At 47.4% G+C, this 1,061,026-nt stretch overlaps 1 protein-coding gene across 3 annotated transcripts; it reads left to right on the plus strand.

The window, feature by feature from the left end:
• The first annotated feature begins 433,840 nt into the window (after nt 1-433,840).
• Nucleotides 433,841-956,725, plus strand: CPT1A (carnitine palmitoyltransferase 1A). Of its 3 annotated transcripts, none has more exons than XM_069223030.1 (19): nt 433,841-433,939; nt 464,880-465,034; nt 470,105-470,244; nt 511,089-511,260; nt 558,892-558,993; nt 632,817-632,954; nt 662,755-662,832; nt 686,003-686,110; nt 687,762-687,849; nt 708,832-709,027; nt 709,727-709,915; nt 712,731-712,836; nt 773,285-773,401; nt 803,751-803,915; nt 825,941-826,075; nt 841,678-841,830; nt 880,044-880,157; nt 909,127-909,219; nt 953,444-956,725. In XM_069223030.1, the coding sequence occupies exons 2-19, from the start codon at nt 464,894-464,896 to the stop codon at nt 953,528-953,530; spliced, it is 2,322 nt and encodes a 773-aa protein (XP_069079131.1). In that variant the 5' UTR covers nt 433,841-433,939; nt 464,880-464,893; the 3' UTR covers nt 953,531-956,725. The 3 variants fall into 3 exon arrangements, with proteins under 3 accessions (XP_069079131.1, XP_069079133.1, XP_069079132.1); XM_069223032.1 differs by lacking the exon at nt 687,762-687,849 and adding an exon at nt 688,445-688,529; XM_069223031.1 differs by lacking the exon at nt 433,841-433,939 and adding an exon at nt 435,328-435,472.
• The last annotated feature ends 104,301 nt before the right edge of the window (nt 956,726-1,061,026 follow it).

Below are 1,061,026 nucleotides of genomic sequence, written 5' to 3' on the forward strand. Positions count from 1 at the left end.
GAGGGCAATATGCCCTGTGCTTGGTCCTGGGGAGTGCAAAGCCACAGTCTCTCTAGTGGATGGTTTGCCCACTGCTTGGTCCTAGGGAGTGCAAGGCCACAGTCTCTCAAGTGGGTGGTTTGCCCACTACTTGGTCCTGGGAAGTGCAAGGCCACAGTCTATCAAGTGGATGCCTTCTTCCAATAATTCTGGAGGGAGCTTTGTGCCCAGTGTTCTTCATCCTGGCATGGATGGGGTGAATGGATGCCTTCTTCCACTGGTTCGTTAGGGGCTTTGTACCCAGTGTGCTTCATCCTGGCAAGGATCGGGTGAGTGGATGCCTTCTCCCACTTGTTCTGGAGGGGGCTTTGTGCCCAGTGTGCTTCATCCTGGCAAGCATGGGGTGAGTGGATGCCTTCTTCCACTTGTTCTGGAGGGGGCTTTGTGCCCTGTGATGCGGATCTTGGGGAGTGCAAGGTCACAATCTCTCACCTGGGTGTCACACCCACATGATTTGCAGGGGTCAGGATGTATTACTGTCCATGGAGGCAGGACTACACACTGCCCGCCGACGGTTACGGCTGCTTAGTGGTGGCAGTGGCGGTGCTGGTGTCGGGCTGGCAGTCGTGGGGGAGGCCCCAGCCCTTCCCCTGCAGCCACGGACAGCTGCCCACTGGGGCTGCTGCTGCTGGCAGTGGTGTAGGTGGCTGTGCAGGTGGCGGTGCTGGTGTTGGGATGCCAGTGGTGGGGGGAGGCTCCAGCCCTTCCCCTGCAGCCTCGGACGGCTGCCCACTGGGGCTGCTGCTGCTGGCAGTGGTGCTGGTGGCAGTGCAGGCAGCAGTGCTGGTGGCGGGGCTGGTGTCAGGGATGCCAGTGGTGGGGGGAGGCTCCAGCCCTTCCCCTGGAGCCTCGGACGGCTGCCCACTGGGGCTGCTGCTGCTGGCAGCAGTGCTGGTGGCGGTGCATGTGGCGGTGCTGGTGTTGGGGATGCCAGTAGTGAAGGGAGGTTCCAGCCCTTCCCCTGCAGCCTCAGACGGCTGAACCCCATTGGTTGGTGGTGGGGCACAGAATCAGTCCCAGCACCAGGCGTCCTGTCCTTCCTGCCTGCAGGTGCAGGCCCTTTGCCATTCCCCTTGTAAGCTGGTGGTGCATCCTTGGCCTTGCCCTTGTGAGCTGGTTGTGCATCCCTGTCCTTGCCATCTGGTGGTGCCTCCTTCCCCTTCCCCTTGAAAGCTGGTGGTGCATCCTTGCCCTTGCCATCTGGTAGTGCCTCCTTACCCTTCCCCTTGTAAGCTGGTGGTGCATCCTTGCCCTTCCCCTTGCCATCTGGTGGTGCCTCCTTGCCCTTGCCCTTGTAAGCTGGTGGTGCATCCTTGCCCTTCCCCTTGGCAACTGGTGCAGGCACACTGCCAGTCCTGATGGGTGTTTCATTAAAGGCTCTCACACCTGCAGTAGCTGCCGACACTACTGTTGCCGTGGACTGGGTGGCTTAGGTGATAGCCTGGGTTCTGACCACCCTGGCCCAACGTGAGGGATGGGGGGAGTGGTAGGGAAGAGGTCAACAGCAGAGAGGAAAAGCTTCTTAGGGACACTCGGGCAGGAAGATGGTGAAAGTTTGGGAGTGAAGGAAGAGGAAGTAGTTGTAGGAGGTGTCTGTCTGCTGTGGTTGGGTGCAGGTGCATGGGCTGGATGCTGTTGTGAGTTTGATGGCTGTTGGGTGTCTGAGTGCTTGCATTTGTGTACTTTGGGAGGAGGGGGCACAGACACAGTGGGAGAGGACACAGGGAACATGTGCATGGATGTGGGGGTGGTGACTGCCAGTAAGGGCTGTGTAGTGATAGGCGTGATGGTGATGGAGGCAGTGGACGTAGATGTAGTGCATGCAGGTGTGAGTGGAGATGCTACTGGGAGGGAGGTGGGCGATGAGGAGGAGGGGGACACAGTGGAGGCAGTGGATGTTGGTGTGTCTGCATCATATGGGGTTTGTGTCAGTGCCTTGGGATGATGTATGGTGCTTGTGTTTGCCTGAGCCACTCCTGTGTGTTGTCTTGGGTGCATGCTGGTCTGAATGTGTGCTTAGGATAAGTTGGGGTTGAGGGGAATGGAACTGGGCAGAGGAAGTTTGAGGGGCAATGCTAGAGACAGGAACAAAGGCTGCCATCAGGGAGGAGGCCAGAGCCTAGATTGAGCTCTGTTGTGCTGCCATGCCAGAGTGAATGACCTCCAGCAATGCATTTGTTTGTTGCAAATGGCCTGCCAGTCCCTTGATAGCATTCACTATGGTTGACTGCCCAACAGAGATGGATCGCAGGTGGTCAATAGGCTCCTCACTCAGGGCAGCAGGGCTAACTGGGGCAGGGCCTGAGGTGCCTGGGGCGAAGGAGATGCGCACCCTCCCGAGTGAGCGGGCATGGGAAACTCGATTAGGGGCTGCTGGGAGGGCGGTGCTGGTACGGGGGTGGCGGCTGTACCTGTAGTTGGAGTGGCCACAGAGGTGTCTGCCACCACTAGGGAGCTTCCATCAGAGGAGGTATCACTGTCAGAACTGTCCCCTCCTGTCTCTGCCGTGGTGCTCCCCTCACCCTCCGTCCCACTGGTGCCCTCACCGTCAGTGGATTTGGCCTCATGGGCCCTGTGGGATGCAACTCCCTCCCGGCGATGGAGGGAGTTGCATTTACAAGAAGTACATTTTTAGAAAAAGGAAAAACTATTGCAAGAGGATCTTTTTCTGCCATCATGGATTAGACTTTGTGGTGCCTGTGTTCTGGAATGGAGGGCCCGGAGGAAGTGAAAGGCACAGCATAGTCTTCCCCCCCCCAGGAAACTTTGTGAAGGGGAAAAAAAGCCAGACGGGAAAGGCAAGCAGCAGACTTTGTAAGGACAGGCAGGATGCTGGCAGACTACCTTCAGGTAATAAGGATTGGTGGTCAGTGTGGGACACACAAGAAGGTGGAACTGGCGCGAAAACATACATATCAGTGGGGGGTCAGGGACAGGGCGATTGAGGGAGTGGGAGTAAATCTGATAGATACACAGAGGGTGCTGGAGACACCTAAAGAGATGGTAAGTGTAAAGGTAAAAGAAGGCGTGGCCAAGATGGCGGCCGCATAGGACGCTACTAAACGAGCTCCGCGCGGGGTCCGCACAACATCCTGCAAAAACTAACTTTAAAGGAGCTCTCTATACGCAGCGAGCCCCTGTGGCATTGCCCCAATGCAGCAGTGTAAACGGATGCGGCCAGTGAGGGTGGGCTACGACGCGCTAGCCTCAGCATGCCGTCCGTGACCGGTAGCCGCAAAATGGCGACCTGACTGGTGGAGCTGCCGGCCTCCGTGTTCCGGATCGGCGGGCGAAATCCCGGCGACGCTGTGGTCGCCCGCCTCGCCAGGGGTGACGGACGGAGGCGGATCGAGGGCTCACCGGTGTGCGCGCGCCCCGCTGAAGAGACACGAGTCAGAGGCGCTCGCTGCCGTAAGTCGCTGGAGAAAGTACGCACCTCTTCAAAGATTGCTCCGGTGATGAGGCGGAAGGTGCACTGCGGCGGCAGCGAAGAAGACGCGCATACAGCGGAGCAACCCGCTTTATAAGACTGCAAAGAAGAGGGGTTGCGCACCCGTCTTTTTGCTATCTCACCGACGGTGCATCCCAAGGCCGAGTGAAGGCCTACTGTACCCCGGTGCTTGGTAAGGGGAAACTGACCGGACTGCTGCCCAGGAACATTGTAACCCACAAAACGGGCAGCAATACCATTGTGCGAAAACTGCAAGTAACCTCAGGACTACCTCAAGTGTACTGGGATTGGAGCTTTATGGCCTGCCTATAAGACGCATTGACAACTATCTCCGCCATCACTTACAGCCTGGGATTCCTGGCACTCAGCGCTTGGACACCCTCCTGCGAGTGAATCACTGTGTGCTTACTAAAATATACTCTACCGTGCCGAGTATAATTGCGAAACTACTACTCAGAACTCCACAAATTTATCAGTGCCGCAAAGAGAATATCGTTCGCAGAGGGTCCAATAATCACGGTTACAGCTGGCAGATATGCACCCCCTTCTCACTGCTACCATGGTGAAACCGCGGCCCAACAAGGCGATAAGTGACACTGGGGCTACAAATGACAAAACTTCCTCAGAACCACTATCACAAACTGAACAGTTCCGCCAACTGGAAAACACACTGCAAAGTCACTCTGCAAAGTTTGAAAAAATTCTGCATGCAATACTGGATACCAACACCTCTCAGGAAAACAAGATTGACACAGTCTCACTAGAAGTGAACCTGCTGAGAGCGGATCATCGTAAACTAGCAGAGCGGGTTGCCCAGGTGGAGGAAATCACACAGTCTTTACCACCAACCTTTCAATCTATACAAATGCAATTAACATCCATGCAAGAGGAACCGAAGACGCGGAAGGCCGCTCTAAACGGAATTACATTTGTTTTATTGGATTTCCAGAGCGCTCTGAACTACCTAATGCAGAATCGTTTTTGGAAAAATGGCTCAGATCCACGATATTCCAGGAAGACACCCCACCTCTGTTCTCCATTGAGAGGGCCCACCGAGTCCCGGGCCGACACCCAAAGGCAGGTGCCCCTCCACGCCCACTCATAGCTCGCATCCTGAATTTTCGGGATCGAGACTTGATCCTACAGTTGTTCCGCACCAAGGGTCCTTGGCACTTCGAAAACACAACAATAGCGGCATATCCGGATTACACAATGGAGGTGCAACGGAAAAGGGGGTCATTCATGGCAGTTAAACAACGCCTCCACGCCTTACAGATTAAATATGCCCTTCTTTACCCAGCAAAACTCAAGATCATAGACCAAGAAACAACACACATCTTTCAAACACCCGAAGATGTATGGACTTGGCTCCATGCCAAGGGCCTGGTGGCGGCAATTGAGGAAGAGAAAGAAGCGGCTACATGGATCACCCCAAAACCGAGACGCCGTTGCAGAAAACCAACTAACTCCCACCCCAATTGGGAACAGGCGGCAGCCGAACGCGATAGTGCAGTAGCGGTAGCCACACTTTGCTGCAAGAACCCCTTCAATACTCTTCGCCGGGAGCACTTACAAACATCGGGATTGGACTCTGGTTCGGAGGTTTCAGAGACTGGCAGCAATATAACCCCACATATCACGCATCACACAGCAGACGATATTATCTAACAATCAACGCAGGTCATTCGAACGTTGTATTTCACCACTCCTTATATACCTCCTCATAGAAAGCTTGATCATCACTGCGAACATTTTCTAAACTGATCCCTCCTCCTTTACCACATTAATCGCTCAGGCCCCCGCAGCGGGGCATACTCTCACCAAAAACTATCACTACTCCATCACAATGTGCCTCTGGATGCGTTGTTCACAGAGTTACAGAGAAACTTGTTACTTGTTAATAGATATTACATATTGGGCAGCACACTACTGTATATAGCTGCGGCCCGGGAGGGAATGTTTTTGCCGTTGGGGTTTTTTCTTACTGGTTTTTTACATGTTTCCCCATGCTCATTGACATGCAGTCTTGAAAATCACTGTAGCTCGAAACATAGGGCCAAGACACCTCAGCTACCCATGCAGAATCAAATCCTTGAAAACATAGGGTGCAACTGTGATATACTGTTGGCAATACCCTCTGTAAAATTTTATGAATGATGTCTCATACACAACAACCTATCCAACCCCCACAATATAGAATCTTGACCTGGAATGTGAGAGGCATGGCAACATACACCAAACGTTATAAAATACACTCATATCTTAAGCGATATGGTGTACACATCACAATGCTCCAGGAATCGCATCTCACGAAAGTAGAATTAACGAAGGTAAGGTCTCGTTGGCAAGGTCAAATATATGGCACTGTTACGTCAGCATTTGCCAAAGATGTTCTAATATGGCTGGCTCCTGGTACCCCCTTTGCCCTCACATCCCAGACAATAGACAAGGAAGGTAGATATGTGATTTTGGAGGGTAAGCTAGATGGCACACCAATTTACCTAGCAGCTGTCTATGCCCCAAACGCTAATCAGATCCCCTTCCTAGATTCCCTCACGCCTTATTCCATGATCCACTTGCCCCGACGATCTGGGGCGGAGATTTTAACTGCATTATGGATACTCAACTAGATCGATCTCATCCCCCAGTATTGGCTGCCCCCGGTCTACGCAACGCCCGTCATCTTCGAACCTGGAGCACACACATGAGGTTGGTTGATGTGTGGCGCTCGAGTCACCCACAAGAACGTGAATATTCATATTACTCCTCGGTACATGACCTTCACACCAGGATAGATATACTATTCAGTACCACCATTAACGGCCCCCTTCTGAATCACACAGAATATCTGGCTAAAACACACTCCGATCACAACCCACTAACAGCACTTTTGCATTGGGGCACCCCACGACCCGCTATACCCACTTGGCGTTTACAAACGGAGGCCTTATCAGACCCTCCGTTTCGCGAGTCATTGTTAGACACTATATGACAATATTTCCTAACAAACACTAACACCGCTTCTTCCCGCGCAATAGAGTGGGAGTCACATAAAGTGGTTATCCGGGGTCATTGTATGGCCACAACTTGGGGAATACGACAGCAACTAACATGTGATCTCATATAGATTGAACGTGAACTGCACCAAGAAGAAATTCATGCCACAGAACCCTCCGGATCCCCTACACAACTACGCCAACTTAGACGAAGTAGGCACGAAGCAGAATCCACTCTAAGCCATTATGACTACCGCACACGCATGGCCTTACAACATGCTCAGGGAGATCTCTTGGGTAAGGTGCTTGCTTGACTCCTCCGAGAAGTGAACCATAAAACACCAGCAATGTCCATCCTGTTGTAAGATGGACATATGGCCACGTCACAGCTCGCAATAAACGATGCTTTCCACACTTACTACCAACGGCTCTATGAACAGCCGGCGGATTTAAACGCAGAAAGAGTATGCAGCTTTCTAGATGAGGTCCCCCTTCCTAAATTATCAGACACACAGCGCAAAATCATAGAGGAACCCATACAACTAGACGAAATTGCAACTGCGGTCAAACAGATGGCGCGCGGCAAGACTCCAGGCACCGACGGCTTGCCCATCGAATACTACGCTACATACCCCACTACCCTCTTTCCACGACTATTAGAGGTCTATCAAGAGGCATTCCAACAGGGCTCCCTACCGCTCTCAATGCAGGAGGCTCTTATTGTAGTGCTCCCCAAATCTGGGCGTGATCCGTCTGATGTAAGATCATACCGTCCCTTATCATTACTCAACCTAGATTGCAAAATATTAGGTAAGATACTTGCTAACCGCCTGCTACCTGTAATGAACTCCTTAGTACACCAGGATCAATCAGGTTTTATACCAGGCCGCACCACACACATTAATATCAGACGCCTTATACACTTAATACACAACACATCAACGGAGGACATTCACTGTGTAGCGGTCTCTTTGGACATAGAGAAGGTCTTTGGCACATTAGGTTGGGACTTCCTATTTGCGTGCCTGGGAAAAATGGGATTTGGGCCATGCCTAGTACGCTGGGTTAAAACACTATACGGCGATCCATTAGCTAGAGTGAAGACAAACAGGGCAATATCGAACTGCTTCAACATACAACGAGGCACACGTCAGGGCTGCCCACTATCGCTGTTGCTATTTGCTTTGGCCATGGAACCTCTAGCATGTTATCTACCCACCAAGGCTGAAGCCTGGGGAATATGGGACTCTCAAAGATTCCATGTGGTGTCCCTGTATGAGGATGATGCCCTTATATATATCAGAGATGTGCACTCCACCCTCCCTGAACTTGAGCACCTACTCTCACTTTTTCGGACAGCATCAGCACTTCAGGTCAATTGGCCTAAATCATGCGTGTTTCCACTAGTACTATATCCTCCCGCTAGACGCCTTCTTGCAAATAACACAAAACTGCAGTGGCAATATGACACTTTCAAATACCTAGGAATACATATCTACCACTCGTAGCACTGACGTCCTCTCGTACATCTCTTACTTTCTGGCAATCACTACCTTTATCCCCAATGGGAGGGTAGCGGTATCTAAGATGTTAATTCTACCTCGGTTGCTGTATTATTTCTCAGCTCTGCCTATTGCAGTACCACAGGCCTTCTTCAGAGCGCTGAACAGTCTATTACTGGATTTAATATGGGGAGAAAAACATCGTGGAGTGGCACTTTCTGTAGTCCAGAGACCGCTTCACGAAGGAGGCCTTGGGGCCCCTCACTTTGAATCCTATTACACAGCAGCACAGCTGCAATGGCCAACCACATGGTTGTCCTCTCCGCTCCACCCGGAAACACGCGAGGTACTAGCCCAACTAGGCAATACAGCACTGTACACTTGGCTGACCAACACTAAGAAGGGAGGTCATAAACTGAATCCTCTAATGAAAGCGGCACACGCTTCATGGCATCGATACTTACACCCCAAACGTTCACCCCCACCAAACTCCCCAGCGATAGCACTATGGGATATGCCTGGTGTACCACAGACTATACCAGCCCAAACAAGAGTACTGTGGGCAGACAAGGGCATTACACGAACAGAACACCTCTTCTTGGACGGTGTACTTAAATCTTTCCAAGATATGATACCTGAATATGATATTGCTCCAGGGCAATTCATCACCTATTACACTTTAATACAAGGTATGCGTCACATATGGGGTCCGGGGAATATCGAACCACCAACATCTCACGCCTTACATGCTATTTTATCGGCAACGACAACTAAACGCATCGTTACCACTATATACACAGCACTTCGTGCAACCATCATTGCCCCACTACAAGCAACACATGAAAAATGGAACACCGCGTTGCCACAACCCCTGACTACACCAGAGTGGAACTCAGCATTGTGCTCAGTAAAGGAGGTCTCCCGTAATGCCAGATTCAGATGTACTCAATTCAACTACATACACCAAGCATACCTAGACCCAAAACGGCTCCACTGTATGTATCCCACACATGTACCAGCCTGCCCGAGATGTGCTACATCCTCAGCTGGATTTTATCACATGGTATGGGATTGCCCAACCCTATGCAGTGTCTGGCACATAATTATTGCAACAATCACGGAAATAACGGACTATACCCTACCCGAGACACCGTCTTCTTGTTGGTTAAATATTAGACCCAAAACAAAACGGGACAAACATCTCCACAGATTCATAGACTTAGCACTGGTACTATTCAAACGCAGGATAGCCATGGCATGGAAATCCCAAGCCCCTCCATCCTTATCGCAGTGGTTAAGGGACCTCCTGATGTGGTCTAAAGCAGAAGCCCATCACTTAAGATGGCTCCGAACACAGGGCATTGTGAACTCAGGAACGGAGTACTGGGAGTCATTAATACTAAAGGTGGAAGCTAAAAACGACCTGCATCCACCATAAACCAGACGGTCACCATCGACAAATACACACAGTCATTACAAGCCCACACACATGATAAGACACCAGTACGAAAGTGCACTTAAGCCTGACCCTCAGCACTCGTTTCACACAACACGTTCTGGCCCTCACGGTACGCATGACACTTCACGATAACTGCAAAACTAAATGTTTGCATGGTGATTGTTAATGTTGTTAACTTTGTTAATCTTTTTTCCTTCCCCTTTTTTCACCTTTTCTTTACCTCTCATATGTGCGTTAACGATTAATCTGCAAGTCGCTGACACAGTTGGCGGAATTGACAATACATAACACATATGCTGATATATGGAATAATTTAACCACTAGATGAGAAGGAATTGACGGCAAAATGAGCAGTTATTGTTCTGTTTTCTCTATATATTAAGATCAACCTTACACTTCAACAATCTGAAACAACGAAACATTATACTGCATTGTATTATCTGAAACTAAATATGTGAAAATCAATAAATAAATACACAAAAAAAAAAGTGTAAAGATAAAAGAAGGAACGGGGTCAGACAAATGATGCAAAAGTGACAAATGACAAGATGACACCGGAGAAGATGAGAGCAAGGAGGGCAGAATACACTGCTAACATGGGCTTGACGAGGTCACTGGGGTTCCACATATCTGACACGATGAAGAACAGGATATGGAAGCATGAGTATGTGGACATTTTTATGTTATTGCATAGAGGCATTGATTCTAAAGAAGGCTCTAAAGAGGAGGAGTGGGAGCTGACAAGGCGGCCTATTGTGCCCAATAATATGGAGAACTGGACATCAGCCTTTTTAATTTAATCCAGCATTTATTGTGAGGGCCATTGCGCTGTTTAAGTATTTGGATATCATTAGAAAAACACAAATGCATTTTAGGGCCTGTATGTGGCTCAGCTAGAAGTTTAGGGCTCAAGCGAGTAGTAACCCTGACAAACCAAGGGGTGTAGATTCTGAATTGTGGATGCAATAGATGTCCTCAATACAGTCAATGGCCTCTACGCATAAAGCTAGTAGCCTTCCAATCAGATAGCAGCCCTTTCAGCCCTGCTCAACAGGGGGTGGGGTATGAGTCAAAATCAATGAATGTCAATGTTGAGGTAGATTAGACCTTCAACAAAGGTTTCTACTTCAGATACCCATACAAGTTCAAGCATGTTCAAAATGTAGGGGGAGACATCCTACACTGGCCAGCACCTCGGAACAGTCGAGGCAATCGAGAGGGAGGGAACACAAGGGTCCTGTGGGACAAAGGACTCCTACGCCAGATAAAGTGGAGGGTTTGCTGCCATGGCTAGCAGTTTACCCAGGCAGAGAGACAGTCATGAGATTGCAGTGGTGATTTAAAGAAGGTTTTTGGGTAGGTTACTAGGGCCCTTGGGGAGGTAGGTGGGCTGACAACTTGCAGTGAGCCAAGGCAGCTCCGGAGGCAGTGGCAGCAAAATTGCAGAAGAAAGATGAAGAAGGTAGAATTGTGGGTCTGTTCTATGACCGCCCTCTGGCAGATTTGATCATATCCCCTCTGGGGGTGAGGCCTAAGATGCTATAGGGTGGTTTCAGGATGATACACCATTTTTTGTGGCTGGAGGGAGCCCTGTGGAAGATTTCATTGCCGCAGAAAAAACTTAAGTGATTTATGCTTCGGTTGATGATGCCATCCAGTTGGTGAGACAGTGTGGCTAGGGGTTGGAGCTGGGGAAGTATGATATCAAGTCTGCTTTTTGACTGTTGCCCATTCATCCAGAGGACTTTCCTTTGATGGGTATGCGATTGGAGGTGTCATTTATGTGGGCAGAGTGTTGTTCATGGCTGTGCCATTTTGTGTGCTTTTGTTGAGGCTTTCAGCACATTTTTGCAGTAGGTGTTTACTAAGTAGAGTAGACACCGAGAGTTGTCCCATTACTTGGATGATTTTCAGTTTGTAGGCAGTAAGGAGTCCAATGATTGTCACAGGGCTCTGAGACAATTTAAGTTGTTAGCTGTGGACCTGGGAGTCCAGCTGGCTCCAGAAAGCCATAAGACCCCAGTAGGCTTCTGACATTTTTGGGTACTGAACTGGCCATGGAATTGCTGGTGGGTAGTTTGCCTCAAGTGAAGGTTCAGGAGATTAAACAGTTTTTGAAAGAGGTGATCAGGGAAGGGAGACTGGAGTTGAAGTTGTTGGCTTTCTTGAATTTCACAAGCAGTGTAGTGAGGGGTGAACAGATGTTTTGCAGGAGACTGGGTATGGCTATGTTTGGGGCAGTTTTGGCCCACCACACAGCTCAGATTTCTTTGGCAGTGAGAGCTGATCTATGTCTTGGAAGACCTTTTTGGATAACTTCAATGGAGTGTTTATGATGTTTCTGGAAGAGAAAATGGTGTGGAATGTGCACATTTTTCAGATTTAGCAGGAGTACATGGTTTTGGTCTGTTCTGGGGCGGACCGTGGTGAACGGAGAGGTGGCTGTCGTACTGGTTGCAGCAAGGACGAAGCATTGCCTTTCTGGACAGTGATGTTCAACATGGGCAAAATAAAGGTAGTTGACTTGGTAAACCGACAAAGGGCACTAGATCTGAGAGTCCTGAAATTGTTAAGACAATTTATGTTGGGTTGTTTACGACTGAACATTATTTTCAAGGCTAACCATTTGCCCGGTGTAAACAATGTTACAGCAGATTAATTATCTCATTCGCAATGGCAACAATTCTGCAGATTGGCACCGGGAGCAGAGGACAGTAAGACTCCATTACCTGCAGACATTTGGGTGTGGGAGGAGTGAGAGTGATTGGGCTGATGGGGAGGTTTTTAGTGGATTCTACCAGAAGGAGCTATCGTCTGGCATGGAGCAAATTTGAGAATTTTGAGGGATGCCCACAGAGCCCGATGAGACAGGAACACAGTGACAGGGAAGGAAGAGTGACACGTTTTGTTCTGTCCATGATTGCCAAAGGTTTAACGCCAGCGACCACCGCGAGCAAGTTGGCTGGTGTTTCTTTAAATGTGAAATTGTCCTGGGGCTTTAACTCAGAAAGGGATGACATTTTGGAGAGGATTTTGAAAGGGAGGGGTAGGAGTCAGGGTGCGGGGAGGTCTACTTTACATTTGAATTGTTGCAAGGCTTCTTATGTCTTTGCCCATTCGTTGTTATGATGGGCTTGAAGGGGCAATTTTCAGGTTGTGCATGATATGGATGTTTTTTGGTGCATTCAGGGTGTCTGAGTTGCTGGGGTCCGTACTTGACCGGGGTGTGTTACATGGGGAGAAACATTTCGAGCAGGGCCAATTAGCGATGTGGCCAAGATAGACCAGATGGGAAGGGGTAAGTGTTTTCAGGCTTGGCCAGTGTGTAGACAGGACGCAATTTTTTGTCATTAAGGGGGGCAAGGGATACCCCTTTTCAGCTGTTGGCAGTGCTGTGTATGGCTTTACGTACACTGGGGCAGAATCCAGACAACTTTGGGACGTACTCCTTTAGGATTGGGGCAACGACCGTAGTGACGCAATTGGGTTGAAATCAAAACCAGATTTAAAGAATAGGCAGGTGGAGATCGAGGTGTTGTGAGCCTTATGTGCAGACATAGGGGGAGTTTTTTCTGTTGGGGGAGGGGAGAGCGCACTCCATACTAACGCCTTCTTTTTCATAGTAGGGTGCGTGAGCAGTCCTGGGACAAGTAAGCTGGTGATTTGGATAGTTGGACATTCATTGGTACATTGGGCGGTAAAGTATGTTGACCAGCAGATTTATGAATGGAGCCTGGATTGCTCGGCAGCATACATGAGATGCTACGGTGGAGTAGGAGTGGGTTGCGCTAGGTTCAATCTGTTGCCATTTTTGGCAAAGTTGGTTACCCAGATATGCTCCTTGTGCATCTGGGGGAGAATGATTTGGTCCAGTTCTCAGGGTTAACCTTACTGCAACATATGCAGCAGGATTTGCTGTTGCTCAAGCAGAACTTTGCAGGGACATGCTTCGTATGGACTGAATTTGTGCCTTGTAGATAGTGGAGAGGTGCGATTAAACATGCAGCCATTGACAAGGCTGGGAGGAAGCTCAACAGGGTGATGAGGGTGTTTTGCTTTTCAAGAGACATTGAGGTGAGAGCCCACGGGGGCTTCAAGAAACAGTATTAGGGTCTATTTAGGATGGATGGGCTACACCTTTTGCAAACTGGCAATGCTTATTATATGATGGAGATCAGTGATGTGATTAGCAAGCTGTGGAATAAGAGGCTTTAGTGCAGATGGGTGTATCACTGAATTACTGAAGTGTTGCAGTGGGGATGGTCAGTAAAATGCCCTATGGGAATTTCCTGGATGGCGGTAGATCGGGGGGGGGATTGGCTGGAGACTCAGATGTGGGAGTATCCATCTCTCGGGGGGAGGGTGAAGAGACCACAGTCGAAGGTTGACAGCATGTGGAATTCCTGGTACAGAATAAAGAGGCTTCATTGGAGGATGTTTTGGTGAGGGACGCGAGAAAGAGATTGGGGAATGGAAGGTCACTGAGCGAAAGAGGAAAGAATGAAGCAAGGTATGCGGTGCTAGGGTGAATGCTTAGGGAGAAGTGAGAATTGTTGGGTAAAAAAGGGGAATATGTATCAAAAATGTTTGGCATTATTTTAACGTTGTTGATGTTGACTAACTGTTTTGCAACCCTTTCCTAATAAATGGCCTCTTACACTTCATGGGAGTATGGTGTGTGATTATTTCACAATAAGGGGCCCAGGGAAAGTGAAAGATGCAGCCTAGTCTTTCCCCGGGAAACTTTGTGAAGAGGAAAAAAGGCCAGACAGGGGATAGGTAGGGCCAGCGGTGGGGACAGGTATTAGGGAAAGTATGTAAAGAGTCAGGGAGGCTGGGACAGCCTCTTCCTCACTCCTTCACACTACCGTGGGAAGGGAAAAGAAAGCTGAGATCACCTACCTACCCTACATAATTTAGGAGAGTGGTGAGGGGATTGTTAACAGCAATGCCATAATAGGACAGGTTGCAGGGGTGTCAACGGTAGTTGGAGGGGATGGTGAGCCAGATGCTGGTGTATCCACCCCTCAGGGGGGTGTAGAGAGCACAGGCAAAGGTTGACAGAATGCAGAATTCCTGGTACAGGAAAAGGAGGCTTCATTGGAGTACGTTTTGGTAGGGTCAGCAAGAAAGAGATTGAGGAAGGGAAGGAGGTCAGTGAGTGAAAGAATGAAGCAAGGTATGGGGTGCTAGGGTGAAAGCTTGGTGTGAAGTGAGAATTGTTGGGTGAACAAGGGGATTACGTATCAAAGATGTTTGACGTTATTTTAATGTTCTCGATGTTGACTAACTGTTTTGCACACTGTCCTAATAAATGGCTTTTTACACTTCATGGGAGCATGGTGTGTGATTATTTCATGAAGACTACCACCTAGGTTTGGCCTAATGAGGAAAGCTCAAGGGAAGCCCTTCTAATTCTAAGAGTTGGGAGTTTCCTAAATTGGCTGAAGAAGACCGCAATCCCATTTATAAGGGAGTGCACTACCGAATTAGATTTGAAGAACTACATTGCAGCCAAGGTCGCCAACAAGGATCATAGACTCACACTCCCCAAGGAGGTCAGTGCAAACAAGTAACTCTCCAGGCAGCCACTTACCTCATGTTCCTCACGCTGTCCCTGCACTGTGGGCCAAATGCCCAATAGATGGCCACTGCACCTGCGCGCTCACACTTCAGCTATATGGGGAGAAAACAATCATTGGCAAAGCTAATGGCTCTGTACCTGGTTGTGACTGATGGGACATATTGGCTTTCCCAGTGTGCGTTGTGCCCAAAAGGTCACACACTGATCTTTGTAGCAAGCGTATGAACTTACTAACAGTGGCGCAATACAGCCGGGTAGAGAACATGTAAAGTGAGCATGTCTTTTTGGCTGGCCCAAAACGGCCGGCCAAACAGACATGCACACTTTGTGCAGCAAAAGCACTCCTCCAACCCAGTCCCGCCCCTTATTCCCAGGAAAAATAAAATGATAATAACATTACGTTATCATTTTATTTTTCCTTTCCCCACAATCCAGTGAGGTGACACTCCTGCGCTTAGCGGAGGAGCTGCCCCTGCTTACTAAGCTATTATTTTAGGAGCTGGCCAGAAGTATACATCTCAGCAGCAGTGCTCACTTGTACGCACATTAACCTGCCAGACGGTCTGAAGATTCAAGCCCTTCATCAGCAGATCCTACATAGATGTCTGCAGCAATTACATTCAATCGTAAGCGCCCATTCACGTATGTATTGTGCATAATAAAGAGTGCCATTAAAACCATGTCAGTTTCCCACATGGACGGGATGAAGTTCGGCTTTTGCTTTAAACAAAGGTGTAATCTTAGTCCTGTGCGTGCTAATCACAGAATGCTAGGGGCTATCGAATGGTATGTGCAGTGTTCCTTTCCTGTTTTAAAAATAGGTAAATATCATCGCATTTGAGCAAGAATGGCACGCGAGATGTTTACGGGGCGCCTGTACATATTTCCCTGAATAATTGTGTAGCAAATCACTGCGCTGGCAGTGTCTCCTGTGGGCACTGTGCAAATTAGTCTAATGCTGATTAGAAAGTAAAGCCTTCTTGGAGATGTCTATAAATAACTGAACTTTCTGTCAGGGAAAGGAAACCTAACCGTATACCAGATTCCAAGCAAAGGGAAGCATGCACTAGGCTACTTTTAGAAAGTGCCAGACAAGGTTTTACGAGATATTTTACATTTAATAATCAGAATTCAACACCCAAACTAAGACACTATAACTATTATAGGGAATGTATAAAGGCCCCTGGCCTATTTACAAGTCTCACCCTATGTGAGGAAGTCCGGCCCACATTGCGGCTCGAGGCAAGGGCAGTCGTCTGTGCGTATCAGGTGTTTGGACATCCTCCCAATCGTCCCCTGTGGGAGGTTACTCAAGGGTCGGAAACATGCTTGGAGTGGTAAGCAGGACATGAAAATGTCTCGCGCGCTATTTTTGGGCCTGCCACACTGCGGTGTTTGTTTTGTTGTGTGCAGGGTGATTGTGTGTTGGCGCTATAAAAGGAGCAAAGTGAACGTTTCCCTGTAAGCAATCATCTCCTGGCATCGATGTCGAAGTAAAAGAAAACCCGGATGCAGTACTGTTTAGTGAGCAGCTGAGAGGAAGTAAATCTTCCTACCCCTTCTGCCTCTTGTTCTGTATTTTAGGCAAAGGATAAATAGCCAGGATCCTTAGTGATAATCTTTCCTTCAAGTGGAACTCTGTCGTTACAAGACAGGAACTTCAGTTAAAAAACATGTTCCAGCCCACCTCACCTGCATACTACCAGACAAAAGCCCTGAGCATACGCAAGCTTCCAGCATCACAAAAGCACCCAGGCCAATGGGAAACGAAGACGAAGAGGGCACAGCTTCCAATGCCTTATCCTCCATCTACAATAATTGGCAAGGATGATGAAGGCATCCAAAAGGATCATCCATTGTTTTTTTTTTTACTTTGTCACGGATTCAGGCGGGTCTGACCAGGGCTCTGGTTGGGACACCCCTTGAGGTCACCGAATATCCTAAAGAGGTAGTGTACTGGGGCAGAAAAGCAGCTAAAGGCATAAACGGAAAGGACAGCTATGGACAGGCACAGGAAACAGGAAAGTAAAAGCAGAGCAACCCTTGTGTGAACAAACAGGAAACGGATTACTAATGGACAAACACTTTGGGGTTGTGCACAGAGTAGGGTGCAGAACCTCCCACAGTGACAGGGAATGTCAATGCCTCTGTGCAGTTTGCTCTTACAGATAGTCACCCCACAAGCCCCATAGAAAGGAGGCAGCAGAAGTGATGCTGTCTCTGGACCCTAGAGCACAAACAAGGATAGTACTTACATACACAAGACAAGCTCTTGTGGGTCCAGCTGGAAACACAGTGGCGATTCCTGGCAAAACAGCAATAGCTAATTGTCACTGTTAGGCACGAAAGACGAAGTATAACAGTAGACAAGGATCGGGCTGGAATTGCCTCATGGAAACCAGGAGCCAACCCCAGTACAAAGGAGGACACTTATACACTGGTGAATTCTGATAGAACACTTACCAGCCACAAATACCGAGAAGAAACAAAAACAGAAGGGACAAACTAAGAGGCAGAGGCAGGAACTGGCAACAGGCTCAGGCTGAAGCAAAGGCAGGACTAGGACTGGAAAACAGGGCGCAAACTTCTGGCTGGAACAAACAGAGACAGGACTGGGAAACAGAGAGCAGGCTCTGGCTGGAACGAGCAAGGACAGGGCTGGAATACAAGGAGTAGGAATAAGCAGAAAACTGGACTTGGAAACAGAGAGCAGGTTCAGGCTGAAACAAGGCAGGAACAGGACAGAGAAACAGAGAGCAGGCTCTGGAAGAAACAAACAGGTACAAGGCTAAGAGATAGGGAGCAGACTCTGACTGGAACAATCAGGAACAGGGCAGAGAACCAGGAAACAGGCTCAAGCTGGAACAGAAACGGAACAAGACTGGAACACCATCCGATAAAGGGTCTGTAACACAAAGGAATCAAACTCCAATGCACAGCAGAGATCTTGAACAAATGGCTGTTTATAAGCAGTTCCAAGCTGCAGAAAACCCAAGGTGGAATCACATGACTGGGCTGCACAGGAGAGGTCTCAGGTGTGTGTAGTTTCAGACACTTGCAAGTCCTGGACGAAGAGGATCCGGTGAAAAGGAGCAACTGGACTTCTCCCATAGAAAACAATAGGAAACAGAATCCAGGCTTTCCTGACTACCAGGCTGTGCATTATGGGATTTGCAGTCCCAGGAAGCAAATGTAATACTACAAAAGCATACCATGGCGAAAAGAGAAACAAACGGGAGTCAGCAAGGGACGCTAGATAAGTGTTTAAGGTGATTCCCAGGCTTTCGACAGTCCCCTTACAGTACCCCCTAGAAATGGGACGGCAGAGACGTAACATACTTAGTGGTTTATTTGTGAGTTGGAACTTGAGCCCACATGATTTCCTTTGGCTGAATACTGTTGGAGGACAAAACTCGCGATTGAATCAACTTGATTTGTTGATGGCCTATTTACATGAAAGTTGATATTTAGTACGAACTACAATTGAAAGTGAGTACAGACCAAGAGAATATGTATCTATATTAAGACTGGGTTTTGATATTTAATTTGGACTGATTTCTGAGCAATAACAAGAGGGTTGAATCATAGGCAGAGCCTCACGTGGCGCAGCCATGTTGATGATTGATCCTCAGAGAACAGTTGGAAATGCCATCACCCTGCACCATGCCATGAAAATCTAATGCCTGAAGGTATGGAAGTAGTATCTAAATTCCAAATTATTTGGATACAGAGCCTTCTAATATCTTGATACCCCTGATTATTATGGTTATGTTTCCTTTCTGCTTCCAGTGCATATACGATAAGTGACAAATTCCCCTGATGATGAGATGAAGAGTCGCAAATTGCATTGGGATGCGGAGATAAAAATACAGAAATGTGTTCTGTGGAATCTACACAAGATAAAACATGTGCAATAATCATCAATTTAGTAGGACTAGCACCCTGGAGTAAAAACTGGAGAAACAAGATACATGCATGTGCCCTTATTTAGAAAATAGGGGCATCCAGTTTTACAGGAAAAGGAGAGTCGCTGAGGCCTATATTTATACTTTTTGACGCAAAACTGCACGATGCAGTTTTGCGGAATTTTTTTTAACGCCGGCTGACGCCATTTCTTAGCGCTGCTTGGGCATCAAATTTATACTTTGACGCACGGTGGCGCAAACCACTGGTGTCAGTCATTTTTTTTTACTCAAACCAATGCATCACGTCATAAAGAAAAACAACGTTAACACAGCGAAAATAACTTTGATCCGGTTTATGACGTCGCAAACCGGATACGCGCCATTTTTTGGTGCGATTGCGTCAAAAAGCAGCGCAAACACTGCAAAATGTGCAAAGGAGAGCCAAAATGGATCCCAGAAGCTTTAAGAGACCCCAGGAAGACGACAACTGACCAGGAACCAGCCAGGAGGACCCACACAAGACCCAGGAGAAGAAGAAAAGGAAGTGTTGGTTCACTGCACAGGAGCAGGAAATACTGGTGAAAGAGGTGACGGAACACCAGCACCAACTTTTCGTCACCTCTAAATTGCCAATTGGGAGGAGAGAGGCAATTTGGCAACAAATTGTTGACAAGATAAACAGTGCGGCAGAAGTACGGAGAACAGTCATCAAGTGCAAGAAACGCTGGCATGACTGCAAGCGCAGGACCAAGGAAAAGATGACCAGGAACAGGAAGGCAGCAATGCAGACTGGAGGTGGGAGCCCAGCACCGCAGGAGGCCCTGGACCACATGGAGGAGATGGTGGCAGCCGTCATCCCTGAGGAGATCGTCACAGGGATTCAAGGACAGGACAGCGCCGGCTACCAGGAGACAACACAGATGCAGGGTAAGTGGCATGGGAAACTAAAATGCCTATTTGTAAACTGTAATTGGGGGGGCATACCTACTACACAATTCATGGGAGTCATGATATTCAGGGAATGGAATAGGCAGAGGAAACCTGGGGCACAGTACTTCACTGCACCAACAACATTTACATTGGGGTATGCTGCCATGCCAAGGATGATGGAAAGGTAAAGTCAGTCCAGGAGGGTAGGGTACAACGTAAAAGTGGCCTGCTGTCACATGATAGCTGGTATCCTCCCTACATGAACAAGGGCTCAATTAACAGTCTCAGGCCATATCTGCAAGTGGAATTTAACATTGACAACAGTTGCCACTACCACCTCTGCTGTGTGTGCAGGTCAAGTAGCTAATGGCAGTTACGTGCCCAGGGATCAAACACACCCAAATTAGAGGGTTCAGGATGACAACGTTATCAATCCCCTGTAATCAATAAAAATGTGCTAAACCAGTCAAATGTGAATGTCCATAGTCGCTACAAACATCAGCCATTGTCATAAACATTATGAGGTACACAGCAGTAATGTCATACCCATGCTGCATATGTCAGGGTCCACCCTGTGCCTGGGTCACAATAGCTGCAATGACACCATGCAACATCCCAACTGTTATACTGCTTAGACAACAGCATTGAGGGGGAGCACATATGTTACTGGCTAGTGAAATACACCCGCACAGTCAGACGAGGAAATGAAACACTGCTAGGACCATCAGTGCAATCCAATGTAGCACACATTCCCCAACATCAACATTACACACTACCTATGCTGACATCTGTAGTGTGCCATGCCAATGCTATACATAGTATATGCTAGGTGTCAGCAACATATAGTTGGATGTGAAATATCAGAGACTGGGGCAGTTCCACATTGTTAAGTGCGGTGCAAGTGCCATCAGAACACCCACAGCCAGTGCAAGGCCACAACATGAGAATGGAAGTTGTCGGAGGGTTGAGTAGGACAAGAAGGTGGCAACATACAATTTGGAAAGAACCTACACCTAAAGGATGTGATGTAGAGAATTCCCCAAACTGCCCACACTACATGTGACATGCAGGTGGGGCATATACCTGGGAGAATGCTAATATTAAAGACAGGAACAATTAACAGGAACCAGTATCACAATGTACAAAGAATAGGAAGCCAGGCACGTCACATTACAAATGCCACAAGACAGACACACTAATTGTAATATATCTCATTGCAGAGGACAATGGCTCTCCTGTGGATATGCCTGTCCTGGACTTCCCTGATGACATGGATGACGAGCTGACAAACATCAGCCAGCAGACCCTCCAAGATGTTCTTGGAACCCTCCAGACCCCACCTTCAGTTGCAAGGAGGAGCACAGATACAACGGCCATCACGGAGGACCCACCCACCACCCCAATTGTACGACCTGCCAGCTCCAACCCAGTTGAGGACTCTGACGACACTGGCACCAGCTTTGAGAGGACTGTAGTTGGAGTACAGCGGGAGCTGGCCAAGGAGGTGCGGTGGGGATGCAAAATTTGGCAGCCAGCCTAGAGGGGGTGCGTTCGTGCATGATGTCAACTGCAGAACAGGCAGCAGCCATGCAAGGGCGAACATCAATCTTGCAAGAACTTCAACAAAGTGTGAAGGAAATCAGCACAGCAGTAAGAGAGTTGACACAACACCTCCAACAACAAACCTTTCAACGTGTGCATGAATGCAATATCGACCCCCTCAGGGCCGACTGGCTGCCTACCACAGTGATGTAGCTGCTATCCTTAAGAACCAGCAGCTCCTCCTTGCTTCAGTACTGCCCTTAATAGCCCCACAGTTGGAAGTTACCGGGATTTCTGGCTCCACGCCTTCAAACACTGAAGTGTGTGTGGCCCCTTCAAACCCACCACCACCAAGGGCAGAGGAGACAACACACACATCAGAAGATGAAGAAGTGGAACAGATCACCTTCAACCGTAAGAGTACCCGGTAGCACTAGTCCCTGCCAAATGGCCACTTATAACCAAAGTCCTGTGCTTTGTAACATGCCAGTCTTGCAACAGCTGCTCACAAGCACTGTTCTCCAGCCCACTTTGTCACTATGCCCTGTGATTGTCTCTCACTACCTCATTGGCAATTCATGTCCCCCAGCATGTCCGATGAAATGTCCTTTTGTACTTGTGGAGGATCACAATGGAAGGTGTCACACTAATAGACTCACAATCCTGGACTATGTAAATATAGCACTACAGCACTTTAAAACAAATAGCACTTACACAACCACTTTGTCTCTGTGTAATGTGACACATCAAACGTGAGGAAGATTAGTGATGTTTGTCTCATGTCAATGCCCACAGAATGTCAATACAACTGCCCTGAAAGATTGTGAGCTGATAACTATGCACTGTGGTCTGGATTGTACCATCATCTGCCCTTCCTGAGGGTTAACTCTGAGGTAAATAAAAACTATACAGTATAATGTTGTGTTGGACAGAATAAGGCCCTCATTCTGACCCTGGCGGTCGGTGATAAAGCGGCGGCCAAGCCGCCAACAGGCCGGCGGTCTAAAATATGCAATTCTGACCCTGGCGGGAACCGCCAACACAGCCCGCCAACTTAACACTCCGCCCGCCACGGCGGTACAAACAAACAGCGCGGCAGTTCCCGCCAACAGCCAGGCGGCAGACAATGTACCGCCCACCCTATTACGACCCACCAATCTGCCACCTTTTCCGGGGCGGGAGCACCGCCGATAAGAACACGGCGGAAACAGACTACGAACGGGAAAACGCTCACCTCTACGCACTCCACGCGAGATTCCGGCAGTATGGAACCAGAGTTGCAGGTCATCCCCGCACTCCTATTCCTGCTCATATACCAGGAGCACGCCCGGCGGCGCGGAAGACATCGGTGAGTACTGCACCTACGACACAGGGGAGGGAAAAGATTACCGGCACACACCCACCCACCCACACCCACTACAACACACACATCAATGCATTCCCACAGATCACTGTCACAACCCACAAACCACCCCCCTCCGAAATAATGCAAAGACCAAAAGAAGAGATCATAAACGGGCAGATATATTGAAATATGTACACCAGTAATCCCAATAAATAAATAAACTATGTACAAAATATATACAGCTACTAAATGTAGTCCAACCACTGTCCGTGGATCACAGGGGTCCTGTGCAAAGGGGCAAGGCCCAGTCCCACGACAAGAACTCCACGGAGAGAACACTGCAGGGGCATCAGAAAGAAAATAGGACAGGCACCTCAGGGGGAAGGGAAGGGGGGGCACCTCAGCCACTTGAGTACACGACGCCAGATCCACGAGGGGACTCCATGACCACTGGCCCATCCTGGGGAGAGCAAAGCCACAGTCCAAACAGTCCATACAGTGGGTGGCCTGCCCACTGGGCCATCCTGGGGAGAGCAAAGCCACAGTCCATACATACAGTGGGTGGCCTGCCCACTGGGCCATCCTGGGGAGAGCAAAGCCACAGTCCATACAGTCCATAACAGACCCCACTGCCACTGGAGGAGGCAAGTTGGCCAGAGGACATCCTGCAGCCCTGCCCGAGATAGATCCTGCCCTGCCACGTCTGCCAAAGGGCCAGCGGTTCTTGCCTTGAAGGGCCCAGTTCAGCGGTTCCTGAGACGGCGGGGCCCAGTTCAGCGGTTCTTGAGACGGCGGGGCCCAGCGGAGCGGTGCTTGAGACGGCGAGGCCCAGTTCAGCGGTCCTTGCCCTGAAGGGCCCAGTTCAGCGGTTCTTGAGACGGCGGGGCCCAGTTCAGCGGTTCTTGAGACGGCGGGGCCCAGTTCAGCGGTCCTTGCCCTGAAGGGCCCAGTTCAGCGGTTCTTGAGACGGCGGGGCCCAGTTCAGCGCTCCTTGCCTTGAAGGGCCCAATTCAGCGGTTCTTGAGACGGCGGGGCCCAGTTCAGCGGTCCTTGCCTTGAAGGGCCCAGTTCAGCGGTTCTTGAGACGGCGGGGCCCAGGTCAGCGGTCCTTGCCCTGAAGGGCCCAGTTCAGCGGTTCTTGAGACGGCGGGGCCCAGTTCAGCGGTTCTTGAGACGGCGGGGCCCAGTTCAGCGCTCCTTGCCTTGAAGGGCCCAGTTCAGCGGTTCTTGAGACGGCGGGGCCCAGTTCAGCGGTCCTTGCCTTGAAGGGCCCAGTTCAGCGGTTCTTGAGACGGCGGGGCCCAGGTCAGCGGTCCTTGCCCTGAAGGGCCCAGTTCAGCGGTTCTTGAGACGGCGGGGCCCAGTTCAGCGGTTCTTGAGACGGCGGGGCCCAGTTCAGCGGTCCTTGCCCTGAAGGGCCCAGTTCAGCGGTTCTTGAGACGGCGGGGCCCAGTTCAGCGGTCCTTGCCTTGAAGGGCCCAGTTCAGCGGTTCTTGAGACGGCGGCCGGTCTATGGCCAACTGCTAATTGCCTGGTGGTGCCCTCCTGGGCAGCGGGGATGGTGCTCCTTCACTGCCCACCTGGGCTGTGGGTGGTGGGGCCCTCCTGGCCAGCTGGGCTGGGTCCTCCCTGGGCAGCGGCTATGGGGGTGGTGGGCTCTCCCGGGGCAGCTGTGCCGGTTCCTCCCGGGGCAGCGGCTATGGGGGTTGTGGGCTCCTCCTGGGCAGCAGGCCTGCTGCCTGACCTCTCCGACTTGCTGCCCTTGCCCTCCTTAGTCGTGGGCCTGTGGCCCTTTCCTCCCTTTGGAGCTGTGGCTGGTGACTGTCTCTGGGTGGTGTCCGGGGGGGATGTAGAAGGCGGGCTCCTGCGGCGCCCCTCCGCCTTCTGCTCCTCTTCCCAGGGGGTGGGCTGGCTGTCCCCTTGCTGCTGGGCGAAGATCCAGACATGCGGGCTGGCGGGCTCCAATACCCCTGTACCCTTGTCAAGGGGGCTGCAGGGCTGGTGGTGGCTGAGGTGCTCTTCTTACCCCGACGAGAAGGAGGGGGGGGCTCAGGGTCAGGAAAGAAGTTAGTAGTGGCGAGGAAGAGCTTCTTGGGACAATGGAGAGTGGTAGGTACAGTGGGAATGGGAGTGGAGGGAGAGGATGTGGTTGTAGGTGAGTCACGTTTGCTGTCTTTGGGTGCAGGTGCAGGAGGGATAGGCTGCCGTGAGGTGGATGGCTGTTGGGTGGGTGGGTGGCTGCGTTTGTGTGGTGTGGAAGAGGGGGTGACAGACACAGTGGGAGTGGACACAGGGGACGTGTAAATGGCAGTGGGGGTGGTGACTGCAGTGTGCGGACTGGAGTGGAGGGTGTGCTGGTGATGGAAACACTGGCTGATGGTGAGGTGAATGGAGGTGTGAGTGTAGACGTCACAGGGAGGGAGGAGGGAGACGAGGAGGTGGGGGTCACAGAGGTGGTAGTGACTGTTGGCATGTCTGCATCGGAATGTTGCGTGTGTGAATGTCTGCGTGATCTGTGGTGCTTATGTTTGGATGAGCTTCTCTTGGGTGTTGAGGTGTGTGCAGGCTGGTCTGATGGTGTGGGTGGGACAGGCAGAGGAACAGGAGACTGGGAGGAGGGAGTTAGTAGAGGCAGGCAGGAGACAGGGACAATGGCTGCCGTCAGTGCTGAGGCCAGAGCCTGGAACGATCGCTGATGGGCAGCCTGACCCGAATGAATGCCCTCCAGGTACGCATTGCTGCGATGAACCTCCCTCTCCACCCCCTGGATGGCATTCAAAAGGGTAGTCTGCCCAACAATGAGCGTTCGGAGGAGGTCAATGACCTCCTCACTGAGGGCAGCGGGGGTAACAGGGGCAGGGCCTGAGGTGCCTGGGGCGAAGGAGATGCCCGGCTTCCTGGCAGAGCGGGCACGGGGCGAACGCTGAGGGGCTGCTGGGAGGGCGGAGATGGTGTGCTGGGTGGCGGCTGTACCTGTAATGGCGGGGGGCACGGATGGTGCCACCCCCGCAAGGGAGCCCCCTTCCGAGGACGTGTCCGTGTCGCTGCAGGGTCCAGTCGTCCCCGTCGTGGAGCTCCCCTCGCCCTCCGTCTCACTGGTCCAGTCTGACTCTGTGGCATGGCCCTCCTGGGCCATGTGAGATGCAGCTCCCTCCTGCCCCGATGCCACTTCTCCTCCGCCTGATGATGCTGATGCACACAAGCACAGAAAGACAAACAAAAAGGGGGGGGAGAGAGAAATAAAGGGATATTGAGTACATGGATCTCCGGTACAGTTAGCGGACATGACAGACACAGATGCCCCCTGCACTAAGTTGCGCACTTGGGGTCCGCTACGCATTCCGTGGAACATGCCCTACACGCCTAGAGTTGACAACTGCACCCATGGATGACACGGCCCAGGGATGGCTGTACTGACAAACTACTGAGGGTGGTGGCTGGGGACACAGGGGCTTACGGGGGTGCCCAGCCTACAGATATCGCCCTGGCCTAGGGGGACCCCCAGCCCTCCTCCCCCACCCAGACACCTCCACTGCGCGACAACAGAGTAGATAATGCTTGTACTCACCCCCTTGTGTCTGCTGTGCTGCCCTCACGCGCCCATCCAATTCAGGGTAGGCCACCGCCAGGATCCGGAACATCAGGGGGCTCAGTTGACGGCAGGCACCCCGCCTACGTTGGGAGGCCATCCCCAGCAGAGACTCGGCGGTCTTCTTGGTCCCGCGGCAGATGTCCTCCCACCTCTTGCGGCAGTGGGTGCCCCGTCGATGGTGGACCCCCAGGGTCCGGACTTCCTTGGCGATGGCACGCCAAATCCCGATCTTCTCATGGGCGCGGACCTATGTGACACGTACAGGGAGGGAGAAATACCACGTTCAAGTTTGTCAGCATTTTCCTTTCCAGTGGCCCAACGCCCCCCATCCCCGCCAGGCCCCCCGCCATGCCCCCCGCCAGGCCCAACATGCCCCCCATCCCCGCCAGGCCCCCCGCCATGCCCCACGCCAGGCCCAACATGCCCCCCATCCCCGCCAGGCCCCCCGCCATGCCCCCGCCAGGCCCAACATGCCCCCCATCCCCGCCAGGCCCCCCGCCATGCCCCCCGCCAGGCCCAACATGCCCCCCATCCCCGCCAGGCCCCCGCCATGCCCCCCGCCAGGCCCAACATGCCCCCCATCCCCGCCAGGCCCCCCGCCAGGCCCAACATGCCCCCCATCCCCGCCAGGCCCCCCGCCATGCCCCCGCCAGGCCCAACATGCCCCCCATCCCCGCCAGGCCCCCCGCCAGGCCCAACATGCCCCCCATCCCCGCCAGGCCCCCCGCCAGGCCCCCAAGCCAGCCAGTGGCCCCAAATCCATATTGAATTAAACTCACTTGTTGGTCTGGAGGACCGTAGAGTAGCGCATACTGGGGGAGGACCCCATCCACAAGTTTCTCCAACTCCTCTCCAGTGAAGGCAGGGGCCCTTTCCCCAGGCGCAGCAGCCATTGTCCCTTCCAGACCGAGGTCACAGCAACACTTGCAGTATAGGTCCTCTCCTGTGAAAGTTCAAGTAGCAAGTGGATAAGTAGATAGAAAATGGCGGTCACGTCCGCGGCGGTGCGTACCGCGGCGGTGCGTACCGCCACCGCCGGCGCCCTTCGCCATTGGCTCCTGAAACCCATAGGCTTCAATGTTAACCAATGCGGCTTTGCGCCGCAGTCTTCGCCCGCCGCCCGCCGCGGTGTGCCACGGCAGCGCATTGACCTCACATCCCATTGTCACACTTCACAGGTCAGGCAGCCGCCATTTCCAGGGCCCACATGGCTCAATTTCAACTGCGTCACACAGGCCTAGGCCTTGCATAGCCACTCAGACACGCCATTCACTGCATAGAGAATCGTATACTGTGCTAGCTGTGAGTACGTACCTGTGGGTTGCTTGACTGTGTGCTCCATGTTGTCCTTCCTAGGCACCGTCCGCTGGGTTGGGCGAGGAGACGGATGAATCCTCCCGTGTACCGACCGCTGGTGGACCTGTCGACAATGGAAGAACGCCACATTATCCTGACCTACCGTCTTAACCGTGCCACTATCCATGAACTGTGTGCCCAGCTGGAGCCCGACCTGATGTCCCCCATCCGCCAACCCACAGGGATTCCCCCTCTGGTGCAGGTCATGTCAGTACTCCATTTCTTGGCAAGTGGGTCATTTCAGACAACCGTGGGAATTGCTTCTGGGATGTCTCAGCCCATGTTTTCGAAGGTGTTATCCAGAGTGTTGTCTGCCCTGATGAAATCCGTGAGGAGCTACATCATTTTCCCTGAGGTGGGCGAATTGGCTACAGTGAAGGGTGATTTCTACGCCCTTGGACATATTCCCAACGTAATTGGTGCCATTGATGGGACCCATGTGGCTTTGGTTCCCCCAAGAGACAGGGAGCAGGTGTACAGGAACAGAAAAAATTACCATTCAATGAACATCCAGGTGGTGTGTTTGGCTGACCAGTACATCTCGCATGTAAATGCCAAATTCCCAGGGTCAGTGCATGACGCCTACATCCTCAGGAATAGCAGCATCCCTTACGTGATGGAACAGCTACAGAGACACCGTGTATGGCTAGTGGGGGACTCTGGGTACCCCAACCTGTCGTGGCTACTGACCCCAGTAAGGAATCCCCGGACCAGGGCAGAGGAACGGTACAATGAGGCCCATGGGCGTACTAGGAGGGTGATCGAACGCACCTTTGGCCTCCTAAAGGCCAGGTTTCGGTGCCTGCATATGACAGGTGGATCCCTAATGTACTCACCTAAGAAGGTGTGTCACATCATCGTGGCCTGCTGCATGCTTCACAACCTGGCTTTGCGCCGCCAGGTGCCTTTCCTGCAGGAGGATGGTCGAGACGGTGGTGTTGTGGCAGCGGTGGAACCTGAGGAGAGTGACGAGGAGGAAGACGACGGGGCTGAAACAGACAACAGGGACAGAATCATTGAACAGTACTTCCAATAGGACACAGGTAACATTTCAAAGATAATTTAGTAAATGTTAACTACTCTCCAGCATCTCTGCTGCCTGTCTATTTGCCCCAGTGTATGATGACTGAGTTTTGGCTTTTCCCTCCCTATTTCAGATCTGGGGTCCCCACTACGAGTCCTGTGCTTCGTTTCCCCATGGACTACAGCTTTGTGGCAGCTGTTTGTTGACTTCACCATGTACAAGGACATATTTGCACTGTCATGTCAATTGCAATATATTGAAATCACAGCCAGACTCCAGATATTTTGGTGCAAAATAGGTGTTTATTTAAGTGCTCAAAATGGGATGGGTGGTTTCAAGTGGGTGGGGGCTATGGTGAAGGAATGTCCATGGCAGAGTCCAGAGTAACAGTCACACAGGTGCATTGTCCAGAGGCCTGTGGAGAGATGGAGCATGGGCAGTTCAAGGATGGACAGGGTGACAATGTGGGACAGTGGGATGACATCAGGTGGTATCAATTGCTGGCGGGGGTCTTGACATCCTACTCTGTCTTCTTGCGAGATCTCAGGGCCCTCTTGCGGGGTGGTTCTTCTCCTGCAGGAGGTGGGGGTCTGGTGGGCTGCTGCTGTGCGGGGGCCTCCTGTCCACTAGCGCCGGCGGAGGTGGTTGGCTGTTCTTGGTCCAGGCTAGTGGCAGGGGCCCTTGGGTGTTGTTGAGTGTCCGCCCTGTTGTTGACGAGGTCCTGCAGCAGCCCTACCATGGTAACCAGGGTGGTGTTGATGGCTCTGATGTCCTCCCTGTACCCCCGATAGTGTTCCTCCTGCAGTACCTGGATCTCCTGGAACCGGGCCAGTACCGTCGCCATCGTCTCCTGGGAGCGGTTGTATGCTCCCATGATGGTGGTGAGGACCTCGTGGAGAGTGGGTTCCCTGGGCCTCTCCTCCACCCCCTGTCGCACAGCTGCCCTCCGAGTTCCCCTGTTTCCCTGGGCCTCTGCCCCCTGGCCGGTGTGCCCACTACCACTGCCCCCAGGTCCCTGTTGTTGTTGGGGTGGTGGGTTATCCTGGGTGCCCTGTAGTGGTAGACACACCGCAGATTGACGCGCCCTGGAGACAGAGGCATGGGCCCGCTGGGTGGGAGCTGTGCTGGTGTTCCCAGAGGGGTTTGGGTCTGTAGTGGCCTGGGCCTGTGTGAGGGGAACCGACTGTCCAGAAGTCCCCGATGGTCCGGGCTGGTCATCGGTGTCCAGGTCGACAGAGCTGCTGTCATCGCTGACGGCCACTTGGGTGGGGGTGTGGAGAATTCTGGCCCCTCCGCCGCGGTGTGTTGACCGTCGGGTCCTGCAGGGGTATAGAGGTATGGTTATAGTTTCAATGTGTGGCATATGGGTGTATCTGTGGGTTCTCGTGTCCCCAAGTGCTGGCATTCGTGTGTGGGGGCTTTGGTGAGGGTGGCTTGTGGGGGGGATGTGTATATGCATTGGGCATGCTTTGGTGATGGGTGTCCATGCTTAGTGGACGCATGCAGGCCTAGGTTTTGGGATGTGTGGGTTGTGATGGTGAGACATTGGCGGGGAATAGGTGTGCTGGGGGTGGGGGTGAGGATGGGGTTCGAGGATGGGGGTGAGGGTTGGGGTATGATTTGGCATGCAGGTGGGGGGGAAGCAGTATTGAAGCTTCAACTTACCAGTATCCATTCCTCCGCCGACTCCTGCAAGGCCGTCAGGATGCAGGATGTTCAAGACTTCCTCCTCCCATGATGTGAATTGTGGGGGTTGAGGTGGGGGTCCTCCGCCAGTCTTCTGCACGGCGATGTTGTGCCTGGATACCATGGAACGCACCTTCCCCCGTAGGTCGTTCCATCGCTTCCTGATGTCTTCCTGATTTCTGGGGTGCTGTCCCACTGCGTTCACCCTGTCGACAATCCTCTGCCATAGCTCCGTCCTCCGGGCAATGCTGGTGTATTGTATCTGTGTGCCGAACAGCTGGGGCTCTACCCGAACGATTTCCTCCACCATGACCCTGAGTTCTTCGTCTGTGAAGCGGGGTTGTCTTTGGGGTGCCATGGGGTGGTGTGTATGATGTGTGGGGTGGAGTATGTGTATTTAAGTGAGTTGAGTGTGGTGGTGTGTGTTGTTTTGTGTGTGGATAGTGTGTGGGTGATGGTGTTGAGTGGCTGTGGCTGTTATTTTTTGGATGCTGGTGTCTCGCTCTTGCCTTCTTTACGAATTTTTTAGCGTAGGGGTTTGTGGGTGATGTGGGTGGGTGTTTTATATTGTATTGTGTGTGTGGGAGTGGTGTGTGTATGTGTATCAGGTGTGTGGGATTCAAATCGTCCAATGTGGCTGAGTTTTGTTCGTTTGTGTGTATTCTGACCGCGGCGGTGTGTCCCGCCAATGGAATACCGCGTTTGAATGACCGCCGCGTGGATTCGTGGGTCGTAATGGCATGGGCGTATTTCTGTTGGCGTGACGGTGGAGGTTTTGTCACCTCCACTTTTCCGCCGACCGCTGGTCTGGCGGTCTCTTGTGGCGGTCGGATTTTCGGAGGTTTGCCTTCTGCGGGTCAGAATGACCGTGGCGGGTTTCCGCGACCGCAGCGGGATTATGGAGGATTTCTGACCGGCGGTAGGCGCCTTTTACCGCCGAGGTCAGAATGACCACCTAAGTCTTCTTTAAGGGATGTCTAAGCAGAAAATTATTGTCTTCAAATTTTAATTCCAGACAATCTTTATGTATGTGACATTTGACTCAAATTTTTCATCACACACACCAAACAGCAGGAATGGATATGTATGAGTGTACGTACAAATAAGTAACCTGGCTGTACTATGTAACAAATGATAGGTGTGAGTTATTTATACTATACTATATGAGATTATACTACCACTCACCTTACCAGGGTTCACATGAACATCAGGCTGCAGGCAGACGTAACACAGTGTCATCAATACCAAATCTGGTCTCAAAGTATGTCAGATTGAAAACATACATCCAAACTTAACAACACATTGGGAACCATAGTGACCTTGAGTGGTGGGTGCAATGGATGGCAGATGCATAGAGAAGTAGCTTTGGTGTAGCTGCTGATGTGACAGCTCAATTGGGATTTGGATGCAGGATAGAACACAAATGCAAATACTAAATTGACACTGTTCACCCATGCCAAGGCCCTGATCCCCAAGCATATGACACATAATGTAAAGGAGTACCTAAATATTTATTTAACAGTAAAAAAGGATAATTAAACTAGGGGAAACACCTTAACTAACCTAACCTATCCTAACTACACATTACCCATGACTGTCCCTAACTACCCTAAGCTAAACTTACTTATCACATTTAATTAAACACTCTAAACATCACCCCTCCACCCCCCTTATATGACGGGACACATGGAGGACAACATATACTAACCTAAACACATACTATCTTATACTAAACACATTTTTTTTTTTTTTTTTTTTTTTTTTTTAAATATCTTTTTCATTTAGTTTTTTTGTTTTGATTTAATACACAAAAAACCCCAACATCATGCACCCACACAAAAAAACTTGCAAAAATATCATACCCTCCACTCCCCAACCAAGTACTACTAACTAAACTAACAGCCTATTCTAACCTAACACTAAGCCCCCTAAACACACTAATTACAAAAATCAGGAAAGAGGAGGGAGGGGGAGGGAATCATGGCTGAGTATATCAAATTCACAAGTTCGCCCTCCGCAGGGTCTTCTTAATTGCACGCACACTCTTATTTATTTGCGACACTTCCTGCTGCAGCCTGTCCAGTCTGTGCAACATCCATTGCATGTCACGTTGCATAGCACAAAAATCACCAGTGTCAATGACTGCAGCAGGGGTGGTCTGAGCGCCAGTTGTCGAGGGTTGTCCAGTTGTTGGTGTCATGCTTGGAGGGGCAGGTGCTGCTGTCAGTGGTCCAGGAGCTGAGAAAGTTGATGGTCCTGCAGTGGTGGCTGTCATTCTTGTTGCCACCTGGGTCGTAGTGGTGGTGCTGGTGGTGGTGGCTGTTGAGGACACAGAATGGGCCCCTTGGGCAAATGCCCTCCACACCCCTGAGGCTCTTTTATGCCAATAATGCAGTGCCATGTGGCGGAACCCAGACTCCACATTCAGAATGTGGCGGTAACGCATCACCCTCCGCTGAAATTCACGGATCTGGCTGGCATCCATATTGGCTGCTGTTAAAAAAGATAAAGCCAAACATGAGGTACATTATTGTGTGATACAGCTACTGATGAGGATCAGACAATACATCTAATGTAGCTGAAACAGGCCATATCACCATACAGATCACAGATTCTCCCTGAGGAAGTACATGCCAACGCAGCCTACACATGTCCTATCTAACAGCACAGCAATGCTCTAAAAGATGTGTACCAACTTAAATGATCTAAGCATCATTGTTCAGCCATTAGTCACATAACAAATGCTGCAAGTCCTCCACATGTGACAGGCCAACTAATGACTATCTTCTGGATGACAATCAAGGGCCACAAGATGTGTGATTTGTAAATGGAATTGCCAGGATGGTATGCAGTTGCTAATCAAGAGTCAGTATCCTAGGTTGGGACACATGATTTACAGATTTACATGTCTGTGTACTACACTTGGATCATCACACCTAGGTACACATATTTCATAACACTAAGCCTGTGCCTCGGCGGGGGATGGACAAGTAACACATACTTCCAAACATCGATGACACCCAGAAAGCTTTGGACAGCTGTACATGGGTTTAGTTAGTCCATCACAGGTAAGGAGGGTGTCCAACTAGGATAGACACAAACCTTGGACAATCCCATCCACATTTATGTTTGTAATTGCAGACAATTGTCAACATCAATTGATACCACCAATACCTGTCATACAACAAGCAGGTAGATGCAAGCACACATCTGGGCATGAGCTGCATGCACACCTATGACATTGAACTCAAGTGCCACATACACGTAGCAGAACATGTGGCGCTAGATGCTGCTAGGAAGTCAAACATACAGTGGAACGTTTTCATTGGTGAACAGGGAGGCTCACGTCTGTGGGTAATACTTTGGCATCCCTATTCTGTAATATTTAGGGCATGACCTGCTAACTAAATCATGAAAATGGTCCTCTGCTAAATTTTCTTTCAAAGAAATTTAACAAGAAATGTCACCCTATTCACATGGCCATGCCTACAGGGCTGCACTACAATCCCAAAATATGACTATACGCTACTGATTGTCCAACTCAAATATGGGAAAAAAAGTGAAACTCCAGTCAAGATACATATCAGATCATATGCCAGCACATCATACCTTGCTATGTGTCCACACACAGGAGTCAATCACACAACAGCTGCAAACACAACACAGAACAGAAATATCTACACTTACTGGATATGTCCAGGTCCACAAATCGAGCCACTTCGCCAATTGTGTAAGGGGCAGGCCCACCTGCTCAATGTCTGTGCACTGTACAACACTTTCAAATAAAATTACTGTGTGTGACATTATATCTGAAAGTCCAGCCTCTCAGGCATGATGATAGTCCAACATACATAGCACTGAACACATGTATAGACCCTGTCACTCCAGTGAGTGATACACACACATTTGCACTATCATGTGGTGACAAACATGATCCATCAATTGGTTGCAAACTCAACTATGGAGTGTACTCCTTTCATCATTTGTTGTAATGAGAGACATGCAAAGCCACATTCCTGGAGCACTGCAATACCAGTCACTCAGGTATTGTGGCTTGTGCATCAAGGGACAATCAGTTACTGCGTGATGCTCATGTGGGTTGATTGAAGGTCATGATTTAATATGCTTTCTATGGTCCCTTACATGTAGAGCCTGTGTTGTGTGTAGGTTACATATGATACATTTACAGTGTTCCCTGAGCCACATATGCCCCCTATGACACCATAATGGCAGGGATCCTGTGAATTACTTGGTGACAATCTGAGGCAAAACATGGATTGGCCATTTTAAAAATTTTAATACAACAAAGAAATGTATGCTGAGAGTGTATATTTTGGTCCTCCATGACAGAATGCATGGGCACAGGTGTAGTCATTGCACCTGAAATGTGTCACTCATAGCCCTGTGTACCCATATTGTGTTTTGGAAATCACAGTTAGCCACCTTCATCATCTTACATTTGCCAAGTTGGGGGATCAGCGGGTATACAGCAAACTGACACTGTCACATTATTGAAACATGGTTTAGCAAATGTACTACTGTGGCAATCATGATGATGTAGTTTTCAATTTGTATGTATCTCCGGAATGGCAGCAGTCACAGGAATGCTGGTCTTCTGATCTTAGCATACACCCATGTCTGTGATAGCCTCCATACTGGGAAGTTAGCTATTGTACATATGCTGCACTAGATCAGCAGGGGTGTACCAAACGTAAACTAGAAAAGTATTAGGGAACTTCATATGTATGATGGAATTGGTCAGGGGTCCCTTGCACAACATCATGCACGTAATACATTGTGACCATGCATTCCCAAACGTCAGGTATCCCATGATGACCCCATAACTTATGAGAAGTGCATGGCTATAGAGTAACATAGATGGGAAATGCATCAGCTCTGTTCCAGCTATTGTGCCCAAGACCAATTTAAAACACATAGGTACAAGGAACAGAGGGTCAGGGATAGTTGTTATCCCTCAATTTGTATCATTTGCTTCATGTTATACGCTACAGCTATGGAAAGTAGCACCAAACATTTAGATATGAACCCGTGTGCATTACTTTGGCATCCATTCCTAATTTAATTGCGGCACAACCAAATCAAACTATCAGCCTACGATATTACCAAAGGTTAGAAAGAAATTGGTACATGTGCGCCAGAATACAGTGCAGACATGTATTCATAATAATTGGGGAACACATTAATTCTTTGCTTTAGCTTGTGAAAAACATCTTTTTCCTGGCACACTCACAGACCATGGATAAAACATATGTTTGAGCCACATTAGCATCATCTATTGACGTGAAGGCAGCACTAATTTACAAGATCCACTTGTGTCTTGTAAGTTAGTGCAGCTGTTGCGTCAACAAATGACGGTAATGTGTAACAATTATTGTATAACTCAGGGCCACTGTATGTTTAACTTGCATTCCATATGTCCAAAAACATTGCCCGCAGCATATCAACAACTCTGCTACTGTCACTACAGAGCATTTAAATGTGCACATTACCCAGGTGGTCCAGCAGGTCTTGCTCTCTGGCAACAAGGTCAGCCCAGCGGTGCTTCAGTTGGGGTCGTTGCGCAGTGTGTTGAAGATGCGACGCAGTTGGTACAACACCTTTGACCACCGGAGCCTCCTCGGCTCTGTGTGATACCCCTGTATCACCCTGCCACCTGCTTCAATCATCAAGGAGAGGAAGTGGCACACCAGCCAAATGAATGCCCCCAGCTCCTCCTCACCCATTCTTCCCAGATGTGGCCTATCCAACATAACAGAAATAATAGGAAAAATAAAGGGTACAGAGGAAAATAAAGGGAAAGGAGGGAGGAAAATGAGAGAAAAGTAACCCTCAAACAGCCAAACTATTCCCAAACTAACAATACCCACAACAGACTTCCAACAGTACAAAGACAAAATCAGACACTAAGGGGGTCATTCTGACCCTGGCAGTCATCGACCGCCAGGGTCGACGACCACGGAAGCACCGCCAACAGGCTGGCGGTGCTTCCTTTGCAATTCCGAGCCGCGGTCGCCCAGCCGGGTCCGGCGGTTTCCCGCCGGATTTCCCCCGGCTGGGAGAATCCTCCATGGCGGCGCTATGGGGATTCCGACCCCCTTCCCGCCATCCTGTTCCTGGCGCCAGGAACAGGATGGCGGGATGGCGGGAAAGGGTGTCATGGGGCCCCTGGGGGCCCCTGCACTGCCCATGCCACTGGCATGGGCAGTGCAGGGGCCCCCTAACAGGGCCCCAGAGAGATTTTCACTGTCTGCATTGCAGACAGTGAAAATCGCGACGGGTGCAACTGCACCCGTCGCACCCCTGCAACACCGCCGGCTCCATTCGGAGCCGGCTTCAATGTTGCAGGGCCTTTCCCGCTGGGCCGGCTGGTGCTCTTTTGGCGGTCGCCCGCCGGCCCAGCGGGAAAGTCGAATTGGCCTCTGCGGTCTTCTGACCGCGGAGCAGCCATTTGGCGGTTCCCGCCAGGCGGGCGGCGTCCGCCGCCCGCCAGGGTCAGAATGACCCTCTAAATATGACAAATAAACACTTAGAATGAACAACTGAGACAATTACAAATAAAACAGATGACAAATAGGATGGCACACAGGAGACAAAAGCACAATTGGGACAGGCAAAACTCTAAGCACAGCCACACAGTCTAGAAAAATCATAGACTGCAAAGTGAAAGTACCCACTGTACCAATTCTGTAATCAGGATATCCTATTACATCACTTCCTGCCTCAAATGCGGTGCGTTTTTATTATGATGCATCAAAATTTTATGAAGCTTACAGTCTGTGCGTCCATTTATTTTGACGTAAATGCTTAAAAATTATCCCGCATCCATAGTTCAAAATATTCAGCATTGGTAACCAATTTCATGAGGTACAGTGTAGGAGTTACCGCTCGGGGCCAATGGATGTATCATGGCTGTGAGCGTCATTTTTCTACGCATATGTGGCGAATATGCATCTTTTTTGGCACTTATGCGGCAAAATTTATGTCTTTTACTGGGTTTGTGTCATTTCTCACATTTTTATAGTAAATGAAATCTGTAACTGTACAGAGATAGGCTGTTTGCACCTGCATTGTGTATTCCAGTGTTTGGGCACATGTGGCAGATCTCACTACTGCAGACCATGATACTCCAGTTGTTGTACCGGAGGAGCACTCTTCACTGATGCAATAGATACCCAAACCTTTGGAATACAAATTAGTATTACCCAGTTTTAGCAGGTTGTGCGTCAATAGAGGATAGCAAGGCTATGGAACTTAATACATTAATTCATTGCCTGTGTGTCAATGTCTGTGAATTGGCCATTTCAATTTTAGTTGGGCCTCTGTGTGAACGTCACAAGACGTGCTTTCATTAATGTGCTTGTATGAATGTGTTGTAAATGTGGATAACCATCAGATGCTATTCAGTGTGAAAATGAGTCAGGATATGTGTTTGTCATACACGTAGCAACTAATGCTGTGTAAACTTACCTGACTTTTGGGACAAAACATCTCCCATGGCAAACTATGCACAGGATAGATAGAGGACGGTTGATAATGGCAATGTTACAAGAGTAAGCCATCACGTGTACTGGAATGTTGGATACCACTTCCTGGTCACTTGTTTGTATACTACCCATGAGTCAGGCATTTGTAAATGCTATGTGGGTATGGTGTTTGTGACACAGAGTCCCAAAACCAATCCAAAAATGTAATGTCACTCCACAGTTTGAGTCATATACATGACCTATGTTTCTCTTGTGGCAGTGGAGGACCAGCAGACCAAGCTGCATGTGTTCACATATTTCCAGTGGTTAATTGCAAAAAGGTGTTCAGTTCAAGTGTGTGGCCATGTGTACCCTGTGTCAATATTGGCCTCCATGTTGTCACAGTTACGTGCAGGTCTAGTCATGAGTCTGTGGAGCCATTCCCTGCCTTAACAGAGTATCCTTCAAAGCAGAATTGACCGAAAGCCAAAGAGGAATTGACAACACACTGCAGAAGTTTTGTGAGACTGACAACAGGGCAACCTTGGTGTGCTCACAAAGTTAATGGATCAGTAATTTAAACCTGGCAGGTTTCATCACAACATTTGTACACAGGGTGGCCTTTAAAATTCCCACTGCAACCGGGAACATCAGTGCCTCTGTGCTGATTAATCTCACAGCTAGTCACCACACAAGCACCATCATTGGGTTGCAGCCAATGTGAATCTGTGTGTGGACCGTCAGGGCACAAACATGTTTTGTTCTTTCATGCACATTAGCAAATGTTGTTTGTTGTGCTGGAGGCACCATACCCAATCCATGCATACAGCCTTGGTACACTGTCACTGTTTGTCACTCATGCATACATGAAACCAGAAAAGGGACAGGGCCGGGATTAGGCTATTTGAATTCATGTTCCAGACCATGACACGATAAGTAAACTGATTACACTATACAATCTATTTGAGGATTCATTGTAGACCTACCAGACACAGTACCCCAGGAGGAAAGTGAGGGCATGGAAAGCAACTGTGAGACACATGTTGCCTCAGGGAACCTTTATGGTAACACAAAGACAGGAACCAACAGGCTAACAGGATAGAGGCTCTGTCAGGAACTAACATGAACAAGGCAAATACACAGTGAGCAGACTCTGACTGGGAAAAGCTGGAACAACACTGTGGAAAATGAAAACTGTATTTGTTCTGTGGGCTGCAAAATTACACAATCACCCAAGGCCTTTGTTACACAAGTGATTTATACGGCAATGCACAACAAGGATATACATAAAATGGCAGCTTCTAAGCCGTTCCAGGCAGCAGCAAGGGAAGTGCAGGTTCAAATGGCTGGTCTGCATGGAAGTGCTCACAGGTGTGTGCAGCTTCAGTCTCTCACAAGTCCTGTAGGTGAGAATCAAGTTCAAAGAGCCAACAGTACCTTTCACATGGAAAGCAACGGACAGGTGATTACAGGTCCTACAGACTACCAGACAGGGCATTATCAGACCTCAAGTCCATGCAGACATATGAACTATGACTATGGCATGCCCTACTAAAGAGGGAAGCACACTAGAGTCAGAATGTGAGTCTGTGTGTGTAGATGAAGGATTAGGGGGGAGGAGCCAAGATGGCGACCGAGTCGGACGCCTAACGAGGAGCTCCGACTCGGACCTGAAGAAACAATCCTGCAGGGCACTCCCGAAAAGGGAGATTGATCTCTGGCGGTGTGCACCCGGTCCCCGGGTGGCATACGGATCCGCGGGGCTGCTCGAGCCGCGAAATGGCGGCGCCCTGGAGGCCAGAGCCTCCGTTGAAACAAAAGAACACTCCAGAGCAGTGGAGGTAGGGGGCCGGGGGCCCTTGGAGTGGGAGGGGCCTCGGGGGTTGAGGCCCGAGCACCGGGCGGCTTCTCCCTTCACCGCTGCGTCTCCCCTCCTCCCTCCCCTTCTAACTGTTTCCTGGCTGCGGGAATTACATAAGAGGAATAACAATGGCCGGGAAATCCAAGTCAGCAAAAAATCAAGAACGAACCGCGCCCGGCCCGTCGTCCATTGACCAGCAGCAAATCCTAACCTTGCAATCACTGGAGAGTACACTCCAATCCCACTCTGTACAGTCCGAAAAAGTGCTACAAGCAATCATGGACACTAAATCCTCACTAGAACTAAAAATAGACACAGTATCACAAGATCTAAACCTACTCAGAGTGGATCATCGGAACTTGACAGAGAGGGTGAAAACAACCGAGGATACCCTGAGCAAGACGAGCCCCATGGTCTCGGACAACCAGAAACAAATCCAGCGCCTGGACGCAGAGGTGAAGATCCTATGGAGGCGCGCCGAAGAAGCAGAAAGCAGATCCCGGCGCAATAATATTCGCTTCATGGGGTTCCCTGAGCACCCACCATAACAGAACTAACCATAGAGCAGTGGCTAATTAAAGAAGTACTGAGCGGCTCCCCTTCGAAGTTCTTCTCTGTCGAACGAGCGTATAGAATCCCGGGTAGACTGCCACTACCGGGTCAACCTCCCAGACCATTAATAGTGAGGCTCCTGAATTATAGAGACCGAGACTTGATACTGCAGCAATTTTGCAGCAAAGGCCCATTCCGGCAGGAGGGCTCAGTGGTCCATGATTACCCAGACTTCACTCAAGAAGTACAGAAACAACAGAACTCCTACATGAAAATTAAACAACGGCTCCGGGAACACAACATCAAATATGCTCTTCTCTTCCCTGCCAAATTGAGGGTGATCTCAGAAGAACGCACCCATATGTTCACATCCCCCGAAGATGCCTGGACCTGGATGCATGCTAAAGGCACAGGACTGTCTAATGAATGAGCGAATGAAGAGGAGGAATGGATGCTCTCCACATCGAGAAAACGTAATAAGAGACGCCACAAGGGACAGCCCACGGAGAAACAAGCAGCGGAGGAAAGAGCAAAAGTGCTAAAAGAAACTCCGTTACTAATGCAGAACTCTTTTGAGACACTCAGGGCGGGCCCCTCGGCGGGCTCGGATTCGGAATCGGCCAGCTCGGACTCCACGATTACAGATGTGCTCCGGGGCCCGGAGATTACTCCTAGAACTGCAGATGAACTGTAAATGATAATAACACACCGGATACCTTAGTCCCGACAGGGCAGCGAGCGACTGGGGTACAGAAGAAACCGCAACAGGAATCGAATCGCCAGCCGTGTTGGCTATAAAGAGTATCTTTTGAACGATTAATCCTCGACCGCTGTGTTCACTGATCAATAACTGCGGGCAAACAAAAGGGGGGTGACTAACACGACACAACACAACATATCGGGAGTGCCCACACTTATATATGCACATACCCTCAGACCAGGTCTGAGGAAGGATGTGAGCTCCGCACAAGGGCCACATCTGATATCAAAATGGCTCCCCCACAGGTATTCAAACGGATACAGACCTCACCACATAGTAGTACGTGGGGTGTTTCACTAAGTGTTAGTAGTTGGCTTAGGGAAATAGTTAGAACGGGGGGAGTGGTTTGGGGAGTTAAAGGGTTTGTTATAGGTCAACTCAGAGAACAGGATACACCATTGTGGATGTCAGTCTTAAATACACACCCGGCGGAACGGGGGGGAGTCCAGAAGGAAGCCGCACTCTGGGAAGTGCAAGATGGAGACACACCATACAGTGACACATGTCTGGGCACATGGCTGTACATGCACACCAATATGAAAAAATTACGTGGAATGTGAGGGGCATGGGCACACCGGGCAAAAGGGCGCAGGTTCAAGCGCGTCTCAGATGTCTGAGAGTTCACGTAGCTATCCTACAAGAAACACACTTACTGGAACCTGAGCTGCAGGAAATCCGTGGGAAATGGGGCAAGCAGATAACAGGCACAGCTTACTCAGCGTTTGCTAGGGGGGTACTGATATGGATAGCAGGCGGCGGCCCGTTTACACGAACCTCACATAAAGTAGACCCAGGTGGCAGATATGTAATAGTGGAGGGACAACTAGACGGGAGGCATTTAGCGCTCATAGGGATTTACGCCCCTAACAATGCAATGGCGGGTTTTCTGGATATACTCACCCCGGCACCACTAGTAAACACTGCAGCCCTGGCCATATGGGGAGGTGATTTTAATAGCTTACCGAATGCAGCGCTGGATAGATCAACCCCCCCAAGAAAGGTATAACAAATAGAAGTGCTAAGGGCCCCCTGCAGGTATGGGCAGAAGATATGAGACTCTATGACGTATGGCGCACGCAACACCCCCAATAGAGAGAATACTCATTCTACTCAATACCCCACGGAGTGCATACTAGAATAGACATAATCTGGGGTTCCGCAGATATATGCACATTGTCGAGTGAGTCAGAGTACCTGGCTAAGACACTATCAGATCATTCGCCGCTCAAAATGATATTAAAATGGGGCGGAACTCGATCAGTGATCCCCACATGGCGTTTACAGCCAGAAGCACTTCAAGATCAGGCATACGCAGAGGGACTGGACACGGCGCTGAGGCAATACTGGGAAACCAACACAGACTCCGCGAGCACGAGGGCAGCAGAGTGGGAGGCACATAAGGTGGTAATCAGGGGTTACTGCATGTCGTCCACTTGGGGAGTTAGGCGCACTCTATACTCGGAGATCAGTAACTTACAGAAGGAATTGAGAGCGCTGGAAACAGCGGTGGCACGGAAGGAGGCACCCTATACCGTATTGCAAGAGGCGCGCTCAAAATATAAAGAAGCAGATACTCGCCTCCGTAGGTACGACCACAAATATTATTTGATGCGGCAGCAGTCGGAGGGAGACAGGTCAGACAGGCTGCTGGCATGGCTCCTAAAGGGAGACCGACAACAATCTCCAATAGGGGCCATAAAACTAGACAACGGAGAGATGGCCCCCACACAAAAGGAGATAAATGGGGCGTTCAGGGAATACGACGCGAACCTCTATGCCAAGCAAGCGGCCTGTACGCCTACACAGCTCACCACATTTCTGGAAGGATCCCAATTGGCACAATTGTCTCAGGGAGATGCTGAGAAATTGGAGGCCCCGTTGTAGCGGAATGAAACGTAGCAATAGCACAGATGCCCAGGAATAAGGCACCAGGAATAGACGGCCTCCCACTAGAATATTACGCAAAATATTCAAATTATTTAAAGCCTCACCTGCTGAAAGTGTATGAGGAAGCCTGGAACCACAAGGCTTTGCCCCCCACACAAAGAGAAGCCATGATAGCGGTCCTACCCAAGCAGGGACGGGACCCTATGGACGTTAAAGCCTATAGACCACTATCACTCTTAAACACTGACTGTAAAATCCTGGGCAAAGTATTGGCTAATAGGCTAGCGCCCGTTATCCACACTTTAATACATGACGACCAAAACGGCTTCATCCCCAAATGCAACACTTTTCTAAATATCCGTAGATTACTCGGAGTGATGGGGGGCACTCCACCGGGGGCGCTTGAAGAAATGGTGCTCTCACTGGACATTGAGAAGGCATTTGACACGCTGGGGTAGGACTTCTTGCTTGCCACCATGCGGAAAATGGGAATAGGCCCTAAATATATACAATGGGTGCAGACACTATACTCCAAACCACAAGCACGCGTGAAAACGGGGAGAGTTGTATCTGACAGCATCCCAATTGCCAGAGGCACTAGACAGGGGTGCCCCCTGTCCCCCTTGCTATTCGCAATAACGATGGAACCACTGGCGACCCGCCTGCGGATGATGGAGGACAGCTGGGCCATACTCAGGAATGGGGAGAAACATATAATATCTTTATATGCAGATGACGCCTTAATATACTTGCAGAAGGGAACCGAGACGATTCCGCTGGTAATTTCACTTTTGACTGAATTCGGGGTGTTATCTGGTCTAGTAGTGAACTGGGGAAAATCGTGCGTGTTCCCCTTGTCTCCACGGCCACTATCAAATAGAGGTACATCCCTGACCGGGCATTTGAAATGGTGTTTTGATTCATTCAAATACCTGGGGGTACAAATATAGCACAGATCAGAGGACCTTAGAGATGGAAACTTGGGGAGAGCACTAGCCTCCATAAAAGGGTTGCTACGTTTCTGGTGTAAACTACCGCTATCACCGATGGGCAGAGTGGCGATAGCAAACATGCTGATACTACCTAGGCTAATAAACTACTTTGCGGCACTGCCGCTTTTGATCCCTAGAAGTTTCTTCCGCGACCTAAATGGGGCCCTGTTGCAACTCATATGGGCGGGGGCAGACCGTGCATCGCACTTACTACACTGCAGCGCCCAGTGACTGAGGGTGGTCTGGGCACCCCTAATTTTGAACGTTACTACGCGGATGCACAGCTACAGTGGATACTGAGCTGGATACATAGGCCCACACTGGCTGAATCGGCATGGGTACTGACGTACTTGTGCGGCACACCCTTGGTTGCTTGGCTGGCCACCAGGACTCCGAAGGATGTGTCCGACAAACCACTCATGCTAGTGGCGCAAGCATGCTGGAAGAGATATATTCAAAATGGCCGCAGCACGCTCCCCTACTCCCCTCTCATACAGCTGGCCGTACTTCCTGGCTGGCAAAGAGGAGAAAGAAAACGCTCGCTAGCGGCCTGGACGGAGGCGGGCATAGAGACGATAGGTGAGTGCTTTGAAGAAGGGAAATTAATGTCTTTCAAACAGATACAGGATCTCTCCTCAGTAAATCCTGGGCAGTTCATGACATATTATGCCATATGCCACTCCATCAAGACGATGTGGCTAGCAGGGAACCAAGAACCTGCGATCTCCTTAGCATTACACCACATGCTACAATACGACAGCCAGTCGAAAGTAGTGTCGAACCTATACAAAACTCTGAACAAATACCCCACACCCAACCTCGAAAATACTCGGATAAGGTGGAACGAAGTCCTGCCAACCCCGATTTCGCAAGAGGAATGGCCGAACGTGCTACACCACACACAAGGGGTATCGAGAAACCCCAGGTTTCGCTACATGCAATTTAATTATACACATCAAGCATATCTCTCACCAGCCAGGGTTAAACTAATGCTCCCCAGCTCGGACCCAACCTGCCCAAGATGTCAGGCCCCGCTAGCACACTTTTACCATATGGTTTGGGAATGTGCACAGGTGCACATGGAATGGAGTGGGATAGCGGAGAAGGTATCGGAGCTGACGGGGTTGGTGCTCACAGCAGACCCTAAATCCTGCTTGCTGGGCCTGAGACAGAGAGACAAGAAACATAAGCATTTACATAAATTCACAGACCTAGCATACATAGGGCCTGATTCTAACTTTGGAGGACGGTGTTAAACCGTCCCAAAAGTGGCGGATATACCACCTACCGTATTACGAGTTCCATAGGATATAATGGACTCGTAATACGGTAGGTGGTATATCCGCCACTTTTAGGACGGTTTAACACCGTCCTCCAAAGTTAGAATCAGGCCCATAATGTATAAAAGACTGATAGCAATGAACTGGAAATCGGCCTCTGCTCCGGATCTGAAAACCTGGCACAACATGACAATGAGATGGGCTAGCGCAGAATTAATGGTGCTGCGGAAATCGGCTGCGGAGGGTCAACAGCATACAGGTAGCGAGGTCTGGGAAACACTAATAAGTAGATTGGAAGCCAAAAGTGACGAGAAACCACCATGAACTGGAACAAATGGTGACCCTAAGACAAACACTTTTTTACCTAACAGATCCCTACAAAAACGAATACGTCTGACGAGTCAAACACTATAGCCAATAGTCACCCCCTCGCCCACCTCCTTCACCAGAAAAGACCCACAATGAATACCCAGCGCAGTTCTAGGGCCCCACACAGGAACACAAGATTACGGAACCCAAACACCACTGATTGTCACTAAACTACTAACCTTGGACACATAAGCTTATTAAACACACATGGTAAGAGTGATCATGTAGGAACTACACTTGAAATTCCTTAAAGTAATATGACGAGACCTCAGTTAAGCTTTTATTGTTAATTTGTGTGATAATAGTGTAACAGATCCATTATATGCTGGAACTGTAAACGCTGGAAATGTATCTAAAGTTAAAATGCAATAAAAGTATTAAAAAAAAAAAAGTAGATGAAGGATTATCTGGGTACAAATAGTCCAGTTACAGGGCCCCCTAGAGAAGGGTGGGGAGAGACTGAAAACATGCCTGTGGCAGGACTTATAACCTGGGATTGCATGCGCCGGACGTGTCTTGTGAGCAATGCTTGTCGTACCTGGGGCACTCGGGCTATCCATTTGCAGCTTACATAGACTTCTTGTCACACATACCCCTTGCAGCGATAGCTGATGTCACACTTACTGCTGTCAAGGGTCTGGTCATACATTCCTGTTAACAATACAATGGCACATCCACTGCCTTATGTATGAAGCACCTTTTACCTTATGATTGATGGAGTCTTAGTTGAGGCTGCAATGAACCATGTTGCCAACATGGATGTGTGCCATAGCTGTGCTACTCTGATATTGCCCTTCAAATGTGAAATGGAAAGGCTATATGTCATTTACACTGTGTGAAGTTGGGTGTACATTCATACCCATCAAATGTGATGTGGCTTTTTCAGTATCCTAATCTTTATATCTGCAATGTTCCATGAGGCTAAAATGATTATGATTCCTAGGGATCATGTGATGCATAAATAATTACCCAGACAATGATTTAGTGATGAAGTGAGGTGTTTAATGACATATGGTAAGACAGTGGTGATGGTGACTACAGTTAAAAGAAGTTTTGTACAATGTGTTGTCTCTGACGCAATCCTGCTGCAGTGTTTGGATGGCCCCCCTCATGTTGATGGACAACATCCTCCTCTTCCTCCTCCTCAGGCATTTGTGGGTCTGGTTCATAGAGGGGAATGTTACACAAATGTTGTGCAGGATGGTACAGGTCAAATGATCTTGCACACCATTTCAGGTGAGTATAGGAGTCTGCCTCCGGTGATGTCGAGGCACCTGAATCTTGACTTCAGGATGCCAAAGGTCCTCTCTACTATGGTGAGTGTCCTCTGATGTGCCTCGTTATAGGCACGCTCTGCGGCAGTGCTTGGGTTTGCAAATGGGGTTATGATCCATGGCTGGATCCCATGCCCCTGATCAGCTGAAAGAGAAAATGAGTGAAAAATGTTGATGGAGCTTGCATTATGATTATCTCTTTGCATGTCAGTTGTTATCTTGTGTTGTTTGTGTTATTGCGTGGAATCCTAGGCTTCTAGGATGTACCATCAGCATTGGGATGTTTCATTATCTGAACTGGTGTTTGGCTGATTGACCGGATGCCAGCGGTATTTTTGTAGACTTGCAGTACATTGTGTATTCCAATGCATTATGTCATGTGAAAGAGGTGTCCATGTGTCTTAACTGGGGGTGACATGATACTTCCATACACAGAATCAATTCCACAGTGGTGGTAACAAGGTTGCATCTATATGGCCTGGACATCCCATCCAATTTAACATATGCAATATAATTTGTTAAGCAGCAGTGAGGCCATTTGATTTGGCTAGGTGACAGTGTACAACACATCTCCATAAGTTGGCAGCACTGATGTGTTGACAATTGACAATGCACAAATATCCCATGTGTGACAAGTTCTATGCAAACCTATTTATCTGTCCTCACCGAGTTGGCTCATGTTCAAACGTGTACTTACACTACTGAGCCTGGTCCAGGTAAGCTGGCTAACTTGGTTGTGAGGTTAAAGGTTTAAGTGTCAGAAGGTATATATGCATGTACATCTGTTGTGCATATGTGTATTTGTCTCAATCCATATGTGTAGCAATGTGCACTTTGCAATATTGTCACATCAATATGTGTTCTTAGCACAGTCCACTTGCTTATTGGTAGTGGGCAATGTCAGGCCAGGAGTGATGTGAGATGTTGGTACAGCCTCAATGATTCCATGTCGCATTCAGTGGAGTCATCATCATCATGCTATGTGTGTCATGGTGTTAGACCTGCAGCAAACTCGGCGCAGACAGAGTTTAAATATGGGCCTGAGTGTGTTTAGCATCACATGTGTCACGTGACAGCAATGTAATGGTAGTCCAAGTTCAAAAAAAGCATTGTTGGCAGACAGCTTGACCCCCAAAATGGCTGATAAAACTCTTACAAGATCAGACAGATTGTATCGATCATCGAAGGGACAATGTAATATTGTAAGGTCAGGCTTGCATTTTAGCTTTCTGAATTCAAAAATACAAAATACAAATTAAGCATTATTTGTACACTGAATGTAAGGTTTGATGGAATTCATTTGTTATTACTGAGGGAATTTTTTGGTGGCCTTTTCCTCTATCTATATGGTCTCTGCCTCTCCCTAAAACAAACTCCTAGCTACATAAGGCCTCCTCTGTCTGCCATGGCCAAGAAGTATTTTCCTTCTGCTGCCATTTTTGCCTCTGTCTTATCCAGGTGACTGATTGACACCTGATCTGTTCGATACAAGTCAAGAAGGACGCTCAATGAAGGACCACACGCCAATTATTAACACAATTTAGCTTTACTAGAATTTCTGAAAAATGTATGCATTTGGCACATCAACGAAGCAGAATGAAAACCAGCAATAAAGAGCATCTATTTATATATGAGCAAAGAGTTCATTGACAGATGTATGCATTGGTTAACTGTATATGAAACGCAAATCTCAATTACTGCAGCATGCTCACATTAAGACGTTCAGGAAACAAAATATAAAAGAGCAGAATACTTCAGATTATAAACATTGTGCAAGCATAATAATCAATCATAATAGAGCAGAGAAACAAAGGCCTTTCATCCCTGGGTGGAACTTAACTTCATCCTCAAATGCTTGGCAGCCCTCTACCGCCTGCTTGGACCTCTCTCCTGAGCGTCACGGTCTCGGAACAGCAAAACCAGGGAGGCAGCGATGTGGGCTGGGCGATGGCAGCTTACACAACCCCATCTGCGAGCTTCAATCTCCTCACCCGCTCTTCAGTGCTTAAATAACCTGAAGCTTGCATTCTATCCTTTTCTCGCATCTTCTAGCTATGTTATCAGCACATGTCCCTTGGCTGCTCTGCTGTTCCCTAGCCATTGTTTTCTCTGTCCTTTTCCTGTACTCCCTTTCTCAGGGTTAAAACGACCTTCCTCTCTCTCTCCTACACTTCCTGCTTCTTACACATGCACATGCAGCTGCGGATAATTTTATCTATGGAATGTTGGAAAACAAGCTTGAAAACGACATTGTAAACGTTGTTTTAGGTTTCAGCAGGCAGCACGCTCATCTACACTGTTCAAACTAATTAACCCTTCGCGTCACAATGTCTTCCGCACCTTTCCCTATACTGATCAGTCTCGTTGGGCCACATTAGCATAAAAAAAGTACGCTAATGTGGTGCAGGGAGGTGCTAGGGGCTCTTAAATCTGCCCTTTAAGGTTTTAATTTTACCTAGCCTTCTTCATGGAAAATCCAGCTAAACCTACAAAATGAAACATCTTTTGCACATTTACGGGACATTATTTGTTGGGACTGAATATCCATTCATGGTAAATGGTGTGCCCTTGCCATAGGAGATCAGACTGCACGTGATGTCTGGTATTCTGAGATTTTGGGGCCAAGATCGTACTCTAACCCAGCATAAGTGATGAGGCCTAACCCTGTCCTTTGAATCTGAGGTTCAGAGCATGGTTTTGAGATCTTGAGGAGCACAACAAATATGCCCTCTAGCTGACATCCGACTGCTGTCTATGTCGTAGGCTGTTGAAATTGTGGTAATATACAGTTTTAATAACTATAGCATTAAACAAACCATTTTCCCTGATTTAGAAGGGGACTGAGGTGTCTACTGCCCCACTTGTGTAAAGTTGCACTTGTATGAGACACTCTGATCCTGGCATCTTGTATACATGTAGTGTGTGTGTTGTGCAAAACGTGCATGGTAATAGGACTCTGTGCAGATGTGAGTGTGAGATTGCTGCGACTGGGAGGATCCATGCATTGCTCTTGGTTTTAAAAGGCAGAACATGAGGTTGTGGCACTGTCTCTCCAGACACTGAAAGTGTATTTCCTGTGCTGGAAGATACTGGAAATGGATTGAGATAGGGCTGTCTTTAGAAATCCTGTGGTAACCATTTTAGCAAAGGATCGCTGATTAGTACTTCCTGGGTCCTGTCATTGGGTTAATAGTGGGGAATTATGGAGTGTCAGCACACACTGTTTTCAGAGGGAGGGGAGCTTCTAGGCAGGGCCTGTCTATGTTGTCTCTCCCTGAGTGGTACTTCACGAAGGGTAATTGTTAAAAAACATATTTTTATTGCATTTTAGGTAAGAACATTTTATAATGTTACAGCATGTTACTGGAGGTGATCCTTAAGTGATAAAGAAACTCCATCTCCAGCCATATCCTAATAACTCATCCAATTCAATCAGTCTGAAATACAATTAATGGTCAGTCAGGCATCATTGTCGCATTATGAGAAAAGGAAGAAAAAATTCCTAATGAAACGATGTATTTCCAGACAATGCACTTAAGTCAGTTGACACATTGACTCTGCCTTTGCAGTCAACGGATAAAGTTTGCAAAAACACTGGCTAATATATCCTGAAGGGTTGCACTGGCAAATAGGCAACACACTGAAGCATCGAGACACTCAACAGAAAGGCTGTATTTTGTGGGTCTCACAAAGATCCAGAGGCCTAATTATTCAGGGTGGCCATTCATCTGATTTGAGTTCTAATTCACTGCATCCTAAAATACCCCACTTTTAAATGCTAGAGTTCTGTACTATGGCATCTTCAGCCCTTGCCCACTAGGAGAGTTCTGCGTTCCACACTCCCAAGGCTGGTGCCTGCACTGCCTTCCAACTCTGTGATGTTGCTTGCCTGGCCAGAAGCAAGGCGAGATCCACAAACTTACAGTTGGTCCTGATTATTTTTTTGTCTAATCAGCAGACCCAGAAAACACACCTTTGGGTTGTACAAGCTCACTTTGTGTGTCCATTGGCTCACCTGGTCCCTCACCCATACTAAGAATGGCTTCATCGCTGGGGACTCCCAGACCGAGTGATAGTAAGAGACGTCCACCTCTCGGCATCTAGTGCATGAATGTGAGGTTAGGAGGTATATCTTTCTGAGGTGGGCAGACGTAAGGTATGTGTGATGCACGTAATAGAGCTGTGTCAGCATAAATCTCAAATTCCTGGAATCCTTGGATGTATGCTGTAGTGTTATGTGCCACTCCATGACTATTAACTCATCTCCCAGGTCGTGTTCCCATTTCTGTCGCAGACCCTCTGGTTTCCATCTGCAGGAAACTCTTATCGCCCTATACATGGCTTATGCCTGCGCCCTCCAGTGGTGTTTAGCCGGGCGCAGAAGGGGTGGGCAGTGCACGGGAAGGGAGGGATGCAGGGGGGAATAAAAATTAAATTAAGGAAAAAAACATACCTCTTCCGTCGCGTTGTGCCACTCCTCACTCCTCTGCCGCACGCAGGCTCCCAGCCTGCCTTGTAGCCAATCCTGACGCTGCTCTGAGCAGCATCAGGATTGGCTGGGAGCACCCAGCTGGGCTGGAGAGAGCCCTGTGCGCATGTATGTTTGGCTGGCCTGAGATGGCCAGCCAAACATACATAGCACTCCCCCTCAGTGGACATCACCCCCACAGCCCGCCCCTTTCAAAGAAAAGGATAATAAGCAGAGTTTATTATCCTTTTCTTTGAAAGGGTTTGCAGCTGCTGCTGCTGGCAGGGAGGCAACATTCATCCTCCGCAGTGGAGGAGCTGCCCCTGGCGTCTTCCTTGAGTCAACATTATGGGGGTCATTCTGACCCTGGCGGCCGGTGGCCGCCAGGGCCACCGACCACGGGAGCACCGCCAACAGGCTGGCGGTCCTCCCACGAGCATTCTGACCGCGGCGGTTCAGCCGCGGTCAGAAGCGGCAAGTCGGCGGGCTCCCGCCGACTTACCGCTGCTCGGGGGAATCCTTCATGGCGGCGGAGCGCGCTCCGCCGCCATGAGGATTCTGACCCCCCCTACCGCCATCCTGTTCATGGCGGGAAAGCCGCCATGAACAGGATGGCGGTAGGGGGGGTCGCGGGGCCCCTGGGGGCCCCTGCCGTGCCCATGCCAATGGCATGGGCACGGCAGGGGCCCCCGTAAGAGGGCCCCGCAAAGTATTTCAGTGTCTGCCTTGCAGACACTGAAATACGCGACGGGTGCCACTGCACCCGTCGCACCTTCCCACTCCGCCGGCTCGATTACGAGCCGGCATCCTCATGGGAAGGGAGTTTTTCCCTGGGCTGGCGGGCGGTCTTTTGGAGACCGCCCGCCAGCCCAGGGAAAAACTCATAATACCCTCCGCTGTCTTCTGACCGCGGAGCGGTATAATGGGGGCGGAATTCTGGCGGGCGGCCTCCGCCGCCCGCCAGAATCAGAATCACCCCCTATATGTATGTCTGTGTCAGTCTCAACTGTTTCTGTTCCCAAAGTTTTCTTTACCACCCTGTGCAACACATCGTAAGTCACAACTGTCCAGCCAAAAGCCCAAATGTGGCCCTGAGGCTTGAGCATGTGACAAATGTGCTGGCCTTATGCAGCTGACCCATGCAAGTGAGTCCTACTGAGCCGCAAGGCCTCTTGTCATACGAATCTCAGTTCACCAAGGGTTCCAAGGCATTCCAAATAGGAAACCCGGGGGTACAAGCATGGGTGTCAATTCACCAAAATGCCTGGGGTAGCTGAAACAACATCACACGACATTGGTCCTTTACTTAGACATACACACACATGCATACACATACACACACATTCACACTCACATAAAAACAGAAACCCCTCACCGCAAGCATGAATACAACATACATTTGAAAGCATTCTTACTTACCTTAGCTGCAATATATTGTCATATTCTAGCAAATCTTACTCAATTTTTTATTATACCAATGGTGAATAATATTATTCACTATTGTGTAATAAAGCACTGGGAGAAAACCAGGGAAATGGAGCCCCAACCTACATCAGGACGAACTGCCCCTGTGTTTCAGGTAACAATTTAGCCACCTCCGAGGCTTGAGGTAGCAAAAGGAGTGCCAGGGGTCGCAAGGGACAAGCCAGGGGTCGCAACTACAACCCCTGGCGACCACTAAATGATGTCCATGGGTGTTCCCCCTCCCTGTCTCTGCCTGTATCTATTCCAACAATGCTGGGGCTTTGTCAAGAATCTATTAAGTTGTTTTGTCACACCATGTGTCCAGCACACTAGATTTACTTTTAAATATTAGTAAGTCACCCCTGTGTAGTCCTGGTAGACTACACAGTAGGGTGCACGGCATTTTAAAGCAGGAAATGTAGAAAATTAATGTTACCATGTCCCTACAGTGACAGACAGAATATTAAGAATGGGTGTTGTGGCATCATGTATCACTACATTGTAAAAGCAACATGTAACACTTGGGGCACACTTGTGAGGGTGAGAACAGGATGTCAGTATAATTCTTGTGAATCCCTTGTCTGTTTGCTGGAGGACCCTCCTTTTGTCCTTCAACACTTCTCTGAATTTTTGTGAGTATAGTGCCTGCCTCTAACTGGATTTTTGTGTTAGATGTGGGAGGACACTGATGAGTTCTCTATGAGAATTCCACACTCACTTCCATGCTCAGATTCCAGGTTTAGAGTAGATGAAGACTTTCATAATTTTGAAAATGCCCTGATACATACCATTTGGAGCCAGATTGCCATAAGGCATAAAGGAAGTCCTGAAACAACTAGCCACTGTTGGACCTGGAAAGCTCTACGCCATTGGCGAGGAATGCCCAAGAGTCACCCACTAGCTGGTGCCAGTCTTAAAATAGGCACCTCTAGGTGCCCATTCCCCATCACTTTCAGGGCCTGTGGAAGATCAGAAGAGGATGGACCTTCTGTATGTGCCCTGAGAGGAACACTGAAGGACTTGTCCTGCTCCCTCTTTGCCAAGGACAAAGAAGTGTACCCCAAGAGGCAGTTTGTTGAACTCATGTGTTGTTATAGGGAGAAAACAAGATGCAAGAGGCCTTTTTCTGGAAGTACCCAGCTAACTTTTGGCAACTAGACCTGGACTAGTTCCTCCTATTGGACTCTGCTTGGCACCCTGTGAGTTTCTAAGTGCCTCCCCAGTTGTCCTGTAAGCTTTAGAACTGTACAACAGTGGTTGTTTGGACACCATACTAAAGTTTGGACCATTTTGAAAACTTTTCCTCCAGACCAGTGGGACTTGAAAGACCTAGTCAGAAGGTAAAAGCTTTGATCTGGATGAACCTGGTTGGTTAATTTAGTGTCTTTGAGGTCTTGTCCTGATAAGAGTTGGTTGGAAAATGGGTTATTGGTAGGGCAGGTAGGTACCTACACCTAGCAACAAGCCACTAACCTCCACATAGGTACAGTTAGGTCTAAGTAAATTAATCCCAGCTCAACCCTTGGTAGCTTGGCAACGAGCGTCAAGGCTTAACTTAGGAGACAAAGTGTAAAGAATTCAAATATCACAAAACAGTAATTAAATAAAACACAGGAAACAGTTTAAAAATCCAAAACCAATTTATAAAAATAGTTTATATTTTTATCTTTAAAATGACACAAAAACGATTAAAATCGGTTCAGGGGAACCGGAGATATGAATTTTTAAAGAATTATTACTTTTCTAGCGCTTAGAAACAAAAAGCGCCAATCGGGTCATCTGGTTGCACCTCGACCGGGGCAAAGTCAAACTTTCAGGCCGACCGCGATGGAGCCCTGCTGGAGGCCTCGGTTAAAAAGTTACCTTCTGACTTAGTCTTTATTTTGAAGTTTTTCTTCACCGGGACGAACCTGCCAGTTGAATCCGACCTCCTGGAGCCCTTGTCCGGATACGCGATGTGGGTTTCCTCGGTGGAGACTTTTACCTTCGGACTTAGTCGTTTTTTCGAGATGAAAATCCTTCGACCGGGGTAAACCTGGATCTTGATCCGACGTCCATGGAGCCCTTCTCGGATACGATGGCTGGGAGGTCCCGGTCAACTTTTTTATGTTCGGACTTAGGCCCTCATTCTGACCCTGGCGGTCGGTGATAAAGCGGCGGCCAAACCGCCAACAGGCCGGCGGTCCAAAATATGCAATTCTGACCCTGGCGGGAACCGCCAACACAGCCCGCCGCATTAACACTCCGACCGCCACGGCGGAACAAAGAAACAGCGCGGCGGTCCCCGCCAACAGCCAGGCGGCAGACAATGTACCGCCCACCCTATCACGACCCACCAATCCGCCACCTTTTCCGGGGCGGGAGCACCGCCGATAAAAACACGGCGGAAACAGACTACGAACGGGAAAACGCTCACCTCCACATACTCCACGCGAGATTCCGGCAGTATGGAACCCGAGTTGCAGGTCATCCCCGCACTCCTATACCTGCTCCTGTACCAGGAGCACGCCCGGCGGCGCGGAAGACATCGGTGAGTACTGCACCTACGACACAGGGGAGGGAAAAGATTACCGGCACACACCCACCCACCCACACCCACTACAACACACACATCAATGCATTCCCACAGATCACTGTCACAACCCACAAACCCCCCCTCCTAAATAATGCAAAGACCAAAAGAAGAGATCTTAAACGGGCAGATATATTGAAAAATGGACAGCAGTAATCCCAATAAATAAATAAACTATGTACAAAATATATACATCTACTAAATGTAGTCCAACCACTGTCCGTGGACCACAGGGGTCCTGAGCAAAGGGGCAAGGCCCAGTCCCAAGACAAGAACTCCACGGAGAGAACACTGCAGGGGCATCAGAAAGAAAAAAGGACAGGCACCTCAGGGGGAAGGGAAGGGGGGGCACCTCAGCCACTTGAGTACACAACGCCAGATCCACGAGGGGACTCCATGACCACTGGCCCATCCTGGGGAGAGCAAAGCCACAGTCCAAACAGTCCATACAGTGGGTGGCCTGCCCACTGGGCCATCCTGGGGAGAGCAAAGCCACAGTCCATACAGTCCATACAGTGGGTGGCCTGCCCACTGGGCCATCCTGGGGAGAGCAAAGCCACAGTCCATACAGTCCATACAGTGGGTGGCCTGCCCACTGGGCCATCCTGGGGAGAGCAAAGCCACAGTCCATACAGTCCATACAGTGGGTGGCCTGCCCACTGGGCCATCCTGGGGAGAGCAAAGCCACAGTCAAAACAGTCCATAACAGACTCCACTGCCACTGCCACTGGAGGAGGCATGTTGGCCAGAGGACATCCTGCAGCCCTGCCCGAGACAGATCCTGTCCTGCCACGTCTGCCAAAGGGCCAGCGGTTCCTGCCTGGAAGGGACCAGTTCAGCGGTTCTTGCCTTGAAGGGCCCAGTTCAGCGGTTCTTGCCTTGAAGGGCCCAGTTCAGCGGTTCTTGAGACGGCGGTCCCCAGCGGAGCGGTGCTGGAGACGGCGGGGCCCAGTTCAGCGGTTCTTGCCTTGAAGGGCCCAGTTCAGCGGTCCTTGCCTTGAAGGGCCCAGTTCAGCGGTTCTTGAGATGGCGGTCCCCAGCGGAGCGGTGCTGGAGACGGCGGGGCCCAGTTCAGCGGTCCTTGCCTTGAAGGGCCCAGTTCAGCGGTTCTTGAGACGGCGGTCCCCAGCGGAGCGGTGCTGGAGACGGCGGGGCCCAGTTCAGCGGTTCTTGTCTTGAAGGGCCCAGTTCAGCGGTCCTTGCCTTGAAGGGCCCAGTTCAGCGGTTCTTGAGACGGCGGTCCCCAGCGGAGCGGTGCTGGAGATGGCGGGGCCCAGTTCAGCGGTCCTTGCCTTGAAGGGCCCAGTTCAGCGGTTCTTGAGATGGCGGTCCCCAGCGGAGCGGTGCTGGAGACGGCGGGGCCCAGTTCAGCGGTTCTTGCCTTGAAGGGCCCAGTTCAGCGGTCCTTGCCTTGAAGGGCCCAGTTCAGCGGTTCTTGAGACGGCGGTCCCCAGCGGAGCGGTGCTGGAGACGGCGGACATTCAATGGCCAACTGCTCATTGCCTGGTGGTGCCCTCCGGGCAGCGGAGATGGTGCTCCTTCAATGCCCACCTGGGCTGTGGGGCCCTCCTGGCCAGCTGGGCTGGGTCCTCCCTGGGCAGCGGCTATGGGGGTGGTGGGCTCTCCCGGGGCAGCTGTGCCGGTTCCTCCCGGGGCAGCGGCTATGGGGGTTGCGGGCTCCTCCTGGGCAGCTGTGACGGGTCCTCCATGGGCAGCAGGCCTGCTGCCTGACTTCTCCGCCTTGCTGCCCTTGCCCTCATTAGTCGGGAGTCTGTGGCCCTTTCCTCCCTTTGGAGCTGTGGCTGTTGACGGTGGCTGGCTAGTGTCCTGGGGGGATATAGAATCCGGGCTCCAGCGGCGGCCCTTCCGCCTTCTGCTCCTCTTCCCAGGGGGTGGGCTGGCTGTCCCCTTGCTGCTGGGCGAAGATCCAGACCTGCGGGCTGGTGGGCTCCAATACCCCTGCACCCTTGTCAAGGGGGCTGCAGGGCTGGTGGTGGCTGAGGTGCTCTTCTTACCCCGACGAGAAGGAGGGGGGGGCTCAGGGTCAGGAAAGAAGGTAGCAGTAGAGAGATAGATTTTCTTGGGACAATGGAGAGTGGTAGGTACAGTGGGTATGGGAGTGGAGGGAGAGGATGTGGTTGTAGGCGAGACAAGTTTGCTGTCTTTGGGTGCAGGTGCAGGAGCGGGAGGCTGTCGTGAGGTGGGTGGCTGTTGGGTGGGTGGGTGGCTGCGTTTGTGTGGTGTGGAAGAGGGGGTGACAGACACAGTGGGAGAGGACACAGGGGACGTGTAAATGGCAGTGGGGGTGGTGACTGCACGTGTGCGGACTGTACTGGAGGGTGTGCTGGTGATGGAAACACTGGCTGATGGTGAGGTGAATGAAGGTGTGAGTGTAGACGTCACAGGGAGGGAGGAGGGAGACGAGGAGGTGGGGGTCACAGAGGTGGTAGTGACTGTTGGCATGTCTGCATCGGAATGTTGCTTGTGTGAATGTCTGCGTGATCTGTGGTGCTTATGTTTGGATGAGCTGCTCTTGGGTGTTGAGGTGTGTGCAGGCTGGTCTGATGGTGTGGGTGGGACAGGCAGAGGAACAGGAGACTGGGAGGAGGGAGTTAGTAGAGGGAGGCAGGAGACAGGGACAATGGCTGCCGTCAGTGCTGAGGCCAGAGCCTGGAACGATCGCTGATGGGCAGCCTGACCCGAATGAATGCCCTCCAGGTACGCATTGCTGCGATGAACCTCCCTCTCCACCCCCTGGATGGCATTCAAAAGGGTAGTCTGCCCAACAATGAGCGTTCGGAGGAGGTCAATGACCTCCTCACTGAGGGCAGCGGGGGTAACAGAGGCAGGGCCTGAGGTGCCTGGGGCGAAGGAGATGCCCGGCTTCCTGGCAGAGCGGGCATGGGGCGAACGCTGAGGGGCTGCTGGGAGGGCGGAGATGGTGCGCTGGGTGGCGGCTGTACCTGTAATGGCGGGGGCACGGATGGTGCCACCCCCGCAAGGGGGCTCCCTTCCGAGGACGTGTCCGTGTCGCTGCAGGGTCCAGTCGTCCCCGTTGTGGAGCTCCCCTCGCCCTCCGTCTCACTGGTCCAGTCAGACTCTGTGGCATGGCCCTCCTGGGCCATGTGAGATGCAGCTCCCTCCTGCCCCGATGCCACTTCTCCTCCGCCTGATGATGCTGATGCACACAAGCACAGAAAGAGAAACAAAAAGGGGGGGGAGAGGGAAATAAAGAGATTTTGAGTACATGGATCACCGGTACAGTTAGCGGACATGACAGACACAGATGCCCCCTGCACTAAGTTGCACACTTGGGGTCCGCTACGCATTCCGTGGAACATGCCCTACACGCCTAGAGTTGACAACTGCACCCATGGATGACACGGCCCAGGGATGGCTGTACTGACACACTACTGAGGGTGGTGGCTGGGGACACAGGGGCTTACAGGGGTGCCCAGCCTACAGATATCGCCCTGGCCTAGGGGGACCCCCAGCCCTCCTCCCCCACCCAGACACCTCCACTGCGCGACAACAGAGTAGATAATGCTTGTACTCACCCCCTTGTGTCTGCTGTGCTGCCCTCACGCGCCCATCCAAATCAGGGTAGGCCACCGCCAGGATCCGGAACATCAGGGGGGTCAGTTGACGGCAGGCACCCCGCCTACGTTGGGAGGCCATCCCCAGCAGAGACTCAGCGGTCTTCTTGGTCCCCCGGCGGATGTCCTCCCACCTCTTGCGGCAGTGGGTGCCCCGTCGATGGTGGACCCCCAGGGTCCGGACTTCCTTGGCGATGGCACGCCAAATCCCGATCTTCTCATGGGCGCGGACCTATGTGACACGTACAGGGAGGGAGAAATACCACGTTCAAGTTTGTCTGCATTTTCGTTGCCAGTGGCCCAACGCCCCCCATCCCCGCCAGGCCCCCCGCCAGGCCCCCGCCAGGCCCCCGCCAGGCCCAACATGCCCCCCATCCCCGTCAGGCCCCCCGCCAGGCCCCCCGCCAGGCCCAACATGCCCCCCATCCCCGCCAGGCCCCCCGCCAGGCCCCCAAGCCAGCCAGTGGCCCCAAATCCATATTGAATTAAACTCACTTGCTGGTCTGGAGGACCGTAGAGTAGCGCATACTGGGGGAGGACCCCATCCACAAGTTTCTCCAACTCTTCTCCAGTGAAGGCAGGGGCCCTTTCCCCAGGCGCAGCAGCCATTGTCCCTTCCAGACCGAGGTCACAGCAACACTTGCAGTATAGGTCCTCTCCTGTGAAAGTTCAAGTCGCAAGTGAATAAGTAGATAGAAAATGGCGGTCACGTCCGCGGCGGTGCGTACCGCGGCGGTGCGTACCGCCACCGCCGGCGCCCTTCGCCATTGGCTCCTGAAACCCATAGGCTTCAATGTTAACCAATGCGGCTTCGCGCCGCGGTCTTCGACCGCCGACCGCCGCGGTGTGCCACGCCAGCGCATTGACCTCACATCCCATTGTCACACTTCAAAGGTCAGGCAGCCGCCATTTCGAGGGTCCACATGGCTCAATTTCAACTGCGTCACACAGGCCTAGGCCTTGCATAGCCACTCAGACACGCCATTCACTGCATAGAGAATCGTTTACTGTGCAAGCTGTGAGTACGTACCTGTGGGTTGCTTGACTGTGTGCTCCATGTTGTCCTTCCTAGGCACCGTCCGCTGGGTTTGGCGAGGAGACGGATGAATCCTCCCGTGTACAGGCCGCTGGTGGACCTGTCGACAATGGAAGCACGCCACATTATCCTGACCTACCGGCTTGACCGTGCCACTATACAAGAACTGTGTTCCCAGCTGGAGCCCGACCTGATGTCCCCCATCCGCCAACCCACAGGGATTCCCCCTCTGGTGCAGGTCCTGTCAGTACTCCATTTCTTGGCAAGTGGGTCATTTCAGACAACAGTGGGAATTGCTTCTGGGATGTCTCAGCCCATGTTTTCGAAGGTGTTATCCAGAGTGTTGTCTGCCCTGATGAAATACGTGAGGAGCTACATCATTTTCCCTGAGGTGGGCGAATTGGCTACAGTGAAGGGTGATTTCTACGCCCTTGGACATATTCCCAACGTCATTGGTGCCATTGATGGGACCCATGTGGCTTTGGTTCCCCCAAGAGACAGGGAGCAGGTGTACAGGAACAGAAAAAATTACCATTCCATGAACATCCAGGTGGTGTGTTTGGCTGACCAGTACATCTCGCATGTAAATGCCAAATTCCCAGGGTCAGTGCATGACGCCTACATCCTAAGGAATAGCAGCATCCCTTACGTGATGGAACAGCTAGAGAGACACCGTGTATGGCTATTGGGGGACTCTGGGTACCCCAACCTGTCGTGGCTACTGACCCCAGTAAGGAATCCCCGGACCAGGGCAGAGGAACGGTACAATGAGGCCCATGGGCGTACTAGGAGGGTGATCGAACGCACCTTCGGCCTCCTAAAGGCCAGGTTTCGGTGCCTGCATATGACAGGTGGATCCCTAATGTACTCACCTAAGAAGGTGTGTCACATCATCGTGGCCTGCTGCATGCTTCACAACCTGGCTTTGCGCCGCCAGGTGCCTTTCCTGCAGGAGGATGGTCGAGACGGTGGTGTTGTGGCAGCTGTGGAACCTGTGGAGAGTGACGAGGAGGAAGACGACGGGGCTGAAACAGACAACAGGGACAGAATCATTGAACAGTACTTCCAATAGGACACAGGTAACAATTCAAACATAATTTAGTAAATGTGAACTACTCTCCTGCATCTCTGCTGCCTGTCTATTTGCCCCAGTGTATGATGACTGAGTTGTGGCTTTTCCCTCCCTATTTCAGATCTGGGGTCCCCACTACGAGTCCTGTGCTTCGTTTCCCCATGGACTACAGCTTTGTGGCAGCTGTTTGTTGACTTCACTATGTACAAGGACATATTTGCACTGTCATGTCAATTACATTATTTTGAAATCACAGCCAGACTCCAGATAGTTTTGTGCAAAATAGGTGTTTATTTCAGTGCTCAAAATGGGATGGGTGGTTTCAAGTGGGTGGGGGCTATGGTGAAGGAATGTCCATGGCAGAGTCCAGAGTAACAGTCACACAGGTGCATTGTCCATAGGCCTGTGGAGAGATGGAGCATGGGCAGTTCAAGGATGGACAGGGTGACAATGTGGGACAGTGGGATGACATCAGGTGGTATCCTTTGCTGGCGGGGGTCTTGACATCCTACTCTGTCTTCTTGCGAGATCTCAGGGCCCTCTTGCGGGGTGGTTCTTCTCCTGCAGGAGGTGGGGGTCTGGTGGGCTGCTGTTGTGCGGGGGCCTCCTGTCCACTAGCGCCGGCGGAGGTGGTTGGCTGTTCTTGGTCCAGGCTAGTGGCAGGGGCCCTTTGTTGTTGTTGAGTGTCCGTCCTGGTGTTGATGAGGTCCTGCAGCAGCCCTACCATGGTAACCAGGGTGGAGGTGAGGGCTCTGATGTCCTCCCTGTACCCCCGATAGTGTTCCTCCTGCAGTACCTGGATCTCCTGGAACCGGGCCAGTACCGTCGCCATCGTCTCCTGGGAGCGGTTGTATGCTCCCATGATGGTGGTGAGGGCCTCGTGGAGAGTGGGTTCCCTGGGCCCGTCCCCCCCCTGTCGCACAGCTGCCCTCCGAGTTGCCCTGTTTCCCTGGGCCTCTGCCCCCTGGCCAGTGTGCCCACTACCACTGCCCCCAGGTCCCTGTTGTTGTTGGGGTGGTGGGTTATCATGGGTGCCCTTTAGTGGTAGACACACCGCAGATTGACGCGCCCTGGAGACAGAGGCATGGGCCCGCTGGGTGGGAGCTGTGCTGGTGTTCCCAGAGGGGTTTGGGTCTGTAGTGGCCTGTGCCTGTGTGAGGGGAACCGACTGTCCAGTGGGTGCCCCGTCGATGGTGGACCCCCAGGGTCCGGACTTCCTTGGCGATGGCACGCCAAATCCCGATCTTCTCATGGGCGCGGACCTATGTGACACGTACAGGGAGGGAGAAATACCACGTTCAAGTTTGTCTGCATTTTCGTTGCCAGTGGCCCAACGCCCCCCATCCCCGCCAGGCCCCCCGCCAGGCCCCCGCCAGGCCCCCGCCAGGCCCAACATGCCCCCCATCCCCGTCAGGCCCCCCGCCAGGCCCCCCGCCAGGCCCAACATGCCCCCCATCCCCGCCAGGCCCCCCGCCAGGCCCCCAAGCCAGCCAGTGGCCCCAAATCCATATTGAATTAAACTCACTTGCTGGTCTGGAGGACCGTAGAGTAGCGCATACTGGGGGAGGACCCCATCCACAAGTTTCTCCAACTCTTCTCCAGTGAAGGCAGGGGCCCTTTCCCCAGGCGCAGCAGCCATTGTCCCTTCCAGACCGAGGTCACAGCAACACTTGCAGTATAGGTCCTCTCCTGTGAAAGTTCAAGTCGCAAGTGAATAAGTAGATAGAAAATGGCGGTCACGTCCGCGGCGGTGCGTACCGCGGCGGTGCGTACCGCCACCGCCGGCGCCCTTCGCCATTGGCTCCTGAAACCCATAGGCTTCAATGTTAACCAATGCGGCTTCGCGCCGCGGTCTTCGACCGCCGACCGCCGCGGTGTGCCACGCCAGCGCATTGACCTCACATCCCATTGTCACACTTCAAAGGTCAGGCAGCCGCCATTTCGAGGGTCCACATGGCTCAATTTCAACTGCGTCACACAGGCCTAGGCCTTGCATAGCCACTCAGACACGCCATTCACTGCATAGAGAATCGTTTACTGTGCAAGCTGTGAGTACGTACCTGTGGGTTGCTTGACTGTGTGCTCCATGTTGTCCTTCCTAGGCACCGTCCGCTGGGTTTGGCGAGGAGACGGATGAATCCTCCCGTGTACAGGCCGCTGGTGGACCTGTCGACAATGGAAGCACGCCACATTATCCTGACCTACCGGCTTGACCGTGCCACTATACAAGAACTGTGTTCCCAGCTGGAGCCCGACCTGATGTCCCCCATCCGCCAACCCACAGGGATTCCCCCTCTGGTGCAGGTCCTGTCAGTACTCCATTTCTTGGCAAGTGGGTCATTTCAGACAACAGTGGGAATTGCTTCTGGGATGTCTCAGCCCATGTTTTCGAAGGTGTTATCCAGAGTGTTGTCTGCCCTGATGAAATACGTGAGGAGCTACATCATTTTCCCTGAGGTGGGCGAATTGGCTACAGTGAAGGGTGATTTCTACGCCCTTGGACATATTCCCAACGTCATTGGTGCCATTGATGGGACCCATGTGGCTTTGGTTCCCCCAAGAGACAGGGAGCAGGTGTACAGGAACAGAAAAAATTACCATTCCATGAACATCCAGGTGGTGTGTTTGGCTGACCAGTACATCTCGCATGTAAATGCCAAATTCCCAGGGTCAGTGCATGACGCCTACATCCTAAGGAATAGCAGCATCCCTTACGTGATGGAACAGCTAGAGAGACACCGTGTATGGCTATTGGGGGACTCTGGGTACCCCAACCTGTCGTGGCTACTGACCCCAGTAAGGAATCCCCGGACCAGGGCAGAGGAACGGTACAATGAGGCCCATGGGCGTACTAGGAGGGTGATCGAACGCACCTTCGGCCTCCTAAAGGCCAGGTTTCGGTGCCTGCATATGACAGGTGGATCCCTAATGTACTCACCTAAGAAGGTGTGTCACATCATCGTGGCCTGCTGCATGCTTCACAACCTGGCTTTGCGCCGCCAGGTGCCTTTCCTGCAGGAGGATGGTCGAGACGGTGGTGTTGTGGCAGCTGTGGAACCTGTGGAGAGTGACGAGGAGGAAGACGACGGGGCTGAAACAGACAACAGGGACAGAATCATTGAACAGTACTTCCAATAGGACACAGGTAACAATTCAAACATAATTTAGTAAATGTGAACTACTCTCCTGCATCTCTGCTGCCTGTCTATTTGCCCCAGTGTATGATGACTGAGTTGTGGCTTTTCCCTCCCTATTTCAGATCTGGGGTCCCCACTACGAGTCCTGTGCTTCGTTTCCCCATGGACTACAGCTTTGTGGCAGCTGTTTGTTGACTTCACTATGTACAAGGACATATTTGCACTGTCATGTCAATTACATTATTTTGAAATCACAGCCAGACTCCAGATAGTTTTGTGCAAAATAGGTGTTTATTTCAGTGCTCAAAATGGGATGGGTGGTTTCAAGTGGGTGGGGGCTATGGTGAAGGAATGTCCATGGCAGAGTCCAGAGTAACAGTCACACAGGTGCATTGTCCATAGGCCTGTGGAGAGATGGAGCATGGGCAGTTCAAGGATGGACAGGGTGACAATGTGGGACAGTGGGATGACATCAGGTGGTATCCTTTGCTGGCGGGGGTCTTGACATCCTACTCTGTCTTCTTGCGAGATCTCAGGGCCCTCTTGCGGGGTGGTTCTTCTCCTGCAGGAGGTGGGGGTCTGGTGGGCTGCTGTTGTGCGGGGGCCTCCTGTCCACTAGCGCCGGCGGAGGTGGTTGGCTGTTCTTGGTCCAGGCTAGTGGCAGGGGCCCTTTGTTGTTGTTGAGTGTCCGTCCTGGTGTTGATGAGGTCCTGCAGCAGCCCTACCATGGTAACCAGGGTGGAGGTGAGGGCTCTGATGTCCTCCCTGTACCCCCGATAGTGTTCCTCCTGCAGTACCTGGATCTCCTGGAACCGGGCCAGTACCGTCGCCATCGTCTCCTGGGAGCGGTTGTATGCTCCCATGATGGTGGTGAGGGCCTCGTGGAGAGTGGGTTCCCTGGGCCCGTCCCCCCCCTGTCGCACAGCTGCCCTCCGAGTTGCCCTGTTTCCCTGGGCCTCTGCCCCCTGGCCAGTGTGCCCACTACCACTGCCCCCAGGTCCCTGTTGTTGTTGGGGTGGTGGGTTATCATGGGTGCCCTTTAGTGGTAGACACACCGCAGATTGACGCGCCCTGGAGACAGAGGCATGGGCCCGCTGGGTGGGAGCTGTGCTGGTGTTCCCAGAGGGGTTTGGGTCTGTAGTGGCCTGTGCCTGTGTGAGGGGAACCGACTGTCCAGAGGTCGCCGATGGTCCGGGCTGGTCATCAGTGTCCAGGTCGACAGAGCTGCTGTCATCGCTGACGGCCTCTTGGGTGGGGGGTGTGGAGAATTCTGGGCCCTCCGTGGCGGTGTGTTGACGGTCGGGTCCTGCAGGGGTATAGAGGTATGGTTATAGTTTCAATGTGTGGCATATGGGTGTATCTGTGGGTTCCCGTGTCCCCAAGTGCTGGCATTCGTGTGTGGGTGCTTTGGTGAGGGTGGCTTGTGGGGGGGATGTGTATATGCATTGGGCATGCTTTGGTGATGGGTGTCCATGCTTAGTGGACGCATGCAGGCCTAGGTTTTGGGATGTGTGGGTTGTGATGGTGAGACATTGGCAGGGAATAGGTGTGCTGGGGGTGGGGGTGAGGATGGTGGTGGGGGTGAGGATGGTGGTGGGGGTGAGGATGGTGGTGGGGGTGAGGGTGGGGGTGAGGATGGGGGTGGGGGTGAGGGTGGGGTTCGAGGATGGGGGTGAGGGTTGGGGTATGATTTGGCATGCAGGTGGGGGGGAAGCAGTATTGAAGCTTCAACTTACCAGAATCCATTCCTCCGGCGACTCCTGCGAGGCCGTCAGGATGCAGGATGTTCAAGACTTCCTCCTCCCATGTTGTAAATTGTGGGGGTTGAGGTGGGGGTCCTCCGCCAGTCTTCTGCACGGCGATGTTGTGCCTGGATACCATGGAACGCACCTTCCCCCGTAGGTCGTTCCATCGCTTCCTGATGTCTTCCCGATTTCTGGGGTGCTGTCCCACAGCGTTGACCCTGTCGACAATCCTCTGCCATAGCTCCGTCCTCCGGGCAATGCTGGTGTATTGGACCTGTGTGCCGAAGAGCTGGGGCTCTACCCGAACGATTTCCTCCACCATGACCCTGAGTTCTTCGTCTGAGAAGCGGGGGTGTCTTTGGGGTGCCATGGAGTGGTGTGTATGATGTGTGGGGTGGAGTATGTGTAGTTAAGTGTGTTGAGTGTGGTGGTGTGTGTTGTTTTGTGTGTGGATATTGTATGGGTGATGGTGTAGTGTGCCTCTGTGTGATGGTATTCTGTGATCGCTGATGTGTCTCTCAGTGCTTCTTTCTGAATTTTTGGTCGTAGGGGTTTGTGGGTGATGTGGGTGTGTGTTTTATATTGTATTGTGTGTGTGGGAGTGGTGTGTGTATGTGTATCAGGTGTGTGGAATTCAAATCGTCCAATGTGGCTGAGTTTTGTTCGTTTGTGTGTATTCTGACCGCGGCGGTGTGTACGGCCAATGGAAAACCGCGTTTGAAAGACCGCCGTGTGGATTCGTGGGTCGTAATGGCATGGGCGTATTTCTGTTGGCGTGACGGTGGAGGTTTGGTCACCTCCACTTTTCCGCCGACCGCTGGTCTGGCGGTCTGTTGTGGCTGTCGGATTTTCGGAGGTTTGGCTGCTGCGGGTCAGAATGACCGTGGCGGGTTACCGCGACCGCAGCGGAATTATGGAGGATTTCTGACCGGCGGTAGGCGCCTTTTACCGCCGAGGTCAGAATGACCACCTTAGTCTCTTTTTTGGATGTTTTTCTTTACCGGGACGAACCACGAAGTCAGGCCGGGTCACGGTTGACGCAAGCCGGCTAGAATTTCCGCGGCGGGTCGGTCCCTCTCTGGAGCTTTTTTCCAAAAATTCTCAAATCTTTTCCAAACTTCTGGGGCTTCACCCAGATGTTCTTTTAAGGTTCTTTTGGGGTCCACAGCTCACCCCAAGGGTCCAGAAGTTCTGTGATGGTCCTTGGGGGGTGCGGACTTCAACTCCCAGAATGCACCTGGCGCAAACTCCTTTTTGGCCACTGGACAGTGGTCAGCTGGTCGCTTTCTTCAGGAGTTGGTGCAGGGGACTCTGGTTAGCAATTTTTCACCTGTAGCAAACAGGGAGTCCCTCCTTGAACCAGTTGAAGCCAGGCAAAGTCTTTCTTGTGGTGAAGCCCAAGTGTGCAGCTGGTGCAGTCCTTCTGAGTGCAGGTTTCAGGTGCAGGCCAGGGGTCCAGCAGGACAGTCCTTCTTCTCCTTAAGTTCTTTCTTCTTGAAATTTGGTGGGGATCTGAGGCGTGGGTGCAGGTCTGCCAGTTTTATCCTTGCTCCTGGGTGAAAAGCAGGGGGGCCCTGGTTCTCCAATCAGGGACAGGGTCGTCCCCCTGTGATGACCACTTCCTGGGAAGTGTGGCAAAAATCCATCCCAGAAGGCAACAGTCTCTAAAAATCCAACATGGATGAATCTGATTTTTGGAGGTTACATCTGGCTGAGCCCACCCACTGGTGTGGCTAAAAATCATAAACACACCCCTCTCCTGCCCTCTCCTAATCTAATCAAGGGGGCACCTAATTGTCTGGGGTTGCAGGATGTGGGGGTGTTGCTGGGTGCTCCAAATGTCCTTCTCTGCCTTTGAAGACCAGTTTGGCAGCCCTCCCCCTTCCTGCCTCACCATCTGCTGAGGGGAGATTCTCTCCCCCAAGCACATTCCTTTGTGTGAAGCTAGGCCACTTCACACCTCATCAAGGCAGCCTGGCAGAAGCTGCTGCAGGCTGGCCAATCAGAGCACAGCAGCAAAAACAATGCAGAGCTGAAATTGGCAACTTTTTAGGTAAAGTCTAAACTTTTTACCTGGACAAGTTATATTAAATCCAACAACTGGAAGTTGTGGGATTTATTACAACAATCAATTTGATACCAAATTCTTGGTATGTAACATTTAAGGAGACTTTAAAATTTAAAATAAAGTCTGCCCATTTTAGCCTATGAAGGCCATTTACTTCTATGAGGGAAAAACGAATGTGGCTGTTTTTACCTCACCAGGGCTTATAAATCTATTTTTATAAAGTCCCTGCTTATAGTTACATGGCACCCAGCCCTAGGGGCACATAGGGCACACCTTAGGGGTGACTTATATGTAAAAATAAGGTAGTTTAAGACTTTGGAAGTACCTTTAATTCCAAAGTCGAATTTGCATATAACTTTAATTTAAAAGCAGCCAGCAAGGCAGGCTTGCTTTTAAAATGACACTGGGCACCTCAGCAGTGCACCTAGGTGTGCACCACCTATGCTGTGGTCCCTAAACCTACATGCCCTACCATATACTAGGGACTTATAGGTAGGTTAACTTAGCCAATTATAATTAGCCTAATTTGCATATCCATTTTACACAGAGCACAGGCCCTGGGACTGGTTAGCAGTACCCAGGGCACCATCAAAGTCAGGAAAACACCAGCAAAAAGAGGAAAATGGGGGCAAAAAGTTATGGGGCCTCTGCAATCAGCCCTGTTTTCTCACACAACCCCCCCCCCCCCAGCCCACACGCCCAGGAGACTCAGCCCAACCCTGGGAGAGTCTTCATGGCTTGTTAGGCGAGGAAGACAGTGAAGAAAACTGGCTGTCCCTTTGCAGGGCCTACTCTGCCTTATATCCTCCTGTCAGGGTCACTCCCTATGGGTAGTGAAGCCATCCCAACAGTAAAAGGACCCAACTCAAACTGAAACTTTCCTCTAGGGGGGTCTTCCTCCTTTCTCTCTGCCAACTTGGGTAGTGAGGTGCCCACCTCCCCTACTCCAAACTTTGCTAGGGCAACACCTAGCTTACCCATAGAGGTCACCCAACACTTGAGCAACCCCACCATGACCAATAGGGTCAGGGGGCCTACTTTGCTATTGGCCCTGGGGTCTGCCTCCCAGGCCAAGTACATTGCTGCCAGGAAGGCTAGCACCCAGCAGAGGCTACTGACAGCTGTCAGTATCCAGAACCACACCCTAAGCTCTCCACTGACAGGTGGCTGAGCTGCTTTAGGGGCATCTTTGGGGTCCTGGCACCCCTCTTGCTGTCTAGAGTGGGGGGCTACCACCTCCTGTGGCAGACACCCTCCTTCCACTCTCCCTTCTGTCAGTGCAGGGGCAACACCTTGCATCTAGACAGCTGCCTGACTACTCAGGACTTCCTTGGGGTCAGGTGAGGCCTCACCAGTGCCAACTCTGGGCTCCCCCCTTACTGGGGCAGAAGGCCCTTGGCTCCCTGGAACTCTCTTTAAGAGTGGCCTACCCTTCCTTTTCTTCTTTCCTTTTCTTGGGGACCCCTGTCTCCTAACTGTAGGGACTGACTCCCCAGGACTTTGGGTTGGGGGTGCGCCCTGGGCGACCACCCCATCTGTGACCAGACTCACCTCTGGGAGGTCATTGCCCAGGATACAATCTAGGGGAAGGTCAGCACTGACTACCACCCTAATCCAGTCAAGGATACCCTCCCTCTCTAGGGGCACTATGGCTACAGGTTTGGAGGTGACCTCCCCTGTGGCTATCCTGACTTTCTTTGTCTTTCCTGGGACATACATGTCTGGGGTCACTAACCGGTCACTCACTATAGTGTGACTGGCACAGGTGTCTCTCAGGCCAGTGGTAGGGATCCCATTCACCTGAATGGGGTGGAAGTGCCTACTTCCACCCTGAGGGATCACCAGCTTACCATCTGGTCCTGTCTCCCAGCTCAATGCTAAGAGGACTTCATCATCTGAGGAATCCTCCTCCATGGCTACACTGGACAGCCCAATGCTAACCACCTTCTTTGGACAGGCTGCATCTCCTCTGAAGTGACCTGTCTGCTGACAGTCAAAGCAAGCCCTACTGTCCAAGAGTTTTTTTAACCCTGGGTCTCCCTGTCTCTGCTTGTCAGAGTGGGAGTGGGATTTACTCTCCTCCTTCTTAGGGTTCTGGGGTACAGAGGGAGTCTCTGTGGTGGGCTTACCACCTCCCTCCTTAGGTTTTTGGGGATCTGTCCCCCCCTTCTTGGAGTCTCCCCCCTGGGACTTGACAACCACCCTGGTTCTCAACCACTCATCAGCTGCCTCCCCTAGCTCTCTAGGGTTGGTCTGCTTAGAGTCCACTAGATGCTGGCGTAACCTTTCTTGGATACAATTGGTCAAGATGTGCTCTCTCATGATCAGATTGTATAACCCCTCATAAGTATCTACTTTGTTACCAATAATCCAGCCCTCTAGTGCCTTTAGTGAAATGTCCACAAAGTCAACCCAAGACTGGGTACTGACCTTCTGGGTGTCCCTGAACTTCATTCTATATTGCTCTGGGGTCAGACCAAACTTCTTGGCTAAGCACCTCTTCATACTAGGGTATGAATCTGCCTCCTCCCCCCTTAAGGTCAGAAGCCTATCCCTCCCTGAGTTGGGGACCAACTCCCACAAAAGGGAATCCCAGTATTGAGGCCTAACCCTTCTCATTTGGAGTGCCCTCTCAAAGGCCCCCAGCCACTTATCTATGTCATCCCCCTCTACATAAGCAGGAACTACCCCCTTGGGTAACCTGGGGCAAACTCCCCCACCCATGGACACCTCAGCTTCTTTATCGCTGCTTCCATCTCTTTTCTCTTTGTATGCCCACTTTTTCTTTTCTAGGGCCAGCTTCTCTGCTTCCAAAGCTATGTATGCTAGCTGGGCCTCAAGCTCTCTTTCTCTGATGGATGGGTTCTCTCCTCCTGAAAGGACCCCTTTCCCACCACTAGCTTTGGATCTGCCCCTAGTGACTGTATTTACTGAGGACCGTTCTTCCTCATCCTCACTTGGGCTCAGATGCCTTCCCTCCCCTGAGTGGTTAGAGCTTGCATCCTCCCTTCTTTCTCCCTCCTCTGGAGCTTCTTCTGACTCTACCTCTTGGGCCTCAGCCCATGCTGTCAGGGATGTGATCAGGATTTGCTTCCTGAGATCAGTGGTTGCAGGCAACCCTCTTTCAATACACAACCCCCTAAGCTGGACTACTGTCAGTGTGGGTAGGCTAGCCAGATCAAGCTCCATGGTTCCCTAGTTTTGTGTCAACAAAAACTTTTTGCAAAAATTGGAAACAAGAATTTAGAAAAATTACAAAAATTCAATAATTGAAATTAATCCAAATGAAAAATTAAAAACAATTTTTGCACTAGGACAATTTAAAGGATTTTTAATTTGTTCTACCTAAAACTGTAACGTGATATTGAACACAAGTACAGGATCCCGTCGCTGCTTCCAATTATGTTGGAAAATGAGTTATTGGTAGGGCAGGTAGGTACCTACACCTAGCAACAAGCCACTAACCTCCACATAGGTACAGTTAGGTCTCAGTAAATTAATCCCAGCTCAACCCTTGGTAGCTTGGCAACGAGCGTCAAGGCTTAACTTAGGAGACAAAGTGTAAAGCATTCAAATATCACAAAACAGTAATTAAATAAAACACAGGAAACAGTTTAAAAATCCAAAACCAATTTATAAAAATAGTTTATATTTTTATCTTTATAATGACACAAAAACGATTAAAATCGGTTCAGGGGAACCAGAGATATGAATTTTTAAAGAATTATTACTTTTCTAGCGCTTAGAAACAAAAAGCGCCAATCGGGTCACCTGGTTGCACCTCGACCGGGGCAAAGTCAAACTTTCAGGCCGACCGCGATGGAGCCCTGCTCGGCTACAGGTCGCGGGAGGCCTCGGTTAAAAAGTTACCTTCTGACTTAGTCTTTATTTTGAAGTTTTTCTTCACCGGGACGAACCTGCCAGTTGAATCCGACCTCCTGGAGCCCTTGTCCGGATACGCGATGTGGGTTTCCTCGGTGGAGACTTTTACCTTCGGACTTAGTTGTTTTTTCGAGATGAAAATCCTTCGACCGGGGTAAACCTGGATCTTGATCCGACGTCCATGGAGCCCTTCTCGGATACGATGGCTGGGAGGTCCCGGTCAACTTTTTACGTTCGGACTTAGTCTCTTTTTTGGATGTTTTTCTTTACCGGGACGAACCACGAAGTCAGGCCGGGTCGCGGTTGAGGCAAGCCAGCTAGAATTTCTGCGGCGGGTCGGTCCCTCTCTGGAGCTTTTTTCCAAAAATTCTCAAATCTTTTCCAAACTTCTGAGGCTTCACCCAGATGTTCTTTTAAGGTTCTTTTGGGGTCCACAGCTCACCCCAAGGGTCCAGAAGTTCTGTGATGGTCCTTGGGGGGTACGGACTTCAACTCCCAGAATGCACCTGGCGCAAACTCCTTTTTGGCCACTGGACAGTGGTCAGCTGGTCGCTTTCTTCAGGAGTTGGTGCAGGGGACTCTGGTTAGCAATTTTTCACCTGTAGCAAACAGGGAGTCCCTCCTTGAACCAGTTGAAGCCAGGCAAAGTCCTTCTTGTGGTGAAGCCCAAGTGTGCAGCTGGTGCAGTCCTTCTGAGTGCAGGTTCCAGGTGCAGGCCAGGGGTCCAGCAGGACAGTCCTTCTTCTCCTTAAGTTCTTTCTTCTTGAAATTTGGTGGGGATCTGAGGCGTGGGTGCAGGTCTGCCAGTTTTATCCTTGCTCCTGGGTGAAAAGCAGGGGGGCCCTGGTTCTCCAATCAGGGACAGGGTCGTCCCCCTGTGATGACCACTTCCTGGGAAGTGTGGCAAAAATCCATCCCAGAAGGCAACAGTCTCTAAAAATCCAACATGGATGAATCTGATTTTTGGAGGTTACATCTGGCTGAGCCCACCCACTGGTGTGGCTAAAAATCATAAACACACCCCTCTCCTGCCCTCTCCTAATCTAATCAAGGGGGCACCTAATTGTCTGGGGTTGCAGGATGTGGGGGTGTTGCTGGGTGCTCCAAATGTCCTTCTCTGCCTTTGAAGACCAGTTTGGCAGCCCTCCCCCTTCCTGCCTCACCATCTGCTGAGGGGAGATTCTCTCCCCCAAGCACATTCCTTTGTGTGAAGCTAGGCCACTTCACACCTCATCAAGGCAGCCTGGCAGAAGCTGCTGCAGGCTGGCCAATCAGAGCACAGCAGCAAAAACAATGCAGAGCTGAAATTGGCAACTTTTTAGGTAAAGTCTAAACTTTTTACCTGGACAAGTTATATTAAATCCAACAACTGGAAGTTGTGGGATTTATTACAACAATCAATTTGATACCAAATTCTTGGTATGTAACATTTAAGGAGACTTTAAAATTTAAAATAAAGTCTGCCCATTTTAGCCTATGAAGGCCATTTACTTCTATGAGGGAAAAACGAATTTGGCTGTTTTTACCTCACCAGGGCTTATAAATCTATTTTTATAAAGTCCCTGCTTATAGTTACATGGCACCCAGCCCTAGGGGCACATAGGGCACACCTTAGGGGTGACTTATATGTAAAAATAAGGTAGTTTAAGACTTTGGAAGTACCTTTAATTCCAAAGTCGAATTTGCATATAACTTTAATTTAAAAGCAGCCAGCAAGGCAGGCTTGCTTTTAAAATGACACTGGGCACCTCAGCAGTGCACCTAGGTGTGCACCACCTATGCTGTGGTCCCTAAACCTACATGCCCTACCATATACTAGGGACTTATAGGTAGGTTAACTTAGCCAATTATAATTAGCCTAATTTTCATATCCATTTTACACAGAGCACAGGCCCTGGGACTGGTTAGCAGTACCCAGGGCACCATCAAAGTCAGGAAAACACCAGCAAAAAGAGGAAAATGGGGGCAAAAAGTTATGGGGCCTCTGCAATCAGCCCTGTTTTCTCACAAGTTGTGATTATTAGTTGAGCTGGGCAGTCTCCCATCTAAAACAATAATCCAATTTCTTGCACCCAAAGAAGAAGAAGCTCAGCTGCTCAGCCTGGAAGAGGTGCGCTGCCGAGAAGAGCAGACTGTTTGCAGGAGAATAACCAGAATTTACCTACATATTTCTGAGGGTCACTCATCCTCTAAACATGTTTCTAGATTTACACAGCATGAACTGAACTGTCTCAATGACCCCCACCCTCCTAGCATAACCCTTCCAGCCTTAGGAGCACAAAAGACCCATGCAGGCTCTACCTTCTGGTTAGTGAGAGAGAGGATCCCCAGGACCAACTAGAGGATGGAAGCCAATTTATGGGAGTGCCTGTACCTGACTAATCAGAACCAGCTTCACCAAAGCCTTTGCCCCTTCACTGAGCCGTGCATAAAGTGAAGGAGGCAGGGCCATCTGGCCAAGTAAAAACACCCTCAAGTGCATCTGCTGAAGTGAACACTGACTGTGAACTTTGCTGTAGATTTATGTGGGATCTATGCTTTAGCAACAACCTTGCATAAAGATGACTGCTTAGACAAGAAAATACAGACTGACCTATGAGTCACAGGATCCAGGGAAACTGCTCAACCACAGCTGCCTTATAATCTAGTCTAATGACTTCTGTATAGGAGACCTTTTTAGCTGCTGTGGTACATAAACGTATGATTAACATTTCCTGTGTCTAGTATCTTGTTTTGGTGTGATTAACGTACTTCTCTATTTACTAAAGTTAACACACTGGGCTGGACAATAAATTATTGTATCTATTGTTTGAATATTTGAAACCTGTGTCATGATTCACCCATCTGTCAAATGATTGCAGAAATAGTATAATCTGCTTGTGCCATAGTACCTAGAAGCAATGCTTCTTACAATGCCCAACCCACTTCTACTGACTTCACGCATGATCCCAATAGAACCCAGTCAAAGTTCGATCTCACCATGCCCACACCAGGTTCCTTCAAAACAATGGACCCAAGATCTAGTGGGTAACTCTTGTAAGCATACCCTTGTTAACAGTCATACATAGAGAAAAGTCTGAAAATTATATTCACATGATACCAGCATCCAGTGGCCATCTTGGATGGAAGCCTACATAAGCCCTGCGCAAGATGGCACACAAACGCTTGACTTTGAGCTTCTTTTCTCTGAGGTCAGGTTTGCAGCTCATCCCAAAATCTCAATAAAGAAACTTACAGAGGAAGGGCTCAGGAATCCATTTCTTCAAGACTCCTGGTCCAAACTTGGATTCTACCATCATGACCTCAGTGGAAGACCACCCTGCCAAAGGTGCAAGAACAAATAAAAAGGTTAGTGCTGTTACAGCAAAAACACGCAGAGGAACTATCTAGAAAAGAACACACAAATTCTGGTAAAGAAATATTCTCAATTTGTGCATTGGTATTTTTTGCAAAAATACATTTAAACTTTTGGAGGGTTCTTGATGCAAATACTTTGATAAAAAAGGGACACAAGCCTAGGGAGAAAGATAGATTGAACTAGAAAGTCTTGTATCAGCACATTTGTTTTTGAAGGTGGAGAGTAACTTGATGAAATTGAACTCTTTCACAATTTTGTTTGAAATAACAATGGGTGTAGAAATCAATGTACACGTTGTGCATCACAGAACAAAGATTTGAGAAAAAATGGAGTAGATGATATATTTGAAAATAGGAAATCTAATTAAAATCTCTTTTTGTGACATAGATAAGATAAAAATAAGAACACTAGTAAAGAAGAATCCTAGCCCAGGTGTGAATGTTTTATCATGACAGCAGAACACTTGGTGCCCTTGAGATTACCCACAAATATTCCCTAAATCCTTTACAAGGTCACACTCTGATGCAAGTCTAAAGTTGTGTGGAGCCTCCAGTATCATGTAAGAGACTTGCAGTCTGCATCGTTCCTGCAGTTCACTTCGACTAAAAGGTCAGTGAACATATTTATTTCTAACTTAATAGTGACATGCCCTGACTAAAGGTAAGGCTCATGTGTTCTACTCGGTCTGAATGACATGAAGGACTTGGCCCAAGCAGTAGTTGATATTTGTGAGACCTCAACCACAATGCAAGCAGATCTAGTGCAGTAAAGGAGGAAAACCACATACCACATTATTAGGTCTGAAATGGATCTAATATGTATTTGAGGAGAAACCAGCACACCTCTCAGATGGTTCTGAATTGTTCTGAGTCAAACAGGTCCCTTCATTGTGACTTGTGAGAATGAGCATTCTGAAAGCATAATACTTGACTTGATCAATACAATTTAGCTTGGTGCAAACATTGACATCTCTTGGCTTAGTCAGCACAGCCCCAAAATCAATTGGTTATTGAGAAAGGTAATCCTTAATTTGCCATGTTGCCAAAACCATTGTTATTCAGTGTATGTAAGTGTTCAATTGCCATTGTCTTGTCCATCAACAGAAGGTTCTAAGTCAGAGTCACTACCCGTCCAATATGTGGTCTTCCCAGATGTATTCAACATGGTTCAAGCTAACGTATTATCACCACAGAGAAGCTTTGATTGCTGCATAGACATACTGCCCCAGAAAGATTGTTTGAGGGTAGTTCAGAGTATGCAGTCTGCATGAAGCAGTGCAATTAACATTTCATGAGTAAACCATCGGCATTTCCTGATGAAATGGCCCAGGTGGCATTTATTGTGTCCTACCTATTGGGAATGCAGCTAAGTGGTCAATTCCCTTAGTTGAGAACAAGGAGCTTGTATTATTTAGTTTTCCAGCCTTTCATAAATGCCTTGGAATTCATTTTTTGCTAAATACGCATTCATGCAGGTGATTGACAGTGAGTTGTTAAATTTGAAGCAAGGTAACCAAGACCTACTAGTTGCTGAGGCCAATTGGCCCAAGGACAAAAGGGCTTCCTTGTTCTATAGAGGTGAAATGAGAATCTGAAAGATTTTTTACCACAAGTGCTTGACCAGTGAAAAGCTAGTAGACCTAGTTGGAAAACCTGACCACAGAGTAAACAAGTGAAAAGGAGATTGCACAGTTTTATCAGCCCATTGCACACATTTCACTCTGTGCCCTGCTCAAGGATGTCATGTTTGGTAAATAATATTCTAACACTGATTGTCAATCCAGGAGTTAGGAGACAACCCTCATCCATAGACACATTATCAGGTTACATTTATATGGTGTTTATATAACAAAATGTAAAATGTTTTGTTATATAAATACCATATAGGCCTAAGGAGGGTCGAGGGCATTCCTGCCATGGACATATGAGGACATACTCTATCTCATTGACAGCTTTGCCGCTGACCTGGCATCCTTGGCATAGTCTCCCCTGTCTTTTTGCCTCTACTTCTTGTATTTTTGACTGTGTGCTGGACTTTGTTTTTGCTGGTTTTGGTACTCTAGGCACTTTACCAGTGCTGACCAGTGCTAAAGTGCAAGTGCTCTCTGTGTAAACTCTATGTGTAATTGGCTTTTCCATGATTCGCATATTGGATTTACTAGTAAGTTCCTAGTAAAGTGCACTAGAGGTGCCAAATGACTGTAACTCAAATGCTACTAGTGGGCCTGCAGCATTGATTGTCCCACCCACATAAGTAGCCCTGTAAACATTGCTCAGTTCTGCCACTGCAGTGTCTGTGTGTGCAGTTTCAAACTGCCAATTCGAACTGGCAAGTGTACCCACTTGCCAGGCCCAAACCTTCCCTTTTTGTACATATAAGGCACCCCTGAGGTAGGCCCTAAGTAACCTCATGGGCAGGGTGCAGTATATGTTAATGGTAGGACATGTACTGATATGTTTTACATGTCCTGACAGTGAACTACTGCCAAATTCGGTTTTCACTGCTGCAAGGCCTATCTCTCTCATAGGTTGCCATAGGGACTGCCTTTTAATATCTTTTATGTGTACTTTAACATTGGGAGCAAATAGGGATATGAAGGTTGGGGTCGCTAAACTCAAAATTTTATATTACATCTTTTGGTAAAGATTGTCAGTTTGATAATGCCACTTTTAGAAGGTGGACATTTTCTTGCTTAACCATTCTGTGCCTCTGCCTGCTTGTGTATTTCATGTCTAGGTCAAACTGACAGTTGGGCTGTTGTGAATTCCCTCTAGACAGTGACACAAATTGAGCTGGGGTGTATCCTGCATATCCTGCTGAGTCTCCTGGGCTAGAGTGCAGATGGAGGTGCTGATACTTACACCTGAAAGGGCTGTGTCTGTCCTCACACAATGCAGTCTCCAACCCCTGGTGTGTGTCTGGGTCTAGGCCGAGGCAAAGCAGGATCTTGTGAACAACAGAGACGTTCCTTTCAAGTTTGCCCACTTCAAAGGCAGAAAGGAGTATAAGTAGTGGACCAAAAACAGATTTTTAGATTACTTCTGGATCAAGAAGAACTTCTGCCAAGGAGAACAGCTGAAGAGCTGGAGAGTGTGCTTTGCTGGGTTGGCCTGCAGTTGCTGCTTCTGCCTGAGAGACAACAAAGTCTGGACTTTGCTGTGTTTTCCTGTTTGTGATGTGTCTCCAAGGGCTTGAACTGAGCTTGCCCTCTGTTCTGAGTCTGTTTGAGTCTCTGAGCCTTCAAAGACTTCCTCTGCCAGCACCTGGACTCTCTTGCTGAGAATCCTACCCTGCCAAGTGGTGCCCAACCCTGTCCCTGGGCCCTTGAAAGGAGAAACTGGTGGAACCAACACTGAAATTCACACATACCAGCTGTGCGGGAGAAAAATCGACCCAGCATCTGCTTCACAGCTGAAAAATCAACGCACCACCTACATCGCGTCTACGAAATGGATGCAGCACCTGTGTGCAGCTGCCAAAATTGACGCATCACCCATGCAGCACGACTCTTCACCACAGTGCGCCAAAATTTTGAACGCATTGTCGCTGGGCGTCAAAATCATTGTGAACCTGCACGGACCCGAGGTTGCCCACCTGGAAAATGACACTTGCTCTTCTGCGGGGGAGAAAAACAACGCACCGCCTACCCGACCAGAGAAGAAACTACACACTTGCGAGTATGGAATCGATGCATCGCTGACTTTTCCGACACCCACTCACCCGTGCTGCTTTATTTTTGTTGCAACCCAGGTAATTTGTGTAAAAACAATGAACCCATTGATTTCTATAGATTAAAACTCTTTTTACTTTAAAAATTCATAACTTTTCTTGTGTATGTTGGGTTTTCATTGTTCTGGTTTTGTTTGATTTAGATAAATATTGGCTATTTTTCTAAATTGGTGTTGTGTCCCTTTTGTAGTGTTTTCACTGTATTACTGTGTGTGTTCGTACAAATACTTTACACATTGCCTCTCAGATAAGCCTGACAGCTTGTGACAAGCTACCAAGGGGGTGAACAAGGGCTATTCTGGGTGTGTATCTCCCTTACCCTGACTAGAGTGAGGGTCTCTGCTTGGACAGAGTGCAAACTGACTGCCAGCCACAGACCCCATAACCCATTTCTAACACTAGCATTATCTTTCCATTCAACCGGGAGGATTGCCAGCAGACAACATGCTGACCCTTGCCCCCACTTTTTGGATATGGGGTTGGGGCTCCTTCCATAGACCGGGATAGGCAGAGGGGTTCATACCACTATGCTCTCAGGTTTTAGACATTAGGGGCCACATGTACTAACGTTTTTGCACGTCGCAAACAGCTAATTTGGCTGTTTGCGATGTGCATAAAGCACATCGCGATGCACAAACCCTGTTTTGCGAGTCGGTAACCTGAATACCAAATCACAAAACGGGTGTGTGACTCGTAATTAGGAAGGGGTGTTCCCTTCCTAATTGTGACTCACAGTGCAATGTAGGATTGTTTTGTGACCGCGAATGCGGTCGCAAAACAATCGCAGTTAGCACCCAATCCATTTGTAAAAAGGAAGGGGTCCACAGGGGACCCCTTCCCCATTGTGAATGTCACTAAAAACATTTTTTCAGAGCAGGCAGTGGTCCTGTTGACCACTGCCTACTCTGAAAATATGAAACGAAAACGTTTCATTTTTTGTTTTTGTAATGCATCTCGTTTTCCTTTAAGGAAAACGGGTTGCATTACAACAAAAAAAGCTGCTTTATTGAAAAGCAGTCACAGACATGGTGGTCTGCTGTCCGCAGCAGGCCACCATCCCAGTGAGGACTTGCGATCCACCTCATGAATATTCATTAGGTGGACATTTGCGACCCCCTTGCGAATCGCTAACAGTGTCATGGACACTATTGTGCATAAGGTTTTGCGAGTCACAAATAGCGAGTCGCTCATACTCGCAATTTGCGAGTCGCAAAACCAACGTACATACAAGTGGCCCCAAATCTTTAGGTAGGAATCCTTAGATTTTATAATCATGCCAGTATGGTAGGATTGTCCATTTTCTTTAATTTACTGCTAACCATAGTCACTGTATCATGCCTCATCTACCTAATCATTGCAGAATATGCTTTCTATAATCAAATATAACAATTTCAATAAATACATTAAAACCTGTCTTGCATTTCCTCATTTGCCTTGACATGTGTGAGACTTTGCGTAACTGAGAGAAAAGGTCTGATCTGTTCCACCACGATTTCCCTGAGGAGTCAGAGGATCATGTCTCTAGTCTGCCACAAATCACCTTCACTTTCTAGATTTGGGTGCAATGCTAGCCAATAAAGCCAGGCCGACAACTTCCAGACAGTGTGGGACTGACTCAATCAGCCACACTCGTTGGTGCTTCCGCCCTAACACACACAGTTTTACCCCCAAGATAAGAGTCCTACTACACTCCCACAAAGCAACTCTCTTCTAATCTGAGTATTAATGATATCCAGAATGCTGGTTACTTTTCAGTACATCGTCCTCCTTCATGATGGCATCCTAATCCCTACACGCTACACTTCCAATACCCATTCATCTAAGAATACCTTTCTAGCAACCTTGCATCAATGTGATTGAAGATAAATCTTTCTGTCCACTGCCGAAAACATTGCGTCAGCACTGCGTCATTATTGCAGCCTTCTATGGCTGGATGCACATGAGCAGATCCTGAGTGTGCTGAGCTGGAGTATATTGCCATGCACCTGATGAAGCAGAAAAAGAAAGACTAACAAATATTCATATATCATGTAACAAAATCGTATTAGGTAGTGTGATTTTAGCAAAGAACAATAATGTACGTGGGAAAATGTGCCCACGAGGTAGTTCGTCATTATTATAAACGAGCTTAATTAATCATGAAGAATTGACAATGTAGTAATCCGTCATAATTGCAGATGTATTCCATGATTTTCTTGTAGAAACTGTTTTATGCTTAGCTTAAACTTAGCAGAGCCTTTGGCCTAGTTGCCTGGTCTTAAATTTAACTGTGTGATTTTCACTTGTATTAACAAAAACGTATTTTAACTTTAAGGTTGTATTTTTCCAGTAGAAATGACTAATGCACTTATCTCAAGGTTTCGTGCTAGGCTAGTTTCATCCCCTTTGAAGCAAGGTCAGTTTCTGCAGGTGCAGACAATAAAGACACTGATATAGAAATAATTGGCAAACTTTGTTGCTACTTGTGTTCCGAGGCTCCAAGGACACCTTATGCATAAATGAGTACTAAGAGAAAGACACTATTCATTGGTCAAAAGGAAGCCACCCTATGAACCCTCCAATGGAAGACCCTGAAGAATTTGGAACGTTTCTTACTTAAACCCACCGGACAAAGAGAAGTCAGCCATTTTCTTTGATGCCATTTTAGATGACACTTTGATGCCTTTTCTCTGTCGCAGAGAAAGAGATTTTAAGAATTCTCACCCTAGAGACTTTAACTTTAATTTTGCCCCGTCTTGCCCATTCAGTAACTTTTGCCCCATTTTCCTTGCTGCTGCAAGGAAAACTTCCTTTAACTTTGCTCCTTTGAAATCTGTCCCATGCTGATTGAACCGGTACCTGAAGGACGAAGACTTTACCTTGAATGCTGATTGTATTTGGTAATGATGAAAGGATAATTGTATTATGCATTGTGTTTTCCTTCTTAGGTACCAACTGCTTATTTTGACAGAGCCCAAGCTAGAAGTTTTCTAAATTTGTGTTGGCTAAATTCGTTTTTGCATGAAGCCCCACATGCCAATGCTAATTAGAGGTTAGTTGAGGCATTCATTTGATGCACCATGCTAAATTGAAATCTTGTTATGCTGACCGATGTATGCAATTAGTCAAATTCAGTTGCTTGTATTAGTGATTTGCATTGCTATAACCGAGTGCATTATAATTATAATTATAATGCAGATTTTGCGTAGATTGCATTTCTTCTGTCGTTATGGACAGCTAGTAATGTTTGTATATGTATACCATTTGATTTTAAGACTTACCTATATTGTGTTAGCTTTGTTAATATAGGGAAAATAAACTCATTAACTTTTAATAGACTGGTGTGGTTATTCATGACTGAAAGGTCATGGTGTGTCAAATACTGATTACTATTGATTCTTGATTGTTGTTTGATCTATTAATTGAGTATTGGGTAGTGATAATAATGGTTATTGATTATTGATTTGAGTGATCCGACTATTCTTTGATGAGGAGAACCCAACTCCGTTAAAAGGTTCACCGACCTCCAGCGTGTCCAAGAAGAGAAATTTTTAAAGACTAGACGCGCTATCAGTAGATGGTAGCAGAGATTGATGGTTTCGCCCCTTTGAGACCCCATCCGAACAATAGACGGATTCAAGTTAGAATTTTCTTTGATAAAACAAGTTGGAGAGATGATGATGCCCTAAAACCCCAATGACTTTCCCGGAATCTCGGAGCTTGCGAATGGAGGAAATGGAGGTGTGAGAATGTTTATGGTGTTCCTAGTGACAGTATGAGTGAAGTTAGGGTTTCGCGCTTGCACAGCTTATGCCGCAGATGAATTGTGAAGTTTGTGGGTTACGAACTCCAATCCAATTTTTTTTTAGAGGAGTGACACTCCAAAGTGTGAGAGTAGGGAAGTCGTCGAACTTCATATGTGTGTAGCGCTTTGTGTAGAAAAAAAATTGTCCACGTGGTTGTTGACGTTGAGACGGGCCCTGCGAGGTCAAGAGACTCTGGAGTATGTTGAAAAGTGTATGAGACACTTGATTGATGTTGTAATTTGTTCAGTTTAGTAGGTTGATCGGGCGTGGTCAACAAGTCAGTACGAATGTTGAGGAATAAAAGAAAATTTTCGACTTTGAGATTTGACGAATTCTAAGGCGCGCTAGAATAGTTCATTGATCAGTTGAGACTAAAGTTTGCGGGTCAAATTTTGCTTGCGAAAGTGGGAAACCGAGAAAGATGGAATAACTGCCAAGGCTAGTGAAAAAAATCCCTAAGGTTTCTGAAGCAATTGTATTACCCTTCCTGTAGTAAACCGACAGATTTGTTTTCTTCTTTTTGGTTAGTGCTCGCGATATATTGCAGAAATTAGTTTGAGTGAAGCTGAATGAAGGAGGACAAGCCACGAGACTTTGTCAGCCGCAGTGTGCGGGTGTGACGTCACTAGGAGCCGCACTGGGATAGGTTGGTTGGTGAGAAGGGTCGCGCACGGATTGGACGCAGTCCGTCAAACGCAATTGGTGGGGAAAGGCAAGCGAAGAGTATTCTGGGAATACCGTCTTTTTTTAAAAGACGGAAAGATTACATTTTTCAAAGCACTTAAGAGTGCCTTGAGGGGAGATGTAAATATCAAAGCAAATGTAGGTGAAGAAACACCGCCTGAGGGTACACCAGCTTACATCGTGATTGAAGAAAAGGGAGTTGCACCATGTCTTTGGTTAAAGCAATGGTGCAAATTAACAGAAAAGCATGGAAGTGTAGCGTTCCCTATCCACGGGTGGTTTAATCTAAGAGTTTTGGAGAATCTAAGATTTGCGCTATATGACATGAAAGTACCTCCAAGACCAGCACAGTTTGAAGCATTAGCAATTTGGGAGCAAATGGCTAGAAGGCAACTACAAAAGAAATTTGAAACAGGAGTGAGAAAAGTAGAAAAGACACTAGCGGATGCTAGATGGGATAGTACTCAAAAGGTTTGGAGATCAGATATATTGCAGGGAATTAAATTGTTTCCAGCAATTACTGACGAAGCAGAGACGGAAGGAAGGAAAGTTACCTATAAAACAAAACGGAGTCAGTCCGGAGATAGAGAAAGCAATAGAAATTCGAAAAGGTCAGACGAATCAGACGATGAGGAGTTCATTCTGCAATTGCTAAATGACCGCCCGCCACTGTATGTGGAAAGCGAAAATGGCTCATGCACTAGTACTGCTCCTCCAGAACCAATACAGGGTACTGTAGCACCGAATTTGAGAATATTGCAGAGGCAAAGTAGTCCTGATATGCCTTTTACACCAGAAATACCACAAGTTCAGAGAATATATCCCGACGTGCCTAAATTGAAACCTGTCAATGATTATCAGCCACATGTTCAGAGGCGCTATTATGATGAGCATAATTTGGAAATTACTTCTAATTTAATGGCGCAGGGAGGACAGAATTACCAAAGACGGACATTGATTCAAGCCGAATCAACACAAATTTTGATGCCTCAAAAACAGATGCAAGAAGTGCCGAAATACATTCAAATAGCAGAAAACCAGTTAGACATGCCAGCAATGATGAACCATAATGTGGGAATTAACATGCCACAGAATTCGGGGAACAGACAGAACCCGGATGCAATATCTTTGCCTATCACTGTAGGTCCACCAGTGCCATTGTATATACAGGCAAAGCCGAATGTATGTGACCAAGGGGTAATGACACAAAATGAGACAGGAAGAAGATGCATAGAAAATACTCAAGAAACGACTCCGGTAGGAACGCCACCAAGTAGATCTGGGTCTTTGTTTGAATTTTGTCCAATTCCAGCTTGTGCTCCGTCAACTGTGGTAAGGTCAGGTCCACCACTAATAGTACTGCTAACTTCAAAAACAGAAATGTTACAGAAACCATCAGTAGCAGTCGATGTAAGTGCTACATTGATGGGACTGAATGCGCAACAGTTGACACAATGGTTGAACAGCCTGAACTCCCCACAGAGTACACCCAGCGGGAAGAGAGAAGAATATTTGAATAAAATAAGATTGGGCATGGAAGCAGATGAACTAGTAGAGGGAACGATGGGCCTGAACAGGTTAGAATCATACACAGAAGAAGAGCTGAGATACATTTGCCCTAGAATCACGAGAGAAGTAAGCAGCATACATAGGAGGTTACAAGAAATTGCAGATAGATACAAAGTAGACATAGTTAAAACCAAACACTTGAGCAAAAGTTACAGGTTAGACTTTGAGACAAAAGATTTTGAACACATGAGGTCTGCAGGAATGAATACACACCTTAAAGAGATACTGCAAAGCGCGCAGGTTTGGAGATGTCTAGACAAGTGGGAGAGCAGGTGGGTTAAGAAAAAGGATAAGAAGAAAGAAAGTACCCCAGATCGGAATGAGAAAGCACAACAGAATGATGATCTTATAACGATGTTACCAATGAGAGAAACAGCAGGGGGAAAGCTTGTCCATGTACCATGGCACAGGTGTGATCTTCAATCCTTTACGGATGACTTCCCTAAATTAAGAGAGAAACCGATCGAATGGTATCAACAAACAGATAGATTTGTGAAACTCGCAAAATGTCTTTGGGAAGACCTGAATACTTTATTCGAAATTGTAGTTCCGGGCGATTTGTGGGAAGATTGTAAAAGGGCTGTAGGTTGGCCAACAAGTGAACCAGAAAGAGATAGGGAAACAGGTGCACCATCGCCTACGGTAATGAGTTTATACCACAAGGGGATTGAGCATTTAAAAACAAAAGTTGCATCGAAAAATGTGGATTGGCAGAGAATTGACAGAACAGCACAAGAAGTTAAAGAGTCGATACATGCATACTATGAGAGATTGTTGAAAGCATTTAAAAATTACAGTGGCACGGAAACGATTGAAGCAAAGGACATGCTCCATTTTGTGTTCAGATTTGTGGGAGGATTGAGACCCGAAATCAGCCAGATGATTAAAATGCATTTGATTTGTTGGCAGTCAAAGTCGATCGATGAAGTGTTGAATTATGCAAAATACTGCAGTGATGAGATTGAGACAAAACAGAAAAGGTTGAAAGAAAAAGTGATGGTGATGCAGATTAGAGCAGCTCAGACAGGTTTGCAAGATTTGCAAGGTTTGCAAGGTTTCCAACAACAATTGCCGCAGCAGCAACAGCAGGGAAATGCTATGTTTCAGCCACAGATGAGAGGCAGAGGCCGAGGAGGGTTTGTGAATAATGGTCCTGATTTAAATACTGTTGTGATTCCAAATGGTATTCAGGCAATGAAGAAGGTGGTTCCATGTCACACGTGCGGAATCGTCGGGCATTGGAAACAGGAGTGCCCGATGTTGGTGCAGGAAGGTGTAGGTCAGCAAAACAATGATGTCAATACATTTCAGAATATGAGAGGACTGAAATTGAGAGGTCCAAATCCAAATTTCCAAAATAATGAAAATCAGATGCAGGGTCTACAACCTATACAACAACAGCAGGTGCAAATGCCCCGTGTACAAATGGCACAGTTGCAGCCAATGCAACAGCAGTTTCCTATGGTACCTAATCAGCAAATGCAAATACCCTTAGCACCAATGAATCAGCAACAAGTAATGCTTCCTCAACAGATCATGGGTCAAGGAATGAATCAAAATGACACAGTACACCAATTCCCGTTACACAGTGAGAATGGAATAAACAATGTATGGGAGAGGGAAAGTTCAGATGAGGAGGGAAATTGTATGCTTGCAGCATCTTTGGAAGTTGATCAAAAGGGACAGTATGTGAAAGGAAGAGTTATGGGTCACAGCGTTTCATTTCTGGTTGACACAGGAGCTACACACTCTACAGTCAGAAGTATCGAAGTACCAAATTTGCCACTTTCAGGGAGAACAGTTCAAGTAGTGGGAGTAGCAAATAGGTATCTGACAAACCCAATCACAGATCCAGTGCAAGTCAGAATTGGTAACTTTCAAGGGTCACATACATTTGTGGTGTGTGACTCGAGTCCGATATCCCTATTAGGGAGAGATTTATTGTGCAAATTGGGGTGCTCAATCATGTGCTCAAATGATGGAATTAAAATTCAGACAAACAGTGATGAGGAAGAAGAGGACAGTTTTGGAGGGGACGAAGTGGAAACTGTCGATGAAGAGTATCCCCTGATTACTCTTTATCCAATGCTCACTGAAGCAAATATTCCTGCTGAGTTGCAGGAAACAGTTGAAAAAGAAGTGTGGGATATGACAGGGAAAGAAGTAGGATTGGTTAAAGGAGCAGAACCAGTGAAAGTGACTGTAAAACCTAATGTAAATTTTCCTCAGACACCTCAATACCATATGTCACAAGACACTCTCATGAAAGTCGCCCAACTCATTGATGAGTTTGTGAAACAGGGAGTACTGAAAGAAGTACTAAGTAGTCCATGTAATTCACCAATCATGGGACTAATAAAAACGAGTGGAAAGGTCCGAATTGTTCAAGATTTGAGAAAAATAAATGACATAATAGTCAAATGTTGTCCCGTAGTACCAAATCCAGCTGTGATAATGTTTCAAATTCCCTGTGATGCAGAGTGTTTCACAGTTATCGACTTGTCACAAGCATTCATTTCTGTGCCTCTTCATGAGGACAGCCAATTTCTCTTTTGCTTCAAATTCCTGGACAGAGTCTACAGTTGGTGTCGAATTTCTCAAGGGTTTTCAGAGTCACCATAAATTTTCAATCAGATTCTAAAGAAAGATTTGGAATCATTGGAATTACCATTTGAATCAACCTTAGTACAGTATATTGACGATTTACTGATCGCATCCAAGATAGAAAATGACTGTACGGTTGACACTATTGCCCTATTGAACCATTTGGGAAGGAATGGACACAAAGTGTCTCCTTCAAAGTTACAATTTTGCCAGAGGAAAGTGAAATATTTGGGTCACCAAATAGAGAAAGGGTTGAGAAGAATCATGAAAGAAAGAATAACAAGTGTACTTCAAATGAGTCCACCCAAGACGAGAAAAGAGGTGAGAAAGTTTTTTTTAATGGTAAGCTACTGTCGCCAATGGATTCCCAATTTCTCAACTCTAGCCAAACCTTTACTGAAACTGACCCAGAAATATGCGCTGGATGAAATAGTGTTAAAAAGAGATGAAATGGATGCTTTTATTGAATTAAAGGAATGCATCTGCAGAGCTCCAGCTTTAGGTATGCCTGATTACACGAAACCGTTCACATTGTTTTGTCATGAACGTGATACATGTTCCTTGTCCTTCTTGACTCAAGCCCATGGTGGCATAAACAGACCAGTAGCATATTTTTCAGCTACTTTGGATCCAGTCGCAGCAGCCTTACCAGGATGCTTGCGTGCTGTAGCAACAGTTGGTATAAGCCTAAATCAGAGTGAAGGAATAGTGATGGGACATCCTTTAACAGTTATGGTCCCTCACTCAGTCGAAATACTTTTGACACGTTCCCGAACACAGCACATGACCGGTGCTAGGCTTACAAGGTACGAGACAGTAATTTTGGGATCACCCAATGTGCAGCTGAAAAGGTGCACTACGTTGAATCCAGCAACCTTGTTTCCCAGTGAAAATGTCGAAATTGAGAACGCCGAAGACATCGAGCACGACTGTCTTCAGGTGACTGAATTTTGTACAAAACCAAGACATGATATCAAAGACACCAGATTGGAAGAAAATGATCAAATTATTTTTGTTGATGGTTCATGTTTAAAAGATGCACTAGGAATATTGAAAGCAGGATATGCTGTATGTACAATACCCGGTGTTCTGGAAGCATCTTGGCTTTAAGGAGTTTACTCTGCACAAGTGGCGGAACTAGTAGCCCTTACTAGAGCTTGCCAGCTTTCCGCATTAATGAAAGTCACCATTTACACTGACAGTCAGTACGGGTTTGGAATAGTGCATGATTTTGGACAACTGTGGTCACAGAGAGGCTTCATGACCTCTTCAGGATCACCAGTGAAAAATGGTGAAAGAATAAGAGAATTGTTACATGCCATCCAGTTGCCAGGAGAAGCAGCAGTGGGAAAATACAGTGCACACTCGAAATCACAAGACTTTGGGGGTGATTCCGACCCCGGCGGTCAACAGGCTGGCGGTGCTCCTAAGGGCATTCTGACCGCGGCGGTATGGCCGCGGTCAGAAACGGAAAACGAGCGGTGTCCCGCCGGTTTTCCGCTGCCCTGAGGAATCCCCCATGGCGGCGCCATGGGGGATTCCGACCCCCTCACCGCCATCCTGTTCCTGGCAGTTTCGACCGCCAGGAACAGGATGGCGGTGAGGGGTGTCGTGGGGCCCCTGGGGGCCCCTGCTGTGCCCATGCCAATGGCATGGGCACTGCAGGGGCCCCCGTAAGAGGGCCCCACTTTGAATTTCAGTGTCTGCTTAGCAGACACTGAAATTCGCGACGGGTGCTACTGCACCCGTCGCACACCTTCCACTCCGCCAGCTCCATTCGGAGCCGGCTTCCTCGTAGAAGGGTGTTTCCCACTGGGCTGGCGGGCGGCCTTTTGGCGGTCGCCCGCCAGCCCAGTGGGAAACCCAGAATGACCCCCGCGGTCTTTTGCCCGCGGTACGGTCTTCTGGCGGTTCCCGCTGGCGGGCGGCTCCCGCCGCCCGCCAAGCTTGGAATTACCCCCTTTGTTTCTTTGGGAAACGGGTATGCAGATCAAGTCGCAAGGTTTTGCGCATTGAACTGTATATTGCTCAGAGACAAATGGAACTTGATAAATGAGCCAGAACTTGAACCAAGTGAAGCCTTTGCTCTAAAAGTTGTAGACACAATCAAAGAGTTGAAATTTCTACAAAATAATGTCAGTAATGATGAGAAACTCTCATGGAGCAAATTACAATGCGTAAAGAAACCAGATGATTTGTGGGTTTCAAGTGAAGGGAGATTGGTTTTGCCAGACAGTCTTTTGACACAATTAGCCAGGTTGTATCATGGACAAGCCCACCTTGGAAGGGATGCCATGATTAGACTATTCAAAATTGATTGGTTTAATCCCAAATTCCGTCAAGTTGCTGAAGCAGTTTGCCATCGTTGCATCATTTGCCAACAAATGAATGCAGGGAAGGGAACAGTAGTAAATTTGAGCCACATTGGAAGGACAGGTGGGCCATTCAGCAGGATGCAAATGGATTTCATTGAGATGCCTATGCATGGAGGCTTGAAATATGTGTTGGTGATTGTGTGCATTTTAAGTCACTGGATTGAAGCATACCCTACATGCAGAAATGACAGTCTCACAGTTGCAAAACTACTTTTGAGAGAACTAATACCACGTTTCGGATTCCCGATCTCTTTAGAATCAGATAGGGGAAGTCACTTCAATAACAAAGTAATCAAATTACTGTGTGCAGCACGGAACATTGAACAAAAATTGCATTGGAGCTATCGCCCTGAAGCTTCAGGACTAGTGGAGCAAATGAATGGCACATTGAAATCAAGGATGGCGAAAATATACGCATCCACAAACTTGAAATGGCCTGACGCATTGCCCTTGGTGTTAATGTCAATGAGAAACACACCTGATAGAAAAACTGGACTATCACCGCATGAAATCCTCATGGGCAGAGCCATGAGACTTCCAGCAGTTCCTGCAAATGCACTTGTAAATATTACTGATGATATGGTATTGGACTACTGCAAAGGTCTGGCTGATGTGGTACTCTCTTTTTCTCACCAGGTGGAGGCAACCACCTTGCCACCGATCCAAGGTCCAGGACACGCCCTAAAAGCAGGTGACTGGGTCGTGATAAAGAAGCACGTGAGGAAGTCGTGTCTGGAACCCCGTTGGAAAGGACCTTTTCAAGTGATTCTGACAACTACCACCGCTGTAAAGTGTGCGGGAGTTCCCAACTGGATTCACACCAGTCACACGAAAAGGGTGACGTGTACCACAGAAGAGGAAATTGAAGCGCTGAAATTACCAGCAACTGACAGGAAAGTACCAGGCACTGAGACAGAACGAAGAGGGCCTGAAAGCGAACAAGCAGAAATCGAGTTAGAAGAAATATTTTCGGAGGAAGACGCAGTTGATCCTTTTGAGGACAACAGAGAAGAAGCCTCAGGAAGTAACAAAGATCCTGGAGGTGACAAAGATCCTATCTCAGGTGAAGAAACAGGAGAGCCTAATAAGAGGAGGGCTTTCCCAGAAGCAGACGATACAGGAAAAGAAGGAGAAACCCTGATTGACCTCCTAGGGGAAGAAGACAAGACCGAGCAGAGTGAAATTGTTCAAATTCTTCCAGAACCAGTTGCAGGTCCATCAGGTGAAAATAGCGTGAAACGGAGACAAAGCATATCGCCAGTGAAGTCAAAGACTAAAGAATCATTAAAAGAGAATGAAGGGCCAAAGTTGAAGGAGAAAAGAAAAGAAGTGTCTATCGTAATAACAACACCGAATGAAGAAAAAGACACAGCCAAAGAACAAGACATAAGCGAAAGAGAATCGAAAGGAGATGCAAAATTGAAAAGGAAAAGAATACCGAGCAGAAGATATTCTGGTCCAGAGTGGGCATACACAGCCACTAACGATTGGTCAAACGAATTTCTATCTCTCAGTCTTGAAAACGAAGAAGCAGACCGACACTTTGGTACCTGAGAAGTGAAATTCATGAACATTACCGAAAAAGACATTGACAACCTGATTGACTTTGAAACCGATTTTGAGACAAGGCTGCTAATCCGATAAGAGACTAAGCTGCTAAAGAAAACCGTGTGAACATTGAACTCGTTCAGCTATATATATCTGCAAATTTGATTTGATAAAGTGTCTTCAACTTTCTGATTCTATATAGATCATGCCAGGCAGTACTAAAAAGGGACATAAAATGAAATGTTGTAAATACATGTGTATAGGTCTAATAACTGCATGTGTACTAATAATTATAGCAATAGTTCTTGGAATGCATGGAGAGAATGAAAGAGATGCAAAGGATGTTTCTACTTCTAAATTTACTACTGAATTAACTCCTTTGCAGAAACTCGAACAAGACGCAAAATATTTACACAACAAGAAAGAGCTTTCATCTAACGTCTTCTATCACTTGCTGAATTAGTATGTTGAGACAATGGATGCGAAAGATTGTTATGTGTGCACGCAAATACCTACCTCAGTAATAGAAGGAGTGAGATATCATAGCATGCCTCTTACGTATGGAATTTAATGTAGTTTGTTACTAACCAGATTCTATAACCAGGAGTATATTCAATACTTCTATTCCGATCAGGACGTCGTATTTTCATTTGTCCCCATAATTGAATATTTGAGTAAAACAGCAAGAGATTATTATATAAAATTAGTTAGAGGTTTCTTTGAACCAATATTGCCTTTTGTTACAGTCTACGCTCATAAAGACAACCTTACATGTTTGCTTTCACCTGTAGAGAAAAGCTTTTTAGATCACACTGAAGATAGAAGGAAGGTGGTAAAGGAGAAATTAGAAAAAGAATTACACAAAAGAACGTCTGTAGATAACTATGCTTTTGCCGCAATAAGAACACAAGGGAAACTAGCTTTAGATGCATTACATATAGGGAAACTTTGTGTATATAGACCTAAATCATATTATGACAATTTATTTGTAGGAACGAGTGAATGTAAACACGTGTTTTTATTCCAGAGTAAATGGACGTTCATGCTAAATGGAAAGACCCAGCTATTCTAGGGGTATATTATATTTGTGGACTTAACGCCTATTATCGTCTTCCTAAAGGATGGTATGGGATATGTTATTTGGGAATAGTATTTCCAAAGATTTATCAACTGGATGACTGAAAGAAATTTCCAAAGCTGTCTGAATTACATCAAATTCAGAAAAGGGAGATAGCTTCTGGTGTGGTAGGAGATATATTTGGAGCAATGATTCCTTCTGTAGGAGTAATATTGAATTCACTAAAAATACAAAAGTTGTCTACTATTGTGGACAACATGCTGACAAAATTCTCAGGAGCCATGATCCTGATTGATGCTGAACTTGCTGCAAAAAGAGCTATGACTCTTCAAAACCGGCTTGCTTTAGACATTCTTTTAGCAAAGAATGGCGGCGTTTGCAAAATGCTTAGTGCACGTCAGTGTTGTTCTTATATTCCGGACAACAGTGGGCAAATTAGGAAAATGCTTACAAATTTAACTAACGAGAGTGCAGATTTGAAAGAATTGAAGGAACCAGGAGTATGGGAAAAGGTTGGAAAAGGATTTGCTTCCATGGGAAATTGGCTCAGCAACATTTGGAAGGGACTATTACTGAAAATAGTAAAAGGAATATTAATAATACTAATTTGCTTATTAGGTATTTGGGGAGTATGGAAAGCTATTAAAATATTGAAATCAAGAAACAAAAGGAGAAGAGAAGAGAAAGAACAAAATAAAATAGTAGAAATATACAGGGAAAAATCAAAGGGAACAAAAAGGAAGAGGGAATTGACTGAAGTGCCAAATTATTAAAACAGAATTTTAATGAAATAAAATTTGTGGTGGAAGATTTGATGTGATGATATATTTAGTCATCTGAGGAGGGAGTGATGAAGCAGAAAAAGAAAGACTAACAAATATTCATATATCATGTAACAAAATCGTATAAGGTGGTGTGATTTTAGCAAAGAAAAATAACGTACGTGGGAAAATGTGCCTACGAGGTAGTTCGTCATTATTATTTAATTAATCATGAAGAATTGACAATGTAGTAATCTGTCATAATTGCAGATGTATTCCATGATTTTCGTGTAGAAACTGTTTTATGCTTAGCTTAAATTTAGCAGAGCCTTTGGCCTAGTTGCCTGGTCTCAAATTTAACTGTGTGGTTTTCACTTGTATTAACAAAAACGTATTTTAACTTTAAGGTTGTATTTTTCCAGTAGAAATGACTAATACACTTATCTCAAGGTTTCGTGCTAGGCTAGTTTCATCCCCTTTGAAGCAAGGTCAGTTTCTGCAGGTGCAGACAATAAAGACACTGATATAGAAATAATTGGAAAACTTTGTTACTACTTGTGTTCCGAGGCTCCAAGGACACCTTATGCATAAATGAGTACTAAGAGAAAGACACTATTCATTGGTCAAAAGGAAGCCACCCTATGAACCCTCCAATGGAAGACCCTGAAGAATTTGGAACGTTTCTTACTTAAACCCACTGGACAAAGAGAAGTCAGTAATTTTCTTTGATGCCATTTTGAAGCCAGATTCAAGACGCCATTTTAGATGACACTTTGATGCCTTTTCTCTGTCGCAGAGAAAGAGATTTTAAGAATTCTCACCCTAGAGACTTTAACTTTAATTTTGCCCCGTTTTCCTTGCTGCTGCAAGGAAAACTTGCTTTAACTTTGCCCCTTTGAAATCTGCCCAATGCTGATTGAACCAGTACCTGAAGGACGAAGACTTTTCCTTGAATGCTGATTGTATTTGGTAATGATGAAAGGATAATTGTATTATGCATTGTGTTTTCCTTCTTAGGTACCAACTGCTTATTTTTACAGAGCCCAAGCTAGAAGTTTTCTAAATTTGTGTTGACTAAATTTGTTTTTTGCATGAAGCCCCACATGCCAATGCTAATTAGAGGTTAGTTGAGGCATTCATTTGATGCACCATGCTAAATTGAAATCTTGTTATGCTGACCGATGTATGCAATTAGTCAAATTCAGTTGCTTGTATTAGTGATTTGCATTGCTATAACCGAGTGCATTATAATCCAGATTTTGCATAGATTGCGTTTCTTCCGTCGTTATGGACAGCTAGTAATGTTCGTATATGTATACCATTTGATTTTAAGTCTTACCTATATTGTGTTAGCTTTGCTAATATAGGGAAAATAAACTCATTAACTTTTAATAAACTGGTGTGGTTATTCATGACTGAAAGGTCATGTTGTGTCAAATACTGATTACTATTGATTCTTGATTGTTGTTTGATCTATTAATTGAGTATTGGGTATTGAGAATAATGGTTATTGATTATTGATTTGAGTGATCCGACTATTCTTGGATGAGGAGAACCCAACTCGGTTAAAAGGTTCACCGACCTCCAGCATGTCCAAGAAGAGAAATTCATAAAGACTGGACGCGCTATCACACCTCACCTTATCCAACCTTTGGCACTAATATGTGCATAGGAGTGGCGGGGTTCAAATATCACAATTTAGCTTCGATGTCGGATGATTGTGGCTGAAAGGCTGGAACTTCCATAAATTGAGGTAAGACAGTGGTCTTCTGGCATCATGGTAGGTGGCACCAAATTACTTGCAGGGCAAGAAAATGGCATTTCTAGGCTACGTGGAGCACGTAAGAGGTCAAATTCAATTTTGCCCGAGGCCATGAAACCTTAGTACATTTTCTGCATGCCGGCACAGTCACCTCAACAAGCCTCTGCAGCATGGTGGCTGACCAGACGAGTACTGTTATGCCATTATAGCATATTAACAGTAACATGTTATTGTGATTTTGTTCCCTTTATATTCAATGTTTGTATTCAATGTGACTTAATCCTAATATGCATTACGCCAAGTGCTGCTAGTTCCTATCAGAGGTCTTCTATTACAATAGTGAGTGACTCAGTAATTTACAACTTGGAATTAGAACATACAATTACAGTTGTGGGGCAGCACGGGGGAGAATAAAAACTAACAGAGATTTGCACCAAAATCCTGTGCCTCCAGGAGACTGGAATAATGTGAAGAAAAATGTTCATTTTCTATTTGTTCCTCTTTGCATATGTGCTGCATTCCACAGCACACGTGCAAAGAGGAAATGCCCTAAAGGATAGTTTTATCTACAGGATGAGACCCCTTCCTGAACAAAAACTATGCTAACCACAACACAGACACCCTTGCACATTTATGCAAGGATGTCTGCAGCGGTGCATGCCAAGCAGAAGTGCATCCACACAGGGAGAGAGAACAACAGTGCAACATCTTAGCAGATATGGTGCTGTTCTACTCTTTCCCTTTTACACAATGCAGCACAGCAACGTTACTTGCTACTCTGCGTTGTGTGTCTTCTTTTTCTGGCCCCGGATCTTGACGTCCTGAGACTCATCCACCTTTATAGGCACCAGCAATATATGCGCTCCTGGATATTGCCTGACAGAGATCCAGATCCAAGTCTTGAGAAGAGATACAAGGAATACAAGGTGGATTTGTAGTGATGACTGGAGGTACAAGCAAGTTGCTAGACTGTTTTTCATGTTTCTAGTAAACAGGGACAATAACACAGCATACATCTGAGACAGATTCCACAAAGGGTCCCAACAAAGATGTAGGTCCCAGAAAGAACAATCTACCACAGACATTGGAACCTCCCTTCCTTATCCTCCAACCTGGTTTGGCCCCCCAATAATAACGGCTGGTGCATCATGACCATTATCTCTCTCACCAGTCGTGGTTTAAAATGGCTTCTTATATTTCCCTCTGCACCTTTAAATGGCGCTTCTTCTCTGTCATCCAAACCTTAGTTCACAGCTCATGCAACTGCACCGAGAGGTTTATCGAGAGGGAGGCCATATGACTTGTCTTGAACCAGGGATTCACACAGATTCTTGCAGGGCGGGCCAGAGGACGGGAAGTTTATTCGATAAGTCCCTAACTAGGTGTAGTGTTCATTGGAGAAGCACCTTTAGCCCAAACAGTATAGAGTCTCATACAAACACAATCACAGCCCAACAGTATACAGCCTCACACAACAAAATCACAAGACTCACTCAGGGCAAATCCACAATTTTATTCAAAGGTGTTGCAAAGCCATGTACTGATTCAAGTAAAGGGAAAACATATTTGAAACCAGTTTGTACAGAAAATCTACACTACCCTGCATGCTTCCAGCTGCCGCCCTGAAGCACTCAAGTGGAGTATTCCTTATGGGGAGCCCCTGAGATCCTGCTTTTCATAAAGAACAAGAGCTCAACTCATGAAACAGAGATTTAGAGAGAATTTAGAGAGAATATCACCAATGGGTCTTAACTAGAGCCATTCAAAGGGTCAAAGAAAAAAACATAGATGGGATCCTCTTCGAATCGAAAGTTACTGGCAATGCCAGGGTGGAAGGAGAAACTAGACTTGTTACCACCTTCAATAACAGCTCAACCCAAGGAAATCAGAACACTTAGGGATCTACTTGCACATAGTGAGATCACAGAAAGGCAGAATGCCATAAGAAATGTACTTAGAGGTTTCTATCCCTTTGGCAAGTGAAGGCGTGTAAAAATAGTAATGGAAGAAAGGGGGTCTAAGCATGCTTCAATGATTACTTAAATTGCTCCAAAAGAAGTTCCGACAGAGTTTTGTAGCCATTATCCATAGAATGTTTAGTGGGCATATTTACAACAGGGGCCTAAGTGGTAAGGCGTAATCAGTTCCTTACAGAAGAGGCATAAGATAGATCAAACAATTTCTTGAATGCAGTTCACAATTTGTAAAATACATATTTGTATGTCCTTTTAATAAGAGGTATGTAGGAAGTCACATCCATCAAGAAAAAAAAAGGATTCTTGAAAAATATGAGGGCCATCAACAAAAGTGAATTTCACTATCCCATGGCCAGATATTTTAAGGAAACACACTTCAGTGACAGGAACACATTCTCATATTATGCCATCAAACAAATTCCAAGAGATCTTAGAGGATGCAATAGGATCCTGAAGTTAAGAGGAAAGGGATCTGATTACATTATTGACTTGTAAACTAAGGTTCTCGTGATGGAACACAGGAAGAGTGTAAGGTGCATTTAAGAGAATTACTTCTTTGTCTCTTACATGCTGTGTAGGTCTCAGTCTTAAGACTTTTCCTAACTCTTTCTAAATCTTTCTTCTTTTTTCTTCACTACCGGAGGATACTGAAGGGAATCTCATGACAGAAATGATGTCATTGCTAAAGATGTGGATAAGCTGTTGGGTCCTTTTTCTTTTAGACACACAGGGCAGCTGACGGTCACCTACACAGATAGGAGTTTTTTTGCCAAATGGGTTGCTTGGAATAATTAGAACACTTATTCCAGGAATTGTAAATGGGTTAATATCTCCCTTGACAGGGATTTTCTCAGTAAAGCACAGGTAAGGTTTGCACAGTTCTGTTAGTTTCCTTTATTCCAGAACATGGAACATGAATCTCTCCTTTCATCCAGTGAGTGAATTTTGACTAAGGATCTTATGTCCGTCTTCTAGATTCATATAATCCGTTATTATCATGCAATTTAGCTCTTTCTTCTTATTGAACCAAATTGAGATCCAACACATAAGGGACATAAGTCAAGAGTGCCTGCATTATATCCCAGGCCTAACGCTCCATGTGTGTTGAAACAGAAGACATTCTGAGGTACTTTAATTTAGAAGCATCAACTTACATTCCAAATATTGCACCCATAGAATGCAACTGAGACACATTTAGCCTGATAAATCTTACTGAGCGATTTAATTGGCTTGCTTCCCAATCTTGAAGCAAAGTCAAAAATATCAGATATAGTCATTGTCATCAAATTCTTTTCACTAAGGAGGAAGAGAGATCAGGTGCTTTTGCAGTCAAATGGCACTTTTAAAGAAGGAAATGCCTCAACTCTACTGATCTCACACCCCTGTTGAATAAACCTTCCAGATTTTCATAGATTTGGCCCGTTTCTTATAATTAGTACTACAATCTAAGGAATCCATGAAGTTTTGTAATGAGTTAATTCATTTTTGAAGCCTATGAATGGTTCTTGCTAGTTAAATTGTATCACCGGAACACAAAAAGGGCTGGGATAAATCTACCCCCCCCACCCGTGGCATAACCTGCCATACTGTGCATAAGGTGGCCTCTAAATGGTAAGTGTACAGGATGGAAAAAAAGAGGTGAGGATACACCCCTGTCTCACCATTTGCCTCACCCCTGCCTCACCCTAATGGTGGTGGGGGCACTTGCTATCTATTCCATATCTAACTACTGTCATATCCTTGTGCAACTAATGTAAAAAATAAAATATGTCTCATCCACCCCCTTATTAAGCATGATGTTCCATAATTTGCTCCTATTTATCCTCATATGGAGAGGACCATACTTGGTCAATGTATACTTTCCAACAAGTAGGTGCAAGTTTAAACATTGGTCAGATCCGCATTGAATAGCGGATGATATATTTTCCTCCTCTACCCAGGACATGAGCTGTCAGGGAGATGGGTTTATAAAAAAGAAGTGGGTCTCAAGTCTTCCCTTTCTTAAAAACTGGAATGATTATGGACTGAGGACCTTATTACAAGTGTGGTGGTCAACAGATAACTAAAACGTGGGAATTAAAAGTTGCCAGGTATCTTGTAAAGAAAGGATAGGAAAAGTCTTAAGAAAATCAAGTCAGAGAGTATCAGTTTTCTTCAAAAAGCAGCTATATTACAGCCAAGAAACTCCAGACACTTCAAAGTTTCCGCCAGTGGAACACAGTCTCCTTTGTGGTTTACCAATGGGTCTGTAGTTGGCTGTATTAAACCTTGGGGCAGTCCGCCACTGCACTTGAGAAAACCAAGTGCAACAAATTTGAATGTGCAAAGAAAGATTAACGGGAAACGTCCTCAACAATCCCTCCTTACAGATGCAGACGTTTCCCAATCCAGCGTAACCATGCTTGCCTGAACAACGCATGGCTTTTTCTGTACCTTAAGAATGAATGTGCTGAACTACGCAGATGCGTAGTTAAGGCACAGAAAAAGCCAAGAGGTGTTCTGGAGAGGAAGCGGAGGACGCAATGAGGTAAGTGGGGCTGGGGCAGCAGGGGTGAGGATTGGATTAAGGGATTGTGGTGGGTGTGGGTCGGGCGGGCTATTTTTTTTTTTTTAAGGGGCAGAATGGGGGGGGTTAGGTATTATTTTAAGGGGTTACGGTGGGGGGGTCAAGGTATTTTTTTTTAGGGGTGGGGTGGGAGGTACGGGTAATTTCTTTTATTTAGGGCTTAGGGTGGGGGGCTGGGCAGTTTATTTTTAAAGGGGTGGGGAAAGGTTTGAGAAAGGGCGGGAGGAGAGAAGAGGAGGAAGGATCGGGAGAGGATGCCGTGATGTAAGTGGGGTTGGGGAAGGGTTGGTCGGTAGTTTTTAGCAGTGGAGTAGTTTTAGGGCTTATGGTGAGTGGGGGCTATCGGAGTACTTTAGTTTTTAGGGGCAGGGGTGGGGGGATCGGAGTATTTTTTTTTTTAGGGCACAGGTTGGGTGGGGGTGTCGGAGTAATTTAGTTTTATAGGGTGGGGTAGGGGGTTGGGATAGTTTTTTTTTAGGGCTTATGGTGGATGGGGGTTGGGGTAGTTTACTTATTGGGGGAAGGTTTTAAGGCACAGGGTGGGTGGGGGTGTTGGGGTAGTTTAAATTTTAGGGATGGGGTGAGGGTAGTTTTTTTTGTTAAGGCTCAGGGCTGGTGGGGGCGGGATAGTTTACTTTTTTAGGGGCAGGTTGGGGGTCAGAGTAGTGTTGTTTTCTTTTAGGGCTCAGGGCGGGTGGGGGTGTCGGAGTAGTTTAGTTTTTAGGTGTGGGGATCACAGTAGTTTTTTTTTTAGGATTCAGGACGGGTGGGGGTAGGAGTACTTTAGTTTAGGGGGGTGAGGGTTAGCATAGTATATTTTTTTAGAGCTCAGGGCAAGTGGGGGGTCGGGTTTGGTTAGGTATTAGGGTTGGGGTAGTTTTGGCCTTCAGGACAGGTGTATGACAGAACCACGCATGCGGTTTCTACACATGCCTTTACTAGACATGCCTTTTCAACAAGATTTGTTGTAAAGGCATGTGTAGAAACAACGTGGTTTCTACTGCGTTGCTATCTGCTGAGGAATCGAGCTATGGGAAGAGGGATACAGAAGGTGAAAAAATCCTAATGATATGCTTGTATTGTAAAATCTCGATGAGCCTGACTGAGCAGGCCCATAAAATGTCCGGCCAAGTCAGCTTGGTCAAAATTAAAACCACATAGTCTACCAACAATGATGAAATGCCATACCAACCGACTCTGCTCTTCTAAGCATAATAATGTGGTTATACAAGTAGTTTCATCTCTCTGCTTATTATATCAGTGCGCTATCTTTTCCAGTTAATGGGTACAGTCTCTCAGACCTCTTAGCCTTAGTGTGGTCTTCCCCCAGACCTTTTGTCTTCCGCCTCCATTTTCTGCTGACCTCGTTTTTGCATTGTGTGTACTTTACCACCACTGCTAACCAATGCTAAAGTGTTTGTGCTCTGTCCTATAAACATGCTGAAATTGGTGTATACCCAATTGGCACAATACATTTACTTATAACCCCCTTAGTAAAGTGGTACTACATGTACTGAGGACCTATAAATTAAATGCTGCTAGTTGGCCTGCAGCACTGTGCCACTCACTTAAGTAGCCCTTTAAACATGTTTCACTCCTGCCAATCACAGCCTGTGTGTGTAATTGTAAACTGCACACTCAACCTGGCAACGTAAACCTTTTGCCAGGCCCATACCTGTCTTTTTAATACAGATGGCACCCCTTAGGATAGGTCCTGAACAGTCCAGAGGCCAGGGTGCACATGTACTTTTACATTTTACATATTCTGGTAGTGAAAAAGTCGTAAATAGGTTTTTTCACTACTACTGTGATGCCTACCTCTCCAAAAGGATAACATTGGGTTACCTTATTAAAAATTAATAAGTGAAAACTTCCAATTGGAAACGATTCGACAGGTCACATGTGGTGTCTAAAGAATTGTAATTAAAAGCCCTCTTTAAAAGTAAAGTCAAATGTTTATCACAATTCTGGAAATTCCACTTTTAGAAAGTTGACACTCTCTTGTCCTAGCCATTTTATCCCTGCAGCCTGTTCCTGGGTCACGTAATTAGGTGTAGTTGCGGTTGTTTTTTGTGCATGCTCCCAGATGCTCCCAGACAGTGAGACAAAGATTAGATAGGCGTTGATAGGATGAACCACTTTGAGTCAATGAGGGGGAGGAGCTATCACCTACCACACTTGCATATCACAAAGGCTCTGCCTGAGCACACTTGCAAAGGGGTTTGACACCAGTCTGTTGTGACCCCAGCCAGAGCAAGGAGGCAGAAAATGTCAAGCCCTTTTGGGGGGTGGAAAGCTCTGGGAGTTTCTACTACTTCAAAGTGGGTACGAGGTATAAATATTGGACCTCAAGAGGAGTATTGTGCAACATGAGCAGCTGCTTGGGAGACAAAGTGGGTCTGGGAACGGAGAGAAATAGAGGGAGGGGCTTGTGGGATCGGAATGGTAGGAAATGCTGATGACTAATTGTATTTAGACTAATATGACTGCAAAGCCTGAAATATGCACTTGTATTTTTTTCTGTCCTCTTGTTTTCATCTAATAAAAAATATTTTAAAAAATATTGGACCTCAGTCTCTAACTGTTCAGAACACTTCCTGAACCAGTGGACTCTGCCAGAAAGAAGGACTGCCCAGCTGTGACGTCTGCCGTGCTGACTGCTTTGCTGCCCAAGAGCTGATGTTGCTGAACCAGAATTCTTATGCTGTGAGCTGCTCTGCTAAAACCAGCCTCTGTGTGTGTGTCCCAGAGCCCCAAGATCTCCAAGGGTCTGCCGCCTGACCTCCTGTTCTTAAGCCACAGAGATATCATAGGTTTCTCTGTGCAATGCATCTTTGACGCAGGGCCGCACATCACCGCAACAGCTCTACAAGTTTGATCCAGCATGATGCATCACAATGCCAACAACTGACCCTGTGACCAACAGCTCCTTACAACTCCCATGCAGGACCACATATTGCTTCAGCGGTTCTGCCAATCCAACCCAGCGCAATGCAGCTCAACACTGGCAACCGGCCCAGCCCAATGCAGCATAGCACATCTTGATGCAAGTCCTCACAAGCCACAGTGGCTTTATCAGCACTAGCCCAGCGCAACGCCCCCTCTCCCTCAGTGTTGACACTGCACTACACAAGACTTTGCAAGCCCCAACGGCTTCCTTGAGGATGTCTGATGTTACCTTGCAAGCTCCCGTCTATAGTCACTGACTTCATTATATGATACATTTTGTTGCAGGACCTCATTTCACAAACTCCACGCTGACGGTTTCCCAATGCCGGCCAGCGCAACTCAATGCAAGGACTTTGCATCACTCCACAACCAGGATTTAAGTTATTCCGTTAAGTGAGCCTAACTGGGTGCCTTTAGTCGGTGCGCTCTCCATCGAGGTGAGCCTGAACTTGTGATTTTGTCTCGGTGACTAGATAACCAGAGTTGGCGATTTGTGCAGTTTTGGAGCTATATTCACTAAAACCTTTAAAAATGCATATCTTTGGTTCTCCTGATTGGATTTTTGTCATTTGTCATTATTAGTTATTAAATTTTGCTCTACTTTTTCTAAATTGGTGTGGGATTTTTCTTGTGTGATGTCACTGTTGAAGTACTGCATAAATACTTTATATATTGCCTCTACATTATGCTTGACAGCTCTGTGCCAAGCTACAGAGGGCTGATCACAGGTTAATTCGAGGTTTGCTGACAGGGTTCGTGGTCACTGCTTGACTAGGGTCTCACCGCCCTCAACCAGTAAACCAACATCTAACATATTCCATTACACCTTTCTTTAACTGGGGAACATTTACTAGAATGGTTACCAACAGAGTCGATTCACGGGGCAATATTAAGCTGTTCCATTGAGATGATTCCCTATGTGAAGGTGGGAGAGAATGAATCCTGCTCTAGGTAGCTCCCCCCATGCAAACGACCAGCTGTCCGGTTGTGACCCTCAGAATTAGGGGATTTTCTAGTTAAACCTGACTGGTCATTTCTGCCTGGTAGCAGAGTGTTATTAATCTGGCAGAATTGACTTTTTTAAGGTGTTCCTACTACCTTCCCAAACTCCGTCTCCTAATGGGGTAATATGAAGCCCTGAAATTATCATATCTCCTCTCTGGCCTAAAACATCTTTATCGCCCTCTCCATTAGTGCATGACATAGTGTGTACTTTGCCTTTTGAGTGGGGCCTAAAGTGAACATTTGGCTAGAGCAATCCCTCCTGTTAGAACATGACATGATAATTGATTGGCTAACCTATTAGATATTGAAGTGCCAGTTTGACTTAAAAGTGCCTTCTCTATCACGTTTAACCAATGGTTAAACATTTAAAAGAGCAACATCGTATAAAGTCTCAGGTTTGTAGTAGTTAGTTCGTAAGGTGCTCCAGTTGATTTCTATCCTCTACCGCAACACGATTCTCCCTCCGGTAATCTCTGAATCTTCTTCTGACATCCTCCCACCACACCCACACTGTGTCTCTTTTGTGCACCTCCTGCTTTATTTTTTACCCCTTTTACCTCTTAGACTTTTCTTTCTTTTACAGGCGGGGGCTCAGTAGTTGATAGCAAAATTGGTACTACTTTGATGCGCCTCTGTCACTACAGTTAAAGTTCTTATGTCTGTAGGCTTTGCTAACCGAGTGCCTCCAATTGCCACATTCTCAACAGACCCTTTCCGTAAACATGTGTCTCTTGGTGCAGGTCTACCAATAAGACCTCTTCTACTGAGGAGATTTCTTCTTTTAATGATTCTACTGCAGAAGTTAAAGAAGTTAAAGAATGAATGATGGATGGACTTATGCAGGTTTGGTTTGATGTAGAGTGCTGATAAGGAGGCAGAGGTTTTAGTGATAAATATCTAGAATTATTATGTAATCATTTTGACAGCCTAATGCATGATTTAACTTTGATTAATAATCGGATTAACAAAACGGGTGACTATTTATAATGGCCACCTTCTTATAATGACTTATATTAACTTAAGCTAAACCGAGTTATTTTTCGTTCTTCAATTTTTTAAGAGAAGAGTGTGCTACTCCTCTTCCTGAAGCTCCAGCCCAATGCAGTCTAGATGATGTATGCCCCGGTACTCCCACAAGCAGTAGAGCATCCTGAACTGCGGGTCTGGCATGCACTTTTCAAGTGTCAGCAATGCAAGCCGCTCCTCCTTCTGGAGCTCAAGCACAATGGAGTCTGGGTGATGTAGGCTCCGTTTCACTCACCACTAGAAGCATTATAAACATATGTTGACAATACTCGGTACAAGAGAGGAAATACTGTGAACATATTTGCCCAAGTGGGCAGAACAGTGAAATGGTAATACAAGGATACAAACGACATGCGCAGCACTATTTTGAAATATAGTTGAAGATATAGGGGGTCATTACAACCTCGGCGGTCTTTTAACAAGACCGCCAAGGGACTGCCGTGCGGAAGACCACCAGTAGTGGCGGTTTGCCGCTCTGCGTGTTATGACTGTTGGCTGCTCTCCGTCCTTTTTCCAACGGAGAGCCGCCAACAGCCATACTGGCGGGCGGCGGGGAAGTGGAGGTTGCTCCACCTCCACCGCCATGCCAACAGAACACTGCCCAGCGAATCATGACCTGTGATTCGGCGCGGCGGTGTTCTGTTGGCGGTGTGGTGTCGGCGGAGCTGCCTCCATGGCCCCCGTTCCCTCCCAGAGGATCGACGGAACAGGTAAGTCGATCGTCCGTTAGGGGGGGGGGGTGGGGGGTGTTGTGTGGGTGCATGGGGGTGTGCGTCTGTGTATGTAGAGGGGGTGTGTGAGTGCGTGTATGCTTGCGGGGGTGTTGCGTGTTTTGGGAATGAGTGCGTGTATGTCTGTATGTATGTCTGTATGGATGAGTGCGTGTATGTCTGTATATGGGTGTGCGTGTCTGACTGAGTGTGTGGATGTAGGCATGTATGTCGGTGTGTGTGCGTGTGTGTGTTGGTGGTGCCTGCGTGCGTGTCGGGTGAGTATGTGTGATGTGATGTTGGGGGTCGGGGTCGGGGTGGGGAGGGTGGTCCTGCCACCTTTGGGGGGTGGCAGGGGTGGTGGGGGGTGTAGGGGAGGGAGTCGGGGTGGGGGTGGGGGGTGAGGGAGACCCCTATCAGTGCCAGGGAAGGAATTCCACGGCGGTAAGCTGGGTCAAAATACCGGCGGCGGTATTGGGACGGCTGCCGGACTGGAGACCCAGGTCTGGCGGGCGGAACGGAGAAGCGGCGGATGACCATGGCGGTAACTGCCATGGTCATAATACTAAAAAAAAGACCGCCAGCCTGTTGGCGGTCATACCGCCGCTTTAACACCGTCCGCCAGGGTTGTAATGACCCCCATAATATGTTATGTTGAATTTATGTTATTAACAGAGGAGAAAATCATTGTTGTATGTGACTAAGGGCCAGATGTATCATGAAATGGCCTTGCGAATCGCAAATAGCGATTTTTAAGAAATCACTATTTCTGAGTCGCAATAGGCCATGTATCACTATTGCGAATCGGAATTAGCGATTTCTTAAAATTCGCTATTTCTGGTTTGCGAGGCCCAAATACCGAATAGCAATTTGCGTCCTCGCAATTTGTGATTCGGTAATTGAAAATCGCAAATTGCGAGAACGCACACCTGGAGGAGCCTGATGACATCACAAGCAGGAAGTGAGTCATCCAAGGCAGTTTGGAGGTGCCACACCCAAACTAGCACTCAGAGAGAGTCAGCCCATCCACAGTGAGCAAGTCTCTGTAGAAGGCAGCACAGAAGAACCAACATGGACACCTCTGCCCAGGTAAAGGAGAAGGGAGAAAGGAAGTGCAAACTGAAGTTTAGTGAGCAAGAGCTGGAGGTGCTCACAGAGGAGGTGGTCAGGAGCCATGACCGTTTGTTCAGCAAAAGCTCACTCCCGGTGCCTGAGAGTGAAAAGCGCAGACTCTGGGCAGATATCCAGACCAAAATCTGCGCTCTGTCTAGGAAATAAAGAAGAGGTGGTACGACCTGCGGTCCTGTGCCAAGGAGAGGGTGGCAAGATGACTGCAGGAGGCCAGCAGCACAGGAGGCAGACCACCCACAGAGACACCCTCTATCCCGATGGGAGACCTAGTGGAGTCCACACTCCTCCCAGAAGCAGTCAGTGGGGTCACTGACATTGACACATCCAGCACACCAAGTACAAGTAAAGGTAAGTGCAATATTGAAATGTAACCCGATATGTGTATGCACAAAAGCACCTTAGGAATTAGCAAGTAGTATAAAACATTGTGAGAAGTAGTCCATTCCACATCTTAGAAGCAGCACAACAATGCCTTATGGGAGTGGTAGTCCACAACCCAGAGCTGAAAGTAGCACATACAATGTAATAGGCAGAGCGACACACAGAAGAACACAACACCCACAACATAGTGATGAGAAGTAACTGTACGTTTATTACCATTGTGTGACCTTTATTGATACATACATAACTGACATGCTGCATATTGTCGTTGCAGGTGGCCCAGGCCCAGCAGCTACAGCATGTGCCATTGCAGGGGAAACAGACACCCATCCTGCTTCTGACTCTAATACCAGTGAGTCACAGAACATAGGGCACTGCCACTACCAGAACTGAGCCAGGACTCTGATGAGCAGCAGGATGACTCACACACACCTTCCCCAAGTGGCAGATGCACTGCGATGCAGGAGCCCCGTCCACAGCAGAACACAACACCACGCAGGATGCCTACATATGCAGGCGCACAGGCTTTTGAGGCAGGTGAGGGACTATCATTGTTTGGTGGCCTGGAATCGGCTATATTAAAGCAGCAGAGCCTGCAAAACAAAAAAATCTCTGCGTTACAAAGGCAGATGCAGGCACATTATACAAACATGGGGGGGCTGGAGTGTCTCAATGCCAACATCAAACAGCTGCATGAAGGACAGATCCAAGCATCGGAGGATACGAGGGAGCTGACTAGTGCGGTGAGGGAACTGTGTCAGGAGCTGCGCCACGACAGGGTAAGCCACCGCAGGCAGGAGAGGTGCTTCATGGGTATGTTTGGCGGTTTCTGTTGCTCTGTCACTAGGGTGGCAAATTCTACAGCCCTAATATCGCGTCGTGCTGTGGCTGCACAGGTAGAGGCAGCGCACAGCAGTAGGGATGTGGCCCAAGGACTGGTGCAGATAACGAATGTGATAGACAATATTATGGGTAACCGGTCAGCCACACCAAGTGAACTGGGACTAGGGGACACGGAGGAAACATCGAGCCTCAGCAGCTTAGCTGCGCCCACAACAGATGCCAGACGTCGCAGTGCCAGGCACAGCACTGTCACAGAGGCAGAAAATCGAGGTGCCAATGAGGCAACTGTGCACTAGAGTGGCTTGCGTGGCCGGATTAAGTGAGGAAACTATGAAGGAATAGTGATTTTCTGTTAACTGCTTTTGTTTATTGTCACAATTAGTTTTGTTGGTACTAGTGGAACTGATATTACCTGACATTAATGTAATAAATTTACTTACTACAAGGACATTTATCAGTGGATTTGTGTTGTTCATACTTACATCTGAAATGGTTGTGCGTGATGTCAGCACGCCTTTGCCTGCCCTCTGCTGCACTGGTCCAGTCCGCTGGCTGTAGTGGTGGTATGGGATCATCATCCTCATCTGATTCAGAATCAGTTATTTCCACATATGCCCCTGGTGGTAGCTATATTGTTCAAGATTGCACAAGTGGCCACTATTCTACATGTTGTCTCTGGCCTGTACTGTAGTGCCCCTCCACTTTTGTGGAGGCACCAGAAGCTACTCTTCAGCAGCCCAAAGGTGCACTCCACCACGTTGCCGGTTGCCCTGTGTGCTGCATTGTATCTCCGTTCAGCAGGTGTAGTAGGATTTAGGTAGGGCGTCATCATGTAGGTGTGCACTGTGTAGGCACTGTCTCCTGGAATGAACAGAGGATATAATGAGTAACTGAGCCATCTGACGTCACACTGCCATCAATACACCAGAGTACAGAGGGAGAATACCTAGTAAATATCCTTCACCAAACTCCCCAGCTAGCAGTCTTGTGTGAATGCCGCTGTGGCGAAAGATGTATGAATCATGTGTTCTCCCTGGGTACCTGGCCACGAGATCAGTTATGATATAGGAGGCATTGCATATCACTTGAATATACATGGAATGTTGGTATTTACGGTTGCGGTACACATATTCTGTGGCTGATGGTGGACAGATTGCTACATGTGTCCCATCTATGGCACCTAGGACATGGGGGAACTGTGCTATCTGGTAGAAATCTATTTTTGTCTGCTGTATTTCCTGTGGGGTGTGGGGGAATCTGATGTACTGGTGCTCAGCATGGCGTGGATAAATGCATTGAAAAATCTAGAGAGGGTACTCTGTGAGACCCCTCCATCTGCTGCTATGACCCCTTGATAGCTCCCTGAGTAGGTAAAGGGAGCATAATACCTGCACATGGGTGGGGATGCTATGAGTCCTATGTGCTGTGCGCTGCAGTATGGGTTGTAGCTCAGCTATCAGGTCGAGTATCATGGCTGAGCTCAACCTGTACCTCTTAAATATTTCCTCCTCTGTCTGGTCAAAAAGTGTAATGCGCACTCTGAAAATGCGCTCCTGTCTCCTCCTCCCTCTCCTCAAACCTGCCAAGATCCTCATTCTCCTCGCCATGACGTAGAGTGCAGCTATTGTGGAAAAGGCATTCTGGGCCTCTTTATATAGGTTGCACCTGGTTACCACCTGCTTTCACTTAGTGGTATTTTGCATGTGCAAGATGCCATTCTGCGAAAAATCACAATTTGCGATTTTTTGGTGCAACGAATTGCAACTTGGTTTTGTGAGTCGCATTTTGCGCCTCGCAATTTCCTACTTGAAATACCAAATCGCTAATCATAAAATGCGACTCGCAAAACCAAGTTGCAACGCAAAAAATAGCAATTTTTGCGATTTCCTATTTTTGGTCTGCGAATGCCTTTCATGCATTGCAGACCACATTTTTGCATTCGCAAACTGACAAATTTTGCGATTCGCACTGTTTGCGAATGCAAAAACGTTTGATACATCTGGCCCTATATGAGCCAAAAAACATCTTGTACTATTTTGCCATGATTGTAACTGTAATATCAACATCCTGGTGCCCACATATTCACTGTTTATCCATTTTGTATATTTTCTCCTAAACACTTTTAAGGGGATGTGACATAGGGGGTCATTCTGACCCTGGCGGCCGGTGGCCGCCAGGGCCACCGACCACGGGAGCACCGCCAACAGGCTGGCGGTGCTCCCACGAGCATTCTGACCGCGGCGGTTCAGCCGCGGTCAGAAGCGGCAAGTCGGCGTGCTCCCGCCGACTTACCGCTGCTCGGGGGAATCCTTCATGGCGGCGGAGCGCGCTCCGCCGCCATGAGGATTCTGAACCCCCCTTCCGCCATCCTGTTCATGGCGGGAAAGCCGCCATGAACAGGATGGCGGTAGGGGGGGTCACGGGGCCCCTGGGGGCCCCTGCCGTGCCCATGCCAATGGCATGGGCACGGCAGGGGCCCCCGTAAGAGGGCCCCGCAAAGTATTTCAGTGTCTGCCTTGCAGACACTGAAATACGCGACGGGTGCCACTGCACCCGTCGCACCTTCCCACTCCGCCGGCTCGATTACGAGCCGGCATCCTCGTGGGAAGGGAGTTTTTCCCTGGGCTGGCGGGCGGTCTTTTGGAGACCGCCCGCCAGCCCAGGGAAAAACTCATAATACCCTCCGCGGTCTTCTGACCGCAGAGCGGTATAATGGGGGCGGAATCCTGGCGGGCGGCCACCGCCGCCCGCCAGAATCAGAATCACCCCCATAGTGCCAAATTTTGTGATCAGCGCCAGTTTCTAGCCTGAAATATGTCACATTTGCAGCAACAGAGTTAAGAATGGCTTGCTGGATTTGTCCTCAGTGTGTGCCATAATTTTGTTGTTCTGAGGCTGTATACTGACATGTACTTCCAGCCAGGTGCTACACCGTAGGGTTGGGGATTTAACAAGAGCAGAATAACTTTTGGCTTTTTCTCAAACATTTTACTGCAAATACTTCATTGATATTATCAAAGATGTCATCAAAGATGTCATGAGTGCCGCAGAGGGCGTGGGAAAAAAAAGAATTACAAAATAATTTTAAAAAACCATACCTGCTTTGCTCCCGCACTCCGCTCCTCTCCTGTCGCTGCTGCAGGCACAAGCTCCCAGCCTGCCCTTCGCCAATCCTGACGCCTATACCGAGGAGCTGCACCTGATCTATTTTATAACTATAACGTCCATGTAACTCTTGGTTTTTTCAATTAATTTCGATAGTTTTTTTAACATAAAGTAATTTTCAGTACTATACATTAATATAACCACAACCACGCATGGAGCAGCTGCAGTTGGCGGCAGGGCCTGGCCAGAATAACAATCGAAGCCCATCCGTGACCAGTGGTTGTTGCCCGCAAGGTCTGGCCTGCAACCAGAAGCTGAAGCCAACCTCCTAACCACTCAGCCTCACACTGCACATGGCCTTTGGCCATGCCCAGCAGGAGTTGGCCACGGCCTGTCTCTGTGGGTGTGAGAATAGGTGTGACAGGGTGTATCTGGGTGTGAGAGTGGCTGTGAGAGTGTCTGTCAGAGTGTGAGAGTGGGTGCATCAGTGTCAGTGGGTCTGTGAGTGAAAGTGTGAGTCTACATGGGTCTGTGAATGGGTGCATGGGGCCCTGAGTGCAGCTGTGAGAAGGTGCACGAGGAACTGAGTGGGTCTGTGAGTGGCTGCATGAGTATCTGAGTGGGTCTGTGTGTGGGTGCGGAAGGGTCTGAGTGGGTGTGTGAGTGGGAGAAAGAGATTGAAAAGAGAGAGAGAAAGAGAGTGAGAGGGAGAGAGATAAAGATTGAGAGTTTTTTAGGCTTTGATAGTTATATACTCAGAATGAGACCTTTCAGTATGAACCTTAAACTTTTGAAGTTTAAAAGAAATTAAAGAAGAATACTGACCACAGGTACACCTGGAGTAGATTCCTCAACCTTGAGTGCAAGGATCTGATCAAGGGTCTGTGACTGTGACCTTTAGGTCATGTAAGCCTTCCAGACATACCCACGACAGTCAAACCCACTCATGTGATTGGAAAGAAATGTGAATGTTCCATCACTAGGAATGTCTAACAGTCAAAACACCAGCAAATAAACAAACACACTGCCAAGTAATACTAGGACTTGAACCTTTAGCCTCCTGAGTGGCAGCACAAGACCGTGATGTGACTCTGTTCCACTCAGCATCTAAATGTAACTAAAACACTTGTACCAAACATCTTGCTAGGCTTACTCTTTGAAGTCATTGTATGGAGAGACCATTGTAATGACATTCTCTCCCTGTCTCTCTCTTACATCTCACTAGCTGGGCTTGTTGTCTACTTTTCGGAAATGTATAGCTTTTGGAATTCACACCAATGTCCACCACAATCTGCTAGTAGGTTGAAACTGAAAAAATGTGGAAAAGAACTATCCTGAAAAAATGCAAAACCATTGGTAATAAGTGGCTTTCTTTTACAACCTATGCTGAAACCTGGAAAGATGATGATCATGGAAAAGCAACAGAAACAACTGTTGCTTTATTTTGGCTATGTTCTTTGTTCCCTCCAGAAGAATCCGCAAACCCTGTGAATCTTTAGAATACCCAAGATGTGGTAAAAAAAAGGTCGTGAATTTGGTCTGAATTCTTTTTTTGCTGGAAAAAGTTATGAAGGCTTAAACTCATGTTCCCCAAACATCAGAAAATAGGGGTCAACACTAGGGGTGTAAAAGTCTCAATAGCTAGCTAAGGAGTTAAAAAGGCTGAGATTAACAAGTGTTCCTCTCAAGTATGCAAGGTTGTTGATTATGCATGCCTAAGGGCTGTAATTCACCCACTCAATCAATGAAAAGACAACTTGAGCATAAAGTACACAATAAGAAGTGCAATGGAAAGAGCACGACTCACCCTCAACCACCAAGATTGAGCAGATTTGCGACTCGTTTTTCTTTTTTTTTGTAATAATTCTTACATTGCAAAGGTCCACCGTCCTTTAAGAAACCATTTATTAATTCCTAGCCTTTTTTTTAATTCGCAAAGTTACTAAAAGATATTGTTAAGCATGACAATGGATGCTACTGCTTTGTATTGGATAGTGATTGTGGCCCAGTAAAAAGCAATGGAGTAAAAACGTGCCATATTAAATGTAGAATTGTTTTGAAAACTTATGAAAATAACATCTCGACCTCTTTGGAGATTGAGATTGTATAATTATATAATGTTATATTTTGTTCTAACTTCTTTGCCATGCATTTTTCTTCATCTATATTGCATATATCGCAAATGTAGCCAGTTCAGAATGATTTTATTTCTTATATTTCCATTTTGTTAATTCTCTTTTACATTATTGTATGTCACGCTTTTTTCTCATCCCCATAACTCCCGTTATTTGTGAAATGTACCTTATGTGCAGGGCCGGTTTTGGGCGGTGCGAGCGGTGCGACCTCCGGGGGACGCTGTGTTTAGCTATAACGTCCGAAACTTGCGATTTAAAAACACCTGCTGAAAAGTTCCTTGTGCGTTTAGCCTTCAAGAAACAATGAAAATGTCAAGATGCCTCTTGTGATTAATGTTCCTGCTAGAAAGAGAGATGGGAGTTTTGCCTAGTGGCAGCTTTGACTCAACATAAAGTAGCATAGAAGGTTAATATGCCTGCTGCAAAAAACAGATCTATGGGGCATATTTAAGAAAAGTGGCGCTGTACACAGAGCAACCCTTAGTGCCGCCCTAACGCCACCATGTGTGCATCATATTTAAAATACAGTGCACCATGGCGGTAGTTAAAGGACTAGTGTCAGAATTTTTTACGCTAGTCCAGCGCTTTGCAGGATTAGCGTAAAAAGTTTTGATGCTAATCCTGCAAAGCACACAGAGTTCCATTGTAACCAACAGAAGTCTCCTTTTAATGCCTGCTTTGAGCAGGCGTTAAAAGTGCTGGAAAAAAATTACGCAAAGAAATCTGACTGATTTCTTTGCACCATTTTTTGGCCCCCAAAACGGGGGTATGCCACCTTTGCATACATTATGCCTGGCGTAAATATAGCACAGTGTTTTTGGCCTTTTAACGCCACATTAGCTTGAAGAAAATGGCGCTAATGTAGCGTTAGAATGAGGCTAGGGGCTCTTGAATATGCCCCTATATTTTAAGTGGCTAGCTGAGTGGATTAGTAAAGCCAGCCTTTACAAGTGCTTTAAAACACATGAATGTATGGGAAAAGGGAGCAATGGAACGATGAGGGGCACATTTGCCGGGTGGGAGTGAGTGAAACCGAGGAGGACGCACCAGTCCTAAAGCCGGCCCTGCTTTTGTGCATTTAATATATATATATTTATGTTATTATAGTTGAATATTACTGAATTTAAAATTTAATTTCTATTATTTTGTTCATTCTGTGGGAATTCCAACTTCATGTGTTACCATTGTAAAGTGTGCCATATTATTTAAAATAATAATTCTAAGTAACCAATAATACCAGTTCTTAGAAATTAAAATGATATCCCATGTGCAATGTATGCCATCTAGTGGTTATAAATGGCATTAAGCAGTAATCAAGGCAACATGAAACATCCAGCAGGAGTATTTATGGTCAATGTTGGCGGCTGTTAGGTACGGTAGTGCTGAGAGGTAGGGCTTTCAATTAACTACTTTTTAGGTGCTTTTAAAAGGAAAGTAAGCTTGGCTTGAATCTATCATGGAACGTAAGCTTCATCATCATGTTTTAAGTTTAGAAACTCCATGTTTTCTTACACCATTCGCACTAACAAGACATAGAAATAAACATCTCCACTTTTCTGATGTACATTTTTAACAACAGCTACAAGTGAAGATGACCTTGCAGAGCTCTGTTTGGGACGAAGAGGGAACGAGCATTTGCAATGCACTGTGTCTCGCATTTGTGAGAGTTAGAACTATTGGCATTGTAAATTATATTTATTTACCTATGTATTTTGTTTTCTACTGTACTGGATGTATGTGCAGTGCTGTAGAATTATGTGTGTTTTCTTGCAATTTTTAGTTGTTTATTTGTGTAGTGTGGAATTGTGTGTTGTGTAGTGTATTTGTGTAGTGAAAATATGTGGCTCAGTGAATAGATAGTGATCAGAACTGCAGAGAATAGATAGAAAGGAAGAATGAGAGGGATAGGTAGTTTGTGCAGGTAGTGGTTATTGACGCTGAGACAGATGAGCAGAGATAGTGTGTGAGAAAGAGAGAAAGAAGGGGAGAGCAGGCCACAGATGCCTAAAGAAGGAGCTTTTGTGCATGCAGAAGACAACCTGAGAAGAAGAGGAGAGCGTGTGTTTGAGGGACAGAAACATTGAAAAGGCATAGGAAAGAAACTATGCGTGAAGATCTGAAGTTAACTATATTAGTGATTCGGGGATAGTGCGTGAGAGAGCGAGATAGATGGGTATGGCATTGGTAAATGCAGTAGTTTTCACCTATGTGATTAATAATAAGCTTTTTTTTTGGTGTAAGTTGTAGCTTGGTGAGTAGTTGTACAATTTAAGCAAAAAGCCTAAAAAAGCATTGGCAGAGCCAATAGGTCTTTCCTATGTAAGAGTTATTGGCTTTGCTAAATTGTTTAGCTCTATTGCAAATGGCTAATGTAAAAAAGCTGTATGACACAGCCAGCATTGTCTGCGCTATTGCACTTTTTTTGACAAAGCGACTGGGGGCCAGATGTAGGAAACGTTTAGCGACTCGCAAACGGCAAAAATTGCCGTTTGCGAGTCGCTAAACGCGTTTCCCAATGCAGAAATGCATATTGCGAGTCGGTACCGACTCGCAATATGCATTTCGGAATCGCAAATAGGAAGGGGTGTTCCCTTCCTATTTGCGAGTCTGAGTGGTATGCAATACCATTTGCGACCGCGTTCGCGGTCGCAAATGGTGTCGCAGTTACCATCCACTTCAAGTGGATGGTAACCCACTCGCAAATTGGAAGGGGTCCCCATGGGACCCCTTCCACTTTGTGAATGGACCCAAAAATATTTTTTCAGGGCAGGGAGTGGTCCCAGGGACCACTCCCTGCCCTGAAAAAATACCGAAACTAAAGGTTTAGTTTTTTTTTTTAAGTGCAGCTCGTTTTCCTTTAAGGAAAACGGGCTACACTTAAAAAAAAAAAACTGCTTTATTGAAAGCAGTCACGAACATGGAGGTCTGCTGACGACAGCAGGCCTCCATGTTTGCGAATGCCTATACTCGCTATGGGGCCGCAATTTGCGACCCACCTCATGAATATTCATGAGGTGGGTCATTGCGACCCCATAGCGAGTTGCAGTCGGTGTCTGAGACACCGTACTGCATACCGATTTGCGAGGTGCAAATTGCGAGTCGCATGGACTCGCACTTTGCACCTCGCAAATTTTTAAGTTGCTACATCTGGCCCTAGATCTCGCAAAGGGGAGACCTATTGGATTTGTCAGCGCTTTGTATGTAATGTAATATGGTAAGTTATAAGTATTTATATTAGGGGTGGGTGGTGAACTCTGCTCACTGAGTTTTTCCCACTCCACGCTCCGTATAGCGCGCAGAGTTCTGAAAAACTCTGCATAGTGGGGCGGAGCGGAGTTGTTTCCTCGCTCGTGCTCGTCAAAGGTGAGATGGCGAGCGCGAGCAAGGAAAACCTTACTCAGGACCACGTCCCAGCGAGATTTCTCAACATGAGCGGCTGCAGTATGGTTGAGACAGCTCACGTTGAGGAACCTTCCATTCGAGTTGAGGTAGCTGCCGCCCGAATAGAAAATCAACTTGAGCGGAAGAAAAGAAGCAGCGCCCTCTTGCGCTACACTGGGAGCCATTCATGCTGATTTTTCAGCACGGAACACCTGGTGCTAAAAATCAGCATGAACGGCGTGACCTAATGCACTCTGCCGCTTGTGGAACCCCACATAGCAGGGAGGAGTTTTTTGGGAACTTCAAAGAGCTCCGCAGAACGCAACTCCGCGAGCTCCACTCAGGCCTAATTTACGTAGTGTTTACAATGGCTGAAATGCCAATGTGTTAATGGTATAGAATGGAGAATGCCCTTGCCAAGGTGTTAGTGTGTCCTGATTCAAAAGCATTTTAGGACCATACAAAAACTGTGAAAATGTGCCATATATATATGCGCTGAATGTAACATAAGATGTAGGTAGACAGAAAAGTCCAATAGTTTACAGCTTTTATTACAGTGATATTAGGCTACGTGTTACTTTTAGTGCACTAGATACAAAAGAACCAAAAAGCACTCCTGACGGCTTGCTAGTAGTAAAATATAGAAATGATTGGTGTTCAGTTGTGTTCCTAAAGCACTTAGCCCCTTTGCCACATCACCTGCTGCACCATTCAAATCATGGCCCTGGTGCCTGCAAAGTAACTGTGCTTGTGACTGCTTGTTTAGTAGCAACATAAAGCAATAATCAGTGTTCAGTGGGTTTCCTGGAGCTATTGGCCCCTGTGCCGCTGCACCTGCTGCACCATTTAAATCATGGCCCTGGTGCCTGCAAGGTAACTGAGCTTGTGACTGCTTGCTGTTGCTGAAACATATAGCCATAATCAGTGTTCAATGGGTTTCCCAGAGGTTTTGGCCCCTGTGCCACAGCACCTGCTTCACCGTGCAACAGGGTTGTTCAGGGTGCTGCCTTGGCAACTGTTCATGGAGATGTAATCAAAGTTGAACCACGGGCAATGACCGATGCCCTGCAGCATAGTTCCCGGCTCCTTTTACTCTGGCTGGCTGTACCTCCTCTGAGGAGAACGAGACACCTCCAGCAGCCGTAGACTGAGCATAGGTCGCATTAAGGGGGATTTCTGCACCGCAGCTGGTTTTATTTCCTCTGAGGGGAAAGAGACACAATGAGCTTTAATATTTATGTATGTATATATTTATTTAACAATTTTGTGTGGCACTCAAGCACACATTATGGTATAAGAGAGCTTTAGAATGCAACAAAAGATACAATAGGCTTTATCTGTAACAACATCAACAGATGCGAGGGGAGCAGTCCAAACATGAGCCGTAGACTGAGAGGGGGGCAGCATTGAGGGTGGTTTGCGAGGAGCAGTGCCAAAGTGGCCCAGACTCAATTGCTGATAGAAGGGGGACCACACTGAGAGAGGTTTCTGCAGTGCGGATGGCTGTCCCTCCTTTGAGGAAAACGAGACACAATGAGCTTTAATATATATTTATGTATATATTTCTTTTACAATCTTCTGTGGTACTCAAGCAAAAATTAAGATAAAAGAGAGCTTTAGACTGCAACAAAAGATACAATATGGTTTATCTGTAACAGCAGCAGTAGATGCGGGGGGTCGGTCAGAACATGAGCCTTAGACTGAGAAGGGAGCTACGTTGAGGGTTTTTTTTCGAGGAGCAGCAGCGAAGTGACCCGGAAGTGATTGCAGAAGGAAGGGAGTGCCACTGAACATGCAAAATAAAAAAGCCATCGTACTGCTTTGTGTGAACACATCGAACATCCAGTATTTAGGATGTAATTCAATTATTAAGAATTTAAAGTGATTTCAATGATTTGTAATCTGATGTGATTTTGTAGAGGCCTTGGTGCCTGCAAGGTAAATGCGCTTGTGACTGCTTGTTCAGTAGGAACATAAGGCAATAATCAGTGTAAGTGGGCTTCCTGGACCTTTTGACCCCTGTGCCACTGCACCGGCTGCACCATCCAAATCATGACTCTGGTGCCTGCAAGGTAACTGCTCATGTGACTGCTTGCTTAATAGCAACATATAGCTAAAATAGGTGCCCTGTGGCTTTCCTGGAGCTTTTAGCCCCTGTGCCACTGCAACTGCTGCACCATGCAACAGGGTCATCTAGGGGACTGCCTTGGTTATTATTCATGGAGATGAAACCAGAGTTAAACCACTTGAAATAACCGGTGCCTCACAGCACAGCTTCTGGGTGCTGCTCCTCTGGCTGGCTGTACCTCCTGTTCCAAGGAGAACAAGACACCTCCAACAGCCATAGACTGAGAGGGAGGCCGCTTTGAGGGGGTTTTGCGAGGCGCAATGGCCAAGTGACCCAGCCTCGATTGCTTCCTCAATATGGCCCCTTTTTCTATGCTACGAGGCATAGGAAGGAGGGGCCACACTGAGGGAGGTTTCAGCAGTGCTGCTGGCTGTACCTCCTCAGAGGCGAATGAGACATGATGATCATTCATATTTATTTATGTATATATTTATTTAACAATTTTGTGTGGCACCAAAACAAAAATTAAGGTATAGTTGAGAAACATTAAGGTATAATAGAGCTTTAGACTGCAGCAAAAGATGCAATAGGTTTCATCTGTAACAACAGCAGCGGATGTGAGGGGTTCAGTCAGAACATGAGCTGGAGACTGAGAGGGGGGCCGCGTTGTTGAGGGTTTGCGAGGAGCAGTGGCAAAGTGACCCTGCTGCAATTGCTAAACAAGAGTACCGAAAATAGAAGAGAAGAGGCAGGACAGAGGATTTGACATAGAGGCCAGAACTGCCCCTTGGAACTGGGGAGCCGGTTTTGAGTCTCGGTAAGGTAAAGGTATGGCCTTTTGGAACAAAATGCAGTGGAAAGCTATTCATCAAATGAAGTTCAGAACACTACCAGTAAACAGTATAGCCATTTTGGGATGCCAAATAAAAGAACAAACAAAAGGAGTGCAGGGCTGTTTGTCAGATGGAGTTCCAACCACAACCAGTAAAGAAGCAGACAAATAACCAATGAAAAAATAGTGCATGAAAACAACAGATGAGAACGACAGTGGAACAATATAAGTAGTTAGTTCCTGCTGCAGGGGAGGAAACAAAGGAGCACAAGGCGGGACTAAAGAGATAAATTACCCAATAGCAAAGAAGCCTTTTTTCAAGGACACACCAAAAAACAAATACAAAGCTACTGTGTGGGATGAAAGCCCATGAACTGCTTACAGCATGTCTCAAAGACCCAGTGCATGCGCTACACAGACTCAACCTAAAAAGTAATATTAGCTTCCCTAGGTTTTGTATGCTTTAGCAAAGGCACACTGCTCAATTTTGTAGCAAAGCAGCCAAAGCAGGAGCTGAGCATGAGTGACCCCTTCCTCTCTCCATAAAACATCATTTGTGATAAAGGTACATGAGGTACTGGTAAAAGGGTAAGGCTAGACAAGTGGAATGGTTGCTAAAGTAAGATGCCAAAGGGATAAGGAATACTGAGTACAAAATATTGAATGGTCCCAATATCATGACCAGAATATTGAGGGACCAAATATAGAGGGTATGTTTTTATACATTGCTTATATCTAACTCCACATACCTTGGCGAGATACATATCTTAAGAGTATCTAAATGTGAAGTTAAAAATAGTAAATCTTAAACCTCTCTCTGTGCACTTAAATGTGCAATCATTTATCCCTTGATAAGGAAGGAGTGAGAGAGACCTACAAGTTCTCCTGTACTCTGAACAGGGTGCATTTCCTTTTGGGGCTAAAGGGCTGCACTGGGTGCGGCCCCCAATATTACTGGGGTGAACATGCTGCTGGCATATAATCCCAAGATGAGAGTAGTTGCTCTTCTGTTTTTTAAATGCTTCAGTTGTGCATTAGCCTTCTCACCAAAAGATCTGGTACCCTCAAAGGCATGTCCATCAAAGATGTCAGTACGTCCCAAGAATATGTTGTCTTAGAATGGCACTGGTGCCTGTAGCACCAGCTACTGAGTCAGTGGTATCAAGTGTGTGACACCCCTTGACAAACATGTGGGGAAAGCTTTATGCAGGTCCCTATGAATCATGGGCAAAAGCTCATGTACCTTTTCCCTGAGGGTGTGTCTATGGCGTCCCAAAAGGCAGATGGCATTAAATGAGTACTTTGCCACACTGCCCGAGGGAAAGCTTTTTTGCCCATTTAATCAATTCTCTTTGATTTGCTGTCTCGTTGAGTGGATGTTTACAAGTGCAGGCTTGCATCAACAGGTTCTCAAGAGTAGGCTATTCTGCCACAAACATAGGGTTCTGGTCTATGGCACCTAACAGTATGGCAATTCGCTCCTGGAGCAGAAAATAGTTTAGATTAAGCTCCCATGATTGGGTCAACAAGAGGCTGGTTAAAGTACAACAGAGATACTCTGAAGTAGAAGCTCCAGGTTGCAAAATCTCAGTTAGGAAAATAGACTTGGGGCCTTGTTATGATTTTGGGGGTCCCACCACGGGGCTGCCAAATTTACGGGTAGGATGCTACTGCCATGGCAATGACGTTCCCTCCGAGCGAATTACAATGTTTCCGCCGAGCTGACCAGCAGGAACATTGTAATATGTGTTCCCATTGTTCAGTCCAGCAGGAACAGTGCTACGATACAGTTCTATAACGTAGCAGAGAGGGCCAACCACCACCCTCAGAATTCACACTTTCTGCAAAGCAGACAGTGTGCATTCCGATGGTGCTGGGCAGGAGTGCCCCTGCACTGCTCATGCCATGGGCATTGGCAGTGCAGGGCCCCCCTCTGTGATCCCTGGCACTGGCTTTCCACCAGCCATTCCATGGCAGTGTCCCTGCCATGAAAAGTCTGGCAGAAAGTGGGGTTGTAACCAGCTCTGCCCTGGCTGGTTACAATCCCGACTGCCATCACCACATTGGGAACGGGGTTACTGGTGGCGACGGCGGTCTTTCAGTGGCTCTCCCCGCCAAGGTTGTAGGACAGCCAGCCTCGCAATGAGGCCATTAGTCTTCCCCAAAAATGACCTCCATCCTTTGAAAGTGCTGCTATGAGGCAGAGGAAGAGGGGCTTTATTACACATAGGGCTGTGCTTAGTTAGGGTACTCTCAACAAAGATGGATCTAAATCCCAGACAGGAGTCGAATTTGCATCTATAACTGGTGTCAGTGAAGTTGGACACTGTGCCAATAAAGGAGAAATTGACAGGCTGAGGCAGAGAAGTAGAGACAGTGACTAGTGCAAGAGGTAGAGCAGGTTGATTTCACCCCAGGACCGGCAGTGTCAGGAAGGGGTCGACTGGCAGAAGTTTGACTGGTGGCCCTGGCTGGTCCATGGGACTGAACGGCATGTCACAGGGAGCCAGGATACACATCACATGTTCAGTGACATAGAGCTTGGCTTCCCACTCTTTGATGGCTTTAGGGCATTAGTCACAAGTTATGTAATCACATTTGCTACAGAGGTACCACAGATAGACATTATTCAGGTCTGTAATTGACATCTGTTGCAACACGGATTAAACATGCCATTAGAGGTGATGACTCCTTTTCATTGGGCCATAGCTTCGAGTCAGTGACCCTCATTTGTCATAAGTACTGCACCTCCAGAGTAAGTACTGTGCATATGTTTCATAAAATCTGTAACTAAAGTTGAGACATGATGCTGTACCAAGATCAGAACTTGCTCCCCCCCCCCCAGCGCTGGAAAGAAGCCCAGTTCCAAAATTTGATGATAGCACCTGCTCATTGGGCCCTTGCTTCTGCCCATTACCCTTGATTCGCTCTAGGTACAGGTCTTTTAGAACCAGTATTTTGAGCTAGTGGCAAACTCAGAAGACATTCTGCAGCCCATGCTGAGAGAGGGTGATAAACCAAGACCAACACTTGCTGCACCCCTAGAGCTACAAGGTAGCCTACATGATCCAGAGGCAACAATTCCTGTAAAGAGAGAAGCTGTCCTATTGGGAGTGGAGAGCAGCATCCTCCAAATTTGAAGACCCATCCAAGACTAAGCTGATTAAGCTCTGCCTGGAGGGCAGCCCTAGGTTACAGACTGTAGAAGTGCAAATGAATTCATATGTTCCATACCAGAAGTAAACTGGAGCAGCTCCTGGCACAGCAAGGAGAAATACTAAATGACAGAACACACAGACTTCCCAATGTTCTCTCAGAGATGACTACCCTGACATTCTAATGGCAGGAAGAAATGCTGAATATAACACAAATTCCCTTTACAGAAATAGCAAAACACATGGAAATTACAATTCTAGAACCCACAATAATTGATGGAAAATGCAGAAATTCAACTTTGCACCTCCATCTTCCCCGTTTTCCTCCCAGCACACACCCCTTGTCACTCCAACCATGCGCTTGACAACATGTCTCACATTCCACCATTCTCTCCCCTTTTTCCATAGAAAACACTTGAACAGGTGGATCAAATTTATAATCTCTCTTCAGAATACATATGGTAACATTATCCTTCCCATCTCACACACCTTAATGTTCATTACTGAAGCCCCACATTTCTGATCATGATAACTTTTACTTTTCAGTTGCTGTGCTACACCTTTTTTGCCATCTCACAACATTTCCAACCTTGTTTAATGTTTTACTCAATCTTGATGACCAAATGGTCAGCACAGATTTCCTTGCCTCATAATTAGAAAAAGGGGCATGCATGTAGATGTATCAGGAGTATTACCATAGATACATACACGATTACTCACTTCTTGAAAGAATCCACAGCAGAAAGCTAACTCCACCATCTTCACTGCTTCATTAAATCTCTCTACCTGTCCATTCCTTTGGCAAATGATAGAGGGAGATGTGACATTTCTTTCCATATAATTCACCAAAGATATCTTCATTTCTCCGTTTGTACCAGTGATGGAATACCAGGTAGGGCCGTTTTTTTAGGCATCTCTTCCTACTCTCTCACTGAGGTGGCCCTGTTAAGCAATTAAAAGAGTTGCAGCCTCTCTTCTTTCAACATTCACCCAATTGTGCAACTTCTCTCTTTCCTCAGGTTCCATCCCTGCCAAGTGGAAAGCAGCAATGGTGACTTTATTAAAAAAAAATCTCTTGGTCCAAAGATATTTTCAAATTTTTGGTCAATCTCCTTGCTTCCCCTCTATGTTGAACTTGATGAAATTTTGGTTGTTAAACAATTGTCAATATATCTGGAATCCAACAATGTATCTCACCCCATTCAGTAAGGTTTCCATAGATGATTTAGCACATAATTGTGCTGGTCAGTGTGATCAATTAAATCAGATTGATAAGAGATATAGGTGGTGTCTCTGCCCTGATTTTATTAGATCTAACAACAGCATTTGACACCATCTCCCATTCCCTCCTGATTGAGCATCAGGAAGACTGTGGCACAGATGAAGTGGTTTCAGTTTTTCCTGCAAGACACATAGCATACTGTACGGCTTAAGTATTTTAGATCACCTCCCCTACTAGTTAATGCAGTGGCCCCACAAAGCTCAGTTGATCCCAAGGCTTTTTAATGTCTGCACAATCCCTCTAGCCTTGTTAATAGAATCCTTTGGGCTGGCTTTCCATACCTATGCAAACAATACACAATTTATTGTTAGACTTGATGGAAAATCAGAGGAATCAGGCTGCAATATCAGCATGTGTTTGAGGAAGGTAGAGTGCTGGATGCATACAAACTCCCTCACCTTCAATGGGGAGAAAACCGAGGTTGTAGTGTTTGGGCTTGATACGGAGTGGATCGCTAAATGGTGGCCAAAAGAGCTTAGAGAGATACTTGTGCCAGTGACTCAGGTGCACAATTTGAGTGTGATAGTATATAAGGACCTACATTTTAAAGCCCATGTGAAATCGATGTGCACATCTGGATTCAGATTATTGTATTTACTGAACAAATGTTGTCTTATATACCAAAATCTGCTAGAAGAGTTATGGTCAAAGCATTCATTATATCTCATATAGTCTAATGTAATTCTCTTGTGGCAGGAGCTCCCAAATATACTGTAACAAGATTGATCATAGGCCTTAAAAGAAGCATATCCATTGCTATACATCCAAACAAATTTGCTGGTTACCTGCGCAGAAAAGATGTCTGTTGAAAGAACTCTGCCTGTCTTCACAAAATCGCATACCAGAATAAATACAAGACATACATGAAGATCATAATTTCAATGTATGCTCTGGACAGAGCATTGAGATCATCTGACAGTGGCTTTATCACATTCAAGAAAATGAGGGAAGGAGGATGACTTTTGTGAATAATGACAGTCAGAAATATGGAACACTTACCCGGTGATCATTAGTCTACAATCTAATCTGATGAATTTCATGAAACTGGTCAAGATTGATCTATTTGGGCTTAAATTAGGAAACTAGCCTGGAGAACCAGATGGACTGAGGCCTGAGTCATAACTATGCATATTGCTCCATCAAGTTTTACCTCTAATGCTGGGACACTTCTAAGGAAGTAGTGGTACAAATAAAGTTATATCAAATCAAATCAATTAAATTAATTTATCCTGACAACATCTGCATTGTTTGTAACAAAAAGTTCCAGTATTCCATTATGATGGAACATCTTGCCTAAAAATTGCGAAACTTTTCTGTTCCGGAACGAACAAAAGCCACCTCTTTCCACTTCAACGTACTATCTACTAACACTAAGGGCCTCATCAGTTTGGTGGTCCGACTGCCACATTAAGAGTTTGGCGGTCAGACCATCAATCGACTGCCGTCTCCGCAGGGAACAATGTTCCAGATGGGCTGACGGCATTCCAGGTCAAAATCAGCCAGGGCCACGCTGAACTCTGGCTGCACCTATTGGAAGCCAGTGACAATATTGCTGTCACTTTCCTGCTGGGCTGACGGATGGAAACTTTTGTTTCCACCGATGATCCCAGCGGGAAAGTTGTAATGGGCCCGGCGGGGAAGTAGGCAGTATGGTGGCAACCTCCCTGTCAGCAGTGCGATGGATCACCCCGTCTGCTAAACTTATAATCAGGCCCTAAATCCTGCCGTGAATTCAGCGGTAGTCACTCAAAAGATCCCATCATATTGAATGCTACTCATTGCTACACTCTATTTAAGATATTCAGTAGATAACCTTTCATCAGGACTTGTCTTCAAAGCTCTGTCAGAAGGCAAACATACTCCACATTCTCTTAAAAACATATCAACTTCTGCATTCATGCGTGGTCACTAGTAATATTCTTGTATCAATATTTTAGTACTCAACATCGCCATGTGACTCACTCTTATTATATATTTTTTTAATGTAAATATAAATCTCATCCCTAATGGAACCAAATGATGATCCCTGAGTAGCAGGCCTACTTTGAAACAGAGGGGGCTATTCACAAAGGTAAACTTACACATGAGTAAATCTACACAAGTAAGTTAATTTTTACACATTGCAGTAAATGAACTACTTTATGTTATTCACCATTTACAGGTGTAAATGTACTACAAAGTGTATTCTTAAAACTGTCTCCACCCCTTGAATTTGGGGGTGAAGCCTAATTTACAATTGTAAAGTTACTACTTATAACGGTGGAGATCTCCGCAAAAGTGCGGAGGTCTCCCTATGGTAAAGTATAGAAAAAGTTGAAAGTTTATTACATTTGAATACAAATAGTAAAAATATTTTTGAGATAAATATTCATGTAAATAATTTAAACTATGTTTTAAATGTCAAACAAAATTAAAGATATCTACAGCATTAATAACTTACTTTTAATTAAATATGTAAATATTTCGAATATATTAAATGAAAGTATTTTTCTTAAGATTTAAATAATAAAAATTCCTACTTAAGGTATATGATTTATATTGTAGTAAACATTATGGTAATGTTAGTTAGTACAGAATTCCTTTACATTATTTGTTTTAATAATAAATTAAGCGTAGATTTTACATTTAAAAAAGGTCATCAACATATTTTACAATAATCAAAAAATTATGTTTTATTTGCACATAATTTGAAAACAATAAATTAATTTATGTTTTTCAAAAGTCAAAATGTTAAAATGAGTTAATTTAATTTAACATTATTTCTTGTCTCCATTATTTCTATTGAAAAGTGTTGGTCATATGTGATGTTGAAGTGCAATTTGCAACAAAAATGCATTGATCCTACTGCTTTGTGGCTGGTTTCTTGTCCATCCCTAAACCACTTCCTAGCATTCCCTATTTTCCAGCTGCTCCTCTCTGTGCCTTCCACTTTACTACTAAAACATATGCCAACATGTGCAAAGATGTCTGAAGATGGAGTGGAGATTTCCACACATACAGATAGGAGAGGCAAAGGCAATGACCTCCACATGTAGGTTTGTGAATAGCATTTTGTCACACATTTAGTAATACTGTTGTAGAACTAATAAACGTGTTACAAAATGCAGGTTATGAATGAGCCCCAATATTCTTGCTACACCAAGACAAATTGTTTCAATTCTGAATCCGTCATCTGAACACTTTTCCAGCCTCACAAAACACAACAATTTGCTTGCTTCAATTGAGTTTGTTTTCACGCAGCCCCTCTCCAACTTGCACCTTAACAGCCAACTCAGACCCTTACACATCCAACAATATTCTTCTCTTCTTCTACCAACTCATCAATCTCCTGGCGAACAGAAAGGCTTGACAGAGAATCTGCTACAATATTGTTCCATCTCGGTACAAACTGCATGTCAAAATGGTATTACTGTTATTTGCAGCTTAATCATGCTTTCGAGGCAGTTAAATTCCTATTATCATAGTCCTCAGAATGTTTATGATCAGCCAATAATCTTGAAATCAATGCAACACAAAGAGTGACAGACATCACAACCAACGGCTCCTATTCAATGATAGTGTATCTAATTTTGCCAGATGTCAAGGCTCCTGATGCATATGCAACATTCCCAACCTTATTTCTACTCTATATTGAAAATATCCCACCAAGTCCATGACTACTACCATCAACTGATACCACATATCTTTTTACAATAAATGACTGTAACATGGCAACATTCACAATATATATTTTTTTCCTCAAGCGTATGTTGCTCTTCATCTGTCAGCACACACTCAACCCCCTTTTTAACAAATCTTCTCGAGGGGCGTATTTTATCCACCAAATGTGGGTAAAATTTAGGATAGTACTCAAACATTCCGCAGAATGACAACTCTTGTTTTTTTTTCAGGCACTGATGCCCTCTCAAGGCCCTCTATCAATGATTGTTTAAGATTCACACTGTTCCAATAAGTATGATGGCCCAAATAGCCCACCTGATCTTTATACAACATGAATCTCTCCTGTTTAAAATCGTTTTGCTTCAACCTTGAAGAATCTTCTGCCAATGTTTTGTATTGAAACAACAGATGTGTGCCTCCATGTTTTGAAACAATGTTGACATGGGTTGCTGGAACTCAGAAGAAGCTGACTTTAGCCCTAAAGGCATGCTTTTGAACTGGCAAAGAACCTTGATGGCTACAGAAGCAGTATGAGTTTTGGAAGGTCAATATTGTTATTGGCTTTTCTCAGACCCAAAGGTAAAACATGTTGGCTATTCCAAATTTATGTAACCATTGATGTGGACATACATCCACCAAAATGTTTAAATTTAAAGACCTTAATGCAATGCACATCCTCAGACTCCCATCACATTTGTGAGCCTACAGGTGAAATTCACTCCAAAGGGTCAACTTCCTTCATTACTACCTTTACACAGACTACTCAACTTATTCACATAGTCTTCCTACAGTAACATAGGTGCTTATACATTCTGTGCTTTACCGGTACTACAGCCTTCATTTTATGACATGTCAGCAAATTTAACATCTCATTCATTTCTCTCCACTTTTCATCTCCTTGTAATGCATATACCTGCTTATCTGAATGCAATTGCAACTTTGACTTCAATTCTGCCTGAGATTTCCATCCAAGAACAGAAACATCTTTCTCAGTCACATATACCTTAACATTAGCTTCACTTCCTCTACATTCTCCACAAATTTCCATTGCATCCTTATCTCTCATCCATCACAACACTTAGCCTTATAACTCGTGGCATCAACTTGCCTTTATTATTCTCAAAACGTTCCCGGACAATTTTTCTCTTCAATGTTGCCAATGGAGATAATGAATCTGTGACGACTTTAACTACCACGTCACCTACCCATTGCTTACACGCAGGTCTTTTCACCCTTACTGCAAACATCCTCATGCCGTCCCCTTCAGTTACATATTCTGTGTCTACAGAGGTTATCCTACCTCCCATAGTGGTCCACCTTCTTTATTCTAACTAGTAATACATGTGTATTTCATATAAACCAACACATACATAAAATAGTCAATTCATAATTTTCAGTACTAATCAAGTCTTACATCAAAGCATCATCCACCTGTGCAGGATCCTAATTACCTTCAAATTATATGATTACATCAACGAAGAAACCACACAAAAAGAGTTAACATATGCTTGCTTTAGTAGAGTCACTTCAGCAACTTTATCATTGAAAGTAATGAAGCCATGGTTGCTAATATCACTTTCTTTCTGTAGAAAGCAAAATCAAACATTTAATATTGAAGAATGTCTACTGTTACACCAGAGCCTTGTACAATGCTTCGTTTTAATGCTCCATCAAGCAGCTTCAACTGCAAGAACAGAAAGCTGATCCAAGCTAAATTGTTTACATAGAAAGTAAGTGAGGGAAGGAATGGGTTAGTATGTGTTATATACTCCTAGAACGGCGGTATGAAGTAATTTTATTGAGAGCATACGAAAAAAGTGAGTAAGTGTGTGGGTGATTTGGTTGTCCAAACAAGAAGAAAACGGGATGCGTTTGAATAGGAAAAAAATTATTTGTCTAAGTTTCATTTAAAAAAAAGATTTGTTTCAACATTCACAAAGGACCGCCTTCCCATTTGCGATTGATTCTTTTGAGCCGTCTGTATAATATGATTTTTTTGCGACCGTAATTCGGTCTCAAAACATTCATACATACCACTGCAATTCCGTATTTGAAAGGGAAAAAACACCCATTTAAAATACTAAATTCCACCCCCAAAAATCTTTTGTATGCATGCCCCAAATAATTCTAATAACTGCATTCTTCTTTAGGTGTTCGGTTTATGTAAGAATTGACACTTTAAGTCTTCCAGACTAGAGAGCAGTGTTAGTCCTCAGCGAGTTTTATTGCTCATTAAGGGTACGTGCACCAAGGCAGATAGTTTACTTTTTGTAAAGGCGTTGTTATTTCAAGGGAACACCGTAGACCAGGAATTATTCAAGCCTTGTGTCACTTGAGGAAACACAAACGTACATCTTTTAAATGTCAAAAGGGGCTGTAAGCGTGTGTGGTATGCTTCTCTAAAAGCTATGAGCAGCAGAAGTCGTGAAGCGAATAAGACAGCGCTTGATTTGTTTAGTGTAACTACAAAATACTCTCATCAATCTGCAAATTATAAATTGGTGACATATGCTGTGTCCTGTGACTGGGGCCGCGCTGATGGAAAAATTAAGACCAGGACACTGAAGTGGGTTGTACTTTGGGCGCTCGAGCCGGAGGTACAGGTCTATTCCCTTCGACTGGTTCCTACTCAGACCTCACCTCGTCCCGGCCCCACTTTTATTAACACACACATGTGACCTGTGGGCCACACCAACGTATCCTTCAGGACGGGGGTTGCCTGTGCTACACCTCTATCTATTGTTGTTAGTGTCCGCGACCCCGTTACTTCAAGGGCGGGACACTACCTACCTCCCAAAATTATGCAACAATCAAAAACATAAACGAATTACACACGAGACATAGAACTTGCAGCATTAATTAAATTATACCAGGAAATCGCGCAGCTTCGTAGAGGGCACCGGGTTACTTCTTAGCTGATACCTCGACTGGCACGCTCTTCCTTTAGATGACCCTATCTCACTGGGGTTTGTGACTGGTTCACTATTGAGTCTATCTGATACGCGGTTGTTGTTTGGGTTCGGGCTAGTCAGAGCATTCTCGGGCTCATAGTCCTCCCCAGATTCCTCCGATTCTGTCGCTCGGATGTTTTGTTCTAGGTCAGCACCGGGTGACTCTCTCAGAGATTGAAATCTCTTGAACCAGGATACGATTCTAGCAACTTGTTCTGACCCTCTTTCTGCCACCACAAGTGAACCCTGGTGCTTAGTGATTGTCCATTGTTTGTCCTCGAACGGCAGACGGAATTTGCTCCCTGGGAAGCTGTCTGGGACTAGTACAGAGTCTCCAACTCGAACATCCGATGGACGTGATCTCCTGTGACGGCTCGCCAAGTAATTCGATCGTTTCCTTTTGGCGTATACCCTTTGGCGTATTCCCTCCCTTCATTGACAGGGGCAGGCTTCCACGATTCATGATGCGGTATGACATCGGTCACTACTCGACCCATCGACAGGTGACCAGGAGCTACTCTGGTGGTGGAGTGGGGTATCATTCGATAGTCTCGAAGAAAGGAGTATACAGCTCTTTCTGGCGTTTCACTCTTAGCCACTGCAATCAGGACTACTTTGTTCAATGTCCTCATGAATCTTTCGACCTCTCCATTGGCTTGAGGCCATCGGGGTGTGATTTTTCTGTGCTTGACAACTAGTGATCTCAAGTACTCTGCAAACTCACTTCCATGAAATGGCAGCCCGTTTGTCAGTCTTAACTTATTCCACTAATCCATGGGTGGCAAACATTTTCTCCATTTTCTGGATTACTTCAGACGCTGTCAGGGTTCCCACTACTTCTACTTCTGGGTAACGAGAATAGTCATCAATCATTGCCATCAGATGATCCCCATCCCCAAATCAAGACTGGCTGATACCCAAGGCTTGTGAGGTCTTTTCTCTGTCTCTATCGGGATCGGTGCATTAGGCGTCCCAGTTGTTTGACACCAATGGCATGAATGTACCAACTCTTCTACCGTCTCATCCATCCTTGGGAACCATACCTACGTTCTCAGTCTGCTTTTGGTTTTCACCATTCCTTGGTGACCAGTATGCGCAAGCTGAACTACTCGATTAGCGAGGCTAGAAGGGATCACCAACCTGTGGCCTTGGAGAAGGCATCCGTCTTCACTGATTGTCAACTCTTGTTGTACTCTGTGCAACCCTTCCATTACCATTCGTGCTTCAGGGGTAAGAGACTGCCACTGTTTCTGTACAGCACGCCAGTTGTTATTTTTCACAGCGTGCATCGCTCTCTGGAGATTATCATCCGCTTCCGTGGCCTGTCTTATGGTGTCCATCGAGATGGGTAGGGGTCAGGATCTCTCTGCTACGTACTTCACATAATCCTCTGTCTCGAGGGCTTCACTTTCTTCGACAGGGGTGGCAGGTCTTGAGTGCCTTGAGAGATAAACCGCCGGGTTGTTTGCCCCTGGGCGATATTCCACTTTGCAGTTGTACTCTTGCAACTGTAGCATCCACTTTTCAATGCGTGGAGGTGGTTTGGAAGCAGTGCCTTGGAAGAGTGGTATCAGTGGTTTGTGGTCCGTGGTGACAACGAATGGGTGCCCATACACATACAGGTGGAAGTGTTTGCACCCCCAGTGGATGGCAATCACTTCTCGCTCAATCTGGGAATACTTTTTCTCAGTATCTGTCAGCGAGCGGCTCACGTATGCAACAGGGGCCCAGTCATCAGCTTGAACCTTCTGGAGGAGTACAGCCCCTAGCCCCGTCGGACTGGCATCCACGGCAATGGAACTTTCTCGCTGGGGATCAAAGTATCGTAGCGTAGTGTTTGCCGACAGTGCTTCCTTAGTTGCTTGAAAAGCATTCTCTTGTTCAGGGCCCCAGGACCAGGTCGCTGTAGCTTTTGTGAGGTCTCTAGGAGGTTGGGTTAGTGACGAGAGGTTTTTTTTATGAAACGACTGCAGTAATTCACCATACCGAAGAAGCTTCTGACTCCGGTTACCGTCGTTGGGGGAAGAGCGTTCTTTATGTCTGCCACTTTTCCAGGATCAGGAGCAATGCCATTTGATGAAAAAGTATATCCAAAGAATTGTATTGTTTCTTTTAAGAACTCAGACTTTTCTTTATGAAGGGTGAGACCTGACTCCTGAATGCACTGGAGAACTTTTTTGAGTTGGGTATGATGTTCCTGAATATTTTAGGAAAAGACTAGAATGTCATCGCTGACGTTGATGACACCCTTCAAGTCTCTCAATAGTTCTCGTATAGTATTTTGGAAAACTTCTGCTGCACTTGAGATTCCAAAATTCAGTCTCTTGTAGCGGCGAAGTCCAACATGGGTGGAGAAGGTCGTAATATTCCTTGTCTCCTCTGCCAGGACCAACTGGTGATACCCCGATCTTAGGTCCAGTTTTGAAAACCACCTTGCCTCACTCAGTTTTCCTATAAGATCGTCGATGGTGGGTGTGATGTGTCGTTCACGCTTTATAGCCACATTTGGTAGTCTCATATCAACACAACTCCTAACTTCTCTGGGTTGTTTGGGTTTTTTCGCAACCACAATCGGAGATACCCATGGTGTAGGTCCATTCTCTTTCTCGATGATCCCTGCAGATTCTAGTTTGCTTAACTCCCCCTCCACTAGGGGTCTGAGGTGAAACGCTATCCTTCGGTGTCTTAGAGCCACTGGTTGAACTGATCTGTCGATGTGTAGTGTGACTTCTTTATTCTTTAAACACCCTATGCCTTCGAAGACATGGGCATATGACTCTAGAATGTCACTGAGGGACTCCATATATATCCCAAAGGTGAAAGTCACAATACCTAAGACTTCCGCAGTGTGACACCTAGGAGAGTTCGCTGTCCTTCTTCAGCTACGTAGATGTATGCCTCTGTCTTTTGAGATCCATGAGCCACAGTAGCACGGAACCTCCCCTTCATTGTCAGTGGTTGTACTTGACCATATGCAAACACTCTGACGTGTGTCAGCTTTAGAGGCAGAGGTGGGTTCAATGTTTGGTATGTCGCCTGTGCCATGATGTTAATGGACGCTCCAGTGTCCACTATGACTAATAGTGGACATCCCGCCACTTGTATTTGGCATTTGGGCAATCTTTCATGTCGATGTGTAGCCGTGCTAATGGTGAAGAGTGAATGAACTACTTGTGTCTCTTCCTCATCATCATCCATATCACTGCCATGGGATTGTACTTTAATGGCAGTGTTTACTGTGGTTTGGGCGGCTGTGCCTTTTGTTGACCAGCACACCTTGACAAAGTGGTTGAGTTTTCCGCAACCTACGCATTTCTTTCCTTTGGCAGGACAACTAGCAAGGGGATGGTTCATTCATCTGCATCTCCCACATGTTCTCTTTGACTGTGGGGGCTTCTGCAACCTTGGCTTGGAGGAGGTCAGCATCATTGCTGCCACCTGTTCCGTCTTGATTGGGGTCTGGAGGGCAGCTTCCATATGGGAGGCTCTTGCCTTTGATAGTTCTTTAGTTCTTCCCATTGTTAGGATATCCTGTAAGGAACGCCCTGATTCCTCAAGGATACATTCTCTCAGTTTAGATGATGCACATCCCTGAATAATTTGGCCGCTGATCTCTTCATTCTCATTGTGGAATGCGCACATAGCCGCAAGTTCCTTTAACCTCATGTAGAACATGTCAATGGACTCGTCAGTATGTTGGCGAGCTTGTTGAAATATGAATCTCTCATAATCAACATTGCAATGAGTGTTAAGTGCGTCTTTGGTTCCGCCTGAATTATCGTTTTAGATATGCGGTAGATGTCTTTTCCACCTAGGTGCACCACCATCTCCATTTTTTGTTCATCTTCAGTTTTAGTGGCTTCAAAATGGAACACCAGACGCTCCACCCACTCATTCCATCGCGAGGCCTGTGTGGACGGGGCCCCCTCTACTATAAATGGTTCAATGGGATGTACTGAGTTCATTTTGTGGCCTCTGAGAGGTTGTTAACTAGTGTCTTTGGCAGTTGGCCTTCCTTACTCTTCAGTGTACTGTCCCTTTAAGAAGAGGCAGCGTGCTGTCCCTTTAAGAAGAAGCAGTGTACTGTCTCTTTAAGACAAGGCCTGGGGGTGTGGCTTGTCAGCTTCCAGCTGTCCACAAGGCAAGTTAGTATGCTGTGTGGAGCCTTCGGGGGAGTATGGCTTGTCAGTGGTTTGCAGGCGGGATTCGGGCAGGCCTTTCTTTAGACTGGGGGGGCTTACCATCTTTAAAGCACGGCGATCTCTGTTGCCCCGCAGAATCCTTGATGCATGCTCTGCACGTGGGGCCAAAGCACGAACACCGCGGGCTCTTGCGGCAATGAGCGGCCACCTCGCCACGTGGAGGAGGGCGTGGCAGAGGCACCAGCACCGCAGGCCGCAACAGCACTGAACGGCCGCTTCACTCCAGACAGGTAGGCGTTGTCCACCTTCGTCGCCAGTGTTGTGTCCTGTGACTGGGGCCACGCTGCCGGCAAAATTAAGACCAGGACACTGAAGTAGGTTGTACTTTGGGCGCTCGAGCTGGAGGTACAGGTCTATTCCCTTCGACCGGTTCCTACTCTGACCTCACCTCTGTCCCGGCCCCACTTTTATTAACACACACATGTGACCCGTGGGCCACACCAACATATCCTTCAGGATGGGGGTTGCCTGTGCAACTCCCCTATCTATTACGTCTCCATGGTAGTGCTCGCGCTCCCGTTACTTCACGGGCGTGACACTACAACATACTGGTAAGACCTGAAGGGCTTCAGTGACGTGCTTCTCTGTTTGAAATGGAATAAAACTCAACTGCAAACAAGCTCAGTAAGGCACAAACAGATTCCAGCAGCCAGGGCTGGCCTTTCTTCAGACAGCACCCCGGGTGAAAATAAAGGAGCATATTTACAGCCCCACTGCTGCCCCATAACACCGCCAGAGTGTCACTTTTCTGGCGCTCGGCGGCACAGTGTGCCAGCACATATTTACAAGGAAAGGTGAATCCACCTTGCGTGGATTTTCATGGTCTTGTAAATATGGCCAACTTGCAAGTGGTGTTCCACGAGTGCTGCTGTGGGTGTTCCCATGCAATACCCATGGAATCTGGTGTATGTTCAGATTTACAAGGTTTCATAAACCTGGGAATGCGTCAGATTCCTACACCACCCCGGGGAGGCATAAAAGTGGCGCAACAAGGAGAAATACCTATTTTTCCATGTTTTTGCTCTATGTGTGCTGCTTTCTAGAAGGGGGAAAACACAATAAATGATTATGTGTAGGAAGGTGTTCCTTCCTGCACATAAACAATCATCCCTGCACTGCAGGCATCCTTGTACCATTGCACCATGGTGCAAGGGTGCCTTCATTGGCGCAGAGGGACAGGGATGCATCGTATTGCTGTAAATATGATGTATCCATGCACTTTCCTAACGAGGCAGTGCAACGCAGAAAGCTGGCTTGCGGTGCCAGGCTGCATCATTTTCTTGTAATTATGGGCCTAAACTTGGCACCCGTCTGCTCCTTCTTCTCCACCCCTTCCCCATCCGCAGCTTCCCATTGCCGATCCTACTCAGTGGCCCTTTTTTACTCCTGTTGGAAAATGGGTTATTGGTAAGGGCAGGTAAGTACCGACACTTGGCAATAGGCAACTAACCTCCACTTACGTCCAGTTAGGTCTCAATAAATTAAACCCAGCTCAACCCTTGGTAGCTTGGCAACAAGCGACAAGGCTTAACTTAGGAGACATATGTGTAAAGCATTTAAAATCACAAAGCAGTGAATAATTTAAACGCAAAACACAATAAAAATCCAACACCAATTTATAAAAATAGATTATATTTCTATCTTTAACATGACACAAAAACTAATAAAATCAGATAAGGGGAACCGGAGATATGAATTTTTAAAGAATTAATGATTTCTAGCGCATAGAAACAAAAAGCGCCAATCTGGCCATCTCGTTGCACCTCGACCGGGGCAAAGTCAAAGTTTAAGGCCAACTGTGATGGAGCCCGACTCCTTTTTGGCCACTGGACAGTGGTCCTCTGGTCAGTTTCTTCAGGAGTTGGTGCAGGGGACTCTGGTTAGCAATGTTTCACCTGTAGCAAACAGGGAGTCCCTCCTTGAACCAGTTGAAGTGAGGCAAAGTCCTTCTTGTGGTGAAGCCCAAGTGTGCAGCTGGTGCAGTCCTCCAGAGTGCAGTGTCCGGGTGGAGGTCAGGGGTCCAGAAAGGCAGTCCTTCTTCTTCTGTAGTTCTTCCTTGTTGGAATCTGATAGGGATCTGGTAGGGAACTGAGGTGTGGGTGCAGGTCTGCCAGTTTTATCCTTGCTCCTGGGTGAAAAATAGGGGGGTCCTGGTTCTCCAATCGGGGGCAGGGTCCTTACCCATGTGATGACCACTTCCTGGGAAGTGTGGCAAAAATCAATCTCAGTGTGCAACATTCCTCAAAAATCCATCATGGCTGAAAGTGTTTTTGGGAGGTTACATCTGGCTGAGCCCATCCACTGGTGTGGCTAAAGATCCTAAATGCACCCCTCTTCTGCCCTCTCCTAATCTAATCAAGGGGACACCTAATTGTCTGGGTTTGCAGGATGTGAGGGTGTTACTGGGTTGCTCCAAATGTCCTTCCCTGCCTTTAAAGACCAGTTTGGCAGCCCTCCCCCTTCCTGCTTCCCGTCTGCTGAGGAGAGATCTCCTCCCCCAGGCACATCTCTTTGTGTTGAGCCAGGCCACTTCACACCTCATCCAGGCAGCCTGGCCAGGCTGCCAGAGGCTGGCCAATCAGAGCACAGCAGCAAAAACACTGCAGGGCTGAAGTTGTCAACTTTTCAGGTAAAGTTTAAAACTCCTTACCTGAACAAGTTATATTAAATCCAACAACTGGAAGCTGTGGGATTTATTAATTTGATACCAAACTTGTGGTATCTGTTACTTAAGGGGACTTTTAAAATTAAAATAAAGTCTGTCTCCCCATTGTACCCTATGAAGGCCATTCACTACAATGAGGGAAAAAACACATTTGGCAGTTGCACCTCACCAGGGCTTATAAAACCATTTTTATAAGGTACCTGCTTATATTTACATGGCACCCAGCCCTATGGGCACATTGGGCACACCTTAGGGGTGACTTATATGCAAGAATAAGGTAGTTTAAGACTTTGGAAGTACTTTTAATTCAAAAGACGAATTTGCATGTAACTTTAATTTAAAAGCAGCAAGCAAGGCAGGCCTGCCTTTAAAATGACACTGGGCACCTCAGCAGTGCACCTACGGGGCACCACCTGTGCTAGGGTCCCTAAACCTACATGCCCTACCATATACTAGTGACTTATAGATAGGTTGACTTAGCCAACTATAATTAGCCTAATTTGCATATTGATTTTACACAGAGCACAGGACCTGGGACTGGTTAGCAGTACCCAGAGTACCATTTGAGTCAGGAATACACAGGCAAAAAGTGAAAAATGGGGGCAAAAAGTCAGGGGGCCTCTGCAATCAGACCTGTTTTCTCACAACTCCCAGGTCAGGTTGTGTTAAATATCTCAGTGCAGTGACATCCTGTGAACACACATTTGCTCATTGACCCCTCACCTGAACCATATATTCAGTTGCTAAACTGAGAGTGAAAGTCTATGGGAAGGGATGAGGGTGAGAGAGAAGGAAGGGGGAGTCGGCAAAAAGAGAATCGGAAGAAGGTTAAGGGAAATGAAGAAGATATGGTTTATTGACAGTCTAAAGTAAACAATGAGCTGAATCGGTGACCTGGAATAAAAGCAATATTCCAGGCAACTTGAGAGTTTAGCTACTTGTGTGCATCTAAATCTGAGCTCCCCCATGCCAAAAGTCAGCCCTTCAGGAGGATTTTCAAATGGTTGCAAAAGTACGGTAAAAGACCCAGCAATGATCTGGGCAACACTCCGTTTTAGTGGAGGAATTAAAAGATTGTACGTAAACGATAAAAGAGTAAGAGGGACCTGAGTGTATGTCTTCCATATGTGAATAAATACATTTTGGCAAATTGAAGACCCAAAGTAGATTTAGGAATTCTATTAGTTGGAGAGCTTAAGACCACTTGAAGTTCGGCAGCTATCAGTTGTGTTAACTATGGTTAAGTTTGCAATCTTTAAGGCGAAGCTAGACCTAGGTAAAGAGGTCAACATGCTTCGATTTAAAGAATGATAAAGTAATACTGTACAAATATATTCCACATACGGTTGACTGAAGTGATCCCCTGAAAGCACTTGGGCCCATATTTTTGAAAAGTTAGTGCCACCGTAGCGTCATTTATTTTGACGCTAAAGCGGAGCTAACTTAACTCTATATTTATATTTTGACGCTAAACCCGTCTAGCATCAAAATATATGAGTTAGCGCCATTTTTAGGAAGTGCCAACCCACCTTGCGTCGAATAGCAACAATGATATGCAAGGTAGGTGTTACCTTCCTAAACATAACACTAGCCCCTCAGTGCCATATTTTCCTCCTGATGCTAAAACAATGCGAACCTAAAGAATGACGCTAAGGCCAATTAGCATTAAACTTTAACACCTGGTCAGATCAGGCATTAAAGTGCTGTGAGGCACATTTCCTCAGGGAAACACTGTAAAGTCCACCATGGTGTCACTATTTTGGATGCCCACCCCAACCCCCAGCATCACCACCACCCACACCAGAGGGACACTACAGGAGGAGGGAGCCCATCCCAGGTGAGTATACTTGCTTACCTGTTGTGTGCCACTTGTGGCCACTTACATGGGGCCCCCTGGCTGCACTGGTTCTGTTGGGGCTGTCCTGGGGACACTGGTCCCCTTTGGTGGGCATTGGGGATTTGGTCATTTCACCTGTCTCTACTTAGACAGGTGTCATTCTTTGGCTGCTTGTGCGACCAAAAATGACTCTAGACTGATTAGCGGCATAATTTGTAAATAAAAAGGTGCCGGTGCCCAAAGCCCTTCTCTTAAACATGCGGCTCCTGCAATTAAATGTGCGAACATGGAATACTGAGACAGCGTAATCCTGAAGCCATCTCGGGCCTCTTCAATCCATTTAAAGCCACTCTCTGCCCTTCAGCTCACACCTGCAGCTTTCTGCTTTCTCCGTTTGTGACGCTTTTTCGTTTTACTCTTCCTCTGTTTTTCCCAAACGTGTATTTTGCTCGCAGCAAATGCTTGAGGCTGAAGACTGAGCGCCAGCCCTCAAAAATAAGTGCCGGTGCTCAGCACAAATTAAGCACTGGTCTAGCGTCATTTTTGGCCAACTAGCACCATTTTCCCTAACGCCATCCATCACTGGCTAACGTCTTTTGTGTGGACGCTAACCAATCTTTAGCACCATCATGCGTCATTTTTTAAATACAGCGCACGGATGGCCCTAGGGAATGATGTTAGCTTGCGTTTAAAAAAATGATGCACAACTGCTCTAGCGCAGTTGTATGTCATTTTCCTTAAAAATGGACCTAGGTAGCTGCTCCTCCTTGACAGCCTCCTTTAGGAATGCAGTACATAGATTCTCCTCGTTTTATTTTTATGGAATATCTATGGGGCAATGGATTGGTCACAGTAGGGAATTAGTTCCTGTTTTATAAAAGGAGGAATATTGAGCTTGGTTATTTTGTATCACAGAATTGTATTAATGGAGTTTAACAAGCTCACTTTAAAATGGCACCACATCGTACAGATGATAGTTAATGTGGGTAAACCAGAAGAAGGAGAATGGAGTCAAAGCAAGCTACATTTTCTTAAGACAGATTCAGTCTTTATTACAAGTCTGAAGAGTAACAGACGCCTGGTCAAAATCTTCTTCGGATATAGCAAGGTGAAAATTCAGTAAAAATTTATTCTCCATCTAATATCCTCACTGTCCTCAGTATCATTACGTCCAGCACTTGAATATGAGTTTAATGATGAGTCGGAACCAGAAACTGTACATAAAGGGAAGTTTATACAATGTTGAGATATGTAACCAAGTGTCAAAGTTTTCTCTGATGTGCAATTTAAGGTGACAAGTTATTTGTGGGAATTGGCCATTTTAATGACCCATATGACCGTACCTGATGAACTAATGATTTTGCACTTAAAACAGCATGACTATCTAAGTGTAATTAATAAATGTAGTATAAATGTAGCTGTTCTGCTCATACTGCTCCTTCTCATTCCACTCTCCCAATCAACTCTCTGATACGGGTTTTCTATCTCCACAGCCTCCGTGGAACACAGAGCACTATTACATAAATGAACTGTAGTATCAGAAAGCATTTATTGTGAGTGAAACTTTCCATTGTGTACCTTATGTATAACTTTGAAGGATTGCTGCTGCTAGTTACAATGCAGGCATGCAGAAGACCATAATTCTATGAGCTATTGTTAAGAGGAGTTTCACATTTTGTTGTTCATCCCTGGAGTGAAGTTGGTGAGGAAACAAGTGGAAGATTGCTCTTACCTTAAGAAATGGGTTAGTGTTAAGAAGATTTCCGATTTATAAAATAATTTTTGATTTGCCAATGCGACATAACAATGATCATGCTATGCTGAGTTTGTAGCATTATTAATTATTATGCATAAATTGTGTATAAAACTCCTTGGTTTTGATAGATTGTGGACAACTTCCATTTGATTCTTCAAACTTTGAATATTTTTGGATTTCCTCACTTAGGATGCTGTCAGTACTCTTTATAAGTTTGACACTTGGGCCTTCATTTTTAATTTGGCAGACGGGAAAGCCTGCCCTCCAATCTCCCAACAGGGTGGCTTCCGCTGTAGTGGCGACCACCCTGCCAGACCTATTAGTAGTTTTCCCTAGGCTGGCGGATGGAAACCTCGGTTTCCGCTTGCTGGCCTAGCAGGAAACAGGCTACATAATTGTCTCCTGCTCTTAATCGAGCCAGCGGCAATGCTGTAGCCCGCAGAGAGCACCAGCACCCTCACAATGTTCACTGTCTGCACAGCAGACAGTGAACATTGTGACAGTGCTGGGCAGGGGGGCCCCTGCACTGACCATGCCAAGTGCATGGGCAGTGCAGGCCCCCCCCTGCACACCCCTGCACCTGTTCTCCGCAAGACTTTTCATGGCAGTTTCACCGTCATGAAAAGGCTGGCGGAGAACAAGGTCGTAATCCGCAGGTGCTGGCGCAACCCCGGTAGTCTGATCACCAGGGTCTTAATGTGTCAGTCGGACCGCCAGCAGTGGCGGTCCGGACTGCCACCACAGGGATGTCGCTCTGAAGAACGCCAGTCACGTAATGAGGCCCTTAGAATTAGAAAGAATTTATTGACTAACGTTTTTGTTATGATTTGTGATTCTGTATTATGTATCTGAGCTTTATGGCAAATTATGCATTTTCACAGTAATGCTTTTATTAACGATTCTGTATTCAACCTTATGAATCTAATTTTGATCTATAATTCATTTAGGAGTAGCCCTAGTTTCTAATTATAATGGTACTCTGCTAAGATTGTGTTACTGATTGTTAAGGTAGCCTCTTACTGTTAGATCAGTGAGACGACTCATGGAGCTCGGTGACAAAATATCAAATAAAAATAATCGTCATGCAAAAATATTGTGTGAAAGAATATTGGGATGTCAAAATACAGTTACATGGAATATCGAAGTTAAAAATATTGTTTTACTTTTAGTTTTTAATAGCATTATAAAACAAATATTGATTTAAAAAATATTGTATGTAATATAATTTGTGTTATTTTGTATGAAATATATTGTACTGTGTTTGATTTATATGTATATTATTTTTTTACTTGTGTATTTAGTAATGAGTTGTAATTTTTTTAATTGTTGACATTTGTTTTTTTAGTTTGTAAAAATAATAGATTAATCATTTTTTTTAGCGGGGATATTGGGCTTCTAGGGGATAAGGTTAGGGTGATTTTTAAAATCATAATTAATGATATGCACATTTATTATGTAAAATCCATACATTTATTTTGTTACATTAATCTTATTACAAATATTAATTTATAATTGATTAAATTCATAATTAAATAATATACATATTAATCATAACAAATTTAATAAAATAGTTTATAGTAAATATTTAAATACATCTTTTAATTAAAATATTTTTAAAATGTAAAAAATACATGAAAAAAAATAAAAAAAATAAATCAAATCTTATTTTTAATCTAAAGTTTAAATGTTATAAATTTTGTGAAAAAATGATTGAAATATTTTTGAATTTGTTCAAAATTATAATGTAATTGTAAAAATATATTTTAAAAAATTAAAAAATGGCTTTACATTATTTTAGTTTATTATTTTTATAAACTATAATTATAATTTTATTTTTTATTTTGTGGTTCAACATTTAGGAATGTAGTAAATATAAAAAAAATATTTTAATTATTAACAGTGATAAAAATAATGTTTGAATATGGATATGCAGGTTTGTATTTTTGGTTCGCGTCATTTTTATGTAAAGTTTGTTTATTTTACAGATGAAAAATTATGTGTGAGTATGGAGTAATGATTGTGTACTTAAGATTTTTAGTCTGTAGCACCTTGCATACAACGTTTTAGACTGCAGTAGAAATAGCAATTGTCACCCCTTTAGTGTCAAACACCTTCCCCAAATTGGTATAGATTGGAGCGAGAATAGTGAATGTCATCATTTTAGTGCCCAACACCTTCCCCAAATCAGTTTAGATTGGAGCGAGAGTGGCAAATGTCACGCTTTCATTGTCCAACACCTTCCCCAAATTGGTATAGATTGGAGTGAAAATAGTAAATGTCACTCCTTTAGTGTCCAACACCTTCCCCAAATTGGTATAGATTGGAGTAGAAATAGTAAATGTCACCCCTTTAGTGTCCAACACCTTCTCCAAATTGGTATAGATTTAAGTGGGAATAGAAGATGTCATTCTTTTAGTGTACAACATCATCCCCACCTTGGTGTAGATTGGAGTAGGAATATTAAATATCACTCATTTATTGTACAACACCTTCCCCAAAATGCCATAGATTGGAGTGGGAATAGTAAATGTCATCCCTTTAGTATCCAACACCTTCTCCAAATTGGTATAGATCAGAGTGGGAATCGTAAATGTCACCCTTTTAGTGTCCAGCACCTTCCCCAACTTGGTAAAGATGGAAGTGAGATTGTAATTGTCACCCCTTTAGTATCCAACACATTTCCAGATTGGTGTATATTGGATAGGGAATAGGAAATGTCACCCCATTAGTGTCCAAAACTTTCTCCAAATTGATAGAGATTCAAGTGGGAATACTAAATGTTACCATTTTAGTGTCCAACTCTTTCTCCAAATTAGTATAGATTGGAGTGGGCATTGTAAATGTTAACCTTTTAGTGTCCAACACGTTCCCTAACTAGGTTTAGATTGGAGTGAGAACAGTAAATGTCACCCCTTTTAGTGTTTGACACCTTCTCCAAATACGTGTAGATTGGAGTTGGAATCATAGATGTCACCTCTTTAGTGTCCAACATCTTCTCCGAATTGGTATTGATAGAAGTGGGAATAGTAAATGTCACCCCTTTTGTGTCCAACTTCTTCCCCAACTTGTTATAGATTGGAATGTATATTGTAAATAGCATTGTTCGGTGCCTTCCCTAAATTGGTATAGATTAGAGTGGGAATAGCAAATGCTATCCCTTTAGTGTCCAACACCATCCCCAACTTGGCATTGAGTGGTGGCGGAATAGTAAATGTCATCCCTTGAGTATCCAACACCTTCTCCAAATTTGTGTAAATTGGAAAAGGGAATACTAAATGTCACCACTTTAGTGTGCAATACTTTCTCCAAATTCGTATGAATTGGAGTGGAAATAGTAAATGTCACCCTTTTATTGTCCAACACCATCTCAAATTGATATAGATTGGAGTGGGAATGCTAAATGTCACCACTTTAGTATCCAACTCCTCCTCCAAATTGGTGTAGATTTAAAAGGGAATAGTAAATATCACCCTTTTAATGGCCAGCACTTTTCCCAAATTGATTATAGAGTGGAGTGGGAACAGTAAATGTCACCCCTTTAGTGTCCAACACCTTCTCATAATTGGTTTAGATCGAAATATTAATATGTCACCCCTTTAGGGGCTGATTAGGAGTTTGGTGGATGGAAACACCTGCCTGCCAAACCTCCGACGGAATGGTCACCGCTGTGCTGGTGACCTCACCGCCAGCCCTATTGCAACTTTCCCACTGGGCTGACCGGCAGAAACCAAGGTTTCTATTGGTCAGCCCAGTGGGAATGGTGCAGCAGCATTGTCGCTGGCTCATAATAGAGCCGGCAGCAATACTGCTGCACGTAGGGGGCACCAGCACCCTCAAAATGTGCACTGATTGCACAGAAGACAGTGCGCATTTCGAGGGAGCTGAGCAGGGGGACTCCTGCACTGCCCATGCCATAGGCATAGGCCATGGGCATGGGCAGTGCAAGGGTCCTCCTGTGGCTCCCTGAACTTGTTCCCCTCCAGCCTTTTCATGCAGTTGAACCACCATGAAAAGACTGGTGGAAAACAAGGTTGTAATCAACAGGGCGGCGCTGAGTTCAGTGCCACCCTGGCTAATTACAACCTGCACCGCTGTCTGCCCGTCAGGATCTGAGATAGGGGATGGCGGTAGGTTGGCAGGTGTACCTGCTAGTCTCATAATGTGATGGTCGGACCACCACAGCCACGGCTGTCTGACAGCCATTGCGAGGCTGGCAGTTTTCAGACCGCCAGCCTCGTAATCAGGCCCTAAGTGTCAGACACCTTCTCCAAATTGGTTTTGATTGAAGGGAGCACAGCAAAGGTCATCCTTTTAGTACCCAACACTTTCTTTAAAATGGCTCATGATAATGTGTGATTATTTAATTCTAAAAAAAAGTTATTCTGTGAAATATTTTGTTTAAATTGTATTTGCAGGTAGTTGAAATAGTTTGGGATATTTAATTAGTATTGTTAGTGTGTAGAAAAAAATAATTATATGTTTGTGATATATAAAATTATTAGTTACATATTTATATAAAAAAGTAACACCTTTTTCAAATTTTATTTATGTTTTCAAAGATTATTTAAAAAAACAACACAGCTGACATACATTGTCTCAGTGGACACACCTGCAAATCACACTATAAAATGCACCTCTTCCCAGACCATGATCCTGTGCCTCTCTACTGCAAGAAAGAGACCGGACCTCACTGATTTTTCTCATCATTGATATATAAGGCACCCCTTTTTCACCATCCCATTTAACACCTTTCACGCACTTTTGTCCATTTTCTCCCTGTATCACTTTTTTTGTTAAGTAAGTTCCTGTCACCCACTTTAATTGACATCCATGTCACATCCCAAAAATCTCAGTTTTTCTGAAACTGAGTTGAGAGTCATGGTGGATGAAATCATAAGAGTAGAGCCACAATTATTTGGAGCACAAGTCCACCATACTCCTCTCAGTAGGAAAATGGAAATGTGGCAAATGATAGTGGTTAGAGTGAATGCTGTAGGCACCACCCTGTGCACAAAGGAGGACAATAGGAAGAGGTGGAATGATTTGAAGAGCAAGGTGCATTCCCTGGCCTCTAGGTAACACATGGAATCCCTGAAGAATGGTGGTGGACTTCTCAGTGCCCCATTACAACTCTTTCCCTGGGTGGAGAAGGTCCTGGCCATCCTGTATTCTGAGGGCTTGAAAGGAATAGCTGGGGGAGTTCAGTCTGGTAAGTTACAACACAAACACTGTCCCAAATCTTCAATGTCCAATATGCTCACATCTCACCTTTTGCCACTGTGTTGATCATCTATTTTCCCAACATGCAATACCCGGAGTTGCAGAGATGTTAGCTTGTCAATGTGCATTATTGTATAGAACATCACATGTATCAATCTCCATTATATGCCATATGTTGGAATGGGGTCTGTAAGTGTTTCAATATCAAAAGGTAATCCCAGGACCCATGGTATGTGTCAACATGTAAATGTATTGTCCAACCTAACTTCAGTGTGGCAACAGCTATGTAAGAGTAAACATCTGTCAAGTTTTGGGAAGTACAGAGAGTGACATGACTACAACTACCAGGAGGCCCTGTTTCTGTACCTCAAACATACAGGCCTTTCTGCATCTGTCCAAATACACATGTGTCCATCTCTCAAATGAAGTACCCTCCCCTGAGAGTTTAGCATTTTTGTAATGAGGGGAGTCAGCAAGTGACATGACTACAACTACCAGGAGGCTCTGTTTCTGTACCTCAAACCTACAGGCCTTCCTGCACTTGTCCAAATACACCTGTGTGTCATCTCTCAAATGATGTTGTCTCACATGGGAGTGAGCAATCTACATATTCTAAACTCAGAGACGTGTCTGTCTACCAAGCTTGCTCTTGTCCTGGTATCCTTAATTGAAACTATTGAGGACAGGAATTATTGAGTTTGTACATCAAGTATTCCTGAAGCGTTAAGCTGCTTCATCAGATTTGTTGTGGCAGTTAACACATTGACTCAGCATTGCTACAGCTACATATACAACAAAGTTGTGTGTTCACCTGGATCTCACAAAACTAGGCCCTGGAATCGTCAAATTCAAATCTCCTCTTCACTGTGTTGGTTTAACTGTTTCTAAGATGTCATGTTCATTCCCTAATTTAAAGTGCAACTGATCAGCACATCTAATGAACTGCCTGTGTCTAATAGTTTCTGCAAGTTTCACACATATCATGTCAACAATACCATGGTAACATAGCACAATCAGAAAACCTACCACTTAAGATTGTCCAAAGTCTCTACTTACAGTGACCCAAAGCCTTCAGATGTAGATTAAACACTTCAACCCATAACAATGTACTCCATTTCTCAACGGGTCAAGCTAGCACAGCACCTGGCCAGACATTGTCCACCAACCAAATTCCCAACCCACCTCTGGATGAAGCCCTCAGTGATGACGACACTCCTGGACATGTGGACATGGATAACGGTCCTGACCCATCTGGGCAGCATGGTCAGATGGCAACAGTGAGTCTCACTGTGCCCACAACAACATCTCCCACCCCAGTTGCTTCAACATTACAGACAGCAATGTGCCTCCAACCTCTGTACCTAGCACAGTTGCAACTAGCTTGCTCCCCCCAGTCCTGGATCCTGAGGTGCACACCAACCATCCTGGCACTGAGTGTTCAGGACCAAGTTGTTGAATGCATCCTGCGTCAAGGGCACAGGTTTCATGGGGTAGGGTCCGTGGGAGGGTTGCCGTGGGCCAGCAGAGTGAGGCCACTGGGTCCACTGAGAACCAGGATACCATCAGCCAAGTCATGGGGGTCTAACAGTAGTCCCAAGGCGTTATGGACCATGTGCTAACCTAACTCTGGGAAATCAGAGGGACATGAACTAACATATGGAGGACCATACTTTTTAACATGCATACAATAGCAACACAAAAGGGTGATGGACTGAATGCTAAAACTTTTGAAACACTCACCCCCAGTCACAGATCTGGCCCAATGAAGATGTCATGGTGAAGGTACCTGGACAAATGCAAAAACAAGGAGTACAGTTATGAAACCATACAATTTACAAACCAAACATCTGCAGAACGCAGTCCATGTTATAAATCTCACACAAACAAAGCAACATCTCTAAAATGTGATTGTGTCAAGAACTTCCGCATCAGACACACTTTGCCAGGATTTGCCAAAACTACAGCTTCCGAACATTGCCTAGTGCATTGCCTAGTGCGCAGGGCTGTTCCCTGTGTGTGTGTGTCGTGTACGCCAACGGTGGTGTTGTTGCCGCCATTGACCAAGTGTATCCTTTGTCTCTCCCCCACTTTTTGTTTTGTCACCCTGTCCTTATGTGCATTAGCATCATCTGGCAGAGGAGGAGAGACACCAGCGACGGGGAGAGCTGCATTCCACAGGGCCCAGGAGGCAGAATCCATCGACGGTGAGGGCACCAGTGGGATAGAGGGCGAGGGGAGCACCACAGCGGAGACTAGAGGGACAGTTCTGACAGTGATACCTTCTCCGATGGAAGCTCCCTGATTGTGGCAGACATCTCTGTACCCACCCCAACTATAGGTACATATGCCACCCCTGTACCAGCACCGCCCTCCCAGCAGCCCCTCACTGTGTTTCACGTCCCCGCTCACCCAGGAGGGTGGGAATCTCCTTCGCCCCAGGCACCTCAGGCCCTGCCCCAGTTAGCCCTGCTGCCCTGAGTGAGGAGGCTATTGATCTCCTGCGATCCATCTCTGTTTGGCAGTCAACCATTGTGAATGCCATCCAGGGGCTGGCAGCCCATTTGCAACAGACAAATGCATTCCTGGAGGGCATTTACTCTGGCATGGAGGCCCAACAGAGATCAATCCAGGCTCTGGCCTCCTCCCTGATGGCAGCCATTGTCCCTGTTTCTAGCCTCCCACCTCCAACTTCCTCTACCCAATCCCATTTCCCTCAACCCCAACTCATCCCAAGCACACAGGCAGACCAGCATGCACCCAGGAAAACACACAGGAGTGGTTCAGGCAAACACAAGCAGCACACATCGTCCCACAGGCACTCACACAAACACCATCCAGATGTAGACATATCAACATCCACTGCCTCCACTGTGTCCCCCTCCTCCTCGTCATCCACCGCCCTCCCAGTAGCGTCTACACTCACAACTGCATGCACTACATCCTCATCCACTACCTCCAGCACCAGTACACACCCCTCACTGGCAGTAACCACCCCCACATCCATGCACACGTCCCCTGTGTCCTCTCCCACTGTGTCTGTGCCCCCTCCTCCCAAAGTACACAAACGCAAGCACTCAGACAGTCAACAGCAATCCACCTCACAACAGCATCCAGCCCATGCACCTGCACCCAAACACAGCAGACAGACACCTCCTACAACCACTTCCTCTTCCTTTACTCCCAAACCTTCACCCTCTTCCCACCCCAATCTCCTGAAGAAGCTTTTCCTCTCCAACATTGACCTCTTTCCTACCACTCCCCCCCGTCCTTCACGTCGGGCCAGGGTGGTCAGAAAAGAGGTGAGCAGCTCAGCCATCCAGTCCACGGCCACAGTAGTGTCAACAGCTACTGCAGGTGGGAGAGGATCCCGGGCACCAGGCAGCAACACTGAAAGGGTGCCTGCACCAGGTGCTTCAAGGAAGGGCAAGGAGGCACCACCAGCTGCGACAGGGAAGGGCAAGAAGGCACCACCAGCATCGTCTAAGAAGAGCAATGAGGCACCAACAGCTGCGACAGGGAAGGGCAAGGGGCAATACCCGGCTGCTGACAGGAAGGGAAAGGGGCCTGCACCAGCAGGCAGGAAGGACAGGAGGCCTGGTGCTGGGATTCATTCGGAGCCCCCACCACCAACCATGGTGGTTCAGCCGTCCGAGTCTGCAAGGCAAGCGCTGGAGCCTCCCCCCACCACTGCCAGCACCGCCATCAGCACCGCCACCAGCACCACTGCCAGCAGCAGCAGCCCCAGTGGGCAGCCGTCAGAGTCTACAGGGGATGGGCTGGAGCCTCTCCCCACCACTGCCAGCCCCAACACCAGCCTCGCCACTGCCACCACTGAGCAGCCGTCACCGCTGGCAGACAGTGTGTAGTCCTGCCTCCATGGGCTTTTGTGCATCCTGGCCCCTGCAAATCCTGTGGGTGTGACACCCAGGTGAGAGACTGTGAACTTGCACTCCCCAAGATCTGCATCACAGGGCACAATGCCCCCTCCAGAACCAGTGGAAGAAGCATCCACTCACCCCATCCTTCCCAGGATGAAGTTCACTGGGCACAAAGCCCCCTCCATAACCAGTGGAAGAAGCCATCCACACACCCCATCCTTCCCAGGATGAAGCACACTGGGCACAAAAGCCCCCTCCAGAACCAGTGGAAGAAGCCATCCACTCACCCCATCCTTCCCAGGATGAAGTTCACTGAGCACAAAGCCCCCTCTAGAACCAGTGGAAAAAGCCACCCACTAGAGAGACTGTGGCCTTGCACTCCCCAGGACCAAGCAGTGGGCATAGCACCCACTTGAGAGACTGTGGCCTTGCACTCCCCAGCACCAAGCAGTGGGCATGTAGTCCCCTCCAGGAGCAGTGGCATTGTACCATCTTCCGGCTGAGGTGCCCCCCATTCCCCATCCCCCTGAGTTTCCTGTGTATTTTCGACCTGATGCTTCTGCAGTGTTCTCTCCGTGTTGTTACAGGAGTGAGGTGGGGCCCTGGCCTATGTGTTGTGGCCCTGTGGCCCACAGACATTGAGGACTGGGAAGTGTCCCTACATTTGAAAATATGTATATACTTTTTGATTTGGATGCAAGTATTTCTACTATTTTATCTTATTACACTCACCATAATCAAATCATTTTGTCCGTGCATTATTCCTGAGGGGCACAGGGTGAATATGTAATGTTTGTGCATCTGGTTGTGTGTATGGTGTTGGGGGTGTGTGTTTCATGTGTGTCTCACTCTCTTTTTCCTCCCCCCTCCGTTGTGTGCTAAGCGGCAGTACTTACCGTGGTCGTCTTTGCCGGCAGTGATGTTCATAATGCAGCAGGAGGTAGACGAGCATCGAAAATATGTGCAGGTCGGGCTCCATGGCGTCGTGGTTCTTCCCTGAGTCTCCACAGGTGAGTCCTCCGACTTCTCTGCAGTGTTTCTGCCATGCTTTTGATGTTGTTGGTACCGCCCCAGAAAAGGTGGCGGATAGGCCGGTGGTAATAGTGTGGGCGGGACATTGTCTTCCGCCTGGCTGTTGGCGGTTACCGCCATGGTGTTTGTTGATTCCGCCGTGGCGGTCGGTGTGTTAAAGTGTCTGTCTGTCTGAGCGGTTTCCGCTGTGGTCATTTTGGTTACCGCTGGCCTGTTGTCGGTATTACTGACGGTTTATCACCGACCGCCAGGGTTGTAATGAGGGCCTAATTCTTTAAAAATTAATATCTCCCGTTCCCTTATTAGTTTTTAATTATTTTGGTGTCATTTTAAAGAAAAAAATATAATCTATTTTTATGAATTGGTGTTGGATTTCTATTGTATTTTGTGTTTTACTTATTTACTATTTTGTGATTTGTAAATGCTTTACACACTTGTCTCCTAAGTTAAGCCTTGTTGCTCATTGCCAAGCTACCAAGGGTTGAGCTGGGTTTAATTTATTGACACCTAACTGGACCTAAGTGGGGGTTAGTGGCCTATTGCTAGGTGTAGGTACTTACCTGCCCTTACCAGTAGTCAACTTTCCAGCACTTGTGTACAACAGAGTCTTTCTTTTGAAGTTTGCCTACTTCAAAGGCAGAAAGGGGTATAAGTAGTGGACCCAAAACCCCAGATTTTTATTACTTCTGGGATCAAGAGGACCCTCTGCCAAGGAGAAGAGCTGAAGAGCTGGAGGAGGAGTACTGCCCCTGTGCCTGTGACTCTGCTTTGCTGGGTTGGCCTGCAGTTGCTGCTTCTGCCTGAAAGTGGGCATACACTGGACTTTGTGGTATATTCTTGCTTGTGAAGAATCTCCAAGGGCTTGGATTGAGCTTGCCTACTGTTATGAAGTCTCAGGGCCATCAAAGACTTCCTCTGCCAGTACCTGGACTCTCTGCTGAAACTCCTGTCCTGCCAAGTGGTGCCCATTCCAGTCCCTAGGCCCTTGAAAGGTGACGTTGGCAGAACAACGACTGAAATCCATGCATCAGAACACCATGCAGGGAAAATTTTGACGCGCCACCTGCAACAAAGCTGAAAAATGATGCTCCACCCGCTTTGAGGCTAAAATTGACGCTCCACCTGCATTGCGGCTGGTAGATCATTGCACAGTGGCTGGAAAAACGACACAACACCCGCTTGCCGCTGCCGACAATGACGCAAACCCCACGTATCACGGTTTTCCATCACTGTGAGGCCAGATTTCAAAAGTCAACAAAAGCCTGCGCAGATCCGAGGTGCCCATCCGGAAATCGACGCATCCGCCTCTTGCGGGAGGGAAAGACGATGCAGCGCCTAACCAACCGGAGCAGATAAAAAGATGCACAGTCTTGCTTGCAAGTGAGAGATCGAAGTATCGCTGACTTTTTCGATGCACGCTCGCCAATGCGGCTTTACTTTTGACGCAAACCAGGCACTTTGTGTAAAATCAACGTTTCCATTGTTATATAAGGAGAATTCTTATTCTTTTGAAAATCCATATCTTGACTTGTGTATGTTGGATCTTTGTTGTTTTGGTCTTGTTTGATTTAGATAAATATTTCCTATTTTTCTAAACTGGTGTGATGTCCATTTTGTAGTGTTTTCACTGTATTACTGTGTGTATTGGTACAAATACTTTACACATTGTCTTTGAGATAAGCCTGACTGCTTGTGCCAAGCTACCAAAGGGGTGAGCAGGGGTTATCTTGAGTGTGTATTTTCATTGCCCTGACTAGAATGAGGATCCCTACTTGGACAGAGTGCAAAATGACTGCCCACCAGAGACCCCATTTCTAACATTGGTGATCAGCAGTGAGGATTGAACTTATATTTGTACTTGACATACAGTGATTACGTTTACATTACTATTTTCAGTGCAGACCATTATGTAACCACATACCACTTGTTTTGTGATTTTGTTTTTTTTCTCTTCTTGGACTTCATCTGCTTCCATTTTTTGTCTTTTGAACTTCTAATTAGGAGTCTTTGTTCTGCTTTGGAACTTTGCACTTTTGACTTGCCATGATGTCTCATTCTGGAGATGCACCAGCTGGAGCTGTTTTTGAGTTGAGTAAGCTGGAGAGTTATAATGTTGCTCAACTGAAACAGTTCAGTAAGGATTTTCTCTTTCCCATTAGGACCTCTGACAGGAAGGAGGAGCTGCAAAAGGCGCTGAGGGCCTGGGTGACAGGCAAGGAGGTTCTGGGGCACATGTAGGAGGAGATTGAGGGTGAGGAGGTCCAAGACAGCCATGAGGGTGTAGTAGAGGTACCTGTTCTGCCTGATGGGAGTGTCTCCAGGGCAGGTAGCAGTATGTCATTGAAGGGTCTGACTCCTGAGGAGTTGCAGGACAGACAGCCAGAGAGGATGCCCCAGTTGCCATTATAGAAGCTTAAAATGGAGATGGAAGAGAGAAGGTTGGCCCTAGAGGTGAAAAATATGCTATTGGCTCATAAGCTCAGTTTAAGGGAGCTGGATCAGAGGAGCCAGTCTAGCAAAGATTGTGGCAGCAGTACCTCAGTGAGCCTGAGCGGAGGGTACAGATTCCTAAAGATCAGGTGAAGGATTCCAAGAAGGAGGATGACATATATCTGTGGTTCATGGGCAGGAGTCTGCTCTCCATATCAACATTGGGTAGCGGGTCTGCGGAAGCACTTTGAGGCACAGGGGAGAGACACTCTGACATCCTTAGGTTATCCTCTGGGGCTCACCTACTCTATCATAAAGAATGCCCTTCTCACAAGATATGGTCTTATCTCTGAGCAGTTCAAGGATAGGTTTAGGTCCTACAAAAAGAAGGAATCCCAAACTTGGTTGGAATGTGTTGTCTCTTTTTGTAGGTTACTGGATGGTTAGGTGAAGGGAAGCAAGGTGACAACTTTTGAGGGACTGTACAATTTGATTGCTTGGGAGCATTTGTCCAGTCTCTATTTTCCAGAGCTGTGCAAGAACTTGATTGACAGCAAGCTGACTGACCCCAGGAAGCTTGCACAGGAAGCAGACTGGTGGGAGAGCACCAGGGTCCAGAAGAGGTATAGGGGAGACCGTGCCAAGGGTAGGCAGGGTCCCCTCAGAAGAAGTGGGGGGGTAAGTGTAAACAGAGGGAGTTCTCTAAAGGGCCCTGTAGGAAGTTGGCTCTGTATGTGCTATTTCAAAGTAAGGAATAGCATGCACAGAGTCCAAGGGTTCCCCTTAGAGGTAAAATAGTGGTAAAAATAGATAATACTAATGCTCTATTTTGTGGTAGTGTGGTCGAGCAGTAGGCTTATCCAAGGAGTAGTGTTAAGCATTTGTTGTACGTACACATAGACAATAAATGAGGTACACACACTCAGAGACAAATCCAGCCAATAGGTTTTGTTATAGAAAAATATCTTTTCTTAGTTTATTTTAAGAACCACAGGTTCAAATTCTACATGTAATATCTTATTCGAAAGGTATTGCAGGTAAGTACTTTAGGAACTTCAAATCATCAAAATTGCATGTATACTTTTCAAGTTATTCACAAATAGCTGTTTTAAAAGTGGACACAGTGCAATTTTCACAGTTCCTAGGGGAGGTAAGTTTTTGTTAGGTTAACCAGGTAAGTAAGACACTTACAGGGCTTAGTTCTTGGTCCAAGGTAGCCCACCGTTGGGGGTTCAGAGCAACCCCAAAGTCACCACACCAGCAGCTCAGGGCCGGTCAGGTGCAGAGTTCAAAGTGGTGCCCAAAACACATAGGCTAGAATGGAGAGAAGGGGGTGCCCCGGTTCCGGTCTGCTTGCAGGTAAGTACCCGCGTCTTCGGAGGGCAGACCAGGGGGGTTTTGTAGGGCACCGGGGGGGACACAAGTCCACACAGAAATTTCACCCTCAGCAGCGCGGGGGCGGCCGGGTGCAGTGTAGAAACAAGCGTCGGGTTTTCAATGTTAGTCTATGAGAGATCTCGGGATCTCTTCAGCGCTGCAGGCAGGCAAGGGGGGGATTCCTCGGGGAAACCTCCACTTGGGCAAGGGAGAGGGACTCCTGGGGGTCACTTCTCCAGTGAAAGTCCGGTCCTTCAGGTCCTGGGGGCTGCGGGTGCAGGGTCTCTCCCAGGCGTCGGGACTTTAGGTTCAAAGAGTCGCGGTCAGGGGAAGCCTCGGGATTCCCTCTGCAGGCGGCGCTGTGGGGGCTCAGGGGGGACAGGTTTTGGTACTCACAGTATCAGAGTAGTCCTGGGGTCCCTCCTGAGGTGTTGGATCGCCACCAGCCGAGTCGGGGTCGCCGGGTGCAGTGTTGCAAGTCTCACGCTTCTTGCGGGGAGCTTGCAGGGTTCTTTAAAGCTGCTGGAAACAAAGTTGCAGCTTTTCTTGGAGCAGGTCCGCTGTCCTCTGGAGTTTCTTGTCTTTTCGAAGCAGGGGCAGTCCTCAGAGGATGTCGAGGTCGCTGGTCCCTTTGGAAGGCGTCGCTGGAGCAGGATCTTTGGAAGGCAGGGGACAGGCCGGTGAGTTTCTGGAGCCAAGGCAGTTGTCGTCTTCTGGTCTTCCGCTGCAGGGGTTTTCAGCTAGGCAGTCCTTCTTCTTGTAGTTGCAGGAATCTAATTTTCTAGGGTTCAGGGTAGCCCTTAAATACTAAATTTAAGGGCGTGTTTAGGTCTGGGGGGTTAGTAGCCAATGGCTACTAGCCCTGAGGGTGGGTACACCCTCTTTGTGCCTCCTCCCAAGGGGAGGGGGTCACAATCCTAACCCTATTGGGGGAATCCTCCATCTGCAAGATGGAGGATTTCTAAAAGTTAGAGTCACTTCAGCTCAGGACACCTTAGGGGCTGTCCTGACTGGCCAGTGACTCCTCCTTGTTTCTTTCTTTGTTCCCTCCAGCCTTGCCGACAAAAGTGGGGGGCCGTGGCCGGAGGGGGCGGGCAACTCCACTAAGCTGGAGTGCCCTGCTGGGCTGTGACAAAGGGGTGAGCCTTTGAGGCTCACCGCCAGGTGTCACAGCTCCTGCCTGGGGGAGGTGTTAGCATCTCCACCCAGTGCAGGCTTTGTTACTGGCCTCAGAGTGACAAAGGCACTCTCCCCATGGGGCCAGCAACATGTCTCTGGTGTGGCAGGCTGCTGGAACTAGTCAGCCTACACAGACAGTCGGTTAAGTTTCAGGGGGCACCTCTAAGGTGCCCTCTGTGGTGTATTTTACAATAAAATGTACACTGGCATCAGTGTGCATTTATTGTGCTGAGAAGTTTGATACCAAACTTCCCAGTTTTCAGTGTAGCCATTATGGTGCTGTGGAGTTCGTGTTTGACAGACTCCCAGACCATATACTCTTATGGCTACCCTGCACTTACAATGTCTAAGGTTTTGTTTAGACACTGTAGGGGTACCATGCTCATGCACTGGTACCCTCACCTATGGTATAGTGCACCCTGCCTTAGGGCTGTAAGGCCTGCTAGAGGGGTGTCTTACCTATACTGCATAGGCAGTGAGAGGCTGGCATGGCACCCTGAGGGGAGTGCCATGTCGACTTACTCGTTTTGTCCTCACTAGCACACACAAGCTGGTAAGCAGTGTGTCTGTGCTGAGTGAGAGGTCTCCAGGGTGGCATAAGACATGCTGCAGCCCTTAGAGACCTTCCTGAGCATCAGGGCCCTTGGTACTAGAAGTACCAGTTACAAGGGACTTATCTGGATGCCAGGGTCTGCCAATTGTGGATACAAAAGTACAGGTTAGGGAAAGAACACTGGTGCTGGGGCCTGGTTAGCAGGCCTCAGCACACTTTCAATTGTAAACATAGCATCAGCAAAGGCAAAAAGTCAGGGGGCAACCATGCCAAGGAGGCATTTCCTTACACAACCCCCCCCCAAACGAAAGAGGATGAGACTAACCTTTCCCAAGAGAGTCTTCATTTTCTAAGTGGAAGAACCTGGAAAGGCCATCTGCATTGGCATGGGCAGTCCCAGGTCTGTGTTCCACTATAAAGTCCATTCCCTGTAGGGAGATGGACCACCTCAACAGTTTAGGATTTTCACCTTTCATTTGCATCAGCCATTTGAGAGGTCTGTGGTCAGTTTGAACTAGGAAGTGAGTCCCAAAGAGGTATGGTCTCAGCTTCTTCAGGGACCAAACCACAGCAAAGGCCTCACTCTCAATGGCACTCCAACGCTGCTCCCTGGGGAGTAACCTCCTGCTAATGAAAGCAACAGGCTGGTCAAGGCCATCATCATTTGTTTGGGACAAAACTGCCCCTATCCCATGTTCAGAGGCATCAGTCTGCACAATGAACTGCTTAGAATAATCTGGAGCTTTTAGAACTGGTGCTGAGCACATTGCTTGTTTCAGGGTGTCAAAGGCCTGTTGGCATTCTACAGTCCAGTTCACTTTCTTGGGCATTTTCTTGGAGGTGAGTTCAGTGAGGGCTGTCACAATGGATCCATATCCCTTCACAAACCTCCTGTAATACCCAGTCAAGCCAAGGAATGCCCTGACTTGAGTCTGGGTTTTTGGAGCTACCCAGTCCAGAATAGTCTGGATCTTGGGTTGGAGTGGCTGAACTTGGCCTCCATCTACAAGGTGGCCCAAGTAAACCACAGTTCCCTGCCCTATCTGGCATTTGGATGCCTTGATAGAGAGGCCTGCAGATTGCAGAGCCTTCAAAACCTTCTTCAGGTGGACCAGGTGATCCTGCCAGGTGGAGCTAAAGACAGCAATATCATCAAGATAAGCTGTGCTAAAGGACTCCAAGCCAGCAAGGACTTGATTCACCAACCTTTGGAAGGTGGCAGGGGCATTCTTTAAACCAAAGGGCATAACAGTAAACTGATAATGCCCATCAGGTGTGGAGAATGCTGTTTTCTCTTTTGCTCCAGGTGCCATTTTTATTTGCCAGTACCCTGCTGTCAAGTCAAAGGTACTTAAGAATTTGGCAGCACCTAATTTATCTATGAGCTCATCAGCTCTTGGAATTGGATGAGCATCTGTCTTGGTGACAGAATTGAGCCCTCTGTAGTCCACACAAAACCTCATCTCTTTCTTCCCATCTTTGGTGTGAGGTTTGGGGACTAGGACCACTGGGCTAGCCCAGGGGCTGCCAGAGCGCTCAATTACTCCCAATTCCAGCATCTTGTGGACTTCCACCTTGATGCTTTCCTTAACATGGTCAGATTGTCTAAAGATTTTGTTCTTGACAGGCATGCTGTCTCCTGTGTCCACATCATGGGTACACAGGTGTGTCTGACCAGGGGTTAAGGAGAAGAGTTCAGGAAACTGTTGTAGGACTCTCCTACAATCAGCTTGCTGTTGGCCAGAGAGGGTGTCTGAGTAGATCACTCCATCTACTGTACCATCTTTTGGGTCTGATGACAGAAGATCAGGGAGAGGTTCACTCTCTGCCTCCTGATCCTCATCTGTTACCATCAACAGATTGACATCAGCTCTGTCGTGGAAGAGCTTAAGGCGGTTTACATGGATCACCCTCTTGGGGCTCCTGCTTGTGCCCAGGTCCACCAAGTAGGTGACCTGACTCTTCCTCTCTAGTACTGGGTAAGGGCCACTCCATTTGTCCTGGAGTGCCCTGGGAGCCACAGGCTCCAGGACCCAGACTTTCTGCCCTGGTTGGAACTCAACCAGTGCAGCCTTTTGGTCATACCAAAACTTCTGGAGCTGTTGGCTGGCCTCAAGGTTTTTGGTTGCCTTTTCCATGTACTCTGCCATTCTAGAGCGAAGGCCAAGTACATAGTCCACTATGTCCTGTTTAGGCTCATGGAGAGGTCTCTCCCAGCCTTCTTTAACCAGGGCAAGTGGTCCCCTTACAGGATGACCAAACAGAAGTTCAAAGGGTGAGAATCCTACTCCCTTCTGTGGTACCTCTCTGTAAGCGAAAAGCAGGCATGGCAAGAGGACATCCCATCTCCTTTTGAGTTTTTCTGGGAGCCCCATGATCATGCCTTTTAATGTCTTGTTGAATCTCTCAACCAAGCCATTAGTTTGTGGATGGTATGGTGTAGTGAATTTATAAGTCACTCCACACTCATTCCACATGTGCTTTAGGTATGCTGACATGAAGTTGGTACCTCTGTCAGACACCACCTCCTTAGGGAAACCCACTCTGGTAAAGATACCAATGAGGGCCTTGGCTACTGCAGGGGCAGTAGTCGACCTAAGGGGAATAGCTTCAGGATACCTGGTAGCATGATCCACTACTACCAGGATATACATATTTCCTGAGGCTGTGGGAGGTTCTAGTGGACCAACTATGTCCACACCCACTCTTTCAAAGGGAACCCCCACCACTGGAAGTGGAATGAGGGGGGCCTTTGGATGCCCACCTGTCTTACCACTGGCTTGACAGGTGGGGCAGGAGAGGCAAAACTCCTTAACCATGTTGGACATATTGGGCCAGTAGAAGTGGTTGACTAACCTCTCCCACGTCTTGGTTTGTCCCAAATGTCCAGCAAGGGGAATGTCATGGGCCAATGTTAGGATGAACTTCCTGAACAGCTGAGGCACTACCACTCTCCTAGTGGCACCAGGTTTGGGGTCTCTGGCCTCAGTGTACAGGAGTCCATCTTCCCAATAGACCCTATGCGTTCCATTTTTCTTGCCCTTGGACTCTTCAGCAGCTTGCTGCCTAAGGCCTTCAAGAGAGGGACAGGTTTCTTGTCCCTTACACAGCTCCTCCCTTGAGGGTCCCCCTGGGCCTAAGAGCTCAACCTGATAAGGTTCAAGCTCCAAAGGCTCAGTTCCCTCAGAGGGCAGAACTTCTTCCTGAGAAGAGAGGTTCCCTTTCTTTTGCTGTGTTGTAGTTGGTTTCCCAACTGACTTTCCTGTTCTCTTGGTAGGCTGGGCCATTCTTCCAGACTCCAGCTCTACTTGTTCACCCTGTGCCTTGCATTGTGCTCTTGTTTTCACACACACCAGTTCAGGGATACCCAGCATTGCTGCATGGGTTTTTAGTTCTACCTCAGCCCATGCTGAGGACTCCAGGTCATTTCCAAGCAGACAGTCCACTGGGATATTTGAGGAGACCACCACCTGTTTCAGGCCATTGACCCCTCCCCATTCTAAAGTAACCATTGCCATGGGATGTACTTTTCTCTGATTGTCAGCGTTGGTGACTGTGTAAGTTTTTCCAGTCAGGTATTGGCCAGGGGAAACCAGTTTCTCTGTCACCATGGTGACACTGGCACCTGTATCCCTCAGGCCCTCTATTCTAGTCCCATTAATTAAGAGTTGCTGTCTGTATTTTTGCATGTTAGGCGGCCAGACAGCTAGTGTGGCTAAATCCACCCCACCCTCAGAAACTAGAGTAGCTTCAGTGTGGACCCTGATTTGCTCTGGGCACACTGTTGATCCCACTTGGAGACTAGCCATACCAGTGTTACCTGGATGGGAGTTTGGAGTGGAACCTTTCTTGGGACAGGCCTTGTCTCCAGTTTGGTGTCCATGCTGTTTACAGCTATGACACCAGGCCTTTTTGGGATCAAAGTTTTTACCCTTGTACCCATTGTTTTGTGAAGAGGCTCTGGGCCCACCCTCCTGTGCAGGTTTTTGGGGGCCTGTAGAAGACTCTTTACTATTTTTAGTTTTGGTTGTCTCATCACCCTTCCCCTGGGGAGTCTTTGTGACCCCTTTCTTTTGGTCACCCCCTGTTGAAGTCTTGGACACCCTTGTCTTGACCCAATGGTCCGCCTTCTTTCCCAATTCTTGGGGAGAAATTGGTCCTAGGTCTACCAGATGCTGATGCAGTTTATCATTGAAACAATTACTTAACAGGTGTTCTTTCACAAATAAATTGTACAGCCCATCATAATTACTTACACCACTGCCTTGAATCCAACCATCTAGTGTTTTCACTGAGTAGTCTACAAAGTCAACCCAGGTCTGGCTCGAGGATTTTTGAGCCCCCCTGAATCTAATCCTATACTCCTCAGTGGAGAATCCAAAGCCCTCAATCAGGGTACCCTTCATGAGGTCATAAGATTCTGCATCTTGTCCAGAGAGTGTGAGGAGTCTATCCCTACACTTTCCTGTGAACATTTCCCAAAGGAGAGCACCCCAGTGAGATCTGTTCACTTTTCTGGTTACACAAGCCCTCTCAAAAGCTGTGAACCATTTGGTGATGTCATCACCATCTTCATATTTAGTTACAATCCCTTTAGGGATTTTCAACATGTCAGGAGAATCTCTGACCCTATTTATGTTGCTGCCACCATTGATGGGTCCTAGGCCCATCTCTTGTCTTTCCCTTTCTATGGCTAGGATCTGTCTTTCCAAAGCCAATCTTTTGGCCATCCTGGCTAACTGGATGTCCTCTTCACTGGGGCTATCCTCAGTGATTTCAGAGGTGTTGGTCTCTCCTGTGAGGGAACCAGCATCTCTGACTATTATTTTTGGAGTCAGGGTTTGAGGGACCCTGTTCTCCTTAGATAGGACTGGTAGGGGGGAATTGTCCTCCAAGTCACTATCCTCTTCCTCTGAGTTGCCACCCTCAGAGGGGTTGGCCTTTTCAAACTCTGCCAAAAGCTCCTGGAGCTGTATTTTGGTAGGTTTGGGGCCCATTGTTATTTTCTTTATTTTACAGAGTGACCTTAGCTCCCTCATCTTAAGATGGAGGTAAGGTGTGGTGTCGAGTTCCACCACAGTCACATCTGTGCTAGACATTTTGCTTCTAAAAGTTGGAATACTTTTTAAGAATCTAAAACTGTTTCTAGAATCTAATTCAAACTTTTAACAAACTTTTAAACTCTAAAAAGACAATGCTAAACAGGGACTTAACACACAAGGCCCTAGCAGGACTTTTAAGAATTTGGAAAACTTTTCAAATTGCAAAATCAATTTCTAATGACAATTTTGGAATTTGTCGTGTGATCAGGTATTGGCTGAGTAGTCCAGCAAATGCAAAGTCTTGTACCCCACCGCTGATCCACCAATGTAGGAAGTTGGCTCTGTATGTGCTATTTCAAAGTAAGGAATAGCATGCACAGAGTCCAAGGGTTCCCCTTAGAGGTAAAATAGTGGTAAAAATAGATAATACTAATGCTCTATTTTGTGGTAGTGTGGTCGAGCAGTAGGCTTATCCAAGGAGTAGTGTTAAGCATTTGTTGTACGTACACATAGACAATAAATGAGGTACACACACTCAGAGACAAATCCAGCCAATAGGTTTTGTTATAGAAAAATATATTTTCTTAGTTTATTTTAAGAACCACAGGTTCAAATTCTACATGTAATATCTTATTCGAAAGGTATTGCAGGTAAGTACTTTAGGAACTTCAAATCATCAAAATTGCATGTATACTTTTCAAGTTATTCACAAATAGCTGTTTTAAAAGTGGACACAGTGCAATTTTCACAGTTCCTAGGGGAGGTAAGTTTTTGTTAGGTTAACCAGGTAAGTAAGACACTTACAGGGCTTAGTTCTTGGTCCAAGGTAGCCCACCGTTGGGGGTTCAGAGCAACCCCAAAGTCACCACACCAGCAGCTCAGGGCCGGTCAGGTGCAGAGTTCAAAGTGGTGCCCAAAACACATAGGCTAGAATGGAGAGAAGGGGGTGCCCCGGTTCCGGTCTGCTTGCAGGTAAGTACCCGCGTCTTCGGAGGGCAGACCAGGGGGGTTTTGTAGGGCACCGGGGGGGACACAAGTCCACACAGAAATTTCACCCTCAGCAGCGCGGGGGCGGCCGGGTGCAGTGTAGAAACAAGCGTCGGGTTTTCAATGTTAGTCTATGAGAGATCTCGGGATCGCTTCAGCGCTGCAGGCAGGCAAGGGGGGGATTCCTCGGGGAAACCTCCACTTGGGCAAGGGAGAGGGACTCCTGGGGGTCACTTCTCCAGTGAAAGTCCGGTCCTTCAGGTCCTGGGGGCTGCGGGTGCAGGGTCTCTCCCAGGCGTCGGGACTTTAGGTTCAAAGAGTCGCGGTCAGGGGAAGCCTCGGGATTCCCTCTGCAGGCGGCGCTGTGGGGGCTCAGGGGGGACAGGTTTTGGTACTCACAGTATCAGAGTAGTCCTGGGGTCCCTCCTGAGGTGTTGGATCGCCACCAGCCGAGTCGGGGTCGCCGGGTGCAGTGTTGCAAGTCTCACGCTTCTTGCGGGGAGCTTGCAGGGTTCTTTAAAGCTGCTGGAAACAAAGTTGCAGCTTTTCTTGGAGCAGGTCCGCTGTCCTCGGGAGTTTCTTGTCTTTTTGAAGCAGGGGCAGTCCTCAGAGGATGTCGAGGTCGCTGGTCCCTTTGGAAGGCGTCGCTGGAGCAGGATCTTTGGAAGGCAGGAGACAGGCCGGTGAGTTTCTGGAGCCAAGGCAGTTGTCGTCTTCTGGTCTTCCGCTGCAGGGGTTTTCAGCTAGGCAGTCCTTCTTCTTGTAGTTGCAGGAATCTAATTTTCTAGGGTTCAGGTTAGCCCTTAAATACTAAATTTAAGGGCGTGTTTAGGTCTGGGGGGTTAGTAGCCAATGGCTACTAGCCCTGAGGGTGGGTACACCCTCTTTGTGCCTCCTCCCAAGGGGAGGGGGTCACAATCCTAACCCTATTGGGGGAATCCTCCATCTGCAAGATGGAGGATTTCTAAAAGTTAGAGTCACTTCAGCTCAGGACACCTTAGGGGCTGTCCTGACTGGCCAGTGACTCCTCCTTGTTTCTTTCTTTGTTCCCTCCAGCCTTGCCGCCAAAAGTGGGGGCCGTGGCCGGAGGGGGCGGGCAACTCCACTAAGCTGGAGTGCCCTGCTGGGCTGTGACAAAGGGGTGAGCCTTTGAGGCTCACCGCCAGGTGTCACAGCTCCTGCCTGGGGGAGGTGTTAGCATCTCCACCCAGTGCAGGCTTTGTTACTGGCCTCAGAGTGACAAAGGCACTCTCCCCATGGGGCCAGCAACATGTCTCTGGTGTGGCAGGCTGCTGGAACTAGTCAGCCTACACAGACAGTCGGTTAAGTTTCAGGGGGCACCTCTAAGGTGCCCTCTGTGGTGTATTTTACAATAAAATGTACACTGGCATCAGTGTGCATTTATTGTGCTGAGAAGTTTGATACCAAACTTCCCAGTTTTCAGTGTAGCCATTATGGTGCTGTGGAGTTCGTGTTTGACAGACTCCCAGACCATATACTCTTATGGCTACCCTGCACTTACAATGTCTAAGGTTTTGTTTAGACACTGTAGGGGTACCATGCTCATGCACTGGTACCCTCACCTATGGTATAGTGCACCCTGCCTTAGGGCTGTAAGGCCTGCTAGAGGGGTGTCTTACCTATACTGCATAGGCAGTGAGAGGCTGGCATGGCACCCTGAGGGGAGTGCCATGTCGACTTACTCGTTTTGTCCTCACTAGCACACACAAGCTGGTAAGCAGTGTGTCTGTGCTGAGTGAGAGGTCTCCAGGGTGGCATAAGACATGCTGCAGCCCTTAGAGACCTTCCTGAGCATCAGGGCCCTTGGTACTAGAAGTACCAGTTACAAGGGACTTATCTGGATGCCAGGGTCTGCCAATTGTGGATACAAAAGTACAGGTTAGGGAAAGAACACTGGTGCTGGGGCCTGGTTAGCAGGCCTCAGCACACTTTCAATTGTAAACATAGCATCATCAAAGGCAAAACGTCAGGGGGCAACCATGCCAAGGAGGCATTTCCTTACAGGCCCCAAACTGGTTCCCAGGGTAAGAATTCCCGCCCCCCAGTTGAAAAGAAACCAAGGGTCCCCACAAGTACTTTGCATGTGATTAGATGGGCCACATGAGGGGGGATCCCAAATGTCCCAAGGGGACATAGTCACCCACTGGAGCTCAGTCACAGGATTTGGCCAGTGTAGCTCTTGGGGAGGAGTTGGTTCCAGGTGGGTGGGAGCCAGCTGAGATGACCCTTGTCTCACTAGGGAAAAGTGAGATGATCCAGAGGACCCTCGTGCCTGAGAACACTAAGAAATACAGGCAGTGGATAACCATCAGTGGACAGAGGGTGGAGGCTCTGAGAGACACAGGAGGAGTGTGACTACTATGAGAAGTCACCTGGTGTCTACAGGGGAACAGGTGGTTGAGCTGGGGGAGGTCCCTGAGCTGACTAAGTGGCAGCAGGAAGGGGGACCAACCAGGGAAGCATTCTGTGAGGCACAGAGGACATGCCCTACTCTGGAGGGTTTGTGACAGCAATCTGCAGACCCCGCATCTGTCAAGGAGTCTGGGTCACATCTGATTTGTTGGGAGGATGGCCTCCTCTATGGCAAGCCTAAGGTTGCTGAGCCTGGGGCAGCCTTTGTGCTGGTGGTACCCCAGTGCTTCACAGCTTACCTACTGGGTCTGGCTCATGATGTGCCTTTGGCGGGACATCTGGAACAGGACAAGACCTTTGAGAAGCTTGTCACCCACTTTTACTGGCCCCAAATGGGCAGGCACTCTGATGCGTATTATAGGTCTTGCCACACTTGTCAGGCAAGTGGCAAGAGTGGGGAGAAATGTAAGGCTCCCCTCCAACCTTTTCCTGTGGTCAGCACCACCTTTGAAAGGGTGGGTATTGACATTGTGGGGCCTCTGGATCCCAAGACAGCCATGGGCAACAGGTTTATCCTGGTCTTGGTGGACCATGCCACCTGGTACCCAGAAGCAGTATCTCTGAGGTCAATCTGAGCCCCTGTGGTGGGACGGGCATTGATGGGAGTTTTTACACTGCATGGGGTTCCCCAATAAGGTGGTATCTGACAAGGGTACCAACTTCATATCCACTTATATGAAGTCTCTGTGGAAGGAGTGTGGGGTGACATCCAAGTTCACCACTCCGTACCACCCCCAAGGAAATGATCAGAGCCCTTTCGGCATAAGTGGGACATCCTCTTGCCATGCCTTCTGTTTGCTTACAGGGAGGTACCACAAAAGGAATTTGGTTTTAGCTCCTTTGAATTACTGTGTGGATGCCCTGTGAGAGGACCTCTGAGTCTGGTCAGGAAAGGCTTAGAGAAGGCCTCCAATAAACCCCCCACCCCAGGATGTGTTTAGCTACATGCTGGCTTTTAGGAATCAGACAGCCTGCTTCAGTAAGCTCGCTCAGGAGGACCTGGAAGCAAGCCAGGAAGACATGAAACACTGGTATGACCAGAATGCCACTCTGGTTGAGTTTCAGCCGGCCAGAAAGTGTGGGTGATGGCTCCAGTGGAGCGTAGGGCTCTCCAGGACAAGCAGACTGGGCCTTTTGGGGTGGTGGAGCGCAACAGTGATGTCACCTATCTGGTGAACTTGAGGAGTCCCAGGAACACTTTGAGGGTCCTGCATGAGACCCGTCTCAAACCTCACTTTGAGAGGTCTGAGTTGACAATGCTCTTAGCGACCGGTGATAGGGTGGAGGAAGAGAGTGAGCCTCTTCCTGACCTCTTGTCTGCTAAAGAGAAAGATGAGTCTGTGGAGGGTGTAAACCTCTCCCCCTCCCTGACCCCAGAGCAACAGAGGGCCTGTCGCCAGGTGTTGGGACAGTTTGCCTTACTGTTTTCCTTGGTCCCTGGGGTCATTCATGTGTGTACACATGAAGTGGACACTGGGGACAGTCCACCTGTAATGCACAAGATGTACTGGGTGACTGACAAGGTCAGGGCTAACATCAATGATGAGTTGCCCAAGATGTTAGCATTAGGGGTTACCATGTTTTCCAGTAGCCCTGGGGTCTCGGTCCAAAAGGCTGCTGCTCCTGGTGCCACTCCAGAACTCCAGTTCTGTGTGGACCACCGCAGACTCAATGCGGTCACTGAGACTGACGCGCACCCTATCCTCCAAGCTGATGAGCTCATTTATCGGTTAGGGGCTGCCAAATATCTTAGCACGTTTGACTTAATGTATGGATATTGGCAGATCGCTCTGACTGAGGGGGGCAAGGAAAGGTCTGCATTTTCTACCCCAGATGGGCACTACCAGTTTCGGGTGATGTCCTTTGGGATGAAAAATTCCCCTGCCACCTTTCAGAGGTTGGTTAATCAGGTTTTGGCTGGGCTGGAGGACTTCAGTGCCGCCTACTGGGATGACATTGCTGTGTGCAGCTCCACTTGGGAGGAACACTTGCAGCACCTCTGCAAAGTGATAGAGGCCCTGAAGAAGGCAGACCTCACTATTAAGGCAAGTAAGTGTCAAATACATCAGGGTTCTGTGGTGTACTTGGGACACCAGGTGAAGAGTGGCCAGGTGGAACACCTACAGCCAAAGATTGACACTCTTCTGGCTTGGGAGCCTCCCAAGACCCAGACTGAGGTGAGAGCCTTTCTGTGTTTCACAGGATACTACAGGAGGTTTTTCAAGGGGTATGGTACTATTGTTGTTCCCTTGACTAAGTTAACCTCCAAAAAGCAGTCCAGAAAGGTGATCTGGACTGAGGCTTGTCAGTCAGCTTTTGATGTCCTGAAGGCAGCCATGTGCACGTCACCCGGCATCTGACTTCTCTAAAGAATTTGTTGTGCAGACTGATGCTTCAGAGCATGGTGTAGGAACAGTGTTATCACAGCTAAATGAAGAGGGCCTAGACTAGCCAGTAGCCTTCATTAGTAGGAGGTTACTCCCCTGGGAACGTAGGTGGAGTGGAATTGAGGGGGAAGCATTTGCTGTGATCAGGGTGCTCACTTCTGGGGCCACAGGCCCCTCAGATGGTTAATGCAGATGGTCTTGGAAGAGCACCTTGGGATGTGGGCAATCTCAACGTGTCCTTCTCAAAACCAATCTGCTTTGGTCAGCGTTTGAACAACAAGTCACAGAAGGGGAGGGGCATTTCTAGAATTCGCTCGCCTGTGCGGCTTTATTTTTTACGCAAACAAGGTACTTTGTGTAAAATCAACGTTTCCATTGTTTTCTATGAAGTAAAACTTTTATTCTTTTGAAAATCCAAAGACTCAATTTCTAACAGCTGCTTACTCCCACACGTCTATTGCCACATTTCCAGAAGTCATGTTTGTACAGTACAGGCTTATTGCACAAGTGACAAACCAACAGTGCAGATAGTTGGTTAATTCAGGGGAGATCATGACATATGAATCACTAGCTTTGATGCATGCAACCAATAAGACCAAACATACCTTGGTACAGCAAATGTGACTCTGTAGGAGTGCCACATATAGTAATCAAACAAACCCAGTCAGAATTGCTATGAGATTGCATTATGTTGACCACATTTCCAAACATCCACAGAGAAGAAGCTTTCAGTGACACCCACACCAGCCCTTTCACTGTCACCTAAGTCTTATGGAGTAGTCTGTGCCACGGTAGTTGCCCGTATGGACTATATGCAGCAAGTCAATGTGCCTGGTTGCTACACCCTTCCTGTGCCTTCTCCCTTGGGGGAGGAGGGCACATTCCTAACCCTATTGATCCCTGTCCTCCAAACCAAGATGGAGGATTCTGTAGGGAGGGGGGCACTTCAGCTCTGGACACCTTAGAGGTGGTCCCAGATGAAGTGGTCACTTCTTCTTGTTTTTCTTAAATTTCCTGCTTAACTTGCTGCCAAAAGTGGGGCTTTGTCCGGGGGACGGGCATCTCCACTAGCTGGAGTGCCCTGGTGCACTGTAACATGAGGCCTGAGCCTTTGAGGCCAGGTGTTACAGTTCCTGTACGGGGGAGGTGTGAAGCACCTCCTCCTAGAGCAGGCTTTGCTTCTGGCCTCAGAGAGCACAAAGGCCCTCACCCCATGGAGTCGGAAACATTTCTGCCAGTGGCAGGCTGGCACAGACCAGTCAGTCCTACACTAGAGGAATGGGAAAAATACAGGGGCACCTCTAAGATGCTCTCTGTGTGCTTTGTAGAATAAATCCAACACTGCCATCAGTGTGAGTTTATTGTGCTGAGAAGTTCAATACCAAACTTCTGAGTATTCCGTGAAACCATAATGGAACTGTGGAGTTCGTAATAACTTACTCCCAGACCGTATACCTAATATGGCCACACTGCACTTACAATGTCGAAGGATGGGCTTAGACACTGCAGTGGCATATTGCTCATGCAGCTATGCCCTCACCTGTGTTATAGTGCACCCTGCCTTAGGGCTGTAAGGCCTGCTAGAGGGGTGACTTACCTATGCCACAGGCACTGTATTGTGGGCCTGGCTCCCTGAGAGGGATGCCATGTCGACTGCCTTTTTCCCCCCACCAACACACACAACCTGCAATGGCAGTGTGCAAGGGTTTGTTGAGGGGTCCCTTAAGGTGGCACAACACAGGCTGCAGCCCTTAGGGACCCTCTCTGGTCACAGGGCACTTAGTACCACTGGTACCTTTTACAAGAGGCTTATCCGTGTGACAGGGGTATGTGAATTGTGGAAACAATGGGACAGTTTTAGGAAAAGAACACTGGTGCTGGGGCCTAGGTAGCAGGATCCCAGCACACTTTCAGTCAAGTCAGCATCAATATCAGGCAAAAAGTGGGGGAGTAACTGCAACAAGGGCCAGTTTCCTACACCTAGTAACCAGGGATACAACAAAGTACAGTCAACTACCAAAATACTCTCTTGGGCAGACACATGGCTGAGTGCAGTGGGCAGTGGGCAATCATCTCATGTTGTTTCATGTTGTGGGTGTCATTTGTACCCACCAGTCCACTTGTCTTCAGTGTGTCAGTCCCAACATCAAACAACATGAGGTAATAGATCAGTGTACTCAGTCTCTCAGGTGGTGTTCGCCATCACACATGTGACATAGCATATATTGTCCTTTCTGTGCAGACACCGATCACTATTTTCCTCTGGTATTTAGGGAATGTATAGATAGATGATTTGGTTAAATTCACTGTTGGCAACAGTATGTGTGCCTACATGTTAGCATTTGTGTACGTTGCAAATTTGTAGTATCATTTCCACTACTGTTTCATACATGATCTACTGTCTTCATGAGATGATGTCTGATTCCATCACATATGTGTGCATGCAAAAATCTCCTTGAAACTGTATTTTTTAAAGATGGATTTACAGTTCCTGTGGTACCACAGAGGGGAGTGTGTCAACATTGTTTGTTGGTCCACACACACCATAAACCGTTACTCCATGTCATTTGTCATGATCAAATGCAGAAGCAATGAAGGACATAACAGGTAGACCTACAGTACTTACTCACAATGTGCATTTCCGTGCCATTGAGGTTGAATCATTTGACTACGTAATTTGCACAGGTGAATTGTAAAAGGTTCAATACCTGACTGTTGACATGCATCAGGGAGTGACATGCAGAACTGTTGGAATCATATGGGAGCGTGTACACGCAGTAATCCAATGGAATCTGTGTGTCCATGACAAAAAGGTACAGAGATGTGCCTTCCCATTGAGAAACATGTTAAAGGCCCTCTTCAGATATTGGAGGTTCCCCAAGCCACAACAACATTCAATAGACTATTTCCATTTAGTTACGCAATGTTAGAAGGGTGTTCTCAGCAGTACCAATCGAAACAGGTGATTGCCCTAGGCCTAACAGATTCACTGTTCTGTGGATATTTGTAGACAAATCTCCCAGACATTTTGACCAGATTGTGTCCAGTATAGTTTTTGTGCAAGAGGTGTTATGTAGCAACGCAATATTAGTACAACTTCCATTAGACTATTTAGACAATGGACATATTGTGAAGTTACCATTGGTGAGTTTTTACAATGAGATATGGGTGTTTTCATGTCACCTTCTTTGAGCTACTATACTTCTTACTGCAACATGGCTGGCTTATTTGCCCATCATTTCATCATGATGTGGTATTGTGTATATGAACATTTCCTGATTGCAGGACCTTGTGTGGAATCTGTGAGAATGTCCTTGGCATTGCCATTAAATTTGATGCTAACAGATTAGCGAGGGGTGCTTCAAGAGCCAAACCATTCAAGGTGACGTGGTCTCCTACCTGATCCATGGGTATTGTGATTGGACAACTTCACTCATGTAATTGAAGTTGTCTGTGATTCTGATTTTCCTGTGTGTAAATGTTCACATTTCCTGCAGCATGCATGAATATGATGTTCGCATATGTTGGAGACCCCTTGGAGGACCTTGAGGCTGGGGGCTATTGTACATTATGTTAATGTCTCGTAATCAAAGCTGTTGTTCAAGTGTGTTCACTGGCCCTATTTGTACTTGTCATTTCAGCATAATCACACAGGCCCAAAATCAGTGGGGAAGCAGATGGCCAGGGTACCTCACACACAGAGGGCCCCAGTGGCTCAAGGGGTAAGGGGAGTGCCCCAGAGGAGACCGGCTCCACATCATCTTCTTCTAAGTCGACCTCCAGTGGACACTCCCTAGTGTGGTGGAACACTCAGGAAATACACCTGCTCCATCCTTGTCCACCACCTGTAGTTCCATCTCAACCCTCCCAATTGCTCACCAACCAGTTGGCCGGGCCCTCTCCTTCAAGAGGGTAGCCATCACCTTCATGACAGGTACCTCACACACTCTCCTCCTGTTACCCCTGCAGCCCTGAGTGAGGAGGCTATTGACCTCCTGATGAACATCTCTGTGTGTCAGACTACCATTCTGAATGTCATCTAGTTGAAGGGTACCCATCTCCGACAGATAGTTGCGTACCTGGAAGGCATTCACAGTGCTATGTCTGCCCTACACAGATCTTTTCAGGATCTGGCCTCCTCCCTCATGGTAGCCTTCCGCCCCCCACTATCCTCCCCCACCACTTTCCTCTTCCCCATTCAATTTCCCTATTCCCATACCTGTCCAAAGCACACTCACAAGCACATTCCTCAACAGCCACCAGCAGCAGACATAAACACAAACACCACAAGACACACAAGGACGCAAGCACTCACCCCACTCACAACCACCACCAAATCCACCATAGCCCCAGACACCACCCCATCACTCACAGACACAGCCACCACATCCACCATACCCCCAGACACTACCCCAACACTCACAGACACAGTCTTCACATCCACCATACCCCCGGACACCACCCCAACACCCAGAGACACAGCCACCACATCCACCATAAACCCAGACACCCCCCAACACCCACAGACACTGCTACTACTCCCACCATACCTCCAGACACCACCCCCACCCACACAGACACATCTACCACTCCCACCTTACCTATCACATTCATGTCATAGCCCCCCAAGAAATGCAAACACCCTCACTCATGCATGCAACAGTCAGCAACAAAACACAAACAGACTTCAGACACACACACACACCATCACCAACAACACCCAAATCCACAGCTGACAAAACATTTCCTCAACCTCTCAGCCCGTAATCCCTTCTCTACATCGTCCCCATTTTCCAAAAGAAAGTTTCCTCCCCCATCCCCCCCATCCTGAAGTTAAACGGACTCGGCCATCCCTTCCATGTCCAAGTCCTCCTCTGTGATACCTCCCACCCGGACCGGGCCATACCCCACCCAAACACAAAAAGAAGCTGACCCATCCCAAAGTGAAGCCCACCGATCCCAAGATCAAACCCACCCATCCAAAACCCCACCTCAAGGGTGATCATTGAAGTGTCTGGAATGCCCACTAGATGCCCCTTCTTGTGGAGATTCCTGTGGTAGAGATTTGTGAGGCAAGTTGTGGTGCACAGCAGTGTGCTTAGCACTCTTTTTAATAAGGACTGGCCATTGGCCTTTACTCAATTTTTGGAGTGTTGTAAATGAAGTTCAGTTTTTTGCTTTACTATACATTGGTCCTGCCATTACATTTCTATCTTTTTGATGTTCATTAATAATTTGTGATGTATGACTACAGTTGTGTCTGTTTCACCCTGACTGATGAGCCATTTGATGTGGTTGGCAAGATCTGACTTTGGAACAAGTGCTGGAGTCACCCAAGACAAGGGGAAATGTTCGATGGATTGATGTTTGGGATGTAATCCAATTGGGTTGGTATTGTATTGGGTGTTGTTTCATACAGTAAGTATTTCTTATTGGCTTGGCCAAAGCCAACATCTATTGGGTTACATGTATCCCCCTGATGTAGATTGAACATTGTTGATTGTGTACAATCTAGAGGTTTGCTTGTCCAAACATGAAAGATGTTCAAGTGTGCTATCATCTTCTACATTTGAATGGACATGTGTCCGTTTACACCTACTTTATCTAAATATGTGATCCATGTTGTTACTCGTGTATTTGCTTTCATGACTTGCACTTACACATTTGCCACATGGGCATGACACTTGGTTATGCTATTGGCTGTCCCTGATATTCTTCAGGTCACAGTACCTGTGCAAATAGTGTTTTTGAGGCATGTGCAAAGTGAAATGTGTCCCAGGGCAGCAGCCTTGCTGGGGTCCCCCTGATGCTGCCATACCAATTATGCAGGGATTGTTTACATTGTGTGCTTTGGATGTTTTTTTCACACAAATTATTCTGCATCCCATTTACCTTATATTCTCTTGCACTGTAGGTGATATGTGTGAGTCCATAACAAGATTTTTGCACAGAAAGTGTTCCATGCAGTTGTATATGATCTGTCACAACATGCCATAGCACGTGGACAATGTGAGGGTGTCACTTCAATTTGTAGCTGTAATATTGATGAGGATTTTGCTCTTGTGTGACACACTGCTATGAACACATCACTCTCCCTGAAACTGGGATGTGCACGCAGATCAAGTTTTGTAGAGTGTGGCGGTACAGTATCAAAGTCCTGGCTAAAGGGAGTGCCATAGGGTTGTAACTGGGACATACGTTGTATACAACTCCGAACTGGCATATGTAATGGGCCTCAGAGCACAGCCCACATAACAGGTCAATGGCGCGACCCGTCGATTTGCTGTGGAGTTGGAGCAAACGGTTGGTGTTGTAGTGTTGGGGCTCTAGGCCCCCATGCTACTAAAAGGAGACGACACGGACACCGTTTCTGTGTGGGTAGAACTGGCCCTGGGCACGTGCGCCCGGCCCTTTTTATTGCCTGGGTCACCTGACCGGTGATGCCTGTGTTGGGTGGGTGTGAGGTGCATGTGGGAGGCCAGCCCTCAGCAGAGAGGCTGGCCAAACACTAGAATGTGTCCAGCAGGACACTACATTCCTCCAAAACTTTGAGGAACAAAACAGAGTCCAACCTGCAAGAGAAAAACACAGTAACAAAAACGCCATTAGTCTCTCGGCCTCGAGAAGGCAGGCCGCAGGATTGCAGTGGGCAGGTGCAGCTGGGAGCACATGGATCCTTCTGCACGAGTTCATGATTTAACCAGTCACAGCCAGGCACGAACACTGTGTGGAAGAAATCTGGACTCTGACAGTCAGATGGTTGGTTAAGTGCCCACTGATGCACTGTGGTTCAGTCCTGTGGGCACTCGTGGCGAGGCTGGTGGTGTTTACAGTTCAATTTGTTTGAACAGTGCGTATCTTTCGAATTGGGTGCATCACGAGCGTTGGTGGAGTCCACTGTGAATCTGCTTGCGGAGACATCCTGGCTTCACGAAGGCCAATCCCTCGAAGACGGATGACATCTGTGATGGCGTGAAGTCCTCCCCTGAAACCTTTGTACATCCTGACACTCTGATGGCAGAGCTGCTTCCAGACCACCTCTCGTTTGTGGATTCTTCACTATGGAACTTCCATCGAGGCCTTTTCGATGGGTTTGCCACAGGATTGGCATGGACTGTGCTGGGCTGCGTGTGGGCCATCTGCCGGCCGCTGCAGGCTCTCCGACAGGAGCCATGGTCAAATCATTTGTGCAACAACAAGGGTGGATGTTCCGTGGTCAGGGCGCTTGCCGACATGGATCAGGTGCATGCGGGCTCTCAGACGGTCTCAGGGCAATTGTCTATCACGTTGCCAGGAGGGTGTCTAGTTGGCGTCATGTTAATTCACTGAAGACAGTCTTGGTGTGCTGTGACCTGTTGGAGTCTCCATTGCACAGCCTTGTTTGTCTCTTTGACTTCATCGGTGGGGCAATGTCCAGCCCTCTCTCAAGCTTGAGAGGCCCCTTGTCTGGGTTGTCACGGGACTGCTTGTGGTCTGCGCTGGGGCTGCTTGTGTGCCACATAGGGCAGCTGCAGTAAGGGTGATTGGAGTAACTTCGTCATAGCGAGTGCAGTCTTTCTTTTGCTCATGTGCAGATGCTAGCAGTGGTGCCATCTGCTTCAAGCAGCCGATGACAGGTGGCTTGGATGGTCACCTTTGACGTGTGGGGTAAGTACGCAGTTCGCACATGGCGTCTTACATTTGGCACTCCTGCCGAGCTATCTCCAGTGACGTCGCCGCACCCCAGTGGCTGTCTTGTCTGTGGGTGCACTCTTCCTTTGTTGTGTGAGTCCTCCATCTCTCCACCCTGTTGATCTTCCGTTCTTGTTCTTCTGTGGTCGTCAGGTGCTGTCACACAGTCTCCTTTCTTTGTTGCAGTGTGACAGGTGATGTCACACAGTCTCCTTTCTTCCTTCTTCATAGCGTGGTGCTACGCCACACTTTCTTCTCCTTTGTTGTGGCGTCTGGCCACTTGTCTTCCTTTCGTGTGGACCTTTCAAAGGTCCTGTCCTGCCGAAGGACTAGGGGTTCTTCCACGTGTTGCAGTGGTGGCCTCGTACCACTTAGGGTGTGCGACTCTCCTCTTGCCTGCTGTGAGTTGCTGCTGACTCCGTCTTGAGGCAGTGTGGGGAGGACACTCCTTGGTTAGTCTCAGGCACGTTGCAGGGCAGTGACGGCGGGTCATTTTCTTTGCTGCTTCCTCTTCACTGGAGGGGGCAGTGCTTGCGCCTTAAGGCAGTGCCTTCTTGGCGCTGGGTCCTGCTTGAAGTCTTAGTGTGCTTTGCAGGGTTGGTCGCTTCTGATGACCTTCTGTGTGATGGGCCAACGGTGGCCATCTTGCGTTGCAGAAATGCCGGCTGGCACAGCCTCTTGTCCCGTGCGTTACGTCATGCTCTCGGGTGCTCTCTCCAATTTTGCGGGCGTTGTCTTAGTCGTCACGTTCTCTGGTGCAGCTCTCTGCACACGTGATATAGTCTCTTTTTTCTGGGTGTCCTTTGATATTGCGTGGCATATCCCTTTCTTGTCCTGCGGTGATGTCCATCACTGCTGGGGCATGTGGCGTGCTTTCGGCGGTGGTGGCGGACAGCTGGCAGGGGCTGCGCAGTCCATGCGCGCTCTCCTCGTGCCTCACGTGGCACTAGCGTCCATTTCTCGCCGTTGTAGCTTGGCTGGGACAGCTGCAGTCTTCTCCTTCCCTTTTCAGCGTCGTCCGCGTCGCTTCCTTCTTCCTCGCCGTTTCCGTCTTCTGTGCCGTTTCTGTTCAAGGGCGCACTCTTGGTGTGGAGCAGTCACTTTCTGAAGGTGCTGCTGTAAACTTGCCTTCATCCAAGCTTGTTTTCCTTTAAAAAAGAAATAGGGTGCAGTTGCACCTTTGGCCACTGGATGTCAGTAGTGCACTTCTTTCATGCTTGAAAGACACTCTTTCTTCCTCTTGTGCCTCGTTTGTTGGAGACAGACACCAGAGAGGATCCAGGCTGGAGGGGGCTCTGGAGGGGGCTGCAGAAGCTGCAGGTAAGTGTTTTTTCCTTTCTTTTCCACTTTTCTGTCTTCTTTTTTTTCCCAAAAAGTTTATTTATTTTTTCTTCTTTTAGCCTTGTTGAAAGAGGCTGTCAGACACTACTAAGTTTTCAGTGGGGGTTTGGGGGCTCCGGGCACTGTTCTCTGTGGGTGCGTGTAAGCACCTCACTTCTTTATTCGTTTCTTGGAGGTGGGGGCGCATCCCTGGGCACCTGGTGCTTTGGTGCGTGTCTGCACCATGTTGTTTCAAATTACTTTCGGTGCGTGTCTGCACCTTGTATTTCAAACTGATTTCGTGTGCGTGTCTGCACCTTGTACTTCTCTCGTGTTTTCCTTGTTTTATTTTTTTCATAAAGGGGGGGACAGCCCTTGGCAATTATCTTGTGTTTGGTGCGTGTCAGCACCATGTATTTAAAGTTTTCGGTGCATGTCTGCACCGGTGTACTTTCGGTTTCGTTTTGGCCGCGGCAGCCTTCCTTTGTGCTGCGGGCCGTCTTGCTGGCATTTTTGGGGTGGGGGCGGCCCTGGGCATATTTTCTTCGGTCCGCGAGAGCACCATGAGTTCAACGAAAAGGGGAAAACGGCCCCAGTCATTTTCTTTATTCTGGGTGCCCGATCGCACCGGGTCCTTCACTCGCTGCCGCAGCCTGGCACACGCTGCGGACCGCATTCTTTTCTTGGGGGCAACTGGCCCCAGCCATAACTTGGCATTATATTCGAGGGGGGGCAGCCCTAGGCATGTTCCTTTTCATTTGGCTTTGGGTGCAGAGGAGCACCTCTCTGCACTGCAGCATTTTCTTTTTCCTTCTTGTCTTTTTTTTTTTTTGCTTGCTGCTCGGAGCACAATCCAGGCTGGTGGGGTCAGCGTACCTCTGTATCGCTTACCCCCTCCCCGCCAGGCGGATTCTAGCCCTCCGTCACTCGGGCTGCTTTACTCAGGGGCACTGCTCCTACCTTTTACCACCGGGCTCGATGGCAGCATGCAGGGCGGCAGGCGCGTGGCTGCAGTACCTCACTGGGCGGCATATTCTTCCTCCCATAGGAACAGCAAAATGCAAGGCGCAACACATGTGGGGTCCGACCCACTCGTCGCCAATGTAGTGTTGGGGCTCTAGGCCCCCATGCTACTAAAAGGAGACGACACGGACACCGTTTCTGTGTGGGTGGAACTGGCCCTGGGCATGTGCGCCCGGCCCTTTTTATTGCCAGGGTCACCTGACCGGTGACGCCTGTGTTGGGTGGGTGTGAGGTGCATGTGGGAGGCCAGCCCTCAGCAGAGAGGCTGGCCAAACACTAGAACGTGTCCAGCAGGACACTACAGGTGTTTGGCTTACCATCGGTTGCGCCCATAAGAATGTTGATTTGGTGCACCATCAAGCAGCACAAGCAGCAACAGGACCTGTAGGATCGGCTCCATGGTGGCACAGGATGGGTGTCACTGCCTACAGGTGATTTCAGGCCTTATGTCCCTCCTTTTCTGCTTGCTCAAGTGTGGTAATTGGACTGCCACAGTAATGTCAGTGGAAAGCAACACTGTGATTGGGACGACGGTTGGACCTGTGACCCACCCTCTGATAGATGCATTGGCCTATCTTGCCAACCCAGTGATCTAGATTTGCTGTCTATGTGGGCAGGACAGCGGCGATCTTTCATCTATGTAACTGCAGGTATCATAATACGGCAGTCCGACCACCAACTCTACGGCGTTCACACCTGGCTAGCCAGGTTCCCTGGGCTAGATCTCTTTCCCAAAATGTTTGTGATGCATTGGAACAGTTGCAAACACCTTCAGGTGCCCCTAGAAATCCCTAGTAAATGGTAATAAGGTACCCAGGGCTTGGGGTACTAAGGGTAGGCCCCTGAGTGCATCAGCACAGCTTGTGCCACTCTCAGGGACCATGCATCCAAGAGCACCTAGCACTACCATTGCAGGCTGAGTGTTCTGGTGCACTTCTAAATTGCACACCTGACATTACACACAGCCTGTGTGGCCTATCCACAACACACTGCATGCATCCACAACACACTGCATGCAATGTAGGTAAGTCACCCCTAAGGCAGGGTGCACTATACTGCAAGTGTGGGCATAAATGCAACAGCAATATGTCCCTACTGTGTCCCTGCCAAACCTGGAGCACAGTAAGTGAACAGAGCAGCCATTTTACATGCATGTGCTGGACACTGATCAGTAAGAATTTCACAGCTATATGATGGCCACTCTGCACCCTGGGTTGTTTGGTATCAAACAACTCAGAATAATAAATCTAAATTGGTACCGGTATTGGATTTATTGCAAAATGTACCCAGTGGTCACCTTAGATGTGCCCCCTGCAAAAGCTAACTACCCTCTTACAGAAGTAGGTAACTGTCAGAGTCACCAGATCCTCGGGGTCTGTGCACGTTCCCAACACGGCCACCACTGAACAGCTCCAAGACTCTGATAGATAAATCACAGAGGCTGAGAGAGTTCAAGAGGGGAAGAGGGGATTAGGAAGGGAACAGCTGGGAAGGAGACCTGTAGTACGAAATAGGTTAGAACACACGATATGAAAATTATATCTCCTGAAATCAATACTAGACTATGATTTTAAGCCTATTCACTCTGAAAACATGAACAATCTAAGAGTTAAGTTTAAAATGACTAAGTTTCAAGATGGCCGGATACCTGTAAGGGAATCAAGATGAATTAAATGAAAACTTTCTTATTCAATTACTTTCCTTTACATGAGAATCAGAAAAAACATTCTGACTAAATTTTAAACCAGTCATATAAATCCTGCTTTGAGAATGTATACTAGGACCATACAATATTGCATCTAGAAACTCTGGCCTTCTGTGTACTCTTAAAATGTTTCAACACAAATTGCGCATATTGCATATATATATATATATATATATATATATATATATAGTAAACACCATAAAAGGATTGTGCACCATGAATAACACAATATGGATTCAGGAAACAAAACACATAACTTGTCAACTCGAATATTACATAATAAATATCTTAGAATAGTGGCATACAATAAACAACATGAAATAAACTTGAGGAGAGAATCGTGCGTCTTGCCGATTCGAGTGTCACCATGTAAAATACCAAGAAATGGTAGCACGCAATGAATATCAAAGTCAAATCATCATTAATTGAATCGCGCGTCTTGCCAATTCGTAAAACACGATATAAATGTCAAGAAATAACAGCTCACAGTAAATAACAAGATCAAAGTACAATGAAACAAATCGCGCTTCTTTTGCCGATTCTTAAGCCACCATGTAAATGTCAAGAAATGGTAGCATGCAATGAACAACAAAGTTAAATCCTCATGAAATGAGTTGCGCGTCTTGCCAATTCGTAAATTATCATGTAAATGTCAAGAAATAGTAGCGCGCAATGGACAACAATGTTTAAACACCATAAAACGAATTGCGCGTCTTGCCGATTTTTAAACCACCATGCCAATGTCAAGAAATGGTAGCACGCAATGAATAACAAAGTCAAACCTTTATGAAACAAATTGCGCGTCTTGCCTGTTTGTAAACTAACATATAAATGTCAAGAAATTGTAGCGCGCAAGTAATCTGTTACTCATTTAAGAATTAAACCAAGAATACGAAAATTCTCAATAACGGTATCGAAACAGTCCAACCACCGTCTTACCGCCTGGAACAAATATCACCAATGAAGGATGAAGGGCAGAAGACTGGAAGATCCACATAGGCCGCCGGGACAGGAGCTCAGGAAGAAGCTGCTGCTCTGCACCGGGACCTCTGAATAGTGAGCACTGGGAGTTGGGCTGGCTCTCTTTTATAGAGTCTTGGCCCAGTCCAGAACCACGCCCAGGCATGTTGCAGGGAAAGTCTCTGGAAGGCCCTGGAAAGAGGCCACACCCTAACACACTCTGAAAACCTGCAGCAGTACATTGCAAAGGAACAGTATTTGTAAGCATATTAAAAATAAGTTTTCAGGATTGAACTCTGCAATGCAAAAGGTTAAACCACAACCTATCAGTACAATGCATAAATTACGTTGTTTTGAGAGTGCTGGGTTTTTGCATTTTTGTCGCCAATAGAGCACGTACTGCTCTGGTGTTAACAGTAACAACTACAATTTCCTAATAGAACACCCTTGCTACTAACAAAGTGAGTACAAACTAAGCCCTTTAATGGAGAATTTTGAAGACACTTTGGTTGGCAGACTGCATTTCTCTGGACACAGATGCCAGCTCAAATTCCAAACACCATTATGAAATGTCTATGATAGGACCTTGGCAGAGGAAGCCAAAACAAATAACAGTGAAAGGATGGCTAAACTCTACAAATTTATAGGAGCATTACAAAAATAGCAAAGCTATCAGCAACTATGAATGGAGCAATCTGTCACCCAAATTGCACCTACATCTAGCAAGCAAACAAAATAATGCACAACATGTTACTATACAAAGTCAAAATATTCATCAAAAGTAAAGAAATAAAAAAATAAAAATAACCTACAAAAGTCCCAAAAAACTCACAAAAGTCACAAAATCGAAACCAACATGACAAATCATTTTTTATATAAATCATAAACATAATATTTTACTACATCAGTCTAAACATTAATAAAACTCCAACTTTAAATAAGACTGACACAATTTAAAAAATGCAAATTATTTACATGAAAAAGTTAAACCTCACCAAACAAAAAGCTTAAAGAACAAACTCAATCCATCACGTCAAATAAATGCTAACTTCCCTGGCACGGTTGCTGGCCAGTCACAACCACCCTGCCACAACCAGACTAGATTCTGGAACTCTAGGTTGGGAGCCTGTGCTCTCTGGGTCCAGAGAATAAAGCCCTGTCTGGGAAGAGGTGTTACACCTTCTCCTCCAGGAATGTGTACAACCCTGCCTATGAGCATCAAAGGGCTTACCACTCTTGAAACTCAACCCCAAGTCTTGCCCTGCTACTAGTAGCAAATGGCCACCCCCTTGCAAACTCCCACTTTTAGTGTGAGCAATGGTGGGAAAACACACAAAGGACAGGAGGAGTGGCCACCCCAAGCTTGCACTACCCCTAAAGTGTTGTATGCAAGCTGACCCCTCCATGTCATTTTTCTTCATCTTGAATGGTAGGAAAATAGGGAAGTGACCTCTGTCCACAGGAAGTGGTCACATAGTGGGTGTAGCCACCCTAAGGTCGATGACCGTAAGGTAGATTACCCACTACTAGGAACTCCTCTAAGCGGCCACTAAATGCAGTATTTAGTGGGCAACACTAAACCCGCAGATCAGATTCCAAGGACACAAAAAGACCAGAAACAAAGAAACCCCAATGCTCGAGAACTGCATTCCTGCTGCACAAAGAAAAAGGCGCCAAACCTTGCCTGCTGCACTCAGGGCTCGACTATCACAGCTGAGGCATTGCTAGGACATCGGATGGACTCTTAAAATCCCCAGAGGATATTCACTCTTCTAAAAATCATTGAAGATCTCCCTCCAGAGTGAAGGCATTACTTTCCTGTAATTACTTTCCTGCAACAAAGACCAAAAGATTTCACCTGACAGACCGCAAGGAAAAAGTCTGTAAGTGTGTCAGGTTTGGTGGCACTGCAACCTCCAATGTCTGAACCGTGCAATAATCCCAGGTACTGGTCACTCAACGTAGGACATCAGTTCTTTGTTTTACGTTGAATGTGGTTTAAGAGTTTGTAGCAAGTACTGCTGTGTTTCTTTGGTGGTAAGACACATAGAAAAGGGACATTTGTGTTTTGATATTCACCATGTATGGTGTATATCTGAGTGAATGGTTTGGGCAACATTTTGAAGGTCCCCTCCAACATCCAGGTTTGACACTGGCTTAGTTTTAGTAGGTTATCTACTGTGGAGAATATTAGTGTTTGTTTATCATTGTTTAGGTTGTCATATAAAGGAAAGGTTCCTCATCATGTGTCATTGTTAAATGTTCAGGTCTTTCCATGGCTTCGTATCTTCTAGGGGCAGAAGGAGTAGTTGTGATGGATTTTATAGTTTTTGCACCAAAATGTTTTAAAATAGATATAGATGGTAGTTGGACTGCCATATGCTCGGGACTTTAGGCATTATGGCTCTCATTATGACATTGGGCGGTAAATCCTGCTTACCACCATGCTGACGGCCGCCAACTTACTGCTGTGCTGGCGAATGTCCGTCCACCATATTGTGACACACACACACCAATCCGACAGAATACAGCCTCATACAGAAATCCGCCAGACCAAAGGTCTGTGATAAAGTGGCGGTCCCAAAACCCACAACGTTACGCCAACAGAACAACGCCCATCACATTATGACCCACGAATCACCACGTCGGATATTCAACGGCCCTAAACCATTGGAGGTACACACTGCTGCGCTCAGAATGGACACCCACATACAAAACAACACTACATTGAACAATACCAAATACACACACCTGACACATACACACACCACACCCACACAACCACACCACTATAACACACACCCACATTACCCACAACCCCTTACGAATGCTAATTGCCAACAGGAGACTGAGAAGAAGAGCACAGAGACAACTAGACAGACACACCACATACACTCATACACCCCTCACGTACTCCACATCACACACCCCAACACATTACCCAACACACCATCACCAACACACATCACACAACACCCATGGCACCACAAAGGAACTCCCGTTTCACTGAGGAGGAGTTAAGGGTCATGGTGGAGGAAATTGTCAGGGTAGAGCCACAGCTTTTTGGAGCACGGATACAGCAAATATCTATAGCAAGGAAGATGGAGCTATGGCAGAGAATCGTGGACAGGGTCAATGCCAAGGGACAGCACCCAAGAACAAGGGATGACATCAGGAAGAGGTGGAACGACCAACAGGGGAAGGTACTTTCCATAGCAGCAAGACACCAGCTCACCATACAGAGGACTGGTGGTGGACCCCCCACCTCCTACCCCACAGCTCACAGCATAGGAGGAGCAGGTACTGGCAATACTGCATCCTGAGGGACTCACTGGTGTTGGCTGAGGACTGGATACTGAGAAGTCAACTTTTAACAATTGTCATCTCCCATACCTGCATGCCACCACACACCCTCACCCTCACTCCCATCACTCCACCACATTCCACACACTCCAACACATCTCATTAATCTGTACCAATGCATGGACACCACTCCCAGCCCTGCATGGACACTCATCACTAAAGCATGCACAGCATAGAGAAACTAACATTCCCAAAATACATCACCATAAACAAGCACAAACTGGCAGGGTAACAACAATTATAGAGGGGAAGCTACAGAAGTACAAATGTCATATACTTGAAGAATAATACATCATTTACATCGCCACAGATACTCCAGCCAATGTCACTGGAGAGGAGGTGCCACAACAATCCAGTCCCCCAACAGAAGAGGGGCCCCAGTGATGACAGCAACTCTGGACTTCTGGATCTGGACGACCTACCTGGCCAATCAGGGACCACTGGATAGCCGGTCACCCAAGCCCACTCACAGACCACCACAGAGCCTCCCCTTCAGTATCCAACATCACATCACCCACCCAGCGTACCCATGCCTCCGTCCCCAGGACACGTCAATCAGCAGTGTGCCCACTTGTACAGGGACCCCAGGCCACACCTCGCCCACAAGATAATCAGAGACCTGGGGTCAGTGGCAGTGGGCACACCGTTCAGGGGACAGAGGCACAGGCCAACCGGGACACTGGGAGGACTGCTGTGCACCAGGGGGAGGACAGGCCCAGGGAACCGACTGTGCAGCATTTCTTTTGCCACCCATAGGGAGCTCTGACAATTCTTACACAGGCCTGCCACTGCAGCCTGAGTGAAATAACGTCCACGTTATTTCACAGCCATTTACCACTGCACTTAAGTAACTTATAAGTCACCTATATGTCTAACCTTTAGCTGGTAAAGGTTGGGTGCTAAGTTACTTAGTGTGTGGGCACCCTGGCACTAGCCAAGGTGCCCCCACATTGTTCAGGGCAAATTCCCCGGACTTTGTGAGTGCGGGGACACCATTACACGCGTGCACTATACATAGGTCACTACCTATGTATAGCGTCACAATGGTAACTCCGAACATGGCCATGTAACATGTCTAAGATCATGGAATTGTCACCCCAATGCCATTCATGATCCCCCGAGTCTCTAGCACAGACCCGGGTACTGCCAAACTACCTTTCCCGGGGTTTCACTGCAGCTGCTGCTGCTGCCAATCCCTCAGACAGGTTTCTGCCCCCCTGGGGTCCAGCCAGGCTTGGCCCAGGAAGGCAGAACAAAGGACTTCCTCAGAGAGAGGGTGTTACACCCTCTCCCTTGGGAAAAAGGTGTCAGGGCTGGGGAGGAGTAGCCTCCCCCAGCCTCTGGAAATGCTTTGATGGTCACAGATGGTGCCCATCTCTGCATAAGCCAGTGTACACCGGTTCAGGGATCCCCCAGCCCTGCTCTGGCGCGAAACTGGACAAAGGAAAGGGGAGTGACCACTCCCCTGACCTGCACCTCCCAGGGGAGGTGCCCAGAGCTCCTCCAGTGTGCTCCAGACCTCTGCCATCTTGGAAACAGAGGTGCTGCTGGCACACTGGACTGCTCTGAGTGGCCAGTGCCAGCAGGTGACGTCAGAGACTCCTCCCGATAGACTCTTACCTGTGTTGCTAGCCTATCCTCCTTCCTAGGTAGCCAAACCTCCTTTTCTGGCTATTTCCAAACCTCCTTTTCTGGCTATTTAGGGTCTCTGCTTTGGGGAATTCTTTAGATAACGAATGCAAGAGCTCATCAGAGTTCCTCTGCATCTCTCTCTTCACCTTCTGCCAAGGAATCGACCACTGACTGCTCAGGACGCCTGCAAAACCGCAACAAAGTAGCAAAGATGACTACTGCAACCTTGTATCGCTGATCCTGCCGCCTTCTCGACTGTTTTCCTGGCGGTGCATGCTGTGGGGGTAGTCTGCCTCCTCTCTGCACTAGAAGCCCCGAAGAAATCTCCCGTGGGTCGACAGAATCTTCCCCCCTGCAACCGCAGGCAACAAAAGACTGCATCACTGGTCCTCTGGGTCCCATCTCAGCACGACGAGCGTGGTCCCTGGAACTCAGCAACTCTGTCCAAGTGACTCCCACAGTCCAGTGACTCTTCAGTCCAAGTTTGATGGAGGTAAGTCCTTGCCTCCCCACGCTAGACTGCATTGCTGGGTACCGCGTGATTTGCAGCTGCTCCGGCTCCTGTGCTCTCTTCCAGGATTTCCTTTGTGCACAGCCAAGCCTGGGTCCCCGACACTCTAACCTGCAGTGCACAACCTCCTGAGTTGTCCTCCGGCGTCGTGGGATCTTCTTTTGTGACTTCGGGTGAGCTCCGGTTCACTCCTCTTTGTAGTGCCTGTTCTGGCACTTCTGCGGGTGCTGCCTGCTTCTGTGAGGGCTTCCTATCTTGCTGGGCGCCCCCTCTGTCTCCTCAGGCAATTGGCGACATCCTGGTCCCTTCTGGGCCACAGCAGCATCCAAAAACTCTAACCGCAACCCTTGCAGCTAGCAAGGCTTGTTTGCAGTCTTTCTGCATGGGAACACCTCTGCAAGCTTCTTCACGACGTGGGACATCCATCCTCCAAAGGGGAAGTTCCTAGTCCTCTTCGTTCTTGCAGAATCCACAGCTTCTACCATCCGGTGGCAGCTTCTTTGCACCCTCAGCTGGCATTTCCTGGGCATCTGCCCAATCTCGACTTTGTTGCGACTCTTGGACTTGGTCCCCTTGTTCCACAGGTACTCTCGTCCGGAAATCCACTTTGGTTGCATTGCTGGTGTTGTTCTTTCTTGCAGAATTCCCCTATCACGACTTCTGTGCTCTCTGGGGAATATAGGTGCACTTTACACCTACTTTTCAGGGTCTTGGGGTGGGCTATTTTTCTAACCCTCACTGTTTTCTTACAGTCCCAGCGACCCTCTACAAGCTCACATAGGTTTGGGGTCCATTCGTGGTTCGCATTCCACTTTTCGAGTATATGGTTTGTGTTGCCCCTATACCTATGTGCTCTCATTGCAATCTATTGTGACTGTACATTGCTTGCATTACTTCCTTTTGCTATTAATGCATATTTTTGGTATTGTGTACATATATCTTGTATATATTTGGCATCCTCATACTGAGGGTACTCACTGAGATACTTTTGGCATATTGTCATAAAAATAAAGAACCTTTATTTTTGGTATATCTGTGTATTGTGTTTTCTTATGATATTGTGCATATGACACCAGTGGTATAGTGGGAGCTTTGCATGTCTCCTAGTTCAGCCTAAGCTGCTCAGCTATAGCTACCTTCTATCAGCCTAAGATGCTAGAAACACCTCTTCTACAGTAATGGTGCAGAGTGTAAGTACCCCTTGGTACCCACTACAAACCAGGCCAGCCTCCTACAGCGATATGTCCCATTGCATAAAACTCTGCCTTCACAGTGGTCAAATCCTCCACCTGGGGGAAAGCAATGTAGCTGCACATGTGTTTTATCAGGGTAGACAAGACTCTTGCCAGCACTATTGAGAACGTTCCTGCTGGCAAGCCCACTGTCACTTGGAAATAACTAGTTGCCAGGAAATGGAGCACTAATAGAACTTGCAAAAGAGGGGGGATCCCAGTCGCATGACCAATAGAAGATATCAGGTCAAGCTCCAATTGGGCACACAGCTCTGTGATTGTGGCCCTGTCCAGTCTATAGGTGACTATAAACTGCCAGTCCTTCAGTGTAGCTAAGTCCACCAGGGGTCTGTACATGGGGGTATATCTCCATCACCTATTCATCCGTAGCGGTTGGTATCTAAGGGACACAAGAGTGAGTAGGCTGTCACATTTTGAACAACTATACCACAACAGCAGTCCTCATCATGCAACCATATTTTGGGACAGTGTAATTTAAAAGTATGTGCCTATATATTGTGTGCTTCAGGAATAATCGATAGGCCTGTTCACCCCACCCTGAAACTGCGATAGCCTGTCCTGTTGGAGAGACAGGTGGAAGTGAGGTAATGCAGCCGACGTTGTGCGCTGTGGCGGTAGGCGGTCATGAACCGCCACACAATTCTTCATTGGTTTATATTGGGCCCTTTGGGGTACTGTGGCCCATGGGGATCTACGCCGGCAGTGACAGTGTGCACCAGCCCGGCATGACTGCCATTTTATTTCGCATGCCTCACTTGTTTCCTAACCTTCCATAGGGGAGGACCTACACTGCATGTGCTGCTGTGACCTGTGTCTGGAACCTACCATGGCCCATGTGACCAGGGAAAGGGCCACAGCCTTCACTTCTGAGGAGTTGGAGCAACTGGTGGATGGGGTCCTACCCCTGTACGGACTGCTGTATGGGCCTCCAGACCAACAAGTGAGTACACTGTGGGCACAATACATGTGGCATGAATGCATGGAGTTGTGTGTGAAGGCATCATGTAAGGGGGGTGGGTGGATGTCCTCTTGGCGGTGTACATGATGTGTGCTGGGCTATGTGTGTGCCAATTGTGATGCAAACAGGTATAGTGGACCATTTGTCTGACAGGCTGGACTGTTTGTCTAATGGTGTTCTCCTGTCTGTATTGCCTCTGCAGGTCAGCGGCCATCAAAAGAAGGGATTATGGGATGCCAGCGCCACATAGGTGCAGACCCTGGGGGGTCTATTCCAGACGCAGCACCCACTGTCGGAAACGGTGGGACGACCTGAGATACTGGGCTTGGAAGACCGCGGAGACCTAGCTGGGGATGGCCTCCTAACGAGGAAGGGGTGCCCGTCAGACCCTGCCCACCCTGATGGCCCACATGCTGGCAAAGGCCTACGCTGAGCTGGATTGGCCATCACAGCAGCCACAAGGGAGTGAGAACAGTGGCTATCATTACAACTTACAGCTGGTGGGGTGGTATCTGGGTGGTGGTTGTGTGTCAGTGGGTGCCCCTAGCCCAGGCCAGACATAGCAGCGTAGGACCGCTGGAGGCTAAGGGTATGAATGGAAAATGCTGCTTACCTAGCGTGTTAGTATTCACTTCTAGGCAGGGCAGCATGGGTCCCAGGTGTGCTGCAGTTGGCAGTGTGTGCCCCTCCTCATGCCTTGGTGACCCGCCACTTAACTGGTAGTCCAAATGCATAGTGTGTAGGCCTGTTCCCTGTGTGTGAGGGTGCTGTGTACGCCAACAGTGGTGTTGGTGCATTAATTGACCAAGTGTATCCTTTGTCTATCTCAGCCCCTTTCTTGTTTTCTCATCCTGTCCTTATGTGCATTAGCATCATCTGGCGGAGGAGAAGAGGCACCGGCAACAGACTGAGCTGCATCCCACAGGACCCTGGAGGCAGAGTCCACCAACGCTGAGGAAACCAGTGGGACGGAGGGCGCGGGAGCACCACGGCAGAGACTGGAAGGGACAACACAGACTCTGATACCTCCTCTGATGAGAGCTCCCTGGTGGATGCGGACACCTCTGTGACCACCCCAGCTGCAGGTACAGCCGCCATCCCCCGTACCAGCACCTCCCTCCCTGTAGCCCCTCAGCAAGTTGCCTGTGCCCGCTCACCCAGGAGGGTGGGCATCTCCTTTGCCCCAGGACCCTCAGGCCCTGCCCCAGTGAGCCCTGCTGCCCTGAGTGAGGAGGCTATTGACCCCCTGATATCCATCTCTGTAGGGCAATCAACCATTGTGAATGCCATCCAGGGGCTGGCATCCCATATTCAGCAATGCAATGCATTCCTGGAGGGCATTCACAGTGGATTGGTGGCCCAACAGAGATCGATTCAGGCTCTGGCCTCCTCTCTGATGGCAGTCATTGTCCCTGTTTCTACCGCCCCGCTCCAACTTCCACTTTCCAGTCCTATTTTACTCAACCCCAACTCATCCCAAGCACACAGGCAGATGAGCATGCACACAAGACAACACACAAAAGTGGCACAGTCAAACACAAGCACCACACTTCATCCCACAGGCACTCACACAAACACCATTCATTTGCAGACACGACAACAACCATTGCCTCCACTGTCTCCCCCTCCTCCTCCCACCCAGTTACGTCCACACTCACACCTGCATGCACTACATCAATATCCACTACCAGCATCATCACCACACCAAGCCAAACATACACCTTACTGGCAGACACCTCCACAACATCCATGCATGTGTCCCCTGTGTCCCCTGTGTCCTCTCCCACCGTGTCTGGCCCCTTCCTAAAGGACACAAAAGCAAGCACTCAGACACCCAACAGCCATCCACCTCACAACAGCATACAGCCCATGCACCTGCACCCAAATCCAGAAGACATGCACCTCTGACGACCACTCCCTCATCCTCCACTCCTGTAACTCCTCCCTCTTCCTGCCTCAATGTTCCTAAAAAGATTTTCCTTTCCCAGATTGACCTCTTCCTCCCCCTCCCCCGTCCTGCACGTATGGGCAGGCTACCAAGGACACAGCCCAGCACTTCAGCCAAACAGTCCACGGGGACAGTGGTAGCACCACCTACTCGTGGTGGTAGGTGTAGGAAAGTACCATCTTGCCTGGCATGTTACCCCCATTTTTCACTGTATAAATGTTGTTTTAGTTGTATGTGTCACTGGGACCCTGGTAACCCAGGGCCCCAGTGCTCATAAGTGTGCCTGAATGTGTTACCTGTGTAGTGACTAACTGTCTCACTGAGGCTCTGCTAATCAGAACCTCAGTGGTTATGCTCTCTCATTTCTTTCCAAATTGTCACTGACAGGCTAGTGACCATTTTTACCAATTTACATTGGCTTACTGGAACACCCTTATAATTCCCTAGTATATGGTACTGAGGTACCCAGGGTATTGGGGTTCCAGGAGATCCCTATGGGCTGCAGCATTTCTTTTGCCACCCATAGGGAGCTCTGACAATTCTTACACAGGCCTGCCACTGCAGCCTGAGTGAAATAACGTCCACGTTATTTCACAGCCATTTTACACTGCACTTAAGTAACTTATAAGTCACCTATATGTCTAACCTTTACCTGGTAAAGGTTAGGTGCAAAGTTACTTAGTGTGAGGGCACCCTGGCACTAGCCAAGGTGCCCCCACATTGTTCAGAGCCAATTCCCTGAACTTTGTGAGTGCGGGTACACCATTACACGCGTGCACTACATATAGGTCACTACCTATATGTAGCTTCACCATGGTAACTCCGAATATGGCCATGTAACATGTCTATGATCATGGAATTGCCCCCTCTATGCCATCCTGGCATTGTTGGTACAATTCCATGATCCCAGTGGTCTGTAGCACAGACCCTGGTACTGCCAAACTGCCCTTCCTGGGGTTTCACTGCAGCTGCTGCTGCTGCCAACCCCTCAGACAGGCATCTGCCCTCCTGGGGTCCAGCCAGGCCTGGCCCAGGATGGCAGAACAAAGAACTTCCTCTGAGAGAGGGTGTGACACCCTCTCCCTTTGGAAAATGGTGTGAAGGAAGGGGAGGAGTAGCCTGCCCCAGCCTCTGGAAATGCTTTCTTGGGCACAGATGTGCCCAATTCTGCATAAGCCAGTCTACACTGGTTCAGGGACCCCTTAGCCCCTGCTCTGGCGCGAAACTGGACAAAGGAAAGGGGAGTGACCACTCCCCTGACCTGCACCTCCCCTGGGAGGTGTCCAGAGCTCCTCCAGTGTGCTCCAGACCTCTGCCATCTTGGAAACAGAGGTGCTGCTGGCACACTGGACTGCTCTGAGTGGCCAGTGCCAACAGGTGACGTCAGAGACTCCTGCTGATAGGCTCCTTCAGGTGTTAGTAGCCTATCCTCTCTCCTAGGTAGCCAAACCCTCTTTTCTGGCTATTTAGGGTCTCTGTCTCTGTGGAAACTTTAGATAACGAATGCATGAGCTCAGCCGAGTTCCTCTGCATCTCTCTCTTCACCTTCTGATAAGGAAACGACCGCTGACCGCGCTGGAAGCCTGCAAACCTGCAACATAGTAGCAAAGACGACTACTGCAACTCTGTAACGCTGATCCTGCCGCCTTCTCGACTGTTTTCCTGCTTGTGCATGCTGTGGGGGTAGCCTGCCTCCTCTTTGCACCAGAAGCTCCAAAGAAATCTCCCGTGGGTCGACGGAATCTTCCCCCTGCAACCGCAGGCACCAAAAAGCTGCATCACCGGTCCCTTGGGTCTCCTCTCAGCACGACGAGCGAGGTCCCTCGAATCCAGCGACTCTGTCCAAGTGACCCCCACAGTCCAGTGACTCTTCAGCCCAAGTTTGGTGGAGGTAAGTCCTTGCCTCACCTCGCTGGGCTGCATTGCTGGGAACCGCAACTTTGCAGCTACTCCGGCCCCTGTGCACTTCCGGCGGAAATCCTTTGTGCACAGCCAAGCCTGGGTCCACGGCACTCTAACCTGCATTGCACGACTTTCTAAGTTGGTCTCCAGCGACGTGGGACTCCTTTGTGCAACTTCGGCGAGCACCGTTTCACGCATCCTTGTAGTGCCTGTTTCTGGCACTTCTCCGGGTGCTACCTGCTTCAGTGAGGGCTCTTTGTCTTGCTCGACGTCCCCTCTCTCGTCAGGTCCAATTTGCGACCTCCTGGGCCCCAGCAGCGTCCAAAAACGTTAAACGCACGATTTGCGCTTAGCAAGGCTTGTTGGCGTCCTTTCGGCGGGAAAACACTTCTGCACGATTTTGCAAGGCAACAGGGATCCGTCCACCAAAGGGGAAGTCTCTAGCCCTTTTCGTTCCTGCAGAAACCTCAGCTTCTTCTGTCCAGTCGAAGCTTCTTTGCACCCACAGCTGGCATTTCCTGGGCATCTGCCCATCTCCGACTTGCTTGTGACTTTTGGACTTGGTCCCCTTGTTCCACAGGTACCCAAGATTGGAAATCCACAGTTGTTGCATTGCTGGTTTGTGTCTTTCCTGCATTATTCCTCTAACACGACTACTTTGTCCTTAGGGGAACTTTAGTGCACTTTGCACTCACTTTTCAGGGTCTTGGGGAGGGTTATTTTTCTAACTCTCACTATTTTCTAATAGTCCCAGCAACCCTCTACAAGGTCACATAGGTTTGGGGTCCATTCGTGGTTCGCATTCCACTTTTGGAGTATATGGTTTGTGTTGCCCCTATCCCTATGTTTCCCCATTGCATCCTATTGTAACTATACATTGTTTGCACTGTTTTCTAAGACTATACTGCATATTTTTGCTATTGTGTATATATATCTTGTGTATATTTCCTATCCTCTCACTGAGGGTACACTCTAAGATACTTTGGCATATTGTCATAAAAATAAAGTACCTTTATTTTTAGTATAACTGTGTATTGTGTTTTCTTATGATATTGTGCATATGACACTAAGTGGTACTGTAGTAGCTTCACACGTCTCCTAGTTCAGCCTAAGCTGCTCTGCTAAGCTACCATTATCTCTCAGCCTAACCTGCCAGACACCCTATACACTAATAAGGGATAACTGGGCCTGGTGCAAGGTGCAAGTACCCCTTGGTACTCACTACAAGCCAGTCCAGCCTCCTACATTGGTTGTGCAGTGGTGGGATAAGTGCTTGAGACTACTTACCACTCTTGTCATTGTACTTTTCATGAGAGAAAAATATACAAAACAAGGTCAGTGTATATACACATAGCCAAAAAGTTTTGCATTTCCTCTTTTCACTCTTTTCTAAGTGCTGAAAAGTACTCCTAAACTTTCAAAAAGTTCTTAAAAGTTTAAAAAGTTTTTTTCTGTCTTTCCAAAAAGTTCTGAAAACTTTTTTCTCTTTTTCTATCACTTTAACTCTATCTAAAAAATGTCTGGCACAGGCCAAAGTGTTGATCTGTCCAAACTTGCATATGACAACCTTAGCTGGAAAAGAGCAAGGAGTCTCTGTATAGAGAGAGGTTTGAGTGTAGGGAAGAATCCTTCCTTGGAACTGTTACTTAACATGCTTAGAGAACAGGATAAGGCCATAGGTGCCCCATCTGTTGAAAAAGTACCTAATAGTTCCCAATCTGATTCAGGGACTCCCCCAGGAAAAGATTCAGGAAAGAAACTTCCTAGCCTGCCCATTACTAGACAATCTAGCATAGATGGTAATGATGATGAGCCACACCAAATAAATAGTGTTGTCTCACATCATAGCAAAAGCATTTATTCTCACCATACTGGTAGTAATGTTTCTGTAAACCAAGCTGTTAGGTTGGCTTCTGTAAGGGACAGGTCTCCTTCTGTTCATTCCCATCATAGCTCTGTTTCTAGAAATGTCCCTCCCACCAACCCTGATGACAGAATGTTAGAGAGGGAACTCAATAAGTTGAGGGTGGAACAAACCAGACTGAAGCTTAAAAAGCAACAGCTGGATTTGGATAGACAGTCTTTTGAATTAGAGAAGGAAAGACAGAAGTTGGGTTTAGATACCCATGGTGGCAGCAGCAGTATTCCCCATAGTCATCCTGCAAAAGAGCATGATTCCAGGAATCTGCACAAGATAGTTCCCCCTTATAAGGAGGGGGATGACATTAACAAGTGGTTTGCTGCACTTGAGAGGGCCTGTGTTGTACAGGATGTCCCTCAAAGGCAGTGGGCTGCTATCCTATGGCTATCATTTAGTGGAAAAGGTAGGGATAGGCTCCTTACTGTGAAAGAAAATGAGGCTAATAATTTCCAAGTTCTTAAGAATGCACTCCTGGATGGTTATGGCTTAACCACTGAACAGTACAGGATAAAGTTCAGAGAGACCAAAAAGGAGTCTTCACAAGACTGGGTTGATTTCATTGACCAGGCAGTGAAGGCCTTGGAGGGGTGGTTACATGGCAGTAAAGTTACTGATTATGACAGCCTGTATAACTTAATCCTGAGAGAGCATATTCTTAATAATTGTGTGTCTGATTTGTTGCACCAGTACTTGGTGGACTCTGATCTGACCTCTCCCCAAGAATTGGGAAAGAAGGCAGACAAATGGGTCAGAACAAGAGTGAACAGAAAAGTTCATACAGGGGGTGACAAAGATGGCAACAAAAAGAAGGATGGTAAGTCTTCTGACAAGGGTGGGGACAAATCTAAAAATGAGTCTTCATCAGGCCCACAAAAACACTCTGGTGGGGGTGGTGGGTCCAAATCCTCCTTTAATCAGAACAAGGAAAAGAAACCATGGTGCTATTTATGTAAAATAAAAGGCCATTGGACAACAGATCCCAGTTGTCCAAAGAAAGGCACCACAGCTCCTACCACTACAACCCCTACTGCTACACCTAGTGTCCCTACTAATAGCAGTGGTGGTGGGAGCAAACCTACTAATAGCCAATCCAAGGGAGTAGCTGGGCTCACTTTTGGTAATTTAGTTGGGGTTGGTCTAATTAGGGAGACCACAGAGGCTACTTTAGTCTCTGAAGGGGCTATTGATTTAGCCACTTTGGTTGCTTGCCCCCATAACTTGGAGAAGTACAAGCAACTAACCCTAATAAATGGTGTTGAGGTCCAGGCCTACAGGGACACAGGTGCCAGTGTCACAATGGTGATTGAGAAACTGGTGCACCCTGAACAACACATACTTGGACACCAGTACCAAGTAACCGATGCTCACAACATAACACAAAGCCACCCCATGGCTGTTGTAAATCTCAACTGGGGGGGCGTAACTGGTCCAAAGAAAGTTGTGGTAGCTTCAGATTTACCTGTAGACTGTCTATTAGGGAATGATTTGGAGACATCAGCTTGGTCAGATGTGGAGTTGGAGGCCCATGCAGCAATGCTGGGCATCCCAGGGCATATTTTTGCTTTGACAAGGGCTCAGGCCAAAAAGCAAAAAGGACAGGGAAGCTTGGATCCTGGAACAATGTACCAAGTGCTCCCTAAAGCTAGGGCTAGTAGAAGCAAACCACTTCCTACTATCCCTCCCTCTACAGTGGATTCTAATTCTGAGGAAGAAAAATTCCCTCCCTGTGCAGAACCTACACCAGAGGAGCTGGAAGCAGACACTGCTGAGCTTTTGGGTGAAGGGGGGCCTGCCAGAGAGGAGCTGAGTGTGGCACAGCAAACCTGTCCCACATTAGAGGGTCTCAGACAGCAAGCTGTCAAACAGGCTAATGGGGATGTCAGTGACTCTCACAGAGTTTACTGGGAGGACAACCTCTTGTACACTGAGCATAGGGATCCTAAACCTGGAGCTGCCAGGAGATTAGTGATTCCTCAGGAGTACAGAAAGTTCCTCCTAACACTGGCACATGACATTCCCTTAGCTGGGCACCTAGGACAAATGAAAACTTGGGACAGGCTTGTTCCCCCGTTTCATTGGCCTAGGATGTCTGAGGACACAAAGGAATTTTGTAAGTCCTGTGAAACCTGTCAAGCCAGTGGCAAGACAGGTGGCACTCCAAAGGCACCCCTTATCCCACTGCCTGTGGTTGGGGTTCCCTTTGAAAGGGTAGGGGTTGACATAGTTGGCCCCCTTGACCCTCCTACTGCTTCAGGCAATAGGTTTATCTTAGTGGTAGTGGACCATGCCACAAGATATCCTGAAGCAATTCCTTTAAGGACCACTACAGCTCCTGCAGTGGCAAAGGCCCTCCTGGGAATATTTTCCAGGGTGGGCTTCCCAAAGGAAGTAGTATCAGACAGGGGAAGCAATTTCATGTCTGCATACTTAAAGGCCATGTGGAAGGAGTGTGGTGTAACGTACAAGTTCACAACACCCTATCATCCACAAACAAATGGACTGGTGGAGAGATTTAATAAAACTCTCAAAGGCATAATTATGGGTCTCCCTGAAAAACTCCGCAGGAGATGGGATATCCTTCTACCATGCCTCCTTTTTGCCTACAGGGAGGTACCCCAGAAAGGAGTGGGCTTCAGCCCCTTTGAACTTCTTTTTGGACACCCTGTTAGGGGTCCACTCACACTTGTAAAGGAGGGTTGGGAACAACCTTTAAAAGCTCCTAAGCAGGATATTGTGGATTATGTACTTGGCCTCAGATCAAGGATGGCTGAGTACATGAAAAAGGCCAGTAAAAACCTTCAGGCCAGCCAAGAGCTCCAGAAGCAATGGCATGATCAGAAGGCTGTTTTGGTTCAGTACCAACCAGGGCAGAAAGTGTGGGTCTTGGAGCCTGTGGCCCCAAGAGCACTCCAAGATAAATGGAGTGGACCCCACACAATTGTTGAAAAGAAGGGTGAAGTCACCTACTTGGTTGACTTAGGCACTGCCAGGAGTCCCCCCAGGGTGCTCCATGTCAACCGCCTGAAACCCTACTATGACAGGGCTGATCTCACCCTGCTCATGGCAACAGATGAGGGACAGGAAGAAGATAGTGATCCTCTACCTGATCTCTTCTCTTCCACAGATCAAGATGCTCTTGTGGAAGGTGTAGTTTTGGCTGATTGTCTTACTGCTGAGCAGAAAGACAATTGCATAAATCTCCTAGGACAATTTTCAGAACTCTTCTCTACTGTGCCAGGCACCACTTCTTGGTGTGAGCACACTATAGATACTGGAGACAGTTTACCTGTCAAAAGTAAGATCTATAGGCAGCCTGACCATGTCAGGGACTGCATAAAGCAAGAAGTTCAGAAAATGTTGGAACTAGGAGTGGTTGAGCACTCTGACAGTCCATGGGCTTCTCCTGTGGTACTGGTACCAAAACCCAATTCTAAAGATGGAAAGAAAGAAATGCGGTTTTGTGTAGACTATAGAGGTCTCAACTTGGTAACCAAAACTGATGCTCACCCTATACCCAGGGCAGATGAGCTTATAGATACACTGGCATCTGCCAAGTATCTAAGCACTTTTGATTTGACTGCAGGGTATTGGCAGATCAAATTATCAGAAGATGCTAAACCTAAGACTGCATTTTCTACCATTGGAGGACATTACCAGTTTACTGTAATGCCTTTTGGTTTGAAAAATGCACCTGCCACTTTTCAGAGTTTGGTGAACACAGTCCTGCAAGAGCTGGAAGCTTTCAGTGCAGCATATTTGGACGATATAGCTGTCTTTAGCTCCAGCTGGGATGATCACCTGGTCCACCTATAGAAAGTTTTGGAGGCCCTGCAAAAGGCAGGCCTCACTATCAAGGCTTCTAAGTGCCAGATAGGGCAGGGTAAGGTGGTTTATCTGGGACACCTTGTTGGTGGGGAACAGATTGCACCACTTCAGGGGAAAAGCCAAACTATTATTGATTGGGTTCCCCCTACCACTCAGACTCAGGTGAGAGCCTTCCTAGGCCTCACTGGGTATTACAGGAGGTTCATTAAGAACTATGGCTCCATTGCAGCCCCTCTTAATGACCTCACATCCAAGAAAATGCCTAAAAAGGTATTATGGACAGCAAACTGTCAGAAAGCTTTTGAGGAGCTGAAGCAGGCCATGTGCTCTGCACCTGTCCTGAAAAGCCCTTGTTACTCTAAAAAATTCTATGTCCAAACTGATGCATCTGAATTAGGAGTAGGGGCAGTCCTATCACAACTTAATTCTGAGGGCCAGGATCAACCTGTTGCTTTTATTAGTAGGAGGTTGACCCCTAGAGAAAAGCGTTGGTCTGCCATTGAGAGGGAGGCCTTTGCTGTGGTCTGGGCTCTGAAGAAGTTGAGGCCATACCTGTTTGGCACTCACTTCATTGTTCAGACAGACCACAAACCTCTACTTTGGCTAAAACAAATGAAAGGTGAAAATCCTAAATTGTTGAGGTGGTCCATATCCCTACAGGGAATGGACTATACAGTGGAACATAGACCTGGGAGTAGCCACTCCAATGCAGATGGACTCTCCAGATATTTCCACTTAGACAATGAAGACTCATCAGGTCATGGCTAGTCTTATTGTCCTTCGTTTGGGGGGGGGTTGTGTAGGAAAGAACCATCTTGCCTGGCATGTTACCCCCATTTTTCACTGTATATATGTTGTTTTAGTTGTATGTGTCACTGGGACCCTGGTAACCCAGGGCCCCAGTGCTCATAAGTGTGCCTGAATGTGTTACCTGTGTAGTGACTAACTGTCTCACTGAGGCTCTGCTAATCAGAACCTCAGTGGTTATGCTCTCTCATTTCTTTCCAAATTGTCACTGACAGGCTAGTGACCATTTTTACCAATTTACATTGGCTTACTGGAACACCCTTATAATTCCCTAGTATATGGTACTGAGGTACCCAGGGTATTGGGGTTCCAGGAGATCCCTATGGGCTGCAGAATTTCTTTTGCCACCCATAGGGAGCTCTGACAATTCTTACACAGGCCTGCCACTGCAGCCTGAGTGAAATAACGTCCACGTTATTTCACAGCCATTTTACACTGCACTTAAGTAACTTATAAGTCACCTATATGTCTAACCTTTACCTGGTAAAGGTTAGGTGCAAAGTTACTTAGTGTGAGGGCACCCTGGCACTAGCCAAGGTGCCCCCACATTGTTCAGAGCCAATTCCCTGAACTTTGTGAGTGCGGGGACACCATTACACGCGTGCACTACATATAGGTCACTACCTATATGTAACTTCACCATGGTAACTCCGAATATGGCCATGTAACATATCTATGATCATGGAATTGCCCCCTCTATGCCATCCTGGCATTGTTGGTACAATTCCATGATCCCAGTGGTCTGTAGCACAGACCCTGGTACTGCCAAACTGCCCTTCCTGGGGTTTCACTGCAGCTGCTGCTGCTGCCAACCCCTCAGACAGGCATCTGCCCTCCTGGGGTCCAGCCAGGCCTGGCCCAGGATGGCAGAACAAAGAACTTCCTCTGAGAGAGGGTGTGACACCCTCTCCCTTTGGAAAATGGTGTGAAGGCAGGGGAGGAGTAGCCTCCGCCAGCCTCTGGAAATGCTTTCTTGGGCACAGATGTGCCCAATTCTGCATAAGCCAGTCTACACCGGTTCAGGGACCCCTTAGCCCCTGCTCTGGCGCGAAACTGGACAAAGGAAAGGGGAGTGACCACTCCCCTGACCTACACCTCCCCTGGGAGGTGTCCAGAGCTCCTCCAGTGTGCTCCAGACCTCTGCCATCTTGGAAACAGAGGTGCTGCTGGCACACTGGACTGCTCTGAGTGGCCAGTGCCACCAGGTGACGTCAGAGACTCCTGCTGATAGGCTCCTTCAGGTGTTAGTAGCCTATCCTCTCTCCTAGGTAGCCAAACCCTCTTTTCTGGCTATTTAGGGTCTCTGTCTCTGGGGAAACTTTAGATAACGAATGCATGAGCTCAGCCGAGTTCCTCTGCATCTCTCTCTTCACCTTCTGATAAGGAAACGACCGCTGACCGCGCTGGAAGCCTGCAAACCTGCAACATAGTAGCAAAGACGACTACTGCAACTCTGTAACGCTGATCCTGCCGCCTTCTCGACTGTTTTCCTGCTTGTGCATGCTGTGGGGGTAGCCTGCCTCCTCTCTGCACCAGAAGCTCCGAAGAAATCTCCCGTGGGTCGACGGAATCTTCCCCCTGCAACCGCAGGCACCAAAAAGCTGCATCACCGGTCCCTTGGGTCTCCTCTCAGCACGACGAGCGAGGTCCCTCGAATCCAGCGACTCTGTCCAAGTGACCCCCACAGTCCAGTGACTCTTCAGCCCAAGTTTGGTGGAGGTAAGTCCTTGCCTCACCTCGCTGGGCTGCATTGCTGGGAACCGCGACTTTGCAGCTACTCCGGCCCCTGTGCACTTCCGGCGGAAATCCTTTGTGCACAGCCAAGCCTGGGTCCACGGCACTCTGACCTGCATTGCACGACTTTCTAAGTTGGTCTCCGGCGACGTGGGACTCCTTTGTGCAACTTCGGCGAGCACCATTTCACTCATCCTCGTAGTGCCTGTTTCTGGCACTTCTCCGGGTGCTACCTGCTTCAGTGAGTGCTCTTTGTCTTGCTCGACGTCCCTTCTCTCTTCAGGTCTAATTTGCGACCTCCTGGTCCCTCCTGGGCCCCAGCAGCGTCCAAAAACGTTAAACGCACGATTTGCGCCTAGCAAGGCTTGTTGGCGTCCTTTTGGCGGGAAAACACTTCTGCACGACTCTCCAAGGCAAGAGGGATCCGTCCACCAAAGGGGAAATCTCTAGCCCTTTTCGTTTCTGCAGAAACCTCAGCTTCTTCTGTCCAGTCGAAGCTTCTTTGCACCCGCAGCTGGCATTTCCTGGGCATCTGCCCATCTCCGACTTGCTTGTGACTTTTGGACTTGGTCCCCTTGTTCCACAGGTACCCTAGATTGGAAATCCACAGTTGTTGCATTGCTGGTTTGTGTCTTTCCTGCATTATTCCTCTAACACGACTACTTTGTCCTTAGGGGAACTTTAGTGCACTTTGCACTCACTTTTCAGGGTCTTGGGGAGGGTTATTTTTCTAACTCTCACTATTTTCTAATAGTCCCAGCGACCCTCTACAAGGTCACATAGGTTTGGGGTCCATTCGTGGTTCGCATTCCACTTTTGGAGTATATGGTTTGTGTTGCCCCTATCCCTATGTTTCCCCATTGCATCCTATTGTAACTATACATTGTTTGCACTGTTTTCTAAGACTATACTGCATATTTTTGCTATTGTGTATATATATCTTGTGTATATTTCCTATCCTCTCACTGAGGGTACACTCTAAGATACTTTGGCATATTGTCATAAAAATAAAGTACCTTTATTTTTAGTATAACTGTGTATTGTGTTTTCTTGTGATATTGTGCATATGACATTAAGTGGTACTGTAGTAGCTTCACACGTCTCCTAGTTCAGCCTAAGCTGCTCTGCTAAGCTACCATTATCTATCAGCCTAAGCTGCTAGACACCCTATACACTAATAAGGGATAACTGGGCCTGGTGCAAGGTGCAAGTACCCCTTGGTACTCACTACAAGCCAGTCCAGCCTCCTACAGTAGGGATACCAGACCAACATCACTGAAGGGGAAGGAGGCAGCACAACCTGGGATGAAAGGGAAGAGTCTGGCACAAGCTGTGAGGAAGAGGAAGGAGGCTGCACCAGCTGTGAGGAAGGGGAAGGAGCCTGCACCAGGTGTGAAGAAGGGGAAGGAGCCTGCACCAGCTGTGAAGAAGGGGAAGGAGCCTGCACCAGCTGTGAAGGGGAAGTAGCCTGCACGAGCAGTGAGGAAGGGGAAGGAGCCTGCACCAGCAGGCAGAGAGGGGAAGAGCCCATCCACCCCTGCCAGGAAGGGCAAGGGATCCCCAACCCATGACCAGGAGGACAAGAGGCAGTCTATGCCACAGGAAGCTGTCAGGCAAACACCACCACCAGCCGTGGATGTGCTGCCATCACTGAGTGCAGGGGCTGCCCAGTAGCTTCCCCCAACCACCACCAGCATGCAGCCATCACTGTGTGCAGGGGCTGCCCAGGGGCCTCCCCCAACCACCACCAGCATGCAGCCATCACCGCAGGCGGATGCTATGTAGTCCACCCTCCCGGGGCTACTGTGCTGGCTGCCCCCTCCAGAACCAGTGGGGTATCCACCCACTTGAGAGACTGTGGCCTTGCACTCCCCAGGAAAAAGCAATGGGCATGTTGCCCCCTCCAGAACCAGTTGGCAAGACACCCACTTGAGAGACTGCGGCCTTGCACTCCCCAGGACAAAGCAATCAGTATGTTGCCCCCTCCAGAACCAGTGGGTTTGTTCCTGCATCCAGCTGAGGTGCCCTCCTCCCGCTGAGGTGCCTGCCTATTTGTAACTGATGCCTCTGCAGTGTTCTAGCCGTAGGTGCTTAGGCTTCGCACCCTCCAGGGGCTACTGTGCGGGCTGCCCGCTCCAGAACCAGTGGGGTATCCACCCACTTGAGAGACTGTGGCCTTGCACTCCCCAGGACAAAGAGCAATGGGTATGTTGCCCCCTCCGGAACCATTGGGCAAGACACCCACTTGAGAGACTGTGGCCTTGCACTCCCCAGGACAAAGAGCAATTGGCATGGTGCCCCCTCCAGAACTATTCACCCTCTTGAGAGACTGTGACCTTGCACTCCCGAGGACAAAGAGCAATGGGCATGTTGCCCCCTCCAGAACGAGTGGGCAAGACACCCACTTGAGAGACTGTGTTCTTGCACCCCCCAGGACAAAGCAATGGCATGTTGCCCCCTCCAGAACCAGTGGGCAAGACACCCACTTGAGAGACTGTGGCCTTGCACTTCCCAGGACAAAGCGATGGGCATGTTGCCCCCTCCAGAACCAGTGGGTTTGTTCCTGCATCCAGCTGAGGTGCCCCGCTCCCCCTGAGGTGCCTGCCTATTTGTAACTGATGCCTCTGCAGTGTTCTAGCCGTAGGTGCTTAGGGTTCGAGTTGGGCCTTCGACTGTGCCCTGTGGCCATGTGGGCCCTTTGAACTTTGGACTGGGCAGTGTCCCTTTTTTATACAAATGTACATATCTGTTTCATGGCCAAATCGGATTATTAATTTTGATGTTGAACTGATTACAATCACTTTCGTCAATTCATGTTGTCCTTGCATTATTCTGCTGATTTTCAGGGTCAAATTGTTTTTCTTGTGCAGCTTCCCTTGTGTGCTAGGCGGCTGTACTCACCGTTGTCGGCTTCGTCGGCGTTGGTGTTCCAGGTGGAGCATAACATAGAAGATCTTTGGGAAAACTTGCAGTTCAGGTTCCATGGCGTTGTGGTTCTTCCCTGTGTCTCCAATGGTCAGTCCTTTCACTTCTGTGCTCTGTTTCCGACAGGCTTTTGTTGACGTTGGTACCACCGTGGTGGCTGTTGTTTCCATCCTGGCGGTTGGTGTGGTACATTGGCTGTCTGTCGGAGATATCACAGCATGGTCATAATTTGCTGTTACTTACCACCAGCCTGTTGGCGGTATTACCGCCACTTTATCACCCACCGCCAGGGTCATAATGAGGGCCTATATCTTTTAGGAGTTTGGTTGTGGCTTCCTGGGAGCTAGTGCCTGCCTCTCTTATATCCTGCAATACCTCCCTTGCTTCTATTTCTGTCACATTTGGGAAGTAGTTGTGTTCTCTTACATTAATTACAATATCATCATTTGTAGTGGCCATCCTACAGCCTGCATTAGAATAATATGTGGTATATTTCCAATTCACACTTTCTGTTGATGCACTTTCTTGTTTGTAAGTGTAACTCATGTGGCTTAGTAATTGATTTTCCTTCCATGATGGTATGTATTTGGTTCTCTCTGTCATTGTTTTTGAAAGTAATGTAATAGGACAAATAAATACAATTTTTAAACGTTCATACAATTGTTATTATATTATAAAAATGTGTAACTAGTTCTATTTTGTATACTTATGTGCATGTTCTCTTTAAATGTTTCACACAGTTTTGCAACTTTTCCATTTGAGGTGTTCTTAAGCAGGTGATGCCAGTGCCACACACTGTTCCTGCCGGTCAGCCTGGCGGAAACATCATAATACAACGGTGGTGAGGCTGCGGCTGCCGGCTTCCTCCCCACCGCCGTATTGGTGTTCGGGCAGTTCAACCGTCAAAAGCATAATTAGGCCTTTAAACATCAACTCATATATATATATGTAGATATATGTATATATACACATATATATCTATACGTTTAAATTAAAAATAAATATATTACAGTAATGAAATGTTTACAAATCACCCCCATAAAATATATAACTCAATTCATAACAATATATAATTTGTTCCCATTAACTATAAACATATCTATAAATATGTAACCATCAACAATGTATATATTATTATTTTTATTCGTTAATGATAATGAAATTATTTTGGTAGTATTATTGCAGTCGATATTGTGTGAATCAATATTTTTAACATAATATATGTTTACTTAAATGTGATGATATTTTTCTTCCGATATTTGTGCTTTTGGTGTAAGTCAAACTTGATAGTTTTAACAACGATATATTTGTTCTCAATATTTGTGTTTTTTTTTTAGTTAGTATAGGAAGGTGATTTTTTTAATGATATTTATTTTCCAATATTTTTGTGTTTCCATATTATATGCATTGACATTATGTCAGTGGTCACGGAGCTGAACGTCTTAAGGTCAAAACTGCAGTTCAACAAAATTCGAGTCCAGGTGTTTATTGGGGTTCAGCTCCAAGGAAGACGAAGAACCCAGCACAAGTAAAGGAATGCTTCAGTAGTTGCAGATTGTCCCTCCTCCTAGGCTTCAAGTGAATAAAGAAATTAAGGAAGATTTGACGAGAAGGTAGAAGATTCCAGCTAGAAAATGGTGTCCATACGCCAAAAATTCCTGTCAAGATTCTATCCTGTAGGAATGTGTGAATTGGATATTCCTGCTTCAGTGACTTTAGATCAGATGATAGCCAACTCTTGCTGGGAAATGTGTAATGATGTCAGATGATATTTCCCTAAATGATACAGTAGACAAGAGGGTAAAGTTAGTTCTGCAAAAGGAACTTTGTATGACAAAATGCATCTACGCCATTGGTTAAAGACTTTCGTTTTTAATCTTCAGAATTTTGGCTGGGAATTATTGTGTGGATATTTTAGCATACATGGAGATGCTATCTATGTTTATCTCTCATGTTTGCTGTGATGAATTAAAAGTTGTCGCATTCTCAACTACAGCAAATATTGTAGCAAGAAGACAAATCTATCTTCGGGACTGGAAAGTGGAAGAAGCCCACAAAGAAGTCATGATCAAGTTATGTTTTGATGGTTCATCTCTGTTAGAAGGACTACTAAAAAAAGCTACTTAAGAAAGCATTTAAAAATGTAAAAAACATGCTCAGATGTGCAGAAATAGGTTGAAGCCAGTAGATAAATAAAGATGATACAACAGAAGACAATGACTAAGACATGATTATCAACAAGCTTGCAGAGGATGAAATCACTCAAACTTTTAGCATCAACTTTCAAATTGGTCAACTTCCTCCTTATTCAAGAAGAAGCAGCTATTCTGACTACTACTACTGTCTTTTGCCTCTGTCAGATGCATTTTGAGTGACATTTTCTCAATCCCCGCCGATCTGTGAAGCCTTGATTCCATACAACTGGGTGCTAAATACGATCAGGCAAGGATATTCAAGTTAACTCTCTTCTCTACGGCCAAGTTCAGGAACAGTCCAGAGACCCTGGCCAGCGTATCCAATGAAACAACTGGCACTGCTTTATGAAATCTCAGAATTTCTTCAGGAGAGGGTGTTGATTTCTGTACCATCAGCTGAGAAAGGACAGGGTGTATACACATACAACTCGGAAAACAGATGCAAGGAACCTGGGGAGGGCCACCCTGGGCTCATAAATGATACAGAAACATTGGACTCATGCGGTGAAGGTTCAGTCCTTAAACTGTAAAGAATTGTCAGCCATAAGGACGATATTGTTATATTATATTCCTCTTCTTTGGGATGAAGCAGTAGTGGTACATGCAGACGATTCAGTGGTGAGGGCTTATGAGAATTGCAAGTCAGGAACAAGATTCCATGTACTAGCATCCTTAGCTTATCAGATGGAGAACAACTCAATGAGGGTGAGCCTCTTAGCATTATCTAACCAATATCAGTTTGATCATATGGACACCTACAGATGACAAAAGGTCCCACGTATTTAGTCTCTCAGGTTTCCATACTGTCTCATGTCAACTTTATCCTTTGTATGGAGTCGCTTGGTGCTCTACTCACAGATAACAGCGTCAGGATTCGCTAATATGCTGATGATGCACAACTCTACTTGAAAGTCTCTTCTGATTCTGACATCCAGGCCCGTATTTATACTTTTTTTAGCGCCGCATTTGCGCCGCTTTTTGACGGCTAACGGCGCAAACCTACAAAATACAATGGTATTTTGCAAGTTTGCGCCGTTTTTGCGTCAAAAAACGACGCAAATGCGGCGCTAAAAAAAGTATAAATACGGGCCCCAATGCCTCAAACTCAGCTTGCACATCACCCATGCATAGATGTCTACTACCTGCCTAAGCTCAGCCCAACCAAGACAGAATTCATTTTATATTCCACGAACAACAAACAAGATACAGTACCAACCTGGCATAATGCCATGAATTTTAAAGATTTCAAACCCCAACTCTCACCAAATGTCAAATCCCCTGGATTCATCCTGGACACCAACCTCCCCCTCAAGGAACACATTGACGAAAAAACACAAGGATGGCCTGGTACCAGTTATTTTCTAAAGAAAGTCATATTGCGTCTTGCAGAAGGTAACTTCCGAACTGCTGTTCAAGCTCTTTTCCTCTTACATGTGGATGGTCAATCAATAAATTAATCAATAAATCAAACTGGATTTATATAACACTGCTAATCACCCAATAGGGTATCCAGGCACTTGCAGGTATCATGGGCTCATTTGAAGAGTCAGGTTTATATGCTCTATGAAAGTCTTGGAGAGAGGAGATAGTACGAAGCTGTGTGGGAAAGCTGTTCCAAGGCTTTGCTGTGATGTAAGAGAAAGAGCATCTTCTGCTTCTGCTTCTGCTTCTGCTTCAGTGGATGTGGGGCATGTGGGCAAGTGCAAGGGACATGGATTGTAGATTTCTTGATGGCTGATGGAAGCCAGTGGAGTTGCCTGAGTTGGGTGTGATGTGTGTTTTTAGTGGAGGTTGAGTGTAGGAGGCTGGACTGGCTTGTAGTGAGTACCTAGGGGTACTTGCACCTTGCACCAGGCCCAGTTATCCCTTATTAGTGTATAGGGTGTCTAGCAGCATAGGCTGATAGATAATGGTAGCTTAGCAGAGCAGCTTAGGCTGAACTAGGAGACGAGTGAAGCTCCTACAGTACCACTTAGTGTCATATGCACAATATCATAAGAAAACACAATACACAGATATACTAAAAATAAAGGTACTTTATTTTTATGACAATATGCCAAAAGTATCTCAGTGAGTACCCTCAGTATGAGGATAGCAAATATACACAAGATATATGTACACAATACCAAAATATGCAGTAATAGTATTAGAAAACAGTGCAAACAATGTATAGTTACAATAGGATGCAATGGAGACACATAGGGATAGGGGCAACACAAACCATATACTCCAAAAGTGGAATGCGAACCACGAATGGACCCCAAACCTATGTGACCTTGTAGAGGGTCGCTGGGACTATTAGAAAATAGTAAGGGTTAGAAAAATAGCCCACCCCAAGACCCTGAAAAGTGAGTGCAAAGTGCACTAAAGTTCCCCAAAGGACATAGGAGTCGTGATAGGGGAATTCTGCAGGAAAGACACAAACCAACAATGCAACAACGATGGATTTCCAGTCAAGGGTACCTGTGGAACAAGGGGACCAAGTCCAAAAGTCACAAGCAAGTCGGAGATGGGCAGATGCCCAGGAAATGCCAGCTGTGGGTGCAAAGGAGCGGCTACTGAACAGTAGAAGCGTAGGTTTCTGAAAGAACGACAAGGGCTAGAGACTTCCCCTTTCGAGGACGGATCCCTCACGCCGTGGAGAGTCGTGCAGAAGTGTTTTCCCGCCGAAAGACCGCCAACAAGCCTTGCTAGCTGCAAATAATGTGGTAAGGGTTTTTGGACGCTTTTGTGGCCCAGGAGGGACCAGGATGTCGCAAATTGCGTCAGGAGACAGAGGGGACGTCGAGCAAGAAAAGGAGCCCTCTCAGCAGCAGGTAGCGCCCGGAGAAGTGCCAGAAACAGGCACTACAAGGATGCGTGAAATGGTGCTCACCCGAAGTCGCACAAAGGAGTCCCACGTCGCCTGAGAACAACTTAGGAGGTCGTGCAATGCAGGTTAGAGTGCCGTGGACCCAGGCTGGACTGTGCACAAAGGATTTCCGCCGGAAGTGCACGGAGGCCGGAGTAGCTGCAAAAGTCGTGGTTTCCAACAATGCAGTCTGGCGTGGGAAGGCAAGGACTTACCTCCACCAAACTTGGATTGAAGAGTCACTGGACTGTGGGAGTCACTTGGACAGAGTTGCTGGATTCAAGGGACCTCACTCGTCATGCTGAGAGGAGACCCAAGGTACCGGTGATGCAGTTCTTTGGTGCCTGCGGTTGCAGGGGGACGATTCCATCGACCCACGGGAGATTTCTTCAGAGCTTCTAGTGCAGAGAGGAGGCAGACTACCCCCACAGCATGCACCACCAGGAAAACAGTCGAGAAGGCGGCAGGATCAGCGTTACAGAGTTGCAGTAGTCGTCTTTGCTACTATGTTGCAGTTTTGCAGGCTTCCAGCGCGGTCAGCAGTCGATTCCTTGGCAGAAGGTGAAGAGAGAGATGCAGAGGAACTTGGATGAGCTCTTGCATTCGTTATCTAAAGTTTCCCCAGAGACCCTAAATAGCCAGAACAGAGGGTTTGGCTACCTAGGAGAGAGGATAGGCTAGCAACACCTGAAGGAGCCTATCAGAAGGAGTCTCTGACGTCACCTGGTGGCACTGGCCACTCAGAGCAGTCCAGTGTGCCAGCAGCACCTCTGTTTCCAAGATGGCAGAGGTCTGGAGCACACTGGAGGAGCTCTGGACACCTCCCAGGGGAGGTACAGGTCAGGGGAGTGGTCACTCCCCTTTCCTTTGTCCAGTTTCGCGCCAGAGCAGGGCTAAGGGGTCCCTGAACCGGTGTAGACTGGCTTATGCAGAAATGGGCACCAAATGTGCCCATGAAAGCATTTCCAGAGGCTGGGGGAGGCTACTCCTCCCCTGCCTTCACACCATTTTCCAAAGGGAGAGGGTGTACCACCCTCTCTCAGAGGAAGTCCTTTGTTCTGCCATCCTGGGCCAGGCCTGGCTGGACCCCAGGAGGGCAGATGCCTGTCTGAGGGGTTGGCAGCAGCAGCAGCTGCAGTGAAACCCCGGGAAAGGCAGTTTGGCAGTACCAGGGTCTGTGCTACAGACCACTGGGATCATGGGATTGTGCCAACTATGCCAGGATGGCATAGAGGGGGCAATTCCATAATCATAGACATATTACATGGCCATATTCGGAGTTACCATTGTGAAGCTACATATAGGTAGTGACCTATATGTAGTGCACGCGTGTAATGGTGTCCCCGCACTCACAAAGTCCGGGAAATTGGCCCTGAACAATGTGGGGGCACCTTGGCTAGTGCCAGGGTGCCCTCACACTAAGTAACTTAGCACCCAACCTTTACCAGGTAAAGGTTAGACATATGGGTGACTTATAAGTTACTTAAGTGCAGTAAAAATGGCTGTGAAATAACGTGGACGTTATTTCACTCAGGCTGCAGTGGCAGGCCTGTGTAAGAATTGTCAGAGCTCCCTATGGGTGGCAAAAGAAATGCTGCAGCCCATAGGGATCTCCTGGAACCCCAATACCCTGGGTACCTCAGTACCATATACTAGGGAATTATAAGGGTGTTCCAGTAAGCCAATGTAAATTGTTAAAATTGGTCACTAGCCTGTTAGTGACAATTTGTACAGAGAGAGCATAACCGCTGAGGTTCTGGTTAGCAGAGCCTCAGTGAGACAGTTAGGCACCACACAGGGAACACATACATATAGGCCACAAACTTATGAGCACTGGGGTCCTGACTAGCAGGGTCCCAGTGACACATAACAAACATACTGAAAACATAGGGTTTTCACTATGAGCACTGGGCCCTGGCTAGCAGGATCCCAGTGACACAGTGAAAGCACCCTGACATACACTCACAAACAGGCCAAAAGTGGGGGTAACAAGGCTAGAAAGAGGCTACTTTCTCACACAACCCCCCCCAAACGAAGGACAATAAGGCTAACCTTGGCCAGTTGAGACTTTATTGTCTAAGTGGTGATAAGTAGAGAGTAGCTCTGCAATAGACTGGTTACTCCCTTTATCATCCACTATATGGTTACTTCCCTGTGGGGATGTAAACCACCCTGTTTGAAGTTTTTTAGCTAAGCAACAATGTGAAGATGTATTTTCAGAGTTTCTATCAGTAAGTTTTAGTTTAGAGCAGTGGGAATTGTCCACTGAACCTATTTGTAGTGATGGAAATGCCAGACAGGGATGCTGTCTCTGAAAAGCCATAGCTGGGCAAAAACGTTGTCCATATGGCTGGAAGAGAGAACAGGGATGCTGTTTCTCTTGAGTCGGAGCAGGGCAGGGATGCTGTCCTATGAGCTCCACACTAGGGCAGGGATGCTGTCCTAAGTGTTGTGAGGCAGTGCAGGGTTTCTGCACTAAAGTTTCTCTGGGAGGGTTGGAGGGATGCTCCATGTTAACTAAAATGGTGCTTTTTTTCTCACCAATGTTAGTTATCCCACAGAGAGGTACTTCTACCTCAGGGAGTCCAGCTTTGCCAGCTGATGATTCCCTTGGAACAGGTGCCATCCCAGGAGAGGTTTCTCCCACCACAGGAATGGTATCCTGAATGGTAGGGTGGTTAGGGGATGCTGTGATACCCTTTTTACCTGTTGATGGAGAGGGATCCTGAGTTTTCAGGCCTTCTCTCCTTTGCTTTTTCATTTCAGTAGAAATGAGAGGGAACAATTCCTCTGGGATGCCCAGCATGGCTGCATGGGCATAAAACTCTACATCAGCCCAACCTGAGGCCTCTAGGTCATTACCTAAGAGACAGTCTACAGGTAAGCTAGGTGATACCACCACCTGCTTAGGGCCAGTAACTCCACCCCAACTAAACTGAATTATAGCTAAGGGAAGAAACTTAGTGGAGTTATGGACATCAATCATTTTATACTGTTGTCCAATGATGTGTTGTTCAGGAGCCACTAGGTTTTCAGTCACCAAAGTGATACTGGCACCTGTGTCCCTGTAGGCCAAGGCCTCAACACCATTTATTGAAACTGTCTGCCTGTACTTATCCATTGTAAGGGGACAAGCAGCCAGTGTGGCAAGGCCAATGCCACTAGGTGTGACAGAAACGGTCTTGGGACTGACTACCCCAGTTTCTATGATGGACCCATAAGTGAACCCAACTACACCCTTTGCTTGACTGTTGCCAGCAGTCCCACCACTAGTACCACTACTGCTAGGGGCACTAGAGCTTGATGTATTAGTGGTGGTAGGCTCAGGGGGTTTACCTGGACAGGACTTATCCCCTGGCCTATGGCCTCTGTTTTTACACACAAAGCACCAAGGCTTTTTAATGTGTGCAGGTTGAGAAGAAGAGGAAGAATTCGTTTTATCCCCACCCTCTGAAGAGTGTTTAAGATTTGAAGTGGGATTTTTGGTTTTACCCTTATCCCCATGCTTATCTTGAGATTTTTCACCATCTTTCTTCTTATTGCCATCTTTGTCACCCCCTGTATGAACTTTTCTGTTCACCCTTGTTCTGACCCATTTGTCTGCCTTCTTTCCCAATTCTTGGGGAGAGGTCAGATCAGAGTCTACCAGGTACTGGTGCAACAAATCAGACACACAATTATTAAGAATATGCTCTCTCAGGATCAAGTTATACAGGCTGTCATAATCAGTAACTTTACTGCCATGTAACCACCCCTCCAAGGCCTTCACTGAATGATCAATGAAATCAACCCAGTCTTGTGAAGACTCCTTTTTGGTCTCTCTGAACTTTATCCTGTATTGTTCAGTGGTTAAGCCATAACCATCCAGGAGTGCATTCTTAAGAACTGTAAAATTATTGGCATCACTTTCTTTCACAGTAAGGAGCCTATCCCTACCCTTTCCACTAAATGATAGCCATAGGATAGCAGCCCACTGCCTTTGAGGGACATCCTGTACAACACAGGCCTCTCAAGTGCAGCAAACCACTTGTTAATGTCATCCCCTTCCTTATAAGGGGGAACTATCTTGTGCAGATTCCTAGAATCATGCTCTTTTGCAGGATGACTATTGGGAATACTGCTGCTGCCACCATGGGTTTCTAAACCCAGTTTCTGTCTCTCCTTCTCTACTTCTAAGGACTGTCTATCCAAATCCAGCTGTTGCTTCTTGAGCTTCAGTCTGGTTTGTTCCACTCTCAATCTATTGAGCTCCCTTTCTAACAATCTGTCATCAGGGTGGGTGGGAGGGACATTATTAGACACAGAAGTATGATGAGAATGAACAGAAGGAGACCTGTCCCTTACAGAGGGCACCCTAACAGCTTGGCTGACAGTGTAATGTGAGAGCACACCATCTGTATGATATGACTCCACCTCAGTACCAACTATGCTAGACTGTCTAGTAATGGGCAGGCTAAGAAGTTTCTTTCCTGAATCTTTTCCTGGGGGAGTCCCTGGATCAGATTGGGAACCATTAGCTACTTTTTCAACAGATGGGGCACTTTTAGACTTATCTTGTTCTCTAAGCATGTTAAGTAACAATTCCAAGGAAGGATTCTTCCCTACACTCAAACCTCTCTCTATGCAGAGACTCCTTGCTCCTTTCCAGCTAAGGTGATCATATGCAAGTTTGGACAGATCAACATTTTGGCCTGTGCCAGACATTTTTAGAGAGAGTTAAAGTGATAGAAAAAGAGCAAAAAGTTTGTCAGAGCTTTTAGAAAGACAGAGAAAAAAACTTTTAAAACTTTTTAGAACTTTTTGAATGTTTAGAAGTACTTTTCAGCACTTTAGAAAAGAGTGAAAAGAGGAAATGCAAAACTTTTTAGTGATGTGTACACACACTGAACTTGTTTTGTATATTTTTCTCTTATGAAAAGTACAATGACAAGAGTGGTAAGTAGTCTCAAAGCACTTATCCCACCGCTGCACAACCAATGTAGGAGGCTGGACTGGCTTGTAGTGAGTACCTAGGGGTACTTGCACCTTGCACCAGGCCCAGTTATCCCTTATTAGTGTATAGGGTGTCTAGCAGCATAGGCTGATAGATAATGGTAGCTTAGCAGAGCAGCTTAGGCTGAACTAGGAGACGAGTGAAGCTCCTACAGTTCCACTTAGTGGCATATGCACAATATCATAAGAAAACACAATACACAGATATACTAAAAATAAAGGTACTTTATTTTTATGACAATATGCCAAAAGTATCTCAGTGAGTACCCTCAGTATGAGGATAGCAAATATACACAAGATATATGTACACAATACCAAAATATGCAGTAATAGTATTAGAAAACAGTGCAAACAATGTATAGTTACAATAGGATGCAATGGAGACACATAGGGATAGGGGCAACACAAACCATATACTCCAAAAGTGGAATGCGAACCACGAATGGACCCCAAACCTATGTGACCTTGTAGAGGGTCGCTGGGACTATTAGAAAATAGTAAGGGTTAGAAAAATAGCCCACCCCAAGACCCTGAAAAGTGAGTGCAAAGTGCACTAAAGTTCCCCAAAGGACATAGGAGTCGTGATAGGGGAATTCTGCAGGAAAGACACAAACCAACAATGCAACAACGATGGATTTCCAGTTGAGGGTACCTGTGGAACAAGGGGACCAAGTCCAAAAGTCACAAGCAAGTCGGAGATGGGCAGATGCCCAGGAAATGCCAGCTGTGGGTGCAAAGGAGCTGCTACTGGACAGTAGAAGCGTAGGTTTCTGCAAGAACGACAAGGGCTAGAGACTTTCCCTTTGGAGGACGGATCTCGCACGCCGTGGAGAGTCGTACAGAAGTGTTTTCCCGCCTAAAGACCGCCAACAAGCCTTGCTAGCTGCAAATCGTGCGGTAAGGGTTTTTGGACGCTGCTGTGGCCCAGGAGGGACCAGGATGTCGCAAATTGCGCCAGGAGACAGAGGGAATGTCGAGCAAGACAAAGAGCCCTCTCAGCAGCAGGTAGCACCCAGAGAAGTGCCAGAAACAGGCACTACGAGGATGCATGAAACGGTGCTCACCCGAAGTTGCACAAAGGAGTCCCACGTCGCCGGAGAACAACTTAGGAGGTCGTGCAATGCAGGTTAGAGTGCCGTGGACCCAGGCTAGACTGTGCACAAAGGATTTCCGCCGGAAGTGCACGGAGGTCGGAGTAGCTGCAAAAGTCGCGGTTTCCAACAATGCAGTCTGGCGTGGGGAGGCAAGGACTTGCCTCCACCAAACTTGGACTGAAGAGTCACTGGACTGTGGGAGTCACTTGGACAGAGTTGCTGGATTCAAGGGACCTCGCTCGTCGTGCTGAGAGGAGACCCAAGGTACCGGTGATGCAGTTCTTTGGTGCCTGCGGTTGCAGGGGGACGATTCCGTCAACCCACGGGAGATTTCTTCGGAGCTTCTAGTGCAGAGAGGAGGCAGACTACCCCCACAGCATGCACCACCAGGAAAACAGTCGAGAAGGCGGCAGGATCAGCGTTACAGAGTTGCAGTAGTCGTCTTTGCTACTATGTTGCAGTTTTGCAGGCTTCCAGCGCGGTCAGCAGTCGATTCCTTGGCAGAAGGTGAAGAGAGAGATGCAGAGGAACTTGGATGAGCTCTTGCATTCGTTATCTAAAGTTTCCCCAGAGACCCTAAATAGCCAGAAAAGAGGGTTTGGCTACCTAGGAGAGAGGATAGGCTAGCAACACCTGAAGGAGCCTATCAGAAGGAGTCTCTGACGTCACCTGGTGGCACTGGCCACTCAGAGCAGTCCAGTGTGCCAGCAGCACCTCTGTTTCCAAGATGGCAGAGGTCTGGAGCACACTGGAGGAGCTCTGGACACCTCCCAGGGGAGGTACAGGTCAGGGGAGTGGTCACTCCCCTTTCCTTTGTCCAGTTTCGCGCCAGAGCAGGGCTAAGGGGTCCCTGAACCGGTGTAGACTGGCTTATGCAGAAATGGGCACCAAATGTGCCCATGAAAGCATTTCCAGAGGCTGGGGGAGGCTACTCCTCCCCTGCCTTCACACCATTTTCCAAAGGGAGAGGGTGTAACACCCTCTCTCAGAGGAAGTCCTTTGTTCTGCCATCCTGGGCCAGGCCTGGCTGGACCCCAGGAGGGCAGATGCCTGTCTGAGGGGTTGGCAGCAGCTGCAGTGAAACCCCGGGAAAGGCAGTTTGGCAGTACCAGGGTCTGTGCTACAGACCACTGGGATCATGGGATTGTGCCAACTATGCCAGGATGGCATAGAGGGGGCAATTCCATGATCATAGACATATTACATGGCCATATTCGGAGTTACCATTGTGAAGCTACATATAGGTAGTGACCTATATGTAGTGCACGCGTGTAATGGTGTCCCCGCACTCACAAAGTCCGTGGAATTGGCCCTGAACAATGTGGGGGCACCTTGGCTAGTGCCAGGGTGCCCACACACTAAGTAACTTAGCACCCAACCTTTACCAGGTAAAGGTTAGACATATGGGTGACTTATAAGTTACTTAAGTGCAGTAAAAATGGCTGTGAAATAACGTGGACTTTATTTCACTCAGGCTGCAGTGGCAGGCCTGTGTAAGAATTATCAGAGCTCCGTATGGGTGGCAAAAGAAATGCTGCAGCCCATAGGGATCTCCTGGAACCCCAATACCCTGGGTACCTCGGTACCATATACTAGGGAATTATAAGGGTGTTCCAGTAAGCCAATGTAAATTGCTAAAATTGGTCACTAGCCTGTTAGTGACAATTTGTACAGAGAGAGCATAACCACTGAGGTTCTGGTTAGCAGAGCCTCAGTGAGACAGTTAGGCACCACACAGGGAACACATACATATAGGCCACAAACTTATGAGCACTGGGGTCCTGACTAGCAGGGTCCCAGTGACACATAACAAACATACTTAAAACATAGGGTTTTCACTATGAGCACTGGGCCCTGGCTAGCAGGATCCCAGTGAGACAGTGAAAACACCCTGACATACACTCACAAACAGGCCAAAAGTGGGGGTAACAAGGCTAGAAAGAGGCTACTTTCTCACATTGAGGGCCAGTCTGGCTGTTGTGTTCTGTATGGTTTGAAGTCTGTGGAGGAGGTGTGCGGTGATTCCCACATAGAGGGTGTTGCCATAGTCCAGTCTGCTGGTGACGAGGGCCTGTGTCACAATGCTTTTTCCTCACTTTCTGTATTGTATAATTTTGTTCTGATAATTTGTGGCCTAGAGTTTTCTGGTTAGTACCTATGCTGGGTGCACTTGGATGCATGGTCCCTAAGGGTGACACAATCTATGCTGCTGCCCTCAGGGGCCTACTCTTAGTACCCCATGCCCTGGGTACCCAAGTACCATTTACTAGGGAATTATATAGTGGCAGCTGACGGTGTTGTGAATAGTACCAATGCATCACAACAGTTTTGGGAAAGAGATCTGGCCCAGGGAACCTGGTTAGCAGAGGCCCTGGGCACGAACAACTTTGAAACCACTTCAAATACCAGGAAAAAAAGTGGGGGGCTAACCATTTCAAAAGAGGCACTTTATCACAGTGGTCTGACCACCATCCTCAAAATCTGGCAGTTGGACCACCAAGGATGCAGCGGTCAGACTGCCACCATGGGTATGGCAGTCCCAGGACTGCCATACTCATATTCAGGCCCTATGTCTTTTCTATCCCAGTCAAATTCTGCTCGAGTATGAGACTCTACACAGATGCAGCCATAAAGGTGCACCAAGACTGTGGCTTGGATTTTTAGCTCCAGCCCAGTGGCCTGCGGTACATTTTTCAATGCTTAAATTAGGTGATCCATGTGAAAGATGCAGTCCTGTTTTACTTAATCATACACTCTGTATGGCTATATACTATTACCAGCTGTGTTTCTGTAGTTTATGTGCATTTAATGTGGTTCTTCTATAATGTATAAATGGTGAAATGGGTTGCCTCTAGATGTCGGTGTAAATTCACATTTTGGGCTGTGTGCATTATGGAGCACAACTCTAGGCTCTAAGGTTAGGATTAAGGCAGTGGCTGTTGGTGGCTCATAAAGGTGTTCAGATCACTTGTATTCAATTTTTGGCCTCTTGAGAGAGCGCACAGAAAAATGCTACATCCTTTCCTTCTGTTAGTCCATGTCAATGACGAAGTCCCTGAATAAATTTCACATTTTCCTCGATCTTGCATTCCCCAACCTTACATCCTTTTACTAGATGTTATGTTTCGCGATTTTTTTCATGCAACATCTGACTCTTGCATAGTGCTTACTCTGAATGGAGTTGCCTCTGTATCTGGGTAAGTTCAGGTTAGGGGTGGGTGTGCATGATTCTGCACTATTGATTACTCCGGAGTTGAGGCGGGAGTCACTGAACCATTCTCACAGGGCCTGTCGATGGGTCATTAAGTTGGTTCAAATACATGCTTATCTAATCTGTACCCAGTTACAGAGCGCACAGGCTAATCGTCACACACGATTGTGTGTGTGTGTGTGTGTGCGCCTGTGAGGTATCATGGCGAATGGGGTATCACAAGGTAACAATGGAGAAAGACAGAATAAAAGACAGCGGTGAAGGTGAGGGAGATGACTTGTGAGATATGCAGATGGAGGATTTCTGAAAGATGAGAGCACAAAAGGATTTATGTGGCTTGTAGATGGAGAATCTGCACATTAAACGATTACCTCCTCAACCAACTTCTCCACACTCAAAACCAACATTCACACCCATCACAAACTCATACGCACCACTAAAAGAGTTCACTACAAGATGCGCCTTGACCACAACTCCCAAAACAGCAAAGAACTCTTCACCATCATCAACGAACTTGCCAAACCCAAAGCCAGCAACATAGACCCCATACACACACAGCCCCTATGTGACGCCCTTTCCAACCACTTCCTCCACAAAATCCTGGACATCCACAACAGCTTCACATCTCACACACCCAGCACACATACCACTCTCCCACCCAACTCAACCCCCCCTCAAAACCCCTCACCACACTATCCACATGGACTCCTACAACACACGAAGAAACTGAAAAAACCATGAACTCCATCCACTCCGGTTCCCCCTCCGACCCCTGTCCACACCGCATCGACAACAAAGCTAGCCCTACCATCGCCCCCATACTCTACAACATAATCAACTCCTCTTTTGACTCCGCCACCTACCCAGACCCCTGGAAGCACGCAGAAACTACCGCTCTCCTAAAAAAAAAAAAGCCGACCCGGAGATCCTCTCCAACTACTGCCCCATCGCCCTCCTCCCGTTCCCCGCCAAGGATGCAGAGAAATTAGTCAACACTCGCCTATCCCACTTCCTTGAAGAAACGAACACACTTGACCGCTCACAATCTGGGTTCCGCAAGAACCACAGCACAGAAACCGCCCTCATTGCATGCACTGACGACATCAGGACCAAAGTCGACAAAGGCAAGACCATTGCACTCATCCTCTTAGACCTCTCCGCAGCTTTTGACACCGTCTGCCACCACACACTCCGCACACACCTCCACAACATAGGAATCCGCCACAAAGCCTTAGACTGGCTCTCCTCCTTCCTCACCGACCGAACCCAGAAAGTCCGCCTCCCGCCCTTCCACTCCAACACTACCAAGATCACCTGCGGAGTCCCCCAAGGGTCCTCTCTCAGCCCCACACTCTTCAACATCTACATGATCCCCCTAGCCAACATTCTCCGAGCACTCGGAATCACCATCCTCTCATATGCAGATGACACCCAACTCATCCTCTCCCTCACCCGCAACCCCACCACCGCCAAAACCAACCTACACGCCGCTCTCCTAGACACCGCCAACTGGATGACCACTAAACATCTCAAGCTCAACTCAAACAAAACCGAAGCCATCATCTTCGGCCCCAACAAAACCACATGGGACGCCTCCTGGTGGCCCACCGCCCTAGGCCCCGCACCCACCCCCGCAACCCACGCACGCAACCTCGGCATCATCCTTGACCCCGCCCTCTCCATGACACAGCAAATCAATGCTCTAACCTCCTCCTGCTTCCACACACTCAAAAAATCCTTCAAATGGATCCCCCCAGAGACCAGAAAGACAGTCACCCACGTACTCATCAGCAGCAGACTGGACTACGGCAAAGCCCTCTACGCCGGCACTACACTCAAACTCAAACGCAAACTCCAAAGAATCCAGAACACAGCCGCGCGCCTTGTCCTTGGCCTCCCCCGACACGAACGAATCTCACCACACCTCAAATCCCTACACTGGCTCCCCATAGACAAGAGAATCACATTCAAGATCCTCATCCACGCACACAAATCCCTCCACAACACCGGCCCAACCTACCTCAATGAAAGAGTAAACTTCCACACTCCCACAGGCAACCTCCGATCAGCCGACCTCGTCCTAGCCACAGTCCCCCGCATCCAGCACACCACTACAGGAGGCAGGTCTTTCTCCTACCTCACCCCCAAAACCTGGAATTCCCTCCCCACCGACCTTTGCAAAACCAAAGACCAACTAGTCTTCAAAAAGAACCTCAAGACTTGGATGTTCGACCAATGACCCTCCCTGGCCTGCCCCCCCCCCCCTCCCCCAGCGCCTTGGGACCCTCACGGGTGAGTAGCACGCTCTAGAAATTTATTTGATTGATTGATTGATTGATTAAAGTGGCGTGAAGGAAAGAAAATGAATGATTGAGACACTCTGGAGACCCATATCTCTTCCACAATTGTAGCAGCTTTCAATTCAGCCTAATATTCTCAGAATTTAAATATCCCTTATTCCATTTATTCACAGCACAGTCGTTGTTACTGCCTATTTATCTAATACTTCTAACAAGCAGTAGCAAAGCCAATAGGACGAGCTAGTTTTAGGCATATGTCGTTGTTGTGTCATGCCTGAGTACAGAAGCAGACAATTCACAGCCACTCAAATACTCTTTATTGCTTTTGTTTATTCACAATACATTGTTACTCGCAGTGTCATACATTTTACATTGGAATGCCACTCATAACTACATTGAAACCAAAGAAATGTCATACATTGACATCGGCAATCTGAAAAGTTGGCAGGTATGCACATTTTGCATTCTCAGTTCATTTTATCTCCTGCTCTGCCTGCTGTCCTGCCAGTGGAAGCGAAACCACTAGCTATTGAAGAAAGTGAGGGAATTGTTTTTTTCTTTTAACTAGGTAACAGTGTCATCTGGTGGCCCTGCGATTAATTACACCAACTAACAACAGACCACCATGTTAATATTTGTAATATCTTTCTGAGAAGCCGCAGAAACAGATTTACGATATCCAGCCTCAGAGGGCAGTAAATACAATTGCTAAATAATAAGGAGAGGGGAGATGACAGAGGCTTAGATCTAGATTTAAGCAAGGAGAGGGACAGATTTGTGTAAAAAGGAAAATGATTCTTCAGTTTCGTAAAATTCTGTTCATTAAAAAGATGAAAAAGGTACGGAGTATATAGGACATCGTAGGTTTTAATCCTTATCTGACCATACAATATGATCCTGAGCAAAACATTTGATCTCACTACAGTTCTGTGCTTGTATATACAATGGCATAGGTGTCCGCAGAATTTTTTTCAAGGGGGGGCATCCAGGACTTTTTGCCAGGGGCCGTGGGAGTAATAGTGCAGGCAGCGTAACACTATGGCGGCCGTAGTGTTACACTGCACTGTGAGCCTGAACATCAGGCTGTACCTAGATCTGAGGGTGGGGGGGAGCAAGCACCTCGTTGCCCCCATCCCTGCGTTCACCCATGTACAATGGTGCAAGTATTGGGGTGCCAATGTAATGCGGCTTATCAATAACTGAACGTTCATATTAGATAGTGCTAATTGCAGTAGGGATTGCAGCAGCCTGCCTCCCACCTTTTTCAAGGCAAGAAGAGTGTATGTGAAGGGGAACAAAGGTCAACCTGACAGACACTCTTCTTGTTCGGGTCAGGCAGCCAGGAACTAGACATGCGCAACATGCTCCCGGATCCTGGCTGCCTGAACTGAACTTTGTCATGTTGATGATTTCACAGTCTGGTGGGCGTGACCTGCTCAGCCTGGCAAAAGTGCCTTGAGGCCCTACCTCTCATGACGAGGGGGAGCATCTCTGATTGCCTTGGACATGGGCGCTTCAGTTTTAAGCCCTGAAGTGCCAAGGGTCGAATGACAAACAGTAACACCTCGCCATAGAGAATGGTGACAGGGGGGTCAACAGTCTCACTGACCCCATCCCACTCGGTGACAAGTGAGGGACTGCTGCCTTCTAGGTCAGCCAATGAGGGAAGGTAGCTGTCCCATTCCTCCTGGGACCTCCTAGGGTTTGTCTCGGAGAGAAGGTAAGTTTTATCAGTTTTTTCATGTTTGGTGCATGCGTGCATGTATGTATGAATGCATGTGTATTTGTGAGGGAGTTCTGTGAATGGGTGCGTACTTGTGCCTTTTTGTCCAGGGCCCCCACCTAGTCAAATCACCTGCTGCTACTGACAGATTGTGAAGACTAAGGGGCTGATTTACTTCTCTGAGTACTGTATTTGTTCCATCCGTGCTATTGAGAGAAATACTGTGTTCCCCTCACTGAGCAACTGTATTCCAGATTTTAAAATGTTTGCCACCCCAGCACATATCTTTTACTTTGGCAGGAACCATCATCTCTCTTGTTCCTAACAATGTATTGAAAGTGAAATGTGTGGTTTCGTCAACATGATGGCATCTTATAACACACTTTCAATATCTTTTATTTTTATTTTCTAAAATGAAGTCCCAAAGCAAAGTTTTCTTTTTGAAAATAAAGAAAGCAATGAAGCCCACATCATGGGAGTTTTCTCCCGTGGTGAACGAGATCAATAAAATGTCAGGTTACTTACCGCCACATTTTGGAAGCAATGAGTGTAAGTAAAAACTGGCCCTTTTTCTGCACAGTTTAAATAGGGTGGGCAGGGAAATGGCTAAATTTACGATGGCCCTTACTTAATCAATCAGTTGGAGGAGTATGTCATTAGTGGAGCTGAAGTTGTCTCTGTCGCTTATATACTGAAGTTGTGCCCAATTCAAATGGAGGTGGGTGTACCTTCACTTTGGTGACAGAGTGCCCTCTCTGCCATACTCTAAATCAGGCACAATGTTGTCATGGGTCTCAGCTCCTACTTTGCCTTTCCATGCAGGCCTGATGCACACTTGTCAGTGGAGAAAGATAACAGAATTTCATAGAACAGCTGGTACACTTCAGATTAGGTAGCACTATACTTGTCACCGTGACTGTGATGAGTGTAATGGGGACAGTATGAGGACATGCAAGGTAGACGTTCCAGTCTAAAAAATAACTCTAAGCCCCTAGCACCATATTTAGCCACCCGTTTAAAAATGGCACACGGGTGGGAGTCGGACCCCAAAAATGATGGTAACCTCGATTTGCGTCAAGTTTTAACGCCTGGGTCAGACCAGGTGTTAAAAGGAGGTCCACACACCACTACTTAAGGAAAACACATAGAAGAAGCATTGGCAACCCATAGGAGAAGATGGAAGTCTTAGTGCTCCAGCTGGGGAGACGACATAGACGACAACAACCACAACAGCAAACCACCACCACTATTGCAGGAACCACAACAACCACGATGGCACCCACAAAGTGTAGGAGGCTGGCCTGGCGTAAGGTGGGTACCTTGTGGTACTTACACCTTGTGCCAGGTCCAGTTATCCCTTATTAGTAGTTTAGAGGTGTTTTAGCAGCTTAGGCTGATAGAGGTAGCTATACCAGAGCAGCTTAGGCTGAACTAGGAGACATGCAAAGCTCCTACCATACCACTTATATCACTATATCATAAGAAAACACAATACTCAGAGTTGCTAAAAAGGTACTTTATTTTAGTGACAATATGCCAAAAGTATCTCAGAGGATATACTCCCTTAGGAGGTAATTAATATACACAAAACATACACACAAACCAAAATCAGGTAAGTAAACAGTTAGAAAAGTAGTGCAAACAATGTAGAACACAATAGAATGCAATAGGAGACAATAGGCCTAGGGGCAACACAAACCATATACTCCAAAAGTGGAATGCGAACCACGAATGGACCCCAGGCCTAGTGTAGTGTATAGAGGGTAGCCGGGAGTGTAAGAAAACACTAAGGGTGTCCAAGATACCCCACCCCATGACCCTGAAAAGTAGGAGTAAAGTTACCCTACTACCCCAGAAAGACAGTAAAGTCGAGATAGGGGGGTTTGCAAAGACAACAACTGACTGCAAAGCACTGAGGACGGATTCCTTGACCTGAGGACCTGCAAAGGAAGGGGACCAATTCCAAGAGTCACGCAAATGTCAAGGGGGGGGCAGGAGCCCACTCAACCCCGGATGGAGGTGCAAAAGGGCTGCCTCCTGGTGGAAGAAGCCAAAGGTTCTGCAACAACGAAAGGTGCCAGGAGCTTCTCCTTTGGTCACAAGATGTCCCACAGTGCGCTGGAGGATGCCGAGTTGTTTCCATGCAGAAATACAGCTAACAAGCCTTGCTAGCTGCAAGAGTCACGGTTGAGGATTTTGGGTGCTGCCAGGGCCCAGGAAGGACCAGGAGGTCGCCCCTTGGAGGAGGAGACAGAGGGGGTGCTCAGCAATACGGAGAGTCCACGCAGAAGCAGGCAGCACCCGCAGAAGCACATGAACAGGCATACAGAAGATCTGAGCACGACGGTCGACTCAGCACAACAAAAGAGGGTCCCACGCAGTCGGAGTTCAACTCAGCGAGTTGGGCAATGCAGGACAGAGTGCTGGGGACCTGGGCTAGGCTGTGCACGAAGGAAGTCTTGCAAAAGTGCACAGAAGCCCGAGCAGCTGCAGTTCACGCAGTACACAGGATTACTGTCTGGCGTGGGGAGGCAAGGACTTACCTCCACCAAATTTGGACATAAGGGCCACTGGACTATCAAGGACACTTGGATCCAGCTCCTGTGTTCCAGGGATCACGCTCGTCAAGATGAGGGGACCCAGAGGACCGGTGATGCAGAAGTTTGGTGCCTGCGATGGCAGGGGGAAGATTCCGTCGACCCACAGGATATTTCTTCTTGGCTTCCAGTGCACGGTGAAGGCAGACAGCCCTCAGAGCATGCACCACCAGGAAACAGTCAAGAAAGCTGGCAGGATGAGGAGCTACAATGTTGCTGGTAGTCTTCTTGCTACTTTGTTGCGGTTTTGCAGGACGGTCCATCCTTGGCAGAAGTCAAAGAGAGAAGTGCAGAGGAACTCTGGTGAGCTCTTGCATTCGTTATCTGGTGAAATACCCACAGGAGAGACCCTAAATAGCCCACAGAGGAGGATTGGCTACAGAGAAAGGTAAGCACCTATCAGCAGGGGTCTCTGACGTCACCTGCTGGCACTGGCCACTCAGAGCTGTCCATTGTACCCTCACACCTCTGCATCCAAGATGGCAAATGTCTGGGACACACTGGAGGAGCTCTGGGCACCTCCCCGTGGGAGGTGCTGGTCAGGGGAGTGGTCACTCCCCTTTCCTATGTCCAGTTTCACGCTAGAGCAGGGCTGGGGGGATCCCTGAACCGGTGTAGACTGGCTTATGCGCGGAGGGCACCATCTGTGCCTTTCAAAGCATTTCCAGAGGCCAGGAGAGGCTACTCCTCTCAGGCCCTTCACACCTATTTCCAAAAGGAGAGGGTGTAACACGCTCTCTCAGAGGAAATCCTTTGTTCTGCCTTCCTGGGACTGGGCTGCCCAGGTCCCAGGGGGGCAGAAACCTCTCTGAGGGTTGGCAGCAGCGGTAGCTGCAGAGAAAACCCTGGAAAGTTAGTTTGGCAGTACGCGGGCTCTATGTTGGATCCCCGGGGATGCATGGAATTGTCCCCCCAATATCAGAATGATATTTGGGTGACAATTCCATGATCCTAGACATGTTACATGGCCATGTTCGGAGTTACCATTGTGACGCTACATATAGGTATTGACCTATATGTAGTGCACGCGTGTAATGGTGTCCCCGCACTCACAAAGTCCGGGGAAATTGCCCTAAACAATGTGGGGGCACCTTGGCTAGTGCCAGGGTGCCCTCACACTAAGTAACTTTGCACCTAACCTTCACTAAGTAAGGGTTAGACATATAGGTGACTTATAAGTTACTTAAGTGCAGTGAAAAATGGCTGTGAAATATTGCGGGCGTTATTTCACTCAGGCTGCAGTGGCAGTCCTGTGTAAGAATTGTCTGAGCTCCCTATGGGTGGCAAAAGAAATGCTGCAGCCCATAGGGATCTCCTGGAACTCCAATACCCTGGGTACCTAAGTACCATATAGTAGGGAATTATAAGGGTGTTCCACTGTGCCAATAAGAATTGGTAAAATTAGTCACTAGCCTGCAGTGACAATTTTAAAAGCATAGAGAGCATAAACACTGAGGTTCTGGTTAGCAGAGCCTCAGTGATACAGTTAGGCACCACACAGGGAACACATACAGGGCATACTTTATGAGCACTGGGGTCCTGGCTAGCAGGGTCCCAGTGACGCAGGCAAAAACAAACATACATACAGTAAAAATGGGGGTAACATGCCAGGCAAGATGGTACTTTCCTACACAACACCCCCCCCACCCCCCCAAATGAGGCACAATAAGGCTAACATTGCCCAGATGAGTCTTCATTGTCTAAGTGGAAATATCTGGAGAGTCCATCGGCGTTGGAGTGGGTACTCCCAGGTCTATGTTCCACTGTATAGTTCATTCCCTGTAGGAATATGGACCACCTCAACAATTTAGGGTTTTCACCTTGCATTTGTTTTAGCCAAAGTAGAGGTTTGTGGTCTGTCTGAACAATAAAGTGAGTACCAAACAGGTATGGTCTCAACTTTTTCAGTGCCCAGACCACAGCAAAGGCCTCCCTCTCTATGGCAGACCAATGCTTTTCTCTAGGGATCAACCTCCTGCTGATAAAAGCAACAGGTTGATCCTGGCCCTCAGTATTAAGCTGTGATAGCACTGCCCCAACCCCCAATTCAGAAGCATCAGTCTGGACAATGAACTTTTTGGAGTAGCAGGGGCTTTTTAGGACAGGTGCAGAGCACATGGCCTGTTTGAGCTCATCAAAAGCATTTTGACAGCTAGCTGTCCACAATACCTTTTTAGGCATATTTTTACTAGTGAGGTCATTAAGAGGAGTTGCAACGGAGCCATAATTCTAAATAAACCTCCTTTTGTACCCTGTGAGGCCTAAAAAGGCTCTCACCTGGGTTTGAGTTGTAGGGGGAGCCCATTCCATAATGGTCTGGATCTTCCCCTGCAGTGGTGCAATCTGTTCCCCACCTACTAGGTGGCCCAGATAAACCACTTTCCCCTGCCCTATCTGGCACTTTGAGGCCTTGATAGTGAGGCCTTCCTTTTGCAGGGCCTCTAAAACTTTCCACAGGTGGACCAGGTGATCATCCCAGGTGGAGCTAAAGACAGCTATATCATCCAGATATGCTGCATTAAAAGCTTCCAACCCTTGCAGGACTGTGTTCACCAACTTTTGAAAAGTGGCAGGTGCATTCTTCAGACCAAAGGGCATCACAGTGAATTGATAGTGCCCTCCACTGGTTGAGAATACAGTTTTAGGTTTTGCATCTTCTGATAACTTAATCTGCCAATACCCTGCATACAAGTCAAAAGTGCTCAGATACTTGGCAGAAGCCAGTGTATCAGTCAGCTCATCTGCCCTGGGTATAGGGTGAGCATCTGTCTTGGTTAGTTGGTTGAGCCCTCTATAGTCAACACAAAACCTCATCTCTCTTTTTCCATCCTTACTGTGAGGTTTTGGAACCACCACCACTGGGCTAGCACCTGGGCTTTCTGAAGGCTCAATCACTCCTAAGTCTAACATTTTCTGAACCTCTTGTTTAATGCAGCGCCTGACATGGTCAGGCTGCAGATAAATCTTACTCTTGACAGTTAAACTGTTTCCAGTATGGATTGTATGCTCACACCAAGTAGTGGTACCTGGTATCAGTGAGAAGAGTTCAGAAAACTGACTTAAAAGATTTACACAGTTGTCCTTCTGCTCTGCAGTAAGACAATCTGCCAGTACTACTCCCTCCACTAAGCCATCAGCTTCAGTGGTGGAGAAGAGATCAGGGAGAGGATCACTCTCTTCTTCCTGTCCCTCAAGAGTTGCCATGAGCAGGGTGAGATCAGCCCTGTCATAGTAGGGTTTCAGGCGGTTGACATGGAGCACCCTAAGTGGGCTCCGGGCAGTGCCCTGGTCTACCAATTAGGTAACCTCACCCTTTTTTGCTACAATTAGATGGGGTCCACTCCATTTGTCCTGGAGGGCTCTTGGGGCCACAGGCTCCAATACCCACACCTTCTGTCCTGGGTGGTACTGGGTCAGGACAGCCTTCTGGTCCTGCCATTGCTTTTGCAACTCATGGCTGGCCTGAAGGTTTTTACTGGCCTTTTTCATGTACTCAGCCATTCTTGATCTTAGGCCAAGTTCATAGTCCACAATGTCCTGTTTAGGAGCTTTTAAAGGTTGTTCCCAACCCTCCTTAACAAGTGCAAGGGGACCTCTCACAGGGTGCCCAAAGAGGAGTTTGAAGGGGCTAAAGCCCACTCCTTTTTGGGGTACCTCCCGGTAAGCAAAAAGGAGGCAAGGTAACAGGACATCCCATCTCCTTCTGAGTTTTTCAGGGAGTCCCATTATCATACCTTTGAGAGTTTTATTAAACCTCTCAACCAGACCATTTGTTTGTGGGTGATAAGGAGTAGTGAACTTGTATGTTACACCACACTCCTTCCACATTGCTTTGAGGTATGCAGACATGAAGTTACTACCTCTGTCTGACACCACTTTCTTAGGGAAGCCCACTCTGGAAAAGATTCCCAGGAGGGCCTTTGCCACTGCAGGTGCTGTAGTGGTCTTTAAGGGGATGGCTTCAGGGTACCTAGTGGCATGGTCCACTACCACCAGGATAAACCTATTGCCTGAAGCTGTTGGGGGGTCAAGGGGGCCAACTATGTCAACCCCTATCCTTTCAAAGGGTACCCCAACCACAGGAAGTTAAATTAAGGGGGCCTTAGGAGTGCCACCAGTCTTGCCACCTGCTTGGAAGGTCACACAAGAGTGACAAAACTCTTTGGTGTCCGCTGACATATGAGGCCAGTGAAACAAGGGAACAAGCCTGTCCCAAGTTTTACTTTGGCCCAAATGCCCAGACAAGGGAATGTCATGTGCCAAGGTAAGAAGAAACTCTCTGTATTGCAAAGGGATGACCAATCTCCTGGCAGCTCCAGGTTTAGGGTCCCTTGACTCAGTATACAGGAGATGGTCTTCCCATAACACTGTATGGCTATCACTGACATCCCCATTCTGCTGTTTGACAGCTTGCTGTCTCAAACCCTCTAGTGTGGGACAGGTCTGCTGTGCCACACTCAGCTCTTCCCTAACAGGTCCCCTGCACCCAAAAGCTCAGCAGTGTCTGCTGCCAGCTCATCTGGTGTAGGTTCTGCACAGGGAGAGGATTCATCTTCCTCAAAAGGGGAATCTTCTGGTGAGGGAGGAATAGTGGGCAAGGATTTACCCTTTCTACCCCTAGCTTTTGGGAGCACTTGGTCCATTGTTCTAGGATCCAAGCTTCCCTGTTCTTTTCGCATTTTGGCCTGAGCCCTTGTTAAAGCAAAAATATGCCCAGGAATGCCTAGCATTGCTGCATGAGCCTCCAACTCCACTTCAGCCCAAGCTGATGTCTCCAAATCATTGCCTAGTAAGCAATCTACAGGGAATTCAGTGGCTACCACAACTATCTTTGGACCAGTAACCCCCCCTAGTTGAAATTCCCACCAGCCATGGGGTGGCTAAGTGTGTTATGGTGAGCATCAGTCACTTGGTACTGCTGACCAAGTAGGTGTTGATCGGGGTGAACCAGTTTCTCTATAACCATAGTTACACTGGCTCCTGTGCTCCTGTAGGCCTCAACCTCAACACCATTAATTAGGGGTAGTTGCTTGTACTTACCCATATTAAGGGGGCAAGCAACCAAGGTGGTAAAGTCAATGCCACCATCAGAGACTAAAACAGCTTCTGTGGTCTCCCTAACAAGACCAACCCCAACTACACTGCCATTAGTGAGCCCAGCTTCACCCTTGGAATGGCTATTTGTAGTAGACTTCCCACCACCACTGCTATTACTAGGGGCACTAGAGGTTGCAGTTGGGGTTGTGGTGGTGGGAGGTTTGGTGTTTTTCTTTGGCAAGTGGCATCACTTGCCCAATGGCCTTTTACTTTACATAAATAACACCAATGCTTTTTCTTATTGTGAGAAGAGGATTTGGACCCACCACCCCACAGGATTTCTGTGGGCCTGATGAAGACTCAGAATGTTTTTTATCTTTCTCCCCACCCTTGTCAGAAGACTTACCATCCTTCTTCTTGCCATCCTTGTCACCCCCTGTATGAACTTTTCTGCTCACTCTTGTTCTGACCCATTTGTCTGCCTTCTTTCCCAATTCTTGGGGAGAGGTCAGATCTGAGTCTACCAAGTAATGGTGCAACAAATCAGACACACAATTGTTCAAAATATGCTCTCTCAGGATTAGATTTTACAGGCTTTCATAGTCAGTCACCTTACTGCCATGTAACCAACCCTCCAAGGCCTTCACTGAACAGTCTACAAAGTCTGTCCAGTCTTGAGAGGACTCTTTTCTGGTGTCTCTGAACTTAATCCTGTATTGTTCAGTGGTTAAGCCAAATCCATCCAAGAGTGCATCCTTCAAAACTTTGTAGTTATTAGCATCACTTTCTCTGACATTAAGGAGCCTATCCCTACTCATACCAGTGAAAGATAGTCACAAGATAGCAGCCCACTGCCTTTGAGGGACCCCCTGTACCATGCAGGCCCTTTCCAGTGCAGCAAACCACTTGTTGATGTCCTCCTCCTCCTTTTAAGGGGGAACTATCTTATGCAGGTTTCTGGAATCTTGCTCTCTGACAGGATTATTATCAAAAACACTGCTGCTGCCACCATGGGGAACTAACCCCAATCTCTGCCTTTCCCTTTCCACATCCAGGGATTCCCTGTCTACGGCCAGCTGCTGTTGTTTAAGCTTCAGCCTGGCCTCTTCCAAACTCAGCTTTCTGAGTTCCCTTTCCATTAAGTCATCCTCAGGGTAGGAGGCTTGGGAATTATGAGACACAGAAGAAATGTGGGAATTTGCAGAGAGAGACCTGTCCCTAACTGGCTGGACTCTAGTAACCTGGCCTTTAGGAGTGAAAGGTACCCTACTAGTATGTGACCCCCTCCCACTACCAGTGTCACAAGGTGGCCTGCTAGTTGACAGGTCCTTGGAAGAACCCTCCCCAGCAACCTCAAGGGACTCCTCTGAGTCTGACTGGGTACCCCCCTCCTCTACCTCCTGATCCTGGGATGGGCCACACTGGTTCTGGTCACTTTCTAGGAGAAGGCTGAGGAGAAGATCTTTTGTAGGATTATTTCCTATGGCTAAACCTCTTTCTATGCAGAGACCCCTCAAACTTTTAAAGTTTAGATTCCCATATGTTTCCTGGACAACTGTGGGAGTAAGCTCTACTGCAGACATGATAGAAAAGGTTTAGGACAGAGAGAGAAAAAAGTTTTGAAAGAACAGAGAAAAGCATTTTCAAACTTATGAAAACTTTTAAAAGTTTGAAGAAAACTTTTCAGAAACATTTTAGAACGTTTTAGAAAAGGAAAGTTAGACTGTTTAGGTCAATGTGTATATTCTGAAGCATTTGGTATATGATTTTCTTATGAAAAGCACCAATGACAAAGTGGTAAAGCAGTTACAAGTACCTATCCCACTGCTGCACCACCAACGTAGGAGGCTGGCCTGGCTTATAGTGGGACCTTGTGGTACTTACACCTTGTGCCAGGTCCAGTTATCCCTTATTAGTAGATTAGAGGTGCTCTAGCAGCTTAGGCTGATAGAGGTAGCTATACCAGAGCAGCTTAGGCTGAACTAGGAGACATGCAAAGCTCCTACCATACCACTTATATCACTTAGCACTATATCATAAGAGAACACAATACTCCGAGTTACTAAAAATAAAGGTACTTTATTTTAGTGACAATATGCCAAAAGTATCTCAGAGGATATACTCCCTAAGGAGGTAAGTAATATACACAAAATATACACACAAACCAAAAACAGGTAGGTAAACAGTTAGAAAAGTAGTGCAAACACTGTAGAACACAATAGAATGCAATAGGAAACAATAGGCCTAGGGGCAACACAAACCATATACTCCAAAAGTGGAATGCGAACCACGAATGGACCCCAGGCCTAGTGTAGAGTGTAGAGGGTCGCTGGGAGTGTAAGAAAACACTAAGGGTGTCCAAGATATCCCACCCCAAGACCCTGAAAAGTAGGAGTAAAGTTACCCTACTACCCCAGAAAGACAGTAAAGTCGAGATAGGGGGTTCTGCAAAGACAACAACTGACTGCAAAGCACTGAAGACAGATTCCTGGACCTGGGGACCTGTAAAGGAAGGGGACCAAGTCCAAGAGTCACGAAGGTGTCCGGGGGGGGCAGGAGCCCACTCAACCCCAGATGAAGGTGCAACAGGGCTGCCTCCGGGTGGAAGAAGCCGAAGGTTCTGCAGCAATGGAAGGTGCCAGGAACTTCTCCTTTGGTCAGAAGATGTACCACAGCGGGCAGAGGGATGCAGAGTTGTTTCCACGCAGAAAGACCACAAACAAGGCTTGCTAGCTGCAAGAGTCGCGGTTGAGGATTTTGGGTGCTGCCAGGGCCCAGGAAGGACCAGGAGGTCACCCCTTGGAGGAAGAGACAGAGGGGGCGCTCAGCAACACGAAGAGCCCACGCAGAAGCAGGCAGCACCCGCAGAAGCACCTGAACAGGAGTTTAGAAGATCTGAGCATGACGGTCAACTCTGCAAAACAAAAGAGGGTCCCACAAAGTCGGAGTCCTACTCAGCGAGTTTGGCAATGCAGGACAGAGTGCTGGGGACCTGGGCTAGGCTGTGCATGAAGGAAGTCTTGCAAAAGTGCACAGAAGCCCGAGCAGCTGCAGTTCACGCAGTATACAGGATTACTGTCTAGCGTGGGGAGGCAAGGACTTACCTCCACCAAATGTGGACAGAAGGGCCACTGGGCTGTCAGGGAAACTTATACCCAGCTCGTGTGTTCCAGGGACCACCCTTTTCAAGATGAAAGGGGACCCACAGGACCGGTGATGCAGAAGTTTGGTGCCTGCATTGGCAGGGGGAAGATTCCGTCGACCCACGGGAGATTTCTTTTTGGCTTCCAGTGCAGGGTGAAGGCAGACAGCCCTCAGAGAATGCACCACCAGGAAACAGTCGAGAAAGCCGGCAGGATGAGGTCCTACAATGTTGCTAGTAGTCTTCTTGCTACTTTGTTGCGGTTTTGCAGGCGCCCTGGAGCAGTCAGTGGTCGATCCTTGGCAGAAGTCGAAGAGGGAAGTGCAGAGGAACTCTGGTGAGCTCTTGCATTCGTTATCTGGTGAGATACCCACAGGAGAGACCCTAAATAGCCCTCAGAGGAGGATTGGCTACAGGGAAAGTTCAGCAGGGGTCTCTGACGTCACCTGCTGGCACTGGCCACTCAGAGCTGTCCATTGTGCCCTCACACCTCTGCATCCAAGATGTCAGAGGTCTGGGACACACTGGAGGAGCTCTGGGCACCTCCCCTTGGGAGGTGCTGGTCAGGGGAATAGTCACTCCCCTTTCCTTTGTCCAGTTTCGCACCAGAGCAGGGCTGGGGGGATTCCTGAACCGGTGTAGACTGGCTTATGCAAAGAGGGCACCATCTGAGCCCTTCAAAGCATTTCCAGAGGCCAGGAGAGGCTACTCCTCTTAGGCCCTTCAGAACTATTTCCAAAGGGAGAGGGTGTAACACCCTCTCTCAGAGGAAATCCTTTGTTCTGCCTTCCTGGGTCTGGGCTGCCCAGGCCCTCGGGGGGCAGAAACCTGTCTGAGGGTTGGCAGCAGCGGTAGCTGCAGAGAAAACCCCAGAAAGTTAGTTTGGCAGTAATCGGGCTCTATGCTGGAGCCCCGGGGATGCATGGAATTGTCCCATCAATACCAGAATGGTATTGGGGTGACAATTCCATGATCCTAGACATGTTACATGGCCATGTTCGGAGTTACCATTGTGACGCTACATATAGGTATTGACCTATATGTAGTGCACGCGTGTAATGGTGTCCCCGCACTCACAAAGTCTGGGGAAATTGCCCTGAACAATGTGGGAGCAACTTGGCTAGTGCCAAGGTGCCCTCACACTGAGTAACTTTGCACCTAACCTTCACTAAGTGAGGGTTAGACATATAGGTGACTTATAAGTTACTTAAGTGCAGTGAAAAATGGCTGTGAAATAACGTGGACGTTATTTCACTCAGGCTGCAGTGGCAGTCCTGTGTAAGAATTTTCATCTACTTCCCCAACACCCAAATGCAGCAGGAGATAAAACAGGGCTTTTACCAATTTGACGGCTTTCCGCATGTGCTGGGTGCAATGGACTTCACCCATGTCTGAACTGTCCCACCTGCAGCAACAGAACATTTATACAGGAACCAGAAGCACACGCATTCCATAAATGTGCAGGCCATAGTGGACCACCGTGGACTATTTACAAACATGTTAGCCAAGTATCCTGGTATCGTCCATGATGCCTACATATTCAGGCACAGCAGGGTCAACAAACACTTCCAGGATGGCCAATATGGTAATGGCCTACTTGTGGTAAGTCAATAAACCTAGCAATATACACACAACACACCAACCCTGTAGGATACACAAGACATACAGGTTGGCTACTACGTATACTTCACACACACATTACACCAAACAAAGAATAGCACAGCAATGTCAATGGCATACACCATGCTCATTTAACAAAAATCACACATAGGCCCTGCCTTGCAAGTCTCTGCCAGAACAAACATCAAATGCCAGACAACTGGTGCCATTACCAACTACATCTCATCAACATCAACGTCAACACATTCCTGACTTACCTGCAGTGTGCATAACCATCTGCCTGACGCATTGGGTCACACACATAGGAATTCAAAATTAACTGCCATTGCATACCATGTGCCAGATTTGTGAGGAGTGGCACCACACCTACTGTAGTGCCACCTCACATGCACCACCTACTGACCCACAACACCATCATGTCTGTACCGTAAACAATAAATGGCCCACCATGGGGCAGAGTCACTGTTAGACAGTACAGATCATGGATACCATAGTGGGACCCTGTAGGAGTTTTTAGGACATCACTGACCTTACATGCACTGTGCTAAGAGACAAATTTGCTAAGTAGCTGAGCCTCAACCCATAGCCTGCGCAGTGCATGTGTTGACAGTATAAATGTTGATTCCTGGTTTGGATGATAGGAGAGACACTGGTAGTAATGTTGATCATCCTGAAACTATGGGATGCACACCCTTGGACACCTGATGGCTGGCACAAACATCAGTTGCCACTCAAGATCACTAAGAGACATATGTAAGAGCCCCCAGTGTCATTCCCATGGCCTGCACTGTTTGTACAAGTTGGCGGTTGACCACTCAAAGCCACATTGTAAATTGTGCCCCCTCGCACGCAGCACTTAGGGCCATATTTATACTTTTTGATGCAAAACTGCGCTAACGCCATTCTGAAGCGCCATGCGGGCGCCGTATTTATTCAATGACGTTAGCCGGCGTTAGCCGCCGGCGCTGCCTGGTGTGCGTGAAAAAAAACAACGTACACCAGGCAGCGCCGGCGTAGGGGGATATGGAGCTTGGGCGCCAAAAAATGGGGCAAGTCAGGCTGAGGCAAATTTTTCGCCTCAACCCGATTTGCGCCATTTTTTTCGACTCCCAACCCCCATTGAAATGACTCCTGTCTTAGCAAAGACAGGAGTCATGCCCCCTTGTCCAATGGCCATGCCCAGGGGACTTCTGTCCCCTGGGCATGGTCATTGGGCATAGTGGCATGTAGGGGGGCACAAATCAGGCCCCCCTATGCCACAAAAAAATTAAAAATAAAAACGTACCTGAACTTACCTTAATGTCCCTGGGATGGGTCCCTCCAGCCTTGGGTGTCCTCCTGGGGTGGGCAAGGGTGGCAGGGGGTGTCCCTGGGGGCATGGGAGGGCACCTCTGGGCTCCTTCCGAGCCCACAGGTCCCTTAACGCCTGCCCTGACCAGGCGCTAAAAAACGGCGCAAAAGCGGCCGGACGTCATTTTTTTTGACTCGCCCACTCCCGGGCGTGAATTTTGCCCGGGAGTGTAAATACGGCGCACATGCCTCGGAGTCAATTTTTTAGACGGGAACGCCTACCTTGCATATCATTAACGCAAAGTAGGTGTCCACGCTAAAAAATTATGCAAACTCCATGGACTTTGGCGCTAGACGCGTCTAACGCCAAAGTATAAATATGGAGTTAGTTTGGCGTCGGAATTGCGTCAAAAAAAACGACGCAATTCCGGCGCAAACAGAGTATAAATATGCCCCTTAGTGTGGAAGGGGCATGCAATGTGTGTTGCTGTAGGTGCGTCACCATAAGATACATAGCATGATGATGCTGTAGGTGATGATGTAGGTGTCACCTAAAATCTGAGGCAGTGCCAAAATCAAACACCACCCCAGGGGTGCAGTTTGCAGGTTGCATTAAGGAAATAGACTGTGATTTGGCCTCATATGAATATGCCACCTATGCATGCTGCATACTGCTGCACACACAGAAAGAGCTAATTGCCCATGAAAGTAGAATATGTATAGGAAAGTGTCCCTTCCTGCACAGATATATCCACCTCCACAGGGCAGCTAGCCAAGCACCCTGGTGCAAGGTTGGCAGTGTTGGTGCACGGCTGCATATTAGGCACCGGAGAAGGGGACAACAAAGGGTTGCCTTGTGATTATTACATATGGTGCATTCCTGCATTTTGTTGCACTTCATCTGTACTGGCACATCTAAGAAAGGCTGGGATGTCCAGGCTTTGTAGGGCTACCATGTTGTCACCACATCTGACCCCATTGTGTTGTGAGGATGTGTCATGTCCCCTCTAGTGATAGCCCACATACTGAGCATCAGTTAGGAATCCAAATTATATGTCCCAGGTCCTTGAGCCAATACCCAAGATTGCCAAGTCCAACAGCACAGTGCTAGTAAAACTTAGCACAAGGTCAGGAACTCACACCACACCACAAACAGATATGAGTCACAACCATCTCCATCTAACAACTGCCATGCTACATAACAAACCTGTTGCAAGCTTTAACAACAACTTACATCTACAATGAGGGACACCGTCAAACACGCAATGTGGTGGAAAGGTCATTTGGCATACTGAAATCCAGATTCAGGTGCCTGGACCTCACAGGAGGCAGCCTCCTTTATGCCCCACACATTGTGTGTAAAATAATCCTCACATGTGCCATCCTGCACAACATATGTGTGCGAGTGAATGTGCCAGTGTTTGATCAGGTTGCTGACTTGCCTGATGAGGAGGAGGGTGTTGACGATATAGAGGAGGATCAACACAACATAGCTGCTGGGGTGCGCCGGAGACTGCATATTGTTGACAACATTTACACATAAGAACCACTGAATTCACCTTGTTAAATTTGTAAATAAATACTTCACATATACAACCAATCCTGCTTTGGTCTATTCAATCTCCACTACATATACCACAGGAATGTGGGTCTAACCTCAGGGATCATGTAACAATTACTAATCTGACAAGTAATGTTGCAATATCATATGTGATGTGTCAGATTGTACTGCCACCATCACACACATCACTTACAGCCTTATCACTGGTATGTGACAACTGAAGGACACAATCCATGGACCACAACATATTTTGTACATCCATGTTGCCAACTTGCTAATCAATAGCTCATCACACCTAACTACATCATGTCCTAATAGGATGTATGCAAGGGGCCCACACATGAGGTAGGGGATGTCAAATAATAGAAATTAAGCCCCTAATTACAACATTGGCAGGCGACAACCGCCGCCTGCTAAGTTGTATCCACCGTGCGGCCGCCAATGCGGTCGAGATCTCTGCCGGCCCAGCTGGGATGTCGCCCGCCACAGGGAGCCGGCTCCAAATGGAGCCGGCGATGTTGCAGCGGTGCGACGGGTGCAGTTGCACCCATCGCGCTTTTCACTGTCTGTTATGCAGTCAGTGAAAAGCTCCATGGGGCCCCCAGGGGCCCCGCGACTCCCCTGTCTGCCAGCCTTTTCATGGCGGTTCATACCACCATGAAAAGGCTGGCGGGAGGGGGGACTCGTAATCCCCTGGGCAGCGCTGCCCTGGGGGATTACAACAGCTGGGACCAATGTGGCAGGAAACCACCAGTCCCAGCGGTAATTCCAAGGGAAGCACAGCCAGCCTGTTGGCAGTGCTTCCGACGAAACAGCCCTGGCGGTCTTTGACCGCCAGGGTTGTAATGAGGGCCTAAGTCATGTTTGAACTGAACACTGTCACAACTCAGTGTTAGAGTTGCAATGGAAGCATGGAACATGTGTGACGAGGTGGAGACATCATTGGTAACTATGATCATAATGATTTGCCAGGGATATCATCCAATGGAAGAAGTTGAGCCTGCACCGTCTATCCATCGCAATCTGTCCTGCCAGTGCCTTAGGGCACAACCTTGACACAGGTAAACATGACCTCACACATTTCACGGACACATCTATGGAATGCACATTAGTAAGGATGAGAACATATGCAGCCAGGGCTGCAGGTCCACCATCCAAAAACAACAACCATTAGTAAATGCAATGAGTGAAATCAAAAATTTGTGATAAGGCCATATTCAGGGTGTAGTGTAGCCACAGTGTATCATACACACTATGTACCAAAGATGTACACATGTCAAACAAATATGCTGTCTTCATACATGTCTCCATAAACTCCAAATTTAAATACAGAGACAGATGTTGGATCATATTTCCTACGTAGCAATAGTTCGCCCATCATCAACAATGCCTGACCTGTGTATGCAGCATTAAATAGCATGCTCTGTATGACAACATCACACATCACATACCAAAACACAATACCCGATCACAATTCATCACTATTGTATTGTACTGAATGCCAAACATATGTGAACACACTGTTGTCACACATACATATATATACACGACAGGCATACAATTGCATGCTGTTGACTCTGTAACACACACATTGTTGGAACTGACCAATCACATCCTTACTACATTGCTGCATGGACTACCACATGTGGCCATACCCCATATGTCACATTGCAGCACAGCCGATGTCATTTGTATGGTGACTCTGGGTGCATCTAGGGACAATGCAAAAAAACACACAATCATGAAATGAGTAAAAACAAAATGACGCAAATGCGTCAAAAACTTCCGCAAATGTTAAGAAAATTACAAATGGGCCCTTAGCGTGAATTCTAGGTTCACACTCCTCTTAATGCAGCCTTCTGTGAAATTGACGCATGACCATTGTGCATCTATGTAAACGACGCATGTGTGCTATGCGTCTAAAAATACTATGCAAATGTCAAATGTGTCAAATAAAAACACACATAACTGAAAAACATGACACACATCCTCAGGAAGTGGTGTTATAGAAAATCCTGTCTACAAGCATGGTACAGTGGGTATAGTTTCACTTTCTCATTAGCTGGTGGTTGGTTGTTGGTTGTGTGTGGAGGTTTGTGGTGTTCCTTGTGCCATGTCCTGTTGAATTTTGTGTGCATTTTGGCCCAGAAGTTATGTTTTTGCGTAATTTTTGTCCAGTTTTATATTTGTACTGTGGGGTGTTTGTTCAGAGTTGTTAGTTATTTGGGATAGTTGGGCTAAGTTAGTGGGGTTAAGTTTCCTTTTCTTTTGTTACATTACTTATTGGGCTCAACTGTGACTATCAGTTGACATGTCTGGCAAGGGGAGGATGTCCAGAATGTCTGGAAATGAGCTTGGTAGCTTTATTTGGCTGGTTCAACACTACCTGCCAATGATGTTGGAAATGGGTGGCAGGGTGTTCCTCGGCTAGCGGACTAAGGCCAGGCGGCTGCGGTGGGGCCAGGTGCTCCACCACCTGAAGCGTATTTGCAAAACCGGCAGGAATGAGCAGATCTAGTGGCCAGGGAGCAGGATCTGCTAGATTACTTGGAGATCGGCGGAACTGTTGGTGAGTCTCCCATTGGCATACTATTGACTGTTCACTGCTTTTGAATGACAGCAGCAGATAATTTGGAGTGCTGTATGCAATGCTCGTGGACAGGTTGTATGCAACCAGTATGAAGACTATCTGCGCCAGTTCAGGCCTGGAGTTCACATGTTCAACAATGATACCAATGCAGGTCAGATGTCTGATGAGTCCTGCACAACTATCGTGAAGGCACACATTTCAGAGTTCATAGCGTCACCAGTGCCCCAGCATAGTGTCATGTATGAAACGCCAAGGCACCGCCACCCTACCATATTTCCCCAGGATTGTGTCAACAAAGTGGCGCAATGCATGCAAAGCGCAACTCTGTCAACATTACATGCACATGACCCCTGCCCCAGCCATTATGTTTGCAAAGGAGTTTTGCCTGCCTTAGGGGCCAATGTATATGGGGCATTTGAAACCATGAGACAACTTTGCCACATCAGTCATGAATTGATCAACGCATTATCATTGCAGACTTTCAATTGAGCCGCATGTCTATCACAAAGCGCCTCTGGTTGCCTTGCAGGACAAGCTTGAGTATTTGGATTGTAAGTCTTGCAAAGCGCCAGGGTAGGTTCCAGGCTCCAGCCCTTCTTGACTCCCCTTCCAGGCAACCATGGACTTTGTTGTTGCACAGATTCAATCAGGTAACCCCAACATCTCCACGTGAGATGTGAGTTCCACTTGCCTCCAGATAGAGGACTCAACACCTTTGTCCTTTGATGGTGACCCATTGCGTATACTTGGTAGTATTCAATGCCATATGGATCTTAGGAACCATCTCACTGCCACCCAGGGACACTAAGGTAACCCCACTAAACTCTCCCCCATTAACTGGCACAAACTCCTTCCCCAGCACTACGCTAACCACGCCTGGGCTCTTACCTCAAGTGGGAGGCTGTACACTTTTTGGACACTTGGACTCCCCCTTGTAGTGTCAATACCCACCGCACTCATAGCACTTTTGGGCTGCTGACTCTTGTCAGGATAGTTTTATTTCTGGTGACCAGATTGGGAATGAGAACCAGACCCTTCCCCCTGTGAGTTATTTTGGGGGCCTTTGGAGAAGTTCTTTTTATCTCCCCCCTCTTTCTTCTGTTGGGAGCCCTGACTGTGCTTTTGGGTATCCACCCTGATACCAATGTAGCAACTCCGATGTTGACGATGATGTCCACCTCCTGAGCAACCTTCCTGTAGTCAGTCAGCTTGCTATCCACCAGGAGTTGGTGCAGCACTGGAAAACAATTATCGAGCATGAGCTCCACCTCTATTGTAAGGACTGTACTGGGGGCATGTGCCGCCACGGACTACCACCTCTGAACTCCTCTGGGACCCTGTGCACTTTCAAAGCCACTTCATAGGCTGCGAACCACTTATCTACATCATCCTCCAGACTGAAACTGGGCACCACATCTTTAAGGATATGGACTCACTTGAAGGTCTGGGGACCATTACTGTTCTGGCAAGCTGGTTCCACCTCCACAATGTAATACAGAATTGGGTCCTCGTCCTCCTCAGAAAGTTCCTGCTCCTCCTCTGGGTTGCATCCCCAGTCACCTGGGCCTCCCAATGATGGTCTTTGAGAGGAGCGGGCTACACAGTAATGAAAAAAAACGTTGGGGGTTTTTCATTACCAGGACATGTAAAACTTAAAAGTACTTGTCCTGCCTTTTACTTATATGGCACCCTGCACTATAAGCTACCTAGGGACTACCTTTGGGATGACATGTGTAAGAAAAGGCAAATTTAAGGCGGGCAAGAGGTTTTAAATGTCAGGTCGAAGTGGTAGCAAAGCTGCACAGACAGGCTCTTCAGTGGCAGGAACGAAACATGTTTACAGGGCTACTTAAGTGGGTGGCACAATCAGTGTTGCAGGCCCAATATTAGCATTTAATTTACAGGCCCTGGGTATATGGTATACCACTTTACAAGGGTCCTACAAGTAAATTAAATATGTCAATTGTGGTTACACCAGTTGTATCATGTTTTGGGGAGAGGCACATGCACCTTAGCACTGGTTAGCAGTGGTAAAGTGCTCAGAGTCCTAAGGCCCACAAAAAGATTCAGCTAAAAACAGGAAGTGAATGGTGAAAAGTCTGGGGTAAGAACACGCTAAGGATGCCAGGTCTAACACAATGCATGATGCTTTGTAAAATAACATGTTGTAAAAAACGTGCTGTAAACAGTAATGCACTGTAAACATCTGTGGTAAACGCATAAATGCATGCATTGAAAACGTCTTGCACTGTAACTACTGATTAGGGACATAATTGCAGAGTATTCCATTCAAATAAATACAAAGCAGTAAGTAGAACAGCAGGGGTCTATTTAAAAAAGTCAAATTTATGAAATACAATGGACCCATGAACAAAATTGAATAGCACAGCAAGTGACTGTGCAACAAGAAAGATATTCTGAGTGTTTTTTTTTAAAGCACGAACTGGGGCAGGAGCAACACAAAGAGTGAGGGTGGCTAGAGCAGCATAGAGGACAGGGTAGGAGAGGCAAAATGGAAGGTGGGGATTAGGAGTAGAACCGACAGTTGAAAGTGAAGGAGGGCGCAGGTGCTTGAAAGCAACACGAAGGGCGGGGTGGGAAGGAGAAGCAAAAGGTGAGAGAGAAGAAGGGTGCACATGCGTGGAAGAAACACAGTGGGCAGGGGTAGGAAACAAAGGTAATGGTCAAGAGAGCCATGTAGAGCATGCAGGGGAGAACCACAGGTGAGAACGCAAAGAGGTAGCTCATGAAGGCGAGCACAACATGGAGGGGGGAAAGGCAGGAGCACACAAGCCACTGAGTGCAGAGGGAGAGAAGTAAAAAAGGAGAGAGCAGGGAAACACATAAACTCCCTTTTAGTGCTTAACACAAAAGAATAAAGTAGTGCTTGAAAAGCAAGTAGTGGAAAGAGACAAGTGGTGCGTCTATGCTCCAAGAGAAGGAAAGCCCACACATGCTAATTTATAAAAATCAAACAAATGATAGTGACATTATAGCCTAGGAAGGCTCTCACTTCAGTCTGAATTTCTGGGGGTTCACAGGCCAGGATGGTCTCCATCTTGGCTTGGGGGTGGAGGGGGGCACATCTTGCCCCTGCCCACCCGATGTCCCAGATACTCCACAGATCCCTGGCCTATCTGGCATTTGCTGGCCTTGATAGTAAGCAGCGTTTTGGCTTTAAGCCTACTGTAAGATAGCAATCAGGTCTTTTTGCCAGAAGACAACTTGCCCTGTCTGGTGGGTGAGACATAAACATGAAATATGCAAACATCAGATATAGGAGAATGGGTAGCCCAGCGCTTGTAGACAAAATATAAACAGAGTAAAATATTTGCAAAAAGAAAGAACTCAGTTTAGAAAACATAAGTAGTTTAAAGAAATCGTTAATACTTTTTGTGAGGCACTTTACATTGATTCATTAGATAACGAAAATCAGAGTTTAGAAACTTTCACAGAACAGTTAATACAGTCAAACATTATGGATAATGATCAAGAGAATCTTGATTCCAAAGTAGATTCTGAAGAAATGTAAAAAAAAGTCACTCATAGCTTAAAAGATGGGAACCATCAGGCCAAGAAGGTTTGAAGGGTGAGTATTGGAAATGCTTATGAGATAAATTAAACAGTGATTTAGATTATCCTGCAGATGTAGCATTACCTCTGTAAAGCTAAATAGTATAAGTACTTTTTACTGTGCCATCTTTTAAATCAAATATTTTGTAGCTGGTTCGCATTTTCATACTGATCAGAAAAAGATGCCAGTCCAAATACAGCATTATCGTCTGCCCTTTGTTCCATCTTTTTCTCATATTATGTACTATGAGCTGATTTATAATGTACATCGTATTCCATACTGCTTTGATAAGGATAAGTGGCTACGAAGGCATCGAAAGCCCCTGAAAAGGGGGTCTCCAAAAACAAAGATCACTTGGTGAAACTGTGTGAAACTCTAACAAAAAATTCATATATTATTTATAAGGGTTAACAGCGATGATGGTCCTCCGTGTCACTGCGCCGCCTTCACAGGCCACCACCATACACTGGTGCACCCATTGAGATTGCCTTCGGAGCCACAGCAGCATTGGCCAGACTTTCATTTCTGGTGCCACTCGGCAGCTCAAGACACCGGGGTAGGTGCTGCGTCAGGCACAGAATTCAGCAGTCTAGCAGGAGCTCGCCACCAAGCAACCAACACCACTATGTGCTCAACTAAGTCCAACAAAGTCAATTTTTACAGGTCCTTTAGATATCCATGATATGCACGCCATTCAAGTAGGTCTTTCTCGTCAACTAGGTCTTCCTCCACGTGAGATCAGGTCATGTCCTAATATTTGTTCTGCGTTTTATCTGTGGACACACTTTAAATCATGTTCAAATGTCCTCTTACAATAAATGGGCACAGGAGCCATTCTGTGAGAGTATATATTGTGGCCAGCAGAAAAGGTTTTAGCCCTGATTAGGTGCGCATAAAAAAGGAATAGTATTCGTTGTCTTGGTTATGTTCTTATTACTTCTCTGTTTAAAATCCAATAACGCTAAAGGGATTCTAATGACTTATACCAAAGTGACAGTGTTGGGTGATCTAAACAAATGGCCAAAAGTAACATCGAGAAATATGTTTATTCGAATGCTACTTCATTGAAAATACGCAGTAATATATGAAGGAATGAGTTACCAGCTTGTAGATGTTGAGGAGTCTTCATGACTATAAATGTTATATATGCGTAAAACCGTTATATAAGGAGTATAGTTGTATTGTAACATGTTGAAAATAGAATAAAATGTGTTTACAAAATAACTGTAAAAATCCTGTGGCATGAAACTCGAATTTGACCTTTGCACTGAAATAAAAAAGGAAATAAAGGGGAGGGCCAGAGGCGCTTCCCGATATATTGCATTGTAATTGCATTTAAATATGTCTATAATCGCTACCGATTTCCCTTAAATCTCTTGTGGTTTATACTATGGTACTCAGCCAGTGGCAAAAGAGCATCGCCCCAATTTATAATTTCTTGGTTTCTGAGGGAAGAATTGCACTAGTTAATCCCAGAGGTGTAACGAAATTTGATAACCCCTCCTACAAAGACCATGGAGGCCCCCCTCCAGACTAATTAAGGAGCTCTCTGGCCAGGGTGCTGTGCTGAGGGGGCCCTCTGAAGCTCGGGGGCCTTTCTTACACCACAGGTTAATCCCTGGAACACAAGTAGTGCTGGTCTGTCGTCAGAAGGTGGGGTGATCTAGAAGTAAAAGTCGAACTTTAACTTAACAACTTCAAGTTAGATGGCCACACTCTTAGGCTGTTGAAATGTCTAACATTAACTTGTGTTGCCTATAGTGCTCTGAAATAGAAAGAGGAAGTAATGGTTGAAGGAAGATGGGTTTTTGATTGAGGGGCAACAACCACAATCCCTGTCGGAGTGAACCACAAAAGTCACTAAATTAACCTGTGCTTAACCCTCTGGTAAGCTGACACAAAAGTGTTCAGGTTTAACTTACATACAATCTGATAAGTATTTATGCAGCTCTCAAACAGCAGCAAAGTGAAAAAGCAGCACAAGGAAAATTGCACACCAATTTAGGAAAAAAAGTTAAAAAATTTATAAATAATTTGAGACCAAAACAACAAAAATCCAATCAGTAATACCACAGATATGCAAAAGAGTTAAGCAAGTATAGCACATAAAAGCACAAAGTGCCACTCGCAGTCATCTTGTCATTCTAGACCGGGGGAAAGTCACAAGTTCAGGCTGACTGCGATGGAGCGAGGGCCAAATACAGGGACTAGGTTAATCCAGCTAAAAAAGTGACCTTCTCAAAGTCCGACATGAAGAGTACAGTTCATGGTGAGGAGGGCACAAGGAAGAATGTTTTGGATGGGCATTGCTGTAGCACAAAGAGCAGGCCAGGCGTGATGGGCAGTCATCGCTGTAGCACGAACATCCTGTTTGGTGCCGCAGGCGGCTTCTACCAGAGCTATGCATAGGTGGTCACACAGGAAAAACTGTAATTTCTGGCTGTAAGTATAGTACAAAGAATTGGGTTGACTGGAGATTCAAATTAGCAGTGGCAAGATCTCAGTGCGAACAAGTCCAATGGTGGTCACAAAGAACCCAAAACTTCAAGAATTCTCCCTTTCTTCACAGGATGAGATCAACTGATGCCATCCAATGGTCCAGGACCTCAGAAGGCACCTCTTGGGGATGAGGAACCCACTCCAGCAGAGGCCAGCAGAGCTTGAGCATGTCCAGTTGAAGGTCCAGGCTGATACAGTACAGTAAGTCAGCTGGGCAGTTGCAGAGAGGCCTATGAAGCTTGTTGTATCCCTGTAGCTCAGAGCAGGAGGTCATCCACCTGACCCTGGGAGTCACTCTATTAGTCCTGGCATCAAGCTGCAAGGTAGACCCGAAGCAGCACAGCAGTCCTCCCAGGTTACAAAGCAAGTGTCAAGGAGCAGGACAGTCATCTGAGGTATAAAGCAGGGCTCAAACGCCAGGGCAGTTGTCTGAAGTACAAGACAACTGTTTTTGGGGTGATCCGCAGGACTAGGAGTGAACTAAAGAGTTGGTCTGAGGGTCCAAAATGTATACCTGGTGCCAGCCTTTGAAGTGGAAGAAACTTCTAGACTTCCCCTCCACATCTGGTTCTTGAATTTCCTTCCTCCTCTGCCCAGGCTTCATGGGGTCTAGAGTGACAATGAACTCGGGTTAAATTCATTGTGAGTGTACTGAGGCGACCCCTTTGAAATGTAAGTGGGGCAGGGAACAACTCTGCTCCTCCCTTTCTGGCAGGATGGCAAATCCTGCCAACACCTAGTCCTCCTTTGTCTCACTGTCTAGGAGAAATGCACAAAGGCCAAATGCCAACTACACTCAGTCATCTGGCCCAGGGCACAGGCTGCTGGCACTAAATGATTAAGAGAAGAAAATGCCAACGTTAAAAAAATGGCATTTTCATAATTCTGACTTTAAATCTGACTTTACAGTTAAAGAGGATTTAAATTACAATTCTTTTGAGATCAAACTTGACTTTTACACCTGTTCCCAAGCAAAAGTTAGCACTTTTTAAATGTAATAATGTAACCCAATGTTATACTATGAGAGTGGTAGATGTCGGAGTAGTGCAAAACGAATTTGGTAGTTTTTCACTACCAGGACATTTGAAACTTAAAAGCGCATGACTGACTTTTTAAATACATTGTGACCTGCACTATGGGGTGTTTAGGGCCTATTTTAAGGGTCAGTTATATGTATTAAAAAGGAAGGTTAAGTCCTGGCAAAAGGTTTTTTTGGGCAGGTCGAAATGGCAGTTTAAAACAACACACAGGCTGCAGCGGCAGGCCTGAGACATGGTTAAAGGGTTACTTAAATGGGTGGCACAATAACTGCTGCAGGCCCACTAGTAGCATTTACTTTACAGGGGTGCATACAGTGCCACTTTACTAGGGACGTATAAGTAAAGTAAATTTTCCAATCAGTTGTAGGCCAATTCTATCATATTATAAGGAATGAGCACAATCATTTTATCACTAGTTAGCAATGGTACAGTGTCCTAAAGCCTACAAAAACACATTTCAGAAACATGAAGTGAGTAGGCAAAGGTTTGGGGGTTTGGGGAAGCCCTCCCCTTATGGGCACACAGGTATAACAATGGCTCCGGGAGGGATCACAGCTAAAGTTCGTAGCAGAGAATCTACTCTCTACCACCTCCATTCAAGGAAATTACTTAGGCCAGCACTTACAACCATCCCTCCCCCACCAACTCTCTCTCTCCATCCTGCCCTCAATGTTATCGCCCAACCCCTCCCATAGCCAACCTAATGCTAGCAACAACCTGAGAAAAATGATGAATATTAATCCTCTAACACTGATGTCAAGTGAGAACTAGATGAGGTATGCTGGTGTTTAACCTCACTTCATAGGCCATGCTTATATCACAAAGATTCCCATCAAAACTAATCTACCTAGCTAGCAGACGTCACCCAACCAGGCTGCCCCTAACCCAGCCCCTGCAAACACTACACCCAGGGCAAGGCACTGCTCCCGACATAATTTGATCTTCTACGTCCACCTGTTTTGCAACCATGCCTTTCTGCAATGGTTTTATCACCCCTTACTGTCTCGTCATAATTTCTTCAACATCTGGAGCTCTGTTGAATCATTCTTGTCTAATTTCAGACATTCTCTGCTCCTGTTTGTCAAGTACAGGAGAGTGGGGATTCACCTTCTCTTTGTCTAGCTCCTGAATTTCATACACTGCCATTAAGTTGTCCAGAGATGGTCTTGCTATTTCAAAATGAGGGACAAAGGATGAACGCACTTGTACTTTGTACCCTGACCTTTGAGGAATTCAGTGACAGTTGGAAGGTTTCTTGCTTTTGTAAGCAAAATAGAGACAAAACCTGAAAGCTCTTTAGGGGAAGGCTGTTGAATGAAAAGGTACCACTGGATTGTACGCCAAACAAGATCCACTCTTTTTTGTATTCATGTAGACATGCTAAAGTGCCTGGTGGTGTTGCTTTTGTTGTAGAGCTCATTGCCACATGATGCACTCTTTTTATGAGAAGAGGGTTGTCACCTTCTTAATCCAAAGTTGTGTCCCTATTGTCTTGCACAAAGTGCTTGATGTCCTTCCCTTCTTTTCCTAGAGCTACCCACTGATTTGCATATTGTTTCTTCGTGAGCAGTCATGACGTTCATCCTGCTTTTAATGCAACAGCACTCCTCAAGTAGCATAAAACAGGTCCTAAATTCTTCTTGATTTAGAGTTCTCTTGCCCATAGTTTCTTCCATGGGCAGTACCATATTCCCCAGACTTGAGATCTCCTTATTTAAGTTTTCAAGGCTTGACTTCAGTTCATCTCTGATCAAACTGAGTTATACTTTGACATTTAGGAAAATTTCCTTCATTACACTTCTGGTGACTCTTTTATTGTCTTCAGCCAGGCACTCCCTAAGGCTTGGCCTTTTTTTTAATTGACACATTGTACTGATTTTTCTTCCATTATGCAAAGAACAAAGACCAACAACGCAGTCACGCGTGTAGGCCCAGTGGCCCTGTAAAAGCACGTAGAACAGTGAGTATGAAACATACAGTGGCACATTGACATCATTCAAAACGGGTAACATCAAATTAGCTCCATAGTGGGGCTGAATGCCTCTCGTGGGTGGGTACAGAGTTGTAAGAGAATAAGAGGTATATGCTGTCCGTGGCAACCCAGGTGTTGGGGGGCCTCCAAGTATTTCCCAGTAGCATCAGTCAAGAATATCAAAGCTGTTCTCTCTGAGTACCCAGAGGCGTTTATCCATGACCCGAACAACATAACTTCATAGTCCAATTCCAACCTGCGGCCAATCACCCACCCGTTCCTGTCATTAAACCTTAACCAGTATGCTCACACCACTGGGCACTCCCACAACACGATACAGAGAACTTGGGAAGTGAGAACTTGGGAAGTGAAGGCAGCACAGGTGCTCTGGCCCAAGATTGCGTCCCATGCACCAGAGCCTCTCAGGGGAATAGTAAATCTGATGGAAAATTTGAATTGGATCAGTCGCAGCCGCATAGAGATGGAAAGCTTGTGTGGGGCCATCTTCACCTCCGTCCACTCGTCATCATCCAGGGCGCCCACGTCCTCCTCCCATCTGGCCTTTAGGGTAAGTAAGGGGACAGGGATGTTGGCCATCAGAGTTTTGTATAAGTGTGAGATACCGCACCCACCCAGTGCATCAATGACCAGCTTTCAGTCGAGAGGGCTGAATTCAGGGAGGGTGTCTAGGTGCGTCTTGTATTTGTCGAGGGCATGACGTAGCTGGAGATATCTGTAAAATTGGGATAAGTGAAGGTCGAACTTGGCCACAAGTTCCTGGAAGGATTTCATATGCCAACCCACTTAGACGTGCCCCAGTGTGGAGATGAAAATAGTGTCCCAGGCACTTAAGCCGACCAGTCTGGATGATTCAAAAAGCCAGGGCCCGTGCTATAAGTGAGTCACCCCAGTGAGTGTGCCATACCATTTTATATGTCGAAGGGCCAGGTACCAACACTGAATGGATATTTAGCTAACTGGTGGCATTGGGGGGGGCGGTCAACTGATTTGCTGCAGTGAAAGTAACCTGTATCCATGTAGCAGCTCCAGTCTGTGTGCTGAATCATGCCTGTCAGCACGGAACCAGTTGTTGATATTGACTAGTAGGGATGCACAGTAATATTGTTTTACGTCTGCCCAACCCAGTTCTGCCTTGAATGGGGGCGCTCTGCATTTTGCAAAGGAAACTCTGGGAGTCTTACCTGCCCACAGCAAACGGGTGATCTGGACCTGTAGATCCACGAAGAAGGCAGGTTGTTGTGGGTAGGGGTAGTGTTGCAGGATAAACAGAAATCTGGGAATGGCCACCCTCTTAAAGAGGACACCCCTGCCTGCAGTTGAGAGGTGTAGCTTTGACCATTCCTCCATGCCTCACCGAGTTCCAGCCACCAGTGGGGTAATGTTAAATTCCCAACAGCACCAGTCACTGCGGGCCACCATCATACCCAGATACTGGAAACTGTCACCTGCCACCTTCAGTTGGGCACTGACTCCCCCTTCAAGTCATGCACCTCGCAGGGGTACTTGGACGAATTTCACCCAATTGACCCTGAGACCCGAGGAATCTACATTTACTGTGAGTTTTTTCATCAGCCGTGGGAGCATCACACTGGGCCTCTGCAGGAAGAGGATCATATCATCGGCATAAAGGGAGATGTGTTCCTCCATTCACTCCAGCCACACAAAGCCGGCAAGCCTGGCATCTGTGAGTATGAGCTCTGCCAAATCCTCTATGATTAGGGTGAAGAGCAGAAGGGAGAGAGCACATCCATGCCTCTTACCACGCTCAATAGGGATTACCCGTGACAGGACTCCATTCACCCGCACCTGGGCCCATAGTTTGGAGTAGAAGAGAGACACCCAGTTCCTAAAATGAGGGCCCAATCTCATCTTTTGCAGGACTGCTCACAGGAAGTGCCAGTATCACATCAAACACCCATTCTACATCGACCAAAAGTAGCGCCATATTGACTTGGAGTTCATCCAGGCAAGCCAATGCCAAATGGAGCCGGCAGAGGCAGTGCATGGTACTCCTTCCTGCCATTAAGGCGTTTGGGTCAGGGTGGATGACAGACCATTATCACTGTGGTCAGTAGTGTAGCGAAAAACTTGGCTATAATTTTCATCTCTAGAATAATGAGAGAGATGAGGTGGTAGAAGCTACTCTCATCCAGGAGCCTACCAGGCTTCAAAATCACTGCGATTGTCGCCTCTCAGAGGTTTTGTGGGAGCCCTGTCCTTTTGTACGCATCTTTGTATAACACTAGCAAATAAGGAATTAGAAGGGAGGAATATTTTTATAAAGCTCCAATGGGAAACCGTTCAGGCCTGGAGTCTTCCCTGAGGGCATGGATGAAATAGCCTGCTGGATCTCTACTGCAGTGGGCGGTTAGTCACCGTTATCGCTGTCCGTCAACTTCAGTGTGTGGATGGGCAAATCGCAAATTATCGGGTCGTCCCGCTCCAGGGCCGCTGGCTCATGGAAGGCATATAGAATTCAGAAGTGGGAGGCGAGATCGCTGTCCAAAAGATCGGCTGCCCACAGCACCTCACCCTGCACGGACCACAGCTCTGTGACTAGGCTGTATGGGCATGATGCCACTGTTAGCCAATATACCAGTTTTCTGGCTTCATCTCCGAGCTCATACACTTGGACTTGTGAGGGGAGCCAGCTCAATGAAGCTGGATCCAGCAATTTTTGTCGTAGGGTTAGGTGGGTCCATATCAAGTTCCTCTCAGTCGTGGGTGACAGCGGCAATTTTCTCTAGCTCCTCAATGTCACCCTCCACGCCACCCTCCACCCACATCAGTTCTGCCTCCTTGTGCCTGTTGCGTCCACCAATAATTATGAAGGCTTTGCCCCTGAGGACCATTTTGAAGGCCTCCCACAAGGTGGTAGGGGAGGAAACATTGCCTTTATTCCCTTCAAAGTAATCAACTGTAGTGCCCTGGATGTCGTCTGCAGAGTTGCCATCCAAGAGTACCAGGCGTTAAGTGGACCAGCTCCCCATTTGCCGCCTGGCCCACTTCCATAGCAGTAGTATCGGGGAATGGTCAGATAGCCCCCTGGGCAGAATCTGTGTATGTGTAACATGACCCACTTCAGAGGCAGGCAGGAAGAAGTAGTCTAGGTGGGAGGAGGTGTTGTGGGGGAAAGGAATAAAAAGTATGTTGTTGTTCAGTGCAATGTTGCCACCTCCGTACGCCTACCAGTCCCAGTGCAGCTGTTCAGTCCCTAAGGTGTGTAGATTGGGTTACCCTGAAACCAGATGTTGTGCCCCACCTGGGGTCCATTACCATGTTGAAGTCACTACCACACAGTGTAAACCTGGGCACAGCATCCTAATGTGCCACCAAGCAGCTTAGGAGGCGCATAGATACTACGCAGCACCCATGGTTGTCCCTCCAGTGTTCCATGGAATGAGAAAACGAGCAGCTGGTGCTGAGAAGGTGAGTTTCTTAGAAAAGGAGCACCGCTGGGTGGTGCCACTTGGCATATACCAACACTTCCCCCACTTAGTCTTGTCATTAAGGCCATTCACTTTCTCACTAATTATGATATGTTCTCCCACTGGGCCACTGCTATGTGTCTACCCATTGTGACGGCTGAGATGTGACAGGGTGTCTGAAAAGGTTTAACATGGCTCTTCTACCTCCCCTTCTCTCCTATGAGGGGCGAGACGGCCTAGGAACCAGTCCAGGACTCCCAACACCAACTTGAGGGAGAGAGCAAGCTGCTGCCTGTGGTGCAACAAGGCAGCCCAGGCCCTACTAATAGACTAGGAGGCATGCAAGGGGGCCCTGAAGGACTGTTGGTGAGGCATAGCGGAGCCCCCACACTTGGACACCTGCAGCAGGGCTTAGACAGTCGACAGTCCTGCATGATACAGCAACTGCAACTTCCCTGGAAATCGGGGAGTGGCAGGGCCAGTGGGGCTAGGCTGCCCCAGGCTGTCGTGGCCTGGTCTCACCTCCTGTTGACCACCACCCTTAAAACTCTGGGCCAAGGAGTGGCTACACCTGTGTAGGTCCCAGGGTCCGGAGGCCCAATTGCAACAATGGTGAAGAAGACAGCCCCGCTGGCCCAGAGGAAAATAGATAAATTCACCTGCCCAGCTTCAGAGAAGATTGAGGGTGGAAGGGACAGCACGCAGCAGGGTGGCACCCCTGCTGACTCTGCAGCAACTATTCTTCTTTCCATACGGGAGTCCAGAGAATTGCTGGAGGGTAAGATTGGGGAACTAAGTCTAGACCTTCTGCGCCATGACTTCTGCAATATGATGGAGAGTGTCTTGGAGGTGGAGGTGAGGCTATCTGATGTGATAGACTGAACAAAAACTCACCAGCAAACCACTGGTGCCCTCCAGCGGAGGGCCAGACTACTCAGGGCCAGGCCAGATGATGCAGGTAACATCCAAACTTTAGGGATCCCGTAGGAGATCGAGTGGCCCCAGCCCACCGCTTTCATAACAAACTGGCTTCAGTCATGGGTTGCCCAAGATGCCGTCTTAGCTTGCCTTGTGGTGGAGTGGGCCCACAGATCCCTGATGACCATCAGGGGTTCCTGCTGAGGCCAATAATTGTCAAGTTATTGTGCTTCAACAATTTTGAGGGCAGTCGGAATCCTTTGAGACATACGGTGAGGGGGCACTAGGTTCATGTCCTTCCCAAATTACACCCTAAATGTGCAGCAGCAATGAGGCACATTTCAGTCAATCGAAGAGATGCTTAGAGCCATGCAGGTCAAATATATTTTGCAATTCCTGGCCTGCCTCAAAGTTATCTATAAAGACCGCACCCTGTTCTTTGACACTCCAGAAAGTACATGGGCCTGAGTGGGGGAATGCCCAGACCTATGATCCAGGGCGACAGGCCCACAGGCTGCATCCAGTGTCAGGACATCAGGCCCCTCCTGGCAGCAGCAGCCACAACTTAAAAAAAAGCAGAGGCAGCAGCACATTTCTGCCCAAAGCATTTGAGGTCACCCTCAGCGGCCAGCTCTCCAGACCGCAGGGGGGGTGGGCAGGAGACACCATGAGAACTGCTGAGACCAGACAGGAGCTTCTATTTTGTTTACTCTTCAAGTCTACACCTGGGGAGTGTTATTTCCTCTAACTGGTAATTGAGCATGGGGCTGCCAGTGCCCCCCTCCTTATGGTTTATTTTCTTTGAGTGTTTTGACTTTATGTACATTCAGGGATCAGATGCTTCAGAGGAAGAAGTATAAGATAGGGGGTTGGTAGGGGATATGTTTTCTACCTGTTGTGGACTATTTGGGATGTTAGGAAAAGCACTCTCACAGCCCACTCAGGCCTCACCTCCACAATCAGTCACTGCTCCTCTGTCAAGGGAGGTCCATCACCAATGCGGGCCCACCTGTTTGCCTCTGATGTGCCACCTCTTCACTTTGTGCAGGAAGGTCGCCCTTCCTGAACAAAACAATCCTGCATGTGCCACAGGTATCCTTGCACCATGGTGCAAGAGTGCCTGCGTTGGTGCTAGACAGCACTCAGTGTGACACCGCAAGGTGAGAGCAGGAATGTGTCATATTTTAGTAATCCAGATCTCTCGCTGTCATGCAGTGCAGCAAGTTGTCTGCTGCGTTGCATGGCTCCTTTGTAAATCTGGCCCGTGGTGTGGTATCCTTTGATGAAAGAATGGACCATCTTTTATGAAGGCACATGTGGAGGCTGGAACAGAAAGGAACTGAACGGGACCGGGACGGGAGGATCGATGTAACATGTACTTCTGTCCTGCACTTGTTTAAAAGGACGCTGCCATTTGTCCGGTGCGCACTGTTTCTATACGCAGAACCACACTCTAAAGCACCCTTTCATTAAACCTCTCAGTCACAGTTCCTATACACAGCATACAACAGCCACAGCTGTGCTCAACATGAGAGTGTGTTGGTGAGAGGGGCAGTTGTTTTGAATGCTCACAAACAGCACCTCTGGGAGCCAAAGGTGTTCATTCTTTAGTGGTTCAGATGAACACCGTGAAAAGTAGGGGAAAGGTTACCGTACAATTTATTCTAGACTCCGGCGTTGCAGTCGCATTGGCCCGTGAGCTGATCGCCAGCAGCGCTTTCCCTCTAAAAATATGCACACACTGGGTTTTAGCAGCAGAAATAAACGAGGTTGTGTGTACGTGATAGCAGCAACGTGCTGTCCACCGTTCAAAATTAAATGCATACGAGGGAAAGGCAAAACATGACCCCTCCACTGACAAGGTTGGAGCATTTATTTACATATGGCTCTCGGCATGCCCTTTAATGTTTACGTTCTGTAATCTCCAGAACGAACTAATTTTCCAAAATAATCTCAAACTTCTATTGTAGGAAAGTGGACTATTATTTGGAGTGGAAAAGTGTCCACCTCAAAAGATGAGGATACCACTAGCTAAAAGTATCACAAAATAAATTAAATAAGCCTATGGTCAGTCACTGGCAACGTGAGACAAAGCAGTCGGATTTATGTCAAAGGAAATGTGTAACGTATGTAACATACACAGTAGGGAAAGTCACACAAAGCAGAATAAAACTTTTAAAAGTTTTAAATAAATAAAAAGAGAAACAGTGTTATGAGTAAAGGAAAAAAAAACTACAAATAACCAAGAAGGGAAACCAAAGATATTCATTTTTAAAGATTTAGGTGAAAAACACAAAAAATATGAACTGCCAATGATAGTATAAGGGAGCTGTAGACTGGGACCTAGATGCAGGCGAGGCCTGTCCTTTAGGGCTGAGGGGCCACGCCCCCCACCTTTTGCCCCTCATGAAGAGTGTCTGTCAGCCTTAACAAAGGTCAGCCAGACAGACATTCTTCATGTTCATATCAGGCAGCCAGGAGCAGACATGCGCAATTTGCTCAGACTCCTGGCTGCCTGAGCTAAACTTTGCTGGGCTGAGGAGGTCACAGCTCCTATGAGCGTGACCTCCACGGCTCAGCAAAGGTGCCTCGAGGCCCTCCCCTGGGTGACGAGGAAAGCGTCACCCATTGACTTCGACCAGGGAGCTTCAGGTTCAAGCCCTGAAGCGCACACGGCGAGTGTCAATCAGTGACACTTCTTCACAGAGTGGGGTGGGGTCAGCAGTCTCACTGACCCCATCCTACTCTGTGACGAGGCTGGGACTGCTGCCTTCCCTCTTGGCTGACCTTAGGAAAGGCAGCAGTCCTAACCCTCCTGGGACCTCCGAGGCTGAAGGTGTGTGTGTGTGTGTGTGTGTGTGTGTGTGTGAGATGTTTTAAAATGAATGTTTGGTGCATGCGTGCATGTTTGAATGTTATGAGTTTTATTAATGGATGTCCGTGCGTGTGTGTGTGTGTGAAAGAATGAGTGTGGGTGAACTTTTAAAATGAATGTTTGGTGCGTGCGTGCGTGCATGTTTGAATGTTAGGAGTGTTGTTAATGGATGTGTGTGCATGCATGCGTACGTGTGTGTGAAAGAATGCGTGTGTGTGTGTGTGCTTACCGCCCGCCCCCCCTCCTAGAGCTGCCGGCCGCCACTGTCTAGATGTGATTTGAGGCCGACTGTGGGTGGAACTTTGGTCAGGTGCAACAAGTGGATTGTTCCAGTGAAAAGTTTGAAAAAGTGTCTATGTCCTAATTCAGAAAGAGAATGTGTCACTTTTTTAAAGAAGAGCATTGCAACTTCTTTCAAGTCCCAACACAGAAGTGGTCTTTTTCACTTCTTAAGAAGAAAAATCCTCCCTGTGCGGGCCACCATTGAAATTGTAGCTGCTGCTGTGGAACCAAAGGCCGAAAACTATGAAGCAGGTTAGTACCACTTGAACATTGGAGCTTTGGAGATTTCTTTCTGAAAAGTTTCCCTTGCCCAATGCAGAATTGAACTTATTTGTTTTTCCAGACGTACTGTGAGCCTTGAGAGGAATGAAGCTGAAATTCAATACGACGCTGAGGACCTGCTGGTTGTGTTTTTGGGGAATAAAAGCAGCCCTGGTAAAATGCTAAAACCAGCCCTGCTCCCTTCTCCTCATACAATGTCTCTCTTTCCATCCATCTGAGAGTGTGCCTTTTCTAAGATTAAACATTATATTAATTAACCTGTACGAAAGGATTTTTGTAGGCCTTAACCAAACGTTGCATTTAAACGTGGGTTTACATCTGAAGCTTGAACAACTACATGTACTGGGCTGAGCTAATAACAGGGATGATTTCCTATTTTTTCTTTCTTTCTTTCTTTCCTTCTTCTTTTTTTTGTTATAACCATAAGTATAACATTTTATGATACAAATATCCTATAATAACAAATGACTAGTGGGAAATGTTTTTTTCATGACCATTTAAACTAATTATTGCAATGTTAGATACATCTTAAACTATTTTTTTATGAATAAGGCTTTACTAGAAAGGTGTGTGAGAATGCAAATGAGATCACCTTAAAAATGAATCGTCTCTACTGAACTGTTCTTTACCCCATAAACGCTCACCTTTAGGAAGAAACTTGAGTGTTTCATTGCTGATTAGAACATAGTTAAATGTATTGCTTATTTAGAAGCTGTCCTGTTCACATGAAGAATCAAAGAGATGATTGGCTAAAACTGAAGATTATCTAGTAATGCTTTGCAATTTGTTTCTTTGTAAACTGTTATAAAAATGTGTTCCCAGACAAAAATATTAGTAGGTTATTAGGATGAGCCCACATTCACACTGACTTCTCTTGCTGACTCACTCATCTCAGATTCTCTGTACATCACACACATTTCCTTGTGACTCTGAAAACTTTCTGACTTTGACACTTTTTGCTCTATCCTTTTTGCTGATCTCTTGGATTCATTTTGAGACTGACTTTATCTTGCTTGAACCTATTACTAAGAGATTCTACTGAAACTCTCAGTGAGATATGTGACTAAAAAGTATATGCTGTCACATCTAAGACAAGAACTCTTTAATGTGCTACTGTAGGAGGCTGGACTGGCTTGTAGTGAGTACCAAGGGGTACTTACACCTTGCACCAGGCCCAGGTATCCCTTATTAGTGTAGAGGGGTGTCTAGCAGCTTAGGCTGATAGAAAAGGTAGCTTAGCAGAGCAGCTTAGGCTGAACTAGGAGACGAGTAAAGCTCCTACAGTACCACTAGTGTCATATGCACAATATCATAAGAAAACACAATACACAGATATACTAAAAATAAAGGTACTTTATTTTTATGGCAATATGCCAAAGTATCTCAGTGAGTACCCTCAGTATGAGGATAGCAAATATACACAAGATATATGTACACAATACCAAAATATGCAGTAATAGCAATAGAAAACAGTGCAAACAATGTATAGTCACAATAGAATGCAAAGGGGGCACATAGGGATAGGGGCAACACAAACCATATACTCTAGAAGTGGAATGCGAACCACGAATGGACCCCAAACCTATGTGACCTTGTAGAGGGTCGCTGGGACTGTAAGAAAACAGTGAGGGTTAGAAAAATAGCCCACCCCAAGTCCCTGAAAGGTGGGTGCAAAGTGCACCTAAGTTCCCCAAAGAGCACAGAAGTCGTGATAGGGGAATTCTGCAGGAAAGACCAACACCAGCAATGCAACAACAATGGATTTCCAGACGAGAGTACCTGTGGAACAAGGGGACCAAGTCCAAAAGTCATGATCAAGTCGGCAGTGGGCAGATGCCCAGGAAATGCCAGCTGTGGATGCAAAGAAGCTGCCACTGGATGGTAGAAGCTGAGGATTCTGCACGAACGACAAGGGCTAGAAACTTCCCCTTTGGAGGATGGATGTCCACGTCGTGAAGAGTTGTGCAAAAGTGTTTTCCCGCAGAAAGACTGCAAACAAGCCTTGCTAGCTGCAAGGGTTGCAGTTAGGGTTTTTGGATGCTGCTGTGGCCCAGGAGGGACCAGGATGTCACCAATTGCATCAGGAGACAGAGGGGGCGCCCAGCAAGACAAGGAGCCCTCTCAGAAGCAGGCAGCACCCACAGAAGTGCCAGAACAGGCACTACGAAGTGGAGTGAAATGGTGCTCACCCGAAGTTGCACAAGAGAGTCCCACACCGCCGGAGGAGAACTCATGAGATCGTGCAATGCAGGTTAGAGTGCCGGGGACCCAGGCTTGGCTGTGCACGAAGGAAATCCTCGGTGAGTGCACAGGAGCCGGAGTAGCTGCAAAAGACGCGTATCCCAGCAATGCAGTCTGGCGTGGTGAGGCAAGGACTTACCTCCACCAAACTTGGACTGAAGAGTCACTGGACTGTGGGAGTCACTTGAACAGAGTTGCTGAGTTCAAGGGACCTCGCTCGTCGTGCTAAGAGGAGACCCAGAGGACCAGTGATGCAGTTCTTTGGTGCCTACGGTTGCAGGGGGAAGATTCCGTCGACCCACGGGAGATTTCTTCGGAGCTTCTAGTGCAGAGAGGAGGCAGACTACCCCCACAGCATGCACCACCAGGAAAACAGTCGAGAAGGCGGCAGGATCAGTGTTACACTGTCGCAGTAGTCGTCGTTGCTACTTTGTTGCAGTTTTGCAGGCTTCCAGCGCGGTCAGCTGTCGATTCCTTGGCAGAAGGTGAAGAGAGAGATGCAGAGGAACTCTGATGAGCTCTTGCATTCGTTATCTAAGGAATTCCCCAAAGCAGAGACCCTAAATAGCCAGAAAATGAGGTTTGGCTACCTAGGAGAGAGGATAGGCTAGCAACACCTGAAGGAGCCTATCAGAAGGAGTCTCTGACGTCACCTGCTGGCCCTGGCCACTCAGAGCAGTCCAGTGTGCCAGCAGCACCTCTGTTTCCAAGATGGCAGAGGTCTGGAGCACACTGGAGGAGCTCTGGGCACCTCCCAGGGGAGGTGCAGGTCAGGGGAGTGGTCACTCCCCTTTCCTTTGTCCAGTTTTGCGCCAGAGCAGGGCTGAGGGATCCCTGAACCGGTGTAGACTGGCTTATGCAGAGATGGGCACCATCTGTGCCCAACAAAGCATTTCCAGAGGCTGGGGGAGGCTACTCCTCCCCAGCCCTTACACCTTATTCCAAAGGGAGAGGGTGTAACACCCTCTCTCTTAGGAAGTCCTTTGTTCTGCCTTCCTGGGCCAAGCCTGGCTGGACCCCAGGAGGGCAGAAACCTGTCTGAGGGGTTGGCAGCAGCAGCAGCTGCAGTGAAACCCCGGGAAAGGCAGTTTGGCAGTACCCGGGTCTGTGCTAGAGACCCGGGGAATTATGGGATTGTCTCCCCATTACCAGGATGGCATTGGTGGGGCAATTCCATGATCTTAGACATGTTACATGGCCATATTCGGAGTTACCATTGTGAAGTTATACATAGGTAGTGACCTATGTATAGTGCACACGTGTAATGGTGTCCCCGCACTCACAAAGTCCGGGGAATTGGCCCTGAACAATGTGGGGGCACTTTGGCTAGTGCCAGGGTGCCCACACACTAAGTAACTTAGCACCCAACCTTTACCAGGTAAAGGTTAGACATATAGGTGACTTATAAGTTACTTAAGTGCAGTGTAAAATGGCTGTGAAATAACGTGGACGTTATTTCACTCAGGCTGCAGTGGCAGGCCTGTGTAAGAATTGTCAGACCTCCCTATGGGTGGCAAAAGAAATGCTGCAGACCATAGGGATCTCCTGGAACCCCAATACCCTGGGTACCTCAGTACCATATACTAGGGAATTATAAGGGTGTTCCAGTATGCCAATGTAAATTGGTAAAATTGGTCACTAGCCTGTTAGTGACAATTTGGAAAGAAATGAGAGAGCATAACCACTGAGGTTCTGATTAGCAGAGCCTCAGTGAGACAGTTAGTCATAACACAGGTAACACATACAGGGCACACTTATGAGCACTGGGGCCCTGGCTGGCAGGGTCCCAGTGACACATGCAACTAAAACAACATATATACAGTGAAATATGGGGGTAACATGCCAGCCAAGATGGTACTTTCCTACACAACCCCCCCCCCCCCCAAACGAAGGACAATAAGACTATCCATGACCTGATGAGTCTTCATTGTCTAAGTGGAAATATCTGGAGAGTCCATCTGCATTGGAGTGGGTACTCCCAGGTCTATGTTCCACTGTATAATCCATTCCCTGTAGGGATATGGACCACCTCAATAATTTAGGGTTTTCACCTTTCATTTGTTTTAGCCAAAGTAGAGGTTTGTGGTCTGTCTGAACAATGAAGTGAGTGCCACACAGGTATGGCCTCAACTTCTTCAGTGCCCAGACCACAGCAAAGGCCTCCCTCTCTATGGCAGACCAACGCTTTTCTCTAGGCGTCAACCTCCTGCTGATAAAAGCAACAGGTTGATCCTGGCCCTCAGAATTAAGTTGTGATAAGACTGCCCCTACCCCTAATTCAGATGCATCAGTTTGGACAATGAATTTTTTGGAGTAACAGGGGCTTTTCAGGACAGGTGCAGAGCACATGGCCTGCTTCAGCTCCTCAAAAGCTTTCTGACAGCTAGCTGTCCACAATACCTTTTTAGGCATTTTCTTAGATGTGAGGTCATTAAGAGGGGCTGCAATGGAGCCATAGTTCTTTATGAACCTCCTGTAATACCCAGTGAGGCCTAAGAAGGCTCTCACCTGGGTCTGAGTTGTAGGGGGAACCCAATCTATAATAGTTTGGATTTCCCCCTGAAGTGGTGCAATCTGTTCTCCACCTACCAGGTGTCCCAGATAAACCACTTTCCCCTGCCCTATCTGGCACTTTGAAGCCTTGATAGTGAGGCCTGCCTTTTGCAGGGCCTCCAAAACTTTCCATAGGTGGACAAGGTGATCATCCCAGCTGGAGCTAAAGACAGCTATATCATCTAGATATGCTGCACTAAAAGCTTCCAGCCCTTGCAGGACTGTATTCACCAACCTCTGAAAAGTGGCAGGTGCATTTTTCAATCCAAAAGGCATTACTGTGAATTGGTAGTGGCCTCCAATGGTTGAAAATGCAGTTTTTGCTTTTGCATCTTCTGATAACTTGATCTGCCAATACCCTGCAGTCAAATCAAAAGTGCTTAGATACTTGGCAGATGCCAGTGTATCTATTAGCTCATCTGCCCTGGGAATAGGGTGAGCATCAGTTTTGGTTACCTGGTTGAGACCTCTATAGTCTACACAAAACTGCATTTCTTTCTTTCCATTCTTGGAATGAGGTTTTGGTACAAGTACCACAGGAGAGGCCCATGGACTTTCAGAGTGCTCAACCACTCCCAGTTCAATTATTTTCTGCACTTCTTGCTTTATGCAGTCTCTGACGTGGTCAGGCTGCCTATAGATCTTACTTTTGACAGGCAAGCTGTCTCCAGTATCTATAGTGTGCTCACACCAAGAAGTGGTGCCTGGCACAGTAGAGAAGAGTTCAGAAAACTGACCCAGGAGATTTATGCAGTGGTCTTTCTGCTCAGCAGTAAGACAATCTGCCAAAACTACACCTTCCACTAGAGCATCTTGTTCTGTGGAAGAGAAGAGATCAGGGAGAGGGTCACTCTCTTCTTCCTGTCCCTCATCTGTTGCCATGAGCAGGGTGAGATCAGCCCTGTCATAGTAGGGTTTAAGGCGATTGACATGGAGCACCCTAAGGGGACTCCTGGCAGTGCCTAAGTCAACTAAGTAGGTGACTTCTCCCTTCTTTTCAACAATTATGTGGGGTCCACTCCATTTGTCTTGGAGTGCTTTTGGTGCCACAGGCTCCAAGACCCACACTTTCTGCCCTGGTTGGTACTGAACCAAAACAGCCTTCTGGTCATGCCATTGCTTTTGGAGCTCTTGGCTGGCCTGAAGGTTTTTACTGGCCTTTTTCATGTACTCAGCCATCCTAGATCTGAGGCCAAGTACATAGTCCACTATGTCTTGCATTGGAGCTTTTAAAGGTTGTTCCCAACCCTCCTTAACAAGTGTTAGAGGACCTCTCACAGGGTGTCCAAATAGGAGGTCAAAGGGGCTGAAGCCCACTCCTTTTTGGGGTACCTCCCTGTAAGCAAAAAGTAGGCAAGGTAACAGGATATCCCATCTCCTGCGGAGTTTTTCAGGGAGTCCCATAATCATGCCTTTGAGAGTTTTATTAAATCTCTCCACCAGTCCATTTGTTTGTGGATGATAGGGTGTGGTGAACTTGTATGTAACACCACACTCCTTCCACATGGCCTTTAAGTAAGCAGACATGAAATTGCTTCCTCTGTCTGATACCACCTCTTTTGGGAAGCCCACCCTGGAAAAGATTCCCAGGAGGGCCTTTGCCACTGCAGGAGCTGTAGTGGTCCTTAGAGGAATTGCTTCAGGATATCTGGTGGCATGGTTCACTACCACCAAGATAAACCTATTGCCTGAAGCAGTAGGAGGGTCAAGGGGGCCAACTATGTCAACCCCTACCCTTTCAAAGGGAACCCCAACCACAGGCAGTGGGATAAGGGGTGCCTTTGGGGTGCCACCTGTCTTGCCACTGGCTTGACAGGTTTCACAGGACTTACAAAATTCCTTTGTGTCCTCTGACATTCTAGGCCAATGAAACAAGGGAACAAGCCTGTCCCAAGTTTTCATTTGCCCCAAATGTCCAGCTAAGGGAATGTCGTGGGCTAGAGTTAGGAGGAACTTTCTGTACTCCTGAGGAATCACCAATCTCCTGGCAGCTCCAGGTTTTGGATCCCTTGCTTCAGTGTACAAGAGGTTGTCCTCCCAGTAAACTCTGTGAAAGTCACTGACATCCCCATTTGCTTGTTTGACAGCTTGCTGCCTTAGACCCTCTAGTGTGGGACAGGTATGCTCTGGCAGGCCCCCCTTCACCCAAAAGCTCAGCAGTGTCTGCTTCCAGCTCCTCTGGTGTAGGTTCTGCACAGGGTGGAAATTCTTCTTCCTCAGAAGTAGAATCCACTGTAGAGGGAGGGATAGTAGGTAGTGATTTACCTCTACTAACCCTAGCTTTAGGGAGCACTTGGTCCATTGTTCCAGGATCCAAGTCATCCTGTCCTTTTTGCTTTTTGGCCTGAGCCCTGGTTAAAGCAAAAATATGCCCTGGAATGCCCGGCATTGCTGCATGAGCCTCCAACTCCACATCTGACCAAGCTGATGTCTCTAAATCATTTCCTAGTAGACAGTCTACAGGTAAATCTGAGGCAACCACAACTTTCTTTGGACCAGTAACCCCCCCTCAGTTGAGATTTACAACAGCCATGGGGTGGCTAAGTGTGTTGTTATGAGCATCGGTTACTTGGTACTGGTGGCCAAGTAGGTGTTGTTCAGGGTGGACCAGTTTCTCTATTACCATTGTAACACTGGCACCTGTGTCCCTGTAGGCCTGAACCTCAACACCATTTATTAGGGGTAGTTGCTTGTACTTATCCATGTTAAGGCGACAAGCAACCAAGGTGGCTAAATCAATAGCCCCCTCAGAGACTAACACAGCCTCTGTGGTCTCCCTAACACGACTGACCCCAACTAAGTTACCAAAAGTGAGCCCAGCTACTCCCTTGGATTGGCTATTAGTAGGTTTGCTCCCACCACCACTGCTATTACTAGGGGCACTAGGTGTAGCAGCAGGGGATGTAGTGGTAGGAGGCTTGGTGCTTTTCTTTGGACAACTGGGATCTGTTGTCCAATGGCCTTTTATTTTACATAAATAGCATCATGGTTTCTTTTCTTTGTTTTGATTGGAAGAGGATTTGGGCCCACCACCCCTACCAGAGTGTTTTTGTGGGCCTGATGAAGACTCATTTTTAGATTTGTCCCCACCCTTGTCAGAAGACTTACCATCCTTCTTCTTGCCATCTTTGTCACCCCCTGTATGAACTTTTCTGTTCACCCTTGTTCTGACCCATTTGTCTGCCTTCTTTCCCAATTCTTGGGGAGAGGTCAGATCAGAGTCCACCAGGTACTGGTGTAACAAATCAGACACACAATTATTAAGAATATGCTCTCTCAGGATTAAGTTATACAGGCTTTCATAGTCAGCAACTTTACTGCCATGTAACCACCCCTCCAAGGCCTTCACTGAATGGTCAACAAAGTCTACCCAGTCTTGTAAAGACTCCTTTTTGGTTTCTCTGAACTTCATCCTGTACTGTTCAGTGGTTAAGCCATAACCATCTAGGAGTGCATTCTTAAGAACTTTGAAATCATTGGCCTCACTTTCTTTTACAGTAATCCCTATCCCTACGCTTTCCACTGAAAGATAGCCATAGGATAGCAGCCCACTGCCTTTGAGGGACATCCTGTACAACACAGGCCCTCTCAAGTGCAGCAAACCACTTGTTAATGTCATCCCCCTCCTTGTAAGGGGGAACTATCTTGTGCAGATTCCTAGAATCATGCTCTTTTGCAGGATGACTATTTGGAACACTGCTGCTGCCACCATGGGTTTCTAAACCCAATTTCTGTCTTTCTCTTTCTATTTCCAAGGACTGCCTATCTAAATCCAGCTGTTGCTTCTTGAGCTTCAGCCTGGATTGTTCCACTCTCAATCTATTGAGCTCCCTTTCTAACACTCTGTCATCAGGGTGGGTGGGTAGGGCATGTCTTGAAACAGAAGAATGGTGAGAATGAACAGAAGGAGACCTGGGCCTAACAGATGTCACACTAACATTCTGGCCTACAGAAGTGATACTTCTACTGTGATGAGAAACAACACTATTACTGTGATGTGAGAAAACACTCTTACTGTGATGTGAATTCACATCAGTACCAGCTATGCTAGGTGGCTTCCTAAGGGGCAGGTTGGAATGATTCCCTCCCAACTCTTTTGCTAGGGGTGCCCCAGAATCTGAGTGGGAACATCAGCTAATTTCTCACCAGAAGTACCAACAAAAGTCTTGTCTTGTTCAATTAGCATGTTAACCAATAGTTCTCTAGACGGATTCTTCCCTACCCCTAAACCTCTTTCTACCCAGAGACTCCTTGCTGCCTTCCAGCTAAGGTGACCATAAGCAGTCTTGGACAGATCAACAGTTTGGCCTGCGGCAGACATTATAGAAAGTGTTTAAGGGATAGAAAAAGAAAGAAAACGTTTTTAGAACTTTTTAAAGAACAGGAAAAAAACTTTGAAAACTTTTTAAGAACTTTTTGAAAGTTTTAGAGGTACTTTTCAGCACTTAGAAAAGAAGTGAGAGAAGAAAAGCAAAACTTTTTGGTTAGGTGTACATACACTGAACTTGTTTTGTATATTTTTCTCTTATGAAAAGTACAATGACAAAAGTGGTAAGTAGTTGCAAAGTACTTATCACACCGCTGCACAACCAATGTAGGAGGCTGGACTGGCTTGTAGTGAGTACCAAGGGGTACTTACACCTTGCACCAGGCCCAGGTATCCCTTATTAGTGTAGAGGTGTGTCTAGCAGCTTAGGCTGATAGAAAAGGTAGCTTAGCAGAGCAGCTTAGGCTGAACTAGGAGACGAGTGAAGCTCCTACAGTACCACTAGTGTCATATGCACAATATCATAAGAAAACACAATACACAGATATACTAAAAATAAAGGTACTTTATTTTTATGACAATATGCCAAAGTATCTCAGTGAGTACCCTCAGTATGGGGATAGCAAATATACACAAGATATATGTACACAATACCAAAATATGCAGTAATAGCAATAGAAAACAGTGCAAACAATGTATAGTCACAATAGAATGCAATGGGGGCACATATGGATAGGGGCAACACAAACCATATACTCTAGAAGTGGAATGCGAACCACGAATGGACCCCAAACCTATGTGACCTTGTAGAGGGTCGCTGGGACTGTAAGAAAACAGTGAGGGTTAGTAAAATAGCCCACCCCAAGTCCCTGAAAGGTGGGTGCAAAGTGCACCTAAGTTCCCCAAAGAGCACAGAAGTCGTGATAGGGGAATTCTGCAGGAAAGACCAACACCAGCAATGCAACAACGATGGATTTCCAGATGAGAGTACCTGTGGAACAAGGGGACCAAGTCCAAAAGTCACGATCAAGTCGGGAGTGGGCAGATGCCCAGGAAATGCCAGCTGTGGATGCAAAGAAGCTACCACTGGATGGTAGAAGCTGTGGATTCTGCATGAACGACAAGGGCTAGAAACTTTCCCTTTGGAGGACGGATGTCCCACGTCGTGAAGAGTCGTGCAGAAGTGTTTTCCCGCAAAAAGACCGCAAACAAGCCTTGCTAGCTGCAAGGGTCACGGTTAGGGTTTTTGGATGCTGCTGTGGCCCAGGAGGGACCAGGATGTCACCATTTGCGTCAGGGGACAGAGGGGGCGCCCAGCAAGACAAGGAGCCCTCTCAGAAGCAGGCAGCACCCACAGAAGTGCCGGAACAGGCACTACAAAGTGGAGTGAAATGGTGCTCACCTGAAGTTGCACAAGAGAGTCCCACGCCGCCGGAGGACAACTCAGGAGGTCGTGCAATGCAGGTTAGAGTGCCGGGGACCCTGGCTTGGCTGTGCATAAAGGAAATCCTCGGTGAGTGCACAGGAGCCGGAGTAGCTGAAAAACACGCGGTTCCCAGCAATGCAGTCTGGCGTGGGGAGGCAAGGACTTACCTCCACCAAACTTGGACTGAAGAGTCACTGGACTGTGGGAGTCACTTGCACAGAGTTGCTGAGTTCAAGGGACCTCGCTCGTCGTACTGAGAGGAGACCCAGAGGACCGGTGATGCAGTTCTTTGGTGCCTGCGGTTGCAGGGGGAAGATTCCGTCGACCCACGGGAGATTTCTTCGGAGCTTCTAGTGCAGAGAGGAGGCAGACTACCCCCACAGCATGCACCACCAGGAAAACAGTCGAGAAGGCGGCAGGATCAGCGTTACAGTGTTGCAGTAGTCGTCGTTGCTACTTTGTTGCAGTTTTGCAGGCTTCCAGCACGGTCAGCAGTCGATTCCTTGGCAGAAGGTGAAGAGAGAGATGCAGAGGAACTCTGATGAGCTCTTACATTCGTTATCTAAGGAATTCCCCAAAGCAGAGACCCTAAATAGCCAGAAAAGGAGGTTTGGCTACCTAGGAGAGAGGATAGGCTAGCAACACCTGAAGGAGCCTATCAGAAGGAGTCTCTGACGTCACCTGCTGGCCCTGGCCACTCAGAGCAGTCCAGTGTGCCAGCAGCACCTCTGTTTCCAAGATGGCAGAGGTCTGGAGCACACTGGAGGAGCTCTGGGCACCTCCCAGGGGAGGTGCAGGTCAGGGGAGTGGTCACTCCCCTTTCCTTTGTCCAGTTTCACGCCAGAGCAGGGCTGAGGGGTCCCTGAACCGGTGTAGACTGGCTTATGCAGAAATGGGCACCATCTTTTCCCATGAAAGCATTTCCAGAGGCTGGGGGAGGCTACTCCTCCCCTGCCTGAACACCTTTTTCCAAAGGGAGAGGATGTAACACCCTCTCTCTGAGGAAGTCCTTTGTCCTGCCTTCCTGGGCCAAGCCTGGCTGGACCCCAGGAGGGCAGAAACCTGTCTGAGGGGTTGGCAGCAGCAGCAGCTGCAGTGAAACCCCTGAAAAGGCAGTTTGGCAGTACCCGGGTCTGTGCTACAGACCCGTGGGATCATGGGATTGTACCAACAATGCCAGGATGGCATAGTGGGGTCAATTCCATGATCTTAGACATGTTACATGGCCATATTCGGAGTTACCATTGTGAAGCTACACATAGGTAGTGACCTATATGTAGTGCACGCGTGTAATGGTGTCCCCGCACTCACAAAGTCCGGGGAATTGGCCCTGAACAATGTGGGGGCACCTTGGCTAGTGCCAGGGTGCCCACACACTAAGTAACTTAGCACCCAACCTTTACCAGGTAAAGGTTAGACATATAGGTGACTTATAAGTTACTTCAGTGCAGTGTAAAATGGCTGTGAAATAACGTGGACGTTATTTCACTCAGGCTGCAGTGGCAGGCCTGTGTAAGAATTGTCAGAGCTCCCTATGGGTGGCAAAAGAAATGCTGCAGCCCATAGGGATCTCCTGGAACCGCAATACCCTGGGTACCTCAGTACCATATACTAGGGAATTATAAGGGTGTTCCAGTATGCCAATGTAAATTGGTAAAATTGGTCACTAGCCTGTTAGTGACAATTTGAAAGAAATGAGAGAGCATAACCACTGAGGTTCTGATTAGCAGAGCCTCAGTGAGACAGTTAGTCATAACACAGGTAACACATACAGGGCACACTTATGAGCACTGGGGCCCTGGCTGGCAGGGTCCCAGTGACACATACAACTAAAACAACATATATACAGTGAAATATGGGGGTAACATGCCAGGCAAGATGGTACTTTCCTACACAACCCCCCCCCAAACGAAGGACAATAAGACTAGCCATGACCTGATGAGTCTTCATTGTCTAAGTGGAAATATCTGGAGAGTCCATCTGCATTGGAGTGGGTACTCCCAGGTCTATGTCCCACTGTATAGTCCATTCCCTGTAGGGATATAGACCACCTCAACAATTTAGGATTTTCACCTTTCATTTGTTTTAGCCAAAGTAGAGGTTTGTGGTCTGTCTGAACAATGAAGTGAGTGCCAAACAGGTATGGCCTCAACTTCTTCAGTGCCCAGACCACAGTAAAGGCCTCCCTCTCTATGGCAGACCAATGCTTTTCTCTAGGGGTCAACCTCCTGCTGATAAAAGCAACAGGTTGATCCTGGCCCTCAGAATTAAGTTGTGAAAGGACTGCCCCTACCCCTAATTCAGATGCATCAGTTTGGACAATGAATATTTTGGAGTAACAGGGGCTTTTCAGGACAGGTGCAGAGCACATGGCCTGCTTCAGCTCCTCAAAAGCTTTCTGACAGCTAGCTGTCCACAATACATTTTTAGCCATTTTCTTGGATGTGAGGTCATTAAGAGGGGCTGCAATGGAGCCATAGTTCTTTATGAACCTCCTGTAATACCCAGTGAGGCCTAAGAAGGCTCTCACCTGGGTCTGAGTTGTAGGGGGAACCCAATCTATAATAGTTTGGATTTTCCCCTGAAGTGGTGCAATCTGTTCTCCACCTACCAGGTGTCCCAGATAAACCACCTTCCCCTGCCCTATCTGGCACTTTGAAGCCTTGATAGTGAGGCCTGCCTTTTGCAGGGCCTCCAAAACTTTCCATAGGTGGACCAGGTGATCATTCCAGCTGGAGCTAAAGACAGCTATATCATCTAGATATGCTGCACTAAAAGCTTCCAGCCCTTGCAGGACTGTATTCACCAACCTCTGAAAAGTGGCAGGTGCATTTTACAATCCAAAAGGCATTACTGTGAATTGGTAATGGCCTCCAATGGTTGAAAATGCAGTTTTTGCTTTTGCATCTTCTGATAATTTGATCTGCCAATACCCTGTAGTCAAGTCAAAAGTGCTTAGATACTTGGCAGATGCCAGTGTATCTATGAGCTCATCTGCCCTGGGTATAGGGTGAGCATCAGTTTTGGTTACTTGGTTGAGACCTCTATAGTCTACACATAACCGCATTTCCTTCTTTCCATCTTTGGAATGAGGTTTTGGTACAAGTACCACAGGAGAGGCCCATGGACTTTCAGAGTGCTCAACCACTCCTAGCTCTAGAATTTTCTGCACTTCTTGTTTTATGCAGTCTCTGACGTGGTCAGGCTGCCTATAGATCTTACTTTTGACAGGCAAGCTGCCTCCAGTATCTATAGTGTGCTCACACCAAGAAGTGGTGCCTGGCACAGTAGAGAAGAGTTCAGAAAACTGACCCAGGAGATTTATGCAGTGGTCTTTCTGCTCAGCAGTAAGACAATCTGCCAGTACAACCCCTTCCACTAGAGCATCTTGTTCTGTGGAAGAGAAGAGATCAGGGAGAGGGTCCCTCTCTTCTTCCTGTCCCTCATCTGTTGCCATGAGCAGGGTGACATCAGCCCTGTCATAGTAGGGTTTCAGGCGATTGACATGGAGCACCCTAAGGGGACTCCTGGCAGTGCCTAAGTCAACTAAGTAGGTGACTTCACCCTTTTTCTCAACAATTGTGTGGGGTCCACTCCATTTATCTTGGAGTGCTCTTGGGGCCACAGGCTCCAAGACCCACATTTTCTGCCCTGGTTGGTACTGAACCAAAACAGCCTTCTGGTCATGCCATTGCTTTTGGAGCTCTTGGCTGGCCTGAAGGTTTTTACTGGCCTTTTTCATGTACTCAGCCATCCTTGATCTGAGGCCAAGTACATAGTCCACTATGGGCCTGATTCTAACTTTGGAGGACGGTGTTAAACCGTCCCAAAAGTGGCGGATATACCACCTACCGTAATACGAGTTCCATAGGATATAATGTACTCGTAATACGGTAGGTGGTATATCCGCCACTTTTGGGACGGTTTAACACCGTCCTCCAAAGTTAGAATCAGGCCCTATGTCTTGCTTTGGAGCTTTTAAAGGTTGTTCCCAACCCTCCTTAACAAGTGTTAGAGGACCTCTCACAGGGTGTCCAAATAGGAGTTCAAAGGGGCTGAAGCCCACTCCTTTTTGGGGTACCTCCCTGTAAGCAAAAAGGAGGCAAGGTAATAGGATATCCCATCTCCTGCGGAGTTTTTCAGGGAGTCCCATAATCATGCCTTTGAGAGTTTTGTTAAATCTCTCCACCAGTCCATTTGTTTGTGGATGATAGGGTGTAGTGAACTTGTAAGTAACACCACACTCCTTCCACATGGCCTTTAAGTAAGCAGACATGAAATTGCTTCCCCTGTCTGATACCACCTCTTTTGGGAAGCCCACCCTGGAAAAGATTCCCAGGAGGGCCTTTGCCACTGCAGGAGCTGTAGTGGTCCTTAGAGGTATTGCTTCAGGATATCTGGTGGCATGGTCCACTACCACCAAGATAAACCTATTGCCTGAAGCAGTAGGAGGGTCAAGGGGGCCAACTATGTCAACCCCTACCCTTTCAAAGGGAACCCCAACCACAGGCAGTGGGATAAGGGGTGCCTTTGGAGTGCCACCTGTCTTGCCACTGGCTTGACAGGTTTCACAGGACTTACAAAATTCCTTTGTGTCCTCTGACATTCTAGGCCAATGAAACAAGGGAACAAGCCTGTCCCAAGTTTTCATTTGCCCCAAATGTCCAGCTAAGGGAATGTCGTGGGCTAGAGTTAGGAGGAACTTTCTGTACTCCTGAGGAATCACCAATCTCCTGGCAGCTCCAGGTTTTGGATCCCTTGCTTCAGTGTACAAGAGATTGTCCTCCCAGTAAACTCTGTGAAAGTCACTGACATCCCCATTTGCTTGTTTGACAGCTTGCTGCCTTAGACCCTCTAGTGTGGGACAGGTATGCTCTGGCAGGCCCCCCTTCACCCAAAAGCTCAGCAGTGTCTGCTTCCAGCTCCTCTGGTGTAGGTTCTGCACAGGGTGGAAATTCTTCTTCCTCAGAAGTAGAATCCACTGTAGAGGGAGGGATAGTAGGTAGTGATTTACCTCTACTAACCCTAGCTTTAGGGAGCACTTGGTCCATTGTTCCAGGATCCAAGTCATCCTGTCCTTTTTGCTTTTTGGCCTGAGCCCTGGTTAAAGCAAAAATATGCCCTGGAATGCCCGGCATTGCTGCATGAGCCTCCAACTCCACATCTGACCAAGCTGATGTCTCTAAATCATTTCCTAGTAGACAGTCTACAGGTAAATCTGAGGCAACCACAACTTTCTTTGGACCAGTAACCCCCCCTCAGTTGAGATTTACAACAGCCATGGGGTGGCTAAGTGTGTTGTTATGAGCATCGGTTACTTGGTACTGGTGGCCAAGTAGGTGTTGTTCAGGGTGGACCAGTTTCTCTATTACCATTGTAACACTGGCACCTGTGTCCCTGTAGGCCTGAACCTCAACACCATTTATTAGGGGTAGTTGCTTCTACTTATCCATGTTAAGGCGACAAGCAACCAAGGTGGCTAAATCAATAGCCCCCTCAGAGACTAACACAGCCTCTGTGGTCTCCCTAACACGACCGACCCCAACTAAGTTACCAAAAGTGAGCCCAGCTACTCCCTTGGATTGGCTATTAGTAGGTTTGCTCCCACCACCACTGCTATTACTAGGGGCACTAGGTGTAGCAGCAGGGGATGTAGTGGTAGGAGGCTTGGTGCTTTTCTTTGGACAACTGGGATCTGTTGTCCAATGGCCTTTTATTTTACATAAATAGCATCATGGTTTCTTTTCTTTGTTTTGATTGGAAGAGGATTTGGGCCCACCACCCCTACCAGAGTGTTTTTGTGGGCCTGATGAAGACTCATTTTTAGATTTGTCCCCACCCTTGTCAGAAGACTTACCATCCTTCTTCTTGCCATCTTTGTCACCCCCTGTATGAACTTTTCTGTTCACCCTTGTTCTGACCCATTTGTCTGCCTTCTTTCCCAATTCTTGGGGAGAGGTCAGATCAGAGTCCACCAGGTACTGGTGTAACAAATCAGACACACAATTATTAAGAATATGCTCTCTCAGGATTAAGTTATACAGGCTTTCATAGTCAGCAACTTTACTGCCATGTAACCACCCCTCCAAGGCCTTCACTGAATGGTCAACAAAGTCTACCCAGTCTTGTAAAGACTCCTTTTTGGTTTCTCTGAACTTCATCCTGTACTGTTCAGTGGTTAAGCCATAACCATCTAGGAGTGCATTCTTAAGAACTTTGAAATCATTGGCCTCACTTTCTTTTACAGTAATCCCTATCCCTACGCTTTCCACTGAAAGATAGCCATAGGATAGCAGCCCACTGCCTTTGAGGGACATCCTGTACAACACAGGCCCTCTCAAGTGCAGCAAACCACTTGTTAATGTCATCCCCCTCCTTGTAAGGGGGAACTATCTTGTGCAGATTCCTAGAATCATGCTCTTTTGCAGGATGACTATTTGGAACACTGCTGCTGCCACCATGGGTTTCTAAACCCAATTTCTGTCTTTCTCTTTCTATTTCCAAGGACTGCCTATCTAAATCCAGCTGTTGCTTCTTGAGCTTCAGCCTGGATTGTTCCACTCTCAATCTATTGAGCTCCCTTTCTAACACTCTGTCATCAGGGTGGGTGGGTAGGGCATGTCTTGAAACAGAAGAATGGTGAGAATGAACAGAAGGAGACCTGGGCCTAACAGATGTCACACTAACATTCTGGCCTACAGAAGTGATACTTCTACTGTGATGAGAAACAACACTATTACTGTGATGTGAGAAAACACTCTTACTGTGATGTGAATTCACATCAGTACCAGCTATGCTAGGTGGCTTCCTAAGGGGCAGGTTGGAATGATTCCCTCCCAACTCTTTTGCTAGGGGTGCCCCAGAATCTGAGTGGGAACATCAGCTAATTTCTCACCAGAAGTACCAACAAAAGTCTTGTCTTGTTCAATTAGCATGTTAACCAATAGTTCTCTAGACGGATTCTTCCCTACCCCTAAACCTCTTTCTACCCAGAGACTCCTTGCTGCCTTCCAGCTAAGGTGACCATAAGCAGTCTTGGACAGATCAACAGTTTGGCCTGCGGCAGACATTATAGAAAGTGTTTAAGGGATAGAAAAAGAAAGAAAACGTTTTTAGAACTTTTTAAAGAACAGGAAAAAAACTTTGAAAACTTTTTAAGAACTTTTTGAAAGTTTTAGAGGTACTTTTCAGCACTTAGAAAAGAAGTGAGAGAAGAAAAGCAAAACTTTTTGGTTAGGTGTACATACACTGAACTTGTTTTGTATATTTTTCTCTTATGAAAAGTACAATGACAAAAGTGGTAAGTAGTTGCAAAGTACTTATCACACCGCTGCACAACCAATGTAGGAGGCTGGACTGGCTTGTAGTGAGTACCAAGGGGTACTTACACCTTGCACCAGGCCCAGGTATCCCTTATTAGTGTAGAGGTGTGTCTAGCAGCTTAGGCTGATAGAAAAGGTAGCTTAGCAGAGCAGCTTAGGCTGAACTAGGAGACGAGTGAAGCTCCTACAGTACCACTAGTGTCATATGCACAATATCATAAGAAAACACAATACACAGATATACTAAAAATAAAGGTACTTTATTTTTATGACAATATGCCAAAGTATCTCAGTGAGTACCCTCAGTATGGGGATAGCAAATATACACAAGATATATGTACACAATACCAAAATATGCAGTAATAGCAATAGAAAACAGTGCAAACAATGTATAGTCACAATAGAATGCAATGGGGGCACATATGGATAGGGGCAACACAAACCATATACTCTAGAAGTGGAATGCGAACCACGAATGGACCCCAAACCTATGTGACCTTGTAGAGGGTCGCTGGGACTGTAAGAAAACAGTGAGGGTTAGTAAAATAGCCCACCCCAAGTCCCTGAAAGGTGGGTGCAAAGTGCACCTAAGTTCCCCAAAGAGCACAGAAGTCGTGATAGGGGAATTCTGCAGGAAAGACCAACACCAGCAATGCAACAACGATGGATTTCCAGATGAGAGTACCTGTGGAACAAGGGGACCAAGTCCAAAAGTCACGATCAAGTCGGGAGTGGGCAGATGCCCAGGAAATGCCAGCTGTGGATGCAAAGAAGCTACCACTGGATGGTAGAAGCTGTGGATTCTGCATGAACGACAAGGGCTAGAAACTTTCCCTTTGGAGGACGGATGTCCCACGTCGTGAAGAGTCGTGCAGAAGTGTTTTCCCGCAAAAAGACCGCAAACAAGCCTTGCTAGCTGCAAGGGTCACGGTTAGGGTTTTTGGATGCTGCTGTGGCCCAGGAGGGACCAGGATGTCACCATTTGCGTCAGGGGACAGAGGGGGCGCCCAGCAAGACAAGGAGCCCTCTCAGAAGCAGGCAGCACCCACAGAAGTGCCGGAACAGGCACTACAAAGTGGAGTGAAATGGTGCTCACCTGAAGTTGCACAAGAGAGTCCCACGCCGCCGGAGGACAACTCAGGAGGTCGTGCAATGCAGGTTAGAGTGCCGGGGACCCTGGCTTGGCTGTGCATAAAGGAAATCCTCGGTGAGTGCACAGGAGCCGGAGTAGCTGAAAAACACGCGGTTCCCAGCAATGCAGTCTGGCGTGGGGAGGCAAGGACTTACCTCCACCAAACTTGGACTGAAGAGTCACTGGACTGTGGGAGTCACTTGCACAGAGTTGCTGAGTTCAAGGGACCTCGCTCGTCGTACTGAGAGGAGACCCAGAGGACCGGTGATGCAGTTCTTTGGTGCCTGCGGTTGCAGGGGGAAGATTCCGTCGACCCACGGGAGATTTCTTCGGAGCTTCTAGTGCAGAGAGGAGGCAGACTACCCCCACAGCATGCACCACCAGGAAAACAGTCGAGAAGGCGGCAGGATCAGCGTTACAGTGTTGCAGTAGTCGTCGTTGCTACTTTGTTGCAGTTTTGCAGGCTTCCAGCACGGTCAGCAGTCGATTCCTTGGCAGAAGGTGAAGAGAGAGATGCAGAGGAACTCTGATGAGCTCTTACATTCGTTATCTAAGGAATTCCCCAAAGCAGAGACCCTAAATAGCCAGAAAAGGAGGTTTGGCTACTTAGGAGAGAGGATAGGCTAGCAACACCTGAAGGAGCCTATCAGAAGGAGTCTCTGACGTCACCTTCTGGCCCTGGCCACTCAGAGCAGTCCAGTGTGCCAGCAGCACCTCTGTTTCCAAGATGGCAGAGGTCTGGAGCACACTGGAGGAGCTCTGGGCACCTCCCAGGGGAGGTGCAGGTCAGGGGAGTGGTCACTCCCCTTTCCTTTGTCCAGTTTCACGCCAGAGCAGGGCTGAGGGGTCCCTGAACCGGTGTAGACTGGCTTATGCAGAAATGGGCACCATCTTTTCCCATGAAAGCATTTCCAGAGGCTGGGGGAGGCTACTCCTCCCCTGCCTGAACACCTTTTTCCAAAGGGAGAGGGTGTAACACCCTCTCTCTGAGGAAGTCCTTTGTCCTGCCTTCCTGGGCCAAGCCTGGCTGGACCCCAGGAGGGCAGAAACCTGTCTGAGGGGTTGGCAGCAGCAGCAGCTGCAGTGAAACCCCTGAAAAGGCAGTTTGGCAGTACCCGGGTCTGTGCTACAGACCCGTGGGATCATGGGATTGTACCAACAATGCCAGGATGGCATAGAGGGGTCAATTCCATGATCTTAGACATGTTACATGGCCATATTCGGAGTTACCATTGTGAAGCTACACATAGGTAGTGACCTATATGTAGTGCACGCGTGTAATGGTGTCCCCGCACTCACAAAGTCCGGGGAATTGGCCCTGAACAATGTGGGGGCACCTTGGCTAGTGCCAGGGTGCCCACACACTAAGTAACTTAGCACCCAACCTTTACCAGGTAAAGGTTAGACATATAGGTGACTTATAAGTTACTTCAGTGCAGTGTAAAATGGCTGTGAAATAACGTGGACGTTATTTCACTCAGGCTGCAGTGGCAGGCCTGTGTAAGAATTGTCAGAGCTCCCTATGGGTGGCAAAAGAAATGCTGCAGCCCATAGGGATCTCCTGGAACCGCAATACCCTGGGTACCTCAGTACCATATACTAGGGAATTATAAGGGTGTTCCAGTATGCCAATGTAAATTGGTAAAATTGGTCACTAGCCTGTTAGTGACAATTTGAAAGAAATGAGAGAGCATAACCACTGAGGTTCTGATTAGCAGAGCCTCAGTGAGACAGTTAGTCATAACACAGGTAACACATACAGGGCACACTTATGAGCACTGGGGCCCTGGCTGGCAGGGTCCCAGTGACACATACAACTAAAACAACATATATACAGTGAAATATGGGGGTAACATGCCAGGCAAGATGGTACTTTCCTACACAACCCCCCCCCAAACGAAGGACAATAAGACTAGCCATGACCTGATGAGTCTTCATTGTCTAAGTGGAAATATCTGGAGAGTCCATCTGCATTGGAGTGGGTACTCCCAGGTCTATGTTCCACTGTATAGTCCATTCCCTGTAGGGATATAGACCACCTCAACAATTTAGGATTTTCACCTTTCATTTGTTTTAGCCAAAGTAGAGGTTTGTGGTCTGTCTGAACAATGAAGTGAGTGCCAAACAGGTATGGCCTCAACTTCTTCAGTGCCCAGACCACAGTAAAGGCCTCCCTCTCTATGGCAGACCAATGCTTTTCTCTAGGGGTCAACCTCCTGCTGATAAAAGCAACAGGTTGATCCTGGCCCTCAGAATTAAGTTGTGAAAGGACTGCCCCTACCCCTAATTCAGATGCATCAGTTTGGACAATGAATATTTTGGAGTAACAGGGGCTTTTCAGGACAGGTGCAGAGCACATGGCCTGCTTCAGCTCCTCAAAAGCTTTCTGACAGCTAGCTGTCCACAATACCTTTTTAGGCATTTTCTTGGATGTGAGGTCATTAAGAGGGGCTGCAATGGAGCCATAGTTCTTTATGAACCTCCTGTAATACCCAGTGAGGCCTAAGAAGGCTCTCACCTGGGTCTGAGTTGTAGGGGGAACCCAATCTATAATAGTTTGGATTTTCCCCTGAAGTGGTGCAATCTGTTCTCCACCTACCAGGTGTCCCAGATAAACCACCTTCCCCTGCCCTATCTGGCACTTTGAAGCCTTGATAGTGAGGCCTGCCTTTTGCAGGGCCTCCAAAACTTTCCATAGGTGGACCAGGTGATCATTCCAGCTGGAGCTAAAGACAGCTATATCATCTAGATATGCTGCACTGAAAGCTTCCAGCCCTTGCAGGACTGTATTCACCAACCTCTGAAAAGTGGCAGGTGCATTTTACAATCCAAAAGGCATTACTGTGAATTGGTAATGGCCTCCAATGGTTGAAAATGCAGTTTTTGCTTTTGCATCTTCTGATAATTTGATCTGCCAATACCCTGTAGTCAAGTCAAAAGTGCTTAGATACTTGGCAGATGCCAGTGTATCTATGAGCTCATCTGCCCTGGGTATAGGGTGAGCATCAGTTTTGGTTACTTGGTTGAGACCTCTATAGTCTACACATAACCGCATTTCCTTCTTTCCATCTTTGGAATGAGGTTTTGGTACAAGTACCACAGGAGAGGCCCATGGACTTTCAGAGTGCTCAACCACTCCTAGCTCTAGAATTTTCTGCACTTCTTGTTTTATGCAGTCTCTGACGTGGTCAGGCTGCCTATAGATCTTACTTTTGACAGGCAAGCTGCCTCCAGTATCTATAGTGTGCTCACACCAAGAAGTGGTGCCTGGCACAGTAGAGAAGAGTTCAGAAAACTGACCCAGGAGATTTATGCAGTGGTCTTTCTGCTCAGCAGTAAGACAATCTGCCAGTACAACCCCTTCCACTAGAGCATCTTGTTCTGTGGAAGAGAAGAGATCAGGGAGAGGGTCCCTCTCTTCTTCCTGTCCCTCATCTGTTGCCATGAGCAGGGTGACATCAGCCCTGTCATAGTAGGGTTTCAGGCGATTGACATGGAGCACCCTAAGGGGACTCCTGGCAGTGCCTAAGTCAACTAAGTAGGTGACTTCACCCTTTTTCTCAACAATTGTGTGGGGTCCACTCCATTTATCTTGGAGTGCTCTTGGGGCCACAGGCTCCAAGACCCACATTTTCTGCCCTGGTTGGTACTGAACCAAAACAGCCTTCTGGTCATGCCATTGCTTTTGGAGCTCTTGGCTGGCCTGAAGGTTTTTACTGGCCTTTTTCATGTACTCAGCCATCCTTGATCTGAGGCCAAGTACATAGTCCACTATGGGCCTGATTCTAACTTTGGAGGACGGTGTTAAACCGTCCCAAAAGTGGCGGATATACCACCTACCGTAATACGAGTTCCATAGGATATAATGTACTCGTAATACGGTAGGTGGTATATCCGCCACTTTTGGGACGGTTTAACACCGTCCTCCAAAGTTAGAATCAGGCCCTATGTCTTGCTTTGGAGCTTTTAAAGGTTGTTCCCAACCCTCCTTAACAAGTGTTAGAGGACCTCTCACAGGGTGTCCAAATAGGAGTTCAAAGGGGCTGAAGCCCACTCCTTTTTGGGGTACCTCCCTGTAAGCAAAAAGGAGGCAAGGTAATAGGATATCCCATCTCCTGCGGAGTTTTTCAGGGAGTCCCATAATCATGCCTTTGAGAGTTTTGTTAAATCTCTCCACCAGTCCATTTGTTTGTGGATGATAGGGTGTAGTGAACTTGTAAGTAACACCACACTCCTTCCACATGGCCTTTAAGTAAGCAGACATGAAATTGCTTCCCCTGTCTGATACCACCTCTTTTGGGAAGCCCACCCTGGAAAAGATTCCCAGGAGGGCCTTTGCCACTGCAGGAGCTGTAGTGGTCCTTAGAGGAATTGCTTCAGGATATCTGGTGGCATGGTCCACTACCACCAAGATAAACCTATTGCCTGAAGCAGTAGGAGGGTCAAGGGGGCCAACTATGTCAACCCCTACCCTTTCAAAGGGAACCCCAACCACAGGCAGTGGGATAAGGGGTGCCTTTGGAGTGCCACCTGTCTTGCCACTGGCTTGACAGGTTTCACAGGACTTACAAAATTCCTTTGTGTCCTCTGACATTCTAGGCCAATGAAACAAGGGAACAAGCCTGTCCCAAGTTTTCATTTGCCCCAAATGTCCAGCTAAGGGAATGTCGTGGGCTAGAGTTAGGAGGAACTTTCTGTACTCCTGAGGAATCACCAATCTCCTGGCAGCTCCAGGTTTTGGATCCCTTGCTTCAGTGTACAAGAGATTGTCCTCCCAGTAAACTCTGTGAAAGTCACTGACATCCCCATTTGCTTGTTTGACAGCTTGCTGCCTTAGACCCTCTAGTGTGGGACAGGTATGCTCTGGCAGGCCCCCCTTCACCCAAAAGCTCAGCAGTGTCTGCTTCCAGCTCCTCTGGTGTAGGTTCTGCACAGGGTGGAAATTCTTCTTCCTCAGAAGTAGAATCCACTGTAGAGGGAGGGATAGTAGGTAGTGATTTACCTCTACTAACCCTAGCTTTAGGGAGCACTTGGTCCATTGTTCCAGGATCCAAGTCATCCTGTCCTTTTTGCTTTTTGGCCTGAGCCCTGGTTAAAGCAAAAATATGCCCTGGAATGCCCGGCATTGCTGCATGAGCCTCCAACTCCACATCTGACCAAGCTGATGTCTCTAAATCATTTCCTAGTAGACAGTCTACAGGTAAATCTGAGGCAACCACAACTTTCTTTGGACCAGTAACCCCCCCTCAGTTGAGATTTACAACAGCCATGGGGTGGCTAAGTGTGTTGTTATGAGCATCGGTTACTTGGTACTGGTGGCCAAGTAGGTGTTGTTCAGGGTGGACCAGTTTCTCTATTACCATTGTAACACTGGCACCTGTGTCCCTGTAGGCCTGAACCTCAACACCATTTATTAGGGGTAGTTGCTTCTACTTATCCATGTTAAGGCGACAAGCAACCAAGGTGGCTAAATCAATAGCCCCCTCAGAGACTAACACAGCCTCTGTGGTCTCCCTAACACGACCGACCCCAACTAAGTTACCAAAAGTGAGCCCAGCTACTCCCTTGGATTGGCTATTAGTAGGTTTGCTCCCACCACCACTGCTATTACTAGGGGCACTAGGTGTAGCAGCAGGGGATGTAGTGGTAGGAGGCTTGGTGCTTTTCTTTGGACAACTGGGATCTGTTGTCCAATGGCCTTTTATTTTACATAAATAGCATCATGGTTTCTTTTCTTTGTTTTGATTGGAAGAGGATTTGGGCCCACCACCCCTACCAGAGTGTTTTTGTGGGCCTGATGAAGACTCATTTTTAGATTTGTCCCCACCCTTGTCAGAAGACTTACCATCCTTCTTCTTGCCATCTTTGTCACCCCCTGTATGAACTTTTCTGTTCACCCTTGTTCTGACCCATTTGTCTGCCTTCTTTCCCAATTCTTGGGGAGAGGTCAGATCAGAGTCCACCAGGTACTGGTGTAACAAATCAGACACACAATTATTAAGAATATGCTCTCTCAGGATTAAGTTATACAGGCTTTCATAGTCAGCAACTTTACTGCCATGTAACCACCCCTCCAAGGCCTTCACTGAATGGTCAACAAAGTCTACCCAGTCTTGTAAAGACTCCTTTTTGGTTTCTCTGAACTTCATCCTGTACTGTTCAGTGGTTAAGCCATAACCATCTAGGAGTGCATTCTTAAGAACTTTGAAATCATTGGCCTCACTTTCTTTTACAGTAATCCCTATCCCTACGCTTTCCACTGAAAGATAGCCATAGGATAGCAGCCCACTGCCTTTGAGGGACATCCTGTACAACACAGGCCCTCTCAAGTGCAGCAAACCACTTGTTAATGTAATCCCCCTCCTTGTAAGGGGGAACTATCTTGTGCAGATTCCTAGAATCATGCTCTTTTGCAGGATGACTATTTGGAACACTGCTGCTGCCACCATGGGTTTCTAAACCCAATTTCTGTCTTTCTCTTTCTATTTCCAAGGACTGCCTATCTAAATCCAGCTGTTGCTTCTTGAGCTTCAGCCTGGATTGTTCCACTCTCAATCTATTGAGCTCCCTTTCTAACACTCTGTCATCAGGGTGGGTGGGTAGGGCATGTCTTGAAACAGAAGAATGGTGAGAATGAACAGAAGGAGACCTGGGCCTAACAGATGTCACACTAACATTCTGGCCTACAGAAGTGATACTTCTACTGTGAGGAGAAACAACACTATTACTGTGATGTGAGAAAACACTCTTACTGTGATGTGAATTCACATCAGTACCAGCTATGCTAGGTGGCTTCCTAAGGGGCAGGTTGGAATGATTCCCTCCCAACTCTTTTGCTAGGGGTGCCCCAGAATCTGAGTGGGAACATCAGCTAATTTCTCACCAGAAGTACCAACAAAAGTCTTGTCTTGTTCAACTAGCATGTTAACTAATAGTTCTCTAGAGGGATTCTTCCCTACCCCTAAACCTCTTTCTACACAGAGACTCCTTGCTGCCTTCCAGCTAAGGTGACCATAAGCAGTCTTGGACAGATCAACAGTTTGGCCTGCGGCAGACATTATAGAAAGTGTTTAAGGGATAGAAAAAGAAAGAAAACGTTTTTAGAACTTTTTAAAGAACAGGAAAAAAACTTTTAAAACTTTTTAAGAACTTTTTGAAAGTTTTAGAGGTACTTTTCAGCACTTAGAAAAGAAGTGAAAGAAGAAAAGCAAAACTTTTTGGTTAGGTGTACATACACTGAACTTGTTTTGTATATTTTTCTCTTATGAAAAGTACAATGACAAAAGTGGTAAGTAGTTGCAAAGTACTTATCACACCGCTGCACAACCAATGTAGGAGGCTGGACTGGCTTGTAGTGAGTACCAAGGGGTACTTACACCTTGCACCAGGCCCAGGTATCCCTTATTAGTGTAGAGGTGTGTCTAGCAGCTTAGGCTGATAGAAAAGGTAGCTTAGCAGAGCAGCTTAGGCTGAACTAGGAGACGAGTGAAGCTCCTACAGTACCACTAGTGTCATATGCACAATATCATAAGAAAACACAATACACAGATATACTAAAAATAAAGGTACTTTATTTTTATGACAATATGCCAAAGTATCTCAGTGAGTACCCTCAGTATGGGGATAGCAAATATACACAAGATATATGTACACAATACCAAAATATGCAGTAATAGCAATAGAAAACAGTGCAAACAATGTATAGTCACAATAGAATGCAATGGGGGCACATATGGATAGGGGCAACACAAACCATATACTCTAGAAGTGGAATGCGAACCACGAATGGACCCCAAACCTATGTGACCTTGTAGAGGGTCGCTGGGACTGTAAGAAAACAGTGAGGGTTAGTAAAATAGCCCACCCCAAGTCCCTGAAAGGTGGGTGCAAAGTGCACCTAAGTTCCCCAAAGAGCACAGAAGTCGTGATAGGGGAATTCTGCAGGAAAGACCAACACCAGCAATGCAACAACGATGGATTTCCAGATGAGAGTACCTGTGGAACAAGGGGACCAAGTCCAAAAGTCACGATCAAGTCGGGAGTGGGCAGATGCCCAGGAAATGCCAGCTGTGGATGCAAAGAAGCTGCCACTGGATGGTAGAAGCTGTGGATTCTGCATGAACGACAAGGGCTAGAAACTTCCCCTTTGGAGGACGGATGTCCCACGTCGTGAAGAGTCGTGCAGAAGTGTTTTCCCGCAAAAAGACCGCAAACAAGCCTTGCTAGCAGCAAGGATCACGGTTAGGGTTTTTGGATGCTGCTGTGGCCCAGGAGGGACCAGGATGTCACCATTTGCGTCAGGGGACAGAGGGGGCGCCCAGCAAGACAAGGAGCCCTCTCAGAAGCAGGCAGCACCCACAGAAGTGCCGGAACAGGCACTACAAGTGGAGTGAAATGGTGCTCACCTGAAGTTGCACAAGAGAGTCCCACGCCGCCGGAGGACAACTCAGGAGGTCGTGCAATGCAGGTTAGAGTGCCGGGGACCCTGGCTTGGCTGTGCATAAAGGAAATCCTCGGTGAGTGCACAGGAGCCGGAGTAGCTGAAAAACACGCGGTTCCCAGCAATGCAGTCTGGCGTGGGGAGGCAAGGACTTACCTCCACCAAACTTGGACTGAAGAGTCACTGGACTGTGGGAGTCACTTGCACAGAGTTGCTGAGTTCAAGGGACCTCACTCGTCGTACTGAGAGGAGACCCAGAGGACCGGTGATGCAGTTCTTTGGTGCCTGCGGTTGCAGGGGGAAGATTCCGTCGACCCACGGGAGATTTCTTCGGAGCTTCTAGTGCAGAGAGGAGGCAGACTACCCCCACAGCATGCACCACCAGGAAAACAGTCGAGAAGGCGGCAGGATCAGCGTTACAGTGTTGCAGTAGTCGTCGTTGCTACTTTGTTGCAGTTTTGCAGGCTTCCAGCACGGTCAGCAGTCGATTCCTTGGCAGAAGGTGAAGAGAGAGATGCAGAGGAACTCTGATGAGCTCTTACATTCGTTATCTAAGGAATTCCCCAAAGCAGAGACCCTAATTAGCCAGAAAAGGAGGTTTGGCTACCTAGGAGAGAGGATAGGCTAGCAACACCTGAAGGAGCCTATCAGAAGGAGTCTCTGACGTCACCTGCTGGCCCTGGCCACTCAGAGCAGTCCAGTGTGCCAGCAGCACCTCTGTTTCCAAGATGGCAGAGGTCTGGAGCACACTGGAGGAGCTCTGGGCACCTCCCAGGGGAGGTGCAGGTCAGGGGAGTGGTCACTCCCCTTTCCTTTGTCCAGTTTCACGCCAGAGCAGGGCTGAGGGGTCCCTGAACCGGCGTAGACTGGCTTATGCAGAAATGGGCACCATCTTTTCGGATGAAAGCATTTCCAGAGGCTGGGGGAGGCTACTCCTCCCCTGCCTGAACACCTTTTTCCAAAGGGAGAGGGTGTAACACCCTCTCTCTGAGGAAGTCCTTTGTTCTGCCTTCCTGGGCCAAGCCTGGCTGGACCCCAGGAGGGCAGAAACCTGTCTGAGGGGTTGGCAGCAGCTGCAGTGAAACCCCTGAAAAGGCAGTTTGGCAGTACCCGGGTCTGTGCTACAGACCCGTGGGATCATGGGATTGTACCAACAATGCCAGGATGGCATAGAGGGGTCAATTCCATGATCTTAGACATGTTACATGGCCATATTCGGAGTTACCATTGTGAAGCTACACATAGGTAGTGACCTATATGTAGTGCACGCGTGTAATGGTGTCCCCGCACTCACAAAGTCCGGGGAATTGGCCCTGAACAATGTGGGGGCACCTTGGCTAGTGCCAGGGTGCCCACACACTAAGTAACTTAGCACCCAACCTTTACCAGGTAAAGGTTAGACATATAGGTGACTTATAAGTTACTTCAGTGCAGTGTAAAATGGCTGTGAAATAACGTGGACGTTATTTCACTCAGGCTGCAGTGGCAGGCCTGTGTAAGAATTGTCAGAGCTCCCTATGGGTGGCAAAAGAAATGCTGCAGCCCATAGGGATCTCCTGGAACCCCAATACCCTAGGTACCTCAGTACCAAATACTAGGGAATTATAAGGGTGTTCCAGTATGCCAATGTAAATTGGTAAAATTGGTCACTAGCCTGTTAGTGACAATTTGAAAGAAATGAGAGAGCATAACCACTGAGGTTCTGATTAGCAGAGCCTCAGTGAGACAGTTAGTCATAACACAGGTAACACATACAGGGCACACTTATGAGCACTGGGGCCCTGGCTGGCAGGGTCCCAGTGACACATACAACTAAAACAACATATATACAGTGAAATATGGGGGTAACATGCCAGGCAAGATGGTACTTTCCTACACAACCCCCCCCCAAACGAAGGACAATAAGACTAGCCATGACCTGATGAGTCTTCATTGTCTAAGTGGAAATATCTGGAGAGTCCATCTGCATTGGAGTGGGTACTCCCAGGTCTATGTTCCACTGTATAGTCCATTCCCTGTAGGGATATAGACCACCTCAACAATTTAGGATTTTCACCTTTCATTTGTTTTAGCCAAAGTAGAGGTTTGTGGTCTGTCTGAACAATGAAGTGAGTGCCAAACAGGTATTGCCTCAACTTCTTCAGTGCCCAGACCACAGTAAAGGCCTCCCTCTCTATGGCAGACCAATGCTTTTCTCTAGGGGTCAACCTCCTGCTGATAAAAGCAACAGGTTGATCCTGGCCCTCAGAATTAAGTTGTGAAAGGACTGCCCCTACCCCTAATTCAGATGCATCAGTTTGGACAATGAATATTTTGGAGTAACAGGGGCTTTTCAGGACAGGTGCAGAGCACATGGCCTGCTTCAGCTCCTCAAAAGCTTTCTGACAGCTAGCTGTCCACAATACCTTTTTAGGCATTTTCTTGGATGAGAGGTCATTAAGAGGGGCTGCAATGGAGCCATAGTTCTTTATGAACCTCCTGTAATACCCAGTGAGGCCTAAGAAGGCTCTCACCTGGGTCTGAGTTGTAGGGGGAACCCAATCTATAATAGTTTGGATTTTCCCCTGAAGTGGTGCAATCTGTTCTCCACCTACCAGGTGTCCCAGATAAACCACCTTCCCCTGCCCTATCTGGCACTTTGAAGCCTTGATAGTGAGGCCTGCCTTTTGCAGGGCCTCCAAAACTTTCCATAGGTGGACCAGGTGATCATCCCAGCTGGAGCTAAAGACAGCTATATCATCTAGATATGCTGCACTAAAAGCTTCCAGCCCTTGCAGGACTGTATTCACCAACCTCTGAAAAGTGGCAGGTGCATTTTACAATCCAAAAGGCATTACTGTGAATTGGTAATGGCCTCCAATGGTTGAAAATGCAGTTTTTGCTTTTGCATCTTCTGATAATTTGATCTGCCAATACCCTGTAGTCAAGTCAAAAGTGCTTAGATACTTGGCAGATGCCAGTGTATCTATGAGCTCATCTGCCCTGGGTATAGGGTGAGCATCAGTTTTGGTTACTTGGTTGAGACCTCTATAGTCTACACATAACCGCATTTCCTTCTTTCCATCTTTGGAATGAGGTTTTGGTACAAGTACCACAGGAGAGGCCCATGGACTTTCAGAGTGCTCAACCACTCCTAGCTCTAGAATTTTCTGCACTTCTTGTTTTATGCAGTCTCTGACGTGGTCAGGCTGCCTATAGATCTTACTTTTGACAGGCAAGCTGCCTCCAGTATCTATAGTGTGCTCACACCAAGAAGTGGTGCCTGGCACAGTAGAGAAGAGTTCAGAAAACTGACCCAGGAGATTTATGCAGTGGTCTTTCTGCTCAGCAGTAAGACAATCTGCCAGTACAACCCCTTCCACTAGAGCATCTTGTTCTGTGGAAGAGAAGAGATCAGGGAGAGGGTCTGAAGTAATTTGGATGCAGGAAACCAGGAAACAGTAATCCGTATTTATTGAAGAATAATTCTCAACTCAGAAAAGGAAACTCCAGCCACTCCTGCTCTGCTCCTTCTCCAACTGTCCTGACCAACATTCTAAACAGTCCCATTGATGGAGCAGGGGCGGCCGGAAGAAACCAAGTAACATGTTACAAATAAACAAAGAGTAAAACAATGAACTACAATTACACAAGTAATATGATACATTTTAAATACATGAAAGTTATTTTTTCCTTACTTATTCTTAACACAATACCACACCACCTTCCTCTTCCAGAAAAGTAAAAATATATCCATCTACATTACTTGACTTTGACAATTCTATTGAGATTCCACACACGACCATCATCTAATTTAACAGCACCACTGTAAACTTCAACAACCTTAAAAACTCTACTAAAGTGAGATTGCCCTCCTGTAATTTTCCCAGGTAACTTGACCTTTACAAAATCACCCACCTCAAAATTTAACTCTTTTACAGATTTCCTCAAATCATACACTTGTTTTCTTTTCTCCTGACACGACAAATGTTTGCTCCTTGCTGAATCTCTCCTACCTTCATAATTGAGTTGCTCCTTAGTATAAACTTTAACCCACGGAGGATACACCATAGTATGTGGTATACGTTTCTTGAACATGACAAAAGGGGATTGGCCAGTGCTAGTGTGTGGAGTGAACCTATATTCCTCCACCTTCTTCTTAATCATGAATTCCCAATCACACCCTAATTGATTTGCCAATTGAATGGTCTCCTTTAATGTCCTGTTGAAACGTTCCACCATCCCATTTGTCTCAGGATGGTACAAGGCACTCTTTCTATGCAAAATCCCTCTTTTACTCAAAAACTCACGCATAAGTTTAGATGTGAATTGAACCCCATTATCAGTCAAAATGGACCTGGGATTACCTTCTTTACTAAAAACATCTGTGAGAAATTCTACCACAGTCAAAGAGGACACTTCTGAAGAGATCATGATCTCTGGCCACCTAGAAAGCTCATCCATAAGAACTACAACAAATTTTGAATGTGATTTATAGTTCAATGGTCCTAAGATATCAATAGATACTGAGTCCCACACTTCGTTAGGAGCTTTCTTGAGTATCATAGGTTGAGTTCTAACTTTCAACGACTTATCTGCAACATTACACTCCACACAATCACGTACTTTTCTTTCAATATTTACGTCCATACCCGGCCACCAGTATACTCCTCTCAGTCTTTCTTTAGTTTTACAAATCCCATGATGACCACTATGGGCAAAATCCATGATGCGCTCACGCAAGTTACACGGAGGAATTAACCTTTCTCCTCTCAATACTATCCCATTCTGAATGGACAATTCATGCCAAATTTTACTATAATTCTCACTCATATTCTCATTTTTTTTTAAGGCCCGTCCATCCAAAAGTAAATCTCTGACACAGGAAAGATTTACATCATCCTTCATTCCTTGTAACCATTCATCCTCTGTAACACACCCGTCAGTGACAGCACATACCTTAACATCCTCGTCAACCCACCAGGAATCATCAGAGTCATAACCATCCCAATCAACATTCTTCATTCTAGATAAACAGTCCGCTGCTTTGTTTTCACACCCCGGAACATACCTCACCTCAAAATGGTAATCCTGTAATCCAACAATCCACTTACAAATTCGACCCGAAACATTATCCAACCCCTTTTTCTCAAAGATCTCACGTAGAGGTTTGTGATCAGTGCATACTTCAAACTTGACTCCCCACAGAAATTGTTTAAATTTTCTTACAGCCCAGAAAATTGCTAATGCCTCTTTTTCGATAGTCGAATATTTACACTCCACACCACGTAAACTACGAGACGCAAATGCAATTGTATTAACTTTGTCCTCATTAAACTGTCTTAAAACACATCCTAATCCTTTCTCAGATGCATCCGTGGTAATTGAGCAAGGTAGACCTGGTTGAAAACTATTAAGAAATTGAGCTGAAGACAAACCCATCTTTAAATCTTCAAATTCCCTCTGACACTCAGAATCCCAGTTAAATTCAGATCGGTTCTTAAGTAAACTCCTAATAGCACAAGTTCTTTTAGCCAAATCAGGAATGAACTTAGCATAAAATTCCACCATACCCAAAAAGGACTGTACATCAGATTTACTTTCAGGTGCTGCTAGCTTTATAATGGTATGAACTAACTCCTCTTTAGGCTTTACTCCTTCCGCAGAAATTATGTGACCAAGATAGGAGATTTCTGTTCTAAAAAACTTACACTTCTCTTTTTTTAAAGTTATCCCCTTGTCTCGGAAAATGTTAAGCACACTCCTGACAGATGTTCTATGCTGTTCAAAAGTATCTGAAAAAACAAGAACATCGTCCTGAAAATATTTCACAAAAGGCAAATCACCTAATAACCCATTCATCAGTCTTTGAAAGACGGATGCCACCGAACATAACCCAAAGGGCATCCTGTTGAATTTAAAAACACCAAAAGGAGTGATAAATGAAGTCAACAATTTAGATTCTTCGCACAGTGAAACCTGATGATAAGCTGAGCTGAGATCCAAAGTAGTGAAGAAACGGGCATTGCCCAAAGAACTTATCATTTCTGTAATGTTAGGTAAGGGAAATCTGTCCTCAACTATTTCTTTATTCAAATTTCGCAAGTCTATGCAAAGCCTAATATCTCCGTTGGCTTTAGAAGCAACTACAATTGGGGCAACCCATTCTGCAGCTTCCACCTTCTCAATAATATTTTCCAATTCTAGTCTCTGAAGTTCCACCTTAACTTTGTCTCTTAAACTAAAAGGTATGTTCCTAACCTTACATGCTATAGGAATAGCTTCTTTTTTCAACACAATGCGGTGCTTGTATCCTTTTACACACCCAATCTTACCGGAAAAAACTTCAGGAAATTCATTCATAAGATCATCACTACCAGAGCAGACCTTTTGAACCTGAACTTGTGGAACTGCATTAGGGTTCAATACAATATTAAGTAATTTCTGATGGGGCCAACCCAAAATGGTATTTCCTACTATGGGAACATAAATCTTCCCTTCAATGGTATTCCCTTTGAACATGATCTTAGCTTCAAAATATCCTCTCAACTCAATAGGTTTTCCCCCATAACTAAAAGGCAAAACATCTGGAGGTTGAAGAGTAATCTTGTTCTCAAAATGTTTTAAAAAGTCTGACTGTGAAATCAGAGTCAATTTTGCACCTGAATCCATCATCATGGAAACCTTGACCCCATTAACATCAACCACATCAATAGGATATTCACATCGTACCTTAGCAATACAGTTTACATCATTTACAACTTGTAAAATGAATGATCTTTCTTCATCATTATCATCACTGCCCCCATCACCAACTTCATTCAACTTCACCACCCCTTTATCTCCAGACTTACAACACCTAGCAAAGTGCCCTTTTTTACCACATTTTTTACATAACACCTTAAAGTCTGGGCAATCTTTGCTATTGGCTAAGTGTGATGATGAATTACATCTATAACATAACAGTTTAGTTTTCGACGGACCAGGGTGTTTTTTAGTTGGCAACCTTGTCTCAACAATCTGAACAGACTTTAACGTATTCTTGGATTTTCTTAAATCTTCCACGCAGAGTTCTGAATGTTCAATTTGTTTTGCGACCATTAAAACCTCTTCCAAATTTGGATCACCTTTGGACCACAAGGCCTCTCTTATCTTGTCGCTTCTGCACTCCAACATAAATTGGTCTCTAATACGTTCCTCTACAGTGTCACCAAACTTACACTGGGCCGCCAATTTGCGAAGATTTGTTACGAAATCTTCTACTGTCTCAGTTTCACCCTGTTTACATTTTCCAAAGTAAAATCTCTGTAATATAATTGACACTTTTGGTAAAAAGTGCCTATCTAATCTGAGTAATGTTGACTCAAACTCATTCAAGTTTGTGTCCCCTTCTCCACCATCTGACGAATTGATAACAGGTAAATTCTCCAAAATCTCCTGTCCTTCTGCCCCAAGACAGTGTTGAAGAACAGAAGTCTTCCGGTCTGCAGACAAATTGCTTCCACAAACACGAATGTATGTTAGAAAGACCTTCTTCCACTTACACCACGGTATAGATGGTTCACCAGGCAAAGGCAAAAAAAATGGAGGTGGTGCAATGTTCTGCATGCTTTCTTCTTCAAACAATAATATAATTTATTTTTAAAAAACTCCAATCCCTTCAAACATGTATGCCTCTTTACCAATAATTCTCCCAAAAAAAAAAAAAAAAGAACAAAAAGGAATATATATATTTTGTAGCAGAGCCAGGTAAAATAAAAAACCTTTCTTCAAAATGTTTAAAATGCTTAAATAAACAATTAAGCAAAAGAAACTGCAGATTGTATATAAAAATCAATCCTTAAAAAATATGCTCTTAGCTAAGCCTTGGCAAGCAGCCAAACAAAATACACACAGCAATCCTTTCTGTGCCGGAGAATCCTTGGCAAGCAGCCAAATAAAATGTGTCGGAGAAACTTTGGCAAGCAGCCAGTAGAGACACAAGTGTTGCCTAGCAACCTTAGTGTCGATCTGAGAGGAAACGTTGGCAGGCAGCCAAAGCAGTCCTGTAATAGCTCTCTTGGTAAACAAATTATCTCACACTTCTTTGCGCAAGTAATTGACACACACAGCAATCCTTTTCTGTGTCGGAGAAGCTTTGGCAAGCAGCCAGTAGAGACACGAAGTGTTGCCTAGCAACGTTATTGTCGATCTGAGAGGAAACGTTGGCAGACAGCCAAAGCAGTCCTTCCTTGCGCAAGTAATTGACACACACGGAGCCCGAATAAAATCAATAATGTTCAGTGCTGGAGTTTCCATGTCCTGGTGAAATAAAATCTGACACTGGAACGTTGGCAGGCAGCCAAAACCAGTCTCTAATAGCTCTCTATTTACAATGGCAGCTGTTGTGGAATAAAATCTGACACGTGGTCCTCCAGACTGAAAGTCTTAACCCTCGTCGCCAAAATTGAAGTAATTTGGATGCAGGAAACCAGGAAACAGTAATCCGTATTTATTGAAGAATAATTCTCAACTCAGAAAAGGAAACTCCAGCCACTCCTGCTCTGCTCCTTCTCCAACTGTCCTGACCAACATTCTAAACAGTCCCATTGATGGAGCAGGGGCGGCCGGAAGAAACCAAGTAACATGTTACAAATAAACAAAGAGTAAAACAATGAACTACAATTACACAAGTAATATGATACATTTTAAATACATGAAAGTTATTTTTTCCTTACTTATTCTTAACACAATACCACAGGGTCCCTCTCTTCTTCCTGTCCCTCATCTGTTGCCATGAGCAGGGTGACATCAGCCCTGTCATAGTAGGGTTTCAGGCGATTGACATGGAGCACCCTAAGGGGACTCCTGGCAGTGCCTAAGTCAACTAAGTAGGTGACTTCACCCTTTTTCTCAACAATTGTGTGGGGTCCACTCCATTTATCTTGGAGTGCTCTTGGGGCCACAGGCTCCAAGACCCACATTTTCTGCCCTGGTTGGTACTGAACCAAAACAGCCTTCTGGTCATGCCATTGCTTTTGGAGCTCTTGGCTGGCCTGAAGGTTTTTACTGGCCTTTTTCATGTACTCAGCCATCCTTGATCTGAGGCCAAGTACATAGTCCACTATGGGCCTGATTCTAACTTTGGAGGACGGTGTTAAACCGTCCCAAAAGTGGCGGATATACCACCTACCGTATTACGAGTTCCATAGGATATAATGTACTCGTAATACGGTAGGTGGTATATCCGCCACTTTTGGGACGGTTTAACACCGTCCTCCAAAGTTAGAATCAGGCCCTATGTCTTGCTTTGGAGCTTTTAAAGGTTGTTCCCAACCCTCCTTAACAAGTGTTAGAGGACCTCTCACAGGGTGTCCAAATAGGAGTTCAAAGGGGCTGAAGCCCACTCCTTTTTGGGGTACCTCCCTGTAAGCAAAAAGGAGGCAAGGTAATAGGATATCCCATCTCCTGCGGAGTTTTTCAGGGAGTCCCATAATCATGCCTTTGAGAGTTTTGTTAAATCTCTCCACCAGTCCATTTGTTTGTGGATGATAGGGTGTAGTGAACTTGTAAGTAACACCACACTCCTTCCACATGGCCTTTAAGTAAGCAGACATGAAATTGCTTCCCCTGTCTGATACCACCTCTTTTGGGAAGCCCACCCTGGAAAAGATTCCCAGGAGGGCCTTTGCCACTGCAGGAGCTGTAGTGGTCCTTAGAGGAATTGCTTCAGGATATCTGGTGGCATGGTCCACTACCACCAAGATAAACCTATTGCCTGAAGCAGTAGGAGGGTCAAGGGGGCCAACTATGTCAACCCCTACCCTTTCAAAGGGAACCCCAACCATAGGCAGTGGGATAAGGGGTGCCTTTGGAGTGCCACCTGTCTTGCCACTGGCTTGACAGGTTTCACAGGACTTACAAATTTCCTTTGTGTCCTCTGACATTCTAGGCCAATGAAACAAGGGAACAAGCCTGTCCCAAGTTTTCATTTGCCTTAAATGTCCAGCTAGGGGAATGTCGTGGGCTAGAGTTAGGAGGAACTTTCTGTACTCCTGAGGAATCACCAATCTCCTGGCAGCTCCAGGTTTTGGATCCCTTGTTTCAGTGTAAAAGAGGTTGTCCTCCCAGTAAACTCTGTGAGAGTCACTGACATCCCCATTTGCTTGTTTGGCAGCTTGCTGCCTTAGACCCTCTAGTGTGGGACAGGTCTGCTGTGCCACACTCAGCTCCTCCCTGGAAGGCCCCCCTTCACCCAAAAGCTCAGCAGTGTCTGCTTCCAGCTCCTCTGGTGTAGGTTCTGCACAGGGTGGAAATTCTTCTTCCTCAGAAGTTGAATCCACTGTAGAGGGAGGGATAGTAGGTAGTGCTTTACTTCTACTAGCCCTAGCTTTAGGGAGCGCTTGGTCCATTCTTCCAGGATCCAAGTCACCCTGTCCTTTTTGCTTTTTGGCCTGAGCCCTGGTTAAAGCAAAAATATGCCCTGGAATGCCCAGCATTGCTGCATGGGCCTCCAACTCCACATCTGACCAAGCTGATGACTCTAAATCATTTCCAAGTAGACAGTCTACAGGTAAATCTGAGGCAACCACAACTTTCTTTGGACCAGTAACCCCCCCCCCCAGTTGAGATTTACAACAGCCATGGGGTGGCTAAGTGTGTTGTTGTGAGCATCGGTTACTTGGTACTGGTGACCAAGTAGGTGTTGTTCAGGGTGGACCAGTTTCTCTATTACCATTGTAACACTGGCACCTGTGTCCCTGTAGGCCTGAACCTCAACACCATTTATTAGAGGTAGTTGCTTGTACTTATCCATGTTAAGGGGACAAGCAACTAAGGTGGCTAAATCAATAGCCCCCTCAGAGACTAACACAGCCTCTGTGGTCTCCCTAACAAGACCAACCCCAACTAAGTTACCAAAAGTGAGCCCAGCTACTCCCTTGGATTGGCTATTAGTAGGTTTGCTCCCACCACCACTGCTATTACTAGGGGCACTAGGTGTAGCAGCAGGGGTTGTAGTGGTAGGAGGCTTGGTGCTTTTCTTTGGACAACTGGGATCTGTTGTCCAATGGCCTTTTATTTTACATAAATAGCACCATGGTTTCTTTTCTTTGTTTTGATTTGAAGTGGATTTGGACCCACCACCCCCACCAGAGTGTTTTTGTGGGCCTGATGAAGACTCATTTTTAGATTTGTCCCCACCCTTGTCAGAAGACTTACCATCCTTCTTCTTGCCATCTTTGTCACCCCCTGTATGAACTTTTCTGTTCACCCTTGTTCTGACCCATTTGTCTGCCTTCTTTCCCAATTCTTGGGGAGAGGTCAGATCAGAGTCCACCAGGTACTGGTGCAACAAATCAGACACACAGTTATTAAGTATATGCTCCCTCAGGATTAAGTTATACAGGCTTTCATAATCAGTAACTTTACTGCCATGTAACCACCCATCCAAGGCCTTCACTGAATGGTCAACAAAGTCTACCCAGTCTTGTGAAGACTCCTTTTTGGTTTCTCTGAACTTGATCCTGTACTGTTCAGTGGTTAAGCGATAACCATCTAGGAGTACATTCTTAAGAACTGCAAAATTATTGGCATCACTTTCTTTTACAGTAAGGAGCCTATCCCTACCCTTTCCACTAAATGATAGCCATAGTATAGCAGCCCACTGCCTTTGAGGGACATCCTGTACAACACAGGTCCTCTCAAGTGCAGCAAACCACTTGTTAATGTCATCCCCCTCCTTATAAGGGGGAACTATCTTGTGCAGATTCCTAGAATCATGCTATTTTGCAGGATGACTATGGGGAATACTGCTGCTGCTACCATGGGTTTCTAAACCCAGTTTCTGTCTTTCTCTTTCCACTTCTAAGGACTGTCTATCCAAATTCAGCTGTTGCTTCTTGAGCTTCAGTCTGGTTTGTTCCACTCTCAATCTATTGAGCTCCCTTTCTAACACTCTGTCATCAGGGTGGGTGGGTGGGACATGCCTTGAAACAGAAGTATGGTGAGAATGAACAGAAGGAGACCTGTCCCTAACAGATGGCACCCTAACAGCTTGGCTAACAGAAACATGACTTCTACTATGATGAGAAGGAATACTCTTACTAAGATGTGAGACAACACTATCAGTATGGTGTGACTCTACATCAGTACCAGCTATGCTAGGTTGTCTGATAATGGGCAGGCTAGGAAGTTTCTTCTCTAAATCTTTTGCTAGGGGTGCCCCAGGGTCAGATTGGGAACCATCAGCTAATTTTTCAACAGAAGTGGCACCTTTGGCCTTATCCTGTTCAACAAGCATGTTAACCAACAGTTCTCCAGAGGGATTCTTCCTTACACTTAAACCTCTTTCTATGCAGAGACTCCTTGCTCCTTTCCAGCTAAGGTGATCATAAGCAAGTTTGGACAGATCAACAGTTTGGCCTGTGCCAGACATTTTAGAAAGTGTTTAAGGGATAGAAAAAGTGAGAAAAAAGTTTTTCAGAACTTTTGGAAAGACAGAAAAAAACTTTTAAAACTTTTTAAGAACTTTTTAGAAAGTTTAGAGGTACTTTTCAGCACTTTAGAAAAGAAGTGAGAAAAGAAATGCAAAACTTTTTGGTTAGGTGTACACACACTGAACTTGTTTTGTATATTTTTCTCTTATGAAAAGTACAATAACAAAAGTGGTAAGTAGTTACAAAGTACCTATCCCACCGCTGCCACCAATGTCGGAGGGTGGACTGGCTTGTAGTGAGTACCAAGGGGTACTTACACCTTGCACCAGGCCCAGGTATCCCTTATTAATGTATAGGGTGTCTAGCAGCTTAGGCTGATAGATAATGGTAGCTTAGCAGAGCAGCTTAGGCTGAACTAGGAGACGAGTGAAGCTCCTACAGTACCACTAGTGTCATATGCACAATATCATAAGAAAACACAATACACAGATATACTAAAAATAAAGGTACTTTATTTTTATGACAATATGCCAAAAGTATCTCAGTGAGTACCCTCAGTATGAGGATAGCAAATATACACAAGATATATGTACACAATACCAAAAATATGCAGTATAGTATTAGAAAACAGTGCAAACAATGTATAGTTACAATAGGATGCAATGGGGACACATAGGGATAGGGGCAACACAAACCATATACTCCAAAAGTGGAATGCGAACCACGAATGGACCCCAAACCTATGTGACCTTGTAGAGGGTCGCTGGGACTGTAAGAAAACAGTGAGGGTTAGAAAAATAGCCCACCCCAAGACCCTGAAAAGTGAGTGCAAAGTGCACTAAAGTTCCCCAAAGAGCACAGAAGTCGTGATAGGGGAATTCTGCAGGAAAGACCAAAACCAGCAATGCAACAACGATGGATTTCCAGACGAGGGTACCTGTGGAACAAGGGGACCAAGTCCAAAAGTCACGACCAAGTCGAGAGTGGGCAGATGCCCAGGAAATGCCAGCTGTGGGTGCAAAGAAGCTGCTACTGGACAGTAGAAGCTGAAGATTCTGCAGGAACGACAAGGGCTAGAAACTTCCCCTTTGGAGGATGATTGTCCAACGCCGTGGAGAGTCGTGCAGAAGAAAGACCGCAAACAAGCCTTGCTAGCTGCAAGTCGTGCGGTCAGGGTTTTTGGATGCTACTGTGGCCCAGGAGGGACCAGGATGTCGCCATTTGCGTCAGGGGACAGAGGGGGCGCCCAGCAGGACAAAGAGCCCTCTCAGAAGCAGGCAGCACCCACAGAAGTGCCAGAACAGGCACTACAAAGAGGAGTGAAACGGTGCTCACCCGAAGTTGCACAAAGGAGTCCCACGCCGCCGGAGGACAACTCAGGAGGTCGTGCAATGCAGGTTAGAGTGCCGTGGACCCAGGCTTGGCTGTGCACAAAGGATTTCCGCCGGAAGTGCACAGAGGCCGGAGTAGCTGCAAAAGACACGGTTCCCAGCAATGCAGTCTGGCGTGGGAAGGCAAGGACTTACCTCCACCAAACTTGGACTGAAGAGTCACTGGACTATGGGAGTCACTTGGACAGAGTTGCTGGATTCAAGGGACCTCTCTCGTCGTGCTGAGAGGAGACCCAGGGGACCGGTGATGCAGTTCTTTGGTGCTTGCGGTAGCAGGGGGAAGATTCCGTCGACCCACGGGAGATTTCTTCGGAGCTTCTAGTGCAGAGAGGAGGCAGACTACCCCCACAGCATGCACCACCAGGAAAACAGTCGAGAAGGCGGCAGGATCAGCGTTACAGAGTTGCAGTAGTCGTCTTTGCTACTATGTTGCAGTTTTGCAGGCTTCCAGCGCAGTCAGCAGTCGATTCCTTGCCAGAAGGTGAAGAGAGAGATCCAGAGGAACTCTGATGAGCTCTTGCATTCGTTATCTAAGGAAATCCCCAAAGCAGAGACCCTAAATAGCCAGAAAAGAGGGTTTGGCTACTTAGGAGAGAAGATAGGCTAGCAACACCTGAAGGAGCCTATCAGAAGGAGTCTCTGACGTCACCTGCTGGCCCTGGCCACTCAGAGCAGTCCAGTGTGCCAGCAGCACCTCTGTTTCCAAGATGGCAGAGGTCTGGAGCACACTGGAGGAGCTCTGGGCACCTCCCAGGGGAGGTGCAGGTCAGGGGAGTGGTCACTCCCCTTTCCTCTGTCCAGTTTCGCCCCAGAGCAGGGCTGAGGGGTCCCTGAACCGGTGTAGACTGGCTTATGCAGAAATGGGCACAATCTGTGCCCATGAAAGCATTTCCAGAGGCTGGGGGAGGCTACTCCTCCCCTGCCTGAACACCTTTTTCCAAAGGGAGAGGGTGTAACACCCTCTCTCTGAGGAAGACCTTTGTTCTGCCTTCCTGGGCCAAGCCTGGCTGGACCCCAGGAGGGCAGAAACCTGTCTGAGGGGTTGGCAGCAGCAGCAGCTGCAGTGAAACCCCTGAAAAGGCAGTTTGGCAGTACCCGGGTCTGTGCTACAGACCCGTGGGATCATGGGATTGTACCAACAATGCCAGGATGGCATAGAGGGGGCAATTCCATGATCTTAGACATGTTACATGGCCATATTCGGAGTTACCATTGTGAAGCTACACATAGGTAGTGACCTATGTATAGTGCACGCGTGTAATGGTGTCCCCGCACTCACAAAGTCCGGGGAATTTGCCTTGAACAATGTGGGGGCACCTTGGCTAGTGCCAGGGTGCCCACACACTAAGTAACTAAGCACCCAACCTTTACCAGGTAAAGGTTAGACATATAGGTGACTTATAAGTTACTTCAGTGCAGTGTAAAATGGCTGTGAAATAACGTGGACGTTATTTCACTCAGGCTGCAGTGGCAGGCCTGTGTAAGAATTGTCAGAGCTCCCTATGGGTGGCAAAAGAAATGCTGCAGCCCATAGGGATCTCCTGGAACCCCAATACCCTGGGTACCTCAGTACCATATACTAGGGAATTATAAGGGTGTTCCAGTATGCCAATATAAATTGGTAAAATTGGTCACTAGCCTGTTAGTGACAATTTGAAAGAAATGAGAGAGCATAACCACTGAGGTTCTGATTAGCAGAGCCTCAGTGAGACAGTTAGTCATAACACAGGTAACACATACAGGGCACACTTATGAGCACTGGGGCTAGGCTGGCAGGGTCCCAGTGACACATACAACTAAAACAACATATATACAGTGAAATATGGGGGTAACATGCCAGGCAAGATGGTACTTTCCTACAGTTACACGCTGGGATGGCGGGCAGAAATCTGTATCCTCATGGTAGCTCTGTGGGGCAGTTACCACTACATTGTTGATGGATCAAATATAGTCAGTGCCAGTCTTGGGGTGCATTGGGTGTGACAGGACATGTTGCCCTTAGCCATGCAAATCAGGCAGTGGAAAGTGCAAAGGGGCTGGGCATGGGGCCCCTTGCACTGTCCATGCCAGGTGTATGGCCTGTGCAGGGGCACCCAGGGACAGACAACACCACATCACCACCAACCTTTGCATGGGGGTTTCACAGCCATGCAAAGGCTGGTGGAAAAGCAGGAACATACCTGGAGGGTAGCGCTGATTGTAATACTAATCTGGTGTCACAGACAGGTAGCATTACCAGTCTGTAAGCTGCCAGCAACCTGCCAGTGCCAGGCCATTGGCCCCATGGGGCATTCCCCATGGACAACATGTGCCACTACCACCTGTGCTGTTGGTGGTGGTCAGATTGACAATGGCAGTCAGGTGGTCATAGGACTGCCGGACTTGTAATGAGGGTCCATGTATGCACCAGTATAACTACCTGCAAAATCACCATAGCTCGAGGCCCTGACCTAAGTTAAACATTAGTCAACTGGCTTGGTCCATCAATTTATTTCTATCAGGCACTGTCATGAAGAAAATGATGTGCACAGCAACAAATGATATCCATGCTGGCTATCCCTGGGTCCACCCCTCTTCATGTGGCAAATTAGCTACACTGCCACAATGCTGCATCTCTTGCAAAAATGGCTCCATTGAGGGGGAGATCATAGTTGTGTAGGAAGGAGCACCTTCCAGCACAGAGGGAAACTGAAATGGAAATCTACTAGGGCCATTTGTGCTGTGCAATGTAGCACACATACACATACATCAACATGAGGAGCAATCAAAGGAAACAACAGCATAGTGTCTTGGTAATGTATCCCTGGGGTGGTGTAAGGTATCGGTATCGCCCTGGTGTATGTGAAACATGTAAAAATGGGTCAGGGGCATATTGCAATGTGTGTTGCTGTGGCTTGACCCATTGCAAGGCCCTACCATGCAAATTGATGCATAGGAAGATTCAGCAATAACAAGATGGTGCCAAGTCACCAAAAGGATTTACATCACACCTAGTAAATAAGACGCAGCCAATTGCGTCACCTGAGCATCCCCTCATGTGACACTCAGGTGGGGCAAAGGGCTGATAGACTGCAACCATGACGTACAGGGACAATGTTTGGAAAGTAAGTTGACAATGAGCCTCCAATAGCAAGTCAGTGACATGACATGTTAACTGCCACAACATTGAAAGATTTATTTTATACCATCTTATCGCAGAGGATGATGGCTTTCCTTCTGATCTGCCTGTCCTGGAGTACCCCGATGACTTGGATGATCAGCTGACAACCATCAGCCAAGAGACCCTCCAAGAATTCCTGGTATTCCTCCAGACACCACCTCCAGTTGCAAGGAGGGCAAATAATGTAGCAGACATCCTGATATCCCACCCAACACCCCAATAGTACAACCTGCCAGTGTTGCATAGGTTCTCATTATCCTAATGAGACTACTGGATTCGGGTGACAGAATCACTTGTATTGCGGGGGACTCAGTCTGAACTCACACCAGGTGGGCAACCGGGTGCATGGCACAAATGACTCCTCATGGAAATCATGGTCACTCAGATCTCATACGTTTCCCTCAGTTACATTAGTCTCACATATGCAAGGACAATCAGAGGCAGAATATAGTTCAATAAGGTTTTATTGAAGTAACTGCATCTTAGATAATAAAGCATGTATTGCAATAACTAGGACGATGAAGCATAGCAGGATTAAAATTGTGACAAGTAGAGTGAAACATAAAAATAACTCACCCATATTGCCACTAAGATTGTTGAGAATAGCTCCTATCTAGGCTATGTTAGAGCACAGCATGTTAAGCTCTAATTCTGCCCTTCAGGTTTCCCTGGAAAGACATCATCCCTCATACTTGAGCAAGAGGCCTGTAGTCTGCATAAGCAGCTGCAACGAAACACTCAGCAATCAGCAAACAGCATACAGTCGTGGTCATCTGGCTGGAATCTCCCTCTAACGTACATGGGTCAAAGTAGTGTTTTTATAATAAAACCGCTGATGTTCCAAGAAAGGATCCCCACGTAAGAGTGTGAATGTTTCTGTGAACATTGGAGACACAGCGTACCACTTTTGCCGGCAACCTATCTTACTGGAGCCTTGAGAAAAGCATAGAGTGAAAGAAATGTCTTGTTTAAGAATGCAGTGCTGGCCTAGGCGAAGAACAGCTAGATAGAGAAAATAAAACAAGACCGCATATGTGGCTATTGTTAAAATAATATAATGAAGCTAGAATGAAACATATCTAGGCTAAAGTGCACAGCGGCAGGCCTAGTTTGCTAAAATAATGTGTATAAAACTATAGCTAAAATGGCTACACAACATCAGCACTTGCACAGCCGACTCCGAGGACCCGGGGACTAGCTTTGAGAGGACAGTGGTAGGAGTCCAGCATGAGCTGGCCAAGCATGCGCGAGTGGGGATGGAGACTGTGGCAGCCAGCCTACAGGGAATGCGCACATGCCTCGTTACGGCCAATGAACGTACAGCAGCCAAACGAGGCACACATTCCCCACTGCATGGAGTCCAGCAGTGTCTGAGGGACATAGGTGCTGCCATGAGGGAGAGGCCACAACAACTGCCCTCCCAAACTGGCAGCAGCGTGATTGAGAACAAGCTGGACTCTATGCACTTGGAGCCTCCCTCAGGGCAGACATGGCTGCCTACCACCGGGATGTTGCTGCTATGCTGAAAAATCAGCAGCTCCTCCTTGCTGCAGTGATGCCATATGTTGTTCCACAAATGGCAGCTGCCGGAAATTGTGATTCCACACCTTCAACCACTGAAGTGTGTTTGGGCCACTTTACCTCCTCACCACCACCATTAAGGGCAGAGGAGACACCACACACATTGGATGATGAAGATGTGGAACAGATCAGCTTCACTCGTAAGAGTCCCCGGTAGCACCAGCCCATGCCACATGGGCAGTGTTCTCTTTTGTCCTGTGCTTGAAATCATGCCAGTATTAGCACAGTTGAATATGTGCACTCTTCACCCACACACTGTTGACCTGTCTGCTATGGATTGTCATTGTCTCTCACTCCCCAATTGGCAATTGTTGTTCCTCTGCACTTAACAACACCTCTCCTGAGCATGTCCCATGACATGTCCCTCAGCCATGGACTAGTATTGTGTCACAATTGTATGGATTTCACAAATGGGGTCAGTGACGTGGACATTGTAACTACTGCAATACAACACTTGTAAATAAACACCTATTACACAATCAGCATGTCTTTATGTATTGTGATCCATCCACTACGCTAAGTAATTGTGATGTGTGTATCCATGTCATTGGTCACAGAATGTCAATTTGACAGTGCAGGACTGTGGCGGCACAAAGCTACACACAAGGACCCTAACATGACAAATGTTATTACTGGTCTCATCCCCTACAAGCAATTCGCTGCATATGTCACAAATGAAGAACGCATGTCTGCTTTCCTCACTATATACAGCAGAAATTACTGTAAAGCAAGTCTAGGGCAATATCATCAGCTGGGAGTACCAGTAGAACACATTGGTGTGATACAAAGGTACCTAACCTCATTAGTGATTGCCACTGGTCAGTTTTGCAGGATAGAGTTCCAATTTAGGCTGTTGTCAGATGTGCCACAGTTCCCGACATTCCTACACAGGACCCCAACACTGACAGCTGTAGTACCACACCTACCTGTCCAATACAAAGTAAACATAGTCATCTAGAGTGGTCGGTACACTGGATGGCAGATTAATGGACTAGTAGATGTGTTGTTGCTGCCAATGTGGCAGCCCAGTTGTCAATAGGTGATGCACATGTCAAGAGAAGTATTCGGAGGCAGGACAGAATCCCTGGGCCAACCCCCAATTTGCACTGTGCACTCATGGGAAGACCCTGAGACACAAGCACATAACACAAAATGTATGGGAGTATGCAAAACTGTTTATAAAAATTTCAACTAACATAAAAAATAATTAAAACCTACCCTATCCTAAACTAACCTATTCTAACTATACTTATCCAACAACTAAAGCTATCTACCCTATGTTAAACTTAACTTACACATTGAACACCACATTCTAACACTGGCCCCCCTACCCTTCTTAAGTTACAAGACACATGCAGGACAAAAAATACTAATACTACACATATACTAACTAATCCTAAACAACTATATATTTTTTGTAATTTAAAAAACAAAAAAAGTTAACTTTTTATATATTTGTGTCAAATTTCTCATTATTTATTAAAGAAAACACAGATATCCCAAATGACCCCCACCCACCCATGAATTAACACATAAGTTTAAACCACCCCCCAACTACACTTATCCTATCTAATCTATATACCTACACTAATCTAAAACTAAAACCCACAATAAAATATATCAGAACATCATAAGGGAGGGGCTAGAACTTGGAGGTGGCAGATCAGATGAAAGTCACAGTTCTGCCTTTTCTAGTTTCTTTTAATGTATTTTAACATCTTCTTATTTCCGGCAACCTCTTCCTCCAATATGTCCAAACATTTGAGTACTATGGCCATGTCCCTCTGCAGATCCTGCAGCAACTGTGCTGCAATGGCAGCAGGTGGTGTGGGCTGTTGCTCTGCTGTGGTGACTGTTGCAGCCAATGTTGTTGGGCTGGTGCCAGCTGTGCCCCTGCACTGCTGATGAGCCTGGAGCTTGCTGAGACATTTTAGGCAGTGTGGGGGCCCCACGTGGGAATGCCCGCCATTGCCCTGTTGACTTCTCTGCACAGAAGCGGCGACCCATGCGTCTGTACCCAGACTCCACTGCCAGGATGTGGCGGAACCTCACTGCCTTCTTCTGAAAAACACGCCGCTCATCATTGGTCATGTTGGCAGCTGTAATATGGAGATAAGTAACCATCAGTGTCAGCATTGTGTGGAGTCTCTACAGATTACCAGCTTACACTGCTACATCTAATTACACATGCACTCCAATTCACATTCCAGAAAAGACAAAGGCCCTGATAAATGTAACTTCAAAGCTACCTTTGCATCATATTTATGACGCCAAAGTCACGCAAACCTACAAAATGAACCAATATTTTAGAAGTCTGCAGTGCTTTTGTTTAGTAAAATGATGCAAAGGCGGCGCTAACTTTACAAAGATCTGGCTCAAATTTCCTCATCATCTCTGTCTATTTCAAACCAAACATCAGCAGTGTGAGAAAGTAGCCTCTTTCTAGCCTTGTTACCCCCACTTTAGGCCTGTTTGTGAGTGTATGTCAGGGTGTTTTCACTGTCTCACTGGGATCCTGCCAGCCAGGGCCCAGTGCTCATAGTGAAAACCCTATGTTTTCAGTATGGTTGTTATGTGTCACTGGGACCCTGCTAGTCAGGACCCCAGTGCTCATAAGTTTGTGACCTATAGGTATGTGTTCCCTGTGTGATGCCTAACTGTCTCACTGAGGCTCTGCTAACCAGAACCTCAGTGGTTATGCTCTCTCATGTCTTTCAAATTGTCACTAACACGCTAGTGACCAATTTTACCAATTTACATTGGCTTACTGGAACACCCTTATAATTCCCTAGTATATGGTACTGAGGTACTCAGGGTATTGGGGTTCCAGGAGATCCCTATGGGCTGCAGCATTTCTTTTGCCACCCATAGGGAGCTCTGACAATTCTTACACAGGCCTGCCACTGCAGCCTGAGTGAAATAACGTCCACATTATTTCACAGCCATTTTACACTGCACTTAAGTAACTTATAAGTCACCTATATGTCTAACCTTTACCTGGTAAGGGTTAGGTGCAAAGTTACTTAGTGTGAAGGCACCCTGGCACTAGTCAAGGTGCCCCCACATTGTTCAGGGCCAATTCCCCGGACTTTGTGAGTGCGGGGACACCATTACACGCGTGCACTACATATAGGTCACTACCTATATGTGGCTTCACAATGGTAACTCCGAATATGGCCATGTAACACGTCTATGATCATGGAATTGCCCCCTCTATACCATCCTGGCATAGTTGGCACAATCCCATGATCCCACGGGTCTGTAGCACAGACCCTGGTACTGCCAAACTGCCTTTCCCGGGGTTTCACTGCAGCTGCTGCTGCTGCCAACCCCTCAGACAGGCTTCTGCCCTCCTGGGGTCCAGCCAGGCCTGGCCCAGGATGGCAGAACAAAGGACTTCCTCTGAGAGAGGGTGTTACACCCTCTCCCTTTGGAAAATGGTGTGAAGGCAGGGGAGGAGTAACCTCCCCCAGCCTCTGGAAATGCTTTCATGGGCACACATGGTGCCCATTTCTGCATAAGCCAGTCTACACTGGTTCAGGGACCCCTTAGCCCTGCTCTGGCGCGAAGCTGGACAAAGGAAAAGGGAGTGACCACTCCCCTGACCTGCACCTCCCCTGGGAGGTGCCCAGAGCTCCTCCAGTGTGCTCCAGACCTCTGCCATCTTGGAAACAGAGGTGCTGCTGGCACACTGGACTGCTCTGATTGGCCAGTGCCACCAGGTGACGTCAGAGACTCCTTCTGATAGGCTCCTTCAGGTGTTGCTAGCCTATCCTCTCTCCTAAGTAGCCAAACCCTCTTTTCTGGCTATTTAGGGTATCTGGGGATTCCTTAGATAACGAATGCAAGAGCTCATCTGAGTTCCTCTGCATCTCTCTCTTCACCTTCTGCCAAGGAATCGACTGCTGACCGCGCTGGAAGCCTGCAAAACTGCAACATAGTAGCTAAGACGACTACTGCAACTCTGTAACGCTGATCCTGCCGCCTTCTCGACTGTTTTCCTGGTGGTGCATGCTGTGGAGGTAGTCTGCCTCCTCTCTGCACTAGAAGCTCCAAAGAAATCTCCCGTGGGTCGACGGAATCGTCCTCCTGCAACCGCAGGCACCAAAGAACTGCATCACTGGTACCCTGGGTCTCCTCTCAGCACGACGAGCGAGGTCCTTTGAATCCAGCAACTCTGTCCAAGTGACTCCCACAGTCCAGTGACTCTTCAGTCCAAGTTTGGTGGAGGTAAGTCCTTGCCTCCCCACGCCAGACTGCATTGCTGGGAACCGCGACTTTTGCAGCTACTCCGGCCTCCGTGCACTTCCGGCAGAAATCCTTTGTGCACAGTCCAGCCTGGGTCCACTGCACTCTAACCTGCATTGCACGACCTCCTAAGTTGTTCTCCGGCGACGTGGGACTCCTTTGTGCGACTTCGGGCGAGCACCGTTTCACGCATCCTCTTAGTGCCTATTTCTGGCACTTCTGCGGGTGCTGCCTGCTGCTGAGAGGGCTCCTTGTCTTGCTCCACGCCCCCTCTATCCTCAGACATAATTGGCGACATCCTGGTCCCTCCTGGGCCACAGCAGCATCCAAAAACACTAACTGCACGATTTGCAGCTAGCAAGGCTTGTTGGTGGTCTTTCGGTGGGAAAACACTTCTGCACAACTCTCCACGGCGTGGGGGATCCATCCTCCAAAGGGGAAGTCTCTAGCCCTTGACGTTCCTGCAGAAACCTCAGCTTCTACTGTCCAGTAGTAGCTTCTTTGCACCCACAGCTGGCATTTCCTGGGCATCTGCCCATCTCCGACTTGCTTGTGACTTTTGGACTTGGTCCCCTTGTTCCACAGGTACCCTCGACTGGAAATCCATCGTTGTTGCATTGTTGGTTTGTGTCTTTCCTGCAGAATTCCCCTATCACGACTTCTATGTCCTTTGGGGAACTTTAGTGCACTTTGCACTCACTTTTCAGGGTCTTGGGGTGGGCTATTTTTCTAACCCTTACTATTTTCTAATAGTCCCAGCGACCCTCTACAAGGTCACATAGGTTTGGGGTCCATTCGTGGTTCGCATTCCACTTTTGGAGTATATGGTTTGTGTTGCCCCTATCCCTATGTGTCCCCATTGCATCCTATTGTAACTATACATTGTTTGCACTGTTTTATAATACTATTACTGCATATTTTGGTATTGTGTACCTATATCTTGTGTATATTTGCTATCCTCATACTGAGGGTACTCACTGAGATACTTTTGGCATACTGTCATAAAAATAAAGTACCTTTATTTTTAGTATATCTGTGTATTGTGTTTTCTTATGATATTGTGCATATGACACTAGTGGTACTGTAGGAGCTTCACTCGTCTCCTAGTTCAGCCTAAGCTGCTCTGCTAAGCTACCATTATCTATCAGCCTATGCTGCTAGACACCCTATACACTAATAAGGGATAACTGGGCCTGGTGCAAGGTGCAAGTACCCCTAGGTACTCACTACAAGCCAGTCCAGCCTCCTACAAGCAGTAACTTGGACATGTCATTAGGAGGATGGGATGCTGTAGTTCACCATAAGGGGTCAAAGCCGATAGGTACACGTGGAGGCTTGGTCGCTATGACTGTCACCTACACTGTGAACATCACATGTACCTACAAATTTGGTATTCCTCTCTCCCTGAGCCTAAGGGGGGATTGGCCATGCTATACATCATCTCAACAGCCCTGGTCATCCACCACGGCCTGACCACTCATAAATGGAGTCAAGGAGGGGACCATATGTTAGGAGGGCTGCCAACTAGGAAGCTGGTATCCGTAGGTCAATCACATCTACATTCATGTGTCCAGGTGTAGACACCCATCAATACAGGATCTGCCACTACTATTCCTTTCACACCGACTTCCATGCCAGCATTTGTTGGGCCTTGGTCTGCATGCAAGCCAATTACATTCCACAAAAGTGAAACATACATGGAGTGCAAAAGATGGAGCGCCATGCTGAGGGACAATTGCCAGCCCAGTCCTCCACTTTCATGACAATATACGGATGCACCAAATTAAGATCAATATGGTGCACCCCTGTGTTGTGAGAATGATGGGATGCGCCACTGCCAATTTTCTCACAGTGTTGTACTCTGTCATTCTTAATCACATATGGCCCTACACGTGGCTTGTCACCACCTTGTATACACGATGCTGGCCATTGTGCACCACAAGCCTCACAAGACGTGACCCTCTGGTGGTGCTTGGGGCTCTTTAGAAATGGACCATCATGTCACAATCCAGCCTGCTTTGATATCTGATCATTGGACAGCTTATCACATCTGGCATTGTATTCAACACACATGACTCACTCACACCAAACCCTTGATTACTTCACAGGAGACACATTATCACACTTACTGGATACATCTGGGTCTTTAAAACCTGCCACTTTACCAATTGTGTAGGGGGCTGGTCCACCTGTAAGACGTGAATGGTAAACCATGCTTAGTGTGAAATCATAGTCACTGCGAGTGGACAATAAATTTCAGTGTGAACTAGTTGAGAGGAGTGAGCTAGTCATCCTAGTGGAAATCAGTGCAACAGACACACCACTATGATCACACAATGGCACAGACACTCAGGTGAGTTAGAGCCACACATCTGACCACTAGCACTGGGTCAGAGACTCCTGTGGTGCTACACCCTGCAACATTTATATGTGGCATTGTCATGCAGCTGGCTGTGGGCACAACATCTCCATTGCCAAATGGGACTGTTTGAACATGTATTTTCCATCTGAAGGCCATGCTATGTTTATATCAGTGACAGGACCATTGTCACACCCATGGCATTTCTGCCTGCAACAGATGTAGGTAACAACTATGTCATCATCATAGCTCACAGACATGCTACTACCCTGGCATTGTGTGGTTATTGCAAGGTGTTGGGGATTCGCATTACACACCCTGCAATGAACAGAGTCAAATTTGTGTGCCATCACAAGGCAGACACACTTAAGGAATTGCTATGGATGTGGGCTCATGTGCAGTTGCTTTGTCTACCTGCACATTGACTGCATTGTGACACATGTGTATTTCAAATAGTGGTTAGCCTGCCATCATTGCCATTGCACACTGTTGTCAATCCAGTGAGGGAGAAGTACATGGGCATAGATATAGGGTTCAACACAGACACACTTGCACTGTGGTCAGAGGATGCATCTGGAGTTGCAGGTTAGTGAGTGATGTGGCAGAGATGGAGCTGATGCAGTGCAGCCTCCTACTGTCAGTGAGGAGTTGTAGGACAGTGGAACAGATTCTGCACATGTGTGTGGTATGGGGGCGGTAGAGGCTGTCTGTGACAGAACATGAACTGGAACATGGAACTGCCAGTAGTCACTTCCCAATTCATGTTCAACCTCCCTAACTGGCCTTGCACAATGACACAAAGGGGCCAATAGGACAACAGTGAGGCAGCACCTGGGACTTGAGTAATGAAAAGTGAGCGCCGTCTTTGCGCCGTTTTCCAACGCATAAGCATCACTAAATTACAAATCATGTGTCTGAAGTTAATTTTGTGCTGCTAATGCGTCACATAATGATGCACGGGTGGTGCTAGCCTCTCATGATTCCGGCCCCTAGTGCTGCCCCTCATGATGTGTGCCCCTTTGCACACCCCTGACATCACTATGTGTGGGCCATCTACACAAAACGGCACAACATAGTATAAGGGGGAGTTGTGCAGTATAAACATGACACTACGCCTAGCCAGTTGTTAAAAAGGGGAAAGGCAGAGGGCATGGTAAACCAGCCCCTGAGTGTGCCACCAGTGAGATGGATGGGGCACCTGTGGTGGCCACCCCGGACTCCACTGAGGAGGACGCTGTTCCCATTGGGAACATGCCTACACCTGCTGATTGACATGTGAAAGGGGGTCCCAACACGGAAAAGTCCTATAGGGCACAAAAGGAGTGTCCAACCTCTGAGGGCATGATGAGACAGGCTAAAGCCCAAGCAGCAGGCGAGGTCTCTAGGCGCTATCATATTTACGGGGAGGACAACCTACTTTACAGTGAGCCTACGGCTCCTGTGCATGAGACAACAAGGGCCCTGGTGGTCCCCCTATGCTATAGCCCCTGCCTACTGGAGTTGGCTCATGAGATTCCCCTGACCGGACACTTGGGTCAAGATAACCTTCACAAGGCTTGTCCCCCACTTTTATTGGCCCAAGATCAGGGCTTATTCAGACACGTTCTGCGGGACATGTGTGACCAGCCAGGCCAGTGAAAAAACAGGGAAAAAGCTAAAGGCTCCCCTGGAACCACAACCCATCGTCAGCACCCTATATGAAAGGGTAGGCATCACCATTGTCAGGCCTATGGAGTCCCAGACTACTTCTGGTCATAGGTTTATCCTGGTTCTATTGGATCATGCCACGCAGTATTCAGAGGCCATCCCTCTGAAGACCACCACTGCACCTGTAGTGACGAAGGCCCTGATGGGGATTTGTTTACTCGGCTGGATTTCCCCAAGGAAGTGGTGTCTGACAAGGGCACCAACTTCATGTATGCATACATGCAGTCCATGGGAAAAGAGTGTGGAGTAACTTACAAGTTCTCCAATCCTTACCACCCCCAAACCAATGGGCTTGTTGAAAGGATCAACAGCACCCTGAAAGGCATGACCAGAAGTTTGACTGAGGAAAAAGTGGCAGATCCTCTTGCCCTGCTTATTGTTTGCCTGCAGGGAGGTACCGCAGAAGGGAGTGAGCCTCAGCCCCTTTGAGCATCTATACAGGTACCAGAGGACCACTTGGTTTAGTGAAGGAGAGTTGGGAGCAAACTCCCAAGAAACTTCCCCAGAATGTAATAAGCTCTATACTGGCCTTCCGAAGCCAAATGGCTAAGTTGTGAAAGCAAGTTTCTGACAACTTAGAAGCCAACCAGGCTGTGATGAAAGAGTGGTATGGCCAACATTCTACCACTGTGGAATGCCAGCCTGAGCAGAAAGTGTGGGTGATGGAACCTGTGGACCCTGGGGCCCTCCAGACTGCTGGATGAAGCCTTATGAGGTGATTGAAAAGGGTAAGGCCACCTGTGTAGTGGACCTTAAGACCCCCTGGCAACCCCCATGGGTTGCTTCTTATCATTCGCCTCAAACCATACTTCGAGAGGTCTGAAGTCACCATGCTGTTTGCGACTGATGGAGCTGATGAGGAGGAGAGTGAGCCTTTAACTGACTTCTTGGTGGCCTCCAAGGAGAAGGATGGGTATGTGGAAGGAGTGATCTTTTCACCTACTCTGACACCTGAACAGCAGAGGGACTGTCGCCAAGTGTTGGAACAGTACTCTTGTCTTTTCTTTGTGATGTGGACGCAGGGTACAACCTCCTTCTCAATAACAAATCTTACAGGTGTCGGATTAGGTGAGGGCCAGCATCAAGCGCGAGCTCACTAAGATGCTGGAGCTGGGGGTCATAGAACCTACCAGTAGCCCCTGGTCCAGTCCTCTGGTTCTGGAACCAAAAGCTGCCCCACTTGGCACCACACCTGAACTAAGGTTCTGCGTGGATTATAGAGGGCTAAATTCTGTGACCAAGACTGATGCTCATCCCATCCCCCGAGCTTTTTGCCTGATTGACAGGTTAGGGGCTGCCCAGTACTTAAGTACCTTTGATCTTACATCAGGGTACTTGCAGATCGCCCTAACTGAAGGTGCCAAGGAGAGGTTTGCCTTCTCCACTCCAGAGGGCCACTGTCAGTTTAGAGTGATGCCCTTTGGTTTAAAGAACGCCCCTGACACCTTCCAGAGGCTGGTGAAACAGATCCTTGCCGGGTTGCAAACCTTCTGTGCTGCTAATCTGGATGACCTAGCTGTCTTCAGTAGCAGCTGAGAGAGCTACCTCATTCACATCCGTGAAGCACTTCAGGCCCTGCAAAAGGCAGGCCTGAGTATCAAGGCCAGTAAGTGGCAGATAGGCACAGCTTTTGAGCAGGGTTTGGAGCAGCCTCTCCAGGCCAAGTTTGAAACTATTGTGGCCTGGAAGTCCCCCAAAACCCAGACTGAGGTCACAGCATTCTTGGGCCTCACTAAGTACTATGGGAGGTTTGTCGAGGGATATGGCACTATTACTGCCCCCTTGACTGAGCTGACTTCTACAAAACAGCCCAGAAATGTGAATTGGACAGATACATACCACAAAAGCATTTGACTCCCTGAAACAAGCCATGTGCACAGCCCCTGTGCTTAAGGCCCCTGACTTCTCCAAGGAGTATATTGTTCAGACAAATGCCTCAGAGAATGGCATAGGGTCAGTTTTTTAAAAACACATTTTATTAGTTTTTAAATATAACAAAACAAAACAGGTCACTGCATACTTTGGGCGCACCATCTTCACGTCTCTGTTATATCATATTGATTTTTCATATACCCATAAACAGCTGTATCCAAAACAAAAGTACAATTAGATCAATTTTTCATGTTGCACAGTTCCATATACAGCCGTGTTCTTGGAACTTATATATCATATCTCCTATACTTGGTCTAACGGAGCATATTTTTTAGGCCCTCTTCTCTTAAGGATGGCTCTCCCATGTATGCAGTTATTCCCCCCTCCTACCCGCTCCTCTTGTGTGCCTGGCTATGTCTGTATATCTCAAACATTCAGTGTTCTTGTCGCTGTGATGAACGTCCCCTGATCAGACTTCGTCCTCTTTTCCCTCTGCTCTGATCCCTGTACTTGTGTTAAGTGTTAAATGTTGGGTAATTAGGCCCATATTTATACTTTTTTAGCGCCGCATTTGCACTGCTTTTTGACGCAAAAACGGCGCTAACTTACAAAACACAAATGTATTTTGCAAGTTTGCGCAGCTTTTGCATCAACAAATGACGCAAATGCGGCGCTAATAAAGTATAAATATGGGCCTTAGTCTCCAGTCTGTAGTAGGAAATGACAGTTTCTCTACATAATGGGGATAGTGTGTCTTCTCGGGGTGCTTCTCTCAGTCGATCCCAGTCATATACCAGAGTGCCCCACGGTTGTGCCCTCTCTATCAGTCCCTGACCTCTCCTAGCTTCCCAGGACCTCACTGTCTCTTCCGCTCGTGTCCATTTCAGCACCTCCCCTCTCCACATTCCCTCTCGGGGGCCTTAGGGTATCTTCCAAGTCATTGCTATTTCTCTTTTAGCCAGCAACAAAGCTAAATCTCCAAACTGATCAGTCACTCTATTACGGGCTGTGTGTCTGTATCATCCAGGTAAACAGTGTCTGGAGTCATTGGGAACCTCTCGCTCCAAGACAGCAGTTAATGATTTAGGACAGCTTCCCAAAACGCTCTCACCTTTCTGGCAAGTCCAAAACATATGAAGGAATTCTGCCCCTACATCCCCACATCTTGGACATGTGGACTCTTCCAACCCAAAGTGTCTCCGAAGTCTCCCGTCAGGTAGGCCCTAAGTAGGTCATATATTTTCATAAGCTTGAAGCAAGCATTCCGTGAGACCCTTGGGGTATGGGCCAAGATCTCCTCCCAGTCTTCATCCGTGATTGAGGTGCCTAGGTCCACTTCCCACTTTTGTTTAAGATTTGTAGGCGGTGTACATAATGGTTTCCGTATTTTCTTGTAAAGGCAGGTCACTGCCTTATAGGTGCCGGTGGCAGACGTCAGATATTGACATGTCTCAGAAAGGGAGGGCTCAGCGTTCCCCACTTGCCAGTGCATCCCAATCACCTCAGTGACCACTCTATGAAGTAAAAAGTGGCATGTGGGGAGATCGTAACGACTACAAAAGTTTTCAAACGGTAGAAGGATATTAGCTTCGTAAAGGGTGCCTATAGACGTTGCCCCAGCCGCCTCCCAGCCGCCTCCCAGCTCTCCAGTCTCCTCCAATCCCCCCCATGCGGTAGCGTCAGTAAACATTGCAACTGGATGTCTGGTGCGTAAGGTTTTCACCCTTAGAGCGACGAAGATAGCACACCCAGCATTAATGCCTGGGCTTCAGTTCATTGAAGCCAGTGGCAGTTGGGGGGCTGAGCTGTAATATCAACTAGCAATGGGAGGTCTGGGATAAAAGGGGTGGGCTCCCTGTTGGGCACAATGCGTCAAGCCATCCAGCGGGTCAACCACTGTAACTGCCCCGCCAAGTAGTAGGACTCAAAATCGGGAACAGCTAGTCCCGCCCTCCGAAAGCGGTCTTTGCAGTACAGTGAGGGCCAGACGCCGTCTGCCAGTCCCTCACAGAAAGTCGACCACCATTGAGTTTAGTTCCTTAAAAGAAGTTCTCGGAATCCACAACGGGAGGGTGGAGAAGATGTATAGCAAACAGGGTAATGCTATCATTTTCAGGAGCGCGACCCGCCCTGCTACTGCCAGTGGGAGGGATGCCCAGAAGGTCATTGTAAGGAAATGCCTCCTTGGCATGGTTACTCCCTGACTTTTTGCCTTTGCTGATGCTAAGTTTTGATTTGAAAGTGTGCTGAGGCCTGCTAACTAGGCCCCAGCACCAGTGTTCTTTCCCTAACCTGTACTTTTGTTTCCACAATTGGCACACCCTGGCATCCAGGTAAGTCCCTTGTAACGGGTACCCCTGGTACCAAGGGCCCTGATGCCAGGGAAGGTCTCTAAGGGCTGCAGCATGTCTTATGCCACCCTGGGGACCCCTCACTCAGCACAGACACACTGCTTGCCAGCTTGTGTGTGCTAGTGGGGATAAAAAGACTAAGTCGACATGGCACTCCCCTCAGGGTGCCATGCCAACCTCACACTGCCTATGAAGTATAGATAAGTCACCCCTCTAGCAGGCCTTACAGCCCTAAGGCAGGGTGCACTATACCATAGGTGAAGGCATAAGTACATGAGCACTATGCCCCTACAGTGTCTAAGCAAAACCTTAGACATTGTAAGTGCAGGGTAGCCATAAGAGTATATGGTCTGGGAGTCTGTCAAAAACGAACTCCACAGCACCATAATGGCTACACTGAAAACTGTGAAGTTTGGTATCAAACTTCTCAGCACAATAAATGCACACTGATGCCAGTGTACATTTTATTGTAACATACACCCCAGAGGGCACCTTAGAGGTGCCCCCTGAAACCTTAACCGACTATCCGTGTAGGCTGACAAGTTTTAGCCGCCTGCCACACACCAGACATGTTGCTGGCCACATGGGGAGAGTGCCTTTGTCACTCTGTGGCTAGTAACAAAGCCTGTACTGGGTGGAGATGCTTATCACCTCCCCCTGCAGGAACTGTAACACCTGGCGGTGAGCCTCAAAGGCTCACCCCCTTTGTTACAGCACCACAGGGCACTCCAGCTAGTGGAGTTGCCCGCCCCCTCCGGCCACTGCCCCACTTTTGGCGGCAAGGCCGGAGGAGATAATGAGAAAAACAAGGAGGAGTCACTGGCCAGTCAGGACAGCCCCTAAGGTGTCCTGAGCTGAGGTGACTCTGACTTTTAGAAATCCTCCATCTTTCAGATGGAGGATTCCCCCAATAGGATTAGGGATGTGCCCCCCTCCCCTCAGGGAGGAGGCACAAAAAGGGTGTAGCCACCGTCAGGGCTAGTAGCCATTGGCTACTAACCCCCCAGACCTAAACACACCCCTAAATTCAGTATTTAGGGGCTCCACAGAACCTAGGAACCCAGATTCCTGCAACCTAAGAAGAAGAGGACTGCTAAGCTGAAAAACCCTGCAGAGAAGACGGAGACACCAACTGCTTTGGCCCCAGCTCTACCGGCCTGTCTCCCCACTTCTAAAGACACTGCTCCAGCGACACTTTCCACAGGGACCAGCGACCTCTGAAGCCTCAGAGGACTGCCCTGCATCTAGAAGGACCAAGAACTCCAGAGGACAGGGGCTCTGTTCACCAAAGACTGCAACTTTGCAACAAAGAAGCAACTTTGAAACAACACGCGTTTCCCGCCGGAAGCGTGAGACTTGGCACTCTGCACCCGACGCCCCCGGCTCGACTTGTGGAGAACAAACACTTCAGGGAGGACTCCCCGGCGACTGCGAGACCGTGAGTAGCCAGAGTTGCCCCCCCTGATCCCCTACAGCGACACCTGCAGAGGGAATCCAGAGGCTCCACCTGACCGCGACTGCCTGCTTCTAAGATCCGACGCCTGGTAAAGACTCTGCACCCGCAGCCCCCAGGGCCTGAAGGATCCGACCTCCAGTGCAGGAGCGACCCCCAGGTGGCCCTCTCCCTTGCCCAGGTGGTGGCTACCCCAAGGAGCCCCCCCCTTTCCTGCCTGCATCGCTGAAGAGACCCCTTGGTCTCCCATTGCTTTCTATTGAAACCCAACGCTTGTTTGCACACTGCACCCGGCCGCCCCGTGCCGCTGAGGGTGTACTTTCTGTGTGGACTTGTGTCCCCCCCAGTGCCCTACAAAACCCCCCTGGTCTGCCCTCCAAAGACGCGGGTACTTACCTGCTGGCAGACTGGAACCGGGGCACCCCCTTCTCCATTGAAGCCTATGCGTTTTGGGCACCACTTTGACCTCTGCACCTGACCGTCCCTGAGCTGCTGGTGTGGTAACTTTGGGGTTGCTCTGAAACCCCAATGGTGGGCTACCTTGGACCCAAACTTGAACCCCCTAAGTGGTTTACTTACCTGCAAAAACTAACAAACTCTTACTCCCCCCAGGAACTGTTGAAAATTGCACTGTGTCTAGTTTTAAAATAGCTATATGTGATTTATGTGAAAACTGTATATGCTATCTTGCTAATTCAAAGTTCCTAAAGTACCTACCCGCAATACCTTTCATTTGAAGTATCACATGTAAATCTTGAACCTGTGGTTCCTAAAATAAACTAAGAAAATATATTTTTCTATACAAAAACCTATTGGCCTGGAATTGTCTCTGAGTGTGTGTTCCTCATTTATTGCTTGTGTATGTACAACAAATGCTTAACACTACTCCTTTGATAAGCCTACTGCTCGACCACACTACCACAAAATAGAGCATTAGTATTATCTCTTTTTGCCACTATCTTACCTCTAAGGGGAACCCTTGGACTCAGTGCATACTATTCCTTACTTTGAAATAGTGCATACAGAGCCAACTTCCTACAGTCATAGTGCTGCAAAGCCCTTGTATCGCATGCTCTATGTTCCCCTCTAGTAAGTCCATTAGATTATGATAAACCCGGACTCCTAAGTATGTCAATCATTGTGGTTCCCAGGTCAGATCGTTGGGGGCTACTCTGCCTTCCATTAGTGGGAATAGACTAGACTTTAGCCAGTTCACTAGGAGCCCAGATATAGAGCCAAACATCTCCAAGAGGTGTCGTGCCCCACGCAGTGCTTCTCCTGCATTTCCTAAAAATAGAAGAAGGTCATCAGCATAGAGTGCAATGTAATGGGTATGGCCCGCCACTATGAGTCCTCTATAATCGTTTCCCTTTCTGGCTATGCAGGCTAATGACTCAATAGAAAGTGCGAAAAGCAAGGGGGGGAGTGGGCAACCTTGCCTGGTCCCCCTCTCTACCTTATAGTTCTCTGATATGGTGGCCCCTGTGCGAACCCTGGCCGTTGGACCAGCATAGAGCAGTCGGGTCCACTCTACAAACTGCAAATATTGCCATTGCAGGCTATCAAAAGCTTTTTCAAAATCAATAACAAAACCATTGCCTCTTGCTTATCATAAGCATCATTATCTAGGATAGAAAAAGTTACCAAATATTAGTAGCTGTATGGCGCCCAGGGATAATCCTGGATTGGTCCTTATGAACTAAATGTGGCACATGCTTTAAGAGGCACGTAGCTAATATTTTGCTTACTATCTTATAGTCCACTGACAACATCGGCAGGGGCCAATAAGATGTAACGTCTGTGGTTGATTTCCTGGGCTTCAACAAGGGAATAATCAAAGCTTCTTGGGCCGATGTAGGAAGAGTGCCACATTTCCTGGCCTCATCACACATCTCGACCAGCCGCGGGCTGAGCTTGGTTATATATATATTGAATAAAACTCCACGAGGAGCCCATCTAGTCCAGGGTTTTATTTTGTGCCATGCTAGTGATAGCCTCCTTCACTTCTGCAAGTGTAATCGCTACACCCAGATCTGTCGCCTCCTGCACTGAAACAGTTGGGAGGGCAAGAGGAGATAAGAAATCTTTAATGTCCCTCTTGACTTAATAATTATAAAAAACCCTGTTAATAGCAGCCTGGGTATTTATACTAGTCCCAGTGGGGTCTGCTAGTTCTACTACAGTCGAGCCCCTGCACACTGGGTTCGCTAGACAGGCCAGAAGGGAACTGGACCGGTCTCCCTCTGAGTGTAAACGCACTATATAGGCTTTGTAATCATAACAGCAAAGTCTCTTGATTGCTACTATTGTGTTTTCTTGGGTGGTGAGAAGTGCTGTCTCCAGGTCTGGGTCCTCTGGTTTCTTTTTGCTCATGTAAGCATAATTCCCATTCTGCCTGTGCTATGTCATGGAGCAGCGGCTGGTGTTCTCCCTTGCTTGCTGAGATGCATAGTCCTCTAATCACTGCCTTGAACGCGTCCCATTCTGTCAGTATTGAGTGTGTTGAGCCCTCATTGATCTCAAAGTACTCATTTATGGCAGTGCCTAAAGCCTGATCCTCCAATCGTGCAGGCTGGAGCCGCCACCAGGGTATCGGCGTTGGGACATGAAACCATCCCAGCGTCAGGAGGAGGGGATTATGATCTGAGACCGTTCGGGTCAGATATTCAGAGAGGTGTATTGTCTCATGTACGTTCGGTGACCAAAGGAATGTGTCTAGCCATAAATGAAGGTCATGTAATGGGGAATAACAACAGTAGTCTCTCAGCCCCTGGAGATGACCTCACCAGGATTTAATCAGGCCCCACTTCCTTTGCCAGTTTTGGTACAGGTTAGCTGTTCTATTAGTCAGGGAAGATGGAAGTGGGGGATGTGATCTATCTAATGTTGTGTCTGCAACGCAGTTAAAGTCCCCTCCCAGCAGTACTGAACCCAGAAAGCGCAAGGCCAGCTGTTCAGAAAGGGATGCCAGAAAACCTGATTGGTCTGTATTGGGACCGTATATGCTCCCAGGGACTATTTCCCGCCCCTCCAATTTACCTATGACTATAGTATAATGCCCCAAAGGGGCAATGAGGGATGTGGCATGCTGATACGAGACCCCGTGCTTGATCCACACTAACATCCCCCTGGCATATGCCGAAGAGTAGCATAGTAGACTTGGCCCCTCCATCGCCTCTGAAAAGCCTTCCCCTCGATGGCATCTAAATGCGTCTTCTGCAGCAGAGCTATATGAATTCCCCGCCTAGTAAGGTCTGAAAAAACTTTGGTGGTCATTACAACATTGGTGGTAAAAGGCACTTACCGCCGTGCAGAAGACCACTAATACACCGCCGCCGCCGCGGGAGACCGCCACAGCTATTATGACCCACAGCACGGAATCCGCCGAAATTCAGACACCCACACAATACCGCCACACCAAAGGTCAGCGAGAAACTGGCGGAAACACATCCTCCACCTCCACGCCAACAGAAACACACCCATGCTATTACCACCCACGAATCCACGCGGCGATCTTTCAACCGCGGTATTCCATTGGCGGTACACACCGCCACGCTCAAAATACACACACATCTCCAAAACACAGCCACATTGGACAATTCAAAATACACACACCTGATACACATACAAACAACACTCCCACACACCCAATACAATATAAAACACACACCCACATCACACACAAACCCCTACGACCAAAAATTAGAGACGAAGGCCACAGAGAGATAGCACAGAATAGAGAATACCATCACACAGAGGCACACTACACCATCACCCACACAACATCCACGCACAAAACACCACACACCACTACACTCACCACACTCATCAACACATACACCACCTCATACATCACACACACCACCCCATGTCACGCCAAAGACACCCCCGCTTCTCCGAGGAGGAGCTCAGGGTCATAGTGGAGGAAATCATCAGGGTAGAGCCACAGCTATTTGGATCACAGGTACAGTACACATCCATAGCCAGGAAGATGGACCTATGGCAAAGAATAGTCGACAGGGTCAACGCTGTGGGACAGCACCCAAGAAATAGGGAGGACATCAGGAAGAGGTGGAACGACCTACGGGAGAAGGTGCGTTCCACGGTATCCAGGCACAACATCGCGGTACAGCGGACTTGCGGCGGACCCCCACCTCCTCCCCCACAACTAACTACATGGGAGGAGCAAGTCTTGTCCATCTTGCATCCTGAGGGCCTCGCAGGAGTCGTTGGAGGGACGGACACTGGTAAGTCAAATTTCAACTATCAGATCCCCCACCCTACCTGCATGCTATCACACACCCCCACCCTCACACCCTCCCCTATCACTCCAAATCCTCACCTATCTACCCATGACACCAACCACCCATCCCAACCCCAAAACCTGCATGACCTAACTAAGCATGGATACCCATCACTAAAGCATGCCCACTGCACAGACCCACAACACCCCCAACCATCAGCACACAAGCTCCCACACAGGAATGCTTGCACTGGGATACACGCACACCCAAACATTGCACACCATGAAACACACACGTGCAAAAATCATGTACTTATACCCCCGCAGGAACCCGAAGGAACGTCACCACACCATCGGGTCCAGACAACACCACTCCACCCCCAGAAGAGGCCCACAGTGACGACAGCAGCTCTGCCCTACTGGATCCTGATGACCAGCCCAGACCATCGTGGGCCTCAGGATAGTCGGTTCCACTTGCCCAGCCACAGCCCAACACCGAAATTCCACCCTCTGGTAACACCAGCACAGCACCCACCCAGCGGGCCCATACCTCCCTACCCAGGACAGGTCAATCAGCGGTGTGTCCACCACTACAGGGCACCCAGGCTAACCCACCACCCCAACAACAACAGGGACCTGGGGGCAGTGGTAGTGGGCACACGGTCCAGGGGACGGAGGCACTGGAACACAGGGGAACTGGGAGGGCTGCTGTGCGACAGGGGGCGGACAGGCCAAGGGAACCAACTCTCAACGAGGCCCTCTCCTCCATCATGGGAGCATACCAATACTCCCAGGAGACGATGGCCACGGTCCTGGACAAGTTGCAGGAGACCCTGCGTCTGCAGGAGGAACAATATTTGGGGTTCAGGGAGGAGCTCAGGACCATAGGCTCCGCCCTGGGCACCATCGTAGGGGTGCTGACGGACATTCAAAAGACCTTGAGGGACACCGTGGCACTCCAAGGGGCCCCTGACACTAGCATGGACGACGAACTGCCCACCACCTCCGCCGGCGCTAGTGGACAGGACACCCCGCCACAGGACCAACACACCAGCACCCCACCCCCTGCAGATGGAGAACCACCACAAAAGCGGTCCCTGAGATCCAGGAACAGGACAGAGCAAGATGGCAAGACCCCTGCCAGGAAATAAGACTACCCTGATTGTCCCCCCACTGTCCCACTTTGTTACCCTTTCCACATTGGAACAGCCCCAGCTCCACTTTCAATGCCCAGATGTGCAATGTACCAGTGGGACTAATAGACTGGACTCTGCCATGGACATTCTTCACCATGACCTATCCCCATTTCACAACCCCCCTACATTTTTATGCACTTCAATAAACACCCTTGAAACCTCAATAATATTGGAGTCAGTCAATGATTGTGAACTTTGTATTGTCAATTACAGTGTTAAAAAAGGTTACCCATTGGAAGGCCAACATACCAATGTCACACATCACAAGCCTTTCAAGGGTGCAAGCTGTTGACACGTAGGTTACCACAATAGTGTAACTGAAATGGAAGGGGACAACTCAGTTAACAAATAGGGAGTGAAATGTAGGTAGAGGATAGAGGTAGACGTGTGAAAGTTAATATTATGTGATACATGAAATTGTACTCACCTGTGTCTCACTGAAAATATTGCTGTATGACTGACTCCCTGTTGTCGTTTTCTTCTTCATCAGCTTCATCCTCATCACTGTCCACAGGCTCCACAGGCTCACCCGCTGCAACAACACCGTCATCTGGATCATCCTCCTGCATAAAAGGCACCTGGCGTCGCAATGCCAAGTTATGGAGCATGGAGCAGGCGATGATGATGTTGCACACCTTCTTCGGTGAGTAGAATAGGGACCCACCTGTCATATGGAGACACCTGAACCTGGCCTTCAGGAGGCCGAAGGTGCGTTCGATCACCCTCCTAGTCCGCCCATGGGCCTCATTGTAGCGTTCCTCTGCCCTGGTCCTGGGATTCCTCACTGGGGTCAGTAGCCAGGACAGGTTGGGGTAACCAGAGTCCCCCAATAGCCATACACGGTGCCTCTGGAGTTCACCCATCATATCAGGGATGCTGCTATTCCGCAGGATGTAGGCGTCATGCACTGAGCCAGGGAACATAGCATTAACCTGGGAGATGTACTGGTCTGCCAAACAGACCATCTGGACATTCATGGAATGATAACTCTTCCTGTTCCTGTACACCTGTTCATTCCTGCGGGGGGGACCAGAGCTACATGGGTCCCATCAATGGCACCTATGATGTTGGGGATATGTCCAAGGGCATAAATGTCACCTTTAACTGTAGGCAAATCCGCCACCTCAGGGAAAATGATGTATCTCCTTACGTGTTTCAGCAGGACAGACAACACTCTGGACAACACGTTGGAAAACATAGGCTGTGACATCCCTGATGCCATGGCCACTGTTGTCTGAAATGACCCACTTGCATGCAAATGGAGTACTGACAGCACCCGCACTAGAGGGGGGATTCCAGTCGGATGGCGGATTGGTGACATCAGGTCTGGCTCCAACTGGGTACATAGTTCCTGGATTGTGGCACGGTCAAACCGGTAGGTCACGATGACATGTCGCTCTTCCATTGTCAACAGGTCCACCAGCGGTCGGTACACCGGCGGATTCCGCCATCTTCCAATATGTCCCAACTGACGGTGCCTAAGAAGGACAACAGCAAAGAAACTGATTCCTCCAGGTATGTACCCACAGTTACACACAAGACTACAACAGACAATTAACCCATCCGGGAAATGTTTTGAGTGTAGGCCTCAGTATGTGTGACGCAGTAGTAATTGAAGCCATGTGGGCCCCTGAAATGGCGGCTGCCTGACCTCTAAACTGGGACAATGGGATTGTGGGGTAACTGCGCTGGCGTTGGACACCGTCGCGGTAGGCGGTCGTAGAGCGTGGCGCAATGCTGCGTTGGTTAACATTGGACCCTATGGGTCCCAGGAGCCAATGAACAGGTGCGCTGGCGGTGATGATGTGCACCACCGCGGACGTCACCGCCGCGGACGTCACCTCCATTTTCTATCTGTTCAATCACTAGATACCTGACCTTCGACAGGAGAGGACCTACACTGCTAGTGCTGCTGTGACCTCGGTCTGGAAGCAATGATGGCTGCTGCGTCTGGGGAAAGGGCCTCTGCCTTCACTGCACAGGAGTTGGAGAAACTTGTGGATGGGGTCCTCCCCCAGTACACGCTACTCTACGGTCCTCCAGACCAACAGGTTAGTACACAGGGAGCACATTGGATGGGCTAGGCCTGGGTGGAGAGGGCTGGGTGGATGAGGGAAGGGGGCAGAGTACATAGAACAGTCATGCATGGGGATGAATGGGCCACAGGGATAGAGTTGGGAGGGGGCCACTTACAACAATGGTGCAGTAGGTAATGACTGTTCCTCTTCCCTTGTGCATGTCATGTAGGTCAGCGCCCACCAGAAGAGGGACATTTCGCGTGCCATCGCCAAGGAGGTCAAGACCCTGGGGGCGCACCAGAGACGGGGCACCCACTGCCGGAAGAGATGGGAGGACATTCGCCGCTGCAGCAAGAAGACGGCGGAGGCCCAGCTGGGGATGGCCTCCCAACGTGGGAGGGGTGCCCGTCGCACCATGACCCCCCTGATGTTCCGGATCCTGGCGGTGGCCTACCCAGAGTTGGATGGGCGCTTAAGGACATCACAGCAGACACAAGGGGGTGAGTACAACCTCATTCTATGGACTTTGCGTGCAGTGGCGCTGTCTGGGTGGGGGTGGTGGGCTGTGGGTGTCCCTAGGCCAGGGCGAGTTAGGTAGGCAAGGCCCCTACGTTATGTAGGCCATGTGGCACTCTACACCAGCTCTAAAATAAGCCTAATTGATAGTTGCCCCTTTGCCATCCATGTGGGCAGATTTCTACCATTGCCATGTAGGCCATATCCCAGAAATTGCATGTGCAGAGGGCAGGAGCACGGCGTAATGCAGGGGGCTGCTGCGTTTGTCTTGTCCGCCAACGGTAACGGTATGCCATGCACTAAAACTCTCTTTCTTCTGTCTCCCCCCTTTTCCTGCTCTCCCTGTCCTTCTGTACGTCAGCATCAACAGGCGGAGGTACAGTGGCACCGGAGCACGAGGGAGCTGCATCCCACATGGCCATGGAGGGCCACACCACAGACTCGGAATTCACCAGTGGGACGGAGGGCGAGGGGAGCTTCACGTCGGCCACAGGATCACCAAACAGCGACACGGACTCGTCCGCCGATGGGAGCTCCCCTGTGGTGGCAGCACCATCTGTGCACCCCACTTCTACAGGTACAGCCGCCACCTCCCCTATCAGCACCGCCCTCCCAGCAGCCCCTCAGCGTTCACCCCGTGCCCGCTCACCCAGGAGGGTGGGCATCACCTTCGCCCCAGGCACCTCAGGCCCTGTCCCTGTCACCCCTGCTGCGCTCAGTGAGGAGGCCATTGACCTCCTCAGGTCACTCACTGTTGGGCAGTCTACCATTGTGAATGCCATCCAGGGTGTAGAACGAGAGTTGCAACACGGTAATGCATTCCTGGAAGGCATTTATTCTGGTCAGGCTGTCCTTCAGCGAACCCTGCAATCTCTGGCCTCAGCACTGATGGCAGCCATTGTCCCTGTGTCCAGCCTCCCCCCTCCAACTTCCTCCACCCAGACCCAATCCCCTGTACTCCAGCCCATCCCAAGCACACCTACAGACCAGCATGCACACAAGTCAACACACACAAGTAGCTCAAGCAAACATAGGCACCACACACACCACAGGCACTCACACAAGCATCACACCCATACAGACACAGCAACATCCACTGTCTCCACTGTGTCCCCCTCCTCCTCTTCTCCCTCCTCCCTCCCAGTCTCGTCTACACACACACCTGCATGCACCACATCTACAGGCACTAGGACTCGCACCAGGACACCCAGCACTACAAGCCGCTCACCTGCTGTGAGAAAGTAGCCTCTTTCTAGCCTTGTTACCCCCACTTTTGGCCAGTTTGTGAGTGTATGTCAGGGTGTTTTCAATGTCTCACTGGGATCCTGCTAGCCAGGGCCCAGTGCTCATAGCGAAAACCCTATGTTTTCAGTATGTTTGTTATGTGTCACTGGGACCCTGCTAGTCAGGACCCCAGTGCTCATAAGTTTGCGACCTATAGGTATGTGTTCCCTGTGTGATGCCTAACTGTCTCACTGAGGCTCTGCTAACCAGAACCTCAGTGGTTATGCTCTCTCTTTACAAATTGTCACTAACCGGCTAGTGACCAATTTCACCAATTTACATTGGCATACTGGAACACCCTTATAATTCCCTAGTATATGGTACTGAGGTACCCAGGGTATTGGGGTTCCAGGAGATCCCTATGGGCTGCAGCATTTATTTTGCCACCCATAGGGAGCTCTGACAATTCTTACACAGGCCTGCCACTGCAGCCTGAGTGAAATAACATCCACGTTATTTCACAGCCATTTTACACTGCACTTAAGTAACTTATAAGTCACCTATATGTCTAACCTTTACCTGGTAAAGGTTGGGTGCTAAGTTACTTAGTGTGTGGGCACCCTGGCACTAGCCAAGGTGACCCCACATTGTTCAGGGCCAATTCCCCGGACTTTGTGAGTGCGGGACACCATTACACGCGTGCACTACATATAGGTCACTACCTATGTATAGCTTCACAATGGTAACTCCGAATATGGCCATGTAACATGTCTAAGATCATGGAATTGCCCCCTCTATGCCATCCTGGCATAGTTGGCACAATCCCATGATCCCAGTGGTCTGTAGCACAGACCCTGGTACTGCCAAACTGCCTTTTCAGGGGTTTCATTGCAGCTGCTGCCAACCCCTCAGACAGGTTTCTGCCCTCCTGGGGTCCAGCCAGGCTTGGCCCAGGAAGGCAGAACAAAGGACTTCCTCAGAGAGAGGGTGTTACACCCTCTCCCTTTGGAAAATGGTGTTAAGGCAGGGGAGGAGTAGCCTCCCCCAGCCTCTGGAAATGCTTTCATGGGCACACATGGTGCCCATTTCTGCATAAGCCAGTCTACACCGGTTCAGGGACCCCTCAGCCCTGCTCTGGCGTGAAACTGGACAAAGGGAAGGGGAGTGACCACTCCCCTGACCTGCACCTCCCCTGGGAGGTGCCCAGAGCTCCTCCAGTGTGCTCCAGACCTCTGCCATCTTGGAAACAGAGGTGCTGCTGGCACACTGGACTGCTCTGAGTGGCCAGGGCCAGCAGGTGACGTCAGAGACTCCTTCTGATAGGCTCCTTCAGGTGTTGCTAGCCTATCTTCTCTCCTAAGTAGCCAAACCCCCTTTTCTGGCTATTTAGGGTCTCTGCTTTGGGGATTTCCTTAGATAACGAATGCAAGAGCTCATCAGAGTTCCTCTGCATCTCTCTCTTCACCTTCTGCCAAGGAATCGACTGCTGACCGCGCTGGAAGCCTGCAAAACTGCAAAAAAGTAGCGAAGACGACTACTGCAACTCTGTAACGCTGATCCTGCCGTCTTCTCGACTGCTTTCCTGGTGGTGCATGCTGTGGGGGTAGTCTGCCTCCTCTCTGCACTAGAAGCTCCGAGGAAATCTCCCGTGGGTCGACGGAATCATCCCCCTGCAACCGCAGGCACCAAAGAACTGCATCACCGGTCCCCTGGGTCTCCTCTCAGCATGACGAGCGAGGTCCCTTGAATCCAGCAACTCTGTCCAAGTGACTCCCACAGTCCAGTGACTCTTCAGTCCAAGTTTGGTGGAGGTAAGTTCTTGCCTCCCCACGCCAGACTGCATTGCTGGGAACCACGTCTTTTGCAGCTACTCAGGCTCCTGTGCACTTTCCGAGGGAATCCTTTGTGCACAGCCAAGCCTGGGTCCACAGCACTCTAACCTGCATTGCACAACCTCCTGAGTTGTCCTCCTGCGGCGTGGGACTCTTTTGTGCAACTTCGGGTGAGCACCGTTTCACTCTACTTCGTAGTGCCTGTTCCGGCACTTCTGCGGGTGCTGCCTGCTTCTGAGAGGGCTCCTTGTCTTGCTGGGCGCCCCCTCTGTCTGACGCAATTGACGACATCCTAGTCCCTCCTGTGCCACAGCAGCATCCAAAAACCCTAACCGCACGACTTGCAGCTAGCAAGACTTGTTTGCAGTCTTTCTTCAGGAAAACACTTCTGCACGACTCTCCACGGCGTGGGACATCTATCCTCCAAAGGGGAAGTTTCTAGCCCTTGTTGTTCCTGCAGAATCCTCAGCTTCTACTGCCTAGTAGCAGCTTCTTTTGCACCCACAGCTGGCATTTCCTGGGCATCTGCCCACTCTCGACTTGGTTGTGACTTTTGGACTTGGTCCCCTTGTTCCACAGGTACCCTCGTCTGGAAATCCATCGTTGTTGCATTGCTGGTTTTGGTCTTTCCTGCAGAATTCCCCTATCACGACTTCTGTGCTCTTTGGGGAACTTTAGTGCACTTTCAGGGTCTTGGGGTGGGCTATTTTTCTAACCCTCACTGTTTTCTTACAGTCCCAGCGACCCTCTACAAGGTCACATAGGTTTGGGGTCCATTTGTGGTTCGCATTCCACTTTTGGAGTATATGGTTTGTGTTGCCCCTATCCCTATGTGTCCCCATTGCATCCTATTGTAACTATAGATTGTTTGCACTGTTTTCTAATACTATACTGCATATTTTTGGTATTGTGTACATATATCTTGTGTATATTTGCTATCCTCATACTGAGGGTACTCACTGAGATACTTTTGGCATATTGTCATAAAAATAAAGTACCTTTATTTTTAGTATATCTGTGTATTGTGTTTTCTTATGATATTGTGCATATGACACTAGTGGTACTGTAGGAGCTTCACTCGTCTCCTAGTTCAGCCTAAGCTGCTCTGCTAAGCTACCATTATCTATCAGCCTAAGCTGCTAGACACCCTATACACTAATAAGGGATACCTGGGCCTGGTGCAAGGTGTAAGTACCCCTTGGTACTCACTACAAGCCAGTCCCGCCTCCTACACCTGCACTAACCACCTCAACTGCCATATACACGTCCCCTGTGTCCTCTCCCAGTGTGTCTGTGACGCCCCCTCCCAAAGTACACAAACGCCGGCAATCACTCCCCCAACATCCATCCACCTCACGACAGCCTCCAGTACCTGCACCTGCACCCAAAACAGCTAAAGTGACACCTCCTACAACCACCTCCTCTTCCTCCACTCCCAGACCCCCTCCAGCTACCCATCCCAGTGTCCGTCAGAAACTGTCCCTCTGTCAAATTGACCTTTTTGCCCCCCCCCCCCTCCAGTTCATCAGTCCTGTCGTAGCGCCTCAGCCAAAAAGCCTCCAGTACCAGTGGTGCGTGTACCAGGTTTTTGGAGTGCCCCGTCCACCAGGGCAGGTAGTAGGACCCGGAGCCAAGGCACTGTCAGCCCACCCTGTAAAGGCTCTGAAATTGGAGAGTGGACGGCGGGACCGTGTCAAGACTCCTGGTGGGACAAAAAGTGAAATGGGATCGAAGGCGATTGGTGAGTCATCTGTAACTCCAAAGAAGGTGGGGAAGGTCCGGAGGAAGTCTCCCCAACCTGTTGTGAGTGTCACGGCGGAGAAGTGCGCCATCATTTCCGGCGGTCCAGACACAACCGCCAGCACCGTCGTTACTGGTCCAGAAACCACCGCCAGAGTCATAGCCCAGGAGGGCCCAAATATCGTTACTGGTCAGGAGACCACCGCCAGAGTCATAGCCCAGGAGGGCCCAAGTATCGTTACTGGTCAGGAGACCACCGCCGGAGTCATAGCCCAGGAGGGCCCAAGTATCGTTACTGGTCAGGAGACCACCGCCAGAGTCACAGCCCAGGAGGGCCCAAGTATCGTTACTGGTCAGGAGACCACCGCCAGAGTCATAGCCCAGGAGGGCCCAAGTATCGTTACTGGTCAGGAGACCACCGCCACCGCCGGAGTCATAGCCCAGGAGGGCCCAAGTATCGTTACTGGTCAGGAGACCACCGCCAGAGTCATTTCCCAGGAGGACCCAAGTATCGTTACTGGTCAGGAGACCACCGCCAGAGTCACAGCCCAGGAGGGCCCAAGTATTGTTACTGGTCAGGAGACCACCGCCAGAGTCACAGCCCAGGAGGGACCAAGTATCGTTACTGGTCAGGAGACCACCGCCAGAGTCACAGCCCAGGAGGGCCCAAGTATTGTTACTGGTCAGGTGACCACCGCCAGAGTCACAGCCCAGGAGGGCCCAAGTATCGTTACTGGTCAGGAGACCACCGCCAGAGTCATAGCCCAGGAGGGCCCAAGTATCGTTACTGGTCAGGAGACCACCGCCGGAGTCATAGCCCAGGAGGGCACAAGTATCATTACTGGTCAGGAGACCACCGCCACCGCCGGAGTCAGTGTCCAAGAGGGTCCAGAATCCCACAGCCCCGCTGGGCAATGATGGAACGTCAAGCCACACACCAATGTCCAGTGTGGAGTCCGTCATGCCACACACCACTGTCCAGTGTGGAGTCCGTCATGCCACACACCAACGTCCAGTGGGGAGTTCGTCATGCCACACACCAATGTCCAGTATGGAGTTCGTCATGCCACACACCAATGTCCAGTGTGGAGTCCGTCATGCCACACACCAACGTCCAGTGTGGAGTCCGTCATGCCACACACCAACGTCCAGTGTGGAGTTCGTCATGCCACACACCAATGTCCAGTATGGAGTTCGTCATGCCACACACCAATGTCCAGTGTGGAGTTCGTCATGCCACACACCAATGTCCAGTGTGGAGTCCGTCATGCCACACACCAATGTCCAGTGTGGAGTCCGTCATGCCACACACCAACGTCCAGTGTGGAGTTCGTCATGCCACACACCAATGTCCAGTATGGAGTTCGTCATGCCACACACCAATGTCCAGTATGGAGTTCGTCATGCCACACACCAATATCCGTACCAGAACCGCCATGTCAAAGCACTGCTGAACAGGGCAAAGACGGCCATGGCAAAGCACCGCTGAACAGGGCAAAGACCGCCATGGTGAAGACCGCTGAACAAGGCCCAAGACCGCCATGGCAAAGCACCGCTGAACAGGGCAAAGACCGCCATGGTGAAGACCGCGGAACAAGGCCCAGGACCGCCATGGCAAAGCACCGCTGAACAGGCCAAAGACTGCCATGGTGAAGACCGCTGAACAAGGCCAAGACCGCCATGGCAAAGCACCGCTGAACAGGGCAAAGACCGCCATGGTGAAGACCGCGGAACAAGGCCCAGGACCGCCATGGCCAAGCACCGCTGAACAGGGCAAAGACCACCATGGTGAAGACCGCTGAACAAGGCCAAGACCGCCATGGCAAAGCACCGGTGAACAGGGCCACGACCGCCATGGTGAAGACCGCTGAACAAGGCCAAAGACCGTTTGGGTATGAATAGTCCGGCATCGTTCTCACATGTGCAGCTGGGACTGTGACAGGACATGTACTTTCACGGGGAGACTCATCCAGTCTGGGCACCAGTCCCACCCAGTACCAGTAGAGAAATGCATCTACTTGCGAAGATGTGGCTTTGCACTCCCCAGGATAATGCAGTGGGCAAACCACCCACTGTAGAGACTTGTGAGACTGTGGCTTTGCACTCCCCAGGATGGCACAGTGGGCAACCCACCCACTGAAAAGACTTGAGAGACTGTGGCTTTGCACTCCTCAGGATGGCACAGTGGGCAACCCACCCACTGAAAAGACTTGAGAGACTGTGGCTTAGCACTCCCCAGGATACATCAATGGGCATGGAGCCCCGTCGTGGATCTGGCTTCGCATTCATGTGGCTGAGGTGCTCCCCCTTCCTTTCCCCCTGAGGTGCCTGTATTGTTTCTACCTGATGCCCCGGCAGTGTCCTCTCGGATTTTGGTCAGGTATCTATTGTGGGCCTCGCCCAGTCATTTTTGGACTGTTTGTGCACGGACATTGTTGTGTACATATCTGCACTACTTCTTGTATTGTACATTTATTTTTGACAGATTTCGTGATAAATATCAGTATATTTTTTTATGAGTACTATATTGGCACAATACAAAGTTTGACCGCAATTCGCTTTGTGTTTCCATTCTTCCGGGGGGATTGTGGGTTGTTACTGTGATTTTTGTGACTGCATTGGTGTGTATGTTGTGATATGCGAGGGTGGGGGTGGGGGTGTTTGGGGGGTGTCCCCCTAACTTTTGCCTCCCCTCCTCCCCCGTGTCGTAGGTACAGTACTCACCGGTATGTTCTGCGCCTACGTCGCTGTTGGTCGTAGATGAGCAGGAATGCAAGGGCTGGGAGTATTTGTAGTTCCGGCTCCATGGTGTCCTCGTTCCTCGTGGGATGTGTTGAGGTGAGCGTTTTCCCATAGCAAAAGCTGTTTCCGCCGTGTTTTTATCCACGGTGAATCCGCCCCGGAAAAGGTGGTGGATTGGTGTGTTGTGATAGTGTGGGCGGTACATTGTCTTCCGCCTGTCTGTTGGCGGTGTCCGCCGTGCTGTTTGTCTGTACCGCCGTGGCGGGCGGTGTGTTAAAGTGGCTGTCTTAGTTGGCGGTTTCCGACAGGGTCGTAATTCCCTTTTTTTGTCCGCCGGCCTGTTTGCGGTATTACCGCAGCTTTAACACCGTCCGCCAGGATTGTATTGACCCCCTTTATGCTGCTTAGCCATGGACCTCATCCCCCTTAATCTTCTGTGACGTGGCCATTGCAGGATTAGTGCAGAACCTGGTAGCAAAGGTAAGGGCTTCTCATCCATCTTGGTGGCAACAACTCCAGCAGCTATGTGCATGTAGGAGAAAGCTAAGCAACATACTATGGTGGTCATTATTACACTGGCAGTGAGTGGTAAAGTGGCAGAAATACCGCCAGCAGGCTGGGGGTAATTACTGCCAAATTATGACCACAACGGTGATAACTCCCATAGACAGCCAATGTAATACACCATCTGTCAGGGCGTTAACACCCCTCACAATGACCGTAGCCATCAACAGCCAGGCGGAAGACAAGGTACCACCCACCATATCATGACCTTGCAATCTGCCACAATTTCCGGGGCGGAACCAACGCCATCAAAAGCCTGGTGGAAACGCTGCACAGAAGACCAAAGACTCACCATCAGGGACACAGAGAAGAACAACGCTGCCATGTAACCAGAACTGCAAGTCTTCTTGATAGGAACACCAACGTCGACAAAGACGATGACAGTGAGTACAGCTGCCTACCACACAAGGGAGGGAGGGAGTAAAAGGAGAGTGACACACACATGCATAACACACACCAGACACACACACACCATACACACAACCAGTTGCAGAGGGAAATCAATGGCACACGACACACGGCATAATAAAACAAGGACTAGAGTGTGGAAGTACTGAAAATGTATTAGCAAGGCAAAAGCCACCAAATGAACCAGATATGTACAACTGTCCACAAAGGGCCAATGCCCAGTCCAAAGTTACATGGCCACAGGGCACAGTCCTAGGCCCAACTTGTTTTCTAACGACATCCTCACAGAACTGTGCAGGAGCATAATTACTGAAGTGGGCAGGCACCTCAGGGGGAAAGGGGCTGGGGGCACCTCAGCTGAAGTCGGGAACTCGCCCACTGGTTCTGGAGGGGGCTGCATGTCAATTTCCATTTGATGGGGAGTATAAGGTCAAAGTCACTGAGGTGGGGAACTTGCCCACTGGTTCTGGAGGGGGCTCCATGTCCATTTCCCTTTGTTGGGGATTGCAAGGTCACAGTCTCTGAGGTGGGGAACTCACTCACTGGTTCTGGAGGGGGTCCTTGGACAGCAGTCCCTGGAGGGTGGCCTACATGTCTGCTGCTGGAGGTGAGGGCTGCACGGTCTCAGCAGGAGGTGAGAGCTCCGTGACCACTGGTGGTGGTGATACCCTGCCAGCCCCTTCTAGAGGTGAGGGCTGCTGTGTCTCAGCTGTGGAAGGTGCCTCCTGGGCAGCCTCCGTTGGAGAGGGCTTCTTCATGGCAGGAGGTGAGGGCTTCGTCTCTGTCTTGGCTGTTGAAGTGGGATCCTTCCCGTTCCTGGCTGTTGGAGCGGGATCCTTCCCCTTCCTGGCTGTTGGAGTGGGATCCTTCCCCTTCCTGGCTGGTGGAATGGGATCCTGCTCCTTCCTGGCTGGTGGAATGGGATCCTTCACTCTCTTGCCTCCACAACTAGGAGGTGCCTCCACTGTCCCCGTAGACTGTTTGGCTGAGGTGCTGGGCTGAGTCGTTGGGACCCTGCTTTTACGGGCAGGACGGGGGTGGATGAGGAGGGAAGAGGTCAAATTGTACAAGGAAAAGTTTTTTTAGGGACAGTGGGGCCGGATGAGGGAGAAGAGATGGGAGTGGAGGTTGAAGGAGTGGTTGTTGGAGGTGTATGTTTGCTGGACTTGGGTGCAGGTGCATGGCGAGTGTGCTGATGTGAGGTGGATGGCTGTTGGGTGTCTGAGTGTCTGCGTTTGTGTCCTTTAGGGGGGACAGACAGGGTCGGAGAGGACACAGGGGACGCATGGATGAATGTTGTAGGGGTGTCTGCAAGTGAGGTGTGTGTGCTGCTTGGTGTGGCAATGCTGGTGGTGGATGTTGAAACAGTGCATGCAGATGTGAGTGTGGACATGACTGTGAGGGAGGTGGAGGAGGGGGAGACAGTGGAGGCAGTGGATGTGGTTGTGTCTGCAACTGTCTTGTATTTGCGTGAGTGCTTGTGGGCTGAAGTGTGGTGCCTGTTTGACTGTGCCACTCTTGTGTGTTGTCTTGTGTGCATGCCCATCAGTATGTGTGCATGGGATGGGTTGGGCTTCAGGAGACTGCGACTGGGAAGTGGTAGTTGTAGGGGGGAGGGTAGGAACAGGGACAATGGCTGCCATCAGAGAGGAGGCCAGAGCCCGAATCGATCTCTGTTGGGCTGCCAATCCACTGTGGATGCCCTCCAGGAATGCATTGGATTGCTGCATCTGGGATGCCAGCCCCTGGATGGCATTCACAATGGTTGACTGTCCTACAGAGCTGGATCTCAGGAGGTCAATAGCCTCCTCACTTAGGGCAGCAGGGCTCACTGGGGCAGGGCCTGAGGTGCCTGGGGAGAAGGAGATGCCCACCCTCCTGGGTGAGTGGGCACGGGCAACTCGCTGAGGGGCTACGGGGAGGACGGTGCTGGTACAGGGGGTGGCAGCTCTACCTGCAGCTGGAGTCATCACAGAGGTGTCCACCACCACCAGGGAGCTTCCATCAGAGGAGGTATCTTAGTCAGTGTTATCACCTCATGTCTCCGCCATGGTGCTCTCCTCGCACTCTGTCCCACTGGTTCCCTCGGCGTCGGTGGACTCTGCCTCCTGGGTCCTGTGGAATGAAACTCCCTCTGTCGCCGGTGCCCCTGCTCCTCCACCAGATGATGCTAATGCACACATGGACATGATAACAGAAGGAAAAAGGGGGGGGGAGAGAAAGGGAACACTGGGTCAATTACAGCACCAACACCACAGTTGGCATACACAGCACCGTCACACACAGGGATCAGGCCATTGAGCTGGATCACGCTGCAATGTCTGGCCTGGCATTAAGGGGCACACACTAACTCACACACAGCACCCAGATCCCATGTCACCTACCAATTATTGTAGTAACGACCACTGTACTCACCCCCTTGTGGCTGCTGTGATGCCCTCATGAGCCCATCCAGCTCTGGGTAGGCCACTGCCAGTGTGCGGGCCATCAGGGGGGTCAGGTTCTGACAGGCATCCCTTCCTCGTTAGGAAGCCAACCCCAGCTGGGCCTCCACGGTCTTCCGTTGCCAGCGTCTCAGGTCCTCCCACAGTTTCCTACAGTAGGGGCTCTGCCTGCTATAGAACCCTAGGGTCCGCATGTCCGTGGCGATGGCACACCACAATCCCTTATTCTGATGGGCGCTGACCTGCAGAGGAAACACAGACAAGAGGACACCAGTAACCATACAATCCAGCCTTTCACACATATGGTCCACCATTCCTGTTTCCATCACCATTGGCACACACATTGTCCGGCGCCACCATGTACACTACCACCAGACATCTCCCCTGATGACACAATGCTTGCACACACATCCCCATGCATCCTTCCCACATGCATCGTGCTCATGGTGTACGCACCTGTTGGTCTGGAGGCCCATACAGCAGTCCATACTGGGGTAAGACCCCATCCACCAGTCGCTCCAACTCCTTCTAAGTGAAGGCAGGGGCCCTTTCCCCAGTCACACGAGCCATGGTAGGTTCCAGACACAGGTCACAGCAGCACACGCAGTGTAGATGTCGTCCTGTGGAAAGTCAGGAAACAAGTAAGGATTTGGATATAAAATAACCGTCACCGCTGGTGCAGATCCCCATTAGCCACTGTTCTCCATAGAGCCCCATATTAGCCAATGAGGAATTGCACGGCCATGCAAGACCGCCTTACGCCACGACGCCTAAAGGTTGGCGGAATTACCTCACTTCCACCTGTCCCAAGATACAGGACAGGCAGTCGCCATTTCATGGTGGATAACGATCAGATTAACCATAACAGCGTCATTGCCTAAAATAGCACATCCATAGCCATTCCCACTGTCCCATCACATTGATACTGTACGTACACTGAGGTGGTGGTTCCAATGTTCAAGTTGTGACATCCTACTCACTCTTGTGTCCCTTAGATACCTACCACTGCGGATGAATAGAAGGAGGAGACAAACACCCGTGTACAGACCCCTTGTGGACTTGGCTACGCTGGAGGACAGGCACATTATACTCACCTATAGATCGGATAGGGCCACAATCACAGAACTGTGTGAGCAATTGGAACCTGACCTGATATCAGCCATCCGTCATCCCACTGGGATTCCCCCCCCTTGTGCAGGTTCTATTAGTGCTCCCTTTCCTGGCAACTGGTTCTTTCCAAGTGACAGTGGGCTTGGCAGCAGGAATGTAACAGCCAATGTTCTCATTCGTGATGGCAAGGGCTCTGTCTGCCCTGGTGAAGCACATGGTCAGCTACATTGTTTTCCCCCAGATGGAAGATTAGGCCACTGTTAAGGCAGGATTCTATGTAATGGGTCATATCCCCAATAATATTGGGGAGATTGACTGTACACATTTGTATTAGCCCCCCCCCCACCAGAATAAACAGGTGTTCAGGAATCCACTTGCTGAATGTGCAAATGGTGTGCCTGGCTGACAAGTACACCTCCCACGTCACTGCCAAGTATGCTGTGTCTGTGCATGACGCCTTTGTAATGAGGAATAGCAGCATCCCAAATGTGATGGGCCAACTAAAGAGGCACAGGGTGTGGCTAATAGGTGAGCCAGAGTCCCCACCCACTGTACGTCGGTGTATGCCTTCAGGTGTTATCCCAATAGGGTTGTGTAAGGCTAAAGTTTGTCCCTCACTGTTTGCAGGTGACTCTGGCTCCCCAAATCTATTATGGCTCCTGACCCCTCTGAGGAATGTCAGGTCAGGGGCTGAGAATCGTTATAATGAGGCACATGGGCGAACCAGAAGAAGAATTGAAAGGACCTTTGGCCTCCTGAAGGCCAGGCTCAGGTGCCTCCATCTGACAGGTGGATCCCTGTGCTAATCACCCGGGAAGGTCTGCCAGATAGTAGTGGCATGCTGCATTTGCACAACCTGGCCCTCAGACAGCATTTGCCTTTTCTGCAGGAGGAGGAGGACAAGTGGACCTTGAGGACAGTGAGGATGAGTAGTCAGAGGATGAGGATGTGGATGTGGACAACAGAACATCAGTTATACGTCAATACTTCAAATGACTCACAGTTGCGACAGTGGAACTGATCATAGCTCTGAATACTGATTACACCTGTGTGACTGTGGCATGATGGCATTCACTTCCTTTGCATCTAAACTTACTGCCACCTATGGCTTGTCATTTTACAGATGTTGGTGATATGACAACAGTGTCCTGATGTGATTACTACAGACAGATACAGGTAATTAATTGTATGCTATCACAGTGGCCATATAGTTACCAGATGTGACTGTTCCCCTAAATGTACATTTTCAACACATAAAATTCTATCAGTCAAATTGTGTTCAGTGGTGTTTATTGTGGTGCTATAAAATTGAGGGTAAAGTGCAATGGAATGGGGTGATGGTAGAGGAAAGGCCAGGGTATTGTTCCAGTCGGTTTGTAGCACAAGTCCAGTATCCAAGGGGCCATAGGAAGGGGAGATAAGGCATTTCAAAGTGGACAAGGTGACGGGTGGGACACAAGGGGGACAATCAGAACAGTCTAATTTCCTGGCGGTGGTCTAGTCTTGGCAAGTGTCTCTGGCTTCTGTCTGGGTTGCAGGGAACATTTGCGGGGTGGTTCACCTTCTGCAGGTGGAAGGGTGCTGGTGGCCTGTGGGTCCTGCCCACTAGCTGTAGCGGTGCTGGTGGGCTGGTCAATAGACTGGCTAGTGGTACGGGCCCGCTGGTGTGCTATCGATTTCCTCATGATGTTGGCCATGTCTGCCAGCACCCCTGCTATGGAGATCATGGTAATGTTGAGAGCCTGCAATTCCTCCCTGATCTCCTGATGGTGTTCCTCCTGCAGTCGCTTGTTCTCCTACATGTTGTCAAGGATCTGGCCCAGTGCTGTGGTGTTGGATACTGATGGGGCAGTCTCTGTAGTGGACTGTGAGTGAGCTGGGTTGACTGACTGTCCAATGGTCCCTGATGGGCCATGTTGTTGATCCAGATCCTGAAGTCCAGAGTTACTGTCATTGCTGGGGGCATCTTCTGTTGGGGGGCTGGTTTGTAGTGGCACCTCCTCTCCGCTGACATTGGCTAGGGCACCTGTGGGGATGTAAGTGATGTATTATGCTTCATGCCTGTGATATAGTGTACATCCCTAGCTTCCCTTCTATTGTTGCTGTTTCCCTGCTACCTTGGTTTGTGTATGTTGATGTATTGTGGGATTGTTAGTTCCCCTATGCAATGCATGCTTTAGTGATGGGTGTCCATGCAGGGCTGGGAGGGCTGTCCATGTATTGGTATTGCATGCAGGGCTGGGCATTGTGGTTAGTCATATGTGTAGGTGCAGTGTGTGGGATGGTGTGGAATGATGGGAGTGAGGGTGAGGGGGTATGATGGCATGCAGGTACGGGGGGTGATAAGTAGTACATGTTGACTCACTTGTGTCCAGTCCTCCAGCAACTCCAGTGAGTCCCTCAGGATGCAGTAATGCCAAGACTTGCTCCTCCCATGCTGTGAGCTGTGGGCAGGAGGTGGGGGTCCACCGCCAGTCCTCTGTATGGTGAGCTGGTGCCTTGCTTCTATGGAACGTACCTTCCCCCGTAAGTCGTTCCACCTCTTCCTGATGTCGTCCCTTGTTCTTGGATGCTGTCCCACAGTGTTCATCCTGTCCACGATTCTCCGCCATAGCTCCATCTTCCTGGCAATGGATATCTGCTGTACCTGTGCTCCAAACAGCTGTAGCTCTTCCCTGACTATTTCCTCCACCATGACACTCAACTCCTCTTCTGTGACACGGGATGCCTTTGTGGGGACATGGATGTTCTGTGGTGTGTGTAAGTATGTGGGTGTTGGGTACTGTGGTTGGGTTTGTGTAGTGGTGGGCGTGAGGGATGTATGGGTGTATGTGGTGTGTGTGTCTAGCTGTTGCAGTGGTCTTAGTGTCAGTCTAGTGGCAATGATTCGTATTCATAAAGGGTTGTGTGTAACGTGGGTGTGTGTTTTATAGTGCTGTGGGTGGGGTGTGTGTATGAGTGCCAAGTGTGTGTGTTTGGTATTGGCCAATCTTGTTTTGTTTTGTATTGGGTGTCCATTCTAAGCGTGCCGGTGTGTACTGCCAATAGTTTACCACAGTTGAGCGTCCGCCGTGGTGATTCGTGGGTCATGATGTAGTGGGCGTTGCTTTTTTGGCGTAACAGTATGGGTGTTGGTACCACCACTTTAGCACTGACCTTTGGACTGGCGGATTTGTGTATGTGGCAGTATTCTGTTGGATTGTTGTGTGTGTGTCATACTATGGAGAACGGATATTCGCCACCACAGCAGTATGTTGGCGGCCATCACCGTGTCGGTGAGCGGGATTTATTGTCATAATGAGGGCCTATGTGTTTTTCATTAACCAAATACCATTGTCCCCAACTCCCAGTTCCCAGGACAAGCGGTGTGATGTCCTCGCCCAAACTGTTAAACAATTAAAAATCAAACTTGTTTATGCCGTCTGTTGTTCAGGCTACGGTTTATGTGGGGGTGCTAATTTCATTGCTATAGGGCAGTGGGCTCCAGGGAACTCGAGCCCCCTTCTCGCCCCTGCTTCCCGTGGCAGAAATGTGGTCCGCGCATGCAACCAGTTTACACGTAAGTCCATGCCGATGGTGCAAAGACAAGGCGTATCCGTCCCCGCGGTGGCAGGTGCTTGTTGAAGGAGAATAATGGTTAATTGAATGAGTACTGCTGTAGTCGTCGGGTGTCCGTTTGGATAAGTTCATCTGATGTACCTGGGGTGACCACCAGAAGGAGCACACTCAAGTGGGTCGAAGCCACAGATTCACTGTCCGATTCCATCTGTTCCCTGCTCATCTCTTGGGTCGGAGACATATTGCTCAATGAAGAATCGCCCATCAATGCGACTGCTGCTACCACCTTATGTTGTTCCTCCCACGCCTCCTCCACAGTGGGTGGACCCGGCCTGGTTTTGGAGTGTCGCCGGCATGATCGAGGGTGCTTTTTCCTCTTCAGCCTCTGGGAGGGGCTGTCTGGGCCCTGGTTAGGCACACGCTCCAGCCAGGATCATGCCTCCTGTGGTGTAGTAAAGAATTCAACCCCTGTTGGGGTAATCACCCGGAGCCGGGCAGGAAACTGCATTGAATAAAAGATCTCCTTTTCTCTAAGTTTCCGTTTGACTGTCACAAAAGCTGCTCTCTGTCGCAGGACCTCTTTAGAAAAGTCAGGGAATAATGAAACCCTACTGTTTTCCACCATTAAGTTCTCATGCCGCCTCGCTTGACAGTAAGTAGTCTCGGTCCTTGAAGTGGAGCAGCCGTGCTACCTTTGTCCTCAGTGGAGCTCCTGGGGATGGTGATTTAGCAGGCACCCTATGGGCCCTCTCCAGTGCAAAGAAGGGGGAGAACCCCTCCAGAGCCACCACAGACTTGAGCCAGGTTTTCTGATACCTTACCATGTCCATGCTTTCAACTTTTTCAGGAAGCCCCACCACTCTGATATTGTTATGGCGTGCCCTATTCTCTGCAACTTCTGCTCTGTTTTCTAGTATTTTTAAGCGAGCTCCGATGGTCGTCAAGCGGCCATCCGCAAGTGCCAAGGCAGGAGTTGTCGCTGATATCTCCTGTTCCGTCACGGTGACCTGTATCAATTTTGACCTCCAGTGCTGTGTGAGACGCTGCTATTGCCTGTAGGACATCCTGCAGTGTAGGAGTGGTGGTGGACATTTTCGATGTCGCTGATAGTGTCTGTCCAGCCTCAACACTGGGAGCCCACATACGGCGGCAGCCACCCAGCTTCTCATCTCTCTTCTTGAGGGCCTTTCCCATGTTGTCGAGTGAGAATGGTATGCGCCTCTGTTTGGGTGTTCCCACGGGCCCCTAGTGCGCAGCTCCGTCTCTGAGTCTGGGGCCCCCTTTGGGCGTGGCTCCATGCAACAACGCTATCATTCTGCGCTGGGCAGGTATCCTGTGCCAGCATCGCTCCGCCTGGACCATTCCTGACCACATGTGGAGCACCCGGCCTCCACAGCTCTGCCTGCAGGGCTCCCTGCCTGATCAATCCAGCAAGTGGTGCCCCAGTTCAGCCCCCCACAGGGATCTCCTCTGTCTCCTCTGCAAAGTGGAAGGGCCGCTCCCTAGGTGCTGAGCCTGGGAGGCACCGTCAACCCTAAGTAGGGCACTGCCTCCCGCCGTCCATGCTCTGCAGTCCGGCCACAGTGGGGCATGCCGCCCTCAGTACAAGACCCAGAAGTGAGGGGGTCCCGCAGCCCCAGATTCCCACAGGCGCTTCTCACCAGCTGCTCCCTGGTCCCGTGCCAGCAACAGATCCCCTCAGGCCTCCATAGGTATCCCCCTGAGGGTCTCACATCTGCCGGGTGTTTCATCCAGGAGGCTGACATTTTGAGGGCGATCGGCCTTACCTCGCAGTCCCCGCTGCAGCTGCCCGGCCACTCTCTGCGATCGCCAGGTCGTCCGGAGGAGGCACTATGGACATGGGGGCTCAGCGAGTAACCCCCGGATGTCTCCCACCTTGCAGGATGAACGGACGGGTGTTCAAGAAGCCGCAAATCCCGGAGCTCCGGTGTCCTGCCTCCTACACCATTTGTTGCCTAGCCACGCCCCCATAGGGTCAGTTTTATCACAGCTTAATGATGAAGGCCTGGACCAACCTGTAGCCTTCAACTCTAGGAGGCTACCTCCCCGGGAAAAGAGGTGGAGTGCTATTGAGACAGAAGCTTTTGCTGTGGTCTGGGCCCTGAAGAAGTTGAGTCCATACTTGTTTGGCTCTCACTTTCTGCTTGAGACTGACCACAGGCCCCTCAGGTTGCTCATGCAAATGAGAGGTGAAACTCCAAAACTGTTGTGGTGGTCTATTTCCTTACATGGACTTCAGGGTGGCACACAGACCTGGGGTAGACCACGCCAGTGCTGATGGTCTATCTAGATTTTTGTGCCTTAATGATGGGAACTCCCTAGAGGTTGGATAGTTCTCCCCACTTTCAGCTGGGGGGGGGGGGCACGTATTAAACCTGGCATCCTTAGGATGGTCTTACCCCAGACTTTTTGTCTTACACCTCCTGTTTTCTCTGTATCTTTTTGTGGGCCTTAGGACTGCTAACCAGTGCTAAAGTGTATGTGCTTCTCCCCTAACCATACGACCTCTGGTATATCCACATCTGGCATATGTAACTTACTTGTAAGTCCCTTGTAAAGGAGTATACCATGTACCCATATGACATTTTTAATTTACTTGTAGGACCCTTGTAAAGTGGTATACCATATACTCAGGGCCTGTAAATTAAATGCTACTAGTGGGCCTGCAACTCAGATTGTGCCATTCACGTAGATAGCCCTGTAAACAAGTCTCAGGCCTGCCACTGCAGAGCCTGTGTGTGCAGTTTCACTGCCTCTTAGACTTGACATTTAAAACCTTTTGCCAAGCCTTAAATTCACCTTTTCTTACACATGAGTCACCCCATAAGTGTGCCCTAGGTAGCCCTTAGGGTAGGGTTCCACGTAAGTAAAAGCCAGGACATACACATTTCAGTTTTACATGTCCTGGTAATGAAAAACTCCCAAAGCAATTTTTCATTACTGTGAGGCCTGCTCCTCTCATAAGCTCGCATTGGGAATTCCTTAATTTTAAGCAGTAATTCCTGATCAGAAACGAGTGGCTGTTTCATGTTTCATATCATTGGAATGATAATGATAAATCCTCTTTACTGGTAAAGTCCGATGTATTATTACTATTTTAGAAATGCCACTTTTAGAAAGTGGGCATTTCTATGCCCTCTCTGCCCTGTGTGCCTGACAGTCTGCCTCCAATATACATCTGGCCTGGGCTGGGTGACAGCTACATTTGTGCATTACTTTCAGATACCCCCAACACAGGATGCTTAACTGCATCTGCATTCATCTGCTTACTGATGGCTGTTCCTGGGAAGGAGATTGTTAAGGGCTCCCACTTACATTTCAAAGAGTAGAGGCCTGAGCCCACACAAAGGGCTGATTACCCCCACTGATAGTCTGGTGCCAGGGCGTGGCTAAAAGGGGGACCTGTGCACTTCAGAGCGGTCTTTAAAATCCCCCAAATCAAAGGCACCTTTTGGTGTATGTACTGGGTCTCAGACCCCTGAAGTAGTACACTAGTGGACCTGCAAGAAACTAGGCTGGGATAAAGGCTGCTGTGCTGAAGGATTGCCATCTTGCTGGGCTTGACTTTTCAAAGAGACTGCTGCTCTGCTTGATTGAGCTGCCCTTCTGCCTGCTGACCTCTGCCTTGCTGCAGAAACTAAGGACTACAATCAAGGTGACTCCAAAGGCTTGCTGGCTTTTCCCCGAGGTCTCAGGGACATCAAAGACCTCATGAGTGGCCTGAATCTCTCTTGCGCTGTCAACATGAACATCCTGTTCCCCGCTGAGGGCTCAAGGAGAAGTGCCTCTCTGTGGCCATACGCCCAAAGTCTGCTCTTCTCACAGTGGGCACCACTAATGTGGGTGCTCTCTCTCCAGCCTCTGTAGGACCGCACAGCTGTGTGCCTCACCCCTGCCCTGCAATGAGTTGTCACATAGCTGATATCTTTCAACAACAGGTACTGTGCTTACCGGGTTCTTGGGATACCCTGTATGCCCCGCAACATCCTAAGGAGTTGGGGAAGTTGGGAAATGAAGGGGAGTGGCATTTCAGTCTCTTTCAAGGCCACAGAGAGCCGCTACGATGTAAACAATATTCACTGTGTCATTCTTAAGATATTATTGTAAAACCTTTAATACAAGCCCAGTTGATTTTTAAAGCACTACTTTCATGAATGCAAACATGAATAACCTGTGACCTATTTATTGGATTCTTGTTGTTTTGGTCTTGATTTAATCAGATAGATACTATCTATTTTTCTAAACCAGTGAGGAGTCTTTTGAGGTGTTTTCATTGAGTTACGGAAATGTTTCGCACAAATACTTCACACATTGCCTCTTAAGTTAGGACTGACTGCTCTGCATCAAGCTACCAGAGGGTGAGCACAGCTTAATTTAGGGGGGGTGTAATTTACTTCCCATGACTAGGAATGTCGTCCCTACTTGCACAGGATACAAAGCTCTGCCAACTAGAGACCCAATCCCTAACACATTGTAACAACTGATATTTTACATATATATAAATATATGTACATACGTACTCAATATTATATGTATATATGGTTTCAGAGATGCACACATGTATGTGTCTGTAAATATATATATATGTGTGTGTGTGTTGGATATGGCCTTTTCTGTCGGATTATCCCCAAACGTTTTGCCTTTCTCCTCCTATTTTTTTTACCCTCTTTTTTGTAGGCTTTAGGACTCTGAGTACTTTGCCACTTCTAATAAGTGCTAAAGTGCACGTGCTCTCTCTCCCATAAAACTTGGTATAATTGGCTTACACCAGTTTGGCTCATTTAGTTTTACTTGTACTTCCCTTGAAAGTGGTATACCATATACCCAGAGCCTGTAAATTAACTGCTACTAGAGGGCCTGCAGCGCTGATTTCCACCAACAGAAATAGCCTTTCAAACCTGTCTCAGGCCTTCCACTGCAGCACCCGAGTATGGCATTTATTGCCACATTGACTTGGTAATGTTTTGCCAAGGCCTAAACTCCCTTTTTACTGCACCTAAATCACCCCTAAGGTAGGCCATGGATAGCCCTTAGGACATATATTTTTCTGTGTTACATCCTAGTAGTGACAAACAGCCTATTTCATATTTCACCACTCTGAGTGCTGCTCCTCTCACGGGTTTGCATTGGAAATTCCCTTATGTATGTTTAAGTGGTAATTTCTGATCTGTGGAGAGTAGCATGGGCATGTTTGGTATGTTTGGAATGGTAGTGAGAAATCCTGCTTATAAGTTTAGGTCGATTTTACATTACTATTTTAGAAATGTCACTTTTAGAAAGTGGGCATTTCTCTGTGCTAATAACTCTAGTGCTTTGCAGTCTTCCTCCAATCTACGTCTAGGGCAGTGACAGCTGGACTTTCCACACAGCCATCACAAAGGGAGGGTGGAGGTATAACGAATTACATCTGCATATTGAATGGTCTTTCTGGGCTGGGCACATATTTGTATAGGCTGCGTCCTGCCCTCATACAAAGGGCTCGATTACCCCCTACTGATGTCTGGAGCCAGGGCTAGGGCTGAAAGGGGGTGTTGTGCACTTCTAAAGTTTTTTTCAAGTGCCCCCTAGATCAAAGACATTTTGAGTATGATTACAGGGGTTGCACCCCATGTTTTGGGACACGGCATGGGACTTGGAACCAGAGGCTGCTGGCTCTACATGCTAAGACCGCCAGAAGACATCACCAATGGGACTATTCTGCTCTGCTGCGCTGACCTGCTTGCCTGCTGAAGACTCTGCTACTTTGCTCAACCCAATGTGCTGGTCTGCTGCCTGCCTGTGCCTCGTGCTCTCCAGTGTGATCAAGAGGTTGGTGGCTGCCCCTCCCTGCTCCTGGGGGGGTGGATCTGAAAGGATTCCAGTGGCAGTCCCAAACTGGCCGTAGGACCGAAGTCTGGCTGCCTAAACCTTCGGGATCAACACGTGCTAAGTGCTGCATGAGGCTCTGTGTTTCCCCCAGACCAGCTGGAGCCCTAGCTGGACCACACCCTACCCTCAAACAGGGGACCGCAACATACACAGCTTGAAGGAGAAGTACCGTCCAGTAGCACCATCCCCCGACAGGGGGATCCCGTTGTGGGCTGTCTGAGACCTCTTCCCACTGGAGCCCCTGCTACTGGGAAGCCTGCATGCCACATATATTTGTAATTTTTAATTGTGTTTGTAAAGCACATTCCGGCTGTAGCACTAAGCGGAGAGAAGTGCCAGTGAGTGCAAAGGAAGACAAGGGAGAAGCAGCAACTTTCTGCAAAAACAGTTATAATTTGCGGGAAAAAAGACAAGTTTTTAGCTGTTTCCGGAAAGGCATAAAAGTTTCCTCTTTCCTGATATGGAGCAGGAGAGTGTTCCAAAATTTAGCTGCTGCCACCGAGAAGCCTCTGTCCCTCCCATTTAGACTTCCAGCTGCGTGGGACTGAGACCAGACAGCGACAGGTGGATCTAAGGTGGCAGTTAGGCACATCCCATATCAGAGTAGTGCAAAGTTATTTGGATCCTTCAGAACGGAGCGCCTTATGTGTTAGGCAGAGAGCTTTAAAGACAATGCACTTTTCTTCTGGTAACCAGTGCAGCTGCTTCAAGCTGCCACTGACGGATAACGACCTCAGAAGATCCAACACCAGAAGGGCTGCGGTGTTCTGTATCAGTTGCAGTTTGTGAAGAGAACTTTGCTGATTCAACATCAAAGCATTGTATAGTCCAATCTGAAAATGACTAAATCAAGAATCACTGAGATTCTGAGATCCTTCTGTAAGAAGGGGAGAATTTTCTGGAGGGTTTTGATCTCCCAGTAGTTGGTTTTAATGGTATGATTCACCTGTTGTACAAAAGATGAAGCATTGTCAAATAAGATCACTAGAATTCTTGCCATTGATATGGGTGCTGGCAGGTCTCTGCAAGATCGCACCCACCAGTGAGAATTCCATAAAAAGCTGTTGGCGCTGAAAAAAGGGATTTCATTTTTTTCTCCGTTCATTTTTATCCAATTATGGCTCATCCATTTATTAATCTCATTCATGCAGTTGTAAAACCTGGCAGCTACCTCCTCCTAGTTCCTATTAACTGGGATAATAAGCTGGGTGTCGTCAGCATAGGCGGAAATTTGAAAACCAAAAGAGCGAACCAGTTTAGCCAGGGGTATATATGTATAATGTATGTACATATTTTTTTTCAATGAAAAAAACAAAGGTTAATTTTCCTATTCAAACCCAGTTTAAAGTACACAAACTTAAAAAAGTCTAAACTTATTATTATAACTTTCAGATACAATTCTTCCACCACCTTCAAATTACTATAAGTAGTGGGCCTCATTACACACTCTCAGCTCACTAACCAGACAACACTAGCTATAACTTGCCACACTACCATTCACTGTGTTGTGGCAAATAATGTAATTGAAGAAGTTATAAGTGTTGTTTTGAACACTATGATTTCACAGGCTGTATGTGATGTGATATGCAAGGGTATAAACAGTGCATGGAAAAGGCACGTGTTACAGTCAGGGGCACTGAAAATATGCAATTGTATGGTTGCAACGATTTTCGCATAAATGTAGATCTGCCCCATTTTCCACATAATTCATCATCTGCCACATAATCTGCGTTAACAAAAATAAAATATAATTTCTAGCTCAAACGGTTCAAAAGCTAGTGAACACACCTCAACACATGTTGCTGCGCAGTAGAAGGCCCTTTGCAAAAGTTGACTGGTCACCTTTTCTAGCTTATTGCTTTACCTGCTATATCTGAGTGTCTGCAATTAACGCCCAGACAGTGTTAACAAGCCTACAAATGGCAAAATAGTGAAGTAATACTATCACAAAATGTTCTGTGAAATGCCACATAATTTGCCTTTTCTTTTCGTATAATTTACCCAAACCTGCTGCATAACTTGACCATTCCCTGCCATATAGTTCCAGTAGCCCTGGTTACAATTAATGTATTTTGGCAAATGAGGTGACAAGACTGTGTTTTGAGGTGTACAACATTTATTTATAGTAATTTAAAGTTGGTGTAAATTATAAATTGAAGTTATGATTATAACTTAACAATTTTTAATATTTGTGTATTTTAAGTTGGGTTTGTACAAAGAGAATACATAAGGTATTTCTAAATATAAAATATCCTTAACCCTTGCTGTTTTCATGATATGTTAATGGTTTTTATTGTTTAATGAAAATGTGTTTTAAAATTGCAGTGTGGAGTGTCATTGATTGGTGTGTCGTAAAGTGGAGTGTAGTACAGTGAAGTGAAGGAGAGTGTCATAGAGTCTAGTTTTGTATAGCGGAGTATTGTTGAGTGTAACAGAGTGGAGTCAAATAGAGTGGAGTGATGTTGTGTACAGTGGAATACATTTTTATACAGTGGAGTCACGTGGTGGGCCGATTCATGGGGTAGAGTATCGTAGAGTGGAGCGGCATGTCGCACAGTGTAGTGGCATATCACACAGAAGAGCTGAGTAATGTACAGTGAAGTGTCATTGAGTAACATGCCATTGAGTATAGCAGAGTGTTGTAAAGTGTAGTGGCATAGAGTGGAGTTCAGTGGAGTAGAGAGTCGTACGGTTCAGTATTGTCAAGTATAGAAACATGCATTACAGTAGAGTAGAGCCTCGTAAAGTGTAGTGTTGTACAGTGGAGTATCATTTTTTAGATAATGCATTGCATGGTAGAGTGGCTTAGTGTTGCCTGGTTAGTGAGATGAAAAGAGTGTGTAACGAGATCCGCTGCTTATAAACATTTGAAGGTGGTGCATAAACTGTAAATGAAAGTTATAACTATAACTTTTGAATTTGTAATGTTTGTGTAGTTTAAATTTGGTTTGTATAGGGAAGAAAAGTTTTCCTAACTATAATTGAGCTTTAACCTTTGCTTTTTTAATTAAATTTCAATGTTGTTTTTCTTAATTTTAAATAAAAATGTGTTTCAAATTGTAGAGTTCAGTGTAGCAAGTGGGGAGCTGTTATGTGGAGTGTCGTACAAGATGTGGAGGAGAGTGTTGTAAAGTTTATTCGTCATTGACTGGAGCATTGTAGACTGGAATTGAGTGGAGTGGAGTAGAGTGCAGTAGCATATTGTACTGTATAGTAAAGTGTTAGTGTGGGCATGGTGTCCCATATAGTGGAGTGACGTATTGTAGACTGGAGCAGTGAGTTGTACAGTGAAATGGGTGTTAAACAGTGCAGAGTGTTGTACACTGTCATACAGTGGAGTAGAATGCTTTAGAGTGGAGTAGGATGAAGTAGAGTGTCACAGGGTTGAGTATCGTCAAGTGGAGTGTCAGAGTACAGAGGAAGAGAGTGCCCCAGAGTGGAGTACCATGTCACATAGTAGATTGACAAATTGTAGAGAGATGCTGGGTAATGTGTTATCATGTGTCATACAGTGTAGTCAAGTTGTGTAGAGAGGATTGGAACAGAGCAGAGTAGACTGTCAGAGTGGCATAGAGTGTAGTACAATGTCATAGAGTGGAGTTGCATACAGTGGAGTAGGGTAACAGACAGTGGAACGGCATAGAGCGGATGTAGAGTAGGATAAAGTGTAGTATAGTGGAGTACAGTACACTGGATTTAGGTAGTCTAGAGTGGAGTAAATTGTCAGAGTGGAGTGGCATGTTGTAGACTATTGTGCTGTGGAGTACAGTAGAGTGGAGTGGCATAGCATACAATTGAGTAAAGTGACACAAACTGGAGTACTGTGTTGTACAGTTGACTGTAGTGAGGTGTCATACAGCATTGGAATGTTGTGTAGATTATATTACACTAGAGTGGCATACAGTCTAGTTGATTTTGTAGAGTGGAGGGGTGTATAGTACCGTACAGTGGATTGGAATACAGATTTACAGAGTACAATGACATTGAGTGGCGCAGAGTGGAGTAGTGTACAATGGAATGGTAGAGTAGAACGGAGTACTGTGGGGTGCAGGGCATGCAAAGAGTTGCGTACAGTGTTATATAGTGGACTACAGTGTTGTAGAGTAGAGTAGAATGTTGTACTGTGGCATACAGTGTTGTACAGCGGAGTGAAGGGGTATAGCCAGAAGTAAAATGTCGAGGAATGGCACACAGTGTATTAGAGTGCTATAAAGTGAGGCTGGATAAAGTACAATAGTGTGTGAAACAGTGGAGCTGCATAGAGTGGATTATTGTATAGTAGAGTAGAGTCAAATAGAGTGGTGTAAGGTAATATGGAGTAAAGTACAATACAGCATACTGGTGTGTCACAAAGTAGAGCAGCATGGAGTAGAGCGTTGTAGCATTGCATAGGTCATAAACTGTTATACATTGGAGTGGGGTCTTGTTCAGTAGAGTGGTTTCCTATAAAAAAAAAAAAAGTATTGTATAATGGATTAGATTGTTGTACGTTCCAGTGTACAGACACAGAGTGGAGTATGGAATTGGACAGTGGAGTATACAGGCATAGAGTAGAATGTCATACTGTGCCATGAAAAGTGGTAGACTTTTATAGAGTGTAGTTACGTAGAGTGGAGGACAGTGTCATACAATGGAGTGGTGTAGTGGCGTAGAGAGAATTACCATAAAATGGAGTAGCATACAGTGGAATAGTGTAGAGTGTAGATTGGAGTGGGGTACAGTGGAGTGGAGTGGCGCAGAATGGAGTAGCATAGAGTGGGGTGGCATACACTGAAGTGGCATAGTGTAGAGTCAAGGAAACTGTAATAAATTAGAGTGGCATCTCATACACTACAGTGGAGTGCTATGTCTTACAGTGTTTTAAACTGTTGTAGAGTGCAGCAGAGTGTTGTACGTTAGAGTGTACATTCATAGAGTTGAGTGCAAATTTGGGTAGTGGAGTGTGCGGGATAGAGTGGAACAGAGTCTAGTAGAGTGGCACAGAGTACAGTAGAATTTTGTTGAGTGGAGTTTTATAGAGAGGAGGAGAGTACACTAGAGTGGCGTAGAGTGGAGTAGCATAGAGTGCAGTGGCCTACAGTGGAACAGTGCAGAGTAGAGTAACATAGACTGGAGTGGCACACAGTGGACTGACATAACGTATAGAGCAGTAGCGTAGGGTGGAGTAGCATAAAGTGTAATAGCATACAGTGTAGTAGCATAGAGTGGTATACAGTGAAGTGGTTTAGACTAGAGTGGTGTATTGTGGGGTGGGGGTGGAGTGCAATAGCATATAATGAAGAGGGGTACAGTGGAGTGGGGTAGAGTGAAGTAGCATATAGTGGAGTGGCGTAGAATGGAGTGGTGTAGAGTGGAATGGCATCCAATGATAGACTAGCCTGGAATGGTGTAAAGTGGAGTGGTGTACACAGGAGTGGCATAGAGTGGAGTATTATTTATTGGAGTGGCATACAGTGGAATAGCGTGGAGTAGTGTACAGTAGAGTGGTCTAGACTGGAACAGCACATACTGGAGTAGCATACAGTGCAGTGGCCTACAGTGAAGTGGTGTAGACTAGAGTGGTATACACTGGAATGGAGTAGAATGTAATAGCATAAAGTGGAGTGGCATTCAGTGGAGTGGTGTCCAATGGAACAGTGTAGAATGGAGTGGGGTACAGTGGAGTCGCATGCACTTTAGCGGCGTAGAGTGGAGTAGCATACAGTGGAGTGGTATAAAGTGTAATTGCATACAGTGAAGTAGCATACAGTGGAACTGGGTGCAGTGGAATAGCATTTACTGGAGTAGCATATAACGGAGTGGCATACACTGAAGAGGCATAGAATGGCAATGTGTACAGTTTAATAGCATTGAGTGGAGTGGTGTAGAGCAGAGTGGTGTACAGTGGAGTGGAGTAGTGTGTAATAGCATACAAAGGAGTGGCGTATATTGGAGTGGGGTCCAATCGAATAGCGTAGAATGAAGTGGTGTAGAGTGGAGCACCATATACTGGAGTGCCGTAGAGTGGAATAGCGTAAAATGGAGTGGCATACGCTGAAATAGCATCAAGTGGAGTGACATACAGTGGAATGGCATAGAGCTTAACAGCATATACTAGAGTAGTGTGGAGTGGAGTAGCATACAGTGAAGAGTTGTAGAGTGGAATTTCATACAGTATAATAGTGTAGCATGGGCAGGCGCAAAGTGGAGTTGTGTACAGTGTAACAGCTTAGAGTGGAGTGGCATAGAGTTGAATATTATACCGTGGATTGGCGTGGAGTGCAATAGTGCATACTGGAGTAGCATACAGTGGAGTGGGGTAGAATGGAGTGGTGTAAAGTGTAACAGCATACAATACAGTGGCATACATTGGAGTGGGGTCCAATGGAATGGCATAGAATGAAGTGGCGTAGAATGGAGTACCATACACTGGAGTGGTGTAGAGTGGAGTATTATACAGTGGAGTGGCATATTCTGGAATAATGTACAGTGGAGTCTTGTAGAGTAGAGTGGCATAATGTGTAATAGCGTTGAGTGGACTGGCTTAGAGTGGCATTGTGTACAGTGTACTAGCATTGAGTGGAGTGGGCAGAGCAGAGTTTGTGCGGTGGATTGGCATAGAGTATAATAGTGCATAGAGGAGTAGCATACAAATGAGTGAGGGTATAATGGAGTAGCTTAGAGAGTAATAGCATACAGTAGAGTGGCATACATTGGAGTAGAGTCCAATGGAATAGCATAGAATGAAGTGGTGAAGAGTGGCGTGCCATACACTAGAGTTGTGTGGAGTAGCGTACAGTGGACTGGCATGCAGTGGAATAGCATAAAGCAGGGTTTTGTAGAGTGGAGTGACATACAGCAGAGTGGTATAGGGTGGAATAGCATATACTGGAGTAGCGTATAGCGGACCAGCATACAGTGCTGTGGCATACACTGAAGAGGCCTAAAGTGGAGTTGCACAATGTGTAATAGCGTTGAGTAGAGTGGCACTGTGTCCAGTGTAATAGCATAGAGTCGAGTAGGGTATAGCGGAGTGCTGTACAGTGGATTGGCGTAGAGTGTAATAGTGCATAGTGGAGTAGCATACAGTGGAGTGGGGTATAATGGAGTGGTGTAAAGTGTAATAGCATACAGCAGAGTGGCATACATTGGAGTGGGGTACAATGGAATGAAGTAGTGTAGAGTGAAGTGCCATAGACTTGAGTGGTGTAGAGTAGCGTACTGTGGAGTGGCATACAGTGGAATAGTGTACAGTGGAGTAGAATGGAGTGGAGTGGTGTACAGTAGAATGGCATAGACTGGAATAGCGTATAGTGGATTAGCAGCGTCCAGTGGAGTGGCATACAGTGCAGTGACGTAGAATGGAGTGGCATACAGTGGTGTTTGCCACAGTTTAATAGCATAGAGTGGAGTCTCATGCAATTAAGAGGCAGGGAGTGGTTTAGGGTTTAGTGGCATAAAATGGAGTGGTGACAGTGGTGTGGCATACAGATGTATATGACATTTTGCAGCAGTGTAGATTATAGTGTACAGAGTAATGCAAAACAGCAAATCAAATTGTGCTGCCTTGAGTTTCTCCAGACTTACCAAACAATGTAGGGCCATGCAACACCTTACTGGTTTACATACTCATATGACTAGAATGTGTCTTTTAGTTGTTCATGTAGTAATTCTGAAACTTTACATATACAGTTTAGTTTATTTTTTGGGCTTCCTTGCTACAATTCTTAAGTACAACATGGCCCATGTAAAACCATGAGTGTCGCAAGGGTATCGCAATCCAATATTACAGTTAGGCCTTAGTTATATTTTGGGCCATGGTATACCCTGATAACTTTGCAGTATACTGTGGTTACATGGTGGTGACAAATCAGAATATAATTGGGTAATGGCTGTTTTTAGAGAATGAAAAGTCAGTTATATTGTTTTTACTACACTTTGGCTGTGTTCAGTGTTAGGGCCATAGATACAGGAAAGTAGTAGGTCCCTAGCCCTTACCACTTTACTTAAGTGGCAATAGGTAGGGAAATATATATTTTGTATATGTTTTTAAATATGTTTATGTATCGCAGTAGTTTCACAAAAGTTTGTCATATTCTGTGAAAGTACCACAGTGACAGATATCACTAAGTTTAAATGCCTTATAACTTAAAAAACTAGTTACCCTACTTAATCGCAGTACCCAAAAAGCATAATCTCTGCACCATAATGTACAATCCTGCCAAATGTCATGGAAATCCGATCAGCTGTTTTTGCACTACGTCAAATACAATAGCCGGTGGAGGAAGCATTGGTGAAAAAACACAATTTGGAACACCCCTTTTATTTTCGTAAATTAAGAATTCACCACAAACATTGACAAAATCTCAAAATGTAGAAAATGCTATAGGTTTGGAAAGTTTTGTGACAATTCGTCAAACGAGTAGAAAGCTACTAGGGAGCTAATATCAGAGGAATTCCTATCTTTGGGAATACTAACTATAACTAGAGAATGGCAATCGTATTTAATGTGATTTCTTTATTTTTATCTATTTTATTTGTCATGTATTTGCTAATTGGTTTACATAATCATGTTACCATGAATGTGTATTTTAGTTGTTCATGTAGTAATTCTGAAACTTTACATATGCAGTTTTGGGCTCCTTGCTACTTTTCGTAGGATTGTGCTACATATGAAGCTCAAAATAAATGAAAGCCAATCACTGTTGTTATTAAAAAAAAAAAAAGAATATTTGTTTATTTCCTATTGGCCAATTATCATGTCCTCCATACAATAGTTTGTGCAAACCCATTGCTAGGTCACTGTAGGAGGCGTGCCTGGCTTGTAGTGGGTACCAGTGGTACTTACACTTTGTGCCAGGTCCAGTTATCCCTTATTAGTGTAGAAGAGGTGTTTCTAGCAGCTAAGGCTGATAGAAGGTAGCTATGGCAAAGCAGCTTAGGCTGAACTAGGAGACATGTAAAGCTCCTACTATACCACTGGTGTCATAAGCACAATATCATAAGAAAACACAATACACAGATATACTAAAAATAAAGGTACTTTATTTTTATGACAATATGCCAAAAGTATCTCAGTGAGTACCCTCAGTAGGAGGATGAGAAATATACACAAGATATATGTACACAATGCCAAAATTATGCAGTAATAGCAAAAGGAAGTAATGCAAGCAGTGTAAAGTTACAATAGATTGCAATAGGAGCACATAGATATAAGGGCAACACAAACCATATACTAAAAAAGTGGAATGCGAACCACGAATGGACCCCAAACCTATGTGAGCTTGTAGAGGGCCGCTGGGAGTGTAAGAAAACAGTGAGGGTTAGAAAAATAGCCCACCCCAAGACCCTGTAAGGTAGGTGTAAAGTGCACCTACAACCCCCAGAGAGCACAGAAGCCGTGATAGGGGGATTCTGCAAGGAAAACCAACACCAGCAATGCAACGACAATGGATTTTCGGACCTGAGTACCTGTAAGACAAGGGGACCAAGTCCAAGAGTCGCGACAGTGTCGAGAGTGGGCAGGAGCCCAGGAAATGCCAGCTGTGGGTGCAAGGAAGATGCCACTGGATGGAAGAAGCTTGGTGTTTTGCAAGAACGAAGAGGACTAGGAACTTCCCCTTTGGAGGATGGATGTCCTACGTCGTGAAGAAGCTTGCAGAGGTGTTCCCACGCAGAAAGACCAAAAACAAGCCTTGCTAGCTGCAAGGGTCGCGGTTAGGGTTTTTGGATGCTGCTGTGGCCCAGGAGGGACCAGGATGTCGCCACTTGGATGAGGAGACAGAGGGGGCACCCAGCAAGTCAGTGAGCCCTCACAGAAGCAGGCACCACCCGCAGAAGTACCTGAACAGGCACTTGGAAGAAGAGTGAACCGGAGTCCATGCGAAGTCACAAAAGGGAGTCCCGCGACGCCGGAGGACAACTCAGAAGGTTGTGCACTGCAGGTTAGAGTGTCGGGGACCCAGGCTTGGTTGTGCACGAAGGAAATCCTGGAAGAGTGCACAGGAGCCGGAGCAGCTGCAAATCACGCGGTACCCAGAAATGCAGTCTAGCGTGGGGAGGCAAGGACTTACCTCCACCAAACTTGGACTGAAGAGTCACTGGACTGTGGGAGTCACTTGGACAGAGTTGCTGAGTTCCAGGGACCACGCTCGTGCTGAGAGGGGACCCAGAGGACCGGTGATGCAGTCTTTTGTTGCCTGCGGTTGCAGGGGGAAGATTCCGTCGACCCACGGGAGATTTCTTCAGAGCTCCTGGTGCAGAAAGGAGGCAGGCTACCCCCAGAGCATGCACCACCTGGAAACAGTCGAGAAAGCCGGCAGGATGAAGCGATACAAGGTTGCTAGTAGTCTTCTGGCTACTTTGTTTCAGTTTTGCAGGCATCCTGGACAGTCAGCGGTCGATTCTTTGGTAGAAGGTGAAGAGGGAGATGCAGAGGAACTCGGGTGAGCTCTTGCATTCGGTATCTGAAGAATTCCCCAAAGCAGAGACCCTAAATAGCCAGAAAAGGAGGATTGGCTACTAACAGAGGTAAGAGCCTATCAGAAGGAGTCTCTGACGTCACCTGCTGGCACTGGCCACTCAGAGCAGTCCAGTGTGCCAGCAACACCTCTGAATCCAAGATGGCAGAGGTCTGGGGCACACTGGAGGATCTCTGGGCACCTCGTCTGGGAGGTGCAGGTCAGGGGAGTGTTCACTCCCCTTTCCTTTGTCCAGTTTTGCGCCAGAGCAGGGCTGGGGGAATCCCTGAACCGGTGTAGACTGGCTTATGCAGAGATGGGCAGCATCTATGCCCATCAAAGTATTTCCAGAGGCTGGGGGAGGCTACTCCTCCCCAGCCATCACACCTATTTCCAAAGGGAGAGGGTGTTACACCCTCTCTCAGAGGAAATCCTTTGTTCTGCCTTCCTGGGCCAGGTGTCCCAGATAAACCACCTTTCCCTGCCCTATCTGGCACTTTGAAGCCTTGATAGTGAGGCCTGCCTTTTGCAGGGCCTCCAAAACTTTCCACAGGTGGACCAGGTGATCATCCCAGGTGGAGCTAAAGACAGCTATATCGTCCAGATATGCTGCACTAAAAGCCTTCAACCCTTGCAGGACTGTATTCACCAACCTCTGAAAAGTGGCAGGTGCATTTTTCAACCCAAAGGGCATCACTGTAAATTGGTAGTGCCCTCCTATTGTTAAAAATGCAGTTTTAGCTTTAGCATCCTCTGCTAATTTGATCTGCCAATACCCTGCAGTCAAATCAAAGGTGCTTAGATACTTGGCAGATGCCAGTGTATCTATGAGCTCATCTTCCCTGGGTATAGGGTGACCATCAGTTTTTGTTACCTGGTTGAGACCTCTGTAATCTACACAAAACCTCATCTCCCTTTTTCCATCTTTTGAGTGAGGCTTTGGTACAAGCACCACAGGAGAGGCCCATGGGCTTTCAGAAAGTTCAACCACTCCTAGATCAAGCATTTTCTGAACTTCTTGTTTTATGCAGTCCCTGACATGGTCAGGCTGCCTATAGATTTTACTTTTGACAGGCAAGCTGTCTCTAGTATCAATTGTGTGTTCACACCAAGATGTGGTGCCTGGCACAGTTGAAAAGAGTTCAGAAAACTGTCCAAGGAGATTTATGCAGTTGTCTTTTTGCTCTGCCAAAACTACACCTTCCACTAAAGCATCATCTTCAGTGGAAGAGAAGAGATCAGGGAGAGGGTCACTCTCTTCTTCCTGTCCTTCATCTGTTGCCATGAGCAGGGTGAGATCAGCCCTGTCATAGTAGGGTTTAAGGCGGTTGACATGGATCACCCTAAGGGGACTCCTGGCAGTGCCCAGGTAAACCAAGTAGGTGACCTCGCTTTTTTTTTCAGCAATTAGTTGGGGTCCACTCCATTTGTCTTGGAGTGCTCTTGGGGACACAGGCTCCAATACCCACACCTTCTGTCCTGGTTGGTACTGAATCAGAACAGCCTTCTGGTCATGCCATTGCTTTTGGAGTTCTTGGCTGGCCTGAAGGTTTTTACTGGCCTTTTTCATGTACTCAGCCATTCTGGATCTTAGGCCGAGTACATAGTCCACTATGTCTTGTTTGGGAGCATTTAAAGGTTGTTCCCAACCCTCCTTCATAAGTGTTAGGGGACCTCTTACAGGGTGCCCAAAGAGGAGTTCAAAGGGGCTGAAGCCCACTCCTTTCTGGGGTACCTCCCTGTAAACAAAAAGGGAGGCAAGGTCACAGGACATCCCATCTCCTCCTGAGTTTTTTCAGGGAGTCCCATTATCATTCCTTTGAGAGTTTTATTAAACCTCTCTACTGTAGGAGGCTGGACTGGCTTGTAGTGAGTACCTAGGGGTACTTGCACCTTGCACCAGGCCCAGTTATCCCTTATTAGTGTATAGGGTGTCTAGCAGCATAGGCTGATAGATAATGGTAGCTTAGCAGAGCAGCTTAGGCTGAAGTAGGAGACGAGTGAAGCTCCTACAGTACCACTTAGTGTCATATGCACAATATCATAAGAAAACACGATACACAGATATACTAAAAATAAAGGTACTTTATTTTTATGACAATATGCCAAAAGTATCTCAGTGAGTACCCTCAGTATGAGGATAGCAAATATACACAAGATATATGTACACAATACCAAAATATGCAGTAATAGTATTAGAAAACAGTGCAAACAATGTATAGTTACAATAGGATGCAAAGGAGACACATAGGGACAGGGGCAACACAAACCATATACTCCAAAAGTGGAATGCGAACCACGAATGGACCCCATACCTATGTGACCTTGTAGAGGGTCGCTGGGACTATTAGAAAATAGTAAGGGTTAGAAAAATAGCCCACCCCAAGACCCTGAAAAGTGAGTGCAAAGTGCACTAAAGTTCCCCAAAGGACATAGAAGTCGTGATAGGGGAATTCTGCAGGCAAGACACAAACCAACAATGCAACAATGATGGATTTCCAGTCGAGGGTACCTGTGGAACAAGGGGACCAAATCCAAAAGTCACAAGCAGGTCGGAGATGGGCAGATGCCCAGGAAATGCCAGCTGTAGGTGCAAAGATGCTGCTACTGGACAGTAGAAGCGTAGGTTTCTGCAAGAATGACAAGGGCTAGAGACTTCCCCTTTAGAGGACGGATCCCTCACGCCGTGGAGAGTCGTGCAGAAGTGTTTTCCCGCCGAAAGACCGCCAACAAGCCTTGCTAGCTGCAAATCGTGCGATTAGTGTTTTTGGATGCTGCTGTGGCCCAGGAGGGACCAGGATGTCGCCAATTGCGTCAGGAGACAGAGGGGGCATCGAGCAAGACAAGGAGCCCTCTCAGCAGCAGGCAGCACTCGCAGAAGTGCCAGAAACAGGCACTACGAGGATCTGTGAAACGGTGCTCACCAGAAGTCGCACAAAGGAGTCCCACGTCGCTGGAGAACAACTTAGGAGGTCGTGCAATGCAGGTTAGAGTGCCGTGGACCCAGGCTGGACTGTGCACAAAGGATTTCCGCCGGAAGTGCACGGAGGCCGGAGTAGCTGCAAAAGTCGCGGTTCCCAGCAATGCAGTCTGGCGTGGGGAGGCAAGGACTTACCTCCACCAAACTTGGACTGAAGTGTCACTGGACTGTGGGAGTCACTTGGACAGAGTTGCTGGATTCAAGGGACCTCGCTCGTCATGCTGAGAGGAGACCCAAGGTACCGGTGATGCAGTTCTTTGGTGCCTGCGGTTGCAGGGGGACGATTCCGTCGACCCACGGGAGATTTCTTCGGAGCTTTTAGTGCAGAGAGGAGGCAGACTACCCCCACAGCATGCACCACCAGGAAAACAGTCGAGAAGGCGGCAGGATCAGCGTTACAGAGTTGCAGTAGTCATCTTTGCTACTATGTTGCAGTTTTGCAGGCTTCCAGCGCGGTCAGCAGTCGATTCCTTGGCAGAAGGTGAAGAGAGAGAGATGCAGAGGAACTCGGATGAGCTCTTGCATTCGTTATCTAAGGAATCCCAAGAGACAGAGACCCTAAATAGCCAGAAAAGAGGGTTTGGCTACCTAGGAGAGAGGATAGGCTAGCAACACCTGAAGGAGCCTTTCAGAAGGAGTCTCTGACGTCACCTGATGGCACTGGCCACTCAGAGCAGTCCAGTGTGCCAGCAGCACCTCTGTTTCCAAGATGGCAGAGGTCTGGAGCACACTGGAGGAGCTCTGGACACCTCCCAGGGGAGGTGCAGGTCATGGGAGTGGTCACTCCCCTTTCCTTTGTCCAGTTTCGCGCCAGAGCAGGGATAAGGGGTCCCTGAACCGGTGTAGACTGGCTTATGCAGAAATGGGCACCATGTGTGCCCATGAAAGCATTTCCAGAGGCTGGGGGAGGCTACTCCTCCCCTGCCTTCACACCATTTTCCAAAGGGAGAGGGTGTAACACCCTCTCACAGAGGAAGTCCTTTGTTCTGCCATCCTGGCCAGGCCTGGCTGGACCCCAGGAGGGCAGATGCCTGTCTGAGGGGTTGGCAGCAGCAGCAGCTGCAGTGAAACCCCGGGAAAGGCAGTTTGGCAGTACCAGGGTCTGTGCTACAGACCACTGGGATCATGGGATTGTGCCAACTATGCCAGGATGGTATAGAGGGGGCAATTCCATGATTATAGACATGTTACATGGCCATATTCGGAGTTACCATTGTGAAGCTACATATAGGTAGTGACCTATATGTAGTGCACACGTCTAATGGTGTCCCCGCACTCACAAAGTCCGGGGAATTGGCCCTGAACAATGTGGGGGCACCTTGGCTAGTGCCAGGGTGCCCACACTAAGTAACTTAGCACCCAACCTTTACCAGGTAAAGGTTAGACATATAGGTGACTTATAAGTTACTTAAGTGCAGTGTAAAATGGCTGTGAAATAACGTGGACGTTATTTCACTCAGGCTGCAGTGGCAGGCCTGTGTAAGAATTGTCAGAGCTCCCTATGGGTGGCAAAAGAAATGCTGCAGCCCATAGGGATCTCCTGGAACCCCAATACCCTGGGTACCTCAGTACCATATACTAGGGAATTATAAGGTTGTTCCAGTAAGCCAATGTAAATTGGTAAAATTGGTCACTAGCCTGTTAGTGACAATTTGAAAGAAATGAGAGAGCATAACCACTGAGGTTCTGATTAGCAGAGCCTCAGTGAGACAGTTAGTCATAACACAGGTAACACATTCAGGGACACTTATGAGCACTGGGGCCCTGACTAGCAGGGTCCCAGTGACACATACAACTAAAACAACATATATACAGTGAAAAATGGGGGTAACATGCCAGGCAAGATGGTACTTTCCTACATCTACCAGTCCATTTGTTTGTGGATGATAAGGTGTGGTGAATTTGTATGTTACACCACATTCCTTCCACATAGCCTTCAAGTATGCAGACATAAAGTTGCTACCCCTGTCTGATACAACCTCTTTTGGGAAACCCACCCTGGAAAAGATTCCCAGGAGGGCTTTTGCCACTGCATGTGCTGTAGTGGTCCTTACAGGAATTGCTTCAGAATATCTTGTGGCATGGTCCACAACCACCAAGATAAACCTATTGCCTGAAGCAGTAGGAGGGTCAAGGGGGCCAACTATGTCAACCCCTACCCTTTCAAAGGGGACCCCAACCACAGGTAGTGGAATAGGGGGAGCCTTTGGTGTGCCACCAGTCTTGCCACTGGCTTGGCAGGTCACGCAAGACTTACAAAAATCGTTTGTGTCCTCTGACATCCTAGGCCAGTGAAACAGGGGGACAAGCCTTTCCCATGTTTTGATCTGGCCCAAATGCCCAGCCAAGGGAATGTCATGTGCCAGAGTTAGGAGGAACTCTCTGTACTGCAGGGGAATGAACAATGTCCTAGCTGCTCCGGGTTTTGGGTCCCTTCCCTCTGTGTACAAGAGGCTGTCCTCCCAGTAAACTCTATGTGAGTCACTCACATCCCCATTTTGCTGCTTGACAGCTTGCTGTCTGAGACCCTCCAATGCCAGGGTGCCCACACACTAAGTAACTTTGCACCCAACCTTCACCAGGTGAAGGTGAGACATATAGGTGACTTATAAGTTACTTAAGTGCAGTGGTAAATGGCTGTGAAATAACGTGGACGTTATTTCACTCAGGCTGCACTGGCAGGCTTGTGTAAGAATTGTCAGATCTCCCTATGGGTGGCAAAAGAAATGCTGCAGCCCATAGGGATCTCCTGGAACCCCAATACCCTGGGTACCTTAGTACCATATACTAGCAAATTATATGGGTGTACCAGTATGCCAATATGAATTGGTGAAATTGGTCACTAGCCTGTTAGTGACACTTTGGAAAGCAGAGAGAGCATAACCACTGAGGTTCTGGTTAGCAGAGCCTCAGTGAGATAGTTAGTCATCACACAGGGAACACATACTTATGAGCACTGGGGCCCTGCCTGGCAGGGTCCCAGTGACACATAGACTAAAACAACATATATAAGGGAAATATGGGGGTAACATGCCAGGCAAGATGGTACTTTCCTACAGTCACTTTTCCATTTTGTTGCACAAGAGTACACATGGAAAATGGTCTTTGTTTGGCTTGTTGTGCACAGTTTTATTTTGCGAGACAGAATGCATGCAAAGAAAACATATGTACAGTAAGATGTATTCTATTTGTTTATAAAATATGCAGTCTAGTTTATATTTTGGTCTTTCTCTCTACTTTTAGTAGGATTGTGCTACCTATGAAGGCCAAAGTGAATGAAAGAATCATTGTTATTGTTTTGAAAACTGAGATTATTATTTTTTACTAGTGGCCAATTATCATGTCCTCCAAACAGTAGTTTGTGTGGCTCATTGCTAGGGCAATTTAATTTTTCATTTTGCTGCACAGGGTTGTATAAGAAATGTGTTTTTGTTTGGCTTCTTGTGCCAGTTTTATTTTGTGAGCCATAGAGCATGCAAAGGAAACTTATGTAGACTAGGATGTATTCTATTCGTTGATAATTTGTTTAGAGGTTTCCATTAGCATGTGGCCACGAATAGGTCTTTCAGTTGTGTCTTGAAGACCTCTTGGACGTGAGTCGGTTCCCCCATTTCTTAGCTTTATTTATGATTAAATATTTTAGCTGCATCAATTTTAGAGATGACATTTTATATACTTATTTCACTACACTTGCATAATATTCTTCTAGGAATATATTGTTTGAGTTGCTTGTTTTAGTTAGCTTTTCCTCGACATGTAATCAGTACATTCTGTCCAAAGCTAGGAACACTGTACATGATATCCTAGTGCTTGTGTTGCCCGTTCAGGAGGCAGCTTCTAACATCTAGACAAAGCATTGCATTAGCACTGTGCATCTAACACAGTGTGATTTTACTATATAAAAGATGCACTATCCCGGAAGGACCAGAGGAGCACTTTGGCCGCAACCTTCCTGGGAAGAGAGCTGCATTCAACATGCAGCTTTGTTGGCGCTAATCTACCAGCTCCAGAAAGGATTGCATGCACACTATAAGGAAGACTCCTTACACCATTTCCAGGTATGGGGCTAAGCCCAATCCTATGGATTGGGCAGGCAGAAGTGTACACCCGCTGTTCTCTCAGTAGAGGGTTAAATAAGAAGCTCTAGAACTAATTTACCAAAGTTGGATTGTTAAATTTCTTTACCATGTTCATTATGCTGGTAACTTTGCTTGGTTTCATGTGCCTAATCATCACAGCCCATTCTCTTTAAGCAGGATTATGATTGTTTCAGTAAATGTATTGAAAACATATATTTATCTCGCCTGGGCATGCATGAGTAATACAACAAAAGGGTGAGATCTGCTCCCATGACTTCCCTGGGGAGTCAGAGTGTCATGTTCGGGTTGCCATAATCACTTTCCACCCAAGTCAGGTTAGGGGTTCAGATGAGGCACTGTGAGCTAGCAAGGAATTGGGCCAACAGTTTCTGATGATGTGGAAGGACTGAGTTCCTCACATTCTGAAGTTCTAAATACACAGTCCTATTATCTTAGAAGGAACCATATAAACAGTTGTTCATGTTGTAATTCTGAAACTTTACATATGCACTCTAGTTTATTTTTGGGCTACTTTTAGTAGTATTGTGCTACAAGATATAATTCAGTTAAAAACCTTATAATTTAGCAAACTCTTACCTCCCTTTATCTCTCTCCACCTTTGAACCCAAACAAACCATTACCCCTTTACCTCTACCAACCCCTCACCCTGAAAAACATTACCTCCCTCTATCGCTAGCTGCCCTTGAACCCTAAAAAACACTACATCCCTTTATCTCTGCCCATGATTGAACTCTACAGCCCCTTTAACCTCCTTTACCTTTACCCACCGACACCTGTTACCTTCACCCCACCTACTTTTTAAATGAAAAGTACTTCATTTTAAAAAATAGTTATCTGCATTACAAAGGCATGTGTTGTAAAACACTTAAAAAACGCCTGTGTTTCACATACCTGGGTTTTAAAGGTTTGCATTGTAATGTCCACTACGGTAAACCCAGCTCAGTAAATGTTTCCCACAGTGCCTACTATACATGCTTTGTATGCGTTCCACACTATAAATGTATGAGTTGAATCCTCATTTTCAAACAGAACTTCTCTTTGGTTTTCAACCTGCTCTAAAAATGCTGCCTTTTTGAGAAAAATGTGGTTTGATGTCCAGTGTTGAGGTATTTGGAATTGGTTGAGGTCTTTAAGAATAATGGTAATCACTGTATCATCAAGGATGTGTGGAGGAGCAATCACCGCTTCCTTAACTCTACGACTAACATTATTTAAAATTGGGGAAAAAGTCTATCCTACTATGAGATTAGCATCTCTCCGAGTAGAATGGAAATTCTAGACCATAATGATTTAATTTTCTATATTGATCAAACAGATCAAGGTTTCTCATCAGATTATTTACTGCCTCTATAATTTTGGCGTGCAGATGCCTTTGTCTTTATGTAGATCTGTCAGTGGACCCCATTGCTACATTGCAGTCTCCTCCCAGATATTTGGATATTTTCATTTCTGCTGTTTAGATTTCAGCATGTTTAAAATGGTCATCATGAGAGTTTGGGCCATATATACAAATCATTGTAAATATGCTGTTCCTAACTTTAAGTGTGGCTGTAATCCACTGCAAATTTTTATTATGTTGCGTCTGTCACCGCACATGTGCTGTTACTTGAGAGTGATTTTATGTTAACTTAAAAGAGGCTTGCATCCTGCTCATTGCTTACCATCCATTAGCTTCATCATCACTCTTATTTGCTGGCTCCTAGTTGTATGGAAGTTGATTCACCAAAATGCCAGGGGTAGCAGAAGTGACAAGCCAATTAAACCTAACGCTCCTCAGCAGTTCATCCCCACTTTTTTCAAACTGTGCTCTGGGTGGCCCTATTACCTCTATTATGTGAGGGCGAGCAATATGTTAAGGGTGCCCCTCACAGGCCATGGATGCCGCTTAGGACAACAATCACATGCAATATGCCTGTGCCAGGATTTTCTCATTAATGCTGTCTATGTGTCATGGATAACTCTTATGTCAAACATTACCTCTAATATGTGAGGACCACCATTTTGTCATGGTTGTCTCCCTCCCAAATGCCACGGCTGTCGCTCTTATGTCATGAATTGCCTTCATAGTGCCAACACTAGCAATTTTCCGCAGCAAAAAATCAAATCCAGGGTGCCAGTGCTTAGAGACAGGGGCCAGTCATGCCAAGAATTGTCTGTATCATGCCAGTACCATTATTCCGCCCTGAGTGCCTCTATAAGCCAAGATGAACCACCAGTATGCTATGGCAAATTGCAGACTCGCAAGCATATTCTTACTAAAGGTCACTGACATTCACTCGCCCACACTCATAATCACTCACTCCCATTCTTTGCAATCTTTCATTCTCACTCAGTCTCTTGCACTCACTCCTCTCGCTCATTCACACGGATTCACACTCATTTTTACTGGAACCCATGCATGTTTTTTCACTCTCACTTATTCTCAGTGTGAGCCACTCATTCTCACTCATTCATTCAAACGTACTTACATTCACTGTTAGTCTTGCTCACTCATACTTTGTCATATACTCACAATCTCTTGCACCCACTGTTATTCTCATTCATTCTCAGTCATAATTACACTCACTCATTATTGCTCACTTTCACTTATTCTCACTTACACTCTCTAGCAGTCCTTCACACTTATTCTTAGTCATTCATTCATCTACTTCCCTCATTTGTTATCACTCTTGCTCTGACTTTCTCATCTTACTCTGACTCTCTCATTCTAACATACTGAGACTCAATCTCACTCATTCTTTCTCACTCCCTTTCGCTGGATCCCAGCCACTCACTTTCACTCACTGACATGTTCCCTTGTACAGATATACATGCTCACATATACACACACTGTCTCTCTCTCACAAACTCTCACCTGCAAACACACACGCAACATATGTTTAAAAGTATTCTTCTACTTGCCTTAGCTACCAGCAAAAGTCTTGTTTCATCTCTTGGTGCTCAATTTTTAATGACACTGTTAGTGAATAATATAGTATTATTCACTAATAGTGTAATAAAAATAATAGGTAGTAAACAAGGGCAGCAGAATCCCAGCAAACAAAAGAGTGAGCTGCCCATGTGTTCTTGGCACTCCTTTTGCCATCTCTGAGGTCAGGGGTCCCCAAAAGCAGTGCTAGGGGTCGCAAGGTGCAGGCCAGAGGTCACAGCTACAAGCCCTGGCAACCCCTAAATGACGTAAATGTCTGATTAGTCAGCATGTGCCGGCTTTACTTTCTCTGTGTTTTTTTCTCCTTTCCGTGGAGCATGGGTCAAGTACTAGTTGCTTTCTTTGATTAGCGTCCTTATGCTGATCATGCTTGGATTGATGCACTTTTTTTACTTCTTCCCTCATCACTGCTGTGGCTTGCTCTCCCATGTTACCTCCTGTTTCAGGTGGCTATTGCACTTTTGCTGCAGCTAGGACTTGTGATCAACTCCAAGGCATCAATGATGCTTTTTGCACAACCTGTTTAGTTTGTGGGTTGCCCGATTCCGACTATCTACTGAAGTCAATGATCAAGGTTATGAAGAAGAACATTTGGGGTTGAAGTTTATCTGAGTGTCCCTGAGGCAGCTGGCCTGGATTTTAGGTCTTTTGTCACCCTCCAACCAAGCTACATTACCATCACTACTACACCACATGGCCTTTTGGTGACAGAAGGCCAGTAATTTGAGAAGGGCCCTACCTTACTCCAACTTTAATTTTACTGTGTTTTAAATCAAGGGACGAGTTGTATTGTTGGCTCTCCCAGCCGAGTGTGATGGAATGAAAATGTAGTCTTTGGCCAAACACCAAATTTCATATTGCATTTATTTGTAATCAAGGTGGGTTGGGGAGCAAAGTGAGAGGCTGTTAGAGAAGGAACATCATCTCAAAGCAAGCCACAACGTTGCTGGCTGGTTTGTTTACAGTAAATAGTTAATTCGGGGGGGGGGCGATTTGTGTTCTACTGTGAATGGGCAACGTCCTGAGATCAGATACATTAACAAGCTAGGAGATGCTTGTTCCAAAGGTCTGGTGGTCTTGGCCAAATTGTTTGGGCATTATTCTCTGGACCAAAAAAAATAATTTAGTACATTTCAATTCTGGCCAATACTGTAGTAGGTTGGCAGTTCAGGTTCCTTCAGGAAAGTGGTGATTGGCCATTAAATCATATTAAGGCACATCAATGTTCTTTGGGGTCCACTACAAACAGATCTTTTTGGCAATGCTTGTTGGCAGGAAGATTTTGGACGCCTGTAGATTTCAGAACTTTCCCTCATAGAAATGCATGATGTTAGCCAAAGTTTGAGGTTTGCAGGGCATTGTGGGTAAAAAAAGAAATGTGATCCACACACAACATACTACACCAGCCTCCCCATGGGTCTAGTTGTCAGAAATGTATGGGCTTGGTAAGTTTCCATCAGTGGAGGCTGAGCTCAGGACCAAATTCGGCAGCTGCCCACATTGCCAAAAAGGGTTAATTTTGATAGGGGAAATTGTAGCCTCCAAGTTGCATTTTTAGGCTCTCCTGGTGCATGCAGTAGGTCCACTCACATAAGTGAGGTACCATTTCTATCAGGAGAAGTGTGAGAAAACAGAATAGTAGCACATTTCATATACCAACTTAATTTCTCTAGATTCTGTCAAAATGTCCTCTGACTCACATGACAGTGTAGGTAACTCCAAGGTCACAGGTGTACAGATAACCACTATTCCTAAACTTAATATTGTGTGCACATATGAAAAATATGTTTCCTTCATATCCATTTTCATTCATTAGATTTTACCATATGAATTTTTGCATAGTCTGCTCAAAATGAAAAACCATTAGGAGATGCATCTCAGTTGTTGGCTCTGGTTAGTAAGTGTTTTTAGACATCTAACAATTACTACACATCTCTCTGACCAGAAGGGTCTGATAAATGTAATGGTACGTACATTTTTGTATAATTGGCTAATGGAGCCATAAAATTACAGATGAAAACTTTGTCATCAATTGCTATATTTTCTACTTATTTGCATTGTTCTTTTCAACAATTAGTTTCTTTGGGAAAACCACAAGCAATCTATGTAAATGACCTATTGCTGAATTCAAAAGTTTTGGCCCAATTTAGACCTTTGCAGAGCAGGTTACTCTGTCACAAATGTGAAGGATAATCCGTCCGCTATATTACAATTCCATTATATGCTATTGAAATTGTAATGTGGCGGGTGGGATATCCTTCACATTTGTGACAGAGTAACCCCGTCCGCCAAGATCTATATCAGGCTCTTTGTCTAGTTTTCAGAAATGTATAGTTTTCTGGATTCATCTACAGGTTTCATAATCTGTAAATAGGCTGAAACCACAAAAAATAGGACAAATAGACTACCATTTACAAAAATGAAAAAAACGGGGTAAAGAATGTTTTCCTTTTACAACTCTTCTTGTTCCTGAAAGCAGGGAAAATGGTGACCTTAGCACAGCAAACTTTGTTCATGCCATTTTTTTTAAACAAAAGTCATGTGTTTCTTGCTCAGTACTTTATCCAAAAAAAAAAAAACTGTTGTTATGTCCTCACGGCTCCCTCCAAATGAATCCACAAACCCTGTGTAGTTTTAAAATCTTAAAGATGAGGAAGAAGAGGATGGAAATTTGACATGAATACCTCTTGGGGAAAAAAGGTTATGAATGCTTAAGAAGACTGTGAGGAAACAGGCAATTAGTTGTGTGCCCTGCACAAGTAATGGGTCCACATTCACTCGCCACTGAGAACCAGTTGCGAGCCATGCACCTGAACTCCAGGTGGTTCCGAAGGGGCGACGATAATCCCTGAATCCCAATGAGAACTGATAAGGCAGCAATAAAGGACACACTTCAACCCTAGGAGTTTCCAAGGGGAAGGGGGGTTGGATGAGAGAGAAAATAGAAATACCAGGACTTCTGCGTATTCAGATTTCTCTACACCGGGCACTGCTGGGCTCATGGATATCTGGATTCTGGTTCTTGATTCAGGATACTGGCAATCAGGAGGTCTGGAGTCTGCTTTCCCTGTAATGAAACCACACTTTCAAACAGGAAAAACTAAACAGATCTTTGGCATTAACTAATGTCACATCAAAATACCAATAGTTCACACTAGAAACATTCCCCAGTGTGATTCAAGAATTATCATGAACTAGAATGATCATGTACAAGGATTTCTCAGAGAGAAAATAACTTGGTTAATCACAACAAAACTACTTCAAATTCTTCAGTAGTTCAAGAGTCTCAAGAATTCAATGTTCAGTGTTCATATGCAAAAATACAATGGCAATCAGATTACAGTTCTCAATTGTCCCAAAAGTCTTTAGAACACCAACATCAGATTCTGATCGAGAAAACACAGATTGAAAGCCAACTATGAGCACAAGATCCAGGAAGACACAGAAATACAACTATTCTCTAATGTCTTTTCAGTCACGAGATTGATCTGAATATTATTGCTGGCTTTAGATAAGTTTGACTAATCAGTTCTGATCAAGATCCCAAATTAAACAGAAAAACTTGTGTTACCTTATTTGTGATGACTTGTGTCTTTTTGCCAGCTCAAGAAAGCACGATGCGGGAGATGAATTGCAAGCTGCACGCCTTTTACAGGTACTGGGGTAACTTCAGAGAAGATCCGAAATACTAAGGCCCATATTTATACTTTTTGACGCTAAACTGCGCTAACGCAGTTTAGCGTCAAAAAATTTAGCGCCGTCTAACGCCATTCCGAAGCGCCATGCGGACGCCGTATTTATGGAATGGCGTTAGCCGGCGCAAGCAGACCGGCGCTGCCTGGTGTGCGTGGAAAAAAAACACGTAGACCAGGCAGCGCCGGCGTAGGGGGAAAATGGCGCTAGGGCGTCTTAAAATGGCGCAAGTCGGGTTGACGCTAAAAAATCGTCTTAACCCGATTTGCGCCATTTTTTCGACGCCCAGACGCCATTTAAATGACTCCTGTCTTAGTAAAGACAGGAGTCATGCCCCCTTGCCCAATGGCCATGCCCAGGGGACTTATGTCCCCTGGGCATGGTCATTGGGCATAGTGGCATGTAGGGGGGCACAAATAAGGCCCCCCTATGCCACCCAAAAAAAATTGAAAAATATGAAAAATTATACTTACGTGAACTTACCTGAATGTCCCTGGGGTGGGTCCCTCCATCCTTGGGTGTCCTCCTGGGGTGGGCAGGGGTGGCAGGGGGGGTCCCTGGGGGCAGGGGAGGGCACCTGTGGGCTCATTTTGAGCCCACAGGCCCCTTAACGCCTACCCTGACCCAGGCGTTAAATAGTGGCGCAAATGCGGGGTTTTTTGACCCGCCAACTCCCGGGCGTGATTTTTGCCCGGGAGTATAAATACGACGCATTTGCGTCGCCGTCATTTTTTTCGACGGGAACGCCTTCCTTGCATCTCATTAACGCAAGGAAGGCGTTCACGCTAAAAAATGACGCTCTTTGCCCATACTTTGGCGCTAGACGCGTCTAACGCCAAAGTATAAATATGGCGTTAGTTTTGCGCCGAATTTGCGTCGAAAAAAACGACGCTAATTCGGCGCAAACGGAGTATAAATACGGGCCTAAGTTGGAACTCAGGAAGTGCATCGCTGAGATGAGAAGCCTATCGCTGTGAAGGTATGGATGCCGCTGCAAAGAGAGAACTGCTGTTGGAAGGGAAGGTTGCCAAAGACTGGAGACAGGTAAGCGTTGCTTCCAAGTTAAATGAGGCTAAGCAGGATTTAATCTGAAATGTCGGCTTTTATAGCCGGCCTGAACCGGGTGTAAGGAAACACATAGGGAACACAGAGACAGTCGTTATTGCATTTGCACATGTTTCTCAACTGTATTTTTTCCATCAGGAGGACAATTAAAGAATCAGCAGTTGTCGACAGTTAACATGTGCTTCCTGGATTACTAGGGTGAAGTCCAGGTGATTGTAGACAGTTGACATGTGCTTCCTGTATTGTCTGGGTAAGGCCCAGGAGTTCAGACGTTATCTTGACAACAAGCATTGGTCTAGATCTGCTTTAAACATTGCCATTCTGTTAATACCGGAGTTGCCAAGTTACACAAGGTTTCAAAGGCATAAGATGATTCAAACTGGTACAGTGATGAAAAGAAAATAACATCTCTGATATCACTCATAAGGGGGTGAAGAAGGCATGACTAGCCCTGCTCACAACTGGGACCATGACAGAACCAAGCACCCCATTGTAGCGCTTGACTCTCTCAAGGTAGCGAAGCAGAGCAGTCCAAGGTTTACTCAAGGGAGGTAGTGTGGGCTAGTAATAACCATTCGCTGGCACACAATAATAACACTCAATAAATAATTATCCAGTCTGTTTTTTCATTGGAAAAGTAGTAAAAAGACATTTATTACACACACACTACTTAACAGTAATTTGCAAGTACACATAAGGCTGTTGAAAATACCTTTGGCAACACTACATTTGACCCATAAAGAGTCCTAACCCCAAACTTCACAGTACACCCCCTTCATGTACAACACAACATATAACCATATGTGGGGGTGTCAGTTTGCATTAGGTTAATGTTGTCCCATTTTAAGACTTTAATCACTTGTTATGATAATACTTCATTTCATCACTGACTTCAGTAACCATAATCCCTCTGCACTTGTTATAAGTAGTCATGTACTGCAATTGTGTGCCCACGTTATCAGTCAGAAAGCATGCCATCCCTGCATTATCAGTAGTATGGCATGACATCCACTTCTGCAATCATTACGAGGAATCCGGTATTACAATAAGGAGCTCACATCATCATTAGTAAAACAATGCAGCCTCTCAGGAAAATGGGTTACTGTCAGCATTAACAATCCGTTATATAAAGCATTGGCATTGACATATTTTGAATAAAGCATTGCCTAGACCCACAGTGAATAGCACTTTGTGAGAAGGCACTGTCAAACTGTCATGAAGAACAATTTTCAATAAAGCTTTGGTCAAATCCTTATGACAACCATCTTTAAGTAAAGCATGTTTCACTACACCATGTTTCTGATTCTTCTTTAACTTTCTTTAGATCACAATACCTGCAGCCATAAGCTTAGCCCCTAAAGGACACTTCACTCCCACCTGCAGAGCACACAGTTGTCATCTTTGCTTAGACCTATCAAACTAACAGACAGTTCCTTGGGGAAAATCCTTGTGGGCCTCTTTGGGTGGTGCTGCAGCGCTCCTCCACTTTCCCCACAGTCTTTTTATGTTGTTGGTGGTGGCCCTGTCGTCCTGGGACCACAACATGCAGCAGAAATTGTTTTGTCCATAACCAGCACTGCAGGGCATTATGGGGCGCTGTCTTCTCAAGAGTGAATATGAAATTAGCATCTCCAGCCTCTTGCCCTTAATATGCTGTGCTGCCTCTTGCCTTGCTGCATGTCTTCTTCCATTTGTGTATTTATGATGGGCATGCCTCCTAGCATTGGGGTCAGCCCAGGAAGCCCACCCCTTACTGCCTCAGCCAGCTTCCTGTGTGGCTCGCACTTCCATCTGTGACCACATGAGCCCGCAGCTCTCCTTCCCTGACTGCTCCTGCAGGCAGGGCTCTGCTTACGGTGTTAGCCTTCTGTTCCCCCCAGGCATGGGCACGAGGAGCAGGGCAGGTCCACCATGAATTGGGCAGAGCAGTGGCACTCCCCCATCCTCTCCTCCTCTCCTGATCAGAGCTGGAAATAGGGATACCGGACTTGCCTCCTCTCTCCCCTTCTGGGTAATGCAACAGCACTACCCCTCCCATTGTGACATCGGGCCCCACCCAAATCCATGAACCGGCCTGGGGTTTCGGATAACTAGGCCCTCTGAACTCCTGGGAAGGAGGCCCCAAACACACACCCTCCCAGAATTAACAATAATGGTACCCCCGGGCCCTGGCCCACCCAAGGGGTTTTATAGGAGCTGATTAGCAGAGCTCCACGAGCTCTGTGATTGCACTGGGGGGGGGAGGTCAAAGGTCAAATCCTCCCATGATATCTCGGCCCCATTGGGCCATTGTACATGCTTTTGGGCTTATTTTGCTCATAGTGGTGAGTACCAGCCACTTGGAGCACTTATCTCAGGCCTCCAGGCCTCTAAGGTGGCGAAGTTTGCAGGGAATTGGTTTCACTGGCTTGCTGAGCCAGTCTTCCTGCTCTTTTTACTCTGGTGCTTTTCTTCTCTTTGGTGCAGAAGTCCAGTTCTTCCCTCAACTAATCCATAGGGGGTGTAAAGGGACCAGCTTACCTGGTCCTGGGGAGAGCCCCACTGATCCTGGGGCCAACTGTAGTCAGAGTACTTAGTCCAGCTGTCATGTTGGAGTTCCTCCTTTCAATTGTCCATGGCTGCTACACCAAGTCCCATTGTCCAGCAGAAAAGGATCACCAACAGAGAACTCTCCCCCTTGAGCAAGAGCTGTCATCGGTTAGGAGGTTCACCCACAGTAAAAGGTCCAAAAACAGGGGACCAAAAAGCAAAAACTCCAGGTGGATTTGATGGGTGGAACCCACACCTTAAAGAGACCTATCCCAAATATCTAAATAATGGCTTAGCATTCTACATGGGAAGGGCTTAACAGCCAAGACATCAAAAGAATTTAAATCAGGTGTGAGGGAGATTCTACATTATTATTAAATGAACAGTTAAAAACCAAATTCTATGTCAGGACTGGAGGCGAGGATTACACTGTTCTTTCTTCACTTTATTTGTCAGCAGCCATTATATAACAACAATAACCATAAGAAAACCTTTATTTCCCAAGAGGCTTTGGGAAAAGGAAGCACAACATTAACAATGTCAGTTCAGCCAATCAGGTTCCAGCACATTCCTTCAAGATCCTCTGTAGACCTTTATGCCCCCTCTTTGCAGCTGCAGCAGCAGTTAGTTAAGTACACTAGCCTCTGTGCCTAGCCATTTTTTCTTTGGTATTATTTACTGTTACTGTCTTTGATTGGTTTTGGAATGTGTGACTAATTCTCTTTTATTTCCAATATAGCACGGTTGCGGGAATGCTTAGATGCTCCTTTGCAGCTGCGGACTCTCACAATCCGGCCTCCGTATGGGGCGTGTCAGGGCTCTTGTGCAGTGTGGTCTTCCAACAGCATGAGGGCGCCGCACCTTTATCTTGATGGCAAAGTGGCTTTGACACCAGAAATTGGCACGCGGATGGTCTCTTTCCTGGCCAAATGTATCAGACACCCTGAAAAGGGCATAGACAATGTCTGGCACTCATATTAGGATAAACTCCTGGACCTTCCGGTCACCTCTCCAAAATACTGGACAATGTCCGAGGACACCAAGCCATCCGGTTCTCTGGTTTCCGCAGAGGCCCTGTCAGGCTGGGCTCAACAAGTCATCATATTTCTTGGAAATCCCAACTGCACCATTTCCACTGAGCGGATCCCAAACTAGGAGATTTGGTGGCCTCAGATTGTGGTCCTATAGCCCCAGGGAGTCTCTTTGGGGTCCCTTTCCTGCGGGAATTATGAAAATTCACCCAATGTGTTTTTGATAGGGCTGGTCATGGTAAGCACTTCCTTTCAAGTCTCCACCCAAGGTTCATCAACACCCAGGGGACAATGGCAGGACTCCTCCTGATTCGGCTACTTTTATCCCACCAGAAGCTCTTCCCTCTATCGTGGGTCCAGAGGAAATTCACAAGGAAGAGGCATCTGTAGGAAACTGGGTTTTTGGTGCAGTAGTCCCCCAACTTTTTGTCTGCCATTTGATGCAACTTTGACTGAAGTGGACTTGGTTCCTGCTAACCGGGTCCCCAGGGCCAGTGCTCCTTCCCCAAAAACAAGAGAACTGGTTACTTGATCCCCAAGTGACCAGGTCTTTAGCACCTCTGTAAGTCCCTAGTAAGTCTACCTCTGGTACCAGGGGCATAGGTACTAAAGAGAGTCCCTAAGAGCTGCAGCATAACTTGTGCCACTCTAAAGGACCCAGCAACAAACTCATAGAGACTGCCACTGCAGGCTGGGTGACAAGGTGATCTAAAAAATGAAAACATGACATGGCACTTGTGTGCCATGTCCCCTAACACTGCATGTAATATTTGTAAGTCACCCCTACATCAGGCCTTACAGCCCTAAGGCAGGGTGCATTATATTACAAGTGAGGACATATCTGCCTGAGCAGATATGCCCCTATGCTTGCCAGTTAAATTACTGACAGTACAAGTGACCAGGGAAGCCATCTTAAGGTATGTACTGGGCATTGGTCAAAACATGTTTCCCAGTTATAGAATGGCTTCACTGAAACCTATGGTGTTTGGTATCAAACGCCTTGTGTTAAAAAACCCACAATGATTTCAGTGTTGGATTTATTAATACATGCACCCAGAGGGTACTTTAGAGGTAATCCCTGAACACCTACCCACCTCTAGTGTGTTGGCTGACTGGTCCTGGCCACCCTGCCACCACAGACATGTTTCTGACCCCTCGAGGAGAGAGCCTTTGCTCTCTAAGGTCAGAAACAAAGCCTTCTCTGGCAGGAGGTGTTATTACCTCCTCCAGCAGGATGGCTAGTAAATCTGCATATCAAGCCAGGGGCTTCAAAGTCCCTGCCGCCTCTGATATGCGACCCCAGTTTCCCCAGACCTCGGAGAGGTAACCCCCTGCCCAGAGGCCAATCTGGCACCAGGACAGGTGGGAAATTAACTATGCAGAAGGCGTGTTGGACTGCCAAGCTGGACAGATGTCTAGGGTGACCGACCTGAAGTGAACACGAAATTAGGACTTTCACCATCTTGCCTGTGGAGGATAAGGAATTATCGAGCAGGGCAGGGCAGTGCCCACTCCCCACAGGAAGTGGTCATCTAGGGGGTGTAGTGACCTCAAGGGTAAGTAGCCCATTGGCTACTACCCTTTTCTCCCATTAAGGCCCCTAAATTGAGTATTTAGGGGACCCCCGGATACCAGGACTTCACATTTCAATGGACACAAAAGGAGAGGACAAAGACTGCTGATCCAAGAAGCAAGACTGACTTGGTGCCAACCCTGCCATCCTGCCTGCTGCACCTTACCCTCATGGAGCAACCGACTCATCCTGCTGCTGAGGAGCTACTCCCCTGCAGCCGCAGGCACCAAAAGAAGCAACACAAATACCTGGGGTACCAGATCCCTTGCAGCAGCCAAGGCTTGTTGTGTCTAGACCAGGCACCAATGCCAAGAGAAACGGACCGGCATGTTGAGGGACTTCAGGGAGAGTGAGACCCACATTGTGAGTGGCCCAGCTGTCCTGTTTGCTCCTCTTCAGCAGAAGCCAAGTCAATGTGAGAGCCTCTGACCCCCGACACCTCAAAGTGCCTCTGCACCTGGGCCCCACAGCCCAGCCCAGGACTGAAGGAGAAGATGGTACCAAGGGGTCTCGAGTCTCTCTAAAGCTAAGCCCACCCTTGGGTTTGCCAAGACTGCACTTTCGGTCGCTGCCTCTAGCTACTTTCTGCAGGGCCCCTCTAACCGCAAGTGACTCCAGCACTGAATCCGACGCCAAAAGACACCACTGCACCCAAGCCCCACAGCCTGAGAAGTGGACCAAAGGTCTCCTTATGTGCCAGAGGACCTCAGGGGTTGCCCTGGGCTGCCCCCCAGTCCCAGCTTGCAGCCACTTCCTGACTTGATCGTTACCCATTGAAGTGAATGGGACACCAAATGCCTTAACATGCCCCTGCACCCGGACGCCCCAGAGCCCACAGAGGTGACCTGTTGGTGTGGCCTTGGACCTTGCCCCATACTCACCTTAAATCCCGGAGACCAATTAAGTAGCAGGCTGAATTTGCTCACCCAAGATGTGTATTTAGCAGTTCAAGCTGAAACCCTACTTGTGCATGCCATATGGAGGATTCTCCCTGACCCAAGACAATAATGGTTAATGTGTTGTTAATCTTCAGCTTCACAAATTCATACTGACAATGCTGCACACAGTGGGACATAAACTAGGAAGGCAACTTAGTGCTCCTTTAGTTTTATTAACTGCAAGAATAGTAGATGGTTTCTGTGTGCTTCTTGATCTAGATCGTCCATGACCCTACACACACTCCAGGACTGATGCTGGACCCCATTTTCACCACCAGCAACTGCGTCAAATACATCCATGTCACAGAACTCACATGGACCGATCACTCCATCATCCACTCAGCATCTCCAGCCCCTGCACTGCCACCCTAAGAGGACTAATGCCCCCCACCGGCAGTGGAACAAAATCTCAGAGACCAGCTGGACGGATGCCCTCAACACCTTCAACCCCACTACCTCCAACAACCTCGAACAGAGAGTGAAGAACTTAAACTCCTGGATCACCAATTGCACCAATAGCATCATTTCTATCAAGAGCAACATTCAGGGACAATCTTCTAAAAAGGAAAGCTGGTATACCTACAGCAAACCGAGACAGCAAACATCGGGAGAGGGGATGGCGTGCCAGCAAGGACACTTCTGACAAATCGAAATACTCCACCCCATCTGCAGCCAAGGGGACGTGCTCAGACGGATCACCTTCTTCCTCACAGAAGAACCCTGAGGATCCACCTCCCACCTCTGAATGCAAGAAGCTCACTGCAGTGACTTTCAGGGCTCATACCTCAGGCCCACGATCTTCAACGCATACATGACCACACTGGCCACCATCGTCAGTTCCCACGGTATTAACATAATTTCCTAGGCTGATGACACCCTACTTATCCTCTCATTCACTGATGACCCCACCACCACCAGAATCAACTTCCATAGATGCATAACAAGCATTGCCGACTGGAAGAAAAACTGCCTGCAGCTCAGCTGCAGCTGAACACAGGCAAGATGGAAGTACTGATCTTCGGCAACAGCAGCAACACATGGAATGACTCCTGGTGGCCATCAAACCTAGGACCCACACCCACTCCTTCCGACCATGCCAGAAACCTCAAATCATCACTGACAACAAGCTCACCATGAAATCATAGATCAATGCCATCTCTTCTGCCTGCTTCCTGACTTTGAACATGCTGCATAAGATCTTCAAGTGGTTACACCTATACACAAGACGCACCTTGTCACAGGCCCTCATCACCAGCTGACTGGATTACAGCAATGCACTCTACATACTCACCACACACCTCCTGAAGAGACTTTTGACCATATAGAATGGCACAGCCAGACTCATCCTCCGCCTTCCCCGACGAACCAACATCACACGCCACCTCAGACAACTCCACTGACTCAGCATACAGAAGAGATGCCAATTCAAGCTGCTGAGCCATGCAAACAGGTTCTACACAACCAAGGACCTGCCTACATAAACCACTGCCTGAACTTCCACCAACCATCGAGAAGACTACGCTCCGCCTCCCTCTAACTTGTCCATATTCTCCACATATACCGAAGCAAAAGTGGAGCACGCTCCTTCTACCACATCGCAGCAAAGACTGGGAACAGACTCCCCACGCAACTCAAAACCATCATCTCACTTCCGGAATTCTGATTGGCCCTCTAGACTGTTCGTATAAGCCTCTTATCGGATTATTAGCCGCACTTTATAAATTTTGATTGATAGATTCTTTGTAAACCCACAAAACATATCCTTACCTAACAGTCTTCATTACTGATGAGCAATCAATTTAGGTTCTCGGTTCACTTGCTGCTCAAGACCACTGTAAATTGACCCAAATCTGTGTTTAATAAACCTGCAATACAAATTGTTTGTAGACTCATTAATTTCAGGTAACTGTGTTGCATAATATTGGTTTCAAAGTACTTTGGGTTTTGTATAGCAACATTGTAGGGAGCTGGGTTCTAGTTGGAGTACCCCCCCAACACTTTTTTCCTGGATTTAGATGCAACTTCGACTGAAGTGCACTAGGTTCCTGCTAACTAGGTCCCCAGTGCCAGTGTTCCTTCCCTAAAACAAGACACCTGGAAACTAGATCCCCAACTGACCAGGTCCTTCACTCCTGTAAGTCCCTAGTAAATGGTACCCCTGGTTCCTTCGGGCATGGGTACTGAAGAGGGCCCCTCAGAGCTGCGGCACAGCTTGTGAAACTCTGAGGAACCCAACACAAACCTTATTCAGACTGTCATTGCAGGCTGCATGATAAGGTGCTTCTAAAATTGAAAACGCGACATGGCACACATCCTGTCTGCCATGTCCCCTAAACACTGCATGCTATATATGTAAGTCACCCCTCTAGCAGATCTTACAGCCCTAAGGTAGGGTGCATTATATTACATGTGAGGGCATATCTGCCTGAGCAGATATGCCCCTGCTACGTCTTTGTCGATTCTCAGACATAGTTAATGTACAGGGAAGCCATTTAAAATGCATATGCTGTACACTGGTCATTACGAGTTCCGGATGATGGCTTCTCTGAATCTAGGGATGTTTGGTATCAAACATCTCAAAATAATAAACCCTCACTGATTCCAGTGATGGATTTATTTATAAATTCACACAGAGGGCCCCTTAGAGGTGCCCCTGAAAACCTACCCAACTACTGGTGTGTTCACTGACTAGTACAAACCAGGGAAGCCACCTTAGACTGAATTCTGGCCCCATGAGATGAGGGCCAATGGTCACGGAGGCCCAGAATAAAGGCAAGCTATGGGTGGAGGAGACCCCTAAGGTGGACGAGTTGAAGTGGACACTACTTCTTAAATTCCTCCATTGTGCTTGGAATGAATTAGGCCCCTATGGTTAGGGTTATCCCCACTTCCCAGTGGAACTGGTCATAAGAAGTGTGTAGTCACCCTAAAGGTGGTCAGCCCATTGGCTACTGCCTGGCATTCCCTGTAACACCCCTAAATTGAGTATTTAGGTGGCACTCCTGAACCCTAGAAACCAGATCCTGGACCACCTACGAAGAAGAAGAACAAAGAAGAGTCGACACCACAGAAGACGAGGAAGAAGAAGCAGCTGATCCAGTACCAGCCCTTCCGTCCTGCCTGCTAACCTCACTGGACATTCCACAAAAATACTCGCCTTGCAGCTGCAGCTTAAAGAAACCCAGGAAGCCTGCCTTGTAAAAAGACTCAAACTCATCTGAGCAGCAGACCTGCTCAGCAACAAAGTATCCAATAAGGACTCTACAGCCTGGAAACCAGACACCTACCTATCTTTGAAACTGTAAAGTATTTATGCTTAAAAGTCTACTTACCAGATTATGTAGTTCTTGGGTTTGAAACATATATTGTTAATTTTCTAAATTGGTCTAGGATTTATTCTTTGAGTGTGTGTCTCATTTATTGCCTCTGTGAACAACAAATGCTTAGAACTACCCTCTGATAAGCCTAACTGTTCACCCATACTACCACAAATAGAGCATTAGCCCTTTATACTTCTGCCTCTGCGATACCAATTGGGGATTCACTGGACTCTCTGCACAGTGTACTTCCTTTTAGTGCATTTACAGAGAGCCAGCTTTCTACAAACACTATGCAAACAAAAATTTGAGTTCTGTCCAAAAGTGACATTGGAACTCAGCTGCCATGAAAAGTATAAACAAGCATTGGCAATGACAACAGTTCTCACCTATACGAGTTCCAATAATGTTATCAATGTTTTTTAGCTATGTGGCACAACAGCGAGGCTGCTGAGCATTACATAGAATGATGTGGTAAAGTATGGCCTGTCATTGTATAGTGTAGTGTGGTCAGTTTTATGTATCATTTGCACGTTAGCTTCAGGCGTCAGGCCTTTGTGCACTTTGCCCTGGATGTATTTTATTCCTTTGCTCGCAGCTTAGAGCCCCTGTGCACTTTGCTCTAAATGCTTTTTATTCAGCTTCGTACTGTTATTTTTCAAATAGCCAGTTCTACGGTCTTGTTTTATTTTTTATATCACACTGTTTAGCCTACTTCAGCACTGGAGTTCTCAATAACACATTCTTGTTCACTCTGTGCTTCAGTCAAGGATACAGTCTGGTACATTGCCGATAGACGTGGTAGGAGTTTAGTCTTTGGCATTCTTGCGTAGGGATATTTTGTGATCACACTGACCTGTTAGTTATAAAAACACTTCCTTGTCCTAATACACGGAAGAGGGAGATTCCGACCAGGGAACCACAACTAGACGCTGACTGCCTCGTTGCAGATGCTGAACCAGATCACAGGCCTTTGCTCAGGTATGAGGGTTGATGGCTTCCCAGGGAATCTGAAAGGCAAGTTAGAAGCTTAACATGCTGTGTTCGAAATAGAACTAACCGAGAGAGAGGAGAATTTATTAACACCATGATAGCGTTATTCTTATGTTTCACTCTCCTCGTGACTATTTCAATCCTACTGTGTTGTATGGTTCTGGTTATTGCGGCTCACGCCTTAATATCTAAAATGCAGTTGTTTTATTAAAACAATCTATAAAACTCAAACTGCCTTTGTCATTTGTATATGAGATCATACTGTAAATAAGAGAGCTGGTTTGGATCTGAGTGACCACGACTTCCCTGAGAAGTTCCAAAGATGTCATGCGCTCGGCTGCCCAATCATCTCTTCCCCTTGGAAGAGATGAGGCACTGCTAGTTAGCCGGAGCAACACCGTATTTGGGGTGACAGTGGTCCTTCCAAGTGTGTAAGACTTAGTCCCCCACACCAGGAACAATCCTGCTACCTAGAAATCCAGTAGTCTCATTTAGGATAATGAGAGCCCACGCGACAATAGTATAGTTTGTCAAAGTGTAGCATAGTACGGTATAGAATGGTATGGCCTGTCATTGTATGGTATGGTAAAGTATGGCATAGCCTGTAATTGTATGGTATGAGTTGTCAATGCATAGTATGCTATGGTATACTAAGTCCTGTCATTGTATAGTATAGTTCGATATGTTATAGCCTGTCACTTTATAATATGGTATGGCCTGTCATAGTATAGTATGGTATGGTAACAGAGAGAAGGGTTAGAAGCCAAAGGGAAGGAGTGTGCGAGGGAGGGAGGCAAAAGCACCTGACTTAGAATGAGAGGGTAAAGACAACAAAAATAGACAGAGGGAGACAGAGGGAGACAAGGCAGCACAAAAGAATATCATGTCTGCAAGACAAGTAAAACATCAAAAGTCAGAAAAAACTAAGTGAAGTGCACTCCAAAAATAAACTTTCTCAACTGTGGTGTAGAACGTTTGAAGTAGTAATAAAGACTGAGAAATGAAAATAGGATTCAAAAGTCAAAGGGACAGAGGGTGGCGGGGGCAAAGGCAACACAAATGGAGGGATTGAGAGGTGGAAGAACGTTTATTATACAGCAAAAACAGCAAAATTCTGAAAAATACAATCAGTCTGAAAATACACTTTCACTGCCACTGTTAAGCGTGTTTGAAGTAGGAGAGGGAGAGGAACAGAAATAGACAGACTGTAAAACAGACGCAGTATGCTGGGAACTCAAGTCTTCTGCATGGCTCTCGAGAGTGTGCTTTCCTGCTCTGTGCTGAGCTCCTGGCAAGACACTGGAAAGTTGCTGTAGGTTGTCATGTCCACTGTGAGTTCCCCGTTTACATGGATTGACACCCTAGAGCTTGGGGGCATGCATAGTACACCCCTCTTTTAAAGAGAGGGACTTCTGCCCTCTCTACCCACAATGTAGTAGATTGATAGTGGTGACAGCATTAATCTAGACTTATGGGTACCTTTAACCCTGTCCTTTTAGAAGGGGTGGCCTACCAGCTCCCTCCTGGTATAGACTGTGCAGCCTCCATTACGTGGGTTCTTTCTGCCTCTGTCATATGTCGGATGTGTATTGAGAGCCAGCAGGTTCACTACATGAGGATGGTGAGCCATTCTGTTTAATGGGAGACGAGCTGGCATCTGTTCTGCTGAACATTCTAGCTCCCCATTTCCCTCCTTACTCCTTGAAGAAGCTTGGTAGGTCGCAGTAGGCACTAGCACTTATCTGTATTTAGCTAAGACTCCCTCTGCTGGGTGCACCCCTTCCTGTCTACTGAGTGATGGTCAGACCCCTTGATCAGGAGTTAAACTTCCTCTCTGGGGTCAGGCCGGGGAGGTATCAAGAGACTGGGAGGGAGCTCTCCTCACACAAACTGATTGCACAGTGAACACGCAGTAAGTATGCCACATGACTGGAAGGGCACCCAGGATGCAAACGTTGCTGACCCCCCCGTTTGGATTAGCCTGCCAAATAGGGAATGATAAAAGTTAGGCCTCATTGGCTGCTTGGCTGTTCAAGGCTGTTCTTTTCTGACAAGGCACCCACAAAGGGTTGTTGCGAAAGCTGAGATCCAAGAGTGGAATCTAGGGAGGGCTAGATTTCCTTTCTTGCAGACCCAGGTTAAACTTAAGAAGATGTCTCTGTGGTGGACTACTAGTGAAATGAATTTGACAGTCTTATGGAAGGAGCTGGGCTTCTGCTGATCATTTGGCATTGCAGCAGCGAAAGATCTATTTGTGAGGCTTGTGGTTGCTTTTTGCAGGTTGGAACACAAAGAAATTGCAGACAGCTGCTCAAGATGAGGAAACCTGCTGCACATCAACATCGGGGGAGGCAGGAAACACCCATTTTATAATTCAAGGTGAGACTGCTTCACCCCTGACCTCTCCTCTGTTCTCTGTAAGCCTGTGGACACTTCTAGTTACCATCCGTAACTCGGGGAAGAATGTCCAGCTGAAGACCTTAGCACTTGAACCCTTGGTCCCTGCCCTGGACTTGCACAGTCTCTCTTGCTTGTCCTCCACTAATAGCATGCAACATTTTTCTTGTGGGTGCCCTGCTATAAAAAAAATCTAGACTGTGACCAAGGTGCTCAGAGGTACAGGCCTCTTCCCCGTTTAGGGCCATCTGAAGTTATCAAGGTGGACTGTCATCCTAGCCAATAACTACCCTCCTACAGCTATCACAGTGACTACTGGACTAGAAGGATTCCAGTAACTGTGCCAAGGTAACAGGCACCCTTAACCATACCCCTGCCATCACCAGAATGGTGTCCTTGCCAAGAAGGGTGCGCATTTCTGTTGCTTTGAGTGGTGGGACAGTGGGTGGACCAGGAACATATGACATCATGGTAACTGCTAAAATCAAATCACTGCAGTACAAGTATTGGTACCACTGCTCTAGCTTTGAAGAGTAACCCTGAAAAACATGGTCTGTATAATGCAATGCTGAGTTTTTATAGTGCTTAGTGCCTAGGCACTATAATACTGTTTGGGGTCAGAGCACTGGCACAGAGGGTGGTAGAGACTTCTAGTTTCCATTGTCTATGTTAGTTTTATGTGCAATGTATATTGTTTGTGCATATTACAGTACTGTCCCTTTACAAACTAAAGTACTGACTGCACATTGATATTATCAGCTGGTATCACAGTGTAAACTGTATTCTGAATGTCCAACCCACCTCATCTCACTGAGTAAGCCTTGGGCTGCTCTGTCTTGCTACCCTGAGAGAGGAGTACTTGGTTATCCAGCATGGGGTCCAGAAGCACTGTGGCCCTCAGGACAAACCCAGTTGATGTAACTGGAACCCAGTATCCCCTGATTGCATGGGTACTCCAGCAAACTGGCCGTTGCACAGTAATATGGAGTGCTTCCTCACAGATGCAATATTATGGAGTACTTCTTCTGAAAGAAAAAAAATAGGGCAGTCGTCAAAGTGCATGCAGCGAGGGACACTCAGTCGGAATAAAAGCAATAGTGTAGCAATGCGCCAGGGTTGGAACAAACACACAAAGAAAAAAGAAAACACACAAAAAAGCAAACGCTAACCAAACAAAAGCACGGAAATAAAAGTGACAATGAAGCCAACAAATGGTAAGCAATAAGCAGGCTCTAAGCCCTCTTTAATTTGACTAAATATCTCACAGCAGCAGCGCATGCGCGCACTCAGGCAAGACCAGACAGAACTAACAACATAAAGGGGTCAGCTGCAGTATAAAGATAACCACTGGCAGGCTAGGTTCCAGGATTTGTGATCTGGGAGGGCCATGAAGAAGCATGGGTAGGCCATAAAGATGAATGGGGTTGTCCAGAGACTCCCAGGTGTCTGGTTGCTGGGTCAAGGCATGCTGGTATTCTTGTATGAGTGGGAGCTGCATAAGCTACCTACTGCTTGTTTCAATCTACTAGTTTAGCCTGTACATTTCTAGAGATTAGAAGTATTGGCTTGATCTTTTCTACTCTCTCAAACTCACTCTCCTTTGTCTCTGTCTTGCCTTCCTCTGTCCCTACTCCACCCTCCTTTCTCTCAACTTCACCTTGTTATCCCACTCACTACAACCTCTGTTTTCTTCCACCCCACTCTCTTTACATCATCCTATTTTCTCTCATATTTCCCTCACCTCACCCTCCTCACTTTCTGCCTTTCCTATTTTCTCTCCCCTGACCTTGCAATCCTCTCAACTTACTCTTCCTCTACTTCATCCTTCTATTTTCACCACATCCTTCTCTTGCCACCTAACCCCTCTCTTTCTTCTCTGTCCCTCACCCATACTCACCCTCCACTGGCTTTCCGGCTTGCCCTCTTTTCTCCCCCTCCCACCATTCCCCTTTTTTCTCACTATCCTCCCTCCTGCCTCAGCCTCCTCCCTATTACCTTTCCGTCCTTCTGTTTCACCTATCCCTCTCTCCACCTCATGTTTCTCTCTCTTATCAGTTTAGTACCTGAGGAGTAAATAGCAGCACTATAATCAGGGCCAATGGAATTATGCAACACGGAAGTACCAAATTAAGCAGCAGGGTTGACTACATTTTGCAGGGTAATATTATTTTATTATTTTGCCTTTTTTTACATGTTAATACGGAGAAAAAAAACAAGTACAGCAGTAAGCATCTGCAAGATGACAAGTAAACCTTTGCGATGGGCCTTCCACTGTGCAGCAACACATGACTGTGTTTTTAGTAACTTTTATTCCATTTAAAATGGCTTTTAGTTAAAAATAGCAGATTATGCAACAGATGAAGGATTGTGTGTCAAATGTGACAAATCCTTAATTACTTGTAAAACGCTGTGCTTGCAGAATCGCATAATTCCAGTGACCCCGACTATAATCCATTTCTGTCTGTTCTTTTGACAAAATGAGAGCATTTGTTGGGAGAGAATAAAAGTACAGTCACCAGTGCCCCAAAATGGGGTGTCTGTTCTTTAAGTTCCTTCTAATTATATTACTTAGCTCTGCCTCCTCCAAACACCTCAGGAGACTGAGTATAGGCAGGACAGTGGCAGCACATGTTGCCAGGGCTGCTATGGAATTGTTGCCAGTCCTTTTCGTGCATAACAGACACTTGCACTGCTCCTTCCCATTCTGTATCAGTATTGTGCTATTGAAACTTGACAAGTCTTTTCAATTAAGGAGAGTCAAAAGTTCGCCATTGTCAGTGTTTTTTGCTTACTGTAGTGCCATACTGTAAGCAGGGCCACTGAAATTCTGCAAATATGCGCTGCAGAGTATGCTCCATGATAAAGGATGTGCAACATTTGCACACAATCCATCATCTGCTGCATAATTTGCAAATTGTAACAAAACCGGATCAAAAGTTCCTAAAAACACACTGACTTGTTACACAGTGGAATGTCCTTCGCAGAGGTTGACTAATCACCTTTGAGTTCCCTATTGCTGTATTTTGGTGTGAACTGGAACTAACGAGGTGAAACCTTTGCCACAACAGTGCTAAAGTATAAAAAATTTGAATAATGAAGTAATACTATTCAAAATGTGCTGCAGCACGCAGCTTAATATGTCCTTTCTTGCCACATAATTTAGCCAATCCTGCAATGTAATTCGGCTATCCCGGGTTACATAATTCCAGGGGCCTTAGCCATAAATTAGACCAAAAGATTTAGGGTGTATTGTTAGGGTTAGATGGGCGCGCAAGATCCTATATCGAGCAAATTAGAAGAGGAAATGAAAGGTGCCTACACAGGGGAAACACCCAACTCCTTAAGGTTTGAGAAAAACCAAACATACAGGACAAACAATGTGTGGCACCTCTCTAATCAAATAAAAAAACTTTAGAGTAGTTATTAGAGAAACACACAATCAATTTTAATAAAAGTTTAAATTGTCCAAACTAAGCACCAATTAAAGATTTACAGCACTTTGAAATCCATCCGTAGTAATACAATTGTGGTCTGATGATACAATTTCTGCCAACACGTGTTTCGTCATGGGAAACTTCCTTTCTTAATATTCCCGAACGACTTCTTCAGGGCTACATATTATAAACAAATATCAAATATTAGGAACCAAAAGGCTCCAACTTACATAAAAATATATTTAACAAAGGAGCCCCATTTAAGCCAAAGTAAAGGTCTCATGAAGGAGACCAATGTGATGATTCTTAGCCATAAATTAGGAATACTGGGTAATGTAGCGTCCGTACTGCCAACAGGCTGGCGGTACGGAGGCCCTTATTACGACCGCGGCGGTACCGCCGCGGTCGCACCGCAGGGGCCGGCGCGGCCGGGGCTGGCAGTTTCCCGCCGTTTTAGCCCCGGCGGTGATAATCCGCCAGGGCAGCGCTGCAAGCAGCGCTGCCCTGCTGTAAGGAAATGCCTCATTGGCATGGTTGCCCCCTGACTTTTTGCCTTTGCTGATGCTATGTTTACAATTGAAAGTGTGCTGAGGCCTGCTAACCAGGCCCCAGCACCAGTGTTCTTTCCCTAACCTGTACTTTTGTATCCACAATTGGCACACCCTGGCATCCAGATAAGTCCCTTGTAACTGGTACTTCTAGTACCAAGGGCCCTGATGCCAAGGAAGGTCTCTAAGGGCTGCAGCATGTCTTATGCCACCCTGGAGACCTCTCACTCAGCACAGACACACTGCTTGCCAGCTTGTGTGTGCTAGTGAGAACAAAACGAGTAAGTCGACATGGCACTCCCCTCAGGGTGCCATGCCAGCCTCTCACTGCCTATGCAAGTATAGGTCAGTCACCCCTCTAGCAGGCCTTACAGCCCTAAGGCAGGGTGCACTATACCATAGGTGAGGGTACCAGTGCATGAGCACTGTGCCCCTACAGTGTCTAAGCAAAACCTTAGACATTGTAAGTGCAGGGTAGCCATTAGAGTATATGGTCTGGGAGTCTGTTTTGCACGAACTCCACAGCACCATAATGGCTACACTGAAAACTGGGAAGTTTGGTATCAAACTTCTCAGCACAATAAATGCACACTGATGCCAGTGTACATTTTATTGTAAAATACACCACAGAGGGCACCTTAGAGGTGCCCCCTGAAACTTAACCGACTGTCTGTGTAGGCTGACTAGTTCCAGCAGCCTGCCACACTAGAGACATGTTGCTGGCCCCATGGGGAGAGTGCCTTTGTCACTCTGAGGCCAGTAACAAAGCCTGCACTGGGTGGAGATGCTAACACCTCCCCCAGGCAGGAGCTGTAACACCTGGCGGTGAGCCTCAAAGGCTCACCCCTTTGTCACAGCCCAGCAGGGCACTCCAGCTTAGTGGAGTTGCCCGCCCCCTCCGGCCACGGCCCCCACTTTTGGCGGCAAGGTTGGAGGGAACTAAGAAAGCAACAAGGAGGAGTCACTGGCCAGTCAGGACAGCCCCTAAGGTGTCCTGAGCTGAGGTGACTCTAACTTTTAGAAATCCTCCATCTTGCAGATGGAGGATTCCCCCAATAGGGTTAGGATTGTGACCCCCTCCCCTTGGGAGGAGGCACAAAGAGGGTGTACCCACCCTCAGGGCTAGTAGCCATTGGCTACTAACCCCCCCAGACCTAAACACGCCCTTAAATTTAGTATTTAAGGGCTACCATGAACCCTAGAAAATTAGATTCCTGCAACAACAAGAAGAAGGACTGCCTAGCTGAAAACCCCTGCAGAGGAAGACCAGAAGACAACAACTGCCTTGGCTCCAGAAACTCACCGGCCTGTCTCCTGCCTTCCAAAGAACTCTGCTCCAGCGACGCCTTCCAAAGGGACCAGCGACCTCTGAATCCTCTGAGGACTGCCCTGCTTCGACGACGACAAGAAACTCCCGAGGACAGCGGACCTGCTCCAAAAAGACTGCAACTTTGTTTCAAGAAGCAGCTTTAAAGAACCCTGCAACTCCCCGCAAGAAGCGTGAGACTTGCAACACTGCACCCGGCGACCCCGACTCGGCTGGTGGAGAACCAACACCTCAGGGAGGACCCCCGGACTACTCTACGACTGTGAGTACCAAAACCTGTCCCCCCTGAGCCCCCACAGCGCCGCCTGCAGAGGGAATCCCGAGGCTTCCCCTGACCGCGACTCTCTGAAACCTAAGTCCCGACGCCTGGAAAAGACCCTGCACCCGCAGCCCCAAGGACCTGAAGGACCGGACTTTCACTGCAGAAGTGACCCCCAGGAGTCCCTCTCCCTCGCCCAAGTGGAGGTTTCCCCGAGGAAGCCCCCCCTTGCCTGCCTGCAGCGCTGAAGAGATCCCTTGATCTCTCATTGACTTACATTGCGAACCCGACGCTTGTTCTAACACTGCACCCGGCCGCCCCCGCGCCGCTGAGGGTGAAATTTCTGTGTGGGCTTGTGTCCCCCCCGGTGCCCTACAAAACCCCCCTGGTCTGCCCTCCGAAGACGCGGGTACTTACCTGCAAGCAGACCGGAACCGGGGCACCCCCTTCTCTCCATTGAAGCCTATGCGTTTTGGGCACCACTTTGAACTCTGCACCTGACCGGCCCTGAGCTGCTGGTGTGGTAACTTTGGGGTTGCTCTGAACCCCCAACGGTGGGCTACCTTGGACCAAGAACTGAACCCTGTAAGTGTCTTACTTACCTGGTAAAACTAACAAAAACTTACCTCCCCCAGGAACTGTGAAAATTGCACTGTGTCCACTTTTGAAATAGCTATTTGTGAATAACTTGAAAAGTATACATGCAATTGAAATGATTCAAAGTTCCTAATGTACTTACCTGCAATACCTTTCAAACAAGATATTACATGTTAAATTTGAACCTGTGGTTCTTGAAATAAACTAAGAAAATATATTTTTCTATAACAAAACCTATTGGCTGGATTTGTCTCTGAGTGTGTGTACCTCATTTATTGTCTATGTGTATGTACAACAAATGCTTAACACTACTCCTTGGATAAGCCTACTGCTCGACCACACTACCACAAAATAGAGCATTAGTATTATCTATTTTTACCACTATTTTACCTCTAAGGGGAACCCTTGGACTCTGTGCATGCTATTCCTTACTTTGAAATAGCACATACAGAGCCAACTTCCTACATTGGTGGATCAGCGGTGGGGTACAAGACTTTGCATTTGCTGGACTACTCAGCCAATACCTGATCACACGACAAATTCCAAAATTGTCATTAGAAATTGATTTTTGCAATTTGAAAAGTTTTCTAAATTCTTAAAAGACCTGCTAGGGCCTTGTGTTAGATCCTGTTTAGCATCTCTTTTAGAGTTTAAAAGTTTGTAAAAGTTTGAATTAGATTCTAGAACCAGTTTTAGATTCTTAAAAAGTATTCCAACTTTTAGAAGCAAAATGTCTAGCACAGATGTGAATGTGGTGGAACTCGACACCACACCTTACCTCCATCTACAGATGAGAGAGCTAAGGTCACTCTGTAAACTAAAGAAAATAGCAATGGGCTCCAAACCTACCAAAGTACAGCTCCAGGAGCTTTTGGCAGAGTTTGAAAAAGCCAACCCCTCTGAGGATGGCAACACAGAGGATGAAGATAGTGACTTGGAGGGAAATTCCCCCCCTCCAGTCCTACTTAGGGAGAGCAGGGCTTCTCAAGCCCTGACTCCACAAATAATAGTCAGAGATGCTGGTTCCCTCACAGGAGGGACCAACAACGCTGAAATCACTGAGGATAACTCCAGTGAAGAGGACATCCAGTTAGCCAGGATGGCCAAAAGATTGGCTTTGGAAAGACAGATCCTAGCCATAGAGAGGGAAAGATAAGAGATGGGCCTAGGACCCATCAATGGTGGCAGCAACATAAATAGGGTCAGAGATTCTCCTGACATGTTGAAAATCCCTAAAGGGATTGTAACTAAATATGAAGATGGTGATGACATCACCAAATGGTTCACAGCTTTTGAGAGGGCTTGTGTAACCAGAAAAGTAAACAGATCTCACTGGGGTGCTCTCCTTTGGGAAATGTTCACAGGAAAGTGTAGGGATAGACTCCTCACACTCTCTGGAAAAGATGCAGAATCTTATGACCTCATGAAGGGTACCCTGATTGAGGGCTTTGGATTCTCCACTGAGGAGTATAGGATTAGATTCAGGGGGGCTCAAAAATCCTCGAGCCAGACCTGGGTTGACTTTGTAGACTACTCAGTAAAAACACTAGATGGTTGGATTCAAGGCAGTGGTGTAAGTAATTATGATGGGCTGTACAATTTATTTGTGAAAGAACACCTGTTAAGTAATTGTTTCAATGATAAACTGCATCAGCATCTGGTAGACCTAGGACCAATTTCTCCCCAAGAATTGGTAAAGAAGGCGGACCATTGGGTCAAGACAAGGGTGTCCAAAACTTCCACAGGGGGTGACCAAAAGAAAGGGGTCACAAAACCTCCCCAGGGGAAAGGTGGTGAGACAGCCAAAAATAAAAATAGTAAAGAGTCTTCTACAGGCCCCCAAAAACCTGCACAGGAGGGTGGGCCCAGAGCCTCTTCACAAAACAATCCTGGGTACAAGGGTAAAAACTTTGATCCCAAAAAGGCCTGGTGTCGAAACTGTAGTCAGTCTGGACACCAAACTGGAGACAAGGCCTGTCCCAAGAAAGGTTCCACTCCAAACTCCAATCCAGGTAACACTGGAATGGCTAGTCTCCAAGTGGGATCAACAGTGTGCCCAGAGCAAATCAGGGTCCACACTGAAGCTACTCTAGTCTCTGAGGGTGGGGTGGATTTAGCCACACTAGCTGCCTGGCCGCCTAACATGCAAAAATACAGGCAGCAGCTCTTTATTAATGGGACAAGTGTAGAAGGCCTGAGGGATACAGGTGCCAGTGTCACCATGGTGACAGAGAAACTGGTTTCCCCTGGCCAATACCTGACTGGAAAAATCTATACAGTCACCAACGCTGACAATCAGACTAAAGCACATCCCATGGCAATGGTAACTTTAGAATGGGGAGGGGTCAATGGCCTGAAACAGGTGGTGGTCTCCTCAAACATCCCAGTAGACTGTCTGCTTGGAAATGACCTGGAGTCCTCAGCATGGGCTGAGGTAGAACTAAAAACCCATGCAGCCATGCTGGGTATCCCTGAACTGGTGTGTGTAAAAACAAGAGCACAATGCAAGGCACAGGGTGAAAAAGTAGAGCTGGAGTCTGGAAAAATGGCCCAGCCTACCAAGAGAAAAGGAAAGTCAGTTGGGAAACCAACTGCAACACAGTCAGAAAAAGAGAACCTCTCTTCTCAGGAAGAAGTTCTGCCCTCTGAGGGAACTGAGCCTTTGGAGCTTGAACCTTATCAGGTTGAGCGCTTAGGCCCAGGGGGACCCTCAAGGGAAGAGCTGTGTAAGGGACAAGAAACCTGTCCCTCTCTTGAAGGCCTTAGGCAGCAAGCTGCTGAAGAGTCCAAGGGCAAGAAAAATGGAACACATAGGGTCTATTGGGAAGATGGACTCCTGAACACTGAGGCCAGAAACCCCAAACCTGGTGCCACTAGGAGAGTGGTAGTGCCTCAGTCGTTCAGAGAGTTTATTCTGACCTTAGCCCATGATATTCCCCTTGCTGGGCATTTGGGACAAACCAAGACGTGGGAGAGGTTAGTCAACCACTTCTACTGGCCCAATATGTCCCAGGAGGTTAAGGAGTTTTGCCTCTCCTGCCCCACCTGTCAATCCAGTGGTAAGACAGGTGGGCACCCAAAGGCCCCCCTCATTCCACTTCCAGTGGTGGGGGTCCCCTTTGAAAGAGTGGGTGTGGACATAGTTGGTCCACTAGAACCTCCCACAGCCTCAGGAAATATGTACATCCTAGTAGTAGTGGATCATGATACTAGGTATCCTGAAGCTATTCCCCTTAGGTCGACTACTGCCCCTGCAGTAGCCAAGGCCCTCATTGGTATCTTTACCAGAGTGGGTTTCCCTAAGGAGGTGGTGTCTGACATAGGTACCAACTTCATGTCAGCATACCTAAAACACATGTGGAATGAGTGTGGAGTGACTTATAAATTCACTACACCATACCATCCACAAACTAATGGCTTAGTTGAAAGATTCAACAAGACATTAAAAGGCATGATCATGGGGCTCCCAGAAAAGCTCAAAAGGAGATGGGATGTCCTCTTGCCATGTCTGCTTTTCGCTTACAGAGAGGTGCCACAGAAGGGAGTAGGGTTCTCACCCTTTGAACTTCTGTTTGGTCACCCTGTAAGAGGACCACTTGCTCTTGTTAAAGAAGGCTGGGAGAGACCTCTTCATGAGCCTAAACAGGACATAGTGGACTATGTACTTGGCCTTCGCTCTAGAATGGCAGAGTACATGGAAAAGGCAAGCAAAAACCTTGAGGCCAGCCAACAGCTCCAGAAGTTTTGGTATGACCAAAAGGCTGCAATGGTTGAGTTCCAACCAGGGCAGAAAGTCTGGGTTCTGGAGCCTGTGGCTCCCAGGGCACTTCAGGACAAATGGAGTGGCCCTTACCCAGTGCTAGAAAGGAAGAGTCAGGTCACCTACCTGGTGGACCTGGGCACAAGCAGGAGCCCCAAGAGGGTGATCCATGTGAACCGCCTTAAGCTCTTCCATGACAGGGCTGATGTAAATCTGTTGATGGTAACAGATGAGGATCAGGAGGCAGAGAGTGAACCTCTCCCTGATCTTCTGTCATCAGACCCAAAAGATGGCTCAGTAGATGGAGTGATCTACTCAGACACCCTCTCTGGCCAACAGCAAGCTGATTGTAGGAGAGTCCTACAACAGTTTCCTGAACTCTTCTCCCTAACCCCTGGTCAGACACACCTGTGTACCCATGATGTGGACACAGGAGACAGCATGCCTGTCAAAAACAAAATTTTTAGACAGTCTGACCATGTTAAGGAAAGCATCAAGGTGGAAGTCCACAAGATGCTGGAATTGGGAGTAATTGAGCGCTCTGACAGCCCCTGGGCTAGCCCAGTGGTCTTAGTCCCCAAACCTCACACCAAAGATGGAAAGAAAGAGATGAGGTTTTGTGTGGACTACAGAGGGCTCAACTCTGTCACCAAGACAGACGCCCATCCAATTCCTAGAGCTGATGAGCTCATAGACAAATTAGGTGCTGCCAAATTCTTAAGTACCTTTGACTTGACAGCAGGGTACTGGCAAATAAAAATGGCACCTGGAGCAAAAGAGAAAACAGCATTCTCCACACCTGATGGGCATTATCAGTTTACTGTTATGCCCTTTGGTTTAAAGAATGCCCCTGCCACCTTCCAAAGGTTGGTGAATCAAGTCCTTGCTGGTTTGGAGTCCTTTAGCACAGCTTATCTTGATGATATTGCTGTCTTTAGCTCCACCTGGCAGGATCACCTGGTCCACCTGAAGAAGGTTTTGAAGGCTCTGCAATCTGCAGGCCTCTCTATCAAGGCATCCAAATGCCAGATAGGGCAGGGAACTGTGGTTTACTTGGGCCACCTTGTAGGTGGAGGCCAAGTTCAGCCACTCCAACCCAAGATCCAGACTATTCTGGACTGGGTAGCTCCAAAAACCCAGACTCAAGTCAGGGCATTCCTTGGCTTGACTGGGTATTACAGGAGGTTTGTGAAGGGATATGGATCCATTGTGACAGCCCTCACTGAACTCACCTCCAAGAAAATGCCCAAGAAAGTGAACTGGACTGTGGAATGCCAACAGGCCTTTGACACCCTGAAACAAGCAATGTGCTCAGCACCAGTTCTAAAAGCTCCAGATTATTCTAAGCAGTTCATTGTGCAGACAGATGCCTCTGAACATGGGATAGGGGCAGTTTTGTCCCAAACAAATGATGATGGCCTTGACCAGCCTGTTGCTTTCATTAGCAGGAGGTTACTCCCCAGGGAGCAGCGTTGGAGTGCCATTGAGAGGGAGGCCTTTGCTGTGGTTTGGTCCCTGAAGAAGCTGAGACCATACCTCTTTGGGACTCACTTCCTAGTTCAAACTGACCACAGACCTCTCAAATGGCTGATGCAAATGAAAGGTGAAAATCCTAAACTGTTGAGGTGGTCCATCTCCCTACAGAGAATGGACTTTATAGTGGAACACAGACCTGGGACTGCCCATGCCAATGCAGATGGCCTTTCCAGGTTCTTCAACTTAGAAAATGAAGACTCTCTTGGGAAAGGTTAGTCTCATCCTCTTTCGTTTGGGGGGGGGGGTTGTGTAAGGAAATGCCTCATTGGCATGGTTGCCCCCTGACTTTTTGCCTTTGCTGATGCTATGTTTACAATTGAAAGTGTGCTGAGGCCTGCTAACCAGGCCCCAGCACCAGTGTTCTTTCCCTAACCTGTACTTTTGTATCCACAATTGGCAGACCCTGGCATCCAGATAAGTCCCTTGTAACTGGTACTTCTAGTACCAAGGGCCCTGATGCCAAGGAAGGTCTCTAAGGGCTGCAGCATGTCTTATGCCACCCTGGAGACCTCTCACTCAGCACAGACACACTGCTTGCCAGCTTGTGTGTGCTAGTGAGAACAAAACGAGTAAGTCGACATGGCACTCCCCTCAGGGTGCAATGCCAGCCTCTCACTGCCTATGCAAGTATAGGTCAGTCACCCCTCTAGCAGGCCTTACAGCCCTAAGGCAGGGTGCACTATACCATAGGTGAGGGTACCAGTGCATGAGCACTGTGCCCCTACAGTGTCTAAGCAAAACCTTAGACATTGTAAGTGCAGGGTAGCCATAAGAGTATATGGTCTGGGAGTCTGTTTTGCACGAACTCCACAGCACCATAATGGCTACACTGAAAACTGGGAAGTTTGGTATCAAACTTCTCAGCACAATAAATGCACACTGATGCCAGTGTACATTTTATTGTAAAATACACCACAGAGGGCATCTTAGAGGTGCCCCCTGAAACTTAACCGACTGTCTGTGTAGGCTGACTAGTTCCAGCAGCCTGCCACACTAGAGACATGTTGCTGGCCCCATGGGGAGAGTGCCTTTGTCACTCTGAGGCCAGTAACAAAGCCTGCACTGGGTGGAGATGCTAACACCTCCCCCAGGCAGGAGCTGTAACACCTGGCGGTGAGCCTCAAAGGCTCACCCCTTTGTCACAGCCCAGCAGGGCACTCCAGCTTAGTGGAGTTGCCCGCCCCCTCCGGCCACGGCCCCCACTTTTGGCGGCAAGGTTGGAGGGAACAAAGAAAGCAACAAGGAGGAGTCACTGGCCAGTCAGGACAGCCCCTAAGGTGTCCTGAGCTGAGGTGACTCTAACTTTTAGAAATCCTCCATCTTGCAGATGGAGGATTCCCCCAATAGGGTTAGGATTGTGACCCCCTCCCCTTGGGAGGAGGCACAAAGAGGGTGTACCCACCCTCAGGGCTAGTAGCCATTGGCTACTAACCCCCCAGACCTAAACACGCCCTTAAATTTTGTATTTAAGGGCTACCCTGAACCCTAGAAAATTAGATTCCTGCAACAACAAGAAGAAGGACTGCCTAGCTGAAAACCCCTGCAGAGGAAGACCAGAAGACAACAACTGCCTTGGCTCCAGAAACTCACCGGCCTGTCTCCTGCCTTCCAAAGAACTCTGCTCCAGCGACGCCTTCCAAAGGGACCAGCGACCTCTGAATCCTCTGAGGACTGCCCTGCTTCGACGACGACAAGAAACTCCCGAGGACAGCGGACTTGCTCCAAAAAGACTGCAACTTTGTTTCAAGAAGCAGCTTTAAAGAACCCTGCAACTCCCCGCAAGAAGCGTGAGACTTGCAACACTGCACCCGGCGACCCCGACTCGGCTGGTGGAGAACCAACACCTCAGGGAGGACCCCCGGACTACTCTACGACTGTGAGTACCAAAACCTGTCCCCCCTGAGCCCCCACAGCGCCGCCTGCAGAGGGAATCCCGAGGCTTCCCCTGACCGCGACTCTCTGAAACCTAAGTCCCGACGCCTGGAAAAGACCCTGCACCCGCAGCCCCCAGGACCTGAAGGACCGGACTTTCACTGCAGAAGTGACCCCCAGGAGTCCCTCTCCCTTGCCCAAGTGGAGGTTTCCCCGAGGAAGCCCCCCCTTGCCTGCCTGCAGCGCTGAAGAGATCCCTTGATCTCTCATTGACTTACATTGCGAACCCGACGCTTGTTCTAACACTGCACCCGGCCGCCCCCGCGCCGCTGAGGGTGAAATTTCTGTGTGGGCTTGTGTCCCCCCCGGTGCCCTACAAAACCCCCCTGGTCTGCCCTCCGAAGACGCGGGTACTTACCTGCAAGCAGACCGGAACCGGGGCACCCCCTTCTCTCCATTGAAGCCTATGCGTTTTGGGCACCACTTTGAACTCTGCACCTGACCGGCCCTGAGCTGCTGGTGTGGTAACTTTGGGGTTGCTCTGAACCCCCAACGGTGGGCTACCTTGGACCAAGAACTGAACCCTGTAAGTGTCTTACTTACCTGGTAAAACTAACAAAAACTTACCTCCCCCAGGAACTGTGAAAATTGCACTGTGTCCACTTTTGAAATAGCTATTTGTGAATAACTTGAAAAGTATACATGCAATTGAAATGATTCAAAGTTCCTAATGTACTTACCTGCAATACCTTTCAAACAAGATATTACATGTTAAATTTGAACCTGTGGTTCTTAAAATAAACTAAGAAAAGATATTTTTCTATAACAAAACCTATTGGCTGGATTTGTCTCTGAGTGTGTGTACCTCATTTATTGTCTATGTGTATGTACAACAAATGCTTAACACTACTCCTTGGATAAGCCTACTGCTCGACCACACTACCACAAAATAGAGCATTAGTATTATCTATTTTTACCACTATTTTACCTCTAAGGGGAACCCTTGGACTCTGTGCATGCTATTCCTTACTTTGAAATAGCACATACAGAGCCAACTTCCTACATTGGTGGATCAGCGGTGGGGTACAAGACTTTGCATTTGCTGGACTACTCAGCCAATACCTGATCACACGACAAATTCCAAAATTGTCATTAGAAATTGATTTTTGCAATTTGAAAAGTTTTCTAAATTCTTAAAAGACCTGCTAGGGCCTTGTGTTAGATCCTGTTTAGCATCTCTTTTAGAGTTTAAAAGTTTGTAAAAGTTTGAATTAGATTCTAGAACCAGTTTTAGATTCTTAAAAAGTATTCCAACTTTTAGAAGCAAAATGTCTAGCACAGATGTGAATGTGGTGGAACTCGACACCACACCTTACCTCCATCTACAGATGAGAGAGCTAAGGTCACTCTGTAAACTAAAGAAAATAGCAATGGGCTCCAAACCTACCAAAGTACAGCTCCAGGAGCTTTTGGCAGAGTTTGAAAAAGCCAACCCCTCTGAGGATGGCAACACAGAGGATGAAGATAGTGACTTGGAGGGAAATTCCCCCCCTCCAGTCCTACTTAGGGAGAGCAGGGCTTCTCAAGCCCTGACTCCACAAATAATAGTCAGAGATGCTGGTTCCCTCACAGGAGGGACCAACAACTCTGAAATCACTGAGGATAACTCCAGTGAAGAGGACATCCAGTTAGCCAGGATGGCCAAAAGATTGGCTTTGGAAAGACAGATCCTAGCCATAGAGAGGGAAAGATAAGAGATGGGCCTAGGACCCATCAATGGTGGCAGCAACATAAATAGGGTCAGAGATTCTCCTGACATGTTGAAAATCCCTAAAGGGATTGTAACTAAATATGAAGATGGTGATGACATCACCAAATGGTTCACAGCTTTTGAGAGGGCTTGTGTAACCAGAAAAGTGAACAGATCTCACTGGGGTGCTCTCCTTTGGGAAATGTTCACAGGAAAGTGTAGGGATAGACTCCTCACACTCTCTGGAAAAGATGCAGAATCTTATGACCTCATGAAGGGTACCCTGATTGAGGGCTTTGGATTCTCCACTGAGGAGTATAGGATTAGATTCAGGGGGGCTCAAAAATCCTCGAGCCAGACCTGGGTTGACTTTGTAGACTACTCAGTAAAAACACTAGATGGTTGGATTCAAGGCAGTGGTGTAAGTAATTATGATGGGCTGTACAATTTATTTGTGAAAGAACACCTGTTAAGTAATTGTTTCAATGATAAACTGCATCAGCATCTGGTAGACCTAGGACCAATTTCTCCCCAAGAATTGGTAAAGAAGGCGGACCATTGGGTCAAGACAAGGGTGTCCAAAACTTCCACAGGGGGTGACCAAAAGAAAGGGGTCACAAAACCTCCCCAGGGGAAAGGTGGTGAGACAGCCAAAAATAAAATTAGTAAAGAGTCTTCTACAGGCCCCCAAAAACCTGCACAGGAGGGTGGGCCCAGAGCCTCTTCACAAAACAATCCTGGGTACAAGGGTAAAAACTTTGATCCCAAAAAGGCCTGGTGTCGAAACTGTAGTCAGTCTGGACACCAAACTGGAGACAAGGCCTGTCCCAAGAAAGGTTCCACTCCAAACTCCAATCCAGGTAACACTGGAATGGCTAGTCTCCAAGTGGGATCAACAGTGTGCCCAGAGCAAATCAGGGTCCACACTGAAGCTACTCTAGTCTCTGAGGGTGGGGTGGATTTAGCCACACTAGCTGCCTGGCCGCCTAACATGCAAAAATACAGGCAGCAGCTCTTTATTAATGGGACAAGTGTAGAAGGCCTGAGGGATACAGGTGCCAGTGTCACCATGGTGACAGAGAAACTGGTTTCCCCTGGCCAATACCTGACTGGAAAAATCTATACAGTCACCAACGCTGACAATCAGACTAAAGCACATCCCATGGCAATGGTAACTTTAGAATGGGGAGGGGTCAATGGCCTGAAACAGGTGGTGGTCTCCTCAAACATCCCAGTAGACTGTCTGCTTGGAAATGACCTGGAGTCCTCAGCATGGGCTGAGGTAGAACTAAAAACCCATGCAGCCATGCTGGGTATCCCTGAACTGGTGTGTGTAAAAACAAGAGCACAATGCAAGGCACAGGGTGAAAAAGTAGAGCTGGAGTCTGGAAAAATGGCCCAGCCTACCAAGAGAAAAGGAAAGTCAGTTGGGAAACCAACTGCAACACAGTCAGAAAAAGAGAACCTCTCTTCTCAGGAAGAAGTTCTGCCCTCTGAGGGAACTGAGCCTTTGGAGCTTGAACCTTATCAGGTTGAGCTCTTAGGCCCAGGGGGACCCTCAAGGGAAGAGCTGTGTAAGGGACAAGAAACCTGTCCCTCTCTTGAAGGCCTTAGGCAGCAAGCTGCTGAAGAGTCCAAGGGCAAGACAAATGGAACACATAGGGTCTATTGGGAAGATGGACTCCTGTACACTGAGGCCAGAGACCCCAAACCTGGTGCCACTAGGAGAGTGGTAGTGCCTCAGTCGTTCAGAGAGTTTATTCTGACCTTAGCCCATGATATTCCCCTTGCTGGGCATTTGGGACAAACCAAGACGTGGGAGAGGTTAGTCAACCACTTCTACTGGCCCAATATGTCCCAGAAGGTTAAGGAGTTTTGCCTCTCCTGCCCCACCTGTCAATCCAGTGGTAAGACAGGTGGGCACCCAAAGGCCCCCCTCATTCCACTTCCAGTGGTGGGGGTCCCCTTTGAAAGAGTGGGTGTGGACATAGTTGGTCCACTAGAACCTCCCACAGCCTCAGGAAATATGTACATCCTAGTAGTAGTGGATCATGCTACTAGGTATCCTGAAGCTATTCCCCTTAGGTCGACTACTGCCCCTGCAGTAGCCAAGGCCCTCATTGGTATCTTTACCAGAGTGGGTTTCCCTAAGGAGGTGGTGTCTGACAGAGGTACCAACTTCATGTCAGCATACCTAAAACACATGTGGAATGAGTGTGGAGTGACTTATAAATTCACTACACCATACCATCCACAAACTAATGGCTTAGTTGAAAGATTCAACAAGACATTAAAAGGCATGATCATGGGGCTCCCAGAAAAGCTCAAAAGGAGATGGGATGTCCTCTTGCCGTGTCTGCTTTTCGCTTACAGAGAGGTGCCACAGAAGGGAGTAGGGTTCTCACCCTTTGAACTTCTGTTTGGTCACCCTGTAAGGGGACCACTTGCTCTTGTTAAAGAAGGCTGGGAGAGACCTCTTCATGAGCCTAAACAGGACATAGTGGACTATGTACTTGGCCTTCGCTCTAGAATGGCAGAGTACATGGAAAAGGCAAGCAAAAACCTTGAGGCCAGCCAACAGCTCCAGAAGTTTTGGTATGACCAAAAGGCTGCAATGGTTGAGTTCCAACCAGGGCAGAAAGTCTGGGTTCTGGAGCCTGTGGCTCCCAGGGCACTTCAGGACAAATGGAGTGGCCCTTACCCAGTGCTAGAAAGGAAGAGTCAGGTCACCTACCTGGTGGACCTGGGCACAAGCAGGAGCCCCAAGAGGGTGATCCATGTGAACCGCCTTAAGCTCTTCCATGACAGGGCTGATGTAAATCTGTTGATGGTAACAGATGAGGATCAGGAGGCAGAGAGTGAACCTCTCCCTGATCTTCTGTCATCAGACCCAAAAGATGGCTCAGTAGATGGAGTGATCTACTCAGACACCCTCTCTGGCCAACAGCAAGCTGATTGTAGGAGAGTCCTACAACAGTTTCCTGAACTCTTCTCCCTAACCCCTGGTCAGACACACCTGTGTACCCATGATGTGGACACAGGAGACAGCATGCCTGTCAAAAACAAAATTTTTAGACAGTCTGACCATGTTAAGGAAAGCATCAAGGTGGAAGTCCACAAGATGCTGGAATTGGGAGTAATTGAGCGCTCTGACAGCCCCTGGGCTAGCCCAGTGGTCTTAGTCCCCAAACCTCACACCAAAGATGGAAAGAAAGAGATGAGGTTTTGTGTGGACTACAGAGGGCTCAACTCTGTCACCAAGACAGACGCCCATCCAATTCCTAGAGCTGATGAGCTCATAGACAAATTAGGTGCTGCCAAATTCTTAAGTACCTTTGACTTGACAGCAGGGTACTGGCAAAAAAAATGGCACCTGGAGCAAAAGAGAAAACAGCATTCTCCACACCTGATGGGCATTATCAGTTTACTGTTATGCCCTTTGGTTTAAAGAATGCCCCTGCCACCTTCCAAAGGTTGGTGAATCAAGTCCTTGCTGGTTTGGAGTCCTTTAGCACAGCTTATCTTGATGATATTGCTGTCTTTAGCTCCACCTGGCAGGATCACCTGGTCCACCTGAAGAAGGTTTTGAAGGCTCTGCAATCTGCAGGCCTCTCTATCAAGGCATCCAAATGCCAGATAGGGCAGGGAACTGTGGTTTACTTGGGCCACCTTGTAGGTGGAGGCCAAGTTCAGCCACTCCAACCCAAGATCCAGACTATTCTGGACTGGGTAGCTCCAAAAACCCAGACTCAAGTCAGGGCATTCCTTGGCTTGACTGGGTATTACAGGAGGTTTGTGAAGGGATATGGATCCATTGTGACAGCCCTCACTGAACTCACCTCCAAGAAAATGCCCAAGAAAGTGAACTGGACTGTGGAATGCCAACAGGCCTTTGACACCCTGAAACAAGCAATGTGCTCAGCACCAGTTCTAAAAGCTCCAGATTATTCTAAGCAGTTCATTGTGCAGACAGATGCCTCTGAACATGGGATAGGGGCAGTTTTGTCCCAAACAAATGATGATGGCCTTGACCAGCCTGTTGCTTTCATTAGCAGGAGGTTACTCCCCAGGGAGCAGCGTTGGAGTGCCATTGAGAGGGAGGCCTTTGCTGTGGTTTGGTCCCTGAAGAAGCTGAGACCATACCTCTTTGGGACTCACTTCCTAGTTCAAACTGACCACAGACCTCTCAAATGGCTGATGCAAATGAAAGGTGAAAATCCTAAACTGTTGAGGTGGTCCATCTCCCTACAGAGAATGGACTTTATAGTGGAACACAGACCTGGGACTGCCCATGCCAATGCAGATGGCCTTTCCAGGTTCTTCCACTTAGAAAATGAAGACTCTCTTGGGAAAGGTTAGTCTCATCCTCTTTCGTTTGGGGGGGGGTTGTGTAAGGAAATGCCTCATTGGCATGGTTGCCCCCTGACTTTTTGCCTTTGCTGATGCTATGTTTACAATTGAAAGTGTGCTGAGGCCTGCTAACCAGGCCCCAGCACCAGTGTTCTTTCCCTAACCTGTACTTTTGTATCCACAATTGGCACACCCTGGCATCCAGATAAGTCCCTTGTAACTGGTACTTCTAGTACCAAGGGCCCTGATGCCAAGGAAGGTCTCTAAGGGCTGCAGCATGTCTTATGCCACCCTGGAGACCTCTCACTCAGCACAGACACACTGCTTGCCAGCTTGTGTGTGCTAGTGAGAACAAAACGAGTAAGTCGACATGGCACTCCCCTCAGGGTGCCATGCCAGCCTCTCACTGCCTATGCAAGTATAGGTCAGTCACCCCTCTAGCAGGCCTTACAGCCCTAAGGCAGGGTGCACTATACCATAGGTGAGGGTACCAGTGCATGAGCACTGTGCCCCTACAGTGTCTAAGCAAAACCTTAGACATTGTAAGTGCAGGGTAGCCATAAGAGTATATGGTCTGGGAGTCTGTTTTGCACGAACTCCACAGCACCATAATGGCTACACTGAAAACTGGGAAGTTTGGTATCAAACTTCTCAGCACAATAAATGCACACTGATGCCAGTATACATTTTATTGTAAAATACACCACAGAGGGCACCTTAGAGGTGCCCCCTGAAACTTAACCGACTGTCTGTGTAGGCTGACTAGTTCCAGCAGCCTGCCACACTAGAGACATGTTGCTGGCCCCATGGGGAGAGTGCCTTTGTCACTCTGAGGCCAGTAACAAAGCCTGCACTGGGTGGAGATGCTAACACCTCCCCCAGGCAGGAGCTGTAACACCTGGCGGTGAGCCTCAAAGGCTCACCCCTTTGTCACAGCCCAGCAGGGCACTCCAGCTTAGTGGAGTTGCCCGCCCCCTCCGGCCACGGCCCCCACTTTTGGCAGCAAGGTTGGAGGGAACAAAGAAAGCAACAAGGAGGAGTCACTGGCCAGTCAGGACAGCCCCTAAGGTGTCCTGAGCTGAGGTGACTAACTTTTAGAAATCCTCCATCTTGCAGATGGAGGATTCCCCCAATAGGGTTAGGATTGTGACCCCCTCCCCTTGGGAGGAGGCACAAAGAGGGTGTACCCACCCTCAGGGCTAGTAGCCATTGGCTACTAACCCCCCAGACCTAAACACGCCCTTAAATTTAGTATTTAAGGGCTACCCTGAACCCTAGAAAATTAGATTCCTGCAACAACAAGAAGAAGGACTGCCTAGCTGAAAACCCCTGCAGAGGAAGACCAGAAGACAACAACTGCCTTGGCTCCAGAAACTCACCGGCCTGTCTCCTGCCTTCCAAAGAACTCTGCTCCAGCGACGCCTTCCAAAGGGACCAGCGACCTCTGAATCCTCTGAGGACTGCCCTGCTTCGACGACGACAAGAAACTCCCGAGGACAGCGGACTTGCTCCAAAAAGACTGCAACTTTGTTTCAAGAAGCAGCTTTAAAGAACCCTGCAACTCCCCGCAAGAAGCGTGAGACTTGCAACACTGCACCCGGCGACCCCGACTCGGCTGGTGGAGAACCAACACCTCAGGGAGGACCCCCGGACTACTCTACGACTGTGAGTACCAAAACCTGTCCCCCCTGAGCCCCCACAGCGCCGCCTGCAGAGGGAATCCCGAGGCTTCCCCTGACCGCGACTCTCTGAAACCTAAGTCCCGACGCCTGGAAAAGACCCTGCACCCGCAGCCCCCAGGACCTGAAGGACCGGACTTTCACTGCAGAAGTGACCCCCAGGAGTCCCTCTCCCTTGCCCAAGTGGATGTTTCCCCGAGGAAGCCCCCCCTTGCCTGCCTGCAGCGCTGAAGAGATCCCTTGATCTCTCATTGACTTACATTGCGAACCCGACGCTTGTTCTAACACTGCACCCGGCCGCCCCCGCGCCGCTGAGGGTGAAATTTCTGTGTGGGCTTGTGTCCCCCCCGGTGCCCTACAAAACCCCCCTGGTCTGCCCTCCGAAGACGCGGGTACTTACCTGCAAGCAGACCGGAACCGGGGCACCCCCTTCTCTCCATTGAAGCCTATGCGTTTTGGGCACCACTTTGAACTCTGCACCTGACCGGCCCTGAGCTGCTGGTGTGGTAACTTTGGGGTTGCTCTGAACCCCCAACGGTGGGCTACCTTGGACCAAGAACTGAACCCTGTAAGTGTCATACTTACCTGGTAAAACTAACAAAAACTTACCCCCCCCAGGAACTGTGAAAATTGCACTGTGTCCACTTTTGAAATAGCTATTTGTGAATAACTTGAAAAGTATACATGCAATTGAAATGATTCAAAGTTCCTAATGTACTTACCTGCAATACCTTTCAAACAAGATATTACATGTTAAATTTGAACCTGTGGTTCTTAAAATAAACTAAGAAAAGATATTTTTCTATAACAAAACCTATTGGCTGGATTTGTCTCTGAGTGTGTGTACCTCATTTATTGTCTATGTGTATGTACAACAAATGCTTAACACTACTCCTTGGATAAGCCTACTGCTCGACCACACTACCACAAAATAGAGCATTAGTATTATCTATTTTTACCACTATTTTACCTCTAAGGGGAACCCTTGGACTCTGTGCATGCTATTCCTTACTTTGAAATAGCACGTACAGAGCCAACTTCCTACACCTGGGGATTATGACAGCCTGTTTCTGGCGGTTTGCGCCGCCAGGAAGAGGCTGGCGGTAAGGGGTGTCCAGGGGCCCCCTAACAGGGCCCCGGCCAGCTTTTCACTGTCTGCTGAAAAGCGCGACGGGTGCAACTGCACCCTTCGCATGGCCGCAACACCGCCGGCTCCATTGGGAGCCAGCTCCTATGTTGCGGCCTCATCCCCGCTGGCCCAGCGGGAATGTCGTAATGGGGGCTGTGGGAGTGTGGTCGCATTGGCGGCCGCACTGCGGTTACCGCTTTGCCGCCCGCCAATGTCGTAATGACCCCCTCTGTCTTCTTCCTTAGTTGCGGTCTTCTTTTTTCTTTCTGCATGCTGTCTTCTGTCTTTTTTCTTTTCTTTCTTCTTTACCGCATGCTGTCTTCTGGCTTCTTTCTTCGCTGTCTTCTTTCTTTACTGTCTTCTTTCTTTGCTTTCTTCTTTACTGCATGGCGACCACTGCCTTCTTTCTTCACTGTCTACCACATGCCATCTTCTGTCTTCTTTAATGCATGCCACCTTCTGTCTTCTTTCTTCGCGGTCTTCTGCCTTCGCTGAATACTTTCTTTTTTTACCACATGCCATCTTCTGTCTTCTTTCTTCACTGACTTCTTTTTTTTTTTTTTTTTTTTGATAAACCATTTTTATTAGTTTTATATGAAACTGCTTGACATGCCAATAGGTCACTGGTACAAACAGCACAAGTAACGTAGTACAACAACGATCCATCGCATGATACTCTAAAGCACTTACAGGAACCACTGCCCCAATTGTCAGCCTGCCCCCACCCCGTTATGATGAACCCAGACCTCTTGCCCCATTCCAGCTCCCCCACACCCTTGTATATTTGGCCAGGCGCCCTCGTACCTCACAGACCATCTTCTCCTGTTGAGCGCACCAGCCTACTCCATAACGCCTTCCAGTTCACTGCAATGTCTCTTTTAGCCACCAAACAGGCCACCCCCACAAATACTCGCTGCGCTCTGCTGGATCCCACCCTATCGAGCACCCCCAAGAGAGCCAACAATGGAGCCATTTCAACCTCCCCCTGTATAACTCTTGAGCTCTCTCCCAGTACTGCCCTCCAATAGCAGGTTATTTGGAGGCAGGTCCATACCATATGAAAGAAGTCTGCCCTGGGGTTTGCACAGCGAGGACAGTCCGCTTGGGGCCGCAGACCCGCTTTACACATCTGGTCAGGCGTGAGGTATGCCGTGTGAAGGAAATATTTCTGCACCACTCAGAGCCGGGAAGCCGTAACTAGGGATCGTGGGGCCATCAACGCCTCCCTCCAGTCTCCCTCATCAATCGGGCCCATCCATTGCTCCCATCGCTCTTGGAGTTTGTCAGGCGCCTGGGTGGTGTTACTAACCAGTGAGCGGTAAATACGTGACACTCCCCCTCCACCCCCACCCAGTGTGCCCATCGTAACCTTGGCCTCCATGGGGCTGAATTCCGGGAGTTCTGTCCCTGTCTGAATGTGTGCCTGTAATGCATGCCTAAGCTGCAGGAACTTGTAGAATTGGGACTTATGCAGCTCAAAGCGTTCCTGAAGCTCCTGAAATGATCACATGCGGTAGCCGGTCCAGACGTCCCCCAACTGGGAAATACCTATAAGGTCCCACTTATTGAATCCACACAGCGTTGAGACCTCCCCAAGCCACCATCCCTGCCACAACTGCGTCTGCTGAGTAAGGCGACGCCACCACCCAGTTGTCTGCTGTGCAGTTCTCCACCCTGCCAACACCACCCGAGTAACCTCCGGAAAACTATGCGGCAGGGGATCCCCGTACAACCTCCCAAGCAAGCCAGAGAAGCCCATCGTCAAAGGTTCTAGCTGATACGCCGGGTCAGACCAACCCCCCCCAACCATTCATGGATGAGCAATAGATGCATGGCCAAGTGGTATAAGTAGAGGTTGGACATTCCCAGTCCCCCTTCATAAAACGTCCCCTTAACAGGTACGGAACGCTAGTCGGGGGGCGCGAACCATGCCACAAGAATCACCTCGCCATCGCCTCCATTTCACTAAACCACTTCCTAGGAATATGATGCGGAAAATTTTGAAGCATGTAGAGGAGCCGGGGAAGCACCATCATTTCGTACAGAGCAATTCAGCCCAAAATGTTGAGGAGTTGCGACCGCCAGCGCTCGAGTCAAGGGTGCTACATTGAGGGACCATGCCAACTCTGGCAAGAGTGCCATGTGTATCCCAAGATAGCGGAAACTATCGCGGCGGAGGGGAATACCCTGCTGCCAGTCATACCCACCTCTAGCCGGACCCAGCTGACCAGGAGGGACTTACCAGGATTTACCACCAGACCTGACGCTTCCGCAAAGAGTCCTAGGAGTTGCAGCACCCGTGGCCCGCTTCTAGCTGGGTTGGCTAAAAACACCAGTACATCATCCGCATACAGCGCAATGTGATCTTCCCGTCCGGTGGGCAGGCCCACCCGTCAATCAAGGGATCCTCCCTAACCAGCTTTGCCAGTAACTCCATCGCTGAAGCGAATAACAGGGGAGAGAGAGGGCAGCCCTGACGAGTTCCCCTCTGGATGGGGAACAAATCTAACATCACCCGTTCACTTGCAATCGTGCTGTAGGGTTAGAGTAGAGGAGCCTCACCAGGGCCCGATATCGTGGGCCGAACCCTGCCCTCTCCAGCACCCCCGAAGATAAGACCAGTCCACCGTGTCAAACGCTTTCTCGAAATCCACGAGGAGGAGTGCCAGCAGGGATGTCAGGAGGGTCCGATTAGCCAGCTCCAGGTGCAGCCGTCTGATACAATGCCTGGTACCCCTACTCGGCATGAAACCGCACTGGTCCGAATATACTAGTGAGGGCAACACCTTTCGTAGTCTAGCCGCGAGAATTGCAGAGAAAATCTTAACCTCTGTGTTGAGGAGTGAGAGTGGTTGATACTCCGAACAATTCCGCGACGGCGGGTTCGTCTTGGGGATTACTACAATAGTTGCTTGGTCAAGCTCTGGTGGAAATCCCCCAGTCTTTTCTGCCTCCTCAAACAGGGCTAGCAGATGTGGGCAAGTGCGTCTCAAAATGTATTATAGAGCTCAGCCGGAAACCCGTCCGGACCTGGAGTCTTACCTGCCGCTAACTCGGCCATGGCGGCCCCCACCTCCTCTACACTCACTGGCTCGTCCAGGTCTCATCTGTCGGCCATCGAAATCTTAGGGAAGGACACCTTGTATAATAGGGGACCATTTATCTCCACCAACGGTCTAGGATGTTCCTCATATTGTCTCTCATAATAGTTGGCAAAGCTCCTCGCTATGTCGTAAGGCGACCCGGATACCGCCCCTGACTCAGTAACGACCTCTGAGACGATCCTCCTTGCCACTGGACCAGTTGCCAACCAGTGCAGAAGTTTGCCATTTTTATCTCCCCACCCGTACACCCGGGCCACAGAAGCTTGCCACCTATCTTTCGCTGTCTCGAGAGTTGTGTGCTTGATCTCCTGCCGAATGAGGAGGAGCTGCCTTGTAAGTACTACACTGTCGGCCTCTGCAACTCGGCCCTCCAGGTGCGCCGCTTGGGCTTCCAACACTGACACTGCTTGACTACGCGCCCGCTCCCTCACACGAAGAAGGTGTTTTGCGTGTCCTCGAAGGGTAGCCTTACAGGACACCGAACCAAGGTTGGTAGTGAAGTACTCTGATAGGCGTTCGCCTATAGCCTGCACATAGTCGTCATCTTGTAAGAACCATGCATTAAGCCGCCACATCGGGCGACGTCCTGCCTCAATGTCATCTAGTCGCAGCAAGAGCGGTGCATGATCCGAGACCCCATGTGGGAGCATTTCCACCCGCGCCACCCGTGATACATCAAGGGCTGGAACAAGAAAGAGGTCTATCTTGGCGTGCATGTGGTGTGCTGCCGACGGGTGGGTGTAACACCGCAGCCGGGGATGCCAAGTCCTCCAGACATCACAGAGACCAAGACCCTCCACCCTGCTGCGCAACCCCGAGGCTCTGACGGTCCGACTCGAGGACAGGGGCCCCATAATGTCCAACTCCCAGAATAGTCAGTCCCAGGGGAAGCCCTGCCACCACTTCCCGAAGGGTCATAAGAAAGCTCTGCATCACCCCCGGGGGTAAGGGGGCATAAACACTAAGGATATTGACAGGGTGCCCCCCCACCAACCCAGAGTCCACCACGTAACAGCCCTGTGGGTACGAGCGAAAGGTAGCCACCACCATAGCCAGCGAGCGGTGCAATGAACGGCCATCCCCGTGAGCCTCTGTTAAAGCCTGCATGATAAACCCTGTCATACCCCCCCCCTCAGCAGCACAGGGCATCGATTGCCAAGCACGTGCGTCTCCTGCAACAGGATCACAGATGGTGCAAAACGACGGAGGGTGCTAAACACCGCTGATCGCTTAATTTTATCAAGGAGACCGTTTATGTTCCAGGATAATACTCTCTTAGCAGATTCTGACATGGACAAAAGAACAAGTACAGTGCATTACCAACACCCACCCGACACTTCCATTGTGGCCTGTCAAGCCAACCCTGAAAAAAGAAGAAGTTTGCATCAACCTTAGAACAGAACTGCTGAACAGCCCATGAACTCCCTCCAACTCCCCCCATACTTCCACCCCAGAAGCATCTGTCGCCCCAAACAATAGAAACAGAATGTCTACAGTGAACGTGATATGGTGGGCCCCTCCATTTGAGTCGGAGTTCAGTAATGTGGCCTGCACTGTCCCTCGCCTCGCCTCCGCGGGGGGAGCACCCGCCCGGACCCTCACAGATACTCACAGCTCCAGGAGCCAAAGTCAAGAAAGCAAGGGAGATTGGCTCAGGTGCTCCCCCTCCACAGCTCGATTCGGTCTATTCTCCTCAGGGCCATCTGTCACCGCCCCTCCGCTGTCAGGGACCAGGTCCTGCCATACATCCTCCGCCGAGGATCGACAACTGTAAGTTGTTACGTCTGGAGCGGTTTTCTGCATCTTCAGCTCTACGGTGTAGCGCACCGGTGCGGGTCTGCAGTTGGGCGACCCTGATTTTAAGGTCCGCAATCTCATCCTCAGTCTGCAACACACAGTCCTCAACCTCCTTGATGCGACCCACAGCCTTTCGCAGGTCCTGTCGTAGGAGACCCACATCCTCCTTCACTTCACTGACCTTGGCTTCCACCGCTAACTGCGAGGCCTGGATCGCCTGAAGGATCATGTTCACTCTGTCTCAGACTCCGGGACTCCGGTCGCCCTAGAGGAGCCCTGTGTGGTAAACTGGTCTATGCGCTGCTGCGACGCCAGAGGCTGCTTGCCTGCCTTGTCTCTCCCCATCTCAGCTGTGGGGTTAGGGCAGCGCCACGGCGGCTGGTCGCTCGTCAATGTAATCGCAAAAGAGGTCTGATTCAGGTCCCCAATGGCACCCTCAGATCTCCAAGGGTATTGCTGGGCAGGTGGACTAAACACAACACCTCAACCCCGGGGGGCGCAGACACAACCCCATGTACCGGCCCGGCAGCCGTCCTCCAGGGCCCTAGCGCACTCACCCGTCACTCTAGGCTCGACCGCCCCAGGCCACTCCACAGGCCGATCCAGGAGCCATCCACCGCATGCCGCTCATCTCCAGGGCCTCTGCTTCCACACCTGAGGCACCCCAAAGGGTTGCCGCCGACTGCGCACGACCCCGGTCTCGTTTTCTTGGGGGAGGGGGGAAACAGGAGAGAAGGGTCCCGGGTCACCCCCAGAAGTCCATGGGGATACCCTATCGGGCACCCCGTTCCATCGGTCTCGCGTCGCCGGCCCCTCACTGACCAATCTTTGCCACCATGGGGCCCCTCCTGGCCCCGCATCTCTTCATCGCCTCCCCAGGGGGTCCACAACTGCACCAGCTGTCCGTCAGGCACTTCTGCTGCCTTTACCTCTGTGGGGCCCCGCCTCCATTGCCACTACCACCGCTGTACCACCCACCTGGGCCCCAACCGCGGCGCGGGCCCGGGCTCCTCTTCCTCCTCCAGGGGCACCCCGGTCCCAGGATCCACCAGTTGAGGGGGCCCCGCAGCTCCTCTCTGCCTCCACGAACCCTGGGGGGAGGGGCACCAGCAGGCCCTAGGACCGGGCACGGAGCGTCCAATCTTCCTCTCCGCTCCGCTCCGCGCCCCGTCCCTCCCCCACCTCAGGCTGCTATGGACCACACGCCACAGTCCGGGAGGTCCCGGCCGCTGAGTCTCTTTCGCAGCAAAGCAGCTCACTTGCCCACACAGAGGGGCCACCCCGGTTACAGGCACGCCCCTCCTGAAGTCTTGGCACTCGCAGCAGCCCGAGGCCCTGCCGCAGCCCCCTCTGCTCACGCGGCCTCTCCTAGGCCTGCAGCCCCGGTCTCTGGCAGCAGGGCCCGTACTCCACCCCGCTGCCGCCTTCCGGTCCAGAATCGGGCCCCCCCACTCCTGCACCTCCTCAGCTCCTGGCAGTCCGCTGGCGGGCGGGCTCCGGGACAGCAGGCCTCACACCGGCGGATGACAGAGGGGTCAGGAGCACTCCTAGATTGCGACCGCCATCTTGATGTCAGTGACCACGCCCGACTTCTTTCTTTTTTACTGCATTCCGTCTTTTGTTTTCTTTCTTCGCTGTCTTCTTTACCTCATGCTGTCTTCTGTTTTCTTTCTTCCTTACCACATTTCGTCTTCTTTCTTTGCTGAATTCAATACAAAGACCAAGGCACTCGTAAATTGATTTATAGTTGTAAAAGACAGTAATTCGTAATTCTTAAATTCATAATTCAATAATCCAATTCAAATGGAACATGCAAGTGAACAAAATTCCAGAGGAGTCCTTTAAGTGAAGAGTTCATCTTTAATGTATCCCAAAACAGCCAACACGTGTTTCGTCATGGGAGTGAATACTCCCTGTGACTTTTTCAAGGCTGCAAAGAATATCAGAAAACAGAATATGTACATATAATCTACAGACATAAATCAATACATACATAAAGCAAGACTCACAGACAATTTTGTATCAACAATACACAACAAGAGTTTTTTTTAAATGTGGTCGATGTGGGATGTGTAAATGGAGCAGATCTGGGATCTCCACTTTTAAGAGCCAGATGGGAGATAGTTTTCGCATCACCCCTAACATCACCTGTGACAGTAACTTTGTCATATACATGATTGTGTGTAGATGTGGTTTATATTATGTTGGCAGCACCATTAGATCTCTTAAGGTGAGCATTACAGAGCTCTTATACAACATGATGAACGTTATCCCATAGTCACACACATGTATCAATGCCCGAAACAAGATCACACTCGGGTTTTCGAAATTTTTGGTCTTGAGGTGGTACATTCTAGTCCTCGTGGTGGCAATAGAGAGCTGGCATTGAGGAAGAGGGAATGCTATTGGATTCTTAGACTAAGAGCAGTGGAAATGGGTCTCAATACTAACTACGAGATGGAATATTTTTTGGATTAATACTGGTGCTGTTTTCTATGTGCTGATATCTTACTTAAAACAATGTTTAGTACTATTTATGTATGCGCCCTTGCTATTGGGGCAAATATGGGGAAATGATCTCTACTTGATAATCTTGTTTCAATGTAATTTCTCTAATAATATTGTCTTTCTTTGAAGGATCTTGAGCATAGGACTTTCTTTTTCCCTTGACAGCACTACGATTATAGGCCATTACTATGTTTTCATTAAGTCTTTTGTCAATCCCTAGGGTTATATGTTTATTGACAATGGCTGTATTTGACTTTAGTTAGGGATAAGTATAATAATTGATTGCATTGTTTTATTTTATATTGTTTACTGTAAAATATTTCTTTTTCTAAACTGTGTGATGTTGATATTCATACTTTGCTCAAATAGACATTATTAGGTACTATATGGTGGCCTTCTCCATGTTTTGTTTCTAATTTTTCCTTGTCCTGAAGTCTTATAACAGGACATGTCTTTTTTACAATTAAATATGGAGCCATCTGATTTGGTTTGTAAGGGGAGGACCGGGGTATGGCCGTGAGTTGGGTGTTGTAATAGATTCTGCTAATATATTGGTGTTGTTAATAGGTTTCGTTTTGTAGATGGCGCAGTTTCATTCACCTGTAATGTGAAATGGTGAGAACGCAATTTATTAGTAAGTCTTCTCGTTGCTTGCGTACAATTATGTTTTGGTTGTGACTCGGGAAAAACTAATACTTTTTATACAATACAGAGTCGAGCTTTCTCCTCAAAGATGGCACCCGTTTTTCTTTTGAAACGTTTCGTTTGCGTTCGAGTTTCTGAACGCACGGCTGGAATACTCTCCTCTCGCGAGAAGAGATTATATTCACTTTATTTTCTCTTTAAATAAAGATGGCGGACCTTCGTATGGCTCGCCACTCGTTTGCTCGGAGCCATATACTCTGGCTCCGCTACACACTAATAACTATTGCCGGATACTAGAGGTGAGTGGGGGTTTTGGATTGTCGTACGCGCTGACAGCGCCGGGTTTTCTTTGGATGTTACTACTGATGTGTAGAATCCACGCTGAAACTGCTGTCAATTTCATTGTTCTAGGTGTTAGTGTTACACCTTCGCTTTATACGGACCTACACACACAAGGTCAACTTTTGGTACGTGTTAGTTTCAACTTTGGGGGGGTGACGTCACAGGGTGCTTTTTAACCTTGATTTTCACTTTTTTAATATATTTTTTTACGTTTGTCCCTTTGTTGCTCTTCTTTTACAATTAACTTATTGTATCAACAGAGTGGATTTATATATCTGGTCATGAGTTCCGGGACACTAAGGTTTCCCGCGTCATACCCACTTGAGGTATGTTTAGATCTTCATGCTTTATCTTGGGTCACTGCAGTTTTACTGTGGGATTTTTTACATATTGCGCTTGCGTGGCAACACATTTCTGTTATATGAAGTGCACTAGGTATTATTGTGCGTGGCTTCACTTAGGGCCATTTGTGGGTTTGGTATTGAGTCTGATAGGTATTCTTTGTACACAATATGGATTCTATTCTCTACTCTCCTTGCGGCTTGTGCCTTGTTTCCTCCCTTTGTCTCCAAACCAGATGGTTCGAAACTTTGGGTTCACTCTAATATTGTATCATCACTTCTAATTGTACAATCAGAATTTCAGTTTACATCGTAATGTGGGGAATTTATAATGATGGGTTCTCTTTCTTGTTGTGTATTGTTGATACAAAATTGTCAGTGAGTCTTGCTTTATGTATGTATTGACTTATGTCTGTAGATTATATGTACATATTCTGTTTTCTGATATTCTTTGCAGCCCTGAAAAAGTCACGGGGAGTATTCACTCCCATGACGAAACACGTGTTGGCTGTTTTGGGATACATTAAAGATGAACTCTTCACTTAAAGGACTCCTTCGGAATTTTGTTCACTTGCATGTCCCATTTGAATTGGAATATTGAATTATGAATGTAAGAATTACAAATTACTGACTTTACAACTATAAATCAATTTACGAGTGCCTTGGTCTTTGTATTAAATTTTGTTGTATCGTTTGAGATACGGTATTGGAGGAAGGGGAGGATCCTCCTAGGCCGGGAGCAACGTACCTCTAATTGGTTACTTTCTTTTACTACTAAGAGGGGAATGTTGGGAGCACTTTCCTTCCCTTAATATTTCTTCCCATTTAGTATATTCTTTCTTCACTGACTTCTTTCTTCTTTACCATATGATGTCTTCTCTCTTCTTTCTTCACCATCTTCTTTCTTCTTACCACATGTCGTCTTCTGTCTTTGCTGCATGCCAATAGGTTTCGCCTTTGTTTATTCTTTCCATCTAACTGGATTACAAATGCTAGAAAATGTTATAATAATGCTTGTTTTACATTTGATAAACCATTAATGGTTTAACAAATTTAAAACAATCATTATTATAACATTTTCAAATATTTCAGAATCCAGTTAGAAAGAAAAAACAAAGCCAAAACCTATTTGCTTTGCTAATGCTTGTGTCACTAAACAAACAAAGGATTGTTTTCTTGTTGTGAATGGACCTTGGGTGGGCCATGGGGCTATTTTGGGAGGGCCTGGTGTTTTATGATATACACTTATGTTATGTGCACGTTCAATCGAATGTTTAAGATGCACGTGTTTTCTAGCTATTTAGATTTATTATTCCAACTGTGTTCCCAAGCTTCCTTTGTATGTTTACCTTCAAGTGCAGAATAAAAAATTCGGAAGAGCTGAGTGTTCTTATAGAAAGCTTTAATTTTTTCAAGAAAAAACAATCCCCAGATGAGTCGGTAGAAGATTTTATGTGAGTATTAAGAGCTTTAGGAACAACGTGCAATTTTGGAGCAGCACTGGATATTTATTTTTTGGATCAATTTGTTTACAGTTGCTACTCTAAAAAAGTACAAGAAAGGTTATTGAGTTGTAGGGATCCGTCATTAAGTGAAGTGATTAGCTTAGCAAAGAGTATTGAGAGGTCATTGGCGTCATCACGTTTTAGGTCACAATAAGGTAACAACTCATTTACAATTTTTGATAATGCAATTAATGAAGACGAACATGTAGATTCAGTTTTTGTCAAGGACAAAAAGGTAGAAAACGTAATACTTTAAAAGAGAATTTAATATGTTTCAGATGTGGTTCAAAAACACATCTGGGCAACGCTCCACAACTCATGGAAAATGCTGCACAAAATATATAAAAAGGACACTTCTATAGTGTTTGCAAAAGTTCTAAGAATCTTAAGGTGGACAGTATTATTTTAGAAGAGAATGAGGATGCATTATACTTCTCAAATGTGGTTCTTAACTTAGAGGTTGAAGAAAAATAAATTGTAAGACTCAAAGATCAGGTTTGTCAGGTACAAATAGGTGATTCACTCATTATGGACATGATGTGTAATTCAGGAGCATCTATTAATATTATATCAGACATTATTCAACAAACATTGGAAAGGTGTAGTGAGATTAGAAAAAAATGAGGTTCATCCAAACGCTTATGGGGATCAGGATGTTGACATGAATGCTCATTTTGAAGATCAACTGTTCTGTCTAGGTAGGAGTATTTACATGAAAAATATGTTTCCATAAAGGGTAGACACATCATTGGATGGCATGATGTAGCTAAATAAGGCCTCGTGCTGGTACCCGGTGCAGATCCACCAATTCAGGTGAATGACATGCCTGTTTCCATGATTCAAACTCAGGAGAAAATCTCTGTCAAGCACATCCTGAATTGTTCAAGAAATCTATTGGGTATATAAAGAAGTGTACACAGTCAATCAAATTGAAGAAAAAATCAATTTCAGTAGTTCATTAAGTTTGACCAGTACCGCTCATCATTAGAACAGAATTTTAAAAATGACTTGATGAAATGGTGATGGATGGTATCATTGTGGAAGCTGGACCCTCTGAATGGGTCATTCCCATAGTCATTGTTCACACAAAGGATGGCAACATAAGATTGTGTGCAGATCTTCGCACACTTAATAAAAACATTGTGACTGAATTTCATCCTTTACCCAAAGTACAGGAACTCCTTGCAAACATTGGTCATTCACAGTTCTTTTCACTCTTAGACCTAAAATTAGCGAACCATCAAATTCTGCTTGATCAAGCTTCCCAAGAACGTACGACCTTCATCTCACCTTTTGGTGCATACAAGTTCACTAGATTATGGTTTGGGTTAGCTTCGGCAGCTAGTCTCTTTCAGGAGCTCATGGATATGATTTTGAAGGATATTGTGGGAGTACAAACCTTCCAATATGGTGTTCTCATATTTGCAGATACTTAAGAAGAACATAACAAAATTCTAAAAAATGTGTTTGAAAGATTTAAGGACTTTTGTATTATTCTGCCTGCGGAAAATGCAGGTTTAATGTTAAAAATGTTGAATATTTGGACACACCATCAGTCCCAGTGGTATTTCTCCTAAGTATTCTTTAGTTACAGCTACACAGGATGCACAAGCTCCCAGAGAGAAGGAAACACTTAGATATTTTCTAGACCGTAGTGAATATTACTCTTGATTCATCAAAGGGTATGCATATGTTGTTCAACCTTTAGGAAATTTATTGAAGAAAGGCACTAAGTATTTATGGTCTGATGAGGTCGAGGAAGCTTTTCAAAGTATAAAAAATTGATTGTGGCACGATCTTTGTAGGAAGTTGGCTCTGTATGTACTATTTCAAAGTAAGAAATAGCATGCACAGAGTCCAAGGGTTCCCCTTAGAGGTAAGATAGTGGCAAAAAGAGATAATTCTAATGCTCTATTTTGTGGTAGTGTGGTCGAGCAGTAGGCTTATCAGAGGGTAGTGTTAAGCATTTGTTGTACACACACAGGCAATAAATGAGGAACACACACTCAAAGACAATTCCAGGCCAAAAGATTTTTGTATAGAAAAATATATTTTCTTAGTTTATTTTAAGAACCACAGGTTGAAGATTTACAATCAATACTTTAAATGAAAGGTATTTCACTCGGGTATCATAGGAACTTTGAATCAGCAAAATAGCATGTACAGTTTTCACACAAATGGCAATAAGCTATTTTAAAACTAGACAGTGCAAATTTCAACAGTTCCTGGGGGAGGTAAGTATTTGTTAGTTTTGCAGGTAAGTAAACCACCTACAGGGTTCAAAGTTGGGTCCAAGGTAGCCCACCGTTGGGGGTTCAGGGCAACCCCAAAGTTACCACACCAGCAGCTCAGGGCCGGTCAGGTGCAGAGGTCAAAGTGGTGCCCAAAACGCATAGGCTTCAATGGAAAAGGGGGTGCCCTGGTTCCAGTCTGCCAGCAGGTAGGTACCCGCGTCTTCAGAGGGCAGACCGGGGGGTTTTGTAGGGCACCGGGGGGGACACAAGTCAGCACAAAAAGTACACCCTCAGCAGCACGGGGTGGCCGGGTGCAGAGTGCAAACAGGCGTAGGGTTTGCAATGGAGTGCAATGGGAGACCCAGGGGTCTCTTCAGCGAAGCAGGCAGGCAAGGGGGGTCTCCTCAGGGTAGGCACCACCTGGGCAAGGGAGAGGGCCACCTGGGGGTCGCTCCTGCACTGGAGGTCTGATCCTTCAGGTCCTGGGGGCTGCGGGTGCAGTGTCTTTACCAGGCATCGGGTTCTTAGAAGCAGGCAGTCGCGGTCAGGGGGAGCCTCTGGATTCCCTCTGCAGGCGTCGCTGGGGGGGCTCAGTGGGGGTCAACTCTGGCTACTCATAGGGTCGCAGTCGCCGGGGAGTCCTCCCTGTAGTGTTGTTTCTCCGCAGGTCGAGCCGGGGGCGTCGGGTGCAGAGTGGAAAGTCTCACGTTTCCGGCGGGAAACGTGCAGTCCTTTAAAAGTTGTTTCTTTGTTGCAAAGTTGTTTCTTCTTTGGAGCAGAGTCGCTGTCTTCGGGAGTTCTTGGTTCTTTTAGATGCAGGGTAGTCCTCCGAGGCTTCAGAGGTCGCTGGACCCTGGGGAATGCGTCGCTGTTGCAGTTTTTCTTGAAGTGGGGAGACAGGCCGGTAGGGCTGGGGCCAAAGCAGTTGGTGTCTCCGTCTTCTCTGCAGGGCTTTCAGGTCAGCAGTCCTTCTTCATCTTCAGGTTGCAGGAATCTATCTTGCTAGGTTCTGGGAGCCCATAAATACTCAATTTAGGGGTGTGTTTAGGTCTGGGGGGTTAGTAGCCAATGGCTACTAGCCCTGAGGGTGGCTACACCCTCTTTGTGCCACCTCCCTGAGGGGAGGGGGTAACATCCCTAATCCTATTGGGGGACTCCTCCACCTGCAAGATGGAGGATTTCTAAAAGTCAGAGTCACCTCAGCTCAGGACACCTTAGGGGTTGTCCTGACTGGCCAGTGACTCCTCCTTGTTTTTCTCATTATCTCCTCTGGCCTTGACGCCAAGAGTGGGGCCGTGGCCGGAGGGGGCGGGCATCTCCACTAGCTGGAATGCCCTGTGGCGCTGTAACAAAGGGGGTGAGCCTTTGAGGCTCACCGCCAGGTGTTACAGCTCCTGCAGGGGGAGGTGAGAAGCACTTCCACCCAGTACAGGCTTTGTTACTAGCCACAGAGTGACAAAGGCACTCTCCCCATGTGGCCAGCAAAATGTCTGGTGTGTGGCAGGCTGGCAAAACTAGTGAGCCCACACTGGAAGTCGGGTATGTCTTCAGGGGGCATCTCTAAGATGCCCTGTGGGGTGTATTTCACAATAAAATGTACACTGGTATCAGTGTGCATTTATTGTGCTGAGAAGTTTGATACCAAACTTTCCAGTTTTCAGTGTAGTCATTATGGTGCTGTGGAGTTCGTGTATGACAGACTCCCAGACCATATACTCTTATGGCTACCCTGCACTTACAATGTCTAAGGTTTTGCTTAGACACTATAGGGGCGTAGTGCTCATGCACCTATGCCCTCATCTATGGTATAGTGCACCCTGCCTTAGGGCTGTAAGGCCTGCTAGAGGGGTGATTTATCTATGCCATAGGCAGTGTGAGGTTGGCATGGCACCCTGAGGGGAGTGCCATGTCGACTTAGTCATTTTCTCCCCACCAGCACTCACAAGCTGGCAAGCAGTGTGTCTGTGCTGAGTGAGGGGTCCCCAGGGTGGCATAAGACATGCTGCAGCCCTTAGAGACCTTCCCTGGCTTTAGGGCCCTTGGTACCAGTTACAAGGGACTTACCTGGATGCCAGGGTGTGCCAATTGTGGAAACAAAGGTACAGTTTTAGGGAAAGAACACTGGTGCTGGGGCCTGGTTAGCAGGCCTCAGCACACTTTCAAATCATAACTTGGTATCAGCAAAGGCAAAAAGTCAGGGGGTAACCATGCCAAGGAGGCATTTCCTTACAACCTTCATTATCACATTTTGTTGCAGGTAAAAGATGTTCAATTACTCTAGATGCCAGTCAAATAGGTATAGGTGCTCTACTTTCTCAATGGGTTCGAGGGCAGGAAAATACCATTGTGTTTGCCTCAAGAACTTTAAATCCTGCAGAATCACATTACAGCACAATTGAACGAGAGGCATTAGCATGTTCTTGGGCTGAGGAAGGGTTAAAAAACTATATTTGGGAAAATCAATTTGTCATGTACACTGATCACAAACCACTCATTCGCCTGCTAAATGGTAGGGATACTGGGAAGGCATCTGCACAGCTGGTTACACTGCTTTCTAAATTGCAAGAATATGATTTTATTCTGAAGTATATTCCTGGAGGTAAAAGCAATAGGGCAGATTGTCTTCAAAGGCTGCCTGTAAATGAGAAGAAATGTATTGATGATGAGTGTGTGGTTGCCCTAGTTGAAGACATTTTACATGATACAGGTGTACTCTCACACACGCACTGGGTGGAAGAGCCAGGCAAGGATTCAATTTTGACAAAAGTTAGATCATTTTGTAATACTGGATGACCTTATGAGAGAAGTGTGGAACATCAGTCATCCATACATTCAAGTGGCTGATGAGTTATCATTGGTGAATGGAGTGTTATTCCGTGCGGGTCAGTTGGTGCCTCCTGTTTTAGTGAGGAAAATATTAATTGAGGAAGCACATAAAGGGCACTTAGGAATAAGTAGTATGTGCAGGTCTCTTAAACAAGTCTATTCGTGGCCAGAAATGGACTCACAAGTAGCAACTTTCGTAGGAGACTGCACTACCTGCATAGTTTCTGACAAGCATTGGAAACTTCATGAAAATCCCTTTTATAACGTGTCATATCCGAACATGGCTTGGCAGAAATTAGCCTTAGATTTTGCAGGCCCTTTTGATTTGCTTCCAACTTCACTAAAGTACATGATGGTGCTAATTGATTATTTTTCAAAGTGGGTATGTGTTGGTTTCACACCTAAACCTGACACAGATTTCTTTATCAAGTTTTTGCAGGACATTTTTGCGATTCGAGGTACCCCAAAGGATATCGTAGCTGATAAAGGAACACACTTCATTTCTAAAAAAAAAATGAAATGACTGAATTTTTGGCTCAACATAATATCACACAGGTTAAAGTTACACTATATTCTCCATCTTCAAATGAGCTACTGGAACGCATGAACAAATTAATTAAAGAAGGGATTCAAACTGCATTAGTAAAGGGTCAAGATGTTAAAAGCTTCCTATAAAAAATATGGTCATATTTAATAACTCCACACAGAACCACTGGTGTGTGTCCATTTGTGTGGTTGCGTAAACGGTTCCCAAGATGCACCATATTACCGGATTTGGTGAGGGAAATGAACAAAAAGAAATTTGAAGATTTTTCAGGCGTTACAACTACAGTGCAAGAAAAACTGAGAAAGTCAAAAATGTGTTTTGATAAAAAATATAAGGTGAAAATGGTGGATATACAGATTGGGGACTAGGTGTTGGTCAAAATTCACACACAACTTAAGAAAGGTGATTCGAAATGTTCAAACCCTTGTCAAGTAGAAAGAGTGTCCAACAGGTTAATATGGCTACATAATTAAGGATGGTGGAGCAAAAGAGGAGTAGTAAAAATTACAGAAATACAAGGTCAGAAGTTTTTGTTGCAGAAAACTGTTGAAAGTGGGCATGAGTTCAATGTCTTGGGGGATCTACAATCTAATAGCCTCTCTAGTCAAGTGTATCCAATTTCTATGAATGAGGCTGAAGTAAGTAATACTGATACTTCCAGTTGTCGAGACATTGTATCTACAGAAGAGATTTCACAAGAGTATCAGGCTGATGTAAATAAGCAAAGAACACACAGGAATGTGGGCATGCCCACTAAATTTAAGGATTATTATGTGTAATATTTTAGTTTTATGGGGTTTGTTTCTTGATTACATTGTTCTTGATTATTAGTAGCGCATGTCTCGTTTTTTTTGTTTTTTTTTAAAGGGGGTGTTGTATGGTAGACACTGATGTTCGGTGTGCGTGCAATCGAGTGTTTAAGATGCACGTGTTTTCCAGCTGTTTAGATTTGTTATTATTCCAACTGTGTTGACGAGCTTCTTTTGTATGTTTACCCTAAAGTGCAGACGAATTAGGGGCGGTTAGGTTAGCTGTTACAAGAGTTGAACATTGAATTCCCCGAGTGCTCGACGTACTTGCTGCGGGTTTTGTACTTAATACCTTCACAAATTGATGGGCCTATGTTCCGCCTCTAGAACCGAGCCTGGTCACTGGTGGAATGTTTTCAACACGTTTACTGTAATTTTGCTGGCATCATTTTGGAACTGATCAAAGACACTGTTGTAAGGAAATGCCTCCTTGGCATGGTTACCCCCTGACTTTTTGCCTTTGCTGATGCTATGTTTTGAATTGAAAGTGTGCTGAGGCCTGCTAACCAGGCCACAGCACCAGTGTTCTTTCCCTAACCTGTACTTTTGATTCCACAATTGGCACACCCCTGGCATCCAGATAAGTCCCTTGTAACTGGTACCTCTGGTACCAAGGGCCCTGATGCCAGGGAAGGTCTCTAAGGGCTGCAGCATGTATTATGCCACCCTAGAGACCCCTCACTCAGCACAGACACACTGCTTACCAGCTTGTGTGTGCTAGTGAGAACAAAATGAGTAAGTCGACATGGCACTCCCCTCAGGGTGCCATGCCAGCCTCTCACTGCCTATGCAGTATAGGTAAGACACCCCTCTAGCAGGCCTTACAGCCCTAAGGCAGGGTGCACTATACCATAGGTGAGGGTACCAGTGCATGAGCACTGTGCCCCTACAGTGTCTAAGCAAAACCTTAGACATTGTAAGTGCAGGGTAGCCATAAGAGTATATGGTCTGGGAGTCTGTTTTACACGAACTCCACAGCACCATAATGGCTACACTGAAAACTGGGAAGTTTGGTATCAAACTTCTCAGCACAATAAATGCACACTGATGCCAGTGTACATTTTATTGTAAAATACACCACAGAGGGCACCTTAGAGGTGCCCCCTGAAACTTAACCGACTATCTGTGTAGGCTGACTGGTTCCAGCAGCCTGCCACACTAGAGACATGTTGCTGGCCCCATGGGGAGAGTGCCTTTGTCACTCTGAGGCCAGTAACAAAGCCTGCACTGGGTGGAGATGCTAACACCTCCCCCATGCAGGGGCTGTAACACCTGGCGGTGAGCCTCAAAGGCTCACCCCTTTGTCACAGCACCGCAGGACACTCCAGCTAGTGGAGTTGCCCGCCCCCTCCGGCCCCGGCCCCCACTTTTGGCGGCAAGGCCGGAGAAAATAATGAGAATAACAAGGAGGAGTCACTGGCCAGTCAGGACAGCCCCTAAGGTGTCCTGAGCTGAGGTGACTCTAACTTTTAGAAATCCTCCATCTTGCAGATGGAGGATTCCCCCAATAGGATTAGGGATGTGACCCCCTCCCCTTGGGAGGAGGCACAAAGAGGGTGTACCCACCCTCAGGGCTAGTAGCCATTGGCTACTAACCCCCAGACCTAAACACGCCCTTAAATTTAGTATTTAAGGGCTTCCCTGAACCTAAGATTTTAGATTCCTGCAACTACAAGAAGAAGGACTGCTGAGCTGAAAGACCCCTGCAGAGGAAGACCAGAAGACACCAACTGCCTTGGCCCCAGACTTACCGGCCTGTCTCCTGCCTTCCAAAGAACCCTGCTCCAGCGACGCTTTCCAAGGGACCAGCGACCTCTGAATCCTCCGAGGACTGCCCTGCTTCGAAAAAGACAAGAAACTCCCGAGGACAGCGGCACTGCTCCAAAAGAACTGCAACTTTGTTACAAGGAGCAGATTTAAAGACCCCTGCAACTCCCCGCAAGAAGCGTGAGACTTGCAACACTGCACCCGGCGACCCAGACTCGACTGGTGGAGAACAACCAACTCAGGGAGGACCCTCCGGCGACTCTACGACTGTGAGTAACCAAAGTTGTCCCCCCTGAGCCCCCACAGCGACGCCTGCAGAGGGAATCCCCAGGCTCCCCCTGACCGCGACTGTCTGAACTCCATTTCCCGACAGCTGGAAAAGACCCTGCACCCGCAGCCCCCAGCCCCTAAAGAAACGGAACTTCTGTGCAGGAGTGACCCCCAGGAGGCCCTCTCCCTTTCCCAGGTGGTGGCTACCCCGAGGAGCCCCCCCCTTGCCTGCATCGCTGAAGAGACCCCTAGGTCTCCCATTGAAACCTGAAGGAAACCCGACGCGTGTTTGCACACTGCACCCGGCCGCCCCGCGCTGCTGAGGGTGTACTTTCTGTGCTACTTTGTGTCCCCCCCCGGTGCCCTACAAAACCCCCCTGGTCTGCCCTCCGAAGACGCGGGTACTTACCTGCTGGCAGACTGGAACCGGGGTACCCCCTTCTCTCCATTATAGCCTATGTGTTTTGGGCACCTCTTTGACCTTTGCACCTGACCGGCCCTGAGCTGCTGGTGTGATAACTTTGGGGTTGCTCTGAACCCCCAACGGTGGGCTACCTTGGACCAAAAACTCAAACCTGTAAGTGACTTACTTACCTGTGAAAACTAACAATAACTTACCTCCCTCAGGAACTGTGAAAATTGCACTGTGTCCACTTTTAAAACAGCTTATTGTGTTTTATGTAAAAAGTATACATGCTAAAGTAATGATTCAAAGTTCCTAGAGTACTTACCTGCAATACCTTTCAAAAGAGCTATTACATGTAAAATTTGAACCTGTGGTTCTTAAAATAAACTAAGAAAATATATTTTTCTATAACAAAACCTATTGGCTGGATTTGTCTCTGAGTGTGTGTACCTCATTTATTGCCTATGTGTATGTACAACAAATGCTTAACACTACTCCTTGGATAAGCCTACTGCTCGACCACACTACCACAAAATAGAGCATTAGTATTATCTCTTTTTACCACTATTTTACCTCTAAGGGGAACCCTTGGACTCTGTGCATGCTATTCCTTACTTTGAAATAGCACATACAGAGCCAACTTCCTACATTGGTGGATAAGCGGTGGGGTACAAGACTTTGCATTTGCTGGACTACTCAGCCAATACCTGATCACATGACAAATTCCAAAACTTGTCATTAGAAATTGATTTTTGCAATTTGAACTGTTTTTCTAAATTCTTAAAAGACCTGCTAGGGCCTTGTGTTAGTTCCTGTTTAGCATTTCTTTTAGAGTTTAAAAGTTTGAATTAGATTCTAGAACTAGTTTTAGATTCTTAAAAGCATTCCAACTTTTAGAAGAATAATGTCTAGTACAGAGATGAATGTGGTGGAACTCGACACCACACCTTACCTCCATCTCCAGATGAAAGAGCTAAGGTCACTCTGTAACATAAGAAAAATAACAATGGGCTCCAGACCTACCAAAGTACAGCTCCAGGAGCTGTTGGCAGAGTATGATAGAGCCAGCCCCTCTGTGGATAACACAGAGGAGGAGGATAGTGAACTGGAGGAAGAATCCCCTCCACCAGTCCTATCTAGGGAGAACAGGGCTTCTCAAGCCCTGACTCCAAAAATAATAGTCAGAGATGCTGGCTCCCTCACAGGAGGGTCCAGCCTCTCTGAAATCACTGAGGATAACTCCAGTGAAGAGGACATCCAGTTAGCCAGGATGGCCAAAAGATTGGCTTTGGAAAAACAGATCCTAGCCATAGAAAGGGAAAGACAAGAGATGGGCCTAGGACCCATCAATGGTGGCAGCAACATAACTAGGGTCAGAGATTCTCCTGACATGTTGAAAATCCCCAAAGGGATTGTAACTAAATATGAAGATGGTGATGACATCACCAAATGGTTCACAGCTTTTGAGAGGGCTTGTGAAACCAGAAAAGTGAACAAATCTCACTGGGGTGCTCTCCTTTGGGAAATGTTCACAGGAAAGTGTAGGGATAGACTCCTCACACTCTCTAAAAAAGATGCAGAATCTTATGACCTCATGAAGGGTACCCTGATTGAGGGCTTTGGATTCTCCACTGAGGAGTATAGGATTAGATTCAGGGGGGCTCAAAAATCCTCGAGCCAGACCTGGGTTGACTTTGTAGACTACTCAGTAAAAACACTAGATGATTGGATTCAAGGCAATGGTGTAAATGATTATGATGGGCTGTACAATTTATTTGTGAAAGAACACCTATTAAGTAATTGTTTCAATGATAAACTGCATCAGCATCTGGTGGACCTAGGACCAATTTCTCCCCAAGAATTGGGAAAGAAGGCAGACCATTGGGTCAAGACTAGGGTGTCCAAAACTTCCACAGGGGGTGACCAAAAGAAAGGGGTCACAAAACCTCCCCAGGGGAAAGGTGGTGAGACAGCCAAAAACAAAGATAGTAAAGAGTCTTCTACAGGCCCCCAAAAACCTGCACAGGAGGGTGGGCCCAGAGCCTCTTCACAAAACAATTCTGGGTACAAGGGTAAAAACTTTGATCCCAAAAAGGCCTGGTGTCGTAACTGTAGTCAGTCTGGACACCAAACTGGAGACAAGGCCTGTCCCAAGAAAGATACCACTTCTAACTCCCATCCAGCTAAAACTGGAATGGCCAGTCTCCAAGTGGGATCAACAGTGTGCCCAGAGCAAATCAGGTGTCACACTGAAGCTACATTAGTCTCTGAGGGCGGGGTGGATTTAGCCACACTGGCTGCCTGGCCCCCTAACATGCAAAAATACAGGCAGCAGCTCTTAATTAATGGGACAAGTGTAGAGGGCCTGAGGGATACAGGTGCCAGTGTCACTATGGTGACAGAGAAACTGGTTTCCCCTGGCCAATACCTGACTGGACAAACCTATCCAGTCACCAATGCTGACAATCAGACTAAAGTACATCCCATGGCAATGGTGACTTTAGAGTGGGGAGGGGTCAATGGCCTGAAACAGGTGGTGGTCTCCTCAAATATCCCAGTAGACTGTTTGCTTGGAAACGACCTGGAGTCCACAGCATGGGCTGAGGTAGAACTGAAAACCCATGCAGCCATGCTGGGTATCCCTGAACTGGTGTGTGTCAAGACTAGGGCACAGTGCAAGGCACAGGGTGAAAAAGTAAAGCTGGAGTCTGGAAAAATGGCCCAGCCTACCAAGAGAAAAGGAAATTCAGCTGGGAAGCCAGCTGCAACACAACACCAAAAAGAGAACCTCTCTTCTCAGGAAGAAGTTCTGCCCTCTGAGGGAACTGAGCCTATGGAGCTGGAACCTTATCAGGTTGAGCTCTTGGGCCCAGGGGGACCCTCAAGGGAAGAGTTGTGTAAGGGACAAGAAACCTGTCCCTCTCTTGAAGGCCTTAGGCAGCAAGCTGCTGAAGAGTCCAAAGGCAAGAAAAATGGAACACATAGGGTCTATTGGGAAGATGGACTCCTGTACACTGAGGCAAGAGATCCCAAACCTGGTGTCACTAGGAGAGTGGTAGTGCCTCAGGGTTTCAGAGAGTTTATTCTGACCTTAGCCCATGATATTCCCCTTGCTGGGCATTTGGGACAAACCAAGACGTGGGAGAGGTTAGTCAACCACTTCTACTGGCCCAATATGTCCCAGAAGGTTAAGGAGTTTTGCCTCTCCTGCCCCACCTGTCAATCCAGTGGTAAGACAGGTGGGCATCCAAAGGCCCCCCTCATTCCACTTCCAGTGGTGGGGGTCCCCTTTGAAAGAGTGGGTGTGGACATAGTTGGTCCACTAGAACCTCCCACAGCCTCAGGAAATATGTACATCCTAGTAGTAGTGGATCATGCTACTAGGTATCCTGAAGCTATTCCCTTTAGGTCGACTACTGCCCCTGCCAAGTAGCCAAGGCCCTCATTGGTATCTTTACCAGAGTGGGTTTCCCTAAGGAGGTGGTGTCTGACAGAGGTACCAACTTCATGTCAGCATACCTAAAACACATGTGGAATGAGTGTGGAGTGACTTACAAATTCACTACACCATATCATCCACAAACTAATGGCCTTGTTGAGAGATTCAACAAGACATTAAAGGGCATGATCATGGGGCTCCCAGAAAAACTCAAAAGGAGATGGGATGTCCTCCTGCCATGTCTGCTTTTCGCTTACAGAGAGGTGCCTCAGAAGGGAGTAGGATTCTCACCCTTTGAACTTCTGTTTGGCCACCCTGTAAGGGGACCACTTGCTCTTGTTAAAGAAGGCTGGGAGAGACCTCTTCATGAGCCTAAACAAGACATAGTGGACTATGTACTTGGCCTTCGCTCAAGGATGGCAGAGTACATGGAAAAGGCAAGTAAAAACCTTGAGGCCAGCCAACAACTCCAGAAGTTGTGGTATGACCAAAAGGCTGCACTGGTTGAATTTCAACCAGGGCAGAAAGTCTGGGTTCTGGAGCCTGTGGCTCCCAGGGTACTCCAGGACAAATGGAGTGGCCCTTACCCAGTACTAGAAAGGAAGAGTCAGGTCACCTACCTGGTGGACCTGGGCACAAGCAGGAGCCCCAAGAGGGTGATCCATGTGAACCGCCTTAAGCTCTTCCATGACAGGGCTGATGTAAATCTGTTGATGGTAACAGATGAGGACCAGGAAGCTGAGAGTGAACCTCTCCCTGATCTCCTCTCATCAGACCCTAAAGATGGCTCAGTAGATGGAGTGATCTACTCAGACACCCTCTCTAGCCAACAGCAGTCTGACTGCAGGAAGGTCCTGCAGCAGTTTGCTGAACTCTTTTCCCTAACCCCTGGTCAGACACACCTGTGCACCCATGATGTGGACACAGGAGACAGCATGCCTGTCAAAAACAAAATATTTAGACAGTCTGACCAAGTTAAGGAAAGCATCAAGGTGGAAGTCCACAAGATGCTGGAATTGGGAGTAATTGAGTACTCGGACAGCCCCTGGGCTAGCCCAGTGGTCTTAGTCCCCAAACCTCACACCAAAGAAGGAAAGAGAGAGATGAGGTTTTGGGTGGACTACAGAGGTCTCAACTCTGTCACTAAGACAGATGCTCATCCCATTCCTAGAGCTGATGAGCTAATAGACAAATTAGGGGCTGCCAAATTCTTAAGTACCTTTGACTTAACAGCAGGGTACTGGCAAATCAGAATGGCCCCTGGAGCAAAAGACAAGACAGCATTCTCCACACCTGATGGGCATTATCAGTTCACTGTTATGCCCTTTGGTTTAAAGAATGCCCCTGCCACCTTCCAAAGGTTGGTGAATCAAGTCCTTGCTGGGTTGGAATCCTTTAGTGCAGCTTATCTTGATGATATTGCTGTCTTCAGCTCCACCTGGCGGGATCACCTGGTCCACCTGAAGAAGGTTTTGAAGGCCCTGCAATCTGCAGGCCTCTCTATCAAGGCATCCAAATGCCAGATAGGGCAGGGAACTGTGGTTTACTTGGGACACCTTGTAGGTGGAGGCCAAGTTCAGCCACTCCAACCAAAGATCCAGACTATTCTGGACTGGGTAGCTCCATAAACCCAGACTCAAGTCAGGGCATTCCTTGGCTTGACTGGGTACTATAGGAGGTTTGTGAAGGGATATGGATCCATTGTGACAGCCCTCACAGAACTCACCTCCAAGAAAATGCCCAAGAAAGTAAACTGGACTGTAGAATTCCAACAGGCCTTTGACACCCTGAAGCAAGCTATGTGCACAGCACCAGTTCTAAAAGCTCCAGATTACTCCAAGCAATTCATTGTGCAAACAGATGCCTCTGAACATGGGATAGGGGCAGTTTTGTCCCAAGCAAATGATGATGGCCTTGACCAGCCTGTTGCTTTCATTAGCAGGAGGTTACTCCCCAGGGAGCAGCGTTGGAGTGCCATTGAGAGGGAGGCCTTTGCTGTGGTTTGGTCCCTGAAGAAGTTGAGACCATACCTCTTTGGTACTCACTTCCTAGTTCAGACTGACCACAGACCTCTCAGATGGCTGATGCAAATGAAAGGTGAAAATCCAAAACTGTTGAGGTGGTCCATCTCCCTACAGGGAATGGACTTTATAGTGGAACACAGACCTGGGACTGCCCATGCCAATGCAGATGGCCTTTCCAGGTTCTTCCACTTAGAAAATGAAGACTCTCTTGGGAAAGGTTAGTCTCATCCTCTTTCGTTTGGGGGGGGGGGAGGGGTTGTGTAAGGAAATGCCTCCTTGGCATGGTTACCCCCTGACTTTTTGCCTTTGCTGATGCTATGTTTTGAATTGAAAGTGTGCTGAGGCCTGCTAACCAGGCCCCAGCACCAGTGTTCTTTCCCTAACCTGTACTTTTGATTCCACAATTGGCACACCCTGGCATCCAGATAAGTCCCTTGTAACTGGTACCTCTGGTACCAAGGGTCCTGATGCCAGGGAAGGTCTCTAAGGGCTGCAGCATGTATTATGCCACCCTAGAGACCCCTCACTCAGCACAGACACACTGCTTACCAGCTTGTGTGTGCTAGTGAGAACAAAATGAGTAAGTCGACATGGCACTCCCCTCAGGGTGCCATGCCAGCCTCTCACTGCCTATGCAGTATAGGTAAGACACCCCTCTAGCAGGCCTTACAGCCCTAAGGCAGGGTGCACTATACCATAGGTGAGGGTACCAGTGTATGAGCACTGTGCCCCTACAGTGTCTAAACAAAACCTTAGACATTGTAAGTGCAGGGTAGCCATAAGAGTATATGGTCTGGGAGTCTGTTTTACACGAACTCCACAGCACCATAATGGCTACACTGAAAACTGGGAAGTTTGGTATCAAACTTCTCAGCACAATAAATGCACACTGATGCCAGTGTACATTTTATTGTAAAATACACCACAGAGGGCACCTTAGAGGTGCCCCCTGAAACTTAACCGACTATCTGTGTAGGCTGACTGGTTCCAGCAGCCTGCCACACTAGAGACATGTTGCTGGCCCCATGGGGAGAGTGCCTTTGTCACTCTGAGGCCAGTAACAAAGCCTGCACTGGGTGGAGATGCTAACACCTCCCCCAGGCAGGGGCTGTAACACCTGGCGGTGAGCCTCAAAGGCTCACCCCTTTGTCACAGCACCGCAGGACACTCCAGCTAGTGGAGTTGCCCGCCCCCTCTGGCCCCCACTTTTGGCGGCAAGGCCGGAGAAAATAATGAGAATAACAAGGAGGAGTCACTGGCCAGTCAGGACAGCCCCTAAGGTGTCCTGAGCTGAGGTGACTCTAACTTTTAGAAATCCTCCATCTTGCAGATGGAGGATTCCCCCAATAGGATTAGGGATGTGACCCCCTTCCCCTTGGGAGGAGGCACAAAGAGGGTGTACCCACCCTCAGGGCTAGTAGCCATTGGCTACTAACCCCCCAGACCTAAACACGCCCTTAAATTTAGTATTTAAGGGCTTCCCTGAACCTAAGATTTTAGATTCCTGCAACTACAAGAAGAAGGACTGCTGAGCTGAAAGACCCCTGCAGAGGAAGACCAGAAGACACCAACTGCCTTGGCCCCAGACTTACCGGCCTGTCTCCTGCCTTCCAAAGAACCCTGCTCCAGCGACGCTTTCCAAGGGACCAGCGACCTCTGAATCCTCCGAGGACTGCCCTGCTTCGAAAAAGACAAGAAACTCCCGAGGACAGCGGCACTGCTCCAAAAGAACTGCAACTTTGTTACAAGGAGCAGATTTAAAGACCCCTGCAACTCCCCGCAAGAAGCGTGAGACTTGCAACACTGCACCCGGCGACCCCGACTCGACTGGTGGAGAACAACCAACTCAGGGAGGATCCTCCGGCGACTCTACGACTGTGAGTAACCAAAGTTGTCCCCCCTGAGCCCCCACAGCGACGCCTGCAGAGGGAATCCCCAGGCTCCCCCTGACCGCGACTGTCTGAACTCCATTTCCCGACGGCTGGAAAAGACCCTGCACCCGCAGCCCCCAGCCCCTAAAGAAACGGAACTTCTGTGCAGGAGTGACCCCCAGGAGGCCCTCTCCCTTGCCCAGGTGGTGGCTACCCCGAGGAGCCCCCCCCTTGCCTGCATCGCTGAAGAGACCCCTAGGTCTCCCATTGAAACCTGAAGGAAACCCGACGCGTGTTTGCACACTGCACCCGGCCGCCCCCCGCGCTGCTGAGGGTGTACTTTCTGTGCTACTTTGTGTCCCCCCCGGTGCCCTACAAAACCCCCCTGGTCTGCCCTCCGAAGACGCGGGTACTTACCTGCTGGCAGACTGGAACCGGGGCACCCCCTTCTCTCCATTATAGCCTATGTGTTTTGGGCACCTCTTTGACCTTTGCACCTGACCGGCCCTGAGCTGCTGGTGTGATAACTTTGGGGTTGCTCTGAACCCCCAACGGTGGGCTACCTTGGACCAAAAACTCAAACCTGTAAGTGACTTACTTACCTGTGAAAACTAACAATAACTTACCTCCCCCAGGAACTGTGAAAATTGCACTGTGTCCACTTTTAAAACAGCTTATTGTGTTTTATGTAAAAAGTATACATGCTAAAGTAATGATTCAAAGTTCCTAGAGTACTTACCTGCAATACCTTTCAAAAGAGCTATTACATGTAAAATTTGAACCTGTGGTTCTTAAAATAAACTAAGAAAATATATTTTTCTATAACAAAACCTATTGGCTGGATTTGTCTCTGAGTGTGTGTACCTCATTTATTGCCTATGTGTATGTACAACAAATGCTTAACACTACTCCTTGGATAAGCCTACTGCTCGACTACACTACCACAAAATAGAGCATTAGTATTATCTCTTTTTACCACTATTTTACCTCTAAGGGGAACCCTTGGACTCTGTGCATGCTATTCCTTACTTTGAAATAGCACATACAGAGCCAACTTCCTACAACTGTGCACTGCCACTTATAGGATGGGTCCCAGGACGGATGAGCATCATCACACGTCAAAGGTTTACAACAAAATGTTATCAAAAAGTTATACAATTATATATTGTTGTATAATAGGAGGAGTACAATTATCTGGTAACTCACTATTCATAATAAGGGGAAAGTTGAGGGTTCTGTGCCAAATTCAAACATAAATCTTGTTACAACAGCTTACGAGACGCGGATTAAAGGAGGCTTAATTACATTGCAAAGTCTCACGCGCTCCGTCGTTAGGGCACTGCCACTCCCGTACAGTGGTCCGACCTGTTTTAGCACACACACTAACTCTTTCCGGATACCCCTCATCCGTTAGACCCACTATACCTGCCCTAGCTATGCCCCAGACCAGGCTGGCCCGTTTCACCATACAAGCCGGCCTAGCTCTGCAATGATGCTTTTCTGGTTCTCCTGGAGCTGCCTCGCTCTCTGCTGACCCCTCCTAATAAACCCTTCATCTTTAGACCCGGGGCAGTTGGTAGTTCTCTTACAGGTTGCTATGGCGTCATTGACTCTCCAACCCTGAGAATGTGTGAGTGCCTTGCCCGTTGTTTTCGGGAACAAAACGCAACCTGCTACGGCCTGAGGCAGGGCTGCGGGAAGAAGCGAGGAGAGAAAAATAGGGGGAGGACTTACAACACCGAGGGGGGCGGGGTTGAGAGAATGAAAAAGGAGCACTCAGATCATGACACAAGATTGGAGGCATGACTGAAAAGAAGGCAGTGCCTGAGGGGGCAGGGCTGTGGGTATGCCTGGAGAATTGAGGGCGTGTGGCTGAGAAAAGGGAGGAAGGGCCGCGGCAGCCAAAGACAAAAGTGTAGGGAGGAGGGCTGAACGGGATGTGGGTGGGGCTACAGGAAAGGCGGCCTCCTTTTGCCTCTGAGCTCAGAGGCAGACGCATTCGGCTCTAACACCAGCCTGCCAGCAAGAAAGCAAGACTTGTGTTTTGGGTGAGCGCATTTTCTTTCAGTGATTAGACGTTCATATACATTTTTGTATGTTTGGTGCTTATACAAAGTATCTTATCTCTGAGCATTCGTCTACTTAGCCCACTAGCTTTCACAGGACGGGAAGCCCGCATGGAGCTGGGATTGCAGCCTCTTGGAACGACATAAAACCTCTGAAGGGCACGCAGCCATACTTTGAGCGCCCACCTTTGTCCAGTTACAACCTCCGTAGTGTAGTAGTATTATGTAAAATAAATATTACTCCTGAAACTCTTTGAAGTGGCTCGCATAACCCACCTGAAAAAGTACCTTGTATTTAAAAGTGCAGCACTGGCCTTCCACCAGAGTGTATCTATGTCATCTTTTATTCGTTTTAGCAGTACAGCACTGGACAGTATGAGGGCACAATCCTATAGCATATTGACTCTTTTCCACGTATTTCGGCTGGGTGCCCTGACTACCAAGAGTGTGGGCCTTGCTGGGCTGCTCGGTTGTCGGTGACACGTGAGGATACTCTGTCCTTGACGTGCATGGGGGTTGTTGCGCAGCGCTGGGCGCTGCCCACTGGCCTTTGAGTGCCCTTAAGGCCAGGCTCAGCCCCTTAAGGCCCCGTACGCCCAGCAGTGATGGATTCTTGCATTTATGTGCCTGGAAAGGTGACACCCATGACTCTGGGGGGAGAGCGAGGAGTCACTTCAGGGTAAAAATTAACCAGGGCTTTTGCCATTTCTGTTTCAAGGTTGCATTAACAGAATTATAGGCTACTCTGATTGAATCTGTGAGAAGTGCATGCACACGACCTTTAACAAATCGCATTCCAGTTTATGTATTGTTTATGAAAATCGTTTGTGTACACATGATGGCATTCAGTTTGATGACAAGGTCTGGTCATCCTGAGCAAGCCGTTTACTCCACAGATTTCATGGAAGTATGGATGCCAAGCTGATTTGATGTTTACTACACCAAATACAGCAAGCATCAGAAAAAACAGGATTTCACCATCTATTAACACGCATGCACGCGCAAAGCATAATGCAAACTCGGCGATGCAGTCTTCCTTCAAAGTAATCTCTCTTGATCCAGGGTGGTAGTGATGGAAGTAGACTGCTACTGCGAATGCTTATTTTCTTTTCTTGCACAAAAAATGCGTTGCGCATCTCCGACTTCTCATCACAAAAATAAATATTTTGTCTTGGTTATAATTGCGTTTTGGACAGTCCTCCGAGAGAGCAAACCTGTTCCAGGACAGTGAGGTTTTAGCTTGTCATCTGCGGAATAGCCCACCACCCCAACCTTGCTGTCATCTCACCATGCGGACTCCTAGACATTCGCACCGCACACCGGCTCCCCGAATAGCCATCTGCAACGTGCGACCTTTTACCTACTTCTGCAGCAGTCACGTGTCTGCTTGCTGCGGGGGAGGGGCGAAGCCAGGGAGGCACTCAGCCTCACTACGAATGCCCGAGCGGAAGGGCTCACCGAGGGTGAAAGTAGGGCACCCTCGTAGGAGCTGATGATCAGCAAGCTTCTATTCTGGTGAGGAGACTTTGAGGGGTCCCTTGGGGGGGGGGGCGGATGGGTTTCGCTTTTGAGTTGTGTTGCGAACGCAGGAAGGTCCTCGCCGACACTGCATTATTTATCAGTTCTCAGTAGCATTTAGCTGCAGCTACTACCACTGAGAGAGGATGCACAGAGGGAGGTCAGTTGTTAGATTGTCAGGGTAGTGCAAGCTCCGCCCTTTGCTTTTGCCTATTGGGCTGGTTGTTTTCCTTTCTAGGGTGAAATCTCTCGCACTCGTGCTCTCAGCTGTCCCTCGTTGGTCCTTCAGCCCATCACTCCCTCGGGACGGCTTCCTTTTGGAGAGAGAATCCCAGTGTCAAACAGCTGAAAGGGTGTAGCTGAGCTTCGTGGTCCACCCGGCTACAGATGAGCAGTGTTTCACTGATTACCCAAAACTAATCAAGGGGAAAAAACTGCATCTTATTACAGCCTCTTTCTAGAGGCGGAGATAGGGCCGTAGTCAGCGACATCCTGCCCGCATAAGGAGTTTGGTATTCACTACGGCCTTTCACTCACTGAATTATATCATGTGGGATAATTGTAGTGACGGTGAGGATGTTACCCCTTCCTGGGACAAAATGAGAAGAGTTGCGGTGAAGAGAGACAAAAGGAAGAGAGAGAGACTCATGCGATGAGAAAGGGGGACGTCGGATGGACAGGGACAAAAAGGTAAAGTGAGAGAGGATGAGGGAGAAATCAAGCTGCAATAGGAATGCACTGAGGACTAATGAAACCAAGGAAGGAATGGTAGAAGGGGAAAATGGGAGAGAAGACTCCAAGCAAAATGCAGAGGAGGACAATAACAGGTAGGAGTGAAGTGAATGATGAAGAAAAGAGAGGATTCAGCGAGGGTGTCAGATATTTCCTGATCTTTAACAACACGTGAAGGATGGATTGTGCCTGCAGGAAATCATCTTGGTTCCCTTGCTGCACAGCAGGACACCTGAATAAGATGTGGATGGAAATGTGCACTCCTACGATTCATGCACATGTTAAATCTGAAGAAGAAACCACAGCCTGGGGGTAATATTGTGAAGGAATTAGCACCGATTCACTCGACTCCATTTTTTGGATCTTGTGCAGAAATAGGTTTTTCCTAACCAAAACCAGGAGCCACTAATATTCTGTGGTATCCTTGTAGTGGGGCGGAGCCTTTGAGTACCTTTCCAACCCAAATTGCCAATACTTTATTACAGAAATAGGAAATTCCCGTTATTCTTGAAACGTAAAAAAACGAATATTTTTTATGTGATATGGTGAAAAGTACAAAATAAAGGATTCAAAATAGAAATAGTTAATTACCATTACCTACTGTACTGTAAAGACGCTACTGGGGAAACCTAATTCTACTTGGGACCCTAAAACAGTAAGCAGACAGGCAGTACTGGAGAAAGATGATAGTGCAGAAGATTTTCATTAGTCTTAAAATGCTTCTGTATCTCATTTTTGTGCTTACCTATTGATAATAATGTTCTGTAAAACAGCAATTTTGAATTGGTGCATTTTTTAAAATTTCTGTACAGTTTATATATTTGTACAGCAGATAAACCTGTACCACCAATGTTTATATATTTTTCTCTTGCCTGTTTGAGTAAGTGCTTTTGTTTCAGGTAGGCATGAAGTGATACATAAATGTAAATGCAGCTGCAAATTTTAAATTGGTTATACACTTTGCTTGGAGAACGTAATGTAATCTGCAACTTGTTTTTCAGCCTATTCTGCAGCAGTTTTCAGCCTGCGCTTCTCTGACGTGTTTGCACAATTCAGCATAACCTTTCCATTTGTCCTGGAAGACTTCTAAGCAGTAGGGCTTAGATGTGTTTTTAACCATGTAACAAAAAAAAACAATGGTGTTAAAACCGGGGCTGTCTGGCATTCAGTTATTTCTCTTGTTTCGTCCCCCACCCGACCCCAACTGAAAATGTTCCCATTCACCCAACTGTATGTGGTACCGTAGGCCTTCCAATCAACAACAGCAATGCCGCTCCACTTCCTCGACTCACCTTTCGAAGCATGTTGAGCTCAGGTCTCTGGCAACACAAAGGCAAGTGTATGAAAAATGGTCCACAGTTTCAAAACCACAAGTCTCTGTGTGTTTTTACTATGGACGTGTCACGTGTCATTCTCTATCCAGCGTGGTACGAAATTTTAAGCACGAATAGGGCCTAGAGGTGCAAGGTGAGTAGACCATTTAGATACACTAAGCTGCTAGGTTTCTATTGGCATCTTCTAAACCAAATAGAATAGTGACTTAGCATAACAACAACATGGCCGTTGCAGCAGTTTGAAGGAATATTCCAAAATATTTCTTTTCACAAAAGGGAGCATTTCAGTTTTTGTTTTTTTATCTCCTTACATTAACATACCTACAATGTATTGCTTTAGAAAAAGTGTCACTTGTGGGCATTGGAATGTCACTCGTAAGTGCACAGGGAACTGTCACATCTGCAAAAGGAAAACATAGCTCCTGTGTGAGAGGAGAGAAGTATAAATGAACAATACTTGGGCGGAAGTGGAGTGGCTGGTGGGGGAGTGGGAAAAGGGGTAAGTGACTTGTCATTTAAGTACCTTGCTCTATCTGCCAGTGTTGTCAATGAAAAAGAAATACTCTATGAACCTACAGATTGCGGGTACTGGTGTTTTTGCAGAAGGGGTGTGTGAGGTAATGGGGTGTATTACATGGTGTGGTTGCGCGATCTTACAGTGTAATACACTTACCAACCCATTGGGGACCTTGAGGTTTCATTTGTCAAACCTTTAGCTTAACCCTGGTTAGTTGTGGCTCTGAGCAGCAAGATCTTACACAAAGGAACAAGTGTGAAGCATTTAACCAGCACCAAAACAATTGAAAGAATCAATGACCCAAAGAAATCAGACACCAATTCATAAAAATAGATAGTATTTTTAGACACCGCCACTAAAGAGATGCACAAGAGGGTTCAGGAGAGATAGAAATTACAAGGTATGGTAAATTAAAGCATTTCACTAAACTGTGAGCAAACATTTGCAAGTTCAATAAATCTGACACCTAGAGACATTTTCACTAAAAAGTTTGGGCTAGTTGTAATGCGCTCACTAAGAGTCAATTTAGGTGACAATCCCCAGTAGGGAGCCAGTCAGGGGGACCAGCAAGGCCCTCAGAAACAGGTACCTCAGCAGGCAAAATAGTTTTTAGTTAGTTCCAGGCACTTTACTCTTTTGCAGGGTTTTCCTATGGAATGGTCCTTATGCAGGGGATGAAGGTTGCTGTGGATGTGATGCAGTCGATGAGGGTCTTGCTGCCACTACTTCTCTGGTCACAAAGTGGGTGAGGTGTCCTGGTCGTAGGGTCGATATCCCTCTAAGTGCTCTAGATGCTGCAGAAGTCCAGTCGCCACTGGACTCCTAGTCACCCAGTATTGCAGCCACGGGCCAATCCTTCCTGGGTTGATACCTCGTTCTCTGGAAGTCCTAGTTGCACTCCGACGACACTCCCAGGCTTATCAAACTTGGGTGCAACTTTGTGCGTCGGGTACTGGTCTCTGGTGCTGCACAGCAGCGATTGGCTGCATGTTGCAGTCTTTGGGCTACTCACATGCCTCAGCTGGCTTTTCAGCTATTATTTCCCTCTACTCTGAACAGGTCAGCTCACTGGTCCTGGCTTTGGCTGGGCTCTGGAAACAATTTCTTAAGCAGGACACAGCAGGCCCAGTCCCTCTACTTTGCTGTCCACAATGTTCAGCAGATGCAGTCCACAACAGTGCAACCTTTATTTGCCGGTTCCGCGGTGCAGCAGAGCAATCCTTCCTCGGTTCTCCTTCCAGTCAAGATCTGAGTTCTGGGTGCCAGGGGTTCTCTATTCGTGCTCAGAAAACACCGTCAGGGTAGAATGTGGATGGTAGCCAATGGGCTTTCTTCCCACCTGGTGGGCTTTTCATGCAAAGTGTGGGATTTAGACCTCCCAAGGTGCACCATTCTGCTCACTTCCAACATGGCAGGACCCGCGCTTGGTATGTGGCGCACCATATCCTAACCCCTATGTGGGGCTACCAAGGGAGCTTCATGCCCCTGGAAAACCAGTTTGTGTTGGGCAACGTTAAATTTTATAAAACAATCGGCCCTGAGAAAGAGATATGAATTTGGCTTGGGTTAATAATCTATGGACTGATTATTGCAGTGCTGCTGTTCTGAATGTGTACTTTTAATCTTTTTATCATATTTATTCTGCATGACGTATGATGTTTTAATGTTGGAAAGTGTTAGGGATTTTTTTCTTAATGTAAATTTTAATGGAATGTCTTAAATCTGAATAAAGGTTTTTGATGATGACAACTGGTTTCCCGCTCCCTGTCCCTAGTGCCAGCCTGTTTACCTAAATAGTAGAGCAGCCCCTCCCCAAGTGTTACTCATTTGCCCTTCAAAAGAGTCTTCACCTTTGGAGAGCTCTGTTTGGACTAACACTCATGTGGTTTATTGCCTGAGGGAGGTAACACCTCCTCCAGTCGCAGGCCTCTATTGTTGTCTTTCCTGGGAGTTGATAGCATGTCTCCCCAAGAGGGCAGAAAGCAGTCTGAAGGACAGACCTCTAGTACAACAGTAAACAGGCACTGGAAACCTTGGGCAAAAAAGTGGCAACTTCTAAAGTTGCACTTTGCCCACCAGTGACATTAAATTTGATTTAATCATTGATCATCAGCTCTAAGGCACTGATTCTTTTGATAACTTTATATACCAGCTTTATTAATTCCATTCAGGAGTTAGCAGGGCTGAGGTGTCAGCTTGTAACACTTTACTTGCCAATTGGGCTACCCGCCTTTCCACAGTAAAAACAACAATTTAGGGTTTTTACCACTGAAACATTTAAAAACACATGTTCCTCTTTTTAACAAATTGAATCATGACTTAGGGTTTGCTAGGCTTATTTTAGCGGTGACTTTCACAAATTAAAAGAGAGATTTGGGCCTTGCCATTAACTTAAATGGCAAAGTTAAGGTATCAGTTTAAAACTGGCCTTCCAGTCTGCAGTTGTAGACTGGAGGCCATATTTTACCTTGTCCCACTCGAGATGCCACAACAAGTGCTGCAGTCCCAGGGAGACCCTCAGGCCCTGGCTACTCCTGGTGCCATATACCAGTGGCTTGAAAATAAGTAAGTCTATGCCAATTGGGGACATGCCAATTAAACATGTGCTATTTTATGGGTCAGAGCATATGCACTGCATCCTGTTTAGCAAGTCTCTGGACATTTCAAAGTCAATACACCAGCACCTAGTGGTCAAAATTGTGTTAAAAATGGGAGTAAACCTGCAAAAAAACACTTTTCTTTTTATTGGCAGCCATCACATATGTTATGTTATTCAAACCTTACAACGAAATTGGCAGCATGGAAAAAAGTGATAGTAAAATAATTCTTTCTTAACTGGTCACAAATAGACTGCATTTTAAGGATGCTTCAAGGTTACTGTATTTTGTGTTGCCGAGATCTATTTTATGTGGTATAATACTGGTAAGATAACTCGAGGCTATTGAACTTGGAGAGAACTGAGTGTAATATCTGGTCTTTGGCTTGAATCATTAAATAATTCAAAAGGTTGATGTGTCTCTTGTAGAGACTTGGAGTGTGTGGGTCAAATATTTTTTTTTAAATGAAATATACTACAATGGGTTAATGCTTTTGTTGCAGAGAGCCTTACTAAGCCCACAGTTAACACTTTATATTCATACTCGGTGAGCTAAACACCTACTGCGGCCATGTATGCCACATGTAAAGCTTAGTTTTGAATCCTTGCAGGGCGTACCTCAAGCTTTCCTTATTGAATGTTGATAAATTGGCTCAGCTAATTATTAAGCTTTAAAAATGTACTATGTAAATAGTTTGATTTCAGTTCAGCTGTTCCCAGTCTGTGCTCCAAGGCACCCCAGTGTGCCATCAAAACTAGGCAGGGGTGCAGTGAACAGATGCGTACCAAGCAAACAGTTTGGGAACCACTGCATTAAATGTTTATTTTTTTTAATTCATTGAATTGGTGTTCATGCAATTTCAGTGTGATTCGCCTTTATGAAGGTGCAGTCTGCATGAGTGAAAATCCCAGCATTAAATAACTCACTTGGCAGACAATCACTAATTCCTTTGGTCAGAAAGGAGTGTTCGATTCAGAGCAGCAGAAGGTTAAATAAAGCAATATTGCTGGAACGTTGCCTATCTGTAAAAGAAAAAAAAAAAAAAACAGTAGTACTCTCTGTGTCACTTGACAAGGTTTCATTAGATAAAGATACATTTTAAAGTGCATTTGGCACTGTATTATAGGATTGTGTGCTTTGTAGAATGTCGGGTACATCCGTCAATGTATAAATACCCCAGTGGATCCCAAACGTTCATGGCCTGTGACTCCATTGACCTATTGGCCCTTGGCCACGGCTCTCCATTATGTTACTTTTTTTTTTTTTGGTGGGTCAGGGAATGTATGCCCGGCCTCTGGAGTTCTTCCATTTTTTTTCCTGAAGATAATTGTGAAGAAGCTAATAAAGGTATTATAATCAGTGATGTAACAAAATAAAAATAAAGCAGTTATTTAATAAACTTGAATTGGTTAAATAAGAGTATAGGTCATTCTAACATTTGGCAGTAACTCTTACTTTAAATCTGATGTAACTGATAGTTTAAGGGGAGGGATCAACTTAATTCCAGTACATTTGTCTCTACGCCTGTTTATACACTCAAGTACATTAATCCCTCAGAAATTAACAACGGTTGCTCAACTCTGCGGTCAGTGCCAGCCTCTCCTTGGCGCTGCTGGCGGGCTCTCTCCGGCGGGCAGCTTGATTGACCTGGAAGCTGGGTAAGCTGTTGTAGCCATGGTGCAATGAAAATGTGAAGAGGCTGTTGCCCCAGTACATGCAATCTAAGATGTAGCTGCTCAGGGTGGGCGAATGCTGGTGGTTGGAATAGGAGGCCAACTCCACCACAGCCAGAGAGCAGCGTGGTTCTGCACAGCATGCCCCTATGCATGTCTTGATATATCCCCAGGGGCGTCCAGAAACGTGTCTCTGGCAGCTAGCGAGTCTTTGTTGTAGATGGTGATAGTCCTCTAGGGTGGCAAAGTGGCCCTGTCAGCCATTCTCGCCCAGCTGCTGTCACTCCTCTACCTGCATGTGTTGCAGATGGTACAGGCCCTGCTCGTCCCCTGGCATCCGCAGGTTATTTTTGGTACCCATGGTGGATCCACCCCCTGTTGAGCATCGACTGGCCTACGTGCCTCGCCTTGCACACCATGGACTGTCCTTGCATCATTTAGAGGTCTGTGACTCTTTCTGCAAGTGGAGCGCCCTTCGTGCCTCGCCTGCCCTACATAGGCACCCCTGCAGGTAGAGCAAATTCGGAGTCCTCTGGGCTGAGCAGCTCTCCTTGCTGGTGACGTAGGCTCTGTGCCTCGCCGATGCTCAGGGGTTCTCCCTACCGCTGCTACTACAGCTGTTGATGGATTCCTTCAGTAGCTTCTCCACTCCAGACACCTGCGCAAGGAGCTGAGAGAGAAGGGCTGACTCGGTCTCAGAGGCACTTAACTCGCCGGGTCCCAAGCAGCAGCTCAAGAGCAGAAACAGAAGGATCACTGGCCGGTGGCCGCTGCGTGCTGCAGTCTCCGCTGTCAGACGCACCTACCATGAGCCACTGCCTGAAAAACGGAACATTCACTGGCTGAACCGTACCCGGTGCTGCTAGTATTTGTGACCCGGTTTCTTTCTTTCTTTCTGTGGTTCATTCCAGTCCCCCGCATGAGAGGAAAGCAGAGAAACCCGTCCCTCTACTGGTCACATCTCGTTCTCACTCTTTCTCTCTCACTCTAAGATAGTATTAAAATGAAATACTAACATGGAAAACCTGAGCTTAGCAACATCTACACACCTTTCAGTGCGATCTAATCAAATAGGAAAAACGTACATGACGCATGGCTGGAACATTCAATTAAAAAGAATAATAATTTAAATGCATTATTTCCCAGACTGTGTGCTTGGTGCTCATCTATTTGCGGTGCCCCTGGCTAGTTTTGACGGCACACCAGGGTGCTGTGGTGCACAGATTGGGACCAGCTGCAATACAGAGTTATATTCATTTTATATACATTTGGTATATAAGGTATTCACATGCTGAAAAGCAGTCAAAGATTTGTTAAAAATGCAGAATCTTTTAAGATAGAACGACCGGTTGGTTCATTGTATAACAATCATCAACTACCTGGTGGCTAGTGGAAGAGGGGAGGAAATTAAGTTTGAAGAGAAATTGTCTTATAGTAGGTTGTTTGAATGCTGAAAGTAAAGGGATAGTTAGGATACCATGTTTAATAGAATTCCACATTTTGGATGCGATGACTGAGGAAAAAGTAGATCAAGGTGTGTTTGTTGTTTCTAGGTGTAAAGTGTTAGAATTTCAGTGTTTGGTGAGAGCCTCCAGAGATATTCAGTTTATTGGCCAAATGCTGGGAGTAATCAGAGTATAAGCTTTTGTGCACTAAATAAGCAAGTTCATATTAGTATATGACCTCAATGGGGAGCTAACTCCAAGGGAGTTAAATGCGGGTATTGTGGTCAGAGTAGTTGATTCCAGAAGGTGTGATGCTGCAAGCAAGAAGGCCTTTAGAGAAGGGAGATGGACTGTAGTAGTACTAGTTGAGCCATATTTTCATAGCTTGATCTGTAGAGAACCACGCCTGGACTTAATAGTTCTATTCTGGTACAAAAGGTATGATCAATATATTTTGTCTAAGTTGTTGATTCACATTTCTTGCTATATTGTGTCTTTTCATGAAGATTAATGTGATTGTCAAGATTGAATCTAGAGCTTTCACCAGTTGACGGGTGCAGCTTAAGGCATTGTAGGTGTCAAGCTGGCTCTGGTTGGAGATAGAGGACAAATAGGTTGAAATGAGGATGAGCACAGTTTTAGATGGCGAGTGGTCACGCAGGACTGTATGATGTGAAAAATTGAAGTAGAAGAGATGTTAGAAGTGAAGAAACCTTCGGATGGAGCTGGGTGTGGTCAGCATATTGGTGATAAGATATGCAGGATTCCTTGATGTCACCCCTAGTAGTGTGGATGGAATTCCTTTCACCTGATGCCCAGGACATATTGTTTGGGGTCCAGGCCAACAAGTTTCCAGGTTTACTTTGTCTGATAGACAAGTACGATCAATCCCATGAAGCACAAACACTTTGCCAATCTACAGTACGGATCTGTATAACAACTGTCTGTCAATAAAGCCAGATTCTTATTTATGTGTAAACTGTTCAAACCTGTATATATGGTTTATTAATGCTATGCATTCATTATTGGGGCCAACGCTGCAAGTAAATACAGTGAGCTGAGCACGCAGCTTTCATCACTGACAGTGATTCCAGGTCAAAAACGTATACACGTGTTTGCAAAATGAAACAATTTGAGACTAATTATAACGATCCCTGATTATGTGCAGAAACATGAAAAAAAGATTGGAGTTTTTTTGCTTTCAAAATAAAATATACACACAAAACTGCAAAAAGCGTCTTGCTAAACTGTTGTAAAACTTTAGATACGATCTCTGAGATGTTATAGTAAAATGTGCTTGATGTATGCCAATATTTAAAAAATATGAAGGGCAATTATGAAAATAAGGCAGGGGCCCACTTATTAAATCAAGACACAAAAAGACACCTGCATTGTCCTTGGATTGATGCTGGTGTGGAATTTGCAAAAGTATGCCTTGAAACAATACTCGTTTCATACATTTGCAAATACAGTTTTTTCATGAGCAAATGTACATGGCCACAGGTTCAAATCCCAGTGTGTCTACACATCCTTTTATCCTTCCTAGGTGCTACCGACTTGAATTTCACTGTCCTGATGATGACCCTCTTTTGATTTGTCTCTACAACTGGGTCGAAACATCGACAAATCTTTGAGTGTGGAATATATAAATATAAAGAAATCTTATGGAACTTCAGCGCTTCCTGGACTGACGGAGCCACTAGAAGTCCATAATTTTCTTAAAACCACTCTTTGTACATACTGTATATATCACCTTCACTTATCTGCACTTTTTATCACCTTCACTGTTTTCACTAGGAGCACCTACTTAGACAAATACAAACTTTTATGTTCAGAATAACATGTTTTACGAAATATATGCCTCATATCTGGAATAACATGTTTAAAGAAATATATAATGCAATACATTTCTATTGATGTTACATTGTTTGTACACGTAGAATTACTTTAGCTATTTGATTTCTGTGGAAGTCTAGGCTACTTCTCCCTTGCATTGACCATTAATCTATCCGCTTTACTGCACTGGTCATAAGGTTTAGAGGGTACTTGCCTCATTGTCTTTTACAAGATATTGTCTAGGCCCAATAGGGAGAGCTCACTACAATAAGTCACGTCATCCCAGCTACCACTAAACCAATCGTTGATAACGATCAACTGTGGCCCGGTAGTAACTTTTAAGGTCAGCCTTCATCATACAGGTGGACTGTCAACCGTTGATAAAGGAGAAAGGTTATTTTTACATTAAAAGTTCCTGTCATAGTAAGAATTAAATATCAAAAGGATTTTTAGGGTTGAGCCTGCGCTAGCGCCTGCAACCGCTTGTGATACACTGTTGTTAACAAAAGGGCTTGGTGCCTGTCCATGGCTTACCATTGCATAGCACTCTTCTTTACAGCCTCCTAATTTGTCACTGCTGCCCAGACATCTTTTCTGTTCCTTTCTGCAGAGTAGGGACCAAGCACTGATTGATTCAATGTATTCAGTGCCCATCTGCTGTTCCTGACGTGATTGATGTGCTGTTTTGATCTTTTAAACTTCTAGTGCCCTGCGAACAGAAGGCTTATGACTGGCTAAAACGTGCCCTGTGAGACAAACAAAAGTGTATTTTTTTTATTTTCTATAATTAACTTTCTTTTATCTTGCCAAGTCTTCTTTTCTCACTTTGCAGACTCCTGTTTAGTTTTGTTTTTGCTTGTGTGCACTATTCTTAAAAGATGATGATTATCTTATTCTAAATAGTGCAAAGCGACATTGTTTCTTTCTTATGTGTAATTTCCGAAATGATCCTTTAAGACACAACTGTGCAGTACGCCCCAATCCACTCTGCTCCAGTCCAGCCCACACCAATCCAGCTCAGTCCAGTCTGCCCCACTCCAATCCACACCACCCAAATCCATTCCGCACCAGTCTACCCCACTTAATCTAATCCACATCAATCTAATCCAGTTCACCTCTCACCAATCCAATCTACGCTAGACCAATGCACCCCACTCCAAGCCAAACCACTCACCCCAATCCAGTTCACCCCACCCCAATACATCCCACTCTAATCCTCCCACCCCACCCTACCTCGATTCAACCCAATCTACCCAACACCAATCCACCATACTCCAGTCCATCCCACTGCAATCCAATCCAGCCCACTCTTCTCCAATCCACTCCACTACACACCAGTCCAATCCACCCTACTGAAATCCCAATCCACTCTACTCCTATCTAATCCACCCTACTCCAATCCACCCACACCAATCTAGTCCACTCCATTCCACCCTACTCCAATCCACTGCACTCACCAATTCACCCCACTCCAATCCACCTAAACCCAATCCATTCTACCCCATTCCAGTCTACCTCTCTAGAGTCCACCCACTCCAATCCAATCCACCGCAGTCCACCTCGCTGCAATCCCATCCACCCCACATTATTCCAATCCATGCTAATTCAATTAACTCCAGTCCACTCCAATCTACCCTACTCCAGTCCACTTCACTGCAATCCAATCCACCATAATCCAGTCCACCCCACTCCAGTGTAATCCATCCCACCCACCCCGTTCCAATCCATCCCACTCGATCCACACTTCAATCCAGTCCATAACACTGCAATCCATTGTGCCACATTCCAGCGCTATCCACCCCACTCCAACCCATTCCACCCCACTCCATTCCAGTGCCACCTTAATCCAGTCCACCCTACTCCAGTCCACCCGACTGGAGAAGTACACCCTTCTCCAGTCCAGTCTACCTCACTCAATCCACCCCACTCAAATCTACCCCACTACAATCCTCCCACTCTATTCCACCCCACTCCAAACCAATTAACCACAGTCCACTGCACTCCAGTTCACCCCACTGCACTCTACCCCCTCCAGTCGACCCCACTCTTCCCCAATCCAAGCCACCCCACTCTACTTCAGTCCACCCAACTCTGCCTCAATCTACTCCAACCCACTTTACCCTTTCCACAACACTGTCTGCACTGAACTGTACCACTCTGCAACATCTACTGTCTTTATTCCCCTCAATGACGCTCTACTCCCCCCCCCCCCCCCCCACTCCACTGTATGACAATCCACGCCGCTAACTGCTAGCCATGCTAAACAGCAGCCACACTGGTGTACAACATGGCTTAAGCACATTTCCAAAGGCAACAGCTCGTGCATTAGTGTGACCTGTTGGCTTTGGCAATGCTTGTTTACATGAAGTACTCGTCATACATGTTTAACAGAAGGTTGTCAACAGGAAGGGAATCCACCTAAACAGAGTGTGTTTGATTGTAAGTGCAGGCCACACATTTCACAATGTTTACATTTAGTGTGTATTTACCTGTTTCTGAAAGCAGTACAGTTTGCATTTGCATTAACCTTATTTACTTTTGGTTTCATTATAGCTTTGTAAACTGAAGAACAAATCATAATGGATGCAACCTTGTAAACTGGTAATTGTGGGAAATGAATGTTAGTGTTTATATGGACAAACAACGCAAGGCACTAGCTTCAGGAGAATCATTTAGTATACACCTTAGTGACCTAGCGGGTGCATTGTCTGAACAAAAAAGTGGCATTATATAACATTAATCCATAAGTGACGGCTACAAAAAAGCCCCTGGCTTGGCACACCAGCCAAAACACTGATGTGGATTATTTTCAACAATGGAGAGAGCCAATGAATGAAGTGGGATGTACCCATGCAATATGTTGTATGCTAGGGTGGGTGGAAATAAAATGTTAATGACTGGACATCGATCCAGTTTATATATGACGAAATTGTTGATGATCCGAAACCAGAATATTGTGATTACTTATTTTATAATTAATATTCTTTGTATTTTAATAGTACATGTCACAGTTTTGGTTAATCTCTGGCCAATAATAAGACACTTGTGAATAGTCAATAGCTTCAAAGTACGTTGACATTTCGTTTCTGAAGGAAAACTTGGGGTCGATTGGACAGGATTTGATTGCTTGCATAGCTGCAGTAGTAGTTAAGTGTTGTTAATATCTACATTTTATTTGGTGAGATAGTACATTTTGGCAGCTGTCTTGCAATGGTTCCCCATCAGTCGCAGGGGATATTACTGGGAAATGGCAAAGGGCAATGTTCATTTCAAGGCTCAGCATTAGATTTATTCAGAACTCTTCATTCTCACTCCACCTATTTCTGCGTTGGCCAGATCACGTTCGAATATTCACTCAACTTCGCCATTTTAAACAACATTGTACCCCCTCCTCCTCCCCAAATTGGTCCTCTTTGTCTCAAGTTCATCACTTGACCAGTGGTGGCTGGTGACTGAAAGCAGTGGTGGGGCACAAATACAAGACGGAATTGCACCTTGTGAGTGGGCCTCACTACCCACTTATTTCCATTCACCTACTCACCCACTGCCTTTGGTCGCCTACCCATTCACTCATCCACATTGTCATCCACTGCCATTCACGCAACTCTTATACACAGACACCCACATTTTCTCAGCCACTCAGTGAAGCCCTGCAAACACTTATTCAAACAAACACACATTGCTTCACCCATCCAGTATCCAGCAGTTTCAGTGATAAACGCTACACGTTTATTTGAGCTGCAGATTACATGTTTAATATCACGTCATTAGTCCGTAGAAGAAATAAAACGAGAATAACTAGCCATGATAAATTACTGGAACCATTACTGCCTTTGAGAGAGACGAAATCACCTACAGAGGCAGTGAAGGGAAGGGAGAGGAGAGATGAGAGAACAGATTTTGTTCTTATGGTCTGTAAAAAAGAAAGAGCTCCAACTTACTTGTGTGCAGGGTTGACTTTGGCATATTTATGACTTGAGGTCTTCAGGTCACACTCCTGTCTCCCAGAGAGCCCTGGATAGAGTTATTTATTGTATTTATTCCATTTCTCTGCCACAGACTGCTTGTAATGCAGGAAAAGGGGATTTATTTTGTTTGCACAATGCCACATTCCTTTAATAAAATGTGACCTCTGGTACATAGACCCTTCTGATCACACCCCACCATTTGAGTATATAGGAAAGGGTGGATAATAATATCGGAGTGGCATTGAACAAAAAACGCTCCAGGCTGTTTACTATCGGGGCTTCTGGTGGAGGAGGAGCCCTGTCAGCCCTACTGTGCAGATTTCAGCCACATACTGACGCAAGCGCAGTGGGGCTTTTCAAAGTGCACAACTTTCACTCGGAAAATGTTGTGCAGAAAATGTTTTACTTTCATCATGTATTTAAATATATGCTTCACTAGAGAGGCCAGAAAAGGCTAGGCACGCAGCCCCTTAGCCCTTGAACACCAGCCGCCCCTGCACTTGGCATTGCTCCTCGTGCCTTTGGAATCCATGAAATTAACTTTCAAACCACAAACACTCCACAAGAGCTATCACTTCCTTCTTTAAAAATCTCAACAGAACTCTAAGGGCCAGATGTAGTGTAGGAAGTTGGCTCTGTATGTGCTATTTCAAAGTAAGGAATAGCATGCACAGAGTCCAAGGGTTCCCCTTAGAGGTAAAATAGTGGTAAAAATAGATAATACTAATGCTCTATTTTGTGGTAGTGTGGTCGAGCAGTAGGCTTATCCAAGGAGTAGTGTTAAGCATTTGTTGTACATACACATAGACAATAAATGAGGTACACACACTCCGAGACAAATCCAGCCAATAGGTTTTTGTATAGAAAAATATATTTTCTTAGTTTATTTTAAGAACCACAGGTTCAAATTCTACATGTAATATCTCATTCGAAAGGTATTGCAGGTAAGTACTTTAGGAACTTCAAATCATCAAAATTGCATGTATACTTTTCAAGTTATTGACAAATAGCTGTTTTAAAAGTGGACACTTAGTGCAATTTTCACAGTTCCTAGGGGAGGTAAGTTTTGTTAGTTTTACCAGGTAAGTAAGACACTTACAGGGTTCAGTTCTTGGTCCAAGGTAGCGCACCGTTGGGGGTTCAGAGCAACCCCAAAGTTACCACACCAGCAGCTCAGGGCCGGTCAGGTGCAGAGTTCAAAGTGGTGCCCAAAACACATAGGCTAGAATGGAGAGAAGGGGGTGCCCCGGTTCCGGTCTGCTTGCAGGTAAGTACCCGCGTCTTCGGAGGGCAGACCAGGGGGGTTTTGTAGGGCACCGGGGGGGACACAAGCCCACACAGAAATTTCACCCTCAGCAGCGCGGGGGCGGCCGGGTGCAGTGTAGAAACAAGCGTCGGGTTCGCAATGTTAGTCTATGAGAGATCTCGGGATCTCTTCAGCGCTGCAGGCAGGCAAGGGGGGGATTCCTCGGGGAAACCTCCACTTGGGCAAGGGAGAGGGACTCCTGGGGGTCACTTCTCCAGTGAAAGTCCGGTCCTTCAGGTCCTGGGGGCTGCGGGTGCAGGGTCTCTCCCAGGCGTCGGGACTTTGGATTCAAAGAGTCGCGGTCAGGGGAAGCCTCGGGATTCCCTCTGCAGGCGGCGCTGTGGGGGCTCAGGGGGGACAGGTTTTGGTACTCACAGTATCAGAGTAGTCCTGGGGTCCCTCCTGAGGTGTTGGGTCTCCACCAGCCGAGTCGGGGTCGCCGGGTGCAGTGTTGCAAGTCTCACGCTTCTTGCGGGGAGCTTGCAGGGTTCTTTCAAGGCTGCTGGAAACAAAGTTGCAGGCTTTCTTGGAGCAGGTCCGCTGTCCTCGGGAGTTTCTTGTCTTTTCGAAGCAGGGGCAGTCCTCAGAGGATGTCGAGGTCGCTGGTCCCTTTGGAAGGCGTCGCTGGAGCAGGATCTTTGGAAGGCAGGAGACAGGCCGGTGAGTTTCTGGAGCCAAGGCAGTTGTCGTCTTCTGGTCTTCCTCTGCAGGGGTTTTCAGCTAGGCAGTCCTTCTTCTTGTAGTTGCAGGAATCTAATTTTCTAGGGTTCAGGGTAGCCCTTAAATACTAAATTTAAGGGCGTGTTTAGGTCTGGGGGGTTAGTAGCCAATGGCTACTAGCCCTGAGGGTGGGTCACCCTCTTTGTGCCTCCTCCCAAGGGGAGGGGGTCACAATCCTAACCCTATTGGGGGAATCCTCCATCTGCAAGATGGATGATTTCTAAAAGTCAGAGTCACCTCAGCTCAGGACACCTTAGGGGCTGTCCTGACTGGCCAGTGACTCCTCCTTGTTTCTTTCTTTGTTCCCTCCAGCCTTGCCGCCAAAAGTGGGGGCCGTGGCCGGAGGGGGCGGGCAACTCCACTAAGCTGCAGTGCCCTGCTGGGCTGTGACAAAGGGGTGAGCCTTTGAGGCTCACCGCCAGGTGTCACAGCTCCTGCCTGGGGGAGGTGTTAGCATCTCCACCCAGTGCAGGCTTTGTTACTGGCCTCAGAGTGACAAAGGCACTCTCCCCATGGGGCCGGCAACATGTCTCTGGTGTGGCAGGCTGCTGGAACTAGTCAGCCTACACAGACAGTCGGTTAAGTTTCAGGGGGCACCTCTAAGGTGCCCTCTGTGGTGTATTTTACAATAAAATGTACACTGGCATCAGTGTGCATTTATTGTGCTGAGAAGTTTGATACCAAACTTCCCAGTTTTCAGTGTAGCCATTATGGTGCTGTGGAGTTCGTGTTTGACAGACTCCCAGACCATATACTCTTATGGCTACCCTGCACTTACAATGTCTAAGGTTTTGTTTAGACACTGTAGGGGTACCATGCTCATGCACTGGTACCCTCACCTATGGTATAGTGCACCCTGCCTTAGGGCTGTAAGGCCTGCTAGAGGGGTGGCTTACCTATACTGCATAGGCAGTGAGAGGCTGGCATGGCACCCTGAGGGGAGTGCCATGTCGACTTACTCGTTTTGTCCTCACTAGCACACACAAGCTGGCAAGCAGTGTGTCTGTGCTGAGTGAGAGGTCTCCAGGGTGGCATAAGACATGCTGCAGCCCTTAGAGACCTTCCTTGGCATCAGGGCCCTTGGTACTAGAAGTACCAGTTACAAGGGACTTATCTGGATGCCAGGGTCTGCCAATTGTGGATACAAAAGTACAGGTTAGGGAAAGAACACTGGTGCTGGGGCCTGGTTAGCAGGCCTCAGCACACTTTCAATTGTAAACATAGCATCAGCAAAGGCAAAAAGTCAGGGGGCAACCATGCCAAGGAGGCATTTCCTTACACAACCCCCCCCCCAAACGAAAGAGGATGAGACTAACCTTTCCCAAGAGAGTCTTCATTTTCTAAGTGGAAGAACCTGGAAAGGCCATCTGCATTGGCATGGGCAGTCCCAGGTCTGTGTTCCACTATAAAGTCCATTCCCTGTAGGGAGATGGACCACCTCAACAGTTTAGGATTTTCACCTTTCATTTGCATCAGCCATTTGAGAGGTCTGTGGTCAGTTTGAACTAGGAAGTGAGTCCCAAAGAGGTATGGTCTCAGCTTCTTCAGGGACCAAACCACAGCAAAGGCCTCCCTCTCAATGGCACTCCAACGCTGCTCCCTGGGGAGTAACCTCCTGCTAATGAAAGCAACAGGCTGGTCAAGGCCATCATCATTTGTTTGGGACAAAACTGCCCCTATCCCATGTTCAGAGGCATCAGTCTGCACAATGAACTGCTTAGAATAATCTGGAGCTTTTAGAACTGGTGCTGAGCACATTGCTTGTTTCAGGGTGTCAAAGGCCTGTTGGCATTCCACAGTCCAGTTCACTTTCTTGGGCATTTTCTTGGAGGTGAGTTCAGTGAGGGCTGTCACAATGGATCCATATCCCTTCACAAACCTCCTGTAATACCCAGTCAAGCCAAGGAATGCCCTGACTTGAGTCTGGGTTTTTGGAGCTACCCAGTCCAGAATAGTCTGGATCTTGGGTTGGAGTGGCTGAACTTGGCCTCCACCTACAAGGTGGCCCAAGTAAACCACAGTTCCCTGCCCTATCTGGCATTTGGATGCCTTGATAGAGAGGCCTGCAGATTGCAGAGCCTTCAAAACCTTCTTCAGGTGGACCAGGTGATCCTGCCAGGTGGAGCTAAAGACAGCAATATCATCAAGATAAGCTGTGCTAAAGGACTCCAAGCCAGCAAGGACTTGATTCACCAACCTTTGGAAGGTGGCAGGGGCATTCTTTAAACCAAAGGGCATAACAGTAAACTGATAATGCCCATCAGGTGTGGAGAATGCTGTTTTCTCTTTTGCTCCAGGTTCCATTTTTATTTGCCAGTACCCTGCTGTCAAGTCAAAGGTACTTAAGAATTTGGCAGCACCTAATTTATCTATGAGCTCATCAGCTCTTGGGATTGGATGAGCATCTGTCTTGGTGACAGAATTGAGCCCTCTGTAGTCCACACAAAACCTCATCTCTTTCTTTCCATCTTTGGTGTGAGGTTTGGGGACTAAGACCACTGGGCTAGCCCAGGGGCTGTCAGAGCGCTCAATTACTCCCAATTCCAGCATCTTGTGGACTTCCACCTTGATGCTTTCCTTAACATGGTCAGACTGTCTAAAGATTTTGTTTTTGACAGGCATGCTGTCTCCTGTGTCCACATCATGGGTACACAGGTGTGTCTGACCAGGGGTTAAGGAGAAGAGTTCAGGAAACTGTTGTAGGACCCTCCTACAATCAGCTTGCTGTTGGCCAGAGAGGGTGTCTGAGTAGATCACTCCATCTACTGTGCCATCTTTTGGGTCTGATGACAGAAGATCAGGGAGAGGTTCACTCTCTGCCTCCTGATCCTCATCTGTTACCATCAACAGATTCACATCAGCCCTGTCATGGAAGAGCTTAAGGCGGTTCACATGGATCACCCTCTTGGGGCTCCTGCTTGTGCCCAGGTCCACCAGGTAGGTGACCTGACTCTTCCTTTCTAGCACTGGGTAAGGGCCACTCCATTTGTCCTGGAGTGCCCTGGGAGCCACAGGCTCCAGAACCCAGACTTTCTGCCCTGGCTGGAACTCAACCAGTGCAGCCTTTTGGTCATACCAAAACTTCTGGAGCTGTTGGCTGGCCTCAAGGTTTTTGGTTGCCTTTTCCATGTACTCTGCCATTCTAGAGCGAAGGCCAAGTACATAGTCCACTATGTCCTGTTTAGGCTCATGGAGAGGTCTCTCCCAGCCTTCTTTAACAAGGGCAAGTGGTCCCCTTACAGGATGACCAAACAGAAGTTCAAAGGGTGAGAATCCTACTCCCTTCTGTGGCACCTCTCTGTAAGCGAAAAGCAGACATGGCAAGAGGACATCCCATCTCCTTTTGAGTTTTTCTGGGAGCCCCATGATCATGCCTTTTAATGTCTTGTTGAATCTCTCAACCAAGCCATTAGTTTGTGGATGGTATGGTGTAGTGAATTTATAAGTCACTCCACACTCATTCCACATGTGCTTTAGGTATGCTGACATGAAGTTGGTACCTCTGTCAGACACCACCTCCTTAGGGAAACCCACTCTGGTAAAGATACCAATGAGGGCCTTGGCTACTGCAGGGGCAGTAGTCGACCTAAGGGGAATAGCTTCAGGATACCTGGTAGCATGATCCACTACTACCAGGATATACATATTTCCTGAGGCTGTGGGAGGTTCTAGTGGACCAACTATGTCCACACCCACTCTTTCAAAGGGTACCCCCACCACTGGAAGTGGAATGAGGGGGGCCTTTGGATGCCCACCTGTCTTACCACTGGCTTGACAGGTGGGGCAGGAGAGGCAAAACTCCTTAACCATGTTGGACATATTGGGCCAGTAGAAGTGGTTGACTAACCTCTCCCACGTCTTGGTTTGTCCCAAATGTCCAGCAAGGGGAATGTCATGGGCCAATGTTAGGATGAACTTCCTGAACAGCTGAGGCACTACCACTCTCCTAGTGGCACCAGGTTTGGGGTCTCTGGCCTCAGTGTACAGGAGCCCATCTTCCCAATAGACCCTATGTGTTCCATTTTTCTTGCCTTTGGACTCTTCAGCAGCTTGCTGCCTAAGGCCTTCAAGAGAGGGACAGGTTTCTTGTCCCTTACACAGCTCCTCCCTTGAGGGTCCCTCTGGGCCTAAGAGCTCAACCTGGTAAGGTTCAAGCTCCAAAGGCTCAGTTCCCTCAGAGGGCAGAACTTCTTCCTGAGAAGAGAGGTTCCCTTTCTTTTGCTGTGTTGCAGTTGGTTTCCCAACTGACTTTCCTGTTCTCTTGGTAGGCTGGGCCATTCTTCCAGACTCCAGCTCTACTTGTTCACCCTGTGCCTTGCACTGTGCTCTTGTTTTCACACACACCAGTTCAGGGATACCCAGCATTGCTGCATGGGTTTTTAGTTCTACCTCAGCCCATGCTGAGGACTCCAGGTCATTTCCAAGCAGACAGTCCACTGGGATATTTGAGGAGACCACCACCTGTTTCAGGCCATTGACCCCTCCCCATTCTAAAGTAACCATTGCCATGGGATGTACTTTTCTCTGATTGTCAGCGTTGGTGACTGTAGGAAGTTGGCTCTGTATGTGCTATTTCAAAGTAAGGAATAGCATGCACAGAGTCCAAGGGTTCCCCTTAGAGGTAAAATAGTGGTAAAAATAGATAATACTAATGCTCTATTTTGTGGTAGTGTGGTCGAGCAGTAGGCTTATCCAAGGAGTAGTGTTAAGCATCTGTTGTACATACACATAGACAATAAATGAGGTACACACACTCAGAGACAAATCCAGCCAATAGGTTTTTGTATAGAAAAATATATTTTCTTAGTTTATTTTAAGAACCACAGGTTCAAATTCTACATGTAATATCTCATTCGAAAGGTATTGCAGGTAAGTACTTTAGGAACTTTAAATCATAAAAATTGCATGTATACTTTTCAAGTTATTCACAAATAGCTGTTTTAAAAGTGGACACAGTGCAATTTTCACAGTTCCTAGGGGAGGTAAGTTTTTGTTAGTTTTACCAGGTAAGTAAGACACTTACAGGGTTCAGTTCTTGGTCCAAGGTAGCCCACCGTTGGGGGTTCAGAGCAACCCCAAAGTCACCACACCAGCAGCTCAGGGCCGGTCAGGTGCAGAGTTCAAAGTGGTGCCCAAAACACATAGGCTAGAATGGAGAGAAAGGGGTGCCCCGGTTCCGGTCTGCTTGCAGGTAAGTACCCGCGTCTTCGGAGGGCAGACCAGGGGGGTTTTGTAGGGCACCGGGGGGGACACAAGCCCACACAGAAATTTCACCCTCAGCAGCGCGGGGGCGGCCGGGTGCAGTGTAGAAACAAGCGTCGGGTTTGTAATGGAAGTCAATGGGAGATCTAGGGATCTCTTCAGCGCTGCAGGCAGGCAAGGGGGGGGTTCCTCGGGGAAACCTCCACTTGGGCAAGGGAGAGGGACTCCTGGGGGTCACTTCTCCAGTGAAAGTCCGGTCCTTCAGGTCCTGGGGGCTGCGGGTGCAGGGTCTCTCCCAGGCGTCGGGACTTAGGATTCAAAGAGTCGCGGTCAGGGGAAGCCTCGGGATTCCCTCTGCAGGCGGCGCTGTGGGGGCTCAGGGGGGACAGGTCTTGGTACTCACAGTCTTCGAGTAGTCCTGGGGTCCCTCCTGAGGTGTTGGATCGCCACCAGCCGAGTCGGGGTCGCCGGGTGCAGTGTTGCAAGTCTCACGCTTCTTGCGGGGAGCTTGCAGGGTTCTTTAAAGCTGCTGGAAACAAAGTTGCAGCTTTTCTTGGAGCAGGTCCGCTGTCCTCGGGAGTTTGTCTTTTCGAAGCAGGGGCAGTCCTCAGAGGATGTCGAGGTCGCTGGTCCCTTTGGAAGGCGTCGCTGGAGCAGGATCTTTGGAAGGCAGGAGACAGGCCGGTGAGTTTCTGGAGCCAAGGCAGTTGTCGTCTTCTGGTCTTCCTCTGCAGGGGTTTTCAGCTAGGCAGTCCTTCTTCTTGTAGTTGCAGGAATCTAATTTTCTAGGGTTCAGGGTAGCCCTTAAATACTAAATTTAAGGGCGTGTTTAGGTCTGGGGGGTTAGTAGCCAATGGCTACTAGCCCTGAGGGTGGGTACACCCTCTTTGTGCCTCCTCCCAAGGGGAGGGGGTCACAATCCTAACCCTATTGGGGGAATCCTCCATCTGCAAGATGGAGGATTTCTAAAAGTTAGAGTCACTTCAGCTCAGGACACCTTAGGGGCTGTCCTGACTGGCCAGTGACTCCTCCTTGTTTTTCTCATTATTTTCTCCGGCCTTGCCGCCAAAAAGTGGGGCCTGGCCGGAGGGGGCGGGCAACTCCACTAGCTGGAGTGTCCTGCTGGGTTGGCACAAAGGAGGTGAGCCTTTGAGGCTCACCGCCAGGTGTGACAATTCCTGCCTGGGGGAGGTGTTAGCATCTCCACCCAGTGCAGGCTTTGTTACTGGCCTCAGAGTGACAAAGGCACTCTCCCCATGGGGCCAGCAACATGTCTCGGTTTGTGGCAGGCTGCTAGAACTAGTCAGCCTACACAGATAGTCGGTTAAGTTTCAGGGGGCACCTCTAAGGTGCCCTCTGGGGTGTATTTTACAATAAAATGTACACTGGCATCAGTGTGCATTTATTGTGCTGAGAAGTTTGATACCAAACTTCCCAGTTTTCAGTGTAGCCATTATGGTGCTGTGGAGTTCGTGTTTGACAAACTCCCAGACCATATACTCTTATGGCTACCCTGCACTTACAATGTCTAAGGTTTTGTTTAGACACTGTAGGGGTACCATGCTCATGCACTGGTACCCTCACCTATGGTATAGTGCACCCTGCCTTAGGGCTGTAAGGCCTGCTAGAGGGGTGTCTTACCTATACTGCATAGGCAGTGAGAGGCTGGCATGGCACCCTGAGGGGAGTGCCATGTCGACTTACTCGTTTTGTCCTCACTAGCACACACAAGCTGGCAAGCAGTGAGTCTGTGCTGAGTGAGAGGTCTCCAGGGTGGCATAAGACATGCTGCAGCCCTTAGAGACCTTCCTTGGCATCAGGGCCCTTGGTACTAGAAGTACCAATTACAAGGGACTTATCTGGATGCCAGGGTCTGCCAATTGTGGATACAAAAGTACAGGTTAGGGAAAGAACACTGGTGCTGGGGCCTGGTTAGCAGGCCTCAGCACACTTTCAATTGTAAACATAGCATCAGCAAAGGCAAAAAGTCAGGGGGCAACCATGTCAAGGAGGCATTTCCTTACAGTGACTGTGTAAGTTTTTCCAGTCAGGTATTGGCCAGGGGAAACCAGTTTCTCTGTCACCATGGTGACACTGGCACCTGTATCCCTCAGGCCCTCTATTCTAGTCCCATTAATTAAGAGTTGCTGTCTGTATTTTTGCATGTTAGGCGGCCAGACAGCTAGTGTGGCTAAATCCACCCCACCCTCAGAAACTAGAGTAGCTTCAGTGTGGACCCTGATTTGCTCTGGGCACACTGTTGATCCCACTTGGAGACTAGCCATACCAGTGTTACCTGGATGGGAGTTTGGAGTGGAACCTTTCTTGGGACAGGCCTTGTCTCCAGTTTGGTGTCCATGCTGTTTACAGCTATGACACCAGGCCTTTTTGGGATCAAAGTTTTTACCCTTGTACCCATTGTTTTGTGAAGAGGCTCTGGGCCCACCCTCCTGTGCATGTTTTTGGGGGCCTGTAGAAGACTCTTTACTATTTTTAGTTTTGGTTGTCTCATCACCCTTCCCCTGGGGAGTCTTTGTGACCCCTTTCTTTTGGTCACCCCCTGTTGAAGTCTTGGACACCCTTGTCTTGACCCAATGGTCCGCCTTCTTTCCCAATTCTTGGGGAGAAATTGGTCCTAGGTCTACCAGATGCTGATGCAGTTTATCATTGAAACAATTACTCAATAGGTGTTCTTTCACAAATAAATTGTACAGCCCATCATAATTACTTACACCACTGCCTTGAATCCAACCATCTAGTGTTTTCACTGAGTAGTCAACAAAGTCAACCCAGGTCTGGCTCGAGGATTTTTGAGCCCCCCTGAACCTAATCCTGTACTCCTCAGTGGAGAATCCAAAGCCCTCAATCAGGGTACCCTTCATGAGGTCATAAGATTCTGCATCTTTTCCAGAGAGTGTGAGGAGTCTATCCCTACACTTTCCAGTGAACATTTCCCAAAGGAGAGCACCCCAGTGAGACCTGTTCACTTTTCTGGTTACACAAGCCCTCTCAAAAGCTGTGAACCATTTGGTGATGTCATCACCATCTTCATATTTTGTCACAATCCCTTTGGGGATTTTTAACATGTCAGGAGAATCTCTGACCCTATTTATATTGCTGCCACCATTGATGGGTCCTAGGCCCATCTCTTGTCTTTCCCTTTCTATGGCTAGGAGCTGTCTCTCTAAAGCCAATCTTTTGGCCATCCTGGCTAACAGGAGGTCCTCTTCACTGAGAGCATCCTCAGTGATTTCAGAAATGTGGGACTCTCCTGTGAGGGACTCACTATTTCTGACTAACACAGTTGGAGACAGGACTTGAGGGGTCCTGTTCTCCCTATTTAGGACTGGAGGAGGGACATTGGCCTCCAAGTCACTAATTTCTTCCTCTGTGATGTCATCATCAGAGGGGTTGGCTTTTTCAAACTCTGCCAACAGCTCCTGGAGCTGAATTTTGGTAGGTCTGGAGCCAATGGTTATTTTTTTGATATTACAGATGGAGGTAAGGTGTGGTGTCGAGTTCCACCACATTCATCTCTGTATCAGACATTATTTTGCTAAGAGTTGGAAGACTTTTTAAAGAATCTAAAACTGTTTCTAGAATCTAATTTCAAACTTTTAACAAACTTTTAAACTCTAAAAGACAATGCTAAACAGGGACTTAACACACAAGGCCCTAGCAGGACTTTTAAGAATTTAGAAAAATTTCAAATTGCAAAAATGAATTTCTAATGACAATTTTGGAATTTGTCGTGTGATCAGGTATTGGCTGAGTAGTCCAGCAAATGCAAAGTCTTGTACCCCACCGCTGATCCACCAAAGTAGGAAGTTGGCTCTGTATGTGCTATTTCAAAGTAAGGAATAGCATGCACAGAGTCCAAGGGTTCCCCTTAGAGGTAAAATAGTGGTAAAAATAGATAATACTAATGCTCTATTTTGTGGTAGTGTGGTCGAGCACTAGGCTTATCCAAGGAGTAGTGTTAAGCATTTGTTGTACATACACATAGACAATAAATGAGGTACACACACTCCGAGACAAATCCAGCCAATAGGTTTTGTTATAGAAAAATATATTTTCTTAGTTTATTTTAAGAACCACAGGTTCAAATTTTACATGCAATATCTCATTTGAAAGGTATTGCAGGTAAGTACTCTAGGAACTTTGAATCATTACTTTAGCATGTATACTTTTCACATAAAACACAATAAGTTGTTTTAAAAGTGGACACAGTGCAATTTTCACAGTTCCTGGGGGAGGTAAGTTATTGTTAGTTTCAACAGGTAAGTAAGGCACTTGCAGGTTTCAGTTTTTGGTCCAAGGTAGCCCACCGTTGGGGGTTCAGAGCAACCCCAAAGTTATCACACCAGCAGCTCAGGGCCGGTCAGGTGCAAAGGTCAAAGAGGTGCCCAAAACACATAGGCTATAATGGAGAGAAGGGGGAGCCTAGGGATTCCCTCTGCAGGCGTCGCTGTGGGGGCTCAGGGGGGACAACTTTGGTTACTCACAGTCGTAGAGTCGCCGGAGGGTCCTCCCTGAGTTGGTTGTTCTCCACCAGTCGAGTCGGGGTCGCCGGGTGCAGTGTTGCAAGTCTCACGCTTCTTGCGGGGAGTTGCAGGGGTCTTTAAATCTGCTCCTTGTAACAAAGTTGCAGTTCTTTTGGAGCAGTGCCGCTGTCCTCGGGAGTTTCTTGTCTTTTTCGAAGCAGGGCAGTCCTCGGAGGATTCAGAGGTCGCTGGTCCCTTGGAAAGCGTCGCTGGAGCAGGGTTCTTTGGAAGGCAGGAGACAGGCCGGTAAGTCTGGGGCCAAGGCAGTTGGTGTCTTCTGGTCTTCCTCTGCAGGGGTCTTTCAGCTCAGCAGTCCTTCTTCTTGTAGTTGCAGGAATCTAAAATCTTAGGTTCAGGGAAGCCCTTAAATACTAAATTTAAGGGCGTGTTTAGGTCTGGGGGGTTAGTAGCCAATGGCTACTAGCCCTGAGGGTGGGTACACCCTCTTTGTGCCTCCTCCCAAGGGGAGGGGGGTCACATCCCTAATCCTATTGGGGGAATCCTCCATCTGCAAGATGGAGGATTTCTAAAAGTTAGAGTCACCTCAGCTCAGGACACCTTAGGGGCTGTCCTGACTGGCCAGTGACTCCTCCTTGTTATTCTCATTATTTTCTCCGGCCTTGCCGCCAAAAGTGGGGGCCGGAGGGGGCGGGCAACTCCACTAGCTGGAGTGTCCTGCGGTGCTGTGACAAAGGGGTGAGCCTTTGAGGCTCACCGCCAGGTGTTACAGCCCCTGCCTGGGGGAGGTGTTAGCATCTCCACCCAGTGCAGGCTTTGTTACTGGCCTCAGAGTGACAAAGGCACTCTCCCCATGGGGCCAGCAACATGTCTCTAGTGTGGCAGGCTGCTGGAACCAGTCAGCCTACACAGATAGTCGGTTAAGTTTCAGGGGGCACCTCTAAGGTGCCCTCTGTGGTGTATTTTACAATAAAATGTACACTGGCATCAGTGTGCATTTATTGTGCTGAGAAGTTTGATCCCAAACTTCCCAGTTTTCAGTGTAGCCATTATGGTGCTGTGGAGTTCGTGTAAAACAGACTCCCAGACCATATACTCTTATGGCTACCCTGCACTTACAATGTCTAAGGTTTTGCTTAGACACTGTAGGGGCACAGTGCTCATGCACTGGTACCCTCACCTATGGTATAGTGCACCCTGCCTTAGGGCTGTAAGGCCTGCTAGAGGGGTGTCTTACCTATACTGCATAGGCAGTGAGAGGCTGGCATGGCACCCTGAGGGGAGTGCCATGTCGACTTACTCATTTTGTTCTCACTAGCACACACAAGCTGGTAAGCAGTGTGTCTGTGCTGAGTGAGAGGTCTCTAGGGTGGCATAATACATGCTGCAGCCCTTAGAGACCTTCCCTGGCATCAGGGCCCTTGGTACCAGAGGTACCAGTTACAAGGGAGTTATCTGGATGCCAGGGTGTGCCAATTGTGGAATCAAAAGTACAGGTTAGGGAAAGAACACTGGTGCTGGGGCCTGGTTAGCAGGCCTCAGCACACTTTCAATTCAAAACATAGCATCAGCAAAGGCAAAAAGTCAGGGGGTAACCATGCCAAGGAGGCATTTCCTTACAGGGCATACGAACTTCTTAAAGTAAAATTAGATTATAGTATCATCCATGGCAACCCGTCCAAACTTCAATATCTGACGGCCAAGGAGAATGGGGAAAAAAGGTAAGAATTTAATGCTAGCAATGAATACACACAAAACGCATTTCGCCAACCTTGGTTTCAGATTTGTTTTCAAATCTTTTGTTAAATACGAGGAACGAAAGAACCATGTAATTAAGGTGTCCATATATAGGCCCTCTCTGGCTCATTGAAGCTTGACAACCATGAAGCTTATCATATAAAAGAAAAATACTTTTTATATATTGTAGAACATGACATCAAAGGGGAAAGCGTAAAAGAAAAGAAGATTGAAAAATGTGTAGTTACATATTGGTGTATCACCTTTTAATCAAGTCATACATCAGTGCAGGTTAATTATGGTAAAGGTTAACTTTTGTAGAAAATAAATAAGTTAGTCTATAAAATAAGAGGAATAGATGGAAATCTTAGGCTTTGATTATATTGTGCACTGACATGGGGAATACCTTGCAATTTCTATATGATTTCACTCTGTGCAGACGCCACATCTTGCACCGTTTGTAACCAAATAGCAGCCCAGTCAAAATCAAGCCTTTGTGTTTGAAGGCATTAGTACACCTTGCAATATAGGCGTATGTCCAACAAAATCTTGAGTTTCAAGGTTTGCTCTGTTCCCCAAGTCACTATTGTGCCTGAAGACAAAGGCCCTCATTATGACCTTCTGACCGCTGGCGGCCGCCAATGCAACCGCACCCCCGCCGCGGTCATTATGAGATCCCCGCTGGGCCGGCAGACGGAAACCTGGTTTCCGCCCACCGCCCCGTGGGGATCTCGGCCGCAACATAGGAGCCGGCTTCAAATGGAGCCGGCGGTGTTGCGGCCGTGTGACGGGTGCAGTTGCACCCATCGCGCTTTTCACTGTCTGCATAGCAGACAGTGAAAAGCTGCATGGGGCCCTGTCAGGGGGCCCTTGCACTGCCCCGCGACTCCCCGTACCGCCAGCCTTTTCCTGGTGGTTCAAACCGCCAGGAAAAGGCTGGCGGTAGGGGGACTCGTAATCCCCTGGGCAGCGCTGCTAGCAGCACTGCCCTGGTGGATTACTACCGCCGGGCCATTGTGGCGGGAAACCGCCGGCCCCGGCGGTGCGACCGCGTCGTAATGATCAGGGAAGAACCGCCAGCCTGTTGGCGGTGCTTCCGTCATTTCAGCCCTGGCGGACTTGTACCGCCAGGGTTGTAATGACCCCCAAAGTTGTCTTCTACTTTCAAAATATACTTTTTCATTTCATTATTATTATCCTGGGCCAGACAGACCTATCCATATTGGGAGAGAGGAAGCTCACATTGAACTTTGTGATGCTTGTATATTTCATTCACGTTTGGCTTCATTTTGCTTAGTAGCTTTCACAGGTGTTTTACAGGTGTCAGTCACATAACTCTGTTTTCCAAGAGATTGATTTGAACTGAGGTCTTGCTGATCCGTCATGGTTAATGGGTCAGAGCAAGTGGTTTGGTTGGACCTCTTGGGCCAGGTTCATGCACCTTCAGTAGATGTAGCCAGGAAAAGTGTGCAACTACATGGAAGAGAAAAAAATAGCAAATGCATGTACTGTGCCAGAATACTCTCTTGGTGTACTACTAGGAAGCAGTTAAGATGGTATGGATGGATACTGCTGAAGTATGATGTTCTTTGGTGAGGATTACAGTAGCTACCTAAGACATTAGGTTTTCATTGTTTCATGCTTTTGTGAATAACTGAAGACCTGAAGTTCAAAGTCTGTCAAAGTTGTGCTCATCTGAAGTAAAAACGTTGTAAGTGAATTTACATGTAAATAATATTTTTTTTAAAGTAATTGTCATTTAATTTACAAGTCCACTAAATATGGAAGCAATTATTTTAAAGTGTATACTTAAACTGTTACTGGTTTTATTGTAGAAGATTAAACCAAGATGGCAGAAGCACATCAAGCAGTAGCCTTTCAGTTTACAGTGACTCCTGATGGCATCGACCTGCGCCTAAGTCATGAAGCTCTCAAGCAGATCTATCTCTCTGGCCTACATTCCTGGAAGAAGAAGTTCATCAGGTTCAAGGTACATGATGAATGTTTACACTAAACTAAGACCTGAGTGAGCTTATTAACCTGATCTTGAAGTGGTGATGGGCGTCGAAATCTTGCAGTGGAATGAATACACTTAATAAACGTTCCCTTAATGCAAATCTGTGAGTGACCACAGTTGATAATTTGATTGTGTGATGTCAGTAGAAAGGGTAAAAGTAAATGAAATTTGCTTTTGGAAAGTTCATTGGAGGTATTATCTGTGTATGGATGTGTAAGCCAAAGGATTTATTCAGTATTCCCCCTTTGTATTGGGTAGTCGACTGTCCATTGCTCAGCCAGAGAAAAGTGCATTCTCTGTATGCATCACAATACAGGTAGCCAATTAAAATCTGTACTTACGAGTGTTTATCTGCCTTTTTTTAGTGATAGAAGGACACAGAAGCTCTGCTCTTCCACTCTCCCTACATAAGTGTGTGGTATAGGTATGCTGGCCTTAAATGAGGAGTTGTAGGGTACATATTGTTGTAAGAGTGCTGTTGGCTGGCAGCACTTTGCCAACTGTTTGTCTCTGGCGTCATGTTGTGTGCATGAAGGTATAGGATTTAAAGGTTTTTGTCTGTCTGAGGATGGCTTTTGTTTTTGTGTGGAACAGTGGAGCGTGGTTGTAAGAAACTGGGTTATTGGTTGAGGAAGGGCGGGGTGAACCCTACTCAAGCAGCAACCTCAGTACTTGTCAGGGTGAAGTCATAAGCAAACCCTCAATTATTCTGTGCTCAACCGTTGGATCGGTTGTCACAGAGTAGTCAGGCTTATCTCAGAGGTAATGTGTAAAATAATTGTGCAACACTTCAAAAAGTATTAACGTCAAAACGCCACACAAGAAGGAGCCCACACCAAATTAGGAAAATAGCTCAACGTTTAATAAGTAAAACAGGACCAAAACTACAACAATCCAGTCAGTAAAACCATGTGGATATCTGGTTGTGCGACTAGGGCAAAGTTACACTTTTAGGCCGACCGGGATGGACTGCAGACCAGTGAGAGGGACCCAATTAGGCCCACTGAACAAGAGTACCTTAAATCCTAGTACGGATTGTTTCAAGGCCCCGCGACAAGGATGCATTGCGAGCCGAGGCAAAGGTCTGGATCAGAGATGTGATGCACAACTTCGGTTCCCAGGAGTTGTGAGGTTGCAATGCGAGGTCCTGCGTTGCTGTAGAGGAGGCTGTCGATGAGGGGAGCTTGCAATTCAAAGTCCTGCATCAAGGTTGTGTTGCACACCTACTGGTTCTGAAGAGACTGTGGCGTCATTGGGGCTGCTGTCAACGAGAGGCTTGTAATGCGAGGGCCTGCTTCTGGGATGCGTCTGTTCTGCTGGATCCACAGATTCTGTCAGAGCACTTTCAGGCCCACTTCTAAGGGTCCAGGACTGGGGTGGCACCACTTGGCAGGGTAGAACTCACAGTTGCAGAATCCAGGTGCTGGTTACAGGAGACTAGCCCTTGGGGTCACTGCAGCCTGCAATGGCAGCCCCCCACATGGACCCAAAGGCCATCTGAGAACACGAAGCTCTGTGTGACAAAGTAATGGAATGCTCTACCCTGGTCCCGCTCCAGATTATAGTGGAGAGTGTGGGCCTGTGCCTGCTTCTGTTTCAAAGTTGTTCCAGCAGCAGATCTTCTTCACAGTGAAAGTCATCAGGACAAATCAAAGAAAGGACACAAGAACCCCAAGTGGGTTTATGCTCTTTTCGGGCACTCTCACTCTCCAAAATATCCACAAGGGTTTCACTGTGCCTCTAAATTTTGATCCCCTTCCACTCAGAGCCGATTTCATTTATGATGCAAAGTTCCTGGGTCCGTCAGCGATGTCGCAGCAGGTGGAATCCTTTCGAGAGTCCATGCTGGTCATCTTTGGCATGCTTTCGACTCGGGTCCCAAGGATCTGATTGGCCTTCAGTCGGGTTATCACTGGTGGGCTTGCCCTCCCCTTTGTCTGTGCCCCTTGAACCTGATTTGGGTTCCATACTGGCCTCAGTGCCAGATATGTGCCAGGCACCAATATAGGTGCCAGCATCTCGAACCTTGATGCTAATGACTGAACGTGGACGGACACCTTGACCAAAGCCACCAGCACTGGAAGAGGAAACCCCACCCTTCATGGCACTCCACTCCAGATGTTGATGTTACACAACCAGTACTGAATTGTCACAGTTCCATTACAGCACAGCTGTACACACACTACATCAGCTTTTTGCCTCTGACTCCGACTACAGCCAGCCATATGTGGATGACAGTGGTGGGGAAAGGGAAGAGTTTGCTTGACCCTGTGATGAAGACAATTGGCACATGGATTTACAGGATTCCAGTGGGCTGGACACCTCATTCGATACTGGGTTGGTTTCCCCCTCCTGGACCAGCAACTGAAGAAAGTATGTCTTTTGCCACTGAGATAACAGGGGCTGCTAAGGTCTTTGACTGTCACCTTCCTACTATGGAGGTCAAAACAAATGTACAGACTGCTGTCCTGCAGCCTGGCTAGGCACCAACAGGACCTCTTTTGCCTTTCAATGTGGTCCTCACTGGCACGCTATTGGGCACTTGGTCTTAGCCATTCTCTGCGCCCTTCTCCGCCCCCCGCCCTCCGTCAACCAAGAAGTCTCCTGCTCCAGGTGACCAGATTTCTTAACTCAACACCCAGCCTCGTAAAGCAGGCACTCTCCAGCAGGGTGAGCCCTCACTCCTTCCCGACCACTCCTCCTGACAAAACATTTGGAAGTGAATGTTCTCCTCGACCAGCCTTGCTTTGAGGTCAGTCAGTTTAAGCTGTTCGCTTGGACTTGGACGCTACACTTTTGGGCATGGTTGGTGAGATCCTATCTGTGGCCCCCAAATTTGTCACCCGCTTGGGCCTAAACACCACAAATTGTCTAGGTAGGGATATGGCTGGTGCTTAGGATGATATCCACAGGCTTCTTCGGAGATGTCTGGGCGTTCTTAAGAGACTTGATTTTTGACAGCTTCTGCTTGTTTGGAGAAAAGTCTGAGTCAGCCCTAAAGTGTTTAAAGGAAAGCTGAGCAATGGCATGCTCATTGGGTCTTTCAGCTCTAGTCAAGCAATCCCCATATCAAATATGCCCCCTTTTGAGGGCCTGTGCCGGGTCCTTGGCATATAGACAGCATCACACCCCAGGTCCCGCACAATAAGCCTCCCAGCCCTTTTGAGATCAAGCTGCCCAACACTCAACAACCTCGCAATTAGGGACAGCATAGGTCTCAGTCCTCCACCAACAACCTTGAAACCCCTTTAGTGTGCCCTTAGTGGCATCCAGCCATCCAGTGGGAGGCTTGATCAGCTACTTTTTGAAAGTGTGGCTACACATTACGTCTGACAAATGGGTCCTACAGATTTTAATGGCGCTACATCTTGCCACTTCTTTTTGACCCACCACACATGCCACCTACACCGGAACACCATTTGCCTGTCTTACAATCAGAAGTGCAGTCTGTTTTGGCCTATGGAGACAGAGAGAGAGTACAGGTCTCAGAACTGGAGATAGGGTGTTGCTCCTGCTTTTCCTTGTGCTAAAGAAGGACAAAGGCCATCCCTCTGTCCTAGATCTTTGTCCTCTCAACACCTTGTGCAAAGAAAAATTCAAGATGCTCATCTTGGCTCAGATTCTTTCTGCCCTGGATCCTGGACCTGCACAACACTTATCTTCACAACCTCATTCTGGAGACCCACAAGCCCCACCTGCTTTTCAAGTTCTGCATGAAGCTCTCTGTACAAGGACCTTGGCAACCACACACCTACCCAAGCGCCTGGATACCCTCTCTGGTGGCATAACAAGGTGGGTCACAAGCCCTTTGTTTGTGGCAGCTACAGAGGCGGTGCTGTCACTGAAGGGAACTAGTTTTGCGGAAGATGTACACATTGTCCTTACTCTGATGAGAGAAAATGGCTGAAATGGACTGAGTTGTTGCCTTCTGATGTACACTGTGATGGGCGGAAGCAAAATGTGAATAACAATGCAACAGGTAAGTCCACGAAATGACTGACTGACTGAAAACCCCTTTCTGAATATATGCTTCTCTATTTATTTTTTAAGATTTATTTTCTGAAAATAACTAACACCAGATCTTAAAGTATCGCCCAGGTTCTGTAGCTGTGAAACAATAAAAGTAGCCCTTTAGCTACATTGTTGAACAAAAGTTAAAACATCCATGTATATCCCACTTGGTAGTGCAAGAGCAAAAGCAGCACAACAGCATGCCAAGACACGTACGTAAACCAGCCCAGTTATTAACTGTAGGCAATGAGTAGTCATCTTAAGGGTTGCTATTTGGCTTCAGGTGTTTTTTTTTTTTTTTTTTTAAATCTTTTTATTTTTTCAAACAATTCAGGGTATTCAGCCCATGTCAAGTACGCCAACATATGCCAAGAGTCTTGGGTCACAAATTCTCAATCATAACAAGAGCAAACGTATCACAGGAACAAATAACAATGGCATCTCCATCTGCAGCTGTTATTAAGAGAAACACATATATGTTCGAGTCCTCATATGGCATTTAGTATAATAGTCAACGTCTGTTGAGCAGATCTCATCTTGCACAAGTGTCTTTAGTCAATAATGACACATTACAGGATAACTAATGACATTTATCATATAGTAGTCTCTGCATAGGGCTAAGGGGGATAAACATGAAATATACTACAACAAAAAAAGAAAGAAAAACCTGCTTGGTGTACAGGAAGGGGGTCGTCGGGATCCTCAGCCATGTCTACTACTCAGTCTCTGGCCATGGCTTCAGGTGGTTTAACTTTAAGATTATCTGGCTGACTCTGTGGCAGATTACTATTTCAGCAGCGTTGTGACTAGATGATGGTCCGTGACTAGCCACTACTAAAACAGTCCTGTTATTGCAGACAGTTGGATAGTCATTGTAAGACTTGTTTCCCTTTCGGCCCGATGTCTATATAGTTTCCCTTGCGAAAAACATATGTCATTACCTAGCTGTACAGTTATTCATATTTGTTACTTTCAATGGCTGTTGGCCATCGCCTAACTTAGCACAACACCTAACCTTTGCTTTACCTTCAGAATGGAATTCTCACTGGTGTCTTTCCATCAAGTCCCTTCAGTTGGCTTATCGTGGTGGTTGGTGTGAGATCTGCAGAGTATGCCAAAATAGACCCTTCGTTTGGGCTAATCGACCACATAAATAATGCCCTTAGCACAACGTAAGTATGCTTGAATCCTGTCATGTCTATTGTTTGAATATGTGCTGTGAAGGATATTTGTGGGGGTGGGACTTTGTGGAAATGCATGGCCTTTGTAAATCTAAGATCCTTGAAAATAGAAGGATTTTGTTTTCGAAGAAAATGTTTTGCTTATACTTTTTGGCTTGTGTCATGGCACAACTTCTCCAATAAAATAAGAATGTACTTTGACTGGATCTGAATATACAAGTCCTATGGTTCGCACCTGTGAATAATGCTGCACACTTAGAAGGCCCACAACAGTCATTTGTTTTTTGCAGTTGAATTTGTCGGCGATACAAGAGGCCTCTGGTAGGCTTGATTGAGGCCTCATTCAAGCCCCCCTTCCTTTTTCCCAGTTGTTGTATGTTATGAATTGATAACTGCACAAGGGTTGGTCGCATACATCTCTAATTGTTAACATATTTTATGAGATTATGGAAGCCACAAAACATCTGCTGTGCATTTTATTTTACTTAAAGCAATAAAACCGCATTTTCATGATTCTATTGTGAACAATGTTTAAAAAAGTTACTCTATATATGTTAAGAATTTTTCAATTCCTAAAATGTCAGTACAACCACCTGCAACCTGTTATAAATATATAAAAGTGAATCCTGTTAAAGGTAATTCATTACATACTCAATCCAGTAATATAACAAGCATTTGCAATGCAGTGGGCCTCACATTTGCTTTAGTTAGAGCAATTGGCATTGTAAATTCATAACTGGACTTTTCGTGCCACATAGATTGGTCAACCCTTCCTCATAATTTGGTCTTTTCCTGCCACATAATTCCAGTGGCCCTGCATATATTCCTAAAGCTCTTTCATTTACCTTCTTCCTCTATTTGAATCCAATAATGAAAAGTTTGCCAATTAGCATCCTAATTTCAATTCACCATGGTAATTCCAATAGAATACCACTTTTGCCACCCCACCATCAGAGTTGCTGGCTGGCTAACACAATTCCCAAAATAAGACAGTCACAGAGGAGTCACAAGGGACTCTAGAAGGGTCACTGAAACATATCAAGAATGTTCAAACAGTTATAGTTTAATAAGGAGGTTAAGTTGGCCTGAATCATGGGCTTAATTGCAATAAGGAAAGATTAATAAAACATATACAATTATCATATAAACTCAGTAAAAACTGTTAGCAGAAATAAATGTTTAGCATTGGCCTGTAATGCTCAGAACAGCCCCCCAGAGGAAACCACAATGAAAATAGCATTTGTAAGAAACATGGTCATGTTACCATATAGTTAGCCCCTAGAGGGCATAACCACATGAAAAGAAAACGACTGAAAGTATTGCAGTGTAACCGTATATTTAGCCCCTAGAGGGCGTAGTGCTTTGCACGTTTTCAGAACTATCAGGCCTACTGCAATAATATTACAAACAAGACCCTCAAAACACAAACGACTCTTAGCTGTAAAACTAAAGTTCCAGCCATGAGACAGGTTAAAAAGACACTGAATGGAGAGAGGGGCTATTATTTTGGAGTCCCCACTAACCTAGTTTGGGGACCCAGAGATGATCTACACAGAAACAGCAGGTTGTGGTGAACGTTTTGAAGGTGGCCCCATTGTCCTCCACAGGCTGAGTTATGAGCAAAAATGTTTTGTAAAATGCCCTGCAAAGCATTATGGGATGACCAAGTGCTGCATATATTGCAGTATGTTGACTGTAATGCTCAGAAATGCCCCTAGAGGACACCACAATAAAAATTTAATCTGCAGAAACATGGTCATATAACCATATAATTAGCCCCTAGAGGGCATAATCACATGAAAATATAATGGTACAAAGTAATGTAGTGCAACCATGTATTCAGCTCGTAGAGGGCATAGTGTTTTACACATTCTCAGGCCTAGCAGACCTACTGAGCAACTAAGGCCCTTAGAACACAAACTATTCTAAACTGTAAAACAAATGTTGCAGCCATGAGAAAGCTTAAAAAGGGACTGAATGGTGGGTGGGGTTATTATGTTGGAGTCCCCACTAACCTAGTGTGGGAGCACAGAGATGACCTAAACAGAAAGAGTGATTCATGCTGAACGGTTTGGTGGTGGCCCCATTGTCCTAAGACCACCGCAGGCTGAGTTATTGGCAAACATGATTTGAAAAAGAATGCCTGCAAAGCATTTTGGGGCAACTTTTCCTGAGGGCAGTGACTATTGTAGTATTGGCTCACCCACTGTACCGGAAGAGCGACGTTGTGGATTTCTATGCTTTTTTAGTAAAGTTTTTATCAATTATAAGTGTTTTTGGGAAAGCTATCGAGTGTGAAGAGGAGAGCCAAAAGAAATGACTCTGATTAGGTAACTGTGTCTACAATGTGACCAGCACTCCAATACTGAAGATGAAGTTTGTGCTGTTTGTGCTGTGAGGGCCATGGCTGCCATGGAGCATGAAGGGGAGAAACAAAACAAAAAAAATAGTTAACCTATTATGAAGTATATAGGCAATCGTGCAATTATCCATGTAACAAGGTCAGTCTGCAAGGGGGTAACAAAACCACCCCAAGGCGGGACAAACATAAAGCAATTACCAATTACATAAAGGGATTTCTGAAAGGCAAGCCCACAAACAAGTGAAAGTGATAGGTGTGAGGTGGGAGTGGTTAAAAGCCCACAATACTTACAACAGGTCAGAGTGTGACCTAAAAAATCAGAAAGCCCCATTTAAAAGGGTTTCTATTTGACAGTAACAGTTGCAGACACAACAGATAATTGGCACTGAAATGTGGGAGCTGGCAAGAAGCCTGCTCACCGCTGCTTTGAATGCTTCTAAGACCTAGGTGGTTGGAAGTGTACAGGAGAGCTGTGCATAGGATTCTTCCCTAGTGATTGAATATGCTACAATAGTAAAGAGGTAGCTGGCATCATAAAAACCTAAAGTAGACTTTCGTTTCGCAAAGTGGTAGGTACTTGAGATGGAGTCCAGACTAATGTTGAAGAGATATGTACTAAGGTCAAAATTAATCCTGAGAATACAAGTGTTGATCCCGAGACCCAAGCATTGTGGCTTTACTCTTCCATGAATGATGACATTATTTGCCTTGGGAAAGGCCTAGCATGTGCTGTAACAGAGGAACACATTTACTCCACAGTTCTTGCTGGTTAGATAAAGCTCATCTGTCTGCTTGAACTCAAAGGACAGCTGACTTGTTGGATTCAGACTTTTCTCTCAAGTCAGGTTCCAAAGTTGTACAAATGTTTATTGAACCTCTCTGTGGAGAGACTGCGGTGCCTAAATCATAGGCTGGAACTCTGTGTGCATGAATGCAAATTAAGCCCAAGAAATCATCCTTTGAGGTCTACACTCAAAACAAAAAATGTCTCCTTTTGTAAAGTCTTTTAGGAGACCGACCAAACTGTTTCCAGTTAACTAATTGAGGAGTTATGGCCGTGGTCAGTTGGCAAAATGAGGAAGGAATCCAGTTTGTTGATTTCACATCATAGCCACAGTGAAAAAGACCTTGTTGAGACTGTCATGTGTCGCAGTGTATGAAAAAAAGTTGTGCAAGGCTTCCCATAATTTGCCTAAACACACAAATTTGTCACGAGCCAAAGCTGCACCATATTCTGCCATTGCCAGTCTCAGCCATTCACTCTTTCCTCTCACATATTCTCTATTTTTGTTTCTAAATGACTGTCATCTAGTTGTTATCTATCAGTTAGAATGCATGATTTGGCTAGATAGTTCAAACAAAATAGCCAGTGCCCGGGCATGTACAAGCAATTCTGGTAAAATGAATGTTTGAGCTTTGGACAGAACTTGGCACCCATCATCGACACAGCTCACAAATGTGCCTTGCAGTGATGTATTCCTTTTTAATAGGTATGTGTAAAGAAATGGCTCCCTGTTGCAGTTACCCCCCACTTTTTGCCTGATACTGATGCTGACTTGACTGAGAAGTGTGCTGGGACCCTGCTAACCAGGCCCCAGCACCAGTGTTCCTTCACCTAAAATGTACCATTGTATCCACAATTGGCACACCCTGGCATTCAGATAAGTCCCTTGTAACTGGTACTTCTAGTACCAAGGGCCCTGATGCCAAGAAAGGTCTCTAAGGGCTGCAGCATGTCTTATGCCACCCTAGAGACCCCTCACTCAGCACAGACACACTGCTTACAAGCCTGTGTGTGCTGGTGAGAACAAAATGAGTAAGTCGACATGGCACTCCCCTCAGGGTGCCATGCCAGCCTCTCACTGCCTATGCAGTATAGGTAAGACACCCCTCTAGCAGGCCTTACAGCCCTAAGGCAGGGTGCACTATACCATAGGTGAGGGTACCAGTGCATGAGCACTGTGCCCCTACTGTGTCTAAGCAAAACCTTAGACATTGTAAGTGCAGGGTAGCCATAAGAGTATATGGTCTGGGAGTCTGTTTTACACGAACTCCACAGCACCATAATGGCTACACTGAAAACTGGGAAGTTTGGTATCAAACTTCTCAGCACAATAAATGCACACTGATGCCAGTGTACATTTTATTGTAAAATACACCCCAGAGGGCACCTTAGAGGTGCCCCCTGAAACTTAACCGACTATCTGTGTAGGCTGACTAGTTTTAGCAGCCTGCCACCAACCGAGACATGTTGCTGGCCCCATGGGGAGAGTGCCTTTGTCACTCTGAGGCCAGTAACAAAGCCTGCACTGGGTGGGGATGCTAACACCTCCCCCAGGCAGGAATTGTCACACCTGGCGGTGAGCCTCAAAGGCTCACCTCCTTTGTGCCAACCCAGCAGGACACTCCAGCTAGTGGAGTTGCCCGCCCCCTCCAGCCAGGCCCCACTTTTGGCGGCAAGGCCGGAGAAAATAATGAGAAAAACAAGGAGGAGTCACTGGCCAGTCAGGACAGCCCCTAAGGTGTCCTGAGCTGAGGTGACTCTGACTTTTAGAAATCCTCCATCTTGCAGATGGAGGATTCCCCCAATAGGATTAGGGATGTGACCCCCTCCCCTCGGGAGGAGGCACAAAGAGGGTGTACCCACCCTCAGGGCTAGTAGCCATTGGCTACTAACCCCCCAGACCTAAACACGCCCTTAAATTTAGTATTTAAGGGCTCTCCCTGAACCTAGAAATTAGATTCCTGCAACTACAAGAAGAAGGACTGCCTAGCTGAAAAACCCCTGCAGAGGAAGACCAGAAGACGACAACTGCCTTGGCTCCAGAAACTCACCGGCCTGTCTCCTGCCTTCCAAAGATCCTGCTCCAGCGACGCCTTCCAAAGGGACCAGCGACCTCGACATCCTCTGAGGACTGCCCCTGCTTCGAAAAGACAAGAAACTCCCGAGGACAGCGGACCTGCTCCAAGAAAAGCTGCAACTTTGTTTCCAGCAGCTTTAAAGAACCCTGCAAGCTCCCCGCAAGAAGCGTGAGACTTGCAACACTGCACCCGGCGACCCCGACTCGGCTGGTGGCGATCCAACACCTCAGGAGGGACCCCAGGACTACTCTGATACTGTGAGTACCAAAACCTGTCCCCCCTGAACCCCCACAGCGCCGCCTGCAGAGGGAATCCCGAGGCTTCCCCTGACCGCGACTCTTTGAATCCTAAGTCCTGACACCTGGGAGAGACCCTGCACCCGCAGCCCCCAGGACCTGAAGGACCGGACTTTCACTGGAGAAGTGACCCCCAGGAGTCCCTCTCCCTTGCCCAAGTGGAGGTTTCCCCGAGGAATCCCCCCCTTGCCTGCCTGCAGCGCTGAAGAGATCCCGAGATCTCTCATAGACTAACATTGCAAACCCGACGCTTGTTTCTACACTGCACCCGGCCGCCCCCGCGCTGCTGAGGGTGAAATTTCTGTGTGGACTTGTGTCCCCCCCGGTGCCCTACAAAACCCCCCTGGTCTGCCCTCCGAAGACGCGGGTACTTACCTGCAAGCAGACCGGAACCGGGGCACCCCCTTCTCTCCATTCTAGCCTATGTGTTTTGGGCACCACTTTGAACTCTGCACCTGACCGGCCCTGAGCTGCTGGGGTGGTGACTTTGGGGTTGCTCTGAACCCCCAACGGTGGGCTACCTTGGACCAAGAACTAAGCCCTGTAAGTGTCTTACTTACCTGGTTAACCTAACAAATACTTACCTCCCCTAGGAACTGTGAAAATTGCACTGTGTCCACTTTTAAAACAGCTATTTGTGAATAACTTGAAAAGTATACATGCAATTTTGATGATTTGAAGTTCCTAAAGTACTTACCTGCAATACCTTTCGAATGAGATATTACATGTAGAATTTGAACCTGTGGTTCTTAAAATAAACTAAGAAAATATATTTTTCTATATAAAAACCTATTGGCTGGATTTGTCTCTGAGTGTGTGTACCTCATTTATTGTCTATGTGTATGTACAACAAATGCTTAACACTACTCCTTGGATAAGCCTACTGCTCGACCACACTACCACAAAATAGAGCATTAGTATTATCTATTTTTTACCACTATTTTACCTCTAAGGGGAACCCTTGGACTCTGTGCATGCTATTCCTTACTTTGAAATAGCACATACAGAGCCAACTTCCTACATTGGTGGATCAGCGGTGGGGTACAAGACTTTGCATTTGCTGGACTACTCAGCCAATACCTGATCACACGACAAATTCCAAAATTGTCATTAAAAATTCATTTTTGCAATTTGAAATTTTTCTAAATTCTTAAAAGTCCTGCTAGGGCCTTGTGTGTTAAGTCCCTGTTTAGCATTGTCTTTTAGAGTTTAAAAGTTTGTTAAAGGTTTGAAATTAGATTCTAGAAACAGTTTTAGATTCTTTAAAAAGTCTTCCAACTTTTAGCAAAATAATGTCTGATACAGAGATGAATGTGGTGGAACTCGACACCACACCTTACCTCCATCTTAAGATGAGGGAGCTAAGGTCTCTCTGTAATATAAAGAAAATAACCATTGGCTCCAGACCTACCAAAATTCAGCTCCAGGAGCTGTTGGCAGAGTTTGAAAAAGCCAACCCCTCTGAGGATGACTTCACAGAGGAAGAAATTAGTGACTTGGAGGGCAATTCCCCCCTTCCAGTCCTAAATAGGGAGACCAGGGCCTCTCAAGCCCTGTCTCCAAAAATGATAGTCAGAAATGTTGCTTCCCTCACAGGAGGGTCCAGCATTTCTGAAATCACTGAGGATGCTCTCAGTGAGGATGACCCCCTGTTAGCCAGGATGGTCAAAAGATTGGCTTTGGAAAAGCAGCTCCTAGCCATAGAAAGGGAAAGAAAAGAGATGGGCCTAGGTCCCATCGATGGTGGCAGCAACTTAAATAGGGTCAGAGATTCTCCTGACATCCTAAAAATCCCCAAAGGGATTGTAACAAAATATGAAGATGGTGATGACATCACCAAATGGTTCACAGCTTTTGAGAGGGCTTGTGTAACCAGAAAAGTAAACAGATCTCACTGGGGTGCTCTCCTTTGGGAAATTTTCACTGGAAAGTGTAGGGATAGACTCCTCACACTCTCTGGAAAAGATGCAGAATCTTATGACCTCATGAAGGGTACCCTGATTGAGGGCTTTGGATTCTCCACTGAGGAGTATAGAATTAGATTCAGGGGGGCTCAAAAATCCTCGAGCCAGACCTGGGTTGACTTTGTAGACTACTCAGTAAAAACACTAGATGGTTGGTTAACTGGAAATGAAGTGTGTGACTATGTTGGGCTTTATAATTTGTTTATGAAAGAACACATTTTAAGTAACTGCTTCAATGAAAAGTTGCATCAGTATCTGGTAGACCTAGGTCCAATTTCTCCCCAAGAATTGGGAAAGAAGGCAGACCACTGGGTCAAGACTAGGGTAACCAAAACTTCCACTGGGGGTGACCAAAAGAAAGGGGTTACAAAAACTCCCCTGGAGAAAGTGGGTGACACTAGAAACAAAGAAAAAGAGTCCTCTGTAGGCCCCCAAAAACCAGAACAGGTGGGTGGGCCCCAAGACACAACCCAAAACAAAGGTGGGTACCAGGGTAAGAACTGGGATGCCACTAAGGCATGGTGCCACAACTGTAAACAGTCTGGGCACCACACCAAGGACACTTCTTGTCCCAAAAACAAACCCCAGAACAAAATTCCAGGGGTAACCAGTGTAGCCATGGGAGATGACTCCTCAGATGAGGAGGTCTTCATAGCCTTCAACTGGAAACAGGGCCCAACAGGTGAGTTGGAGATTCCAGAGGGAAGTAGACACTTCCACCACCTACTGGTGAATGGAATCCCAACCACTGCCCTGAGAGACACTTGTGCCAGTCACACTATTGTGCATGACAGGCTGGTGCTCTCAAACCAGTACATCCCAGGTGAGACTGCCAGGGTAAGAGTTAGCCTAGACAGGGTCACTAAGAGGCCTGTGGCTTTAGTACCCATAGAAGTGGGTGGCACTCTTAGCTGGAGAAGGGTAGTAGTCAGTACAGACCTCCCCCTTGATTGTCTCCTTGGAAATGACTACCCAGAGGTTAGTCAGAGCCCAAGAGAGGAACTGGTCCAGTGCCAGTCCTCTCCCAAGGATTCTGGAAGTCCTGCCTCTGCAGTAAATGCAAGCAGGCCCCAGAAGAAGAAGAAAAGAAAACAGAGTAGGAAGGGTGGACAACCTTTAGCCAAGGTTACAGCAAGCCAAGGAGATTCTGCTCCAGTAGGGGAGAACTCCAAAAATGGCCCTGATAAAGTCCAACCTGACCCACAAGAAGTCCTGGCTAGTCAGGCAACTGTTAAACCTGAGTGGGTGGCTCCTCAGCTAACAGAAGAAAGAGTGGAAGAAGGGTGTTTACTACAAGATGTGGTAACCCCCCACTCTAATACAGCAGACAGGCAACCTGAACCCAAAGAGGCCTGTAACTTAGCCCCTTCCCTTTTAGGTGAAGAGCTAAAGGTGTGGTTCTGGGCACTGACAGCTGTCAGTGGCCTCTGCTGGGTGTTAGCCTTTATGGCTGCACTATCCTTAGCCTGGTGGTCTGACCCCATGCCAAATAGCAAGTTAGGCCCCCTGACCCTATTGGTCATGGTGGGGTTACTCCAGCTCTGGGTAACCTCTCTGGGTAAGCTAGGGGTAACCCTGGCCAAGATAAGGTTAGCAGAGGTGGATACCTCTAAGACCAAAATAGAAAGAATGGGTGGAGACATTGAAGAGGCAGACAAGAGGCAATTCAGACTAGGTCCTATCACTGTGGAAGTAGGTCAGTTCCCCAAAGGGAATGACCTGAACAGAAGGATGTAAGGCAGAGTAGGCCCTGCAACTAACCAGCCTATTTCTCCTACTCTTCCTCGCCTGACAGACTAGGAAGACTCTCCCAGCTTGGGCTGAGTCTCCTGGCCTGTGGGCTGGGGGGGGCTTGTGTAAAGAAATGGCTCCCTGTTGCAGTTACCCCCCACTTTTTGCCTGATACTGATGCTGACTTGACTGAGAAGTGTGCTGGGACCCTGCTAACCAGGCCCCAGCACCAGTGTTCCTTCACCTAAAATGTACCATTGTATCCACAATTGGCACACCCTGGCATTCAGATAAGTCCCTTGTAACTGGTACTTCTAGTACCAAGGGCCCTGATGCCAAGAAAGGTCTCTAAGGGCTGCAGCATGTCTTATGCCACCCTAGAGACCCCTCACTCAGCACAGACACACTGCTTACAAGCCTGTGTGTGCTGGTGAGAACAAAATGAGTAAGTCGACATGGCACTCCCCTCAGGGTGCCATGCCAGCCTCTCACTGCCTATGCAGTATAGGTAAGACACCCCTCTAGCAGGCCTTACAGCCCTAAGGCAGGGTGCACTATACCATAGGTGAGGGTACCAGTGCATGAGCACTGTGCCCCTACTGTGTCTAAGCAAAACCTTAGACATTGTAAGTGCAGGGTAGCCATAAGAGTATATGGTCTGGGAGTCTGTTTTACACGAACTCCACAGCACCATAATGGCTACACTGAAAACTGGGAAGTTTGGTATCAAACTTCTCAGCACAATAAATGCACACTGATGCCAGTGTACATTTTATTGTAAAATACACCCCAGAGGGCACCTTAGAGGTGCCCCCTGAAACTTAACCGACTATCTGTGTAGGCTGACTAGTTTTAGCAGCCTGCCACCAACCGAGACATGTTGCTGGCCCCATGGGGAGAGTGCCTTTGTCACTCTGAGGCCAGTAACAAAGCCTGCACTGGGTGGGGATGCTAACACCTCCCCCAGGCAGGAATTGTCACACCTGGCGGTGAGCCTCAAAGGCTCACCTCCTTTGTGCCAACCCAGCAGGACACTCCAGCTAGTGGAGTTGCCCGCCCCCTCCAGCCAGGCCCCACTTTTGGCGGCAAGGCCGGAGAAAATAATGAGAAAAACAAGGAGGAGTCACTGGCCAGTCAGGACAGCCCCTAAGGTGTCCTGAGCTGAGGTGACTCTGACTTTTAGAAATCCTCCATCTTGCAGATGGAGGATTCCCCCAATAGGATTAGGGATGTGACCCCCTCCCCTCGGGAGGAGGCACAAAGAGGGTGTACCCACCCTCAGGGCTAGTAGCCATTGGCTACTAACCCCCCAGACCTAAACACGCCCTTAAATTTAGTATTTAAGGGCTCTCCCTGAACCTAGAAATTAGATTCCTGCAACTACAAGAAGAAGGACTGCCTAGCTGAAAAACCCCTGCAGAGGAAGACCAGAAGACGACAACTGCCTTGGCTCCAGAAACTCACCGGCCTGTCTCCTGCCTTCCAAAGATCCTGCTCCAGCGACGCCTTCCAAAGGGACCAGCGACCTCGACATCCTCTGAGGACTGCCCCTGCTTCGAAAAGACAAGAAACTCCCGAGGACAGCGGACCTGCTCCAAGAAAAGCTGCAACTTTGTTTCCAGCAGCTTTAAAGAACCCTGCAAGCTCCCCGCAAGAAGCGTGAGACTTGCAACACTGCACCCGGCGACCCCGACTCGGCTGGTGGCGATCCAACACCTCAGGAGGGACCCCAGGACTACTCTGATACTGTGAGTACCAAAACCTGTCCCCCCTGAACCCCCACAGCGCCGCCTGCAGAGGGAATCCCGAGGCTTCCCCTGACCGCGACTCTTTGAATCCTAAGTCCTGACACCTGGGAGAGACCCTGCACCCGCAGCCCCCAGGACCTGAAGGACCGGACTTTCACTGGAGAAGTGACCCCCAGGAGTCCCTCTCCCTTGCCCAAGTGGAGGTTTCCCCGAGGAATCCCCCCCTTGCCTGCCTGCAGCGCTGAAGAGATCCCGAGATCTCTCATAGACTAACATTGCAAACCCGACGCTTGTTTCTACACTGCACCCGGCCGCCCCCGCGCTGCTGAGGGTGAAATTTCTGTGTGGACTTGTGTCCCCCCCGGTGCCCTACAAAACCCCCCTGGTCTGCCCTCCGAAGACGCGGGTACTTACCTGCAAGCAGACCGGAACCGGGGCACCCCCTTCTCTCCATTCTAGCCTATGTGTTTTGGGCACCACTTTGAACTCTGCACCTGACCGGCCCTGAGCTGCTGGGGTGGTGACTTTGGGGTTGCTCTGAACCCCCAACGGTGGGCTACCTTGGACCAAGAACTAAGCCCTGTAAGTGTCTTACTTACCTGGTTAACCTAACAAATACTTACCTCCCCTAGGAACTGTGAAAATTGCACTGTGTCCACTTTTAAAACAGCTATTTGTGAATAACTTGAAAAGTATACATGCAATTTTGATGATTTGAAGTTCCTAAAGTACTTACCTGCAATACCTTTCGAATGAGATATTACATGTAGAATTTGAACCTGTGGTTCTTAAAATAAACTAAGAAAATATATTTTTCTATATAAAAACCTATTGGCTGGATTTGTCTCTGAGTGTGTGTACCTCATTTATTGTCTATGTGTATGTACAACAAATGCTTAACACTACTCCTTGGATAAGCCTACTGCTCGACCACACTACCACAAAATAGAGCATTAGTATTATCTATTTTTTACCACTATTTTACCTCTAAGGGGAACCCTTGGACTCTGTGCATGCTATTCCTTACTTTGAAATAGCACATACAGAGCCAACTTCCTACAGTATGTCTAGCCAGTTCCAATGGAATGGAATGGCTAGGTTTAAATCTGCACCAATTAGTCACAATGGCTTATGGACAAAATAGAAAAACAAAACATTTACACTAGACGCAAGAAAAAACACTGCAGATACAAGCTATAAACATAATGTACCAGATTGTGACAGGCATTCCAAGAACTCTTAAGTTGGAACAAACTAAGTCAAACTAACAAATATCCCAGACAGGAGAGTCCTCTTGAGAATTAATATGTAATCAGAGAACATCGGCTACTTGCCACAAATGATTTTCTGGGAATGATGAGGCCAGCACAGGAGTTTAGACCAACAGTGACTATTAGATAGATCAGAGTAATGGGGGGCGGAGCGAACCGCTGAAGATGGCAGCGGGGTAGAGGAGCAGCTCCGGACCGGCCTGCTGTGAATCCTGCCGATCCGGGCGCTTCCTCGGGCTTCAACAGCTCTGGACCTCACGGCACGTGACCAGGGAATGGGGCAGCCGCGGGACGGAGGGTGACGGCCCACAGTGGAGCGAGGCGGCAGAGCTGCCGGCGGGGTGAGTGGAGACGGCGCAGCCACACAAAATGGTGGGCGTGCACTGTCTCTGAGAAGCTAGCGGTGTAGGCCGGCTGCTGCTGGGGAGCAGATTGCGGCGGCGCACCGAGCGCTGGCGTGCACAGACACTGAAGAGGCCCCAGGCCCTAGTGGGGCAAAGGTTGGATCATGCAGTCAAGAGGAGGATAAGGACCGACAGGGCTTCGACCCCCCCCCCCCCCCCACACCTACCCCCTACCTGGCCTGGCATAGACGTGGAGGGGCGAATGGCACCTGGTGTGGAGCTAACAGACCCTCATGGCACAAAAGGTGAGCTGTTACACCGTGATGGGGCAGAACCGTGAGGTGGGACCTGGGCGGAGGGGCCTGCGCCGGTGAGAGTGGTGGGTCTGGCCTTTTTATAAACTGCCTGGGTGCGGCCCATAGCGACTGCAAGGAGGGAAGGGTGGAGCGCATACAACACCTGGGGGGTAACTCTGGTCGTCGGTGGCCCGGCGTCTTTGAAAACTTGCTGTGAAGCACCGAACCCCGAGCGCCCCCCCCGGACCCTTACCTGGCTACCATGACCAAGTGGACCTGATGGGGAAACAACGCCCTAGGCTGCTGGAATTGCGGGCAGCGAGCCCGGACGCCGATAGTGGGACCACAGCGCCAATCCCACAACGAGCACTCCAACCACTCCAGGTGCAAGATACCCTACAGAAGATCCTGGAGGCATTTGAGGACTCTAAGAACACCCTCAGACAAGAAATGGGATAAGTGTCAGCGGAACTGGGCCTTCTAAGAACGGACCACCGAAAACTGGTGGAGAGAGTGGACAATGCAGAGGAAGGGCTGACTGAAATGGGCACATCCCACTGGGCGCAACTGTAGGAAAGTACCATCTTGCCTGGCATGTTACCCCCATTTTTCACTGTATATATGTTGTTTTAGTTGTATGTGTCACTGGGACCCTGGTAACCCAGGGCCCCAGTGCTCATAAGTGTGCCTGGATGTGTTACCTGTGTAGTGACTAACTGTCTCACTGAGGCTCTGCTAATCAGAACCTCAGTGGTTATGCTCTCTCATTTCTTTCCAAATTGTCACTGACAGGCTAGTGACCATTTTTACCAATTTACATTGGCTTACTGGAACACCCTTATAATTCCCTAGTATATGGTACTGAGGTACCCAGGGTATTAGGGTTCCAGGAGATCCCTATGGGCTGCAGCATTTCTTTTGCCACCCATAGGGAGCTCTGACAATTCTTACACAGGCCTGCCACTGCAGCCTGAGTGAAATAACGTCCACGTTATTTCACAACCATTTTACACTGCACTTAAGTAACTTATAAGTCACCTATATGTCTAACCTTTACCTAGTAAAGGTTAGGTGCAAAGTTACTTAGTGTGAGGGCACCCTGGCACTAGCCAAGGTGCCCCCACATTGTTCAGAGCCAATTCCCTGAACTTTGTGAGTGCGGGGACACCATTACACACGTGCACTACATATAGGTCACTACCTATATGTAGCTTCACCATGGTAACTCCGAATATGGCCATGTAACATGTCTATGATCATGGAATTGCCCCCTCTATGCCATCCTGGCATTGTTGGTACAATTCCATGATCCCAGTGGTCTGTAGCACAGACCCTGGTACTGCCAGACTGCCCTTCCTGGGGTTTCACTGCAGCTGCTGCTGCTGCCAACCCCTCAGACAGGCAGCTGCCCTCCTGGGGTCCAGCCAGGCCTGGCCCAGGATGGCAGAACAAAGAACTTCCTCTGAGAGAGGGTGTGACACCCTCTCCCTTTGGAAAATGGTGTGAAGGCAGGGGAGGAGTAGCCTCCCCCAGCCTCTGGAAATGCTTTGTTGGGCACAGATGTGCCCAATTCTGCATAAGCCAGTCTACACCGGTTCAGGGACCCCTTAGCCCCTGCTCTGGCGCGAAACTGGACAAAGGAAAGGGGAGTGACCACTCCCCTGACCTGCACCTCCCCTGGGAGGTGTCCAGAGCTCCTCCAGTGTGCTCCAGACCTCTGCCATCTTGGAAACAGAGGTGCTGCTGGCACACTGGACTGCTCTGAGTGGCCAGTGCCACCAGGTGACGTCAGAGACTCCTGCTGATAGGCTCCTTCAGGTGTTAGTAGCCTTTCCTCTCTCCTAGGTAGCCAAACCCTCTTTTCTGGCTATTTAGGGTCTCTGTCTCTGGGGAAACTTTAGATAACGAATGCATGAGCTCAGCCGAGTTCCTCTGCATCTCCCTCTTCACCTTCTGCTAAGGAATCGACCGCTGACCGCGCTGGAAGCCTGCAAACCTGCAACATAGTAGCAAAGACGACTACTGCAACTCTGTAACGCTGATCCTGCTGCCTTCTCGACTGTTTTCCTGCTTGTGCATGCTGTGGGGGTAGCCTGCCTCCTCTCTGCACCAGAAGCTCCGAAGAAATCTCCCGTGGGTCGACGGAATCTTCCCCCTGCAACCGCAGGCACCAAAAAGCTGCATTACCGGTCCCTTGGGTCTCCTCTCAGCACGACGAGCGAGGTCCCTCGAATCCAGCGACACCGTCCAAGTGACCCCCACAGTCCAGTGACTCTTCAGCCCAAGTTTGGTGGAGGTAAGTCCTTGCCTCACCTCGCTGGGCTGCATTGCTGGGAACCGCGACTTTGCAAGCTACTCCGGCCCCTGTGCACTTCCGGCGGAAATCCTTCGTGCACAGCCAAGCCTGGGTCCACGGCACTCTAACCTGCATTGCACGACTTTCTAAGTTGGTCTCCGGCGACGTGGGACTCCTTTGTGCAACTTCGGCGAGCACCGTTTCACGCATCCTCGTAGTGCCTGTTTCTGGCACTTCTCCGGGTGCTACCTGCTTCAGTGAGGGCTCTTTGTCTTGCTCGACGTCCCCTCTCTCTGCAGGTCCAATTTGCGACCTCCTGGTCCCTCCTGGGCCCCAGCAGCGTCCAAAAACGCCAAACGCACGAATTGCGTGTAGCAAGGCTTGTTGGCGTCCATCCGGCGGGAAAACACTTCTGCACGACTCTCCAAGGCGTGAGGGATCCATCCTCCAAAGGGGAAGTCTCTAGCCCTTGTCGTTCCTGCAGTATTCACAGTTCTTCAGCCTAGTAAGAGCTTCTTTGCACCAACCGCTGGCATTTCTTGGGCATCTGCCCATCTCCGAGTTGCTTGTGACTTTTGGACTTGGTCCCCTTGTTCCACAGGTACCCTCAGTCAGGAATCCATCGTTGTTGCATTGCTGATTTGTGTTTTCCTTGCATTTTCCCTCTAACACGACTATTTTGTCCTTAGGGGAACTTTAGTGCACTTTGCACTCACTTTTCAGGGTCTTGGGGAGGGTTATTTTTCTAACTCTCACTATTTTCTAATAGTCCCAGCGACCCTCTACAAGGTCACATAGGTTTGGGGTCCATTCGTGGTTCGCATTCCACTTTTGGAGTATATGGTTTGTGTTGCCCCTATCCCTATGTTTCCCCATTGCATCCCATTGTAACTATACATTGTTTGCACTGTTTTCTAAGACTATACTGCATATTTTTGCTATTGTGTATATATATCTTGTGTATATTTCCTATCCTCTCACTGAGGGTACACTCTAAGATACTTTGGCATATTGTCATAAAAATAAAGTACCTTTATTTTTAGTATAACTGTGTATTGTGTTTTCTTATGATATTGTGCATATGACACTAAGTGGTACTGTAGTAGCTTCACACGTCTCCTAGTTCAGCCTAAGCTGCTCTGCTAAGCTACCATTATCTATCAGCCTAAGCTGCTAGACACCCTATACACTAATAAGGGATAACTGGGCCTGGTGCAAGGTGCAAGTACCCCTTGGTACTCACTACAAGCCAGTCCAGCCTCCTACAGCAACAAACTCAACTTGCCCAACTTACAGACAGAGTGCAGAGACTGGAACATAGGGCCGAAGATGCTGAGGGCCGCAGCTTGCGTAACAATGTCCGAATAGTAGGCCTACCGGAAGGAGTGGAGGGCAACGACATGGTGGCCTACCTGTAACACTGGATGAATGGACTTATGGGCCCTCATCAGCTCACATCGTTCTTTGCTCTGGAGAGAGTGTACAGGGTCCCGACCAAGCCCCCTGCACCGGGATGACCCCACCCAGACCTGTCATAGCCAAGCTGCTCCACTACAAAGATCTGGACTTGCTACTTCAAAAAGCATGGGAAGAGGGGCCCTTTGCCGTGGAAAACAGCAGGGTCAGTCTGTACCCAGAATACACAGCTGCGGTGCAGGCCAAGAGGGAGTCTTCTACAGAAATGACGAAAGCCCTCTGGACTGAAGGGGTTCGATATGCACTGCTCTTTCCCTCAAAACTGAAAATAATGTGTGATGGCCACACTCATATCTGCCAGACCCCGGAGGAAGCTTGGCCCTGGCTTGAAACACATAAAAATGGGACAGTACAGCAGAACCTATACGAATCCGCCCGGCTAGATGTCGGAAAAAGAGATGCCATTCCGGCGACTGCACTCGCAGAGGCAGGGTGCTCGGACCAACGAAGAAGCAAGCTAGCTAAGGCAAACGGATTCAAGCAGCCGCGTCTCTGACGGAGTCACCCTCCTCTGACAAACTAAGCCACACGGATATGGGCGAGTCAGGGCATTCATTGGACCATGAATCGGTTGTGGACCCACTTGGCGACCTGCCACACGTGACCCCTCAGACAGCTGAAGACATTATTTAGCCCCGGCCGCTTCACGCTACTGCATGTAACTCTGCACTATAGGAGCAGCGCCCGGAGTGTGAGTGTGGGCCGGTCCGGGCTACACTGAGGATCGCCGCAATTGCAAAGCACATAGATGAACGTACCCCCCTATTTGCTCCTGGACCGTTCCAGCAAGGTGAAGATCATGGCCTGTTTTTTACTTTTAACACAGATTTCGGTAGTCGGACATTGCCGTTCCTGCCCTGGGGATGGGGATTTGGGGATTGATTATTACTGTTGATATTCTTGCTGTTGATGATTCCCAGGATGAAGATCGGTGTGCTGCGTTGTGGGGCAGGATGGGGGGGTGGGCGTTGGGGATCTAGCGACGGGCGACAGACTGATTCCCTGATGCCTGTAGTAACAACTCTTAAACTGATGTCTTGGAACATTTGAGGGATGGCGACCATGTCGAAGCACCACAGTATCTTGACATACCTGAAGAGAAGGGGAGTCCATATTGCGCTACTACAGGAGACACACCTATGGAGGCTGACCGCGTCCATAAAAGATGGCGGGGGCAGATGTTTGCCACCACATACTCTGCCTATGTGTAGGAAGTTGGGTCTGTATGTGCTATTTCAAAGTAAGGAATAGCATGCACAGAGTCCAAGGGTTCCCCTTAGAGGTAAAATAGTGGTAAAAAGAGATAATACTAATGCTCTGTTTTGTGGTAGTGTGGTCGAGCAGTAGGCTTATCCAAGGAGTAGTGTTAAGCATTTGTTGTACATACACATAGACAATAAATGAGGTACACACACTCAGAGACAAATCCAGCCAATAGGTTTTGTTATAGAAAAATATCTTTCCATAGTTTATTTTAAGAACCACAGGTTCAAATTTAACATGTAATATCTTGTTTGAAAGGTATTGCAGGTAAGTACATTAGGAACTTTGAATCATTTCAATTGCATGTATACTTTTCAAGTTATTCACAAATAGCTATTTCAAAAGTGGACACTTAGTGCAATTTTCACAGTTCCTGGGGGAGGTAAGTTTTTGTTAGTTTTACCAGGTAAGTAAGACACTTACAGGGTTCAGTTCTTGGTCCAAGGTAGCCCACCGTTGGGGGTTCAGAGCAACCCCAAAGTTACCACACCAGCAGCTCAGGGCCGGTCAGGTGCAGAGTTCAACGTGGTGCCCAAAACGCATAGGCTAGAATGGAGAGAAGGGGGTGCCCCGGTTCCGGTCTGCTTGCAGGTAAGTACCCGCGTCTTCGGAGGGCAGACCAGGGGGGTTTTGTAGGGCACCGGGGGGGACACAAGCCCACACAGAAATTTCACCCTCAGCAGCGCGGGGGCGGCCGGGTGCAGTGTAGAGACAAGCGTCGGGTTTTCAATGTTAGTCTATGAGAGATCAAGGGATCCCTTTAGCGCTGCAGGCAGGCAAGGGGGGGCTTCCTCGGGGAAACCTCCACTTGGACAAGGGAGAGGGACTCCTGGGGGTCACTTCTGCAGTGAAAGTCCGGTCCTTCAGGTCCTGGGGGCTGCGGGTGCAGGGTCTTTTCCAGGCGTCGGGACTTAGGCTTCAGAGAGTCGCGGTCAGGGGAAGCCTCGGGATTCCCTCTGCAGGCGGCGCTGTGGGGGCTCAGGGGGGACAGATTTTGGTACTCACAGTCGTAGAGTAGTCCGGGGGTCCTCCCTGAGGTGGTGGTTCTCCACCAGCCGAGTCGGGGTCGCCGGGTGCAGTGTTGCAAGTCTCACGCTTCTTGCGGGGAGTTGCAGGGTTCTTTAAAGCTGCTTCTGGAAACAAAGTTGCAGTCTTTTTGGAGCAGGTCCGCTGTCCTCGGGAGTTTCTTGTCGTCGTCGAAGCAGGGCAGTCCTCAGAGGATTCAGAGGTCGCTGGTCCCTTTGGAAGGCGTCGCTGGAGCAGAGTTCTTTGGAAGGCAGGAGACAGGCCGGTGAGTTTCTGGAGCCAAGGCAGTTGTTGTCTTCTGGTCTTCCTCTGCAGGGGTTTTCAGCTGGGCAGTCCTTCTTCTTGTTGTTGCAGGAATCTAATTTTCTAGGGTTCAGGGTAGCCCTTAAATACTAAATTTAAGGGCGTGTTTAGGTCTGGGGGGTTAGTAGCCAATGGCTACTAGCCCTGAGGGTGGGTACACCCTCTTTGTGCCTCCTCCCAAGGGGAGGGGGTCACAATCCTAACCCTATTGGGGGAATCCTCCATCTGCAAGATGGAGGATTTCTAAAAGTTAGAGTCACCTCAGCTCAGGACACCTTAGGGGCTGTCCTGACTGGCCAGTGACTCCTCCTTGTTGCTTTCTTTGTTCCCTCCAGCCTTGCCGCCAAAAGTGGGGGCCGTGGCCGGAGGGGGCGGGCAACTCCACTAAGCTGGAGTGCCCTGCTGGGCTGTGACAAAGGGGTGAGCCTTTGAGGCTCACCGCCAGGTGTTACAGCTCCTGCCTGGGGGAGGTGTTAGCATCTCCACCCAGTGCAGGCTTTGTTACTGGCCTCAGAGTGACAAAGGCACTCTCCCCATGGGGCCAGCAACATGTCTCTAGTGTGGCAGGCTGCTGGAACTAGTCAGCCTACACAGACAGTCGGTTAAGTTTCAGGGGGCACCTCTAAGGTGCCCTCTGGGGTGTATTTTGCAATAAAATGTACACTGGCATCAGTGTGCATTTATTGTGCTGAGAAGTTTGATACCAAACTTCCCAGTTTTCAATGTAGCCATTATGGTGCTGTGGAGTTCGTGTTTGACAGACTCCCAGACCATATACTCTTATGGCTACCCTGCACTTACAATGTCTAAGGTTTTGTTTAGACACTGTAGGGGTACCATGCTCATGCACTGGTACCCTCACCTATGGTATAGTGCACCCTGCCTTAGGGCTGTAAGGCCTGCTAGAGGGGTGACTGACCTATACTTGCATAGGCAGTGAGAGGCTGGCATGGCACCCTGAGGGGAGTGCCATGTCGACTTACTCGTTTTGGTCTCACTAGCACACACAAGCTGGCAAGCAGTGTGTCTGTGCTAAGTGAGAGGTCTCCAGGGTGGCATAAGACATGCTGCAGCCCTTAGAGACCTTCCTTGGCATCAGGGCCCTTGGTACTAGAAGTACCAGTTACAAGGGACTTATCTGGATGCCAGGGTCTGCCAATTGTGGATACAAAAGTACAGGTTAGGGAAAGAACACTGGTGCTGGTGCTGGGGCCTGGTTAGCAGGCCTCAGCACACTTTCAATTGTAAACATAGCATCAGCAAAGGCAAAAAGTCAGGGGGCAACCATGCCAAGGAGGCATTTCCTTACACAACCCCCCCCCCCCCCAAACGAAAGAGGATGAGACTAACCTTTCCCAAGAGAGTCTTCATTTTCTAAGTGGAAGAACCTGGAAAGGCCATCTGCATTGGCATGGGCAGTCCCAGGTCTGTGTTCCACTATAAAGTCCATTCCCTGTAGGGAGATGGACCACCTCAACAGTTTAGGATTTTCACCTTTCATTTGCATCAGCCATTTGAGAGGTCTGTGGTCAGTTTGAACTAGGAAGTGAGTCCCAAAGAGGTATGATCTCAGCTTCTTCAGGGACCAAACCACAGCAAAGGCCTCCCTCTCAATGGCACTCCAACGCTGCTCCCTGGGGAGTAACCTCCTGCTAATGAAAGCAACAGGCTGGTCAAGGCCATCATCATTTGTTTGGGACAAAACTGCCCCTATCCCATGTTCAGAGGCACCTGTCTGCACAATGAACTGCTTAGAATAATCTGGAGCTTTTAGAACTGGTGCTGAGCACATTGCTTGTTTCAGGGTGTCAAAGGCCTGTTGGCATTCCACAGTCCAGTTCACTTTCTTGGGCATTTTCTTGGAGGTGAGTTCAGTGAGGGCTGTCACAATGGATCCATATCCCTTCACAAACCTCCTGTAATACCCAGTCAAGCCAAGGAATGCCCTGACTTGAGTCTGGGTTTTCGGAGCTACCCAGTCCAGAATAGTCTGGATCTTGGGTTGGAGTGGCTGAACTTGGCCTCCACCTACAAGGTGGCCCAAGTAAACCACAGTTCCCTGCCCTATCTGGCATTTGGATGCCTTGATAGAGAGGCCTGCAGATTGCAGAGCCTTCAAAACCTTCTTCAGGTGGACCAGGTGATCCTGCCAGGTGGAGCTAAAGACAGCAATATCATCAAGATAAGCTGTGCTAAAGGACTCCAAGCCAGCAAGGACTTGATTCACCAACCTTTGGAAGGTGGCAGGGGCATTCTTTAGACCAAAGGGCATAACAGTAAACTGATAATGCCCATCAGGTGTGGAGAATGCTGTTTTCTCTTTTGCTCCAGGTGCCATTTTTATTTGCCAGTACCCTGCTGTCAAGTCAAAGGTACTTAAGAATTTGGCAGCACCTAATTTATCTATGAGCTCATCAGCTCTAGGAATTGGATGAGCATCTGTCTTGGTGACAGAATTGAGCCCTCTGTAGTCCACACAAAACCTCATCTCTTTTTTTCCATCTTTGGTGTGAGGTTTGGGGACTAAGACCACTGGGCTAGCCCAGGGGCTGTCAGAGCGCTCAATTACTCCCAATTCCAGCATCTTGTGGACTTCCACCTTAATGCTTTCCTTAACATGGTCAGACTGTCTAAAGATTTTGTTTTTGACAGGCATGCTGTCTCCTGTGTCCACATCATGGGTACACAGGTGTGTCTGACCAGGGGTTAAGGAGAAGAGTTCAGGAAACTGTTGTAGGACTCTCCTACAATCAGCTTGCTGTTGGCCAGAGAGGGTGTCTGAGTAGATCACTCCATCTACTGAGCCATCTTTTGGGTCTGATGATAGAAGATCAGGGAGAGGTTCACTCTCTGCCTCCTGATCCTCATCTGTTACCATCAACAGATTTACATCAGCCCTGTCATGGAAGAGCTTAAGGCGGTTCACATGGATCACCCTCTTGGGGCTCCTGCTTGTGCCCAGGTCCACCAGCTAGGTGACCTGACTCTTCCTTTCTAGCACTGGGTAAGGGCCACTCCATTTGTCCTGGAGTGCCCTGGGAGCCACAGGCTCCAGAACCCAGACTTTCTGCCCTGGTTGGAACTCAACCAGTGCAGCCTTTTGGTCATACCAAAACTTCTGGAGCTGTTGGCTGGCCTCAAGGTTTTTGGTTGCCTTTTCCATGTACTCTGCCATTCTAGAGCGAAGGCCAAGTACATAGTCCACTATGTCTTGTTTAGGCTCATGAAGAGGTCTCTCCCAGCCTTCTTTAACAAGAGCAAGTGGTCCCCTTACAGGGTGACCAAACAGAAGTTCAAAGGGTGAGAATCCTACTCCCTTCTGTGGCACCTCTCTGTAAGCAAAAAGCAGACATGGCAAGAGGACATCCCATCTCCTTTTGAGTTTTTCTGGGAGCCCCATGATCATGCCTTTTAATGTCTTGTTGAATCTCTCAACTAAGCCATTAGTTTGTGGATGGTATGGTGTAGTGAATTTGTAAGTCACTCCACACTCATTCCACATGTGTTTTAGGTATGCTGACATGAAGTTGGTACCTCTGTCAGACACCACCTCCTTAGGGAAACCCACTCTGGTAAAGATACCAATGAGGGCCTTGGCTACTGCAGGGGCAGTAGTCGACCTAAGGGGAATAGCTTCAGGATACCTAGTAGCATGATCCACTACTACTAGGATGTACATATTTCCTGAGGCTGTGGGAGGTTCCAGTGGACCAACTATGTCCACACCCACTCTTTCAAAGGGGACCCCCACCACTGGAAGTGGAATGAGGGGGGCCTTTGGGTGCCCACCTGTCTTACCACTGGATTGACAGGTGGAGCAGGAGAGGCAAAACTCCTTAACCTTCTGGGACATATTGGGCCAGTAGAAGTGGTTGACTAACCTCTCCCACGTCTTGGTTTGTCCCAAATGCCCAGCAAGGGGAATATCATGGGCTAAGGTCAGAATAAACTCTCTGAACGACTGAGGCACTACCACTCTCCTAGTGGCACCAGGTTTGGGGTCTCTGGCCTCAGTGTACAGGAGTCCATCTTCCCAATAGACCCTATGTGTTCCATTTTTCTTGCCCTTGGACTCTTCAGCAGCTTGCTGCCTAAGGCCTTCAAGAGAGGGACAGGTTTCTTGTCCCTTACACAGCTCCTCCCTTGAGGGTCCCCCTGGGCCTAAGAGCTCAACCTGATAAGGTTCAAGCTCCAAAGGCTCAGTTCCCTCAGAGGGCAGAACTTCTTCCTGAGAAGAGAGGTTCCCTTTTTCTGACTGTGTTGCAGTTGGTTTCCCAACTGACTTTCCTTTTCTCTTGGTAGGCTGGGCCATTTTTCCAGACTCCAGCTCTACTTTTTCACCCTGTGCCTTGCATTTTGCTCTTGTTTTTACACACACCAGTTCAGGGATACCCAGCATGGCTGCATGGGTTTTTAGTTCTACCTCAGCCCATGCTGAGGACTCCAGGTCATTTCCAAGCAGACAGTCTACTGGGATGTTTGAGGAGACCACCACCTGTTTCAGGCCATTGACCCCTCCCCATTCTAAAGTTACCATTGCCATGGGATGTGCTTTAGTTTGATTGTCAGCATTGGTGACTGTATAAGTTTTTCCAGTCAGGTATTGGCCAGGGGAAACCAGTTTCTCTGTCACCATGGTGACACTGGCACCTGTATCCCTCAGGCCCTCTACACTTGTCCCATTAATAAAGAGCTGCTGCCTGTATTTTTGCATGTTAGGCGGCCAGGCAGCTAGTGTGGCTAAATCCACCCCACCCTCAGAGACTAGAGTAGCTTCAGTGTGGACCCTGATTTGCTCTGGGCACACTGTTGATCCCACTTGGAGACTAGCCATTCCAGTGTTACCTGGATTGGAGTTTGGAGTGGAACTTTTCTTGGGACAGGCCTTGTCTCCAGTTTGGTGTCCAGACTGACTACAGTTTCGACACCAGGCCTTTTTGGGATCAAAGTTTTTACCCTTGTACCTAGGATTGTTTTGTGAAGAGGCTCTGGGCCCACCCTCCTGAGCAGGTTTTTGGGGGCCTGTAGAAGACTCTTTACTATTTTTATTTTTGGCTGTCTCACCACCTTTCCCCTGGGGAGGTTTTGTGACCCCTTTCTTTTGGTCACCTCCTGTGGAAGTTTTGGACACCCTTGTCTTGACCCAATGGTCCGCCTTCTTTCCCAATTCTTGGGGAGAAATTGGTCCTAGGTCTACCAGATGCTGATGCAGTTTATCATTGAAACAATTACTTAACAGGTGTTCTTTCACAAATAAATTGTACAGCCCATCATAATTACTTACACCACTGCCTTGAATCCAACCATCTAGTGTTTTTACTGAGTAGTCTACAAAGTCAACCCAGGTCTGGCTCGAGGATTTTTGAGCCCCCCTGAATCTAATCCTATACTCCTCAGTGGAGAATCCAAAGCCCTCAATCAGGTTACCCTTCATGAGGTCATAAGATTCTGCATCTTTTCCAGAGAGTGTGAGGAGTCTATCCCTACACTTTCCTGTGAACATTTCCCAAAGGAGAGCACCCCAGTGAGATCTGTTCACTTTTCTGGTTACACAAGCCCTCTCAAAAGCTGTGAACCATTTGGTGATGTCATCACCATCTTCATATTTAGTTACAATCCCTTTAGGGATTTTCAACATGTCAGGAGAATCTCTGACCCTATTTATGTTGCTGCCACCATTGATGGGTCCTAGGCCCATCTCTTGTCTTTCCCTCTCTATGGCTAGGATCTGTCTTTCCAAAGCCAATCTTTTGGCCATCCTGGCTAACTGGATGTCCTCTTCACTGGAGTTATCCTCAGTGATTTCAGAGTTGCTGGTCCCTCCTGTGAGGGAGCCAGTATCTCTGACTAGTATTTTTGGAGTCAGGGCTTGAGAGGCCCTGTCCTCCCTAGATAGGACTGGTAGGGGGGAATCTTCCTCCAATTCACTATCCTCTTCCTCTGAGTTGCCACCCTCAGAGGGGTTGGCCTTTTCAAACTCTGCCAAAAGCTCCTGGAGCTGTATTTTGGTAGGTTTGGGGCCTATGGATATTTTCTTTAGTTTACAGAGTGACCTTAGCTCTCTCATCTGTAGATGGAGGTAAGGTGTGGTGTCGAGTTCCACCACAGCCACATCTGTGCTAGACATTTTGCTTCTAAAAGTTGGAATACTTTTTAAGAATCTAAAACTGGTTCTAGAATCTAATTCAAACTTTTACAAACTTTTAAACTCTAAAAGAAATGCTAAACAGGATCTAACACAAGGCCCTAGCAGGTCTTTTAAGAATTTAGAAAACTTTTCAAATTGCAAAAATCAATTTCTAATGACAATTTTTGGAATTTGTCGTGTGATCAGGTATTGGCTGAGTAGTCCAGCAAATGCAAAGTATCCCACCGCTGATCCACCAATGTAGGAAGTTGGCTCTGTATGTGCTATTTCAAAGTAAGGAATAGCATGCACAGAGTCCAAGGGTTCCCCTTAGAGGTAAAATAGTGGTAAAAAGAGATAATACTAATGCTCTATTTTGTGGTAGTGTGGTCGAGCAGTAGGCTTATCCAAGGAGTAGTGTTAAGCATTTGTTGTACATACACATAGACAATAAATGAGGTACACACACTCCGAGACAAATCCAGCCAATAGGTTTTGTTATAGAAAAATATATTTTCTTAGTTTATTTTAAGAACCACAGGTTCAAATTTAACATGTAATATCTTGTTTGAAAGGTATTGCAGGTAAGTACATTAGGAACTTTGAATCATTTCAATTGCATGTATACTTTTCAAGTTATTCACAAATAGCTAGTTCAAAAGTGGACACAGTGCAATTTTCACAGTTCCTGGGGGAGGTAAGTTTTTGTTAGTTTTACCAGGTAAGTAAGACACTTACAGGGTTCAGTTCTTGGTCCAAGGTAGCCCACCGTTGGGGGTTCAGAGCAACCCCAAAGTTACCACACCAGCAGCTCAGGGCCGGTCAGGTGCAGAGTTCAACGTGGTGCCCAAAACGCATAGGCTAGAATGGAGAGAAGGGGGTGCCCCGGTTCCGGTCTGCTTGCAGGTAAGTACCCGCGTCTTCGGAGGGCAGACCAGGGGGGTTTTGTAGGGCACCGGGGGGGACACAAGCCCACACAGAAATTTCACCCTCAGCAGCGCGGGGGCGGCCGGGTGCAGTGTAGAGACAAGCGTCGGGTTTTCAATGTTAGTCTATGAGAGATCAAGGGATCCCTTTAGCGCTGCAGGCAGGCAAGGGGGGGCTTCCTCGGGGAAACCTCCACTTGGACAAGGGAGAGGGACTCCTGGGGGTCACTTCTGCAGTGAAAGTCCGGTCCTTCAGGTCCTGGGGGCTGCGGGTGCAGGGTCTTTTCCAGGCGTCGGGACTTAGGCTTCAGAGAGTCGCGGTCAGGGGAAGCCTCGGGATTCCCTCTGCAGGCGGCGCTGTGGGGGTTCAGGGGGGACAGATTTTGGTACTCACAGTCGTAGAGTAGTCCGGGGGTCCTCCCTGAGGTGGTGGTTCTCCACCAGCCGAGTCGGGGTCGCCGGGTGCAGTGTTGCAAGTCTCACGCTTCTTGCGGGGAGTTGCAGGGTTCTTTAAAGCTGCTTCTGGAAACAAAGTTGCAGTCTTTTTGGAGCAGGTCCGCTGTCCTCTGGAGTTTCTTGTCGTCGTCGAAGCAGGGCAGTCCTCAGAGGATTCAGAGGTCGCTGGTCCCTTTGGAAGGCGTCGCTGGAGCAGAGTTCTTTGGAAGGCAGGAGACAGGCCGGTGAGTTTCTGGAGCCAAGGCAGTTGTTGTCTTCTGGTCTTCCTCTGCAGGGGTTTTCAGCTGGGCAGTCCTTCTTCTTGTTGTTGCAGGAATCTAATTTTCTAGGGTTCAGGGTAGCCCTTAAATACTAAATTTAAGGGCGTGTTTAGGTCTGGGGGGTTAGTAGCCAATGGCTACTAGCCCTGAGGGTGGGTACACCCTCTTTGTGCCTCCTCCCAAGGGGAGGGGGTCACAATCCTAACCCTATTGGGGGAATCCTCCATCTGCAAGATGGAGGATTTCTAAAAGTTAGAGTCACCTCAGCTCAGGACACCTTAGGGGCTGTCCTGACTGGCCAGTGACTCCTCCTTGTTGCTTTCTTTGTTCCCTCCAGCCTTGCCGCCAAAAGTGGGGGCCGTGGCCGGAGGGGGCGGGCAACTCCACTAAGCTGGAGTGCCCTGCTGGGCTGTGACAAAGGGGTGAGCCTTTGAGGCTCACCGCCAGGTGTTACAGCTCCTGCCTGGGGGAGGTGTTAGCATCTCCACCCAGTGCAGGCTTTGTTACTGGCCTCAGAGTGACAAAGGCACTCTCCCCATGGGGCCAGCAACATGTCTCTAGTGTGGCAGGCTGCTGGAACTAGTCAGCCTACACAGACAGTCGGTTAAGTTTCAGGGGGCACCTCTAAGGTGCCCTCTGGGGTGTATTTTGCAATAAAATGTACACTGGCATCAGTGTGCATTTATTGTGCTGAGAAGTTTGATACCAAACTTCCCAGTTTTCAGTGTAGCCATTATGGTGCTGTGGAGTTCGTGTTTGACAGACTCCCAGACCATATACTCTTATGGCTACCCTGCACTTACAATGTCTAAGGTTTTGTTTAGACACTGTAGGGGTACCATGCTCATGCACTGGTACCCTCACCTATGGTATAGTGCACCCTGCCTTAGGGCTGTAAGGCCTGCTAGAGGGGTGACTGACCTATACTTGCATAGGCAGTGAGAGGCTGGCATGGCACCCTGAGGGGAGTGCCATGTCGACTTACTCGTTTTGGTCTCACTAGCACACACAAGCTGGCAAGCAGTGTGTCTGTGCTAAGTGAGAGATCTCCAGGGTGGCATAAGACATGCTGCAGCCCTTAGAGACCTTCCTTGGCATCAGGGCCCTTGGTACTAGAAGTACCAGTTACAAGGGACTTATCTGGATGCCAGGGTCTGCCAATTGTGGATACAAAAGTACAGGTTAGGGAAAGAACACTGGTGCTGGGGCCTGGTTAGCAGGCCTCAGCACACTTTCAATTGTAAACATAGCATCAGCAAAGGCAAAAAGTCAGGGGGCAACCATGCCAAGGAGGCATTTCCTTACACTATGCCCGTGGAGCGCTGGTCTGGGTGAGGGCGGGAGTGCCGTTTGAGACAGTCTTGGTGGACGCGAACAGAAAAGGCCGGTATGTCTTGGTGGAGGGCCGCTTGTGCTGACGTCTGGCGGTACTGGGAAGTATATACGCGCCCAACCAAGATCAAGTCTCCTTACACTGGATGTCTGCTCGGCTGGCCATACACCCGGGCGGCCCTTATCTCCTTTGGGTTGGGGGGGGAGACTTCAGCGCTGTCCCTGATCCCGACATGGACCGCTCTACTCCGCCTTTGCTGGGGGCGACGGCAATTCGGTTGGCTAAGGGCCTGATGAGTTGGAGATCTGGGTGGAAACTGGAAGATATCTGGAGGTTGCAGCACCAGCACAGCAGGGAGTTCTCCCACTATTCCCACATTTATCAAATACATACTAGAATCGACCATATGCTCTGCATGGCCAGCATTAGCAGTACGTTTCCACAGTCAGAATATTTAGGCCGCACGGTGTCAGATCACAGTCCACTGTTAGTGACGATGCAGACAGCTGAGAAACTACCACCGGTCCCGACGTGGCACTTGTATCCTAGAGCCCTAGAGGACAAGGCTTTCCGTGGCGCCTTAGCGACTAAACTGACAGAGTACTTTATGTTAAAATAAAGGGACAGCCTCACAACGGAGGCTGGAATGGGAGACCCTGAAGGTGGTAATCCGGGGACATTGACTAGGTCAAACAGTGGGAATCATAAGGGAACCCGCGACCGAAGTCCTTCGCGTAGAGACAACACTATGTAGGTGGGAGTCGAAATTGGGTACCAACCCAGAGGCGCCTTGTAGGAAGTTGGCTCTGTATATACTATTTCAAAGTAAGAAATAGTGTGCACAGAGTCCAAGGGTTCCCCTTAGAGGTAAGATAGTGGCAAAAGTAGATAATTCTAATGCTCTATTTTGTGGTAGTGTGGTCGAGCAGTAGGCTTATCAGAGGGTAGTGTTAAGCATTTGTTGTACACACACAGGCAATAAATGAGGAACACCCACTCAAAGACTTACTCCAGGCCAATAGGTTTTTATATTGAAAAATATATTTTCTTAGTTTATTTTAAGAACCACGAGTTGAAGATTTACATTAAACACTTTAAATGTAAGGTACTTCACTTAGATACTTTAGGAACTTTGAATAAAAGCAATATCATATACAGTCTTTGTGAAAATGGTAATAAGCTATTTTCAAAGTGGACACTGCAAAAATCAACAGTTCCTGGGGGAGGTAAGTAAAGGTTAGATTAGGAGGTAAGTAAAACACTTACAAGTCTCAGTCCTGGAGCATAGGCAGCCCACCTTTGGGGGTTCAAGGCAACCCCAAAGTTACCACCCCAGCAGCTCAGGGCCGGTCAGGTTCAGAGGTCAAAGAGGTGCCCAAAACACATAGGCGCCTATGGAGAACAGGGGTGCTCCGGTTCCAGTCTGCCAGCAAGTAAGTACCTGCCTCCTCAGGGGGCAGACTAGGGGGTTTTTGTAGAGCAATGGGGGGGGGACACATGTAGGCACACAAAATACACCCTCAGCGGCCGGGTGCAGTGTTCAAAGAAGGCGTCGGGTTTCAGGTAGGAAACAATGGAGGGACCCGGGGGTCACTCTAGTGGTGCAGGCAGGCACGGGGGGGCTTCTCGGGACAGCCACCACCTGGGCAAGGCAGAGGGTCGCCTGGGGGTCACTCCTGCACGGAGGTTCGGTTCCTTCAGGTCCTGTGGGCTGCGGGTGCAGTGTTGGTTCCAGGCGTCGGGTGCTTGTTACAGGCAGTCGTGGTCAGGGGGAGCCTCTGGATTCTCTCTGCAGGGGTCGCTGTGGGTGCTCAGGGAGGTCGTCTCTGGTTACTCACGGGCTCGCAGTTGCCGGGGAGTCCTCCCTGAGGTGTTTGTTCTCTGGATCTCGAGCCGGGGGCGTCGGGTGCAGAGTGAGAAGTCTCACGCTTCCGGCGGGAAACATGCAGTTTTGGAAAGTTGCTTCTTTGTTGCAAAGAAGTAGCTGGTTTTGAACAGGGCCGCTGTTCACTGGAGTTTCTTGGTCCTTTAGTCCAGGGCAGTCCTCTGAGGCTTCAGAGGTCGCTGGTCCCTGTCGGATGCGTTGCTGGGGCAGGTTTTCGAAGTTGGAGACAGGCCGGTAGGGCTGGGGCCAAAGCAATTGTCATCTTCCTCCTTCTCTGCAGGCGTGTAGGTCAGCATTCCTTCTTGTTTCTTCAGGTTGCAGGAATCTGATTTCCTGGGATCTGGGGAGCCACTAAATACTGAATTTAGGGTTGTGTTTAGGTCTGGGAGGGCAATAGCCAATAGCTAGTGTCCTTCAGGGTGGCTACACCCGCTTTGTGCCTCCTCCCTGTGGGAAGGGTGGCACATCCCTAATCCTATTGGGGGAATCTTCCAAACTCAAGATGGAGGATTTCTCAAGGCAGGGGTCACCTCAGCTCAGTACACCTTAGGGGCTGTCCGGACTGGTGGGTGACTCCTCTTTGTTTTTCTCATTATCTCCTCCAGCCTTGCCGCCAAAAGTGGGGACAGTGGCCGGAGGGTCGGGTATCTCCACTAGCTGGGATGCCCTGGGGCGCTGTAACAAAAGGGGGGAGCCTTTGAGGCTCACCACCAGGTGTTACAGTTCCTGCAGGGGGAGGTGAGAAGCACCTCCACCCAGTACAGGTTTTGTTCCTGGCCACCGAGTGACAAAGGCACTCTCCCCATGTGGCCAGCAACATGTCTGGTGTGTGGCAGGCTGGCAGAAACTGGCCAGCCTACACTAGAAGTCGGGTAGGTATTCAGGGGGCATCTCTAAGATGCCCTCTGGGTGTATGTTACAATAAATTGCACACTGGCATCAGTGTGCATTTATTGTGCTGAGAAGTTTGATACCAAACTTCCCAGATTTCAGTGTAGCCATTATGGAACTGTGGAGTTCGTGTTTGACAAACTCCCAGACCATATACTCTTATGGCTACCCTGCACTTACAATGTCTAAGGTTTTGCTTAGACACTGTAGGGGCATAGTGCTCATGCACATATGCCCTCACCTGTGGTATAGTGCACCCTGCCTTAGGGCTGTAAGGCCTGCTGGAGGGGTGACTTAACTATGCCACAGGCAGTGTGAGGTTGGCATGGCACTGTGAGGGGAGTGTCATGTCGACTTAGTCATTTTCTCCCCACCAGCACATACAAGCTGTGAGGCAGTGTGCATGTGCTGAGTGAGGTTTCCCCAGGGTGGCATAAGACATGCTGCAGCCCTTAGAGACCTTCCCTGGCATCAGGGCCCTTGGTACCAGGGGTACCAGTTACAAGGGACTTACCTGAGTGCCAGGGTTGTGTCTATTGTGGAGACAAAGGTACAGTTTAGGGAAAGAACACTTGTTCTGGGGCTTGGTTAGCAGGGTCCCAGCACACTTTCAAATCATAACTTAGCATCAGCAAAGGCAAAAAGTTAGGGGGTAACCATGCCAAGGAGGCATTTCCTTACACGCCTTGACTGCTCTCAGCAGCACGGGAAGCACATAATGAGGCACTGGAACGCCTTTGTTGCCACGACTGTAAAGTACACACTAATAGGATCCACGAGGAGGAGGGGAGGGCTGGGAAGCTACTGGCTTGCCTGATAAAACCAGAAAGAAGGGGCACTCCAATTACCCACATGACAACCCATGACGCGACTATACTTCATGCACGACGTACATTAACGATGAGTTTAGATTTTACTACATGTCACTCTATAGCGCACCGCCGCTGGCTGAGAGGGGTGTGCTGCACACTTATTTGAGTGGCTTACCACTGCGAACACTGCCAGGGCCTGACAGTGAACAACTGGGGGTGCCAGTGACGGCACTAGAGGTGCAGGCTGCTATAAAAGACCTGGCAACTGGGAAAATCCCGGGGACTGATGGTCTTCCCCCTGAATTTTATCAAAGGTTCATGGGAGTACTGACGCTACGACTGGTAGCGATGTATACAGAGGCCTATGAGAAGAGGGAATTGCCCCACTCTGTTAGAGAGGCGTTGGTGATAGTTACTTAAGGGGAATTGGGATGGGGCAACAGTTGCTGATTATCGCCTACTTTCAATGTTAAACACCGACTTTAAAATACTCAGCAAGGTGCTAGCGAACCGACTACTTCCACATATGAGGGACCCCAACCATGAAGACCAAAACGGGTTCATCCCTACGCGAAACACCTCCAGTAACCTACGGAGGCTCTATAAGCTGCTCTATGACGAGAAACATTTACAAGACCTCACAGCTCTGATAGTGTCAGTAGACCTAGAAAAGCCCTCTCACACTGTACGTTGGGATTTTTTGGACACCGCAATGCAACGCATGGTCCTGGGACTGGAGTGGGGGAAATGGGTAAAATTGCTCTACACTCACCCTAGGGCTACGGTTAAAACAGGGCGCATGATCTCTGCCAGCTACGAGGTTCATAGGGGAACCAGACAGGGCTGCCCACTCTCGCCCCTATTACTTGCCCTGCCTATAGAGCCCTTGGTAGAGACATTCAGGAGTGGGGTGTGATCAGAGGGGGGGGGTCCCACACATTATCTCCCTGTACGCAGAAGACCTCCTTATCTATTTACGAGATGAGGGTGCAGTGCTCCCACAGGTGCTCCAGACGGTGGAGGATTTCGGTAAACACTCGGGCTTACAGCTTAACAGACAAAAGACGTATATGTTCCCTATCATAGAGGGGGTGACACGCCTGTCCTCGTGCCCGATGGATGTACAATGGGCCCCTCGGACGTTCAAGTACTTGGGTATACAGATTTACCACAATAACAAAGACCTCTGGGAGGGCAACCTGGGAAAAGTGTATCGGGCTCTGAAAGCGAGGGTAGCCTTCTGGTGATCCTTAAAGCTACCAGTTATGGCCAGAATTGCGCTTACCAAGATGTTGATGCTCCCTAGACTCCTCTACTACTTACCGTTGACTGTGCCGCTATCGTGGTTCCGGACAATAGGTTCTCTGCGACGTGAACTGATTTGGGACTGGGGACGCCAGCGTTTGGCACTAGGGACGCTTTGTCTACCAACTGAAAAGGAGGGGCTGGGCGCCCCAGATTTTGAACTCTACTATCTGCTCAATTACAGTGGCTGGCGAGATGGCTAAATGGGCTAAACCTGACAGAGACAACGCTCTGGACGGTGAACCCAGGCGAGGGGAGGAACTCATAACGTGTATGCTACGGGGGAAACCGCCCAAACCAGACATACTGGTATACACAGCCATGGCAGCATGGCATAGAGCCCTTCGGAGAACAAATACAATTAATCCCTATGCGCCTGCACTTCCCCTTGTGGGACTCCCACGTGACGCAACTGGGCCCACCTTCACCCCCAGACTACTTAGATGTTGGACAGAGGCAGAGATCACTACTGTGGGCGACTGCTACCAGGGGGGGATGTTGATCCCCTTTGGGGACCTTGCAGACCAAAAGGTTCTACCGCTCTGCCAATTCCTGACTTATGAGGCTCTAGTGCAAGTCATGAAAACACTGGGGGGGACGGTAGTGACGAACCACCCACGGCGGCAGCCCTCCAGACTATACTGGTTGTGGGGGAGGCTCGCACTTAGTAACCTGGATATATAAGGCTCTAAATGGGATGATTGAGCGGCCACTAGACTGACTGCGACTCATACATAAGACCATGATGGATGCCGAATGGCATAGGACTTTAGCCTCAGCATGTAAAATTTCGCGTAATACACATCTGAAGTTTATACAATACAACTATGTCCATAGGAACTATCTCACCCCGCACAGAATTAACCAGATCTACGGGGGTTGGCAGGAGCATGCCTCCGAAGTCGACTGGTTGACACGGACCTTTGCCATATGGCATGGGGCTGCCCCTTGCTAAGACCCTACTGGGGTGTGGTGACTACCCGACTCAACACAGTTTTACAAAGACAACTAGACGATGGGCCAGCGGTGTGCCTGTTGGGCCTTTTTGACAAGCCCTTAGGTAAAAAAGTGGGGAATAGATTTGCAGATTTGTAATTGGTGCTTGCGGGCAGGAGAGTGGTGCTGGCCTGGAAAAACAAGTGTGGACCCCGTCTTGCCACATGGGTGACGGATGTTACTCATTGGGCAGGGGCAGAGGAGAGGGTGCTCCAGAGAGAGGAGATGAGGGGTCTGAGGAGCCGTCCGATTGCCCCTTTGTGGGCGGAAGGAGTGGATGCATGGGAGGCACTGGACGTCGAGGCAGATGATAACATCGATGGAGCCCTGGCTTCGAACGACACAGAGGCGACTGAGCCCTGATGAAGACCGGACCGCTGTCAGGCTACGTCCGGGGAGAGACCCCCTCCCATGGACCTCTCCTCCGTGCCCCGCCTCTCATGCGTGCCCTGCACGCACGCACACACACGCACACACACACACACTCTCTCTTGCTGTCTCTCTCGCCCCCCGGGAACAGGGGCTGGCACAGACAACCGTAAACCACATACATGACTTTTGAAATGCTGGGCACGTTACTGGGTTAATTACGTGGGATGTTCTGTTTCTTTCCACTTTGTTTTTGGCTTCTGTACACATGGAAGACAGGTATGCATCTCTGAGATGTTGATTTGAGCGATTACCAGCTCCCTGTCTCGCAAACATATAACTGAGACTTTGAGAGAGATTGAGATTTTGCCACTGTGATTCTGATCGACTAAGGTGCTAGACGCTTTATAACTATGGTTTTACGAAACAGGTGATGATTACCCACGAGCTGTATACCAATGTGATGTGGTACCTTGGGCGGTCTAATATGGCAATATGAACTAACCAAATTGTACTATTTGAAATGCCAGTAAAAAGAACTGAAAAAAAAGATAGATCAGGGTAATGAGGATACAAATGCAACTCAAATGATTATAGGGTATCAGTACAAGCCATGTTACCAATTGAAAAATATCTGTATCCTCAGAAGGGTAGCAAGGTGGTTAAGAAAATGATACATGTAGTATGGGTATCAAAAATATGGCTTGCTTAGTAAAAACAAATTAAAAAAAATTGTAACCTGTGCGTGCCCTATATAAAAAAGAATACTTGCTAATCTACAGCTTGCTGCACCCAGGCACACGGCTTGCATTCTGGAGGAAGAAGTGATTGGCTTTGTACAGGGGAGTGTGCAAGACAAACGAGGTGTTTCAGACTTAAGTTAGCCTTTAAATTACCCCTTATTATTATTATCGTTATTTTTTTAATTTCAATTTTTGTAAGCAGTGGCTTATTGCAGAGTTCATCTTGTAGTGCTACTCCTGCTGAATAGGGCAATCATGGTTAAAAACCAGTCTTATTCCCACATTAAGTGGGATACATTGTTGAGTTGCGTCACAGATCTCTAACTCATGATTGGTCGTTGCCAGAAGTCAGTTCACATTCCCCTGCCCTTTTTTCTCCTGGTGGGTGAGTGGGTGCTCCCAGCCAATCTAATGAAGGATGGGAAAACCTCCCTGGAGAGGTAGGTTCCCGTTTTATTGCCTTGTGACTGAATCAGGATTGAATGACCAGGTCTGCTTTGCTGAACTTAGTTACAGTTCAAAATATCAGAAAGCAAACGATCCCAAAGGTTTTTTGACCGTCGCCCACGTGCACCTTGAATATGATGCAGAATAACTTTAAAGTTAAACATGTACTGCAATTTCCTGATACTTTCTGTTTGGTCAAGGTGAATCACAAAGGGCTCTATCTGTTTGTATGTGATGTTTATATCATTTAAGTGTCCTTTAGCTTACAATTGTTGTTGGGAGCCTATCACTTAATTTAGGAGTTTGCACCTTCCTGTGTCTGGTGTTGAATTCAGTGGTGTACTTTGCAGCATTGTTGACTACAGTGGTTGGTCTAAATTACAGAAGGTGGTGCATACTAGAGTGGAGGGGGACAGAGCAGAGTCGAGTGGCATACAGTGCGGTGGCATAGCGTGGCGCTTAGTAGAGTAGCATAGAGTGATGTATAGGATAGTACTGTACAGTACAGTGACATAGAGTACAGTGGTGTAGAGTGGAGAATTGCAGAGTAGAGTGGTGGAGAGTTTGGTGGTGGAGAGTGCAGTGCTGCAGAGTAGAGTGCGGTTGTGTAGAGTGCAGTGGTTAAGAGAAGAGTGGCGTGGAGTAGAGTGGAGTACAGCGAATTGGGATAGAGTTGAGTGTTACAGAGTAAAGTGCATTAGTGTAGAGTGTATTGACATACAGTGCAGTGTTGCAGAGTGGCATAGAGTACATTGGCGAAGAGTGGAGTTGTGCAGAGTAGATTGGTGTGGCCTAGACTGGAGCGGTATAGAGTGTAGTGGCAAGAGGGGCGAAAAGTGCATTGGCTTAGAGTAGAGAGATAGAGGGTAGAGTAGAGGGGTGTAGAGTGCAGTGGTGTAGAGTGGAGTGGCGTAAAGTGAAGTATTCATTGTGTGGTAGCACACGAGTACACGTTTTCAATTGAGACGGACATTACATTTGCACAGACATACAGTTTTACTAATAAAACTATACAGTGCACACCTAGTGTAATGATTTGTTTTGATCATATTAAAGTATGTGTTTCCAACACACTTCAGAAATTACAAAAATGTGCTTAATTTTTGCGTTCATAACTCTGATATATTCCAAAATATTTACACAGTTTGTTTAAATGTTGTCATGTTCTAGAAAAAAAACTCTTCCCTAGCCCCAGTATCTGGCAAGGTTGTCACATAAATCTTCTCATGTTAAAGTCAGATAAATGAAAGTAAACAAACGCCTTCAGAAGACAGCACCTGACGTTTGACCTCAGTCTTTGAATGCATACCAAATGTGATGAGATAAGAACAAGATTTACAGGCTTGTTTGCAGAAAGGGAGCACTCAAAAGGATACTGAAAATAAAATTTGGGCAAGGGAAGGTATGAACTCATGCTAGGCAGCCTAAAACAAAGCCAGGAAATGAAAAGCAAGAAAGTGTGAGTTACAAACCACACAGCCAATGGCAAGCAATGGGCAGAATGCACTTCGAAGTCAAGTCTCTGACTCTCCCGAAGATCTGTCTTTAGCTGTGCTGTCTGGTAGACTGCGACCTAAAAAAACGAGGTACAGAAAGGGGTTGGGGAAGAAGGATTCAACATAACACCATCTGTTGATCAACGATTTTAACTTTTTCAACATAGCTAGTAGGTCCACATTTTAATTTGATACTTTTTTAGGTCAAGCATAGCAGCGCACAGGCACTGCTTTTTGACCTGTTGTAATCTGTTCAGTGGGCTTTAACCATGCCTACCTCATGCCCATCATTTTAATTTGTTCCTGGGCTAGCCTTTAAAAAATCCCTTGATGTCATTAGTAAATGCTTTATGTTTCTCCCGCTGTGAGGCTGTGTTGTGTCAAGCCTTGCAGACTGACTCTGTTACATGAATTGTTGCACGATTGCCGATATACTTCACCATGGGTGAACTACCTTATTTTGTCTCTTCCATGGTGCTTTGAAGTATTATACAGCGTGAAATCGAACAGTGTTATTGGAGTGCTCATCACATTGTTGACACTGTTACCTAATCGGAGTCTTTTAAAAATAAATGAATAATTAAAAAAAAACTTTCTCAATCTTCTCGTATCAACCACAGTTTCTTACTGAATGTCTACAAATCAGCTAGGTCTGAAAGTTCACCCATGTTAGGTGAAGAATAAGTCCTTTATAAGGATTTACCTACACCCATCATGGCTCCTGCGGTTTACGTTTGCAGTACAGTGCCTAACTACCCATGAACTGCTCTGTTTCTCCCAGTGCACGGCCCTTTCAGTGGCATACCCCATATGTCATTTCACAGTCTCCTCCCCCCCCTACCCACTATTGCTGAGTACCCTGGTCTCCAGGAGCTTGCGCTTATCAGTTTAATGTCTTGATTAATAAGGGAAACACAGACGCTATTTTTATTATATATATATATATATATATCCTGGGGCCCTGTCCTTGAAACCCCGGGGGAGAGGCTTCTAGTACCAGGGAGGGGTCAGCAGAAGACTTTTACCTCCACCTTGTTCCCTCCATTAGGGCTGCTTGCCCCCATCACACAGTTCAGCAGACATGCATTCCGGAGCCAGCCTGGATGAGTACCCTTCTTACTCGTGTGGTGTCCACATGCCCATGTGAGAGGCTTGCGCTGATCCATCAGTCTGCAGCCTCGAGTCATGGGCTCAAGTACGGCCTTGCGCCACCGCGATGTGTGTTATTTGTGGGCAGGACTGGCTGCCTGCAGTGCTAAGTCTCAAACTGAGGCCATGGTCGGCTTATCCAAGCCCAGCACAGGTGGGGTGGCGGCCCGGGAATCATGACTTCAAGTGGTCCGAGCCACAGTTCCTGCACCATCTCCACAGGGATGCGAGTGCATCAGCGCCACCGGCAGAGTACGCTCTGGACTGACCTATGAACTCAGAGAGGGACAGAAGCCGGCAGCTTTTTTGAACCATAGCACTCTTTCTTGTGGATCATGGATGTCTGTGTTGTGCTTGTAGGTGTGCTCCCTGTGTGGCGTGGAAGCCCACCCTGTATAGGGTGTTCCCACCATAGTTACATCATATATGCTTATGGAGGTCGAATCCTTCTCTGGCTGTAATATCTGGGAGCGCCGCCATTCTGGCATCACGTTACAGGGTGGTGTCATTGGGAATGATCTGTATTATGCAGAACACTCCTACCATGTTTGTTTGCCCCACACCCTAGCAGGGGCAAGAGCGAAGTGTATTGTAATACTCCTGTCAACAAATCCTGCTCCAGTGGGATACAGCCTCTGTATGCCCCCCACACCTCTGTGTTCTGTTTCTTATAAGCTTTTGTTTTTCTGCTGTAAGACGTCAGTTTCATGTTGATCCATCTGTTATTGAGCCTGCAAATCGTAGATGACTTCCGTAGAAATCGAGCACCCGCTTGTAAACTTGGAGGAAGGTCTTGGTAATTATACAGCTTCAGAGGAGAACCTAGTGTATAAACAGAGACTCAACACATGGGCCCTCATTATGACTGTGGGGGTCAGGGTTAATGTGGTGGTACCAACAAGCTGATGGTGTTTACCGCCACATTATGAGTGTGGCGGGTTGGCCGCTGCCAACCCCTCGCATCTCCACTCATACTGCCATGGCGGTATGAACCGCTGGGCCGGAGATGTACATCTCTTAACTGGCAGTCCACAACACACCGCCGGAAGCATTATGAGCCTGTCTACCGCGACAGTTTCCACTGCGGTAACACCACCACAAAAACCATGGCAGTAGGGCTACCGGTGACAGGGAATTCCTTCCCTGTCACTGATAGACCCTCCCCCCAGCATGCACCTGACCTTCCCCACCCCCCCTACTGTCACAGTTCCCCCACCCCTCCATGGTCACAGCGCCCCCCACGCCCTCCCCGCATACATGCACACATACACCCACACGCACCACGCATACACCCATTCACGAACACTTCCATCCACGCATCCACTCACACTCATCCATACATGCATCCACTCACACTTAAACGCATCCAGGCACGCATACACACATACATCCAAACACGCATACTCACGCGCATACACACTGACATGCTCTCACTTCAACATTCATACATGCATTCACACACACGCATACGGCCACATACACCCACGCAGACACCAAACACTCAGACACGCACACACAACACCCCCCTCCCCTCCCAGCCCTTCCTCTGTCCTTGCTTTGTCCGGCGAGGAGGTTGTCCGGCAGGGAACTGGAAGGGGTGCTGCCACCGCCGGCGGCGACCTACTGGCGTATGGTGCTAGAGGTAGCAGCGCCAGTGCGCCGCCGTCCTCCAGCATGGTTACTGCCAGATTTTCCACCCAAAGTGTGGTGGAGATCCGGCAGTAACCATAATATGGCGGCAGTGTTCTGGCACCCGTGGCTTTGGCTGGGTCTCACTCAGAGACCGCCAAAGTCATAATGAGGGCCATAATATTTTGAGGTGGTTTGTAATTATACTGTACAAAAAGGATTTCCATACAGAGCATGATAATTGGATATGTTTTGTGAATCTCTCCTTATTATGACCATAAATCAGGTCAACTTAACATCCTTATTACACTATGACTGTTTGAACACCCTTGATATGTTTGGGTGACCCTTCTAGTTTATTTCTCTCATTACTCCTCCATGGCTGTTTTGTGTCTTTTTTAGGGAGGGAATTGTGTTAGCCAGCCAGCAACCCTGATAGCGGAGTGGTGAAAGTGGTATTCTATTATTAGCATGGCAGATTTAAATTAGGATGCTGAAAAATAACCATGCCACACCTACAGGCTTTGTCAATGTGTAATATTTTATGGAGTAGGTATATTTTTGTATATGACAATGAGAGTTCTTGCACTGAATGTTTTCAAGTTCAACTGCTTGGGATGTTTTACTTCTCCGTAACTGATACAAAAAGTGCAATTATTTGCCACTGTATTTTACGGATGTTGGTGCAGCGTTTTGAAATAAGTGAATGCTGGGTGGTTTTGTATATGCTTTTTTGTTGAACTTGCCTTATTACACTATTTCTTTCCCTTTAGAACTTCTATGTGTGGTCAGACGCGGAACATCGTCAGTGGTATGCTGTTTGGGACAGGGCTGTGGGTCGCCCTTATTGTAACAATGCGCTATACTCTAAAGAGGCTACTCTCCTACCATGGATGGATGTTTGCTGAACATGGTAAACTTCCCCCCTCCACCAGGTTGTGGATGGTATGTAAACATCAGCGTTTTTACCGAGTTGTTCAAATGTTGCCCTGTCTCATTTACTCAACTTTTACATGTAAGACTAATTATTTTTTGGCAAGTGAAAATGCAGTTAAGAATTCTGTGCCATAAGTGGAGGTTTTCGAAATAAGGGTTTATAAGTTTTAATCATCACCCAGTTTCACAAAACGACATCCATTAATTTTTCTGCTACGAAATTAAGAATCTGAAAGCTTTATGTAGCACACACTTATCACAGATCAATTTAAAAAGGTTCAGTGCAGACGTTGTAAATGAGTTGCAGCTCCATAAGCAGCTATATTTATAGGAAAATGAAATCTTAGTTTGATGACATTTTGATTGCCTTCAAGATCAACCTGTTTCTTTTTAGGACCTTGCAGATAACTGCTTTGTAGATGGTTGCCCTGCGAAATGGGACGAACACTATCTGGCCGATGCTGAGATTTGTCTTAGATGCAATATTTTGAGTTCAAATGAGTTGTCTTTCTTTTTACCTTACAGGGAGTGCAGAATTATTAGGCAAATTAGTATTTTGACCACATCATCCTCATTATGCATGTTGTCTTACTCCAAGCTCGAAAGCCTACTACCAATTAAGCATATTAGGTGATGTGCATCTCTGTAATGAGAAGGGGTGTGGTCTAATGACATCAACACCCTATATCAGGTGTGCATAATTATTAGGCAACTTCCTTTCCTTTGGCAAAATGGGTCAAAAGAAGGACTTGACAGGCTCAGAAAAGTCAAAAATAGTGAGATATCTTGCAGAGGGATGCAGCACTCTTAAAATTGCAAAGCTTCTGAAGCGTGATCATCGAACAATCAAGCGTTTCATTCAAAATAGTCAACAGGGTCGCAAGAAGCGTGTGGAAAAACCAAGGCGCAAAATAACTGCCCATGAACTGAGAAAAGTCAAGCGTGCAGCTGCCACGATGCCACTTGCCACCAGTTTGGCCATATTTCAGAGCTGCAACATCACTGGAGTGCCCAAAAGCACAAGGTGTGCAATACTCAGAGACATGGCCAAGGTAAGAAAGGCTGAAAGACGACCACCACTGAACAAGACACACAAGCTGAAACGTCAAGACTGGGCCAAGAAATATCTCAAGACTGATTTTTCTAAGGTTTTATGGACTGATGAAATGAGAGTGAGTCTTGATGGGCCAGATGGATGGGCCCGTGGCTGGATTGGTAAAGGGCAGAGAGCTCCAGTCCGACTCAGACGCCAGCAAGGTGGAGGTGGAGTACTGGTTTGGGCTGGTATCATCAAAGATGAGCTTGTGGGGCCTTTTCGGGTTGAGGATGGAGTCAAGCTCAACTCCCAGTCCTACTGCCAGTTCCTGGAAGACACCTTCTTCAAGCAGTGGTACAGGAAGAAGTCTGCACCCTTCAAGAAAAACATGATTTTCATGCAGGACAATGCTCCATCACACGCGTCCAAGTACTCCACAGCGTGGCTGGCAAGAAAGGGTATAAAAGAAGGAAATCTAATGACATGGCCTCCTTGTTCACCTGATCTGAAACCCATTGAGAACCTGTGGTCCATCATCAAATGTGAGATTTACAAGGAGGGAAAACAGTACACCTCTCTGAACAGTGTCTGGGAGGCTGTGGTTGCTGCTGCACGCAATGTTGATGGTGAACAGATCAAAAAACTGACCGCATCCATGGATGGCAGGCTTTTGAGTGTCCTTGCAAAGAAAGGTGGCTATATTGGTCACTGATTTGTTTTTGTTTTGTTTTTGAATGTCAGAAATGTATATTTGTGAATGTTGAGATGTTATATTGGTTTCACTGGTAATAATAAATAATTGAAATGGGTATATATATTTTTTTTGTTAAGTTGCCTAATAATTATGCACAGTAATAGTCACCTGCACACACAGATATCCCCCTAACATAGCTAAAACTAAAAACTACTTCCAAAAATATTCAGCTTTGATATTGATGAGTTTTTTGGGTTCATTGAGAACATGGTTGTTGTTCAATAATAAAATTAATCCTCAAAAATACAACTTGCCTAATAATTCTGCACTCCCTGTATTATTTGATTTTGCATTTGCTGCCATCAAGCTTGTTGCTATACCTGAGTGCAGAAGATTTCAGCTTGAAAGAGAAGGACTTAAACCTCCTGTCACTTGGAAGGAGTAGCTGAGGTCTCAGAGAAAGCTGTTAGCATGTGCTGCAGCAGAAAGAAGCTATTGGGAACTTCTTCATCTTTGCTGGTTTGGATGACATTGATTGCTGACGATGTATAAGCAGGTCAAAACAATGGCAACATGGTCTTTCCAGACCAGTGTGACAGAGTGGGTGATAGGAGAGAGTCGTTATGATGGTGCAGATGAGAGAGAGGATGTTTTTTCCTCCTCGAGTTGGTATTCTGACTAACTGATGGTGCAGATAAGATCCATGATGTTCGTTCCTCCTAGTGTGGATGAACAGCCTGGCTTGCTGAATCAAATTAGCATTGGCCAACAGGTTGAAGGAAGCATCTTTCATAATTGTGATTAATTTCTCACTTGAGAGAATAAAGTTTCAGAGAAAAATATTGTTAGAATAGCAATTGGTAGCTGCCATGATGAAGTCAGTGATCTTAGTGTTCCCCAATGGCTTACTTCTTGTTAGATAGTGTCTGTAGCAGATAGTATGACCGTTTAAAGGATTTCTGCAGGTCATGTCTACAAGGCTACAACGAACTGTACGCACCCAAGACTCCAATCTGCTCACTTTGATTGGTTTGCTGGATGCTGTAGCCTGATGGTAGTAGAGAACTAGGATGTGTCAGGTCTATGTAATAGAGATGGTGTCAAGGTTAATAGTGCTGAAAATATTGATTTATATTTGCTTTACATATGACTGTGTGCCATGCATGCATCATGGTGCTTGTCTTGTGAGAGGCGAGTGAAATTGTTAGTCAGGCTTAGGTAGTGTGCAGACTGAGGCCTCAGCTCATCCCAGTTGATGGAGAATGAGAAGACAGCTTCAGGGTAAAGGGAATAGGTGTCTTCACCGCTACTCTTGTAACTCATGCCAGTGAGGGTGGACTAAAAGTATGCTTTCACATTTTGTTTAACCATCATATGTACTGGCCTCTGTACCATTGGGATACTTTTGGTGGGGTTCATAGATCGTCCTGGGCGACTGAACCAGCACCAGTGTTCATCTGTAGGGTCTCTACTGGGGACCTAAGTAGAGATGTTCTCCTGCCAAAGCCTCCTCTTTTTCAGTAGATTTCCTTTGCACCTTTTATCTTCTGATACCATGGACTTAAACTGTCCTACCTAACCATTTAATGTCATCATTCCATTACCAGATGAAATTCAGTATTATGATAATGAAGAAATATCTTTTGTTAAACCAACAAATATATTATAGACTTTTTTTCATAGTTGAAATAATGAAAACCTGTCTGACCGGATGGACGAGCTGAGCAGCATTCCTTTCGTCACATAATTTCTCCAAAGTGATGTTTCATTTTTCCTAAAGTCTGCCTTGTATCATAGAGTGGTGATATTTTCCAGCCCTAGGTGCTGTTGTGATCCCAGCCTATGCACCGAGACTGTTGAGGAAAATTCAGATGAAGGTTTTGGTTTCATCTGAAAAGTATTTCAGAGAAGGCTGCAAATCACATATTGAAGCAAGGGATTCCCCTGAAATCTTTGGTGTAATCAAGATTCAATTCATATGTCTGAAAGGGTTCACCACTGCATGGGCAGGTGCAGAGATGAGCTCATAAATGTGAGCATGTGACTTTCAAACAGTTTCAACTGTATTTTGTACTTTACCAGCAACATTTTGAAAACCATACCTCAGGTGCCAGCAGACTGGCACTTCTGGTTACTAGTGTTAGTATGAGTAGGCAAGAGGGAAGTTGCAGGATTCCATATGCAAGCCTTGGTATAGGATAATTTGTTTAATCTGCCTTGGTGGGTGAGTGGGACCATATGACCTGCCATCCATCTGGCAGGCAAAGCCTTTCCTATTTTTATCTGATTCCTTGCTTTCCTGAGGTATGAGACTGCTGCTGGTGCACTGTGGATGCCACATCACCTGACACACATTGTTTGACCTGTGGGTGGGGGCATCTGCAGGGTCACTTTGACTTTCTTTTGAGGTTGATTTCTGATACAGGGATCTGGTGATAACCCTTTCTTCGGGCTGAGGGGGGCTTGCAAGGTCATTGGACATTGGTTCTCTTGGATGAGTTGGCTGCGCTAGTATAGCAATGTGGCCTGGTTTGCGCTGTTGAACTTCTTTAGGTATGATCTGCTGGGTCTCTTCTGTTTCCTTGTGCTATGGGTCTTGTCCCCAAGTCAGGGGATAGTACTGGCTTTTTTTCTGGGCGATACTGCGAGAGCTGCTTTCTGCTTGCTATAAAAATTAAAAATAATGGGACCCTATGTCTAATGTCTATTCTCACTGGAGAGCAAGTCTGTAGTTTAAGGGTTGGGGGTCTTGTTCATTGGATTTTACTACATTCTTTTATAAATCAGTTTGGTCAGTGTGTCAGAGGTGCCAGACAGAAGGATAAAATATTTGAAGTTTTGTAGAATCTGTCTATCTCTGTCTTAGTCTTTCTGAATCTGGTGCACAGCTAGAGACGCTGTTGATCAGAAACCCGTGTGTCAATTTGTTGATAAAATCGGCACCAAAATCACTTTACCCAAAATCTGACTGTAAGGAAATGCCTCCTTGGCATGGTTGCCCCCTGACTTTTTGCCTTTGCTGATGCTATGTTTACAATTGAAAGTGTGCTGAGGCCTGCTAACCAGGCCCCAGCACCAGTGTTCTTTCCCTAACCTGTACTTTTGTATCCACAATTGGCAGACCCTGGCATCCAGATAAGTCCCTTGTAACTGGTACTTCTAGTACCAAGGGCCCTGATGCCAAGGAAGGTCTCTAAGGGCTGCAGCATGTCTTATGCCACCCTGGAGACCTCTCACTCAGCACAGACACACTGCTTGCCAGCTTGTGTGTGCTAGTGAGGACAAAACGAGTAAGTCGACATGGCACTCCCCTCAGGGTGCCATGCCAGCCTCTCACTGCCTATGCAGTATAGGTAAGACACCCCTCTAGCAGGCCTTACAGCCCTAAGGCAGGGTGCACTATACCATAGGTGAGGGTACCAGTGCATGAGCATGGTACCCCTACAGTGTCTAAACAAAACCTTAGACATTGTAAGTGCATGGTAGCCATAAGAGTATATGGTCTGGGAGTTTGTCAAACACGAACTCCACAGCACCATAATGGCTACACTGAAAACTGGGAAGTTTGGTATCAAACTTCTCAGCACAATAAATGCACACTGATGCCAGTGTACATTTTATTATAAAATGCACCCCAGAGGGCACCTTAGAGGTGCCCCCTGAAACTTAACCGACTATCTGTGTAGGCTGACTAGTTTTAGCAGCCTGCCACAAACCGAGACATGTTGCTGGCCCCATGGGGAGAGTGCCTTTGTCACTCTGAGGCCAGTAACAAAGCCTGCACTGGGTGGAGATGCTAACACCTCCCCCAGGCAGGAATTGTCACACCTGGCGGTGAGCCTCAAAGGCTCACCTCCTTTGTGCCAACCCAGCAGGACACTCCAGCTAGTGGAGTTGCCCGCCCCCTCCGGCCAGGCCCCACTTTTGGCGGCAAGGCCGGAGAAAATAATGAGAAAAACAAGGAGGAGTCACTGGCCAGTCAGGACAGCCCCTAAGGTGTCCTGAGCTGAAGTGACTCTAACTTTTAGAAATCCTCCATCTTGCAGATGGAGGATTCCCCCAATAGGGTTAGGATTGTGACCCCCTCCCCTTGGGAGGAGGCACAAAGAGGGTGTACCCACTCTCAGGGCTAGTAGCCATTGGCCACTAACCCCCCAGACCTAAACACGCCCTTAAATTTAGTATTTAAGGGCTACCCTGAACCCTAGAAAATTAGATTCCTGCAACTACAAGAAGAAGGACTGCCTAGCTGAAAACCCCTGCAGAGGAAGACCAGAAGACGACAACTGCCTTGGCTCCAGAAACTCACCGGCCTGTCTCCTGCCTTCCAAAGATCCTGCTCCAGCGACGCCTTCCAAAGGGACCAGCGACCTCGACATCCTCTGAGGACTGCCCCTGCTTCGAAAAGACAAGAAACTCCCGAGGACAGCGGACCTGCTCCAAGAAAAGCTGCAACTTTGTTTCCAGCAGCTTTAAAGAACCCTGCAAGCTCCCCGCAAGAAGCGTGAGACTTGCAACACTGCACCCGGCGACCCCGACTCGGCTGGTGGAGAACCAACACCTCAGGGAGGACCCCAGGACTACTCTAAGACTGTGAGTACAAAAACCTGTCCCCCCTGAGCCCCCACAGCGCCGCCTGCAGAGGGAATCCCGAGGCTTCCCCTGACCGCGACTCTTTGAATCCCAAGTCCCGACACCTGGGAGAGACCCTGCACCCGCAGCCCCCAGGACCTGAAGGACCGGACTTTCACTGGAGGAGTGACCCCCAGGAGTCCCTCTCCCTTGACCAAGTGGAGGTTTCCCCGAGGAACCCCCCCCTTGCCTGCCTGCAGCGCTGAAGAGATCCCGAGATCTCTCATAGACTAACATTGCGAACCCGACGCCTGTTCCTACACTGCACCCGGCCGCCCCCGCGCTGCTGAGGGTGAAATCTCTGTGTGGGCTTGTGTCCCCCCCGGTGCCCTACCAAACCCCCCTGGTCTGCCCTCCGAAGACGCGGGTACTTACCTGCAAGCAGACCGGAACCGGGGCACCCCCTTCTCTCCATTCTAGCCTATGTGTTTTGGGCACCACTTTGAACTCTGCACCTGACCGGCCCTGAGCTGCTGGTGTGGTGACTTTGGGGTTGCTCTGAACCCCCAACGGTGGGCTACCTTGGACCAAGAACTAAGCCCTGTAAGTGTCTTACTTACCTGGTTAACCTAACAAATACTTACCTCCCCTAGGAACTGTGAAAATTGCACTAAGTGTCCACTTTTAAAACAGCTATTTGTGAATAACTTGAAAAGTATACATGCAATTTTGATGATTTGAAGTTCCTAAAGTACTTACCTGCAATACCTTTCGAATGAGATATTACATGTAGAATTTGAACCTGTGGTTCTTAAAATAAACTAAGAAAATATATTTTTCTATACAAAAACCTATTGGCTGGATTTGTCTCTGAGTGTGTGTACCTCATTTATTGTCTATGTGTATGTACAACAAATGCTTAACACTACTCCTTGGATAAGCCTACTGCTCGACCACACTACCACAAAATAGAGCATTAGTATTATCTATTTTTACCACTATTTTACCTCTAAGGGGAACCCTTGGACTCTGTGCATGCTATTCCTTACTTTGAAATAGCACATACAGAGCCAACTTCCTACACTGACCACCCACACTTGAATCCTAAAGCCTAAGCTTCTAGACACCCTATACACTAATAAGGGATAACTGGGCCTGGTGCAAGGTGCAAGTACCCCTTGGTACTCACTACAAGCCAGTCCAGCCTCCTACATTGGTTGTGCAGTGGTGGGATAAGTGCTTGAGACTACTTACCACTCTTGTCATTGTACTTTTCATAAGAGAAAAATATACAAAACAAGGTCAGTGTATGTACACATAGCCAAAAAGTTTTGCATTTCCTCTTTTCACTCTTTTCTAAGTGCTGAAAAGTACTTCTAAAACTTTCAAAAAGTTCTTAGAAGTTTAAAAAGTTTTTTCTGTCTTTCCAAAAAGTTCTGAAAACTTTTTTCTCTTTTTCTATCACTTTAACTCTCTCTAAAAAATGTCTGGCACAGGAAAAAATGTTGAACTGTCCAAACTTGCATATGATCACCTTAGCTGGAAAGGAGCAAGGAGTCTCTGCATAGAGAGAGGTTTGAGTATAGGGAAGAATCCTTCCTTAGAACTGTTAATTAACATGCTTCGAGTACAGGATAAGGCCATAAGTGCCCAATCTGTGGAAAAAGTAGCTAATGGTTCTCAATCTGATCCAGGGACTCCCCCAGGAAAAGATTCAGGAAAGAAACTTCTCAGCCTGCCCATTACTAGACAGTCTAGCATAGTTGGTACAGAGGTTGAATCACACCATACTGATGGTGTGCTCTCACATTATACTGGTAGCCAAGCTGTTAGGGTGCCCTCTGTAAGGGACAGGTCTCCTTCTGTTCATTCCCATCATACCTCTGTATCTAGAAATGTCCCTCCCACCCACCCTGATGACAGATTGTTAGAAAGGGAGCTCAATAGATTGAGAGTGGAACAAACCAGACTGAAGCTCAAGAAGCAACAGCTGGATTTGGATAGACAGTCTTTAGAAATAGAGAAGGAAAGACGGAAGTTGGGTTTAGATACCCATGGTGGCAGCAGCAGTATTCCCCATAGTCATCCTGCAAAAGAGCATGATTCCAGGAATCTGCACAAGATAGTTCCCCCTTATAAGGAGGGGGATTACATTAACAAGTGGTTTGCTGCACTTGAGAGGGCCTGTGCTGTACAGGAAGTCCCTCAAAAGCAGTGGGCTGCTATCCTATGGCTATCATTTACTGGAAAAGGTAGGGATAGGCTCCTTACTGTAAAAGACAATGATGCTAATAATTTCCAAGTTCTTAAGAATGCACTCCTGGATGGTTATGGCTTAACCACTGAACAGTACAGGATAAAGTTCAGAGAGACCAAAAAGGAGTCTTCACAAGACTGGGTTGATTTCATTGACCAGGCAGTGAAGGCCTTGGAGGGGTGGTTACATGGCAGTAAAGTTACTGATTATGACAGCCTGTATAACTTGATCCTGAGAGAGCATATTCTTAATAATTGTGTGTCTGATTTGTTGCACCAGTACTTGGTGGACTCTGATCTGACCTCTCCCCAAGAATTGGGAAAGAAGGCAGACAAATGGGTCAGAACAAGAGTGAACAGAAAAGTTCATACAGGGGGTGACAAAGATGGCAACAAAAAGAAGGATGGTAAGTCTTCTGACAAGGGTGGGGACAAATCTAAAAATGAGTCTTCATCAGGCCCACAAAAACACTCTGGTGGGGGTGGTGGGTCCAAATCCTCCTTTAATCAGAACAAGGAAAAGAAACCATGGTGCTATTTATGTAAAATAAAAGGCCATTGGACAACAGATCCCAGTTGTCCAAAGAAAGGCACCACAGATCCTACCACTACAACCCCTACTGCTACACCTAGTGTCCCTACTAATAGCAGTGGTGGTGGGAGCAAACCTACTAATAGCCAATCCAAGGGAGTAGCTGGGCTCACTTTTGGTAATTTAGTTGGGGTTGGTCTAATTAGGGAGACCACAGAGGCTACTTGAGTCTCTGAAGGGGCTATTGATTTAGCCACTTTGGTTGCTTGCCCCCATAACTTGGAGAAGTACAAGCAACTAACCCTAATAAATGGTGTTGAGGTCCAGGCCTACAGGGACACAGGTGCCAGTGTCACAATGGTGATTGAGAAACTGGTGCACCCTGAACAACACATACTTGGACACCAGTACCAAGTAACCGATGCTCACAACATAACACAAAGCCACCCCATGGCTGTTGTAAATCTCAACTGGGGGGGGGTAACTGGTCCAAAGAAAGTTATGGTAGCTTCAGATTTACCTGTAGACTGTCTATTAGGGAATGATTTGGAGACATCAGCTTGGTCAGATGTGGAGTTGGAGGCCCATGCAGCAATGCTGGGCATTCCAGGGCATATTTTTGCTTTGACAAGGGCTCAGGCCAAAAAGCAAAAAGGACAGGGAAGCTTGGATCCTGGAACAATGGACCAAGTGCTCCCTAAAGCTAGGGCTAGTAGAAGCAAACCACTTCCTACTATCCCTCCCTCTACAGTGGATTCAACTTCTGAGGAAGAAGAATTCCCTCCCTGTGCAGAACCTACACCAGAGGAGCTGGAAGCAGACACTGCTGAGCTTTTGGGTGAAGGGGGGCCTGCCAGGGAGGAGCTGAGTGTGGCACAGCAAACCTGTCCCACATTAGAGGGTCTCAGACAGCAAGCTGTCAAACAGGCTAATGGGGATGTCAGTGACTCTCACAGAGTTTACTGGGAGGACAACCTCTTGTACACTGAGCATAGGGATCCTAAACCTGGAGCTGCCAGGAGATTAGTGATTCCTCAGGAGTACAGAAAGTTCCTCCTAACACTGGCACATGACATTCCCTTAGCTGGGCACCTGGGTCAAATGAAAACTTGGGACAGATTGGTACCATTGTTTCATTGGCCTAGGATGTCTGAGGACACAAAGGAATTTTGTAAGTCCTGTGAAACCTGTCAGGCCAGTGGCAAGACAGGTGGCACTCCAAAGGCACCCCTTATCCCACTGCCTGTGGTTGGGGTTCCCTTTGAAAGGGTAGGGGTTGACATAGTTGGCCCCCTTGACCCTCCTACTGCTTCAGGCAATAGGTTTATCTTAGTGGTAGTGGACCATGCCACAAGATATCCTGAAGCTATTCCTTTAAGGACCACTACAGCTCCTGCAGTGGCAAAGGCCCTCCTGGGAATATTTTCCAGGGTGGGCTTCCCAAAGGAAGTAGTATCAGACAGAGGAAGCAATTTCATGTCTGCATACTTAAAGGCCATGTGGAAAGAGTGTGGTGTAACTTACAAGTTCACAACACCCTATCATCCACAAACAAATGGACTGGTGGAGAGATTTAATAAAACTCTCAAAGGCATGATTATGGGACTCCCTGAAAAACTCCGCAGGAGATGGGATATCCTTCTACCATGCCTCCTTTTTGCCTACAGGGAGGTACCCCAGAAAGGAGTGGGCTTCAGCCCCTTTGAACTTCTTTTTGGACACCCTGTTAGGGGTCCACTCACACTTGTAAAGGAGGGTTGGGAACAACCTTTAAAAGCTCCTAAGCAGGATATTGTGGACTATGTACTTGGCCTCAGATCAAGGATGGCTGAGTACATGAAAAAGGCCAGTAAAAACCTTCAGGCCAGCCAAGAGCTCCAGAAGCAATGGCATGATCAGAAGGCTGTTTTGGTTCAGTACCAACCAGGGCAGAAAGTGTGGGTCTTGGAGCCTGTGGCCCCAAGAGCACTCCAAGATAAATGGAGTGGACCCCACACAATTGTTGAAAAGAAGGGTGAAGTCACCTACTTGGTTGACTTAGGCACTGCCAGGAGTCCCCTTAGGGTGCTCCATGTCAACCGCCTGAAACCCTACTATGACAGGGCTGATCTCACCCTGCTCATGGCAACTGATGAGGGACAGGAAGAAGACAGTGATCCTCTACCTGATCTCTTCTCTTCCACAGAACAAGATGCTCTTGTGGAAGGTGTAGTTTTGGCTGATTGTCTTACTGCTGAGCAGAAAGATAATTGCATAAATCTCCTAGGACAATTTTCAGAACTCTTCTCTACTGTGCCAGGCACCACTTATTGGTGTGAGCACACTATAGATACTGGAGACAGTTTACCTGTCAAAAGTAAGATCTATAGGCAGCCTGACCATGTCAGGGACTGCATAAAGCAAGAAGTTCAGAAAATGTTGGAACTAGGAGTGGTTGAGCACTCTGACAGTCCATGGGCTTCTCCTGTGGTACTGGTACCAAAACCCAATTCTAAAGATGGAAAGAAGGAAATGAGGTTTTGTGTAGACTATAGAGGTCTCAACTTGGTAACCAAAACTGATGCTCACCCTATACCCAGGGCAGATGAGCTCATAGATACACTGGCATCTGCCAAGTATCTAAGCACTTTTGATTTGACTGCAGGGTATTGGCAGATCAAATTGTCAGAAGATGCTAAACCTAAGACTGCATTTTCTACCATTGGAGGACATTACCAGTTTACTGTAATGCCTTTTGGTTTGAAAAATGCACCTGCCACTTTTCAGAGGTTGGTGAACACAGTCCTGCAAGGGCTGGAAGCTTTCAGTGCAGCATATTTGGACGATATAGCTGTCTTTAGCTCCAGCTGGGATGATCACCTGGTCCACCTATGGAAAGTTTTGGAGGCTCTGCAAAAGGCAGGCCTCACTATCAAGGTTTCAAAGTGCCAGATAGGGCAGGGTAAGGTGGTTTATCTGGGACACCTTGTTGGTGGGGAACAGATTGCACCACTTCAGGGGAAAATCCAAACTATTATTGATTGGGTTCCCCCTACCACTCAGACTCAGGTGAGAGCCTTCCTAGGCCTCACTGGGTATTACAGGAGGTTCATTAAGAACTATGGCTCCATTGCAGCCCCTCTTAATGAACTCACATCCAAGAAAATGCCTAAAAAGGTGTTATGGACAGAAAGCTGTCAGAAAGCTTTTGAGGAGCTGAAGCAGGCCATGTGCTCTGCACCTGTCCTGAAAAGCCCTTGTTACTCTAAAAAATTCTATGTCCAGACTGATGCATCTGAATTAGGAGTAGGGGCAGTCCTATCACAACTTAATTCTGAGGGCCAGGATCAACCTGTTGCTTTTATTAGTAGGAGGTTGACCCCTAGAGAAAAGCGTTGGTCTGCCATTGAGAGGGAGGCCTTTGCTGTGGTCTGGGCTCTGAAGAAGTTGAGGCCATACCTGTTTGGCACTCACTTCATTGTTCAGACAGACCACAAACCTCTACTTTGGCTAAAACAAATGAAAGGTGAAAATCCTAAATTGTTGAGGTGGTCCATATCCCTACAGGGAATGGACTATACAGTGGAACATAGACCTGGGAGTAGCCACTCCAATGCAGATGGACTCTCCAGATATTTCCACTTAGACAATGAAGACTCATCAGGTCATGGCTAGTCTTATTGTCCTTCATTTGGGGGGGGGGTTGTGTAGGAAAGTACCATCTTGCCTGGCATGTTACCCCCATTTTTCACTGTATATATGTTGTTTTAGTTGTATGTGTCACTGGGACCCTGGTAACCCAGGGCCCCAGTGCTCATAAATGTGCCTGAATGTGTTACCTGTGTAGTGACTAACTGTCTCACTGAGGCTCTGCTAATCAGAACCTCAGTGGTTATGCTCTCTCATTTCTTTCCAAATTGTCACTGACAGGCTAGTGACCATTTTTACCAATTTACATTGGCATACTGGTACACGCATATAATTCCCTAGTATATGGTACTGAGGTACCCAGGGTATTGGGGTTCCAGGAGATCCCTATGGGCTGCAGCATTTCTTCTGCCACCCATAGGGAGCTCTGACAATTCTTACACAGGCCTGCCACTGCAGCCTGAGTGAAATAACGTCCACGTTATTTCACAGCCATTTTACACTGCACTTAAGTAACTTATAAGTCACCTATATGTCTAACCTTTACCTGGTAAAGGTTGGGTGCAAAGTTACTTAGTGTGAGGGCACCCTGGCACTAGCCAAGGTGCCCCCACATTGTTCAGAGCCAATTCACTGAACTTTGTGAGTGCGGGGACACCATTACACGTGTGCACTACATATAGGTCACTACCTATATGTAGCTTCACCATGGTAACTCCGAATATGGCCATGTAACATGTCTATGATCATGGAATTGCCCCCTCTATGCCATCCTGGCATTGTTGGTACAATTCCATGATCCCAGTGGTCTGTAGCACAGACCCTGGTACTGCCAGACTGCCCTTCCTGGGGTTTCACTGCAGCTGCTGCTGCTGCCAACCCCTCAGACAGGCAGCTGCCCTCCTGGGGTCCAGCCAGGCCTGGCCCAGGATGGCAGAACAAAGAACTTCCTCTGAGAGAGGGTGTGACACCCTCTCCCTTTGGAAAATGGTGTGAAGGCAGGGGAGGAGTAGCCTCCCCCAGCCTCTGGAAATGCTTTGTTGGGCACAGATGTGCCCAATTCTGCATAAGCCAGTCTACACCGGTTCAGGGACCCCTTAGCCCCTGCTCTGGCGCGAAACTGGACAAAGGAAAGGGGAGTGACCACTCCCCTGACCTGCACCTTCCCTGGGAGGTGTCCAGAGCTCCTCCAGTGTGCTCCAGACCTCTGCCATCTTGGAAACAGAGGTGCTGCTGGCACACTGGACTGCTCTGAGTGGCCAGTGCCACCAGGTGACGTCAGAGACTCCTGCTGATAGGCTCCTTCAGGTGTTAGTAGCCTTTCCTCTCTCCTAGGTAGCCAAACCCTCTTTTCTGGCTATTTAGGGTCTCTGTCTCTGGGGAAACTTTAGATAACGAATGCATGAGCTCAGCCGAGTTCCTCTGCATCTCTCTCTTCACCTTCTGATAAGGAATCGACCGCTGACCGCGCTGGAAGCCTGCAAAACTGCAACATAGTAGCAAAGACGACTACTGCAACTCTGTAACGCTGATCCTGCCGCCTTCTCGACTGTTTTCCTGCTTGTGCATGCTGTGGGGGTAGTCTGCCTCCTCTCTGCACCAGAAGCTCCGAAGAAATCTCCCGTGGGTCGACGGAATCTTCCCCCTGCAACCGCAGGCACCAAAAAGCTGCATTACCGGTCCCTTGGGTCTCCTCTCAGCACGACGAGCGAGGTCCCTCGAATCCAGCGACGCTGTCCAAGTGACCCCCACAGTCCAGTGACTCTTCAGCCCAAGTTTGGTGGAGGTAAGTCCTTGCCTCACCTCGCTGCATTGCTGGGAACCGCAACTTTGCAGCTACTCCGGCCCCTGTGCACTTCCGGCGGAAATCCTTCGTGCACAGCCAAGCCTGGGTCCACGGCACTCTAACCTGCATTGCACGACTTTCTAAGTTGGTCTCCGGCGACGTGGGACTCCTTTGTGCAACTTCGGCGAGCACCGTTTCACGCATCCTTGTAGTGACTGTTTCTGGCACTTCTCCGGGTGCTACCTGCTTCAGTGAGGGCTCTTTGTCTTGCTCGACGTCCCCTCTCTCTGCAGGTCCAATTTGCGACCTCCTGGGCCCCAGCAGCGTCCAAAAACGCCAAACGCACGATTTGCGTGTAGCAAGGCTTGTTGGCGTCCTTCCGGCGGGAAAAAACTTCTGCACGACTCTCCAAGGCGAGAGGGATCCGTCCACCAAAGGGGAAGTCTCTAGCCCTTTTCGTTCCTGCAGAAACCTCAGCTTCTTCTGTCCAGTCGAAGCTTCTTTGCACCCGCAGCTGGCATTTCCTGGGCATCTGCCCATCTCCGACTTGCTTGTGACTTTTGGACTTGGTCCCCTTGTTCCACAGGTACCCTAGATTGGAAATCCACAGTTGTTGCATTGCTGGTTTGTGTCTTTCCTGCATTATTCCTCTAACACGACTCTTTTGTCCTTAGGGGAACTTTAGTGCACTTTGCACTCACTTTTCAGGGTCTTGGGGAGGGTTATTTTTCTAACTCTCACTATTTTCTAATAGTCCCAGCGACCCTCTACAAGGTCACATAGGTTTGGGGTCCATTCGTGGTTCGCATTCCACTTTTGGAGTATATGGTTTGTGTTGCCCCTATCCCTATGTTTCCCCATTGCATCCTATTGTAACTATACATTGTTTGCACTGTTTTCTAAGACTATACTGCATATTTTTGCTATTGTGTATATATATCTTGTGTATATTTCCTATCCTCTCACTGAGGGTACACTCTAAGATACTTTGGCATATTGTCATAAAAATAAAGTACCTTTATTTTTAGTATAACTGTGTATTGTGTTTTCTTATGATATTGTGCATATGACACTAAGTGGTACTGTAGTAGCTTCACACGTCTCCTAGTTCAGCCTAAGCTGCTCTGCTAAGCTACCATTATCTATCAGCCTAAGCTGCTAGACACCCTATACACTAATAAGGGATAACTGGGCCTGGTGCAAGTACCCCTTGGTACTCACTACAAGCCAGTCCAGCCTCCTACACCACCACAGTCAGTTGGAATTGAGAGTTAGGGTTCGTCAGGGATTTAAGAAAAGAAATCTCCATAACTGTCAGGTGTAAAGAGGTGGAAAATACAAGCTCACCAAAGATGTTGTTCTGAATGCTTCTGATAGATATTTCTGACTGCAGTTTCCTCACCTTAGAAATTATCCCCAGGTGCCAGACAGTATCTGAAAACTTTTTTTCCAGCAACGTTCCTGCTTGCTATTAGGTGGTGCCATGTAGCTGTGCCCTGGCTACGTACTGCCCCGGAAGAAAAGGAATGGAGCAGAATTTCTGAGACTTTCAATGCAGATCTAGAGCTGTGCTCCCAATTTAGTTGGTGTTCCTACGACTTCCAAACTAAAGCCAGTGTTACAGAGAACAATGTTGCCACCATGAACAACAGGTTTCAAACCATGCCATGACTGTAAAAAGCAGATGTTGGTCAAGGACCAGCAAGATGTGCATCTCTGGTGTCTGGGCACGTAAAATGACTTTTAAATTATACATTAAAAAATCTGGTAGTCTAAATGTAAACAAAGAAGCAAAGCAAGGCTCACCCCTTTTCTGCCACTCTTTATCCAGAGAAAATGTGCAAGAATTTCATGATGGGAGTCTGTCTCCCTCTATATTCTGGTCACTGAGCTGATCTCAGTGCAACCGGAATTTTCCAGGCCATAAGTGAAACCACGCAGATTGAAGACTTCAAGGAGGCCATACTGCAGATTTTTGGTGCAGTTCCAGCTCCATGTAGTGTGCCTTTGGCTCCCTAGAACCACTGGGGCTTGGGGTTGCTGAAGGTGGATAAGTCCTGTGCCCCATTTCACCCCTGGGGACCCACTCCAGGCCCCATAGTGACTCTGGTACAGACTTCCACTTCAGCTCTGAGACCTGCATTTGGCACCTCCACGCCACTGCCACCAAGCCTGGACTGATTCTTATGTCTACCATTGAAACAACTTCAGCCCTATGTCAACTGATGTTGTGCTGCGAGGTTACAAAAACACAGCCGGTCTTTACAGAGCCTGACTCTGAAGGAGTGCCTCTACCAGGGCGGATGCACCAGCAGAGGCTCCATTGTCTTTTGTTTTTTTGCTCTGACTTTGAACAAGATTCACCCAGAGGCAGAATATATTTATTAAGTTATTTATATAGTGGATTATCTTCAGCCAACGGATCTAGTGCTAATTGTCCAGCACCAACCTCCAGCCATCCACAGTTAAACCATTATTGTATAAAAACCACTATTAATGGGCTTACGAAAAGTCAAGAGGTTAGACACCTGTAATAGTTTGATTGGATTTGGCTCCATAAACTACCAGCTTGCACAGTAAAAGCTTTTCCTCCTATCATACACATTGCCTTAGGCCTTCTGTAGGGGTGACTTCCAAGATATTCCAAGCAGTGTTTTAGGGGACATGGCACACAGGTTTGTGCCATATCATGTTTTCAGTTTTGGGAGCACCTTGTCATGCAATCTGTATTGGCAGTCCGCATAGGTTTGGTGCTGGGTCCCTCAGAGTGGCACACGTTGTGCTGCAGCCCTGAGGGGCCGTCTTCAGTACCTATGCCCTAGGTACCAGTGATACTATTTACTAGGGACTTATAGAGGTGCTAAAGGTCCTGGTCACTTGGGGATCAAGTGACTGCGTTTTATGTTTTAGGGAAGGAACACTGGCACTGGGGACCTGGTTAACACGAACCCAACGCATTTCAGTCGAAGTTGCATGTAAAAACCAGCCAGCAGGTTAGGAGACTCATCCACAACTTGGGAGAGTCTTCCTAGTCTGTCAGGTGAGGAAGAGTAAGGGAATGGGCTGTATAGTTGCAGCACCTACTCTGCCTTACATCCTACTGTCCAGGTAATTTCCTTTGGAAAGCTGACTTACCTCAACAGTGTTAAGGCCCTATTTAAAATGCTCTTTGTCTTCCTTCCCCGTTTTCTTTTCCTTGGGATGAGAGGTGTCCACCTCTGCTAACCCTATCTTAGCCAGGGCAACCCCCAGCTTACTCTAAGAAGTCACCCACAACTGGAGTAACCCAGCCATGACCAGCAGAGTCAGTGGGCCTAACTTACTACTTGTCCTGGGGTCAGACCACCTTGCTAGGGAAAGTGCAGCCATAGTCGAGGTCACTGACAGCTGTCAGTGCCCAGAACCACACCTTTAACTCCTCACTGACAGGGGAAGGAACTAAGTGACAGTCTTGAGTTCAGGGTGCCTGTCTGCTGTTTTAGAGAGGGGGTTACTGCATCCTGTAGCCAACACCCTCCTTCTACTCTCCTTTCTGTTAGCTGAGGAGTCACCATCTCGAGCATAACAGCTGCCTGGCTAGACAGGACTTCTTGTGGATCAAGTTGGGCTTCACCAGTGCAAACGTAGGAGTTTTTCCCTACTGGAACATAATTTCCTTGGCTAACTGGAACTTGAGAAATCAGTAAATGGCCAAAACATTTGCTAGTTTCTAAAATGAGTCAGACTTAGCAGTGGGCCAGTGTCTAATATTAATTTCCAAGACCGACCAACATTTAGGGGCCTTTTGCTAAAAAAATAAAAAGAAATAGGCTTTTGCAGTAATACCTTTCCATTGGTGGGGTCACCCGCTGGTCTGAGGGCACTCATTGAACCTCAAAGCTTCACCAAATCCATCTAGTTTCCTTACTGTAGTGTTACGGACCAAATGCAATTTAAAACCACAGTGCCTCTGGAACCGTAAGGCCAGAAAGATGGTTCGAGTGTGTAGGAAGCTGGCTCTGTATATCTTGTATCAAAATGAGATATAGTGTGCACAGAGTCTAGGGGTTCCCCAGAGGAACAACAGAGGCTAAAGTAGATAATACTAATGCTCTCTTTTGTGGTAGTGTGGTTGAGCAGTTAGGCTTATCAGAGAGTAGTGCAAAGCATTTGGTGTACACACACAGGCAATAAAGTGAAGCACACACTCAAATTACTAACTCCAGGCCAATGGTTTTTATATAGCAAAAATGTTTTGTTACTTTATTTCTAGAACCACAAGATTCAAGTTGCAGGTAAGTACATTTGCAAATAAGCATCCAACATATGTATCAATACCACTTTGTTTCAATTTGGCAAGTTATACGTTTTTTAAATAAATAGCAGTAATCTGTTTTAAATGTTGACACACTGCAATTTTCAGAAACAGTTCTGGGGGTGGGAAGAAAAGTTAGTATGCTTGTGAGGTAAGCACAAGATTTACAGTTCCAGTCCTTGGGGGTTAGGATGTCCACAGGTTGGGGTTCAAGTTTCAAGTTAACCCCAAACACCCACCACCAGCATCACGGGGCCGGCCTGGTGCAGATGTCAAAGTTGAGGTTTTTTAACATGGGCTGTTATGGAGACTGGGGGCACTCGAAATCAGGCCTGCTTGCAGGTAAGTGCCCGCGTTTTCGGAGGGCAGACCTGGGGGGTTTAGAGGATCACCCGGGGGGCCACAGGTCAGCACCCAACACACACTCTCAGCGGCACGGGGGCAGCGTACACAAACCGCATCGGGCTCCCAGTGCGTTCCTGTAGAGGGGCCCCAGGGGCCACAAAGATGCTGCAGGTGAAGTCCAGGGGGTCGGTACTGGGAAACCAAAGGCTAGACAAGGAGGGAGACCGCCTGCTGGATGATGCTGCATTGAAGGTTGGATTCCCCAAGGCCAGGGGGCTGCAGGTGCAGGGTACCTTCTGGTGTCGGTAATCTTCATCCAGTTCAGTCGCGGTCAACAGGGTCCTCCGGATTCAGGCTGCAGGTGTTGTCGTAGTGGACAGGAGGGGTCAACCCAAGGTGGGCACTTGCTCAGATTCGCCTGGGGGCTAGGGTGCAGAGTGGGCAGGACTTGTGGATCCAGGGAGTCTCCGTAGTCCTTGAATGGAGTTTCTTCTTGGACTGGGCCGCTGTCCATGGAAGTTCTTAGTCCTCTAGGGTGCAGGCAGTCCTCTGGAGGCTTTTCCGAGTTCGCTGGTCCTGCAAGATGCGTCACTTTCTTTTAGCAGGGCTTTAGAAGCTGGAGACAGGCCGGGGGGCTGGGGCTAAGTCAGTTTGCGTCCTCAGTCTTTTCTGCTGTGGGTCAGCTTAGCAGTCCTTCATTCTTCTTTCTTGTGAGGTCACCAGGAATCTGACAAGCTTTTTTAGGGGCATTACAGGGCTCAGTGGGCAGTAAGCCAATGGCTACTGTCCCTGAAGGTGGCTACACCCTTCCTGTACCCACTCTCTTCGGGGAGGGGGACACAGACCTAAACGTATTGGTCCTTGCCCCCCAAACTGAGATGGAGGACTTTGCAAGGAGGGGGTCACCTCAACTCTGGACACCTTAGGGGTGGTGTAAGCTGAGGTGGTCACTCCTTGTTTTCTCTAATTTTCCCGCTGGACTTGCTGACAAAAGTGGGGCTTTGTCTGGGGGCGGGCATCTCCAATAGCTGGAGTGCCCTGGGTCACTGTAACAAAAGGCCTGAGCCTTTGAGGTTCATCACCAGGGATTACAGCACCTCCACCCAGGACAGGCTTTGTTTCTGACCACAAAGGCTCTCACCTCATGTAGTCAGAAACTTGTCTGAAAGTGGCAGGCTGGCACAGACCGGTGAGTCCTACACTAGCAGTTTGGCTAGCAAGATGACGTCTGTGTGCATTTTTCAATAAATTCCACACTGGCATCAGTGGGGGTTTATTGTGCTGAGAAGTTTGATATCAAACTTCCCAGTATTCAGTGAGGCCATTATGGATCTGTGGAGTTCGTAATGACACACTTGCAGACCATGTACTCAGTATGGCTACACTGCACTTACAATGTCGAGAATGGACCTAGACACTGTAGGGGCATATTGCTCGTGCAGCTATGCCCTCACCTGTGGTATAGTGCACCCTGCCTTAGGGCTGTAAGGCCTGCTAAGAGGGGTGACTTACCTATGCCACAAGCAGTGGTTTGTGGGCATAACATCCTGAGGGGGGTGCCATGTCGACTTTGCCTTTTTCTCCCAACCATGCCTTTTTCTCCCAACCAGCACACACAGGCTGCATAGTCAGTCTGCATGTGCTTGGTGGGGTGTCTCCTAGGGTGTCATAGTACATGCTGCAGCCCTTGGGGACCTTTCTGGCGACACAGCCCTTGGTACTATGGGTACCTTTTACAAAGGAATTAACTGTGTGCCAGGGGTGTGTCATTTGTGGGAACTGAGGTACAGATTTGGGGAAAGAACACTGGTGCTGGGGCCTGGTTAGCAGGAACCCAGCACACTCTCGGTCAAGTCGGCATCAATATCGGGCAAAAAGTGTGGGGGGGGGGAGAGGAGTGGTAACCATGCCAACAAGAGCACTTTCCTACAGAGTGGTTTTGAAAGCCCTGTGGATACTGGGCAGTCCAGGGAAGGGCAGCTTTTTCCATGAGGAAAGTAGAAAGCGAGGCAGACCTCTGAATGCAGTGGAAAGAATGAAAAACTCTTTCCCCCACCCATATTTGGAATTGTCAATTGTTCACAATTAACAAAGAGCTCCCTTCAGTGGAAACCAACTCTTTGGGCAGCCACGCACAAACTCTGCTTATGGACACACACCTTCCCGATTTGACTGAACTGGGTGGTTGTTTATCTTGGAGAACCTGCAGACAGTTTTCCCCACATGGATGCAGTTGAAAAGGCCTCTAGACTAAGATTATTATGCCACCACTGTTAGTCACCTCATGCTTTTGTACGAAGAGGCAGTAGTCCGCCTCACTGGAGGTGAGGGCTTACTTAGCCTATACCTCCTTTCAACATCTACTTTTTTGTTGGAAAACAAGTGTTGAAATGCGAGTAGTGTCAGTGGACTTACATATTCTTAGATCCACTGGGAAAGGAGGAGACACACACACATGAGTATTGTATATTTTGTAGTGGGAAGTCTCACCCATGTGTGTGCACACCATATTGTAACCCAGGCTCCTTTCGTCTCAGAGGGATTAGCCTCAAATTCACTCATTATTATTTATCACCCCCTCCTCTTATTCTGCAGGTCGTGAAGCAGTTCTTAATGGTATATTTTACAGTTGTCAAAGGACGTTTTCAGACTCTCATATGGAACGTGTAGGAAAGTGCCCTCTTTCTTGGCATGGTAACCCCCATTTTCTGCCTGTTGTCAGTATGTTTGACTGTGTCTACTGGGTTCCTGCTAACCAGGACCCTAAGAGCCCTATGGGCTGCAGCATGTATTATGCCACCTGTAAGGAAATGCCTCCTTGGCATGGTTACCCCCTGACTTTTTGCCTTTGCTGATGCCAAGTTATGATTTGAAAGTGTGCTGAGGCCTGCTAACCAGGCCCCAGCACCAGTGTTCTTTCCCTAACCTGTACCTTTGTTTCCACAATTGGCACACCCTGGCATCCAGGTAAGTCCCTTGTAACTGGTACCCCTGGTACCAAGGGCCCTGATGCCAGGGAAGGTCTCTAAGGGCTGCAGCATGTCTTATGCCACCCTGGGGACCCCTCACTCAGCACAGACACACTGCTTGCCAGCTTGTGTGTGCTAGTGGGGATAAAAAGACTAAGTCGACATGGCACTCCCCTCAGGGTGCCATGCCTACCTCACACTGCCTACAGGTATAGATAAGTCACCCCTCTAGCAGGCCTTACAGCCCTAAGGCAGGGTGCACTATACCATAGGTGAGGGCATAAGTGCATGAGCACTATGCCCCTACAGTGTCTAAGCAAAACCTTAGACATTGTAAGTGCAGGGTAGCCATAAGAGTATATGGTCTGGGAGTCTGTCATGCACGAACTCCACAGCACCATAATGGCTACACTGAAAACTGGGAAGTTTGGTATCAAACTTCTCAGCACAATAAATGCACACTGATGCCAGTGTACATTTTATTGTAACAGACACCCCAGAGGGCACCTTAGAGGTGCCCCCTGAAACCTTAACCGACTACCAGTGTGGGCTGACTAGTTTTAGCAGCCCGCCACACACCAGACATGTTGCTGGCCACATGGGGAGAGTACCTTTGTCACTCTGTGGCTAGTAACAAAGCCTGTACTGGGTGGAGGTGCTTCTCACCTCCCCCTGCAGGAACTGTAACACCTGGCGGTGAGCCTCAAAGGCTCACCCCCTTTGTTACAGCACCCCAGCTAGTGGAGTTGCCCGCCCCCTCCGGCCACGGCCCCACTTTTGGCGGTAAGGCCGGAGGAGATAATGAGAAAAACAAGGAGTCGTCACTGGCCAGTCAGGACAGCCCCTAAGGTGTCCTGAGCTGAGGTGACTCTGACTTTTAGAAATCCTCCATCTTGCAGATGGAGGATTCCCCCAATAGGATTAGGGATGTGCCCCCCTCCCCTCAGGGAGGAGGCACAAAGAGGGTGTAGCCACCCTCAGGGCTAGTAGCCATTGGCTACTAACACCCCAGATCTAAACACACCCCTAAATTGAGTATTTAGGGGCTCCCAGAACACAGCAAGATAGATTCCTGCAACCTAAGAGGACTGCTGAACTGAAAAACCTGCAGAGAAGACGGAGACACCAACTGCTTTGGCCCCAGCTCTACCGGCCTGTCTCCCCACTTCTAAAGACACTGCTCCAGCGACGCGTTCCCAGGGTCCAGCAACCTCTGAAGCCTCAGAGGACTACCCTGCATCTAGAAGGACCAAGAACTCCTGAGGACAGCGGCTCTGTTCCACAAAGACTGCAACTTTGCAACAAAGAAGCAACTTTGAAACAACACACGTTTCCCGCCGGAAGCGTGAGACTTTGCACTCTGCACCCGAAGCCCCCGGCTCGACTTGTGGAGAACAAACACCGCAGGGAGGACTCCCCGGCGATTACGAGACCGTGAGTAGCCAGAGTTGACCCCCCTGAGCCCCACAGCGACGCCTGCAGAGGGAATCCCGAGGCTCCCCCTGACCGCGACTGCCTGCTTCAAAGACCCGACGCCTGGTAAAGACTCTGCATCCGCAGCCCCCAGGACCTGAAGGATCCGAACTCCAGTGCAGGAGCGACCCCCAGGTGGCCCTGTCCCTTGCCCAAGTGGTGGCTACCCCGAGGAGCCCCCCCCTCCCCCCCCTTGCCTGCCTACATCGCTGAAGAGACCCCTTGGTCTCCCATTGAAACCTATTGCGAACCCGATGCTTGTTTGCACTCTGCACCCGGCCGCCCCGTGCCGCTGAGGGTGTACTTTTTGTGCTGACTTGTGTCCCCACCGGTGCCCTACAAAACCCCCCTGGTCTGCCCTCCGAAGACGCGGGCACTTACCTGCTGGCAGACTGGAACCGGGGCACCCCCTTCTCCATTGAAGCCTATGCGTTTTGGGTACCACTTTGACCTCTGCACCTGACCGGCCCTGAGCTGCTGGTGTGGTAACTTTGGGGTTGCCCTGAACCCCCAACGGTGAGCTACCTTGGACCCAACTTTGAACCCCGTGGGTGGTTTACTTACCTGCAAAAACTAACAAACACTTACCTCCCCCAGGAACTGTTGAAAATTGCACTGTCTAGTTTTAAAATAGCTATATGTCATTTATGTGAAAACTGTATATGCTATTTTGCTAATTCAAAGTTCCTAAACTTCCTAAGTGAATTACCTTTCATTTAAAGCATTACTTGTAAATCTTGAACGTGTGGTTCTTAAAATAAACTAAGAAAATATATTTTTCTATGCAAAAACCCATTGGCCTGGAATTGTCTTTGAGTGTGGGTTCCTCATTTATTGCCTGTGTGTGTACAACAAATGCTTAACACTACCCTCTGATAAGCCTACTGCTCGACCACACTACCACAAAATAGAGCATTAGAATTATCTCTTTTTGCCACTATCTTACCTCTAAGGGGAACCCTTGGACTCTGTGCATGCTATTTCTTACTTTTAAATAGTACATACAGAGCCAACTTCCTACACCACTCATAGGGAGCCCATGCAAAGTGTTCTGCAGGCCTGCCATTGCAGCCTGCGTGGAAGGGGGCATGAACCCTTTCACTAACACGTCACTGCACCAGGTCACTGTAAGCCACCCCTATGGCAGGACCTCCTAGCCCAGAGTGCAGGATGCAATTGCCTGTGAGTGAGGGCACCCCTGCACTAGCAGAGGTGCCCCCACGAACTCCAGCTCCATTTTCCTGGACTTCGTGAGTGCAGGGACACCATTTTATGCATGCACTGGACATGGGTCACTACCTATGTCCTTTTACATAATGGAAACTCTGAACCTAGGCATGTTTGGTATCAAATATGTCGGAATCATACTCCAGTACTTTTGCAAGTATTGGTTGTATGATTCCATGCACTCTGGGGGCTCCTTAGAGGACCCCCAGCATTGCTACCACCAGTCTTCCAGCTGCTGCCACCCATCAGACAGGTTTCTGTCCTCCTGCTGCATGAGCTGCTTAAGCCTAGGAAGGCAGAACAAAGGATTTCCTTTGGAAGAGGGGTGTTACACCCTCTCCCTTTGGAAATAGGTGTGACTGGCTTGAGAGGGGTATCCTCCCCAAGCCACTGATTTTGCTTTCAAGGGCACATTTGGTGCCCTCTGTGCATAAACCACTCCACACCGGTTCAGGCACCCCCAGTCCCTGCTCTGGTGTGAAACTGGACAATGGAAAGGGGAATGACCACTCCCCTGTCCGTCACCACCCCAGGGGTGGTGCTTAGAGCTCTTCCAGAGGGTCCCTGGGTTCTGCCATCTTGTTTCTGAAATGGGCAGGGAACTCTCGAGGCATCTGAGTGGCCAGGCAGGTGACGTCAGAGCCCCCTCCTGATAGGTGCTTACCTGGTTAGGTGGCCAGCTCCCCCCCCCCCCCCCACACCTTTCAGGGCTATTTAGGATCCGCCTTTAGATTTTGCTTGCAAGATTCTAGCAGGACTCCTCTGCAACCTTTACAACTTGTGACGACCGGCTGCGTGGGTCCTTTCTACAGCTGAGCTGCGTGGATCCTGCATCACAGGTCATGGTCTGGAGTAGTCTTCTTGGTCCTCTCGATCAGCTGTCCAACTTTGGTGGAGGTAAGCCTTTGCCTTCCCACATAGGACAGTACCCCCGTGCACCGCGTCTCTTGCAGCTGCCAAGGCTTGTTTGTGTCTCCTCCAAGGGATCTTCAGGCGTTGTGCAGCTCCAGCCCCCAGCACTCCTTCCTGCAAATCCCAGCCTCCTGCGTGGTTCTCCTGCGGCGTGGGATCCTCTTCTGTAGTGCTGCATGGGCTCCTTCTTGCACCTTCTGTGTCCTCATCCTGTGGGGCTCCTATGGGTGCTGCCTCTGGCTCCTGTTGACTCTGCCACGCTGAGGGTCCCCTGTGACTCCCTCTCCTGGGTTGCGTCCACCTGGGCCTTGCTGGTCCCTGGCAGCACCTCTTTTCCTCCAACCGCGAAGTTGCCTTTGCCAAGGTATGTTGGTGGAATTCCTGCACCAAGACCCATCTGCAATCTTCCTTCCAGTGTGGGACTCCATCTGCATCAATCAGGAACTCTTCTCTGGCTGCAGTGGTGACCTATTCTCCTTCACTGTCGACCAACCCCTGCATCTTCAGTGTGGTTTGTAGAGGCTCCTGCCCCCACTGGACTCTGTTGTATCTCTGGATTTGGTGCCCTCTCTTCACAGGTCTCCTTTCTTCAGGAATCCACTGCTGGTTTTCTTGCAGCCTTCTCTGGGAGTCTTATTTTTCTTCTTTATTTCTAATACCCTCAGCTCCCCTCGAAACAGTTTACTTACCTAGGTGGAAGTACCTTGTTCGCATTCCATTTTTTTAGTATATGGTTTGTGTTCCCCTAGGGTCACTATTGGTTATCACTATTTGCACTGTTTTCTAACCTCGTCTATGCCTATTTCTGACTGCTAGTGTATATATTTAGTGTAATACTTACCTCCTAAGGGTGGGTTACCGGTCGCGTATGTTGTGGTGATTTGTGCCAAAAATCAAGTACCTTTTTTTGTACAACTGAGTGTATTCTGTGTGACTACAGTGGTATTGCATGAGCTTTGCATGTGTCCTAGATAAGCCTTGACTGCTCATCTGCCTACACTTTACTAAGAGGGGATACCTGGATCTGGTATAAGGTTAAGTACCTTGGGTACCCACCACACACCAGGCCAGCTTCCTACAGAATGTCACAGCCCGGCTCCCTTTCTGTTGGATGCAGCCCTGTTGGTTTTTTCAGTCAGGTATGAAATACACTGTGCCATTATAGTAATTCCTGAGCATCACTGACTTGCCTGGCATGGTTGGGGTACTATTGCGAATTGTACTCTTGGGTGACTAGCTTTTGATGACACTCTTATCAAGGCAACCACTCTAGCTACGTTGGAGGCTCTGTTTCACTGTGCAGCATCCCTCTCTAGTCAGTTTATTTGATGTTCATATTTCTCCCCAGTCCATATGTTTTTAAAAGTCAAACTTGGCTACTTAAGTTGTCTTCTTTGCTCCAATTGTAGAACATATCATTCTGAGAGAAGCTTTCTGTGCACCTGTACTGGCCCTAACACTGAGCAAGAGGGTGGCTTAGCTACTTCTCTTTGCAATCGAAATATCTTAACAAAAATCTATAGCAATAACAGGTTGGTGGCCTTTCACATTGTTTTTAAGCTTCCATTTCTTTGTGTTCTTCCTCAACGCATCTTTTATCCTAAATGTAATAATCTATCTGCTGCACCTTCCATGGCAAGCTTCTCAGAAAGGTCAGAGTCAGTAAATGTGTCAGTTCCCCAGCATACAAAGCTGCATCTGCCCTCCCTAAGAGCAAAGTGAAGGAAATAACGTGTTCATTTAAAAAAAAAAAAATTTGATATTTTAATTGTCTTTTTCAGAAAAAAAAACAAATAATTTGTATAAAGATGAGGCAAATAATAAACATATGAAAAGAAACATGGCAAGCAGGAGCAGATAGCGTAAAGGTAGGCAACATACAGGCTGTATCTTAATCATTACATATGGCGTGTCAAACCTGGCTACATGAGTAACACTCATACAGGACCTGCTGTCGAGCTCTATAACGGAGGCACCTGTTGTTGCCTCGGCTACAAAAGAGAAGCTGTGGCAGTGACTCCACTCGCCCATCCCGCAATCATTCCAATACCCAACCACCCACTATCACCCAGTGGGGGTGTCGTGTCCCAGCCTCAGAAGGAGTTTTAGGGGACTGTAGGAAGTTGGCTCTGTATGCACTATTTCAAAGTAATGAATAGTATGCACAGAGTCCAAGGGTTCCCCTTAGAGGTAAGATAGTGGCAAAAAGAGATAATACTAATGCTCTATTTTGTGGTAGTGTGGTCGAGCAGTAGGCTTATCAAAGGAGTAGTGCTAAGCATTTGTTGTACATACACACAGGCAATAAATGAGGAACACACACTCAGAGACAAATCCAGGCCAATAGGTTTTGTTATAGAAAAATATATTTTCTTAGTTTATTTTAAGAACCACAGGTTCAAATTCTACATGTAATATCTCATTTGAAAGGTATTGCAGGTAAGTACTTTAGGAACTTTGAATAATCACAGTAGCATATATACTTTTTTCATAAAACACAATAAGCTGTTTTAAAAGTGGACACAGTGCAATTTTCACAGTTCCTGGGGGAGGTAAAGTATTGTTAGTTCTTGCAGGTAAGTAAACCACCTACGGGGTTAAGATTGGGGTCCAAGGTAGCCCACCGTTGGGGGTTCAGAGCAACCCCAAAGTCACCACACCAGCAGCTCAGGGCCGGTCAGGTGCAGAGTTCAAAGTGGTGCCCAAAACGCATAGGCTTCAATGGAGAAGGAGGTGCCCCGGTTCCAGTCTGCCAGGAGGTAAGTACCCGCGTCTTCGGAGGGCAGACCAGGGGGGTTTTGTAGGGCACCGGGGGGGACACAAGTCCACACAGAAAGTACACCCTCAGCAGCGCGGGGCGGCTGGGTGCAGTGTGCAAACAAGCGTCGGGTTTCCAATGGGAGTCAATGGGAGACCAAGGGGTCTCATCAGCGGTGCAGGCAGGCAAGGGGGGGGCTCCTCGGGGTAGCCACCACCCGTGCAAGGGAGAGGGCCTCCTGGGGGTCACTCCTGCACTGAAGTTCCGATCCTTCAGGTGCTGGGGGCTGCGGGTGCAGGGTCTTTTCCAGCCGTCGGGATTTTAGAGTCAGGCAGTCGCGGTCAGGGGGAGCCTCGGGATTCCCTCTGCAGGCGTCGCTGTGGGGGCTCAGGGGGGACAACTTTGGTTACTCACAGTCTTGGAGTCGCCGGAGGGTCCTCCCTGAGGTGTTGGTTCTCCACCAGTCGAGTCGGGGTCGCCGGGTGCAGTGTTGCAAGTCTCACGCTTTTTGCGGGGATTGCAGGGGTCTTTAAATCTGCTCCTCTGAAACAAAGTTGCAGTCTTTTTGAACAGGGCCGCTGTCCTCTGGAGTTTCTTGTTCCTCTTGAAGCAGGGCAGTCCTCTGAGGATTCAGAGGTCGCTGGTCCTGGAGAAAGCGTCGCTGGAGCAGGTTTCTTTAGAAGGCTGGAGACAGGCCGGTAGGACTGGGGCCAAAGCAGTTGGTGTCTTCTTTATTCTTCTGCAGGAGTTTTCAGCTCAGCAGTCTTCTTCTTCGGTAAGTTGCAGGAATCTAAATCTTTAGGTTCAGGGGAGCCCTTAAATACTAAATTTAAGGGCGTGTTTAGGTCTGGGGGGTTAGTAGCCAATGGCTACTAGCCCTGAGGGTGGGTACACCCTCTTTGTGCCTCCTCCCAAGGGGAGGGGGTCACATTCCTATCCCTATTGGGGGAATCCTCCATCTGCAAGATGGAGGATTTCTAAAAGTTAGAGTCACTTCAGCTCAGGACACCTTAGGGGCTGTCCTGACTGGCCAGTGACTCCTCCTTGTTATTCTCATTATCTCCTCCGGCCTTGCCGCCAAAAGTGGGGCCGTGACCGGAGGGGGCGGGCAACTCCACTAGCTGGAGTGCCCTGTGGTGCTGGAACAAAGGGGGTAAGCCTTTGAGGCTCACCGCCAGGTGTTACAGCTCCTGCCTGGGGGAGGTGTTAGCATCTCCACCCAGTGCAGGCTTTGTTACAGGCCACAGAGTGACAAAGGCACTCTCCCCATGTGGCCAGCAACATGTCTCGAGTGTGGCAGGCTGCTAGAACCAGTCAGCCTACACGGGTAGTTGGATTAGGTTTCAGGGGGCACCTCTAAGGTGCCCTCTGGGGTGTATTTTACAATACAATGTACACTGGCATCAGTATGCATTTATTGTGCTGAGGAATTTGATACCAAACTTCCCAGTTTTCAGTGTAGCCATTATGGTGCTGTGGAGTCCGTGTTTGACAGACTCCCAGACCATATACTTTTATGGCTACCCTGCACTTACAATGTCTAAGGTTTGGCTTAGACACTGTAGGGGCACAGTGCTCATGCACTGGTGCCCTCACCTATGGTATAGTGCACCCTGCCTTAGGGCTGTGAGGCCTACTAGAGGGGTGACTTATCTATACTGCATAGGCAGTGTGAGGTTGGCATGGCACCCTGAGGGGAGTGCCATGTCGACTTACTCCTTTTGTTCTCACCAGCACACACAAGCTGGCAAGCAGTGTGTCTGTGCTGAGTGAGGGACCCCAGGGTGGCATAAGATATGCTGCAGCCCTTAGAGACCTTCCCTGGCATCAGGGCCCTTGGTACCAGTTACAAGGGACTTACCTGGATGCCAGGGTGTGCCAATTGTGGAATCAAAAGTACAGGTTAGGGAAAGAACACTGGTGCTGGGGCCTGGTTAGCAGGCCTCAGCACACTTTCAATTCAAAACATAGCATCAGCAAAGGCAAAAAGTCAGGGGGTAACCATGCCAAGGAGGCATTTCCTTACAGGGACCGTGAAGGCAGCCTAGAGTACAAAGATGGCACTGAAGGGTGAGCCTCCACTGTGGTAGCCTCCCATGGACATCTAGTCTCAGGCATGTCACCAAAATCGGATCCTATGAAGGTAGTATATGGACTCTTCGCACCACTCTGGCCTCCTCCCGTCACAGTGCCTCCCTCTCACAGTCTGCTTACTTAATTAGTCCTCTACTCTGTTTCCTCTAGTCTGATCCTGTGGTTGACTTCCAGCTCATTGTGTGCTGTGCCAGATCTGTGAACCTGTCAGTCGCCTTCCGGGCCACACTGCATGTGTGTGTAGAAATAGCAGACATAACTGCGGGGAGTAGTTGAAATATATATTGGTGGCCCGGCCCACCACCTGTAGCATGGTGGCCCAGTACAGGGCCAGAATCAGGGAGGTCCACGCCATATGAAAGAACCCTGCCACGGCCACCCGGCAGCGAGGGTATTCCGAAGAGGTTGTGGGGAACATAGCATGTAGTTGCCGAAGGTGAGATATACCCGATGTAAGATGTAAAACTGGTTAAGCTTACATCTGGCATTCCTGGATAACTTGGGGTAAACACCAGCATTTTCTTCTTGTTAAAGGCTAGCTTGAGTGCAGATCCCAAATCTATGTCCCAGCTGAGGCACAATTGTGGAATGTCCATCTTGGGCCCCTTTTAACAAGGCACAATGCAGTAGGGAGATCACCTTCATTGTTAACCCTGATAAGAATTGGGCAGCGGAGGCATTCATGCTCTGGAGGTTCAGAGGGACCTGCCCTCCACCAAGCTTGTATCCTGCCCATTAGGGCCCCATCTAAAAAGAAGTGTCCCGCCGGGAAATCTTATATCTCTCTGAGTTCTAAAAAAGAGCTAAGATCACCCACCTGTAAATATAGCACTCATAATTGTGACTTTCGCCAACAATGAGCTTTAATAAGGGGAGCTTGCACGTATATGGGGCTCTGGTGCAAGTTCTATTCAGGGCCCTCGCACAGGCACACTGCGCCGTATGAATCAAAATATTAATGCCTGAACCAGTGAGTCAGGATTGTTGTGCATCAGAATGCAAGTAAAAAGAGACCTGGAGGGAGTCCTGAGTGCCCACTACCTCCCAGAGCATCGCGCACCAGCGGGTGGCCCATTGCAACTGGGCAGCTAAGTAGTACAGTTCCATGTCATGGGCTGCCATGCCCCCCCTCATCTACTGGTGCTTGTAGTTTCCTCATGGCTAACCTGCATCTGGAAGTCCCCCAATAGAGAGTGACAGGCACACTATGCAAGTCCCAAACGTACACTTGGGGATCTCAATCGGTAATGCTGCAAAGAGATAGTGGAGTCGAGGACCATCTTGCCTGTAGCTATACAACTGCTACCTGATATCAGTAAGGTGCTCTAGAAGGAGACCAAATGCTGCACATCAGACAAGGCTCATGCAAAGTTGCCCTCAGATAGCAACTCCAGGGTTCTACATACGTCTGTGTAGGAGGCTGGACTGGCTTGTAGTGAGTACCAAGGGGTACTTGCACCTTGCACCAGGCCCAGTTATCCCTTATTAGTGTATAGGGTGTCTAGCAGCTTAGGCTGATAGATAATGGTAGCTTAGCAGAGCAGCTTAGGCTGAACTAGGAGACGTGTGAAGCTACTACAGTACCACTTAGTGTCATAGGCACAATATCATAAGAAAACACAATACACAGTTATACTAAAAATAAAGGTACTTTATTTTTATGACAATATGCCAAAGTATCTTAGAGTGTACCCTCAGTGAGAGGATAGCAAATATACACAAGATATATATACACAATAGCAAAAATATGCAGTATAGTCTTAGAAAACAGTGCAAACAATGTATAGTTACAATAGGATGCAATGGGGAAACATAGGGATAGGGGCAACACAAACCATATACTCCAAAAGTGGAATGCGAACCACGAATGGACCCCAAACCTATGTGACCTTGTAGAGGGTCGCTGGGACTATTAGAAAATAGTGAGAGTTAGATAAATAACCCTCCCCAAGACCCTGAAAAGTGAGTGCAAAGTGCACTAAAGTTCCCCTAAGGACAAAGAAGTCGTGTTAGAGGAATAATGCAGGAAAGACACAAACCAGCAATGCAACAACTGTGGATTTCCAATCTAGGATACCTGTGGAACAAGGGGACCAAGTCCAAAAGTCACAAGCAAGTCGGAGATGGGCATATGCCCAGGAAATGCCAGCTGCGGGTGCAAAGAAGCTTCTACTGGACAGAAGAAGCTGAGGTTTCTGCAGGAACGAAAAGGGCTAGAGACTTCCCCTTTGGTGGACGGATCCCTCTCGCCGTGGAGAGTCGTGCAGAAGTGTTTTCCCGCCGAAAGAACGCCAACAAGCCTTGCTAGCTGCAAATCGTGCGGTTAGCGTTTTTGGACGCTGCTGTGGCCCTGGAGGGACCAGGAGATCGCAAATTGGACCAGGAGAGAGAGGGGACGTCGAGCAAGACAAGGAGCCCTCTCAGCAGCAGGTAGCACCCGGAGAAGTGCCAGAAACAGGCACTACGAGGATGCGTGAAACGGTGCTCACCCGAAGTCGCACAAAGGAGTCCCACGTCGCCGGAGACCAACTTAGAAAGTCGTGCAATGCAGGTTAGAGTGCCGTGGACCCAGGCTTGGCTGTGCACGAAGGATTTCCGCCGGAAGTGCACAGGGGCCGGAGTAGCTGCAAAAGTCGCGGTTCCCAGCAATGCAGCCCAGCGAGGTGAGGCAAGGACTTACCTCCACCAAACTTGGACTGAAGAGTCACTGGACTGTGGGGGTCACTTGGACAGAGTCGCTGGATTCGTGGGACCTCGCTCGTCGTGCTGAGAGGAGACCCAAGGGACCGGTAATGCAGCTTTTTGGTGCCTGCGGTTGCAGGGGGAAGATTCCGTCGACCCACGGGAGATTTCTTAGGAGCTTCTGGTGCAGAGAGGAGGCAGACTACCCCCACAGCATGCACAAGCAGGAAAACAGTCGAGAAGGCGGCAGGATCAGCGTTACAGAGTTGCAGTAGTCGTCTTTGCTACTATGTTGCAGGTTTGCAGGCTTCCAGCGCGGTCAGCAGTCGATTCCTTGGCAGAAGGTGAAGAGAGAGATGCAGAGGAACTCGGATGAGCTCTTGCATTCGTTATCTAAAGTTTCCCCAGAGACAGAGACCCTAAATAGCCAGAAAAGAGGGTTTGACTACCTAGGAATAGAGGATAGGCTACTAACACCTGAAGGAGCCTATCAGAAGGAGTCTCTGACGTCACCTGGTGGCACTGGCCACTCAGAGCAGTCCAGTGTGCCAGCAGCACCTCTGTTTCCAAGATGGCAGAGGTCTGGAGCACACTGGAGGAGCTCTGGACACCTCCCAAGGGAGGTGCAGGTCAGGGGAGTGGTCACTCCCCTTTCCTTTGTCCAGTTTCGCGCCAGAGCAGGGGCTAAGGGGTCCCTGAACCGGTGTAGACTGGCTTATGCAGAATTGGGCACATCTGTGCCCAACAAAGCATTTCCAGAGGCTGGGGGAGGCTACTCCTCCCCTGCCTTCACACCATTTTCCAAAGGGAGAGGGTGCAACACCCTCTCTCAGAGGAAGTTCTTTGTTCTGCCATCCTGTGCCAGGCCTGGCTGGACCCCAGGAGGGCAGATGCCTGTCTGAGGGGTTGGCAGCAGCTGCAGTGAAACCCCAGGAAGGGCAGTTTGGCAGTACCAGGGTCTGTGCTACAGACCACTGGGATCATGGGAATGTGCCAACTATGCCAGGATGGTATAGAGGGGGCAATTCCATGATCATAGACATGTTACATGGCCATATTCGGAGTTACCATTGTGAAGCTACATATAGGTAGTGACCTATATGTAGTGCACACGTGTAATGGTGTCCCCGCACTCACAAAGTTCAGGGAATTGGCTCTGAACAATGTGGGGGCACCTTGGCTAGTGCCAGGGTGCCCTCACACTAAGTAACTTTGCACCTAACCTTTACCAGGTAAAGGTTAGACATATAGGTGACTTATAAGTTACTTAAGTGCAGTGTAAAATGGCTGTGAAATAACGTGGACGTTATTTCACTCAGGCTGCAGTGGCAGGCCTGTGTAAGAATTGTCAGAGCTCCCTATGGGTGGCAAAAGAAATGCTGCAGCCCATAGGGATCTCCTGGAACCCCAATACCCTGGGTACCTCAGTACCATATACTAGGGAATTATAAGGGTGTTCCAGTAAGCCAATGTAAATTGGTAAAAATGGTCACTAGCCTGTTAGTGACAATTTGGAAAGAAATGAGAGAGCATAACCACTGAGGTTCTGATTAGCAGAGCCTCAGTGAGACAGTTAGTCACTACACAGGTAACACATTCAGGCACACTTATGAGCACTGGGGCCCTGGGTTACCAGGGTCCCAGTGACACATACAACTAAAACAATATATATACAGTGAAAAATGGGGGTAACATGCCAGGCAAGATGGTACTTTCCTACACAACCCCCCCCCCAAACGAAGGACAATAAGACTAGCCGTGACCTGATGAGTCTTCATTGTCTAAGTGGAAATATCTGGAGAGTCCATCTGCATTGGAGTGGCTACTCCCAGGTCTATGTTCCACTGTATAGTCCATTCCCAGTAGGGATATGGACCACCTCAACAATTTAGGATTTTCACCTTTCATTTGTTTTAGCCAAAGTAGAGGTTTGTGGTCTGTCTGAACAATGAAGTGAGTGCCAAACAGGTATGGCCTCAACTTCTTCAGAGCCCAGACCACAGCAAAGGCCTCCCTCTCAATGGCAGACCAACGCTTTTCTCTAGGGGTCAACCTCCTACTAATAAAAGCAACAGGTTGATCCTGGCCCTCAGAATTAAGTTGTGATAGGACTGCCCCTACTCCTAATTCAGATGCATCAGTTTGGACATAGAATTTTTTAGAGTAACAAGGGCTTTTCAGGACAGGTGCAGAGCACATGGCCTGCTTCAGCTCCTCAAAAGCTTTCTGACAGTTTGCTGTCCATAATACCTTTTTAGGCATTTTCTTGGATGTGAGGTCATTAAGAGGGGCTGCAATGGAGCCATAGTTCTTAATGAACCTCCTGTAATACCCAGTGAGGCCTAGGAAGGCTCTCACCTGAGTCTGAGTGGTAGGGGGAACCCAATCAATAATTGTTTGGATTTTCCCCTGAAGTGGTGCAATCTGTTCCCCACCAACAAGGTGTCCCAGATAAACCACCTTACCCTGCCCTATCTGGCACTTTGAAGCCTTGATAGTGAGGCCTGCCTTTTGCAGGGCCTCCAAAACTTTCCATAGGTGGACCAGGTGATCATCCCAGCTGGAGCTAAAGACAGCTATATCGTCCAAATATGCTGCACTGAAAGCTTCCAGCCCTTGCAGGACTGTGTTAACCAACCTCTGAAAAGTGGCAGGTGCATTTTTCAAACCAAAAGGCATTACAGTAAACTGGTAATGTCCTCCAATGGTTGAAAATGCAGTCTTAGGTTTAGCATCTTCTGACAATTTGATCTGCCAATACCCTGCAGTCAAGTCAAAAGTGCTTAGATACTTGGCAGATGCCAGTGTATCTATGAGCTCATCTGCCCTGGGTATAGGGTGAGCATCAGTTTTGGTTACCAAGTTAAGACCTCTATAGTCTACACAAAACCGCATTTCCTTCTTTCCATCTTTGGAATGGGGTTTTGGTACCAGTACCACAGGAGAAGCCCATGGACTGTCAGAGTGCTCAACAACTCCTAGTTCTAACATTTTCTGGACCTCTTGCTTTATGCAGTCCCTGACATGGTCAGGCTGCCTATAGATCTTACTTTTGACAGGCAAGCTGTCTCCAGTATCTATAGTGTGCTCACACCAAGAAGTGGTACCTGGCACAGTAGAGAAGAGTTCAGAGAATTGATCTAGGAGATTTATGCAATTGTCTTTCTGCTCAGCAGTAAGACAATCAGCCAAAACTACACCTTCCACCAGAGCATCTTGTTCTGTGGAAGAGAAGAGATCAGGTAGAGGATCACTGTCTTCTTCCTGTCCCTCATCTGTTGCCATGAGCAGGGTGAGATCAGCCCTGTCATAGTAGAGTTTCAGGCGGTTGACATGGAGCACCCTAAGGGGACTCCTGGCAGTGCCTAAGTCAACTAAATAGGTGACTTCTCCCTTCTTTTCAACAATTGTGTGGGGACCACTCCATTTATCTTGGAGTGCTCTTGGGGCCACAGGCTCCAAGACCCACACTTTCTGCCCTGGTTGGTACTGAACCAAAACAGCCTTCTGATCATGCCATTGCTTCTGGAGCTCTTGGCTGGCCTGAAGGTTTTTACTGGCCTTTTTCATGTACTCAGCCATCCTTGATCTGAGGCCAAGTACATAATCCACAATATCCTGCTTAGGAGCTTTTAAAGGTTGTTCCCAACCCTCCTTTACAAGTGTGAGTGGACCCCTAACAGGGTGTCCAAAAAGAAATTCAAAGGGGCTGAAGCCCACTCCTTTCTGGGGTACCTCCCTGTAGGCAAAAAGGAGGCATGGTAGAAGGATATCCCATCTCCTGCGGAGTTTTTCAGGGAGACCCATAATCATGCCTTTGAGAGTTTTATTAAATCTCTCCACCAGTCCATTTGTTTGTGGATGATAGGGTGTTGTGAACTTGTACGTTACACCACACTCCTTCCACATGGCCTTTAAGTATGCAGACATGAAATTGCTTCCCCTGTCCGATACTACTTCCTTTGGGAAGCCCACCCTGGAAAATATTCCCAGGAGGGCCTTTGCCACTGCAGGTGCTGTAGTGGTCCTTAAAGGAATAGCTTCAGGATATCTTGTGGCATGGTCCACTACCACCAAGATAAATCTATTGCCTGAAGCAGTAGGAGGGTCAAGGGGGCCAACTATGTCAACCCCTACCCTTTCAAAGGGAACCCCAACCACAGGCAGTGGAATAAGGGGTGCCTTTGGGGTGCCACCTGTCTTGCCACTGGCTTGACAGGTTTCACAGGACTTACAAAATTCCTTTGTGTCCTCAGACATCCTAGGCCAATGAAACAATGGAACCAGTCTGTCCCAAGTTTTCATTTGACCCAGGTGCCCAGCTAGGGGAATGTCATGTGCCAGGGTTAGGAGGAACTTTCTGTATTCCTGAGGAATCACTAATCTCCTGGCAGCTCCAGATTTAGGATCCCTATGCTCAGTGTACAAGAGGTTGTCCTCCCAGTAAACTCTGTGAGAGTCACTGACATCCCCATTAGCCTGTTTGACAGCTTGCTGTCTGAGACCCTCTAATGTGGGACAGGTTTGCTGTGCCACACTCAGCTCCTCTCAGGCAGGCCCCCCTTCACCCAAAAGCTCAGCAGTGTCTGCTTCCAGCTCCTCTGGTGTAGGTTCTGCACAGGGAGGGAATTCTTCTTCCTCAGAAGTTGAATCCACTGTAGAGGGAGGGATAGTAGGAAGTGGTTTGCTTCTACTAGCCCTAGCTTTAGGGAGCACTTGGTCCATTGTTCCAGGATCCAAGCTTCCCTGTCCTTTTTGCTTTTTGGCCTGAGCCCTTGTCAAAGCAAAAATATGCCCTGGGATGCCCAGCATTGCTGCATGGGCCTCCAACTCCACATCTGACCAAGCTGATGTCTCCAAATCATTCCCTAATAGACAGTCTACAGGTAAATCTGAAGCTACCACAACTTTCTTTGGACCAGTAACCCCCCCCCAGTTGAGATTTACAACAGCCATGGGGTGGCTAAGTGTGTTGTTGTGAGCATCGGTTACTTGGTACTGGTGACCAAGTAGGTGTTGTTCAGGGTGGACCAGTTTCTCTATGACCATAGTCACACTGGCACCAGTGTCCCTGTAGGCCTGAACCTCAACACCATTTATTAGGGGTAGCTGCTTGTACTTATCCATATTAAGGGGACAAGCAACTAAGGTGGCTAAATCAATAGCCCCCTCAGAGACTAACACAGCCTCTGTGGCCTCCCTAACAAGGCCAACCCCAACTAAGTTACCAATAGTGAGCCCAGCTACTCCCTTGGATTGGCTATTAGTAGGTTTGCTCCCACCACCACTGCTATTAGTAGGGACACTAGGTGTAGCAGTAGGGGTTGTAGTGGTAGGAGGCTTGGTGCCTTTCTTTGGACAACTGGGATCTGTTGTCCAATGGCCTTTTATTTTACATAAATAGCACCATGGTTTCTTTTCCTTGTTCTGATTAAAAGAGGATTTGGGCCCACCACCCCCACCAGAGTGTTTTTGTGGGCCTGATGAAGACTCATTTTTAGATTTGTCCCCACCCTTGTCAGAAGACTTACCATCCTTCTTTTTGTTGCCATCTTTGTCACCCCCTGTATGAACTTTTCTGTTCACCCTTGTTCTGACCCATTTGTCTGCCTTCTTTCCCAATTCTTGGGGAGAGGTCAGATCAGAGTCCACCAAGTACTGGTGCAACAAATCAGACACACAATTATTAAGAATATGCTCTCTCAGGATCAAGTTATACAGGCTGTCATAATCAGTAACTTTACTGCCATGTAACCACCCCTCCAAGGCCTTCACTGAATGGTCAATGAAATCAACCCAGTCTTGTGAAGACTCCTTTTTGGTCTCTCTGAACTTTATCCTGTATTGTTCAGTGGTTAAGCCATAACCATCCAGGAGTGCATTCTTAAGAACTTGGAAATTATTAGCATCATTTTCTTTCACAGTAAGGAGCCTATCCCTACCTTTTCCACTAAATGATAGCCATAGGATAGCAGCCCACTGCCTTTGAGGGACATCCTGTACAACACAGGCCCTCAAGTGCAGCAAACCACTTGTTAATGTCATCCCCCTCCTTATAAGGCGGAACTTTCTTGTGCAGATTCCTGGAATCATGCTCTTTTGCAGGATGACTATGGGGAATACTGCTGCTGCCACCATGGGTTTCTAAACCCAGTTTCTGTCTCTCCTTCTCTACTTCTAAAGTCTGTCTATCCAAATCCAGCTGTTGCTTCTTGAGCTTCAGTCTGGTTTGTTCCACTCTCAATCTATTGAGCTCCCTTTCTAACAATCTGTCATCAGGGTGGGTGGGAGGGACATGCCTTGAAACAGAAGTATGGTGAGAATGGACAGAAGGAGACCTGTCCCTTACAGAAGCCACTCTAACAGCTTGGCTAACAGAAACATCACTACCAGTATGGTGAGAATAAATGCTTTTGCTATGTTGTGAGACAACACTATTTGTATGGTGTGGCTCATCATCATTACCAACTATGCTAGACTGTCTAGTAATGGGCAGGCTAGGAAGTTTCTTTCCTGAATCTTTTCCTGGGGGAGTCCCTGGATCAGATTGAGAACCATTAGCTACTTTTTCAACAGATGGGGCACTTCTAGCCTTATCCTGTTCTCTAAGCATGTTAAGTAACAGTTCCAAGGAAGGATTCTTCCCTACACTCAAACCTCTCTCTACACAGAGACTCCTTGCTCCTTTCCAGCTAAGGTGGTCATATGCAAGTTTGGACAGATCAACATTTTGGCCTGTGCCAGACATTTTTAGAGAGAGTTAAAGTGATAGTAAAAGATAAAAAGTTTGTCAGAGCTTTTAGAAAGACAGAGAAAAATAACTTTTTAAACTTTTTAGAACTGTTTAGAACTTTTTAGAAAGTTAGAAGTACTTTTCAGCACTTAGAAAAGAGTGAAAAGAGGAAATGCAAAACTTTTTGGCTATGTGTATATACACTGACCTTGTTTTGTATATTTTTCTCTTATGAAAAGTACAATGACAAGAGTGGTAAGTAGTCTCAAAGCACTTATCCCACCGCTGCACAACCAATGTAGGAGGCTGGACTGGCTTGTAGTGAGTACCAAGGGGTACTTGCACCTTGCACCAGGCCCAGTTATCCCTTATTAGTGTATAGGGTGTCTAGCAGCTTAGGCTGATAGATAATGGTAGCTTAGCAGAGCAGCTTAGGCTGAACTAGGAGATGTGTGAAGCTACTACAGTACCACTTAGTGTCATATGCACAATATCGTAAGAAAACACAATACACAGTTATACTAAAAATAAAGGTACTTTATTTTTATGACAATATGCCAAAGTATCTTAGAGTGTACCCTCAGTGAGAGGATAGCAAATATACACAAGATATATATACACAATAGCAAAAATATGCATTATAGTCTTAGAAAACAGTGCAAACAATGTATAGTTACAATAGGATGCAATGGGGAAACATAGGGATGGGGCAACACAAACCATATACTCCAAAAGTGGAATGCGAACCACGAATGGACCCCAAACCTATGTGACCTTGTAGAGGGTCGCTGGGACTATTAGAAAATAGTGAGAGTTAGATAAATAACCCTCCCCAAGACCCTGAAAAGTGAGTGAAAAGTGCACTAAAGTTCCCCTAAGGACAAAGAAGTCGTGTTAGAGGAATAATGCAGGAAAGACACAAACCAGCAATGCAACAACTGTGGATTTCCAATCTAGGATACCTGTGGAAAAGGGGACCAAGTCCAAAAGTCACAAGCAAGTCGGAGATGGGCAAATGCCCAGGAAATGCCAGCTGCGGGTGCAAAGAAGCTTCTACTGGACAGAAGAAGCTGAGGTTTCTGCAGGAACGAAAAGGGCTAGAGACTTCCCCTTTGGTGGACGGATCCCTCTCGCCGTGGAGAGTCGTGCAGAAGTGTTTTCCCGCCGAAAGAACGCCAACAAGCCTTGCTAGCTGCAAATCGTGCGGTTAGCGTTTTTGGACGCTGCTGTGGCCCTGGAGGGACCAGGAGGTCGCAAATTGGACCAGGAGAGAGAGGGGACGTCGAGCAAGACAAGGAGCCCTCTCAGCAGCAGGTAGCACCCGGAGAAGTGCCAGAAACAGGCACTACGAGGATGCGTGAAACAGTGCTCACCCGAAGTCGCACAAAGGAGTCCCACGTCGCCGGAGACCAACTTAGAAAGTCGTGCAATGCAGGTTAGAGTGCCGTGGACCCAGGCTTGGCTGTGTACGAAGGATTTCCGCCGGAAGTGCACAGGGGCCGGAGTAGCTGCAAAAGTCGCGGTTCCCAGCAATGCAGCCCAGCGAGGTGAGGCAATCACTTACCTCCACCAAACTTGGACTGAAGAGTCACTGGACTGTGGGGGTCACTTGGACAGAGTCGCTGGATTCGAGGGACCTCGCTCGTCATGCTGAGAGGAGACCCAAGGGACCGGTAATGCAGCTTTTTGGTGCCTGCGGTTGCAGGGGGAAGATTCCGTCGACCCACGGGAGATTTCTTCGGAGCTTCTGGTGCAGAGAGGAGGCAGACTACCCCCACAGCATGCACAAGCAGGAAAACAGTCGAGAAGGCGGCAGGATCAGCGTTACAGAGTTGCAGTAGTCGTCTTTGCTACTATGTTGCAGGTTTGCAGGCTTCCAGCGCGGTCAGCAGTCGATTCCTTGGCAGAAGGTGAAGAGAGAGATGCAGAGGAACTCGGATGAGCTCTTGCATTCGTTATCTAAAGTTTCCCCAGAGACAGAGACCCTAAATAGCCAGAAAAGAGGGTTTGGCTACCTAGGAGAGAGGATAGGCTACTAACACCTGAAGGAGCCTATCAGAAGGAGTCTCTGACGTCACCTGGTGGCACTGGCCACTCAGAGCAGTCCAGTGTGCCAGCAGCACCTCTGTTTCCAAGATGGCAGAGGTCTGGAGCACACTGGAGGAGCTCTGGACACCTCCCAGGGGAGGTGCAGGTCAGGGGAGTGGTCACTCCCCTTTCCTTTGTCCAGTTTCGTGCCAGAGCAGGGGCTAAGGGGTCCCTGAACCGGTGTAGACTGGCTTATGCAGAATTGGGCACATCTGTGCCCAACAAAGCATTTCCAGAGGCTGGGGGAGGCTACTCCTCCCCTGCCTTCACACCATTTTCCAAAGGGAGAGGGTGTAACACCCTCTCTCAGAGGAAGTTCTTTGTTCTGCCATCCTGGGCCAGGCCTGGCTGGACCCCAGGAGGGCAGATGCCTGTCTGAGGGGTTGGCAGCAGCAGCAGCTGCAGTGAAACCCCAGGAAGGGCAGTTTGGCAGTACCAGGGTCTGTGCTACAGACCACTGGGATCATGGGATTGTGCCAACTATGCCAGGATGGTATAGAGGGGGCAATTCCATGATCATAGACATGTTACATGGCCATATTCGTAGTTACCATTGTGAAGCTACATATAGGTAGTGACCTATATGTAGTGCACGCGTGTAATGGTGTCCCCGCACTCACAAAGTTCAGGGAATTGGCTCTGAACAATGTGGGGGCACCTTGGCTAGTGCCAGGGTGCCCTCACACTAAGTAACTTTGCACCTAACCTTTACCAGGTAAAGGTTAGACATATAGGTGACTTATAAGTTACTTGAGTGCAGTGTAAAATGGCTGTGAAATAACGTGGATGTTATTTCACTCAGGCTGCAGTGGCAGGCCTGTGTAAGAATTGTCAGAGCTCCCTATGGGTGGCAAAAGAAATGCTGCAGCCCATAGGGATCTCCTGGAACCCCAATACCCTGGGTACCTCAGTACCATATACTAGGGAATTATAAGGGTGTTCCAGTAAGCCAATGTAAATTGGTAAAAATGGTCACTAGCCTGTTAGTGACAATTTGGAAAGAAATGAGAGAGCATAACCACTGAGGTTCTGATTAGCAGAGCCTCAGTGAGACAGTTAGTCACTACACAGGTAACACATTCAGGCACACTTATGAGCACTGGGGCCCTGGGTTACCAGGGTCCCAGTGACACATACAACTAAAACAATATATATACAGTGAAAAATGGGGGTAACATGCCAGGCAAGATGGTACTTTCCTACAGTCTGTCCCTAGGTAATGGATAGAGACATGTTCTCAACGCAAAGCCGGTATAATAGCAGTGGAGCATTTTGCCCCTGAGCTAGGGCACAGGGGAAAGGCACATGACTTGTGCCAGTTAACTTATAGTCCAGACAGCAACCTAAAGCTGGGCAGGGCCGACATTGCGCCCTCCAAGCCGGTAGGTCCGCTGCACATATCTAATAGCATATTGTGGGTGTATAGTGAAATATAAAAGTGGTCATCTGACACCTGTAGCCCCCGATAGTGGCCACCCTGCTGTATCACCAGTTCAAAGGGTGCCAATGGCAATACAAATAACAGAAGGGATGGGGCAGTCTTGTAGAGTACCGCGCTCCACAGCACACACCTCCAAGATCATGGTCCAGTTTGTATTCTAGCTATCGGCTGGGGTAGAGGAGTTTGGTCCATTTAACAAATACTAACCCCATCCCCAGGAGCACAGCATATAAAAAGTCCCACCACTGAGTACTGAACTCTTTCCATATATCCATGGACAGAGCCAGGGCATTTGGCGGAAGCGACTCCTGTTTATCAAGGATACGGATCATCTGGTGAATATTCAGCATTGTGCTGCAGGTAGGTATAAAGCTTGTTTGATCAAGGTGAATCAGTTTACACGTGTGTGGCAAATTCCTGTTTTCCATTATCTTACTCAGGATCTGGTCATCCGTGTTGAGCATGGATAGAGGACGATAGGAGTCCATCAGTAGTGGGTCCTTGCCCTTATTCTTGAGAGACACTATCAAGGCCCTACACAAGGTAGTGGGGAGCAGGCCCAATTGCCATGCCACATTGAATACAACTCCCAACAAGGGGCGAGGGCAACCATGGTCTGGGCAAAGTAAAATTCCAGAGGCAATCCATCTGACCTGGGGATCTTCACCCTGGCCATCTCCTTTATAACTCCCAGGACTTCCTGTATGATGATCTCCGCCCCCAGGCACTCGGTCGCAGCCGGGTCCAGGTTTGGAGAAAAGGAGCCCGCTATGTAGTGCAATACCTCATCGACCTCTGCACACACTGCATAGAGCGCTCAGTAGTAGCACCAGAGAACCGCATTGATGTCCTCCTGCACAAGCCCAAGCTGATGTGTAGAAACCTGAAGGATGGTGTCCCCCCCCCCGCCTACTTCTGGGGAAGCTAGGCCACCGTATTCCCCAGTTTAATCCTCTCCGCATGGGCCTTCACAATCTAAGCCCTGTAATCATATTGGTCCAGTTTTCTACCAATGTAAACAATTTCTCATGTTCGATAAGCTTCTGTTCTCTACCTGCAGGCTTTTCATCTAGCTCCAGAGGGAGCCCTGTGAGGACCGATTCCTGTTGATGTGTATCTGAGTGCATTTGGGTGTGCATCCTCACCTTGTTATAGATACAGTAGCTGCGCACAACCACCTTAAAGGCCTCCCACTTGACCCCCTCAGAAGAGGCCGAGCCCTTGTTATCGATCAAAATATTTGTGATCCTTTCAAGAAGAAAGGACCTTAATGCCCGGTCCTCCAACAGGACTGGGTCTAACTGCGAAATTGGATGCAGGCCCTGCGGGGACATCACTGAAAGGTGCCCAAAAGGGTACAATGGTAAGAGTTTTTCTGCGCCAGGTATTAAACATCCGCCATCCTCTCACGCACTGTATCACAATCCAGCACCTTGTCCAATCTGACCTCTAGGTCATGCAAGCCCTAGTGATACGAATACATCCACGCTCCAGGTTTCCTCACCTTCGAGCAATCTATCAGGCTCCAGTGTTGCACGGAAGGCCACTGCCAGTCTAGTCGCAGACGCCAAGCGCTGCAACGGGGTTGGGATCTGGCTATATTGATTTCCTCAGCACAATTACTCTCCACCCACAATACAAACATACAGCAGCATGGAAGGAAGAAGGAGAGTCAAGCTGTCCAAAAATGAAGTTTGATCAGTATTGGGAGCATATACATTAGGCAATGCAACTTCATTACTGTCCGGCTGTCCCAGCATCAGGACAAATCTACCCTCTGAGTCAATAACTGCCTTGTGTAGTTGGAATGGCAAACCAGGTTTGATCCATATGAGAACCCCCCTCATAAATGCAAAGTATGTGTGTAATATAATTGGCCTTTCCATCTTCTGTGGAGTGCCCTGTACTCTGTGTCAGTCAGGTAAGTCTCTTGCAGAAATGCAACCTGCGCTTTTCTCCGTTTTATGTAAGACAGTACCTTATAGCGTTTAGATGGAGAGGACAGTCCCTGTTCATTCCAGGTTATCAGCAGGAGTCTATCAGCCATTCAACAAAGAGTCCGTGTGATCTAGGCACACAATTCCCCAACCCAGGAGATCCACCAGAGCCACAAGTGCCAGGCCCTCAATGCATTCACACCTGGCAGATACCAAAGGGCAAGCAAGCAAAGACCCAAACCCCCCATACTCCTCTCCCCCTCCATAATCTTTCCCTCTGTACTGAGACATGAATACAAACTGTCAAGACACCATCAACCAGGGCCCAACAACAGTGGCCAACCAGGTCCACATCAAAACTCTCAAGAGAGGCAGGAGGCCGACCAGACCAACAGTTAGATAGCAAACAACACAATAATGCAGGCTGCACGAAGTCCAAGCACGTCCTGCCCGTTAAAAAGAGGGGAAATGCAGTAAGTCAATATGGCTTTACTGGATATTCCATGATCACCTCTCCACATTACTGAACAGATAACAGTCGCTTCCCATTAGGAGGTCAAATGATGCGTCCGCCATACCTAGGGTAACCCCGGGAGAGTGTTTTTATAGACCAGGCAAGGTGGAGTCCTAGGAACTTGAGACAGCTCCTCTACGAGAAGATAGTTCACCACCTCAGCAGCTCTTGTTTGTTTTCCAGCTGCCTTCTGCTTGGTCAGACGGTTCGGCCTTTGGTGTCTAGAACGCCCACACCTCTGACGCTTTAGTCAGTAGGGGTCAGTAGGCTCTGGGCGCACCATCTCTTTATCATAGTTTTCCAGTCAGTCCCATGCTGCAGCAGTCTCCAGAAAGAAATGGGTCTTGTCCTCAGCCTTTACTTTCTAGTGGCCTGGAATATTAGGCAGTAGGGCTGCCACAGTTTACTGAGCCACCTCTAAACATAGAGGAACAAGGTGCGCTGCCTTTACACCTGAAGGGTAAAGTTGGTGTTGTGGAGGCTGGCTTGCTATAGAAGAAAGCCCCTGCCTGAAAACGAAGAAGGCGGACCTCACCCGGATGGGCAATGGGCCCCAGGCCTGGATTGGGGTGGGGTGGGGGGGGGGAATGGTATAGGGACCCTATGCGCTTGGTCCAGTCCGTAGACTTATAGAATTTGGACAGTCCCTTAGGGGGCAGTTTTCCAGGAAATAGAGCATGGCATCGCCCTTCACTCCCTCTGGCAGGCTGACAGCTATAATATTATTGTGACTGGCCCTTCCCTCCTGCTCATCGAGCCGGGCAGTTAGCTGCTTTGTGTGCGTCTTTAGGGCCGTGAGGCGAAACCTCCTTGGCCTAGGCTCAGGCACCAAAGTTTTAACTGTTGTTTCCAAGGATGACACTCGTCCATCCACCTTCTTAGAGTTGTCACTGAGCAAGCTAAGTTCGACGTCAATGGATTCTGTCTTGCAGTCCAGGTGCTCTCCAGTAGCGTTAATCACAGTCAACAGTTGTTCCAGTTTGGAGTTTATAGAGGAGATGTCTCCTCTCCCTGCTTGATATCCTATTGGGGGCGATCGATGGGGCATCATCCCTGGCCCTCTGTGCGTGCTTCATGTCTGACATGAGTGAGAGAATGGGCAAGATTCCCCCCAAAAACATTACAGGCAGCCAAAACTGGTGCCACCATGCGTCACAGTACCTTTGTCCTTGCTGGTCCCCAAGGTGACGATGTCAGGGGGATGCACAGCCACTAATATTCTCTGGGGAAAGCATTGAGGAGCTCAAGCTCCAAGGTACCTACAGCATGGTGGCCAGCTCCTCCCCCCTAATAATGTGTTCAGTTATATTAACATTTGCATCCATTCGGATATCTCTTTTGTGCAGAGGGATAGCATAAGTGCAACCTGTGTTTTTTTTTTTTTCATTTTTCATCCAGTAATCTATTTGGGAAATGTAGGAGTTACTTATTCATTATAGTAGTTTATTCACTCAAGACACACGTGTATTTGCTCTGTGATACACTTTTGGCTTACAACATGATGAGGACATAGAATGTCTTTTGATCAAAGATTTAAAGTACACTGGCTTAGGTCACAAGTTTGATGCAATTTAATGATTTTTAAAATTAATTTGGGATTAGTGCTGCATGCCTCATGAATGAACAGTGGTTCAGTTGAATAATTGTCTTGGTGTTTTGTTTTCTTGCAGGCAATGGTAAAGGTTTTCTCAGGTCCTAAACCAATGCTGTACAGTTTTCAGACTTCTCTGCCGCATCTGCCAGTTCCGTCAGTAAAGGACACTATGAATAGGGTACGTTGTTCAGTTTTTAATGCATTGGCGATTACCTGTTTCTATAATGTTTTAACTTGGTGGGAGAAGGAAATAATTACCTGTCTACACTGATAACTTGTCATTCATCAACATCGGAAGACTCTTGTTGGAGTTTAACTTATGAGTTTTGATTTCCCCATTGTTCCTCTAGACATTCGACCTTTTCTTACAACTATTTGAGAATTAACAATCTTGAACAACATTTTATTATAAAAGTGTTGCACTCCTTAAAATAGTTCATGAATTTAACCTTGAGTCAGTAGTTTCTTTTTTCCTCAACAGGTATACATTTTATTTCAATAAAATCATAGATCGTATGTCAGAAATCCTATGTTTATAACAGTTGACTTTCAATCTCAATAAAGTTACATCCTCAAACCCCCAGTTTCCAGCCTGCACTTTTTAGTAAATTTTATATATGTTTTTCTTAAGTGCAATGAGATCAAATCATTTACAACATTTGAAGCACACAAGTTATTATTAGTCATTCATTTTACAGTTTTAGTTAGACAAAGGCAAGCATCTATTTACATGCTGAAATCCAACATTGATTATTTATCCTGAGATTACTTTAAATGTGTTTGGTGTCTCGGACACATAAGGATTATATATAAAGAAAAGGGTAAAAGAATAAGCTGTAGCTAGTGAGTTCAAGTAGAACCATATAGCAAGTACCTATCAAATGGAAGTTTTCATGATCTTTCATGAATGGGAGGAAAAAGTACAAAATTGAAGTGGGAAGGAGTACCAAATTTCTGTAGCATAATCCCCCCTCCTCCCCCCCCCCCACCAAAAAAAAGACGTTGACAATGTGCAATGTCTTTTGGAAGCTTGAAACTTAAAAAGGATAGTCTCATAACTCTGAAAATAAGAAACAAAATGGGCGGTGGGCCCGTGTGGATGCTCCCTCTAACAGGCTTTGGGGCCCACCATCTCCCTGGGTCTTATTTTATATGGAGCAGGGGGGCCACGAGCCCCCTCCCCCCGCACCCTGGGGATCACCAACTCTCTGGGGCTTTGCTTTCTTTCTTTTTTTTTTTCAAGAAGAAGGGGGGCCCTGCAGCCTCCCTCCTGGAGCCAATACTGGCCATGTTGACCACCACCCCCCAAGGTCGGCTTCTGCTATGTACCGGGGTGCCCACCCCGGGACATAGCTGTTTGCTCTTACTTGGCAGGTGCTTTGACAGCTCCTGCCAAGTCAGAGCAAACACACTGCTTCCAGTGGGCGGGAAATGTCAAAGTGCTCTCGTCTGCTGGAAACTGAGGTTTCATCTCTTTCTCTGCCCGCAAAAATGCGGCAGCAAAAGAGATGAAACGATTGCTCTTGCACACAAGGAGCTGCATGTTTAGCAGCTCCCTGTGTACAAGAGCAGTGCCGGCTCCCGCATGAGGCGGGAAGCCGGCTGGGACCGCGGGTCCTTGAGGTTCTCCCTGTGGTCCCATTGCACACTGGGGCCCATGGAGCATGGGGTCCCGGGGCCCAAATCGGCCCAGGGAGGGCCCTCTGCCCCACTGAATAGTGGTGGGTCCCAGGAGTGGGGTCCCCGTGGCCGAAATTGAGAGGGGGAGGCCATGCAGCCGCCCACCTGGACACTGGACATCAACCCTATGAGGTAGCACTTACTCACTAACCAGTAGAAAGTACTCCAGTTGGATAAACATTTTGTGCAGAACTGTGGACTCTTGTTGGATAAGTGAGCAGGTGAGCTCCTGTTCCGGCCGTGATGCTAATTTCATGGAAATTAAACCTCAACAGGAAGCACTTACAAATATAGATGTAGCAGGTGCCTTAGTTGAAGCTCACTTCTTGAAAGGACTAATGATTGTAACCCTAACTACTGGGTTAGGCAAAGAAGTGTGTGTTCGATGGCATATGTTGCTGCAGATACACATGTTTGGCACAGTCCGCTGCCTGGTGTTGGGCTTGGAGTATTACAAGTTGTTTTTCTTCGAAGAAGTCTTTTTGGTCACGGGACCGAAGGACTCCTCCCTCTTTGGCTCCATTGCGCATGGGCGTCGACTCCATCTTAGATTGTTTTTTTTCCGCTGTCGGGTTCGGACGTATTCCTTTTCGCTCCGTGTTTCGGTTCGGAAAGTTAGTCAGAATCTCGGAAGAAAGCGTCGGTATTGTTCCGTTCGGTATCGGGATAGTTAGGTACATCGACACCGATCATCGGAAGACTTTGGGGCAGTTTCGATCCCCCATCGGGGCCTGGTCGGCCCGACCGCGTGCGACATCGAAGCCGATGGAACGGACCCCGTTTCGTTTCTGCCCAAAATGTCACAGTAAGTATCCTTATACAGATCAGCACTTGGTCTGTAACTTGTGCTTGTCCCCCGAGCACAAGGAGGATACCTGTGAAGCCTGTCGAGCCTTCCGGTCCAGAAAAACACTCCGGGACCGAAGAGCCAGGCGTCACCAAATGGCGTCCACGTCGACAAAACAACGTTTCGACGACGAAGAGGAAACATTCTCGGTTCCGGAATCAGAATCCGGAGACTCCGACGTCGAACAACAGCAACAAACTGTGAGTAAGACGTCGAAAAGTAAATCCATCGACAAACCAAAAGCCCAGGGGACGCCACTGCCAACAGGCCATGGCTCGACCCATAAATCAGGCGACCCGTCGAAGGGGCCGAAAAAGGGCACGCCCATAGCGAAGACACCCGACTCCGGTTGAGGGACCGCCATGGAGCAACCTCGGAGCCGAGAAAGCGGCTCCGAGAGACAAAAACAAGATACCGGCACCGAAAGACATCGGCACCGAGAATCCATGCCGAAAGGAACAAAAATTCTGTCGGTGCCGAAACCGAAAAAAGATTCTCTCTCGGCGCCGAAAAATACCACACCTTCATCCTACTCAGAGGAACAAGGACTAAGTGGCCAAATGCACAAATTTGGACAAGAGCTCCAAAGTGTAGAATCGGACTACACACAAAAGAGACTGTGCATCCAGCAAGATACAGGGAAGATATCAACCCTTCCCCCAATCATGAGGAAAAGAAAGATCGGACTTCCAAAGGATGACACACAACCACAAGCCAAAGTGGTTAAAAAAGTCACGCCTCCGCCCTCTCCTCCACAGGCATCGCCGGCACAAACACCGCCACAAATGCACTCACCAGCGCAAACTACCATAAGTCATGACGATCAGGATCAAGACGCTTGGGACCTGTATGACACCCCAGTGCCGGACAATGATCCCGAGTCATACCCCACAAAGCCGTCACCGCCAGAGGACAGTACCTCATACTCGCAACTGGTGGCTAGGGCTGCAGACTTCCACAATGTCCAACTGCATTCCGATCCTATAGAGGATGATTTCTTATTTAACACCCTCTCGGCTACACATAGCCAATATCAATGTCTCCCAATGCTACCAGGGATGTTACGGCACGCAAAACAAATTTTTGAGGAGCCCGTAAAATCAAGAGCCATCACCCCAAGGGTGGATAAGAAATACAAACCACCACCCACAGACCCAGTGTTTATTACTTCGCAGTTACCACCCGACTCGGTGGTAGTAGGGGCAGCTCGCAAAAGAGCAAATTCACATACATCTGGCGACGCCCCACCTCCGGACAAAGAAAGCCGAAAATTTGACGCGGCAGGGAAAAGAGTGGCGTCACAGGCAGCCAACCAGTGGCGCATCGCAAATTCACAAGCGCTGCTGGCCAGATATGACCGCGCACACTGGGACGAGATGCAACTTCTCGTAGACCATCTTCCCCAGGAATACCAAAAAAGGGCGCAGCAAATAGTGGAAGAGGGACAAACGATCTCAAACAATCAAATCCGCTCTTCACTAGACGCAGCCGATACTGCAGCAAGAACAGTCAACACTGCTGTCACCATAAGGAGACACGCTTGGCTACGCACTTCAGGCTTCAAACCTGAAATCCAGCAGGCTGTCCTTAATATGCCCTTCAACGAGAAACAACTGTTTGGCTCGGAAGTGGATACAGCCATTGAAAAACTTAAAAAGGACACAGACACGGCCAAAGCCATGGGCGCACTCTACTCCCCGCAGAGCAGAGGCTCTTTCAGAAAAACTCCATTTAGAGGGGGGTTTCGTGGCCAACCCACAGACACCACCAGCCAACAATCAAGAACCACACCATATCAGGGTTCCTTCCAAAGGGGTGGTTTCAGGGGATATCGGGGGGGTCAATTCCCAAGGAGTAGGGGAAGATTCCAGACTCCAAAAACACCTCCACCTAAACAGTGACTTTCAAGTCACGCAACCCCTTCACTCAACACCAGTGGGGGGAAGACTAAGCCAATTCTACCAATCTTGGCAACAGATTACAACAGACAATTGGGTATTAGCAATAATCCAACATGGCTATTGCATAGAATTCCACAACTTCCCACCAAACATCCCCCCCAAAACACGCAAAATGTCACAACATCATTTAGAACTTTTAGGACTAGAAGTTCAAGCACTACTGCAAAAGGATGCAATAGAATTAGTACCAGTACAACAAAAAAACACAGGAGTTTACTCCCTGTACTTTCTAATTCCAAAAAGAGACGAAACATTGAGACCAATATTAGATCTCAGGACACTAAATACCTACATCGTATCGGACCATATTCACATGGTCACACTACAAGACATCATTCCACTGCTCAAACAGCAAGATTACATGACCACATTAGACCTAAAGGATGCGTACTTTCATATACCAATACACCCTTCTCACAGAAAGTACCTACGGTTCGTATTCAAAGGAATACATTACCAATTCAAGGTGTTGCCATTCGGAATAACAACTGCACCAAGAGTGTTCACAAAATGTCTAGCAGTAGTAGCAGCACACATCAGGAGACAACAGATACATGTGTTCCCTTACCTAGACGACTGGCTAATCAAAACCAACACAGTAAAAAAATGCGCAAACGACACCACCTTTGTCATACAAACCCTTCACAAACTGGGGTTTTCCATCAACTACACAAAATCACACCTAGAACCGTGTCAAACACAACAATATCTAGGAGCAACCATCAACACATCAAAAGGAATTGCCACTCCAAGTCCACAAAGAGTGCAAGCATTCCACAAGCTAATAAGTGCTATGTTTCCAAACCAAAAGATACAAGCAAAATTTGTGCTAAAACTTCTAGGCATGATGTCATCATGCATAGCCATTGTCCCAAACGCAAGACTACACATGCGACCCTTACAACAGTGTCTAGCATCACAATGGTCACAGGCACAGGGTCAACTTCAAAATCTGGTGTTGGTAGACCGCCAAACATACCTCTCGCTTCTATGGTGGAACAGCAAAAATTTAAACAAAGGGCGGACATTTCAGGACCCAGTGCCTCAATACGTTATAACAACAGATGCTTCCATGACAGGGTGGGGAGCACACCTCAATCACCACAGCATTCAAGGACAATGGGATATACACGAAACAAAACTTCATATCAATTACCTAGAACTGTTGGCAGTATTTCTAGCGTTAAAAGCCTTCCAACCCATAATAACACACAAATACATTCTTGTCAAAACAGACAACATGACAACAATGTATTATCTAAACAAACAAGGAGGAACACACTCAACACAATTGTGCCTCCTAACACAAAAAATTTGGCAGTGGGCGATTCACAACAACATTCGCCTAATAGCACAATTTATTCCAGGAATACAAAACCAACTAGCAGACAACCTTTCGCGAGACCACCAACAAGTCCACGAATGGGAAATTCACCCCCAAGTTCTGAACAAGTACTTTCAAATTTGGGGAACACCCCAGATAGATTTGTTCGCAACAAGAAAAAACTCAAAATGCCAAAACTTCGCATCCAGGTACCCACACCGCGAATCACAAGGCAATGCTCTATGGATGAATTGGTCAGGGATATTTGCGTACGCTTTTCCCCCTCTCCCTCTCCTTCCATATCTAGTAAACAAGTTGAGTCAAAACCAACTCACACTCATACTGATAGCACCCACATGGGCAAGACAACCTTGGTATACAACTCTACTAGACCTTTCACTAGTACCGCATGTCAAACTACCCAACAGGCCAGATCTGTTAACACAACACAAACAACAGATCAGACATCCAAACCCAGCATCATTGAATCTGGCAATTTGGCTCCTGAAATCCTAGAATTTGGACACTTGGACCTCACACAAGAATGCATGGAGGTCATAAAACAAGCTAGAAAACCTTCCACTAGACACTGCTATGCATCTAAGTGGAAAAGATTTGTTTACTACTGCCATGCCAATCAAATACAACCAGTACATGCCTCTACTAAAGACATAGTAGGATACTTACTACATTTGCAAAAAGCGAATCTCGCTTTTTCATCTATAAAAATACACCTCGCAGCTATATCTGCTTACCTACAAACTACTCATTCATCGTCTCTATTTAGAATACCAGTTATTAAAGCATTCATGGAAGGGCTAAAAAGAATTATACCACCAAGAACACCACCAGTTCCTTCATGGAACCTTAACATCGTCTTAACAAGACTCATGGGTCCCCCTTTCGAACCCATGCATTCCTGTGAAATGCAATATCTAACCTGGAAGGTCGCATTTCTCATTGCAATCACATCCCTCAGAAGAGTAAGTGAAATACAGGCATTTACCATACAAGTACCATTTATTCAAATACACAACAATAAAATAGTTCTAAGAACAAATCCAAAATTTCTGCCAAAAGTAATCTCACCATTCCATTTAAATCAAACAGTAGAATTGCCAGTGTTCTTCCCACAACCAAATTCTGTGGCTGAAAGGGCACTACATACATTAGACATCAAAAGAGCACTAATGTATTACATTGACAGAACAAAGCTAATCAGGAAAACAAAACAACTGTTCATAGCTTTTCAAAAACCACACATAGGAAATCCAATCTCTAAACAAGGCATTGCTAGATGGATAGTCAGATGCATTCAAACATGCTATCTTAAAGCCAAAAGAGAATTGCCTATTACACCAAAGGCACACTCAACCAGAAAGAAAGGTGCTACAATGGCCTTTCTAGGAAACATTCCTATGAGCGAAATATGTAAGGCTGCAACCTGGTCTACGCCTCATACGTTTACTAAACACTACTGTGTAGACGTACTAAATGCACAACAAGCTACAGTGGGCCAAGCTGTACTAAGAACATTATTCCAAACTACTTCAACTCCTACAGGCTAAACCACCGCTTTTAGGGGAGGTAACTGCTTTATAGTCTATGCCAAACATGTGTATCTGCAGCAACATATGCCATCGAACTGAAAATGTCACTTACCCAGTGTACATCTGTTCGTGGCATTAGTCGCTGCAGATTCACATGTACCCTCCCACCTCCCCGGGAAGCCTGTAGCCGTTTAGAAGTAGATCATAAACCTTAAACATCTGAACATTTGTAAATAATTTTTAGAAACTCTTATCATACATACATATTCACTCCATTGCATGGGCACTATTTATACCAAACAACTCCATCCTCACCCTCTGCGGGGAAAACAATCTAAGATGGAGTCGACGCCCATGCGCAATGGAGCCAAAGAGGGAGGAGTCCTTCGGTCCCGTGACCAAAAAGACTTCTTCGAAGAAAAACAACTTGTAATACTCCGAGCCCAACACCAGGCAGCGGACTGTGCCAAACATGTGAATCTGCAGCGACTAATGCCACGAACAGATGTACACTGGGTAAGTGACATTTTCATTACTCGGCGATTCCATATTGAAAAATGATGTGAAATCCTTTGTGGAAGTGAATGCATGTTTCTATTGGAGCACAATCTGTATGTGACTTTAACAACTGGGATCTTTCTTGTCCTCTCCTGGTGAAACTACTCATATGCGAATGTGCAAATCACCTGTCAGCTCTGCCCGCTTGGCCCCACCCACCTTAGTACTATGCAAAGGTCTTCCTACCTTTTGCCAGGATGGTGGACCAAAGAGCCTCCTAATGCTTTTCCACCAATTTTGGTGGTGTGTTCTTGATGCTGAGGATTATGAGGACATCCCCACCGAACAAAGAAGCACTTAACGTCATATAGCTAAGACACTACTGAGGCATTTGTGCACACTAACTGTCAAAGGTTAGGGGTTACAGTTAGGAAATACAATTAAAGAAACGTTAGAAATGTACTTAAAAAAACAATGCTTACAGGGGCGATATAGTTAGGCTCGCATTTCAGTTTTGCAAAAACAGTGAAATGCAGAAGTTATAGTTACCTGAGCTAACTATAACATACATCCCTCCAATGCACTGCTAATAACCTCACATATTACAGCATTCATGTCATGGTCAGTGCCGTCACTGATTTAATCACTGATGACATTTCAAATGACATCACTGATGACATCATCCATAGAGGCACTCACACAGCCACTCACACCCCTATACAATCTTTCATACTTCAACTCATGCACCCACACAACCACTAATATACCCATTAACAAGTACTCACACAACCACTCACTCATCCATAGAGCCACTCACAGACCCACTCACTCATACAGGCATTCACTCACCCATACAGCTACTCATACACCTAGTCACTTATCCATACAGCCACTCAGTCACAAACTCATCCATACAGCTACTTACACACCCACTTACTCACCTATACAGCCACTCACACAACCATACATCCTCTCAACATAGCCATTCACTCGCCCATACAAGCACTAACACACTCACTTACACAACCGATTACATACCCATTCAAACATCCATTCAAGCACTCACACATCTGCTCACTCACCCTTATATCCATTCACACAGACACTTATTCTACAATACAGCCACTCACACAGCAGCTTACTTAACCAAACCACCACTCACTCACCCATACAGCCACTTACACAGCAAGTCATTTCCTCGTACAGCCATTCAGACACCCACTCACTCATCAATACAATCACTCACACACCCACTCACTCACCCATACAGCCACTGACAGCCACTCACTCTCCCATACAGCCACACCTATCATAAACCAATATAGTCAGTCACACAGCCACTTACTCACCCACACAGCTACTCACAAACCTACTTATACACCCATACCGGCACTCACACATCCACTCACGCACCCATACAGGCACTCAGGCACCCACTCACACAATATAGGTAAGAAATTGTATTTTAACTTTTGTAGTACCTTGGTATATATGCTCCACATGCAAAACTTTTAGAAATCCCTCACTCACTGGATGATATCATGAATGATGTAATTTGAGATGTCATCAGTGATGTCACTGACCATGAGTGATGTAATATGTGAGGTCATAAGCAGTACATTGCGGGGCTTAAGTTATAGTTAGCTCAGATAACTATAACTGCTGAATTTCACTGGTTTTGTACGAGTAAAATGTGAGACTAACTATAATGTCCCTGTAACCTTCTTTTTTTTAATGTGAGCTCTTTTGAAGAACTGTCTCAAATGTTTGTGCTGTTCTTTCTGTAATTACTTTTAGTCTGACTCTAGATGTTTTGAGAGGAGGACATAATCTGTTTGTCAGTACATCCAAGAAGATGAGTAGAAGACATTGTAGCCATTCTGTTGGCCTTCCATCACTCTCTCTGTCTCTCAGTCTCTTGTCTGACTGAGGCTTTTTTTAATGTCTGCCTTTTTCCACCCCTGACCAGCCAATCTACCTGGTCCTCGCCACAGTGAAATTGTGCTTCACCCCTTGTGCTGTAGCACATTCTGCATAGTTTTCGTTGTCATTGAGGATTTTCTTTGTACGTTTTCCATGCTCATATAGAAGGCAACAGCAAAACAGGTTCAACAAGTGATCACTTTAGCCTCACATGCCTATCCCTAGTAGTGTATGGTGTCCTCTTTTGTCTCCTATTGTACTAGTTATGGTGAATTTTCTTGGTGCATTTAGAACCTGTTGGTTATACTTTTCAGATTATCTCTCAGGCAGTGTGTTTCCACGATACAAACCACGTTTGGTCCAGTGGCTTCAAGACGTGAAAAAGGCTTTGGCACTGTGTATAAAGTGAACCAAACATATATGTTATTACCTAACATTCTTCTCAACCAAGGGGATCAAACCATAAATCAGCAAATGCTCCTCTATCACACACTAAACTATTAGACATTATGGCCCTCATTACAACCCTGGCGGTCTTTGACTGCCAGGGCTCTTTTGGAGTTTGTACCGCCAACCGCGGTCGCACAGCCGGGACCGGCGGTTTCCCGCCACTTTTGTCCCGACGGTTTAAATCCCCCAGGGGATTACGAGTCCCCCCTCCCACCAGCCTTTTCATGGCGGTTTGAACTGCCATGAAAAGGCTGGTGGAAAGGGGAGTCTGGGGGCCCCTGCACTGCCCATGCCACTGGCATGGGCAGTGCAGGGGCACCCTGCTACGACCCCATGGAGCTTTTCACTGTCTGCATAGCAGACAGTGAAAAGCACGACAGGTGCAGCTGCACCCGTCGCAAAGCCGCAACACTGCAGGCTCCATTTGGAGCCGGCTCCCATGCAGCGGGGATCTCCAAATAGACCCCACGGGAGTGCAGCTTCATTGGCGGTTCAAGGTTGAAATGAGGGCCTATGATTTCATTATGATTGTGTTTTACAGGTAAACACTGTTTTTTTGTGATATTCCAATTCATACCGCCAAAGTAACTTTTGCACAATCTTGGATTGTTTTCTAAATTCCTTTAATGTAAACCGTCCACTGAGGCGTATGTCCATGTGCTACTATAATTGAGCCATCTTATCTGGTTGTGTACATTTAACTTTTAAAAAAGTTTGTTCTTTTTGTAATGTTGCCTAACCACTCCCTATGCTTTCCTATGATTTCAAGAAGAAATCATCAGTCGGATCGACGCGTTCCAACAGAACCCTTCTGGCCACCATTTTCTTGGTTACACCTAGAAGAGAATGAACTTCTAATGAAAAGGACTCCTTTACATTTCTGTCCTAAGTGCCATGCGTAGTTCCCGTGGACCGACCAGCACAAGATCTGCAACCTCTGTTTTGCCCCTGGACCATAAAGAGGAGGATTGCAAGACTTGCCTTGAGGGATCAAAGGGTCCATCATCATGAGATGCAGCGACACAAGATCAAAGAGACCCGAGTTATCTTCGGACAACAAGATGTTGAGTCTAAGCCAGAGCAGGAGATACAGGAGGCCTCGGCAGCTGAGAAGGAGACCTTTTTGGTTGATGACTCTGAGCCGGATGTGGACACGTTTCTTGAGATACATGACGTCCCTCCGACCCAATGAACCATGAGTAAGAGTACCTGTGTAGGAGGCTGGCCTGGCTTGTAGTGGGTACCAAGGGGTACTTACACCTTGCACCAGGTCCAGGTATCCCTTATTAGTGTAGAGGGGTGTCTAGCAGCTTAGGCTGATAGAAAAGGTAGCTTAGCAGAGCAGCTTAGGCTGAACTAGGAGACGAGTGAAGCTCCTACAGTACCACTAGTGTCATATGCACAATATCATAAGAAAACACAATACACAGATAAACTAAAAATAAAGGTACTTTATTTTTATGACAATATGCCAAAGTATCTCAGTGAGTACCCTCAGTATGAGGATAGCAAATATACACAAGATATATGTACACAATACCAACATATGCAGTAATAGCAATAGAAAACAGTGCAAACAATGTATAGTCACAATAGAATGCAATGGGGGAACATAGGGATAGGGGCAACACAAACCATATACTCTAGAAGTGGAATGCGAACCACGAATGGACCCCAAACCTATGTGACCTTGTAGAGGGTCGCTGGGACTGTAAGAAAACAGTGAGGGTTAGAAAAATATCCCACCCCAAGACCCTGAAAAGTGGGTGCAAAGTGCACCTAAGTTCCCCAAAGAGCACAGAAGTCGTGATAGGGGAATTCTGCAAGGAAGACCAACACCAGCAATGCAACAACGATGGATTTCCTGACGAGAGTACCTGTGGAACAAGGGGACCAAGTCCAAGAGTCACGATCAAGTCGGGAGTGGGCAGATGCCCAGGAAATGCCAGCTGTGGGTGCAAAGAAGCTGCCACCGGATGGTAGAAGCTGTGGATTCTGCAAGAACGACAAGGGCTAGAAACTTCCCCTTTGGAGGATGGATGTCCCACGTCGTGAAGAGTCGTGCAGAGGTGTTTCCATGCAGAAAGACCGCAAACAAGCCTTGCTAGCTGAAAGGGTCACGTTTAGGGTTTTTGGATGCTGCTGTGGCCCAGGAGGGACCAGGATGTCGCCAATTGCGTGAGGAGACAGAGGGGGCGTCCAGCAAGAAAAAGAGCCCACTCAGAAGCAAGCAGCACCCGCAGAAGTGCCGGAACAAGCACTACGAAGTGGAGTGAACCGGAGCTCACCCGAAGTCACAAAGGAAGGTCCCACGACGCCGGAGGACAACTCAGGAGGTTGTGCACTGCAGGTTAGAGTGCCGGGGACCCAGGCTTGGCTGTGCACAAAGGAAATCCTGGAAGAATGCACAGGAGCCGGAGCAGCTGCAGATCATGCGGTTCCCAGTGTCGCGTGGGCTCTCATTATCCTAAATGAGACTACTGGATTTCTAGGCAGCAGGATCGATAACGGTGTGGGGGACTGAGTCTGACCCACGTGTAAGGAACTCTGTCACCCTAAATCCGGGTTTTGCTCCGGCTAACTAGCAGTGCCTCATTTCTTCCACAGGGAAGAGATGATTGGGCAGCCGAGCGCATGACATCTTTGGAACTTCTCAGGGAAGTCGTGGTCACTCAGATCCAAACCAACTCTCTCATTTACAGTATGATCTCATATACAAATGACAAAAACAGTATAGGTTTTATATAATGTTTTAATAAAACTACTGTATTTTAGATAATAAGGCGTGAGCCGCAATAACCAGAACCATACAACACAGTAGGATTGAAATAGTCACCAGGAGAGTAAAACATAAGAACAAAGCTATCATTGTGTCTATTAGTTTCTACTCTCCCTCTGCTTGATCTATTTCGAGCACAGCATGTTAAGCTTCTAACTTGCCTTTCTGAATCACCGGGGAGACATCAGCCCTCATACCTGAGCAAAGGCCTGTGATCTTGGTTCAACATCTGCAACGAGGCAGTCAGCGTCTAGTTGTGGTTCCCTGGTTGGAATCTCCCTCTCGCGTGTATTGGGACAAGGAAGTGTTTTTATAACTAACATGTCAGCGTGATCACAAAATGTCCCTACGCAGAAATGCCAAAGACTAAACTCCTACCACGTCTATCGGCAATGTACCAGACTGTATCCTTGACTGAAGCACAGAGTGAATGTGTTATGGAGAACTCCAGTGCTGAAGTAGGCTAAACAGTGTGATATGAATATAAAACAAGCCCGTAGAACTGGCTATTTGAAAAATAACAGTACGAAGCCTAATAAAAAATATTTAGAGCAAAGTGCACAGAGGCTCTAAGCTGCATGCAAATGAATAAAATACATCCAGGGCAAAGTGCACAAAGGCCTAAAGCCTGAAAGCTAATGCGCAAAGGATACGTAAAACTAACAACACTACACCCTCCCCTTGTCGGTAGCAAGTGGTTCCAATAACATAAAAGTATGCCCCAGATATAAACAATACCTAAAATATATATTTCAACAAGGTCAGAAGACAACAAAGTCATAAATTTAGGAAACATGTGATGATAAATCCAAATTCAATATACTGTCAATTTTGCAGAAAAAAAAAAAATCCAATTGTCAGACAGAAGCAATAGAACTTAGGAGCTCCTCCACCTCGATATATGTCAATATCGGAAGATCCACGCCTCAAAGTACCATGGAGCAGGTGTGTTCCAAAGCCCCAAAACCATTCAGGGCGGCACCCCGTGCAGGGCCTATGAATGAGACAATACCATCTTCCTCCAGGAAGGGAATCTCATAAACTGCCTCACGAAGCAAACGCAACCGTAGTGCACAAGTCTGGGAATGAACCCTAATCGGGAACATCAACAGATCAGTTTCGACCATCGGAGGGCGCTGCAGTGAGAGACAGAAAGCAAGTGCATGTTCAAACGAGCACCAAAGGCACCGGAACACGGGTTGCACACAATCCAAAACTGGTCGGAATGACAGAGACCAGTCACACTCCAAATGTCCCAGGAGTGTCGCTCCAAAATGCTGCATCATGCGTTCACGACACAGCTGCACTGACGGGAGCAGCAACACAGGATCTCGTCGTGGCGGGACAGCCATTGCGAAAAAATAGCAACAATAGCAAGACTCCAGCCAACAAAGCCAAAGTAATCGGGAAATCCCCAAAAATGCTTCCGAAAATAGAGTGTATAGCCGAAGGTATCAAACCGAATATGGAAGAGAAGGTGTGAGCAAAACCAACACCAACGGCTTTGAAAAAATGTGCAATTCCAGCAGTGCTGGACGCATTAAATAGACGTCCCACAAGTTCACCAAAGTGACTCGGAAAGTTAGTATTCAAAAGGGACTGTATTTCCGCTGATGACCTTGCCACTTGTAGTGTGTAGGTCTCGCTAGCAGATGTAAGGGCCACATGCTTTTGAAACAATAAAGCCTTCAGTCTACTCAACTTGTCGAAATTAACCTTGGAAGTAGCAATATGAGGTCAGATGTCTGCTACCTCCCTAATGTGAGTGGGGGAAACAAAACATTCCCGCAGCACGTAACGGCCTTGGTGACAAATACAACGTAAACTATTCCGGCACGCATGCCACAGCAGCGTTCGCTGTTAAGAACAATGTAACTGCCGTTAGAAAGCACCTGGAAAGTGTTTTTAATAACCAGGACTGGAACTCCCTTCAGATAACAAGCTAAGTTAGCAATCGAAGCATTACACGCTCTGTGCAAGGACAGCGGTTTACAAACCATGGAATGGCCGACAGAAGTTTCGCATTCACTACCGCTAAGAAAAACCTCCCTCAAACCATTAATACATCTGTATAAAAAGGGAAGCTCCCACACCTCGTGTATGTAACTGTCTCCCAACCGTTCATATCTACCCACCGGAATGTGCTTCAAACAAGAAGTAAATTGCAGAGTGGAGATAGGCAGATTAATTACCCCATGAATCAACCACTCAGCTGACGGAATCTCAGCAACCGTGAAAGGCAGTTTCACCAATTTTTCAATATTCAACATGACATACGTCGCTTCCTTTTTAGCCATCAGCTGTTGTTGACAAGTTAAATTAAAGGAGACAAAGATCTCTCTGGCACGAATGTGCTGCCACGGAACGCGACCTGCCTTCAAGGTCTGAAGAGTCCAACCCAGCTGCATGATGGACCGCGTCTGACTCTGGCCATGATATAAAGAAGACATATCTGATTTAATAATGTCTATAGCGAAGAAACTATGCTGTCAATTGTGTAAACACGGTCAGAAAGGGTATGCATGCCATTATCTACAACAGACAAAGCCTGCATCAGGTTTTCCTGATCAATTTGCCTCAACCGGGCCGCTGCCTCCTGCTGTGAAAGCTTCCAAATCTCATTATATACTTCGTATAAAAACTGCTTCTTCTGTGGTACCTTAGGTCCTGACAAAAAATCTTGTAAGTCAGTATCATTAGACAGTAACGTGAGATGTGATTTAACTGCATCCAGCGTGGACGACTTCAACCATTGCTGACAAAGCTTTCCCACGCTGTATGTAGTTATAATATCAGCATGTTCTGGTGAAATGTAACGAGGGTCTGCCCTACTAGTCCTGAACCCCCCTGAAGAGGTGACAAAACGTTGATGACACTTATTATTGTCTACAGGCCATAATAACCACCCGCCCGGATGTACCAATGAAGTGTTAAGCGTACCATTCTGGACCCAGTGTGTAAACTCACTAAACGTAGCATTAACATATTGCTGCCAATTGTTTAATTTGGAAGGGACAGGTATACTAGGCAAATTTAACTCTCTAATCGTTGCCAAGCCCAAACAGCTAGTCTGTTATACTGTGTCATTGAGGAAAATCATCTGCACAGGGATAATACATGCTCTAAATAATGTGTCCCTGCCTTGCATTTGCCAATTTTTCGTTCCCCAGACACTTTTCAAATCAACAGTCTTAAACCAATATACATAACCCTCAACCAAAAGTTTAGACCCAAACAAATTTGAATACAGTAATTTAGTATCGGTCAATAACATTTGCTTGTTAGCATACGGAGTAACTTTAAAATAGTAAGACTTAGCATTTTGTTGATTATGCCCAGAAAAATATGCAAATTTATCATAATACGTTTTTGAACTCCCTTGTGGAGGAGTTGGGCAATGTTCCCATTGCACATAATCAAATATGGACTTAGGGCTACTTGCTTTATGAATAAAGTGGTGTCCATAATAGTTGTAGCAAAACATGTCACCATGATTATCTCTAAATAGGTAAGCATCTTCATTGTCATAGACCATATAATATTGCAAATCTGTCAGCATAGAATCTACTGTCTTCACATCCCAATCATCAGAAACAATGCCTGGTATAACAATATCATTCATTGATAACCTGAGGACATACGGTATTTGAATCAATTCAGTGGGACCATATATATCAAACGTTACTTTATCCCACACAATCCCATCCGGAATCGGTATTGCAGAAATGTTTACATTGGACAAGTCTCTTCGAACCATATGAGACGAAAAATGTGGTTTTAACACAGTTTCCACGTGCTCAATGTCAGATCGTTCAGGAAGAAAATGACCATGTATTACTAGAAAAAAAGTAACCACAAATCCCAACCATAAAAAAAGAGACATTACAGCCATTAAAAGCCACAAATAGTTCCAAGGAAAAACAAAATATGTGCGTTTAAGCCAACACAGCAGCTTACGTGGACCTCGGACTGAAGACATCGAGGACGAGGAGCCGGACACAGCATCATCAGTGTGGTTGAAGCAGCCAGAGGCAGTTCTTGCAAAAGGTGCAACTGTGAACAAAGAAGCAGATGGAGGCTCCCGCCTTGGCAGACTATAAACCACATGTTCAGAAACATCAGTAGAACGTACAGCAACTTGATCAAAATATTCCAAATTAATCGCTGTCTGTGGAACCATCGCAGGATCATCTTCCAGCCTCCCCAAGCTCGGAGAGGAAACCGCGTCGGTGTAAATCACCTGCAGCGGGACTTCGTCCCCAGTAGTGAGAGAGATTCCGGAACTACTGGGTGTCCCTCTTGGTCTGTTGTGCAGAATCGGCCACATGTTGTAACTTGACATTATCAATGGAAACAAAGCGATTTCCTTTGGCCCCTTGCAGCGGCGGTAAAATCACAGTTCTCGTGCCGCTAACCCCTAACACAGGGACAGGTGCTCGATAAGAAGGACCAAATTCTTTCTTTACTGCGACCTTTTCACGCACTAGATCCCCAATCCTGGGTAACTAACCAGTAGGTGTTACTGGCTCATCCTTAATTCCTGAGGAGGGAGCACTTGCAGAAGTGTTATCTTCACGGAATTGTTGTAAATCCTGCAAAACAGTGACACGATCATTTATGTCAAAAGGCGAACCTGCCGCCTCCACACCAGGACCATCTAGATCAGGAACATACATTCGTGTTCCGAACAGGCACTCATATGAAGTACGACCCCCCCAGTGACCGTCTAGGCAAGTTATTAAGTGCTCTCTGTACTCCATACAGGTGGGCTAGCCAACTACGACCCGTACCTATAACCCTGGCCGTTAAGGATTGCTTTAAATCACGATTTAAACGCTCCACGACAGAATTTCCCTCGGGATGAAATGGAGAAGAGAATTGGAGTTGGACCCCCAACGAAGCCATGGTGTCCCTGAATGCCTTAGAGGCAAAAGCAGGGCCCTGGTAAATGTATTGACAAAGATGCGCAAATCTTTAATAACAGTCCGAGCGTCAGCCGAGCGTTGTGGCCAGACCCACACAAATCTGGAGCACGAATCTACAGCAACCAAAATATATTTGTATGCACTATCTGGTGTCAGCGGACCACAATGATCCAAGTACACACACTGTAAAGGTTTATTTGAAATCAGAAGGGGCATCTGCTGCGGGCATCTAGCCGACGAAGCTTTAATTTGTTGACAAACGTCACAACAAAAGACATATTGCTTTGTCTCTTTATATATACCAAGCCACCAGTAACGAGCCTGTAAAAGTGAAATCGTGGCAGCCACACCAGCATGTGCAGACGCCACCCCCTCATGTGCTGCAGAAATTAATCGAGGTCTCTCAATTTTATTGGGTAGTTCACGTACACCAATGCCTGGAATATTAACAACAGCATTTAGCGCACTACTCAAGCAGTAACTATATTTAGAAGGAAATCCTTTAGGAAATGGCATGCCATCAGCCGTAGCTTTTATGGCAGCCGAAATCTCTGTGTCTGGTTTGGAACTCGAACGAGTCACTGCGGCCACAGTGGCGACGGCCACAGTGGCGACAGCCACTGCCGATTTCGCGGCTTCATCAGCCAAAGTATTCCCAGCAACGTGTATTCCAACGCGCTGGTGTCCAAGTGTATGTACAACATGGACCTTAGGAAGCGTCTCTTTCAGATCCGCAACCTTACCCCACAACAATTTGTGTTTAATGGTGTTGCCCTTAGAATCTCTGAACCCATTCAACTTCCAATAGTGTAGATATTCATTGAAAGACTGAACACAGTAGTAGGAGTCACAGACCAGCAAGGTTAAAATCGCCGGATCCGCGTGCTCCAACGCTAACAATAGAGCTTTGAGCTCAGCCAGCTGTGCCGTGCAATCTCCCAAGGTTTTAGTATAAGTATGTCGGGGGCAGAACACTTCCCCCTCCATAGTGCCGCTCACCACCGCACATGCAGCAGAATACTGTTGTTTAGTCCCAACCGCTGGTTGCGCCGAGCCATCGGTATACATGACCACCTGATATTGGTCAATAGGCATTGTGCCAGCAGGAACTGGGTACTCCATTTCATATTGAAGAAATTCTTGAGTCTGCAGTTTAGAGTCAAATATGTAATCTACATCAGTGGCTGTCAAAGACGTAGCCCATTGTATCCATCGCGGGTGTAAAGCTTTCGAATTAGGAACACTCGCTTTTGTAACAGCCTCTAAGGCCGGAATCGGGGAAACGACAATAATGCGCTGGTCCTGGGCAAGCGGTCTTTCTTTAATCACAGCCATCTGTACTGCAGTGAGTATTTTCTCAGTCTGTGCAAATCGTTGTTCTGCAGCAGAATACAAGTGGGACTTGTATGCAATCGGAACTGTCTCACCCTCATTAAAGGTGACATATGTAAACCCAACAGCCCCAGGTATCACCCTGATGACTAAATGTGTCTTATTGTCCCGTGTGTGTAAGTGTTTAAATGCTAAGAGATCAGTCTGCAAATCCGGTAGGATATGTGTATGCTCAATCGTCCAAAATCTACTCAAAAAATTCGGACGAATCAACTCGTATAAGGGTTTTATACGCGTAGCATAATCAGGAATGTAAGTTCTGCCAAAATTCAGAAACCCCAACAATGACTGGAGCTTCCGAACCGTATTAGGAGGCTGCAATAAAGCACATTCCTCCCAAAAATGTGGCGCTAAGCTCTTGCCCTTACTCGACAACTCATATCCCAGGAAAATGACGCTGAGGAAGGCAATCTTCGATTTCTTAAAATTAAACTTATAGCCAATATCAGCAAACCCCACAACAATGCGCAATACACGCCTTAGATGTTGCAGAATCTCATCGTCTGTCAGATATATGTCATCAACAAATGATAACGCTTCAGGGTCCAACTCGTGCAGCATTTCAGTCACACGAGCCGAAAACAGTCCTGGGCTATTCTTATACCCCCGAGGCAAACGACAAACCTTTTTCTGAGAGCCAAACGCACTGCAACTGGTATAGTCCGACTTTCGGGCGCTATATTTTGGCAGAAAAATCCATTCGAGATATCTAACGTTGTTTTGTATTTCTTACGCACTATATTATTCATAAGCGCTGCGCTATGTGAATTCTGTATTGCATATGTGCGTGTATGACCATTTAAATGTCTGTAATCCACCACTATCCTATATGAATGGTCCGGTTTAGCAACCGGAAATAAGGGATTATTCATCGGTGAGACACAGGGCTCAATTACACCCTGGTACTCCAATTGTGTAAGAATTTTCCTAACCGATGCCCTTGCCTCAAATTTGATAGGATACTGCGGCTGTGGCTGAGGTTCGCCCTTTATCGGAATTACATGATAAGGTGATTGTCTATCCCACCCCACGTTATTTCTATATAGGGCGGGAGCCTGTGCTAGAGCCCATGTTTTACTATAGGACTCCGCTAGTTCTCTCGGAACAAGTGGTGAGAAGGAAGGTGTAATAACCTCCTCCCCAACCGGACAGTCGAGAACAAAGTCAGGTGGCCAATCCTGTTCGGCCAGCAGAACATCATATGATTTTCCCAAAAGATGGCGTGTACAATGCGGTCAATGTCCCCTTCTAATCTCAGAGTCACTTTATATACTCTATAAGGATCAGAGACTCGCATATCCGCCGTTTCGACTTGTATGAAGTCATCAGTTGCTTTCACCTCCAGATGCTCTAGAAGACTCCGGCGAACTATTGTGACCTCTGCCGCGCTGTCTAACAGTGCCAACGCCCATGTCTTGTTCGTCAAGAGAACTCTCTTCTTGAGCGGCATGTCTAACTGAGACTGCTGCCACTTTCTTTTTAAATTGCTGTTTTTGTTGCAGCGGTTTCTCTTCTTGTTTAATAGAAACCTCTGTTGAGCGTTGTGAATCCTGTCTTGGTTTCACGTACTCCGTTCTCCGCTCTGACCGCCCACCTCTCTCACTTCTCTTCTCTGAGGAGTCCTGAAAGGAACGAGATTGGCGTGTATCAGTATATTGATATCTATCAGGCGTCTTCAAATTATCCCTATTCCTGAGATTATACCTATTCTGTGGGGTCTCCGGTTGCGGAGACTGTCTCCCATCTTTCTTAGGTGTTTGCTGTTTCTTTTCCCAGCGCTTTTTAGTACCCTCAGGTTGCTGTTGTTTAGCATTGTCTTTATTATTTTTACCCTGTAATTGGGTGTTTTTGCGGTCTAGCCCCTAGGCTATCGCGACCAATACTGGAATATGTCTCTGCTATTATTCTCTGAAGTTCCCGCTCCTGATTAATCAGCGGAACGTCCCGAAGACGCATTCGCACTGCTAGTGCTACTGCCTCTCCCTTGAGATTACTCAAAATAATAGAAGAAACTGCGGCAAAATTGCCCATTAACTGCATGCCCAAATCTAAGGCAGGGGCAGCCCCATATTCATCTTGAATTTGTTTAAGCACTTCCGGTAAATTAGCTAATGTCGGTGTACCGTGTGCCGTAGTGTAGAGCGCGGCAAACACCGTGCCCCAGGTATTACAAAGGTCCACCGGAGGAACCATCCCATACGGCAAACACATCGTCAATATTCTATGTTTATCCTGAGGTCCCGTATGGGGAAATACTGCTTCCAGCGTATACATTTTTTGCGCCAGCCAAAATGGAGTTTCCTCACGTTTAGCCGGTACCTTACCCATAACTGAGTGTACAGTGGCCGGATTGATACCCGGAACCACCGCCTGTGGGTGCGCCGGAGCAGCACGCGCTGCGTTTGTATTTAGTGTCTGCATTACAAACTGAACTAATCGTCTATATGTAGCCGTTAAGTCTGTATATAAACGACGAACTTCAACCACTGTCAGTTGAGCAGCCGCAGGATGAGGTGTATATGTAGCCAATAAAGGCCAGGTAGGACCATCATTACTTAGTGGACCTAACCTAACTTGTGCTACTGTGTGTGGGAGGGCGCCATCAAGCCAATTATGGTGTTCTTGATAAGATAAAGGTATCTCTAAGTATGCATAAGCCCTGTGTTGTCCAGGGACATTTGCAACAGTGTAATCGTGAAAAGTGTTTGTACCCCCATCAACTGCTGGAAATACGACCCAAGAATAAAAAAGTTCTGTTCTATAGGCTGCATGGGCGTCCACCACAAAAGTGACCGGACCCCCCTGGACCGTCAGTCCATGTGCTATCAGATGTCCTGTGAGCGGGTGTCGCATATTAAGCGCTACTTGCACCACTAACGGATTCGCCATCTAGAGAAAAACAGCACCTGGGTAGAGAAATCACACCAATAACGGGGTTTTTCCTTTCAAAGTTCAGACTTGAACAACCAACCACTAAGTAATAGGATGTACCTATCCCGTGGTGGCGGAAACCCTCAGCCCCACGGACGTCTCCGCTTACGGAACCGAGGAGTCAAAATATATATGAGACCGAGAGAGTCAGTCGGACCTAAATATTAGAGCCAGACCAAACGTTGGCGGCGCCATGTCGCGTGGGCTCTCATTATCCTAAATGAGACTACTGGATTTCTAGGCAGCAGGATCGATAACGGTGTGGGGGACTGAGTCTGACCCACGTGTAAGGAACTCTGTCACCCTAAATCCGGGTTTTGCTCCGGCTAACTAGCAGTGCCTCATTTCTCCCACGGGGAAGAGATGATGGGGCAGCCGAGCGCATGACATCTTTGGAACTTCTCAGGGAAGTCATGGTCACTCAGATCCAAACCAACTCTCTCATTTACAGTATGATCTCATATACAAATGACAAAAACAGTATAGGTTTTGTAGGAAGTTGGCTCTGTATGTGCTATTTCAAAGTAAGGAATAGCATGCACAGAGTCCAAGGGTTCCCCTTAGAGGTAAAATAGTGGTAAAAATAGATAATACTAATGCTCTATTTTGTGGTAGTGTGGTCGAGCAGTAGGCTTATCCAAGGAGTAGTGTTAAGCATTTGTTGTACATACACATAGACAATAAATGAGGTACACACACTCAGAGACAAATCCAGCCAATAGGTTTTGTATAGAAAAATATCTTTTCTTAGTTTATTTTAAGAACCACAGGTTCAAATTTAACATGTAATATCTTGTTTGAAAGGTATTGCAGGTAAGTACATTAGGAACTTTGAATCATTTCAATTGCATGTATACTTTTCAAGTTATTCACAAATAGCTACTTTAAAAGTGGACACAGTGCAATTTTCACAGTTCCTGGGGGAGGTAAGTTTGTGTTAGTTTTACCAGGTAAGTACGACACTTACAGGGTTCAGTTCTTGGTCCAAGGTAGCCCACCGTTGGGGGTTCAGAGCAACCCCAAAGTTACCACACCAGCAGCTCAGGGCCGGTCAGGTGCAGAGTTCAAAGTGGTGCCCAAAACGCATAGGCTAGAATGGAGAGAAGGGGGTGCTCCGGTTCCGGTCTGCTTGCAGGTAAGTACCCGCGTCTTCGGAGGGCAGACCAGGGGGGTTTTGTAAGGCACCGGGGGGGACACAAGCCCACACAGAAATTTCACCCTCAGCAGCGCGGGGGCGGCCAGGTGCAGTGTAGAAACAAGCGTCGGGTTCGCAATGTTAGTCTATGAGAGATCAACGGATCTCTTCAGCGCTGCAGGCAGGCAAGGGGGGGCTTCCTCGGGGAAACCTCCACTTGGGCAAGGGAGAGGGACTCCTGGGGGTCACTTCTCCAGTGAAAGTCCGGTCCTTCAGGTCCTGGGGGCTGCGGGTGCAGGGTCTTTTCCAGGCGTCGGGACTTAGGTTTCAGAGAGTCGCGGTCAGGGGAAGCCTCGGGATTCCCTCTGCAGGCGGCGCTGTGGGGGCTCAGGGGGGACAGGTTTTGGTACTCACAGTCGTAGAGTAGTCCGGGGGTCCTCCCTGAGGTGTTGGTTCTCCACCAGCCGAGTCGGGGTCGCCGGGTGCAGTGTTGCAAGTCTCACGCTTCTTGCGGGGAGATTGCAGGGTCTTTAAAGCTGCTCCTCGAAACAAAGTTGCAGTCTTTTTGGAGCAGGTCCGCTGTCCTCGGGAGTTTCTTGTCTTTTTCGAAGCAGGGCAGTCCTCAGAGGATTCAGAGGTCGCTGGTCCCTTGGAAGGCGTCGCTGGAGCAGAGTTCTTTGGAAGGCAGGAGACAGGCCGGTGAGTTTCTGGAGCCAAGGCAGTTGTCGTCTTCTGGTCTTCCTCTGCAGGGGTTTTCAGCTAGGCAGTCCTTCTTCTTGTAGTTTGCAGGAATCTAATTTTCTAGGGTTCAGGGTAGCCCTTAAATACTAAATTTAAGGGCGTGTTTAGGTCTGGGGGGTTAGTAGCCAATGGCTACTAGCCCTGAGGGTGGGTACACCCTCTTTGTGCCTCCTCCCAAGGGGAGGGGGTCACAATCCTAACCCTATTGGGGGAATCCTCCATCTGCAAGATGGAGGATTTCTAAAAGTTAGAGTCACTTCAGCTCAGGACACCTTAGGGGCTGTCCTGACTGGCCAGTGACTCCTCCTTGTTGCTTTCTTTGTTCCCTCCAGCCTTGCCGCCAAAAGTGGGGGCCGTGGCCGGAGGGGGCGGGCAACTCCACTAAGCTGGAGTGCCCTGCTGGGCTGTGACAAAGGGGTGAGCCTTTGAGGCTCACCGCCAGGTGTCACAGCTCCTGCCTGGGGGAGGTGTTAGCATCTCCACCCAGTGCAGGCTTTGTTACTGGCCTCAGAGTGACAAAGGCACTCTCCCCATGGGGCCAGCAACATGTCTCTGGTGTGGCAGGCTGCTGGAAGTAGTCAGCCTACACAGACAGTCGGTTAAGTTTCAGGGGGCACCTCTAAGGTGCCCTCTGGGGTGTATTTTGCAATAAAATGTACACTGGCATCAGTGTGCATTTATTGTGCTGAGAAGTTTGATACCAAACTTCCCAGTTTTCAGTGTAGCCATTATGGTGCTGTGGAGTTCGTGTTTGACAAACTCCCAGACCATATACTCTTATGGCTACCCTGCACTTACAATGTCTAAGGTTTTGTTTAGACACTGTAGGGGTACCATGCTCATGCACTGGTACCCTCACCTATGGTATAGTGCACCCTGCCTTAGGGCTGTAAGGCCTGCTAGAGGGGTGTCTTACCTATACTGCATAGGCAGTGAGAGGCTGGCATGGCACCCTGAGGGGAGTGCCATGTCGACTTACTCGTTTTGTCCTCACTAGCACACACAAGCTGGCAAGCAGTGTGTCTGTGCTGAGTGAGAGGTCTCCAGGGTGGCATAAGACATGCTGCAGCCCTTAGAGACCTTCCTTGGCATCAGGGCCCTTGGTACTAGAAGTACCAGTTACAAGGGACTTATGTGGATGCCAGGGTCTGCCAATTGTGGATACAAAAGTACAGGTTAGGGAAAGAACACTGGTGCTGGGGCCTGGTTAGCAGGCCTCAGCACACTTTCAATTGTAAACATAGCATCAGCAAAGGCAAAAAGTCAGGGGGCAACCATGCCAAGGAGGCATTTCCTTACACAACCCCCCCCCAAACGAAAGAGGATGAGACTAACCTTTCCCAAGAGAGTCTTCATTTTCTAAGTGGAAGAACCTGGAAAGGCCATCTGCATTGGCATGGGCAGTCCCAGGTCTGTGTTCCACTATAAAGTCCATTCCCTGTAGGGAGATGGACCACCTCAACAGTTTAGGATTTTCACCTTTCATTTGCATCAGCCATTTGAGAGGTCTGTGGTCAGTTTGAACTAGGAAGTGAGTCCCAAAGAGGTATGGTCTCAGCTTCTTCAGGGACCAAACCACAGCAAAGGCCTCCCTCTCAATGGCACTCCAACGCTGCTCCCTGGGGAGTAACCTCCTGCTAATGAAAGCAACAGGCTGGTCAAGGCCATCATCATTTGTTTGGGACAAAACTGCCCCTATCCCATGTTCAGAGGCATCTGTCTGCACAATGAACTGCTTAGAATAATCTGGAGCTTTTAGAACTGGTGCTGAGCACATTGCTTGTTTCAGGGTGTCAAAGGCCTGTTGGCATTCCACAGTCCAGTTCACTTTCTTGGGCATTTTCTTGGAGGTGAGTTCAGTGAGGGCTGTCACAATGGATCCATATCCCTTCACAAACCTCCTGTAATACCCAGTCAAGCCAAGGAATGCCCTGACTTGAGTCTGGGTTTTTGGAGCTACCCAGTCCAGAATAGTCTGGATCTTGGGTTGGAGTGGCTGAACTTGGCCTCCACCTACAAGGTGTCCCAAGTAAACCACAGTTCCCTGCCCTATCTGGCATTTGGATGCCTTGATAGAGAGGCCTGCAGATTGCAGAGCCTTCAAAACCTTCTTCAGGTGGACCAGGTGATCCTGCCAGGTGGAGCTAAAGACAGCAATATCATCAAGATAAGCTGTGCTAAAGGACTCCAAGCCAGCAAGGACTTGATTCACCAACCTTTGGAAGGTGGCAGGGGCATTCTTTAAACCAAAGGGCATAACAGTAAACTGATAATGCCCATCAGGTGTGGAGAATGCTGTTTTCTCTTTTGCTCCAGGTGCCATTTTTATTTGCCAGTACCCTGCTGTCAAGTCAAAGGTACTTAAGAATTTGGCAGCACCTAATTTATCTATGAGCTCATCAGCTCTAGGAATTGGATGAGCATCTGTCTTGGTGACAGAATTGAGCCCTCTGTAATCCACACAAAACCTCATCTCTTTCTTTCCATCTTTGGTGTGAGGTTTGGGGACTAAGACCACTGGGCTAGCCCAGGGGCTGTCAGAGCGCTCAATTACTCCCAATTCCAGCATCTTGTGGACTTCCACCTTGATGCTTTCCTTGACATGGTCAGACTGTCTAAAGATTTTGTTTTTGACAGGCATGCTGTCTCCTGTGTCCACATCATGGGTACACAGGTGTGTCTGACCAGGGGTTAAGGAGAAGAGTTCAGGAAACTGTTGTAGGACTCTCCTACAATCAGCTTGCTGTTGGCCAGAGAGGGTGTCTGAGTAGATCACTCCATCTACTGAGCCATCTTTTGGGTCCCATGACAGAAGATCAGGGAGAGGTTCACTCTCTGCCTCCTGATCTTCATCTGTTACCATCAACAGATTCACATCAGCCCTGTCATGAAAGAGCTTAAGGCGGTTCACATGGATCACCCTCTTGGGGCTCCTGCTTGTGCCCAGGTCCACCAGGTAGGTGACCTGACTCTTCCTTTCTAGCACTGGGTAAGGGCCACTCCATTTGTCCTGGAGTGCCCTGGGAGCCACAGGCTCCAGAACCCAGACTTTCTGCCCTGGTTGGAACTCCACCAGTGCAGCCTTTTGGTCATACCAAAACTTCTGGAGCTGTTGGCTGGCCTCAAGGTTTTTGGTTGCCTTTTCCATGTACTCTGCCATTCTAGAGCGAAGGCCAAGTACATAGTCCACTATGTCTTGTTTAGGCTCATGAAGAGGTCTCTCCCAGCCTTCTTTTACAAGAGCAAGTGGTCCCCTTACAGGGTGACCAAACAGAAGTTCAAAGGGTGAGAATCCTACTCCCTTCTGTGGCACCTCTCTGTAAGCAAAAAGCAGACATGGCAAGAGGACATCCCATCTCCTTTTGAGTTTTTCTGGGAGCCCCATGATCATGCCTTTTAATGTCTTGTTGAATCTCTCAACTAAGCCATTAGTTTGTGGATGGTATGGTGTAGTGAATTTGTAAGTCACTCCACACTCATTCCACATGTGTTTTAGGTATGCTGACATGAAGTTGGTACCTCTGTCAGACACCACCTCCTTAGGGAAACCCACTCTGGTAAAGATACCAATGAGGGCCTTGGCTACTGCAGGGGCAGTAGTCGACCTAAGGGGAATAGCTTCAGGATACCTAGTAGCATGATCCACTACTACTAGGATATACCTATTTCCTGAGGCTGTGGGAGGTTCCAGTGGACCAACTATGTCCACACCCACTCTTTCAAAGGGGACCCCCACCACTGGAAGTGGAATGAGGGGGGCCTTTGGGTGCCCACCTGTCTTACCACTGGATTGACAGGTGGGGCAGGAGAGGCAAAACTCCTTAACCTTCTGGGACATATTGGGCCAGTAGAAGTGGTTGACTAACCTCTCCCACGTCTTGGTTTGTCCCAAATGCCCAGCAAGGGGAATATCATGGGCCAAGGTCAGAATAAACTCTCTGAACGACTGAGGCACTACCACTCTCCTAGTGGCACCAGGTTTGGGGTCTCTGGCCTCAGTGTACAGGAGTCCATCTTCCCAATAGACCCTATGTGTTCCATTTTTCTTGCCCTTGGACTCTTCAGCAGCTTGCTGCCTAAGGCCTTCAAGAGAGGGACAGGTTTCTTGTCCCTTACACAGCTCCTCCCTTGAGGGTCCCCCTGGGCCTAAGAGCTCAACCTGATAAGGTTCAAGCTCCAAAGGCTCAGTTCCCTCAGAGGGCAGAACTTCTTCCTGAGAAGAGAGGTTCTCTTTTTCTGACTGTGTTGCAGTTGGTTTCCCAACTGACTTTCCTTTTCTCTTGGTAGGCTGGGCAATTTTTCCAGACTCCAGCTCTACTTTTTCACCCTGTGCCTTGCATTGTGCTCTTGTTTTTACACACACCAGTTCAGGGATACCCAGCATGGCTGCATGGGTTTTTAGTTCTACCTCAGCCCATGCTGAGGACTCCAGGTCATTTCCAAGCAGACAGTCTACTGGGATGTTTGAGGAGACCACCACTTGTTTCAGGCCATTGACCCCTCCCCATTCTAAAGTTACCATTGCCATGGGATGTGCTTTAGTTTGATTGTCAGCATTGGTGACTGTATAAGTTTTTCCAGTCAGGTATTGGCCAGGGGAAACCAGTTTCTCTGTCACCATGGTGACACTGGCACCTGTATCCCTCAGGCCCTCTACACTTGTCCCATTAATAAAGAGCTGCTGCCTGTATTTTTGCATGTTAGGAGGCCAGGCAGCTAGTGTGGCTAAATCCACCCCACCCTCAGAGACTAGAGTAGCTTCAGTGTGGACCCTGATTTGCTCTGGGCACACTGTTAATCCCACTTGGAGACTAGCCATTCCAGTGTTACCTGGATTGGAGCTTGGAGTGGAACTTTTCTTGGGACAGGCCTTGTCTCCAGTTTGGTGTCCAGACTGACTACAGTTTCGACACCAGGACTTTTTGGGATCAAAGTTTTTACCCTTGTACCCAGGATTGTTTTGTGAAGAGGCTCTGGGCCCACCCTCCTGTGCAGGTTTTTGGGGGCCTTTAGAAGACTCTTGACTATTTTTATTTTTGGCTGTCTCACCACCTTTCCCCTGGGGAGGTTTTGTGACCCCTTTCTTTTGGTCACCCCCTGTGGAAGTTTTGGACACCCTAGTCTTGACCCAATGGTCCGCCTTCTTTCCCAATTCTTGGGGAGAAATTGGTCCTAGGTCTACCAGATGCTGATGCAGTTTATCATTGAAACAATTACTTAACAGGTGTTCTTTCACAAATAAATTGTACAGCCCATCATAATTACTTACACCACTGCCTTGAATCCAACCATCTAGTGTTTTTACTGAGTAGTCTACAAAGTCAACCCAGGTCTGGCTCGAGGATTTTTGAGCCCCCCTGAATCTAATCCTATACTCCTCAGTGGAGAATCCAAAGCCCTCAATCAGGGTACCCTTCATGAGGTCATAAGATTCTGCATCTTGTCCAGAGAGTGTGAGGAGTCTATCCCTACACTTTCCTGTGAACATTTCCCAAAGGAGAGCACCCCAGTGAGATTTGTTCACTTTTTTGGTTACACAAGCCCTCTCAAAAGCTGTGAACCATTTGGTGATGTCATCACCATCTTCATATTTAGTTACAATCCCTTTAGGGATTTTCAACATGTCAGGAGAATCTCTGACCCTATTTATGTTGCTGCCACCATTGATCGGTCCTAGGCCCATCTCTTGTCTTTCCCTCTCTATGGCTAGGATCTGTCTTTCCAAAGCCAATCTTTTGGCCATCCTGGCTAACTGGATGTCCTCTTCACTGGAGTTATCCTCAGTGATTTCAGAGGTGTTGGTCTCTCCTGTGAGGGAACCAGCATCTCTGACTATTATTTTTGGAGTCAGGGTTTGAGAGACCCTGTTCTCCCTAGATAGGACTGGTAGGGGGGAATTTTCCTCCAAGTCACTATCCTCTTCCTCTGAGTTGCCACCCTCAGAGGGGTTGGCCTTTTCAAACTCTGCCAAAAGCTCCTGGAGCTGTATTTTGGTAGGTTTGGGGCCCATTGTTATTTTCTTTATTTTACAGAGTGACCTTAGCTCCCTCATCTTAAGATGGAGGTAAGGTGTGGTGTCGAGTTCCACCACAGTCACATCTGTGCTAGACATTTTGCTTCTAAAAGTTGGAATACTTTTTAAGAATCTACAACTGGTTCTAGAATCTAATTCAAACTTTTACAAACTTTTAAACTCTAAAAGAAATGCTAAACAGGATCTAACACAAGGCCCTAGCAGGTCTTTTAAGAATTTAGAAAACTTTTCAAATTGCAAAAATCAATTTCTAATGACAATTTTGGAATTTGTCGTGTGATCAGGTATTGGCTGAGTAGTCCAGCAAATGCAAAGTCTTGTACCCCACCGCTGATCCACCAATGTAGGAAGTTGGCTCTGTATGTGCTATTTCAAAGTAAGGAATAGCATGCACAGAGTCCAAGGGTTCCCCTTAGAGGTAAAATAGTGGTAAAAATAGATAATACTAATGCTCTATTTTGTGGTAGTGTGGTCGAGCAGTAGGCTTATCCAAGGAGTAGTGTTGAGCATTTGTTGTACATACACATAGACAATAAATGAGGTACACACACTCAGAGACAAATCCAGCCAATAGGTTTTGTATAGAAAAATATCTTTTCTTAGTTTATTTTAAGAACCACAGGTTCAAATTTAACATGTAATATCTTGTTTGAAAGGTATTGCAGGTAAGTACATCAGGAACTTTGAATCATTTCAATTGCATGTATACTTTTCAAGTTATTCACAAATAGCTACTTTAAAAGTGGACACTTAGTGCAATTTTCACAGTTCCTGGGGGAGGTAAGTTTGTGTTAGTTTTACCAGGTAAGTACGACACTTACAGGGTTCAGTTCTTGGTCCAAGGTAGCCCACCGTTGGGGGTTCAGAGCAACCCCAAAGTTACCACACCAGCAGCTCAGGGCCGGTCAGGTGCAGAGTTCAAAGTGGTGCCCAAAACGCATAGGCTAGAATGGAGAGAAGGGGGTGCTCCGGTTCCGGTCTGCTTGCAGGTAAGTACCCGCGTCTTCGGAGGGCAGACCAGGGGGGTTTTGTAAGGCACCGGGGGGGACACAAGCCCACACAGAAATTTCACCCTCAGCAGCGCGGGGGCGGCCGGGTGCAGTGTAGAAACAAGCGTCGGGTTCGCAATGTTAGTCTATGAGAGATCAACGGATCTCTTCAGCGCTGCAGGCAGGCAAGGGGGGGCTTCCTCGGGGAAACCTCCACTTGGGCAAGGGAGAGGGACTCCTGGGGGTCACTTCTCCAGTGAAAGTCCGGTCCTTCAGGTCCTGGGGGCTGCGGGTGCAGGGTCTTTTCCAGGCGTCGGGACTTAGGTTTCAGAGAGTCGCGGTCAGGGGAAGCCTCGGGATTCCCTCTGCAGGCGGCGCTGTGGGGGCTCAGGGGGGACAGGTTTTGGTACTCACAGTCGTAGAGTAGTCCGGGGGTCCTCCCTGAGGTGTTGGTTCTCCACCAGCCGAGTCGGGGTCGCCGGGTGCAGTGTTGCAAGTCTCACGCTTCTTGCGGGGAGATTGCAGGGTCTTTAAAGCTGCTCCTCGAAACAAAGTTGCAGTCTTTTTGGAGCAGGTCCGCTGTCCTCGGGAGTTTCTTGTCTTTTTCGAAGCAGGGCAGTCCTCAGAGGATTCAGAGGTCGCTGGTCCCTTGGAAGGCGTCGCTGGAGCAGAGTTCTTTGGAAGGCAGGAGACAGGCCGGTGAGTTTCTGGAGCCAAGGCAGTTGTCGTCTTCTGGTCTTCCTCTGCAGGGGTTTTCAGCTAGGCAGTCCTTCTTCTTGTAGTTTGCAGGAATCTAATTTTCTAGGGTTCAGGGTAGCCCTTAAATACTAAATTTAAGGGCGTGTTTAGGTCTGGGGGGTTAGTAGCCAATGGCTACTAGCCCTGAGGGTGGGTACACCCTCTTTGTGCCTCCTCCCAAGGGGAGGGGGTCACAATCCTAACCCTATTGGGGGAATCCTCCATCTGCAAGATGGAGGATTTCTAAAAGTTAGAGTCACTTCAGCTCAGGACACCTTAGGGGCTGTCCTGACTGGCCAGTGACTCCTCCTTGTTGCTTTCTTTGTTCCCTCCAGCCTTGCCGCCAAAAGTGGGGGCCGTGGCCGGAGGGGGCGGGCAACTCCACTAAGCTGGAGTGCCCTGCTGGGCTGTGACAAAGGGGTGAGCCTTTGAGGCTCACCGCCAGGTGTCACAGCTCCTGCCTGGGGGAGGTGTTAGCATCTCCACCCAGTGCAGGCTTTGTTACTGGCCTCAGAGTGACAAAGGCACTCTCCCCATGGGGCCAGCAACATGTCTCTGGTGTGGCAGGCTGCTGAAACTAGTCAGCCTACACAGACAGTCGGTTAAGTTTCAGGGGGCACCTCTAAGGTGCCCTCTGGGGTGTATTTTGCAATAAAATGTACACTGGCATCAGTGTGCATTTATTGTGCTGAGAAGTTTGATACCAAACTTCCCAGTTTTCAGTGTAGCCATTATGGTGCTGTGGAGTTCGTGTTTGACAAACTCCCAGACCATATACTCTTATGGCTACCCTGCACTTACAATGTCTAAGGTTTTGTTTAGACACTGTAGGGGTACGATGCTCATGCACTGGTACCCTCACCTATGGTATAGTGCACCCTGCCTTAGGGCTGTAAGGCCTGCTAGAGGGGTGTCTTACCTAGACTGCATAGGCAGTGAGAGGCTGGCATGGCACCCTGAGGGGAGTGCCATGTCGACTTACTCGTTTTGTCCTCACTAGCACACACAAGCTGGCAAGCAGTGTGTCTGTGCTGAGTGAGAGGTCTCCAGGGTGGCATAAGACATGCTGCAGCCCTTAGAGACCTTCCTTGGCATCAGGGCCCTTGGTACTAGAAGTACCAGTTACAAGGGACTTATGTGGATGCCAGGGTCTGCCAATTGTGGATACAAAAGTACAGGTTAGGGAAAGAACACTGGTGCTGGGGCCTGGTTAGCAGGCCTCAGCACACTTTCAATTGTAAACATAGCATCAGCAAAGGCAAAAAGTCAGGGGGCAACCATGCCAAGGAGGCATTTCCTTACAGGTTTTATATACTGTTTTAATAAAACGACTGTATTTTAGATAATAAGGCGTGAGCCGCAATAACCAGAACCATACAACACAGTAGGATTGAGATAGTCACCAGGAGAGTAAAACATAAGAACAAAGCTATGATCGTGTCTATTAGTTTCTACTCTCCCTATGCTTGATCTATTTCGAGCACAGCATGTTAAGCTTCTAACTTGCCTTTCTGAATCACCGGGGGAGACATCAGCCCTCATACCTGAGCAAAGGCCTGTGATCTTGGTTCAGCATCTGCAAAGAGGCAGTCAGCATCTAGTTGTGGTTCCCTGGTTGGAATCTCCCTCTCGCGTGTATTGGGACAAGGAAGTGTTTTTATAACTAACATGTCAGCGTGATCACAAAATGTCCCTACGCAGAAATGCCAAAGACTAAACTCCTACCATGTCTATCGGCAATGTACCAGACTGTATCCTTGACTGAAGCACAGAGTGAATGTGTTATGGAGAACTCCAGTGCTGAAGTAGGCTAAACAGTGTGATATGAATATAAAACAAGCCCGTAGAACTGGCTATTTGAAACATAACAGTACGAAGCCTGATAAAAAATATTTAGAGCAAAGTGCACAGAGGCTCTAAGCTGCAAGCAAATGAATAAAATACATCCAGGGCAAAGTGCACAAAGGCCTAAAGCCTGAAAGCTAATGCGCAAAGGATACGTAAAACTAACCACACTACACCAGCAATGCAGTCTAGTGTGGGGAGGCAAGGACTTACCTCCACCAAACTTGGACTGAAGAGTCACTGGACTGTGGGAGTCACTTGGACAGAGTTGCTGAGTTCAAGGGACCTCGCTCGTCGTGCTGAGAGGAGACCCAGAGGACCGGTGATGCAGTTCTTTGGTGCCTGCGGTTGCTGGGGGAAGATTCCGTCGACCCACTGGAGATTTCTTCAGAGCTTCTAGTTCAGAGAGGAGGCAGACTACCCCCACAGCATGCACCACCAGGAAAACAGTCGAGAAGGCGGCAGGATCAGCGTTACAAGGTCGCAGTAGTCGTCTTTGCTACTTTGTTGCAGTTTCGCAGGCTTCCAGCGCGGTCAGCAGTCGATTCCTTGGCAGAAGGTGAAGAGAGAGATGCAGAGGAACTCTGATGAGCTCTTGCATTCGTTATCTAAAGAATTCCCCAAAGCAGAGACCATAAATAGCCAGAAAAGGAGGTTTGGCTACTTAGGAGAGAGGATAGGCTAGCAACACCTGAAGCAGCCTATCAGAAGGAGTCTCTGACGTCACCTGCTGGCCCTGGCCACTCAGAGCAGTCCAGTGTGCCAGCAGCACCTCCGTTTCCAATTGGCAGAGGTCTGGAGCACACTGGAGGAGCTCTGGGCACCTCCCAGGGGAGGTGCAGGTCAGGGGAGTGGTCACTCCCCTTTCCTTTGTCCAGTTTCGTGCCAGAGCAGGGCTGGGGGATCCCTGAACCGGTGTAGACTGGCTTATGCAGAGATGGGCACCATCTGTGCCCATCAAAGCATTTCCAGAGGCTGGGGGAGGCTACTCCTCCCCAGCCCTTACACCTTATTCCAAAGGGAGAGGGTGTAACACCCTCTCTCTGAGGAAGTCCTTTGTTCTGCCTTCCTGGGCCAAGCCTGGCTGGACCCGAGGAGGGTAGAAACCTGTCTGAAGGGTTGGCAGCAGCAGCAGCTGCAGTGAAACCCCGGGAAAGGTAATTTGGCAGTGCCCGGGTCTGTGCTTGAGACCCGTGGGATCATGGGATTGTCTCACCAATGCCAGGATGGCATTGGGGGGGCAATTCCATGATCTTAGACATGTTACATGGCCATATTCGGAGTTACCATTGTGAAGCTATACATAGGTAGTGACCTATGTATAGTGCACGCGTGTAATGGTGTTCCCGCACTCGCAAAGTCTGGGGAATTTGCCCTGAACAATGTGGGGGCACCTTGGCTAGTGCCAGGGTGCCCACACATTAAGTAACTTACCACCCAACCTTTACCAGGTAAAGGTTAGACATATAGGTGACTTATAAGTTACTTAAGTGCAGTGGTAAATGGCTGTGAAATAACGTGGACGTTATTTCACTCAGGCTGCAGTGGCAGGCCTGTGTAAGAATTGTCAGAGCTCCCTATGGGTGGCACAAGAAATGCTGCAGCCCATAGGGATCTCCTGGAACCCCAATACCCTGGGTACCTCAGTACCATATACTAGGGAATTATAAGGGTGTTCCAGTATGCCAATGTAAATTGGTGAAATTGGTCACTAGCCTGTTAGTGACAATTTGGAAAGAAATGAGAGAGCATAACCACTGAGGTTCTGATTAGCAGAGCCTCAGTGAGACAGTTAGTCATAACACAGGTAACACATACAGGGCACACTTATGAGCACTGGGGCCCTGGCTGGCAGGGTCCCAGTGACACATACAACTAAAACAACATATATACAGTGAAATATGGGGGTAACATGCCAGGCAAGATGGTACTTTCCTACAACCTGCTCCCCTGTTCAGCCCAAAAAAAACACCAAAGCAAAGGCCGTTGGGCCCTCACTGCTGTCTGGCCATGGTCTACATCGAAAGACTCATTCAGACGCCCCACCATCAAGCTCAGCACTAAAAAATCAAGCCTGAATAGACCATCTCCTTGCCAAGCTGCAAATCTCCTGCTTTGGCACCGATAGCTTCGGGCTTCTGTTTGACGCTGCCCACCCTGGTGCCGAAAAGACCACTACCTATCTCTGCACAGTTTGGCATCAAAACAGAAGAGTGCTTCGGCACCGAAAAAAACAAAAGTGGGCCACCTCTTTGAAGCCGACTCCTTCCATAGAGCCCATAAGATGAAGCAGCAACTCAACCCTAGGCAGACGCAGCTTCATATTCAACCACAGGATGGCTGTGTCTTGGTCAAAGCTGTTGTTTTGACACCCTCAAAAAGACTATCTTTCCTTTCAGGAGGCTATTGATATTGCTGTGCCTCCTGCCAAACACAAGAGGATGGACACAGACTCTGGTGACATACACCATTCTTTGCCTTCTTCTCACCTCCACATTCATAGGGTAACCCCCTTGACATCACTTCTCAGGGTTACCCCATTCCCCCCCCGCCCACCCCCATTCTTCTCAAGAAGATCAAGAAGCAGGAGACTCTAATCTCCCTTTCCCACAAGACACAGATCTTTGGTTACAATATGATGTAGATCCCTACACAGACACAGGCTCAGATGTCTACCCGGCCAGGCCATCTCCACCAGATGCCATGTTCTCCTTTCAGGAACTTATTGGGAGGGCAGCTACTTATCCTAAGATGTCCTTAGATAAAGAGTCGATTTAGGATGATTTCCTCTTTGAAACTCTCTCCACCTTCCACAGGGCCACACAATTCCTCCCCATGCTAAAATGAGACATGCAGAGGACGTTTTTAAAGATCCTGCCAGCGCACGTATCCTCACACCGCGGGTAGAGAAACAATATAAAGCCTCACCCTCGGACCCCATTTTTATTAGATGTCAGATTCCCCCGGATTCCCTGGTAGTTTCCAATGCTAGAAAAAAGTGAACTCCCAAGCTGCTAGCAACACACCACCTCCTGACAAGGAAAGCAAACTGATTGACGCTCCTGAAAAATGGGTTGCAGCCCAAGCTGCCAATCATTGGTCTATCACAATGCACAACGCCTCCTTGCATGGTATGACCATGCCTACTGGAACGAGATAAAGGAGCTCCTTCAATACCTCCCAGAGGAGCACAGGAAGACGGGTCAAGAGATCGTCAGCGAGGGCCAGCTTATTTCTAGCAATTCTTTTCGCTGCACTTTAGATTCCGCTGACATAGCCGCCAGGGGAAAAAATACTAGTGCTCTTATGCGCCGGTATGCGTGGCTACACATTTGTCGATTTAAACCTGAGGTCTTAATGTACCATTTGATAAGGGGCAACTTTTCGGCCCACAAGTAGATGAGGCGCTGGCAAAAATGAAAAATAGACTATGAGGTGGCTAAATCCATGGGTGCTCTGCAGACCCCTGCTACACATGGCTCCTGTTATATAAATCAACCACTAAATCCACGGACACCTCTTCCCCTTACCGTAAGGGCCAAGCTCACACATCCTCCCATAGAGGCTTTTATAAAGGTTCCTACAGGGAAAATAACAATAGAGGGAGAGGCAAAACACCCTCCCCAAGAGGCTCCTCAACTGCCTCGCACTCACAAACTATCTCCAGAACATATCACTCTGATCAACCAGGAAGTTCAGGCTCTGTTAAACAAAGGAGCCATAGAACCGTTCTTTCACACCATCAAGGGACAGGAGTATACTTTCTGATCCTTAAGGCCTATTCTAGATCTCAGACTGTTTAATTATTACATCCTGTCAGAGCATTTTCACATGGTAACACTCCGGGACGTATTCCCACCCCTTCAGGGAAATGATTTCCTCTCAGCACTAGATATGAAGAATGCCTGCTTTAACATTCCTATACACCCAGCACATCGCAAATCTCTCAGATTTGTGATTGCAGGCAATCACTACAAGTTCAAAGTACTCCAGTTCGGAGTAAGAACTGCTACATGGGTGTTCACAAAATGTCTAGCAGTGGTAGCAGCTAATTTACGCAGACAAATATTCACGTCTTCCCATGTCTGGCTTATCAAAGCCAGTGCACTCAAACTTTGTCTACAGGATGTTCAAGTCACCATAGATCTGCTTCACCAACTGGGCTTCCTTATTAACTTCCAAAACTCTCACCTGCACCCTGTTCAGATCCAGCCCTATCCAGGGGCTGTTCTGAACACACAGTTGGGTTTAGTTTATCCCAATGCAGCAAAGATACAACATTTTCAAACACAACTTGAGTGCTTTTGCCTCAATCATCACACGTCAGTCAGATGTGTCATGAGACTTCTAGGCATGATGGCCTCTTTCCTTTGTGTAAAGAAATGGCTCCCTGTTGCAGTTACCCCCCACTTTTTGCCTGATACTGATGCTGACTTGACTGAGAAGTGTGCTGGGACCCTGCTAACCAGGCCCCAGCACCAGTGTTCTTTCACCTAAAATGTACCATTGTCTCCACAATTGACACAACCCTGGCACCCAGGTAAGTCCCTGGTAACTGGTACCACTGGTAAAAAGGGCCCTGATGCCAGGGAAGGTGTCTAAGGGCTGCAGCATGTCTTATGCCACCCTAGGGACCCCTCACTCAGCACAGACACACTGCTTGCCAGCTTCTGTGTGTTGGTGGGGAGAAAATGACTAAGTCGACATGGCACTCCCCTCAGGGTGCCATGCCAACCTCACACTGCCTGTGGCATACGTAAGTCACCCCTCTAGCAGGCCTTACAGCCCTAAGGCAGGGTGCACTATACCACAGGTGAGGGCATGTGTGCATGAGCACTATGCCCCTACAGTGTCTAAGCAAAACCTTAGACATTGTAAGTGCAGGGTAGCCATAAGAGTATAGGGTCTGGGAGTCTGTCAAAAACGAACTCCACAGCTCCATAAAGGCTACACTGAATACTGGGAAGTTTGGTATCAAACTTCTCAGAATAATAAACCCACACTGATGCCAGTGTTGGATTTATAAAAAAATGCACACAGAGTGCATCTTAGAGATGCCCCTTGTATTTTACCCAATTGTTCAGTGCAGGACTGACTGGTCTCTGCCAGCCTGCTGCTGAGAGACGAGTTTCTGACCCCATGTGGTGAGGGCCTTTGTGCTCTGAGGACAGAAACAAAAACCTGCTCTGGGTGGAGGTGCTTCACACCTCCCCCCTGCAGGAACTGTAACACCTAGCAGTGAGCTTCAAAGGCTCAGGCTTCGTGTTACAATGCCCCAGGTCACTCCAGCTAGTGGAGATGCCCGCCCCCTGGACACAGCCCCCACTTTTGGCGGCAAGTCCTGGAGAGATAATGAGAAAAACAAGGAGGAGTCACTGGCCAGTCAGGACAACCCCTAAGGTGTCCTGAGCTGAGGTGACTCTGACTTTTAGAAATCCTCCATCCTGCAGATGGAGGATTCCCCCAATAGGGATAGGAATGGGCCCCCCTCCCCTCAGGGATGAGGCACAAAGAGGGTGTAGCCACCCTCAAGGACAGTAGCCATTGGCTACTGCCCCCCAGACATAAACACACCCCTAAATTCAGTATTTAGGGGCTCCCCAGAACCTAGGAAACTAGATTCCCGCAACCTAAGAAGAAGAGGACTGCTAAGCTGAAAAACCCTGCAGAGAAGACGGAGACACCAACTGCTTTGGCCCCAGCTCCACCGGCCTGTCTCCCCACTTCTAAAGACACTGCTCCAGCGACGCTTTTCCCAGGGACCAGCGACCTCTCAATCCTCAGAGGACTGCCCTGCATCTAGAAGGACCAAGAACTCCCGAGGACAGCGGCTCTGTTCACCCAAGACTGCGACTTTGCTACAAAGAAGCAACTTTGAAACAACTTGTGTTTCCTGCCGGAAGCGTGAGACTTGACACTCTGCACCCGACGCCCCCGGCTCGACTTGTGGAGAACAAACACTTCAGGGAGGACTCCCCGGCGACTGCGTGACCGTGAGTAGCCAGAGCTGCCCCCCCTGACCCCCCACAGCGACGCCTGCAGAGGGAATCCCGAAGCTCCCCCGGACCGCGACTGCCTGCTTCTAAGAACCCGACGCCTGGTAGGGACACTGCACCCGCAGCCCCCAGGACCTGAAGGATCCGAACTCCAGTGCAGGAGTGACCCCCAGGAGGCCCTCTCCCTTGCCCAGGTGGTGGCAACCCCGAGGAGCTCCCCCCCACCCCCTTGCCTGCCTGCATCGCTGAAGAGACCCCTTGGTGTCCCATTGATTTCAATTACAAACCCGACGCTTGTTTGCACACTGCACCCAGCTGCCCCCGTGCCGCTGAGGGTGTACTTTCTGTGTGGACTTGTGTCCCCCCCGGTGCCCTTCAAAACCCCCCTGGTCTGCCCTCCGAAGACGCAGGTACTTACCTGCTGGCAGACTGGAACCGGGGCACCCCCTTCTCCATTGAAGCCTATGCGTTTTGGGCACCACTTTGACCTCTGCACCTGACCGGCCCCGAGCTGCTGGTGTGGTAACTTTGGGGTTGCTCTGAACCCCCAACGGTGGGCTACCTTGGAACCAAACTTGAATCCCGTAGGTGGTTTACTTACCTGCAAAAACTAACAAACTCTTACTCCCCCCCAAGAACTGTTAAAAATTGCAGTGTCTAGTTTTAAAATAGCTATATGTGATTTATATGAAAACTGTGTATGCTATTTTGATTATTCAAAGTTCCTAAAGTACCTACCTGCAATACCTTTCATTTGAAGTATTACATGTAAAATTTTAACCTGTGGTTCTTAAAATAAACTAAGAAAATATATTTTTCTATACAAAAACCTATTGGCCTGGAATTGTCTTTGAGTGTGTGTTCCTCATTTATTGCTTGTGCATGTACAACAAATGCTTAACACTACTCCTTTGATAAGCCTACTGCTCGACCACACTACCACAAAATAGAGCATTAGTATTCTCTCTTTTTGCCACTATCTTACCTCTAAGGGGAGCCCTTGGACTCGTCATACTATTCCTTACTTTGAAATAGTGCATACAGAGCCAACTTCCTACACATTGCCATAGTGCCAAGTTCCCGTCTGCACATGCGTCCGTTGCAGGAATGTCTAGCATGTCAGTGGTCTCAGTCACTGGGTCATCTGGAAGATCTAGTGTTGGTAGACTGCTGCAACCATCGTTCTCTGTGCTGTCAGTGGTGGAACAAAAACAACCAATTAAATGGTTGGGCTTTTCCTCAGATCATTCTGACAACTGATGCCTCACAGACAGGGTGGGTTGCTCACCTTCAGGATCTCACAGTCCAGGGTCTCTGAGATCCCAAACATTGCCATATGCACATCAGCTGTCTAGAACGTCTCGCTGTTCAATTAGCATTGAAAGCATTCACACTTCAGCTGACCACAAAGTTATCCTGATCTGCACAGACAACTTGACAACCATGTTTTATGTGCAGAAACAGGGGTGGGGGGAGGGTACATATTCTCTACAGCTGTCTCGCCTATCGCAGACAATCTGGCATTGGACCATTCATCACAACATTCACCTACTAGGTGAACATGTCCCAGGGACACACAGCACCTTTGCTGACCTCCTCAGCAGGTGCAGCAACTAACAAGTTCATGAGTGGGAACTTCACTCGCTAGTCTGATTTCCCTACTTCCAAAAGTGGGGGTTCCCAGACATAGACCTGTTTCGACCAAAGAAAACACCAAATGCTCACACTTTGCCTCCAGGTTCCCACACCCCCAGACCAAAGACAATGCTCTGTGGATGAACTGGTCAGGGATAATTTCCTACACTTTTACACATCTTCCTCCCCTTCTGTTTCTGGTTCGGAAGCTCAGGCAAACATCCTTCATGTTGATTCTGGTGGCCCCCACATGGGCCAGACAACAGTGGTACACCACTCATCTAGAACTATCAGTTGCTGTTCAAGAGAAGCTTCCCCTCAACCCGGACCTTCTGACTCAAAATCACAGGCAAATCAGACACCCAGATCCCAAGGAATTAAATCTTGTGATATGGCTCCTGAAGTCATAGAGTTTGGATCCCTTAATCCTACCTCAAGAATTCATGGACATTCTTAAAGGAAGCATGTAGACCCACTACTAGGGCACATTGCGCATCTAAATGGAAGCCTTTTGTCTACTACTGTTTATCCAGACAATGGGACTCTTTCACAGTTTTAGTTAATGGCATTCTTTCGTACCTCCATTTGCAAAAATCAAACGTAGCATACACTTCCATAAGGTTACATTTAGCAGCCATAGCTTTCTATCTTCACAAAAGAGAGCATTCTTCTCTTTTCAAAATCCCAGTCATAAAAGCCGTCATGGAAGGACTTAAGAGAGCAACTCCAACAAGGATACCTCCAGTACCTTCTTTGGTGTAAATATTGTATTCATAACAATCTTGGACCCACCATTTGGACATTTTCATTCATGTCCTTTCTGGGGTGTGAATATAATTCAATATCTGCATGTCAGTGGGATGGTTACTTCGTAAATCTACTTGTCCTGTAAAAAGAATCTACTTGTCCCTTTGGTGCCATGTAGTGCTGTTACAAATTATGGCAGCAATATCATTATATAAGAGCTCTCATAATAACCTCTCGGATTATGCTAAGCTAATATCATTGTATGGCTTGAATACTAGTAATTTCCTTATTTTGCCATCTTTCCACAGATCTAATTGGAGATAGCAGTAAGCAATAATTCCAGGGTTGGAATGCCCCTTTGAGTCTGTGCCAACCAAATGACTTGCATGTTTTTTTCTATATTTTTATTGGTTTGCAAGCAGTAGGTTGGGTAAATACAAGTCACACAATACATTTAGTATACGACTGGATGTTACAGATTAAACTTTATGGTTTTCAAAACAAAGCCATTGTGGCACACACTACATACAGTAGACCTTGTCGAGTTCAGTGTAGTGCAATGTCCTGGTCTGTGTTGGTCGTGCCTTATCGCCATCCATACTTTCCTGGAGACCCAATGGAAAGTGGGATATAAAACAATGTGAACTGTGGTTTGTGGTTGTGGATGTCCGTAGTATATATGTGTAAGGAAATGCCTCCTTGGCATGGTTGCCCCCTGACTTTTTGCCTTTGCTGATGCTATGTTTACAATTGAAAGTGTGCTGAGGCCTGCTAACCAGGCCCCAGCACCAGTGTTCTTTCCCTAACCTGTACTTTTGTATCCACAATTGGCAGACCCTGGCATCCAGATAAGTCCCTTGTAACTGGTACTTCTAGTACCAAGGGCCCTGATGCCAAGGAAGGTCTCTAAGGGCTGCAGCATGTCTTATGCCACCCTGGAGACCTCTCACTCAGCACAGACACACTGCTTGCCAGCTTGTGTGTGCTAGTGAGAACAAAACGAGTAAGTCGACATGGCACTCCCCTCAGGCTGCCATGCCAGCCTCTCACTGCCTATGCAAGTATAGGTCAGTCACCCCTCTAGCAGGCCTTACAGCCCTAAGGCAGGGTGCACTATACCATAGGTGAGGGTACCAGTGCATGAGCATGGTACCCCTACAGTGTCTAAACAAAACCTTAGACATTGTAAGTGCAGGGTAGCCATAAGAGTATATGGTCTGGGAGTTTGTCAAACACGAACTCCACAGCACCATAATGGCTACACTGAAAACTGGGAAGTTTGGTATCAAACTTCTCAGCACAATAAATGCACACTGATGCCAGTGTACATTTTATTGCAAAATACACCCCAGAGGGCACCTTAGAGGTGCCCCCTGAAACTTAACCGACTGTCTGTGTAGGCTGACTAGTTCCAGCAGCCTGCCACACTAGAGACATGTTGCTGGCCCCATGGGGAGAGTGCCTTTGTCACTCTGAGGCCAGTAACAAAGCCTGCACTGGGTGGAGATGCTAACACCTCCCCCAGGCAGGAGCTGTAACACCTGGCGGTGAGCCTCAAAGGCTCACCCCTTTGTCACAGCCCAGCAGGGCACTTCAGCTTAGTGGAGTTGCCCGCCCCCTCCGGCCACGGCCCCCACTTTTGGCGGCAAGGCTGGAGGGAACAAAGAAAGCAACAAGGAGGAGTCACTGACCAGTCAGGACAGCCCCTAAGGTGTCCTGAGCTGAGGTGACTCTAACTTTTAGAAATCCTCCATCTTGCAGATGGAGGATTCCCCCAATAGGGTTAGGATTGTGACCCCCTCCCCTTGGGAGGAAGCACAAAGAGGGTGTACCCACCCTCAGGGCTAGTAGCCATTGGCTACTAACCCCCCAGACCTAAACACGCCCTTAAATTTAGTATTTAAGGGCTACCCTGAACCCTAGAAAATTAGATTCCTGCAACAACAAGAAGAAGGACTGCCTAGCTGAAAACCCCTGCAGAGGAAGACCAGAAGACAACAACTGCCTTGGCTCCAGAAACTCACCGGCCTGTCTCCTGCCTTCCAAAGAACTCTGCTCCAGCGACGCCTTCCAAAGGGACCAGCGACCTCTGAATCCTCTGAGGACTGCCCTGCTTCGACGACGACAAGAAACTCCCGAGGACAGCGGACCTGCTCCAAAAAGACTGCAACTTTGTTTCAAGAAGCAGCTTTAAAGAACCCTGCAACTCCCCGCAAGAAGCGTGAGACTTGCAACACTGCACCCGGCGACCCCGACTCGGCTGGTGGAGAACCAACACCTCAGGGAGGACCCCCGGACTACTCTACGACTGTGAGTACCAAAACCTGTCCCCCCTGATCCCCCACAGCGCCGCCTGCAGAGGGAATCCCGAGGCTTCCCCTGACCGCGACTCTCTGAAACCTAAGTCCCGACGCCTGGAAAAGACCCTGCACCCGCAGCCCCCAGGACCTGAAGGACCGGACTTTCACTGCAGAAGTGACCCCCAGGAGTCCCTCTCCCTTGCCCAAGTGGAGGTTTCCCCGAGGAAGCCCCCCCTTGCCTGCCTGCAGCGCTGAAGAGATCCCTTGATCTCTCATAGACTAACATTGAAAACCCGACGCTTGTTTCTACACTGCACCCGGCCGCCCCCGCGCTGCTGAGGGTGAAATTTCTATGTGGGCTTGTGTCCCCCCCGGTGCCCTACAAAACCCCCCTGGTCTGCCCTCCGAAGACGCGGGTACTTACCTGCAAGCAGACCGGAACCGGGGCACCCCCTTCTCTCCATTCTAGCCTATGCGTTTTGGGCACCACTTTGAACTCTGCACCTGACCGGCCCTGAGCTGCTGGTGTGGTGACTATGGGGTTGCTCTGAACCCCCAACGGTGGGCTACCTTGGACCAAAAACTGAACCCTGTAAGTGTCCTACTTACCTGGTAAAACTAACAAAAACTTACCTCCCCCAGGAACTGTGAAAATTGCACTGTGTCCACTTTTAAAGTAGCTATTTGTCAATAACTTGAAAAGTATACATGCAATTGAAATGATTCAAAGTTCCTAATGTACTTACCTGCAATACCTTTCAAACAAGATATTACATGTTAAATTTGAACCTGTGGTTCTTAAAATAAACTAAGAAAAGATATTTTTCTATAACAAAACCTATTGGCTGGATTTGTCTCTGAGTGTGTGTACCTCATTTATTGCCTATGTGTATGTACAACAAATGCTTAACACTACTCCTTGGATAAGCCTACTGCTCGACCACACTACCACAAAATAGAGCATTAGTATTATCTATTTGTACCACTATTTTACCTCTAAGGGGAACTCTTGGACTCTGTGCATGCTATTCCTTACTTTGAAATAGCACATACAGAGCCAACTTCCTACATTGGTGGATCAGCGGTGGGGTACAAGACTTTGCATTTGCTGGACTACTCAGCCAATACCTGATCACACGACAAATTCCAAAATTGTCATTAGAAATTGATTTTTGCAATTTGAAAAGTTTTCTAAATTCTTAAAAGACCTGCTAGGGCCTTGTGTTAGATCCTGTTTAGCATTTCTTTTAGAGTTTAAAAGTTTGTAAAAGTTTGAATTAGATTCTAGAACCAGTTGTAGATTCTTAAAAAGTATTCCAACTTTTAGAAGCAAAATGTCTAGCACAGATGTGGCTGTGGTGGAACTCGACACCACACCTTACCTCCATCTACAGATGAGAGAGCTAAGGTCACTCTGTAAACTAAAGAAAATAACCATAGGCCCCAAACCTACCAAAATACAGCTCCAGGAGCTTTTGGCAGAGTTTGAAAAGGCCAACCCCTCTGAGGGTGGCAACTCAGAGGAAGAGGATAGTGAATTGGAGGAAGATTCCCCCCTACCAGTCCTATCTAGGGAGGACAGGGCCTCTCAAGCCCTGACTCCAAAAATACTAGTCAGAGATACTGGCTCCCTCACAGGAGGGACCAGCAACTCTGAAATCACTGAGGATAACCCCAGTGAAGAGGACATCCAGTTAGCCAGGATGGCCAAAAGATTGGCTTTGGAAAGACAGATCCTAGCCATAGAGAGGGAAAGACAAGAGATGGGCCTAGGACCCATCAATGGTGGCAGCAACATAAATAGGGTCAGAGATTCTCCTGACATGTTGAAAATCCCTAAAGGGATTGTAACTAAATATGAAGATGGTGATGACATCACCAAATGGTTCACAGCTTTTGAGAGGGCTTGTGTAACCAGAAAAGTGAACAGATCTCACTGGGGTGCTCTCCTTTGGGAAATGTTCACAGGAAAGTGTAGGGATAGACTCCTCACACTCTCTGGAAAAGATGCAGAATCTTATGACCTCATGAAGGGTACCCTGATTGAGGGCTTTGGATTCTCCACTGAGGAGTATAGGATTAGATTCAGGGGGGCTCAAAAATCCTCGAGCCAGACCTGGGTTGACTTTGTAGACTACTCAGTAAAAACACTAGATGGTTGGATTCAAGGCAGTGGTGTAAGTAATTATGATGGGCTGTACAATTTATTTGTGAAAGAACACCTGTTAAGTAATTGTTTCAATGATAAACTGCATCAGCATCTGGTAGACCTAGGACCAATTTCTCCCCAAGAATTGGGAAAGAAGGCGGACCATTGGGTCAAGACTAGGGTGTCCAAAACTTCCACAGGGGGTGACCAAAAGAAAGGGGTCACAAAACCTCCCCAGGGGAAAGGTGGTGAGACAGCCAAAAATAAAAATAGTAAAGAGTCTTCTACAGGCCCCCAAAAACCTGCACAGGAGGGTGGGCCCAGAGCCTCTTCACAAAACAATCCTGGGTACAAGGGTAAAAACTTTGATCCCAAAAAGGCCTGGTGTCGAAACTGTAGTCAGTCTGGACACCAAACTGGAGACAAGGCCTGTCCCAAGAAAAGTTCCACTCCAAACTCCAATCCAGGTAACACTGGAATGGCTAGTCTCCAAGTGGGATCAACAGTGTGCCCAGAGCAAATCAGGGTCCACACTGAAGCTACTCTAGTCTCTGAGGGTGGGGTGGATTTAGCCACACTAGCTGCCTGGCCGCCTAACATGCAAAAATACAGGCAGCAGCTCTTTATTAATGGGACAAGTGTAGAGGGCCTGAGGGATACAGGTGCCAGTGTCACCATGGTGACAGAGAAACTGGTTTCCCCTGGCCAATACCTGACTGGAAAAACTTATACAGTCACCAATGCTGACAATCAAACTAAAGCACATCCCATGGCAATGGTAACTTTAGAATGGGGAGGGGTCAATGGCCTGAAACAGGTGGTGGTCTCCTCAAACATCCCAGTAGACTGTCTGCTTGGAAATGACCTGGAGTCCTCAGCATGGGCTGAGGTAGAACTAAAAACCCATGCAGCCATGCTGGGTATCCCTGAACTGGTGTGTGTAAAAACAAGAGCACAATGCAAGGCACAGGGTGAAAAAGTAGAGCTGGAGTCTGGAAAAATGGCCCAGGCTACCAGGAGAAAAGGAAAGTCAGTTGGGAAACCAACTGCAACACAGTCAGAAAAAGAGAACCCCTCTTCTCAGGAAGAAGTTCTGCCGTCTGAGGGAACTGAGCCTTTGGAGCTTGAACCTTATCAGTTTGAGCTCTTAGGCCCAGGGGGACCCTCAAGGGAGGAGCTGTGTAAGGGACAAGAAACCTGTCCCTCTCTTGAAGGCCTTAGGCAGCAAGCTGCTGAAGAGTCCAAGGGCAAGAAAAATGGAACACATAGGGTCTATTGGGAAGATGGACTCCTGTACACTGAGGCCAGAGACCCCAAACCTGGTGCCACTAGGAGAGTGGTAGTGCCTCAGTCGTTCAGAGAGTTTATTCTGACCTTAGCCCATGATATTCCACTTGCTGGGCATTTGGGACAAACCAAGACGTGGGAGAGGTTAGTCAACCACTTCTACTGGCCCAATATGTCCCAGAAGGTTAAGGAGTTTTGCCTCTCCTGCCCCACCTGTCAATCCAGTGGTAAGACAGGTGGGCACCCAAAGGCCCCCCTCATTCCACTTCCAGTGGTGGGGGTCCCCTTTGAAAGAGTGGGTGTGGACATAGTTGGTCCACTGGAACCTCCCACAGCCTCAGGAAATATGTATATCCTAGTAGTAGTGGATCATGCTACTAAGTATCCTGAAGCTATTCCCCTTAGGTCGACTACTGCCCCTGCAGTAGCCAAGGCCCTCATTGGTATCTTTACCAGAGTGGGTTTCCCTAAGGAGGTGGTGTCTGACAGAGGTACCAACTTCATGTCAGCATACCTAAAACACATGTGGAATGAGTGTGGAGTGACTTACAAATTCACTACACCATACCATCCACAAACTAATGGCTTAGTTGAGAGATTCAACAAGACATTAAAAGGCATGATCATGGGGCTCCCAGAAAAACTCAAAAGGAGATGGGATGTCCTCTTGCCATGTCTGCTTTTTGCTTACAGAGAGGTGCCACAGAAGGGAGTAGGATTCTCACCCTTTGAACTTCTGTTTGGTCACCCTGTAAGGGGACCACTTGCTCTTGTTAAAGAAGGCTGGGAGAGACCTCTTCATGAGCCTAAACAAGACATAGTGGACTATGTACTTGGCCTTCGCTCTAGAATGGCAGAGTACATGGAAAAGGCAACCAAAAACCTGGAGGCCAGCCAACAGCTCCAGAAGTTTTGGTATGACCAAAAGGCTGCAATGGTTGAGTTCCAACCAGGGCAGAAAGTCTGGGTTCTGGAGCCTGTGGCTCCCAGGGCACTCCAGGACAAATGGAGTGGCCCTTACCCAGTGCTAGAAAGGAAGAGTCAGGTCACCTACCTGGTGGACCTGGGCACAAGCAGGAGCCCCAAGAGGGTGATCCATGTGAACCGCCTTAAGCTCTTCCATGACAGGGCTGATGTAAATCTGTTGATGGTAACAGATGAGGATCAGGATGCAGAGAGTGAACCTCTCCCTGATCTTCTGTCATCAGACCCAAAAGATGGCTCAGTAGATGGAGTGATCTACTCAGACACCCTCTCTGGCCAACAGCAAGCTGATTGTAGGAGAGTCCTACAACAGTTTCCTGAACTCTTCTCCCTAACCCCTGGTCAGACACACCTGTGTACCCATGATGTGGACACAGGAGACAGCATGCCTGTCAAAAACAAAATCTTTAGACAGTCTGACCATGTTAAGGAAAGCATCAAGGTGGAAGTCCACAAGATGCTGGAATTGGGAGTAATTGAGCGCTCTGACAGCCCCTGGGCTAGCCCAGTGGTCTTAGTCCCCAAACCTCACACCAAAGATGGAAAGAAAGAGATGAGGTTTTGTGTGGACTACAGAGGGCTCAACTCTGTCACCAAGACAGACGCCCATCCAATTCCTAGAGCTGATGAGCTCATAGACAAATTAGGTGCTGCCAAATTCTTAAGTACCTTTGACTTGACAGCAGGGTACTGGCAAATAAAAATGGCACCTGGAGCAAAAGAGAAAACAGCATTCTCCACACCTGATGGGCATTATCAGTTCACTGTTATGCCCTTTGGTTTAAAGAATGCCCCTGCCACCTTCCAAAGGTTGGTGAATCAAGTCCTTGCTGGTTTGGAGTCCTTTAGCACAGCTTATCTTGATGATATTGCTGTCTTTAGCTCCACCTGGCAGGATCACCTGGTCCACCTGAAGAAGGTTTTGAAGGCTCTGCAATCTGCAGGCCTCTCTATCAAGGCATCCAAATGCCAGATAGGGCAAGGAACTGTGGTTTACTTGGGCCACCTTGTAGGTGGAGGCCAAGTTCAGCCACTCCAACCCAAGATCCAGACTATTCTGGACTGGGTAGCTCCAAAAACCCAGACTCAAGTCAGGGCATTCCTTGGCTTGACTGGGTATTACAGGAGGTTTGTGAAGGGATATGGATCCATTGTGACAGCCCTCACTGAACTCACTTCCAAGAAAATGCCCAAGAAAGTGAACTGGACTGTGGAATGCAAACAGGCCTTTGACACCCTGAAACAAGCAATGTGCTCAGCACCAGTTCTAAAAGCTCCAGATTATTCTAAGCAGTTCATTGTGCAGACAGATGCCTCTGAACATGGGATAGGGGCAGTTTTGTCCCAAACAAATGATGATGGCCTTGACCAGCCTGTTGCTTTCATTAGCAGGAGGTTACTCCCCAGGGAGCAGCGTTGGAGTGCCATTGAGAGGGAGGCCTTTGCTGTGGTTTGGTCCCTGAAGAAGCTGAGACCATACCTCTTTGGGACTCACTTCCTAGTTCAAACTGACCACAGACCTCTCAAATGGCTGATGCAAATGAAAGGTGAAAATCCTAAACTGTTGAGGTGGTCCATCTCCCTACAGGGAATGGACTTTATAGTGGAACACAGACCTGGGACTGCCAATGCAGATGGCCTTTCCAGGTTCTTCCACTTAGAAAATGAAGACTCTCTTGGGAAAGGTTAGTCTCATCCTCTTTTGTTTGGGGGGGGGTTGTGTAAGGAAATGCCTCCTTGGCATGGTTGCCCCCTGACTTTTTGCCTTTGCTGATGCTATGTTTACAATTGAAAGTGTGCTGAGGCCTGCTAACCAGGCCCCAGCACCAGTGTTCTTTCCCTAACCTGTACTTTTGTATCCACAATTGGCAGACCCTGGCATCCAGATAAGTCCCTTGTAACTGGTACTTCTAGTACCAAGGGCCCTGATGCCAAGGAAGGTCTCTAAGGGCTGCAGCATGTCTTATGCCACCCTGGAGACCTCTCACTCAGCACAGACACACTGCTTGCCAGCTTGTGTGTGCTAGTGAGAACAAAACGAGTAAGTCGACATGGCACTCCCCTCAGGGTGCCATGCCAGCCTCTCACTGCCTATGCAAGTATAGGTCAGTCACCCCTCTAGCAGGCCTTACAGCCCTAAGGCAGGGTGCACTATACCATAGGTGAGGGTACCAGTGCATGATCATGGTACCCCTACAGTGTCTAAACAAAACCTTAGACATTGTAAGTGCAGGGTAGCCATAAGAGTATATGGTCTGGGAGTTTGTCAAACACGAACTCCACAGCACCATAATGGCTACACTGAAAACTGGGAAGTTTGGTATCAAACTTCTCAGCACAATAAATGCACACTGATGCCAGTGTACATTTTATTGCAAAATACACCCCAGAGGGCACCTTAGAGGTGCCCCCTGAAACTTAACCGACTGTCTGTGTAGGCTGACTAGTTCCAGCAGCCTGCCACACTAGAGACATGTTGCTGGCCCCATGGGGAGAGTGCCTTTGTCACTCTGAGGCCAGTAACAAAGCCTGCACTGGGTGGAGATGCTAACACCTCCCCCAGGCAGGAGCTGTAACACCTGGCGGTGAGCCTCAAAGGCTCACCCCTTTGTCACAGCCCAGCAGGGCACTGCAGCTTAGTGGAGTTGCCCGCCCCCTCCGGCCACGGCCCCCACTTTTGGCGGCAAGGCTGGAGGGAACAAAGAAAGCAACAAGGAGGAGTCACTGACCAGTCAGGACAGCCCCTAAGGTGTCCTGAGCTGAGGTGACTAACTTTTAGAAATCCTCCATCTTGCAGATGGAGGATTCCCCCAATAGGGTTAGGATTGTGACCCCCTCCCCTTGGGAGGAGGCACAAAGAGGGTGTACCCACCCTCAGGGCTAGTAGCCATTGGCTACTAACCCCCCAGACCTAAACACGCCCTTAAATTTAGTATTTAAGGGCTACCCTGAACCCTAGAAAATTAGATTCCTGCAACAACAAGAAGAAGGACTGCCTAGCTGAAAACCCCTGCAGAGGAAGACCAGAAGACAACAACTGCCTTGGCTCCAGAAACTCACCGGCCTGTCTCCTGCCTTCCAAAGAACTCTGCTCCAGCGACGCCTTCCAAAGGGACCAGCGACCTCTGAATCCTCTGAGGACTGCCCTGCTTCGACGACGACAAGAAACTCCCGAGGACAGCGGACCTGCTCCAAAAAGACTGCAACTTTGTTTCAAGAAGCAGCTTTAAAGAACCCTGCAACTCCCCGCAAGAAGCGTGAGACTTGCAACACTGCACCCGGCGACCCCGACTCGGCTGGTGGAGAACCAACACCTCAGGGAGGACCCCCGGACTACTCTACGACTGTGAGTACCAAAACCTGTCCCCCCTGAGCCCCCACAGCGCCGCCTGCAGAGGGAATCCCGAGGCTTCCCCTGACCGCGACTCTCTGAAACCTAAGTCCCGACGCCTGGAAAAGACCCTGCACCCGCAGCCCCCAGGACCTGAAGGACCGGACTTTCACTGCAGAAGTGACCCCCAGGAGTCCCTCTCCCTTGCCCAAGTGGAGGTTTCCCCGAGGAAGCCCCCCTTGCCTGCCTGCAGCGCTGAAGAGATCCCTTGATCTCTCATAGACTAACACTGAAAACCTGACGCTTGTTTCTACACTGCACCCGGCCGCCCCCGCGCTGCTGAGGGTGAAATTTCTGTGTGGGCTTGTGTCCCCCCCGGTGCCCTACAAAACCCCCCTGGTCTGCCCTCCGAAGACGCGGGTACTTACCTGCAAGCAGACCGGAACCGGGGCACCCCCTTCTCTCCATTCTAGCCTATGTGTTTTGGGCACCACTTTGAACTCTGCACCTGACCGGCCCTGAGCTGCTGGTGTGGTGACTTTGGGGTTGCTCTGAACCCCCAACGGTGGGCTACCTTGGACCAAAAACTGAACCCTGTAAGTGTCCTACTTACCTGGTAAAACTAACAAAAACTTACCTCCCCCAGGAACTGTGAAAATTGCACTGTGTCCACTTTTAAAGTAGCTATTTGTCAATAACTTGAAAAGTATACATGCAATTGAAATGATTCAAAGTTCCTAATGTACTTACCTGCAATACCTTTCAAACAAGATATTACATGTTAAATTTGAACCTGTGGTTCTTAAAATAAACTAAGAAAAGATATTTTTCTATAACAAAACCTATTGGCTGGATTTGTCTCTGAGTGTGTGTACCTCATTTATTGTCTATGTGTATGTACAACAAATGCTTAACACTACTCCTTGGATAAGCCTACTGCTCGACCACACTACCACAAAATAGAGCATTAGTATTATCTATTTTTACCACTATTTTACCTCTAAGGGGAACTCTTGGACTCTGTGCATGCTATTCCTTACTTTGAAATAGCACATACAGAGCCAACTTCCTACAATATGGTAAGTAGCAGTCATTAGTGAGAGAAGCAGGGGGGCGGGAGGAGTGGAGAGCAGCTACTCAGGAGCCACCCACTCCGTTGGGGTACTGTGTTATGAATAAATATTTTGGTACTGCATTGCAATATTCTTTTTGTTGCTATCATATGCAGGGGTAGTTCTGGCCACTCGTGTTTGGTACACATGATCTGTGAGATTTAGTGGTTCTGGGGGAGTAAGGACTCTGCTAGGTGAATCCAAGTTGGACCGTGCTTCAACTCTCTCTAGGTATCCCTGCCAATCTGGTGGTCTAGTTAGTGGTGTACCTCATGACCTGTCAGTCAGTAATGCCCGTTGCTCTGTTAATATCGCGGTGCTCAAATCTGATTTCCACAAGCTAGTAGTTGGGGCAGAGGCTGATTTCCAGCACATTGCTGTTCTACACTTCACTAGCACTAATGCTAAGTCAATGAGTTTGTTGATAGGCTTACCCTCTGCAGTGCGGAGGTGACCCCCGGATGTAGTGTAGCCCCTCCTTTTTGAAGTTGAGTACCCACCATTGTGGAGAGGAACTCAGTGATGTCCTCCAAATAGGGGCCTAGATGAGGGCAAGTCCATACCATATGTATGAAGTCTGCTGCTTGTGTTTGGCAAAATGGACACGTGTCTGCTGCCCCCGAGTATATCTGCTGCTTTCACTCGGGGTGAGGTAGGTGGTGGTGTAGATAGTTGAAGTGTGTGTATATCAGCCTAGCGTTGGTACAGATGATTATCGGTGTAAGGAAATGCCTCCTTGGCATGGTTGCCCCCTGACTTTTTGCCTTTGCTGATGCTATGTTTACAATTGAAAGTGTGCTGAGGCCTGCTAACCAGGCCCCAGCACCAGTGTTCTTTCCCTAACCTGTACTTTTGTATCCACAATTGGCAGACCCTGGCATCCAGATAAGTCCCTTGTAACTGGTACTTCTAGTACCAAGGGCCCTGATGCCAGGGGAGGTCTCTAAGGGCTGCAGCATGTATTATGCCACCCTAAGAGACCCCTCACTCAGCACAGACACACTGCTTACCAGCTTGTGTGTGCTAGTGAGAACAAAATGAGTAAGTCGACATGGCACTCCCCTCAGGGTGCCATGCCAGCCTCTCACTGCCTATGCAGTATAGGTAAGACACCCCTCTAGCAGGCCTTACAGCCCTAAGGCAGGGTGCACTATACCATAGGTGAGGGTACCAGTGCATGAGCACTGTGCCCCTACAGTGTCTAAGCAAAACCTTAGACATTGTCAGTGCAGGGTAGCCATACGAGTATATGGTCTGGGAGTCTGTTTTGCACGAACTCCACAGCACCATAATGGCTACACTGAAAACTGGGAAGTTTGGTATCAAACTTCTCAGCACAATAAATGCACACTGATGCCAGTGTACATTTTATTGCAAAATACACCCCAGAGGGCACCTTAGAGGTGCCCCCTGAAACTTAACCGACTGTCTGTGTAGGCTGACTAGTTCCAGCAGCCTGCCACACTAGAGACATGTTGCTGGCCCCATGGGGAGAGTGCCTTTGTCACTCTGAGGCCAGTAACAAAGCCTGCACTGGGTGGAGATGCTAACACCTCCCCCAGGCAGGAGCTGTAACACCTGGCGGTGAGCCTCAAAGGCTCACCCCTTTGTCACAGCACCGCAGGACACTCCAGCTAGTGGAGTTGCCCGCCCCCTCCGGCCCCGGCCCCCACTTTTGGCGGCAAGGCCGGAGAAAATAATGAGAATAACAAGGAGGAGTCACTGGCCAGTCAGGACAGCCCCTAAGGTGTCCTGAGCTGAGGTGACTCTAACTTTTAGAAATCCTCCATCTTGCAGATGGAGGATTCCCCCAATAGGGTTAGGATTGTGACCCCCTCCCCTTGGGAGGAGGCACAAAGAGGGTGTACCCACCCTCAGGGCTAGTAGCCATTGGCTACTAACCCCCCAGACCTAAACACGCCCTTAAATTTAGTATTTAAGGGCTACCCTGAACCCTAGAAAAATTAGATTCCTGCAACAACAACAAGAAGGACTGCCTAGCTGAAAACCCCTGCAGAGGAAGACCAGAAGACAACAACTGCCTTGGCTCCAGAAACTCACCGGCCTGTCTCCTGCCTTCCAAAGAACTCTGCTCCAGCGACGCCTTCCAAAGGGACCAGCGACCTCTGAATCCTCTGAGGACTGCCCTGCTTCGACGACGACAAGAAACTCCCGAGGACAGCGGACCTGCTCCAAAAAGACTGCAACTTTATCCAAAGGAGCAGCTTTGCAGGGTTCTTTAATCTCCCTGCAAGAAGCGTGAGACTTGCAACACTGCACCCGGCGACCCCGACTCGGCTGGTGGAGAACCAACACCTCAGGGAGGACCCCCGGACTACTCTACGACTGTGAGTACCAAAACCTGTCCCCCCTGAGCCCCCACAGCGCCGCCTGCAGAGGGAATCCCGAGGCTTCCCCTGACCGCGACTCTCTGAAACCTAAGTCCCGACGCCTGGAAAAGACCCTGCACCCGCAGCCCCCAGGACCTGAAGGACCGGACTTTCACTGCAGAAGTGACCCCCAGGAGTCCCTCTCCCTTGCCCAAGTGGAGGTTTCCCCGAGGAAGCCCCCCCTTGCCTGCCTGCAGCACTGAAGAGATCCCTTGATCTCTCATTGACTTCCATTGCGAACCCGACGCTTGTTCTAACACTGCACCCAGCCACCCCTGCGCCGCTGAGGGTGACATTTCTGTGTGGGCTTGTGTCCCCCCCGGTGCCCTACAAAACCCCCAGGGTCTGCCCTCCGAAGACGCGGGTACTTACCTGCTGGCAGACTGGAACCGGGGCACCCCCTTCTCCCCATTGAAGCCTATGCGTTTTGGGCACCACTTTGAACTCTGCACCTGACCGGCCCTGAGCTGCTGGTGTGGTAACTTTGGGGTTGCTCTGAACCCCCAACGGTGGGCTACCTTGGACCAAGAACTGAACCCTGTAAGTGTCTTACTTACCTGGTAAAACTAACAAAAACTTACCTCCCCCAGGAATTGTGAAAATTGCACTAAGTATCCACTTTTGAAATAGCTATTTGTGAATAACTTGAAAAGTATACATGCAATTGAAATGATTCAAAGTTCCTAATGTACTTACCTGCAATACCTTTCAAACAAGATATTACATGTTAAAGTTGAACCTGTGGTTCTTAAAATAAACTAAGAAAATATATTTTTCTATACAAAACCTATTGGCTGGATTTGTCTCTGAGTGTGTGTACCTCATTTATTGTCTATGTGTATGTACAACAAATGCTTAACACTACTCCTTGGATAAGCCTACTGCTCGACCACACTACCACAAAATAGAGCATTAGTATTATCTATTTTTACCACTATTTTACCTCTAAGGGGAACCCTTGGACTCTGTGCATGCTATTCCTTACTTTGAAATAGCACATACAGAGCCAACTTCCTACATTGGTGGATCAGCGGTGGGGTACAAGACTTTGCATTTGCTGGACTACTCAGCCAATACCTGATCACACGACAAATTCCAAAATTGTCATTAGAAATTGATTTTTTGCAATTTGAAAAGTTTTCTAAATTCTTAAAAGTCCTGCTAGGGCCTTGTGTAGTCCCTGTTAGCATTTTCTTTTAGAGTTTAAAAGTTTGGTAAAAGTTTGAATTAGATTCTAGAACCAGTTTTAGTTTCTTAAAAAGTATTCCAACTTTTAGAAGTATAATGTCTAGTGCAGAGATGAATGTGGTGGAACTCGACACCACACCTTACCTCCATCTTAAGATGAGGGAGCTACGGTCACTCTGTAAAATAAAGAAAATAGTAATGGGCCCCAGACCTTCCAAACTACAGCTCCAGGAGCTGTTGGCAGAGTTTGAAAAGGCCAACCCCTCTGAGGATGGCAACACAGAGGATGAAGATAGTGACTTGGAGGAAAATTCCCCCCTACCAGTCCTATTTAGGGAGAACAGGGCCTCTCAAGCCCTGACTCCACAAATAATAGTCAGAGATGCTGGTCCCCTCACAGGAGGGGCCAACATCTCTGAAATCACTGAGGATAACTCCAGTGAAGAGGACATCCAGCTAGCCAGGATGGCCAAAAGATTGGCTTTGGAAAGACAGATCCTAGCCATAGAAAGGGAAAGGCAAGAGATGGGCCTAGGACCCATCAATGGTGGCAGCAACATAAATAGGGTCAGAGATTCTCCTGACATGTTGAAAATCCCTAAAGGGATTGTAACTAAATATGAAGATGGTGATGACATCACCAAATGGTTCACAGCTTTTGAGAGGGCTTGTGTAACCAGAAAAGTGAACAGATCTCACTGGGGTGCTCTCCTTTGGGAAATGTTCACAGGAAAGTGTAGGGATAGACTCCTCACACTCTCTGGAAAAGATGCAGAATCTTATGACCTCATGAAGGGTACCCTGATTGAGGGCTTTGGATTCTCCACTGAGGAGTATAGGATTAGATTCAGGGGGGCTCAAAAATTCTCGAGCCAGACCTGGGTTGACTTTGTAGACTACTCAGTAAAAACACTAGATGGTTGGATTCAAGGCAGTGGTGTAAGTAATTATGATGGGCTGTACAATTTATTTGTGAAAGAACACCTGTTAAGTAATTGTTTCAATGATAAACTGCATCAGCATCTGGTAGACCTAGGACCAATTTCTCCCCAAGAATTGGGAAAGAAGGCGGACTATTGGGTCAAGACTAGGGTGTCCAAAACTTCCACAGGGGGTGACAAAAGAAAGGGGTCACAAAACCTCCCCAGGGGAAAGGTGGTGAGACAGCCAAAAATAAAAATAGTAAAGAGTCTTCTACAGGCCCCCAAAAACCTGCACAGGAGGGTGGGCCCAGAGCCTCTTCACAAAACAATCCTGGGTACAAGGGTAAAAACTTTGATCCCAAAAAGGCCTGGTGTCGTAGCTGTAATCAGCCTGGACACCAAACTGGAGACAAGGCCTGTCCCAAGAAAGGTTCCACTCCAAACTCCAATCCAGGTAACACTGGAATGGCTAGTCTCCAAGTGGGATCAACAGTGTGCCCAGAGCAAATCAGGGTCCACACTGAAGCTACTCTAGTCTCTGAGGGTGGGGTGGATTTAGCCACACTAGCTGCCTGGCCGCCTAACATGCAAAAATACAGGCAGCAGCTCTTTATTAATGGGACAAGTGTAGAGGGCCTGAGGGATACAGGTGCCAGTGTCACCATGGTGACAGAGAAACTGGTTTCCCCTGGCCAATACCTGACTGAAAAAACCTATACAGTCACCAACGCTGACAATCAGACTAAAGCACATCCCATGGCAATGGTAACTTTAGAATGGGGAGGGGTCAATGGCCTGAAACAGGTGGTGGTCTCCTCAAACATCCCAGTAGACTGTCTGCTTGGAAATGACCTGGAGTCCTCAGCATGGGCTGAGGTAGAACTAAAAACCCATGCAGCCATGCTGGGTATCCCTGAACTGGTGTGTGTAAAAACAAGAGCACAATGCAAGGCACAGGGTGAAAAAGTAGAGCTGGAGTCTGGAAGAAAGGCCCAGCCTACCAAGAGAAAAGGAAAGTCAGTTGGGAAACCAACTGCAACACAGTCAGAAAAAGAGAACCTCTCTTCTCAGGAAGAAGTTCTGCCCTCTGAGGGAACTGAGCCTTTGGAGCTTGAACCTTATCAGGTTGAGCTCTTAGGCCCAGGGGGACCCTCAAGGGAGGAGCTGTGTAAGGGACAAGAAACCTGTCCCTCTCTTGAAGGCCTTAGGCAGCAAGCTGCTGAAGAGTCCAAGGGCAAGAAAAATGGAACACATAGGGTCTATTGGGAAGATGGACTCCTGTACACTGAGGCCAGAGACCCCAAACCTGGTGCCACTAGGAGAGTGGTAGTGCCTCAGTCGTTCAGAGAGTTTATTCTGACCTTAGCCCATGATATTCCCCTTGCTGGGCATTTGGGACAAACCAAGACGTGGGAGAGGTTAGTCAACCACTTCTACTGGCCCAATATGTCCCACAAGGTTAAGGAGTTTTGCCTCTCCTGCCCCACCTGTCAAGCCAGTGGTAAGACAGGTGGGCATCCAAAGGCCCCCCTCATTCCACTTCCAGTGGTGGGGGTCCCCTTTGAAAGAGTGGGTGTGGACATAGTTGGTCCAGTAGAACCTCCCACAGCCTCAGGAAATATGTATATCCTAGTAGTAGTGGATCATGCTACTAGGTATCCTGAAGCTATTCCCCTTAGGTCGACTACTGCCCCTGCAGTAGCCAAGGCCCTCATTGGTATCTTTACCAGAGTGGGTTTCCCTAAGGAGGTGGTGTCTGACAGAGGTACCAACTTCATGTCAGCATACCTAAAACACATGTGGAATGAGTGTGGGGTGACTTACAAATTCACTACACCATACCATCCACAAACTAATGGCTTAGTTGAGAGATTCAACAAGACATTAAAAGGCATGATCATGGGGCTCCCAGAAAAACTCAAAAGGAGATGGGATGTCCTCTTGCCATGTCTGCTTTTTGCTTACAGAGAGGTGCCACAGAAGGGAGTAGGATTCTCACCCTTTGAACTTCTGTTTGGCCACCCTGTAAGGGGACCACTTGCTCTTGTTAAAGAAGGCTGGGAGAGACCTCTTCATGAGCCTAAACAGGACATAGTGGACTATGTACTTGGCCTTCGCTCTAGAATGGCAGAGTACATGGAAAAGGCAAGCAAAAACCTTGAGGCCAGCCAACAGCTCCAGAAGTTTTGGTATGACCAAAAGGCTGCAATGGTTGAGTTCCAACCAGGGCAGAAAGTCTGGGTTCTGGAGCCTGTGGCTCCCAGGGCACTTCAGGACAAATGGAGTGGCCCTTACCCAGTGCTAGAAAGGAAGAGTCAGGTCACCTACCTGGTGGACCTGGGCACAAGCAGGAGCCCCAAGAGGGTGATCCATGTGAACCGCCTTAAGCTCTTCCATGACAGGGCTGATGTAAATCTGTTGATGGTAACAGATGAGGATCAGGAGGCAGAGAGTGAACCTCTCCCTGATCTTCTGTCATCAGACCCAAAAGATGGCTCAGTAGATGGAGTGATCTACTCCGACACCCTCTCTGGCCAACAGCAAGCTGATTGTAGGAGAGTCCTACAACAGTTTCCTGAACTCTTCTCCCTAACCCCTGGTCAGACATACCTGTGTACCCATGATGTCGACACAGGAGACAGCATGCCTGTCAAAAACAAACTTTTTAGACAGTCTGAACATGTTAAGGAAAGCATCAAGGTGGAAGTCCACAAGATGCTGGAATTGGGAATAATTGAGCGCTCTGACAGCCCCTGGGCTAGCCCAGTGGTCTTAGTCCCCAAACCTCACACCAAAGATGGAAAGAAAGAGATGAGGTTTTGTGTGGACTACAGGGGGCTCAACTCTGTCACCAAGACAGACGCCCATCCAATTCCTAGAGCTGATGAGCTCATAGACAAATTAGGTGCTGCCAAATTCTTAAGTACCTTTGACTTGACAGCAGGGTACTGGCAAATAAAAATGGCACCTGGAGCAAAAGAGAAAACAGCATTCTCCACACCTGATGGGCATTATCAGTTTACTGTTATGCCCTTTGGTTTAAAGAATGCCCCTGCCACCTTCGAAAGGTTGGTGAATCAAGTCCTTGCTGGTTTGGAGTCCTTTAGCACAGCTTATCTTGATGATATTGCTGTCTTTAGCTCCGCCTGGCAGGATCACCTGGTCCACCTGAAGAAGGTTTTGAAAGCTCTGCAATCTGCAGGCCTCTCTATCAAGGCATCCAAATGCCAGATAGGGCAGGGAACTGTGGTTTACTTGGGCCACCTTGTAGGTGGAGGCCAAGTTCAGCCACTCCAACCCAAGATCCAGACTATTCTGGACTGGGTAGCTCCAAAAACCCAGACTCAAGTCAGGGCATTCCTTGGCTTGACTGGGTACTACAGGAGGTTTGTGAAGGGATATGGATCCATTGTGACAGCCCTCACAGAACTCACCTCCAAGAAAATGCCCAAGAAAGTGAACTGGACTGTAGAATGCCAACAGGCCTTTGACACCCTGAAACAAGCAATGTGCTCAGCACCAGTTCTAAAAGCTCCAGATTATTCTAAGCAGTTCATTGTGCAGACAGATGCCTCTGAACATGGGATAGGGGCAGTTTTGTCCCAAACAAATGATGATGGCCTTGACCAGCCTGTTGCTTTCATTAGCAGGAGGTTACTCCCCAGGGAGCAGCGTTGGAGTGCCATTGAGAGGGAGGCCTTTGCTGTGGTTTGGTCCCTGAAGAAGCTGAGACCATACCTCTTTGGGACTCACTTCCTAGTTCAAACTGACCACAGACCTCTCAAATGGCTGATGCAAATGAAAGGTGAAAATCCAAAACTGTTGAGGTGGTCCATCGCCCTACAGGGAATGGACTTTATAGTGGAACACAGACCTGGGACTGCCCATGCCAATGCAGATGGCCTTTCCAGGTTCTTCCACTTAGAAAATGAAGACTCTCTTGGGAAAGGTTAGTCTCATCCTCTTTCGTTTGGGGGGGGGGGGTTGTGTAAGGAAATGCCTCCTTGGCATGGTTGCCCCCTGACTTTTTGCCTTTGCTGATGCTATGTTTACAATTGAAAGTGTGCTGAGGCCTGCTAACCAGGCCCCAGCACCAGTGTTCTTTCCCTAACCTGTACTTTTGTATCCACAATTGGCAGACCCTGGCATCGAGATAAGTCCCTTGTAACTGGTACTTCTAGTACCAAGGGCCCTGATGCCAGGGGAGGTCTCTAAGGGCTGCAGCATGTATTATGCCACCCTAAGAGACCCCTCACTCAGCACAGACACACTGCTTACCAGCTTGTGTGTGCTAGTGAGAACAAAATGAGTAAGTCGACATGGCACTCCCCTCAGGGTGCCATGCCAGCCTCTCACTGACTATGCAGTATAGGTAAGACACCCCTCTAGCAGGCCTTACAGCCCTAAGGCAGGGTGCACTATACCATAGGTGAGGGTACCAGTGCATGAGCACTGTGCCCCTACAGTGTCTAAGCAAAACCTTAGACATTGTAAGTGCTGGGTAGCCATAAGAGTATATGGTCTGGGAGTCTGTTTTGCACGAACTCCACAGCACCATAATGGCTACACTGAAAACTGGGAAGTTTGGTATCAAACTTCTCAGCACAATAAATGCACACTGATGCCAGTGTACATTTTATTGCAAAATACACCCCAGAGGGCACCTTAGAGGTGCCCCCTGAAACTTAACCGACTGTCTGTGTAGGCTGACTAGTTCCAGCAGCCTGCCACACTAGAGACATGTTGCTGGCCCCATGGGGAGAGTGCCTTTGTCACTCTGAGGCCAGTAACAAAGCCTGCACTGGGTGGAGATGCTAACACCTCCCCCAGGCAGGAGCTGTAACACCTGGCGGTGAGCCTCAAAGGCTCACCCCTTTGTCACAGCACCGCAGGACACTCCAGCTAGTGGAGTTGCCCGCCCCCTCCGGCCCCGGCCCCCACTTTTGGCGGCAAGGCCGGAGAAAATAATGAGAATAACAAGGAGGAGTCACTGGCCAGTCAGGACAGCCCCTAAGGTGTCCTGAGCTGAGGTGACTCTAACTTTTAGAAATCCTCCATCTTGCAGATGGAGGATTCCCCCAATAGGGTTAGGATTGTGACCCCCTCCCCTTGGGAGGAGGCACAAAGAGGGTGTACCCACCCTCAGGGCTAGTAGCCATTGGCTACTAACCCCCCAGACCTAAACACGCCCTTAAATTTAGTATTTAAGGGCTACCCTGAACCCTAGAAAAATTAGATTCCTGCAACAACAACAAGAAGGACTGCCTAGCTGAAAACCCCTGCAGAGGAAGACCAGAAGACAACAACTGCCTTGGCTCCAGAAACTCACCGGCCTGTCTCCTGCCTTCCAAAGAACTCTGCTCCAGCGACGCCTTCCAAAGGGACCTGCGACCTCTGAATCCTCTGAGGACTGCCCTGCTTCGACGACGACAAGAAACTCCCGAGGACAGCGGACCTGCTCCAAAAAGACTGCAACTTTATCCAAAGGAGCAGCTTTAAAGAACCCTGCAATCTCCCCGCAAGAAGCGTGAGACTTGCAACACTGCACCCGGCGACCCCGACTCGGCTGGTGGAGAACCAACACCTCAGGGAGGACCCCCGGACTACTCTACGACTGTGAGTACCAAAACCTGTCCCCCCTGAGCCCCCACAGCGCCGCCTGCAGAGGGATTCCCGAGGCTTCCCCTGACCGCGACTCTCTGAAACCTAAGTCCCGACGCCTGGAAAAGACCCTGCACCCGCAGCCCCCAGGACCTGAAGGACCGGACTTTCACTGCAGAAGTGACCCCCAGGAGTCCCTCTCCCTTGCCCAAGTGGAGGTTTCCCGGAGGAAGCCCCCCCTTACCTGCCTGCAGCACTGAAGAGATCCCTTGATCTCTCATTGACTTCCATTGCGAACCCGACGCTTGTTCTAACACTGCACCCGGCCGCCCCCGCGCCGCTGAGGGTGAAATTTCTGTGTGGGCTTGTGTCCCCCCCGGTGCCCTACAAAACCCCCCTGGTCTGCCCTCCGAAGACGCGGGTACTTACCTGCTGGCAGACTGGAACCGGGGCACCCCCTTCTCCCCATTGAAGCCTATGCGTTTTGGGCACCACTTTGAACTCTGCACCTGACCGGCCCTGAGCTGCTGGTGTGGTAACTTTGGGGTTGCTCTGAACCCCCAACGGTGGGCTACCTTGGACCAAGAACTGAACCCTGTAAGTGTCTTACTTACCTGGTAAAACTAACAAAAACTTACCTCCCCCAGGAACTGTGAAAATTGCACTAAGTATCCACTTTTGAAATAGCTATTTGTGAATAACTTGAAAAGTATACATGCAATTGAAATGATTCAAAGTTCCTAATGTACTTACCTGCAATACCTTTCAAACAAGATATTACATGTTAAAGTTGAACCTGTGGTTCTTAAAATAAACTAAGAAAAGATATTTTTCTATACAAAACCTATTGGCTGGATTTGTCTCTGAGTGTGTGTACCTCATTTATTGTCTATGTGTATGTACAACAAATGCTTAACACTACTCCTTGGATAAGCCTACTGCTCGACCACACTACCACAAAATAGAGCATTAGTATTATCTATTTTTACCACTATTTTACCTCTAAGGGGAACCCTTGGACTCTGTGCATGCTATTCCTTACTTTGAAATAGCACATACAGAGCCAACTTCCTACAATCGGTATCAACAATCTCTGCGTCCATGGTTTGTCTGTGAGTGCGGTGTTGAGGGCTGCTTCCCAATAAGATATTAGTGTGTGTAACGATCAGCAAACTGACAACAACGTATAGTGGAGCCTTATAGGAACATTATGATATAATGTAAATTCATTCATATTATTAGAATTTTGTAACCAAGATAGAAAGCATCATATAAACTGGAGTAGCACTTAGCTTAACTAGACATTTTTGAGACTATATGTTTTTTTATGTAGGATTCCAAGTCTTTCGGGTTTTCAAAGGTTTTAGGGTAGCGATTGTGTGTGATTCTTAGTCTCACCAGCAAAAGAGAAAGTGGTGTTAAGTAATCTGAGATCCTGTCTAAGATTCAGGAAAGTTTTTCTCCAGATTTGCGTCAGTCTTGCATAGTCCTGAGAAATGTTGATTCTGTGACCGTTCAAAGTCACTGTTTTAAGTTGTCTCATCTGTTCAAGGATCAGTTTGGTGTGTTGGTACCTAAGAGGGCGAAAGATCAGAGGTCTTGGATTGTGTTGAGAGGATAATCTTTTAGTGGAGATCCTATGGGCCCCCTCAATTTCAACATCTTTCGTGAATGAGATTACTAGTGTTTGTGAAGAAAGGTGAAACAGGATTCAGCTTTTTTCCACATTTTCACAAAGGCTAAAGATCCTCAAGTTGCCACTTCTGTTCCTGTCTTTGAGATCTGTTACTACTCTCTCCAGAGAGGCAATTTTCTTGAATTCAGCTTTTTTGTTTAGATTGGTCTGGGTCTCCTCTGTTTTACTTATTATGACTTTGGCTTCCTTCAGTTTGTTGGCTAGAGGTTTTAACGTCATTTGGCAATCCCAACATTTCCACTTGAAGGGATTCCGTGTTTGCTTATGCATATTGTGTTAACTCATGGAGAGAGTTTAGTTTCTATAGGATTACGTCTATATTGTTAGTAGAGTCTGCTTTCCCTTTTATCTGCAAGTCTGGCAGTGATGGATCTTGTTTTGATCGTTTTAAACCAGTTTTCTGGTCTTTTATGTCTTTGATATGCTTAATACTTCAGTGTTTTGTCACAACGAGTTGAAGCAGTCAAGACCCTAATGCTGTTACATATCGATGGAGTTGTTCTCCCAGACCTGCAAAAGAAGAGGATCAACGCACAGTTAAAGTTTGGCAGTAGGTGAAGTATCAGTGTCCAGTAAACAATCTTAAGGTAGGTAGCATGAGCAAAGTAGGTTGTATAAACAATGACTTACTTGTGCCGGTATTGACTGTGGATCTGGAAGAAGGTAGGTGCTGAAGTAGCTGAATGAGGGGTGGTATCCCTTCTTACGAGCACATCAGGGAGTTGGGGCCTGGGAGCGAGTACACTGGGTCTCCTCAGGCCAAGGTGCATTGTGATGCCGTGGGGCACAATGCAGGAGTTCACAGGTGGGCAGGTTAGTGCATTTGATTCTTTCCGAGTCAGAACGTTAGGCTTTTGTTAAAGTGCCCAGAGGTTGGGTGCAAATGACCCCATAGGGCCAGTATGTGGCCAACGGTAACTGCCTGGGCGTGAGCTCTCCAAGTGACATCAGGTCTGGGTGTGTCGTGCTGCTGTGTGACGCGCTGCAGAAAATTAGAGGTGGGTATAACAGCGTGTAAGACTCTCTGAGTCATTCACCCCAGTAGATTGGCAGGAAAAAAATGTTGAAAGGTTTGTGGTGGAACGCCGCTGATTAGTGTGGCGTTGTATGCAGGATGCCTGATAGTATTGCCCTACGAGAACATGGGCTGTGGAAGGACGGGTGACACTTTTTTTTTTTGTGTGTATTTATGGAACCGCATTCGTAGCAGATAAAATTCACCATATATAGGCTGGAAAAGTTTAAGGCTGTGCCTACAGTGGAAGCTGGTTAATTAGTGGTGTGTTTTTGGAGGCTCTGAGGTTTTGAAATAGGGAAAATGCTTTTATTCCAGATTCTCACCGCAAAGCTCTGATCCTAGGCAGCCATTTCTTCAAGTGTTAGCCACGTCCCCAGGAAGCACAATAGTAATATATTTTGGGCATCAGCCATAAGCTACATGGCTTGTGACACCGACTGTAAGCTCTCAATGCACCCACAACATATCCACTAATTTCAGCTTCTGTTTTCTGTCAGGTATGTAACCTTTTCCTTGTTCTTCATTAGCCCCTACGAAGCACCTCAACATAGTGGTTGACTAGATATCTTTAAAAGTGGTGGGGCATAGCACTTAGAGTGACCACCTGGCATTCATGCAAAAAATGTAAAAAAAATTCACGACAAAGGATCAAAATTCAGGACAAAAATTCAGGATAAAGGACAAAAATTCAAGAACAAATGTCAGTTTTACAGACACGCAAGAGAGACCATGCCTCACTCTGTTGTCAGCGCATTTATCTTCTCTTTTTTGTGATTGCCTCCTGTTATGCTACATTCAGGTGTCACATTACGTCCTTGTTCAGTAGTAAATCAATACCCTTCAGTACTGCAAGGCCATCATCCCTACCCAAATCTACCCAATCTTTCTTGAAAAGAAAGTAACAGCAAATTTTTGATTATGTTTCTGAACATTTTAAAACCCCTGGCAAACAGTTTGGGAAACATTAAAGTAATTAACCTTATGTTAGTTTAAACAAATTGAACAAAAACACCTGGCTTACCCCAACTGCCCATGGACTTTCAACCTAAAAAAAAATTAAAGAAGCAGGGCAGATGGTGTGGGCGACAGTCTCATACCTAATGTCAGTTTCTGAGGTACCCACAACTTGTCTGTAGTCTCACAGCACTAGAGTGTATGTCTGGGACTCTACATTTATCTCACATGAGTCTACTCTGCACTCTGACACTGCACCACTCTGCATAACTGCACTGTCTGCCACTATTGTATGCCACTCTACTCCACTGCACTCTATGCTACTCTACTCCATGCCACTCTATGCCACTACACTCTGTGCCAATGCACTCTAAACAACTGCACTGTACACCACTGCCCTCTACTCTGCACCACTGTACTCTACGCCACTGCTCTGTGCCACTCTACTCCACTCACTGCACTGACACTCTACTCTGCAACATTGCATCCTCCACCACTGTACTGTACACCAATCTTCTATGTACTACTGCATTCTACCCCACTGCATTCTACGCCACAGCACTATGCCATGGCACTCTATGCCACTGCACTCTGCATCACCCCACTCTACGCGACTGCACTCTACAGCACTATACTCTACTCTGCACTGCACCACTCTACACTACGCCACTGCACTGTCTGCCACACAAGTCTACTCTGCGCCACTGCACCACTCTACACTACTGCACTCTGCCACTCTATTGTATGCCACTCTACTCCACTGCATTCTATGCCACGCTACTCTGTCCTACGCCACTCCATGCCACTGCACTCTACGTCAATGCACTCTAAACAACTGCACTGTACCCTGCACCACTGGGCTCTATGCCACTGCTCCTATGCCACGCTACTCCACTCCACACCACAATGCCATTTACTTTTAGCCATGAACAGCAGCCACTCTCGGGTATAACATGGCTAAAACACATTGGCAAAGCCAATAACTCTTGCGTAGACTAGACCTATTGGCTTTGCCAATGTTTGTTAGTACTATGAGGTACTGAGGGCCCCTGAAAGAACTGTGAATGTGTAAGTCCTTATTTTAAACATGCATTCGACGCCTCGTCAGGGATAATAAGCGCTATATAAATACAATTGCATCAGATATAGTCTGCTGCAAAATGCGCAAGTACATTTTGGTTAAATTAACCAAAAAAGTGCTTCTCAAATACAGATTTGAATAATATACAGTTTATATCCCTAGTACTAACATTTGTTATAACACTCCATTAAAACCACACACTCCACAGCTCACCTTGGAACACCATTACAGTACCTCTCTAAAAGAAAATATCTTTGACATCAGAAAGCTTCAAGTGACTCCTTTGGTTAAAGTGGATGCAGGTGTCAAGCCCCTTTACATTTGCAGATTTACCAGTTGCTCACATTGGCATTTCTTTAGGGAAGGAGACACCCTGACAAGAAGGTCTGTTTCTTATCTGTCTGCCCCTCCCACCCTCTGAGCACAGGAAACTCCCTGCCTTCCACTCCAGCTGGGGAAATTAATCTGCCCGTACATTCGCCCTGACGTCCTTTCTCCTTTTGGTGAAAGGCTAAAATTACGGCGTCCCTTAAACCTTTCATCACGGACAACGGACGGCAGGGCGAAATTACGGGCAGTCTTGAAATTTACGTACAGGTGGTCACCCTAATAGCACTTGAAGGTGTGAGCTGGGTCGGCTGCGTTAGAGGCGTTTTGCCCCGATACAATTTTGGGGGGAAAGGGTCAAATACTGCATATAAAAGCACATTTCTAAATATGCATTTTCAAAAAAATCGAAGGCTCTCAAGGGTTCCTCGGGTGTAGGAAGTTGGCTCTGTATGCACTATTTCAAAGTAAGGAATAGTATGCACAGAGTCCAAGGGTTCCCCTTAGAGGTAAGATAGTGGCAAAAAGAGATAATACTAATGCTCTATTTTGTGGTAGTGTGGTCGAGCAGTAGGCTTATCAAAGGAGTAGTGTTAAGCATTTGTTGTACATACACACAGGCAATAAATGAGGAACACACACTCAGAGACAAATCCAGCCAATAGGTTTTGTTATAGAAAAATATATTTTCTTAGTTTATTTTAAGAACCACCGGTTCAAATTCTACATGTAATATCTCATTTGAAAGGTATTGCAGGTAAGTACTTTAGGAACTTTGAATAATTACAGTAGCACATATACTTTTCACATAAAACACAAATAGCTGTTTTAAAAGTGGACACTTAGTGCAATTTTCACAGTTCCTGGGGGAGGTAAAGTATTGTTAGTTTTAGCAGGTAAGTAAATCACTTACAAGTCTCAGGTTTGGGTCCAAGGTAGCCCACCATTGGGGGTTCAGAGTAACCCCAAAGTTACCACACCAGCAGCTCAGGGCCGGTCAGGTGCAGAGGTCAAAGAGGTGCCCAAAACACATAGGCTTCAATGGAGAGAAGGGGGTGCCCCGGTTCCAGTCTGCCAGCAGGTAAGTACCCGCGTCTTCGGAGGGCAGGCCAGGTGGGTTTTGTAGGGCACAAGTCAGCACAAAAAGTACACCCTCAGCAGCGCGGGGGCGGCTGGGTGCAGTGTGTAAACAAGCATCGGGTTCTCTGTAGGTTTCAATGGGAGACCAAGGGGTCTCTTCAGCGGTGCAGGCAGGCAAGGGGGGGGGCTCCTCGGGGTAGCCAACACCTGGGCAAGGGAGAGGGCCTCCTGGGGGTCACTCCTGCACAGAAGTTCCGTTCCTTCAGGTGCTGGGGGCTGCGGGTGCAGGGTCTTTTCCAGCCGTCGGGACTTTAGGTTCAGGCAGTCGCGGTCAGGGGGAGCCTCGGGATTCCCTCTGCAGGCGTCGCTGTGGGGGCTCATGGGGGGACAACTTTGGTTACTCACGGTCTCGGAGTCGCCGGAGGGTCCTCCCTGAGGTGTTGTTTCTCCACCAGTCGAGTCGGGGTCGCCGGGTGCAGTGTTGCAAGTCTCACGCTTCTTGCGGGGATTGCAGGGGTCTTTAAATCTGCTCCTCTGTAACAAAGTTGCAGTTCTTTTGGAGCAGTGCCGCTGTCCTCAGGAGTTTCTGGTCTTTCTTGAAGCAGGGCAGTCCTCTGAGGATTCAGAGGTCGCTGGTCCTTGGGAAAGCGTCGCTGGACCAGGTTTCTTTGGAAGGCAGGAGACAGGCCGGTAGGTCTGGGGCCAAAGCAGTTGGTGTCTTCTTTTCTTCCTCTGCAGGGGTCTTTCAGCTCAGCAGTCCTCTTCTTCTTGTAAGTTGCAGGAATCTAAATTCTTAGGTTCAGGGAAGCCCTTAAATACTAAATTTAAGGGCGTGTTTAGGTCTGGGGGGTTAGTAGCCAATGGCTACTAGCCCTGAGGGTGGGTACACCCTCTTTGTGCCTCCTCCCAAGGGGAGGGGGTCACATCCCTAATCCTATTGGGGAATCCTCCATCTGCAAGATGGAGGATTTCTAAAAGTTAGAGTCACTTCAGCTCAGGACACCTTAGGGGCTGTCCTGACTGGCCAGTGACTCCTCCTTGTTATTCTCATTATCTCCTCCGGTCTTGCCGCCAAAAGTGGGGCCGTGGCCGGAGGGGGCGGGCAACTCCACTAGCTGGAGTGCCCTGCGGTGCTGGAACAAAGGGGGTAAGCCTTGGAGGCTCACCGCCAGGTGTTACAGCTCCTGCCTGGGGGAGGTGTTAGCATCTCCACCCAGTGCAGGCTTTGTTACTGGCCTCAGAGTGACAAAGGCACTCTCCCCATGGGGCCAGCAACATGTCTCGGTTGTGGCAGGCTGCTGGAACCAGTCAGCCTACACAGATAGTCGGTTAAGGTTTCAGGGGGCACCTCTAAGGTGCCCTCTGGGGCGTATTTCACAATAAAATGTACGCTGGTATCAGTGTGCATTTATTGTGCTGAGAAGTTTGATACCAAACTTCCCAGTTTTCAGTGTAGCCATTATGGTGCTGTGGAGTCCGTGTTTGACAGACTCCCAGACCATATACTCTTATGGCTACCCTGCACTTACAATGTCTAAGGTTTGGCTTAGACACTGTAGGGGCACAGTACTCATGTACTGGTGCCCTCACCTATGGTATAGTGCACCCTGCCTTAGGGCTGTAAGGCCTACTAGAGGGGTGACTTATCTATACTGCATAGGCAGTGTGAGGTTGGCATGGCACCCTGAGGGGAGTGCCATGTCGACTTACTCGTTTTGTTCTCACCAGCACACACAAGCTGGCAAGCAGTGTGTCTGTGCTGAGTGAGGGGTCCCCAGGGTGGCATAAGATATGCTGCAGCCCTTAGAGACCTTCCCTGGCATCAGGGCCCTTGGTACCAGGGGTACCAGCTACAAGGGACTTACCTGGAGGCCAGGGTGTGCCAATTGTGGAATCAAAAGTACAGGTTAGGGAAAGAACACTGGTGCTGGGGCCTGGTTAGCAGGCCTCAGCACACTTTCAATTCAAAACATAGCATCAGCAAAGGCAAAAAGTCAGGGGGTAACCATGCCAAGGAGGTATTTCCTTACATCGGGTATGCCTGCTTTTTGATGGGGGTACCATGTAAGTCTGTAAAGGCCCGAGGGCTCTTCAGAGCTCTCACATGCATCACAGATGCCCCCATCGTTTACAGCAACCAACTCATATATGCAACGTTTCACATGGAACTCGATCAGCGCTACATCATTGCCTCACCCTCAATCACAGCTTTGAGAATGCATGGTCGGCAGAGAGATCCGGGCTGGCTTCAAAGCAGGGCACCCGCTGTGCTAGAGACTTGCCCGTGCTTTAGTACACTCTTTGAGAGTCATGCTCCCGATGACTCCGTTCCACTTTGTTTTTGTACAGTATGTGGAATGCCCTGTGTAGATGCCAGCATCCGGATCTCTCCGCGAGCAGTGTATTTTCATCACAAACAGCCATGCCCAGGGCAGACAGGGCTTTCTCACATACGCACAATCAAACAAGCAAACGCTTTTTGTTTCTCACACTCAGCTGCCTGCGCGGGTCCTGCTTCAGCTCCTCAACTGTTAGTGCATCACAGCGTTACATGCTGTTTGCAACCAATGAGCATGAATCCTGCAGACAGTCATACACTTACCCTCCCAGCCGAAGTTCATGCCTCAAGCAATCATCCAGGAAGTTGAAAGCTGAAGCCTGCCCCAAGAATACAGCATGTAATCCTGTTACATGCGGGTACATGTTGAAACACTGCACAGGCTCCAGTTTGTAGGTAGCTGCAGGGCAGCCTCTTGCTTTTAAACTCCACCCTTTCCCAATTTGTTTCAGAGACACGGGATCAGTGATGCTCGTTGATCACACCCATTGTGACCATTTAGGAAAGTGGGGCGTGGCCGGCTGATTGGTGTAAAACCCCGGGCGCTGCAGGGATGAAGCTTAATTTGCCCAGGCTGCCTGTGTGCGTCATCAGTGGGAGAAGCCTGTATTAGCTGTCTGAGGTCAGAGCTGTGAGTTTGCAGGCCCAAACAGTCTTTGTTTCGATTGATGCTCGTGCCTTAATGCTCCTGCTGTCACAAACGTTCACTGCTCTAGATTGCTTGACTCTCATTATCAAAAAGATAGTCATTTTTTTATTATACTAATATTGAGTAATGATTTGTTTACTACCAGTAAAGAGAGCGAGCTGTGCCCTGACAACCATATGAGCGAGCCACTCCTGGACTAATGGCAGCCACTTGTTTAGAACTGTGTTATTAGATTACATATATGTCGTCACACAACAACATACTTTTTGTTTTGCTTTTCAGATCGGTTGGTCTGTGCTAATTTCTTTTAAAAAATTTCAGGGTTTCTGTTACAGAGGAAAGGAGTTGTCAAGTGAATTTACGTTATTTTAGACTATCCTTTGTTTTCCTTTCAGCGTTGTCTGGGCTTCTGTCTGCACATATGTGCCGTATGAACCTGTTATAGATTCACATGACCTACAATGCCCCACTATGTAATGATCGAGTCCCAGAAAGTCTTAGGAATTCATTTTAATTTTTGGCGACTGCCTTAGGTGATTACGACTCTTTAAATTTTTTCTGTTGAAGGATTGTTTTCTACTGGGTCACCTTTCATGGGCTGATCCTCCTTGCGCTTTATTCATAGTTAGCATCTTATACTTTGTGGTCTCTGACACGTCAAGATATCTTGTCCGTCAGTAGCCCACAATCCTTTCATTTTGAAGTCAAACCTGTCTTTCTCAACCAGGATGTGATAATATTCATATGCTGATTAGTACAGCAACATAATTTGTACATTCACAGCAACAGAGGAAGTTTCAACTCTCTCTGCTTACAGTCAGTAGCTGTGGGCAGGACTTAACACCCTGCAGACCCAATTACTGCAACTAATGATGATGAGCAATATTATTTTTAGTTTGTGCTTGACTGTCTTTGGAAATGATGCCATTGACCTATGCAAACAAAAAGGGTGGAATCCATTATTCAAACTGACAACAAGGCAAGATGTTTGAGCTCCATAACATACCCAAATAAATAATAAATTACACATACCCCATTTGTAAATATTTGGTTCTTGCACTAGTTGACTCTGATCTTTGTGGTTTGAAAATCGAGCTGCTGACTGACTGTAAGGACATCTTCATTTGTGATTTTGCATCAGCGTTTTACTGTATGTTTAATTTGTGATTTTAAATCAGCGTTTTACTGTATGTTTAATTTGTGGGGTTTTTTATGATTTGGGTTAGTATCAGTGTTTTGTATTGTAAATAGCACAGGTGTGTGTGGGTCTAAAATTAGTTAAATTGTATTAAATAAATTATTAGCAATAGACCGTGAGACTGAAATAAAATAATGTTCTTGCACAAAATTCCATTTTGTGAAATTAACTACTCCGAAATACACAGTTACCTCACCGGAATCGAGCACTAATTTATGGGTCGGTGCCATTCCATCACACTGTTTTAACCATGCTTTGTTTAATTTTTCGCTCAGTATTTGGATTCTGTGAAGCCCCTGATGGATGAAACAGAGTTCAGGAGAATGAATGCTCTTGCCAAAGACTTTGCCATTACCTTAGGACCAAAACTACAATGGTACTTGAAACTTAAGTCGTGGTGGGCCACAAACTATGTAAGTAACCCTATGCAAATTTTCTTGACTTCCACATAACTTAATACTAATGGTAAATGTTCAATTTTTACATATTTTGTGTATTGTGCTTCTATGCCAGAGTGCTAATATTGCTTGTATGCGTAGTGCTATAGAATACAGACAAGTGATGGCATCTCAGGTCACTGATAGGAAAAGTGTCTTCATTTAGTTTGTGAATATTTTCATTCTGTATAGTCTGGAGTTGGAGAGGCAGATCGTTTGCAATATGTTGTTTTAAAAGGAGCAGAGCTGTGGCAGATCTACTGCTACCTCCAGGGGGCGTTCTCAGGCATTTTCATTGGGTTTAGGGGAATACCTTGTTTTGTAAGAGCACTGTACTTTTTTTTTTAAATAGAAGGTCTAGCGAGTTATGCACAGCACCTTGATGTCTACCTGTTGCAACACAGCCAGTTAGTGAAGGGAAGGCAACACGGGGGCCGTGCTTTGTAAGTCATCACTCTGTGTCAGAGACAGACTGCTGCATTCTGCAGAATTGGCAACAGGTACTCAGGCAAATCTTTACTTTAGCAATCCTTGATACTTCAAATTACTGCAACAGTGCAGAGTTGGGGGGGCACACCAAGTATGGCGGTAACTTCTGTAACTACCAAAGGTGGAAGTAACTGGAGTCACCATATGATTAGAATGACTCCAAGATTACAGTCCTGAGTTGCTCAAATCTGAGACTGTACCAGGTTCCGTTTTAAGGGTACTACCAAGGTTAGAATGCGGGCCCATCGCATTACCTTTTTAGAGGTAAGTACCAATTTTCTTACTCTGGGTCAGATTTAATTGTATTTTTGTACATACAGGTGTTAGTACTGAAACGGCTTAAGATGTTAGATGGTGAATATGTTAAATTAAATGGAATTTGTCAAATGTTGGCCTCATGGAGTACTTAAGATGGTAGTAGGTGAGCGTTAAGAAAAAACAAGGATGATGTGGATGAGCAATGTGAAACTGTACAGGTAAGAGAATTGAGCTGTGACTTGGATGGTGGCAAGGCAGTACTGATGGGTAAGTTGTAAACGGGGTGTAGGAAGTTGGCTCTGTATATACTATTTCAAAGTAAGAAATAGTGTGCACAGAGTCCAAGGGTTCCCCTTAGAGGTAAGATAGTGGCAAAAAGAGAGAATTCTAATGCCCTATTTTGTGGTAGTGTGGTCGAGCAGTAGGCTTATCAGAGGGTAGTGTTGAGCATTTGTTGTACACACACAGGCAATAAATGAGAAACACACACTCAAAGACAAATTCCAGGCCAATAGGTTTTTATATAGAAAAATATATTTTCTTAGTTCATTTTAAGAACCACAGGCTCAAGATTTACAAGTAATACTTTAAATGAAAGGGATTTCACTCCAGTATTCTAGGAACTTTGAATATTCACAATAGCATGTACAGTTTTGACAAAAATGGCAATAAGCTATTTTAAAAGTGGACACAGTGCAAAAATCAATAGTTCCTGGGGGAGGTAAGTATTTGTTAAGTTCACAGGTAAGTAAAACACTTACAGGGTTCAAGGTTGGGTCCAAGGTAGCCCACCGTTGGGGGTTCAAGGCAATCCCCCAAAGTTACCACACCAACAGCTCAGGGCCGGTCAGGTGCAGAGGTCAAAGTGGTGCCCAAAACACATAGCCTTCAATTGAAATAGGGGTGCCCCGGTTCGAGTCTGCCAGCAGGTAAGTACCCGCGTCTTCGGAGGGCAGACCAGGGGGGTTTTGTAGGGCACCGGGGGGGACACAAGCAGGCACATTTTCTTCGAAGTAGGGAGACAGGCCGGTGAGGATGGGGGCAATCAGTTGTCGTCTCCGTCTTCACTGCAGGGCTTCAGGTCAGCAGTCCTTCTTCTTCTTTAGGTTGCAGGAATCTATCTTCCTCGGTTCTGGGAGCCCCTAAATACTGAATTTAGGGGTGTGTTTAGGTCTGGGAGGGCAGTAGCCAATGGCTGCTGGCCCTGAAGGTGGCTACACCCTCTTTGTGACTCTTCCCTGTGGGGAGGGAGGCACATCCCTAATCCTATTGGGGGAATCCTCCTTCTACAAGATGGAGGATTTCTAAAAGTAAGAGTCACCTCAGCTCAGGACACCTTAGGGGCTGTCCTGACTGGGGGGTGACTCCTCCTTGTTTTCCTCATTATCTCCTCCATGCCCTGTGGTGCTGTAACAAAGGGGGTGAGCCTTTGAGGCTCACCGCCAGGTGTTACAGTTCCTGCAGGGGGAGGTGAGAAGCACCTCCACCCAGTACAAGCTTTGTTCCTGGCCACCGAGTGACAAAGGCACTCTCCCCATGTGGCCAGCAACATGTCTTGTGTGTGGCAGGCTGGAAAAAACTAGTCAGCCCACACTGGAAGTCTGGTATGTTTTCAAGGGGCATCTCTAAGATGCCCTCTGGGGGTATTTTACAATAAAGTGCACACTGGCATCAGTGAGCATTTATTGTGCTGAGAAGTTTGATACCAAACTTCCCAGTGTTCAGTGTAGCCATTATGGTGCTGTGGAGTTCGTGTTTGACAGACTCCCAGACCATATACTCTTATGTCTACCCTGCACTTACAATATCTAAGGTTTTGCTTAGATACTGTAGGGGCATAGTGCTCATGCACAAATGCCCTCACCTGTGGTATAGTGCACCCTGCCTTAGGGCTGTAAGGCCTGCTGGAGGGGTGACTTACCTATGCCACAGGCAGTGTGAGGTTGGCATGGCACTCTGAGGGGAGTCATTTTCTCCCCACCAGCACACACAAGCTGGCAAGCAGTGTGTATGTGCTGAGTGAGGGGTCCCCAGGGTGGCATAAGACATGCTGCAGCCCTTAGAGACCTTCCCTGGCACCAGGGCCCTTGGTACCAGGGGTACCAGTTACAAGGGATTTACCTGGGTGCCAGGGTTGTGCCAATTGTGGAGACAAAGGTACAGTTTAGGGAAAGAACACTGGTGCTGGGGCCTGGTTAGCAAGGTCCCAGCACACTTTCAAATCTTAACTTGGCATCAGCAAAGGCAAAAAGTCAGGGGGTAACCATGCCAAGGAGGCATTTCCTTACACGGGGGATCGGCATTAATCTGGTGTTAGATCATTTTCACAAAGTTGACACAGCCTATGAAAAAACCAAGAGCAACAAAGGAAATGGTATCGCCCTGGGCACCTCTTGTGCAAAGCTCCCTTGGGTAGAGATCAGGGCTGATTAAGTTTTCTGTCTGTCTGTCCCAAAGCCTGCCTGGAGAAAGTGTAACCATTGATTCTTTTCAGGGAATTGCTGCTGGTAGTGCACAGTCTCATGAGCTGATAATGTATAATTCTGTTAGGATCGCAATCATCCATTAAAGTTATCAGCAACAGTTGCAGAACCAACACACTTTAGTTGTCACAAGACGTTTATATTGTAAAAGCAGTGGTGTGGTAGTCCTGGTATTGCTTGCCAGCTCTTTAAAAATCTCAGGTCGTAAGGTGCTGAGCCAAAGCTTTTACTGGTGGTGGGTGGATTCAAACAGCTATTTTTTTTACTGTACTTGAAAAGAGATAAATGCTGGTAGCTTTCTTGGTATTCTCCAGTAGGAGAGAATGGTCATCACTTTTAAGTAAGGGAGAACGAGTTGAGATTTCTTCTCAAATTGCTGCAGTTTTTGAAAAATATTGAAATTTATGACAGGTTTTGGAAGGCATTGTCTCTTGCTTCATTGCTTTACAAGAAATGGAATTCCTATAAAATTGTAAAGAATTCTCTCTGGGATCCACTATATACCTTAAATGCATTTTGTATATATGCTTCTTGTTAGGTCAGATTTCAGGAAAAACTGGTGCACTGTAACTATAAAAGTACATTCCAGCTTGTAGAGTGATTGCCACTTGATTCCACCTTAAGATTTTCACCAAGATTAAAGTAGGCGAAAGCCAAGGTTCTGTTTTAGGGGGGGCTGTACTTAAAATGGTTTTGAATAACTTCAGAGATCCAATTAAAAAAACGCGATTTAAGAGTCATCAGTTTTAAATTAATCTAATTGAGTTATTTGGGATTACACAAATTATCCATAGTTTTAATTGATCAATATGAGTAATAATCGTAGGTCTCTAGCACCCTATTCGGTAAATAACGGGCAGATCTGATTATACATAGCTTTCTTTGAAACACTGGATCACCCCTGTAAGGAAATGCCTCCTTGGCATGGTTACCTCCTGACTTTTTGCCTTTGCTGATGCTAAGTTATGATTGAAAGTGTGCTGGGACCCTGCTAACCAGGCCCCAGCACCAGTGTTCTTTCCCTAAACTGTACCTTTGTTCCCACAATTGGCACAGCCGTGGCACCCAGATAAGTCCCTTGTAAATGTTACCTCTGGCACGAAGGGGACTGATGCCAGGGAAGGTCTCTAAGGGCTGCAGCATGTCTTATGCCACCCTGGGGACCCCTCACTCAGCACATGCACACTGCCTCACAGTTTGTGTGTGCTGGTGGGGAGAAAAAGACTAAGTCGGCATGGCACTCCCCTCAAAGTCCCATGCCCACCTCACACTGCCAGGGGCATAGGTAATTCACCCCTCTAGCAGGCCTTACAGCCTTAAAGCAGGGTGCACTATATATCGCTAGGGGGTTGCATTTCAAACCATCATTCTTTTGCCCACTGTCGGAAATGGTCCTTTCTGCAGGATTATCCCCAAACCTATTGCCTTTCTCCTCCTATTTTTCTGACCCTCTTTTTGTTGGCTTTAGGACTGTGGGCACTTTACCACTGCTAATCAGTGCTAAAGTGCGTGTGCTCTCTCCCCTATAACTTGGTATAATTGGCTTACCTTTGTTTGGCTTATTTAATTTACCTGTAAGTCCCTTGTAAAGTGGTGTACCATATACCCAGAGCCTGTAAATTAAATGCTACTAGTGGGCCTGCAGCGCTGATTGCACCTCCCACAGAAGTAGCCTTTCAAACTTGCCTCAGGCCTGCCACTGCAGTGCTCGCTTGCGCAGTTTACTTCCACATTAACTTGGCAAGTTAAACTACTTGCCAAGACCTAAACTCCCTTTTTACTACACCTCTGTCACCCCTAAGGGGGTCCAAGTTAGCCCTATGGGCAGGGTACTGTGTATTTAAAAGGTAGGGCATATATTATTATGTGTTACATGTCCTAATAGTGACAAACAGACTATTTCGTTTTTCTCTACAGTGAGTACTGCTCCGCTCATAGAGTTGCATTGGGAATTCCCTTATACATGTCTAAGTGGTAATTTCTGATATGCGAGGACTAGCGTGGGCATATCTGGAATGGTAGTGAAAAATAATGTTACTGGTGGTGGATCTTTCATTACTATTTTGGAAATGCCACTTTGAGAAAGTGGGCATTACTCTGCACTTATAATTCTAGTGCTTTACAGCATAACTCAAGTTCACTTGTGGGACAGTGACAGCTCCACTTGGTGCATACTTTCCAGACAGCCATAACGCAGGATGGGCTGGGTGTGACAGGAGAGGCATCTGCATACTAATAGCCATCCTGGGCTGGGAGAGGGAGGGTCGTTCACAACCTACATGTGAATAGGCTGTGACCTGCCCTCGCAAAGTGGACTGATTACCCCCTACTGATGTCTGGAGACAGGGCTGGGTTGAAAGGGTGTTAAGCTTCACTTGAAAGGGCTATGTTGAAGTTACACCCTGAACCAAGGCATTTTTGGAGTATAACTACAGGGGCTCTGGCCCCATGATTTTAAGAGCACTTTTGGAACTGGTGAGGAAATTCGATTTTTAATACGATCGTATCGACCCGCCATTTTGTGGCCCGCCGCCATTTTATGTTGCCTTCACTCAGGCAGCACAGCGAACGAAGTCCATTCTGCCTTTTCTGCTTATTCTGCAACATGGTGTTCAAAACAGCCTTCTGCCTCTATCTTTACAAGGCTGGTATTAAGGTCTGACCGAGTACACTAATCCCTGTCTGGTTTTCTAATCCTTGTTTCAACTATCTGTAGGCTCACACTATTCTCCGCCGATCTTATCTTATCGTCTGGCCTTCGCTGTCCTTTGCTAGTAATCTCTCATTTCACAACTGTCCTCCAAACGCACACAAACTTATCGCACCACATGCAACTTCGTTGTGGATCGGTTAATGAATTAGTTCAAGGGAGGGGTGACAAACACAGCTGGAGGGGAGGCAACCTTAAGTCACTTGATACTTTGTTTTCCAATTCCTTCTATTGGTGCTGTCTTGTTTTCCGACATTTCTATTGGCTCTGTTCTATCTTTACATTATTCTTACTGGCTCCTTTCTATGTGTTCTGGGAGTGTATGTAGTTAATAAATGGTTTTTATACGGTATATAAGATTGTGCGCCACAAAGTAAAGTGGCAGTCTCCTGAGAACATACCTTGTGTACTTCTTGGACAACTGTACTAGCTGCAGCTAATAAAATCTGATCTTTTACGCCTGACAGAGTGTCCCGTGTCTCTGTTAGTTGAGGCAGGTGAATCCAAGGAGATTTCAGGCGTACCCTGCGCCGCCAGGCCCATAAGGTTCTGGTTCTTCAACTGGCGCCCAACGTGGGGCGGCTTCAGCGGTACCGGTTCTGCCTGAAGGTCGTGAGGAACCCCGCAAGAAAATTCTGGAGGAATCGCGAGCCACGTCAAGCGACCCCTGTATGTCGAAGTGGTCCGAAGGTCTTTTTCAGCGCGGTTACTCCTTCCTGACGGCTACTGACGACTGCTGCCCTGACTGCCGCCCTGCCTTGGCCCTTTCTTTGATGATGTATGTTAAAGCGAGACGATAGACGGGCCTCTGTTGGTGTAAGAAGACATCCTTAGTTAAGTATTTGGTGGGTCGCGCCCACAAATTTTGGTCTTTGTTTTGTCCTTAGGTCCTTAGATTTGGCCATTGCAGTGGCCAAAGCCGAGGGGTAAGTGCATTTGTGCTGTGTAAACTGAAAGTTTTACCCCCTTGATGTTTGTGAACAGCCAGTAAAAATCGTGAGATGTCTGGTCTGACTAAGTTTGGAAAACTTTGTTGCTTTGGTTGTAATAGGGACTCCCAGCTTGAGGACTCCTGTCCGATTCCTTCGGTTGGAACTCCCACATATGAGCTCTATTCTAAACATGGTGTTGGTCCTATTGCCTTTAATAAGACATGGACCCGATATACAAAGAAAGATGGTGTTTTAAAATGGCCAGAAAATGGTAGTTTCGAAACTGATGTGCTAGATAATTTAGAAGCAACGTTATTTAAAAGAAAAGCCCGGCCGGCAATGTTTGACTCTTTTCGCCTTTGGCGTAAGGAAGCCAAACAGAGAGAAATTAAACAAGCGAAACGAGATAGGAAAACACAGGGAATGACGATTATACAGGCTGCTCAGCAATTCAAAGATGATGAAATAGATAATGCAATGGAAATTTCAGACAGACAGCATCGAATGGCAATAGATAAATGCTATCCGACGTTGCCTATCTCTTCCCTTGATAAGAGAAAAGATTTTGAGGAAGATTCCTTAATGTCCCACTTATTGAAATTGCCTCCGCCCTATGTACAAGGTGCTAATGCACCCCCGATGTTACAGCCTGTTCAGCCGCCAGTTGTGCTTCCGCCTGCTCCAGCTTTTCCACATTTGCCTCCTCAAGTATTGCCTATGCCAGCTTTGCCTTTAACTCCTTTGCCTTCTGCTCCTTTGGCAATTCCTAATGCTCCTTTAGTTAATTCACCTAATACCTTGTCCCCTATCCTTATGTCAAATTCTCCATCTATGCGTAAGCAATTTGCAGATACTGTCTCTGGTCTCTTATCACCTTTCTTTGAAGCTTTAAATGTGTCTCCAGCTTTTTCTCGAAGACAGTCTCGTAGTCAATTCCCAGACTCCGAAGAGCGAGAAAAATTGGACTCACTTGCTTGTAGATGGATCAAGAAGGGTCCTCAATATAGTACGTCTGATATTATGTCCACCTTTCTGCAATGGAATGCACCTACGCAGAGATATGTTTTTAAAGTTATGTGCGATACTCTCGCTAAAGAATGGGAGGATATGAATTTGGGTTCGGTCCCACAGGATCTGTTAGATGTTCAGGCTGACTTTGACAAAGGACTTATTGTGGGTCCTAAGGTTGAAAACGCTGTCAGAACACTTATTTCTTTCAGATCCCTATTGTTCTCACAGACTTTTCCTGATTCTGATCCTTCAGTTAGGACAGCACTGAAAAACTATCCCATGAGAGAGGTTTCTCCAATATGGAAGGAAGAAGTTGCAGCAGCAGGTGCTAATCCAGCTATTCCTGCGCATTTTCAGCGCATATGGATACATGTCCCCTGGAAAAGGTTCAGAGTGCTCTACCAGAGGCTTCCACAGACCCAGGTCATTCCATCCGACCAGGTGACTGGGTCTGCACGAAAAATTTCCAACGACAGAGAAATTTGGAGCCCAGATGGAGAGAGCCACGCCTGGTTCTTTTGACCACAAGAACAGCAGTTAAAGTCGAAGGAAAGAAAAACTGGGTGCATGCTGTGCACTGCAAGAAAGTGCCTTTGCCCTTGCCTTTCGATCAGTGGGTCCGTAGAGGCATCAGTGACTCTGAAAGTGAGAAAGTTCCGCAATTTGTACCATTCAGTGATGCGCGTCTAATTGGAACACTTTCTGAGAAAGAGGACGACGACATCCTTCAAGAAGCAATACCATCGCATCGTCGCTTGAACACGACAAATCCAGGAACATTGTTTCAAAACCAGACTGCCTCTGGACAGGAACGCTATAATTTGAGACCAAGACCAAAGAACTTGTAAATTTCTCTCCTATGTAGTACTCTATCCCGGTTGCAGGGTCACGGTAGGAGTCTTAGTTACGACCTGAGTAAGTGGCAATAGGCCTGCAGGACCTCACAGTGTCATAGGACGGTAGATAATCGTGACTACAGTGATTGAGGAAGATTGCCGTGAGCATCCACTTAGAAAGATGGAGGCTACATTAGATAAAAGAGAAAGTAAAAATGTAAAGAATAATTGTAAAGAAATATGTAGTCGTTGTAGTATTGCTCTATGCGTCATTATATTGTCGTGTATTCTTTTGGCATCTGTAAACTGGATCATTATTACTCTGCAGCAAAAAGTTGTCTCTTCTCCTACCTCTACATCTTCTTCTACTATCTCTCCGCACCTATTTCACACTCTTCCCCAGCATGAACTCATCAGAAGAACTGAATACTTTAACAATTCCTTCGTCCAGTTGTTACATCAACATCAGTTAGTGATCAATACAACTGACTGTTGGGTGTGTGGACTCATACCACATACGGTAGAAAAAGGAATGCCATATTTAGTTCTTCCATTCTCCTATGAAGGTTCCGCTTGGGCTTATTTTGTCATTTTCAATAATGCATATCAAAGTAAAATTAAACAACCTGTCAGTTCACATAGTGTTGGTTCAGATTTCAGTCATAATTTATTGATAAAGGGAATGGTAGCTATGGCTAAAATCATGGAAAAAAGTGAAGCTTCCATAGATGAAAGAAAAGCATATACCAATTGGAACATAACTAATTACATTTCCAGCCTCAATGATAAGGTTGAGCAAGGAAAATCTCCTCCGATACGGGTCATACCCCAACAAGGAAATTTCTGTCTGCAAATAAATGGTAGAACTCCAAACACCGGACAAAGAGAAAGTTTATGTTCCCATACATATGTTTATTCAGCCCTGAATTCACTGCCGTTAGTACCATCTCAAGGTACATACTTCGTTTGCCACGATAGGGCTTATACATGGTTGCCAGCTGATTTCTCTGGTACTTGTTATATAGCCTTTCTTCTTCCCCCTACATACACCGCTCCTGCGAACCATCATAAAAATAGATATGGCAGAGGGATTGTGGATTCGAAAGACACAGCAGGACAAGAGGGAGGAGATTTCCTCAAAGGATTTCTTCCCTTCTGGGGTCCAATGGCCAACAGCAGAAATATAAGGCAATTGGTTCGTGTCGTAGAAACCACCATAGACATCACTGTAGGAGCTTTAAGTAACATTACAGCTGAACTACAGGCTGATCGTCTTATGACCTTGCAGAACCGTGTTGCCTTAGACTTTGTTCTTGCGGACCGTGGTGGAGTATGCAAATTGATCGGATCAAGTTGCTGTATTTTCATACCTAATGACGCTCCGACAGTATACCAAGCTATCTCTAAGTTGCACATAATCTCCGAGTCGATTCATCAGGACGAAGGAGATTGGTCCTTTTCAGAGTGGTTTTGGGGATTACTGTCCAAATGGGGTTGGAAGGTATTGACATTCTTTGGAGTAATTTTAGCTTTTATATTCTCTTGTTGTCTTTGTATGCACTGCGGTCCTGCCATCTGCAACCTATGTGCTACTGCATGTATTCCCAAACCCAAGTCACAAAGAGCAGAGAATATCAAAATGATGGTACAGCAACAGCTTGATGACCTCATGGCCATAGACGTCGACTCAGATTAACATGAGTTTGTGTATCTTGCCTGAGTTCTGGCAAAAGGAGGGTCTGAGGAAATTCGATTTTTAATACGATCGTATCGACCCGCCATTTTGTGGCCCGCCGCCATTTTATGTTGCCTTCACTCAGGCAGCACAGCGAACGAAGTCCATTCTGCCTTTTCTGCTTATTCTGCAACATGGTGTTCAAAACAGCCTTCTGCCTCTATCTTTACAAGGCTGGTATTAAGGTCTGACCGAGTACACTAATCCCTGTCTGGTTTTCTAATCCTTGTTTCAACTATCTGTAGGCTCACACTATTCTCCGCCGATCTTATCTTATCGTCTGGCCTTCGCTGTCCTTTGCTAGTAATCTCTCATTTCACAACTGTCCTCCAAACGCACACAAACTTATCGCACCACATGCAACTTCGTTGTGGATCGGTTAATGAATTAGTTCAAGGGAGGGGTGACAAACACAGCTGGAGGGGAGGCAACCTTAAGTCACTTGATACTTTGTTTTCCAATTCCTTCTATTGGTGCTGTCTTGTTTTCCGACATTTCTATTGGCTCTGTTCTATCTTTACATTATTCTTACTGGCTCCTTTCTATGTGTTCTGGGAGTGTATGTAGTTAATAAATGGTTTTTATACGGTATATAAGATTGTGCGCCACAAAGTAAAGTGGCAGTCTCCTGAGAACATACCTTGTGTACTTCTTGGACAACTGTACTAGCTGCAGCTAATAAAATCTGATCTTTTACGCCTGACAGAGTGTCCCGTGTCTCTGTTAGTTGAGGCAGGTGAATCCAAGGAGATTTCAGGCGTACCCTGCGCCGCCAGGCCCATAAGGTTCCGGTTCTTCACTGGGACTGAACCTCTGTCAGCAGAACGTTTGGATTGCACACAAGACTTACCTGGACTGTTCTTCTGTTATTGCCCTGCTGCTGCTGGGTGGCTTCAAGGACTCCCTGGATTGCTTTTCTACTAGGTGTCCTGCTGCCAGCTGCTCCCTGACTTTGGAGAACCTTGACCCCACAAAGAAGGAACCGCCACCTACTCAACTGTGCTGGCCTGCCTGCCCCCTTTGTGTCCATTCAGTACCTCCCAGAGAGCCCAGCGCAGAAAGAGCGCAGTTTCTCTGCTCCTTGGTTCCCTGAAACTAGCACCTGGGGAGCACTCTATGGTATTGCTGCATGGTGGAAACATAGCTCGTGGTGAGCACTTTTTGGGGTCCTTGCTTCACATCAGAGTCCAGCCTAAATGCCCCGGGCCCCTGATCTGGCTGATAATCACTTGGCTGCTGCCCGCTTACACTGGAGAGCACGGGCCCCACACTAGAGCTGCCAGGATCAGCAGGTGTGGATTCCTTATTTCATGTGTTTAACTTACTTGGCCTGACTAGAGTGGCGCGTTCTGCCTGGCTGAGTTGTATACCCTTGCCAACCAGAAACCCCATTTCTAACACTGGTGATCAGCAGTGAGGATAGGACGTGCATTTGTGTAATACCGCAGTGACTCATTTTGCACTACAACTCTGCACTTAGACGATTAGGTGTTGTATTTTGTGATTTTTCTTGCTTTTCTCATATTGATCATTTTTATTGTTACTCCTGATTCAGCTCTTAAATCTAGGACTCTTGTTGTTTCCCCTATTAGTACCTGGCCAAAATGAAGTCCACCTTTAGTCTTAAGGAACTGGTATATTACACAGTGAAAGAGTTAAAGGGTTTCTGCAGGGAGAGAGGGTTAGCCGTGAGTTAGGAAACAACACAGCTGGACCTCTGGAAAGCCCAGCTTGCAGGGAGGCAAGGGAGAACCAGGGGGTTGGTGGTTTTAAGAAGACCCTGAGGAGGACCACTGAGATTAGTGAGAACTCTGAGTGGGAGTGTTCCCAATCCACACCATAGGGGTATAGTGACCCCGAAGTGTTTGAAGTAGAGGGAGAAAATGATTGGGCAGGGACGCCAGTAGCAAGAGAGGACTCCATAGACAGGGAGACCCTTACTGGGTCCTGTACCAGGAGCAGTGTTACCTCCCATACTCTGTCCCCTGAGGAACTTAAGGATATACAGGCTGAGATGGACCTGAGGTTGCAGCTGGTGCAGCTGGCTGTGGAGGAGCGAAGGCTAGAGGCTGAGAATTTCTCAGAGCAGGAGAGGGCTGAAAAGGCCTTCACTAGGGAAATGTTTGCTTTGAAGGGAGGAAAACTGACCGCTGAACATAGTTTTAGAGTTCTGGACTCACGTGCGCTGCAGATGGAGTCCAGTGGTGGCAGCAATAGAGAATCTACTGTGGAGGATTTATGAAAACACTAGAGGGACGGGTGAAGGGTAGCACAGCAAACAATTGTGAAGGGCTCCACAATATGATTGTCAGAGAGCGCATGTTTTGTTGTTTTCCAGGGCTACGCCAACACCTGTTGGAGAGTAAGTTCTCTGACCCCAGAAGGTCACTTGGGAGTGATCCTAAGGGGAGTGACCAATGTTCCCCCCCCCCCCCCAACTGAGGGCGGGGAAGGTTCAGAGCAGCCCAGATAGGTCATCTTGTAGTGGGGTGGGTGCAGGGTCCCATGTCCTTCTCAGAGGAGGAAAGGTGGGGCTGGGAGACATCCCAGGGTGCCCTATGCCCAGCCCCCAGAGCCTGGACGGTACCCCGAGGGGGCCCCAGGAAGGGTATCTAGATTGTACCAGGAAACCATCCACTGAGTGAGGCCCCATAATGTCAGCGGGGGCTGACACAAGCATCCAACCAGCTCTGATGTTTGTTGGTACCACTCTACAAAGGAGGGTGCAGAAGCCCAGATGGAGGGGTAGGGGGAGGAAGGACTCGACCTTAACCCCAGTTAAGCCCAATGGTGCAGACTCTGGGTTGGTAGACCAGTTTCAGGGTGGACCCCCTGAACTGGTAGGAGAGCTGAGCAGAATGGCTGACAAAAGCACACTGACAGTTGTGGATTCTGGGGGTACCACTCCCAAAAGGAGGGTACGCAATGCCAGAATGAGGGGCAGAGGGAGGAAAGCTTTGCCTCTTACTCCTGTCCAGCCTGAGGGTAGAGACCCTGGGCTGCAGGACACGTCTTAGGATAACCACCTCTGAACTGGTGGGAGGTAGAGTGGGGAAAGGATGCCCCAAAGGACAGAGATCCCTAGATGGTCTGAGGGAACAGTGTGCCCCCAACCCCATCTTTCTTCATGTTCTCTGGGTTTAAACCTTTTGGGTCCTGTGGCAGGCAGATGTCTGCCACGGACCCTTATACTGTGTCTATGTGGTTCCTCGGGAAACATCACGACTTAGAGCAGTGGTTCCCAACCTTTTGACTCCTGAGGACCCCCAATGAATCATTACTCGAAGCCGGGGACCCCCAGCAATTTGTACGATTTAATTTTCAAACATTAAAACAGTAAGTCGCAAAAAATCTAACAAGTACACACCAAACAAATAATCAAATTACTAAAGATAAAATTATTTTATATTGAAAAAATATGCAAAAATCGAAACATTTTATTGGGAAGGTTGGCGCTGCATCTCGGCAACTACCTTTTCAATGTTTGGTTTTATTTAGGAAAGGTGAATCCTCAGGTCAGATTCTACATTTCCGGAGCGATTTCTGTTTTTATTGTTTAGGTATGCAAGAGCTGAGAAAGCTTTTTCACATTAATAAGTGAAGAGGAAAGGAAGTAAACCATAAGAGCCTCTCATCTCTCCCTAGTCTGTCTGTCACATGTTCTTCATTTGTTTTATAGCATCTCTCAGACCACAGTAGGGTGTCAGGGCACTTTACAGGGGACTACAAAGTGTAGGATTCACAAGTCATCCACTCTGGTAGGCATTTTCTAAGAGTGCTTGGTCCGGAGAAGCACAAACTTAGGATTCAGAACACAGCACAGTGATTAGCGATGACATTAGCACAGTGCTTATTTTGTAAATAAAAACGTGCCGGTGCCCAAAGCCCTCCTCTTATACAAGTGGCTGCTGCAATTAAATGTGGGTACACGGAATACTGAGGCAGCATAATCCTAAACCATCCCGGGCCTCTTCAATCCATATAAAGCCACTCCCTGCCACTTCAGCTCACTCTAGCGTTTTTCTACTTTCTCCCTTTGTGACGCTTTTTCATTTTTCCCTTCCTCCGTCGTTCCCATATGTGTCTTTTGCTCACAGCAAATGCTTGAGACAGAAGAATAAGCCCCGGCCCTCAAAAATAAGTGCCGGTGCTCAGCACTGGAAGCAACAAGCACAAATTAAGCACTGCGTTAGCAATAAAAATGTATTTCTACACAAGCAAACCTTTTTTAGCAGCATAAGGAAAATGAAAGACTAGGAAAAAACAACTTTCTAATTTGTGCCATGTGGTTTGCATGCTGCTCTTTAATGGCAGTTCACAGCTCACTGTGCTAGATTACGATTATGAACTGCATAGTAACAAAAGAGTTCGATGGCATCTGTCGCTGTAGATACACATGGTATGCATGAGCTCGCCATCTGGTGTTGGGTCGGAGTGTTACAAGTTGTTTTTCTTCGAAGAAGTGTTTTCGAGTCACGGGACCGAGTGACTCCACCTTCTGTGCTCATTGCGCATGGGCGTCGACTCCATCTTCGATTGTTTTCTTTCCGCCATCGGGTTCGGACGTGTTCATGTCGCTCCGAGTTTCGGAACGGAAAGATAGCTGAAGACGGAAGATTTTCGACGGTATCGTTGCGATCCGGTTAGAGATAGACACATACGACGACGCGTTGAACATCGAAGCGCTTCGGTGCCCTTCGGGGTAGATTTCGGCACCCCGTCGGGGCCTAGTCGGCCCGACCGCGTGGAGGACAACGCCGATGGATCGGACCCCGTTTCGATTCTGCCCCGAATGCCACAACAAATATCCTTATACGGACCTGCACTCGGTCTGTAATCTGTGCCTGTCACCCGAGCACAGTGAAGAATCCTGCGAGGCCTGTCGGGCGTTCCGGTCCCGAAAAACTCTGCGCGACCGTCGAGCGAGAAGACTGCAGATGGCGTCCACGCCAAAAGAGCGTCGACAGTTCGAGACAGAAGAAGAACAGGAGGAATCCTTTTCCATCCAGGATTCAGACTCCGACGAGCTACACTCTACAAGAACTGTGAGTAAGACGTCGAGATCAAACCTTAAAAAAGGAAAGAAGGCCCAGGGGACGCCACTGCCAACCGGCCATGGCTCCACCCAAATTCTCGGTGACCAACAATCGGCACCGAAAAAGGCCCATTCAGTGTCGAGATCGTCCGACTTCGGTCGAGACACCGGCACGCAGCCTCCTCGGGACCGAGAGAGTGCTAAACAGAAGCATCGACACCGAGAGTTCGGTGTCGACACCGATCGACGCCGAGACAGTGGCGCCGAAGACCATAGAGGCCAAGAATTTTCGGCACAGAAAAAGAGGAAGGTTACCTCGGAGCCGAAAAAACAATCGACAGGGCTTTCGGAGCCGAAAAAAGCGACATCAGACCCTGTTTCTGGCTCCTATACCGAAGAGCATTCTATGTCTTCTCAACTGAAGAAACATAGATTTGAACAAGAACTGCAATCCACTGACGTGGATCACACGCAAAAGCGTATCTTTATTCAGCAGGGGACTGGGAAGATCAGTACCCTTCCACCTGTCAAACGAAAGAGAACGCTTCAGTTTACTCCTCAGCAAGAAACAACACAAAAGGTAACACCTCCTCCCTCGCCTCCACCTGTAACTCCGGCTTCGCCAACTTACACCCCGTCACATTCGCCAGCTCACACCGCCATGAGCCACGACGACCAAGATCAGGATGCGTGGGACTTGTACGACGCACCAGTGTCTGATAACAGCCCAGACACATACCCAACTAGGCCATCACCACCGGAAGACAGCACAGCCTACTCACAAGTGGTGGCTAGAGCAGCTCTATTCCATAATGTGGAACTACACTCGGAACAAGTAGAGGATGATTTTTTATTTAACACCCTCTCCTCAACCCACAGCTCCTACCAAAGCCTGCCGATGCTCCCAGGCATGCTACGCCATGCAAAGGACATTTTCAAGGAGCCAGTTAAAAGTAGGGCAGTGACGCCTAGGGTGGACAAAAAGTATAAGGCGCCTCCTACGGACCCTGTCTTCATCACCTCTCAGCTGCCACCAGACTCTGTGGTGGTAGGGGCTGCCAGAAAACGGGCAAACTCACACACTTCTGGGGATGCACCTCCCCCAGATAAAGAAAGTAGGAAGTTCGATGCAGCCGGGAAGAGGGTTGCTGTCCAAGCAGCAAACCAGTGGCGCATCGCAAATTCACAAGCGCTGCTAGCGCGATACGACAGAGCCCACTGGGATGAGATGCAGCATCTCATTGAACATCTCCCAAAAGATCTGCAAAAAAGAGCAAAACAGGTTGTTGAGGAGGGTCAAAACATTTCCAACAATCAAATACGCTCCTCCATGGATGCAGCAGACACGGCCGCAAGAACCATTAATACGTCGGTTACCATCCGTAGGCACGCATGGCTCAGAACGTCTGGATTCAAGCCAGAAATTCAGCAGGCAGTGCTTAACATGCCAGTAAACGAGAAACTTCTGTTCGGTCCGGAGGTCGACACAGCTATAGAAAAGCTCAAGAAGGACACTGACACTGCCAAGGCCATGGGCGCACTCTACTCCCCGCAGAGCAGAGGATCTTATAACACCTTCCGCAAAACACCTTTTAGAGGAGGGTTTCGGGGTCAGGCCACACAAGCTAGCACCTCACAGTCCGCACCGCCCACCTACCAGGGACAGTACAGGGGAGGTTTTCGGGGCCAGTATAGAGGGGGGCAATTTCCTAGGAATAGAGGAAGATTTCAAAGCCCCAAAAACACTACCAACAAGCAGTGACTCACACGTCACTCACCCCTCCCACACAACACCAGTGGGGGGGAGGATACATCAATATTACGAAGCATGGGACAAAATAACTACAGATACATGGGTCCTAGCAATTATCCAACATGGTTATTGCATAGAATTCATGCAATTCCCTCCAGACATACCACCAAAATCACAAAATTTATCAAAATACCATTCACAACTTCTAGAGATAGAAGTTCAAGCACTACTGCAAAAAAATGCAATAGAATTAGTACCAAGCACACAAATAAACACAGGAGTTTATTCACTGTACTTCTTGATACCAAAAAAGGACGAAACACTGAGACCAATTCTAGACCTCAGGGTAGTAAACACATTCATCAAATCAGACCACTTTCACATGGTCACACTACAAGAAGTGTTACCATTGCTCAGAAAACACGACTACATGACAACCCTAGACCTCAAGGACGCATATTTCCATATACCAATCCATCAATCACACAGGAAATATCTAAGGTTTGTATTCAAAGGAATACATTACCAATTCAAAGTATTGCCTTTTGGTTTAACAACCGCTCCAAGAGTATTCACAAAGTGCCTAGCAGTAGTCGCTGCACACATCAGAAGGCAGCAAATACATGTGTTCCCGTATCTAGACGACTGGCTAATCAAAACCAGTTCGCTCACACAATGCTCAAACCACACAAATCAAGTCATACAAACCCTCTACAATTTAGGGTTCACCGTCAACTTTGCAAAATCAAACATTCTGCCAAGCAAAGTACAGCAATATCTAGGAGCCATAATAGACACAACAAAAGGAGTAGCAACGCCAACTCCACAAAGGATCCACAATTTCAACAGGGTCATTCAACACATGTCTCCAAACCAAACAATACAAGCAAGAACAATACTACAGCTCCTAGGCATGATGTCCTCATGCATAGCCATTGTCCCAAACGCAAGACTGCACATGAGGCCCTTACAACAGTGCCTAGCCTCACAGTGGTCTCAAGCACAGGGTCACCTTCTAGATCTGGTGTTGCTAGACCGCCAAACTTACCTATCGCTTCTATGGTGGAACAGTATAAATTTAAACATAGGGCGGCCTTTCCAAGACCCAGTGCCACAGTACGTAATAACAACAGATGCTTCCATGACAGGGTGGGGAGCACATCTCAATCAACACAACATAAGAGGACAATGGAACATACATCAAACAAAACTGCATATAAATCATCTAGAATTATTAGCAGTTTTTCAAGCACTAAAAGCTTTCCAACCAATCATAACCCACAAATACATCCTTGTCAAAACAGACAACATGACAACGATGTATTATCTAAACAAACAAGGAGGAACACATTCAACGCAGTTAAGCTTGTTAGCTCAAAAAATATGGAAGTGGGCTATCCACCATCAAATTGGTCTAATAGCACAGTTTATTCCGGGGATCCAGAATCAGCTGGCAGACAATCTCTCTCGAGATCACCAGCAAGTCCACGAATGGGAAATCCACCCACAAATTCTGAACACCTACTTCACACTCTGGGGAACACCACAAATAGACTTATTTGCAACAAAAGAGAACGCAAAATGCCAAAACTTCGCGTCCAGATACCCACACAAGCAATCCCAAGGCAATGCCCTATGGATGAACTGGTCAGGAATATTTGCTTACGCTTTTCCTCCTCTCCCTCTCCTTCCTTACCTAGTAAACAAATTGAGTCAAAACAAACTCAAACTCATTTTAATAGCACCAACGTGGGCAAGACAACCCTGGTACACAACACTGCTAGATCTGTCTGTAGTACCACACATCAAACTGCCCAACAAACCAGATCTGTTAACGCAACACAACCAACAGATCAGACACCCGGACCCAGCATCGCTGAATCTAGCAATCTGGCTCCTGAAATCCTAGAATTCGGACACTTACAACTTAGCCAAGAGTGTATGGAAGTCATAAAGCAGGCCAGAAGGCCATCCACTAGACACTGCTACGCAAGTAAGTGGAAAAGATTTGTTTGGTACTGCCATCATAATCAGATACAACCACTAGAGGCAACTCCAAAACATATAGTAAATTACTTGCTCCATTTACAAAAAGCAAAGCTAGCCTTCTCTTCTATTAAAATACACCTTGCAGCAATATCTGCATACCTGCAAACTACATATTCAACTTCCTTGTATAGGATACCAGTTATCAAAGCATTCATAGAAGGGCTTAAAAGAATTATACCACCAAGAACACCACCTGTTCCTTCATGGAACCTAAACGTGGTTCTAACAAGACTCATGGGCCCACCCTTCGAACCCATGCACTCTTGCGGAATACAATTCCTCACCTGGAAAGTTGCCTTTCTCATCGCCATTACATCTCTAAGAAGAGTAAGTGAAATTCAAGCGTTCACAACACAAGAGCCTTTTATACAAATACATAAAAATAAGGTCGTCCTACGACCTAATCCAAAATTTTTACCAAAAGTTATTTCTCCATTCCATCTAAATCAAACGGTAGAATTACCAGTATTCTTCCCACAGCCAGATTCTGTGGCTGAAAGAGCACTACATACATTAGATGTCAAAAGAGCATTAATGTACTACATTGACAGAACGAAGAACATCAGAAAAACTAAACAGCTATTTATTGCATTCCAAAAACCTCATGCAGGTAACCCAATATCAAAACAAGGTATAGCCAGATGGATAGTTAAATGCATCCAAATCTGCTACCTTAAAGCAAAAAGACAACTGCCCATTACTCCCAGGGCACATTCAACAAGGAAAAAAGGTGCTTCAATGGCCTTTTTAGGAAACATCCCAATGCAAGAAATATGTAAGGCAGCCACTTGGTCTACGCCTCACACATTCACCAAACACTACTGTATAGATGTGCTATCCGCACAACAAGCTACAGTAGGTCAAGCTGTATTAAGAACTCTATTTCAGACAACTTCTACTCCTACAGGCTAAACCACCGCTTATGGGGAACTAACTGCTTACTAGTCTATGCATACCATGTGTATCTACAGCGACAGATGCCATCGAACTGAAAATGTCACTTACCCAGTGTACATCTGTTCGTGGCATCAGTCGCTGAGATTCACATGGACCCACCCACCTCCCCGAAAGCCTGTAGCAGTTCAGAAGTTACCTTCAATTTTGTACATTTGTATATATATTACTTAATCCTTTAATAGGTACATACTTACATTTTTCATTGCGCGGGCACTATTACTATAGTACAACTCCTACCTCACCCTCTGCGGGGAAAACAATCGAAGATGGAGTCGACGCCCATGCGCAATGAGCACAGAAGGTGGAGTCACTCGGTCCCGTGACTCGAAAACACTTCTTCGAAGAAAAACAACTTGTAACACTCCGACCCAACACCAGATGGCGAGCTCATGCATACCATGTGAATCTCAGCGACTGATGCCACGAACAGATGTACACTGGGTAAGTGACATTTTCAATCTCTGACAAAAGTAGTAACCCACTGTGCCGTGCACATAAAATACAGTTTTTTGCTTGATACACATTCTTTGCAGCAGGCATGTTTAACCATCTGCGCTACCTTTGAGTCAAAACTGCCATTGCACAAAACTCCCATCTCTCTCCAGCAGATACATTAATCACTTGAGTTAGCTTGACGCTTTTATTTTTGCAGTACAAGGAGCTTTGCAGTGTGTTTAAAACTGCTCAACAAAGGAAGTAATACATATGAAAACACACATGCACATGTTTTTTTCAGAGGCCCCAGCTGGATAAGTGCCTTCCTCCCAGCCCAGGCCTGCGGTCCCCCTGGGAATGTGTCATGGACCCCTGGGGGTCCGCGGACCACAGGTTGGGAACCACTGACTTAGAGGACTGCAGCTCTTGGCATCATTTTTGTCCGAAGGCGTTCCGGGCACGACGTATGAAGATCTTGGCGGTACGTCTGCCAGAGTCCCCGCACCACCGTCAGTCTTCCTCCAGGGAGCGGCCACAAGTTCGTTCCAAGAGCCATTCCCACTGCCGTATATCCCCCTTGATGTCGAAGGCGCAGACTGTGAAACGCATGCGGTGTGAGCCGCGGCATATGCCTTCATCAGGTAAGTCTGGCGTTTCTGACGTCCTCTCAAGATCCTCTGTTGAGGAGTCTGTGTGTGTGTCCACCCGCGCCTTCCTGCTTTCCCTGGAGGTGTGGCAAATCTGGTGCAGGATGCTGAATTATTACACTTCCTTACATGCCATCGTTGGGCCCCAACTTCCCTCTTGTGCGTTTCCTAGCTCCAGCAAGGTGGGAGGTATCTTACCTGACTCCACACCGGTGGGTTCGCCCTTGGCATCAGATAGGGCCTCTGGATACGTACTCATATCCATACTGGATCCAGTGCACAGCCCTTTAGGGTTCCCAACTGCGACACCGGAGTTCAATTCAGTCAGTGGCGCTGATCAACGCCAAACTGATTACCCTATCCGATGCCAGTCCAATGGCGGACAGCGTCGGGTGTGGTGCCAATGATACCGCCGGCTTGGATACCTTTCCTCCTCATTCTCATCAATCCCTTGCTTTCCCTTTAGGGGAGCAGACTTTTGGAGGTGAAGGAAAGGAGCTGGGGGTTAGCAACCCTGCATAAGAGACTGTCCAGCCTCCTCTAGAAGGTAGTTGGCTGACGAAATAGGATGAGGCTAGTGGCCTTAAGTTTGCTCCGGCTTCGATCCTCCTTTCCTCTCCCAGACTTGCGATGGAGGTGATCTCTTCCTTTGCAGGGATGCTGAAGAGGGCTGCTGCGGTCGTAGAATTGCAACTCCCCTCTGTAGAGGCAACCAATGACCCTTTGGTATTAGTGCTACATCAGGGCCAAACAGGAATAGAGCCTGTGCTCCCATATAGTGAGGCACTATATGATCTTTTTTTAGTGGCTCGGGCTAAGCCCTCTATAGGGGCCCCTGTGGACCGATCCAAAGCCCATAGGCATTGGCCCGCCCCAGGGACCTGGCTTGTCTTTTCCGGCACCCAATTCTGAGAAGTTTTGTGGTGAAGGCTGGTACAGCCTTTTTTGATCTCACTGTCCTCCCAGACACTCCTTCAGAAAAAGAGTCCAGATGACTGGAAACTTGCGGACGAAATATTTTCTCCTCGGTCAGCTCGGCCCTGTGGTTGATAAATACCTCTTGAAGTCTGGGCCGTCTTTCCCATACATTATGGGATTCGGTGGTGCGCTTGCTACCTTCATTTCCAGAGGAGACTCAGAGCGAACTTGCCCAGACATTCCATGATGGGTAAGAGGCAGCTCGTTTTGTTTTAAAGTGTGGTATGGATACCATCGCTCAGTTGGTCAAGCCATGGCTCACTCTGTAATGCTGCGCTGTTATGCCTAGCTATGCCACTCTGGCTTTTTAAAGGCTAGCCAATCCACTTTGGTAGACATGCGTTTCGATGGTGCCTGCTTGTAGGCACTCATGCCTGTTCCATATTACAATGCTTCAGGGACAGCCGAGGTGGAAAAGATTTGTACGTATGTCTATTCTATGACTTACAGATGCTCCCATTCCAGTGTGGAGTCCTATATTTCCTGTTGAGCCAAGTTTCAGCCCCTTTTTTCATTCCGTCCAAACCATTCCACCTTCTGGTGGCACCTGGTACAGTGTTCCTGCCTCTGTAGGTATTCCTGTTTTTGTCTGTTACTGACAGCTTTTTGTTGTATGCTGTCTTGGAGATGTATATTCTTTGTGACCCTAAGTGGGACAGGCTTCATGCTCAAGAGATGGTACTGGTGTGGTATGTACTGTGCTCTGGGTAGAGCATTTTCTGCATGACTTATAGGCGTTGGTAAATATCGTGTATTGCTTTTCATGTCCCTATAGGGAACTTGTCTTTTGTCTCCCTGGGAACTTTTGTGCATGTATTTTCGCTTGCATAATTGTGTTTTTATAGCAAGTGGCAAGGTCCTGTGCATCTGGCGGGGCATGCTTTCCAGGACAAAGGTTCGAATTCTGCCTAGGCTGATAGATTCACTTGTGGGGGCAAAAGCTACTATTTTGATTGTATTGTTTCTGTCCTCTTGAGAGACTCTTCCTTTCCTATGTGGAATAATGGGGCAAGTGGTACCGACATTCCATGTCTGTGCATATTTGCACTTTTTTTTAGAGAGTACTCTCTTGCTGTGCCTCAGAAGCATGGGCTCTTGCCGTGGGTATCACTGGCCTCCCGTAGACATGGGTGCAAATTCTTTCTTGTGTCTGTGCGAATCATGCTCAAGGCATTTTTCTCTTGTGCTGCCGGCCCTGGTGTCCTTGCACTGCTCTTCTTCACAAGGAGGTGTGTAATATTTTCTTATTCCTGAGAGGTAAGGTCCTGTTCCTTGGTTGCTACAGCCTCCTCTTAGGCTAACGGCCACACTCATCCAGGGCCTCCAGATTTCTACATATGTATTCTTAAGATACCACCATGTGGTCATCATCTATGTTTATGGCTATCTTCCATCTTTTGTGGATTCCTGGTTGTTTACACATGTTCCTTGAACATTATGGTTCCGTCTTGTGCTGAGATTGTTCATAAGGCGGTTGGTTTCTCCCTTTGGGCACAGTCTCCCGGGTTGGTTACTTTCACTTTATTCTTTGAGTGTCATACAATTTATACCCTTAGGGAATTAGTTATACTAATTCCAGAAGAATTAAGGTTCCTTAAACAATGAGGGTATATCCCCTTTTGATGTGTTTCTCACTCCCTTCGGAAGATGCCTGTATACTTTGGTATACTGAAGGCGGTAGACGTGCTTTGTCTTTTACTTCTTCTGGTTTAATGTCCCCTATTTCCTGTAGGGACATTATTTCCTATAGTGAGCATTTTTGTTCTTTAATAGGTTCGATCTCCTTTCATTCTTTCGTTCTGTACTTCAGCCAGGTTTCTCACCCGATGTCTTCTTTTAAGCTTTTTTAAAAATGTTATCAGCGACCTGGTGAGGACTTCCCAGTCAGTTGGCATTGGTTTACATGCTTTGATAGCCTTCCCTTTACTGGTCTCCACACTTCCCTTTCTCTTATGTTAGTTCTATCTTACTGATTGCTTGACTCGGTCCTCATACATTTTTATGACATCATCGTAGTGTAGTCTTGGCTGATATCTCATTAGTTCCATTTTCCTTTGCTGTTACATTGACAAATATTTATTCTTTCCTAGCTATGTGCATGGATGGCGCTTGGTTGGCAGTGTGCGTGGATGTTGCTTGGCTGGTGGTGTGCGTGGACTGGCGCTTGGCTGGCGGTGTATGTGGATTGGCGCTTGGCTGGCAGTTTATGTGGCTTGGCGCTTGGCTGGCAGTGTGCGTGGATGGCGCTTGGCTGTCGGTGTGTGCGGATGGCGCTTGGTTGACGGTGTGTGTGGATGATGCTTGGCTGGTGGTGTGCGTGGATGGCACTTGGATGTCAGTGTGCTTGCATGGTGCTTAGCTGGCGGTGTGCGTCCATGTCGCTTGGCTGGCGGTGTGCGTCGGTGTGGCTTTGCTGGCAGTGTGCGTGGACTGGCACTTGGCTGGCGGTGGGTATGGACGGCAGTGTACATGGGTGGTGCATGGCTGGCGGTGTGTGTGGATGGTGCTTGGCTGGCAGTGTGCATGCACTGGAGCTTGGCTGGCAGTGTGTGTGCGTTGACTGGCGCTCGGCTGGCGGTGCATGTGGACTGGCGCCTCGCTGGTGGTGTGGCTTGCTTGGATCCCCCATTGTTTTCTTACCCCAAATCCTCTGCAAACCTCAAATTTAGATAAAAAATCACATTTTCCTCACATTTCTGTGTGGGATCACCTTGCCGACACAAATTTCCTACCACCCAGTCAGGGCTCGAAAAAATCTACTTGACTACTTGCTATGGCAAGTCAGTTTTTAGGAGTTTGAGCAATTTCTAGAACCTACTCACTCCTGGCAAGTGGACAAAGAACAGGAGTTCTTTTCAGACAAAAAACTCAATTAGCAATTAAGATGCTTTAAATCTTATTCTTGTCACATTTGCTCAGTGTTCAGAGACAGAGGTCAAAAGTCAGTTTGTCTTCTTGCAGTGCAAACACTTTTCTGTGAGACTGCAGAGTTCAAGGATTTTGTAAGGTGAACTGTCTGACCTGTGTGAAATGAAAGGCTGTGGGTATCAGGTCTTTTCTAACACACAACATTTATATAACTAAGTCAACTTGACAAACATTTCAAAATATATTTCAGTAGCTGTGAAAGACCATTTTTTGTACTTGTGTGCTGAAAAAAATATTGTTAGGATGAAAAACGCCAGAACACTTCAATTGGTGATGTGCTCTTGATAAATATTGTTTCTGAAACCTAATTTTCACAGATTATTGTTAATACACTACATAGTTTTATCAGTAAAGCTACAGGTTAGTGGGAAGGTTTTTCAACATTTCTTGGAAATTTACTGTCTGTAAATGACAGTGCGCTACCACATCAAGCTTTAGTAATATACTTAATAAAAGTGAGTGTGTAAACATAAACTTAGAAACACTCCTGTCCTGATGGCAAAGCTATTAGTAAACAAAGGGGCAATTCATGCATGGGTCATGTCTAGCCTATATGTGGGCTAGATATGTTTTACATGGATCAAACATTTAGTGTATTTAATCAAACAATAGAAGACTTTTTTACAGCAGGAATGCTGAACTTGCATATTTGAAGGTGCACTCATATGTGAGAATGAAGAAAAAGGCAAAAGTACAAAAAGAAAATGCAATATCTGCATAGGATCACACAATTTAAGACCCGTTTTCAAATCAAGTATATTACAGTTCGGTCGAGTGGTTTGTTCAAGCTGATTGACCTGCAGGTCTCGTAACATTTTTATGTTTTTTCGAGGCCTGCCAGCCTTCCCCTCTGTCTCCCGATTAAAATGATACCTCACTTGTGTGGGTGCCCAAAGCAGAGTCAGTCTAAAAACGCATTACGAAAAACTGCGCTTGTGAACATGCTTTGGTGCCCTCTCAACCTCTACACGTTTTCGGCCCTTCCATTTCTCTGGGACTTGGCAGGTTGGCTAGGTTTCCTTAGGTGTCGGGTACGCTAGGGTCCAATATCTCAAGCTACCAACACTGGGGGAAAAAGGGTCAGTTTTTTGTTGAAAACTGTACTGAGTCCATTTTGCATTTTGCTCGAGTTTCCTTTCACAAGCACTAGGCCTACCCACAGAAGTTAAATACGATTTTTATCGGGAGATCTGGGGGAATGCTGAGTGGAAGGAAGTTTGTGGTTCTCCACAGATTATAGAACTTTCCAGCTCAGAAATGGGAGGAAAATGTGTGAGTTTTTTTTTTGTCAACGTTTGAGTTTTGCCAGAGATTCTGGGTAACAGAACCTGGTGAGAGCTACACACGTCACCCCATCCTGAATTCCCCTGGGTGTCTAGTTTTCAGAAATATACAGGTTTGCTAGATTTCCCTAGAGAGAGTTGAATTAGGTCCCAAAATCCACAGCTAGGCACATTCCAAAAAAAGGGTCAGTTTTCAGTGGAAAAATGTGATGTCAATGTTGTGTTTTAGGCCTACCCACACAAGTGAGGTACCATTTGTATTGGGAAACTTGGGGGGACACGGAATAGTAGACCAATTTTCTTTCTCTGCATTTGCTCTTTACAAACGTAAGACAGTGTGAAACAAAGCTTTCATTTTGAGAAATACCCTCTAATTCACATGCTAATATGTATATAAGCAAATAACTATTGCCTCTAACCTAAAGATCTTGTGCCCATTTTGGAAATACATAGATTTTCGTGATACCTATTTTTCACTGTTTATATTTTACCAAATGAATTGCTGTATACCCGGTACATAAAGAAAACAATTGCAAGATGCACCTCAGTTATTGGCTTTGGGTACGTAAGGTTCTTGGTGAACCTGCAAACCCTATATGTCTCCGCAACAAGAAGGGTCCAGTGGAAGTAAGCGTATATTGCTTTAGAAAATCTGTCATAGTTGGACGAAGTTACAGATGAAAACATAGGCACAAACGGCTTTGCTGAATTTAGTCTACTTTTCAGAAATGTATAGCTTTCCAGGGCACCACTAACTGGAAGGAGGTTGAAAGCAGAAAAAAATAGGAAACATTGGCTTTGTCCCAGTAAAATGCCAAAACTGTGTTCTAAAATTTGGTTTTCTGAACCGCAGACCCTTCGTTGATGCCATTTGCAGGAAGAAAAACAGACGCTTTCTTCTGCAGTACTTTGTTCCCAATTTTCCCCAAAAACCCAAAATGTAGCTGTATTTTGCATAATTTCTCTGTCCCCTCCAGGGGAATTCACAAATCCTGGTTACCTTTAGAATCCCCAGGATGTTGGTAAAAAGGATGCAAATTTGGCTTGGATACCTTGTGTGGACAAAAAGTTATGAAGGCCCAAGCGCGAACTACTCCAAAATGCAAACAAATTAAGGCTTAGAATGGGGGGTGAGGGGAGGCCTAGCAGTAAAGGGATTAACTGCCTGTGGTCCCTTACACAGTTCTTATAGTGGAGTATGTTATCACCTCAACTTCTAAGGGTATCCATTCTCTTTCTAGACAGGCTTGTTCTAGTCAATGACCTTTCAGAGGATTTGTCTCTTAAAATCTGCTATGCATTGCCCAAGAAGCAACTTACGGAGGGCTTGCGTGCTCATTCTACCATAATTAGATCTGCGACCACTGATTAGAATGCGGTGTTCCGGTACTGGATATGTACCTGACAGCAATGTGGGTTTCCCTGCGCATGTTTACCTACATTACTGCCTGAGCAGTCAGGTCCGTTGTGACAGGCATTTGCCCTTTCGGAATTTCAGGGCTTTCTTGTCTGAAATCTGCTCCTCAGACCCTCCTCCAGGGATGATATTAGTTTGTATCTAATTATAAGGTAAAGAATGTGCGACTAGATAGCAATGTCAATGAACAAGTTACTTACCTTGGGTAATGCCTTCTAAGGGGAAGAATTCTAAGGTAAGGAATCTGCGGCTTGATCTTGTCTCTACCAGATAAGGTGTTACCGAAGGAAAATAACTTGTGCGTTAGTGGTATAGTTGAGATTTACATTTTTTATGATGAGGCATAGTTACATTCTCTTGTGGGTATGTCTTTGAATGTTTAACAGAGATCCTCACTGTGCCACCTTTTTGTCACATTAACCACCACAAATGTGTTGTAATTTTGTCACCTGCATAATCAAAAGATATACTTGGTTATTATTATTATTGGTAAGCAAACCTTATGTTATTGGTCTCATGCGGGGTTGCACAGCTGTTTTGTCCTGTCTTTGTAATAGGGCCCTGGTCTCTCTACTTTAGTTCACCACCTCTTTATGGTAACATTTCAAGGTAGTAAAATAAGAAGTGAGTCATTTTAGTGGGGTGTTTGAGGAAGAGATGGGATCGGCTTTAAGTACTTCGTGACTGTGTTGTTTTATGTTCTTTTCTTGCTGTGTTACTGTCCTGGACTTTGGAAATGAGTCACATTCTCAGGAAAAGTTTGCTTCTTCTTTGTAAATAATTGTCAGATATGACCATTGGAAATGATCCCTTGTCAGCATCTTGATAGAATTTGAAAGAATATTAAATGCAAAAGTGACTGTCTTTGTGTCAGTGACATTACTCATTATCATACTAACGCTGTGCTTACATTGTGGCATTTACTTTTCAGTAGCAAGAATGAGGCTATATGAAAAGTCACACAATCAGACTTTAACCTATAGAATTTTTCCATCCACATTTTATAGAGCCGAAAGGCTCCATCGATCCTGCTGGCACTGGACTCAGCGACACAGCATTCTTCTGAGTTTGCCTTTGTACTTTGATCAGTTGAGCAATCTAATGGCTTATGTTGTGTTCCTCTTACTATTATTTTCCATTTTTGGCAGTAAATAAAGGGTAGTAAACACCTGGGTCTGCCAGCTGGCTGTCTCACCTGTCATAGTAATGTTAGCTGGCTCTGATCACCCTAGAGCACTAAACACAGATGGCATGTGACCACTGTTTACTTCAAGACATAATGGTTTGGCTAGCTCACATAATTGTATATATTGTTCCTATCTCACTTTGAACAATGTGCAGCTTCCACGCTGGACTTTTTAGTACTTTCCTTTGTCTAATTTTATGTAGATTCTGCATTTGTTTGCCCTTTTACTTGTATTTGCCTTTTGTATAGTATAGTATTGTATAGTAAAGACCTGCCCATTTTCAGTGCATCTAACAAAACGTGCAGTTCTGTTTTGAACTTTGTTTCTGCAGCATGTATTGTGTCACCCTAAAGGACCCCACTAAAAATTGCGCACAACTGCATGTCATGGTGCAAGGCATGAGTGAAAACAGGACATGGCACAAAGATTGATAGAAAGTGATACAAGCCTTCTTCCGTGGGCTTTGACCATTTTGTTAGTTTTTGATAAAACTTCGGACACAGCATACTTAACTAATGGAAAGCATGTGTTTTTGAAGAGGCGTTAATTGATTGTTTATAAAAGTACTAGTAGTTTCTAATTTATATTGATGAGCCGCTGGGCACAAATCGAAAGTTAAAGCAAGTTAGTCAAATTGTGGTTTTTCTCCTTAGGTAAGTGACTGGTGGGAAGAGTACATCTACCTTAGAGGACGTGGGCCACTTATGGTTAACAGTAATTACTTTGCAATGGTAAGTACATTTCATTTTCTAGTCTTAGCAGCAGCTTGAAACATGTTGACGTTATTGCTGCATACTTTGAAAGCAGAATCGGTGTCAATATCTCGTCATTTGGAGTTGTTCTTCTCATCTTGTCTACTGTGGTAATCCATTCCAATCTGCAAATGTGGACACTGCCATTGTTTGAGTTGATAGCTGCGTCTTCATGAAGATCCAGTAACAAGCAGTTACCATTTAACGTGAATGAAACGCACAAACGTCTGCTTTGGCCTACCTGCTTACTGTTACAAGGAGGCTCTGGCTTCAAGGAAAGCTGCACCACTCACCTTCTTTTTGGAAGGTCAGCGGATTGCAAATTTCATAGTTTAGTCACGCTGTGCTGACTTTCCAGTAGAGTGCAGGCATTTTATCGATGCAGCACAATTATAGCATAATCAAACTATAATTAAAACAACCACGTAAAGTACAGGGAACCAAAACATCTATAGATAAACAACTTAAAATACTTGCAAAGGAAAGCAAAAGAAATTTAACATACAGTCTGAAGCTGAAACAGTTTTCACTGAATTGGAGCTGATTTGTAACTTAACAAAGTACAGAGAAGCTTACAAGCAAAGCATATGGAAGTGGAAGAGAGCAAATACAAGCACCAAGTATCAAATGACTGCCAGTTAGCAAACATTAGACCTGTAGCACCAGGTACAATCATCAAGTATTTTGTAAGTACCAAGTACTTGATATTAATCACCAACCTACATGTAAAGGTACGAAATAACAAGTACCAAAAAAGACCACACAGTAATTAACACCAGCCCTTAAGAAGAGATCAGGATCTAAGGATGGACTAGACCACACATCTCCACCTATGCTAAATGGAAGAAACATGACCAAAAGGGGCATAACCAAAGCCATAGGCAAAAGACGCCATTCTCTTGCCAATGAAACAAACTTACAAACCCATGCTAACAGAAATAAGGAACCCACATTCCTAACTCTGACATCAGACAAACTACAGAGTATAGAAGGGAAGCTGGGCAGCATGGAGAAAGAAAACAGATGAAAAAAAAACAAGAACTGAGAGATTTAAGTGCTTCCTGTTTAGAATCCAAGAATTTGAAGTTAAAGATTGCAAAGTCCACCAAGTGAGATTTGTAAGGCTGGAGTACAAGGGCTAACTTTGAGGTATATGGCAATGCAGAAGGGAAAGAGAAGAGTGACTTAATTTCCTTTAACATCAGAAAGCTAGCCAACAAACCGCTCAATCTCTTTAACGACCCGAAAGCGCTCAGCCTTCAACTTTGACTGTCAGTTACTGAGAAACACAGTATTCATTATTCATATTGCTGAAACCGGTCCTTTAAGAGAGCCCGTTGGTTTCTACAGTTCATTGTCAGGACTTTACGTAATCACTAAAATGTTTATCGAATGCAACTCATCAAACAGAGAGGGATAAACAAACTCATTAAGAGACAGACAATCCTTTCACACCTACATAAACTGGAATTAAACATCACCTTTATTCAAGAAACCAATATAAATGAAGAAGAAACCCTAAAGGTGCAATAGAAACAGATGGTAGAAGTTGTCTTCTCACTAGCCGGAAAGAAAAAGACAGTGGTTGCAATTCTAAGCCACCAAACTAGATAAAAAAGGCAGGTGGTTGTGTTCGCTTGTGCAAGGAAATATAGTAAATCATGAGATAGCCTGCCCAAGAAAACTTGATTGTCTTAAGAGACTGCATTACCCACATTGTCGGTAATCTTCTTCATGATACTGCCCCAACAAATTCCAAAAGGCATTCGAGAAACTAATTGAGTAAAACCTAGCAGTTGCATGGCGCATTGCCAGCCCTATCAAACATTTAACATTCTGTTCTAACCCCCGTAATTTGCATCTGAGATGACAACCTCTTAATTAAAACACACTCGGCACCATAACAGAAGCAATTATCAGCTCCAGCCCTACTCCAGTTACATTCACATTTGAGAGCACACGAGTTAACAACTTTCCCTGTAGATCAGTGGTGTCTTACTTATTGTCTGCAAAGCCTTATCAGGGATCCCCTGACTGCTTGGAAAACTAAATAATGTATTAATTTAATAAAACAAGATATTAGATAATAAATAATACTAACTGTAGGAAAGTGCCTCTTTTTGACCTGGTCACCCCCATTGTACTAAGGTTTTTCGACTGAGGTGCACTGTGTTCCTGATAAACAGGTCCCCAGTGCCAGTGAGCTTTCCCTAAAACAAGGTAAAAGGTCTGATTGTACACAGTTGGCACCCACTCTAGTACCTCTGTAAGTCCCTAGTAGATAGTACTGCTGTACCTAGGACCTGGCTACTAGAGAGGGTCACTAAGGGCTGCAGCATGTATTGTGCCTCCTTAAGGGACCCCCCTAAGAATTGCACACAGCCTGCCATCACAGACTGCATGTCATGGTGCAAGCCATGAGTGAAAACAGGACATGGCACACACATTGTGTGCTATGTCCCAGTCGCTGCATCTAAATTAATGTAAGTCACCCCTACAGCAGACACTGTTCACTGGAATGGCCCTTTTGTATAAACTCACTATAATCATGGCATATTTGGTTTGTTTTATTGTCCATGTGATTCTAAGGTGGAGTGATACAGAGAACAGAACAAAATGTATTTCAGAAAGCTCTTGGCAAAACACCAGGCTTATAGCAACAAAAACTAATGTCATTATTATGAGTCTGGCTGTCCGTTTGGCCATGATTGGACCGCCAGTTTCCCTCCACTGGAGGGACTGGAGGTCCTAATCTGCCAGGGCAACGCTGCATGTAGTGCTGCCCTGGGGATTATGACCCCCCTCTCTGCCAGCTTTTACATGGCGGTTGCACTGCTGTGTAGAAACTGGCAGAGACGGGGTGCAGGGGGCCCCATCACGGACAGCTTAGCTGATAGTGAAAGGCGCGATAAGTGCCGTTGCACCCTACACACCGCAACATTGCCTGTCTGCTCAATTAGGAGTCGGCATCAATGTTGTGTGCTGTTTCCCACTGGGCCAACGGATGGAAACTTTGTTTCCAACTGCTGATCCAGCGGGAAACTCATAATGGGGGCCACAGGAAGGTCACCGCACTGGCGGTGGGTGCCCTGACCACGGGACTCCGGCGGAGTGGCTTTTCCATCCTGAAGTCAAAATTAGGGCCTAAGCCTTGTACCCAAGTTAAAGCAAAATTAATTTCCACAGACTCTGTTATAGATGCACAAGTTATTTAATTTTATGTGAACGTTTTGCCACTGTTTTCAATGGGTTGTTAGCAATTGGCTAACATTGAGTGTTAATAGGAACCTCTGACAATTCCAGGAATCCAAAAATCTTAGCACTTGGAAATGTGGAAGAGATGAATAGGTAGCCTTCATTTTACACTCTCGGTGTGGTGCATTAGAGTTAAGATATAGATCATTAGAAAGTCGCCTGACTCTGTCACTGGACTTTGGGTGGGTCAAAGTGTAGTCAAAACAAATTGTATAAATAAATATATAGCTGCATAGTTTCTTTTTGGACTTAGCACCAGATGACCAGAACTGAAACTTCTGCCATTTTGAACTAGATCTCCAGAAATCTGCTGAACGTTTTGTCGCCTCATTTATCAAATCTACCATTTTACCTCAGCATTTGTTGCTATATAACCGTTGTAATACTTGATGATAGAATGATAGCATGCAAGCAGTAACAAGAGCCTGTATTGCTTCTAAGCATAATTCTATGTTCTATGGCATCTGTCGCTGTAGATACGCATGTTTTGCAATAGCTCGCCATCTGGTGTTGGGCCGGAGTGTTACAAGTTGTTTTTCGTCGAAGAAGTCTTTCGAGTCACGGGACCGAGTGACTCCTCCTTTTGTCTCCATTGCGCATGGGCGTCGACTCCATCTTCGATTGTTTTTTTTCCTCCATCGGGTTCGGACGTGTTCCTGTCGCTCCGAGTTTCGGAACGGAAAGTTAGCTAATTTCGGAAGATTTTCGTCGGTATTGTTGCGTTCGGGATCGGCGTACTTAGATTCAACACCGCATCGAAGATCGAAGAGCTCCGGTGCCCTTCGGGGGTAGTTTTTCGATCCCCCGTCGGGGCATGGTCGGCCCGACCGCGTGCTGAAGAACGCCGATGGAACGGACCCCGTTCCGTTTCTGCCCCAAATGCCACAATAAATACCCCTATACAGACCAACACTTGGTCTGTAACCTGTGTGTAAGGAAATGCCTCCTTGGCATGGTTGCCCCCTGACTTTTTGCCTTTGCTGAGGCTATGTTTACAATTGAAAGTGTGCTGAGGCCTGCTAACCCGGCCCCAGCACCAGTGTTCTTTCCCTAACCTGTACTTTTGTATCCACAATTGGCAGACCCTGGCATCCAGATAAGTCCCTTGTAACTGGTACTTCTAGTACCAAGGGCCCTGATGCCAAGGAAGGTCTCTAAGGGCTGCAGCATGTCTTATGCCACCCTGGAGACCTCTCACTCAGCACAGACACACTGCTTGCCAGCTTGTGTGTGCTAGTGAGGACAAAACGAGTAAGTCGACATGGCACTCCCCTCAGGGTGCCATGCCAGCCTCTCACTGCCTATGCAGTATAGGTAAGACACCCCTCTAGCAGGCCTTACAGCCCTAAGGCAGGGTGCACTATACCATAGGTGAGGGTACCAGTGCATGAGCATGGTACCCCTACAGTGTCTAAACAAAACCTTAGACATTGTAAGTGCAGGGTAGCCATAAGAGTATATGGTCTGGGAGTTTGTCAAACACGAACTCCACAGCACCATAACGGCTACACTGAAAACTGGGAAGTTTGGTATCAAACTTCTCAGCACAATAAATGCACACTGATGCCAGTGTACATTTTATTGTAAAATACACCACAGAGGGCACCTTAGAGGTGCCCCCTGAAACTTCACCGACTATCTGTGTAGGCTGACTAGTTTTAGCAGCCTGCCACAAACCGAGACATGTTGCTGGCCCCATGGGGAGAGTGCCTTTGTCACTCTGAGGCCAGTAACAAAGCCTGCACTGGGTGGAGATGCTAACACCTCTCCCAGGCAGGAATTGTCACACCTGGCGGTGAGCCTCAAAGGCTCACCTCCTTTGTGCCAACCCAGCAGGACACTCCAGCTAGTGGAGTTGCCCGCCCCCTCCGGCCAGGCCCCACTTTTGGCGGCAAGGCCGGAGAAAATAATGAGAAAAACAAGGAGGAGTCACTGGCCAGTCAGGACAGCCCCTAAGGTGTCCTGAGCTGAAGTGACTCTAACTTTTAGAAGTCCTCCATCTTGCAGATGGAGGATTCCACCAATAGGGTTAGGATTGTGACCCCCTCCCCTTGGGAGGAGGCACAAAGAGGGTGTACCCACCCTCAGGGCTAGTAGCCATTGGCTACTAACCCCCCAGACCTAAACACGCCCTTAAATTTAGTATTTAAGGGCTACCCTGAACCCTAGAAAATTAGATTCCTGCAACTACAAGAAGAAGGACTGCCTAGCTGAAAAACCCCTGCAGAGGAAGACCAGAAGACGACAACTGCCTTGGCTCCAGAAACTCACCGGCCTGTCTCCTGCCTTCCAAAGATCCTGCTCCAGCGACGCCTTCCAAAGGGACCAGCGACCTCGACATCCGCTGAGGACTGCCCCTGCTTCGAAAAGACAAGAAACTCCCGAGGACAGCGGACCTGCTCCAAGAAAGGCTGCAACTTTGTTTCCAGCAGCCTTGAAAGAACCCTGCAAGCTCCCCGCAAGAAGCGTGAGACTTGCAACACTGCACCCGGCGACCCCGACTCGGCTGGTGGAGATCCAACACCTCAGGAGGGACCCCAGGACTACTCTGATACTGTGAGTACCAAAACCTGTCCCCCCTGAGCCCCCACAGCGCCGCCTGCAGAGGGAATCCCGAGGCTTCCCCTGACCGCGACTCTTTGAATCCCAAGTCCCGACACCTGGGAGAGACCCTGCACCCGCAGCCCCCAGGACCTGAAGGACCGGACTTTCACTGGAGGAGTGACCCCCAGGAGTCCCTCTCCCTTGACCAAGTGGAGGTTTCCCCGAGGAACCCCCCCCTTGCCTGCCTGCAGCGCTGAAGAGATCCCGAGATCTCTCATAGACTAACATTGCGAACCCGACGCTTGTTTCTACACTGCACCCGGCCGCCCCCGCGCTGCTGAGGGTGAAATTTCTGTGTGGGCTTGTGTCCCCCCCGGTGCCCTACAAAACCCCCCTGGTCTGCCCCCCGAAGACGCGGGTACTTACCTGCAAGCAGACCGGAACCGGGGCACCCCCTTCTCTCCATTCTAGCCTATGTGTTTTGGGCACCACTTTGAACTCTGCACCTGACCGGCCCTGAGCTGCTGGTGTGGTGACTTTGGGGTTGCTCTGAACCCCCAACGGTGGGCTACCTTGGACCAAGAACTAAGCCCTGTAAGTGTCTTACTTACCTGGTTAACCTAACAAATACTTACCTCCCCTAGGAACTGTGAAAATTGCACTGTGTCTACTTTTAAAACAGCTATTTGTGAATAACTTGAAAAGTATACATGCAATTTTGATGATTTGAAGTTCCTAAAGTACTTACCTGCAATACCTTTCGAACAAGATATTACATGTTAAATTTGAACCTGTGGTTCTTAAAATAAACTAAGAAAAGATATTTTTCTATACAAAAACCTATTGGCTGGATTTGTCTCTGAGTGTGTGTACCTCATTTATTGTCTATGTGTATGTACAACAAATGCTTAACACTACTCCTTGGATAAGCCTATTGCTCGACCACACTACCACAAAATAGAGCATTAGTATTATCTATTTTTACCACTATTTTACCTCTAAGGGGAACCCTTGGACTCTGTGCATGCTATTCCTTACTTTGAAATAGCACATACAGAGCCAACTTCCTACATTGGTGGATCAGCGGTGGGATACAAGACTTTGCATTTGCTGGACTACTCAGCCAATACCTGATCACACGACAAATTCCAAAATTGTCATTAGAAATTGATTTTTGCAATTTGAAAAGTTTTCTAAATTCTTAAAAGACCTGCTAGGGCCTTGTGTTAGATCCTGTTTAGCATTTCTTTTAGAGTTTAAAAGTTTGTAAAAGTTTGAATTAGATTCTAGAACCAGTTGTAGATTCTTAAAAAGTATTCCAACTTTTAGAAGCAAAATGTCTAGCACAGATGTGACTGTGGTGGAACTCGACACCACACCTTACCTCCATCTTAAAATGAGGGAGCTAAGGTCACTCTGTAAAATAAAGAAAATAACAATGGGCCCCAAACCTACCAAAATACAGCTCCAGGAGCTTTTGGCAGAGTTTGAAAAGGCCAACCCCTCTGAGGGTGGCAACTCAGAGGAAGAGGATAGTGACTTGGAGGAAAATTCCCCCCTACCAATCCTATCTAGGGAGAACAGGGTCCCTCAAACCCTGACTCCAAAAATAATAGTCAGAGATGCTGGTTCCCTCACAGGAGAGACCAACACCTCTGAAATCACTGAGGATAGCCCCAGTGAAGAGGACATCCAGTTAGCCAGGATGACCAAAAGATTGGCTTTGGAAAGACAGATCCTAGCCATAGAGAGGGAAAGACAAGAGATGGGCCTAGGACCCATCAATGGTGGCAGCAACATAAATAGGGTCAGAGATTCTCCTGACATGTTGAAAATCCCTAAAGGGATTGTAACTAAATATGAAGATGGTGATGACATCACCAAATGGTTCACAGCTTTTGAGAGGGCTTGTGTAACCAGAAAAGTGAACAGATCTCACTGGGGTGCTCTCCTTTGGGAAATGTTCACAGGAAAGTGTAGGGATAGACTCCTCACACTCTCTGGACAAGATGCAGAATCTTATGACCTCATGAAGGGTACCCTGATTGAGGGCTTTGGATTCTCCACTGAGGAGTATAGGATTAGATTCAGGGGGGCTCAAAAATCCTCGAGCCAGACCTGGGTTGACTTTGTAGACTACTCAGTGAAAACACTAGATGGTTGGATTCAAGGCAGTGGTGTAAGTAATTATGATGGGCTGTACAATTTATTTGTGAAAGAACACCTATTAAGTAATTGTTTCAATGATAAACTGCATCAGCATCTGGTAGACCTAGGACCAATTTCTCCCCAAGAATTGGGAAAGAAGGCGGACCATTGGGTCAAGACAAGGGTGTCCAAGACTTCCACAGGGGGTGACCAAAAGAAAGGGGTCACAAAGACTCCCCAGGGGAAGGGTGATGAGACAACCAAAACTAAAAATAGTAAAGAGTCTTCTACAGGCCCCCAAAAACCTGCACAGGAGGGTGGGCCCAGAGCCTCTTCACAAAACAATGGGTACAAGGGTAAAAACTTTGATCCCAAAAAGGCCTGGTGTCATAGCTGTAAACAGCATGGACACCAAACTGGAGACAAGGCCTGTCCCAAGAAAGGTTCCACTCCAAACTCCCATCCAGGTAACTCTGGTATGGCTAGTCTCCAAGTGGGATCAACAGTGTGCCCAGAGCAAATCAGGGTCCACACTGAAGCTACTCTAGTTTCTGAGGGTGGGGTGGATTTAGCCACACTAGCTGTCTGGCCGCCTAACATGCAAAAATACAGACAGCAACTCTTAATTAATGGGACTAGAATAGAGGGCCTGAGGGATACAGGTGCCAGTGTCACCATGGTGACAGAGAAACTGGTTTCCCCTGGCCAATACCTGACTGGAAAAACTTACACAGTCACCAACGCTGACAATCAGAGAAAAGTACATCCCATGGCAATGGTTACTTTAGAATGGGGAGGGGTCAATGGCCTGAAACAGGTGGTGGTCTCCTCAAATATCCCAGTGGACTGTCTGCTTGGAAATGACCTGGAGTCCTCAGCATGGGCTGAGGTAGAACTAAAAACCCATGCAGCAATGCTGGGTATCCCTGAACTGGTGTGTGTGAAAACAAGAGCACAGTGCAAGGCACAGGGTGAACAAGTAGAGCTGGAGTCTGGAAGAATGGCCCAGCCTACCAAGAGAACAGGAAAGTCAGTTGGGAAACCAACTGCAACACAGCAAAAGAAAGGGAACCTCTCTTCTCAGGAAGAAGTTCTGCCCTCTGAGGGAACTGAGCCTTTGGAGCTTGAACCTTACCAGGTTGAGCTCTTGGGCCCAGGGGGACCCTCAAGGGAGGAGCTGTGTAAGGGACAAGAAACCTGTCCCTCTCTTGAAGGCCTTAGGCAGCAAGCTGCTGAAGAGTCCAAAGGCAAGAAAAATGGAACGCATAGGGTCTATTGGGAAGATGGACTCCTGTACACTGAGGCCAGAGACCCCAAACCTGGTGCCACTAGGAGAGTGGTAGTGCCTCAGCTGTTCAGGAAGTTCATCCTAACATTGGCCCATGACATTCCCCTTGCTGGACATTTGGGACAAACCAAGACGTGGGAGAGGTTAGTCAACCACTTCTACTGGCCCAATATGTCCAACATGGTTAAGGAGTTTTGCCTCTCCTGCCCCACCTGTCAAGCCAGTGGTAAGACAGGTGGGCATCCAAAGGCCCCCCTCATTCCACTTCCAGTGGTGGGGGTGCCCTTTGAAAGAGTGGGTGTGGACATAGTTGGTCCACTAGAACCTCCCACAGCCTCAGGAAATATGTATATCCTGGTAGTAGTGGATCATGCTACCAGGTATCCTGAAGCTATTCCCCTTAGGTCGACTACTGCCCCTGCAGTAGCCAAGGCCCTCATTGGTATCTTTACCAGAGTGGGTTTCCCTAAGGAGGTGGTGTCTGACAGAGGTACCAACTTCATGTCAGCATACCTAAAGCACATGTGGAATGAGTGTGGAGTGACTTATAAATTCACTACACCATACCATCCCCAAACTAATGGCTTGGTTGAGAGATTCAACAAGACATTAAAAGGCATGATCATGGGGCTCCCAGAAAAGCTCAAAAGGAGATGGGATGTCCTTTTGCCATGTCTGCTTTTCGCTTACAGAGAGGTGCCACAGAAGGGAGTAGGATTCTCACCCTTTGAACTTCTGTTTGGTCATCCTGTAAGGGGACCACTTGCCCTTGTTAAAGAAGGCTGGGAGAGACCTCTCCATGAGCCTAAACAGGACATAGTGGACTATGTACTTGGCCTTCGCTCTAGAATGGCAGAGTACATGGAAAAGGCAACCAAAAACCTTGAGGCCAGCCAACAGCTCCAGAAGTTTTGGTATGACCAAAAGGCTGCACTGGTGGAGTTCCAACCAGGGCAGAAAGTCTGGGTTCTGGAGCCTGTGGCTCCCAGGGCACTCCAGGACAAATGGAGTGGCCCTTACCCAGTACTAGAAAGGAAGAGTCAGGTCACCTACCTGGTGGACCTGGGCACAAGCAGGAGCCCCAAGAGGGTGATCCATGTGAACCGCCTTAAGCTCTTCCATGACAGGGCTGATGTGAATCTGTTGATGGTAACAGATGAGGATCAGGAGGCAGAGAGTGAACCTCTCCCTGATCTTCTGTCATCAGACCCAAAAGATGGCACAGTAGATGGAGTGATCTACTCAGACACCCTCTCTGGCCAACAGCAAGCTGATTGTAGGAGAGTCCTACAACAGTTTCCTGAACTCTTCTCCTTGACCCCTGGTCAGACACACCTGTGTACCCATGATGTGGACACAGGAGACAGCATGCCTGTCAAGAACAAAATCTTTAGACAATCTGACCATGTCAAAGAAAGCATCAAGGTGGAAGTCCACAAGATGCTGGAATTGGGAGTAATTGAGCGCTCTGACAGCCCCTGGGCTAGCCCAGTGGTCTTAGTCCCCAAACCTCACACCAAAGATGGATATAAAGAGATGAGGTTTTGTGTGGACTACAGAGGGCTCAATTCTGTCACCAAGACAGATGCCCATCCAATTCCAAGAGCTGATGAGCTCATTGATAAATTAGGTGCTGCCAAATTTCTAAGTACCTTTGACTTGACAGCAGGGTACTGGCAAATAAAAATGGCACCTGGAGCAAAAGAAAGGACAGCATTCTCCACACCTGATGGGCATTATCAGTTTACTGTTATGCCCTTTGGTTTAAAGAATGCCCCTGCCACCTTCCAAAGGTTGGTGAATCAAGTCCTTGCTGGCTTGGAGTCCTTTAGCACAGCTTATCTTGATGATATTGCTGTCTTTAGCTCCACCTGGCAGGATCACCTGGTCCACCTGAGGAAGGTTTTGAAGGCTCTGCAATCTGCAGGCCTCTCTATCAAGGCATCCAAATGCCAGATAGGGCAGGGAACTGTGGTTTACTTGGGACACCTTGTAGGTGGAGGCCAAGTTCAGCCACTCCAACCCAAGATCCAGACTATTCTGGACTGGGTAGCTCCAAAAACCCAGACTCAAGTCAGGGCATTCCTTGGCTTGACTGGGTACTACAGGAGGTTTGTGAAGGGATATGGATCCATTGTGACAGCCCTCACTGAACTCACCTCCAAGAAAATGCCCAAGAAAGTAAACTGGACTGTGGAATGCCAACAGGCCTTTGACACCCTGAAACAGGCAATGTGCTCAGCACCAGTTCTCAAAGCTCCAGATTATTCTAAGCAGTTCATTGTGCAGACTGATGCCTCTGAACATGGGATAGGGGCAGTTTTGTCCCAAACAAATGATGATGGCCTTGACCAGCCTGTTGCTTTCATTAGCAGGAGGTTACTCCCCAGGGAGCAGCGTTGGAGTGCCATTGAGAGGGAGGCCTTTGCTGTGGTTTGGTCCCTGAAGAAGCTGAGACCATACCTCTTTGGGACTCACTTCCTAGTTCAAACTGACCACAGACCTCTCAAATGGCTGATGCAAATGAAAGGTGAAAATCCTAAACTGTTGAGGTGGTCCATCTCCCTACAGGGAATGGACTTTATAGTGGAACACAGACCTGGGACTGCCCATGCCAATGCAGATGGCCTTTCCAGGTTCTTCCACTTAGAAAATGAAGACTCTCTTGGGAAAGGTTAGTCTCATCCTCTTTCGTTTGGGGGGGGGTTGTGTAAGGAAATGCCTCCTTGGCATGGTTGCCCCCTGACTTTTTGCCTTTGCTGATGCTATGTTTACAATTGAAAGTGTGCTGAGGCCTGCTAACCCGGCCCCAGCACCAGTGTTCTTTCCCTAACCTGTACTTTTGTATCCACAATTGGCAGACCCTGGCATCCAGATAAGTCCCTTGTAACTGGTACTTCTAGTACCAAGGGCCCTGATGCCAAGGAAGGTCTCTAAGGGCTGCAGCATGTCTTATGCCACCCTGGAGACCTCTCACTCAGCACAGACACACTGCTTGCCAGCTTGTGTGTGCTAGTGAGGACAAAACGAGTAAGTCGACATGGCACTCCCCTCAGGGTGCCATGCCAGCCTCTCACTGCCTATGCAGTATAGGTAAGACACCCCTCTAGCAGGCCTTACAGCCCTAAGGCAGGGTGCACTATACCATAGGTGAGGGTACCAGTGCATGAGCATGGTACCCCTACAGTGTCTAAACAAAACCTTAGACATTGTAAGTGCAGGGTAGCCATAAGAGTATATGGTCTGGGAGTTTGTCAAACACGAACTCCACAGCACCATAACGGCTACACTGAAAACTGGGAAGTTTGGTATCAAACTTCTCAGCACAATAAATGCACACTGATGCCAGTGTACATTTTATTGTAAAATACACCACAGAGGGCACCTTAGAGGTGCCCCCTGAAACTTCACCGACTATCTGTGTAGGCTGACTAGTTTTAGCAGCCTGCCACAAACCGAGACATGTTGCTGGCCCCATGGGGAGAGTGCCTTTGTCACTCTGAGGCCAGTAACAAAGCCTGCACTGGGTGGAGATGCTAACACCTCTCCCAGGCAGGAATTGTCACACCTGGCGGTGAGCCTCAAAGGCTCACCTCCTTTGTGCCAACCCAGCAGGACACTCCAGCTAGTGGAGTTGCCCGCCCCCTCCGGCCAGGCCCCACTTTTGGCGGCAAGGCCGGAGAAAATAATGAGAAAAACAAGGAGGAGTCACTGGCCAGTCAGGACAGCCCCTAAGGTGTCCTGAGCTGAAGTGACTCTAACTTTTAGAAGTCCTCCATCTTGCAGATGGAGGATTCCACCAATAGGGTTAGGATTGTGACCCCCTCCCCTTGGGAGGAGGCACAAAGAGGGTGTACCCACCCTCAGGGCTAGTAGCCATTGGCTACTAACCCCCCAGACCTAAACACGCCCTTAAATTTAGTATTTAAGGGCTACCCTGAACCCTAGAAAATTAGATTCCTGCAACTACAAGAAGAAGGACTGCCTAGCTGAAAAACCCCTGCAGAGGAAGACCAGAAGACGACAACTGCCTTGGCTCCAGAAACTCACCGGCCTGTCTCCTGCCTTCCAAAGATCCTGCTCCAGCGACGCCTTCCAAAGGGACCAGCGACCTCGACATCCGCTGAGGACTGCCCCTGCTTCGAAAAGACAAGAAACTCCCGAGGACAGCGGACCTGCTCCAAGAAAGGCTGCAACTTTGTTTCCAGCAGCCTTGAAAGAACCCTGCAAGCTCCCCGCAAGAAGCGTGAGACTTGCAACACTGCACCCGGCGACCCCGACTCGGCTGGTGGAGATCCAACACCTCAGGAGGGACCCCAGGACTACTCTGATACTGTGAGTACCAAAACCTGTCCCCCCTGAGCCCCCACAGCGCCGCCTGCAGAGGGAATCCCGAGGCTTCCCCTGACCGCGACTCTTTGAATCCCAAGTCCCGACACCTGGGAGAGACCCTGCACCCGCAGCCCCCAGGACCTGAAGGACCGGACTTTCACTGGAGGAGTGACCCCCAGGAGTCCCTCTCCCTTGACCAAGTGGAGGTTTCCCCGAGGAACCCCCCCCTTGCCTGCCTGCAGCGCTGAAGAGATCCCGAGATCTCTCATAGACTAACATTGCAAACCCGACGCTTGTTTCTACACTGCACCCGGCCGCCCCCGCGCTGCTGAGGGTGAAATTTCTGTGTGGGCTTGTGTCCCCCCCGGTGCCCTACAAAACCCCCCTGGTCTGCCCCCCGAAGACGCGGGTACTTACCTGCAAGCAGACCGGAACCGGGGCACCCCCTTCTCTCCATTCTAGCCTATGTGTTTTGGGCACCACTTTGAACTCTGCACCTGACCGGCCCTGAGCTGCTGGTGTGGTGACTTTGGGGTTGCTCTGAACCCCCAACGGTGGGCTACCTTGGACCAAGAACTAAGCCCTGTAAGTGTCTTACTTACCTGGTTAACCTAACAAATACTTACCTCCCCTAGGAACTGTGAAAATTGCACTAAGTGTCCACTTTTAAAACAGCTATTTGTGAATAACTTGAAAAGTATACATGCAATTTTGATGATTTGAAGTTCCTAAAGTACTTACCTGCAATACCTTTCGAACAAGATATTACATGTTAAATTTGAACCTGTGGTTCTTAAAATAAACTAAGAAAAGATATTTTTCTATACAAAAACCTATTGGCTGGATTTGTCTCTGAGTGTGTGTACCTCATTTATTGTCTATGTGTATGTACAACAAATGCTTAACACTACTCCTTGGATAAGCCTATTGCTCGACCACACTACCACAAAATAGAGCATTAGTATTATCTATTTTTACCACTATTTTACCTCTAAGGGGAACCCTTGGACTCTGTGCATGCTATTCCTTACTTTGAAATAGCACATACAGAGCCAACTTCCTACACTGTGCCTGTCACCTGAGCACAGTGAAGACACCTGTGAGGCCTGTCGTGCGTTCCGGTCCCGAAAGACACTCCGAGACCGTCGAGCCAGAAGACTTCAGATGGCTTCCGCGCCGACAGCCCACCGAGAGTTCGAGGAACAGGAAGAGGAAGGTACCTTCTCGATCCAAGAATCGGACTCCGAAGGATTCGACAATACACAAACCGTGAGTAAGACGTCGAAAACCACACAGAGGAAGATTTACAAGGCCCAGGGGACGCCACTGCCATCAGGCCATGGCTCCACCCATAAATTCGGTGACCGACCGTCGGAACCGAAAAAGGCCCAAACAGTGCCGAGATCGTCCGACTCCGGTCGAGACACCGGCACGCAGCCTTCTCGGGACCGAGAAAGTGCTGGAGACAAGCCTCGACACCGAGATGCCGGTGTGGACACGGCTCGACGCCGAGACAGCGGCACCGAAGAAGATCGACGCCGAGAGGTTTCGGCCCCGAAAAAGAAAAAAGTCACCTCGGAGCCGAAAAAACACGCAGACAGGGTTTCGGTGCCGAAACAAACTGCAAGCGACCCAGCTTCAGGCTCTTATACAGAAGAACACTCGCTAACCTCACAAATGCAAAAGCATAGGTTTGAGGAAGAGCTACAATCAACTGATGTGGACCATACGCAAAAGCGTATTTTCATACAGCAGGGGACAGTAAAAATAAGCACCCTTCCCCCCATTAGAAGAAAGAGAAGGTTGGAGTTCCAAACTGAACAGACACCACAACCAAAAGTGGTGAAAAGAGTTACCCCACCACCCTCTCCTCCGCCCGTGATTAACGTCTCACCAGCACGAACTTCATCACAATCCCCAGCTCACACCACCATAAGCCAGGGTGACCAAGATCAAGACGCATGGGACCTATACGACGCCCCAGTGTCAGATAACAGTCCGGAGGCATACCCTACGAAGCCATCTCCACCAGAGGACAGCACCGCGTATTCTCAAGTGGTGGCTAGAGCAGCACAATTTCACAACGTAAGCCTCCACTCAGAACAGGTCGAGGATGATTTTTTATTCAACACACTCTCCTCCACCCACAGGTCATACCAAAGCCTGCCTATGCTCCCTGGTATGCTCCGGCACGCAAAAGAAATCTTTAAGGAGCCGGTCAAAAGTAGGGCAATCACACCAAGGGTGGAAAAAAAGTATAAGGCACCTCCTACAGACCCGGTTTTCATCACTACACAGCTGCCACCAGACTCTGTCGTTGTAGGAGCAGCTAGGAAAAGGGCCAACTCTCACACATCTGGAGATGCACCACCCCCAGATAAAGAAAGCCGCAAGTTCGATGCAGCTGGTAAGAGAGTCGCAGCACAAGCTGCAAACCAGTGGCGCATCGCGAACTCCCAGGCACTACTTGAGCGCTATGACAGAGCCCACTGGGACGAGATGCAACATCTCATTGAACATCTGCCCAAGGACTTACAAAATAGGGCAAAACAAGTGGTTGAGGAGGGACAGGCCATTTCCAACAACCAGATCCGCTCCTCCATGGACGCTGCAGATACAGCTTGTAGGAAGTTGGCTCTGTATGTGCTATTTCAAAGTAAGGAATAGCATGCACAGAGTCCAAGGGTTCCCCTTAGAGGTAAAATAGTGGTAAAAATAGATAATACTAATGCTCTATTTTGTGGTAGTGTGGTCGAGCAGTAGGCTTATCCAAGGAGTAGTGTTAAGCATTTGTTGTACATACACATAGACAATAAATGAGGTACACACACTCAGAGACAAATCCAGCCAATAGGTTTTTATATAGAAAAATATCTTTTCTTAGTTTATTTTAAGAACCACAGGTTCAAATTCTACATGTAATATCTCATTCGAAAGGTATTGCAGGTAAGTACTTTAGGAACTTCAAATCATCAAAATTGCATGTATACTTTTCAAGTTATTCACAAATAGCTGTTTTAAAAGTGGACACAGTGCAATTTTCACAGTTCCTAGGGGAGGTAAGTATTTGTTAGGTTAACCAGGTAAGTAAGACACTTACAGGGCTTAGTTCTTGGTCCAAGGTAGCCCACCGTTGGGGGTTCAGAGCAACCCCAAAGTCACCACACCAGCAGCTCAGGGCCGGTCAGGTGCAGAGTTCAAAGTGGTGCCCAAAACACATAGGCTAGAATGGAGAGGAGGGGGTGCCCCGGTTCCGGTCTGCTTGCAGGTAAGTACCCGCGTCTTCGGAGGGCAGACCAGGGGGGTTTTGTAGGGCACCGGGGGGGACACAAGCCCACACAGAAATTTCACCCTCAGCGGCGCGGGGGCGGCCGGGTGCAGTGTAGAAACAAGCGTCGGGTTCGCAATGTTAGTCTATGAGAGATCTCGGGATCTCTTCAGCGCTGCAGGCAGGCAAGGGGGGGGTTCCTCGGGGAAACCTCCACTTGGGCAAGGGAGAGGGACTCCTGGGGGTCACTTCTCCAGTGAAAGTCCGGTCCTTCAGGTCCTGGGGGCTGCGGGTGCAGGGTCTCTCCCAGGTGTCGGGACTTTAGGTTCAAAGAGTCGCAGTCAGGGGAAGCCTCGGGATTCCCTCTGCAGGCGGCGCTGTGGGGGCTCAGGGGGGACAGGTTTTGGTACTCACAGTATCAGAGTAGTCCTGGGGTCCCTCCTGAGGTGTTGGATCGCCACCAGCCGAGTCGGGGTCGCCGGGTGCAGTGTTGCAAGTCTCACGCTTCTTGCGGGGAGCTTGCAGGGTTCTTTTAAAGCTGCTGGAAACAAAGTTGCAGCTTTTCTTGGAGCAGGTCCGCTGTCCTCGGGAGTTTCTTGTCTTTTCGAAGCAGGGGCAGTCCTCAGAGGATGTCGAGGTCGCTGGTCCCTTTGGAAGGCGTCGCTGGAGCAGGATCTTTGGAAGGCAGGAGACAGGCCGGTGAGTTTCTGGAGCCAAGGCAGTTGTCGTCTTCTGGTCTTCCTCTGCAGGGGTTTTCAGCTAGGCAGTCCTTCTTCTTGTAGTTGCAGGAATCTAATTTTCTAGGGTTCAGGGTAGCCCTTAAATACTAAATTTAAGGGCGTGTTTAGGTCTGGGGGGTTAGTAGCCAATGGCTACTAGCCCTGAGGGTGGGTACACCCTCTTTGTGCCTCCTCCCAAGGGGAGGGGGTCACAATCCTAACCCTATTGGGGGAATCCTCCATCTGCAAGATGGAGGATTTCTAAAAGTTAGAGTCACTTCAGCTCAGGACACCTTAGGGGCTGTCCTGACTGGCCAGTGACTCCTCCTTGTTTTTCTCATTATTTTCTCCGGCCTTGCCGCCAAAAGTGGGGCCTGGCCGGAGGGGGCGGGCAACTCCACTAGCTGGAGTGTCCTGCTGGTTTGGCACAAAGGAGGTGAGCCTTTGAGGCTCACCGCCAGGTGTGACAATTCCTGCCTGGGGGAGGTGTTAGCATCTCCACCCAGTGCAGGCTTTGTTACTGGCCTCAGAGTGACAAAGGCACTCTCCCCATGGGGCCAGCAACATGTCTCGGTTTGTGGCAGGCTGCTAAAACTAGTCAGCCTACACAGATAGTCGGTTAAGTTTCAGGGGGCACCTCTAAGGTGCCCTCTGGGGTGTATTTTACAATAAAATGTACACTGGCATCAGTGTGCATTTATTGTGCTGAGAAGTTTGATACCAAACTTCCCAGTTTTCAGTGTAGCCATTATGGTGCTGTGGAGTTCGTGTTTGACAGACTCCCAGACCATATACTCTTATGGCTACCCTGCACTTACAATGTCTAAGGTTTTGTTTAGACACTGTAGGGGTACCATGCTCATGCACTGGTACCCTCACCTATGGTATAGTGCACCCTGCCTTAGGGCTGTAAGGCCTGCTAGAGGGGTGTCTTACCTATACTGCATAGGCAGTGAGAGGCTGGCATGGCACCCGGAGGGGAGTGCCATGTCGACTTACTCGTTTTGTCCTCACTAGCACACACAAGCTGGTAAGCAGTGTGTCTGTGCTGAGTGAGAGGTCTCCAGGGTGGCATAAGACATGCTGCAGCCCTTAGAGACCTTCCTTGGCATCAGGGCCCTTGGTACTAGAAGTACCAGTTACAAGGGACTTATCTGGATGCCAGGGTCTGCCAATTGTGGATACAAAAGTACAGGTTAGGGAAAGAACACTGGTGCTGGGGCCTGGTTAGCAGGCCTCAGCACACTTTCAATTGTAAACATAGCATCAGCAAAGGCAAAAAGTCAGGGGGCAACCATGCCAAGGAGGCATTTCCTTACACAGCTGCACGGACAATTAATACATCTGTAACTATCAGAAGGCATGCATGGCTCCGAACGTCTGGATTTAAACCAGAGATTCAACAAGCAGTTCTCAATATGCCTTTTAACGAAAAAGAACTGTTCGGTCCAGAAGTGGACACAGCGATTGAGAAACTCAAAAAAGATACGGACACTGCCAAAGCCATGGGCGCACTCTACTCCCCGCAGAACAGAGGGAATTACAGCACATTCCGTAAAACACCCTTTCGAGGGGGGTTTCGGGGTCAGAGCACACAAGCCAGCACCTCACAAGCAACACCGTCCGGTTACCAGGGACAGTATAGAGGAGGTTTTCGGGGACAATATAGAGGAGGGCAATTCCCTAGAAATAGAGGAAGATTTCAGAGCCCCAAAACCCCTACTACTAAACAGTGACTCACATGTCACTCACCCCCTCCACACAACACCAGTGGGGGGAAGAATAAGTCATTATTACAAAGCATGGGAGGAAATCACTACAGACACTTGGGTTCTAGCAATTATCCAACATGGTTATTGCATAGAATTTCTACAATTCCCTCCAAACATACCACCAAAAGCACAAAATTTGACAACACACCATTCCAATCTCCTGGAGATAGAAGTGCAGGCACTATTGCAAAAGAATGCAATCGAATTAGTGCCAAACACACAAATAAACACAGTAGTTTACTCACTGTACTTTCTGATACCAAAGAAGGACAAAACGCTGAGACCAATCCTAGACCTCAGAGTAGTGAACACTTTCATCAAATCAGACCACTTTCACATGGTCACACTACAAGAAGTATTGCCATTGCTAAAACTACACGACTACATGGCAACTTTAGACCTCAAGGATGCTTATTTCCATATACCAATACACCCATCGCACAGGAAATACCTAAGGTTTGTATTCAAGGGAATACATTACCAATTCAAGGTACTGCCTTTCGGATTAACAACCGCACCAAGAGTCTTTACCAAATGTCTAGCGGTAGTCGCTGCACACATAAGAAGGCAGCAAATACATGTGTTCCCATATCTAGACTACTGGCTAATCAAGGCCCATTCGTTAATAGAGTGCTCAAATCACACAAATCATATCATACAAACCCTCTTCAAACTAGGGTTCACCGTCAATTTCACAAAATCCAAAATTCTGCCGCGCAAGGTACAACAATACCTGGGAGCCATAATAGACACATCAAAAGGAGTAGCCACTCCAAGTCCACAAAGAATTCGAAATTTCAACACCATCATACAACACATGTATCCAACACAAAGGATACAAGCAAAGATGGTACTACAACTCCTAGGCATGATGTCTTCATGCATAGCCATTGTCCCAAACGCAAGACTGCACATGAGGCCCTTACAACAGTGCCTAGCATCACAATGGTCACAAGCACAGGGTCACCTTCTAGATCTGGTGTTAATAGACCGCCAAACTTACCTCTCGCTTCTGTGGTGGAACAACATAAATTTAAACAAAGGGCGGCCTTTCCAAGACCCAGTGCCACAATACGTAATAACAACAGATGCTTCCATGACAGGGTGGGGAGCACACCTCGATCAACACAGCATACAAGGACAATGGAACATACATCAAACAAAACTGCATATAAATCACCTAGAACTTCTAGCAGTTTTTCAAGCACTAAAAGCTTTCCAACCAATAATAGTTCACAAATACATTCTCGTCAAAACAGACAACATGACTACAATGTATTATCTAAACAAGCAAGGGGGACGCACTCCACGCAGTTAAGCCTGCTAGCACAAAAGATTTGGCGTTGGGCAATTCACAACCAAATTCGCCTAATAGCACAATTTATACCAGGGATCCAAAATCAACTCGCAGACAATCTCTCTCGAGATCACCAACAGGTCCACGAATGGGAAATTCACCCCCAAATTCTGAACACTTATTTCAAACTCTGGGGAACACCTCAGATAGACTTGTTTGCGACAAAGGAGAACGCAAAATGCCAAAACTTCGCATCCAGATACCCACACAAACAGTCCCAAGGCAATGCCCTATGGATGAACTGGGCAGGGATATTTGCTTACGCTTTTCCTCCTCTCCCTCTCCTTCCTTACCTGGTAAACAAACTCAGTCAAAACAAACTCAAACTCATATTAATAGCACCAACTTGGGCAAGGCAACCCTGGTACACAACGCTGCTAGACCTATCAGTAGTACCCTGCATCAAATTGCCCAACAGGCCAGATCTGTTGACACAGCACAACCAAAAGATCAGACACCCAGATCCAGCATCGCTGAATCTAGCAATCTGGCTCCTGAAATCCTAGAATTCGGGCACTTACAACTTACCCAAGAATGTATGGAAGTCATAAAACAAGCCAGAAGGCCATCCACCAGGCACTGCTATGCAAGTAAATGGAAGAGGTTTGTTTGCTACTGCCATATTAATCAAATACAACCATTACACACAACTCCAGAACATGTAGTGGGTTACTTGCTTCACTTACAAAAATCTAACCTGGCTTTCTCTTCCATTAAAATACACCTTGCAGCAATATCTGCATACCTGCAGACTACCTATTCAACTTCCCTATATAAGATACCAGTCATTAAAGCATTCATGGAGGGCCTTAGGAGAATTATACCACCAAGAACACCACCTGTTCCTTCATGGAACCTAAATGTTGTCCTAACTAGACTTATGGGTCCACCTTTTGAACCCATGCACTCCTGCGAAATACAGTTCCTAACCTGGAAGGTGGCATTTCTCATCGCCATTACTTCCCTAAGAAGAGTAAGCGAGATTCAGGCGTTTACAATACAGGAACCTTTTCTACAACTACACAAGAATAAGGTCGTCCTAAGGACCAATCCTAAATTTTTGCCAAAGGTTATTTCACCGTTCCATCTAAATCAAACAGTGGAACTTCCAGTGTTCTTTCCACAGCCAGATACCGTAGCTGAAAGGGCACTACATACATTAGATGTCAAAAGAGCATTGATGTATTACATTGACAGAACAAAAAACATCAGAAAGACTAAACAACTATTTATTGCATTTCAAAAACCTCATGCAGGAAACCCAATATCAAAACAAGGTATAGCCAGATGGATAGTTAAATGCATCAAAATCTGCTACCTTAAAGCTAAACGACAGCTGCCCATTACACCAAGGGCACACTCAACCAGAAAGAAAGGTGCTACTATGGCCTTTCTAGGAAACATCCCAATGCAAGAAATATGTAAGGCAGCCACATGGTCTACGCCTCACACATTCACCAAGCACTACTGTGTAGACGTGTTATCCGCACAACAAGCCACAGTAGGTCAAGCCGTATTAAGAACATTATTTCAGACTACTTCCGCTCCTACAGGCTGATCCACCGCTTTTGGGGAGATAACTGCTTACTAGTCTATGCAAAACATGCGTATCTACAGCGACAGATGCCATCGAACTGAAAATGTCACTTACCCAGTGTACATCTGTTCGTGGCATCAGTCGCAGTAGATTCGCATGTGCCCACCCGCCTCCCCGGGAGCCTGTAGCAGTTTGGAAGTTACCTTCAACTATTTATATATGTATCATCTCAACCTTAAATAGGTGCATACTTAGTCACTCCATTGCATGGGCACTATTACTACAATTCAACTCCTACCTCACCCTCTGCGGGGAAAAACAATCGAAGATGGAGTCGACGCCCATGCGCAATGGAGACAAAAGGAGGAGTCACTCGGTCCCGTGACTCGAAAGACTTCTTCGAAGAAAAACAACTTGTAACACTCCGGCCCAACACCAGATGGCGAGCTATTGCAAAACATGCGAATCTACTGCGACTGATGCCACGAACAGATGTACACTGGGTAAGTGACATTTTCATTATACTTTCAAAAATAGTTCCAAGATCTTTAAAAAAAAGGCGGTGAAATCAAAGGGGCAAAAAGGTAATTACTTTTGTGAAATACCATATGAACAACTTTGAAGAACGCTTGTAAAATCCCTACAAGGCCACGTCTAGCCTGTAGATGGCATTGAAGACGTGCATTTCAAACCTCTGCCAGTTCTCAGAAAGCCTTAAAGTCGGAACAGCAGTAGTAATGGATTCCAAAGGGTTGTGACTTGTATACGTAGATGCCTGCCTCCACTTTGACTTTTGCTTTTAGGACTTTCTGTTTTGCTTGAGTATCTCAGACTGCTAACTGTCTTATTTTTCGTTTTGCTTTTAGGACTTTCTGTTTTGCTTGGATATGTCAGACTGCTAACAATCTTGTTTTTCATTTCCCTTTTAGGACTTTCTGTATGTCATTCCAACTTCGATTCAAGCAGCCAGAGCTGGCAATGCTATTCATGCAATCCTCCTCTACAGAAAAAAACTTGATCGGGAGGAAATCAAACCGGTAAGTATTGTGACTGAATTAAAACAACCCATCAAGAAACATTGCAATGATTTTGGAAGTAAAAATATGTCAATGTTTTGAATTTGTTGTCTCTGTATTTTTAAAATTATTTTTAGGGGACCGTATTTAGGTTTTATTTTGTGCCTTTCGATCTAACTGTGTCAGGAAGCCTTTATTAGTTTAAATGCTGCATTCGTCCTCGTTTGGTTCTGGTACACATCTATGCAAAATTCCCCTTGTGTTTGGTCATACAGTAAAAAACATAGATTAACTATGGTCTTTTGTTTGACACATTATATCCTGCAGCCCATTTTTACGACCTTCTATTTATCTCAGACTTTGAGAATAACCTATTTTATTTAATCTGGTGATATGACGGATGTGATTTCTGTAACATATGGCCTCATCACAAGTCTGTTGGACCACCGCCAATGCAGCTGTCCAAGCACCATATTAAGACCATGGCGGTCGGCCTGTGGTGCGACTGGCAGCTCTGCCAGGATCAGAGATCCTGGTAGATGCGGCAGTCCTAATCCACCAAGGCAGTGCTGAGAGCAGTGCTGTCCTGGGTATTACATTCTCCGCCAGCCATTTCATGGCGGTAGCACTACCATGAAAAGGCTGGCGGAGAACGGGTGCAGGGGGCCCAGACAGAGATAAGATGTATTTTTTGGGGATAAGCACCCTTTTGAGATCATTCAAGTTGCACCCCGTAGAATATGCACATCATCAGCAGTAAAAACGCTGTTTGGTTCAGTCCTAAAATATCACTTGATCACGTAAACATATCTGATATTTTTAGCTATATAATTAACTAAAGCAGACCCAAGGTCTGGTGACATTAATGTTCTCCATAAGTGCCAGGTTTATTCGTGCTCATCCGGTGGAGTGCAACACCATACACCTGTCTGTAGTGAAAACCTGATTTAAAGCTCAATTGTCTATATATTTGTACTCATTTTTATTTGGAAGCCATTTTAGATACACCAATAGTGGTTCTTCCTCCAGCTGCAATGCCTTCATGTTCACTGCCAAAGCCTGGCTCAGATTCCTGCTGCCTTCACTGTAGTGGTGTGGGTGCAAACTATTCACGTTTGAGAGGAAATTACAGGAGCGTGTTTGGGGTGTACTCTGTTTTAGAAAATAACGTGTGTTTGGCATATTATGAACACAAAAAAACAAATTGGCATTGAGAGAGGAAATACTGCTAAAGGTGAGATTCTTTCCAGTAGCTAAAAATGACACTGAACTGATATGACATGCGTATTGCACAACACATGTTTAGAGTAATACAGTGGAATAGATCATATATTTACGTTTTAAAAGCAGAATTGTTTGTGCACTTTAGAAGTAGTTGTACTGTAAATATCCTAACAGGCCTTCCCTACAAATAATAATTGTAATAAAGCAATGATGCAGCTGGGGCTGTATTTGAAGTGATAACTCCACAGGTGAAAGGAGATATTGGAGTCCAAGATTTAGAAAGCACATTGCGGCTCCACAAATGTAAGAGATAGCCAACAACCCCAGATTGATCTCCTTTTACTTAATCTGCATGTTTGTCATGTTTTTTTCCCCATAAATGTCTTAATTATCTCTCTAAACACCCAATTGCTGCACATGGTTTTGGACACTTCTTCAAATGGAGTAGATTCTGCTGATGGGATCCACTGTTCCGCTTTGCTCATCTCAGTGGGAAAGGATGTTTAACACCTCTCGGATTCCAGGAGAAGAAACAGGTAAGTGGGGCCCCGCATTCAGTGACAGGAACGCTGACAAGCCAAAACATCTGCGGAATATTTCCTGTAAGTTTCAGCCTAAGAACCATTTCGTTCAATTCCACTCCATTTAAATGGACCTTTATGTACATGAAGGGGTAAGAGCAAGGTGCCTAAAATGATCTGAACGGCATAATTGTGAATAGTTCTGTCTGCAGATCAAAATGTGCGGACCGAGATGCCTTAAAAAGGGGTTTGGCTCACAATTCTTATTTTAACTTTAGACATGCTAAGTCACACACATCAATTTATGGTTAAAGGAATGCCCAGCATTATATTTACCATTGGGCATGTTCATGATTATCTTAAAACGGATGGCCAAACTGGTAATATTACGCAGACAATTGGACTTCAGTGTTCTCTGTGATTGGCCCTTTAAGTTGTATTTACTGTTGCCTGTTTTCATATTTCAATATACTTTTCCTCTTTGGTTTCTCAAGGTTATTAGGGTTATTTTGGTTTTGTGTTCTCAAGTATGACAGTTTCTTCTTCTTGTGTTTTTCTTTTAGTCGTTTTCATACTTTTTGGGTTTTTGAATCATTACTTTTCCTTTCAGCTTATGGCTCAAAATACCATTCCAATGTGTTCTGCTCAGTATGAACGTATGTTCAACACTAGTCGTATTCCTGGAGTTGAGACAGGTACAGTTTGATAGTCCTGTCCTTGATGTTATGGCCCCATATTTAATCCTAACACTTGTAAACAATGAGGGGAAAAACATTCAGGCCTTGGAATTACCTAATACACCCTGTGGCTTCTATGCACTGTGAATTATTTTCCCAAAAGTTATAAGGAAAAAGCTGCATTGTTTTCAGTGTGCATTCCAGAGCCCAATTCTTTGGTAGATGTAACAGACCCTTTTTACAAGATCATGGTGCGGCATGTTTCACAGCTCAATGATCAGCATAGGTAGGGTTCTAATATTTTGTGAACGCAGTAGCCTGTCTCTAAGGGACGGAGGGAGTTACTTAACTTTTACTGATCGTTGACTCTTTCCATTAGTGTTCACCAGTAACAGGTTAACGGTCTGTTCCAGTGGTTCAGACGGTCCGTCAGTTAAATATATTTTTAAAACATATATTAAGAATAAGCGAGGCCGCACCACAAAAACTTGGGCTGCACATCAGTTTGCAGTAAGGTTCCACACCTCGACTACACAAATGTTTTGTACAGGTATTGAAATATAGCATTACAAAAATGCTTTCGTCTTCCCCATCTAATCACACACGCCCCTCTTGAACGAGAGGTAGATCTGTTGACGTTATTTTTTAAAATGTCTGTTTGTTCAACAAAAACACAGGGTTCATTTTAGTGAGAACTGTTGTTCCACTAAATTTAGTTGCATAAAAGATCATTACGATGTTTTTTAGTGATTCCCTTATGGCATTTGTAGGAAGTTGGCTCTGTATGTGCTATTTCAAAGTAAGTAATAGCATGCACAGAGTCCAAGGGTTCCCCTTAGAGGTAAGATAGTGGCAAAAAGAGATAATACTAATGCTCTATTTTGTGGTAGTGTGGTCGAGCAGTAGGCTTATCAAAGGAGTAGTGTTAAGCATTTGTTGTACATACACACAGGCAATAAATGAGGAACACACACTCGGAGACAATTCCAGCCAATAGGTTTTGTTATAGAAAAATATATTTTCTTAGTTTATTTTAAGAACCACAGGTTCAAATTCTACATGTAATATCTCATTTGAAAGGTATTGCAGGTAAGTACTTTAGGAACTTTGAATAATTACAGTAGCATATATACTTTTCACATAAAACACAACTAGCTGTTTTAAAAGTGGACACAGTGCAATTTTCACAGTTCCTGGGGGAGGTAAAGTAATGTTAGTTTTTGCAGGTAAGTAAACCACCTACGGGTTTGAGAATGGGGTCCAAGGTAGCCCACCGTTGGGGGTTCAGAGCAACCCTAAAGTCACCACACCAGCAGCTCAGGGCCGGTCAGGTGCAGAGTTCAAAGTTTCCAATGTAAATCAATGGGAGACCAAGGGGTCTCTTCAGCGATGCAGGCAAGGGGGGGGGCTCCTCGGGGTAGCCACCACCTGGGCAAGGGAGAGGGCCTCCTGGGGGTCACTCCTGCACTGAAGTTCCGTTCCTTCAGGGGCTGGGGGCTGCGGGTGCAGGGTCTTTTCCAGCCGTCGGGTTTTTAGAGTCAGGCAGTCGCGGTCAGGGGGAGCCTCGGGATTCCCTCTGCAGGCGTCGCTGTGGGGGCCCAGGGGAGACAACTTTGGTTACTCACAGTCTCGGAGTCGCCGGAGGGTCCTCCCTGAGGTGTTGGTTCTCCACCAGTCGAGTCGGGGTCACCGGGTGCAGTGTTGCATGTCTCACGCTTCTTGCGGGGATTGCAGGGGTCTTTAAATCTGCTCCTCTGTAACAAAGTTGCAGTCTTTTTGGAGCAGGGCCGCTGTCCTCGGGAGTTTCTTGTCTTTCTTGAAGCAGGGCAGTCCTCTGAGGATTCAGAGGTCGCTGGTCCTTGGGAAAGCGTCGCTGGAGCAGGTTTCTTTAGAAGGCAGGAGACAGGCCGGTAAGACTGGGGCCAAAGCAGTTGGTGTCTTCTTTTCTTCTTCTGCAGGGGTCTTTCAGCTCAGCAATCCTCTTCTTCTTGTAGTTTCAGGAATCTAAATTCTTAGGTTCAGGGAAGCCCTTAAATACTAAATTTAAGGGCGTGTTTAGGTCTGGGGGGTTAGTAGCCAATGGCTACTAGCCCTGAGGGTGGGTACACCCTCTTTGTGCCTCCTCCCAAGGGGAGGGGGTCACATTCCTATCCCTATTGGGGGAATCCTCCTTCTACAAGGTGGAGGATTTCTAAAAGTCAGAGTCACTTCAGCTCAGGACACCTTAGGGGCTGTCCTGACTGGTCAGTGACTCCTCCTTGTTGTTCTCATTATTTTCTCCGGCCTTGCCGCCAAAAGTGGGGGCCGTGGCCGGAGGGGGCGGGCAACTCCACTAGCTGGAGTGTCCTGCGGTGCTGGCACAAAGGGGTGAGCCTTTGAGGCTCACCGCCAGGTGTGACAGCTCCTGCCTGGGGGAGGTGTTAGCATCTCCACCCAGTGCAGGCTTTGTTACTGGCCTCAGAGTGACAAAGGCACTCTCCCCATGGGGCCAGCAACATGTCTCGGTTGGGGCAGGCTGCTGGAACCAGTCAGCCTACACAGATAGTCGGTTAAGGTTTCAGGGGGCACCTCTAAGGTGCCCTCTGGGGTGTATTTTACAATAAAATGTACACTGGCATCAGTGTGCATTTATTGTGCTGAGAAGTTTGATACCAAACTTCGCAGTTTTCAGTGTAGCCATTATGGTGCTGTGGAGTTCGTGTTTGACAGACTCCCAGACCATATACTCTTATGGCTACCCTGCACTTACAATGTCTAAGGTTTGGCTTAGACACTGTAGGGGCACAGTGCTCATGCACTGGTGCCCTCACCTATGGTATAGTGCACCCTGCCTTAGGGCTGTAAGGCCTGCTGGAGGGGTGTCTTACCTAGACTACATAGGCAGTGAGAGGCTGGCATGGCACCCTGAGGGGAGTGCCATGTCGACTTACTCATTTTGTTCTCATTAGCACACACAAGCTGGTAAGCAGTGTGTCTGTGCTGAGTGAGGGGTCTCCAGGGTGGCATAAGACATGCTGCAGCCCTTAGAGACCTTCCCTGGCATCAGGGCCCTTGGTACCAGAGGTACCAGTTACAAGGGACTTACCTGGATGCCAAGGTGTGCCAATTGTGGATACAAAAGTACAGGTTAGGGAAAGAACACTGGTGCTGGGGCCTGGTTAGCAGGCCTCAGCCCACTTTCAATTCAAAACATAGCATCAGCAAAGGCAAAAAGTCAGGGGGTAACCATGCCAAGGAGGCATTTCCTTACAGCATTGAACATCACGTTTGCTGTAGGTTTGTGTGCTCTTTTTAAGAATTTGGGTCTCTGAGAATGCAACACACAATGTAGTTTGTTTATACAGTACTTGAAGGAAATAACAGTATCTTTTTTGCCAATTGAAAATAATTTCACAGATTTTTTTTAAACAGCAGCTATTTTTTGTGGTGATTATGCTGAACTCAATTCACAAATGCATGAAAATTGCTTCACATTCCCACATCTAACATATTTCTGACCTGTCCTGCATGTGCTATGCCTACTTATTGCAGTTTTCATTATTCTGGTGTTTTGAATATTTTGAAATCCGTGTCTTGGAATCAATGTTTTGTGATTGTCTGGTGGGCAGTGTTTGATATATTGTATGCAAATATCTTTGTTTTCTAATTGCATCATACTGGTGAGTATTTCTGCTCTTCAAAAACGGTGAGAGTGAGCTTATTCAAATTTCTAAATGAAAAACCTTTCTTAATTATAGACCAGCTTTATTTAGTGTTTTTTGGGACACAAGTGAGAAGCATTTTATTTTGTTTTTGATATATGTTTGAGCCCGCGTGAACTCACCAGGAGTTGTTCTCTCACATGGTTAGGGATTTGCAGAGGCTTAGACAGCAGGTTCTCTCAAAAATAGTTTTACAGTGCACTCCGTCTCATACACAGTCCTTTTACCACTACTTGTTATGGATTATCCGTGTCCCCAAGTTGTGTTCGGTGGCTTTCTGGATGGTATATTTCCTTAATCTGATAAACAGCAGATGGAATGGCCCAAAGTATCAATATAGAGATAGTATTTATTTACAAGGTATCGTAGTGCTCCTGCATGGCTGTTTGGGACATGCATGTGCATTTATAAGAATTCAAAAATCTAAGGCACGAAAAGGAAGGTCGAGGGATGGATATCTGTACTCGCTGTGGCATAATGGCCTAGGGTAAAGAGAAGCCGTTAAATTAGGATGAATAAACTGATCGAGTACTGTGTATGAAAATAGTTTTAACAGGGGTGTTTCGGCCAGTGTGAGCAAAAAAACACATCAAATAACAAGAAGGTTTTCAAATCTTAATGTGAATTGACAAAAGTCAATTTTGTGTGCATTTAATTTTCCTTTTACGCGAAGTCATTTTGGGAGCTTCCATCTAATTTGTATTAGGAGACAATCTAGGGCCCACTTTTTTGGTATCTTCAGGTCTCCTTTCTCGACATTCAAAGTGATTTTGTGTGTATTTTTATTTTTATTTTTTTAATGATGGTGAATTATACATTACTGATTGACATTCTTCTTGAACTGTAGCATTACTTGTAGGATCATGAAAGCAGTAGATCTAAATAATATATTTTTTTCTGAATATCATTTACCAGTAATTGCAGTTTAAGATCTTTAGGGATATTGACGGCCTTGAAAGGATTTGTTTCAACAAACATTTAACTGACCCTTGGAGTTTATAATTTCTAGGGCACCATGACCCATTTTGGGACTTTCTGGTCAGGTTGCGGCATGCCAATCACAGCATTCCTGTTAGCATTCACAAATGCGAATTCTCTGCAATGATTGTGAAAACGTTGTTACAGATCTGCGGCCCTAGATATACAAATTTATTTTCCCTTTAATATCTCAAAAGCTACTGAATAGATTTACACTAAATAACAAAAAGCACAATCTGCAGAACAAAATCTAGTTTTCTGCCTGATTTGGTCTAATCCCGTCCAGTGGTTTGGGCTGGAGTCGTGTTCAAATCTCCTATGGGAATTAACATGGGAAATGCTAGTTTTTTTTTTTACCCCCTTCACTCCTCTTTTTTTTTTTATCTTGGCCCGCGCTTGACGGATCACCCCGAAACTTTCCATGCTCAACAAGTATCACCCCACACTTTTTTGGGTGGAAATTTCAATAAGATTCTTCAAGTGACTCCAAAGATATAGGCAAGTCAATAAATGTTTTTCTATGGAAACATGCTCCTAACTATAACTACCTACTGGCGACCGCCAGTAGTAAGTAACTCCCCGGTGCAGAAGTGAATTTATTGTTGGCAAATGCACTGGCATCTATGCATTTCGGTATTTACTAGGACCTTGGTTTCAAGATATATATATGTTCAATGGCATGTGTAGCTGCAGATACACATGCTGTGCACATCCCGCCATCTAGTGTTGGGCTCGGAGTGTTACAAGTTGTTTTTCTTTGAAGAAGTCTTTTCGAGTCACGAGATCGAGGGACTCCTCCCATTTCGGCTCCATTGCGCATGGGCGTCGACTCCATCTTAGATTGTTTTTTTTCCGCCATCGGGTTCGGACGTGTTCCTTTTCGCTCCGTGTTTCGGGTCGGAAAGTTAGTTAGAATCTCGGAAAAATCATCGGTATTGTTTGCGTTCGGTATCGGGTTAGTTATAACAGATCAACACCGATTTTGAAGAGCTCCGGTGGCCCTTCGGGTTTTTTTCGATCCCCCGTCGGGGCCTGGTCGGCCCGGCCACGTGTCTCTTCAAGGCTGATGGAACGGACCCCATTTCGCTTCTGCCCAAAATGTCACAACAAGTATCCGTATACAGATCAGCATCTGGTTTGTAACTTGTGTTTGTCTCCAGAGCACAAGGAAGATACTTGTGAAGCCTGTTGAGCGTTTCGGTCCAGAAAGACATTAAGGGACCGAAGAGCTAGAAGTCTGCAGATGGCGTCAGCGCCGACAGGACAAGGGCGTTTCGAGGTGGAAGAAGAAACTTCCTCCATCTAGGAGTCGGATTCGGACGAGCTCGATCCAGAAGAAACGCCGAAAACCATGAGTAAGACGTCGAAAAATAAAACTCACGAGAAGACCACAAAAGCCCAGTGGACGCCACCGCCAACAGGCTATGGCTTAACCCGAAAAATAGGTGACCGATCATCGGCACCGAAAAAGGGCACGCTAGTGTCGAAGTCACCCGACTCCGGTCGAGAAACCGCCACTCAGCAATCTCGGGCCCGAGACAGTGGCTCCGAGCAAGTTTGGCACCGAGACAGCAGTACCGAAATAAGTCGGCACCTAGAGACCACGACGCCGAAAATAAAAAAGGTTTCGTCAGAACCGAAAAAAGCAGCCGAAAAGGTTTCGATACCGAAACATCCGGCCTCGGAACCGAAATCAAGTTCCTACACAGAGGAACAAGGACTGCCCTCACAAAAGAAAACACACAGATTTGGACAGGAACTAGAGACAATGGAGCCAGACTACACCCAAAGAAGGCTCCATATCCAAAAAGAAACGGGGAAGATTAGTACTCTCCCTCCTATTAGAATGAAACACAAACTTGCCTTCCAGGAGAAAGACAAGCAGCCACAGGCAAAGGTGGCTAATCAAGTAAGCCCGCCACCGTCCCCACAACGCTCTCCGCAACCATCACCAGTAGCCACTCCACCAATGATGCAATCCCCGACTCATACAGGGAAGAGTCAGGACGATCCAGACGCATTGGATCTTTATGATGCGCCAGTGCCAGATAACAGTCCTGACTGGTATCCAGCTAGACCGTCACCACCAGAAGATAGTACAACCTACGCGCAGGTGGTGTCTAGGGCAGCGGCGTTTCATAATGTCAGCCTACATTCAGAGCCAATTGAAGACGACTTTCTATTCAATACACTGTCGTCCACACACAGCCAGTACCAGAGTCTCCCCATGCTACCTGGAATGCTAAAGCACTCCAAACAAGTGTTTGAGGAGCCTGTAAAATGAAGGGCCATTACTCCAAGAGTGGAGAAAAAATATATACCGCCACCAACAGACCCCGTGTACATCACACAACAGCTAACACCGGACTCAGTAGTAGTAGGGGCAGCTTGCAAGAGGGCGAACTCACACACTTCAGGAGATGCACCACCTCCAGATAAAGAGAGTCGTAAATTCGACGCGGCAGGAAAAAGAGTGGCGGCACAGGCAGCAAACCAGTGGCGTATTGCAAACTCACAGGCTTTGTTGGCCAGATACGATAGAGCTCATTGGGACGAAATGCAACACTTTATAGAACATTTACCCAAGGAGTTCCAAAAGAGAGCACAGCAAGTAGTGGAAGAAGGACAGAGTATCTCAAACAATCGGATACGGTCAGCAATAGATGCGGCAGACACAGCTGCTAGAACTGTAAATACAGCAGTGACCATACAGAGACACGCATGGCTGTGTACATCAGGATTCAAGCCGGAAATACAACAAGCCGTGCTGAATATGCCATTTAACGGACAGCAGTTGTTTGGGCCGGAGGTGGACACTCCCATCGAAAAGCTTAAAAAAGACACAGATACGGCCAAAGCCATGGACGCACTCTACTCCCCACAGAGCAGAGGCACAATTCGAAAGACACAGTTTCGAGGGGGGTTTCGAGGACAAAGCACAGAACCCACAACCTCACAAACAAGGCCCACTTATCAAACCCAATATCAGCGGGGAAGTTTTCGGGGACAATATAGAGGGGGACAGTTCCAGAAAAGTAGAGGGAAATTCCAAAGTCCCAAAACTCCACAAAGCAAGCAGTGACTTACACTTCACAAATCCCCAACACAACACCTGTGGGGGGGAGACTAACCAAGTTCTACAAACAATGGGAGGAGATAACAACAGATACTTGGGTGTTAGCAATTATCCAGCATGGTTATTGCATAGAATTTCTCAAATTCCCACCAAATATCCCACCGAAAACACACAATATGTCAAAGCAACACATGGATCTTCTACAACTAGAGGTCCAAGCGTTGTTACAAAAACAAGTAATAGAATTAGTACCAATTCATCAGAAAGGAACAGGAGTTTACTCTCTGTACTTTCTCATACCCAAAAAGGACAAAACTCTAAGACCTATATTAGATCTCAGAACGTTAAATACCTACATCAAATCAGATCACTTTCACATGGTGACGTTACAGGACGTAATCCCATTACTCAAACAGCAAGACTACATGACAACACTAGACCTAAAGGATGCATACTTCCATATACCGATACATCCTTCACACAGAAAGTACCTAAGGTTTGTATTCCAAGGGGTACATTACCAATTCAAAGTGTTGCCATTTGGGATAACAACTGCACCAAGAGTTTTTATAAAATGCCTGGCAGTGGTAGCTGCGCATATCAGAAGACAGCAAATACACGTCTTCCCGTACCTAGACGATTGGTTAATCAAAACCAACACGCAAAAACGGTGTTCACAACACACAAGGTACGTTATCGAGACCCTCCACAAACTAGGTTTCTCACTCAACTGCACAAAGTCGCACATTCAGCCGTGCCAAACACAGCAGTACTTAGGGGCGACAATCGACACAACAAAAGGGGTTGCCACTCCAAGTCCACAAAGGGTACAAGCCTTTCACAAGGTAATACAGGTCATGTATCCAAAACAAAGAATACAGGTCAACATGGTAATGAAACTACTAGGCATGATGTCCTCATGCATAGCCATTGTCCCAAACGCCAGATTGTACATGCGGCCCTTACAACAGTGCCTAGCATCACAATGGTCACAGACACAGGGTCAACTTCTAGATCTAGTGTTGATAGACCGCCAAACATACACCTCGCTTCTATGGTGGAACAGCATAAATTTAAACCAAGGGCGGCCTTTCCAAGACCCAGTGCCTCAATACGTAATAACTACAGATGCCTCCATGATAGGGTGGGGAGCTCATCTCAATCAACACAGCATCCAGGGACAATGGGACACTCAGCAAAAACAATTTCACATAAATCACTTAGAACTACTGGTAGTATTTCTAGCGCTAAAAGCATTTCAACTCATAATAAGCCACAAACACATCCTTGTCAAAACAGACAATATGACAACGAAGTATTATCTGAACAAACAGGGAGGAAGACGCTCAACTCAGATATGTCTCCTAGCACAAAAAATATGTCATTGGGCGATTCACAACCACATTCGCCTAATAGCACAGTTTATTCCAGGGATTCAGAATCAGTTAGCAGACAATCTTTCTCGGAATCACCAACAGATCCACGAATGGGAGATTCACCCCGAAATACTAAACACTTACTTCCAGAGATGGGGAACACCACAAATGGACCTATTTGCAACAAAACAAAACGCAAAATGCCAAAACTTCGCATCCAGATACCCACAAGATCAGTCTCAGGGCAATGCGATATGGATGAGTTGGTCAGGGATATTTGCATACGCTTTTCCCCCACTCCTTCCATATCTAGTAAGCAAATTGAGTCAAAACAAACTCATACTAATAGCACCAACTTGGGCAAGACAACCTTGGTACACCACACTATTAGATCTCTCAGTGGTGCCTCATGTCAAACTACCAAACAAACCAGATCTGTTAACTCAACACAAACAACAGATCAGACACCCAAATCCAGCATCGCTGAATCTAGCAATTTGGCTCCTGAAATCTTAGAATTCGGACACTTAGACCTTACACAGGAATGTATGGAGGTCATAAAACAAGCTAGGAAACCAACCACTAGACATTGCTATGCAAATAAGTGGAAAAGATTTGTTTATTATTGCCACAATAATCAAATCCAACCATTACACGCATCTGCTAAAAACATTGTAAGCTACTTACTACATTTGCAAAAGTCAAAGCTAGCTTTTTCATCCATTAAAATACATCTTACCGCAATTTCAGTTTATCTGCAAATTACACACTCAACTTCTTTATTTAGGATACCAGTCATTAGAGCGTTTATGGAAGGCCTGAAGAGAATTATACCACCAAGAACACCACCAGTTCCTTCATGGAACCTCAATATTGTCTTAACTCGCCTCATGGGTCCACCTTTCGAACCTATGCACTCATGTGAAATGCAATATTTAACATGGAAAGTTGCATTTCTAATTGCTATCACATCTCTAAGACGAGTAAGTGAAATACAAGCTTTTACCATACAAGAACCATTTATTCAGATACACAAGCATAAAGTAGTCTTACGAACAAATCCGAACTTTTTACCAAAAGTCATATCACCGTTCCACTTGAATCAAACAGTAGAACTTCCAGTGTTCTTTCCACAGCCAGATTCTGTAGCTGAAAGAGCACTACCTACATTAGACATCAAAAGAGCGTTGATGTACTACATTGACAGAACAAAACTAATTCGGAAGACAAAACAATTATTTATTGCTTTCCAAAAAACCCATACAGGAAATCCAATTTCTAAACAGGGCATTGCTAGATGGATAGTTAAGTGCATTCAAACTTGTTATCTTAAAGCAAAAAGAGAACTGCCTATTACACCAAAGGCACACTCCACTAGAAAGAAAGGTGCTACCTTGGCCTTTCTAGGAAATATTCCAATGACCGAAATATGTAAGGCAGCCACATGGTCTATGCCTCATACATTTACCAAACACTACTGTGTAGATGTGTTAATGGTACAACAAGCCACAGTAGGCCAAGCAGTACTACGAACATTGTTTCAAACAACTTCAACTCCTACAGGCTGAACCACCGCTTTTGGGGAGATAACTGCTTACTAGTCTATGCACAGCATGTGTATCTGCAGCTACACATGCCATTGAACGGAAAATGTCACTTACCCAGTGTACATCTGTTCGTGGCATTAGTCACTGCAGATTCACATGCGCCCACCCGCCTCCCCGGGAGCCTGTAGCCGTTTAGAAGTTGATTTTGAACATTTGTAAATTTGTAAATATATCACTTTAAACTACATTATGTACATACGTATTCACTCCATTGCATGGGCACTATTACTATAATACACAACTCCTACCTCACCCTCTGCGGGGAAAACAATCTTAGATGGAGTCGACGCCCATGCGCAATGGATCCGAAATGGGAGGAGTCCCTCGATCTCGTGACTCGAAAAGACTTCTTCGAAGAAAAACAACTTGTAACACTCCGAGCCCAACACTAGATGGCGGGATGTGCACAGCATGTGAATCTGCAGCGACTAATGCCACGAACAGATGTACACTGGGTAAGTGACATTTTCCATATATATGTTCGATGTCATGTGTAGCTGCAGATACACATGCTGTGCTCTGTTCCTGCCATCTAGTGTTGGACTCGTTTCTGGCATGCTTAATATACTTAAAATAGCTGAGGGAAGACTACTTACCTGATTGCAGTTCAGTCCTAGATATAATTAACTTAAGTACTAATGTAAGCTTTTCCTAACGTCTGTACGAATGTGAGGTTAAAATGTGAGTTAAGGCTACAGTGAAGCTTGTCATTGATCATAAATGGAACATCATCCATGTGCAAAATACTTCATTAAAATGATTCTGTCAAGGGATACTTGTTTAGAGAGGCTAGGCTCCTCCCAAAGTCATTTTGTTGATAAACAGGGTCAGTTTTTTTAAGCTGACTGTAGCAAACTTTAGGCAGCAGAGTTACTGAACCTTAGTCAGGAGGACGCCCATTAAACTTAGAAGCCTTAGTAAATGTGCAGTTGCATGAGCAGCTTCAACTTTCTCATGCCCTACCCCTTGTGCCCGCTGCTCCATGTGATATACTTCAGGGACCTTTGGGTACTTTTTTCACTTAAAAAGTAACATGATCAAGAACAAACTAACTTGTTTTCTCGCTTGAGATAACAAATTACAAGTTGCCACCAGTGGACAGTGCTACATATGTGCTCGTTTTTGGACCATGCATTCTGTAAGGTCATTGAGAGCAACCCTTGCTTGGTCTTCTCACTCAACAGTGTTATTTGACTGTTTTGGTTGACATGCTGCTCCTTACATCAGGAGTATTGTCTAGGCACTAAGTACAAAATCATTTGTTTTGCAACAAATGTAGTGAACACATGCATAGATATAATGAGAAACATACAGTTCGATGGCATCTGTCGCTGTAGATACGCATGTTCTGCAATAGCTCGCCATCTGGTGTTGGGCCGGAGTGTTACAAGTTGTTTTTCTTCGAAGAAGTCTTTCGAGTCACGGGACCGAGTGACTCCTCCTTTTGTCTCCATTGCGCATGGGCGTCGACTCCATCCTCGATTGTTTTTTTTCCGCCATCGGGTTCGGACGTGTTCCTGTCGCTCCGAGTTTCGGAACAGAAAAAATAGTTAATTTCGGAAGATTTTCGTCGGTATTGTTGCGTTCGGGATCGGCATACTTACATTCAACACCGCATCGAAGATCGAAGAGCTCCGGTGCCCTTCGGGGTAATTTTTCGATCCTCCGTCGGGGCCTGGTCGGCCCGACCGCGTGCTGAAGAACGCCGATGGAACGGACCCCGTTCCGTTTCTGCCCCAAATGCCACAATAAATACCCCTACACAGACCAACACTTGGTCTGCAACCTGTGCCTGTCACCTGAGCACAGCGAAGACACCTGCGAGGCCTGTCGTGCGTTCCGGTCCCGAAAAACACTCCGAGACCGTCGAGCCAGAAGACTTCAAATGGCGTCCGCACCGACAGCCCGACGGGAGTTCGAGGAACAGGAAGAGGAAGGTACCTTCTCGATCCAAGACTCAGACTCCGAAGGATTCGACGATACACAAACCGTGAGTAAGACGTCGAAAACCACACAAAGAAACATTTACAAGGCCCAGGGGACGCCACTGCCACCAGGCCATGGCTCAACCCATAAAATCGGTGACCGACCGTCGGCACCGAAAAAGGCCCAAACAGTGCCGAGATCGTCCGACTCCGGTCGAGACACCGGCACGCAGCCTTCTCGGGACCGAGAAAGTGCTGGAGACAAGCCTCGACACCGAGATGCCGGTGTGGACACGGCTCGACGCCGAGACAGCGGCACCGAAACAGATCGACGCCGAGAGGTTTCGGCCCCGAAAAGGAAAAAAGTCACCTCGGAGCCGAAAAAACACGCAGACACAGTTTCGACGCCGAAACAAACTGCAAGCGACCCAGCTTCAGGCTCTTATACAGAAGAGCACTCGCTAACCTCCCAAATGCAGAAGCATAGGTTTGAGGAAGAGCTACAAGCAACTGATGCGGACCATACGCAAAAGCGTATCTTCATTCAGCAGGGGACAGGAAAAATAAGCACCCTTCCCCCCATTAGGAGAAAGAGAAGGTTGGAGTTCCAGACGGAACAAGCACCACAACCAAAAGTGGTGAAAAGAGTTACACCACCACCCTCTCCTCCGCCCGTGATTAACGTTTCACCAGCACAAACGCCATCACACTCCCCAGCTCACACCACCATGAGCCAGGGTGACCAAGACCAGGACGCATGGGATCTATACGACGCCCCAGTGTCAGATAACAGCCCAGAGGCATACCCTACAAAACCATCTCCACCAGAAGACAGCACCGCGTACTCTCAGGTGGTGGCTAGAGCAGCACAATTTCACAACGTAAGCCTCCACTCAGAACAGGTCGAGGATGATTTCCTGTTCAACACACTCTCCTCCACCCACAGCTCCTACCAAAGCCTGCCTATGCTCCCTGGTATGCTCCGGCACGCAAAAGACATATTTAAGGACCCGGTCAAAAGTAGGGCAATCACACCAAGGGTGGAAAAAAAGTATAAGCCGCCTCCTACAGACCCGGCTTTCATCACAACACAGCTGCCACCAGACTCTGTTGTTGTAGGAGCAGCTAGGAAAAGGGCCAACTCTCACACATCTGGAGATGCACCACCCCCAGATAAAGAAAGCCGCAAGTTTGATGCAGCTGGTAAAAGAGTCGCAGCACAAGCTGCAAACCAGTGGCGCATCGCGAACTCCCAGGCACTACTTGCGCGCTATGACAGAGCCCACTGGGACGAGATGCAACATCTCATTGAACATCTGCCCAAAGACTTCCAAAATAGGGCAAAACAAGTGGTTGAGGAGGGACAGGCCATCTCCAACAACCAGATCCGCTCCTCCATGGACGCTGCAGATACAGCTGCACGGACAATTAATACATCTGTAACTATCAGAAGGCATGCATGGCTCCGAACGTCTGGATTTAAACCAGAGATTCAACAAGCAGTTCTCAATATGCCTTTTAATGAAAAAGAACTGTTCGGTCCAGAAGTGGACACAGCGATTGAGAAACTCAAAAAAGATACGGACACTGCCAAAGCCATGGGCGCACTCTACTCCCCGCAGAGCAGAGGGAATTACAGCTCATTCCGTAAAACGCCCTTTCGAGGGGGGTTTCGGGGTCAAAGCACACAAGCCAGCACCTCACAAGCCACACCGTCCAGTTACCAAGGACAGTATAGAGGAGGTTTTCGGGGACAATATAGAGGAGGGCAATTCCCTAGAAATAGAGGAAGATTCCAAAGCCCCAAAACCCCTACTACTAAACAGTGACTCACATGTCACTCACCCCCTCCACACAACACCAGTGGGGGGACGAATAGGTCATTATTACAGAGCATGGGAGAAAATCACTACAGACACTTGGGTTCTAGCAATTATCCAACATGGTTACTGCATAGAATTTCTACAGTTCCCTCCAAACATACCACCAAAAGCACAAAATTTAACAACACACCATTCCAATCTCCTAGAGATAGAAGTGCAGGCACTATTGCAAAAGAATGCAATCGAATTAGTGCCAAACACACAAATAAACACAGGAGTTTACTCACTGTACTTTCTGATACCAAAGAAGGACAAAACACTGAGACCAATCCTAGACCTCAGAGTAGTCAACACTTTCATCAAATCAGACCACTTCCACATGGTCACACTACAAGAAGTATTGCCATTGCTAAAGCTGCACGACTACATGGCAACTTTAGACCTCAAGGATGCTTATTTCCATATACCAATTCACCCATCGCACAGGAAATACCTAAGGTTTGTATTCAAAGGAATACATTACCAATTCAAGGTACTGCCTTTCGGATTAACAACCGCACCAAGAGTCTTTACCAAATGTCTAGCGGTAGTCGCTGCACACATCAGAAGGCAGCAAATACATGTGTTCCCATATCTAGACGACTGGCTAATCAAGGCCCATTCGTTAATAGAGTGCTCAAATCACACAAATCATATCATACAAACCCTCTTCAAACTAGGGTTCACCGTCAATTTCACAAAATCCAAGATTCGGCCACGCAAGGTACAACAATACCTGGGAGCCATAATAGACACATCAAAAGGAGTAGCCACTCCAAGTCCACAAAGAATTCAAAATTTCAACACCATCATACAACGCATGTATCCAACACAAAAGATACAAGCAAAGATGGTATTACAACTCCTAGGCATGATGTCATCATGCATAGCCATTGTCCCAAACGCAAGACTGCACATGAGGCCCTTACAACAATGCCTAGCATCACAGTGGTCTCAAGCACAGGGTCACCTTCTAGATCTGGTGTTAATAGACCGCCAAACTTACCTCTCGCTTCTGTGGTGGAACAACATAAATTTAAACAAGGGGCGGCCTTTTCAAGACCCAGTGCCACAATACGTAATAACAACAGATGCTTCCATGACAGGGTGGGGAGCACACCTCGATCAACACAGCATACAAGGACAATGGAACGTACATCAAACAAAACTGCATATCAATCACCTAGAACTTCTTGCAGTTTTTCAAGCACTAAAAGCTTTCCAACCAATAATAGTTCACAAATACATTCTCGTCAAAACAGACAACATGACAACAATGTATTATCTAAACAAGCAGGGAGGGACGCACTCCACGCAGTTAAGCATGTTAGCACAAAAAATTTGGCATTGGGCAATTCACAACCAAATTCGCCTAATTGCACAGTTTATACCAGGGATACAAAATCAACTCGCAGACAATCTCTCTCGAGATCACCAACAGGTCCACGAATGGGAAATTCACCCCCAAATACTGAACACTTATTTCAAACTCTGGGGAACACCTCAGATAGACTTGTTTGCGACAAGGGAGAACGCAAAATGCCAAAACTTCGCATCCAGATACCCACACAAACAATCCCAAGGCAATGCCCTATGGATGAACTGGTCAGGGATATTTGCTTACGCTTTTCCTCCTCTCCCTCTCCTTCCTTACCTGGTAAACAAACTCAGTCAAAGCAAACTCAAACTCATATTGATAGCACCAACTTGGGCAAGGCAACCCTGGTACACAACGCTGCTAGACCTATCAGTGGTACCCTGCATCAAATTGCCCAACAGGCCAGATCTGTTGACACAGCACAACCAAAAGATCAGACACCCAGATCCAGCATCGCTGAATCTAGCAATCTGGCTCCTGAAATCCTAGAATTCGGGCACTTACAACTTACCCAAGAATGTATGGAAGTCATAAAACAAGCAAGAAGGCCATCCACCAGGCACTGCTATGCAAGTAAATGGAAGAGGTTTGTTTGCTACTGCCATATTAATCAAATACAACCATTACACACAACTCCAGAACATGTAGTGGGTTACTTGCTTCACTTACAAAAATCTAACCTAGCTTTCTCTTCCATTAAGATTCACCTTGCAGCAATATCTGCATACCTGCAGACTACCTATTCAACTTCCCTATATAAAATACCAGTCATTAAAGCATTCATGGAGGGCCTTAGGAGAATTATACCACCAAGAACACTACCTGTTCCTTCATGGAACCTAAATGTTGTCCTAACTAGACTTATGGGTCCACCTTTTGAACCCATGCACTCCTGCGACATACAGTTCCTAACCTGGAAGGTGGCATTTCTCATCGCCATTACTTCCCTGAGAAGAGTAAGCGAGATTCAGGCGTTTACTATACAGGAACCTTTTATACAACTACACAAAAATAAAGTCGTCCTAAGGACCAATCCTAAATTTTTGCCAAAGGTTATTTCACCGTTCCATCTAAATCAAACAGTGGAACTTCCGGTGTTCTTTCCACAGCCAGATACCGTAGCTGAAAGGGCACTACATACATTAGATGTCAAAAGAGCATTAATGTATTACATTGACAGAACAAAGAACATCAGAAAGACTAAACAACTCTTTATTGCATTTCAAAAACCTCATGCAGGAAACCCAATTTCAAAACAAGGTATAGCCAGATGGATAGTTAAATGCATCCAAATCTGCTACCTTAAAGCTAAACGACAGCTGCCCATTACACCAAGGGCACACTCAACCAGAAAGAAAGGTGCTACCATGGCCTTTCTAGGAAACATCCCAATGCAAGAAATATGTAAGGCAGCCACATGGTCTACGCCTCACACATTCACCAAGCACTACTGTGTAGACGTGTTATCCGCACAACAAGCCACAGTAGGTCAAGCTGTATTAAGGACATTATTTCAGACTACTTCCACTCCTACAGGCTGATCCACCGCTTTTGGGGAAATAACTGCTTACTAGTCTATTGCAGAACATGCGTATCTACAGCGACAGATGCCATCGAACTGAAAATGTCACTTACCCAGTGTACATCTGTTCGTGGCATCAGTCGCAGTAGATTCGCATGTGCCCACCCGCCTCCCCGGGAGCCTGTAGCAGTTTGGAAGTTACCTTCAATTATTTATATATGTATCATCTCAACCTTAAATAAGTGCATACTTAGTCACTCCATTGCATGGGCACTATTACTACAATTCAACTCCTACCTCACCCTCTGCGGGGAAAAACAATCGAGGATGGAGTCGACGCCCATGCGCAATGGAGACAAAAGGAGGAGTCACTCGGTCCCGTGACTCGAAAGACTTCTTCGAAGAAAAACAACTTGTAACACTCCGGCCCAACACCAGATGGCGAGCTATTGCAGAACATGCGAATCTACTGCGACTGATGCCACGAACAGATGTACACTGGGTAAGTGACATTTTCATTTGTGTCTTCTTTTCACTTGTGTTGTGTGTTTATAATTGGGTGCATACATTGTTTTTAATGTTGTAAGTATATTAAATCCTCCAAAGACTAACAATTTATCATTTACCTCTTAAGTCAGCACATTTCTTTTGTAAGTCCCTAGAAATGAGCACTTTGCCCCATCGCTGAGTGAGGTCTTCTTAGTCCCCATCTTAAAGCCACAGAAATATCCCACGTCTTATAGAACAACTGCCATTCTCAGAGCTGACTCCAGAATACTCTGCAAGGTCCTGGCGGACTGTGGCCTAAAGTTCTGTCACTTCTGGTTCACCCCAATGGCTTTGTCCGGGGTCGGAGCACCTCCATTAATAATAATATAAGATTTTTCATAATCATTGACACTGCTCCGAAGTTTTGACCTGATGCTGGAGTTTTAATTCTGGACCTGGGGAAGTGTTTGATATGCCTAATTAGATCTGTTTTTTGTGGTGCTCAAGATATTTGATTTCAAACACTGTTTAGTACACTTACTACAGTTGGTCTACATTGACCCTGTGGCCAGAGTTAGACTGGGGGCGGCATGTCTGAACTGTTTGTAGAGACACCAGACAGGGCAGGCCACTCTCACCCTTCTTTTAACTTTGGCCATTTAGCCCCTGGCTATCCAAATGTGACTGTCAGGACATGAAAGGGTCCTTTCCCTCCTGGGTGGCATCTACGCAATGTCTCTCTAAGTTGCTGATGTCTTTCTCTATCCGAGAGACTCTTGGCTTGGCCTAGATGTGAGAGTGGAGATATTAGACAGGTTCGGATGGGCCTCAGCACTTCAGGTTAGGAAAGGCCTGTTCCCCTTGCACTGCAACACTTTCCCTTGAATAGTCTTGCTATGAAATGAAATACTTAAATGGGGAGGACACCTCTATACATGACGATAAACATACCATGACGATGAAAATTTGCATGAGGGGAATCTGGAGTGATGTGCCTCCTCCCTCAAGAGTCAAATAACATTCTGGCGTCAGACACAGGCTTATCACCATCTCCAAGTTGGTGATACCTCCAAGGCTCCTCTACTATTTTACCATCCTCCCAATATATTCCAAACCCCACCATTTATCAATACCTCGACCCTGCTTTCCCTGTGCGTTTGGGTCACACCTTTTCCTATGTTTGAGATCATGACCATTTATTTGCAAAATATTTCAAGTGATTAACCCAGCATTTTCCCATATGTTCTTCTTTTATGATTTTTCTTTTACCTTGCTTGTCATATACTGTGAACTGACAGACTTTACTAGTATTATGGCCTGCTAGTCTTTCCTACTTACTTATTGTACACCATGAAAAACTTAAAAAAAAATGGTGTAAAAAACTTTTGCTATTGTATAGAAACTTTGGGCCTCATTATGAGTTTGGTGGTCACGAGACCGCCAGACTCGCGGATGGCGGTCGGACCGCTGCCAATGCGGCTGTCTGTCCAACCACCACATTACAACCCTGGCGGTTGGGCCGCCAGCTCTGCCAGGATTGGAGATCACGGTGGTCTGGAGTTGGTGGCGATCCTAATCCGCCAGGGAAGTGACCCTGTTCTCCCCCAGCAGTTTCATGGCTGTACAACAGCCATGAAAATTCTGGCTGAGAACGGTTGCAGGGTAGCCCCTGCACTTACCATGCACTTGGCATGGGCAGTGCAAGGTGCCCCCTGGCCAGCACCATCGCAATGTTATGTGTGCTAGTGCATCCTGCGCTCCACAGCATTGCCGCTGGCTTGACTACAAGTTGGAGACAATGCTGTAGGCTGTTTCCCACTAGGCCATAGTCCGGTTTCTGCCCGCTGACCTAGCAGGAAACTCTTAATGGGGCCGGTGGGGAGGTAGCCTGTATGGTGGCATTCTCCCCGTTGGAGGTTGGACAGTTTAAAGCATCCGCCAAACTCATAACCAACCCCTTTGTGTGTAAGAACCCTCTGAGAATTAGTCTCCTGATATGAGTGCCTTGAATTCATTAACTAGGCTGCTTGCTGCCTTGTCCACAGCACATTTTTGTAGCCACAGGCTTCTTATTTTTCTTCACACCATGAAGTATGAGATTTAAAAAAAAATAAAAGTAGGTAAGATTGACTTCCTCCATGTATTAAAATCTTTGCTATGTATGAACAGGACACATCCAAGTTATATAGCTGGATAAGATTTTAAAACCTAGAAATCTATAGTGATTTCATTGTAGAGTAGAGTGGCAGGGCATCTGTGGTGTGACTGATAACACATTTATTCCATCTCTCATGTACTTGACTCCTGTGTCTAAACCATGTGATTATTACTTGGTAGGAGCCAGAAGAGATGTGGTTCCTCAGGGTTTGTAAAAACAGCTTTTTGAAACGTGACTTTCGATTCTAGACACACTCCAGCACGTGAAAGACAGTAAGCACATCGTTGTGTACCACAAGGGACGTTACTTCAAAGTCTGGTTGTACCATGATGGTCGGCTGTTAAAGCCACGGGAGATTGAACAGCAGATGCAGAAAATTTTGGATGATAAATCTGAGCCGCACCCCGGAGAGGAGCATCTGGCAGCTGTCACCGCCGGAGATAGGTAAGTGCACATTTTGGACTGTGCTGATGTGTGATGTAGAGGATCCAACAATATCTGTCTTATTTGTTTTGCAGCTAAATCTCCCTTACTTCTTAGATTTGCTGCAATATTTTCTCATTTCAATTAGATCTACAATACACACACTAGTGTAAGACTTATTTTATGTTCTTTGAAAAGAGAAGTACTGTACACTTTCAAGTTGTTATTTTTTTGTTTTACTTACATCTAAGCCAGGTTTATCTAAAAAGACTGGGAGACTGGCATGAGCTGGGCAGGATGCGGGATGGTGAATGGGTGTTGGGTCTGATGGTTGGGTGATAATTATATAGCAGTAAAATAGAATTGAAGTAGGGGTTTTGGTTGCGATGTGTTTGTGACTGGAAGTTGGAGGATATGAGTCTGTCTGCCTGAAGACTTGTGTGTTGGCAGCGGGCTTTACAGGTGATGAGCTGTAGGGTTAGACTTCAGCAGAAGTATGAGTGCAGTGATGAAGGCACAAGCAGATTAAAATATACAACGAATAAGAATGCATCACAGACTATAAATATATATTTTTAGAAATACAGATGTATATAAAATTATAGATTGCATTTTGTATATAGATTGTATTTTGGAAAGATTGTATTATTAAGTGTTAATTGTCTTGAACGAATGGTTCATTATGTACATTTGCTGACAAACCTTACTTCTTGTTTGCAGAATCCCCTGGGCAAAAGCTCGGAAGGACCATTTTGCAAATGGGAAGAACAAGCAGTCCTTGGATGCTGTGGAAAAAGCTGCTTTCTTTGTCACATTGGATGAGACGGAACAGGGGTATAAGAAAGAAGATTCTGTGGCCTCACTGGATAGCTATGCCAAATCTCTGCTGCACGGCAAATGTTATGATAGGTGCGCTATACCTGTTAAGTACCATAACCCCTCTCTCGGCATGTAATGAAATAACAAGGTGGAGCCTAAAACCTACATTGCCTGGGGGATATACTACTCCCAAAAAACACCTTCCCCCTCCACATGTCAAAATGATCATAACAGTAGAATCCTATGAAGAGCTTATGGCACAATATTCCCTGTTTAGGAATAAAAGAACAATTATTTTCAGTGCACAATGTCAGAGCAAATCAGAACAAGCATTGAAACTTCTGGACATATGCCCCTACAAGCGTTCAGGGTAGTTATGTTATAGATTTTGGTAACATTGGAAAGGACAAGCAGGATTACTAGGTGCCGAATTAGATCCACGATTTGCAGCAAAAATCGTTAAAGATTTAAATAGTTTACATAGGTATATCATCTTGTTTTGTAAAAGTAAAACATGTTTTTCTGTAAAACCTTGCATAGAAGATGTCAACAGTGTGTCCCTAGCGATACTCAGTTATGACATCCACCTGTGTCTTCAGTGCCTAAGGCATGTGCTCCATCATACACAAACAGACTAATCTCTGCTAACAGGGGCCTTTGGTAAGGTTAATGATTATTGCCTTTGTATTATGGTAAACCCTTTATTTAAGTTTTGTTTTGAGTGTCATTCATGGTTTCCACGGGTCGATTAACATTGCATTTTTACCTTGGGACCATCAAGAGGGAATTTTCATTGGCTTATGAAAATTCAAGCCCCAACACGGTTAACCTTGGGATACAGAAACATTTGGTCCTGTACAGCATGTCTGTGTATGACCTTTTGTAACTGCTAACCTAGATGTGGTCGCTGAACCCTGATACTGTGGAGAGGAGGTTGCATCTTGCAATACACTATTTGAATTAATCCGTCATACAGCTACTAAAAGGAGGGAACACTGTACCAATATCAAAGACTACTGCTGTGCTCATGTTCAGTATCGCTATCCCAAGATCAAAAAGACTTTTATAGCTTCCTGGAAGGGAACCATCGAGAGAGAAATAGAACTAGATCGCATAAAACTAAGAGCAACAGGTGTTAGGATGCCGAAGGACCTTAATCCCTGTATACCAGAAAAGCAATGAGGCTTGAAACAGTACAAGAAACTGCGACTCTGAAGTAGCAATCAACACAGACGATGGTGTTAGTTTTGTAGGACCTGTTGGCCCTAAAATAACTCCGCACAATGACATAACTTCATAAGGGCCAAAATTATGAGTGTTAATAATTCAACACCGGATACATTAATGTTTATAATTGAAAAAAAAAAAACTCATACTGTGTAGAAGAGGCTGGAGCTATCTCCAGAAATGTCTTCAAGCCTAAATTACATTCTTCATACTGATAATCCAGTTTCAAGACCAAAAGGACTGCATCTCAAACTTGTGTGCTGAGAGGTGCTTAGATGAAAACGTTGTATTTTTCTTACTCTCTGCCACTTGGCTGCCTCCTTTCTTTCTCCACCATTGGATCGCACAAGCCAAGATTCTCAAACGTCGAGATACTGGGTCCAGTCCTCCATTAAGAGAGCCACTAGCATGATTCTATACACAAGGATCCTATATGTACTGCAGTATTTAAAACTACAGTTGAAGTTCAAAGTCTTTTTCCCAGAGGGACAGTATTTTTATACCTAAAGGTCAGTGCTGAGAAACCAGGGAAGCAAAGTGCAAACTACGTTCAAATTTCAAATCTTTCTTCACTCAAAAGGAAACAAATCATAGTTTTTACTTTTTCTTTCCAGGTTTTGACTGGCAGGCAGATGTGTAGGTGAAGCTGATCACATCAGGTCAGAGTCCTTTGTTCATTTGAGGTAGTAGTAGTTCAACTACTTTGCCCTTACAATGGCCAGGACAACACACGAAACGGGGAAGGGTTGGTTGCATAGAAAGACCAGGGATACTTTTTAAGCAGATAAACAGATATAAAACCCCTGGCACAGTGGACAGCTACAGTATTTGGAGTGTGCCCTAGAACAGAGGACATGTAGTTATGTAACTCTAAGAATATAAACCTACAGGGTCATCTTGAGCCAACTCAAAGACACCATTCATCCCATATGTGGTGTCCTGGTGCCTCACACAGATGCACACACATATTCTAAACATAACTTTAATTACACAGTTACAAGACCAGAGGCATAGGGAGTCGGTACAAACATTACATACAGATTTAATCACATTGTTTTTCATTAAAACACACCATGTACACAAATGGCAAGTGCATCTCTTTGCAAAGCATGTGGAGATATAGCTATACATGGATTAAAAGCCAGTTCTTTAATAACAATTGCACTTTTGGGGTATTATAATTCACCTGATACCAACCCTTCCTCCACAAGAAATGGAGCACTACAAATAATTTCTCCACATACAATCATAAACACAAAAGGACATAAAAAGTGTGTTGTGGAGATTGTAGTAGTGCACAAGGCATTGTGCAACAGAATTGAGTCATTTCACAGACACATACATTGTTGATGTCCACAAAGAAATGTTTTATAGATTAATACGTAAGACTTCTCTGACAACCCATGCGATTCATGTGGGTCGATTTCAAGCTGCCATACTATGGTATTAGCTTAGGTAACTTTTTTTTTCCTATTCTTCATTGTACACAGCTCGAAGTGGGCCAAGTCTGATTTACATATATATATTCATTTTGACAACACAGTGGTAAAATACAACAGACGGTAATGTGTTCCAAAGCGATTTCCAGTGGTTGAAACTTTGCAAGCACGCCACTGGTGGCCACTGGTGGCTTTGTGTTGCTGTGAAATAATTGTTGTATCCTTTGTTTTTCTGTTAGGTGGTTTGATAAAACGATTAGCTTCGTAGCATTCAAAAACGGTAAAATGGGCATGAACATGGAACACTCCTGGGCAGACGCCCCTATCGTCGGACATCTATGGGAGGTTAGTCTTAATGTAAAACTGCATGTTGGTTTACATTGGTGGCAAAGAATGTATAACTAGGCTACACTTCTACTTGAGGTGTACATTTGTATGACTGTGTTATGGCAACCATGAGATGGTTGTTTGCTTATATAAATCTTTCTGCCTCGTTAGTTCTCTATAGATGTTAAAGTTACATTGTCCATTTTCAATTGGAACAGATACCTCTCTGAGAAACTTAAAGGGACTGAATTGGGTTTCCTAGCCTTCAACAATGATGCTAACAATGCAAAAAGAAGACATAATATTTGATTTATGTGATCTAAATTGGCGCTAAACGGCAACACTTTTTCTGTGATTTTTAAAATAAGTACTGAGAGGCAGGAATAGGGCACCCCTGCTATGCTATTAAATGCAAGGAATAATCAGTAATGGTTAAATGTTAACAAATACATCACGGTGTTCAAGTCTTTGGTTATAACACATTTGTAGCTAATTTATATTTTAATTTACTGGTATTTGTCATGTATGTGATATAGTTTGACTCTGATATGTTGAGCTAGACTAATGGCTCTTGTTTCCCCTTTCTGCAAGTTGCAACCTTGAAATTTACTACTTAGCAGGTGATGCAGTCAAATTAGTAACCTGCCTTTAATAACAGGGTTTAAAAATGACGTTATTTCGTCTATCACTGGGAAAAATAGTTTTAATTATTACTAATCACATCTGTTTGTATCTTTTTAATTGGATTCTGTTTATAACATATAAATGAAATTTATTTGTGAAATGCCTTTGTTGGCTCAGCCATTGCCCCCGAAAGATTGGTATAAATAATATAGAGTTCGATGGCATCTGTCGCTGTAGATACGCATGTTTTGCATAGCTCGCCATCTGGTGTTGGGTCGGAGTGTTACAAGTTGTTTTTCTTCGAAGAAGTCTTTCGAGTCACGGGACCGAGTGACTCCTCCTTTTGTCTCCATTGCGCATGGGCGTCGACTCCATCTTCGATTGTTTTTTTTCCGCCATCGGGTTCGGACGTGTTCCTGTCGCTCCGAGTTTCGGAACGGAAAAACAGCTAAATTTCGGAAGATTTTCGTCGGTATTGTTGCGTTCGGGATCGGCGTAGTCAGAATCAACACCGCATCGAAGATCGAAGAGCTCCGGAGCCCTTCGGGGTAGTTTTCCTGCTCGGCCCGACCACGTGTAGAAGAACGCTGATGGAACGGACCCCGTTCCGTTTCTGTCCCAAATGCCACAAAAAATACCCCTATTCAGACCAACACTTGGTCTGTAACCTGTGCCTATCACCTGAGCACAGTGAAGACACTTGCGAGGCCTGTCGTGCGTTCCGGTCCCGAAAAACACTCCGAGACCGTCGAGCAAGAAGACTTCAAATGGCGTCCACGCCGACAGCGCACCGAGAGTTCGAGGTACAGGAAGAGGAAGAAACCTTTTCGATACACGAATCGGACTCCGAGGAATTCGATGATCCACGAACCGTGAGTAAGACGTCGAAAAGCACTCATAAGAAGATTGTCAAGGCCCAGGGGACGCCACTGCCACCAGGCCATGGCTCCACCCATAAATTCGGTGACCGACCGTCGGCACCGAAAAAGGCCCAATCAGTGCCGAGACCGTCCGACTCCGGTCAAGACACCGGCACGCAGCCTTCTCGGGACCGAGAAAGTGCTGGAGACATACATCGACACCGAGATAGCGGTGTAGACACGGCTCGACGCCGAGACAGTGGCACCGATGAAGATCGACGCCGAGATGTTTCGACTCTGAAAAAGAAAAAAGCCACCTCGGAGCCGAAAAAAGATGCAGAAAGGGTTTCGGTGCCGAAACAACCTGCAACCGACCCAGTTTCAGGCTCTTATACCGAAGAGCAATCAATGACCTCCCAAATGCGAAGGCATAGGTTTGAGGAAGACCCGCAATCCACCGATGTAGACCATACGCAGAAACGTATTTTTATACAGCAGGGGACAGGAAAAATAAGCACCCTTCCCCCTATTAGGAGAAAGAGAAGACTGGAATTTCAAACTGACCAAACACCACAAACAAAAATGGTGAAAAGGGTTACTCCACCACCCTCTCCTCCACCTATAATTCACGTCTCGCCAGCACAAACACCATCACATTCCCCGGCTCACACCACCATGAGCCAAGATGACCAGGATCAGGACGCATGGGACTTATACGACGCCCCTGTGTCAGATAACAGTCCGGAGGCATACCCTACAAAGCCATCACCACCAGAAGACAGTACTGCATATTCTCAGGTGGTGGCTAGAGCAGCACAATTCCACAATGTAAGCCTCCACTCAGAACAAGTCGAGGATGACTTTCTATTCAACACCCTCTCTGCCACCCACAGCTCCTACCAAAGCCTGCCTATGCTCCCTGGTATGCTTCGGCACGCAAAAGACATCTTTAAGGAGCCGGTCAAAAGTAGGGCAATCACACCAAGGGTGGAAAAAAAGTATAAAGCACCTCCTACAGACCCTATTTTCATAACTTCGCAGCTGCCACCAGATTCTGTCGTTGTAGGAGCAGCTAGGAAAAGGGCCAACTCCCACACATCTGGGGACGCACCACCCCCAGATAAGGAAAGCCGCAAGTTCGATGCAGCTGGAAAGAGAGTCGCAGCACAAGCTGCAAACCAGTGGCGCATCGCTAACTCACAGGCACTTCTTGCGCGCTATGACAGAGCCCATTGGGATGAGATGCAACATCTCATTGAACATCTACCCAAAGACCTACAAAAGAGGGCAAAGCAAGTGGTTGAAGAAGGACAGAACATTTCAAACAACCAGATACGCTCCTCCATGGACGCAGCAGACACAGCTGCAAGAACAATAAATACATCTGTGACCATCAGAAGGCATGCATGGCTACGAACGTCTGGGTTTAAACCAGAGATTCAGCAGGCAGTTCTCAATATGCCATTCAACGAAAAAGAACTGTTCGGTCCAGAAGTGGACACGGCGATTGAAAAACTTAAAAAGGACACGGACACTGCTAAAGCCATGGGCGCACTCTACTCCCCGCAGAGCAGAGGAAATTACAGCACCTTCCGCAAAACACCCTTTAGAGGGGGGTTTCGGGGTCAGGCCACACAAGCCAGCACCTCACAGGCAACACCATCCAGTTACCAGGGACAGTACAGGGGAGGCTTTCGGGGCCAATATAGAGGAGGGCAATTCCCTAGGAATAGGGGAAAATTTCAAAGCCCCAAAACCCCTACAACTAAGCAGTGACTCACATGTCACTCACCCCCTCCACACAACACCAGTGGGGGGAAGAATAGGTCATTATTACAAAGCATGGGAGGAAATCACTACAGACACTTGGGTTTTAGCAATTATCCAAAATGGTTATTGCATAGAATTTCTACAATTCCCTCCAAACATACCACCAAGAGCACAAAATTTATCAAAACATCATTCCGAGCTCCTGGAGATAGAAGTTCAAGCACTATTGCAAAAGAACGCAATCGAGTTAGTACCAAACACACAAATAAACACAGGAGTTTATTCACTGTACTTCTTAATACCAAAGAAGGACAAAACGCTAAGACCAATCCTAGACCTAAGAATACTAAACACATACATCAAATCAGACCACTTTCACATGGTCACACTACAAGAAGTGTTACCATTGCTGAAACTACACGACTACATGACAACATTAGACCTCAAAGACGCGTATTTCCATATACCAATACATCCATCGCACAGGAAATACCTAAGGTTTGTATTCAACGGAATACACTACCAATTCAAGGTACTGCCTTTCGGTTTAACAACCGCACCAAAAGTCTTTACCAAATGTCTAGCAGTAGTCGCTGCACACATCAGAAGGCAGCAAATACATGTATTCCCGTATCTAGACGACTGGCTAATCAAGACCCATTCGTTAATAACGTGCTCACACCACACAAATCAAATCATACAAACGCTCTACAAACTAGGGTTCACAGTCAACTTCGCAAAATCCAACATTCTGCCGCGCAAGGTACAACAATACCTAGGAGCCATAATAAACACAACAATAGGAGTAGCCACTCCAAGTCCACAAAGAATTCAAAATTTCAACAACATCATACAACGCATGTATCCAACACAAAAGATACAAGCAAAGATGATATTACAACTCCTAGGCATGATGTCTTCATGCATAGCCATTGTCCCAAACGCAAGACTGCACATGAGGCCCTTACAACAGTGCCTAGCATCACAGTGGTCACAAGCACAGGGTCACCTTACAGATCTGGTGTTAATAGACCGCCAAACTTACCTCTCGCTTCTATGGTGGAACGATATAAATTTAAACAAAGGGCGGCCTTTCCAAGACCCAGTGCCACAATATGTAATAACAACAGATGCTTCCATGACAGGGTGGGGAGCACACCTCGATCAACACAGCATACAAGGACAATGGAACGTACATCAAACAAAACTGCATATAAATCACCTAGAACTACTAGCAGTTTTTCAAGCACTAAAGGCTTTTCAACCAATAATAGTTCACAAATACATTCTCGTCAAAACAGACAACATGACAACAATGTATTATCTAAACAAACAAGGGGCGACGCACTCAACGCAATTGAGCCTGCTGGCACAAAAGATATGGTGTTGGGCAATTCACAACAAAATTCGCCTAATAGCACAATTTATCCCAGGAATTCAGAATCAACTCGCAGACAATCTCTCTCGAGATCACCAACAGGTCCACGAATGGGAAATTCACCCCCAAATTCTGAACACTTACTTCACGCTCTGGGGAACACCTCAAATAGACTTGTTTGCGACAAAAGAGAACTCAAAATGCCAAAACTTCGCATCCAGATACCCACACAGGCAGTCCCACGGCAATGCCCTATGGATCAACTGGTCAGGGATATTTGCCTACGCTTTTCCTCCTCTCCCTCTCCTTCCTTATCTGGTAAACAAACTCAGTCAAAACAAACTCAAACTCATATTAATAGCACCAACTTGGGCAAGGCAACCATGGTACACAACGCTGCTAGACCTATCAGTAGTACCCCACATCAAACTGCCCAACAGGCCGGATCTGTTAACACAACACAACCAAACGATCAGACACCCAGATCCAGCATCGCTGAATCTAGCAATCTGGCTCCTGAAATCCTAGAATTCGGACACTTACAACTTACCCAAGAATGTATGGAAGTCATAAAGCAAGCCAGAAGGCCATCCACCAGGCACTGCTATGCCAGTAAATGGAAGAGGTTTGTTTGCTACTGCCATATTAATCAAATCCAACCAATACACGCAACCCCAAAACATGTAGTGGGTTAGTTGCTTCACTTACAAAAATCTAACCTAGCTTTCTCTTCCATTAAAATACACCTTGCAGCAATATCTGCATACCTGCAGCCTACCTATTCAACTTCCCTATATAGGATACCAGTCATTAAAGCATTCATGGAGGGCCTTAAAAGAATTATTCCACCAAGAACACCACCTGTTCCTTCATGGAACCTAAATGTTGTCTTAACTAGACTTATGGGTCCACCTTTTGAACCCATGCACTCCTGCGAAATACAGTTCCTAACATGGAAGGTTGCATTTCTCATCGCCATTACCTCTCTAAGAAGAGTAAGCGAGATTCAGGCGTTTACAATACAAGAACCTTTTATACAACTACACAAAAATAAGGTTGTCCTAAGGACTAATCCTAAATTTCTACCAAAAGTAATTTCACCGTTCCATCTAAATCAAACAGTGGAACTTCCAGTGTTCTTCCCACAGCCAGATTCCGTAGCTGAGAGGGCACTACATACTTTAGATGTCAAAAGAGCATTAATGTATTACATTGACAGAACAAAGAGCATCAGGAAAACTAAACAGCTATTTATTGCATTCCAAAAACCTCATGCAGGAAACCCAATATCAAAACAAGGTATAGCCAGATGGATAGTTAAATGCATCCAAATCTGCTACCTTAAAGCTAAACGACAACTGCCCATTACACCAAGGGCACACTCAACCAGAAAGAAAGGTGCTACCATGGCATTTCTAGGAAACATCCCAATGCAAGAAATATGTAAGGCAGCCACATGGTCTACGCCTCACACATTCACCAAGCACTACTGTGTAGATGTGTTATCCGCACAACAAGCCACAGTAGGTCAAGCCGTATTAAGAACATTGTTTCAGACTACTCCCACTCCTACAGGCTGAGCCACCGCTTTGGGGAGATAACTGCTTACTAGTCTATGCAAAACATGCGTATCTACAGCGACAGATGCCATCGAACTGAAAATGTCACTTACCCAGTGTACATCTGTTCGTGGCATCAGTCGCTGTAGATTCGCATGTGCCCACCCGCCTCCCCGGGAGCCTGTAGCAGTTCGGAAGGTACCTTCAACTATTTGTATATATATTATTTTAACCTTAAATAGGTACATACTTAGTCACTCCATTGCATGGCCACTATTACTACAATACAACTCCTACCTCACCCTCTGCGGGGAAAAACAATCGAAGATGGAGTCGACGCCCATGCGCAATGGAGACAAAAGGAGGAGTCACTCGGTCCCGTGACTCGAAAGACTTCTTCGAAGAAAAACAACTTGTAACACTCCGACCCAACACCAGATGGCGAGCTATGCAAAACATGCGAATCTACAGCGACTGATGCCACGAACAGATGTACACTGGGTAAGTGACATTTTCATTACCATACACTAGGAAAGGGCTCGTGGGCTGGTAAAAGAGGCTGCCACTGAAAGATTTCAAATGTGAACAATCGTGTTTTTTGACAAGTGTTCCCTTTCTGGCTGTGCATGGTTTATTTTATTTCTTCCCCATTTTTTTTGGTGTACCTTAACTTGGCAATTAAGTAAATGGCAGGGGATAGTTATGGGAATATGTTGACCGTTAGTTGTGTTAGTGGTGTTCGTGCAAATCTCCTCAAGGGCATTTCATGCATCCTATTCAGAATTAATAAAAAGACGTAGTGCCCTCTTTCACACAGGCACTGTTTTTGAGGAAACCATTACCACTGAGAGAAAATGTTTCGAAATCAAATTAAAACACTTAATAGCCCACCATGTCTGGCTGCCTCCTAGAATACAACTGATAAGGGCACTTAAACACCATTACCTGTTTGAGCTCGACTTCCTCTCACATTTCCGCTCATAAGCTTGTTCTTTATGAATATGTGCCAAACTCCTTTCACTCCCTCTCAATCCAATAGAAGCATTTTTGTGAAACCTCCCCCTAACGCATATTAATTTTTCAGTTCCCTGCTAGCATTGTGTCGTAAGACTTTCCACTACTCCGGTGGTACACCCCATGCTACTCCATTGAAGCTTTGGAAGCATATGCTCGTGTCGACAAACCATTACAGATTCATCAACAGTCTTTGCTCCTCTGCACAGTGCACTCCTACTGTGATTGTCTTTCTATTGTGATTGCCTGTAGGAAGTTGGCTCTGTATGCACTATTTCAAAGTAAGGAATAGTATGCACAGAGTCCAAGGGTTCCCCTTAGAGGTAAGATAGTGGCAAAAAGAGATAATACTAATGCTCTATTTTGTGGTAGTGTGGTCGAACAGTAGGCTTATCAAAGGAGTAGTGTTAAGCATTTGTTGTACATACACACAGGCAATAAATGTGGAACACACACTCAGAGACAAATCCAGCCAATAGGTTTTGTTATAGAAAAATATATTTTCTTAGTTTATTTTAAGAACCACAGGTTCAAATTCTACATGTAATATCTCATTTGAAAGGTATTGCAGGTAAGTACTTTAGGAACTTTGAATAATTACAGTAGCATATATACTTTTCACATAAAACACAAATAGCTGTTTTAAAAGTGGACACAGTGCATTTTTCACAGTTCCTGGGGGAGGTAAAGTATTGTTAGTTTTAGCAGGTAAGTAAATTACCTACAGGGTTCAGTTTTGGGTCCAAGGTAGCCCACCGTTGGGGGTTCAGAGCAACCCCAAAGTTACCACACCAGCAGCTCAGGGCCGGTCAGGTGCAGAGGTCAAAGAGGTGCCCAAAACACATAGGCTTCAATGGAGAGAAGGGGTTGCCCCGATTCCAGTCTGCCAGCAGGTAAGTACCCGCGTCTTCGGAGGGCAGACCAGGGGGGTTTTGTAGGGCACCGGGGGGGGGCACAAGTCCACACAGAAAGTACACCCTCAGCACCGCGGGGGCGGCCGGGTGCAGTGTGCAAACAAGCGTCGGGTTCTCTGTAGGTTTCAATGGGAGACCAAGGGGTCTCTTCAGCGGTGCAGGCAGGCAAGGGGGGGGCTCCTCGGGGTAGCCACCACCTAGGCAAGGGAGAGGGCCTCCTGGGGGTCACTCCTGCACTTGAGTTCCGATCCTTCAGGTGCTGGGGGCTGCGGGTGCAGGGTCTTTTCCAGCCGTCGGGAGTTTAGAGTCAGGCAGTCGCGGTCAGGGGGAGCCTGGGGATTCCCTCGGCAGGCGTCGCTGTGGGGGCTCAGGGGGGACAACTTTGGTTACTCGGAGTCGCCGGAGGGTCCTCCCTGAGGTGTTAGTTCTCCAGCAGTCGAGTCGGGGTCGCCCGGTGCAGTGTTGCAAGTCTCCCACTTCTTGCGGGGATTGCAGGGGTCTTTAAATCTGCTCCTCTGAAACAAAGTTGCAGTCTTTTTGGAACAGGGCCGCTGTCCTCGGGAGTTTCTTGTTTCTCTTGAAGCAGGGCAGTCCTCTGAGGATTCAGAGGTCGCTGGTCCTGGGGAAAGCGTCGCTGGAGCAGGGTTCTTTAGAAGGCAGGAGACAGGCCGGTAGGACTGGGGCCAAAGCAGTTGGTGTCTTCTTTTCTTCTGCGGGGGTCTTTCAGCTCAGCAGTCCTCTTCTTCTTGTAGTTGCAGGAATCTAAATTCTTAGGTTCAGGGAAGCCCTTAAATACTAAATGTAAGGGCGTGTTTAGGTCTGGGGGGTTAGTAGCCAATGGCTACTAGCCCTGAGGGTGGGTACACCCTCTTTGTGCCTCCTCCCAAGGGGAGGGGGTCACATTCCTATCCCTATTGGGGGAATCCTCCTACAAGATGGAGGATTTCTAAAAGTCAGAGTCACCTCAGCTCAGGACACCTTAGGGGCTGTCCTGACTGGTCAGTGACTCCTCCTTGTTTTTCTCATTATCTCTCCTGGACTTGCCGCCAAAAGTGGGGGCTGTGTCCAGGGGGCGGGCATCTCCACTAGCTGGAGTGCCCTGGTGTAAGGAAATGCCTCCTTGGCATGGTTGCCCCCTGACTTTTTTTGCCTTTGCTGATGCTATGTTTACAATTGAAAGTGTGCTGAGGCCTGCTAACCAGGCCCCAGCACCAGTGTTCTTTCCCTAACCTGTACTTTTGTATCCACAATTGGCAGACCCTGGCATCCAGATAAGTCCCTTGTAACTGGTACTTCTAGTACCAAGGGCCCTGATGCCAAGGAAGGTCTCTAAGGGCTGCAGCATGTCTTATGCCACCCTGGAGACCTCTCACTCAGCACAGACACACTGCTTGCCAGCTTGTGTGTGCTAGTGAGGACAAAACGAGTAAGTCGACATGGCACTCCCCTCAGGGTGCCATGCCAGCCTCTCACTGCCTATGCAGTATAGGTAAGACACCCCTCTAGCAGGCCTTACAGCTCTAAGGCAGGGTGCACTATACCATAGGTGAGGGTACCAGTGCATGAGCATGGTACCCCTACAGTGTCTAAACAAAACCTTAGACATTGTAAGTGCAGGGTAGCCATAAGAGTATATGGTCTGGGAGTCTGTCAAACACGAACTCCACAGCACCATAATGGCTACACTGAAAACTGGGAAGTTTGGTATCAAACTTCTCAGCACAATAAATGCACACTGATGCCAGTGTACATTTTATTGTAAAATACACCACAGAGGGCACCTTAGAGGTGCCCCCTGAAACTTAACCGACTGTCTGTGTAGGCTGACTAGTTCCAGCAGCCTGCCACACCAGAGACATGTTGCTGGCCCCATGGGGAGAGTGCCTTTGTCACTCTGAGGCCAGTAACAAAGCCTGCACTGGGTGGAGATGCTAACACCTCCCCCAGGCAGGAGCTGTAACACCTGGCGGTGAGCCTCAAAGGCTCACCCCTTTGTCACAGCCCAGCAGGGCACTCCAGCTTAGTGGAGTTGCCCGCCCCCTCCGGCCACGGCCCCCACTTTTGGCGGCAAGGCTGGAGGGAACAAAGAAAGCAACAAGGAGGAGTCACTGGCCAGTCAGGACAGCCCCTAAGGTGTCCTGAGCTGAGGTGACTCTGACTTTTAGAAATCCTCCATCTTGCAGATGGAGGATTCCCCCAATAGGGTTAGGATTGTGACCCCCTCCCCTTGGGAGGAGGCACAAAGAGGGTGTACCCACCCTCAGGGCTAGTAGCCATTGGCTACTAACCCCCCAGACCTAAACACGCCCTTAAATTTAGTATTTAAGGGCTACCCTGAACCCTAGAAAATCAGATTCCTGCAACTACAAGAAGAAGGACTGCCTAGCTGAAAACCCCTGCAGAGGAAGACCAGAAGACGACAACTGCCTTGGCTCCAGAAACTCACCGGCCTGTCTCCTGCCTTCCAAAGATCCTGCTCCAGCGACGCCTTCCAAAGGGACCAGCGACCTCGACATCCTCTGAGGACTGCCCCTGCTTCGAAAAGACAAGAAACTCCCGAGGACAGCGGACCTGCTCCAAGAAAGGCTGCAACTTTGTTTCCAGCAGCCTTGAAAGAACCCTGCAAGCTCCCCGCAAGAAGCGTGAGACTTGCAACACTGCACCCGGCGACCCCGACTCGGCTGGTGGAGACCCAACACCTCAGGAGGGACCCCAGGACTACTCTGATACTGTGAGTACCAAAACCTGTCCCCCCTGAGCCCCCACAGCACCGCCTGCAGAGGGAATCCCGAGGCTTCCCCTGACCGCGACTCTTTGAATCCAAAGTCCCGACGCCTGGGAGAGACCCTGCACCCGCAGCCCCCAGGACCTGAAGGACCGGACTTTCACTGGAGAAGTGACCCCCAGGAGTCCCTCTCCCTTGCCCAAGTGGAGGTTTCCCCGAGGAATCCCCCCCTTGCCTGCCTGCAGCGCTGAAGAGATCCCGAGATCTCTCATAGACTAACATTGCGAACCCGACGCTTGTTTCTACACTGCACCCGGCCGCCCCCGAGCTGCTGAGGGTGAAATTTCTGTGTGGGCTTGTGTCCCCCCCGGTGCCCTACAAAACCCCCCTGGTCTGCCCTCCGAAGACGCGGGTACTTACCTGCAAGCAGACCGGAACCGGGGCACCCCCTTCTCTCCATTCTAGCCTATGTGTTTTGGGCACCACTTTGAACTCTGCACCTGACCGGCCCTGAGCTGCTGGTGTGGTAACTTTGGGGTTGCTCTGAACCCCCAACGGTGGGCTACCTTGGACCAAGAACTGAACCCTGTAAGTGTCTTACTTACCTGGTAAAACTAACAAAACTTACCTCCCCTAGGAACTGTGAAAATTGCACCAAGTGTCCACTTTTAAAACAGCTATTTGTCAATAACTTGAAAAGTATACATGCAATTTTGATGATTTGAAGTTCCTAAAGTACTTACCTGCAATACCTTTCGAATGAGATATTACATGTAGAATTTGAACCTGTGGTTCTTAAAATAAACTAAGAAAAGATATTTTTCTATACAAAAACCTATTGGCTGGATTTGTCTCGGAGTGTGTGTACCTCATTTATTGTCTATGTGTATGTACAACAAATGCTTAACACTACTCCTTGGATAAGCCTACTGCTCGACCACACTACCACAAAATAGAGCATTAGTATTATCTATTTTTACCACTATTTTACCTCTAAGGGGAACCCTTGGACTCTGTGCATGCTATTCCTTACTTTGAAATAGCACATACAGAGCCAACTTCCTACATTGGTGGATCAGCGGTGGGGTACAAGACTTTGCATTTGCTGGACTACTCAGCCAATACCTGATCACACGACAAATTCCAAAATTGTCATTAGAAATTCATTTTTGCAATTTGAAATTTTTCTAAATTCTTAAAAGTCCTGCTAGGGCCTTGTGTGTTAAGTCCCTGTTTAGCATTGTCTTTTAGAGTTTAAAAAGTTTGTTAAAAGTTTGAAATTAGATTCTAGAAACAGTTTTAGATTCTTTAAAAAGTCTTCCAACTTTTAGCAAAATAATGTCTGATACAGAGATGAATGTGGTGGAACTCGACACCACACCTTACCTCCATCTTAAGATGAGGGAGCTAAGGTCTCTCTGTAATATCAAAAAAATAACCATTGGCTCCAGACCTACCAAAATTCAGCTCCAGGAGCTGTTGGCAGAGTTTGAAAAAGCCAACCCCTCTGATGATGACATCACAGAGGAAGAAATTAGTGACTTGGAGGCCAATGTCCCTCCTCCAGTCCTAAATAGGGAGAACAGGACCCCTCAAGTCCTGTCTCCAACTGTGTTAGTCAGAAATAGTGAGTCCCTCACAGGAGGGTCCCACATTTCTGAAATCACTGAGGATGCTCTCAGTGAAGATGACCTCCTGTTAGCCAGGATGGCCAAAAGATTGGCTTTAGAGAGACAGCTCCTAGCCATAGAAAGGGAAAGACAAGAGATGGGCCTAGGACCCATCAATGGTGGCAGCAATATAAATAGGGTCAGAGATTCTCCTGACATGTTAAAAATCCCCAAAGGGATTGTGACAAAATATGAAGATGGTGATGACATCACCAAATGGTTCACAGCTTTTGAGAGGGCTTGTGTAACCAGAAAAGTGAACAGGTCTCACTGGGGTGCTCTCCTTTGGGAAATGTTCACTGGAAAGTGTAGGGATAGACTCCTCACACTCTCTGGAAAAGATGCAGAATCTTATGACCTCATGAAGGGTACCCTGATTGAGGGCTTTGGATTCTCCACTGAGGAGTACAGGATTAGGTTCAGGGGGGCTCAAAAATCCTCGAGCCAGACCTGGGTTGACTTTGTTGACTACTCAGTGAAAACACTAGATGGTTGGATTCAAGGCAGTGGTGTAAGTAATTATGATGGGCTGTACAATTTATTTGTGAAAGAACACCTATTGAGTAATTGTTTCAATGATAAACTGCATCAGCATCTGGTAGACCTAGGACCAATTTCTCCCCAAGAATTGGGAAAGAAGGCGGACCATTGGGTCAAGACAAGGGTGTCCAAGACTTCAACAGGGGGTGACCAAAAGAAAGGGGTCACAAAGACTCCCCAGGGGAAGGGTGATGAGACAACCAAAACTAAAAATAGTAAAGAGTCTTCTACAGGCCCCCAAAAACCTGCACAGGAGGGTGGGCCCAGAGCCTCTTCACAAAACAATGGGTACAAGGGTAAAAACTTTGATCCCAAAAAGGCCTGGTGTCATAGCTGTAAACAGCATGGACACCAAACTGGAGACAAGGCCTGTCCCAAGAAAGGTTCCACTCCAAACTCCCATCCAGGTAACACTGGTATGGCTAGTCTCCAAGTGGGATCAACAGTGTGCCCAGAGCAAATCAGGGTCCACACTGAAGCTACTCTAGTTTCTGAGGGTGGGGTGGATTTAGCCACACTAGCTGTCTGGCCGCCTAACATGCAAAAATACAGACAGCAACTCTTAATTAATGGGACTGGAATAGAGGGCCTGAGGGATACAGGTGCCAGTGTCACCATGGTGACAGAGAAACTGGTTTCCCCTGGCCAATACCTGACTGGAAAAACTTACACAGTCACCAACGCTGACAATCAGAGAAAAGTACATCCCATGGCAATGGTTACTTTAGAATGGGGAGGGGTCAATGGCCTGAAACAGGTGGTGGTCTCCTCAAATATCCCAGTGGACTGTCTGCTTGGAAATGACCTGGAGTCCTCAGCATGGGCTGAGGTAGAACTAAAAACCCATGCAGCAATGCTGGGTATCCCTGAACTGGTGTGTGTGAAAACAAGAGCACAGTGCAAGGCACAGGGTGAACAAGTGGAGCTGGAGTCTGGAAGAATGGCCCAGCCTACCAAGAGAACAGGAAAGTCAGTTGGGAAACCAACTGCAACACAGCAAAAGAAAGGGAACCTCTCTTCTCAGGAAGAAGTTCTGCCCTCTGAGGGAACTGAGCCTTTGGAGCTTGAACCTTACCAGGTTGAGCTCTTAGGCCCAGGGGGACCCTCAAGGGAGGAGCTGTGTAAGGGACAAGAAACCTGTCCCTCTCTTGAAGGCCTTAGGCAGCAAGCTGCTGAAGAGTCCAAAGGCAAGAAAAATGGAACACATAGGGTCTATTGGGAAGATGGGCTCCTGTACACTGAGGCCAGAGACCCCAAACCTGGTGCCACTAGGAGAGTGGTAGTGCCTCAGCTGTTCAGGAAGTTCATCCTAACATTGGCCCATGACATTCCCCTTGCTGGACATTTGGGACAAACCAAGACGTGGGAGAGGTTAGTCAACCACTTCTACTGGCCCAATATGTCCAACATGGTTAAGGAGTTTTGCCTCTCCTGCCCCACCTGTCAAGCCAGTGGTAAGACAGGTGGGCATCCAAAGGCCCCCCTCATTCCACTTCCAGTGGTGGGGGTACCCTTTGAAAGAGTGGGTGTGGACATAGTTGGTCCACTAGAACCTCCCACAGCCTCAGGAAATATGTATATCCTGGTAGTAGTGGATCATGCTACCAGGTATCCTGAAGCTATTCCCCTTAGGTCGACTACTGCCCCTGCAGTAGCCAAGGCCCTCATTGGTATCTTTACCAGAGTGGGTTTCCCTAAGGAGGTGGTGTCTGACAGAGGTACCAACTTCATGTCAGCATACCTAAAGCACATGTGGAATGAGTGTGGAGTGACTTATAAATTCACTACACCATACCATCCACAAACTAATGGCTTGGTTGAGAGATTCAACAAGACATTAAAAGGCATGATCATGGGGCTCCCAGAAAAACTCAAAAGGAGATGGGATGTCCTCTTGCCATGTCTGCTTTTCGCTTACAGAGAGGTGCCACAGAAGGGAGTAGGATTCTTACCCTTTGAACTTCTGTTTGGTCATCCTGTAAGGGGACCACTTGCCCTTGTTAAAGAAGGCTGGGAGAGACCTCTCCATGAGCCTAAACAGGACATAGTGGACTATGTACTTGGCCTTCGCTCTAGAATGGCAGAGTACATGGAAAAGGCAACCAAAAACCTTGAGGCCAGCCAACAGCTCCAGAAGTTTTGGTATGACCAAAAGGCTGCACTGGTTGAGTTCCAACCAGGGCAGAAAGTCTGGGTTCTGGAGCCTGTGGCTCCCAGGGCACTCCAGGACAAATGGAGTGGCCCTTACCCAGTGCTAGAAAGGAAGAGTCAGGTCACCTACCTGGTGGACCTGGGGACAAGCAGGAGCCCCAAGAGGGTGATCCATGTGAACCGCCTTAAGCTCTTCCATGACAGGGCTGATGTGAATCTGTTGATGGTAACAGATGAGGATCAGGAGGCAGAGAGTGAACCTCTCCCTGATCTTCTGTCATCAGACCCAAAAGATGGCACAGTAGATGGAGTGATCTACTCAGACACCCTCTCTGGCCAACAGCAAGCTGATTGTAGGAGGGTCCTACAACAGTTTCCTGAACTCTTCTCCTTAACCCCTGGTCAGACACACCTGTGTACCCATGATGTGGACACAGGAGACAGCATGCCTGTCAAAAACAAAATCTTTAGACAGTCTGACCATGTTAAGGAAAGCATCAAGGTGGAAGTCCACAAGATGCTGGAATTGGGAGTAATTGAGCGCTCTGACAGCCCCTGGGCTAGCCCAGTGGTCTTAGTCCCCAAACCTCACACCAAAGATGGAAAGAAAGAGATGAGGTTTTGTGTGGACTACAGAGGGCTCAATTCTGTCACCAAGACAGATGCTCATCCAATCCCAAGAGCTGATGAGCTCATAGATAAATTAGGTGCTGCCAAATTCTTAAGTACCTTTGACTTGACAGCAGGGTACTGGCAAATAAAAATGGCACCTGGAGCAAAAGAGAAAACTGCATTCTCCACACCTGATGGGCATTATCAGTTTACTGTTATGCCCTTTGGTTTAAAGAATGCCCCTGCCACCTTCCAAAGGTTGGTGAATCAAGTCCTTGCTGGCTTGGAGTCCTTTAGCACAGCTTATCTTGATGATATTGCTGTCTTTAGCTCCACCTGGCAGGATCACCTGGTCCACCTGAAGAAGGTTTTGAAGGCTCTGCAATCTGCAGGCCTCTCTATCAAGGCATCCAAATGCCAGATAGGGCAGGGAACTGTGGTTTACTTGGGCCACCTTGTAGGTGGAGGCCAAGTTCAGCCACTCCAACCCAAGATCCAGACTATTCTGGACTGGGTAGCTCCAAAAACCCAGACTCAAGTCAGGGCATTCCTTGGCTTGACTGGGTATTACAGGAGGTTTGTGAAGGGATATGGATCCATTGTGACAGCCCTCACTGAACTCACCTCCAAGAAAATGCCCAAGAAAGTGAACTGGACTGTGGAATGCCAACAGGCCTTTGACACCCTGAAACAAGCAATGTGCTCAGCACCAGTTCTAAAAGCTCCAGATTATTCTAAGCAGTTCATTGTGCAGACTGATGCCTCTGAACATGGGATAGGGGCAGTGTAAGGAAATGCCTCCTTGGCATGGTTGCCCCCTGACTTTTTGCCTTTGCTGATGCTATGTTTACAATTGAAAGTGTGCTGAGGCCTGCTAACCAGGCCCCAGCACCAGTGTTCTTTCCCTAACCTGTACTTTTGTATCCACAATTGGCAGACCCTGGCATCCAGATAAGTCCCTTGTAACTGGTACTTCTAGTACCAAGGGCCCTGATGCCAAGGAAGGTCTCTAAGGGCTGCAGCATGTCTTATGCCACCCTGGAGACCTCTCACTCAGCACAGACACACTGCTTGCCAGCTTGTGTGTGCTAGTGAGGACAAAACGAGTAAGTCGACATGGCACTCCCCTCAGGGTGCCATGCCAGCCTCTCACTGCCTATGCAGTATAGGTAAGACACCCCTCTAGCAGGCCTTACAGCCCTAAGGCAGGGTGCACTATACCATAGGTGAGGGTACCAGTGCATGAGCATGGTACCCCTACAGTGTCTAAACAAAACCTTAGACATTGTAAGTGCAGGGTAGCCATAAGAGTATATGGTCTGGGAGTCTGTCAAACACGAACTCCACAGCACCATAATGGCTACACTGAAAACTGGGAAGTTTGGTATCAAACTTCTCAGCACAATAAATGCACACTGATGCCAGTGTACATTTTATTGTAAAATACACCCCAGAGGGCACCTTAGAGGTGCCCCCTGAAACTTAACCGACTATCTGTGTAGGCTGACTAGTTTTAGCAGCCTGCCACAAACCGAGACATGTTGCTGGCCCCATGGGGAGAGTGCCTTTGTCACTCTGAGGCCAGTAACAAAGCCTGCACTGGGTGGAGATGCTAACACCTCCCCCAGGCAGGAATTGTCACACCTGGCGGTGAGCCTCAAAGGCTCACCTCCTTTGTGCCAACCCAGCAGGACACTCCAGCTAGTGGAGTTGCCCGCCCCCTCCGGCCAGGCCCCACTTTTGGCGGCAAGGCCGGAGAAAATAATGAGAATAACAAGGAGGAGTCACTGGCCAGTCAGGACAGCCCCTAAGGTGTCCTGAGCTGAGGTGACTCTAACTTTTAGAAATCCTCCATCTTGCAGATGGAGGATTCCCCCAATAGGGTTAGGATTGTGACCCCCTCCCCTTGGGAGGAGGCACAAAGAGGGTGTACCCACCCTCAGGGCTAGTAGCCATTGGCTACTAACCCCCCAGACCTAAACACGCCCTTAAATTTAGTATTTAAGGGCTACCCTGAACCCTAGAAAATTAGATTCCTGCAACTACAAGAAGAAGGACTGCCCAGCTGAAAACCCCTGCAGAGGAAGACCAGAAGACGACAACTGCCTTGGCTCCAGAAACTCACCGGCCTGTCTCCTGCCTTCCAAAGATCCTGCTCCAGCGACGCCTTCCAAAGGGACCAGCGACCTCGACATCCTCTGAGGACTGCCCCTGCTTCGAAAAGACAAGAAACTCCCGAGGACAGCGGACCTGCTCCAAGAAAAGCTGCAACTTTGTTTCCAGCAGCTTTAAAGAACCCTGCAAGCTCCCCGCAAGAAGCGTGAGACTTGCAACACTGCACCCGGCGACCCCGACTCGGCTGGTGGCGATCCAACACCTCAGGAGGGACCCCAGGACTACTCTGATACTGTGAGTACCAAAACCTGTCCCCCCTGAGCCCCCACAGCGCCGCCTGCAGAGGGAATCCCGAGGCTTCCCCTGACCGCGACTCTTTGAACCTAAAGTCCCGACGCCTGGGAGAGACCCTGCACCCGCAGCCCCCAGGACCTGAAGGACCGGACTTTCACTGGAGAAGTGACCCCCAGGAGTCCCTCTCCCTTGCCCAAGTGGAGGTTTCCCCGAGGAATCCCCCCCTTGCCTGCCTGCAGCGCTGAAGAGATCCCGAGATCTCTCATAGACTAACATTGCGAACCCGACGCTTGTTTCTACACTGCACCCGGCCGCCCCCGCGCCGCTGAGGGTGAAATTTCTGTGTGGACCTGTGTCCCCCCCGGTGCCCTACAAAACCCCCCTGGTCTGCCCTCCGAAGACGCGGGTACTTACCTGCAAGCAGACCGGAACCGGGGCACCCCCTTCCCTCCATTCTAGCCTATGTGTTTTGGGCACCACTTTGAACTCTGCACCTGACCGGCCCTGAGCCGCTGGTGTGGTGACTTTGGGGTTGCTCTGAACCCCCAACGGTGGGCTACCTTGGACCAAGAACTGAACCCTGTAAGTGTCCTACTTACCTGGTAAAACTAACAAAAACTTACCTCCCCCAGGAACTGTGAAAATTGCACTGTGTCCACTTTTAAAACAGCTATTTGTCAATAACTTGAAAAGTATACATGCAATTTTGATGATTTGAAGTTCCTAAAGTACTTACCTGCAATACCTTTCGAATGAGATATTCCATGTAGAATTTGAACCTGTGGTTCTTAAAATAAACTAAGAAAAGATATTTTTCTATATAAAACCTATTGGCTGGATTTGTCTCTGAGTGTGTGTACCTCATTTATTGTCTTGTGTATGTGCAACAAATGCTTAACACTACTCCTTGGATAAGCCTACTGCTCGACCACACTACCACAAAATAGAGCATTAGTATTATCTATTTTTACCACTATTTTACCTCTAAGGGGAACCCTTGGACTCTGTGCATGCTATTCCTTACTTTGAAATAGCACATACAGAGCCAACTTCCTACATTGGTGGATCAGCGGTGGGGTACAAGACTTTGCATTTGCTGGACTACTCAGCCAATACCTGATCACACGACAAATTCCAAAATTGTCATTAGAAATTGATTTTTGCAATTTGAAAAGTTTTCTAAATTCTTAAAAGACCTGCTAGGGCCTTGTGTTAGATCCTGTTTAGCATTTCTTTTAGAGTTTAAAAGTTTGTTAAAAGTTTGAATTAGATTCTAGAACCAGTTTTAGTTTCTTAAAAAGTATTCCAACTTTTAGAAGCATAATGTCTAGCACAGATGTGAATGTGGTGGAACTCGACACCACACCTTACCTCCATCTACAGATGAGAGAGCTAAGGTCACTCTGTAAACTAAAGAAAATAGCAATGGGCCCCAAACCTACCAAAGTACAGCTCCAGGAGCTTTTGGCAGAGTTTGAAAAGGCCAACCCCTCTGAGGATGGCAACTCAGAGGATGAAGATAGTGACTTGGAGGGAAATTCCCCCCCTCCAGTCCTACTTAGGGAGAGCAGGGCTTCTCAAGCCCTGACTCCACAAATAATAGTCAGAGATGCTGGTTCCCTCACAGGAGGGACCAACAACTCTGAAATCACTGAGGATAACTCCAGTGAAGAGGACATCCAGTTAGCCAGGATGGCCAAAAGATTGGCTTTGGAAAGACAGATCCTAGCCATAGAGAGGGAAAGACAAGAGATGGGCCTAGGACCCATCAATGGTGGCAGCAACATAAATAGGGTCAGAGATTCTCCTGACATGTTGAAAATCCCCAAAGGGATTGTAACTAAATATGAAGATGGTGATGACATCACCAAATGGTTCACAGCTTTTGAGAGGGCTTGTGTAACCAGAAAAGTGAACAGATCTCACTGGGGTGCTCTCCTTTGGGAAATGTTCACAGGAAAGTGTAGGGATAGACTCCTCACACTCTCTGGACAAGATGCAGAATCTTATGACCTCATGAAGGGTACCCTGATTGAGGGCTTTGGATTCTCCACTGAGGAGTACAGGATTAGGTTCAGGGGGGCTCAAAAATCCTCGAGCCAGACCTGGGTTGACTTTGTTGACTACTCAGTGAAAACACTAGATGGTTGGATTCAAGGCAGTGGTGTAAGTAATTATGATGGGCTGTACAATTTATTTGTGAAAGAACACCTGTTAAGTAATTGTTTCAATGATAAACTGCATCAGCATCTGGTAGACCTAGGACCAATTTCTCCCCAAGAATTGGGAAAGAAGGCGGACCATTGGGTCAAGACAAGGGTGTCCAAGACTTCAACAGGGGGTGACCAAAAGAAAGGGGTCACAAAGACTCCCCAGCAGAAGGGTGATGAGACAACCAAAACTAAAAATAGTAAAGAGTCTTCTACAGGCCCCCAAAAACCTGCACAGGAGGGTGGGCCCAGAACCTCTTCACAAAACAATGGGTACAAGGGTAAAAACTTTGATCCCAAAAAGGCCTGGTGTCATAGCTGTAAACAGCATGGACACCAAACTGGAGACAAGGCCTGTCCCAAGAAAGGTTCCACTCCAAACTCCCATCCAGGTAACACTGGTATGGCTAGTCTCCAAGTGGGATCAACAGTGTGCCCAGAGCAAATCAGGGTCCACACTGAAGCTACTCTAGTTTCTGAGGGTGGGGTGGATTTAGCCACACTAGCTGTCTGGCCGCCTAACATGCAAAAATACAGACAGCAACTCTTAATTAATGGGACTAGAATAGAGGGCCTGAGGGATACAGGTGCCAGTGTCACCATGGTGACAGAGAAACTGGTTTCCCCTGGCCAATACCTGACTGGAAAAACTTACACAGTCACCAACGCTGACAATCAGAGAAAAGTACATCCCATGGCAATGGTTACTTTAGAATGGGGAGGGGTCAATGGCCTGAAACAGGTGGTGGTCTCCTCAAATATCCCAGTGGACTGTCTGCTTGGAAATGACCTGGAGTCCTCAGCATGGGCTGAGGTAGAGCTAAAAACCCATGCAGCAATGCTGGGTATCCCTGAACTGGTGTGTGTGAAAACAAGAGCACAATGCAAGGCACAGGGTGAAAAAGTAGAGCTGGAGTCTGGAAAAATGGCCCAGCCTACCAAGAGAACAGGAAAGTCAGTTGGGAAACCAACTGCAACACAGCAAAAGAAAGGGAACCTCTCTTCTCAGGAAGAAGTTCTGCCCTCTGAGGGAACTGAGCCTTTGGAGCTTGAACCTTATCAGGTTGAGCTCTTAGGCCCAGGGGGACCCTCCAGGGAAGAGCTGTGTAAGGGACAAGAAACCTGTCCCTCTCTTGAAGGCCTTAGGCAGCAAGCTGCTGAAGAGTCCAAAGGCAAGAAAAATGGAACACATAGGGTCTATTGGGAAGATGGGCTCCTGTACACTGAGGCCAGAGACCCCAAACCTGGTACCACTAGGAGAGTGGTAGTGCCTCAGCTGTTCAGAGAGTTCATCCTAACATTGGCCCATGACATTCCCCTTGCTGGACATTTGGGACAAACCAAGACGTGGGAGAGGTTAGTCAACCACTTCTACTGGCCCAATATGTCCAACATGGTTAAGGAGTTTTGCCTCTCCTGCCCCACCTGTCAAGCCAGTGGTAAGACAGGTGGGCATCCAAAGGCCCCCCTCATTCCACTTCCAGTGGTGGGGGTTCCCTTTGAAAGAGTGGGTGTGGACATAGTTGGTCCACTGGAACCTCCCACAGCCTCAGGAAATATGTATATCCTGGTAGTAGTGGATCATGCTACCAGGTATCCTGAAGCTATTCCCCTTAGGTCGACTACTGCCCCTGCAGTAGCCAAGGCCCTCATTGGTATCTTTACCAGAGTGGGTTTCCCTAAGGAGGTGGTGTCTGACAGAGGTACCAACTTCATGTCAGCATACCTAAAGCACATGTGGAATGAGTGTGGAGTGACTTATAAATTCACTACACCATACCATCCACAAACTAATGGCTTGGTTGAGAGATTCAACAAGACATTAAAAGGCATGATCATGGGGCTCCCAGAAAAGCTCAAAAGGAGATGGGATGTCCTCTTGCCATGTCTGCTTTTCGCTTACAGAGAGGTGCCACAGAAGGGAGTAGGATTCTCACCCTTTGAACTTCTGTTTGGTCATCCTGTAAGGGGACCACTTGCCCTTGTTAAAGAAGGCTGGGAGAGACCTCTCCACGAGCCTAAACAGGACATAGTGGACTATGTACTTGGCCTTCGCTCTAGAATGGCAGAGTACATGGAAAAGGCAACCAAAAACCTTGAGGCCAGCCAACAGCTCCAGAAGTTTTGGTATGACCAAAAGGCTGCACTGGTTGAGTTCCGACCAGGGCAGAAAGTCTGGGTTCTGGAGCCTGTGGCTCCCAGGGCACTCCAGGACAAATGGAGTGGCCCTTACCCAGTACTAGAAAGGAAGAGTCAGGTCACCTACCTGGTGGACCTGGGCACAAGCAGGAGCCCCAAGAGGGTGATCCATGTGAACCGCCTTAAGCTCTTCCATGACAGGGCTGATGTGAATCTGTTGATGGTAACAGATGAGGATCAGGAGGCAGAGAGTGAACCTCTCCCTGATCTTTTGTCATCAGACCCAAAAGATGGCACAGTAGATGGTGTGATCTACTCAGACACCCTCTCTGGCCAACAGCAAGCTGATTGTAGGAGAGTCCTACAACAGTTTCCTGAACTCTTCTCCTTAACCCCTGGTCAGACACACCTGTGTACCCATGATGTGGACACAGGAGACAGCATGCCTGTCAAGAACAAAATCTTTAGACAGTCTGACCATGTTAAGGAAAGCATCAAGGTGGAAGTCCACAAGATGCTGGAATTGGGAGTGATTGAGCGCTCTGACAGCCCCTGGGCTAGCCCAGTGGTCTTAGTCCCCAAACCTCACACCAAAGATGGAAAGAAAGAGATGAGGTTTTGTGTGGACTACAGAGGGCTCAATTCTGTCACCAAGACAGATGCTCATCCAATTCCACGAGCTGATGAGCTCATAGACAAATTAGGTGCTGCCAAATTTCTAAGTACCTTTGACTTGACAGCAGGGTACTGGCAAATAAAAATGGCACCTGGAGCAAAAGAAAAGACAGCATTCTTCACACCGGATGGGCATTATCAGTTTACTGTTATGCCCTTTGGTTTAAAGAATGCCCCTGCCACCTTCCAAAGGTTGGTGAATCAAGTCCTTGCTGGCTTGGAGTCCTTTAGCACAGCTTATCTTGATGATATTGCTGTCTTTAGCTCCACCTGGCAGGATCACCTGGTCCACCTGGGGAAGGTTTTGAAGGCTCTGCAATCTGCAGGCCTCTCTATCAAGGCATCCAAGTGCCAGATAGGGCAGGGAACTGTGGTTTACTTGGGACACCTTGTAGGTGGAGGCCAAGTTCAGCCACTCCAACCCAAGATCCAGACTATTCTGGACTGGGTAGCTCCAAAAACCCAGACTCAAGTCAGGGCATTCCTTGGCTTGACTGGGTATTACAGGAGGTTTGTGAAGGGATATGGATCCATTGTGACAGCCCTCACTGAACTCACCTCCAAGAAAATGCCCAAGAAAGTGAACTGGACTGTGGAATGCCAACAGGCCTTTGACACCCTGAAACAAGCAATGTGCTCAGCCCCAGTTCTAAAAGCTCCAGATTATTCTAAGCAGTTCATTGTGCAGACTGATGCCTCTGAACATGGGATAGGGGCAGTTTTGGCCCAAACAAATGATGATGGCCTTGACCAGCCTGTTGCTTTCATTAGCAGGAGGTTACTCCCCAGGGAGCAGCGTTGGAGTGCCATTGAGAGGGAGGCCTTTGCTGTGGTTTGGTCCCTGAAGAAGCTGAGACCATACCTCTTTGGGACTCACTTCCTAGTTCAAACTGACCACAGACCTCTCAAATGGCTGATGCAAATGAAAGGTGAAAATCCTAAACTGTTGAGGTGGTCCATCTCCCTACAGGGAATGGACTTTATAGTGGAACACAGACCTGGGACTGCCCATGCCAATGCAGATGGCCTTTCCAGGTTCTTCCACTTAGAAAATGAAGACTCTCTTGGGAAAGGTTAGTCTCATCCTCTTTCGTTTGGGGGGGGGTTGTGTAAGGAAATGCCTCCTTGGCATGGTTGCCCCCTGACTTTTTGCCTTTGCTGATGCTATGTTTACAATTGAAAGTGTGCTGAGGCCTGCTAACCAGGCCCCAGCACCAGTGTTCTTTCCCTAACCTGTACTTTTGTATCCACAATTGGCAGACCCTGGCATCCAGATAAGTCCCTTGTAACTGGTACTTCTAGTACCAAGGGCCCTGATGCCAAGGAAGGTCTCTAAGGGCTGCAGCATGTCTTATGCCACCCTGGAGACCTCTCACTCAGCACAGACACACTGCTTGCCAGCTTGTGTGTGCTAGTGAGGACAAAACGAGTAAGTCGACATGGCACTCCCCTCAGGGTGCCATGCCAGCCTCTCACTGCCTATGCAGTATAGGTAAGACACCCCTCTAGCAGGCCTTACAGCCCTAAGGCAGGGTGCACTATACCATAGGTGAGGGTACCAGTGCATGAGCATGGTACCCCTACAGTGTCTAAACAAAACCTTAGACATTGTAAGTGCAGGGTAGCCATAAGAGTATATGGTCTGGGAGTCTGTCAAACACGAACTCCACAGCACCATAATGGCTACACTGAAAACTGGGAAGTTTGGTATCAAACTTCTCAGCACAATAAATGCACACTGATGCCAGTGTACATTTTATTGTAAAATACACCCCAGAGGGCACCTTAGAGGTGCCCCCTGAAACTTAACCGACTATCTGTGTAGGCTGACTAGTTTTAGCAGCCTGCCACAAACCGAGACATGTTGCTGGCCCCATGGGGAGAGTGCCTTTGTCACTCTGAGGCCAGTAACAAAGCCTGCACTGGGTGGAGATGCTAACACCTCCCCCAGGCAGGAATTGTCACACCTGGCGGTGAGCCTCAAAGGCTCACCTCCTTTGTGCCAACCCAGCAGGACACTCCAGCTAGTGGAGTTGCCCGCCCCCTCCGGCCAGGCCCCACTTTTGGCGGCAAGGCCGGAGAAAATAATGAGAATAACAAGGAGGAGTCACTGGCCAGTCAGGACAGCCCCTAAGGTGTCCTGAGCTGAGGTGACTCTAACTTTTAGAAATCCTCCATCTTGCAGATGGAGGATTCCCCCAATAGGGTTAGGATTGTGACCCCCTCCCCTTGGGAGGAGGCACAAAGAGGGTGTACCCACCCTCAGGGCTAGTAGCCATTGGCTACTAACCCCCCAGACCTAAACACGCCCTTAAATTTAGTATTTAAGGGCTACCCTGAACCCTAGAAAATTAGATTCCTGCAACTACAAGAAGAAGGACTGCCCAGCTGAAAACCCCTGCAGAGGAAGACCAGAAGACGACAACTGCCTTGGCTCCAGAAACTCACCGGCCTGTCTCCTGCCTTCCAAAGATCCTGCTCCAGCGACGCCTTCCAAAGGGACCAGCGACCTCGACATCCTCTGAGGACTGCCCCTGCTTCGAAAAGACAAGAAACTCCCGAGGACAGCGGACCTGCTCCAAGAAAAGCTGCAACTTTGTTTCCAGCAGCTTTAAAGAACCCTGCAAGCTCCCCGCAAGAAGCGTGAGACTTGCAACACTGCACCCGGCGACCCCGACTCGGCTGGTGGCGATCCAACACCTCAGGAGGGACCCCAGGACTACTCTGATACTGTGAGTACCAAAACCTGTCCCCCCTGAGCCCCCACAGCGCCGCCTGCAGAGGGAATCCCGAGGCTTCCCCTGACCGCGACTCTTTGAACCTAAAGTCCCGACGCCTGGGAGAGACCCTGCACCCGCAGCCCCCAGGACCTGAAGGACCGGACTTTCACTGGAGAAGTGACCCCCAGGAGTCCCTCTCCCTTGCCCAAGTGGAGGTTTCCCCGAGGAATCCCCCCCTTGCCTGCCTGCAGCGCTGAAGAGATCCCGAGATCTCTCATAGACTAACATTGCGAACCCGACGCTTGTTTCTACACTGCACCCGGCCGCCCCCGCGCCGCTGAGGGTGAAATTTCTGTGTGGACCTGTGTCCCCCCCGGTGCCCTACAAAACCCCCCTGGTCTGCCCTCCGAAGACGCGGGTACTTACCTGCAAGCAGACCGGAACCGGGGCACCCCCTTCCCTCCATTCTAGCCTATGTGTTTTGGGCACCACTTTGAACTCTGCACCTGACCGGCCCTGAGCCGCTGGTGTGGTGACTTTGGGGTTGCTCTGAACCCCCAACGGTGGGCTACCTTGGACCAAGAACTGAACCCTGTAAGTGTCCTACTTACCTGGTAAAACTAACAAAAACTTACCTCCCCCAGGAACTGTGAAAATTGCACTAAGTGTCCACTTTTAAAACAGCTATTTGTCAATAACTTGAAAAGTATACATGCAATTTTGATGATTTGAAGTTCCTAAAGTACTTACCTGCAATACCTTTCGAATGAGATATTCCATGTAGAATTTGAACCTGTGGTTCTTAAAATAAACTAAGAAAATATATTTTTCTATATAAAAACCTATTGGCTGGATTTGTCTCTGAGTGTGTGTACCTCATTTATTGTCTTGTGTATGTGCAACAAATGCTTAACACTACTCCTTGGATAAGCCTACTGCTCGACCACACTACCACAAAATAGAGCATTAGTATTATCTATTTTTACCACTATTTTACCTCTAAGGGGAACCCTTGGACTCTGTGCATGCTATTCCTTACTTTGAAATAGCACATACAGAGCCAACTTCCTACAGGCAGTTTTGTCCCAAACAAATGATGATGGCCTTGACCAGCCTGTTGCTTTCATTAGCAGGAGGTTACTCCCCAGGGAGCAGCGTTGGAGTGCCATTGAGAGGGAGGCCTTTGCTGTGGTTTGGTCCCTGAAGAAGCTGAGACCATACCTCTTTGGGACTCACTTCCTAGTTCAAACTGACCACAGACCTCTCAAATGGCTGATGCAAATGAAAGGTGAAAATCCTAAACTGTTGAGGTGGTCCATCTCCCTACAGGGAATGGACTTTATAGTGGAATACAGACCTGGGACTGCCCATGCCAATGCAGATGGCCTTTCCAGGTTCTTCCACTTAGAAAATGAAGACTCTCTTGGGAAAGGTTAGTCTCATCCTCTTTCGTTTGGGGGGGGGTTGTGTAAGGAAATGCCTCCTTGGCATGGTTGCCCCCTGACTTTTTTGCCTTTGCTGATGCTATGTTTACAATTGAAAGTGTGCTGAGGCCTGCTAACCAGGCCCCAGCACCAGTGTTCTTTCCCTAACCTGTAGTTTTGTATCCACAATTGGCAGACCCTGGCATCCAGATAAGTCCCTTGTAACTGGTACTTCTAGTACCAAGGGCCCTGATGCCAAGGAAGGTCTCTAAGGGCTGCAGCATGTCTTATGCCACCCTGGAGACCTCTCACTCAGCACAGACACACTGCTTGCCAGCTTGTGTGTGCTAGTGAGGACAAAACGAGTAAGTCGACATGGCACTCCCCTCAGGGTGCCATGCCAGCCTCTCACTGCCTATGCAGTATAGGTAAGACACCCCTCTAGCAGGCCTTACAGCCCTAAGGCAGGGTGCACTATACCATAGGTGAGGGTACCAGTGCATGAGCATGGTACCCCTACAGTGTCTAAACAAAACCTTAGACATTGTAAGTGCAGGGTAGCCATAAGAGTATATGGTCTGGGAGTCTGTCAAACACGAACTCCACAGCACCATAATGGCTACACTGAAAACTGGGAAGTTTGGTATCAAACTTCTCAGCACAATAAATGCACACTGATGCCAGTGTACATTTTATTGTAAAATACACCACAGAGGGCACCTTAGAGGTGCCCCCTGAAACTTAACCGACTGTCTGTGTAGGCTGACTAGTTCCAGCAGCCTGCCACACCAGAGACATGTTGCTGGCCCCATAGGGAGAGTGCCTTTGTCACTCTGAGGCCAGTAACAAAGCCTGCACTGGGTGGAGATGCTAACACCTCCCCCAGGCAGGAGCTGTAACACCTGGCGGTGAGCCTCAAGGCTCACCCTTTGTCACAGCCCAGCAGGGCACTCCAGCTTAGTGGAGTTGCCCGCCCCCTCCGGCCACGGCCCCCACTTTTGGCGGCAAGGCTGGAGGGAACAAAGAAAGCAACAAGGAGGAGTCACTGGCCAGTCAGGACAGCCCCTAAGGTGTCCTGAGCTGAGGTGACTCTGACTTTTAGAAATCCTCCATCTTGCAGATGGAGGATTCCCCCAATAGGGTTAGGATTGTGACCCCCTCCCCTTGGGAGGAGGCACAAAGAGGGTGTACCCACCCTCAGGGCTAGTAGCCATTGGCTACTAACCCCCCAGACCTAAACACGCCCTTAAATTTAGTATTTAAGGGCTACCCTGAACCCTAGAAAATCAGATTCCTGCAACTACAAGAAGAAGGACTGCCTAGCTGAAAACCCCTGCAGAGGAAGACCAGAAGACGACAACTGCCTTGGCTCCAGAAACTCACCGGCCTGTCTCCTGCCTTCCAAAGATCCTGCTCCAGCGACGCCTTCCAAAGGGACCAGCGACCTCGACATCCTCTGAGGACTGCCCCTGCTTCGAAAAGACAAGAAACTCCCGAGGACAGCGGACCTGCTCCAAGAAAGGCTGCAACTTTGTTTCCAGCAGCCTTGAAAGAACCCTGCAAGCTCCCCGCAAGAAGCGTGAGACTTGCAACACTGCACCCGGCGACCCCGACTCGGCTGGTGGAGACCCAACACCTCAGGAGGGACCCCAGGACTACTCTGATACTGTGAGTACCAAAACCTGTCCCCCCTGAGCCCCCACAGCGCCGCCTGCAGAGGGAATCCCGAGGCTTCCCCTGACCGCGACTCTTTGAATCCAAAGTCCCGACGCCTGGGAGAGACCCTGCACCCGCAGCCCCCAGGACCTGAAGGACCGGACTTTCACTGGAGAAGTGACCCCCAGGAGTCCCTCTCCCTTGCCCAAGTGGAGGTTTCCCCGAGGAATCCCCCCCTTGCCTGCCTGCAGCGCTGAAGAGATCCCGAGATCTCTCATAGACTAACATTGCGAACCCGACGCTTGTTTCTACACTGCACCCGGCCGCCCCCGCGCTGCTGAGGGTGAAATTTCTGTGTGGGCTTGTGTCCCCCCCGGTGCCCTACAAAACCCCCCTGGTCTGCCCTCCGAAGACGCGGGTACTTACCTGCAAGCAGACCGGAACCGGGGCACCCCCTTCTCTCCATTCTAGCCTATGTGTTTTGGGCACCACTTTGAACTCTGCACCTGACCGGCCCTGAGCTGCTGGTGTGGTAACTTTGGGGTTGCTCTGAACCCCCAACGGTGGGCTACCTTGGACCAAGAACTGAACCCTGTAAGTGTCTTACTTACCTGGTAAAACTAACAAAACTTACCTCCCCTAGGAACTGTGAAAATTGCACTAAGTGTCCACTTTTAAAACAGCTATTTGTCAATAACTTGAAAAGTATACATGCAATTTTGATGATTTGAAGTTCCTAAAGTACTTACCTGCAATACCTTTCGAATGAGATATTACATGTAGAATTTGAACCTGTGGTTCTTAAAATAAACTAAGAAAAGATATTTTTCTATACAAAAACCTATTGGCTGGATTTGTCTCTGAGTGTGTGTACCTCATTTATTGTCTATGTGTATGTACAACAAATGCTTAACACTACTCCTTGGATAAGCCTACTGCTCGACCACACTACCACAAAATAGAGCATTAGTATTATCTATTTTTACCACTATTTTACCTCTAAGGGGAACCCTTGGACTCTGTGCATGCTATTCCTTACTTTGAAATAGCACATACAGAGCCAACTTCCTACACCTGGGGAATTGTAACACGAAGCTTGAGCCTTTGAAGCTCACTGCTAGGTGTTACAGTTCCTGCAGGGGGGAGGTGTGAAGCACCTCCACCCAGAGCAGGCTTTGTTTCTGTCTTCAGAGAGCACAAAGGCTCTCACCGCATGAGGTCAGAAACTCGTCTCTCAGCAGCAGGCTGGCACAGACCAGTCAGTCCTGCACTGAACAATTGGGTAAAATACAGGTGGCATCTCTAAGAGGCCCTCTGTGTGCATTTTTTAATAAATCCAACACTGGCATCAGTGTGGGTTTATTATTCTGAGAAGTTTGATACTAAACTTCCCAGTATTCAGTGTAGCCATTATGGAGCTGTGGAGTTCGTTTTTGACAGACTCCCAGCCCATATACTCTTATGGCTACCCTGCACTTACAATGTCTAAGGTTTTGCTTAGACACTGTAGGGGCATAGTGCTCATGCACCTATGCCCTCACCTGTGGTATAGTGCACCCTGCCTTAGGGCTGTAAGGCCTGCTAGAGGGGTGACTTACCTATGCCACAGGCAGTGTGAGGTTGGCATAACACCCTGAGGGGAGTGCCATGTCGACTTAGTCATTTTCTCCCCACCAGGACACACAAGCTGGCAAGCAGTGTGTCTGTGCTGAGTGAGGGGTCCCTAGGGTGGCATAAGACATGCTGCAGCCCTTAGAGACCTTCCCTGGCATCAGGGCCCTTGGTACCAGGGGTACCAGTTACAAGGGACTTACCTAGGTGCCAGGGTTGTGCCAATTGTGGAAACAATGGTACATTTTAGGTGAAAGAACACTGGTGCTGGGGCCTGGTTAGCAGGGTCCCAGCACACTTCTCAGTCAAGTCACCATCAGTATCAGGCAAAAAGTGGGGGGTAACTGCAACAGGGAGCCATTTCTTTACATTGCCCTCCTGTTATGCTTTGTAGTCCACCATTTCAAGGGTCATCTTTCCACTATCCTGTTTCCCATTGGGTCATAATTCCAGAGCACTTTATGAAAGCTATCCCTGATATTTTTCTGGACGTAGTGGGCCGAGCCAAGCCCCTCTCTCATCAGGTTTGAAAGGAATGTCACCAGGTTGCCTGCTCTGTCTGCCCTTTCCCTGGTGCACACATTTTCCGACTGCAGCTTTCCTGAAATAGTTTTTAGGCTGTATTGTACTCCCGGGTGCCCCACTGTGCAGCTATACTGGTCCTGTGGTGTACTCCTATCGCCCACTGATCATTTGCACATACAAAAGTGCGACTGGTTACTCATCCATGTCTGATAAGCATTTCTATTCTTTGTACCCCCTGCGCACCCCTTTCCAACTCTACACCCCAGCTAGGCCACAGCGCTTCTTAGGTGTCTCTGGAGGGACAACGTGCCTTCAGTCGTCTCCTCTTTCAATTCCCATCTTAGAACCCAGCCTAGAACTCACTCTCTGATTGTATCTCTTCCTTTGATGTGCAGAGCGCTATAGAAATATCACATAATACTTAACATACGTCTCTTTTCCTCCCTACTTCTTGTAGTTTTCAGGAGGTCAGTGCTGACCGCCTCCTCTTCCATGTGCAGCAGGGTGTTGATAGCACCTCTGCAGGGACTTCAGCTGAAACGGTTCAAGATCAGGGTGCTACTGGTCCCTCTACAGAGAAACAAAGGCATCCCTCAGTCTCCTTCTTGCATCCCACACTTCTCCACTTTGTTTAATGTCAGCAGGTCCTCATTAACCTGTTCCATAATAGGAGTTCTGCTTCCTGCTGCTGTGTATGATCTTTAAACGAAGCAAATCTCTTTTCCCCCTCAGCACAAGTGTTGCTGCTTTTGTCTGTGGCCTCTCTCCCAGTTCTTAGTCGAAGAGAAGGTTTTCCCCATGGTGAATCGTTATTGTTGTTTTTTTCTTTTGCTGCAGGGGGCTCTGTTCCCTACTGCATAGTAAAGATGGGTTGGTGGTGGTGGGGGGTGTCCTCTATAAACACAAATCATAGATGAATTTCAGAGGGGAGCTTGAACAAGTAGCTCCAGGGTGGTTAGGTTTCAGCAGGTATGTGGTATGCTACTGCATTGTCAAATTGAAGTTGGAGCAGTCCATGTCAGTGGGAATGTAAAGCAAATTGTTTGGAATCTTCCAGCATTTCAAGTTCAGGATCCTGGGTCCCTTAACCGTTTTAGTGGTGATTTGGGCTAGCGTTGTTCAGTTTGTCCACACTTAACCATGTCATGGGATAGTTAGTTATTGTTCTAGTAGTGATGGTTTTGGTTGAAGGATGTCTCTAGGTTCCTCAAACATTTTGGACTCATTGCAAGATAGAACAGGCATCCTCTGAGACTTTGGATATCTTCTGGGAGGAAGATCACTTTGGCACGAGGAGGGGAAAAAAGGCTAGCAAATGAGGAATGTAGACTGTTAAGAGTGGTGAGCATTCTCGTTCGCACCCCTAGAAGATGCCAAAGCCACTGACAAACCAGCTCTGAACTGCCTTTCAATCCCGAAACACTTGTTGGCAGCCGGATCTGAAGAATCTGAGGTCCCAATCTTACAGAGGGTCCCAGATGAATTTGACACTTGGCAGAAGTGTTTTATTTAGCTTGTCATCTGGAAGATATTGGTAAAACCGTATCAGAGTCACGTTCGTGCAAGAGGAGACTCACCTTTGAATCTGAACCTTATTTAAGGCTCTCTCCTCTGAGACGGCACAGAAGAGAGATAGCTGCGTACAAGCCCTCTTCCTCCACCTCTACCACCAACTACACCTTGTCCATCACCACCACGTGCATGCGCCCCAACTGGTCTGCCTCCGTCAGAGTCACTTTAGGAGTCTCCACACACCTTCTCCAGCTCAGGCAGTCCATATGGTCCCTTCAACCTTTATGACCACATGAAACATAATCTTAGCTGACATTTGCAAAGCTGCCTCCTGGACCACCAGACACACTTTATGCAATGTTAAGTGTATTTGTAAAGTACACTATCACCTGTAAGGGTATCCTGGTGCTATGCAGGTGTGTGAGTCTAGCCCCTGGACGAGGAGAGGAATTTGTTGAAGACCCACATCCTCAGCTTCTTGCGGAATTCAAGGATAGAGGGTTTGCCTCAGTGAATATATGGGATGTGTGCTAGTAGGAATCCAGCTGAGCTGAGTGTGGATGATTGGTTGAAGTGTATGCAACTGTTTAGATAAGCTGGGCCTGTATTGTGTAATGGTTTGTATGTGTGGGTGAGGAACTTTAACTGTGCTGACTTGTGCATCAGGAGCCAGTATAGCTTCCTTGGGTGCAGTATGATATGGGTTCTGTGTGGGAGGATGAGTCTGGTGCTGCATTGTGGATGGTTTGTAATCTTCTTGTGAGATGTTTGATGATTCCTTCTTAAGGGACGTTCTATAGTCCGGTACGCTGGTGATAAGTGTTTGGGTGATGGTCTTTCTGGTGTTGTCCGGTAGCCACTTGTAGATGTTTCTCAAAATCCTTAGAGTGAGGAAGCATGATGTGGTAACAGTGTGAACTTAAAGGTTTCTAGAGTGTGAGAAGGGGTGGGAGTAGGTCTTATGTCTGTGGGACACCAGGTCTAGCCCAATGGTTAGGCACCTTTTCCAAAGATGACCACTTTTGTGTTGTCTGTTTTCAACTTGAGACCATTTGATGTCATTGAGGTGGCCAAATCAGATATGCAGGTGGTGAATTTTTTCCTGGTGTTGAGGATTTGTCCCAGAGGGATAGCATGAGTTCTCTGTCGTCGGTGCATTTATCTCCTGGGTGTGGATGACATCAGCAGGTGGAGTACTGTAGATGTTGAAGAGTGTAGTGCTGAGTGAAGAGCCTTGATGTAGCCACAGAAGAGTTGCCTAGCTTCTGAAAAGTAAGTAAGTAAGGTTGACTGTCTGAGATCTGGTCAGAAATTAGAAGATACAGCGGGAGGGCAGGTTCCTGAATGCAAGCCACATACAGTCTTCTAATGAGGATTGAGTTGGAGACTGTGTCAGACATCACCAAGAGGTCTAATAGGATGAATACCACAGTTTCTCCTCTGTCTAGGATCCTATGTATATCACCTGTCACTGTGGTAGGAGCTTTCTTTGTTCAGTTATTGGTTCAGAATCCTGGTTGTGTTGTGTCGAGGATCTGGTGTTGATGTGTGAGGTGTCTATTGATGGCCTTTTCCAGGATCTTGGTTGTCTACTATAGGATGGAGATTGGCTGATAGTTTGTGAGGTTTGGCTGGATCTGGTGAGGGCTTCTTCAGTAGGGTGTTTGCAGCTGGATGCTTCAGGGAAAGTGGCTGTGTAGATGGAGATGTTAAGGAAGGACTTGAGGGCTTCACTGGTTAGGGGGTGGGGGAGGAAAGAGGTCTCTGAAGAACTGATGGGCCCTGAAGGGCCCTGGAGTTGATGGACTTCGTGGTTATGGCAGTCCCGTCTGTGGTGATAGTGTTCCATGTAATGCTGCGAGGTTGGTGGAGTCAGGCTAAGGTCAAAGTTATCATACTTTATTGTTGAACATTTATTTATCAAACACTGTTGTGTGGCCATATTAGCCTGCCAGCAGGCTATGGTACGCCAAACAGTCAAAAAGACTTATTCCAAATACCTGCATCAAACACACCCTAGCCACTGATTTAGAAGGGTACTGATTTTCAGTCTATTCAGGGAATATGTATCTACAGCCACACATGCTTCAAACGGATAATGTTACGTTCGATGGCATCTGTCGCTGTAGATACGCATGTTCTGCAATAGCTCGCCATCTGGTGTTGGGCCGGAGTGTTACAAGTTGTTTTTCTTCGAAGAAGTCTTTCGAGTCACGGGACCGAGTGACTCCTCCTTTTGACTCCATTGCGCATGGGCGTCGACTCTATCCTCGATTGTTTTTTTTCCGCCATCGGGTTCGGACGTGTTCCTGTCGCTCCGAGTTTCGGAACGAAAAATTAGCTAATTTCTGAAGATTTTCGTCGGTATTGTTGCGTTCGGGATCGGCGTACTTAGATTCAACACCGCATCGAAGATCGAAGAGCTCCGGTGCCCTTCGGGGTAGTTTTTCGATCCTCCGTCGGGGCCTGGTCGGCCCGACCGCGTGCTGAAGAACGCCGATGGAACGGACCCCGTTCCGTTTCTGCCCCAAATGCCACAATAAATACCCCTACACAGACCAACACTTGGTCTGCAACCTGTGCCTGTCACCTGAGCACAGCGAAGACACCTGCGAGGCCTGTCGTGCGTTCCGGTCCCGAAAAACACTCCGAGACCGTCGAGCCAGAAGACTTCAGATGGCGTCCGCACCGACAGCCCACCGAGAGTTCGAGGAACAAGAAGAGGAAGGTACCTTCTCGATCCAAGACTCCGACTCCGAAGGATTCGACGATACACAAATCGTGAGTAAAACGTCGAAAACCACACAGAGACACATTTACAAGGCCCAGGGGACGCCACTGCCATCCGGCCATGGCTCCACCCATAAATTCGGTGACCGACCGTCGGCAACGAAAAAGGCCCAAACAGTGCCGAGATCGTCCGACTCCGGTCGAGACACCAGCACGCAGCCTTCTCGGGACCGAGAAAGTGCTGGAGACAAGCCTCGACACCGAGATGCCGGTGTGGACACGGCTCGACGCCGAGACAGCGGCACCGAAACAGATCGACGCCGAGAGGTTTCGGCCCCGAAAAGGAAAAAAGTCACCTCGGAGCCGAAAAAACACGCAGACAAAGTTTCGATGCCGAAACAAACTGCAAGCGACCCAGCTTCAGGCTCTTATACAGAAGAGCACTCGCTAACCTCCCAAATGCAGAAGCATAGGTTTGAGGAAGAGCTACAAGCAACTGATGTGGACCATACGCAAAAGCGTATCTTCATTCAGCAGGGGACAGGAAAAATAAGCACCCTTCCCCCCATTAGGAGAAAGAGAAGGTTGGAGTTCCAGACGGAACAAACACCACAACCAAAAGTGGTGAAAAGAGTTACACCACCACCCTCTCCTCCGCCCGTGATTAACGTTTCACCAGCACAAACTCCATCACACTCCCCAGCTCACACCACCATGAGCCAGGGTGACCAAGATCAGGACGCATGGGACCTATACGACGCCCCAGTGTCAGATAACAGTCCGGAGACATACCCTACAAAGCCATCTCCACCAGAAGACAGCACCGCGTACTCTCAAGTGGTGGCTAGAGCAGCACAATTTCACCACGTAAGCCTCCACTCAGAACAGGTCGAGGATGATTTCTTATTCAACACACTCTCCTCCACCCACAGCTCATACCAAAGCCTGCCTATGCTCCCTGGTATGCTCCGGCACGCAAAAGACATCTTTAAGGAGCCGGTTAAAAGTAGGGCAATCACACCAAGGGTAGAAAAAAAGTATAAGCCGCCTCCTACGGACCCGGTTTTCATCACTACACAGCTGCCACCAGACTCTGTCGTTGTAGGAGCAGCTAGGAAAAGGGCCAACTCTCACACATCTGGAGATGCACCACCCCCAGATAAAGAAAGCCGCAAGTTCGATGCAGCTGGTAAAAGAGTCGCAGCACAAGCTGCAAACCAGTGGCGCATCGCGAACTCCCAGGCACTACTTGCGCGCTATGACAGAGCCCACTGGGACGAGATGCAACATCTCATTGAACATCTGCCCAAGGATTTACAAAATAGGGCAAAACAAGTGGTTGAGGAGGGACAGGCCATCTCCAACAATCAGATCCGCTCCTCCATGGACGCTGCAGATACAGCTGCACGGACAATTAATACATCTGTAACTATCAGAAGGCATGCATGGCTCCGAACGTCTGGATTTAAACCAGAGATTCAACAAGCAGTTCTCAATATGCCTTTTAATGAAAAAGAACTGTTCGGTCCACAAGTGGACACAGCGATTGAGAAACTCAAAAAAGATACGGACACTGCCAAAGCCATGGGCGCACTCTACTCCCCGCAGAGCAGAGGGAATTGCAGCACATTCCGTAAAACGCCCTTTCGAGGGGGGTTTCGGGGTCAAAGCACACAAGCCAGCACCTCACAAGCCACACCGTCCGGTTACCAGGGACAGTATAGAGGAGGTTTTCGGGGACAATATAGAGGAGGGCAATTCCCTAGAAATAGAGGAAGATTTCAAAGCCCAAAAACCCCTACTACTAAACAGTGACTCACATGTCACTCACCCCCTCCACACAACACCAGTGGGGGGGAGAATAGGTCATTATTACAAAGCATGGGAGAAAATCACTACAGACACTTGGGTTCTAGCAATTATCCAACATGGTTATTGCATAGAATTTCTACAATTCCCTCCAAACATACCACCAAAAGCACAAAATTTAACAACACACCATTCCAATCTCCTGGAGATAGAAGTGCAGGCACTATTGCAAAAGAATGCAATCGAATTAGTGCCAAACACACAAATAAACACAGGGGTTTACTCACTGTACTTTCTGATACCAAAGAAGGACAAGACGCTGAGACCAATCCTAGACCTCAGAGTAGTGAACACTTTCATCAAATCAGACCACTTCCACATGGTCACTCTACAAGAAGTATTGCCATTGCTAAAACTACACGACTACATGGCAACTTTAGACCTCAAGGATGCTTATTTCCATATACCAATACACCCATCGCACAGGAAATACCTAAGGTTTGTATTCAAAGGAATACATTACCAATTCAAGGTACTGCCTTTCGGATTAACAACCGCACCAAGAGTCTTTACCAAATGTCTAGCGGTAGTCGCTGCACACATAAGAAGGCAGCAAATACATGTGTTCCCATATTTGGACGACTGGCTAATCAAGGCCCATTCGTTCATAGAGTGCTCAAATCACACAAATCAGATCATACAAACCCTCTTCAAACTCAGGTTCACCGTCAACTTTACAAAATCCAACATTCTGCCGCGCAAGGTACAACAATACCTAGGAGCCATAATAGACACATCGAAGGGAGTAGCCACTCCAAGTCCACAAAGAATTCTAAATTTCAACACCATCATACAACGCATGTATCCAACACAAAAGATACAGGCAAAGATGGTATTACAACTCCTAGGCATGATGTCTTCATGCATAGCCATTGTCCCAAACGCAAGACTGCACATGAGGCCCTTACAACAATGCCTAGCATCACAGTGGTCTCAAGCACAGGGTCACCTTCTAGATCTGGTGTTAATAGACCGCTGTAAGGAAATGCCTCCTTGGCATGGTTGCCCCCTGACTTTTTGCCTTTGCTGATGCTATGTTTACAATTGAAAGTGTGCTGAGGCCTGCTAACCAGGCCCCAGCACCAGTGTTCTTTCCCTAACCTGTACTTTTGTATCCACAATTGGCAGACCCTGGCATCCAGATAAGTCCCTTGTAACTGGTACTTCTAGTACCAAGGGCCCTGATGCCAAGGAAGGTCTCTAAGGGCTGCAGCATGTCTTATGCCACCCTGGAGACCTCTCACTCAGCACAGACACACTGCTTGCCAGCTTGTGTGTGCTAGTGAGGACAAAACGAGTAAGTCGACATGGCACTCCCCTCAGGGTGCCATGCCAGCCTCTCACTGCCTATGCAGTATAGGTAAGACACCCCTCTAGCAGGCCTTACAGCCCTAAGGCAGGGTGCACTATACCATAGGTGAGGGTACCAGTGCATGAGCATGGTACCCCTACAGTGTCTAAACAAAACCTTAGACATTGTAAGTGCAGGGTAGCCATAAGAGTATATGGTCTGGGAGTCTGTCAAACACGAACTCCACAGCACCATAATGGCTACACTGAAAACTGGGAAGTTTGGTATCAAACTTCTCAGCACAATAAATGCACACTGATGCCAGTGTACATTTTATTGTAAAATACACCCCAGAGGGCACCTTAGAGGTGCCCCCTGAAACTTAACCGACTATCTGTGTAGGCTGACTAGTTTTAGCAGCCTGCCACAAACCGAGACATGTTGCTGGCCCCATGGGGAGAGTGCCTTTGTCACTCTGAGGCCAGTAACAAAGCCTGCACTGGGTGGAGATGCTAACACCTCTCCCAGGCAGGAATTGTCACACCTGGCGGTGAGCCTCAAAGGCTCACCTCCTTTGTGCCAACCCAGCAGGACACTCCAGCTAGTGGAGTTGCCCGCCCCCTCCGGCCAGGCCCCACTTTTGGCGGCAAGGCCGGAGAAAATAATGAGAAAAACAAGGAGGAGTCACTGGCCAGTCAGGACAGCCCCTAAGGTGTCCTGAGCTGAAGTGACTCTAACTTTTAGAAATCCTCCATCTTGCAGATGGAGGATTCCCCCAATAGGGTTAGGAATGTGACCCCCTCCCCTTGGGAGGAGGCACAAAGAGGGTGTACCCACCCTCAGGGCTAGTAGCCATTGGCTACTAACCCCCCAGACCTAAACACGCCCTTAAATTTAGTATTTAAGGGCTACCCTGAACCCTAGAAAATTAGATTCCTGCAACTACAAGAAGAAGGACTGCCTAGCTGAAAACCCCTGCAGCGGAAGACCAGAAGACGACAACTGCCTTGGCTCCAGAAACTCACCAGCCTGTCTCCTGCCTTCCAAAGATCCTGCTCCAGCGACGCCTTCCAAAGGGACCAGCGACCTCGACATCCTCTGAGGACTGCCCCTGCTTCGAAAAGACAAGAAACTCCCGAGGACAGCGGACCTGCTCCAAGAAAAGCTGCAACTTTGTTTCCAGCAGCTTTAAAGAACGCTGCAAGCTCCCCGCAAGAAGCGTGAGACTTGCAACACTGCACCCGGCGACCCCGACTCGGCTGGTGGCGATCCAACACCTCAGGAGGGACCCCAGGACTACTCTGATACTGTGAGTACCAAAACCTGTCCCCCCTGAGCCCCCACAGCGCCGCCTGCAGAGGGAATCCCGAGGCTTCCCCTGACCGCGACTCTTTGAACCTAAAGTCCCGACGCCTGGGAGAGACCCTGCACCCGCAGCCCCCAGGACCTGAAGGACCGGACTTTCACTGGAGAAGTGACCCCCAGGAGTCCCTCTCCCTTGCCCAAGTGGAGGTTTCCCCGAGGAATCCCCCCCTTGCCTGCCTGCAGCGCTGAAGAGATCCCGAGATCTCTCATAGACTAACATTGCGAACCCGACGCTTGTTTCTACACTGCACCCGGCCGCCCCCGCGCCGCTGAGGGTGAAATTTCTGTGTGGACCTGTGTCCCCCCCGGTGCCCTACAAAACCCCCCTGGTCTGCCCTCCGAAGACGCGGGTACTTACCTGCAAGCAGACCGGAACCGGGGCACCCCCTTCCCTCCATTCTAGCCTATGTGTTTTGGGCACCACTTTGAACTCTGCACCTGACCGGCCCTGAGCTGCTGGTGTGGTGACTTTGGGGTTGCTCTGAACCCCCAACGGTGGGCTACCTTGGACCAAGAACTGAACCCTGTAAGTGTCCTACTTACCTGGTAAAACTAACAAAAACTTACCTCCCCCAGGAACTGTGAAAATTGCACTAAGTGTCCACTTTTAAAACAGCTATTTGTCAATAACTTGAAAAGTATACATGCAATTTTGATGATTTGAAGTTCCTAAAGTACTTACCTGCAATACCTTTCGAATGAGATATTCCATGTAGAATTTGAACCTGTGGTTCTTAAAATAAACTAAGAAAAGATATTTTTCTATATAAAAACCTATTGGCTGGATTTGTCTCTGAGTGTGTGTACCTCATTTATTGTCTTGTGTATGTGCAACAAATGCTTAACACTACTCCTTGGATAAGCCTACTGCTCGACCACACTACCACAAAATAGAGCATTAGTATTATCTATTTTTACCACTATTTTACCTCTAAGGGGAACCCTTGGACTCTGTGCATGCTATTCCTTACTTTGAAATAGCACATACAGAGCCAACTTCCTACATTGGTGGATCAGCGGTGGGGTACAAGACTTTGCATTTGCTGGACTACTCAGCCAATACCTGATCACACGACAAATTCCAAAATTGTCATTAGAAATTGATTTTTGCAATTTGAAAAGTTTTCTAAATTCTTAAAAGACCTGCTAGGGCCTTGTGTTAGATCCTGTTTAGCATTTCTTTTAGAGTTTAAAAGTTTGTTAAAAGTTTGAATTAGATTCTAGAACCAGTTTTAGTTTCTTAAAAAGTATTCCAACTTTTAGAAGCATAATGTCTAGCACAGATGTGAATGTGGTGGAACTCGACACCACACCTTACCTCCATCTACAGATGAGAGAGCTAAGGTCACTCTGTAAACTAAAGAAAATAGCAATGGGCCCCAAACCTACCAAAGTACAGCTCCAGGAGCTTTTGGCAGAGTTTGAAAAGGCCAACCCCTCTGAGGATGGCAACTCAGAGGATGAAGATAGTGACTTGGAGGGAAATTCCCCCCCTCCAGTCCTACTTAGGGAGAGCAGGGCTTCTCAAGCCCTGACTCCACAAATAATAGTCAGAGATGCTGGTTCCCTCACAGGAGGGACCAACAACTCTGAAATCACTGAGGATAACTCCAGTGAAGAGGACATCCAGTTAGCCAGGATGGCCAAAAGATTGGCTTTGGAAAGACAGATCCTAGCCATAGAGAGGGAAAGACAAGAGATGGGCCTAGGACCCATCAATGGTGGCAGCAACATAAATAGGGTCAGAGATTCTCCTGACATGTTGAAAATCCCCAAAGGGATTGTAACTAAATATGAAGATGGTGATGACATCACCAAATGGTTCACAGCTTTTGAGAGGGCTTGTGTAACCAGAAAAGTGAACAGATCTCACTGGGGTGCTCTCCTTTGGGAAATGTTCACAGGAAAGTGTAGGGATAGACTCCTCACACTCTCTGGACAAGATGCAGAATCTTATGACCTCATGAAGGGTACCCTGATTGAGGGCTTTGGATTCTCCACTGAGGAGTACAGGATTAGGTTCAGGGGGGCTCAAAAATCCTCGAGCCAGACCTGGGTTGACTTTGTTGACTACTCAGTGAAAACACTAGATGGTTGGATTCAAGGCAGTGGTGTAAGTAATTATGATGGGCTGTACAATTTATGTGTGAAAGAACACCTGTTAAGTAATTGTTTCAATGATAAACTGCATCAGCATCTGGTAGACCTAGGACCAATTTCTCCCCAAGAATTGGGAAAGAAGGCGGACCATTGGGTCAAGACAAGGGTGTCCAAGACTTCAACAGGGGGTGACCAAAAGAAAGGGGTCACAAAGACTCCCCAGCAGAAGGGTGATGAGACAACCAAAACTAAAAATAGTAAAGAGTCTTCTACAGGCCCCCAAAAACCTGCACAGGAGGGTGGGCCCAGAGCCTCTTCACAAAACAATGGGTACAAGGGTAAAAACTTTGATCCCAAAAAGGCCTGGTGTCATAGCTGTAAACAGCATGGACACCAAACTGGAGACAAGGCCTGTCCCAAGAAGGGTTCCACTCCAAACTCCCATCCAGGTAACACTGGTATGGCTAGTCTCCAAGTGGGATCAACAGTGTGCCCAGAGCAAATCAGGGTTCACACTGAAGCTACTCTAGTTTCTGAGGGTGGGGTGGATTTAGCCACACTAGCTGTCTGGCCGCCTAACATGCAAAAATACAGACAGCAACTCTTAATTAATGGGACTAGAATAGAGGGCCTGAGGGATACAGGTGCCAGTGTCACCATGGTGACAGAGAAACTGGTTTCCCCTGGCCAATACCTGACTGGAAAAACTTACACAGTCACCAACGCTGACAATCAGAGAAAAGTACATCCCATGGCAATGGTTACTTTAGAATGGGGAGGGGTCAATGGCCTGAAACAGGTGGTGGTCTCCTCAAATATCCCAGTGGACTGTCTGCTTGGAAATGACCTGGAGTCCTCAGCATGGGCTGAGGTAGAGCTAAAAACCCATGCAGCAATGCTGGGTATCCCTGAACTGGTGTGTGTGAAAACAAGAGCACAGTGCAAGGCACAGGGTGAAAAAGTAGAGCTGGAGTCTGGAAAATGGCCCAGCCTACCAAGAGAACAGGAAAGTCAGTTGGGAAACCAACTGCAACCCAGCAAAAGAAAGGGAACCTCTCTTCTCAGGAAGAAGTTCTGCCCTCTGAGGGAACTGAGCCTTTGGAGCTTGAACCTTATCAGGTTGAGCTCTTAGGCCCAGGGGGACCCTCAAGGGAAGAGCTGTGTAAGGGACAAGAAACCTGTCCCTCTCTTGAAGGCCTTAGGCAGCAAGCTGCTGAAGAGTCCAAAGGCAAGAAAAATGGAACACATAGGGTCTATTGGGAAGATGGGCTCCTGTACACTGAGGCCAGAGACCCCAAACCTGGTACCACTAGGAGAGTGGTAGTGCCTCAGCTGTTCAGAGAGTTCATCCTAACATTGGCCCATGACATTCCCCTTGCTGGACATTTGGGACAAACCAAGACGTGGGAGAGGTTAGTCAACCACTTCTACTGGCCCAATATGTCCAACATGGTTAAGGAGTTTTGCCTCTCCTGCCCCACCTGTCAAGCCAGTGGTAAGACAGGTGGGCATCCAAAGGCCCCCCTCATTCCACTTCCAGTGGTGGGGGTGCCCTTTGAAAGAGTGGGTGTGGACATAGTTGGTCCACTAGAACCTCCCACAGCCTCAGGAAATATGTATATCCTGGTAGTAGTGGATCATGCTACCAGGTATCCTGAAGCTATTCCCCTTAGGTCGACTACTGCCCCGGCAGTAGCCAAGGCCCTCATTGGTATCTTTACCAGAGTGGGTTTCCCTAAGGAGGTGGTGTCTGACAGGGGTACCAACTTCATGTCAGCATACCTAAAGCACATGTGGAATGAGTGTGGAGTGACTTATAAATTCACTACACCATACCATCCACAAACTAATGGCTTGGTTGAGAGATTCAACAAGACATTAAAAGGCATGATCATGGGGCTCCCAGAAAAGCTCAAAAGGAGATGGGATGTCCTCTTGCCATGTCTGCTTTTCGCTTACAGAGAGGTGCCACAGAAGGGAGTAGGATTCTCACCCTTTGAACTTCTGTTTGGTCATCCTGTAAGGGGACCACTTGCCCTTGTTAAAGAAGGCTGGGAGAGACCTCTCCATGAGCCTAAACAGGACATAGTGGACTATGTACTTGGCCTTCGCTCTAGAATGGCAGAGTACATGGAAAAGGCAACCAAAAACCTTGAGGCCAGCCAACAGCTCCAGAAGTTTTGGTATGACCAAAAGGCTGCACTGGTTGAGTTCCAACCAGGGCAGAAAGTCTGGGTTCTGGAGCCTGTGGCTCCCAGGGCACTCCAGGACAAATGGAGTGGCCCTTACCCAGTGCTAGAAAGGAAGAGTCAGGTCACCTACCTGGTGGACCTGGGCACAAGCAGGAGCCCCAAGAGGGTAATCCATGTGAACCGCCTTAAGCTCTTCCATGACAGGGCTGATGTGAATCTGTTGATGGTAACAGATGAGGATCAGGAGGCAGAGAGTGAACCTCTCCCTGATCTTCTGTCATCAGACCCAAGAGATGGCACAGTAGATGGAGTGATCTACTCAGACACCCTCTCTGGCCAACAGCAAGCTGATTGTAGGAGAGTCCTACAACAGTTTCCTGAACTCTTCTCCTTAACCCCTGGTCAGACACACCTGTGTACCCATGATGTGGACACAGGAGACAGCATGCCTGTCAAAAACAAAATCTTCAGACAGTCTGACCATGTTAAGGAAAGCATCAAGGTGGAAGTCCACAAGATGCTGGAATTGGGAGTAATTGAGCGCTCTGACAGCCCCTGGGCTAGCCCAGTGGTCTTAGTCCCCAAACCTCACACCAAAGATGGAAAGAAAGAGATGAGGTTTTGTGTGGACTACAGAGGGCTCAATTCTGTCACCAAGACAGATGCTCATCCAATTCCAAGAGCTGATGAGCTCATAGACAAATTAGGTGCTGCCAAATTTCTAAGTACCTTTGACTTGACAGCAGGGTACTGGCAAATAAAAATGGCACCTGGAGCAAAAGAAAAGACAGCATTCTCCACACCGGATGGGCATTATCAGTTTACTGTTATGCCCTTTGGTTTAAAGAATGCCCCTGCCACCTTCCAAAGGTTGGTGAATCAAGTCCTTGCTGGCTTGGAGTCCTTTAGCACAGCTTATCTTGATGATATTGCTGTCTTTAGCTCCACCTGGCAGGATCACCTGGTCCACCTGGGGAAGGTTTTGAAGGCTCTGCAATCTGCAGGCCTCTCTATCAAGGCATCCAAGTGCCAGATAGGGCAGGGAACTGTGGTTTACTTGGGACACCTTGTAGGTGGAGGCCAAGTGCAGCCACTCCAACCCAAGATCCAGACTATTCTGGACTGGGTAGCTCCAAAAACCCAGACTCAAGTCAGGGCATTCCTTGGCTTGACTGGGTATTACAGGAGGTTTGTGAAGGGATATGGATCCATTGTGACAGCCCTCACTGAACTCACCTCCAAGAAAATGCCCAAGAAAGTGAACTGGACTGTGGAATGCCAACAGGCCTTTGACACCCTGAAACAAGCAATGTGCTCAGCACCAGTTCTCAAAGCTCCAGATTATTCTAAGCAGTTCATTGTGCAGACTGATGCCTCTGAACATGGGATAGGGGCAGTTTTGTCCCAAACAAATGATGATGGCCTTGACCAGCCTGTTGCTTTCATTAGCAGGAGGTTACTCCCCAGGGAGCAGCGTTGGAGTGCCATTGAGAGGGAGGCCTTTGCTGTGGTTTGGTCCCTGAAGAAGCTGAGACCATACCTCTTTGGGACTCACTTCCTAGTTCAAACTGACCACAGACCTCTCAAATGGCTGATGCAAATGAAAGGTGAAAATCCTAAACTGTTGAGGTGGTCCATCTCCCTACAGGGAATGGACTTTATAGTGGAACACAGACCTGGGACTGCCCATGCCAATGCAGATGGCCTTTCCAGGTTCTCCCACTTAGAAAATGAAGACTCTCTTGGGAAAGGTTAGTCTCATCCTCTTTCGTTTGGGGGGGGGTTGTGTAAGGAAATGCCTCCTTGGCATGGTTGCCCCCTGACTTTTTGCCTTTGCTGATGCTATGTTTACAATTGAAAGTGTGCTGAGGCCTGCTAACCAGGCCCCAGCACCAGTGTTCTTTCCCTAACCTGTACTTTTGTATCCAGATAAGTCCCTTGTAACTGGTACTTCTAGTACCAAGGGCCCTGATGCCAAGGAAGGTCTCTAAGGGCTGCAGCATGTCTTATGCCACCCTGGAGACCTCTCACTCAGCACAGACACACTGCTTGCCAGCTTGTGTGTGCTAGTGAGGACAAAACGAGTAAGTCGACATGGCACTCCCCTCAGGGTGCCATGCCAGCCTCTCACTGCCTATGCAGTATAGGTAAGACACCCCTCTAGCAGGCCTTACAGCCCTAAGGCAGGGTGCACTATACCATAGGTGAGGGTACCAGTGCATGAGCATGGTACCCCTACAGTGTCTAAACAAAACCTTAGACATTGTAAGTGCAGGGTAGCCATAAGAGTATATGGTCTGGGAGTCTGTCAAACACGAACTCCACAGCACCATAATGGCTACACTGAAAACTGGGAAGTTTGGTATCAAACTTCTCAGCACAATAAATGCACACTGATGCCAGTGTACATTTTATTGTAAAATACACCCCAGAGGGCACCTTAGAGGTGCCCCCTGAAACTTAACCGACTATCTGTGTAGGCTGACTAGTTTTAGCAGCCTGCCACAAACCGAGACATGTTGCTGGCCCCATGGGGAGAGTGCCTTTGTCACTCTGAGGCCAGTAACAAAGCCTGCACTGGGTGGAGATGCTAACACCTCTCCCAGGCAGGAATTGTCACACCTGGCGGTGAGCCTCAAAGGCTCACCTCCTTTGTGCCAACCCAGCAGGACACTCCAGCTAGTGGAGTTGCCCGCCCCCTCCGGCCAGGCCCCACTTTTGGCGGCAAGGCCGGAGAAAATAATGAGAAAAACAAGGAGGAGTCACTGGCCAGTCAGGACAGCCCCTAAGGTGTCCTGAGCTGAAGTGACTCTAACTTTTAGAAATCCTCCATCTTGCAGATGGAGGATTCCCCCAATAGGGTTAGGAATGTGACCCCCTCCCCTTGGGAGGAGGCACAAAGAGGGTGTACCCACCCTCAGGGCTAGTAGCCATTGGCTACTAACCCCCCAGACCTAAACACGCCCTTAAATTTAGTATTTAAGGGCTACCCTGAACCCTAGAAAATTAGATTCCTGCAACTACAAGAAGAAGGACTGCCTAGCTGAAAACCCCTGCAGCGGAAGACCAGAAGACGACAACTGCCTTGGCTCCAGAAACTCACCAGCCTGTCTCCTGCCTTCCAAAGATCCTGCTCCAGCGACGCCTTCCAAAGGGACCAGCGACCTCGACATCCTCTGAGGACTGCCCCTGCTTCGAAAAGACAAGAAACTCCCGAGGACAGCGGACCTGCTCCAAGAAAAGCTGCAACTTTGTTTCCAGCAGCTTTAAAGAACGCTGCAAGCTCCCCGCAAGAAGCGTGAGACTTGCAACACTGCACCCGGCGACCCCGACTCGGCTGGTGGCGATCCAACACCTCAGGAGGGACCCCAGGACTACTCTGATACTGTGAGTACCAAAACCTGTCCCCCCTGAGCCCCCACAGCGCCGCCTGCAGAGGGAATCCCGAGGCTTCCCCTGACCGCGACTCTTTGAACCTAAAGTCCCGACGCCTGGGAGAGACCCTGCACCCGCAGCCCCCAGGACCTGAAGGACCGGACTTTCACTGGAGAAGTGACCCCCAGGAGTCCCTCTCCCTTGCCCAAGTGGAGGTTTCCCCGAGGAATCCCCCCCTTGCCTGCCTGCAGCGCTGAAGAGATCCCGAGATCTCTCATAGACTAACATTGCGAACCCGACGCTTGTTTCTACACTGCACCCGGCCGCCCCCGCGCCGCTGAGGGTGAAATTTCTGTGTGGACCTGTGTCCCCCCCGGTGCCCTACAAAACCCCCCTGGTCTGCCCTCCGAAGACGCGGGTACTTACCTGCAAGCAGACCGGAACCGGGGCACCCCCTTCCCTCCATTCTAGCCTATGTGTTTTGGGCACCACTTTGAACTCTGCACCTGACCGGCCCTGAGCTGCTGGTGTGGTGACTTTGGGGTTGCTCTGAACCCCCAACGGTGGGCTACCTTGGACCAAGAACTGAACCCTGTAAGTGTCCTACTTACCTGGTAAAACTAACAAAAACTTACCTCCCCCAGGAACTGTGAAAATTGCACTAAGTGTCCACTTTTAAAACAGCTATTTGTCAATAACTTGAAAAGTATACATGCAATTTTGATGATTTGAAGTTCCTAAAGTACTTACCTGCAATACCTTTCGAATGAGATATTCCATGTAGAATTTGAACCTGTGGTTCTTAAAATAAACTAAGAAAAGATATTTTTCTATATAAAAACCTATTGGCTGGATTTGTCTCTGAGTGTGTGTACCTCATTTATTGTCTTGTGTATGTGCAACAAATGCTTAACACTACTCCTTGGATAAGCCTACTGCTCGACCACACTACCACAAAATAGAGCATTAGTATTATCTATTTTTACCACTATTTTACCTCTAAGGGGAACCCTTGGACTCTGTGCATGCTATTCCTTACTTTGAAATAGCACATACAGAGCCAACTTCCTACAACCGCCAAACTTACCTCTCGCTTCTGTGGTGGAACAACATAAATTTAAACAAAGGGCGGCCTTTCCAAGACCCAGTGCCACAATACGTAATAACAACAGATGCTTCCATGACAGGGTGGGGAGCACACCTCGATCAACACAGCATACAAGGACAATGGAACGTACATCAAACAAAACTGCATATCAATCACCTAGAACTTCTAGCAGTTTTTCAAGCACTAAAAGCCTTCCAACCAATAATAGTTCACAAATACATTCTCGTCAAAACAGACAACATGACGACAATGTATTATCTAAACAAGCAGGGGGGGACGCACTCCACGCAGTTAAGCCTGCTAGCACAAAAAATTTGGCATTGGGCAATTCACAACCAAATTCGCCTAATAGCACAGTTTATACCAGGGATCCAAAATCAACTCGCAGACAATCTCTCACGAGATCATCAACAGGTCCACGAATGGGAAATTCACCCCCAAATTCTGAACACTTATTTCAAACTCTGGGGAACACCTCAGATAGACTTGTTTGCGACAAGGGAGAACGCAAAATGCCAAAACTTCGCATCCAGATACCCACACAAACATACCCAAGGCAATGCCCTATGGATGAACTGGTCAGGGATATTTGCTTACGCTTTTCCTCCTCTCCCTCTCCTTCCTTACCTGGTAAACAAACTCAGTCAAAGCAAACTCAAACTCATATTGATAGCACCAACTTGGGCAAGGCAACCCTGGTACACAACGCTGCTAGACCTATCAGTGGTACCCTGCATCAAATTGCCCAACAGGCCAGATCTGTTGACACAGCACAACCAAAAGATCAGACACCCAGATCCAGCATCGCTGAATCTAGCAATCTGGCTCCTGAAATCCTAGAATTCGGGCACTTACAACTTACCCAAGAATGTATGGAAGTCATAAAACAAGCCAGAAGGCCATCCACCAGGCACTGTTATGCAAGTAAATGGAAGAGGTTTGTTTGCTACTGCCATATTAATCAAATACAACCATTACACACAACTCCAGAACATGTAGTGGGTTACTTGCTTCACTTACAAAAATCTAACCTAGCTTTCTCTTCCATTAAAATACACCTTGCAGCAATATCTGCATACCTGCAGACTACCTATTCAACTTCCCTATATAAGATACCAGTCATTAAAGCATTCATGGAGGGCCTTAGGAGAATTATACCACCAAGAACACTACCTGTTCCTTCATGGAACCTAAATGTTGTCCTAACTAGACTTATGGGTCCACCTTTTGAACCCATGCACTCCTGCGAAATACAATTCCTAACCTGGAAGGTGGCATTTCTCATCGCCATTACTTCCCTAAGAAGAGTAAGCGAGATTCAGGCGTTTACAATACAGGAACCTTTTATACAACTACACAAAAATAAAGTCGTCCTAAGGACCAATCCTAAATTTTTGCCAAAGGTTATTTCACCGTTCCATCTAAATCAAACAGTGGAACTTCCAGTGTTCTTTCCACAGCCAGATACCGTAGCTGAAAGGGCACTACATACATTAGATGTCAAAAGAGCATTGATGTATTACATTGACAGAACAAAAAACATCAGAAAGACTAAACAACTCTTTATTGCATTTCAAAAACCTCATGCAGGAAACCCAATTTCAAAACAAGGTATAGCCAGATGGATAGTTAAATGCATCCAAATCTGCTACCTTAAAGCTAAACGACAGCTGCCCATTACACCAAGGGCACACTCAACCAGAAAGAAAGGTGCTACCATGGCCTTTCTAGGAAACATCCCAATGCAGGAAATATGTAAGGCAGCCACATGGTCTACGCCTCACACATTCACCAAGCACTACTGTGTAGACGTGTTATCCGCACAACAAGCCACAGTAGGGCAAGCTGTATTAAGAACATTATTTCAGACTACTTCCACTCCTACAGGCTGATCCACCGCTTTTGGGGAAATAACTGCTTACTAGTCTATGCAGAACATGCGTATCTACAGCGACAGATGCCATCAAACTGAAAATGTCACTTACCCAGTGTACATCTGTTCGTGTCATCAGTCGCAGTAGATTCGCATGTGCCCACCCGCCTCCCCGGGAGCCTGTAGCAGTTTGTAAGTTACCTTCAATTAATTATATATGTATCATCTCAACCTTAAATAGGTGCATACTTAGTCACTCCATTGCATGGGCACTATTACTACAATTCAACTCCTACCTCACCCTCTGCGGGGAAAAACAATCGAGGATAGAGTCGACGCCCATGCGCAATGGAGACAAAAGGAGGAGTCACTCGGTCCCGTGACTCGAAAGACTTCTTCGAAGAAAAACAACTTGTAACACTCCGGCCCAACACCAGATGGCGAGCTATTGCAGAACATGCGAATCTACTGCGACTGATGCCACGAACAGATGTACACTGGGTAAGTGACATTTTCATTACTCTGTAAGTATCTCTCTGTAACTTGTATTGCTTTAGAGTCACACACATCCAACCTCCTCCCTCGATGCCTGTGCTCATCGCACATGTCTTCTACTATTAAGTAGTTAATACTGGACAATGTACATAGTATATACACATTCTTACCCATTGTGCAAAAAAACAAGCCAACATGGTGTTGGTTCCCATGCGCAGCCCTCACTGAGGAAGGAGTCACAACACATCTCGTGAATTGAAAGACTTCTTTGAACAAAAACAACTTGCCAAAGTCCAACCTCAACACTGCTTACAAGGTAAGTAACATCTTTCTTTCTATTAAGAGGTAAAATTTGACAGTGTGAGAGGGAAAGGGTGTGGCTGAGCCTGCCTGTTGTAGCACATAATTTCTACTGTTTGTGCATGGCCAGAGTCTGCTCAGAAACGTTTGCCAGCTATGGCTTTGACAAGATAAAAAAGATAAAAAGACCTTTGTTTATTTCAAAAAGGTGTAGCAGTAAAGCCAGGGTGAAATCAGAAGTTAACCATATACTTGGGTAATACCAGATACCAAAATAGGCCTGTATGTTTTTTTTGTTCAGTCACACTTAAGGTCTCTCAGTGTGAGTTGCCTTGTTATGCATGCTATTTCTATGGAACATTTACAATGAAACAATATCAAATGTTCAATGGCATCTGTCGCTGTAGATACGCATGTTTTGCATAGCTCGCCATCTGGTGTTGGGCCGGAGTGTTACAAGTTGTTTTTCTTCGAAGAAGTCTTTCGAGTCACGGGACCGAGTGACTCCTCCTTTTGTCTCCATTGCGCATGGGCGTCGACTCCATCTTCGATTGTTTTTTTTCCGCCATCGGGTTCGGACGTGTTCCTGTCGCTCCGAGTTTCGGAACGGAAAGATAGCTAATTTCGGAAGATTTTCGTCGGTATTGTTGCGTTCGGGATCGGCGTAGTTAGATTCAACACCGCGTCTAAGATCGAAGAGCTCCGGTGCCCTTCGGGGTAATTTTTTCGATCCCCCGTCGGGGCCTGGTCGGCCCGACCGCGTGCAGAAGAACGCCGATGGAACGGACCCCGTTCCGTTTCTGTCCCAAATGCCACAATAAATACCCCTATACAGACCAACACTTGGTCTGCAACCTGTGCCTGTCACCTGAGCACAGTGAAGACACCTGCGAGGCCTGTCGTGCGTCCGGTCCCGAAAAACACTCCGAGACCGTCGAGCCAGAAGACTTCAGATGGCGTCCGCGCTGACAGCCCACCGGGAGTTCGAGGAACAAGAAGAGGAGGGAACCTTTTCGATCCAAGAATCGGACTCCGAAGGATTCGACGATACACAAACCGTGAGTAAGACGTCGAAAACCACTCAGAAGAAGATTTACAAGGCCCAGGGGACGCCACTGCCACCAGGCCATGGCTCGACCCATAAATTCGGTGACCGACCGTCGGCACCGAAAAAGGCCCAAACAGTGCCGAGATCGTCCGACTCCGGTCGAGACACCGGCACGCAGCCTTCTCGGGACCGAGAAAGTGCTGGGGACAAGCATCGACACCGAGATACCGGTGTAGACACGGCTCGACGCCGAGACAGCGGCACCGAAGAAGATCGACGCCGAGAGGTTTCGGCCCCGAAAAAGAAAAAAGTCACCTCGGAGCCGAAAAAAGATGCAGACAGGGTTTCGGTGCCAAAACAAACTGCAACCGACCCAGTTTCAGGCTCTTATACAGAAGAGCACTCGCTAACCTCCCAAATGCAAAAGCATAGGTTTGAGGAAGAGCTACACTCAACTGATGTAGACCATACGCAGAAGCGTATTTTCATACAGCAGGGGACAGGAAAAATAAGCACCCTTCCCCCTATTAGAAGAAAGAGAAGATTGGAGTTCCAAACTGAACAAACACCACAAACAAAAGTGGTGAAAAAAGTGACCCCACCACCCTCTCCTCCACCTGTGATTAACGTCTCACCAGCACAAACTCCATCACATTCCCCAGCTCACACCACCATGAGCCAGGGTGACCAAGATCAAGACGCATGGGACTTATACGACGCCCCAGTGTCAGATAACAGTCCGGAGGCATACCCTACGAAGCCATCTACACCAGAGGACAGCACTGCGTATTCTCAAGTGGTGGCTAGAGCAGCACAATTTCACAATGTAAGCCTCCACTCAGAACAGGTCGAGGATGACTTTTTATTCAACACACTCTCCTCCACCCACAGCTCCTACCAAAGCCTGCCTATGCTCCCTGGTATGCTCCGGCACGCAAAAGAAATCTTTAAGGAGCCGGTCAAAAGTAGGGCAATCACACCAAGAGTGGAAAAAAAGTATAAGGCGCCTCCTACAGACCCGGCTTTCCTCACTATACAACTGCCACCAGACTCTGTCGTTGTAGGAGCAGCTAGGAGAAGGGCCAACTCCCACACATCTGGAGATGCACCACCCCCAGATAAAGAAAGCCGCAAGTTCGATGCAGCTGGTAAGAGAGTCGCAGCACAAGCTGCAAACCAGTGGCGCATCGCTAACTCCCAGGCACTACTTGCACGCTATGACAGAGCCCATTGGGATGAGATGCAACATCTCATTGACCATCTGCCCAAGGACCTACAAAATAGGGCAAAACAAGTGGTTGAGGAGGGACAGACCATTTCCAACAACCAAATCCGCTCCTCCATGGACACTGCAGATACAGCTGCACGGACAATTAATACATCTGTAACTATCAGAAGGCATGCATGGCTCCGAACGTCTGGATTTAAACCAGAGATTCAGCAAGCAGTTCTCAATATGCCTTTTAACGAAAAAGAACTGTTCGGTCCAGAAGTGGACACAGCGATTGAGAAACTCAAAAAAGACACGGACACTGCTAAAGCCATGGGCGCACTCTACTCCCCGCAGAGCAGAGGGAATTACAGCACATTCCGTAAAACACCCTTTAGAGGGGGGTTTCGGGGTCAGAGCACACAAGCCAGCACCTCACAGGCAACACCGTCCAGTTACCAGGGACAGTACAGAGGAGGTTTTCGGGGACAATATAGAGGAGGGCAATTCCCTAGGAATAGAGGAAAATTTCAAAGCCCCAAAACCCCTACTACTAAGCAGTGACTCACATGTCACTCACCCCCTCCACACAACACCAGTGGGGGGAAGAATAAGTCATTATTACAAAGCATGGGAGGAAATCACTACAGACACTTGGGTTCTAGCAATTATCCAACATGGTTATTGCATAGAATTTCTACAATTCCCTCCAAACATACCACCAAAAGCACAAAATTTGACAAAACATCATTCCAATCTCCTGGAGATAGAAGTGCAGGCACTATTGCAAAAGAATGCAATCGAATTAGTGCCAAACACACAAATAAACACAGGAGTTTACTCACTGTACTTTCTGATACCAAAGAAGGACAAAACGCTGAGACCAATCCTAGACCTCAGAATAGTGAACACATTCATCAAATCAGACCACTTTCACATGGTCACACTACAAGAAGTATTACCATTGCTAAAACTACACGACTACATGACAACTTTAGACCTCAAGGACGCGTATTTCCATATACCAATACACCCATCGCACAGGAAATACCTAAGGTTTGTATTCAAAGGAATACATTACCAATTCAAGGTACTGCCTTTCGGATTAACAACCGCACCAAGAGTCTTTACCAAATGTCTAGCGGTAGTCGCTGCACACATCAGAAGGCAGCAAATACATGCGTTCCCATATCTAGACGACTGGCTAATCAAGGCCCATTCGTTAATAGAGTGCTCAAATCACACAAATCAGATCATACAAACCCTCTTCAAACTAGGGTTCACCGTCAACTTCATGAAATCCAACATTCTGCCGTGCAAGGTACAACAATACCTAGGAGCCATAATAGACACAACAAAAGGAGTAGCCACTCCAAGTCCCCAAAGAATTCAAAATTTCAACACCATCATACAACGCATGTATCCAACACAAAAGATACAAGCAAAGATGATATTACAACTCCTAGGCATGATGTCTTCATGCATAGCCATTGTCCCAAACGCAAGACTGCACATGAGGCCCTTACAACAGTGCCTAGCATCACAGTGGTCTCAAGCACAGGGTCATCTTCTAGATCTGGTGTTAATAGACCGCCAAACTTACCTCTCGCTTCTGTGGTGGAACAACATCAATTTAAACAAAGGGCGGCCTTTCCAAGACCCAGTGCCACAATACGTAATAACAACAGATGCTTCCATGACAGGGTGGGGAGCACACCTCGATCAACACAGCATACAAGGACAATGGAACGTACATCAAACAAAACTGCATATAAATCACCTAGAACTTCTAGCAGTTTTTCAAGCACTAAAAGCTTTCCAACCAATAATAGTTCACAAATACATTCTCGTCAAGACAGACAACATGACAACAATGTATTATCTAAACAAGCAAGGGGGGACGCACTCCACGCAGTTAAGCCTGCTAGCACAAAAAATTTGGCGTTGGGCAATTCACAACCAAATTCGACTAATAGCACAATTTATACCAGGGATCCAAAATCAACTCGCAGACAATCTGTAAAGAAATGGCTCCCTGTTGCAGTTACCCCCCACTTTTTGCCTGATACTGATGCTGACTTGACTGAGAAGAGTGCTGGGACCCTGCTAACCAGGCCCCAGCACCAGTGTTCCTTCACCTAAAATGTACCATTGTATCCACAATTGGCACACCCTGGCATTCAGATAAGTCCCTTGTAACTGGTACTTCTAGTACCAAGGGCCCTGATGCCAAGGAAGGTCTCTAAGGGCTGCAGCATGTCTTATGCCACCCTAGAGACCCCTCACTCAGCACAGACCCACTGCTTACAAGCCTGTGTGTGCTAGTGAGAACAAAATGAGTAAGTCGACATGGCACTCCCCTCAGGGTGCCATGCCAGCCTCTCACTGCCTATGCAGTATAGGTAAGACACCCCTCTAGCAGGCCTTACAGCCCTAAGGCAGGGTGCACTATACCATAGGTGAGGGTACCAGTGCATGAGCATGGTACCCCTACAGTGTCTAAACAAAACCTTAGACATTGTAAGTGCAGGGTAGCCATAAGAGTATATGGTCTGGGAGTCTGTCAAACACGAACTCCACAGCACCATAATGGCTACACTGAAAACTGGGAAGTTTGGTATCAAACTTCTCAGCACAATAAATGCACACTGATGCCAGTGTACATTTTATTGTAAAATACACCCCAGAGGGCACCTTAGAGGTGCCCCCTGAAACTTAACCGACTGTCTGTGTAGGCTGACTAGTTCCAGCAGCCTGCCACACCAGAGACATGTTGCTGGCCCCATGGGGAGAGTGCCTTTGTCACTCTGAGGCCAGTAACAAAGCCTGCACTGGGTGGAGATGCTAACACCTCCCCCAGGCAGGAACTGTGACACCTGGCGGTGAGCCTCAAAGGCTCACCCCTTTGTCACAGCCCAGCAGGGCACTCCAGCTTAGTGGAGTTGCCCGCCCCCTCCGGCCACGGCCCCCACTTTTGGCGGCAAGGCTGGAGGGAACAAAGAAAGCAACAAGGAGGAGTCACTGGCCAGTCAGGACAGCCCCTAAGGTGTCCTGAGCTGAGGTGACTCTAACTTTTAGAAATCCTCCATCTTGCAGATGGAGGATTCCCCCAATAGGGTTAGGATTGTGACCCCCTCCCCTTGGGAGGAGGCACAAAGAGGGTGTACCCACCCTCAGGGCTAGTAGCCATTGGCTACTAACCCCCCAGACCTAAACACACCCTTAAATTTAGTATTTAAGGGCTACCCTGAACCCTAGAAAATTAGATTCCTGCAACTACAAGAAGAAGGACTGCCTAGCTGAAAAACCCCTGCAGAGGAAGACCAGAAGACGACAACTGCCTTGGCTCCAGAAACTCACCGGCCTGTCTCCTGCCTTCCAAAGATCCTGCTCCAGCGACGCCTTCCAAAGGGACCAGCGACCTCGACATCCTCTGAGGACTGCCCCTGCTTCGAAAAGACAAGAAGCTCCCGAGGACAGCGGACCTGCTCCAAGAAAAGCTGCAACTTTGTTTCCAGCAGCTTTAAAGAACCCTGCAAGCTCCCCGCAAGAAGCGTGAGACTTGCAACACTGCACCCGGCGACCCCGACTCGGCTGGTGGAGAACCGACACCTCAGGAGGGACCCCAGGACTACTCTGATACTGTGAGTACCAAAACCTGTCCCCCCTGAGCCCCCACAGCGCCGCCTGCAGAGGGAATCCCGAGGCTTCCCCTGACCGCGACTCTTTGAACCTAAAGTCCCGACGCCTGGGAGAGACCCTGCACCCGCAGCCCCCAGGACCTGAAGGACCGGACTTTCACTGGAGAAGTGACCCCCAGGAGTCCCTCTCCCTTGCCCAAGTGGAGGTTTCCCCGAGGAATCCCCCCCTTGCCTGCCTGCAGCGCTGAAGAGATCCCGAGATCTCTCATAGACTAACATTGCGAACCCGACGCCTGTTCCTACACTGCACCCGGCCGCCCCAGCGCTGCTGAGGGTGAAATCTCTGTGTGGACTTGTGTCCCCCCCGGTGCCCTACAAAACCCCCCTGGTCTGCCCTCCGAAGACGCGGGTACTTACCTGCAAGCAGACCGGAACCGGGGCACCCCCTTCTCTCCATTCTAGCCTATGTGTTTTGGGCACCACTTTGAACTCTGCACCTGACCGGCCCTGAGCTGCTGGTGTGGTGACTTTGGGGCTGCTCTGAACCCCCACCGGTGGGCTACCTTGGACCAAGAACTGAACCCTGTAAGTGTCTTACTTACCTGGTAAAACTAACAAATACTTACCTCCCCTAGGAACTGTGAAAATTGCACTAAGTGTCCACTTTTAAAACAGCTATTTGTCAATAACTTGAAAAGTATACATGCAATTTTGATGATTTGAAGTTCCTAAAGTACTTACCTGCAATACCTTTCGAATGAGATATTACATGTAGAATTTGAACCTGTGGTTCTTAAAATAAACTAAGAAAAGATATTTTTCTATATAAAAACATATTGGCTGGATTTGTCTCTGAGTGTGTGTACCTCATTTATTGTCTTGTGTATGTACAACAAATGCTTAACACTACTCCTTGGATAAGCCTACTGCTCGACCACACTACCACAAAATAGAGCATTAGTATTATCTATTTTTACCACTATTTTACCTCTAAGGGGAACCCTTGGACTCTGTGCATGCTATTCCTTACTTTGAAATAGCACATACAGAGCCAACTTCCTACACAATCTCTCTCGAGATCACCAACAGGTCCACGAATGGGAAATTCACCCCCAAATTCTGAACACCTATTTCAAACTCTGGGGAACACCTCAAATAGACTTGTTTGCGACGAAGGAGAACGCAAAATGCCAAAACTTCGCATCCAGATTCCCACACAAACAGTCCCAAGGCAATGCCCTATGGATGAACTGGTCAGGGATATTTGCTTACGCTTTTCCTCCTCTCCCTCTCCTTCCTTACCTGGTAAACAAACTCAGTCAAAACAAACTCAAACTCATATTAATAGCACCAACTTGGGCAAGGCAACCCTGGTACACAACGCTGCTAGACCTATCAGTAGTACCCTACATCAAATTGCCCAACAGGCCAGATCTGTTGACACAACACAACCAAAAGATCAGACACCCAGATCCAGCATCGCTGAATCTAGCAATCTGGCTCCTGAAATCCTAGAATTCGGGCACTTACAACTTACCCAAGAATGTATGGAAGTCATAAAGCAAGCCAGAAGGCCATCCACCAGGCACTGCTATGCAAGTAAATGGAAGAGGTTTGTTTGCTACTGCCATATTAATCAAATACAACCATTACACACAACTCCAGAACATGTAGTGGGTTACTTGCTTCACTTACAAAAATCTAACCTGGCTTTCTCTTCCATTAAAATACACCTTGCAGCAATATCTGCATACCTGCAGACTACCTATTCAACTTCCCTATATAAGATACCAGTCATTAAAGCATTCATGGAGGGCCTTAGGAGAATTATACCACCAAGAACACCACCTGTTCCTTCATGGAACCTAAATGTTGTCCTAACTAGACTTATGGGTCCACCTTTTGAACCCATGCACTCCTGCGAAATACAGTTCCTAACCTGGAAGGTTGCATTTCTCATCGCCATTACTTCCCTAAGAAGAGTAAGCGAGATTCAGGCGTTTACAATACAAGAACCTTTTATACAACTACACAAGAATAAGGTCGTCCTAAAGACTAATCCTAAATTTTTGCCAAAGGTTATTTCAACGTTCCATCTAAATCAAACAGTGGAACTTCCAGTGTTCTTTCCACAGCCAGATACCGTAGCTGAAAGGGCACTACATACATTAGATGTCAAAAGAGCATTAATGTATTACATTGACAGAACAAAGAACATCAGAAAGACTAAACAACTATTTATTGCATTTCAAAAACCTCATGCAGGAAACCCAATATCAAAACAAGGTATAGCCAGATGGATAGTTAAATGCATCCAAATCTGCTACCTTAAAGCTAAACGACAGCTGCCCATTACACCAAGGGCACACTCAACCAGAAAGAAAGGTGCTACCATGGCCTTTCTAGGAAACATCCCAATGCAAGAAATATGTAAGGCAGCCACATGGTCTACGCCTCACACATTCACCAAGCACTACTGTGTAGACGTGTTATCCGCACAACAAGCCACAGTAGGTCAAGCCGTATTAAGAACATTATTTCAAACTACTTCCACTCCTACAGGCTGAGCCACCGCTTTTGGGGAGATAACTGCTTACTAGTCTATGCAAAATATGCGTATGTACAGCGACAGATGCCATCGAACTGAAAATGTCACTTACCCAGTGTACATCTGTTCGTGGCATCAGTCGCTGTAGATTCGCATGTGCCCACCCGCCTCCCCGGGAGCCTGTAGCAGTTTGGAAGTTACCTTCAACTATTTGTATATGTATCATCTCAACCTTAAATAGGTACATACTTAGTCACTCCATTGCATGGGCACTATTACTACAATTCAACTCCTACCTCACCCTCTGCGGGGAAAAACAATCGAAGATGGAGTCGACGCCCATGCGCAATGGAGACAAAAGGAGGAGTCACTCGGTCCCGTGACTCGAAAGACTTCTTCGAAGAAAAACAACTTGTAACACTCCGGCCCAACACCAGATGGCGAGCTATGCAAAACATGCGAATCTACAGCGACTGATGCCACGAACAGATGTACACTGGGTAAGTGACATTTTCATTCCTCCTCTTGATGCCTGAGACTTGTCCACAAGAAATTAGGAAAATGTGTTCTTAGCGCTTGCCTTTTTTACATTAATGTTGTTGATTTTGCTTCTTTGTTTGCAGTATGTTCTGGCCACAGACAGTTTTCAGCTTGGGTACAGTGACGATGGGCATTGCAAAGGAGAAAAAAACCCAAGTATCCCACCTCCAACTAGATTGCAGTGGGACATCCCAGCAGAGGTGAGTGTGTCCAAGTGTTTAAGAAATGTCTATTTCCATTGCTTACTCTGTACCTTGTGACAGTGTTAAAAGGTTTTTAGTTTACAAACCTCTTGGTATTTGGATACCTTTTGTCAAGATGGCACGTACCACTGATGAACAAAAGTCATTTGACTGCAAACTGCCTGCATCGATATACCATGATTTACGTGGAGCATAAAGTCATTTGGGGCTGACTATGAAACCAAGTGCAATGATTTACATTTTGTCTGCTATGAAGTTCACTGATGGTTTCCCAGGCTCATTACTTAGCTGCTGTGCCCAACAGTTATAATGTACCAAAGTACGAACCAGCATTTATCCATGACGCCACTGTAGGGCTTTTAAAACTTTGTTTCTGCTCATTGTGCTGTGTTTTCTTTAATATCAGGCAAATGCCACACCATCTCTTTGTTGCGACTTTGCACCCCATCATTGCAGATTGTCATTACTTGTTTTCATACAGTGCATCATCCCTTCCATTTGCTGTTTCCAAATGCTGTGAATAACTTTTTACTAATACTCATTGTAATGGTGCACAGTTTATGAATGTCAGGAGGATGGAAGATTAAGCTAGTTTTATTGAAATTTAAACATCACTGCATGTTTCAGCGGCGAACCTTTAACTTGCAAAGGCATCCTGTCATAAACTATACAGTAGTGAATCAGGTACACAAACTAGAGTCGGGACCTTAATAAAAGGTGTCTCCATGTTCAGTTAACTTCGTCTATAGCAGCCTGCATATTTTGTTCTGTGGAATCCTGTAGCACCAACAAGGACAGTTGAAAAACATTTTTTTTAAAGTTCAGACTAGATAACAAGATTAATCCTTTTATGAGCTTCTCTGCCTGACACAAGTATACAGATAGAGGACTGCAAGGTTGATGAAAGTTACTAGCCTGCATGAACCTCCCTACCCTGTCCCATCCACAAACTCTCTAATTGTTGCCTGGTGCCATACAGATTCATATTACATGACTGACAGACCCTGACCTGTCTTTTAGACAGCATATCAAAATCACTTGCTCAATGGGCTTCAAACTTTTAAGAATATTGGAAAAATCTTGTCTTTCCTCTGTGCAGAATCTAGAAAGTACCTTTTTCAGGCTCAGATTGTAGCCAAATTATATTATTGCAGCTCTGTGCATTGGCCTACTTGAGTATCTCTTGGACAAACTGCAGTTACTTCAAAACACATCAAGCAGGTTAGTGCATGACTAAAGAAGCCAAAGCCCATTTTCTATGAACTTGTGTGATTGTTTTAGCTCCCAATCTGCAAGTGATATCAATTTAAGGCTTTGTGCTTGACTACTCTTATTTGCCTGGTACGATCCATCGCAAATTTTACGATCCCGTTAAGCCTTTAGAGTTATTGTCCCCAAGTTCAGAAGGGCCAGAATGGGTGTTGTTCTCTGTCAGTAACCACTGCCAAACTTTGGAATTTTTGTCCTTTGTATCTGCTCTCCCAATCTAATCTGGGAGCTTTTAGTAAAAATCCTAACTTTCCTATTCCGAAATAGCATCTAGTTACGGCCTTTTTCCCTCCCTACTGAGACCATAATGTACTATCTCCATCTCCAACTCTGGATTGACCCCCTGCCTTTCTTTTGTTTACGTCTTAGTGCCAGGACACTATGTTCTGGACGTAGATGTCTGAGCTTCTATAAAGTTAATCATAAATCACTGGCTCACCGAGCCACAGCCAGCTGCCTTTATCCATGCATTTTGCAAGTATGTGGTTGTGCCTCACTGTACATGCACACTATAATAGCTTGGTCAAATACTGCACAATACATCTGAATGAATGGTGTAACATTATTAGTTAAGAGATGGCTTACTAGTCTCATAACATTTTGAATAATCAATGAACTTGCCAGCCATCAAAAAAATAAAATAAATAACCAGCAGAAATAGAATGAAAACAAGGCATGGCTTCAACTGAATGCTGTTCTCATCAATAAGAAAATGCAATACTTCGCATACGTTTTACCAGTATGTAAGTAATATCTGCACCGCTTTAAGATCTGACATTAACAGTGGTGCCTGTAAAGTACTAGTCAAATTGCAACTCTACCCTATATCATTTTTCATATTTTTTTTCTTTGGCTCTCCTTTCCTTCTAAATCATACTTCAGTAACTTCTATTCAACTCTGACCATGTTTTTCAGCTCTTCTGGCCATTTTGGTTCCCCTTCTCCATTCTTGCTTTCTGTTCAGGGTCATGTTGCAAATAAAAGTAATCCAACAAACTTTTCTTACCTGTCTTTATTTTTTCCCTTCTATATTTTTGTACAAACTTCCACTTGTAAGTTTTTTTTGTTCTTTTTTTTTGTGACGTTTTGAAAATGTCTTTTTTATACCATCTGGACCAGAGATTTGTTAATGGGTCCAAGAAATGCAGGCCTCATTTTGATCTAGCTTTGAAATACTTGATTGATGTCTAAACCTATGTCAGCAAATCAATCTAAAACTATAATAAGAAAATTATGAAAATATATATATGTGGGTTGGGCTTTGGGGAGATGATTGTTAGGGGCCTTGAGTGAAGGGGGAAGCTTTGCTCGAGCCTTGCTCCTGTCAATGACTTGCATTTGTTTTTCATGCTTTGTCACTTCTTGGCAGGGCTGTCAGTCAAGAATCTGGCATTTTGAGGACAGTCATGTGTTCCCTTTTTATTCACTGGTTCTGGTGATGGGGCCTGAACTAATCCTTCTATCAGACACAAGCTTTTAATTGAGAGCAGCTATACAGTGCTAATCATTTATCTCAGTTATAACTTGATTTCTTTTACTGTATTGTCATGACGATATCCTGGTTGATTTTTAGCTTTTTTTTCTTTTGTTGTTCTCTTTTTCATTTCAAAAACTTTTTATTTTATATTAAAGAAGCAAAATACATCTAAGATTCATGATACTACAGCACACTGCATCAGAAGTTACTAACAAAATATCTACTTTGGTAGTAAGGCATATACCAAAAGATATATTGGATGATCTAATAATGCTATTATTGTTTGTACTTTATACATTATTGGGAGAAAGAGAGAGAGGAAAGGATGATGAAGTAAAGTACTGAGGAAAGAAAATGGGAAAGTTTGTATACATTTATACCTTATTAATGCACAACAGAGTATATTCAGGGAGGATAGATTTTCTGTAGCTAAAGGTCTAGTTTATACCAGAGTAGATAAGAGGGTTTAGTCCTGAAAGTGGTAATATATAATACATTATCTGCACTTCTCATGACGCAAACCCTTGCCCACCATGTACGGTATGAGATGTTCTTGCAGTCCTTCCAAGTGGAGAGTGAGTTTTAATCCATACAGTCAATAAAAGGTTGATAAGCATTCTATCCCACAAGGTTAGGGAATTGACTAATTGGATGTGAGCAGAGGCATGTATTCCTAAAGATACCAGAGTATGAGTTAGGGACAAATTAATATTGAATATATTTAGATTTTGTTTATTGAGCAGGATACAAAGAGACATAAACTTCGCAGAATGACAAATTATCATCTTCTTATATAAATAACGCAATAGCGAAACTTAGCAGCAAAATCAAGTGTACAGATGCTGCAGTACATTTACAAATTCGAAAAAGTAGGGTCCTGATTAAAAATAATTATAGAGAAAAGTGCCTTGTGGAAATCAACGCAATACATAATCAGCTAAACCACTTCTTGATTACATATATATATATATATAGCAGGAGATAGTAAAGTGTGAAGGTATGCAATCATAAAGGCAACAAGTGCACAGTGCCAATCGATCTCCAGACATGTAACCAGAAAATGAACCTACGAACCACTGCACAGCTTTCAGTTGTGGCTCATTACTCTAAAATTTTCTTCATTGCTGGAAGATCAGCAAAATGTATGAGGGAACCACAAGCCCCCTCTGTCCACCTGTTATATGTAAGATTATTTCCAGATAAGTGGATGTTGAGGACCCGGGTCTCCTTTCTCCCATAGGTGGTAATTGGTTTTTATGTCGAGCAAAACATCACCCTCCCAGCATTCTTCGCTCCACTTCACCCATCTAAATAGGTGAGAATCCATCTGCTGGATACCAAAAGAGCTTTCAGATTCTACATTGATCGTACCAAGGAACATACTGTGGATGATCGCTTCTTCATTGCATTCGCTTCAGCAAAGAAGGGCACAGCAGTGGAAAACAAGGACCCTTTCTTACAGAGTTGTTCTCTGTATCAAAACCTGCTATGCACTGGCTAAGAAGCAGTCCCTAAGAAGGCTTGAGGGCTTGCTCTTCTGGTGCCAAGACTGCTACAGATAAGTTGACAGGCGGAATTCCTGTTATAGACATTGGCCAGGCTGCTGAGTGTCGTTCCACATGTACACGAAGCACTGCTGTCTCGATAGCCAAGTGCGATGAGAAGGGCTTTTTGCCAGCTTGGTCATGAGGACTTTCTGATTTAAACAAGTTTGCATACCCACCTCAGGGGGGATACTGCTTTGTTATTTAATCAAAAAGTGCGGAATCCGCTTTTAGAAGTGTCCATCAAAAGAACAAGTTACTTACCTTTGGTGACGGTCTTTCTGGTGGATACTGTACCAACCCTCCAACTTCACCATTCTTTTAGCTGGATTCTTTTGCTGAAAAAGTTCAGAAATATGGTCAGGACTAATTTGCTGTTTTGCTCGGCATCTGGGAATGAGGATGTCAACACTCACTGGTGGTGCCTATATGAGGCCCTGAAATTCCAGAGCGCTTCCTAATGTTGGTACCGAGCCTCAAGATCCCATATACCGACATGCAAGGGTACACTAAAGATTGTCCGCATCCAGTCTGACACTGAAATTATTTTCAAAAGGTTTTCAATTGCAGTTCAGAGAATTGTGATTGAGGGTTTGAAGGTAAATGGTGCAATATTGTAAGTATCGGCTGAAATGTTTGTAGGAGGCTGAATTTAAAAGCAGTTGGAGTAAATCGATGGATTACCTTCTATGTTTTATAAACAGTTCTGAATATGGTGAAAACAGCTGCCTTAGCAATTGCCTCTCATTAATAGATACATTTGGTGACATGGTACTCATACAGACCACATTTGCCATCAAGTCTTCATATAGTTTCTTTATCTGGATGATCATCATTGAACCAAAACAAATGTTAATCAGAACTTTCCAAAGAAATGGCCAGGAGACCTTATTGAATGTGGTTTTGGCACTGTAGGAAGTTGGCTCTGTATATACTATTTCAAAGTAAGAAATAGCATGCACAGAGTCCAAGGGTTCCCCTTAGAGGTAAGATAGTGGCAAAACGAGCCTAATGCTCTATTTTGTGGTAGTGTGGTCGAGCAGTAGGCTTATCAGAGGTTAGTGTTAAGCATTTGTTGTACACACACAGGCAATAAATGAGGGACACACACTCAAAGACAATTCCAGGCCAGTAGGTTTTTGTATAGAAAAATATCTTTTCTTAGTTTATTTTAAGAACCACAGGTTCCACATTTACAAACAATACTCTAAAAGAAAGGTATTTCACTTTGGAACTTTAGGAACTTTGAATTAGCAAAATAGCACATACAGTTTTCACACAAATGGCAATAAGCTATTTTAAAACTAGACACTGCAATTTTCAACAGTTCCTGGGGGTGGTAAGTATTGGTTAGTTTTGCAGGTAAGTAAACCACCTACAGGGTTAAAAGTTGGGTCCAAGGTAGCCCACCGTTGGGGGTTTAGAGCAACCCCAAAGTTACCACACCAGCAGCTCAGGGCCGGTCAGGTGCAGAGGTCAAAGGGGTGCCCAAAATGCATAGGCTTCAATGGAGAAGGGGGTGCCCCGGTTCCAGTCTGCCAGCAGGTAAGTACCCGCGTCTTCGGAGGGCAGACCAGGGGGGTTTTGTAGGGCACCGGGGGGACACAAGTCAGCACAAAAAGTACACCCTTAGCGGCGCGGGGGCGGCCGGGTGCAGTGTGCAAACAGGCGTCTGGTTTGCAATAGGATTCAATGGGAGACCAAGGGGTCTCTTCAGCGATGCAGGGGAGGGGGGCTCCTCGGGGTAGCCACCACCTGGGAAAGGGAGAAGGCCACCTGGAGGTCGCTCTTGCACTGGAGGTCGGATCCTTCAGTTCCTGGGGGCTGCGGGTGCAGTGTCCTTACCAGGCGTCGGGTTCTTAGAAGCAGGCAGTCGCGGTTAGGGGGAGCCTCTGGATTCCCTCTGCAGGCGTCGCTGTGGGGGATCTGGGGGGTCAACTCTGGCTACTCACGGGCTCGCAGTCGCAGGGGAGTCCTCCCTGTAGTGTTGGTTCTCCACAAGTCGAGCCGGGGCGTCGGGTGCAGAGTGCAAATTCTCACGCTTCCGGCGGGAAACGAGTGTTCTTTCAAAGTTGCTTCTTTGTTGCAAAGATGCTTCTTCCTTGGAGTAGAGCCGCTGTCCACGGGAGTTCTTGGTCCTTTTAAATGCAGGGTAGTCCTCTGAGGCTTCAGAGGTCGCTCGACCCTGTGGAACGCGTCGCTGGAGCAGTTCTTTTGAAGTGGGGAGACAGGCCGGTAGAGCTGGGGCCAAAGCAGTTGGTGTCTCCATCTTCTCTGCAGGTTTTTCAGCTCAGCAGTCCTTCTTCGTCTTAGGTTGCAGGAATCTAGTTACCTAGGTTCTGGGAGCCCCTAAATACTCGATTTAGGGGTGTGTTTGGGTCTGGGGGGGTTAGTAGCCAATGGCTACTAGCCCTGATGGTGGCTACACCCTCTTTGTGCCTCCTCCCTGAGGGGAGGGGGGCACATCCCTAATCCTATTGGGGGAATCCTCCATCTGCAAGATGGAGGATTTCTAAAAGTCAGTCACCTCAGCTCAGGACACCTTAGGGGCTGTCCTGACTGGCCAGTGACTCCTCCTGGTTTTTCTTATTATCTCCTCCGGCCTTGCCACCAAAAGTGGGGCCGTGGCCGGAGGGGGCGGGCAACTCCACTAGCTGGAGTGCCCTGGGGTGCTGTAACAAAGGGGGTGAGCCTTTGAGGCTGACCGCCAGATGTTACAGTGCCTGCAGGGGGAGGAGAGAAGCACCTCCACCCTGTACAGGCTTTGTTACTAGCCACAGAGTGACAAAGGCACTCTCCCCATGTGGCCAGCAACATGTCTGGTGTGTGGCAGGCTGCTAAAACTAGTCAGCCCACACTGGAAGTCAGTATGGTTTCAGGGGGCATCTCTAAGATGCCCTCTGGGGTGTATTTCACAATAAAATGCACACTGGCATCAGTGTGCATTTATTGTGCTGAGAAGTTTGATACCAAACTTCCCAGTTTTCAGTGTAGCCATTATGGTGCTGTGGAGTTCGTGTATGACAGACTCCCAGACCATATACTCTTATGGCTACCCTCACTTACAATGTCTAAGGTTTTGCTTAGACACTGTAGGGGCATAGTGCTCATGCACTTATGCCCTCACCTATGGTATAGTGCACCCTGACTTAGGGCTGTAAGATGCCATAGCTAGTGTGAGGTTGGCATGGCACCCTGAGGGGAGCGCCATGTCGACTTAGTCATTTTCTCCCCACCATCACACACAAGCTGGCAAGCAGTGTGTCTGTGCTGAGTGAGGGGTCCCCAGGGTGGCATAAGACATGCTGCAGCCCTTAGAGACCTTCCCTGGCATCAGGGCCCTTGGTACCAGGGGTACCAGTTACAAGGGATTTACCTGGATGCCAGGGTGTGCCAATTGTGGAAACAAAAGTACAGATTTTAGGGAAAGAACACTGGTGCTGGGGCCTGGTTAGCAGGCCTCAGCACACTTTCAATTCATAACTTGGCATCAGTAAAGGCAAAAAGTAAGGGGGTAACCATGCCAAGGAGGCATTTCCTTACATTAATGAAATAGAACAATATGATCCACAGTTTAATGAGTTCTTATATTTTTCAAATAAAACAATTATATGATTTTCCTCCTAAGAGACGGAAATGTTATATTTATTACTATCAAAAGAGCTGTAATAACAGAAGACACACAAGAGTAATACATGTTTTATAAAATTCTACAAGAATAGAATTGGGACCAGAGGTTTTCCTAACTCTTGCTCAGTCATGAGTGTTTATAATTTGGCACAATAAAGGTGTGACACCATAAATAATAAATTGATATAATTATGGAGCTGCACTATCAATTCTTCCATCCTGAGCAATATTACCCTGGGCATCAGCTGCTATCGGGTTCTTTACCAATCGCTTTTTCAGTTTTAAGGCAAAGTTGCTTTTCATATTTTCACTCTTCTCATCAAAGTGCTTTTACATATTTGGCTGGGGACAGTTGTTGGGACAGAAAAGTCCTCTGCATGGTAAGAGACATGTAGCCCTGTCTGAGTGCCCAACTTTACTGTTGTCTGGATACCAAATGCTGTTTTTTCTTTTTTTGTCATATGTGAACACTGATCATTTGTGTGCACCATGACATAGGCCTGACTCACGGATTGCACACTTGTTGGACCGTAAGGAACGCCCAAAGCGCTGCCTTCATTGAGCAGCACAAGCAGGGTGGTCAAAGTATACCGTGTAGTGATCAGCAGTAGTAAACAGGACTTTACCCTGTGTCACTGGAGTGAGGCCTGAAGGCTCACTTCCCTTTTTAGTAGTTGTGCTCTGTCCTTAACTCAACCCTGGCCTGCATCAGGAGATGTGGAAAGGCCTGCATGATGGAACCTTGAGCTGAATGCATTGGTGCTCGCAAGAAGTACACTGCACAAGGAGTGAAGTGTGCTACAGTGTACGCATGGTAAATGTGTGTATGCTTGCAGTGTGTTTTTTTTAAATAACACTCAGAAAGTCTGCAGTACTGAGCAGTGTGTGCAGACTGAATGTGTTTGCTGCAGGTAGTAATGTTTGTGATGTCATAATACATGAGGATGACAGTGCTGTGCAGTAAGTGGGCTGTGGATGGACACTGAGTGTTGGTGTGCCTGCACTGGTACATTACATCGAGGACCTTTGGTTCCACTTTGAGAAGCCCATGCCTGGCTGGTGGAAAGCATGAGGAGTAGAGGAATACCCCCCAGACAGAGTTGTGTACTGCTGCATTCCTGTAGTATGGGGGGGACATGCACTGGAGACGGGAAGAGCCATGCTCTCTCTCTCTGCATTTTAAAGGGCTCTGATTCAATGATAGATCACAAGGAAGGGGCCTAGACACATCTCAAAAAGACATAGATGTGCTGATAAGTGAGTCATAAAGAGTAGGGCTTGGAGCCCAGGATTAACCTTGTGATGTACATATCTCTGTAACTGACACCTGGATGTGAACTCTGGTCACTCCCATGTATCTTGTGGGTTAATCACCTTTGGAGTCGTGCCTGCTGTGACCGACATCCTTCAGGAGGAGGAAGAAAGGAGAAAGTTGACCATTTAAAAGAAGCAGAGCTGGGTGAGGGGTGTAGAAAAGTAACAGCTTTCTGACATAGTTACCCCCACTTTTTCCCTGGTGTCAGTGTGTTTAAATTGTAGTCCACTGAGATCCTGCTAATCAGGTCCCCCGTGTTGGTGCTCTCTCTCCTAAATTTGGTTGCTGGTAAACATTTCACGCCCACAATTGGCATACTAGTGCATCCATGTAAGTCCCTAGTATATGGTACTTAGGTACACAGGACATTGATGCACCAAGGGTCTCCCATGGACTGCAGCATGTATTATGCCACCCATGGAAGCCCATGCAAACTGTGTCTGCAGGCCTGCCATTGCAGTCTGCATTAAATGGTGAATGCACCTTTCACTTCAGCTTGCTTTATATCGTGGTCACTGCACATGGACACTAATTCACCCCTATGGTAGGCCCTTCAGCCCAAAGGCAGGTTGCATGTCTCTTAGTGTAAGGGTACCCCTGCATGAGCAGGGTACCCCTAAAAACCTCAGGTTCCATTCCCTGGGGGAAGCCATCTTAAGGTATGTAGTGGACACTGGTCAACATGAGTGGTCCAACTACATAATGGCTTTTCTGAACCTAGACGTGTTTGGTATCAAACATGTTGGAATCATGTAACTACACCGATTCCCGGGCTAGTTACATGATCCCATGTACTTTGGCGGTTTCTTAAACGATCCCCCAGTTCTGATTGTGCAGCCTTATGGGGTCTGGCTGCCGGCCCACGTTCCTGCAGACCCCAGACTATGTTTTGCCATGCTGCTGTTGAGCCTAACTCAAGCAGGGGAAGGCATCATAAAGGATTTCCTGCATTGAAGAGCTGCGACCACCTCCCTCTTTGAAATAGGTGTCGCTAGGCTGGGGTGGGGTGTCCTCTGAGCGCCACCAGACTGCTTTGAAGGGCACGTTTGGTGCCCTCCTTGCTTAATCCAGTTTGCACCAGCTCAGGAACCCCCAGATCCTGCTCTGGCATGAAACCACACAAAGTATAGGGGAGTGAATACCCCCCCTGTCCAGCTCCTCTCCTAGGGAGGCGCACAGAGCTCTGCCAGGTGGCCCCTCGATTCTGCCATCTTGAAAATAAGATTTGCAGAGGCCACTGGAAGCATCTGACTGGTTAGGCCAGGTAGATGACGTCAATGGCCCCATCTGATAGGTTGGTCACTTAAGAGAGTGGCCAATCCCCTTTTAGGGTTGCTCAAGGGCTCCCCCGAGGAGGGTCCTCAGATTCGTCAAGCAAGACTCTACAAGGAACTCTGTGCAAGACATATTCTGCTCCTGACATCCAGAACCGATGCTGGTCTGTGTTTGGAACTGAAATTACTGTATCCAGTTGAGAGGGCTTCCACGGCAACATTGTTTCTCTAGCTCCTGCAAGATTTCTACAACATCTGTGGCTGTGCATCCTCCAGGATCACAAGGACTCTGCCTGCATCCAAGAAGCAAAAAGGAATCTCCCTTGGGGTGGAGTCACTCTCCTGAATCCACAGGCACCTCAAGATGACGATGACCGGTTGGTGGACCTGCTGTCCCCCAGACAACATAAAGGCTCTGCTCACAGGGGTGGTTTTGTGGTCCTCTCTGGATCCAACTTATCTTCTGACCAACTTGGGGGCCGGTGGGCCCTTTCTGCAGTCATTGGAACAGAACTCTGCACGGCGACTGTTGCTGTTGCCAAGGCTTGTTGGCTCTTCCTCCAAGAGAACTTTGAGGTCCTAGAAGCTCCAGCCTCCAGCACACTGCAACTCCAGATTCAGCTTCCACTTGGAAGCTTCTTCGATATAGGGCTCCTGTTTTGTTATGCTGCTGAGGCCTCCCTTTGCCTGCTGCTAGTGGGTCTCCTGCGGGGGCTCCTCTGGTGCCGGCTGACTTTCCTCGCTGCTGAAGGCCTGCCATGACTCCCCTCCAAGGGTCTAGTCACTAGGACCTTGATTGTCCTCCAAAACCTACAATCTTCATTATATCAGCTATCTTCATTTGCCAAGTCTTGTTGGTGGTCCTGCTGGCCACTGACCTTCCTGTAATCTGGTGACCGGCATCGGAGAGCTCGTGGGTGACTCCAAAGATCTCCTGTATCCCCCTGGAGTCTGCAGCTAGACTTCTTCCTTCACTTTTCTGCAGGAACATAACTTCCAAGAGGGTGAGCATTGCCTACCTGCACCGATTGGACATCGCCGAATGGTCTGGACACTGTCCCCTACTTTTTCAGGTCCTTCGTGTCTGGAATCCACTTTCTGGTTTCACCGGCTTGTGCCACAGGTAGCTGCAGCAGCTGAACAACCAAGACGTCCATTAACTTCAAAGTGGGTTTCCGACACCACTTCACCCATATGCACTCCCTTAGTACCCAGGGGTGGGGTCTCTCCAACCTTCTTTGTTCCAACTGGTTTCCTCAGGGTCCACTGGGAAGGGTCCTGAATTCATTATAATCCAACCACAACAGTCCTGTGTTAGCCCGGCTCGATAACAGCTCTGCACCCGGGCGCCTGTGGGATTTCTAGTACACACCTTTGGTAATTTCTTACTTCCCCTGCCCCTAGGATCCTAAAACACTTACCTTGGTTGGGCAATTCCATTCTTATTCCACTTTTTTAGTGTATGGTTTGCCCCTCCCACACGTAGGGCACTATGAGGGTCATTCTGACCCTGGCGGCCGGTGGCCGCCAGGGCCACCGACCACGGGAGCACCGCCGACAGGCTGGCGGTGCTCCAATGAGCATTCTGACCGCGGCGGTTCAGCCGCGGTCAGAAGCGGAAAGTCAGCGGTCTCCCGCTGACTTTCCGCTGCTCATTGGAATCCTCCATGGCTGCGGAGCGCGCTCCGCAGCCATGAGGATTCTGACCCCCCCTACCGCCATCCAGTTCATGGCGGGAAAGCCGCCATGAACAGGATGGCGGTAGGGGGGGTCGCGGGGCCCCTGGGGGCCCCTGCCGTGCCCATGCCAATGGCATGGGCACGGCAGGGGCCCCCGTAAGAGGGCCCCAAAATGTATTTCACTGTCTGCCTTGCAGACAGTGAAATACGCGACGGGTGCAGTAGCACCCGTCGCACCTTCCCACTCCGCCGGCTCGATTACGAGCCGGCATCCTCGTGGGAAGGTCGTTTTCCCCTGGGCTGGCGGGCGGTTTAACTGGAACCGCCCGCCAGCCCAGGGGAAAACTCGTAATACCCGCCGCGGTCTTTTGACCGCGGCGCGGTAATTTGGAGGGCGGGATCCTGGCGGGCGGCCTCCGCCGCCCGCCAGGGTCATAATGAGGCCCTATGTATTTTTATGCTTTTCCTGATTATTACTAAGTATATATTTGTGTGTGTTGATATCACAAGGTGCAGATATACCAATGTTAGAATAGCTAAATACAGAAACCTTTGTTTTTGCAAACACCTGGTGTGGTTCTTTCTTGTGAACAGTTACTGACTGACTAATGTGGTATTGCAAGAGCATTACACTCCTAGAAAAGCTTTAGCTTCTCACCACAGTTACTCCTAGAGAGTTTTTGCTATCTGGATGCCTAAACACTATCATTAAGGGTTGCCTGGACTCAGTATAGGGTGCTGTACCATATGTGTTCACGCTAAACTGAGCCAGCCTCCTACCAGGGGACATCCTCCACTGAAACTAAGATCATCCACATAGTAGCTGGCGCACCAGCGCCTGCCTGTTAGTCATGACCAGTGTGCACTGTGAGGAAAGGAGAGTGTTGCAAGGAACAAGGTCCAGGGGATAGCCATATCCGTTCTTGCACCAATCGGGCCATCGCCCGTGTGCTGGATTGATTTGGCAACCCCCGTCTGCCAGGAGGGGCCACTGTGGACTGAGCTGAGAGGTGAGGGTTATGTGGAGGGCACCAGGCCTGCACAATCTTGATGGTGGCTGGCCTTGTGTGCCAGAGAGGCGGCTACCATGAACTTCAATCCCAGGTTAGCATGACAGGAGATAAGTGTCGTGGCAATGACCCCATATGCCAGGAGGGGCCACGGGAGACTCTGAGGCCAAGGTTTCAGGCTGTCAACTAGGACCAAGAAACATCTGCTATTACCAAGGTGGGTCTGTGCTGCATACTGTGAATTGCATTAAAGAAAGTCTGAGGTTCAAAAGACATGGCCGGAGCCCTATCAGAGCAAGATCAACCCACCCATCCTGTGAAGGGAATTGTGACTTGCTGTGTGATCACTGGAATGGCAACCCTGTTCGCTTGAACCAGCAGGTAGGGTGGCTGGGGAGGGAACCTGTGCCTGCCTTGTGCTGCCGTTTGTGAACATGCACATCCCAACTTTGCCGATCCAGACAAGACTACTGCCCGCTGAGGGGAATCCATACTGCCAAAGCAGGTAAGCCATGAACTGGGCCTTTGGAGCCCCGGGGGACATACAGTGATCAGTACTGTGACCTCCATAGACTCTTTTGACAACCCCCGTGACTCTTGTGACTGAGCATCTAATACGAGTCCGATGGGAGAACTCTGGAGTACAGCTGAATAGTTTGTTCCCTGGATATGGCCTTCAGTGAATGGGGAATAACACCAATCATGTTGTACTAAGGTTAGTGGAACAGGGAGTGGCCTGACAACTACTAGAGCCCCAGCTTTGGGGGAGATTGTGTGTAAAGAAATGGCTCCCTGTTGCAGTTACCCCCCACTTTTTGCCTGATACTGATGCTGACTTGACTGAGAAGTGTGCTGGGACCCTGCTAACCAGGCCCCAGCACCAGTGTTCTTTCACCTAAAATGTACCATTGTTTCCACAATTGGCACAACCCTGGCACCTAGGTAAGCCCCTTGTAACTGGTACCCCTGGTACCAAGGGCCCTGATGCCAGGGAAGGTCTCTAAGGGCTGCAGCATGTCTTATGCCACCCTAGGGACCCTCACTCAGCACAGACACACTGCTTGCCAGCTTGTGTGTGCTGGTGGGGAGAAAATGACTAAGTCGACATGGCACTCCCCTCAGGGTGCCATGCCAACTTCACACTGCCTGTGGCATAGGTAAGTCACCCCTCTAGCAGGCCTTACAGCCCTAAGGCAGGGTGCACTATACCACAGGTGAGGGCATAGGTGCATGAGCACTATGCCCCTACAGTGTATAAGCAAAACCTTAGACATTGTAAGTGCAGGGTAGCCATAAGAGTTTATGGTCTGGGAGTCTGTCAAAAACGAACTCCACAGCTCCATAATGGCTACACTGAATACTGGGAAGTTTAGTATCAAACTTCTCAGAATAATAAACCCACACTGATGCGAGTGTTGAATTTTTTTAAAAATGCACACCGAGGGCATCTTAGAGATGCCCCCTGTATTTTACCCAATTTTTCAGTGCAGGACTGACTGGTTTGTGCCAGCCTGCTGCTAAGAGACGAGTTTCTGACCCCATGCGGTGAGAGCCTTTGTGCTCTCTGAGGACAGAAACAAAGCCTGCTCTGGGTGGAGGTGCTTCACACCTCCCCCCTGCAGGAACTGTAACACCTAGCAGTGAGCTTCAAAGGCTCAAGCTTCGTGTTACAATGCCCCAGGGCACTCCAGCTAGTGGAGATGCCCGCCCCCTGGACACAGCCCCCACTTTTGGCGGCAAGTCCAGGAGAGATAATGAGAAAAACAAGGAGGAGTCACTGGCCAGTCAGGACAGCCCCTAAGGTGCCCTGAGCTGAAGTGACTCTGACTTTTAGAAATCCTCCATCTTGCAGATGGAGGATTCCCCCAATAGGATTAGGGATGTGCCCCCCTCTCCTCAGGGAGGAGGCACAAAGAGGGTGTAGCCACCCTCAGGGCTAGTAGCCATTGGCTACTAACCCCCCAGACCTAAACACACCCCTAAATTCTGTATTTAGGGGCTCCCCAGAACCTAGGAACTCAGATTCCTACAACTTACCGAAGAAGAGGACTGCTGAGCTGAAAACCCCTGCAGAAGAAGAAAGAAGACACCAACTGCTTTGGCCCCAGTCCTACCGGCCTGTCTCCTGCCTTCAAAAGAAAACTGCTCCAGCGACGCTTTCCCTGGGACCAGCGACCTCTGAATCTTCAGAGGACTGCCCTGCTTCCAAGAGACCAAGAAACTCCCGAGAACAGCGGCTCTGTTCAACAAAGACTGCAACTTTGTATCCAGAGGAGCAGATTTAAAGACCCCTGCAATGCCCGCAAGAAGCTTGAGACTCGACTGGTGAAGAAACAACACCTCAGGGAGGACCCTCCGGCGACTCCGAGACCGTGAGTAACCAAAGTTGTCCCACCTGAGCCCCCACAGCGACGCCTGCAGAGGGAATCCCGAGGCTCCCCCTGACCGCGACTGCCTGACTCTAAAATCCCGACGGCTGGAAAAGACCCTGCACCCGCAGCCCCCAGCACCTGAAGGATCGGAACTCCAGTGCAGGAGTGACCCCCAGGAGGCCCTTTCCCTTGCCCAGGTGGTGGCTACCCCAAGGAGCCCCCCCCCTTGCCTGCCTGCACCACTGAAGAGACCCGTTGGTCTCCCATTGACTCCCATTGGAGACGCAACGCTTGTTTGCACACTGCACCCGGCCGCCCCCGTGCTGCTGAGGGTGTACTTTTTGTGTGGACTTGTGTCCCCCCCGGTGCCCTACAAAACCCCCCTGGTCTGCCCTCCGAAGACACAGGTACTTACCTGCTGGCACACTGGAATCGGGGCACCCTCTTCTCTCCATTGAAGCCTATGCGTTTTGGGCACCTCTTTGAACTCTGTACCTGACCGGCCCTGAGCTGCTGGGTGTGGTGACTTTGGGGTTGCTCTGAACCCCCAATGGTGGGTTACCTTGGACCCCAATCTTAACCCCGTAGGTGGTTTACTTACCTGCAAAAACTAACATTACTTTACCTCCCCCAGGAACTGTGAAAATTGCACTGTGTCCACTTTTAAAACAGCTAAATGTGTTTTATGTAAAAAGTATATATGCTATTGTTATTATTCAAAGTTCCTAAAGTACGTACCTGCAATACCTTTCAAATGAGATATTACATGTAGAATTTGAACCTGTGGTTCTTAAAATAAACTAAGAAAATATATTTTTCTATAACAAAAACCTATTGGCCTGGAATTGTTTCTGAGTGTGTGTTCCTCATTTATTGCCTGTGTGTATGTACAACAAATGCTTAACACTACTCCTTTGATAAGCCTACTGCTCGACCACACTACCACAAAATAGAGCATTAGTATTATCTCTTTTTGCCACTATCTTACCTCTAAGGGGAACCCTTGGACTCTGTGCATGCTATTTCTTACTTTGAAATAGCACATACAGAGCGAACTTCCTACATTGTGTTATTGCTTTTGAATGTCATTAACCTTTGCATGTGTAGAGTAAGAATTAAAATACGTTTTTTTCTATAAAAACAAGTATTTGTGCATTGATCTATTGTTTGCACTACTTGCATGTTGAGTGATGAGTCATGTTCACTGATCTGAATCTGCACTTCTCCCTAAAGAAGCCTTGACTGCTAGTCCAATGCTACCCTACCAATAGTAAGGTGCAGAAGGGGTTTTTGCTCCAATTGAAGAGGATCCATAGTAGGTCGGGCCTTGAGACATCTGGAATAAAAAGCCTCAACTACCATGGGTGGGCTCAATAACTCCTGTTTGCCCCGTGGCCTACTGAATATGGTTCTGACACTGGTGCACTGCCTCATCCAATAATTGTTTTTTTGGCATTATTTTAGTACTATTTAGATGATTAAATAGTGCCTCTAACATGACTTAATCACATCATCTTACCAGGGAGAGTGCGTAATGGAGACCTCCTAGGCCATATTTGCCAGATCTATCATTTGTATCCCTTGAAGCAGTAAATGTGAGAGTTGAGCCCCTATGACCGCTTTTATAGGGAATCCCATGCTACATTGGGAGAGGCAGAGATAGCCTTATTAGCAATGTATTCCTCAATGACTGTGGTCATGTGAGCCTGATAATTTGAGTTGGTTGGTGGGAAGCTTCTATCAAAAGTCCAGCGTTGATGACTCTGGTGAAAACTGAAGCACCTTCTGGCAATATTTTGTGTTAGTGGAATATGATCAGATACTACTCATGGGTGTCTCTTAGTGGTCATGTAAGAAATTAGTTCCCGTCCGATTGTGAGCGTCGATGCATACACCAAACATCTACAATAGCTAAAGGGATTACATGCAGAAAGGTGAGACCCTGGAAAGCCATATACAGGGATCAGTGTGTGGTCCCTTCGAATATTTACTAGGGTCAATAACAAGGTTTCTATCACCACATAAAATTAGTGGAACTTTTCAGTTAGGTAATTTCATCAGTAGATGCCCAAATATCTCCAGATCATCTATGTTATCTGCATACGTGTTGTATACTTTTCTGACATTAAGTTCTTACAGATCCTACTTTGGAATTACATATAACCCTCTGCACTTGATAAGTATGACTTATAACAAGCAAGGCATTCCCACTGCTAGCTTTAGATGGGGAGGTGGTTGATGTGGTGAGGTTTTAAAGGTATCTTTCACATGTAAATCTTGGATGTGCCCTTAGAGGGCTAGGCTTTTGTCAAGAAGAAATCCACAAATTTAGCAGTAGTAGCCAGTTTGGAAATTAGCGGTCTTTAAGGGTTTAAACCTGAAAAGGTTGACTGCTGTGCCATATTTTGAGTAAGGAGAAGAAATGTGGTCGTTGAAGTATTTTGTTTTTCTTCATCTTTTGAGGATGCAATCAGTGAAGGTTTAGTCATGGAGATTGATTCAGGGGGAACTTACATTTTTTACAGTTTGGCAGGGCACTTAGATATAAGATTGAAACCATTGCGAGACAGTTCCTTCCTTGCCCATCTTGTGTTCAACACTGTCCAGGAAAATTTGACGGTGTGTGATGTTGAAAGCTGCATTAAAATGTAATAGTATGAGAAGACACAGGCAGCATTTATCAAAGAGCAGGAAGATATCTGAATTCCACTGGATTAATGGATGTCATCGTGCAGGCAGAACTGTGATAAGAAAGCTTTCCTAGTATTTGATGTTAGATAGGTGGCTCATTTGGCACTTAGGCCCTCATTCTGATTCTGGCGGGCGGCGGAGGCCGCCCGCCAGAATTCAGCCCTCCATAATACCGCTCCGCGGTCAAAAGACCGCGGAGGGTATTATGAGTTTTTCCCTGGGCTGGCGGGCGGTCTCCAAAAGACCGCCCGCCAGCCCAGGGAAAAACTCCCTTCCCACGAGGATGCCGGCTCGTAATCGAGCCGGCGGAGTGGGAAGGTGCGACGGGTGCTGTTGCACCCGTCGCGTATTTCACTGTCTGCAAGGCAGACAGTGAAATACATTTTGGGGCCCTCTTATGGGGGCCCCTGCAGTGCCCATGCCGTTGGCATGGGCACTGCAGGGGCCCCGCGACTCCCCCTCCCGCCATCCGGTTCCCGGCGGGAGAACCGCCAGGAACTGGATGGCGGGAGGGGGAGTCGGAATCCCCAAGCCGGCGCAGCAAGCTGCGCCGGCTTGGAGGATTCCTTGGGGGCAGCGGGAAACCGGCGGGAGACCGCCGGTTTCCCTTCTCTGACCGCGGCTAAGCCGCCGCGGTCAGAATGCCCCGCGGGGCACCGCCGGCCTGTCGGCGGTGCCACCGCGTCCAGCGGCCCTGGCGGTTACAAACCGCCAGGGTCGTAATGAGGGCCTTAGTTCTGTCCACTTTCCTTCTATGTGCTTATACTGGCATTTGTGTGCATTCCAGGTTCTGATTAACATCTCTGCCAAACTGCCATGTATCTCAGTTTGACTATCACATTTCATTTGTATTCTTTTGTCACCCCATGGATCTAATTTGGTCACATCAGTTTGCTCCTTCAGTGCTAATAGCGTTGTGCATCATATATTGCTGGCAGGGGAGGTAGCATGGCAGAGTTTGTGGGTGAGGGATTGTTATATCACAGTCAGCGATGTCTGTGTCCTAGAGATTTTTTTTATGTTATGGCAAGGGAAGGGAAAGTAACGATAGAGGTTGGAGGGAGGCAACATTGTGGGGGGGGGGGGGGTACGTAGGGTGGAGGAGCAAGCAACAGAGGTGTGGGCAAGCAACACTGGGGCGGGAGGCCATTGGTAAAACCTATAGGTTGCACCTATGAGACGAGAGCTATTGATTTTGTCACTGGTTAATCATGTACAGCAGCAATACTGAAAGTTAAGTATTTCTTTTTTAAATTATTATTGGAGAGAGGGCATGGTGGGAGGTAACACCCCTAACACAGCAGGTTGTGGAGAAAACCAGAAGTAGCGCCTGAATCCAAGTGCTTTTTTTTGTTTTTGATATGGTGTCTGGAGGGGTGGGCAAGCAGTAAAACAGAAGGGTGACGAGCAGAAACACAGATGAGAAAGGGGGGAGGGAAGCATCAACACAGATGAGGCAGGGAGGTGGCAATCAGCAACACGGACAAGAGAGGGAGAAACATAGAGTGGGGAGAAGTATACCATGGAGCCAGCTTTAAAAGAGGCACTTTGGTAGAGAGCTTAACCATAAAGAGAAAAGTAGCATCTAAACAAATGAGCAGTGGAAGGACATAAGTAATGCGTCCATGCTCCAGGAGAGCAACAAATGAAGAGAAAGCAAGCAAATGAGCAACAAGGAAGCCAGCCAATGATGAGCAATGGGCAGCCTCAAAGATCACAGAGAGACAGACAGCACATGCCCTGTCACAGAGAGACAGACAGCACATTCCCTGTCTTGGAGCTTAAAAAAAAAAAAAAAAACAGATGTGCCTTGCTGAGAGGTGGAAGGGTATCTTAGATAGTGTGACAGTTACTGGGGTGCTCTGTGGTGTTGATGTCCCCCTCCCCATCTGGCTGCCCCTTTAACAGTGAGAGAGACCCCCACAATGACACTGTGAAAATGAGATGGGGTTTTAGGGGACTGAGGTGGGTGCTGTTCAGTGGTGGTGAAAGGGTTTCAGAGGACAGGGATAGGTGGGGGTTATGGGTGTTTTTACAGTTAAGTGATGTGTGGGATTTAGAAGTAGAAGGGGTTTTAAGGGTTCATGGCTGGATGGGTTTAGACATAGAAAGGGGCTTAAAGAGTTCAGGAATGGGTGGACTTTAGGGGTAGAAAAGGCTTTTATGGTCCAGGGTGGAGTGAAGTTTATGGGTCAGGAATGGGTGGAATGTTGGGGAAGAGACAGCTTTTAGAGATCAGAAATGGGTGATGTTTTAGGCATGTGATGAACTGTTAGAGGCAAGTGATAGATGGGAATGAAGGGTTCAAGAATGCATGGTGTTTAGGGATGGGGAGGGGTCAGTGAATTAAAAGCATCTGAAGTGATTGTTTGAGAATGTAAAAGCTATACATAGGATGTCTTTTGAAATAAAGCACTGAAATAAATGCCTCCTACAAAACAAAATCTGAACGTAATAACTGCAACCATTGCATTTACACCTTAAAAAATATACATTCAAGGACCAATTTTGAACAAAAATACTTTCTGTAAATTGGTTTCTAGGAAATGGTAAATGCCATTCATTCTGCTAATTTTCACTAAACGATTTAGTGAAATGGTTTCTGAGTCATAGTATTTCATGAAATTGTTTTTCTTCGAAATATCGTACATTCTGACAAAAGGATGAGAGTGAGACAGACAGAGAGAAACAAAGGTGGTAGAGAATTGTGGTGAGAGGAGAGAGACGTAAAATAAGAAGAGAAGGAAAAGCCAAGGAGACATAATAAAACAAGCATTTGCAAAATAATAGGTCGTGCATTTGCTTGAGTGAGAGCTATTGGCACTGTAAATGCATAACTGGACTTTTCTTGCCACATAAATTGGTCAACCCTGCTGCATAATTTGGTACTCTTTGCAACATAATTCCAGTGGCCCTGCATATAACTAAAGGGCTAGCAGGCCTACTGGAATATTATTTCAAACAAGACCCTTAAAACACAAACTACTCCCAGCTGTAAAGCAAAGGTTCCAGCCATAAGAGAGCTTAGAAAGACACTGAATAGTGGGAGAGGTTATTATTTTGGTATCGTCACCAACCTAGAGTGGGGACCCATAGACCGAAAATCTAGTTAGAAAGAGCACTTCTAAAAATGTTTTGCAAAACGATTGCCCCGCAAAGCTATATGGTTATGGGTTGAGTTTCCTGAGTGCAATGAATATTTTAGTGTCAGCTCTCCGCTATGCCAGGAGAGCCGCTTTGAGGACTTTTGTGTTTTTACTTATGAAACAGCTGCAGTGCTCCAATACCTCTGATCCAGTTTGTGCTCCAAACTGCCATGCCTTCCATGGTGTGCGAAGGGGAGAGACAACAATGTGATGTAACTGCTAGTCATGCAAAGCGCTCCAATACCTCAGATCGAGTTTGCGCTATATGAAACTTTAAAGGGCCATGGCAACCATGGAGCACGAAGGGGAGAGACGGAAGAAAAAAGTGTGCACCCACACTAAAGTATGTTGGCAATTGTGCAGTAATCCATGGGTCAGCCTGCAAGGCGTAACAAAACAGCCTCACGGAGGGACAAACATAAAGCATTTACCAATTACATCAAGGGATTTTTTAAAGGCATGCCTAGGAACGAATGAAAGTGATGGGCATGAGATGGGTGTGGTTGAAGGCCACAGAATACATTACAACATGTCAAAAAACAGCGTTTGCGCACTGCTGTGCTCGACCTAAAAAAGGGGAAAAGAGGAAAAAAGAGTGAGGTGGGTGAGAAGCAAAAGTTCATTGCAGTAAAAATACAAATGGAGAGAGGGGAGTGAATGATGTAAAAGATGTTGAGAGGGTGTCAGACGTTTTCAGGTTGATAACACGCAAAGTAGGTAGAGTGCGTGATCTTAGTTCTTTTGTGAAGAAGCAGCATAAAGTACCTGATTCAGTGGTGGGTGTTAGTGGAGAATCCTCTGATGCCTTGTGAAAGTGCTAAATATGGGGTCCATCTGTGGAATTTCCTTCATTGTTGGCTCAGTGTGGCAAAGGAAAGACCCAAAGTAATTTTTCCTCCAGTTAAAAATGCTACTTTTTGAAATAGGAGATTTTCCATTACCGCCCACCATCAAAGAAGGCCCTAGTCCTCTCCACTGTCATCGGCAGTACAAGGACTCTTCATTCCCTTTCGTTTCCTTGCTTTACATTTGGAAGCGTGTGGTGCTCAAAGTACTCACAACACAAGTGGAATGACTCAATGAAAGTCTATGGGGAATGTTTTTCTTCCATATTTTTTTTTCACCAGCACACTCCCTTCATTCTAATCCAAAACTCTTTAACCAGCACAGGGTCCAGGAGTGCACAGTAAGAAGGACATTTTAAATATCATTGGCGCAATATGGCCCGCGCCATTGTAAAAAAGAGATAGGTGAGAAACCTTGCATAAAACTTTCAGCAGTATGACAGCGGTCTCACAGCAGGTAGTTAATATATTTGTAGAGTCCAGCAAAAGGTTACTTTCAGATATTTATATCACTACATGAACTGCTTTGTTCTTCTCTCTGTTAAGCATCACTCTTAAGGCATTGACATGTCAACTATACGCATGTTGGAAAACTGTGAAATCTTAAATCTGAGCAGTCTAAAAACCTGGTAGTTATGATTAAGACAACCCCCTCCGCTTTACATTTGGTGGGAGATTATAGGTTCATCTGTGTCTGAAAAAGCTCAAGCCCTATAGCACATGCATGCAGGTTTTCAAATCTGATTTTCTAACTTCCTGAGGGCTTTGAAAAAAGGCTTTAGTATTGCCTCTCGGGTAAATACTGTTCAGTTATTGTTTTCATTTTTCAAAAATGAAATGACTTAAGCACTTTGGCCCCTACTAAAACAAGCATTGGCAAAACCAATACAACTCTAGATGACTGCAAGTCTTTTAGCTTTTTTTTTTAATCATGATTCTTCTAAAACCTTTGTTTTAGAGCAGTGGTTCCCAACCTGGGGGGCCGCGAAGCCTTCTCAGGGGGTCCACGAGAGCCTAGAAAATTAAAAAATATTGACAAATTAGGTCCACAGCTTCCAGTAATGACTCAGACGGGGGTCCCCGGATTCCCATGATGATTCAGTGGGGGTCCCTGGGTTCCATTATTGTTAAAGTGGGGGTCCACAGGAATCAAATCAAAAGGAATCAAAAGGAATCAAAAGGTTGGGAACCACTGTTTTAGAGGGAGCAGGGGGGCTGCCAAGGCTACATTGTGTGTGAGTCTGCTTCTTGTGAAAGAGCAGAATGCAGTCCTCCATAGTAAAGTTAGCCATTGCCTTAAAAGGGCTGACCTATTCTTCCATGATATATGCTGTAATGAGCAGAAGGAAAATGTGAATGAATATATATATATGTTCAATGGCATGTGTAGCTGCAGATACACATGCTTTGCACATCCCGCCATCTAATGTTGGGCTCGGAGTGTTACAAGTTTTTTTTGTTCGAAGAAGTCTTTTCGAATCACAAGATCGAGGGACTCCTCCCATTTCGGCTCCATTGCGCATGGGCGTCGACTCCATCTTAGATTGTTTTCTTTCCGCCATCGGGTTCGGACGTGTTCCTTTTCGCTCCGCGCTTCGGTTCGGAAAGTTAGTGAAAAACTCGGAAAATTCGACGGTATTGTTTGCGTTCGGTATCGGGTTAACTACAACAGGTCGACACTGAATTTGGAAGAGCTCTGGCGACCCTTCGGGGTTTTCGATTCCCCGGCGGGGCCTGGTCGGCCCGACCGCGTGCGTCTTCAAGGCTAATGGAACGGACCCCATTCCGCTTCTGCCCCGAATGCCACATCAAGTATCCTTACACAGATCAGAATCTGGTCTGTAATTTGTGCTTGTCGCCAGAACACAAAGAGGATACCTGTGAGGCCTGTCGAGCATTTCGGTCCAGAAAGACTTTAAGGGACCGAAGAGCAAGAAGATTACAGATGGTGTTGGTGCCGACAGGACAAAAACACATGGAGGAAGAAGAGGAAGCCTTCTCCATCAAGGATTCGGACTCGGAAGAGGTCGATCCTGAACAGATGCCAGAAACCTTGAGTAAGACGTCGATACACAAGACTCACGTAAAAACCAGTAAAGCCCAGGGGACGCCACCGCCAACAGGCCATGGCTTAACCCGTAAAATAGGTGACCGGGCATCGGCACCGAAAAAGGGCATGCATGTGTCGAAGTCATCTGACTCCGGTCGAGATACCGGCACAGAGCACACTCGACCCCGAGACACCGGGTCAGAGCAGACTCGACCCCGAGACACCAGGTCAAAGAAATCTCGGCACAGAGAGAGCGGCACCGAACCAAGTCGGCACTGAGAAATCTGTACGCCGAAGAGCAAAGAAGTTTAGTCGGAACCGAAAAAAGTCAGCCGAAAAGGTTTCGATACCGAAACATCCGGCTTCGGAACCGAAATCAAGTTCCTACACAGAGGAGCAAGGCCTGTCCTCACAAATGCAAACACATAGCTTTGGACAGGAACTGGAGACAATGGAGCCAAACTACACCCAAAGAAGGCTCCACATCCAAAAAGAAACAGGGAAGATCATCACTCTCCCTCCGATTCGAATGAAATGCAAACTTGCCTTCCAAGAGAAAGACAAGCAGCCACAGGCAAAGGTGGCTAAACAAATAACCCCGCCACCGTCTCCACAACACTCTCCGCAACCATCACCGGTAGCCACTCCACCAATGATGCAATCCCCAACTCATACAGAGATGAGTCAGGATAGGATGATCAAGACACGTGGGATCTTTATGATGCGCCAGTGTCAGATAACAGTCCTGACTGTTATCCAGCTAGACCGTCACCACCAGAAGATAGTACAGCCTACGCACAGGTGGTGTCAAGGGCAGCGGCGTTTCATAATGTCAGCCTGCATGCAGAGCCAATTGAAGACGACTTTCTATTTAATACACTGTCGTCCACACACAGCCAGTACCAGAGTCACCCCATGCTACCTGGAATGCTAAAACACTCCAAACAAGTGTTTGAGGAGCCTGTAAAAGGAAGGGCCATTACTCCAAGAGTGGAGAAAAAATATAAACTGCCACCAACAGACCCGTGTACATCACACAACAGCTAACACCGGACTCAGTGGTAGTAGGGGCCGCTCGCAAGAGGGCGAACTCACACACTTCAGGAGATGCACCACCTCCAGACAAAGAGAGTCGTAAGTTCGACGCGGCAGGGAAAAGGGTGGCGGCACAGGCAGCAAACCAGTGGCGTATTGCCAACTCACAGGCTTTGTTGGCCAGATACGATAGGGCTCATTGGGACGAAATGCAACACTTTATAGAACATTTGCCCAAGGAGTTCCAAAAGAGAGCACAGCAAGTGGTGGAAGAAGGACAGAGTATCTCAAACAATCAGATACGGTCAGCAATGGATGCAGCAGACACAGCTGCTAGAACTGTAAACACAGCAGTGACAATAAGGAGACATGCATGGCTGCGTACATCAGGATTCAAGCCGGAAATACAACAAGCCGTGCTGAATATGCCATTTAACGGACCGAAGTTGTTTGGGCCGGAGGTGGACACTGCCATCGAAAAACTTAAAAAGGACACTGATATGGCCAAAGCCATGGGCGCACTCTACTCCCCACAGAGAAGAGGCGCATTTCGTAAAACACAGTTTCGAGGGGGGTTTCGAGGACAAAGCACAGAACCCACAACCTCACAAACAAGGCCCACTTATCAGAGCCAATATCAGCGGGTAAGTTTTCGGGGACAATACAGAGGGGGACAATTCCAAAAAAGTAGAGGGAAGTTCCAAAGTCCCAAAACTCCACAAAACAAGCAGTGACTTACACGTCACAAATCCCCAACACATAACACCTGTGGGGGGAAGGCTAACCAAGTTCTACAAACAATGGGAGGAAATAACAATAGATACTTGGGTCCTAGCAATTATCCAGCATGGTTATTGCATAGAATTTCTCAAATTCCCTCCAAATGTCCCACCGAAAACACACAATATGTCAAAACAACACATGGATCTTCTATAACTGGAGGTCCAAACGTTGTTACAAAAAGAAACAATAGACTTAGGGGGTGATTCCAAGTTTGGCTGGCGGCGGGCGCCGCCAGCCAAACGGGAACCGCCAGAATACCGCTGCGCGGTCAAAAGACCGCCACGGTTATTCTGAGTTTCCCGCTGGGCGGGCGGGCGACCGCCAGAAGGCCGCCCGCCCGCCCAGCGGGAAACCCCTTCCCACGAGGATGCCGGCTCCGAATGGAGCCGGCGGAGTGGGAAGGTTGCGACGGGTGCAGTTCGGGTGCAGTTGCACCCGTCGCGATTTTCAGTGTCTGCTATGCAGACACTGAAAATCTTAGTGGGGCCCTGTTAGGGGGCCCCACGACACCCGTTACCGCCAGCGAGGTTCTGGCGGTCAAAACCGCCAGAACCAGGCTGGCGGTAAGGGGGTCGGAATCCCCATGGCGGCGCTGCCTGCAGCGCCGCCATGGAGGATTCTCCAGGGCAGCGGGAAACCGGCGGGACACCGCCGGTTTCCCGTTTCTGACCGTGGCTGTACCGCCGCGGTCAGAATGCCCATTGGAGCACCGCCAGCCTGTTGGCGGTGCTCCTGTCATTTTAGCCCTGGCGGTCGTCGACCGCCAGGGTTAGAATGACCCCCTTAGTACCAATTCATCAGAAAGGAACAGGAGTTTACTCTCTGTACTTTCTCATACCCAAAAAGGACAAAACTCTAAGACCTATATTAGATCTCAGAACGTCAAATACCTACATCAAATCAGATCACTTTCACATGGTGACATTACAGGACGTAATCCCATTGCTCAAAAAACAAGACTACATGACAACACTAGACCTAAAGGATGCATACTTCCATATACCGATACATCCTTCACACAGAAAGTATCTAAGGTTTGTATTCCAAGGGGTACATTACCAATTCAAAGTGTTGCCATTTGGGATAACAACTGCGCCAAGAGTTTTTACAAAATGCCTGGCAGTAGTAGCTGCGCATATCAGAAGACAGCAAATACACGTGTTCCCGTACCTAGACGATTGGTTAATCAAAACCAACACGCAAGAACGGTGTTCACAACACACAAAGTATGTCATCGAAACCCTCCACAAACTAGGTTTCTCACTCAACTACACAAAGTCACACCTTCAGCCATGTCAAACACAGCAATACTTAGGGGCGACAGTCAACACAACAAAAGGGGTTGCCACTCCCAAGTCCACAAAGGGTACAAGCATTTCACAATGTAATACAGGCCATGTATCCAAAACAAAAAATACAGGTCAAGATGGTGATGAAACTACTAGGCATGATGTCCTCATGCATAGTCATTGTCCCAAACGCCAGATTGCACATGCGGCCCTTACAACAGTGCCTAGCATCACAATGGTCACAGGCACAGGATCAACTTCTAGATCTAGTGTTGATAGACCGCCAAACATACACCTCGCTTCTATGGTGGAACAATATAAATTTAAACCAGGGGCGGCCTTTCCAAGACCCAGTGCCACAATACGTAATAACAACAGATGCCTCCATGATAGGGTGGGGAGCACACCTCAATCAGTACAGCATCCAAGGACAATGGGACACTCACCAAAAACACTTTCACATAAATCACTTAGAACTATTGGCAGTATTTCTAGCGCTGAACGCATTTCAACCCATAATAAGCTACAAACACATCCTTGTCAAAACGGACAACATGACTATGATGTATTACCTAAACAAACAGGGAGGCACACACTCAACACAGTTGTGTCTCCTGGCACAGAAAATATGGCATTGGGCGATTCACAACCACATTCGCCTAATAGCACAATTTATTCCAGGAATTCAGAACCAGCTAGCGGACAATCTTTCTCGGGATCACCAACAGATCCACGAATGGGAGATTCACCCCCAAATACTGAATACTTACTTCCAAAGTTGGGGAACGCCACAAATAGATCTATTTGCAACAAAGGAAAACGCAAAATGCCAAAACTTCGCATCCAGGTACCCACAAGATCAGTCTCAGGGCAATGCGTTATGGATGAGTTGGTCAGGGATATTTGCTTACGCTTTTCCCCCTCTCCCACTCCTTCCATATCTAGTAAACAAGCTGAGTCAAAACAAACTCAAACTCATACTAATAGCACCAACATGGGCAAGGCAACCTTGGTACACAACACTACTAGACCTCTCAGTAGTGCCTCATGTCAAGCTACCAAACATACCAGATCTGTTAACGCAACACAAACAACAGATCAGACACGCAAATCCAGCATCGCTGAATCTAGCAATCTGGCTCCTGAAGTCCTAGAGTTCGGACATTTAGGCCTTACACAGGATTGTATGGAGGTCATAAAACAAGCTAGGAAATCTACCACTAGACATTGCTATGCGAATAAGTGGAAAAGATTTGTATATTACTGCCACAACAATCAAATTCAACCCTTACACGCATCTGCCAAAGACATCGTAGGATACTTACTACATTTGCAAAAATCAAAGCTAGCTTTCTCTTACATTAAAATATATCTTACAGCAATTTCAGCTTTCCTGCAAATTACGCACTCAACTTCTCTATTTAGAATACCAGTCATAAAAGCATTTATGGAAGGTCTAAAGAGAATTATACCACCAAGGACACCACCAGTTCCTTCATGGAACCTTAACATTGTCTTAACACGACTCATGGGTCCACCTTTTGAGCCCATGCACTCTTGTGAAATGCAATACTTAACATGGAAAGTTGCATTTTTAATTGCCATCATATCTTTAGGAAGAGTAAGTGAGATTCAAGCATTTACCATACAAGAACCATTTATTCAGATACACAAGCATTAAGTAGTTCTACGAACAAATCCTAAATTTTTACCAAAAGTCATATCACCGTTCCACTTAAATCAAACTGTAGAATTACCAGTGTTCTTCCCACAGCCAGACTCTGTAGCGGAAAGAGCACTACATACATTGGACATCAAAAGAGCGTTAATGTACTACATTGACAGAACAAAACTAATTCGCAAAACAAAACAATTATTTATTGCTTTCCAAAAACCTCATACAGGAAATCCAATTTCTAAGCAAGGCATTGCTAGATGGATAGTTAAGTGCATTCAAACCTGTTATCTTAAAGCTAAAAGAGAACTGCCCATTACACCAAAGGCACACTCAACTAGAAAGAAAGGTGCTACCATGGCCTTTCTAGGAAATATTCCAATGACAGAAATATGTAAGGCAGCTACATGGTCTACGCCGCATACATTTTCCAAACACTACTGTGTAGACGTGCTAACAACACAGCAAGCCACAGTAGGCCAAGCAGTACTACGAACATTGTTTCAGACAACTTCAACTCCTACAGGCTGAACCACCGCTTTTGGGGAGATAACTGCTTACTAGTCTATGCACAGCATGTGTATCTGCAGCTACACATGCCACCGAACGGAAAATGTCACTTACCCAGTGTACATCTGTTCGTGGCATTAGTCGCTGCAGATTCATATGCGCCCACCCGCCTCCCCGGGAGCCTGTAGCCGTTTAGAAGTTGATCTTGAACATCTGTATATTTGTAAATATATATATTACTTTAAACTACATTATGTACATACGTATTCACTCCATTGCGTGGGCACTATTACTAGCATATACAACTCCTACCTCACCCTCTGCGGGGGAAAACAATCTAAGATGGAGTCGACGCCTATGCGCAATGGAGCCGAAATGGGAGGAGTCCCTCGATCTCGTGACTCGAAAAGACTTCTTCGAAGAAAAACAACTTGTAACACTCCGAGCCCAACACCAGATGGCGGGATGTGCACAGCATGTGAATCTGCAGCGACTAATGCCACGAACAGATGTACACTGGGTAAGTGACATTTTCCATATATATATATATATATATATATATATATATATATATATATATATATATATATATATATATATATATATATATATATAATATCCCCCTCAGAAAGTGGTATAATACTATCAGTAAACTCCAAAGGCTGTAGCTAACACTAGACCTTAAAAGAGAAGGGGCTGATGAGAGAGACTATTCATCTTTTGCACTGATAATTTGTCTTTCTTTTCTTTAGTGCCAAGAAGTAATCAGGAGCTCCCTAAATACTGCGTCTGCTTTAGCTGATGATGTTGATTTTCACTCCTTCCCTTTTGATTCTTTTGGAAAAGGGCTAATCAAGAAAACCCGAACTAGCCCAGATGCCTTTGTGCAACTCGCCCTGCAGCTTGCACATTTTCGGGTAAGACCAATAAGGCATAAAATTATGGCATGTTACATATAAACAGTGTTTTGTGTACTGGATTGATTTTGCTGTTTAAAACTCTATTGCATACTCTATCATGTTGACTACCTTGGAAGGTAAATGTACATCTTTGTGACTGCCATTGTATTTGCTTACTATTTTAAAAGAAAATGCTTTGGAAAGGAGCACTAAAAAGTGTATACTTCTCTTGTCAGACTAATAATGGCAGAATATGATACAGTTGTGTAAATAACATTGAATAGAGAAGGATGGAGAAATGCAAAACATGTTAAGGGGTTATTGGAGATATTTTAGTCACCTTTTGGGATGCATTTGTTACGCAGAAAAACTAATCAACACCAGTCATCCTCAAGAAGGTTTAACTAGAGGAAAAATAATGTATGAACTTCTTAAAAGATGCTCTTGATAACTGATAATAACTTCTCTATTATTGTGTAATTGATTAGCACATAATAGTTGGAAAGGAAAATGCAGCAAGGTTGAACCTGGCAGTCTTATATTTTACCATCACTTTGTATGTACTTCTGATAGTAAATCTTCACATGAAAGGCCATATTATTCTAAGGGCTATAGCCATAGAAACAGTGTACACATCTGCAGATAGCTCCGTTGCAGCACTCCAAGTGCAAAGTTGTTCTTTGACTTTTATATTTCTGGTGCTCCTTGGAACTGCATTGCTTATTTAAGAGGGTTCATTCTGGAGCTAAGGGAGGCTTGAAATAAAAAGTGCTTTCAAATTCTGATATGAGTTATCCAGCTTGTGCTTGTTCGATTGGTTCCTGTGCAGAATAAAGGTAAGAAAATGTGTCCGTGTTCTAATAATCAGTGATAAAAAATAGAGGGGCACAACAATTAAAAGCAGGTATTATGAATAGTGCTCTGCAGACTGCTTCCTTACATTTTCGATTCTGGCGCTCCGCTGCCACTCAGAAACTGTGTTTTAGTAATTCGTGGGTTAGAGAGCATAATGCGCACACGTATGTGTGTGCTCCTCTAACCTTTGGTTTCGTAAGTGAATTTCTGTTTCTCTCATTTTTATTCTCTAACTATAACGTCCCTGTAACCTTAAGTTTTAATTACTTTACGTTAATCTAACCACCTCTGCGTGCAGCCTTTGGCCGTGCACAGCAGGGGTTGGCTGCAGGAACTGACCGGAGACCAGGCCCTGCGACCTACCCCCTATATGCACCCAAACCTGCACCACTCACGGACTCAGGCTGTGCGTGGCAGGGGTTGGCTAAAGGTCTTGGCGCCAGGCCAAGCAGCTAAATACCAGTTAAGCAGCTAACCCTGTGCAACACGTGGCCTATGGAGAGAAAAGAAAAGGAGGCAGGGTAGGAATACCCTAAACCCCCATCAGGGCAAAAAAGCATTTTTGTTCACAATGCTACCCCCGTCCATTATGTGTTCTTTTTGCATCCACCATATTATAGCTAGTCTGGCTGAGGAGGGGTGATACTCTGAAACCGGTCTCAGGATGCTTGTTTCCGGTCCAAGGAGGACCTGGCCTGGCAGTTTAGGCTGGACTGTTCCCATGGGGAACAGGGTCAAGACTGATTTGCATATGGCTGGGTCCAACTGGGGTGACATGGTGAGCAAAAGAATTGATGGATCAAATCCAGCTCTGTGAATGGGGGTGAATGTTTGATTGGTTTCGCATTCCATCCATCATTTGTGTTTGTCTGCTTTTGTCGCCCTAAGTGTGCCGGGTATGCCCAGACGTGGTCCTGGCTCACTGTGCCACCGGATTCAAGTTAGCCTGGCTGATGAAGGGTAATACTCTGACACCGGTCCCAGGATGCTTGTTTCCGGTCCAGGAAGGTCCTGGCCTGGCAGTTCCGACTGGACTGGGAAAAGGATCAAGACTGATTTTCGTATGGCTGGGGCCAAACTGGGGTGGCATGGTAAGCAAAAAAAAATATGGATTAACCCGGATCTGTGACTGGGGCTGAATGTTTGATTGGTTCTGCATTCTGTCCATCATTTGTGTTTGTTTACAGTCCACGCTTACGTTCATGTCCTTTGATGGCACCCATCCCTTCTGAGACAAAGCAAACTCGGTGCTTGAGCACCTTGAGGAGTCCGGCCTACAGCCAGGACTTTGGGCCGCGCAGCTGCCCGTCACCACTTTCAGTTTGCTTTTCACCTCTTCCATGACTACAAAAAGGGTGTCCAACCACGCTCCTTTTCCTCCAGCCACCATGCCTTGCATGCTGCCCATCCTCTGGGTAACCGGGGACATGGGACCCAATGTCCTCGTAGATCAGGGTGCCAGGGGTCTGCCCAGTCCACCGCCCCTTCCTCTGCAGCCTCCAAGCCTTCCTAGTCTGATGCATCCCCATCAGGGACCAGTCCGAGGCAGGATTCAATATCACCTGCCCTGCTGGCAATAGTTCAAAGGGGCTTCACCCTCCCTTTTAAGAGTACCCCTCCACCCATGCCTCCATCCTATGATTGAATGAGAGAGGATCACCTGGCACTTCTCCGTGAGGAGGTTACGTCTCCAAGGGAGCCATAGAGAGGGTCTTGGTGCCAGAAGTAGATTGTGGTTGTATCCCTGCTACTTTCTGGTGCACAAAAACGATGAGGGCCTTCACCCTATCCAAGATCTCCAGTTCCTTAATCCCAGGAAAGAGAAGTTTAAAATGCTCACTCTGGCTCAGGTCCAATCCACCCTGGACACAGGAGACTGGATGGGTAGTGTTGGACTTGCAGGAAGAGTATTTCCATATTCCCCTCCTGCCTACCCACAGATGTTACTTGCGGTTCACTGTAGGCCACAAGCATTTTCAGTTTACCATGTTCTCCATTGGCTTTACCAATGCCCCTTGGATGTTCACCAAAGTGATGGCGGTGGTCGCAGCTCATCTGCATAAGTCAGGGATTTCAGTCTAACCCTACCTCATGGACTGGCTATTGAAGGCAGGCTCGCCCCAGGCTGTTGTCTCCCGCCTACAGTGGACCTCCTGCATTTGCTGGGGTTGTAGGAAGTTGGCTCTGTATGCACTATTTCAAAGTAAGGAATAGTATGCACAGAGTCCAAGGGTTCCCCTTAGAGGTAAGATAGTGGCAAAAAGAGGTAATACTAATGCTCTATTTTGTGGTAGTGTGGTCGAGCAGTAGGCTTATCAAAGGAGTAGTGTTAAGCATTTGTTGTACATACACACAGGCAATAAATGAGGAACACACACTCGGAGACAAGTCCAGGCCAATAGGTTTTTGTATAGAAAAATATCTTTTCTTAGTTTATTTTAAGAACCACAGGTTCAAATTTTACATGTAATATCTCAAATGAAAGGTATTGCAGGTACGTACTTTAGGAACTTTGAATAATCACAATAGCATATATACTTTTCAAATAAAACACATATAGCTATTTTAAAACTAGACACAGTGCAATTTTCACAGTTCCTAGGGGAGGTAAGTAATTGTTAGTTCTTGCAGGTAAATAAACCACCTACGGGGTTCAAGTTTGGGTCCAAGGTAGCCCACCGTTGGGGGTTCAGAGCAACCCCAAAGTTACCACACCAGCAGCTCAGGGCCGGTCAGGTGCAGAGTTCAAAGTGGTGCCCAAAACACATAGGCTTAAATGGAGAAGGGGGTGCCCCGGTTCCAGTCTGCCAGCAGGTAAGTACCTGCATCTTCGGTGGGCAGACCAGGCGGGTTTTGTAGGGCACTTGGGGGGACACAAGTTAGCACAGAAAGTACACCCTCAGCAGCACGGGGCGGCCGGGTGCAGTGTGCAAACACGCGTCGGGTTTGTAATAGGAATCAATGGGAGACCAAGGGGTCTCTTCAGCGATGCAGGCAAGGCGGGGGCTCCTCGGGGTAGCCACCACCTGGGCAAGGGAGAGGGCCTCCTGGGGGTCACTCCTGCACTGGCGTTCCGATCCTTCAGGTCCTGGGGGCTGCGGGTGCAGGGTCTTTTCCAGGCGTCGGGATCTGAGAGTCAGGCAGTCGCGGTCAGGGGAAGCCTCTGGATTCCCTCTGCAGGCGTCGTTGTGGGGGCTCAGGGGGGGGCAACTTTGGTTACTCACAGTCTCGGAGTCGCCGGAGGGTCCTCCCTGAAGTGTTGTTCCTCCACCAGTCGAGGATGGGTCGCCGGGTGCAGGGTTCTGGCGGGAAACGCTGTTGTCTTTAAGTTGCTCCTTTGGAAACAAAGTTGCAGTCTTGGGTGAACAGGGCCGGTGTTCTCGGGAGTTTCTTGGTCCTTTTAGAGCAGGGCAGTCCTCTGAGGATTCAGAGGTCGCTGGTCCTGGGGAAAGCGTCGCTGGAGCAGTTTTCTTCCGAAGGGGGGAGACAGGCCGGTAGAGCTGGGGCCAAGGCAGTTGGTGTCTCCGTCTTCTCTGCAGGGTTTTTCAGCTCAGCAGTCCTCTTCTTCTTAGGTTGCAGGAATCTGAGTTCCTAGGTTCAGGGGAGCCCTTAAATACTAAACTTAAGGGCGTGTTTAGGTCTGGGGGGTTAGTAGCCAATGGCTACTAGCCCTGAGGGTGGGTACACCCTCTTTGTGCTTCCTCCCAAGGGGAGGGGGTCGCATTCCTATCCCTATTGGGGGAATCCTCCATCTGCAAGATGGAGGATTTCTAAAAGTTAGTCACCTCAGCTCAGGACACCTTAGGGGCTGTACTGACTGGCCAGTGACTCCTCCTTGTTATTCTCATTATTTCCTCCAGCCTTGCCGCCAAAAGTGGGGCCGTGGCCAGAGGGGGCGGGCAACTCCACTAGCTGGAGTGCCCTGTGGTGCTGGAACAAAGGGGCCAGGTGTTACAGCTCCTGCCTGGGGGAGGTGATAGCATCTCCACCCAGTGCAGGCTTTGTTACTAGCCACAGAGTGACAAAGGCACTCTCCCCATGTGGCCAGCAACATGTCTCGAGTGTGGCAGGCTGCTAAAACCAGTCAGCCTACACGGGTAGTTGGTTAAGGTTTCAGGGGGCACCTCTAAGGTGCCCTCTGGGGTGTATTTTACAATAACATGTACGCTGGCATCAGTGTGCATTTATTGTGCTGAGAAGTTTGATACCAAACTTCCCAGTTTTCAGTGTAGCCATTATGGTGCTGTGGAGTTCGTGTTTGACAGACTCCCAGACCATATACTCTTATGGCTACCCTGCACTTACAATGTCTAAGGTTTTGCTTAGACACTGTAGGGGCACAGTGCTCATGCACTGGTGCCCTCACCTATGGTATAGTGCACCCTGCCTTAGGGCTGTAAGGCCTGCTAGAGGGGTGACTTATCTATACTGCATAGGCAGTGTGAGGTTGGCATGGCACCCTGAGGGGAGTGCCATGTCGACTTACTCGTTTTGTCCTCACCAGCACACACAAGCTGGCAAGCAGTGTGTCTGTGCTGAGTGAGGGGTCTCCAGGGTGGCATAAGACATGCTGCAGCCCTTAGAGACCTTTCCTGGCATCAGGGACCTTGGTACCAGGGGTACCAGTTACAAGGGACTTACCTGGATGCCAGGGTGTGCCAATAGTGGAGACAATGGTATATTTTAGGTGAAAGAACACTGGTGCTGGGGCTTGGTTAGCAGGGTCCCAGCACACTTCTCAGTCAAGTCAGCATCAGTATCAGGCAAAAAGTGGGGGGTAACTGCAACAGGGAGCCATTTCCTTACAGGCATAAAAAGGTTAGAAAGCAGTATAAAATAGCAATAAGCAATAGGGGCCCTAGGGGAGCCCAAACCATATACTAAGAAAGTGGAATGCGAACACGGAGCCCCCACCTAGGTAAGTAAATCGTGTAGAGGGGAGCTGGGAATAGTAAAACACACAGGTAAGTAATGCAGTACCCCCCACCCCAAAGGATGAAAAGAAGAAAAAGAAGACACCCAGAGCAGACTGCGAGAAAACAGCAGTGGATTACCACATAGGGAGGCCTGTGGAGAGAGGGAACCAAGTCCAGAAGTGTCTATGAAGTCCAGGAGTAGTAGGAGATACTACCCTCCCAGAGGTACTTATTGGAGTTGGTCGACGAAGAAGGAAGACAGGTAATCTCTGCAGCCCAGAAGCCGGAGAAGAGTTCCTGATGATTGCAAAACGAGTCCCACGCTGGAAGCTGGATTGCAGACTGGTGTCGGTGGAGGATTTCCACCAACAAGCCTTGGCAAATGCAAACTTGTAGTTGGAGGAAAAGAAGTGCTGCTGGGGACCAGCAAGGTTCAGGAGGGCTCTACCCAGGAGGGTGAGAGGGTGAGTCATAGGGGACCCTCTGCATTGCAGAAGGCCCACAGGAGCAGAGGCAGCACTCACAGGTGTCCCACAGGGCAGGGACACAAAAGTCGCTGAAGCACCACGTTGCTCCCACATCGCCAGAGGACCACACAGAGGCCGAGGAATTGCAGGAGGGAGTGCTGGAGGCTGGAGCTAAACGTTGCCTGAAGTTCCCCTTGGAGGTGAAGCAAACAAGCCTTGGCAGCTGCAAAGGACGCAGTGCACAGGGTACTGTCTTGCGTGGAGTGGAAAGGACTTATCACCACCAAAGTGCGACAGCTGATAGAGAGGACCAAGGGGACCACTCTGGAACACCATCTGTGCTGCAGCATCCACTCCACTCAGGATGAAGGGAGACCCACACAGCTAGTCATCTTTACAGCCAGATACCTGCGGATGCAGGGGAGTGATGCCTTCACCCCAAGGGAGATTCCTTCTTCTTCTTGTGCAGGCTGAAAAGTTGCAGTCTTCTGAGGAAGCATGGCCGGGGAAATATTGCAAAGCTGTCAGGAGCTGGAGAAGCAAAGTTACAAAAGAGTCTTTATCCAAGTTAGCAGCGATGTCGGTTCCTGGAAGGTCCAGACGCAGTTTCCGTGGCCAGAAGTGGAGGCTGCAGAGGAGTCCTGCTGGAGTCTTGCAAGCCAAATCTGAGGACCCACCCAAGGGAGAAACCTTAAATAGCCCTGAAAGGGGGATTGGCCACCTAACCAGGTAAGCACCTATCAGGAGGGGGATCTGACATCACCTTCCTGACCTGGCCACACAGATGCTCCCAGAGTTCCCTGCCAACCTTGGAATCAAGATGGCAGAATTCAGGAACCCTCTGGAAGAACTCTGAGCACCACGCCTTGGGTGGTGATGGACTGGGAAGTAGTCACTTACCTTTCCTTTGTTCAGTTACGCGGCAGAGCAGGGACTGGGGGTCCCTGAACCGGTGTGGACTGGTTTATGCACAGAGGGCACCAAATGTGCCCTTCGAAGCAAATCCTGTGGCTGGGGGAGGCTCCCTCTCCCAAACCAGTCACACCTGTTTCCAAAAGGAGAGGGTGTTACCACCTTCTCCCAAAGGAAATCCTTTGTTCTGCCTTCCTGGGCTTGATCAGATCAAGCAGCGGGAGGGCAGAAACCTCTCTGAGGGGTGGCAGCAGCTTGGGATGCCCGGAAAACCCTGTAAGACTGGTAATAGCAATGCTGGTATTCCTCTAAGGAGCCCCCAGAGTGCATGGAATCAAACTTCCAATACTTGCAACAGTATTGGGATATATGATTCCGACATGTTTGATACCAAACATGCCCAGGTTCGAAGTTAGCATTATGTAGCTGGACATAGGTAATGACATCCCTGCACTCACAAAGTCCAGGAAAATGGATCATGAGTTTGTTGGGGCACCCCTGCTAGTGCAGGGGGGCCCTCACACACAGGTACCTGCACCCTGCCGTCTGGGCTGAGAGGGCCTAACATAGGTGTCACTTACAGTGACCTGGTGTAGTGACCTGTAGTGAAAACGGGTGCATCCACCTGTTTCGCGCAGCCTATAATGGCAGGCCTGCAGAACCCTTTGCATGGGCTCCCTATGGGTGGCAGAATAACTGCTGCGCCCATAGGGATCCTGTCGAACTCCAATGCCCTGGGTACCTAGATACCATATACTAGGGACTTACATGGGGGGACCAGTATGGCAATTGTGGTAAGAAAAAGGTACTGTTTAGAGGAGAGAGCAAAACTACTGGTGTCTTGGTTAGCAGGATCCCAGTAGACACAGTCAAACACACTGACAAACAGGCAAAAAGTGGGGGTAACGGAGCTAGAAAGAGGCTACTTTCCTACAAAGATCCCTCATTTTTATAATATCTAAAGGAAATGCTTTAGGTAGTACAGTTTTGATTACATCAAAATGACGTTGGGCGTGTCACACTTTTGTAATGTGGGGAAACAGAGGTCAGGGGCATGGATAATTGAGGGAAGGCAGAAGGGGGCAGAGGCAGCAAGTTGACCACGCTGGACAGGCGGGAGGGGCAGTGGTAGTACAACGGACCATGAAGGGCAGGGGCAACAAATCAACCATGCAGGACAGACAAGAGAGGCTGTGGCAACATAACAGACCATTGAGGGCAGAAGGAAGAGGCAGTGGCAGCACAACCATACATGCCAACAGACCCTATTTAGGCAGGAGACTCCCAATGTTTTTAATCCCAAAGGGCTGTATTTTATCTGACTCCTATCTAAAAATTCCTCTTTTTCAATGCAAGTCAATGAGAAAAATCAATTCCCTAGGTTTTTTTTCAAATTCTCCATCTTGCCAACTTCAAAATGTTTGCAAGCATGGCACATTGGATCACAGAGGGCAGGTGTAATGGTGTGGGGACATGGACTTGGATAACAGAGGGCAGGAGGGAGATAGATAGGGGCACCTAGCTGACTTTACGGGGCAGGCGGCAGGGGCTGCAGCAGCACCATACACCACACACATCAAGTGGGATGGCAGTGCAGCTTAATGGACCATGGGAAGCAATAGGGAAGGGGTTAGGGTCATGTGCATAAACAACGGAGAACAGAGGGGAATCAGGCAAGAGGAGCAAGCTGGCCATACCAGACAGACAGTAGGGACAGTTGCAGCATACCAAATCATGAAGGGCGAGAGGGAGGGGCCAGTGACAGCACATCGGACCATGCAGGGTACGAGAGAGGGTTTTGGTGCATGGACCCTGACAACAGAGAGTTGGGAGAAGGTGGATAGGGCAGCAAGCTAACTGATCAGGGCAAGCAGGAAGGGCAGTGGCACAACAGCCACACAGGGCTGTAATGAGGGAGCAGGGGCATGGACTTGACAATGGATGGCAAGGAGGAGGGAGGGCAGGAGCAGAAAACTTGGGGGCAGCACAATGCCAGCCGGGCACTGCATCCAAACCCTCTCCCCTACCGTGCATTGAGATGGGCATCCTATATAACGTTAAAAACAACCCTAGATATTCACAGTAAAAAAACAAAGGTTACAGAGTTGTTATAGTTAGGAAATAGGATTAAAAAAACCTTTAAAATTTACTAAAAAATCAAAGGTTACAGGAGCATTATAGTTCGGTTCAGATTTAACACACACAAAACCATAGAAATTCAGCTGTAACTAGAACTCGTGCCCTCGCCCTACACTGCTAATGACCCCAGATATTACATAGCTCATGAAATCTTCGTTGACATCATTGATATTGTCACTGTAACATTTGCAGTAAAATTATTGATGAGAAAACTGCATAATGAAGGTGCGCGTTACAGTTACCTTAGGGCACCAGTTATAGTTACTTGAAATAACTAACTATAGCAGCTGAATTTCTGTGGTTTTGTGCATGTAAGATCTGAACCTAACTATAGCATCCCTGTAACCTTTTGTTTTTTAGTGAATAACATATATATATATATATATATATATATATATATATATATATATATATATATATATATATATATACATACATATATATACACACACAACGTTCAGCTTCCCACGACTCAGCTGAATGCCGCTCTGCCTCACGGGACTGGGTTCTGCAAATCAAAGTAGGCTTACTCCATAATATCGAACATCCTGTCAGTACATGTTAGCCAAAGGATCAGGTGCAGACACCACAATGCTTTCCATTTCTTTATTGGAATGTTGCTACACGTTCCGCCATGACACGTTTCGGCCTAACAACCTGTCCTTGATCACACATGCACAGTGCCATTTTGATCCCCTTTAAGAAAGTGCAAATGTAGTAGAAATATTTTGTGGTGTATTATGAAAACAAGCTAATGAATTGCTGCACGAAATCCATGTTTCAGGTTTAGGTGGTTACGTTGAACTGTGCAATGTTTTTTATAGTATTTTTTTCTATGTTGACATAGTACATGTGCACTAGTTAAAGGGGATCAAAATGGCGACAGGATTTCAATATATACAGAAAGTATGTTGTTTGTGATTTGGTATAAATCCATTTAGTATTTTTTTTAAATTAAAGTTCTAAGTGAGAGAGAGAAAAACGTGGTAGTACCATGGGTTCGGCAGATCAAACAATTAGATTTGATTAGCTCCCTCACATTAACAAAGATGTTTGGCAGCCTCAGTCTTAAAAACATACAGGGTGGCAGGGTAGGAATACCCTGACCCCTTGGCCTTGCGGTTTGGGTGGTGTGGGTCCAGAATTTTTTTTTTTTAAACAATCCAGAATTAGTACTACAATACCTTACGTTTTTTTTTTAAAAGGGCTTTGTTGAGGGTGACACGCTCTGGTTGTCTGAGGCGAGGCCCCAGGCACGGACAACCCACCACTCCTGTCGAGGTGTTTGATTACACTCGCTGTATAACCTGCGCTTACCCTTGCGTATCCTGGCACTAAGCAGTCAGGCTTATCACAGGGGCAATGTGTAAAGCATTGGTGCAGCACTATTACACAACAAGTGCACTGAGCGTCACAAAAGAGAATTCACACAGTGTATGTAAATAAAGTTTGTATTTAGCACACATTAGTTAAACACAACAAGAACATCATACATCTCTGGGTATAAATCACATTTGAAAATATCAGCAGTGCAAGGCCCAAAGGTTATAAAATGACATCAGTAACATGTACACTTTGAGAAAGATTCTCCTCTATCCCCAGCATCCTCGTGCAGTGAAAAAGTTTGTCAGCACAAAACCCACCCAAACAAAAAGTATTCTAATTCAATCCCACAAAGTTAGAGTGCACCATGGTTCACAACGATAGTGGTAATGTGTATAGGTAGGTAGGTAATTATAACACTTTTAAATAGCCTCATGGGCCCGAGGCTGCACGGGTAAAACCAATCTCAATCGTAATACACTTTTGGCAAGAATTAACATAAAGGGCAAAGCCACCATGCAGTGTTCTTAATCACAGGCAGTCACTCCCATGCACTTACTCAGCACTGATACCCAGTGCTACGGATATCAGGCAGATTCATATGGCACGCACTTGCACGCAGCACCCTAATACGGTACACTGATATCCGGCAGGTCAATAGATACTGTCTAATTCTGTGAGGCACGGGTGGGTGGGCACCACATCTTGGGTCTTGCTTCTGATTGCTCTCAGAAGTGTTCTGTAGCCCACTCAATTACTCTCACCACCTAGGCCCATTCCATCAATACAACCTGGTAACAAGGCATTGTCGGGCTGGGTGAGGAGATGGCAGTTGGTCCTCCGCACTGAGGGCATCAAAAGGAGAAATCGATGAATGAGAGATGAATCAGGGTAGCCTCTCGGAAGGAGGAGGTGCTCCTGTAGGGCACCTGTTGAACAAAGTCACATCCAGGCAATCTGAGCACTCCGGAACACAAATTTGCTTCCCCATGCCTCCCTGAAAATGAGGTACAATGTCTGGCACGCGATGACTTGAGTCACACCAGACAATTCTGATCCAACACAGTGCAGAGCTTCCAATTCAGCACCTCCCTGGAAATGAGGCACAAGTTTGGTGCACGATGTGTTGAGTCGCACCAGACAACTCCGGACACATACTTCCTTTCCCTGATCCATATAAGAGTCCCAGGGAACCGAGGCCAAAAGGCAGGCAGTGTCTTGGGGACCACATCCTCCCAGGACTCTGTTGTTCCTTTCCTGGGAGAGGATGGGTAGTGAATAGAAATCTAAGTCCCTGCCCGGAATAGAGGTTGCAGGACTCAGGAACGGACTGCCCTGAAGAAGGACACATACCTCTCCAGACCTTAAAATACCCCAACAACATGGTGTACAACCTTCTGTTTAAAAAGGGCAGCAGGGTGCTATTAGAAGGCGAACAGGTGGAAACATGTTTCCCCCCAGACATCTGGCTTCCATCTCAGAGGAAGAACCAGTTCATTCCATTACCTCCTAGCATCCTGGACCAGGTGCCAGTGCCATTAAGGGACTCAGCTAAGACTGTAAAAACCAAGGTAGAGATCAAGTAAGGACATTTTTTCTAGGTCCCTTTATCTCAGTGGCAACGAGGCAGCTGATTTCATCATTCTCAACTCAGCATGCAAAAGTGCCAATACACCCACCACCACAGGGCCTCCATCAGACAGGAAGAGCAAGACTGAGATGGTTGGGTGAAAAGTGGGAGATTGGCTGCCATCCAGTGGTGCATTGCCAGCTCTAATATGCTGCTAAGCAGGTACTGCGATCAACAATGAGGAGTTGGAGGAGTTAATGCAACATCACCCAGAGCAGGATAGAGGCTAAGAAGAGGGCAGAGGTGGTCATCTAGGAATGCTAACCCATTTAAGCCCGTGCCTAAAATCAGCACTGAATACAGCAGATCCAGCCATCAAACAACTGTGTGCACGCACCTACCTAGGAAGGCAGGTATGGCTGAGTTTCTGGCTTCAAGCAGGAAGTCCAGGCAACAGTAGTAAATATGTCTTTCATTGGCAGAAATGTTTTCTGGCCGGCAAAGGATGATTAATTGCTATGAATGAAAAAGGGCAATTGATACCTTGCAGTTCAAAGGGCCTATTTGCGGAGGCGCAGCACCAAAAAACATTGTCCTTTAGTGGGTATTGTAGCCCACCATTGCCCACATGCTAGCTTCACGTCACAGCTCAGACCGTAAAGTGTGCCAAACAGTATCTCTCTACACAAAGACAGTCCTTTCGAGGAAGATCCAGAGGGATAATGGAATTGCATTGCTGACATTCTTGAGACTGAAGGGAGGGACATAAACACTGAAGATGAGACAGCCACCCCTCAGAGATTTCCTTTTTCTGCTTGGTTAGTCTTCCTGAGTACTGTCTTTTGTTGGATGGCAGTGGTAAAGGGAAATACTTTAGTTCCTTTTAACATGTGTAAAGGGTCCTTTAGAAGGAGTCAGCTGTTCCTCCCTTACTGATGGCTATCATATGTCTGTGATATCCAGGTGCAGAATGCTCATAGGTTTTGTTTGTCTGTTGTGTGCTCGCTAGTCTGTCTACCCTGCTGTGATAAGCGTCCCTTTAGCTTCAGACCGAATCGAGAAAACAGTCAGTGACGCACATATGAAAGAAGACCCACACCCATTCTAGCAGTGCAGATAGAGAAATTACATTCCCAGTCTGCTGGACCTGCATATGAGAGGGAGCTTTAGCCCCACTTGTTGTTCCAGCTCTGAGTTTTCTTCAAACAAGGAGGGGGTGCTCCACAGAGTCCCCATAGGACAACTGTGCAACCCAAACTAATGCCTGCCTCACAGCCAGCTTTTCAGAGGTGAGGAGATATCACCTGGACTCTGTCCTGGAAAAATAACTTTTCTTTGGTCTAGACTTCCTGGAGGATCCTCCTTGAGGGGAGCAAAAGAGCTTGCCAACCCCGCAGGAGGAGTGGACTGCTGCTGTAGGTAAGAGCTGGTATCCCGTTTCTGTGGGTCAATTTGATGGAGATTCGTGGAAGCACTACTGGTGTGATCTATGCTTGATACCAGTCATGGTCATCGTAGTAGACAGATGTTGCCACTGGTGAAGTGTGCCCGAGTAAATCATCCAAATAACTGTGCTGGCAAAGCTATTGACCATGTTTCATTAGGTGTACCTGAGCAGTCTGTGCCGTTCCAGAAGATGCCTCAGAAACTCCATGGCACGATCCCCAGTGGCTAGACCTGTGGCACTTGCCACTGCATGCCCGAGCAGGCTTCACAGTGAGACAGGAGTTACTCCCTGGAAGCACTTGTCAGTGTGTGCTTGAGTGACTGCACATTTCCTGAACTAGTGAGCCAGTGACTGAAACTGACTGATCATAATTCACCAATCGTTGTTGACCCTGAGCTAGATGTGCACTGCATTCTGGCGTCGACCCAGTAGGACCGATTCAGCACCTATCCCCACCCCCATACTCCTCACCACCCTTGGTCCAGGATAGGAAGAGACCCTTTTACGACCTGTGGCCCCATCTGCTGTGGTCGACGGAGAGGCAAGAACAGGGTTGACATTTCTCCAAACACTTGCACCCCTGTATGCACCAAGAAGGGGCACAGTCACACCATGAACCTTTTGCAAGTTTACCTTTCCCTGACCTTGGTTAAGCGAAGACTGAAGAAAACAGACGGATGCATGGCCTGCTATGAGCCTCAAGTTTGAGCCAGATCAACGTAGAGAGACTGAATGCTGTTAATGCCTTCCCCACCATTTCACCTATGCTGAAGCCCACACCAGGGTGCAAGACCCAAACCAGACTGGAAGGACCCAAAGGTAGATTCTGTCAGAAGAGGACTTACAAAGGAAGGGGACAAGTGCAGTTTGTGATGGAGTGTCCGGTTGTGGCAGGAGCCATGACCCACCCTTCTGTGGATGCAGGACCAGGTCGACGGGGGACAAAGAAGACCATCTGCGCAGCACTGGAGATGAAAAGGAGACCCTGAAGTGATTCAGATGGTGTCCCACATCGGCTGTTGGGTTGCAGTTGGTCAGTGGTGCAGGAAAAACACCAACAAGCCTTGGCAAATGCAGAAGAAGTAAAAGAAGTGTTACAAGGCTGAAGAGGACCAGCAAGGCCCAGGGGACTCGACCCTTGGATGGGATTCTAAGGTGACCCTCAGTAGTCGGGAGAGTCACCAGAAGAGGATGCAGCCTCCAGAGGCAACCCACTGGCAGCAAGCACAGCAAGTCAAAGTGAGGCCCACTCAGCACATCTGTAGAGGAGCCCCACGTCACTGGAGCAGCAGAGAGTACACTGCTTGGCAGGAAAAAGTGCTGGGTGCGGGGCTAGACAGAGCCTGAAGATCCCTTGGAGCAGGAGCAAACAAGCCTTGGTAACTGCATGAGTCGCGTGCAACGGGGTACTGCCCTGCAAGGAGAGGCAGTGTCTTACTGTCTCCCAAGTTAGACAGCTGAGAGAGTGGACCAAGGGGACCACTCCAGACCATCACCTATGATGCAGGATCCACGCAGTTCCACAGTAGAGCAGATTCACGCAGCCAGTCGTCGTTGCAGTTGGTGCCTGCAGGCAGTCACTCCCATGCACTTACTCAGCACTGATACCCAGTGCTACGGATATCAGGCAGATTCATATGGCACGCACTTGCACGCAGCACCCTAATACGGTACACTGATATCCGGCAGGTCAATAGATACTGTCTAATTCTGTGAGGCACGGGTGGGTGGGCACCACATCTTGGGTCTTGCTTCTGATTGCTCTCAGAAGTGTTCTGTAGCCCACTCAATTACTCTCACCACCTAGGCCCATTCCATCAATACAACCTGGTAACAAGGCATTGTCGGGCTGGGTGAGGAGATGGCAGTTGGTCCTCCGCACTGAGGGCATCAAAAGGAGAAATCGATGAATGAGAGATGAATCAGGGTAGCCTCTCGGAAGGAGGAGGTGCTCCTGTAGGGCACCTGTTGAACAAAGTCACATCCAGGCAATCTGAGCACTCCGGAACACAAATTTGCTTCCCCATGCCTCCCTGAAAATGAGGTACAATGTCTGGCACGCGATGACTTGAGTCACACCAGACAATTCTGATCCAACACAGTGCAGAGCTTCCAATTCAGCACCTCCCTGGAAATGAGGCACAAGTTTGGTGCACGATGTGTTGAGTCGCACCAGACAACTCCGGACACATACTTCCTTTCCCTGATCCATATAAGAGTCCCAGGGAACCGAGGCCAAAAGGCAGGCAGTGTCTTGGGGACCACATCCTCCCAGGACTCTGTTGTTCCTTTCCTGGGAGAGGATGGGTAGTGAATAGAAATCTAAGTCCCTGCCCGGAATAGAGGTTGCAGGACTCAGGAACGGACTGCCCTGAAGAAGGACACATACCTCTCCAGACCTTAAAATACCCCAACAACATGGTGTACAACCTTCTGTTTAAAAAGGGCAGCAGGGTGCTATTAGAAGGCGAACAGGTGGAAACATGTTTCCCCCCAGACATCTGGCTTCCATCTCAGAGGAAGAACCAGTTCATTCCATTACCTCCTAGCATCCTGGACCAGGTGCCAGTGCCATTAAGGGACTCAGCTAAGACTGTAAAAACCAAGGTAGAGATCAAGTAAGGACATTTTTTCTAGGTCCCTTTATCTCAGTGGCAACGAGGCAGCTGATTTCATCATTCTCAACTCAGCATGCAAAAGTGCCAATACACCCACCACCACAGGGCCTCCATCAGACAGGAAGAGCAAGACTGAGATGGTTGGGTGAAAAGTGGGAGATTGGCTGCCATCCAGTGGTGCATTGCCAGCTCTAATATGCTGCTAAGCAGGTACTGCGATCAACAATGAGGAGTTGGAGGAGTTAATGCAACATCACCCAGAGCAGGATAGAGGCTAAGAAGAGGGCAGAGGTGGTCATCTAGGAATGCTAACCCATTTAAGCCCGTGCCTAAAATCAGCACTGAATACAGCAGATCCAGCCATCAAACAACTGTGTGCACGCACCTACCTAGGAAGGCAGGTATGGCTGAGTTTCTGGCTTCAAGCAGGAAGTCCAGGCAACAGTAGTAAATATGTCTTTCATTGGCAGAAATGTTTTCTGGCCGGCAAAGGATGATTAATTGCTATGAATGAAAAAGGGCAATTGATACCTTGCAGTTCAAAGGGCCTATTTGCGGAGGCGCAGCACCAAAAAACATTGTCCTTTAGTGGGTATTGTAGCCCACCATTGCCCACATGCTAGCTTCACGTCACAGCTCAGACCGTAAAGTGTGCCAAACAGTATCTCTCTACACAAAGACAGTCCTTTCGAGGAAGATCCAGAGGGATAATGGAATTGCATTGCTGACATTCTTGAGACTGAAGGGAGGGACATAAACACTGAAGATGAGACAGCCACCCCTCAGAGATTTCCTTTTTCTGCTTGGTTAGTCTTCCTGAGTACTGTCTTTTGTTGGATGGCAGTGGTAAAGGGAAATACTTTAGTTCCTTTTAACATGTGTAAAGGGTCCTTTAGAAGGAGTCAGCTGTTCCTCCCTTACTGATGGCTATCATATGTCTGTGATATCCAGGTGCAGAATGCTCATAGGTTTTGTTTGTCTGTTGTGTGCTCGCTAGTCTGTCTACCCTGCTGTGATAAGCGTCCCTTTAGCTTCAGACCGAATCGAGAAAACAGTCAGTGACGCACATATGAAAGAAGACCCACACCCATTCTAGCAGTGCAGATAGAGAAATTACATTCCCAGTCTGCTGGACCTGCATATGAGAGGGAGCTTTAGCCCCACTTGTTGTTCCAGCTCTGAGTTTTCTTCAAACAAGGAGGGGGTGCTCCACAGAGTCCCCATAGGACAACTGTGCAACCCAAACTAATGCCTGCCTCACAGCCAGCTTTTCAGAGGTGAGGAGATATCACCTGGACTCTGTCCTGGAAAAATAACTTTTCTTTGGTCTAGACTTCCTGGAGGATCCTCCTTGAGGGGAGCAAAAGAGCTTGCCAACCCCGCAGGAGGAGTGGACTGCTGCTGTAGGTAAGAGCTGGTATCCCGTTTCTGTGGGTCAATTTGATGGAGATTCGTGGAAGCACTACTGGTGTGATCTATGCTTGATACCAGTCATGGTCATCGTAGTAGACAGATGTTGCCACTGGTGAAGTGTGCCCGAGTAAATCATCCAAATAACTGTGCTGGCAAAGCTATTGACCATGTTTCATTAGGTGTACCTGAGCAGTCTGTGCCGTTCCAGAAGATGCCTCAGAAACTCCATGGCACGATCCCCAGTGGCTAGACCTGTGGCACTTGCCACTGCATGCCCGAGCAGGCTTCACAGTGAGACAGGAGTTACTCCCTGGAAGCACTTGTCAGTGTGTGCTTGAGTGACTGCACATTTCCTGAACTAGTGAGCCAGTGACTGAAACTGACTGATCATAATTCACCAATCGTTGTTGACCCTGAGCTAGATGTGCACTGCATTCTGGCGTCGACCCAGTAGGACCGATTCAGCACCTATCCCCACCCCCATACTCCTCACCACCCTTGGTCCAGGATAGGAAGAGACCCTTTTACGACCTGTGGCCCCATCTGCTGTGGTCGACGGAGAGGCAAGAACAGGGTTGACATTTCTCCAAACACTTGCACCCCTGTATGCACCAAGAAGGGGCACAGTCACACCATGAACCTTTTGCAAGTTTACCTTTCCCTGACCTTGGTTAAGCGAAGACTGAAGAAAACAGACGGATGCATGGCCTGCTATGAGCCTCAAGTTTGAGCCAGATCAACGTAGAGAGACTGAATGCTGTTAATGCCTTCCCCACCATTTCACCTATGCTGAAGCCCACACCAGGGTGCAAGACCCAAACCAGACTGGAAGGACCCAAAGGTAGATTCTGTCAGAAGAGGACTTACAAAGGAAGGGGACAAGTGCAGTTTGTGATGGAGTGTCCGGTTGTGGCAGGAGCCATGACCCACCCTTCTGTGGATGCAGGACCAGGTCGACGGGGGACAAAGAAGACCATCTGCGCAGCACTGGAGATGAAAAGGAGACCCTGAAGTGATTCAGATGGTGTCCCACATCGGCTGTTGGGTTGCAGTTGGTCAGTGGTGCAGGAAAAACACCAACAAGCCTTGGCAAATGCAGAAGAAGTAAAAGAAGTGTTACAAGGCTGAAGAGGACCAGCAAGGCCCAGGGGACTCGACCCTTGGATGGGATTCTAAGGTGACCCTCAGTAGTCGGGAGAGTCACCAGAAGAGGATGCAGCCTCCAGAGGCAACCCACTGGCAGCAAGCACAGCAAGTCAAAGTGAGGCCCACTCAGCACATCTGTAGAGGAGCCCCACGTCACTGGAGCAGCAGAGAGTACACTGCTTGGCAGGAAAAAGTGCTGGGTGCGGGGCTAGACAGAGCCTGAAGATCCCTTGGAGCAGGAGCAAACAAGCCTTGGTAACTGCATGAGTCGCGTGCAACGGGGTACTGCCCTGCAAGGAGAGGCAGTGTCTTACTGTCTCCCAAGTTAGACAGCTGAGAGAGTGGACCAAGGGGACCACTCCAGACCATCACCTATGATGCAGGATCCACGCAGTTCCACAGTAGAGCAGATTCACGCAGCCAGTCGTCGTTGCAGTTGGTGCCTGCAGATGAAGGGGACAAGTGCAGTTTGTGATGGAGTGTCCGGTTGTGGCAGGAGCCATGACCCACCCTTCTGTGGATGCAGGACCAGGTCGACGGGGGACAAAGAAGACCATCTGCGCAGCACTGGAGATGAAAAGGAGACCCTGAAGTGATTCAGATGGTGTCCCACATCGGCTGTTGGGTTGCAGTTGGTCAGTGGTGCAGGAAAAACACCAACAAGCCTTGGCAAATGCAGAAGAAGTAAAAGAAGTGTTACAAGGCTGAAGAGGACCAGCAAGGCCCAGGGGACTCGACCCTTGGATGGGATTCTAAGGTGACCCTCAGTAGTCGGGAGAGTCACCAGAAGAGGATGCAGCCTCCAGAGGCAACCCACTGGCAGCAAGCACAGCAAGTCAAAGTGAGGCCCACTCAGCACATCTGTAGAGGAGCCCCACGTCACTGGAGCAGCAGAGAGTACACTGCTTGGCAGGAAAAAGTGCTGGGTGCGGGGCTAGACAGAGCCTGAAGATCCCTTGGAGCAGGAGCAAACAAGCCTTGGTAACTGCATGAGTCGCGTGCAACGGGGTACTGCCCTGCAAGGAGAGGCAGTGTCTTACTGTCTCCCAAGTTAGACAGCTGAGAGAGTGGACCAAGGGGACCACTCCAGACCATCACCTATGATGCAGGATCCACGCAGTTCCACAGTAGAGCAGATTCACGCAGCCAGTCGTCGTTGCAGTTGGTGCCTGCAGATGCAGGGGAGTTAATCCTTCACTCCAAGGGAGATTCCTTCTTACTTCTTGGTGCAGGCAGGAGTCTCATCGACCTCGGAGGATGCACAGCCGGGGAAACGTTGTAGTTGCTGGAAGGAGCCGGAGAAACAATGTTGCAAAGCTCAGTCTTCGCTGGAGTTGCAGAATGTTGGTTCCTGAAGAGTCCAGTTGCGGTTCAGGAGGCCAGAAGATGAAGTAAACAATGCAGAAGAGTCCTGGTGGAATCTTGCACGTCGAATCAAAGGACCCACCCAAGAGGGAGATGCTAAATAGCCCAGGAAGAGGGATTGTCCACTTAGCAAGGTGACCTCCTATCAGGACGGGGCTGTGACATCACCTTCCTGACCTGGCCACTCAGATGCTCCCAGGGACCTCAGCACATCTTAAATTCAAGATAGTAGAACAAAGTGGCCACCTGAAGGAGCTCTGGGCCCCACCCCTGGGGGGTGATGGATAAGGAATTGATCACTTCCCTTTCCTTTGTCCAGTTTCGCACCAGAGCAGAGACCGGGGGTCCCTGGACTGGTGCAAACTGGTTTATGGAAGCATACCGGTAGCTTAAGGAGGCTACCCCTCCCAAGCCATGTAACACCTATTTCCAAGGGGAGAGGGTGTTGCCTCCCTTTCCCACAGGAAATCCTTTGTTCTGCCTTCCCCTGCTTGAGCTGATCTAATAGCATGAGGGCAGAAACCTGTCTGTGGGGTGGCAGCAGCTTGGGCTGCCCGGAAAACTCTTGAAGACTGGTAGGAGCAATACTGGGGGTCCTCAAAGGATCCCCAAAAGTGCATGGAATCATACAACCAATCCTGGCAACAGTATTGGGGTATGATTCCAACATGTTTCATATTAAACATGCCCAGATCCAGTTACCATTTTGTAGCTGGACATAAGTAGTGACCTGTGTCCAATACATGAGTAAAATGGCTTCCCGCACTTATGCATTCCAGTGCAATGGAACTGGAGTTTGGCTGGGCTCATGCAGGAGTGTCCGTACAAAGAGGTACCTGCACCCTGCCCTCTGGGCTAGGAGGGCCTACTATAGGGGTGACATACAGTGATCTTGGTGTAGTCAAATGGGGCAAAAGGGTTCATGCACCATTTCACGCAGGCTGCAATGTCAGGCCTGCAGACACATTTTGCATGGGCTTCCATGGGTGGCATAATACATGCTGCAGCCCTTGGGGAACTCCTGGTGCCCTGATACCCTGGATACCGAAGTACCCTATACTAGGGACTTGTATGGGGGCACCAGTATGCCAATCGCGGGGGTGCAAAGTCCTAAGCAACCAAATTTAGAGGGAGAGAGCACAATCACTGGAGTCCTGGCTAGCAGGATCCCAGTGAAAACAGTCCAAGCATACTGATGGGCAAAAAGTGGGGGTAACCATGCCCCAAAAAAGGCAAGTTTCCTACACAGAGCACCTTTAGATTAAGGGAAGGTGGAAGGGGCAGAGCGGTATCCTCACCGAGGAGGCATTCCCCTTGCACCGGAGACTCTCGAGTATGCAGTATTTTTGTGTAGTTTGTAGTTTTACTGTGTATTTAAGTTATTTACTTTTTACAAAGATAAGCCCTTGGTTCGCTATTGGGTGTCTGTTGTCCGTCCTACATTAACCTCCCAGAGAAGCCTTTTGCTGTTCTTCCTCACTGCCACTGAGAGCCAAGTGCTGAAAGGGTTGTTACTTGGCCCAGTTTGCCAAGCAATAGTAAAACTGATCCCGGAACATCAAAGGCAAATGACTCCAGTCCACTTGGGTGTGACGCAGTAGCCCCCGCTTCCCCGTGGCTTTATGAACGTGATCTGACACTATATTTTTCCCCACTGTGCATTGACATCCATTTAAACGGGGCAAGGTGCTATGAAACATGAAAGTGAAGTCAACCTTTTTGACAGAGCTTTAGGGCACTTACCCTGTATTAGGAGCACCAAATTACATTTTATTCAAAAGAGTGGTATATTCTTTTTTTTTTCCTTTGTATTTATGTGAATTATGTCGAGGGATTTTATGTTCTAAATTCTGTTTCTGTTTAATCTCATAGGACAAAGGTAAATTTTGCTTAACGTATGAAGCTTCGATGACCAGGCTGTTCAGGGAAGGAAGAACTGAAACAGTGCGATCATGTACTAGTGAATCATGCGACTTCGTTAAATCCATGACAGATTCAACCCAAACCGTGAGTTAAACTTTCAAAATACCTTGCTCAAACATTTTCGCTATAGGTTAGTCTTTATTGATAGGAAAACAATCTACTGTGTAAACAAAGGTATACTATTTAATTTCTTGTCTTTGTTGCCGAATGTTTGTTTTGATGCAGCGTTTTTGGTATAATTGCATTAGTCAAAGTGAAGTGATTAAACTTTTATTTGTGGTACATTTACAACACTTCATGAGTGCCAACTTTACAATCCTACACGTTTCCCATGCCTAACTTCATCACTGCGATACTGAAATGATTAAACATAAGATGAAGGATGAGGTAACTAAAATGCCCATTGATCGGTGGTGTTCGTTACTTCTGCTTACCAAGCACAGTTCACTCTTATGTTTAGAACCAATCCTACTTTCTCTTTACACTTGTTTTCACTAAAAAGCTCTTGTTGTGGATAGGTGGTACTGATTGCAGAGTTGCCAAGCTTCCCTTTGTCATGTGGAACACCTTTTTTCACTTCTGGTTTTATATCCAATTACGGTTGTCACGCTGCTATTTCTGAACACATAATTGCATTGTTAGAAGCAGAACCACAGGTCCCAGAATGTTTTTCTGTAAAACCAATAACTTTTCTTTTTAATACTTGATAGCCATATCTTTGCATTAATAGTATTTTGCTCATGGTTACTGAGAGTTAAAAACAAAAACTCGTACGATGAAGAGACTTCCCACATAAGGTGTTTCAAACCAAGCACTGTATGAAAATCATTGAAGTAATACAAATTAGGAAGCAGTAGAAAGCAATTTTCATTATGTTTCTGTCATAGGTTGGCATGTTTTACATAGTTTTACCAGCACGTAACTGTATACACAATAGTCCTGGTTAAAATAGCCCAAGCGTGTCATCTTTAGGAGTGTTTGTAATCTGAACACCAAAATTAGGCTTAATTGTCATCCTCCGATAGCATTGTTTAGTTTGTTTGACAAAGCCATATAGCAATCCTATTTGTGTTTTTGTTACTGATGGATACTTTTAACCACAGATACTTCACCTCAGAATATCTCTCATGTGCCAGACTGGAGCCGGAGAATTTTGTAGCAGGGCTCGCCCATAGGTGGAGTTGGTAGGATCTATGCTGACCCCATAGTTGATGGAGCGGGGTCACATATAAGCATCACCCCTGTGTGCTGACGTTAGTTCCTTTCTTGCTATGTCTTCTGATGCGGATCCTGACCTCCAGTCACACCTTCTCTTACAAAGACTACTAAACGCAACTCTTGAACAGTGAACTAGGGAACGATGACACACCAAAACAACACGATTCAAGCCATGGCGTGACTGCAGGATGCAGATGTTGATCATGGACCTGCACGTTGGTGCCTGGGCATCAGACACAACTCTAATTCAAATGATAAGTGTGCCCTAATGCACCTTCAGACGATTTGAGTCTGAAAGGTGATGTTGTTTCTCAACGAATACAGGAAGTTGCAGTCTTCACACAGGTTCCGCTTCCACTGCAGCTTCAAATCATGAGCACAGTTATGGGTCGATTTCCCATGACCGCTCTACTTCCAGTTAAAATTCCTTCAGGAAAGTTGAATTTCAGTCGTAAGCAAAAGAAAGCAAAGCAGGACTCAACCACATCCCTTCACTTTGACTCCAAAGACAAAGCAAGACGGCGTCACGATTTAAGTCTCACTCTTTTGAGGTCATAGAACTAATTCCTCATTTGGTTCTGATGCTTTCCCGGAGATCCTGGGCCATTTTGACGCCAGCAGATTGAGGCCCTAAAAGAAATCATACTACTTAACTGCTTTGCGCATAGGGCTCCCCCTCGCCTCCTGGCCCCACAAAACCGCAGGGACTTCCAGTTGGGTTCCCACTGGCAAGTCCTTCTTCCAGTTCATCTGACTCTTTGTACCCATTACCAGGCCTTTACCTACACCCAATACAGCCTTCCAGTGCAGCCAGAGATCCATGCCTGTCCGTGCCACTGACACTGGTTGGGCACATGCCGAACCACTTTGGGGGGCGGGGATAGGGTGGGGTTGGATGCAGGAACCAGCACTTCCTCCGGGGTTTGCGATCCATTTTGTCCTTCAGATGGGTCTCTCTTGCAAATTGTCCAATAAGACTATGCCCTACCTTAATTCTCTCCTCTGCCTAATATACCTCCCACACCAGAACAAATTTAGCTAGAGCATATCTGTCCATCTTTCCTACATGTGGTACACCTGTTGTTCTCCACTGGTGCCATAGAAAGGATAACGGACTTAGAGAATGGTGTGGTTGTTATTTCCACTACTGTCTCATCCCGAACAAAGACGGGGTGTCAAGCCTAGCTTGGACCTCTTCCCCTGAAAGCCTTCCTGTGTAAGGGCAAATTGGTAATGCTCTCATTGGCTCAGATCCTCTCTGCCCTGGACTTGGGCGACTGGATGATGTCAGACTTTCAAGATGTGCTTTTTTGGGTGCCCACCTTGCAGTCCCACAGGAGTTACCAGCAGAACAAGGCGTGCCAGGGGCATTTTCAGTTTGCTGTGCTTCCCTTTTGCCTCAACAATGCACCTTAGGTGTTCACAAATATGATGACGATGGTTGCTGCTCATCCTCAGAGGTCAGGAGCTTGTGTATTCTGGGACCTGGACAACTGGCTTCTTGAAGGTGAGCTTGCCACAGGCTGTCGTGGACCACCTCTGGGCAACTGTCAAACTCCTAACATTCTTGGGATTTCTCATAAACAACCCAGAGTAACGTCTTGAGTCCAGGACTTTACGTTTATAGTCCTAATGTTTCAGGCACAATCCTGAATCCAGTTGAAGGTGGACCTGAGGCTTCTTGGCCTCTTATCCTCGTACATTCCCCTTGTCAGCTAGGCGAGTCCTGCATTGAACCTAAAAAGTCCCGTCACGGTCTTGTGGGAGACTGCTCATGATTTGCAGACAGTCTGTCCTGCAGTAGATCACTCTCTCTCTTCCTTACCTACAGCAGTAATTGATGATGGACACATCTCTTCTGGGTTGGAGGGGGATTAAATGGGGGCGATGAAGATCAGAGGCCTCTGGTCTCCAGTGGAGGACAGGCTGCACATCATCCTGTGGGAGCTACAGGCTATTTGGTCCTGAAGGCTTTCCTGCCATCCTTCAGGGGGAGATGCGTGCAAGTGCTCACATATAACACCACTACCAAGTAGTAATGCATCAAGCAGGGCAGTGTGGATTGGGCCAAGAATGTGAACGCTTGAACATGAGCATCTGTCGTATGATCAGGATACCGGTTCAGTAGGACCTTCTGTCTCAGCAGGCAGGGTCCTCCAGCTGAATTCATGCGTGGAGACTGAGTGGCGTAATTGACAGCTTTCAGTTGGTTGTCTGCAGTGGTGAATGTCATCCTCGCCACCAGATCCTGCTTCAAGAAATCTATCTGTGTTGGGCGCTGGAACAAATGTGTACTCTGTTGTGGTGTTCTTGGCACTGACCCTTTGCAGGGGAAGCTGTCAATGTCCATTTGTTTGTTTGGTGCTTAGCAAAGCATTACTGACTACAGGTAGAAATATCTATCAAAAGAACAAGTTACTTACCATTGGTAACACTATGTTCGATGGCATCTGTCGCTGTAGATACACATGGTATGCATGAGCTCGCCATCTGGTGTTGGGTCGGAGTGTTACAAGTTGTTTTTCTTCGAAGAAGTGTTTTCGAGTCACGGGACCGAGTGACTCCTCCTTCTGTGCTCATTGCGCATGGGCGTCGACTCCATCTTCGATTGTTTTCTTTCCGCCATCGGGTTCGGACGTGTTCCTGTCGCTCCGGGTTTCGGAACGGAAAGATAGCTGAAAACGGAAGATTTTCGACGGTATCGTTGCAATCCGGTTCGAGATAGACACATACGACGACGCGTTGAACATCGAAGCGCTTCGGTGCCCTTTGGGGTAGATTTCGGCACCCCGTCGGGGCCTAGTCGGCCCGACCGCGTGGAGAACAACGCCGATGGAACGGACCCCGTTTCGATTCTGCCCCGAATGCCACAACAAATATCCTTATACGGACCTACACTCGGTCTGTAACCTGTGCCTGTCACCCGAGCACAGCGAAGAATCCTGTGAGGCCTGTCGGGCGTTCCGGTCCCGAAAAACTCTGCGCGACCATCGAGCGAGGAGACTGCAGATGGCGTCCACGCCAAAGGAGCGTCGACAGTTCGAGACAGAAGAGGAACAGGAGGAATCCTTTTCCATCCAGGATTCAGACTCCGACGAGCTAGACTCTACAAAAACTGTGAGTAAGACGTCGAGATCGGAACTTAAAAAAGGAAAGAAGGCCCAGGGGACGCCACTGCCAACCGGCCATGGCTCCACCCAAATTCTCGGTGACCAACAATCGGCACCGAAAAAGGCCCATTCAGTGTCGAGATCGTCCGACTTCGGTCGAGACACCGGCACGCAGCCTCCTCGGGACCGAGAGAGTGCTAAACAGAAGCATCGACACCGAGAGTTCGGTGTCGACACGGATCGACGCCGAGACAGTGGCGCCGAAGTCCATAGAGGCCAAGAATTTTCGGCACAGAAAAAGAGGAAGGTTACCTCGGAGCCGAAAAAACAATCAACAGGGTTTTCGGAGCCGAAAAAAGCGACATCAGACCCTGTTTCAGGCTCCTATACTGAAGAGCATTCTATGTCTTCACAAATGAAGAAACATAGATTTGAACAAGAACTGCAATCCACTGACGTGGATCACACGCAAAAGCGTATCTTTATTCAGCAGGGGACTGGGAAGATCAGTACCCTTCCACCTGTCAAACGAAAGAGAACGCTTCAGTTTACTCCTCAGCAACAAAAAGCACAAAAGGTAACACCTCCTCCCTCGCCTCCACCTGTAACTCCGGCTTCGCCAACTTACACCCCGTCACATTCGCCAGCTCACACCGCCATGAGCCACGATGACCAAGATCAGGATGCGTGGGACTTGTACGACGCACCAGTGTCTGATAACAGCCCAGACACATACCCAACTAGGCCATCACCACCGGAAGACAGCACAGCCTACTCACAAGTGGTGGCTAGAGCAGCACTATTCCATAATGTGGAACTACACTCGGAACAAGTAGAGGATGATTTTTTATTTAACACCCTCTCTTCAACCCACAGCTCCTACCAAAGCCTGCCGATGCTCCCAGGCATGCTACGCCATGCAAAGGACATTTTCAAGGAGCCAGTTAAAAGTAGGGCAGTGACGCCTAGGGTGGACAAAAAGTATAAGGCGCCTCCTACGGACCCTGTATTCATCACCTCTCCGTTGCCACCAGATTCTGTGGTGGTAGGGGCTGCCAGAAAACGGGCAAATTCACACACTTCTGGGGATGCACCTCCCCCAGATAAAGAAAGCAGGAAGTTCGATGCAGCCGGGAAGAGGGTTGCTGTCCAAGCAGCAAACCAGTGGCGCATCGCAAATTCACAAGCGCTGCTAGCGCGATACGACAGAGCCCACTGGGATGAGATGCAGCATCTCATTGAACATCTCCCAAAAGATCTGCAAAAAAGAGCAAAACAGGTTGTTGAGGAGGGTCAAAACATTTCCAACAATCAAATACGCTCCTCCATGGATGCAGCAGACACGGCCGCAAGGACCATTAATACGTCGGTTACCATCCGTAGGCACGCATGGCTCAGAACGTCTGGATTCAAGCCAGAAATTCAGCAGGCAGTGCTTAACATGCCAGTAAACGAAAAACTTCTGTTCGGTCCGGAGGTCGACACAGCCATAGAAAAGCTCAAGAAGGACACTGACACTGCCAAGGCCATGGGCGCACTCTACTCCCCGCAGAGCAGAGGATCTTATAACACCTTCCGCAAAACACCTTTTAGAGGAGGGTTTCGGGGTCAGGCCACACAAGCTAGCACCTCACAGTCCGCACCGCCCACCTACCAGGGACAGTACAGGGGAGGTTTTCGGGGCCAGTATAGAGGGGGGCAATTCCCTAGGAATAGAGGAAGATTTCAAAGCCCCAAAACCACTACCAACAAGCAGTGACTCACACGTCACTCACCCCTCCCACACAACACCAGTGGGGGGGAGGATACGTCAATATTACGAAGCATGGGACAAAATAACTACAGACACATGGGTCCTAGCAATTATCCAACATGGTTATTGCATAGAATTCCTGCAATTCCCTCCAGACATACCACCAAAATCACAAAATTTATCAAAATACCATTCACAGCTTCTAGAGATAGAAGTTCAAGCACTACTGCAAAAAAATGCAATAGAATTAGTACCAAGCACACAAATAAACACAGGAGTTTATTCACTGTACTTCTTGATACCAAAAAAGGACAAAACACTGAGACCAATTCTAGACCTCAGAGTAGTAAACACATTCATCAAATCAGACCACTTTCACATGGTCACACTACAAGAAGTGTTACCATTGCTCAAAAAACACAACTACATGACAACCCTAGACCTCAAGGACGCATATTTCCATATACCAATACATCAATCACACAGGAAATATCTAAGGTTTGTATTCAAAGGAATACATTACCAATTCAAAGTATTGCCTTTTGGTTTAACAACCGCTCCAAGAGTATTCACAAAATGCCTAGCAGTAGTCGCTGCACACATCAGAAGGCAGCAAATACATGTGTTCCCGTATCTAGACGACTGGCTAATCAAAACCAGTTCGCTCACACAATGCTCAAACCACACAAATCAAGTCATACAAACCCTCTACAAACTAGGGTTCACCGTCAACTTTGCAAAATCAAACATTCTGCCAAGCAAAGTACAGCAATATCTAGGAGCCATAATAGACACGACAAAAGGAGTAGCAACGCCAACTCCACAAAGGATCCACAATTTCAACAGAGTCATTCAACACATGTCTCCAAACCAAACAATACAAGCAAGAACAATACTACAGCTCCTAGGCATGATGTCCTCATGCATAGCCATTGTCCCAAACGCAAGACTGCACATGAGGCCCTTACAACAGTGCCTAGCCTCACAGTGGTCTCAAGCACAGGGTCACCTTCTAGATCTGGTGTTGCTAGACCGCCAAACTTACCTCTCGCTTCTATGGTGGAACAGTATAAATTTAAACATAGGGCGGCCTTTCCAAGACCCAGTGCCACAGTACGTAATAACAACAGATGCTTCCATGACAGGGTGGGGAGCACATCTCAATCAACACAACATAAGAGGACAATGGAACATACATCAAACAAAACTGCATATAAATCATCTAGAATTATTAGCAGTTTTTCAAGCACTAAAAGCTTTCCAACCAATCATAACCCACAAATACATCCTTGTCAAAACAGACAACATGACAACGATGTATTATCTAAACAAACAAGGAGGAACACATTCAACGCAGTTAAGCTTGTTAGCTCAAAAAATATGGAAGTGGGCAATTCACCATCAAATTGGTCTAATAGCACAGTTTATTCCGGGGATCCAGAATCAGCTGGCAGACAATCTCTCTCGAGATCACCAGCAAGTCCACGAATGGGAAATCCACCCACAGATTCTGAACACCTACTTCACACTCTGGGGAACACCACAAATAGACTTATTTGCAACAAAAGAGAACGCAAAATGCCAAAACTTCGCGTCCAGATACCCACACAAGCAATCCCAAGGCAATGCCCTATGGATGAACTGGTCAGGAATATTTGCTTACGCTTTTCCTCCTCTCCCTCTCCTTCCTTACCTAGTAAACAAATTGAGTCACAACAAACTCAAACTCATTTTAATAGCACCAACGTGGGCAAGACAACCCTGGTACACAACACTGCTAGATCTCTCTGTAGTACCACACATCAAACTGCCCAACAAACCAGATCTGTTAACGCAACACAACCAACAGATCAGACACCCGGACCCAGCATCGCTGAATCTAGCAATCTGGCTCCTGAAATCCTAGAATTCGGACACTTACAACTTAGCCAAGAGTGTATGGAAGTCATAAAGCAGGCCAGAAGGCCATCCACTAGACACTGCTACGCAAGTAAGTGGAAAAGATTTGTTTGGTACTGCCATCATAATCAGATACAACCACTAGACGCAACTCCAAAACATATAGTAAATTACTTGCTCCATTTACAAAAAGCAAAGCTAGCCTTCTCTTCTATTAAAATACACCTTGCAGCAATATCTGCATACCTGCAAACTACCTATTCAACTTCCTTGTATAAAATACCAGTTATCAAAGCATTCATAGAAGGGCTTTAAAGAATTATACTACCAAGAACACCACCTGTTCCTTCATGGAACCTAAACGTGGTTCTAACAAGACTCATGGGCCCACCTTTCGAACCCATGCACTCTTGCGGAATACAATTCCTAACCTGGAAAGTTGCCTTTCTCATCGCCATTACATCTCTAAGAAGAGTAAGTGAAATTCAAGCGTTCACAACACAAGAGCCTTTTATACAAATACATAAAAATAAGGTCGTCCTACGACCTAATCCAACATTTTTACCAAAAGTTATTTCACCATTCCATCTAAATCAAACGGTAGAACTACCAGTTTTTTTCCCACAGCCAGATTCTGTGGCTGAAAGAGCACTACATACATTAGATGTCAAAAGAGCATTAATGTACTACATTGACAGAACAAAAAACATCAGAAAAACTAAACAGCTATTTATTGCATTCCAAAAACCTCATGTAGGTAACCCAATATCAAAACAAGGTATAGCCAGATGGATAGTTAAATGCATCCAAATCTGCTACCTTAAAGCAAAAAGACAACTGCCCATTACTCCCAGGGCACATTCAACAAGGAAAAAAGGTGCTTCAATGGCCTTTTTAGGAAACATCCCAATGCAGGAAATATGTAAGGCAGCCACTTGGTCTACGCCTCACACATTCACCAAACACTACTGTATAGATGTGCTATCCGCACAACAAGCTACAGTAGGTCAAGCTGTATTAAGAACTCTATTTCAGACAACTTCTACTCCTACAGGCTAAACCACCGCTTATGGGGAACTAACTGCTTACTAGTCTATGCATACCATGTGTATCTACAGCGACAGATGCCATCGAACTGAAAATGTCACTTACCCAGTGTACATCTGTTCGTGGCATCAGTCGCTGAGATTCACATGGACCCACCCACCTCCCCGGAAGCCTGTAGCAGTTCAGAAGTTACCTTCAATTTTGTACATTTGTATATATATTATTTAATCCTTTAATAGGTACATACTTACATTTTTCATTGCGCGGGCACTATTACTATAGTACAACTCCTACCTCACCCTCTGCGGGGAAAACAATCGAAGATGGAGTCGACGCCCATGCGCAATGAGCACAGAAGGAGGAGTCACTCGGTCCCGTGACTCGAAAACACTTCTTCGAAGAAAAACAACTTGTAACACTCCGACCCAACACCAGATGGCGAGCTCATGCATACCATGTGAATCTCAGCGACTGATGCCACGAACAGATGTACACTGGGTAAGTGACATTTTCATTCTGGTAGATTGTCTAACGCAGATAACTCACTGCCCTCCCACCTCCTTGTCCTGTGGAGTGGTCTCTTTTTAGTGTCTAGTCTATTTCTAACCACTAAATAGGTCCCAGTTTAGCACTCAGTGCCCTGTTTCCAACAATTCTCGCTCCAGCATGTGAGGGTGCAGAAAGGGAAAAGACATTAAACTGGCAGGGGTGGGACTTGTCTACGGCTCTGCTTCATCACTTAAGAGCGGTATGGAGCCAACGTGGAGCCACACAATGCTACATATTGGCTCACAAAAGCACTGCTACAAACTCAATTCTGGCACCTTGCAGATATTCTAAGGTGAGGTATCTATATCTAAGAGAAAAAGGGTGACCGAAGGTAACTACCTTGTTTGTGTGGTTTAGTTTTCTCATTTGGCTCAGGTTTCTTTTCTGACACTGCAGTTTATCAGAGCATGACATATTAATATTTGTATTGACTTTGTCAGGCTGACTTCTTTGTAACTTGATCTAATTCTTCAGGAAGGATTTCTGTGAAACACAGGGAAGTCTTGCAAACGACCATGTACATATTGCTTTCAATCTCAGTTAAACTGTAAAACACTAATAGAAAGAATACCAATATTCAAATTTCTGTTCTTGGCTTAGATACTTCCTTAATCACCTATGTCTTCCAGAATTGTTTCAGAAGATCTTTGTTTCTTCCCCCGCAGGCAAACGTGGCGATTGAAATCCATTAAATAGAGAGACTACTGAGATGAAATATGGTTCAAGGATAGTTTACTAAAAACCCTGTGCATGGCAGTCTCTAGATTAGATCAGTATGTTGTTTCACAGCCGCCGCATACAAAACCATCAGCTTATTCAAGATAAACACCTAGAAAGTAGATGTTTATAAAGTTTGAACACAAGTATTCATGAAGCATAAACATGTGGCTGAAAGTTTGACCTGCTAGGTTATTGTGGATGACAAGATAAAGGCACAATTAACCACAACTGAAATTCTAGAGTACCCCAATCATTGTAATTATAATGGGAGTTATATAGTGCTTTCTACTCCTGACGAGGCATTGAAGGACGAGTTGTATGCTGCTCCGAAATCCCATGTTAGTGGTTAGTGTACTGGTTATTATGATTAGTAATGAGGTATCAGCCAGTTGCAGAATTCCGATAAGAATGATAGAGGCTGGCAGGCACGACACCGAGAGGAGGCTATTCCCAGAAATAGAAGGTATGCTGAGGATGGAAGGTAAGAAGGGGGTCAATCTGATGAAAGAAAGTAGAGGAATGAAGTGGAAGGTAGGTCAAGGTCACTGGGTTAGCAAGCTGTCAGAGAATGTAGGCTGTAGAGAGAAACAACATTATACCTGGTGCTCCGTACCTGGGGCAGACAGCTTAAACATAAGATTCTGAGTGTTTACATTACGTAACCATTAAGTGCCCTAACCTGTTGTGTTCCAAGCCTGGGACAGCCTTTTTAATCATAGTCTGGAGTATTCCAGCATTGTACAGGTTCTGTATGCCGCACAAGGTAAATTAGTGCAAAAAGAGAAGGTCTAATTTAAAGGTCTTTCCTCACTATTATGTAAGGAGAAGGTTTTGTCACTTGCTCACTTATGATTAGTTTTTTGGCACTGGCTGAGAGTGTCTCGCCAGCGCGCAAACAGATTTGTACCCTGTTTTGTCACCTAATCCTGTCCAGGTGTATGTTGTGTGTGTGACTATTGTAGTGTACACAGTATATGTATAAGCACAGCAGAGTGATAAGCCCTGTGGGTTCACTTTTGGTCGTCCTGGACAAGTTTATGTGCAAAAGTTGGGGGTGAAGTTGTTTTTTCCAGACAGTGGAAGTGTATCAGCATACTGGAGGAAGAAGTCCTCCACATTGAAGTGAGGGCAAAGGATACTAGACTCCTATAGAAATTCAATTAAGTTTTTCCAGTGGCACTGACACTTGGTAGATGGTGGGGGAAAGGGGCTGCAGTTTGTTGTTCAGGGTGAGAGGGGTCCTTTAATTTTCATCAGCCTTTTCTCTCTTTCCTGATCACGGTTTTTGCAGCTGTTCATAGCCAGATGCTTATAGTTCACTCCTCTTTGTGACCCTGTTGTGGTTTCTTTAGGCTGGAGACTACCCTGTTGTGAGGGGGCATTACCCCACACAAAGAAAAGACTGTCTACACAACTACATGGAGAGGTACTTGAAAAGGAGCGCACCCTCAAGTTGCTCTCCTGCCTGTTCCTCATGTTTTTATCCTTTTAAAATCCTGGTCTCCATCACACTTCAGAGCAAAAAAACGTGCTTCACTCCCATAATCCCCATGTTAAATTTCATTGGCTGCATCCGGAGAACATCCCAGTTCATGACTGACAGTGGCACAGACAGTTTCACAGATCTTCACAAGGATAAAGGAGTAGCACGAATGATAGACGAGCGACCGAAAGGTAAATCGTTAAAACAAATAGTCCTATGAATATTAAACTTGATGAAAGTAACGAGAGGCAGATAGGTCCCAGACCTTGAAGGAAATACATAGAGTGGGAGGAAGCACCATTCCGATTGTGTGGACCCAGAGGCCACAACGTGACCAATGAGAGTGATGTAGAGAAGTGTAAAGGGTGCACATTTTGGAGCAATATTATATTTTTCAAAGCAGGTATAGTGATTGAAGGGCACAACTTTGAAGCACAAGTGGTGGAAGACAAAAGTATAAATTAATGCAAAAAGGCACGGGAAGAGAGTGGTTGGCGGAAGTGCTGGCCATGAAGGGCGTGAAAGGGCTGGCCTATTGGTCCTTGTCTGCCCACCTATCTGTCTCAATTTGCCCAGAGACATACTAGGTATGATCATGTCATAATGCACGACAATGCTGTACATGGCGCTCATCAAGTATCCCCACTCATACTTTACATTGCCACGCACAGCAGTCATATGAATGTTAAATTGTGCATAACACACTGACAGACGGACCACACATAAAATACCACACAGCCCATGTCACTGCATGTCGTTGGAGCACACACAATGCTCACATGAGAAGTCTGCACTCAACACAGCAGGAAATACAGCGTGCTTACCTGGCACAATCACGTCACACTGCACATGTCGCTTAAGCTTACAAACTAATCCTGGTATCGTACTCCACGCAAATGTGTGATATACAACCTGCACACACATTGTGACACCATCTGCGTACAGTGCGGTTAGTACAGAGCGAAAGACAGCAGTCATCAATTACTCGGATACCTCCTGTGCATCGCTGTAAATAGGAAATACATTTCAGATAGTGTCCGCCAGTGATCCATGCCCGGTCCCTACTGCTCCTTCTCCTCCATACTCTGTTCTGTGTCTCTGCCTCTCTCTGGTCATGTTGTTTCTCCCATTTGGTGGCTTGATCGGGACCAACGTTTAACTTTGAAAGTGGTTCTATGGATGCAGGAAGCAACCACACTTCATAACAATGACAAGGAAACAGCACAGAGTCCAGGCAAAGCGAAGTTCTAAAATTGTAATAATGTTATATATAATAATAATAATATAGAGGCCATGAGACAAAATAAGATTTGAGTTTTCTGATACATGTGATTAATTCATCTATAGGTTAAATTATAATCAAAATAATTTGATGTGACTGACGCTGTGCCGTTCCATTCTCTTTAAAAATAAAATAAAAAAAGTGCTGTAAATACATAAAATTCAGTTATAGATTTAAGGTTAGCTTTCCCCTCAGGTCAAGGCCGTATGATAAAGGTCTATTCTAAGGGGTCATTAAACTCCGTGTGGCACATTAAGGTTCAAAAAGATGCTAAAGGGGGAGGGTAGAAGATCTTAACGGCTCAAAGCAGATTTCCTGAACTGAGCTCGGAGGGGACCTAGTTAGTATGCGGTGGAGGTTTTGGCATCTGGGAAACATTCACTGACACAGTATTTCGAGTTAAGCACCAGACATCTGTCACATCATGATCTTCCAGACAAGGCTTTGAGTTGTTCTAAGTTAGCACTCAAGATTTGTGATGAGATGAATTGTCATACTTGGGGACTGATTTAGAGTTTGTGTACAGACTTTATTCCTTCGGGAGGGATGAGGACATCACCTTCACCACCACAAGAGACCATCACCCAGATTTAGGGCTATCCTCTGCCCCACACCTCTCTACATTGACGGGTGCCACCATCATAGCTGTTCTGCCTGTCAATGTAGAAAATATGTGGAAGACAGTACCACCAGCCATAACAGCCAGCGGTCAAAGTTTTCAAAAGTTTGTCGTTTTTCTAAAACAAACTCCCAAGTGGGAATTTGTTTTTTAAAAACAAAAAACTAATGACCCTCCCACATTGGAACTTTTCTCAAATTTTCAATTGGAGTACGCAATTTGCAAGCTGTAAATCATGCCTTTGTTTTCAAAATAATTTGGGCTTCGTCTTTCTCAAGCTAGCCGAATGAAAGCACTTGCCCCACGTGCCTTAGCTGTTCATTAGAAAAAAGGCGGAACTGGCAAGCGAGGTAGAGCAAAACTGGACATTTTCTGTTTTCACAAACTTTATGGACCAAATTGGTTTCCTTCATGTTACCTAGTCATCATCTTGAGCAAATGACTTTAAAGGACTTGACAACGGTGCTTGTAACAGATACTTACACCTTATCTGGTCTTGGGCAGCTGTTAAACACCTCCTCAGTGGAATATATATCACAGACCATTTAATGAATGCTACTTCCTGTGTGCAGAGCTTGGAGCATTTGTCCGTTTTCCTGTGTCTTCCCTGGTAGCTTACCTTGTTGTTAGTATGTACCTTGCATGGACTTCTGCTAGATACTCTTATTTATGCCTTACATTTAAAGAGACCTAGTCTTTAGGTTCCTATGAATATTCTGGCCCTAAATTGAGTGCTGCAGTTTACTATGTAGATCTGGGGTTGGCCACTCATATAGTCAGTCCACCTGTTAGTGTATGATTATACAGTGCTTTTGTTGCTCCAGATTTACACGAGGTCATGTTAGCAGTGTTTTCCACATTATGTTCCCCAGTGTGATTGCTCTGGATGGTTGACATTGGTGGAATGGTAAATATCCTATTATCATTCTATTTAGTGACACATTATTATCATAGCGTTATGTGGAGATCTGTCTGTTAACCTCTCTCTGCTCTTCTTGATTGAGGTCAGGCCTCCCATGACACATTGTCTTGTGTGTCCCTTTACCCGGCAGCTGTGCCAGAAGAAGACTTGTCACTTGTTTCTAGTTTTTTTCGTATGGAACAATGGGCTGGTAAGGCCCATTGCCTACTCCTCAATTCTACACAGCTAACTGATTTAACAGCACCCCTCTGCTTAACGTGTCCAGCCACCTCCTCCTGACTTCTGCCTTGAAAGCTGTGCCAGGAGCAGACATTTTGGTGAGCTTCGCTCCTGCATTCCAAGCTACAATAGGTGAAGAGGTGCTTTGTTTGATGGGGTTATCTGTTTATAATCTGACTTGACAGCACAGCTGTTGCCAGAGAATTATGTCTGCATTACTACACAAGGGCTTTGGCTCCTCCCACATGTTGGGAGTCAGGAGTACATGTTTTGATTGGGCAAAAGTTGTGCGCTTCCTCACAGCAAAGTCATTGCTCTCCACACAGCTGTGATAATTTTTTTTATACAGCTGCCTGAGTTTGAATTTTCAGGGGCACACGCATGACACTAATGCTATTAAAGTGTTTTAGATAACTAGATAAGTTATGGTTTTTTTTTTCTGGCAGCAGCACAGGTGGGAGGAAGGCAGCCATTAACCTACATGGATTTTTTTTTTTTTTTAAGTCTGACTTGATCACGCAACTGTCACTTCATCTTTCAACCTACACCAGTATTGCCCCACAAATCATTTCTCTTATACAAATACACATTAATTCCCATGCTATTGACTTGTAATGCTCCACATTACCATATAACATTATTTTAGAGCCAGGCTTATTGGCATTTCTAATGCTTGTTTAAAAAAGCTGAAATGGGTAGCTACGGACTATTTACCTGCATTACGATTTGCATTGGACATAATGACTTACGAGAATTCCAGACATCGAGAGCCACACTTTTTTTTTTTTTTTATTACATCTTTGAGAAGTGAGGTATATAATGTAACTTACAAACCATAAAATTGTATTTATTTTTTTATCGCTAGGATGAAAAGAGGTTGAAATTGTTCAAGATTGCGTCTGAGAAACACCAGCACATGTACCGCCTTGCCATGACGGGTGCAGGCATCGACCGCCATCTTTTCTGCCTTTATGTGGTGTCCAAATATCTTGGAGTGGACTCTCCTTTCCTGAAAGAAGTGAGTTATTTCCTGGAAAGTGCACCTCTAGCTGACGTATCTTCCAGATGAATGCAATTGACAATGTAATGATTAATAATTACCGTTTGCACTTTGCTCTTGTTTATCTTTAGAGCACGTTACTTTGGGGCCCTGGTTGATAAACTGTCGATAGAATTCTTGTTACTTTAAAATTTCCTACGAAACATGGTGTTATCTGCTATTGACGCCTGGAAGGTTGCCTTGTGCCCCATAAAGATTGCTATCAACATTACTCTTCTCACAGTTGTACTTGGGCCACGTCGACTACAGCGGCCTGCATGACGACACCCACTTTCATTGATCTGATCGAATTAACAACATAATAAAGTTTTCCTTCCCAGTGAAAGAAATGAGAGCTTATGGCGTGCCATTTGTGCCGTAATGATTTTACTCAGTTGTGATTTGGGCTTTTCATTAGATTGTGTGAAGTTTAATACATTGTGACATTTGGTGTGCACTCAAAATGTATGCAGTGAGTCAGATAATGAGTCTCAGGAGTATTTCCAACAATCTCGGACTTCAGATCATCCACCTTCTCGTGTCTACTGTGTCTGGGCACATAGAGGCTAATGCTAGCCCCAGGGAATGAGTGGAATGTAAAATTTTCCTTACTCCTATGAACTGCATTCAGTTTTCATTGGCCCTGGCGCACAAACATAGAAATGCATTTAAAAGACAATGTAAAATGATTCTCTTGAATGACGAGATTTAAGACCGCGATGGGCACACCACCAGTTATGAATTGACTGCTGCTCAAAATATGTTTTCTTTTTGCTCCAGAAGAGATAAGGGGTGTCACATGCCTGTGCCGTTTCTGACTTGTAACTGTGAAAGAGTGATGAGGTAGTAAAAGCCATTTTGATGGCATTATCCCTGTAAGCACTATTTGCTGAAGGGCCTGTTTCTCATGTTTCATTTAACCTCTTTCATGCACTGGAAATTCTACTGAATAATGTCCATTGTTGCTTTGAACTGTCTTTGGCAAAAGGTGATAGCAGTTTCTATTTGGCATGTACAATAACATTCAGAGGAAAATAAACTTTACAATGTGACATGTCGTTTGTCCATTGCTGTAAAAAGTCTCAGATTGCAGCATCGAAGAATGATGTCAAGCATCGTAATATATCAAAGATTTCCATTTTTGCTCTAACTGACCAGATCGCCGGCAAAAAGATGTTGCCCGCGCAGTGGTATTGATGAGCATTTGTCGAAGTCATGCTGGGGTCTGAACATACATGCCCGTCATTGACACCCACAAATAATTGGAGGAAAAGGTTTTGTTTTTCCAGTCTACCACTTGATTACAGAAATAGGAACAGCATGTTGGTCTATACCTGGTTAATGTGTAAAACTGTTAGGAGTGAAAACATCTTGATTTGACCTGTTTACACAGTCCTGATATAGAAATAAACATCTAGTGGTGAAGGTTGGATTCGCAGTGTTCAAAAGCATCACAGCTTTTGTTCTGTCCAGTTTGGTCCTGGGAATGGGATTTTTAGTCCGAGTTGTGTTTGAATTGTGCCTACTGGAGCTCATACGCCTGCGAGATTAAGGCTTAAATTGAGGGGGGAAATCACTGCACATTGACACCACATGCAGTGCTCCGAATCGCAATTTAATACCAAAACCTGAGCTTTAAAAAGTTAAAATTTTGAAATGAAATAAAATCTCAGGAATGAGCTGTGGAAACAATGTTGCAAGAAGAGTCTTCTTTGTGGATGCAGATTGTCGGTTCCTGGAGGGTGCAGTTGCGGTTCCAGTGGCTGGAAGTCGAAGTGAAAGTTGCAGAGGAGTCCTGCTGGAGTCTTGCAAGCCAAATCCGAGGACCCAACCAAGAGAGACCCTAAATAGCCCTGAAATCTGCATCCATGACGAAGACTCTGCTTGCGACATTGTTTCCCCGGCTCCTTCCAGCTTCTGCAGCATTTCCCCGGCTGTGCATCCCAGCCAGGCCAGCTTCCTACAGATGTGAAATCGTAATAGCTGTTTTTCCTTTGGCACACTTTGCAATTCTGAAATGCATGAACTACAACTAACAAAATAGTTGAAATAAAAAGAGCTGAATATTGCTAATTTGACACCGATATTGGGGCCTTTAGGAATATTTTGAAGGTGGTTATGGTTTGAAGAGCTAGTTAGGTAAACTAAATATTTCTACATAAATGCTGTTATGCTTTGGCTTTGTTTACAAAATGATATTTATTGTTTCTGAAATATTTGGCAAAGTATGAGGGGATTATCATGTTTCTTTTGCCCATATAACTGAGGTTATTTCGTTACACCTCTGCTTTTACACCAGCAATATATAAAGTTCTAAATACAGAATCAATGATTATCAAGTTATGGTTGTCAGGGGTTCTCTTAGCAGGCATTGCAGGAATATTGGCTGTTCGATAGTATGTTCTCCATTGCTGGAGTCTTCTGAAGATTCACATGTTTAAAGTACTCCCTGGCCACAGTAAAGGATGCAATTGCACATAACAAGGAATAAACTTGTTTGTAGCCTCTCCCAATCAAAGACTGTAAAAAAAAACAAGAATCGACAAAGCCAGTCGGTCTGGCTTATGCAAGAACGATTGTCTCTGTCAGTGTCTTTTCGCTATGTTGTAGAGCAGCGCAGTTCTTTTTCAGCATAGCTAAAAGTTAGAAAAAAAGCACTACGATGGTTGGAGGTATGAAACATGGACAAAAAGGGGGAGAGAATAGACAGAAAAAATTACTGTGGCGTGTCCAGAGCTGGCTTCAACCATAGCACTTTTTCTTTATGGCGGTGGAGGGGGCAACACAGACAACAAGAGGGTGGGAGGTTCGAATCAGCAAGGGGAACAGGAGGTTGAAGGTAGGAGTGAAGAAGCAACACTAAGGGGGTTTAGAGGGGAAGAAGCTACATGGACAGGATGGGGTGGGAGCTGTTAGAAAGAGTAGCTTGTCTGGTACTTAAGACTTCTTTCTGTCTGCCGTACCTGCTACCATTTTCATCGAGCCTCTTGGGTTTCTTTGGGTTTTTCCAACCCTGGGATTGTTTGCTTTCAACAATATTGTGCTGCCAGGATCTTCCTAGTAGATCAAATGCATTTGCATAGTGTAATGCTTGCTGTTTAACCTAGCATCTTATTAAACATCACTCAACTGCTTACATTTTTGAAGAAATGCACGTATGTAATCAAGTAAACGGACATATGGATTAGAGTCCTTTATTCTCGTTGTTGCTATGTTACCAGTGCTGTAGTGCTACTCTTCTGTAAAAACAAACAAATGAGCGGTCGCTTTAATTAGTGCCTTTTCACAATGTCTTCAAAGTATTCAACGGACACGTATTATCTTCGTCGCTAATTGAAAACGTTGTAAATGCTGTGTAACCGGATGTCTCCCGACGCCGGTTTTCATTAAAAGCGAGGAAACTGACGAGGGATCCCCCGGGGGCACCCGAGGAGCTCGGGACTTCATGACGTCAAACGTCATGTACGTCGGAGGGAAATTTAAATGGACGGACGCCACCAGAACGAAAGCAAGGAGAGACGCGGAGGATCGGGATGCCGCCGCAGCAAGGAGAGACGCGGAGGATCGGGACGCCGCCGCAGCAAGGAGAAACGCGGAGGATCGGGATGCCGCCGCAGCAAAGAGAGACACAAAGGATTGGGACACGCTGAGAACAGGGGGAGAGCAAGACGAACGGCAAAACGCACACCACAACGGATCGAGTCCCCGTAAAGCAGACGAGCACTGTGAAGGAAGAGCGATAAGCAGGGAGCCTCCCGCCCCTGGATCAGTGAAGTCGGGAGACCGTCAGGCAGCCGGCCTCGTCCCTGGAGGGGCGTGGCCTACAGAGGTACGGTCATACCCCAAGTGGGACTGGGGCTTTGGGTGGTTACTGGGACTACGGAGGGCCAAGGGGAGGGGGCTGACGTCCTATCAGGGGGGTGAGACAGTGTAAAAAGGGGAAACCAGTGTACCTCCTAACCGCATGAAACCCAACCCCAAATAATTACCACCACAAGAAGGGGAGCTCCACGAAGGCACTTGGGCAAGGAGGAGGACGTGATAAAAAGTATCCCTCACCTACCTGCACTCCTACCTATTCCCCCACCCCCCTACTAAACCCAAATAATCCTACCTACTTCTTAAAACCCCACTTACCTGTTTTTCTTTTCTTTTCTTCCTTATTTTTGGATACCTGGGCCGCTGTCACACGGGAGGAGCAGAACCCTCTTAAAGCCGGACCAGACCCCACCAGGACCCTTGCCTGAACCCTGGAAGAGAAAATAAATAAACAAGGGATTTATTATTTGCATTTAGAGACTATACCAAGTCTGGTATTCTGAGAAGAAGATAAGTTTACCTTATAAACGTAACAGAAATAAATTAGTTGACCCCTTGAAAATGCGTCAGTCGTCTTAATCCAATATCCCTTCCACTCGGGATAAAGAACCCGTTACAGTGGTGTCAGAAGTGGGATATTGGACCGGGCGACAGACAGTCTAGGACCATGGAGGATAAACCCACAATATCAGATATGATGCAGCAGTTAGCCGAGGGACAGAGGCATCTGCAAATAGTCTGGGAAGAACAACAGAAGGAGGCTAAAGTGGAAAGGGAAGCCCTACAAAACGCGCTCAAAAGCCAGGCCACTATCATGGCCAACAATCAATTGGTTCATGAAACTGCCATTAAAAATCTCACGGATACCATTGCTGCCACCCGGGTGCACCCGAATGTACCCAGTTCGGTCCTACAGCGGTACCAGGAAGGCGAAGACCCAGATGCTTTCTTTACCAATTTTGAGCGAGTTGCCACTTCCGCTACCTGGCCCCAGGAGCGATGGGGCCAATATATAGCCCCGCTATTGACAGGAACCCTCCAAGCAGCTTATCAAGCGGTGAACCCAGGTGGAATAACTCCCTATTAGGACATTAAAAAGAGCATCCTGGAAAGGGTGGGTTTCGATTCAGAACACTACCGAGTCCGGTTTAGAAAAGCCAAGTGGGGACCCTCCGAAAATCCCCGAGCCCTATATTTCCGGATCAAGGATTTGGGTCTCATGTGGTTAGGCCCCATCGGGGCTAACAGGGAAGACATTATCGAGATCGTCCTCTTGGAACAGTATCTAGATGCCCTACCCCCCAACACACGTCACTGGATCAAACAACACCCAAACCCAGACACTAACACCACCATCGAGTTAGCATGTGCCTTTCACCGCTCCCTCGAATTTAAGGTCCCCCCCCTTCGGCCAACACCTAGCCCGATTCGACAGAATCCCAGTTCATCCTCCTCGGCGGGACGAAGAACCAACGAGGAAAGTGGGAAAACGCGAGGGTTTGAAAAGCCGCATGTTCAACAACCACAGTGTTTTAGTTGTGGTGAATGGGGTCATATAGCCCGGGTTTGCCCCCTAAAAACTGAAAAACCAGAACCAATGGAAATTGGAATTACCAGGGGACGAGTCTTTTATACTGGGGGAAAAGAAACCCCATATAAGAAGAGATTGGTTATCAATGGAAGACCCACGCTGGCCCTTGTTGATTCAGGGTGCAGTCAGTCCGTAATCCGAGCTGACCTACTTGTTAACCCTACCTTTACTGCCGGGCTTACTGTGTCCATCTGTTGTATTCATGGGGAAACTAAAGAATATCCTCTAACTTGGACCACCCTGTCATGGGGAGGAAAAGAAAATCCCATAAGGATGGGGGTAGTGGAACGACTAGTCGAAGAAGCTATTATAGGAACGGATTTTACAAATTTTTCGGAGCTTCTAGATAGTACAAGACATTCTGAAGAAATGGATACCTGGTGGAAAAATGCTCCCTTCTCTAGCATACATATACCGTCCCCGATAGATCGATATAAACCCTCCCGAGGTAAAAAAAAAAAAGAGCAACCAGGAAATCCTACGCAAAAGAAAATACAAGCCCAGCGAGGGTAATTACACCGGTTCTTACCCTTACTAACCTTCCCCCCTTTCGGAGCTGCCAAAGAGAGGATCCAAGTTTAGTTCATGCCTGGAGAAGCGCACGGCCCCGGACCCTCCAAGATAAAGGTCCCTCGTTCACCATAGAAAAAAATCTATTATATCGAGTTACCAGCAATGACCGAGCAGAAAAGAAGCAATTGATAGTCCCTGAACCCTACAGACAACAAGTTCTCCACCTAGCCCACAGTCAGCCAGGGGGTGGGCACTATGGGAGGGAAAAAACGGAGGAGTATCTGTTGAGGAGGTTCTATTGGCCGGGTGTCTTTTCTCAGATTAGGAAGTTCTGTCAGCAGTGCCCTAAATGCCAAATGATTGATCCTGGGACGAGGAGAAGAGCCCCATTCATGTCCTCCCTAATGTCCCAAATATGTCAACTCTTGGGGATTAAACAATTGCGGACGTCGGTTTATCATCCACAGACCGATGGTCTAGTGGAACGGTACAACCGAACGCTGAAAAACCTTTTAAAGAAATCTATCTCCGAGTCAGGTAAAGACTGGGATAGGAAACTCCCCTTAGTATTATACGCTGTCAGAACCCATGAGCAGGCTTCTACGGGCCATAGTCCGTTTGAATTGTTGTTCGGACGACAACCCAGAACCCTATTAGACATGGCAGCGGAATTATGAGAGGCGGAGGATGGAGAGAAGACCCTTCTGAAATACACCCAAGAATTAAAAACCCACCTACACACAGTGTGGGAGAATGTAAGGGAACATATGGAGAAGGCTCAAGAAAAACAAAAGATATTATGATAAGAATACTCAGTTGAGGTCTTTTTCCATAGGGGATAAAGTATTAGTGCTTCTCCCTAGCTCAGACAATAAATTATTAGCAAAGTGGCAGGGACCATATAACGTGACAGGAATAGTAACACCTGTGACCTATAAAATTCAGCTCACCGATAGACCCAATAGGTCACAGATCTTTCACGTTAATTTGCTAAAAAAATGGGAAGAGCCTGTGAATGACCCGGTCCAAGGATGTCTGGTTAACACTGTTAAGGAATTAGAGGTGGAGTGGTGCCCCACTGAGCGGCCCCGTGGACAGGAGATACCGGTCATAAATACAGACATCTCGGTTCAACAGCACAAGCAGTTAAACAAACTCCTTGATGAACATGCTCAGATCTTCTCATTGACACCCGGTAGAACCAATTTGGTACATCATCAGATCATAACCCCTCCTGGCAAGATAGTGCGTTTACGCCCTTATCGTATCCCCGAAGCTAGGAAGGTTCTGGTGGAAGGCGAAATAGAGAAAATGCTATACCTAGACATTATAGAACCTTCTCAAAGCCCCTGGTGTTCGCCAGTAGTTTTGGTGCCCAAACCGGATGGGTCTATACGTTTTTGTATTGACTTTAGACAGGTTAATTCTATATCCCAGTTTGACACGTATCCTCTTCCTAGAGTAGACGAACTTTTAGAGAAATTGGGGAAAGCTCACTACATGTCTACTCTCGACTTGACGAAAGACTACTGGCAGATTCCCCTGGCCCCAGAAGATAGAGAAAAAACGGCCTTCTCTACCCCCTCTGGACTATATCATTTTAATGTTCTCCCTTTCGGGTTACATGGGGCCCCCGCCACCTTCCAACGTCTCATTGATACAATTCTACGACCTCATACCAGGTACGCTGCCGCATATCTGGATGACATCGTCATATTTAGCGAGACTTGGGAGGACCATTTAACACACATAGGAAAAATCTTTATAGCATTAAGGAGGGCTGGATTGACAGCCAACCCTTCTAAGAGCCGTCTGGCCTTTAAAGATATCTCTTACCTGGGCTATCACATAGGGAAAGGTATACTGAGACCCCAAATGAACAAAATTGAGGCCATCCTACGCATCGATGCTCCTATCTCAAAAAAGGAGGTCCGTTCTTTTTTAGGCCTCGTAGGATACTATCGACGCTTTATACCCCATTATTCCACCTTGGCCGCCCCCCTGACTGACCTTCTGAGAAAGGGACAACCTAAAACCTTTACGAGACTAAGCCCAGGTCAATTCCATAGTTATCGTACCTTACAGGGATGTCTCACTACTCAACCGATTTTAAAATGCCCTGAATTTAATGAACCCTTCCATCTTCAAACGGATGCCTCCGACGTAGGATTAGGAGCCGTGCTTTTTAAGAAAGATGAAACCGAAGTAAGCCATCCCGTAGTCTTTATTAGCCGTAAACTGTTTCCTAGAGAACAGAAGTATCCCATTATCGAGCGAGAATGTCTTGCCATTAAGTGGGCAATTGAAAGCCTCCAATATTACCTTTTGGGCAGGTCCTTTCTGTTATATACAGATCACGCTCCCCTTACCTGGCTCTCAAGATATAAAAATACCAACGATCGCATCCTGAGATGGTTCATCGAGCTTCAACCTTTCTCCTTTCAGGTCTGTCATCTCCCAGGTGACCTTATGGGTCAGGCCGACTATCTATCCCGGTTCCCGGGTCCTGTGGGGCTCGAACAGCCCCATTCAAGTGAGGGGGTGTGTAACCGGACGTCTCCCGACGCCGGTTTTCATGAAAGCGAGGAAACTGACGAGGGATCCCCCGGGGGCACCCGAGGAGCTCGGGACTTCATGACGTCAAACGTCATGTACGTCGGAGGGAAATTTAAATGGACGGACGCCACCAGAACGAAAGCAAGGAGAGACGCGGAGGATCGGGACGCCGCCGCAGCAAGGAGAGACGCGGAGGATCGGGATGCCGCCGAAGCAAGGAGAGACGCGGAGGATCGGGACGCCGCCGCAGCAAAGAGAGACGCGAAGGATTGGGACACGCTGAGAACAGGGGGAGAGCAAGACGAACGGCAAAACGCACACCACAACGGAGCGAGTCCCCGTGAAGCAGACGAGCACCGTGAAGGAAGAGCGATAAGCAGGGAGCCTCCCGCCCCTGGGTCAGTGAAGTCGGGAGACCGTCAGGCAGCCGGCCGCGTCCCTGGAGGGGCGTGGCCTACAGAGGTACGGTCGTACCCCAAGTGGGACTGGGGCTTCGGGTGGTTACTGGGACTACGGAGGGCCAAGGGGAGGGGGCTGACGTCCTATCAGGGGGGTGAGACAGTGTAAAAAGGGGAAACCAGTGTACCTCCTAACCGCATGAAACCCAACCCCAAATAATTACCACCACAAGAAGGGGAGCTCCACGAAGGCACTTGGGCAAGGAGGAGGACGTGATAAAAAGTATCCCTCACCTACCTGCACTCCTACCTATTCCCCCACCCCCCTACTAAACCCAAATAATCCTACCTACTTCTTAAAACCCCACTTACCTGTTTTTCTTTTCTTTTCTTCCTTATTTTTGGATACCTGGGCCGCTGTCACACGGGAGGAGCAGAACCCTCTTAAAGCCGGACCAGACCCCACCAGGACCCTTGTCCGAACCCTGGAAGAGAAAATAAATAAACAAGGGATTTATTATTTGCATTTAGAGACTATACCAAGTCTGGTATTCTGAGAAGAAGATAAGTTTACCTTATAAACGTAACAGAAATAAATTAGTTGACCCCTTGAAAATGCGTCAGTCGTCTTAATCCAATATCCCTTCCACTCGGGATAAAGAACCCGTTACATGCTGCACGTTAAATAGCTTGACAAGTCCAGCAAAACTGAATTTATTTTATTGACTGTATGTCAGTGCTTACTAACCGCTACCAAACAGCTGTCCTGGTGCTTCCTGAAACCTTTTCAAGATCCACAAATAACTGAGTGTCCCAGTCCGTGCATAATAAGTACTAAATCCCTTCAAAGAGTTCAGTGACAGCTTTGTGACATTCTTCAACAGCCAGAATGGCCCACAGTTACAAATGACGCCAAAACCGCCACTACTCTTAAGAGAGATCACGTTAATCCAAGAGCTTGAAATCATAACATTCACAGCTACCTGGCACCTGAGAAGTAAATGCAATCTGTGTAGGCGTCCCAGATATAACACCAGTCATTATGAACTTCAGAATTACATCGCTTTCCTCCGGCGAAAGTCCTCACAAACTGACAAATGCTATCTTTAAACATCTCATTGAAGAAACAAATGCTGACTCTGCTGGACTGTGAAACAGACCTATATTAAGCCTGCTACTTATAAAAAAAAAAGCGCTGGTGATAGTTCAGACACCACAATTTTCAATTCTCTGTGAAATAAATGTCCTGATGAGCAATTTCTCCTTAAATATTAGGGAATTGCTACCCCACAATACAAAGAGTAATTGTAGGAAGCTGGCTCCGTATATACTATATCGAAACGAGATATAGTGTGTAAAGTCCAGCAGTTCCCCAGAGGCTTAACAGAGGCTAAAGTAGATAATACTAATGCTCTCTTTTGTGGTAGTGTAGTCGAGCAGTTAGGCTTATCAGAGGGTAGTGCAAAGCAGTTGTTGTACACACAGACAATAGAAAAAGAATACACTCAATGACTTAACTCCAGACCAATGATTTTTATATAGCAAAAATATCTTTTCTTAATTTATTTTTAGAACTACAAGATTCAAGTTGCAGGAAAGTACTTCAATAAATTTGTGTTCGATGGCATGTGTAGCTGCAGATACACATGCTGTGCACAGTCCGCCGTCTGGTGTTGGGCTCGGAGTGTTACAAGTTGTTTTTCTTCGAAGAAGTCTTTTCGAGTCACGAGACCGAGGGACTCCTCCCCTTTGGGTTCCATTGCGCATGGGCGTCGACTCCATCTTAGATTGTTTTTTTTCCGCCATCGGGTTCGGACGTATTCCTTTTCGCTCCGTGTTTCGGGTCGGAAAGTTAGTTAGAATCTCGGAAAAAATCGTCGGTATTGTTTCGTTCGGTATCGGGTTAGTTAGAACAAATCGACACCGAATCTTGAAGAGCTCCGGTGGCCCTTCGGGGTAATTTCGACCCCCCTTCGGGGCCTGGTCGGCCCGACCGCGTGCGACTTCAAGACTGATGGAACAGACCCCGTTCCGCTTCTGTCCTAAATGCCATAACAAATATCCGTATACGGATCAGCATCTGGTCTGTAACTTGTGCCTGTCCCTGGAGCACAAGGAGGATACGTGTGAAGCCTGTCGAGCGTTTCGGTCGAGGAAGACGCTCGGAGACCGAAGAGTTAGAACATTGCAAATGGCGTCCACGCCGACAGGACAACATCGGTTCGAGGACGAAGAGGAAGCGTTCTCCATCCACGAGTCGGATTCGGGGGAATCCGACGCCGAAGACATAACAACCGTGAGTAAGACGTCGAAAATTAGGACTCACGAAAAGTCCACAAAAGCCCAGGGGACGCCACTGCCAACAGGCCATGGCTTAACCCAAAAACTAGGTGACCGAGCCAAGGCACCGAAAAAGGGCATGCTGGTGTCGAAGTCATCCGACTCCGGTCGTGATACCGCCACACAGCAACCTCGGAGCCGAGACACCGGCTCCAAGACAATTCGGCGCAGAGACAGCGGCACCGAAGACGTTCGGCACCGAGATACCACGCCGAAATCAAAGAAATCTTCTTCGGAGCCTAAAAAGCCTACCGAAATGGTTTCGGTACCGAAAAAAGCCTCGGAACCGAAAATTAGTTCCTATACAGAGGAACAAGGACTAAACACCCAATTGCATAGATTTGGTGAAGAGCTTCAAACTGTAGAAACTGACTACACTCAAAGGAGGCTTCACATCCAGGAAGACACAGGGAAGATAACCACTCTTCCCCCAATCAAGATGAAAAGGAAACTTGTTTTCCAACAAGGGGACAAGCAACCACAAGCAAAGGTGGTAAAGAAAGTAACACCACCACCTTCTCCACCACAATCAACACATGCATCACCGGCGCAAACTCCACCACTAACGCACTCACCAGCTCATACCACAATGAGCCAGGATGATCCCGATGCATGGGACCTCTACGACGCCCCAGTGTCTGACAATAGTCCAGACTCATATCCAACTAAACCGTCACCACCTGAGGCCAGTACATCATATGCACAGGTGGTCGCAAGGGCAGCCGAATTCCACAATGTCTCACTACATTCGGAACCTATTGAGGATGACTTTCTCTTTAACACCCTGTCCTCCACCCATAGCCAGTATCAAAGCCTTCCCATGCTCCCAGGAATGCTAAGGCACTCAAAACAAATATTTCAGGAACCAGTTAAAGGCAGAGCCATAACTCCAAGGGTGGAGAAAAAATATAAGGCACCTCCCACAGACCCAATATTTATTACAACACAACTAACACCGGACTCAGTAGTTGTGGGGGCAGCTCGTAAAAGAGCCAACTCTCATACATCAGGCGACGCACCACCTCCAGACAAGGAGAGCCGCAAATTTGATGCAGCGGGAAAAAGAGTTGCAGCACAAGCAGCAAATCAGTGGCGTATCGCCAACTCGCAAGCACTCCTGGCAAGATACGACAGGGCTCATTGGGATGAAATGCAACATTTAATCGAACACCTTCCCAAAGAGTTCCAAAAAAGAGCACAACAAGTGGTGGAAGAGGGACAAAGTATCTCGAACAATCAGATATGGTCTTTAATGGATGCAGCCGATACAGCTGCAAGGACAATAAACACTGCAGTCACAATACGGAGGCACGCTTGGCTGCGCACTTCTGGGTTCAAACCCGAAATCCAACAGGCTGTGCTCAATATGCCGTTTAATGAACAGCAATTGTTTGGGCCGGAGGTAGACACTGCCATTGAAAAACTAAAAAAGGACACCGATACAGCCAAAGCCATGGGCGCACTCTACTCCCCGCAGAGCAGAGGCACATTTCGGAAGACACCTTTTAGGGGAGGGTTTCGGGGTCAACCCACAAAAACCAACACTTCACAGACAAGACCACCTACCTACCAGGGTCAATATCAAAGGGGAGGTTTTCGGGGACAATATAGAGGAGGCCAATTCCCAAGAAGTCGGGGAAAATTTCAAGGTCCCAAAACCCCTCAAAATAAACAGTGACTCACAAGTCACACAACCCCATCACACAACACCAGTGGGGGGAAGACTAAGCCAATTCTACAAATCTTGGGAAGAAATAACAACAGACACTTGGGTCTTAGCAATTATCCAACATGGCTATTGCATAGAATTTCACAAATTCCCTCCAAACGTCCCACCGAAAACACACAATATGTCAAAACAGCATATAGATCTTCTAGGACTAGAAGTTCAAGCATTACTACAAAAGGACACAATAGAATTAGTACCAAGCCTACAGAAAAACACAGGAGTTTACTCACTGTATTTTCTAATACCAAAGAAGGACAAAACTCTGAGACCAATACTGTAGGAAGTTGTCTCTGTATGCACTATTTCAAAGTAAGGAATAGTATGCACAGAGTCCAAGGGTTCCCCTTAGAGGTAAGATAGTAGCAAAAAGAGATAATACTAATGCTCTATTTTGTGGTAGTGTGGTCGAGCAGTAGGCTTATCTAAGGAGTAGTGTTAAGCATTTGTTGTACATACACACAGGCAATAAATGAGGAACACACACTCAGAGACAAATCCAGCCAATAGGTTTGGTTATAGAAAAATATATGTTCGATGGCATCTGTCGCTGTAGATACACATGTTCTGCATTAGCTCGCCATCTGGTGTTGGGTCGGAGTGTTACAAGTTGTTTTTCTTCGAAGAAGTGTTTTCGAGTCACGGGACCGAGTGACTCCTCCTTCTGTGCTCATTGCGCATGGGCGTCGACTCCATCTTCGATTGTTTTCTTTCCGCCATCGGGTTCGGACGTGTTCCTGTCGCTCCGAGTTTCGGAACGGAAAGATAGCTGAAAACGGAAGATTTTCGACGGTATCGTTGCGATCCGGTTCGAGATAAACATACGACGACGCATTGAACATCGAAGCGCTTCGGTGCCCTTCGGGGTAGATTTCGGCACACCGTCGGGGCCTAGTCGGCCCGACCGCGTGGAGAACAACGCCGATGGAACGGACCCCGTTTCGATTCTGCCCTGAATGCCACAACAAATATCCTTATACGGACCAACACTCGGTCTGTAACCTGTGCCTGTCACCCGAGCACAGCGAAGAATCCTGTGAGGCCTGTCGGGCGTTCCGGTCCCGAAAAACTCTGCGCGACCGTCGAGCGAGAAGACTGCAGATGGCGTCCACGCCAAAGGAGCATCGACAGTTCGAGACAGAAGAGGAACAGGAGGAAGCCTTTTCCATCCAGGATTCAGACTCCGACGAACTCGACAATACAAAAACTGTGAGTAAGACGTCGAGATCAGAACTTAAAAAAGGCAAAAAGGGCCCAGGGGACGCCACTGCCAACCGGCCATGGCTCAACCCAAATTCCCGGTGACCAACAATCGGCACCGAAAAAGGCCCATTCAGTGTCGAGATCGTCCGACTCCGGTCGAGACACCGGCACGCAGCCTCCTCGGGACCGAGAGAGTGCTAAAGAGAAGCATCGACACCGAGAGTTCGGTGTCGACACGGATCGACGCCGAGACAGTGGCGCCGAAGACCATAGACGCCAAGATTTTTCGGCACAAAAAAAGAGGAAGGTTACCTCGGAGCCGAAAACACAAACAACAGGGTTTTCGGAGCCGAAAAAAGCACCAACAGACCCAGTCTCAGGCTCATATACTGAAGAACATTCTATGTCTTCACAAATGAAAAAACACAGATTCGAACAGGAACTGCAATCCACTGAAGTGGATCACACGCAAAAGCGTATCTTTATTCAGCAGGGGACAGGGAAGATCAGTACCCTTCCACCTGTCAAAAGAAAGAGAACACTTCAGTTTATAGCACTAGAGGCTCCTCAGCAACAAACAGCAAAGAAGGTAACACCTCCTCCCTCGCCTCCACCTGTAACTCCGACTTCGCCAACTTACACCCCGTCACATTCGCCAGCTCACACCGCCATGAGCCACGATGACCAAGATCAAGACGCGTGGGACTTGTACGATGCACCAGTGTCTGATAACAGCCCAGACACATACCCAACTAGGCCATCACCACCTGAGGACAGCACAGCCTATTCACAAGTGGTGACTAGAGCAGCACAGTTCCATAATGTGGAACTACACTCTGAACAAGTAGAGGATGACTTTTTATTTAACACCCTCTCCTCCACCCACAGCTCCTACCAAAGCCTGCCTATGCTCCCAGGCATGCTACGCCATGCAAAGGAGATCTTCAAGGAGCCAGTTAAAAGTAGGGCAGTAACGCCTAGAGTGGACAAAAAGTATAAGGCGCCTCCTACGGACCCTGTATTCATCACCTCTCAGCTGCCACCAGATTCTGTGGTGGTAGGGGCTGCCAGAAAACGGGCAAATTCACACACTTCTGGGGATGCACCTCCCCCAGATAAAGAAAGCAGAAAGTTTGATGCAGCCGGGAAGAGGGTCGCTGTCCAAGCAGCAAACCAGTGGCGCATCGCAAACTCACAAGCGCTGCTAGCGCGATACGACAGAGCCCACTGGGATGAGATGCAGCATCTCATTGAACATCTCCCAAAAGATCTACAAAAAAGAGCAAAACAGGTTGTTGATGAAGGTCAAAACATTTCCAACAATCAAATACGCTCCTCTATGGATGCAGCAGACACAGCCGCAAGGACCATTAATACGTCGGTTACCATCCGTAGGCACGCATGGCTCAGAACGTCTGGATTCAAGCCAGAAATTCAGCAGGCAGTACTTAACATGCCAGTAAATAAAAAACTTCTGTTCGGTCCGGAGGTCGACACAGCCATAGAAAAGCTCAAAAAGGACACTGACACGGCCAAGGCCATGGGCGCACTCTACTCCCCGCAGAGCAGAGGATCTTATACCACCTTCCGCAAAACACCTTTTAGAGGAGGGTTTCGGGGTCAGGCCACACAAGCTAGTACCTCACAGTCCGCACCGTCCACCTACCAGGGACAGTACAGGGGAGGCTTTCGGGGCCAGTATAGAGGAGGGCAATTCCCTAGGAATAGAGGAAGATTTCAAAGCCCCAAAACCACTACCAACAAGCAGTGACTCACACGTCACTCACCCCCCCCACACAACACCAGTGGGGGGAAGGATAGGCCAATATTACGAAGCATGGGAGGAAATAACTACAGACACATGGGTCCTAGCAATTATCCAACATGGTTATTGCATAGAATTCCTGCAATTCCCTCCAGACATACCACCAAAATCACAAAATTTATCAAAACACCATTCACAGCTTCTAGAGATAGAAGTTCAAGCACTACTGCAAAAAAATGCAATAGAATTAGTACCAAGCACACAAATAAACACAGGAGTTTATTCACTGTACTTCTTGATACCAAAAAAGGACAAAACACTGAGACCAATTCTAGACCTCAGAGTAGTAAACACATTCATCAAATCAGACCACTTTCACATGGTCACACTACAAGAAGTGTTACCATTGCTCAAAAAACACAACTACATGACAACCCTAGACCTCAAAGACGCATATTTCCATATACCAATACATCAATCACACAGAAAATATCTAAGGTTTGTATTCAAAGGAATACATTACCAATTCAAAGTATTGCCTTTTGGTTTAACAACCGCTCCAAGAGTATTCACAAAATGCCTAGCAGTAGTCGCTGCACACATCAGAAGGCAGCAAATACATGTATTCCCGTATCTAGACGACTGGCTAATCAAAACCAGTTCGCTCACACAATGCTCAAACCACACAAATCAAGTCATACAAACCCTCTACAAACTAGGGTTCACCGTCAACTTTGCAAAATCCAACATTCAGCCAAGCAAAGTACAGCAATATCTAGGAGCCATAATAGACACGACAAAAGGAGTAGCAACGCCAACTCCACAAAGAATTCACAATTTCAACAGAGTCATTCAACACATGTCTCCAAATCAGACAATACAAGTAAGAACAATACTACAGCTCCTAGGCATGATGTCCTCATGCATAGCCATTGTCCCAAACGCAAGACTGCACATGAGGCCCTTACAACAGTGCCTAGCCTCACAGTGGTCTCAAGCACAGGGTCACCTTCTAGATCTGGTGTTAATAGACCGCCAAACTTACCTCTCGCTTCTATGGTGGAACAGTATAAATTTAAACAAAGGGCGGCCTTTCCAAGACCCAGTGCCACAGTACGTAATAACAACAGATGCTTCCATGACAGGGTGGGGAGCACATCTGTAAGGAAATGCCTCCTTGGCATGGTTGCCCCCTGACTTTTTGCCTTTGCTGATGCTATGTTTACAATTGAAAGTGTGCTGAGGCCTGCTAACCAGGCCCCAGCACCAGTGTTCTTTCCCTAACCTGTACTTTTGTATCCACAATTGGCAGACCCTGGCATCCAGATAAGTCCCTTGTAACTGGTACTTCTAGTACCAAGGGCCCTGATGCCAAGGAAGGTCTCTAAGGGATGCAGCATGTCTTATGCCACCCGGGAGACCTCTCACTCAGCACAGACACACTGCTTGCCAGCTTGTGTGTGCTAGTGAGGACAAAACGAGTAAGTCGACATGGCACTCCCCTCAGGGTGCCATGCCAGCCTCTCACTGCCTATGCAGTATAGGTAAGACACCCCTCTAGCAGGCCTTACAGCCCTAAGGCAGGGTGCACTATACCATAGGTGAGGGTACCAGTGCATGAGCATGGTACCCCTACAGTGTCTAAACAAAACCTTAGACATTGTAAGTGCAGGGTAGCCATAAGAGTATATGGTCTGGGAGTCTGTCAAACACGAACTCCACAGCACCATAATGGCTACACTGAAAACTGGGAAGTTTGGTATCAAACTTCTCAGCACAATAAATGCACACTGATGCCAGTGTACATTTTATTGTAAAATACACCACAGAGGGCACCTTAGAGGTGCCCCCTGAAACTTAACCGACTGTCTGTGTAGGCTGACTAGTTCCAGCAGCCTGCCACACCAGAGACATGTTGCTGGCCCCATGGGGAGAGTGCCTTTGTCACTCTGAGGCCAGTAACAAAGCCTGCACTGGGTGGAGATGCTAACACCTCCCCCAGGCAGGAGCTGTGACACCTGGCGGTGAGCCTCAAAGGCTCACCCCTTTGTCACAGCCCAGCAGGGCACTCCAGCTTAGTGGAGTTGCCCGCCCCCTCCGGCCACGGCCCCCACTTTTGGCGGCAAGGCTGGAGGGAACAAAGAAAGCAACAAGGAGGAGTCACTGGCCAGTCAGGACAGCCCCTAAGGTGTCCTGAGCTGAAGTGACTCTAACTTTTAGAAATCCTCCATCTTGCAGATGGAGGATTCCCCCAATAGGGTTAGGATTGTGACCCCCTCCCCTTGGGAGGAGGCACAAAGAGGGTGTACCCACCCTCAGGGCTAGTAGCCATTGGCTACTAACCCCCCAGACCTAAACACGCCCTTAAATTTAGTATTTAAGGGCTACCCTGAACCCTAGAAAATTAGATTCCTGCAACTACAAGAAGAAGGACTGCCTAGCTGAAAACCCCTGCAGAGGAAGACCAGAAGACGACAACTGCCTTGGCTCCAGAAACTCACCGGCCTGTCTCCTGCCTTCCAAAGATCCTGCTCCAGCGACGCCTTCCAAAGGGACCAGCGACCTCGACATCCTCTGAGGACTGCCCCTGCTTCGAAAAGACAAGAAACTCCCGAGGACAGCGGACCTGCTCCAAGAAAAGCTGCAACTTTGTTTCCAGCAGCTTTAAAGATCCCTGCAAGCTCCCCGCAAGAAGCGTGAGACTTGCAACACTGCACCCGGCGACCCCGACTCGGCTGGTGGCGATCCAACACCTCAGGAGGGACCCCAGGACTACTCTGATACTGTGAGTACCAAAACCTGTCCCCCCTGAGCCCCCACAGCGCCGCCTGCAGAGGGAATCCCGAGGCTTCCCCTGACCGCGACTCTTTGAACCTAAAGTCCCGACACCTGGGAGAGACCCTGCACCCGCAGCCCCCAGGACCTGAAGGACCGGACTTTCACTGGAGAAGTGACCCCCAGGAGTCCCTCTCCCTTGCCCAAGTGGAGGTTTCCCCGAGGAACCCCCCCCTTGCCTGCCTGCAGCGCTGAAGAGATCCCGAGATCTCTCATAGACTAACATTGCGAACCCGACGCTGGTTTCTACACTGCACCCGGCCGCCCCCGCGCCGCTGAGGGTGAAATTTCTGTGTGGACTTGTGTCCCCCCCGGTGCCCTACAAAACCCCCCTGGTCTGCCCTCCAAAGACGCGGGTACTTACCTGCAAGCAGACCGGAACCGGGGCACCCCCTTCTCTCCATTCTAGCCTATGTGTTTTGGGCACCACTTTGAACTCTGCACCTGACCGGCCCTGAGCTGCTGGTGTGGTGACTTTGGGGTTGCTCTGAACCCCCAACGGTGGGCTACCTTGGACCAAGAACTGAACCCTGTAAGTGTCTTACTTACCGGGTAAAACTAACAAAAACTTACCTCCCCCAGGAACTGTGAAAATTGCACTAAGTGTCCACTTTTAAAACAGCTATTTGTCAATAACTTGAAAAGTATACATGCAATTTTTATGATTTAAAGTTCCTAAAGTACTTACCTGCAATACCTTTCAAATGAGATATTACATGTAGAATTTGAACCTGTGGTTCTTAAAATAAACTAAGAAAAGATATTTTTCTATAACAAAACCTATTGGCTGGATTTGTCTCTGAGTGTGTGTACCTCATTTATTGTCTATGTGTATGTACAACAAATGCTTAACACTACTCCTTGGATAAGCCTACTGCTCGACCACACTACCACAAAATAGAGCATTAGTATTATCTATTTTTACCACTATTTTACCTCTAAGGGGAACCCTTGGACTCTGTGCATGCTATTCCTTACTTTGAAATAGCACATACAGAGCCAACTTCCTACATTGGTGGATCAGCGGTGGGGTACAAGACTTTGCATTTGCTGGACTACTCGGCCAATACCTGATCACACGACAAATTCCAAAATTGTCATTAGAAATTGATTTTTGCAATTTGAAAAGTTTTCTAAATTCTTAAAAGACCTGCTAGGGCCTTGTGTTAGATCCTGTTTAGCATTTCTTTTAGAGTTTAAAAGTTTGTTAAAAGTTTGAATTAGATTCTAGAACCAGTTTTAGTTTCTTAAAAAGTATTCCAACTTTTAGAAGCATAATGTCTAGCACAGATGTGAATGTGGTGGAACTCGACACCACACCTTACCTCCATCTACAGATGAGAGAGCTAAGGTCACTCTGTAAACTAAAGAAAATAGCAATGGGCCCCAAACCTACCAAAGTACAGCTCCAGGAGCTTTTGGCAGAGTTTGAAAAGGCCAACCCCTCTGAGGATGGCAACTCAGAGGATGAAGATAGTGACTTGGAGGGAAATTCCCCCCCTCCAGTCCTACTTAGGGAGAGCAGGGCTTCTCAAGCCCTGACTCCACAAATAATAGTCAGAGATGCTGGTTCCCTCACAGGAGGGACCAACAACTCTGAAATCACTGAGGATAACTCCAGTGAAGAGGACATCCAGTTAGCCAGGATGGCCAAAAGATTGGCTTTGGAAAGACAGATCCTAGCCATAGAGAGGGAAAGGCAAGAGATGGGCCTAGGACCCATCAATGGTGGCAGCAACATAAATAGGGTCAGAGATTCTCCTGACATGTTGAAAATCCCCAAAGGGATTGTAACTAAATATGAAGATGGTGATGACATCACCAAATGGTTCACAGCTTTTGAGAGGGCTTGTGTAACCAGAAAAGTGAACAGATCTCACTGGGGTGCTCTCCTTTGGGAAATGTTCACAGGAAAGTGTAGGGATAGACTCCTCACACTCTCTGGACAAGATGCAGAATCTTATGACCTCATGAAGGGTACCCTGATTGAGGGCTTTGGATTCTCCACTGAGGAGTACAGGATTAGGTTCAGGGGGGCTCAAAAATCCTCGAGCCAGACCTGGGTTGACTTTGTTGACTACTCAGTGAAAACACTAGATGGTTGGATTCAAGGCAGTGGTGTAAGTAATTATGATGGGCTGTACAATTTATTTGTGAAGGAACACCTGTTAAGTAATTGTTTCAATGATAAACTGCATCAGCATCTGGTAGACCTAGGACCAATTTCTCCCCAAGAATTGGGAAAGAAGGCGGACCATTGGGTCAAGACAAGGGTGTCCAAGACTTCAACAGGGGGTGACCAAAAGAAAGGGGTCACAAAGACTCCCCAGCAGAAGGGTGATGAGACAACCAAAACTAAAAATAGTAAAGAGTCTTCTACAGGCCCCCAAAAACCTGCACAGGAGGGTGGGCCCAGAGCCTCTTCACAAAACAATGGGTACAAGGGTAAAAACTTTGATCCCAAAAAGGCCTGGTGTCATAGCTGTAAACAGCATGGACACCAAACTGGAGACAAGGCCTGTCCCAAGAAAGGTTCCACTCCAAACTCCCATCCAGGTAACACTGGTATGGCTAGTCTCCAAGTGGGATCAACAGTGTGCCCAGAGCAAATCAGGGTTCACACTGAAGCTACTCTAGTTTCTGAGGGTGGGGTGGATTTAGCCACACTAGCTGTCTGGCCGCCTAACATGCAAAAATACAGACAGCAACTCTTAATTAATGGAACTAGAATAGAGGGCCTGAGGGATACAGGTGCCAGTGTCACCATGGTGACAGAGAAACTGGTTTCCCCTGGCCAATACCTGACTGGAAAAACTTACACAGTCACCAACGCTGACAATCAGAGAAAAGTACATCCCATGGCAATGGTTACTTTAGAATGGGGAGGGGTCAATGGCCTGAAACAGGTGGTGGTCTCCTCAAATATCCCAGTGGACTGTCTGCTTGGAAATGACCTGGAGTCCTCAGCATGGGCTGAGGTAGAGCTAAAAACCCATGCAGCAATGCTGGGTATCCCTGAACTGGTGTGTGTGAAAACAAGAGCACAATGCAAGGCACAGGGTGAAAAAGTAGAGCTGGAGTCTGGAAAAATGACCCAGCCTACCAAGAGAACAGGAAAGTCAGTTGGGAAACCAACTGCAACACAGCAAAAGAAAGGGAACCTCTCTTCTCAGGAAGAAGTTCTGCCCTCTGAGGGAACTGAGCCTTTGGAGCTTGAACCTTATCAGGTTGAGCTCTTAGGCCCAGGGGGACCCTCAAGGGAGGAGCTGTGTAAGGGACAAGAAACCTGTCCCTCTCTTGAAGGCCTTAGGCAGCAAGCTGCTGAAGAGTCCAAAGGCAAGAAAAATGGAACACATAGGGTCTATTGGGAAGATGGGCTCCTGTACACTGAGGCCAGAGACCCCAAACCTGGTGCCACTAGGAGAGTGGTAGTGCCTCAGCTGTTCAGAGAGTTCATCCTAACATTGGCCCATGACATTCCCCTTGCTGGACATTTGGGACAAACCAAGACGTGGGAGAGGTTAGTCAACCACTTCTACTGGCCCAATATGTCCAACATGGTTAAGGAGTTTTGCCTCTCCTGCCCCACCTGTCAAGCCAGTGGTAAGACAGGTGGGCATCCAAAGGCCCCCCTCATTCCACTTCCTGTGGTGGGGGTGCCCTTTGAAAGAGTGGGTGTGGACATAGTTGGTCCACTGGAACCTCCCACAGCCTCAGGAAATATGTATATCCTGGTAGTAGTGGATCATGCTACCAGGTATCCTGAAGCTATTCCCCTTAGGTCGACTACTGCCCCTGCAGTAGCCAAGGCCCTCATTGGTATCTTTACCAGAGTGGGTTTCCCTAAGGAGGTGGTGTCTGACAGAGGTACCAACTTCATGTCAGCATACCTAAAGCACATGTGGAATGAGTGTGGAGTGACTTATAAATTCACTACACCTTACCATCCACAAACTAATGGCTTAGTTGAGAGATTCAACAAGACATTAAAGGGCATGATCATGGGGCTCCCAGAAAAACTCAAAAGGAGATGGGATGTCCTCCTGCCATGTCTGCTTTTCGCTTACAGGGAGGTACCACAGAAGGGAGTAGGGTTCTCACCCTTTGAACTTCTGTTTGGTCATCCTGTAAGGGGACCACTTGCCCTTGTTAAAGAAGGCTGGGAGAGACCTCTCCATGAGCCTAAACAGGACATAGTGGACTATGTACTTGGCCTTCGCTCTAGAATGGCGGAGTACATGGAAAAGGCAACCAAAAACCTTGAGGCCAGCCAACAACTCCAGAAGTTTTGGTATGACCAAAAGGCTGCACTGGTTGAGTTCCAACCAGGGCAGAAAGTCTGGGTTCTGGAGCCTGTGGCTCCCAGGGCACTCCAGGACAAATGGAGTGGCCCTTACCCAGTGCTAGAGAGGAAGAGTCAGGTCACCTACCTGGTGGACCTGGGCACAAGCAGGAGCCCCAAGAGGGTGATCCATGTGAACCGCCTTAAGCTCTTCCATGACAGGGCTGATGTGAATCTGTTAATGGTAACAGATGAGGATCAGGAGGCAGAGAGTGAACCTCTCCCTGATCTTCTGTCATCAGACCCAAAAGATGGCACAGTAGATGGAGTGATCTACTCAGACACCCTCTCTGGCCAACAGCAGGCTGATTGTAGGAGAGTCCTACAACAGTTCCCTGAGCTTTTCTCCCTAACCCCTGGTCAGACACACCTGTGTACCCATGATGTGGACACAGGAGACAGCATGCCTGTCAAGAACAAAATCTTCAGACAGTCTGACCATGTTAAGGAAAGCATCAAGATGGAAGTCCACAAGATGCTGGAATTGGGAGTGATTGAGCGCTCTGACAGCCCCTGGGCTAGCCCAGTGGTCTTAGTCCCCAAACCTCACACCAAAGATGGAAAGAAAGAGATGAGGTTTTGTGTGGACTACAGAGGGCTCAACTCTGTCACCAAGACAGATGCCCATCCAATTCCAAGAGCTGATGAGCTCATTGATAAGTTAGGTGCTGCCAAATTTCTAAGTACCTTTGACTTGACAGCAGGGTACTGGCAAATAAAAATGGCACCTGGAGCAAAAGAAAAGACAGCATTCTCCACACCTGATGGGCATTATCAGTTTACTGTTATGCCCTTTGGTTTAAAGAATGCCCCTGCCACCTTCCAAAGGTTGGTGAATCAAGTCCTTGCTGGCTTGGAGTCCTTTAGCACAGCTTATCTTGATGATATTGCTGTCTTTAGCTCCACCTGGCAGGATCACCTGGTCCACCTGAGGAAGGTTTTGAAGGCTCTGCAATCCGCAGGCCTCTCTATCAAGGCATCCAAATGCCAGATAGGGCAGGGAACTGTGGTTTACTTGGGACACCTTGTAGGTGGAGGCCAAGTTCAGCCACTCCAACCCAAGATCCAGACCATTCTGGACTGGGTAGCTCCAAAAACCCAGACTCAAGTCAGGGCATTCCTTGGCTTGACTGGGTACTACAGGAGGTTTGTGAAGGGATATGGATCCATTGTGACAGCCCTCACTGAGCTCACCTCCAAGAAAATGCCCAAGAAAGTGAACTGGACTGTGGACTGCCAACAGGCCTTTGACACCCTGAAACAAGCAATGTGCTCAGCACCAGTTCTCAAAGCTCCAGATTATTCTAAGCAGTTCATTGTGCAGACTGATGCCTCTGAACATGGGATAGGGGCAGTTTTGTCCCAAACAAATGATGATGGCCTTGACCAGCCTGTTGCTTTCATTAGCAGGAGGTTACTCCCCAGGGAGCAGCGTTGGAGTGCCATTGAGAGGGAGGCCTTTGCTGTGGTTTGGTCCCTGAAGAAGCTGAGACCATACCTCTTTGGGACTCACTTCCTAGTTCAAACTGACCACAGACCTCTCAAATGGCTGATGCAAATGAAAGGTGAAAATCCTAAACTGTTGAGGTGGTCCATCTCCCTACAGGGAATGGACTTTATAGTGGAACACAGACCTGGGACTGCCCATGCCAATGCAGATGGCCTTTCCAGGTTCTTCCACTTAGAAAATGAAGACTCTCTTGGGAAAGGTTAGTCTCATCCTCTTTCGTTTGGGGGGGGGTTGTGTAAGGAAATGCCTCCTTGGCATGGTTGCCCCCTGACTTTTTGCCTTTGCTGATGCTATGTTTACAATTGAAAGTGTGCTGAGGCCTGCTAACCAGGCCCCAGCACCAGTGTTCTTTCCCTAACCTGTACTTTTGTATCCACAATTGGCAGACCCTGGCATCCAGATAAGTCCCTTGTAACTGGTACTTCTAGTACCAAGGGCCCTGATGCCAAGGAAGGTCTCTAAGGGATGCAGCATGTCTTATGCCACCCGGGAGACCTCTCACTCAGCACAGACACACTGCTTGCCAGCTTGTGTGTGCTAGTGAGGACAAAACGAGTAAGTCGACATGGCACTCCCCTCAGGGTGCCATGCCAGCCTCTCACTGCCTATGCAGTATAGGTAAGACACCCCTCTAGCAGGCCTTACAGCCCTAAGGCAGGGTGCACTATACCATAGGTGAGGGTACCAGTGCATGAGCATGGTACCCCTACAGTGTCTAAACAAAACCTTAGACATTGTAAGTGCAGGGTAGCCATAAGAGTATATGGTCTGGGAGTCTGTCAAACACGAACTCCACAGCACCATAATGGCTACACTGAAAACTGGGAAGTTTGGTATCAAACTTCTCAGCACAATAAATGCACACTGATGCCAGTGTACATTTTATTGTAAAATACACCACAGAGGGCACCTTAGAGGTGCCCCCTGAAACTTAACCGACTGTCTGTGTAGGCTGACTAGTTCCAGCAGCCTGCCACACCAGAGACATGTTGCTGGCCCCATGGGGAGAGTGCCTTTGTCACTCTGAGGCCAGTAACAAAGCCTGCACTGGGTGGAGATGCTAACACCTCCCCCAGGCAGGAGCTGTGACACCTGGCGGTGAGCCTCAAAGGCTCACCCCTTTGTCACAGCCCAGCAGGGCACTCCAGCTTAGTGGAGTTGCCCGCCCCCTCCGGCCACGGCCCCCACTTTTGGCGGCAAGGCTGGAGGGAACAAAGAAAGCAACAAGGAGGAGTCACTGGCCAGTCAGGACAGCCCCTAAGGTGTCCTGAGCTGAAGTGACTCTAACTTTTAGAAATCCTCCATCTTGCAGATGGAGGATTCCCCCAATAGGGTTAGGATTGTGACCCCCTCCCCTTGGGAGGAGGCACAAAGAGGGTGTACCCACCCTCAGGGCTAGTAGCCATTGGCTACTAACCCCCCAGACCTAAACACGCCCTTAAATTTAGTATTTAAGGGCTACCCTGAACCCTAGAAAATTAGATTCCTGCAACTACAAGAAGAAGGACTGCCTAGCTGAAAACCCCTGCAGAGGAAGACCAGAAGACGACAACTGCCTTGGCTCCAGAAACTCACCGGCCTGTCTCCTGCCTTCCAAAGATCCTGCTCCAGCGACGCCTTCCAAAGGGACCAGCGACCTCGACATCCTCTGAGGACTGCCCCTGCTTCGAAAAGACAAGAAACTCCCGAGGACAGCGGACCTGCTCCAAGAAAAGCTGCAACTTTGTTTCCAGCAGCTTTAAAGATCCCTGCAAGCTCCCCGCAAGAAGCGTGAGACTTGCAACACTGCACCCGGCGACCCCGACTCGGCTGGTGGCGATCCAACACCTCAGGAGGGACCCCAGGACTACTCTGATACTGTGAGTACCAAAACCTGTCCCCCCTGAGCCCCCACAGCGCCGCCTGCAGAGGGAATCCCGAGGCTTCCCCTGACCGCGACTCTTTGAACCTAAAGTCCCGACACCTGGGAGAGACCCTGCACCCGCAGCCCCCAGGACCTGAAGGACCGGACTTTCACTGGAGAAGTGACCCCCAGGAGTCCCTCTCCCTTGCCCAAGTGGAGGTTTCCCCGAGGAACCCCCCCCTTGCCTGCCTGCAGCGCTGAAGAGATCCCGAGATCTCTCATAGACTAACATTGCGAACCCGACGCTGGTTTCTACACTGCACCCGGCCGCCCCCGCGCCGCTGAGGGTGAAATTTCTGTGTGGACTTGTGTCCCCCCCGGTGCCCTACAAAACCCCCCTGGTCTGCCCTCCAAAGACGCGGGTACTTACCTGCAAGCAGACCGGAACCGGGGCACCCCCTTCTCTCCATTCTAGCCTATGTGTTTTGGGCACCACTTTGAACTCTGCACCTGACCGGCCCTGAGCTGCTGGTGTGGTGACTTTGGGGTTGCTCTGAACCCCCAACGGTGGGCTACCTTGGACCAAGAACTGAACCCTGTAAGTGTCTTACTTACCGGGTAAAACTAACAAAAACTTACCTCCCCCAGGAACTGTGAAAATTGCACTAAGTGTCCACTTTTAAAACAGCTATTTGTCAATAACTTGAAAAGTATACATGCAATTTTTATGATTTAAAGTTCCTAAAGTACTTACCTGCAATACCTTTCAAATGAGATATTACATGTAGAATTTGAACCTGTGGTTCTTAAAATAAACTAAGAAAAGATATTTTTCTATAACAAAACCTATTGGCTGGATTTGTCTCTGAGTGTGTGTACCTCATTTATTGTCTATGTGTATGTACAACAAATGCTTAACACTACTCCTTGGATAAGCCTACTGCTCGACCACACTACCACAAAATAGAGCATTAGTATTATCTATTTTTACCACTATTTTACCTCTAAGGGGAACCCTTGGACTCTGTGCATGCTATTCCTTACTTTGAAATAGCACATACAGAGCCAACTTCCTACAACATCTCAATCAACACAACATAAGAGGACAATGGAACATACATCAAACAAAACTGCATATAAATCATCTAGAATTATTAGCAGTTTTTCAAGCACTAAAAGCTTTCCAACCAATCATAATCCACAAATACATCCTTGTCAAAACAGACAACATGACAACGATGTATTATCTAAACAAACAAGGAGGAACACATTCAACGCAGTTAAGCTTATTAGCTCAAAACATATGGAAGTGGGCAATCCACCATCAAATTCGTCTAATAGCACAGTTTATTCCAGGGATCCAGAATCAACTGGCAGACAATCTCTCTCGAGATCACCAGCAAGTCCACGAATGGGAAATCCACCCACAAATTCTAAACACCTACTTCACACTCTGGGGAACACCTCAAATAGACTTATTTGCAACAAAAGAGAACGCAAAATGCCAAAACTTCGCGTCCAGATACCCACACAAGCAATCCCAAGGCAATGCCCTATGGATGAACTGGTCAGGAATATTTGCTTACGCTTTTCCTCCTCTCCCTCTCCTTCCTTATCTAGTAAACAAATTGAGTCAAAACAAACTCAAACTCATTTTAATAGCACCAACGTGGGCAAGACAACCCTGGTACACAACACTGCTAGATCTCTCTGTAGTACCCCACATCAAACTGCCCAACAAACCAGATCTGTTAACGCAACACAACCAACAGATCAGACACCCAGATCCAGCATCGCTGAATCTAGCAATCCGGCTCCTGAAATACTAGAATTCGGACACTTACAACTTAGCCAAGAGTGTATGGAAGTCATAAAGCAAGCCAGAAGGCCATCCACTAGACACTGCTACGCAAGTAAGTGGAAAAGATTTGTTTGTTACTGCCATCATAATCGGATACAACCACTACACGCAACTCCAAAACATATAGTAAATTACTTGCTCCATTTACAAAAAGCAAAGCTAGCCTTCTCTTCTATTAAAATACACCTTGCAGCAATATCTGCATACCTGCAGACTACCTATTCAACTTCCTTGTATAGGATACCAGTCATCAAAGCATTCATAGAAGGTCTTAAAAGAATTATACCACCAAGAACACCACCTGTTCCTTCATGGAACCTAAACGTGGTCCTAACAAGACTCATGGGCCCACCTTTCGAACCCATGCACTCTTGCGGAATACAATTCCTAACCTGGAAAGTTGCCTTTCTCATCGCCATTACATCTCTAAGAAGAGTAAGTGAAATTCAAGCGTTCACAACACAAGAACCTTTTATACAAATACATAAAAATAAGGTCGTCCTACGACCTAATCCAAAATTTTTACCAAAAGTTATTTCACCGTTCCATCTAAATCAAACGGTAGAACTACCAGTTTTTTTCCCACAGCCAGATTCTGTGGCTGAAAGAGCACTACATACATTAGATGTCAAAAGAGCATTAATGTACTACATTGACAGAACAAAGAACATCAGAAAAACTAAACAGCTATTTATTGCATTCCAAAAACCTCATGCAGGTAACCCAATATCAAAACAAGGTATAGCCAGATGGATAGTTAAATGCATCCAAATCTGCTACCTTAAAGCAAAAAGACAACTGCCCATTACTCCCAGGGCACATTCAACAAGGAAAAAAGGTGCTTCAATGGCCTTTTTAGGAAACATCCCAATGCATGAAATATGTAAGGCAGCCACATGGTCTACGCCTCACACATTCACCAAACACTACTGTATAGATGTGCTATCCGCACAACAAGCTACAGTAGGTCAAGCTGTATTAAGAACTCTATTTCAGACAACTTCTACTCCTACAGGCTAAACCACCGCTTATGGGGAAATAACTGCTTACTAGTCTATGCAGAACATGTGTATCTACAGCGACAGATCCCATCGAACTGAAAATGTCACTTACCCAGTGTACATCTGTTCGTGGCATCAGTCGCTGAGATTCACATGTGCCCACCCACCTCCCCGGAAGCCTGTAGCAGTTCAGAAGTTACCTTCAATTTTGTACATTTGTATATATATTATTTAAACCTTTAATAGGTACATACTTACACATTTCATTGCGCGGGCACTATTACTATAGTACAACTCCTACCTCACCCTCTGCGGGGAAAACAATCGAAGATGGAGTCGACGCCCATGCGCAATGAGCACAGAAGGAGGAGTCACTCGGTCCCGTGACTCGAAAACACTTCTTCGAAGAAAAACAACTTGTAACACTCCGACCCAACACCAGATGGCGAGCTAATGCAGAACATGTGAATCTCAGCGACTGATGCCACGAACAGATGTACACTGGGTAAGTGACATTTTCATTTCTTAGTTTATTTTAAGAACCACAGGTTCAAATTCTACATGAAATATCTCATTTGAAAGGTATTGCAGGTAAGTACTTTAGGAACTTTGAATCATTACATTAGCATGTATACTTTTTACATAAAACACAAATAGCTGTTTTAAAAGTGGACAGGTAAAGTAATGTTAGTTTTAACAGGTAAGTAAGTCACTTACAGGTTTCAGTTTTTGGTCCAAGGTAGCCCACCGTTGGGGGTTCAGAGCAACCCCAAAGTTATCACACCAGCAGCTCAGGGCCGGTCAGGTGCAAAGGTCAAAGAGGTGCCCAAACCACATAGGCTTCAATGGAGAGAAGGGGGTGCCCTGGTTCCAGTCTGCCAGCAGGTAAGTACACGCGTCTTCGGAGGGCAGACCAGGGGGGTTTTGTAGGGCACTGGGGGGGGACACAAGTCAGCACAAAAAGTACACCCTCAGCAGCGCGGGGGCGGCCGGGTGCAGTGTGCAAACACGCGTCGGGTTTCCAATGGTTTTCAATGAGAGATCAGGGGATCTCTTCAGCGATGCAGGCAGGCAAGGGGGTGGCTCCTCGGGGTAGCGACCACCTGGGCAAGGGAGAGGGCCTCCTGGGGGTCACTCCTGCACAGGAGTTCCGTTCCTTTAGGTGCTGGGGGCTGCGGGTGCAGGGTCTTTTCCAGCCATCGGGAAATGGAGTTCAGGCAGTCGCGGTCAGGGGGAGCCTCGGGATTCCCTCTGCAGGCGTCGCTGTGGGGACTCAGGGGGGACAACTTTGGTTACTCACGGTCTCGGAGTAGCCGGAGGGTCCTCCCTGAGGTGTTGGTTCTCCACCAGTCGAGTCGGGGTCGCCGGGTGCAGTGTTGCAAGTCTCACGCTTCTTGCGGGGAGTTGCAGGGGTCTTTAAATCTGCTCCTTGAAACAAAGTTGCAGTTCTTTTGGAGCAGTGCCGCTGTCCTCGGGAGTTTCTTGTCTTTCGTGAAGCAGGGCAGTCCTCAGAGGATTCAGAGGTCGCTGGTCCCTTGGAAAGCGTCGCTGAAGCAGGTTTCTTTGGAAGACAGGAGACAGGCCGGTGAGTCTGGGGCCAAAGCAGTTGGTGTCTTCTGTTCTTCCTCTGCAGGGGTTTTTCAGCTCAGCAGTCCTCTTCTTCTTGTAGTTTCAGGAATCTAAATTCTTAGGTTCAGGGGAGCCCTTAAATACTAAATTTAAGGGCGTGTTTAGGTCTGGGGGGTTAGTAGCCAATGGCTACTAGCCCTGAGGGTGGGTACACCCTCTTTGTGCCTCCTCCCTGAGGGGAGGGGGGCACATCCCTATTCCTATTGGGGGAATCCTCCTTCTACAAGATGGAGGATTTCTAAAAGTCAGAGTCACCTCAGCTCAGGACACCTTAGGGGCTGTCCTGACTGGCCAGTGACTCCTCCTTGTTGTTTTCTTTGTTTCCTCCGGTCTTGCCGCCAAAAGTGGGGGCCGTGGCCGGACTGGGCGGGCAACTCCACTAGCTGGAGTGTCCTGCGGTGCTGTGGCAAAGGGGTGAGCCTTTGAGGCTCACCGCCAGGTGTTACAGCTCCTGCCTGGGGGAGGTGTTAGCATCTCCACCCAGTGCAGGCTTTGTTACTGGCCTCAGAGTGACAAAGGTACTCTCCCCATGGGGCCAGCAACATGTCTCTTTTGTGGCAGGCTGCTGGAACCAGTCAGCCTACACAGATAGTCGGTTAAGGTTTCAGGGGGCACCTCTAAGGTGCCCTCTGTGGTGTATTTTACAATAAAATGTACACTGGCATCAGTGTGCATTTATTGTGCTGAGAAGTTTGATACCAAACTTCCCAGTTTTCAGTGTAGCCATTATGGTGCTGTGGAGTTCGTGTAAAACAGACTCCCAGACCATATACTCTTATGGCTACCCTGCACTTACAATGTCTAAGGTATTGCTTAGACACTGTAGGGGCACAGTGCTCATGCACTGGTACCCTCACCTATGGTATAGTGCACCCTGCCTTAGGGCTGTAAGGCCTACTAGAGGGGTGACTTATCTATACCTGCATAGGCAGTGAGAGGCTGGCATGGCACCCTGAGGGGAGTGCCATGTCGACTTACTCGTTTTGTTCTCACCAGCACACACAAGCTGGCAAGCAGTGTGTCTGTGCTGAGTGAGGGGTCTCCAGGGTGGCATAAGACATGCTGCAGCCCTTAGAGACCTTCCTTGGCATCAGGGCCCTTGGTACCAGGGGTACCACTTACAAGGGACTTATCTGGATGCCAGGGTGTGCCAATTGTGGAATCAAAAGTACAGGTTAGGGAAAGAACACTGGTGCTGGGGCCTGGTTAGCAGGCCTCAGCACACTTTCAGTTCAAAACATAGCATCAGCAAAGGCAAAAAGTCAGGGGGTAACCATACCAAGGAGGCATTTCCTTACAATATTCCAATGAACGAAATATGTAAGGCAGCAACATGGTCTACGCCTCATACATTTACCAAGAACTACTGTGTAGATGTGTTAACTGCACAACAAGCCACAGTAGGTCAGGCTGTACTAAGAACATTATTTCAAACTACTTCAACTCCTACAGGCTGAACCACCGCTTTTGGGGAGATAACTGCTTACTAGTCTATGCACAGCATGTGTATCTGCAGCTACACATGCCATCGAACGGAAAATGTCACTTACCCAGTGTACATCTGTTCGTGGCATGAGTCGCTGCAGATTCACATGCGCCCACTCGCCTCCCCGGGAGCCTGTAGCCGTTGAGAAGTAGATCTTAAACAATTGTACATTTGTAAATATATTACTTTAACCTTTATTATGTACATACGTATTCATTCCATTGCATGGGCACTATGACTAACATACACAACTCCTACCTCACCCTCTGCGGGGAAAACAATCTAAGATGGAGTCGACGCCCATGCGCAATGGAACCGAAAGGGGAGGAGTCCCTCGGTCTTGTGACTCGAAAAGACTTCTTCGAAGAAAAACAACTTGTAACACTCCGAGCCCAACACCAGACGGCGGACTGTGCACAGCATGTGAATCTGCAGCGACTCATGCCACGAACAGATGTTGTAGGAAGTTGGCTCTGTATGTGCTATTTCAAAGTAAGGAATATCATGCACAGAGTCCAAGGGTTCCCTTTAGAGGTAAGATAGTGGCAAAAAGAGATAATACTAATGCTCTATTTTGTGGTAGTGTGGTCGAGCAGTAGGCTTATCCAAGGAGTAGTGTTAAGCATTTGTTGTACATACACACAGGCAATAAATGAGGAACACACACTCAGAGACAAATCCAGCCAATAGGTTTTGTTATAGAAAAATATCTTTTCTTAGTTTATTTTAAGAACCACAGGTTCAAATTCTACATGTAATATCTCATTGGAAAGGTATTGCAGGTAAGTACTTTAGGAACTTTGAATCATTACATTAGCATGTATACTTTTTACATAAAACACAAATAGCTGTTTTAAAAGTGGACACAGTGCAATTTTCACAGTTCCTGGGGGAGGTAAAGTAATGTTAGTTTTAACAGGTAAGTAAGTCACTTACAGGTTTCAGTTTTGGGTCCAAGGTAGCCCACAGTTGGGGGTTCAGAGCAACCCCAAAGTTATCACACCAGCAGCTCAGGGCCGGTCAGGTTCAAAGGTCAAAGAGGTGCCCAAAACACATAGGCTTCAATGGAGAGAAGGGGGTGCCCCGGTTCCAGTCTGCCAGCAGGTAAGTACCCGCGTCTTCGGAGGGCAGACCAGGGGGGTTTTGTAGGGCACCGGGGGGGGACACAAGTCAGCACAAAAAGTACACCCTCAGCAGCGCGGGGGCGGCCGGGTGCAGTGTGCAAACACGCGTCGGGTTTTCAATGGTTTCCTATGAGAGATCAAGGGATCTCTTCAGCGTTGCAGGCAGGCAAGGGGGGGGCTCCTCGGGGTAGCCACCACCTGGGCAAAGGAGAGGGCCTCCTGGGGGTCACTCCTGCACAGGAGTTCCGTTCCTTTAGGTTCTGGGGGCTGCGGGTGCAGGGTCTTTTCCAGCCGTCGGGAAATAGAGTTCAGACAGTCGCGGTCAGGGGGAGCCTCGGGATTCCCTCTGCAGGCGTCGCTGTAGGGGCTCAGGGGGGACAACTTTGGTTACTCACAGTCTCGAAGTCGCCGGAGGGTCCTCCCTGAGGTGTTGTTTCTCCACCAGTCGAGTCGGGGTCGCCGGGTGCAGTGTTGCAAGTCTCACGCTTCTTGCGGGGATTGCAGGGGTCTTTAAATCTGCTCCTCTGGATACAAAGTTGCAGTTCTTTTGGAGCAGGGTCGCTGTCCTCTGGAGTTTCTTGTCTTTCTCGAAGTCGGACAGTCCTCAGAGGATTCAGAGGTCGCTGGTCCCTTGGAAAGCGTCGCTGGAGCAGGTTTCTTTGGAAGGCAGGAGACAGGCCGGTGAGTCTGGGGCCAAAGCAGTTGGTGTCTTCTGTTCTTCCTCTGCAGGGGTTTTTCAGCTCAGCAGTCTTCTTCTTCTTGTAGTTTCAGGAATCTAAATTCTTAGGTTCAGGGGAGCCCTTAAATACTAAATTTAAGGGCGTGTTTAGGTCTGGGGGGTTAGTAGCCAATGGCTACTAGCCCTGAGGGTGGGTACACCCTCTTTGTGCCTCCTCCCAAGGGGAGGGGGGCACATCCCTATTCCTATTGGGGGAATCCTCCATCTGCAAGATGGAGGATTTCTAAAAGTCAGTCACCTCAGCTCAGGACACCTTAGGGGCTGTCCTGACTGGCCAGTGACTCCTCCTTGTTTTTCTCATTATCTCTCCTGGACTTGCCGCCAAAAGTGGGGGCTGGGTCCAGGGGGCGGGCATCTCCACTAGCTGGAGTGCCCTGGGGCATTGTAACACGAAGCTTGAGCCTTTGAAGCTCACTGCTAGGTGTTACAGTTCCTGCAGGGGGGAGGTGTGAAGCACCTCCACCCAGAGCAGGCTTTGTTTCTGTCCTCAGAGAGCACAAAGGCTCTCACCGCCTGGGGTCAGAAACTCGTCTCTCAGCAGCAGGCTGGCAGAGACCAGTCAGTCCTGCACTGAACAATTGGGTAAAATACAGGGGGTATCTCTAAGATGCCCTCTGTGTGCATTTTTTAATAAATCCAACAGTGGAATCTGTGTGGGTTTATTATTCTGAGAAGTTTGATACTAAACATCCCAGTATTCAGTGTAGCCATTATGGAGCTGTGGAGTTCGTTTTTGACAGACTCCCAGACCATATACTCTTATGGCTACCCTGCACTTACAATGTCTAAGGTTTTGCTTAGACACTGTAGGGGCATAGTGCTCATGCACCTATGCCCTCACCTGTGGTATAGTGCACCCTGCCTTAGGGCTGTAAGGCCTGTTAGAGGGGTGACTTACCTATGCCATAGGCAGTGTGAGGTTGGCATGGCACCCTGAGGGGAGTGCCATGTCGACTTAGTCATTTTCTCCCCACCAGCACACACAAGCTGGCAAGCAGTGTGTCTGTGCTGAGTGAGGGGTCCCTAGGGTGGCATAAGACATGCTGCAGCCCTTAGAGACCTTCCCTGGCATCAGGGCCCTTGGTACCAGGGGTACCAGTTACAAGGGACTTACCTAGGTGCCAGGGTTGTGCCAATTGTGGAAACAATGGTACATTTTAGGTGAAAAAACACTGGTGCTGGGGCCTGGTTAGCAGGGTCCCAGCACCCTTCTCAGTCAAGTCAGCATCATTATCAGGCAAAAAGTGGGGGGTAACTGCAACAGGGAGCCATTTCTTTACAGATGTACACTGGGTAAGTGACATTTTCCATTTCACACATGTATCAACAGTACTTTGTTTGAAATCGATAAGTTATACAGTTTTTGAATTATTGGTAATAATCTGTTTTAGAAATGGACACTGCAATTTTTAGAAACAGTTCCTGTGGGGAAGAAATGTTAGTTCGATTTTCAGGTAAGTACCACAGGTTGGGGGTCAAGTTAACCCCAAACACTCACCACCAGCAACAAGGGATGGCCGGGTACAGAGATCAAAGATGAGCAAATTTAATGTGGGTTCCTGTGGAGAAAGGGGGTACTAGGAATCATGCCTGCCTGCAAGTAAGTATCCACGGCTCGGAGGGCAGACCAGGGGGGATTAGAGGAGCATTGGAGGGGCCACAAGTAGGCACCAAACACACACCCTCAGCGGCACAGAGGCGGCCGGGTGCAGGATGCACACGGACGTCGGGCTTCCAATGCTGGTCTATGAGGAGCAAGCAAGGTCCAGGCAACCGTTTCGGGCATACCACAGGCTGGACAGGGAGGCGGGCCGCCTGCTGAACGTTGCTGCACCAGAGGTCGGGTTCTCCAAGGCCTAGGGGCTGCGGGTGCAGTATGTCTTTAGGCGTCGGATATCTTCGTCCGGAGCTTCGTAGTCAGGGGGATCCTCAGGATTCCCTCTGTAGGCGTTGTCGTGGAGGGGTTGAGAGGTCAACCCAGGATGGGCACTTGCTCACATTCGCCTGGGGATCCTTTCTAGCAGGGTTAACCACCTGAACACGGATTGTGGGTGTCGTGTACAGAGTGGTCAGGACTCACGCATTCGGAGTGAGGCTGGAGTCCTTGGTTGTGGGTTTTTCTTGGACAGGGCTGCTGTCCTCAGGGAGTTCTTGGTTCTTTTGGGTGCAGGACAGTCCTCTAGAGCTTGACAGAGATCGTTTGTCTCGCTGTTCTTTTGCAGGTTCTTTGAAGCAGGAGATAGGCTGGTAGGGCTAGGGCCAAAGCAGTTGTTGTCTTCCTTCTTCTCTGCTGTGCGTTTCACCCACCTAAACAGTCCTTCTTCTTGTCAAGTTGCCAGGAATCTGGTCAGCTGGGTTCAGGGTGGCCCTTAAATCCTAGAATTAAGTGCGTTTTAGGGGTCAGAAGGCAGTAGCCAATGGCTACTGTCCCTTAGGGTGGCTACACCCTCTTTGTGCCCATTCCCTTTGGGGAGGGGGAGCACAAACCTAATCCTATTGGTCCCTGTCCTCCAAACCAAGATGGAGGATTTTCCAGGGAGGGAGTCAACTCAGCTCTGGACACCTTAGGGTTGGTCCTGGCTGGAGTGGTCACTCCTCCCTGTTTTCCCTAATTTTTCGGCAAGACTTAACGCCAGAAGGTGGGCTTTGTCTGGGGGACGGGCAACTCCACTAGCTGGAATCCTAGCCTGTAATCCTAGGCTTGAGCCTTTGAGGCTCACCACCAGGTTTTCCATTTCCTGTAGGGGGGAGGTGTGAAGCACCCCCACCCAGGACAGGCTTTGTTTCTGACCACAAAGGCTCTCACCCCATGTAGTCAGAAACTTGTCTGAAAGTGGCAGGCTGGCACAGACCGGTCACTCCTACACTAGCACTTTGGCTAACAAACAGGGGACATCTCTAAGATGCCCTCTGTGTGCATTTTTCAGTAAATACCACACTGGCATCAGTGGGGGTTTATTGTGCTGAGAAGTTTGATATCAAACTTCCCAGTATTCAGTGAAGCCATTATGGATCTGAGAAGTTCGTAACGACAAACTCCCAGACCATGTACTCAATATGGCTACACTGCACTTACAATATCTAAGAATGGACCTAGACACTGTAGGGGCATAATGCTCATGCAGCTGTGCCCTCACCTGTGGTGTGTAAGGGTTATGCCAATTGTGGAAACAAAGGTACAGATTTGGGGAAAGAACACTGGTGCTGGGGCCTCGTTAGCAGGATCCCAGCACACTTTCAGTCAAAGTAGGCATCAACACTAGGCAAAAAGTGGGAGGGGTAACCATATCAAACAGTAATTTTGTGCTGTGCTGCCCCTGCCCTCTCAGAAGCTTTCAACACTACTGACAACAAATGTCTACTTGGCAGACGTCACATGTATGGAAAAAGGACACCATCCTCAACTAGTTTACATTCTTGGCTAACTTCAGTTATAAAGTCACACTGGGTTCAATCATTTCCAGTACCACTCCTATATTTAAAAAGAAAGTGAAAGCCCTCTCAGCGAGTGTTTGATTCAGTGGAAACTTTTGAACTTATGACTTTTGGGTGTAAATGCTTTTTGCACCTGGGATGTTGCTGGCCGTCTGAAATGTTAAAAAGATTAATCTGTTATATGGGTTGGTTGATTTGGATGGCTTTTTAGGCCAGATCTATCTTTAATCCCTGCTTCTAAGGAAGCCAGCTCTTGTACTCGTAAACAAAATTCAACCAGCACCTCTAGGCCACTTATCAAAACATTACACACATTATAACATTGAGTAGTCTGTGACTCGTGTGCGTTGTCAGATTTCAGAAATATTTCTGCTATACAGTGATAGGAATGCCTGAATGCACTTGCATCCAAGTTTGGATCAGCCTTGTTGCTGGTGAACTACATTATCTCTAATTCATTTTTTTTCATCAAACAGGTTTTGTCTGAACCTTGGAGACTGTCCACCAGTCAGACTCCTCAGCAGCAAGTGGAACTTTTTCAATTAGACAAGAACCCAGAATATGTTTCAAGTGGTGGAGGCTTTGGACCTGTGAGTAGAAATTGAACAGTGTTGTATTTTATATACTATAGCAAATTTTTGGTACAGTTGTCTCTTCTATATCATGTTCAGAAACATACACTGATTGCGATCATATCCTGGTAGTGATCACACTATAACATTTAGGATCTTGATGCTCACATCAAAAGCAAGATATCTGCTAGGAAGTTGTAACCCTAATGTTCATATTTAAGAGGATAGCGGTGCTCAGCAGAGACCCCATGGACTGTGCCACTTGTTCTTTTAGATTATGCAGGACCCTGTAGTCCCACATCTCCATTTTGGTGTTGTGATATCTTGTGTACCTCACTCAAGTTGTATACATAAGGAGTGTGATTTATTTGATATACGAGTACTCTGACAAGTTTGACATTAATAGTGCACTGATATTCCCCATTCTGGGCAAAGAATAGACTAACAACTGTTCTACGCCCACCCATAGTTGGTTCGTCCTCCCCAATAAAGGGGTTTCCTTCCACCAGCACATCACTCGCTTTTTGGCACCTCCCTGCAGAATACACTTCACAAATTGACTAGATGTTTACTCCACAGTGATTTCAAATTTTATAGTTGGATACCATTTAGCAAGAACACCCAGTTTACAAACACAAAGAGCCCAAACTTGAGTGTTAATTGGATTCACACAGGGGCAACACCTTTTGATGAGGATCACTTGACTTTTAAGCATGCCACTTCACTCTAATAAGTAAGAGATGCTTGATTGAGTATTTCTTTCTCCTATGTATTCCCACATTCATGTCTTCGAAAGAAGTCAAACTTCCCTCCCCTTCAGTTTAGGAAGACCTGGCTCCATGCTAAAATGTGTGATATGAAATACCGAACTCTGTTCTTGGCATCTATTAGGCTAGTCTTCGTGTTTACCAATTAAATGCCAGGACCACTCTATTCAATTTTCAATTAAAAACGATTTATTTGTGTTTATTTTCACTTGATTCTAGTCAGCTCCAGCCATCCAGTCACTTCTGGGAGGAGCAGTCAGGAGTTTGTAGCTGGAAGTCTGCTGTCTCTTTTCACTGGTATTCGATGGACAATGTGCAAAAGTTAATCTTCCATTTTTGCTACATTTCAGTTAGATGAGGATATTGTACCCTGGGTGAATGGTTCAGCGTTGCAGTTCCTAAAGCTGTGAAGGCCTCCGTGCTTTCCAGCCCTCCAGCAAATCCCAGACACTTACTGGATCTGTGAAGAAATGTATGTTTGAGGCATGTCTGGCTGTGAATACACATGCTTAGATACACATGCTTAGCATAATCCCACAATCTATTGTTGAGCTTGGAAGCGTGCAAGTTGTTTTTCTTTGAGGAAAGTCTTTCGAGGATAGAGTGATGACTCCTCTTGAGGGTAATGTGCATGAGCATCAACTCCATTGTTAGATTGTTTTTCTTCACCGTCGGGTTGGGATGTGTGCTCCTCTGCTCCAGTTTGACCCTGTCATTGTTTTTCCCTTCAATACCTTACCGTATGTATTGTTTTAAATTGTGATAATTCTACCTTGTCTCTCCATCTAAGCTGACTTTGTTGGGGCAACTCAAATCGACTACGGCCCCAGTCGGCCTTCACCCATCTGGGCAAACTTTATCTTCCACGTTCCCTTTACATCATTTCCACCGAGTGATGGAACGAACGCCCTTAGGATTCTACCCTCGATGCTATGCCAAGTACCCACGCACCGAGCTCCATCAGGTGTGTAACTTGTGCCTCTCTCCAAACCATCAGGGATTTACCTGCAAGGCCTGCAAATCCTTTCAGTCCAAGAAGACACTGATGAATCAACGAGCTTGACGACTCGAGCTGTCCCTCCGCAGCACCAAAGACACTGGATCCTTTTGGAGCTGATTCCCTCTGGAGGAGGATCATGCCCAGATGTCAGCAGCAGATGAGGGCTCTTTTTTGCCTGGGTACAGCTCAGGCTCCGAGCTTGAAATGCAGACCATCACACCGGGACAACCTGTAAGTACAGTGCCCCCTCCTTTCCGGCCGTAACACCAGCAACCCATTACAAAAACTCTGGACCAGCCAAAATCTTCACTTGGGCCACCACTGCCCTTTGGCCAAGGTCAGAACCGAGCAGCGGTGTCAGATACACCAAGCCCTGACTTTGCGCTGAAAAAACAGCAGAAGACACATGCTCTCAAACGGACTCCATCACCATCAAAGTCGAGCAGAACATCGGACTCCAGAGTGTCTGCGCTGAAACACATACCACCTCGGCATCAGATTTGCCCATCCACCCAAGACCCTCTGCACCGAAAGACTCGCCAGCGAAATGCTCGGCATCGAAAGCCTTCGCATCAAAGGTTGTGGACCAAATCATACTCCTTAGCAAAGCACATGGTTGAATCCAAAACAGTGGAACCTGTGCTTCAGCGCATGCAGGAGGAAAGAGACATGCCAAAAACATTAGGTCAGTGACCTGGAAACTGGCCATATCCTGGCTAGACCTCCTCATGCTGGTGCACAACCAGCAAAGAGACATTTAGTTTCTGAGGAGGCTTTGGACACATCTATATCAGCAAAGCACAGAAAGAAGGCTGACAAGGCAACTAGCCCGGTACATACCATCACACCACCACTACCTGCTGCACCCCCTTCACCAGCATCATATTCTCCACAGGGTTCTATTCACTCTTTTGGGGGGGGAGTGGGAGTGCCGGCAATGATGGAGATCAGTACTCCATTGCCACTCAGGGTGACCGCACTTATGACATGGACCTACCTAAGGACACAGACCCCCGATCTTTACTCTGCAAGTCTGTCTCTCCAGACGACACCACAACATCACAGGTAGGGTGGCTGCAATGCTTGGCACAGTGTCTGTGGAAGCTTAAGGGTATGCTTAGACACACCTGTGACATCTTTAAAGACCCATTTAAGGTATATGCAATTACTCCCAAGAAATGATAATAAGTATGAACCTTCCCCAACTGACCCTACATACATTAGAGGGCAACTCCCTACTGACTAGTGGTCTAGTAGTGAGAAAAAGGGCACATTCACATATATCTGGTGATGCACCCCCACCAGACAAAGAAAGTGAAAAGATAGATGCAGTGGGGAAGAGGGTGGCTGCACAGGCTGCCAACCAATGGAGAATTGCCAGCTCCTTTGGCCTACTCTCCTGCTATGACAGAGCTCATTGGGGCGAGATGGAGTGTCTCCTCCGACATCTCCCCAAAGAACATAAAAAAAGGGCATACGAGATTGCCTCGGAGGATAAATTAATTGCAAACACCTCCATTAGCCGTGCCCTTCATGCAGCCAGCACAGCAGCAAGAGGTATTAATTCTAGTGTACTCCTCAGCCTTAGGCTTCCAAGCTTCAAACCTGAAGTGCAACAAAACAACCTTACACTTTCTTTTGCGGCAACAACTCTTTGGCCCTCAAGTAGACAATCTACTTCAGAAAATGAAAAAAAACTATGAGACGGCCAAAACTAGGGGAGCGTTGCAAACATTATCTCAACATGGCCCCTTTTGCCACCTCCTGTATTGTGGGGGGACAAAATCCACCCCCACAGATTCCTCCACCTCCTACTAGCGTCCTCAGCCAAACACCACCTTGCCCAGAAGTTACTACAGGGGCTCCTGTTGGGGCAATAATTCCATGGGAAAAGCCCAGGGTGGTTTCACCAAGCCCTTTGCTAAACCCTGACTTGCCAACCATCCCCTCCACCACACAACACCTGTCGGGGGCGACTGCAAGGGTTCTTTCCCACATGGTGGGACATCACCTACAACCAGTGGATGTTAAATATTATCCAACATGATTATTGTCTCGAGCTCACTTCCACACCTCCAAACATTCTACCTCGCAAACAGAAACTCTCGCTAGAACATCAGCAGTTGCTCAAGAAGAACATTCAGCCACTTATGAACAAAGGGGCCATAGAACCAGTGCCCACACACCAGCAAGGCACAGGAGTCTATTCACTTTACTGCCTTATTCCCATAAAGGAAGGATCCTTGAGCCCAGTCTTGGACCTCAGACCCCAAACCAGTATATCCCCTCAGACCACTTTCACATGGTCACTCTTCAAGATGTCTTCCCACTACTACATCAAAGCAACTTCATGGCTGCACTCCACTTGAAATACGCATATTTCCACATTCCCACTGCTGAATACTCAGGTTTGCAGTAAACAGCTACCATTTCCAACTCAAAGTGCTACTCTTCGGGGTCACAACCGCCCCCAGGGTTTTCACCACATGTCTCACAGTGGTAGCAGCCCACCTGCACAAACAAAACATATATGTTTTTCCATATTTAGATGATTGGCTCATCAAAATCTATACTCCTCAATACTCAGGATGCCACATCAACTAGGCTTCACCATCAATGCAGTCAAATCCCATCTACAGACTCTCTAATTACAGCCCTACCTAGGATCCATCCTCATTTTACAAAGAGAGATAGCTTACCCTAATGCTGCCAGGATTCAGTCCTTCCAGGCGCTTATTCCACTGTTTAAACCTCATCAGCAAATAACAGTGAGGACAGTTATGTGTCTCATCAGTATGATGGCTTCATGCATAGTCATAGTACCTCATGCAAGACTCAACATGCACCCATTGAAAGAGTGCTTAGCGCACCACTGGTCAAAAGTAGAGGGTCAATTGAAGAATCTAGTGTTGGTCAGCCTTCCAGTTTGCCATGCTCTGCAGGGGTAGAACACCAACAATCTCCTAAAAGGACGGCCTTTCCTACACCCAGAGGACATAACAGATGGCTCCTTCATGGGATGGGGAGCGCATTCACAAGATCGCACTGTCCAGGGATGCTGGACACTCCGCCAGAAACATCTCCATATCAATCTTCTTTAGTTGCTAGCTGTTCATCTATCAGTCAGAGCCTTCCTTTCCCACCTGATTGGCAAGGTAGACTCAATCAAAACAGACAACATGACTGCCATGTATTATCTTCAAAAGCAGGGAGGCACCAGGTCCCCTCAGCTCTCATACCTAGCCTAGACCGTTTAGTAATGGGCCCTCATATACAGCATTCCCCTGTTTACGAAGTACCTGCCAGGAGCGGACAGCGACTTTTGCAGTTCTGTTTTAGCAGGAGATGTCAACAAATCCAGGAATGACAGCCCCCCCATCAATTCCTCCTCCCATACTTCTGGTGTTTGGGTCACCACAGCAAAAAACACAAAATGCTCAAACTTCTCCTCCAGGTTTCCACTGTCCAAGGGCAACTCACGATGGATGAGTTGGTCTGGGTTGGATGCTTATGCTTCTCCACCTCTCCCACTGCTTCTGTTTGTGGTTCACATACTTCAGCAGACATCTCTCGCCCTCATCCTAGTAGCTCCCACATGTGCACGGCAACCATGCTTCACCACACTCCTAAAACGTTCAGTAGTCCCCCATGAGGAACTGATAAACAGGCATAACCTTGTCACACAACCCATGGAGAAATGAGAAACCAGATCCCAGATCCCTCAACCTTGTGATGTGGCCCTGCATGGACATCATTAAAGAAGCACGCAGACCAGCTACTCATGCTTGTTATGCTGTAAAGTAGAAAAGATTTGTCCACTACTGTCATTCCAAACAAATTGACCCTTTAAAACCCAGTGTTCAAGACATTGTCTGTTATGTATTCCATTTGCATACTATAGGTCTAGCTTTTACATATTTTACATCTGTAACGTTACACCTAGCAGCAATGGCCATATATCTACAAAACTGACAATACACTTCTCTAATCAGGATTCATGTCTTTAAAGCCTCCTTAGAAGGTCTTAAAAGATTAATTCCACCTAGGGTGCCACTTACTGTTCCTTGGAATCTCAATATTGTACCAACAAGATTAATGGGCCCTCTATTTGAGACTCTCCACTCCTGCCCCCTCCAGTTTTTATCCTGGAAAGTATTGTCTCTAGTTGAAATCACTTCACTCAGACATGTCAGTAGGATCAGGGATTAACTTTAGAAGAACCCTTCTTCCAACTACATAAACATTTCTTCCAAAGGTGGTGTCTCAATTCCAACTTAATCAATCTATCAAATTGCTAGTATTTTTCCCCCTCCACCTGAATCCGTTGTGGAAACGGCTCTACACACACTCGATGTAAAACAAGCCCTTATGTATTGTACTGATAGAATCAAGTCAATTAGAAAAACACAGCAATTCTTTGTTGCTTTATCAAAACCACAGAAAGGGAAGTCTGACTCTAAATCAGGCATTGCACGTTAGATTGTCAAATGCATTCAAACATGCTATACTAAAGCTACAATAACTTTACCTATCCCTTCTAGAGCTCACTCCACTCATAAACAAGCATTTACAATGCAACGGGTCTCGCGTTTGCTCATGTTAGAGCTGATAGCGTTGCAAACTCCTAACCTGACTTTTCACCTACCGGCAAAAGTGCATTTATGTACATAACCGAAAAAGTGCAATTAACTATGTAAAGCGCTCGACTTCTGCCAAGCGAAATCGCGCTAGTAAATTAGAGAAAAAGTAGTCCACGAGCCGGACAGAAAACAGCGAGCCTCGCATGTTTTCTGTACTTGGTCGCTGCGCTCGAGGAGGGCTAGCCACCGGAAAAGGCATGACGTGTGCATGCCTTCGACTAATGAAAGCAAGCAGATTTTATTAGGCAAGCCCACGAACCAATGAAAAACACTGACGTGACGTCGACAGGGCTACGAGCCCTTTTCTAAACCCTAAAGCATCCCGCTGCGAACGCAGGCTTGACCCTAAAAAGGAGCCTTAATGGCCGTCCTAGGAAATATTCCCATAGCTCACATATGTAAGGCAGCTACATGGTCTACTCCATATACATTTACCAAACATTACTGTGTAGATGTGCTGGCCCATCAACAAGCCAATGTTGGCCAAGCAGTTCTTTGTACACTATTTCAGATACTGGTAACCCCCACAGATTAGCCACCGCTTACAGAGGAGAACTGCTTTTTACTCTATGCTAAACATGTGTATCTACAACCACACATGCCCCAAATGGAAAATGTTAATTAAGTAAGCATCTGTTTGTGGCATGTAGTGCCGTGGATTCACATGCACCCACCCTCCTACGTGGACACCTGTATGTGTTAGTTACTTTTATAAGTTATCATAGATTCATTTAGTATGGATATTTTACTATACTACACTATGCCATTGTAGGAAAGTACCATCTTGCCTGGCATGTTACTCCCCTTTTTCACATGTATGTAAGTTTGTTTTTGCCTGTCTCACTGGGAGCCTGCTAGCCAGGACCCCAGTGCTTATAGTTTGTGGCTGAATGTGTGCCAATTCTAATTGGCACACTGGAACACCTTTATAATTCCCTAGTATATGGTACCTAGGTACCCAGGGTATTGGGGTTCCAGGAGATCCCTATGGGCTGCAGCATTTCTTTTGCCTCCCATAGGGAGCTCAGACAAATCTTACACAGGACTGCCACTGCAGCCTGAGTGAAATAACGCACACGTTATTTCTCAGCCATTTTACACTGCACTAAAGTAACTTATAAGTCACCTGTTGGTCTAACCTTCACTTAGTGAAGGTTAGGTGCAAAGTTATTACAGGTGAGGGCACCTTGGCACTAGCCAAGGTGCCCTCACATAGTTCAGGGCAATTTCCCCAGACTTTGTGAGTGCGGGGACACCATTACACACGTGCACTCCATATAGGTCAATACCTATAATTAGCTTCACAATGGTAACTCCGAATATGGCCATGTAACATGTCTAAGATCATGGAATTGTCTTCCCATACCAAATCTGGGGTTGGGATGCCAATCCCATGCATCCCCGGGGCTCTATTATAGACCCCAGGTACTGCCAAACCAGCTCTCTGGGGTTTTCTCTGCAGCTACCGCTGCTGCCATCCCATAGACAGGGTTCTGCCCTCCTGGAGTCTGGGCAGCCCAGTCCCAGGAAGGCAGAACAAAGAATTTCCTCTGAGAGAGGGTGTTACACCCTCTCCCTTTGGAAATAGGTGTTAAGGGCCTGAGAGGAGTAGCCTTTCCTGGCCTCTGGAAATGCTTTGAAGGGAACAGATGGTGCCCTCCTTGCATAAACCAGTCTACACCGGTTCAGAGATCCCCCAGCCCCTGCTCTGGCACGAAACTGGACAAAGAAAAGGGGAGTGACCACTCCCCTATCCATTACCACCCCAGGGTTGGTGCTCAGAGCTCCTCCAGTGTGTCCCAGACCTCTGCTATCTTGAATGCAGAGATGTGAGAGCACAATGGAGGCCTCTGAGTGGGCAGTGCCAGCAGGTGACGTCAGAGACCCCTCCTGATAGGTGCTTACCTGACTAGGTGGCCAATCCTCCTATGAGGGCTATTTAGGGTCTCTCCTGCGGGCTGTTCCTCAGATAACGACTTGCAAGATTTTCACCAGAGTTCCTCTGCATCTCCCTCTTCGATTTCTGCCAAGGATCGACTGTTGACTGCTCCAGGACACCTGTAAAACTGCAACAAAGTAGCAAGAAGAATACCAGAGACATTGTAGCACCTAATCCTGCTGGCTTTCTCAACTGTTTCCTGGTGGTGCATGCTCTGGGGGCTGTCTGCCTTCACCCTGCACTGGAAGCCAAGATGAAATATCCCGTGGGTGGACTGAATCGTCCCCCTGCTCCAGCAGGCACCAAACTTCAGCGTCACCAGCACTCTGGGACCCCTCTCATCCTGACGAGCATGGCCCCTGGAACACAGGTGGTGGACCCAAGTGACCCAGACTGTCCAGTGGTCCAACTGTCCAAATTTGGAGGAGGTAAGTCCTTGGCTCCCCTAGCCAGACAGTAATCCTGTGTACTGCGTGAACTGCAGCTGCTAGGGTTTCTGTGCACTTTTGCAAGTAATCCTTCGTGCACAGCATAGCCCAGGTCACAAGCACTCCATCCTGCATTGCTCAACTCGCTGAGTTGACCACCGGCTTCGTGGGATCCTCTTTTGTAGTGTTGAGACGACCGCCGTGCTCAGTTTTCTTGAACCTGTGTTCAAGTACTTCTCCGGGGCTGCCTTCTTGTGCGTGGGCTCTCTGTGTTGCTGAGGGCCCCCTCTGTCTCCTCTTCCAAGTGGCGACCTCCTGTCCTTCCTGGGCCCGGGCAGCACCCTTTTTCTTCAACCGCGACCGTTGCAGCTAGCAAGGCTTGTTTGCGGTCTTTCTCCTAATAAACAACGCTGCATCCTCCAGCACTCCGTGGGACATCTTCTGCACAAAGGAGAAGTTCCTAGCACCTTTCGTTGTTTCAGAATCTTCAGCTTCTTCCACCGGAGGCAGCCATTTTGCACCTTCATCCGGGGTTTAGTGGGCTCCTGCTCTCCCCCCCCCCCCCCCCCCCACCCCTGGACACTTTCACGACTCTTGGACTTGGTCCCCTTGCTTTGCAGGTCTTCAGGTCCAGGAATCCGTCTTCAGTGCTTTGCAGTCTGTTGTAGTCTTTGCAGAATCCTCTATCACAAGTTTAGTGTGTTTCTGGGGAGGTAGTATCACTTTACTCCTACTTTTCAGGATCCTGGGGTGGGTATCTTGGACACCCTTAGTGTTTTCTTACACTCACAGCTACCCAGGCCAGGGTGTCTCTAAGTGGTTCGCATTCCACTTTCTTAGTATATGGTTTTTGTCGCCCCTAGGACTATTGCATTCTCTTGTATTCTACAGTGTTTGCCCTATTTTTCTAACTGTTTACTTACCTGATTTTGGTTTGTGTGTATATTTTGTGTATTTTACTTACCTCCTAAGGGAGTATATCCTGTTGGATATTTTTGGCACATTGTCACTAAACTAAAGTACCTTTATTTTTAGTAACTCTGAGTATTGTGATTCTTATGATATAGTGCTATATGATATAAGTGGTATAGTAGGAGCTTTGCATGTCTCCTAGTTCAGCCTAAGTTGCTCTGCTATAGCTACCTCTATCAGCCTAAGCTGCTAGAACACTACTAATCTACTAATAAGAGATAACTGGACCAGGCACAAGGTGTAAGTACCGTACCATCAGGTACCCACTATAAGCCAGGCCAGCCTCCTACAGCCACGCTTCACATTTCATCCTCACCTGCCTTATGGGAAAACAATCTAACAATGGAGCTGAAGTCCATCCGCATAACCAGCAAGCAGAGGAGTCACTCTGCCTTGTGACTTGAACGACTTTCTTTAAAGAAAAACATCTTGCACACTTCCAAGCCCAACACTGGATTGGAGGGATTATGCTAAGCACCTTTATGTAAGCATGTGAATCTACAGCATTACATGCTTACTGGATAAGTAACATTTTCTTTTTATTCACATTTTATCACAATCAGCCGAAAACATCATATCATAATGTACTCCCAGTTTTGTTTTTTTCAATGGTTGTTTTACTGCATCACGGGATTTAGGTAACTTCTGCACGTGTTGAATGTTGTCCGCTGGATCACTATTGTATGCTCTTTAAATAATATCGTCACCCCTATTAACATGTGTTGAAGTGTTATGTCAGTAGTCTGGAAGGCATGGCTCTAGGCCCTGTCCCGGTTTAGGGAGTAGGGGGCAGCACTCTGTGGGCTATTGAGAAGATAATCCCTTCTGCATAATTAATTTTAGTCTCCATGTCTACAGGGATTACAGGAATAATTCTGCTCAAGAGCGATTTGTCCTCTTTGGAAAGCCTTTGAAGTGGAGACTATATTCCAGAATTTGCTCTTTCTCTTTCTTAACCTCTTACACATTTCTCCTCTCTTTTAACTTACATATATATTGTTACTTCTTTGTCCATTTTGTTTCTGCTGCCTTTTGCAAATGTGTGTGAATTAAGTTTATTTCAATTGCCATTATACAGTTACCCTTCATATCCACTTGTGAAAAATTGCTAAAGGGTTTTCCAAAAACCCCAGTCATTGCTTACTTCAGAGCTCCCAATTAATGACCTCTACTACCTAGTAACTAGTTATATTACGAGAAGACCCTATGACATAAGACAGCATCTTACGTGTCACTTAGCATGCATTATTTTTGTAATTCTGTGACAAACGCCAAAGCTGTACAAAAACAATATGCAAACAGTAAGTGACCTTCGTACACAATTCAGAAACCACAATTCAGCAAATGGAATGGAATGGGGCTTTTTGAAAATACAGCAGTATCAACTGTGCAGCCACTGAGCAAACAATCTTGTCCTGCCTGATGAAGGCGGAAGCCAAAACGTTGTAGTGAAAATATATGTTTGATGGTATGTGTTGCTGTAGATACACATGCTCTTCATACTCCTGCCATCTAGTGTTGGTTCTGGATGTGTGCAAGTTGTTTTCCTTCGAAGAAGTTTCTCGAGTCGTGAGGTAAAGTGATTTCTCCTTGCAGTGATAGTGTGCATGGGCATCGACTCCGTTGGTAGATTGTTTTATTCCCACAACTCCCTTCAGTTCTTTTGCACCTCGATTTCGTTGGTATTGTTTTCGAACGTGTTTCCATTACACTTTTGAAAATAAAAGAAAACCATCACACGCTGAATCAACATTCTCTATTCGTGGCCTTAGGCCCTTGCCCGTTTTAGCCTGCTTTCCTATCTTATTTGATTCGACCTATGGTTCTGTCCCATCTGCCACGCAAAATATCCGCGCACAGACCTCCATCAGATTTGTAACCTGTGTCTGTCTCCTGACGACTACAAGAACCGCTCCCGCTCCAACCACCTCTGTACTGAAAACTTCTAACTCGGCACCAAAACTGATCCTAGAGACTAAGGCAGAGAGGGCTGACCGAAACAGAAGAAAATACACACCTAACCTTCTACTAGACGCATTATGGCAAAGGTGGTGCAGTCAGCAGTTACTCCATCAAAGCGGCAACTTAATTTTGAGGAGAATATTCAACTGCAAGTACTTCCTAAAAAGAAAGGGAAGAAGGATGCTGCCACTAGTACTCTACGTTCACCTTTGCCTGCTTCTCCACCTACTCTGCCACCTCCTCTAGCTCCCTCAGCTCCACCACCTCTTTCACCACATCATTCACTTAGTGACATAGGTGATGTTACTCCTCTAGGCTTCCCACAATCTTACATAGGGGATCAGGGAGAAGGAGATAGCATACAGAAGCCACCCACAGATCTATTGGACACTTATGATATTGACGTCCCCTGAAGATAATGAGCCGGACCTCTACCCAGCTAAGCCCTCACCCCCGGATAATACAGCATCATTCCAGGAACGTATAGCTGGAGCAGCTGCATACCACAAGATCCCACTGCGTAAAGATCCTATAGAGGATGACTTTCATTTCAAAACTTTACCTTCTACCACATGGGCATGTCAGTACGTGCATATGTTAAAAGGGATGACAAGTCAAGCAGAAAAGATCTTTAAATATCCAATACATGTATGCATTATAATACCAAGGGTGGGCAAAAAATATGAGGCTGTACCCTCAGATCCTCCATACATTAGGGACCAACTCCTTCCAGATTCTTTAGTAGTAGCAAATGCAAAGGAAAGAGCAAACTCCCAAACATCGGCAGATGCTTCTCCACCTGAAAAATAATCTAAGTTGATTTATGCATCTGGTAAAAGGGCAGCGGCCCAAGCAGCTAATCACTGGCACATAGCCAACACCCAAGGGCTCTTGGCAAGGTATGACAGAGCCCGTTGGTATGAAATGGAGGAACAGTTCCACTAGATGTGCCGTTCATCAGCAGATATAACGGCTAGGGTGTTAACACAAGCATTCTATTACGTGTACATATCTTGTTACGCATATCTGGCTTTAAACCAGAAGTGCAACAACAGTTTTAATTGCCTAATTTGATCAGAAATATCTCTTTGGCTCACAAATGGAAAAAATAATAAAAGATAATGAAGTTGCCAAATCTATGGGGGCTCTTCAAACTCCCGCTCCTCGTGGCTCCTTTCGGCGGCCCATGTACAAACGGGACCAAACCAACAACAACATCATCAGATGCCTCTACCTCTTCTTATAGACCACAGCATCAAACCTCCCCCTCAAGAGGTTTTTACGGAGGCACATATAGGGGAAACAATTCGAAAGGTCTTTGGGAGGGGGCCTCAACCTCTAAACAGTGACTCTTTCCATTTACCCTACCATCTTACACCTGTCGGGGATGACTACAGCAATTCTTTCCCACTTGGAAAAACATAACAACAGATCAGTGGGTGCTGGATGTTATCCAATATCGTTATTGCCTGGAGCTCATCAAAACACCTCCAAACAACCCACTTCGCAAGCACAAACTTTCCCTAGAACATTTAAATTTGCTAAAACAAGAAGTACAGACTCTCCTTCAAACAGGAGAACCTGCTCCTCTTCGATAACAGGGCATGGGAGTATACCCTCTGTACTTACTCATTCGCAAAAAGAAGGATCTATCCTAGATCTCAGACCGCTAAATTATTACATCCTTTCAGAACACTTTCATATGGTAACTCTCCGAGATGTGATACCTCTGTTACAAAAGGACAACTTTATGTCTGTACTAGATTTAAAGGACACTTATTTTCACATTCCAATCCATCCAGCTCACCGCAAGTACCTCAGGTTCACTATACAGGGAGGACATTACCAGTTCAGGTGCTTCCATTCAGGGTTACCACCGCACCTCGGTGTTCACCAAATGTCTGGCAGTAGTCGCAGGACATATCTGCAAACAGACCGTTCATGTCTTCCCAAACCTTGACGACTTGCTCACCAAGGCCAGTACTTTTCCATAACACAGGTCACTCTTCTCGTTCTTCATCAACTAGGGTTCACAATCAATATACGAAGGTCACACCTTCAACCTTCACAGGTACAGCCATACCCACAGGCTATCCTCAACACACAGGTAGTTAGCTTACCAAAATTATGTCAGCATTCAGAAAATAGCAGTATTGACAAAACAGATTTATCCCAATCAACATATAACATCTTGCATTGCAATAATACCACATGCCAGACTACACATGCATCCACTGCAAGAATGTCTGGGGAGTCAGTGGTCTTAGTCGCAGGGTCAGTTACAAGATCTAGTGCTGATAAACAACCACATCATCACTCTCTGCAATGATGGAATGCACAAAACCTATCCACGGGGAGGCCGCTTCGCAGCCCTGTTCCTTAGATCATTCTCGCAGCGGGTGCATTTCTCACAGGATGGGATGCTCACTGGCCAGAAATCACAATCCAGGGACTCTGGGCATCGAAACATCAAACCCTACACATTAACTGCTTAGATCTTCAAGCCATTCACCTGACATTGAAATCTTTCCTAATTCACCCAACAGGCAAAGCTGTATTAGTCCAGACGGACAACACAATAGCCACGTTTTCTCTACAAAAAGAGAAGGACACTCTGCAGTTAGCCAGGCTGTAGGAAGTTGGCTCTGTATGCACTATTTCAAAGTAAGGAATAGTATGCACAGAGTCCAAGGGTTCCCCTTAGAGGTAAGATAGTGGCAAAAAGAGATAATACCAATGCTCTATTTTGTGGTAGTGTGGTCGAGCAGTAGGCTTATCAAAGGAGTAGTGTTAAGCATTTGTTGTACACACACACGCAATAAATGGGGAACACACACTCAGAGACAATTCCAGGCCAATAGGTTTTTGTATAGAAAAATATATGTTCGATGGCAACCACAGGTTCAAGATTTACATGTAATACTTCAAATGAAAGGTATTGCAGGTAGGTACTTTAGGAACTTTGAATTAGCAAAATAGCATACACAGTTTTCACATAAATCACATATAGCTATTTTAAAACTAGACAGTGCAATTTTCAGCAGTTCCTGGGGGGAGTAAGAGTTTGTTAGTTTTTGCAGGTAAGTAAACCACCTACGGGGTTCAAGTTTGGGTCCAAGGTAGCCCACCGTTGGGGGTTCAGAGCAACCCCAAAGTTACCACACCAGCAGCTCAGGGCCGGTCAAGTGCAGAGGTCAAAGTGGTGCCCAAAACGCATAGGCTTCAATGGAGAAGGGGGTGCCCGGGTTCCAGTCTGCCAGCAGGTAGGTACCCGCGTCTTCGGAGGGCAGACCAGGGGGGGTTTTCTAGGGCACCGGGGGGGGGGGGGACAAGTCCACACAGAAAGTACACCCTCAGCGGCACGGGGGCGGCCGGGTGCAGTGTGCAAACAAGCGTCAGGTTTTCAATAGGTTTCAATGGGAGACCAAGCGGTCTCTTCAGCGATGCAGGAATGCAAGGAGGGGACTCCTCAGGGTAGCCACCACCAGGGCAAGGGAGAGGGCCTCCTGGGGGTCACTCCTGCACTGGAGTTTGGATCCTTCAGGTCCTGGGGGCTGCGGGTGCAGAGTCTTTACCAGGCGTCGGATCTTAGAAGCAGGCAGTCGCGGTCAGGGGGAGCCTCGGGATTCCCTCTGCAGGCGTCGCTGTGGGGGCTCAGGGGGGCAACTCTGGCTACTCACGGTCTCGCAGTCACCGGGGAGTCCTCCCTGAAGTGATTGTTCTCCACAAGTTGAGCCGGGGGCGTTGGGTGCAGAGTGTCAAGTCTCACGCTTCCGGCGGGAAACGCAAGTTGTTACAAAGTTGCTTCTTTGTTTCAAAGTTGCAGTCTTGGGTGAACAGAGCCGCTGTCCTCGGGAGTTCTTGGTCCTTCTAGAGCAGGGCAGTCCTCTGAGGATTCAGAGGTCGCTGGTCCCTGGGGAAAGCGTCGCTGGAGCAGTGTCTTTAGAAGTGGGGAGACAGGCCGGTAGAGCTGGGGCCAAAGCAGTTGGTGTCTCCGTCTTCTCTGCAGGGTTTTTCAGCTTAGCAGTCCTCTTCTTCTTAGGTTGCAGGAATCTGAGTTCCTAGGTTCTGGGGAGCCCCTAAATACAGAATTTAGGGGTGTGTTTAGGTCTGGGAGGGCAGTAGCCAATGGCTACTAGCCCTGAGGGTGGCTACACCCTCTTTGTGCCTCCTCCTAAGGGGAGGGGGTCACATTCCTATCCCTATTGGGGGAATCCTCCATCTGCAAGATGGAGGATTTCTAAAAGTCAGAGTCACCGCAGCTCAGGTTGCCTTGGGGGCTGTCCTGACTGGCCAGTGACTCCTCCTTGTTTTTCTCATTATCTCCTCCGGCCTTGCCGCCAAAAGTGGGGCCGTGGCCGTAGGGGGCCGGCAACTCCACTAGCTGGAATGCCCTGGGGTGCTGTAACAAAGGGGGTGAGCCTTTGAGGCTCACTTCCAGGTGTTACAGTTCCTGCAAGGGGGAGGTGATAAGCATCTCCACCCAGTACAGGCTTTGTGACTAGCCACAGAGTGACAAAGGCACTCCCCCCATGTGGCCAGCAACATGTCTCGAGTGTGGCAGGCTGCTAAAACCAGTCAGCCTACACTGGAAGTTGGTTAAGGTTTCAGGGGGCACCTCTAAGGTGCCCTCTGGGGTGTATGTTACAATACAGTGTACACTGGCATCAGTGTGCATTTATTGTGTTGAGAAGTTTGATACCAAACTTCACAGTTTTCAGTGTAGCCATTATGGTCCTGTGGAGTTCGTGCATGACAGACTCCCAGACCATATACTCTTATGGCTACCCTGCACTTACAATGTCTAAGGTTTTGCTTAGACACTGTAGGGGCACAGTGCTCATGCACTGGTGCCCTCACCTATGGTATAGTGCACCCTGTCTTAGGGCTGTAAGGCCTGCTAGAGGGGTGACTTATGTTCGATGGCATGTGTAGCTGCAGATACACATGCTGTGCACAGTTCGCCATCTGGTGTTGGGCTCGGAGTGTTACAAGTTGTTTTTCTTCGAAGAAGTCTTTTCGAGTCACGAGACCGAGGGACTCCTCCCATTTCGATTCCATTGCGCATGGGCGTCGACTCCATCTTAGATTGTTTTTTTTCCGCCATCGGGTTCGGACATGTTCCTTTTCGCTCCGTGTTTCTGGTCGGAAAGTTAGTTAGAATCTCGGAAAAAAAAAACGTCGGTATTGTTTGCGTTCGGTATTGGGTTAGTTAGAACAAATCGACACCGAATTTTGAAGAGCTCCGGTGGCCCTTTGTGGTTTTTTCGATCCCCCGTCGGGGCCTGGTCGGCCCGGCCACGTGCGACTTCAAGGCTCATGGAACGGACCCCATTCCGCTTCTGCCCAAAATGCCATCACAAGTATCCGTATACGGATCACCATCTCGTCTGTAACTTGTGCTTGTCCCCCGAGCACAAGGAGGATACTTGTGAAGCCTGTCGAGTGTTTCGGTCGAGGAAGACGCAGAGAGACCGAAGAGCCAGGAGACTACAAACGGCGCCCACGCCGACAGGTCAAGATCGTTTCGAGGAGGAAGAAGAAGCTTTCTCCGTCCGCGAGTCGGATTCTGAAGAACTCAACGCCAAAGAAACAACCAAAACCGTGAGTAAGATGTCGAAAATCAAGACTCACGAGAAGTCTACAAAAGCCCAGGGGACGCCACCGCCAACAGGCCATGGCTTAACCCGAAAAATAGGTGACCCATCCAAGGCACCGAAAAAGGGCATGCTGGTGTCGAGGTCATCCGACTGCGGTCGAGATACCGCCACACAGCAGCCTCCGAGCCGAGACAGCGGCTCCGAGAAACTTCGGCACAGAGACAGCGGCACCGAAGAATTTCGGCACCGAGACACCACGCCGAAAACAAAGAAGGTTTCTTCGGAGCCTAAAAAGACTTCCGAAAAGGTTTCGGTTCCGAAACAGGCAGCCTCGGAGCCGAAAACTAGTTCCTATACAGAGGAACAAGGATTAACCTCCCAATTACATAGATTTGGAGAGGAGCTTCAAGCTGTAGAGCCTGACTACACGCAAAGAAGGCTTCATATTCATGAGGACACAGGGAAGATAACCACTCTTCCCCCAATCAAAATAAAAAGGAAACTTGCCTTTCAACAAAAGGACAAGCAACCACAGGCAAAGGTGGCAAAGAAAACAACCCCACCACCGTCTCCACCACCATCAATACATGCATCACCAGCAACAACTCCACCACTGATGCACTCACCAGCTCATACCACAATGAGTCAGGATGATCCCGATGCATGGGACCTCTACGATGCTCCAGTGTCTGACAATAGGCCAGACTCTTATCCTACAAAACCGTCACCACCTGAGGACAGTACATCCTATACACAGGTGGTCGCAAGGGCAGCCGAGTTTCACAATGTCTCCTTACATTCGGAACCAATTGAGGATGACTTTCTCTTTAACACCCTATCCTCCACCCATAGCCAGTATCAATGCCTTCCTATGCTCCCAGGAATGCTAAGACATTCAAAACTAATTTTTCAGGATCCAGTTAAAGGCAGAGCCATAACTCCAAGGGTGGAGAAAAAATATAAGCCACCGCCCACAGATCCAATATATATTACAACACAACTAACACCAGACTCAGTAGTTGTGGGGGCAGCTCGTAAGAGAGCCAACTCTCATACCCCAGGCGACGCACCACCTCCAGACAAGGAGAGCCGCAAATTTGATGCTGTGGGAAAAAGGGTTGCAGCACAGCAGCAAATCAGTGGCGTATTGCCAATTCACAAGCACTTTTGGCAAGATACGACAGGGCTCATTGGGATGAAATGCAACATTTCATCGAACACTTACCCAAGGAGTTCCAAAAAAGAGCGCAACAGGTGGTGGAAGAGGGACAAAGTATCTCAAATAATCAGATACGGTCTTCCATGGATGCAGCAGATACAGCTGCAAGGACAATAAACACTGCAGTCACAATACGAAGGCACGCATGGCTGCGCACTTCTGGGTTCAAACCGGAAATCCAGCAGGCTGTGCTCAATATGCCGTTTAATGAACAGGAATTGTTTGGGCCGGAGGTAGACACTGCCATCGAAAAACTCAAAAAGGACACCGATACAGCCAAAGCCATGGGCGCACTCTACTCCCCGCAGAGCAGAGGCACATTTCGGAAAACACCTTTTAGGGGAGGGTTTCGAGGTCAACCCACAGAAACCACAACCTCACAAACAAGGCCTACCTACCAGGGTCAATATCAGAGGGGAGGTTTTCGGGGGCAATTTAGAGGGGGCCAATTCCCAAAAAATAGAGGAACATTCCAAGGCCCCAAAACCCCTCAAAATAAGCAGTGACTCACAGGTCACACAACCCCATCACATAACACCTGTGGGGGGAAGACTAAGCCAATTTTACAAACTTTGGGAGGAAATAACAACAGACACTTGGGTCTTAGCAATTATCCAGCATCGTTATTGCATAGAATTTCGCCAATTCCCTCCAAACGTCCCACCGAAAACACACAATATGTCAAAACAACATATAGATCTTCTAGGACTAGAAGTTCAAGCATTGCTACAAAAGGACGCAATAGAATTAGTACCAATTCAACAAAAAAACACAGGAGTTTACTCACTGTACTTTCTAATACCCAAAAAGGACAAAACTCTGAGACCAATACTAGATCTCAGAACACTAAATACCTACATAAAATCAGACCACTTTCACATGGTCACATTACAAGACGTAATCCCACTGCTCAAACAGCAAGACTACATGACAACATTAGATCTAAAAGATGCGTATTTCCATATACCAATACATCCTTCACACAGGAAATACCTAAGGTTCGTATTCCAAGGAATACATTACCAATTCAAAGTGTTGCCATTCGGAATAACAACTGCGCCAAGAGTTTTTACAAAATGCCTGGCAGTAGTAGCTGCACATATCAGAAGGCAGCAAATACATGTGTTCTCGTACTTAGACGACTGGTTAATCAAAACCAACACGCTAAAACAGTGTTCACAGCACACAAAATATGTCATACAAACCCTTCACAGGCTAGGTTTCTCCATCAACTACGCGAAGTCACACCTTTTGCCGTGTCAAACGCAGCAATACTTAGGAGCGACAATCAACACAACAAAAGGGATTGCCACTCCAAGTCCACAACGGGTTAAAACATTTCACAAAGTAATACAGGCCATGTATCCAACACAAAAGATACAAGTCAGAATGGTAATGAAACTACTAGGCATGATGTCTTCATGCATAGCCATTGTCCCAAACGCAAGATTGCACATGCGACCCTTACAACAGTGCCTAGCATCACAATGGTCACAAGCACAGGGTCAACTTCTAGATCTGGTGTTGATAGACCGCCAAACATACATCTCGCTTCTATGGTGGAACATTACAAATTTAAACCGAGGGCGGCCTTTCCAAGACCCAGTGCCACAATACGTCATAACAACAGATGCTTCCATGACAGGGTGGGGAGCACACCTCAATCAACACAGCATCCAAGGACAATGGGACATACATCAGAGACAGTTTCACATAAATAACTTGGAAATGTTAGCAGTATTTCTAGCGCTGAAAGCATTTCAACCCATAATAACCCAAAAATACATTCTTGTCAAAACAGACAACATGACAACAATGTATTATCTAAACAAACAAGGAGGGACACACTCAACACAGTTGTGCCTCCTAACACAGAAAATATGTCATTGGGCGATTCACAACCACATTCGCTTAATAGCACAATTTATTCCAGGGATTCAGAACCAGTTGGCAGACAATCTCTCTCGAGATCACCAACAAACCCACGAATGGGAAATTCACCCCCAAATACTAAACAATTACTTTCAAATTTGGGGAACACCTCAAATAGATCTATTTGCAACAAAGGAAAACTCAAAATGCCAAAACTTCGCATCCAGGTACCCACAAGATCAATCCCAAGGCAATGCTCTATGGATGAACTGGTCAGGGATCTTTGCATACGCTTTTCCCCCTCTCCCTCTCATTCCATATGTAGTAAACAGGTTGAGTCAAAACAAACTCAAACTCATACTAATAGCACCAACATGCGCGAGGCAACCTTGGTACACGACACTACTAGACCTGTCAGTAGTACCTCATGTCAAGCTACCCAACAAACCAGATCTGTTAACACAACACAAACAACAGATCAGACATCCAAATCCAGCATCTTTGAATCTAGCAATTTGGCTCCTGAAATCCTAGAATTCGGACACTTGCACCTCACACAAGAATGTATGGAGGTCATAAAACAAGCTAGGAAACCTACCACTAGACACTGCTACGCAAACAAGTGGAAAAGATTTGTGTATTACTGCCAGAATAATCAAATTCAGCCATTACACGCATCTCCAAAGGATATAGTAGGATATTTACTACATTTGCAAAAATCAAATCTAGCTTTCTCTTCCATAAAAATACATCTCACCGCAATATCAGCTTACCTACAAATTACTCATTCAACTTCACTATTTAGAATACCAGTCATTAAAGCGTTTATGGAAGGCTTAAAGAGAATCATACCACCAAGAACACCACCTGTTCCTTCATGGAACCTCAACATTGTCTGAACAAGACTCATGGGTCCACCTTTCGAGCCCATGCATTCTTGTGAAATGCAATACTTAACGTGGAAAGTTGCATTTTTGATTGCCATCACATCTCTAAGAAGTGTGAGCGAGATTCTAGCATTTACCATACAAGAACCATTTATTCAGATACATAAAAATAAAGTAGTTCTAAGAACAAATCCTAAATTTTTACCAAAGGTTATTTCACCGTTCCACTTAAATCAAACAGTAGAATTACCAGTGTTCTTCCCACAACCAGATTCTGTAGCTGAAAGAGCACTACATACATTAGACATCAAAAGAGCACTAATGTACTACATTGACAGAACAAAACTAATTAGAAAAACAAAACAACTATTTATTGCCTTTCAAAAACCTCATACAGGAAATCCAATTTCAAAACAAGGCATTGCTAGGTGGATAGTTAAGTGTATTCAAACCTGCTATCTTAAAGCAAAGAGAGAGCTGCCTATTACACCAAAGGCACACTCAACCAGAAAGAAAGGGGCTACCATGGCCTTTCTAGGAAATATTCCAATGAACGAAATATGTAAGGCAGCAACATGGTCTATGCCTCATACGTTTACCAAGCACTACTGTGTAGATGTGTTAACTGCACAACAAGCCACAGTAGGTCAGGCTGTACTAAGAACATTATTTCAAACTACTTCAACTCCTACAGGCTGAACCACCGTTTTTGGGGAGATAACTGCTTACTAGTCGGTGCACAGCATGTGTATCTGCAGCTACACATGCCATCGAACGGAAAATGTCACTTACCCAGTGTACATCTGTTCGTGGCATGAGTCGCTGCAGATTCACATGCGCCCACCCGCCTCCCCGGGAGCCTGTAGCCGTTTAGAAGAAGATCTTCAACATTTGTACATTTGTAAATATATTACTTTAACCTTTATTATGTACATACGTATTCATTCCATTGCATGGGCACTATTACTAACATACACAACTCCTACCTCACCCTCTGCGGGGAAAACAATCTAAGATGGAGTGCAGTGACTCATGCCACGAACAGATGTACACTGGGTAAGTGACATTTTCCATATATATATATATATATATATATATATATATATATATATATATATATATATATATATATATGTTCGATGGCATGTGTAGCTTCAGATACACATGCTGTGCACAGTCCGCCGTCTGGTGTTGGGATCGGAGTGTTACAAGTTGTTTTTCTTCGAAGAAGTCTTTTCGAGTCACGAGACCAAGGGACTCCTCCCACTTCGATTCCATTGCGCATGGGCGTCGACTTCATCTTAGATTGGGTTTTTTCCGCCATCGGATTCGGACGTGTTCCTTTTCGATCCGTGTTTCGGGTCGGAAAGTTAGTTAGAATCTCGGAAAAAAACGTCGGTATTGTTTGCGTTCGGTATCGGGTTAGTTAGAACAAATCGACACCGAATTTTGAAGAGCTCCGGTGGCCCTTCGGGGTTTTTTCGATCCCCCGTCGGGGCCTGGTCGGCCCGGCCATGTGCGACTTCAAGGCTCATGGAACGGACCCCATTCCGCTTCTGCCCAAAATGCCATCACAAGTATCCGTATACGGATCACCATCTGGTCTGTAACTTGTGCTTGTCCCCCGAGCACAAGGAGGATACTTGTGAAGCCTGTCGAGCGTTTCGGTCGAGGAAGACGCTGAGAGACCGAAGAGCCAGGAGACTACAAACGGCGCCCACGCCGACAGGTCAAGATCGTTTCGAGGAGGAAGAAGAAGCTTTCTCCGTCCGCGAGTCGGATTCTGAAGAACTCAACGCCAAAGAAACAACCAAAACCGTGAGTAAGATGTCGAAAATCAAGACTCACGAGAAGTCTACAAAAGCCCAGGGGACGCCACCGCCAACAGGCCATGGCTTAACCCGAAAAATAGGTGACCCATCCAAGGCACCGAAAAAGGGCATGCTGGTGTCGAGGTCATCCGACTCCGGTCGAGATACCGCCACACAGCAGCCTCCGAGCCGAGACAGCGGCTCCGAGAAACTTCGGCACAGAGACAGCGGCACCGAAGAATTTCGGCACCGAGACACCATGCCGAAAACAAAGAAGGTTTCTTCGGAGCCTAAAAAGACTTCCGAAAAGGTTTCGGTTCCGAAACAGGCAGCCTCGGAGCCGAAAACTAGTTCCTATACAGAGGAACAAGGATTAACCTCACAATTACATAGATTTGGTGAGGAGCTTCAAGCTGAAGAGCCTGACTACACACAAAGAAGGCTTCATATTCATGAGGACACAGGGAAGACAACCACTCTTCCCCCAATCAAAATAAAAAGGAAACTTGCCTTTCAACAAAAGGACAAGCAACCACAGGCAAAGGTGGCAAGGAAAACAACCCCACCACCGTCTCCACCACCATCAATACATGCATCACCAGCAACAACTCCACCACTGATGCACTCACCAGCTCATACCACAATGAGTCAGGATGATCCCGATGCATGGGACCTCTACGATGCTCCAGTGTCTGACAATAGCCCAGACTGTTATCCTACAAAACCGTCACCACCTGAGGACAGTACATCCTATACACAGGTGGTCGCAAGGGCAGCCGAGTTTCACAATGTCTCCTTACATTCGGAACCAATTGAGGATGACTTTCTCTTTAACACCCTATCCTCCACCCATAGCCAGTATCAATGCCTTCCCATGCTCCCAGGAATGCTAAGACATTCAAAACAAATTTTTCAGGATCCAGTTAAAGGCAGAGCCATAACTCCAAGGGTGGAGAAAAAATATAAGCCACCGCCCACAGATCCAATATATATTACAACACAACTGACACCAGACTCAGTAGTTGTGGGGGCAGCTCGTAAGAGAGCCAACTCTCATACCTCAGGCGACGCACCACCTCCAGACAAGGAGAGCTGCAAATTTGATGCTGCGGGATAAAGAGTTGCAGCACAAGCAGCAAATCAGTGGCGTATTGCCAATTCACAAGCACTTTTGGCAAGATACGACAGGGCTCATTGGGATGAAATGCAACATTTCATCGTACACTTACCCAAGGAGTTCCAAAAAAGAGCGCAACAGGTGGTGGAAGAGGGACAAAGTATCTCAAATAATCAGATACGGTCTTCCATGGATGCAGCAGATACAGCTGCAAGGACAATAAACACTGCAGTCACAATACGAAGGCACGCATGGCTGCGCACTTCTGGGTTCAAACCGGAAATCCAGTAGGCTGTGCTCAATATGCCGTTTAATGAACAGCAATTGTTTGGGCCGGAGGTAGACACTGCCATCGAAAAACTCAAAAAGGACACCGATACAGCCAAAGCCATGGGCGCACTCTACTCCCCGCAGAGCAGAGGCACATTTCGGAAAACACCTTTTAGGGGAGGGTTTCGAGGTCAACCCACAGAAACCGCAACCTCACAAACAAGGCCTACCTACCAGGGTCAATATCAGAGGGGAGGTTTTCGGGGGCAATTTAGAGGGGGCCAATTCCCAAAAAATAGAGGAAAATTCCAAGGCCCCAAACCCCCTCAAAATAAGCAGTGACTCACAGGTCACACAACCCCATCACATAACACCTGTGGGGGGAAGACTAAGCCAATTTTACAAACTTTGGGAGGAAATAACAACAGACACATGGGTCTTAGCAATTATCCAGCATGGTTATTGCATAGAATTTCGCCAATTCCCTCCAAAGGTCCCACCAAAAACACACAATATGTCAAAACAACATATAGATCTTCTAGGACTAGAAGTTCAAGCATTGCTACAAAAGGACGCAATAGAATTAGTACCAATTCAACAAAAAAACACAGGAGTTTACTCACTGTACTTTCTAATACCCAAAAAGGACAAAACTCTGAGACCAATACTAGATCTCAGAACACTAAATACCTACATAAAATCAGACCACTTTCACATGGTCACATTACAAGACGTAATCCCACTGCTCAAACAGCAAGACTACATGACAACATTAGATCTAAAAGATGCGTATTTCCATATACCAATACATCCTTCACACAGGAAATACCTAAGGTTCGTATTCCAAGGAATACATTACCAATTCATAGTGTTGCCATTCGGAATAAAAACTGCGCCAAGAGTTTTTACAAAATGCCTGGCAGTAGTAGCTGCACATATCAGAAGGCAGCAAATACATGTGTTCTCGTACTTAGACGACTGGTTAATCAAAACCAACACGCTAAAACAGTGTTCACAGCACACAAAATATGTCATACAAACCCTTCACAGGCTAGGTTTCTCCATCAACTACGCGAAGTCACACCTTTTGCCGTGTCAAACGCAGCAATACTTAGGAGCGACAATCAACACAACAAAAGGGATTGCCACTCCAAGTCCACAACGGGTTCAAACATCTCACAAAGTAATACAGGCCATGTATCCAACACAAAAGATACAAGTCAGAATGGTAATGAAACTACTAGGCATGATGTCTTCATGCATAGCCATTGTCCCAAACGCAAGATTGCACATGCGACCCTTACAACAGTGCCTAGCATCACAATGGTCACAAGCACAGGGTCAACTTCTAGATCTGGTGTTGATAGACCACCAAACATACATCTCGCTTCTATGGTGGAACAGTACAAATTTAAACCGAGGGCGGCCTTTCCAAGACCCAGTGCCACAATACGTCATAACAACAGATGCTTCCATGACAGGGTGGGGAGCACACCTCAATCAACACAGCATCCAAGGACAATGGGACATACATCAGAGACAGTTTCACATAAATAACTTGGAAATGTTAGCAGTATTTCTAGCGCTGAAAGCATTTCAACCCATAATAACCCAAAAATACATTCTTGTCAAAACAGACAACATGACAACAATGTATTATCTAAACAAACAAGGAGGGACACACTCAACACAGTTGTGCCTCCTAACACAGAAAATATGTCATTGGGCGATTCACAACCACATTCGCCTAATAGCACAATTTATTCCAGGGATTCAGAACCAGTTGGCAGACAATCTCTCTCGAGATCACCAACAAACCCACGAATGGGAAATTCACCCCCAAATACTAAACAATTACTTTCAAATTTGGGGAACACCTCAAATAGATCTATTTGCAACAAAGGAAAACTCAAAATGCCAAAACTTTGCATCCAGGTACCCACAAGATCAATCCCAAGGCAATGCTCTATGGATGAACTGGTCAGGGATCTTTGCATACGCTTTTCCCCCTCTCCCTCTAATTCCATATGTAGTAAACAGGTTGAGTCAAAACAAACTCAAACTCATACTAATAGCACCAACATGGGCGAGGCAACCTTGGTACACGACACTACTAGACCTGTCAGTAGTACCTCATGTCAAACTACCCAACAAACCAGATCTGTTAACACAACACAAACAACAGATCAGACATCCAAATCCAGCATCTTTGAATCTAGCAATTTGGCTCCTGAAATCCTAGAATTCGGACACTTGCACCTCACACAAGAATGTATGGAGGTCATAAAACAAGCTAGGAAACCTACCACTAGACACTGCTACGCAAACAAGTGGAAAAGATTTGTGTATTACTGCCAGAATAATCAAATTCAGCCATTACACGCATCTCCAAAGGATATAGTAGGATATTTACTACATTTGCAAAAATCAAATCTAGCTTTCTCTTCCATAAAAATACATCTCACCGCAATATCAGCTTACCTACAAATTACTCATTCAACTTCACTATTTAGAATACCAGTCATTAAAGCGTTTATGGAAGGCTTAAATAGAATCATACCACCAAGAACACCAGCTGTTCCTTCATGGAACCTCAACATTGTCTGAACAAGACTCATGGGTCCACCTTTCGAGCCCGTGCATTCTTGTGAAATGCAATACTTAACGTGGAAAGTTGCATTTTTGATTGCCATCACATCTCTAAGAAGAGTGAGCGAGATTCAAGCATTTACCATACAAGAACCATTTATTCAGATACATAAAAATAAAGTAGTTCTAAGAACAAATCCTAAATTTTTACCAAAGGTTATCTCACCGTTCCACTTAAATCAAACAGTAGAATTACCAGTGTTCTTCCCACAACCAGATTCTGTAGCTGAAAGAGCACTACATACATTAGACATCAAAAGAGCACTAATGTACTACATTGACAGAACGAAACTAATTAGAAAAACAAAACAACTATTTATTGCCTTTCAAAAACCTCATACAGGAAATCCAATTTCAAAACAAGGCATTGCTAGGTGGATAGTAAAGTGTGTTCAAACCTGCTATCTTAAAGCAAAGAGAGAGCTGCCTATTACACCAAAGGCACACTCAACCAGACAGAAAGGGGCTACCATGGCCTTTCTAGGAAATATTCCAATGAACGAAATATGTAAGGCAGCAACATGGTCTATGCCTCATACGTTTACCAAGCACTACTGTGTAGATGTGTTAACTGCACAACAAGCCACAGTAGGTCAGGCTGTACTAAGAACATTATTTCAAACTACTTCAACTCCTACAGGCTGAACCACCGCTTTTGGGGAGATAACTGCTTACTAGTCGGTGCACAGCATGTGTATCTGCAGCTACACATGCCATCGAACTCAAAATGTCACTTACCCAGTGTACATCTGTTCGTGGCATGAGTCGCTGCAGATTCACATGCGCCCACCCGCCTCCCCGGGAGCCTGTAGCCGTTTAGAAGTAGATCTTCAACATTTGTACATTTGTAAATATATTACTTTAACCTTTATTATGTACATACGTATTCATTCCATTGCATGGGCACTATTACTAACATACACAACTCCTACCTCACCCTCTGCGGGGAAAACAATCTAAGATGGAGTCGACGCCCATGCGCAATGGAATCGAAGTGGGAGGAGTCCCTCGGTCTCGTGACTCGAAAAGACTTCTTCGAAGAAAAACAACTTGTAACACTCCGAGCCCAACACCAGACGGCGGACTGTGCACAGCATGTGAATCTGCAGCGACTCATGCCACGAACAGATGTACACTGGGTAAGTGACATTTTCCATATATGTTCGATGGCATGAGTAGCTGCAGAGATACACATGCTTTGCATACGTCTGCCATCTAGTGTTGGGCTTGGATATATATATATATATATATATATATATATATATATATATATAAAGCCATTGTATTAGATATTGGATATTGGGTACTGTTCTTCAAACTATGCACAGCATGTGTTCTACCACAACCAATTCTGCAAATGGAAAACATTGCTTACCTGTAACAATTGGTTTATGGCCTGTTATTGTGTAGACTGAGTCATGTGCACCCTCTCCACCACCCCTGATGTAAGCTCTTCTCTGGCTAACAAGTTGTTTCATAGTTCACCTTTAATTATAACAGCAAAATCTCAGGTGGCGTCTGTGTCCTGGTGTATTATGGGTTCAGAGAAGGTTTTAGGAGTCACCTCTAAGCCTCTTCTTGCAACGTCTGAGCCCAACTCTAGATGGCAGGATTGTTCACAACATGGGAATCTAAAGCACAACAGGCTGCAAACCATTGTTACACGTAAATGATGTTTTCATTCCTCACCTAGGTGAAGCTTATGTGTCAGCGTTCTTTAATTAATATCTTTCACAGGCCTTAAATTCATTTGCAGAAAAGGGGTGATATTCAGGCATGGAAATTAACTGCATGTGCACCAAAACAAATGATACTACAAACATTTTATTGACAATTGCCCTTCTGTTTCTTTAGGTTGCCGATGATGGGTATGGAGTGTCTTACATTATAGTGGGCGAAAATCTGATTAATTTTCATGTGTCCAGTAAATTCTCAAGCCATGAAACGGTACGTGAAAATAACCTTGATGGAAAGTGGAGCACTCTGACCTGGTCAAACCATTACATGATGACATTTGCCATTCCTATAGATGTTTTCTAGTTCCATAAAGTATATCTTCTTTCAAGTGTTCAATAGATTTGGGTGAACTGTGTCAATGTAAAAAAACAAACACGTTCATTATTGTACCTTTTATTTAACTGGATTTGAGTCAGTACAGTATAGAACACTTTTTGGTTCTAATAGTAGGGCCATTTATTTGTTGTGGGGATGGAGTACAAAGATGATATAGTGCAGGGCAATGCATATAGCCTATGCACATAGGTTTGGGGGCAAAGAACAAACGTCTACAGTTTGAATCATTCGACTGCCATGCTGTATTGACCCAACTAATGGTTGGGTTCTGAAACTGTGCCTAAAGGTACCACTTTTTCCTGGAGCATCAACCACAGGCAGAGTGTAAATGACTCACTATGATATGAAACCCACAATCTTCCAGTGCCTAGTCACTGTATTCAGATACTTTTTTCTGCTATTGGGATCAGTAGGAAGGGAGAAGCTCTGCGTCAGAAAAAGTGTAGAAGTAGCATCAAAAGACATCAAGAAAAGGATGGCCGAGGAGCCTTAAAGAGCAAGTTTGGAGACGGAAGGATAGGCACAAAGAATGCAGACAATTCCACAACACGAATTACTAGGGGAAGACGTTAAATTTCCACCATGACTTCGATGAAGACTGAAAGGATATATATATGTATTTATTTTTGGAAAGCGGGGGCCCTTGAAACCAGGGATTGGAAAATAAATGTTTGGAGAACAAGTTTGATCTCTTGGTTTGGTAGTATCAAAGTAGATAGTGATGGAAAATACGTCCTTTCAATTTTGCCCTAACTGGCACAGTACGTTGGCCAGGAAGGATTCACACAAGCTCTGCAGTATATACCTACCCAAGGGACATAAGTTCAAATAGTGCTGAGCCTGCAAAACCTACCTGCCTAGAGCCCTAAAGGCAATGAAAAAACAAAGGTGATCACACTGCACTGTGGCACATGCCAAAGACATTTCACTCTTGGAACTGAGGCTTTTATCGGAGGATGACACCTTTGTACTGGAAGAGACTAAAATGGTTAGTGAGAACAGTATGAATCAGACTTCAATGATTACATTCCTGGACATGCTTGTTTTATCAAATTGGTGTTCAAAAGATTATCTTCACACCAAAGAAGTCACAGTCTACAGTGCCTCACAAGGTAAGCCTTTTGGAGCCAACTGGATTGTTGGACTCAAGAAAGCTGCCTTTATGCTGAAAGAAAACCACTCAGCAGTTAAATAAAGCAAAAGGAACAAGCATTTGCACTGCAATAGGTCCCGTATTTGCTTGAGTTAGAGCTATAGGCGTAGCAAATGCATAACTAGACTTAACCTTGCCTTATAATTTGGTCTTATCCTGCCACATAATTCCAGTGGCCTTGTGTACAACTAAAGCACTGCCATTTACCTTTTTCCTCACTCTGCAGCAAAAAAAAAAAATGTTGCCGTTTAACATCCTAATTTAAATCTGCCATGCTAATTCCGATAGAATACCACTTTCACCTCCCCACCATCAGAATTGCTGGCTGGCTAACACAAATTCCCCCCCCCCCCAAAAGACCAAAACATCCACGGAGGAGTAACGAGAGAAATAAACTAGAAGGGTCACCCATACAAATTCTCCCTTATTAAAGGCCAGATGTACTACACAATTTTGAGGTTGGAGATTTTCCAAAGCACAGAGTTTGCATACATAAAATAGTATTGGGCCATCTACTGAGCCCTTATCAAAAGTCGATAAAGGCTTTCTGATTTGTAAAAAGGGAGGTTGCAAATAAATCTGAATTGCAATTAGGAAAACCAATGAAATGTTGTCTACACCTGAAAGGGGTAGTAACAGATTCACAAAAGGGGACAGTTCCTTTTTTGGAAACCTTACTGTGAAGCCACTGGTGGGACTTCCATAGGAAACCGTTTTATTTTAAAAAAAAGAGAAAAAGTGCAGCATTAGCCCATTTAATATATGTTTCTCGTAGGGGAAAGCAAATGCAAGGGGAGTGGTTTAAAGTCCTTTGTAGGACACCATCTCTGCATTCTCAGGGCTTCAGACAGTGTGACCTGCCTGTTTAATATTCAATAGGCAGGCCTTTTGCAACTAACTACAAATTTGCAATTTGGATGGTCACTTATGTACTAACAGGACACATTGCAAATTGCACAAATGACATTGCAAATTGCATAACCATTCTGAAACCAGCCTGTGTGCAAACTGTACGTCCTGGCTGGCGAATTAGCACATCGGTTCTTAGCACAACCCAAGTAAGTAGTTGTGATGTAGTTTTCTTATTACAGGTGAGTAGTGACAACGCACCCAGATTTTAATTGGAAGGTAAATTCTGCCTTAAATATGCATGGCCGGGCCATCCTTTGACGTTCTCATCCTTTGACTTAGAACACCTGTATGCAGGCACATCTTATTAGGTTGTGTGCTTGCAAGGCAGATAGAGGGAGACCTATAGACGGAAAAATGCCTGGGACCCAAGCTAGTTGTAAATGATAAACAGCCAGTTCCTCTCGTGCCCGTACCATAAAGAATAGTGAGCAGGATGCACACAGTGGTGAAGACTGCTTTAGGCATAAGCACTCTTTAAACATTCAGTGTTCGTTCAAATGAAACGACGTACAGGTAAAACGCTTTTGGACAGTCTTAAAGGGAAAAACCTAGTAGGTTGATAAAATGAAAATCATTTAATGAAAGAAAGGAAAGCTTTAAATCACAGTGATTTATCTGGCTAAATTAAACACTAGAGAAATGCCCTCTGCCAACGAAGCTAAAAGGGGACATTTAACAAGCTGTTTCCTCAACTCCGTTCATTTTTATAACCAGATCGTCTCCATGTCAGGAAACAGTTTATAGAAATCCAAGGCGCATAAGGTTACACACCATCAAGAAGAAAGCGTCAGACAGGACCTGGGTTCCAAATTCTCTACAGACATAAAAAATAAACGGGTATGTGGCCCAAATACTCCAAAACACCTAACTTCCAGTCATGGATCCGGACATGACCTGCCCAGAGTTCCACCTGAACAGAACACATGAGCACCAAGCTGCCTCGTTTCCAACTTTGTGAAGTACTTTCACAGGCAATACAATTATTATTAATTGTGAATAACACTGCTCTTTACACTCGGTGCCATTCCCCCATGAAAGTTCAACAAACAAGTAAATGGTGAAAGCTGAAGAGCGGCTGTGGGAGTGGTGTGTGGGGCCAGCAGCAGCAGTTTTTTAAGCAGATCTTATCAGATGTCTGCTGGTTCGTGTTAAAGCACAAAAAACAAGACCGGAGCGACTTGTATTTAGGAAGAACACTGCTCAGTGCCAGTGCGCCGTGAAAGTAAAACAAATAAGTACATGTTGAAACCTGCAGTGCGCATTTTATCTGACCCCCAAGAGGACTCTTACTAGCGCGTGACCGCAGTTACTGTTCCAGGCTCCCGGTTGGTAAACGTGAGCAGCTATGAGCAGTGGTATATGAGGCCGGTAGCAGCAGCGGTAATTAAGCTGCTTTAATCAGAGGTAATCTCGCTCGTGTTACAGTATGAAAACAATAATTTAAAAAAACGTAAAACAGTTTCACATAAATTCCGATAAAATATCAGCTGTTTAATTAGGGGTATGAGCAAGTGATTGAATTAGTTTACTCAGTGAAGGTGGTGGGGGGCAGGAACAGAATAACCAAGTTACTGACTGGAAGTAAACATTGTGTGGCTGGTACTTTAGGAAAGGGCTAACACAGTCGGCAGTAATCTGGGATTTCACTGTTAAAAGTAAAATTGAGATGGAAGTGTTTGCAGTTAGTGATATGTGAGCCACTGTGTTTCTCTTTGTACGTGGACGTACCAAGATGTATACTACAGTGTGAAACACCCGCACACTGACCCTGAACAGTGATACCACAGAGCATACTTGAGCAGGGAATAATCAAATTGTATTTTCATTCAAAAAGTGATTTTTACCATCTAGGCTTCTAGGGGCTTGACAAACAACATCTATTGAAAAAGCACAACTTATCTCCTTTGTATGCCTGCTGTAGTGATCCGTTTACAACTCGCAGATTACAAGTTATATTTCCTGCAGCGTGGAGACACCTTTTCGATGCCCACGATAACTTAATGAGTTGGTTAATACTGTGATATGTTATTTAAGAGCTTGCAAGTAGACTGTAATACGAAAGAAAGGTCTCGTTCATCTATAAACTTAAGATGGCATTTAGTTAATTCTGAAGAATTTCTGCAGATTAAAAAAACGGAGGCATATGGAAGTAAGGTGACCGGCCCAAGATCAGACAGTGCGCTCAAATGGAGATGCCAGAACCTAGAGTCGGAGTCTGCTGGCTCAGTCAGTAATGTGGTCTTGATTTTATAGTTTACCCTCATACTGGCGGAGTTTTGCACTAACGTGTGGACCAGGGATCGCTGCATGATGTGCTAGGGCACTCGATGTAAGCCAGCTTTGTCCTGCCTATTTGAATCGTAGTAATTCTGCAGTGGCGCACATCGTGATCTGAAATTTCAAATACCTTAAGTACGGCCTGCGAAACTCGGGAACTGAGAGGTGTCTTTTTCAAAGTAATTAGTAATGACTAATGGTATTTCAAAAGACAAGGCCAATGGCGGTAAAAGTGGCCTTGACACAACACACAACATCATAACTGAAAAATATATTGATTCATAGGTGGGAGGTGAAAAGAGCAGCAGGAATTAGTGTCTACGTTCAGATGTATATGTCAGGGCCCTGCAGAAAATACAGGAACGCACAGGATTAAAAAGGTTATGCATGAGACCGGAGATGGTTCAGAACAGGGTTCTGAATGGGCTTGGAACCTCTCGAAGTGATGTGATGTAGCAAAACGGTCATTGTCCTTAATGTAAACTGTAAAAATGTGGTCTCCAGCAAAAGATTGGTAGCATCTTTGGGGTCCAGTTGGTCCTTCGCAGTTGGTTCCACTGTGGCACTATTACCAGCTGCGCCCTGCACTCAGTTCTGAAGTAACAAATGAAATAGAAAACTCTGGACACACCTCCAGCCCAGTACATTAATACAAACTCACACAGCTCAGTCAATAAGACACTGTGAGCCCAGAGGTGTGTTAAGTGGCAAAGACGAGCCTCTCAATAGTTCGCACTTTATTAAACAACCATGTGAGTTTCATATTCTGCAAAACTCATGTAAAAATGATGGGCTGCATCAGCCGGGAGCAATCTGATGTAATGTGCAGAGCACAGCTCCGTGAGGCTGTACTGAGAGCATGTGAGGGCAAAGGACGGTAACTTATTGTAAGAACTGCACTTGCTTAGCAGCTAAACTAGTTTACCCCGACACACAGTGTGAGCTTGTAGGAGGCTGGACTGGCTTCTAGTGAGTACCAAGGGGTACTTACACCTTGCACCAGGCCCATTTATCCCTTATTAGTGTATAGGGTGTCTAGCAGCATAGGCTGATAGATAATGGTAGCTTAGCAGAGCAGCTTAGGCTGAACTAGGAGACGAGTGAAGCTCCTACAGTACCACTAGTGTCATATGCACAATATCATAAGAAAACACAATACACAGATATACTAAAAATAAAGGTACTTTATGTTCGATGGCATCTGTCGCTGTAGATACACATGGTATGCATGAGCTCGCCATCTGGTGTTGGGTCGGAGTGTTACAAGTTGTTTTTCTTCGAAGAAGTGTTTTCGAGTCACGGGACCGAGTGACTCCACCTTCTGTGCTCATTGCGCATGGGCGTCGACTCCATCTTCGATTGTTTTCTTTCCGCCATCGGGTTCGGACGTGTTCATGTCGCTCCGAGTTTCGGAACGGAAAGATAGCTGAAGACGGAAGATTTTCGACGGTATCGTTGCGATCCGGTTAGAGATAGACACATACGACGACGCGTTGAACATCGAAGCGCTTCGGTGCCCTTCGGGGTAGATTTCGGCACCCCGTCGGGGCCTAGTCGGCCCGACCGCGTGGAGGACAACGCCGATGGATCGGACCCCGTTTCGATTCTGCCCCGAATGCCACAACAAATATCCTTATACGGACCTGCACTCGGTCTGTAATCTGTGCCTGTCACCCGAGCACAGTGAAGAATCCTGCGAGGCCTGTCGGGCGTTCCGGTCCCGAAAAACTCTGCGCGACCGTCGAGCGAGAAGACTGCAGATGGCGTCCACGCCAAAAGAGCGTCGACAGTTCGAGACAGAAGAAGAACAGGAGGAATCCTTTTCCATCCAGGATTCAGACTCCGACGAGCTACACTCTACAAGAACTGTGAGTAAGACGTCGAGATCAAACCTTAAAAAAGGAAAGAAGGCCCAGGGGACGCCACTGCCAACCGGCCATGGCTCCACCCAAATTCTCGGTGACCAACAATCGGCACCGAAAAAGGCCCATTCAGTGTCGAGATCGTCCGACTTCGGTCGAGACACCGGCACGCAGCCTCCTCGGGACCGAGAGAGTGCTAAACAGAAGCATCGACACCGAGAGTTCGGTGTCGACACCGATCGACGCCGAGACAGTGGCGCCGAAGACCATAGAGGCCAAGAATTTTCGGCACAGAAAAAGAGGAAGGTTACCTCGGAGCCGAAAAAACAATCGACAGGGCTTTCGGAGCCGAAAAAAGCAACATCAGACCCTGTTTCTGGCTCCTATACCGAAGAGCATTCTATGTCTTCTCAAATGAAGAAACATAGATTTGAACAAGAACTGCAATCCACTGACGTGGATCACACGCAAAAGCGTATCTTTATTCAGCAGGGGACTGGGAAGATCAGTACCCTTCCACCTGTCAAACGAAAGAGAACGCTTCAGTTTACTCCTCAGCAAGAAACAACACAAAAGGTAACACCTCCTCCCTCGCCTCCACCTGTAACTCCGGCTTCGCCAACTTACACCCCGTCACATTCGCCAGCTCACACCGCCATGAGCCACGACGACCAAGATCAGGATGCGTGGGACTTGTACGACGCACCAGTGTCTGATAACAGCCCAGACACATACCCAACTAGGCCATCACCACCGGAAGACAGCACAGCCTACTCACAAGTGGTGGCTAGAGCAGCTCTATTCCATAATGTGGAACTACACTCGGAACAAGTAGAGGATGATTTTTTATTTAACACCCTCTCCTCAACCCACAGCTCCTACCAAAGCCTGCCGATGCTCCCAGGCATGCTACGCCATGCAAAGGACATTTTCAAGGAGCCAGTTAAAAGTAGGGCAGTGACGCCTAGGGTGGACAAAAAGTATAAGGCGCCTCCTACGGACCCTGTCTTCATCACCTCTCAGCTGCCACCAGACTCTGTGGTGGTAGGGGCTGCCAGAAAACGGGCAAACTCACACACTTCTGGGGATGCACCTCCCCCAGATAAAGAAAGTAGGAAGTTCGATGCAGCCGGGAAGAGGGTTGCTGTCCAAGCAGCAAACCAGTGGCGCATCGCAAATTCACAAGCGCTGCTAGCGCGATACGACAGAGCCCACTGGGATGAGATGCAACATCTCATTGAACATCTCCCAAAAGATCTGCAAAAAAGAGCAAAACAGGTTGTTGAGGAGGGTCAAAACATTTCCAACAATCAAATACGCTCCTCCATGGATGCAGCAGACACGGCCGCAAGAACCATTAATACGTCGGTTACCATCCGTAGGCACGCATGGCTCAGAACGTCTGGATTCAAGCCAGAAATTCAGCAGGCAGTGCTTAACATGCCAGTAAACGAGAAACTTCTGTTCGGTCCGGAGGTCGACACAGCTATAGAAAAGCTCAAGAAGGACACTGACACTGCCAAGGCCATGGGCGCACTCTACTCCCCGCAGAGCAGAGGATCTTATAACACCTTCCGCAAAACACCTTTTAGAGGAGGGTTTCGGGGTCAGGCCACACAAGCTAGCACCTCACAGTCCGCACCGCCCACCTACCAGGGACAGTACAGGGGAGGTTTTCGGGGCCAGTATAGAGGGGGGCAATTTCCTAGGAATAGAGGAAGATTTCAAAGCCCCAAAACCACTACCAACAAGCAGTGACTCACACGTCACTCACCCCTCCCACACAACACCAGTGGGGGGGAGGATACATCAATATTACGAAGCATGGGACAAGATAACTACAGATACATGGGTCCTAGCAATTATCCAACATGGTTATTGCATAGAATTCATGCAATTCCCTCCAGACATACCACCAAAATCACAAAATTTATCAAAATACCATTCACAACTTCTAGAGATAGAAGTTCAAGCACTACTGCAAAAAAATGCAATAGAATTAGTACCAAGCACACAAATAAACACAGGAGTTTATTCACTGTACTTCTTGATACCAAAAAAGGACGAAACACTGAGACCAATTCTAGACCTCAGGGTAGTAAACACATTCATCAAATCAGACCACTTTCACATGGTCACACTACAAGAAGTGTTACCATTGCTCAGAAAACACGACTACATGACAACCCTAGACCTCAAGGACGCATATTTCCATATACCAATCCATCAATCACACAGGAAATATCTAAGGTTTGTATTCAAAGGAATACATTACCAATTCAAAGTATTGCCTTTTGGTTTAACAACCGCTCCAAGAGTATTCACAAAGTGCCTAGCAGTAGTCGCTGCACACATCAGAAGGCAGCAAATACATGTGTTCCCGTATCTAGACGACTGGCTAATCAAAACCAGTTCGCTCACACAATGCTCAAACCACACAAATCAAGTCATACAAACCCTCTACAATTTAGGGTTCACCGTCAACTTTGCAAAATCAAACATTCTGCCAAGCAAAGTACAGCAATATCTAGGAGCCATAATAGACACGACAAAAGGAGTAGCAACGCCAACTCCACAAAGGATCCACAATTTCAACAGGGTCATTCAACACATGTCTCCAAACAAAACAATACAAGCAAGAACAATACTACAGCTCCTAGGCATGATGTCCTCATGCATAGCCATTGTCCCAAACGCAAGACTGCACATGAGGCCCTTACAACAGTGCCTAGCCTCACAGTGGTCTCAAGCACAGGGTCACCTTCTAGATCTGGTGTTGCTAGACCGCCAAACTTACCTATCGCTTCTATGGTGGAACAGTATAAATTTAAACATAGGGCGGCCTTTCCAAGACCCAGTGCCACAGTACGTAATAACAACAGATGCTTCCATGACAGGGTGGGGAGCACATCTCAATCAACACAACATAAGAGGACAATGGAACATACATCAAACAAAACTGCATATAAATCATCTAGAATTATTAGCAGTTTTTCAAGCACTAAAAGCTTTCCAACCAATCATAACCCACAAATACATCCTTGTCAAAACAGACAACATGACAACGATGTATTATCTAAACAAACAAGGAGGAACACATTCAACGCAGTTAAGCTTGTTAGCTCAAAAAATATGGAAGTGGGCAATCCACCATCAAATTGGTCTAATAGCACAGTTTATTCCGGGGATCCAGAATCAGCTGGCAGACAATCTCTCTCGAGATCACCAGCAAGTCCACGAATGGGAAATCCACCCACAAATTCTAAACACCTACTTCACACTCTGGGGAACACCACAAATAGACTTATTTGCAACAAAAGAGAACGCAAAATGCCAAAACTTCGCGTCCAGATACCCACACAAGCAATCCCAAGGCAATGCCCTATGGATGAACTGGTCAGGAATATTTGCTTACGCTTTTCCTCCTCTCCCTCTCCTTCCTTACCTAGTAAACAAATTGAGTCAAAACAAACTCAAACTCATTTTAATAGCACCAACGTGGGCAAGACAACCCTGGTACACAACACTGCTAGATCTGTCTGTAGTACCACACATCAAACTGCCCAACAAACCAGATCTGTTAACGCAACACAACCAACAGATCAGACACCCGGACCCAGCATCGCTGAATCTAGCAATCTGGCTCCTGAAATCCTAGAATTCGGACACTTACAACTTAGCCAAGAGTGTATGGAAGTCATAAAGCAGGCCAGAAGGCCATCCACTAGACACTGCTACGCAAGTAAGTGGAAAAGATTTGTTTGGTACTGCCATCATAATCAGATACAACCACTAGAGGCAACTCCAAAACATATAGTAAATTACTTGCTCAATTTACAAAAAGCAAAGCTAGCCTTCTCTTCTATTAAAATACACCTTGCAGCAATATCTGCATACCTGCAAACTACATATTCAACTTCCTTGTATAGGATACCAGTTATCAAAGCATTCATAGAAGGGCTTAAAAGAATTATACCACCAAGAACACCACCTGTTCCTTCATGGAACCTAAACGTGGTTCTAACAAGACTCATGGGCCCACCCTTCGAACCCATGCACTCTTGCGGAATACAATTCCTCACCTGGAAAGTTGCCTTTCTCATCGCCATTACATCTCTAAGAAGAGTAAGTGAAATTCAAGCGTTCACAACACAAGAGCCTTTTATACAAATACATAAAAATAAGGTCGTCCTACGACCTAATCCAAAATTTTTACCAAAAGTTATTTCTCCATTCCATCTAAATCAAACGGTAGAATTACCAGTATTCTTCCCACAGCCAGATTCTGTGGCTGAAAGAGCACTACATACATTAGATGTCAAAAGAGCATTAATGTACTACATTGACAGAACGAAGAACATCAGAAAAACTAAACAGCTATTTATTGCATTCCAAAAACCTCATGCAGGTAACCCAATATCAAAACAAGGTATAGCCAGATGGATAGTTAAATGCATCCAAATCTGCTACCTTAAAGCAAAAAGACAACTGCCCATTACTCCCAGGGCACATTCAACAAGGAAAAAAGGTGCTTCAATGGCCTTTTTAGGAAACATCCCAATGCAAGAAATATGTAAGGCAGCCACTTGGTCTACGCCTCACACATTCACCAAACACTACTGTATAGATGTGCTATCCGCACAACAAGCTACAGTAGGTCAAGCTGTATTAAGAACTCTATTTCAGACAACTTCTACTCCTACAGGCTAAACCACCGCTTATGGGGAACTAACTGCTTACTAGTCTATGCATACCATGTGTATCTACAGCGACAGATGCCATCGAACTGAAAATGTCACTTACCCAGTGTACATCTGTTCGTGGCATCAGTCGCTGAGATTCACATGGACCCACCCACCTCCCCGGAAGCCTGTAGCAGTTCAGAAGTTACCTTCAATTTTGTACATTTGTATATATATTACTTAATCCTTTAATAGGTACATACTTACATTTTTCATTGCGCGGGCACTATTACTATAGTACAACTCCTACCTCACCCTCTGCGGGGAAAACAATCGAAGATGGAGTCGACGCCCATGCGCAATGAGCACAGAAGGTGGAGTCACTCGGTCCCGTGACTCGAAAACACTTCTTCGAAGAAAAACAACTTGTAACACTCCGACCCAACACCAGATGGCGAGCTCATGCATACCATGTGAATCTCAGCGACTGATGCCACGAACAGATGTACACTGGGTAAGTGACATTTTCATTTTATGACAATATGCCAAAAGTATCTCAGTGAGTACCCTCAGTATGAGGATATCAAATATACACAAGATATATGTACACAATACCAAAATATGCAGTAATAGTATTAGAAAACAGTGCAAACAATGTATAGTTACAATAGGATGCAACGGAGACACATAGGGATAGGGGCAACACAAACCATATACTCCAAAAGTGGAATGCGAACCACGAATGGACCCCAAACCTATGTGACCTTGTAGAGGGTCGCTGGGACTATTAGAAAATAGTAAGGGTTAGAAAAATAGCCCACCCCAAGACCCTGAAAAGTGAGTGCAAAGTGCACTAAAGTTCCCCAAAGGACATAGAAGTCGTGATAGGGGAATTCTGCAGGAAAGACACAAATCAGCAATGCAACAACGATGGATTTCCAGTCGAGGGTACCTGTGGAACAAGGGGACCAAGTCCAAAAGTCACAAGCAAGTGGGAGATGGGCAGATGCCCAGGAAATGCCAGCTGTGGGTGCAAAGAAGCTGCTACTGGACAGTAGAAGCTGAAGATTCTGCAGGAACGACAAGGGCTAGGAACTTCCCCTTTGGAGGACGGATCCCCCACGCCGTGGAGAGTCGTGCAGAAGTGTTTTCCTGAAGAAAGACCGCCAACAAGCCTTGCTAGCTGCAAATCGTGCGGTTAGGGTTTTTTGATGCTGCTGTGGCCCAGGAGGGACCAGGATGTCGCCAATTGCGTCTGGGGACAGAGGGGGCGTCGAGCAAGACAAGGAGCCCTCTCAAGAGCAGGCAGCACCCGCAGAAGTGCCGGAACAGGCACTACGAAGTGGAGTGAAACGGTGCTCACCCGAAGTCGCACAAAGGAGTCCCACGTCGCCGGAGGACAACTTAGGAGGTCGTGCAATGCAGGTTAGAGTGCCGTGGACCCAGGCTGGACTGTGCACAAAGGATTTCTGCCGGAAGTGCACGGAGGCCAGAGTAGCTGCAAAAGTCGCGGTTCCCAGCAATGCAGTCTGGCGTGGGGAGGCAAGGACTTACCTCCACCAAACTTGGACTGAAGAGTCACTGGACTGTGGGAGTCACTTGGACAGAGTTGCTGGATTCAAGGGACCTCGCTCGTCGTGCTGAGAGGAGACCCAGGGTACCGGTGATGCAGTTCTTTGGTGCCTGCGGTTGCAGGGGGACGATTCCGTCGACCCACGGGAGATTTCTTTGGAGCTTCTAGTGCAGAGAGGAGGCAGACTACCCCCACAGCGTGCACCACCAGGAAAACAGTCGAGAAGGTGGCAGGATCAGCGTTACAGAGTTGCAGTAGTCGTCTTTGCTACTTTGTTGCAGTTTTGCAGGCTTCCAGCACGGTCAGCAGTCGATTCCTTGGCAGAAGGTGAAGAGAGAGATGCAGAGGAACTCGGATGAGCTCTTGCATTCGTTATCTAAGGAAATCCCCAAAGCAGAGACCCTAAATAGCCAGAAAAGAGGGTTTGGCTACTTAGGAGAGAAGATAGGCTAGCAACACCTGAAGGAGACTATCAGAAGGAGTCTCTGACGTCACCTGATGGCACTGGCCACTCAGAGCAGTCCAGTGTGCCAGCAGCACCTCTGTTTCCAAGATGGCAGAGGTCTGGAGCACACTGGAGGAGCTCTGGGCACCTCCCAGGGGAGGTACAGGTCAGGGGAGTGGTCACTCCCCTTTCTTTTGTCCAGTTTCGCGCCAGAGCAGGGCTAAGGGGTCCCTGAACCGGTGTAGACTGGCTTATGCAGAAATGGGCACCATGTGGGCCCATGAAAGCATTTCCAGAGGCTGGGGGAGGCTACTCCTCCCCTGCCTTCACACCATTTTCCAAAGGGAGAGGGTGTAACACCCTCTCTCATAGGAAGTCCTTTGTTCTGCCATCCTGGGCCAGGCCTGGCTGGACCCCAGGAGGGCAGAAGCCTGTCTGAGGGGCTGGCAGCAGCTGCAGTGAAACCCCGGGAAAGGCAGTTTGGCAGTACCAGGGTCTGTGCTACAGACCACTGGGATCATGGGATTGTGCCAACTATGCCAGGATGGCATAGAGGGGGCAATTCCATGATCATAGACATGTTACATGGCCATATTCGGAGTTACCATTGTGAAGCTACATATAGCTATACTATATGTAGTGCACGCGTGTAATGGTGTCCCCGCACTCACAAAGTCCGGGGAATTGGCCCTGAACAATGTGGGGGCACCTTGGCTAGTGCCAGGGTGCCCACACACTAAGTAACTTAGCACCCAACCTTTACCAGGTAAAGGTTAGACATATAGGTGACTTATAAGTTACTTAAGTGCAGTGTAAAATGGCTGTGAAATAACGTGGACGTTATTTCACTCAGGCTGCAGTGGCAGGCCTGTGTAAGAATTGTCAGAGCTCCCTATGGGTGGCAAAAGAAATGCTGCAGCCCATAGGGATCTCCTGGAACCCCAATACCCTGGGTACCTCAGTACCATATACTAGGGAATTATAAGAGTGTTCCAGTAAGCCAATGTAAATTGGTAAAAATGGTCACTAGCCTGTCAGTGACAATTTGAAAGAAATGAGAGAGCATAGCCACTGAGGTTCTGGTTAGCAGAGCCTCAGTGAGACAGTTAGTCATAACACAGGTAACACATTCAGGCACACTTATGAGCACTGGGGCCCTGGCTGGCAGGGTCCCAGTGACACATACAACTAAAACAACATATATACAGTGAAAAATGGGGGTAACATGCCAGGCAAGATGGTACTTTCCTACAGAGCTGACATAATGTGCATAGTATAGCTCTGTGAGGCTATACTGAGAACATGTGAGAGCTATGCAAACGACAGTAACATATCATTGTAAGAACTGCTTTGGCATAGCAGCGGAACTGGTTTACCCTGACACGCCATGTGAGTTGACATAATGTGCAGAGTTTAGCTCCATGGGGCTATACTGAAAGCATGTGAGCGCTATGCAAAGGACGGTAACATATATGTAGCTGGCTTAGCTGAGATTGAGCTAGTTTACCCCTAGCACACCTTGTGAACTGACACCATGAGCTCAGTGAGGCTATACTGAGAATATGTGAGTGCTATGCAAAGGACAGTAACATTTAATTGTAAAACCGCACTGGCTTAGCTGAGGTTGAATTAGCTTACCTCTGACATTCGGTGTGAGCTGACATAATGTGCAGAGCACAGCTCTGTGAGGCTATAATGAGAGAATGTGTGCGCTATGCAGCGGATGGTAACATTTCATTGTAAGATTGCACTGGCTTAGCTGATGTTGAATTAGCTTACCTCTTCGCTCTATATTAGAACTGCAAACAAAATAAAGCCAGCAATATTTAGAGAGAGGATGTGGCATAACATCCAGAGCTGCCGACTTTTGAACTGGGAAGCAGAGTTCGAGTCTCTGTATTGGTTCGCCCGTGCCTAAAAAAAAAAAATGAATACGTTGTAATTGTTAGCAAACCATGACAAAACGGGAACAAAATGACAAATGCCGAATGCTTGCAAACGAGCGTTGAGAAAGGAAAGCACTTTTGGAAAATAGGGGCAGAAATTTGTACATCACAACACGAGCCAAGGCAGGAAACAATTTAAAAGAGAGTTCCCCCAAACCACAGCGTAAAGAAGAGTGTAAGGAAACTGTACTTGGTCGGTGATCTTCAGCCAAGAACGAAAGTGACGTGTCGGCTCTACAAACCAGTTTGGAGGCAGCAAAAAAGAGCAACACCGCAGTCAACCTATGGTAAGTAGTAGGCAGGATCAAAGTCCTTTCACTGACTACAGCAGGTCTTGCAGACAGCACATGCGCACTGCCGAGGCTCGACCTAACAAGGGCTTCAGAACCACTCATCACAACTGGAGTGAGTGTTTCATTAAGTAAGTGCTCATTAAAACACCACCAATTTTCTGGTGGTGTCAACATGATGTATTTCACAGCATGTTTCCGTAATAAAGATCATGTCCATGATAAGCTCCGAAATCAAGTTTTGGTGTTAATCACTGGCAAGAGAGCAGACGCTGACTAGAACACACAGAATGAAACAACTTCAGATGGAGAAATGATAGCAATGGACGCATTACAGTTCTAGTGACAGTGATGTTATAGACCGGCACAAATTAATTGCTCAAGATTGTATTTAAGAAGTTCCATGAATGAGTAACTTAAGGTGGTAGCAAAGGATCCAGAGACTTGGCTCTGCATGGTGTACAGATAGGCTTACCTTTTGTGCACCTTTACTTCATGGATGCACTGTTCCGAACAATAAAAGTGCAGATACTAGAAGGCACATGGGAAAACCTCCCAGGTACTAGGACGCCAAACTACAATACACCCAAGATGTTACTCTGGACAATTGGTAGAGGGTGGGGAAACACACGGCCAACCCCACCACTTACACTCACCAAGGGCCTATTGCTACAGGAGTGTAACACACAAACTGTGTAACCACAGCAAACGAGAACGATAAAACAGTACACAGTGATAATAAAAGAATACTGAATATCCTAGTGCCTTTTCATGAGTCAGGACAGGGAGTGGGCAAGGGAGCCTGTGTGTAAGTTAACACATACGTTGATTGGCAAGCGAGTAAACAACTGATAAGCAAGTTAGAGGAGTATGTGATGAGTGACGAGTAGAAGTAATGAGTGGGTGGATGATGACTATATGTATGGGTGACTGATACATCACAGAAACCCGGATCTCCTCCATCAGTTGCAGTGCTTAAAGAAAAGTATGGGAACTGTGATGCTGGACACATTGTGAGCACGCTCAGCGAGTGTCGGTGCGGGGTTAAAAACGTGGCTTACAAAAATACTCTAATGTTTTTTGTTGGCCTTTCACCTATACCCTAAATGTAACTCAAATGTATCGGTGGGAAATGTATATTTCTTGTAGGACTGCTCGGTTGTTTAATGGGATCACTTGAGATCTCTGTGGGTGCAAAAAGTGGGTCACTAATTTAAATCTGATCAGGGCACCGGGGAAATAGTGACGTGTATTTGTAGTGTTAAGTGGGTTACATCTATATAACAAAGCACTGTGAATAAGTAAGTCATTATTTTAGAGAATGAAAGACATACAATATAGCACAGGTTGTAAGCAGAGTAATAGGCGGTCACAAAATGTCCAAAAAGATTTTGTTTAAATGTTTACAGTGCTTTCAAATGTTATGTTTTTAGAAATACGCTGATTGTGTCTAATGCAAACTTTGCTGGAATGTGTTTTAAAAAATATATATTTTAACTGGTATTTATGACTCCTTTGAAAAGAAGTTCATGAATACGAGTTTTTGCATTGGAAGGAGTGGAGGTATGGTGGAAGGGAGAAATGCAGAGATAGATGGGGAGAAGGAGTGGCACTCCCTCTCTTCCTCCTTCCAGTCCCTGTAGAAGAAACGTGTTCTGGTTCCCAGTCACGATTGCATCAATTTCAAACAAATTAGAGAGACCACCTAGCTAATTAGCCCCAAATATTTTTCATTCTAAAGTCACAGTGCTCTGGAGTGGGTGCTCATGGCCTGGGTGAACCAAAATCTGACTGAGGTGTAAAAGCAACATGTCCGGGCCAAAATCCAGCCAAAAGTTAAGAGAGACTTTGTGGAAATAGAGACAGAAAATCGAAGCTCACATTTTTGTTTTAGGTGAAAGATTCAGTGAGGGAGAAATAGATAAGTAGATAGAGAGAAGGGACATGGAGAGGAAAGAGAGATGGAGTGCTAAATAGTCGAGGAGACTAGAGAAGGTAATAACACAAAAAGAGACAGTGACCAGAGATTGAAAAAAGAGTCAGAAATACAATGAAAGACGGAGGAGACAATTAGACACGCATGAATATAGAAAGAGACCTGGTAGTCTTCTGTGCGAGAAATAAGAAAATAGCGGGGCAGAGGCTGTAGGAGGCTGGACTGGCTTGTAGTGAGTACCAAGGGGTACTTGCACCTTGCACCAGGCCCAGTTATCCCTTATTAGTGTATAGGGTGTCTAGCAGCTTAGGCTGATAGATAATGGTATCTTAGCAGAGCAGCTTAGGCTGAACTAGGAGACGTGTGAAGCTACTACAGTACCACTTAGTGTCATATGCACAATATCATAAGAAAACACAATACACAGTTATACTAAAAATAAAGGTACTTTATTTTTATGAGAATATGCCAAAGTATCTTAGAGTGTACCCTCAGTGAGAGGATAGGAAATATACACAAGATATATATACACAATAGCAAAAATATGCAGTATAGTCTTAGAAAACAGTGCAAACAATGTATAGTTACAATAGGATGCAATGGGGAAACATAGGGATAGGGGCAACACAAACCATATACTCCAAAAGTGGAATGCGAACCACGAATGGACCCCAAACCTATGTGACCTTGTAGAGGGTCGCTGGGACTATTAGAAAATAGTGAGAGTTAGAAAAATAACCCTCCCCAAGACCCTGAAAAGTGAGTGCAAAGTGCACTGAAGTTCCCCTAAAGACAAAGAAGTCGTGTTAGAGGAATAATGCAGGAAAGACACAAACCAACAATGCAACAACTGTGGATTTCCAGTCTAGGGTACCTGTGGAACAAGGGGACCAAGTTCAAAAGTCACAAGCAAGTCGGAGATGGGCATATGCCCAGGAAATGCCAGCTGTGGATGCAAAGAAGCTTCTACTGGACAGAAGAAACTGAGGTTTCTGCAGGAACGAAAAGGGCTAGAGACTTCCCCTTTGGTGGACGGATCCCTCTCGCCGTGGAGAGTCGTGCAGAAGTGTTTTCCCGCCAAAAGAACGCCAACAAGCCTTGCTAGCTGCAAATCGTGCGGTTAGCGTTTTTGGACGCTGCTGTGGCCCTGGAGGGACCAGGAGGTCGCAAATTGGACCAGGAGAGAGAGGGGACGTCGAGCAAGACAAGGAGCCCTCTCAGCAGCAGGTAGCTCCCGGAGGAGTGCCAGAAACAGGCACTACGAGGATGCGTGAAACGGTGCTCACCCGAAGTCGCACAAAGGAGTCCCACGTCGCCGGAGACCAACTTAGAAAGTCGTGCAATGCAGGTTAGAGTGCCGTGGACCCAGGCTTGGCTGTGCACAAAGGATTTCCGCCGGAAGTGCACAGGGGCCGGAGTAGCTGCAAAAGTCACGGTTCCCAACAATGCAGCCCAGCGAGGTGAGGCAAGGACTTACCTCCACCAAACTTGGACTGAAGAGTCGCTGGACTGTGGGGGTCACTTGGACAGAGTTGCTGGATTCGAGGGACCTCGCTCGTCGTGCTGAGAGGAGACCCAAGGGACCGGTAATGCAGCTTTTTGGTGCCTGCGGTTGCAGGGGGAAGATTCCGTCGACCCACGGGAGATTTCTTCGGAGCTTCTGGTGCAGAGAGGAGGCAGACTACCCCCACAGCATGCACAAGCAGGAAAACAGTCGAGCAGGCGGCAGGATCAGCATTACAGAGTTGCAGTAGTCGTCTTTGCTACTATGTTGCAGGTTTGCAGGCTTCCAGCGCGGTCAGCAGTCGATTCCTTGGCAGAAGGTGAAGAGAGAGATGCAGAGGAACTCGGATGAGCTCTTGCATTCGTTATCTAAAGTTTCCCCAGAGACAGAGACCCTAAATAGCCAGAAAAGAGGGTTTGGCTACCTAGGAGAGAGGATAGGCTAGCAACACCTGAAGGAGCCTATCAGAAGGAGTCTCTGACGTCACCTGGTGGCACTGGCCACTCAGAGCAGTCCAGTGTGCCAGCAGCACCTCTGTTTCCAAGATGGCAGAGGTCTGGAGCACACTGGAGGAGCTCTGGACACCTCCCAGGGGAGGTGCAGGTCAGGGGAGTGGTCACTCCCGTTTCCTTTGTCCAGTTTCGCGCCAGAGCAGGGCTAAGGGGTCCCCTGAACCGGTGTAGACTGGCTTATGCAGAATTGGGCACATCTGTGCCCAAGAAAGCATTTCCAGAGGCTGGGGGAGGCTACTCCTCCCCTGCCTTCACACCATTTTCCAAAGGAAGAGGGTGTCACACCCTCTCTCAGAGGAAGTTCTTTGTTCTGCCATCCTGGGCCAGGCCTGGCTGGACCCCAGGAGGGCAGATGCCTGTCTGAGGGGTTGGCAGCAGCTGCAGTGAAACCCCAGGAAGGGCAGTTTGGCAGTACCAGGGTCTGTGCTACAGACCACTGGGATCATGGGATTGTGCCAACTATGCCAGGATGGCATAGAGGGGGCAATTCCATGATCATAGACATGTTACATGGCCATATTCGGAGTTACCATTGTGAAGCTACATATAGGTAGTGACCTATATGTAGTGCACGCGTGTAATGGTGTCCCCGCACTCACAAAGTCCGGGGAATTGGCCCTGAACAATGTGGGGGCATCTTGGCTAGTGCCAGGGTGCCCTCACACTAAGTAACTTTGCACCTAACCTTTACCAGGTAAAGGTTAGACATATAGGTGCCTTATAAGTTACTTAAGTGCAGTGTAAAATGGCTGTGAAATAACGTGGACGTTATTTCACTCAGGCTGCAGTGGCAGGCCTGTGTAAGAATTGTCAGAGCTCCCTATGGGTGGCAAAAGAAATGCTGCAGCCCATAGGGATCTCCTGGAACCCCAATACCCTGGGTACCTCAGTACCATATACTAGGGAGTTATAAGGGTGTTCCAGTAAGCCAATGTAAATTGGTAAAATTGGTCACTAGCCTGTTAGTGACAATTTGTAAAGAGAGAGCATAACCACTGAGGTTCTGGTTAGCAGAGCCTCATTGAAACAGTTAGGCACTACACAGGGAACACACACATATAGGCCACAAACTTATGAGCACTGGGGTCCTGACTAGCAGGGTCCCAGTGACACATAACAAACATACTGAAAACATAGGGTTTTCACTATGAGCACTGGGCCCTGGCTAGCAGGGTCCCAGTGAGACAGCCTGGCATACACTCACAAACAGGCCAAAAGTGGGGGTAACAAGGCTAGAAAGAGGCTACTTTCTCACAGAGGCCGAATAAAAGGAAGACAAAATCACTCGAAAGTGAACTATCAAAGACCAGCCACTACAGCCACTACAGTACAAGCCTGGTAGGTGGTGCCAGGCACCCGTGGCATCACCAAAAACTCTTGGCGGGAAGAAAGCTCCCTCAGGACTTAGGGTGGTGTCTCTGCAAAATGTGTTTCCTGACACTAACTAATTTTTAAACAAAATCTAACACTGTCAATGTTTGCGAATTTATGATAATGCACTGAACTGTTGAAATCCATTCTCCAGGAAGACCACTAACTTTACAAAGCAGAGATGGCAACTAAAATCAGCATAATACTTGTATGTTATCGGAGACTAGAAGAATTAATGCAAAACGACATGAATACTGGCAAAGCTGCAGAGATATTTAAAAATCAATGAGTTGAGTCAAAATAGAACCATGGAACTGAACTCGAGTGAAAGCGATAATGAGGGGTAGTAAGATGAAGAAAACGGAGCCCCTAGCATTTTTTAATTGACGTTCATGGACTTGGCGTGAGGAGAAATCATTCCGCCTCAGCTCTTAACCTTTTACCTCACCTTCTGACAGGAGGTTCGTGCCATGCAAAATCTAATCAAATAGCAGCTTTTTCGCAGTTTTCAGAGTACATGGGGGCCTCTTCTCGAGGCTATGAAAGGTTCTGTGTGTTACCGGTCCAGCCCTGAAGGCACCGCCACACGGCCCCAGCTCCTTGTGCACTTTTAGAAGCACAGTGGGGGTGGAAAACGCAAAGGGGGCTATGGTGGAGGAGTCTTTGGCAAAGGCAGAGTTATTAATACATGAAGTGCCTCGAGTTGGGTTAGACACATGAAGACGCTGTAACTCTACACTGCCGGTGTAGCAGATGCCACTCCACCCACAGTCTCAGACCTCACTTCCTTCACTGCCTCTCCTATGTCTTTCTAACACTAACTCGTTTTTAAACAAAGTCTAACATTGTCCAAAAATAGTCGCTTTGGAATATGTTACAAATACCTGATTTTGTTACAAATATGTTACAAATACCTACTTTTCAGCAGCAACGTCCGTGTGGCGTAATTGACCATGAAGACGTTTGTCCAACCCTCTCTTCGAGTTCCGATGCATCTTTTAATGGGTGCATGGTTCATACAAAGCAGTGAACACACAAGGGGGTGGGCAGTGGGAACGTTCAGTGGCTGTTTATATGACAGGTGCAATACATGCTTGTGTTTTAGGTCTGGTTTGAATAGCAGCGTCAGACTGGGTCAAAAATTAAGCCCGGGCACCAAAATAAAACTACCCCCTTAAGCGGATCAGATAGCTAAAAAAAAAAAGCAACGACAGAAGAAAAGAGGTGGCCTCCTCATGCCGTCATCTTGCATGACATGCGGCTGCCATCTTAAATTGGAGCAATATACATAAAAATTGTAACAGCGCATCTGCAGCGTGTAAGGAAATCAATGTAAATTGTTTTGGTCACAATTGTCATTGAGTGGCGGTGGCAGGAGGCGGAAACAGGCGCCCTCAGAAAACAGCCTCTAACGTTTGACCTTGGAAAAGCTCGAGCCCATTGAAGTGCAGGACTAAGTAGCAATTAACTCAGTCAGAAGCACATTTGATTACATATTCCAGTTGGGGCAGACTAGGTGACTTGCTGTAAGAATGGCAGTAAATCACTTTGGACAAGTGAGTACTAAACATAGAACGTAATGTTCTGATGAATTCTCCTAACCACAGATTCCTCACCCTAAGCATATCTTCAGGCGCAAGAATAAATCTGAAGATATTTTCAGCAGTGCTCCTGCACACTGGTAGGTGGCATTGTGCACCTACTGGCGACTTCTTACCACCCAGTAAGTGACGGAGAGAAGATGCATATAAACACCACCCCTGTGTTCTAACATAAGTTCCTTTCTTGCCTTGTCCTTTGATGCGGGGTCAGTGCTAAACTTCCAACTTTAACGGTCTTCCCATGACTTCCAAAATTCTACAACCTTGTGCTAGAGAACTATATCCCACTGAAAATAATAGGATGTAAACTGTGCCGAGACTGCAGGAAGCAAATGTTGCTCCCGAATCCACACAAGATGTGTTTGTGATGCTTGGCTCTGGCTACAGCTCCTAAGTTGTGCAACAAGTGTGCTTCTGTGCGCCCAAAGGCAATTAGGAAGTGGGAAGCAAAGCTTTACGTCACAGAACATAAGATCTTGCTCCAAGTCGCAGAGCCAAGGTTTTTCCTTCAAAAAGTCTGCTTCCTGGTAGAAGTCTTGTGGTAAGTCGAATACTAGACATCATTGAATGAAGGCTAAACAGGACTTGACCCCATCCTGCCACTTGAAGTCTAGCAAGAAGACACCAGGGCATCAAGATAGAGATCACAGTCTCTTGGTGTCACTTGAATCTGACCAGCTCTGTAACTGGTCCCGGTGAAACCCAAAATTCCCAGGCCATCTTCAGTCCTGCGGCAGAAGGCACCCTCCACAGAGTGCAATTCTGGCTCCCTCTTGTGTACCTTCTGAGCCAATGGAGCCATGTGAGCCTCCACTTGGACTAGAGGGTGTGACCTCTATGCTATCTGCTCCCTCAGCATCCGTTACTGAGCCTGATGCACCTCTAATCCTGGCCTCTACACCCGCATCAAGGTCCTCACCAGTTCCTTCTGTACTGGTGCCAAACCTGGCTCTGCTGGCTCATGATCTGATGCCAGTCTCTAACCCTAGCGGACATAGACCGGCTCCAGGCCCATGTAACGCTACAAGATCAAAAAGGCACAGCCAGTTGTTACACAACTGAAACCCCTGCCACAACATAAGTACTACCAGAGGCTTGAGGCTATCTTTGGTTCTTATTTTGACCCAGTGCAGTTTGCACCAAAAGTCCTTTGGCCACCAACAATGACAGGGACCACTTATTTCCCCTTGGTAATACTGAGGATACCTTATATTTATACCTTCAGAATTCCAATGGGCTAGAGACATCGCCTGAAACAGCTAGACTCATGAACTGGCCACCTATGGAAGAAATTGTGCCATTTGCAGTGATGGTTCAGAGGGCAGCGGAAGCTCTGGACTTGCAAGTGCACTATTGAGAAAAAGACAGAGGTATTGACTGAGATTCTTCCACCAGGCTCAGCCTTTTCTGAGCCATTGCTGCTTTTCAGTGATGCCATTACTGATGCCTTATGGCAACTTGGTCCAATCTATGCTCATGTTCTCCTGTTAGTTAACCTGTGGCTATGCGATACAGGCTGGCTCCTGGTGATACAGAAGTTGTAACCAAATATTGAAATCCTGATTGTTCAGAAATTTATAGGTTAGGTCAAACTGAATTCCTTTCTGACCAGACCTTCGGACATAAAATCGAAAATAATTGATGCCTTAGAAAAGTTAATGTTTTCTTCAGTTAGTTTAGCCCTCAGATCTATTCATGCTGGTCGTCTTCTGGGAAGGTACACCGATTCATTGTGCGTTGGGCCAGCAAGACCATGCCTGTCATCTCTCAGGGCTTTAAGGCCTCTTTAATCCATACAATACATAGTGGTCAGAATGATGTGAAGTATGAGCTCTGGTTAGCCTGGACACTAAGGATTGCATAGACGTATATATGGGCACAAGTGTCATGCACAGATGGCAAGAGTTGTTTGGTTTAGTGTCCCTTATGGACATTCCCTATGCTGGCACCAGGCTGCTTTTGCACTGCAATGCTTTAAAGACAGCCGCGCCACAGTGCTTGGGGCTGTTATCACTAGCTTATCAGTTTTCACATCAGTACAGGAAGTTAGCTTACTGACAACGCCAGCAACCAACACAATCCTTTCGACCCTCAGTGTGTGTACAACAGCGGAAACTATTCACACCAGCACAGCAGCAATCCAGTAAATCCTCCTCTTTGCCTGCAGTGATCGAAAAGCCACATTAGTTTGCCCTCACAAGGTGATGCCTGACCGTTAGAAGGCAGAATAAAGCATTTCTTACCCGACTGAAGATCCATACCATCAGAGTGGTGAATCTTACAAATTGTTCACAGGGTTATGCTCTACCTTTCATTTCTTCCCCTACCTAGTCTTGTCTTGGAAGAGCACACCACAGTCTTGATGCAGGAAATAATTCTTCTGTTAACCAAAGGTGCACTCAGTTGAGTGCCGGGGGCAAGGGTGCTGTATCCACTACTTCTGGAATTGAGGTCTCAGACCCATCATGGGTCGCTGCATGTTGAAGCCTTTTAGAGGAACGTCAAGTTAAAAAACTGTAAGGAAATGCCTCCTTGGCATGGTTACCCCCTGACATTTTGCCTTTGCTGATGCTAAGTTTTGATTTGAAAGTGTGCTGAGGCCTGCTAACCAGGCCCCAGCACCAGTGTTCTTTCCCTAACCTGTACTTTTGTTTCCACAATTGGCACACCCTGGCATCCAGGTAAGTCCCTTGTAACTGGTACCCCTGGTACCAAGGACCCTGATGCCAGGGAAGGTCTCTAAGGGCTGCAGCATATCTTATGCCACCCTGGGGTCCCCTCACTCAGCACAGACACACTGCTTGCCAGCTTGTGTGTGCTAGTGGGGATAAAACGACAAAGTCGACATGGCACTCCCCTCAGGGTGCCATGCCAACCTCACACTGCCTATGCAGGATAGGTAAGTCACCCCTCTAGCAGGCCTTACAGCCCTAAGGCAGGGTGCACTATACCATAGGTGAGGGCATAAGTGCATGAGCACTATGCCCCTACAGTGTCTAAGCAAAACCTTAGACATTGTAAGTGCAGGGTAGCCATAAGAGTATATGGTCTGGGAGTCTGTCATGCACGAACTCCACAGCACCATAATGGCTACACTGAAAACTGTGAAGTTTGGTATCAAACTTCTCAGCACAATAAATGCACACTGATGCCAGTGTACATTTTACTGTAACATACACCCCAGAAGGCACCTTAGAGGTGCCCCCTGAAACCTTAACTGACTATCCATGTAGGCTGACTAGTTTTAGCAGCCTGCCACACACCAGACATGTTGCTGGCCACATGGGGAGAGTGCCTTTGTCACTCTGTGGCTAGTAACAAAACCTGTACAGGGTGGAGATGCTTATCACCTCCCCCTGCAGGAACTGTAACACATGGCGGTGAGCCTCAAAAAGCCCCTTTGTTACAGCACCCCAGGGCACTCCGGCTAGTGGAGTTGCCCACCCCCTCCGGCCACGGCCCCACTTTTGGCGGCAAGGCCGGAGGACATAATGAGAAAAACAAGGAGGAGTCACTGGCCAGTCAGGACAGCCTCTAAGGCATCGTGAGCTGAGGTGACTCTGACTTTTAGAAATCCTCCATCTTGCAGATGGAGGATTCCCCCAATAGGGATAGGAATGTGCCCCCCTCCCCTCAGGGAGGAGGCACAAAGAGGGTGTAGCCACCCTCAGGGCTAGTAGCCATTGGCTACTAACCCCCCAGACCTAAGCACACCCCTAAATTCAGTATTTAGGGGCTCCCCAGAACCTAGGAACTCAGCAGTCCTCTTCTTCTTAGGTTGCAGGAATCTAAGTTGAAAAACCCTGCAGAGAAGACGGAGACACCAACTGCTTTGGCCCCAGCTCTACTGGCCTGTCTCCCCACTTCTAAAGATACTGCTCCAGCGACGCTTTCCACAGGGACCAGCGACCTCTGAAGCCTCAGAGGACTGCCCTGCATCTAGAAGGACCAAGAACTCCAGAGGACAGCGGCTCTGTTCACCAAAGACTGCAACTTTGAAACAAAGAAGCAACTTTGAAACAACTCGCGTTTCCCGCCGGAAGCGTGAGACTTGGCACTCTGCACCCGACGCCCCCGGCTCGACTTGTGGAGAACAATCACTTCAGGGAGGACTCCCCGGCGACTGCGAGACCGTGAGTAGCCAGAGTTGACCCCCCTGAGCCCACACAGCGACTGCCTGCTTTCAAGAACCCTACGCCTGGTAGGGACACTGCACCCGCAGCCCCCAGGACCTGAGGGATCCGACCTCCAGTGCAGGAGCGACCCCCAGGTGGCCCTCTCCCTTGCCCAGGTAGTGGGTACCCCGAGGCGCCCCCCCCCCCCCTTGTCCGCCTGCATCGCTGAAGAGACCCCTTGGTCTCCCATTGCTTTCTATTACAAACCCAATGCTTGTTTGCACACTGCACCCGGCCGCCCCCGTGCCGCTGAGGGTGTACTTTCTGTGTGGACTTGTGTCCCCCCCGGTGCCCTACAAAACCCCCCTGGTCTGCCCTCAGAATAGGCGGGTACTTACCTGCTGGCAGACTGGAACCGAGGCACCCCCTTCTCCATTGAAGCCTATGCGTTTTGGGCACCACTTTGACCTCTGCACCTGACCGGCCCTGAGCTGCTGGTGTGTTAACTTTGGGGTTGCTCTGAACCCCCAACGGTGGGCTACCTTGGACCCAAACTTGAACCCCGTAGCGTAGGTGGTTTACTTACCTGCAAAAACTAACAAACTCTTACTTCCCCCAGGAACTGTTGAAAATTGCACTAAGTGTCTAGTTTTAAAATAGCTATATGTCATTTATGTGAAAACTGTATATGCTATTTTGCTAATTCAAAGTTCCTAAAGTACCTACCTGCAATACCTTTCATTTGAAGTATTACAAGTAAATCTGGAACCTGTGGTTCTTAAAATAAACTAAGAAAAGATATTTTTCTATACAAAAACCTATTGGCCTGGAATTGTCTCTGAGTGTGTGTTCTTTATTTATTGCTTGTGTGTGTACAACAAATGCTTAACACTACTCCTTTGATAAGCCTACTGCTCGACCACACTACCACAAAATAGAGCATTAGAATTATCTCTTTTAGCCACTATCTTACCTCTAAGGGGAACCCTTGGACTCTGTGCATACTATTCCTTACTTTGAAATAGTGCGTTCGATGGCATATGTTGCTGCAGATACACATGTTTGGCACAGTCCGCTGCCTGGTGTTGGGCTCGGAGTATTACAAGTTGTTTTTCTTCGAAGAAGTCTTTTTGGTCACGGGACCGAAGGACTCCTCCCTCCTCGGCTCCATTGCGCATGGGCGTCGACTCCATCTTAGATTGTTTTTTTCCGCTGTCGGGTTCGGACGTATTCCTTTTCGCTCCGTGATTCGGTTCGGAAAGTTAGTCAGAATCTCGGAAGAAAGCGTCGGTATTGTTCCGTTCGGTATCGGGATAGTTAGGTACATCGACACCGATCATCGGAAGACTTTGGGGTAGTTTCGATCCCCCATCGGGGCCTGGTCGGCCCGACCGCGTGCGACATCGAAGCCGATGGAACGGACCCCGTTTCGTTTCTGCCCAAAATGTCACAGTAAGTATCCTTATACAGATCAGCACTTGGTCTGTAACTTGTGCTTGTCCCCCGAGCACAAGGAGGATACCTGTGAAGCCTGTCGAGCCTTCCGGTCCAGAAAAACACTCCGGGACCGAAGAGCCAGGCGTCAACAAATGGCGTCCACGTCGACAAAACAACGTTTCGACGAGGAAGAGGAAACATTCTCGGTTCCGGAATCAGAATCCGGAGACTCCGACGTCGAACAACAGCAACAAACTGTGAGTAAGACGTCGAAAAGTAAATCCATCGACAAACCGAAAGCCCAGGGGACGCCACTGCCAACAGGCCATGGCTCGACCCATAAAACAGGCGACCCGTCGAAGGCGCCGAAAAAGGGCACGCCCATAGCGAAGACACCCGACTCCGGTCGAGGGACCGCCATGGAGCAACCTCGGAGCCGAGAAAGCGGCTCCGAGAGACAAAAACAAGATACCGGCACCGAAAAACATCGGCACCGAGAATCCATGCCGAAAGGAACAAAAATTCTGTCGGTGCCGAAACCGAAAAAAGATTCTCTCTCGGCGCCGAAAAATACCACACCTTCATCCTACTCAGAGGAACAAGGAATAAGTGGCCAAATGCACAGATTTGGACAAGAGCTCCAAAGTGTAGAATCGGACTACACACAAAAGAGACTGTACATCCAGCACGACACAGGGAAGATATCAACCCTTCCCCCAATCATGAGGAAAAGAAGGATCGGACTTCCAAAGGATGACGCACAACCACAAGCCAAAGTGGTTAAAAAAGTCACGCCTCCGCCCTCTCCACCACAGGCATCGCCGGCACAAACACCGCCACAAATGCACTCACCAGCGCAAACTACCATAAGTCATGACGATCAGGATCAAGACGCTTGGGACCTGTATGACACCCCAGTGCCGGACAATGATCCCGAGTCATACCCCACAAAGCCGTCACCGCCAGAGGACAGTACCTCATACTCGCAACTGGTGGCTAGGGCAGCAGAATTCCACAATGTCCAACTGCATTCCGATCCTATAGAGGATGATTTTTTATTTAACACCCTCTCGGCTACACACAGCCAATATCAATGTCTCCCAATGCTACCAGGGATGTTACGGCACGCAAAACAAATTTTTGAAGAGCCCGTAAAATCAAGAGCCATCACCCCAAGGGTGGATAAGAAATACAAACCACCACCCACAGACCCAGTGTTTATTACTTCGCAGTTACCACCTGACTCCGTGGTAGTAGGGGCAGCTCGCAAGAGAGCAAATTCACATACATCTGGCGACGCCCCACCTCCGGACAAAGAAAGCCGAAAATTTGATGCGGCAGGGAAAAGAGTAGCATCACAGGCAGCCAACCAGTGGCGCATCGCAAATTCACAACCGCTGCTGGCCAGATATGACCGCGCACACTGGGACGAGATGCAACTTCTCGTAGACCATCTTCCCCAGGAATACCAAAAAAGGGCGCAGCAAATAGTGGAAGAGGGACAAACGATCTCAAACAATCAAATCCGCTCTTCACTAGACGCAGCCGATACTGCAGCAAGAACAGTCAACACTGCTGTCACCATAAGGAGACACGCTTGGCTACGCACTTCAGGCTTCAAACCTGAAATCCAGCAGGCTGTCTTTAATATGCCCTTCAACGAGAAACAACTTTTTGGCTCTGAAGTGGATACAGCCATTGAAAAACTTAAAAAGGACACAGACACGGCCAAGGCCATGGGCGCACTCTACTCCCCGCAGAGCAGAGGCTCTTTCAGAAAAACTCCATTTAGAGGGGGGTTTCGTGGCCAACCCACAGACACCACCAGCCAACAAACAAGAACCACACCATATCAGGGTTCCTTCCAAAGGGGAGGTTTCAGGGGATATCGGGGGGGTCAATTCCCAAGGAGTAGGGGAAGATTCCAGACTCCAAAAACACCTCCACCTAAACAGTGACTTTCAAGTCACGCAACCCCTTCACTCAACACCAGTGGGGGGAAGACTAAGCCAATTCTACCAATCTTGGCAACAGATTACAACAGACAATTGGGTATTAGCAATAATCCAACATGGCTATTGCATAGAATTCCACAACTTCCCACCAAACATCCCCCCCAAAACACGCAAAATGTCACCACAACATTTAGAACTTTTAGGACTAGAAGTTCAAGCACTACTGCAAAAGGATGCAATAGAGTTAGTACCAGTACAACAAAAAAACACAGGAGTTTACTCCCTGTACTTTCTAATTCCAAAAAAAGACAAAACATTAAGACCAATATTAGATCTCAGGACACTAAATACCTACATCACATCGGACCATTTTCACATGGTCACACTACAAGACATCATTCCACTGCTCAAACAGCAAGATTACATGACCACATTAGACCTAAAGGATGCGTACTTTCATATACCAATACACCCTTCTCACAGAAAGTACCTACGGTTCGTATTCAAAGGAATACATTACCAATTCAAGGTGTTGCCATTCGGAATAACAACTGCACCAAGAGTGTTCACAAAATGTCTAGCAGTAGTAGCAGCACACATCAGGAGACAACAGATACATGTGTTCCCTTACCTAGACGATTGGCTAATCAAGACCAACACAGTAAAAAAATGCGCAAACGACACCACATTTGTCATACAAACCCTTCACAAACTGGGGTTTTCCATCAACTATACAAAATCACACCTAGAACCGTGTCAAACACAACAATATCTAGGAGCAACCATCAACACATCAAAAGGAATTGCCACTCCAAGTCCACAAAGAGTGCAGGCATTCCACAAGGTAATAAGTGCTATGTTTCCAAACCAAAAGATACAAGCAAAACATGTGCTAAAACTTCTAGGCATGATGTCATCATGCATAGCCATTGTCCCAAACGCAAGACTACACATGCGACCCTTACAACAGTGTCTAGCATCACAATGGTCACAGGCACAGGGTCAACTTCAAAATCTGGTGTTGGTAGACCGCCAAACATACCTCTCGCTTCTATGGTGGAACAGCAAAAATTTAAACAAAGGGCGGACATTTCAGGACCCAGTGCCTCAATACGTTATAACAACAGATGCTTCCATGACAGGGTGGGGAGCACACCTCAATCACCACAGCATTCAAGGACAATGGGATATACACGAAACCAAATTTCACATCAATTACCTAGAACTGTTAGCAGTATTTCTAGCGTTAAAAGCCTTCCAACCCATAATAACACACAAATACATTCTTGTCAAAACAGACAACATGACAACAATGTATTATTTAAACAAACAAGGAGGAACACACTCAACACAATTGTGCCTCCTAACACAAAAAATTTGGCAGTGGGCGATTCACAACAACATTCGCCTAATAGCACAATTTATTCCAGGAATACAAAACCAACTAGCAGACAACCTTTCGCGAGACCACCAACAAGTCCACAAATGGGAAATTCACCCCCAAGTTCTGAACAAGTACTTTCAAATTTGGGGAACACCCCAGATAGATTTGTTTGCAACAAAAGAAAACTCAAAATGCCAAAACTTCGCATCCAGGTACCCACACCGCGAATCACAAGGCAATGCTCTATGGATGAGTTGGTCAGGGATATTTGCGTACGCTTTTCCCCCTCTCCCTCTCCTTCCATATCTAGTAAACAAGTTGAGTCAAAACCAACTCAAACTCATACTGATAGCACCCACATGGGCAAGACAACCTTGGTATACAACTCTACTAGACCTTTCACTAGTACCGCATGTCAAACTACCCAACAGGCCAGATCTGTTAACACAACACAAACAACAGATCAGGCATCCAAACCCAGCATCATTGAATCTGGCAATTTGGCTCCTGAAATCCTAGAATTCGGACACTTAGACCTCACACAAGAATGCATGGAGGTCATAAAACAAGCTAGAAAACCTTCCACTAGACACTGCTATGCATCTAAGTGGAAAAGATTTGTTTACTACTGCCATGCCAATCAAATACAACCATTACATGCCTCTACTAAAGACATAGTAGGATACTTACTACATTTGCAAAAAGCAAATCTCGCTTTTTCATCTATAAAAATACACCTCGCAGCAATATCTGCTTACCTACAAACTACTCATTCATCGTCTCTATTTAGAATACCAGTTATTAAAGCATTCATGGAAGGGCTAAAAAGAATTATACCACCAAGAACACCACCAGTTCCTTCATGGAATCTTAACATCGTCTTAACAAGACTCATGGGTCCACCTTTCGAACCCATGCATTCCTGTGAAATGCAATATCTAACCTGGAAGGTCGCATTTCTCATTGCAATCACATCCCTCAGAAGAGTAAGTGAAATACAGGCATTTACCATACAAGAACCATTTATTCAAATACACAACAATAAAATAGTTCTAAGAACAAATCCAAAATTTCTGCCAAAAGTAATCTCACCATTCCATTTAAATCAAACAGTAGAATTGCCAGTGTTCTTCCCACAACCAAATTCTGTGGCTGAAAGGGCACTACATACATTAGACATCAAAAGAGCACTAATGTATTACATTGACAGAACAAAGCTAATCAGGAAAACAAAACAACTGTTCATAGCTTTTCAAAAACCACACATAGGAAATCCAATCTCTAAACAAGGCATTGCTAGATGGATAGTCAGATGCATTCAAACATGCTATCTTAAAGCCAAAAGAGAATTGCCTATTACACCAAAGGCACACTCAACCAGAAAGAAAGGTGCTACAATGGCCTTTCTAGGAAACATTCCTATGAGCGAAATATGTAAGGCTGCAACCTGGTCTACGCCTCATACGTTTACTAAACACTACTGTGTAGACGTACTAAATGCACAACAAGCTACAGTGGGCCAAGCTGTACTAAGAACATTATTCCAAACTACTTCAACTCCTACAGGCTAAACCACCGCTTTTAGGGGAGGTAACTGCTTTATAGTCTATGCCAAACATGTGTATCTGCAGCAACATATGCCATCGAACTGAAAATGTCACTTACCCAGTGTACATCTGTTCGTGGCATTAGTCGCTGCAGATTCACATGTACCCTCCCACCTCCCCGGGAAGCCTGTAGCCGTTTAGAAGTAGATCATAAATCTTAAACATCTGAACATTTGTAAATAATTATTAGAAACTCTTAACGTACATACATATTCACTCCATTGCATGGGCACTATTTATACCAAACAACTCCATCCTCACCCTCTGCGGGGAAAACAATCTAAGATGGAGTCGACGCCCATGCGCAATGGAGCCGAGGAGGGAGGAGTCCTTCGGTCCCGTGACCAAAAAGACTTCTTCGAAGAAAAACAACTTGTAATACTCCGAGCCCAACACCAGGCAGCGGACTGTGCCAAACATGTGAATCTGCAGCGACTAATGCCACGAACAGATGTACACTGGGTAAGTGACATTTTCAATACAGAGCCAACTTCCTACGAAAACCTTACTTTGGTTTTCAACTCTGGACTCAGGAAATTGGATGTTATCCTATGATTAATGTACCCATCTTGTAGTTCTGCTGACTTTGTCTGTGGTTCAAGGTGGACCAGGCAAACACCCAAAAGATGATGGAAGGAATGCTTGCAATAAGTTTAACCAGGACAGTTGCTCTGGGTAGCATTCCAACAGTGGTGGCCCGTCCTTTAGGGCGGAGGGGCCACGCCCCCCACCTTTTGCCCCCAATGAAAAGTGTCTGTCGGGCTGAACAAGGTCAGCCTGACAGACACTCTTCATGTTCAGGTCAGGCAGCCAGAAGCAGACATGGGCGATTTGCGCAGACTCCTGGCTGCCTGGGCTGAGGAGATCACAGCTCCTAGGGGCGTGACCTCCTCGGCCCAGCAAAGGTGCCTCGAGGCCCTCCCCTGGGTGACGAGGAAAGAGTCACCAATTGACACTCTCCCTGGGCGCTTCAGTTTCAGCCCTGAAGTGCCCAGGGCGAGTGTCAATCAGTGACACTTCGTCACAGAGTAGGGTGGGGTCAGCAGTCTCACTGACCCCATCCCACTCTGTGACAAGCCTGGGACTGCTGCCTTCCCTCACTGGCTGACCTAAGGTTAGCCAATGAGGGAAGGCAGCAGTCCCAGCCCTCCTGGGACCTGGAGGCCGAAGGTAAGTGTGTGTGTTTGTGTGATGTTTCAAATTGAATGTTTGGTGCGTGCGTGCATGTTTGAATGGTATGAATGTTGTTAATGGATGTGTGTGCATGCGTGTGTGAAAGAATGAGTGTGTGTGATGTTTTAAAATGAATGTCTGGTGCGTGCGTGCATGTTTGAATTGTATGAATGTTGTTAATGGATGTGCGTGCGTGCATGTCTGTGTGTGAAAGAATGTGTGTGATGTTTTAAAATGAATGTTTGGTGCGTGCGTGCATGTTTGAATGGTATGAATGTTGTTAATGGATGTGCGTGCGTGTGTGAAAGAATGAGTATGTGTGATGTTTTAAAATGAATGTCTGGTGCGTGCATGTTTGAATTGTATGAATGTTGTTAATGGATGTGCGTGTGTGCGTGCATGTCTGTGTGTGAAAGAATGAGAGTGTGTGTGTGCCCCGCCCGCCCCCATCCCTCCTAAAGCTGCCGGCCGCCACTGCATTCCAACCCATTGTGATTTTGCCCACAATGCCACTTCTATTTTGTCCTTCCCTCTGATCCTCAGGTATTCACTAAAGTGATGGAGATGGTCACTGCCCATCCTGAGAGGTTGGGGATAAATGTAGTCCTGCTAATTCAGGTTCACTGTAGTTTGTCGTAGACAACCTCCGGACCATTCACGAACTCTTCACATCTTTGGTGTTTTCCTTCAACAAGGCGAATTGGAGCCTGTGCCATACACAAAGGACTCAATTAATTGGGGCACTTCAGGATACTGCAGTGTTTTTGGCTGTTCACTGACATAGCGAGTCAAGGACATTTAAGATATGACACAAATGTTTCAGGCTCAATCCTGACCCTCGGTGACAACAACTTTGAGGCTTCCTTGGAAACTTGTGCTTCCTTCTCATCCTGAACGCCAGACAGTATTAGCAGGCTCTGACGTAAAACATCAGGTTTCAGTGGGGCTAGCTCTCAGACTCCCTAGAATTCTTGAAAAACTCCTCAAGATCTCTTCTGGTGGCAGACTATCACCAACCTGCTCTGCGTCAGGCCACTCTCTCTTTCCAATTTAGACTTCACTGTTACGACAAATGCCTCGCTGATGGGTTTGAAGAGGATATCAGAGGCCTCTGGTCTCGGGCACAGAGCTGATGTCTGGGGCATCAAGTGATCCATCTGGATCTAAAAACCTTCCTGCCGTCCATCATGAAGAGTCTGGCATAGGCCAACACAACAATATGACTGCCACGTGGAACTGCAACAAGCAGGGCAGAGTGGGATTCTAGATCCTAGGAGGCGTTTAGATCACTGCCGATGGCTGGAACAGCAGAACATATTTTTCTGGTAGCCAACTGTCTAGCAAGATTGCTGAATGCCAGAGCTGACTAGCTGCGCAGGTGTTGGCTGGTGAATCATGGGTGTCACCTTCACCTGGAGGTGGTGCTAAGCATCTTTGACCAGTGGGATTTGCCCTGGCTAGATTTATTCTCCACTATCAATTGTGAAGTATCAATAGTCTTTCCTGTTGGAATTTCCTCCAGGGCTTTCAGTGGAGGGTTGTTCAAATTGGTGTTCAAAATATTATCTTGACACCAAAGATGTCACAGTCTACAGTGCTTCAGAAGATAAGACTTTTAGAGCCAACTGGATTGTTTGACTCAGTCAAGAAAGCTGCCTTTATGCTAAGAGGAAAACACTCAGCAGTTAAATGGAGCAAAAGGAAAAAGGAGACCTCTGGGTTGGAAGAAAAATACTACCCCTCTTGCTTCAAATTCTGAAGAAGGTCAAGACATACTGGATACATGTCATCTTAATTGCCCTGGACTGGTCCAGGAGGGTGTGATGCCCATAGTGCCTAAGCATTTGTTCTCCGATCAGGGTACCTGTCATAGTTGGACTCTCACTCCTAGGTGAAACTACTGGTTTAAGGATGACAGCAATTTAGTTTGTAGGTGACCACGCCACTCCTACAACAAGTCGCTACTGTCAGCCCAATCCTCCAGGCCCACAAGCAGTACCTCACCAAAATCTCAAACAGTAAAAGGTGATTTCTGACAGCCTTACATATGGAATCTAGATAAAACCTCTCAGGGAAGTCATGGTGGAACGGAAGTTACCCTTTTCTCTCGTTAGCAATAAGTCTTAGTCACACACTGGCAATGAAGGAGATGCAGGAAAGGTTTATTGAAAAGACTGCAACCTAGGGTAAAATGTATGAGCTGCAATGATTATGATAATGAACAGTAAAAGAAGCATAATTGTGAAGATGAGAGTTATGAATAGAAAACCCCTCACCATCTTACAATAAACATGAGATGTAAAATTCCTAGCAATGAGAACCTAATCACTAACCTAATGAGAGCTAGGTATGACAAACATAGTCTGCCAGTACCATGTCCTTGAGAAGCAACCTCAAACCCTCGTTACCTTGGAATTAGGTCTCTAGGTCAGACTCCGTAGTGACACAAAGGCTGAGTTCTGCAGCAAGGTGATGTGCAGTGTAGATGGCATCTGGAAGGAATCCCTCTAATGATCTTGTCAGTGTGAGATGTATTTATACAGATCATGTAGGACCCTGGCGCAGGTATGTTCACAAACAACTGACAGGGGACAGACTTGTTGCAGTAATTGTTTAAACAATCCCCAACAAGTTTACATTATGTTCCTGTCGCACAAAAGTGAGAAAGGGACATGACGTTAAAACCTACGTACATCACTGATCATGACACCGATAATGATGCCTTCACAGAGTGGCACTGATAATGGAAATCAAAACATTTCTATAACTATAAACATTGGCAGCCATCTTAATAGAAATAATGAAACAAATGGACTGAAACAGAGCAAGCTAAGTAGGTTAAAAGTCACTAGGTGACGGGGGCACAGGCTTGCAAGCCAAAGGGCTAAGACAAACTACTGCTTTTGGTTTGCCAGACGAGGTGGAGGTAGAGCCTCGAACAAGATATGCATAAGGAACTGATGAAAAACCCTCCCAGCAGCTATGCTTTAAACACCTCAGCACTGTTTAAAACACAATCATGAATCATACACTTAAAGTTTTTATTTTATACCTCATCGAGTGGTAGCAATGTCATGTAAAGGTGAATAGGTTATTGCACTGTTAACACTTTTTACTGGTTAAATTGTGAGTGACTCCAAGAAAGGAAACACGTATACTTGTTACCTTATTTTCTCTATTTTCATTTCACCTTGAATACTTGCAGATGGTCAAGTACATGGAAATTCCTTCTCTATACAAAGGTTGATGCTCATGCGAAAAATGTAATAAAATATATTTTAAACAATGTTGTACACCTTATCTTTCCATGCAATAAGTGTCCAAGAATATAACAGTACAGAGGCAACACTAGAGCACAATAAATAAGCATTGTACATTCAGATGAAGGTAAACCATTTTGAACCTTGCCACACTGATCCTCTCCCCTTGATATACCTCTTTAAAAAAAAAAATGGTTGTCCAGAGAGTTTCATTTTTGATATGTGTTTTGGATCATTAGAGAAGTAATTTAGCTTGGGTAGACATTGTTGATCCGGGCTGAGTTTTTCTGCCCGACATTTTTAAAAAAATAGCAGATGTGTTGCAGTGATAATGTAATATTTCATGAACCATGAGACCTATGTGCTTCGATTTGGTGTCAAAAATAGGTTTTGGGGGTTAAGCAGTCTCATAGAGACAGAAAATAACTCCTCCGAGCAACCTTTCTGCCATTTTCCAAAGTGGCAGCAATAATAGAGGAAGAAGAGACATATATAGAAATGAAAGAAATACCAATAGTTTTTAGTCATTTTATGTATACACCAAACAATGTTTATGATCTGAATATGAAAGAAATAATGTTTATCACTCCTGTTTTAGAAACATTTTCATAGTTCACTTTATTTGTGGTGGCAATTGCTTGTGGTATATTTGCAAAATGTTAAACATTTGAGAAGAGCATATTGACAGGGACATCTTTTTGTAGCAAAGTTTTTGCAAGTACATATCTATGTAAGTTCTGTGGGTAGGGGCTTTAGAAATTTCATAGGTTTTAGCACCCCATCAATATCTTCCCAACCAAATTAACACAGATCTTTCTTTACATATGCATGACCCAAAACATTTACACATCTTTTGATGAAGTAGCACCCTCTTTGATGTGTTCATGCACAGAATATGACATCGGAAGAAGGTCACTTAGCGAGAATGATCTCTTGAACTCACTGTACCTTAGATTTTCAAATGTGTGACAGTCAGAACTCGTTTTCCACACATGAAAAAGGTATTTTTCTACGTCTTTAAAGTCACATTCTTCTGTCTCAGCAAATCCTTTTAGAAACCTCACAGATTCAGCAGTTAATGTTGCAAGCATTGTTCCAATTTTGCTCCTAGTGTCATCATCCATAAGAATATGTGCCTTAAAAAGAACACTGGGCATCTCTGGGTCAAGTTTCTTGTACTTAATATGAAGCAGGATAAAGTGTCTCTTCTCGCCTGTTCCATAACAGTTCCATAACTCTGACAGTCCTTACCTTATGAACATTGCAACAAATCTAAGTAGCACAGTAATAATATCTGTGTCATTTCACAGTACAATGACTCGATTGGAACCATTTCAAACAACCCACTCAATATGTGGCACAACACGAAAGTCATCTTCCTCCAATTAGCCGTTGAGTTCTTGAACAATATGTCCTGTACCTTTTGAATATATCTGTGCTAGCACCAGCTTCTCATTGTCAATCATTCCACTTGCAATAATTGGAAATTCAGTGTTCACATGAGCAATGTTTTGGCAGGTTAACATTTCCAAGTTCATCTTGTTCGATGTTGATGACCAGAATTTATCAGGTTGCACAGGTACAGGTGTCAACTTTTTTGATGCAGGGAAGGTAAATTGTTCCACTTGTAGACATTAGTCTGATTCTTTTACATTCTTTGACAGATATTTCAGGATAACTTTCAAAGAAATTGTGAAGTTCTTGCAAAGTGCACACTGACATTGATATCTGTAGAACAGTCTGAACAACCTCTCCGAAGTTCTGCATGGATGAAATCTCAACCATTTGCAATTGTGACTCCACAGCAGTATTCCATGAGGACACCTTTTCCTTTTGAAATTGTCCAGGTGAAAGGTTTTTTTCGAGCTCTTGTGCAAATTTGTGCTTCACTGGTTTGGTTGCACCATCCCATCAAATAATGCATTTGTTGGCAGAAGCTCATGCGACAGAATGTCCTTGATAAATTCTCCCTTTCTTTTGCTACATCCATTTCTCTGTGCTTGCAAAACTGTTTTTTTGTATCCTGTTTTGCTGCAGCTAGTTGGGCGAAACTCTTACTATGGCAATTAAAGCGTGGAAGTTTAGTTTTATTGACTATGTCAAACAGCTTTTTCCCTTTCAATACAAATCTCTCCTGATGTCAAACAGCTTTTTCCCTTTCAATACAAATCTCTCCTGCTTCAGTTTTACATATAGTTTCGATCCATGGTCCAGGACATCTAGTAGACGTGTCTTTATATCATTATCCACATATTGTTTGGTCATGAAGTTGTGTAGTTACACAGGCGCATTATTTTTCAAAGGGGTTCCCTTGCTGCTGCATGAAATGAAGATGGCTGTCTACATGTTCATTAAAACGTTCCCCTCTCGTGACGATGAACGTTTCACAATGCTCCATCAATTTTGATTTTGTCACCTCTCTGAAAACATTGCAAATAGAAGACTTCATGGTAAACTAGCTGGCATTGAGCAACATATTCACTGACCAGCAATTCCCTTGGAGCGTTTCTGTGACCTCTGGTCTGTCTGTACCAGTTTCATATCTGGAGCCCCAGCACTGAACCTTCCCTCTCAATCTTTTACCACAAAATGTCTTTGGATGAATTTTCCACCTCTAGCGTCTTCACTCTTTTCAATTACCAGGACCCATATCTCAGGTAGTTTATGCAATCAACTTTGCAGAAACAGTAATCAGTGACTCCACAGTCTTCATATGAAGCTCCCAGTCACCTTCATAATCAGCATGTACCAAGTTTTTCACTAGAGCTAACATGAGGAAAACATTTCCCTAGTACTTGTAAAGTTCTGATTTTTCATCACATTCTTTGACAAACTTTACAGACTTGGTTTTGAGGATTTCTGATTTTGAACAGAGTATATTGAACATTGCGTGGCTTGGCATTATGTCTTTTGCGTGAAGTGACCCTGTGCCTTGTTCACTTCTGAGATAAGATATGCAAAACCTAATTTGTCATTTTGTTCTAGAAAGCATTCCAATGCAGTGTTTCTATAGCCTCAGATATGATGAACATACCTTCTGGCGAACAAACTATTGAACATAATGAGTTACGCTCAATACTGACTGGACAGTTTTGCTTCCAAAGATGTCACCCTCAGTATGTGCATTGTCTATGCCACATCCACTGAGATAACTTCCTGCACACCGCAACGCAACTTTTGTCATGTGGGAAACGCCCATCAAATTTTACTGGATTGCTCATAAAAATGTCAGCTACAATTCGTAAAACACCTTCATATCAGAAAATTGTCAGGACAGGCTGGTCTTCAAGCTGACTGCACATTTTGGAAATTCTTTATAGAGTTGTGTATACTGTTGAATAGTTTGTGACTGGTGATGGTTTTACTAGTAAAAACCCAACCTTCAGTGGGACAGTATTCTGGGAGATCAGTGCATGAATTCCAGGCCACAGAAAAACTGGCTTTTCCTCATCCTTCAGTTGGCACCGAATAAGCAATATGATCAGTTCTGCTAACTCAGCTTTGCGGACCGCAGCGGCAGGTAGAAGAAGATCCATATCCTCAGCAACTCTGGAACTTTGCGGTAAACTAGGACGTGTTGATGGCTTGCAGTGATTTTGCACACATTGGCAAGGCAGTTGGGTTATAAGTTTGTAGCTCCGTTTGTTTATGCCTACAGCTGACACAGCTTGTTTTCCAGCAGCTACACCATTGGTACAGTGTTGAAAAAGCACCATGGCGGTATCATGTGTGCTGGATGTTCCAGACAAAGAAGAGCTTTCTTTAAAATTATCAAGAGCAGCAATTGTAAATTCTTTCCTGGTAAAGCGACTTGGAAGTGGTGTGCTGTCGGATACACAAGATTTTACAGCATAAGCTGCTAACAAGTTCCTGCTCTCTACTATGTCATCATAACTTGTTGATACACCAATCCTATTCATTGAAGTGATTAGCACCCTACTTTTGCACTTGTCATAGATTGATGGGCAGTCAACATGTGTAGCGGAGTTTTCTTTTTGCCTTGATGTAATTGATAAAACATGATTTGGAAAAGACAGTTCCTTTGCCCAGCATAAGCTTGTCGGTTCATGGGATTGCCTTTCACTTCTTCGCTTATATCTTCAAAGCCATCATTGGTGTTGTTGGCTTCTGTTCTGAACTGAAGAACTTTTGTTTGTAACAGTTTTGCATTGCTGATATTGAAAATGTTAAGACAACATAAGGCATTCTTGTTGACTCCCAGGATTTGCAGGGCTCTGGAGCATCACAAAGTTTGTCATTAAGCCCAGTGTCTAAATCTTTTAGGACAGGACTTTTCTTAAAATGGTTCCTGCTGATTTTACTGCATCCTATGATCTTATTTTGGCAGCAGGAACTTCAGAAGTCAAATCAGCTGAAACACCATAAGGGCTCATTCTTTTGTTAGACTGACAAAAACAAATTGCCATTAAACATTCTCACCATAAAAATCTTAATTTAATTATTATCGATCAATACAATTTCATCAATGTTGATAATTATTTCTCTGATCTCACTTAGTAGCCAGCACTCGAGTGGCTTTAAAACATTATTTGCTTTTTCAAAAGTGCAAACTTAACTGAAGGCTGGCAGTTATGTTGCTGGTAGCTCATTGTACATTCATATTTTTAGAATTATGCACGCATGCTGTTCGGGTGGGCATACAAATCGGCTGCAGATACATCCACCTGGCTGTTTAGATCAGCAACTCAGCTAAGAAAACTTCACCTTGGAAGAAGTTTGCTTCAGATAAAAACATGTTTGCCCTTCAGGAATTGTATACTATGTACTTTGTTTTTTCATCAATCCCTTTGGCCCTTGTTCTGGCTAAACCCCATAACACATTGAAGATGCTCTGCTTTCTGATCAGTTGGTGGAGTTAGCCAACAATCTTTTTAGTGGGTGGGCACTGGGTATGATGTCGCTTTCTCAGACGAATCAGATTCTTGTTTTGATTCACTTGTTTCTGCTATTTTTTGACAATTTTTCCCAGGCTTTTTCCCATTGTATACGACTAGTAGCACTTGTTACTATGATAAAATATTTGATCCTCTTCACCCATCAGTTTCAATCTTTTGTGAACTTCGTCTTGCCGTATTTCTGCAGCATCTCAAACTCTTTTCTGTGCAGCCGCAGTTGATGTTAGCTTTTCGTTCGGATTAGTTTGGCATAAGACACATTTTTCTTTGTTGAAGGAGTCCTCAGAATTTGTAGTTAGCAACAGGAGGTGAAGATCCTTTGCTACCACCTGCTTCATGCATGTTTACAAATTTGAATCAACTGAAAACCTGAAAGAAAAACAACATTAAAATAAGTTGCCAATATGATGGCTAAAACATATCGGTATATAGCTGCAATTTTGGAAAATGGAGAAAGGGTTGCTCTGAGGAATTAAATTCTGTCTATATAAGACTACTTGACCCCCAAAACCTATGTTTTGACACTTAAATGAAGTATATAAGTCTCATGATTGCTTAAATATTACATCATCACTGCAACACATCTGCCATTTTTAAAAATGTGGTCCAGGAAAAAATTGGCCCGGGTTAGCAAAGTCTTTCCCAAGGTAAATTTAACTTTATAAATTACTAAACACAAATCAAAAATGAAAATCTCTGGACAAAAGTTATTTTATGGTGGTATATCAAGGGGCCAGGACTACACATACAAATGCCGACATCCCTACAAGCCACCGGCAATAACTTCAGGACCTCTCTTTAATAGAACGGAAAAATAATTTTTAAAAATGCTATGTATGCCGCTCCTGGCACTTCAAATATTGCAGTCACTAATCTGTCCTTGCCTTCTCCTCAGTGTGTAGGGGTCTAAATTTAGTTGTAAAACGTGGGAGTCATTTTTGGAACCTGCACAACAATTACTGTAATTTAAATCTGTAACAGCTCAGTATACTTTACTAGGATTACATTTTGGAAATCATTTAATCCCCAAACACTAGAACCCATTTTGTTTACCTTGGCCATATTTGGGTAATGCTTTTTTGACGTTAGTCCCATAGAAACTGCAGACCTGTTACTGGTCACGTGATATAGATTTATTTCTAAAACGTCCTCCTATGTTACTAAGTGCAGCACCTGACAAATGTGTTTTGCCTCATATCATTATTGTACTAATTTATCTAGTCCAAATATATGCTCTCTGACATAATACTGCATTAATAGGTTTGCCGCCTCATTTCATGTAGGAAGGACATTGGGGCCTGATTTACCAAGACATATTGCGTCACAATCCCTGTACTTCACAACTGCAAATGGCTATTACACGCATTTTGTGATTAGGTAACATGTTACCAAATCTAAAGAGGGTTTAGAAAGGTATAACAAATCACTATTTCAAAGGGCTTGTTGAGGGAGCCCCTTCCAAAAAGCCATTTGATATGGTTCCTTTATGGAAAATGGGCTGCATTAAAAAAAAACATAGTTTACTTTATTAAAAAGTGATAACAGGCATGGTGTTAGAACCCAGCATGCCACAATCTCTCTAAGGCAAACCACTCGCAGTGAGTTGCATTTTGTGACCTACTTCATGAATATTGATGAGCTAAGTCAGGTTGTGACTCACTGTGTTTCTGAATTTTGTGAACCAACCTATTAGTATCTGGGTTGGTTCGCAAAATTGTTTTCCATTCATAAGAAAAACTGTGCAAATTGCAACCACTTTTTGTGAATGGAGATTTCGCTCCATATTTCCAGTTCTGGACAACCTAACATAATTTGGAATCTCCAGTCAATGTTCATTTTCATAGAATTAAACGGACTAATACTTCTTACATCGATAATTATTAATAAAATAGAACAAAAGTGACTATTGCTGGGGCGGCGGACATCTCTAAATTTGTAGTGCAGTTTCTCCGTCAAGTTAACAGAGTAAAATACTCTGTTGTCTTAATGGAATAACAGCACGCTAAATCAGGCCCTTAATGTTCTTGTGCAGGATACATATATGTCACATATTACCACCAATATGCAAGGATTTAAATAATATATTGAAAACAAGTTAAAACAAACTAACATAATTGTGATTTTGGGTCACGTATTTTGTACTTCTTTAAATCTATAGTAATTCAAAACTATGTTTTTTCCTCCTAGGATTCGCATCGCTTCGGAAAGCACATCAAGGACGCCATGAATGATATTTTGGCACTGTTCCACCTCAGCAAAAACTCCACTAAGTGAATAAAAACGAAATCATCATTTCATTTATAGGTCGTCTGGCCTGTAAAGAAACAAAATTTTACTGATCCGGAGGTTAGATGTAACATAAAACCTCTAGCAAATTTGTCATGTCCAGAGAGTCGCTAGTTTATTGAAAGACCGTCACATGTTTTCCCACTCGTGTTGTCCTTGTTCAGTTGATTGTCCTTGGGGTAAAAGTACTGACGATTAAAGGTTGGCCAAGTTTAGGGATCTGTTACTGCTCTTTGGAAAAGAGAATGCTTATCTGCGCTGCTAGACGGTCTTCCTTTTGTAGGGGGTGGGGGAATACCTGAGCGTTGTATATTGTATTTCTGCCATGTTTAGGTTTTTTTTCCGAGTCTGAAGAGGTTTTTTTCTCTGTCGCACTGTTTCTGGACTGGTTTTTAGTGGGCCCATCAGTAAAGGATGGATGGAAAGCAGCCTCTATAAATTGTTTACATTTAATTATTGCGTCAACGTTTTGGAGTCTGGTGTAGAAAATGAGGGTCCTGTAAACTGACAATACTGTCTACTAGCGTAACACCGTCATACCGCAACATGATGGGGTACCCCAAAACAAAACAAAAAAATCGATGGCTGATTTACTACGATCATGGGAGTGCTCTTGCCTCGTAGAATTTGTGCTTTTATCTGTTATTTCACATTGTAAGTACACCCCAACAATATGTTACCTGTTAACCAAAATGTGATGCACTAATGTATGTTGCTGGGAAGATCCCAGCCATTGGGGCTAGAATACTTGCACTATAACAGGAAAGCCAGTAGTGCCTCTTAATGATTTGTACGCGCTTACTAGAGACATTGCTTATGTAATAGTTTTTATTACCATCCGAAAACATATGTGCGAGTTGGTGCCTTATATTTGAAGGCCTAGTCATAGGAAACCACTCCAGGTCATATGTTTTAACCATACATATGTGTGAAGTTGCTCTACTTGCCAATTTTGTGGCAAGTGTTTCAGAAAAGTATGCCCACACTCAAGTATGTACATGGGAGGCACAAACTACTTGCTGTGCTAGCTGGTATAAGTAAACGAAGCCGAATAGAAACAATAACATATTGCTGCTGTGGATCATTCCTTGTAAGGTCCCTTTTATTGTGGAAATAATCTTTAAGAAAATGACATTACATAGCTCCTTAAAAGCTAAATTGGTACCGAACGCATAAGCTCATTCGACATATGTTCAGGTTAGCAATTTTGCAGATATCCTTTTTTTGTATAGTTTTGCATTTCGAGCACCAGCTGTTGATAAAACAATGTGTGATTAATATTGTCAACAGGTTTGCCACTGTGTCGAGATAACATTTTGACACTCTTCTCCTGGCTTGCTGTCTTCCCGCATCACACATGCATGTTCGTGCACACTTTTGTTTGTTTGTTATTTTTGTCTAAAACATCACTGAATTTATGTAAATGAGATCTGAATTGGCTCTCACTGCACCTCACACAAGTACGAAAATCCACACCAACTTCTTGAAAAACTATACTTCCGGATAATTTAGCGTGTAATCGATAAAAGGTTAAATGAAGGACTGAAGTTCTGTGGCATCAGAACATGTAATTCATTCATACATCCCTCCCTCAATGTCAGACAGGTTTGTGCTTTCATGAAAGCTGAAAGTGTGGGCAATTCTTCAGATAACATGTGACCGCGGCACCCGGTCAGATAACTGAAAGCGATTTAACGAGGTGCTATGGATATCCTTCCTGGAGATTCAGGACACATGCACTGTTTATGTTGACCACTGGCCAGTTCATTTATTTAACATAAAGATAACAATAAATAGGATGTTTTTTTATTATTATTACTGCAGATAATATCCATTTAGGTTTGACTCTCAGGTTTGAAATGTTTGAAATGTAAATGTGGCTAGTACAGTGTTAATATTATAATATCTTTTTCCTTTCGTGAGAAATTGTAGGTTCATCCAAAGGTCTGAACTGCCTAGGATAAATAAATTAAAGAATGTTATGTATTCAGTTGGAAAGATGACATTTCTGAATCAACTACTGCTATTCCATGGTTATTTTGGACTGTACTATTCATGTAAAGTAAATGCCTACCTACTCTGAGGCTGTCCCTCGCGGTTCATGCTTGTTAAGGCTTTCTCAGCACTGCTGTGAATCCAAGAATTCATGCAAAGTCTTAGCAGCCTGTGGATCATGTGTTCTCGCTTCTAACCTGATAGACAACATTGGTTTTCTTTCTGCAGAGGTTGGTTCAGAATACACGAGAGAGCACATATGATTTACTGCCCGCTTAAGAGTAGCCTATCCATTGCAGAAGCACCCAAGATGCGCTCCCAGTCGGCTCAGAAATAACTACCTCAGTGCTGAAAGAAAATACACTAGTGAAAATCTAGTGCATTTATCTCCCTCTAGAATAGCCATAAAATTGGGAGTTGCTATATATAATAAGATAACCAGAAGCTGATAATATGCGAAATGGTACTTTCTAAACATTCTCTCCATGGTGTTATGCTGTGTAATGCTCAACCCTATGTGCTGTTGTGAAATTGGAACATAATTGAGATCAGTTCTAACCCGCTTCCTTCCAAGAGAGAGATGTATAACTTTCTGATGGGAGAGTAAATTATTGCAGTCCTTTAATTATTTATTAATGAAACACTGCAATATAGTGCTTCCCTCCCGCTGGATGATATTATCCAAGATGTGTTCAACAACTGTCATCCTGAAAGCAAGGTTGCAGAAGTCACGAGTCTATAAAAGCCATTAGGCTACAAACTTCTAACCCAGCTTGGAATATGTGTATTAATGAAAATTGTAATGATAGCTGTAAAATTTACTTAGAACTTAATTTTCCTGCATATACTTACCAGCACCTTCTAGATCTGTCCGATGTTTTTCAGTTTGCCTTACAAAACTGTGTGGATAAGAGGTGTTGGACATGAAATTAAGTGCTGATTAGTTGGCGTTTAGGTGCTGTGGCTGTGCAGTCAGCAAACAGATATACCAACCCCTAAGAATAAGCTTCAGATCTGTTTTTATGCAATCCAATGTGATGCTGAAAAAGTGTTTTAACAAGTAGCAACTAATAGGGGCTATTAAAAGGAACAATGTTTCTGTCAATCTTTGCATATTTGGATGAGAACCTTCGAAATCAACGTGGATTTAGATTGGCATTAATAAAATAAATTAATTTAACATGGTGACTTCGTTGTCTTTGTGTTTTACTGTACTAGAGATTGCCTGGTGTCTTGTCTTTTTCCTTCATTTCCTGATTTACAGCCTTTTAATGCTTTTACCTGTCATGCAAATAGTAGTGTACAACATTTTTGAGGGAATTACAAAATAGGTAAAGTCCACCCTCCCTCTTTTTTTTTTTTTTGTCACCTACAGAATGAAATTGGGCTACAAAAAAAACACCAAATGTACTCCCAGGTGAGCCTGAGAATTAGACATTTCATAAGGTTTGTGCATTTCGTGTGCTACTCTCTGGCAAAATGAGGTACACAGATTACCTACCAGCCAGATAGTTTCAGATTTGTGGGCAGGATGACCAACTGTGGTTTGCCTTTTTTGTGGTAGCCAGAAGTGAATTGGTAGAATTTCGAGGCACTGCGCCAAAATTTGCTTTCTCATGCCACCAGATATACCCACAATTTTGCCCAGCTCTGCATGCAATTGCCCTTTGAGGTTGTAATCATGGTTGCCATCTACTACGGGATGAAAGAGGTGACTGCCTTGTAGACGGATTACTAGTTCTTTGTGATGCAGAGGATCTAGTGTCATTCTCTGAGGGTAGGTGTGATCCATTCTTGCAAAGGCCTGTCTTGAGACTAACCACTGCATGAAGGATGCTTTCACTGAAATTAGATTGAGTCACACTATCTCCTCTGTTAAGATGGTATCGATGGCAAGACTGAAATCCATTTCTGGTGGCTGGGCTGTGTCCTAGCACCATAAAATGTATCCCTGGAGCCGTTGTTGGTTGCCAGCTGAAGGATTTTGAGGTCCACAAAGCTTTCAAGTTTAAAGATAAAACTAATACCTGAACCTCTACCTGCCCCCGTTACTACATCACAGTGTAGTCAATCAACGTATTCCATAAGGTGGTTGATGTTAAACGTCGCACATCCGATATAGGTAAGTCCAGAGTAGCAAATCAAAAATGCAATCATGTGGAGGGTGCCAACCTGGTAGAAAAACCCAACCACCACGGGTTTCAGGGTGCACAGAGACACTGGCGGCACTGCGAGAGAGCCACCTATGTCCCGTGCTGTAATAAACAAAGTGTAGAGGAAACAAAGCAACCGTTAAAGTTCCACGTGGGAATTCAGGGAGACCAAAGGATTCGGAATGAAAACGGCAGCGTTAGCACGCGCTGTCGATCGAGCACACTTACTGGTGTGCAATTTCCCGGAGCCTGGGGAAATACAGCTCAATTCTCACAGACGGTTTCTACTAAGGCCGCCTTCAGAGTGTATTTCCTAAACTACGGACACACTCTACATGATAGTGTGCTAGCTTCCTAGAAATCACTTTTTCCTGGAATAAAAAGGGACCCCGTTACCATGATGGAGAATCCTTTGGTCTCCCTGAATTCCCACGTGGAACTTTAACGGAAACATTTTGGTTCCCATTTACAGTTTAGTCCCTGAGCCTTGAAGAAGTCCGTTGAGGACGAAACACGTGTTGGCTGTTACCGAATTTTCATGCATTCGTCATAACATATGGACACTATTATTACTGTATAAATATTACGTTTTCACCATTGAGGTTTACTAATAAATTCCTCTACAAATCTTCTTATCTCGGATCCATGACTTAGGAGTGCCCTGGTTGCTTTGCTTCCTCTACACTACATCACAGTGTGTTGCAGAGTGCTTTAGTGCTCGTCCACCATTTTTGCTGACTGGGGTGAAGTTGCATCAGCCAAATCTTGCTTCATCGCCAGTCTGCGAGGGAGGCTGCCTAAGTCTCAATCTCCCATGTTCAGTTGATTTACGTTGGATTTCGTACCCATTGGATTTTGTTGTGATATTATTTGCCATTTTTCTACGTGAGTCTCCTTAACCAATTGCCATTTTGTTAGTACTTTGCACATTACATTTTCTTCTTGTACTAAACCAGTTTGAGAAGGCATCTGAATTATTTTTTGTTTTGGTGCTTCTAAAATACTTTACTAGAATTTTTTTCTGAGGGAAGCCTTGTGCTTAAAGAATAGATATCAAAGGGAAGATCAAAATTACTTGAAAACAGCTGCTTTTACTTTTAAGGCACTATAACTTTGTGGCAGTTCTGCTGCAGCTCACATCAAGCCTCTGGCTACTCTCCCCTCTATTTATCATTCTAGTTTCAGCTGGTCCAACTGATAAGCAGGCATGTTAGTTTTGTCCTCAGTTTGAGCCCTGAAGCTGATAGAAACAAAAGGCCTGGATGTCATTAAAGAGGGAAACAGTCAAAATTAACCTTGGCGAGCCATCCTTGCATCTATGTTTTTTCACCAGTCACTGACAACGATCACACCTTTTGGTTGTGGTGAGGTTCATCTGGAAGTAGCCACCCAGGCTTGGATCACAGCGAGACAGTCCTTAAGGCTATGAATGTCTAGCCAGCTAAGACTGTGAAGTAGAGTTGGGCCTACTGGTGGATTCGGTCACACTTATTTGTCAGCATGACTTTTAAGGGCTTCTTATGCAGTTTGAAGATCGCTGGTGACGGAATTGACCTTTGCGTATGTCATTGGAGAATAACAGGCAATTGAATCTGGATTTGCATGCTTCTGTTCCAGGTACAATGTGAACTATTGCAGGAACATATTTTCAAAGTCCTTTTGTGATAGGAGAGAAGAAATGGCATTGACATACTGGACATCACTGACCACTATGATAGTTTGTCCTTTTGTTACTACTTCACGAGCTGAACAAAGACTGGTAGTCTTATGGAACTGGTTAGTGATGGACTTCTCAGAGACCTTCTTTGGGAATAGTAGATAATTGTCTGAATGTCAATTTGAAAGTCCTCAGGGTCCACATTTGGGTTGTTCAACAGGGTGAGGATCTGTTCCATCTTAAAGGGATGATGGAAGGCATAGTGAGGCACCTTGAGTGAGAGATGTATTGACAAAGAGACACTTCACCAGAGGTTTCCTTTGTATGCATGCCAAAGATGAAACTTGATCAGTGTTGCCAGATACTTAGCAGAGAGGAGAGATTGAAACACATCCATTGCGGTGTACACAGTGTAGCATTATTGTGATGATGTCGGTTGGAGCTGCATTGTTGTTGTGCTATTGGACCTTGCTAAGCCCTGTGAGGAATGTTCACAGGTAGAGTGGCATTTGCTGTAAAAGAAGCATTGTTAGTTGTAAAATGGGTATGCTACACAGAAGGTGCATTCTTTCAAGGGTGGGTTGAGAGAAAGAAACAAGAAGGGGATGGGAGGCACAGGGAGAGAATGCAGTCTTGGATGGTGCAGTAGCACAGTGGGAGGAAAGACTAGTTACAGAGAGAGGAAATAATGGACATTGTAGAAGAGAAAAGAGATGTGCCCCCAAAGAAGCATATTTCCTGGTGAAGAACAATGGATAATGGGGGGGGGGGGTTATGGAGCGCAAGAGATGCATTTGTTAAGAGGTGCATTGCAGTGACAGTGGAGTGAGTTGGGCAGATGGTTTGAAGGACATGGAAGAAAGGAGTAGTAGGTACAGAAAGGGAGGACTGGGCATTTGAGTTTATGGATAAGTACTGAGAGTAAGAAGGGTGATTACTCAGGAAGACTACGTGGAGATGTTGGAAAGTGGTTACTGGCTTAGGGGGATGAAACCCTTCTCAAGCAACAGCCACATCTTCTGTCACGGTGAAGTCACAAACAAACCCCAAATTAACTTGTACGTAACCTTCTGATAGCTTGGCACAAAAGCAGTCGGGCTTAACTTAGAAGCAATGCATAAAGTATTTATGCAGCACTTCAAACAGTAGTAAAGTGAAAACACAACAAAAGAAAAGTCCCACATCAATTTAGAAAAATAGAATAAAATGTAAAACATTTGTTGACACTAAAACAACAAAACTCCAATTGGTAGAATAGGAAATTTGCTATTTTAAAGATTTCAGGTAAGTATAGCTCCTAAAAGTACAAAGCACTACTTGCACTTATCTGGTCATGCGAGACCAGGTGAAAGTCAAAAGTTGAGGCCGACTGTGATGGAGCACAGGCCAGATACAGGGATCACTTTAGTCCAGCCAAAAGAGTTACTTTCAAAGTCCAGCAAAAAATGTTCTGTTCATGGTGGAAGGGGCCGTGAGGAGCAGGGAGAGGGTTACTGATGGTCGTCAGTGTAAGGCGAAGAGCAGGCCAGACGCTTGTCACTGTAGCACGAAGATCCTGTAGGGCGTAGCAGACAGTCGTTCCTGGAGCTTTGCGTTGGTGATCATCATGAGCGGTCGATGCTGTAGTGCCAAGTGCCATTGTCCTTGGCAGTCGCTGTGGCGTAAAGAGCCGAGATCACTGGAACTTTGCGTTGGTAGGCGGCATAGGTGGCAAAATCTTAGTGCAAATTAGTCAGTTCACAAAGAGCTCACAACTTCAGGAGAACTCAACTTAGGCCACACCAATGGTCCGGGACCTGAGGGGTACCACTTGGGGGTTGGGACCTCACTCCATCAGGGCTCAGGTAGGTCCAGGCAGCACCGCCGGGGCACTTGGAGAGTAGCTGTGCACTTTCGAGAAACCCTCATTCACTCATTAAGGTCAGCTGGACAGTTGAAGGAAAGCCTCTGGAGCCTGTTATGTCCTCATGGCTCAAAACAGGTCAGTCTGCTGAACCTTGGAGTCACTTCAGCCTCGGATAAAGGGTGAAGGTCCAGTCTTCCTTCTCAGCAAGCAGGGCAGTAAGCCAAAGAGTGAAAGACCCTGCCAGCAAAGCAGCACAGCAGTCCTTCTGTAGCATCCACAAGTCCAGAAGTGTACTGAAGAGTTGAGTCAGAGGTTCCAATCAGGTGCCCAGGAGAAGTTTCTAAAGAATTCCCTTTAAAGTTTGAAGTTTCCTGTCTTCCCTGCCCTGGATCCAAGCTGGCTGCATGAGCAATGCATTGGTGACAAGTCCTTTGTGTGAACACAGGGCACAGTGGAGCTGTGCAGGGCAGGGCTGTGCCAGCCCCCATCCCCTCACCCCCGCCTCCCCACATTCAGCCAGTATGGCCCATCCAGACAGCTCTCTATTGTCTGGCTGTCTGGGAGGAATAAACAAAGTCCAGCTGTCAACTACACTAAGTCACGTGAACCCCGAACCTCAAAATAGTTAAGGCAGGTAAATGCTAACTTTCTAAAAGTGTCATTTTTAAGATTGTAACTTAAAATCCGACTTTACCATTAAAGAGGATCTTTAATTACAATTACTCAGATACTAAACATGAAATGTTCACCTGTTCCCAATCAAAAGTTAGCACTTATATATAAATATAAATAGCAACCCAATGTTCTTCTATAGGAGAGGTAGGCCTTGCAGTAGTGAAAAACTAATTTACGATGATTTCACTACCAGGAGATGTAAAAGTTACAAGTACATGTTCAGCATTTTAAATATGCAACACCCTGCCCCATGGGCTGATTAGGGCCTACCCTAGGGGTGACATATGTATTAACAAGCATATGCTATGCAGTAGGTCTCGCATTTGCGAGAGTTAGAGCTATTGGCGTTGTAAATGCATAACTGGACTTTTCTTGCCACATAAATTGGACAACTCTGCTGCATAATTTGGTCCTCTATGCAAAATAATTCCAGTGGCCCTGCAAATAACTAAAGCATGCCTATTTACCTTCTTCCTCTATTTGCAGCAAACAATGAAAATATTGCCATTTAGCATGCGGATTTAAATCTGCCATGCTAATTAGAATAGAATACCACTTTCACCACCCGCCATTAGAGTTGCTTGTTCTCAGGATCCTCTTGTGATTTTAGGTATTTGTAAATATTATTGTATTTGTTATTCTATTTGTTTCGTTGTTATTGTTTTGTGCTTTCAAACTGGGCTCCTACCATTTTTTCCATTGAAAGAATAATGTAAACTGAAGTAGCATGGAATATGGTACGGCAATCAGGAATTGAAAAAATGACTTTTTCTAAAACATATACGGTCTAAAGTTTATTCCAACACAAATTTCCAACTACATTTAACTTTGTATCCATGTGAAAGTGAGAGAGGGACATCTGCCTTCAAGAGTAAATTGAAAATGTTGTTGTCATGTGCCTACTATGATAGGTAGATCATTGGGGTCATGGGAGGACTTTCAGTGCTCTCAAATTCGTTATGTATGGCAGTATGTCTATATAACTAAGAAACGCTACAAAATATGTAATTAACATTCACACACAGAACTAACACAAATGGCAGTTTTCTAATTTAGAACCTTACAGAGGCAACAATGAAGCAAAGCTGTTCTCTGTATCCATGCGACTTTCAAGCCAAATCTTGAGTCAGAGACATTAGTCCCTTAAGGGCTCTCGCCCCAGTAGGCCACACTGGTCACACCAGGCTTGCCCCAGAATGTGAGTACCCCAAAATGTTTCAATGTCTCCTTGCGGTGGGTTTGGGATAGCGAGGCCGCGAGAAAAAGACAGCCGGACGGCATGCACCTGTGAAGGGCAGGGTCCCGAGTCAGGAGGCTCACCCCGCCAGGCCACACTGCTGAAAGAGGAAACCCAGGGGACAGGAAGCCGTGCGCGTCCCTGCTCCCCGCCAGGGGGGAAGGATGTCTCGACAGAGGCCCTGTCCGGTTGAGGGTTACCTGCTTGAAGCAGCCTTCCTCAAAGGTGCGACTCATGAGTAGACATTGGGCTCTACACAGGGAGGTCTCCCTGCCGTGCAGAGAGCCATGGGTGTGGTCCCCGTGCTGGGACATACATTCCCGAGCATTTCTCCCTGACGTGGGAGTGAGGAGTGCCTTTCTGTTTGTCTTTCAGAATTTTCCCTGAGAGGCCCGCAGGAACTCCGCGCAATAGGGCGGGAGGCCCCATCCTTGGGATTAGTCCTAGCTCACTACGGTGCTTCGTTTCTCCCTAATTGCATTACGCTGCATTTTTACCTGAGGGGATGATGTCTGCAGAAGGAGGGTATGACGGGAGGATCCACGTGCCGAGGAATGCTTTTTGTAATGTGCCTTTTTTGTTTGTTTGGAGATAATGTGGATAATGATTTCCTGGCACTGAGGATGTAACAACTGTTTATTGTGATAGAAAACTACGTGCTGATCTGACTACTGCTGGTTCGCAGAGTACTAGTAACCTAAGTGATAACCAGACAACTGCTGGTGTAGCTAAGCACTACTGATTTATGTCATGTTTGGTCTAATGATGTTTTGTGCAATACAGTATATTTTTATATAACTACTTGTGGTGTTTTCTTTGTGATGTATTTATTGTGTCACGTGTGTTGTGCACAAACTTAGCACATTACCTCTGGGATAAGCCTGACTGCTCATGCCAAGTTACAAAGGGGTGAGCAGGGGTTATCTTGGATGTGTAACGTACTCGCCCTGACTAGAGTGGTGGCCCCTGCCTGCCTGAGGTGCCTATCCTAGTCAACCAGGAACCCCATTTCTAACACTGGGGAAGGGTTGTTCAGTGGGGACGGCTGGGATCTAAAGCTGTGACTTCTCGGCACGACTCTTGGGGAGAAAGTGAATTAAAAAAACAAGTTGAAGCATTTCTGGTATCCCACCACCATGTAGCGCAAAGGGGAGAGACAAATGAAACAATATGACGTAACTGTGTTGATGCAAAGCGCTCCAATACCTGATCGAGTTTGCACGGGATGAAACTTTAAAGTGCCATGGAGCGCCAAGGGGACAGACAAAAGAAGAAAGTAGTTTGCACACATGAAAGCATATCAGCAGTGGTGCAGTTATCCATGTAACAGGGTCAGTCTGCAAGGAGTAACAAAGTGTCAAGGACAAACGTAAAGCATTTACCAGTGACCTCAAGGGATTTCTACAAGGCGAGCCCAGGAACAAATGAAAGTGATGGGCGTTGTTAAAGCCCACAGATAGATTACAACACATTGGAAAAGCTGTGTGCTTGCGCGATGCTATGTTCAACCTAAAAATGAAGATTCAGACCTGGCAAAAGGTTTATTTTGCCAAGCCGAAATTGCAGTTTACAACTGCACACACAGGCTGTATTGGCTACATAATTGGGTGGCACAATTGGGGTTGCAGACTCACTAGTAGCATTTAATTTAGAGATTAGGCAGCTGGAACCAGGTTAGCTTCTGTGACATGTCATGCTGGGCCCAGAGGCAAAAGTGTTGGGATCTGGTGTGCTGCTGCTGGGTTGTAAAACAGTAGCATATTGAACACCTAGCAAAGAAAACAAACTGCAAAATAGGTCTGGGGTTGGTCACCAGTCTTTTGACTTTGGCAATTCTTTTTTTGTTCTGCCAAGCTTTTGCACAAACTTTATTTTATTGCAGGGGAAGCTGCTAGGCCCTCACCAACCAAAAATAAAATTGGCTAAAGGCACAAATACGTTTTGTCTCATAAACCCTTTATTACCATGATAGTCCCTGGCACTGGAGGGAATTACTTAGTGTGTGTTTGCATGTATCTTGTGAAACAGCAGCAAAGTTAGCAAGTGGCTGAAGTCGGCTGGCCCATTGCTCCATGATGCATTCTGGAGTGGATGGAAGAAAAATGAGTATGACACAAATTACAGACTAATTGATGAAGTCTGGTTAAAAACCCCTATAATTAGCTATGTAGAACACATAATTTTCGTACAATCGAGTTCTTGGCCTGCACCAGACCTAGAAAAACCAATCTTTCTGGCATTGGCTGTCAGCCTCTTGCCTTTCTATTGCATTGTAATGTTTTTCTAAATCTTCATTACAATTAGAAAATGTTGAAAAAGCAGCTTTGCAAAGAAGGAAGGGGTTGTATAGATAAATAGTGTTGCATAGATAGATGGGTAACTAGATAGTTGCAGAGAAAGAGATAGCTGCATAGATAGACAGCTAGGCAAAAAGGGTTGCATAGATAGAGTTGCAAAGATAGAGATAGATAGGATTTTATTGGTAGAGGGCAAATAAGAGGGAAAACAGATACTTTTGCCAAATTCCTCTTTCAGTTACATACTTCTCTGGGATCCTTTATCCACTTCTAGCCGTGGCCTTAGTCCTTATCCATTTTAACATGGTCACCCCAATGCTAAACTTAATACCAGAAACAAGTATTTCCTGCTTAAACTGTCAAGGACTTTCTCAATATCTAAAGTAAGCATGGCCGAATAAGGGTATTCATTAGAGGTGCCCTCCATTATATGATAACGTTGTATAAAACCATTTTGATCTGTATAAGGACTATTTCAGTCATGGATGGGAGTAAACAATTGGCTAGTATTTTGCTTAATATTTTATAATTCATGTTTAAGATAGAAAGCGGGTGAAATGAAGTCATCTCCATAGGATCTCATCTTGTTTTGAGTAAAGAAGCCACACGGGCCTCGTTAGTAGTGGAAGGCAAATAGTGTAATTCAAAAGCAGCATTATATAATTCCACCTGTCTCTGGCATTTACCCTCTGCAAGACTTTGAAAGACTTCTCTGATTTCTTATTCTGCTATAGGTATATCTAGTGATTGTCTTCGGTCTGGATCTAGCCTTTGTAAGAAAATCCCTGACAGAATATCTGTTACTTCCTCTTCAGTACATGAATTGTGATTTTTACATAAATCTGTGTAATAAGTTTGGAATTCACAGTATATATCTGTTTGAGATTGTTGAATTTGTCACAGTTTATCTTTAATGTGATGATTGGGGGCATGTTCTCTTAGCCATGAGCAGTCTAGCCAGCACTTTGCTACCTTTGTCTGCATCAGCTTGTAGGTGGCCAGTATATTCTTTATAATAAAGGCAACACAATTGTTCCAAAAGTGCTGTATAATCTTTTCTGGCCCCTCAATTTTGCCTAATTGTTATTGTCAGTAAGTGCATCCTTCTCCAGTTTATCCAACTTTTCTTTTAGTGTCTTTTTAGGAGGCTGTGGGTGTGTAGCCATTGCAAGTCTTTCCGTACTTTTTTTGTGCTGCCAAACACGTTTGCAGATTTCTAGCTGTTGCATATTTATGGAGGGGCTCCTCAGTCTCAATTCGTTTATAGAGGCAGGTGGCCTGCCTCAGGTTTTTTCACTCTCTTTCACCTTTGTACTGCAGCATTGTCACAGGCAGAGCTCCTATTTCTTGATCGCTGGATACTTGCTGGTTGATCTTCATTGAAGTAGATAGTACAAAGCTGCTGTATTGATGGCCATCGTGAGAAAGTATCCTCAGCAGGGCTATTGGTGACCTCCGACTGCCAATTGCTTTTCCATTCTGCCAGGTGCAAGGTGTCAACTTTATTCCATTTTACTCTTTGTAAGAGTGTGGTTTTTTTCCCCGGTAGGGTAGCCCAGAATGTTTAGGGCATGGGGGCTGGGATACTGCAGAGATAGTACAGCAGTTAGGAGAAGATGATCACTGGACTGCTGCTGTGTTATTGAAAAGTCCACAAGTTGGGCAGAGAGGAGTTTGCTCAGGAACCCGTAGTCCAGTGTTCAGGTGTTGTTGTATGACTTGTGTCTTGTTATAGGTGGGAGTCCTTCTTGTGCGGACTTGAGTTGATGTGTTTTAAGAAATGTTTTTAAGATATTGCCTGCAGGGTCAGCAGGGAATTTGTCCACATATTCAACCCCTATGTTGTGGGTGTTAAAGTTAAGAGTTATTATTATCGATGCAGTAGGGTGGTCGTAGATTAGCTCATCCAAAGTCCCTACAAGTTCTCTCATTTTGCCGAGCCTCGGGATATCTTTGCAGTTAAAGTATGCATTTATTAATAGTATCCGTGTTGTGTGCCCCTTCAGCTTCAAACCCAGCATTAGTACAGCTTGTACCATATCTGAGGCTAGTTACATTTTTACTACTGTTACTGCCAGTGCCAAATTAACATATATGGATAGGCCTCCAGATGATCTGCCAAATAGGTTGGTCTTTTTGGCCTACAGCTGGAATTCGGCAGAGCCTGGGTTTAGCAATGGTGACAGTGTCCAGGTTTCTTATAGGCATAACAGGTCGCCACTTTGCATGAAGTTCAGTGCCTGGGAGTTGTTTAGTGTAAACTTGAGCCCGAAAACATTCCAAAATATGATTAGAAGGCGCTTTGCTGGTGTTTTAGTGTAAGTTGTCATCCAATTAGATCCCTGGTTGCTAGGAATGGGATTAATGTGTCCCTGCCAGGTTGGCAGCAAGCCAGTACATGTGCTGTGCGAAGATTGTGGATCAACTATGATTCTATGCGCTGTCACAGGCCTCCTTGGGGAGACAGTGCACCGAATTCTCAGGTTTGGTAGGCATAGCTAGGAGGGACTGAGGAGATACCTCTTAATATGCACCTTCCTTTGCTGTTGCGCCATCTTTGTACTGGCGCATCCCATCAGCATACGTCGGTATCTTTCTAGTTCTGGCGCCTGTACTCTGGCCCCAGCTAGCGAAATGAGCCGTTTCTGCTAGTATCTTTTGGGTAAAAGCGCTATTTTTCCAGGTGGCTCTAGTTGATTCTTTCACTGTGCTTCCACTCAGGGATTGGAATTGTATCCGTAACAGATAGTCTGTTTTATAATGTGCCAATTCTGGGATGTGTTGCAGAATTTGCAAGATATTTGCCCTGTTTAAGATATCCATAGGCCCTCGAGAGGTGTACTCTGGTATAAATACTGTGATGTTCTCATCAGAGTGGCAGTTTGTGAATTCTCCTGTCTGGACTTGGGCTACGTTTGTGGCTGAAAGGGCTCTACTTAGAGTAGTTGGAGTAGTGCGCCCGATGGGAGAAGTATTTTCCCATGAAGGAGTAACCCTTGGAGGCAGTGACCTTGCCTCTGCAGCTTCCACTGTGCACGATGGTGCAGGTTGCCTAGGTGGGCTTGAAGGCAGGTCAATTTTGCTTTCCACCGTGCTTACAGGGTTAGTAGGTTCAGCACTTATGAGGATGCTTATTCTTATGCTGCACTTGTTTGTGTTTGAAATTTGTGACTCCTGATTGATGCGTAGGTTCTTAGTGTCATAGACTCGCGTCATGGCAGTACCACCACTTTTGGGTGGCTGAGTCGATCCCAAACCATTTGTTAGCTGTCAGCATAACCCTTTCGGCTAGCTAGCACCACTTCCCCAAACCTAGAAAGTAAAAGTGATTTATAGCAGCATGATGCATTACACTCTGTGACTCCTCATGGAAGATGTGGTAGAGATATCTTACCCCTTTCTCTCATTAGCACAAGGATCACACACATAGGCAGACAAAAGAGATGCAGGACAGTTTTCTATGTATTTATTGAAAAGACTGCAATCTATGATAAAATATATGGAATGAAAACAGGTCTGCCTGCCATCTCCTTGGTTGATTGCAGAGTCGGGGCTGAGGTCAGCAAAGTAGCAATGAAATGGCATACAACATGGAGTATCTCCAGGCTGGAATGACCCCTCTAACCTTCTCCGGCCTGTATGATTTTTTATAATAAAACCTGTTTGTGTTCTGAGAAATAGGCCTGACATGATCATGTGTCTAAGTGTTGGGCTGTTTGCGCACTCTTGTGGCGCAAATACTAGATAGATTATCATTTACCATCCTTGGCAGCGGTACACTGTGACATGTCGTGCACTGAAAATAATAACGCAGAATAACAGCTCATTAGGGGAAAAAAATCCTGATAAAAGCAGGCTGTGCTAATGGAATTAAAATGAATACATGAAAATAGAGTATGTATCTGGGTAAAAGGGCACAGGCCACAGGCCTAAGCTCAAATATGTGTGCTCAAGCAAGGCTCTAAAATGAACTCACAACATTAGCTGATGGTTTGTTCTGAAATATTGGAAAGAGCATTTTCACACATTTTGTGACTGAGTGAGGTGTGGGCTCTGGTTCTGTCCTGAGTACCACATGAGCCTGGTCAGGCGAGACTGGGTGGGCACTATGTCCTGTTAAAAGGAGGCACTGCTGATTTTTTAATTTTTTGAGTGCTTCTTCGTTTTTTTTCTTTGCTGTTCTGGACAGTGATTCGTCAGTAGCTTTGGTGTCACTTGGGGGGGCCTGTAGGGGCTATATCCCCTGAATTTGTTTGACTGGAGGGTATGTGTTGTTCTTGGGTTTGATTGCTTGTCCCCATGAAGACCAGCTGCAAAGAGATTGGGGGAGTATCAATATTGCTACAGTTAGTGAGTTCAGTTGTCCTTTCTCACGAAGTTGGTTGGGTGTACTTCCTGCCTGTGGTGCTGACTGATTTGACTTAGTTAAGGTTGGTGATGTCTGCTGGAGTTTCATCCGGAAGGGTACCAAGTTTCTTCACAATCATATCATATCACCTAGTGAGCCACTTTTAATATCTAATTTAGCCTCTAGATTTTAAATTTTTGCCTTCTCAGATATTACTGTACCATTGGCCTGCATGGTATCCATCTGGAGCTCCAGCTTATGTGACTGCCACCTGAGAGTGTTGATTGCCGCAGGCAGTGTTGCATTTATTGATGCTAGCAGCAAGTCTTGTTTGAGATGGCTCATTTGTGACAGAGATTTAGTACTGATAGTTGTTTGCTCTATGTCTCTCCCCAGGTTGTTGGTTACTTTTGAGTCTACTTGAGTAAATTGTAGAGGCCTTTCATGTGGTTTGAATGAGCGAATGCGGGCCCTCCCGCCGACGCTTCATCTGTGGCTCCATGACAGAGCTGTGCCTCTAATGTGCTTCCAGAGTTGACTTCCGTTGATTTAAGAGTAGGTATGCAGTGCTGTGATTTGAAGGGCGTGTATGCATTGAAGAGGACACCACGTAAACCGCTGCCATGCTGTGGTGTATGTTCACCAAGTTCGCTGTCGTTGGCACTAGTAGCTGGTGTCGAAGTGAATGCCGAGGATATCCAAATAACTCTTAGTCCATCTTGTCCATCTCTTTGTCCGTAATATACTGCGTGGCCAGTGGGGCTAGCTTTGTGGGCTGGTTGGGGGGGAGGAGGTCAAAAGCCATTTAGAGTGTTCTATAGTGTAAAAATGTTGTTCCAGGGGTAATTCCTGGGATTGTGCAGCTGGACCAACCAGTTCATCGAGTGTGGGCGAGGTACGTTGTTCCTCTGGGGTTCTTGCCGTGCGTTCCTTATTAGAAGTCAGTGTCTTTGTGAAGTATCTACTTATGGAGGTTGGTGCTAGGTCTGAGGCAGTACCCGAGTCGTTGAATATTGAGTGTAATTGATGGGAGTTCCTGCGGCTGAGCTCTTGGAAGGGCTTCTGTTGAGTCGAGTCCAGTTTTCTTTTTGGGCATCACAAGTTCCTGCCTCTTACTGCTCAAAGTGTACAGGCAGGGTAGCTTCCAGCACACTTGAAGATGCCTGCGCAACTTGTGATGAACATTGGGATCTCTTCTATGCCCTCTGAGCACCCTGGGCATTGCACTGCCAGTGGACTGTAATAGGCCATGTACCATTGATTGTTGAAGGGGAGCAGCCGTGCTTTGTTTTCCCGCACTCTTCTCCTCACTTGGGGCTACGGCTGAGCCCTGGAACCCGAGTCCGGGTGGAAGGCCAAACGTGAGGATAAGGGTGAGGGTAAGAATGAAGGCTGAAAATAGGTCCCTGGCACCCGTGTTTGTTGTGACCGCAGAATTGTGTTATGTGGTAGCCAATGCCAGTGGAGCTCCAAGGTTCTAATCCTTTTGTGCTTCTTATAGTTCATGCCTGTGATATATTGCATTAAGTTAAAAGAGCGTTACAGTTGTCTAGGCCCATGGTGGTTGAGCACACAGCTGAGAGTAAGCCGCACCATGGACCTAGGCGGGCCTCTTCCACTGGCCCTACCCTAGGGATGAGCACTAAAGCTTTTCCCACACCCCTGCAGCATAGTTAAAACTCGTTGAATGTTTCTGCTGCCTACTGCTCACTTGCTGCCTCAGGATTATCTCTTGTCTACGATGGCAATTGTGCCATAGTGCCAAATTTCTTCCCCCTCTGTAAACCACTGCCTGCTGCTCACTTCCCTTCTCTTACCACATTTACTTCTCTCCAGAGTCCCTGTTTTCGACCCACGGTGCCTATTGCAAGGAGCGGGCGTGGGCCAGCAGTTGGACGGTGCCGATGGCATCTGGACGGCAGTGGGGAAGCGATGATCAGCAGCCACGAAGGATGGCAAGAAAGGGAGGCGGGGTTTGATCTCCTGGATCTGAGCTTTTTGCCCCAGGTGCACCAAGCACAGCGCTCTGAGGGGCAGCAGGCAGCCGGGTGCCATGTGGTCCAGACAGGCAGTGGGGAGCAGTGATCATGCCCATCGCCACGGGCATGTCGAGCAGAGCTTCCACGTTGTGGCAGCAGTTCCAGCGGTGGGGCAAGGCAGCATCCTTGTCAGCGTCTTTTCCTTTCCTTGGACCACTGCTGCTGAGTATTATCTGCAGATGCTAATCAAGCCTGTGAAGCTTTACGTCCCGTGCCTCTTCTGGTGCCTTCAGGTCTCTCATCACATACTTTTGCCTGCCAACTGTTGTTCTGATTGATATGTCCCTCATGACAATGTAAAGCTTCCCACTCAATTAAACTAGAAGATGTTGAACTTGTGTTTTTGGCAGAGGCCCGCACCCGGGTGGGCATAAGAGGCCGGTGCAATAAATGGGACCAAAGGCCCGATAACGGCATTTGCCGATGAGACAATGGGGTGGAAAGGGCACCGTGTTCCCCCCTCAGGTGAGTAGTAGAGGGGTGAAGGGCAAGGGCACCAAAAGCCAGTGGAGTGGCGCGAAATGGCTTGCCAATAAGAGGACGTTCGTGTTTTAAAATGTGTCTTCAGGGCATCATGCCCCTATTAAAAGGAGGGCAAATGTGGGGCGGCGCCACTGGACTTTGCACATAGCGCTGGAAGTTTTCCTACCTGTGTGAGAAGGAGCGTCTGTGGAGGCTGCAGCAAACCGCAGGTGTGTCCCAGGATTGGCGGTTTGGCAGTGACGTGGCGGGAGTCGAAGAACTGCTACACCAAGTAGCGACGCAACTCTGTTTCTGCAACAGAAGCTGTCTTCCGAGCCCTAAGTGAGCAACGGAGGCAAGAGGAGCTGCCCACCAAGGCTGAAGTGTGGCCTTAAAGGGAAAGTGCAGCAGTGAAGGCCCCTCGAGTAGACTTAAAAGGGACTCAACGCGGCCGTGTTGCTGAGCTCCTGCACCTGCATCCGCACGACAGAGTATTGCGGTGCCTCATTGCGGTGCAAGGTGAGCCCACATTGGAGGGTCTGGCAACAAACATCAGGGCGGGACCGAAGCCTCACCTTGAGCACCTGTATGTATTTCAGGACACTGCTTAAGCATGTGTGATTGTCTTTGTAGCCAGCCCCGCTGTGACACTGGCAAACACGGTGTTCCTTTTGTGTACGAGTTGCCAAGGTAACGTTGAGCAAGCCGAGCGTGCTCACAACCTCGCACCCTCTATTTTGTAAAAAATAATAATAATAAAATAAAACAACAATGAAGGGTAAAGACATAAGGGAAAAGAGGGTCTGGCCACGGGACAAAAGGCAGCCGAAGAACTGTATATTCCTGAACCTACAGTTTTGCAGTTAGTGCAGTGCTGCTGTACTAGCCCCCGCCTGGCTACAAAAATGTGGAGCGGCCCTGGGCAAAAAGGAACAAGCGTAAAAGTAATCATTGTCCATTTGAGCATCCCTGGAAAAAATCAAGCTAGGCTGCTTAGGTATCATTACTGACTGCATTGCATGAAAGGGAGGAGTGGCCTTGTGCAGAACCACAAGGGCATTTAAAAATGTTCAGTAGGCGCTCGCAGAAGCTGGGGGCTGTAGGAGAGGCAGGCATCACCAGAACATTTATGCGATAAGGCGGCTCAGCACTCAGTGATTCCCTACCGCATCATACAAAGAAGGACTTCTCAGGAGAGTGACGCGACCCATGAGGCACAGATCAGGGACCAAAGGTGCACCACAACAACCCTTGAACAGACTAAAAACAACCAGGGGTCCAACATAAGATTGGGAACAACCCTGAAGAGGGTGACGCGACCCAGGCTGGGGTAAATAAGTAGCCAGGATATGGCTGGTAAAAGCCACAAAAAGGGTGACGTGACCTTAGTAAAGGTTCACAACAAGCAGCAGTTACAGCAGTTGGTGACGCACTTGCCTGCACAGATGGCAGAACCTCGCAATGGTCTGCAGCCAGAGGACATTGACGAAATAATAAAGGCAGCAAGAGAAGCAGCTACCACACACAACAAAGAATGGCTTTTAGCCCAGCTGAGAGGTGGACAGAACAGTCTAAGCAGCCTGGAAAAACTCGGTGACAATGGCTTATGCGAGGAGTGGTACAATGACCGGCAGGAAGAAAGCAAGGAAAGGGTGCAAAAAGGAAAGAAGACAGAAACAAGCCAAGGGCCCTGGAGGAAGCAGCGGCAGCAAGAATGCGAAATCTGTGAATGGTTGAGCAGATAAGCACAAATGTGCACACTTGTTTGGAATAATTTGCGCAACTACTGTTTGCAAACAATGGGACACGCTCGGGGTAGCAAAGCAGAAGGAAGTGCAATATGTACACTAACGCAGTAAACACCAGTGAAGAGGTCCCATCAACAAGCACCGCACAGCCTCTACTCTGAGAAGCATGGGCTAATAAACCAAGGGTAGAGTCCAAGGCCAGGAGGGGGTTGTTTAGCGCCAGAGGCCTACAGAAGGGGCACAGTGTGCCATCTGTATATGGTAACAAGGGCCACAGGCCTTGCAAGCCTAATATCTTTGGTGATAAAAGAGTGCATCTGGTGCAAAGAATTTATAGACCTAGACCTTGTGGCATGCAACAAAAAGGAGAAGGATAGGAGAGAAAGAGCTTGTGTTAGGAAAGAGAGGAATTTTGATAATTGGCTGGGTGCATTTAAGATTATGGTCTGTGTCATAGTGGAGAAATTTCCCCATTATGCGAAAGACTTATGGTTATATGAATCAAAGATTTATGAGGCCTATATGCAATTTGCTGGGGAAGCATGTCTAGATTATAAGAGCTTTCGTATGAAGATGCAGGCACACCCAGACATGGAGTGGGACGAGGAAGATGTATCAAGCTACATGCATAAAATGATGGTAGCCAGGGAAGCCAGACCCAGTTCAGGAAAGCAGGACCAGCCCTTTCGGAACGGACATCTCAAGGGACAGCATGAGAAGCAGAAGGCATTTTATAGGCAGAGACACTTTCAAAGCTGGAAACTGGGGACATCAGGGAAGAGCGTCCCTGCTGTATGTTACAAGTATGACAGGGTTGAATGCACCTGGGGCCCAGCCTGTAAATTTGGACACGTGTTCTCGACCTTTGGGGTAGGGCACCTGGCTGTTGACTGCAAAAAAAGTAGAAGTGGTGGTAGAGAGAGGGAGAAGAAAGACAAGACGAGAAAGAAGTAGCATGGTGGGTGTAGGAAAGTACCATCTTGCCTGGCATGTTACCCCCATATTTCACTGTATATATGTTGTTTTAGTGTATGTGTCACTGGGACCCTGCCAGCCAGGGCCCCAGTGCTCATAAGTGTGCCCTGTATGTGTTACCTGTGTTATGACTAACTGTCTCACTGAGGCTCTGCTTATCAGAACCTCAGTGGTTATGCTCTCTCATTTCTTTCCAAATTGTCACTAACAGGCTATTGACCAATTTTACCAATTTACATTGGCATACTGGAACACCCTTATAATTCCCTAGTATATGGTACTAAGGTACCCAGGGTATTGGGGTTCCAGGAGATCCCTATGGGCTGCAGCATTTCTTTTGCCACCCATATAGAGCTCTGACAATTCTTACACAGGTCTGCCACTGCAGCCTGAGTGAAACAACGTCCACGTTATTTCACAGCCATTTATCACTGCACTTAAGTAACTTATAAGTCACCTATATGTCTAACCTTTACCTGGTAAAGGTTGGGTGCTAAGTTACTTAGTTGCTAAGGCACTAGCCAAGGTGCCCCCACATTGTTCAGGACAAATTCCCCGGACTTTGTGAGTGTGGGGACACCATTACACGCGTGCACTATACATAGGTCACTACCTATGTATAGCTTCACAATGGTAACTCCGAATATGGCCATGTAACATGTCTAAGATCATGGAATTGCCCCCCCAATGCCATCCTGGCATTGGTGAGACAATCCCATGATCCCACGGGTCTCTAGCACAGACCCGGGTACTGCCAAACTACCTTTCCCGGGGTTTCACTGCAGCTGCTGCTGCTGCCAACCCCTCAGACAGGTTTCTGCCCTCCTGGGGTCCAGCCAGGCTTGGCCCAGGAAGGCAGAACAAAGGACTTCCTCAGAGAGAAGGTGTTACACCCTCTCCCTTTCGAAAAAGGTGTCAGGGCTGGGGAGGAGTAGCCTCCCCAGCCTCTGGAAATGCTTTGATGGGCACAGATGGTGCCCATCTCTGCATAAGCCAGTCTACACCGGTTCAGGGATCCCCCAGCCCTGCTCTGGCGCGAAACTGGACAAAGGAAAGGGGAGTGACCACTCCCCTGACCTGCACCTCCCCTGGGAGGTGCCCAGAGCTCCTCCAGTGTGCTCCAGACCTCTGCCATCTTGGAAACAGAGGTGCTGCTGGCACACTGGACTGCTCTGAGTGGCCAGGGCCAGCAGGTGACATCAGAGACTCCTTCTGATAGGCTCCTCCAGGTGTTGCTAGCCTATCCTCTCTCCTAAGTAGCCAAACCTCCTTTTCTGGCTATTTAGGGTCTCTGCTTTGGGGAATTTTTTAGATAACGAATGCAAGAGCTCATCAGAGTTCCTCTGCATCTCTCTCTTCACCTTCTGCCAAGGAATCGACTGCTGACCGTGCTGGAAGCCTGCAAAACTGCAACAAAGTAGCAAAGACGACTACTGCGACCTTGTAATGCTGATCCTGCCGCCTTCTCAACTGTTTTCCTGGTGGTGCATGCTGTGGGGGTAGTCTGCCTCCTCTCTGCACTAGAAGCTCTGAAGAAATCTCCCGTGGGTCGACGGAATCTTCCCCGTGCAACCGCAGGCACCAAAGAACTGCATCACCGGTCCTCTGGGTCTCCTCTCAGCACGACGAGCGAGGTCCCTTGAACTCAGCAACTCTGTCCAAGTGACTCCCACAGTCCAGTGACTCTTCAGTCCAAGTTTGGTGGAGGTAAGTCCTTGCCTCCCCACGCTAGATTGCATTGCTGGGTAAAGCGTGATTTGCAGCTGCTCCGGCTCCTGTGCACTCTTCCAGGATTTCCTTTGTGCACAGCCAAGCCTGGGTCCCCGACACTCTAACCTGCAGTGCACGACCTCCTGAGTTGTCCTCCGGCATCGTGGGACCTTCCTTTGTGACTTCGGGTAAGCTCCAGTTCACTCCACTTTGTAGTGCCTGTTCCGGCACTTCTGCGGGTGCTGCCTGCTTCTGAGAGGGCTCCTTGTCTTGCTGGGCATTACCTCTGTCCCCTCACGCAATTGGCGACATCCTGGTCCCTCCTGGGCCACAGCAGCATCCAAAAACCCTAACTGTGACCCTTGCAGCTAGCAAGGCTTGTTTGTGGTATTTCTGCACGGAAACACCTCTGCAAGCTTCTTCACGACGTGGGACATCCATCCTCCAAAGGGGAAGTTTCTAGCCCTCTTTGTTCTTGCAGAATCCACAGCTTCTACCATCCGGTGGCAGCTTCTTTGCATCCACAGCTGGCATTTCCTGTGCGTCTGCCCACTCCCGACTTGATAGTGACTCTTGGACTTGGTCCCCTTGTTCCACAGGTACTCTCATCTGGAAATCCATCATTGTTGCATTGCTGGTGTTGGTCTTCCTTGCAGAATTCCCCTATCACGGCTTCTGTGCTCTCTGGGGAACTTAGGTGCACTTTGCACCCACTTTTCAGGGTCTTGGGGTGGGCTATTTTTCTAACCCTCACTGTTTTCTTACAGTCCCAGCGACCCTCTACAAGCTCACATAGGTTTGGGGTCCATACGTTATTCGCATTCCACTTTTGGAGTATATGGTTTGTGTTGCCCTTATACCTATGTGCTTTCATTGCAATCTATTGCGACTGTACATTGCTTGCATTGCTTTCTATTGCTATTACTGCATAATTTTGGTATTTTGTACATATATCTTGTGTATATTTGCTATCCTCATACTGAGGGTACTCACTGAGATACTTTTGGCATATTGTCATAAAAATAAAGTACCTTTATTTTTAGTATATCTGTGTATTGTGTTTTCTTATGATATTGTGCATATGACATCAGTGGTATAGTAGGAGCTTCACACGTCTCCTAGTTCAGCCTAAGCTGCTCTGCTAAGCTACCTTTTCTATGAGCCTAAGCTGCTAGACACCCCTCTACACTAATAAGGGATACCTGGACCTGGTGCAAGGTGTAAGTACCCCTTGGTACCCACCACAAGCCAGGCCAGCCTCCTACATTGGTTGTGCAGCGGTGGGATAAGTACTTGCAACTACTTACCACTTTGTTATTTTGTACTTTTCATAAGAGAAAAATATACAAAACAAGTTCAGTGTATGTACACCTAACCAAAAAGTTTTGCTTTTCTTCTCTTACTCCTTTGCTAAGTGCTGAAAAGTACCTCTAAAACTTTCAAAAAGTTCTTAAAAAGTTTTAAAAGTTTTTTTTCTTGTTCTTTAAAAAGTTCTGAAACTTTTTCTTTCTTTTTCTGTCCCTTAAACCTTTTCTATCATGTCTGGTACAGGTCAAACTGTGGATCTGACCAGGGTTGCATATGATCACCTTAGCTGGAAAGGAGCAAGCATTCAAAGAGGTTTAGGGGTAGGGAAGAATCCCTCAAGAGAACTGTTAGTTAATATGCTCATTGAACAGGATAAGACCTTAGTTGGCACATCTGGTGAGAAATTAGCTGATGGTTCACACTCTGACTCTGGGGCACCCCCAGTAAGAGGGTTAGAAGGGAACCTTCCCAACCTGCCCCCTAGCAGGCCACCTAGCATGGCTGGTACTAATGTGAGTTCTCATCACAGTAGGAGTGTTACTTCTGTAAGCCAGGTTGTTAGAGTGCCATCTGTTAGGGACAGGTCTCCCTCTGTTTATTCACACCATTCTTCTGTGTCAAGGCATGCCCAACCCACCCTCCCTGAAGACAGAATGTTAGAAAGGGAACTCAATAGATTGAGAGTGGAAGAGTCCAGGCTGAAGCTTAAAAAGCAACAGCTGGATCTAGACAGGGAAGCATTTGACTTAGAAAAAGAAAGACAGAGGTTGGGGTTTGGACCCCATGGTGGCAGCAGCAGTATTCCAAATAGTCATCCTGCAAAAGAGCATGATTCTAGGAATCTGCACAAGATAGTTCCCCCTTACAAGGAGGGGGATGACATTAACAAGTGGTTTGCTGCACTTGAGAGGGCCTGTGTTGTACAGGAGGTCCCTCAAAGGCAGTGGGCTGCTATCCTATGGCTATCTTTCAGTGGAAAGGGTAGGGATAGGCTCCTTACTGTTAAAGAAAGTGATGCCAATAATTTTACAGTTCTTAAGAATGCACTCCTAGATGGTTATGGCTTAACCACTGAACAGTACAGGATCAAGTTCAGAGAAACCAAAAAGGAGTCTTCACAAGACTGGGTAGACTTTGTTGACCATTCAGTGAAGGCCTTGGAGGGGTGGTTACATAGCAGTAAAGTTTCTGACTATGAAAGACTGTATACATTAATCCTGAGAGAGCATATTCTTAATAATTGTATGTCTGATTTGTTGCACCAGTACCTAGTGGACTCTGATCTGACCTCTCCCCAAGAATTGGGAAAGAAGGCAGACAAATGGGTCAGAACAAGGGTGAACAGAAAAGTTCATACAGGGGGTGACAAGGATGGCAAGAAGAAGGATGGTAAGTCTTCTGACAAGGGTGGGGACAAATCTAAAAATGAGTCTTCATCAGGCCCACAAAAACACTCTGGTGGGGGTGGTGGGCCCAAATCCTCTTCAAATCAAAACAAAGAAAAGAAACCATGGTGCTATTTATGTAAAATAAAAGGCCATTGGACAACAGATCCCAGTTGTCCAAAGAAAAGCACCAAGCCTCCCACTACCACAACCCCTACTGCTACACCTAGTGCCCCTAGTAATAGCAGTGGTGGTGGGAGCAAACCTACTAATAGCCAATCCAAGGGAGTAGCTGGGCTCACTTTTGGTAATTTAGTTGGGGTTGGTCTTGTTAGGGAGACCACAGAGGCTGTATTAGTCTCTGAAGGTGCCATTGATTTGGCCACCTTTGTTACTTGTCCCCTTAATATGGATAAGTACAAGCAACTTCCCCTAATAAATGGTGTTGAGGTTCAGGCCTACAGGGACACAGGTGCCAGTGTTACCATGGTAATAGAGAAACTGGTCCACCCTGAACAACACCTACTTGGTCACCAGTACCAAGTGACTGATGCTCATAACAACACACTTAGCCACCCCATGGCTGTTGTAAATCTCAACTGGGGGGGGTTACTGGTCCAAAGAAAGTTGTGCTTGCCTCAGATTTACCTGTAGACTGTCTACTCGGGAACGATTTAGAGACATCAGCTTGGTCAGAAGTGGAGTTGGAGGCTCATGCAGCAATGCTGGGCATTCCTGGGCATATTTTTGCTTTAACAAGGGCTCAGGCCAAAAAGCAAAAAAGACAGGGTGACTTGTATCCTGGAACAATGGACCAAGTGCTCCCTAAAGGTAGGGTTAGCAAAGGTAAAACACTACCTTCTATCCCTCCCTCTACAGTGGATTCAACTTCTGAGGAAGAAGAATTTCCACCCTGTGCAGAACCTTCACCAGAGGAGCTGGAAGCAGACACTGCTGACTTTTGGGTGGAGGGGGGCCTGCTAGGGAGGAGCTGAGTGTGGCACAGCATACCTGTCCCACACTAGAGGGTCTAAGACAGCAAGCTGTCAAACAAGCAAATGGGGATGTCAGTGACTCTCACAGAGTTTACTGGGAGGACAACCTCTTGTATACTGAAGCAAGGGATCCAAAACCTGGAGCAGCCAGGAGATTGGTGATTCCTCAGCAATACAGAGAGTTCCTCCTAACTCTAGCCACCGACATTCCCTTGGTTGGACATTTAGGGCAAATGAAAACTTGGGACAGGCTTGTCCCATTGTTTAATTGGCCTAGAATGTCAGAGGACACAAAGGAATTTTGTAAGTCCTGTGAAACCTGTCAAGCCAGTGGCAAAACAGGTGGCACTCCAAAGGCTCCCCTTATTCCACTACCTGTGGTTGGGGTCCCCTTTGAAAGGGTAGGGGTTGACATAGTTGGCCCCCTTGACCCTCCTACTGCTTCAGGCAATAGGTTTATTTTGGTGGTAGTGGACCATGCCACCAGATATCCTGAGGCAATTCCTCTAAGGACCACTACAGCTCCTGCAGTGGCAAAGGCCCCCGTGGGAATCTTTTCCAGGGTGGGCTTCCCAAAAGAGGTGGTATCAGACAGGGGAAGCAATTTAATGTCTGCTTACTTAAAGGCCATGTGGAAGGAATGTGGTGTGACATACAAGTTCACCACACCCTATCATCCACAAACAAATGGACTGGTTGAGAGGTTTAATAAAACTCTCAAAGGAATGATAATGGGTCTCCCTGAAAAACTCCGCAGGAGATGGGATGTCCTGTTACCTTGCCTCCTTTTTGCTTACAGGGAGGTACCCCAAAAAGGAGTGGGCTTCAGCCCCTTTGAACTCCTATTTGGACACCCTGTGAGAGGTCCTCTAACACTTGTGAAGGAGGGTTGGGAACAACCTTTAAAAGCTCCTAAGCAAGACATAGTGGACTATGTACTTGGCCTAAGATCTAGGATGGCTGAGTACATGAAAAAGGGCAGTAAAAACCTTCAGGCCAGCCAAGAGCTCCAAAAGCAATGGCATGACCAGAAGGCTGTTCTGATTCAGTACCAACCAGGGCAGAAAGTGTGGGTCTTGGAGCCCGTGGCCCCAAGAGCACTCCAAGACAAATTGAGTGGTCCCCACATTATTGTTGAGAAAAAGGGAGAAGTCACCTACTTGGTTGACTTGGGCACTGCCAGGAGTCCCCTTAGGGTGCTCCATGTCAATCGCCTGAAACCCTACTATGACAGGGCTGATCTCACCCTGCTCATGGCAACAGATGAAGGACAGGAAGAAGAGAGTGATCCTCTCCCTGATCTCTTCTCTTCCACAGAACAAGATGCTCTAGTGGAAGGTGTAGTTCTAGCAGATTGTCTTACTGCTGAGCAGAAAGACCACTGCATAAATCTCCTGGGTCAGTTTTCTGAACTCTTTTCTACTGTGCCAGGCACCACTTCTTGGTGTGAGCACACTATAGATACTGGAGACAGCTTGCCTGTCAAAAGTAAGACCTATAGGCAGCCTGACCATGTCAGGGACTGCATAAGACAAGAGGTTCAGAAAATGCTTGAACTGGGAGTGGTTGAGCACTCTGAAAGTCCATGGGCCTCTCCTGTGGTACTTGTACCAAAACCTCATTCCAAAGATGGAAAGAAGGAAATAAGATTTTGTGTAGATTACAGGGTCTCAACCAGGTAACTAAAACTGATGCTCACCCTATACCCAGGGCAGAAGAGCTAATAGATACACTGGCATCTGCCAAGTATCTAAGCACCTTTGATTTGACTGCAGATTATTGGCAGATCAAGTTATCAGAGGATGCAAAAACTGCATTTTCTACCATTGGAGGGCACTATCAATTCACAGTAATGCCTTTTGGGTTGAAAAATGCACCTGCCACTTTTCAGAGGTTGGTGAATACAGTCCTGCAAGGATTGGAGGCTTTTAGTGCAGCATATCTAGATGATATAGCTGTCTTTAGCTCCACCTGGGATGATCACCTGGTCCACCTGTGGAACGTTTTGGAGGCCCTGCAAAAGGCAGGCCTCACTATCAAGGTTTCAAAGTGCCAGATAGGGCAGGGCAAAGTGGTTTATCTGGGACACCTGGTAGGTGGAGAACAGATTGCACCACTTCAGGGGAAAATCCAAACTATTATAGATTGGGTTCCCCCTACAACTCAGACCCAAGTGAGAGCCTTCTTAGGCCTCACTGGGTATTACATGAGGTTCATAAAGAACTATGGCTCCATTGCAGCCCCTCTTAATGACCTCACATCTAAGAAAATGCCTAAAAAGGTATTGTGGACAGCTAGCTGTCAGAAAGCTTTTGAGGAGCTGAATCAGGCCATGTGCTCTGCACCTGTCCTGAAAAGCCCCTGTTACTCCAAAAAATTCATTGTCCAAACTGATGCATCTGAATTAGGGGTAGGGGCAGTCTTATCACAACTTAATTCTGAGGGCCAGGATCAACCTGTTGCTTTTATCAGCAGGAGGTTGATCCCTAGAGAAAAGCGTTGGTCTGACATAGAGAGGGAGGCCTTTGCTGTTTTCTGGGCACTGAAGAAGTTGAGGCCATATCTGTTTGGCGCTCACTTCATTGTTCAGACAGACCACAAACCTCTACTTTGGCTAAAACAAATGAAAGGTGAAAACCCTAAATTGTTGAGGTGGTCCATATCTCTACAGGGAATGGACTATACAGTGGAACATAGACCTGGGAGTACCCACTCCAATGCAGATGGACTCTCCAGATATTTCCACTTAGACAATGAAGCCTCATCAGGTCATGGCTAGTCTTATTGTCCTTTGTTTGGGTGGGGGTTGTAGGAAAGTACCATCTTGCCTGGCATGTTACCCCCATTTTTCACTGTATATATGTTGTTTTAGTTGTATTTGTCACTGGGACCCTGTCAGCCAGGGCCCCAGTGCTCATAAGTGTGCCTGAATGTGTTACCTGTGTAGTGACTAACTGTCTCACTGAGGCTCTGCTAATCAGAACCTCAGTGGTTATGCTCTCTCATTTCTTTCAAATTGTCACTAACAGGCTAGTGACCAATTTTACCAATTTACATTGGCTTACTGGAACACCCTTATAATTCCCTAGTATATGGTACTGAGGTACCCAGGGTATTGGGGTTCCAGGAGATCCCTATGGGCTGCAGTATTTCTTTTGCCACCCATAGGGAGCTCTGACAATTCTTACACAGGCCTGCCACTGCAGCCTGAGTGAAATAACGTCCACGTTATTTCACAGCCATTTTACACTGCACTTAAGTAACTTATAAGTCACCTATATGTCTAACCTTTACCTGGTAAAGGTTAGGTGCAAAGTTACTCTGCATAAGCCAGTCTACACCGGTTCAGGGATCTCCCAGCCCTGCTCTGGCACGAAACTGGACAAAGGAAAGGGGAGTGACCACTCCCCTGACCTGCACCTCCCCTGGGAGGTGCCCAGAGCTCCTCCAGTGTGCTCCAGACCTCTGCCATCTTGGAAACAGAGGTGCTGCTGGCACACTGGACTGCTCTGAGTGGCCAGTGCCATCAGGTGACGTCAGAGACTCCTTCTGATAGGCTCCTTCAGGTGTTGCTAGCCTATCCTCTCTCCTAGGTAGCCAAACCCTCTTTTCTGGCTATTTAGGGTCTCTGTCTCTTGGGATTCCTTAGATAACGAATGCAAGAGCTCATCCGAGTTCCTCTGCATCTCTCTCTTCACCTTCTGCCAAGGAATCGACTGCTGACCGCGCTGGAAGCCTGCAAAACTGCAACATAGTAGTGAAGACGACTACTGCAACTCTGTAACGCTGAACCTGCCGCCTTCTCGACTGTTTTCCTGGTGGTGCATGCTGTGGGGGTAGTCTGCCTCCTCTCTGCACTAGAAGCTCCGAAGAAATCTCCCGTGGGTCGACGGAATCGTCCCCCTGCAACCGCAGGCACCAAAGAACTGCATCAACGGTCACCTGGGTCTCCTCTCAGCACGACGAGCGAGGTCCCTTGAATCCAGCAACTCTGTCCAAGTGACTCGCACAGTCCAGTGACTCTTCAGTCCAAGTTTGGTGGAGGTAAGTCCTTGCCTCCCCATGCCAGAATGCATTGCTGGGAACCGCGACTTTTGCAGCTACTCCAGCCTCCGTGCACTTCCGGCGGAAATCCTTTGTGCACAGTCCAGCCTAAATCCACGGCACTCTAACCTGCATTGCACGACCTCCTAAGTTGTTCTCCGGCGACGTGGGACTCCTTTGTGCGACTTCGGGTGAGCACCATTTCATGCATCCTCGTAGTGCCTGTTTCTGGCACTTCTGCGGGTGCTGCCTGCCGCTGAGAGGGCTCCTTGTCTTGCTCGACGCCCCCTCTGTCCCCTGACGCAATTGGCGACATCCTGGTCCCTCCTGGGCCACAGCAGCATCCAAAAACCCTTACTGCACAATTTGCAGCTAGCAAGGCTTGTTGGCGGTCTTTCGGCGGGAAAACACTTCTGCACGACTCTCCACGGCGTGAGGGATCCGTCCTCCAAAGGGGAAGTCTCTAGCCCTTGTCGTTCCTGCAGAAACCTAAGCTTCTACTGTCCAGTAGCAGCTTCTTTGCACCCACAGATGGCATTTCCTGGGCATCTGGCCATCCCCGACTTGCTTGTGACTTTTGGACTTGGTCCCCTTGTTCCACAGGTACCCTCGACTGGAAATCCATTGTTGTTGCATTGCTGGTTTGTGTCTTTCCTGCAGAATTCCCCTATCACGACTTCTATGTCCTTTGGGGAACTTTAGTGCACTTTGCACTCACTTTTCAGGGTCTTGGGGTGGGCTATTTTGCTAACCCTTACTATTTTCTAATAGTCCCAGCGACCCTCTACAAGGTCACATAGGTTTGGGGTCCATTCGTGGTTCGCATTCCACTTGTGGAGTATATGGTTTGTGTTGCCCCTATCCCTATGTGTCCCCATTGCATCCTATTGTAACTATACATGGTTTTGCACTGTTTTCTAATACTATTACTGCATATTTTGGTATTGTGTACATATATCTTGTGTATATTTGCTATCCTCATACTGAGGGTACTCACTGAGATACTTTTGGCATATTGTCATAAAAATAAAGTACCTTTATTTTTAGTATATCTGTGTATTGTGTTTTCTTATGATATTGTGCACATGACACTAGTGGTACTGTAGGAGCTTCACTCGTCTCCTAGTTCAGCCTAAGCTGCTCTGCTAAGCTACCATTATCTATCAGCCTATACTGCTAGACACCCTATACACTAATAAGGGATAAGTGGGCCTGGTGCAAGTGTAAGTACCCCATGGTACTCACTACAAGCCAGTCCAGCCTCCTACATTGGTTGTGCAGCGGTGGGATAAGTGCTTTGAGACTACTTACCACTCTTGTCATTGTACTTTTCATAAGAGAAAAATATACAAAACAAGTTCAGTGTATGTACACCTAACCAAAACGTTTTGCATTTCCTCTTTTCACTCATTTTTAAGTGCTGAAAAGTACTTCTAAACTTTCTAAAAAGTTCTAAAAAGTTTTAAAAGTTTTTTTTTTCTGTCTTTCTAAAAGTTCTGAAAAACTTTTTTCTCACTTTTTCTGTCACTTAAACTCTTTCTAAAATGTCTGGCACAGGCCAAAATGTTGATCTGTCCAAACTTGCATATGACCACCTTAGCTGGAAAGGAGCAAGGAGTCTCTGTGTAGAAAGAGGTTTGAGTGTAGGGAAGAATCCTTCCTTGGAATTATTGCTTAACATGCTTAGAGAACAAGATAAGGCCAAAAGGGCCCCATCTGTTGAAAAAGTAGCTAATGGTTCCCAATCTGATCCAGGGACACCCCTAGGAAAAGATTCAGGAAAGAAACTTCAGAGCCTGCCCATTACTAGACAGTCTAGCATAGTTGGTACTGATGTAGAGTCACACCATACAGATAGTGTTGCCTCACATCATAGCAAGAGCATTCATTCTCACCACAGTAGAAGTGATGTTTCTGTTACCAAGCTGTTAGGGTGCCTTCTGTAAGGGACAGGTCTCCTTCTGTACATTCTCACCATACTTCTGTTTCAAGGCATGTCCTTCCCACCCACCCTGATGACAGATTGTTAGAAAGGGAGCTCAATAGATTGAGAGTGGAACAAACCAGACTGAAGCTCAAGAAGCAACAGCTGGATTTGGATAGACAGACCTTAGAAGTAGAGAAGGAGAGACAATAGTTGGGTTTAGAAACCCATTGTGGCAGCAGCAGTATTCCCCATAGTCATCCTGCAAAAGAGCATGATTCCAGGAATCTGCACAAGATAGTTCCCCTTATAAGGAGGGGGATGACATTAACAAGTGGTTTGCTGCACTTGAGAGGGCCTGTGCTGTACAGGATGTCCCTCAAAGGCAGTGGGATGCTATCCTATGGCCATCATTTAGTGGAAAAGGTAGGGATAGGCTCCTTACTGTGAAAGAAAGTGAAGCCAATGATTACAAAGTTCTTAAGAATGCACTCCTGGATGGTTATGGCTTAACCACTGAACAATATAGGATAAAGTTCAGAGAGACCAAAAAGGAGTCTTCACAAGACTGGGTTGATTTCATTGATCATTCAGTGAAGGCCTTGGAGGGGTGGTTACATGGCAGTAAAGTTACTGATTATGACAGCCTGTATAACTTGATCCTGAGAGAGCATATTCTTAATAATTGTGTGTCTGATTTGTTGCACCAGTACTTGGTGGACTCTGATCTGACCTCTCCCCAAGAATTGGGAAAGAAGGCAGACATATGGGTCAGAACAAGGGTGAACAGAAAAGTTCATACAGGGGGTGACAAAGATGGCAACAAGAAGAAGGATGGTAAGTCTTCTGACAAGGGTGGGGACAAATCTAAAAATGAGTCTTCATCAGGCCCACAAAAACACTCTGGTGGGGGTGGTGGGCCCAAATCCTCTTCTAATCAAAACAAAGAAAAGAAACCATGGTGCTATTTATGTAAAATAAAAGGCCATTGGACGACAGATCCCAGTTGTCCAAAGAAAAGCACCAATGCTCCTACCACTACAACCCCTACTGCTACACCTAGTGTCCCTACTGATAGCAGTGGTGGTGGGAGCAAACCTACTAATAGCCAATCCAAGGGAGTAGCTGGGCCCACTTTTGGTAACTTAGTTGGGGTTGGTCTTGTTAGGGAGACCACAGAGGCTGTGTTAGTCTCTGAGGGGGATATTGATCTAGCCACCTTAGTTGCTTGTCCCCTTAATATGGATAAGTACAAGCAGCTACCCCTAATAAATGGTGTTGAGGTTCAGGCCTACAGGGACACTGGTGCCAGTGTGACTATGGTCATATAGAAACTGGTACACCCTGAACAACACCTACTTGGTCACCAGTACCAAGTAACCGATGCTCACAACAACACACTTAGCCACCCCATGGCTGTTGTAAATCTCAACTGGGGGGGGGGGGGGGGTTACTGGTCCAAAGAAAGTTGTGGTAGCCACAGATTTACCTGTAGACTGTCTGCTAGGAAATTATTTGGAGATATCAGCTTGGTCAGATGTGGAGTTGGAGGCCCATGCAGCAATGCTGGGCATCCCAGGGCATATGTTTGCTTTAACCAGGGCTCAGGCCAAAAAGCAAAACGGACAGGGAAACTTGGATCCTGGAACAATGGACCAAGTGCTTCCTAAAGCTAGGGCTAGTAGAAGTAAAGCACTTCCTACTATCCCTCCCTCTACAGTGGATTCTACTTCTGAGGAAGAAGAATTTCCACCCTGTGCAGAACCTACACCAGAGGAGCTGGAAGCAGACACTGCTGAGCTTTTGGGTGAAGGGGGGGCCTGCCAGGGAGGAGCTGAGTGTGGCACAGCAAACCTGTCCCACACTAGAGGGTCTAAGACAGCAAGCTGTCAAACAGGCTAATGGGGATGTCAGTGACTCTCACAGAGTTTACTGGGAGGACAACCTCTTGTACACTGAAGCAAGGGATCCTAAGCCTGGAACTGCCAGGAGATTAGTGATTCCTCATGAGTACAGAAAGTTCCTCCTAACTCTAGCCCACGACATTCCCCTAGCTGGACATCTGGGACAAATGAAAACTTGGGACAGGCTTGTTCCCTTGTTTCATTGGCCTAGAATGTCTGAGGACACAAAGGAATTTTGTAAGTCCTGTGAAACCTGTCAAGCCAGTGGCAAGACAGGTGGCACTCCAAAGGCACCCCTTATTCCACTGCCTGTGGTTGGGGTTCCCTTTGAAAGGGTAGGGGTTGACATAGTTGGCCCCCTTGACCCTCCTACTGCTTCAGGCAATAGGTTTATCTTGGTGGTAGTGGACCATGCCACAAGATATCCTGAAGCAATTCCTTTAAGGACCACTACAGCACCTACAGTGGCAAAGGCCCTCCTGGGAATATTTTCTAGGGTGGGCTTCCCAAAGGAAGTAGTATCAGACAGGGGAAGCAATTTCATGTCTGCTTACTTAAAGGCCATGTGGAAGGAGTGTGGTGTGACTTACAAGTTCACTACACCCTATCATCCACAAACAAATGGACTGGTGGAGAGATTTAACAAAACTCTCAAAGGCATGATTATGGGACTCCCTGAAAAACTCCACAGGAGATGGGATATCCTTTTACCATGCCTCCTTTTTGCCTACAGGGAGGTACCCCAGAAAGGAGTGGGCTTCAGCCCCTTTGAACTCCTGTTTGGACACCCTGTCAGGGGTCCACTAACACTTGTCAAGGAAGGTTGGGAACAACCTTTAAAAGCTCCAAAGCAAGATATTGTGGATTATGTGCTTGGCCTCAGATCAAGGATGGCTGAGTATATGAAAAAGGCCAGTAAAAACCTTCAGGCCAGCCAAGAGCTCCAAAAGCAATGGCATGACCAGAAGGCTGTTTTGGTTCAGTACAAACCAGGGCAGAAAGTGTGGGTCTTGGAGCCTGTGGCCACAAGAGCACTCCAAGATAAATGGAGTGGACCCCACACAATTGTTGAGAAAAAGGGTGAAGTCACCTACTTAGTTGACTTAGGCACTGCCAGGAGTCCTCTTAGGGTGCTCCATGTCAATCGCCTTAAACCCTACTATGACAGGGCTGATCTCACCCTGCTCATGGCAACTGATGAGGGACAGGAAGAAGACAGTGATCCTCTACCTGATCTCTTCTCTTCCACAGAACAAGATGCTCTTGTGGAAGGGGTAGTTTTGGCTGATTGTCTTACTGCTGAGCAGAAAGACCATTGCATAAATCTCCTGGGTCAGTTTTCTGAACTCTTCTCTACTGTGCCAGGTACCACTTCTTGGTGTGAGCACACTATAGATACTGGAGACAGCTTGCCTGTCAAAAGTAAGATCTATAGGCAGCCTGACCATGTCAGGGACTGCATAAAGCAAGAGGTGCAGAAAATGTTAGAACTGGGAGTGGTTGAGCACTCTGAAAGTCCATGGGCCTCTCCTGTGGTACTTGTACCAAAACCTCATTCCAAGGATGGAAAGAAAGAAATGCGGTTTTGTGTAGACTACAGAGGTCTCAACCAGGTAACCAAAACTGATGCTCACCCTATACCCAGGGCAGATGAGCTCATAGATACACTGGCATCTGCCAAGTATCTAAGCACTTTTGATTTGACTGCAGGGTATTGGCAGATCAAATTATCAGAAGATGCTAAACCTAAAACTGCATTTTCAACCATTGGAGGCCATTACCAATTCACAGTAATGCCTTTTGGATTGAAAAATGCACCTGCCACTTTTCAGAGGTTGGTGAACACAGTCCTGCAAGGGCTGGAAGCTTTTAGTGCAGCACAGTTGGACGATATAGCTGTCTTTAGCTCCAGCTGGGATGATCACCTGGTCCACCTATGGAAAGTTTTGGAGGACCTGCAAAAGGCAGGCCTCACTATCAAGGCTTCAAAGTGCCAGATAGGGCAGGGGAAGGTGGTTTATCTGGGACACCTTGTTGGTGGGGAACAGATTGCACCACTTCAGGGGAAAATCCAAACTATTATAGATTGGGTTCCCCCTACTACTCAGACTCAGGTGAGAGCCTTCCTAGGCCTCACTGGGTATTACAGGAGGTTCATTAAGAACTATGGCTCCATTGCAGCCCCTCTTAATGACCTCACATCCAAAAAGATGCCGAAAAAGGTATTATGGACAGCAAACTGTCAGAAAGCTTTTGAGGAGCTGAAGCAGGCCATGTGCTCTGCACCTGTCCTGAAAAGCCCTTGTTACTCTAAAAAATTCTGGGGGTCATTCTGACCTCGGCGGTAAAAGGCCCTTACCGCCGGTCAGAAGACCGCCATAACACCGCCTCGGCCGCGGTTAACCGCCACGGTCATTCTGACCCACAACGGCCAAACCTCCAAAATTCCGTCCTCCACTGCAGCCCGCCACATCACCGGGCAGCGAGAAACTGGAGATGACCAAACCTCCACCGTCACGCCAACAGAAATACGCCCATGCCATTACGACCCACGAATCCACACGGCGGTCATTCAAACGCGGTATTCCATTGGCGCTACACACCGCCGCGGTCAGAATACACACACAGCACCAAAACACAGCCACATTGGACAATTTGAAATACACACACCTGATACACATACACACACCACTCCCACACAATCAACCAACTATAAAACACACACCCACATCACCCACAAACCCCTGCGACCATAATTACTGAGAGAAGGAGAGAGAGACACAGCAGACAATCCAAAGCAAGACACACTGAGGCACACTACACCATCACACACAACACATAGTAGCACAAAGCACCACTCACCAACATACTTATCATCACATACACCACCCCACACCTCACCCACACCACCCCATGGCACCCCAAAGGCACCCACGCTTTTCGGACCAAGAACTCCGGGTCATGGTGGAGGAAATCCTAAGAGTGGAACCCCAGCTCTTCGGCTCGCAGGTGCAGCACACCAGTATAGCTAGGAAGGCGGAGCTATGGCAGCGGATCGTGGACAGGGTCAACGCGGTGGGACAGCATCCCAGGAATAGGGAGGACATCCGCAAAAGATGGAATGACCTACGGGGGAAGGTCCGATCGATGGTCTCCAGGCACAACATCGCGGTCCAGAAGACTGGCGGCGGACCCCCACCCACCCCTCCCGAATTCACATCGTGGGAGCAAGACGTCTTGAACATCCTGCATCCTCAGGGCCTCGCAGGAGTAGCCGGAGGAATGGACTCTGGTAAGTCCAATCTCAACTACTATATCCCCCCCACCCCACCAGCATGCCAACCCACACCCCCACCCTCACCCCCAACCCCTCAGCACACATCCTCCCTGACAATGTCTCACCAGCACAACCCACCCATCCCAACACCAACTCCTGCATGCCAACACAAATCATGGGCACCCATCACCTAAGCATGACCACTGCACTAACCCCCCCCCCCCACTAACTACCCTCACAACACCTCCCTCAAGGGAATGCCTGCACTGGGGGACAAGGGCACCCATAACACGCACGCTATTGCACACACAGAAACAATAACCAAACTCTCTTACCCCATGTAGGACCCGAACGACAACACACCAGCCAGGAGGGTCCAGAAGTGTCCATCCCACCACCGGAACAGGCCCACACTGAGGATAGCAGCTCTGTCGACAGTGAACCTGATGACCAGCCCGGACCATCGGGGACCTCTGGGCAGTCGGTTCCCCTCAGGCAGCCACAGGCCACACCAGACCCGACCCCCTCTGCCAACACCAGCACAGCTCCCACCCAGCGGGCCCATGCCTCTGTCTCTAGGACAGCTCAATCAGCGGTGTGTCTGCCACTACAGGGCACCCAAGCTAACCCAACACCCCAACAACAACAGGGACCTGGGGGCAGTGGTAGCGGGCACACCGTCCAGGGGACAGAGGCCGGGGGAAACCGGGCAGCTCGGAGGGCTGCTGTGCGACAGGGGGGGGAGGAGAGGCCCAGGGAACCCACTCTCCAAGAGGCCCTCACCACCCTCATGGGGGCATACCACCACTCCCAAGAAACGATGGCGACGGTACTGGCCAGGTTCACTGAGATCCAGGCACAGCAGGAGGAACGCTACATGGGGTTCAGGGAGGAGCTGAGAATCATCGGGACCGCAATGGGGACCATCGTCCTGGCCCTCCACAGGATAGAGGACGCGTTGCGGGACCATGGTGCACCACACAGGGTCCCTGTCACTAGCCCGGACCAGGAACAGCCTACCACCTCCGCCGGCGCTAGTGGACAGGAGGTCCCAACACCTCGACAGCCCCCCAGAACCCCACCTCCTGCTGAAGAACAACCACCCCGTAAGAGGAGCCTGAGACCAAAAAAAAAGACAGAGTAGGATGTCAAGACCCCCGCCAGCAGGACATACCCCCTCAAGTCTTCCCACTGTCCCACATTGCCACCCTGTCCAACCATGAACTGCCTATGCTCCATCCTTCCACAGGCAAAAGAACAATGCACCTGTGAGACTGAGAACTGGACTCTGCCATGGATATTCCTCCACCCCCACCCATCACCCTTAGAATCACATGTACCGATATCTAGCACTGTAAATAAATCACATTTTGCACACAAATCTGTTTTGAGTCATGCTGTATTATTAACAAATGTATTACATATTACTGTTCAATTTCTGTTCTGTCAATTAGTCATGACAACATACCAATGTCAATACGCTGTATTTCATGGGCGAACCAAGCAGAAGTCAGGTACTGAGTCAGACAGCACTGAGAAGGGAAGGGAAAGGCAAAAATTAATGAAAAACATCTGTGGGGAACTACAGAAAGTACAGATGCAGGAGGCTATAAGCAATTGTGAAATGGCGTGGGTGATTCTTACCTGTGTGTTACTGGAAATACTGTTGTATCACTCTGTCCCTATTGTCTGTGTCGTCCTCAGAGTCTTCCTCCTCTTCACTCTCCACAGGCTCCACGGCTTCTACAACACCACCATCTGGACCATCCTCCTGCAGGAAAGGCACCTGGCGTCGCAAAGCCAGGTTGTGGAGCATACAGCACGCCACGATGATATGGCACACCTTCTTTGGTGAGTACATTAGGGATCCACCTGTCATATGCAGGCACCTAAACCTGGCCTTCAGGAGCCCAAAGGTTCGCTCAATCACCCTCCTAGTACGCCCATGGGCCTCATTGTACCGTTCCTCTGCCCTGGTCCTGGGATTCTTCACTGGGGTCAATAGCCACGGCAGGTTGGGGTAACCAGAGTCACCTATTAGCCACACACGCTGTCTCTCTAGCTGTTCCATCACATAGGGAATGCTGCTATTTCGCATAACATACGCGTCATGCACTGACCCTGGGAACTTGGCATTTACATGGGAGATGTACTGGTCAGCCAAACAGACCACCTGGATATTCATTGAATGGTAATTCTTCCTGTTCCTGTACACCTGTTCATCGTCATTTGGGGGGACTAAAGCCACATGGGTCCCATCAATTGCACCAATGATGTTGGGGATGTGTCCAAGGGCATAGAAATCAGCTTTCACTGTAGGCAAATCACCCTCCTCTGGGAAAATGATGTAGCTCCGCATGAGTTTCATCAGGGCAGACAACACTCTGGATAAGATCTTGGAAAACATAGGCTGAGACATCCCAGATGACATGGCCACTGTTGTCTGGAATGAGCCAGTTGCAAAGAAATGGAGGACAGACAGAACCTGCACTAGAGGGGGAATTTCTGTGGGTTGGCGGATGGGGGACATCAGGGCTGGCTCCAGCTGGGCACACAGTTCATGGATGGAGGCACGGTCAAGTCGGTATCGTAGTATTATATGGCGTTCTTCCATTGTCGACAGGTCCACCAGCGGCCGGTACACGCGAGGATTCCTCCTTCTCATCGCTAGTCCCAGCGGACGGTGCCTAGGAAGGAGAATATGGAGTGCAGAGTCAATCCACTCACAGGTACGTACAACACAGCTTGCACAGTACAGGTAAATGTATGGTTTGATATGTTTGTATGTGTGCCATTGCAAGGCCTAGGCCTGTGTGACGCATTAGAAATTAAGCCATGTGGGCCCTTGAAATGGCCGATGCCTGACCTGTGAAGTGGGACAATGGGATGTGAGGTCACTGCGCTGGCGGGGCACACCGTGGCGGTAGGCGGTCGAAGACCGCTGTGCGAAGACGCATTGGTTAACATTGAAGCCTATGGGTTTCAGGAGCCAATGACGATGTGCGCCGGCGGTCGCGGGACGCACCGCCGCGGTACGCACAGCCGCGGGCGTGACCGCCATTTTCTATCTGCTCAATCATTCGAGACCTGATCATCCACAGGAGAGGACCTATACTGCAAGTGCTGCTGTGAACTCGGTCTGGAAGTGACAATGGCTGCTGCTACTGGTGAAAGGGCCCCCGCCTTCAGTTCAGAAGAGTTGGAGAAGCTCGTGGACGGGGTCCTCCCCCAGTGTGCGCAACTCTACGGTCCTCCAGACCAACAGGTGAGTACACTCAGTGCACATTGAATGGGTTATGCCTGTGTGGAGGGGGGGGGATGTAAGTTGGTGGGGTGTGGAGGGAATGGGGAGTGCAACGCACGACAGATGAGAGAATGGGAACCATGACAAGGTTGGGGAGGGGGGGGCATGTACTCCAAACATGCAGATATGTGACGGTTTCTCTTTCCCACCCTGTACATGTCAAACAGGTGAGCGCCCACCAGAAAATCGATATTTGGCGTGCCATCGCCGAGGAAGTCCGGAACTTGGGGGTCCACAACAGACGGGGCACCCACTGCCGCAAGAGGTGGGAGGACATCCGCCGCGGAACGAGGAAGACCGCAGAAACACTGCTGGGGATGGCCTCCCGACCTAGGAGGGGTGCCAGTCGCACCATGACCCCCCTGATGTCCCGGATCCTGGCGGTGGCCTACCCTAATTTGGATGGGCGCTTGAGGACAGCACAGCAGACACAAGGGGGTGAGTATCCGCACATTCTCCTATCTGTATGCGCATTGGAGGCGTCTGGGTGGGGGAGGAGGGCTGTGGGTGACATTAGGCCCGGGCGCTCTCTGTAGTGTAGTCCGCTCCCTTAGACATGGCCCTGTGCCCCCGCCCCCCACCTCTGTAGGGTGCCAAGTGCAGCTACCCATGCTCCAGCATCACACATGTGCGCGTGTGTTGTCCCTAGACCTGTTTGCCTAGTCAGAAGTACTGAGTAGTGTACCCCAAGTTCGCGACTTAGTGCACGAGGCACCTGTGTCTGTCCTCTCCGCAAAGGGTATTGCTAAGGCATGCACTCAACTTTGTTTAATTTCTCCCCCCACCCTAAATCTTTGTCTTCTTGTGTTTTAGCATCATCAGGCGGAGGAGATTTGGCGTCGGAGCAGGAGGGAGCTGCAGGTCACCAGGCCCCGGTGGGCACTGACACAGACACCGAGGGCACGAGTGATCCGGAGGGCGAGGGGAGCACCACAACGGGGGCCGGTGGAGACACCAGCGACACGGACACGTCCTCGTTTGGGAGCTCCCTAGCGGTGGCGGCACCATCTGTGCCCCCCGCAACAACAGGTACAGCCGCCACCCAGCGCACCAGCACCGCCCTCCCAGCAGCCCCTCAGTCTTCGCTCCGTGGCCGCTCGGCCAGGAAGGCGCGCGTCTCCTTCGCCCCAGGCACCTCAGCCCCTGCCTCTGTTACCCCTGCTGCCCTCAGTGCGGAGCTCATTGACCTGGTGAGGACGGTCATTGTTGGGCAGACTACCCTTCTGAATGCCATCCAGGGGGTGGAAAGGGAGGTGCATCGGAGCAATGCCTACCTGGAGGGCATTCATTCGGGTCAGGCTGCCCATCAACGAGCGTTCACTGCTCTGGCCTCAGCACTGACGGCAGCCATTGTCCCTGTCTCCAGTCTCCCTCTTCTATCTGCCTCCACCCTTTCTCTGTCTCCTGTACCTCAACCTATCCCATCCACACCATCAGACCAGCCTGCACACACCTCAACACCCAAGGCCAGCTCATCCAAACATAAGCACCACAGAAAACACAAGCATTCACCCAAGCAACACACAGATGCAGACATATCAACAGTCACTACCACCTCTGTGTCCCCGTCCTCCTCGTCTCCCTCCTCCCTCCCTGTGACGTCTACACTCACACCTGCATGCACCCCAACATCAGCCAGTTCTTCCACCACCAACAAACCCTCCACTACAGTCCGCACACCTGCAGTCACCACCCCCACTGGCATTTACACGTCCCCTGTGTCCTCTCCCACTGTGTCTGTCACCCCCTCTTCCAAGACACATAAACGCAGGCAGACACCCAAACAACAGCCAACCACCTCACCACAGCCTACGTCCCAGTCACCTGCACCCAAGGACAGCACACCTGGCTCTCATACAACCACATCCTCTTCCTCCACTTCTCTCACCACTACTCCTACCCCTTACCTTGGTCCCAAGAAAAATTACCTCTCCAGTTTTGACCTCTTTCCCTCCCCCGACCCACCCCCTCCAACTGGGAAAAGTCCCAAGGGCACCTCAGCCACCACCAGCCCAACTACTACAGTGCAAGTGGTGCATGGCATGTGGAGTCCACCCTTTGGCGGCAGTAACACTTCGGTGAGCAGCAAGGGGACAGCCAGCCCCCCCCAGGCAAGAGGACCCGGAAATTGAAGGGCTGCCGTGAGCGGACAGAGACGGCTGCCCCCAAGGAGGTGACTCCGGCCACGTCACCGGCCACAGCAGCCAGGGGAGGCAAGGGCCCGAGAGCCCCATCTAAGGAGCGGAAGGACAGCAGGGCGGAGAGGACAACCACCAGGAGCGGGGAGCAGGAGGGCCCCACAAGCCCCATCCCGGCTGCAAGGGACGACACCAAAGGGCCCAGGACTCACTCCCCGAAGGGGCCTGACACAGCACGGTCGGAGGGCGACTGAGCAGGGTGTCCAGGCCAGGTATGACTCCCTTGACATACTGCAAGAGCACCGCTGAACAGGGCCCGCCGTGAAGACAGGTACCGCTGAGCAGGGCCCCGCCGTGAAGACAGGTACCGCTGAACAGGGCCCCGCTGTGCAGAAGAGCACCGCTGAACAGGGCCCCGCCGTGAAGACAGGTACCGCTGAACAGGGCCCCGCCGTGAAGACAGGTACCGCTGAACAGGGCCCCGCCGTGAAGACAGGTACCGCTGAACAGGGCCCCGCCGTGAAGACAGGTACCGCTGAACAGGGCCCCGCCGTGAAGACAGGTACCGCTGAGCAGGGCCCCGCCGTGAAGACAGGTACCGCTGAACAGGACCCCGCTGTGCAGAAGAGCACCACTGAACAGGGCCCCGCCGTGAAGACAGGTACCGCTGAACAGGGCCCCGCCGTGAAGACAGGTACCGCTGAACAGGGCCCCGCCGTGAAGACAGGTACCGCTGAACAGGGCCCCGCCGTGAAGACAGATACCGCTGAACAGGGCCCCGCCGTGAAGACAGGTACCGCTGAACAGGGCCCCGCCGTGAAGACCGGTACCGCTGAACAGGGCCCCGCCGTGAAGACAGGTACCGCTGAACAGGGCCCCGCCGTGCAGAAGAGCACCGCTGAACAGGCCCCCGCCGTGAAGACAGGTACCGCTGAACAGGGCCCCGCCGTGAAGACAGGTACCGCTGAACAGGGCCCCGCCGTGAAGACAGGTACCGCTGAGCAGGGCCACGCCGTGAAGACAGGTACCGCTGAACAGGGCCCCGCCGTGAAGACAGGTACCGCTGAATAGGGCCCCGCCGTGAAGACAGGTACCGCTGAACAGGGCCCCGGCGTGCAGAAGAGCACCGCTGAACAGGGCCCCGCCGTGAAGACAGGTACCGCTGAACAGGGCCCCGCCGTGAAGACAGGTACTGCTGAACAGGGCCCCGCCGTGAAGACAGGTACCGCTGAACAGGGCCCCGCCGTGAAGACAGGTACCGCTGAACAGGGCCCCGCCGTGAAGACAGGTACCGCTGAACAGGGCCCCGCCGTGAAGACAGGTACCGCTGAACAGGGCCCCGCCGTGAAGACAGGTACCGCTGAACAGGGCCCTGCCCTGAAGATAGGTACCGCTGAACAGGGCCCCGCCGTCTCAAGCACCGCTCCGCTGGGCCCTTCCTGTCAAGCACCGCTCCGCTGGACCCTTCCTGTCAAGCACCGCTCCACTGGACATCGCCATGTCATGCACCGCTGCGCTGGGTCCTTCCTGTCAAGCACCGCTCCGCTGGGCCCTTCCTGTCAAGCACCGCTCCGCTGGACCCTTCCTGTCAAGCACCGCTCCGCTGGACATCGCCATGTCATGCACCGCTGCGCTGGGTCCTTCCTGTCAAGCACCGCTCCGCTGGGCCCTTCCTGTCAAGCACCGCTCCGCTGGGCCCTTCCTGTCAAGCACCGCTCCGCTGGACCCTTCCTGTCAAGCACCGCTCCGCTGGACATCGCCATGTCATGCACCGCTGCGCTGGGTCCCGCCGTCTCAGGCACTGTTTATGGTTCACTGTGCCCACCATGCCTCCTCCTTGACCAGTGGACTCTGTAATCCACCTGAGAGACTGTGGCTTTGCACTCCCCAGGATGGCACAGTGGGCAATCCACCCACTGTAGAGACTTGAGAGACTGTGGCTTTGCACTCCCCAGGATGGTACAGTGGGCAACCCACCCACTGTAGAGACATTGAGAGACTGTGGCTTTGCACTCCCCAGGATGGTCCAGTGGGCAACCCACCCACTGCAGAGACTTGAGAGACTGTGGCTTTGCACTCCCCAGGATGGTACAGTGGGCATGGTGGCTCCTCGTGGATCTGGCGTCGTGGACTCATGTGGCTGTGGTGGCCCCCCCTTGCCTTCCCCCTGAGGTGCCTGTAGTTTTGACATCGGATGCCCCTGCAGTGTTCTCTCCAAAGGACTCAGGTCTCGTGTGTGGGCTTTGCCCTTGTTTCGCAGAACCTTGGCCCACGGACATGTTAGATTCGTAGGATGTGCAGGACTTGTTACTTCAGTGATACACTGATGTGTATATCTTTTTGGTTTTTGTAAATATTTTTCACGGTTGCTCAATTATTTCCAGGTGCTTTTTTTGTACATGAAAATTTATTCCAAATTTGGTTGTGTCATTGTATTTTTAAAGGGTCTTTGTGTGGTGTCACTGTGACTTCCTGCTCTGCATTGGTGTGTACATATTGGGGGGGTGGGGGGGTCGCATATGTGTATGCCCATAACCTTTCTTCCTCCCCCCTCCCGTGTGTCGTAGGTGCAGTACTCACCGTTGACGTCTGCGCCGGAGTTCGTACTCGTGGTAGATGAGCAGGTAGACTAGAGCAGGTATGATGTTCAATTCGGGTTCCATGCTGTCCGGATTCCGCGTGGAGTGTCTCGAGGTGAGCGTTTTCCATTGGAAATGTCTGTTTCCGCCGTGTTTTTATCGGCGGGGCTCCCGCCCCGGAAAAGGTGGCGGATTGGTGGGTCGTGATAGGGTGGGCGGTACATTGTCTGCCGCCTGGCTGTTGGCGGTGACCGCCGCGCTGTTTGTTTGTTCCGCCGTGGCGGTCGAAGTGTTAATGCGGCGGGCTGTGTTGGCGGTTCCCGCCAGGGTCAGAATTGCATTTTTTTGACCGCCGGCCTGTTGGCGGGTTGGCCGCCGCTTTATCACCGACCGCCAGGGTCAGAATGACCCCCTCTATGTCCAAACTGATGCATCTGAATTAGGAGTAGGGGCAGTCCTATCACAACTTAATTCTGAGGGCCAGGATCAACCTGTTGCTTTTATTAGTAGGAGGTTGACCCCTAGAGAAAAGCGTTGGTCTGCCATAGAGAGGGAGGCCTTTGCTGTGGTCTGGGCTCTGAGGAAGTTGAGGCCATACCTGTTTGGCACTCACTTCATTGTTCAGACAGACCACAAACCTCTACTTTGGCTAAAACAAATGAAAGGTGAAAATCCAAAATTGTTGAGGTGGTCCATATCCCTACAGGGAATGGACTATACAGTGGAACATAGACCTGGGAGTAGCCACTCCAATGCAGATGGACTCTCCAGATATTTCCACTTAGACAATGAAGACTCATCAGGTCATGGCTAGTCTTATTGTCCTTCGTTTGGGGGGGGGGGGGTTGTGTAGGAAAGTACCATCTTGCCTGGCATGTTACCCCCATTTTTCACTGTATATATGTTGTTTTAGTTGTATGTGTCACTGAGACCCTGTCAGCCAGGGCCCCAGTGCTCATAAGTGTGCCTGAATGTGTTACCTGTGTAGTGACTAACTGTCTCACTGAGGCTCTGCTAATCAGAACCTCAGTGGTTATGCTCTCTCATTTCTTTCAAATTGTCACTAACAGGCTAGTGACCAATTTTACCAATTTACATTGGCTTACTGGAACACCCTTATAATTCCCTAGTATATGGTACTGAGGTACCCAGGGTATTGGGGTTCCAGGAGATCCCTATGGGCTGCAGCATTTCTTTTGCCACCCATAGGGAGCTCTGACAATTCTTACACAGGCCTGCCACTGCAGCCTGAGTGAAATAACGTCCACGTTATTTCACAGTCATTTTACACTGCACTTAAGTAACTTATAAGTCACCTCTAACCTTTACCTGGTAAAGGTTAGGTGCAAAGTTACTTAGTGTGAGGGCACCCTGGCACTAGCCAAGGTGCCCCCACATTGTTCAGGGCCAATTCCCCGGACTTTGTGAGTGCGGGGACACCATTACACGCGTGCACTACATATAGGTCACTACCTATATGTAGCTTCACAATGGTAACTCCGAATATGGCCATGTAACATGTCTATGATCATGGAATTGCCCCCTCTATGCCATCCTGGCATAGTTGGCACAATCCCATGATCCCAGTGGTCTGTAGCACAGACCCTGGTACTGCCAAACTGCCTTTCCTGGGGTTTCACTGCAGCTGCTGCTGCCAACCCCTCAAACAGGCTTCTGCCCTCCTGGGGTCCAGCCAGGCCTGGCCCAGGATGGCAGAACAAAGGACTTCCTCTGAGAGAGGGTGTTACACCCTCTCCCTTTGGGAAATGGTGTGAAGGCAGGGGAGGAGTAGCCTCCCCCAGCCTCTGGAAATGCTTTCATGGGCACACATGGTGCCCATTTCTGCATAAGCAAGTCTGCACCGGTTCAGGGACCCCTTTGCCCTGCTCTGGCGCGAAACTGGACAAAGGAAAGGGGAGTGACCACACCCCTGACCTGTACCTCCCCTTGGAGGTGCCCAGAGCTCCTCCAGTGTGCTCCAGACCTCTGCCATCTTGGAAACAGAGGTGCTGCTGGCACACTGGACTGCTCTGAGTGGCCAGTGCCATCAGGTGACATCAGAGACTCCTTCTGATAGGCTCCTTCAGGTGTTGCTAGCCTATCCTCTCTCCTAGGTAGCCAAACCCTCTTTTCTGGCTATTTATGGTCTCTGTCTCTTGGGATTCCTTAGATAACGAATGCAAGAGCTCATCCGAGTTCCTCTGCATCTCTCTCTTCACCTTCTGCCAAGGAATCGACTGCTGACCACGCTGGAAGCCTGCAAAACTGCAACATAGTAGCAAAGACGACTACTGCAACTCTGTAACGCTGATCCTGCCGCCTTCTCAACTGTTTTCCTGGTGGTGCATGCTGTGGGGGTAGTCTGCCTCCTCTCTGCAGTAGAAGCTCTGAAGAAATCTCCTGTGGGTCGACGGAATCTTCCCCCTGCAACCGCAGGCACCAAAGAACTGCATCACCGGTCCCCTGGGTCTCCTCTCAGCACGACGAGCGAGGTCCCTTGAATCCAGCAACTCTGTCCAAGTGACTCGCACAGTCCAGTGACTCTTCAGTCCAAGTTTGGTGGAGGTAAGTCCTTGCCTCCCCACGCCAAACTGCATTGTTGGGAACCGCGACTTTTGCAGCTACTCCAGCCTCCGTGCACTTCGGGCGGAAATCCTTTGTGCACAGTCCAGCCTGGGTCCACGGCACTCTAACCTGCATTGCACGACCTCCTAAGTTGTTCTCCGGCGACGTGGGACTCCTTTGTGCGACTTCGGGTGAGCACTGTTTCACGCATCCTCGTAGTGCCTGTTTCTGGCACTTCTGCGGGTGCTGCCTGCTGCTGAGAGGGCTCCTTGTCTTGCTCGACGCCTCCTCTGTCACCTGACGCAATTGGCGACATCCCGGTCCCTCCTGGGCCACAGCAGCATCCAAAAACCCTTACTGCACAATTTGCAGCTAGCAAGGCTTGTTGGCGGTCTGTCGGCGAGAAAACACTTCTGCACGACTCTCCACGGCGTGAGGGATCCGTCCTCCAAAGGGGAAGTCTCTAGCCCTTGTCGTTCCTGCAGAAACCTAAGCTTCTACTGTCCAGTAGCAGCTTCTTTGCACCCACAGCTGGCATTTCCTGGGCATCTGGCCATCCCCGACTTGCTTGTGACTTTTGGACTTGGTCCCCTTGTTCCACAGGTACCCTCGACTGGAAATCCATCGTTGTTGCATTGCTGGTTTGTGTCTTTCCTGCAGAATTCCCCTATCACGACTTCTATGTCCTTTGGGGAACTTTAGTGCACTTTCCACTCACTTTTCAGGGTCTTGGGGTGGGCTATTTTGCTAACCCTTACTATTTTCTAATAGTCCCAGCGACCCTCTACAAGATCACATAGGTTTGGGGTCCATTCGTGGTTCGCATTCCACTTGTGGAGTATATGGTTTGTGTTGCCTCTATCCCTATGTGTCCCCATTGCATCCTATTGTAACTATACATTGTTTTGCACTGTTTTCTAATACTATTACTGCATATTTTGGTATTGTGTACATATATCTTGTGTATATTTGCTATCCTCATACTGAGGGTACTCACTGAGATACTTTTGGCATATTGTCATAAAAATAAAGTACCTTTATTTTTAGTATATCTGTGTATTGTGTTTTCTTATGATATTGTGCATATGACACTAGTGGTACTGTAGGAGCTTCACTCATCTCCTAGTTCAGCCTAAGCTGCTCTGCTAAGCTACCATTATCTATCAGCCTATACTGCTAGACACCCTATACACTAATAAGGGATAACTGGGCCTGGTGCAAGGTGTAAGTACCCCATGGTACTCACTACAAGCCAGTCCAGCCTCCTACAGGGGTTGTGTAGGAAAGTACCATCTTGCCTGGCATGTTACCCCCATATTTCACTGTATATATGTTGTTTTAGTGTATGTGTCACTGGGACCCTGCCAGCCAGGGCCCCAGTGCTCATAAGTGTGCCCTGTATGTGTTACCTGTGTTATGACTAGCTGTCTCACTGAGGCTCTGCTAATCAGAACCTCAGTGTTTATGCTCTCTCATTTCTTTCCAAATTCTCACTAACAGGCTAGTGACCAATTTTACCAATTTACACTGGCATACTAGAACACCCTTATAATTCCCTAGTATATGGTACTAAGGTACCCAGGGTATTGGGGTTCCAGGAGATCCCAATGGGCTGCAGCATTTCTTTTGCCACCCATAGGGAGCTCTGACAATTCTTACACAGGTCTGCCACTGCAGCCTGAGTGAAATAACGTCCACGTTATTTCACAGCCATTAACCACTGCACTTAAGTAACTTATAAGTCACCTATATGTCTAACCTTTACCTGGTAAAGGTTGGGTGCTAAGTTACTTAGTGTGTGGGCACCCTGGCACTAGCCAAGGTGCCCCCACATTGTTCAGGGCAAATTCCCCGGACTTTGTGAGTGCGGGGACACCATTACACGCGTGCACTATACATAGGTCACTACCTATGTATAGCTTCACAATGGTAACTCCGAATATGGCCATGTAACATGTCTAAGATCATGGAATTGCCCCCCCAAAGCCATCCTGGCATTGGTGAGACAATCCCATGATCCCACGGGTCTCTAGCACAGACCCGGGTACTGCCAAACTACCTTTCCCGGGGTTTCACTGCTGCTGCTGCCAACCCCTCAGACAGGTTTCTGCCCTCCTGGGGTCCAGCAAGGCTTGGCCCAGGAAGGCAGAACAAAGGACTTCCTCAGAGAGAGGGTGTTACACCCTCTCCCTTTGGAAAAAGGTGTCAGGGCTGGGGAGGAGTAGCCTCCCCCAGCCTCTGGAAATGCTTTGATGGGCACAGATGGTGCCCATCTCTGCATAAGCCAGTCTACACCGGTTCAGGGATCCCCCAGCCCTGCTCTGGCGCGAAACTGGACAAAGGAAAGGGGAGTGACCACTCCCCTGACCTGCACCTCCCCTGGGAAGTGCCCAGAGCTCCTCCAGTGTGCTCCAGACCTCTGCCATCTTGGAAACAGAGGTGCTGCTGGCACACTGGACTGCTCTGAGTGGCCAGGGCCAGCAGGAGACGTCAGAGACTCCTTCTGATAGGCTCCTCCAGGTGTTGCTAGCCTATCCTCTCTCCTAAGTAGCCAAACCTCCTTTTCTGGCTATTTAGGGTCTCTGCTTTGGGGAATTCTTTAGATAACGAATGCAAGAGCTCATCAGAGTTCCTCTGCATCTCTCTCTTCACCTTCTGCCAAGGAATTGACTGCTGACCGCGCTGGAAGCCTGCAAAACTGCAACAAAGTAGCAAAGACGACTACTGCGACCTTGTAACGCTGATCCTACCGCCTTCTCGACTGTTTTCCTGGTGGTGCATGCTGTGGGTGTAGTCTGCCTCCTCTCTGCACTAGAAGCTCCGAAGAAATCTCCTGTGGGTCGACGGAATCTTCCCCCTGCAACCGCAGGCACCAAAGAACTGCATCACCGGTCCTCTGGGTCTCCTCTCAGCACGACGAGCGAGGTCCCTTGAACTCAGCAACTCTGTCCAAGTGACTCCCACAGTCCAGTGACTCTTCAGTCCAAGTTTGGTGGAGGTAAGTACTTGCGTCCCCACGCTAGACTGCATTGCTGGGTACCGCGTGATTTGCAACTGCTCCGGCTCCTGTGCACTCTTCCAGGATTTCCTTTGTGCACAGCCAAGCCTGGGTCCCTGACACTCTAACCTGCAGTGCACGACCTCCTGAGTTGTCCTCCGGCGTCATGGGACCTTCCTTTGTGACTTCGGGTGAGCTCCGGTTCACTCCACTTTGTAGTGCCTGTTCTGGCACTTCTGAGGGTGCTGCCTGCTTCTGAGAGGGCTCCTTGTCTTGCTGGGCGCCCCCTCTGTCTTTTCACGCAATTGGCCACATCCTGGTCCCTCCTGGGCCACAGCAGCATCCAAAAACCCTAACCGCGACCCTTGCAGCTAGCAAGGCTTGTTTGTGGTCTTTCTGCACGGAAACACCTCTGCAAGCTTCTTCACGACGTGGGACATCCATCCTCCAAAGCGGAAGTTTCTAGCCCTCTTCGTTCTTGCAGAATCCACAGCTTCTACCATCTGGTGGCAGCTTCTTTGCATCCACAGCTGGCATTTCCTGGGCATCTGCCCACTCCCGACTCGATCGTGACTCTTGGACTTGGTCCCCTTGTTCCACAGATACTCTCGTCTGGAAATCCATTGTTGTTGCATTGCTGGTGTTGGTCTTCCTTGCAGAATTCCCCTATCACGGCTTCTGTGCTCTCTGGGGAACTTAGGTGCACTTTGCACCCACTTTTCAGGGTCTTGGGGTGGGCTATTTTTCTAACCCTCACTGTTTTCTTACAGTCCCAGCGACCCTCTACAAGCTCACATAGGTTTGGGGTCCATACGTTATTCGCATTCCACTTTTGGAGTATATGGTTTGAGTTGCCCCTATACCTATGTGCTCTCATTGCAATCTATTGTGACTGTACATTGCTTGCATTGCTTTCTATTGCTATTACTGCATAATTTTGGTATTTTGTACATATATCTTGTGTATATTTGCTATCCTCATACTGAGGGTACTCACTGAGATACTTTTGGCATATTGTCATAAAAATAAAGTACCTTTATTTTTAGTATATCTGTGTATTGTGTTTTCTTATGATATTGTGCATATGACACCAGTGGTATAGTAGGAGCTTCACACGTCTCCTAGTTCAGCCTAAGCTGCTCTGCTAAGCTACCTTTTTTATCAGCCTAAGCTGCTAGACACCCCTCCACACTGATAAGGGATACCTGGACCTGGTGCAAGGTGTAAGTACCCCTTGGTACCCACTACAAGCCAGGCCAGCCTCCTACAATGGGTAAGAGGTCAGGCACTGACTGCATGGGGGGGCTTCCAGCTAGTGCTTTCCTCCATCAATACGCATAGGCTAAGGCTGATGGCTAATCAATACGATAGTAAGGCAGATGCAAAGTTGATATATGAAGAATTTGAGAAGGGTTTCAGAATCCCAGTGATAAGGCACACCAAGTCAGGGGAAACCAAGCACCTTAGCTCAGCTCTACAGCACCCACAAATTGTGTGCAAGAAAATCATAAAAGAAAAAGAGTTGGGCAGGATAGAGGGCCCCTTGGGTTTGGACCAAAAGAGCTAGTAATTTCTCCACTCGGGGTGGTACCCCAAGAAAGAGGAAGGCCAGTATAGGCTAATTCACCACCTGTCATTCCCCAAAGGAGAGTCTGTTAATGATGGGATCAGCTCAGAAGACTGCACAGTTGGTTATGCATCATTGGATTGATCTATTGTGCGCAGCAGGACGAGGAAAATTGATGGCGAAGGCAGACATAGAATCTGCTTTTAGGATTTTACCAGTACACACTGATAGCTACCACCTCCTGAGTTTTCAGTTTGGTGGGGAGACCTATTTCGATAAGGCTCTACTCATGGCGTGTTCAATATTGTGTGCAAGCTTTGAAAAGTTCTCCATGGTTCTGGAATGGACCTTTTACAGAAGACTCCCACAGGGAGGCAAACTCTACTACCTCAACGATTTATTATTCGTAGGTGAGCCAAATGGCGAGGAGTGTGGGAACTTGTTTAGTGCTTTTCAGAAACTGGCAGCCAGCTGGGACCTGCGACCAGAATTGTATTACTGGAGATAGAGCTGGATTCTGTGGCTGCACCTCATGGATCCCTGAGGATAAAGTTCAGGACATAAAAGGCAAGATCAGGGATCTGATAGGGAAAGAGAAAGCCGTACTAGGCAAGCTGCAAGATCTAATTGGTAAATTGAACTTTGCTGCAAGGTTCATTCTGGTGGGGAGAGTATTTGCGAGAAGACTAATACAACTGACCAGAAGATTGAAGAAAAAGTGCCACCACATCGAACTGAATACAGGGGAAAAGCAGGATTGGAGGAGTTGGTTGTCCTTCCTGACAGATTTCAATGAGGTACTTATATGGAGGGAAGGATGGGTCTCCTACAGGGAGCTATCTCTGTACACAGACGCCGCAGGCAGCCTGGTCTTTGGGGCAATTCTGGGAGACAGATGGTGTGCAAAGGGGTGGTCCCTGGAGTGGTCAGAGGCAGGAATAATGACAAACATATAATTTCTGGAATTTTTCCCCATCATGGTTGCACTGACAATCTGGAGAGCAACACTATGTAATATGAAGCTGTACCTATGGTTGGATAGTAAAGCAGTGGTGTATGCCATCAATACAGGGGCAGCCAAGTGTCCACTGGTCCTGAGATTACTGAGGAGACTGGTGCAGCTGCAATTAGCAAAAAACCTGGAGGTGAGGGCAAGGCGTGGTATGGGGATCAATAATGCTCAAGCGGATGTGCGCTCTCGTTTCCAGATGGAGAAGTTCAGGGAGTTTTCACCCACAGAAGAGAGAGTCATGACCCCTTTCCCAGTGGATCTGTGGTCCCTGGCAGAAGCAACCTGTCCCAGCTGTTAGAACACGCATTGGCACCCAAGACAGCGAGAGGCATGCTGCATACAGAAAACCAGTGCAAGAAGTTACAGGGTTGCAATAATTCAACAACATGCAGGTCGCAGGCAGAGCAGTTCGTGGGGTGGGTATTTGATCAGCACAAATCCAGATCCTGGGCTCGGGTTCATTTGGCAGTGATGGCCCACTTCTCAGAGCTGGCCACTGGGGTGGATCTACTTCATCTCACTACCTGAAGACAGCAATGAGGGGTTGGTGGTGCTTAGAAGGTGCGAAGGTGGACGAGCAGAAGCCCATTAAGTTTGACACCCTGGCACGCCTGTTGAAGGTCCTGCCCAAAATATGCAAGGATGCCTCAGAGGGCACCTTGTTCAAGGCAGCATTCATGCTCACCTTCTTCGTAGCCCTCAGGGTAAGTGAGCTGGTGGCCTCATCAAAACATGAGGCAGCTGGATCCCGCCTCCAGGCACAATAAACGCAACTGGGCCCAGAGCACATTGAGGTGATCCTGAGGAGGTCTAAAACCGATCAACAAGGAAGAGGAGTATTGGTAAAGCTGAGGGGATTGTCAAGTAAGGAAGTATGCCAGGTGCACTGGGTGAAGGAATACAGGGCAATCCGCCCGATGGGAGAAGGCCCACTGTACAAACACAAGAACAGGGAGTGTCTGAGCAGATTTCAATTTTGGGCATTTTTAAAGATGGCTTTTGCAAGATCTGGTTTACCGGTGGCAGAGTTTGACACCCAATCTTTCCACATTAGGGCGGCAACCATGGCGGCCAGGTGGGGGGCTGTCAGAAGATGGCATCAAAGAAATAGGTAGATGGTGCTCAGCAGGATACAAGCATTATGTCAGAATCCTACAAGGAAGCGAAGCCTAGCACACACCCAACCCCTGCCCCTTCCCCCACCAAAAAACAACAAAAAAAAAGCTGCAAGAGAAAGAAAGAGTGGCCACCAACCTATCACTATTAGTCTTGGCTGATGAGCAAAGAAGGACGGTATAGATGGTAGGACATTCTTTCGTGTGGAGAACCGAAGGCTGGTGGGTTGTGGCTTGTGGCTTGTGGCTACCCAGGCTGGTCAACACGAGAATAAAGTGGGTGGGGATAGCTGGTATGTGGAAGGACCAGTTGAAGGATGCACTGAACCGACTGCAATGGGAATACCCGGAGGAGCTGGATCTGTTGGTGGTGCGCCTGGGTGGAAAGACCTGGTGCAGTTGGGTAGGAAAGAACTGCTGGAGAGCATCAGGCTTGGGCTAACTTAGAGCATCCAGGCTATTGGGCAACACTGGCTTGCAATGATCTGAAATTGTGCCCAGGCAAAAATGGAGGGTGGCTTGGTCCACCAGCGCCCTAAAAAAACCCAGGAAAAAACTTAGTGTGGCAGTAGCATAGTTTTGTAGGGCAAATGGTTTGGGAAGCTATCAGGCATGGCCTTATCAACTTGGGGCGTCCGGAGTATCTTGCAAAGGATGCAGTGCACACCAAATAACCAAGGTAGCCAGTGGGGCTTAAAATAAAGAGACAGTGAAATATCCCTCTCCTGCACAAACGGTGAAGCTCCAGCTCAAGGACCTCAGTCACCAGCAATACACGATTGTAGGAGGCTGGACTGGCTTGTAGTGAGTACCTAGGGGTACTTACACCTTGCACCAGGCCCAGTTATCCCTTATTAGTGTATAGGGTGTCTAGCAGCATAGGCTGATAGATAATGGTAGCTTAGCAGAGCAGCTTAGGCTGAACTAGGAGACCAGTGAAGCTCCTACAGTACCACTTAGTGTCATATGCACAATATCATAAGAAAACACAATACACAGATATACTAAAAATAAAGGTACTTTATTTTTATGACAATATGCCAAAGTATCTCAGAGTGTACCCTCAGTATGAGGATAGCAAATATACACAAGATATATAAAACAGTGCAAGCAATGTATAGTTACAATAGGATGCAATGGAGACACATAGGGATAGGGGCAACACAAACCATATACTCCAAAAGTGGAATGCGAACCACGAATGGACCCCAAACCTATGTGACCTTGTAGAGGGTCGCTGGGACTATTAGAAAATAGTAAGGGTTAGAAAAATAGCCCACCCCAAGACCCTGAAAAGTGAGTGCAAAGTGCACTAAAGTTCCCCAAAGGACATAGAAGTCGTGATAGGGGAATTCTGCAGGAAAGACACAAACCAGCAATGCAACAACGATGGATTTCCAGTCGAGGGTACCTGTGGAACAAGGGGACCAAGTCCAAAAGTCACAAGCAAGTCGGAGATGGGCAGATGCCCAGGAAATGCCAGCTGTGGGTGCAAAGGAGCTGCTACTGGACAGTAGAAGCTTAGGTTTCTGCAGGAACGACAAAGGCTAGAGACTTCCCCTTCGGAGGACGGATCCATCACGCCGTGGAGAGTCGTGCAGAAGTATTTTCCCGCCGAAAGACTGCCAACAAGCCTTGCTAGCTGCAAATTGTGCGGTAAGGGTTTTTGGATGCTGCTGTAGCCCAGGAGGGACCAGGATGTCGCCAATTGCGTCAGGGGACAGAGGGGGCGTCGAGCAAGACAAGGAGCCCTCTCAGCAGCAGGCAGCACCCGCAGAAGTGCCAGAAACAGGCACTACAAGGATGTGTGAAACGGTGCTCACCCGAAGTCGCACAAAGGAGTCCCACGTCGCCGGAGAACAACTTAGGAGGTCGTGCAATGCAGGTTAGAGTGCCGTGGACCCAGGCTTGGCTGTGCACAAAGGATTTCCACCGGAAGTGCACAGAGACCGGAGTAGCTGCAAAAGTCACGGTTTCCAGCAATGCAGTCTGGCGTGGGGAGGCAAGGACTTACTTCCACGAAACTTGGACTGAAGAGTCACTGGACTGTGGGAGTCACTTGGACAGAGTTGCTGGATTCAAGGGACCTCGCTCGTCGTGCTGAGAGGAGACCCAGAGGACCAGTGATGCAGTCTTTTGTTGCCTGCGGTTGCAGGGGGAAGATTCCGTCGACCCACTGGAGATTTCTTCAGAGCTCCTGGTGCAGAAAGGAGGCAGACTACCCCCACAGCATGCACCACCAGGAAAACAGTCGAGAAGGCGGCAGGTTCAGCGTTACAGAGTTGCAGTGGTCATCTTCACTACTATGTTGCAGTTTTGCAGGCTTCCAGCGCGGTCAGCAGTCGATTCCTTGGCAGAAGGTGAAGAGAGAGATGCAGAGGAACTCGGATGAGCTCTTGCATTCGTTATCTAAGGAATCCCAAGAGACAGAGACCCTAAATAGCCAGAAAAGAGGGTTTGGCTACCTAGGAGAGAGGATAGGCTAGCAACACCTGAAGGAGCCTATCAGAAGGAGTCTCTGACGTCACCTGCTGGCACTGGTCACTCAGAGCAGTCCAGTGTGCCAGCAACACCTCTGTTTCCAAGATGGCAGAGGTCTGGGGCACACTGGAGGAGCTCTGGGCACCTCCCCTGGGAGGTGCAGGTCAGGGGAGTGGTCCCTCCCCTTTCCTTTGTCCAGTTTCGCACCAGAGCAGGGCTGGGGGATCCCTGAACCAGTGTAGACTGGCTTATGCAGAGATGGGCACCATCTGTGCCCATCAAAGCATTTCCAGAGGCTGGGGGAGGCTACTCCTACCCAGCCCTGACACCTATTTCCAAAGGAAGAGGGTGTAACACCCTCTCTCAGAGGAAGTCCCTGTTCTGCCTTCCTGGGCCAGGGCTGCCTGGACCCCAGGAGGGCAGAAACCTGTCTGAGGGGTTGGCAGCAGCAGCAGCTGCAGTGGAAACCCCGGAAAGGCAGTTTGGCAGTACCCGGGTTCTGTGCTAGAGACCCGGGAGATCATGGAATTGTCACCCCAATGTCATAATGGCATTGGGGTGACAATTCCATGATCTTAGACATTTTACATGGCCATGTTCGGAGTTACCATTGTGACGCTGTACATGGGTAGTGACCTATGTACAGTGCACGCGTGTAATGGTGTCCCCGCACTCACAAAGTCCTGGGAATTTGCCCTGAACGATGTGGGGGCACCTTGGCTAGTGCCAGGGTGCCCACACACTAAGTAACTTTGCACCCAACCTTCACCAGGTGAAGGTTAGACATATAGGTGACTTATAAGTTACTTAAGTGGTGTGGTAAATGGCTGTGAAATAACGTGGACGTTATTTCACTCAGGCTGCACTGGCAGGCCTGTGTAAGAATTGTCAGATCTCCCTATGGGTGGCAAAAGAAATGCTGCAGCCCATAGGGATCTCCTGGAACCCCAATACCCTGGGTACCTCAGTACCATATACTAGGGAATTATATGGGTGTACCAGTATGCCAATGTAAATTGGTGAAATTGGTCACTAGCCTGTTAGTGACAAATTTGGAAAGCAGAGAGAGCATAACCACTGAGGTTCTGGTTAGCAGAGCCTCAGTGAGACAGTTAGTCATCACACATGGAACACATACAGGGCACATACTTATGAGCACTGGGGTCCTGCCTGGCAGAGTCCCAGTGACACATAGATGAAAACAACATATATACAGTGAAATATGGGGGTAACATGCCAGGCAAGATGGTACTTTCCTACACAACCCCCCCAAACGAAGGACAATAAGACTTGCTATGACCTGATGAGTCTTCATTGTCTAAGTGGAAATATCTGGAGAGTCCATCTGCATTGGAGTGGGTACTCCCAGGTCTATGTTCCACTGTATAGTCCATTCCCTGTAGGGATATGGACCACCTCAACAATTTAGGATTTTCACCTTTCATTTGTTTTAGCCAAAGTAGAGGTTTGTGGTCTGTCTGAACAATGAAGTGAGTGCCAAACAGGCATGGCCTCAACTTCTTCAGTGCCCAGACCACAGGAAAGGCCTCCCTCTCTATGGCAGACCAACGCTTTTCTCTAGGGGTCAACCTTCTGCTGATAAAAGCAACTGGTTGATCCTGGCCCTCAGAATTAAGTTGTGATAAGACTGCCCCTACCCCTAATTCAGATGCATCAGTTTGAACAATGAATTTCTTGGAGTAACATGGGCTTTTTAGGACAGGTGCAGTGCACATGGCCTGTTTGAGCTCCTCAAAAGCTTTCTGACAGCTAGCTGTCCACAGTACCTTTTTAGGCATCTTCTTGCTAGTGAGATCATTAAGTGGGGCTGCAATGGAGCCATAGTTTTTAATGAATCTCCTGTAATACCCAGTGAGGCCTAGGAAGGCTCTCACCTGGGTCTGAGTTGTAGGGGGAACCCAATCTATGATTGTCTGGATTTTCCCCTGAAGTGGTGCAATCTGTTCTCCACCTACCAGGTGTCCCAGATAAACTACCTTTCCCTGCCCTATCTGGCACTTTGAGGCCTTGATAGGAAGGCCTGCCTTTTGCAGGGCCTCCAAAACCTTCCAAAGGTGGACCAGGTGATCATCCCAGGTGGAGCTAAAGACAGCAATATCATCTAGATATGCTGCACTAAAAGCCTCCAACCCTTGCAGGACTGTATTCACCAACCTCTGAAAAGTGGCAGGTGCATTTTTCAAACCAAAGGGCATCATTGTAAATTGGTAGTGCCCTCCTATAGTTGAAAATGCAGTTTTAGGTTTAGCATCCTCAGCCAATTTGATCTGCCAATACCCTGCAGTCAAATCAAAGGTGCTTAGATACTTGGCAGATGCCAGTGTATCTATGAGCTCATCTGCCCTGGGTATAGGGTGAGCATCAGTTTTTGTTACCTGGTTGAGACCTCTGTAATCTACACAAAACCTCATCTCCCTTTTTCCATCTTTTGAGTGAGGCTTTGGTACAAGCACCACAGGAGACGCCCATGGGCTTTCAGGAGGTTCAACCACTCCTAGGTCAAGCATTTTCTGAACTTCTTGCTTTATGCAGTCCCTGACATGGCCAGGCTGCCTATAGATTTTACTTTTGACAGGCATGCTGTCTCCAGTATCAATTGTGTGTTCACACCAAGATGTGGTGCCTGGCACAGTTGAAAAGAGTTCAGAAAACTGTCCAAGTAGATTTATGCAGTTGTCTTTCTGTTCTGCAGTAAGACAGTCTGCCAAAACTACTCCCTCCACTAAAGCATCATCTTCAGTGGATGAGAAGAGATCAGGGAGAGGGTCACTCTCTTCTTCCTGTCCCTCATCTGTTGCCATGAGCAGGGTGAGATCAGCCCTGTCATAGTAGGGTTTTAGGCGGTTGACATGAATCACCCTAAGGTGATTTCCATTGAAACCGGGGTGTGTAGAACTGGCGTAGGTGAACCGGCATTGTCCATCCCTGATACAAGTAAGTGCCTTGGCTGTCATTATCGGCACTCCCGTGACTCTGTCAATTTATCGACGAGTACGGAGGCTCGGCACCCCCCCTTTGTTTCGCGGAGCTTCCATTATTCGGAACTCCATTTTTTCGGTATACCTGTACCCTGCCACCTCTAACACCGTGCGCTACTATTGCGGTGCCACGTATAGAGGCAACCCGCTTCTACGGGTTACCCGCGGCGATATGAGTGAGTGACGCGAATTGATCCACGCGCTCTCCACTCTTTTTGCTTTACAGTTTGATATGACCATACGCGCTGCCAGTTTGATGCGCCTTTTTCATTTACCCACGTTTTGAGTTGGGCTCAACTATTCTTCCGTCCCAGCCTCGTTTTGTATCATGGTCCGTATACTAAGATTAGAAGACACTTTCAATGACCCACCAGCTAAACAGTAGTCAGAATTGTGTGTTGAATCCTAATTTAACTCTCACAATTGGCTTCCCGCTTCCTGGGGAGGATGTTCTAGTTAGACTAAGGTTCTTCCTAACAAATCTTTTTTCCTCCTCATGACCCTAATATGTTGCAATATTAGTTCACATAAGCACTATTCTTCTCAATGTGAATCTTTCTTATGTTCCTTCTCTTGTACATACATAGATCTGAGTTGATTTCTTTAGCCTGGACTCCCCCGATGTGGCCCTACCATGAATTTCTGGAGGGTAAGCAATGTGGATGTTTATCTGCCTAATTGGCCTCCGCACTTTTTCTTTCTCTTTCTCTAGCAGCGTTCGTGTTCCACTTGGCACCTGAGTGATTTTGCACTTCGATTTGGGTGTGCACTACGTTATTATTATTTTTTTTGGGAATATGCTTCCTATATGAATTGTGTTATGCTAACCATGGTTTCTTTCTATATTTCCTTAGGTTTTTGACTTTCATATTTGTGGAACTTTCCACCATTTAATGGATTAGGTATGTTATTAGGTCCTGACGAATCGCGTAAGATAATTCTTCTGTAATAAGCGAGAAACATGTTGACCACTTACATAGAGTAACACAGGGGACCCTGTGTGCTCTGTCTCTTGTGTACTATTTTCTTCTAAGAGACTCAACAACTATTACTATACCTACCTACACTTATATGGGGTGTGTGGACATCATCCCACTAACTCCCCGTGTTTGGTTTTTAATCTTGCCAGAGGCTGTAGCATGAGAATTAAATTATTAGTGATCACCTCTAGGCATTTTTAATCTTTTCATTTACCAATCCACCCCCTTTTTTGACCGGCTTTCTCCATTCTCAAAAAGATCTCCGGCAAAGAGCCCCCCTGCGGGGCCCGTCAGGCATTGCAGCGCCAGCCTGACGAGGAGCTGGCCCTATGATGAAGCATGTCACTGGATGGTGAGTGAGGGCTCTTGCTTCGAAAAGTTTCGGTTCCCAGTTAATGACCGAACTATTTACTTGAAAGAAACCCACAATACTAGGTGGAACCGTGTGTAATCCTCTTTGTTTTACTCCTGGCAGTGCCCAGGTCAACCAAGTAGGTGACCTCGCCCTTCTTTTCAACAATTAGATGGGGTCCACTCCATTTGTCCTGGAGTGCTCTTGGGGCCACAGGCTCCAATACCCACACCTTCTGTCCTGGTTAGTACTGAATCAGAACAGCCTCCTGGTCATGCCATTGCTTCTGGAGCTCCTGGCTGGCCTGAAGGTTTTTACTGGCCTTTTTCATGTACTCAGCCATCCTTGATCTGAGGCCAAGTACATAATCCACAATATCCTGCTTAGGAGCTTTTAAAGGTTGTTCCCAACCCTCCTTCACAAGTGTTAGAGGACCTCTTACAGGGCGCCCAAATAGGAGTTCAAAGGGGCTGAAGCCCACTCCTTTCTGGGGTACCTCCGTGTAAGCAAAAAGGAGGCAAGGTAACAGGACATCCCATCTCCTCCTGAGTTTTTCAGGGAGTCACATTATCATTCCTTTGAGAGTTTTATTAAACCTCTCTACCAGTCCATTAGTCTGTGGATGATAAGGTGTGGTGAATTTGTATGTTACATCACATTCCTTCCACATAGCCTTCAAGTATGCAGACACAAAGTTGCTACCCCTGTCTGATACAACCTCTTTTGGAAAACCCACCCTGGAAAAGATTCCCAGGAGGGCTTTTGCCACTGCAGGTGCTGTATTGATCCTTAGAGGAATTGCTTCAGGATATCTTGTGGCATGGTCCACAACCACCAAGATAAACCTATTGCCTGAAGCAGTAGGAGGGTCAAGGGGGCCAACTATGTCAACCCCTACCCTTTCAAAGGGGACCCCAACCACAGGTAGTGGAATGAGGGGAGCCTTTGGTGTGCCACCAGTCTTGCCACTGGCTTGGCAGGTCACGCAAGATTTACAGAAATCTTTTGTTTCCTCTGACATCCTAGGGCAGTGAAACAGGGGGACAAGCCTTTCCCATGTTTTGATCTGGCCCAAATGCCCAGCCAAAGGAATGTCATATGCCAGAGTTAGGAGGAACTCTCTGTACTGCAGGGGAATGACCAATCTCCTGGCTGCTCCAGGTTTTGGGTCCCTTGCCTCTGTGTACAAGAGGTTGTCCTCCCAGTAAACTCTATGTGAGTCACTGACATCCCCATTTTGCTGTTTGACAGCTTGCTGTCTGAGACCCTCTAATGTGGGACAGGATTGCTGTGCCACACTCAGCTCTTCCCTGGCAGGCCCCCCTCCACCCAAAAGCTCAGCAGTGTCTGCTGCCAGCTCATCTGGTGAAGGTTCTGCACAGGGAGGAAATTCTTCTTCCTCAGAAGGAGAATCATCTGTAGAGGGAGGGATAGTGGGTAGGGATTTACCCTTGCTACCCCTAGCTTTAGGGAGCACTTGGTCCATTGTTCAGGATCCAAGTTACCCTGTCCTTTTTGCTTTTTGGCCTGAGCCCTTGTCAAAGCAAAAATATGCCCAGGAATGCCCAGCATTGCTGCATGAGCCTCCAACTCCACTTCTGCCCAAGCTGATGTCTCTAAATAATTTCCTAGTAGACAGTCTACAGGTAAATCTGAAGCAACCACAACTTTCTTTGGACCAGTAATCCCCCCCCCCCCAGTTGAGATTCACAACAGCCATGGGGTGGCTAAGAGTGTTGTTATGAGCGTCTGTCACTTGGTACTGGTGACCAAGTAGGTGTTGTTCAGGGTGTACCAGTTTCTTTATTACCATGGTAACACTGGCACCTGTGTCCCTGTAGGCGTGAACCTCAACACCATTTATTAGGGGAAGTTGCTTGTACTTATCCATATTAAGGGGACAAGCAACCAAGGTGGCCAAATCAATGGCACCTTCAGAGACTAACACAGCCTCTGTGGTCTCCCTAACAAGACCAACCCCAACTAAATTACCAAAAGTGAGCCCAGCTACTCCCTTGGATTGGCTATTAGTAGGTTTGCTCCCACCACCACTGCTATTACTAGGGGCACTAGAGTTTGCAGTAGGGGTTGTGGTAGTGGGAGGTTTGGTGTTTTTCTTTGGACAACTGGCATCAGTTGTCCAATGGCCTTTTACTTTACATAAATAACACAAAGGTTTTTTTACTTGATTTGAAGAGGATTTGGACCCACAACCCCCACCAGAGGATTTTTGTGGGCCTGATGAAGACTCATTTTTAGATTTGTCCCCACCCTTGTCAGAAGACTTACCACCCTTCTTCTTGCCATCCTTGTCACCCCCTGTATGAACCTTTCTGTTCACTCTTGTTCTGACCCATTTGTCTGCCTTCTTTCCCAATTCATGGGGAGAGGTCAGATCTGAGTCCACTAGATATTGGTGTAACAAGTCAGACACACAGTTATTCAGAATATGCTCTCTCAGAATAAGATTATACAGATTTTCATAGTCAGAAACTTTACTGCCATGTAACCACCCCTCCAAGGCCTTTACTGACCAGTCAACAAAGTCTATCCAGTCTTGTGAGGACTTTTTTCTGGTGTCTCTGAACTTAATCCTGTATTGTTCAGTGGTTAAGCCAATTCCATCCAAGAGTGCATCCTTCAAAACTGCAAAATTGTTAGCATCACTTTCTCTAACAGTAAGGAGCCTATCCCTACCCTTTCCAGTGACAGATAGCCACAATATAGCAGCCCACTGCCTTTGAGGGACCCCCTGTACCATACAGGCCCTCTCAAGTGCAGCAAACCACTTGTTAATGTCATCCCCCTCCTTGTAAGGGGGGACTCTCTTGTGCAGATTCCTGGAATCATGCTCTCTAACAGGATTACTATCAGGAATACTGCTGCTGTCACCATCGGGTCCAAACCCCAATCTCTGTCTCTCCTTCTCCAGGTCTAGGGATTCCCTGTCTAGAGCCAGCTGTTGCTGTTTAAGCTTCAGTCTGGTCTCTTCCACTCTCAACTTTTTGAGTTCCCTTTCTAACATGTTGTCTTCAGTGTGGGTGGGTTGGGAATGCTTGGACACTGAGGACAAATTGGAAACAACAGAGGGAGATCTGTCCCTAACAGATTGGACTCTAACAACCTGGCCTCCAGGAATAAAAACATGCCTACTATGATGGTGTAGGAGGCTGGCCTGGCTTGTAATGAGTACCAAGGGGTACTTACACCTTGCACCAGGTCCAGGTATCCCTTATTAGTGTAGAGAGGTGTCTAGCAGCTTAGGCTGATAGAAAATGGTAGCTTAGCAGAGCAGCTTAGGCTGAACTAGGAGACGAGTGAAGCTCCTACAGTACCACTAGTGTCATATGCACAATATCATAAGAAAACACAATACACAGATGTACTAAAAATAAATGTACTTTATTTTTATGACTGTAGGAGGCTGGACTGGCTTGTAGTGAGTACCAAGGGGCACTTACACCTTGCACCAGGCCCAGGTATCCCTTATTAGTGTATAGGGGTGTCTAGCAGCTTAGGCTGATAGATAATGGTAGCTTAGCAGAGCAGCTTAGGCTGAACTAGGAGACAAGTGAAGCTCCTACAGTACCACTAGTGTCATATGCACAATATCATAAGAAAACACAAAACACAGATATACTAAAAATAAAGGTACTTTATTTTTATGACAATATGCCAAAGTATCTCAGTGAGTACCCTCAGTAAGAGGATAGCAAATATACACAAGATATATGTACACAATACCAAAAATATGCAGTATAGTATTAGAAAACAGTGCAAACAATGTATAGTTACAATAGGATGCAATGGGGACACCTAGGGGCAACACAAACCATGTACTCCAAAAGTGGAATGCGAACCACGAATGGACCCCAAACCTATGTGACCTTGTAGAGGGTCGCTGGGACTGTAAGAAAACAGTGAGGGTTAGAAAAATAGCCCACCCCAAGACCCTGAAAAGTGAGTGCAAAGTGCACTAAAGTTCCCCAAAGAGCACAGAAGTCGTGATAGGGGAATTCTGCAGGAAAGACCAAAACCAGCAATGCAACAATGATGGATTTCCAGACGAGGGTACCTGTGGAACAAGGGGACCAAGTCCAAAAGTCACGACCAAGTCGAGAGTGGGCAGATGCCCAGGAAATGCCAGCTGTGGGTGCAAAGAAGCTGCTACTAGGCAGTAGAAGCTGGGGATTCTGCAGGAACGACAAGGGCTAGAAACTTCCCCTTAGGAAGATGGATGTGGCACGCCGTGGAGAGTCGTGCAGAAGTGTTTTCCTGAAGAAAGACCGCAAACAAGCCGTGCTAGCTGCAAGTCGTGCAGTTAGGGTTTTTGGATGCTGCTTTGGCCCAGGAGGGACCAGGATGTCGCCAGTTGCGTCAGGGGACAGAGGGGGCGCCCAGCAGGACGAGGAGCCCTCTCAAAAGCAGGCAGCACCCGCAGAAGTGCCGGAACAGGCACTACAAACAGGAGTGAAATGGTGCTCACCCAAAGTTGCACAAAGGAGTCCCACGCCGCCGGAGGACAACTCAGGAGGTCATGCAATGCAGGTTAGAGTGCCGTGGACCCAGGCTTGGCTGTGCACAAAGGATTTCCACCGGAAGTGCACAGAGGCCGGAGTAGCTGCAAAAGACGCGGTTCCCAGCAATGCAGTCTGGCGTGGGGAGGCAAGGACTTACCTCCACCAAACTTGGACTGAAGAGTCACTGGACTGTGGGAGTAACTTGGACAGAGTTGCTGGATTCAAGGGACCTCGCTCGTCGTGCTGAGAGGGGACCCAGGGGACCGGTGATGCAGTTCTTTGGTGCCTGCGGTAGCAGGGGGAAGATTCCGTCGACCCACAGGAGATTTCTTCGGAGCTTCTAGTGCAGAGAGGAGGCAGACTACCCCCACAGCATGCACCACCAGGAAAACAGTCGAGAAGGCGGCAGGATCAGCGTTACAGAGTTGCAGTAGTCATCTTCGCTACTTTGTTGCAGTTTTGCAGGCTTCCAGCGCGGTCAGCAGTCGATTCCTTGGCAGAAGGTGAAGAGAGAGATGCAGAGGTACTCTGATGAGCTCTTGCATTCGTTATCTAAGGAAATCCCCAAAGCAGAGACCCTAAATAGCCAGAAAAGAGGGTTTGGCTACTTAGGAGAGAAGATAGGTTAGCAACACCTGAAGGAGCCTATCAGAAGGAGGCTCTGACCTCACCTGCTGGCCCTGGCCACTCAGAGCAGTCCAGTGTGCCAGCAGCACCTCTGTTTCCAAGATGGCAGAGGTCTGGAGCACACTGGAGGAGCTCTGGGCACCTCCCAGGGGAGGTGCAGGTCAGGGGAGTGGTCACTCCCCTTTCCTTTGTCCAGTTTCGCGCCAGAGCAGGGCTGAGGGGTCCCTGAACCGGTGTAGACTGGCTTATGCAGAAATGGGCACCATCTGTGCCCATGAAAGCATTTCCAGAGGCTGGGGGAGGCTACTCCTCCTCTGCCTGAACACCTTTTTCCAAAGGGAGAGGGTGTAACACCTTCTCTCTGAGGAAGTCCTTTGTTCTGCCTTCCTGGGCCAAGCCTGGCTGGAACCCAGGAGGGCAGAAACCTGTCTGAGGGGTTGGCAGCAGCTGCAGTGAAACCCCTGAAAAGGCAGTTTGGCAGTACCCGGGTCTGTGCTACAGACCCGGGGGAACATGGGATTGTGCCAACAGTTCCAGGATGGCATAGAGGGGGCAATTCCATGATTTTAGACATGTTACATGGCCATATTCGGAGTTACCATTGTGAAGCTACACATAGGTAGTGACCTTTATGTAGTGCACGTGTGTAATGGTGTCCCCGCACTCACAAAGTCCGGGGAATTGGCCCTGAACAATGTGGGGGTACCTTGGCTAGTGCCAGGGTGCCCACACACTAAGTAACTTAGCACCCAACCTTTACCAGGTAAAGGTTAGACATATAGGTGACTTATAAGTTACTTAAGTGCAGTGTAAAATGGCAGTGAAATAACGTGGACGTTATTTCACTCAGACTGCCACGGCAGGCCTGTGTAAGAATTGTCAGAGCTCCCTATGGGTGGCAAAAGAAATGCTGCAGCCCATAGGGATCTCCTGGAACCCCAATACCCTGGGTACCTCAGTACCATATACTAGGGAATTATAAGGGTGTTCCAGTATGCCAATGTAAATTGGTAAAATTGGTCACTAGCCTGTTAGTGACAATTTGAAAGAAATGAGAGAGCATAACCACTGAGATTCTGATTAGCAGAGCCTCAGTGAGACAGTTAGTCATAACACAGGTAACACATACAGGGCACACTTATGAGCACTGGGGCCCTGGCTGGCAGGGTCCCAGTGACACATACAACTAAAACAACATATATACAGTGAAATATGGGGGTAACATGCCAGGCAAGATGGTACTTTCCTACACAACCCCCCCCAAACGAAGGACAATAAGACTAGCCATGACCTGATGAGTCTTCATTGTCTAAGTGGAAATATCTGGAGAGTCCATCTGCATTGGAGTGGGTACTCCCAGGTCTATGTTCCACTGTATAGTCCATTCCCTGTAGGGATATAGACCACCTTAACAATTTAGGATTTTCACCTTTCATTTGTTTTAACCAAAGTAGAGGTTTGTGGTCTGTCTGAACAATGAAGTGAGTGCCAAACAGGTATGGCCTCAACTTCTTCAGTGCCCAGACCACAGCAAAGGCCTCCCTCTCTATGGCAGACCAACGCTTTTCTCTAGGGGTCAACCTCCTGCTGATAGAAGCAACAGGTTGATCCTGGCCCTCAGAATTAAGTTGTGAAAGGACTGCCCCTACCCCTAATTCAGATGCATCAGTTTGGACAATGAATTTTTTGGAGTAACTGGGGCTTTTCAGGACAGGTGCAGAGCACATGGCCTGCTTCAGCTCCTCAAAAGCTTTCTGACAGCTAGCTGTCAACAATACCTTTTTAGGCATTTTCTTTGATGTGAGGTCATTAAGAGGGGCTGCAATGGAGCCATAGTTCTTTATGAACCTCCTGTAGTACCCAGTGAGGCCTAAGAAGGCTCTCACCTGGGTCTGAGTTGTAAGGGGAACCCAATCTATAATAGTTTGGATTTTCCCCTGAAGTGGTGCAATCTGTTCTCCACCTACCAGGTGTCCCAGATAAACCACCTTACCCTGCCCTATCTGGCACTTTGAAGCCTTGATAGTGAGGCCTGCCTTTTGCAGGGCCTCCAAAACTTTCCATAGGTGGACCAGGTGATCATCCCAGCTGGAGCTAAAGACAGCTATATCATCTAGATATGCTGCACTAAAAGCTTCCAGCCCTTCCAGGACTGTATTCACCAACCTTTAAAAAGTGGCAGGTGCATTTTTCAATCCAAAAGGCATTACTGTGAATTGGTAATGGCCTCCAATGGTTGAAAATGCAGTTTTTGCTTTTGCATCTTCTGATAATTTGATCTGCCAATACCCTGCAGTCAAGTCAAAAGTGCTTAGATACTTGGCAGATGCCAGTGTATCTATTAGCTCATCTGCCCTGGGTATAGGGTGAGCATCAGTTTTGGTTACTTGGTTGAGACCTCTATAATCTACACAAAACCGCATTTCCTTCTTTCCATCTTTGGAATGAGGTTTTGGTACAAGTACCACAGGAGAGGCCCATGGACTTTCATAGTGCTCAACCACTCCTAGCTCCAGCATTTTCTGCACTTCTTGTTTTATGCAGTCTCTGACATGGTCAGGCTGCCTATAGATCTTACTTTTGACAGGCAAGCTGTCTCCAGTATCTATAGTGTGCTCACACCAAGAAGTGGTGCCTGGCACAGTAGAGAAGAGTTCTGAAAATTGACCTAGGAGATTTATGCAGTGGTCTTTCTGCTCAGCAGTGAGACAATCTGCCAGTACTACACCTTCCACTAGAGCATCTTGTTCTGTGGAAGAGAAGAGATCAGGGAGAGGGTCACTCTCTTCTTCCTGTCCCTCATCTGTTGCCATGAGCAGGGTGAGATCAGCCCTGTCATAGTAGGGTTTCAGGCGATTGACATGGAGCACCCTAAGGGGACTCCTTGCAGTGCCCAAGTCAACCAAGTAGGTGACTTCTCCCTTTTTCTCAACAATAATGTGGGGACCACTCCATTTGTCTTGGAGTGCTCTTGGGGCCACAGGCTCCAAGACCCACACTTTCTGCCCTGGTTGGTACTGAACCAAAACAGCCTTCTGATCATGCCATTGCTTTTGGAGCTGTTGGCTGGCCTGAAGGTTTTTACTGGCCTTTTTCATGTACTCAGCCATCCTTGATCTGAGGCCAAGTACATAGTCCACTATGTCTTGCTTAGGAGCTTTTAAAGGTTGTTCCCAACCTTCCTTTACAAGTGTTAGAGGACCTCTTACAGGGTGTCCAAATAGGAGTTCAAAGGGGCTGAAGCCCACTCCTTTTTGGGGTACCTCCCTGTAAGCAAAAAGGAGGCAAGGTAACAGGATATCCCATCTCCTGCGGAGTTTTTCAGGGAGTCCCGTAATCATGCCTTTGAGAGTTTTGTTAAATCTCTCCACCAGTCCATTTGTTTGTCGATGATAGGGTGTAGTGAACTTGTATGTAACACCACACTCCTTCCACATGGCCTTTAAGTAAGCAGACATGAAATTGCTTCCTCTGTCTGATACCACCTCTTTTGGGAAGCCCACCCTGGAAAAGATTCCCAGGAGGGCCTTTGCCACTGCAGGAGCTGTAGTGGTCCTTAGAGGAATTGCTTCAGGATATCTGGTGGCATGGTCCACTACCACCAAGATAAACCTATTGCCTGAAGCAGTAGGAGGGTCAAGGGGACCAACTATGTCAACCCCTACCCTTTCAAAGGGAACCCCAACCACAGGCAGTGGGATAAGGGGTGCCTTTGGAGTGCCACCTGTCTTGCCACTGGCTTGACAGGTTTCACAGGACTTACACAATTATTTTGTGTCCTCTGACATTCTAGGCCAATGAAACAAGGGAACAAGCCTGTCCCAAATTTTCAGTTGCCCTAAATGTCCAGCCAAGGGAATGTCGTGGGCTAGAGTTAGGAGGAACTCTCTGTATTGCTGAGGAATCACCAATCTCCTTGCAGCTCCAGGTTTTGGATCCCTTGCTTCAGTATACAAGAGGTTGTCCTCCCAGTAAACTCTGTGAGAGTCACTGACATCCCCATTTGCTTGTTTGACAGCTTGCTGTCTTAGACCCTCTAGTGTGGGACAGGTCTGCTGTGCCACACTCAGCTCCTCCCTGGCAGGCCCCCCTCCACCCAAAAGCTCAGCAGTGTCTGCTTTCAGCTTCTCTGGTGTAGGTTCTGCACAGGGTGGAAATTCTTCTTCCTCAGAAGTTGAATCCACTGTAGAGGGAGGGATAGTAGGTAGTGTTTTACCTTTACTAACCCTAGCTTTACGGAGCACTTGGTCCATTCTTCCAGGATCCAAGTCACCCTGTCCTTTTTGCTTTTTGGCCTGAGCCCTTGTCAAAGCAAAAATATGCCCTGGAATGCCCAGCATTGCTGCATGGGCCTCCAACTCCACATCTGACCAAGCTGATGTCTCTAAATCATTTCCAAGTAGACAGTCTACAGGTAAATCTGAGGCAACCACAACTTTCTTTGGACCAGTAACCCCCCCCAGTTGAGATTTACAACAGCCATGGGGTGGATAAGTGTGTTGTTTTGAGCATCGGTTACTTGGTACTGGTGACCAAGTAGGTGTTGTTCAGGGTGGACCAGTTTCTCTATTACCATTGTAACACTGGCACCTGTGTCCCTGTAGGCCTGAACCTCAACGCCATTTATTAGGGGAAGTTGCTTGTACTTATCCATGTTAAGGGGACAAGCAACTAAGGTGGCTAAATCAATAGCCCCCTCAGAGACTAACACAGCCTTTGTGGTCTCCCTAACAAGACCAACCCCAACTAAGTTACCAAAAGTGAGCCCAGCTACTACCTTGGATTGGCTATTAGTAGGTTTGCTCCCACCACCACTGCTATTACTAGGGGCACTAGGTGTAGCAGCAGGGGTTGTAGTGGTAGGAGGCTTGGTGCTTTTCTTTGGACAACTGGGATCTGTTGTCCAATGGCCTTTTATTTTACATAAATAGCACCATGGTTTCTCTTCTTTGTTTTGATTTGAAGAGGATTTGGACCCACCACCCCCACCAGAGTATTTTTGTGGGCCTGATGAAGACTCATTTTTAGATTTGTCCCCACCCTTGTCAGAAGACTTACCATCCTTCTTCTTGCCATCTTTGTCACCCCCTGTATGAACTTATCTGTTCACCCTTGTTCTGACCCATTTGTCTGCCTTCTTTCCCAATTCTTGGGGAGAGGTCAGATCAGAGTCCACCAGGTACTGGTGCAACAAATCAGACACACAGTTATTAAGTATATGCTCTCTCAGGATTAAGTTATACAGGCTTTCATAATCAGTAACTTTACTGCCATGTAACCACCCCTCCAAGGCCTTCACTGAATGGTCAACAAAGTCTACCCAGTCTTGTGAAGACTCCTTTTTGGTTTCTCTGAACTTCATCCTGTACTGTTCAGTGGTTAAGCCATAACCATCTAGGAGTGCATTCTTAAGAACTGCAACATTATTGGCATCACTTCCTTTCACAGTAAGGAGCCTATCCCTACCCTTTCCACTAAATGATAGCCATAGGATAGCAGCCCACTGCCTTTGAAAGACATCCTATACAACACAGGCCCTCTCAAGTGCAGCAAACCACTTGTTAATGTCATCCCCCTCTTTATAAGGGGGAACTATCTTGTGCAGATTCCTAGAATCATGCTCTTTTGCAGGATGACTATGGGGAATACTGCTGCTGCCACCATGGGTTTCTAAACCCAATTTCTGTCTTTCTCTTTCCACTTCTAAGGACTGTCTATCCAAATCCAGCTGTTGCTTCTTGAGCTTCAGTCTGGTTCGTTCCACTCTCAATCTATTGAGCTCCCTTTCTAACACTCTGTCATCAGGGTGGGTGGGTGGGACATGCCTTGAAACAGAAGTATGGTGAGAATGAAAAGAAGGAGACCTGTCCCTAACAGATGGCACCCTAACAGCTTGGCTAACAGAAACATCACTTCTACTATGATGAGAAGGAATACTCTTACTATGATGTGAGACAACACTATCAGTATGGTGTGACTCTACATCAGTACCAGCTATGCTAGGTTGTCTGATAATGGGCAGGCTAGGAAGTTTCTTCTCTAAATCTTTTGCTAGGGGTGCCCCAGGGTCAGATTGGGAACCATCAGCTAATTTCTCAACAGAAGTGGCACCTTTGGCCTTATCCTGTTCAACAAGCATATTAACCAACAGTTCTCTAGAGGGATTCTTCCTTACACTTAAACCTCTTTCTATGCAGAGACTCCTTGCTCCTTTCCAGCTAAGGTGATCATAAGCAAGTTTGGACAGATCAACAGTTTGGCCTGTGCCAGACATTTTAGAAAGTGTTTAAGGGATAGAAAAAGTGAGAAAAAAGTTTTTCAGAACTTTTGGAAAGACAGAAAAAAACTTTTTAAACTTTTTAAGAACTTTTTAGAAAGTTTAGAGGTACTTTTCAGCACTTTAGAAAAGAAGTGAGAAAAGAAAAGCAAAACCTTTTGGTTAGGTGTACATACACTGAACTTGTTTTGTATATTTTTCTCTTATGAAAAGTACAATGACAAAAGTGGTAAGTAGTTACAAAGTACTTATCCCACCGCTGCACAACCAATGTAGGAGGCTGGACTGGCTTGTAGTGAGTACCAAGGGGTATTTACACCTTGCACCAGGCCCAGGTATCCCTTATTAGTGTATAGGGGTGTCTAGCAGCTAAGGCTGATAGATAATGGTAGCTCAGCAGAGCAGCTTAGGCTGAACTAGGAGACGAGTGAAGCTCCTACAGTACCACTAGTGTCATATGCACAATATCATAAGAAAACACAATACACAGATATACTAAAAATAAAGGTACTTTATTTTTATGACAATATGCCAAAGTATCTCAGTGAGTACCCTCAGTAAGAGGATAGCAAATATACACAAGATATATGTACACAATACCAAAAATATGCAGTATAGTATTAGAAAACAGTACAAACAATGTATAGTTACAATAGGATGCAATGGGAACACATAGGGATAGGGGCAACACAAACCATATACTCCAAAAGTGGAATGCGAACCACGAATGGACCCCAAACCTATGTGACCTTGTAGAGGGTCGCTGGGACTGTAAGAAAACAGTGAGGGTTAGAAAAATAGCCCACCCCAAGACCCTGAAAAGTGAGTGCAAATTGCACTAAAGTTCCCCAAAGAGCACAGAAGTCGTGATAGGGGAATTCTGCAGGAAAGACCAAAACCAGCAATGCAACAACAATGGATTTCCAGACGAGGGTACCTGTGGAACAAGGGGACCAAGTCCAAAAGTTACGACCAAGTCGAGAGTGGGCAGATGCCCAGGAAATGCCAGCTATGGGTGCAAAGAAGCTGCTACTAGGCAGTAGAAGCTGGGGATTCTGCAGGAACGACAAGGGCTAGAAACTTTCCCTTTGGAGGATGGATGTCCCACGCCGTGGAGAGTCATGCAGAAGTGTTTTACTGAAGAAAGACCGCAAACAAGCCTTGCTAGCTGCAAGTCGTGCGGTTAGGGTTTTTGGATGCTGCTGTGGCCCAGGAGGGACCAGAATGTCGCCAATTGCGTCAGGGGACAGAGGGGGCACCCAGCAGGACGAGGAGCCCTCTCAGAAGCAGGCAGCACCCGCAGAAGTGCCGGAACAGGCACTACAAAGAGGAGTGAAACAGTGCTCACCCGAAGTTGCACAAAGGAGTCCCACGCCGCCGGAGGACAACTCAGAAGGTCATGCAATGCAGGTTAGAGTGCCGTGGTCCCAGGCTTGGCTGTGCACAAAGGATTTCCGCTGGAACTGCCCAGAGGCCGGAGTAGCTGCAAAAGACGCAGTTCCCAGCAATGTAGTCTGGCGTGGGGAGGCAAGGACTTACCTCCACCAAACTTGAACTGAAGAGTCACTGGACTGTGTGAGTCACTTGGACAGAGTTGCTGAATTCAAGGGACCTCGCTCGTCGTGCTGAGAGGAGACCCAGGGGACCGGTGATGCAGTTCTTTGGTGCCTGCGGTAGCAGGGGGAAGATTCCGTCGACCCACGGGAGATTTCTTCGGAGCTTCTAGTGCAGAGAGGGGGCAGACTACCCCCACAGCATGCACCACCAGGAAAACAGTCGAGAAGGCGGCAGGATCAGCGTTACAGAGTTGCAGTAGTCGTCTTCGCTACTTTGTTGCAGTTTTGCAGGCTTCCAGCACGGTCAGCAGTCGATTCCTTGGCAGAAGGTGAAGAGAGAGATGCGCTCTTGCATTCGTTATCTAAGGAAATCCCCAAAGCAGAGACCCTAAATAGCCAGAAAAGAGGGTTTGGCTACTTAGGAGAGAAGATAGGCTAGCAACACCTGAAGGAGCCTATCAGAAGGAGTCTCTGACGTCACCTGCTGGCCCTTGCCACTCAGAGCAGTCCAGTGTGCCAGCAGCACCTCTGTTTCCAAGATGGCAGAGGTCTGGAGCACACTGGAGGAGCTCTGGGCACCTCCCAGGGGAAGTGCAGGTCAGGGGAGTGGTCACTCCCCTTTCCTTTGTCCAGTTTCGCGCCAGAGCAGGGCTGAGGGGTCCCTGAACAGGTGTAGACTGGCTTATGCAGAAATGGGCACCATCTGTGCCCATGAAAGCATTTCCAGAGGCTGGGGGAGGCTACTCCTCCTCTGCCTGAACACCTTTTTCCAAAGGGAGAGGGTGTAACACCCTCTCTCTGAGGAAGTCCTTTGTTCTGCCTTCCTGGGCCAAGCCTGGCTGGACCCCAGGAGGGCAGAAACCTGTCTGGGGGGTTGGCAGCAGCAGCAGCTGCAGTGAAACCCCTGAAAAGGCAGTTTGGCAGTACCCGGGTCTGTGCTACAGACCCGTGGGATCATGGGATTGTGCCAACAATGCCAGGATGGCATAGAGGGGGCAATTCCATGATCTTAGACATGTTACATGGCCATATTCGGAGTTACCATTGTGAAGCTACACATAGGTAGTGGCCTTTATGTAGTGCACGCGTGTAATGGTGTCCCCGCACTCACAAAGTCCGGGGAATTGGCCCTGAACAATGTGGGGGTACCTTGGCTAGTGCCAGGGTGCCCACACACTAAGTAACTTAGCACCCAACCTTTACCAGGTAAAGGTTAGACATATAGGTGACTTATAAGTTACTTAAGTGCAGTGTAAAATGGCTGTGAAATAACGTGGACGTTATTTCACTCAGATTGCCGTGGCAGGCCAGTGTAAGAATTGTCAGAGCTCCCTATGGGTGGCAAAAGAAATGCTGCAGCCCATAGGGATCTCCTGGAACCCCAATACCCTGGGTACCTCAGTACCATATACTAGGGAATTATAAGGGTGTTCCAGTATGCCAGTGTAAATTGGTAAAATTGGTCACTAGCCTGTTAGTGACAATTTGAAAGAAATGGGAGAGCATAACCACTGAGGTTCTGATTAGCAGAGCCTCAGTGAGACAGTTAGTCATAACACAGGTAACACATACAGGGCACACTTATGAGCACTAGGGCCCTGGCTGGCAGGGTCCCAGTGACACATACAACTAAAACAACATATATACAGTGAAATATGGGGGTAACATGCCAGGCAAGATGGTACTTTCCTACAATGACAATATGCCAAAGTATCTCAGTGAGTACCCTCAGTATGAGGATAGCAAATATACACAAGATATATGTACACAATACCAAAATATGCAGTAATAGCAATAGAAAACAGTGCAAACAATGTATAGTCACAATAGAATGCAATGGGAGCACATAGGGATAGGGGCAACACAAACCATATACTCTAGAAGTGGAATGCGAACCACGAATGGACCCCAAACCTATGTTAGCTAGTAGAGGGTCGCTGGGACTGTAAGAAAAAAGTGAGGGTTAGAAAAATAGCCCACCCCAAGACCCTGAAAAGTGAGTGCAAAATGCACTAAAGTTCCCCAAAGAGCACAGAAGTCGTGATAGGGGAATTCTGCAGGAAAGACCAAAACCAGCAATGCAACAACAATGGATTTCCAGACGAGGGTACCTGTGGAACAAGGGGACCAAGTCCAAAAGTCACGATCAAGTCGGGAGTGGGCAGATGCCCAGGAAATGCCAGCTGTGGGTGCAAAGAAGCTGCCACCGGATGGTAGAAGCTGTGGATTCTGCAAGAACGACAGGGGCTAGAAACTTTCCCTTTGGAGGATGGATGTCCCACGTCGTGAAGAGTCGTGCAGAGGTGTTTTTGTGCAGAAAGGCCACAAACAAGCCTTGCTAGCTGTAGGGGTCGCGGTTAGGGTTTTTGGATGCTGCTGTGGCCCAGGAGGGACTAGGATGTCGCCAATTGCGTGAGGAGACAGAGGGGGCTTCCCGCAAAACAAAGAGTCCACTCAGAAGCTAGCAGCGCCCGCAGAAGTGCCGGAACAGGCACTACGAAGTGGTGTGAACCGGAGCTCACCTGAAGTCACAAAGGAAGGTCCCACGACGCCGGAGGACAACTCAGGAGGTCGTGCACTGCAGGTTAGAGTGCCGCGGACCCAGGCTTGGCTGTGCACAAAGGAAATCCTGGAAGAGTGCACAGGAGCCAGAGCAGCTGCAAAACACGCGGTTCCCAGGAATGCAGTCTAGCGTGGGGAGGCAAGGACTTACCTCCACCAAACTTGGACTGAAGAGTCACTGGACTGTGGGAGTCACTTGGACAGAGTTGCTGAGTTCAAGGGACCTCACTCGTTGTGCTGAGTGGAGACCCAGAGGACCGGTGAAGCAGTTCTTTGGTGCCTGCGGTTGCAGGGGGAAGATTCCGTCGACCCACGGGAGATTTCTTCGGAGCTTCTAGTGCAGAGAGGAGGCAGACTACCCCCACAACATGCACCACCAGGAAAACAGTTGAGAAGGCGGCAGGATCAGCGTTACAAGGTCGCAGTAGTCGTCTTTGCTACTTTGTTGCAGTTTTGCAGGCTTCCAGCACGGTCAGCAGTCGATTCCTTGGCAGAAGGTGAAGAGAGAGATGCAGAGGAACTCTAATGAGCTCTTGCATTCGTTATCTAAAGAATTCCCCAAAGCAGAGACCCTAAATAGCCAGAAAAGGAGGTTTGGCTACTTAGGAAGGAGGATAGCCTAGCAGCACCTGGAGGAGCCTATCAGAAGGAGTCTCTGACGTCACCTGCTGGCCCTGGCCACTCAGAGCAGTCCAGTGTGCCAGCAGCACCTCTGTTTCCAAGATGCCAGAGGTCTGGAGCACACTGGAGGAGCTCTGGGCACCTCCCAGGGGAGGTGCAGGTCAGGGGAGTGGTCACTCCCCTTTCCTTTGTACAGTTTCCCGCCAGAGCAGGGCTGGGGGATCCCTGAACCATTGTAGACTGGCTTATGCAGAAATGGGCACCATCTGTGCCCATGAAAGCATTTCCAGAGGCTGGGGGAGGCTACTCCTCCCCTGCCTTAACACCTTTTTCCAAAGGGAGAGGGTGTAACACCCTCTCTCTGAGGAAGTCCTTTGTTCTGCCTTCCTGGGCCAAGCCTGGCTGGACCCCAGGAGGGCAGAAACCTGTCTGAGGGGTTGGCAGCAGCAGCAGCAGCTGCAGTGAAACCCCCGAAAAGGCAGTTTGGCAGTACCCGGGTCTGTGCTAGAGACCCGGGGAATCCTGGGATTGTCTCCCCAATACCAGGATGGCATTGGGGGGGGGCAATTCCATGATCTTAGACATGTTACATGGCCATGTTCGGAGTTACCATTGTGAAGCTACACATAGGTAGTGACCTATGTGTAGTGCACGCGTGTAATGGTGTCCCCGCACTCATAAAGTCCGGGGAATTTGCCCTCTACAATGTGGGAGCACCTTGGCTAGTGCCAGGGTGCCCACACACTAAGGGCCTGATTTTAACCGCGGCGGGCGGCGGTCGCCGCCCGCCATGCGGTTACCGCCAAATGACCGCACCGCGGTCACAAGACCGCGGCGGCCATTCTGGCTTTCCCGCTGTGCTGGCGGGCGACCGCCAAAAGGCCGCCGGCCAGCACAGCGGGAAAGACCCAGCAACGATGAAGCCGGCTCCGAATGGAGCCGGCGGAGTTGCTGGAGTGCGACGAGTGCAGTAGCACCCGTCGCGAATTTCAGTGTCTGCTAGGCAGACACTGAAATTCTTTTTGGGGCCCTCTTACGGGGGCCCCGCGGCACCCCCTACCGCCATCCTGTTCCTGGCGGGAGACCCGCCAGGAACAGGATGGCGGTAGGGGGGGTCAGAATCCCCATGGCGGCGGAGCGCGCTCCGCCGCCATGGGGGATTCTGCAGGGCAGCGGGAAACCGGCGGGAGACCGCCGGTTTCCCGCATCTGACCGCGGCCGAACCGCCGCGGTCAGAATGCCCTGCGGGGCACCGCCGGTCTGTCGGTGGTGCTCCCGCCGACCCTGGCCCCGGCGGTCAGAGACCGCCGGGGTCAGAATGACCCCCTAAGTAACTTAGCACCCAACCTTTACCAGGTAAAGGTTAGACATATAGGTGACTTATAAGTTACTTAAGTGCAGTGGTAAATGGCTGTGAAATAACGTGGATGTTTTTCACTCAGGCTGCAGTGGCAGGCCTGTGTAAGAATTGTCAGATCTCCCTATGGGTGGCACAAGAAATGCTGTAGCCCATAGGGATCTCCTGGAACCCCAATACCCTGGGTACCTAAGTACCATATACTAGGGAATTATAAGGGTGTTCCAGTATGCCAATGTAAATTGGTGAAATTGGTCACTAGCCTGTTAGTGACAATTTGTACAGAGAGAGCATAACCACTGAGGTTCTGGTTAGCAGAGTCTCAGTGAGACAGTTAGGCATCACACAGGGAACACATACATATAGGTCACAAACTTATGAGCACTGGGGTCCTGGCTAGCAGGGTCCCAGTGACACATAACAAACATACTGAAAACACAGGGTTTTCACTATGAGCACTGGGCCCTGGCTAGCAGGATCCCAGTGAGACAGTGAAAACACCCTGACATACACTCACAAACAGGCCAAAAGTGGGGGTAACAAGGCTAGAAAGAGGCTACTTTCTCACACAACCCCCCCCAAATGAAGGACAATAAGGCTAACCTTGCCAGATGAGACTTTATTGTCTAAGTGGTGATAAGTAGAGAGTAGCTCTGCCATAGACTGGTTACTCCCTTTATCATCCACTATATGGTTACTTCCCTGTGGGGATGTAAACCACCCTGTTTGAAGTTTTTTAGCTAAGCAAGTGTGAATATATATTTTCAGAGTTCCTATCAGTAAGTTTTAGTTTAGAGGAGTGGGAATTATCCACTGAACCTATTTCTAGTGATGAAAATGCCAGACAAGGATGCTCTCTCAGGAAAGCCATAGCTGGGCAAAAACTTTGGCCATATGGCTGGAAGAGAGAACAGGGATGCTGTTTCTCTTGAGTTGGAGCAGGGCAGGGATGCTGTCCTATGAGCTCCACACTAGGGCAGGGCTGCTGTCCTAAGTGTTGTGAGGCAGTGCAGGGTTTCTGCACTAAAGTTTCTCTGGGAGAGTTGGAGGGATGCTCCATGTTAACTAAAATGGTGCTTTTTTCCTCACCAATGTTCGTTATCCCACAGAGAGGTACTTCCACCTCAGGGAGTACAGCTATGCCAGCTGATGATTCCCTTGGAACAGGTGCCACCCCAGGAGAGGTTTCTCCCACCACAGGAATGGTATCCTGAATAGCAGGGTGGTTAGGGGATACTCTGATACCCTTTTTACCTGTTGATGGAGAGGGATCCTGAGTTTTCAGGCCTTCTCTCCTTTACTTTTTCATTTCAGTAGAAATGAGAGGGAACAATTCCTCTGGGATGCCCAGCATGGCTGCATGGGCATACAACTCTACCTCAGCCCAATCTGAGGTCTCTAGGTCATTACCTAAGAGACAATCTACAGGTAAGCTAGGTGACACTACCACCTGCTTAGGGCCAGTAACTCCACCCCACCTAAACTGAATTATAGCTAAGGGAAGAAACTTAGTGGAGTTATGGACATCAATAATCTTATACTGTTGTCCAATGATGTGTTGTTCAGGGGCCACTAGGTTTTCAGTCACCAAAGTGATACTGGCACCTGTGTCCCTGTAGGCCTGGGCCTCAACACCATTTATTGTAACTGTCTGCCTGTACTTATCCATTGTAAGGGGACAAGCAGCCAGTGTGGCAAGGCCAATGCCACTAGGTGTGACAGAAACTGTCTTGGGACTGACTACCCCAGTTTCTATGATGGACCCATAAGTGAACCCAACTACACCCTTAGTTTGACTGTTGCCAGCAGTCACACCACTAGTACCACTACTGCTAGGGGCACTAGAGCTTGATGTATTAGTGGTGGTAGGCTCAGGGGGTTTACCTGGACAGGACTTATCCCCTGGCCTATGGCCTTTGTCTTTACACACAAAGCACCAAGGCTTTTTTAATGTGTGCAGGTTGTGAAGAAGAGGAAGAATTTGTTTTATCCCCACCCCCTGAAGAGTGTTTAGGATTTGAAGAAAGATCTTTGTTTTGGGGAGGAGCCAAAATGGCGGCAGGGACGGTCGCTTGAAATGAGCGCTCCGTCTCCGGCTCGGTCAAAGACATCCTGAAGGGCGCCCCCCGCAATCCTGGTGAAGCAGCCGGGGCGGTGGCCCGACCGGGAGGGACCAGGACATCGGCCGCGGACCGAGCGCGCCCCCCGGTGTGCTGGTGGACCGGGGCCGGGCTCTGTGGGCTCACGCCGGGTGCGGTGGCGGGCAGGAGGGGCTGCCTTTGTGGCTCCGGACGCACTCTCGTACCGCGCGACCGGCCTCCGCCCTCTCCGCACGCGACCGGAGGGGCCGAAGCGCCGCGGCCGAACGAGCCAAAAAGAGACTTCCGCACATTTCCCCCGAGGCGCGAGGAGCTGAAGCCGGCCTGGGGGACTGGGGCACCATTTTGAACATCGCGGCAGTGGAGCCACGCGGACAGGCTCCGGAGCAGTCAAGGGAAGGGCACCTCTGCCCAGATCCAAGAACACACCGCTGCAAGCCCAGGAGGGAGCAGAGATCCATCAAAAAGAGCCAGCATACTGCGGTGAGGGGGGGAACCTGGGTGGAAACTAAATCCTATGCAGAGGGGACACCCCAGAACTCCCAACCACCCCCCCCCTCGCTGCCTCACCATCAATGCAACCCACCTCCGCCCCTTAGGATGGGGACGGGCAGCGTTTGAGCCCTAAAAAGGGGGGGGGAAAAGGCGCAAAACTAACAAGCGCTGCGTGCCTCCATAGGCTCTGACCTCTTAACTCGCATAGCATAGACGGCTGGTGCGTGCTGCGGGCGCAGGGGCCGCGCCGGTTCCCCACAGCCGGCGTTTGTTCTGAAAGCTCTGCACGGCGCGGAGCCAACTCGTGGTTCCGGACACTCGCCCCGCTCCTCGGTCTCTCCGGGGCCGCGCCGCCTCCCTCGGCCCTCAACTACGCTCCCCCTCTATCTGGGTTAACCTCTGGCACCATGCCCCGCCGCCAACCATGAGGTTGAGAGTGCTCTCCTTCAGCGGCCACGCTCCCCACGCACATCGGTGGGCCCGCAGACAGCCCCATGGGAACTCAACGTCGGACTGTCGTGAAAATTGGCGGGAGCAGCATTTATCAATTAATACATGGCCACAAGTTATAAGCACGCATAAATAAGGCTACGCCCTCCCTTGATATTGTTGGCCAACCCCATGGCCCCAACGCGTATGTGCACACCACATCCAGGACACTCAGCAAAAGTTTAACTCAACGAATTAAAGGAGCCAAAGAGTGCGAAATTACTGCAGACTAGGAGGAGTCCTCGAGACAGCTAAAATGGCCGGCAGAGCCAAATCAGCCAAGAACTCGGATCGAACCACCCAAGGACCAGCACCTGCCGACCAACAATCCAACCCATCCCTGCAGTCACTAGAAAACACGCTCCTGGTGCATTCTGCTCAGTTCGAGAAAGTATTGCAGGCGATCTTGGACACTAAGGGGGTTATTCTAACTTTGGAGGAGTGTTAATCCGTCCCAAAAGTGACGGTAAAGTGACGGATATACCACCAGCCGTATTACGAGTTCCATAGGATATAATGGACTCGTAATACGGCTGGTGGTAAATCCGTCACTTTTCCATCACTTTTGGGACGGATTAACACCTCCTCCAAAGTTAGAATAACCCCCTAAGTCATCTTTAGAAAACAGAATTGACGCAGTTGCACAAGACTTGAATCTCCTACGAGTGGACCACCGAAGTCTAGCTGAAAGAGTGAAAACAACCGAAGCTGAAATATCCGACTTAACTCCAATAGCGCAAGGAAACCAAAAACAGATTCAGCGCATGGATGCGGACCTGAAGGTACTCTGGAGGAGATCGGAGGAAATGGAGAGCAGGGCGCGTCGCAACAACGTGAGGTTTCTGAGCTTTCCAGAAAGTATGCGACAACCAGAATCTGAAATCTCCTTGGAACAATGGCTAATCAAGGAGGTGTTAAATGGGGCTCCATCCAAGTTTTTCTCAGTTGAAAGGGCTTACAGAATCCCGGGTAGACCCCCGGCCCCTGGCCAGCCCCCTAGACCACTGATTGCTAGATTCCTGAACTACAGAGATCGAGATGCAATATTGCAACAATTCCGCAGCAAAGGCCCATTTAAGTATGAAGATTCGATTATTAACGCGTACCCAGACTTCACACAAGAGGTGCAGAACCAACGCAACTCTTTCGTCAAAATCAAACAACGCCTACGAGAACACAACATAAAATATGCCCTGCTCTTCCCTGCGAAACTAAGGGTAGTAGTGGAGGACCGCACCCACATATTCACAAACCCCGAAGATGCCTGGACATGGCTACATGCCAAGGGCCTAGCGCATCCCCGGGAAGACACGGAAGGGGATGAGAAATGGCAAACTCCTGCTGCAAGGAAGCAATCCAAAAGACGAACCAGAGGACAGCCAAATGACTGGCAGGCAGCAGAAGAAAGAGCAAAAGTGCTGAGAGAGACGCCGTTACACATGCAAAGTAACAGTTGCTAAGAAACCCTCAGAGCCGGGGTCGGACTCAGACACGGCCAGCTCCACATCTACAATAATAGGAGAACTGAGTGGGCCTGAGTGGGCCAAAGGTCACCCCCAGATCCGCTGACGAACTTTAAACTACGCACACTCACCCTGAGAGACCGCCAGTGACGATGCTCGAAACCTGGAAACTCCCAGAGACTCTGAGGCACCTACGAGGCAGGGGGACAATGCGCCTCCAACAATGTATATCTTTGATATAAATACTAAGCTAAGTTATTGGGGGCAACTGGGGGCGGAGTACGGCTGGTGGGGCGGTGCTGGAGGGAACAATCTTACATCTCGAGGGGCGCCCAATGGTATTAGCAGACTAATGTCTGCGGAAAGATGTGAGACCCTTATAAGAGCCACATCTGTATGATATGAGAATCCCACTATGCAAATCCAACCGGATATGGGTTATTTCACGTATTTTTAAGTTTAGTAGTCTCACAATAGTTGAAAGTAGTATAGGGGAATTAATAAGGGGAGTTGGGGTTAATAGGTTAGTAGGAACGCAAGCACCGGAATCACTTAAAGCACAAAATGAACAGCTGCACCCGCTATATTTAAATACCAGCTACAGGAAGGCAGTGACCAGGTGGGCCGGCTCTAGTGCCCAGACCCTCAACGCAGCAATGTACCCCCAGAGCCCCAGATGATGCCTTCCAGCAACAATACCAAAAACCAGTATAACATAGTAACATGGAATATCAGGGGTATGGGGGCGCTGAGTAAACTGGCTAGAGTGCACGCCCGACTCAAACGATTAGGAGTGCATATTGCCATTCTGCAAGAAACACACATGCTAGAGGGGGACCTACGCGACCTACGCACAAAATGGGGAGGCCAGCTGATAGGCACAACTTACTCGGCCTTTGCGAGGGGGGTGCTGATTTGGATAGCAGCAGGAGTCCCGTTCCTCTTGACGACACACAAGATAGATCACGGAGGGAGATATGTAGTGGTGGAGGGCAGACTAGACGGCAGACAAATATCAGTGGTTGGTATATACGCCCCAAACAGTGGCATCACGGGTTTTCTCACCACTCTCACTCCAACATTACTGTCCCACCCCATGGCCCTAGCCGTTGGGGAGGTGACTTCAATAGCACCCCATCTGCAGAATTAGATAGAACTAGTGCCTATCCGAGCTCACTAACCAACAGGAAACCCATAGGTCCCCTGCAAGAATGGGCAAGCGTTATGAGGCTCCATGACATATGGCGACTAGGCCACCCGGAACAAAGAGAATATTAATTTTACTCAGCACCACACAACACCCACACTAGAATAGACATAATATGGGGCACTCGCGAAATAGGGGCATTGGTTACCGAATCGGAATACTTAGCAAAGACACTGTCGGAACATGCCCCACTGAGAGTAACACTGAATTGGGGAAGGACACGTCAGGCAGTCCCCACTTGGAGGTTCCAGGCAGAGGCATTACAGGACCAAGCATTCGCCGAATCATTAGGAAAATCTATATGCCAGTATTGGGATACAAATGCTATGTCCGCAACAACTCGGGCGACAGAATGGGACGCCCACAAAGTAGTGGCACGCGGAGTATGTATATCTACCACGTGGGGAGTAAGACACTCTTTGCAGGCAGAGATTGGCAAACTAGAGAAGGAGCTCAGGACAGCGGAAATAGCGGTAGCACTAGGGGAAATCTCCAATACTGTCCTAAAAGAAAAGCGCTCAAAATATAATGACGCAGATAGCAGACTCCGCTGCCACGATTATAACTATTACTTAACTAGGTTACAAACGGAAGGGGATAGATCAAGCAGAATGCTAGCCTGGCTTCTTCGCGAAGATAGACAGCAAGCTCCGATAGGTGCCATCAGAGTGGGCGCGAAAGATATGGTTACCACACAAGTAGAAATAAACGAGACGTTTAGGAAATATTACTCAAACTTATACACTAAACGCACCTCATGCACAGCTACACAAATCGAGGCTTTTCTTGCCGATTCCCTCCTGCCCCAACTATCACAAGCAGATAGAGATATAATCGAAACCCCCATAACAACAGATGAAATAGAATTAGCCCTTGCACAGCTACCCAGGAATAAAGCACCAGGGGCAGACGGCCTCCCTTCGTAATATTATAAAGCCTACCTACCCAGCCTGAAACCTCATCTGCTAGGAGTGCTCACAGAAGCGTGGACTAAAGAAAGCTTACCCACATCCCAAAGGGAAGCTATGATAGTGGTACTTCCAAAACAGGGTCGGGATCCTACAGATGTCAAATCCTATAGACCACTATCGCTACTAAACACAGACTGCAAAATATTAGGCAAAATACTAGTTAACAGATTGGCTCCCCTTATGCACTTATTGGTGCACGCAGACCAAAACGGCTTCATCCCAAAGCGCAACACCTTCCTAAATGTTCGCAGATTACTGAGCATGATGGGGGACACTCCCTGTGACGCACAAGAGGAAATGGTGCTCTCATTAGATGTAGAAAAGGCCTTCGACACGCTTGAGTGGGATTTCCTACTGGCCACGATGGCTCGCATGGGAATAGGCCCCAATTATATTCAATGGGTCCGGACATTGTACTCCAACCCGAGCGCGAGGGTGAAGACGGGCGGGGTGATCTCCGATAGCTTCTCGATCTCCCGGGGCACACGGCAGGGCTGCCCCCTAGCCCCGCTATTGTTTGCTATAGCAATGGAACCGTTAGCGGCAATAATACGTCTCATGGAACATGAATGGGGAATAATTAGGAATGGGTTATTCCACACGGTCTCATTGTACGCAGATGATACCTTAATATATGTCAGGAATGGCCACGCGGTTATTCCCTCTGTAATATCCCTATTGGCTAAGTTTGGAGACCTGTCAGGCCTTGTGGTAAACAGGGAAAAGTCATGTGCGTTTCCCCTGGCAAAGAGGGCTCCCAATAACCAGGATGCTCCTCAGATAGGGCACCTAAAATGGTGCCCGACAACATTTAAATATCTTGGGATAAATATATACCATGACACAGAAGATCTAAGGGACGGGAATCTAGGGAGGGCGCTAACCTCCATAAAAGGCTTCTTGCAATTCTGGAAGAAGCTCCCGCTCTCGCCACTCGGCAAGGTGGCGTTTGCCCACATGTTGATTCTACCTAGACTGCTATATTACTTCGCGGCCTTGCCGATAACTATCCCCAAAAGCTTCTTTAGCAATTTAAACACAGCTTTGTGGCGGAGGCAGAGCGTGGGTGGCTCTAACTACGCTTCAACGCCCGCTCGATAATGGCGGCCTGGGAGCCCCTAACTTTGAACGATACTATGCAGCCGCGCAGCTTCAGTGGGTCCAGAATTGGATCCACAGACCAGAACAGGCAGAATCCACGAGCCTGGAGCCCCGGCAAAATGGGACCCCCCTCGTAAGATGGCTGACATCTAAGCTCTCCAAGTCGGAAAAGGTCAACCCATTGCTTGCAGTTGCACACGTGTGCTGGGCTAAATATGTGCAAAAAGGAGCAGATAAGCTTCCTTACTCCCCACACATACCACTGAATTATTTATTGGCGGGGACCGCAACCGGAATGCAAGCTGCGCGGGCGTGGAGCGAAGCAGGAATACAGACAGTGGGAGATTGTTTTGAAGATGGTAAGTTAATGACATTCGAGGCTCTCCAAGCCCTCACAGAGATAAGCTCCGGCCAGTTCCTGACATACCACGCCATATGCCACGAAATTAGAAAAATATGGGGAGCAGGTATCTCGGAACCGGCAATCTCCCCCGTGGTTCACCAACTCCTTCAACAAAATGATCAAATAAAAATAATATCCAGCCTATACAGTACCCTCAATAAGACTCCCGAGCCACAGGCGGAGAAAGCCTGGGGTAGATGGAACGCTGTACTCCCCGCCCCGATCCCACAAGCGGACTGGCCAAAAGCCTTGTCCCACATCCGCGGCGTGTTAAGGAATCCCAGATTTAGGTACACCCAATTCAATTTCACACATCAAACATATCTCTCCCCAGCCAGGATAAAGCGAATGTTCCCGGACTCTGAGCCAATATGCCCTAGATGCAAAGCGCCGTCAGCACCCTTCTATCATATGGTATGGGACTGCCCTAATATACAAACTGCCTGGGCGGAGGTGGTGGGGGAGATATCCGAGTTAACGGGGCTCGCGCTGACAGCAGACCCCGGGTCCTGTCTACTGGGACTGAGGAAGAGACCAAAAAAACAAAGATAGCTACATAAGTTTGTAGACCTAGCCTATTTAATGTACAAAAGATTAATAGCGATACATTGGAAAGCCCCCAAAGCTCCTGATCGGAAATCTTGGCATTCTCTAATACTACGCTGGGCTCGCACTGAATATCAGGTACTAAAAAGAATGGTGCGCGAGGGACGACAACATACAGGGTGCACTACCTGGGAAAATCTGGTAACCAAATTAGAGGCCAAAAACGATGAGATGCCCCCATGAATCGGGGAACACATACCCGCAATAACTACGATATAACTCTCTCTACCTCCCCCTCCAATGAGATATATCTCACAGTGCGCCCAGGCACCACAGCACATGCACCCCACCCCCTACCCCCTCTTGTAGTAACAACCTGCCAGCTCTCAAACACAATACTACCAAAGACGTACGGGCGCAGCAACACCCGGGTAATTGCCCGCGTGCACCAATCTGAATGGAGCCCCCATTAGTCGACCAGGGAACTCACACTCGCAAAATAGGATCCACACTGGTCACGAGCTAACACCTTTAAAAGATAAAAAACAAATGATAAACTCATGGCAAGTGCAGCTTGAAACGATACTGGAAAACTGGAAGTGTTCCGTGCAGTGTTTATTGGGGGGGTTTGTGATTGTTAAAAGGTTTTGATACTAGATATTGCACTGGGTGATCCTGTTGATGCAAACTGAACAGTTTGTATTGCATTCCTGAAATATAAAATCAATAACAATATTTAAAAAAAAAAAAAAAAAGATCTTTGGTTTGACCCTTATCCCCATGCTTATCATGAGATTTCTCACCATCTTTCTTCTTGCCATCCTTGTCACCACCTGTATGAACTTTTCTGTTCACTCTTGTTCTGACCCATTTGTCTGCCTTCTTTCCCAATTCTTGGGGAGAGGTCACATCTGAGTCCACTAGATACTGGTGCAACAAATCAGACACACAATTTATAAGAATATGCTCTCTCAGGATTAAGTTATACAGGCTTTCATAGTCAGAAACTTTACTGCCATGTAACCACCCCTCCAAGGCCTTCACTGAATGGTCAACAAAGTCTACCCAGTCTTGTGAAGACTCCTTTTTGGTTTCTCTGAACTTGATCCTGTACTGTTCAGTGGTTAAGCCATAACCATCTAGGAGTGCATTCTTAAGAACTGTAAAATTATTGGCATCACTTTCCTTCACAGAAAGGAGCCTATCCCTACCCTTTCCACTGAAAGATTGCCATAGGATAGCAGCCCACTGCCTTTGAGGGACCTCCTGTACAACACAGGCCCTCTCAAGTGCAGCAAACCACTTGTTAATGTCATCCCCCTCCTTGTAAGGGGGAACTATCTTGTGCAGATTCCTAGAATCATGCTCTTTTACAGGATGACTATTTGGAATACTGCTGCTGCCACCGTGGGGTCCAAACCCCAACCTCTGTCTTTCTTTTTCTAAGTCAAATGCTTCCCTGTCTAGATCCAGCTGTTGCTTTTTAAGCTTCAGCCTGGACTCTTCCACTCTCAATCTATTGAGTTCCCTTTCTAACATTCTGTCTTCAGGGAGGGTGGGTTGGGCATGCCTTGACACAGAAGAATGGTGTGAATGGACAGAGGGAGACCTGTCCCCAACAGAAGGCACTCTAACACTCTGGCCTACAGAAGTAACACTCCTACTGTGATGGGAACTCACATTAGTACCAGCCATGCTAGGTGGCTTGCTAGGGGGCAGGCTGGGAAGGTTCCCTCCTAACTCTCTTACTAGGGGTGCCCCAGAGTCAGAGTGTGAACCATCAGCTAATTTCTCTACAGATGTGCCAACTAAGGTCTTATCCTGTTCAATGAGCATATTAACTAACAGTTCTCTTGAGGGATTCTTCCCTTCCCCTAAACCTCTTTCAATGCAGAGACTCCTTGCTTCTTTCCAGCTAAGGTGATCATAAGCAACTCTGGTCAGATCAACAGTTTGACCTGTACCAGACATGATAGAAAAGGTTTAAGGGATAGAAAAAAAGAAAGAAAAAGTTTCAGGACTTTTTAAGGAAACAGAAAAAAACTTTTTCAACTTTTAAGAAACTTTTGAAAGTTTTAGAGGTACTTTTCAGCACTTAGCAAAGGAGTAAGAGAAGAAAAGCAAAACTTTTTGGTTAGGTGTACATACACTGAACTTGTTTTGTATATTTTTCTCTTATGAAAAGTACAAAATGACAAAGTGGTAAGTAGTTGCATCCCACCGCTGCACAACCAATGTAGGAGGCTGGCCTGGCTTGTAGTGAGTACCAAGGGGTACTTACACCTTGCACCAGGTCCAGGTATCCCTTATTAGTGTAGAGAGGTGTCTAGCAGCTTAGGCTGATAGAAAATGGTAGCTTAGCAGAGCAGCTTAGGCTGAACTAGGAGACGAGTGAAGCTCCTACAGTACCACTAGTGTCATGTGCACAATATCATAAGAAAACAAAATACACAGATGTACTAAAAATAAAGGTACTTTATTTTTATGACAATATGCCAAAGTATCTCAGTGAGTACCCTCAGTATGAGGATAGCAAATATACACAAGATATATGTACACAATACCAAAATATGCAGTAATAGCAATGGAAAACAGTGCAAACAATGTATAGTCACAATAGAATGCAATGGGAGCACATAGGGATAGGGGCAACACAAACCATATACTCTAGAAGTGGAATGCAAACCACGAATGGACCCCAAACCTATGTGAGCTCGTAGAGGGTCGCTGGGACTGTAAGAAAACAGTGAGGGTTCGAAAAATAGCCCACCCCAAGACCCTGAAAAGTGAGTGCAAAGTGCACCTAAGTTCCCCAAAGAGCACAGAAGTCGTGATAGGAGAATTCTGCAAGAAAGACCAACACCAGCAATGCAACAACGATGGATTTCCTGATGAGAGTACCTGTGGAACAAGGGGACCAAGTCCAAAAGTCACGATCAAGTCGGGAGTGGGCAGATGCCCAGGAAATGCCAGCTCTGGGTGCAAAGAAGCTGCCACTGGATGGTAGAAGCTGTAGATTCTGCAAGAACGACAGGGGTTAGAAACTTCCCCTTTGGAGGATGGATGTCCCACGTCGTGAAGAGTCGTGCAGAGGTGTTTTCGTACAGAAAGGCTGCAAACAAGCCTTACTAGCTGTAAGGGTCGCAGTTAGGGTTTTTGGATGCTGCTGTGGCCCAGGAGGGACCAGGATGTCGCCAATTGCGTGAGGAGACAGAGGGGGCATCCAGCAAGACAAAGAGCCCACTCAGAAGCAAGCAGCGCCTGCAGAAGTGCCGGAACAGGCACTACGTAGTGGAGTGAACAGGAGCTCACCTGAAGTCACAAAGGAAGGTCCCACGACGCCGGAGGACAACTCAGGAGGTCGTGCACTGCAGGTTAGAGTGCCGGGGACCCAGGCTTGGCTGTGCACAACGGAAATCCAGGAAGAGTGCAGAGGAGCTGGAGCAGCTGCAAAACATGCGGTTCCCAGCAATGCAGTCTAGCGTGGGAAGGCAAGGACTTACCTCCACCAAACTTGGACTGAAGAGTTACTGGACTGTGGGAGTCACTTGGACAGAGTTGCTGAGTTCAAGGGACCTCGCTCGTCGTGCTGAGAGGAGACCCAGAGGACCGGTGAAGCAGTTCTTTGGTGCCTGCGGTTGCAGGGGGAAGATTCTGTTGACCCACTGTAGGAAAGTACCATCTTGCCTGGCATGTTACCCCCATTTTTCACTGTATATATGTTGTTTTAGTTGTATGTGTCACTGGGACCCTGCCAGCCAGTGCCCCAGTGCTCATAAGTGTGCCTGAATGTGTTACCTGTGTTATGACTAACTGTCTCACTGAGGCTCTGCTAATCAGAACCTCAGTGGTTATGCTCTCTCATTTCTTTCAAATTGTCACTAACAGGCTAGTGACCAATTTTACCAATTTACATTGGCTTACTGGAACACCCTTATAATTCCCTAGTATATGGTACTGAGGTACCCAGGGTATTGGGGTTCCAGGAGATCCCTATGGGCTGCAGCATTTCTTTTGCCACCCATAGGGAGCTCTGACAATTCTTACACAGGCCTGCCACTGCAGCCTGAGTAAAATAACGTCCACGTTATTTCACAGCCATTTTACACTGCACTTGAGTAACTTATAAGTCACCTATATGTCTAACCTTTACCTGGTAAAGGTTGGGTGCTAAGTCACTTAGTGTGTGGGCACCCTGGCACTAGCCAAGGTGCCCCCACATTGTTCAGGGCCAATTCCCCGGACTTTGTGAGTGCGGGGACACCATTACACGCGTGCACTACATATATGTCACTACCTATATGTAGCTTCACAATGGTAACTCCGAATATGGCCATGTAACATGTCTATGATCATGGAATTGCCCCCTCCATACCATCCTGGCATAGTTGGCCCAATCCCATGATCCCAGTGGTCTGTAGCACAGACCCTGGTACTGCCAAACTGCCTTTCCCAGGGTTTCACTGCAGCTGCTGCTGCTGCCAACCCCTCAGACAGGCTTCTGCCCTCCTGGGGTCCAGCCAGGCCTGGCCCAGGATGGCAGAACAAAGGACTTCCTCTGAGAGAGGGTGTTACACCCTCTCCCTTTGGAAAATGGTGTGAAGGCAGGGGAGGAGTAGCCTCCCCCAGCCTCTGGAAATGCTTTCATGGGCACACATGGTGCCCATTTCTGCATAAGCCAGTCTACACCGGTTCAGGGACCCCTTAGCCCTGCTCTTGTGCGAAACTGGACAAAGGGAAGGGGAGTGACCACTCCCCTGACCTGTACCTCCCCTGGAAGGTGCCCAGAGCTCCTCCAGTGTGCTCCAGACCTCTGCCATCTTGGAAACAGAGGTGCTGCTGGCACACTGGACTGCTCTGAGTGGCCAGTGCCATCAGGTGACATCAGGGACTCCTTCTGATAGGCTCCTTCAGGTGTTGCTAGCCTATCCTCTCTCCTAGGTAGCCAAACCCTCTTTTCTGGCTATTTAGGGTCTCTGGTGGTCATTCTGACCCTGGCGGTCTTTGACCGCCAGGGCGGAGGACCGCGGGAGCACCGCCGACAGGCCGGCGGTGCTCCAATGGGGATTCCGACCGCGGCGGTAAAGCCGCGGTCGGACCGGCACCACTGGCGGGGTCCCGCCAGTGTACCGCGGCCCCATTGAATCCTCCGCGGCGGCGCAGCTTGCTGCACCGCCGCGGGGATTCCGACCCCCCCTACCGCCATCCAGATCCCGGCGGTCGGACCGCCGAGATCCGGATGGCGGTAGGGGGGGTCGCGGGGCCCCTGGGGGCCCCTGCAGTGCCCATGCCACTGGCATGGGCATTGCAGGGGCCCCCGTAAGAGGGCCCCTACATGTATTTCACTGTCTGCTGCGCAGACAGTGAAATACGCGACGGGTGCAACTGCACCCGTCGCACAGCTTCCACTCCGCCGGCTCGATTCCGAGCCGGCTTCATCGTGGAAGCCTCTTTCCCGCTGGGCTGGCTGGCGGTCTGAAGGCGACCGCCCGCCAGCCCAGCGGGAAAGTCAGAATTACCGCTGCGGTCTTTCGACCGCGGAACGGTAACCTGACGGCGGGACTTTGGCGGGCGGCCTCCGCCGCCCGCCAAGGTCAGAATGAGGGCCTCTGTCTCTTGGGATTCCTTAGATAACAAATGCAAGAGCTCATCCGAGTTCCTCTGCATCTCTCTCTTCACCTTCTGCCAAGGAATCGACTGCTGACCGCGCTGGAAGCCTGCAAAACTGCAACAAAGTAGCGAAGATGACTACTGCAACTCTGTAACGCTGATCCTGCCGCCTTCTCGACTGTTTTCCTGGTGGTGCATGCTGTGGGGGTAGTCTGCCTCCTCTCTGCACTAGATGCTCCGAAGAAATCTCCCGTGGGTCGACGGAATCGCCCCCCTGCAACCGCAGGCACCAAAGAACTGCATCACCGGTACCTTGGGTCTCCTCTCAGCACGACGAGCGAGGTCCCTTGAATTCAGCAACTCTGTCCAAGTGACTCCCACAGTCCAGTGACTCTTCAGTCCAAGTTTGGTGGAGGTAAGTCCTTGCCTCCCCACGCCAGACTGCATTGCTGGGAACCGCGACTTTTGCAGCTACTCCGGCCTCCGTGCACTTCCGGCGGAAATCCTTAGTGCACAGTCCAGCCTGGGTCAACGACACTCTAACCTGCATTGCACGACCTCCTAAGTTGTCCTCCGGCGACGTGGGACTCCTTTGTGCGACTTCGGGTGAGCACTGTTTCACGCATCCTCGTAGTGCCTGTTTCTGGCACTTCTGTGGGCGCTGCCTGCTGCTGAGAGGGCTCCTTGTCTTGCTCGACGCCCCCTCTGTCCCCAGACGCAATTGGCGACATCCTGGTCCCTCCTGGGCCACAGCAGCACCCAAAAACCCAAACCGCATGATTTGCAGCTAGCAAGGCTTGTTGGCGGTCTTTCTTCAGTAAAACACTTCTGCACGACTCTCCACGGCGTGGGGGATCAGTCCTCCAAAGGGGAAGTTCCTAGCCCTTGTCGTTCCTGCAGAATCTCCAGCTTCTACTGTCCAGTAGCAGCTTCTTTGCACCCACAGCTGGCATTTCCTGGGCATCTGCCCATCTCCGACTTGCTTGTGACTTTTGGACTTGGTCCCCTTGTTCCACAGGTACCCTCGACTGGAAATCCATCGTTGTTGCATTGCTGATTTGTGTCTTTCCTGCAGAATTCCCCTATCACGACTTCTATGTCCTTTGGGGAACTTTAGTGCACTTTGCACTCACTTTTCAGGGTCTTGGGGTGGGCTATTTTTCTAACCCTTACTATTTTCTAATAGTCCCAGCGACCCTCTACAGGGTCACATAGGTTTGGGGTCCATTCGTGGTTCGCATTCCACTTTTGGAGTATATGGTTTGTGTTGCCCCTATCCCTATGTGTCTCCATTGCATCCTATTGTAACTATACATTGTTTGCACTGTTTTCTAATACTATTACTGCATATTTTGGTATTGTGTACATATATCTTGTGTATATTTGCTATCCTCATACTGAGGGTACTCACTGAGATACTTTTGGCATATTGTCATAAAAATAAAGTACCTTTATTTTTAGTATATCTGTGTATTGTGTTTTCTTATGATATTGTGCATATGACACTAGTGGTACTGTAGGAGCTTCACTCGTCTCCTAGTTCAGCCTAAGCTGCTCTGCTAAGCTACCATTATCTATCAGCCTATGCTGCTAGACACGCTATACACTAATAAGGGATAACTGGGCCTGGTGCAAGGTGTAAGTACCCCTTGGTACTCACTACAAGCCAGTCCAGCCTCCTACACCCACGGGAGATTTCTTCGGAGCTTCTAGTGCAGAGAGGAGGCAGACTACCCCCACAGCATGCACCACCAGGAAAACAGTCGAAAATTTCGGCAGGATCAGCATTACAAGGTCGCAGTAGTCGTCTTTGCTACTTTGTTGCAGTTTTGCAGGCTTCCAGCGCGGTCAGCAGTCGATTCCTTGGCAGAAGGTGAAGAGAGAGATGCAGAGGAACTCTGATGAGCTCTTGCATTCGTTATCTAAAGAATTCCCCAAAGCAGAGACCCTAAATAGCCAGAAAAGGAGGTTTGGCTACTTAGGAGAGAAGATAGGCTAGCAGCACCTGGAGGAGCCTATCAGAAGGAGTCTCTGATGTCACCTGCTGGCCCTGGCCACTCAGAGCAGTCCAGTGTGCCAGCAGCACCTCTGTTTCCAAGATGGCAGAGGTCTGGAGCACACTGGAGGAACTCTGGGCACCTCCCAGGGGAGGTGCAGGTCAGGGGAGTGGTCACTCCCCTTTCGTTTGTCCAGTTTCGCGCCAGAGCAGGGCTGCGGGATCCCTGAACCGGTGTAGACTGGCTTATGCAGAAATGGGCACCATCTGTGCCCATGAAAGCATTTCCAGAGGCTGGGGGAGGCTACTCCTCCACTGCCTTAACACCTTTTTCCAAAGGGAGAGGGTGTAACACCCTCTCTCTGAGGAAGTCCTTTGTTCTGCCTTCCTGGGCCAAGCCTGGCTGGACCCCAGGAGGGCAGAAACCTGTCTGAGGGGTTGGCAGCAGCAGCAGCTGCAGTGAAACCCCTGAAAAGGCAGTTTGGCAGTACCCAGGTCTGTGCTAGAGACCCGGGGAATCATGGGATTGTCTCCCCAATACCAGGATGGCATTGGGGGGGGCAATTCCATGATCTTAGACATGTTACATGGCCATGTTCGGAGTTACCATTGTGAAGCTACACATAGGTAGTGACCTATGTGTAGTGCACGTGTGTAATGGTGTCCCCGCACTCACAAAGTCCGGGGAATTTGCCCTGAACGATGTGGGGGCACCTTGGCTAGTGCCAGGGTGCCCACACACTAAGTAACTTTGCACCCAACCTTCACCAGGTGAAGGTTAGACATATAGGTGACTTATAAGTTACTTAAGTGCAGTGGTAAATGGCTGTGAAATAACGTGGATGTTATTTCACTCAGGCTGCACTGGCAGGCCTGTGTAAGAATTGTCAGATCTCTCAATGGGTGGCAAAAGAAATGCTGCAGCCCATAGGGATCTCCTGGAACCCCAATACCCTGGGTACCTCAGTACCATATACTAGGGAATTATATGCGTGTACCAGTATGCCAATGTGAATTGGTGAAATTGGTCACTAGCCTGTTAGTGACAAATTTGGAAAGCAGAGAGAGCATAACCACTGAGGTTCTGGTTAGCAGAGCCTCAGTGAGACAGTTAGTCATCACACAGGGAACACATACAGGGCACATACTTATGAGCACTGGGGTCCTGCCTGGCAGGGTCCCAGTGACACATAGACTAAAACAACATATATACAGTGAAATATGGAGGTAACATGCCAGGCAAGATGGTACTTTCCTACACAACCCCCCCAAACGAAGGACAATAAGACTAGCTATGACCTGATGAGTCTTCATTGTCTAAGTGGAAATATCTGGAGAGTCCATCTGCATTGGAGTGGGTACTCCCAGGTCTATGTTCCACTGTATAGTCCATTCCCTGTAGGGATATGGACCACCTCAACAATTTAGGATTTTCACCTTTCATTTGTTTTAGCCAAAGTAGAGGTTTGTGGTCTGTCTGAACAATGAAGTGAGTGCCAAACAGGCATGGCCTCAACTTCTTCAGTGCCCAGACCACAGCAAAGGCCTCCCTCTTTATGGCAGACAACGCTTTTCTCTAGGGGTCAACCTTCTGCTGATAAAAGCAACTGGTTGATCCTGGCCCTCAGAATTAAGTTGTGATAAGACTGACCCTACCCCTAATTCAGATGCATCAGTTTGAACAATGAATTTCTTGGAGTAACATGGGCTTTTTAGGACAGGTGCAGTGCACATGGCCTGTTTGAGCTCCTCAAAAGCTTTCTGACAGCTAGCTGTCCACAATACCTTTTTAGGCATCTTCTTGCTAGTGAGATCATTAAGTGGGGCTGCAATGGAGCCATAGTTTTTAATGAATCTCCTGTAATACCCAGTGAGGCCTAGGAAGGCTCTCACCTGGGTCTGAGTTATAGGGGGAACCCAATCTATGATTGTCTGGATTTTCCCCTGAATTGGTGCAATCTGTTCTCCACCTACCAGGTGTCCCAGGTAAACCACCTTTCCCTGCCCTATCTGGCACTTTGAGGCCTTGAGAGTAAGGCCTGCCTTTTGCAGTGCCTCCAAAACCTTCCAAAGGTGGACCAGGTGATCATTCCAGGTGGAGCTAAAGACAGCAATATCATCTAGATATGCTGCACTAAAAGCCTCCAACCCTTGCAGGACTGTATTCACCAACCTCTGAAAAGTGTCAGGTGCATTTTTCAAACCAAAGGGCATCACTGTAAATTGGTAGTGCCCTCCTATAGTTGAAAATGCAGTTTTAGGTTTAGCATCCTCAGCCAATTTGATCTGCCAATACCCTGCAGTCAAATCAAAGGTGCTTAGATACTTGGCAGATGCCAGTGTATCTTTGAGCTCATCTGCCCTGGGTATAGGGTGAGCATCAGTTTTTGTTACCTGGTTGAGACCTCTGTAATCTACACAAAACCTCATCTCCCTTTTTCCATCTTTTGAGTGAGGCTTTGGTACAAGCACCACAGGAGACGCCCATGGGCTTTCAGAAGGTTCAACCACTCCTAGGTCAAGCATTTTCTGAACTTCTTGCTTTATGCAGTCCCTGACATGGCCAGGCTGCCTATAGATTTTACTTTTGACAGGCATGCTGTCTCCAGTATCAATTGTGTGTTCACACCAAGATGTGGTGCATGGCACAGTTGAAAAGAGTTCAGAAAACTGTCCAAGGAGATTTATGCAGTTGTCTTTCTGTTCTGCAGTAAGACAGTCTGCCAAAACTACTCCCTCCACTAAAGCATCATCTTCAGTGGATGAGAAGAGATCAGGGAGAGGGTCACTCTCTTCTTCCTGTCCCTCACCTGTTGCCATGAGCAGGGTGAGATCAGCCCTGTCATAGTAGGGTTTTAGGCGGTTGACATGAATCACCCTAAGGGGACTCCTGGCAGTGCCCAGGTCAACCAAGTAGGTGACCTCGCCCTTCTTTTCAACAATTAGATGGGGTCCACTCCATTTGTCCTGGAGTGCTCTTGGGGCCACAGGCTCCAATACCAACACCTTCTGTCCTGGTTGGTACTGAATCAGAACAGCCTTCTGGTCATGCCATTGCTTCTGGAGCTCCTGGCTGGCCTGAAGGTTTTTACTGGCCTTTTTCATGTACTCGGCCATTCTGGATCATAGGCCAAGTACACAGTCCACTATGTCCTGTTTGGGAGCTTTTAAAGGTTGTTCCCAACCCTCCTTCACAAGTGTTAGAGGACCTCTTACAGGGTGCCCAAATAGGAGTTCAAAGGGGCTGAAGCCCACTCCTTTCTGGGGTACCTCCCTGTAAGCAAAAAGGAGGCTCCCTGAGTTTTTCAGGGAGTCACATTATCATTCCTTTGAGAGTTTTATTAAACCTCTCTACCAGTCCATTAGTCTGTGGATGATAAGGTGTGGTGAATTTGTATGTTACATCACATTCCTTCCACATAGCTTTCAAGTATGCAGACATAAAGTTGCTACCCCTGTCTGATACAACCTCTTTTGGAAAACCCACCCTGGAAAAGATTCAAAGGAGGGCTTTTGCCACTGCAGGTGCTGTAGTGATCCTTAGAGGAATTGCTTGAGGATATCTTGTGGCATGGTCCACAACCACCAAGATAAACCTATTGCCTGAAGCAGTAGAAGGGTCAAGGGGGCCAACTATGTCAACCCCTACCCTTTCAAAGGGGACCCCAACCACAGGTAGTGGAATGAGGGGAGCCTTTGGTGTGCCACCAGTCTTGCCACTGGCTTGGCAGGTCACGCAAGATTTACAGAAATCTTTTGTTTCCTCTGACATCCTAGGTCAGTGAAACAGGGGGACAAGCCTTTCCCATGTTTTGATCTGGCCTAAATGCCCAGCCAAAGGAATGTCATATGCCAGAGTTAGGAGGAACTCTCTGTACTGCAGGGGAATGAGCAATCTCCTGGCTGCTCCAGGTTTTGGGTCCCTTGCCTCTGTGTACAAGAGGTTGTCCTCCCAGTAAACTCTATGTGAGTCACTGACATCCCCATTTTGCTGTTTGACAGCTTGCTGTCTGAGACCCTTTAAGGTGGGACAGGATTGCTGTGCCACACTCAGCTCTTCCCTGGCAGCCCCCCCTCCACCCAAAAGCTCAGCAGTGTCTGCTGCCAGCTCATCTGGTGAAGGTTCTGCACAGGGAGGAAATTCTTCTTCCTCAGAAGGAGAATCATCTGTAGAGGGAGGGATAGTGGGTAGGGATTTACCCTTGCTACCCCTAGCTTTAGGGAGCACTTGGTCCATTGTTCCAGGATCCAAGTTACCCTGTCCTTCTTGCTTTTTGGCCTGAGCCCTTGTGAAAGCAAAAATATGCCCAGGAATGCCCAGCATTGCTGCATGAGCCTCCAACTCCACTTCTGCCCAAGCTGATGTCTCTAAATCATTTCCTAGTAGACAGTCTACAGGTAAATCTAAAGCAACCACAACTTTCTTTGGACCAGTAATCCCCCCCCCACCAGTTGGGATTCACAACAGCCATGGGGTGGCTAAGAGTGTTCTTATGAGCGTCTGTCACTTGGTACTGGTGACCAAGTAGGTGTTGTTCAGGGTGTACCAGTTTCTTTATTACCATGGTAACACTGGCACCTGTGTCCCTGTAGGCGTGAACCTCAACACCATTTATTAGGGGAAGTTGCTTGTACTTATCCATATTAAGGGGACAAGCAACCAAGGTGGCCAAATCAATGGCACCTTCAGAGACTAACACAGCCTCTGTGGTCTCCCTAACAAGACCAACCCCAACTAAATTACCAAAAGTGAGCCCAGCTACTCCCTTGGATTGGCTATTAGTAGGTTTGCTCCCACCACCACTGCTATTACTAGGGGCACTAGAGTTTGCAGTAGGGGTTGTGGTAGTGGGAGGTTTGGAACTGGCATCAGTTGTCCAATGGCCTTTTACTTTACATAAATAACACCAAGGTTTTTTTACTTGATTTGAAGAGGATTTGGACCCACCACCCCCACCAGAGGATTTTTGTGGGCCTGATGAAGACTCATTTTTAGATTTGTCCCCACCCTTGTCAGAAGACTTACCATCCTTCTTCTTGACATCCTTGTCACCCCCTGTATGAACTTTTCTGTTCACTCTTGTTCTGACCCATTTGTCTGCCTTCTTTCCCAATTCTTGGGGAGAGGTCAGATCTGAGTCCACTAGATATTGGTGTAACAAGTCAGACACACAGTTATTCAGAATATGCTCTCTCAGAATAAGATTATACAGATTTTCATAGTCAGAAACTTTACTGCCATGTAACCACCCCTCCAAGGCCTTCACTGAACAGTCAACAAAGTCTATCCAGTCTTGTGAGGACTCTTTTCTAGTGTCTCTGAACTTAATCCTGTATTGTTCAGTGGTTAAGCCAATTCCATCCAAGAGTGCATCCTTCAAAACTGCAAAATTGTTAGCATCACTTTCTCTAACAGTAAGGAGCCTATCCCTACCCTTTCCAGTGACAGATAGCCACAATATAGCAGCTCACTGCCTTTGAGGGACCCCCTGTACCATACAGGCCCTCTCAAGTGCAGCAAACCACTTGTTAATGTCATCCCCCTCCTTGTAAGGGGGGACTATCTTGTGCAGATTCCTGGAATCATGCTCTCTAACAGGATTACTATCAGGAATACTACTGCTGCCACCATGGGGTCCAAACCCCAATCTCTGTCTCTCCTTCTCCAGGTCTAGAGCCAGCTGTTGCTGTTTAAGCTTCAGTCTGGTCTCTTCCACTCTCAACTTTTTGAGTTCCCTTTCTAACATGTTGTCTTCAGTGTGGGTGGGTTGGGAATGCTTGGACACTGAGGACAAATTGGAAACAACAGAGGGAGATCTGTCCCTAACAGATTGGACTCTAACAACCTGGCCTCCAGGAATAAAAACATCCCTACTATGATGGGAGCTCCTATTACTACCAGCATTGCTCTGAGGTCTGCTGAGGGGCAGATTTAGAATAGAATAGAATAGAATAGAACCCTCCACACCTCCTTCAAGGGGTTCCCCTGAGTCAGAATGGGAGCTATCTACTAACTTCTCATTTGAAGTGCCAGCTAGGGACTCATCATTCACAATGACCATGTTATATAGAAATTCTCTTGAAGGGTTCTTTCCTATCACTAAACCTCTATCTATGCAGAGACTCCTTAGGCTCTTGAAGGTTAAATTGTCATAAGTAGTATTGACCATTTCAAGAGCACTTCCCACATCAGACATGATAGAAGAAGAAGGTTTAGAGACAGTGAGAAGAGAGAAAAAGTTTCAGGACTTTTTAAAGAACAGAGAAAAAAACTTTTTGAAACTTTTTAAAAGTTTAGGAGTACTTTTCAGCACTTAGTAGAAAGTGTAAGAGAAGAAAAGCAAAACTTTTTTGGTTAGATGTACATACACTGAACTTGTTTTGTATATTATTCTCTTATGAAAAGTACACAATGACAAAGTGGTAAGTAGTTACAAGTACTTATCCCACCGCTGCACAACCAATGTAGGAGGCTGGCCTGGCTTGTAGTGGGTACCAGAGGTACTTACACCTTGTGCCAGATCCAGTTATCCCTTATTAATGTAGAAGAGGTGTTTCTAGCAGCTTAGGCTGATAGAAGGTAGCTATGGCAAAGCAGCTTAGGCTGAACTAGGAGACATGTAAAGCTCCTACTATACCACTGGTGTCATATGCACAATATCATAAGAAAACACAATACACAGAATTACTAAAAATAAAGGTACTTTATTTTTATGACAATATGCCAAAAGTATATCAGTGAGTACCCTCAGCATGAGGATAAGTTATATACACAAGATATATGTACACAAACCAAAATTATGCAGATAATAGCAAAAGGAAGTAATGCAAGCAATGTAAAGTTACAGTATATTGCAATAGGAGCACATAGGTATAGGGGCAACACAAACCATATACTCCAAAAGTGGAATGCGAACCATGAATGGACCCCAAACCTATGTGAGCTTGTAGAGGGTCGCTGGGACTGTAAGAAAACAGTGAGGGTTAGAAAAATAGCCCACCCCAAGACCCTGTAAGGTAGGTGTAAAGTGCACCTACAACCCCCAGAGAGCACATCAGTTGTGATAGGGGGATTCTGCAAAGAAAACCAACACCAGCAATGCAACAACAGTGGATTTCCGGACCTGAGTACCTGTAAGACAAGGGGACCAAGTCCAAGAGTTGCGACAGTGTCGAGAGTGGGCAGGAGACCAGGAAATGCCAGCTGAGGGTGCAAGGAAGCTGCCACTGGATGGAGGAAGCTTGGTGTTTTGCAAGAACGAAGAGGACTAGGAACTTCCCCTTTGGAGGATGAATGTCCCACGTCGTGAAGAAGCTTGCAGAGGTGTTCACGTGCAGAAAGACCACAAACAAGCCTTGTTAGCTGCAAGGGTCGCAGTTAGGGTTTTTGGATGCTGCTGTGGCCCAGGAGGGACCAGGATGTCACCACTTGGATGAGGAGACAGAGGGGGCGCCCAGGAAGTCAGGGAGCCCTCACAAAAGCAGGCAGCACCCACAGAAGTACCTGAACAGGCACTTAGAAGAAGAGTGAACCGGAGTCCATGCAAAGTCACAAAAGGGAGTCTCACGACGCCGAAGGACAACTCAGAAGGTTGTGCACTGCAGGTTAGAGTGTCGGGGACCCAGGCTTAGCTGTGCACGAAGCAAATCCTGGAAGAGTGCACAGGAGCCGGAGCAGCTGCAAATCACGCGGTACCCAGCAATGCAGTCTAGCGTGGGGAGGCAAGGACTTACCTCCACCAAACTTGGACTGAAGAGTCACTGGACTATGGGAGTCACTTGGACAGAGTTGCTGAGTTCCAGGGACCATACTCGTCATGCTGAGAGGGGACCCAGAGGACCGGTGATGCAGTCTTTTGTTGCCTGCGGTTGCAGGGGGAAGATCCGTCGACCCACTGGAGATTTCTTCAGAGCTCCTGGTGCAGAAAGGAGGCAGGCTACCCCCAGAGCATGCACCACCTGGAAACAGTCGAGAAAGCCGGCAGGATGAGCGATACAAGGTTGCTAGTAGTCGTCTTTGCTACTTTGTTGCGGTTTTGCAGGCGTCCTGAGCAGTCAGCGGTCGATCCTTTGGCAGAAGGTGAAGAGGGAGATGCAGAGGAACTCTGATGAGCTCTTGCATTCGTTATCTGGTGAGATTCCGAAAGCAGAGACCCTAAATAACCAGAAAAGGAGGTTTGGCTACCTAGGAAGGAGGATTGGCTACTAAGAGAGGTAAGAGCCTATCAGAAGGAGTCTCTGACATCACCTGCTGGCACTGGCCACTCAGAGCAGTCCAGTGTGCCAGCAACACCTCTGTTTCCAAGATGGCAGAGGTCTGGGGCACACTGGAGGAGCTCTGGGCACCTCCCCTGGGAGGTGCAGGTCAGGGGAGTGGTCACTCTCCTTTCCTTTGTCCAGTTTCGTGCCAGAGCAGGGCTGGGGGACCCCTGAACCGGTGTAGACTGGCTTATGCAGAGATGGGCACCATCTGTGCCCATCAAAGCATTTCCAGAGGCTGGGGGAGGCTACTCCTCCCCAGCCCTGACACCTATTTCCAAAGGGAGAGGGTGTAACACCCTCTCTCAGAGGAAGTCCTTTGTTCTGCCTTCCTGGGCCAGGGCTGCCTGGAACCCAGGAGGGCAGAAATCTGTCTGAGGGGTTGGCAGCAGCTGAAGTGGAAACCCAGGAAAGGCAGTTTGGCAGTACCCGGGTTCTGTGCTAGAGACCCGGGGGATCATGGAATTGTCCCCCCAATGCCAGAATGGCATTGGGGGGACAATTCCATGATCTTAGACATGTTACATGGCCATGTTCGGAGTTACCATTGTGACGCTGTAGATAGGTAGTGACCTATGTACAGTTCACGCGTGTAATGGTGTCCCCGCACTCACAAAGTCCGGGGAATTTGCCCTGAACGATGTGGGGGCACCTTGGCTAGTGCCAGGGTGCCCACACACTAAGTAACTTTGCACCCAACCTTCACCAGGTGTTACTTAAGTGCAGTGGTAAATGGCTGTGAAATAACGTGGAAGTTATTTCACTCAGGCTGCACTGGCAGGCCTGTGTAAGAATTGTCAGATCTCCCTATGGGTGGCAAAAGAAATGCTGCAGCCCATAGGGATCTCCTGGAACCCCAATACCCTGGGTACCTCAGTACCATATACTAGGGAATTATATGGGTGTACCAGTATGCCAATGTGAATTGGTGAAATTGGTCACTAGCCTGTTAGTGACAAATTTGGAAAGCAGAGAGAGCATAACCACTGAGGTTTTGGTTAGCAGAGCCTCAGTGAGACAGTTAGTCATCCCACAGGGAACACATACAGGGCACATACTTATGAGCACTGGGGCCCTGCCTGGCAGGGTCCCAGTGACACATAAACTAAAACAACATATATACAGTGAAATATGGGGGTAACATGCCAGGCAAGATGGTACTTTCCTACAAACAGTCCACCTCGAACAGCTAGGCCAGGTCCTCCCAAAACCGGGACACAAGCAACCCATTGCATGAATTAAGTAGGACTATGTAGACTTCAGGATAGAGGGACTTGGTCCGTCTATACCATCACAAAATGTTGACACAATTCCTAGTGAATTCACAGTGCTCCATCTGAACCCCTAACTGAACCAGGTTACCAGAGAGCATCAGCAACCTCGAACATGACCACTCTTATTCCCAAATAAATAGTGGAAGCAGATATACCGCTTCATTGTTACTTTGCATGCCCAAGGTGAGACACAAGAAAGATAAAAAAATTGCTTTTCAAACATTTATTGAAACAATTGTATTCCTGTGTAGAAAGCATAAGCTGCAATTATAAGGAGGATGAAACAAAGCACAATAAACAGCATTCTAAGAATGGTAAAAAAGATAAACAATTCAACCATGATAATGTTACTACATTGTTACACTCCTATCTGTTACTACTACATTATCAGAAGTGTAAAAACATGTAAAAAGTCCCAATCAAAAAAAGATGTAAGATAAATGTGCAATCTAAAATGGAGCCTAAGCACAGTCCCTAATGTGCTTCATCACACTGCTTGCTGAGCCTCTATCTTGTAAATTTCAGTTTATAAATATATATTTAACCTGCAAACTCATGGTGTGAGGTAAAGTATCTGCATTTAGCACCAACCACCTTTGCAGATTCATTATGGGGGTACTTGCTTCCCTTTGTACTTAACTACATTCTTCTCAGCACCTAGCTAAGACCCATTCTATGTCACACCATCCCCTGCCCCACATTCCCACCAACCTTCGAATGTCCAATTCCTCTTCTGGTTCAAGTACCTAATAATGACTGTGCTACTTTTCTTGGGGTGAAAGCTGGAAATACGCCCAAAGCAATCTGAACCCAGTATAGTGACCCAGGCCCCCTAGCCCACTGATCATGCATGGATTAGGTGTATGCATTGGGGAGAGACAGATAATGATCAATATTGTCAACTAGAGAAACAAACACATTTAATTCAGGATACAGTTTACAATGTGTCTTTTTCTGTAGTCCTCCACTCCGGTACCCAATAACATAGTCAGTCTGTAGCCATACTGTAGCAAGTTGACTTCTCCCATACCACTAATGTGCTGGCTGCTATCTGTTATCTTACATGTTTAACATGCATTAAACATCACAACGTACATCGCATTTTATGAGTATTAACGTAACAGGCTGCCCCAGCCCATCAGGTCTCTGAGTTCTTCAGCTGTCTATAGTGTCATTAGGATCGAATCATTGCTTTTTCCTGACCGAGAGGTCTCTCAGTCTGAATCTTCACTAGAGGAGCACCTTTCAACCTCACTTACAGAAGCTGCAACTGCTAGAGCCACCTTCCGGCTCTTCTGACCTACAAGGGAGATTGCATATTACATGGTCTAGTTCAATTTCTCTGAAGAATCGTCGTCGGCACTCCGTGCCCAGCCAAACGCTCTTTTGTCTAGTGATACTGGTCCACCCAGTGCCAGGTATCTTCTGGCTTTGTGTAAAATGTATTAATTGTCCATTTATAATCCGTAACTAGGCACCGATTTCCCTTAGTTTCTTCTTCACAGTCATGCATAAGGTTCTAAGATGTTGAACAGCCAGTGAGAAGTTAGGGAATATCATCACCTTGGCCAAGCCCACAACATAGGTGTCCCTCAATATGCTCGCCTGCAGAATAGTATCTCTGTCACAGTAATTTCGGATCTTTGCTACAATCTTCTTAGGTTGTGCCCTTTGGCGGGTACCTGGTGGCCATGCGCCACTGTAAATATAAGCAAAAGGCTCTGCAGGAATACCTCGTGGAGCAAAGATTCAATGTACTGCGTCGTGTCCCTCCTAGCTTTTCAGCATACCCACAATAAACAGATTTCAACGAGCTTTCTAGGTTCATGTATATTTAATACCTTCCATGGGATCACCAGTGTTTGCTTTACAAACGGTAGTGTCTCAATTTGTTAGGCCAGCTTTTATAAAAATATCTAGTTTTTGTATAGTACTCGCTCTTTATTGTATATCTAGCAGTGTAACTAATTAGTAATACATTT

The sequence above is a fragment of the Pleurodeles waltl genome, chromosome 3_1, assembly GCF_031143425.1.
Source record: "Pleurodeles waltl isolate 20211129_DDA chromosome 3_1, aPleWal1.hap1.20221129, whole genome shotgun sequence".
Lineage (NCBI taxonomy): Eukaryota > Metazoa > Chordata > Amphibia > Caudata > Salamandridae > Pleurodeles > Pleurodeles waltl.

Excerpts from the sequence above, each read along its gene's own strand:
- CPT1A (XM_069223030.1), top strand. The coding sequence starts at position 464,894 with ATGGCAGAAGCACATCAAGCAGTAGCCTTTCAGTTTACAGTGACTCCT. Across the intron at positions 709,916-712,730 it reads CACGGCAAATGTTATGATAG|GTGGTTTGATAAAACGATTA; the intron begins GTGCGCTATACC and ends TTTTTCTGTTAG. Across the intron at positions 841,831-880,043 it reads ACTCTCCTTTCCTGAAAGAA|GTTTTGTCTGAACCTTGGAG; the intron begins GTGAGTTATTTC and ends TTCATCAAACAG.